The following is a 1,153,433-nucleotide window of genomic DNA, read 5'->3' as shown; positions in this document are numbered from 1 at the left end:
CCCTTCCCCATCTGATGTGCCAGACCTGACAGCTATCAATCCCAACCCCCATAGGTTACCTCAGGGGCAAGACCCCCACCTCCTTCTCCTCATTAGCGCCCCAAAATGAGATAATGCAAACACACATGCACAATTTATAGGCCTCTCCTAAAACTTAAACATTGTAGTCATGATCATTATTTACTGTATGTCTAGGATAAGTGTTTAGATTAGTAAGAGAAAACCAGCCACCTCTCCGGACCTGACCCAACCCTCACCTCGCACGTACCAGTCGAGCAGAACCACATGATGTCCAACCTCCGCCAAGTCATCAACCAATCTCTGGGAGCTGGCCCTTACAGCGCTATACTTGCACCCCTTCTCTAACCAATGAAAATGTAACTTGTAGACTGTATAGAAATCATCACTGATGACTCTGTAACCCTTTAAAATGTATTGTTTCTGCCAGAGCGCTCTCAAGGCAGCAGAGTTCTATGGATGCTGAATCTTATATAAACCTTTCCTGAATCTCCATGCCAATCTCTTGGTCTCATTCCCTACTGAGATGTGTCCTTTATTCTGAGTTTTTGTTGGTGATGTGGGGAGTGAGTGCCTTCACTTGGTGACCTCTAGGACGCGATTTGAGTGTGCACCGAAAGACACCCCCGTGTCGTGCATCGAGATCCGGGACACCACCCAGCAAAACCATTGCCTCCTGTGGCTGACCAGTGCACGCACAAAGAGAAGTTCCAAGGGTCCCGGCCATTGCAAATACCCGACTGATCACCAGGGTGGGTCACAGCTTGGTTGGGGTACGGCCCCGATTTTGGATAGACCATGAACAGAGGCTCTCGTATCACCCCGGTCATGTGAGTATTAGTTGCGAGAATCTCAAAGGAGGGACATTTAAAAAGAAGTTAACAGGTGTAAGAGTACCGTTGGGAAAATAGTGAGGAGTCAGATTTAGGGCCTAGGGCTTGTGTTAGTGTAACTGGTAGGCTTTTTCTTCTCTTTTCTTTATATGAACATAGAAGTAACGGAATACGGGAAGTGTACGGGAACCTAGCTCCGAAAGAGCATGGAAGGCGGCACCGAATAGCATTGTCTCGACCAGTGCAGGAAATAAGTGGCGATAAAATAGAAAAAACGCAGGAGTCTTGTGTAGTGACTAGACTCGGGAGATATTAGCAAATTCTTTTTCTTGTGAGCGTAACTCTTTTAGACATCAGCCCGAAGGGGCTCAGGGAAGGGGGGCAGAGAGAGAGTGAGTGGGGTAGAAGAATGCAATAGTCTGTACTAGGGGGGGATGGGGTTGCAGCTAGGAATTGAGCAGTTCTATGTTATATATGAAGTACATTTAGTCTGCAGTGATGGTCACCAGCTTGCATCACAGATGTCTCCCTCATATGGGAGGGGAAATTGAAGATCAGCGAGAGGGTCACTGCAATGGAACAAAAAATGAGTGACATGGGGGATTCCCTTTCATTATTGCAGTACAAGGTGAGGGGGGTGGAGAAGGCCTTGATGGTCTTGTAACAGGGGGCTGAGGATGTGAAGGGCCAGTCCACTTCATGTAACATAAATGTGCTTGGCTTGCCTCAAGGTAAAGAAGGTCAGTGTGTGGAACACTTCCTGGAAAAACGATTTATAGATATTCTTTGCATTAATGTCCATTCAAAAATATTCACCATTGAAAGGGCACATAGAGTGCTGGTGCTGGGAAAACTGCCACCTCCTGGAGCTCCTCCCAGAGTGACTCACAGAGTGTCTAAATTCCTTCATTTTCAAACTTCTACAGCTGAGGACAGATAAAGATGCTGTGATTCAACAGGCTCATCAATATGTAGACTTTCGAATAGGAGTAGCCAAGATCCTGATTTTACCCAAGTGGTTCAGAAGAAGAGGAAATCATTTGATGCAGTAACGAGGGGATTGTGACCACAGAATCTCCAATTCATTATGTTTTAACAGGCTAAACTGAGGATTTTCGCTGATGGCAAGTCGCTTTTGTTTGTTAGGTCACAGTATGCTGGGCACTGGCTGGAAACAGATCCTCCAAAGATAGAGGACATCAGGATCAATGCACCCATCTGGATGCAACGTCTAACATACCAGGCCGACAGCTGAAATGGGCTGGGCATCAGGGAGAAGCGAATTACCAATCTTGCCTGGGCTTAGGGAGGGAGATGAACATGGATGTACCTGTGGACCCGTGCCCAGATACGCTTTTAGCAGCTCAGAACCAGGAAATGACAGATTAATCTACCCAATGGACGTTTGAGATACTCCATCTGGCAGAGTTACCACACATTGGGTACTTCTTCCCTTTTACTGATTAAGAAATGGAGTAAGTTATTGCTGGAATCCATGTATGCTTCTGCAGCAGAAACCATTACCTTTTAGTTCCAACTGGCTCCTACTTCTGTTGTCCTTCCATGGTGCCTCTCGGCTCCTTCACAGCTCAGAAATCACTTATGTTTATCTTGATCATGAAGGGGTTCTAATGAGAATAAGTAAGAGAATACTGCTATGTGCTTTTGTAGATTATGGGCTTCATCAGGGACATGATGGTATCCTGGTGGTAATTGTGGCGGCATGCCACCAACGCTATTAACATTACCAAAACTCGGCCCTGCACACTTTGCACTGGACTCTGAGTTGCATTGGCACTGTAATTGTCTATAAGACTATATGGGGCTTTTCGGTGATAATACCACCAGCGCTAATAGTGCCGAAAATGGGCACAAAGCTGGAGATTTACCTCCAGATCAAAGCAGTACTTCCACCATAATCGTTCTTGCCTAGCCCCGGCACCACTGTTACACCTTGGAAGGAATGGAAGCAGTATTGGGGCAACTACCTGGGTGCAGTGGAATATGAAGTAATGTCATCCATGAAAAATAAGATACTGCACTCTCTGGGTAAGGAGGGTCAGAAGAAGTATAGAGAATTACCGCCTTTGACTGAGGTTCAAGGGGCGGGTGACATAGAGGTCTACCTGGAGCTCTCCTTCAATTGGACGCCTATTATGCACCTAAAGCAGAGGTATGTCAGTGCCTTGAGGAGTTTAGTCAGCTTCTGTGAATTCACAGCCAGAATGGTGACAGATGAGCTCTTTAAAGTTCAGATCATCATACACACGAACAATCCAATTGTACAAGAGAGGTCAGGGATGTGTGGTAATCCGACTCCAGAAGAGGCCGTAGCAATTGTGAAGAAGTTGGACACACCAATTATGTGATTGGCAATGCTAGAGAAGAATAATAATAATATGACAGAGTATTGCTCGCAAAATCCAAACATGGAGCAGGTTTAAGTGAATATGGTCACCAAGAAAAGTAAGAAAGGAGGAGCGAATAAGGATTTTGATGCTCGTGGTGATAGAAAAATGTCATAGTGACCCATGAGGGGGAGAGAGGGAAGTGCTAGAGGTGTGGTCATGTGGGCCATATTGCCAGATCTAAGCTCTATTCAGCTATCAATAAAAATCGCTCAAGGTTATTTCACAGCCACGTGGTAAAGAAAAAAAAGTTTTTGTGTGTCCAAGAAGGAGAAGAGGAGGTGAGCTTGGATGAGGAGGAGTGTGCAGTAATGGTGCGGGGGAGCTGGGAGAATTATTCTAAAATGAAGTGCCCCAGTTGCAAGGTCATGGTTGAAGGTTTCCCTGTGAAGGTAATGGTGGACAGTTGTTCACCTTATTCGATCTCAACTGAAAGAAGGTGGAAGAAACTACAAGAAGCAGGGTTGAAAGTTTCTCTCAGGCAGTCCAACGTCAAGGATCCTGGGGGACATGAAGGTTCTAGGATTGCTATTATTGGAATATTTCAAAGTGTAGTTGAATAAAAAGGAAGGTTGGCAGTGATCAGTATTTATATGGCGAAGAAGGGGTGGATATTCTGGGCTGGGGAGAGTGTTAGGAAGAATTCTCATAAATGTGCTAATTCCTCTCTATCTTAGAGACCCCCAGCTCTTTTGCTGACCTTTTCGGACTTTGTACTTTTAATTCTGTTTTAATTCTGTGAGTGTTTCTTTTGATTATGGAGTTTTAGACAACTCCATAAGGCATCATCTTATTATGTGTGTCACCCAGCACTCTCAGTGCAGTGACACAGGGAATCTTTTTAGGCTGTCCCAAGGTTTAAATGCCTTCTCTGGGATACACTACTGTTTCCCAGAGAATGTAAAGTTAAATTCACTTTACTAGTCTTTTTAAATTCCTAGACCCAGCACACACTATCTTAAAATAGAGTGCTGGCGGGGTTACCTAGTATCCCCTATGTCTAGAAACTCATGTAGCAGTCAAATGCTACCCTTTCCTATCGAAATGGCTGGTGGCAGTGGGTTTACAACAAACTACCATGATTTTTGCCGAAAGCGAACACCGGTAGCTAAAAATCACGGGAGCCATATTTTTCAAGATGGCGTCCAAGCCCCCTTTTGTGTAAACAGGTCCTGGTCCTCTTTTTTCGCCATTTCTTTTTGGAAAGGTCCTTCTAGAGTTTGTCTCTGTGTGCCAAACTAGGTTTGGTCCCTTTGTTTCTATGCCTTTGGCGGGCTTCAGGACTGAAGACTGCCTTTGGTGACTGAGTGTCTGTGGTGGGCAGGAAGTGAGAGAGATGCCCGAAACTCCCTGTGCTTAGTCTCATAGGAGACTGAAATGCACTCTGGCTTGATTGGCTGGCTGACTGTCCGGCAAGGACAGCCACCCTGCTGGGTGAGTGGCAGCTAAGCTGGAATGAATGGGAGAAAACTCTTTATAAGGTGAGTCTCTTGGACTGAAAGGCAGAGTCGACCACTGGAACGAAAGAACCAAAGACGAGCTGGAAAAGGACGGCTGCTGCAACTACTGGACCATTGGTTTTCCCGGTGGAGCCCTGCTGCAGGTCCGAATCTCCAAGTTCATCTCAACAGAGAAGCCCCTTCAAGGACCGCTTCTTCCTTTCAGTTGGTGGGACCAATGAACTCGTAAGCCAGCTGGATACCATTCTCAGAGCTGGTTAGGATTAACCAGGGGGAACTACGCCAGCTTGTGTGCTTGAAGAACAGCAACCGGAATCAAAGATTTGTCAATTTGCCATGTTTTGTGACCCGTCCTCGTGCAGTGCAGGAGTCCCCTGACGTCCTCCCTCTTGTCCCCACAACTGATGCTCAGGAACAGTGAGATCTGCAGGAACTGCCAGGAACAGAAGTCTTCAGCTGTATCTTTTTCCTCAATAGAAGGAATCAACTCCTCTGGTAAACTCAAACTATTTGCAATGTTTTAGAATTACTGTAATATTCGTTTTTATTAATGTTTGCCTTTTTTCTCCTACTTCAATGCTATTTGTCTCCTACTTCAAGGGAGCTCAACTACTTAGTAATCAGTATTGTAGTATAATTTGTGGTGATATTGCTTGCCTCATTTAGTGAATGCTTTATAAATGATTGTGTAATAAATTAATAAGTGTTCTACTAACACACCTTGAGTATAAGTGTCTATCTGAATACTTGTCATTGTAGACCTTTGTGTAACACCCCTACATTCTCACATTCCTTCTTGAGATAAGCCTGGCAGCTCAGTTCGCTACCAAAAACTGTGTGGTACAGACTTATAACAAAGGTTGGTTTGGCTTACACCTGTAGTCATAGTTGCGTGTTGCAGTCCCAAAGGGTACTGCTTACAAACTCTACCTAACAGAGATCAAGCAGCCGTAGGGATTAGACTGGATCCCTGGAGTACAGAGCCTGTGTTGATGGTACTGGGAATCACTATTTACGAGGATCGATTTCCTGAGATGTTTACAGAGGAGGTGGGGTGCCTATGTGGATTTGCTCACAAGATTTGTGTTGAAGTTTGGCTCTAAACCTGTGAGTCATAAACAAAGGCACATCCCAATGGTAATTATGAGTAAAGTTGAATCTGAACTGGAGAGGCTTCTGGAGAAGGGCATAATCAAGAGAGTTGACCTGCTGAATGGTCAGTCCGATAGTGGTGGCACATAAGAATAACAGGAAAATTAGGATGTGTGTTGATCTCAGGGAGGTCAATAAGAACATTGTGGCGAACAAGTATCTGCTGCCCCTGATAATGGACATGTTGAACAGTGTTAGGGATGCTGCAAAGTTTAAAAGTTTGGATCTGTCAGCTGCATATCATCAGATACCCCTCACAGAAGATTATCAGTTGTTGACCACATTCATAACACTGTATGACCTTTTCTGCTTTCGCCATATGCTGTTTGGCTTAGCTTCGGCTGCAGCTGTTTTTCAATGTGTGGTGAACTGGATACTTATGCGGATGGAGGATACACTTGAATACCAAGATAACATTTTTATTCATGGCAAAACTATGATGGAGCATGTTAAAAGATTACATTACGTTTTTTGCAAGTTGAAAGACAATGGTTTGGCAATTTAGCAGAGCAAGTGTCGTTTTAGAGTGAGTGACGTGGAATACTTTGGGTATGTGGTGAGCGGTAAGGGTTTTTTTTCCTAAAATGGATGCTATGAGAGCAGTTAGAGAAGCACCAATTCTGAGGAATAAGGATGAAGTGTGGGCATTTCTAGGGCTTGCAGAATTGTTTAATACATTTGTGAAGGACTTTGCTGTGTTATCTGCACCGGTTCTGAGGTTGGTAAAAAAGGGAGTATCAAGAAGCCCTGGAGTTGATCAAGGCAGGGATTTGTAATGCTAATAACTTTGTGGGTTTCAAATTGGAGGAGGAGTGTATTATCACAGTGGAAGCGAGTGTGAAGGGGTTGGGTGCTGTGCTCTCGCAAGGTGTTGGTAAGGATGAGAAGACAACTTGTCATGCATCTAGAGATATTACGGAGCATGAAAGCAGGTGATAGGGAGTTATTGGTTTGTGTGTGGGGAATTGAACATTTTAGGGGGCTTGTTTGGTGTCAGAGTTTCGTAGTCATAATGGATCATAAGCCTTTGATTGAAGTGCTCAAGGTGAGGGGGATGATGAGAGCTACTCCCAGGATTGCTTGCATGTGTTTGATGGTGCAGGAGTATGATTTCAGGATGGAGTACATGTCAGGAGTGCTTAATGGTGTAGCTGATTTCTTATCAAATGTGCCTTTGAGGTAGAGAGCACTGGCAACAAAGGTTTTGTTGAGGGAGAGGAAGAAATTGTCACTTTTCTGGAAGAGGTGTTTGTGAATGAATATGCAGTCGTCAAGAATGAGAAATGGAAGAAAGGTGAGGTGGAGGATTGTGTTCTCAACAATGTGGTAGAGTGGACTAAGTCAGTACAGTGGGTAAAGGGATATTTCTAATGAGTTCAAGGGTTTCTGGGAAATAAAGGACCAGTGTATACAGGAAGATGTTCTCTTGTTGACTGCAGGGGTGTTAGCAGTACTTCCAGTGTGTTTCTGGGAGAAGTTAGTTAATAAGGCTGATATGGGGAATTTTGGGGTTATGTGCACCAAAAGGAAATTGAAAGAAAGATACTGATGGCCTGCTATGGACGGAATTGTTGAGAGAATAGTTAGGGAATGTGTGGAATGCAGGAATTGTGATAAGGCTTTGAAGACACACAGGCAGGAGTTGTCACTGGTACACTTGCCGTTGAGTGCTTGGTCTCATTTTGCAGTGGACCATATGACATTTTGGGGAAGGAGAGCAGGTTCTTGATTGCATTATTGATTATTTCCTGAAGTGGCTGGAGGTAAAGTGGGTCAGGAATGTAACTGGGGCTGAGGTTGTCAAGTTTCTGTAGCAGGCTTTTGGGAGAGAAGGTTATCCTATCAAGGTGACAGATGATAATGGCACACAATTCAAGAGTGTAGAGATGACTAGTTACGCAGAGAGAAAGGGGATCAAGTGGACATTCACATCCTTATACAGGCCGCAGTCGAATGGACTTGTTGAGCGTTTCAACAGGGTGCTGGTTGGTGTGATTGAGCAGGCGGTGAGAAATGGTATTGATGCTGTGGATGCAATGTGCATCCACAGCATTGAGACACTTGTGTATAGGTGCGTTATAAATGCCATATCATATCATATCAATGTGTGGAGGTGTCTCCTTATGGAGTGACTGGCGTATCCCCTTTCAGAGTGATGAGCGGTAGGGATGCCAACAGAGTACTCAATAATGTGTGGGTAAATTGTGTGGCTGGTGCTGGTAAAGGTAATGAGGAGGTGGAAGAGGGCTTAAGAGGGAGGATTAGAAAGGTGCAGGAAAGGTATACAAGAGATTATAATATCAGGCTAGGTAGGAGGACTAAGCCACATTTCGAGGTGGTGGTAGGTTCATGGGTGAGAGTCAGGAGTGGTGTGCATTTGGTCAAAGGGAAATCAACATTTTCTGAGCTCAAGAGGGTGATCAAATTGTTGGCCAATGCTGTTAGAGTAGAGGATGGCTCAGAGCTTGGACAGGGGGTGGCAGTTGTGGGAGTATGTTTGGAGAGCTTGGCTTGTTTTGAGTTGAGGGATCTTTATGGTGAGTTTGATGGTTATTGGAGACTGACTGGCGGATGCTTGCATTCTAAGTGAGAGTACTGGTGTTGTAGTGGATGGTGCTGCAAGTGGAATGGTCTGGAGGGGGCTATTGGTGTTTCAGTTGGTGGTGCCAAGGGGAGAAAAAGAACTGAGCCGGTGTGGATGAAGAATTATGTCAGGTAGTATGCCTGTTGGGCAGAACATCTGTTTTGGCTCTGGGTGATCACCAGTGTCTCATTGGTATTTCATTGCTGGTTATTTATATTGTATTGCTTAGGTGTGTATCATTGTTTTCCTTTTCTGTTTTTCAATTTTCTTTTCCTGCTTTATTATTTTAGCTTTAGGGTTTGTTCTTTTATATGTTTTGGTTGTGAGGGAGGGGTGTGTGTAATGGGTAGCTCATTCCAGCCTGAGCTGGCCATTCTAACATGTTCCATGGTGGAATGAGAACCTCGGGGTGAGAGTGGCAGTTGGAGCTTGTAGGGGAAAGCTGGATGTTATGTGAGCTACGCGCTTATGGGCTCCTTTAATAAAGATGTACCTAGTACTTCAGCCTCCACCTCGACTACCTCACACACTTTTCTGTCACCCAGGAAATGACTTTCTTATTCACTGAGTACCAGACCAGCTACGTTTATAAACCTTTTCAGAGATAGGTTTTGTGTGATCTACCCATGCTTTAATGGTAAGTGACACAACAAGGTGGCCTGAGCATGTCATTTGAAAGATAGGATAAACCATCAGAAATGAAGTTGCTGAAAACATTAAGTCAAGCCTGTTGCCCTGTCAGTGAGTTGGCTCATGGACAAGCTGAGTGAATCCACAGTCCTCCATATTGTCGAAGAAGTGAATTGCAAGAAGATCTGACTTACAATTAAAACTAAAATTGGAATTGCCTACAATCAATAAACTAGTAAAATTAAGATTAAAATCTGCCACTATATCCATAAATAGAGCTTCGAACAATGACTCATAACTAGGGGGACGATAGACCACTAATAATTGCAGTACCATAGAAGTAGGTAAGGTGCAAAATACACTTATGTGCCCCTAATGATGAAAAAGCATAGTTTTAATATATTGAAATATCTTGTCATTAAGTAGGTTAGGAAAGCCATAAGTCTTCAAGATTCTTCCTTAAAGATTCAAGAAATACAATCTATTCCAAAAGCAAAATGTCTGTGTCTTCCGGATAGGGCACTATTAAACAAAGTACACTGAAAAAACATGTGGGAACATTGTCAGAAGTCTCAAGGGCTCCAAGTCACCCCAAGAGTCCTGCTGCATGTCACAGTTGATGTCACACTGTGCTAAATCAAAGAGGACTGGATGTAGCAAAAACAGTGATTGTCTCTCTCCAAGCCATTTCCTAGGATGCTTGTCACGTGATCAACAGTTTAGTGCTTCTGCTGGAGGCAAGATAGTTGAGTATCAGGGGTGCTTTTATTCATTTATGCCTGGGGACGGTATACCCTTATGGGAAATGGATGCTCATGGTCGGGGACATCAAGTCCAACCATCCTGGAGTTTTTGCTGACCTGTGTTACAGCTTTTCCCCACCAGGAAGTCCCGGCAGTGTGTCAATACTTCCCCTAAAGGAAAAGCGGGAATGCAGCACAGCCAGAACTCCAGGATGGTTGGAGGTGATGTCCCCGGCCTTGTACATCCATTTACCATGTGGATGTACCATCGCCAAGTACAGCGGCAGCTCCATGGAGCCCAAGCAGTGTCCCTGACCTTTCCCAGAGGGAGAAGATGGAATGCAGGCCAGCCAGAACTCCAAGAAAGTCTGTGGTAATGTCACTGGCGTTGGGCGGCTGTCTTCCATGTGGTTTGACCATCCCCAAGTGCAGTGGCAGTCACAGGGAGCCTCGGCAGGGTCCCTGTCCTTTCCCAGAGGGAGAAGCTGTAGTGCAGCCCAGCCAGAACTCTAGGATGGTTGGAGGTGATGTCCCCGGTCTTGGGGATCCATCTCCCATGTGGGTCTACCATCTCCAATTACAGCAGTAGTGACTGGAAGCCCTAGCAGAATCCCCAACTTTTCCCAGAGAGAGAAGCTGTACCACAGGCCTCTCAGATCTCCAGGATAGTTGGGGGGTGATATCCCCGGACTTGGGCGGCTGTCTCCCAAGTGGGTTGACCATCCCGAAGTTGCAAGGAGCACCGGCAGGGTTCCCATCACTTCCTGGAGGGTAATTCTGTAACGCAGCCCAGTCAGAGCTCCAGGATGGTCAGGGGTGATGCCCCTGGCTTTGGGCATTGGTCTCCCAAGTGGGTCAACCTCCCCAAACACAGTGACAATCCTAGGGTGCCTTGGCAGGGTCATCATCCTTTCCCAGAGAGAGAAGCTGTAAAGCAGGCCAGCCAGAGCTCCAGGATGGTAGGGTGATGTACCTGGCCTTCGGAGGCTGTCTCCCATGTGGAATGACTGTTCCCAAGACCAGCTACAGTTCCAGGGAGCCCCGGCAGGGTCCCTGTCCTTTCCCAGAGGGAAAAGCTGTAACATGGGCAAGCCAGAACTACAGGATGGGTCAGAGGTGATGCCTCTGGCATGGGCGCCTTGTCTCCCATGTGAGTTGCCCATCCCCAAGTCCAGTGGCAGTTCCGGGGAGCCCTGGCAGGATCCCCATCCCTCCATGGAGGTGACATTTGTAAAGCAGCACAGCCAGAGGTGCAGCCTGGGCTTGCGGACGGTCAACCCACATGGGAGACAGCCGCTCCCAGGGAAACAACAATGTTCTGCTGGCATGGAGGGCAATTTGTGGCCTGACCCTGCAATTGTGTCCCAGCCCACCGAAATACCTCCCCAGACGGCCCACTCCCACCAACACCACCAACAATCCAGCCCCAGTCCCACCCACCCCACTGACAATGGGCCCTAATCGTTGTATAATAAAAAACAGTAATCCCATAACGTTGCAGCTGCTCGCGTAGAAAATAGCTGTAAACGTAGCAAAAAACCGTCTTTACCTATGGTCATCCCAGCAAAAACAAATCATAACTACTACTCCCCATTCACGGGCCCCCTTTCAAGCCATCCGTGGTGGTCTACTGCCCCTCACTCCCCAGTAAAAACCCATTTGCCCCTACCGAGGGGCAGATTGCAAGATTGCACTAGCATCCATTTGGGGTGGGGGGGGAGGCCACCCCCCTTTTCATTACATAAGTTGCTGGTGGTTTAGGGTGCCCCCTACACCGCACCAACAATGTTTTTGTTTTTGATTTTTTTGTTTTTTATTTTGCACCTACCCTTTCGGGCAGTTGGCCACATTACTGTGCCCATCTGCCCCCAGGGTGGGCAAAACATACTGCCCCATGCTTGGGGGGGCTGTGCCAAGATTTCTGGTGGCCCTCTCCCCCTACCCCAAATGGGTGGGGGGCATCTCATGTAGCCCTCCCTGGGGGAGATAGGGGCAGAATTCTTCCCCAAGGGAGGGCTACATGAGATGCCCCCCATCCATTTAGGGTGGCGGGGAGAGGGCCACAGCTTTTTTAATTGCCTAAATCGCTGGCGGTTTAGGGTGCCTCCCCATCTCCCACCAACAATGTTTTTGATTTAGATTTTTTTTTTGTTAAGCCCCTACCATAGGGGCAGATGGCCACATTACTGTGCCCATCTACCCTGAGGGGTGGGAGGGCTCAAAACGTACTTCCCGAGCTTGGCAGGGCCTGTGCCATGATTTCTGGTGACACTCTCCCCCTAGGAAGGGGTACATTACATTTCATTTGTTAAGCGCACTATTGACCCTTAGGCATAAAGGCGCTGACAATGGAAAATCTACCCCCAGGAAGGTCTACATGAGGTGCCCCCATCTGCTTGGGGTGGGGGGAGAGGGCCAACTCCCTTTTCATTCCATATATTCACTGGTGGTTTAGTGTCCCCAGACCCCCACCCAAAACACCCTTATTTTTAGTTTTGTGCTATTTTGTTTGCCCCTTTCCTCGGGGCAGATGGGCACATTAGTGTGTCCATCTGCCCGCTAGTTTGGGCAAAATGTGCTGCCCCGTGGTTTGGGGGTTGAGGGGGAGAAGGCTGCTTACATATTAAGTGTCCCCCTCACCCTACCACTTCAAAAACAGATCCCTGGTGGTCTAGTGGCATTGCTGGGCACGGATCAAGCCCAGTAGTCTGCTCTCAGATAGTAGGGGTTAATGATCTCTAATAACAATCTTGGCATTTATGGAAGCCTAGTCTATTGAGGGAAAATCCCTTGGTAGATGAGCTAGAGGTACTGCTTTTTGTGAGTCCATTGCACATCTTCTAATAAATAGCCTTGAACCGTCTTCAAGAGTGGTTGTGTTGTTGAGGACATCTGGCACCCAATGCACTTGCTTATCAGCACTGCCTATAACTTCATACAACATACAATTTCAAAGTTAGACATGAGGTCGATAAATGCAAAGTAAAGAGTCCCCATTTTAAAATACTATATACATTTTGGTGTTGCTATATAGCCAAAAAGCCTGACCAATTTAGGACAATCCCAGGCAGATCCCTCCTTGGGTCTGGCTTTGGAGTCTTTTGTTCTGCTATAAAGGACTCCAGATAATCCATCATGATATCATCCCAAATTATCCCCAGGGAATCCAGGAGGGACATTGAGTGATATATCTATGATTCACTAAGCACCCCATTTTTGAAGCCTGGTATTACCTTTACTGTTCACCTGTAAGTAAGGACAATATTCACAAAGGAAATAGCATTTGCATCTTTCCTATGAAGGGATCACAAAATACCACATTCGACTTATATAAGACTACTGCAATGCTTTCTGGGAATGGGGACTTAGATGAATACTGTAACATAATTGCCATGGTAAACTCAACAAATATACATTCTTGTATATGCAATTATTTTTATTTCCTGTGCCTCAATTAATCAAATCATCTAATGACTCAAACAATACTCTACTGTATGTAATTCAGAAAATTGATTAAACTAAGTCTTATCAGCTATATATTGGATGGCAAATATACAGATGATGTGCCCAAAGCTATATATTACCAGAATCATCTCTGATCCTTAACCTAAACTCAACCCAATTCCTTTTCATATATGTTTCTTTTTTCAGTCTCATCACATTTGTATATTCTCTCCAAGTGTCACTTATCAAATGACCTTGACATTCTTGTCTGCTATTCTACATTCTAGAAAGTAATGTCCTTGTTGTTTCAAATTCTCTGTCAAACGAGTTACCCATAGACAGAATGATGTCCTTACGATTGTTGTATAAAAATCTGGCCTACAGATTTCATCTAACCCTTTCCTACAATATTTGATATTGCACTGCTGCCCTGTTGTGCATTCCAGGGTAAGCTTCTATGATGATATGGCATGGACAAGTGTGGTTTCTCTCTCTGGTTATTTGCTACTACTCTGTTCAGACTCAAATCTGATTATGGGTGATTATGGTAACGTCCCGCTCTTAGACTTTAAGATATTTCAACAAGTGCAAGTCAACAAAAACAGGATCTTATTTGCAAGCCTTTATTCCATACTTTAAAGATGAACTCTTTCTTTGGGTCATATTTAGTTATTTTTTATATGACTTGGGGAATGATTGGATGGTCAAACTAGAATGTGCCCTAATTCCACCCATGTTGTTATAATTATTTGTCTGGCATTTGGGTGACTCAATCCGCCAGGAACTTATGTTCATTCAATCTTCTACCCAATCTTCTATAGTTTATGCACCACTAATTTTGCAGTGAGACTTTTGGACAGTTAATTATTCGTCATCTTTATTAATAGCTGAAATATTTGTGATTTACCAAAGAACCCAATGCTCATATTATACATAATAAATAATGAAAGGTACAACAGGCAGGACATCTTGCCAGCATATATTATATATTGTGATAGTGTGTACAGTTTTCTTTAAATAAATAATTTTTCCAATTCAGTACTCCATTTATTATCTCTAATCTTCCAAAGATTATAGGTGACTATAGGATTGTTTTTTTCTACCTCCAACTAGCTCAATCTCCCTATAACGTGGATAAATGCCAGCATTAGTGGATTGATATAATTTACAGCATTCCCGAAATGAAATTGTCGAGTGTTTTCTCCCCCAGAATTTATTTCAACTTAGATTGTGTTAAATAGGGGTAGGATACACCTATTGTTTATGAAGTACTGCCCTTGTTCTTCCAGTACAGATTTACTTGTTCTTGTATTCCTTTTTACCAGTCTGCAGTTCAGTCCTTGTTATCCTAGTGCTCTTGTTCCTGGTCTATAGTTCAGTCCACTGTTCCTTGATTCCAGTCCTCAGTTTCCAGATTGCAGTTCTAGTCTCCTGTAGCCTTGTGATTACATTCTTGTCTTATTGCTTATCCGTGTTCCTTCAGTCTCTGTATTAAACCATGCTCGCTTTGACTTCCTATTTCGTTACTGGACATTTCTGTTACAATAAGTGTCCTCACTTGTGCTGTGTAATTCCTTTGTTCAGAGTTTGGTTGCTGGGATTCCCACAGGCAATCTCTGCCCCTTTCCTTTGTCGCATTTCAATATTGTACTGTGTGCAATTTTGTTAACAGTACGAAAACATAAATCAGAAACCTTGAAACTGTTTAATTCCTGGAAAGCCAATTCTAGCCCTACTTTATTACGTGTCAAGTTATATAAATCTGCGATAGCGGAAGCAAAAAAAACCCCACCATAACCTTAGAATCCAAAACGCTAAGTCGCATACTAAGGAACTTTTCAGGATTCTAAAGGAGTTAGAGTCCCCTCCTCTCACGCAGGGGTTTACTCCTTTACTTGATGCTAATTGGTGCCAACAAGTACAAAATGGAATGCATAACAAACTCATAGGCATTAGAGATGATATTGTACTTAAAAAAGAGGTGCTTCTTTCTATTCCAGTCATTAGTAACCATAAACCCTTTGTCAGAAGCCCATTGATTACTCAATTTAATTTCCACCCGATATCAGAGGCTGATTTCAAGATTGTGGTTGAGAAACTCAAGGCAACTAAATCTAAGGGTGACCCCAGCTCCTTCTTGATTATTACATCTTGCCCCCAAGCACTCTTAAAGGCAACCTGTAAGTTTGTGAATGGATCCCTACTCGAGGGACATATTCTGGACGATCTTAAACAAGCCTGGGTCATCCATATCTTGAAGAAACCGGGGCTATCAGTAGATAACTAACACGCCTTTCATGTTAAAGATCCTCAATCGACTCGCCTATATGCAGATCTCCGAGCACCGGAACCTGTCACCAATCCTTGACGACCATCAGTCAGGTTTCAGCCAGGGCTTCGGCACTGAGACTTTGACTTGGTCGACCATTCTATTTTGATGGCCAGAATGGTCAAGGTTGCTAACTTTTCCCCCTCCACAGCTTCTTGGATTTGATCCTTCCTGGATAATAGACAGAGCAGGGTTTGCCTCGAGGAAGCTGCGGCCATTCCTGTCTCTGTGCTTTTCAGGGTGTCAAGGGGAGCTAGCACCTCTCCCTGCCTTTATATGATCTACATGCCCCTTTTTTCACTGTGCTGGAGCAGGAAGGGATTATTTATTCAAATTACGATGACGACACCCAGTGTGTCGTCCCGTTATCAGGCGTGCATTCTCGAGACGAACAGGAGCTCAACAGAATTTTTGCTCTGCTTGAAAATTGGATGATGTGCAATAACCTTGCACTAAATAAAGGCAAAACAGAGTTTATGATAGTTGGTAACTCTAGGAACTTAGCTAAACTAGACTCTGCCTTCAAATCATTCATGTTAGGGTCGGTCGAAATTCTCCCCCAAACAAAAATCTTTGGGTTGGAATTAGACAAGATGCTTAATATGAGGGCCCACATGAGTAATACTGTTTCAGCGGTTGTTTATTATGTGAAAATTCTTGCCCACTTGAGACCCTTTATCTCTGAGGTGAATGTGGAATCCATAGCCAGAGCTATTATTGGTGCAAAGGTCGACTACTGCAGTAGTGTTCTGGTCAGTCTCTGTAAGGTTGACTATAATAGACTCCAAGTGGTTCAGAATGGAGCAGTAAGAGTGATCGCTGGTCTAGCCTTCCGTGATTAAGTCTCTGATGCCAGGCGTGCCCTACACTGGCTCCCAGTAGAGGCCCGAGCCAAGTTTAGATTATTAATCATTGGGCCTCATGAAGAGTTTGACAGAACGGTGATAACAGGGCCGGTAAGCTTACCGGCACCTTTGTCACTGTACCACCAAACTATGAGTTTTGCTCGCGGGTGCCTGACGGCCTGCTAAGTCTCACCTGGCAGGCTGTGGGCACCCGCAAGCATAACTCGTGGATGCACGGGCACCATTATTAATGGTGCCGGTGCATCCATGCTCCCCATCCCCATTCAGCCCTATGGAGCAGAATGGGGATGGGGAGTGAGGCATTACCGGCACCCGCGAATGGGTAATTACCGGAATGCAACACTCGTAATGGCTCGGTAATTGGCCATTTACGGGTGTTGGTCCCGGTCCCAGAGGCACGGCTACCGCGAAACTCATAATGAGGCCCATTGTGTTTAAATGTAGACTTGGAATAATGCCTACCTATTTGCAAGATCCTATTATTAAAAAGGTCAAAAGCAAGTCTTTAAGGTCTAGTAATCAAAACATTCTGGTGCTTCCACAATGTAAATTGAAATAGGTGGTGAATGGTGCCTTCTTCCTCGTCACCCCTAAGTTGTGGAACCCGTTACCGATAAACCTAAGACAACAGTCCTCCTTGATGGTTTTCAAGAAGGATTCCCAGACCTGGTTGTTCTACTGATTTCTCGTTTAGATACTGCTTATGCGGCCTAGTCTGATCTGCTGGGACTTTGTTCTGTCTGTTTTTCGTTAGTTTGTCTTGTCCGCACCCTTATGCCTCATGGCTCATGGCTGCGCAATACGAATTAATTAAAGTAAAGTAAAAAGTATACTGGCTCCTGTTTCAGGGAGCAGTCACAGTTCAGCTCCTGCTGGACCTGTACAGGCTTACATCTGGTGAATATTGTTCCTCTTGTTTGTGCCTTAGAGTTCAGACAAAGAAACCCAACTCCAGCTCCATGAGCATTCAGAGTGGGGCCCTCTAATATTGACCAGTTCAGAAGGCTAGAGGTTCGCCTTACCCTGTGGGGAACTCTTTCCCCAATCTGCATAACCTCAAGTGGGAACCTGACATGTTTGTCTTACTTGTCCTTCCTTCCCCTATCTGTTCACTGCCTTTGTTGTCTATCTGTAGTTATTGCCTATCCTTTCTTGTCTGCAGGATCCCTGTCTCTTGTGCACTTGTCTCCCCTCAGCTTTGTCGGCACGTCTCTGTCCTTAAGATCTGACAGAATGCAAAAGCCTCATTATTCTACTTTCCCAGTAAGGATAGGCACACATAAGCCTATGCTATCTCTTTACCAGAAAATGAAACTCATGCAGAAGACTGCAGGTTCAATCCCCATTGCTGGGACAACTGCTAGTCTTAGAGAGACATATATTAAAGATAATTAGTTTTTGATTGCTGCTTACTATACACAGTGGCCCAGTGATCCAACAACGTTAAAATTACAATGTGAAATGCCATTATGACTCTTGACTCCTATCTACAGATGAACTGCAATATGAGAATCACGTTATATGAACATTACTAACACAGCCCAAAGAAATCCACCACAACATCTTCAGTGCTGCCATCAACACACATCAATTCAGGCGCTCATGCCAATGCTGTACTTTACTCTCAGAGCCTGCATGCCACTGTGCCATTCCGAGAGCACACTGCTCCCCATTTGAATGTACTTGCTGCCCCTTTTTACAGTCACTTCTCATACCTCAGAAGGCATGACACAGGAATACATAAATGAGATCCCTGTTGTAAGTATATTTGCTCTAGATCATCTTGGCCACCTCCCCACACTGCTAACAACACTTAATCAATAGGCAAAGACATTCAGTGTCCTGGGGTTAGTGTAGCTTTTCCTGTGTGTAAAAGACCAATACAGACCATAGGATTCATTAACGCTTCTCCAATGTGTAGTATACATGGTATCACCAAAGTCTGCCTTCACAGTTCAGCATCTAGTACATCTGCTAAACCAAAATTCTTGCACCTTAAAACACAAACTCAAGATATTCCTGCTGAGTATGTCTACTTGTTTTGTAAGAATCGTGCAAAGGGCCACCATTCACCAGACCATCTGACAATATGCCCAACACCTGACATTATTTCTTTAAATATCAACATGATAAAAGCAGGAATGGTAACAAAGAAACAGATACAGAACTATACAGAGCAGATGGAATACCTGAACTTGTGATATGAATGCCAGATAAAGCTTAACATAGATACTTCTCTTACCAGCCACATTAACTCTGACTGTTGTAAGCTAGTTAAGAATTCACTCCTGTTGGCAATACTCCTTAAATTGCCATCACATCACATACCGTCTGAGAGATGATACTGGTTATTCAAGGGATTTTTCAGTTCTTGCCCTAAATGATGGTCATTAACCTACACATAAACAGTCTTTACTGAAGTGACCAAGTCTTATAATTGTTCTGCTTCCGTGCACACTGCTGCACCAGACCATGAGCCAGACATTGAGAGCAATCCTGAACTGAGCCCAGAATGCAGTCCAGTTTTGACATTAATCAATTGCCCAGATCCCAAAATCAACCTGAACACATATGACTGCGAAGGCCAGCCACCTTAAAGCCTAGCCATGTATGATAGCTTACTAGCCAGCAGGGAAGAAATTAACTTGAACAAAGTTGTCCAAGTTCTACTGTTAAGCAAAGTAATTTGTGTCATGCTGCTCAAATTCTTTCCTCCCGATTACAAAGACTGTACAATTCTTCAAGGGAATTATGACCTGCATCCCTCAATAGACTCTGTAGTGGATATGGTTTCTATTGTATCTACTGAGAGAAGTGAGCACTGAGTGGATACTTCTCCATTAATGAATCTTTCCAAGTACCTCATTGTGAGTGAAGATTAATTTCTGAACAAATATGCATCCCTGTTTACACTATTAAATGAAATTCCTGTCTGGCCTGAACTGCCTGCCAATGAAAAAATCAAACTGCCTATTGTGAGAAACCTGAAGTTGCCTCACCCACTAGTCCCCTGGGATCTGTCATCCACATTGCCAGGACATGGCCACTGCTTTTGGTTGCAGTGGACCAGTGTGGCAGGATTACTTGGATGAGGGGTCTTCGGGGAGTGGAAGTGGGACACCGGACATCAAGATGCAGTATCCCCATCCCTGCAACACCATTTCCCCATCTTACTAGGGAGTATACTTATGAACTCAACTCCCCACCCCCTTTTCCCACAATAAACACTTTCTCATGGACAGCTCACTGTGAGAGACAGCGGACTAACACATGAGCCGTATACCTGCAGTGTCCCAACACAATTGTCAGGCAGAATCAGCCAATTACCGATAATTACACACACCTGACTTCCATTACACTTCCCCACATGGTTAAATGATGGACGAAAAAAACACCGTCTGAGCAAGGCAAAGCACATGAGGAAGCAGCAGTTCCAAGATGGCAGTTAATACGAGGAGAAAGACGGCAAGACCGGAGAGGGTTACAAGGAGGGAAGTGCCCTTGACCTTTACAGAGAAATACTGTTACTTTCATGAGCCTTCAAGAATAAGAAACATAAGACCTGGAATTCAAGCTGAAGAAACCTGCATTGTGTGTCGGAGGTACAAGGTGCTCTCATGCGTCGCTAGCCAAGACAGGGAGAAGTGTTTGCCGGTGTGGTACTGTCCTTGGCTCCTATAAGAAAGCAACGCCAGTAACGTCAGCACAGCCGGTGAGTAGGAGAGACAGATACCAGACCTGGCTGTGTTAGAGCCAACATTGCCAGCAGCAACATTGCATAGTGAAATCTGAAGAGAACAGTGTGTGTTGCGTATGTGATGAGTGATGTGAATAATTAAACAGCAGATGAGTCGACTGCATTTTTTAAACCAAGACAGATACCATAAACAGTGTGGTCTGGCACCATGTAGGTGCTTATTCAAAGGTCTCTGTTAGGTATCCAACTGAGAGGTGCCAAATGTCAAAAGTAATTGTGAAATTGAAGAGTTCCTGCAACAGGTCTAGCTAAGCCTGTGCATATTCAAAAGTCTTTGATAGTTGATACTAACTGAAATTGGTTCGAACCCGACTTAGGGAGACTAATTGTGTAAGAGGAGGATCTGAGCACGGCTGAGGGGGATTCGGTGTGGACCGTGAGAATCACTTGAATTGAGTACGAGTAAGAGGAAAATAACTTTTCATTTGTTTTGGTACATCAGGCCCTATCAATCAAGACTCTAGTGATTGAACTGTATCCCTTGCTCAAAACATGTGGAAAGGAGGCAAAAAGTCTGAAAATTCTGACATATCATTTTGTGAACATTTCTTTCTTTTTCATAAATACTACCCCTGCAATATGTGTATTTAGAGGTAAGGATTGGCAATAGGTTTTTAGTATAGGCTCTTTTATTTTGAAAATACACCATTAGGACCACATTATTATTATTTGATGGTTATAGCTTTCTCGTATCTGTAGATTTGGGATTCAAAAGGAGTTAATCATATCCTTGTTGAAGTTCAATAAACACCCTTGAACTGTGGTCACTTGTGACTGTCTTACTGTTGATACCATATCTTCCTTACTCTATCAACACTTTTGAAGATTTGGAAGACCTCCCTAAAGCAACCAATGCAACAAATACCTTGTTCAACCTTTCCATAATGTGCCATTGCCACTCATAAGGAAAACATCTGCCTTCAGAAAAGAACAAACCATGGAGTATGCAGCAGAGCTTAACAGTTCCCCAGTCCATAAACACACTTCTTTGTTTTGTGCCTCTGGAACCTTGTCTATGCAGGATTCAAACACCAAGTTTATAAAAGATGCCAAAGTTGCCTCTGGTAAAGACTCACATTAAAGCCTTAGACTGGTTTTGGACATTCGCAATGTGCTACTATTACAGTATTAGACACTTCTGTAGTGGGACAAGCCTTGGACTTAGTCTTCTTTTTGGACATTCTACATGAGGTCTGGGAATGGGCATACTATCATGATTATGCCCTGGAACACCAATTGGCACTAAATGTGGACTATTTGGGACTCATTCATCACCATAATTATCCACAGACTCTATATATTCATAGTGTTTGACTTTACTTCCTGTTTGCAAAACATTGGTACTTCCTTATTTCATTTCACAAACTGCATATCCCATAATGCACCTTGTTATGCAGCAATATTAGCACTACATTCCCCAGAAGCCTTAGAGATCAGTGCTGCATTCACTTTCCCAGGAATCGAGAGGGTGGAGGCAGATTACCTTCAGGTGTGGTGATCCATGTGCTGCTAACATGCTTGCTTCAGCACAGGGCGGGTTACCATTTAAGCAGCTGCCTGCAGAAGCACACAGGCACTTGCATTGAGCCTTAATGCTTGGATTTCTGCTGTTCCCTGTTGCTGCTGTTTTCAGAACCTGTTCCAGGGACATGTGCTTCCTGCCCTGCAGCCCTGCTTCTCAGCATGCACTCCCCTGCCTTCTGCCCCATGTTCCTCCTGCCCTGATTCCCTACTTGCAGTCCTCTCCCCCCTGTCTGCATCCATTTGCTCTCTACCACAATTCTATTGCTCCCTGCTTGCAATTCATTGTGCTTTCTGCAATGTCTGTGTTACCTGGCTTTACCATCCTTGAATCAAGTCGTGAGATTCTTGGTATATGTCTACTGTCCTGCCTTTGTTAGTCCAGTGAAGAGTTTCTGTCTGCAGTGCTACCCTTGTTTTCCAAGTCCAGAGTTATAGTTCTTTATATTCCTTGTTTCCGATCTGCAGTTCAGTCCTTGTTATCCTAGTTTTCTTGATCCTGGTCTATAGTTCAGACTGCTGTTCCTTCTTTCTGGTCCTTCATTTCATTTCCAGTCTTCAGTTCAAGTTTCTTTTACCTTTGTGCTTAGACTCTTGTCTTCTTGCTTAACCTCTTTCCTTCCATTCTCTGTCTTGAACGTTAATCACTTTGAATTCTTATTCGTTCCCTGGATATTTCTTTTATAGTTCTTGTCCTCACTTGTGCTTGTGTAATTCCGTTGTACAGAATTTGTCTGCTTGGATTGCAAGCATGCAATCTCTGCCCCTTTCCTTTGTCGCGCTTTAATATTGTACTTCATGCCATTTTGCTAAAAGTGTGCTGTTCCTGTTTCAGGTGACAGTCACTTTTCAGTTCCCTCTGGACCCCTGCAGGTTGCTGTCTAGTGAGTATTGTTTGCCTGTTCGTGAGTGAGGGTCCAGACAAATCTCCTGCTGCTCCTTTCCATGAGCATTCTGAGTGGGGCCCTGGAATAGCAACCCACTCAGAAGACTAGCGTTCCCTTACCCTGTGGTAAAGTCTCCCCCATTCTGTGCACACCTCAAGTAGAAACCTAACAAGTTTGTCTTACTTGTACTTTCTGCCTCTTTCTATTAACTGCCTTTGTTGCCTGTCTGTAGTTATTGCATATCCTTTCTTGTCTGCAGAATCCATGCCACTTGTGCACTTTTCTCTCCTTTATATTATGGGCGGGTTCCCTGCCCTCAAGTCCCTGACAAATGTGTGCAACCCCAGGTGGTGTCCACAATGCCGATTGACTAATCCATGGGCTATACAAACTTGTATAGCTTGCAAATTAATCAAGCATCATAGGGACGCACATAGAGCTAAGCAGCTTATGTGCTTTCAGCGTGGCTCTTCCCTTATGAGAGGGAGCAACATGCTAAGAGTACTGCCTGCAGTTCCATGTGCTCTTAACACTGCCTGTGGGCAGTTCTCTCAGGGCGGTGCCACCACTCTTCAATGGAGTGCCATACTGTAAGCTTCCCACACCTCTTACATTCACTCTACACCTACCTGACATATCTCAGCAACCAAAAACCCATTGAACAACCCCCTACTCACTTTATTTTGCAGGTGGTGGCCCTGCAACAACCTTCACTGGGTGGCACTTGGAAGATTATATTCAGTGGCTATAAGTGAATGTCTCATCTCAGCGCTAGATATAGCAGACCTTATAATATCTTCAGATCTCGACTTCATTGCCATAGCTGAAACCTGGCTTCATGCTGCATCCGTTCCTTTGCCCTACCACCCGGCTTCGGCATCATGAGATGTGACTGCACCTCTGCCTCCCACACCATAGGTGCTGGCCTAGCCATCATCCACAAAACTACTCTGGATTTAAGAGTATCGACCAACACCAAACTCGAGTCTGCTGAACTACTATCAGTCAAACTCGCACTAACACCTAATCAAACAGCCACCCTTCACCTAATCTACAGGCACCCAGGCCCTGCACCCTCCTTCGTCGGCGAAATCTCTACCCTCCTCCTTGGCAATGCAAAAACTAACTCACAAATTATTATCCTTGGAGACTTCAACCTAGGACTTGGCGACCCCAAAGATCCCATTGCACTAGACTTGGAAAAAGCCCTCTCTAACTCTGGCTTCACCCTGAACATCCAAGAGCCCACACACTCCAAAGGCAGGACCCTTGACTGGTTAGCCAGCTCTAACTGCAATATTAATGTCCTGGCCAATACCCCATGCTTATGGTCAGACCACCACATTATCACTTTTAATATTGAAGCTTCCCCCGTATCCCAACCTTGATAGCGCCTGCTCTCCCGACCAGAAACAAAAAGGACATAACCAAGGAGAAACTTCTCACTCTGCTACTCCCTTCGCTTAAAGCTGCCGCTGACTCTGGCAATGACCCCACCACTCGAGCTGATATCTATAACTGTAGCATGCTCACGTTATTACCCCCATCAAACTGAGGAAGGCCAAACCAAGGGCACACCTTAACTCTTGGTTCACACCACAGCTAAGAGTACTCTGCAAAACCAAACGCTGTGCTGAAAATCGTTGGAAAAGACACCCTTCTGATGCGCACATAGACGGTTTCTTCTTGACATCGCTCACCTACAAAGCAGCCATTATAGAGGCAAAAAAAGAGTCCCTCAATAATCGCATCCTGCAAACAGACTCCAATTCCAAGGAACTCTTTAAGATCCTAAAAGAGCTTGAAACGCCTGCTACCCCCCGCCCGACACCTGCATTAAAGATAGCAAATGGTGTGCTAACATTCAGGCAGCGTTACTGAACAAAATCATCACCCTTCAATCTAAAATCATAGCTAAACAAGACAGTCTGAAACTGGACAATCGCCCTCCTACCCCAGCTGGGGCCCTCTCCCCTGACTTGCCCAATCTCAGCGGTTTGCCTTTGCTCCGCTCACCACTGCAGAGGTGGAAAACATTATCCTGAGGATCAAACCATCCAACTGCCAGGGTGATCCCTTTCCTGCCCCAATCATTAAGGAATCGGCACATGATCTGGCCCCATTTATCACATCCTTCATTAACGCTTCCTTTAAAACAGGAACTGTCCCTGACAACCTCAAGGACGCATGGGTGATCCCCCTTTTCAAAAAACCCTCCCTGGACCTGAGCATACCTACCAACTACCGACCTATTACTACTGTCCCGTTCCTGCTAAAAATCCTAGACCGCGCAGCATACCTGCAAATCCAAGAGTACTTGGAAGCCAATAATCTGCTAGGTCTTAGACAATCTGGCTTCCGCCCCAGACACGGAACTGAGACAGCTCTATTAGACTTACAAACTCCAATTGAAGGTTTAAAGGTCATCGGCAAACTGGTCCTGTTACTTCTACTCGACCTCTCTGCGGAATTCGATTTGGTAAATCACCAAATCTTAGGCAAGCATCTGCACTCTGCTGCTCATTTCTCTCCGTCAGCTACGGCCTGGATCAAATCATTCTTGAGTAATAGATCTATGCGGGTCTTTTCTCAATCTGCAGCTGCAGATCCTTCCCCTATTAACTGTGGCATCCCCCAGGGCACTTGCGTGTCTCCAACTCTCTATAATGTCTTTACAAAACCGCTCTTTAATGTACTTGACTATCTGGGTGTCTCTTATACGAATTACGCTGACGACACCCAGATACTCATTCCCATCACTGGAGACTACTTGGCTGACACTAAGGCCCTGAATGATGTCTACTTGGTCATCCAAGCTTGGATGGCACAACACCAACTATGCCTCAACGATGACAAGACTGAGCTCCTCATCTTGGGCACTACACAACACCTTAGTAAACTTGAACCGTCTTACCAATCGTTTATCATCGATGGCAACACCATCCAAGTCTCGAAAGACACGAAAACCTTAGTGTTCACCTTGACGCCACCTTATCCCTTTCCCGACAAACAAATGCAGTCAGATCTTCTTCAGCATCCACCTGTCTGCAGGCCATTTCTGACCACGCCAGACACGGTCACACTGGCCAGAACCCTCATCATGGCCAAAATCGACTAGGAACTAGCCAAGAGAATCTGAACAAATTGCAAATCTCCCAGAAAAACGCCATTAGAGCAGCTCTAAACAACCCGCAAAACCACCATATCTCGTAATCTAGATCCAATCTACACTGGCTACCTGTCAAACAGAGAATTTCACTGAAAGCCTTAGGCCTTACCCACAAATGCCTGGCCAACCAAGCCCCCCCGTATCTCTGCAGCTGGCTAACCCGCCACGCGCCTACCCGCCCTCAATGAACCGCCCAGACCTACTGTTTAACTATCCCTAGGTTCAAACTACAAAAAGCGGGTGGATCAAGCTTCCCCGTCCTAGCTTCCAAGCTTTGGAATGCTCTCCCCCTCACCATTAGATCAGAAGAATGCTTTAGTGCCTTCAAGGCCAAAACAAAAGCCTGGCTCTTCAATCAGTCTTGAAACTCTGACTTCGTATGTACCTGGGGGCCCTGCCCCAGTAAAGTGCCTGCTCTAATCTCTACTTTGTAAATGATGTATATAGCTGTATGCTCTGAATACTTTGCACTGTACCTATAGTTTGAATATATGTATGCTCATTATGTAATCATGTCTGAGTTGTGCCCTGATTTCTCTAGACCTGATGGAGAGCGTTACAAATAAAACAAATACAAAAAAAAATGAAGTTGCTATAACACATGTTAGTTATTATTTGCAGAAGACAATTCTTATGATTCCTCTTAGACCTGAAGCAAATATATTCAGTGTGCTTGTTTCATTTGTTCATTGTTAGTTAAAATCTGCAAAGTAAGAAGCTGCAGAGAAAAAGTATTCTAATTGATGATAGGCAACAAGAGATTATAGTCAATCTCTGTAACTGAGTTTCTTGACTTTTTTAGATCTATGCCAACTATTAGTTTGAACACAAATGTATTACATTTAGTTTAGGCTGTGATTATAGCCATTAGTTGTAAGTGAAATACTAGTTAGTAGTAGAACAAGTCCTATAATTAACTTTGTATGCTTTCATTTTTTCCAAAACATGAGGGTGTCCCCGCACACCAATTTCAAAAGTCTATAAGTGAATAAGAAAACAGTCTCAAAAATTGAATATCAAAAGTGCCAATACGTGCCAATAAGGACAGGTCTGACAGAGCAAAAAGACCTAACATAATACAGGATACATCTGCAAAGTGGCACATCAAAGGACTGAAGTAATCACTTGTTGCACTCTGCTCACAAGGTTCCAATTAATGAAAAGTATTAATGAAAACTCCTTGAATTTACAATTTACAAATCACGGAATGCATTTAAATTCAATATTTTCAAACAGAAATGTATCGCAAACATTTGTTCATTGAATATAACACATCCCATTTAATATCATTTTGTGTAACGTTCATAAAACAGAGGAAGAATTGTTTCTTGAATAAAATGATTAGTCAGATGACTCGACTTGATCAAACACATTTCATGTTCATAAACTCTTCTTTAGGGAATCCATCTACATTTGTTTTTTTAAAACAAATATGTGCACAGCCTCATAATTATAGTTAAGAACCTATAATGTTATTTTTTGTAAATCCAAAAGCCTGGACTCAAAATATGTGGGTATAGAAAAGAAATATATATGAAATCAATGTAACTGCTGCAGTGAGCTAATCATAATGTAGTGTGGATAGCTACCACAGTATCCACATGTACAGTGTTGGAATATCCATACTATAACAATACCACTGTGTTAGCAAGTATCTCCCTATAAATAAATGATTAACCATATGCTAGCAACCAACAAACAAAACCTGTACTTTGATATTCATGCTGAAGTGCACAGAGAAGAGTTAATAAAAGTGCAAGGAAAATTGTGAACACAGCCTGGCTCACCAGAAATGAAAAAATACAAATTGAAGATCCTGAAACTAACAAACACCATATGCTTAACAAAATGAGGAATCAAAATGTAATATGTTGTAAAGAAATGCTTCATAAACCAAAAAAATCAACTACAACCTTACCTCTGAGCTAGACATGCAGTCCTACTAGATAACGAGTAACAGTAAAACTGGCTGATAATGAAATGCTAGTTTTAATGAAGTGGAAATCCAACATCAAGAACAACTCAAAACAACGTAGAATAAATACTTAAATCTGTAGTTCTTAAGGCATGTCACGTAAACAACTCTAACTGGCAACAAGAAACAAAAGTCCTAACGGAAATCTTGAAAGTAGTAGTTGTATTGTCGAAAGAAAATAATATAAATACCAACATATGCCCTTACCGAAAACCAGACAACTTAAACAAAAACAATTAATTTACATTTTAACCATAAACTCCCTAATGTATCTCTAATACCAAAATAATAGACCAACAATATAAACAATATTACAAATAAACTACATGGCAAACACACAGAGATTATATCAGAGCATCACCCTAACTGAAGTGAACTAGACATATTTTTGGGAGGTGAATATATTGCTCACAACTCAACCACACATAAATAGTGAGGGTAGGTAATTGGCTATCCCACTTCATATATACAAAGGGTTTAGAACCTTGGAAAATCTATAGTAAACATAATATGTTAAATAACTCAATGAACAGATGTCCTGAATATAAAGTAATTCTTAACCTCAAGAACAATGTATATAATTCACCCACAAGTAATTGACAGCAAATTTAGTAGACAGTCACAATGAGTAAAACCCGTAGACTTCATTAAACAATCTGACCAAAAGAAAATATTGTTTCATAACAATCCTGAATATTGACAGCATGTGCACTTAAGAATCATAAGAAATAATATGAGGTCAATATTTCATTCATTACTCTCTCAACCACTGTGTCTAATTTATAGATTCTTAAGGGCTCCAGTTGAAATAATGGTTGTTCAATGTTACAGTTTTGATGTATCCCAGCACATTTGAGTTGTAGAGCTATGAGAGAATTTAGATTTTTAGACCTTATGTTGCTCTTATGTTCATTCCAACATATTTGAATGATGTGAGGAGATATGCCCATTTTTCCACAGGGGCAAAATATGCCATAAATCACATTATGTGTATCACAGGTAGCATACAAGTGTAAATACATGTTTTCTGCAAGTGTATGGATGATAAAAACAATCACCCTTTATAATCATATTGTTATAGTTGCCACATGAAGACAGGGGAAGTGTCCATTTTCTTTAGTCTCCACAAGTCCAGGTGTTACAATATATTGTCTCATTAATATATCCTTCAAGTTACAGTGTTTGCTAAATGCAAACACTGGTGGATTAGTGAACTATTTTTGTAGCATAACATAATTAATTTCAGACAATACTTAAATTTTTTTTAAAGAAAGGTGGAAATATATTAATAATAATATGTGTGTGTGTGTGTGTGTGTTGTCATTTAGTTTCCAAAAAACACTTCTTAGAAGTTGCAGTGTAAACGTCTAATTTCTCTTTGTAGGCAAGAAGAAATCATGTTTAGTGTTTATGATAGGATGTGTGAAATTTTACAGGCCATACCGAAAATATGTTGGCAGGCAGACAAACTATACTTGCTGTAAATGTGTGGCTTCTCTTTTAGTTTCCATACAAAACGGTAGTTTATAGTTGCAGAGAAAAATGTCTTCTATGTCTAAGTAGACAGGACAAGATCATATTCCGTCTCTATAACTGAGTGGGCTGTCTTGTAGTGGCCTAACAAACCCCAGTGGCAGAGAGGCATTTCATATTTCTTTATAGGTAAGACACAATTTAATTCAGTGATGGTTTCATATTTTGTTGGACAGACTACTTTTAGGTGCAGAGAAAATGTCAATATTTCTACACAGAAGGAGATTAAAATCGGTTTCTTTAATTGTGTGAGTCCTCTTTTAGTAAATAAACCAAATACTAGCAGCATATAACATCTGTATATTTCTCAGTGGGCAGGACTATTAATGCTGACTGTGAGTGTCTTCATTGCCCTGTAGTGGTCAGAACACATTCTAGTTAGTAACTATTGAGAACACGTCTTACCTTAATTGTTAAGACAGAGAAACTATATTCAGTGTTTGCAAGAGGTGCTGCCTTCTTCTAGTGGCCAGACCAAATAGGAGTTAACAGTTGCAGAGAAAAAGTCATACACTTCTTGAAAGGCAGAAGTGTGTATTTACTGTCTGTAACTGAGAGTCAGAAATGTGCCATCAGTGCGTAAATATGGGGAAATTACTATATTGATTAACAACACCTAACAGTGTCGGGGAAGAGGAAGGTTTGAGGAGAAGATTAAAATATTGGGTCTCATTATGACACCGACATGTAATACAGGCACGGCTACCGCCGGTGTCATTTTTTTCAATTTCCCGCAAATGGGCAATTATTGGGTCATTACGACCCTGCCAGACCCAGTAATTGCCCATTTGCGGGCGCCAGAAAAAAGACGCTCCCCATTCCCATTCGGCCCCATAGGGCCCGAATGGGAATGAGGAGGTTGGATGCACCGGCACAGTTTATAACGGTGCTGGTGCATCCGCCATACTGCGCTCGGTCGGACCTGGCGGGCAGAGCGGCACCCGCAAGCACAACTCATAGTTTGCTGGTCCGGCGACTACGGTACCAGCAAGCTTACCGGTACCGTAGTTCCCGGGCCGGAAAACTTATAATGAGGCCCATTGTCTCTGTGCAGAAACGGGAGCATATTCACTGATTGTAATCATTGATGAAACAAGTAAAACAAGTGCAAAGGTATACATTGTGGGATTATTCTGGCCTTCTCAGCCACCACCCACATACACGAGAGAAGAGTCTGAATACAAATATGATGATGGGGACACACATAAAGGTGGTACATCAAGTCCTTCATAACACATGAATCTGGAAACCAGTCGTAGGGAAGAGATGGAACAGGATGCTACTGAGATTGCAGGGATAGGAGGGAATGACAAAGTGACTATTCCACATTTGCACAGGTGAACAGTCACCTGAGCCTCCAGAATTGCAAGTACTTATGCCGTTTCAGGTGTTGTAGAATGCAGTCTGTCACAAATTTGAACATAAAACAATTTGCGTAGGAAGGTGCTGTGATGGCCCCTACTGTGGTTCCTGTGGTTTGTAAGAAGAATTGTTTATTATAACAGAAATAGGTATTCTGAGAAATAAACTGTATAAGTATCAAAATTAATTTGTAAGAGGCATCTATAGCTCCCTCTTGCAATAACCTCTATTCTATTGCCATGTAACCTGGATCATGTGGTAAATATGAGTAGAGATTTTTGACATCAATGGTAAAAAGAATGTCTTTGGATTCAAATGTTAAGCAATGGAGTATTTAAAAACTGGGTAGTGTTTTTCATATACGTAGAGGTTTCTGTAATAGGGATTGGAGAAAATGGTTCATGTACATTACTAGAGGTTGAAGAATACCCATGGTGGCTGCAATAATTGGTCTACATGGAGGGTTGCTAAGATCCTTATGTATTTTCAGAAGTCCATGAAATGTAAAGATCTTGGAATGTTTCGTAAACAAAAACGGTTGGTCTTATTTTTGATCCAACCTAGTTCTTGTGCCCTGCCTGATATGATGTTCTGATGTGTTTGCAATCTCTAGTGGGATCATAATCAAGTCGTAAATAAGTAATATTGTCATTGATTCGTCTTAAGCATTCAGTCTTGTAATCCATTGTCTCATCTGAATTTTACAGTGGCCATGCAGATATCTGCCCCAGCAAGTTTTTATTATTCTTTTTCTGTTTCTTTCTTCCTAGAGAAAATGCTGCCTGTTGCTGATGTAGAACCACCAGGGGAAATACCTGCATCTGTAGGTAGAGTATCCTCTATTCTCCCAATGTTTTTTGTGACATCTGCTTTTGTGTTTCTGACTCGTGGTGTATTCTACTAGTTGGATCTGTATCCAGAGACAATTGTTACCCCTCCAATTGTTCTCTTCCTCTACTATGTGTTTTGGTGATCAGACTCCCACAAGTAAACCTTGGGCTGCTCTCTCATCCTCAATACTAGTTTCTCACTCTTCACCTGGCAGCATGGACTGGGCCTCATTAACATCTTGGGGCTTTGTATTTTAGCATGCCTTTCTTCTTCTTCAAGAAGGTTTGACTTTGTTTCATTATTCACACACAATACATGCCAGTTCATGGATTTGCCATGAGTGTATTTGGAACCAAATAAGAAAAAGATTTAGAGAGGTTACTCAAATGCGCCAACCTGATTCAAAAAATGTGTTCAATGGTGAGTCAGTGTTTTCTTTTATTTTTCACAATGTGTTACAAGATGATCAAACAGAGTATTTTCCAATTAGGTGTTTTCGTCACATCTTATATTTGTCCATGAATTGTTATGCACGGATCCTTGATACAAATTAATGTGAGGTTTCCACATAAACTACCTCTATGGTGTTTTGGTGAGAGGTATTTTGAGATCTTTGTTGTTTTGGTGGTCCATATTACATTGGATTGCTTCTCCGTGAATTTTTCCTGTTTCTATGTATCTCCTCCAAAATAGGACATACCTTTGTTTTAGGGCAGGGTTGCTTTCTGGTGTGAGATCAATTGTTTGAATAGATGTTGTTGAGATAGATTTCACTGTAGATGCTTCCTTGTCACTAGATGTTTCAACATCTGAGGTGGATGGAGTGGAAAGATTACTTGAGAACGGCGTTTTACTCCTTTTAGGTTGTTGTTTTATACTAGTGTCATATTTTTCTGTGAAAGTTAAATATTCTGTTATTTGTGTAGTCATTCTCATCTCTGATAACGGTTATTTGTTTCTTTATTTTAAGTTCTTTCTCATAGTTTCCTAAAAAGTCATCCAGGATCTGATAATTCTTGAATGTAATTTCTGGACATTGTTCTTTTGTGTCTTCTATTTCGTTCAGCTGCTTGATTTATTAGACATATCATCATTTCCTTTGAAGTATTGTATAATAATTCTACCCAATCATTTAAGGCTGTAATGTCTTCTTCTTCAAAGGACAGGAAGACACATATTCAGAGGCCTCTAGGGATTCTGTTGACCTCCAAATACATCCTTAAGGTTTTGATCTCCCACCATTTGTTTAATTCTTGTTTACTCAGACGTTCTAATTGTTCAAATAGATGTTTTAATGAGTTTTAGTTTTTCTGTGTTGAGGAGGACGGACTGGTTTGGCGATGTCTTAAAAAAAAGTTTGTTTGCTTGTGCTTCTCTCAAGTTGAATGCTTCCTCCATTTGTGTTTGTAAATTATTGAATTTAGCATCTGCCTGAGGACTTCTTAAATGTTTAGAAAATAGAGGAAACTATTGCAGCCAAATAAAAGAAGTATTCCCTTGGCGACCGCTAATTTGTTGTAAAAAACAAAAAAAGGGGGACCAAATGCACAATTTAATATAATTGTGCTATGTTGTCAGCATGAGTGTTCCTCCAAAACTGTGTGGCTACTACACAGGTGCAATATAAGTAAGAAAATGATTTAGAGAGGTTACTCAAATGTGCCAACCTTATTCCAAAAATGTGTTAAAAGGTGAATCTGTGTTTTCTTTTATTTTTCACAATGTGTTACAAGATGATCAAACAGAGAATTTGCCAATTAGGTGTTTTCTTCACACCTTATATATTCCCATAAATTGTTATGCACGGATCCTTGATACAAATAAATGTGAGGTTTCCACATAAATTGCTATATATAAATCCTTATTATAAGTTGGTATGAGGTGTTTCTTCACACCTAATCCTTGATACAAATTGATATGAGGTGTTTCCTCCACACATTTTTTTTGGTAGCTCTTCAAAATGGGTTTATTTTAATCCTTAGTGTTTTGAAAATTTCTATGCCTTACTATGTCTCTCTCGCGCTCTTGTTTCTTCACCTTGATTTCTTTCTCTGTGTTTTGCTTCTTCCTCGACTACCTCTATGGTGTTTTGGTGAGAGGTATTTTGAGATCTTTGTTGTTTTGGTGGTCCATAATACATTGGATTGCTTATCCGTGAATTTTTGTTGTGTCTTTGTATCTCCTCCAAAAAAGGACATACCTTTGTTTTAGGGACTGGGTTGCTCTCTGGTGTGAGAACAATTATTGGAATAGATGTTTTTGAGATAGATTTCACTGTAGATGCTTCCTTGTCACTAGATGTTTCAACATCTGAGGTGGGTGGAGAGAAAAGATTCGTTGAGAGCAGTGTTTTACTCCTTTTAGGTTGTTGTTTTGTACTAGTGTCATATTTTCTGTGAAAGGTAAATATTCTGTTATTTGTGTAGTCATTCTCATCTCTGATAAAGGTTCTTTGTTTCTTTATTCTAAGTTCTTTCTCATAGTTGCCTAAAAAGTCATCCAGGACCTGATAATTCTTGAATGTAAATTCTGGACATTGTAATTCCTTAATTACTTCTTTTGTGTCTTTTATGTCTTTCATAATCCTATCGTGTGTTAAGGCTGCTTGATTTATTAGCTGTATCATCATTTCCTTTGAAGTATTGTGTAATAATTCTACCCAATCATTTAAAGCTGTAATGTCTTCATCTTCAAAGGACGGGAAGAAACATATTCGGAGGACTCTAGGGATTCTGTTGACCTCCAAATACATCCTTAAGGCTTTGATCTCCCACCATTTGTTTAATTCTTGTTTACTCAGACTTTCTAATTGTTCAAATAGATGTTTTAGTGAGTTTTTTTTTCTGTGTTGAGGAGGACGGACTGGTTTGGTGATGTCTTAAAAAAAGTTTGTTTGCTTGTGCTTCTCTCATTCTGAATGCTTCCTCCATTTGTGTTTGTAAATTATTGAATTTAGTGTCTGCCTAAGGACTTCTCAAATGTTTAGAAAATAGAGGAAACTATTGCAGCCAAATAAAAGAAGTATTCCCTTGGCGACCGCTAATTTGTTGTAAAAAAACAAAAAAAGTGGGACCAAATGCACAATTTAATATAATTGTGCTATGTTGTCAGCATGAGTGTTTCTCCAAAACTGTGTGGCTACTACACAGGTGCAATATAAATAAGAAAAAAAATTAGAGAGGTACACAAATGTGCCAACCTTATTCAAGAAATGTGTTCAAAGGTGAGTCCGTTTTTGTCTTTTATTTTTCACAATGTGTTACAAGATGATCAAACAGAGAATTTTCCAATTAGATGTTTTCTTCACACCTTATATTTTCCCATAAATTGTTATGCACGATCCTTGATACAAATTAATGTGAGGTTTCCACATAAATTGCTATATATAAATCCTTATTATAAGTTGGTATGAGGTGTTTCTTCAAACCTAATCCTTGATCCAAATTGATATGAGGTGTTTCCTCCACACCTTTTTTTGGTAGCTCTTCAAAATCGGTTCATTTTAATCCTTAGTGTTTTGAAAATGTCTATGCCTTACTATGTCTCTCTTGCGCTCTTGTTTCTACACCTTGATTTCTTTCTCTGTGTTTTGCTATATATATATATATATACGAATTACTCATGTTTTTTGAAGAATTATTCTTTATATATGATATTTGAGTCAGTGGATACCTTGTCCACTCCTTAAGAGTTCAGTTGGTTTCAGTGACGTGTTGGCCAGATAGGTTGTGCATCTTTAGTGATGTATTGTCAGAATAGTTTTCAAAAATTAGGTATGCAAGTGGGGTGATGTTATCTTTGTTATATACACTCTTCCAATAATTGATATTTATAGTGCTGAATAACACTATTTTATGTTTGAACAGCACCTTTTATGCTTTTGCAAAGAAAACATGTTTATGTTCCAGTTTTTTTGACTGGATTTGATAAGCCAATCATATTTTGTGTTCAATTAATTATTCCAATGTTCTTTTCTGAAAATGTTTGTGCACAACTAGGGAAGATAAGCACAAATGTTGAAGACGTTTATAGTTTTCAAATAATGTATAAACACGGTTAATCTTATGTGAATGTGTAAGCATTACTGGGTAAACTTAGTGGACTATTTGATAATGCATTTACAAAATGGAGGCATTATTTTTACTTCACAGTTTGTCAACCATATTTAAACATGTCCATGCATAATAGTTTAATAAGAACACTTATAATATTCCTGTTGGTAGGGTTTTTCCAGTTATGTAGAATTAGTTGCAAAGTGCAATGGGGAGGGAGAATTATTTGTAGGGAATTGTAGTTATTAACAATGGTACACCCGGGGATTTGTGACAAGTCACTAAGTGCTAACTGCTTCAGGAGAACATTATTAGGTAACTTGTATTTTTCTATTGCTTTTGTCTGTTTTATCATGTTTAGGCTGACTAGATAAGATGTTAAATAAAGAAGCAGCAGGGATGTATGAAATAACATTTGGCACAGAAAGTAATTGTCCATTTCTTAAAATCATGAAGAATATCAATGTTGAAGAATTTGATTGCGATGAATTCATTGTGGTCTTAAATAACCTGCCATTGAACAATCAACAAATCAGTTAATGTTAAGATATTGTCGGGGACTCATTTAATTAAACGACGTTACAACATTTTAGGAAAAATAAAAAAAATGAAGCAAATAAAGTTCTCCGAAACAATTTGAGGGTGTGAAAAATCTTTCAAGAAAATATTGTGGAAGGAATATATGCAACATTTACAATTGATGTGCCAAAGGTTGTTTTATTGTCGGTTGTATTTCAAACCTTTGGAACACTGTACAACAGAATCATTCATTGTGTATGTATTTTTTCAGAACTAAGTCGAATTTAGTACATTTTCTGCATCACATGAAACACTTGAGAAAAGTAATCTGTGACATATTACAGAATTGTTATTCAAACACAAAGGTAATTCCTCAAATATTTTGCTACATTTTAGCAGGGCAGTGGTTGCACACTTGTTAGACAGGCTGTTTGTTTAATGAAGAAATGTATCACCAACAATGCACAGTAACCAAGTTAGGAAGAGTTGGTGCAGTAGGAGGCAGCATGTTTAGTAAAGCAGAAACAGTTAAAGAGTGGTTGACCAGAAATTATGAGATGCTGGCATTCGAAATGTTGACTGAAAGACTGAGGAAGGATTTTAACAGGCGTTAAGGACGGGACCCGCAAAGGGACTCCGGGGTCAATAATGGTACCGTAATTTACGGTACTGTTATTGCCACCCTCCCCCTTCCCATTGAGCCCTATGGGGGCTCAAATGGAAATGGGGAATGGCCCTGGTGAATGGGGAATTACCGGTCCCGCCGACCTCGAAATGGGACGGTAATTACTCCATTCACCAGGCTGGAATTTGGACGAGTTTGGAGGCAGCCATGCCGCAAATAACAGCGTGGTTACCTCCGAACTCGGAATGAGGCCCAATGTCTTATATAATAATGCCCATATATTCTAGAGATCAGGTCAGTTAGCAGCAGCTGCCCAGCTCAAACAGCACAATGGTGTAGTAAAACAGTGTGGCACAGTTTGCTGCAAGAACTACATGTTGATTGCGTGAATAGACCATCACGCAGAGCCTTATGAAGCAGCGTTTTGAACAAAATAGAGCTTTGTGATTTTTAATTGGCTGTTCAGAACCTGAACATTTCTGAAATTACTGCTTTACAAACAGTTCATCCATTTCAGGTTATTGTCAAGTTAGAAACCACACCCTCAAATCTTCATCACAAAGAACGTGTGCAGGGAGTGAAAGGAGCATTCTGAAATTTGCCTTTGCAATTAAAAGAACGTTTTCACAATCTTGGATTTAAATGGAATATTCGGAATTCACAGTTGGTATAAGTCCATGTAGCTAACAAAGTCAAACAAATGGCAAACGTTTGTCAATCTTAAAAAGGTTCAAGCGGACCTGAGATATTTGATAAGGAATAATGAGTGGTATGCTGGTCATCAGATTGAAGAACCAATACTTTCAGTTTTTATGACCATGCTTAAGTTACTGGCTTATGTGAGCACTATAAGAGTGATCCTTTGAATTGTCGTGATGTGATGGGTGATGAAATTCAGCAGGTAAGTGATATTAAATCAGTCTATCAGAAACGAGTTTAGAGGCTGGATGTTTCACAGTGCGTTTTCCCTGTGGAAGAAGAGGCTGATTGGATGAGCAACGCACATCCATTTCTGCATGAGAATACTCCTATGTTTATGTCTATTCCGAAAGGACCCACTATTCAGTAATAACTAAGAATGGATTGTGCACCTTTTCTGCAAGAGTGAGTTCTCCACTCTTTGATATTCAGTGGAACATATGCTGAAGACTGGCAGTCCCTTTCAGAATATAGCTGCAAATTGTGCAGACGGTGAAAGAAAAGGATGGCGTCCTTGCTAACGTATGTGGATCTCAAAATGACTTATATAGGCATCTATCAGAGGTCAGGTGTATGTTATACAACCTAATCCACTCACCTGGATTGAACCTTTGAGCTATGCAGTGTACAGATGTTATGGTCTGACAGATTTCATCTGTGAAATGAACACAACCAAAGTGGGGTAGCGAATAAGACACCAGCTGAACTCTCTGATATGGATGTATTGTGGCTCACTTCCTTCACCATCATGTTCTTGCTATGCTGCTTTTCAAATACAGCAAAGAGAATTCTCCAATTGGAATGTGGTATTGCATTTGTATTTTTGGAAGATGGAATGTCAAGCTCTTGATGCGCCCCACGTGTGCTTTTGTGTTTGAAAAATTCTTCCAATTGTGCACTAGATCCTGACACTGCTGTTTTTAGATTTATTCAGAAATATGTCACAGGTTCAATTCCAAAAGAAACTGACAATGCATAGCTGAGTCAAGGACTTATATGTTGTACCAGTGCTTGCAATGTGTTGAAGAAGGAACACGTGCACATAGAAATTTTACACATAGTAGATTTTCTTTCCCTAGACATTTATGCACTGTTATCGGCAAACCGTGTTATGTCTTCTTCTTGCCTCAGTGTTACTGGAATACCATACAAAATTACGTAGAACTACATGAATTCATATCAGTCCCAGTTCATTGATAGTACGTAGCTGACAACAGTACTGCAGTTGCACTGCATGTTTCAGTTTACTTAACCGAAGATGAAAAGAGTGAAGCAAATGCGGTTTTGGCTACTGTGACAGCTGATAACAGCTTGAGTCAGAAGCAGTTCACTTTTGGCATCAAGATGCTCTCTCAAAAGTGTGGTGCCTGTGAAGCTTTGGATGGATTACCTAACACAACAGCGTCAATATTTAGTGGTTGAGCCTTAAGCTTGCTATTTCCAGGAAGCACATAATGCAACTGCTATCTAAAATTGAAGGTTTGGATAAAAGGAGTCCTAGCAGTAAGGCAATTTGAAAAAAAAAAAAGTAAATAACATATATTAGTGATGGAGGACACTTGCTTGTATGAAGTAGTAAAACGGTACTAATACCACAGTCTGGAAGACAGCAGTAAAAAAAGGACATTTCTAGTTGCCTGATTGTTCGGGTTGTGTAGTGAGATACAATAAACCATGTCCCATCTCCCACATGAAGCTGTCTTGCCAGTCTGCAGAGAAAAATAATTGTTCTAATTTTGCATTTTGCATTTATTTTTAACTTGGCTTTATGAGGAAAGGTTGCTTGTTAGTTTTAAATCTTGCTAGGCAGCTTTAAGAAAAATAAGGATTAGAAGGTTCTTGCATATGTTGGAGGAGATCATTTGCCTGAACGAAATGGCAGCAGCTGAAAGTGCAGAGCACTCTCCTAAGCGAAGTAAAGAGTCTGTTTATAGCAGTCATATTGGAAATCCACTGGTGTGCAAAGAAGCTGAAATTGCCAGGGAAGAAGTGGAAAATATAGTGCAACAAACACAGGTTGTGTATGTCTTATCTTATAGGTGTAATGTGAAAACTAAATGCTGAGAAGCAAGTACTTTATGGGAAAGTAAAAAATTGTGTTTGCCATGGTCATGAACTCAAAAGAAAAGTCTCCTACCGCTCATAATATTGCCCAATGTGTGTTATGCTATTGGACCAACTGGAACCACAAACGTTCCTTTTTTATGTAATTCAAATTATTCATGCTTTTTGTCCATGAGAAGACCAGCTGCTTTCTACCTGTTGTAGTGGTGATCCCCCTGTGATTTGGCAGAATTTAACAAAAGAGTTGCAAATTGTGCAGTTTGTTTATGTTACCTGTTGAACATGACAACAAGTTAGAATTCAGCAACACTTTCCAGAGCAGCTGCTCGTGAAGTTGGCATGTTTCTCTGGAAGATGAATGTTTTAATTGTAGATTGAGCTAGGATGGTGTCCAATCATGGGTTTTATTTTGTACATTTGCGTGTACAAGATTTGCAGAAAACAGTATATGAGGTACTGATTGGAGGAAAACATGGTGCTCCCCTGCTGTTAACTTCTAATGTTCAAACATAGCGTTATTCAGCTGTAAAAACCATACAAGCAACAACACAACACACATATCATATACACAATAAAACAACACATTCATCAGCATTGTGTACATTAAAAACCTGGTGCAGCTTGGATATTTACAAAGGAACTTAACAATAATGATTTAAAAAGTTAGCACAACAATCTAAGAATACTGGATCTTCTTAGCCAAGCGCTAAATACACATTTCAATATAGAATAAACTGCATTCAAATCATTTGTAGTTTTACAGAGGAGTATTGCTGCAACAGTCCGCCTGATATCCCCAACCTAAAAAGTGGCAGCAAATACTGTTCCCTTTAAATCCCTTCAACCTGGGTAAAATGGGTTATCAATTCCTGTGGTGAGCCACAGACCTTACATTAACAATCATCAGACTGTGACTGCTTAGCTGTAAACATAGCCAACTTCAATGTGTTGGTGTGCATCTGAATATATAGGGATCATGCATATACCGTAGCGGCACAGTCTAGGTAAGGTTCAAAGTCCTCTGTTGGTTTAAATTTGACATGCAAAGGGCCAGTCCTAAGTTTACTTCAGCCCTTCTCATTTTAATACTATTTGTGAAGGTGGTACACACCTTGCAATGGTCCAGCACAGTGATTAATCAAATTATAAAAAGGGGCCAAGGGTCAAAACAGGGTCGTATAGACCAATTTCTCTTTTAGACATTGGGCCTCATTACACGGATGGCAGAGAACCATGGCGCTATTAGCGCCATGGTTCATGCCGGTAAAATACCGGCACCGCCTTGGCGGAAAGGGGAATTACCGCCCCATTCCAAGGTTGGTGGGGCGGTAATTCCCCCTTCCACCATTGTCCTTCCCCATTCCCATTTTTGCCCCATAGGGCATAATGGGAATGGGGAAGGCGCTAATTACGGTACCGCAAATTGCGGTACTGTAATTAGCTCCCTGGGTCCCTTTGCGGGTTGGTTTTTAACGCCTGCAAAAAGCAGGCGTTAAATCCCCCAACCCGCAAAGGGACCTCGTAGTAAGGCGGTAAGGATTTACCGGTACCAGTATTTTACCGGTACCGGTAAATCCTTACCGCCATCCGTGTAATGAGGCCCTCTGTCTTTAAGATTTTGGGGAGCGTTCTCTTGGGGAGGTTGGAGGCCTTGTTGGAGAACACTAACATTCCCTCTATTCAGCTAGGTTTCAGACCAGGGCTTGGAATGACAGAGCAGCTCCGGAATCTTTATTTGGTGGCGGCACATTCTTTATTTATTAAAGAGGAGACTATTTTTTTGGCCTTCATGGATATGAGCACTGTCTCGGACAAGGTTGAACGTGGCAAGTTGCGAAGTGTGCTCAAATACATGAACTTTCCTGGTACCGTGGTGGAACTCATGGAGAGATTTCATCTCTCAACAGTGGCTTGTGTGAGGAGTGGGGCACCTGGACACTGCACTGAATTTTTCAATGTAGAAGGTGGGGTGCATCAAGGCTGTTTACTGGCCCCTTTGCTTTTTTGTTTGTATACAAATGGTCTATATAAACATCTACTTAAATCCACTCCAGAAAATTCTAGGTTGGGCAATAGGAGTTTGCCCTTTCTGGCCTATGGAGATGATACGGCTCTTCTAGTGCAACCCCCAAGAGTCCTACAGTGTTCTGTAGATGATTATTCTCAATTTATGGACACACTATACATAAATGTCAAGAAAGTGGTCGATATGGTCTGCTCTAGGGGGAAGTGTCCATCAAGATTTCCTGCTATATTTAGGACAGGTTTGACTACCTGGGGGCTAGATCTGCTTCGTATATGTGGCTGAAGCACATGTTGAGAAGCATTCCTTAGGCCTCATTACGACCCAGGCGGTAAGGGGTTTACGGCAGCGTAAACAGCGCCGACCCTTACCGCCTGAGTACGAGGTCCCTTAGCGCCATGGCGGATTTTACACCTGCTTTTAGCAGGTGTTAAAATCCATGGCGCTAAGGGACCATGGAGTTAATTACGCCACCGTAATTTACGGTGGGGTAATTAACGCCTTCCCCACTCCCATTATGCCCTATGGGGCATAAATGGGAATGGGGAAGGGTAAATGGGGATTGGGGACAAGGTCGGAATGGGGCGGTAAGTCCGCCAACCACCATGGCGTAAACATAGTTTACGCCATGGTGGTAAAGTCACGGCCCAGGCGGTAACTTACCGCCTGGGTCGTAATGAGGCCCCTTGAGATTTAAGCAGGCAGTTGGTGGGGTTGCAAGAGCATTGTGTTTGTTTAAATCAAAGTTGGTGGAGCTTGTGCTTACGGCCTATAAGGCTAAAGCCACATTTGAGGTTAGGTATAGGATGGAATTGTGGGGTTTCAGCAAGACTGAGTCTATACAGGTGGTTGAGAATACTTTTTAAGAGTATATTGGTGTTACCTAGGTTAACCCTTAACTTTCCAGTCCACCAAGAACTGGGATGTTTGTTTCTTATGACCTTGTTGCTTCTCATCCTGTAAGTCACTGGCTTACAGTTTCGGGGAATAGAAAGGCATTTTTGACCCAGCACCTAATCTGTTATCTTATCACAAGCGACCTCCACCTGAGGCTTCCATGGCTTAGGTACATAATGGCTTTATTGGTGGATACGGGTGTGGCCAATTTGTTTTTTATCCACAGAACGTATACGTTTTAAAGTTGTAAAAATCGTGAAAACCAGTCTACTCCAGTTTATTGAGTCGCTGGAGACAATGAGGGCAGCATATAGGAAACATTTGATGTTTACGGCCCCTGGTCTACAGAAGTACCTGAGTTGGGCTCAGAATCCCTCAAAGAAAAATGTCGTTACCAGGGCCTGTTTCAATTGTACTCATGTGAGAGCAGTGGTGGTGTTTTGGTCGATGGGAGTGGTGGAACAATCATGTCTATTTATAGAAGACCTAGTGCATTTCTTTCTGTTTTGCCCTGCAGTCTCATCAATGAGAAAGCGTACATTGAAAACAGTTTTGCAGGGCCATGGTTTTCGGTGTTATAAGGCAGCCTTCTGTTATTTGTTATTGGCAGACTCAGTCCAGGTGTGGTTGGCTGTCATAATGTTTTTAAAGTGTACCCTCTCTTTGAGAAATGTTTACTAAGGTCGGTTTAAATCTGCACATGGTGATGCTTTTATGGGGTTTTAACCCTGTGGAACTCATTTTTTTTTTTTTTTTAATTGTTTGTACTATTGTTGTTCATGGATTATTGCTGTGTTTGTATGGTTTGCTTTGCTTGCCGAAATAAACGTTCATTCATATTATTAATGGTTGCTTCATAACACTGTTTTTTCACCATCTCTTTTCCAACAGGAATCATACCTACAGGGTTTGACCAAAACCTCTCCATGTCCAGACCTGCTAGGCCATTGCAAATAAACCTAAGCCAGGGCAGGGAGCCTGAATCCCATACCTGCAACAAGCTAATGATTGCATCTCTATATTTACCCAATTCAGATGCACTCAATATTCTCGCCCAATATAGCATAGATTTGTTCAGTACCGCATATATGGGCTTAAGGTCACATTCTCACCTCAGGCTGGCCAAAGGTGCTCCTTTTGGTTCCATGAATAGAGCTCTTAAAACATTACTGTCAGCCATATTTAACTGGTCTCTTGAACAGTGCCCCCACAGTTGAGCCCCATACAGAGTTGCTGCCCAGCCTTGTGTTTTATACAATTGTATTGCAGGTGAGACTACACCCATGTGTGATTAAAAGAGAAGCAGCAGACTCCTTCACTGTATTTCTCTACGCAACGGCCTTTGTGAGGTGAGCCGCCAAGGTAAGATCCTCCGAGAACTTGATCCCCATGAGCTCACTTGTTCCAAAACACAGCCTTCATTTATGATCTTCAATTACATTGTCTTGCTGGACCTTTGGCCAAATACCATCATTTATTCTTTTCAGAGTTGAGCACCATAGAAATTGCAGTTAATGTCTCAGGCCCATAGGTGTGGTTTATAGCAATACCGTGTCATTGGCTTGGAATAACGTGGGGAGCCTGACCCTCCCCAATCTTGGTGGGTCGAGACTACAGACTAACAGTTCATCGATGATTACATTGATGTATATGCAAAATATGAGTAGGGGCAGTACACAGCCCTGGTGAATCTCCCTCTCTACCACAAAGGGTTCCATTCTCTCCCCTCCCATGCCCCACCTTACTGATGCGTAGGGTCAGCCTTTTGTCAAGTAAATTTGCTCAGACAAATATTGACCATATAGGAAATGTGACTAAGGAGATATTTCAAGTATGAAGAACTAACTGCCACCATGAGGCAATCTACAAATCTTGAGTAAGGTTATAAAAACAAAAATGTTCAAAAAGGATATGTTCTTGAGTTTCAAAAAGAGATGAATGTAACCTAACCAGTCTGTAGGACTCACAATGGACCATGGGGGAAGTTATCAAGGAAAATATATGTTCACTGTCTTGGCAGTTCGATAATGGTGAACAAGGCGTCTTTCGCTTTGATTCAATTAAAAACGTGCCAGTCACTGTGGTCCAGTGGCAAGCACATGTGGAGGGAGGGTGGAACAAAAAGATACTAGAGTTCAAAGCATTAATCAAGTGAAGCGGATTGTGGAGGGCACCGGGTTCTCTTTGAAGAACAAGGTGTGATGGTGGTCGATCTTGTGATGGGAAGTACAGGAGAGTCAGCTGATGCTGAGGCTCGAAGGATCCCGGTCAGAGACAAAACCAGGGTTGGTTCGATCCTCGACTGGAATCATGATCAAGAAACAGGTGGTTCAAACAATGGTTTGAGCTATGCATGTGTATCAGTGCTTCTTTGTTCAAAATCAGTTAATGGCATGCCACAGCTCAGTTCAGTGGTGAATTGGGTTGAATTGGAAAACTGCTGTTCGAATGGCATAACGTGCTGAAGTGGGAGAATGGAAGAACAGACTCCCGCCCTTCCCCTCTCGCGCTTGGCCTAGAGGATCACGGCCTAGACACCCGCCACGAGAGGAGTTTGCCTATCTACCAGACGACCAAATACCCTGGTACAGGAACATACGGATGTGCCCACCTACCTGCCCAGCAGCCCGCCCTGCCCATGCCGACACCTGCGGCATGGATCAACTCGACTAAATCTACACGTCGTTAGAGATGCCATGACGACCTAGCCAACGGTCAGCACACCTGTGCAAACATGCACACTGGACACTCCCACACCAATCCACACGAAGAACATACTCAGTGTTATGACGTAGGCGACAGACATACCCACGGACGTGCATCTTTATTATTTTTCACATAGGCTCTCAAAATGCAGAAACGCAAAACGCATAATGAACTTATCTAAAAAGGCTTGCTTACGCTTCTTCTAAGAACCATGTACTATAATGAAGAATATAACAGAGACACGATACTGGGGATAGAGCAATATGATACCGTAACCTAAAGCGCTCTGCATCAAACGGTTCCACCTATGCACCAGGCCCAAGTAGGCCGTAAGCAAAAGCTTCCATAAACATTGAATAAGCAAGAGCTCGGTTGCTGACCCTGCATAATGAGCTCGGCGAAAGCACACCGCCAAGGGCACGATGTTGCAATCTCGCACGCCGCAAGCCGACGCCAAGGTCGCACCTGCAAGATAAACCAGGCACACAGTGGGAAAAACAAAATTAATTGTGCTGAATTCTGCCTCAAACACGGTCCCACCTCACGTGACAAAGCCAAACCTGACAGGATGCTAGGCCCAGGAGAAAGGAGACGCCTGAATCCCACGTTTCAAGACACAGGCAGATACAATTAAAAGACTCATTGGACATCTGCAGCAGTGGGAGTAGTCGACCTCCCAACATATGAATAAATCCTCACATTGTTTACACCTACCCATAGTAAAACATTGTTGCAAATTACAGGTGCACCGCGAGCTGGGAACAGCGATAGTCCCAGACTGGGAGGCTCGCGAGTGGACCAATCAGAACATGGGGCTCTTATCACTGACGCCATTAACATTGACCAATCCTCAGAGGTCTTCATGTAACAATGTTCATGTATCAAATTGAAGGGACAGCCCAAGTATATCACCTGACTAACCCTCAACCACTAACACCGTTCTCTATATGTATGCTATACTAACCCTACCACTCGAGTAACCAATCCAGAGTGGAAATAGGTTTTTTGCTAAACTTTGTAAGATGACGCAAGTAGCGCGTCATACTAAGGTAAAAAGGGCCTGCGAGCCCCACGATTGTGTGTGTGGCAGGACGGACGCGTACGTTCCTTGACCCATCCCTGCCGTTTTGTCTAATAAACAGCAGAGTCACCTTGCTTCTTGCGTGTGTCTCATACTCTATCCATTTTGCGATATACGGGAAGAGTTGGGGCCTCCCTGCCCGGAGGTCTACGGACGGCCCGGCCGACCCCGGCAGAATTTCCCCCCCGACAGTGCTAAAAGCAGCTTTGGAAGGTCATGTTAGTTCAAACCGGGTCGAACACGCTCAAATTACGGCTTGCAGACTTTTAACGCCAAAATTGCAGGAATCCTATCTGTACTGACTCTCAAAATCTGTGAGTCCCACTCCAAGGTCTCAGCGACAAGATGAGCCTTTTCCACGGGCTCCCAAAACATTGTGGCTGGCACAGTCTTTCGGGGGTCCTTCAGAATGGTGAGATCATGGGCAGCAGTGTGGCTAGCAGAGATTCAGGACTTGTTCCCGCAACAATTCACCACCAAATGGTTCCTGGGGATGGTTAGGGAGTTGGCCTTGTCTCTACCTTGGAACACCTGCTTTTACATCACAACTGTAGGACATTGGAAAGGACTGCTCTCTCGACGGGGTCCAACATAATCTCCTTAAAGGTTTGAGTGGCAGAAATAATTCAAATAAGTGGCAGGAGACCCCTTCCTTTAAAGGTACAAGTCTACATGGGATTACACAGAAGCAAGCCTTTTGTAACGGTCCAATCCATGTCCCTGAAAAAAGTGGACTTTGCCTTCTGAAGTCAAACCCAAAGTGCTTTGTGATAGAGGAAGTGGAGTGGACAGGAACGAAAAATAGAGACAGAGAGAAACAAGATGGTTGAACCGTTCTTCAGCTGTCAAGCGCTCTCTCTGTCTACACTAATCTTACACCCTTCTCTTCTCAATCGAATCAGTGGCCCTTTTGGTATGCTTCAGCCTGGTGTGAGACTACTCCTTTTGTGAATGGGTATGTCAATTTATCCCTGTCTCTCTGGGAAGTTTCTTAACTGCTTCACAAAGGGAGGCAATCCCCAGGGATACTGTCTTGCTGGCAGTAGCAAGGACTGCCTGGCTGTGGGGGAATTCAGATAGCACTTCCAGAGATGAACTGGGCTCACAGGGTTGGCACATGTGTGATATCAAACTGATGTGGTTTGGATAATTATGAGAAAGCCTAGCCACCATACCTTAAACAGAGGCATGGCTTTTCTTTATAGTTTTACATGCCACTAAAATGACATGCTCGCAGTTATGGAGCAGAGGTGCATATCTTACATGCAGATGCTCTGCTTTCACTGCTTTCAATGCGACTGACAAGAGGGCACCTGTGACCTCTGAACCCTCTTCATGGCACAGGAGAGCATGCGCTGCAGATCACTGTACAGTTTCAGCAGGGAACAAGTGGCCTAATACTTTTGGCATGGAGATTATGAAAGGGAAATTTGATCAGCAGATTTCCCTTCCTTCAAATATTTCAAACAAAAAAGACATGGCTTCTAAACCCTTAGAAGATTGTGATTTCTCAAAGAGGGGTCTAGGAGCGATGAGAAGATGGATGCCATGAATGGCTAGCAGTGTGGTGTAGTGTGAGGTATGTAGTCAGAGGTGAGGAGAGGGCTATAGCAAGAGGTGGAGAGTGGTGTAATGACTAGTAGATAGGGGAGAAAAGGAGAGGAGAGACAGAGAGTGTGTTAATACTGCAGGGATTAGGAAGGGGAGGTGATGGGTTGAGAAAGGAGATGGTAAGATCAGGGAGATGAGCGAAGGGGAGTGATTGAGGGTGAGACTGATTAAGAGCATATGAGATTTGAACCATTCCATCAATACACATTGACAATCATGGGTAGTGTTAGCATAGGGCTACTCTATAAAATCCTCTGAGGGAGCAAGATAAGCTAGACTGTTGGTTTTAAGCCCTCACATAAGATAGGTAGTTCAATAGTAGGTGTTCCTGATCACTTGTCGAGGGCACTGGGATTCAGGGGCACATGAGAGGGTGGGAGAATCCGATTGGAGATGTGAGACAGTTGTCCAATAGTGTATCTCTCTCTCCCGTTTCCAGTCTGGTGCATCCCATCAAACAAATATACCTGTCTTGATATTAATCCATCCCCCTGCTTTACCACTTAACAATAGACCCATTTGATGAGGAAAAGTTGAAACACCTTATGCTGTTTTTTATGTGACAAATTAACAACATTAAATCTTCATGCAGACTGCAAATTGTTAAGGCCAAAGGCCATCTGTGACATGTGCTGTCATAATATATTGTTCAAGTTGCAATAGAGAGGCAGCCCAGAGAAGGGAGACCACCTACCTGGAGGGAGAATAGAGAAGATGGTGGAACAAGAGAAGAAGCCATTCTGAATGCTTACCCCATAAAGATACTGTTAGAGGAGGACAGAATATTGTGACCAATCCTCCATGCAGTGACTGGTCCAGCATGTCCATCCATTTGAAGATAATCATGGGGGAGTGATTTTGATGTTCACAGTGCCTGCAATGACTGTGTCAATGTGAATTACAAGATTATAGTTGAGACAGCTCTAGGGGTTTGTCAGATTACAAGCTTTGGGTTGATACACTCTGGTTCATCGATCAGGACCCAGAGAGGGAAAGCACCTATGAAGAGGGTTGGAGTCCATTTTGGGAATCCAGCTTCATCACTGTGGTGTACAATAGCTTCCTGGCAAGAGGACTTAGAGTATCTCATGGAGGGCTTGGTGCTGGGAATGCTAGGAGGAATCAAGGGAGTAGCAATGACTGCAGGCTTCTGTGGTGACATGGGTAAGCAAGAAGATTAATGTAAGCACCAGTGAGTCCTACATCCATAGGTAGAAATTAGGATCCATCAGTAGTACCTGGTTCGGAACAGATGATCTGCCCTCCACAGGAAAGGGAGCATGCAGGCCAGGATCCAGAAGAAAGGAAAAACCCAGGCATATACCAGTTGAATCCTGAGACTGAGATACTGAGGTTCGACTTGGTGGGTGTTGAGATGAGTTGGGAGGATACAACTCAGGGAGGGCCTAATGGAAAGACCCATGAGGAGGCCAAAAGCTGTCAATTTGATGATAAATCTGAGACCAGAAAAGACACAATACCCTAAGGGAAAGATCACTCATGAGGATAGGAGGAGATATAAACTGGACCATTGTCCTTGCCACAGGAGCATCTCTCTAAGGAAGAGGGAGAGGAAAAGGCCCATATGGGGGGGAGACAGAACAACTTGGAGCAGTCGTCTCACAGCAATGTCCCAATAAACAGGAACTGAGCCCCTTTGTGAAAGTGAAGACAAGGCAGAGGAAATGCTGTGTCTGGTCTGTTGAAAGAGGGGGGGCCTTGACGATTTAACGGGGTACCAGGATTACGATCTTGCTCAATGAGGGGCAAGAGAAGAACTGCCAAGGGATGCTCTCACAAACAACAACAATATGCTTGGGATGATCTTCTGGAGGAGACCTACTGAGTTCCTGTCTAGATCACTTGGGAGTCAGCCTGGGCCCTGCTTTATTTGGGCAACAAACTATAGAGGAGCAGGTAGACACGTCATCGCTAGCTTCTGCCTTCTCACCTCCGTCATACTGGAATAGTAGAAGAGCTCTATGTGGGACCCCAGGTATCATCCCAATACTGCATTGAGTGTATGAGAGACAATATGCACTCAGAAAACAGTATCGAATGTGCCCTTGCAAGGGTGGAAGTATGTCGGCACACACTATTGTATATCGAAGGTCTATAAGTGAAATCTGATGAGAGCAGAGTGACATCATGAAAGAAAGACATGTAGAAGCACTGAAATGATATGCAAATCACTAAAGGATGAAAATGTAACTGAAGTAATAAGAGAAATATGAGATGAAGAAATCCTATGCACCAGAGCAATAAGTGAGAAGAGAAGAAATGAATTTACATACGCAAAGGCACAAGGTAGCTAAGACTTATAGAAGCTTGCTGCAGTAGAAAGTATAGCATGGCCAAAGCATTCATGAAAGAAAGATGGATGTCGAACTTGTATTAAAATCATTCAAGCTACCTCGATGACAGACCAGTGCTGCAGAATCAAGAGGCGCTAGAAAAGCAGCTTTATGTGAGGAACACAGAGGAGTGTATTGTCCCATGACCAAAGCTGACACATCAAGGGGTAATTGCAAAGCACAAAGTGAAGAGGATAGCCCATGTATATAAGACATACTTGTCTTAGATTAAGCAAAGAAGAAAACATCTGCAAGAGCCAAGTATTGGACAATTAAGGATGTGAAAAGCCTATGCAAGGTGGAGTGGGCAAGTCTCCAGAGGCCAAGGCGAGTAATTACACTGTGCTTAATTAAATCAAATTGTAGTAAATAGAAGAACGAAATGGACAAAATCGTGGCCTCCCCACATGTGATTCAGAAGTCAAAAACAAGGGTTATTCATTAAGCTTCAGTTAAAGATAATGGTGTACCTACATTCCCTTGAATGTCCCAGTACAGAGAGCAAGCTGCAAGGTCAACTAAAATGAAGATGCATTGGCTTGGGGTCTGACCGATAAGATATGATGGACTAATTGGGATAATGGGTAGTAGTCTGACGTTGTTCTCTGCACCTGAGTTTCATTTTACTTACATGCTGCTAACGAGCCGGAAGTACAAGTTTGGGAGAGCATGCTAACCAATAAGAAGGTCTATGTAGCAACATGCTGCAAGGGCCAATCTGCGGCTATTATTCGGCTATAATCAGTATTATACATAAATAGAGCTGGTGTGACTACCAGATAAGGGGAATCCAGTGAAAGTACAAGTACTTAAATGATATATAGGTACATATGTTCCCTTAGCCAATCCCTCCCCTCAATACGTTTTTACAGTTTGCCACATAGGATGACATCATAGGTGATATATATTGTGATATAAAACCTTTGTAAAAAAGTGTAAGTGCATGAACTACAACCTGTTGTTCGCCAGATTGCCCTACTTTATTCATGCTGACAATAAAGTAGTACTTTGCCATTTTCTTTGATTCTGTCCGGTTATTTGGGTCTGAGATCATTATTGAAAATTTGATCTAGCACATGAGATGGATCAAGGTGCTAGAGCACAAGACACAACATCATATGCCCAGAGCCTTTATCTCTGCATAGCCACTGGGCTAGAAAACCCAGGGTCAACCTTTGTATTCCTCGCAATACAGAGATAAACAACAAGATGAAGGTTCTCATCCAAGTGGGTGGGTGATACGATTCAGGACATCACCGTCTTCTTAAACCCAAACCTTCCAGTGGAGCTTGTATTGGGCAATAGATTTGCCAAGATCAAGGCCATAAGACACCCATCATAAAGCCATGGGCGAACCAAGCAATCAATTGCCATGCATCTGGGAATACAGGGTATATCTCCCAATCATTGTCCAAAAAAAGACCTTCAGGTCAAGGTCCACAGGATAGCTAGGAGCAGACACATTGGAGAGGTGGCAATGTCCCAAACATGTTCTAGGGGAAGAAAGTTAGTTGTCAGATAGAGTATTGGGGCTTTATGGAAATGGTTGAGGTGTGTGACAGGATCAAGGTCAAGCCCCTGTCAGGAGAAATGGGGGTTGGAAAAATGCCATGTGCCCACATTTTTCCCACAACCCACAAATAGATCATGGAGGGCTTGGTGTATGGAATGCTGCTAGGAGGAATCAAGGGAGTAGCAATGACTGCAAGCTCATGTGGTGACATGTGTAAGCAGGAAGATTAATGTAAGCACCAGTGAGTCCTACATCAATGGGGAACATTTAGGATTCATCAGTAGTGATTGGTTTGGAACAGATAATCTATACTCCATAGGGTAGAGAACATGCAGGCCAGGATCCACAAGAAAGGAAAACCCCATGCTTACACCAGATGTTTGACTTGGTGGGTTTGGAGATGAGGTGGGAGGATGCGACCCAGGCCTGACATAGTTGAAGGACCCATGAGGAGGCCAAATGCTAGCAAATCGATGATTAATCTGATTAATCTGAGACCAGAAAAGACACAATACCCTGAGGGAAAGATCGCTCAGGGGGAAAGGTGGAGATAGAGACTTGACTATTGTCCTTACCACAGGAGGATCTCACTAAGGAAGAGGAAGAGCAAAGGGCCCATCTGGGGGGAAACAGAACAACTTGGGGCAGTCGTATCACAGCAATGGCCCAATGAACAGGACCTGATCCCTTTGGGAAAAGTGAAGACAAGGCAGAGAAAATACTGTGCCTGGTCTGTGGGAAGAGGGGGGCATTGAATATTTTGCCTGGTACCAGGATTATGATCTTGACCAATGAGGGGCAAGAGAAGAACTGCTAAGGGATGCTCCCACAATCGACAACTATATGCTTGGGATGATCTGCTTTAGGAGACCTACTGAGTTCCAGTTCCAGTCCAGATCCCTTGGGAGTCAGCCTGGGCCCTGCTATATTTGGGCAACAAACTGTAGAGGAGCAGGTAGACACGTCATCAATAGCTTCTGCCCCCTCACCTCAGTCATACACGCATAGTAGGAGAAGAACTCTATATGGGATCCCAGGTATCATCCCAATATTGCATCTAGTGTATGAGAGACAATATGTACTCAGACAACCGCATTGAATGTGCCCTTGCACTGAAAGGGTGGAAGGATGTCAGCACACACCATTGGATATCGATGATTCATAAGTGAAATCTGATGAGAGCAGAATGATGTCTTGAAAGAAAGACATGTGATCACACTGAAACAATATGCACATCCTTAAATGATGAAGATGTAACTGAAGTAATAAGAGAAATATGTAATCAAAGAAGAAGAAATCATATGCACTAGAGCAATAATTGAGAAGAGATTAAATGAATGTACATACGCAAAAACACAAGGTAACAGAAATAACAGACTCCGAGCCAGACTTTCCTGTATCTTTGAACCTTGATCTAGCTCCATTTGCCAATTTATTAACAACAAACATGCTGTGCATCACAACCCGCCCAGCAGACCTTTCCTCGAGACCATGCCCAAAACTGTGCCCCACATCTCTCACAGTCCCCTTAAAATAACACTAACTGCTCTACACTTACACCAGGAGCCAAAAAATACCACCACTATATCTGGAGCTCTAATCAATACGAGATCCCTGGTGGCACAGGCCACTGAAAAAGCAGACCTACTATCCACAGATAACCTCGACTTCCTTGCAGTCACCGAATCCTGGTTGCATGATGCATCAGGCCCTGCCCTTGTATTGGCAATCCCTGAGAATGACCAAATTCTTAGAATGGACAGACCCAATACTAGAGGAGGCGTATTAGCTATCATAGCAAAAGTCAATCTTGCTATTAGACTCCTGCCCACACCACCAGTCAAATACTGTGAACTACTTATGGAAAAAATGCCTACTTCCATCTGCCGTACCCTCACCATATGTCTGATATACAGACCGCCAAGAACCATTGACGCCTTCGAAGAAGACCTGTCCAGTCTTCCATCAACAATTCTAAAGAATCTTCACAACTACTTGTTCTAGGAGATTTCAACCTAGAATTTAACGATCCAGAGGAAAACATGCCCTGGCGCTAGCCTCAACCCTTTCAGAGCATGGACTCTCCCAAAAGGTCCTTGTGCCAACTCACACTAAAGGTGGGACCCTTTACTGGGTGGCAGACTTGCACTGTGAGACCAAAATCACTAAAGTAACCCAACCATGATGGACCCACCATCACCTGAGTGATTTCTCATTAACTCTAGACAAACTAGTAGCTAAAGATACTATCATGGTCCCACCTCTCCCAACCAGAAGTAAAAAAAACATTACATCGGATAAGCTACTACTCCTAACCTTCCATCCCTGAACTCTCTCCCTAGCAACACAGAACCCACTCGTCTTGTTGAAGTGTTTAATAACACTATGACCAAAGCCCTAGACACTATTGCACCACTTAAAATGCGTAAAAGTAAACAACAAGCCCACCGCAACTCATGGTTCACACCTCACCTCAAATAACTCAGACTACAGAAAAGAAAACTAGAAACCCAATGGAACCACACTCCATCAGAGGAATATAGGACACTACTGACCAATTTTGCCAACAATTATAAAAAGGAAATAATCTGAACCAAGAAAACATTTACAATGTAAGACTCTCCAATGCCAGTTCTAACACTAAGGAACTGTTTCAGATCCTCTGGGAACAGGAATCCCCTTGTACCCCCTCAGATACCGCACCTAAGGACAAACAATGGTGCACCAGCATTCAGGATGCACTAACTAACAAAATATCTACACTTCAAACTAAGATCGCTAACAAGATAGCCTCTCTACAGCTCACTGCACCACAACTCTCTAACCCTTCAGAGTCCACTAGCAGCCCTGAAACTTTCAGTTTCACTAAAGTCCCTATCCTGGATACAGAAAAAAGTATTCTATCCTTGAAACCATCCAACTGTCAAGGGGACAATGGCCCTGTGCAATCAAGGATGCTGCAAGAGACTTAGCACCTTTTATTACTAAGTTGATTGATTCCTCCTTTACGACCCACACTCTCCCGGGGAAACTTAAACACTTTTGGGTACAACCCTTATTTTAAAAAAAAACCTTAGACCCATCAACCCCTACCAATTACAGGCCCATCACTACAGTGCCCTTCCTCCTTAAAATCATCGACAGAGTTGATTAATTGTAAATTCAGAAATATCTGGAAACCAACCACCTTCTTGGCTCACATCAATCTGGTTTCAGGCACCAACACGATAATGAAACAGCCCTTATTGACCTAAAAATGCATATTGACAAACTCAGGGACCAAGGAAAAACAGCCTGGCTGCTCCTATTGGACCAATCAGTGGCCTTTGACCTGGTATGTCATGAAGTACTGTGTAAACACCTGGCAACGGCAGCTCATTTTTCCACAGGTGCAATTTCATGGGTTCAGTCCTTTCTGGACAATAGAACAATGCAAGACTCATCCCCCTCTGCCTCTGCTGACCCCATCCAAACTACATTTGGCATTCCACAGGGTTCCTGTGTATCGCCGACCATGTACAATATATTTTCCAAGCTGTTATTCGACAAATTGTACAGACTGGGTGTCATCTACACAAACTATGCAGATGACTCTCGGATTCTCATTCCCCTTTTGGGCAATTTCGATGAAGATACAGGGCCTCATTACGAGTCCGGCGTTGACCGAGGCGGTAAAACCGCCTGGTTAACGCCGGACTCGTATTACCATTCCGCCTCCGTGATTCCCGGAATTACCGGGGCATTACAACCCCGGTTTTCCGGGAATCACGGAGGCGGAATGGTGTAAATCCCCATTCCCATTGAGTCCTATGGGACTCGATGGAAATGGGGATCATGGAAACACCGGCAGCATCTCGTAATGCTGCCGGTGTTTCCTCGTCCGCCTGCATGCGGGAGGTGTTAAACCCGCCAGGACAGACCTGGCGGGAACATCACCTCCCGCCTGCAGGGGTCGGGATCAGGCGGTCCGGAAACAACGGTGGCGGCGGGTTTACCGCCACCGTTATTTCCGGACCGCCAGGGTCCTAATGAGGCCCACAGTCTTGTGTAATAAAATATACTTCCTCATTCAGGCATGGATGGCATCTCATGGCCTCTGCCTGAATGATGACAAAACAGAAATCCTGATCCTTGGCTCCACTTCTAGTTTAAAAAAAAAGATCCCAACTACTCCCCTTTAACATAGATGGAAACATCATTAAGGTAGCTAAGGACGTTAAAACCCTAGGTTTCTACCTTGATTCCACCCTCACCTTAAAGAAACAGGTAAGATCCATGGAGTCCTCAACCGCCTATACATATTAACTTATTAGAGCCTGCATACCATTTCTAACCAAAACAAGCTGCATCACCCTCGCAAACGCCCTAATTATGTCAAAATTGGACTACTGCAACACTCTATCTAGGGGTTAATAAGTACATACTGGACAAAATTCAAATCCTACAAAATAATGCCCATATAATGGCCCTAAACATACCAAACTGAGAACATGTCCACACTCAGAAGGGAACACCACTGGCTAAAGATTGTTGATAGAATCATACTCAAAACTATTTACTTGACCTATAAATGCCTGAACAATACAGCACAACCATACCTGACCGATAGAAAATGCTCATGAGATCTTCCACCCGCCCCACTAGATCGGCCAATTCCTTCTGTCTGGAGATACCCAGATTCAAGCTGCAGAAAACCGGAGGTATTAGCTTCCCGGTGAAAGCTGGCCAAGCATGGAATGCCCTACCCCTAACACTTAGAGCTGACCAATCCTACCTGAGCTTCAGCCGCAACTCATTGAACTGGCTTCACACCATGACATTTGATCTACCTGGACCCATTATTACCATTGAACTTATCTGCTTTAACGTTCTAATGCATCTTCCTATTTCACCTCTTATTTCTTTCCCTTGGAACTGTTTACCATGCTATGTTTACATTTGCCTGTTCTTGCAACTATATCCTATGTATTAAGCTTCAAGTCTTCATGTTACCTGTACTTTGTTGTGCCCAGTTACCTACGGGTTCGGTGCGCCCTACAAATAAATAAATAAACAAACAAACAAACAAGCTGAGACATATAGAAGCTTGCTGCAGAAGAAAGTATAGCGTGGCGAAAGCAGCCATGACAGAAAGATGGATGTTGGACTTGCATTAAAACCATTCAAGCTACCTCGATGACAGACCAGGGCTGCAGAATCAAGAGGCGCTGGAACAACAGCTTTGTGTGAGGAACCCACAGGAGTCTATTGGCCTACCTTTCAGGTTTCATAAAACGGTGTATCACTTCTGCCACACTACCAAACCTCTTGAGTGTGGAAAGGTGATCATAATTGCACAGCTAGTCCCATTTCATCAACCTCAGAGTAAAGGCACTTCTTAATATAGAAAAAACTGAACAACAAATGAAATCAGGGAACCAGTCAACTGCAATGCCCAGATCATGAAAAGGTTTAACCTGTGGGAAGAAAACTTTATCGTCCTGGCCAAGCTCATAACTCACACCCAGTTTTTCCAAAAGAGGGCTGCCGGTGCCTTCAGCGTCAGGAACCCTCCACGAGACAGGAGTTGTGCTCTCAATGACAAGATACCTAACTCCAGTCGCACATACTCGATCAAGGCTGATCGTGTTGGGCCCCATACTGTTTTCCAGAAACAGGATTCCACCCCCTCTAGCCATTGCAGATCTCTCATGGCCAGGGCTTCAAGACCATACAGGACTGTAGGACTGAGCCATTGTTTGTATAATACCACAACCCTTTTAGGGGAAAAGCCAGCATGTTCAGCAAAGAACTTCTTGGAGATACATGTGATTTCTCTCACTTCTCTGACATTGGTATCAATTATGTCAGCGTAGTCTGGTGTTGTTGGCATCTCCAGCCCCAAGTATTTATAGGTGTCAGTATATTCAACAATGCCCACAGATGTCATTATCTTTGTTCTATACATTTTTTGGGGGCAACCAACATTAATTTGGCTTTGGATAAGTTTATTGCAAGATGATTTTCATTAGCACATACCCCAAGTTCATCCCGCATGGCCTTTATCCCAATTAAAAGATGGTCAAATATTAATTGGCATAAAGTATTCCACCAACAGGGATGGCAGTGATCTTTGGCATACAGCCTGCTTTAGAAAACAGCATGACTAGTAGGTCTGCTATATAGATGTTGAAAGAAGGGAGGTAGCTTAAATCCTTGTCTCACTGCCCTGCTAATACACATCTCCTTGAATAGCTTGCCCATGTCACCAAGCCGAGTCCTAGCCAAGTTGTCTGTGTATAGGGCCACTATGACCTCTAGGAGCAAGCCCGGGCACCTTTAAGTCTGCATCATATTCCAAAGAAAGCTGGGACCTACCTGGTCAAAGGCAGACTTAAAATACACAAATGCAATATAGACTGAGGTACTAGAGTCTGTCTTTGCCTGAGTTATAATTGTGTCCAGCACCCTGATGTTATAAATGGTGCTGGACACAGGTCGAAAGCCTGACAAGGGTGTAGGATGTTATTTCATTTAACACAGGCCTGTAGGTGCTCCGGAACGAACAGGGAGAACACTTTACCAGTAATGTCAAGCAGGGATAACAGCCAGTAATTTTCTGGAGCCAGACGATCCCCAGATTTATATATGACATGATATGATATGACATGATATGACATGATATGATATTTTATTTGTATCGCGCTGGTCCTCAAGTGTTTCAGAGCACAACAAGGCAAGGGAGGGGAACAGGGGAGAACACAACAACAATCTTACTAGGACCAGTGACATTTAGAATGTGCAAGTGCATGGGAAAGTGAAAGGGGGAAAGTGCATGGAAGGGGGAGAGTGGAAAATGTGGAGTGGAGGAGAGCAAATAAATAATAATAAATAAAAATAAATAGATAATGGAGGCAATAAACATTGTTAGTGCAGCCAGCAAGTGGCAAGTGCAGTGTTTATGGCTTTAAGACCAGAATTCACTTCTTCTAGGAGTCCGGGATAGTTCTGGACAAACAGGGGCCGATTCATGGAACAAACGTGCGCCGGAAATCTTGGCGCAAGCAGGCGCAAGCAGGCGCAAGCGCAAAAAAACATGGAAGTCCCTGCGCGTGTTTACCTCGGGATGTGCGCCAAACCCGTGCATGGCGCACAAGTCACTGCAACATCCCGAAAGGCGTGCGCGACGCGCACAGTGAAAGCGCACAACCTCGGCGCATACACCAGAAAGTGGGCGGAACACGGGGCGTAACGCGCGGAATGGGGAACAACGAGCAAAAATAAGGGCGTAACTGGGGATGTACTGCAGGGAAGCAGACGGAACGCCCACACGCACTCGAACCACACGTATTCATGGAATCGAATAGGGCAAAGCCACGCACAGCCAAAGACACGCACAAGCCGAAACACGTCCGCCACACGAAAGCAGGCGGTAGCGTCCCTGCGCATTAAAAAAGTGGCAACATACAGCAATTGGGCCTGGGCGAGCGGGGCACGTGTATATCGGTGGTGCGCGGGAAGTTACACACGCGATTGAGCGGGGCACGTGTATATCGGGGGTGCGCGGGAAGTTACACACGCGATTGAGCGGGGTACGTGTATTTCGGGGGTGCGCGGGAAGTTAAACACGCGATTGAGCGGGGTACGTGTATTTCGGGGGAGCGCATGAACTTTTTCACACGATCGGGCCTGGGGGAGCGGGCTACATGTATTTCAGGGGTTCGCGTGAACTTTTTCACGCAATCGGGCCTGGGGGAGCGGGCTATGTGTATTTCAGGGGTTCGCGTGAACTTTTTCACGCGATCGGGCCTGGGGGATCGGGCTATGTGTATATCAGGGGTTCGCGTGAAGTTTTTCACACGATCGGGCCTGGGGGAGTGGGCTATGTGTATTTCAGGGGTTCGCGTGAACTTTTTCACGCGATCGGCCTGGGGGAGCGGGCTACGTGTATATCAGGGGTTTGCGTGAAGTTTTTCACGCGATCGGGCCTGGGGGAGCGGGCTATGTGTATATCGGGGGTTCGCGTGAAGTTTTTCACGCGATCGGGCCTGGGGGAGTGGGCTACGTGTATTTCAGGGGTTCGCGTGAACTTTTTCACGCGACCGCCTGGGGGAGCGGGCTACGTGTATATCAGGGGTTTGCGTGAAGTTTTTCACGCGATCGGGCCTGGGGGGGAGCGGGGTACCACTCACCATCTGCCTTGCGTGTAGAAGAACGCGTAGCCAACACCCACTGTGAAGTAATAGCGTGTGAACCCCAACGGATGGAAAACACACGCACCGCACGAAAAGCACGTACAGAGCAGTGTAAAGGCACGCGGGATCTCCAAGCCCTGCCAGGGCAACGCCCGTCCACGAAACGTCACAGATGCGCTTACGATGTAAGGGCCTTTGGTCCAATGAAATCGCATACGCGTGCTGACGCACTTACGTGCTAAGGGCCTTTCCTCGAATTTCACATTGACGTGCAGGATTTTCACGTGCCAAATCACTCCGTATCAAGCTGGCCACGCGGAAACACATGGAACACCACGCTCCTGCCCAGAGGCCGAATTACTGCCCCCCAGTGCCCCGAGCAGCCTCCCACGTGCCATCTGCTGCTGCCTGCCTGCCTGCCTGCCTGCTGCCACCGTGCCCTGCCATTTGGTGCCTGCACATCAGTCATCTGCAGGGGTCCAGTTGCTGTGTGCACCCCTGCTGGAACAGAAGACTCCCGACTCGGATAACATCGCTCCACAGCCCAGCCCCAGGACCCAGTTGCCCACCCACTCCTGCCCCTGGGGTTGCCATGTCGGGCACATCAACATCTGGCACCAGTGGCAACCCCCGGCCAGAGGGGCAGAGGGGCACCAGCTTCACTGCCACCGAAGTTGGTGTCCTGGTGGAGCAAGTTCTGGGGGAGTATGATGCCCTCTTCGGATCGTCCCGCGCCAAAAAGGAAGGACGGGAGAGGATCTGGGCCGACTGTGTGGTTGCCATCAACGCGGAGGGGGTGGCAACCCGCACCATCCAGAAGGTCAAGAAGCGCTGAGAGGACCTGAGGTCCAGGACCCTCATAAAGTCCCGGCGCCTCGTGGAGGGGGGCCGGGGCTGCATGAGTTCCATCCAGATGAGGGTCCTGGAACGCATACACCCAGTGCTCCACGCCCAGGTCCTTGAGAGGGAGACCCGTCTGGAGTTAAGCGGTAAGTGGCCAAGCATTGCTGTGTGAGACAGGGCATGTTGCAGTGTGCTGGTTGTCTGATACTTGCCTGTATGTGTGACATAGGCCATGTACGCATGTATGTGTGCAGGGACATCATGGTAATGCATGTGCAACCAGTAATGTGTGAACCGCACGGTTGTTGTATGTGTTTAAATGCGACATGGGGAGCCCTATGCAGATTGTACACATGAGAGCATGGCAGTCTCTGTTCCAGGACATGGGTGGGGGTGAGGGATGGGTGCTGATGCCAGGTACATATATGGTATCCATGTCTGTGTACTTGACCTGCGTGTCTGTGACTTGTGAATGCCATGGATGCATGACACATGTCTGTGACAATGTACAGATTCACTGATGCAGCCTAGTCACCCTTGTATCCACTGTGATTGGGGTGCATGGTGAAGTGTGTGCATGTGATAGGCATGACCCATGATGCATGTGAGTTCCATTACATTGTATGTTTCGAGAGTCCATTGGACATGTATGGAAATGTCCATGGCATGCACCATGACCGTCACTGTGTGTGTTTTGCCTGGACTGACACATGTGTTGTGGAGGGACATGATGGAAGTGTACTTTGACAGTGGCACTCATCTGCTATTGCTTCCTGTCTAGGGGACCATTGTACAGTACCCTGATGCTTGTGTTCTATGTCTCCCTCTACGCAGCGGCTAGTGAAGAAGAGGGCGGAGACGGCGCTGTGGAGCAAGGCGGCGGGGATGCCCCCACGGCTGCAGCGGAAGGGGTGGGTGAGCCCCCACAGGGGCCTGCTACGGCGGAAGACGGTGAGGAGCCATCCAGGTTGGTGGTTTCCACAGAGGAGGAGGAGGCCGCCACTGAGGCGCACATGGGGCCTGGTGGGGGCATCCCTGCTGGTGCAAGTGGTGCAGTCCAGGGGCAGGAGGCAGCACAGGTCACCGTGGAGGGGCCTGTGCATGTCGCTGTCCCTGACCCTGTGGATGCACCACCATGCACCAGCAGGGATGCCCCGTCCCAGGCCCGTCCGCAGGTAGAGGGGATGTCCATGTCATCTGACTCCCCTCTACCTGCGGACGAGGGGACCCCTGGCCGTATGGAGAAGGTCCTGATTGGGGTCGCGATGCGCACGGCTGTGATTCGTGATGCCGTGCGTGCTTCCCAGGAGGAGCACGCACGTCATCACGAAGAGCACCGTGCCGACGTGGCGCAATTGAGATCGTCCATGTTTGGGGGTTTCCTGCATGTGTCGGCCAATCTGGCGGCCCTCTCCTCCTCTGTGGAGACTATACGCCAGTCGTTCTCCTTGCCGTCTTCCGGCCCAGATGCCACCAGGGCCCCCTGTGGACCTGCCCTGACCAATGCAGCCAGCTCGGTGGGGATCCCATCCCTGCCACAGTCGGGAGTCAGAGGTCCAGCAGGGGTGGACACCACAGCAACTGTACCCCAGCAGATGGAGGATGTGCCGGCATCATCAGGCAGTGCATGTGCACGACGGCGTCGGTGGATTCCATCAGCCTGGATGCCGTCGTGCTGGCAGAGGCAGCAGCGGAGTCAACGTGAAAGGCATCATGGCTCGGGGCCATCAACATCGGAGGGGCAGGCATCGGCCGGAGGGCAGGAGGACCCAGGACGGGAAGTGTCTTCCGTGTGGCAGCGGTTGGGCCAGCAGATAGGTGCGGAGCGGCGGCGGGCGGAAGAGGCGCGGCTCACAATGTTTAGGGCAGAGAACTCCATGCAGAGGGCCCTGAGGCGGCCCGAGTGCCTCGAGGCAATCCGCAGGGGGTTGGAGGAGGAGATGGCGTCGTCCCTGCGGACCCTCAGAGCCATGGAACAGGACCGCCTCCGGGACATCGAACAGGAGTTCGATGATGCCCTGGCCCGGAACACCACGGAGTGAGCCGCTGGACTTGCCCACCGCCTTTGTATATAGTTATATAGTTAGTGTTAGGTTTCCTTTATTCTTTTTTTTTATTTGGTTGCGATTGGACAATGCGCCACATTTTTGTATGTAGTTCAGTTATTAGTTAGTTGTCATAGTTAGGTTTCATTTAGTTGGGCTCATGGACCCGGGATTATCTTGTAAATAGTTCTTCAATGGATTTTTTTATTTTCTGGATTTTTTTCATCGCCATGGAGCAATGGTTTTTGTTTATCATTTACACTTGGATTACTTTTTTGACTGTGACTTTGGACACCATTCATTTTGATTGTGCTGTGTGTTTTTGATTATTTTTCATGGATATTCATCTTCTTTTGGTTGTTTTGCTTTGTGGTTTTTTTCATTTCATTTACATTCAAGTTGATTTTAAATACATTTTTATTTTCATCCTTCAATGTGTCGTATCATCTCATTGCTTTCATGCATGTCATGTTGGGTGTTTCAACATTCACTTGCAGCCATTGTGTGTGACAGGCATGTGTTCATTTGCATTATTTACATTGGGTGTGTAACATGTAATTGCCTTTGATATGTGGGTGGATGTGATAGTTGGTTGGGCCTTTTGGCAGGGGAGGATGGCCATTGCGGACATGAATGGGGATTGGTGGGACCCAGGTGCAGGGGGGCATGGATGGGACATGGGCGAGGGCCTGGTGGAGGGTGCCCCATGACTGCTGGGGGGTGGGGGTGGTGGGGAACATGAGTTGGACATGGGTGGGGGCCTGCTGGCAGGTGCCCCACAGTGCTGGGGGTGGGGGTGGTGGGGAACATGAGTTGGACATGGGTGGGGGCCTGCTGGCAGGTGCCCCACAGTGCTGGGGGGTGGGGGGGTGGGAGACATGGGTGGGGGCCTGGTGGAGGGTGCCCCTGGTGGCTGGCGGGTGGGGGTCGTGGGAGACATGAGTTGCACATGGGTGGGGGCCTGCTGGCAGGTGCCCCACAGTGCTGAGGGGCCAGGGGGGTGGGAGACATGGGTGGGGGCCTGGTGGAGGGTGCCCCTGGTGGCTGGGGGGTGGGGGTGGTGGGAGACATGAGTTGCACATGGGTGGGGGCCTGCTGGGAGGTGCCCCACAGTGCTGGGGGGTGGGGGTGGGAGACATGGGTGGGGGCCTGGTGGAGGGTGCCCCTGGCAGCTGGGGGGTGGGGGTGGTGGGAGACATGTGTTGCACATGGTTGGGGGCCTGCTGGCAGGTGCCCCATAGTGCTGGGGGCTGGGGGTGGTGGGGAACATGAGTTGGACATGGCTGGGGGCCTTCTGGCAGGTGTCCCACAGTGCTGGGGGTGGGGGGTGGGGAACATGAGTTGGACATGGGTGGGGGCCTGGTGGAGGGTTCCCCTGGTGGCTGGGGGGTGGGGGTGGTGGGAACATGAGTTGGACATGGGTGGGGGCCTGCTGGCAGGTGCCCCACAGTGCTGGGGTGGGGGGGTGGGGAACATGAGTTGGACATGGGTGGGGGCCTGCTGGCAGGTGCCCCACAGTGCTGGGGGGTGGGGGTGGTGGGGAACATGAGTTGGACATGGGTGGGGGCCTGCTGGCAGGTGCCCCACAGTGCTGGTGGGTGGGGGGTGGGAGACAAGGGTGGGGGCCTGGTGGAGGGTGCCCCTGCACTGCTGGGGGGTAATGGGAGACATGGGTGGGGGTCTGTTGGAGGGTGCCCCTGGTGGCTGGGGGTGCAGGGGGACATGCGTTGGTGGGCAGTAGTGCAAGTTGACATGTGGGTTGGCTGGGGGGCATGGCCATGGTGGATGGGGTGCCTGCAGGACATGTGCAGGGTAGGCCCATGTGGTGTGAGCCACCTGCAGGGGCCGTGGAGGGTGTAGAGAGAACACCTGGGAGGACCCACACGTGCAATTCACGTGTGGTGCTCCCCGCGTACCCCTGGAATACACGTACCCTGATGGAATCGTGTGTGGAACTTCCCGCGCACCCCTGGAATACACATACCCTGCTGAAATCGCGTGTGGCACTTCCCACGCACCCCTGAGATACGCCTACCCTGCTCGCACGGGCCCAATCGCGTGTGGGAATTCCCGCGCATCCCTGAAATACACGTACCCTGCTGAAATCGCGTGTGAAACTTGCCCCGCACCCCGAAATACACGTACCCTGCGGAAATCGCGCGTGGCTCTTCCCGCGCACCCTTGAAATACGCGTACCCTGCTCGCACAGGCCCAATCGCGTGTGGAAATTCCCACGCACCCCTGAAATACATGTACCCTGATGGAATCGCGTGTGGAACTTCCCGCGCACCCCTGGAATACACGAACCCTGCTGAAATCGTGTGTGGCACTTCCCGCGCACCCTTGAGATACGCGTACCCTGCTCGCACGGGCCCAATCCCGTGTGGAAATCCCCGCGCACCCCTGAAATACACGTACCCTGCTGAAATTGCGTGTGAAACTTGCCCCGTACCCCGAAATACACATACCCTGCTGAAATCGTGTGTGGCACTTCCCACGCACCCCTGAGATATGCGTACCCTGCTCGCACGGGCCCAATCATGTGCCCCTGAAATGCACGTACCATGCTGAAATCGCGTGTGGAACTTCCCCCGCACCCTGAAATACATGTACCCTGATGGAATCGCGTGTGGAACTTCCCGCGCACCCCTGGAATACACGAACCCTGCTGAAATCGTGTGTGGCACTTCCCGCGCACCCTTGAGATACGCGTACCCTGCTCGCACGGGCCCAATCCCGTGTGGAAATCCCCGCGCACCCCTGAAATACACGTACCCTGCTGAAATTGCGTGTGAAACTTGCCCCGTACCCCGAAATACACATACCCTGCTGAAATCGTGTGTGGCACTTCCCACGCACCCCTGAGATATGCGTACCCTGCTCGCACGGGCCCAATCATGTGCCCCTGAAATGCACGTACCATGCTGAAATCGCGTGTGGCACTTCCCGCACACCCCTGAGATACGCATACCCTGCTTGCACGGGCCCAATCGCGTGTGGAACTTCCCGCGCACCCCTGAAATACACGTACCCTACGGAAATCGCGTGTGGAGCTTCCCGCGCACCCCTGAAATACGCGTACCCTGCTCACACGGGGCCAATCGCGTGAGGTACTTCCCGCGCACCCCAGTGATACACGTAGCCCGCTTGCCGTGCTGGTACAGGGTTAGCGCAGCCCTTTGCGCTGGATTGGGTATATTGATGGCTTTTCCCTGCGCAAGAGGCGTTCTTGGGGGCGTAACTGGCGCTGCTGCAGGGTCGCTGTGCCACTGTGCACCACGGGTGGTTTTGGTGACTGGAATCCATGAATACGCTGTGCGCGGAAATGGATTTTAGCGCACGCGGCTGGTGCAGGGATTCGCACGCGCACACTGTGCGCCAGCCGCATGCGCCACTTGTGCGCCGAATTCTATGAATTACCCCCACAGACTTTTGTGAAAAAGGGGCACAGTTCTTCAGCCCATAAATTAGCATCCCCCTTCATGACAGCTGCTGGCAAACCATTTGAGGCCGGAGCTCTAGAGTTTTTAAGTTTCCTAAAATGAACACAGATGTTACTGATGTTAAACTTCATAGGCCATTTTTGTTTCAGTGTATATGATTTAATACAAACTTTTCACATTGTCTTTAAAGAAAATTCCATCATCACTAAAATAGAAAAATATTTATAAACTCTCGCATTTTCATTCCCCACTCTTTTGAAGTTCTAGCCCTTTCGCTCAAGCTGGTTTAGTTTTCACTTGCTCCTTTTTCCTTTCATTTTCCACATGTGGCTTCTAAGAATCTTGCAGTCACAAAATGTACTCTCTTGTTTTCACATCCATAGATAATTTCCCACCATTTCATGGCATCAAGGCCTACCGTGTTAGATAGAAATTCTTGCAAGAGGGTTGATCTTAGATTTTTCAGCTTTGGGCAGAATAGAATCAGATGTTTTAGCATTTCTCTTCTCAGGTTACATAAACAGCATTGAGTTGAGCCTTCGAAACGATTATATCTCTGTAAAGTGGTCTTTTTATGTAGGGAATTAAGTCTGAATCTCAAAGGCTGCTGTTTGTTGTGTGGGAATTTTGCTAGATATTCCGGTGTTATGTTCATTTTTCTATAGAAGATTTTTGAGAGCGTATGAGCGACTGATCTCGACATTGCTTCTTCTGTGATGCACCAATCATCTGCCCACATTATTCTCTTAACCAGCATTGGATTATTATATAATGTGTCAATGGATATTCCTAAATACTCTAATATAATACAGCAATATTTCTTCCATTCTTTCAAAGCTCATTCCATCGTGTCTGGAATGCGCATACATATAACGTCGAATTCATGGGGACAATTTATGAGGTTTGCTTTACTGAACATCATCAGCTTAATCCAGATGACTTTGGCTCAATGTGATATTAACCCCAATTCTTGATGGATTTTTGCGATTGGTGTCGCCATTGATAATCTTAACACACTCTTCCAAAACGAGCCGACTATCAGATCCCAAAAATCCAGTCGCAAGCTCAAGCAGGTCTCTCCCCAAAAGGTCAGCACTGCTGATACCTTTGGCTTGTAAAAGGTAATAATAGGTGGAATGGAGAATGTGCCAAATCTTCTGTTAATTACCTTTCCTTGAGCTGTCAGTCTCTTCACTTTTTGTCTTAGATCATCCATCAATGCTGTCTCTCTCAATGATGTACTTAATCTTTTGCCCAGATATTTTATTTTATTTCACTGTTTCTTGATGTTTTCCATCAAGAGTTCAGTTTTCTTTGAATTTCTTTCCACTTTTTTGATTCACCAAAAATCATAATCTCTGATTTATTTGCATTTTTGTTTTGGCCGTTTTTATCAACATAGCTCTGCAACATGTTTAATTTCCGATCTTTGTCTTGTCTGTGATGGCCAGATTGTCCGCATATAGTGATCTGCCTACTGGTGATCTGTTTATTTTCAGTGGGAATGATATTACTTCATCTAAAGCCTTGCTTATGTCTTCTAAGAAGAAGTTAAAGAAAGTTGCAGCTACTGGACAGCCCTGTTTTAAACCTTTTGTGGTGTTCATATTTTGAGACAATAACCCTGTTGGTTCAATTTTATCTTCATATTCGTTCCAGAATATAGATCCTTGATGGCCATTAGAAGAGCTTTTGGACAGTCCTTTGCTTCCAATTTTTTCCACAGCAAGTCACGGTCAAAACTATCAAAAGCTTGCTGGAGATCAATACAGGCGATATAGATTTTTTGTTTTTTATGGGCCGCTTGTTTCTTCAATAGATTGAGTAGTAACAGATTGAGGCTGCATCCTATTTCTTTCACGAAGCCAGACTGTCTATAATTGTTGGTCTTGTCAATCCATTGTTATAGCCGGTTCAAGAGAAGCATCGCAAAGATTGTGTCTACGACATCTAGAAGTGCAATTGGCCTATAGTTCGATATTGAACAGTCTCCTTTTTTAGAAATGGGCACAACAATTGCAGCCTTCCACGATTCAGGAACTTTACCCAGGCTTACTATTCTTTCAAAAATCTTAACACACAACGTAGCCCACTTTTTTGGTTCAGCCTTCAGTATTACATTAGCGATACCATCAGGGCAGGGGCCCTTGATCGGCTTGTTTTCAGATTTCCTCTTTCTCGAAGTTCAGGTTTCAACTTTGAGTGACTCTCTTTTTGTCTTTTTTGATCACTTCGTTATTTTTACTAGCACTAAAATTGTGATTGAAATGTTGCATCAATTTACTTTCAGGTATTACATTTATGAGATATGGATCTTGTGACTGTCCGTTATCATTTAGAAGCTGACATAGATTCCTGCTGTTGGTGTCATTTAATGCCTTTGTCATTACCTCTGCATCCCTTTGAAGTAGGCTGTCTTTGTGTGACTTATGGCAGTTCTTATATTGTTGTTTCCGTTTTCATAACAGTTCTCTTTTATTCTGACACTGTATTTTTCAATAATCACAGATCTTTTTGCAACAGCTTTTTTTGTTTATTCACTTTTATATTATATGTATGTATTGCCATGAATTTGGGTTTTTGATCATTTATCTCCAAATTCTTTAAATGCTGATAATATTTGATGGAATTCCACTGAAGTTGGGTCCAGTGGTTGCAGGTTTGTTAGATCTTCTATTAAAAGAGGAATATCCTTTGGGGGTAGATGTAGTCTATTCTGGCCTCCTTCTATTTCTACCTGATCCGTCCACCTGCAATTTTTGTGATTATTAGATTTAGAGATGGTCACTATGATGGGGTCGTGGACACTATGATAGATTTGTTTCACCTTTAATAAAATGACAAAAGAAAGAAGGTTTTCGGACACATAGCTGTAATCCGGTGTAGCTTGTGTTGTTCCATTTGACCAATTTGGAACTGCTGGTATGTCACCCATAGTAGATTCATTCAAACAATGGATTCCTCTTTGTTCCATTTCTTCAAACCACATTTCCTCTTTGATTTCTGTGCTTCTTACTTTCCGAATTTTCGCTTTTCATCTCCTATCGTACAGTTAGCCTTTAGATCTCCACATATAATAATTTGGATATTTCTATGTCTACAACAAGTCAATACAGTCTGTGACTGTGTCTACAAATGCTTCGCTTTGGGGACTGTTTGGTTTCCAATAAAGGTTTAGTAGCAATAAAAGTCCATCTTTTTCATGCTGTTTCTTCCTGTTTTTTACCAGAAGTTTTTGGATATAAGTATTGGGATTGTGGACCTGGAGGACTTCGATGTTCAATGAGTTCTTTTACAGGAACAGTAAGCCCAAGGATGGTCGTCCTTTCAGGCCCCCTTTCGCTGGATTTAGAAATATGTCATAGCCATTTATTGCAGCTGTTTCTTTCAGCCAGGATTCTTGAATGCAAACCATATCCAGTTTTGCATTCACTGTTGACAATTCATTAAAGAAGTGCCTGAAACCTTGGATGTTCCAACGTCCAATCTCCAATTTTTCCGAGCACTTCTTCTGGCCCTAATTTTTATTTCTTGTGGCTAATGCGCTTGCGAGCCCGCTCCATGACTTTGGATCTTGCATCAAAGGCTGTGTTATACGTATGGTGGGCTTTGTTTATCCAGATGGGCGAGCTGTTTCTCTACCTTTAACGGTAATACAAATCTTCTTTCCACCTTTAGTTTATTTTAGGTTCCACGCAACATCTGTGTCTTTCTTCTTGCATTGTTCCCTCTGTGGTATATTTGGGGCCATAGCATGCAATCGTTTTATAGGGGATCTCTTTTCTTTATGTGTTTCCAATGTGTCGCGCAAACTCAGTGTTTTGGATGATCTTTATATGGGCCTCATTCCGAGTATGGCGGTAAGGGATATCGGCCACCGGTAACGAGACCGGTGGCGGTGATCCCTTACCGCCATACTCCGAGTTCCCTTTGCGCCCTCGCCCTTAACGCCTGCTTTGAGCAGGTGTTAAAGTCGAGGGCGCAAAGGGGCCTCCAAGCCAATAACGGTGACCGTAATGAACGGTCACCGTTATTTGCATCTTCCCCATTCCCATTGAGCCCTATGGGGGCTCATTTGGGAATGGGGAACACCCTTGGTGAATGGGGAATTACCGCCCCGCCAACCTTGGAATGGGGCGGTAATTCCGCCATCCACCAAGGCACTGCCGGTCCGGGTACGGCGTCAACCAAGGCGTTAATAGCGCCATTGGTTATCGCCGTACTCGGAATGAGGCCCTATGTCTTCTCTATTTGCTTCTGATTTTCGTGGAGACATTGTCCTGGTAATGTCAAATCCTAGTGAGTGAAAGTCATTACTCGCATCTATTATTACACTCACTAATGCCACAGATTTAATTAATATGGCAACCCTGTCATTTATGTTTTCATCCGGGAAATGTACTATCCTAATGTCCTCTGGTTGGATCACTCTTATTTGTGGTATGTGATGTATTAGCATCATTAGGTTAGATATAGTTAAGATTAACCCATGTTCCGATCTTAGTACTCTTTCCAATGTAACATCTGTTCCCATCCCAAATGTCTTCATTTTTCCTACTGTTTGTTTAGAGGGTTTATTTTTGTTGCGTTGGTTCATGTTTTCTGATGCATTGTTTGTCACAACTGGCTGACAAGCGGTCTTGTTTTGATTTGTCAATTAGTTCTTTTATTACGTTTATTTGTGGATGTTTACTTTATTATGACATTTCTTTTTAGCAATTTCTTTCTCTTCTTTCTCTAAGGGTCAAGAATGGCAGGGAACTGAGAAAAGTATTTTTTTACACCAGTCAACTCATCCTCTGGAAATCCGTCTTTCGTTCTCTCAGGACTCTCTAGCATCAGTTTGCCTTTATACTCATATATTGATAGCTTGAGTAGGTCTAGAGTATTCTCATTGCTCACTTCTTCATCTAATTCTTCGTGAATTGAAGTTTCATCCTCTGGTGCATCATTGGGAACATTAGGATGAACTACTTTTGTTTCTTTTATGCCTTTTCTTGGTTTCTCAGTTTTATTGTCAACTTGTGGCATTGGCAGTTTTTTAAAAAAAACTTCTCGATCCGTTGTTTTTATGTTTGATACATTTTTTTGCATTCTTTACTTTGCAACTGAATGAAGCTCTACCCCTCGCCTTTTTGTTCGGTGCCCCTTTGTGACCTTGTGCAAAAATGGAGAATGGATTATTTCTCTCCATTTCTTAGTTGTTGTTTTGATTTCTTTTTGGGCTCGTATTAGAGTTGGTTTCTGGCGCTCTTTAATTATTTGTGCTGTGTGCTAGATCAATCTCAACCACTATAGCGGTAGGGGGTTGGCTCCTTACCACCAATTTGTTTCATTCTCTTTCTGTAACAAATGGGATAAGTTACTCGTGGGAATTTCTTCTCCAGTTTGTATGGCTGCATGGGGTAAGGTGCTATTGTCAGAATTCTCTCTCGCTTGACAGAGTCTATGACTTCTTTATCTTTGTTTTGGTTTTGTGACTGAACCACCAAGGCAGCAATTTTGCCAACTCCCTCTAAATATATTCTTTTATCAGATCTCACATCTTGTAGTAGGTCAATTAAAGATTTGAGGCTGATCCCTTCCATTTCCTTTTCTCTCCCCTTCTTTTTCTCGTAGTGATTCTATGACTGATTCCACAAATATTAATTTTGAATTCATCAGGTCGATCAGAGTCGATTGATCTTTAGAATTCTCACTTAGATTTTCATTCTATTTAAGGTATGGCACTAGTGATATTGTAACAGCTGAGGATATAGCGATTTGCATATCTTTGACCCATTTTGGCATCATTTCAGGTTCTTGTGTGGCGCTTTTGTGACTCAAATTCTTTTCCTTTTGGGGCGGCTTGTTCCTGCATGCCTCTATGGTCTGCTTGCATCACACTTTCTTGGTCACTGTCCTCTGACCTTGTCGGGTCAGAGGAGCTTGAAAAGTCACTCTGAATACGTATGCCATGTTTTGTTGGTTCTTTAGTATTCATCTTTATTACCTTTTAATGAATCCCTTTAAAGTTGCCAAGTAATTCATTTGGCTATGTTGAGGAACATTCCGGCTCCATTTCATTTTGTTGCAGGAATTACACTAGAGGCTTCAAGCTCTCCATTGTCAGAGGCTCTTTTTGCAGTTAATTTTCTTCACCCCCTTTTTCTTTATTGGACACATCTTCAAATTGGCATTCAGGAGATTTGTTTCTCATTTCAACTTCGATGAAATAATAAACAACACCCATTTCTGGGTTTACATGCAGTTCAGCAGTGCTGTTCAGTAAGTCCTCATCAGTAATTTCTCTGGCCATTTTCAGAGGGGCTTCACAAGGTCTTCCAGTTTCTGTTTCAGATTCAGATGCTCTGTAGACAGGAGATGTTGCTTTAAATTAACTTTAGGCTTTGCTCTAAAGTACCATTTCAGCGTTCCTGCTTCAGAGCATGATAAGTTCCTCTTGTTGCTTGACATCAGCAGTTGATTTTGCTCGCTCATAATTTTTTTACATGCATCGGGCTGGGGTGCGTTCGAGGATCGAGGAGGTGTCATGTGTTTGGCTGCTGTTGCACCCATCCTTCACATCATTTACTTCAGCAGTCACCTCAACCTCTCACACTCCCTACATACCCCCTGCATTCTCGTAGACTTCCGCGTCAGCGTTCAGGAGTTCTTCCCTCGCTGCCATCGTCAGCGCAGAGGTAAGGTTTCCTATTGCCACAGCAGTTGTTATACAGCTTTGCACACTCTGATCTTCTACACCCATATCCCCATTTGCCGTGTTAGCCTCAATGTCATCCCTTTCCATGATGAGGTTACAGCCTTTATTGCATGTTGTTGTCGGGGTTGTTGGGATTCTCACCGATGGTGATGGTTGTATAACTCGCAAGGGCTGATCAGAATGCTGTTTCTTTCACTGTGACTCTCTATATGCATTTCAACTTGAATTGATTGTTTCTGACCTGCAAAGCATTCATTTAGTGCACATGTTCACAGTATTTTTGATCGTGGCTCAGGCAGCGCATGTGTCAAACAACAGTCTGTCTCAGCAATGCTCGTTTTGGCATTTAAACGTACCTGACTTCATGCGCGCTGAATCCCCTTGCAGTCACGTTCAGATTCCATTGAACAAATTCAACAATCTCAGTTTACAGTGTGTCATGACCCCTCCTGCGAACACTCTGCGACACTCTGCATCTGGAGTGGAGTATTTGATGGTGTTTGGTGGTGATAGACAGCAAAGACAGACTCAGCTCCAGCGAGGTAGCAGCTTGGAATCCCGGAGACTCTCACAGAACTCCACACTCTGCAAACACTCCACCAATGGGAAGATATCTGCCAGTCCAGCACAAATAAGTCAAGTGCACTAAAATGTTCCCCTCTACAAACTCAACCCAGGTCACCTCCCTTATGGGCTTCAGCATTGACTGGTTGACGGACTTTCTTGCAGAGGACAGTATCCTCCACATGCTGCTCGTATTGCTACTCATCAATGCCTCTATCATCTTTTGCCAGTTTCCAATCCTCCCTTCCAAGTTCCTCCTCCTCACCCAGTTTTTGTTCTGTTCTTTAATATGCTGGACTCGTATTTCAGGAAAGAGGCAGAGAAACCAGCGTTATGTAACCCTTGCAGTTATCTCCTGAGAGATATTTTCGCCATGTTAATTTTGGGATCATAATGTTGGAGACACTTTTTTGCAGAATTTATGATTGCCTTGCCACTCTTTACCCCACTACTAGTGGCAATCGCCTCCAACCACTGCTCAGTCTCATTCTGGACCACTGTGACAAGACAACCTCTGCCTTGTTGAACTCATAACACACTTCACAGCAGGTGCTCAAAGTGCTCAAGACATTACTTTTATACCAAACTAATCTATGCCAGCCCTGGTAATGGGTCCTGGTAAAGCAGGGGCCAAGTGACACTCAACCCAGCATGGTCACTCACTATTTGGTTTTCAACTGATAACTTTTCCATTAAGGCAACATTACAAGACACATAATCAAAGGTTGTCTTGCGGGTCTCAGCCTGCCAGGTGGTTTTATCCGGGATATCCCCAGATGTTCTGCTGTTAAGAATTACCAGTTCCCACTCAGTCATAAACTTAGACACTTGTTTTCCCTTTCCCTTAACCATTATGTAAAATGCAAAGTCACCTCTGTGAAACATAACACAAATCTGTTTAAAATTAAATGACACTGTAAGTCACAACTACAATGGGCTTTGCATTTTCAAATATACAGTATCATACTGATACGATCTTGCCCTGCTGTACAGAACCTCTTAAGTGCAATAACATTAATTAATCAATAGCCCCCTTGCTGGTGGGGCATTACCACATCCAGTACAGGACCAAGTGAAGCGTGAGGGACTTAACAAAGGCCCCAGGACATTATCTGATGCAGTAAACCCCCTCTCCCCCCCAGCAAGGGGATTATTGCTATTAGTACCCCTGGTGTAGTATCCAGGATACTAAACTTACCAGAGAAGCACGACTTTGTAGTGTCGTCTGATGCCGAATGCAGATTGAACATGACCACTGCAAGAAAAGACTACACTGTTGTCAGCAGCAGTACAGCCATTCTTTGGCTGCCATGTTGGGTGTGAGTGGGAAGTATGGATTCCCTCTATTTTTCACAGTGACTTAAACAAGGGGTACAAAACAAAGGGAGTTAGGCAGAGGTAAATTGGACATTTCCACGGAAAGTGATAAAACAGTTAGAAAATTGGGGAGTACGATAAAAGAGAATTGAAAATGAAGAAGAAGAAGTAGAGGTGGAAGGAATAGAGCTGGCAATAGTTACCGGAATGTCATAATTAGGTTTAATTTGTGTAGGTTGTTGGAAAGATGTTTGCAATTGGCCATGATGTGGTATGGAAGACCAGTCACTGTGTTTAGTGATTTCAGGGTGCCAGTAACTTGTGATAGAGGATGGATTGCGTTGACAAGTCACAAACATTATTTGGCATGTTTCTAGTCCGGCATTTGAAAGAAGTTGAACTGCAGTGGCACAACCACAATGGTTAGTGTAGACGGTGCTTAGATGCACACGTGGGCTGATTTTGGACATGAATATGACACGATTATTTTTGCCTTAAAGCCGATTTGTGTACCTAATTTTATCATTTGAATATACATGCTTTTGCAATTTACAGAGTACAACAAAGAAACAGGGTGCATCTGAAGGAAGCTTGGAAATGCAGCACTGAAAGGATTGCACAGGACAGTCTGTATCATTGGGAACTGCATACATTATGCTACGTTAATCAATTCAGTGGCTTTCTAGAAAGGAGTGGTGACTTTTTGGTTTGTTACTTCATTATCAACTGGGAATATTATTTTCCAGTTTCATCAAAAATGACTTGGAAAGCATTGGCAGGAAGTAAGCGTAGAACTTCTTGATCACGGCTTGCGAAATGTATCTGTATGTCATACCAAACTTTAAACTGGGGTGCATCTGGAAAATCAATGTTGAACACTCCAGAATAACGCTGCTCACAGATGTCACATTGGCAAATTGGAGCTTTGTGGACAGCAAGGCCTTTGCCCTCATGCAAAAGCTGCTTGATAATGCTGACAAAGATATTGTTTGCACTCACAAATTGATCATTATGCATGATGTTTATGTTCTGGCAAAAAGGTGGATTGTTCAGGTGACGGTTTATACTAGAATGTGAAGAAATTAGGCTTTGAGGCTGTACATGAAACTGTGTCATAAAAAAGGCTGTGAAAGAGATACCAACAAAGGTAAGGAGGCAAGTTCAAAGTTGGGAGAGGCACTTTCCTGTACTAGCCCATTGGTGGCATATTATTTGGATTTATTCAGTTCAGTGTGGTCTAATTCAGTGCTGCCAGAGTAGCATGTCTACTAGTATTTCCACGGGGAGAGTTAGGATGTAACACAGGCTTATTGCCAGGATTGTATTTAAGTCTTTTTTCACTGTCCATTGAGTTGTCTTCAGGCCATTGCTCAATTGTAAGAGAGCAGCTGATGGAGAAGGTGATTTTTGGGGCAGTGGCCTGTGAATAGGAGTGGTTTGGAGGGCAAGGGTTGTGTGGCCATCAGGCAAATATGTGCAGGAGCAGTATACTAGTTGAAGATTGCAGCGGTTTGAGGAAACCGAGGTGGTGGAAGGGCAAGATTACCAATGCAGTCACACGCAGGTGGAGTCTGGTCAAGAAGAGAGCGGAAGGGGAAGGAAGGGAACGCAAGGAGGCAGCCGACGCGTGGACACAGAGAAGCTGGAGGGATACGGTTCTGATAACGCTTGCAACGGGACCAATCAGCAATTGCAGGTAAGTCACTAAAATGGGGGAAGGGTACTAATGCCTAATAAGAAGCTACTGATTATCAGTTGTCGGAGAAAAAAGGCTTAGGCAGAAGGGAATATGAAAAGCTGCCCCTCCCATCAACTAAGTGTTTAGTTGGTTGAGTTGGTTGTCAGCAATGGTTTTCACGCTTAGTGCTGCCCTCCAACATCAAGAACATTAATGTCCTAAATAACTTTTATAAAGTAATTACGATACCCAACGGATGACATGTTCTTATGGAAGATGAATAGTGTTGTCACAGCTTAACTCCATTAAAGGCGTCATGAGTTGTAACCTCTCCGGTTTACCTTTATGCACACCAAATGTGCATTTAAACCACGTTTGTATTGAGCCATCCATACGTATTGCTTCATTTGTAGGACTTTTTGTATTCCATGTGCTCCCTCATTTTACTCCTGTGCATGGTCCAATAAAGCGGCATAATTCCAAAGGTGGCATCATTCCAGCCAGGACCCACTTTAGGTTCGGCCATTGTTTAAGCAAGTGCATGTCATGGGATTGCAACTGCACTTCATTGGCACCTATGCCTCTGGGTAAGTCTGATTTAAGTCTAGGAGATATGGGGCCACATTACATGTCTGGCGGTAACCCTGCAGGTGCAACCAGCGGGTTGGCGCCAGACTCATAAAATATTACAGGCGCCTAACTTCCCGGTGCCACAAGGAGATTCCAAGTCTGGCGGCCCGGCAACACTGCTTACAGTGCTGGTGCTTCCGTGATAGGTCTGCCTATCGCGACTGCTGGCCCAGCAGGGTCAGACCTGTCGGGCAGAGTGGCCATGGCAGGCAGACTTAGAAACAAGAGTGCCGGTGAGCTTACCAGCACCCTTGTTTCAGGACCGGCAAACTCATAATGAGGCCCATGGTATTATAGGTCTGGTAGGTTTGATTCGTAAGAATTGTTGCTAAGTGACTTAAGGGGCATACAGTATATATTGACATCTGACTGGCAATACTACTCGAGCAAAAACTGTAGCATTGTCAGAAAAATAGAGGCAATACATAAAGTGAGGACTTCTGGCACCTTCGAGGTCTCACGCATGTGTAGGGCATGGGACAGTTAGGAGCCAATGCGGACCGGAAAATAGAGAAAAGTCTTGGCTGTGTGTACAATTCCCCATGCATACCAGAGGTCGAAGTGGACGGGAGCGGTGCTCCTATACTTTTTTATTTTTAAGTTTCACTGTTCCTATACTTTTATTTTAAAAAGAAAACGTTCTGGAATGGTTTAGTTTTAAAATAAAAGTGTAGGAAGAAGTTGAAGCGTGCACTTCAGTGCACTGCACTGCACATTCCCTTAAACAGCAGGTGTGTTTGTTGCGGGGTTTGGATTGTGTGTGGGAGGGGGCGCAGCATTGGGGATTGTGGGGAGCGGGAGCAGGCCATCAGGGAACATAGTTGCACTACTTCTTTTTGTACACTTCGACCACTGATCCAAACAGAGGACTGTGTGCAATCGCATTGCATCCATCATGTGCGAAGTTCAAATTCATGTATGAAGGCAAATGCTGCAGAAAGATAAGAAATCCATGCAAACAATTGGGGAACAACCTAGAAGAGTACTGAAGAAGTTTCTGGAGCATTTCCGTGTAATGGCCCTCTACTTTTTAAACTTACCCCGATCCAGGGGAAAGTGCTGGCTATGCTGCACTAGACAATAAGTGTGCTGCACCACTGTATGATTGGTTGTTTGAAGGAGTGTACTGGTTCTAGGAACACTGGACTCGTCTCAGTGCCATTGTAGAAAATGCTCTGGTGGGTGGTATTAATTCTTGTTTTAAGTTACCAAATGAGTCTCCCTTGTCTTATCTTGCCAGTAAAAAAAAAAAAAAAACATTCTTCCCTTCTTTACTGTAATGTTATAATACCAATAATGTCCCCTTCCATAGTCCATTACCAGGTGAACATATGCCTTTCCTGTTCTGAAATGGCCTTGCGTTGCTCGGTAAAGGACCCTGGGTGGCGCTATAACCCACATCTGTGTATGTCTGTGTGATGTCCATTGTGCTGTGCAGAACTAATGGTTCTGTGCATTTCATGTCTTCGTACAGGTCAGAATAAAGAACCACAGAAACAGGAGCCAGGGCCGTACCGTTAAGTCAACATAAAAAGCAACAGCCATGTAAGTTGCCTCCAAAGAAAGTGCCCAGGAGGTATCAATGACAGATAAAGAGGAGGACATAGCTGCTTTTACACCACCAGCAGAGCCTGTTATGAATTTACCAGACTATGGGGCGGTATCTGTGCACAGTGTCCATGAAAATATACATGAGGAGTTTGTTCGTCTTGCCGAAGCAAAGGCCAGGTTGCTTAAGTACCTGCAAACATACTTGCATTCAGGGTTGCGCCAAAATAGGCCCTGGGAATAATGTTAAAGGTGGCCCCATATTACACATTTTCAGCAAGGCCAAACGGTTTCCTTTGAAAAAATATGGAAATTAAATAGGTTACCACAAAAAAGAGGCCTACAGGGAAATCTCCAAAGTTCCCTTTAGACCATTCCTCCCCTGCTTGCATTGGGGTCTGTGTGCTTCTCTTGAATATTTAAGGCCGCACACCAAAAAGACAGATTTTTTTTCAGCCGATTTGGTGCAACACCTTCAATATTCAACCTCTGAACCCCTCTCAAAGCTATCCCCACCGGCGGCATCTTTAAAATGGCAGGGTGGTACAACCCAGGACCTCCATTTGCCTCCCCACCACCTCCCACCATTAACAATTGTACGCACAGCCACCCTTCTCTCACAGACAAAAACACACACAAGCAGAAACACATAACCTCCACCTCCCTTCCACGCAGCAAACACTCCTCCCTGACCCCAAACACACATACACATAAACGTACATTAACATTCTCTACCATCCTCCCCTCCCCTCCAATCCCCTCACTTCCAAACATTGCCCCAAAACATGCACACAGACACACAGCAAAACACCTCAGACGCCAACATCTTCTGCCTTTCCCTGCCACCCTCGCCACGCCTGTCAGCCCCTCCACCCACTCGTTTGCGTCAGGAGCGTGACACATTTAGAAAGACCCCTCTGAGCAGTCTCAGAGTGGTCTTTCTAAATCGCTCTTTTCTGTCTTCAGCCCAAAAAAGAAAGACAATTTCACTCGGGAAACATTGCACTGTTGGTGCTCCTATCAACTCACTCTGTTGGCCCTTTGAATTGATGCCAGGACGAGTATACTAGACATTAAGTTACAGTTTGGAAGGTAATAAAGGGTGTGAATGATCCCTGTGCTGCAACACAGACAAAACATAAGGAGGACCACACGCCACACACATCACTGATTGAGTGCTGCTTTACACTTGTACACACCATTGCTGAAAGCCATCACTGAAGATGCAGATTATCTTGCCACCACGAGCTCCTCAGTAGCCATAATGGTGCAGGATGGATCATCAGCTTCTCACGCCTTATCACAGCATGTAGAGAGCCAGGTGCTCCACTAAACTACTCGCAAAAGCTTTTGCAAAGTGAAATAAGTAGCACTCAACCTGTGGTTGGTTTTGACATTATTTGTATCTGTATTTTAATTGAACCTCATTCGCAAAAGTTATCAAGGCATACGCTATTTAAACAATAACAATGTACTTAGTAAACATGACAGAACACTTATGCCATTCAGTTTTCCTGTTAAATGAAACTTGTTATGAAACCTGGAAATTATAAGCAGCAGATTAAAGGTTGGAAGGTGGTGAGAAGCATATGTGCTTGCTCACCTGAGAATGGTATGAAGGGAATGCTTCTTACTCAGAGGAGTTGTACATGAGCGCCAGCTTGGCAAGTTTCCCGACGTCGTCCAGTTCTACTGTTCACCCACTAGCAATGTGAAGACAATCACGCTCATCCACAGGGGAAAGGTCATCAGGAAGATTGATTCTCAGGCAATTGGGAATGTTATGGAAGATACATTTAGTCTCGGGAGGATAGCTCGGGGGCAACGTGCTCACCTTGGAAACAAAAAGATACAGAGCAACACAGTTTGTGGCTTAGAAACCTCTCGGTATAAATAACCACGTTGTAAATAACAAATTACATCATAAAACAATTATGCACCTCACCTTCTCTGGTGTTTACAGAAGGTCTCCACCACTGAAATTGAAACACCTGATTATACTTTTGACAAGGGCCACATTTGCTTTCAATGGCATTCCAATACTTTATGAGTTACCTCTCTTCACTTTGCCTCTGCAGGTACCGGTGCAGAATAGTGGCCTGTCAGATATGCAAGTGAAATAGGCAGTGTTAACATCTCAAGTTGTTTGTCAAATTCTGGAATTTCATACCATTTTAGAATGGCACTACTGAGACATAGGCCGTGCACAATAAATGGTGGGAAAGTAGGTGAATTCTGCAAAGGCCGATTACATGTAGCATAGAGCACATGTTGAGCCTTTCCTTATATTTGCCTATGCAGGCAGGGGTGCTAGAATGTGGCCTACGTCTCTCTGAACTGCATTATTCAATGCTGAGTGCAAATGGCAGATGGTGGATGTGTGGTGACATAATGAGTAATGGTACGTACGGTGCTACACTTCAGCATATACGTGCTAAGTGCTGAGCTAGGGAAGTGTGCACAGCAATGACTCACGCTCCTGATCGGCAGTATAATTAATATGCATGTACAGAGAGTAGGTCACATTACACATTTTCAACATCTGCTCCCCTGCTTGTGGGCGCACAATCGGCACTTACAAACACTCAACTATATTTGGAAATGAGGCAAAGCAGTGGAATCGGCATTCTCCATCTTCACATGTGCACTAGTGCTATGAAAATTAATGCAATCCCGCAATAATGAACATTTGGGAAAATGTAGACTGTGAAATACCAGCAGCCTTGTCTATGGTACATTGGAATTATGCAGCGAAGCTGATAAAAAGTGCAAGGACAACAACTTGATCAGCCGGCAGAAATATCGTGGTTGTTGAAGTTGGGGCTGGACTCCGGATTATAGAGATAGGTACTCTGTGAGCCGTTTGGGCTGGAAACCCACCATAGGAGACAAAGCCAACTGTAGGTACAAGCATCTGTATTATCCATCTATAGGCTTCTGTGCCAGGCTCTCATATCCCCTCATCTTCCTCCCTTATCACCCGTGCCCAGTCTTTTCTCTTCCTCCAAAGTGCCAACAACGAGTATGCTCGTCCTTTTTTAATAGAATTGCATAATAGCTTGGCACTTAAGGGGTTAAGGTTGGCTTCTTCATCTTTGCGATGCACATTCAGGACCTGCTCAGTCACTTTGTTCTGGTACATACATGCCCTTTGCCTTTCCAACTGCTACATGGATGCATTGTTAACGTTTGCAATTGCCACTGGTGTTAACACTTACCATTGTTGTAATGCCCATTAACTGTTCTGATGTGCACATCCCGCAACTTTGAGAAGGGGGACTTGCTGAAAACAACATCTTGCTTCCCCATACTTCAATGGCTTCCCTGATAGGCAGATGCCAGCAGCCAAAACTGTTCTAAAATTCTACTTTGCACAATCACCAGTGCAGGGGCACCATTGGCCATTGTGCAACCTTTTCAGATGTGTTCTGCTGCCTGAGCAATACTTTGGAGGCACATTTGACACTACTAATATCATCAACACAATTTGTTTTCTTAGCACTGCAAAATATAGAGGACCTCATTATGAGTTTGGCTGCACAGGTAATTCTGCTACCTCCATTTTTCCTGCAGCGCCAAATTACACGTTTTGACAGATATACCACAAGTGGAATTACCCAGTGGTAATTCCACTGGGTTTTGGAGGAAAAGTGGAGGATATAGCTTTAGTATGATTCTGGAGGTGAATCCTCAACTTTTCCTCCAAAGAATTGGTGGAATTACCACTTGATAATTCCACCAGAGGAAATTCCTCCAAAAATCCCCAATAGAGTTCTATGGACTCTAGAAAATGGGGATTTACACCACCAACCACCACGTTTAATCCTGTGGTAAATCCGTGGGACCAAGTGGTGGTAACTGTAATTCCGTTTGGTGGTATCTCAGAGGATTTACCTCCAAAATCCACCAAACGTGTAAGGAGGCCCAGAATGATTTATGCAAATTCACACAACAAAAACGTAAGCGAGGCACAACCTACCTATTTGGAAGTTCATATGGAAACAAATGAAAATGTGAAAAAAACAGTGGGCCTGATTCACATCCATTGAGAAACTTTTTGAGAAGAAGACCCAATGAACCATCACGCACAGATCACATTTTGCACCAGGGTATGTTAACGATACTACTATTCACCTGTGTAAATTATTCGACGTGATTTACAAAAGCATGTTACACTTGTGTGATCTCATTGAAAAAAACATGTTGTAAATCAGGCCCTCAACTTGCACTGTGCACAAAAATAATTGCACGTTTGCGCAACACCAAAACCTAAATCAAGGCCTTTTACTGGATCATTTAATGATAAGGAAAATTATAGTAAATTCTTTTGTGAATCAGTTAATGTTCTCCTAGCTTGGCATTCTTTGTGGGTCTTCTCTAATGAACAGAATGCCATGGACCCTCCACATTGAATGTAAAAATAGGGTTACTGCTTATGTTTTATTACCTTTGTAATGCATCCTGGGTAGGTAATGCATGTCAACAATAGTTAACAATAGATTGTATCTAGAGTCCATTCATATTTTGATAATCAAAATTCAGTTTGACCAGAAAACATATCTTTGTGAATCGGTCCGCCCTTGATAAAAGTACGTCTACAGTAATCCATGTATCGGTGGCTATGCGGTCAGGCTGGCGTAAACATGTCTGAAACCAGATAGATATGCAAATATAATGTGAAAAAGTAAGCGAGGCGGACTTACAACCTCATGTGGGGGAGGGGGTACATAAAATCACATTAAAAAAGATTATGAGGCATTATGAGTAACCTAATCTGACCTGCAGTAGACTCCAGTTGAATTTTTCCTCACAGCACTCCGACACCCTGAGAAAAATCACTGGAACATGGGGAAGATCAGTATTGTCTTTCTGCATGTATCCGAGGAAGGAAGCAGTGAAGTAATGCACAGAATAAAATACTAGAGGAAACCGGGAAGTATTGGAATTCAGGATGATTTGAATACATGCATAACATGCATAGATGAAATTCCACAATGCTTATACATTCAGTGCATACGGTCCCATTGTGCACTTTTATATGTTCTTCCAAGATTGTAGTCGTATATACAAGGGAACACAGTAGATAAAGAAAACAAAACTCGTGTGAACACATGATTTATTAGAAACGCTCTTTGCCAACAGAACTTGACAGAATCACCAGAGAAGCAGCAACACTTGTATTATGCTAACATCAAACATGAGGTGCGCACTGCGTGGAATCCTCAAAGGCCCCTTTGTCAGTGATCGCCTTCTTCGCGGTGAAAGCAACTCCAGGGGACTCTAAAGCTTGTGGCCAAATGTTCATTTCATCCACACTAATACACGTGTAGTTTTATATCGAGAAATCCTCTTCTTCTATGGATAATGCTCAGCCAGGAAGTCTGCCTCATTAGAGATATCTGAGTATTATTTGAATCTATAAAGATGGTAAAAAGAAAACATGTTTGTTTCACTCTCGACCCCAAGAGGGCCCATTTGATTCCCAAAGAAATGCACATGCTTCAGCAGTTACCTAATTTATCAGAATATTTTAGACGCTGTGTCAAATTGTGCCTTACTTACCTGCTGTGCTGCTTATTAATAGATTTTTAATGAGGTCCCACATTCAAAGGATCCTTCAGAGAATGTGTAAAGCACCGGCGCCATGATGCAATAAGGCCACCCGTGGAACGTGTCCATGCAGTCAATAGGGTGACAAATGATGATCGTTTATCAAAAATACATATGCCCATGTACCTAAAATAATATTTTAATTCACGTAACGGGGGCAACACAAGTGAGATGCAACCCCCTATTTAGCTGAGTAGATGGTGTAATGTATTGACATAGAATTGCTCCTCCAGTAAATAATCTCTTAGCACTTAAACTTTGTTGTTTTCGTAATTTGCAAGCACTATTTTAAAAGTAGATGCACAATGAGGCTGATTCACAATGTTTTTTTTTTCCCTACGGGAGTGCAGTAGTGTTTCAAAGAGTACCTTGTCAACTGTCACCTGATGTACTAAATATAATCATCGGGCATTTGTGGCTGGCTAGGGTAAAATTGTATGAGTACAAATTGTGCCACAATTGTAAATTTTTATACATATATAATTATTATTTGTAAAAAAAAATACAACAGAGTAAAGTTTAAACCAATAACAACTTAAATTCTATGAACATCAGAAATAACATTAAGGAAACAACATAATACATGTTATTTGAAAAGAATTGTATTACAATCAAATATCATGGTAACCTTAACTCACTCTGTTTTTGTTTTGCAATATGGAACTTCTTATTTTTTATTATTGTTATATGGTTATTAAATAACCTTTAACACAACTCCAATACATTAATTACATGGATTAAACAATCAGTTAAAAGAAGGATGAATTACAAAGATACAAGAAAACAATGTTGAAAACAATGTGCATTTAGCTTACAAGTAAGATAAAAATGAAGATGAGTTTGAATATGTTGTTTCTGCTCTAAAAGACATTATAGTAAAAGTAATGCTTTGTGTAGTGTGAATATTAGTTTATCTTTAATAGAAACGTCAAACTGTTTTTATGCATTTATGTTTATAATGTGTATTACAATTGTGTTGCTTTTGTTAGTATTTACAGTTTTCATATTTACTCTATTTAATTTTTCACATATATTACATGTTTTCATTGTTTATGCCCAGTGGAATTACTATAAAAGCGCATATATTAATGTTATTTGTAGAATTGTTACTAAGATTTTACGGTGTATGATATTTCGATACATGTTTTATTGCTTAGTGTATGTTGTAATTAATATTTGTATTTTTCTCATCTCTAATGTTATTTGTTAATTGATATCATTGTGCATGTAAAGTATGACACTTGCATGATTATGTATGTTGTGCTATTTTATTTGAAATAGTCTGTGTATTTTTTTTTTATTGCAATTACCTGGAGAAATGATATTTCAGTAATAAAATGATCTTCTTATCTAGCAATTTACTTTCTTTTAACATTTATTATGGGTCTACATTTAATGTCCTTTTGGTTTACTTTACATTTGATAAAAATACTTATTTTATGTGTTATAACGGTATGGTAATATCGTATGCTTTAAAGTGTGTGGTTGAATTAAGGTTACCAGGATGTTTGAGTTGAATATGATAGTTTTGTTTATTTATTAATACCGTGTATTATGTTGTTACTCTTTTAATATTCATTGGTTTTAAGACTTTGTTGTTTTAACCTTAACACTTTTGTAAAAATGTTTTCAAAGAATTTAACTAGTTTTAGTGTTACATGATTATTGATTGAATGTTTGTGTTTGTTGCAATGTGGGCACGTTGCATAACCACGTGGCGTAAGTGTATGTGTTGTAAGTATGTGTGTTGTAAGTTTCTGTGTTGTAAGAGCATGTAAGAGCAGAACAGCATTTGCAGCATTTGAGAGGGACATTTACTGAGAGTACTAAGAGTGGCAGCCCAAGAACAAAAGGGTCTACCAACGCCAGATATTACAATTTACAGTTTCATCACCGTGATCTTAATCTTCTGGTCATCCTGATAAAGGCCTATATAAATTGAAGAGTAGTCAAGTATAATCCCACCATCCCAAAAAAGGCAGAAACACACATTTGCCACCATTTGTTCTGTTTTTTTTTTAAATTGCACAATGCCTTAAGGGAATTAATGCAGATCTGAGACCGAGCACATTATATTTTTACCAACTGTTTATATTTTATGTGGTTGCTGATGTCAATTGTCCAAAAAGAAACATCTTAGAAGATGAACATTGTACATGGCCCTCTGAAAGGCAGTTAAGCAGCGAGTCCAGACCTTTCTCAAAAGTGGATTTATTGTTAGCTATGCACACTATATATATATGTTGTCAGCAGATTGAGCCACTCTACTGACCCCATCACAATGTACTTGTGAAGAAAAGCCCATCCATTGTGGACCTGTGACTGTTATTGGATTAGTTATACCTTTTATAACTATTTTTACATAATAAAAGCATTTATTTTTGTACATTTCAATTTAGAATACAGACACTCTATAGTGTATCAGAGACAGTGGGCATGTTCCTGCAAGAGGAGAATGTGTTGAATGGATTGAGACTGGGTAAGACTGGTGATGAAAGGTGAATGGTTAGAGTCACAGTAATTTCACGTGTCTCCTATTGATGTTCTTTCTTTTATATTTCTTTCTCATTTGAGAGAGACATTAGTCCTGGCCCCACCTTTTTTAAGGATGTGTGTAGTCGGAGCATGTTTTCTAGGAGTATATGGGCCTCATCACGAGTTGGGCGGTATCCTGGCGGTATTACAGCCGGGATACTGCCTGCACTAATAGCCTTACCGCCACCCAGTCCAGCGCTTTTAGCACCGGACCAAGGGTTGGGCGTTAATAGGTATTCCCCCTTGCCCAATGGGTCCATTGAACCCAATGGGGCATTTTTGTCACAATTAGTGCACGCTAATAGCGCCGTGCTAACTGGGCCCGAAAATTGCATTTTTTCTGGCGCATTTACCCCCGGCTTGAAGCTGGGGGTAAATGCTGCCAGACTCATGTTTGGGTGGACCCTTAAATATGGCGGTAATATCATTACCGCCACATTTAAGAGCTACTGCCCAACTGGCGTTGAGGCCCTATGTCATAACAGTGTGTGTCATAACAGTGTGTATAGTCAGATTGTGATTATGGGAGCCTATGCCGTAGGAGCGTGTCATACTTCCACATATCATAGGTTGATTTGTTGCAGGTGTATGTGTTATAGGTGCACATGTCATAGGAGCATGTGTCAGTAACGAGTGTCATGACAGTGTGTGTTTTAAGAGTGTGCATCATAGCAGCGCATGCTGAACATGCGCATTTCATAGGAGTATGTTTAGAAAAGGGTATCATAGGACTATTTGTAATAGGAATGTGTGTTGCAGGAGCACATGTTGTAGGAGGGTATGTTTTAAAAAGGGTGACTAGTAAGATTTTGTGTTTTGTTCAAATATGAAATGTTAACCACCCACATGTATATGTAGGGTTTTAATATAAAATGTACCTCCACTGTGCTCATCCATTGTATTCCTCCTATGCATATGAAAGATCACAATAAAGCCAACTTTAACATTAATGTGCATTTTTAATAAGTATCAGAGGCATATTTGACTTCTCTGATTCTTACTTGTGTGTCATTTATACCTCCCAAAAACGTACATCAACGTAAGCCCTGACTTTCCTGTCAGTTTTCAAGATATGTAAATTATAGTTTATTGTATTGCAACCCCTGAAAACAAACATCAAAATCAGCCCTGACTGATGTGAGTTTTCAAATGTAAACCGCGTAATGTATGAATTGTAAAAAGCACATGCCTCTAGGTACAGTTTGTAGGAAAAGTGTACATGTATTCCATCACCTTAAAACTGACATCAAATTTAGCGCTGAGTTGCCTTTGATGTGAGGTGTCAGAGGATGTTAATTTTGTAATATATGGACTGTAAAACTCATACACTCTGCATATGTGATGGTAGTCCATGCTGTAGTCACCAATGTGTCAGAATGTGTTGTAAGAGTGAGTTTCTTAGGACCATGTGTTGTAAGAGCACATGTTGTAAGAACATGCCTCATGTGTGTAGTAGGAGCACGTGCAGAAGCTTTATGTGTCATAAGGGGGTGTGTTGTAGAGCATGTGTTGCATGTGTTGTAGGAGTATGTGTCTTAAGAGTGTGCATTGTAAGAGTGTGTTGTAATTGTGCATCATAAGACTGTTTGTCATAAGATTGTGTGTGGTTGGAGCATGTGTCGTAGAAGCACGTGCTGCATATCCACATGTTATGTATAGTAAAACAATGTGTAGTAGGTGTGCATGTCATAGGAACATGTATCATATGAGTGTATGTCGTAGGAGCACGTGCCATCGGAACACATGATGTAGGAGTTTGCCAGAGTGTGTTTTGTAAGAGTGCCTGGTAAGTGTATGTTGAATTATGAATGTGCATTGTCTGTCCCCTATTTCTATGAAAGCTAACATTAAAGTCAACTTTAACTTGAATATTTGTTTTAATATGTATGAGAAGCACATATAGCTTTTCCATGTTGTACTTGTATGCAATGTACAACTCCTGAAAACGTACATAAAAGTAAGCCTTGACTTTCATGTTGGTTTTTAAAAGATGTAAGTCGTGTAATCTATGAACTGTGAAACTCATAAAACAGTTAATTTAAAAAACGTACATTCATTACACTTCCTGAAAACTGCATTGACTTTAATCTTAGTTTCAGAACTAAACTGCATAATATACAAACTGTGAACCTTTATAAAATCACTTCAATGACTTCATAGTCAGCTATGACTTACCATTGATGTACGTTTGCATGAGATGTTAATTGTGTAATGTACAAACTGTGACTCCTCTTGGTACAGTTTGTGTGAAGAATATATATTTACACCATCACCTTAAAACTGACATCAAAGTCGGCTATGCTTTTCAGTTGATGGGATTTTGTTGGAGATTTTTTAATTGTGTTAATTGTTAATTGTGTAATGTACAAACTGTGAAGCTCATGTGCTCTGTGCAAAGTTCACATGAAAAGTGTACATTTATTCCATCACTTAAAACTGACATCAAAGTCAGCTGTGACTTGCAGTTGATGTGAGTTTTCATGATATGTTAATTTTGTAATGTACGAACTGTAAAACTTACACTTTCTGAGTACAGTTTGTGTGGAAATAGTACATTCATTTCATCAATTTAAAACTGGCATTAAAGTCAGTCTGACTTGCCTTTAATCTGAATTTTTTACGAGATGTTAATTGTGTAATGCATGAACTGTAAAAGCCATAAGCACTGTGCACAGTTTGTATAAAAGATAGGTTGCATGTCATTTCATCAAAAGTAATTACTTTGTTGTAATTTACAATGAATTAATTACTTTGAAATTGTTTTCCAAATGTTTTTATTTTTATTTTGGGGAATCCACTCCATCCCCCCTTCCCCTTCAATACTATACTGACTCAAAACCCTCCCTACCTTTTTACCCCTTAAACCATAAATACCAATATTTTTCTTAGTAAATTACCACAAAGTAATGACTGTCGAGAGAGTGAATGGATACCAAAAGATGTGAATTAATTCTGTAGATGTATCATATATAGATAGGGCCTCATTACAACCCAGGTGGTAACCATGGCACTAGTAGCGCCATGGTTGCCGCCGGTATTTTACCAACTTCGCCATGGTGAATGGTGGAATTACCGCCCCATTCCAAGGTTGGCGGGGCGGTAATTCCCCATTCACCATTGGCCCTTCCCCATTCCCATTTTTCCCCCATAGGGCTCAATGGGAATGTGGAAGGCGGTAATTACGGTACTGCAAATTGCAGTACCATAATTACCTCAAAAGTCCCTTTGCGGGTTCCTTCCTTAATGGCTGGTAAAAACCAGCCGTTAAGGTCGGGACCCGCAAAGGGACCTCATAATTAGGTGGTAAGGGTTTAAGGACACCAACACCTTTTACGGTGCCTTTAAACCCTTACCGCCTGGGTCGTAATGAGGCCCATATAGTTAAAACGTTCATATCTAAAAATTGGCCAAGTCGGTTTTCATTTTTTTTACTGCACCTAGTGCAGGTGAAATCTAGGAGCATGCAGACAAATAGGAAAATCAAAGTGGCTAATTTTGAGATATGTGGGCTGACATATTTTTTCCTATGGGATACCCCCGTGTTAAAAGCTGTTCACAATGTGACCAAAGCAAACATTTTTTAAACTTTGAAATCAATAATATACAATTCTCACATTCAGCAGGCACATGTGGCTGCCTCAAAATATTACTGTGGAATATATTGTTTTAAATGTTCATGCAAGGGTTCAAAAGTTATTGCGAAATGTTATTATCTGAAATTCCATAGAGGCTACATCTTAACCATAACTATGCCTTGCACTAGCGCAAATGCATGATAAATGGGTAAATATGAACCACAGAACAGTAAACCACCAAATAGTGAAGCTGGAGTTCATGATGATGGGACTCAGAACCCCGAGGAGAAATGTTTGCCTAAGTTGATAGTCACCCATGTTTATATATTTAGTATATTGATTTAATAGATCCGATTTTGCAAAGTCTAAGTACATTGTGTGTGCTGACATTTTGCTGGGTGAAATGGAAGGTATTCCCCTGAAATAAGTGTTTGATTCCAGATTCTGCACCTGCCCCATCTGCGTAATGTAGAAAGGTATTAAGGTAGTGTTTACTAAGTGGAGCCATTTGTTTGCAGTGCTGAATGGATCGGTGCGATGACGGATGCGTTACAGAGGGCCTGCTGTAAGGAGTGGAGTCAAGGCATGGAGCTAAATAGCGTGGGTTGGTATAACAAATCACAGAGGAGAATGACAACTTTAATTGTTCTCTGCAGTGACATCAGTGTGAGGAGTTATGAAATGTGCTAGCTCTGTTGTTGCTGATTGTGCTTTATGGAATCCATATACAATATGCAGCTTTGTGACATTAGGTATATTCAAATTGGGTGTGTATATCTGATTGGTAATGGTGAAGGATTGCAAATGACAGCAAAATCTAGAAATGCACATGGTCTATACTAATACATAAATACATAGCATGTTGCTTGCTCCTGTACAATTTGCCTCTGTTTCTACCCAACTTCACTAAAATCCAACAATGCAAGGAAACAATATTGTAATCATCCATCAGTGTTGGGACCCACCATACACTTAAAATGACAACACAATATGGAATATTTTGTGAACCCCACACAACCAGCAAATACTTCATCCCTAAGAAGACATGAATATGGAAAAGTTGAGCATTACATGTGTAAAGGCCCATCCCCGTCTTAGCATGTGCAATTTGAATAACTAGACACATCCCAACGAGGAATGAGACTAAGAGAACAGGTTGCGAGAGTTAATGTTTTTTTATCAAGAATTGGCATCCAGAGAACTCTGCTGCCCGAGAGCGCTCTGGCAAACATTACAATTACATAAGTTTATGAAGGCAGAAATCGCCACCAATTACATCATCATATAAGGGACTACATGGACACAGGATTGGATAACATATGTTTCTGTAGGTGTTGCTCTTTCCGGATTGGTTGTTCGGTTGGTGGGAGGGTGAGCGTCACGAGGTCCATCTGCCTGTTTCCGGGCGGGGTGAGGGTCAGGTCCCTGTGAGGTAGGATGGCCGCTAACTAAGCTAATATAATACACTACAATAAAACATGCACTAAATAATAGTCATTACAACTCCATTGAGCAAATCATTATAAATTGTATTTGTGTAATCACACCATTACTTATTGGGACTTATATGGGGTACCAGGTTAAGGGTCTTGACCAGTATGATAACATTGATTGCGTGGTGGGTCTGGACTCATCAAAGAGGCTGGGAGGGGGGTTGATGTGTGTTAGTGGTGGGAGACAATATACTGTGACAGAGGTCTGATGTTAGCTAAGGGAATGCTGGGGTGGGCTTCATGGCAGGGTCACATATCTGGTACATCAAGAGAATACCTTGCAGGGACACAGGGTAACCCTGGCAGTAATTTCCCAACAGCGAAGCTGAGGGGGCACGGGCAGGTTTGTGGGGATGGATGAGCTACAAGGCCTGGCTCAGGTCGGTTCACACACGGGACAATGATCTCAGAGGAGGAACGAGAAGTTACATTTGTTTTTGTTGCAATTACCTCCGGCTCGAGCGTGAGAATGGAGCTGTGAAACTTCGAGACACAGTGAGAATGGGTGGGGGCTTTGTGCGTGGTGTGTGAGGCACTGCTAAGGGGAGAGAAGTGTTTTTGTATTATCGCATTGAGGCCCAGTTCAAAAAGATGGAGTTGAAGGTGCACAAAATGGATGCCATGTGTCCCGTGCGTCAGCCCCATCTACGCCAATGCCAACATAAGGCTGATATTAACATAAGGGCAATGGAGGCGTCCCCCACCATTGGGGGGCACATGGTCCAAACTGTACTGAATGCATGGTGGGGGGGCACAAACGGCCCCTAACTCCCACACATTCACCCCTTTCATTACATCTAAAGTAACAAACTATTTATTATTCTTAGCACCCTGACAAGCTTTAGTTTTATATTTATTATTCTTATTCTCATTTCGATAATACTTCATCCCAAGCAGGTGTTCCTTTTATTGGCATCCTTGCCCCACATACGCTTCTTAAACGATGGCCCTTCCATGCATATTCATCTGGGGTGCATTTCATATATATTCCTCCATCCCCACCCAGGCCCACCCACACTTCCCTGTACCATTGCAGCTCCCTTGGTTCTTTTATTGTAGTGTGATATAGATTATCTACCCTGTCCCTATTCTGGTGATATACAGCTGTCATGCGATACTTTGGTGGGTTTGGTTCTCCCGTTTGCATTTGTGCATCTATCATAGTAGCCACCGTTGTCTGTCGGCCCATCGTTACCATCATCATTGTCAAATTAGGCATATATTTTGCACAGCATCAGATACCTATTTGGCACACACAGAAAAATAGCAACAAAAAAAAAACGATGACAGGAACAAACATTTTCATCATAGTGTTGAACCAGGATGGTATCCAGTTGAACATATTGTCAAACCAGTTGTTTGGCTCGATTCCTCCTTCTTTCGACATCCTCTCCCTCAGTCTGTGTACTGCTGAGATCACGTGGGAGAGGGTCCCATTATCTGCATCTTCAGAGGGTGCGAATGTACAGCATGCGCTCCCGATTTTTCGGCAAACACCACCATCCACCACAGTAAGAAGGTCTAGGACGTACCGGTTGCGCATTGTCATTAGGCACAAGGCGCGAAGTTCCACCTTGATCACATTGAATCCCTCTTCAGTGTCGTTGGCCAGTTGCATCAGCTCCCAGTGGACGATCTGTAGCCATTTGGCATTTGTTCGAGCCTGGAGTCCTGTCATTAGGAGGTAAGCAAAGATTGTCTCTGCAGAATTGAAAAGTTTGTACTTTGGCAGGATCTCAGCGAGAAGAGCAGATGATTCATTGGAGATGTAGTTTGATGACCACTTTTTGCGAGAGAGTCTGTCCTTTAGGTCAAACTCAGACATCGGATCGTACGAAGGAGTTCTGTTATGGCTACTTGGGGCGCTGCGGATGTGTCAGCCGATTGCCCTACTGCCAGTATGCTAGCCGATTGCCCTGCTGCAGGTATGCCAGCCAAACTTGTACCTCCTTGGATATGGCTTTCTGGGATTACCATCAGAGCTGAATGCAGGGTGGCCAGGGCGCAAGTACTTCTCCACAATGCTGGTAGATGCAGATAGGCTTGTTTGCCACAGACCCAATACATGTCCATCAACGCGGCTGTACCTTTTTTCATGTCCGGAATAATGATTGTTTTGTTGCACTGCTTGTTGACACCCATGGGCACCTTCCCTTCTCCATGAGAGCAAAGCTAATGTGGCATTTCCTCTTGGGTCTTGATGGGTTTTTCTAGTGCAGTGACCCAGGTGAGTTTTGCAATGTGCTGGGACCAGACAGGAGCACACATCTCTTTGACCCATTGGAAGTTTTCTTCAGTTAGTCCTCTGAGTGCTTCAGATTTGCACTCGATCATTTTGTCATGCCATTTATTTTCTGTGAACCTTTTATGATGAAGAATGGTTCTTTAATGCAGATTACTCCTTGGCGCCTGCTTGTGCATGTTTTCTCATTCTGCAACAGATCAATTGTAACAGTGTGTGCCTGGAAGGTGCTCCGAATTCTACATAATACGAGATTAATTAAACGCTGGGCATCTGACCATTTATTTGATTGGTCGGGGTGGCGGGGGTCCCCAATTTCATCTAATCCCAGGCCATGGTAGATAATCTTTTCCATCCCACCTTTTCCGTCTCCTCCTCCCCCTTCCTGGTTATTCATTCTTTTTACTTTTCGATAATGTATAGGAAAGACTCCCGCCCATGCTGCGTCATTGAGGTCATTCACTGTTTACCCAGCCTGTAGTTCTGGGGTCTCTTGGGTAGCAGCAACATAAACTGCATTATAGTCCCTTGCGAGGTAGGTTATTTGGTTATTTGGTTGTCTGTACATCAATATTTATCAGGTCAGGTTCATTTTCCCAAAAGTAATCATTATCATACTTGTTTGTTTCATTGTCATTATTCGGGCTTACAGCAGCAAGTGGAAGGAGGGGGGCTGTTGCTGTACGATTGATGTGCAACGTAGTGAGGTTTGTATTGGCAGAGTAATCATTAACAGAATAATTATGTCTCCACATTATTTTCACACCTGCCCATATAAGTAATGACCATTCTCGTATTAGCTGTGCCCTGCTCAGCCCCTTTTTCATGTCCTCTACAACGAAAAAACACAGTATAGTACCAAGCCATTAAAAATAGCATAACCGAAAACAATATTGCAGAATACTTCACACCACATTCTATGTTATAATATTTATTAGCTCTTTTAACTTCCCTATCACTAACTAACGTTGTGCTGTTATCTTTGAGTGCACTCCTTTCGGCCATTGTGTTACATGGAGGGGCGATATAAAATGGTTAAGTGACAGGCAAACATTTAATTATCCATTTCAGTACGTTTGTTTTTATCATTAATATCTACTTTGTTGTTAAACAATCCTTTCTATGGTGTTCACAACTTTGTGTGCACTGCTATTTTTCTATATTTGTCGTACATGCAATTGCTATTATATTTGTTTGTAATCAAAATGATTTTCTTTCAATAATGAGCATCACCTCTATATACGTGCTGTGGATTGTCATTTCATGGAATGTATAACTGCTTTTTTATTTAATTTGTTTCAATTATTTCTCTTCTTCATTTTGTACTGTTTTTGTAGTTATTTCCCTACCCACTAGCAACTTCATTGCAGTTCGCTTGCTCGCATTGAGGGATTGCACTATCACATCTCTTCTCATATCTGACAGATGCACCCAATATTTCAATCCCTTAACCTTTACAGCAGTAGGTGTGCAGTAAATGACCTCATATGGGCCATGAAATCTTGGAGAATTCCACCTCAGAACAAAACTTCACACATGCACATTTTCTCCTGCCATGAATTGACCTTTTGGACTGTCTTGGGCTCGCATTGCCGGCATTTTCAGTAAAAGGTGGTGCAACTTGTCGTGCAATGGTACGCACCGTGTGTGTTAACTGAGTAAGGTATTCCTTGAATTCTTCCCCCAGCAGTGTGGCAGCTCTGTTCTCATCTGAAGCTTTTCGTACTGGGGAGAGAGGCGTGTGAATGCGCCTGCCTGTCACAATTTTTTGTGGGCTCAAATTATGGTCTTTACTTGGCTGCGTTCTGAGTTGGACCAGTGCTAAGGGCAAGCAATACACCCAGTTCTTTTTGAGCATGTTGCACAACTTTGATAACTCACTTTGAGTAGGCTGTTGATTTTTTCCACCATTCCGTTAGCCATAGGGTGCTAAATCGAACACAGTTTGTGCTTGACCCCCAGTAATGTTGTTACTTCCTTGAAGAGGTCATTCACAAAGTGTGTGCCATTATCTGATCTTATAACATCACATATGCCCCACTGTGAGAACACCTCCCGCACCAAGAACTTTGCGGCACACTTCGCATCTGGGTGGGTGCATGGTCCAGCTTCTACCCACCTTGAAAAAGGGCAAACTATCACAATTAGGTATCTTGCTCCATTACACCTTTCTCTCATATCCGCATAATCAATATGGAGCTCTGTACATGGGCCTACGGGATGCAGTAATGTTCCTCGTAGTGTTCTCAATGTCATTCCTGAAATGTTTGTCTGACAGGTGGCACATTCTATTGTGAATTTTGACAAATGTTCCTGTAGGTTCGGTATGAACCAACGTCCTGTATGTCTGCAGCTATATGTTGCTTAGTTTCATGTGTTGAAAAGTGCAGCTGTTGGAGCGCTATTTCCAGCAACTCCACTGGCATCACCATTTTCCCTGTTGGTTCTTGTCTCCATACTAAGGGGCCGATTCATGGAACAAACGTGCGCCGAAAATCTACGGGCAAGCAGGCGCAAGCAGGCGATTCATGGAAGTCCCTGCGCGTGTTTACCTCGGGATGTGCGCCAAACCCGTGCATGGCGCACACGTCACTGCAACATCCCAAAAGACGTGCGCGACGCGCACAGTGAAAGCGCACAACCTCGGCACATACACCAGAAAGTGGGCGGAACACGGGGCGTAACGCGCGGAATGGGGAACAACTCGCGAAAACAAGGGCGTAACTGGGGATGTACTGCAGGGAAGCAGACGGAACGCCCACACGCACCCGAACCACACGTATTCATGGAATCGAATAGGGCAAAGCCACGCACAGCGAAAGACATGCACAAGCCGATACACGTCCGCCACACGAAGGCAGGCGGTAGCGTCCCTGCGCATTACAAAAGTGGCAACATACAGCAATTGTGCGAGCGGGGCACGTGTATTTCGGGGTTGCGCGGGAAGTTACACACGCAATTGAGCGGGGTACGTGTATTCCGGGGGTTCGCGGGAAGTCACACACGCGATCTGGCCTGGGGGAGCGGGCTATGTGTATTTCAGGGGTTCGCGTGAAGTTTTTCACGCGATCGGGCCTGGGGGAGCGGGCTACGTGTATTTCAGGGGTTCGCGTGTACTTTCTCACGCGATCGGGCCTGGGGGAGTGGGCTACGTGTATTTCAGGGGTTCGCGTGAACTTTTTCACGCGATCGGGCCTGGGGGAGCGGGCTACGTGTATTTCAGGGGTTCGCGTGAAGTTTTTCACGCGATCGGGCCTGAGGGAGCGGGCTACGTGTATTTCAGCGGTTCGCGTGAAGTTTCTCACGCGATGGGGCTTGGGGGAGCGGGCTACGTGTATTTCAGGGGTTCGCGTGTACTTTCTCACGCGATCCGGCCTGGGGGAGCGGGCTACGTGTATTTCAGGGGTTCGCGTGAACTTTTTCACGCGATCGGGCCTGGGGGAGCGGGCTACGTGTATTTCAGGGGTTCGCGTGAAGTTCTTCACGCGATCGGGCCTGGGGGTGCGGGGTACCACTCACCAACTGCCTTGCGTGTAGAAGAATGCGTAGCCAACACCCGCTGTGAAGTAATAGCGTGTGAACCCCAACGGATGGAAAACACACGCACCGCACAAAAAGCACGTACAGAACATAAAGACACGCAGGATCACCAAGCCCTGCCAGGGCAACGCCCGTGCGCAAAACGTCACAGACGCGCTTACGCTGTAAGGGCCTTTGGTCCAATGAAATCGCGTACGCGTGCTGACGTGCTTACGGGCTAAGGGCCTTTCCTCGATTTTCACGCTGACGTGCAGGATTTTCACGTGCCAAATCACTCCGTATCAAGCTGGCCACGCGAAAACACACGGAAGACCACGCTCCTGCCCAGAAGGCCGAATTACCTCCCCCCAGTGCCCCGAGCAGCCTCCCACGTACCATCTGCTGCTGCCTGCCTGCCTGCCTTCTGCCACCGTGCCCTGCCATTTGGTGCCTGCACATCAGCCATCTGCAGGTGTCCAGTTGCTGTGTCCACCCCTGCTGGAACAGAAGACTCCCGACTCGGATAACATCGCTCCACAGCCCAGCCCCAGGACCCAGTTGCCCGCCCACTCCTGCCCCTGGGGTTGCCATGTCGGGCACATCCACATCTGACCACAGTGGCAACCCCCGGCCAGAGGGGCAGAGGGGCACCAGCTTCACTGCCACCAAAGTTGGTGTCCTGGTGGAGCAAGTCCTGGGGCAGTATGATGCCCTCTTCGGATCGTCCCACGCCAACAGGGAAGGACGGGAGAGGATCTGGGCCGACTGTGTGGTTGCCATCAACTCGGAGGGGGTGGCAACCCGAACCATCCAGAAGGTCAAGAAGCGCTGGGAGGACTTGAGGTCCAGGACCCTCATGAAGTCCCGGCGCCTCGTGGAGGGGGGCCGGGGTCGCATGAGTTCCATCCAGTTGAGGGTCCTGGAACGCGCACACCCAGCGCACAACGCCCAGGTCCTTGAGAGGGAGACCCGTCTGGAGTTGAGCGGTAAGTGGCCAAGCATTGCTGTGTGAGACAGGGCATGTTGCAGTGTACTGGTTGTCTGATACTTGCCTGCATGTGTGACATAGGCCATGTACGCATGTATGTGTGTAGGGACATCATGGGAATGCATGTGCGACCTGTAATGTGTGAACCGCACGGTTGTTGCATGTGTTTGAATGTGACATGGGGAGCCCTGTGCAGATTGCACACATGAGAGCATGGCAGTCTCTGTTCCTGGACATGGGTGGGGGCGAGGGATTGGTGCTGATGCCAGATACATATGTGGTATCCATGTCTGTGTGCCTGACCTGCGTGTCTGTGACTTGTGAGTGCCATGGATGCATGACACATGTCTGTGACAATGTACAGATTCACTGATGCAGCCTAGTCATCCTTGTATGCACTGTGATTGGGGTGTACGTTGCCAGATGGATGTGACTGAGGTGAAGTGTGTGCATGTGATAGGCATGACCCATGATGCATGTGAGTCCCATTACATTGTATGATTCGAGAGTCCATTGGACATGCATTGAAGGTCCATGGCACGCACCATGACTGTCACTGTGTGTGTTTTGCCTGGACTGACACATGTGTTGTGGTGTGACATGATGGAAGTGTACTTTGACAGTGGCACTCATCTGCTATTGCTTCCTGTCTAGGGGACCATTGTACAGAACCCTGATGCTTGTGTTCTATGTCTCCCTCTACGCAGCGGCTAGTGAAGGAGAGGGCGGAGACGGCGCTGTGGAGCAAGGCGGCGGGGATGCCCCCACGGCTGCAGCGGAAGGGGTGGGTGAGCCCCCACAGGGGCCTGCTACGGCGGTAGACGGCGAGGAGCCATCCAGGTTGGTGGTTTCCACAGAGGAGGAGGAGGCCGCCACTGAGGCGCACATGGGGCCTGGTGGGGGCATCCCTGCTGGTGCAAGTGGTGCAGTCCAGGGGCAGGGGCAGGAGGCAGCACAGGTCACCGTGGATGGGCCTGTGCATGTCGCTGTCCCTGAACCTGTGGGTGCACCACCTTGCACCAGCAGGGATGCCCCGTCCCAGGCCCGTCCGCAGGTAGAGGGGATGTCCATGTCATCTGACTCCCCTCCACCTGCGGACGAGAGGACCCCTGGCCGTGTGGAGAAGGTCCTGATTGGGGTCGCGATGCGCACGGCTGTGATTCGTGATTCGAAGAGCACCGTGCCGACGTGGCCCAATTGGGATCGGCCATGTTCGGGGGTTTCCTGCATGTGTCGGCCAATCTGGCGGCCCTCTCCTCCTCTGTGGAGACTATACGATAGTCGTTCTCCTTGCCGTCTTCCGGCCCAGATGCCACCAGGGCCCCCTGTGGACCTGCCCTGACCAATGCAGCCAGCTCGGTGGGGATCCCATCCCTGCCACAGTCGGGAGTCAGAGGTCCAGCAGGGGTGGACAACACAGCAACTGGACCCCAGCAGATGGAGGATGTGACGGCATCATCGGGCAGGGCACGTGCACGACGGCGTCGGTGGTTTCCATCATCCTGGATGCCGTTGTGCTGGCAGAGGCAGTGGCGTCGGAGGCAGCAGCAGGCTCGACGTGGGAGGCATCATGGCTCGGGGCCATCAAGACCGGAGGGGCAGGCATCGGCCGGAGGGCAGGAGAACCCTGGGATGGTAGTGTCTTCCGTGTGGGAGCAGTTGGTCCAGCGGATAGGTGCGGAGCGGCAGCGGGCGGAAGAGAAGTGGCTCACCATGGTCAGGGCGGAGTTCTCCATGCGTCGGGCGTTGAGGCGGGCTGAGTGCCTCGAGGAAGCTCGCAGGGAGTTTGAGGTGAACATGGGGTTATCCCTGCGAGACCTCGGGGCCAGGACAGAGTCCCGCCTCCAGGACATCGACATGGAGTTCGATGATGCCCTGGCCGGCAACATCACAGAGTGAGCAGCAGGACTTGCCCGCTGCCATTGTATATAGTTCTTTAGTTAGTTAGTGTTAGGTTTCCTTTATTTTTAGAGATTTTTTTGGACCGCTCGGACAATGGCCACTTTTCTGTATATAGTTTTTTTATTAGGTAGTAGTAGGTTTCATTTATAGTGTTGGGCTCATGGACCCTGGAATATTCTTGTGTATAGTTGGATTTTTTAAAATATATTTTTTTGATTTATATTTATGTTCACCATGAGGCAATGGTTTTTCCTTATTTTTTTTCACCATGATTTTGCTTTGGACAACATTAGTTTTTGGATTCCTTTGTTTTTTGGATTTTTACATTACTTATCGGACATGGACAATTTATTTTGTTATCCCCATTGTTGTATGTTTGATTAGTTTACTTCATTTTCTTCGAGAATACATGTTTTTATAACTTTCTTTTGTGGTATTTTCTCATTGGTTTCATGCATGTCATGATATGGGTTTTGACATTCACTTGCACCCATTGTGTATGTGTGTGTGACGGACATGTGTTCATTTACATACTTGCCATTGGGGTTGTATCATGTAATTGCATTTGCTATGTGGGTGGATGCAATCCTTGGCTGGGTGTTTGTGCTGGGTATGCTGCCCATTACTGCCATGATTGTGTATCGTCAGGACCTGGGGGCAGGAGGACATGGTTGGGGGCCTGCTGGCAGGTGCCCCGCAGTGCTGGGGGGTGGGGGTGCAAGGGGATATGAGTGGGACATGAGTGGGGGCCTGCTGGCAGGTGCCCCACAGTGCTGGGGGGTGGGGGTGGTGTGGAACATGAGTTGGACATGGGTGGGGGCCTGCTGGCCGGTGCCCCACAGTGCTGGGGGGTGGGGGTGGTGGTCGACATGAGCTGGACATGGGTGGGGGCCTGCTGGCAGGTGCCCCACAGTGCTGGGGGGTGGGGGAGGTGGGAGACATGAGTTGGACATGGGTGGGGGCCTGCTGGCAGGTGCCCCACAGTGCTGGGGGGTGGGGGTGGTGGGGAACATGAGTTGGACATGGGTGGGGGCCTGCTGGCAGGTGCCCCACAGTGCTGGGGGGTGGGGGTGGTGGGGAACATGAGTTGGACATGGGTGGGGGCCTGCTGGTAGGTGCCCCACAGTGCTGGGGGGTGGGGGTGGTGGGAGACATGAGTTGGACATGGGTGGGGGCCTGCTGGCAGGTGCCCCACAGTGCTGGGGGGGTGGGGGTGCTGGGAGACATGGGTGGGGGCCTGGTGGAGGCTGCCCCTGGTGACTGGGGGGTGGGGGTGATGGGAGACATGGGTGGGGGCCTGGTGGAGGCTGCCCCTGGTGACTGGGGGGGTGGGGGTGCTGGGAGACATGGGTGGGGGCCTGGTGGAGGCTGCCCCTGGTGACTGGGGGGGTGGGGGTGATGGGAGACATGGGTGGGGGCCTGGTGGAGGCTGCCCCTGGTGACTGGGGGGGTGGGGGTGCTGGGAGACATGGTGGGGGCCTGCTGGCAGGTGCCCCGCAATGCTGGGGGTGGGGGTGCAAGGGGACATGAGTTGGTGATCATTGGTGCAAGGAGACATGTGCCTTTGCTGGGGGGCATGCCCATGTTGGGTGGGCTGCCTGCGGGACATGACCAGGGATGCAGGGTAGTCCCCTGTGGTGTGGGCTGCCTGCAGGGGCCGTGGAGGGTGTACAGGGAACACCTGGGAGGACCCACACTGGCAAATCACATGTAGGACTCCCCGGCACCCCTGAAATACACGTACCCTGCTGAAATCGCGTGTAAAACTTTGTGCGCACGCAGCCCAATCGCGTGTAAAACTTTGCGCGCACCCCTTTAAAACCCGCACGCAGCCCAATCGCGTGTGAAAATGTGCGTGCACCCCTGTAATACCCGCACGCAGCCCAATCGCGTGTAAAACTTTGCGCGCACCCCTTTAATGCCCGCACGCAGCCCAATCGCGTGTGAAAATGTGCGTGCACCCCTGTAATACCCGCACGCAGCCCAATCGCGTGTAAAACTTCACGCGCACCCCTAATACCCACACGCAGCCCAATCGCGTGTACAACTTTGCGGGCACCCCTAATGCCCGCACGCAGCCTAATCGCGTGTGAAACTTTGCATGCACCCCTAATACCCAAACGCAGCCCAATCGCGTGTGGAACTTCCCGTGCACCCCTGGAATACACGCGCCCAGGCCAATCGCATGTGGAACTTCCCGCGCACCCTTGAAATACACGCGCCCAGGCCAATCGTGTGTGGAACTTCTCACGCATCCCTGAAATACACGCACACGCTCCCCCAGGGCCGATCGCGTGTGAAACCACCCGTGAGCCCCTGAAATACACGCGCCCAGGCCAATCGCGTGTGGAACTTCCCGCGCACCCCTGAAATACACGTGCACAGGCCAATCGCGTGTGGAACTTCCCGCGCATCCCTGAAATACACGCGCCCAGGCCAATCGCATGTGGAACTTCTCACGCACCCCTGAAATGCACGCACACGCTCCCCCAGGGCCGATCGCGTGTGAAACCACCCGCGAGCCCCTGAAATACACGCGCCCAGGCCAATCGCGTGTGGAACTTCCCGCGCACCCCTGAAATACACGCGCACAGGCCAATCGCGTGTGGAACTTTCCGCGCACCCCTGAAATACACGTGCCCAGGCCAATCGCGTGTGGAACTTCTCACGCACCCCTGAAATACACGCACACGCTCCCCCAGGGCCGATCGCGTGTGAAACCACCCGCGAGCCATGAAATACACGCGCCCAGGCCAATCGCGTGTGGAACTTCCCGCGCACCCCTGAAATACACGCGCACAGGCCAATCGCGTGTGGAACTTCCCGCGCACCCCTGTAATACGCGTACCCTGCTTGCACGGGGCCAATCGCGTGAGGTACTTCCCGCGCACCCCAGTGATACATGTAGCCCGCTTGCCGTGCTGGTACAGGGTTAGCGCAGCCCTTTGCGCTGGATTGGGGATTTTGATGGCTTTTCCCTGCGCGGAAGGCGTTCTTGGGGGCGTAACTGGCGCTGCTGCAAGGTCGCTGCGCCACTGTGCGCAACGGCTGGTTTTGGTGGCTGGAATCCATGAATACGCTGTGCGCGGAAGTGGGTTTTGGCACACGCGGCTGGCGCAGGGATTCGCACGCGCACACTGTGCACCAGCCGCGTGCGCCACTTGTGCGCTGAATTCTATGAATTACCCCCTGTATCTGTTGATGACTGCTTGCAGCCCCTCTTGGCCCACAATTCTTGTTCGTCTATCGGTGTGCACCTTTGAAGTTATATTATTTGAGATAATGGGGTATGATTGAATCCTTCATCTGCTGTCTCTGTACTCAGTGTTTTGATAATGCATTCAATTGCTGGTGGGACATTGAAATATGTGGCGTCTTTCGCTGCTGTGTCTGCTGCTGCATTTCCCAATGAGATTGCATTTGGGTTATTGGTATGGGCATGGCATTTGACCACTGCTACTACTGATGGCTCTGATAATGCATATATTAGTTAATTTAGCAAAACAGCATGTTGTACTGGCGACCCATCTGCTCTCCGGAATCCTCTCCTTCGTGACAGCCCTGAGTGTACTGTTTTTGTTGCGTACGCCAAATGTGAATATATCGTTACAGCACATCCTTTAGCAGTGCGCAATGCCTCAATTAGTGCAGTCAATTACACTGCCTGTGCAGACTAATGAGAGGGGAGGCACTTTTGTACAATTATTTCATAGCCTTCTTCCTCCATTCTCACAACCGCCACTCCCACGTGATTTTCCACTGTCTCACTGTCTATTGATGCTGAGCCATCTATGAAGTATATTTCTCCCTCCTGCAATGCATTTTTACTTGCTTTGGGAATATCATCCTCTTCTCACTCCTATGTAGCACAATCGTGTTCCTGCATATCTCCTACAGTGCAAGGTTCAGTAATGAATGTAGCTGGGTTTACTGTCTTACACCTGACTGTAGTAATATATATAGCGCTTTATAATATTTATAGCACTTTAGTATATATAGCGCTTCACTAAATGTGATGGCAAAATTGTTGTTGCTAGCAATAATGTGGCACACACATATAGTCATTTTTATGTTGTCAGTATAACGTGAATATGTGGCTGGTGGCATGCAAGGTACAGGATTCATAATGCAGCAAAAGCTCATTGTGAAACTGCAGAGAGTAAAGTGCACCATTTTTTCTTTCTTCTCTTGAATACCTCATACGTAGAAGACTACATTATTTATCTATAATTGACTAACTTTAATTAACATTCACTAAACACTAACTCTAACCCTTTAACATTATAATGTAGTCCCATGTACAAAATGAGGTGAACACACATATTTTGAAATTCGTTTTTTAAAAGTGGACTGGCATTTTATTTATCTCTCTTCTGTGTTAAGTTTGCAGAAAGCAGAAAGTATGCATAGCAGGAAATAAGAATGGATATAGTTGTTCGATGAGCAAGGATTCCTTTGTTAGAAAAGTAAAGAGTGCTGTTGAAAAAATACTTTTTAATATGATTGGAGGAAAGTGTCAGCAGATGAAACTACGTAAAAAGGGGCTGGAAAAAAAGGCTCTTGATGAAAAGGGAGGAAAAAGAAAGTTAGTTCGGTATGACTGGGATCTGAGGACAGAAGTGCCAGGTCACTTACCGCTAGCTGGAGAACCCCTCGTTCTCGCCATGCATTCCAAGCACCCAAGATTACAGGAGCAGTTTGTTGGCTGGGCCTGTTTTTCTGAGGCAAGCAAGGCAAGGTCGTGTGGGAGAGCTTCAAACAAATATCTCTGGTAAGCAGACAAAATTTAAGTGAGGTCACTATGCGATCGGATGGATGACCGAACTAAAAATGTCATGTAGGCAGAGTAGCAAAGGAAATCCCCTACATTTTACTTTGTCATGTTTAGAATGTTAAAAGTCATTCATAGTTTTAAAAAGGCTTGTTTGCTCCGTTTCTGTTTTTTTTTTCTCCTTGGTTACAGATAATTGTGAAATGTACATGATGAGCATTGCATTGTGTATTGTACTTGTCTGCAATATAATCAGTATATAAAAATGAATTGTTTTGAGTCTTTATTGCATTTAGGATTTTATATGTGAACATGGGAGATTCATTCTCTTTGGTAATACATTTGTCAATTTGCCCATGCATTTAGAATAACAACCAGACTAAGCAGTGATAAAATAGGTGTGTCTGTGTGTGTGTCCTCCTTGCATGTTGTTTGGAGGGAATCTAATATAACATATAGATTACTGGAGCTCTATGACCCAGTAATGCCCAGGGGCGCATAGATCACTAGTGTAGATAAGCCAGTGAAACCGGCTACTGACTGTAGGTGGCACTATATATAAATTGGTTGAGTTTTTTTGTGCTTATAGGTCCAAGGCCCTCTATAGATCACTAGGAGGTATTCTAATAGAACGGAAGGTTTTGTTTATGATGGTGTTATAATGTAGGGAAGGAAACTATGCTCACCACTAAAAACCGCAAACCATACTGCAAGTAATACATATTACTAGGTTCTCCAATATAATATAACAAAGTATGATCACTAGAATGTTATGAGGCCAAGCCCAATCTAAATGCAAGGATAGGTTATCACCAACTACCGCTCATATTTTGGTGATAAGAAAAATACCACCAAACCCCAAATGTACACAAAATATCCTACATACATGGTGCGTTGGCTGGGAAAGTGGCTATAGAGCTCCTACTGGGCGTGGCAAGTGTGTCTCACACTACCATACGTGAGGGAACCCCATTAGAGGGAACCCATTGAATGATAGAAGTGTGACACTAAAAGTGAATTTTAGAATGTCTCAAACGGAGGCCACATTCTCAGAGCTAGTGCAATATCTGGAGGCAAAGCTATATGCACATGGGACATGGTCATCAATCAATGCCACAGAATGGCATGACCGCATCTATGTTGCAGCACTGAAAGAACCATTAGACAACATTTTTGCAGAAGGCAGCATAATTCAGGTCTGCCTTTTGAGACTACTAAATGCAGCTGATAAACATGCAGAGAAAGATTGTCTGATACGGCTATGTGCCAAGACATGGTTTATCCTAAATAGATCCCTGCAAATGCAAGAACATGATACCAAGCTGATGATCAGGTTACAAGCTGATCTGGATGGAGCAAGTGAAAAAGAGGAAATGTTAAGAGCAGAATTGGAGGTATGTCAAAAGGACATGCAGTCAAAATTTAGAGATCTTGACACTCAATTGTCTCAAAGCAAGAAGCAGTTTGAGGATAGTAAACAAGATTTGAAACACTTGAAGGCGTTGGTAGACCATATTAGACAAGATAAAGATGAAGTTGCTTTGGAAATGCAGGTTTTGCAAAAAGAACATTTTGAGAAAGAAAGTGATCTCCAAAATGCTGAACAGGAAATGGTTAAAATGTTTCAAGAAAGAGACAAGAGAAACAAAGAATTCAATGAATGCCAAATGCAAATGGGCAATATGCAAGAGGTATTTTAGAAGGGTGATGAGAACAATTATTTGCGTAAGGAGGCAGATAGACTCCTTAAAAAGTGCAAGGATTGGGAACAGCAAATATGCATTTCCATGTCCCAGGATAGACGGCAGGGCACCACATTGAATTGAGTTGAGGTGAATTCTATTTTTACACAGAGAGCTGGTGCCCCAGTGACTGGGCCGGTGACTGACCTTGGTTGCAGCGCTCTTGGGGGATTTAATACACCCATTGGGGACCGCCACCAATCTCATATGCCTGAAACCAGGGTTGAATCACAAAGTAGTGCAATTCCATGCATAGCAACGAGTAGCCCCATAACAATAATGAAATCAGTCAAAGCTCTGATGAAACCATTTATAAAAGGAGGGGCGTGTTGTATAGAGGACCACTTAGGAGCGGTGCATGATATATTCAAAGCCCTCCAGATACCCAAGGAACAATACAGGCAATACTTTCACTTAACTCTAGATGCTCCCACAGCCAGTATCATTAGAGGGTTATATGAACAGCAGAACATGACATGGGCAGAGTTTGAAAAAGAGATTAGACGTCATTTTTCTCCTTTCCAATCATTGCAAGAGGCAAAAAAGGTTGCATACACGATTACTGCTGAGCCAAACACGGCACTTTGCCAGTTTTTGCAAGACTTAAAAAGAGCTTTTTCTTGCTTTGATGTATCTTTTGACCCCAATTCCAATGAGTTTAAAACTGCATACTTCTATGGGCTACAGAAAGACATCATATCACAGTTAGTCTATGAATTTGACTGTGACAAGTCCCTTGAATGGATTGTACACCAAAGTACAAAACTATATGAAGTACTCTATTGTCCGGGTAAATAAAATGATAAAATGAAATACACTAGACCAAAATCTAAAGAACCCTCAGCAACAGTGATGGAGATGAGGTCAGCCAAAATGTCCCTTGAGTCTGCTCAGAGTCCAGGTAAAAATAATTTGACACCTGAACAAAGGGGTAATCAACAGAGATTGTCACTCCCTGCACCAATGTTTCAATCACATGATCCTGGTAATAGGGAGAGCTACATTAGACATAGGTACTTAGGAGACAGACCCCGAGCAGGATATCGGCCTGATATGTCAGGTATGAATAATAATCAGAGACAAAGTCAGAATCAAAGAAATAATAGTCCCTACCAGACATTGGGGACACAAAGCAGATTTGACCGTATCACCATGATATATGGTAATCAGGATAGACCCTGATATGTGGATCAATTTACTGAAAATGGGAATCAGCATAGGGGACAATACTCACAAAATGAGAGACAGGACATGAGGCAGAATATGAATTATGCTCCACGTCAATACAATGAATCACCACCACCAGGGAACTACAACCAAAGGATGGGTGCACCCCGCTCACCTCCACATATGAATAAAGAGTTCAGAAGCAATCCCAATAGAAATCATTCTAATGAACGATATCAGAATAGATTCAATCCGGGGGAAAACAACCAATATCACCTAGGCCATAGAGAGAAGATTTTAGGGAGATGGAAAGATTCCAGTGTCTCAAGGCCCAAGTGAAAATGTTGGCTGAGCAAATAGGAAAGCTCTGTACAGCACAAAAACGGTCATCAAAGGAGGGGACAGAAGGCCATAGCAAGGACGGGTTGGCTTCTGATAGTAAGTGACTAAAAATTAATGATACTTGCAATGCTAAAAAGATAGATTGCCCTGATTTGATTTTGCATAATGACTCTGAGATGCTTAATGATTTCAAAAGGAAAATACCGACAAATGAACATGTGACAGAAATTGCAAATACATCTAAAAAAGAAGTTCGATTTAACAAAGAGGTTGATTTATTGGAGATTTGCTCAAATGAAAAAGGAAAACATGAGACTCCAAAAGAACAAAGGGGCAGATTTAAGGAAGACAATTCATGCATGGGGAATACAAATGAACAGGGAGTAAGTGGGGATGCTAGAACCCCTTCCCTGGTCAATCAAAACACTAACCAAACACAGGCATAAAGAATAAATACTTCAAAGGAGGGTACAGATCAATCACCTGAAGAGTTCTTTGAGCCACATATTTTTGAAGAAGTTAAAAAGACTGGTACCATACCAAATAACCACAAATGCACAGAATTCGAAAATGGCAAATTACCAAGTGATGTTTTTACACATGTTCAGTTGGAGGATTGTAGTGTAACCTCTGATGATTCCTGGATGGATGGGTGAACGGTGGCCACACTCCAAAAGACCTCTGAATATGGGGAAATGAATAAAGTCTCTCACACAGAAATGAACAGAAAGGAGGGAAAAATGTCTTTCCATTTACCAATGTGCTTAGCCGAAAGTGAAAAAGACCTGAGAAAGGTGATTCCTGAAATCAGTAAGAATTCACACTTTTTATGCGTATTAGAGGAAGTAGAAGACAGGTACTATGCTCCCATCACTGTGGAAGAGAAATGCAATACATTTGCAATTATTGACACCGGCGCACAGGCCACAATTATGTCCAAAGAATTGGTAAAAAGTATCAATGAAGGGAGATCTCCACAGAATCAGATCACAATGAGGCAAAGTGAAGGTCCAGTGCATAATTTTAACGGTGAGGAGGTGTCTATTATAGGTGCTACCGAAGTTGACATAAAGGTAGGAAAACACAGAATGAAACATGAAGTATTGATCACATCTGTTTGTGACATTCCATTTTTTATGGGGACAGATTGCCTGAAAACATTGTCTCCTCTCATAGATGGGGTGAATGTAGTATTATGGTCCTTAACCAAAAAACCGTTGAGACCTAAGAAAATAAAATCATAAAACAGCAGTATAAATGAATGCCACACTGTGTTGCCAAAATTAATGATGCAGTGGAGGTATACCTTCAGAATAGCTGTGTACCTAGCATTACTGTCATTTTGATGTGTCAAGATAAAATGCAAAGTGAAAAAGAAAAACAATCTCTGCAGATTTATTTAGATCAAATAAATCTTTTTTTTCGTTTTAGGCAAACTGAAATAGATGAGCACACATTGCGCTTCTATTTAAAAGAGAAGAAATGCAAACAGAATACTATTCACTACTACAGACACAGAAAAACACATTACCAGTCTTGCTGAAATACACATGAAAGATGAGCAACCATGGGTTCACATTGGTATAAATGACCATTCTTAGCGCTTGAATAGGAAAAGAGCTTTATTAATGAGAAATTACTGCAGAAAATAATTGAGAGGGAGGTGAACCCAAAATTTAGAATTAAAAACCAATATGTCTATTGTCTGGACAAGCCAGACTTTGAAAACCGAATTGCAGGGAGATGCATGCTGAAGATTAATATTGGGCAGAAAACAATTTACCATAATGTGTGGATAGTGAGTGTAACACAAAATGATTTTTACACGGGCAATGATATCATGCACAGAATGTGTATGGTGGTTAGATTTCCTTAATCAAAAAATATGGTCCCGGCTCGGTGGGCCTGCACCTGAATTTGAAGATAAAAGAAAGGCTTATCACTGTGCACAACTGGTCCCATATGCAATTGAAGTACAGGTGAGGAAGGATACTACTATTCCTGCATTCACCAAGTAGGTTGCAATAACGTTAACGTGCAAGAATGGACAGCAAATGAAAGATTATGATGCATTTGTGTGCTTAAATGAGTCCATGAAGCAACAAGGCCTGGATTATGATTACACTTGATAGATATTGGAGAAGGCTCTGTCAAAATTATGGTGAATAATAAAAGACATCAGGATATTCATTTACAGGAAAATTCATCATTAGGAATGGCCATACAAAAATCCCATAATACTGCAGATTTCAATAACATGGTAATTGGAAGCATTCCTGAGAGATATGTAGATGCACAGGGTGTGTTGCCAGAATATTTGGATTCTCAGCCCAAAGGGATCTTTAGAATTCAATCTGTGTACCCTTATGATTCAAATGAGAAAGTGTGCTGTCACCAAGAGAATTGTATAGTATTTGGCTTAAATGAAAATGAAATAGAAAATCAGCACATTCAAATGGAAGCTGATATGCCAAAATATTTAAAAGTAGCAGCTTTTCAGAGAGACACAGCCACACAGTTGGAAGAAAGCACAGGGATTCCCCCACTGGAGGATTTCCCAGACTTCTCAAAAATGGTAGAGGAGCAGATTTTGTTAGCAGATGCAAGTGATAGCGACAAGGATAAGAATGAATTGAGTAAAATATTTATGGAATTTAAAGATGTTTTTGCTAAAGATGCATTTGATTGCGGTCTAACTAATTTACATGTTGCCACATTACCAGAAGGATGTAGTAGAAATCCAGTGTTTGTGCACCAATATAGATTACCACTGGCATGTTTAGAGTTGCTGGCAGAAATAATTAAAAACTTGGAGTCTCTGGGAATTATCAGGCCCATTCATAGTACATCCAACACTCCTATTTAGGTTGTGTTAAAGCCAAATGGTCAATGGCATCTGTGTGCAGACTTGAGAAAGTTAAATAAGAGAGTGCCAGTGTCCAGATGGCCACTGCCATTCATTGGTCAAGGCCTTGCTCAGGTGCATGGCTCAAAGGTGTTTACTACATTAGATCTCACATCTAGATATTGGAGTGTGCCACTGGCAGAGGATATTCAGAATTTGTTTTAATTTTCATTTGATAAGACGCAATACGCATGGGTTAGAAAACCATTCGGGTACGTCAATAGTGGGAGTGAATTTGGCATATTTTTGAGAAAGGCTATGCCTGATGCAGCGGAAAGAGGAACTATAGTTTATGTGGATGATGTCCTGATAAAAATTGAAAGCTTAAAAAGCCATTTTGATGAAATTAGACATGTTCTTGGCCAATTGTAAAAGGCGGGTGCCAAAGTATCCTTACAGAAAGCACAATGGTGCAAGAAAAGTGAATTTTCTAGGCTATGAAGTAACTGAACATGGACTAAACCCACACAAGAAAAAGGTAGAGGCCATTCAGAAATGAAAAGACCTTAGAAATGTGAAAGGTTTAAAAAGTGTATTAGGAATTACGGGATATAACAGGAAATTTATTGAAAATTATGCTGAAATTACTCAACCATTGACTAAAGTACTGAAGCTAAATACACCCTGGAAATGGGAAAAAGAGCAATCTGAGGCAGTGGCAAATTTAAAGGAATGTCTTACAAAGGCACCATGTTTAGCATACCCCATAAAGAACAGGGATTTCTTTATGTAAATAGGTTTATGTGAACATTGTATGTCGGCAGTGTTATCTCAAAAACATGATTTGAATCCCAAAACTATTGCTTATGCAAGTAAGGCATTTCCGCAAGTTGAAATTAAATTCAGTGAATGTGAAAAGGCCCTTTTGACCACTGTGTGCGCATTACAGCATTTCCGGCCCATTATTCAGGGAGAAAAGGTAATCATTGAAACAAATCATCAGCCATTGCCATTTTTAGAGAGTAAAAGGATTAGGTCAGGCAACCTAGCACAGTCCAGAATTACTTCATGGACACTGGCATTGCAAGGCTTTCCTGTAGAAGTGAGTTATGGCCAAAATATAAAGAGCCCCAATGCTCAAAGATTGGCAGATCTACATGACTATGCAGCTGAACTTGTATCAAATGAAGTAGAGGTAGAATCTAGCGTTCAGGAGTTTGAACAATCACCACACAAAGCTTTTGATGAAAAGACATGCAAGGATTTGCCAACTGTATATGTTGACGGTTGTGCCTTTCTCATTGAGAATGACAGTAATAAACAATTGGTGTCAGGAATAGGAAATGTCTGGTTGAAATGTGAAGACATTCCCAGTATAGGGATGATATTTGGGGCTAGGAGCAGTCAGGTAGCAGAATTGGCAGCCATTTATAAAGCAATTACTAATACAGTTGATAATAAATATAGTGAAATTGTTCTAGTGACTGATTCTGATTATGCACTAAAAAGCTTTGTGGAATATTTGTCTGGCTGGAAAGCAAGAGGCATGATTACGTACAATAAAAAGCCCCTCAAACATGAAAAACTGATACAGGCAATAGACACATTTTTGTCAGAGAATGATTTAACAATATACTGGAGGAAAATGTGTGGACATTTAAAAACTCCAGGAGAGGATAAGGAGGGAAATGATAAAGCAGATCATTGAGCCAAAAGTGGGGCTGTGATGGGAGTGTTGTTACCTATTGAACACTTACTTGGTGAAATACAGATTGATGCAGTTACATGCTCTAAGGCTCCAAAAAAGGTAGAACAACCAGTAGTGAAATAGAGTTATGATACACCAGATCAAGACCTGATTAAGGCACAAAATGATGATCCAATTTTGGGAATCTATTATAATCATTTGATAGACCCTGAACAAAATCCTTTAACTGAAAATGATAGTGTGGGAAAAGAAGAGTTGAGGGTGCTATTAAAGAATAAAAAACTAATCAGACTACGGGATGGACTCGTAATTAGGGAATCCATAACAGGACAAATGCAGTGGCTGGTACCCTTTTCATTCAGAGGTCTAATGCTACACCATGCACATGATGCAATAACTGCAAGACACAGAGGTTCACAAAAAAACATTAGAGATACTGAAAGATTATGCTTACTGGCCACTTATGTCCCAAGATGTAGAATTATATACTGGGGGTGTCTAGTATGTGCCCAATTTAAACCCACTTCACCAATGCATAGAGCTCCACTGATGAAAAGAGGGTTAACCCTTCCATGCAAATAGACTATGTAGGGCCTGTAAAAAGGTTGAGCTGGGGGAACCGTTATATTTTGAGTGTGGTTTGTTTGATGTCAAAATGGATAGAGTGTATTCCTGCACCAGATTGTAGTGCACAAACAGCAGCAACATTACTGGTAATTTTCAAGATTTGGGTTACCAGATAGAGGAAGTCATTTTACAAGCGCTATAATGAGTAAAGTGCGGCATATACTGGTGGTGAAAAGAAAACTGCATATTCCATACAGACCTGCTTCTTCTGAGGGTATTGAGCGCTGAAACAGGTCTGTTGTGGACATATTAAAGAAGTTTGCACCAGAGGCAGGTTCCAGCTGGGATTTATGTTTACCTCTGACTTTGATGGCAATCAGATCAACTCCTGCCAAAGCAACAGGTATCAGCCCTCATGAGGTGTTAACAGGAAGGAAAATGGTATTACCACAACATTTGTTATACAGGACACATGAACAAATACTTGTAAGCGCATCTACAGTTCATGAATATATGAAAGAACTGTGGAAGCATGTACAACATGCATTTGCTTTTGTGCAGCGGAATTTGGAAAGGGCTGCTGACAGTGCAAAGTCATATTATGATAAAAAGACATCTGTGAAAGAGTATAATGTAAGGGATCAGGTATATGAATTTCATTTTGGAAAAGGTAAACAGAAAAATTCAAAATTTCTGGCGGCCTGGCAAGGGCCTTTTCAAATTGTAGTTAAGGTGTCTCCAGTGGTGTACAAAATGTTGAAGACAGAGGGGGAAACGGTAATAGAGCAGTTTATTCATGTTAATCAAATTAAGCCCTGTCATCCCAAACATGAAGTCAGGAGCCTTGAGCAAGTAGAAACAGTTTAGGTATCCTGGAAACATGGAAGGAAAGACACAGTGACTGTGTTCATAGTAACTCACATCATTAAAAATAAATATACATAGTTATGCTATTATTAGAAATATGAGTAGATGAAAATACCATAAATGTTAAACATTAAGAAAAGGGGGCTGAAGCAGATGGTATTATTTTAATACAAGGTTGAAATATATTTAATGTATAATGATGTTTTGTGTATATCTTTGTTTTTTCTCTAACATGTGCTTAATTTCAGAAACCAGAAAAAAAAGGATGAAATGTTTTGGACTATATATTTTATTTTTGGTAAAAAGGGTGAAATTGGTATTGTGCTATGTACTTAATCTGTCTCTTTTCTGTTTACTTTAGAACGACTAACTATATTTTGAGGTCGGAGGTCACAGGACTGGAGGACACGAGAGATGATGGAGTCCTGGAGTCCACGGGATGAAGATAAAGTAATGCCTCCGGACCGAAATATGGAGGTGAAGACAAAAGTAACCAGGACACAAAAAGAGATGACTTTGCTGGAAAACCATCCAAGAGTGGCAGAATGAAAGAATTGCACCGAATGAACAAGATGATAAAAGCCATTGATCTAGACATCTTGACTCTGCAGCGTTTTGAATGGAGAAGATTATTTCCTATGTGACTGGAAGGATGGCCGATGGAATACCACACATTTGTTATTTTTTTTAATTGTTTTAATTAATTTTGTTAGTTCTTTGTTTTATTTATTTGTTTTATTTTATTATTGTATTATTGGCTTCAAATATTGATTTCACTATTGAACAAAGACAATTGAACATATAGACACTTCAGTTGGAAAAAAACATGTACAATATTTTATAAGAACCTATGGACCCACTTGTGATGAATTTTGCTTTCATGGTGACTGAGTAGTGATTTATTATAAAAAATGTAAATGTTAATTTGATGGAGTTGCTGTGATGAAAAAGAAAGAGGAGCACAACCTGGGTTTCCTCCAATTGTGGTTTTGAGTACTGCCAGATTGTCGGAAAAGGAGGGGTATGTAGTAATATATATAGCGCTTTATAATATTTATAGCACTTTCAAATATATAGCGCTTCGCTAAAAGTGATGGCAAAATTTCTGTTGCTAGCAATAATGTGGTATACACATATAGTAATGTTTATGTTGCCAGTATAACATGTGAATATGTGGCTGGTGGAATGCAAGGTACAGGATTCATAATGCAGCAAAAACTCAATGTGAAACTGCAGAGAGAAAAGTGCAGCATTTTTTTTCTTCTTTTGAATACCTCATACATAGAAGACTACATTATTTATCTATAACTGACTAACTTTAATTAACATTTACTAAACACTTACTCTAACCCCTTAACATTATCATCTAGTCCCATGTGCAAAATGAGGTGAAAACACATATTTTGACATTCGTTTTTTAAAAGTGCACTGGCATTTTTCTTCTCTCTCTTCTGTGTTCATTTTGCAGAAAGCAGAAAGTATGCATAGCGGGAAATAAGAATGGATACAGTTATTTGATGAGCAAGGATTCCTTTGTCAGAAAAGTAAAGAATGCTGTCGAAAAAATCCTTTTTAATATGATTGGAGGAAAGTGTCCGCAGATGAAACTACGTAAAAAGGGGCTGGAAAAAAGTCTCTTGATGACAAGGGAGGAAAAAGAAAGTTAGTTCGGGATGACTGGGCTATGAGGACAGAAGTGCCTGGTCACTTAGCGCTGGCTGGAGAACCCCTCGTTCTCGCCGTGCATTCCAAGCACCCAAGTTTACAGGAGCAGTTTGTTGGCTGGGCCTGTTTTTCTGAGGCGAGCAAGGCAAGGTCGTGTGGGAGTGCTTCAAACAAATATCTCTGGTAAGCAGACAAAGTTTATGTGAGGTCACTGTTTGCAATCGGATGGATGACCGAATTAAGAATGTCATGTAGGCAGAGTAGCAAAGTAAATCCCCTGCATTTTACTTCATCATGTTTAGAATGTTAATAAGTAATCCATAGTTTTAAAAAGGCTTGTTTGCTGTTTTTCTGTTTTTTTTTCTCCTTTGTTACAGATAATGGTGAAATGTACATGGTTAGCTTTGAATAGTGTATTGTACTTTTCTACAATATAATCAGTATATAAAAATGAATTGTTTAGAGTCATTATTGCATTTGGGATTTTATGTGTGGACACAGGGGAGATTCATTCTCATTGGTAATACATTTTGTCAATTTACCCATGCAGATAGAATAACAACCAGAATAAGCAGTTATAAAATAGATGTGTGTGTGTCCTCTTTGCATGTTGTTAGGAGGGAATATAATATAACATATAGATTACTGGAGGTCTATGAGCCAGTAATGCCCATGGGCGCATAGATCACTGGTGTAGATAAGCCAGTGATACCGGCCACCTACTGTAGGTGGCACTCTACATAAAAGTGTTGGGTTTTCTTGTGTGTATAGGTCCAATGCCCTCTATAGATCACTAGGAGGTATTCTAATAGAAAGGAAGGTTTTGTTTATGATGGTGTTATAATGTAGGGAAGGAAATTATGCTCACCACTAAATAACACAAACCATATACCACTGCAAAATACCGCAAGTAATACATATTACTAGGTTCTCCAATATAATATAACAAAGTATGGTCACTAGAATGATATGAGGCCAAACCCAATCTAAATGCAAGGATAAGTTATCACCAACTACCGCTCATATTTTGGCAGTAAGAAAAATACCACCAAACCCAAATTTACACAAAATATCCTACATGACCACATGGACATTTGGAATGGAGATTATTATTTTGTAGGCTGTTGCCCTTTGTGTTGTTAACGTTTATTTGGATCTTTCTAGAATTGCAAAGAGTGAGTGTTCTGCATATAGGGTCACTGAACAGCCATTCACAATGGTGGTGCTTTTTTATATTGTGAAGGCTGCTGCAGCGGGAGCTTGTCCGCATGCAAAGTGACCTTGCATTACTTAATCCAATGTACCACTGTAATAGGCCAGTGACTTGTGGCCTAGTGATGTTTTCTGTGTCAGCACTGCAGTCATTAGAGTACCATTGTAGTGTGAAAATAAGTAGAATTCCCTGTCATAGTCTGGGTTCACGACAACTGGTGCGTGTGCAATGAGATCTTGCAATTTGAAATACTGTGTCATCATCTCATTTGTCCATTTTATTGGGACGTTATTCTTTTGCTCTTCCTTCAGTGCTTGTAGCAGTGGGCTTGTGTATGCTGCGTAATCAATTATCAAGGCACGGCAGTAATTACAGATGCTGAGAAATTTCTGCATGTCTTTTACTGTTTTTGGAATGATCATATGGTGTATAGCCTTTGCCCTGTCGGGTAATATCCTTTTACCATCCTTTGAAATTAGTTGTCCTAAGTACAGTACTTCCGCTAGGCAATATTGTAGTTTGCCTTTGTCCACCTTGTACCCTTTCATGGTTAACAAATTCAACAATGTTATTGAATTGGCCCTGCAATGTTCTTCACTCTTGCTGCAGACAAGTAAATTGTCTATGTATTCTATTATTGTGATTTCTACATCAATGTTTGTGAGATCTTCATGCAAAATCCTATTAAAAATGCTGGGGCTTTCACAATATCCCTGTGGTAGTCTGCAATGTTCATATCTGCTCCCCCTAGCGTGAACGCTGTGAGGTATTGGGAGCTTGTGTCAATTGGAATAGAGAAGAAAGCATTCTTCAGATCCACTACTGTGAAACATGTGGCATCTTTAGGTATGCTACACAATATGTATGCTGGATTAGGAACTAATGGGAATTCTTTCTGAATGACGTCATTAAGTAGGCATAAGTCCTGGATCATCCTCCAAGCGCCGCCCTTTGCTTTTTTAATTGGACAAATCACTGTGTTACATGGCGAATTGGATGGCACTATTATCCCTTGTTGTAATAGGGCGTTTATTGTTTCTTGTATTCCTTCCTCTGCCTCCCTGGAAAGTGGGTACTATTTTACTCTTGGCAATATGGCTCCTGGTTTTAATTTTATTTTGATTGGTGTGACTTCGTGTAGTAGCACTACACCACGGGGGCCTGTGGTCCATATTTCTGGCAACACCTTCTCTATGTCATTCTCCAATATGGTGGGTGGCACGGTAACACTAGCCATAAGAGGGTTGTGTATTTCCCTGTGCTGGATCATGATATCACAAGGTGTACTTATCTCCATTATTATTTCCCCGTCACTTCCACTGTCAGTAAACAATTCTTCATCTGTTAAATCAGCATCACCTGTACAGGGCACACCGCTGGGGTTGAACAAACTATCCCCCATTCAGTAAAGGAGATGCGTTTCCCACTCCCTCTTCTCCTTCGCAGTTCCTGTCGGTTGATGTTGTTGCCTTCAGCGCTGCAACCTTCACTAATTTATTTTGTACTAACTTTGCTTTGTCTGCCAACCTTCGCTGTGCTATCTCTTTTTCTCTTTCTTTGATCCTCCTACAATGGTGCCAAATTGGGCTCTGAATCTTGGGCCAACCCATGGCTTCTGTCCCAGCTATTTTATCCAAGGCCTTCTGCACCTCCTTTGAAAGCACTTTTTTGATTATGAAGTAGAACAAGGCGGTAAATTGATCCCAAGCCATACCCGTTTTACTTCTCCACAGGTCTTGCAACCGGAGGATGAATTGCGTAGGCTCTTCCTCCTCTCCCATAGTGTACTGCATCACTAGGTGTAAGTCTAGAATGTCTGGAAATGTTCTGCGCAATGTGTCCCATACTTGTGCTCTAACGTTGTTAAATGGAGGTCCGTCATGGTGGTCACAGCTCATAGTCACTCCCGGGAACCCCGCCTTCACCCACACTGCGTCTCCAACAGCGGACACCAGCAAACTTTTCACATCCCCTATAGCCAATGGTACCCCCGCTCTGTTCTTTTCAAATGCATGTATCCATTTCCCTGCCCCACCCTAAAGTGGAGGGAGAAGTTTCAACAAGTTATTCTTATCCATTTGCGCACACGGTATGTAGTGTGGCCTCCCTGCTCCTTTGTGTATCAGAGGCATTTGGAGCTTTGTTTTCCTTCCTCTCTTGCTTACCGTTCCCTTCCTCATTTTACTTACCAGCATGTTTCCTACTCTCCGCCTTAACCTTCCTTGCCATCTTGCCAGGGCCCTTTCATCCTCTTCGTTGAATGGGAATGGCAATGGAGATCCTGTCGCTGCCACTCCCTCTTTATACTCATCTAAATCACTCCATACCGCCTCTACTTCCTCTCCTTGTTCCCTTCCTTCTTGGGCGTCCCCTCTCTGGCTATCTGGTTTTGCTGGCCATATTATTTTCACAGGTTTGCCATTTATATGGAACAGAAACTCACCTGATTGCCACTCTTGTTCTTGCCCTTTTGGTATTGGTGCTGAAGGTGGTGGCGGTGATGGTGTGGATCCTCCTGTGCCACTTGGTGGAGGTGTGAGGTTGCCCAATGTTAATGGTGAAACTTCCCCTCCCACTGGCAACATCTGGCCCCTGTCGCACAGGGCTCGTAACCGTGTTATCTCTAATTGTGCATGCGCAAGCTGTCTGTCTAAATCTCCTATTAATCGTGCCAAATTCACTGGTGGGGCACTGGTATGGCCGTACAGCCCTCCTCTTTCATACGGGGGTGGCTCAGTGGCAGTCGCCGTTGCCGGGATCGTTGGTGTGGTGCATGTTGGCACATATAGGGGCTGGATTCTAGATCCATACCTTCTTGTCATAGGACCCTCCCTCCGGCCATATAGGCGTTATGATTTCTCCTTTTATTTCCACCACCCACTGATCATGATACTTTTGTATTTTCTCACTGTACAAAGGAAGATGCTGACAAATGTGTGCTAATGGTGTTGTCCCTCCCATGATAGCGTATTTGTACTCTTATTTTTGGTCACTTCACTTTCTGGGGATGAATACACAATCAATCAGCCAGCAATCTCTATCTTGTGACAATTCTTATTCAACCTTCTTTAACCTTTGGTGCTAACAATATTTTAAGAACCTTTTTATTTACACCACCTCGATGGAACCACAAAATATTTCAAAAGGTATTATTTGCCACTATTTAACATGTTTATCATATTATTCACAGATTTCATCACCAAATTTCCTGATCAACCTTAATTCTTTTTCGATTCACAGATACATAGGTACTTTCTTAACAGACCAACATGTAACACTGTCGTACATGAACATAAAAACACATAAACACATAACATGAACTACCTCCGTTGTGTTCCCCTTTTTAATTGTTTCCATTTATACCCCGCAACCTTGCTTTCTCATGCACTCCCCACCTCTAAGCCCCCTTCAATCTACCTCACCAAGAGTCTGCTGACACGGAAAAAGAGTATATTCTAAATTACTACTCGGAGCCTCCTAAATATATGAGACTCCTGCTGTTTTCTATTTATCTTCACTTAGTTACCTGCACTGGACGAGACAATGCTACGCGGTGCCGCCTTCTACCCCCTTCGGGCTAGAATCCCTTGTACCTCTTTTACTTCTTTTTTCACCACAAAAACCTAATGGCCATATAAAGGATAGGTAAGATAAAGCCCCAGTAACATTCACACAGACCCTGACTTTGCCCTAACTTTTGTCTTGCCCACTCCGTTATCTGTTCCTCTTCTCCCAACCCCTCTTTTATCCCTCTGAAACTTTTGCAATCGGTACTCACGTGTTCAGTCTGGTGGTCTGAGAGCCACCGTTCATGGTCTATCCACAATCTGGTCCGCACCCCAACCAAGCCGTGGCCCGCCTCGGTGAGCAGTTTTTTTAATTGGGTATTCATTAAACGGGAACCCTTGGACCCTCTCATTGTGCTTGATTGTTTTGCTGGGGGGCCTCCCGGATCTCGGCCACGGCACGGGGCCTCGGAGCACCTGTCCCAAATCACATTGCGGGGAGTCACCAAATGTAATAGCCCATCCCCCTCTTAGCACGTGCAATACGAATAAATAGACACACCCCAACGGGGAATGAGACTAAGAGAACAGGTTGCGAGAGTTAGTGGTTTTTTATCAAGAATTGGCATCCAGAAAACTCTGCTGCCCGAGAGCGCTGTGACAAATATTACAATTACATCAGTTTATGAAGGCAGAAATCGTTACCAATGACATCATCATATAAGGGACTACATGGACACAGGATTGGATAACATATGTTTCTGTAGGTGTTGCTCCTTCCGGATTGGTTGTTCGGTTGACAGGATGGTGAGCGTCACAAGGTCCATCTGCCTGTGTCCGGGCTGGGTGAGGGTCAGGTCGCTATGAGGCAGGGTGGACGCTAACTAAGCTAACATAATACACTACAATAAAGCATGCCCTAAATAATAGTCATTAAAACTCCTTTGAGCAAATCATTATAAACCTATAAATTGTATTTGTGTAATTGCACCATTACTTATTGGGACTTATATGGGGTACCAGGTTAAGGGTCTTGACCAGAATGATAACATTGATTGCGTGGTGGGTATGGACTCATCAAAGAGCCTGGGAGGGGGGTTGACGTTTGTTAGTGGTGGGAGACAATATACTGTGACAGAGGTCTGAAGTTAGCTAAGGGAATGCTGGGGTGGGCTTCATGGCAGGGTCACATATCTGGTACATCAAGAGAATACCTTGCAGGGACACAGGGTTACACTGGCAGTTATTTTCCAACAGCAAGGGTGAGGGGGCATGGGCAGGTTTGTAGAGATGGATGAGCTACAAGGCCTGGCTTAGGCCGGTTCACACACAGGACAGTGATCTCAGAGGAAGGGTGCACAAAATGGATGCCACGTGTCCCGCGCAACAGCCCCATTTACGCCAATGCCAGCATAAGACTGATATTAACATAAGGGCGATGGAGGTGTCCCCCACCATTGGGAGGCACATGGTCCAAACTGTGCTGAATGCATGGCGGGGGGGGGGCAAACGGCCCCTCACTCCCACATACATGAACACTTTCTGAAATGAAGTCAATTATAAATAAGTGGCTGATGGGGAAAAGTCAACAATGAAAACACATACATTTTCAAAACAAGATACCTTTAAGTCAGTAAGTAGTTTGGGCACACATGTTGCAAAATCATATTTTCTCAATGGAAAGCATAAAAATGAAACTCCTAAAACAGAAAATATGTGAGATGGCAGAACACAACATTTAACATTGTTGCGAAAGGTTGAAAACCTGGGGACAAGTATAAGAATATGATTATTAAATACTGTCAAGGAAAATGATGAATGCATTAAAATGAGAAAACACACACCTCACTGTGTGCAGACAAAATAAAAATGTGTTGTGATTTTACCTGTAGCCAAGGGGATGTTAAAAGGATTACTTTTAAGTAGATTCAGTCACTCCCCCCAAGGGTGGAGCCCCTTGCTGTGAGTCTATGGAGGTGAGCCCGCCATGCAACATTCCTCATAGTGGTGGTGCTAAGTGGGACCTCACAGGGCAGAGACTTCCCTCTTGGGGGTAGGGACTCCCTTTCCGCTGAAAAACTCCCTTCTCATTTTCCTCCAGAACCTTATGTAACATCATTACTTTACAAAACTTGATACTCCTGTTACATATTTCACTGTGATATATTAACAGAAGACCTGTATTAGTTCAATACTGTGAAGTGTAAGAACCAAAGAGTCATAAAGAATACTTATTTGACAAATACTGAGGCATAGATACCAAGAGGAGTTATGAGAAACGTGGCACAAGCACAAAGGAAGGGCTTTTCTGAGAAGCTGGGTAAGCCCCAACACCACGTCATAAAAAGAGGAGGGCCCGTAGAAAAAGGAAGTGAGACCTTGAGAATTCAAACCAGATGGATATTTGAGGCTTTTAAACTTGGGAAGATGTTGTTTCCCACATTGTAGAGCAGCGACCAAAGAGAGGTGCCAACAGTGTGCAGAACACCCGACAGACTGGAGGATGCCTGTCAATGTCAGGAGGGGCATGCAAAGAGGACCAGTGTGGAACCCTGTAGTCGGCGTGCCAGGCATGCAAGATGCCAAGAACAGACAGAGGTCAGTTGGTCTGCAGAAGGAGAACGCGACGAAGGAAGCAAAGCAGGAAGATGGTGGCCTGAAAGGGAAAGAGGAATTCCTCCATTGATCATGCTATCCATTGCTGATACCATCATTATACACAGAAGCATGCCAGAAGAAATCTGGAGAGCAGTTTTGATGGAACAGAAAGAGAAAAACAAGAATGCTGACCCAGTGACGCAGACCTCTTACACATCTTCCAATGGGAGAGCAGGAGGCCCAGCGAAGAGGGTGTACATGTATAAAGGGATTAAGATTTCACGAGCCATAAACTAACAGAATATAATGATTAGAGACAGCTCCCTCAGCACAGTGAGAGTACAAAAGCCAAAACGAGGAGAATCACTCGAAGGGTTAATCATACTTGTCCCAGTGAGGGGTATGAATATATAAAGTGTGATCAACATGCAAAAATCATAATATGCATCCCAGTGAATGACAAGACAACCAGAAGATTGAGGAATTCTTAGGAACTAATGAAACGTGTCTCAGTGAATGGGAAAATAAGAGAAAATAAGAGAAAATAAGAGAAAAAAGAGTCAAATAGAGACTTTACCTGTATATTTCAGCGAGGATGAAATAAGCCACTACAAGAAAGGTTGGTCCAACAATCTGTGTGAATAGTCTAGGAAATAGAACTTAGTGGTGGGGACCGGGAGGATAGCTCAGTAGTAACGTGCACGCCTTTGAAGCAAGACGACACGAAGCAACACAAGTTCGATCCCCGGGTCCGCAATTACACAACTCAAAAACAATTCCTGTAATAGTGCCTCGATGCCTGCGGGCTGTGTGAGCACTTTAAAAATGTAAATAAAAAAGAACAGAGGTCTTCAAACTGTCGGGCGCGCCCCCCCTAGGGGGTGCAGCCCCGCATCCAGGGTGGGGGGGTGCCAGAGCCCAGCATGAAATTGATTGGTGGAAATGGGCAGGGGTGGCTCACATGGTCAGACTAGACCATAAAACTGTCTCAGGCACCAATGAAAAAGCGGCCTGCATTTGCAAATGGATATTCATTCCTTTAGTCACAGAATATTTAAATAGTACCCAAGGGGGGGCTTTATGTCAAAATATAAGCAAATTGTGATATTTAAAAATTAGTGAATATTTATTCAGCAACAATGGTCAACACTACTAGCTGCATAGTGAAGTAACTCATAAAAACTCGCCCACATTGACCAAAAAACTGGCCCATTTTGACTGGCCTGCACTAGCATTTTGCATTTCTGATATGGGCATTGCCCTATAGGCCAGTCTGGGTCTGGCGGCGCACCTATAATGGGAGAGGGGGCATCCACCCAGTGGTCCCCTCACCTATTATGGAGGAGCCGAGGAGCCAGTACAGTGAAACACTGAGCACTCCCTCAGCTGCTTTTTCCAGCTGAGGGAGTGCTCTGGGCTGGCTGAGCTGTCAAGTGGAAACGCTGTCGCACATGCTCACTGAACCATGCAAGACTGGGGGCTTTTTGCTTTGCAAGCCCTGCATAGCTCATTGGAAATGCTGGTTGGGGCACTGCATGCCTGTATGTGCGAGGGGGACCTCCTGAGCCCCCTCGCACATACGGCCAGAGCAACCTGGAGCGGGGCATTTCAACACCCATGTGCAGGCCCCTGCAGAAGGTACATTTATGTTAATTTATTTTTTTATCTAAATATGTGTATGCATGCATGTATGCTTGTGTTATGAGTGAGTGTATGGTGATGGGTGCTTGTATGAATGATAGAGTGATTGCTCTGTGAATGAGTGTTTTCGTACGTTGAGGTGATTTCGGCTAGTAGTGGGCAGAGGGGTGGGAAGGAGGGTTGTACAACAAAGACATTTTAAAAATGCCTTTGTTGCACAATCCCCCTACCCACCTGCCAAAATCAGCTCTCCTTCTGAGGCGCTGTGGAGCCAGGGGACAGAGATTGTATTTTCTTTTACTGGATATCTTTCATAGATGGCCAGTCAAAAATACTATGCTTTCCCCCTTGGCTCCCAAGCACCAATTGCAAATTGTTTGGCATTTTACCCATTTTATTTTTAAAGTATTCTCTAAAAAGCAACATTTTAATTCATTATTTAAAGAAAGAACAAGCCTTGATTGATTTTTGTTGGAAATATTTATGCTCCTCCACTTAAAACATTCACCAGCTCCCACTGGCCCTATGACTGTGTTGGAAACTGGGTGGGGGAGCCCAGGGACTGTGGTGGGAGCAAGAGGGGTGGGAGCACTGGGATAGTGGTGGGAGCAGGATGCTGTGAGCCCATGGTCTTTGATGGGGTAAGGGGAGCCCAGGGACTGGGTAGGAGTGTGATGAGGGAACCAGCGACTGTGGTGGGAGCAGGTGATGGACCCTAAGGATTATACTGGGAGTAGGGTACGTTGACTAAGCGCAATAGTTCATAGCCATTTGTACATACTTTCCATTTGGCAATGTTGGGGGGCCCGGCCTGCTCAAATTTCGCTCAGGGGGCCCAGGCCAAAAAAGTTTGAAGATCACTGAAATAGAAGGACTGTGAATTGGAACAGATACTCAGAGTTTCCCGCCATTACGAGAGAAAGCCAAGCAAGGAGTTTGAAGAATCTAAACTGACAAGACACAAGGGTCTGGGGAAGCTCCTTGAAAGAACTGAGAAGTCTATTGTGAGAAATAGCAAAAGACTGTTTAAGAATGTCATATTGAGTAGAACTTTGCTGAGAATCAATCCAAGAGAATGGAGTAATTTTCCTGGTACTTTCGTTTGTAGTAATAATGGCAGGGTCAGTTATACGAGAATCAAAGAGAGGACAGACTTATCATTTGGACTTTCATCCTGATGTCGAGCAGCCTAGTTTAGTTTTGTTAGGTAGGGGAACCATTAGAAAGGGAAAGTTAGGCATTTTCTTTATTATTTTGAAATACAATATTTAGAAATGGCACCTATTGGTCTGGCTCCTCCTTCTGAACTACCACAGTACATAGACAGGACATTTATTGAGGCAAAGGTACATTCATTGAGGTGCATTCATACAACATGACATTCTGGCTGAATTAGGTACCAATAGTTGCCAATAAGGAGGTCCTATTTTTTGAGTCTTGGGGCATTGCGTTATGTAAATTATGCTACTGGTGGTTGTGTTAGATGCAGACTGCGTAACATAGTACATTTGCTACCTGAACACAGGGGAGGATTGGCATGTTTTTGCCTGGGGGAAAGTACCATTCTCTGGCCTATGGTGCAATGACCCAATCCCACATTGCAGTGATCCTAACTTCCAGAACACAAAAGTCAATACCATCCACTCCCCCACCCACAAACTCTCAAGTGTATATATAATAGATATTGTTGACATTACTTTCCCTTTATGCACCATATATTTCGATTATGTTCATGGTTTCTTAGAGTCCCAGGTCCCAGCAAAACTCCAAATACCAAACATAATATAATGATTTCACCTGGATAATGTAAGTTGGTGAACTGGGCAAGTTAGGGTCTGAGCCTAGGTTTCCTCATGTCCCAGTTTGTAATTTGACAACAGCCTACATTTCCTCCCATCTCATTCCAACCCATATCATCTTTAGGTTTAGAACAATGTATTGTGCATTCATGGACTTGCCCAATCTATTAAACTGGCTCTATGTTTAAGTGAGAGGTGACAGGAGATTTGCTGTTTGAGTCCCTACATCACAACATTTCTAGTTTTTCCAACCTTCTCAACAGGCAGTAAAAACATACCTTCTCTGCTAGATCTTTAACTTAGATGCATTTGTCTGGTAACCATTTCTTCACAGTTACCTTCATTTTGACCTGTACAACTTATAACTATCATTGGATAGTTAAAGTATAATATCCATCCGGTAAGTGACTTCTGAGGATATACTGACTTTGTTAAATGCTCCCTCCACATCGCCCAGAATCCCATCAGCCTCAGTCTTCATCATTAGGTGTTGTGGCAGGTCAGATGAAGGACAGAGGCATGTGTAAGACATTATTAGGTGAATATGTATTTTAAAAAGAGGATAACACCTATCTTTCTGTATTTCTTTGGGGGAGCACCATAACTACCAAACTAGCTAAGGTGCTTGTCAGTTTTCAGTGAATGTCTAAACAAAATTGATCCACTGTTCAAACTAACCCTAACTGACCTTACCGCTATCTCAACAATTAAAGGCAAGATAACGGGGGTCATTACGAGTTTGCTTCTCACAAGTTTGCAGTTCAATATCTGATTTTCAAATAGTATCTTGTGACTTCTCTAATCAGTTCCGGCAGCTCTCTTAATATTGCATTACTCTTTTGTTCCTTCTCAACATGGGGTTTCTTTGGTTCTTTAAGGATGTCTTTTCCCTTGTCAATGGCTTCTGTTAATCTATTACTTTTTGCGTTAATTCTCTTTACAAAAGTTAGCAAAAGTTACTCTTGCATTTTCCCAGGGTAAGGTTATCCCACCTTTCTAACTTTCTTTCTTTAGATCTATTTCTCTCCTGTTTAGTTTACAACCGTTTCTCTCTGAATTGTATACAACCTTTGATATATTACACAGTCTGCAGTAGCGGCCGTGTAGTTATGGTTAAGTTGCTTAACTCATAGGAAGAACACTTTTTTGGGCTGCTTATAACTTCGCTCACCCTGGACGAATCTCTACCAAACTTTGTAAAACAAGTATGTGGTACGCTCTGGGTGCGTTGGGCTTGGGTGCATGGCCTACAGCCTACGGCCCAAGTCCGTGCACCCACGAGTCTAGGGACTGGCCACAACCACCAAAGCATAATACGGCTCTGCATCGAAGAATATGGCCACTGGATATAAGCATTGTAATCATATGTGTACAGAAATGGAATTTGGCCATTTGAAAGACGCATTACAATAATATTTGTATAGTCATTATACAAACTGTATAGGCAGTGTATATGTTTTGGAAAACAGTGAAACAGTACCATTGAAGTAGAAATGGTACTTTTCATTGATGTACCATTGCGGCCACAGATTGACTTTGTTGTACATGGCAATACAGAAGAAATCTTTGCTTCTTTCTCTGTGAAAAAAACATGGCATAATATGTTAGGTAAGGTTCTTCACAATTTCGCATTGCACACAATCTCACAAATTCATCAACTTTTAGACCTTCACAATTAGTACATTACAAGTACTACGCTTCAAAAAACATTACGTTGCATTTTGCACAGTTGCTGTGTTTGTTTGCATAATCATTGGGTCAGTGGGAAAATAAAACCATGTAGGATTAACAACAAAAAAAACTAGTACCTTCATTTGACGTTACGTGTTACACTATGTTTGTTTGAAGTGAGCAGTACTTACAGGAATGTTTAAGGTACACACATAAGTGCATTTGCTGTTACAAGAAATGTTGCAGTAGGAAAAATTGAGATGGTGTATGGGTTTTGCTTTTCGAAAATACTGGTGGTATGGCTGTATTTAGATACCAGTTGGCGAATTCTAACTGTTTATAGTTTTGCAATTTTCAAGAATATCCTTTGAAGCAGTTTGATTCCTGTGGGTGGTTATTAACTTTTGCACTTATTGTAAAGTCATATTGCAGTATTATGGGTGCAGTTAGATACCAGTTGTCGTATGCTAACTATTGACAGTTCTATAATTTTGCAGGGAATGTTTTGAAGCACTTTAATTCCAGTTAGCAGATTATAAATCTTTCATACAGCAGTATTATTGGTGCAGTTAGATACCAGTTGGGGTATTGTAACTTATGGTACCTTTATAGTTTTGGAGAGTATGTTTTAAAGCACTTTCAATTATGTTGAGGGATTGCAATTTTTACACCACTGGAAACTATTATTGCAGTATTATGGGTGCAGTTAGATACCATTTGGCGTATTCTAACTGTTGATAGTTTTGTAGTTGAGAAGGGTATGTTTTGAAACAGTTTCACTTTTTATGGGGGGGTCAAAATATTACACTATTGGAAAGTAACATTGCAATGTTATAGGTGCAGGTAGGCAGGAGTTGGCACATTCTAACAGTTGATAGTTTTACAGCTTAGTGACTAAAGTCTGTAGACAATCATAATCAGTACATTTTACATATTATGGGTGAAACAATATTAGTGTGTGTTTTGCACAGTTGTTGTTTCTGTGTGCATACTCATTGGGTAATTGGGGAAAAGAATAGCATTATCAAAAATGTACAACGTACAACTTTTGGCACATTAAAACTGTTTTCCATTTCACAAACAGCATTGTAGCACTGTGAATGTAGTTACATACCAGTTGGTGTAAGCTAAGTTTGTATAGTGTTACAGTTCACAAGGGCATTTCTTTTTTTAGCACTTACACACCTCCAGGTGTCTATGGTGAACTAATGTAGGTTAGTTGTACAGGTCAGTGACTCAATATAGGTTTAAGGAATTTTAAGTAGGCATTTGTTAAATTTGATGGTAATCTATGTTTAAGAGTAATGGAAGTGTCAATGCATTCAGACCAACCACATCCTTTTTTAATGTATGCAGTATAGTGACCTGCACTGGTTGCGGCACCAGTGTGGTAGATTAATCCTACTGTTGTGAAGGTTTTCTTGCCTAGAGATACTTGCCCATGTGTGAAGCTCATAAGCCTGTAGTTGTTTAAGGTACCATATGCGTAGTACCTTAAAAGCATTAGTATTAAAAATTGGCTATGTGAGTTTATGTGTAAGGTGGAACAATTGTCTGAATTGCAAACAGTACATAATATGCCATGAATTGCATTTTGCGCCAGCTGATGAAATGGAATGGATTCACAATTAGTTATATATACATACACAAATTGTTCATTAAGAACTTGCTTCTGTGCAACATGGTTGCAGAGTGCATGAATGTTTCCACGTGTATGAAATCTAGAAGATTTCATTTATAGGTATATTTTAGCTTTCTAGTACTTGCAGTAAGTACATTAGACATTCTTGGGGATCTTCCTGTGTGCTTCTGGAGCATGTTACCATTCCCACACAGCAGTTCAATTCTTGCCTTATTCCTGAGACACTGTAAATGTTGTCAGGATTATTTGTTGCATTTATGTGAAGGAGGAGCATTTGCAAACACAACTGGTCTGAGCCGTTTAAGTAAATGTTTTGAACAATTGGTGGCAATTGGAACAGAAGACAGATTGCTACATTTCGATAGTAATTTACACCAGTTGTGTTGGAAAATGTAAATGGACCAGACAGTTCTGTGTCTGTGTCATTTGCTGGACCTCCATTTTTCTTTTTTAGAAGACATATGTATCTCTGTTTGTGTTGTTGGATGTGCATTTGTGTTTGCACTACATAATTGTGTGGTTGTGCTACTTGATGGAGCAGTTGCTGCTGTCATTTTTTTGGCGGTGCTGTTGGGAGATCTCATATAGGTTCTGTTTGCATTACTTTTCTTTTAACAAGTTTACCTTTTTGAGGAAAAGGGTACATATCAAGATGGGGTGTGTAGAGTGCATGTAGTCTGTTGTACTCCGCAATGTTAGGAATGTCAGCCTTGACTTTGTTTGTATCAAAATTGACTAGAAAGAGTCTTTTGAGTGTACGTAGATGTGACATTGCTATGTAACTCATTCCTCCTTTAAAGACTGTGCTTCCAATGTCAATCAATGCCTGATCTAGGGTTAGACCTTGTGATTTGTGACTAGTGACAGCATATGTAAGAGACAGAGAGAATTATTCTCTGCCTACATACATGTCTTTGAAAAGAAGGAAATGTGCTGTTGAGCGTCTGATCTTTTTAACTTCTGAAAGTTGTTCAAAGTGGATGTTGACAAACTGAATGTTGTCATGGGGATACGTCTGGAAGCCAACAAATGTTCCAATGCTCCATTAAGTAGATCCACGTCAAGGTTACGTTTCAGAATTACTTTACAGTTTACACACAATGTTAACATTTTCTCCAAACCAGCTGTGTAGGAGATACCTTTTTCTAAGCTATTCAGCCATGCTGTTGCTTGTTGACACATAGGGAGTGTCATGCAGTGCCCTTCCAGTTTGTCTGCATTTCTTTTTCTTAACATTGTCTCATTGAATTGCGTACAACTTGTTAGGGTTGGCATTAAGGACATACATTTCACATTTTTGCATGCTAATTGTTTGATGACATCAGGAGCAGATGTGTGGTGCCCATATAGCTAATAGATGAGTCTACTATTTAAGATAGTTAGCATTGGTGAGGTCTACAGACTGACACATGTTTTGAGTTAGTTCTCTGTATTGGAAATGTTGCCGGAGATTTACATTTCCTATGCTGCCAAGTGTCTGACAGCACTGTTTGTGTCCTAAGGTTTTAAAAATAGGATCACCTTTCATTGGTGTTAATTGTAGGAGATCTCTATCTCTATGTTTTAAATGATAGCTTTACATGATTGATTAGGCTGGGTTTTTTTAAGTTTAATAAGGCTGCCTTCACAAGTTTTGACAATGTATTTGCAATTTTTATCATCTGGTTTAATATTTTTCTTTTTTGAGACATTTTGGGTTACGTGTATAGGTACCAAAGCACTACTTCTGCTTGGGTAGTGTGTGTCCAATACATTGTTTTTCAAAATGTCCAGGCTGTTGGGATCGTTTTTGGCTATTGTTTCTATGTGTTGGTACGTTTTCAGCACTCTTTTTCTGGATGAAGGAGGAACAAGGGCTCATCATGAATCTGGCTGTAACCCTTAAATGCGGCGGTAGCGCTATTACCACCGCATTTAAGGGTCCACCAGATCACGGGTTTGGCAGATTTCACCCCAGCTCTGAGTTCCCAAATGGGCTCAGTGGGGAATGGGGAATGGGTTTGGCGGAATGGGCAATACCCGTTCCGCCAAACCCATGATCCCGCTCTATTAGCGCTGGGGGGTTTGTCGGTAGGGCTATTAGCGCCTCGTGATGAGGCCCTATGTGTTCATATTTTTCATATAAGGCTATGCCTGTTAAATGATCTGCAGCTTTGTAGCATCCACAATCTGAATGGGAGAGCATTTTTATGCCAAAGCTGTACAATTTTTATGACAGTGTTTTGCCAGATGATATGTCATCGCAGAGGTATTTCAGCTCTGATTCCCAGCTTTAGTTAGGTAGGCTGTGACATATCGTGCAACAGCAGTGGAATTGCCTGCAATGTATTGTATATCTATGTTTGCATTCCACAAGAGGGCAATGATTGCATTGTAATCATTGATGTACTATGAAGATGGTTTCTTTTGATGCAGTATGTGTTTTTAGGTGATTTGACTTTTACACTTTGCTAAAAGAAGACATGAAGCTGTTTACTTGTACTTTTGCTGAAACTGGTCTAGGGTCTTATGTCTGTGTCAACAATAGTTGCCACATTTATGTCTTTGGAAGTGTAAAATATGTGTATGTAGCTCACTATGTGTGCATTCTGAAGCAATGTCACAGGTTACATATTTTTGAATGAACTGCAAAACAGTTGCATCACTGTCCTGACCAAATCTAGGAGCATCCTTTGTCCACAAAAGCATGTGGATGTCTGGTACTCCTCTGGGTTGATATTCTTTTCTCCAAAGGAAGTGTTGCACTTCTTCGAGGGGAGGAATTGTTTTATTACAGATAAAGTGCAGCATGACAATAAAGTGGTAGTGAAAGTATCTTGATACATTTACAGGCTCAAGAGAGATGAGTTCTCCTGGAGTTTTTATGGCTATCCCTTATTTGTTTTGGTTTGCTATGTGTAGGAAGTTGTGCATGTCCTCCCATGCATATTCTGCACAACTCAAAGTGACAAACCATGTGGGTGGGCTAGGGTTCCGTAGCATACACCATACATCAGCGTGACATTGGAACCAGTATTCTTTCGTACCACACATGTTTGCCAAGAGATTTGTTATACTTGACTGCAAAACTTCATGTTTGTCTTTTATATTTTGAAGTAGTTTTGTACAAGACATACTTAAACAACTGGAACCTGTTTTTAATGTGTGTGCAACCTTGTAACATAGTGTTGCTAGTTCACTTTCAAACAGGGGGTGGAATATGTATTCAACATTTTCTCTGAATCTGGGGTCTTCAGAATATATTCATAAAGAACGGTATTCTGATGCTGTTATTTGTGTGCATTTTTCATCCTATCTTCCCCCTTTTCCAGTAGGAAGGAGTAGAAGACAGACTTGTGCATCCACACTTTTTCCCCATATGCTGATTGGAGATACTTTGGCTTGACACATTTGATATGTTTCTAGTGCATCATCTATGGTGTCTTTAGAGTGTAGTGGGTAAATTGTATACTGGTCTAAAATATTGGATGTTGTAATAGGATCTACAAGTTTAAATAGGCCAGTTGCTGAGGAATCCTGAATTATTTCAGTGGTTTCCCTTAGGTTTTGTTCAATGCTTATTTCTTTATACTATTCATTGTTCTCTTTAAGATATTGGGCCACATTATAACCCTGGTGGTCCTGGAACCATGGTACCGGTAAGCATGAGGGTACTGTAGTTCCCAGAACACCACACTATGAGCTGTGCTTGCGGGCGCCTGTCAGCTCACCAGGTCTGACCTGACGGGCAGAGTGGCACCGGCGAACACAGCACGTCGAATGCACTGGCACCATTCTGAATGGTGCCGGTGCATCTGAGGTATTCCCATTCAGCCCTATTGGGCTGAATGGGGATGGGGAGTCTCGTATTGCCGGAACCCGCAAATGGACAATTACCAGGTCCGCCAAACTCAGCATGACCAGTTCTTGCCCATTCGCGGGTGCTAGTAAAAATGCATCTCTGGCAGCACCCGTGCAGGTTTTGCCAGGAGTTGTAATGAGGCCCATTGTAATGCTTCTCTAAGTTTGTTTAGGTTTACTAGTTGTTGCCACATTTTTTGTCTTTAAATAGTACACCATTCACTAGAATAATCAAAGATTCATCTATTGGCTGTTGCACTCCTAGAGTGTCTACATTTTCTTTAAGCTCGAATGGCAAATAAACTAATTTGCCACACGTGTCTTTCAGTAATTCAGAAGGAGCCAATTTGGCTGTTTTGGGTTGAAGTCGTATTATAGCTTGAAATAGGTGTACTGTTTGGATTATAATGCTCTCATACAAATTAAGCTGTTGGAGAGGTTTTGGAAGTGGGAATATTTCCAAGTTATTAGTGATAGCTCATGATGGCATTTGGTTATTATCGAGCTTTGTATTGCAAAGTATTGAGGGGTTAATAATTTCATATTTGTTTCCAGCTATAAGATAGAGAGCTAAGTGGAACCATTGGGATTCCTCATTGTCTTCTGTTTTGCATATTATATCTACAGTGCTGGTGCTCTTTGTATAAAAAGTTCTGCGACAACACACATGCATGGTTTGGTACTTCAGCAGATGTGCTTTTAAACTTTGCTATTTCTTTTTTATATGTGTTTATTAGAAGATTTTGTAAGGTTTTCACTATTCTTTTCTAAAGTTACTGGATTTTCTAAGTGATCTTCACTTTCAAAATATTTGCTTTGGATGCGGTCTATTTTTTCGAGGAGTTCTTTGTCTGTGCCATGTAGGAGAATTTGTTTTAAATGTTGCAGGTCATCTTTGATGTGATGTCATCTTTGATGTCCTGGGTGTTAGTCTTAGCAGTGCACGCTGGTGGTACGAGATATGGCTGGTTAGCTTACCATAACTAGTGAATTTCTGGGGCTTTCCAATTTTACTTGTAACCAGAATATCCCTTTAACAAAGTGTTTTCACTGAATTTGATGGTTTTTTACCAGTATACTTTTACTTTAGCTACATGTCCGTTACATCAAACTGCTCCTCTGCCCCCATCATGATAGCCACAGAGTCCGCAAGCAGTCACAGAGTCCGCGGACCTCGGGCATCATTCACACTGCCGAAAGAGGTTACCTTCCAATATTATATCCTGCAGCAAACAAGCACGTGCACTTTAAAGTACAACAGATATATGTAGCACATGCAAAAATTAAATGTATATATAAATTCTGTACTTAAGAAACCAGAAGTACAATTTCACAGGTTGTGCAAGATAATGGAATGCACCAAGCACAAAAGTGAACTGTCCATCTAACAATATAACCTCAGTGCAACCTTGTGAAGACACTCAGAAGCAACTCCCAGAAGCATCTCCAAAAACTACTCAGAAAAACCCTTACAAAAAGTAGTAAGTATACTATTTTTCTTCCTGTAACATTAGAGATGGTTGTAGCTACATAGCTTGTAAGAAATAGCAGTATTAGTTTCTTTGTACAGAAATGGCAAGCACCCTGGAGTGGTAAGAAGACAATTTCCCCAATGATAAAATGAGTGATGGAAATAGCTCTAATGGTACAGAATACAATTTTTAAAGTGGAAACATGTATGTAAATTGTTTCACATGTCAAAATGTTGCTTTCTGTTTAACAGTACATAGTGCAAATGAATAAAGTGGCCCCCAATTGCCAGTAGGTGAGCAGGGAGATGGTCACAGACAGCCCCAAAGTCCAAATGCTGCAAATGAACTGTTAAGTCTGCCTGCAAAAATGGATGAACTGAATGTTTGTTTTGCACAGTTAATGACATTTGTGCAAAGTCATATTATAGACAATATTCGCTCCAACTGCTCCAACTGGTGGTACCTGTGCCCCTTCCCGCTTTCCCAGCCAATCATCACCACCAAATTCCTTCAATCAATGAAACTATGATGAAACCTCAATCCCTTCCTCGCTCATGAAACAATCTGTAGGAAACCCCAATTCCCCCATATATGTTTCCCATTCTGCTATGCCTTCCATTTCCTAATTGAGTGTATATCTGTGTGCTAATAAATATCTATTTGTTTACTGTAGGTGTGTGTGTGTTCTTTTTTTTAAAGCCCTGATTGGAGTCTGCGAACACTGCGACTGTCCAGGCTGTCCGTAAGCAAAATGGAGGTGCCTCCGAACAGTGGGCCTGTCTGGAAATATCTCTAAAGTCATGACACACCTTTAATTAGTTTGGGGGCTCCACCCTGTCCTGCGGACACCTGGGTGCATGGCCATCTGATCTCCTGTGCCCTCCGAACACTGTGTCTGTCCGGAGATGTCTGTGAAGTTGTGGTGCACTTTCTAATTAATTTGGGGGCCCTACCCTTGTGCTGCAGACATCTGAGTGCATAAGCATATGATCCCCTGTGCACACTGAACACTGCTTCTGTCCGCAGATTTCTGTAAACGTGTGACACACATTTAAATTAGTTTGGGGGTCCCACTTGTGTCCTACAGATACCTGGGTGAATGAACATCCAATCCCCTGTGCCCTCCTAATGCTTTTTCTATCTGTAGATTTTCATAAAGGCGTGACACACTTTTTATTCATTTGGGGGTCCAACCACTGTTCTATGGGCACCTGGGCGCTTGCGCCTCTGACCTCTGGCCTCTGTGCCCACAAACACTGCACCTATCCAGAGCTGCCTGCCGCACATGTCACACTTTTAATTAGTTTGGGGGCCTCACCCGTGTCCTATGGACACCTAGGCACATGCGCACACTGCATTCCATGCAATAGGTATCCTACCGAATGCCACCCTATCCATGGATGTTCAGGGAAGTCACCATGACTGTCAGGAGTATCTGCGGACACTGTCCTGAACTCTGTACACTTAAAAAGGGAATTTTAAGATGAAACCTCACCGTTGCACAGGTCCTAGACCATGTCCTGGTCGATTTAGCAACCTTTTGCAACTTTTTGAACCCACCCTGGGGACAGTCTCACGGTCCACGGAGTGCACCCGTATAAAAGGCCAGACCCCACTACTGCTCCTCATTGTGTTTCTGGCTGACCAGGACTGACACTTGCTGGAGATCGCTGTGTGTGGTTTTCTGCTTTTGCTGTACAATGGCATCCATGGCTGCTGCTGCCTCATCACCACCACCTCCACTACCACCATCACCATCTGGAGGGCCTGAGAGGGGAACAGGCATGGTGATGCAGAGGGAGATCAAGAGAACGAAGAGGATGAGGTAGTGGAAAGCCATGTTACCAGCTGCTAGCGTGAGTCTTGAGTGTGGATGCATTGGGGGATACCCAAGGCACGTGCAGCCAAGGTTTGATGCACACATGCAATGTTATAGTCAAGTCGCGGAAAGCCTCGGCTGTATAGCTATGGGACTACCTCCATGTGGCAACACCTAAGGTTTAACCACAAGGCATCAGTTCAGAGGGTCGTCCCTTTCAAAGGCGGTAGCAGGTTGGCACCCACTGTCGCATCCTCAACATCTGCTCCTGCCACCACAAGAGACACTCCTCTGGGGCAGAGGATCCTTGAGGATGCCTCGCAGGCCATACAAGATGCAGTTGACCCTTACCTTTCGAGGGTCACTGTACTTTGTATGTACTGTGACACAGCATTCTTCAGGGGGAGCAGTTTCAAAGTGCTTTCGAGGCTGTGGTCCAGGAGCACGAGAAACAGTGCCGCCTACCTAAGTAAGGCCCACCCAACATCTTCCTCTCCCCACCTTCCCCTTCGTCCTTGTGGTTGCTGCCCCTTCCCTACCCTCCATTCCCTCCCTTGTGTGTCCTGTACAAAAAGCCAAAAAATGCATAAACCACAAAAAATGTAATACATTTCAGTGCCACCTTTCACAGTTCAAAAATAGAAGTACCAAAAAAAGGTGTAGGCCCGTGCACACCCTGTGAAGTCCCTGGACAGCATGGTAGTCTGTAGAAATCCAGAGGTTTTTGGAAGGTTATTTTTCAAGTTTTAAAGAAAAGTAGGCAACACCTACTGCAAAATGCTTGCTACATTTGCTAAAAGGGCTGCAATGCATTTAGGATATTTTGTGAAAAAAGCTGATTACCAGCATCAATAATATGTACTCCATCTCCGTGAAAAATATTGGTGCTGTGACATGTAATGTTTTCATTATCGAAAGATCTGATGCCACCACATCTCAAAAATGCACAAACAGCCTTGTTGACATTGCGCCTTGCTTTCTCCATTTACGGAATAAATGAAATGGAGAGCAGCTACATTTGTCTCTAGGCAATGCGAGTAACCATTAGTTGGGGGTTTGGGAACATGTCCATCATTTTCCCAAATGTCTCCTTCATTGCAAACTGCAGTGGCATTCCAGTTACATGGCCTAAACTGTTCCCTCCACAATGAATAATAATAATTGCCGGATGTTGGAGCATGACCAAAGTGGCACAAAATGGGAGCAGGTCCACCCACTTCATGCTGCGCACTCTATACCACTTCACATCAGCCTGATCAAATACAAGATGTGCAGCCACTCCACACTTTGCTGCATACACCTGCAACCAATGGATCCACGAGTCCCCCAAAATCCACACAATCTGCCTCTGGAAAGACACAGCCATAGCCATAGACATCTGCACTCCACTCAGCAAACAAACCTTCTGCCACACTCTATAATTGCATACCACACACAGGAAACCTTATTAGCCACTCCCCTGGTCTGCACAGTGCAATATCCATGCCTGCCATCCTCAAAAGCCCCGGATGCGGCATGTGCTGTCCACAGACTGCTGCAGAGTCCACACACAGGCCGTCCAAATCAAGGGGGGTGGGGAGAGAAATGTAACCCAGGGTAGGAGATTTTCTCTGTAGTGGTGGCTCTGAAAAGAGCTTTTCTTAGGGGCTTGTAAACAAATACCTTTGTTTTTTTTGTTTTCAGTGGCGTGCCTCTTGTTGTTTTTCCGCCTACAGGCCTAGTTGAAACTCTTCAAAGCATTTCTTACATTATATACATTATAAAGCAAAACAGCATTTCCAATGTTTGACAAGTAAATGCCATCTGCAGTAAAAAAAATCACACTTTGAAAATTAATGTTCTCATTCTCAAAAGAGAACATCCCATTACTACACAAAAAAATAAGATCTGCCTCTGTTCACAAGACAACTTCCTGCATTTTGCTGAGGACAGAAGACATTGCTGCAGTTCCATAGTGCTCTAGGTGATATGTGTGAAAATAGCACATTTGCACATGGAGAAAGAAGCATTAGAGCATTTAGCAAGTCCTTCAGTGCACTCTGAAAACTTACTTCACTGATGTACTTCAAATGCAGTCCTCAACAGTGCACCACAAGAGCATCTGGAGTATTGAAAGTGGCCATATCTCGACAAAGTGCAAGCACCCCTTGCAAATTGCAGCTAGGCACACCACAATGCCTCAACTCCCTCAAATCCAAGAGTGGCAGAAATGCCACTTATCTCTGCATACCTCTGCAGATCAGTCAGAAAGCAATCTCCCACCATCCACACATTGACTCTCTCCATCTCTGCAGCCACAGCCATCTTTACTAGACATAGCAATGAAAAAAAAGTATTACCCTCTCTTCCTATAAGGCACAACCTGAACACCTGATTGACTAATGCCCACAGTCCGCTTTCCATGCCAAGCATCCTGAGAAGACCCAGATGTGGCACGCCCTGTCCGAGGACTATCACGGTATCCGCGATCCCCACAACACAGAGAAGCCCTTCTTCCCTTTCCACTTCACTTGTTGCAGTACTTCCTCAATGGCTACTGTTAAGCAGTCACACACCCATCCACCAATCACATCCAAGAGCTCTACATCTAACTCTTTCAACTCAGTTCAACTCTTCAGATGTACTGTTCAACACTCAGAGTACAGGTCTCCTGTTATTACAAAGCACCTGCATCACAAACTACTGTAAAACTGCACAAGACTTCTACTTCCAGATTCATCCACATCTTTATCCATCACCACAAACTACAGGTATCCATATATTTTGTAAAGTACATTTCCAGCTCTCTTACAAATGCATATCAAGAGGATTCCTGCCACTTACCATGCATAAACTACTCAGTAATAATACTCTTATTTGTCCCACCCATTTGTCCCATGTCCTGACATACAGTGGCAGTTATTTACAATGCTGTGTGCTTAGAAAGGTTTCTTTTAATGAGCACTTTCATAACAGTTTCAAAACACATATTTCATTTCTTTGTAAAAGAAAAGAAAACCACATTCAAAACATTTCCACAGCATGCTTAAGTGCCAGATCCTATGTGACACTTCAATATATTACCACAGCATGCATGCTTGCCCATATCATCCATTCTAATATGCAAACTATTATTTTCTTCTTTCATTCTGTCATTTTTAAAACCACTTCTCCCCCTAAAAAAGCTACATTGAAACACCCACAATGTTAAAATAAAAACTGGATGTATTTTACTAAAGCCTGCCATGTGCGTGGGTTGACAAATGACAAAATCCAATATGTTTAAAACTATGAATTGCAGCACCATTTGAAGGAAACCAAATAAATGCTTGTGTACATGTACATCAGTGGTGTGTGTAATTTTTAATAATTTAATGAAAGAAAATGGAAACAATTTCTCAAACATATTGCAATAGGACTCACATACCAAGCATGCATGTGTGGGAAAGTTACTACAGTTGCAAACACTAACATTTCCTTTGTAATCTGTAAATGCTTCTTGGCTTCTCTATTTTTCTCGGCATACTAGTACATGCAGTACTCCATTTCTAATACAAAGAGTGCAACAACAACTCTCACACTTTCAAAACTCCAGCCCCATAGGGCGTACTTATCAAGGAAACACCAGCCCCAATACCAACACTGCTGGTGCTCCCATGTTACCATTCCCATACAATGTTATGCAACTGCACACAAATAGAGACTAACATTTTCCACCACCTGACTTTCCAGGCCAACATGACCTGTAATGTCCTAGTGACAGTGGGAAGGTAGCTGGCAAACAATTATTATGAATCTGGTAGCAACCTGTCTGCAGCAACAGCACTGTTACAACCATACTCATAATCACGTGCAATGTTACTAACTATTTTTCCCAACAACTCCTCCTAAAGTGAACAATAATATCTTCTTGGACTACAATTATTTTGCCCTTACAACACATATCCACTGATTTTCTTCTTTCCCAATTGCAGTGAAGAACAGCCTCCTGAAAGACAGAAGCGTCTCTCCTAGAAGATAAAAACTCTTCCTTTCCTACAAATTAAGTGCTGTAGTGTAGTAGTATTCGTTCTGTTATTCATAGTGTGCAGTGTAACCATATAGTAGCCTACACAATCCTATCCAAACCAATAGAATTTACTTCATTCTTACTCATTCCACATCAGCAAGTACAATCTTTCTATTCTCATCTGAACACCAGTATCGTAAAACACCCACTAGTATCATGAAAACATTGTAATGTATTTACTTTTAATGCACAGTACACTGTCGTATGGACTGTACCAAGCCCCTCACACATCTACACACACAGCTAGTATTACAACCTTCCCAAACAGAAATAACAGCCCATTTCATAACCACAAAGCCGTCTATATATGCCTGCCCTGATATTCACACACGTATTCACAATGCACGCAAATACATTGCACAATTTACAAACCCACACTTTCCTTTGTTCTCCAACAGACAGAACAGAATGCCTACCAAAAAGGAACTCCATAGAAAACACCGAAAAAATAGAGCATATAAAACTAAATGCATGCAAAATTCTCATCCACCTCTAGCAGAATGTATAGCAAATGTTCAAACAAAACAGCTAATAAACTCAATCAACAAAACTGAACCAACTAGCAGTAAATAAAAACTATGGCCCCTCTTCCAAAAAGTTAAAATAAAAAGAAATGTATTAGGAAGAATAAAACTACTACTAGCGTTAGCACTACATCTACCAATGTAACATAGCCAAAGTCAAGCATTACAGAAAATACATTTTAGAAAAATGTTCAACCAAAGAGTACTTCACAATCTTATAAAAACAATAGAGAATTCACGCTCAATCCTTAAAAATTACCACAGAAGAATAATCCTGGAAACTCTCATTGACAGTGCAATGCTCGTCAAAAGAAAATTGTTTATGTTAATTTTAACCAGAATGAAACCACTAACAAAATTAATCAGTGAACTACAAAAAGTACTTCAGAACATGCACCTTGTAAACATAGATACCTTTGAAATCTTCTGTGCAGGTGAGTGGATTCACACAACCAGCACAGAACCATATTTCAATGAAGAAGCATACAAACAAGAGCAGAAAAACCCAAAGGCCATACGTAGCAGTGGCCGAGGGTATGAAATGGTAGGCAACGCCATTATGGCAAAAGAAACCATCATTGAAATAATGTCCCCAACAAACTTACAATCATCTCTGCATTCCACCTAACCAATTTGTTCAGTCTACAAATGGCCATGGACCTCAATGCGTAACGTTCAGAAGCAATCCTTCAAATCTTTAAGCCAATTCCTTAATCACTATGTGAAAGTAAAAGAGAAAATTAGGATTACAATTTTGCAAGCTATGGACTCCTGGCCAGTACTCAACTACACTGGATTTTGATGACATTCTTTGGCCTTCATTTCAGGATCTGCTTCCACCTTCCACCACATCAAAATGTTAGCAACGCACCATTCCACTCTACGGATACTGGTCCAGAGACTGTACTATGCAAAAAGTCCTGCTTTAGAATTACAGCATTTTAATAACATTCTCCTGCATGCCAGAGCCCAAGAACTCCTTGAACTAATAGACCTCACGCAAAGCAAATATTTTGAAACTGAAGATCACTTACAAAATCCAGTAACTTTTGAGAAGAGTAGAGAAAACATTACAAATGGCAATCTTTTAATAGACACGTACAAAAAAGAAATACCAAAGTTTAAAAGCACATCTGCTGTAGTACCAAACCAAGTATGTGTTTTTAGTCACTGAACATTTTATAGAAAGAGCACCAAAACTGTATATATTACATACAAAATAGAAGACAATGAGGAATCCCAGTGGTTCCAATTAGCTCTCTATCTTATAGCAGAAAGCAAATACAAAATTACTAACCCCTTATTACTTTGCACATACTGCAGTACACAGCTTGATAATAATCAATTGCCTTCAGGGGCTATCACTAATAACTTGGAAATATTCCCACTTCCAAAGCCTCTCCAACAGCTCAATTTGTATGAGAGCATTACAATCCAAACAGCACACTGATGTCAAGCTATAATACACCTTCAACCCAACGCAGCCAAATTGCATCCTTCTGAAATACTAAAAGGCATTTGTGTCAAAGTAGTTTATTTGCCATTAGATGTTAAACAAAATGTCGAACCACTGGGAGTGCAACGGCTAATAGATCAATCTTTCATTAACCTAGGGAATGGTGTACCAACGAAAGACAAAAATAAATGGAAACAACTAGTAGACTTAAACAAAGTTAGAGAAGCATTACAATATCTTAAAGAGAACAATGAGTACTACAAAGAAATAAACGTTGAACAAAGTCTAAGGGAAACCACCAAATAATTTAGGATTCCTCATCAACTGGCCAATTTGAACTTGTAGATCCTATAATGGCATCCAATATTTTAGACCAGTATACAATTCACCCACTGCACTCCAAAGGCACCATAGGTGATGCACTAGAAACATATCAAATGCATCAAACCAAGGGATCTCAAATCAGTGTATAGGGAAAAAGTGTGAAAGCACGAGTCTGTCTTCCACTCTTTCCTACTGGAAAAGGGGGAAGATAGGATGAAAGATGCACACAAATAACAGCATCAGAATACCGTTCTTTATGAATGTATTCGGAAGACCCCAGATTCAGACAAAACGTTGAATACATATTCCACCTCCTGTTTGAAAGTGAACTAGCAACTCTATGATAGGGACTTGCACACACATTGAAAACAGGTTCACATTTTTTAAACATGTATGCTACCGAACTACTTCAAAAGATAAAAGACAAGGATGAGGTTTTGCAGTCAAGTATCACAAAACTCTTGGCAAACATGTGTGGTACAAAAGAATACTGTGTCCAATGTCACGCTGATGTTTGGTGTATGCTACAGAATGTTGGCCCATCCATATGGTTTGTCACTTTGAGTTGTGCAGAATATGCAAGGGAGGACTTGCACGACCTTCTACGCATAGCAAACTAAAAGAAAGAAGGGATAGACATAAAAACTCCAGGAGAACTCTGCTCTCTTGACCCTGTAAATGTATCAAGGTACTTTCACCACCGCTTTATTGCCATGCTGCATTTCAGCTGTAATAAAACAATTCCTCCACGCAGAGGAGTGCAACACTTCTTTTGGACAAAAGAATATCAATCCAGAGGAGCACCACACATCCACATGCTTTTGTGGATAAAAGATGCTCCTAAATGTGGTCATGACAGTGATGCCACTGTTTTGCAGTTCATTCACAAATATGTAACCTGTGACATCCATTCAGAAAGCACGCATAGTGAGCTGCATACACACATTTTACGCTTCCAAAGACATAAATGTGTCAAATATTGTTGGCGCAGACCTAAAAACGAAGGCAAAAACTATACCAAATGTTGTTTTGGTTTCCCTAGACCATTTTCAGCAAAAGGACAAGTAAACAGCTTCATGTCTTTTGTTAGACACTGTGTAAAAGGTAAGTCACCTAAAAATGCATACTGCATTAAAAGAAACAAAGCTTCAAAGTACATCAATGATTACAATGCAATCATTGCCCTCTTGTGGAATGCAAACATAGGCTGTAACATATCTTGCAACAGCATTGGAATTGCCTGCAATGTATTGTATATTTATCTAACCAAAGCTGAGAAAACAGAGCTGAAAGACCTATGGGATTATATATTAACTAACAAAACACTGACACAAAAATTGTACAGCTTTGTCATAAAAATGCTCCCCCATAGAAAACGTGGATGCTGCGAAGCTGCAGACTGTTTAACAGGCACAGCCATATATGCAAATCTGAACACATAGGGTCTCATCACGACTTTGGCGGTAACCCTTAAATCCGGCGGTCGCTTGGGGGAAATTCGCTGAAAATTCACGCTATTACCGCCGCCGGGAAATCCGCCGGCGGTAAGAGCGCAAATTTTCCCCATTGAGCCCAATGGGGAATGGGGCATTCCCGAATGGGCTCAATGGGGAATGGGGAATTAAATTACCGCCGAACTCGTGATCCAGCGCTATTAGCACCGGGGAGTTCGGCGATAGGGCTAATACCGCCAAATTCGTGATCAGGACCATAGTCTGCTGCATCCGGAAAAAGAGTACTGAACTCGTACCAAGACATAGAAACAAAAGCCAAAAATGATCCAAACAGCCAGGGCATTTTGAAAATCAATTTATTAGACACATACTACCTAAACAGAAATGGTGCTTTGGCAAGCATGTGCCTGTACCACATAGCCCAACATTTCTTGTACAAGAATGTCATACACCAGATGGAAAGAAATTGAAAATACTTAGTGAAAACATGTGAATGCAGCCTTCTTAAACTTACCAAATACAGCCTAATTAATCATAAATAGCTGTCATTTAAAACTCCCCAACATAGAGAACTTTACTACATGCCCCTACTCCAACTTTTTGAACCATGGAGAAAAGAAGAAGATGTATTAGGCACCCATGACTCCTTTGAAGATGTGTTCAATGCAAATGGAGGCAGTATAACAAATATCAATGTCAAGCAGTACAAAAACATGTTGCACAAGGAACACCAACAAGAGGAAGAATGTGAAGCATAACTAAATATAGACACTCCTGAGTGCTGTCAACCTTCTGTTACAGGAAGCCAATACCCGCTTGCAGAGCCACCCATAGTAAAAGAAGCAGCATTAGCCATGACTTAAGTAGAAAACACCATTTGTCAATATGAGGAATCAGAAGAAAACTTGGCATTGCTCAAATCACAACTCAATGATGAGCAATTTAGCATTTTCCTAGAAGTGACTAAAGAAATTAAACATGGTTTGCAGCATGAAAGTAAAACTTGTAGCTGTCAAAATTATAAACCTGTAATCCTTTATGTAAGTGGTGAAGCTGGTGCAGGCAAAAACATTCTTAATACAAATCACCAGCAAATTCCTCCAAAAGTTAACAAACAACAAGTTTTCAACTGTTGTAACAGCCCCAACAGGTTAAGCTGCCTACAACATAGGAGGTGTTACTTCACACCGACTACTGCTCCTTCCAGTAGAACACCAAAACAAATTATAGTACTACAAACTATCAAAAGAAGCTGATATTGAGCTATGCAGAATTCTGAAACAAATGAACATTATCCTAATCGATGAGGTGAGCATGGTCTCCAACCTAATGTTGGCTTTGATTCACCTCAGATTATAAGAAGTCCTTAAAACGGACTATGAAGAACTCTTTGGGGGAAAACATGTTATTGTTTTTGGAGATCTCCTACAATTAACACCATAGGCCACAAACATGATACAACACACTTGGCAGCATAGGATATGCTCTGGCAACATTTCCAATACAGAGAACTAACTCAAAACATGTGTCAGTCTGCAGACCACCCCTATGCTAACCTTTTAAAAAGCATTAGGATTGGGCTTCTTTCTAAAGATGCACAATCTATCTTAAATAGTAGACTCATCCATGAGCTATATGGACATGGCACCTCTGCTCCTGATGTCCTGGAACAATTAGCACACACATATATAAAATGTATGTCCTTAATGCCAACCCTAGCAAGATGTACGCTATTCAATGAGACATAGTTAAAAAAAGAAATGCAACCAATAGTGCATATTAACTGCACAGACAAATTGGAAGTGCACACCATGACACTCCCTATGTGTCAGCAAGCAACAGCACGACTGAACAGCTTAGAAAACTGTATCTCCAACACAGCTGGTTTGGAGAAAATGTTAACATTGTGTTTAAACTCTAGAGTAATTTTGAAACGTAACCTTGAGGTGGAGCAAGGTTTAGTTAATGGAGCACTTGGAACAGTTGTTGACTTCCCGACATAACCACGTGAGAGCAACATTCAGTTTGTCAACATCCACTTTGACCAACTTTCAGAAATTAAAATGATAGCATGCTCAACAGAATGATTCCTTCCTCTCAAAGACATGTATGTACGCAGACACCAATTCTCTCTGTCTCTTGCATATGCAGTCACTATTAGCAAATCACAATGTCTAACACTAGATCAGGCATTGATTGACATTGGCAGCACAGTCTTTAACGAATATATGAGTTACGTACCACTGTCACATCTACGTACACTCAAGGGACTATTTCTAGTCAATGTTGATACAAACAAAGTCAAGGCTGACATACTGTAAGGATATTTGGCGTGTTACAGCACAGAGTACAGCACTACTGCACAGGTAGCATTTTTTTATGCAGCACCATTACATGGGTGTGGTGCATTGCTATATGTGTTGCCAGAGTAACATGGACATATAAGTAAAGACAGGCTATTCAGTCAAAAACGATTTTTACATATAAGATGCAAATACATTTTTTCAGTTAAAAGCACACATCTGCACATTCAAAATGCACACTATTTTTCACCTGAAATGCCTATGTTGCAAGAGACACATTTGAAAATTAATAACTAACCTTATTAACAACTAACCTGACTAATAAAACTTCATTTAACATAACCCACTAATAAAAATGTGTCTCCACTGCAGAATTAGGCCTACTCTGAAAGTTAACTTTTAAACGCACATTCATTTTTTTTCTCTGCTGCTCTGTCCACATAACTACAGGAAGCAAAGAGCTCGAAGGAGCAGGAAATCAGTTTGTTACAATTGCCACTGTAGAAATGAGCCATTGTGTAGTGAGGGAGGAGATAACATGATTGATTCTGATTGGAGCAGCGTCATAGAAAGTAACATGCTAGAGGCTGTGATTAGAACTTTGCTGGAGAAGCTTGAGAGGAGGGGGAAGGGTCGACATCTTGCAGCGCTGGGAGAAGGATCTCTTTCCTGGCTGGGGCATTCCTGCTGCAAAAGCTGAGAGCGGCAGGCAATAACCCCGGTTTGAAAACGGCAGACGCTTGTTCTCACTGGGGTTGATCTTCAAGGGAGCCAAATTCAGAAAGAGAATAGCCGGAGAAAACTCATGCTGAACAGATAAGGTAATTACAGAAGCGAGTGGGAGCTGTGCGAAAGTGTGCGAAGCTGTTCAGTCAGTGTATTAGATGGAGTCAAGAACAATCTAGATAAAAAACACGGGATGTTGGATATTGGGGCCACAAATAAACCAACCACTATACCAACCAACCACGCATACCATCTAAATAGGTCTGAATTCTGAAATAATGCAATGTATTATTGTCATGTGTGACCCAATATGAATACAGAGAGTGATTATTGCTAAAGGTATTTTGGCGGCAAGAAAATACCGCAAAGCCCCAAATATCCACAAAATACCCAACATATTTATGGTGCGTTGCAGGCCGGGAAAGTGATCATAGAGTACCTACTGGGCGTGGCAAGGGTGTCTCACACTGCCATTTGCACATTAAAGGGAACCCATTTTATAATAGCAGTGTGCCACTAAAAACGAATTTCAGAATGTCACAAAGGGAAACCACATTTTCAGACCTAGTGCAATAATTAGAGGCAAAGTTGTTTGCACATGGGACGTGGTCGTCGAACAGCACCTTAGAATGGTGTGACCGCATTCAGGGTGAGGTGCAGAAAGAAAAACTAGACAACATTTTTGCAGAAGGCAGCATAATTCAGGTCTGCCTTACAAGATTATTGAATGCAGCCGATAAAAGTGCAGAGAAAGACTGTTTAATACGGCCATACGAGAAAAATATGGTTTATTTTGAATAAGTCCCTGCGAATGCAGGAAAATGATACCCAGCTAATTAACAGGTTAAAGACTGAATTAGATGGGGCAAGTAAAAATCAGGAAATGTTAAGAGCAGAATTGGATGTATGCCAAAAAGACATGCAATTAAAATGCAGAGACTTTGATGCTCAGTTATCCAAAAGCAAGAAACAATTTGAGGATAGTGAGCAAGAATTGGTACACTTAAAAGCCTTAGTGGACCACATTAGACAGGATAAAGATGAGGTTGTTTCAGAAATGCAGATTTTACAAAAAGAACATTGTGAAAAAGAATGTGATCGCCAGAGTGCAGAACAAGAAATGATTAAAATGACTCAAGAAAGAGACAAGAGAAATAAAGAGTTCAATGAATGCCAAATGCAAATGTGCGACATGCAGGAGGTGATTAATAAGATGAGTGATGAAAACAACTATTTGCAAAATGAAGCAAACAGACTCCTTAAAAAGTGTAAGGACTTAGAACAGCAGATGTGCATTCCCAGGTCCCAGGAGAGGCGGCAGGGTACCACATTCAATGGAGTGGAGGTGAATTCTAGTTCTGCCCAAAGAGCTAGTGCTCCAGTGACTGGGCCGGTGACTGAACTTGGTTGCAGCGCCCTTGGGGGATTTGATACTCCCATTGGGGGCAACCACCAATCTCATACACCTGAAAACAGGATTGAATCACAAAGTAGTGCAATTCCATGCATTGCAACAAGAAGCCCCATAAAAATAATGAAATACATTAAAGCCCTGATCAAATGCTGCATTGAGGATCACTTAGAAGCGGTGCATGACATTTTTAAAGCACTCCAGATACCTAAGGAACAGTACAGACAATATTTTCATTTAACTTTAGATGCCCCGACGGCCAGCATCATAAGGGGATTAAATGAACAGCAGAATATGACCTGGGTGGAGTTTGAAAACGAAATTAGGCGTCATTTTTCTCCTTTTCAGTCATTGCAGGAGGCAAAGAAAGTCGCTTACACAATCACTGCGGGACCTAATACATCCCCTCGCAAATTTTACAAGACTTAAAAAGATCATTTTCTCACTTTGATGTATCTTTTGACCCAAATTCCAATGAGTTTAAAACTGCATACTTCTATGGGCTACAGAAAGACATCATATCCCAATTGGTCCTTGAATTTGACCGTGACAAGTCCCTTGAATGGATTGTACATCAAAGCACACAACTATATGAGGTACTCTATTGTCAGGGTAGAGAAAGTGATAAAATGAAAGATACTAGACCTAAATCTAAAGAACCCTTAGCCACAGTAATGGAAATCAGGTCAGCCAAAATGTCCCTTGAGTCTGTTCAAAGCCAAGGTAAATATAATGTGACACATGAACAAAGGGGTAATCAACAAAGATCGCCATTTCCTGTACCAATGTTCCAATCACATGATCCTAGTAATAGGGAGAGCTACATCAGCCCTAGGTATTTAGGGGACAGACCCCGGGTAGGATATCGGCCTGATATGGCAGGTATGAACAATAACCAGAGACAAAATCAAGATCAAAGAAATGATGGTCTCTACCAGTCATTGGGGACACAGAGCAGATTCGATCCCAACACCATGATATATGGTAATCAGGATAGACCCCGATATGTGGATCGATTTACTGATAATGGAAATCAAGTACCCACAATCTGAGAGACAGGACATGAGGCAAAACATGAACTACAATCCACGTCAGTACAATGATTCCCCACCAGGGGACTAAAATCAAAGGATGGGTGCACCCCGCTCCCCTCCACAAATGAATCAAGAGTTCAGAAACCATCCCAACCGACATCAATCACCTGAGAGGTATCAGAATAGATCCAATGAGGGGGAAAACAACCAATATCGACCTAGGCCACAGAAAGATGATTCTAGACAGATGGAAAGGTTCCAGTGCCTTGAGGCCCAAGTGAAAATGTTAGCTGAGCAAATAGGAAAGCTCTATACAGCGCTAAAACAACCTTCCAAAGAGGGGGCTGATGGCCATAGCAATGACCGGGGGGCTTCCGAAAAGTGACTAAGTACTCATGATAACTGCAGTGCCAAAATGACAGATTGCTCTGATATAATTTTGCATAACGACTCTGAGATGCCTAATGAATTAAAAATAAAAGTGCCAGTAAATGAACATGTGACAGAAAGTGCAAATACTTCTAAAAAAGAGGTACGGTTTAACCTAGAGCTAAATAAAACAGTAAAGATTTGCACAAATGAAAAAGAAACATTAGGAATTCCAAAAGAACAAAGGGACAGATTTAAGAAAAATGACTCATGCATGGGGAATACCAGTGAACAGGGAGTAAGTGAGGATGCTATAGCTCCTTCCCCGGGCAAGCAAAACAATGACCAAACACAGGCAGAAAAAGGAAATACTCAAAAGGAGGGTACAAGTCAATCACCTGAATAATTCTTTGAGCCACATATTTTTGAAGAGGCTGAAAGGGCTGGTATCACACTAAATGATCACAAATGCACAGAATTAAAAAATGACAAATTGCTGAATGATGTTGTTACACATGTTCAGTTGGAAGGTTGTAATGTGGTCTCTGATGTTACCCAGATGAATGGGCGAACAGTGGCCACACTCCAAAAAACCTCTGATCACGGAGAAATGAATAAAGTCTCTCGCACAGAAATGGGTAAAAAGGAGGGAAAAATGTCTTTCCATTTACCAATGTGCTTAGCCAAAAGTGAAAAAGGCCTGAGAAAGGTGAGCCCTGAAATCAGTAAGAATTCACACTTCTTATGTGTATTAGAGGAAGTTGAGGACAGATATTACGCACCCATCACTGTAGAAGAAAAATGCCACACCTTTGCTATGATTGACACTGGCGCACAGGCCACAATTATGTCCAAGGAGCTGGTAAAGAGTATCAATGAAGGGAGACCCCCACAGAGTCAGATCACAGTGAAGGAAAATCAAGGTCCAGTGCATAACTTTAATGGGGAGGAGGTGCTCATCATAGGTGTAACTGAGGTTGACATAAAAATAGGAAAGCACAGAATGAAACAAGAAGTATTGATCACATCTATTTGTGAAATTCCATTTCTGATGGGGACAAATTGCCAGAAAAGATTGTCTCCTCTCATAGATGGGGTGAATGGAGTGCTGTGGTCCTTAACCAAAAAACCATTGAGGCCTAAGAAAGTAAAATCACAAAACAGCAACATAAATGAATGTCACACCGTTGCCAAAACAAATGATGCTGTGGAGGTATATCTCCAGAATAGTTGCATACCTAGTGTCACTGTTATGTTAATGTGTCAAGACAAAATGCAGGGCGACAATGAAAAATTACCTGTACAAATATACTTGGACCCAAGGAAAAATTGGCAGACCGCAATAGATGAGCACACATTACGTTTTTATTTAAAAGAGAAAACATGCAAACAGAATATTGCTCCTAAAACAGATTCAGAAAAACACATTACCACTCTGGCAGAAATACACATGGAAGATGAGCAACCATGGGTTCATGTTGGTATAAATAACTATTTTAAAACAATAAAAGCCACTTTAGCGCTTGGACATGAAAGGAGTTTCATTAATGAGAAATTGTTGCAAAATATAATGGAGAGGGAAGAAATTCCGAAATTCAGGATTAAAAACCAATATGTTTCTGGGTTGGACAGTCCAGACTTTGAAAACCGAATTGCAGGCAGATGCATGCTTAAAATTAGCATTGGGCAGAAAACAATTTACCATAATGTATGGATAGTGAGTGGAGCACAAAATGAATTTTACATGGGCAATGACATCATGCACAGAATGTGTATGGTGTTAGATTTCCTTAATCAAAAAATATGGTCACGCCTAGGTGGTCCGGCACCTGAATTTGAAGACAAAAGAAGGGCTTATCATTGTGCACAACTGGTTCCTTATGCAATCGAATTACAAATGAGGAAAGATACTATTATTCCTGCATTTACAAAACAGTTTACAATAACACTGAAATGCAAAAATGGACAGCAGATGAAAGACTCTGATGCATTTGTATGCCTGAATGAATCCATAAAACAGCAAGGCCTGGATTATGAATACATTCCATTGGTAGATATTGGTGAAGGATCTGTAAAAATTATGGTAAATAATAAAGGTTGTCAGGATATTCATTTAGAGGAAAACTCCCCATTAGGAATGGCCATACAAAAATCACATTATACGGCAGATTTAAATAACATGGTGATTGGAAATATCCCTGAAAAGTAAGTAGATGCCAAGGGTGGGTTGTCAGAACACCTGGAATCTCAGCCCAAAGGAATATTTAGAATTCATTCTGTGTATCCTTATGATTCAAATTAGACAGTGTGCTGCCATCAAGAGGATTGCATAATATTTAATTTAAATGAAAATGAAACAGAAAATCATTGAAGTGGAAGCTGATATGCCAAAATATTTAAAAGTGGCAGCTTTACAAAAAGACACAGCCACATAGTTAGAGGAAAGCGCCGAGATTCCCTTACCAGAAGACTTTCCAGAATTTTCCAAAATGGTAGAAGAGCAGATCTCTTTAGCAGATGCGTGTGACAGCAATGAGGATAGGAACAATCTGAGGGAGATATTTATGGAGTTTAAGGATGTATTTGCAAAAGATGCTTATGATTGTGGTTTAACTGATTTACATGTGGCCACACTACCAGAAGGGTGTAGCAGAAGTCCAGTGTTTGTACGCCAGTATAGACTACCGCTGGCATGTTTAGAATCATTGGCAGAGATTATTAAAAATTTGGAATCGCAGGGAATCATCAGGCCCATTCATAGCACATCCAATACACCTATTTTAGGTGTGTTAAAACCAAATAGTCAATGGCGGCTATGTGCAGACTTGAGAGAGTTAAATAAAAGAGTAGGTATCTAGATGGCCACTGCCATTCATTGATCAGGGCCTAGCTCAGGTACATGGTTCAAAAGTATTTACCACATTAGATCTCACCTCTGGATATTGGTGCGTGCCATTGGCAGAGGAGATACAGAATTTATTTTCCTTTACATTTGACATGACTCAATACGCCTGGCTTAGAACGCCGTTCGGGTACATCAATAGTGGGAGTGAATTTGGCATATTTTTGAGGAAGGCAATGCCAGATGCAGCGGAAAGAGGAACAATAGTTTACGTGGACGATGTCCTGATAAAAAGTGAAGGCCTGAAAAGCCATTTTGATGAAATAAGACATGTGCTAGGCCAATTGCAGAAAGCAGGCACCAAAGTATCTTTACAAAAAGCACAATGGTGCAAGAAAAAAGTGAACTTTCTAGGGCATGAAGTGACTGAACATGGGCTAAATCCACAAAAGAAGAAAATAGAGGCCATGCAAAGATTAAAAGATCCTAAAAATGTGAAAGGAGTAAAAAGTTTATTAGGGATGACAGGCTATAACAGAAAGTTCATTGAAAATTATGCAGAAATCACTCAACCATTGACTAAACTGCTTAAACTGAATACTCCCTGGAAATGGGAAAAAGAGCAGTCTGATGCAGTGGCTAAATTAAAGGAATGTCTTGCAAAGGCACCATGTTTAGCATATCCCATAAAGGACAGGGATTTCTTTATAGAAATAGGTTTTTCTGAACATTGTATGTCAGCAGTGTTATCACAAAAACACGATTTGAATCACAAAACCATTGCCTATGCAAGAAAGGCATTTTCCCAAGTTGAAATGAAATTTAATGAATGTGAAAAGGCCCTATTAACCACTGTGTGGGCGCTACAACATTTCCGCCCCATTGTTCAGGGAGAAAAGGTGATTATTGAAACAAATCATCAACCTTTGCAATTTTTAGAGAGTAAAAGAATTAGATCAGGTAATCTAGCGCAGTCCAGAATCACTTCACGGACGCTGGCATTACAAGGTTTTCCTGTAGAAGTGAGATATGGACAAAATAAAAAGAACCCAATTGCTCAAGGGTTAGCTGACTTACATGACTGCGCAGCTGAACAAATACCAAATGAAATGGAAGTGGAAACTAGTTTGCAGGAATTTGAACAATCACCACACAAAGCTTTTGATGAAAAAACATGCAAGGATTTGCCAACTGTATATGTGGATGGTTGTGCTTTTCACATTGAAAATGACAGTAATAAACAATTAGTGGCGGGAATAGGAAATGTCTGGTTGAAATGTGAAGGCGTTCCCAGTATAGGGATGAGGATTGGAGCTAGGAGCAGTCAGGTGGCGGAATTGGCAGCCATTTATAAAGCAATTGCTACTGCAGTTGATAAAATGTTCAGTTAAATTGTCCTGGTGACTGATTCTGACTATGCACGGAATAGCTTTGTGGAGTATTTGCCTGGTTGGAAAGCAAGAGGCATGGTTGCATACAACAAAAAGCCACTTAAACATGGAAAAATGATACAAGCCATAGGCAAATTGGTGTCAGAGAATAATTTAACAATATACTGGAGAAAAATGTGTGGGCATTTAAAAACACCAGGAGAGGATAAGGAGGGAAATGATAAGGCAGACCACCTGGCTAAGATTGGGTCTGTGATGGGAGGATTGCTAACTATTGATTATTTAATGGGTGAAATACAAATTGATGCAGTAACACCTTCTAAAGCACCAAAGGAGGTAGATCAACCAGTGGTACAGTGGAGTCATGACACGCCAGACCAAGATTTGATTGAGGCACAAAAGAATGATCGCATTTTGGGAATCTATTATAATCATTTGATAGATCCTGAACAAAATCCTTTAACAGAAAATGATTGTATGGGAAAAGAAGAGTTGATGGTGCTATTAAAGAACAAAACACAAATTAGATTACAGGATGGACTCATGATTAGAGAGTCCATAACAGGACAAATACAGTGGGTGGTACCCCTTTCATTCAGAGGGCTAATGCTACACCATGCACATGATGCCATAACTGCAGGCCATAGAGGTTCACAAAAAACATTGGAAATACTAAAAGATTATGCTTACTGGCCACATATGTCCCAAGATGTGGAATTATATACTAGAGGATGTCTAGTATGTGCCCAATTTAAACCTGCTTCACCAATGCATAGAGCCCCATTAATGAAAAGAGGCCTAACTCTTCCATGGTCAGATTTGCAAATAGACTATGTAGGGCCTTTAAAAAGGTTGAGCAGAGGAAACCGTTATATTTTAAGTGTGGTATGTTTGATGTCAAAATGGATTGAATGCATTCCTGCACCAGATTGTAGTGCGCAAACAGCAGCCACATGGCTGGTGAACCATGTGTTCTCAAGGTTTGGGTTGCCACAAAGAATTGAGTCAGACAGAGGAAGTCATTTCACAAGTACTCTAATGAGTAAGGTATGGCAAATAATGGGTGTGAAAAGAAAACTACATATTGCATATCGGGCGGCTTCTTCAGGTGGAGTTGAACAGTGCAATAGGTCTGTTGTGGACATTTTAAAGAAATTTGTGGCAGAAGCAGGTTCCAGCTGGGATTTACGATTACCGTTGGTTTTAATGGCAATCAGATCAACTCCTGTCAAAGCAACAGGTATTAGCCCCCATGAGGTCTTGACAGGTAGGAAAATGGTGTTACCACAACACCTGCTATACAGAACACATGAGCAAACACTTGTGAGTGCATCCACAGTTCATGAATATATAACTGAGGAGGCATTTGCAACATGCATTTGCTTTTGTGCAGAGAAATCTGGAAAGAGCTGCTGACAGTGCAAAGTCTTACTATGATAAAAAAGACATCAGTAAAGGAATACAGTGTAGGGGATCAGGTGTATAAATTTCATTTTGGAAAAAGTAAACAGAACAATTCTAAATTTCTAGCAGCATGGCAGGGGCCATTTGGAATGATAGATAAGGTCTTTCCTGTGGTTTATAAAATTTTGAAAAGTGAAGGTGAAACGGCGATAGAGCAGTTTGTCCATGTAAATCAGATCAAGCCATGCCATCCCAGACACGAGATCAGACGGCTTGAGCATGTAGAAACAGAAAGCCCTGGGGCTACTACCCACTGATGCACACAATACAACAGAAAGTCCATTGAACACAAAAAGATAAAATATTTGGGTACAGTCAGGAGGCAGTGACAGAGAAGTTAAAAAGTTGTTATTATAATGGCACATAAACACTGTAATATATGTAAATATATATAATATAAAATAAGTAAATACATAAATAAATAAAAATATATATAATGGAAGCTCATGGTTGGTGCGCAGAGAGAAAATGTATTAAATATTGAATGCTGTTTTATATATGCTTGTTTTCTTTTTAACTTGTGTTTAATTTCAGAAGAAAAAAAAAAAAAAAAACGAAATGTTTTTACCAAGCATGTTTTATTTTTGGAAAAAGGGTGAAGTTAGTATTGTGCAATATACTTAATCTGTTTCTTTTCTATTTTGGTTTAGAACATTAACTATTTATACCGGAGGTCACAGGAGACAATGGAGTCCTGGAGTCCCCTGGATGAAGACCAAAAGATGCCTGCCTCGAGGTGGAGGTGAAGACAAGATAACCAGAATGCCAAAAAAAGTTGACTCCTATGGATCCAAGATTGCCAAGATGAAAGAGTACTCGAAGGAACCAAATGATGTGACATCGCTGGTTGGGACATATCAGAGGCAGACAAGAGTCCTGACATATGGAGTTCCACGTATTTATTATTTTAATTATTTATTTTAATCTGTTATGTTAATTATTTGTTTTAGTTAGTTGTATTATTTTATTGTTTTTAATTGACTTATTGAAACTTTGGACTAATGCCACTTCCATTGGGAAGGCAAATGTAGAACATTTTGTAAACGAATGAACTCAGATGAATACTTTGTTGATTGCAATGTTTCATTGATGCACATGAATATTCATTTTGTTGGATTGCTACATTGTGAAAAGAAGAAAAAGAACAAGTTGTTTTTAGGAATTGGCTTGGATCGTAGCCAAGTTCTAAAAGCAAAAGGAGGGTATGTAAGAATATTTGGCGTGCTACAGCACAGAGTACAGCACTACTGCACAGGTAGCATTTTTTTATGCAGCACCACTACATGGGTGTGGTGCATTGCTATATGTGTTGCCAGAGTAACATGGACATATAAGTAAAGACAGGCTATTCAGTCAAAAACGATTTTTACATATAAGATGCAAATCCATTTTTACAGTTAAAAGCACACATCTGCACATTCAAAATGCACACTATTTTTCACCTGAAATGCCTATGTTGCAAGAGACACATTTGAAAATTAATAACTAACCTTATTAACAACTAACCTGACTAATAAAACTTCATTTAACATAACCCACTAATAAAAATGTGTCTCCACTGCAGAATTAGGCCTACTCTGAAAGTGAACTTTTAAACGCACATTCATTTTTTTTCTCTGCTGCTCTGTCCACATAACTACAGGAAGCAAAGAGCTCGAAGGAGCAGGAAATCAGTTTGTTATAATTGCCACTGTAGAAGTGAGCCATTGTGTAGTGAGGGAGGAGATGACATGATTCATTCTGATTGGAGCAGCGTCATAGCAAGTATCAAGCTAGAGGCCGTGATTAGAACTTTGCTGGAGAAGCTTGAGAGGAGGGGGAAGGGTCGACATCTTGCAGAGCTGGGAGAAGGATCTCTTTCCTGGCTGGGGCATTCCTGCTGCAAAAGCTGAGAGCGCCAGGCAATAACCCCAGTTTGAGAACGACAGACGCTTGTTCTCACTGGCGTTGATCTTCAAGGGAGCCAAATTCAGAAAGGGAATAGCCGGAGAAAACTCATGCTGAACAGATAAGGTAATTACAGAAGCGAGTGGGAGCTGTGCGAAAGTGTGCAAAGCTGTTCAGTCAGTGTATTAGAGGGAGTCTCAGTCTCTTATCAGCATATTTAATGTTACCAATTGAATATATTCTCGCAGCTCTCTGTTCATTTTATCACAAATAATGTTGTATCATTTTATTTATTTCTGTAAAAAAAGTTAAACTGTGTTTAAATGAAATCTCTATAATACAAAAATATTTGAAAACAGATAGCTAGTGTGTATTATTTTTCTCTTTCATTTTGCATGGGGAAAGGTTTAAACGTGGGTAGATTTTAAACAGTGCAATTGTCATTTTAAAGCAGATGTGTGCATGATTCTATTCAGTATGGACAATTGTGAGTGACTGTTTGTAGCATAGCCTGTTGGAGGTACATGAGCCAATGGGAAGAGAGACTCTCTGGACATAGTTCCCTAACATATATGAGGTAGTGGAAATTACCAGAAAAATACCACAATTGCCCATGGTGGCACACTACACTAACACTGAAAATGTGGTATCCCTAAAATGTAGGCCTGAGGTCTCTCTAGAGATCAAGAACAATCTACATAAAAAACAAGGGATGTTGGATATTGGGGCCACAAATAAACCAACCACTATACCAACCAACCACGCAAACTACCGCGCATACCATCTAAATAGGTCTGAATTCTGAAATAATGCAATGTATTATTGTCATGTGTGACCCAATATGAATACAGAGAGTGATTATTGCTAAAGGTATTTTGGCGGCAAGAAAATACCGCAAAGCCCCAAATATCCACAAAATACCCAACAATACCTTGCATCGTGGAGTACAACAGAATATGTGCACTCTATACAAGCAATTTCAATATGTACACTGTTCCTCAAAAAGGTAAACTTGTTAAAAGAAAAGTAATGCAAACAGAATTTATAAGAGATCTCACAACAGAACCACCAAAGAAACGGAATATAGCTGCTACTCCATCAAGTAGCACAACCACAAAACTATGTAGGGTAAATGCAAGTTCACATCCAACAGCACAAACAAAGAGATATATGTCTTCTACAAAAACAAGTGGATGTCCATAAAATGACACAGACTCTCTGGCCCATTTAAATTTCCAGCACAACGAGTGTAAATTACTATGCAAATGTAGCAATCAATCTTCTGTTCCGATTGCCAATGTTGCTCAAAACATTTACTTCAATGGCTCCGACCATTTGTGTTTGCAAATGATCTTCCTTCATAGAAATGCAACAAATAATCCTGACAACATTTACAGTGTCTCAAGAATAAGGCAAGAATTGAACTACTGTGCGGGAATGGTAATATGCACCATAAGCACACAGGAATATCCACAAGAATTTTAATGTACTTACTGCAAGTACTAGAAAGCAAAAATATACCTATGCGTGAAATCTTCCAGATTTCATACACGTGGAAACATACATGTACTCTCTGCATCCATGTTGCACAGGAGCAAGTCCTTCGTGAACGATGTGTGTATGTATCTATACCTAATTGTGAATCCATTCCATTTCATCAGCTGGTGCAAAATGCAAATACTCTCATATTATGTACTGTTTGCAATTCAGGACAATCGTTCCACTTTACACATAAACTCACATAGCCAATATGTAATAGTGATGCTTTTAAAGTACAACGTAGATGGTACCAAAAACCACTGCAAGCTTACTAGCTTCACACAAGGGCAACTACCTCTTGTCAAGAAAACCTTCACAACAGTAGGCATAATCTACCACACTGGTGCCACAACTAGTGCAGGTCACTATACTGTATACATTAAAGAATATGTGGTTGGTTTGAATGCAATGACACTTCCCGTAAACTAAAAGATAGATTACCAGCAAATCTAACAAATACCTACATAATTTTCCTTAAACATTTTCTTTAAACCTAAATTTAGTCACTGACCTGTAAAACTATCATAGGTTAGTTCATGATAGACCCCAACAGGTATCTAAGTGCTAATAAAAAACCCTTCTGAACTGTAAAACCATAAAAACTCAGCATACATCAACTGGTATGTCACTACATCCATAGCACTACAATCCTGTTTGTGAAATGGAAAACAGTTTCAATACGCCAGATGTACACATTGTACATTATTGATAATGCTATACAGTTTTTCCCCAATGACCCAATGATTATGCACACAGAAACAAGACCTGTGCAATACACACACTAATGTTCTTTGACCGATAGTTCTTAAATTATACTGATTATGAGGGTCTACAAACTTTAGTCACTAACCTGTAAAACAATCAACTGTTAGAGTACGGCAAATGCTGTCTCACTGCACCCATAACACTGCATTGTTACTTTCCAATAGCGAAATATTTGGAATCCACCATCAGGAATTAAAGTGCTTCAAATCATACCCTTCTAAACTATAAAACTATCAACAGTTACAATACGCTGAATGGTATCTAACTGCATCCATAATACTGCAGTATTAGTTTCCAATAGGTTAAAAATTGCAATCCACCAACAGGAATGAAAGTGCTTCAAAGCATACCTGGCAAAAGTATAAAAGTGGCATCAGTTAGAACACACCAACTGGTATCTAATTGCACCTATACTACTGCATTATCACTTTCCAATAGTGAAAGACTTAAAATCCAGCAACAGGAATGAAAGTGCTTCAAAACATTCCCCGCAAAACTATTAAACTATTAACAATCAAAATATGCCAACTGGTATCTGACTACACCCATAGTACTACAATATTAGTTTCCAATTGTAGAATACTTAGAATCCACCAACAGGAATCAAACTGCATCAAAGGATATTCTTCAAAACTGCAAAACTACAGTTAGAATATGCCAACTGGTAGCTAACTACAGCCATAACACCAGCACTTTTGAAAAGCAAAACACATACACCATTACAATTCTTCCTACTGAAACAGTGCTTGTAACAGCAAATACACTTATTTGTGCACCTTAAACCTTCCTGTAAGTACTGCACATTTCACACAAACATAGTGTGAAACATAACGTTAAATAAGTGTACTCATTTTTTTTTATTCTACATGGATTCCTTTCCCACAGACCCAATGATTATACAAGCAAACACAGAAACTGGATACAACACACAGAAATGTTGTTTGGAGCATATTACTTGGAATGCACTAACTATGAGGGTCTACAAAGTCCATGAATATGTGAGATTGTGTGCAATACAACATTGTGAAGTAACTTACCTAACATATTATGCTATATTTTTGTCACAGAGAAAGTAGCAAAGATTTCTCCTGCATTACCATGTACAACAAAGTCAACCTGTGCCCCCAATGGTACATGAATGAAAAGTCCCATTTACACTTCAATGGTTTTGTGTCACTGTGCTGCAAAACCTATATACTGCCTATACAGTATGTATAATTACGATACACATATTATTGTAATGGTTCTTTCCAATGGCCAGATTCCATTTCTGTGCACATATTATTACAATGCTTTTACCCAAAAGTCTAATGACTGGCCACAACCACCACAGCATAATACGGTCATGCACCGAGGCATCTGGCCACTTGCCACAACCAACACCGGACAATTTGCCCTTAACTTCCCAATTTAAACACCATCTGCAGATATCAAAATAGACTGCCAACCCTATTTTTCAACAATGGCAATATCACCTTATCATCTAGATTCCACTCCCCTACTCTAAAAAGCCCTCTTGCAGTCACCAAATAACCCCAGAGATGTTTCTCCAACAGCCCACCAAACACTACCTACTGCAATAGTTTTGTCCAAATTCTTGGTTGCATGGCCGTATGATACTGCAGTAGTTGTGCCAGTGCCTAGATTCTTGGGTGCATGTCCTATTGTTAACCTATGCAAACATCCTCATATAATCAACATTCCACTCTGCTATCCTAATAAAGCCTACTTGCAGTTACCACATAAGCTGTCCGCCCAAGTTCCTGTCCACGGACTACAGCGGTGTCTGTGGACTGCCACGCCCTGCACGCTCTTCTTCCACCTAAACAAATAGCATGATATCAACCATCTTTCACTCTCCCAACCTTCCCAACACCAAATGACCTAAAACATGTTTCCCAGCCCTGTTCCCCACCACGCTATCCGTGGACAGCCGCAGCTGTATGTGGATAGAACATGGGGGGCATTTCAGGAAGATATGACACACATCACACTTTTCATCAACCAATCAGCGGGTGTGTCTGATGTTCACGGACATCACAATGCCCTACGAACCAATCTGAGTATTGTCCGTGGAGTGAACAGGGAAGTGGGTCTCCAGAGTTGACCAAAATAACACTCATTTTATGGGACCTACATTTTGCCTGTTTTAAAGAAAACTACTGGATGGATTTACACCAAATGTGCAAAAGCACCCTTTTGGGACCAAGACGCGGCTCCTCTTACAAATTTGGTGAAAATCCATCCTGCAGTTTGGGCTGTAGGCAGGAGCCAAATTTCTTTTCCATTGTGGCTATGGAAAAGAACCTATTGGGGACCCCCCTAGAACTATGCTCCCCCTTGACAAAACCTCACCAAACTTGCCAAATGAATTCAGAGTGTGCCATATACTTTCTTTTTTTGCAAAATTTGGTAAGGATTCGTCCAGGGGACCGAAGTTATAAGCCACCCAAAAAGTGCTCTTCCTATTGGTTAATCAACTTAACCATAACTACAGTGCTGCTACCGCAGTCCCTGTAATATATTTTCTTGTATGCTTATCTTCAGGAATTTCTCCTACCATTTGTCTCACTTGTAAATTACACTTTCTTTACTTTGACCGCAACAAGTAATTACTCTTATAACAATTATCATCCAGTTCTCTGATTTTTAGTATTATTCACTCAATGGCCCTAATCACGAATTTGGCGGTAACTAACCAATTCTGCTGCCTGACATCCCAGTGTCATCGGGACATCACAAGTGGTGGCAGAATGGTAAATCCCCATTCCCATAGAGACCAATAGGACTCCATGGGAAGTGTGATACTGAAGCACTGGCGCTGTTAGCTAAAGGTGCCGTGCTTCAGTGAGAGACATGCTTGTATGGACATGATTCCCCAGCAGGTCAGGCCTGCTGGGGAATCCGTGGCTCCTACTGGCAATCTCAGAGAATGGGGTCCAGAAAGGGTGATGGTATGTTGCTACCAACACCCTTGTTTCCGGACTACAATACTCATAATGGGATCCAATTTCTTGACTGAGGGGTTTAGGGCTAGTATCAAAACAAGGGGGGGGGCGAGTACCATAACAACTCCCTTTTCTTTCCCTTCTTTTACTGTTATATATTCTCATTATCTTGTCTGTGACGAGTATGTTCACTCAGCTAATGATTCTCTTTCACCCCTCTTATTTTCCAGGTTATATTTTGGTCACATGACTGGGATGAATATTAATACCCTTTTAATGATTTTCATTCAATTCTCTTGTTCTCACTGTGATACTCTTGTTATTTTAACTGTAACAAGTATGATCACTTTTATTATGAGGTCCATTCACTTCTCTTGTTGTTGCTTTGATATTCTCGTTGTCTTTACTGTAAAGAGTTTGAGCACTTTTATAATAACTCTGATTCACTTCTTTTGTTCTCACTGTGATATTCTCTTTATGTTGACTATAATGACTAAGAACACTTTTACAATGATTCCCATTCACTTTGCTTGTTCTCACTTTGATATTCTTTTAATCTTGACTTTAACAAGTATGAGCAATTTTATAAAGATTCCCATTCATTTCTCTTGTCCTCACTCTGATATTCTTTTTATCTTGACTGTAACGCGTAAGAACACTTTTATGATGGCTCTCATTCACCCATCCGGGTTTCCCATTTTCCCCATTACCTGATACTCTCGGGATAATGTCAGCAGGATTTCGCTTCTCTCTGCTTGGGTTCCCTCCTACAGTTGTTTTGTCCCTTTTCCTCACTTGGTGTATCAGATTTTGAGTCTTCCCATTGAACTGATTGTCAGTATCCCAGGTACCAGCACGATATGTGGTCCCAGTCGTGTAATGGTCTTGGTGTGGTTACCAGTATCATCAGCCCATCACTGGCTCTACAAGGGTACTTCAGCACTGCTGCTTCTCTCTCACGCTGACAGCACTCTGAACGTTCCATGCTCTGGCTTCGATGTGGCAGCCATTTTGTATTGTGCGGTCTCTCAGACTCTCCAGTCTCCTCCACCTTCTAAGGTTATGTAGCCCTGGGTCTTCACCGGCGTATCTCCACCTCTCTCTCCTCTTGTCTGTTGGGGCCTTTTGTCTCTTTTATTCATCATTGTCATCTCAGTAAAATACATTTCTTCATTTAAAGGGCTATTCTCATTGTCTTGTTTACAGTAATACATACGTGCTCTTACTTTGTACAAATCCTTATAGGTTATGCTTGAGTAGGTAATGTTAGGAGGACCCTTAGAGATTTCCTCACAGGAATGGGAGTCCTTGTCCCCACAGGGGGAGTCTATCCTGGTGAGGTCCTGCTTGCCTCTACCACTAGGGAGGGTGTTTCGCAGAGTACTTCCCTAGCTTCACGGGGGGCTCCCCCTTGGGTAGAAGTGATGAATTCCCAGAATTCATCACATACCAATCCCCTTAATCTCTGGTTTCCCCTTCTTCCTTTGCCTGATTATTCTTTGTTCTAAATGTTTGGCTCCATGATACAGTTTGTTCTGTATATAGAGATTGGACATTTCTCCAGTTCAATTGACGGTTCACAAAATTGTAAAGGAGAGTAGGGAGCTCCAGTGTTTTGAAAATGTAGCTGGGTCCAACAATTCACTAAAACTATGAAAGCCTTTGCCTATAAAGACTTCTTCAGTTAGACCTGGTACTGCAGTGGATTTTAGAGACATTGATTGATTTCTTAGCACCAGTATTCGGGATGCCTTTGGATAAGTCTCCACATCCTTCTGTCGCATGCTATTTTAACTGGTTAGCTATCTTGTATGTCTTCCTAATATAGGAGAGCTGATCAAACTGTTGATAGCTTAATTCATGACTCTGACTGCATAAGCCCATGCTCCATTCATCAAAACCTTTTAATGAGTCTTAATTGGTATTGACCCACAATAATATATTTTTTATTTATCCAACTGCAAGTCTAGTTCTTCTTTATCTTCTTCCGATGGTTTGGCTAATATCCAGCCTATCTCCACTGGTTCCTCTGATTTGGTTTAAGAACAAAACTGGATGTTGTTTCCCTTTTCTACATATGAGAAGCATATTGGCATTGTGGAGAAAGGAGCTTTACATTTTCTCATTTTCTCTCTACGAGATTGGGGAGCTTTCATTAATGATAGTGGAGTGATTCTTTTATGGATATCCTCCTTATTGATATTTTCCTGTAGTGGAATTATTTCAGTTTTTGTTCATCTTTCTTGTGTTATATTTTTAGATTGGTTGTTTCAGATCTTTCATACCTCTCCTGCTTTCCTTAAATGTCTTAGATATTTAGCGGCTTCAGTGTGGGTTTGGAGTATTTTCACAACCGTCTCCCATGATGTGTTATTTTCCTGTAAGATAGTTCCTTGTAAAGCCTGGGGATGGGCATTAATACATTGTTCTAGGGCTTAAGCTTCAAGTACTTCTGCTTGAGTGTTCCTTCCCAGCCTCTGTATAAGAGTTTTTTTTCTACGCCGCATGCTAATTCTAGTAGAGATTCATTATACAGGAGATGAATTTCTTGAAATTTTAGAAGGTAGAAGCTTTTCGTCTTTCCAACTCACTCTAATAACGCTCTTTTTGTATTTACAGGAAGGTGGTGGTCCCTAATGGGTTAATACTTTGGTAGGAGTCCTGTAAATCTCCTTTTACCAGAGGGTCTAGGTAACATGTGTATACTCCCTCATCCCAGATAAATGGGTTAGCTAGTCTTCCAAAATGTATAAAGAACGCTCCCAGATCGTCACCCTTCTGATAGGATTGTAACACCCTATGTGGGACTATTCAAGGTTGTGTGCCTTTCCTTATCTGTTCTAATCCATCCTGGGAATGTTGATCTGCCCATATTTGCTGGTTTAGGTTTACCAGGAGCTCCAGGAGGGTCTCAAAAGTACTCATGATGAATTCAGAGGTAAGACTGGCCTGTGAGGTTTTAGAATTGTCCCTTTCGGTTTCTTCCCTTGCTTCTCAACTATTGCTAATTGCAAAATTATGTTCTGTTTCGTCCTCCTGGTCAGAATCATCTGGTAACTCTGCTGTCAGCGAATTAGGTATTACACTCTGGGCTGTACTAGTTTGTTTCTTTCTCCGAAGGCAGGCTTCATCCCTAACAATCCTTTTGGTGGTAGGACGTCAATAGGCCTAGCCATATACATCTGGGAGGATGTATTTTTGATCTATCGCGGGACCTTATCATCTCACTTCTGACACCATATGTGGAGGTGAGTTGGAGTACACAGACTCTTGTAAGACATTATTAGGTTAATATATATAAAATAAAAAAAGATAACACCTATCTTACCCTATTTCTTACCCAATTTCTATGGGTTATTCCCTACCTAACAAACGAGGTAAGGTGGTCATAAGTTGTCAATGAATGTCTTAACGGAATCTGTCCACTGTCCACTGTCCAAACTAAGCCTAATGGATGTTACCATAGTCTAAAAGAAGGGGAATGACTCCCTTCTCCTAGATTCTTACTTCTCACAAGTTTGCTGTTCAATATTTGATTTTCTGATGGTCTTTTGTGACTTCTTTAATCGGTTCATGCAGTTCTCTTAATACTCTTTTATTTATTCTCAACATGGGAAGGAAGTTTGTTATTGTTCTCGTTAACTCTCACTCCAACATTTCCTCTTCTGTTTTCCTAACATAAGGGTATCCCACATTTCTGAGTTTCTTTCTTGAGGTCTACTTCATTTCTGTTTAGTTTACTGCCTCCACTCTCTGCATTGCATACATCCCATGATATATATATTCTTTGATCTTTATCTTCAGGATTTTATCTTACAGTTTATCTCTCTATGTTAATGACACCTTCTTTACTTTGACTGTGACAAGTATGATTAGTCATTTAATAATTATCATCCTATTCTCTGACTTTCAGGATTATGCTCTCAATGTCTTGACTGAGAGATGTAAAAATATTTCTGTAACAACTCCCTGTTCACTACCTTCTTTTCACTGTTATATTCCCATTAGCTTGACTATGATGACATGTGTACTCCTTGTAAGTAGGAGACTGACACATGCATAGTTTTGGCTGAAGATCTTTTTTTGTAAAACAAAATAAGAAATCCTATCCTGTCCCTATTACTAAGACTGGTCTCCCTGACGCAACCAAATATTAAGCACTTTGTCAGGAAGTCTGTCCAAAAACAAATGGTCCACTGCCATGTGTTAAAGGTTTGTCCTTACCATACACTCTGAATCAAGCTAAGTAAAGTTATGATCTTCTTGATACAGAAGAATGGCTCCATTCTTCTGGATGGTAAACCAAATTTCACTTTCTGGTGATGAAAAAGGAAAGGTTCTTCAAAAAAGTCAAAACCAAAGTCTCAAAAGCTTTCTTGATTTGATACTCCAACAATGTACATGGAAAATAAAGTCTTGTATCTTCACTGGGTTGGGTGGGGGGTAACTCCCTCTCCCCCTAAATTTCCTCAGGTTTCTCATTACTTTTCACAGTTCCTGGATGCACAACTTCCTTCTCCTGGCCTTTACTATGCAGTTCCCAAAGTCTTGGGAATTACTCCCATCCCCTAGTCATTCTTGGGTTTCCCATAATGCCAAGAAAATGACTCATGTCCCTTGGCTTCTTACAAAATGTTTACAGACACCAGGGTGAGGCGATTCCTTACCTCCCTGGTCCCATGGGAAGGGGTTCCCGCTAGGGGAGAAGGGACTACATACAAGGATTCATTACATCTGATAGCGATTCTGTTCGGTCCTCTTGTTCTCCAGGTAATATTTTAGTCACATTGACTGTGACGAGTATTAATACTCTTCTAATGATTCTCATTCACTTCTCTTGTTCTCACTGTAATACTTGTGTTATCTTGACTGTAATGAGTTTGAGGACTTTTATAATGATTGCCATTCAAATGTTCTTGTTCTTGCTGTGATATTCTCATTATCCTGACTGTAATGATTATGAGCACATTTATTATGTGTCTCATTCACTTCTCTTGTTCTCGCTCTAATATTCTCATAATCTCGTCTATAACGAGTATGAATACTCTTAACATGATTCTCATGCACCAATCTGGGTTTCCATATTCCCCATTACCTGACATTCTCTGGGATAATGTCATCAGTAATTTGGTTCACTCGGCTTGGGTTCTCTACTTTGGTCGTTCTGTCACTTTTCCTCACTCAGTGTCTTTTACGACAAGTCTCCAGCTTCAAATGCTTTTTGGTGTCCCATGTACTGGTATGTTATGTGGTCCCAGTTGTTTAATGGTCTCTGTGTGGTTACCAGTATCACCAGTCCACAACTGGCTTTCCAGCACTAGCTGCTTCTCTCTTTCTCCCCCTAACAGGACACTCTGCAGCCTACACTCTGGCTTCGTTTTAGCATATGTTTTGTATTGATGTGGCAGGATTGTCCTGATACTATACCTCCTAGCAATCACCCTCCCACGCTTTAGTCCCCAGATCCTTCACCATGTCTTTCCCTTATTTTAGCATGAGGCCTCTTGCTACACTCAGCTCACCTGTCATGCCCACAACCCACCTTGGCTCGGCAGGCCACGACGTAAGGCTGCCCTCAGGGGCCCATGAGACACCAGCTGCCAGTACCTTTCCATAGATATGTACAAATACCACCTCTTAAGGATCATTCAGTTGTTTATGCCAAAGTTGCATACTGATCTAGCTACACAATGTACTCTGCATGCAACCATAAGGATTCTTCACAAACAAGCTGCTTCCTAGTATCACCAAATGTCTGCTTCCTAGTATTATCAAATGTCTACAAATGTCATGGAAACTTGCCATGCTATAAAAAAGTAAGCTCTGACCCAACCCTGGCAGAGCGCTCCTTCTGACAACTGCTGTGTCACTTATCATTGCATAAAACAATACTTGATGTACTGTTCTCTCCAATAAGAAACTTGGTTTGTCTATCAGCATGGTGTCCAGAATCTTCTTTTCATTGTTGTGCTGTGGGGTTCCTACTGGGACCGATCCTTCCTTGGGGTTTGGGGTGCTTGGTGGTGCTTAGGGGACTTTCCTATCAGTATTTTGCCAGTCTCTCAGAATTTCCAGTCTCGTCCTCCTTCTGAGGTTACGTTGACATGGGTCTTCCACGGCGTATTTCCGCCTCTCTCTTCTCTTGCCTGTCCTGGCCTTTCGTCTCTTGTATATTTAAAGAGAAATTTACATTTTCTTGTTTACTGTAATGCATACTTGGTTTTTTTCATACAAGTCCTTATAGGGTATGTTTTGGTTCATTTATTTATTTGCATTTATAAAGTGCTCACACAGCCCAGGGGCATCGGGTTGCTGTTACATTAATATGTCTTAGTTACATTATACACATGGGCGGTTCTGTTACATTAGCCCACAAAACATATCTTGTTTACAGCTCGTTAGGTAAGTGCCTTGGTTACAGTCACCCTTCAATAGTTAACAAAGCATGAAAAGTTGTCTCATTACAGTTATGCTAACTGGTTACTTTGTTTGAGCACGTATGGGAGGCATCGTGGTTACATTTAAGCTGCAGTCATACCGAAAGCAGAGACGGACTGATAAGACATGAGGCCTATCAGATGTGTGTAGAAGTATTAGACAGTCTGGTTTTGCTGGCCTTGCGGAAGGCGGGATTAGAGGGTTCACTTCTAATGAAGTGAGGCAGTGAGTTCTAGTGTTTAGCTGCAATGAATGGGAAGGTAGAGCCACCACCTCTTGCACGTTTTATCCTTGGACCGGTAGTACGTTGGCATAAGGTGTTCAAGTGGGTCTAGCGGCCGGAGGCAGGATGACTCTGTGAGATAGGTAGGGAGGTGCAATGTGGTGGATGCATTCATGCGTGATTGTAAGTGTTTTGAACAGGATGCACTGGCGGACAGGCAGCCAGCGCGCTTGTTATCTGGCTACAGAGATATGTTCCCTTTTGGAGATACCTAGTTCTGCACACAGGGTGTTATTCTGGATGGTTTGCAGGTGTCCAGGTTTTTGGCTGAGGTTCCTGTGTAGAGTGCATTACAGAAGTCTATCCTTGAGTCTATGATGGCTCACGCGATTGTCAGACCATTGGTAGTAGATAAGAACGGTCTGGTGGCATTTAGGAGTTTGGAATAGTAGGCATCTGAGGTAGCAATTGTTTTTACTTGTCTGGCCATTGTTAGGTTTGTATCTAAGTAGACTCTGAATGTTTTGACCGAGTGGGAGACTGTGATGGAGATGATGTTGATGGTGAAAGATTGGTATTTAGCATCAAGGATGATCTGTGAGTCAGTGGGGGCTAGCAGTAGTAATTCAGTCTTGTCCCCATTCAGGCAAAGCTAGTTTTCAGCCATCCATGTGTGGATGGTGGCATATATGGAGTTGAGGGTGTCAGGGTCAGTCATAGTTGCCGGAAGAGGAATGAGGACTTGAGTATCATTGTTATAGTTGATGTACATGAAGCCGAGCGAGTCAAGTAGGTTGAGGAGGGAGATAGTAAAAATGGCAGACAATGTGGGCAAAAGGCTGGAGCCTTGCCGTTCTCCAAAGAGGATGGTGTCTTGATTTGCAGCTGCTGGGTCTGAGAAGACACGCATGGCTCTTCCTTCCAGGAAGGAGGCAATCCATGTGATTGTGCTTGGAGAGAAGAAGGCTGAGAGATGTTTGCAGAGTACGTTGTGAACCACAAGATCAAATGCTGCCGACAGATCTAAGAGAAGGAGGAGGGCAGGTTTGCCAGAGTCTCTGATATCATCAATTTGATTTTTAAGGTCCAGTAGGGCCATTTTGGTGCTGTGACTGGGACAGAACCCGGATTCTAAGAATTCTTGGACTTGCAGGTAAGCTGCTTTGTCCAGAATCTTGAGATGGAAGGGTACGGTTGTTATGGGTCTGTAGTTATATGGGTTAGATGGATCAAGTGAGGTGTTTTTTAGAAGGGGACAACCCCAATCTTCTTTTAGGCTAGGAGGAACCGATCCTGAGACAAAAGAGGCATTGATGAACCCTGTGATGAACGGTGGGAGGAGGTCGGCGTAATCCTTGTTAAGCGATGCTGAGCAGATGTCCCCTTGCACATGGATGGTTTGATGTTCTTCATGATAGCAATGACTTCTGTTTCATTGAAATCTCTGAATGAGAAGAGAGTTTTGTTGGCTGTCTGCTGGTTGGGAGTGGGTGGTTGGGTCGTATTGGAGAGGAGTGGGTTAAGTTGATTTACTCTGATTTTGCTTTGCAGAGTGTTAAGCTTGTGGAACATGACATCTTGTGTGTCGGTGCACCATGCTTCATTCTTTAGGATGGCTTGAGGGGCTCTGGGGTTTCTAACTCTCTAAAAATTGAGAAGATTTCTTTACAGTTGGATTTGGCATTAACTGTTCTAGTGCTGAAGGAGTTGGCTTTGGGAGGACAAAGGCTTGTTTGTATTGATTGGAAAGTCTGTTAACCTCCAGTTTATCTAGGGCAAGTTGGCTGGTTTGCCATTTTAATAGGGCTGCATGCTTTTTGGTTCGTAGAGCTGGGAGTTCAGGAGCAAACCAGATTTAGCGTGTTTAGTACATTTGGCTTTGTGGATCGTTCAGGGGCAATGGCATCAATGGCTTCAGATAGAATGTAATTGAGGGAGAGAGACAAAGTCTCAGGCTATTTGGAAAATGGTGCCTCAGGGGCCAGGACCTTGAGATTGGGTGCTAACCTTTTTCTGGTGAGGAGGGGAGCACTTCTGGTGGAAGCCGAGGTGATGGGTGTGGTGGGGGCTTTTTGGACCTTAGGTGTGGAGAGTGTGAAGAGGATGAGGTGATGGTCTGTCCATGGAAGTGGGAGGTTGGCTGTGAAAACCATTTGTGGTGGGTTATCCAGTCGATTGTACGGCCCTTGTTGTGGGTGGGGTGGGTGATGGAATGTGCAAAGCCTAGTGTTTCTAATGCTTTTTCCAAGTTCTTGGCTGGGGTGTCTTTAGTGTTGTGAATCCCTAGGTTTAGATCGCCTTCTAGGGTGACCTTGGAGGATGTTTTGAGGTTGTCTGAAACAAGGTGCGTGATGGAGGATTGGAAGTCAGCTTAGGGGCCGGGTGGGTGATAGACAATGTGAAATGTGATGGCGCAGTTGGGTGAGTTGGCGATTTGCAGGGATAGGAGATCATAGTTGCAGGAGCTTGTATAGTCCATTTTTCGGATATCAATGGAGTCTTTGGCTATGAGTGCAACTCAGCCTCCTTCTTTGAGAGGGCGGTCCTGGAGGAAATTTGTGTATCCTATGGGGAGAGCTATTGCCAGAGTTGGGCCAGAAGCTTCCTCAAGCCATGTCTCAGTCACAGCGCATAGGTTGAGATTGTGAGTAGTGATAACATCGTATAGGTCTATTGCCATAGTAGGGATGGATCGGGCATTGATAAGGGCATAGTTTAAAAGCCTATCAGTGGCAGCATGACTGGTGGTAGTTGTGGTAGCACTTTCCTGCCTGCAGGTCATTAGGAGTGAGGGCTTTGTCAGTGTTGCAGGCTCTGGAGGAGTTGGTGGTGAGGGGGTCTGTGGCTTGAGAGAGCTCTGGTGATGCGGTTCAAGTGTGTGGAGGACTTTTGCTTTGGTTGAGGAGGTAATGTTAGTTGGATTCTTAGGGTGTTCCTCACAGACGTGGGAGTGTTTGTCCTCAAAAGGGGAGTCTCTCCTGTTGAGGTTCCACTTGCCTCTACCCATAGGGAGGCTATTGTGGAGCAGAATCACCTGCCAGGCATCACAGGGGGGCTCCCCATTGGGGAGAAGCCATGAATGTCTTTAAATCATCGCTGTGCCCATGAAAAAAAGACAGATATAGTACTGTGACTGCAACATAATTGGCCTCCTGAGCAGCTGAAGATATTGAAGATCCTTTGTGACAGAGAATCAACACAAATGCACTAGAGACATATAAATTCATTCCTATTGTTAACATTCAGGATATGTGGGTGTAATGCGTATAGGTTCTAGGGAAACACATCAAGAAGTGAGTGTAACTATTCTAAATGTGAAAAGAGGTCTCTACTAAGTGGTGCACATGAAAGTTATGGGAATACTTGTCTTCCCCAGGATTTAAAAACTAAAGATACTTCTGCTTTTAATTCCTAAGTATAGCACCCCGCTCAGTTCTTAGCACAACTATTCCAAGGGATATAATGCCCTACTCGTTTTTTGGAAATCTTCTTCCTAGGGATATCATAATTTGTTTGCTTCTTAACACACTCCTATCGATTATTTCCCACTTGCTTAGGTTAATTGTCAAGCCTTGATATTCTTGCCCTCTAGCCATAGATCACCCTCCTTCCCTAAGCCCCACCCACCTGGTGCCTTCCTGGTTGCCATTCTTTTTCCCTACTGAAGAAGCCCTCCAGTCTCTTTTCCCTTGCAGATCGGGAGCAGGTGCAAGTGGATCTAGGTTACCTGGCCTAAGCCCAGCTCACCTGGCACCTTCCAGGTGGGTGCTCTTTTTCGCCACTTAGCAAGCCCCACCCACCTGGTTCTTTCCTGGTTGCCGCTCTTTTTCCCTACTTAAGGATCCATACAGCCGTATTTTCCTTTGCAAATGGGGAGCAGGTGCAAGTGGATCTAGGTCACATGTCCTAAGCCCCGCCACCCTGGGGTCTTCTGGGTCGCTGCTCTTTTTCTCCACTTAGCAAGTCCCGCCCACCTGGTGCCTTCCTGGTTGCTGCTCTTTTTCCCTACTTAAGGAGCCCTCCACCCTCTTTTCCTTTGCAGATGGGGAGCAGGTGCAAGTGGATTTATGTCACCTGGCCTAAGCCCTGCCCACCTGGTGCCTTCCAGGTTGCCGCTCTTTTTCTCCAGTTAGCAAGAGACGCCCACCTGGTGCCTTCCTGGTTGCTGCTCTTCTTCCTTCGTCCTGCTCTTCCTTTCTTTCTTCATGTAAACAGCCTCTTCAGTGCCCTTTACTGCAGAGCTCTAAGCTTGTTATATGTTCCTTGTCTCATTAGCCATTTCCTAGAACGTGATTGGTTATTCCTCTTGTTCTCTTTGACATGTTACATCTCTTTCTCTGAGTATTATCAACTGTGACTGATCATTCGGTTCATGCTGTTAATTTGACCTAATTGCGGTGGCCAAGGGCTTAAAGAGTCCATCAGCCAATCGCACCATAGGCAGTAGTGTGGCAGTGACATTTCAGCTCCTCAGAGTGGGACGGTGTCTCCTGATTGGCTCAGTTACAGAACCCACCTGCTTCAGAGCAACCACACTCCATAAAGGAAGGAGTGTTATGCTTGCAGACAAGCACTTAAGCTAGATGTAACATCAGCCATCTAAGACCTGTACACTTAGGTGTAATATAATTCAGAGGGGTTAAATGTATGGACAGCAAAGAATATACATTTCACTGAGAGAATTTTAAATATTTACAGGTCTACAAATTAACATTGCCATATCTGTATAGAGTTCAGGAAGCCTCCTACACTTAATTCCTGACAATGTTACACCTTCGCAGAGTTTCTACAAGTTTCTGGCATTAGTCTAAAACATTATATAGTTAAGCATTATTGCCTCCAGGATCAGGCAATACAGCATGTATGCACCTTTAATCCTGATTATCATGTCTGAACAAAGCAGAGGTAAATAAGGAGGGCTGTGAGAGCATAAGAGTCTGTAATGCTTAACATCTTCAGGCAGTATGGCTATTAGCACTCAGTTACAAGATCAGGTGCTGGTGTCACTACACGTTTCGGAGCAGGAAGTCCAAAAAAGTACCCGGTGCCACTGAACAACAGGTGATCATGGACTAAAGGTGTTAATCCTTTGTTAGTTTAGCTGCACGGGGCAGTGACAGGGAATGAGGAAGAGGAAGACTTCACACACAGCAGCATTGTAATGGGTAGAAGCATGACTAGGAAGAAGCAACCCAGAGCCACAATGGGGAGAAGCATGGACGTGTAGGCTTGGGTACAATTGGGGGAGAAAAGAAGGAGAAGACTAAGTGGTGTGATGGCAGGGACTGTTGCAGCAAGCTAGCGGTGCATGGATTTCTAAGTACCATCAGGATCCATGCTACAAAGTAGCTTTTTGCCTGGAAGCCATGGATCCTTAGTGGCCCTTAGAATTCCAAAATTCCATCATAGGAGCTAAATACAGATATTGAATGGAATCAAAGTCTGAATGTGATCATCCATGTCATTTGTAAAGGCTCAGAATGCTGTTTTATATTTTAGCATCTAGAAAATATACAAACAAGGCTGCCTGTGGCAAACCTGGTTCAGCTTTCAGATGATTTCATGCAGACTGATTATTTGCAGGCTTGTCCTGAACTATGGTGGGGTTACTTGACTGTGAATGTCAAAATGATATCTCATTTAGACTGGGAGCAACTGTTCTTTAGTGACTGACTGACTGGAGACATGACTGAGCCAATGACTATAGGGATTGTGGACATGATAGAAAAGAGGGGGCTTTATGTGAGATGAAATTGGGAGTATGGATGTGCAGGCAGGGGTAGCGATGGGGGATCGAAGATGGGGAAGACAAAGCAGTGAGATGGCCAGGACTGTTGCAGCACGCTAGTGATGCATGGCCTTCTGAGAGCAATCAAATTCCATGCAACACCACAATGGCCTGGGAGCCACGGATCCTGAGTGGCCCCCAGGATTCCATTATTCCATCACAGTTGCTAAATATGGATATTGAATGGAAGCAAAGTCTGAATGTGAGCACCCATCTCATTGTATGGGCTCAGAGGCTGTTTTCTATTTTAGGAAATAGATTAAAAATGTTGCCTTAGGCCAGAGAGGTTTAAGCTTTCAGATCAATCCTGGTGCGATTGCATGGAGACTGCTTATTTGCTGTTTTTTCCTGACCTATGGTGAGGTTACTTGACAGTGAAGGTCCATATGATAACTCATCTCGAGAGGATAGCTCAGGGGCAACACGCTCACCTTGGAAGCAAGATAACACCGAGCAACACAGGTTTGATCCCCGGGTCATCACTTAGAAACCTCTGGGTATTGAGCGCATTATAAATAACCAATTAGAATTATAATTATAACTAATTGGAGACTGGGGGTGACTGCTCTTTAGTGACTGTACGACTGACTGGAGACGTGACTGGGTCAATGACTATAGGGACTACTATATGGACTATGGACATGATATAGAAGACCAGGCTTTCCGTGAGAAGGGGATCGTACTTGGTCAAGAATAAACCTATTTCAGGTGAGTTGTGATGTAAACAGGGTCCCTGACAGAGATGAGTCCTATTTAGGATTGCCTTAGATTCGCTCCCCACCCAATGGGGCGGTGAGAATCCAATCACATAATAACATGAAAACTGACATAATGTGGATCAACCAGCCCCATGGAAAGAACTTAACTCGTGTGGAAGTATGTGCGAGACACTCAGGAATGGAATAAATAGCATTATGCTTTGATGATGAGACACTCAGGAATGGCATAAACAGCATTATCCTTTGATGACAGGGACTGAGTGACTGACAGATGATTTAGAAGACAATCATCCCTATTAAGGGAGATTAGACTGGGAGAAGTAAACAGTGTAGATCCTGCACCCAAGTTGATCCTTAAGCCAATAAACATATCATCCTTACTGGATGAGGCAGGGAATGTGATGTTGTTATGCAACATGACACGCAAGAAAGTGTTTTATTTCAAATGCACAGAAAAGTTGGGGTTAACACCTATTCGCCCGCAGATAAACCTAGAAACATAAATATATATTAGAAAGGTTTGAGGGTTGACATAAAGTTAAGGTGGTGTTTCTGGTAAGAGATAGTTTATCTCTGGCTTCCCCTGGGTCCGGTTCCCTGTCTCGCCAAATCCTTGACTCCAGGAAAGACCACCCTAAACAACAAAAAGGATATTTCAAAGATGGTCAACACAAATCCAATAAACCTATCTTTAAGAAGTTCTTAGCCTTACTCTGATAAAATAGGTTCAAATGATAAACCAAATACATAGTTCAAAACCTATCTTTCAAAAGCCCATCCCCATACTAAAGTAGCAACAAAGTATCTGTTTCTTACATAAGTTCCTCAGTCTGCACACACTCTCTGACCTCCCTGGTTTTACATGGTATTTCTCTGTCCGATCCTGACTTTGGAATGTGTCCCTGCAGCCCTTGGCAGCCCTTGGCTTGCTCAGTGTCTGTAAATATTTCTGTTTTTGCAACCTTCCCTTCATAGTTTCCTATGGAACCCCATTTGTTGGCTTTTGCTTATCCTTTCCTGTCTTTTTGAAGAAATATAAAGCCTTCAACTTCACTTCCCTTGCCTTTTGCTCATTATCGTGAGGGAAACAGATCAGTGCTTTTGACTATCAGTACTGGGAAACTTTTTCACTTTTTAGTTTTTGTACTTTTACACATTGCACACTGCACCTTACAGTGCAGTGCAATGCAGTCACTTTTGTATCACCCTAGCTTTTTGAACATGGGGTTTCTGGTTACTTTTATTGGTGCAAAAGGACAAGCTGGTGCCAGGAGTTGCAATTGTATTGTTTTTGTATTATTTTCGGTGTCCACATTCATGTTTTACATGCGTGGCTGCTAAACTTGGGTAGTGGCATAGAATGGCCATGCCATGAGATTTTCATTTGCTTCTATGACCATATTGTTGGTTGACCCTCTTCCCGACTTGCCAGGTCAGAAAATGTACTTGCCCAGGAAAACATGCTGTTTTTGCGGGCTAGTGATGCCTTTGTGTGTTTGTGGCCCAGAATGGGGATGGGGTTGTGTAATTCCAGTCAACATCTGTGTTGCCAGTAAGTCTAGGTGTGGGGTAAATGTCAAAACAGTTGCTGTCCCTGATTGATCAACTACTGTCGGTTTGGATGGTGCAGTTCCTTACCATTTGTGACCTTGGATTTGCTTACAGCTAAGATTTTGGATAGGAAGATGATCTCTGCAGCCATTTCTTCAGATTATCATTGTAGCCAAGAAAGCTCATAGAAGAAGAGCCTGCTGAAGAGCCGAAGATGACTCCAGAAGTGTCCCAGTGTCCATTCCAGTAGCAAGCTTGGTGAATCCCTACTTTTCTGCCTGATCTCTGAAGACCCTGATCAGTACTTCAGCCCTTGAATTAGTGGGACCATCTAGTCTCAATGCCTTCTCAAGAATCTGCCAATCTGAGCCTTTTGAAGTGTCCCTGGACTGCCCGGAGGACTGACCAGCTCTCTCGCGGGCTACCTCAGCTGAAGCATCGCCATTCGAGTCCAGAACTGTGGTGGTTGCTAGCATGTACCACTATTAGCTTTCTACCGGAATGTGATCTTTCCATCTTCATGAGAATCTGTCTTGGAGCAGCTGCTGTGACCGCTACTGAAGAATGCCTGTTGTTGCCAGAGTGCAGAGACTGTCACTAGAACGTGCCTTCCTCCAACCTGTGAAGAGTCCTTAAGAGACCTACATTGATGGTTCTTGCATTTCTTCATCGACAGATGTTGCATCTTGTGGCTGCACCCAACCAGAGTTATGCTTGAACCTGCAACTCCTGGGCACCTCTCCGGAACCACTGTAGGAGGATTGAGCCTCCAGTGACCCACAGACACATCCAGTGACCCGCAGATGATCCACAAAGCCATATGGGAAAATCACAGTATATCTGCCCTTGCAGTCCTCCATAAGATAAGATTGTGAACAATACCCTTTGCCTCCTTACTCCATTCCACTTACCATTTTATCATCTAACCTGGGTTGAGTGTCCTGCCCCTAGGTTAGCCTTGAGTCTGGAAGAATGGAAAGCACATGTTACCTTTCGAAATTGTTGTAGATTTTTTTTTTTTAAATCACCAACACAAGTCTAATGAAATGTACCTACAGAAATGTCCTTCTGGTGAGAAAATGTGTGGCTCCTACGACTAGCTTTTATGTATATTTGAACCTATGATGACTGTATATATTTGTATCATAGAGGGCTGTGTGATAATCCTACCTGTAAGTTTCATTTTACAATATGCTCATAAGTCCTATAATAAATAATGATATTTCTGCACAAGACTGTCCACATTGAATTATTGTGTGCCATACTCCGTGGACTCATTAAGGGCTCCGGACCTGATACATTCTCTTCTGAGAATAAACGTTGACTGCTCATTCACAAACCTTGATTGGGTAATGGCATTCTCTCAGAGTTCCCTATTCATCATAACTAGGGTGGCCTCCTAAAATCTGTCCACCAGGCAAAATTCTAGAAATCCATTTTAACACTCAGCATTACAAGGTTCCTCATGCTGATATTGGTCTGGGTGTTTCAGGACTTTGCCCCAGTCCTTACACAACTAGATCATTAAAAAAGTTGCTTCTTGCTCTCACCCCTTAATCTTCATACCCTGGATGTATGATCCTTCCGAGGTCATATGTTTCCCAGTTCCCAGTTGTGGATCTTGTACTTGCTCTCAGAATTCTAAACTGGTCTTGTGATAGGCCATGGTTTCCAGGCCTCCCAACAGCTCTCTTGCTAGACCTTGGGTTACACGCTCTTTCTGAACAACCCCCATGCTAGACCTTCAGCTATAATCTTCGCATAACATATCTCGGAGACGGAGACGGCGTGATCCCCTCACAGGATCCGCAGAGGCACCCCCCTGCTCTGGCTATCTGCTCCCCCTGGGCACCCCAGCACAGAAGCCCCTACCGCCTTCTGCACCCCGAGATCACGCGCGCCGACATTATTTAAAAAACAAAAACAAAATGTCGGGCGCGATGCGGCCCGAAAGCGAGGCTTGGCATCACACGTTGCCTAGCAACGGTGTGTAGGCTGCCTTTAAGCCCACACATCCGCCGGCAGGCGGAAGCCGGCGGCCACCCAAGGCCAACATAAGGCCGTCTGCCCTGTTTGCCCCCTCAGACCCCCGTCGACGTGGAGAGGGCAGGAGCCCCCCCACCACCGTCCAGGACCGCAGGACGTCCAAGATCCCAACGGAGACCCCCGACTCGACGGAGACAGCGTGATCCCCTCACAGGATCCGCAGAGGCACCCCCCTGCTCTGGCTATCTGCTCCCCCTGGGCACCCCAGCACAGAAGCCCCTACCGCCTCCTGCACCCCGAGAAACACGCGCGCCGACATTATTTAAAAAACAAAAACAAAATGTCGGGCGCGATGCGGCCCGAAAGCGAGGCTTGGCATCACACGTTGCCTAGCAACGGTGTGTAGGCTGCCTTTAAGCCCACACATCCGCCGGCAGGCGGAAGCCGGCGGCCACCCAAGGCCAACATAAGGCCGTCTGCCCTGTTTGCCCCTGTTCGCTCCGGGGAGCTACTGCTTCTTAAGGTAAAAACTTTTTAGCACATTGTACGCGGATGAGAGATTATTTACTGGACTTTAATCCACGTGAGTACTGTTACTGTTAAACTGCTATGCTATAACTAGCTACAGTAGTGCTCCCCTGTTACCCCTGTCACGTGCTATGCCCCTTGCCCTGGCCCAGACACCCATTGTCCTATGTTGCATTTGATTGTTATATGATTCATGCTATGCCTAGTGCTGTGCCTCACGGTAAACCACAAATATACTGTGCTCCTTGGTCGCCTACAGACCAGTCTAGAATTGTATTGTGCCCTATGGTCGCCCACAGACCACATTTCAGCTGTGTTGTGCCCCTTGGTCGCCTACAGACCAGTCTAGAATTGTATTGTGCCCTTTGGTCGCCCACAGACCACATTTCAGCTGTGTTGTGCCCCTTGGTCGCCTACAGACCAGTCTAGAATTGTATTGTGCCCTATGGTCGCCCACAGACCACATTTCAGCTGTGTTGTGCCCCCTGGTCGCCTACAGACCAGTCTAGAATTGTATTGTGCCCTTTGGTCGCCCACAGACCACATTTCAGCTGTGTTGTGCCCCCTGGTCACCAAAGACCAGTCTAGAATTGTATTGTGCCCTATGGTCGCCCACAGACCACATTTCAGCTGTGTTGTGCCCTTTGGTCGCCCACAGACCACATTTCAGCTGTGTTGTGCCCCTTGGTCGCCTACAGACCACATTTCAGTTGTGTTGTGCCCCTTGGTCAAAATGCTCTTTTGTGATACAGACTGCCCCAAACTGTCCTGATTTACTCTGTGATCTGACCTTCTGCGTTTTTGCACACTTACATGTACATCCCTTGTCTACCAATGCAGCCCCCTAGCCCACACCCCAAAGCGCCTACATACCTCCCTTCCACTTTTTCCATCTTTCTCACATCCCTCTCCTTTCTGGCCACCTGCAACATGCTGCATGCGCACCTAGACCAACATGCCCACCTTCGCCCCACCCCTCCAGCAGACCTCATACACAACACACCGTCATTTGCACTCCATCCCACACTCAACTCCCTTACCGACCCGGTCGGACACCACCCACTCCACCTCAGGCTCTGCAGACTGAGAACTCGCACTAAACACCTCCTTACTCTCCGCATTACTCCACACTCCACATTCCTTAGGAACTACAGACTCAGCTCTCGCACCCATACATCAGCCGCCCAGACTTCCTTCCCTGACCACGCTCACTACCTTAGCTCTCATCACGCTGCATGTGCCACGACCAAGCCTCACACACCCAAATTCACACCGCCCACCCCCAGCACCACCAACACACACACTCTACATCCAAACTTAAGATGCGCCCTCATCAACGCGCGCTCTGTCCATGCCCATGCCATTGAAATCAATGACCTTATCTCTACCCATGATCTCGACATACTTGCCATCTCCGAAACTTGGCTCCATGAAGCCTCCAGTCCTTCCATTCACCTCGCTCTCCCTGAAAACTATACCATCCTTAGACAGGACCGTAAAAACTTAAAAAGTGGTGGCGGCGTAGCCCTCATCTTCAAGGACACCCTCTCCATAAGAATGTGTAATCAACAATGGGACAATAACGCCGATCTCCTCACTGCCAAACTAGCCCTTTCACCTAATTGCACCATTAACTTCTTTATCACCTACAGACCACCAGGATCTCCTCTTGACTACCAAAAGCAACTCCTCCAAAACATAGGCAACAACCTCAAAAGCACCACCAAAAGCATCCTACTAGGGGACATTAATCTTGGCTTAGCTGACCCAAAGGACAAAGCAGCCGCAAATTTAGCCAAAGAATTATCTAACATGGGATTCGAACACAAAGTTACTGCACCCACTCACAGCAAAGGCAGATCCATTGACTGGCTAGCTGATCACAACTGCTCATCGACAATTACCTCCATCTCAGCCCTTCCATGGACGGACCATCACCTCATCCAATTTACCATTCCTACCACGCCTACTCATAAAACCTTAACCCATGCCCCACCCGCTAAAGTAAGAAGCTCCAAAAAACTCACTGCTGCCAACCTCGCCCCTCTCCTTGATACCTCACAACTCAAGCACCCATTCCCCACTGACCCTACATCTCTAGCCAACATCTATTCCAGCACACTCACTCAAGCCATCGATCTCATTGCCCCGCTAGAAGAAAAAAAAGGGAAAAAATCTATGCACTGCAACTCCTGGTTCACTGAAGAACTATCCGTCCTACGCACCAAGAAACGCAAAGCCCTAACCAGGTGGCAAGCAGCGCCTAATCAATCCTCGCTTAAAGACTTTAAAGAGATCTCTCTGACCTACAAAAAAGCCATATTCCTTGCTAAATCCGAATCCTACAACCAGAGAATCACTAATGCCAGTTCCAAATCAAGAGAAATTTTCTCCATATTCAAAGAACTCACCACACCAGCCTCTAGCCCAGACAAAATCATCAAGGATGAAGCATGGTGTACAGGCATCCAGGCTGCTCTCCTCAACAAAGTTAAATCACTCCAAGACAAAATAGCCTCCCAACGCAAAGCTCTCAACACCCCCACCTGCCCGCCCATACCTCACACCAACAACTCCCCATCACAAACACCCCTTTTTGCCTTCAGAGAAGTCTCGGAGACGGAAGTCAATGACCTCCTTAAAAAAATCAAACCCTCCACTTGCAAAGGGGATATCTGCCCACCCTCCGTAATCAAAGAGAGCGCAGAATACCTCACCCCCATCATCACGGCTTTTATCAATGCCTCTTTCACATCTGGAAGTGTACCACAATGCCTAAAAGAAGCCTGGGTCCGCCCGCTCCTAAAAAAACCCTCCCTTGATCCTTCCTCCCCTAACAACTACCGCCCCATCACCACCGTCCCCTTTCTCCTTAAAATCTTGGACAAAGCTGCACACAATCAAATCCAACACTACCTGGAAACAAACACCATCCTAGGCAAAAGACAGTCAGGTTTCCGCAAAGGCCATGGGACTGAAACTGCTCTTCTAGATTTAAAAAATCAGATTACTAAAATAATGGACACAGGCAAACCTGCCCTCCTCCTCCTCCTCGACCTTTCTGCAGCATTCGATTTGGTCGACCACAGCATTCTCACAACGCACCTCTCCAATGCTGCACACTTCTCTCACAAGGCTACCACATGGATCACATCCTTCCTTGAAGGCAGGGCCATGAAAGTGTACTCTGACCAGGATAGCGCCCCCCCACCACTATCAATTGTGGAGTCCCACAAGGGTCCTGCACCGCACCGACCCTCTACAACCTATTCACCAAACCCCTCTTTGACCTACTGGACTCCCTCAACATAGCGTACACCAACTACGCTGATGACACGCAGGTCCTCCTCCCCCTCTCTGGAGACTACGACCTTGACTCAGAAGCCCTCCTCAAAATCTACTCAACTATCCAAACATGGATGGCTATCAATGGCCTCTGCCTAAACGGAGACAAAACCGAAATCATCATCCTAGCCCCTAACGAAACTCTAACCAAACTCAGCCCCAATTACTCGCACTTGATCATCGACAGTATTAGCATACCTGTCTCCTCTGCCGTCAAGACCCTAGGAGTCTACATTGACGCGACACTCTCAATGACAAGACAAACCAGCGCCATTGCCTCAGCTTCTGCTCTGACTACCAAACTCATCTACGCCATAAAACCCTACCTCACCACGCCCAACTGCCTCTCCATAGCCAGAGCTACTATAGGAGCCAGACTGGACTACTGTAACGCCCTCCTGGCAGGCACCTCATCAAAAAACCTAAACAAGCTCCAAATAGTGCAAAACAATGCCCTCCGTGCTGCACTACACATGACCAAAACTGACCATATCTCACAGGCCAGAAGACGCGTCCATTGGCTCCCAGTCAAGGAAAGGATCAACTTTAAAATCCTCACCCTCACACACAAATGCATTAACCACACAGCACCCCCCTACCTCTCTGAGACTATAACCAAGAACTCCTCCATCCGCCCCAGAAGAAGTCACCACGCCAACCAACTCCAAGTACCCACTGTAAAAAGAGCCAAAGCCGGCGGCATTGGCTTCCCTCACATAGCACCTAAGCTATGGAATGCCCTCCCCAACGCGCTTAGAGCAGAACCATCTCTGTATCTCTTTCGCAAATCCCTCAAAACCACGCTATTCAACTAACTCCACCTTCCCTTCACCCACCTCATCTCGCACACATCTGATACTAAAAGTGTTCGATACGAAATGCTTCCTGTAATGAAAATTGCTTTGTAACCATCTTCCTTCCATTGTAACCAGACTATGTATGTATTCATGTAACAGCGCCACGATGCCCCCGGGCTGATGTGCGCTTTAAATAAATCTGAATAAATAAATAAATAAAATAAATATAATGTTTCTCTTCTTTTTTGGAATCCACTATATCACATGTTTTGGTTTGCCCTCTTACCACATCAAGGGTATCCACCTAGGGTTTGCTGATAGTGCTCCTACATCTTGGAGAATGTATTTCCCACAAGGTGAAAGCAAGTGTTCTTCAACCTCCTTGGTGGTCTTGCTGCCACGTTTTTTCCTTCTGCTTGAGTGACACAGTTTTCCCCAGAGTCCATTTGGGGTCCACAAGATAGAGAGGGTTGTCTTATCTGGAAAGGAGATTGGCATTACAATTAGCTGTCTTTTCCTCATCGCTGCAGTAGTTTGCTCTGTTTTTATATTCAATTCAATATCCTTCTGCTTTTAAGGCTTCCAAATGGCAAGTATTTTTTTTTTAGTTGATTTGTAATGTTTTCCTTCTCTTCTTTAATGGTTTGGCAATGTTTTGACAAAAACAGAATTAACTTTGCTAGATGTCATTGGTATACACCAGTGCCTCAATTCCTTTGTGAAATCTAGGCAGACCACCACCTCCCTGTCAATGGAAGGCAGAGCCAAATAAAGACAGAGTTGTGTCTTGTCTGGAGAAGTTGCTGGCATTATAAGGAACAGCTTTTCTTCATTACTGAGCTATATTTTATTTATTTTAACATGAAACCAGATATTGTCCATCTTTTTTAAGGCTTCCAAACAGCAAGGATTGTGTTGTTAGTTGGATTGGAATGATTTTCTTCTCTTTTTTTTTTTACTTTTGTCAAAAACGGAGTTAACTTTGCTAGTAGCCACTGGTACACCCGTTTCCCACAGTTCATTTGGGAAATACAGACCTCCTCTAGTCACTGGAAGTCACCTGTCCTATCCCTAGTCCCACTTCGGTAGTTGGCCTAGGGCAGCCAGCAACGGGCAAAGTCTAAGGGCGTCTCCTGTTTGACTAGCTCCCTAGCCCTTTAACTATTCCTGATCCATTACTCTGGCTACAATGTACGGGATGATAATCTTTCATTTTACACCTGGTCTGCTTCCACCACCATACAGGCCTCTGAGGCCCCAATTCTTTAAAATGTGTTTCTACATGTCTTAGACTGACTCACATATAGGTCTACCTTAGAAAGGAAACATTTTAATAGTAATCTATATTATTACCTCCCATTTAGGGATTCCGATAAAGCACATTGCTACATTTAATTTTATAACTGAACTCTATCATAATCTCCAACTAATTACCCAGAGGGAAGTGCAGAACAATATATGTATACTTAGCACACACTAATGTATGCCACACCTAGGTAACCCATGAAAGCACGTTCGTTTTACATATTATACTTATGATGTATCTCTAATCCAGATACCCTAAAAGTGCTTTAAACTATTTCAAAATGTATTCTCTGTTATCAAAACTGTATACCTCTTTATAAATGCTCTGAATCATATAGTGCACTCATACTCACATCCAAGTACACTTAAAAAGTGCCACTCTCAGTTTTTCATCATATGAAATTCACAAAAAACACATGTTATCCATGTTTTACTGTCCACTGTATCCCCTAGCATAAAACACGAAGTTACCACAGCTTGTATCTATCTCTATCAGCAGCACCCTCATCTGTTCTTCACATATGCTACTTTCCCAAAGTCATGTTTCACTACTGCATACAGTACCATCGTGGTGTCCCCGTGGTGTCTCTAGAACATGGCTTTATGTTGCTGCCCTCACACCCAGCTAATAGCTTGGCTGATTTTACCATGACTGTCCTAACAGCTAGCACAAAGCGGGGCTGTTAATCCATAACTGTCTGCACACCTAGAATATAGCTTCTGTGTTTTACAATAACTGTTTGCACACATAGCACACATCTCGGATGCCAAGTACTATCTTGAAGACAATGGGCCTCATTACGACTTTGGCGGTAGCCATTCCGGTAAAACCGGCACGGCTGCCACCGGAGTAATTTTTTTTCCGGCTCCCGGGAATCGACAATAACCAGGGTTTTATAACCCCGGCCAACCTGGTAATTACCCATTTCCGGGCGCTGGAAAAAAATGCTCCCCATTCCCATTGAGCCCCATAGGGCTCAATGGGAATGGGGAGGTCAGATGCACTGCCACCATTTGTGAATTTGCCGGTGCATCCAACATGGTGTGCCCGCGGGTGCCGGTCCTCCCACCAGGTCAGACCTGGTGGCCAGAAAGGCACCCACAAGCAGAACTCGGAGTTTGCCGCGCTGGTAACAGCGGTACGGGCAAGATTACCGGTACCATTGTTACTGAACCGGAAAAATCGTAATGCGGCCCAATGATTGATTTTATTCTCCCTTTAGAGTTGCAAGTCCCAGACGAAAGCTTTCCTCTGGTAAGTGTTTATAAGACCTGATTCACTCTTCTGCCAGGTACTGGCACTAAAAAGATGAGTTATATTGATCCACTTTCGTGGGTGTGGGTTCCAGACCTGAGTTTCTCTATGGTTTTCTTCTGGTGGACTTGGCTCACTCCTTTGCCACAAGGAGGATGGCTACTAACGATCTGCCCTTTGGGTTGAGTGTCCCAGACCTTGGTTTCTATGTTTCCTTTTCGTTGATTATTAGTGTCTTTTGATATATTACAGGGAATGTCCCTCTCGCCCCTGTATTGGGGACATTCTCCATGGTTCCCCTCATATTGGCTCTGCAATCATTTTATATTCCCACCAACTGTTTTGATAACCCCTGTACCTTCAGGGTTGGATCCAGCATCTCTCGTCGGTCTTGGATCATTCCTCTCTGTGCTTGGGTCTTGCATGGCTTGATATGATATGATATTTATAATGCACCTATACACAAGTGTATCAAGGCTTCTGTGGTTCTCTTGTGTACTGCAATATCTATTCAGTTGCTGGTCCCCTGCTGGATGTGCATCTTTCTTTAACCATGCTGTCATACTCCTGCATTCATCCTAATCTCTGCTGTACCAGCTTCTCACTGGGTCTCTCAGTGCGGGGCTGTGTGGGGATGCCTCTCCTCCGCCCACATCCTGGTCAACTGCATTTTCTTCTCATTTGTGGCTGCTCCAGGGATGAATTGTCAACTGGATAAGTCTTTCTTTTGCCTTTATTTGGAATGGCCACTGACAACTAGAACACTCATTCACATTCTTCCAAGTGCTCTTCATTGCTCTACACCTCCTCCTCGTCCCAGTACATTTTAAAGGAAGACTTTGTTAAGTCATCCCTACTCTTCCTCATCTGAGTAAGAATTGGGATTCCAGTCTCACAGACATAAATAGAGGTGTGTGATATGGAAGTTTGGTTAATGAGGTAGGAGGATGTATATGAAGTTGGTGGAGGGTTAATGTGCTGTGTTCGCCATGAGATCGTCCCACTGAGTCGGGATTATTGGGTAGTGGTCTCACCACCCTGGCCTCATGGGAAGGGAATACCCCCTTGGGAAAAGTGACAACATCTCAGGATTCATCAAATTTCGCAATGCTTTACCCTTTCAAACTTAAGCACATCACACTGCCACGTAATAAACTTTGAGATCCCCGGCATGACCAGATAGAGCAAGTTGCACTAAAGCCGCATCAGATACACAATCAAGCCACCCCACCAATTGACACTCGGCATAGCCATACCAAGAGAGGGCATACCTCATGCCATTTTCTACAAACTATTAAATTGCTTATAGCCACAGGTATTGCAATTCATCGCCAAAATACATGTCCTTTTCCCAATTTAAAAGTAGGAGTGACACAACTGACAAACAGATCTGCAACTAATCCAAAGACCTTCAGATAAATACCTCAAAACAAGAAAAACTGGAGGACAAGGAAGTAAAACAGTTAAACTCCCATGTCCCCCCCCCCAGTCTCAGAACACCACAGAACCACATTCAACACACATTGGATACGGTAAATCAAAACCAAGACGTAAGACCTCTTGCATTGCATAATATCATTCCAGCTATAAACTTGCTGGATCAGTGACACAAGAGAGCCCAGCAGACAACACAAGACACAAAAAGTGGAAACTCTGATAGTATCTGCTCACCGAATAGAGTGTTCCCATTATCAGAACATCACGTCACCAAAAGCACTCCTGACAATGTGTTTTTTTGAATAGAGAAACAAAATAGAGCAACACATGTAGAACCACTTTCATAACAAAGGGCTTGAAAAACCACACCATAGCCCACACAGACAACTACACAGGACACTGATCCCATGTGCTACCTATTGGAACTTCTCAGCAAGGAAACAGATGAAATGTCTCCAAACATTAAAACAAGCAGCAGTGCTAAATCTGCATATCAACAGAGAACTGTGCCCTACACATGCCACTCCGAGATCCATACAACCAGGGTCAGATCGGCGGCCCCTCGGCCTTTCGGCCCGTTGCTAGGCCGAAATTGTCCCTGGGGAATGCGGGCCAGTTTCAGGACATGCCTGTGCAGGTATGGAGAAAAAACAAATGAGAATTTTTTTTCTTCACATTTTTCTTTTTTTTTTAAAAAAAAGCCTTTCATCCTCTTAGATCGATAAATGTGTACCAACAGATGTTGGGTGATATTGTATGCATGTTTGTTCTATATAAAAGATCTTAAGCGTAAGTGCTATCTAATAAAATATTATCATTTGGCCTTGGACGTCTGCTTGGATTCACAGTAATTTAGTGTACTTAAGAACAATGCTATTTGATGACACTTCAGGGCCGAGTCATGGAACAAACGTGCGCCAAAAATCCCAGCGCAAGCAGGCGCAAGGAGGCGCAAGCATGAGAAAGCAAGCGCACGCGTGCGATTCAAGGAAGGCGCTGTACTACTTTCCCACTGGTTGTGCGCCAAATCCGTGCATGGCGCACGCTGGCGCACACGTCTCCAAACAGCGTGCGCTAAGCGTACAGCAAAAGCGCACAAAGCGCAGCGCACACAACAAAAGTAGGCGGAACAGGGGGCGTAACACGCGGAATGGGGAATAACGCATGAAAAAGAAGGCGTAACTGGGTAAGTGCTGCTGGGAAGTACACAGAACGCCCACACGCACGCGAACTACACGTATTCATGTAATCGAATAGGGCAAACCCGCGCACGGGCAAAGACACGCACAGGCCTAAACACGTCCACCACACGAAGGCAGACGGTAGCCTCCCTGTGCATTACAAGAGTGTACACAAATAAAAAGCACGTATATACTGAGTGGGGTACATGTATTACTAGGGTTCCCTGGTAGTTTCACACGCGATTGGCCCTGTGCGAGTGGGGTACGTGTATTACTGGGGTTCGCAGGAAGTTTTACACGTGAAAGGGCCTGTGCGAGTGCAGTATGTGTATTACTGGGGTTCGCGGGAAGTTTTACACACAAAAGGGCCCTGTGCGAGTGGGTACATGTATTACTGGGGTTCGCGGGACGTTTTACATGCAAAAGGGCCCTGTGCGAGTGGGGTACGTGTATTACTGGGGTTCGCGGGAAGTTTCACACGTGATTGGCCCTGTGCTAGTGGGGTACCACTCACCTTCTGCCTTGTGTGTAGAAGAACGCATAGCCAACACCCACCCGCTGTGAAGTAATAGCGTGTGAACCCCAAAGGCTGGAAAACACACGCCCGCACCCCACGAAAAGCATGTACAGAGCAATGGAAAGCCACGTGGGATCTTGAACCTGCAGGGCAATGCCCATGCGTGATACATCACAGACGCGCTTACGCTTTCATTGGCCTTTGGTCCAATGAAATCGCGTACGTGTGCTGACGCGCTTACGCGCTAAGGGCCTTTCCTCAGATTTCACACTGACGTGCACTTTTTTCACGTGCCAATTCACTCCGTATCAAGCTGGCCATGCGTACACACACGGAAGACCACGCTCCTGCCCTGAAGGGCATTTTCCTGCCCCCCATAACCCCGAGCATGCTCCCACCTGCCATCTGCTGCTGCCTGACTGCCTGCTCCCCACGTGCCCTGCTATTTGGTGCCTGCACATCAGCCAGGGTTCCAGTTGCTGCGTCCACCCCTGCTGGAATAATAGAAGACTCCCAACTGGGATACAATCGCTCCACAGCCCAGCCCCAGGACCCAGTTGCCCACCCACGCCTAACTCAGGGGTCGCCATGTCGGGGCAAACACCATCTGAGACCACTGGCGACCCCCAGCCAGAGAGGCAAAGGGCCACCAGCGTCAGTGTGAAGGAAGTTGGTGTCCTGGTGGAGCATGTCCTGGGGCATTATGATGCCCTCTTCAGAACATCACGCGCCAACAAGGAAGGACGGGAGAGGATCTGGGATGACGTAGTGGTTGCCATCAACGCGGAGGGGGTGGCAACCCGCGACATCAAGCACTCAAGAAGCGCTGGGAGGACTTGAGGTCCAGGACGCTTCACAAGGCCCGGCGCCTTACGGAGGGGGGCCGGGTCAGCATGAGTGACATCCAGATGAGGGTCCTGGAACACGTATGCTCAGCGCTCCATGCCCAGATCCTTCAGAGGAAGACCCGTCTGGAGTTGAGCGGTAAGTGGCCAAGCATTGGTGTGCGAGACAGGGCATGTTGCAGTGTGCTGGTAGTCTGATATTTGCCTGTATGTGTGACATGGGCCATGTATGGATGTGTGTGTGCAGGGACATCATGGTCATGCATGTGATACCAGTAATGTGCGAGCCACATGGTTGGTGCATGTGTTCCAATGCTACATGGGGAGCTGTATGGCAAATGCACACATTAAAGCATGCCAGTGTCTGTTCTTTCACATGGTGGGGGTGTGAGCGATGGGTGCTGCTGTTATGTACATGTATGGTACACATGTGTGTGTGTCTGAGAAATGTGTCTGTGACATCAATACGCCATGGATTCATGACATATGTCCGTGATGATGTGTAGATTCACTCATGCAGTGCGGTCACCATTTTATGCACTGTGTCTATCCACTGTGTCTGTGGTGTACAAGGCATGATGCATGACCCTCCAGTGATGTTTGTGCATGGGATCAGTGTGAGCCAGGATGCATGTGAGTTTGAAGGCAACATTTTGATTACTAGAGGACCTTGTACATGGATGCTGATGTTGATTGTAGGCGCCATGCCTGTTCATGCATGTGTGTTGCATGCATTCACCCATGTGTTGTGGAGGAACAGGATGGAAGTGACGTTAGACACTGCCACTCATGTGTTATTGCTTCCTGTCTAGGGGAATATTGTACTGTACCCTGATGCTTGTGTTCTATGTCTCCCTCTACGCAGCATCAAGTGAAGAAGAGGGCGGAGACAGTGCTGTGGAGCCAAGCGGCGGGGATGCCTCCACTGGGCGGTGACGCAAGGCCCAGTCACCCTCCCAGGACTTGCCATCATCCGGGAGCAAGGGGGCTGGTGCCGCGTCTGCCACTACGGCTGTGGCAGAAGGGCCGGGTGAGCCCCCACAGGGGCTTGCAATGGCGGAAGACGGTATGGAGACATCCATATTGGTGGTCTCCACAGAGAAGGTGGAGCCCGCTACTGAGCCGCACATGGGGCCTGGTGGGGGTAGTACCACTGGTGCAAGTGATGCAGTCCAGGGCCAGGGTCAGGAGGCAGCACAGGTCACCGCAGAGGGGCCTGTGCATGTCCCTGTCCTTGACCCTGTGACTGCACCACCATGCACGAGCAGGGAGGCCCCGTCCCAGGCCCGTCCACAGGTAGGGGAGAGTGCCATGTCATCTGCCTCTCCACTACCTGCGGACGAGGGGTCCCATGAATGTATGGGCTCCGTCCTGATTGGTGTCGCGTTGCGCTCGCGTGACATTTGTGATGACGTGCGTTCTTCCTGGGCAGAGAACACACGCCATCATGAAGTGCAACGTCGCGATGTGGCACTGTTGGGAGGGGCCCTGGTTGGTGGGTTCCTACATGTGACGCGCACTCTGGCAGACCTATCCTCCTCTGTGGAGACTATGTGCCAGTCGTTCTCCCTGCCGTCTTCCAGACCAGATTCCACCAGGGCCCCCTGTGGACCTGGCCTGACCAACACAGCCAGCTTGGTGGAGATCCCATCCCTGCCACAGTCGGCGGTCCAGCAGGGGTGGACACCACAACTGGAGACCGGCTGGTGGAGGATGTGCAGGCATCATCGGACAGGGCACATGGACAGCAGCAGCAGCAGGAGCAGGCTCTAGGTGGGAGCAATGATGGCTCAGGGCCATCGACATTAGGGGGGCAGGCATCGGCCAGAGGGCAGGAGGACCCTGTAGTGGATGTGTCTTCTGTGTGGCTGCGGTTGGGCCAGTGCATAGATGCAGAGTGGCAGCGGGCCGAAGAGGCGCGGCTCACCATGTTCAGGGCGGAGTTCTCCATGCGTCGGGCATTGAGGCGGGCAGAGTGCCTCGAGGCGACTCGCAGGGAGTTGGAACAGGCCATGAGTGCCTCCCTGCGAGACCTCGGGGCCAGGGGAGAGGCCCGCCTCCGGGACATCGACATGGAGTTCGATGATGCCCTGGCCCGGGACACCACAGAGTGAGCCGCAGGACTTGCCCGCCGCCATTGTATATAGTTAGATAGTGTTAGGTTTCCTTTCCTTTTCTTTTTTAGTTTGGTTGCGTTTGGACAATGCACCACATTTTTGTATATAGTTTTTTATTAGGTGGTATTTTTGGTAGGTTTCATTTCATCAGTTGTGCTCATGGACCCTGGATTGTTCATTTGTACATAGTTCACCATTGGATTATTCTCATTTTTTTTATTTTCACCATGGAGCAATGGATTTGACTTTCTTTTTTCCCTTGGATTTGCTTTGTTGGACTGTGACTTTGAACACCATTTCTTTGGGATTTCTTTGGATTATGATTTCGTGTATTTTATTCAATTACGGACAAGCAGCATTTCATTAATTATTCCCATTGTTGTGTGTTTTCTTTCAATTACATTCATGTTGTGTTTAATACATTTTATTCTTCATACTTCGATGTGTGGTATTATCTCATTGGTTTCATGCATGTCATGATATTGGTTTTCACATTCACTTGCACCCATTGTGTTTGTGTGACGGACATGTGTTCAGTAACATACTTGCCTTTGGGGTTGTATCATGTAATTCCCTTTTCTATGTGGGTGGATGCAATACTTGGTTGGGTCTTTGGGCTGGGGAGGCTGGCCATAAGGGCCATGATTGAGGATCGTCATGATGTGGGGGCAGGGGGACATGAGTGGGGCATGAGTGGGGGCCTGCTGGCAGGTGCCCTGCACTGCTGGCGGGTGGGGGTGCAGGGGGACATGAGTGGGACATGAGTGGGGGCCTGCTGGCAGGTGCCCCGCACTGCTCGGGGGTGGAGGTGCAGGGGGACATGAGTGGGACATGAGTGGGGGCCTGCTGGCAGGTGCCCTGCACTGCTGGTGGGTGGGGGTGCAGGGGGACATGAGGGGACTTGAGTGGGGGCCTGCTGGCAGGGGCCCCGCACTGCTGGGGGTGGGGGTGCAGGGGACATGAGTGGGGGCCTGCTGGCAGGTGCCCCGCACTGCTGGGGGTGGGGGAGCAGGGGGACATGAGTGGGGGCCTGCTGGCAGGTGCCCTGCACTGCTGGGGGTGGGGGTGCAGGGGGATATGAGTGGGAAATGAGTGGGGGCCTGCTGGCAGGTGCCCTGCACTGCTGGGGGGTGGGGGTAGAGGGGGACATGAGTTGGTGATCAGTAGTGCAAGCTGACATGTGGCTTGGCTGGGGGGCATGCCCATAGTGGATGGGCTGCCTGCGGGATATGACCAGGGGTGCAGGGTAGCCCCCTGTGATGTGGGCTGCTTGCAGGGGCCGTAGAGGGTGTAGAGGGAACACCTGGGAGGACCCACACTGCCATGTCATGTGTAGGACTCCCCGCGCACCCCCGAAATACACATACCCTGCTCATATCGCGTGTGAGACTTCACGCGAACCCCAGTTATACACGTACCCTGCTCGCACAGGGCCAATCCCGTGTGAAACTTCCCGCGAACCCCAGTAATACACGTTCCCCACTCGCACAGGCCCTTTCTCCTGTGAAACTTCCCGCGAACCCCAGTAATACACGTACCCCACTTGCACAGGGCCAATCGCGTGTGAAACTTCCCACGAACCCCAGCAATACACGTACCCCACTCGCACAGGGCCAATCACGTGTGAAACTTCCTGTGAACCCAGTAATACACATACACCACTCGCACAGGCTATTTCGCGTGTGAAACTTCCCGTGAACCCCAGTAATAAACGTACCCCGCTCGCACAGGCCCTTTCGCGTGTGAAACTTCCCGCGAACCCCAGTAATACACGTACCCCACTCGCACAGGGCCAATCGCGTGTGAAACTTCCCGTAAACCTCAGTAATACACGTACCCGACTCGCACAGGGCCAATCTCGTGTGAAAATTCCCGCGAACCCCAGTAATACACGTACCCCACTCGCACAGGGCCAATCGCGTGTGAAACTTCCCACGGACCCCAGCAATACACATACCCCACTCGCACAGGGCCAATCACGTGTGAAACTTCCCGTGAACCCCAGTAATACACGTACCCCACTCGCACAGGCCCTTTCGCATGTGAAACTTCCCGTGAACCCCAGTAATAAACGTACCCCGCTCGCACAGGCCCTTTCGCGTGTGAAACTTCCCGTGAACCCCAGTAATAAACGTACCCTGCTCGCACAGGCCCTTTCGCGTGTGAAACTTCCCGCGAACCCCAGTAATACACGTACCCCACTCGCACAGGGCCAATCGCGTGTGAAACTTCCCGTAAACCTCAGTAATACACGTACCCCACTCGCACAGGGCCAATCGCGTGTGAAAATTCCCGCAAACCCCAGTAATACACGTACCCCACTCGCACAGGCCCTTTCGCGTGTGAAACTTCCCGCGAACCCCAGTAATACAGGTACCCCACTCGCACATGCCCTTTCACGTGTGAAACTTCCCGCGAACCCCAGTAATACACGTACCCCACTCGCACAGGGCCAATCGCGTGTGAAACTTCCCGCGAACCCCAGTAATACACATACCCCACTCGCACAGGGCCAATCGCGTGTGAAACTTCACGCGAACCCCAGTAATACACGTACCCCACTCGCACAGGCCCTTTCGCATGTGAAACTTCCCGCAAACCCCAGTAATACATGTACCCCACTCGCACAGGCCCTTTCGCGTGTGAAACTTCCTGCAAACCCCAGTAATACACGTACCCCACTCGCACAGGCCCTTTCGCGTGTGAAACTTCCCGCGAACCCCAGTAATACACGTACCCCACTCGCACAGGGCCAATCACGTGTGAAACTTCCCGCAAACCCCAGTAATACACGTACCCCACTCGCACAGGCCCTTTCGCGTGTGAAACTTCCTGTGAACCCCAGTACTACATGTACCCCACTCGCACAGGGCCTTTCACGTGTGAAACTTCCCCCAAACCTCAGTAATACACGTACCCCACTCGCACAGGCCCTTTTGCGTGTGAAACTTCCTGCGAACCCCAGTAATACAGGTACCCCACTCGCACAGGCCCTTTCGCGTGTGAAACTTCCCGTGTACCCCAGTAATACACGTTCCCCGCTTGCCGTGCTGGTACAGGGTTAGCGCAGCCCTTTGAGCTGGATTGGGGATTTTGATGACTTTTCCCTGTGCAAGGGCCGTTCTTGGGGGCGTAACTGGCGGTGCTGCAGGGTCGCTGCGCCACTGTGCGCCACGGCTGGTTTTGGTAGCTAAAATCCATGAATACGCTGTGCGCGGAAATGGATTTTAGCGCACGTTGCTGGCGCAGAGATTCTCACGCGCACACTGTGCGCCATCCGCGTGCGCCACTTGTGCCCTAAATTCTATGAATTACCACCTTCTTGTTTTGTCAAGGGGTGATAGGTCATGTTTCATCGCTTCCCGGGATATCACTTTGGGGTGGGGTCAAATGACATCACTTCCTGTCCTGTTATCAGAGATCAAGGGTCATGAGGAGAGAGGTGTGCCACTTTTTTGAGGCGAGTGGTGGGCCACTTGTTTTTTATGTGACCGGGCCTATTTCTTGTCCCAGTCCGACCCTGCATACAACAATGCACAATCTAAAAAGAACACTGTACTCTGCAGCATAATAAATTTACGTTCAATGGCAAAGCACAAAACAAAAAGCGAAGACTTTCTATGCGAAAGTGTCAAAGATGTGCTTGTCCTAACAGAAAAAAGGCTATCAGACGTTTACAAACTAGTAGCCCATGAAGCCCTCTGAAACAACTTTATACTTGTACAAGCAAACAGAGAAGGCAAAGAGGAGAAACCTCACAGTGGCCATAATAATTCACATTAGCAGATCAGCCATACCATCAGCAGACATTGCACATTTATTCTTGTCAATTTAAAACTCATTGATCAAGAAAACGTACTTTTCCTACTCCATACATCCCACCCAAATAAAACTTGATCTTTTCTGAGAAAATAACAGATACCATAGCGAGACTTGCAATGAAACATGACAATAATGGTGCCCTTGTAGATTTTAAAATCTGTTTTGAGAGACAAAACAAAACCTCATCAAATTCCCTCAGCACCCACCTGGCAAGCCTTCCTCTGAAACAAATGGTCAACAGAGCCACCCACTTGGCCAGACACACACAAACTAGATGCAATCTTCTACAGAGATGAACTTACCACTACTGTCCCAATAACGGATATTTGAAACGACCACCACATGATCCCTTTTAATATAATGTTATGTAATTGGTCTTTTATAGAACCTGTATGCCACTATTGGTGCCTTGCTGTGCTTTACTCTGTAAATAAAAAGGAGGGTTGGGTTCAATAGTGGAACAGTGAGAAAGGCAGATGCGAAACCTGCAGTGTTGATGGATAAAGGTAAGATCTACCTTGTTCTTGACTGCCAATCTACTTTCTATGGGTTTGGTGGAAAAGCTTGTGATAATCTTATCCATAGGTCTATTAGACTATAGCATGTTCATTCTGAATAGCTGCTGATGTAGGATAGTGCGATGGACCTAAATAGGAAAGCTTAGTCATGGCATGGTTAGTGTTCATTTTCTACTGGCTAGGCCTATGGGGGCCTTCTATGTGGGGCTTGTGTTTAGTGTAAGGCGGTTGGAGATCTTAGAGGGGTGGGTTTAGTTAGAAGAATGGGATGAAGGTCCTACAAGGTAAAAAACCTGAAACCATACACTCCCACCACTTGCTTCTTCATACAGGTCCCATTTCACAAGCTCACTCTGCCCCAGTCAATCTCTCGCTCTCACACACAAACACACATCAATACTATGTATCCCATTTGCAACAAAAGAAGCATTTGGAAACTAGTGTTCAGATGAGGGGAAGGAGCAGTCTGTAAACTCCAGGTCTTGAAAGAATTTGTCAGGCATTTGTCTAGCATTGGTCGGGCTTGGGTCTGATTCCCAGCTCAGTTGCCCCAGAGAGGTATCCTTCAAGCCCCAAACTCTTCTCAAACAGTCCAAAATAAAGTTCTCCCTCCACCACCAAAAACAGGCACACAATCACCATATTTTCACAGAGCAGCAGGCCTTTAGGATGAGAGTGGTGTTGCCGCCCTGGAGGGGATTATTCACAATGAAATACAGAGCGGAAAAGATGGAGGGTGGAGTGTTGATTCCTTAGAAATGTGCAGTACCTTGGCTTAAAAAAAGCGATGGAGAAATGCAACGGCTGCAGGATGGTGTAGGGAAATGTGTTGGGCATGATAGGCAAAGGTTTTTTGGACTGGGTGATATGATGGATTTTACAAAAAGACTGTCATCTCATGTCTAGTAAAGGGTTTAATGGGGTTTTCTTACTTGTTCCACAGCTAAATGATGGGACCAGGGCAGAAACAGCCCTGCTTTTTTCATCCAGATATTAAGTGATGCCCTTTCAAGAGTAGAGAGGGGCTGTCAAGTGAGAGGTGGAAGGTAAGATCTAGTAGGAGTGCAACATCGTAGAGCCAGAACATTGGTATGTGGAGTCAGGATGAGGGGTGAAGTAGTAAGAGTAGGAGGAAAGAGGTGACAGTGGGTGTGTTAGAACTGAGTCAAACAGGGTCATTGTAAGGCACTATTGCAAAGTCCCATTAGAATACTAACCTTTCATAGAGTAGTGCTAGTTAGGATGTCCTTGTGGGAGTTTAGATAGCTGGAATTTAGATTGTTACCTTAGTATAAACTACCATTTTAGACAGTAGCGGTCCACATTCACCATCTGTGACAGTGGTGAATGGGCAGATAAGGTAGTGTATGGAGTGATTGTGAAGAGAATGTTACTGAGTTAATAGAGCACATTTGGTTAGCGCAAGGCGGTATAGTAGTTTAGAGGGGAAAAGTAGTGGTTTGGAGGGAGCAGCAGTAGTTTGTGGAGGGAGAAGTGCTAAGAATGGTAAAAGTAGTATTATTAATGGAAGGAGAACTAACAACAAAGGGGGAGGCACGATCAAGGAGGAGTGAAAACATCAACAGGAAATAATAATTTTGGGAGGAGTTTGGCATAATGGATAAGGAAAGAGAAGTAAACAGAGAAGGGATAGTGAGCATGTTAAACAAAGCCTCAGTCTTTGTAAGGCATCAACCTTAAACCCATTCGATCACTAGAAACTTGACAGATAATAAACAGCTTGGAAGTTCCTGAGGAAGTTTAGATAGCCAGTTTGTTATCCCTAGAATAAGCGAGCTTTTAGACAGTAGAGTGTCAACAATTGTATCACTAACCAGGGGTTACGGATCCTTGGGTTAAAGAAGAGGGTCATAACAAGACAAGAGCGCAAGGAGGCCCCACAGAGAGAAACATAAAATCCTTTGAACCACCCTGGCTACTTGGAGTGCTTATTTTGCAGCCTGTTTAGCCCATATCAACACATTACATACCACATACAAAACAGTAAATAGCTATAGACTGGTGGGGAAAGGCTGGTGTTCCTGAGAGCTAATGTTATTGAGAAAGATAAGAGATGGGGATTGCTTTTAGGAGGTGCATAGAGGAAGGAGTAATTAAAGGAAATGTAAAAGATTGGAGAGCGATAGTAAGAGGATGAGGGAACAAATGGGAAAGACATGGAGATGGAAGAAAAGCAGTAGGTGGAGGAGTAAAGTAAAAGCTGGAGCAGGAGGTGGTGGATGATCAAGAATAAGAAAAAGAAAGGGGCATTTTGATTGTGAGGACCCATACCATCAGCTGAGAAACAGCCAGTGACAAGGAGTGATGCAGCTCAATGGGGTCACAGTTACCTATTCCAGATGGAAAATCCAGGTCAAGATGGAGTACCTCGGAACAAGAACTGAAAGGGTCTAGTCACAGAGTACTAGTAGCATTGATTACATGAGTCTCAGGATGATAGCTCAGGGGCACCATGCTTGTATTGAAAGCAAGACAACCTGGAGCAACACAGGTTTGATCCCTGGGTCTGTGCTTAGAAATCTCTGGGCATTAAGTGTGTTAGACATAACCAATTATTTAGAGGCCATGTAGCTATGATTAAGTTGCTAAACCCACAGGAAGAGCACTTATTGGGCGGCTTATAACTTTGCTCCCCCTGACATTTTTTGCAAAGTTTGGTGAGGTTTGGTCAAGAGGGGGCAAGGTTATAGCGGGGATCCCAAAATGTCTTTTTTCCCTATAGACTGAATGGGGAATAAAGTTTGCTCACGCCTACAGCCCAAACGGCGGGACGGATTTTCACCAAATCTATGGCAGGAGTGGCGGCTTGGTCCTGAAAGCATGCTTTTGTAAATTTGGTGGAAATCCATCCAGTAGTTTTTTTAAAACTACCAAAAAGTAGGTCCCAAAAAATGAATGATCTCTATGTCCGCTCCCCGGACACACTTCTCTGTTCGCTCCGTGGACAGGACAAGGCAGAGGGCAACGTGGTGTCCACAGACATCGGGCACGCCTGCTGTTTGGATGGTGAAAAGCGTGAAGTGCGTCAGATTTTTGGAAACGCCTGCCACATTCGCGGACTTTGGTCGCTGTCCACGGACATCGCAGTAAAAACATATAAAAAAACACAACATTGCACTTGTCAAATTTATCAAATAATTTCTGGGGAGGTGCGGGGTGATGAGGATGGGATGGGATATGGCTGTAAGAAGCAAAAAAACAGGTTTTTCGCCGTGAAAGTCCATAAACAGTTCTACGAAGTTCACGAACAACTCAGCATTACAGGATTAGTGAAAAGCAGTTCTTGGATGGCTTATAACTTTCGCACCACTTAATGAAACTCTATGACATTTTGCGATTATATTTCTGACCTGATACTGAATGAGTTTGCAAAGTTTGGTGGGATTTTGTCAAGAGGGGGCAAAATTAGAGAGGGTCCCAAAATAATGTAAAGGCTTATAAATGAGGTGCCATTTGACGAATCTACACTTAATTTGGCAAACTGATAAAAGATCTAGATATTAATGTTTTGGCACATTTTGGTGGGATTTTGACAAGCAGGGGCAAAATTAGAGGGGGGTCCAAAAATAATGTAAAAGTTTATAAGTGAGGTGCAATTTGACGAATCTACACTTATTTCTGGCAAACTGATAATAGATCTTCATATAAATGTTTTTGCGAAGTTTGGTGGGATTTTGTCAAGAGGGACAAAATTAGAAGGGGGTCCCAAAATATTGTAAAGGCTTATAAATGTGGTGCCTTTTGACAAATCTACACAAAGGTTTGCAAAAAGATTATAGATCTAGATGTAAATGTTTTCGTAAAGTATGAATGGATTTTGTTTTTTAACAAGTGTCATAATGTAGGTAAAAAAAAAAAATAGTAATATACCTTTGGTGACTGAGGTGTAACCTGTGGCCATGGGCAATGGCCAGACTGTCTGGGTCATGGAATAAGGTCATGATCCAGTCATGATCCAGACAATCAGGCGTCTGACCATGACCAGGAGGGACAACACATGGGGTGAAAGTGGCCATGTCCACCTGGGACTGGCTTTGTGGTAAAGTTATTCGAAATTGGGATAGGTTTGAAAGGGAAGAAAATTGTGCTTGTGGTAATATGGTGATAGGGTTCTCTTTTTGCCTTCTGCAGGCTGCCATGGAAAGTGAAGAGGGGCCCTATTTGGAACCCTGCCTTCCCTTTCCATGGTGGCCATCCTGGAAAAGGATTTTCCTTCCTACACCTGGACGCCGCAGGCGTCTCGGTGTAGGAAGAAAAATCCTTTTTTTAGCACCCTGGGTTCCCACTTTGTGAATCTAGGGTGCTAATGGCCTTCATCCCCCATTACATGGGCTGGAATGGGGGGATAATGGCCCGGAGAACTCGTTATCCACCCTTGCTTCACTTGGGCTGCAAACTATCACGTCGCACACTACAGTGACCCTTGAAAGGTAAGGGTCTACTGCGTTGCATTGTCATGATCTCTGCTTCCAAAAGGTCAGGGTTTTCCCAACTCCCTTGGAAGCAGATCCATAACCCAGGTTCCGGGTGCCAACCAGTCCCAATTGGGACCTTTTGGACCCAGTCCTGGCGCCAGTGGCACCAGGCTCATAAATATGCCCAGTCCCAGCGCTGGAAGCGCCGGGCTCATAATGCTTGGGTGGACTTACCTGCAGCAGACCATGCTGCTTACTTGCCTGCCAGTTGAGCCTCTGATCCTCTTCTGTTTGGAACTACTTTTCCTGTTGGGTGGGGCAGGAGCCACTCCCTAGATTCAGAACACTGGAACTCTTCTGGAAAGCAGGAACTCTTTTCTTACCTAGGCGTGACTGTGGAAGGAGACACCTAAGCACTACAGGAGGCTATTTAAACCACACCCGATGGATGAATCTTGCTTTGCGTTATTCTGCATCCTCTGCAGCAGAACTCTCATCGTGTCTTCTGCATCTGATCCTGGGCCTAAGGAAAAAGGCTTAACATCCTGAATCCAGTCTTCAGCAACACCTATAAAGACAAGAAAGAACAGGTTAGCATTACGGTCTTCAGTGACAGCTCTTCACTTACCTGGTCCATCGGCTGTCACCAACGCCTCGCGCTGCATTCCGGCATCTGAAAGACAAAGGCTTACCTACTCTTCGTGCGCTCCGGAGGTCTTCACACTGCATTCCGGCATCTGAAAGACAAAAGCTTACCAACTCTTCGCACGCTCCGGAGGCCTTCGGCGCTGCATCCCGCATCTGAAAGACAAAACAAGGTGCGTTTAAAGACATTGGGGAACTTTAATACTCACGTGCCATTACTCCTTTCCACATCTAACCCAGTGGGTATTCTGGCACCCTGCAGCCGCTCCGAACTTGTACCTGCAAAATAAAAAGACAGTTAGAGCGCATCGTGAAGCAGGCAACAAGCGCTTACTTACGTGCTTCCAGGCGCTTCTATTCATCACACGGGCTCCATCTTCAACTCACTTCAGCCCGTCATCCGCCATCGCCGGAACCCTGCAAAACAAGAAACATCATTACTAAAGACTTTAAAGACATTAGAATTACTCGAAACTTACCGTTTGTGCAGTAAACGACGGACAGCAGTCCTCTGAAGTCAAGAGGCCTGCTCCCCTTATCCAGTGAAGAAACTGGTTACAGCACTCTGCCCCGAGGCAGATGGAGAGCACGGCGTTCACTTACCTAAGACATCTTACCCTTCGAGTCAGACATACAGTGCACAGAGGTCCAGCCCAAAGAGCCAGCCATGTGTTACACATCACCTTTGAAGATACGGTATACGCCCAGTCAAGACCGGCGCCTCTACGGGAATCAGGTGAGCGTTACATGCATAAGGCCTACGAGTTTGGTTCAGGGATGTGCTGTCCCACAAGAGTGTCTCTTGTGGTGACAGGAGCAGATTTGGAGAATGTTGTAGAGGAACTCAACCTACTACGTTGCTCAAAGGGGACGACCCTCTGAACTGCCGCCTTGTGGTACGACCTCAGGCGTCGCCGCATGGAAGTGGTTCCATAGCTGTACAAACCCGGTTTGCCACTACTGAGCTCCATGTGGCACTCGGTGCAGCGCACCTTGTGTGCACATGCCTTGGATAACCCTCCAATGGTGGTAAAGTGCCTCCACACCCAAGACTCATGCTGGCTGGCAGTAGTAAGGACTTCAACTACCAGTTCCTCATCTTCCTCTTCATCCCTCTCTACATCTCTATGCCTGTTCACTCTCCAGGCACTTGGGAAGGTGGTGCTGGTGGAGGGGGTGCGAGTGGTGCTGAGACAGAAATAGCACCAGCAGTAGCAGCAGCCATGGATGCCATCAGGACAGCTGTCTGAAATGAGGAATAGCAAAAGCTGAATAGCCTTGATCAGCAGACAGGAGCCAGAATAATTCCTGGTATTTTCCAAAAGGAATTAAGGCAGGAGCAAAAGCAGGTCCAGCAAGGATTGCAAAAATCACCAATCTGCAGTAGTGCTCTGTCTTAGACAGAAAGACAGAATGAGGAGCAGCACTCATGCACTCATGCAGGCCTTTTATAGGAGTCCTGAGGAGCGCTTCGTGGACACCTGCACTGTCCATGGACACTTTAAACATCAAAAAGGGCTTAGAAAGTTCCAAAAAATATCCAGATCGCTAGGGGCATCGTCTGGGGCCTCTACAAGGTTGGAGTTTCATTGAAAAACATCTTAGATTTCGCAAAAAAGTGTTTTTTGGTGTCCGGGGGCCCCTAAACACTGTCCGTGGTCTTGAGCGTATGTTCAGCATGGGTGTGGTCACATGATGACATTGCGGAAATGTTTGCAAATGGGACGGCTGTCTGTAGGACACCTATTGCACGGGATCGGTTGTACGCATGCGTATGGTGTTCTACAGACAGGGTTTCGGTCCCCAACTAATTAAAAGTGTGACACACATGCGGTGGACAATTCTGGACAGGCGCGATGTTTGTAGGACCCTGAGGGTGGGATGCGCATGCAGACAAGTGTCTGGCGGGCAGGCCTAGGGTCCTCAAACTAATTAAAGGTGCATCACAACTTTGCGGACATGCGGACAGGGCAGGTGTTCTACAAACACCTCCATTTTGATTGCAGGCAGACAGGTTAAGTGTCCGTAGGACACCCCCCTTTTGATTGATTACGGACATTCCGGACAGACGCCTTGTTCGTAGGACCCCTAAAGTGGAATGTGCATGTGGTCAGGTGTACACCAGACAAGGCTAGGGTCCCAGAACTAATTAAAGGTGAGTCATTGCATTGCGGACATGCAGACAGGATATGAGTTCTACGGACACCTCCGTTTTTATTGCAGACAATACGAACAGGTTAGGTGTACGTAGGACACCCCCATTCTGGTTAATTGCGGACATTTCGGACAGTCACGCTGTCTACGGACTTGAAAATGGGCTTATGAAGAAAAAAAAACGCAGTCACATAGTATACATATTACTTTATTTATGAACAAAAATATAGAAATTATGAAAGAGAGGGGGAAGCAGAAATGGAGACATATACAGGGGAATTAGGGTATTCTAGTCATAGGGTGTTAGGGGAGAAAGGGATTGAGGTCTCATCATAACGTTTTTGGTTATGGGGAATTTTTGGGGATAATTGACTGGGACAGGGAGAAGGAGTACAGGTGCACGTGGGGAAGGGATATTTAATTTTCTCCATGATATATGTTTGTACAAAGTCTTTCAAATCAAGGAAATTTGTCAATAATTGATGCATTTCTTCTTCTAAGTGCACTAGAAGATTTTCCACAGTGTCTGTTTGTTGTTCCATATGTTGTTGCAGTGCTACATGATGTACTGTTTTTGTAGGATTGTTGTTATTTTCTGTATGTACTGTTAAAGAAAATAAAATGTGTTAGGTACATGTGCAATAATGTATATTACTTTTATTACTTTGGAAACTTCAGTGTGTACCAATAGTATCACTGTCTTCACTAATTTCATCCCGGGGAAAATGTTCATCAAGCCACTCCAGGGTGCTATATATTTCTGTGTAAAAAAAGATGAATAATTTTTTAGTGTATCCTACTAAAGAAAGTGTATGACTATAGGAATTAATGTAGTGTACTTGCCAGTTTGTTTTTCAGTTTTGGTGTTAGTGCTTTGTAGGTGTGCTGTTGATATTTGCTGTGCAGTTTCTATATAAAGCAGCAGTAAGATAATTTGCTGGAGGCATAGGTTATTTTTATTTTTGGTATGATCCATTATAATGTACATCCTATAGAACTGCATTGTTGGTTTCTTAAGTATACACTTTGCACTTCTAGTTTATTTTTGTTTGTAAGTCATGTATATGCTGCTCTTTGAACATGTTCATTGTGTTTGTTGTATGTTACAAGAATGTAAGGTACCAACTGAGCTTTTGGACAGTGTGGATGTTGCCCAGATCCATGAGTCACATAGTCTTCAGACCCTATGGCTATTAGTATGGGCTAGGGGGTTCAGTATGTGGTATGGTATATGTATGTAAGGGTATACTGGTAAAAACCTATGAAATTCTGTGAAAAAACAGTGTTAAAGGGACGTTATGTTTACGTTGCGCTATTAAAAACCTATCAAATTCAGTGAAATATTGTTGTTAAAGGGACTTTATGGTTACGTTGCGCTACTAAAAACATTATGGTTACACATAAAACTGAAAAATCCTTGAAATTCACAAGTTATGGTAAGCTAAGCAACCATAACTCACGCCACCACCCTGCACTGCTAAGACTAATTAATAGCCATGACATCAAAGATGACATCATAAATGTCAGTCATGACATTACTGATGACATCACATCTGTATTTAGTTTTGATGCACAGCCTCTACAAGGGCTTGTCATTATAATGTTGGCAGAAAAATGTCAAAACATCTTTGGAAGAACTATCATGTGCCAAATAGTTCATTAGGTGATGCATTGCTATGAACACCAGTGTGTTAATGACTTCATTCCAGTACATACATTAACTCCTATAATGTTGTAGGCATTCCCTGCATCATGCACCATAGAGCTGCAATATTCAAAACCTTACTATTTTGGATAGTAAAATGATGAATCATTTAATTTCAGAGTTTTGTGCACTGTGACACATATAATAATTACCTAACAATGCCTCCCTACTGCATAATTGTACTACTACACACAAAACATAAAAAGACCACAATGCATACAAATGCAAGCATGTACAGGGAAAGTAAATTAAGCAAAAAACCAGCAGCATTACCAGAAAGTGTTCATAACTTAACTACTTAAGTTCATGCACAGACATGATTGCTGTGTCTCAAGGCTGCTTCCTCCCTTATGTATGTGTATTGTATGATGTGAGTGGATTCTAAGGAAAGTAGTGTAAGAACATATGAGAAGAGTAAGGTCTACAAACATAGTACCTTTTGCATTTTTACTTCCTCGTTGTCACTGAAGAAAACCACCTGGCCTGGATATGTTAGTGAACAACAAAGAAAGGGTAGCCAGACATGTGATGTCATCAGTGATGTCATGAATGACATGTGTGATGTCATCTTTGATGTCATGGGTATTAGTCTTAGCAGTGCACGGCGGTGGTGCGAGTTATGGTTGCTTAGCTTACCATAACTAGCGAATTTCAGGGGGTTTTCAGTTTTGCTTGTAACCATAACGTCCCTTTAACAATTTTGTTTCACTGAATTTGATAGGTGTTTGGTAGCCCAACTTAACCATAACGTCCCTTTAACAATGTTTTTTCACTGAATATATATATTTATATAAATCAGTCAGTGTTGCCATTCCTTTTCATCAGTAATAACATAATGACAGGTTGAGGTTCAGTCTAACATGGCAGTGAGTAAGCCATCAGCATGACCAAGGCACTGTAGATTTAATAACCCAGTAGTGGGACAAAATCCTATACAGACCAACTCAGGTAGTGAGTGGAATGCTAACTTCAATTGAATTGTTCTAGGCATGGAGAGTCAACCAAGCAAAGGGGAGCACCTGGGGCAGGTGGCAAAACACAGCACCTGATCATTACAGAAACCTGAAGACAAAAGGTGCACAGCAGTTATCAGAGGTCAAATAACATGACAATAGGCAAAGTGACAAAGACACAGACAGTAAACTCTGACCAGGGTCCTACAAACCTCAATCACTAAAAGTAACTTTCCTGGACACAATTTCTGGGGATGTCATTCTGGAATTTTGCTGTCTACTCAGGACTCAGGTTCATGACTTTGGGCTTAGGGCACAAGGTCCTTCTCAAATAGAGAATGAAACGTTTTTATTTTACCAATCTTGACACCTGTTTGATTACAGAAAGCTCCCTTTCTTTGTTGAGCTAGACAAAAGCCTCCTAAACGATACTTTAGGTCTATATTTTTCGGATGTCCTAGCCAGTGGACTATAAGATGATCGGACCATTGAACGAACACAAAGAAGAAAGAAAAAAACACTCACTGCCAGGGCTTTAAGTGGGGTAAGAAATCGAGGGGGGGCCCTCATTTGGGGGCGTGGCTTGTGGGGGGCGTGGCCTAAAACGTACGCAAATCGTAAGGTATGCACACACATATATATGCAGGTTATAATATCTGTGTGCGTACCTTACTATGGTTTGTGTACTTTGCAAGCCAAATATTTCTATGTTTAGAAAAGATGGCTTGCAAAGTACACAAACCATAGTAAGGTACGCACACAGATATTATAACATGCATATATATGTGTGTGCATACCTTACGGTTTGCCTACTTTTCAGGCCATTTTTTTTTTAAACATTTCGGTTTTTATAAAAGATGGCTTTGAAAGTACACAATTCAAGCCATCTTTTATAAAACTTTGACTACGGACAAAATTGTCCGTCGGCAAAGATTTATAAAAGATGGCTTGAATTGTGTACTTTTCAAGCCATCTTTCATAAACCTCGAAAAATGTCGAGGAATCCCCAGGTTCGCCGAGGGTTAAAGACGCCTCGGCGACCTGGGGAAACAAAGGGACAGTAACTGCCTCTGGTGACCCCTCGCGCGAGAGGTCACCAGAGGCAGTAACTATGACTTACAGAAGTGGCAGCCAGGCACAGCATCGCTGTGGTTGGCTGCCACTTCTGTCAGATGCCTGACTTCATGGCAGGCGCATCTCCCGTCGCGGCTGCCGCCGCGACGGGATAATGCATCCCGCCAATGTTGCGTGCAGTGGAAGGGGGGGCCCTGGCAGGGCCCCGGCTCAGTCCCACTTTTTGGAGACTGCCGGGGCCCGGCCCCGGCAGGCCCCGGCCCACTTAAAGCCCTGCTCACTGCGGATCCCTTGCCCCTCTGTGAAGTTGTTTACACATTCTCTACAACAATTACAAAATGTCAGTGTTCTATATGGATACATGTGTGGGAAGTAAGTTCAAGGAATGTGTCCTTGAAATATGGTACACACAAAGGTCACTTGAGACTCTTTAAATTCAGGGCAAAAGAAAACATAGATGTGATCGTTTATTGAACGAACTCATTGCACCATTTCCATTGTTCACTTTAACCAACGTTAACAAGTGAGCTTGAGTTTCCAAAATGTGAAGTAAAATTATATGTTTCCCTTCGAAATTATACAAAGCTGAAACAACAATACGCAGAATTGCTGAACCTTTTTGCAACTTAAGGGTTTCAATTAAAAACTTGAAATTAATGGAATGTCGTAAAACATGTCGAAATTGTATTTATTTGTGGGAACTCATATATTAAGCTGAGTTTGGATGACAATGAAATATGATTTGGAGGGAATGAAAAACGCAACGAGCATTGCGCTGAAAAATAATATGAGGTTAAATGCACCTGTGTGCATTTAAAATCTATATTTTCTGTTCATCTGCATTAGCGCTATTACAGCAATGAATCCATACCCTCGGTTGGAAAGAGATTTTGAAACACTATAAATGATATAATTGTAAACAGGTGTCCTTCGACGATAAGTGTTGCTTTTTTCTATATTTCTGTAAGATGTCATTATAGTGCAATGCCTACTTTCCGAACCGAAACAAAGAGTGCATAAGCAGCTCTCTTCTATAACATTAAAGAGTACAATGTCACAAAACTGCTTTGTGCTTTTGCATGAAACGAAACAAATCTTGAACATGGCTTTTGTGGCTTTCGCTTTACAACGGCAGCGACTCCATCTATATGCAAAGCGCGTCCTTCTGCCAGTGCTGAGAGCATTTCATTTTCATGCCGAACACTAAAACACAGTTAACATTCATTCGCTAACTATAAATGCGCTTAGAGCACACCGGCTCTGAAGCATTTTCCTGTGTCTTGTTCAGATTTACTCTGCTGTCCTGGTCGCCAGAGCCGCACTTGGAAAAACGTTCTGCATTGTGGTTGTGTAAACATTTTATTTCACAGATTTGGAAGTGGTCAAGGCACATTCGGAAAAAAGCATCGTTTTATTGCGGGGGTCAAAGGGTTACGATCTCATTAGAACAGGGTCGACTAGTTTACCGTATTTCTATGGGGAGCAACGAAGCCAAGAGTACAAGCACAGGCAGCAGCAGGCGAGGCTGACATAAAAGGCACTTTTTCAATATAACGTTGTCGTGGTTAGTCAGCCTCATGCAATACAACTTGAATGCAATCGTGCCTGCCGTTATTCCTGTAAGTATTACATTTCGAAACGTTGGACATATCTTAGATTTTGGTATTAATTGTATTTACATTCTTGCCTATGCCTGCTCCCCACTAACTTTAATCTACTGTTTATGCTTTGAACATTGAGGTTAGGTTGAGAATGTCAAGCGATATTGGAGGTTTGCAAATTTTATTAATGGAGGGTATTATTGATATTGAACACGAAGCTGGATATTGTTTCTAGGAAGTAAATACTGTCATAAGGTATTGCTATGATGAGTTGTTCTCCAAGGGCCAAGAATGGAGGTGTGCAAATTGTTTTTTTTTTTGTTTATTTTGTTTGTTTGTGTTTAACCATTGGTGTGATTGTGTGGAGTTCCCAATTTCGCCCTTAGGTCGGAGTTGCAGGTGTTTCTTTCTCCACCAGCAACGTTTTTCCCCCTACACCAGTCATTAAGCATATGACATTTCTCAACAATTCTGTTTGTGGCAACAACAAAAAACATAGTCCCTATGTATGATGATGAAGTAATTTTCAACAATAAAGTTGTGCAGAACATTTGACGAGTAAAGCTTTCGCTTTCTCCTACTCTCCGCCTCCCGTTCTTCAGCTGACTCTCACCCTGATACAGCCCTCGCTAACCTCCATCTCTCTATCTCCAACACCCTTGACACGTTTGCCCCTGTCATGAGTGTTCTACTGAAGCCTTCCAACAAGTGCAACTCTTGGTTCGACTCTGACATGGCTGCCCTTAAACACAAGTGTAGGGCAGCTGAGCAGAAATGGAATGTGTCAGGAGAACCTTCTGACAAACTAGCATGCCGCCTCCTTCAAAGGCATTATCGACTTTGCATCCTCACCAAGAAAAGAGTCTAAATTCAAGCCTGCATCTCAGTGGCATCAAACAACATGGACAAACTCTTCAAAGTTTGCAAGGAGCTGGCCAATCCTGCAGTTGCCTCTTCCTCTGTCACACCCACCCAGGACCTTTGTCGGCCCTGACTGCACACTTCACCACAAAAAACCAAGACAACCTTTCTAGCCTCTCTTCCAGACCATGGCATACACCAACACTGGAGCCCCCCTTGGCCATCCCCTCCACTTACCCTCTCCTCTCTCTCACCCATCACACTGGATGAGGTAACCAGACAAATCCATTCTATAAAGGCTTCATCCAAACAGGTGGAACCCTGCCCCTCCGAAACCATTAAAGAAAATATCGACTCCCTCCCCCGAGCCTTGGCTGATCTCTGTAATCTGTCCTTTTCCAGTGGAGTTTGCCCAACTGCCCTGAAGCACTCCTTTGTGCACCCCCTGCTCAAAAAACCATCTGCCGATGCCTTTATTCCGGCAAACTACCACCCTATCTCCATTACTCCTTTCCTGAGCAAACTCCTGTAGAAACTGGCTATCTCTCAGCTGTTCATCCACACTGAATCTATTGGTTGCTTCCATGACCATCAATCTGGCTTCAGAGCATCCAGAGGCATGGAAACTGCTCTTCTGAACACCTGTGAAGACCTGCTCTCCAATCTTGACACTAACACCCCATCTATCCTCATTCTCCTTGACCTCTCCTCTGCCTTCGACACAGTTAACCACAACATCCTGATCGCACATCTCCATGATGTCCTGGGAATCACCGGTCAGCCTTTGGCGTGGTTAACCTCCTTCCTCTCTAGCTCCTCCCATCCCAGGTGGAACTCGGAGTCTTTCGCTCGACTATCACTCTCTCAACCTGTGGCATTCCCCAGGAATCTAACCTATCCCCCTGGTTCTTCAACATCAATAAGACCGCCCTGGCACTGGTGATTACCACCTTCAACTACCAGTGCTACGAGAATGACATGCAACTATCTTTCAGGCTATCCTCAGCCGTCCCCAACTCCTCGCTCATAATTGAATGCCTGTCTGCTATTCAGTCATGATGTGCTGCAAACGACCTCTGCCTCAATGGCACTAAGACTGAGTTTGTTTGCATTGGGACCCCTGCTCCTGCTTTCCCACTTTCACTATGGGCGGTCTCCCATGGCCCTGCACCCGCACCCACCTGACAAGCAAAATACCTTGGGGTCATCTTTGAATCCACTCTCTCCTTCTACTCTCACATTTCAGACATCTCTAAAAAGTCTATCACCTACACCTCCTCAAAGGTACTCTACCCTTTCTCACTTTCCCCCAAAGGCTCACTGTCTGCAGAGCTTTAGTTCTCTCCAGGCTGGACTATTGCAACAGCCTCTTCCTTTAACCTCCCTTCTTCTGCCCTGCCCCCTCTGCAACTCATCCAGAACAGAACCACAAAACTTATTCATGGCCTCCAGCCCAGGGACCCAAGGACCGCATCTCTCCGGCGCTGAAATCCCTCCAGTGGCTCCTTGTGGTGGCAAGGATCAAATTCAAGACCCTTTGCATTGTTCATAAGGCTTTCTGGGGCCTAGGACCCAACTACCTTCAACGCTGCTTAACTAAATACTGTCCCTCACAAGCTGCTCATTTACCCCCAACCTTCTGCGAGTGAGCCAGTTTTCCAAGAAGAGATTTGGTGGGAGATACTTATCCTCAGCAGGTGCCTCCCTCTTGAATAGCCTACCTGCCGCTCTACGTCTTGAGCCGGATCTCCTAAAATTCTGGAAACTCCTCAAGACCTTCCAATTCTCCTCTTCCTTCTCTCTCTTCAGGGAGGTTGTCCCTCTACCCTGCTAACCTAGTTCTCTGTTCTTTCCCTCTCTCCCTCCTATTCCTTACAGCATGTTGACTGGCCACCTGGTGTACCTCAGAGACTCACCAGTCCCTGGCACCCCTGCCAGTCCTCTCTCTTGCACTTACCTCAGGGCCCTACACCCCACCCACACTCAATGCACTGAGAAATTAACCCAAGAGAGTGGCTCTCTCTGCTCTTACCCCAGTTTCAACTGACCAGGGCACTTGATCCTCCACCTCCCTGTGACCCTCTGTGCACTTGCTAGATCCATACGCACACGCCTGAAGATCATCTGACTGTTCTCCCTTGTCACCCCTAATTGCACTGTTAAACTGCAGAATCGCTGTTAGGCCTATTTGCTGTATCCCATACTATTAAATGTACTTTTTAGGCACTTACTCTGCCTGTGCAGACTATTATCATCTCAGATTTTCAGGGGCCCTGAGCGACTGTAGTTTGTTCCCCATGTGCTCACCCTCCTTGAGCGCTTTGAAACACTTACCTGTGAATAGGCGCTATATAAATAAATAATACAATAAAATACAATAACTCAAGTTTATTACTTGCTAAATTACATTAATTGCAACATATTAGATCCGGATAACCACATCTGTGAACTTTATTACTGAATAAATGTGCATTTAGCATAAAACAAATGATGGTTAAGTACACTTGCAGATGTTTATTATGTATAGTAGGAATAGCGTAGTTGGAAATAGAAGTCCATTTATGTACACAACACAAATGACAAGTCAATCTGGCTTCTGTTTTCTCTTGGGGACTGTCGCTGTGTGTTTGGGAGATGGACACTAGGAGCACACAATTTAGAAAGGTGGAAATGGCCAGCATAGTGAGGAATCTGGTATATCACATGCCACGCATCATGGAGTGGGGTGAAAGGGCATATTCCCCTCTAAATTATGAAGACATTATGGGCAAAGGTAGATTCCAAGTTCGAATTGAACCTGGCCTCAAATGAAACCTCAGGTTTTGGCAGCGAGAGACAGTGAAGTTGAATAGGTAGATCAGAGTGTTTTCTGAGAGAGTTCTTTACAGATGCAGCTGGAGGCGAAGAGGGGTCGTTTTATTTCTGACAGTTGAAGGCGCATGACATACGACGCTCACTTAAAGAGTTCTGCTTGTGTGTATGTGTTGAAGACATGTATTATTTACTAAGCAAATCTGCTTCGATGACTGGTTGTCCACACTTGACTCTTGCCCGAAATAGTTGGCAGCACCTGTAAAACACTCCCCTTGCATACAAGAACTAAACCCTGCAGTGAATATATCTATATCTTCGGGTGATCCCCTGCCATCGGGCTTACAGAGCCCGAAAGTGCTAAACGCTGGCGTTTCTTTGCCAGTGCTAAAAGATTCCTCTATATTTCTGACATGACAATGGAGATCCTGGACAACAAAGCAAATTGTGTCATGAATGCTGTTATCAAAACACCTAAGAGTGGGAAATCTAATAAAAAGATCACGGTCTTTTACCCCAAAGCCGGTACAAACCCGGACATTAGGCATGTACAGGCCAGGGATAAGCCAATAAAGGACCAGGTAGAAAGTAATTTCATAGCTGGTGGCAGCTTGCTGGACTTGGTCTCAAACCCTGAGAATGAATTGATAGATCCAATGAATGGAGACTGAGTCAAATTACAAGGATCTGTCATTGATTCAGCTCAGTGCTTCAAAGGATGATGATGTGCCCTCATTTTTAATGGGATAGGGCAAGGAGGCTGAGTGGACGATACCTTTCTCAGTGAGCTCATCACCTTCACACATGTTACATCACTCAATTTGGGAAATAGACAACAACATTAAGCTGACTTCCCCCTCAATCCCACCCCTGAATATTGTATTAAGCCCATCTGTGCCCTGTGGTATAATTTCAGCCTCAGAATGCCAACCTACAAGGCCAAACTAGGCATCACATACGAGATTTAAGCTGGTCGATGAAAGAAACCCATTGGAACATGCCGGCCAGCTCAAACCCATAGCTGAGGCCCAGTGAATGCAAAAAGTGGGCCTCACTGAACATTGCCAAAATGGAAAGGCACCCAGGTGAAGAAAAGTGCACCCTAGAACTTTAATAATGCTTAATGCACCCAATGGATTCCAAAAGACAGGTGTTTCTGCAAAGGCCAACCTCATGTAAAATGGGATAAGGCACATTCTGATTGATACAAATGAACCTGCAGCATGTTACATTGAAATCTACGTGATATGAGCCTGTGCATCTGGTGAACTTGTGCCGGACATCAAAAGAAGCAACATATTTCATGTGAAATAAATAAAATACTTTCCACCATGAGAAGTGACATTATGTGAAATTGAAAGGCCTACTTTGCTTTAAAGTGGACACTGATTTTACTGGAGGCCATTGTTAGGCAGAATTATATGAAGTACCTTGGGAGTACCACACACAATTAGGACTACAAGTGACAGTACAAATTCAACTTTGGTACAAGCCTGTACTACACAGTAAAGTGGTAGCCATGGCTGAGCAAGCCGCAGCTTTCTTTAGAAGCAAGTCACCTGCTGCTTCTACGTGGTAGAGGTCAACACACTGCCTTACTCATCAACCCATAGCCTGATACCACCAGCCCTAGGATAGGAGTTTTCGTGTCCTGCGCAAAATACGAAGCGCTCCATGGGCATCCACATATTCATATGGTGAAAATTCCAGATTCAGTTCGTTTTCTAATTGCTAAACCCAAATAATGTGCTGAATGCACGACATCTTGCATGGTGAGCACATGATGTGCCCTCTGAGGAGGACCCCCTACATTTAGGCTGTCTGTATTAAGGCTGAATGTGAAGATCCCAGTACCTGAGGAAGGTGGTTGCTACCCATCAATATACCACCGAAACGCCAACTAGTCCTATGTAATGGTCGCAGGAACTACATTTTCCTGCGGTTTGGCATCATGGACATACACGCTTTATAGCGGTAGGCGTAGTACACCCCCTTTCAGCCTGTGACAACACAGCAGATAAATGACTGTTTGGGTGACATTGTATATGTCCAAAAAAAAAAAAACAAAAAAACATTTCAGCCAAAATCTGGCTTAACACACAGCACTGTGCGACATTGTTTACATGGTTAGCCAAAATTAGGCTTAGCAAACAATATTCTGTGTGATATATATTTTTTTTGTTGTAGCCATAATCAGGCTCTGGTTGGCGCATGTACTGTGCCATTTTCACGAAATTGTTTAATCTGAGCCTTTAGACAAGTAAGGGTCAGCTAGGGATAGTTTAAGTTTTATTAGCTATCTCGGAAAACTTTTATGATTTAAAATGTATTCACTGTTTTGCTAACACCAAATCATTTTTTGTCAGTTCCCATATATTGGGTTCCCATGTTTATTTCCTAGTGGGGTTGTACCCCTAATTCTGTGAACCTTTGCATAAATTCTGCTCGCATTGACTGTATGGACTAAATAGTCCTGTTCTTTTCTCTTTGTAAATTGCATTGTTTTTGTATGTTTTTCATGTTGTATGTACTTATTAAATTGACACATTGTCTTGTTACAAACTAACAATTAAAGCAAGTTTATAATTCTTTTATGCCAATGTACTTTTTCCCCCTTTTTTTGCTCATAAAGGTTACTTTGACTGGTGAGAGACCAGTGAATTTTAATTTGATTTAATCTATTGTTTAGGCTACCAGGAGAATAATACTGTTAGCTCCACAAATGATATTTTTTGACTTTGTATGTTCAGGCACACCCTTGTGTCTATAGAGCCATGGCTGAGCAGCCAGGCTTATCTCAAGTGTAAAGTGAGCCGTATCAATAGTTACACAATGGACAGCAATTACTATGATTCAAACAAACACTGACTCAAGGTTTCTGAGTAAAAGAATATACATTTATGTACACATCAGTTATTAAACATTTCACTATTATCAAGCAGTAGGAAAATCATGTTAATAATACACTACACCGCACCCAATAGATTCTGGACAAGTTAGGCTCAAAATGAAGTGTGAGCAAAATGGCACTCCAGCAATTTAAAAGAGAGGTAAATACAAAGTTAGACAGAAATTGAGCAGCACCAACAAGTGAGTAAGGAGGGCAATCTTGAAAAACGGAACTACAGTGAGGAAATCAAATTAAAGGGGCCTGGGCCAAAGTCAATGGACCAAAGTCTTTGTAGAGGATCACACAGTTCAGAGTAGTTTGCAGTTAAGTCTTTGCCAAGAGTTCAGCATGGAGTTGGTTGGACGAAAAGTTGCTTTAAAAAATGGAGAAGGGCAAGCCCTCGGATTGGTGAAAGATTTCACACACTTTCACCGTGGCTGGACGAAACGAACAACCGGGTTAGCACAGTACCTCTGCAGCAGAAGAATGCTGTAGCTGAGGAAGACGTTCCTAGAAGGTCCTGCAGGCTCACGGTTCCTGAAGCGACTGTCAGACTGACAAGAAGGAGGAAGACTGGAGGGTCCTGCACTGCCCAGGGAAGTAACCAGCAACAGAGCAAAGTGACAAATAAAAGGTGCGCTCCTTAAAATGCAAGTAGGATCCGTTCCTCCTGCCTATCCGGTTCACTGTAGCTCTGTACAGCAAATTCAACCAGAGAAGGGTGACCTGGCGAGCAGTTTGGTGAACTGGTTGTTCCCACCAGCTCAAGGGGAGAAGATTCCTTGCAGATCTTCCCTGTCATTGAAAAATCACGTTGCTAATACACTACACCGCACCCAATAGATTCTGGTCAAGTTAGGCTCAAAATGAAGTGTGAGCAAAATAGCACTCCAGCAATTTAAAAGGGAGGGAAAGACAAAGTTAGCCAGAAATTGAGCAGCACCAACAAGTGAGTAAGCAGGGCAATCTAGAAAAAGGAACTACAGTGAGGAAATCAAATTAAAGGGGCCTGGCCCAAAGTAAAAAGAGGATCACAGAGTTCAGAGTAGTTTGTGGTTAAGTCTTTGCCAAGAGTTCAAAACAGAGTTGGTCGGACGAAAAGTTACTTTAAAGAATGGAGAAGGACAAGCCCTCGGATTGGCAAAAGATTTTGCACACTTTCACCGTGACTGGACGAAACAAACAACCTGCACTGCCCAATGAAGAAACCAGCAGCAGAGCAAAGCTACAAATAAAAGGTGCGTTCCTTAAAACTCAAACAGGGTCTGTTCCTCCTGGCTATCCAGTTCAGTCTAGCTCTGTACAGCAAATTCGGCCAGAGAAGGGAGGCCTGGCGAGCAGTTTGGTGAACTGGTTGTTCCCACCAGCTCAAGGGGAGAAGATTCCTTGCAGATCTTCCCTGTCGTCGAAGTTTGAAGATTCGGACCCGCAGCAGGGCTTCACCGGGAGGTTCAGTCATGATAGAGGTCCTCTTCTTTCTACTGCTCGATATTAGTGAAATGTTAAATAACTGATGTGTAAATAAATGTATATTCTTTTACTCAGAAACCTTGAGTCAGTGTTTGTTTAAATCATAGTCATTGCTGTCCTTTGTGTAACTATTGATACGGCTCACTTTACAATTGAGATAAGTCTGGCTGCTCAGCCATCACTACCACTTTACTGTGTAGTACAGGCTTGTACCAAAGGTGAATTTGTACTGTCACTTGTAGTCCTAATTGTGTGTGGTGTTCCCACAGGGTACTGCATATAATTCTGCCAAACACTGGTGTCAGCGGTGAGGATCAAGTATAGTAATTGCACTTAGAGTGCTGCTATTCCCTTTGATCAACTAACCACAAAGCTAAACATCATTAAAAAGCAATATTAATCATGTCTGAGATGGAAAGCTACAATCAGGAGACCCTCCTTAATTACACTGTGGATTATCTGAAACATCTTTGTAGCGAAAGGAATCTCTCTGTTAAAGGCAAAAAGTCTGAATTGATTGAAAGGTTGTTAGAGAAACAAAGTCTGGAGGGTGGGTCTGAAATACCTGACCCCTCAGCAAATGTGGAAAATAATGAGGATGATAATGTGTCTATTATTGATGAGTTAGAAGAGGCAGAGGTGTCTCATAATGTAGTCCTCACTGTTCCCTTACCTGCTCAGCAACCTCAACCTTTGTCCACTGGGACCACTGCAGGTCCTACACTCAGTCCTGAATGTATTGCTTTAGAAAATATGAGGCTTGAATTGGAATCCAAATGTTTAAATGCTCAAACTGAACAAAAGCATCAAGAAATTAAGCTCAGAGAAATGGAGATGAACTATGCAATAGAAATGAAAAAGTTGTCAATTGAAAATGCTTCTCTCCCAGAGTCTTCTAGGTCCTCCAGTCCTAAGAGACCCTGTAGGCCTAAAGAAATTGTGGGTATGTATGAGGCTAAGCTTGATATTTTGGATTGGTTGGCAATGTTTGAATATAACCATGGTATTCAAGACATTACAGGGAATCCGTTGCTTCCTTGTCTCTTCTCTAGGCTACCCACTGTTGCATCTGATGTTGTGATGGAGTTGGGGGAGGTGATTCTAAGGAAATATATCCAAAGAAGTTAGCTAAGGCTGCTGACTTGTGGGTTGCCAACAGAGCTACTCACAAGGATTCTGGGGCAACTCAGAAGAAGGATGAGGGGAAGCAGCCAAAGAAAGAGAACAAGGAGAATTCAAATATCTACAATCCAAAAGAGGGCCACAAACAGCAACATAATGGTAAGCCACAAGGGAAACCGAATCAGGCTAGTGCACCATCTGGACCCAAACCAGATGGAGGTCAGAACAAACCCCCATTCATCAAGACATTTGGGAAATGGTATATTTGTGGGTCAACTGACCATGTGAAAGGGGATTCCAAATGTAAGGGTAAACCTTCAGGGGTCCACACTGTCTCCTTAGCCTTCTCCCCAGAGGAAGAAGTACCTATGGCAAGTGAAAACTTTCACTTACTGGCTGATGAACCCATGGAATTTCAGCCAGTGTTTCTTTAGTGTGCCTGGGTTTGTGGGAACAACAGAATTTAGATGTCTATGATTCCATCCCAGTAATACTGAAGCGTATTATTAAGATAGTATTCTTGTGAATGGCCAGGAGACTCCTGCCATCAGAGACACTGGAGCCAGTATAACTGTGGTGGATAGATCATGTTTCAAGGTGGAGGATGTAGCTAAGGCACCCAAACGCCTCACCAAGTTAGCTGGAGGCCCTGTACAAACGCTTCCCCAGTTACCAGCTCTCATCCAGTGTAATGATATGACTGTCAAAATACCTGCTAGTGTGCAGTGTGAAGAGCCTGGGAGAGTCCTGTTGGGCAATGACCTGAAAACTCTTTGTTTCTAGTACCCCCAGGCCTCCCAGTAAGAGCAGACAGGAGCTCACTAGGCCTGCAAGCGAGAGGACCTTGAGAGGCTCTCCAGAGAAGTTGATAGAGGAAACTATCACTCCCACTCCGCAGGAGTTGCTCACTGCTGTTTCTGGAAAGACGGAGGAAAAGGGGAAACCCAAGACCTCAAGGAAAAAAACAGACAGCACCCCTGTGCTACGAACAAGGACATACCCAAGATTGTCCAAGGTCACACCTGTGACTCCTAGACCTGCTGAAGCAGAGTGTGAGGTACAACCCAGTGTGGTTGATCCAGTTTCTGAAGAGTCAGATCTGGAAGAAGACACTGTTTTGGTTGGTGATCGTGACGCTGTTGACAATCCTGAGCTGCAGTCTTTACTGGCAGAAATTGGACCCAACAGGGCAGACTTCAGCAGAGCACAAAGAGAGTGTCCTACTCTCGAAGGTCTTTGACAACAGGCTGCTTCTCAACTTGATGGGCAAGAAGTTGGAAAGCATAGGTTGAGCTGGGAAGATGGCCTCTTCTACAGTAAACCGACTCAGTCTATCCCTGGGGAATGCAAAAGAATTGTAGTGCCTCTAGCAAACAGACTCCAGTTCCTACAGTTGGCCCATGAGATACCTTTGGCTGGTCATTTGAGCTTCAAAAAGATGAAGGAAAGGCACTCCTTATACTTCTACTGGCCTAAGATGGGTTCAGAAGTTGACAAATTATGTAGGAGCTGTCACACTTGCCAAACCTCTGGCAAGAGTGGAGCCAAGAATGTGGCAGACCCGGTGCCTCTCCCAGTGGTGGGAGTTCCTTTTGAGAGGGTGGGCATTGACATTGTTGGACCCCTTGACCCTCCCACATTTTCAGGGAACAGGTTTATCCTGGCTGTAGTAGACCATGCTACAAGATACCCAGACGCAATACCTATGAGGACTGTTACGGCTCAGGCTGTGGCTAAGGCTCTACTTGGTATTTTTACCAGAGTAGGGTTTCCTAAGGAAGTCATATCCAACACGGGATCAAATTTTATGACCCACTACATGCAAGCCATGTGGAAAAACTAGGAGTCACTTACACGTTCTCTACAGCCTACCATTCACAGACAAATGGACGGGTAGAAAGGTTTAATCAAACTATGAAGAGCATAATAGGTACTTTAGAGGAACCCCTTCAAAGAAAGTGGGACCTTCTACTGTCATGCCTTCTCTTTGTTTATAGAGAAGTCCCTCAGGAGGGAGTTGGTAACAGTCCCTTTGAACTTCTCTATGGCCACCCAGTCAGAGGTCCATTGGCCCTGATTAAGGGGGGTTGGAGAATGCTCCTTCCCCCAAGGCAATCAGAGTGAATGACTATGTGATAGGTCTCCGGAGGAGAATGTCACACATGATGGCAGAGCTAGTGATAACTTAAAAGCAGGTTAGGCTCTGGTCAAACATTTGCATGACCAGAAGGCCAGCATGGTTGTGTTTACTCAAGACTATCTTGTATTAGTTATGTTGCCAAAAAGGCAGAGGGAATTGCGGGGCAAATGGATAGGACCCTTTAAGCCTGTCCAGAAGCCTGTGAAAGGTCGGCGAACAAAGGAACCAAATCTTGTTTGGCGCACAGAGTAAAACACGAGAAAGACTTTTGCAAAAAGAAAAGGTGAATAAAAACAACGGGAACCATATAAAAACATATATGGTCCACCGGGTTTAAGTTCGAGGCTACCAAGATAGCCTAAAACAATACCAGGGCTATTTAAGACAACCGCGGTAGGAAAAACAGGGTAGTTACCACTGCCACCAGCCGAGTCTTAATGAAAAGGGAATGAAACAATGTTCCATGAGAAACAGACACAAGGGATAAGTATTAACCCTTTCCAGAACTCTATGTAAGATAGTTTGTACTGGGTCTCTATGTTTGTTTTAAAAGAGACTATTAAAGTCAATAGCAACTTTATATGCTCTGGGAGACAGTAGTCAGTCCCAGAAAATGGAGTCTGAGTTGGGAAGTCTAGAAGACAATCCTGTGTCACTGCACTGATGGTGCTGTGTAACACACAGTAAAAAGATGATGCCTATGGAGTATGTGAGGCGCCACAGTCTATGAACACAAGAAAATGTTAAACACACACAGGAAAACACATGTAAGAGTGGGAAAAAAGGCTCACACTCTTACCAGGTATAAAAAATAAATCCTAGAAATCCAGCAAAGCTGCTGAGGGACTCAGTAGGTAAGAAAAAGTAGCCATTGTGGAGAATTCTCCCTAACAGCCATGCACCCAGGATTCTGCACACTGGCTGCAAGAAGTGAAATAGTTTGTGCACAGAAGTGGACAGGGTGTGTGGCATCTGGCTTATTGGACTGCCCAGAGGGCTATAGCCACTGGAAAGATTATTGGGAGCATGGATGTATTATGCTGTGGTAACTGTGGCCAGCTAGTACAGTACTTACAGGAATGTTTAAGGTGCACATATATGTGGTACTGCTGTTATTTGCACTGTTGCAGTAGGAGGAATTTAAATGGTCTATGTGTTTTGCTTTTTGGAAGTGTTGGTGTTATGGTTGCAGTCAGATACCAGTTGGTGTATTCTAACTGTTTACAGTTTCACAGTTGTGCAGGGTATGTTTTGAAGCACCTTCATTCTTGTTGGCGTATTTCCATTTTCCTTATTGCCAAGTGCCATTGCAATATTATGAATGTAGTTACATGCAGTTTCATATTTATTGCGGTGGTATGGGCATTGTTAGACAGTTGTTGCCTTATTCTAATGGTTGGTTGTTTTACAGGTCTTTGAGGACAGTTTGTATACCCTTCTACTCAGTACTTTTTCTTTTTAAGTACTATGGGTGAAACAATATTAGTGTGTGTTTTCCACAGTTGTTGTTTCTGTGACTAGAATCATTGGGTCATTGGGAAAAGAACTGTGTAGCAGCGCAACTGATGTACTCATGGGCCACTTGGTGTATGCTAAAATGATCCAGTTTCACAGGGCAGAAGGTTATTTTTCATTTAAAGTTACATTTCTTTTGGGGGACATTGTGCTGTAGGCTATGCTACATTTGTAGATCAGTGAGTACATTTGGGTTTCAAGAATACTAAGTAGGCATTTACAAGATTTGCTGGTAATCTCTGATTCAGAGTAATGGAAGTATCATTGCATTCAAACCACCCACATTTCTTTTTAATGTATGCAGTATAGTGACCTGCAGTGGTTGAGGCACCCGTGTGGTAGATTAGGCCTACTGTTGTGAAGGTTTTCCTACCAAGTGATACTTGCCCATGTGTGAAGCTAGAACGCTTGCAGTTTTTTTTGGTTCGATCTGCATTGTATCGTAAAAGCATTAATATTATGTACTGGCTATGTGACTGTATCTGTAAGGTGGAACGATTGTCTGAATTGCAAGTAGTACATAATATACCATGATTTGAATTTTGTACCAGCTGCTGAATTGAAATGGATTCACAGTTAGGTATAGATACATACACAAAGTGCTTGTTGCGGACTTGTTCCTGTGCTACATGGCTGCTGAGAGTTCATGTATGTTTCCACATGTATGAAATCTTGAAGATTTCATGTATAGGTCTGTTTTTGCTATCCATTACTTGCAATAAGTACATTAGAAATTCTTCTGGATCTTCTTGTGTGTTTATTGTGAATCTGACAATTCCTGCACAGTAGACCAATTCCTGCCTTATTCCTGAGACACTATACGTGTTGTCAGGATTGTTAGTTGCATTTCTATGAAAGAGTACCATTTGCAAACACAACTGGTCTGTGCCGTTTAAGTAAATGTTTTCAACAATTGGTGGCCATTGGAATAGAACATTGATTGCTACATTTGCATAGCAATTTACACCAGTTGTGTTGGAAAATGTGAAAGGACAAGACAGTTCTGTGTCTGAGTCATTTGATAGAAGTCCACTTGCTTTTTTTGAAGCAGTACTTCTCTTTGTTTCTGCAGTTGGGTATGCATTTGCCTTTTCAGTACATCCTTCTGTGGTTGTGGTAATTGATGGAATAGCAGCTGCTTTCAATTTCTTTGGTGGTACTGTTGGGAGATCACGTATAAGTTGTGTTTGCACTAGTTTTCTTTTACCAAGTTCACCTTTTTGAGGAACAGGGTACATTTTGAGATGGGGTATGTAGAGTGCACCTGGTCTGTTGTACTCTACAATGCAAGGAATGTCAGCCTTGACTTTGCTTGCATTAAAATTAACGAGGAACAGTCCTTCAAGTGTACGTAGGCGTGACAGTGCTACGTAGCTCATGCCTTCTTTAAAGACTGTGCGGCCAATGTTAATAAATGCTTGATCTAGGGTTAGACCTTGAGATTTATGAATAATGACTGCATATGCAAGAGACAGAGAAAACTGTTCTCTGCATACATGCATGTATTTGAAAAGGTTTATAGTTTTGACAGGTACAAGTGTTAGTTTCGTGCTGCACACCATGTTCAAATCCTTTAGTTCCTTCCAGGAAAATGCTACACTGTTCATCATTCAGTTGTGATTTCTCATACTGACACATGGGGCCTCATTATAAGGCTGGCACTCCCGTAAGGTTGGCGCTCCTGTAATTAAGGGGGGCGGTACGGGACTAACCCCCTTCATTCTGGGAGTGCCGATTATGAGCTTCCCATCGCGGGTGTAACGCTCACCTTGTTGGTCCACGGGGGTGCCTCTCGAATAGCTGAAATGCTCTCGGGAACCCTTCGCCTGTCCTGGAACCTGGATAATCGAGGGACGACTCTCAAAGACAGGAGGGGGAGATAAGCTTCAGTCCTTTCCTTGCAACCCACCTCCCGGGATCCCCTCGCAGTTCCCCAGGGAATGTTTCTCACCTGGTTCTCTATAAAGGAACACTCTCCGTTCTGCCGCGCTGGGCAGGGGCATGTTGAAAGGTGACCCCGTACTGCCAAGTTTCTTCACTGGCGAGTGCCGGAGTTTAGACCGGCTGCAACTCCTTCTTTCAGGTAAGTCTTTCTGGCGAAAACAATGGCCCTCATTACGACCCTGGCGGATTTTTTCCGCCATCGACGGACTTTCCGGCCATGACGCAAAGTCCCTTTACGCCATGGCGGATGGCGGACTTACCGCCCCATTCCGAGGTCGGCGGGGCGGTAAGTCCCCATTGACCCATTTACCCTTCCCCATTCCCATTTCGGCCCCATAGGGCTCAATGGGAGTGGGGAAGGAGTTAATTACGCCACCGTAAAATACGGTGGCGTAATTAACACCAAGGTCCCAGAGCGCCATGGATTATTCCGCCCGCAAAAAGCGGGCGGAAAAATGACCATGGCGCTCCAGGAACTCGTAGTTGGCGGTAAGGGGTCCGCGCAGCTAACGCTGGCGCAGACCCCTTAGCGCCAGGGTCGTAATGAGGCCCAATGTCTTTTAGATGCAAGCAAGTCCTTAGTTGAATTTGCAATATTGTCTTTCTCGCTTCTTGTTGCAGGTGGCAAGCGCTGTGGTAGAAGTCTGAGCCCAGTTAAGAACACCAAGCGGCACTGGGAGCGTCCTAGCAAGTGGCTAACCTGTGATTTTGGTTTTGTTCTGTAGGTCGCGAGGACCTGGAGGAGGATGTTTCCCAAGAGTCCAACGAGATGAAGATGTCTTGAAGATGTTGACCTTCCGGGCGACCAGTGGAGCTGGTAAGGATGGCGATGAATCTTGCCTCGGATGATGTTGAACCCGATGAGTGCTGCTAAGCAGGAAAGGATAGCGATATTTCTGCCTTGGAAGAGTTCGAAACCGATGGATGCTGCAGAGCAGGTAAGGATGGCGATGGTTCTTGCCTTGGATAAGTTCAGAGCCGATGGAAGCTGCAAAGCAGGTAAGGATGGCGATGGTTCTTGCCTTGGAAGAGTTCGACACCGATGGATGCTGCAGAGCAGGTAAGGGCAGGATCAGATGAGCGTCATGCTGCTAGGCAGAATAACGCGAAGCACGTGCCCTTGATCGGGCGTGGTTTAAATAGCAAGGCCGTATCCCAGGTGTCTTTGGGGCGGGCCCCGGGCGGGCCCCAACCTAAAGGCTAGACAGCAGAATGCAGTTCTCCAGTATTCCGCATGGGTGCGGCCATGCTTGTCCTCTGTTCATAGAAACCCTGTCCCAGCAAGCGTCTCCTATGTCAACAGCACCAGGACTGGCTCCAAGGCATCCGAGGTGATCCGAATAAGGTCCTTAGGGCCCCCTGAGCCCTTGGTGGGGATAAGGTCGTGACAGCGGGACCCGGATTGCATGCCTGGTAAAACCGGGTCCCGCGAGGGGACGAGGAGGCAATAACAGGCCAGATGTAATCTGCCCATTGTTACCTCCCTCCCCATTCCCATTGAGCCCTGTGGGGCCTCAAATGGTAATGAGGATGGGTTCCTGCAAGGAGTAATTACCCGGTCCTCCTATGTCAGAGTAACCCGATAAGTCCCCATTGCAGAAGCCCAGTAATGGAGCCCGGAACTGAGGCAGCCATGGAGCTAAAAGCTCCATGGCTACCTCCATTCTCGTAATGAGGCCCATGGTGTTTTCTACATCAGTCATGGTGTCACACTCACCTGTGTCTCTGCAAAAGCGATGGACGAGCCTCCCTTGACCCCGAATCTTCACTTCCCTTGTTTCACCCGGAGGAATACCTTGATCTTTAGTAGGGTGTGCACTCCATTCTGCATTTGCAGGGGTGCGATTCACTCATGTGATTGGTGTCAATGTCTGTAGGCTGAGTTCAGGTGCCAAACACTGTTTTATGCCTTCACAGTGAGGCAGAGAGTTCAAGGTGCCAATTTCTTCACTGGCTAGAAAGTCCTTCCCACAAGTCAAGGTTGCACGGAAAATGTTGAGTGTCCAAAATTGTCCGTATTGTCTTTGTTTGCCGGTATTTTTGTGGGTGAGTAGCACTGCGTGTAGAAGCTAGCCGCTGGTAGGTTTGCACAGCGCTTTCAATTTGAGCGTACCTGGTAATGTCTCTCCCTTTTCCTTGCAGGATAAATTATGTGGTGTTAGCGCCTCGAGGCCGGGTTCAGCGCTACTGTAGACTTGGTGGTTAGGTAAGTTTGCATGGAGGCCTTTGGTAAGTATGCACCACGTAGAGAGAGAGAGCGCAGTGAAATAAGTGTCTGCGTTATCGTGCAACTAACCTGGATTCCAGCGTCACAGGAAGATTCAGTGAGTATGCGCAGCATTACTGATGTGCACGTGTTAACGCTGTTCCTCTTTGTTCTTACAGGTGCCGGTGTAGAAGTCCCCTCTTGACTGGAGATAGCTGCGGTGTGGAGTAAGAACCAGGCAAGCTGAAGCTGAATGATCCGGAGCAGGTAAGCAGAAGCACAATGATCCAGAGCAGGTAAGCAGAAACCGGATGATCTGGAGCAGGTAAGCAGATGCTGGCTGATCCAGAGCACGGCAAGTGTGTTGCTGATACAGCTCACAGTAAGCAACACAAATCACTGGAAGAATCTTGGGTGTGGCTTATATTGCCAGCCACACCCAAACACTAGAGAGCTAATAAGTTATCATGCACTTCTTGTTTGGCAACAGGAAGTGGTAACCAGGAAGTTATTACAAACACTAGGAAGGAATGAAAGGAGGGATTTGTTATGGGTTCTTTGTGTGCCTATGCCAGGCCTGCCAAGCCTTCACCCAGCTTGCCCCAACTACCTGCCTGACACCCATGACACATGGCTAATTCTGCCTCATTTACTATGAGTGGCTCTCCAAGTGGTCTGTGGCTTCCTGTAAGAGAACGTTGACTGCTCTCAGGAGTGTCTACATTTAGTTGTGCTTAAAGTTCTTCCTCTTGTTGGCGTTCATTGTTCAACATGTTTTTGTAGTGATTGAAGTTTTTATCTGTTGTAGTGCTTTCACTCGCATTGAAAGCATTTTCATAGGCGGCAGGGTTGTCCAATGAATCTTCTTCTTGTCTCCATAGTTTAAAAAGTTGTGGTAGGGACATGTAGTAAAGTTCTCTATGTTGAGGAGTTTTAAATTATAGCTTCCTATGATTAATCAGGCTTCGTTTTGTAAGAATAACCAGGCTGCCCTCACAACTTTTGACTATGTATTTACCTTTTTCTCATCTGGTTTAATATTATTTTGGTATAACAATGTTGGGCTTTGTGGTATAGACACATGGTTTCCAAAGCAGTACTCCTGTTTGGGTAGTATGTGTCCAATACATTGTTTTTCAAAATCTCCTGGCTGTTGGGATCGTTTTTGGCTATTGTTTCTATGTCTTGGTAGAACTTGAAAACTCTTTTTCTGGATGCAGCAGGACCACGGCTTAGCTAGAATATGTTTTCAGATTTCCCATACAAAGTTGTGCCGTTTAAATGGTCTACAGCTTTGTAGCAACCAAATTCTCTATGGGAGAGCATTTTTATGCCTAAGCTGTATTATTTTTGTGACGTGACAGTGTTTTGTCAGATGATATGTCATCCCAAAGGGCTTACAGCTCTGTTTTCTCAGCTTTGGTTAAGTAGTCTGTGACATATCATGCAAACGAAGTGGAATTGTCTACAATGTACTGCACATCAATGTTTGCAGTCCACAAGAGGGCAATGATGGCACTGCAATCATTGATGTACTTTGATGCTTTGTTTCATTTAATGCAGTATGTGTTCTTAGGCGAGTTGCCTTTCACACTGTGTCTAACAGAAGACATGAAGCTGTTTGCTTGTCCATTTGCTGAAACTGGTCTAGGGAAACCAAAGCAGCATTGGATGTAGAATTTGCCTTTGTTGTTATATCTGCGTCAACAATACTTGCTAAATTTATGTCTTTGAAAAACCATAAAATGTGTGCATGTAGGTCACTATGTACGCTTTTTGAAGGGATTTCGCAAGTGACATATTTGTGAATGAACTGCATGACAGTGGCATCACTGTCCTGACCAAATTTAGGACCAGCTTTAATCCACAAAAGCATGTGGATGTATGGTGATCCGTGCCCTTCTGGATTGATACTCTTTTCTCCAAAAGAAGTGTTGCACTTATCTGAGGAGAGGAATTGTTTTTATCACGGTTGATGTACAGCATGGCAATAACGCAGTGATGGAAGTACCTTGACTCATTTACAGGGTCAGGAGAGCAGAGTTCTGCGGGTGTTTTCATGCCTATCCCTGCTTTGTTTTTGTTTGCTACGTGTAGGAAACTGTGCAGGTCTTCCCATTCATACTCTGTACTACTTAAAGTGACAAACCATGTGGGAGGGCCAAGGTTGCAGAGCATACACCGTACATATGTGTGACATTGGAACCAGTATTCCTTTTTACCACGCATGTTTGCCAAGAGATGTGTAATACTTAACTGTAAAACTTCATCGTTCTCTTGCACCTTTTAAAGTAGCTGCATAGCAGACATGTTTAAAAAATTGGAACCTGTTTTCAATGTGTGTGCAACTCCATAACATAGACTTGCTGTTCGCTTTCAAAGAGGAGGTGGAATATGTATTCAACATTTTGTCTGAATCTGGGATATTCAGAATACCTTTGTAAATAGCAATATTCTGATACTGTTATTTGTGTGCATCTTTCGTCATACCTTCCACCTTTTCCAGTAGGAAAGAGTAGAGGAAAGGCTTGTGCTTCGACACTTTCTTTCCCATATGCTAATTGGAGATCCTTTGGCTAGCCACATTTGAAATGTTTCTAGTGCATCGTCTATGCAGTGTTTGGAGTGCAGTGGGTGAGTTGTGTACTGGTCTAAAAATTGGAGGCTGTATTAGGATCTAGAAGTTCAAATTGGCCAGTTGATAAGGAATCCTGAATTATTCTGGTGGTTTCTCTCAGGTTTTCTTCATGGTTTATTTCTTTGAAGTATTCATTGTTTTCATTAAGATATTGCAGGGCTTCTATAACTTTGTTTAAGTCTACTAGTTGCTGCCATTCTTTTTTTTGTCTTTTGCAGGTACACTATTTACTAGGATAATCAAGGATTGATCCATTGGCTGTTGCACTCCCAGAGTGTCTACATTTTCTTTAAGATCTAATGGCAAATAAACTACTTTGCCACAAATGCCTTTAAGTAATTCAGAAGGAGGCAACTTGGCTGTTTCAGTTGAAGGCATGTTACCGCTTGAAATGGGTGTACTGTTTGGATTGCAATGCTCTCATACAAGTTAAGCTGTTGGAGTGGTTTTGGAAGTGGGAATATTTCCAAGTTATTAGTGATAGCCTGTGAAGGTATATGGTTATTATCAAGTTTTCCAGTACAGTATCTGCAAAGTATTGAGGGGTTAGTAATTTTGAATATGTTCTGCTTATTGGTGGACATTTTGGGATTCTTCAAAAGTCCTTTGGGATTTTAGGCCAAATGCACCAGGTAAATGGTTTTTGAGAAAGTGTGAAACAAAGTGAAGGAGGTGAAAGCACAGTGGCTAAGGCCTCATGGTTTGCATTTCAGCTTTTCTACAGCAATCCATCAAATGTATTTGCCTCTTTTTGTATTGGTATGATCTTGCTTTGAAGTTTGAATTTATTGCATTGCAAACTTTTCAGTCTTTCCAAGTTTTTGTTAGATTGCAAACCAAGATGTCAAACCTGCCTAAAAAACATTAGTGTAAGGTGTGAGAGGCAAAGTTTGGATCTCAGTTTGGAAGAAAATGTCAACACTCTAGGACTGGAGCATGACATTGCAGATTCTTTGTTTGTTTTAGTTAATGGTGTTGGCACAAAAGATAAGAACATTTGGCAACAGCTTGTAGATATTGGAACATTGAAAAACGCTGCAGCGTTTCTATTGGAGCACAATGATTTATACAAAGGCAGTCTGAGTCAACACACAGAAGCAGTGAAGGTCAGTTCCAACATCTATCTTTTGCAGAAGGGAATAGTTTGTATGAACATTACACTATTCATCGTCTATACACGTGCAATGTCATGGGTGACAGTTAGAATTCTATCAAATGAAAGCAAAGAAAGTGGCAATAATCAGTGTCTGGGAAAAGTCGTTAGAAGCTTGCTGTTTCTGTATGCTTTTTCTTACTGCAACAGCAGACAGATTGGATGATTGGAAGGTTCCAATTTCTTCTACAGAATATCATTGTACAGGAATGTATTTTGAAGATTCCCAATTATCCACCAATGTTGAATATATGTTTCACTTATTGTATGAGAGTGGATTTTAAACATTAGGTTATACTATTGCTCATGCACTTTAGACCGGAACTGGATTTCCAGTTTTTTTTGCATGTGAGATGCTGCAACTGGTAAAATACAAAAATGATGTTTTAGAAGGTAAACTTAGAAATATTCTTGCCACAATGAGGGGAAACAAGGAATATTAGTATAAGAGAGGCTCAGAGGTTAGAGGCATGATCAGAAACTTGGACCCGCCAACTTGGTTTGTGACTTTAAGTTGCGCTGGTGTGGATGATCTTGTAGAGTGGATTCATGAAATTAATCTACAGAAATAATACGTAAAACACGTGACACCATGAGAATTGTGTTCTATGGAACCTGTAAGTGCATTGTGGTTCTTTCATCACAGATTTGTAGCCATGTTAAATCTTATATGTATGTTTTTGCCCGGATTAACATGCGCTTGAGATCATTAAAGAGTCTGGATAATATGGTTTGTAGTGTTCAGTTTGATCTATACTATCATTATAACTGTGGTCAGATATTAAAGATCAAACTGAAGACTATGAACCATAATATCAAGAATCTTTAATGATCTCAAGCACAAGGTAACTGGTCAAAAAACTACTTTAGATACGAAACAAGGTGTGGGCATTACCTCAACCACCAGCAACCTTGCAGCGCAACTTAAACTGAACAAACCCAAGGAAACCTAGAGTGAAGCGCAAGTTGAGTGAAAGCCTAGTACCCTTCCTACCCTTACCCTTACACTTTATATGTAATGAAGAATATGATGCATTAGGAACTGTGTAAAATTTCTTTTGGAGGAAAGAATACCATGCACATGGGTCTCCATATACATATGCGGTTATGGATTAAAGATGCTCCTCAGTTTGGTGAAGAATGTGATGGCTGTGCGATGGAGTTTTATGGAAAAATATGTAACTTTTTCTATTCCTGTTGTTGGGTGTCCTGACCCACATTTGAACTATTATGCTACAACATTTGGTGCTGTGGGCTTAGAAAATACAAGATGGCGGAAAAGCCCACATTTGCGCCAGAATCCAGCAGAACCGCGCAGTTTTGCACACACCAAAGTGGTCGCCTGACCTGCCACCCACCAGTGCGAGCATGATGGGCCAGAAGCGCCATGAGTGAAATGTGGTGCCAAAGGAAAAACAGCAGTGCCTGTTAGCTCAAAAAGCGCTTTGAAATCACCTTTGTTTCTCTGAAATGCAAGCTAAAAATGCCTATTATAAACATTGCAAGATATTCAAAAATCTCACTGAACACCAGCAGACATTTGGCAGAATGTAGTCTTGTGTGCATACAAAATCTGGAAAGATGAAGAGCCTAAAACAATGTTTATTACAAAATTGGCTGAGCTGTGGTTGTCAGCAGCTGAAGTGAAATTGGACTTAAAGCCACTAAAATCGAAATGTTTAAAATAAATGAGTGACCTACTGTTGAGTGTCACATAGTTTGCAACTGTTTAAATGTCATAGTTTTGAACTTAGAATCAGCATTCTAGCTGCATGTGTAAAAATTGTAAGTTTGATTTGAATGAAGAAAAACTGGGAACAAAAGTGACATTTGGCTGAAGCCTGGCTTGAAGAGATTGAATTCTGTCCGGCAACTACCCCCGACAGTAGTTGAAACTTGCCCAGCCACTGCATTCGCAGGCCTGGCTGCCTTCTGCTGTTCCCACCAAAAGGAGATCTCACCTCTCTGATTGAATCAGAGGAGGGGCACCTGGGACTGCAAAGGAAACAGAACAATGAACCTTCCTTGGCTCAGGCAAATGTTAAATTAGGGGGGTCGTAAATGGATTCCTCTTGGAAGAAACTGGGAGGAGCAGTGCCTCTGTGAGCAACCTGAATTGGAGGAAGTGGACAAACCAGAAATTCCACCATGTGCTTTGGGAAACCACACCCCTCTAGGCCAGAGCATAATTTTAAAAAGATGGATAATTCATAGTACGGACTTGTCAAAATTATATAATTAAAATCATTATTCTTGTGATTTTTCTGTGCAGATATTAAGAGGTGTTAGGACACTGTGGTATGTTCTGGGGGTAGTAGTGGAAAATAAGGTATTACTCCGAATGTATGAATGTATGTTAAAAATCTGACACTTTATCATCCGATGCCCATATTCCTTGCGCATGTTTGTGTAAATTCTGGAAAAGTTTAGAGGTTGTGTTCTTGATGAAATGGGCAGAATTCTGTCATAAGTGAACATGACATCTTACAAAGACAGGGATCGGATGGTTTGGTGCTACAGAAAATATGTTAACTGGACATATAATATTAGAAAAATGGTACATAGATAAATATGTATTTGGATCAAAAATAGATTTGTGTGCAAATTGACAAGGGGAGTGTTCTTTCTGTATGCCATAAAAATGACACACAACTCAGTTCCCCAATCAAGGGAGAGAGGAGGACTTGGCCAATGATAAGTTGTGAGGGGCAGGCTTAGTTATGCCCACGCACACACCCATTTTCAAAACACATAAAAAGAGACTGCTTTGGACAGGCAACACATTCACTTTCCACTTTCTTGAGAAGCATTTTGCCAGACAACTTCAAAATCCAGACAATCTCCAGTGATCCAGAACTCAACTCCAGATAGATCCAGAACCAAGCCAGAACTTTGTAGCAGAGAGGCCTAAACCAACCAGCTGAACTCTTCTCAGCAGTCCTTCAGAACCCAGCAACCTAACCAAACTATTCAACAGCTGGGCAAACTGTTTGATTCTGGCTAGAACCTTGGGCCAGAACCATATCCAGACCCAGAAAGCAGAGCTGTATCCAGAGAGACCAGACCAGAACCAGAGATCTTGAACCGCAGACCAGACCCGAGGCCACGCTGTGAACGGAACCGGTGCCAGAGACTGTCCGGAGAGAGAACCACAGCCCAATCCTGACCCGATCCGTGACAAAGTCGCATTCCTGTCCCAAATTAGGAGTGAGTATCCAGCCAGAACTGTGCATAGTCACCACTTAGTTTAAAATAATCTAATTCAAACCATTTCCACCTATCTAGAAATGCATCATAGAATTGTGTGTCCATCCTGTTGATCCAAAACCTTCCACAGCGCATCTGTCATTCTGAAACTTTAATTTCATTTCTGAAAATCTATCTCCACAAAATCGTCCATATCTTTTGAACCGCGTGAGCTAGGAACAAGATTTAACTTTCATTTTAAAGCTAATATTTTTCCCGTAATCGCGTTCGACGCATACGGAAAAATTGCAGCGAATTGTCATTTTGCCCAATTTCGTTTTCTGTCAAAATAGCTGCGTTTGCATTGCATTGCTGAAATCAGTTCTCAACTTGATAATCCCTCATGAATCACTGATAGGGTTGACCTGAACCAATCTTAAGTAGCTATCACCTACCCTGAATCTCCTATCATGAATTAAAATCATTTTTGCATATTTTTCCATTCTTTGCAAATTACATTTACAGTATTTTGCCTGTGTTTTAAAATCATCCCTGTGATCTAAGCTTGCTAGGGGAGAACTAAAACTTGAATTGCATGTGGATTGTATTCCTGAAAACTGTGTGCTCACCTTCCATCTCTTCATATTGCATAGGGGGGGGGGGTGAATTGCCAAAAGAGGAAAAGTGATTACATTGTCTTTTGTTGAAATCATATCAAGGTTATTCCTGTGTTGCATTCTTTTCCACCATTGCATTTCCTTGAATCCATAAAAGCATTCTCAGCAACCTTATCCTCTCTATACGAACTCCTAAGTAATTAAATAAGCGTACAATTGTAATATTATCCATTGTTGATCACTGTCATATTCTTAAGTGTGATATGAAATATTAATTTATTATAAAAGTGTGATATATATTGTTTAATTTTTCAATAAATCTGTTAATTTGCAAAACAAACCTACTTCTTGGCTCAGTGAGGTCAGGGGGATTCAAAGAGTGGGGTGTTATATAAGGGTTTATCATCCAGATAATAACGTGTCATAAAAATATATAAATAAGGGCTTCCCTTGCGCATCCCAGACCAGGCATTGATTTAGTTGGAGTGCTTGATTGAAGTCATTAACAGAGTGGGGGCTCGAGCCGGGGCGTCTGGATTAGAACTATCACTTGTGCAGCTTGATACAGTGTGCTAACTGATAGGATACATAAATCCTGTTGGATCACCACGCTGTATTACACTGTAAAACACTCCTCAAAGGAACGCTCTAAGGAAACGGTCTGTTTTGCAAAATAAAATACTAATTTCTGTAGGTCAGGAAGGAAATCAATTTCCAGAATGACGACACTGGTAGACATCAAGATAGCTAGAGAGCACCTCTTACATAAACTATTTGTGAGAGGTGAATGGTCTGAACATGACCAGGCGGCGTGGTTGCAGGCAATCGCACCCCAGATCACTGCAACAGGGTCAGACATATGGAGAGATCAGGGGGAGATTACATGTGGCCCTGAGTGAACTATATATGGCCCCTAAGGCCAAGGATGAGCACAACAAGATTGCCAGGGTAGCGGAATATTTATATTTATATATGGGAGCCATACAGGACAAATGTGCTGAAGGCCAAGATCTGGCAAATAGGCAACAGATGGCATTAGAGAAGGCCCAATCTGACCTGGTCTCTTCCGAGCAGAGGCTGCAGAGGAGCCAGGAGTCAGAAAATGATAGTAGGCAGTATATCATTAAAATAAAAGAGGATATGGGTATCCTGCAACAGGAAAAGTCTGACCATGTAAGTCCCCGCTACAAGGGAAACAGACCCAATCTGGGGTATGTGTGGACTCCTCCAGCCCAAGGGGGGGATCCAACCAGGCACCCAACCCATGGAACCTCCCTCCTAACTTCCCACAGGAGAGCAGAATTTCACCAAAACCTGGGCAGAACTTTTTTCCCAGGTATCCACCCAATTTCCAGCCCCAAAATCATCCATCCTTCTTTCCCCAATTCCCTGAGCCCAGACAACCTAATCCGGGATAGGGGAGGCCAAGGGTGGAGGGGTACCCAAATCTTCCCAACCCGGGGTACTACCAGAGAAGGGATAGCTACCCTTCCCGGGATCAGCCCAGGGGAGAAAACAGAACCCTGTATCAGCCTGAGCGGGTTTCCCAACTTGAGGGCCAGGTCCAAAATATGGCACAGGAGCTGGGTCGCGTGCTAATGGCTCAGCAGGACCCTCAGATGGGCATGTCGGCACAGAATGCACCAAACTCTGTGCCTGGTGCTCCAGAAGAATGACGGGGGCAGCACCCCGATAACCCACCGGTTCCCAGGGAGGAGGCACAAGGGGAAGGGGGGTGTAAAGCCGTGTAGGAAGCTTCCTTCCCCACTTGTAAACAGCCCCTGCAAACCCAGGAACCGGAAACAAAATTTCCTACCCCCGAAAGTCTGCCACCCAAGGAGCAGAGAGGAGGTAGGAGAAAAAAAGGACCCAAACAGACCCATTTTGTGGAGGAGGTACAGGTCTTCCAATTTGAGGGAAAGGGATCCTCAGAGGATCCTGGGAAAAGGATGGGGGAACTCCTCCCAAGGAAAAATGAGTCCCAAGGGATTCCAACCCAGACTGGGTAGATGTGGGGATTGAGCTGTCGCTGCCCATCATTCTATCCCAGAACCAACAATACCGAAAACCCCTGGTTCAACCCCATCCTGGTGACTGCCTCCAAAAAGGGGGGGGCAGCCCAGTACCGGAACCAGGGCAACGCAAAACTGCATCAATATCTAATTGCCAACTTTTTCTTTCAGATTCCCAAAACTCCCTGCTGAACTCTGCCCAAATCTCTTCTCTCTCAATGTCCAAAACCAGAAAATTAGCCCACCAGTTGTCCGAAAATGTGCATTATCTGTGCCCACTTCAGGAGAAGGAGGGAAGATACTATGCCCCGGTACAAGTACAGAGGCAGGGTACAATTTTGGCACTGGTGGACACTGGATCCAAAGCTACCCTTCTGTCCAAAAGGGCCTTTGATGAACTGAATGCAGGAAGGGGGGAGAATTACCAAATTCCTCTCACCTCTCTTCCTGGACAACTCCAGAACTTTGACTGGAAGGAAATTCCCATTGAGTGGACTGCAGATTTGGACATCAAAATTCATGCGAACACATTTCTCCATTGATTTAGGAAATTAACTGTTAGGACCAATCCCCAAGGACTGTTTTGACAGTGACAGTGATGACAATACAACAACAGACAGGATCTTTACCCGGCAAGGGGGGAACTTCCTGGTGTACACTTCCTGCCCTTATGGTAAGGAAGATGTGACTTGTGACTTCAGGAGGGATGAGGTGATTTTCCAGGTCCATGAGGGCTGCCTTTCCCACCTGAAGCCTCCAGTCTAAATCAGCACTCTGACCAGAAACTTCTACACCCAGCTGGAGGAGGCCGCTGAGATAGCAAAACCAAAAGTCTTTCCAGGCTTCAGGCAGATGGGGGAAGAGAGAGTCAACCTAGCTGATGCCTGTGTGACTCTGGAACAAAAACAAAAGTTGAAACAAGTTTTCTTGGATTTCCAAGATCTCTTTGCGGTAGACTCATATGACTGTGGTCGCACCGACATCCACACAACAACAATTCCCAGGGAACCCTGGCATGACTCCAGTGTTTGTGAAGCAATATCGCTTGCCTCTCGCATCAATGATGTCCCTTACTGAAATAATTAAGAACCTTGAGTCCCGGGGAATAATCCATCCAGAACACAGCACCGTCAATAATCTGGTGCTGGGACTATTGAAGCCAAACTGCCAGTGGAGACTCTGCGCTGACCTTAGGGAGCTCAACAAACGGGTCCATACTTCCCGATGGTCTCTTCCTTACATTGACCAAGGGCTGGCCCAGATCCAGGGGTCACGGGTATTCACTGCAATAGACCTGACCAATGGATACTGGACTGTGCCTGTCAGTAGGGACAACCAATACAAGCTTGCTTTTACCTTTGGGGGCCAGCAGTATACATGGACCCGGACTCCCTTCGGATACCTCAACTCAGGTAATGAGTTCAACATTTTCCTACACAAGGCCATGCCCGACCTGGGTGCGAGGGGTACCCTGGCTTACGTAGATGATGTCCTCATCAAAAGTTCATCTGTGGAGGAACACATAGCGGAGATCCGTTATGTTCTGACACAGTTGAGGGCCGCCAGAGCAAAACTTTCCTTTCAGAAAGCACAGTGGTGTAGAACCCGTGTTAATTTCTTGGGGCATGAGATTACTCCTCAGGGTCTCTGTACCCAGGAAAAGAAAGTGGAAGCACTTCTGAAACTGAAAGACCCCACAACTCTGCAAGAACTAAGGAGCCTCCTTGGACTGAATAATTACAGCAGAAAGTTCATTGAGGGCTACGCATAGATCACCAGACCCCTGATTCATCTCTTGAAGGGGGGGTCAAGTGGGAATGGGGTCCAGAACAATCCGAGGCAGTAAGACAGCTCAAAAGAAGCCTCTCACAAGCGCCTTGCCTAGCTTACCCTGTCAGAAACAAGGAGCTTTTCTTGGAGACAGGGTTCTCTAATACATGCTTGACTGCGGTATTATATCAAAAGCATGACAAGGTCAATAAAGTAACCTCCTATGCGAGCAAAACTTTATCCTCTGTGGAGGAGAAATTCAACGATTGTGAGAAGGCACTTCTGGCAACGGTGTGGGCATTGAAGAATTACCACCCGTTTATCCAGGGGGAACACATCATAGTGGAGACTCCACACCATCCTCTGCAATACCTCCGAAGTAACAGAATCCGAGCCGGAAATGTGAGTAATTCCCGAATTACTTCCTGGATTCTGTCAATGCAAAGCTTTCATGTGGAGATCAGAAATGGCCAAAACAAGAAGATCCCCTTGCACAAGGTCTGGCTGACTTGCATGATTGTGCCAGAGAAAACTGTCTCGAGGACGAAAGTCTAAAAATCAAGGACAACATGGAGGCATACCTTAATTCCCCACACAAAGTCTTTGAAGAAGACAAGTGTGAGGGAATTCCCACTGTCTATGTGGATGGATGCTCTTACCATGTTGACAAAAACAGGGAAAAAGAACTTGTGGCCAGCGTAGGGAATGTATGGGTGAATGAGTCCCCAGAACCCTCCGCTGGATACAAAATTGGTCCTCGAAGTAGTCAGGTGGCAGAGTTGATGGCTGTGCATCAGGCCATCCTCACCGCTGTCCAACATCAACTCAACGAACTGGTCATAATCACAGATTCATATTATGTACGGAACAGGTTTGTGGAGCACCTGGTTAATTGGAAAATCAGAGACATGTTCTGTGCTATTAACAAACCCTTGAAACATGGGAAGTTAATTCAAAACATTGATGATCTGGTCACCGTGAATGGGATGACCATCTACTGGAAAATGTTCAACGGTCATTCCAAAGTAGAGGGACCAGACAACAATGGAAATGACTTAGCTGATCAGTTGGCCAAAACTGGGGCCATCCAAGGGGATCTAATGGAGATTGAATCCCTGTTGGGGGAAATCCAGGTCACTGCTATCACTAGGTCCAAGACAAATGCTCACAATGATCGTTCAACTGCACAATGGTGTAAGGAGACCACAGATGCTGATTTGATCACAGCACAGAAGGGGGATCCAATAATTGGTAAGTTTTACCAACACATTGAGGACCCTGAGACGTTTCCCCTGACAGATACCGATTACTTTGGGAAAGACAATGACCTGAGAGTGTTGATGAAATGTCCAAAAAATGTTCAGAATCCGAGACGGTTTGTTGGTAAGGAAATCCCAAGCTGGCCATGATCAGTGGGTGGTCCCTACATCATTCCGAAGCCTGATGTTAAGTCACGGCCATGATGCGGCCACCGCCGGTCATAGGGGGTTTCATACAACACTTGAGATCTTAAGAGAGGTTGCATACTGGCCACACATGGGGCAGGACCTCGACCAATACTTGAAAGGGTGTCTTGTGTGTGCACAATTTCAGCCAACATCCCTCACACACCGTGCGCCTCTCCAAAAGAGGGGGATGACTATGCCATGGTCAGATTTGCAAGTCGACTACATAGGGCCGTGATTCGCTCCTCTAGGGGAAATAAGTACATGTTGACAGACAGTGACATGCTTATTTACTAAATGGGTGTAATGTCTCCCGGCCCCAAACTGCAAGGCAGAAACAGCAGCTGCCCTGATGATCAACCACATCTTTTCGCGTTTTTGGTCTACCCCAAAGGATTGAGTCAGACAGAGGTAGCCATTTCACCAGCGAAGTAATGACAAAGATGTGGGAGATACTGGGGATTAAAAGGAAGCTACATATTGCTTACCGGCCAGCCTCTTCTGGTGCAGTGGAGAGATACAACAGAACCATTGTGAGCATCTTAAAAAAGTTTGTGGCAGACTCTGGGCCAAGTTGGGATATCCGATTACCTCTGGTCCTAATGGCCATCAGATCTACCCCTACATCTGCAACTAAAATGTCACCATTTGAGCTGATGACTGGACGCAAGATGGTGCTTCCCCAGCATTTGCTCTACAGGACCCAAGAGCAGACACTGATAAATTCCTCCACAACTCATGAGTATGTGGAGAATTTAAGGAAACACCTTCAACATGCTTTTGCCTATGCTCAGCGGAATCTAGAAAGATCAGCTGATAGCATGAAGACCCATTACGATTTGAAAACTACCAGGAAAGAATACAATGTGGGAGACTGGGTCTATCTATACAATTTCCAAAGGAACCAGGCCAAACAGCGAAAATGTTTGCCTACATGGAAGGGACCTTTTGAAATTGTAGACCTGATCTCCCCAGTCGCTTCCAAGATCCGCATCCCCAAAGGGAGTTTGGCGGAAGGGGAAGACAAGTGGGTCCATATAAATCAGTTAAAGTGTTGCCATCCCCGGCACACTCTGCAGCAACTGGAGGAGCCCTCTTCAGTGTCAGAGGGGGCCGCTCCACAGTAATTCAGTTCCAACCCTAAAATATCCCACATATAGTCTCTAAAATATTATGATTCTTGAATGCAAATGTCTCCTGATTATATCTTGTTTTTTTAAATAAGAATGAAAAATGTCTCTTGATCTATAAAATGTATATGCCGCCCCACTATATCAATAGTGGGGGAGAAATGTCTACGAATACATATTGCCACTTTGCTTTGTCATCCTAGGAGAGAGAAAACCTGGAGACTGGCCAAGGAGGACGATCCGGGGACCGGGAGCGGAGATCCGAGGGGCCCGGAGTACCGCCCAATACTCCCATTAGGACCGGCGAGAAGAACCGATCGATCCACCTGATGGAGGAAAAGATGCTGAACTTTGTCATCTACGGAATCAGAAGAAGATGACGCGGACATACGAGCGTGTGCATCAAAACATCATTTGCACCCGACTCCCCCTCAACTCGAAATCAAAGTGCAGTCGGGCGGAGGGGCTTGTTGGGTGTCCTGACCCACGTATGAACTATTATGCTACAACATTTGGTGCTGTGGGCTTAGAAAATCCAAGATGGCGGAAAAGCCCACATTTGCGCCAGAATCCAGGAGAACCGCGCACATTTGCACACACCAAAATGGACGCCTGACCTGTCACCCACCAGTGCGAGCGTGATGGGCCAGAAGCGCCATGAGTGAAACATGGTGCCAAAGGAAAAACAGAAGTGCCTGTTAGCTCAAAAGGGCTTTGAAATCACCTTTGTTTCTCTGAAATGCAAGCTAAAAATGCCTATTTTAAACATTGCAAGATATTCAAAAATCTCACTGAACACCAGCAGACATTTGGCAGAATGTAGTCTTGTGTGCATGCAAAATCTGGAAAGATGAAGAGCCTAAAACAATGTTTATAACAAAACTTGCTGAGCTGTGGATGTCAGCAGCTGAAGTGAAATTGGACTTAAAGCCACTAAAATAGAAATGTTTAAAATAAATGAGTGACCTACTGTTGAGTGTCACATAGTTTGCAACTGTTTAAATGTCATAGTTTTGAACTTAGAATCAGTGTTCTAGCTGCATGCGTAAAAATTGTAAGTTTGATTTGAATGAAGAAAAACTGGGAACAAAAGTGACATTTGGCTGAAGCCTGGCTTGAAGAGATTGAATTATGCCCGGCAACTACCCCCGACAGGAGTTGAAACCTGCCCAGCTACTATATTCGCAGGCCTGGCTGCGTTCTGCTGGTCCCACCAAAAGGAGATCACACCTCTCTGATTGAATCAGAGGAGGGGCACCTGGCACTGCAAAGGAAACAGAACAATGAACCTTCCTTGGCTCAGGCAAATGTTAAATTAGGGGGGACGTAAATGGCTTCCTCTTGGAAGAAACTGGGAGGAGCAGTGCCTCTGTGAGCAACCTGAGTTGGAGGAAGTGGACAAACCAGATTTTCCACCATGTGCTTTGGGAAACCACACCCCTCTGGGCCAGAGCATAATTTTAAAAAGATGTATAATTCATAGTACAGACTTGTCAAAATTATATCATTAATATCATTATTATTGTGATTTTTCTGTGCACATTTTAAGAGGTGTTAGGACTCTGTGGTATGTTCTGGGGGGTAGTAGCGGAAAATAAGGTATTACTCCGAATGTATGAATGTATGTTAAAAATCTGACACTTTATCATCTGATGCCCATATTCCTTGCGCATGTTTGTGTAAATTCTGGAAAAGTTTAGAGGTTGTCTTCTTGATGAAATGGGCAGAATTCTGTCATAAGTGGACACAACATCTTACAAAGACAGGGATCAGATGGTTTGGTGCTACAGAAAATATGTTAACTGGACATATAATATTAGAAAAATAGTACGTAGATAAATATGTATTTGGATCAAAAATAGATTTGTGTGCAAATTGACAAGGGGAGTGTTCTTTCTGTATGCCATAAAAATGACACACAACTCAGTTCCCCAATCAAGGGAGAGAGGAGGACTTGGCCAATGATAAGTTGTGAGGGGCAGGCTTAGTTATGCCCACACACACACCCATTTTCAAAACACATAAAAAGAGACTGCTTTGGACAGGCAACACATTCACTTTCCACTTTCTTGTCAAGCATTTTGCCGGACGACTTCAAAATCCAGACAATCTCCAGAGATCCAGAACTCAACTCCAGATAGATCCAGAACCAAGCCAGAACTTTGTAGCAGAGAGGAACTCTTCTCAGCAGGCCTTCAGAACCCGGCAACCTAACCAAACTATTCAACAGCCGGGCAAGCTGTTTGGTTCTGGCTAGAACCTTGGGCCAGAACCATATCCAGACCCAGAAAGCAGAGCTGTATCCAGAGAGACCAGACCAGAACCAGAGATCCTGAACCGCAGACCAGACCCGAGGCCATGCTGTGAACGGAACCGGTGCCAGAGACTGTCCGGAGAGAGAACCGCAGCCCAATCCTGACCCGATCCGTGATGAAGTCGCATTCCTGTCCAAAATTAGGATTGAGTATCCAGCCAGAACTGTGCATAGTCATCTCTTAGTTTAAAATAATCTAATTCAAACCATTTCCACCTATCTAGAACTGCATCATAGAATTGTTTGTCCATCCTGTTGATCCAAAACCTTCCACAGCGCATCTGTCATTCTGAAACTTTAATTTCATTTCTGAAAATCTATCTCCACAAAATCATCCGTATCTTTTGAACCGCGTGTGCTAGGAACAAGATTTAACTTTTATTTTAAAGCTAAGAATCTAAGCTTTCCAACAAGTTTTTCCGTAATCACGCTCGATGCATTCGGAAAAATTGCTGCGAATTGTCATTTCGCCCAATTTCGTTTTCTGTCAAAATAGCTGCGTTTGCATTGCACTGCTGAAATCATTTTTCAACTTGATAATCCCTCATGAATCACTGATAGGGTTGACCGAACCAATCTTAAGTAGCTATCACCTACCCTGAATCTCCTATCGGGAATTAAAATCATTTTTGCATATTTTTCCATTCTTTGCAAATCACATTTAAAGTATTTTGCCTGTGTTTTAAAATCATCCCTGTGATCTAAGCTTGCTAGGGGAGAACTGAAACTTGAATTGCATGTGGATTGTATTCCTGAAAACTGTGTGCTCCCCTTCCATCTCTTTATATTGCACAGGGGGGGGGTGAATTCCCAAAAGGGGAAAAGTGATTACATTGTCTTTTGTTGAAATCATATCAAGGTTATTCCTGTGTTGCATTCTTTTCCACCATTGCATTTCCTTAAATCCATAAAAGCATTCTCAGCTACCTTATCCTGTCTATTCCTCCTAAGTAATTAAATAAGCGTACAATTGTAATATTATCCATTGTTGATCACTGTGATATTCTTAAGTGTTATATCAAATATTAATTTATTATAAAAGTGTGATATATGTATATCTTGTTTAAGTTTTCAATAAATCTGTTAATTTGCAAAACAAACCTACTTCTTGGTGTGGTGAGGTCAGGGGGATTCAAAGAAAGCAGTGTTATATAAGGGTTTATCATCCAGATTATAACTTGTCATAAAAATATATAAATAAGGGCTTCCCTTGCGCATCCCAGACCAGTCATTGACTTAGTTGGAGTGCTTGATTGAAGTCATTAACACTGTTCAGCATGTGATAGCATATCTACGGAACAAGGTGGACAGATGACAAAAGCACTTGTGTGTTAAGTACTGTCAGAGAAAACAAAATAAAGATAGGAGATACTACACTCAGTGCAGATTTGTCTTTCCAAGGCCTGTGACATCATTTTGTTGAGTGAACAGTTTGATGTCATCTGCTCAACACCATGTTACCGGTAAGCCACAGAGAAATATCTATCATTTAAAAAGAGATAAGGAATGCCAATTCACTAATGATTACAATCCAGCTTTGGAATTCAAATACTGATGTGCAGTATATTTCTAAGGATATAAGAGCTGCTGCTCGTTATGTTACAGCATACATGAGAAAAGCTGAAAAGAGCAATGCAGCTGAAGTATGGGCAGATACATCAACAGATAAATGTCTCAGTCAGAAACATCTAAGCGTTGGTCTGAAGATGCTCTCACATAGAAAGTGTGGTAGCTACAAAGCTGCAGATCGGTTAACTAGTTTGCCTCTGTAGGGACGTAGCATTAATGTACTTTGGTTAAGTCTTGGCCCATCCAGTCCTAGACATCGGGTACTGAAGCCTTTTAGGGAAATTCATCAGTTCATTGAAACAGTACCTGGCAGTACAGAGATTCTGAAAACCAACTTGACTAATACATATTATCCAAATCGATCTGTAGAGTTTGAGGATCTTTGTTTATTTGAAGTTACAGAATGCTAATCATATCGAAATATTGACAGAAGACAGTTTAAGGTACATGGGTGTACTAGTTATCTAGTGAGACATGAGAAGACAAGTATCATCAATCACATGAAACTGTCTTGCCAAACTGCAGAGAAAAAGGAATTATTTAATTTGTGTCTTCTGCCATTGTTCTTCCCATGGCGGGCAGAGAATGATTTGCTTGAAATGTTTGAACTTTTTGAAGAATCAATTTTTGCTAAACAAAAAAGACTAATTAAATATCAAAAAAGTGAGGACTACTTAGAGTTACTGGAAAATATGTCAAGAAGAACTTTTGGCAGCAGAATTGGCAAAATAAGACTCATGAGGGCAGTCACAATATAGCAGCAGGAAGTCAAAATGTCCTTAGTGAGTCAATCATTCAAACTGATGTTGAGCTTGCCATGGAAGAAGTAGAACGTGCAATACAACAAATTAAAATTGCATATGCAAATTATGAAGAAATAATTCATAAACTTCATATAGAGCAAACAGAAGTGCATTATACAATCATTGATCGGTTCTTACATGGTTTACAGCATGTCAGGCATGAATGTTTGTGTGTCTATTACAAACCTCTATTGATGTATGTTAGTGGACAAGCAGGAACAGGTACAACTTTTTTTTTAATTCATGCAATAAGAGCAATGATCAAATGTGTGACTGATTTCTTTTTTTTATGTGTTGTAACTGTCCCAACAGGTTTGGCAGCATTTAATGTAGGGGGTGTTACTTTACAGTGACTGTTGAAACTAGCAGTGGAGCATGAAAGCAATCTAGAGTATTGAAATCTAGTATCAAGTGCAGCACAAGAAGTAGGAAATGTTCCCAGAAAATGTAATACCTTATTGTACATAAAGTAAGCATGGTGTCTAACTTGATGCTAGTTTTTTTATTTACTTGTGAATACAAGAGGTTTTGAAGACTGACTATGATGTTTTGTTTAGAGGTAAACATGGACTTGTTTTGGAGACTTGTTACAATTAACTCCTGTGAAAGGTCAACCAGTTGTCAAGATGCTGCAATCTAAGGAAAGTCAAAAATCTATAAGGAGTATTGATAATTTTAACCTTTGGAATTGTTTTGAATTGCAGGAACTTACAATAAATATGAGGCAGTCTGCAGACTTAGAGTATGCAGAAATGTTTAATAAGATTTGTATAGGTGTTCTTGAGGAGAATGTGAAAGCAGTCTTAAAGGTAAGACTGATTTTTAACATGCTTCATGCAGATTGGATTGCATCTGATGTTATGTTGACTCTTCAGGAAAGAAAAATGTCTTGTGTTGCTTTGATGTGTACACTTCCAGGGTTTAACAAGTTCAACTCTACAATGCTGCTGTCAGAGAAGCAAGATATTGTGAAGATACAATTGTGTGATATTTTAGATAGTCATGTTATGCCATTAGAGTTGGATAAAAGAGCAAAAGCTTGATTAGTTCAACTAGAGATTTTAGTTTCTAAAACAGCAAATCTAGAAAGCAGTTGTAAAACTGTGCCTCAAAGCACGTTAATGTCAAAGAGGAACTTGAATGTAGAAATTGGACTAGTCAATGGAACGATGGGAAGAGTGATAGCACTTTTCCCCAGATTACAAATATTTAACATGTTGAAGTTAAGTTTGATCATGTAGAAGATTTCTCAAACCGCTGCTCATTTCATGCGTTTTAATGATACCTTTCTATTGTGCTCTTCACATGCAATTACTATTCATAAATCACAAGGGTTGACTTTAGAAGTAGCACTTATTGACATTAGTCATACAGCCTTCAAAGAAGGAATGTCATATGTAGTTCAGTCACATGTGAAAAATATTGAAGGTTATTTCTTGCATTGAAGAATATAATAGGTTACATGAACTGTATGGTCCTCACCTGAACCTTATACCTGTACCTGCTAAGTACTTATCCAGAAAACATAAGGAATTGGTGAAACTACATTCATATAAAATCATTACTCTTAAGACTAAAAACAAGACAATCTACCGGAGTTGGAAAGTGATTCAAGTATGAGATGCTCCATTGTAGATTTAGTAATGAAACAGGAGTTGAATGTTATTCTAATGCAGCTTTGTGTATGTTGTTTCACATGACACCATTGATGCAAGAAATAGATTCCACGGCAGACAAGCATGATTGTATGGAACTTTAATTTCTTAAAATATATGTAGATGAAAAACCACACAGTACACGTTCAGCAGTGTCAATCCAAAATGTAGTACCTGTAGCAAGTGGAAATCAACACATTTCTCAAAATATACAGGATGATAGTCAAGAATGTGTAATAAATGCCTTTGATGTATTACTGCAGGAAACTGTTAGTCTAGATAGATATTTAGTAATTAGTTATGAGTGGAATCATATGCTCATATGTCCACAATGTAAGTAAGATTGCACTACTCAGAATATTTCTGAAATATTTGTATAGGTTCCTATCCCTGATCATGCAAAGCAGTGACTGTGGGTGTAATTTACAATCTACACTGCAAAATGTAGTTTTTAATACGTATGTATCGATTATGTTTCAAAGAATCAGTGTAGAAAGGAAAATGAACACGTCACTAATGAATTTTGTAAATAGTTAAGTTTCTACTAGTAAGAAAATCTTTGAAGACGTGCAATTATTTTTCATGATGGGGCATCCTTTTATTGTGGACATTTCAAAACATCAGTGCATACATAAGTAGATTGGCTTGTCTGTGATGGCTCTATAGTCACACACCAAGTAAGATTTCCAGAGGGTTTAAAGGATGCTCACTTAATGTTGTTAGAACCAAAGTTTTAAAATATGTTTTTTATTCTTTTTGAATTTAAATATAAAAATAAAACTTTGAAATTGAAGAACAGTATAATACGTGTTTTATGTACAGTGGAATATAGATTGTTATTAGGAAGTATTTTAAAGTTAGTATTATATAAATGTAAAGATAACATTCTGAAGATTGTATAAATTAGAAGAGAAAACAGCATTCTGCAATCTTCATATTTTAATATGTACAAGTGTTCCCTAAAAGTACTAGGTTACATAGGAGGTTCCGTGTACATTATTTTGAGTGCTAGGCAGTGTAGAAGGTCATGACTGTTTACATAGGAAACAAGTAAACTGTAGTATGTAGATACAAAAAATAAAGTAAGTTTCTAAAGTAAATGACATTTAACTACTAATAAGAGTTTTAAGGAAAGATTTATATATATATTGTGTCTTACTTGTTTTGTGTGTAGGCGGACAAAATCAAGACACACACCATTTTTAGAAAGTATTCCAATTCAATAAAACAAATGAAAATGTCCTCCTTTACATGCTAGTCTGTTCAATGTTTATAGATCTTCTATTTGCAGTTTGGATAGACAGAAAAGTCATGTATTGTGTTGTGTCATTACACTGTGGACTTTTTTCCTTTTTTCTTTTACAGCAGTTTATACGGAATTATCATTAGCTTCATAAATGTGTAGATGGGCAAAAAATGACGTCCACTAATTTGAAAACAAGTTTTCTGATGGCAATATAGAGATAATTATTGAGATAATTATATGATTTCATAAAACATCATTCCACTCTGCACACAACTATCTGTGCAACTAGAAGCTTTATATAACAATTCCCATTTTTTTTAAATTTCAAATATGATGTTTAGATTTTGAATTGTCATTATAAACTTCTTATGGGTGTATGTGGCCAAACAAAGGACACACAAAGATGTCACAAGTAGTATGGAAACAACATTTGTTACATTGTTAGTGTAGCTTGTGGTAAGTGTTAATATATTTATATACGCAAAAGTTTTTTTATTGTCTACCTATTATTTGAAATATTGCTATGCTCTCCTCTGACTTGCTGCGCTCTGAGGCCTTTGGTCATGTAGCATCTTAGCAAAAAACTAAAATAAATAAATGACTAGACTGTAAAAATGATTTTTACTTTAAGTTATAAGTCTTGGCTCCCTGGTCAAGGTTGCATAAATTCATCTGAAAATGGTTCATTTCATATTTAATAATTTTTGTACAGAATTGAAACATATCGTCATTGTAGTGAAAAGCCTTTATAGGTGCACAAACTATTGACGTTGTGGGCAATTCTATTTAGAATTTGCTGATGCAAATCCAAGTTTGCAGTTACCTAAATGGTTAGTGTAGTTGAGGTAATCACACAGCATTCTTAGCATATATATTTACTCATAAATATTTTACATAAGTGAATAGAGTTTTTTTCTCTCATCATTGAGAATACTTTTCCTCTGTAGCATGATTAATTAATACAACCGTTGTTGGTTTTGTACTAGTAATGCTTTCAGTGTTCACTCAATACCATTATGAAAAAAAAATCAATATTCTTCTATTTATTTTAATATAAAATACATTTCATTATGTTTCAGAATTACTGTTATTCAACACAGAGGATGACAACATACAAAGGTATGAGGTACGCCATTTTATAAATCCAGTATATATATATATATATATATATATATATATATATATATATATAGAATGTATTTAATTTATATATTTTTTAATAACACGCCTAATCTAATACCGTGCCTGAGTTCGGTTTCTAAGCGCGGATCTAGGATTCAAACCTCTATTGCTCTGCGTGGTCTTGCTTCTAAAACCAGTGAGTTGCCCCTGTGCTATCCTCCTTTCACTTGCACATATGATCCTGGCATTTGTTTCTATATTCTGGTGTATGCTGCTGGTCAGGCACCGATCTTCACAATCCTCTCTGTCCCTAATTTCCTGCCCCATTAGCTCAATCTGGATGTGAGCACTTGAACCCATGGGTTACAGAACAGATGGCTATGATTTCAATGCTCAGTTTGTTTTGCATTTTGAAATGGTGCTAGAAGCTGAATGAGCCATTTCACACGGTATCATTGACTATGAGTCCAAAACATAATGACCCTGCTTTACCATTCTTTTGCATCACATATTAGTTGATAGGTTTGTAGCATATTTATGGAGGAATTCCATCAGCTAGAAAACTCCTGTATGAGGTACAATAGCTGAAATGGCAGCACATCCTGATCCATATGACCATTATTTTGCCAACATCTGTCTTTTATTTGGAAAGTTCTGTACTATTAAGTTTAAGGAGTGTGCAAAACAGATACATGATTCCATCGTTGCATGCACAGTGCTACCACATTCTCACTGATGACATAACCAACATTCAATCATTTTGGTTTAAGCAATCCCGCAACTAAGGTTTTGAATAATGCCAGCATGTTTGCTGAAGTGTTTGTCTTCATCATGGAACACTTTGAAAGAGTTGCTTGCTGGTGACATTTTTGCAGTAGGACAGTTGAGGAGGTAGTGAGAATTGGGTGGAAAATGTGCAGGTACCTAAAGGAAGCATATTGTGCAGTGATGCTCAGATAGTGTGTCACAACATCTTTGAACCCTTCCTATAATTTTCTGTGTCCACCAATGAATATGACAGGAGATGAACCACCAACATTTTGGTCTGTGCCTCAGTGAAATCAAATGCATCAAAGGGTACCTTGTATATTTGTGTACACAGTTTTTGATGCCTGATTAAGAGTAGTTGACTGTGAAGGTGTAATGCCAGAATTGCGAGTAGCGGTGCCTGGCTTACTGATCAATTACCATGGTTGAGCAGGGAAGAAATTGCTCTACCACCACAGCAAGGGTACAGAACATATGGGACTTATTTATTTATTTATTAAATTTACATAGCGCACCTAACACTTAGGCATCTGGGCGTGTGTTAATAAGAATACGGTTACTACCAGTTACATTTTAGTCTCTACTTAAGGAAATGGTTACATCCAGTTACATTTCATGCTTAGTCCATATGCAAATGCAAATACATATTGGTTACATCCAGTTACTTTTCATACTTAGTCCAGATACAAGATTCAGGTACAGTTGCAGTTACATTATACTATGGTTACGTTTCAGGCTTGGCCCATATACATACAGTTAAACATAATACATCCTATGTATCCTAGATCCCTGAGAAGTGCCTCCTCTGAGGGGGCTAGAAGGGTGTTTTAATATTCAGGGGCGGACTAGGGGTAATTTATGATGTCTTGGTTTGAGTTTTTTGCGGAATAACCAGAGTGAGGTGACTTGATGCCATGGACTAGTAGCTGACACCCATTTTTTCTTTTCCTGCTGAGCATACCATTCCCCTTGATGGTTGTTTTCCTAGTGAATCCACAGTCCCCCAGTACCATAATGTGCACCTGCTTCCCACAAAGCAACTGGTTGTTACAGAACGTGCACATTTCAATGTGGTCATTGTTCTTATGAAAAATGAAAAAATCCCAGGACCTTCACTTGGGCTTTCTCACAATGGAAAATTCGGAATTGGGGAAGATAGAAGATCCCCATGCTCTGAGGGTTGTTGGGCTGATTTCTGTTGGTGCCACTTCAATTCCTACTTTAAATACTTGGCCTTCTCTGGCTTAATTTATTTTTCTTGGGCATAAAATTGAACAGAGAGGAGTAACAGATGCAGTTTGCTTTGCGATTTCCCTCAATGCACATCAGCCACACTTCTACTCATAGCAGCCCCATTATCATTATCACTATATTGTGTCTGCTATTCTTGCATCTGCCTTTTAGTAGACATGCTAGAGTGGGACAGTAGTGTCATCATCATCATCATCAACATCATCATCATCAATTGAAACTGGTGATGGTGAGGAACGAGTGCCATTGATCTTTGTCTTATCCTCACCAACATTCTCACCTTTTCCCAAGAATCTTCTTTGCCTGCAAAGACAGCTTAATTGTCTTACATATTTTTCAGTGTTTGGCTCTCCTCCTGTGACTGTATCTCACAACTGAAGAATATCTCTAGCAATACATTGGCTGTCACCTTCTTTTACCCACACATTAATGCCTTGGAAATGCCTTGGACAGAGTCAGAAGCATCTCCTTGTCCACTAACAGTTCCAGCACTAGTGAATTGACCAGGCACACCAGATCGGAGCGCTGCAGTTTTATGAAGAATTGGGATGGCTGATCCCTGACTAAGCCACAGTACATACTTGCCTGGCAGTGGTGTGCCATTTCATACTTCGTCAAGCTTCCTTCTTTGAAGGTATTTTGCAGAATGTGTGGAATCTCAGAAAGTCTGAAGAATGTCTCTAGCAATACAGTGACAGTCACCTTCTTTTACCCACAAATTAATATCTTGGACAGTTTCAGCAGCCTCTCATTGTTTACTATCAGTTCTGGCACTAGTGAATGGACCAGGTACACTAGATGGTAGTGCTGCAGTTTTAGGAGGAGCTGGGATGGTCGATCCCAGACTAAGCCACAATTTATGTTTTCTTGGTGGCAGTGTGCCCTTTCTTACTTGCTCAAGCTTGCATTTTGCAGACCGTGTGGAATCTCAGAAAGTTATTGATTGGTCTACCTGTATGAGAATGAAACAAACTATGTACGTTTCCATGCAAATTATACATGAATGATGCAATGCATGCCCTTGTTTGAATTTGATTTGAAGTTTGTTTTAAAAAATGCAAATGCTATAGAACATATAATATTCATATTGAAATTAAATATGGTTATACATGTATGGTATAATAGGCATGTGGAGTGAGAATCTGGCTGAACTGATGGGCCTAGATGGAGAGATTCGTGCAAGGAAGACAAAATTGACCCATTACTTATTGTATCAATTTCATTCAAGTGTGTGCACACTCTCTACTACCTTAACTTGTATTGACACATTATTAGGATATTTTTCTTTGTCACTCTTGTAGCAGTCTTTGTATATGCTTTAATATTGCATCATTTTCATCTTCCATCTCTAGTGCCACCCCTTGTAATTTTCTACTGCACTAACTCCAGTCCACAATAATACCCATTTATAAAAAATAACAAATTCATAAAAAATATCAATGACAATATCAGTAGTGTTCAGAAACAATAATAATCAAGAAGAAATAAAGTTTAACAATTCATACAAATTTCAATGGCAACCAATGTAATGTTGACCAGAAATAATGATAATCACGGTGAATACAATATTGTACTAATTCACGAAAATACCAAAGTGAAACAATGTATCAGAAATAATAATAATAATTAGTTGAATCCAAAACATGAAGTGCTAATTCTCAAGCAATACCACAGTTATGTTATGTTGTGTTATGTTATGTTATCTGACATTTATATAGCACTCTATAGATCATTGGTCTGACCTCAAAGCGCTGGTAGGTTGAATGCCCTCGGGGACCGTAGTCCAGGTCAGTTGAGAGAGTAAGGTGTCATAGGGTGCTTGAGTGCATCGATTATGTGTGCAGCTGAATCGATTGCCTGATGGCTGCTGCATCCGAGCATTAGGTGTGGTGGTATTTGATATCAATTGAATGTGTGCAACCTGGAGGATGGCCACCAGGACTGGGTTCTGGCTGTGTTAGGCCTGTGTGGGATGCTTATGTGTGCAGCTAGCTGTAATTCGAGGGGTATAGCTGCATTTTATCAGAGTGTTGAGGTATTCATGAGGTATTGTTTGTATCTGAGCAGCTAGGCCAACATTGATCAAGGGGTATAGCTGCGCTCTAATTGTGTGTTGGTGTAGAGTAGAGAATGAGTGTGGCAATAGGAGAGGTGAGTGTCTGGGAGGAGGATTTGAACGAAATCGCTGTTCTGGATTTCAAGTCTGCGTTTGCGATAGCTTCATTGAGAGTAAATTATTCATAACTTAATAACCACATTCTGTGGCATTATTTCTCAGGATGTTTCTGAACATTTGTCACCAGGTTGCAAGGTCTCAGCAGTCTTAGATGGTCATAATCTGTATTATGGAAAGAGACAGGTTTTTAGAACTTTGCGGGAAGGCCATGTAGTCACAGGTTTGGTGAATATGTGAGGGGAATGAGTTCCACAGAGTTGGGGCCAATGTTGAAAAAGTGGATCCTTCGATCCTTGCAGAATTAGAGATTGGAATCACTAGAAAGAGTGAGTCACTTTGCTAAACGTCTCTGATGATGGGCAATGAGTAACACAACATTTAATATTGATCAGAAGTGATAATACTTTTGTTTGACTAGAGAAAGTATAATATTTCACAAAAAATACCACATATTCTGCAATGACAAATTATAAGAACACATTGCAAAGTGTAAAGTTACAAAGCCTGATTAAATAAAACATATTTTGTTCTGTTTGCACATCCTGATTTGCATATGCTCTTTCCCCTTCTCTAATTACATATTGAAACAATGACATGCGGACAACTATGGTCTGGAGCTTTATACAAAGCAATGCCAGATGTTATGAATAATTCAAAACCTCCAGCCATGAATCTTGAATTGTTTGATCAGTCAGCTAGTCACCTTTGGTCTGACCCCAAAAGGGGCAGTGCAGTCATTGCTGCTAGACCTTATCCTTTATGCATGTGACCCCCATGAATCCCCAGGCATGTTTTGGTCTTATCGGCTTGGGTCCCTAGGCACAGAACTGTTGGCATCCGCATCAGGGCATATCTGATCCACTTAGGGTAGCATTAACAAGATGAAGGTTGATTGCTGGGAGGTTTTAAATGAATCATAACCACTGACATTGCCTTGAGTAAACCTCCAGACTGTCATATTTCAGCCTTCCATCCCATTACAAAGCTGAAAGACTATTTGCAAATCTGACTTTGTCCAACCCCATATAAGGCATCCTGCCCAAACTGTTGTGTTACATTCTTTCTGCATTGGTCCACACGGCAAAACACCAGACATGGTTCAGGCTCATTGACCATGATCAGTGAGGTGAAACTTGGGAACTTGGGTCTCTAGGCATGTCAATATTGGCGCAATATCTGGGCATGTGCGCCCCACTTGGTAGTGTAAAGGCGAGGGAGCTCTCAACTCGGGTACAAAAGCATGGAAAAATAATTCGATAGAAACTCAAAAAGGAGTGCACCACATGCAGTAAAGATAAACATGGATCCATACATGATGGCCGGAAGAGGAACAAAACAAGCCAACTTTGACACGCCCATAGTGGGCTCAATATTATATAGCTATAAAGAGGACATTAACATAGCAACGTAAACATGTAACAAAATCATCATCCTAACGTTCTTATTGGCTGGTTATCACCAGCTAACTAAATAACTCTATACATTACCTAAAGCTATTGCCAATTATCATTTAATCCCAAGAAGAATACCACTGACCCAATATGACTGCACTGCCCCTCTTTGATCAGGCCAAAAATACACCATTCCTAGCTCATGAGAAGAACTTGATAAAGGGCTTCATTTTAACTGGACCATGCCACCTCAGACAATTGGTGCCATAACGTCTCACCGAGACGGACCAATGGGAAATGAACTCACATGGCACACACCTCCTCTATTCATTTCCCTTTCCCACCATCTTCACCTGCTCACTGTGTAACTCTTGTTACAAGTTGATAGTGTGGGTACATTGCGTTTTAGCAACTTCCCTGCAATTAATGGCCTGCTAGAAAAACTGTGATCGTTCCACTGCTGAGGACTGCTTCTGGGCCATAATTACTGCTAATTTCTCCATTTATTTCACCCGTTTTCATATTTTGGCTGGCTTAGAACCTTCACTGCAACCTTCACAAACATGATGTATTCTTTTCGGATATGATGAGTCAGCACTTGTTGCCTCGTACTGGACATTCATCCCTTGAGATATGCTTCCCTTGCAATAAAGAGCTGACACCTATCTCATGCCCCTCCCCACCTGCCCTTCAGTTCTCAGCCTGTCTGCAGGGCAGGACAAAATTCAACCAAGGGTTCCCAACTAATAATGATGGCCTTACCCCCTACAATGGCAGCTAAATGCCTTTGACTGGGCCTAGAAAAATGGTGAAGCTCTTTCTCCACATGCTAAGTGTCCCTACAACCACAGGACACAATAATATGGTGCCATGTGTCCCACACCAAGTGTTCTAAATGGGATCGATACCAAGGGGTGCACTTGTTTGCCACCCCCCACAACCCTCCACCTTACACCTTGGTGTAGTAATAGACAGACCCTTCTCAACTGTTACTTCAGTTGATGTGGAAGGTGGTGCACCTGCTGCTGGACACCCCCTTGAACAGTCCCACTTTTGTTACATCAATAACAAACTACTCCTCCCAAACTACTCCATCCTCAACCTTCTTTCTTGCCCACATCTTCCTCAAACCCTCCTATCTATATCCCTCCTGCATACAGTGGTCCAGCGACCTGGGAAGGATGATGCAATCCCCTTCATCAATGCAACAGTCCAGTGTGTTTCATATTGGTCAGGGTCTGGTGGCTCTGTAAATAACACATATGCACTATCCATCATTTTCCTCACTGTTATTAGCCTGTGATGCCTGTTACACCACTTTCGCTCTTCCTTCTGTACCTCCATATTAAACATCCTTTCCCTCCTTTTCCCAAGTTTACTTCCCAATCTTCTCCCCGCCTTTGTCCCCTCCTCCGCCCAAAATTCCAGTGCTACTTGGATCGTGCAAAGAACAGTGAGCATCTCTTCAAGGACTGGGATCAATACCTTCAGGATGTGAGCCAACCACGTGGGCAGTGTTGAAAGAATGGCATCATACAAATCTTCCCTGATGGCCCTGAAAGATTCTGTTTCCTTCATGTGCAACTGGTGTAGGGCCTTCATGGCTGCTGTTAAACTCCAATTTCACTCATTGTTAGCTGGTGTTAGGGTGCAGCTGCTTGTGCCGATCTTTGTGCAAACCTCCCCCTCCATAGCTGTCACCAGGACTAAGGCTTACCTGTTTTGCAGGATCATCAATATCACTGCCGTAAGCTCTTCATGTATCAAATTTAGACCCCTCTCTATTGAATTAATGACCTGCAAAAGCTCCCACCTAGTGATCTGGAGCCATTTATCGTTAGAAGCTGCCTGAAATCCTGGTCCTAAACAAGATGTGAAAAAGGTAGCAGTTGAAGAAAACAACCTAAACTGTGGTGGTATCTTATGCAACCCTCCTGATGATTTGTGGGATGTATAATTATTCTCCCTTCTTCTTCTGCTCCTGTTAAAAGATACTCCTTCTTCCTGTTGCGTGCTAGCACCAAGAAGGCTACCATTCTAAACATTACTGGAAAAGTTCCTTTGATGCAAATGTTTGTACCTTTTGACAGTCTTTCAATGGTGCGCCCAGGGAGCACATGTCCAACATCCTTTTGAGAAGGCAAACAATTAGTACTTAAATGTTCATCAAGCAAATGTTTAGAAAAAGAATGTGTATTCATAGAAAGTTCTGGAATAATACCGTCATTGAGTGGGGCCACATCTGAATTAGGCACCACCAAGGCTGGGGTTTGCAATGCCATGAGGGAGTACAAGCAAGCTCAACATGGTGGCAGCTGAAGATAAGCATTGTGCCAGCAAGCCCACTAGGTATCTGTTATGGTAGGTCCCTTCCCGCATCCCTGGTAGCCCCATTGTCTTAATGGACTCCTCATTTTCTCCCACATTGACAGGACATATGAGTGGTTCTATTGTGACAGGTGTTTTGTTGTTTTCATCCAAGTAAGGGCATGAACATTTCCATCCCATGTTTTCAAACAGGATGTGTTAATGACAATTGCCTCCTGAGGCCCAAATCCTGCCAAACCCTTTGCTCTGCACCTCATCAACTCCTCCACCCACTCCACTTTGAAAAAAATGACCCTTCAATGCACATTAATGGGCACTGACTCATTGATAACTCCAATATTACCCTCTTCTTCAGTTTGATGTGTACTGACCCTATCCGTATCCACATTAAAATGCCATAGGGCCTGCCGGTCCAAATCTCTGCTAGTACCTTCTGCACATCTTCCTGCAGAAAGGTTGTCATTTCTCTCATGAGGAGTGACAGATGTGATATCTTCCTATGCTGTATGCGCAGGTGACATGGTATGCTAATCTCGAACACCATCTCCCCTTTGCCCTCATCTTCAACAAAAAGTTGTTCATCAGTCAAATCAGTCACGCGTTAGGTAGGGTCAACACACAGAACAGTGTGACATTCAACACTGTCCTTATCTATCCCCTGTAAGATCATAATGACAGTTCCTGGCACCATTTACAAATGCACTGCCATTCTGAACAAAATGTCTGTGGGTAATACGAATGTGTGGCCTCTTATCCTGGGTACACATCCTAGCAGCACCTGCTCCCCATAGAGGAACAACTGGGGGTATATTGTGATACATTTCATTACGCCCTTATCAGTATATAATGTTGATTGGAGTTCTTTGGAGTACATTAGGGGCACAACTATTTCCTGATCCCCAATGGTGAATCCCTGCAAGTGCATAACTATGTCCAATAAGGGGAATTTTTCTTCTCTAATGCAAGATTTGGTAGCCCCTGTGCAAGCCAGACATTAAAATTCCATGCTGCCGATCCTCACTGCCACCTGTGGTTCATCTTCTGGATCTGCAGTAACTGATAGGATTGGCCACTCCTGAGCCCTCTGTTGGCTGTCCAATTGTGTGCTTATCTTAGTGCTGGGGTAGGAACTGATTGCCACCCAATACCTGTCCATCCATATAGTTTGGTACCATGCCCTGGGGTAAAAAGTTGGTGTCCCATTGCTGGTTGGTTGTCTGCACTTCTGTCTGTACCTGAATCTGTGCCAGTGTATGGAAGTATTTGGCAGTTAAAATTGCTGTGGGGTGCTGCCAGTGGGCAAGAGGAATGGTGGGAGCACCTGTGGGCTGGTTGTGCTGGTTGCATGGGCATAAGCTACTGGAGCATCAATTAGGCATTCAGAGCATTCGGGATAACCAAGCTGCTGGGGTATACCATGAGTGTTCTGGGATATGTGTATTGGATAGGCTGTATTTGCTGCAGTGTCTGGGTCTATTGCATGGCCTGAGTGTGCTTCTGTGTTTGTGGATAGTAAGGTTTGTTGTAGTAGAACAGGGTGCCCTCAGGGCAATACTGTGTTTGATTTCTACTCCTGTGCTCCCTTGCAAAGTAACCTATTCCTCTGCAAGCCCGACACTGCCCTCCATATTGCAGCCTCACTCCTCCATATCCCAAAACCCTTCTTTCTTTTGTATAGCCCCCCGCCCCCCGAGTTCTCAGAAAATACCTGCATTGTGGAGTGAACCCTGTGAGGCAAACCCTCCTTGCAGTATGAAAACCCCCTGTGGCACAAGAGCTCCCTGGGGTGCAAATCCTTCCTGGTGTGCAAATCAACCCTAGGGTGCAAATCCTACCAGGGGTGCGAACTCGCCCTGGTCCATGAAACATTGTGGTGTAAATCTTCTTTGTGGCACAGGTCAACCTTGCGGAAAGGCCATCAGCACTGTCCCCTCCATGCTTATTTTGGGCAATTTCTTCTGCACTAATTTTGCCTCTGCCTTCTTGGAATCATCCATCTTCTTTCTATCACTATCCTGTTTTGTCTTGCAGTGATTTGCCATATTGGCCTCTATATCTGGCCACTCCTTATTTTCTAACCCCACTATCTTCCCTAGCTCAGCCTGTACCTCCTCTTGGAGGCCTCTCAATAGGATGTGGGAAAACATAGGTATGTTCATGTTGCATGTTTGTTGTGTTTCTAAACACCACTTCTCTTCAATTCCATGAATCAAGTGTGTTGGGTCCTCATCAGGATCCATCGTGCTACTGAGGATGGACAGCATGTTGGTTGAATCTAAGTACATTTCCTTTAGTGCCTTCCAGACATGTACCCTACAATTATTGAATTGTGCGCTGTCATGGGCATTGCTCATTATGGTCACCCCACACACCCCACCTTCGATCATAAATCATTTGCCTGTTCCCCTAATAGGGTGTCAAACAAGCTCTTCCTATCGCCCATGGCCAAAGTAATCCCTGCTGTCTCCTTTTCTGGTGTGTTAATTCATTTTCCTGAACCCATGGTAAGGGATGTGAAACTGCTCATCAAATTCTCTCTTTCCATATTAGGACAGGGAACATACCGAGTAGCCCCCCTCCCTCCAATCTTTTTGTAATATGTGGAACTGTATCATCGGCTCTTTACCCCTTTCCTTCTCTTTGCCTCTGTTTGTTGTTGCTACAGCTAAGCGAGTTACTCAACTCCTCAGCCTCTCCACTCATGGCCTGTCATCCGTTCTTCCACCTCCTCATGCGACTATAGTTCCCCCATTTCCTCCTCCTCCTCCGTGGTTCCACAATCTGACTCAGTGTCCCATTTCCCCCTGTGATGGAAAGTTCCTATCACCAACAGGCGTGCTGTCTAATTTAAACATTATCTGTCCATATCTCCATTGGTTGGAGGATGGTGTGATTCCAGCCCACCACCCTTCCTCCTGATCAATTGCCATGTGCACAAACCCCTCCTCTGTCTATTTCAGCAACCTATCTATATGTATCTCTGTTCTTCCCTTTCTCTGTAACTTATGCCACACCCACCACCCACCCAATATGGTCACCCAATATGGTCACACTTCCCCTGATCACCAATCCCAGGTCATAGACAGCTTGATAATGGCCTTCATTTTGACTGGATCATGCCACTGCAGACAATTGGGACCATAATGCCCCACCGAAATGGACCAATAAGCAATGAACAAACTAGGCATACACCTCCTCTATTCATTTCTGGTGAGGCAGCACTTGTTTCCTGGGACCAGACATCCCTTGAGAAAGGCTGCCTTGCAATTAAGAGATGACATCTATCTCACCCTGCATGCCACCTGCCCTTGAGCTCTCTCTCAGCCTGTTTGCAGGGCAGGGTGAAATTCAACCAAGTGTTTCCAACTAATAATTATGGCCTTACCCGCTACAATGGAAGCTAAATACCTCTGACTGCGCCTAGAGAAATGGTGAAGCTCTTTCTCCAAATGCTGTGTACCCCTACAAACACAGCACACAAGAATATGGTGTGATGTGTCCCACACCAAGTGTTCTAAAAGGGATCAAAACCAAGGTGTTCATATCTTTATCATAAGGAAAAATGCAACATGATGAGCTGTATGTGTGCATGTGCAGGGCTAGATGGGGAAAGTGTGTCTATGTGTGCTTCACACTGTTAGGCAGAAACCTGTGCAGTTCCCTCTGGGACCACTGCAAAAGATTTAAGACTACAGGTGTTTGGCAGTAAACTCACTTGGTAGCAGTCTGTACCACACAGATTCACTTGGTAGCTGTGGCTGAGCAGTCAGACTTCCCTCAAGAGAAGTTAGGCCGTATTTGGAGTATACAAGATAGGGGAATTTACACAGTAGAACAAGCAGACACGGATCAGAGCTCGGATGTAAAGATATATAATTATTTATTTAAAAACACATCTATGGAAAACACACTGGCACTAATATGGCAAACAACTTCAATCACAGTTACTATAAGTATATATAAATCCCATAACAATATTTCGACAAGTCTAGGTTCAACGGCACCACTTATTTGCAGACAGAGGTGAATGCTTTAACCTAGATGGCACTCTAGTATTCGTTAGAAAGGGAGAGAAAAAGGCAGGGTATGAAACCAACTCAGTGCCAACACTTTTACGAAACAAATGCAAGGCGAGCAAGGCAGGGTCTACTGTAAATCACAAAGTTCAGAGGCCAGGCCCACTCGGAGAGAGGCAAGGCTGTATGTCCCAAAAGTATCACAGTGGAAATGCACTTCAAGTCTCTGTAGCAAAATGTCACAGAAAGGTTGGACCAGTTTAGAACAAATGTTTAAGAATGTCTGGAGGCGACCCAATGGAAAGGTAAGGATTTAAGACACCTCACGCTAACCGTTTCGAGGGAAGCCAGGCGGACACAGTACCTTGAGAGTGAATAGGCATCTCCGCGGGGGCAGTTGTTCCTGGTGGTGGATGCAAGTCGGGGCTTTGCCAGAAGATGAGATGATCTTGTCGTCGAGGAAAGTTGAAGATCATTACACCACCAGGGAAGAGACCAGCCGCAGAGTGCTCCGTCACAAGGCAGCACCTTTTGGTCGCGGTACAGTGGTCAGTGGCTATCCGGTTGCCGGGGTGCTTAGCATGGGCAATTCGATCACTGGACGTCCTGGAAGCGAAGAAAAAGCAAGGGACTGGTTGTTCCCACCAGTCAGGGGAAGAAGACTCTCCAGCAGGGAGATCTCCTCTGTCGTTGGGAAGTGGTGAGTTGGTTCAGCAGGGCTCCACCGGAGGTGTCGTCGTTGCAGGTTGGCTCAGCTTTACCCTCGTCGGATTCTTAGGTCCTGTGGCGACTTCTCCAGATCCAGTCCCAAAAGCCCTGCTTTTATGCAGAAAACCCCCATTCATTCAGCCTAGCTGTCAATCAAACATGCTAAGTGGTCAGCGGGGCGGCTCACCACTCGGGCCAATCACACAAGAGTGCGACTTGAGTTGGCAAGGCAACTCAGTCCAGGGTGCCTAAACCCCCTCCCACACGCCCTGTGGTACCCAGACAGAATGGCACCACTCTGGAGGGCTTCTGTGCAGAAGGCCGCCAAAAGTGGAACAAAGGGCTCAACCTTTGGTTCGGAGTTACAGAGGCGAACACATACGCCATTTTAAAAACCGAGTTCTGGCAGAAAATACCAACCGGTGGATTTATTTAAGGCAAATAAACCGGCGGTATGTTAGAGACTAAGGTGAAAAAGTATTAGCCTCCAACAATGGGAAGAATCCCGTAGGAATATATTTGCGGTCGAATATAAAAAGTAGTATCCACTGCCACCAGCCAAAACTCGACGAGGGGGACGGGACAGTGCCCCCTCGAACAACAGACCCAGGGGCAATCGAATTACCCCTACCAGTACATCCACAATAGGATGGTTTGTACTAGTTCTGTTAGTAAATTTAGGTCTAGTAAAGCCAATGGTGGCTTTACATGCCCTGGGAGACAGTAGTCAGTTCCAGGGTATGGAGTCTATGGTGGGGATCCTCTAGGACACCCCAGTGTTACGGCACGGAGGGCGTGGTGTAACACACATAGCAAAACACATGAGGCCCTATGGAGTAAAAGACCCCATAGCCCATAGAACACATTGACATTCAAAGAAATCAACCACATTCATGTCCAAGAGTGGGAGGAAAAGAGTCTCACTCTTGGCAGGATGAAAAAAACAAACTCCAGAAATCCAGCAAAGCTGCTGGGGGACTCACTAGGTTAGGAAATTCAGCCTAAACAGAGAATTCTCCCTAACACACACCTTCCATTCTGCTGTTGTGTGTCCTCAATATGTGGTGGCAGGTGCTTGGTTGTGGGTATATGTGAGCATGCGCTGTGTGCTTTCTACAAAGTGTGTCATGTGCCATGAACCTTCAGTAATCATATTGTGTAGGGCAAGTACGGCAAATTTGGTGCCATGCAGTGTGCTATCTTTATCGGAGCAGTGCAAAGACTGTGCACAATACTCATAGGGAGTGTCCAATAAGTGAAGTCTGACAATATAAAATGCATTGTCCAGTTTCTTATGATTGATGTTTGATATTGTGGAACATATCTTTTATATTACACCTTTATTTGATGGCAAATCTAAAAATGGGTTTGTGTATTGACTGTGCACCTACATTTAAACAGTGTCCAGAGTTTTAAAGTCTCTTTTGTAATTTTTGTAATCAATGGAATGTAATCTAACACTGCTGTAATCACATTAGATGCCAACCAGGCTTTCAAATGTGGTTGTAATGTAATTGTCCTCTTGTATTTGTTAAGCAACTTACACGGCTAGGCCCTTGCTACAATGTTTGCAGATAGATCAGCATCCTGATGGCCACATTCTCTGAGGCTGGAGAAGTTCTGTCATATGTGTAATATTGGGCAAATGGATGATTTTTGCATAATGACCTTGCATTGTAACTACTATATAGAAACAAAAAATGCACGATCTGTGCGTTACTTGAATACCCCCCATATCTTATCTGTAGATTCTGATCTATAACATTCATAGTTTCTTTACTGCTGTTGCACGGGAATTTCAAAAACCTGATTTCTTTGTTTAACCCCTTCAAAAAAAGAAAGTAATTGTAAAAATAAGGAAGATCTCAGCAAGTTTTCTAAATCAGGTGATATTCTGTACTTTTTTGCGATTGTGCACTGAGAAAATGTGTGCTTGTTCAAACCCATCTACACGTGAACTGGCAAGCGCAAATGTTACACACATGGTCATGATGGACATCTATGCATAGAAATCGTTGCCATATAAGAAAGTCTTTTTTGTCAGTGCAAAGCACTCTCAATCTCATGAAATGTATTATAGTCATTGAAAATCTCTTCTACTTCTAGTGATTTTTCTCTTTGTGGAATGTTGGTATTTAAAGATTCTTTGTCTGAAGTAAGCCTCAGCTCTGTGGTCTCTTTGCCCGAGGCATCTCATTTCGTAAGATGGCCGCTGCACCAAGCCACGTTACTTGTTGATTTTGATTGCCTAGCAACCTAGCATTCGAGCAGCCCATAGGCTGTGAGTGAAGCCGGAGGGGAAGCCCGCCCCAATGCCTAAGGCCACCCAGATCAAGGCCACGCCTGTCTGTGCCATCAGTCCGTGCTTGTCTCTGTAAGGGCTGGAGCCCATCTACAGCGTAGCTACAGGAGCAGCTACACTAGTGATCCACAAGCGATGCGAGTCTGCTGCTAGACTCCCTCCTCCAGATCCTGCATGCTCACCACTAAATAAAGCGGTTACAGTTCATATGTGTCCCTTACTGGGAAGAGGCTCACCAAGCCTGTAACCATGGTCAAGCTGTGTCCCGAGGCCCTCAAAGCACATGGAGCCACAGCTCTGTGGTCCCTTTGCCCGTTGCATCTTGTCCCGTAAAATGACCGCTGCACCAACCTGTGTTACTTGTTGATGTTGGTTGCCTAGCAACCTAGCATTAGAGCAGCACATAGGGCGTGCGTGAAGCCAGAGGTGGAAGCCGGCCCCCATGCCTAAGGCCCCCCAGCTCAAGGCCACCCCTGTCTGTGCCTGTCCATGGCGGACGTGGTCCATAGTCAGGCTCCACCACCATCAAACGAGTAAGTTATAACCCATTATTGGTTACATGATGCTTCCTCCTAACTATCATCATCTGGACTCCCTCGTTCCTCTGTCTTGCCACTTACAGAATACAATTGGATACATTGTAATGGCAAACACCCGCCCTAATAGAGCCGAAATGCTTCTATATGTCTGAAGCTATATCCCAACACGTACAACCTTTCACTAGGTTGGCTATTTCTCCGCTCTGCACTCTCTTGCCGACTAACCCTCTACTCTCGATAAAGTTGCATTGCACCTCAGAAAACTACCATTACCAACCCGAGTGTCCAGCATCTTTTGCCCTACCCAGACATTTGCATCCCAACTCTGTTACAACATCCTATCTCACCTCTACGCCACCCTCTCTGCCCATCCCTCCTGCACCATCATCTGGCATGAGCAAGCATTTATGGTGGCACACACTCGAACTCGCTCTATCCCGTCCCTTGCACCTCTGGATAGCTGTTACAATAACGCTCTACCCATGCTATGAAAGGGCTAACTTTTGCACTGAAGTGGGAGAATGGGAGAAAAGACTCCCCCCAATCTCCTCGCGCCCCTGGCCTTGAGGATCACGACCTAGACACCCACCACGAGATGAATTTGCCTATCTACCAGACGACCAAATACCCTGGTACAGGAACATACGGATGAGCCCATCAGCCTGCCCACCAGCCTGCCCCGCTCAAGCCGACACCTGCGGCATGGATGAACTCGACTAAACCCTTCTACAGTAAATAAACACACCGTTAGAGATGCCATGACGACCTAGCCAACTGTCAGAACACCCGTGCAACCATGCACACTAGACACCCCCACACCAATCCACACGAAGAACATACTCAGTGCTATGACGTAGGTGACGGACACACCCACTGACGCGCATCTTTATTATTTTTCACATAGGTTTTTTGAAATGCAGAAAAGCAAGACGTACAAAGCACTCATCTAAATGCTTGCAGATGCTTCTCCTAACCCTTTCATTGTGATGAAAATACAACGAAGACATGATCCCGCCTATGAAGCAATGTGATACCGCAACTTAAAGTGCCGTGCATTAAACATCCGCACCCATGCACCAGACCCAAGTAGGCCGCAAGCAAGAGCCCCCACGAACATTGGACAAGAAAGAGTACAATTGCTAACCCTGCAGAACGCGCCCAGCGAGAACTGACAGCCAAGGTAGCGATTTTGCAACTCGCATGCCACCAGCCGACGCCAAGGTCACACCTGCAAGCTAAGCCAGATACACAGTGGAAAATACAACTTTAAATGTGCAGAATTCTGCCTCAACCACGGTCCCTCCTCACGTGACCAAGCCAAACCTGACAGGGTGCCAGACCCAGGAGGGAGAAGTTGCCTGGGTCCCACGTTTGAGACACAGGCTGCAACAATGAAATGACCCAATGGACACCTACAGCGATGGGAATGGTCTGCTCTCAGGCATATGAGCAAATCCACGCATTGTCTGCACGAACACATAATTACATATTGTTGCAAATGACAGGTACAGCGCGAGCTGGGAACAACGATGGTCCCAGGCTGGGCTCTCGCGAGTCGACCAATCAGAACATGGGGCACTCATCACTGACGCCACTAACATTAACCAATCATTAGGGGTCTTCGTGTAACAATTTTCAAGTATCTAATAGAGGGGACAACCCAAGTATACCACCTACTGACCCTTGACCACTAACAGCGTTCTCTATACGTATGCTATACTAACCCTACCACTCGAGGAACCAATCCAGAGTGGAAAAACGGTATGTGGAAGTAAAGCCCTAGTCAGGAATAAGCACAACTGGAATTAAGTGAAAGGAAGTAAAGTAGTGGTTAAGCTGCTGTCGTGTAGGTAGTGAGGTGATCTACCACTATCACCTTGAAATAAATCAAATTATTGTGGATTACCATCTACACAGGCTGCGCTTGGTAACCATCTGAGATCCACTGATGTGGAGAGTTTGAACAGAATGGATGGGGAAGTAGTCACAAATATATTCAACTGATTTATTAATTCAAAGAACAGGGTTGTTCATTCACAGGTAAAGTATTTCACATTCAATGTGTTGAATAAATCAAAACTTGAATAAATTGCGCAAAGTATTTTATACTAAAGAAATGCCAAGAAAAGCCATTCAAAGAGCAGGGTTGTACATTCACAGGTAAGGTATCTTACATTCAATGTATTGGATAAATCAAAACTTGAATAAAGTAAACGTCTCACATGTAAGGAATCTCACATTCAATGTGTTGGATAAATCAAAACTTGAATAAATCACATTGTTTGAAACTGGCTATTTGCCAGATAGCAATAATCAACTTGTATACAATTGCGCTAAGTATTTTATACTAAAGAAATGCCAAGAAATGCCAACACGTGTTTCAACGAAAAAGGCCGTCCTCAGGGCATACAAATACATTTGCCGTTTGAACTAATATATAGTTATTGAACCTTGGCTTAATTGTGATTGTGATTTTCTAATTCTGGATTGTACTTTTGATAGTTGAGGATTTGGACAGGTCTGTAAGCAGTCTTGCAATCTAGTCGTGATTGTCGCTCGACTGGTGTGCCGCTAATGCAGTATAAGTGAAGTGTAACGCACGTTTTTAGCTTTCTTTCTCCTTTAATACCGGCCGTGATCGGCGTATGCTCCAAATGTTGGTGTGCACAATGGTGGGTTGTTTCTCAACAACCCGGCGGCGTGGCCCCCTCTGCCGCTGCCCCCTTTTTGAGGACTACAGGACCATTGCGGAACTGCGAGAAGACCGGACAGCGCAACCCGGATATTGGCCCTCGGGAGCCGGTTGAGAAGTATCCCGCCCGCGGTTGGCGAGTGTCCAGACGTGGTCCGGAGGAGGGGAGGTGGCGAGCCGCTTGGAGGGGTGCACGCAGTCGAGTGGCCCCGCATCAAGAGAACTTGGTGAGTATGCAACACCCAACAAGCAATGTGAAATTGTGAGGGAGGGGGGAGGAATAGAATACGGGAGGTGGGAGGTGCTACCAAGGTGCGCGGCGAAGATTTGATAAATTAGTGTTGACGGTAAAGTGAATGGTAGTTGGACAAGTGCGAGAGCAGTCCGCTACGCTACGAAGAAGGGTGGGCGGAGCACGAAAACATCACGTGCGGCCGCTCGTAGACACTGATTGGCCTAGGTCGCGACCACCTGTAAGGGTGTGTGTGTGTGTGCGGTTTCCTACGAATTGGCGATTATTGATCAATGAGTAGATGAGGATCCCTATTGACCGAGCAGAGAAACTCGATAGATAGATGACGTTTTCCTGTAGGCGGTAGCTAGCTGGTTGCCTAATACGGAAGATAATTGGCTGGTTAAGCCCTCCTGTTGAGGGGCGTATCACATGCGAGGCGACGCAGCGTGCGCAGTCTGATTATATTGTTGATTACCTTGTTCCAGGCGTGACAAGAGGACAGCTGTAGGGTTAACGGGGATAGATAGCAAACTTATTTCGAACTTTTGAAACATGAAAAGAACTTACCGGTAGTTTTGGAAGAGGTCGGTGACGTCACCGGTAGGGCTTTCATAGGATACCCGAGCACAAAGCATTGTTGAAGAGTGGTGGGGAAGAGACTAGTGGTAAGGGAGTGGACACGGAGGTAAACGGTAACGATTATATCGGGGCAAGGTGGAAAGAGGGACGTGACCGCGCACGGAGAACGCCGGCCACGACGAGTGAGGAGAAGAGGAGGAGGGGTGAAATAAAGTGGGACGGCTGTATAAGCACGTCACACAGGGCACGCAGCCGCAGGGGGCTACGTGCGCCTCGGCCGTAGAGGGGCCATAACGGTGTTAGGTGAAAAAAAGAAAAGACAGAAAAGAATATATGATTGCAAATGCTATATTTTATTATTTTCTTTTAGCGGACGATCGCAAGTCCCCAAAATTACGGGGCCAGGTAAAATATCTGAAATTGTATAGCGTTCATTATTAGAAAGATAACCGCTACCATATCGAGGGAAGATAACAACACAGTGCTACCATGTCATACGGGACAGGATCGGGAGGGTGGGGGAACATCCTCACTACCCCGCTACAGCATATATGTAAAACACTGTCACCCCATAGGGAGAAACTGATTAAATACAGCATAGAATGGACACAGGGGACGGACAACAAAATGACGACACCCTGGCCGCCTAATGGCAGTTTCGACCCATATGTCCAACACTCACTATTGACCCATCTACATAACACATACAAGGGGAAGAAGTTGTCACACCATGTGGAGGTGTTTAACTTATGGAGGATGTTCCAGGGGTCCCGACCAGGACCAAACCGAATGTTCACTGTGGGGGAAACAAAGGAGGAGAAGAAGGTTAAGGAGGAAGAACAGAATGGGGAAAAAGAGAGTGAAAACACACAGTGCACGGGGAAAGGACAAGAGGGAGGAGAAAAGAGTAGCAACGCAGATGAAACAGAAATAAAAAAGGAACAGGGCGGCGACATGCCCCTAGCGAAAGTAGTGAAAAAGGAGGAAGGAGGCTTATATCCTATAACGGAACTACAAGAAATAGTGAGAGAACAATTAAGGGCGGCTGAGGGGTATTCGAACCCAGCATACAGCCCACCACCATATACAGCTACAGGTGGCTACACCGGAGGAGAGGCGACAAGTACGGTAGGGTCAACTTATACGAAGATGCCCGTAGGGGAAGGGAAGACTAGCGAAGAACAAATTGCAGCCATAGGACACGACGAATGGGTAGCTGCGCAGGTGTTATTAAAATTGCAAGGTTCATTAACAGGAGAAGAGAAGGAGGTAGTAAGAAAAATGAACGAGTACAATGACAGTAAGAGCGAGATGAAAGGGGAAGGGGGAAAAGAAAGGAGGAAGAGCTGTTAAGAGAAGAAGAAGAGATTCTGGAGGAACGATTAGCGGAGTTAAGGAATGAGCAAAATGCCCTGATCAAGCAGCTTGAGAGGGAGGAAAGAGAGAGAAGACGAGAAAGGAAAGAAAGTAAGAATGAGTTGGAAAAAATGAGGGAACGAACTGAAGAACGAAAGAGGGAAGCTGAAAGGGTGAAGGCAGCAGCAGAAAGGGTATCTCGAGCAGCACAGCGCGACAAGAAAAGGGAGGAAGAAGAGAAAAAAAAGGAAATGGAAATATGGAAGAGGAAAATACTATCAGAAACGACAAAGAAATACGGAGAAGGGAGGATGATAGAAAGCATATTAGAACGGGAAAGAGAGAGATGGGAAAGGAGGAGAGAGGAGGAAAGGCTATTGGAAAAGATGAGTAGTGAAGTAATGGAGGAATTAAAAAAGAAAAGAGAGGAAATGGGTGGAGAGATAGTAGAGAAAAAAGAAGGGGAACGAGAAGATAGGAGAGGGGAGAGTGAGATAAGGAAATATGTACGCAGGAACACAGAAGTAGCAACAACATCAGCGCAAAGGGGAGCAATTAGTAAAGAGGAAACGGGAGGAACGGATTTAATAGATTTAAAAACAGTGACGATTAGGGGGAAAAAGACGGATTGGGGGTTGTCACTCCTGGATGAGTTTTGCAGCGAGGAAGAAGAAGGAATGGAGAGAGAAGGAAGAAATAGGGAAAGGGAAAGCTTAGATAAATTGTACATCACCCGGACTAACAGGGAATCACCATGGGCCTGCAGAAGGAAGGAAGAACTGGGGGGAAGTGAGGGAGAAGAGCAAGGAATGGCGGGAAGGCACACACGTGCAGCTACACCCTCATCATCCTGTCCAACATGTTCCACCACCCCGCACTCATCCCGTGCAACATGCCCACCTATACCCGCACCCGCCCCTCACGAACACACACCCTACGCTGGCAGGCTTAGAGATCTCCCTGGACGCAGGCAGGAAGAACGAATACACACGCCCACATCAAATAAAGGAAATGATAAACGAAGGGGAGGAGATGGTGGGGAAACAGCTACAAGCAGGGGAAACATGGACATAACAGACGATGTCGACGACACGGAAGAAGAGGAGGGGTATACGGACTCAACATTGGGGAACCCGGGGGGTAAGATAGGACACAACCTAATGCCACTTTTGGAGAGAGGAGGGGTTAGACCACAATACGTCCCTTGGAAGCATGCAGACAAGGAAAATATAAAGTGCAGGCTCCCATCACTAAGTGGAGGTGCGGGGAAATGGATATATGAGATGGAAAAACACACCGCAGGACAGAAACTGGCAGTAGGAGACGTGAAGGGCCTACTAATATCAATACTGGGGGATGCAGCAGATGACATCTGGAAGAGAGCGGGCTTCCCTGGGGTCACAATAACAAACACATTACACGACGGGCGCCATTCGTAAACTGCAGACATGCATTATGGCAAGCATTGAGGGTACAGTACCCACACACATCAGACATAGGAGCAATTACATCGCGCAAGAGGCGTGAGAACGAAGATCCTGTTGATTATATCCAGGAAATTCAAGAGAAGTGGCGTATGGAAACTAGAGAGCAATGGGACAAGACTCCAGCAATATTTTATCATACACTAATACAAGGGCTCCCGGAGGCAGTGCAGAAACAATTGAAGAAAGTAGTGGGGATGCAAGCAAAGGCTTGGCCGGAAATACAACTGACGATAGTACATCATTGTAGGACATGGCAAGAAAAGATGAAACAAAAGGAAGAGGATAGGAAAGCGGAAGAGGCTAAATTAGTGCAGAAAAAACTTACTAAGTACACGATGGAAGGTGCACTAATAACTACACCTACAACAATGACACCAAACCCCACGCAAGTAGTGGCCGCACAAGATCCCTCCCAAATACAATCACCACAGATTGTAGCACAACAGCTGCCACCACCCCCACTATATACGACTAACACGGGAGGATGATACTCAACACCAGGAGCTGGATATTATAGTTACAACAGGGGAAGGGGAGGAATGATGAGGGGGAGGGGATACGGCTATAACGCACAACAGCAGGGGGGAGGATTCAGAAGCTTCTACCCCACTGGGCAACCAGTATACCAGGACAATTCAGGAAGTTTCCCATGGCAGACCAGAGACCCACCTGTATGTTGGATCTGTGGATTGTTAGGACACATGTCACGCACATGTAGAATGAGACCCTCCACACCTGGGTGGGGAGAACAGGGACAACAAGGGCCTACAAGGGAACAGCAGGGTCACCAACAACAGCAGGCACTGCAACAGGGCAGTACGCAGCAACAGTTAGTAACGCAACAACAGCCACAGACATATTCAGAACCGCAACAACAGGTAGCGATATCACAACGACACCAAGTGCAGCAAGTACAGCAGCCCACTCAAATTCAGGACCATAAGGTAACCTCCACCAATACACAGCTACAGCAAACACAACTGGGAAGGGTGACTGTCCTGAGACACAACCCTTACACAGGAAGTGGTCAATCATTATACCCACAATAGGACAGCCCACAGACGTCCTTGGTGTGTCCCATCCTGTCGGTAACACCTAACAGTGCGGAGGAACCACGCATAGAGGTAACGATAGGTGACAAAAAGTTATCATTCCCTGTTGACACTGGGGCAACCCGGTCTTCCATAAGGGAAGGTACATTTAAGATGTCAGGTGAGGCCATGAACACCCAAGGATTCTCTGGGGCTAGGGGGTTGGTTTCCTTTACTGATAACATCCCCTTATCAATAGGGGATTATGACATGTCCGTCCCGCTTTTATATTCAAGGGACTCGCCAGTAAACATACTTGGGAGAGACATAATGAGCAGGTTGAATATGACAATCTCCTTCACGGAGGACGGCATAATTTGTTCCACCCCTGGAATAAACATGCTCACTGCACGGCAAATTATGCAAGCATACTGTGGGCAGACAGTGACTAGGGCTGAGCCAGTAGATGGCGAACTGTTTCAATACGGAACAGACATGGCATTCGCATGGATGCCAGGAATAGAAGGGAAGATCTGGAGGAGGCCAGCAGCCTATCTGTTCAGACCTGAAACACCAGCCAATGAACCAGAAGGAAAAGTGATTTCAGTGAGCATCGAGAGCATTTTAGCAACTGCTGATTATATCGCAGTACATGCCCAAGACCGGGAAGGAAGAGCATGGAGGGCAGTGATAGCGCTGGCTGAGGGATGCAGGCTCACCCAGGTGTCAGATGAGGAGCTCTTTTCAGAAGACAAGGAAGAGGGTGAAATGGTATTTATGATGCGTGTAGATATATGGCTAAGAGTGACATACAAGCAAGTAGCACAGAAAATTGCAATGGCACTTGAAGCACCCACATCTACCCCAGTTCCCTTTTACGAGGAGGATATGGCAAAAGTTCCAACATCACTGTGGACCACTAGTCCCTACGACGTGGGTTGCATAAAGAGTATCGGGGGAGTAAGAATAAAACTGAAAAAGGGTGCAATACTCTCTAGAGTGAAGCAATACCCACTATCAAAGAGGCAGATGAGGGCATATATGAAACAATAACGGCCCTTATAAATAACGGCATACTGGTACCATCAGAGTCACCATGTAACACGGCCGTGTATCCAGTGCGCAAAGCTAAAGGAGGGTCTTGGCGTTTCATCCAGGACCTCAGGCCCTTGAACAACATTGTAGAAGCAGAATACCCCATAGCAGCAAACCCAGCCACCATATTATGTGGAATTCCAGCAGAGGCCTCACGATTTACAGTGATTGACCTCAAAAATGCCTTTTTCTCAATACCCCTGCATCCAGATTCACAAGACCTGACAAGCTTCACGTACAGAAACACAAAATGGAAACACACCAGGTTACCACAAGGGTACTGTGAGTCACCCTCAATTTTCAACAGAGTAATACAGATGGATTTAGGAAACATTGAATTGGAAAGTACGGTGCTGCAGTATGTTGACGACATAATAATTTGCAGCACAAGTGAAGAAAGGTGCAGGGAGGACTCATTGAAAATGCTGACAATATTGGCTGAAAAGGGGTACAAGGTAGACAAAGAAAAGTTACAGTACTGTCAGGAACAGGTATCATATATTGGTCAACTGATATCCCAACACGGAAGAAAGATCGCACCACAAAGAGCACAGGCTATATCAAACACGCCATTACCACAAACAGTGAGGGAGCTGCAGCAGTTCCTGGGATTGTGCAACTACTGCAGAGCATGGGTTTTTGATTACAGCTCATACATAGGACCCCTACCTGAAGCATTGAGAGAGCAAACAAAGGGGAGAAAAAATTGGGGTGGACAATGGAAATGAAGGAAGCATTTGACGAATTGAAACACGCAATATCAACTGCCCCGGTACTGGCCACCCCAGATTATGAACGACAGTTCTTTATCTTTTCACATTGCGACTCAGCAGTGATGAAAGCAGTATTGGCTCAGAAAACAAGCCTGGGATACAAGCCAATAGCTTTTTACAGCGGTCACTTGGACCCTGTTATGTTAGGTCACTTCCCTTGTGAACAAGGCCTTGCCGCAGCTGCCTTGGCGGTAGAGAAATCATCATCTATTACAATGGGGTGCCCAACCACACTATTTGTGGAGCATGTACTATTTGCAATATTGAACAAGCCTAAGTCCACACTAACCACGGAGAGAGTGTCAGGTTATGAGATTATCTTATCTAGACCAGAACTATCTATCGTTAGATGCAGTACAGTTAATCCTGCAAGGTTTATAGTGGAAGTTATTGAGGAAGGTGACTATGCTCATGATTGTACCCAGACTACTGAAATGTACTCATGTACTAGAAAAGTCGAGGAGGATGCGCTAAATGGAGGAGAGCTCTTGTTCATTGATGGGTCATCAACAATTGACCAGAGTGATGGGATAAGGAGAACTGGGGCAGCAGTTGTAAAAATGACAGAGGAATTGGTGTGTGTCACGGTGAAATGTGTACAATTACCACATCATTATTCTGCTCAAGCAGCAGAATTGGTTGCACTGATCTTGGCGTTGAAGGAGAGCTTTGACAAAAGAGTTACTATATATTCTGATAGCGCATATGTCACGTCAACTGTCCACTCGGGATTGACAAAATGGCGGAGAAGGGGGTTTAGGAGAGCTGACGGCACCCCAGTGCAACATGCTCTCTTGTTAGCTGAATTAATTGAAGTAATAAATAATCCCCAGGAACTAGCTTTGGTTAAATGTCCCGCACACACTAATGGAGAAGATCATATCTCAAAAGGGAATGAAGCAGCAGACGCACATGCCAAGTATGCTGCGTATTTTGGTGAAATATGGAACCCCCCAGAGTCAGAGAGGGAGAGGGAGGGGGATAGCTAAAGAGATGTTGATGAAAGAAGGGTACACCCATCTCCCAGCCACACAGATAATGGAATTACAAGCAGCCGCACCAATGGCAGAAAAGGAAATATGGGTAAAAAGAGGATGTACAATGTCACCAACTGACGCACTATGGCGTCAGGGTAACACTGGAAAAATGGTCATGCCATTGGCATTATTGAACACCGCCCTGAGCCAGCTCCATCACCCAGCTCATACAGGGAAGGAAGTTATTGCAGCACGAATTAGGGAAGACTGGTTCTGCCCCGAGTTAAATTCTCATGTAACAAATTTTATCAGAATTTGCCTTACATGTCAACAGTTTACGGCCGGTCACACGCTGCAAGTGATAAAAGGTACTATACCCCGGCCAGAGGGACCCTTCCTGCACATTCATATTGATTACGTTGATATGATCAATGTTTGTCAAGGAAAAAGGTATATGATTGTAGTGGTATGCCCATTCTCCAGGTGGATTGAGGCAGGACCGTGCTCACATGCGAATGCTTTCAGAGCAGCTACATTTCTAGTGAGTGTGGTTTTCCCCAGGTGGGGAGTGTGCGAAGTAGTGCGGTCAGATAACGGCCCGCACTTCGCTAATGAAATGTTTCAGCACATCACGTCCTTACTGAACATCAAGCATAAATTTGCGTGTGCATATCACCCGCAGGCCAACGGTATATGTGAACGCCTGAATGGCCTGTTGAAGGAGGCAATCGCAAAGATACAGCAAACAATAAAGAAGAGTTGGCTGTATTGTCTTCCGCTAGCTCTATTTGAGCTAAGGAATAGGCCAGGGTCCGACCACCACCTCACTCCTCACGAGGTGGTGACTGGACGTCAGATGCGCCTTCCCCTAACGCCAACATCAAGAGGATTCACAGACTATGAAAATACTGCAACTGTTCTTGGTGATGAAATGTACCAGTGTGTGTCTTCTTTGATTACTAGTGTAGCGTTTGTGTCTCAACAGCTCGAGCGCACGCGGGGCGGGTCTAAGAGTTACCAGCAAGAAGACGCCGACAAAGAATTGGAAAAGGAAAGACTGTGCAAAATTGCTAAAGGTGACCACGTGCTACTCCGCAACTTCAATAGAAGGTGGAACAGCCCACGCTTCACTGGTCCCCACTTGGTAGAGGAGGTATCTATGAGAGCGGTGAAGTTGCAGGATAAGCGTGCTTGGAATCACCTACACGACATGAAGATCTGCAAACTCCAGACCCGTCCTAGCGTTACCGACAGGGCCATTGGAAGAACAGCAACAGCATCACCTACGGAGAAGGAGACGTCTACCACAGCTGACAACCTTAGTTTCACTATACCTTATCACCCCCCAGTGTCCCCAGAGATAAGTACTGAAATAGACACTGGTCATTTGCACACCGCCCATCCCATGGTCACAAGATCAAAGAGTAAAAAGACTTCCGCCAGTTGAGCCCCAAACCCCCTGCCCACCACAGCCACCACCCAATTGAAGGACATTGTTTTGCACACATACACATGTAAACACATGTATGTTTTCTTTTTCTTTCTCGCACATGCAGGTACCGTGTGTAATTGTATTGTTAAAAAAGTAGGTAACTAACAGTGTACATTGCCCAGGAGTAGATGTTACCCACAGACGATAACTACCCTGAAGCCCTATCACACCAATTTGTATATCACATAAAAAGGCCAAAGTACCTAAAAAGAAGGAGGGTACGTGTTTACTACACCACATTTATCTTGGCCATAGAACAATCAATGCCCCATCTTCACCAGCACTTACCTGCTCTAAGAGATAGATCGCTTAGATTGGCATGGGAGCAGCTCTTCGCCTGGGCACTGAACAACTACCTGATAGGGAGGGCTTGATAACGACAACTAACCATAATAACAAGCGTATTGAGAATTTTCAGGCGGGCAACTTTAACGTCGCAAGAATAAGCTGCCGGACTGCAGCAAGGTAAGAGCAAATGCCGGTGAGACTAGCTTTTGTAATAAAAATGATAGGGGTTTTGGTCATCACTGGTTTTTTGGCTGCCTCTGTATGGCAGAAAAGTTATGCTATTAATATTATGGCTGCACCCAAACCTAACGTACCCCCACCCACGGCTGCAACAGGTGTTACGTCAGGTGGTACTAGCAACCCCCCACATAAGGGAAGTAGAGTTAAACGCAGCACATACTCAGATAATAAAGGTATTGATAATTACATAACAGATTCAGCACACGTCTCAAACAACATGTAGAACCAGCACATGACCCAAATAGGTAAGCAGACAACAGAAGACAGCTGCTATGTCTGCTCATTGATCCCATACGCTATGAGCGCTTCTCGAACATTCGTCGCCACAGAAATAGAAGAGAAGACGGCACGATGTATAATATATCTGGCACTATTCCAAACGAGAGGGCGATTTCAAGGAACGGTGGTGAGACTGGTGTGGAAAACGCGAGACACATATCCATACGAAAACAACTTCCTCAAGTCATATTTGAGTTACCACAAGAGCAGTTTGCATGCTGAAGCGTTCAGATACATGACAAGTGGTCCTGAAAAGGGAGAAACGAAGAAAGTAACACTACAATACCTATCATGTGATTGGTGTGCCACTGAAGTTCCTGGTACACAAGGCTGTTGGGAAAGACCACTGGTAACAATAACCGGGAAGGTATACATGAACAATAAATGGGACATAGGAGTGGTTGGCTGCAACATGGTGACAAGAGAAAATATTACCACCATAGATGAACATAATAACAGATGTTGGACGATATGGGGCAAGTACGTACCCATGCTGACATGGATGGAGAAGGATGAAGACCCAATGAGCATACTGCCGCTGACTGCACCTAAGCTATGCTACCAACACAGAGGAGATGTGGACGTGGGATACAACACCAACTGTGCAAGCGTGTTAGAGTTACCAGAGGGGGGAGCAGGAACAGCAGTGTTAATGGACCACTACTGGGCCTGCGGAAATAAGGCATATCACACCCTGCCCCCGCTGTGGAACGGTATATGCACAATGGTACACATTAATGTACCATCACTAGTGGTGCCCAAAAAACATATGAACATGGCGAACTTCCCCAAAATGGATGAAGGAAACAAGAGGAAGAAGAGATCGGTACAATCTCAGAGGGGGTCAGACAACGACAACAACAACAATAATGTCCTGAACAGGAAAAAGAGACAAGGAGAACGTCTGACAGGAAATTACCTATGGGGAAGGTCGGAAACAGCACTCACTTCAATCCCACCAGAACACAGACTATTCAGCAGAGCAGCAATGTTTTTCTCGTCAATAATACACCCTGGACTGCAAGCTTATGCAAACGCTAAATGGCTCCAGATAACCCGATGGGAACTGATGATGGCAATTAATTCAACAGTAAACGGATTCAACGCAATAAAAGAGGAACTACGAGCGGTGAGGATGGTAGCCCTACAGAACAGATATGTATTGGATCTCCTTACAGCAATGGAGGGAGGAGTTTGCGCAAAGATAGGACAATCATGCTGCACATTTAATCCTGCTAACGATGCCGACAATGGTACGCTCACCGAAGCAGTCTCACAACTGGCCCAGATGCACTCCAAAATGATGGAAGAAAGTAAAGGATTGAAGAAGGATGACAGCTGGTTTTCATTGTTATGGTCATGGATGCCATCATGGCTGGCGGATGGGCTGAAAATTATAGTTGGATGTATAATACTGGCTGGGGCTGCATTGATTATAATAAGGTTCTGGAAAGCCCTGAAAGCACGCACTACAGACGAAATGATAGAAATGGTTGGTATGCACCCCTTGATGCCAACTGATGATGACCAGCACACAGACACAATAATAAAGGAAAGAGAAAAACTGCGCAAACAGATCATCACCAACCACCTGGACCCGCCATCAGTGAAGCTCGAAAACCCAAGAAACCCGAGGAGCTACAAAAACTCTCCCAACTGCCCCTCCATAACGAAATGGATTTGCCAGGTTGAGGCACACAGATACCCTTCATCCTCAACGAGAGAGAGCGCGGGTTGGGGTCAACAGGCGACCTACATCTTCACCCCCCCCCCGCTGCCCGGGACAAATCGTCGTTGTGGCCCAGGCGGGAGCACACTTACTGGACCCGCCACCACCCTCCCGCCGAGCATAGCAGGACCGACCAAATTTCGACGAAATAAGCAACACTGGGCAAGGTGACCAGAACACGGTAGTACACGGTGAAATTGTCTCATGACGCACCTGCCTATGTAAGAACACCGATACAGCTACGCCAAAGAAGTGCTGTAGAGTGCGGTGTTGAACGTTGTGTAATCCCAAAGCAAAACTAGCTGCACATCAAACCCTAACACAGTATCCGGCAGATTGCACCCAGACCGGGGGGGGGGGGAGAAGTTCTACAACGGAATAATTGCCTCGGATAAACAGGCGAAATCTGCCCACCGATTAACGTTATAGACCATGCCAGCTGCTATGGGAAAAGATAAAGCAAAAAAATTGACAAGTTAAAGCAAAATGGTCCAATTCACTACGGCCGCAGCGAGCACACAATTGGACCATGAACAATCAGACACCATGTTAGAAACAGAACAAAACATATCCCTGAAGGATATCATGGCTGCGATAACAAACTCCAGAACCTCCATGGAGCAAAAGATGGATAGCATCAGCACAGACGTTTCGCTCCTCCGCCATGATCTTCAGAAACTGTCCTCCCGCACAGGAGAAGCGGAACAGCAGATCTCTGGGACTGAAGATGGGCTGCGCACTATGGAACAAAGGATGGCCGGGGTAGTGGCACGTGTGAAAACACTGGAGGAGAAAGCAGAAGACAGTGAAGGCCGATCAAGACGAAATAACGTTTGCATCCTGGGCGTACCGGAAAAAACAGAAGGCCCTTCCATGGAACTGTTCCTTGAACAATGGATAACTGACATGTTTGAACCCCAGACATTCTCGAAGTTCTTTTCAATCGAACGAGCGCACCGTGTGCCCACTGGAAGACTGATACCTGGCGCACCTCCACGCACCATAGTTGCAAAACTGTTGAACTATAGAGACAGAGATGCGTTACTCCAGACGACACGAGCCAAAGGCACACTGACCTTTAACGGATCCAAGGTAACATTCTTCCCTGACTACACAAGGGAGGTCCAGAGAGCCAGGCAATCCTTTGATCAGCTCAAAAGACAACTCCAGACCCTACACGTAAAATACGGCTTGCTCTTTCCGGCCCAGCTCAAGATCTACCACGGCGGGACAACAGTACACTTCACAGACTCGAAAGAAGCGTGGAACTGGGCAGAGAAACACATTGAAGGCGACTGGAGACTTGCAAGCAACAGAACCAGAAACAGGAACCGACGTGAGCCACTAGACAGAAGGCGCCCAGCTCCACAACCTCCGATGCAGGAACTACCACAACAAGAGGAAATGGGCTGAAACAGTGACACTAATAAGAAATACTACTCCATCGCGGCCCATTTAACGAACTATCATGCCACACTGATGTAAATAAGGCACGCGGCCCGCGAGGCACGGGAGTACTCACTGCATCGGCCAAAGCCACGCCCTCAGCTCAAGACTTGAGACTCGGAACACCAGACTTGCCAAAGAACAGTAAGTCGAGAGAAAGGTGTGAACAGTTCACACTAAGTTAATCTGGCGATATAGTTGTTTGAAGCCAGTAGAGTTAGGGCGACAGATACTTCATGTTGGGGAGGAGTATAGGGAGGGGGGGCGGGAAATTTGTTTCATGTTATTTATGTTCCAAGACACCACACCATCTATAATGTCAAAAAGCACACCATCCCTAGCACACCAATTGTCACTCCACTCTTGCCAGCAGTCCACACAACACAAATAGAAACGCATGTCCTGACAGAAAACCAGCCTGCCCTTATCCTTGGCAGATACTACTATGGCATGAAACACCACAATGCTATCGAGGGCCCGACGCACACTGTTGTCATCCACACACGTGTCAAATGGCGGGAGTCACTAACGTGAACAAAAACAGGACAATCCGAGTGATGACATGGAATGTAAATGGGCTCGGCAATTGTATCAAAAGACTTCTAGTACTGCAAACACTGAATAGACACTCCCCGGATGTGGTATTCCTGACGGAGACACATCTGGCCGGTACCAACTGCTCATTCTTTAGACGCACCATCTACAGACTAGCATTCCACGCCGGTTTTACTATGGGGTCACGAGGGATACTGATCCTAGTACACAAAAGACTCCCCTTTGTGCATGCATCCATCACGCAAGACACGGGAGGGAGGTTTGTACTAACGACAGGTACAATTGGGGAACGCTCAGTGACCGTGATGGCGGTGTATGCACCTCCTAACCTACTGACCCCCCTGACTAATGACATTACGCCTCTAATTATGAATAATCTTGCAGACCTTACATTGATTGGGGGAGACTTTAATGAGGTAATGGACGTGGACCTTGACAGAACACATAGAAGATCCAGAAATCCGAACACACGTACAAAACTTGCCACATTCACTAGCGCATTGGGGCTGCAAGACGTATGGAGAACGCTGCACCCTGCCACAAGGGAATATTCATACCATTCTGGCGCACACACCTCGCTGTCTAGGCTAGACTATCTCCTACTGCCACTAAATAACATGCACGAAGCACGTGAGGCACAATTTCTCCCCAGAGGTATATCAGATCACTCCCCACTTGTAATAACACTTAACACCTACAGGTCGATCCCCCCACCCAGCTGGCGATTGGACAGCTACTACCTAGGCTTCCCAGAGCTAGTTGAACATGTCCAAAAGACCACTGAAGAATATTTTGAGAGGAATACTAACTCAGTGGATAACCCGGTAACACTATGGGAGGCATTGAACACAGTACTCAGAGGGGAAATAATAGCCTGGACCACAGCCCATAAAAAAAACAATCAGAAGCAATACGCCATGCCGAAGCGAAAGTGCAAAAAGCAGAGACCGATCACCTAACCCATGACAACTCAGAAACGCACCGCGCACTACAACTGGCGCAGCCGCAACTCCAACACATAGCCCTAGACAATGCAAAACAGGCGCACACTGCGATGCGCGCAAAGATATACGAAACAGGGGATAAAGCCGGGAAAATGCTGGCATGGCTGGAACGTAGAGACCTGGGCTTCAGCCAGGTCAGGCAACTGACAACAGGAGAATCAGAACTATTAGTGACAGATGTAGACATAGCGGAGGGTTTTGCAAAATACTACACTGAGCTATACAAAGCACCAACCTCACCACCCGTAATGGACATCCTAGAGGAGATTACTCTCCCCACCCTAAACACAGAGCAGTCTACTCTACTAGAACAGGTAATCACTGAGGAGGAACTAACCCAAGCCATGTCAGAACTCCAATCGGGCAAGACCCCGGGCCCGAACGGCTTCCCCATTGAAACATGGAAAAAAATAGGAGCAAATGTAATCTCCCCACACTTACTTAATTTACTACAACACTCACACTCACAGGGCTGTCTCCCCCCTGACTTAAGGAAAGCCACAATTATAGTCCTGCCCAAAGCAGATAAGCCACCCGATAAATGCAGCTCCTACAGGCCCATTTCTCTCATAAACTGCGAGGCCAAAATATTGGCAAAGGTACTAGCCAACCGCCTCCAACAAGTCATACACACACTAATACATCCCGACCAGTGTGGATTCATGCCACAGAGATCCACTAGACAAAACATATATAGGCTACACACAGCACTGGAGAAGCTATCTGAGATACAGGACCCCCTGGCTTTACTCGCCATAGACTTCGAGAAGGCATTCGACTCAGTCTACTGGGAGGCAATATGGACTATTATGCAACGTATGGGCATAGGACCGCACTTCATGAGTAGGGTCAAACTACTTTACAACCACCCCGAAGCAGTCACAAAGGTAAATGGACACATCTCCAATCCCTTTCAACTAGGCAAGGGCACGAGACAGGGTTGCCCCCTGTCCTCCCTAATCTTTGCAATAGCAATTGAGCAACTAGCAATTCTATTAAGATCTACACAAACATGAAGCGGCTTCAGATGGGCATACGACTGGGAGGACAGGGTATCCTTATATGCAGACGACTTGCTAGTATATCTGAAAGACCCACGCAAATCCTGCCCCATAGTGACTCGATTATTGATAAAATACGGTGCGTTCAGCGGCCTTCGCGTCAACTGGACTAAATCCATACTATTCCCACTGAAACAAATAGACAACCAGATGGGTGTCCATACCATGTGGAAAAGGAGAAATTCAGATACCTAGGCATCCAAATCAACCTAACAGACTATGTGCCCAATAACCTGTACCCAATAATGACGAGATTTAAAGAAGACGTCCGGCACTGGATGTCCCTACCACTAACACTACTAGGCAGAGCCGCACTCTTGAAGATGCTGGCGTTCCCCCGCTTCCTCTATATACTTCAAAACGTGCCACTATTTATAGCGCCCAACGAATTCCGTAAAATAGACCAGACGCTCAGAAAACTTCTATGGAATGGAGGTCACCCTCGCTTAGCATTAACCACACTACAAAGATCTGTATGGGAAGGCGGAATCGGACTGCCCCGATTGCAAACCTATTACTGGGCTAGTCAGATGGCAATAGTGAACGACAGACTCCACGCGGACATGACATTACCACATAATAGAGAACCAGATCCTAACCGAAATGAAAGATCCGTATTTAGATACCTCTACCGGAAAAAAGACCGATTTGCTACCCCATCCATGCTGTCACACATATCCCTAACATGGACAGACACCCACAAATACTTAGGCTGGGACAATAAGCTGACCCCAGCTCAACCGTTGTGGGATAACAGCCTACTCCCGGAAGTGAATAAACTTCCAAAATGGCACTCTTGGACCCAAGCGGGCATCACTAAAATTGGCGACGTAATAAAAGGGAACAAAATAATACCATTTGCGGACCTAATCACCACCTCCGATCTGACGATAAATTAGCAATATCGCTACACACAACTCAAACACGCACTACAGACCCATCTCCCTGTGATGATTGACATGCCTGATTACACCCCTTTAGAACGTAACCTATTCCCGGATATGATTAAAAACAAAGTCACGTCCACCATGTATAGTGCCATAACATCCTTTGCCACCGGAGAACTAGCAAGCCTGAAAGCCAAATGGGAGGGGGACGTAGGTGACATACTCCCAGAGGAATGGGTGACTTCCCTGATGTTCCCCAGAGAAACAGCGATCTCCTCCAGGCTAAGATTGATCCAACTTAAAGTACTGCATAGAATATATTACCCGAGGGTGGCACTATTCAAATGGGGTAAGATCTCCTCTTCAACCTGTCTGAGATGCAAACGAGAAGAGGGCTCATACTATCACATACTATGGGATTGTACCATAATCCGACATTACTGGCAGCAGTGCTGCGATGATCTCTCAAGAGTACTGGGTAGAACGATCCATAGAAATGCAAAACTGTTACTACTGGGGATAGATGATGAGGTCGAACTGTCACGCTACGAAAAAGTGCTCTTATTCACAACCACTGCGTTAATCAAGAGAAACATAGCGCAACTCTGGGGCTCTGAAACGACACCAAACTATGAACAATGGACCACGGACGTGAACATTTGTGTCGCAATGGAGAAGAGAGTCTACACGGCCAGGGGCTGTCCTGAGAAAGGCCCAAAAATTTGGCAAAAGTGGGAAGACGCACACTGAGGGGTGGCCCCCGTCAGGAATTGGACCAACATCCAAGGACATGCACAGAAATTGTAAAATCACACACTACTGGCATAACAAAGGCAATTGACAGTGCTAAAAAGTTCTATTGTAATGGGTACGTGGAATACATTTGTTGGTGGGTGGGGTAGGGACATAACCTTTATCTCGCTGCGCGAGACATATGTTCTCTTTATGTGTAAAAAACAATCAAAAATGTTGTATTAAAAAAAAAAAGAAACCCGAGGAGCTACATCGGGAAATCGGTATACTGCACACCGGGAGGAAGTTGTGTGTATATGTATTGCTCATTTGAGGACCATGTCAACCACTATGGACACCTGGGAGGAGTAACTAAAATATGGAGAGTAAGAGGAGATAAGGAAAAGGATATGTTTGTGGTCGACAAGTCGACCAGAGGGGGGACTGAAGTGGGAGAATGGGAGAAAAGACTCCCCCCAATCTCCTTGCGCCCCTGGCCTAGAGGATCACGACCCAGACACCCGCCACGAGTTGAATTTGCCTATCTACCAGATGACCAAATACCCTGGTACAGGAAAATATGGATGTGCCCATCAGCCTGTCCACCAGCCTGCCCTGCTCAAGCTGACACCTGCGGCATGGATGAACTCGACTAAACCCTTCAACAATAAATAAACACATCGTTAGAGATGCCATGACAACCTAGCCAACTGTCAGAACACCCGTGCAACCATGCACACTGGACACCCCCACACCAATCCACACGAAGAACATATTCAGTGCTATGACGTAGGTGACGGACACACCCACTGACGCGCATCTTTATTATTTTTCACATAGGTTTTTTGAAATGCAGAAGCGCAAGACGCACAAAGCACTCATCTAAATGCTTGCAGACGCTTCTCCTAACCCTTGCATTGTGATGAAAATACAACGAAGACATGATCCCGCCTATGAAGCAATGTGATAACGCAACTTAAAGTGCCGTGCATTAAACATCCCCACCTATGCACCAGGCCCAAGTAGGCCGCAAGCAAGAGCCCCCACGAACATTGGACGAGCAAGAGTACAATTGCTAACCCTGCAGAACGCGCCCAGCGAGAACTGACAGCCAAGGTAGCGATGTTGCAACTCACATGCCACCAGCCGATGCCAAGGACACACCTGCAAGCTAAGCCAGATACACAGTGGAAAATACAACTTTAAATGTACAGAATTCTGCCTCAATCACGGTCCCTCCTCACGTGACCAAGCCAAACCTGACAGGGTGCCAGACCCAGGAGGGAGAAGTCGCCTGGGTCCCACGTTTGAGACACAGGCTGCAACAATGAAATGCCCCAATGGACACCTACAGCGATGGGAATGGTCTGCTCTCAGGCATATGAGCAAATCCACACATTGTCTGCACGAACACATAATTACATATTGTTGCAAATGACAGGTACACCGTGAGCTGGGAACAACGATGGTCCCAGGCTGAAGGGCTCGCGAGTCGACCAATCAGAACATGGGGCACTCATCACTGAAGCTACTAACATTAACCAATCATTAGGGGTCTTCGTGTAACAATTTTCAAGTATCTAATAGAAGGGACAACCCAAGTATACCACCTGACTGACCCTTAACCACTAACAGCGTTCTCTATACGTATGCTATACTAACCCTACCACTCGAGGAACCAATCCAGAGTGGCGATAGGTTTTTTGCTAACTTTCCCAGGTGACGCAAGTAGCGCGTCATACTGAGGCAAAAAGGGGCCTGTGAGCCTAACAAATTTCGAGAGTCTGGACGGACGCATACGATCCTAGACCCATCCCTGCCGTTATTCAATAAACAGCAGAAACACCTTGCTTCTTGTGTGTGTCTCATACTCATTTTCGGGATACGCGGGAGGGGTTGGGGCTTCCCAGCCCGGAGGTCCGCAGAAGGCCAGCCGACCCCAGAAGAAACCCCCCCGACAGCACCCTGCCTCTATTAGGGAAATATTGATTTTTGTACCCTGCCAACACTAGAACATATTGTTTGCTGCACCCGGCTAATTTTAGATATATATTGGTTGATGCACCCTGCCAATGTTAATATATTGATTGTTGCATGCTGCCAATGTTAGAGAAATATTGTTTGTTGCACCCTGCTAATGTTACAGAAAAATGATTGTTGCACACTGCCAAGCTAAAAAATATGAATTGCTGCACCCTGCCAATGTTAAAATATTGTTTGCTGCACCCTGCCAATGTTAGAGAAATATCAATTGTTCCGCCCTGCCAATGTTAGAGAAATATTGATTGTTGCACCCTGCCAATGTTAGAAAAATATTAATGGCTGAACCCTACTAATTCTAGAGAAATATTGATTGTTGCACCCTGCCAACTTGATAATATACTTGATCCTAGCCATCTATTGATGCTCATCTAAAAGTTTTACTACGCCACTGTTATCATGCATTATGCACTATGTGCCCCCAAAGGCAACCCCCCCCCGCCATGCTCAGCGCAACATGCACCTTCAAACACATACCTTCACTCTCCCGCACATAACATGACCTACGAGCACTTCCTGACGAAACCTTAGGCTATGCTCCAGGGACATGGGTGACAAAGCAAAAGTCCCCCACACTCCAGAACTCATCCAGGCCATAGGCCCCAACACCGCCTGCCCCTCCTGAGCCCTCTACCCTGAACAAGCCCTCCCTCCCTACGGCCCTCATGCAGGAAACTGCTACCCCAAACGTGTGCCATGCTGCCACTAAAACACATCTAAATTGTGCCCTCATTAGTGCCCATTCCATTCCTGCTCATGCAGCAGACTTACATGACTTAATCACCACCCGTTTTGGTCAACCGCGTTCTAATAGCAATGCTTCAGCCCGGTTATAAAATAACCCTTGTACACTGACATAGTCATGTACTTTTACCCAAACTCAGCTGAATTTAACATTGAATAGAGAAATGTACAAAAAGTGTTTATATTGACAAATACATGATCACCATTATTGTACATTAGATGAATAGATTACGCTTAGGCCTCGAGATTTAGATAGCCATTCTGCTGCATTTAAATCTCCCAATCACCTCATAATAGAAAGCAGGAGTCAGATCCTCCCTGGAAGACACACATTCTCAGTTGCAACATTTACAAAGCCACAGGCCTGATGCCGTGCATGGACTGATTCAAGCAAGGATGGATCAAAAGCTTTCCCAGGGTATAGTTTGGGGTAGTAAGATCATGGTAGATCAACATAAAATTGATATTCTTATTTTAATTATATTGGACTCATACACAAGTGTTTCAGTGCGTGACCTGACAAGGAAGGGGAAACAAGGGAAAAACAAAACAAAACAACGATTTTACTAGGCCCAGTGAGATTGAGAACTTGCAAGTGCGTGGCAGAGGGAGGGGGAAAACATGCATGGGAGGGGGAGAAGTGTAAAGTGCAGAGCAAAGGAGAAAACAGATAAATAATAATGAATAAAAGACTAAAAACAATGGAAGTGCAGTGCAGCCAGCAAGCGGCAAGTGCTAGGTTTAAGACAGCAGACAGGGTATGTCTGATAAGTGCAGGAAGAAAAAAAGGGGGGGGTGTATGGATACAGATACAGACCCAGTACAAGGGGTGGCCTGGAGGCAGTGTGGGAGGGTAAAAGAATAACCAAATGTAACTTAATAAAGTTCACACATTTGCAGGAGTCAAACAGTAAGACGTGAAAAAACAATGTTTGTAGAGAAAGACTGATCAACGCACAACACTTCCATCTGTAGGGTAAAACACAGCTGCAAAGCTGTCTTCTTTTAAGAAACTTTTATCCAGAATACCACTTTCTGCTGTGAAGCCCCAAATAGGAGTTAGTGAACAACACAGATTACCCATACCTCACATTATGTGGATGCAGTGATAATAATAACAACTTTTGAAGCCACACCACACACAAACAATATTATTTATACTATAACATTAGCCAAGAATCTGAGGTCAGTACAGTAGTTCACATGTAGGTTACACTGCTTGGATATATTACCACAATAAAGACAAGTATATGGCACTATACACTGTGTGAATGCATTCACACTTCTGCCAATCTGAAAGAGCAAAGTTTGTCCGAGGCTAGGCCCCATTACATACGGTCAGAATTCGAAAAAGATGAACTCATAAGAACTAGGAAGGACATGTAAGTAGCCTTACCACCAATTGAGTTGAAAACATGAACTGATAATCCACAGTTCTTAATGATGGGAACAATAGTCTGGTGCCAATCGCTAAGGTCACTTAGGATGGAACTTAAATGTTATAATTTTGTGTCACACTGTCCCATCTAATGTTGCAATTGGTTGAACATTCTGTGCTTACTCACTCCCCATCTACTCCTCATGGAACAGCTAATAGTAGAATGAGCCAGATGTTTACATATTTTATCATTCATTATCCATTCACAGAGTATGAGGAAGGAAAAGACTTTACTGAATATGAGCTAACCAGCATATACTTCATTGTTGCACATGTTTAGAATAGACCAATTAACTTGTGTAATGTAAAGATGCACATAATCTGTAACACATGCCTACCAATCACTGTTGAAGAAATTTGAAACAGATAGTTACATTTTGCTTTCTGTAACTACTATATAACCATGCTCTGCCTCTAATAGAATTTGAATGTCTTTTGATATGTCCCTGCCCTGGCAGTTGCAATCAATTTTGTTTTTCTCATATCCTGTGCATCACATTTTTGGCTCTTTGGATTCCTTTTTATTAATGCAAAGGGATTTACATTTTGGTTGCACATCCTGGTTCTTCCAAAAACCCTGCGGGCTCCTCCGCCGCACTTAGGTAACAAGCAAAGTCCACCTAGAGGGACCAGTAGACCTTGCAGGACCTAAGAAGGTAGGTATTTGGCGCAGGCCTGCCTGGCCACACCTGGTGCGTGGGGTGAACTTTTGAATGCAGGGTGTTGAGGGGAGAAGCAGTCCAGAAGGCTTCGGATGACCGCAGCAAGCCGCTGCACCTGATACAAGAATTACAGAGAGAGTGAGTATAAATGCGGAAGTTGAGTGAATGTTGATGTGAATCATATGATTTGTTTTTGCAAGGTTTTCTTCATTCTTATTTAGTAGAAAGTGAAGAGGGCTCCTGTAGCAAGGATCTGTGGCACCACAATAAGAAATTGGTAGGTGAAGTGTATACATCTCCTAGTAAATAAGGGAGGGGCAGCGCTACTTTAGAAATAAGAGTGGGTGGTCCTGTAGTAGTAAACAAGGGCCATACCCTCCAGCTGTAGTTAAGAAGGGATGAGGCAGACAATAGTAGTACATTGTAACACTATAATTTTCTTATTTGTATTGTATATATTGCATATGTGGTGGTGAGTGATCAAAGGCAACTGTTGGCGAGATTTTGTGTGAAATACGATTGGAGTGGAGACTGAATTCTGGGAGTGGTGGCAATTCTGTGGTTTTGGGCCAGTGAACATTGTGGTTTTGAAACTGCATTTTTGAGGTTTTCACAACAGGTAAGAGTGTGTGTCAAGGTAGGGTGGCACATTGTGATATTGTTGAAAGCATTATTGTCTCAAATGAATTCCTTAGATTCCAGTCTTGTAAAGTGTTTTGATTTCTGCTCTGTCACACAAAGAAGAAAACTGTTTAGTGTTTTTTTTTAATTTTTTTTTTTATAGCTGTAAGAAACAAAAGATGAGCACTCCTTTAGATCACCTGTGGAGGGAACTACCTACATATCGAGATACAATTAGGAAGTACAATGAAGAATGGGCAGTAGGAACAGAAGGAAAAATGTTCACAGCCTGGCCAGCTGAGGGCAACCATGATAAAAACATAACGGCACACATGTACACCCATTTACTCTCCAAAAATAAAGGCAAAAAGCAGAAAAAGAGAAACAGCATTTTGGAGCTTTGTAAGCTCTATAAAGAAAATGCAAGTAACCTATAAGAAAAATGGAATGCCAAGGGCATATCTGCCCCACCCCTACCTGGCAGCATGAAATTGACACATGCTTCAATGCCTGCACAGTCAATGCCACAGACAAGCATAGAACAAGGCACCCGGTTGGCACTGGCATCAACACCTGCACAGCCGACATTCCCACACTTAGTAGGCAATTACCCTTTAAAACCAGCCGCGGGATACCCAAGCACCAAATACAAGCCCCATGCACCCTGTGACAGACTAGATTCAGTAATAGTGGTGACAGACTAGATTCAGTAATAGTGAAACTAGAGAAAAAAACACACAATGATTTTGAAGCAGCAGTGTGTAAAGCAGAGGAAGAGTTTCAAGTGGTGACCCGGAAAAGGGATGGGCTATGTCCAACAGGAGATTATGAGAAAATCTTCAGCAGGAGAGGTACTTAAGGAAATGTATAAGACAGTAATTAAGGATGTGTAAGTAGCTACTGAGGAGCCAGAATTTTAGGGTATAGATGATGGGCCAGATGAAAAAGGAAGTGAGAGTGAGCCAGAGGGAGGTGAGGAGAATTGAGAAACAGAAGAAGACCAGGAGGAAAGAACTCCATGGGGGAGGCAAATTGATACCACATCCTAGAACAGCGGCAGTGGTTAGAGGGAAGAAGAAAGGTAGATCAAAGCATATCCAAAAGTGGTAAAGACAGTTCACATTGATACAGAAAGGAGTGGACATATCACAATATGTACTATGGCCACATATGGACAAGAATAATTTGATCAAGATGTTACCACCTCTTACTTTAGGTGCGGGTGAATGGATTAGTGAAGTAAAAAAGCATATAGCAGATGCTTCCTTAGCTATCGGGAACATGAAGAGCTAGTTAGCCAGTATAATAGGAGATCAGACTAACATAATTTGGGAGAGAGCAGGTTACCCATGTGTCCGATTAGAGATTGATGCACATGCTGGTGCTGAATTTAAAAACTGATGAGCCTCTGTATGGGATGCATTAAGAAGGGCATACCCTGATAAACTTGATGTAGGTGCTATAATGAAACATGATGAAGACCCTGCATTATATATTAAGTCCATTCAGGGAATGTGGCAAGAGTAGGGAAGAGAAACATGGACACCGACCACACCATTCTTCTACCACGTGTTAAGAAAGGGCCTACCCACTGAAGTACAAACAGAACTAGACAGAATTGTGGGCATGGGCTCGGAAGAATGGGGAAACATACAGGCATATTTAGTGCATTTTTGCAACAGTAAAGCGAGAGGGTGAGAGAACAGCTGAAGAAAAGGTTCAGAGAGCAGAAGACAAATGAGCACAGAAGAAGCTAGCAAACGTCAGTATGGAGGGAGCAGTTGTGACAAACCCCACAGACGTGCAACAGCATTCGGGACCATCACAAGACTGGGGAAATTCACATGACAACAACAACAGACGAGACAGGGAAGGAGTACAGGGAGCACAGGGCAGCTCACAGAAGGGATTAGGGATAGGATCTGGAGGATTAAGACCAAGATTTGGGGTAGCATGTTGAAAATGCAGGAAGGCAGGACAAATGTCTAAGGATTGTCGCAGTAGACCCACATGCAATATCACCCAGGAACACCCCCAAAGCCATATTATGCACAAGGCACACCACAGGGATTCTCTGTCCCACAACAGACTGCAGCCCCAATGCCAATGTATGCCACTGGGTCTGCCCAACCCCAGAATGTAGGACACATACACATGATTGCTCCAACACAGGGACAACCCATACGCTACTCTACACCAAATACAATTCAGAACATTGCACATCAAGCTCCAGCACAGGCAACCTCAGTACCATGGGAACAGAATGCCATACCACGGGAACACTTACACACTACTCTGGAGCCAACGTTATAAGCAACAACACTTTCCCTCTTCCAAGAAATACCACCTATACACAAAAGGACAGCCCTGAGCAATCATTGATGCATCCAGTTCTCTCAATCACTCCACATGCAGAGAGGGAAACCAGAGTTGGGGTTAAGATAGGGAACAAAATATTTACTTTCATGGTAGACACAGGAGCCACCAAATCTTGTGTAAGGAAAGGAAGGTTTCTACTAACAGACAACATCATGGATAATCAAGGCTTCTCTGGGGAAATTGTTAAGGATCGTTTAACAGAAGATCTACCCCTCACTATAGGGAATAAAGAGATAGTTGCACCATTATTGTACAGTACTGACACAGTAGTGAATATTTTAGGAAGGGATCTCCTTAAAAAGCTCAACATGAGCATTTCATTCACTGACAACGGAATTGTGTATTCAACCCCAGCTATACATTACAACAGAGTAGACACAGTAATACAAGCACTCTGCAGAACCAACACAATGATTATGAGGAAAGAAGATCTTTGTAACAGGCACAGATCTTTGAGGAAGGGATGGAACGGAGAAGTGTTTTATGCATACACCCCACACTGTCGTTGAAAGAAATTACTGATGAACAGCTACTTGCAAACATTTACACAAGTGGGGAAGTAGTCTTCAAAATAGGCAAACCTTGTAATTTGGTAATACAGCACAGGGATGTCCCACAGAGAGTAATGACAGCAATGACACCACCAACACAAGCACATGAGGACTTAGCACATGTGCCCAGTTGACTCTGGACATGCAAGCCACATGAGGCAAGGTGACTGACCAGCATAGGGTCAGTTAAAATCAAACTTAAACCAGGTGCAATACTCCCTAGCATAAAGCAACATCCATGGTCTAAAGAAGCAGATGAGGGCATTTATGATACAATATAAGCACTGCTTCACCAAGGCATCATCGGGTCTTCAGACTCACCTTGCAACACAGTTTATATACCCTTTGAAGAAAGCAAAGGGTGAATCATGGAGATTTATACAGGGTCTCTGCCCTCTAAATGATATAGTGGAAGCAGAATATCTTCTAGGCCCAAACCATGCATTTGTATTGTGCGACATACCCGTGAATACAGTCTTCTTCTCTGTACTAGACCTTCAAAATGCATTCCTCACACTACCATTGCACCCAGACTCACAATACATAACAGCATTTTCATACCATGGAAAGATATTCCGACATACTGGGTTGCCCTAGTGGTACTGGGAGTCTCCCAGTGTCTTTAATAGAGTCCTCCAGATGGACTAAGGGAACATCAACCTGGACAGTGCCATTTTACAGAATGTAGACAACTTGTTAGTGTGCAGCACTGCTGAAGAACAGTGCAGAAAATACATTTTACAGCTCCTGATAATACTAGCAGACAACGGATACAAGGTGGACAGAGACACATTATAGTATTGCCAGAAAGAATGCTTGGGTCACATCATATCTACAATGGGAAGAAAGGTAAGCGCAGACAGACCCACAGCAATGAGAAACACAAATAGCCAAACGCAATTAGAGAATTGCAGCAATTCCTAGGATTGTGCAATTATTACCATACATGGCCATTTGATTACTCAACACACATTAGAACCCTATTGCAGGCACTTAGAGAAGCCCAGAAGATCAAGGGTACAATTGCATGGACAGAGGAAATGGCAGAAAGCTTTGAAGACCTCAAAGTAGCAATCAGCAGTGCACCTGTTCTAGCAACACCAGATTAAAAAAAAATATATATATTTTCACATTCGAATGGGCATGTAACGACAGCAGCACTAACACAAAGATCATCACAGAAACACAAACATTTGGCATGCTATAATGGCCTTGTAGACCCAGTAATGCAAGGACACTTTCCATGTGAACAAGAATTAGCAGCAGCCACATTCGCAGTACAGAAATCTGCCACAATTGTCATGGGGTTTCCACTCACTTTGTACATTGAGCATGCAGTCTTTTCCATAATCGAGAGAAACAAGTTCACACTCACCACACATAGAGCAAGAAGGTATGAGGAAATTCTGACAAATCCATCTATCACCATAGTGAGGTGCCACACAGTTAACCCAGAAACTTACATAGCCAAACTAGTCGGGCCAGAAGACAAAGTTCATGATTGTACAGTATATGAGGGAGAACCAGATGAGTTCAGCAGGATCGGTGAAGACCCCCTTGACACAGGAGAAGCACTTTATGTAGCTGGGTCATCGAGCATAGACCAGGAAAGTGGACAAAGAGTATGTGAATGACCAGGAGGAATAGTTTCAGATAATAATGCAGCAGAGAATGCCCTCACATTATTCAGCACACGTAGCAGAACTCACTGCAGTAATTGAAGCATTAGAAATATCACCATACAAAGATGTCACCATATACAATGATTCTGCAAACATGACATCAACAGTATATTCAGGTTTATAAGGAAGATAAGTGGATATAAATGAGCATATGGATCCTCAGTCCAGCATGCAATTCTCTTAGCATGATCAACTGAAACATTGATAGGCCCAGTACATGTAGCTATCACAAATTGCACAGCGTACTCCAAAGGAACAGACTTAGTGTCAGACAGAAATGCACCTGCATTTGCAACCACAAAACAGGTAGCTTAAGTGTCCTTTCTGGAAGACAGCAACATACCTGTTACTGCAGCCCAACAGAGAGGATTACAAGAAGCATACAGTGCATTATCAAAAGAACATATAATTGTACTTCAGGACAGAGCCCCAGCAGAGGAAACATTTTATGAGTAAAAAGGGGGGTGCACCCTATTGCCAACTGACATTCTTTAGAGACAAAGCAGCACAGGTAAAGTCGTCATGCCCATATGACTATTAAACATTGCAGTAGAACAGCTGTATTACACTGTGCATGCACCTAAGCAGCACATTGCTGCTGGCATAACCGAGGACTGGTTCATCCTAAATCTGGCCGAACAAGTGGACAGACTTGTGGACAACTGCACTACATGTCACAAGTTTCATACAGCACGCACACATAAGACAGTAAAGGGTACATTGACCAGCCCATAGGGCTGTTCAAAGTACGCCATATAGACTACATAGATATGGTGAATGGTTGCAACAAGTACAGGTATGTTTTAGTGGTAGTATGCCCATACTAGCGTTGAAGAGAGGTAGGGCCCTGCGACAATGCAGATGCTAAAAAATTGCTCCAATAGTCTTAGTTAGGGAAGTGTTCCCTAGATGGGGTATCTGTGAGACTTTGAGGTCAGATAATAGTCCCCACTTTGTGAATTAATTCCTGACAGAGGTCACTCGATTGTTAGGAATCTGGCAAAAAACAATGTACTTCCTACCACCCACAAGTACACAGGGTGGTAGAGAGATTACACTGCCTCCTGAAATCAAAGTTAGCAAAACTCTGCAACACCCTCAAAAGGAACTGGATTCACTGCCTGCCCCAGGTCCTCTTAAGCTTAATAAATCAGCCCAGCAAAGACCAGCACCTCACACCCAATAATGTGATGACAGGCCGGAGAATATTTTCCCAAGCAGTGCGCTCACAAACAGTATCAGATGCCAAATGCAGTGCATAATTTTTAGGAGAGGAATTCCATGTCTGTCTCATGAACATGTCAATATGTGCAAAGTTAAGGTTTTTCACAGATAAACAGCATAGCAGAAAGACAAACCTCAATGGATCAACAAAGCGCTACAACAGAGATACCCTTTCAGCTCCAATGAGGAGACAAGGTTTACTCAAGACAGCATCTATGCAAATGGTCTGAGCCTAAGTACACTGGGCCACACAAAGTGGAGGTTGCAACCCTAACAGCTGCCAAGCTCAAAAATCGCTGCACTGCACAAACACAGCACCTCAACGCTGATGAACAATGGTCTCCAACATCGGAACAAGCAACGAAAGTTGAGTTTATCCACTAACTTTAAGAAGAACAATAAGATGAAACTGAGGCCCGTCAGGCATAGCAGAGACATTTCTACAGTTATATCGAGAAGCTCAAGAAAGCTACTAAGACTAGGGCATAGAGGTACTAAGGCAAATAATACACAAACAGAAAATGAATTTGCATTTAGGAATAATCTTATGATTCCACACAGAAGACAAATAAGCATAGAAGCAAGTGAAGTGTATCGCTCAGATAAAACAAACACGTGGTACAATCTTATGAAAGAATTTAGTAGTGCCTAGGTAAATGAATCTCTATATATGTTTGTGAAAGTGTGTTTGTATGTCTGGGGTTGGCTCCAGCCCCATAACAGTTGGTGGGCTGAGGTTTTGGACCGAGGTCAGCATACCAGTCTAGGGTGTACTGGTGATAGTGAAATCTAACCAACTCCCCCCCCATTGCCCTTGCAGAGGGTGGTGTACTAACAGTATAGGCGATTTTGCGACTTTTCCAAAAATAGGAAGTTATGACAGACTGTTGGCATACAACTCTGGGGTGTACTGGCGATGGTGAAATTTGACCAACCCCATTTGCCCTGGACATGGGTGGAGTGGGGTCTGGCCCTATGCTAGGCGATTTTGGGAGATTTTGCTTTTTGCAGTTCTTCAATAATAGGAAGTTACAACACAATAAAAAATTCACAAGGCTTTAGCAGACCCCAATGTACGTGTCAGTTACAGACCCGGGCAACGCCGGGTGGTACCGCTAGCCATGCTATATTTGTGGGCTTATCCAGACTGTTCCCATCACAGGAAGTGCCTGCTTTTAAGGCACATTGCTTAGTACATTTAGTAACCTGTAATGTTCAGGCCCAATTTCAGGGACACACAGTGTATATAAAGATGGACAAAAGATCAAAAATAGAATGTGACTTGATGGAACCCCATGTCAAGGAAAGCCATTAGCAGTCATAGAAGGGTCAACATTCTGGAACAAGAAGTGATTTAAGCAGCAATCAGTATTCAATGCAGAGGGACTAATGGGATTTACAGAAGAAGAAAAAAGACAAAAATATGAACTATGTAAAGATGTGCGCTCATTGCATGTATATAAACTGACAAGTTTGCACCAACATGAACAACCGGTAAAAGTACAGAAACTCGCATGATATTCATTTTGTTTCAGAGATCTAGGAAGTGTGTCCATTGGCAGCAATCAGAATGGCAACAAAACCTATCAAATGCTAGCACTAGACAAAGGAACATCCACCATTATGGAAATGACCTGACCCTCTAGCCACTTCAAATTAACACTCCTTCTTGTTGTTGGGTTGATTACCTCATTGAGAGTTACTGCTCATAACCTATTCCAACATACACTATTACCCTGTTCCTTTAGCGGTAAAACGTATACCTAGCTGTTAGACTTTATATATAATGTGAGGCTATAGTGGACTAATAGGGCATTCCTTTTATGTATAGCTGCCTTCCTTAAACTAGTGAGGGCCACAGCCTGAGATCCCTGGCATCAGCTTGGGGAGGAACATTGAAAGGAGGTAAGATGCATTTGTGGCCATCAAGGCTAGCACTAGATGAAAGATAATCTACCATTATGGATACAACATGGCAGTTTGGGTCTAGGCCTTACTATTATTTGCCACCATCATGGAGCGGCCTCTGCTCCCTCATCACCCTACAAGCACTGGTAATGGCAAATCCCTGCGAAACATGTGCAAATAGCCACAAAGAAATCCCCGTCCAATGAACATCCCCCAACAAATTCTAGGACACTTGTACTCACCTAGGATGCATAGAAAGAAACAGAGTGGTTACTTCTCCCAGGAAGCTGATGAAGCATTAGAAAAGATGCCATGCAGTATGGTTTGTTCACTAAAACCAAAGTCTTTTTTACATTGCTGCTGTCACCAAGAATTCAAGTAGCCATGCCAAGCCAAGTTACAGCTGCTGCACAGGAACTTGATGGAGATGTTCAATGCAACTTTTTCAATCCTCACCTACACCGGAGCAGGAGCGAACTGAAGAACCCCAAACCCTCAGCTCCACAACAAGGCTGCAGGAGCAGCTGGGGAACACCAACACATCAGGTAAGCACATTTGGGCCTGGATCACAGGCAGCGCGCTTAATAACTAAAGCACTATATGCACCCTGAAATATTTTTTAATCCTTGGTGTGCTGCTGGCATCTTTAATGCTTCATATGCAGCCCAGCATGATTTAGCCCTCATGTCTGAGCTTGGCTTGCACCATTACAAAAGCACATCATGTTATCCACACACCAGAGGGCTTGGTGTCTCCAGCCAGCAGAATTGTTTTTGAATGTGATTGGATTGCAGCCTCTTTAAGTCTATCCGGGAGCCTGGGGAGGGGGGGCTTGGAGGGCCCTTTCTCCCTTTGCTCTGTGACAAAACATGGAACATCGCCATGGCAGGCAGCCTGCACCAACAAACGTAGGCCTCTGCAACTCTATGCATCCTGCACAATAGCTGTGAGTTACGGCTGGCCATTACATTGCCTCACCTTCAACCCTATCAACTGCTTAACCAAGGTGTGACTACACATTCTTCCATCCTTACCTTTCTTAATCTTACTTATTCCTCTTATTCCTCTTTCTATCATGTTTTGTGTGCCTTTTCTGGTGTGTGTCTGTAACATCTCTGCACTAATGTTCCCTCTAATTCTTTTTCTCTACGTGCGGAAAGGGCTGGCCTTTGTGTGCTAATTATTTTCAATGAGCACAACTGACTAACGAGGTAACCCACTTTGTGAGCATGCATAGTTCGTGAGCTATCAATCCCAAAGCGTTTGTAAGGCAGTTTCTCCTTTCCAGCTACTGTAACTCTTTACAAATCAGTGTAAACAGTGTAATTTGCATAACTTTTTTTTCCAATGATAGACTAAAAAATGTTTTATTGTATATGTGATTATAAAGAGTCAACCAGTCTAAGATTTAGGGATCTGCCACAGTAACTAGCAAAACTACTCCTTTCTGAGACAATGCATTAAACAGAGTGCGAAATGTGCACTCGCTGCTAGCCTTGGCTAGTTGTATTTGACTCGAGTAAGAAAAGGTGTGATGTGTGTAGATTTAAAGTGGCAATTGACCTTTTATGGCTGACTAGTAGCTTGCAACTTGACAATTTTGACACCCAAGTGTTTTATTCCTTTGGAAAAAAAACCTCTGTATTACAAAAAATACTTACAGGGCAAATCAATATTTGATTTTAATAATACATTAACTTGCATGGGTATCGTTTCAAAGCGCTTGTGTGTCATATGTACAAATAAGAAGCATGGTAAGAGGTCACATATCCAAGTAGACTGCTTACTTAATAGTTAGTATCTGATGTTTGAGCTCACGGTTAGGTTATATAGTGTGGATGATGCTTTTGCCAAGGCACCATGAGTAAAACCAATTCTGGTTTTGAATGTTATTCATATTACAACAAGCATAGGATGTAGGTAACATTCCATAGAGCCAACATAGGCAGAGGCAAGGTTGTCCGGTAATATCTAAATGTCGACTCAGGCAGAAGTTACGATAGGTACAAGGTACATGTGTGGTAAAGTCAAGTATAGGAGCCATGGGCGGGGATGGAAGGATACTTCATTGAATCTCTGAGTTGTATTTTAGCCACTTTTTCATGTTTGTTTTAACCTCCTGAGGTTGTATACTGTTTTAAGGCTGTTAGGTTTTTAAGGTCACGCTTTCATGATAATGTAATGTAATTAGATTAGGCAAGACCAGAATATCAAGACTAGTTAGTATAATTTAGTTTTATTAGGAGAGAAAGCACATGCCAGATTACTGCTGTTGCTTGTGCCTTATTACTTCTTGAAAGATGGGAATTGTCTATGTGCGCTGCTAAAATACTTCTGAGCGGGACTCATAAGGAAGCTGGGCACATTGCTCTGCACCCAATTTTGCACTTCATTGTGTGTCCCATTTCTGGAAATTCGAAGCCTGGTACGTGTTTGTAACATCTCTGCACCCCATTTTGCACTGCATTTTGTGTCCCTTTTCTGGAAATTCGAAGCCTGGTGTGTGTTTGTAACATCTCTGCACCCCATTTTGCACTGCATTTTATGTCCCTTTTCTGGACATTCAAAGCCTATGTTTGTTTGTAACATCTCTGTACCCCATTTTTGCATTGCATGCTGTGCCCTTTCTGCAACTACTAGGCCATCCAGTGAGTTTGTGCTCAAACTGTGCATTGCAGCCCCTCCTCTTCCTTCCAACTACACACCATCGCCCCTAATGCACTCAGCATCTCCCCTATCTTCTATAACTGCTACACTACCACCTATTCTCCCTCTCTCACAAATTCTGGAAGAAAAAAGCCTGTAAAAGACTTTCTGACCACTAACCCTGGGCTATGCATCGCAGGGACCACCTATGTCAGCGCAACTTCGAAAAAAATCTTCACTGATATCCTCTTCTCTGTCCCCTTTCCAGAATAATGAACCCCTGAAATAATCTCTACTCTCTCTCCCTTCACATCCTCACCCATTAATGGTGGTATCAAATGGGAAGTACTCTTGGTGGGCTTAGCAACATCTAAGTTCATTATTAATATCTATCACACTGGCACTATCTTGGTTCAGGGTCCTCAACCCAACCTTCTCCTTTTTTGACCAGCGCCTGCCTTCTCTCATTAACTTCCTTCCCACACCTGCTACCCCTTCTTCCACTCTCTATGCCCCCCTCTCTGGCTGGTGTACCATGTCCCCGGACCCCTCCTCGGAAGACCTTCAAAGGAGGAGAGCTCTTGCATCTAGTCACGCTTAATGCTCGTTCTGCCATCACAACACTCTGCCTATATCTGCCTCCTCCTTGAAGACAGTAACCTCGATATCCTGCCCTCACCGAAATGTGGTTGTCACTGTTTTTGAATCCCTTCTCCCTGATGGCTATAAGATCATCTCCAAGCCCCGCCCTAACCATGCTGATGGTGGGGTTGCTTTGATCTTTCCTGAGTGGATCCCTTCTTCCCTCATACCCATCAGCATTACTCTTCCTTTGAGTGTCTGGTATGCAAACTGGTCATCTTTTCCACCACCTCTCTGACCATTTCCATTATGTACAGGCCACCCAGCTCCTCCACACTATTCCTCTCTGAATGGGCTGATTTCTAATCCTTTCTCCTTGCAATCACATCTGATCTCCATCGTGTGGGTGACTTCAATATTCACCTTGATTCCTCAATCATGACATCCACTCTCTTCCATGACCTTTGCACCTCGCTATCCCTCTCCATTCTCCCTTCCGGTCCCACCCACTTAGCTGGACACACTCGTGATGCCTTCATCCACTCTGATCTTTCACTCTCTGCCCCACTGAGCACCCCCCTGTCCTGGTCTGATTACTCTCTACTCTCCTCTCACATGGGTCCTCTCGGCCCTCTGACTGCACCTCCCACAGCCCTGCCTACATCATTCACGAACATTCATCCATCTACCATTATCACCACCTCTCTCTCCACCCCTGACTGTACCTCATATTATGCTCTCAGAAACCTCCGACTTTCCACTACCAATACCCTTGACATACTTGTCACAGTCATGAGGACTCACCTGAAACATACTTCCAAGCATAGCATCTGGAATGACTCCGAACAGGCAGCCTTAAAACACAAGTGCAGAGCTGTGGAATGGAAGTGGCAGACCTCAGGCTCACACTCTGACAAACTGACCTGTCGCCTTCTCCAAAGGCATTACAAGCTATCAGCACCAAGGAAAGAAGCCCATCCAGACTCCCGTCAGTGGTGCATCCAACAACATGGCTGAACTCTGTCAAATCTTCAGGGAACTAGCATACACTTCAGCAGTCTCCTCCTCATCTCTTCTCTCCCAGGCCCTCTGCAATGCATTGGCCATGCACTTCACCACAAAATCTCAGCACATCCTGAGCACACTGGTGTCCCTCTCCCCTTCCCCTTACCCCACCGCTCGGCCTCCTACGACCTCCCATCCTCCCTCTGCCTTTCTTTCCAGATTTTGCCCTTCCACAACTGATGATGTCACCAGAGTTGTCTGCTCCATGAAGGTCTCCTCTAAACAGGTCTCCCCATGCTCCTCCAGTGTCATTAAGGACGATATTGGCTCACTTGCCCCTGCACTCGTAGGTTTCTGCAACCATCTTTTGCTACTGGATCTTTCCCCTCCTGCCTCAAGCCAACTACTGCCCCATATCTATCCTCCCCTTCCTCTGCAAACTCTTGGAGAAGCTGGTGTTTCCCCAACTGACCCAGCACACTGAAATTGTTGGTTGCCTACACGACCGTCAATCTGAATTCTGAGCATCCAGAGGCACGGAGACTGCTCTTATGAATATCTGTGGGAACTTCTCATCTCTCTTGATTCCAACTCTCCTGATGTTCTCATTGTACTTGATCTCTCCTCTGCATTTGATATAGTGAACCACTCCATCCTCCTAAAACGGCTCCATGATACCCTGGGTATCTCAGAGCGGGCACTAGACTGGCTGACCTCCTTCCTTGATGACCGCCCGACCCAGTTTATTCTGGGCTCTTTATCCTCCTCCCCTTTATCTCCACCTGTGGTGTGCCCCAGGGCTCTATCCTTTCTCCCAGGCTCTTTAACACCCATCTTGCTCCGCTTGCACACCAAATTTCCACCTTCTCCCCTAATTTCCAGTGTTATGCAGATGACACGCAAATCTGCCTATCTGCCATCCAGTCCTGGTGTACTTCCAATGATCTCTGCTTTAACGCTGGCAAGACTGAGATCCTTCCAATTGGGAATCTTGCTCCCTCTTTCTTCCCCTCACTCTGGTCATCCTCTATGGGATCTTCCCACTATCCTTTATCTGAAGCCAGTTATCTTTGACTCCTCTCTTTCCTTCCTCCATCACATTCAGGGCCTGCCAAGAAGTCCCACTTTCAACTCTACCTCCTCAAATGATTGCTTCCTTACCTCACTTTCCCCCAGAAGCTCAATGTCTCCAGAACTCTTGTTCTCTCTAGGCTAGACTTCCCTTGCCTTTTTCTTAATTACCCTCTTCTTCTCGTCAACCTCTCCAGCTAATCCAGAATAGGGCTTTGAGACTTTTCCTTGACCCCAAGCTCAGAGACTGCCTCTCTCTAACCCTAAAAACTCTCCACTGGCTTCTGGTTGCTGCAAGGATCAAATTCAAATACCTCTGCATCATCCCTAAGGCTGTCTGAGGCCGGGGACCATGCTACCAACAATTTGCCCTCAGCAAATACTCTCCACCCACATAACAATTAAGTGTAGCTTAAAATGTTTGGCCACACCCTCACTTCGCTTAGAGAACCACTGCCTGAAGGCAGAAACTACCGTGTGGGAACGCATTCAGGCGTGATATGATGACGCTCGTATTTTACGGACATTAGACTTGCAGTAGCCCACTACTTTTTTCGGGATTACGCTTTCCAGCACTGTTACCAGTGCCATTTCCTGACTCGAACAAATCGACCCTACAGAGGTGACTTATTGGGCAATGCCAAACATTTTAAGCTACACTTAATTGTTATGTGCATACGCCCTGAGGACGGCCCAGAGAGGGCTGAAACACGTGTTGGCGTGTAGTGTTTCTTTGCTTTTATCAATTAAAAATACTTACTGTATAACCCACGATAGTGTGGCATTGGGCTAACTTTTGGTACAAAACTAACTTCAGATTACTGTTCGTTTTGGGTAGCGCAGATTGGCAGGCATTACCTTACCAACTATGAAGGGAAAGCTTAGCTTTTCTGTAATATTTAATGGTTGGAAATCGCTGACCTGTCATTTAAAGAAGCACCCTTATTTTAAGACATTCTTTACAGTTCTCGGGCGGGGGGGGCTCAAAACGCTGTGCATTGCTGTAATATGTTACTGTTTCTGTTAAAAAAAATCAAAATAAAGGTTGGAAAAAAAAGAAGCACCCTTATTTTGATACAGTTTAATATAATGTAAACATCCAAAGATGTGTGAGTTCTTGGAGCTTACTACCAACTCTGCAGTAGCAATGAGTGTCACAATAGGTAGACAGATTCATACTTGAGTTCTGTCAAATTGAAAAAAATACACATTTATGAGACAGTCATTTTCTCAACAGAAAATATATGTAGGACAGTGAGTTATGAAGTTGATTTGGCCATTATAAGATATAAATTCAAAGACTGGTGTTCTGCACCTATATGTTCACTAAACCCATATTGAGCATTCAACAAAATATAATTGTTGTTCATCCAGACCCTTAATCTGTTTAAGACCCATTTCACAAATATCTTGAAAGATGAGTGCAGTGGGTATATTGGTCTAGACTCATTTGCTCAAACTGCATTAAAACATATAGAGAAACTGTTACATGTATCATCAAATAACCCTTCATTTTTTCAGATTGTTCAGATGATAAAACTATTTGGTTTTAATATATTATTTGCAACACACACGTTAATACTTTTGTATGTTTGTACTTTACTGGATTTTATTCCTGAAACAAAGTATTGATCTGAGTGTTACACAGTCAAATTTGAAAAATTAAAATTAATATTTCTTTAAAAAGTGATCAGCAGAATCTATATAGATGAACTTCCTCAAAAGCCAATAAGGTTAACATTTACCTCAAAGTTGAATTTTGTATTTATAGACGAGATAGGGTGGAGCAAATCATGAATAGTAAAGACAATAGTATATCTCTAGATATTTATAAATGATGGGCACTTAAAATGAGTGAATATAATACAGATGAAGGATCTTCCCCGAAACGTATAAATCCTAACCAATATCTGGATGAAGATCCCAAATAAGTGTTACTCCAAGTTTTAGAATCTGTTTAGAAATATTTTATTGGATGTAAATAAACTGATACTTTACATGATTTATGCACCCTCTGGTGAACCGGAAGAAGCGCTCAGACCTATGACTGATATGTTTCAAAGGTCTTTATCAAAAAGTAAAGAAAAACCCCTATCTTGCCATATCTCTATGAGGGAGGTTACCTACCTAGAAACTAAACTAAATGAGCTTGTCAAAAGAACACAGTCCTTGCACCAAAATCCAATCCAACTAATCTGGCCCTACCACTTTGAAAAAACCTAACAACAAAGAGGGGGTGGTCCAATGGCCTCTGTTTTAGGCCTCTGCCTAGCCCAATCCCTTGGGTGGTTTGTCATTGGGTTCAAGTTCATCAATGTAATACAAATGTTCACAACGTTCACAACGTTCACAACGTTCCTGAAGACTTTGCTGGTTAAAGAAAATTGTCCTCTGTAGGGTTCTGTTTTCCTTGGGAAAAAAAGAGTGTTTTTCAGAACCTTTCCCAATTCCCTTTTTAATACAGTTCTCTTTTTTAATGGTTTATTGGATCTTGGACTCACCAAAGTCCTGCAGCCCTCTTGTAAACGTGTGTTCTCTCAATCAACGTAATTCACATGGCTGCTTGCCCATTTAGGTTTCCCAGGCTCCCGTAACCTTGTTGGCTTTCTCAGCCTTGATGCAAAGTGTTCGTAACTCCTTCGCTCTAACTGAGATAGGGTGCTTGCCCGTTTGGGTTTCTCAGGGCCCCAGCTCTCCCAATCTGGATGCAAAGTGTTTGTAACTATTTCAGTCTGATTCACATAGGGTGCTAGCCTGTTCAGGTTTCTCAGGATCCCATAACCTTGGCAGCTCTCCCAGCCTGGCTGGAAAGTGTCCATATCTCTCTCGTTCTGATTCACAGGGGAGCTTGCATGATCGGGTTTATCAAGTTCCCACAACCGTGTTGGCTTTCCTAGCCTTGATTCAAAGTGTCTGTACCTCTCTCATTCTGATTCTCAGGGGGGCGCTTTCCCTCTAGTGTTTCTCAGGTTCCCCAACATTATTGGCTTTTCAAGCCTTGATTCAAAGTGTTTGTACCTCTCAGTGGTAGTCTCTCTGTGGGAGTTTTCACTTCCCCTTTGCAGCTTGTCACTGCAGCTAATGTCTCTCAAGCATAGATATTGGGTATCAGGGCTCTTCCCGGTGATCTAGTCTTGCCGTCAGTTACGGGGCTCCAGGCCAACCACAGCTTCTCTGTGGTCACGCCAACAGAGGCAACCGGTGGTTCTTGGTCCCTGCCTCTTCCCCCAAGCTTGGCTTCTCGTTTGGAATGGAAACAAAAAGGCTGGCATCCCATTTGACTAGCATTTGGCTCACTCTACACACTGCCACAGGCTTTGCTGCTGAGCGTGGCTCCACTCCTCCAGGACATCTCTTCTCCAGAAGCTTTCCTCCTACATAGGAATAAATCTCCCTGCATCGGATTCTCCCCTCCATTCATAGTTCCTCCTGTGTTTATGTGCATCACCACAAAAAAAGGTATTTCCTCCTGCTTTCACTATGGTGCTAAGTTAAAAATTCAACATTGCCTGAAGCCAACAAGATGGAAAGAATGCCACTGGTTGGTGTATTAAAAAAAAAAAAAACTAAAACCAGTTGTTTCAAGTCCCATGTAGGCAGACAATGCATTCTGGACTGGGTGGTCCTTATCACACTGGGAGTCCTTATCACTGAGAGGGGAGTCACACCTAACGAGGTCCCACTTGCCCAGACCCTTAGGCAGGGTCTTTTGCAGAGCAGGCTCTCCTACCTACCCTCACAAAGGGTGGCTGCCCTCTGGGGGAAAGGACACATTGATAGGATGTGTCAAAACCCGCACTGAAAGGTGTCTTATGGCCTCTCAGAAATCATGAAATATTATAGGAATTTCCTCTTACTGCAAATTGTCACACTTCTAGATCAACAAGCACAATAAAGAGTTCAATTAAATACATGGAAGAAAAATCAGTGGCAAAAGGCATGTTGAGTGTATACTTTTTGTGTGGAAAGTTGATAAACAGATAAGGCCAGTACAGACAGTGGAATAGTGCACAGTAACCTGAATGAGTTAGCAAGAATTGTAGGAATGTTCCCTATAATGCGAGCAAAGTATGGAGAGAAAACAGATTGAACAGGCACTGATAGAAAGTAAGATATAGACCTACTTGCCACTCTGGTGAGCACTAGACATTTTATCACAAGATATTTGTCAGGTTAAAGACGCATTTTTCACAAGTTGTGTATTTTTGTTGGATGTCTGTGGTGCTATGCTCAATGTAAGTCAGTTATATTTAGCAGGAATGCATGGATAAGAAATTGGATTGGCGAAACTGGTTAGGACAAGAGATATACATAGAAAATGATATTCCACTAGTGTAATGCATACTGAAGGGAAACACAGGCACACATCACCTGCAAATGCAATAAGAAATCGTCTACTGGCAGGTGTGGATCTTTTGCCATGCAGACATTCAATTATATAGGCAGAGACATCGGATAGATTTGTAAGTCATCAAGCGGACAGTTTTCATACCTTATTCCTGGACGGTAACCTTGTTCAGATGTATGTATTGTATTTTAAAACAGTTAAACTGTTAATGGGGTAAGAACTAAGTCGTATGCAGTGATGATCCGGGTAAACTGGTGACTTTCAATACGAACAGGACAACGGTGGATTTCAAAACCAGACATTACTTGGAATGTTTTCACTCTGTCACTGGAAAGAGAGAAAGACGTCAAAGATATATGTATGGGAAATCAAGATGCCTATGCTGGCCACTAGCAAGGGAGACTCTGAACATTAGGAATCAGAATGACACCTTCACGGAAATGTGCGGCAAATACATGGAGCCACACGAGCACTGTGTATGACCTGCAGGTGGCTGTACGTCACAGGAAATGATACGATACAACAACAGAGCTTCCAATAAATACGACTCTGATGCTGTTGAGAAACATCTTGTTCTATGTTCTTATATTGTGGGAAGTATCCGTTAAGGAACGCTTCCTTTTCTTTTTATAAAATACTGTTCATAAATGAAATAATACAAACAAGCTGTGTGCACACCAGCATCTCTTGTTTTAAGTGGTTAAATCCAACTGCAGGTACGTTAGACGATGGACAAGTTAACTCTGCTGCTGAACCTCTTAGTGGTTACAGTCACTCGTGAGGGACTAGTGTGTGTATTTGGACTGACATGTTCTGTGAAGGCGTGTTCCCCTTAGTCCGGTTTTTCAGCTTCCCTTGAAGAAAATGTGCTGTTTTGTTGCCTTAATGATATTAGCCATAGCTGGTAACGTTGCTGCTTTCGTACTTTTGTCCATAGATCATCAACATGTTTAGGATTATGGACATACAGAATAGAGCTTTTCACGATACATTAGTTTTTGCCAACAGTCGTCCAGCGGGGTCTTTCAGTGGCTGTGCCAGTATGGCTCTAGGCGAAGGTTCTTTTAAGGTACCTAAAAGACTGGATCGCTTCTGGAGTAATATACAGAGATACTTGTTTACATGCCTTGACTTTCTGTTTCATCATGTATAGGACTCCGGGACAGTTTGAGGAGGTCCATATGGTTTACAATGAAGAACTACATGCAGGGAATGTCTTAGATGTTGACATTTGTTATATGAAGCGCAACAAGCTATCCCAAAACAAGCATTACACAAATCCCTGTAGTGTATTATTAAATATAGGTGAAAAACACAATTTAATTGCTCAATAGCACAATAGATGCTCCCCACACTCAAGGAACGTTTTCTCGGAATTAAAAAAATGCAAAGTATACTTATTATACATGCAAATGAATGCACATGGCTAGTTAATGCCACATTCAACAATCAAAGATTTGGCCAAAGAAAAAAAAACGAAATAATAAGCAATGTAACTGTCTAAGTCTCACTATCTAAAAAGGAACCCACAGACTATATTGGATAAGTATGTATATTTGACTCCACAGCTTGTTTTGTGTGCTTTGAAGTCAAAATATATTCACACACACAGTACACTATTCTGGATTACACTTTCTGTGACATATCTATGGTATTCACTATGGCACTGGATGAATGTTTTGATTTAGGAGATATGTTCAAATACCTATACCGTGACAATTTCATCTGAGCAGGTCCCTAAAACCATGAGCATTCGATATATGTATCCAATGATAATGCCTTTGGATTTGGGGATGTTGGTAAAAAAGTATGGTGATTTAAGTAATGGCTTTTGATTTTAAGGGCTGTGAAACAAGCCTTTTGGAAATCATAAAATAATCTTTGATTTTATGCAGGAAAACTGGCGACGTACATATCACGATCAACTTGCTATTAGTTATTTTTCTTAACAAAAAGTGTATTTATGCATCTGTATGTTATGGTTTAAAGAAAACCTCTCAGACCATGTTTTAAACTCTTTAGGGCCTCATTACACGGTAGGCGGTGGACCAAGGTGCTAATAGCACCTTGGTTCGTGCCGGTAAAATACCGGCACCGCCTTGGTGGAAAGGGGAATTACCGCCCTATTCCAAGGTTGGCGGGGTGGTAATTCCCCCTTCCACCATTGCCCTTCCCCATTCCCATTTTTGTCCCATAGGGCATAATGGGAATGGATAAGGTGCTAATTACGGTACCGCAAATTTGCGGTGCCGTAATTAGCACCAAGGTCCCTTAGCGGGTTGGTTTTTAACACCTGCTAAAAGCAGGCGTTAAAGTACGTACCCGCTAAGGGACCTCGTAGTAAGGCGGTAAGGGTTAACGGTCACCGGTACCATTACTAGTGACCCTTACCGCCTACCGTGTAATGAGGCCCTTTGACAGACTCTAATAAAGAAATTGCACATCAATGTACAATGTGCAAATACTCATTTCTCACAAAAAGACGTGTTCTAATTATTTGGATGTTTTTCAGTGAGTCATATAACACAATAGACACAATAGATGGTGAAATCTGCTGCCTTTCACAACACCTGCGCCAACAGACATCCTACTATTCCAAGGAGCTAAAATCCTGCACATTCCGATGATGCATCATCCGTCCAAGGTCATGAATAAGCATTCAATCACATGTATAACCACGTCAAGTTTTTTTTTGTTCTTATTTTGACAATACTTGCACACCGGATTCCAATAGATTGAAACAAAAACCAATACAATAATGTCCACATGTCTTGATTTGCGAAGCACTTGATTATACAATTTTGGTTTCAACCACTATGGGAAGTATAAAAATATTCCCTTGCAAGTTTTTGCGCAAAAAAAAGAAGGCCAAATTAGTTGTTCATTCCTTTGCTTTTTTAATTGTATTTACATTACACAAATGGGAATCTGTATCCTGATGTCGAGTTTACATTAAGAATAACACATTGATTGACACGTTCAACCATGATGTTATACTCTCCAACTCACATTACTGCATTTATTTTACCTAGAAAACAAGAGTCTGGTGAGTTTCAAATGTTAACGGACATATCCCATGTTATAATTCAGACTGAAGTAGAGTGAGAAGTGAAGTCATGCTCAGCTCTTTGTATTGTGTCTGAATTTCAAGTGGAAGACCCAGCGTTTTACAACATATAAATACTTCTATCTTTTGCAGACATCCGTCCTTAGCAAGATCCTAAATCTCTGATCCATGTCATATAATCGGATGTATTTTTGTCCAACATAAGTGTAAGAAGAAAGAAGCCTCCACGTCTTGTGTCCAAACCTTTAAGGGCTGCTACTAGCTTAGTGGCTGTGCTGGTTACAATTTCATTTATCATCGAAGAGTTAGCCTTGGTGAGATAAGAGCCTGCTGTGCAAGCATCCATTAATGTTCAATCATATTTATTTGCATAAATGCACGTAATATCTAATTAAGAGATATTAATATATAGTTCCTATTTTTGAAAAAAGCCAGTGCTTGCATCTTGCATGTGCTGCAGTCCACTACGATTACATTTTGCAAGACTAGACATCATTATAGGCCAACAACAAAATGTGGAATTCGCCATTGTTAGGAGGATGCATTCTAATCTTCCTATATTAATTTATTATTTCTGACACACACAAATTAAACAAAAAATGATCAAGAGCACAGCTCATTTTAAGTCCTCTGCTAGCCTAACAAGGGCTGGCTACAGCCCCAGAGGACTCTAATAAAATTGACATCCTATCATTGTTGTGAATAAGTATAATCTCTTTGACCAAACCAGGTAAAATCCCCATTTACTTAACGTTGGCAGTAAGCATTATGGTTCCCAATAGTTGAAGGCTGGCAAGTCATCTGCCTATGCTGCATAAAGTGGAAGAAATTCCTTGCCAAAGTTTATGAACCCAAAATGTTAAGCATAGTAGAAGTATGTAAAATGCACATCATTGAGCGAAACAGTGTTTGATAAATAGGCCATGATATCCTTATCCTTTGCAAATTGTGTGAAGTCAGCTAACCATGACTCGGCAAAAACCTTACTACAGCTGCCGGATATCATCCTATAGTTCGAGGAATCTTCCATGGATCCCTTTTAATAAATTATGATTCTTATTCTCTCCCACCAAGATGATGGAATATAACTTTTAATACATTTGTATTAATAAACCCTCCACAAAGACGATGGACTATCTCTCAGAAGGGCTGCTGTTTAAAATAAGGCAAATTAAATTGTTTATGCCCTAAAACTGTATTGCTCAAACCATCCAGTGCTAAGTGATGAGACAATGTAATAGATGCAATGCTTATAAAATTACATGCAAATGGTTCTGCACATTTCTGCCAACAGGACTGTGTGTTGGTGGATTTAATTCTCATTTCAGGACACACTATGTACAATTCCTCTATATGTTTCTAATTAATAATGACTTAAATAGAGTTCAATTAATTATATAGGGTTTAAATTACCTACTATCAATAACCTCCCCCACATCCTTTTTGAATTAAGCATTTCTAAAATATGAATCATCTGCTCCCAATGGTGGTAGGAAGTCAGGGGCCTGGGAGGAGACACCCAGGCCCCTGGGAAACCACACCTGGCAGGGCCAAGCATGGGGTGCAGGTTAGTGATGAAGGGTTGTGGTTTGTATTGTTTATATTGTCCTTTGCTAGAAGTAGGATTAATGTGGTAACATATCTTGGAGAGAATGGTAGATGGATGCATTGATACACTTAAGATTTCCAATTTAAAGAAGATTAATCGAGTGGCTGTTCTTTTTACAATCACACATTGTGTCAGTACTTAACCATAAAGAAGATAATGATGGTACGTGTATGTTTTTGTTGTATTCGATGCAGAATTTGCTTAATATCGATATCTCGACCATTAATGCTATAAATGTTTATGGTTCTATGCAAGACTCCCCCTGGGGTTCGGTTGGCTACATACTTAAGATCAATGCATTCCTCTTCAAAAGCAATGCCTTTCTTTTTCCCTGGAACAATGCAGACTTTTAAACTTACATTAACATATTTCAAACTCATAATCAATTGGTCAGGTCTGTATAACTCCCCTCAAACATAATCAGACACCACGCCAGTATCCCTAGTATTGTCTAAAGCTATATGAATCGTATTTTGTTTTTTAAAAGGAATCAATAAATTACACAATTGCACCCTTCCCAGAGACAGCTGTGTTACAGAACATGTCCCTAAAAGGAAGGATTTCCAAATTAATTCAATATTTCTGAAACATGTACAAGAAAAAGAGTGATCGTTTTGGGAACCCTGGCATGGTTACATTGGATCCTGTGAAAGATCCTACATATCCCTCACTGAAACCCGGGCTAATGTCTCCTCCCATGTGACTAGGGGAAGGCAGTGACTTCCTGATCACAACCCTAGGGGTGGTGTACTGCGGGAGGATCACCTGGGAGGGGACTGGGCCCAGGGTTGTGAAAACATTCCGTGGGTTGAGACACAGTATTTTTCCTCTGACAAGAAGATTCTTCTTAATGTACTTAAATAGGTCATGGCATATTATCATTTTAATATCTCTAAACCTTAGATGGGATTTAAGGTTATGAAGCATAACACTGTAAGATCAGAGCAAACCTATGGACATTCCTCAATCCCAATTGTACAATGTGAATGATTATGGAAATATTGTCTTCTATAAACCATCTTCTGCTGTAATAGCTAATTTGCATAGCCCCTCTGTTAAAAACCTTAAGGGAATTAAATCTACACTTACAAAAATGTAGACGTTGAAAAAGTAACTTTGTTGGAAGAAACATCCTAGAGGAAATGAGATGAGGAAGAGGGCGGAAGAGGTATGCAGATGTAGTAGTCAGGCAATGAAGCTCAGAAGCCATTGCAGTAGTCAGGCAATTAGGGCTAAGAACCCACACCTGAGAGGCGTAAAAGGCCCCTTTAGGAAAGAATGAGTAGAAGGAGCTGGGAGGAGAGCTGGAAGGCTGGCTGTAGAGTAGAAGCAGCAGAGTAGCACAAGGCTGGCCAATCACAAGGAAGAGGGAGCACAGCAGGGACACCAGAACGTGTAGACAGCAGATTTCCCCAGCAAGTTATGAGAGAGTCCTGTTCTTCCAAAACATCAAGTGCATAGACTGTCCAGCAGAAGACGTGCAGAGACTTAATTTCCCCATGCAAGCCTTATTGCCATTATTGCAGAACTGTGAATGTGCAGAAGACTAAGGCCAGAAGCAGAAGGCAAGCCGAGGGTCTCGGGAGAAAATGTAACTCCCAATTGAAGTGGCCGGACCAAAGACACCTGTGCTGGAGAAGGGTGTGGCTCCCCAGTGAGCCAGAAGTAGTAGAAGTGGTTGAGAAAGTTATGAAAGTGAAACCCGCAAAAAAACTGTATTCATGAAGCTGGTTAGTACAGCATGGTGTTCAAATGTACTGTGCAAGCCTTGCCTGTAACTGTAGCCAGCTCCTAATTGACTCTTTGGGCCTCAACACGACTTTGGAGGCAGCCATGCCCTTAATAAGGGCATGGCTGCCTCCAAAGTCATGTCCGGGTCGGGGTTCCCTGAATGGGGAAATACCAGGCAGGTAGCACTCTCGTTTATGACGTAGAAGATCAACACTCGCGTGGGAAGCTTAGTGAGTTGAAAACCATTGTTGAGCTGTTTAAAGACTATTACTACTTAACTGAGTGGTTGCATGTCCTTCATTTAGAAGAGGGAACTCTCTTTAAATCATTACTGAATACCCAAAATAATAATACCTGAGTTACAAGTTATAAAGAGAGAAAACTACATGAAAATGAGGTTGCGTGTGCCTACTTATAAGTCCCAAAGGAAGTCAGAACCTCATCCTTTACAGTTACATGGGAATACATTTCTTCATTCAACTTTAAAGCTTGAAATCCACTTTAAAGAGAGGTTAGGCCTCATTACGAGTTTGGCGGTAGCCATGGAGCTATTAGCTCCATGGCTGCCGCCAAACCGGGCTCCTTTACCGGGTTCCCAGAAATGGGGAATTACTGGGCCATTCCGAGTTTGGAGGGCCCGGTAATTCCTCCCTCTGGGAACCCGGGTGCGGACCTTCCCCGTTCCCATCTGAGCCCCTATAGGGCTCAATGGGAATGGGAGAGGGAGCTAACAACGGGCCGATTACGACCGGCCTGTTGTTAGCTCCCTCTTCCCCTTGCGGGACCCGGTAAGGACGCCTGGTTTTACCAGGTGTCCTTACCGGGTCCCACAAGGGGACCTCGTAATTTTCGTGGAACGGGTTTAACGGGTCCGCTTCCATTAGCGGAGCCCGTTAACCCGTTCCACGAAGGTCGTAATGAGGCCCGCTGTGTGTTGCTGATTGTGCTCTCACTTGAAAAACTGAATCCTGTTTGGAAGGGGGCAGCCCCTCCACTCCTAGGCGCTTTAAAGTAAGGCCAGAGGCATTTGAGGTGCTGTGATGAGGGGGTTCAGTGAAAGGGACATGTTGCCGTCCAGCAGGACCCCATGCTAATATAACCACGTATAGTGTAACCATATTGTGTGGTCCAAGGAATGGGCGTCATCGCTATTTTGCATAGATATTAACAATCATAGGTAGAAGAAAACACATGTGCAGTAAAGGCAGCATTGCATGCACTAGGCCCAAATCCACAAGGCAACATAAATCTACAGTCGTGCCCGAGCTCCAATGAGGACAGTTTGCACCCCCAACCACCACACTGTTTGTTCATTGTTCTTGAAAGTGTTGCAAGGATGTGTCTTTCAACAAAGAGGAATCTGCCCTACAAGGCCACGATTAGAGGCCGGCGCTGGTGTGCATGTTATTTCACTTTGGCCAAATTATGACTGGGCCCATTCCTGAGTTACCACGAGTTATAGCACATATAGCTGACTAACCCCTAAGACCTCCAAATTCCATGACACTAGGTTCCCTTTGACCACCAACCCCAAAGTAATAAGTCCTGATATGTTCAAAGAGGATGGACAGGTTGTATAGTTGAACTGACAATCATGTGATTTGTATTGCGAGGTGCTGGGAGGGATACATTATAGTTCCAAATGAGGGCAGAGACCTTGGAGCTAGATGGCACAGAGGGAGTGAGTGAAATGTGTGGGTGAATGTAAGTGTGCTCTGGAACCTTCCGTGTGTCTGTTTGAAGCCTGTCAAGTGCACGGTATGAGTGATAAACAAGCTGTATAGTGTGGGGAACTCATGGTGGCAACAGTAAAGACAGACACAAGTAATCACAGTTCAAGAGTGTTTGTTGAATTTTATAATGGTTGAGAAAAATGCCTAATCTAAACCTAAATCTAAGATGGGAGCAAGATGTCACCATCAAATAATATTAAGGCAGTCCTAGTGGCACCTTGTCAAATAAAAAGGGCCTATACTAAAAAAAACAACAAAAAAAAAACGATTGCCACTCTTTACTGCTGAATCACAAAAAGAGTGTGGGATAATGTTCACCAGAAAAGAAAGAAGTTTTCACAAAATGAAAAGTCAGAATGGTATGGCTGGGTCTCCCTTCCCCATGTTTTAAGGATGGGACAAGGCAGGACTATTCAGCACAGCACACTCCTGGGCCTCGTCAGTACGAGGTTCACAGTTCCAGTTCAACAATATCAAAACCTTCAGATGCTAAGTCTCTTTCCTGACAAAGTCTCTTGCCTTAGAAGGCCTGCTGATTCACAATGACAAACAAACAAAAGTGCTCTTGGTGATCTTGCACCTTGGATGATTGTTCTTTGCCCCAGGATCTCACTCCACCAGGCTCGACTCCTCCTTGCCGTTTGGGCTTCCCTCCGTCGGGTTCACTATGGCCTTTTTTAACACAGTTCATGTGTTGCTCATTTTCATTAGAAAGCAGGGTTTTCCTTCTCCTAGATTTCTTTTGGCAGCCCTCTGTTGGGTTCACACTTACCTTATTCCACAGTTCATAATCTTATCGGAAAGTGGGCTTCACTACCCCTAGCTTTCCTTTGGCAACTTGTCAGAGACTTTCAATTGCACAAGGGATTTGACGTGACCCTTGTAGGACCACTCTGATGACTCTCGCCAACCCCTTCTAGGACCTTCTGGTTCTTGTAGTTTCAAAACCGTTGCCAGTCTGAGACTTTCGAATGAGCGCCCACGTGGCACCAGACCTCTCTGAACCTGGATCTCAACTGGGCTTTCTTTAAAGTTCAAACACACACACATGTTACTTATATTTCAAATTCCTTTGATTTCAAAATGTTCCTACTTGCAAACTTGGGCTCAACACAGTTCGGTTTGCTATGAGTTTCCTCCAACTCACCAGTTGTCCTGAACCCACTGGCATCTCTGATCTCTGGAGTCAAGGATAATACCACGGTAGCCAGCTTGCCTTTCCACCTGCATTATCAATGCCGGAAGCCTCCGTGTGCTATTGACATCTGCTGCTCTGCACACCATCTTATGACTCCCGGTCTTATGATTTCCCTTTCGGAGGCTTTGTGTGTCTGACTTTCAAAGGGCAAGGGAAATTACCCTCCGTCGTCCTTCCAGGTCTTGCCACCTTTCTCCTCCATTTGAACTGCCGGTTTGGTGCAGCTGTCTCCTCATGCATTCAGCCTTGCCCGAAGTGTGCTTTCATGCTCTGCCTTTTATCCCTGTAGGGAATGTAAAGGGCCATCAGGTGTGTGTGGTTATTGTCAATTGCCTGACTCTGCCTGACCCGTGTGTTGGGACATGTCAGGTAAACAGCTCTGGTGTTAGTCTGTTCCCTGTTACTGTGTAAGAAAGTGTTTGTGTGGGAAATGGAACAAATATTAGTAGCCGCTGCCTTCGCTATAGAGAAAAATTCCACAATCGTAATGGGGTGTTGTGTAACATTGTATGTGGAACGTTCTTTGTTTGCTATTTTAGAGAGGTTGAAATCCACCCTAACTATGCAAAAGTCATCAGAATATGAGATTATCATCTCTAAACCCCAATATTCATGTGGTTAGGTGTAAGACGGTGAATCCTGTCAACTGTCTAACAGATATGCCCATGAAAGAGGAATTGACGGCACACGTCTGTGCCACATACGGGGGTGGGTGGATGGCACTCGCAAAGCAAGGGATTGTGCATTGAAAGAGGAAGAGGTACTTTTTGTTGATGGGTTGTCCACAATGGATCAGGAGAATAGATGGGGATGGACAGGGACAGTGGTGGTATGACTTGAGGAAGGGCAATACAAGATGGTGGTCATGAAAATCTTGCCTACACACTATTCCGCACAAGCGGCAGAATTTGAAGCACTGAGAGCATTGCAAGGGCATCAGGTTATGATATATTCCGACTCAGCATACGTTACAACAAAGAAACACACTGGTCTCTCTCATTGGAAGAGGAGGGGCTTCAGGAAGGTGGATGGTTTCACAGTGCAGCATGCTGTGCTGTTAGAGATGTTAATAGAAGCATTATCGGTGCCATCTGTTGTGGCGGTCATCATGTGTGCCACCCATACTCACAGGACAGATCTCAAGGGGAATGCAGCCGCCAATGAGGCAGCCAAAATGGTGGTGCACAAGTCAAATGAAACATACACTGAGTACTCTATGATTGCCCCACCGACAAACGAGTGTCCATTGCCTTCTACTGTATTGCCCATCTCCCAGATTATTGAGCTAATAAGGGGGCCTGAGTGGGAAAAGAAGTGGTGGTTGAGGAGAGGATGTAAGCAGTCTATGACTGATCTGTTGTGGTGGCAGGAGAGCTCTGGGAAGACAGTGATGCCCTGGGAATTGCAAGCAGTAACACCCGTCTGATAGTTAGAAACAACACATAGTTGCTGATATACAGGAGTACTGGTTCACAGCAAATATCCTGGAGACCATCACTGATATGGTTGTCCCTTGCACCACCTGTCAAGATTTTAGCACAGGGATAACACTAGGAACGTTGTGGGCCTGTTGCCCTGCCCTACTCGACTGTTCCCTGAGTTACATACAGACTACGCCGATATGGAGGAGTGTTGCAATGGGTCTAGGTACCTCATTGTGGTGGTCTGTCCCTTCTCAAGATGGGTGTAAGCAGGGCCATGCGTGCACCCAGATGCCAAGTGTGCTGCAAGGTTTCTAAAGCAGGAAGTTTTCCCGCTCTGGGGTGTGTGCAAGGTTTTTAATTCAGATAATGGCACACATTTCACCAATGCATTATTCCTTAATTGTCATGGGTATCAGGCAGGTAGTTGGGGCAAGCTGGATGGAGGCTTGGCAGGCCTGGCATAGGCACACAAAGAACCCATAACATATCCCTTCTTTCATTCCTTCCTAGTGTTTGTAGTAACTTCCTGGTTACCACTTCCTGTTGCCAAACAGGAAGTGCATAATAACTCATGAGCTCTCTAGTGTTTGGGTGTGGCTGGCTAAATAAGCCACACCCAAGATTCTTCCAGTGCTTCGTGTTGCTTACTGTGAGCTGCATCAGCATCACACTTGCCGTGCTCTGGATCAGCCAGCGTCTGCTTACCTGCTCCGGATCATCCTGTTTCTGATTACCTGCTCCGAATAATCCTGCTTCTGCTCACCTGCTCCGGATCATCCTACTTCTGCTCACCCGCTCCGGATCATTAAGTGTCACCGAGGTGGAGTTTCTGGGATATGTACTGACACCGCAGGGGATCAAGATGGAAATTAGAAAAGTGGCGGCAATCCTCACTTGGTCCTCACCCACGTCTGTAAAGGGAGTACAGAGTTTCCTAGGGTTTGCAAACTTTTATCAACGCTTCATACCAGGATTCTCACATATTGTAGTACATCCAATAACATCCTTGCTGCGCAAACACCGAAAGTTCAAATGGACACCAGCAGCGGAAGAAGCTTTCCGAGTTCTCAAGGAATAATTCACCTCAGCCCCAATTCTGTAACACCCACAGCCCAATTTACCGTACATCGTGGAAACGGACGCTTCAAGCATTTCCATGGGGGCCGTATTGTCTCAACAAAATCCTGAAACCGGATGCCTTCATCCCATTGCCTTTTGGTCAAGTAAATTTTCCCCAGCAGAATTAAACTATGCAATTTCTGAGAAAGAACTCCTAGCAATCAAAAGTGCACTGTGTGAATGACGACATTACTTACTAAACACACCATCACAATAATAACAGATAATTGGAACTTGCAATACTTACGGTCAGCAAAAGCTCAGTCTTCTAGGCAGCTCTGTTGGGCCCTATCCTTAAGGGAATACGACTTTTTAATCGCCTACCGCCCCGGAGTTAAGAACGGGAAAGCGGATGCGTTATCCCACAATGGCACAGGAGAGGAAGTCTACAATGCCTCTAGCCCGGTGGAGATCATACCCAGCCATAACATTTTCGGCCTCTGCATTGGCCCATCTTTGTTACATATTCTGCAGGGAACAATAAAAGAAAATATGTCTGAAGAAGACCTACTGGCTTGGGACACGAAGGGAGATCAGTTCACCATTCAAGACAAACTACCATACTACCAAAAATGCCTCTACGTTCCAACTAAGGATCTGCAACAATCAATCATAACAGACTACCATGACTCGCTGGTAGAAGCCCATCTGGGTATAGCCAAAACCATAAAGAAAGTATGCTAATCTTATTGGTGGCCAACTTGGCGAGAAGATGTTGCCACCTACATAGGTACCTATGAGGTGTGTGCACAATACAAATCATCCAGGCAAAAACCAGCTGGCCTCCTTCAGCCAATCACCAGTCCGCCAGCACCATGGCACACAGTATCAATGGACTTTGTCACTGATCTACCTCCTAACTCAGGTTATAATGCCATCCTCGTAGTAGTGGACCTCTTCTCCAAAATGGCCCATTTCATAGCTCTAAAAGGTATTCCCTCAGCTCAGACCCTGGTGCAGGTTTTAGACCGAATCGTCAAGTTACATGGATTCCCTATCATAATTGTTTCAGGCAGAGGCAGCCAATTTGTATCTCGTTTTTGGAAAAAATGTTGTGCCCTGGCAAGAGTAGGAGTCTGTCTGTCTTCTAGTCACCACCCTCAAACGGACAGCCAAACCGAGCGCACAAACCAGACCATGGAACAGTATTTGTGCTGTCTATTACACAAAACAAGCCAAAGCTGGATAGAAATTCTATGGATGGCAGAGTATGCCTACAACAACTCAACACATTCATCAACACAAGCAACAACCTTCTTTTCTATATATGGTCGAAACCCCAGAACGTCGGTCAAAGATCCGCCAGAAAAGATTGAAATGCCTGCAGTGAAGAATCTACATGCCAGCATCATGAAAGCAGCCAGAGAAGCCAGCAGGAACCTACAGCAAGCCAAAGAAACACAGAAAAGAAATGCTGATCGCCATCGCCGAAAAGCCCCAGATTATCAAGTGGGAGACTCGGTCTGGCTGGCAACTAGACACATTACTTTAAAGGGTCCCAAGAAATGTCAGCCTAGATACATCGACCCGAATACAATAGAAAAAGTAATTAATCCAGCAGCCAGGAGACTGGTGTTATCTCAACATATGCGTATAAATCCGTATTTCACGTGTCACTATTAAAACCAGCACAACCAGGAACCCAAACTTGTACACCTCCCGCACCCATACAAGTGGGCGAAGAAGCACCAGAATATGAAGTAAGGAACATATTAGATTCCAAACAAGTACGAAAGACCCTTTATTATTTGATTGACTGGAAGGGGTATGGACCCCAGGAAAGATTATGGGAACCCAGCACGCACGTGCATGCCCCCGATTGGGGCGGAAATTCCATCGGGACCATCCTAAGAAACCAAAGCCCTCATACACACCATTGGGAGGGGTCTTGAGGGGGAAGACTTTCATGGGTATCAGGCAGGTAGTTGGGGCAAGCTGGGTGGAGGCTTGGCAGGCCTGTCATAGGCACACAAAGAACCCATAACAAATCCCTCCTTTCCTTCCTTCCTAGTGTTTGTAGTAACTTCCTGGTTACAACTTCCTGTTGCCAAACAGGAAGTGCATGATAACTCATGAGCTCTCTAGTGTTTGGGTGTGGCTGGCTATACAAGCCACACCCAAGATTCTTCCAGTGCTTCGTGGTGCTTACTGTGAGCTGTATCAGCAACACACTTGCCGTGCTCTGGATCAGCCAGCATCTGCTTACCTGCTCCGGATCATCCTGTTTCTGCTTACCTGCTCCGGATCATCCTGCTTCTGCTCACCTGCTCCGGGTCATCCTACTTCTGCTCACCTGCTCCGGATCATTGAGCTTCAGCATACCTGGTTCTTAATCCACGTCGTGGCTATCTCCAGTCAAGAGGGGACTTCTACACCAGCACCTGTAAGAACAAAGAACAACGTTAACATGTGCACATCAGTAATGCTGCGCAAACTCACCGAATCTTCCCGCGACACTGGAATCCAGGTTAGTTGCACAAGCCCACAAACCCCTGTAAGAAAGAAGAGACATTATTCATTGCGCTCGCTCCAATAACATGGACACTTATTTCACTGTGGTCTCTCTCGCTGTGCTCTGCAAAACCAGCAAATCTCCAGTAGCGCTGGACCCGGACTCGAGGCGCTAATACCACATCATTTCTCCTGCAAGGGAAAGGAAGAAACATTACCAGGCACACTCGAATTGAAGGCGCTGTGCAAACCTACCAGCAGCTGGCTTCTACACGCAGCACTACTCACCCACAAAAATACCGGCAAACCAAGACAATACGGACAATTTTGGACACTCAACATTCTCCGCGCAACATTCACTTGTGGGAAGGACTTTCTAGCCAGTGAAGAAACTGGCGCCTTGAACTCTCGGCCTCGCTGTGAAGGCATAAAACAGCGTTTGGCATCTGACCTCAGGCTACAGACATTGGCACCAATCACATGAGTGAATTGCACCCCTGCAAATGCAGGATGGGGTGCACACCCTACTAAAGATCAAGGCAAGCCCATAGGGGGACATCACAGCACACGGTAAAGAGAAGGGAAGGGCCCAGGGGAATCGGGTGAATTCAGGTCAGAGTGTACATCTTGTAATTGACAGGTATTCCTCCGGGTGAAACAGGGGAAGTGAAGACTCGGGGTCAAGGGAGGCTCGTCCATCGCTCCTGCAGAGACACAGGTGAGTGTGACATTAATGTTACAGCACTACTTGTTATCAAGCATTGGATGCTTTATCACCCACAGGCCAATTGTGTTGTGGAGAGAATAAATGGTCTACTTAAGAGCAAGTTACTAAATTGTGTACTGCATTAAAGAAAAACTGAGTTGACTGTCTGCCCTGGCCCTTTTTAGTCTAAGTATGCATCCAAGCAAAGACCATCATCTGTCACCTCACGAGGTGGTTACTGGTCAGCACATGAATACACCTGTATCTCCTGGGTTAGGGGTTTCTGATGTGCATAGGACACCAGCAGTGTTAGGAGAGGAATTCAAGGAATATTTGACAACACTAAATTGGGATATTAAATGTGTCTCCCGACAGATTGTACCTCCAAGGATCGTGACTATAAAATGCCTGATGCTGCACAGAAAATGGGGACAGATCCTGAGCACGTAACGACTAGACCACTGCTACCAGGGGATTATGTCCATGTTCGCAATTTTGTGCGCCATTGGAACAATCCCTGGTTTCAAGAACTGTACAATGTGGTGTTTTGTACCCCCCTTGCGGTTAAAGTTAAGGAGTTGCGCTACTGGGTCCACCACTCTGACGTTCATAGAGAATCTCCAAAATGTACATTGGTGCATCAGTTGTCTTGAAAACAGTGGTAGTAGTACCTGTACCCCGAGCACCTTACCGGCCTGTCCAGAGGTGACACAGTCATAGTGGCACATCCTAGTGGCAGGTCAAGGCTCAGTTGTTAGCTCCGTACTTTTCTTTTTCTGGGAGCACTTTTCCTCTCTTTTCCTCTCTCTCTCTCTCTCTCTCTCTCTCTCTCTCCCTGCTTCTAATTCAGGAAAGAAGAAGATGGACGCAACTAATGTACATAGTTCATTAAGTAGAGATGCGAGACGTACAGACACAAATGAGAGACTGTGGAAAGAATAGCACAAGTGGTCAACTGCTGTGCGGAAATCTGGACAGATCATATCACAAAGCTGATATGGATTGCAATGAGGGAAAAGCAGGTGCAACTGCACAAGGAAGAAAAATATAAGCTCTGTTTCCACACCCAAGGTACAGTCTTTGTCAGCACAAATGAACATTGTAATACAACTCCCATAATCATAGAAATGAAGAAAGGAATGGAGGCAATGATGGATTACTACTGAGTCTGTGGCCGACAAGCTAACTTCCAGCTTCATGGAGGGGCGGTTGTTCACTGGCCACTGTTGGTAATCCCAGAAGAACATCTGAAGGGGGAGTACTGCCTGCAGAGGGGCCAACACGTTTCCCTGCAGTACAACCTACAGATAAGAGCTTGGTGCCCACGCAAAACCACCACATCCTTTTTGGAAAAGGACAATTTCAACAACCACAGAGTATGAAAAAATTGAATTACATTTCTAAAGACACTTCCACATTGCTTGCTGAAATACCAGAATACAGACTGTTTAGTTCAGCAGATAATTTTTCACCTCTTTGCTGTTGCCGTGAGTGCAGACTGCAGCCAACACTAAATGGCTGCAGATCGTGAGGTGGGATCTGGGCCAGCTCGCAAGCAACACAGACAATGGATTCAATGTGATCAAGGTTGAGTTACAAGTACTGAGAACTATGGTAATGTAAAATAGATATGTGTTTGATATTTTAACAGCAATGGAGGGTGGGGTTTACAAAACCTTTGGTGATTCCTGTTGCATGTTCACACCTCCAGAAGATGTGGAAATTGCATCATTATCCCACATCATTGCAGCTGGCTTGATTGTTCATATGAGGAAGGAGGGAGGAATTCAGGAAAGTGGTTGTCTGAGTATGACATTTGACTGGGTCACTTCATGGTTAGGAGAAATCATGAAGATGTTAATGCCCATCATTGTGTTCATCCTGGCCATTTTCTGCATGTGTTAGATGGTTCATCAATGCTGTGCCACTGTGGCACCTGATAGGACAAGAATGATGGTATCAATTTGGGGTTCAAAAGAACCCTATAAAAAAAACATTGAAGTACAAACAGATGTCCCACTAAGTGGCCCAAAGTATGAAATGTTCCCCCATCCCGTAGTGGAATGAAGTTGATCCTCTATACCACACTATCATTTCCCCACCTCCTGACCCAGAGGTTTGGGTGTGCCTGGCAGGGTTTGGGGTGAATTTACAAGACCTGTTCACCTGAAGAGTATGCACATAGGGAGGAGAGTTTGCAATCAGTATCCATGGTGTGGGTGCCAGTAAAAAGGAATAAGTCATATATGGATGTTGAAACTGGGGAGTGGGAGTACAGAACTATTCCAGAATGTGTTACTGTAGAAGAAACAAAAGGGGGTATGTTGGGAAGGGGTCAGCCCCATCCCCCACCTAGGCACTGCATTCAATGCGCTGTGATGAGCCAGTGGTCAGGGGGGTCAGTTAAAGGGACACCTTCCCATCCTGCAGGACCCCAAGCTAATATAACTAAGTATAGTGTACCTACATGGTGTGGGCCAAGGCATGGGCAGCATTGCTATTTTGCATAGATATTAACAATCATAGGTAGAAGAAAAGGCTTGCACAGTAAAGGCGGCATTGCATGCACTAAGCCCAAATCTAAGAGGCAACAGAAATCTCCAGTTGTGTCCAAGCTCTCATGAGGACAGTTTGCACCCCCAGCCACCACACTGTTCATTCATGGTTCTTGAAAGTGTTGCAAAGATGTGTCTTTACCCCAAGAGGAATGTGCCATACAAGGCCATGATCAGAGTATGGTGCCTAGTGTGCATGTTATCTCACTTTAGGCAAAGCATGACCCGGCCCAATCCTGAGTGACCATGAGTTATAGCCTGACTAAACCCTAAGAACCCCGACTTCCAAGACACCAGGTGCCCTTTGACCAACAACCCCAAAGTAACAAGTCTTGAAATTATCAAAGAGGATGGACAGGGTGTATCGTTGAAGTGACAATCATGTCATTTGTATTACAAGGTGCTTTGAGGGATAAATTATAGTTCAAAACGAGGGCGGAGAACTTGGAGCTGGATGGGGCGGAGGGAGTGAGTGAAATGTGTGGGTGAAGGTTAGAGTGACCTGGAACCGCCTGTGTGTCTGTTATGAAGCCTGCTAAGTGCACAGTATGAGTGATAAACAAGCTGTATAGTTGGTGTATAATGAATGTGTTGCCTGACCTTCAACGTAAGAAAAAGATGAGTCCTGCAGCACCCACGTTATAGAATATGGAAGGACTGGGCTGGGACCAATAAACTGCTATCCCATATGGATAAAGGCAGCACCTGTATAGGGTCCATCCAATCAGATGCACCGGTTGTCACTATATGTATTGTGTCGCTTATGTTGATGTTTTGCTTTAAAGGTTTCTGCTTGTACCTCTCTGTGGCAGAATGTTCTTAGTAGCAGAGTCCTTTGCTGTTGCGTTGCTCTCATCTGTGCATGAGATTAAACTTGCTAACCTTAAAAAATCGGCATGGTCCTTTCTTCCACAGCAGGTTTTATTCTCTCTGGTGTCAGCATCCAGGGGCTTGCTTTCAATCCTGTACTATGTCAAGAATTGACATTTTTTGCATATATACAAAGTAAAGAAAGATAACTATTAAAGAGAAGAACCAGCATTACCCAAGTCAAGCGGCAACTGTTTTTTCATAGATTAACCATTCTTGTCCAGAGTTAAAGAGCCATCCCATTACTCTGTGAAGTAGTTAACAGCCAAGTGGCCTAAGTCACAAGTGTGTTGTTGTTCCCTGAAGCTGAGAGAGTGGCACCAAGTCTTCTGAGTAAATACTGAAAACTGGCAGAAGGGTGTGAATGAAGCTGGAGAAGGGGATCTGAATGCTTTTGAAGACTATTCAGAAGTAGAATACAACCTGTGGTGTAAAAGACTGCTGAAGCTAGAAAGAAGTGAGTCTTATGGTCAGAAGCAGGTTGTTTTTGTGTCAGACAGACAGAAGAGTTAAATAGGCTGCCCCTTTTGAGAAAGATATTAAAAGAAAGAGTGGCTTGCCTACCTGATGAAGTTGAAGTGTTTTGTTGAAATCTGCGTTACAATACAAATGTATTGAGCAGTGGTAGTAGTACTTGAACTGTGGTGATATACTAAGATGTCAGCAGATGCTACATTGAAGTTGTCTGAAGTAGTTATGTACTGTGGCACAAAGGTAAATGTTCTCATAGTACCAACAGTAGAAGTGTGGTTGTTGAGAGTAGAAGCAGCAGCACAAAGAAGCATCTTGAAAAATATACCAGTGTAAAGTTGTAACTAAAGAAGTCCTAAATAATTGTGTATTATTTGCAGTGAAGAATATTATATCTTCTTTTGAACTATGACAAACTTTCTTGGAGAAAAGACAATTTACCATAGCCAGGATTACCATTGGTATGATTTCTTTGCTGGAATGTAGAAGGGGATCTTTTCATCCAGGAACAAAGAGTTGTTACCAGTGAATTATTGTTTGTTGAACTTTTTCTTTGACTTGGAATTATCAAGAGCGGGTTCAAAAACGTTCTTTTTCTTTGATGAACACTTTGAGTTGATTTTGAAACATGGGGATGGGATGTTACCCAGGACACAAGACGGTTATTCAACTAGTGTGTTATTATTGTGTTGTCACATATTTTCTTGTGTCTTTGTTGTTAGTGTGAGGGCTTGTTTCCCATGGTAGAGACTGTCCCCCTAGTTGTTAGACTAGGTAGGGAATTCCTTGCTAGGGTAGGGCAAGTAAGGCTTTGTTTTCATATATTTTATTTCATAATAATGCCATATTTTGAGAAAAGCACAAGCAGTTGCCTGCCTCATATTACTGGCCCCTCACAAATACATAGATGTCTTTTAATATATGCAAACAGGAAATTTGTATCCCTTGAATTAATCATAAAAATGAGATAGGACCTCATAAAAGAAGCGTCCGATTTTGTGGCTTTTTTGCTGAAACTGGTTGGCGATATGTTACATATGAATGCTCCAAAATGATTTTTTTAAACAAATAGGTGTATATAAATATTGATGTTCTGTGTAAATGCTAGTCTCTATTAATGAATCGTGAATATGCAAGCATGGCCACCAACCACAGGTTCTCACCCATTGTGACGGCAACATGAAGTAAGACACAGACTACAGATTCAGCTTTCTAATAAAAAGCTTTATTTTATGTGTGCCCTGAGGCCTTCGGGCATGCAGCGTATTATAAATAAATAAATAAATAAAATAAGTAAATGTCATGATGCAGTAAGGCTTTACTTGCCCTATGCTAAGGTGGGATGTTCCTGGCTAAAGAAAACTAAGGATAGTCAGTGTCAGTAAGTTCAAAGGAAAGGTCTGTCTGTGTCCAAAGCCTATACTTGCCCTCACAACTAAATCTAGACAATGTGTAAGGATGTCAACAGCAAACAAAATAGTGTTCAAAATTAAAGTTGTGAGCTTCTTACAGCACTTATGGCTTACACTCAGCTTCACCTTCACCAAGTTCAGAACAGTTCCACAAAGGGCTCAGGGTTACCTTCCCCAAGAGTACCACACAGTTCATAAAGTCTCAGTGTTTCCTTCCCCAAGACGTCAGCTCTTTCAGCTTTCAAAACCAAACTCAGTTCAAATCTTCTAGCTTTCAGAACAGTACCAGTTCAACTCCTTGGTCATCCAGGCTTTTCAAAAGTTCACATAAATTGCTCTGTCTCTGCATTTACCATTCAATTCAGAAACTGTTGTAACATACAAACTTCTTTGCATTTGTTTTCCTTGGCTCTTTCCAGGTGGGGTGCACTCAGTCTAGGCCCAGTTGTCGGACCACATGATCCACCCATTACAGGTCATGCAACCGATAATCCTGTTTTCCTTGGCTCTTTTCAAGTGGCGGTTGCTCGGTCTAGGCATTAGTTGTCGGCTGTCCACCCATTCTAGGTCACACAATGGATAACTGCTTCCGTATTCTTCATGTTCTTGCCAACACAGGTCTCCCCTCCCAACCTGTATTTTTAAACAATACTTACTTCACATTCTTCTTGCCAGTCTTTTTGGCTTTGCCATAACTTGTATCTCATACAGTGCACTCCTTGACGTTTAACCCTTTTCTCCTTGGCAGTCTTTTTGCCTTTGCCACAACTTGTATCTCATGCAAATCACTCTGTGATGTTTACTCTGTGATATGATATGATAAGACATTTATAATGCACCTGTTCACACGTGTATCTAGGCGCGACAAGACAAGGGACGGAAGACAGAGGGAAGAAAATACAAATGATCTTACTAGGCCTTGTGTCATTCAAGTGCGAGAAGGAGATGTGCATGGGGAAAGGGATGAGGGAGTGCAAGGGAGAGGAGAAGGGAAAACAGGGCAGCAATGCTCTGAGTAAGTGCAGCCAGAGCAGCGCGGCTTTGGGTAGTGCAAGGAGAACAAGGAACTGTAGGGTTACAGTTACAGCCCTTAAGTCAGTGCAAGGGTGCCAGAGGCAGTGCAAGGGTGACTGATCAAGAAAGAGCCTGGTACCCAGTGAGACTCTGAGGGTAGCCAAGCAACCCGTTGGTACAGCAGACAGGTAGGTCAGGTAGGTCAGCATGGCAGGGAGAGAGAGAAAGCAGAGGAGAAGAGGAACATTTTGAGCTGCTTTTGGAACTTCAGGTGGTCTGCCTCAAGTTTGAGAGAGGCAGGGAGGCCATTCCAGAGGGAGGCACGTTCAGAGGGGAGAGATCTACCCCCACAGTCTGCCTGGAGAAGGGTCTAACCCTTAGAGAGTTGGAGATAGCTGAGTGAAGGGCTCGAAAAGTAAGGTATTTTAGAAGAGAGTGTTGGATGTAGTGCAGGCCCTTGCCCCAGAAAGACTTGTGGACAATGAAAAGGGTCTTGGACTTGATCCTTGCAGCCACCGTGAGCTAGTGGAGAGTGTTCAGGGATAGAAAGATACAGTCCATGGGCTTGAAACCAATTATATGTCTCACAGTCCTGTTCTTGATTAGTTGCCGGGCGCAGAGATTTGAGGCAGGCAGACTGCCAAAGAAGCTGTTGCAGTAGTCCAGCCTAGGGAGAACCAGGGCTCTGGAGAGAGTGAGTTTCTGGGGGAAAGTGAGAAATGGAAGAGTCTATTTGAGGGAGCAGCGTTCAAATTTCTATCCCTATCATGGCCCTAAGGCACCAAACCACTAAGTAGCTCCTCCCACATTTCCCCGTGCTCTTTTCTAAGTTTGCCCAATTAATATTTTGAAAGCACAAACAGATGGTGTTCTGTTGTGGAGTTATTGCAACAATTGCTCACCTAACATGTAAGCATTTAAATAGAAAAAATGCGGATCATTTTTATATAGTTCTACAATCAGATTGAAGAAAAGTATTAAATATAGGTAGACGATTTTGGTTATTTGTATTGCAGGTGACAGTCTTGAATAATTATATCAAATTGATTATCTGATTTTATGTCATCCATATTTATCTATTAATTTATTGTCTGTAAATATGCTTAAAGTTTATATGTAACTAAACTAATGCAATAAATAAACAAATATAAAAAATGCAGCTGCCAACCATGACGTTGTATTTATGTGAGATTCCAATATATCTTAACTTCAAAACTGCAATTTTTAGCGAGTGGGTCTGCATCACTGTTCTCATCTGAAGCTGTTCCTGAAATGGGAATTGAGGAAGCAGTGTTCGCCTTTTATCCCTTGAATGGTCCTCAGGGCACCAAACCATTAAGTATCTCTTCCCACATGTTTTCCGCTCTTTTCTGAGTTTGCCAAATGAAGATTTAGAAAGCATACTGAGATGGTTTTCTATCATGGAATTATTGCAACAATTGCCCACCTAAAATGAAAGCACTTACACATATAAAAAAATGCAGGTGCCAACCTTGAAGCTGTATTTCTGTGGGGTTCCTATATATCATAACTTCAAACTCCAATGTTTAGCAGTGGCTCTGCATAACCTTTCTCATCTGAGGCTGTTCCTGGTATGGGAATTGAGGAAGCAGTGTTCACCTTTTATCCCTGCAATGTCCCTCAATGCACCAAACCATACAGTAGCTCCTCAAACATGTTTCTCGCTCTTTTCTGAGCTGGACCGATTTAGATTTTGAAAGCATACTGAGATGGTTTTCTGCTATAGAATTATTGCAACAATTGCTCAAGAACTTACCAATATATAAAATGCAGGTGCCAACCATGAAGCTGCATTTCTGTGAGTTTCCAATACATCTTAACTTCAAAACTGCAATGTTCAGCAAGTGGGTCTGCATCACTGCTCTCATCTGACGCTGTTCCTTCTGACCACCTTACGTTCACTTCACTCATAAATGCTCATAAATGTTCAGCACTTGCTTAGGTTTGTCACTGTATTCAAACATGCTAAAGATATATTTTAGTTAGTTTGGTATTCAATAATGCTTGTTTCACCTTTCAAAAGTACTCACAATGTTCTGTAGCTTTTTTTGGTATTCAAAGTCATCTGATTTGATCTTCCATAGCGTTCTCAATAATTTTCAGTTCATTCGGCATTCAGAAATATCGGTTTCCAGCACCCGGAGCACCTCGGTATGAGTGTTCCCTTCTCTGCACTCACTGGTATGCAGCCGCTCCTTCGGGCATCTTGGTTAAGCTTTGTGGCTTCACTTTGCTCTACCTTTCCCTCGCGAGAGACACAGCAAGTCGTACTCACCATCCTTGGCCTCACGCAGCCCTACTCTTCCATGGTGGGAACTGATGAAAGTGCCTCTCGCTCACTCAGTGACCTGCAGCACTCGGGCGGATTCAGTGCCCCACAGCTCATGTGGTGGACATCAGGTAGGAGGGATGCAAAAGTCTCAAAACTCTCACTGCCAGCCCCGGCATCTCCCTTGCACTCTTTCTCAGAATGGCTTTCCTCCAGCTGGTTCTTCTAGAGCCTGCTACTCTTCCATAAGCCACATCCTTCTCCCCAGGCCAACTCTCCCTCTCCTTCTTATACACCTGGCTAAAAAAGCTGCAGGTGTAAGTCCACCACTTGCATTGCTTGATCATGATGAAGCCTATTAGTGGGACATGCCTGGCTATTGCAGCTGAAATCCTCCAAAGACCTCATCCTCGTCTCAGTACCAAAGTGGTGTGATTGAATGAAAGTGTCTATAACTCCAAGTTATTTCCTCCTCGTCCCAGTTTTAAGGTGAACGGACTGTGGAACATGTTGGTCCAAAGAAAGGGGAAAAGACTGACAGTAGCCTACAAACGCAGCCAGAATATTTGATTCACTTTGACAATGCAAAGGGGATATGATATGATATGATCGTTTATTTATATAGTGCCTATACACAATGTGTTTCAAAGCATTTCACGACAAGGGAGGGAACAAGGGAAAATACAAAACATTCTTACCGGCCATGAACAACAAGAATGTGAAATTAACTATCATACTCGGCCTAGCGACATTTCAGATAGTGCAATTGCTAAGACACAGTATGGAAGGAAATGGGAACAGACAGGTGACTACCATACTAGGCCTTACGACATTTCAGATAGTGCAGGAGGGGCAGGGGTGGATAACATGTCTCACACAAAGACGTCTTCTCGCCACTCCTCAAGTTCCCTCCACCGGCAATCCGAAACCGATGCCCTTTCCCGGGCCACCTGAGCAGATGATGATGTGAGAAAAGAAGTGAGGACACACTCAGGTTGCTCAGATATCATTACCCTATGCAGGTTGGACATAGATTTTTCACAGGGAAACAGGGAGAGAAAGTCAACGTTCCCCTGATCTCAACCATTTTGGTGCTCCACTCTGAATTATATGGTTGAAGGTCCAAGAACCACTTCATAACTCTTGGATTTGACTCCTTTCTTTGACTAATCCATACTAAAGGAGAATGGTCATTGATTAGTCTAAACCTGCAACCCAGTCTTTCCCCTCCATGCTCCGAGAGATCAAGATGTGCCTTTGAACAACCAGGCACCTACAGATGCCATATCACCTGAATTGTCTAATAGTGGAACTGAATCCACTTCTAAGATGGCCACCGCTGTTCCTCTCTTATCTGCCTTCACTAGACCTGCAGAAGAAGCACTCAGGTGCACCCTGCAATCCGATTGGGTGCCACCTGTATCAAAGGGAAAGACTCAACAGAGCCGGGAGGTAAAGCAAGACCAGGCTTAAAGGCTTGGGTCTAAGGCCGTTACTCCAGGCTTTCCTTTCCAGGCTGTGAGAGATCAAAATGTGCCTTTGAGCACTCATGCACCTACAGATGCCATATCACCTGCATTGACTAAAAGTAGAACTGAATTCACTTCTAAGATAACCGCTGCTGTTCCTCTCCTGCCTGCCTTCACTTGACCTGCAGAAGAAGCACTGGGTTGCACCCTGCAATCTGATTAGGTGTATCACATGGAAAGGCTCAACAGTGTCAGGAGGCAAAGCTGGGCTTGGCTCAAAGGCATGGGTCTAAGGCAATTGCCCCTGTCTTTCCCTGTCTGTCTGTCCTTGGCTGCCGCATGCATCCAACCAGTGAAAGATGTCTGCCTCATCTGCTCTCCATCGACTCGGCATGCTTTCCAGATCTACTGGTCTCCTACTGCAGGTAAGAGGTGCTCTTGATCCTCGTTACCACCCACCATACCGCATTGCCACATGCCTGCTGCCCACTTGAGCTAACACAGTCTTCAGCTAGCACCGCTCATTGCACAATTGCCAGCATTCTCTTCTTTTGCTGCTAAATCACTGCCAACCGGGCACTGACGCCCACAGCACTTCGGATTTTCCTAAGATGTCACTGACCACCGGTACCAGCTCTCCTTCAAATCCTCCTTCAAAAAACATTACCGATCTTACAGCTGCAGCCCATTTTAACACTGACTATAACTATGACCCTCATCTGACACCCGCGTCTCGCCTTGGCCTGCATACACCTCTATGCAACCCGCCTGCAATATGCGCAACGACACAGGACTGCCTCAAACGAAGTAAGACGCGTAAGACACATGAAGTTCCCAGTCTGTCTTTGTCTGACACTTTTGTTGTTGCACCTTGCTTTGCTATTCCATATTTTTCTAATCACTGTTTACCATGTGGTGCACCGGTCACTTTTAAACCTATTTCTACCAATGCCCAAAATGTTCTGGCTTCAGATATGCCTTGCTAATCAAGGCCTAACACCCCCCCCCACTTGATCTCCATATGCTACTATACCAAATACCACAACTCTCACAAATACAGTGGGCCTCATTACGAGTCACCCGGTATGGAAATAACGGTGGCGTTAAATCCACCGCCACCGTTGTTTCCATACCGGGTGATCTCGAGTTCTGCAGGCGGAGGCGGGTTTAACACCGCCCGCCCGCAGTTGGACGTGGAAACAGAGGCACCATCATAAGATGGTGCTGGTGTTTCCATGGTCCCCATTCCCGGACTCAATGGGAATGGGGATTTACCAAATTCTGCCTCCGGAATTCCCAGGTCACCGGGGTTGTGATGCCCCGGTAATTCCGGGAATCATGGAGGCGGAATGGTAATACGAGTCTGGCGATAACTGAGCCGGAAAAACCGGCAGGTTACCAACGGACTCGTAATGAGGCCCAGTAACTCTTCCCCAGCAAACAGAGCCTCTCAGGTACACTTTAATTAACGTGAGATCACTGGGTCCACATACAGTGAAAATCTATGACCTTATCCTTGAGATGCAGCTTGACGTCCTCAACACCACTGAATCCTGGCTCCATGTTACCTCTGGCCCCTTGCTCTACATGGCCATCCCACCTGAGTATGGCCCTCATCACAAGTTGGGTTTTAAACCGGCACAATTTCCACCAAGCGGAAATAGCGTTACCATCGGCTTGTGCAGCGGTATAAGCTCTCCATCACAACCTGGCGTGAATGTGCCGCCGACTCCAGCGGTAACACTATTAGCGCCCGGCAGAAACTGCACCAAAATAGGGGTTACTTTGAAATATCAGCACTAATAGCGTTTCCACAAGAAATCCCATAGCTAATAGCGCTGGCACTAATTGCGGTGGCAAAAATTATGTCATCATTGAAATGTGAAGCATTGCAGTGGCCATTTTGAAAAATACAATCCATTCGATATCTCTACTTCCAGCAGCCATCCAGTCCTGTAAAGTAGCAAGAATGTCCCATGAGAGGATAAGAGGCAAGGTGGCAGAACATCACCTGTGCAAACCCACATTTCGGGAATTTGGTGGTGCTCACAGATGCGGTCATTGCCCACAGTGAGGAACTTTATGGCAGTTGGCAGTGGAAGACCACTCGGCAGCGCAGGACAGCCATCTGGAATGCCATCTGCCAGAAGTTGACAGCAGTGACAAGTGTACCTTGTAATGGAGAGCACTGCCACATGTGGTGGAATGACCTGAGGGTCAGTTTGCGGGGACTGCTGTTCCAACACCACCAGGAGTCCATGGCGACTGGTGGAGGCATTGTGGAGCATCTGGTCCTCACCGCCTGGGAGGAGAAATGCAATATGGAGCTGGACATCAAAGGAATAAAGGGTGTCTGTAGTGCAGAGGTTGTTGCCAGCAGCCAGGAGGAAGGAGATTAGTCAACACCATCCCCAACAAAAGTGTATGCACACATGACAGCCCAGCATAAAATGACCCAGTGGACACGGGCACATTTCAGCAGACCCAGAAGCTGCGCATGCCAACAGGGCGGAGTGAGGGGGTGGCACATCAGCCACCCTCCACAGCAGCAGGAAGGGGTGGCAAGTGGCCCACACAAGTGCCATGCACACCACACCCCTACTGGCACACCCTCTGCCAACGGGATTGATGTGTGTGAGTAACCACAACACCATGCCGCAGTCACACCAGCATGTTGCGGGCCCAGTTGGCCTGCACCATGTTGGCATGGCAGACAAGCCACAGGGAAGTGCACGTCCCCCCACACTGACATGTGCTCAGCTTCCCAATCACTGTGCACCACAGTGCAGCCTTGCTGGCTGCACAGCAGTGCCCCATAGAGACATGACAGTGCCATGGGCAAAGCCACCACCCCCATGTCACCATGTCAGTGCCACCTAGAGAGGGGATGTGTGGGCATGACGGATTACAAGCATGCATGCCAGATGTCAGCTGCCCGAGCATGTATACCCTGCCCTCCCCACACACAAGCCAAAGACCACTGGCCATGTGTCACACACTCATCACTACAAGGAACCCCATGATGTTGGGTCTACATGCAATACCCCCTGACCAACCATGCCCATTTGCCCACATATGTGATGTCCCACTCTATACCCTATCAAATGTGTCTTGCATGCCAAAACACGCGGGGGATCCATACCCAAAGACATTTACTATGTCCCCGACAGGCACTCATGCATTGCCAGAGGCATCAGAGCAGGAGGAGGTTGCAGGCCCATCTGTGAGCAGCGCATCCAAGCCCACAAGGTCTGCCACCAACAGCTCCACCACCACTACCCCATAAAGGGCCACTCAGGCTACACCAAAGCAGATGTCTCGCTGTGCAACATCGCAACACAGCAGGGCAAAGCCAACCCCCACACCACAGGCCACCAAGAGCAGTGCAAGGCCCACTGCACCCACATCCACAGCTGGAGGCACAGACACTGAGACCACACCTGCTGGCAGGGCGATTGAGCAGTCTCAGGGGGCACCATCCCAGTGTCAATGCCTGTCGAAGGGCCACAGACCCTGGATAGCCCGCCATGCCACTAACATCCAGACTCCCTGGAGAGCCCTCCACACTGCCAGCATCCACATTCCCCGGAATGCCCTCTACACTGCCAGTGTCCACACTTCCCGAACAGCCCTCCACATCACCAGTGTTCAAATTCCACAGCAAGTCCTCCATGCTGCCTGCATCCACAGTCCCAAGGCAGCCCTTGTGCTGCAGGCATGCACAGTCCCCTGAGCTGGACGTTGCCTCTCTCTCATATGGCTCCCCTGAATACAGCCCAGGACTAGTGCTGAGCCCCTCTCCCACACAGTACACATCAACACGCAGCATGCTGTTGTGGAGGCTTCAGGGCATGGACTGCAGACAGCAGGAGTTGGAGGCAATTGGCCACAAGCACTCTGAACTCCTGCAGGCCATTAGGGACAGCATGCAAGGGGCCACCCACAGGATTGGGCAGGCAATCGTGCCAAACAGGGCCAAGACAACTGCCAGCACTGTATGCCCAGAGGGTCAGGGAGATGACTGAAGGAGTCTCTGCACTGGCAGAGGCCTTCTGGCAGAGTACAGAGGTGCAACTGCAACAACACCTGCAGACAGGCAGTGTCCCTTCCAATTCAACCACTCCCACAGATTGGTCACAGCAGGGCATGCAGAGGCATCAGTCACAGCGCCTTCTGCACACACACTCACTGGGGGCTGGTGGGGGGGAGAGACCATGGTTATAGGGGACTCTGAGACACTTATTAGCATGAGGGGCCATGCTGGGGTGTTGGTGGTGGTTGGGGGAGGAGGGATACTGTGCTGGGGAGTTGGTGGAGGGAGTGGGGATAGTTGGGGTAGTGCATTCCATAAACACTGTTGAACTTCATCTATGTGAGGACATTCCTGATTGTGTCATTGTCGTGTTTAATTATTCAGTTATTGTCACACAGTTCAGCAGGGTGTCAAAAGAAATTGTCTATCAGTCCATCCCTCACGTCATCTCTGGAAATGCGTGCATTTGCCTCTGCCACATGCACTGTATCCTCATCCTCTGGGGGTAGCGGAACATTCCTCTTCAAGCAGATATTGTGTAGCATGGCACTGACAAGCTCAATTTTGACCACTTTCTCTGGAGCGTACATCAGGGGTCCACCGATACGGTTGAGGCAGCGGAAACGTGCCTTCAGGAGTACAGAGGTATGCTTGATGCACACACGGGTCCTACTGTGAGCGTGGTTGTAGGCATTCTCCTGCGGTGTATATGGATCACACACAGGAGTCAATTGCCAGGGCAGCTGTGGGTATCCAGAGTCACCTGCATGGGTGAGGCACATGCATTACTCATGGTATAAGGTGTGGGGATAGACTTACATGATATCAGGTCAATGGACAGCATTTTTCTATTCTATGTCTCGTTCCATGTATTATTTGTGCTTTACATGCACCATGTTCCCTTGCACCATATGTTTCCTAAGGTGTATGTCAGTGACATATGCAGCAGACATGGTGGCTGTCATGTGTCAGTGTATTTACAACATGCATGTGGCATGATGGGTTCCCCATAGGCTATCCCTGGGCATCTGATGCCAATTGGTGGATATCATGGGCTGAGCACACATGTGTGCATGGCTGTGGTACTGGCAGGGTTGTTCTTGTATGAGGTACTGTGGCCATTTTTCAACGTTGCTTTGGTAAGTGCATGTTGTATTGTGCTACCTTTAGTCATGTTGGTGTTTATAGTTGCTACTGGATGTGTACATCATCTTCTCCATGCAGGTATGTCCAATATGTGCATGCTCCCTGGCCTGTACTGTGAAGTTGCTGTGGGAAGTTGTCAAGTACGGAATTCACATTTGCTTGTCATGTCATCCTTGTGCAGTTTTTTTGCTCCACTGCCCCTCATTTGGGCATGTGCTTCACAACGTTTGTGTGCTGGCTTTTCTACTCACCGACTATCCTAGTCATTTGTCCTCTGTGCCTCTCCATGTATCCTGGCAGTGTGCTGTTCAGTAGGACCATGGCATCGTGTCTTGGGCCAGGGTAGTTGGCACAGCAGTGGGTGATTGTCAGGTTGGGGTCGCAGGTAACCTGCATGTTCAGGGAGTTGTAGTGCTTGTGGTTATGTATGGTACACTGCTTCATGGGACTGGGGTGCTACCAGTGCAACATGTGTACAGTCCAGGGCAGCAATCACATTTGCCATTTGGGAAATGGCATAAAACTGTTCCTTCATGACATTGACCTGGGCTGCAGTGGTGGGCAGTGAGATGTGACATTGCACTTGTGGCAGGATGGCTTTGAGCACCTGACCCAACAGTGTGCAGAATGTGGGCTGTGCTATGCCATGCATCATGGGCACTGAGTGCTGGAAGGTGCCAGTTCTGAGGAATTGTATTACAAACACTAGCTTCAGCAGTTTGGGCACAGCTGTCCAGATGTTGATCCTCCTTCCTATGTCATCATGTATTGTGGGGAGCAGCTCGGTTATGGTCTCCCTGTTGAGGCAGTACAGGGTGACCAACTGGCTGTCGGTGAGGGTCCAGGGTGAGGGTTTAACCCTGGGTATTGGTGCAAACCATGCCTGGGCTCTCCTCTTCCTCTCCCCCACAGCCTCCCACCCCTGTGCTTCCTGTGCCCTGGCCTGGTTGTCCTGCCACTCTACTTTCAGCCGCAGCACGAGCAGCTGCCTCTCCCAGCTTACAGTTGCTAGTGGCAGCATGGTATTGGAAACAATGTTTGGGGTAGGGATGTGCCTTATGTAGCACTCTAGAGTGGATTGGCATCACCTGTGGCTTCATTTCAGGCACCTGTGTTCATTTACCTGCAGCTGGAAGATGGAGGTAACTGTGCTATGTTTTTGGCACTAATACAGCCGAACATGGACTTGTGATTCGGCTGTGCTTGCGCCGCATGTGGCTGACTGTAATAGTGTCAACTGTAATAGGGCCAGCTGTAATAGCGCTGGATGTTTTTATAGTCTGCGGTATTTGTGCTGGCTCAAGACTCAGCACAGCGTTATTGGTGTTGCTAATTCTGTTACAGCCACTTTTAAGCAATACTGCTTGATTTGTGATGAGGCCCTATAACATTTTTAGATCCGACCGACTAGATGGAATCTGAGGGGGAGTAGCCCTCATTACTAAAACGTCCTTAAACTTCAGGATCTCTCCACTACCTTCCACCCTAAGGTACAAAATGCTATTATTAAAGCTGACAACTGATAACTGACCCTCAAACCACAAGTGTACTGGCTCCTGATTTACATGCAACCCAATGGACCTAGCCTCTCCTTCTCCTGATCACACCTCTCTTGAAACCTGCACAAAATTCATTATATTGGGAGAACTCAATCTTGGATTCAATGATGCCATTGCACTCGCTGCCACACTGAGAGACGTGAGCTTCACCCAAGTTATCAGGGCCGCTACCCATTCAAAAGGCCAGATCCTTGACTGGATGCTCACTGCCAATGCTAAAATTAATATTATATCTGTTGATCCTATCCTGTTGACTGATCACTTCCTTATCAACTTCAATTTCTCACTGCTGATGATTCACAAAACACTTTCTATGCCACTAAATCCACAACACATGTAACCTGAAGTATGAAGATCTTAAACCATCCCTCCTTGCCTCACTCAACACTAATATCCGACCACACTCACAATCGGCACATGACCTGGCCAGCCACTATTATGCCTGCCTGATGCAAGCTCTAGAGCAGCTTGACCAGATTAAATGTAAAATTCCTAAACCTCACAAAGCCAAAAATACCTGGTTTTCTGCAGAATTTGCCCTTCTATGCAGAGAAGAAAGAGCCAGAGAACATCTATTCAAGAAACACCCCTTACAACGAAGAACTAGACTCTTGCCAAGACCGCCTCTTATTGCAAGAAAGCAGTCATTGATTTGTAAGTGATTTCAATCTGGCACACACCCAAGTCAATGCCTAGCGTGTAATGCACAACTGAAATCCTTATTTATTTTTGTCTAAAAGTTGTTTATTCTGAACAATGTACCAATTATATCACGCCCCTCTCCTGGAACCCCCCGGTCACACTGAACCAGGAATCAGGCTGATTTGCAACTTTAAAATATTTATTTATGTATTAACAATGTAATCACACTATGTTTTAATGGGTACACAATAATCACAAATGGGGTAATGTAACACTGAATATTCTCTTTAATACACAATGAGTAATAGTGAGCAAAACAATTCAGCACAAAAAGAATACTTTTGTGTGTGTGTGCAGATAAGTTTGCCCTGTGGTTACAGGTTCCCCCTGTACACCCCTCAACCCCTCAATAGACAATGTAGAGAGATAGGAGGAGAGAGAAGGTGTTCAGGAATTTCAAAATTCAAACAGAATATCAATCCCACTTTCCCCCAGCAAACACAAAAGAAAAACGGAATTGACTGTCAAGATGTCAGAATGGCTTTTAAATTTATCTTAGAATGGACTGTGTAAAACACTAACAGGCCGATTCATGGAATAATTAGCGCGGCGCAAGTGGGCAAAAATGTGCGAATCGCAGTGAAATAGTGAAAATCGCAGTGCAAGTGCGAAAATCGCATGAAAAGCAGCGCACACCGATTCATGGAAGGCCTGCGCGAGAAAACCATCGGATGTGCGATAAAAAAGTGCGCGGCGCACGTTGGCGCACAGGCCATCTAACTGCGTGCGCCAGGTCGCAGCGAAAATCGCACAGGCCACAGCGAAAATCGCACATAGCGCAGCGCACGCAACAAAAGTAGGCGTAACACGGGGCGTAACACTCGGAATGGGGAACAACTTGCCAAAATGTGGGCGTCACGGGGGAAATACAGGGTACAAGTGCGCGGAAAGCCCACACGCTCGCCTACAACACGTATTCATGGAATAGAATAGGGCAAAAAAGCGCACGCTCAAACCAGCGCACAGGCACAAACACGACCGCCACAAGAAAGCAGGTGGTAGCGTCTCTGCGCCTGGAAGAAATGTGCGCCAAAAGGTGCGCCAACAAATAGCACCTATATACAGCCATAATGAATGTCCTATACTGTGGCCCTCCAGGACAAATGACGTGCAAAGGGGTACCCACAAACACGGACACCCGCTGACAAAAAATAAGTGTGCGTGTATACCGGGGTGCGCGGGAAGTCTCACATGCGATTTGGCAGGGTACGTGGATTTCAGGGGTGCGCGGGAAGTTCCACACGCGATTGGCCCCGTGCAAGCAGGGTACGTGTATTCCAGGGGTGCGTGGGAAGTTCCACACGCGATTGGCCCAGTGCGAGCAGGGTATGTGTATTCCATGGGTGCGCGGGAAGTTCCACACGCGATTTCAGCAGGGTACGTGTATTCCAGGGGTGCGCGGGAAGTTCCACACGCGATTTCAGCAGGGTACGTGTATTTCAGGGGTGCGCGGGAAGTTCCACACGCGATTGGCCCAGTGCGAGCAGGGTACGTGTATTCCAGGGGTGCGCGGGAAGTTCCACACGGGATTTCAGCAGGGTACGTGTATTCCAGGGGTGCGCAGGAAGTTCCACATGCGATTTCAGCAGGGTACGTGTATTTCAGGGGTGCGCGGGAAGTTCCACACGCGATTGGCCCAGTGCGAGCAGGGTACGTGTATTCCATGGGTGCGCGGGAAGTTCCACATGCGATTTCAGCAGGGTACGTGTATTTCAGGGGTGCGCGGGAAGTTCCACACGCGATTGGCCCAGTGCGAGCAGGGTACGTGTATTCCATGGGTGCGCGGGAAGTTCCACATGCGATTTCAGCAGGGTACGTGTATTTCAGGGGTGCGCGGGAAGTTCCACACGCGATTGGGCCAGTGCGAGCAGGGTACGTGTATTTCAGGGGTGCGCAGGAAGTTCCACACGCGATTGGCCCCGTGCAAGCAGGGTACGTGTATTTCAGGGGTGCGCGGGAAGTTCCACACGCGATTGGCCCAGTGCGAGCAGGGTACGTGTATTCCATGGGTGCGCGGGAAGTTCCACACGCGATTTCAGCAGGGTACGTGTATTCCAGGGGTGCGCGGGAAGTTCCACACGCGATTTCAGCAGGGTACGTGTATTTCAGGGGTGCGCGGGAAGTTCCACACGCGATTTCAGCAGGGTATGTGTATTTCAGGGGTTCTGGGGAGTACTACACGTGAATTGGCCGTGTGGGTCCTCCCAGGTGTACGCTCCACAACCTCCACGGCCCCTGCAGGCAGCCCACACCACGGGGGACTACCCTGCACCCCTGCTCATGTCCCGCAGGCAGGCCACCCACCATGGGCATGCTTCCCAGCCAACCCACATGTCACCTTGCACTACTGATCAACAATGCATGTCTCCCACCACCCTCCAGCCACCAGGGGCACTCTCTACCAGGCCCCCACCCATGTCTCCCACCACCCCCACCCCCCAGCCACCAGGGGCACCCTCCACCAGGCCCCCACTCATGTCTCCCACCACCCCCACCCCCCATCCACCAGGGGCAACCTCCACCAGGCCCCCACTCATGTCTCCTACCACCCCCACCCCCCAGCAGTGCAGGGGCACCCTCCACCAGGCCCCCACTCATGTCTCCCACCACCCCCACCCCCCAGCAGTGCAGGGGCAGCCTCCACCAGGCCCCCACTCATGTCCCCTATCACCCCCACCCCCCGCCACCATGGGTAGCCCCCACCAGGCCCCCACTCATGTCTCCCACCCACCCCCACCCCCCATGGGCAGCCCCCACTCATGTCCCCCTGCACCCCCACCCCCCAGCATCCAGGGGCAGCTTCCACCAGGCCCCCACTCATGTCTCCCACCACCCCCACCCCCCAGCAGTGCAGGGGCACCCTCCACCAGGCCCCCACTCATGTCTCCCTCCACCCCCACCCCCCAGCCACCAGGGGCACGCTCCACCAGGCCCCCACCCATGTCCCCTATCACCACCACCCCCCAGCCACCATGGGCAGCCCCCACCAGGCCCCCACTCATGTCCCCCTGCACCCCCACCCCCCAGCATCCAGGGGCAGCCTCCACCAGGCCCCCACTCATGTCTCCCACCCACCCCCACCCCCCAGCCACTAGTGGCACCCTCCACCAGGCCCCCACCCATGTCTCCCACCACCCCCACCCCCCAGCCACCAGGGGCACCCTCCACCAGGCCCCCACTCATGTCTCCCACCACCCCCACCCCCCAGCAGTGCAGGGGCACCCTCCAGCAGGCCCCCACCCATTTCCCCTATCACCACCACCCCCCAGCAGTGCAGGGGCACCCTCCACCAGGCCCCCACCCATGTCTCCCACCACCCCCACCCCCCAGCAGTGCAGGGGCAGCCTCCACCAGGCCCCCACTCATGTCCCCTATCACCCCCACCCCCCGCCACCATGGGCAGCCCCCACCAGGCCCCCACTCATGTCCCCCTGGACACCCACCCCCCAGCATCCAGGGGCAGCCTCCACCAGGCCCCCACTCATGTCTCCCACCACCCCCACCCCCCAGCCACCAGGAGCACCCTCCACCAGGCCCCCACTCATGTCTCCCACCGTCCCCACCCCCCAGCCACCAGGGGCACCCTCCACCAGGCCCCCACTCATGTCTCCCACCACCCCCACCCCCCAGCCACCAGGGGCACCCTCCACCAGGCCCCCACTCATGTCTCCCACCACCCCCACCCCCCAGCCACCAGGGGCACCCTCCACCAGGCCCCCACCCATGTCTCCCACCACCCCCACCCCCCAGCCACCAGGGGCACCCTCCACCAGGCCCCCACTCATGTCTCCCACCACCCCCACCCCCCAGCAGTGCAGGGGCAGCCTCCACCAGGCCCCCACTCATGTCTCCCACCACCCCCTCCCCCCAGCAGTGCAGGGGCAGCCTCCACCAGGCCCCCACTCATGTCCCCTATCACCCCCACCCCCCGCCACCATGGGTAGCCCCCACCAGGGCCCCACTCATGTCCGCCTGCACCCCCACCCCCCAGTATCCAGGGGCAGCCTCCACCAGGCCCCCACTCATGTCTCCCACCACCCCCACCCCCCAGACACCAGGGGCACCCTCCACCAGGCCCCGACTCATGTCTCCCACCACCCCCACCCCCCAGCCACCAGGGGCATCCTCCACCAGGCCCCGACTCATGTCTCCCACCACCCCCACCCCCTAGCCACCAGGGGCACCCTCCACCAGGCCCCGACTCATGTCTCCCACCACCCCCACCCCCCAGCCACCAGGGGCACCCTCCACCAGGCCCCCACTCATGTCTCCCACCACCCCCACCCCCCAGACACCAGGGGCACCCTCCACCAGGCCCCCACTCATGTCTCCCACCACCCCCACCCCCCAGCATCCAGGGGCAGCCTCCACCAGGCCCCCACTCATGTCTCCCACCACCCCCACCCCCTAGCCACCAGGGGCACCCTCCACCAGGCCCCGACTCATGTCTCCCACCACCCCCACCCCCAGACACCAGGGACACCCTCCACCAGGCCCCCACTCATGTCTCCCACCACCCCCACCCCCCAGCATCCAGGGGCAGCCTCCACCAGGCCCCCACTCATGTCTCCCACCACCCCCACCCCCCAGCAGTGCAGGGGCACCCTCCACCAGGCGCCCACTCATGTCTCCCACCACCCCCACCCCCCAGCCACCAGGGGCACCCTCCACCAGGCCCCGACTCATGTCTCCCACCACCCCCACCCCCCAGCCACCAGGGGCACCCTCCACAAGGCCCCCACCCATGTCTCCCACCACCCCCACCCCCCAGCCACCAGGGGCACCCTCCACCAGGCCCCCACTCATGTCTCCCACCTCCCCCCAGCAGTGCAGCTGCAGCCTCCACCAGGCCCCCACTCATGTCTCCCACCACCCCCACCCCCCAGCAGTGCAGGGGCAGCCTCCACCAGGCCCCCACTCATGTCCCCTATCACCCCCACCCCCCGCCACCATGGGCAGCCCCCACCAGGCCCCCACTCATGTCTCCCACCCACCCCCACCCCCCAGCAGTGCAGGGGTACCCTCCACCAAGACCCCACTCATGTCTCCCACAACCCCCACCCCCCAGCAGTGCAGGGGCAGCCTCCACCAGGCCCCCACTCATGTCCCCTATCACCCCCACCCCCCCGCCACCATGGGCAGCCCCCACCAGGCCCCCACTCATGTCCCCCTGCACCCCCACCCCCCAGCATCCAGGGGCAGCCTCCACCAGGCCCCCACTCATGTCTCCCACCACCCCCACCCCCCAGCATCCAGGGGCAGCCTCCACCAGGCCCCCACTCATGTCTCCCACCACCCCCACCCCCCAGCATCCAGGGGCAGCCTCCAACAGGCACCCACTCATGTCTCCCACCCACCCCCACCCCCCAGCAGTGCAGGGGCAGCCTCCACCAAGCCCCCACTCATGTCTCCCAGCACCCCCACCCCCCAGCCACCAGGGGCACCCTCCACCAGGCCCCCACTCATGTCTCCCACCACCCCCACCCCCCAGCATCCAGGGGCAGCCTCCACCAGGCCCCCACTCATGTCTCCCACCCACCCCCACCCCCCAGCAGTGCAGGGGCAGCCTCCACCAAGCCCCCACTCATGTCTCCCACCACCCCCACCCCCTAGCAGTGCAGGGGCACCCTCCACCAGGCCCCCGGCCATGTCTCCCACTCACCCCCACCCCCCAGCCACCATGGGCATCCCCCACCAGGTCCCCACTCATGTCTCCCACCACCCCCACCCCCCCAGCAGTGTGGGGCACCCTCCACCAGGCCTCCCACCACCCCCACCCCCCAGCCACCAGGGGCACCCTCCACCAGGCCCCGACTCATGTCTCCCACCACCCCCACCCCCCAGCCACCAGGGGCACCCTCCACCAGGCCCCCACCCATGTCTCCCACCCACCCCCACCCCCCATGGGCAGCCCCCACCAGGCCCCCACTCATGTCCCCCTGCACCCCCAGCATCCAGGGGCAGCCTCCACCAGGCCCCCACTCATGTCTCCCACCACCCCCATCCCTCAGCAGTGCAGGGGCACCCTCCAGCAGGCCCCCACCCATGTCCCCTATCACCACCACCCCCCAGCAGTGCAGGGGCACCCTCCACCAGGCCCCCACACATGTCTCCCACCACCCCCACCCCCCAGCAGTGCAGGGGCAGCCTCCACCAGGCCCCCACTCATGTCCCCTATCACCCCCACCCTCCTGCCACCATGGGCAGCCCCCACCAGGCCCCCACTCATGTCCCCATGCACCCCCACCCCCCAGCATCCAGGGGCAGCCTCCACCAGGCCCCCATTCATGTCTCCCACCACCCCCACCCCCCAGCCACCAGGGGCACCCTCCACCAGGCCCCCACTCATGTCTCCCACCACCCCCACCCCCCAGCATCCAGGGGCAGCCTCCACCAGGCCCCCACTCATGTCTCCCACCACCCCCACCCCCCAGCAGTGCAGGGGCACCCTCCACCAGGCCCCCACTCATGTCTCCCACCACCCCCACCGCAAAGCCACCAGGGGCACCCTCCACCAGGCCCCCACTCATGTCTCCCACCACCCCCACCCCCCAGCCACCAGGGGCACCCTCCACCAGGCCCCCACCCATGTCTCCCACCACCCCCACCCCCCAGCAGTGCAGGGGCAGCCTCCACCAGGCCCCCACTCATGTCTCCCACCACCCCCACCCCCCAGCAGTGCAGGGGCAGCCTCCACCAGGCCCCCACTCATGTCCCCTATCACCACCACCCCCCCGCCACCATGGGCAGCCCCCACCAGGCCCCCACTCATGTCCCCCTGCACCCCCACCCCCCAGCATCCAGGGGCAGCCTCCACCAGGCCCCCACTCATGTCCCCCACCACCCCCACCCCCCAGCCACCAGGGGCACCCTCCACCAGGCCCCCACTCATGTCTCCCACCACCCCCACCCCCCAGCATCCAGGGGCAGCCTCCACCAGGCCCCCACTCATGTCTCCCACCACCCCCACCCCCCAGCCACCAGGGGCACCCTCCACCAGGCCCCCACTCATGTCTCCCACCACCCCCACCCCCCAGCAGTGCAGGGGCAGCCTCCACCAGGCCCCCACTCATGTCTCCCACCACACCCACCCCCCGCCACCATGGGCAGCCCCCACCAGGCCCCCACTCATGTCCCCCTGCACCCCCACCCCCCAGCATCCAGGGGCAGCCTCCACCAGGCCCCCACTCATGTCCCCCACCACCCCCACCCCCCAGCCACCAGGGGCACCCTCCACCAGGCCCCCACTCATGTCTCCCACCACCCCCACCCCCCAGCATCCAGGGGCAGCCTCCACCAGGCCCCCACTCATGTCTCCCACCACCCCCACCCCCCAGCAGTGCAGGGGCACCCTCCACCAGGCCCCCACTCATGTCTCCCACCACCCCCACCGCAAAGCCACCATGGGCAGCCCCCACCAGGCCCCCACTCATGTCCCCCTGCACCCCCAGCATCCAGGGGCAGCCTCCACCAGGCCCCCACTCATGTCTCCCACCACCCTCACCCCCCAGCAGTGCAGGGGCACCCTCCAGCAGGCCCCCACCCATGTCCCCTATCACCACCACCCCCCAGCAGTGCAGGGGCACCCTCCACCAGGCCCCCACACATGTCTCCCACCACCCCCACCCCCCAGCAGTGCAGGGGCAGCCTCCACCAGGCCCCCACTCATGTCCCCTATCACCCCCACCCTCCTGCCACCATGGGCAGCCCCCACCCGGCCCCCACTCATATCCCCCTGCACCCCCACCCCCCAGCATCCAGGGGCAGCCTCCATGTGGCCCCCATTCATGTCTCCCACCACCCCCACCCCCCAGCCACCAGGGGCACCCTCCACCAGGCCCCCACTCATGTCTCCCACCACCCCCACCCCCCAGCATCCAGGGGCAGCCTCCACCAGGCCCCCACTCATGTCTCCCACCACCCCCAACCCCCAGCAGTGCAGGGGCACCCTCCACCAGGCCCCCACTCATGTCTCCCACCACCCCCACCCCAAAGCCACCAGGGGCACCCTCCACCAGGCCCCCACCCATGTCTCCCACCACCCCCACCCCAAAGCCACCAGGGGCACCTTCCACCAGGCCCCCACCCATGTCTCCCACCACCCCCACCCCCCAGCAGTGCAGGGGCAGCCTCCACCAGGCCCCCACTCATGTCTCCCACTACCCCCACCCCCCAGCAGTGCAGGGGCAGCCTCCACCAGGCCCCCACTCATGTCCCCTATCACCACCACCCCCCCGCCACCATGGGCAGCCCCCACCAGGCCCCCACTCATGTCCCCCTGCACCCCCACCCCCCAGCATCCAGGGGCAGCCTCCACCAGGCCCCCACTCATGTCCCCCACCACCCCCACCCCCCAGCCACCAGGGGCACCCTCCACCAGGCCCCCACTCATGTCTCCCACCACCCCCACCCCCCAGCATCCAGGGGCAGCCTCCACCAGGCCCCCACTCATGTCTCCCACCACCCCCACCCCCCAGCAGTGCAGGGGCACCCTCCACCAGGCCCCCACTCATGTCTCCCACCACCCCCACCGCAAAGCCACCAGGGGCACCCTCCACCAGGCCCCCACTCATGTCTCCCACCACCCCCACCCCCCAGCCACCAGGGGCACCCTCCACCAGGCCCCCACCCATGTCTCCCACCACCCCCACCCCCCAGCAGTGCAGGGGCAGCCTCCACCAGGCCCCCACTCATGTCTCCCACCACCCCCACCCCCCAGCAGTGCAGGGGCAGCCTCCACCAGGCCCCCACTCATGTCCCCTATCACCACCACCCCCCGCCACCATGGGCAGCCCCCACCAGGCCCCCACTCATGTCCCCCTGCACCCCCACCCCCCAGCATCCAGGGGCAGCCTCCACCAGGCCCCCACTCATGTCCCCCACCACCCCCACCCCCCAGCCACCAGGGGCACCCTCCACCAGGCCCCCACTCATGTCTCCCACCACCCCCACCCCCCAGCATCCAGGGGCAGCCTCCACCAGGCCCCCACTCATGTCTCCCACCACCCCCACCCCCCAGCCACCAGGGGCACCCTCCACCAGGCCCCCACTCATGTCTCCCACCACCCCCCAGCAGTGCAGCTGCAGCCTCCACCAGGCCCCCACTCATGTCTCCCACCACACCCACCCCCCAGCAGTGCAGGGGCAGCCTCCACCAGGCCCCCACTCATGTCCCCTATCACCACCACCCCCCCGCCACCATGGGCAGCCCCCACCAGGCCCCCACTCATGTCTCCCACCCACCCCCAGCCCCCAGCAGTGCAGGGGTACCCTCCACCAGGACCCCACTCATGTCTCCCACCACCCACACCCCCCAGCATCCAGGGGCAGCCTCCACCAGGCCCCCACTCATGTCCCCCACCACCCCCACCCCCCAGCCACCAGGGGCACCCTCCACCAGGCCCCCACTCATGTCTCCCACCACTCCCACCCCCCAGCATCCAGGGGCAGCCTCCACCAGGCCCCCACTCATGTCTCCCACCACCCCCACCCCCCAGCCACCAGGGGCACCCTCCACCAGGCCCCCACTCATGTCTCCCACCACCCCCACCCCCCAGCAGTGCAGGGGCAGCCTCCACCAGGCCCCCACTCATGTCTCCCACCACCCCCACCCCCCAGCAGTGCAGGGGCAGCCTCCACCAGGCCCCCACTCATGTCCCCTATCACCCCCACCCACCGCCACCATGGACAGCCCCCACCAGGCCCCCACTCATGTCTCCCACCCACCCCCACCCCCCATGGGCAGCCCCCACCAGGCCCCCACTCATGTCCCCCTGCACCCCCAGCATCCAGGGGCAGCCTCCACCAGGCCCCCACTCATGTCTCCCACCACCCTCACCCCCCAGCAGTGCAGGGGCACCCTCCAGCAGGCCCCCACCCATGTCCCCTATCACCACCACCCCCCAGCAGTGCAGGGGCACCCTCCACCAGGCCCCCACACATGTCTCCCACCACCCCCACCCCCCAGCAGTGCAGGGGCAGCCTCCACCAGGCCCCCACTCATGTCCCCTATCACCCCCACCCTCCTGCCACCATGGGCAGCCCCCACCCGGCCCCCACTCATGTCCCCCTGCACCCCCACCCCCCAGCATCCAGGGGCAGCCTCCATGTGGCCCCCATTCATGTCTCCCACCACCCCCACCCCCCAGCCACCAGGGGCACCCTCCACCAGGCCCCCACTCATGTCTCCCACCACCCCCACCCCCCAGCATCCAGGGGCAGCCTCCACCAGGCCCCCACTCATGTCTCCCACCACCCCCACCCCAAAGCCACCAGGGGCACCCTCCAGCAGGCCCCCACTCATGTCTCCCACCACCCCCACCCCCCAGCCACCAGGGGCACCCTCCACCAGGCCCCCACCCATGTCTCCCACCACCCCCACCCCCCAGCAGTGCAGGGGCAGCCTCCACCAGGCCCCCACTCATGTCTCCCACCACCCCCACCCCCCAGCAGTGCAGGGGCAGCCTCCACCAGGCCCCCACTCATGTCCCCTATCACCACCACCCCCCCGCCACCATGGGCAGCCCCCACCAGGCCCCCACTCATGTCCCCCTGCACCCCCACCCCCCAGCATCCAGGGGCAGCCTCCACCAGGCCCCCACTCATGTCCCCCACCACCCCCACCCCCTAGCCACCAGGGGCACCCTCCACCAGGCCCCCACTCATGTCTCCCACCACCCCCACCCCCCAGCATCCAGGGGCAGCCTCCACCAGGCCCCCACTCATGTCTCCCACCACCCCCACCCCCCAGCAGTGCAGGGGCACCCTCCACCAGGCCCCCACTCATGTCTCATACCACCCCCACCCCCACCCCCCAGCCACCAGGGGCACCCTCCACCAGGCCCCCACTCATGTCTCCCACCACCCCCACCCCCCAGCCACCAGGGGCACCCTCCACCAGGCCCCCACCCATGTCTCCCACCACCCCTACCCCCCAGCCACCAGGGGCACCCTCCACCAGGCCCCCACTCATGTCTCCCACCACCCCCACCCCCCAGCAGTGCAGGGGCAGCCTCCACCAGGCCCCCACTCATGTCCCCTATCACCACCACCCCCCCGCCACCATGGGCAGCCCCCACCAGGCCCCCACTCATGTCCCCCTGCACCCCCACCCCCCAGCATCCAGGGGCAGCCTCCACCAGGCCCCCACTCATGTCTCCCACCACCCCCACCCCCCAGCCACCAGGGGCACCCTCCACCAGGCCCCCACTCATGTCTCCCACCACCCCCACCCCCCAGCATCCAGGGGCAGCCCCCACCAGGCCCGCACTCATGTCCCCCTGCACCCCCACCCCCCAGCATCCAGGGGCAGCCTCCACCAGGCCCCCACTCATGTCTCCCACCACCCCCACCCCCCAGCAGTGCAGGGGCAGCCTCCACCAGGCCCCCACTCATGTCCCCTATCACCACCACCCCCCCGCCACCATGGGCAGCCCCCACCAGGCCCCCACTCATGTCCCCCTGCACCCCCACCCCCCAGCATCCAGGGGCAGCCTCCACCAGGCCCCCACTCATGTCTCCCACCACCCCCACCCCCCAGCCACCAGGGGCACCCTACACCAGGCCCCCACTCATGTCTCCCACCACCCCCACCCCCCAGCATCCAGGGGCAGCCCCCACCAGGCCCGCACTCATGTCCCCCTGCACCCCCACCCCCCTGCATCCAGGGGCAGCCTCCACCAGGCACCCACTCATGTCTCCCAGCACCCCCACCCCCCAGCCACCATGGGCAGCGTGAAAAACTGCACGTCGGCGTGTAATACGTGGAAAGGGCCCATGCGCGTAAGCGCGTGTGGAAACTGCACGTCCGCGTGTAATACGTGGAAAGGGCCCATGCGCGTCTGTACGCGTCACGTCACAGGGGCGCTTGCGCTTGAGGGGCCTTCTGTCCAATGAAAATGCGTATGAAGAGGGCGGAGAAGGTGCTGTGGAGCACAGCGGCGGGGATCCCAACGCCAGCCGGAGACGCAAGGCCCGGCTCCCCTCCCGTGTTGTCATCTCGTCGGGGAGTGAGGAGTCCGGTGCCGCGTCCCAGGCCGCAGCTGCCGGGGGGAGGTCCAAGAGGCGGAGGTTGGAGTTGGACTCCTCGGCAGCAGAAGGGGCAGCTGGGACCCCACAGGGCCCAACAGGGGAAGATGGCACGGAGTCATCCAGGTTGGTGGGGGGTTTGGTGGAGGAGGAGGCCGTGCAAGCACCAGAGACGGGGTCTGGAGGTGGGGATCCCACTGGTGCTAGTGGTGCAGTGCAGGACCAGGGACAGGAGGCAGCACAGGCCGCCGCGGAGGTGCCTGTGTGCAATCCTGTCCCCGATCCTGTCCCTGCATCATCTTGCACCAGCAGGGATGCCTACGTCCAGACCCGTTTCCAGGCAGGGGATGAGCTGACGTCAACTGGCCTTCCTCTGCCTGCGGACGTGGCTATCCAGGTCCGGGTTGAGCCTGTCCTGGCTGGTGTGGCGTTGCGTCAACGGGCCATGCGAGGTGACCTGCAGTCTTTTCATGGAGAGACTGCACGTCATCTCGAATGGCTCATTGACCACGTCAGCCTGCTGGGACAGGTCACCCAGGCCGGATTCCTCCGTCTGATGGGGCTTGCTCCAACCCCCTCCTCAACTGGACCCCCTACGCGCCAGTCATCCTCTGTGCCATCTTCCCACCCATCAGTCACCTGGGTGCCCTGTGGTGCTGCCTATGACGGTGCGGCCAGGCTGGTGGAGGAGGCATCCCTGCCACAGTCGGGAGTCGGACGTCCAGCAGGGGTGGCCACATCTACGACTGCACCCCAGCCATCGGAGGATGTGCAGGCAGCACGAGGCAGTGCACGGGCAGAGGCAGAGCAGCAGCAGCAACATGGTGGGAGCCATGAAGGCTCGGGGCCTTCGACATCGGAGGAGCAGGCATCGGCCAGAGGGCAGAAGGACCCAGGACAGAGAGTGTCTTCCGTGTGGCAGCGGTTGGGCCACTCCATAGGTGCGGAGCGGCGGCAGGCGGAAGAGGCGCGGCTCACAATGGTCAGGGCGGAGAACTCCATGCAGAGGGCCCTGAGGCGGGCCAAATGCCTCGAGGCAATCCGCAGGGGGTTGGAGGAGGACACGGCGTCGTCCCTGCGGACCCTCGGGGCCATGGAACAGGACCGCCTCCGGGACATCGAACAGGAGTTCGATGATGCCCTGACCCGGAACACCACGGAGTGAGCCGCTGGACTTGCCCGCCGCCTTTGTATATAGTTCTTTAGTTTTAGGTTTCCTTTGTTTGTTCTTATGATTTGGAGTCGACGGACACTGCTCCACTTTTTGTATATAGTTGCATTTTAGTTAGGGTTTTTTGTAGGTTTCCTTTGTTCAGTTGGGCTCATGGACCCTTGGATGTTTTGTACATAGTTCTTCATTGGATTGATTTTATTTTTCATTTGACTTTGGACAACATTTTTTTGGATTAGGATTTGGTGTTTTTATTTTTTTAAACAGACATGCAGCTTATCTTTATTTCATTCCCATTGTAGTTTGTTTCATTTCTTTTGCATTATTTTTTTTTAATACAATTTTGTTTTCATACTTCAATGTGTGTTATCATCTCATTGGTTTCATGCATGTCATGTTGGGTGTTTTCCCATTCAGTTGCAACCATTGTGTGTGACGGACATGGGTTCATTAGCTTTATGAACATTGGGGGTGTAACATGTAATTTCCATTTCCATGTGGGTGAATGGGTTACTTGGTAGGGCTTTTTGGCTGTGGAGGCTGACCATAACGCACATGATTGGGGATTGTGAGGACCTGGTGGAGGCTGCCCATGGTGGCTGGGGGGTGGGGGTGCTGGGAGACATGAGTGGAGGCCTGGTGGAGGGTGCCCATGGTGGCTGGGGGGTGGGGGTGGTGGGAGACATGAGTGGGGGCCTGGTGGGGGATGCCCACGGTGGCTGGGGGGTGGGGGTGGGGGGAGACATGGGTGGGGGCCTGGTGGAGGGTGCCCCACACTGCTGGGGGGGTGGGGGTGGTGGGAGACATGAGTGGGGGCCTGGTGGGGGATGCCCATGGTGGCTGGGGGGTGGGGGTGGTGGGAGACATGAGTGGGGGCCTGTTGGGGGATGCCCATGGTGGCTGGGGGGTGGGGGTGGTGGGAGACATGGGTGGGGGCCTGGTGGAGGGTGTCCCACACTGCTGGGGGGGTGGGGGTGGTGGGAGACATGAGTGGGGGCCTGGTGGGGGATGCCCATGGTGGCTGGGGGGTGGGGGTGTTGGGAGACATGGGTGGGGGCCTGGTGGAGGGTGCCCCACACTGCTGGGGGGTGGGGGTGGAGGGAGATATGAGTGGGGGCCTGGTGGAGGGTGCCCCTGGTGGCTGGGGGTGGGGGTGGTGGGAGAGATGGGTGGGGGCCTGGTGGAGGGTGCCCCTGGTGGCTGGGGGGTGGGGGTGGTGGGAGACATGAGTGGGGGCCTGGTGGAGGGTGCCCCTGCACTGCTGGGGGGTGGGGGTGGTGGGAGACATGAGTGGGGGCCTGGTGGAGGCTGCCCCTGGATGCTGGGGGGTGGGGGTGCAGGGGGACATGAGTGGGGGCCTGGTGGGGGCTGCCCATCCGGGAGACATGAGTGGGGGCATGGTGGGGGCTGCCCATGGTGGCGGGGGGGTGGGGGTGATAGGGGACATGAGTGGGGGCCTGGTGGAGGCTGCCCCTGCACTGCTGGGGGGTGGGGGTGGTGGGAGACATGAGTGGGGGCCTGGTGGAGGGTGCCCCTGGTGGCTGGGGGGTGGGGGTGGTGGGAGACATGAGTCGGAGTGTGCCCCTGCACTGCTGGGGGGTGGGGGTGGTGGGAGACATGAGTGGGGGCCTGGTGGAGGGTGCCCCTGGTGGCTGGGGGGTGGGGGTGGTGGGAGACATGAGTCGGGGCCTGGTGGAGGGTGCCCCTGCACTGCTGGGGGGTGGTGGTGATAGGGGACATGGGTGGGGGCCTGGTGGAGGGTGCCCCTGGTGGCTGGGGGGTGGGGGTGGTGGGAGACATGAGTGGGGGCCTGGTGGAGGGTGCCCCTGGTGGCTGGGGGGTGGGGGTGGTGGGAGACATGGGTGGGGGCCTGGTGGAGGGTGCCCCTGCACTGCTGGGGGGTGGTGGTGATAGGGGACATGGGTGGGGGCCTGGTGGAGGGTGCCCCTGCACTGCTGGGGGGTGGGGGTGGTTTGAGACATGAGTGGGGGCCTGGTGGAGGCTGCCCCTGCACTGCTGGGGGGTGGGGGTGGTGGGAGACATGCATTGTTGATCAGTAGTGCAAGGTGACATGTGGGTTGGCTGGGGGGCATGCCCATGGTGGATGGGCTGCCTGCGGGACATGAGCAGGGGTGCAGGGTAGTCCCCCGTGGTGTGGGCTGCCTGCAGGGGCCGTGGAGGTTGTGGAGCGTACACCTGGGAGGACCCACACGGCCAATTCACGTGTAGTACTCCCCAGAACCCCTGAAATACACATACCCTGCTGAAATCGCGTGTGGAACTTCCCGCGCACCCCTGAAATACACGTACGCTGCTGAAATCGCGTGTGGAACTTCCCGCGCACCCCTGGAATACACGTACCCTGCTGAAATCGCGTGTGGAACTTCCCGCGCACCCATGGAATACATGTACCTTGCTCGCACTGGGCCAATCGCGTGTGGAACTTCCCGCGCACCCCTGAAATACACGTACCCTGCTTGCACGGGGCCAATCGCGTGTGGAACTTCCTGCGCACCCCTGAAATACACGTACCCTGCTCGCACTGGCCCAATCGCGTGTGGAACTTCCCGCGCACCCCTGAAATACACGTACCCTGCTGAAATCGCATGTGGAACTTCCCGCGCACCCATGGAATACACGTACCCTGCTCGCACTGGGCCAATCGCGTGTGGAACTTCCCGCGCACCCCTGAAATACACGTACCCTGCTTGCACGGGGCCAATCGCGTGTGGAACTTCCCGCGCACCCCTGAAATACACGTACCCTGCTCGCACTGGGCCAATCGCGTGTGGAACTTCCCGCGCACCCCTGAAATACACGTACCCTGCTTGCACGGGGCCAATCGCATGTGGAACTTCCTGCGCACCCCTGAAATACACGTACCCTGCTGAAATCGCATGTGGAACTTCCCGCGCACCCATGGAATACACGTACCCTGCTCGCACTGGGCCAATCGCGTGTGGAACTTCCCGCGCACCCCTGAAATACACGTACCCTGCTGAAATCGCGTGTGGAACTTCCTGCGCACCCCTGGAATACACGTACCCTCCTGAAATCGCATGTGGAACTTCCTGCGCACCCCTGGAATACACGTACCCTGCTCGCACTGGGCCAATCGCGTGTGGAACTTCCCGCGCACCCCTGAAATACACGTACCCTGCTGAAATCGCGTGTGGAACTTCCTGCGCACCCCTGGAATACACGTACCCTGCTGAAATCGCGTGTGGAACTTCCCGCGCACCCCTGGAATACACGTACCCTGCTCGCACTGGGCCAATCGCGTGTGGAACTTCCTGCGCACCCCTGAAATACACGTACCCTGCTGAAATCGTGTGTGGAACTTCCCGCGCACCCCTGGAATACACGTACCCTGCTGAAATCGCGTGTGAAACTTCCCGCACACCCATGTAATACACGTACCCTGCTCGCACTGGGCCAATCGCGTGTGGAACTTCCCGTGCACCCCTGGAATACACGTACCCTGCTTGCTCGGGGCCAATCGCGTGTGGAACTTCCCGCGCACCCCTGAAATACACGTACCCTGCTCACACTGGGCCAATCGCGTGTGGAACTTCCCGCGCACCCCTGAAATACACGTACCCTGATGAAATCGCGTGTGGAACTTCCCGCGCACCCCTGAAATACACGTACCCTGCTTGCACGGGGCCAATCGCGTGTGGAATTTCCCGCGCACCCCTGAAATACACGTTCCCCGCTTGGCGTTTGCTGTTTGCCAGCCCGGTGAACTGGTCCAGGGTTAGCGCAGCCCTTTGCGATGATTTAGCGATTTTGATGGCTTTTCCTTGCGCGAGGGCGTTCTTGGGGGTGTTACTGGTGCTGCTGCAGGGTCGCTGCGATTCTCTGCGCCACGGCTGGTTTGGGAGCCTAAAATCCATGAATACGCTCTGCGCGGAAATCGGTTTTAGCGCACGTGCCTGGCGCAGACAATCGCACGCGGACACTCTGCGCCAGCCGCTTGCGACACTTTTCTGCGAAATTCTATGAATTACCCTGTAAATATGGTCAAGATTGCTGAAATTACTATAATTCTTATGGGAGCCACTTTGGATAGTTGCACACAAATACAAGCAATGATTCATACCAAGAAACAATTTAAAATCTTAAAATTCAAGTGGGAGTAATCAAAAGCTGTTTTACACATGTCAGAATTTCCCTAAACTAAAATTTGCAGCAAACTTTTCACTGTGTGATAATCACAATAACAGGAAAGCTGTGGATGTTAGCTACAAGCAGAAGTTCAAAGTGTGTTTCTATCACAAAAACTGAGGAAGTTATTGACATTTTTAGTGGAGGTTGTTTTTTCGAGATAGGCGCAAGAATGGGAAAAAGGAATGCACTTTTAAAATGACAAAAGGATTTCTTACACTAGAGGATGACTATGAACAAAACAAATTCCCCACAGGAACACAGCCACTTCATCAGAAAGACTACCTGCAGGACTCGCCTTCTTCAGATGAGAAAAGATCAGTGCAGAGATAGTTTTAGCAATACTAGCACAGGAGGAAGATAGGATGGATTGGATAGAGAGTTCAGACAATTAAAAACTACTCCTAACAACACAGGTTGTGAAAACAAGAAATGATGGGTTTAAGATAGGGATTAACTAAGCAAGGTACATATGCTAGTGACACAGTTCTTTCTATAGATACTCACTAGATATGTTTTTAAACGTAACCGTCAGGATTCTGGTCCGTCAAGATTCTGGTCAGGGAATGGGATCTGGTTCTAGGACTGACACCTTGGAACATCGGATTGGGTCTGCAATCAGCAAGGCACTCTGGTCACAGCACGGCACAGGACTGGACTGAATCTGCAATGTTTCTGGTCGCAGCATGGCAAAGAACTGGATTGGATCTGCCCTTCTTGGTTCTGATGATAATTATTTTAGCAGGCAGGCAGTACAGCACAGCCCGACTGTATTGTGTTGCTTCCCCTTAGGTTTGTGGGATTGTGGTTCTGGAATTTGAGGCCTAACTGAAAATGGTTCAGGTATGCAATGGATTTCTGGTTTGCTGAGTTTCTGGAGTCTGGAGCAAGGAAGATGTTAAGTTCATTAACAGGGTGCTCCGCCAGCATCGGGATAGTGAGTGAATCTGTCTGTCTTTTTGAGTGATGAGCTGTCTCTATTTCTGCTATGATAAAGGGGTGTTTGGGCTGGTTTATCCTAAGCTCGCCCCCTTTGACAGTTGATTGGGTCAGAGTCTCCTCTCTGCCTTGATAGGAGGAGAAAAACAGGGTGTCACCATTATGGTGTGATTTTATGAGGCTGAGGATCCACCCCTGGCCCCTTGAACACAACATCTACTTTTGGCACCATACATATTTACACATGTGCAACCTCTATAAGAATCACATATACAGATTAAATATTTTATATAGCAGCTATCCCTCCAAACCCTGTAGCGGTGGGATCTTGTCTCGGCTTTTCACAGAATTTAGCCCTTTTCATCAGGAACACAATGTCCAATTTATAAGCACATTTCTACAAGTGTGCGCGCTTAACATGGGAATAAGTGTATAAAGTTTCATATTCTAGCAGCAATACATTTTGTGCAAAACCACATGTTCTGTCGTTTCTTTCCAGAACATGTCACACGATTTTGCTGCCTCTAGAAACGTGCAGCCAAATGTTAGATTCACAAATCTGTTACTGCTATATTTTGCACAATTTTCACTGGCAAATTAAAAGTCTTTTAAAAAGTGTTCTTTGTGAAGGTTCAGCCACAGATGGTTGTTTGTCTCTGCCTCTGTCTCCCTGCAGTTCGGAATCAGTCTCCTCCCTGTTTGCTCTTGGCAGAGGCCATTTACGACTGTGCTCACACCCCGCATTTCCTTAATGGCAGCTGTTCATTGTTCCCTTTTGCCTCTGTATAGAACAGGTTCTTTCCAAACCCTATAATTATCACTTTGGTGTGATTTCCTGGTGGGGGAAAGTCCATCCTTCTGTGGAGAAACCTGATATTCCAGTTTGGTAGCTTTTTAGGCAGGCTTGATTTAATTGTTAATTCTGTTGCATTTTTCCTTAGCTTAAAACAAACTTGTGATTTCAAAATAGCAGCTAGAATACTTTTTCAACATTTTAAAACATGGGATCAAAACAATTACATAGGTTTGTCAAGGGTTTTGACCCATGTTGAATTATTAGACAGGGTAGATGTGGGGATGAGCTGTCGCCGCCCATCATTCTATCCCAGAACAAAACTAAATCAATAGACTGGGTGGTTGTGGGGATGAGCTGTCGCCGCCCATTATTCCATCCCAGAACCAGGAAAACCGCACGGTTTTGCGCACACCAAAATGGTTGTCTAACCTGCCACCCACCAGTGCCAGCATGATGGGCCGGAAGCGGCAGGGGTGAAAGGTGGTGTCAAAGGAAAAATAACAGTGTTGTTAGACCAAAAGAGCCTTAAAATCACCTTTGCTTTCCTGATTGCAAGCTCAAAGTGCCTATTTCGAACATTGCAGGATATTCAAAAATCTTACTGAACACCAGCAGACATCTGGCAGAATGAAGTGTTGTGTGCATACAAAATCTGGGAAGATGAAGATCCCAAAACAATGTTTATAACAAAACTGGCTGAGCTGTGGATGTCAGCAGCTTCATTGAAATTGGATTTAAAACCACTAAAATCGAAATGTTTAAATTAAATGAGTGACCCACTTTTGAGTGTCACATAGTTGCAACTGTTAAATGTCATGGTTTTGAACTTAGAATCAGCATTCTAGCTGCATGTGTAAAAATTGTAAGTTTCATTTAAACTGGGAACTAAAGTGACATGTAGCTGAATTCTGCCTGACAACTACCCCCGACAGGAGAAACCTGCTCAGCCACTCTTCCCAGGCCTAGCTGCATCCTGCTGCCCCTGCCAAAAGGAGATGACACCTCTCTGATTGGATTAGGGGGGGAGCACCTGGGGACTGCAGGAAGTTGAACAAAGCCCTGTCCTGGACTCAGGCAAATGTTATATTGGGGGGGCCGTAAAGTGGCTTCCTATTGGGAGAAACTGGGAGGGGCAGTGCCTGTGAGAGCAAACTGATCTTGGGGGAAGTGGATAAACCAGTTATTCCACCATGTGATGTGGGAAGCCACACCCCTTTTTGACCAGGGCATAATTTTAAAAAGATAGATAAGTCATAGTGCGGACTGGTCAAAATTATATAAGTAATATCATTATTCTTATGATTTTTCTGTGCACGTTTTAAGAGGTGGTAGGACCCTGTGGTGTATTCTGGGGGGTTGCTAGCAGAAAATAGGGTCTTACTCCAAATGTCTGCATGTTAAAAATTTGACACTTCATCAATTAATGTCCATACTCCTTGCGCACATTTGTGTAATTTTTGGTAAATGTCCGATATTGGTAAACTGACCAAAAAGCGCAAAATGTTGTCAATTCTGAATCCCAGCTCGCAGGAACATGGGGCTTGAACAGAGACCCGTCTTAATTCATCTGTAATATGTACATGTAATGTCAACCACGTGTGTATCTGGGAAATATGTATTTGAATCAAATATAGATTTGTGGGCAAATTGACCAAGGGAGGATCCTCTGACCCATAAACAGACCTCATCATGATGACAATCCATTTCCTTCCCCCAATCATGGGAGAGGGGAGAATTGGGCCAATGACAAGTAGAGAGGGGCAAGCTCAGTTATGCCACGCACACACCCACTTTCTCAACACATAAAAGCAGACAGTGCAGGACAGGTGGGGACATTCACTTTCCACTTTCTTGCGGGACGCTTTGCCGGGAGACTTCAGACTTCACTTCCAGAGATCCAGACTTCAAATCCATCAATCTCAAGAACCTGTAGCAGAAATTAACTCCAGAATTTGTAGCAGAGAGGTCTGAATCCACAAGCTGAATCCTCTTCAGCAGGCCTCAAAACCAACCAAACTATTCAACAGCCAGGCGAGCTGTTTGAATTTTTTTGCCAAGAATTTTTGCAAAAACCTGTAGCAGTATCCAGAAAGCAGTGCTGTATCCGGAACCAGAGAGAACCACAAACCAGACCGTTGTGAGCAGAACCGGTGCTTGACAGACCCAGAGAGCAGAGCTGACCCAGATAGCCGGGACTTCAGAACCACCCACCGGAAGTCCCGTCCAACCTGACCAGACCTTGACGGCTTATTTCAAAAGTATAGTGTGAGTACTCACTGTGCCAAACCAATCTCTTAGTTTAAAATAATCTAATACAAACTATTTTAGCCTATTAGAACTGCCTCCTAGAATCGTGTCATTCTGTCATCTTTAAAACTGAAAACTGTCACCTGTCATTTTGAACTTTTAAATTTCAAATCCGAAAAACTACCTTCACAAAATCGGCCATATCTCCGGAACCGTTTGTGCTAGGAGCGAGTTTTAACTGTCATCTTAAAGCTAAGATAGTAAGCTTTCCAACAAGCCTAGACTTCCTACTCCTTATATTGCCTCCGTAATTACGCTCGACGCGTGCGATTAAATTTGCCACAATTTGACATTTTGCACAATTTCAGCCACGTGTAAAAATCAGCACCTCCTTGCTTTCCTTTGCTAAAATTCGTTTTAACCTGCTAGTTACTCATAGAGCATTGCTAAATTGAGCCTGAACTAATATAAACTAGATATCACCCACCCTGAACCTCTAGAGGGAATTAAAAGCATTTTAGCACATTTCTCACGTCATTGTCATCACATTCAAAGCATTTTGGGCCTGTGTTTCAAACTTCTACCTGTTTTCCTCTAAGCTTGCTAGGGGGAACTGAATTATATTTGATTGCATTCCTGAGAACTGTGTGTCTTCTTTCCATCTTTATGTTGCATAAAGGGGGGGAGTGAATTGTCAAGGAAAAGTGATTACATTGTCTTTTGTTGAAGCCATATCAAGTTTATTTTCTGTACTGCATTTTCATTCATCATTGCATTGTCCTTGAAGCCATAAAAGCATTCTCAGCTACTTTATCCTCTCTATATCACTTCTAAGCCATCATAAAGAGTCTACCACTGTAACATTATCCATTGTTGATCACTATCATCTTCCCAAGTGTGCTATCAAACATTAATTTATTATAAAAGTGATATATATATATATATATATATATATATATATATATATATATATATATAGTTTACTTTTCAAATAAACCTTTTAAATTTGCAAAACAAACCTACTTCTTGGCTCAGCGGGGTCGGGGGGATTCTGAGAGAGGGGTGTTATACAAGGGTTCATCATCCAGATTATAACTTGCCATAAAAATATATAAATAAGGGCTTCCCTTGGGCATCCCAGACAAGGCACTGACTTAGTGCGATTGCTTGATTGGAGTCACTTACAGGTTACTCTCAGTAAAAGGCCTCTTAGATTGCAAACATTTGATTTCAGTGTATCCATGTTTAAAGTTTAATCAATCAGGTTCTTGACAGCTGTCATTTAGGTGGTCCAGGGTACTGCACCCAGATGTTTGACAGATCCATAGACAGGCCACTTTTGCTGTGGAACTTTCTTTATGCTTTCAGCTTTTCAGGACTTTGCAAGTTCACAATGATTTCTTAAATTAAGTGATTTGTAGAACCCAGCAAGAATTTTGGGTATTTGAGGGTTTTTTGCACTCGCATTGTGCAGTTTCAGGTACAAAGAAAAAAGATTTAAGCAAGGTTGTGGGATTTCATTTAGCAACACAGCTTTTTCCTTCTGTACTCCATTTTTACTTGTTGTGGAGCCCAGTGACATATTCCAGGAGTGAGATCTCGTTACCACCACTGAAAACATGCGTGGCAGATTGGGCGTCCATCTTTTTGTGCTTTGCAGAGTGTGATTTCCAGAGATTTTGGCGCGCACAAGGGTTTGGCGGCCATTTTGGTGTTTCTGGCACCAACACAACACAGTGATGCCTCATAGCAGAGCAGAAGTGGGTTAAAACATCCCACAGATTGTCAATCTAATAGATACAATGACAGAATTGTAAATGCCAGTTCCAATACTAAAGAACTATTTGCTATTCCTAGAGAGCTGCAAACGCTAATCCCTCTCATCGTCGACATACACACTGATAAAGACTAGTGCACCAAGATCCAAAACAGACTCACTCAAAAAATGTACTCACTCCTTAATAAAATGAGCCCAAAAAAGCCTTAATCGCCAACAAAGCACAATTGCCCCTCTTCACTTTCTCCCAAGTCACTGAGTAGCAAGTAGCAGTAACAATCAGGATGCTCAAACTGTCCAACTGCAAATCTGACGCTTGTCCAGCCCACTTAGTTAAGCTATCTGCACCCACACTCACTATTTTCATCACAGAATTTGTTAATGTTTCTTTCTCTATTAGCATAGTACCTTCTTCCATCAAAGCAGCAGATGTTTCACTGCTATTAAAAAACCTTACCTAGATACCACCACTCTCCCTAATTACCACCCCATCACCACTGCTCCGTTCCAACTCAAAATACTAGACCACCAGGCTTATACCCAAGTCGAGCGATTCTTGGAGAGCAACCATCTTCTTAGTAAAAAGCAATCCGGGTTTCTCCATAAGCATAGTACAGAAACGGCCCTACTGAACTTAAAATTTCAAAAGGGACTCTATCTGTGATTCCGGCAAACTATTCATCCTTCTCCTGCTTGACCTTTCTGCAGCCTTTGACATTTTGATCACAAAATCCTCTGTTAACACCTTAGCCATTATTTCCACTTCTCTCAAACAGCTACCCTGTTGATCAACTCCTTTCTCAGTGGTCGCACCACCCAAGCTGTAGAGGAGGAGACAAGTGCCTCTACTGCAAGTCCTGCCCCCATATTGCCTATATGTTAGAAACCAGAAAATACGACATGCACAGAACCAAGAATGGTCCCTATACTGAGAAGTGCCCTCGAAACAAGGTATCCATTGAGAAAGCCCTACATGATGTACCCGCGGAGAAATGATAGTCTTTTAAAGGAGATTTTGGAAGAAGTGTGAAGATGAATGAAAGAGACGACTGGTGATGTCACATGAAGGACAAATGACACACTCAGAAGAAATGCCAATGAAGAGAATATATAGACCTTATAGATTCTGAAGGTGAAGTCAAGAATTGAGCAATATTTCACGAGCAAAATGAAGATTGCACGTGCGGAAAGCACTGAAGAAAATGCAAAGTTGTTTTTATAATTGTAGATATGCTGAAACACAAGTAGACTAAATAATCATTAGGCTGGCTATGCATAGTGAATAGACTGCAGGTGGTGCTGCCATTATATATATATATATATATATATATATATATATATACCATCTGGATGTTCCACGATGCATTTTAGCAAACTAGGGCCCAATGAACAGAAGGGCTGAAAGAGTGGTGCAGTGGAAGAAAACAGCTGACGATGAGGGAAGATTTGTGAAAGGTTTTCTGGCCCAGTGTCAAGGGTTGGGGCAGCAAGAAACTGGTCATCTATTCGAGAAGATACAATGAACATGAGAAGCAATGCAAGCGCCTATTGAGGTGTAATGGAAAAACACTAGAAGTGGCAGGTTTTATTCATTTAATAGTGTTAAATGTGAAGAGGGAGCTCAAAACACAGTCTCCTGTCACCTGATCAAAATGAAAATAGACTTTCGGCAAGCTACTCTGAGATTTGAAGATAAGACCATGCTCACACTCCCTTCTATTCTCAGGCAAAGTGATACTTTGCAAGGCCGAGTTCAAAGACTAATTTGAATGGCATACAGCAGGAGTCAAGATGGATGATGGGCTAATTGGGTGGGGAGTATTTGTCATTGACAGTGCACACTAATGGTTCGGGGTACGTAACTTCTTGACACTCAATAGGTAATATGTTTTTGAAACTTAGGGTGCAGGGTAGAAAAAGTGGTCTTGGCACAAAACCAGAATTGCTGAAAGAAGAGGAAGTAAGAGGATCCAGATTGGGAGCCCTCCCGTCCCCTGCACACTGTATAATATTGTCAACAAAAACATACAATTTTTGATATGCAGTATGATCAGTAATAATCAAAAGAAATCTCAATATGAAGAAGGTAGAGAAATTTAATTTTGACAAGAACAATGTACAATAGTCATTATTGACTGTCGGTCAATAGGCATCAAAAATGCAAAACATAGCAAAAAAAAGTATCCATAAATTAGACTGCGCTTGGCTGACACGTTTCGAGGTGAAATCCTCTTCTTCTTGAGCCTATTAGCACTATGACACAAATGAACTGTTCAACAGAAAGTGGGGAAAAGAAAAGGGTTTTTTTTTTAAAAAAGAGAAATGGATATTTTCCATAATTCTGTATAACAAGCATCACATAACACATGTTAGAAGAGAAATAAAACCAGTGCCGCTAATTAAAAAGCAATGCTTTAAAGAATTGGTCAAGTGATAATTCTCTACCAAACTGTACATTCAATGCATAGTTCCTAAATCACATATTTCTACTAGCCACTGTTATGGAGAAGGAGGACCCAGTGAGCACCAACTCAATAGAACACTAATTAGGTGGACAATCCTGTTGAACTAAGGGTAATGAGGAATAGACTTTCTAGAACTCGTTTGACCAAAGTAGTGAAAATAGAGACTTACTCATGCAAATGTCCCAACGGGCATTCAAATACAGGGAAGTATGAGTGACCGCAGATCTATGGGACGTCAATATGTGGAGCTTCTATATTTTCATTTTAGTGAAAAGCGGCATGCGCTCCCTAGTGAAAATGTGATATAAATGTGCATTACATTTTCGTAGAAACTAAATGTTTAGATAAAGCACAAAACATGAGTGTTTACATTCATTACCTGGTGTGGACTGGAGGAGACTAGTCAAGGGTAATAGCATAGAACATGCTTGTCGCTTCAACATTGGTCGCAGGAAGCGTTAGTAGCTAAATATAGAATGGAGCGTTCTTCCATACTGTGGCCCATGTGGGTTATCTGTGGACAAGTGGACACATAACGTCATTGGCAAATTCGCTCAAAAAGTGATTTTGGATGCTCCGTGAGAACGGAAAAATTACCTGTCTCCAAGCGGCGTTCGTCGTTTCCAAAACAGGTTACGCTCAGGGAAGCATAGTGGTTGCCATAGAAATTCAAGTCAGCGAATCACGTGATGATGATTGTGATACGCTAATGAGCACATAGGTCTAAGGGAGTGATGAAGATAAAAAGCGGACTGAACATTAATGGATGTTCAAGTCTGAGGTCCATCTTGTGACGGGCAATCTTCAGTAAACAGTAGTGTGAAACTTAAATAAGTGTTCTAAGTAGGTGTGAAGCAGGTGCTCCTTCTCGAAGACCAATTATCACATAATCGTTAATTACAAAGAATATTTAATTGTGAAGCGCACCAAGTGTCACCTAACGACAAACTCGCCGTTATTATAACGATTAATCATGTGTGCCGGTACCATTCATGTAAAGAGATGAACAAGTCACTGCATTGATTATTATGTTCTTCATCAAAGCTACATCAATTATATACAGATGGAGGTGACCGCAGTCAGCTGGCCACTCATGCATTATGATTTAAGGAAAAAGTATCAATAGTTCCAATTAACATTGAATGTACCGTACAAAACAATGGTGTGAGCAATTGCTCAAGGTAACACACTGGCTAATCACCTAAACATGTTTAGATGCTTTGTTCTTTAGGATCAATATTTGTGATACAGGGAAAGGGAATGAAAAAGAAATGTTTTGTAAATGTGAACAATTGGAAATGTATAGAGATAATGAGATAATGTTCATAAGGTATTCCATCTCAGAACACTACATGCAGGCCACATGTGGGATACCATATGGTGATCACCTGACTCAGATGTAACATCTTAGTGAAAATTCTTCATTAAGCCCTTTAGGGTCCAATATTTCCAGGAAATGTATCCAATATTTCTCGCGTCTTGATAGAATCGACTGATAATTCCCCTGTGGGGACGTTTCACCACTTCAAGAATGTGAAATTTGAGTTGTGCTATAGAGTGGTTGTTATCAAGAAAATGTCTTACCAATGGAGATTTGGTATTTTTACATCGGATTGTAGATTTGTGCTCCGTCCACCTTTCTTTGACGGGTCTGGTTGTTTGGCCGATGTACAACAGGTGGGGAGGCATGGTCAAGTCCAACCCTCCAGCACCTGGGGTACCAGCTTGTGTGCTGCTAGCGAGTGGAATATTTCAAAGGGTGCAAGCTTGCCAAACAAAGATAGTGGGCCTTGTAGTAAAGAGCTCTAAAGTTTGAAAGCCAATGAAACGTTGTGTATTTCATGACAGCGAAGATGACTTGCACTAGGGGTGACCATAGCTGTCAACCTGACCTTAGAGATCCAATCACATTGATACCTCCTTAGAAAGTATACCTAGATGTTCCCCGTAGACCAATCATAATCTCACTTAGGTTTTCTTACTTTGCCACGTAGTACGATGTCATGTATAACACATTTTTGCTATAAAAGTAATGTTCTTAATGAAATGCACTGAGACTTACGCTGTGGGCCGTCCATTGACGCCCCTTGTACTCCCTGTTTTAGACAATTGCAATGAAAAACAGTTATGTTTTTCAAACTTCCTGAGTCAGTCTTATTATTGCTGTAAGAGTAAGATCTGCATCCCCATCCATCCCCTAGAGCACTCCCTCGCTTAAATGGCCTACGGGTTCACATGGTAGAGGTCCATCGATCAGTAGATCTCAAGATTTTCGGCCATTTAGCCAAAAGATCGCAAAGTTTCCTGTGGAGAGTGGCCCATATAGAACTCTTACAAGAAAATAGCTACAGGTGGGACGGGTCCCTCTTTGACGAAATCCCTCCTGGTTTTCACAGGCGCTGAGTGGAATGAGGGCGATGGTGGTCGATTGGAGGAGAGGAGATGATACCAAAGACCTAGAGCTGAAGAATGAATGGTGAGTAGATTAAGAGGACTGGCAAAATAAGGGGATGGGATTGTGCTAACAGAGAAAAGTAGCAGGGGTTGTTAAATATATAATGAGGCGTGTTAGAGATATATAACAAGGAGCATTAGAGAGCCCAGTTTGCTACCTCCAGGCAGGTCTAGAAGGATTCATTTCAAAACCCCAAGGGGGTAATTAGTCAGCACATAAACAGGTTTATGATAGGGAATGACTCAAACTCCAATCGGAATATTTTAGGGGATAGGAGAAAAGGAGTGCCATGGTGAATATGTGTAATGCGACTAGTTTGTTTGTTTGTATATTTTGTAATTGAAAAGAGGTGTTGAAGAGCGACAAGAAGTTAACTGTGAGGTTAAAGAAAAGACAAAAAGTTATCTACTCTAGTCCATTGTCGGCGCCGACTGAATAAATAGATTGAGATCAGTGAGAAGTAGAGGCTTTGAGTTGAAAGGTTGGAGCGCGCTCATATTGGTTTTTTTTCTGAAACGTATCTGTGTATGTACTGACAGTCAATTGAGACTTGTCAAAATGGGGGATGTTACTCCACTGATGCATCTGTGCAAGATGCTCCCAAAACATGTGCCCAAGCTCAGACAGTATTGTTCAGAGTGGGTAAAGGGCAAAGCAGATACAATTTTCATGACATGGCCACAAAGGGGGATCACTGTTAAAGGTGGTTTTGCAACACATGACCACATACTTGCAGGCTGCATACACATGAAAGAAATTGGAGAAGAGGTAAGCTATTTTAGAGCTCTGGAAAATGTACCAGGAGGAGCAGGAAGATCCGCCTCCTGAGGATTGGAAGCTTAATCAGTGTATGGATGAAGGTGTTGAGCCTTCTCCTCCCAATACCTCACCCGAAGTACAGAAGATGTAGGATTGTATCCATTAAAGGAATTGAAAGCAGCGACAGGATATAATAATACGATATATGAACCGGCTGATTATAGCAGTGATGATAGTCCAGAAGAGACTAAAAGAAAGGAGGTGATTGTTAAGGCTTAAAGGACAAGAAGGAGAAAAGTGAATGACTGAATATTTCAGCAGACATAGAACGAGAGATTAAGAGATGGAAAGGAGAAAAGGGTAAAGCTGATGAGGTAACACTCAAGCAAAATGAATGGCTCGGTGGACAGATATTGCTCAAGCTCGATGGGAAAATTACTGAGGAAGTTAGGCAAAGGTAAGATCAAGACGAGCAGGATGGAAAAGACAGGGAACGAGAGAAAAGATTGAAAGAAGATGAGCACAAGACAAAGAACAGACAAAAATGAGAACAGATATATTAGGAAGAACAGCAAAGAAAGTAAGAAAAGACAGAGGAGCAAAGGAAGTATGGCAACAGGCAGAGATCAATTGAAGAACTAGAATGGCAAGAAAAGAAGAAAGAAGAGGAGGAATCATAGACATTAAGGGGTACAAGAATGGAAAGATGAAAGGAAGAATAAGAGCATAGAGTGAATGAAAGAAGGGAAGAGAAAAGACAAGAAGAGGAAAGGGTTAGATGGGAAGCGAGAAGCAAAGAGAATTAGACGAAGAAACAGAGCGAAAAATAGACAAAGGGAACGCAATATTGATCACATTCAGAAAGAGTTAATGGAACTGAGTCCAGTAATATCATGGGGCAATATAGAGGAGTTCCTTCTGTTGAAGGGAACAACGGCAGGACCATCTTGGATAACCCTACAGGAGAATTTTGAGATAGGGACTATTGGGAAGAGGAAAGATAAAGCCTATCAAGACTTAAGAGAGAGCAGCAGATTGTGAAGCCGAGGGAAGGGAGAACAATCTCTGCCCGTCCAGTCATGAAGTGAAGAAAGAGATCTGTTTAGTCTCAAGCATAGAGCCTTGTCCTTAGACAGGCTGACTTTAAACAAGGGTGATGGGGATGAATGCCATACTAGCTGGTAACTAGACATGTCAGACGAAGAGAGAAAAACCTTCCGTGAGGAGGAGGGAGAAAGTGCATGCAGTCCCGAGGAAGTGAGAGGGTCTGATCTAGAACAACCTAAGGATAGGACGCCAGATCCTATGGCATATCCAGAATGACATAAATGACATTTGCCTAGAGAGAAGGGAGAGTCGCCTCCACATGTGAGCAGACTGAGGTCATTACTAGGCAGAAGGCAAACCATTGTCTCCACTATGAATAGGCAAAATATAGGAGCTGATTGCGGATTTCGGATCACGCAAGTCCCTTTATTGGAGAAAGGAGGGTCCAGAACGCAGTACATTCCATGGCCACAAATGGATAGGGATTATTTAAGGTGTAAACTGTGCAGTTTAACGGTGGGTGCAAGGAAATTGATTTATGAGCTAGAGAAGAAGACACGAGGAAATACTCTGGCAATAGGGGACATTAAGGGTATCCTAGCAGCCATTCTTTAGGAAAGGGCTGATGACATTTGGACGAGAGAAGGCTACTCAAGTGTCATGGCACAGAACACAGTGCACAATGGAGTGCCATTTAATAATTGTAGATGTCTGGAGGGCACTAAGGGTACAGTATTCTGATACGTCAGATATGGGTGCAACTATGGCACGTAAGATGAAAGATACCAAAGATCCACTTGCTTACTTTCAAAGTATTCAGGAACGCTGGACTCTTGAAATTCGGGAGCCGTAGGGAGAATCTGTGGCAGTATATTACCTCAGGGATTGCCAGAACAGGTACAGAGGCAGCTCAAGAAATTAGTGGGAACGGAAGCAAAGCCATGTGCAGGGATACAGTTCACTATAGCGCATCACTACTTGTTGTTACAAGAGAAAAATGAGAAAAGCTAGATGCTAGAAAACTTGATGAAGCCAAGTTAGTTCAGAAGAAATTGTCAAAATATGCATTAGAAGGGGTGGTATTGACAAGCAGAGAGGGCCTGGGAAAGCAGCAAGCAGTGGGTACATCGCAGGCAAATAATCAACACCAGATGGACCAAGGAGGGATTGGGTTTATGCCGAGAGGCAGAGGAATGGGCTACAGAGGAAGTGGTGGTTTTCAGAATAATCAAAGTGGTTTTACAAATATGCAGAATGATAATCAGAATGTGCAATGGTGATTCAACCAAGGAGGGCTAGTCAGAAGAGCTCCTCCTATATGTTGCACATCACGTGCACATGTGGAAGCCAAGGGTATGTGCAGAATGGGCAATCAATTCTCAAGAGGGGGGACAGCTCATACTCCAGCATATAGCTCACAAACTAGGGATGGGTTTGCCCAAGATCAGACAGTGTAACAAACACAAACGCCACAAATGCAACATGCATTGCAATCACAGCAAGCACTATTGAATCCGCTGCAAGGGGAGTCACAGCGCACACCCGTGCAGATACAGCAGAATGCAAACACTGGATAGTTATTGACACCAAGAGAAGTGGGTTTCACTGTGGTGGGAGTAAATTCTTTTATAGGTACAGGGATAAGAATGTACGCACACTAGGACAGCTCACAGGGTGACTTGATGTGTTCAGTACTATTGGTGACACCAGACCCCCAAGAGGAACCAGGGGTTGATGTGACGATACAAGGCAAATCTTTTTCTTTTTTTAGTAGACACTGGGCTACCCGTCCCTATATATGAGAGGGCAAATATCAAATGTCGAGAAATGCCATGAATCTGCACAGTTTCTCTGGAGCTACAAGCAGAGTTGCTTTTACTGATTAATACCCAGTCTCCATTATTGTATTCAAGGCAGACACCAGTTAATATTCTGGGCCTAGATTTGATGACGAAGCTTAATATGACGATTTATTTTACTGATGAAGGCATAGTGTGGTGGGAAAATTGATGTTGGCATTTACAGGGCAAATGGCTCTGCGAGGAATGCCGTTATAGCCAGAAGTCTTTCTTTATGGGGTATGCATTTTGTTGATGTGGCTACCCAGCCTAGTGGGAAAGATGATGAGAATACCTCCACTAATGGAGGCAGATCCGTTAAACCTGTCCCGCGAAATTACGAGGTCCCCTCGCGGGACCCGGTAAGGACGTCTGGTAAAACCAGGCATCATTACTGGGTACAGCGAGAGGAAGACAGAGTTAACAATGGTCTGGTCGTAATCGGCCCGTTGTTAGCTCCCTCTCCCATTCCCATTGAGCCCTATGGGGGCTCAGATGGGAATGGGAAAAGTCTGGGCCCGGGTTCCCAGAGGGGAGGAATTACCGGGCCCTCCAAACTCGGAATGGCCCGGTAATTCCTCATTCTGGGAACCCGGTAAAGGAACCCGGTTTCGCGGCAGCCATGGAGCTAATAGCTCCATGGCTACTGCCAAACTTGTAATGAGGCCCATTGTCTTCGATGTATTTTCAGGGATGAGGCTTATTGATGCAGACAATCCTAAGACCACAAGTCATGTATGGGACAAGGTCTCATTACCTAGTCTAAACATTCGGCCCGCAGACAGTCTAACCATTAACTTCGGCACAAAGGTCAGGAAGGCTTGGTTACAAATTGGAAACACAGTCCACCATTTTAGAACACAGAATTACAAATGAACAGAAATCAAAATGGCAGATGATCCTAAAATGGCAGCAAAGTCGATCTAAAATAGGAACTTTGCAACGCGGTTTTCTTCGCAGAGTGACTGGACTTAGGCCAATATATATAAGAAAGGAGGCACAATATGATTTCCCATTTAATAAACCCTCCTTTTGGCCTAAGCCAAGCGCTAAACTACTTCTAGTCACTTTACGAGTAACTCCACGTCTCAATGTCCATACACACTGAATCACAATCATCAGAGATATCGATCGCCATAAGGTTTGAAACACAAATTTCCTTCAACACAAATTTGTTTGTCATTCTTTCCGGGGCGTGTACTTTTTGGCCCTAATTTTCCCATCATCTGTGCACAACATCCTCCTAACACCGAACATATGCCAGGAAGACATTGTATAGAGCAACAGAAAAACAACAGAATACCCAAAATATTCAACAAGACTGAAAGTAGCTTCCATCCCCAAGGTCGTAAGAAGTCCCAGAACCAAGCGCTAAGATCCCACTTTCCCTAGGGAACGTGCACTTCTGAACTAAGGACGTGCAGGTTTTGTATAGCCTTAAAGATTGTTGGGGGGGAATCCAGTACGAAAACGCAACCAACTGACCCCACTAATTTACATACTCCACCACACTCAGCCAGGATGACGTCTAATGCCATCCGGTTCTGAAGTGTCACTAACCTTATCGCTTTCTGTTCTAAAGTCATGTTATAGAGTATGTCAGTGGTCTGGTTGATGGTCCTCTCCAGTACTCTCGCTAGTCTTCTGATATCCTCAGAGTTTAATATTTGCCCCCAAAAAGATACAAAGGATTTTGCTACGTCGCCCAAAACTTGTGATGAAGTATCGCCATTCTCGTCCCGCCTTCTACGAGCCTTAGAGATTTCTGTGGTGCTTGCTACGAATACCCCGGGCAACAGAATTCCTAAATAACAGGTTCCCTGCCAATCCCTAGGTAGCCATGGGAAAGCTTCATTACCACAAATAAAATAGACAGGTTCGCCTACATACAAAGGTCTGTCCTCACTGGTCAAGTTCACAACATTGGTGCAGCCCTTGAAATCACCCATTGACTGAGTACCATTCCTCTGTATGCAGAAAGAAACTGAATCGGGGCTGTGGTTAACAGTGTAGGAAGGTGGCGTGGCATCCCTATTGCCTACAGGAGCCATCTTGAAAGAGATCAAAGATTGAAAAGGACGAGACAGTCTATCAGAAGGCCTAATAGAAGCAACATTAAGCTTGCTCTTATTTGTAAAAAGTGAGCATCCCAGGGGTGTTAGAACTCGTTTCTCAAAATCATTCAAATACGTTCCATCAAAGTTCCCCGAGATGCTATTCTTCGATCGGCTAAAGAATAGTGCCCTTACATAAGCATAACATGCAGGCAGTAGTCAGAGGTAAAGGATGAATATACCAGCCCAGCCCCTTGTCTCCGTGTTGCGGTAAATACGAGCACCCAACAATTAGACCTATTAAAAATGGCATGTGCGGCATTCATTGTGAGTAGTAAAGTATTATTGTGGTAACTCTGTCTGTGCTGAGAGTCTCTAGGAGATAGAGTGTGCAGATGCACGAAAGGTGTAGAAGCAGTAGGTACATTTTCTGTGGGCAAAATAATTTCAAGCGGATGTACTGCTTCCAAATACCAAAATCCCAAAGCAATTACTATTGTGAAGCCGGTTAACATAATCACAAGACAACAATACGTTTTAAGAGACCATACATTCGATTGTCCATTGTTTCGATCGGTCACACAGTCACCTATTTGTTCCGTACGAGAGAGAGTGATTGCAAGCATTGTTTCTTCAAACGAAATACTCCAGAGTTTATTTGCTGGCGATCTCCTGATCGCACGTTTTCTTAGTCCTTCCCTATCCCTAGTCAACAGATTTCCTTATGTGCACAAGACAGGGCCAAAAGAAAAGCCCTCTGATGATTTTCCTGATGGCACAGCCGAACCGTGCAGTAAGTCTAGCTCCGTGGACGCAGATCGTACCTTGTGACTCCTGGTACTGCATGATCTGCGAACAACGTGTCGTTGCTTCCTGATGGAAGTGGAGGATTTGCAATAGAACCTGACAATGGTGAAAAAGGATCTGTAGGAGAGTGCGGAGATAAAGCGGCTGTTTCCCCAGGCCCCTTGGGCTCAGGGAGAGTCTCTGGAGCACCATTGATGCTGCTCAATGCTGCGTGATCGTTGGAAGCAGCACAGATAGGATTATCTGTATCTTCTGTACCGTGTGGCAAAGGGAAGGGAATCCTCTTGACATGCGACGCGTGGATCCAGTGCTTTCGTCCGGTCTCTCGTACGGCTGTCTGTGTGGCCAGTAGGACCTGATGAGGGCCCCTCCAACACGGTGCGAGACAGGATGCTCTTTCGAATGCTTTTATCAACACCCAGATACCAGGCCGAATGCTGTGACCTGGGCCCTCGTAATTGACTGGTAGGGCTTCTCGCACCTGTTGATAAATCAAATACATATTTTTAGTTAACCGGTCACAGTAGTCAGAAAGAAGTACATGTTCAATGTCCCGCAAGGATTTTGGCTTAGGTAAATTCTAAATGTTAACTGGCCTACCCATAACCACCTCAAAAGGGGAGAGCCCAGTCCTAGTCTGTGGAGTTGTTCTCATTGATAATAACACAATCGGTAAGGCGTCGGGCCATTTCAGTTTGGTACCAGCACACTTTTTAGCGAGCTTATTCTTTATGATTCCGTTGTGTCTCTCTACCAAAGCAGCACTTTGAGCATGTCTAGCCAAATGGAACCGTTTATCGATCTGTAATCCCGCGCATATCTGCAGAACTACAGCAGGGATGAAATGTGGGCCATTGTCCGACCAGAGGACCCTTGGCAAACCAAACCTAGGAAAATATTCCTTAAGTATTGTTTTCGCCGTTGTCATTATTGTAGCATATTTAACAGGAAAGGCTTCAACCCATTTACTGAAGGTGCAGATAACAACTAATACATACTTATAGTTATTACAACGCTCCATTTCAATGAAATCAAAATGTATGACCTTGAAGGGGACAGAAGGTGGACCAAAACTACCCCTAGGTGTCGATGTGCCTTTTCCCATATTGTGCTGTAGACAGATCATACAACTCTGAACAAAACGTTCAGCTGTTTTTGGGATTTTATCATTCACCCAGACATTTTGTAACATTTTGGAAACCTTCCTCACACAAATGTGGGTGAGACCATGAGCCATTGCGACCATCATTGTAATGTACGCATCTGTCAGCAACCATTTTCCTTCTAACTTGTCCACCCAACACCCGTTATCATCCAATCTTGCCAATCCCTTGGCCAATTGTTTAGATTATTCTAATGTGGCATCAGCTTGAATACTCTTTACAGATCAGAAACCCTCATCCATAGTACAAACATTTGTAGCTTCCCTTACAGTATACATTTCTGAATAGAGATCAGTGGCAGTTTGTTTGACTATCTGATCAGCGAAAGCGTTCCCTTTTCCCACATCATCTATGATTTTCTGATGTGCTGTGCATTTCATGATCGCTTACTGAGTGGGGAGTGCAAGCGCTGAGAGTAACCGTACTATCAAGGAGCCATATTGGATCTTTGTTCCATGTGAGGTCAAGAAACCTGGTTCAGCCCAAAGTCTACCGAAGTTGTGAACCACCCCAAAAGCATACTGGCTATCAGTATATATATTTACTCTAAGCCCTTCGGAAAGGTCACAAGCTCGAGTCAATGCTATAATCTCTGCGGCTTGCGCGGAGTTATGCGTTATTCTCTTGGTTTCCACAATCGTGCTTAATGTGGTGATGTCATAAGCAACCGTGGATGTACCATCCGGAAGTTTGAAACAGGAGCCATCACAACACAGCTCCCCTTGTGGATTATTCAAAGGAGTATCTTTCAAATCGATTCTACCTTTAGTCTCTTGCTCTGTGGTGTAGAGGCAGTCATGTGATGCTTTGTCACTGCAAGCAGTACCTTGCGGGAAAGGTAAAAGTTCAGCCAGATTCAGTACACAACACCTCAGAATTTTTATGTGCGGTTCGAACAAGATCAATTCGTATCTCGTTAATCGTGCGGAGGTGAATTGTTATGTTTGTGTTCTGTTTAATAGAACATCTACTGAGTAAGGTACCACCAGGGTTAAAGCATGGCCTAGGACCATACCCTCGCTCTGTTTTACAGACACAGCAGCAGCAACAACAGCTATCAAACATCTTGGCAAAGCGCATGCAACAGGATCAAGGGTGGAAGAAAAATAGCCAAATGGCCTATTCTTCCCTCCATGTTCCTGTGTTAATACAGCCAAAGCACATCCATCACGTTCATGCACATACAACACAAAGGCCTTTTCATAATTTGGTGTGCCCTAACTGGTGCTGAACACAGTGCCGTCTTGAGCAGATCAAACGCTTGCTGGTGTTCCAAGTTCCCCGGCAATGGCAAAGAAATGCCCTTCTTTGTCAAAGCCAACATTGGTTTAATCGTTAACGAGAAGTTCGGGATCCAGTGCCTACAGTAAGAAGCCACTCCTATCAAGGCTCTGACTTCCTTCTGTGTATTTGGGACGGACATGCTAGAAATGATTTTAATCCGTTCAGGCATCAACCTTCTTCCCTCCTTTGACAGGAGATTGCCTAAATAGGTGACCTCCTATTGACAATATTGAAACTTTTTGAGTGAAGCTTTATGTCCATGTTTTGCTAGGTGGATAAGCAACAACACGGTGCCCTCCTTACAGACACTCTCTGAATCAGCAGCCAAAAGGAGATCATCTACGTATAGAAGCAGTGTACAAGTGGTAGGCAACTCGAGTGTATCAAGCTGCTCTTTCAAAGCCCAACTATAGATGCTAGGACTTTCCGTGTAACCTTGCGGCGCACAGGTGAATGTAAACGAGCGTCCCCCTAAGATGAACGCGAACAGGTATCTGCTATCCTTGTGTATAGGAATGCTAAAGAAAGCATTCCTAAGATCCACAACACTAAAGTGAGTAGCAGAAGCCAAGATAATGGTTAGTATTATCGTCACATCGGGCACAATAGGAAATTGTGGAGCTACAATCTTATTGATGGCGCGTAAATCAATGATAAAACGAAAAGGAATTGCATTATACCCTTTCTTATACACAGGCAAAATCGGACTATTGCACAAACTACCTGCAATTTCCTCAATTACCCCACGATATACAAAATCAGAGACTATGCACTTCAAAGCTTGCTCACCATAAACCAAAATCTTATACTGAGGAATTCGTGGCAACTTTACTCCATGTTTTAAAATGATTTTAACAGGCTCAATTTGTAGAACACCAACATCATTGTCATCAATCTAGTCAAGAACTGAGAGACAGAGAGTTGCTGTGGTGAAATTGTCAAATGCACTCCATCCGAAGAACAATGAATTACCACATTTAATTCCTTCAACAGGAAGGGTTTAGATTGACTGATATCACTGACAAGTATATGTTTAGAGATGATCCAGCAGATGGTGAAGTAATATTCGAGATGAGTATTAATATTGGATCAGAATAGAGAAAAGGGAAATCCCACAGCGAATGGTGATAGTGCGGCAGCGCCCACTATTTTTTGATGAAGATTTGGAAAAAGTGCCAAACTCTTTATGGACTACAAGCCCCTATGACTAAGGCCTATTGAAGGGGGTAGGTAAGGGTAGGATTAAGCTGAAGCCAGGAGCAATTTTACCTTGAGCAAGACAATACCCCATGTCTCGAGAGATGGATGAGGGTATTAATGATGTCATAGCCACTGTGTAATACCGCAGTGTACCCTGTGAAAAAAATCGAAAGGAGGGTGGAGGAGTCTAATTCAGGACATGAGACCAATTAACCAGATTGTAGAGGCAGAGTTTCCTTTAGTTCCAAATCCTGTGGCAATACAATGTAGTACCCCCACAGAGACACGACATTTCACGGTGATTGACTTGAAAAATATGTTTTTCTCAATCCCATTGCATAAGGACTCCCAAGACCTTACGTCATTTATTTTTCATCAAAATAAGTTGAAGAGCACTCATTTGCCCCAAGGGTACTGTGAGACACCATCGATCTTTAATAGGGTCCTGCAGATGACTTAGGCAATATTGATTTAAAAAGTGTTGCGCTGCAGCACTCAGACGACAGTTTTGGTTTGTAGCACAACAGAAGATAAGTGCAGGACAATTCGATTCAGCTAATGATTATTCTAGCAGACAAGGGATATAAAGTGGACAAGAAGTTGCAATATTTTCAAGAGGGGGTGTTGTACATAGGTCAGTTAATCTCACATGAAGGGAAGAGAGTCACACCTGAAAGAGCTGAGGCCATTATGAAAACAGTAAAACCGCACACAATAAAGCAAATTCAGCAGTTTTTGAGATTATGCAACTTTGTTAGAGTGTGAGTATTTGACTATAGTTCATACACAAGACCCCTTTTGCAGGCTGTAAAGAAAGCACAGTGAATAAGGAAAGAAAAGAATGGACTGAGGGAATGGATGAAGGATTTGAAGAATTTAAGAAAGCAATTTGTACAGCTCCAGTTTTAGGAATTCCCAACTATGATGAGGAATTCTTTTTGTTTTCACATGTGGATGACAGCAGTGCTTACACAGATAACTATATTGGGGTACAAACCCCTGGTGTTTTACACTTTAATAGATCCAGTAATGAAAAGGCACTTTCCTTGCAAACAGTCTCTGGCAGCAGCCACGTTCGCAATAGTGAAGTCTACTAGTATTGTGATGGGGTATTCTATGAAATTGTTCTTTGAGCATGCTTTGTTTGCCATTTTGGAGAAACCTCAGGGTACGTTGACACCTCAGAGGGCTTCCACTTATGAGGTAGTTATATTGAATCAAGCAATCAAAGTAGTGATGTGTAAAATAGTGAACCCTGCCATGTTTGTAGCTGAGCCTTTGACAGAGGGTGAGTATATGCATGATTGCGCTAATTACGATGAATTCTATGATGATATTCCACGCGTAAAGGAGAATGAACTAGCAGGGGGGAGATTCTCTTTATTGATGGGTCTTCAAAAAGTGATAAACCTGATGGGGAAAGGCATTCAGGTTCAGCTGTGGTAAGGCACAGAGCCATTGGTGAATTCGAGGCTGTAGAAAGTGCAAGACTACAGTCTCACATTTTGGCAAAAGTTACAGAATTAGTAGCGCTTATTGTCACGCTCCAGAAACATGCAGGGCAGGAAGTGACAGTGTACAGTGACTCCGCCTATGTAATGTTAACTTTGTACGCATGGCTAGCATGTTGGAAATGGAAGGGCTACCTCCAAATGGACAGCACTCCAGTGCAACATGCAGCATTATTGGACAGGCTTATCAAGGCACTACAACTCCCAGTAGCCATCGCAATAGTTAAATGCGCAGCACATACTAAGCAAACTGACTTTATCTCTGGCAGGAACAAAACTGCAGACGAGGAAGCCAAAAGGGTTGCATATTCACCAGATATTTGAGGTTTTAATACTCCAGATGTAAAGGAGAAAGTAGTCACAATTATGATTGTAAACGAGGGGTTTAATCATTTGTCAAGAACACAATTGATGGAGGTTCGAGGTAGTGCGCCACAGGAAGAGCAAGAATTGTGGAAAGCCGGTGCTGCATGTAGCCTTGTTAAGGGTAGCGTTTGAACAGCTGCCCTACCCTGTTCATGTAACTAGGGAAAGCCTCTCAGCAGCTAGGTATGTCATTGTATGTCAAAAGTTTACCACTGGGCACATACTGTGAATGATCAGAGGAGTGATTCCTTGACCAAACTGTCCTTTTCATCATTTACATATTGACTATGTTGATATGCTGCAAGTATGTAGTGGATACAAGTATGTGATAGTTGTGGTGTGTCCCTTTGCTAGGTGGTCCTTGTACACACCCTGAAGCCACTTGAGCAGGAAAGTTTTTAGTCCAGGAAGTCTTTCCCAGATGGGGAGTATGTGAGGTGCTGAAATCCGACAATAGGCCCCATTTTGTTAATGAAGTATTTGAACAGATTAGCCTATTGCTGAGTATCAAACACATGTTTTCTTCTGCTTATCACCTGCAAGCAAATGGAATATTTGAGAGAATCAACGGTCTTCTCAAAGAGAGAATTGCCAAATTAAAATTAACATTGAAGAAGGGATGGCTGTATTGCCTGCCCCTTGCATTATATGCATTGAGGTATCAGCTTGGGTCAGACCACCAAATCACACCCCATGAGTTAGTGACAGGGAGGCAAATGAGAATGTCTCTGTATTCTCCATCAAGGAGCAGAAGTGATGCCCAGAAGACTGCAGAATTGTTAGGAAATGAGTTATGTACTTATTTGACATGTATGACCACTAGTATCTCTGTCATTTCAGATCAACTGAAGCACAAGGGGTGTTGGTCTCAGGACACAGATGAAGACCATTCAGAAAAACAGACCTCAAGAACTATTTCCTGTACCTAGATTGTTTGTGGGAGATTCAGTCCTAGTGCATAACTTTACAAGGAAGTGGCACAAGCCCTGTTTTAGTGGTTCCTATATTATAGCGAACGTTACTCTCTCAGCAGTAATAGTCCAAGAAAGAAGGGCGCATGGATACACTTGGGTGATGTAAAACTGTATGCTGGTAAGACCGATGCACTCCTAACCATTGATTCAGAAGCAAGACAAGAAGAAGAGGTTCAGCAGATGCGGACTCGATCAATGATGAGGAAGAAGAATGCTAGGATTGCTGATTAAATAAATGCAAGTGTGCATTTGGACTGTGACAAACCCCGGACACTCTTTATAGATATTATAGCAGTACTAAGCAAAGTTTTCGAGTCACAGGAATCTTTGAATTGGACTTTAGAAAGTGTTGAAGTGCTAAAATATGCCAAATCTAGAATTTGATTTTGAGGACTGGAAAAGGCAGGAGTTTCCCAATTCATTCCTCACTGAGTTTCTCTTTGGTTAAACCCATGGTCCTATCTGATGTCAATGTCCATAGGCTCCTTCTCGCTGTTTTCATTTTTATTTTGTGAGCTTATCCTGCTCTTGTTGGGCGCAGTACTAATATACATGTTTACTGCACGATCCTAAAAATGACCCTGCAATCAGGAGGCTGCTTATGGCAAGAGTTGAACAGATCTTGCAGCTACCTGACCTTCTAACAAAGTTGCCTGATTAAAAAGTTTTTTTCCTTCCTTAAAACAATACACAGGTACAACAAGGAATGTTGGAAGTGGTACAGTTTCAGAAAGTGAGCACATTCAATGACGATTGGAGCATCACAAATGGTGGGTATTAATGTATTGGTGCATAATATATGCGTGATCAGCATTTATTATTGTTTGTATGATTTTGCTAATCCATACTGTCTACTTCATTGGTCCAAGAAAGGTAGGAGTTTCTTTGATTCTTCCCACTCCAGTGACTTATTCAGAATTACCTGTTGCAAAGAGACCAAGGCCATTTGTGATTATCCCTACACCAGTGACACATGTACGGTCATCCATTTCTCTGACAAGTGCTCCTATGATTCCCCCTGTAGGAATGACCCTTATTGATGTACTTCATGAGCATTATGCATGCAAACTCCCTGCAAGAGGGAGACACAGGAGAAGCACAAGGGAAGATGATAATGAGTTAAATAATTATCTAGACAGTACAGCACATTTGGGGAATAACATGTCGTATCAACACATGAAAGAGGTGGGAAAAGGACATCCAAGGCGAGTTGCAATGTTTGTGCTCTGCTACCTTATGCTATGGGGAATTCTAAAATATTCATAACTATAGAAGTAGAAGCCCAGAAAGCATATTGCATGACACACCTTGCACTCTTCCATATGAGAGGTCAGTTCCAGGTCGATAGCATCCTTGGTATGGGTAAACAAGTGGACAGCTCCAGAAGAAGATGATTATGGCCAATATTTGAAGACAGGAGCGAGAGCACACACAACAGATCACGTGATGAGATGTGAACAGCCTGGAATGAAGGGAGCAGGAATCATAAGGGAAATACATGGAAATCTCAATTGTCAAGGAGAAAATGATGAAGAAATATGAAGATGCAAGGAGAGAGGGCAGCTGTAAATAAAGGGAACAGTGCTTTCTCCAGATGAATAGGAGGAAGGCCTGATTGTATGTAGGTCATTAGCAATTACAGGATACTAGAAGCCAGTTATAACAACTGCAGAGAGAGAATGCAAACATCAGTGGCACAAGATTGCAAAATTGCTGACATGGTTTGATGATAAAGGGGGCCCGCTGCAGATAGTGCCTCTAGTCAGTGCAGAACTATGTTTCAGAAACAATGGCACAAGAAAGGTTGGAATGAATCAGCAGTGCAGTCGAATTCTCGATTTACCAAGAATGAAGGATGGAAAAATAGTGATAATGGAAAACTACCAGGCCTGTTGATCCAGAGTTTACATGAAGTTGCTCAAGAACTGGGGAGGGCTGTGTTCTATAGTGATAGTCCATGTTCCATCATTGGTGATTCCAAAGGGCGACCTGAACATTGGGGAGTTTCCAAAAGCGGATGCTCACCTGAGAAAGAGAAGATCAGTTGAATTTCTCAATTGAAGACATAGGGAAAACTAATTTACAGCTAAATCAATAGAAGCCATTGACTCTATTACATATGAACACTGGTTGTTCATTCAAGGTTCGGCAGTATTCATGACTAACTTCATGCCAGGATTGTAAGGATATATATGGGGATTTTACTGCCAGTATGTAGTATGCAGTATGGAAATGCAGCCAGGCCCAGTTTTTCAAACTGCAGGCATGATTTTTAAAAGCAATTAGTCTGTGCGCAGTATGCAATATCTAAATGCAGCCAATTCAAAATAGATGCACAATAGGTGCACAGCAGTTTTCAGTAACAGCCAGCAGGCATTTTTTTCAGAGCATTTAGTAAAAGAAATTGTTTTAGCGCAGTGTGCTGTAATTTTAAAATAAGGAGGTGACTTTTTTTATAAATTGGATGTTTTCATGTGTGCGAACTGCATTACAAATACATAACTAATTAACCTTATACTAACTGCATTACAAATATATTAACCTCAATTCCTCTAACATATAATGCAGTTCTAAACACAGTGAGATTCTTTCCATGTTAGTTCTTCTATGCAGAAATATGCACCAGCAGGAAAGGAAAATGAAACCGTTATTTTGCGGGGCTGAAGTCTTCATTGTTCTGAACAGGCGAAGAAATAATGCAGCACATTCTTTTATTCTGATTGGTAGGGATTGGAGGTGGATGAGCCATGTCAATAGAAGACTGACCTAGAGGTGATAGGCAGGGGGAGCTTTCTTAAGGAATAACCAGGGGGAAGAGTTCAGATTATGCTAGGACAGAGAGACAGACGGTGCTACATAATAAATGCTGCTGGACACCATGCGGGTGTGAGGGCTAGCTATGAACTTAAACAGCTGGCAGCTCCCCACACATGGAAAGGAGTTCTTGGCACTGGGTCTGCAAAGCAGCGAGGTCATATAGACAAAATCCTGACAACAAGAGTTTCAGACTTCACTGGCCTTGGCGAGTTAGTGCCAAGTGAGGAAAAAAGAATGAATGGGAGATGACAGAATTTGTTGGCAGCGCAGGGAGTTAAAAAAAAAAAAATACTGCATGTTCATATTCCTCTATGTTTAAAAGTGCCGGACACCAAATATGTTTTTTGTTGTTGCAATGTGGCTGTTTGTTTTCTGTTCTCTTTTATATTTTGTAGGCGATGCTGTGATATCATGTCGTAAGATGTATTTCTGTTTATAATTGTTATGTAATAGAGAGTGTACAAAAAAACAAAGGCTGGGATTTTGGTGTCATTAATGCATCTGTGAATCATTTCAATACAGGTGAATCACAAGGGTTTGATGTTTATACCAGAGTGGTAAAGCATTTGCTAATTTACCACTTTAGCTAAAATAGCAAGCAAGGAAACGTGAATACATCCCTGCAAGGTAAAAAGGTGTGTGTAGGTGTTGTGAGTGATTCCTCATTTGCATGCTGAAAAGAAGGCAGTGTCAGATGAGACACATAGATTACTGGATGTACATAAGCCAGTAATACCAGCTACAAAAGCAATAGGTGGTATTCTGAATAAACTCATTGCGTTATTTGAAGTGTGATAGGTTTGGGGGTTCTCTACAGGTGACCAAAATATATTCTAATAGAGAGGAAAGGTTTGTTTATGATGGGGTTGTAGTATAAAAAACTATGCTCACCACTATACCACAAAAATAAGGTAATTCTGAAAATACCACAAAGTAAGATACCACTAAAATTACCACCAACTCAAGCTAACATTATATTATCACCAAAATAGCTAATACTAAACTATCTCTAAATGTAAGGCCAGTTTACTGCCAGTTTACCACCAAAATATCCTGGTAAGAAAATACCACCAAATCCTGAATGTACCCCAATAAGACAAAACCTCCTACAAAATGGTGTGTTGGGCCTGTGGGAACAGACTGTAGAGCATCTAATGTGGTTAAATATTTGGAGGCCAATTTATATGCACATAGAACATGGTCATCAAATAATGCCACAGAGTGGCATGACCGTATCTATGGGGAAGTTCAGAAAGAACCACTGGACATAATTTTTGAAGAGGGTAGCATAATTCAGGTCTGTCATCTGAGAATATTAAATGCTGCTGACAAACCTGCAGGGAAAGACTGTTTGATATGGCTATGTCATGTTATGTTATGTTACGTTACTTTGCATTTATATAGCGCCTTATGTACCATTGGTATGGTCTGAAGGCGCTGGTAGGTTGTACACCCTTGGGAACCGAAGTTCAAGTCAGTAGAGAGAGTAGAGAGGGTCAAAGGTGCATGTGAGCACCAGATATGTGTGCAGCTGGTGTGGCATTCGTGTAATAGCTGCTTCTTAGCGGTAGGTGTGGTGGTTGAGAGATCAGGAGTATGTGTTCGTTCTGGCAGGATTTATCCAGACTGATTGTGGCTGCATTAGGCCTGAGGAGAACGCCTGGCTGGGGGGGTGTAGCCAGCAGTGTTTAGTTAGAGTGATGGGGAGTATGAGGCAGATGTTGGTATGAGAACAGCTATACCAAATGGTGTCATAGTATCTCTGTGTTCTAGTTGAATGGTGGTGTAAAGAAGAGAGTAAGTGTGGTGATGTGATATGATGGGTTACATGCTCTCCGCTCCACACACTCCAGTCCGCTCCACGCACTCCGATCTACTCCATGTACTCAAGTCCGCTCCACGCGCTCCAGTCTGCTCCACGCGCTCCAGTCCGTTCCACGTGCTCCAAACAGTTCCACACACTCCAATCCGTTCCATACACTCCATTCCATTCTATGCACACCAATCCGGTCCACGCACTCCAATCCGTTCCACACACTGCAATCCGTTCCACGCGCTCCAAACCGTTCCACGCACTCCAATCCGTTCCATGCACTCCAATCCGGTCCACGCATTCCAATCCGGTCCACGCACTCCAATCCGTTCCATGCACTCCAATCCGTTCCACGTACTTTAATCTGTTCCATGCATTCAAATCTGTTCCATGCACTCCGATCCGTTACGTGTATTTCTAAGTTGTTTTATGCATTCCATCCACATACTTCCCCGTAGCTTTCACATATTACACCAGTACCTTCCACATAACTCATCCGTTGCATCCACATATGTCACCCATTCCATCCATATACGTCACCCGTTCCATCCACATACTTCACCCGTTCCATCCACATACTTCACCCGTTTTATCCGCTCTATGCCCTCATCTGCTCTACGCACTCATTCGCTCTATGCACTCATTCACTCTAGGCACTCATCCGTTCTAGGCACTTATCCGCTCTACATGCTCTATGCACTCATCCGCTCTACGCATCATCTGCTCTACGCACTCATCCGCTCTATGCACTCATCCGCTCTACTCACTCATCCGCTCTACGCACTCATCCACCCTATGCATTCATCTGCCATACGCAGTCATCCGCCCTCTGCAGTCGACTGCTCTATGCACTCATCCGCTCTCGGCACTTGTCCGCTTTATGCCCTTCCACGCTCTACTCACTCACCCGCTCTACACACTCGTCTGCTCCATACACTCGTCTGTTCTAAACACTCCTCCACTCTGCGCACTCTTCCGTTCTGTGCACTCATCCGCTCTGCACACTCTTCCACTCTGCGCACTCATCCGCTCTGCCCACTCTTCCGCTCTGCGCACTCATCACGCTCCCCGCACTCATCTGCTCCCCGCACTCATCCGCTCCCCGCACTCCTCCGATCTATGCACTTGTTCTTTCCATGCACTCATCTGCTATATGCACTCATCTGCTCTACAAAGTCGTTCGCTCATACGCACTCATCCGCTCTATACACTCATCCGCTCTATACACTCCTCCGCTTTATACACTTATCCGCTCTGCACATTCACCTGTTCTATGCACTCCTGCGTTCTACACACTCCTCCTCACTTACAAACTCATACACTCTACACACTCGTCCACTCTACACACTCATCCGCTCTACACTCAACCCCTCTGCACATTCATCTGCTCTGTGCACTCCTGCGTTCTACACACTCCTCCGCACTTAAGCACTCATCCGCTCTACACACTCGTCCGCTCTACACACTCGTCCGCTCTACACCCCATCCGCTCAACACACTCATCCGCTCAACATACTCATACGTTCTATACACTTATCTGATCTACACACTCATCTGCTCAATGCATTCATCCACTCAGCGCACTCATCCGTTCCATGCACTTCATCGATTCTAACGATTTCATCCGCTCTATTCACTTCGTTCAGTCATTATGCATTATCGATTTCAGGCCATGTCGCTTGTCATACGCACTGGATCTGTTCTGTGCTCTCTATCTGTTTCATGCACTACACTCGTCTCATGTATTTGAATCGTCTATTTTGTACTTTCCATGTATGCCATGCACTCATACAGTCAGTGTCATCTGTCTGTGTACTCATCAGTCTCTTGTATTCATCTTTCCATCCTCTTCTCTTTATTCATTTCGCCCATTTTGTTCATGTTGTCCATTGCACTCATTACATCCATTTAATTAATTTAAGCCTCATTACTGTTTTTCGTACGATTTATTCTTTTTATCCACTTCACTGCTTTGATCTACTTTACTCGTTCTATTCTTTTTGTCCTTTTAGTTTACATTAGCGGCTGTTATTTGTCGATTTCTCGTATGGATCTTGATGTTGTATTGTTATTTGTCTTATTGTTATTCAAGATCTAGTAGTTTGTTGGGTTGGTGTCATTGAAATGCTGTTATTCAGTTTGGGTTAGTTTGCGTACGGGTTGGTTTTAAGGGAAGAGCCAGGTTTTTAGTAGTTTGCGGAAAGACATTAGATCTTCAGTTACAAAGATGTGGGGTGGGAGTGCGTTCCACAGCGTGGGGGCCAATGCTGAGAATGATGATCCGCCTAACCTCACAGAGTTTGTTTTAGGTATGACTAGGAGGCCGGCTGAGCTTGATCTTAGAGTATGTGGAGGGTGATAGGGTTTTAGCTTGTCTTGAAGATATTGAGGTCCGGTTTTATGCAATGCTCGATGAGAAATGCATAAGGTTTTGAAAGTCACCCTTCGGGCCACTGGAAGCCAGTGCAGAGTTTTAAGGGCTGGGGAGATTTGGTCTCCCAGGCCGAGCTCTAGTAGCAGTTTGGCTGCTGCGTTTTGTGCTCTCTGAAGTTTATTCAGTTGGTAAGTGTGGACTGCGAGGTAGAGGGGGTTAGCACAGTCCAGTCTTGATATAACAATTGATTGGACCGCGGAGAGTCTGTTGGGAAAGGAGAGGTAAGGAAAGATGCACCTAAGAGTTTTAAGGTGGTAGTGGCAGGACTTTGAGACGTTGTTGACTTGGCATGAGAGTGGTAGGTCAGAGTCAAGGGTGCATCCAAGGTTTTTTACTGAATTAGAGGGAGTTGGTGAGCTGCCCATGGCAGATCCAGAGTTCTATGTCTGGTCATCCAGAGCTCTATGTCGAGGAGGCAGGAGGCGAGGTCAGGTCGGCAGTTGGGTTTTGAGTTCAAGAGTTTTAGAATTAATTGAGTGCAATCAGCGTAGTTGTAACACAGGATGTTGTGTGAACGAATTATTGGTGGGAGGGTGATCAAGTAGACATTGAACAGGAGGGCATATAGGCATACTCCTTGTGGAATTCCCGTGTCGACTGGTCAGGCTTGGGAGGAATAGGTGCCAAAACATGGTTCATTTTAAATAAGTCTCTGCGAATGCAAGAAAATGATGCCAAGCTAATTAGCCGACTAAAAGTCGAAATAGATGGAGCTAGTGAACAGGAGAAAAAGTTAAGAGCAGAACTGGAGGTATGTCAAAAGGACATGCAATCAAAGTGTAAAGAATTCGACACTCAATTGTCTCAAAGGAAAAAACTGTTTGAGGACATTGAGCAAGAATTAAAACATTTGAAAGAATTGGTAGGTCACATTAGACAAGATAAAGAGGAGTCTATTTTAGAGATGCAAGTTTTACAAAGAGAGAATCTAGAGAAGGAAGGTGAGCTTCAGACTTTTGAACAAGAGCTAGCTAAAATGTTTCAAGAAAGAGACAAGCGGGACAAAGAATTTAATGAATGTCAAATGCAGATGAGCGATATGCAAAATGTGATTAATAAAATGGGTGATGAAAACACATACTTGCGTAAGGAGACAGACTGACTTCTTAAAAAGTGCAAGGATTTGGAACAGCAGATATGCAATTTCAGGTCCCAAGACAAGTGACAGGGCACCACCTTCAATGGGATTGAGGTGAATTCCATTTCTAGATGGGGAGATAGCGCCCGAGTGGCTGTGCCAGTGTCTGGGTTTGGTTGCAGAGTCTTTGAGGGGTTTGACTCACCTATTGGGGGTTATCACCAATCCCATACACCTGGAACAAGGGTTGAACCACAAAGTAATACAACTTCAAATATAGCACCAAGTAGCCCTATCAAGATAATGAAGTCAATCAAGGCCCTGATCAAACCATTCAAAAAAGGAGGGGAATGCTGTATAGGTGACCACTTAGAAGCAGTGCACAATATATTTAAAGACCTACACATACCCAAAGAACAATACAGACAATGCTTTCACTTAACTCAGGATGCTCCCACAGCGAGCATCATCAGGGGATTGAATGAACCGGAGAACATGTCATGGGCAGAATTTGAAAAAGAGATTAGGCGTAATTTTCTCCATTCCAGTCATTACAGGAGGCTAAGAAAGTTGCATACACAATCACAGCTGAGCCAAATACATCACCTCGCCAATTTCTTCAAGACTTAAAAGGAGCCTTTTCTCATTTTGATGTATCTTTGAATCCCAATTCCAATGAGTTTAAAACTTCCTATTTTTATGGCTTGCAGAAAGACATTATATCACAGTTAGTCCGCGAGTTTGATCGTGAGAAGTCCCTTGAATGGATTGTGCACCAAAGTAGAAAACTGTATGAAGTGCTTTGATGTCAGAGCAGAGAGGCCGATAAAATGAAAGAAACAAGATCAAAATCTAAAGAATCCTTGGCAACAGTAATGGAGATCAGGTCGGCTAAAATGTCATTTGAGTCCGCTCAAAGTCCAGGCAAAAATAATATAGCACTCAAACAGATGGGTACTCCACAGAGGTTGCCGCCCTCGGCACTAATGTTTCAGTCACATGATCCTAATAATAGGGAGAGTTACATGAGCCGTAGGTACTTAGGAGACATACCCCGGGCAGGATATTGACCCGATATGTCAGGCATGAACAACAATCAGAGACAAAATCAAGATCAAAGAAGTAATAATCCCTACGTTGGGGACACAGAGCATATTTGACCCCAACACCATGATAAATGGTAACCAGGACAGACCACAGTATGTGGATCGATTTACTGAAAATAGGAATCAGTATAGGGGACAGTACTCACAAAATGAGAGACAGGACACGAGGCAGAATATGAACTATGCTCCACGTCAATACAATCAATCACCGCCACCAGTGGATTACAACCAAAGAACAGGTACAACCCACTACCCGGCCCACATGAATCAAGAGTTCAGAAACAATTAAAATATGAATCAATCTCCTTGGAGATACCAGAATAGATTCCAAAGGTCGCAAAGAGAAGATTCTAGAGAAATTGAAAGATTCCAGTGGCTCGGGGCCCAAGTAAAAATGTTGGCTGAATAAACAGGAAAACTCTGAACAGCTCAAAAACAGTCATCAAATGAAGGGGCAGAAGGTCATAGAAGTGACCTGGGGGCTTCTGATAATAAGTGACTAAATATTCATGACACCTGCAATGATAAAAAGACAGATTCCACTGATCCGGTTTTGCATAATGACCCTGAGCTGTTTAATGATTTAAAAATGAAAATACCTACAAATTAACATGAGGCAGAAATTGCAAACACATCTAAAAAAGAGGTTTGGTTTAACCTAGCAATGAATCAAATGTTTGAAATGTGTACAAATGAAAAAGGAAAACAACATGAACATGAAATTCCAAACGAACAAAGAGACAGATTTAAGAAAGACAATTCATGCCCGGATAAAATAATTGATGAGGGAGTAGATGTGAATGTTAGAACACCCTCCCTAGACAATCAAGATGCTAATAAAATACAGGCAGGAAGAATAAGTACTAAAAAGGAGAGTACAGCTCAGTCATCTGAAGAGTTCTTTAAGCCACAGATTTTTGAAGAAATTAAAAAGGCTGATATTATGCCAAATACCCACAAATGCCCAGAATTAGAAAATGAAAAATGATCAGGTGATGTTTATACGCATATTCAGTTGGAGAATTGCAGTGTTAACTCTGATGATCCCCGGATGGAAGGGCTAACAGTGGTCACACTCCAAATGACCTCTGAACATGGGGAGATGAGTAAGGTTTCTCAAATGGAAATGGACAGAAAGGAGGGAAAATGTCCTTTCATTTACTGATGTGCTTATCCAAGAGTGAGAAGGGTCTGAGAAAAGTGAATCCTGAAATCAGTAAAAATTCACACTTTTTGTGTGTATTAGAGGAAGTTGAAGACAGACATGCTCCCATTACTGTGGAAGAGAAGTGCAATACCTTTGCAATGATTAACAGAGTTGCACAGGCCACAATTATGTCCAAAGAATTGGTAAAAAGTATCAATGAAGGGAGATCGCCACAGAATCAGATCAAAGTCAGACAGAGTGAATGCCCAGTACATAACTTTAACGGTGAGGAGGTGCCTATCGAAGGTGTCACTGAAGTTGACATAAAGATAGGAAAACACAGGAAGTATTGATCACATCTATTTGTGAAATTCCATTCTTTATGGGAATAGATTGCCTGAAAAGATTGTCTCCTCCCATTGATAGGGTAAATGGGGTTCTGTGGTTTTTAACCAAAAAACCATTAAGGTCTGAGAAAATAAAGTCACAAAACAGCAGCGTAAAGGAATGCCATACTGTTGCCAAATCGAATGATGCATTGGAGGTGTACCTCCAGAATAGCTGTGTGTCTAGTGTCACCGTTATTTTGATGTGTCAGGACAAAATACAAAGTGAAAAAGAAAAACAATCTGTGCAGAATTATTTGGATCCTAGGAAGAAATGGCAAGTTGAAAAAGATGAACACACCTTGTGCTTCTATTTAAAAGAGAAGAAGTGCAAACTGAACACCATCCCTAAAGCAGACACAGAAAAACACATCACCACTCTTGCCGAAAAACATATGGAAGATGAGCAGCCATGGATTCATATTGGTATAAATGGCCATTCTAAAATGATAAAAGCCACTTTCACACTTGAACAGGAAAGGAGTTTTATTACTGAGAAACAACTGCAGAGAATAATGGAAAGGGAGGAGATCCCGAAATTTAGAATTAAAAACCAATACAATTCTGGTTTGGACAATCCAGATTTTGAAAATCGAATTACAGGAAGATGCATGCTAAAGATTAATGTTGGACAAAAAAACATCTACCACAATGTGTGAATAGTGAGTGGAACACAAAATGATTTTTATCTGGGCAATGATATCATGCACAGGATGTGCGTGGTGTTATATTTCCTTAACCAAAAAATATGGTCCCGGCTAGGCAGGCCTGCACCCAAATTTGAAGACAAAAGAAAGGCTTATCATTGTGCACAACTGGTGCCATATTCAATTGAACTACAGGTGAAGAAGGATATTAGTATTCCTGCATTCACCAAGCAGGTTGCTATAACACTAAAGTGCAAGAATGAGCAGAAAATGAAGGATTCTGATGCGTTTATGTGCTTGAATGAATCTCCATGAAACAGCAAGGGCTGGATTATGAATATACCCCATTGGTAGATATTGAGGAGGGGTCCATCAAAATCATGGTGGATAATAGAGGATGTCAAGATGTTCATTTAGAAGAGATTTCCATGCTAGGAATGGCCATACAAAAATCAAATTATACTGCAGATTTCAACAATATGGTGATTGGAAATATCCCTGAGCGATGTGTGGATGCACAGGGTGTGTTGCCAGAGTACCTGGATTCTCAACCCAAAGGGATGTTCAAATTTCAATCTGTGTACTCTTATGATTCCAATGAGACAGTATGCTGTCACCAGGAGATTTGTATATTATTTGATTTAAATGAAAATGAAATATGAAATCAGCACATTGAAATGGAGGCTGATATGTCAAAATATTTTAAAGTGGCAGCTTTGCAGAGAGATACAGCCACACAGTTGGAAGAAAGCACAGAGGTTCATCCATTGGAGGATTTCCCGGAATTTTCAAAAATGGTAGAGGAGTAGATTCTGTTAGCAGATGCTTGTGATAGCGAAGACGATAAGAATGAATTGAGAAAAATATTTATGGAATTTAAGGAGGTTTTTGACAAAGACGCATATGATTGCAGCCTAACTGATTTACATGTTGCTACATTACCAGAGGGGTGTGTTAGAAATCCAGTATTTGTGCGCCAATATCGATTGCAACTGGCATGCTTCGAGTCATTGGCAGATATAAATAAAAACTTGGAGTCTAGGGGAATTATCAGATCCATTATAGTACCTCCAACACTCCATTTTGGTTGTATTAAAGCCAAATGGTTAATGGTGTCTGTGCACAGACCTGAGGAAATTAAATAAAAGAGTGCCAGTGTCTATATGGCCACTGCCATTCATTGAGCAATGCCTTGCTTAGGTGCATGGGTCAAAGGTATTTACCACATTAGATCTTACATCTGGGTACTGGTGTGTGCCATTGGCAGACGACATTCAGAATTTATTTGCATTTTCATCTGATAAAACACAATACTCTTGGTCCAGAACACCATTTGGGTATGTCAATAGTGGGAGCGGATTTGGCATATTTTTGAGAAAAGCCGTGCCTGATAAAAAATAAAACTTAAAAAGTAATTTTGATAAATTAGACATGTACTTGACCAATTGCAAAAGGCGGGTGCCAAAGTATCTTTACAGAAAGCCCAATGGTGCACAGAAAAAGGTGAATTTCCTAGGCCATGAAGTAACTGAACACAGGTTAAATCCACAAAAGAAAAAGGTGCAGGCCATACAGAAATTGAAAGATCCTAGAAGCATGAAAGGTTTACAAAGTTTATTAGGAATGACGGGATATAACAGGAAATGTATTGAAAATGATGCTGAAATCACTCAACCATTGACTAAATTATTGAAGCTGAATACGCCCTGGAAATGGGAAAAGGAGCAATCTGAGGGAGTTCCTAAATTGAAAGAATGCCTCATAAAGGCTCCACAAAGTTTTCTTTATAGAAATAGGATTCACTTAACAGTGTATGTCAGCAGTGTTATCTCAAAAACATGTTCTGAACCATAAAACTATGCGAGTAAAGCATTTTCTCAAGTTGAGACTAAATTCAGTGAATGTGAAAAGGCCCTTTGACCACTGTATTGGCATTGCAACATTTTCGTCCCATTGCAGTCATCAATGGGACAATCATCAACCATTGCAGTTTTTACAGAGTAAAATGATTAGATCAGGCAATCTTACACAGTCTAGAATTACTTCATGGACATTGGCATTGCAGGGCTTCCCTGTAGAAGTGAGATATGGCCAGAATAAAAAGAGCCCAATTGCTCAAGGGTTGGCAGACTGTGCAGCTTAATGTGTATCAGGTGAGGTAGAGGTGGAGTCCAGTTTGTAAGAGTTTGAACAATCAGCACACAAAGCTCTTGATGAAAATACATGCAAATAATTGCCAATTGTGTATGCCGATGGATGTGCTTTTCACAATGAAAATGACAGCAATAAACAGTTGGTGTCAGGGATAGGAAATGGCTGGTTGAGATGTGAGGACATTCCTAGTATAGGAATGTGAATTGGGGCTTGGAGTAGTGAGGTAGCAGTTAGCGGCCATTTATAAAGCAATTACTACTGCAGTTGATAACAAATTCAGTGAAATTGTCCTGGTGACTGATTCTGATTATGCAAGAAATAGCTTTGTAGAATATTTGCCTGGCTGGAAAGCAAGAGGCATGCTCACATATGACAAAAAGCCTCTCAAACATGGGGAAATTATTCAAGCTATAGACAAATTAGTGTCAGAGAATGATTTAACAGTATACTGGAGGAGGATTTGTGAACATTTGAAAACACCAGGAGAGGATAAGGAGGGAAATGGTAGAGCGGATTGATTGGCCAAGATTGGGGCTGTTATGCGAGAATTGTTGCCCATTGAACACTTAATTGGTGAAATACAAATAGATGCAGTTACATGCTCTAAAGCTCCAAAAGAAGTTGAACAACCCGTAGTGCAATGGAGTTATGATACACCAGATCAGGATCTGATCAAGGCACAAGAATATGACCCTGTATTGAGGGTTTATTATAATAATTTGATAGACCCCGGACAAAATCCCTTCACTGAAATTGATTGTACAGGAAAAGAAGAGTTGGGGGTGTTATCAAAGAACAAAAACCAAATAAAACTACAGGATGGTCTGATGATCAGGGAATCTATAAAAGGACAGATACAGTGGTTGGTACCTCTTTCATTCAGAGGGATTATGTTACACCATGTGCATAATGTGATAACTGCAGGACACAGAGGTTCACAAAAGCCTTTAGAGATACTGAAAGATTATGCTTACTGGCCGCACATTTCCCAAGATGTGGAATTATATACCAGGGGGTGTCTGGTATGTGCACAATTTAAACCTGCTTCACCAATGCATAGAGCTCCATTTATGAAAAGAGGTTTAACTCTTCCCTGGTCAGATTCACAAATCAACTATGTAGGGCCTGTAAAGAGATTGAGTAGGGGAACCCGTTATCTTTTGACAGTGGTATGTTTAATGTCGAAATGGGTAGATTGTAGTGAACAAACAGCAGCTACATTGCTGGTAAATCACATAATTTCAAGATTTGGGTTACCACAAAAAATAGTCATTTCACAAGCACCTTAATGAGCAAGGTGTGGCAGATATCGGGGGTAAAAAGGAAGTTGCACATCACATATCAGCCCGCCTCTTCTGGGAATGTTGAACGTTGCAATAGATCTTTACTGGAAATACTAAAGAAGTTTGTAGCAGAGGCAGGTTCTAGTTGGGATTTGCGATTACCTTTAGTATTGATGACCATCAGGTCGACTCCTGCTAAAGCGACAGGTATCAGTCCTCGTGAGGTGTTGACAGGAAGGAAAATGGTACTGCCACAACATTTATTATACAGTACACATGAGCAAACACTTGTGAGTGCATCTACAGTTCACAAGTATGTGGAAAAACTGAGAAAGCATTTACAACATGCATTTGCATTTGTGCAGCGAAATTTGGAAAAGCTGCTGATAGTGCAAAGTCATACTATGATAAAAAGACATCTGTGAAAGAGTATAAGATAGGTGATCAGGTATATAAGTTTCATTTTGGGATAGGTAAACATAAAAACTCAAAATTTCTTGTGGCATGGCAAGGTCCCTTTGAAATAATAAATAAAGTGTCCCTGGTAGTCTATAAAATATTAAAGACAGAGGGTGAAATGGTGACAGAACAGTTTGTACATGTCAACCAAATTAAGCCCTGTCATCTGAAGCATGAAGTCAGGAGACTTGAGCAGGTAGAGACAGGTTAAGTGTACTGATTACATGGAAAAGAAATATGCAGTTGGCTATTTCATAATGCATCTAACCTAATGACAAGGTGGTATATGTCTCACGCCATGAGAAACCAGAAATATTGTTTAGGGTGGAGATAAATGCAAATGAAAGTGCCACATTTGGAAAATGTGTGGTAATGTGCATTGATGAAAGGTGCTGAATCAGGTTAACTTACTATGGTACAGTGTGGTAAAGAATTCTGCGTGAAAATTGTTGTGATGTATAATAATGTGAGGTGTAAATATTGTTGTTTTTCTCTAATTGCAGGTATTCAAAAGTAAAGGATCATAATGTTTTGGGCCACATTTTTGTTTTTGGCCAGGTAGTAGAAAGGGTATAATTGGTATCGCGCTATGTACTTAATCTGTTTATTTTCTATTTGATTTAGACACGATTAACTGACATCTTGGGAGGGGTCAGAGGTCGCAGGACCACAGGACGCGAAAGATGACAGATTCCTGGAGTCCACGGGAGGAATTCACAGGAAAGCCCTGGATGAGGGCAAAGTCAAAGTCTGCAAGAAGGAGGACGATGACAATAGTGTCAGCAACATGGATGTTTGGCATGCTGATCATGGTGAGTCTTAAAGCCACAGGAGCACAAGTCATCATTGAGCCCGGACTGAAATATGGAAGTGGAGACAAATAGATTGGGATGCTAAAAGAGATGATTTCTGTGGAGAAACACCCAAGAGCGCCAGGCTGAAAGAATTCCACTGAAGAGATGACGTAATGGAAATTTGGTGATGAGGACATCTCAGAGGTGCGGTCATGAAGATGATGAATGCCATCAATGGAACAGTAGTTAGTTGAACTCAATTTTGCAGCGTTGCTGATGGAGCAGCATTGTTCTATGTGACTGAAAATGTGAATAATGGAGACCCACATGTTTGTTATTTTATTTTATTGTTTTAGTTAGTTATGTTAGTCATTTGTTTTATTTATTTATTTTATTGTTTTGCTGTCAAACATATACACTAATAAGAATTGTTGATTTCACACATATATAAAGACTATGAATGAAAAAACTTTCAAACATACGTGGACACTTCGGTTGGAAATATACGTGTACAATGTTCCGTTATACATGCACATGCACATGCGAGTGAGGACTGATGGGTCCCATTTGGGATCTGTTTCACTTTTGTTATTATTAAGCAATGGTTTGTTAAGAAATATTTAAATATTCATTTTATTAAGATGCTATTATTTCAACCGTGATTCATCTAATAACAATGGAAAAAATAGACGAATTCTGGTTTCCTCCAATTTTGGGTTTATTAGTCAGAATTGTCAGAAAAAGGAGGGTATCTAATGGTATATATGTGGATTTTACTGCCATTAGGCCGTATGCAGAATGGAAATGCAGCCAGGCCCAGTTTTTCAAACTGCAGGCATTATTTTTAAAAGCATTAGTCTGTGGGCAGAATGCAATATCTAAATGCAGCCATTTCAAAATAGAGGCACAATAGGTGCACAGCAGTTTTCAGTAACAGCCAGCAGGCCATTTTTTTCAGAGCATTTAGTAAAAAAAGAAATTAAAAAAAACGTTTTAGCACAGTAGGCTGTCATTTTAAAATGAAGAGGTGCCCTTTTTTTTATAAATTGGATGTTTACAAGTGTGCGAACTTCATTACAAATACATAACCAATTAACCTTATACTAACTGCATTACTAATATATTAACCTCAATTCCCCTAACATATAAAGCAGTTCTAAACACAGTGAGATTCATTCCATGTTAGTTCTTATATTAAACCATTATTATGCGGGGCTGAAGTCTTCATTGTTCTAAACAAGCGAAGAAATAATGCAGCACATTCTTTTATTCTGATTGGTAGGGATTGAAGGTGGATGAGCCGTGTCAATAGAGGGCTGACCTAGGGATGATAAGCAGGAGGAGTTTTCTTAAGGAATAACCAGGGGTAAGAGTTCAGATCATGCTAGGACAGAGAGACAGAGAGTGCTACATAATAAATGCTGCTGGACACCACGTGGGTGTGAGCGCTAGCTACGAACTTAAACAGCTGGCAGCTCCCCACACATGTGAAGGAGCGCTTGGCACTGTGTTAGGAAAGATTTCATAATAGTATGTAATGTTCTCTCCATGTGGCAACCCCCAAACTTTTTGCTGTTGTTTTACACCCTGATCTAGACTTTGCCAGAGAAGCGCAGCCTTCCGCCGCACTCCTCTGGGCTTTCGCTCAATTCTTATGGGGAAACTGACATGCCCTTAAGACAGTCAGTACTGGGAGACTTTGTTTCCCTTAGTCCTTTCCTCATGTTGCAGCTTTTGTGCAACATGAAACAAGAGTACATCATAACTTACATTACCGCGCTCTTGGGTCTCTAGTTATTCCAAAGGCCCTAAAAACTCTTGCTGGACTTATCATGAACTGTGCAAGTGTGTCACGGACGGGACTGGTGGCAGCTATCCTTTCTCTTGTGTTTTGAACCCTTTTTTTCCATGTATCCGCACTTACCGCGTTTGGCACGAATAGGTGGCCTGGCTCCCAAAATGGCCATGCCATGAGGTTCTTTGTCCTGTCCACTGACCGTCTTGCCCCTTCACCTTACCCCAGGTCGAGCCGACCCGGGGGAGTCCTTATTTGGTCATGCACTTTCCCGCGAAACACAACACTTTTGCGGGCATCTGCATGCTTGTGTGTGCCTCCAGGATATGGGCAGGGATGTCTGTTCCCAATATACATCCTGGGTGCCAGAGAGTCTAGAGTGTCCTGAATGCCTGGAACCACGTGGTCCGTGATATGTCCACGTATGGTGTGAGTGTTTGTGAGCAGATCTCCCATTGGGCCTTCTCCGTTTTGGCGCAAAGGGAACTTTGGATAAGAGGAGGCTGAAAACACACTACCATGTTGATCTCCTGAGTTCACACCGAACAAGGGATAAGGAGCCAAGTATCCTGCAACAAGAAGCTGAGTCAAGGAACCGCTGGTGACCCGCTGAAGGTTTGACACCCTGAGCCGCTGTCGTCCTGCGAGACACCTCTGCATCTGATCATCCTAGAAGGTCTGCAAAGGTGCTTCAACCCATTGGAATAGTGGGATCAACTATTCCCGGCAACTTCATCAAACCCTGCAAGTAAGCCTCTTCGAAAGTGTCCCTGGGCCAACCAGTGGGCTGACCAGCTTACGCAGGACGCTTTTCTCTGTCACCGCCACCGTTTCGGGGAAGCCCTCGAAACTTGGTCTACTGCTTGCTCTGCGTCCACGGCACCCTCACACCGAATTCGTACACTTGGCATTCCCAAGTCTGTAGTAAGACGAGTGCGCCCGGACCAGAGTAAACACAGTTGCCATGTTGCCCTGCTGTGGTAACCACCTGTGCACGTCCGCTACATTTGGGACACCCTCCACCCTGCATCCTGCCACGCAGAATCTACACGGTGTCAAGACGTCCTGATCATCGCAGCTGAACCTGCCAGCAACGTGAACTCAACTGGAGAAGTCTGGGTCTGCCTGTGTCTGGGACCAGTGAGTAGTCCATACCCCAACCGGTGGCCCCTGGCGCAGGAGCCCGTTTCTTTTCTACCGCTGTTACGAAATAGCGACTCTATCCCGCACTCTCACCCTGCCTCTGCCTACAAGTGGAGGCCTTGCTTGAGTAGTGGAGACTTGTTCTGCATCGCTTCATTCACCTTCCTGAACTGCCTGATATCCTCAAAGAGGCCCTCTTGTGTCAATTGGCACCAGTGCGTGCAGGTACTTTTGAGCATAAGGCTCCTCTCTTCATAGGGCTCAGACTTCCTCCTAGTTAGATGTATTTCAGATGTCGAACTGGGTCTAATGATTACTTGCACTGCCTGTTTTCCTCCCCATCTAGGTGGTCTACATATTACGTGCTCCTAACTCCTTAGACCCCTCAGTCTTGATTATATATTGTATTGATTGTGATGTATTGGTTTACTTTAATATTATTTTAATTCTTTGCTATAGTCGATGTTACAAAGGCCTTGTAATAAATATGTCTATATTTTTAATATAACACCTGTCTGGAGTAATTTGTAAGTGTCCTTGCTTTGTGTGCTCATTGAGGTCTTTCCGTCACCCTCCCCCCTCTTGAGACTTAGGGCCTCATTACGACCCTGGCGCTAAATGCCGGGGTCCGCCATGGTGAATGGCGGAATTACCGCCCCATTCCAAGGTTGGCAGGCGGTAATTCCCCATTCACCATGGCCCCTTCCCCGTTCCCATTTTTGGCCCCTAGGGCTCAATGGGAATGGGGAAGGCGCAAATTACGGCACCGTAAATTATGGTGCCATAATTAGCTCCTAGGTCCCTTTGCGGGTTGGTTTTTTAACGCCTAAAAGCAGGCGTTAAAGTGCAACCCGCAAAGGGACCTCGTAATCAGGTGTTAAGGGTTTAACGGCGCCAACACCTTTTACGGCGCCGTTAACCCCTTAACGCCTGGGTTGTAATGAGGCCCTTAGTCTTGACCGCCGCCATCGCTACCCTGATTGGTCTGGCTTGTCCAGAGGTTACCCTGTTCCAAGAAACTAGGCTGGCCTTCTGAACCTCTGCCCCTCCACGTCAGAGTTCAGAAATCCATCTTAACACACTGGGTCTGCAAAGCGGCGAGGTCGTACAGACAAAATCCTGACAACGAGAGTTTCAGACTTCACTGGCCTTGGTGAGTTAGTGCCAAGTGAGGAAAAAAGAATGAATGGGAGATGACAGAATGTGTTGGCAGTGCAGGGAGTTAAAAAAAAGAAAAAAAACATACTGCATGTTCATATTCCTCTACGTTTAAAAGTGCCGGACACCAAATATGTTTGTTTTTGGAATGTGCCTTTTTGTTTTCTGTTCTCTTTTATATTTTGTAGGCAATGCTGTGATATCATGTGGTAAGATGTATTTCTGTCTATAATTGTTATATAATACAGAGTGTACACAAAAACAAAGGCTTGGATTTTGCTGTCATTAATGCGTCTGTGAATCATATCTATACAGGGGAATCACAATGGTTTGATGTTCATACCAGAGCGGTAAAGCATTTGCCAATTTACCACTTTAGCTAAAATAGCAAGCAAGGAAACTTGAATAAATACCTGCAAGCTAGGAAGGTGTGTGTAGGTGTGAGTGATTCCTTCTTTGCCTGCTGAAAACACGGTAGTTTCAGATGAGACACATAGATTACTGGATGTACATAAGCCAGTAACACCAGCCACAAACCATAGGTGGAGTTCTGAATACATTCATTGGATTCTCTGAAGAGTGATAGGTGTTTGGGTTCTCTACAGGTGTCCAAAAGATATTCTAATAGAGAGGAACGGTGTGTTTATGATGGGGTTGTAGTATAAAAAACCATGCTCACCACTATACCACAAAAATAAGGTAATTATGAAAATACCACAAAGTAAGATGCCACTAAAATTACCACCAACACAAGCTAATATTATATTCTCACCAAAATAGAGTCATAATAAACCATCTCTAAATGTAAGGCCAGTTTACTGCCAGTTTACCACCAAAATATCACACTAAGTAAATTCCGCCAAAACGCGAATTTAGCCCAATAAGACACAATCTCCTACAGGATCCAGATGATTGTGAATGCAAAGTTGTTACAGATAACCAGATGGGAGCTCCTGTAAATGATCAACAATACCATTAAGGGATTCAACGTAATCAAAGAAGAGTTGAGACCCATACGACTGATGACTCTTCAGAATAGATATGTCCTGGGCATGATTACTGCTATAGATGGAGGTGTTTGTATTAAAATCGAAAACTCATGTTGCACATTCATACCTACTCATGATGAGGAGAATGGGACCTTGACAGAGGCCATAACGATGCTGATGAATTTGCACATCAGGATGAAAGATGAAGTAGAAAATATTTCAAATGACAGCTGGTTTGCGTCGATCTTATCATGGGTTCCACAAAGGCTGGCGAATATCTTCAAGTTCCTCTAAGCTTTGTTGTTGATGATCATGTTTGGATTCTGTGTGATCAGAATTATAATCACACAGTGCAAGAAGACAGCAAAGAAAGCAGTAGGAATGAAGATCATGATTGATGTCAAGTGAGGGCTTGAACCCAAAGAGCTGACAGATGAAGATATCAAAAAGTATATAGAAGCAAGTATTCTAGCACCTGAGGGAACAAAGTTCCTGTATCCAAGAAACCACAAGAAGTATGTTTGAAGATGGATCTACTGCAACTCAAATCGGCAATGTAGTCTCATGACCTGGAGTGTTGATGACCATGTAAAATCAGCAGGATCTCCGAAAGGAATAATGAAGATTTGGACTCCTAAGAACCACTTTTTCAGACGAGGATGTCTAGATGTGAACACTGATGGGAGAGTGGTTGATGAATGAACCAGATGGGGTTGTGTAGAGAAGGAGCCAAGTGCCTCTACCAGAAGTCCTGCACCCTTATAGCCCATATGTTAGAAACCGGAAAATGTGAAATGCACAACGCCAATAATTTTCCCTATACCACAAAGAGTCTTCGAAACAAGGTATCCATTGAGAAAGCCCTATATGATATACCCGCAGAGAAATGACCATCTTGTTTCTGTAAGAATTGTGAAGATAAATGAAAGATTAGACTGGTGACATCACATGAAGCAGAAATGATGCACCCCTGGGAAGGAGGAATCAGCGTGCCTCGCCTCCGGGTATACTACTGGCCTCCCAGCTAGCGGTGGTCAACGACTTACTACATGGGGACCGGGAGTTACCACACATAAGAGCCGAAATAGCAACCATGCATGATACAGATCCACTACACCTGCTCTATCAAACCCGCCGCAGACCCCCTCCACAAACGATGGCAGCACATGTTACTACGGTTTGGAAACAGGCACACGCTTTTGTGGGCTGGAAAGATAAGATCACCGTTGCACAACCCTTATGGCACAATAGTAACCTGACGGAGCTTGGGAAACTTAAACCTTGGTCCAAATGGGAGGATGCCGGTATCACTAAAATTGGGGACGTCCTGGCGGGAGGGGAGCTTGTCTCATTCGAAACACTGCGACTACAATTCCAGCTCCCAATAACCGAACAATACCACTATAACCAACTGGCTCACGCCTTACGAATACATATCCAGACAGACTCTCCCATTCCAGAGTATACACCCATAGAACGCAACATATTCCCGGCATACATTCCTGCCAAATGCACCTCTATATTATACAACGCCATGTCTTCCTTTGCCACTCCAGAACTTCCTCACTGTAAATCTAAATGGGAAGAGGATATGGGTGTTATAGATCCGGAAGACTGGATCCAGATTCTAATGCACGCCAGGGAAATCGCCATCTCCTCCAGGCTCCGTCTGGTGCAATTGAAAATCCTTCATAGAATATACTATCCTAGAACTATGATACACAAATGGAAGCGTGCCCCAAACCCGTATTGTCTCAGAAGTGGGAGAGAAACTGGAACATTTATACATATCCTGCGGGAATGCCATCGTATTCAGGCCTTCTGGGGGGAATGCTGCAGGGAACTGTCTGGTATACTAGGTCGCAACATAACACTAGACCCGAAAATACTGTTACTGGGTAAACCCGACGAAGGTCTTGCGAACAAATGGGAAGGATTGCTCCTTGCAACGGCTGCAGGACTAATGAAGCGGAACATTGCACGGAAATGGGGCGCTTCGGAACCCCCAACATTGGAACAGTGGGCATATGATATGGACACATGCGCAATGCTGGAACACAGAATCTACAAAGCAAGGGGCTGCCCTACTAAAGCCTTCAAGATTTGGGGGAAATGGGAGGAACGCGACTCCCGGTAATCTTTGACACTTCAAGGGAACACACTTTTGAACGCAGGGAGGCAGCTGTAGATGGAATTTGTCGGACCTCGACTATGCTTTATTATTGATTCGCTCTTTTGAATGCATATGTTTTGATTTTATTTCGTTGTGTTCTTGTTGATTGTGTTTGTTGTCAAAATCAATAAAATATACTATTATAAAAGAAATGATGCACCCAGAAGAGATGCCAATGAAGAGAATATATAGACATTAAAGAATCTTATGGCAAAGTAAAGAATTTAGCAACATTTCACGAGAAAAATGAAGAGTACACGTGTGGAAAGCACTGATGAAAATGCAAAGTCGTTTTATAATTGTATAGATGCTGAAACGCAAGTAGACTAAGTAATCATAAGGCTGACTATACAGAGTGAATAAACTGCAGGCGGTGCCACCATTATATATATGTGTATCGAATCTGGATGTTCCACGAAGCATTTTAGCAAACTAGGACTCCCATGAACAGAAGAGCTAAAAGTGTGGCGCAGTGGAAGAAAACAGCTGGCGACGAGGGAAAATTCGAGAACGGTTGTTTGGCCCGGTGTCAAGGGTTGGGGTAGTCCAAAAACTGGTTGTCTATTGGAGAAGATACAATGAACGTGAGAAGCGAGGTGAGCTCCTGTTGAGGTGTCATTGAAAAACACTAGAAGTGCCAGGTTTCTTCATTTAATAGTTAAATGTGAAGAAGGAGCTCAAAACACGGTCACCTGTCACATGGTCAAAATGAAAATAGACTTTGGCAAGCTACACCGAGACTTGAAGATAAGACCATGCTCACACTGCTTTCTATTCTCAGGTGCAGTGATACTTGCAAGGCCAAGTTCAAAGATTAATTGAATGGCAGACAGCAGGTGTGATGATGGATGTTGAGCCAGTTGGATGGGGAGGCATGGTCAAGTCCAACCCTCCAGCACCTGGGTACCAGCTTGTGTGCTGCTAGAGAGTAGAATATTCTGGAAGGGTACAAGTATGCCAACCAATCTTAGATAGCCACATAGTAAAGTTTGAAAGCCAATGAAACATTGTGTATTTAATGACAGCGGAGATGACTTGCACTAGGTGTGGGCATAGATGTCCACCTGATCTTAGAGATCCAATCACAATGATACCTGATAGAAAGTATACCTAGATGTTCTCCAAAGACCAACCATAATCTCACGTAGGTTTTCTTATTTTGCCACATAGTATGACATCACCTGTGACAAATTTTTGCTATAAAAGTAATGTTTTTATGAAATGCGTTGAGATTTATGCTGTTGGCCAACCGTTGATGCCTGTTGTACTCCCGGTTTTAGACAATTGCAATTAAAAACAGTTATGTTTTGCCAACTTCCTGGTCAGTCTTATTGTTGGTTTAAGAGCAAGATCTGCATCCCCATCCATCTCATAGAGCGCTACCTCACTTAAAGTGCCTATGGGTTCAACGTGTTCTGTAGAGCAACTCTCTGACAACCAGACCAAGAAAATACAATCCACTAGGGAAAAATACTAGTTGCACCCTTTTTCGAGAAGAATAAGAGCTTTATTTTGTATACAAATGGAATGGGAGACAGAGTATTACAAATCCACTGCCACAGAGCTCTGACCTCCTCCAAAATGGTAGCTATCTTAGAAATGTACAAGTTGTCACTCATGACTTACCCGATATACAGTATTCATCTCACACTATCATAGGCTGTTGCCTATATGCATGGTAATAGTTTCATGTGGCCCATCTTATAATTGGTCATGTTATCCTCTTCTCCATCTACGTCGCACGTGGGTAACAACCTCTTCCGTCTTGGTGTGCTACAAGTCAATTGGTTATACTTGAATGGCCTAACCATGTGATATGCACCTGCTCATCAACATGAACTCGGCAGATAACTTTGAGGACAGCCTGGTGCGTGTGAACAAAGCAGCCCTTTTCTCATCCCAGATACGCCAGTGCCCCCATCATTCCTCCCCACTGTATGGGCATCACTCTTGGCTCTCCCTGGTACAAATCACTGATCATGTTGTTCTCTGTTCCCCCCTGTACCAGTTCTCCTCTCAGGTGATAGACCTATTGTCCCACAAATAAATCCTGTTTGTTAAGGATTTAATACCCATTTTCCTGTACATCTGGTAGTTCAAATAGAATGGCCCTCATTCCAACCCAGGTGGTAAGTTCCCTACTTTACCACCATGGTGTAAACTCCGTTTACACCATGGTGGATGGCAGATTTACCGCCCCATTCCAAGGTGAGTGGGGCGGTAAATCCCCAATCCCCATTCCCATTTTTGCCCCATAGGGCATAATGGGAGTGGGGAAGGCGCTAATTACGGCACCGTAAATTACGGTGCCGTAATTAGCGCCAAGGGCGTTTAGCGCCTTGGTACTTAACACCTGCTAAAAGCAGGCGTTAAGGTGGAAATCAGGCATTAAGGGTTAACGGCGCCGACGGCGCCGTTAAACCCTTAACACCTGGGTTGGAATGAGGGCCAATGACTGTCATTCTGGGGGGTGGTAGGGTCTTAAATCTTTTTTCATGTTTTGGCAACCCAAGACATCTGTCTCAACATCCAAAAATATAACCTTCATGCTGCGCCTCGGCCCTTCGCCTATTCAGCTACACACATTTGTTAAGGATTTTAAAGATGCAGAACACTCCAGACCAAGGACTCTTTCTACTGGCCAGGGATGTGATGCACAATGAAAATGTGTTTAAGTTTATTACATTCAGATTCAATGTTTGAGAAGGCATCAACCCCGTCTCACACCCCCTTAACGTACACCCCATGTTGCATGGACCATGAACCGGTGTGTAATAATGAAATAATTTTTTATTTTTTATTTGAATAAAAATCAAACTCATTCAATATAGGTCAGCAATTACCTAGGTGGTGACAGTTATCAGGAAAATGATAAGATACACTTAGTTTAACCTTCTAACATCAGATACACCATGCACACGTGAATGAAAGCAATATTACCTTTTGGGTAGTGATTATAAATGGCACCACAGTTAGACATTCCCCCTGCAACACTCCCTCAATCCCCTGTTAACCAGATCTTGTGTGGGTGGAGAGGAATATCAAGGAGTCAGTTATACTAGGCAATACTAAGAATGAAAATCCAACCTACCACCCCTGAATGGGAGGCCAAAATCGGATTTAGCACCCTTGGAAAATTAGCAAAATCGCACTCGGAATTACTGAATAGTTATTTTACATGTGCGATTGAATGGATAATACAAGAATGTGTGTGGCTGTACTAAAGAAGCAGGAAAACGTACAAGCTACAAGGGAAGATACTAAATAACGGGCATACAGTTTATGAAATTGACTTTGGGATGAAAAACAATGCAGCTGGAATCACACGTGGCAAAATACAATAGCTTTGTTTTTACAGGTTTAAATAGGCAAACAACTTCAGAAATGACCTAAACAGACATAATCGGAAATCAATTTTAATGCTAAGGTACAAAGGCATGTAACAGGTATGATACTAAAGTGAAAGGGTGACTCTTGATGGGGACAGTATGGGATTCTTTGTAGGAAAGGTACATCAGATTTCATAATGAAAGTAGTTGCACGGGCAAACTCTGTTTTAAGAGAAAAATGACAGGTTCTACTGAGACTATTTTTTCTAATAGCTAGATTATGAAAGAAGGACATATGGGAATTCATTAATTTATTCCAAATAGTACTAAGGACTTATACAACAGACTGAAATGGTTTGGAAAGGATTGTGCTAATACATGGAGATTAACATGGATTTTCCTAAGGACAGGATACACAGATGATTCTCACAATGTAAGAATTTACTAGGGTATTTATAGGATTTTATGGGGTTTGGCAAATTGCAAGGTAACAAAATGGTTTATGCAGTGTTTTAGTTAATGGGGAAGGGTGATACTTACAAAAAGCACTTGAATGGGGTAGTTTGGACAGCCAGCCACGGCCTCTGGACAATGGGACAAGGATCTGGTCACTTGGGCAACAGCTGGGCTCTGGGGACACAGCAGGGCAACCGGGGTCTGGTCACGGTGGACAGCAGGGTACATCAGCTGAGCAGGTCCGGTCACGGGGTTCTCCCAAAGAGTCAGCAACATTTCCTCCTCTCTCCCTAAATTATTGCGATTTTTATAGGGTTTAAATCTGGATGGTGGTTCTGCCTGGATCGGAGGTTCTGCCTAGATAGGAGGTACTGCCTGGATCTGGATCGGCTACCCCTAGCCTGGCAGTGGAGTCTGGAATCTTGCAGGGTGAATGTGGAATGTCTGGATCTCTGGATGTTGATTCATGAATGGCCTGATTCTTGAATATCCTGGCTCTCCCTAAGCTTCTTCCTTTTATAAACCGGGTGACATGAGAGGATTTTTACTATGTGGGCAGAACTAAGCTAGACCTACCTCTAAGAAGAGATAGGTCAGTATGTGCATGTCGCTGCCTCCCTGTAAGCAGATTAGACCCAGGGAAGTGTCATCAGCTTTAGGGTGTGTGTTTTATGATGTCCATTGTTATACCACAGGTACTTTTTGCCAAAATCGGTTATTCCACAAAATGCTCATTTTTTACAATTGTTAGCCTCCTGAAACTCAGATAGGCAGACCCCATATTTTACAAGGAATATGCTGTTCCATCTCCCAAGTTTGTACCATGTTGTTTTATCCCACTGGGAATCTTTTGCCATTTCTATGACAAATATTTCCCCTAAAAATCCACAATGGATACACAGAAGCTTATCAATGTTAAGCATATTTTCATTAAACTTTCACTTTACACTGTCATGTACACTTTTTCCAGAAATGTCTTTTTACTGCCGTTTGCGTCCCCCACATGCTAGGAAGATCCACATCATCTTATTTTAAGGGCGCAAAAATCACCTTAAAAACCATCATAATTTTACATTACTGCGTTTTCATATCACTGAAATAAATGTTTTAATGCAAAAGTCTTTTAATTCTTATGTGCTGGCTTTGTTCTCAGAAGTGGGCAGTCTTCCCAACCCCCAAGCAAATGTCTTTCTTGGTCAGCTTTGCCCAGAGGTTGCCATGGATTCTCCTTTGAAGTCCTTAGTTTGAATTCAGAGGATTTTCACACTTCTGGGGGAAGCACATTTAGGTTGGAGGCCCCCTTTGCTCTTGCGAGCATCCCTGCTATGCAGTCTGAGGCACCCTGTAATTATCACACTTGGCAGTACACAGAATTGGGTCTCTGCCCTAGCAATGGGAAATCACAGGGAGGTGCGAGATTTGGCCTTTGAGCCAAAACTGGTCTAACAGGAATGCCTGAGTCAGCTAGGCTATTGAACTTCTTTTTGTAAAGAAAGGAAAATACACAGAGTTAAATATACCTATATTTTTGCCCCTTTTCTTCCCCCAATGTACAGTTGTGTTTCTGGGCATTTTACAGTATTCTTTCCCATTTATCTTCAATCATGTCCTTTCATTTCTCTGCAAGGCAAAGTAGCACAGTTCATTTTATTTTGATCCATTTAACTAAATGCAGTTTTCCTCGCATTTTGCTGTCTGAATTCTTCCAGAACTCTAGTCAATTTATGTACACAGGGATACGTTCAAGAAAAGCGTTCTTTGAAACTTACATAAGCAAAGGGAGAGAGAGAGAGCTTCTTGTGAAGAGTTTTGCCTGTGTTACTTCGTTTCAAAAGGAAGCACTTGCCGTAAGGCCTGAAATTAATTTCTCAGCTCTTTCACAGATTTTTCTTGACCCCAAAATGCCTTTCAAGGGGGTCTGGCCCAGATGTGATGGTGTTCATCCTGAATTTTGATGGGCATAGCTGTGTGTGTTTTTTTGTTTGTTTATTTTATTTGTAACACGCACCAGACCCGGAGGTATAATGGCGCGAGGACAAGAAAAGTTTAAGCTTACAAGTTACATATTACAGTACATGAGAATTATTAGCTTCCATAATATAAAGTACAGTGTAGCAGATGACAGATTTTACGGTACATGGCATTTAACAATTAACATATTGCAGTGGTAGAGTGCGGCAAAAGCAGGCATTATAGATAACAGAGCTCATCTAGTATAGAGTGGTCATCCTAGGTAATAGTGGCTGAAGGTAACTCTGATGGTGGAGACGGAGCCTCAAGTGTCTGATCTAGCTTAGTTATCATTGGTTTTCAACCAATTGATAACGTTGAATCTAAAATGTGGGTATGTTTGGTTCTCCCTTAGGACAGGTGGGATGGAGTTCCATCGTTGGGCAGCTTTGACAGGGAAGCTATTCCCACCAATGGTGACTCATTTGAAATGGGGGACTGTCAGACAGTTACCTTAAACTGCTCTGGTAGGTTGGAGTGTTGGTCTTTTGTTAAATCTCTCTGACAGGTAGTGTGGTGCTAAATTGTTGAGGTACTTGAATGTTAGTGATGCATTTTTAAGTCTAATTTTGTCAACGGTAGAGAGCCAGTTACTTTGTCTCCTACCTGTTGATATATGGTCTCTTTTGGTTATTCCTAACACTGCTCTCATGTCATTATTTAGGAGTATTTGGATTTTCTTGGTTATGTATTTGTTAGCTCCGATGTAAAGGGCATTACAGTAGTCCAACTTAGATAGCACAAGTGCCCTTGCCAGTGTGGTACAGCTACTTGTGGAGAGGAAGTGTTTGGCATGAACCACTGGAACAAAACTGTGTAATTTTGAAAGATGAAAATAGCACCAGTGCAAAGTCATTTTAAACACAGAACATTTTCTCTTTCAATTGGAAGTTTTGAGCTGGCAGGATAGCAGCTCTGAGCCAGCCTGCCTTTGAATTCTTTTCTTTGGTGCACATGAAGAAAATAAATGTAGCCATTCCCTGGGTGTTCTATGTTCCACCTCGCCCCATATGTGCTCTGCAGGCCAGCGCAGCCATTATTTTTGGTAACTGCTAAAAACACAGTTTTGATGCAAGGGAATATGTGTTCAGCAGACCCAGAGCAGCCATTATTCTTGTAACTGCTGAAAATGCACTTTGGTGATGCAGGGAAGTTCTGCTGGGCTGGTAAATGTACCCCACACATTCCTACCTAATTTTTCAAAGACCTAACTGAATATATTTGTATTGGTCTGTGTGTGTGTTCTTTGCCATACCTGGCAATCAAATTTTAATATTCAGGCAAAAGATGGGACCTCATTGTTCTGTGTCTCCAAAACGGCCTGTTATGTATTTACAATTTAATAACACTACATTTTAATTGATACACAATAATTGATATTGATATTGATATTTTATTTCTATCGCGCTCGTACACAAGTGTTTCAGAGTGCGACAAGGCAAGGGAAGGGAACAGGGGAGAACAAAACAGCAATCTTACTAGGCTCAGTGACATTGAGAACGCGCAAGTGCATGGGAGAGGGGGGAGGGGAAAAGTGCATGGAAGGGGGGAGAGGTAGAAAGTGCGAAGCAGAGGAGAAACAGATAAATAACAATAAATAAATAATAAAGGCAACAAACAGTGGTAATGCAGCCAGCAATTTGCAAGTGCTAGGTTTAAGGCCGCATACAGGGTAGGTCCGATAAGTGCAGGAAGAAAAAGGGGGGCTGTATGGGTACAGATACAGACCCAGTGCAAGGGGTGGCCCGGAGGCAGTGCGGGAGGGTGACAGGATAAGCAGGTACCTGGGCCCAAAAGACAGAGGGTGGCCAGGTGCACGGTGCCAAGAGAGAACAGATCAGCAGGGGAGAGGGGGAGCGAAGGCAGAAGAAAAGAGGACGGTCTTGAGGTGCTTCCGGAACCGGAGATGGTTCTCCTCAAGTTTTAGAGTGGCAGGGAGGCTGTTCAAGAGGGAGGCCCCAGCCGAAGACAGAGATCTACCCCCAGCTCGTTTCTTAGAAAAACGACTGACCCTGAGTGAGTTGGAGGTAGAGGAGCAAAGAGCTCGAGAGGGGAGGTATTTGCGGAGGGAAATCACCAATGGCGTGATGTAACACTGGGTAATCTCTTTAATACACAAGGAGTAATAGTGAGCAAAACAATTCAGCACAGAAACAATACTTTGGTGTGTGTGTGCAGATCAAATAGCACTATGGTTAAAGGTTCCCCCTGCATAACCCTCAACCCCCAATAGTCAATGTAAAGAGATAGGAGAAGAGAGCAGGTATTCCGGAAAGGCAAAATCAACAAAATCTCAACCCCACTTTCCCCCAGCAATCACAACAGAAAAATGGAATTGACTATCACACTGTTAGAATGGCTTTTAGAGTTATCATTGAGAATGGACTGGGCAAAACACTAAATATGGTCTAAATTGCTAAAATGTCATGAGGTCTTATGGGAGCCACTTTGGATGGTTGCACACAAACACATGCAATGATTCAATACCAAGAAACAATTTGAAATCCTAAAATTCAAGTCGGGAGCAATCAAAAGCTGTTTTACACGTGTCAGAATTTCCCAAAAATTAAATTTGTGGCAAGCTTTTCACTGCACAATAATCGAGATAACGGAATAACTGTATGGAGTTGGGATGCGGTCTTAGAAGCAATTTAAAGCTGTGGATGTTAGCTACAAGCAGAAGTTAGAATTCTGTTTCTAGCACAAAGACCAAGGAAGTTATGGACGTTTTAGTAGAGGTCATTTTTTCGAGATAGGCGCAAGAATGAAAAACGGGAATGCACTTTTAAAACGACAAATGGGATTTCTTACACTAGAGGATGACTGTGAACAAAACGAATCCCCAAAAGAACACAGCCACTTGATCAGAATGACTGCCTGCCCAGGACTAGTCTTCTTCAGATGAGAAAAGATCGGCGCAAAAATAGATTTAACAATACTACTACAGGAGGAAGATAGGAGGGATAGGATAGAGAGTTTAGACAATTCAAAAATATTTCTAACAACACAGGTTCTGAATACAAGATAGAATGGGTTTAAGGTAGGGATTGACTATGGATAGTACATATGCTAGTGACACAGTTCAATCTATAGATACTCACTAGATATCTTTTTAAATGGAACCGTCAGGATTCTGGTCCGTCAAGATTCTGGTCAGGGAACCAGATCTGGTTCTGGGACAGACAGCTGGGCACACCGGATTGTATCTGCAATCAGCAAGGCGCTCTGGTCACAGCACGGCACAGGACTGGATCAAGTCTACAAGGGCCCTCTGAGCACAGCATGGCACAGGACTGGATTGGATCTGCCCTTTTTGGTTCTGATGAATATTATTTCAGCAGGCAAGCAGTACAGCCCGGCTGTATTTGATTCCCCTTAGGTTTGTGGGATCATGGTTCTGGAATTTAAGCCTAGCTGAAACTGGTTCAGGTATGCAATGAGTTCTGCTTTGCCAAGTTTCTGGAGTCTGGGGCAAGGAAGATGGAAAGTTCTGCTGCAGGGTGCTCTGCCAGCATTCGGATCGTGGGTGAATCTGTATGTCTTTTTCTGCCCTCTGCTATCTCTATTTATGCTATGATAAAGGGGGTGCATGTGCTGGTTTAGCCTAAGCTCGCCCCTCGGGATTGGTCAGAATCTCCTCTCTGCCTTGATTGGAGGGGAAAAACAGTGTGTCACCTTGATGGTGTGGATTTATGAGGCTTAGAGTCCACCCCTAGCCTCTTGAACACAAAATGTACTTTTGACACAATACATACTTACACATGTGCAACCTCTATAACAACCACATATATATATCACATATTTTATATAGTAGCTATCCCTACAAACCCCGTAGCCGTGGGATCTTGGCTCTGCTTTTCACAGAATTTTACGCTTTTCATCCGGAACACAATGTCCAATTTATCAGCACATTTCTACAAGTGTGCGTGTATAACATGGGCATACGTGTATCAAGTTTCATACTTCTAGCAGAAATACATTTGGTGTAAAATCACATTTTCTGCCGTTTCCTTCCAAATTATGTCACATGATTTTGCCTCCTCTTGAAATGTGCATCCAAAATTTAGATTTACAATTCTGTTACTTTTGTGTTTTTGCCAATTGTAAATGGCAAGTTATTTATCTTTAAACAAAATGTTCTTTGTGAATGTTCAGTCACAGATAGCTGTTTGGGTCTGCCTCTTTTTCTCTCCCTTCAGTCCAGAAGCATCTCCTCCCTGTTTGCTCTTGGCAGAGTCCATTTACGACAGTCCTCACACCTAGCCTTTCCTCCTTTGCAGCTGTTAATTGTTTCCTTCCCCACTGCAGACCAGGTTCTTCCCCCACCCCATAATTATCGCTTTGGTGTGATTCCCTGGTGGGGGAGCTGGAGGGAGAGGCCTTGCCTCTGTGAGGAAAGCTGTTATTCCAGTTTGGCAGCTTTTAGCCATCTTATTTTAACTGTTAATTCTGTTGAATTTTCCCTTAACATACAACAAACTTGTGGGATCACATCACAGCTAAATACTTATTCAAGATTTTAAACCATGGAATCAAAACAATTACAAGATGGGTTATTCTCAATAACAGGCCTCTTAGATTGCAAACATTTGATTTCAGTTTATACATGTTTAAAGTTTTATCCTGCAGGCTCCAGACAGCTGTCATTCAGGCAGCCCAGGGTACTATGCCCAGATTTTGACAGATCCACAGACAAGCCGCTTTTGCTGTGGAAATCTCTTGATGGTTTCAGCTTTTCAGGACATTGTAAGTTCACAATGGTTTCTTGCACTAAGTGAATTGTAGCACTCAGTAAAAATGGGTGTTGTGTACCGATATTCTGCAGTTTCAGCAACAAAGAAAAAATGATTTAAAGCAAGATTTTGAGGTTTCCTTTAGCAAAGCACTGCTTTTCCTTCAGTACTCCATTTTCACAACTTGTGGAGCCCAGTGACATATTTCAGGAGTGAGATCTCTGTTCCACCACTGACAACATGCATGGCAGATTGGGCAGCTGTTTTTTGTGCTATGCAAAGCGCGATTTTCAGAGGTTTTGGCGCACACAAGGGTTTTGCTGCCATTTTGATGTTTCTGGCACCATCAGAACACAGTGATGCCGCATGGCAGAGCAGAAGTGGGTTAAGACATCCCACAGAGCCCCCCTCACGACTTGAGTTTGACCGCCTGTCAAGGGGCAGTCAGGAGATTGGGATGTTCTTTCTTTCTTTGGTCCAGGTGGAGAAAGTCGACTGCTTCCCCCATCAATGCTGGATTGACATGCTCTCCTCGCCGGTCCTGGATGGGAGTATGGAGCGATACTCCAGGCCCCTTGGGTCTTTCCTCTCGGTCCCCGAGTGGTGCTCCTTGGTACTTAGAATCCTTGGTTTCAATACTATGAGACAGACAGAGCATGGTCATGGAAATTTCCCCACTACTATTCATGTAGTGGGGCAGATGCATATATTGAATACAATTTACAATATTCCCCGCCTAAAATTCATAATGATTTTGATAGGTGGAATGGTTTTAACAGTTTGATTCTTCTAGGTGTCCGGAATGTCCCCCTGTGGGTTTCCGGTTGGCTCCTCTATTTGCCTCAAAGTATACCTGGGATGGCAACGCTTCAGCTGGTTTATGTGGAACCACTTATCTTCCCCTTCTGCCAAAATGCCGTTGGGTTTGCAGATTTTGTAGGTGACTGGTGAGATTCTGTCGACAATTTCAAAAGGACCCCGCCAACCTGGGAGAAATTTGCACTGTTTGGCTTGGTTCCTTTGGAAATTGTACAAGTAGACACGGTCTCCTACTTGGTATTCTTTTTTAGTTGTCTTAAGGTCATAGTGGGTCTTCCTACTGTATGCAGATCATGTGTGAGTGATGTTGGCTGAAATTGTGCACACACAAGACACCCCTTCAAGTATTGGTCGAGGTCCTGCCCCATGTGTGGCCAGTATGCAAACTCTCACAAGATTTCTAGTGGATTTTCAGCGCAATGTACAATGGACTGATACACACATGACAGTTGCACATGAGTGGCAGTGTCAAACTTCAGACATGGCATCACACTCCTCGACACACATGTCATTTCAACTCACACACATGAGCATTTCCACAGCAATATTGCACCAGGCAGCACCATCCATACACATACAACAACATGAACAGCCGAAGGTGAGCCTGACATCACATGAAACACAGGGAGTGCACTAGACATGCACACACACCACCACACTTACATGCATGTCTACATCTCCTACAACTGTCGCAGTGATGCGATCGCCATACATGTCACATCTGGCATTCAGCCTTCTACATATCAGTGCCACATGCATCCATGTTGCATCACAGTTGCACACTTGTCAAATACACACACATGCACATGTACACAGTGCAGATACATGCAGCAGGAACCACCATCCATGTGTGACACCACAACCATGCCAACGTACATACACATAAATTCAAACATGTGTGCTCCCACACCTGCATTTGCACAGCATGCTTACCAACACATACACCATCGATGTGTCTCACACCTAAGAGGACTCACATGTGGCAGCCTCACACCCCTGTTCATACACATCCCTACATGGCCCTATGAAAACACATGTGCAACCTGCACACTACTGGCACACCACCACACGCACAGTGTCAAATCAGTATGCATGTACATTTACCGCTCGACTCCAGACGGGTCTGCCTCTCAAGGACCTGGACGTGGAGCGCTGGGCATATGTGTTCCAGGACCCTCATTTGGTGGTCGGACAGGTGGCCCCGGCGCCCCTTGGCATCTGCTGCCTTCAAGAGGCGCCGGGCCTTGTTGAGGGTCCTGGACCTGAAGTCCTCCCAGCGCTTCTTGACATGTTGTAAGTCGCGGACTGCCACCCCCTCCGCGTTGATGGCATTCACAATGTCCATCCAGATCCTGGTCCATCCTTCATTGTCAGCGCGCAAACTTCCAAAGAGGGCAGGACTTGCTCCGCCAGGACACCAACTTCCCTGGCACTGAAGCTGGTGGTACTCTGCCTCTCTGGCTGGGGGTTGCCAGTGGTGCCAGATGGTGTTGTGCCCAACATGGCAACCCCAGAGACAGGAGTGCGTTGGCAATTGGGTCCTGGGGCTGTGCTGTGGAGCGATGGTATCCCAGTCGGGAGTCTTAGGTTCCAGCAGGGGTGGTCACAGCAACTGCACCCCTGGCTGATGTGCAGGCAGCAAATAGCATGGCACGCGGGCAGCAGGCAGTCAGGCAGCAGTAGATGGCAGGTGGTAGCGTGCTCGGGGCTCTGGGGGGCAGTAATTCGGCCTTCTGAGCAGGAGCGTGGTCTTTCGTGTGTTGTTGCGTGGCCAGCTTGATACGGAGTGATTTGGCACGTGAAAATCTTGCACATCAGCGTGTAATTCGAGGAAAGGCCCTTCGCACGTAAGCGCGTCAGCACACGTTTGTGGTTTAATTGGACTAAAGGCCCTTAGCGCGTAAGCGCTTCTGTGACGTGACTCGCGCGTGAATGCGTGTAATCCGAGGAAAGGGCCTACGCGTGTAAGTGACGTGACGCGCGCAGGTGTTTCTATTAACACGGGTGCATGTTCATCGTACACGTCCAAAAACTGCACGTCTGAGTGTCAGCTCGTGTAATTGGAGGAAAGGGCTTTAGCATGTACACTTGTAAGTGACGCTGTACGTGTGGGCCACTTTAAAAGGTACGTGTAGGTCCCCATTCCCTTGTACGTGCTTTTCGTGGAGAGTGAGTGGGTGAATTCTGTATTTCTTGTCGGTTCACACACGATTACTTCACAGCGTTTCAAGTTCGTACTCCCTGTTACCTCTGACAGCGTTCTTTATTTTTTTTGGGCCTCTTTCCTCAAACAGCGTTCACTTCTTCTTTTGTCCTGTCTCCTCAGACAGCGTACAGTTCTTCTTTTGGTGGGGGTGTTGCCTACACGCACACGCACGTTTTTTTCACGTTATTTTTCCAGGCAGACGGTGAGTCGCGCACTCATTTACCAACTGTGCTTGCCCCGTGTGTCGCGTACCCCTTCAGAGGTCATTGTAGGCTGCGTGTAACACGCATACGCTTGTTTTTGTGTTTCTGGGTGCCACAGCGTAGTGTGGGTTTATTTTTCCACGCACGTGGTCTACGAGGGGTTGCGTGCACGTTACTTTTTGACTTTTGGGGTGCCTGTGCGTTGCGTGACCCGTCATCTTCCCCCAGGGGTCACAGACAGCCTTGCTAGAGCACTAGGGTACGAATTCCATCTAGTACCCTACCCCTTTCACCCCCGATTGCCCAGGACAATTGTTTACTGCAACTCCCATATGCACAACAACATCAGTGCCATGGTAGGGAGGCAACCAAGCGGTAAGGGAGGGAAAGGTGGCCGACCTCCAAACGGTGGGCGTGGTGGGCGCGGTAGGGGACGTGGCCATGATTTGCAGGGTGCCCCTAGACCGCCATGTGTGGAGGACCAATCAGGGACACCCATGCCCCCCCATGGTTGAGGGAAACTTGGCTGACACCATCCCAGCTCAGCCCTTGTTGGACCAGCCCATTGTGGCACCTGACCCGGCACAGGATGACTCCCAGGCTGACTTCCAGGTCAGCAAGTCTAAGCCACGTGTGCCGGTGCAAGTTGGTGTCACCAGGCCACGTGGATCTGGGTCAGCGATGTCATCTGCTGCCCCAAGTAGGCAGGCTGTGGAGGCTGCAGGGGCAGCTGCAGCTCTATCCACCCCAGCTCTGAGTCTCCCAGCCGGGACAGTGTCGGTCCTGGTCCATCAAACTGACGTTGCCCCTGCCAATATCACACTTCAGCCAATGCCTGCACCAAAACCTACGGTCATTGTGCATTCGTGCACTCCCAGTACCCAGTCCACCTGCGCTTCTGCCCCTACTGACCAGAGCGGCGCAAGCCACTCAGGCTCTGCTCCATCTTTGAAGAAGAGTAAGAAGGGTGCTCTGGCACTACAGGTTGATACCCCAGACACGGCTACACAGTCCGGCGCGTCAAGGAAGCCTAGCTTTAATGACCCCAAACTTGATGCACTTGTGACCTATGTGTCGGCACATAGCCGCAAAATGGTGGTGACTGCAGGGTGCAAGACCACACCTGGTCAACGTAGGGCACACTGGCAGACCATCGCGGACCGCATAAGTGCCCTTCGATTTGTGAGGCACACAGCTGATGATTGCTACAAGCGGTGGAATGACCTGAAACGCAGAGCAAAGAATAAGCTGGCCTCAAATCATGCCGCTACTCTGGTGACTGGCGGTGGGTCTCCACCAGAGGACAACAAACTCACTGAACATGAGTATGTTGCTGTGACCTTCATCACAGAGGAACAGATCCAAGGCGTGGGAGAGCTACCTGATTACGAGGCACTGTCCGGTGAGTGCCCATGCATGTGTGTGTAATCCATGTGTATGTTGTTTAGGTGACGGGTTCTGATTGAGTGCCAGGTGAGGTTGTGTACTCCTGAGTGTAATGGGTCACCCATGTGCTTCCTCCAATCCATTCATGTGCCTTTGATTTGGGTATGAAAGTATCCCTTCTGCCCACAGTAGCCAATTAGCCCCACATTACTGCTGTTGCACTTGAACTATCATCTTGCAACAACATTGTTCTGAATTTTTTCTGTGTTCATTCTGGCTGATTGTTTAGATTATCCCATTTTTCATATGCATTTTCTATCCCTAATGTCACATATGTGACATGCTTCTGTCATTGTTTACACCCCACATTGTGCCACTTTAGTTACCTGGTTATGTGAATGTTTAAACCATTCAGGACAAGGGAGTATTGGCCTGCTGAAATTTATTTTTAGGGCCTTTTTGCATGTGGAACATGATAGTTGTTTCCTGTCATGTTGAGGTGAGCAACCATTGATGTGTACATCTGCCTACAATCACTGTCTAATTGTACACTGGATGTGTTGCAGTGTGCGGCAAATGCATATTTTGCAACACTATTCTGCATTAATCTTCTCATCATGTCCATCTCACATGGATGTGTGACAGTACTCATTCACTGACATATCGGTGTAGTTGTCTAATTTACCATGGCTATGCAACATGGCATCTGTGTGCTGGCATGTGTCATGCCACTCACAGGCTGATGTGTGATGCCAGTGCTACACGACAAGCTGCGAATGTGTTGCTTTTCCATCTTGGTGTCCTCATTGTCTGCCTTTTTGACTCCCCTTCAGAATCATTGACAGTGCATGCATGCCAGGGTTATAGTCATGTGGGACATGTGTTAACCATGTACAGGATCTCTGTCTTGTCAGGCTTATGTGTGTGCTATGGTGCTCATGCCTGTTTGCATTTCTTGTGTTTCAAGTTTTTGCAGGTGATGACGCAATTGATGCTGGTGAAGTTCAGGAGATGGTGCAGACCCACGAGGATTCTCAGCCACGACCAGGCACCAGTGGGGGATGTGGAGTGGTGTGGGTGAAAACACTTTGGTACTGAAGACCATACTGTCGAGGGGTGCCTCTGGGTGCAGCTCCCCAGACCTCTATTCAGGTGCTGAGTCGGATGATGAGACTTATGTGCTGTCACAGGTCAGTGCTTCTGGCAGGGATTCTGTTCTGTCCAACCCACCTGGACCAGGGGTAGAACCCTCTATGGGGATGTCAGTGTTGGTAGGTCCGCCTTTGGTGGTTACGGATGCAGGGTCACACTCCACAGCATCTGATCCTGTTCCTGGGCCAGCAGATCAGAGGGGGAATGCAGTCCTGCAGCCTCAGGCAGTACCAGCACAGCAAGGTCCAGATCGCCTTGCCCCAAACAGTGTACTGTCCGCCGAAGCGGTGGCCGTGCGCCACCAGGCAATACTGTATGGGAAAACTCCATGTACATTATGGCAACGCAACAGGCAGCATCAGTTGAAATGATGGCTCAGGCAATGGAGAGGGTGGCCACTTCCATTATCCCCCCTGAAAGGCAGATGGAGCAACAACAGCAGGCAACAGACTCCATTTGCCAATCACACAGGGAAGACATGTTGGTGTCCAACAGGGACCGACGGGCGGCACTGGAGACTCTGTGCAAATCCATATCAATAGAGTCACAGGGCCACAGGGAAGCCCAGAGGGTGGAACTCCATAACCTCAGGCAGAGTCTGCTTCAACTTGAGGCTTCCTGAAACGTTAGGGCAGAACAGCAGCTGGAGCAGAGCACACGTTCGCTCTCAGCTGAGCTGCAGGCAACACGTGAGGAGATCCGGGTATCCCGCGAGGCCATGCGTGCAGAAGTGCAGGCAACCCGTGACGTGCTGCATGGGGATCTCTGCACTTTAATCCTCCAGAATCAGACCTTCCAGACCTGCATGCTTGCTGCCATGGAGGACCATACCAGGGCTTTGCGTGGGCTGCCTCCCATAGTGCCACCACCTTCTGATGCAGCAGCAGAGGGTGAAGAGACCGACAGCAGTTCTCCCACAATGGCATAGCCGTGCAGGCCATGAGCCCATGGAGGTATTTTTTGTTTCGCAACATCCACGCATGTGGGTGTTGGTGTGCACCCTGTCCTCGAACCTCCTGGGTACCCCCCCGGCCCCCATATGACCATTTTTGATATATATTTTTTTTTACAGTGTGTTGCCTTGTGTGGCTCCCATGGGCATCCACTGTATTCCGGCTGGGCACATGCAGTCTTGTCCTGAGTTTGGGTTAGATGCTTGGGTTTGTGACACACACACCCCTCCTGCTTCCCGTTTCCATGGGCTTGCAAAGGGTGTGACCAAGTGACAGTGACTTACACAGTGACATTGTGCTCCCATGAGCTGTATGGGCAGTCTGTAGTCAATACTGTGTGTACATCCCTAGTGGGTATTGTTGTTGTATTGTACACTGCATGGTGTATTGATATGTGCTTGTGCATCCATGTCTTCCTCCTAATTTGCAGGTTCCCTCCTCATGTCTTCACAAGGCCGTCTCCTTTGCAGATGGAGTTCATGTTGTATGCAGTACACTGACACATTTGCGTGGCAGCAACACTCTACAGTTGGAAGGGGTCGATGTGCTGGCTTATTCAGGTTGTAAGACTAACACTACTTTGGCTTAGTACTGTCATGTTTTTGAAATGTTTCATGGTGTGTTGCTGTATTGTGTTGTTGGTAAGTATTTGTTCATGTGTGCTGTTTGTTATTGATTACTGGGAGCATATTGCCTGTGGGCAGTTTCCTTTTGGGACAGTGCACTTTGTGACACTTGTGTCAGGTCTTGTGCATTGCTTTGTTTGCTTTCACATTGCATGACATGCCATGGTGTGTTGGGTGGCGGAGCTGGGGAGGGGTTGGGTGACCTGGCACTATTTTCATGTTGTATTTTGCAAGGGGGTAGTCATTCATGCAGCATACATGTGTGTTTTTTTGTTGCACAACATTGGTTGTCTTTTACAGGTAGGGATGCACACAATGTAACAATTCCAGGTGACCAATCTCAGGCTGGTATGGTTGTGACAATTGACTGTCCCTTATGTCATCATCATTTATTGTCAGCTGGTATGTGCCACGGCTGTGTGCACTCCACAGGGGTGTGATTTTAGGTGAAGTAATTAGCCACCAGCTGTGTACGGGCTGCCTCACCACGTGCCCTTTGCCCTCCCATGCGCAGCGGCCGTGCTTGTGGTTGGGGATGTGGGGGCACCACCATGTCCACGGGCAGGCCCCAGCGTGTTGCAACATTGTGCAGGACACATGCTGCCACTATAATCCTGCACACTACTGGGGGCGCATATAGCAGCTGCCCACCAGAGCGTTAAAGGGAGCGAAAGCGTGACCTGAGCACTCTGAATGTGCGCTCCACTATGCCCCGGGTTGCAATATGGGCTGTGTTGTATCTTACCTCGGGTGGTGTGGTGGGGTTCCGAATTGGCGTCATCATGTGGGTGCTCAGTGAGTAGGCACTGTCCCCTGGGGAGGTGATGATGGGTATCATTAGTGGGGTTATGACATTACTCAGTATCTGACATGCATGCATGTGCAGGGGCATTTATACTCACCAAGCAGCCATTTATCACCATGCCCAGCTTCTAGGTCCCGGTTTAGGGTTGACATTCTGTAAATGAAACTATCATGGGTGGACCCTGGATAGTTGGCATATACTGAGGTGATGATTCCCTTGGCATCACATACTACCTGCACATTGATTGAATGCCAGTGCTTGCGGTTTCTGTAGATGTGCTCAGTTGCCCTGGGAGGACGTAGACTAACACTAACCACATGGGTGCAGTCAATGGCACCTAGCACTTTGGGGAAGTGTGCCACCTCGTAAAAATCCTGGACGACAGCCTGCCTTTCTGCAGGTGTTCTGGGCAGGTATATGTGCCTGCGGACTGATGGGCGTGCAGTCATGATGGCCAACACCTGGTGCAGGCAGCGTGACTGCGTGGCCTGTGAGACCTCCCCACTATGGCAGTTTTCCACTGGAATTAACCAGTGGCCAATAAGTGCAGTACATTGAGCACCTTTTCCAAGGGGCTCAGTGCTTGGGAGCACAGGGTGGGTGATGTGAGGTCATCCTCCCACTCACTCACCAGGTCGAGTATTATGTGAGGTGGAAACCTGTACCTCCCATACACCTGGTCATCAGGCATCCCAAAAAGGCTGGTTCTGTGTGTAAAAATTCTGGGCCTGACTATCCTCCTCCTCCTCCTGCGGTATCCCACGACCACTGCTGCGAGGAATGGTATATTCATCTGGTTTGTTGTTTGCGTGCACTTTTTTGCTGGGCAGGTCCACGTACACCTGCTTCCTGCTGGCGTACGTGTTTCCGGATTAGCGGGACTTTTTTGGCGCACGCATTGGTCCCGTTCTATTCCATGAATACGTGTTGTAAACACACGTGTGGGCGTTCCGCGCATTTGGCTCCTGTACTTCCCCCTTGACGCCCACGTTTTCACACGTTGTTCCCCATTCTGCATGTTACGCCCCCTGTTCTGCCTACTTTAGTTGTGTGTGCTGCGCTATGTGCACTTTCGCTGTGCGCGTAGCGCACGCTGTTTGGAGACGTGTGCGCCAGCGTGCGCCACGCAGGATTTTAGTGCACATCCAGGGATTGACACGCACACGCACTTCCATGAATCGCTGTGCGCAGGTTTCGCTGCGATTTTCACACTTTTACTGCGATTCGCACGCTTTCGCACGCTTGCGCAGGAATTTTCAACGCACATTAATTACATGAATCGGCCTTATTATATGGTCTAAATTGCTAAAATGTAATATATTCTTATGGGAGACGCTTTGAATCTTTGCACACAAACACAAGCAATGATTCAATACCAAGAAACAATTTGAAATCCTAAATTTCAAGTCGGGAGCAATCAAAGCTGTTTTACATGTGTCAGAATTTCCCAGAAATGAAATTTGCGGCAACCTTTTCACTGTGCAATAATCGTGGTTATGGAATAACTCTATGGATTTGGGATGTGCTTTAAAGCCGTGGATGTTAGCTACAAGCAGAAGTTGGAATTTTGTTTCAGCACACAAAAACTGAGGAAGTTATGGGTGTTTTAGTGGAGGTTGTTTTTTCGATATAGGCGCAAGAATGGAAAACGGGAATGCACTTTTAAAATGACAAATGGGATTTCTTACACTAGAGCATGGGTGCACAACATACCGCCCGTGGGCCAGTTTCGGCCCGCCATGCCGTTTTGTCCGGCCCGCCAGCAACAAAGACTTTCCTAATGGAGGACGGCCCGCAAGCAGCATCGGCTGCCCTCCATTAGGAAAAGTCTTTGTTGTCTTCCGGGCCGGACAACACACTGGCCCTCATTGGCTCAGGGCACACGCACCACGCAGCTCCTATGAGCCACGTAGTGCGTGTGTGCTGCACCAATGGAGGGCCAGCACTACGGCTGGCGTGGCCAGTAAGGCTTGATGCCAGAAGGCATTTCAACCTTGCCTCGCCCATGCCAGCCATAGTACCAGACCTCGCCAGCGATCCAGCTAGCCTGCCTTCCAGCACGTCATCCGTTAAGTACAGATTTTTTTTGGAGGGGGGGATGTTTGTTTGTTTGTGTGTGTGTGTGTCTGATCTTTGTGCTGCTTGTATGTTGAGATGCGGGGGTGGGGTGTGTGTCGGGTCTGCCTGAATGTTTGTTTTTGTGTGCAAGTGCAGTGTGTGCTGAGATGTGGGGGTGGGGTGTGTGTTGTGTCTGCCTGAATGTTTGTATTTGTGTGCAAGTGCAGTGTGTGTTGAGATGCAGGGGTGGGGTGTGTGTTGGGTCTGCCTGAATGTTTGTTTTTGTGTGCAAGTGCAGTGTGTGTTGAGATGTGGATGTGAGGTGTGTCTCGGGTCTGCCTGAATGTGTTTGTGTGCAAGTGCATTGTGTGTTGAGATGCGGAGCGGGGTGTGTGTCGGGTCTGCCTGAATGTGTTTGTGTGCAAGTGCAGTGTATGTTGAGATGCGGGGGTGGGATGTGTGTCAGGGCTGCCTGAATGTGTTTGTGTGCAGTGTGTGTTGAGATGTGGAGGTGGGGAGTGTGTCAGGTCTGCCTGAATGTGTTTGTGTGCAAGTGCAGTGTGTGTTGAGATGCGGGGGTGGGGTGTGTGTCGGGTCTGCCTGAATGCTTGTTTTTGTGTGCAAGTGCAGTGTGTGTTGAGATGCAGGGGTGGGGTGTGTGTCGGGTCTGCTTGAATGTTTGTTTTTGTGTGCAAGTGCAGTGTGTGTTGAGATGTGGGTGTGAGGTGTGTCTCGGGTCTGCCTGAATGTGTTTGTGTGCAAGTGCAGTGTGTGTTGAGATGCGGAGCGGGGTGTGTGTCGGGTCTGCCTGAATGTGTTTGTGTGCAAGTGCAGTGTATGTTGAGATGCGGGGGTGGGGTGTGTGTCAGGGCTGCCTGAATGTTTTTGTGTGCAAGTGCAGTGTGTGTTGAGATGTGGAGGTGGGGAGTGTGTCAGGTCTGCCTGAATGTGTTTGTGTGCAAGTGCAGTGTGTGTTGAGATGCGGGGGTGGGGTGTGTGTCGGGTCTGCCTGAATGCTTGTTTCTGTGTGCAAGTGCAGTGTGTGTTGAGATGCAGGGGTGGGGTGTGTGTCTGGTCTGCTTGAATGTTTGTTTTTGTGTGCAAGTGCAGTGTGTGTTGAGATGCGGGTGTGGGGTGTGTCTTGGGTCTGCTTGAATGTTATTGTGTGCAAGTGCAGTGTGTGTTGAGATGCGGGGGTGGGGTGTGTGTTGGGTCTGCCTGAATGTGTTTGTGTGCAAGTGCAGTGTATGTTGAGATGCTGGGGGGGACGGTCGGTTCTGCCTGAATGTTTGTTGTTGTTGTGTGCACGTTCAGTGTATGTTGAGATGCGGGGGTGGGGGTCCGGGTCTGTATGGGTGCATGCTTGTGAGTTTGTTTGGTGAGTTGGTGGGGTGGGGGGTTCAGGTCTGTATGGATGCATGGTGTATGCTTGTGAGTTTGTATGGTGAGTTGGGGGTGGGAGTCTGTATGGGTGCATGGTGTATGCTTGTGAGTTTGTGTGCTGAGTTGGGGGTTTGGGTCTGTAAGGGTGCATAGTGCATTGGTGTAAGCTTGTGAGTTTGAGTGCTGAGTTGAGGGGTGGGGGTTCGGGTCTGTATGAGTGCATAGTGTATTGGTGTATGCTTGTGAGTTTGTGTGCTGAGTTGAGGGGTGAGGGTTTGGGTCTGTATGGGTGCATAGTGTATTGGTGTATGCTTGTGAGTTTGTGTGCTGAGTTGGGGGTGGGGTTCAGGTCTGCATTGGTGCATAGTGTATTGGTGGATGCTTGTGGGTTTGTGTGCTGAGTTGGGGGGCTCAGGTTTGTATGGGTGCATGGTGTATGCTTGTGAGTCTGTGTGCTGAGTTGGGGGCTGGGGGTTCAGGTCTGTATGGGTGCATAGAGTATTGGTGTATGCTTGTGAGTTTGTGTGCTGAGTTGGAGGGGTGGGGGTTCGGGTTTGTATGGGTGCATAGTGTATTGGTGTATGCTTGTGGGTTTGTGTGCTTAGTTGGGGGTGGGGGGTTCATGTCTGTATGGGTGCATAGTGTACTGGTGTATGCTTGTGAGTTTGTGTGCTGAGTTGGGGTGGGGGGTTTGGGTCTGTATGGGGGCATGGTGTATGCTTGTGAGTTTGTGTGCTGAGTTGGGGGCTCAGGTTTGTATGGGTGCATGGTGTATGCTTGTGATTTTGTGTGCTGATTTTGGGGTGGGGGTTCAGGTCTGTATGGGTGCATAGAGTATTGGTGTATGATTGTGGGTTTGTGTGCTTAGTTGGGGGTGGGGGGTTCATGTCTGTATGGGTGCATAGTATATTGGTGTATGCTTGTGAGTTTGTGCGCTGAGTTGGGGTGGGGGTTCGGATCTGTATGGGGGCATGGTGTATGCTTGTGAGTTTGTGTGCTGAGTTGGGGGGTGGGGGTTCGGGTCTGTAAGGGTGCATAGTGTATTGGTGTATGCTTGTGAGTTTGAGTGCTGAGTTGGGGGTGGGGGTTCGGGTCTGTATGGGTGCATAGTGTATTGGTGTATGCTTGTGAGTTTGTGTGCTGAGTTGGGGGGTGGGGGTTCGGGTCTGTATGGGTCCATAGTGTATTGGTGTATGCTTGTGGGTGTGTGTGCTTAGTTTGGGGTGGGGGGTTCATGTCTGTATGGGTGCATAGTGTATTGGTGTATGCTTGTGAGTGTGTGTGCTGAGTTGGGGTGGGGGTTTGGGTCTGTATGGGGGCATGGTGTATGCTTGCTTGTGAGTTTGTGTGCTGAGTTGGGGGGCTCAGGTTTGTATGGGTGCATGGTGTATGCTTGTGAGTTTGTGTGCTGAGTTGGGGGTGGGGGTTCAGGTCTTTATGGGTGCATAGAGTATTGGTGTATGCTTGTGAGTTTGTGTGCTGAGTTGGGGGGTGGGGATTCAGGTCTGTATGGGTGCATAGTGTATTGGTGTATGCTTGTGGGTTTGTGTGCTTAGTTGGGGATGGGGGTTCATGTTTTTATGGGTGCATAGTGTATTGGTGTATGCTTGTGAGTTTGTGTGCTGAGTTGGGGTGGGGGGTTTGGGTCTGTATGGGGGCATGGTGTATGCTTGTGATTTTGTGTGCTGAGTTGGGGGTTGGGGGTTCGGGTCTGTATGGGTGCATGGTGTCTGCTTGTGAGTTTGTGTGCTGAGTTGGGGGGTGGGGGTTTGGGTCTGTATGGGTGCATAGTGTATTGGTGTATGCTTGTGAGTTTGTGTGCTGAGTTAGGGATGGGGGTTTGGGTCTGTATGGGTGCATAGTATATTGTGTGTATGCTTGTCTGTGTGTGTGCTTAGTTGGGGGTGGGGGGTTTGTGTCGGTATGGGTGCATGGTGTATGCTTGTGAGTTTGTGTGCTGAGTTGGGGGGTGGGGGTTCGGGTCTGTATGGGTGTATAGTGTATTGGTGTATGCTTGTGAGTTTGTGTGCTGAGTTGGGGGGTGGGGGTTCGGGTCTGTATGGGTGGATAGTGTATTGGTATATGCTTGTGAGTTTGTGTGCTGAGTTGGGGGGTGGGGGTTCGGGTTTGTATGGGTGCATAGTGTATTGGTGTATGCTTGTGGGTTTGTGTGCTGAGTTGGGGGTGGGGGTTTGGCTATGTATGAGTATGTATGCATGGTGCATGCTTGGTGGCATGAGGCATAGTGTTTGCATGAGGGGTGGGTGTCTTGGGGCATAGTGTTTGGTTGGGGGCCATGGGGCATAATGTTTGGTTGAGGGGTGGGAGCCATGGGGCATAGTGTTTGGCTGGGGGTGGGAGTTATGGGGCATAGTGTTTGGTTGGGGAGTGGGGGACATGGGGGATCGTGTTTGGTTGAGGGGTGGGCGCCAATGGGCATAATGTCTGGTTGAGGGGTGGGGGCCATGGGTCATAGTGTTTGGTTGGGGGTTGGGGGCCATGAGGCATAGTGTTTGCTTGAGGGGTGGGAGCCATGAGGCATAGTGTTTGGTTGAGGGGTCCACCTCTAGCTTCTTGAACACAAAATCTACTTTTGACACAATACATATTTACTCATGTGCAACCTCTATAACAACCACATATATAGATCACATATTTTATATAGCAGCTATTCCTCCAAACCCTGTAGCCGTGGGTTCTTGGCTCTGCTTTTCACAGAATGTTATCCTTCTCATCCAGAACACAATGTCCAATTTATCGGCAAATTACTACAAGTGTGCGCATATAACATGGGCATACATGTATACAGTTTCATACTTGTATCAGAAATACGTTTGGTGTAAAATCACATTTTTTGCCGTTTCCTTCCAAATTATGTCACACTATTTTGCCGCCTCTTGAAATGTGCAGCCAAAATTTAGATTTACAATTCTGTTACTTTTGTGTTTTTGACAGTTTTAAGTGGCAAGTTATATATCTTTAAACAAAATGTTCTCATCCCTGTTTGCAGTCCAGAAGCATCTCATCCCTGTTTGCTCTTGGCAGAGTCCATTTACAACGGCCCTCCTACCTAGCCTTTCCTGCTTTGCAGATGTTCATTGTTTCCTTCACCACTGCAGACCAGGTTCTTCATCCACCCTATAATTATTGCTTTGGTGTGATTTCCTGGCGGAGGGAGCTGGAGGGAGAGGCCTTGCCTCTGTGAGGAAAGCTGTTATTCCAGTTTGGTAACTTTTAGCCAGCTTATTTTAACTGTTAATTATGTTACATTTTCCCTTAACATACAACAAACTTGTGGGATCACATCACAGCTAAATACTTTTAAACCATGGAATCAAACCAATTACAAGATGGGTTACTCTCAATAACAGGCCTCTTAGATTGCAAACATTTGATTTCAGTTTATACATGTTTAAAGTTTAATCCTGCAGGCTCCTGACAGCTGTCATTCAGGCAGCCGAGGGTACTGTGCCCAGATTTTGACAGATCCACAGACAAGCCACTTTTGCTGTGGAAATCCCTTGATGCTTTCAGCTTTTCAGGACATTGTAAATTTCACAATGGTGTCTTGCACTAAGTGAATTGTAGCAGCCAGTAATAATTTTGGATGTTTGAGGGTGTTTTGTACCGACATTCTGCAGTTTCAGCAACAAAGAAAAAATGATTTAAAGCAAGATTTTGGGGTTTCCTTTAGGAAAGCACTGCTTTTCATTCTGTACTCCATCTTCACATGTTGTGGAGCCCAGTGACATATTTCAGGAGTGAGATCTCTGTTCCACCACTGACACAATGCATGGCAGATTGAGCAGCCGTCTTTTTGTGTTTTGCAAAGTGCGATTTTCAGAGTGTTTGGCACGCACAAGGGTTTTGCGGCCATTTTAATGTTTCTGGCACCATCAGAACACAGTGATGCCGCATTTCAGAGCAGAAGTGGGTTAAGACATCCCACACCTTTGTCAGCCAACAATTGCAACAACGCAATAGAATCCTCCCTGAATTGACATTCGGTGGTAATGCACAGCAACAATTCATCCTCATATTGAATTATTGTCCCAGGGACAACAATGTTCCTAAATCCTCATGTAACACTCTATTAAATATACAACGGGACTCGCAGTACCCCTGAGGAACCCTAGTATGTTGCAATCATCTCCCAGCAAATTTAAACACTGTGATATATTGTGAATCTGGCTGTAAAGGCACTGAGAAAAAAAAGCATTTTTAAAATCCACCACAGTGAAGTGGGTCGCCTCAACAGGTATGTTACATAATATGGTAGCAGTGTTTGGAACCAATAGTAATTCTGCCTCTACAACATCATTGAACAGGTGTAAATCCTGAATCATCCTCCAACCAGCCCCTTCAAATTCTTCATGTTGCAAGGCGAGTTAGATGACACTATGATACATTAATGTAAAAAGGTCATAATAGTGTCATAAATGCCTTCCTTCACTGGCAAACGATACTCATAACAAGGTTTTAAGGTGATACACATTGGCACAACACTCCATAAGAGCCCTACATCATGCAGATTACTTGTTCACAGCTTATCAGGTACCTCTGACAAGTCTTCTGAAGCAAAAGAGGGAGCGGCCCCTGCCAATAACATGGAACAAGGCACATGTCTGTATTGTGTCATAATCTCACAAGGGACACATAATTGCAGTATTATTTACCCCTCATTTTCTTTATTTTCAAAAGATCCTCATCTGAAATGTTTTTCATTGGTATTGTAGGGTCTATACACACAACTGTACGTCACTCCCCTTTCTGAGAATCAGCTGCTATTAAAATAATCCTGCCCTCTAATACTAGCACTCCTTCGAAATCAAGTTTGATGAACCATTCTTGCAACAACTTCCTGAGATTAGGCGGGCCTGAACAGAAATTCAGAGGGTACTCACCAATATGCATAAGACACTTGTGGCACTGCACTGAGTAGTATTGTTATTCTGTAGAAAAACAGATCAGAGCCACTGGTACTCCTCTTGCTGGAGAGTCAATACACAATGGCCCTCATTACGACCCAGGCATTAAGGGTTTAACGGCGCCGTAAAAGGTTGTAGCACCGTTAACCTTACTACGAGGTCCCTTTGCGGCTCCCGACCTTGTCTGTACCAGCCATTAAGGTAGGGACCCGCAAAGGGACCTTGAAGGTAATTACAGTACCGCAATTTGCGGTACCGTAATTACCGCCTTCCCCTTTCCCATTGAGCCCGATGGGGCAAAAATGGGAATGGGGAAGGGCAATGGTAAATGGGGAATTACCACCCTGCCAACCTTGGAATGCGGTGGCAATTCCCCATTTCACCATGGCGGAATCTGTAAGTTACCAGCGTTAACCATGGTGCTAATAGCGCCTTTGGTTAACGTCGGGATTGTAATGAGGGCCAATGCATGTAAAGTTAACATCACCCTCACGGTACACATAGCAGGTATCAAACATATCAGACCTCTTCCAGTGAATAAGATGGGTATGTGAGCATACTTAAAATGTCCCTTCCCAACAACTTAATGGGTCAAAGTGGAGTACAACAAGGATGCCCACACCTTTCCACCCCCCCCCCCCCCGATGGGTATCTTCTCGGATCGCCTGAAATTCAGATTTTGCAGTGCATGGGCTATTATGTCCCTGTAAGAAAGTATACATCAGAATGTTGGAATATATAGGAGCAATTAAATCAAAGGATGAGAACTACCCATTGGCCATCCACTTGCAGAGTTACACACTCAAAATAGATGAAATGGAGTGACTGGCCCTTGTTAAATCACATCCCCGTAAAGGAAATAGGGAGTTAACCCTCTGTGGACTAGATGCTAGGTTGAAATTGCAATTCAACTATAAGATTACTATGGGTCTTCACACTAGTGGAGGTAGTCACCTATTTTTATAGTCATCTGTACTTCAGTTTTTTGATATATGGGGTATGTATACCTCTTCTCTTCTGTAAATGTACTGTAAATATATATGGTCATTTTTTGTTTGAGAGTGTTTGAACTTTATGGAGCGATACTTGCAACATTTTGCAATGTCTTTATGTGTTTTACTCAGGGTACTTTTTCATTGCCATGTAGCCCAGGCGATGTATCATGTTTTTTTACTAAAATTATTTGAATTTAGAGTATCAAGTAATTAATGTCCTATGATCCTTGTCACTGTGACATTATTCTATTCTATGGATAAATCATTTTACTTGAATAACATTTCATTATAATTAACTTCGAATGTGTATGAATTAACTCGTTTGGTCTATTTAAACAGTGGTTGCACTTTATTTGAATTTAGCACGGTCACTTTGGGAATTGTTGGTCTGTTTTCCGTGTTGTGAGGAAACTACTAATTTGCACTAACAATATATATATATATATATATACATATATATATATATATATATATATATATATATATATATATATTAGCTGGCTCAAAGTGAGATATATAGACCAGTCCTCTTTTATTTGTTATTACCATGACTATGCTGTGGAATTCAGCGAAAAGTCGGTTTTTCCAGTTTTTTATGCTGGTGAGGAAATAAAGTGCTTATTTTTGTAACCTTCCCTGCTAGGTGATAGCTTTTTGCGTTTTGCTATATTGTGCTCCACAGTGCTCATCTGATGAGCAGTTTAATATGCTCATTTCTTTGTGGTCATTTACTCTTATGGCGTTCCGTCAACTGGTGTGCAGAATGGAGTGTTAGTGATGGTAAAAAGAGGAGATGTTGCTCTTTCTGGACAAATACATATTTGAGGGATGACAGCGCATTGCTCAGCAGCATCAAATACCCAACAAGTCAAAGGATTAGTTTGAATGTCTAATAGATTGGGAAACATCATCAAATAATTGATTTGGCCAGAGGATGTGAACAACTTACCACCCTTTAATTGGCCATTCAAGTCGATGTTCTTTTATAATGCAAAAATTACAGCAATATCTAAGAGCAACATAACTACATAAACACATAAAGACACACATGAATACTTACATATAAGGAACATTGAGGGAGGGATCTCACATGTCCAAAATACAAGTGACCAGATTGCTTTCTAATGATATAGTGTATTTTTAGTTTGGGTTGTTATGTGCACTTTAGCAAAAATATACCACCACCTAAATTCGGAACATATTGTATTTTGCATTACAGTGCGACTATGGAAAACTGGTATCTAACAAGGGACACAAAGCTTGCAGGTGTTTTGTGTTTATTTACTGACCCATTGACTGTCCATGGCCATTCACATCCGGTTCTGCCCCTCTCCGCACAAAACACCTGCCCGTGGAAACTCTCTGAGCTTTTTTCAAGCCTTGCCATCAAACGTTGCACTAAAATGCCTGCCAGTGTTTTCTCAAAGCAGTCTTCTGGGAGTTAATAGCTTAATTGGAGCTGTAAATGTGCTGCTGGAATAATACAAATGTCTTAAGCAGGGGTGCCTTTGGCCACTCAGTTTACAAACCCTATGCGTGTCCTTCACTGACATCCTGTTAAAACAAGCATAAGCAAAGCCAGCAGTTGTGGCTTGTGTAAACATATTTGGCATTTGCCAGGCACTGCTATTCGATTCCTATGTATCAAGACCATTCCGCACCTGCTACCATCCATAGCCAAATATACCACTTTGACAGTGCCTGGAAAGTGCCTTTCACATGCCTACACAAAAGCCAGACTATTGACATTTCCATTGCTTGTTAAACTGGGTTACAGGCAGTAGGGGTGGACGATGAGGTTCTAGTGCTTGAACCATGAAGAGGAAGAGCTTTTTCCTTCTGAGATATGTTTGTGAAAGGCAAACGAGCGTCCCATCACTTTGGTCATAAATGTGTTGTACCTGCATTACAAAGGGTCTGCAGAAGTTGTGACACATGGCAATGCTAGTTTGAGTGACACATTGCGTTTGTGGCTTTGCTCAAAATGCACTCAAATCTGAATGTTGCCACCTGCTTTGCGTCAGAGACGTTCTGTTCGTTTGCAAAGGAATGCCAAGGGTACCAGGGAAGAGAACGGATGAGGCGGGAGCAGAGTTAAACAAATACTAAGGATGTCTACGGGCAAGTGGGATTGGAAGGTTGGGATAGTTATTTTGAAATTCCCCGAATCAAGCGTTCCAAGTGCCATTAATTCCCCATCAGTATAATATGCTCAGAGTGGGGGGCTGAGTATATCTGAGCCTCTAAAGGCTCATATTATACGATATGATATGATATTTTATTTATATCGCGCTCGTACACAAGTGCTTGAGAGCGCGAAAAGTTCGGTGCACTATGTAATGTTATGTTATGCTTTGTAGTGTGTGGTGTTACGTCACTGGGCTTCCAGGCACATGTTGAACCACAGTGAGGCGTTAAAGTAGTCCCTCCTCATTGGTACGCGTCGCTGATAGTAAAGTACATCTTGACCTCCTGATTGTTATCGTGGGAATTCCGTGCAGTATTGATGCCATTGTATGTAACTTGTATGCACTTTTTGAACTTCTGGAATCGCACATTGAAGGAGTCACGTGCGGTGCTGATCCTGCTGAAACGCTTTTTCCAAATTCGAGCAGGAGGCGACTGGCCTCATAATTTGCACAGATTATATACAGCATTTTAATTAGCCACCTCGATAGCCTCAGCTGCCCGACTTGCCCAGTCCAGTAGAGCACCAGCAGCACGGTGGCGAGAAAGATGGGGCAGCCGTTATTAAGAGATGATGACATGGGCAAAGGGCGCGTGCAGCTCTCGGGTCTCGCATTGGCTATCGCTTTCCTCATTGATAATTTCCCAACTAACTCGCGTTTGCATTGGACGCATTGTGTGTTGAACGTTAGAGGAAATACTCGCCATATGGCAGGCCCTTGGGCTGCCAAGTTTAAGGACAGAGAGAGCAATGCTGGCAGTCAACATTGCCGGGGTGTTTGATTTTAGACACCTGCGCCCATCACCACTGGTTTCTGATGAAAGGTTGCTGACCTTGTAGTCAAGAGAGAAGGAGAAGGTCACGCTACACCAGCGGGAAGGGGCATCGCCCCCCTGTTGGCACTGCGCGCTGCGTTGATCCTGTCGGTGCCTTTCTCGGCGCCTCGCACAGAGAGGATGGCAAAGCTGCGCCGCCTTTGGCGCCGACCCTTTTCACAGTCACTCACCGGTCGGTGGCGTCTCTGTGGTGAATGCAGAAGACACGTGGGGGGTAGCCGAGCCCCCGTGGGCTTGGTCTGGACGGCACCGCGCCTCACCCTGACCCGCAGGCAGCAGGGGCAGTCCTGTAGAGGCGCCCCAATGGGGTCTTGAATCTGTGCACGTCAACGGAATGAAAAATGGCGAGTCGCTCAAAATGAAAAATGGAGCGGTGGTTCACGGAGGCTTTGCTGTCTGATCGGACCTAATGTTATCACCTGCAGAAAAGGCAGGACAGACATGGGCAGTGTGAGAAAGACGTCACGCGGGGGCATCAGGCCGCCCCCGCCATGAAGCAGTCCACCCCCGGGCCACATTAGGGCCATTGCATGTAAAGCAACCGCATCTTGGGGGCCGGGACTTGATCAAGACCGCAGCCCGGCGCTAATTAAGCAGTCCCCGCGCGCCCCGCCGCGCGCCTGCAGTAATAATAGACGCGCGCGCCTCCCGCGGGGATAGAGACCCTCGCACTGCCAATCGGACGGAGCGCTGACGCACGGCATTGCAGTGCAGCAATTAATGACACTTGATGGCAGCCACGCCACCCTACGCTGCTGTGTGTTGTTGCATAGTTACCAAAAATATACCACCATCAACACATCAACAACGCCGATAGCATAGCATAGCGTGCATCATAATTGTGTCTGTGTGGGATCGCACGTATTTTTGTGTCCTTCCACCATTGACACATTGAAAAAAAAAAAAAAAAAAAAATATATATATATATATATATATATATATATATATATATATATATATATATATATATATATATATATATATATATATATATATATATATATATGCTCTTACGATCTTACGATTCCGCAAACCCGCAAACCCGACTGCCTGTCCATCCGTCGGTCTGCTCTGCCCCGCCTGTCTGCTGATCCCTCCGCCCTTCTAGCTGCCATCGCAAAGCGCCCCCGTTTCGTGCAGTGTGTGTTGTGCTGTTACATGCACTGGACTTGCGTCGCTCTTCTCTTTGCTTGCCCGGCGCCTGGCATAGCAAGCACCCCTCTTGGCCGCTGTGCCAGTTAGCAGGGCAGGATGCCTCTTCCTGTTCTGGCACGTGTTTCTGCGAGGCAGAAGGAGGCGAGGGGTCGCGGTCGGGGGGCGCTTCCCCGGCGTGGTAACTCTAGAGTAGCTGCAGGTGCGTGGGGCGGTGTTAGCAAGGGGTGCAGCTGAGGTAACCCACAATGGGGGTCGCTTGGGGAGGGTCTTGCGTGCTCTGTGGACCCCCATCTGCGTAAACTGTGGAGGACTAAGTTGGTGCGGCGAGCAAGCGGCACTTTTCAAATCCACATCCCGTCCTCTAACCGGTGCACTGGGAAACGTAGTCACCCCCCACTACCCCTCGCCCCATTTGTCAGACATACTTTACTCGACTATGCAGGTCTTGGGTCCTGGGACTTAGGTACCCCCCGAATGTATTTGCACCTCCACCTCTCCCCTGGAGGATCACTCCGCAATCGCCTGCTCCTCCTCGCCCATCTGTGTGGTGTGTATCTATTTATATATACATGTCTGTAGATGCGCAGGCATACACACGCAGGTGCATGTGTAGATAGAGGGACTGGTGGGCTCTATACTGGCGGGGTCGAGACTCTCTGATCCAGTCCCGCAGCCCTTCCCTCTTTCACGCCCATTCCCCGCCTCCCTCTTTCTGGGTCTGGCTTTATTGATGGCAACGCTCTACCATACCATATCTGTCCGTTGGCTCGTGGGGTCCACCAGAACTCTCCCTGTTTTGCACAAATTCCACAGTTAGATAAGAACTGCAGGTTTGTGTAAATGGTGTGTGTGTGTGTGTTAACTTGCAGGCGCTGCCTTTGGTCGGTGTTCCTTCCCCTCAACTTCCACCCCCTACTGCCTGCTGTATCCCTGTTCTACAGATGACGTGTGCACCCCGGTTGCTTCTGTGCCCTCTCTGCTGACGGAACTCTGCCACTGCTCCGGCGTCTCGCAACCCCGGCCTCTCTATTTGGTTTCTCTCTCTGCGGGGAGTGCCATGCCCCCCCCCCCTACCCCCCCTCTGCTGGTGGAGCTCTGGAGCTCCTCCGTCTCCCGGAACCCACGGCCCGCCACCTGCTATTTCTCACTGGCCTCTGCAAATGTTGGGGGTGCCTTGGGCTCCTCCCGCTCCCGGCACCCATGTCTCCCTCCCTGCTTCCCAACCTCTGTGCAGGTGGTGATCGGTGCTCTTGAGTTTCTGTAGCTCCAGGCAAGCACCCAGTGCTTCTCTCGCACAGTGCAGATGGAAACGTGGCCCTCCCCCGGCTCCTCTATCACGCCCCTCCCCTAGAATCTGGTAGTGCCAGATGACTCCACCAGCTTCTGGCAACCTCAGCAGGTGGTGAGTGGTGCGTTTGGATTTCTGTGGCTCCATGGGCACGTACCCAATGGTTCTCTGGCACAGTGCAATGGAAACATTGTCCTCCTCCCCCCTTCTCTCCTCTAATCCGGTAGTGCCAGCCGACTCGCACAGCTCCTGGAAACTTTACCACCCTCTGCTATCCATGATGCCCTGGGACCTTCTTTAATTCCCACCAATCGGAGCAATTAGAGGATTGAACCCGGGTCGGAATCTATGGGAGTGCACGAGGTCAGCTTGGTTATCGCCCACATAGTGGGCGCCGATCAGGTCGGACCATGGCTACGGTAAATATCAGACAGTCCTAGCTAAAAAAACACAAAAAAAATCAGGGCAGTGCTTAAAAATAGAGCACAGCCGTCTTGCTCTTGCCAGAACACACACACACGCATACAGGAGAACTGGCAGCGCTGCCCGACAAGCAGCCCTGAATCCTCGCTACCAATAGCGAGCACACACTGTGCAAATTCCCTGAGCTCTACTGAATTCACTAGAAAAAAAAATAACACAATAACAAACACTTAGGTGGGACAAAGATTTTTTGTTAAAGAGAGCGTTACAGCGAGGACAGCGACGCGGCAGTTGGGAAGAGCGTCCGCCAGGTTCTCGGAGCCGGTGGGAGTGAAAGAGGCGCACACAGAGGCACTGCAGAAGATCCACTTGGATGTGGGAGGGGCTAGTGGCCGGCGATTTGCATGCACGGCCCGCCCCCCGATGACGTCGCTGGAGGGGGCCGTCTCACCCGGCACTGGAGCGGAGTTGAGGCAGCCGAGGCTGTTCATTGAGAGCTGGTAACAGGCTGGCTCCGCGGCGCCCGCGCTCAGGCAGAGTGTAAGGACCAGGCAGAGCTGTCGCTCAGCGCGCACCTCCCCGCAGCAGCCACAGAGCTCAGCTTCAGCGCCGCGGACAGGTGGCATGTGCCACTAGCACGAGAGCGCGCTGCCCTGCAAGCTCCTGAACCGACGCATAGCTCCCAGAAGCTCTGAACTCTGCCGGGAGGACCCAGCTGCTTGCCCGTGACTGCACCACTGGGAGTACTGACTCCGCACCTTCGTGAGTACTCATCCCACATTCTTGGGAGTACAGTGCCCGGCAACCGGCGCCCTCTGTCGCAGTCTCGGAAGGACTCCCTCCACACCTCCAGGAGTACTCCAGTCACACTCCTGGGAGTAATATACAGTCACATCGGGAGGACTGATCCTGTACCCTTGGGAGAGCGCTACACGCCCCGCAGGAGGTCTGTTTCCGCACTTTCCAAAGGACTTTGCCCGCAAAAGAGGAGGATATTGCCGGCATCATCCGAAGAACTCGCTTCACACACCTGGGAGAAGTGTCCTTCCAACCCGTGGGGATTCTGTGCACTCCCTTGGACTGTACTCGGCCTTCACTCTAGGGGTCCCGCCCTGCTGCTGGTGCTGTACTCTTGTGTGAAGTTAGACCCGCTGCGCTCCCCCTCTCAGGCCTCCTGGCACCGGACTCCGTGGAATGAGGAGGGCTGCTCGGGCCCGGCGTGGGATTTGCACCACAGCGTTGAACTATCTTCCCGTCTGCATCGCTTTCCACGTGCCCCCCTCCCCGATGTGCTGAGAGGGCAGCTAGCTTGGCTTCTGCCCTCACGCAGGATTAAAGCTGGAGGTAAGCGCCTGGGTGGCAGCAATGGCGCGAGCTGGGCAGGCACCCCCCTCCCCCCCCAAACACCCCCTCCCTCCCCTAACCCAGGCAGTGCCGCGCGCTTCTCTGGTCCCCAGGGGAGCTCGCCAAGTCACATGAAAGTGCGCTTTGTCCGGGGGCGCCTTCACATGCAGATTCCGAGACTGGCAGTCAGTGGATACAAACGCCGGCATGTTTGTGATGGGCAGGAGGGCAGACTTTCATCCCCACCGAGCCAGCCCAGGGCTGGACCGGCATCTCGGACAGGGGAGGTGTGGTGGGCATTAAAGGCTTCGGTCTATTGGAAGGGACAACGGCTGGCCTCTGGCAAGGCCACTAACATCAACCTTGGCCGTCATTCACCTCTTAACCAGGGCACACTGGCACGGGGGGCAGAGATGCCTTCTTATCGTTTTGTGAACGGGATTAACTGATTGTTGCATCTTCGCAGAACCTGTCAAAGCAGACACATGGAACAGGGCTTGTATGTGCCCTAATTGGGTACACTGCGATTTCCACACAAGCGGCAGTGTGGGCCAGTCTGCTGCAGGCAGGGCAATCCCATCTCTTTTCATCTGCACGTTCTTGGCGGGTTCCGCTTTGAGGGGTCGCGATGATAACTTTGTTAAATAGGGATGGGTACAGAGCGGCTTTTCATAAAGCCAAACTGCCCTGCTTAGGGAGGGGGCACTTGGAAGAGGCAATGACTTCATTAAAGTGCACACACCAGCGATGCAGGCACACCATGACAGCATCATGAAGCATTGTTTTTGTTTTTCTGGGACCATACAAAAGGAGAAGCCCCTTTGCCCACAGTGTGTGTGTGTGGGGGGGGGGAGGGGGTGAGGGGGCGGCGGGGGTAATTCTTTCTTGATGCATGAGCGAAATGATCTGCATCCATTCTACGATTTCTCTCCGCAGCCCACGAGTGCGGGGTCAGTGTTCGTGAGGAGTACACCATTCCCCTAGCCAACACGCACATTACTAATTCTAGCTGAGTCCAGAGCCCTCACGGCTGGTGACGGCTTCGGCTTCCCTCAGCCATGGGGAACAGCCAGGGCGAGCGAGAGTGATGGCGAGGGGGCACACGCCTCAGCTGGCACCGACAGAGAATACCAGGCAGCAGAGGGCCGATGCCACCCCAGGGTTATGCCATTCTGCCATGAGCGGCGTCGGCTGTGCACTTCGCAGAAAGGCGCGATGCGCCACTGCCTCCTGCACGCGCATCCCACACGGCGGGATTACAACTCGTCGGTCGTGTGCACTGCATGTGCACGCATGTAATTAATCCAGTACAGGGTCCTTTTTAGCATCACGGGTCTCGCGTTGGAACTGGGCACGGGTGATTGGCATGTCCTCCCAGGGGAGACCTTTCTTATTTACTGATTAGCCGCCGACTCATCCTGCGTGCCTCGCGCCCTATCAGGGCGCCACGAGAACGCGGCCCCAATCGCGGGCTGCCACAAGCCATCTCCTGCAGCGCTCGAGACGCTTGTACAGGGGCCGCCTGAGGCTGCCCGCTCCAGTGGCCGTGAAGTGCCAGCTTTGCATAGGACACACGAGGGCGAGCGCAGGTCCATTGGGCACTAGCAGAGCCCGGGCTGAAGGAACGTGAGCCCCGGCTACGGGGGCCGCTCGGTTTGGCTGAAGCGTGAATGTGCTAAATGGACCCGGGCGAGAGGCCCAACCACGGCTTCTGTTTTCCCAGCCATTGAGCTGACACGCAGGTCACGTCCTTGCCGATAAAGTTATGCTCAACTTTTTATAGGGATACTACCTAAGGCTTGCAGTATGTGGTACACGCTTCCACGGGAGGGCGTCCGGCAAGCTTTGGGCAATCAAGCGTTTCCGTAGCTTGCAATGCAGTTGTCGGTTTCGGTTGATAATCATGTTCGAACTCACATAAAATGAACGTTCCTCTAGAGTTGAAAAATATTCCCCAATGCAGTTGTGCATATTGTATTATCCAGAAAAGGCATAAAGCCAGAGCCCCGTCCTGCCGGAAACCTCTGATCAAGCTGGATACCGAAACATAACTAATGCTGGCACGCAGCCCACTGAGTTATCTTCCTAGGCTAAGCTTCCATTCACGCAAGCTATACTGCCAAGGATCTGGAGGGCAGGGATGGGCTGGTTGGTTCCAGCAACACTTACCTGCACATGGTGTAATTCCACGACACAGACTTATGTAGGCACGCAGCCCACTGAGTTATCTTCTTATTCACACAAGCTATACTGCCAAGGAGCGGGAGCGCAGGGATGGGTTGGTTGGTTCCAGCAACACTTACCTGCACATGGTGTAATTCCACAAAACTATGCCACTTCCAGGCTTATGTAGGCACGCAGCCCACTGAGTTATCTTCCTAGGCTAAGCTTCCTTTCACGCAAGCTAAACTAATGGTTTGTCTTTATTAAACTGCATTAATGCTTTAAAAAAAGTAAATTCGTAAAATCTATTACAACTAGAAATCAAGAGAAAAAAAACAAAGCAAAAAACTAAGGAAATCTATAATTGAAGCCATCTTCACAACACTGCAACAACACATAAGCCGGAGCAACGGCACACGCGGACTGACACCGATCCAATACCCGCACCAAAGCTCAGCACCCGGTGTACACCGAGTTGAAGCTGCCAACAGATCACCACTCCTCACTATCCTACTCCCTCTTCACCCTACTAACCAATCCCCCCCCCCTTAGCACTTACAGATCCACCAGAGCGCCTGGGGACCAATTCCGTTGGTGACGGTGCGCGGTACAAATACCTTTAACATTTAACATCTTTAACTGGGACCTTGCGTGTCGTGGGTGGGGCAGTTCTATGCACTGCGTGCAGAAGTCAAGCAATTGTGCACCCACAGGGTGAGCTCGTGGATGCCTGTGACTTAGCCCTCATTCCCTTTCCATTCCACGCGGCCTTCACTGCAGCCTTTATTCGCACGGCGGAGGGGTGCTCCGCTCCACAGCTAAGGTGCCATTTATATGCAGCATATTGCTGTTTGCCGAGTGAAATTGCTTTTCTACATCACTGTCTTGGCTGACTTCGGGATCAAAGCTGGGAAGCAGCGGCAGGCCTGTAGTGAATTTGTATAGTACGTCGAGCTGGGTAATGAAGACAGGAGTTCATGGACTCGAGGTAACAGTCTGTGCCTTCCACTCGCCCACTCGCCCACTCGCTTTCTCGCTCGCTCTTTCTCTCTCTGTGTAAATATGCATAAGCGCACATAGATATGTCGAAAGGTAGACATTTGAAGTACCTGACTTTGCCTAAAGCCGCCAGTCTGTTAGATCTCTGCTTTTCCTTATGAAGGGTCATGGGGGCAGTGTACTCAGAAGATGCCTTGCCTCCCCACACCCCGATGGCACTCCAGTAGCCTGGATGAGTGGGATGACTGCAGCCTCTCTCTCCACTGCTCTGTCGGTGCATTTGAGCGGCTCTTGTAATTGTCTCTAATGTGTTCTGGTGGCATTAAGAGCAGGATTAGCAGAATATGTATTATCAAAGCAGGGCTGGCAACGACCGCCGCCGTGTCGCCAGCAGAAGCGTGGACACAAGCTTTTCTGACTTAAGTCTGGGGGTTGGGGGAGGGGGGCACAGACCTTCACAGGCCCAAAACGTTTTGAATCCACACGAGACGCAGTCTTAGCATAATGTGAATGCAGGCGCAATATTGCACGACTACACAACACGCCAAGCCCAAAACGGACACCTTCCTGTCCTTTTTTGCGAGCCAGGTTAGGGGGATATGCAATACAATACCATTATGTACTGGAAGCAACGGAGGCCCAATGACCTTAATACTAGCCATGATGTGAAAAACCTGTGTGCGTGGTGTCACCTATGAAGAGCACAGCTTACATAAAGAAAACAATCGTAAACAAAAAACTAAAATCATGTGAGCTCTAGTTGTTGAATGCATGTGGCGATACAGATTCATTAAACATTCCAGGACCTGAACAGTGAAATGACATGCAATGCAAGTCCTCCTTTAGAAGTCGTGTCACTTCACATGCATGGAGTACTCTGTTTCTTCTTCCTTTGAACCCCGGTCGCATAATTCCATAGCACTGCCTGCCTGTGCAGCTGAAGGAGATTGCGGGTCAGATAGATGAAGCTCTGCTGAAATTGAACATTGAGTTGTCCTTTTACTTGGTGACATTAATCCACTAAATACTATAAGTCTGTTCTGCAGCCGCGACCAGATCCGTGGTACTACTGCTTCAAACCCGTGCATTCCAAGATGCCCACTCAATGCATAATCACATATGAGCTCACGATATCGAGAGGTAGCCTGAACATTGCCAGACTACCACACACCCCCAGCACTCATGCCATCAATGCAGAAACGTCCATAAACCGAGGCCAAGGGGACTTGCTAGGATGGAATGACAAGCATCCTTTGTGGCAGCTGGGTGCACACTTCTGCGAGCAGCTTCAGAAGAAGACTTTTAAGTGAGGCAGTATACCTTCTCTAGTTTTTATGCACATGATTTAGAATACAAGATATTTCTTCTTCATATTTTCCCACAGAGAATCTTTCAGAGGACTGTAAATAACATTGACACATTCTAGCCGGTCCCAGTGAGAGTGCAGCAATGAGGTCAGACACGCTGATCAGAGCTGGTGCAAGTGTGTCAACAACAAGGATGTGTCAACAACAAGGAACATGTTTCCACATTCTAGCTGGTCCCAGTGAGAGTGCATCAATGAGGTCAGACACGCCGGTCAGAGCTAGTGCAAGTGTGTCAACAACAAGAAACATGTTTCCACATTCTTGCAGGTCCCAGGGAAAGTGCTGCAATGAGGTCAGGAACGCTTGTCAGAGCTAGTGCAATGTGTCAACAACAAGGAACATGTTTCCACATTCTTGCAGGTCCCAGGGAAAGTGCTACAATGAAGTCAGACACGCTGGTCAGAGCTAGTGTACGTGTGTCAACAACCAACGCTTTGGTGTAAAGCGTTTTATAAACCAATAAATACAAATACAATAAATACAAGGAACATGTTTCCACATTCTTGCAGGTCGCAGGGAAAGTGCCACAATGAGGTCAGACACGCTGGTCAGAGCTACTGCAAGTGTGTCAACAACAAGGAACATGTTTCCACATTCTAGCAGGTCGCAGGGAAAGTGCTACAATGAGGTCAGACACGCTGGTCAGAGCTAGTGCAAGTGTGTCAGCAACAAGGAACATGTTTCCACATTCTAGCAGGTCGCAGGGAAAGTGCTACAATGAGGTCAGACACGCTGGTCAGAGCTAGTGCAAGTGTGTCAACAACAAGGAACATGTTTCCACATTCTAGCAGGTCGCAGGGAAAGTGCTACAATGAGGTCAGACACGCTGGTCAGAGCTAGTGCAAGTGTGTCAGCAACAAGGAACATGTTTCCACATTCTTGCAGGTCCCAGTGAAAGTGCTGCAATGAGGCCAGACACGCTGGTCGGAGCTAGTGTAAGTGTGTCAACAACAAGGAACATGTTTCCACATTCTAGCAGGTCGCAAGGAAAGTGCTACAATGAGGTCAGACACGCTGGCCAGAGCTAGTGCAAGTGTGTCAACAACAAGGAACATGTTTTCACATTCTAGAAGGTCCCAGGGAAAGTGCTGCAACTAGGTCAGACACGCTGGTCAGAGCTAGTACAAGTCTGTCAACAACAAGGAACTTGTTTCCACATTCTAGCAGGTCCCAGTGAAAGTGCTACAATGAGGTCAGACACGCTTGTCAGAGCTAGTGTAAGTGTATGCCAACAACAAGGAACATGTTTCCACATTCTAGAAGGTCCTAGGGAAAGTGCTGCAATTAGGTCAGACACGCTGGTCAGAGCTAGTGCAAGTGTGTCAACAACAAGGAACATGTTTTCACATTCTAGAAGGTCCCAGGGAAAGTGCTGCAATGAGGTCAGACACGCTGGTCAGAGCTAGTGCAAGTGTGTCAACAACAAGGAACATGTTTTCACATTCTAGAAGGTCCCAGGGAAAGTGCTGCAATTAGGTCAGACACGCTGGTCAGAGCTAGTACAAGTATGTCAACAACAAGGAACTTGTTTCCACATTCTAGCAGGTCCCAGTGAAAGTGCTGTAATGAGCTCAGACACACTGATCAGATCTAGTGTGTGTGTGCCAACAACAAGGAACATGTTTCCACATCTTGTATAGTTTCATCGTCTGGCGTGTGGTAGATAACCTGTGTGTGCACCACTTGAGGGGCAGTGGGGTATGCCCTCTGGGATGAGCCAGAAAGGAAGATGGTAGCGGGATATTGCATAGTTAGATATACTGACAGAACGACTGATACAGACGGGCACACATAACTGCAATAACAGGGCAAGGACTAATTAAAAACATCTTCCCACATAGCAAAACACACAAGAGCGTGCAATCTGTATACTTGACTGGACGTTTTCTATACTTCAAAACAATGTCTGCCTCAAACTCTTCAAAGTTGACATTTGACTCCTAGTGTACGTCCTTGAGCTGTCAACGCTTGTTTTTTTACCACTTGCCATGCTCATATTCTGATTAAAGCTGCTTGCCGCTAAATCAGAATATGAGCTAGGCCACTCTGTGTGTGTCCTACTTTATTGTGCATAGATCGTTTGTGCACTAAACTACCCTCTCTCCCTTTGAGGGGCATCATGTCTCTTCAAGGTGAGCGTTTGTGCTTGGAGTGCCACATTCCCATCACATGCAAACGACTTAAAACAGCCCCAGTGCCCACACAAACTATGAGAAGCCTGTTCTCCACCGGACCCTGTGGCTATCACTGCAAGAGGTAATCAGTGGCAGAGCCATGGTTAGAAGGGGGGCACCCGCTCCCTTATTTCCCCCCTGCTGCCCACTGCACCCTCAGCCTCCCATTGGTGCCCTATTATGCCCCCACCCCTCTGGCATCAACACAGCCTCAGTCACTGGAGGCACTGGACCACAGTAACAGGCTGCTAGAACAGAGATGCACTGACATGGACAAGGGTCATTCAATGTCCAGTTGATGTGTTCCTTGATATCCCGCCTAACCAAATGTCTGTACATCTGTATGCTGTGCCCAGCCAAAAGCAGGAAGTAGTATGACATTTTAAAAGTACTTACGATCACATAACACGTCCTTAAAAGGGGCACAGCCCATAACAAGCCAGTGAACAACAAAAGTGTCATCTGCGAATGATGTGCAGGCACTGGTCTCCTGTTTCTAGGGGATATCAAATCCTCTCGAGCCCTGTTCACGCAGGCCTGGCTTTAATGCGGTCATACTTTGTCATTCAGCAAAGATCGCATCTGATAGTTGGGCGCAACGCATGCCGCGCTGGACTCGCTTCTCTATGTGGACACGCGTTCTTGCTGGCAGCCGTTCATGTGGGCAGAGGTCATAGGTGTCAACTGTTTATGAATACGCACGTTCTTCTCTTCAGCTGCAAATGGGAACTTATTTTAGGTTTCTTTTTTTGTCCTCCGGTTATTGGTTTCAAATCGCGTTATGATTGGGTTACAACTCTTTAAAATGTCACTTGTTCTGGGTTTGGTCTTTTGTTGTAGCCTGATGTTTTTGGTTTCTGCTCTTGCTGTTTTTGCGGATGTAGATTCTTGATCTCATCAGCTGCGGTTGGACCCACTGCAGATCATATCAACAATAATATATATATATATATATATATATATATATATATATATATATATATATATATATATATATATATATATATATATATATATATATTTGCCAGTGGTTATCATTATCTGCACGTGTTCAGGGTTACGTTTAGGTTTTAATGTATAGTGTTGACATTTTGATATGACATTTTTGCTGTGCGATTTGATGTGAATTAGTTTGAATTCTGGACATGTAAGTGCTGTAATGAATTATTTCTGCATTATGCATGATATAAGCATTGTGGAAAGTTTTGTTTAAAACTGAATGCACAAATAATAAAATAAGTAAATTGTTAACTACAAAACATTGAAATCGGTTATACAAATCTGTGTTCTAATGAACGCATTGTAAATAGTAATACACTGTGGCCCTGATTTACAAAGTGTTTTTCAATCGGTGCATCCCATCGGAAAACATTTTGTGAATCAGTCCCTGTGCTGCAGTGCCTGGAAGCCACCTGCAGTGTTGGAATCTTGCATAGACAGATGCATTTGTATCACACGGAATGTAACTCACTCACGCACCAAGCTCTCATCAATTATGCAGCGTTGCAAAAGTATGAAGATCCAGAATTCATGATAGCACTATGCCCTGAATGGTCCAGGGAAAGGTCACCATTCCGCTCTGCACATGCAGAGTTTCACAGGGCATATGGTTCTCCTGCCATCTGGGTCCATGCTGAGTACATTACTAAAATACTTTAAGATTGTATGGGGTGTCATTTCCGAAGCTTTCACTTGCATCGTTGTGCATTCCAAAAAGAGCAGTCCTCTGCCGGGCCCAGAGCGCTGCATGCAAAGTAACCTTCAGCATAGACACCTCTTCGTCAATTCCTTTCTGTAAAGGCTCTTGCATGGCTCTGACGCTTTGTTGTCTGTACAGTGTGTATGACTTATTTGAGCCTGCTTACTTTAGGTTATGTATTTGTTACAGCGTGTTGGCTTAGCCGGCTTATCTCCATTCCCCACTCTGCCAGCTCTGCCTCTTGCAAAGCCCGCACAATGCAGGCCCACAGATCCAGGGATTTAGCTGTGTGTCAATAGGCCGGGGATAATGGCCACATTTGCCGTTTCGGGCCATCCTTATACGCATGCAGATCTTTCTTCATATTCCATCGCCCTTTATGTTGCCAGTGCCTTGTTACTATGGCCGGTGCTCCACATAATCTGGGCTGGAACCCTTGGGGATGGCCTTTGAGAGCATCATGACCAGCCCCTGAAAATGCTGCAGCACTTGACCAAACAGCGATTCCCCAGGCTTGACCCGCCTTTGAGCGCCCCCTTATTTCCACTTGCTAGGGAATTTTGCGACAGTGTATTCAGTAAGTCTGTTTTTTTTTATTTTTATTTTTCACAGCTCATGCTGCCTTTTGCTTTACAGTGGGATTGTCCAACTCCACTCCTCGAAGGCCGGAATCCTAACAGGTTTTTAGGATATCCCTCATTAATATTCATGAACAAAAATGTGCATACATTTATAATCATTGCATGCAGATGTATCTCATTAATATTAATGATGGATATCTTGAACATCTGACATGGTTCGAGGCCTCGCGACCTGGGGTTGGACAACCCTGTTTTACAGGGTTCCACATGCTTATAGCCACCTTGGGAATGTAATCAAATGCACAGCATTTTGGAGGGTGGGGGAATTGCCTTTGAAACAAAATAAAAACCGAACTGGCGTTAGATACCATGATCCATAGACCATCGCTCCAAGCTTTTTTCTAACACTTGTAAAATGTGTAGAATTAATATCTGCTTCCACCAGGGAAACGAAATACCATCACCCTCCGAATTACAATGTCCAATACTGTCACTTGTGTAAAAATATCCTTTTGGAAATACACACAATACCTGATTCACAACGCGTTTTTTTCCCAATGGGTGCATCCCACTGACAAAACGCTGTGTGGGTCAAGCCCTGTTTCATACTTGTCGACTGCAAACGTTTTACATGTGTTCTATGTTGGCAGGCACTGTTTTAGTTATAATAATCAATGTTGGGGTCTTCAATGCCCTTGCTAAGGGATGTGATTTCTGAATTATGTTTGGCAATTTCGGCTGTTTAGTATTCATGCTGGATTCAATACATGTTATGGACATGTATGAGGATTGAGCTTGTAGTCCTACTTTCTATTTTCAATATTTGTTTCAGTAAGTTAATATGTTGTATGCTGTTTGTAAAACACATAACAACATAGCTGTGAGCTGTTGCTGTTATTGTGGACGCAGACCTGCAGCAATGTGCAGGCCATTTCAAGCGAATAGCGCCCATTCTTTCTATCCTTCCATCGGTAGCTCAGCTGGTCCTATTTTTAGTATGCTCATGTAGGCATTCGACCACCAGAAGGCTTGCACATGTTTGCAGAACATCTGGCAGTTTACATGGGTGGCAACAGATCACCGTCAAGGCCCATCAGATCTTAGGTACTGAGGCTGACTTGTTAATGCTGCACTTCAAAGAAGTCCGCATTGGCACCCCTTGTGTGGAAAAGAGTGCAGCCAAAACAGCCTTCTCAAGTGCTCACAGAACCCTAACTCAACGAGAGCACGCAATCGCTGTGCCCATGACAATTATCTGCAATGTATAACGACACCCTTTGCACTCGGCAGTGTCCTGGAATACAACGCGAGGGCCAATCCACTCGGTTTTTCACAGCAGTAAACATCCATTCTTCCCCTCCCCCCCCGTCCAAAACAATCACATCCATCCATTGGCCATGCCGAGCATTACGCCGAGTGCTCTGCTCATGCCATGTTTACTCCGCTTGACATTGATGGAAAAAGGCAACAGTGCATCGGCCGGGTGTACAATCAGGAGTACCGAGGGTGGAAGGACACGAGGAATGTGTACACAGCACAAAGTAGGTCATATGCTATTCCATCGGCTGCTCTATTGATGACGTTGAAGCAAAATTAAGCAACTGCGACACCACATTCAAGGCGTGTGCAAAGCAAGGTTCCACAAACTGTCTGCCAAGATTTTCAGTTCTCCTGACTAAATCACACCCTCAAACTAGCCCTCATTACGCAACTATGCAGTTATAGGTGGAACGTGCACGGGAGCGAGAGGCCCTATTGAGCTAGGCTGCATCTCAGCTCAGAAGCAAAACCTTTGAATATATCTTTGGCAAGGTCATGTATATGATATTTATGGTAAGGGGGTGCTTGTGCTCGAAAGGTCGTCTTGATAAACGGTTTGCATTTAGTCATGTCATGATAACTCTATGGGATGGCCTGGGAGTTGTTTTAGTATAATTGCATAAGCTTGACAACGTAGGAGAAGGGTTGGGTCTGACTTGTGAAGGGAGGTGCCCTTTTCAGTGCCATTATTAAGTGGGTATTTTTAGGAAAATACCCAACAAACACCACACACTCCATTGTTGAACAGCCAGTACTATATGTGGACATTAAGGAGCACTTTTTATGTTGCCTTTGAATAATGCAACCTTGATGATGTGTGCTTATAAAAGGATTTGGCATGCAGTTAGTGGTGTCGAATGGTACCGTATGGTTGCTTTATGTATAGGAGATCAGTGTAGGAGATGGATTTGATCCGTTTTTTGAAACTTTTAAATGATATGAGAAAACATGTTGTAAAAACATTGCTGACAGTAAAATCGATACACAAAGACCTTTGCTAAACCGGCTTAAAAGAGCTCTGGTGCAAACATGAAGATTGCCCAACAAACCTTCCCAATCCTTGCCTGGCATCATTTTTTTTAAAGTTAGCTGTCGTGTATTAAGGCAAGGTTCAGTTAAATCTAGCGTCCATCTGAGGCAGCACACTTTGCGTTCCTGTTGAAGGGCAGCAGTTAATAGTACACCGCGAAGGCACACACGCCGCCAGAAGCCATTTCCCTGGATATCACAAGCTGTAAGTCCTGTTTTGACTGATCATAACGCATGGAATCCAGCAAGCATGCACTTTAAGAATGCACTTTAAGAACTAAGTAGCTTCAGGGACATGCATAGTCACAAAGCACATCATCGCTCTCGGTTAGTCTGGGTTCTGCAGTAAGTAGTAGTGTTTCCAAAGAACCTAACACACAACGTGAGAGGCAAAGCAGACGCTGCAGTGTTGCCATGGGTTACATGCGTTGCACCAGCTACCATAGAACCGCAGCCAAACCCCTTTTGAATACTAAGGGGCTCTGATCATCTCCAGCCTCCTTTTCGATGAAGTATATCCCTACAGTTTGTACATCCAAGCACGCGGATAATTGATAACACTGTCCATGCCAAAAACAGAAGCTGCATCCCTCACACACAATGTTTTTCATGGAGGGAGGGATACGCCGCTCACGCTCGAGAAAAATAAATACCTCAATTGCAATGTAGTGAACAAGTAAACCGAGGTGTGCTTGGGCATAGCCCCGGTGTTTACAAAGGGTCACTGGCATTACACTAAAACCAGTCTACTGATCACGCGCACCTTCGGTAATAGTGTGACCTCTTCTTTGTGTATTTCAATTTCGATTTCTATTGATTCATCGGATTTTCGTTAGCATCCGGATCTGATAATCCCCCCTTTGAATGTTGCTGGGACCTTTACATGCGGCAACAGCAGCAGACAGAGCCTGGCCATTCCAATATAACTAAGAATGATAGCAACAGCCAACCATCCTCTACCTTAGTCTGGCCAAGCACACGCACACTATTTATTAGAAAAACTCAGCACTGCTGCAAGTGCAATCAGCACTCGAGTGGACTTTCCTCTGCTGCAAAACACACGGGGCCTGCTTTACAAAGCGTTTTCCAATGGGGTTGCGGCATTGCAAAACACTTTTGTAAACCAGGCCCATTTACTTTCAGTGCATATTTACACCAGGGTGCTGTTTTCCCTAGTCCACGTTCTCTGCCCTGGAGCAAAACAGGAATTGAAAGGATATGTTTTGCTCTAGGGCGCGTTTTGGTCTACTGCTAATTGCATTGGCACTGATGCAAAGTTTCTGTAATATGGCCTCCTGTGAGCCAAATAACTGCCCTGCAACCATGCTCCGAAATGCATACATTGATTAGAAATTCTGATTTATGTGAATAATTGTCTCAACACTTGTTAAAGACTAATGAACAATGAATATTAACAGGTACTTATGAAAGGGAACTTTCTTAAAATACACGACACATTGTGTATGGAAACACATTTCATTATTGTATTCTGTTAAGAATAAACTTTCAAATACCTTCTATAGCTTATTACTTGGATTAGCCATTATTTTCTTACCAATTTAAATTAGAAAACGCTGTCTGACCTCTGCGCTGGAATGATTGTGTTCTTACATGCGGGTTGCACTATTACGAGTAACCTCATAACCTAGAAGACAGACCTGTATGAGATTGAGTGGAGGAATGTGTATAGCCAGGCCCACAGGCCCCCACTAGTGGGTTCCAATACTGAAATGTGGGGGAAAGAAGGTTGAAACTTTCATTTCCAGTTTTGTTTACATGACAGTTGATTTGCCTAGCATATATTTTCACCCGGATGAAGTTCCATTATCTGGGTGTCTGAACTGACAACCTCAGGAGAAGTTAGCTGAAGCATGTCCTTGCCCAAGGATGCAGGTGTGGTCATTACAAGGCAAAGGTGTGTGGTTTATGATGGTGGCGATCAAATCTCTGGGTCACTACTCAAGCCTCTTATCACAATGTAGTGTTCCCATATTCCGGCAACTGGTGCAAGAATTCGCATAAACATGCTGATGTTACTGTGATTTCGATTCTCTCGCTGTTTCTTGCAGATAAATGAAGAGAATCCCTGATTGGAGGCTACATAGGAAGTAATGTTTTGGAAAAACACTACTAAAACATGGGTGTTACTAGTCATAGCTGAGCCAACAGATGGCCATACGACTTTGGTTTTCACGTTGACATTCATTCTTTCCCCTTTAACGCTAAGTTGACTGTACTAGACCCAGGACCGGGCTATAAAATAGTCCCGGCATCAATTAAAAAGTGTCCCACAGTTGCAAATGGAAATCTGTTCCTTTTGTGACAGACTGTTTGAATAGTACCCAAGGGGGGATTTTTTGAGACAACACGATGCACATTGTGCATTTTAATGAATATGTATTCAGCAACGCTGGTCAAACCTACTAGCCTACTAGCCACATTATTCATCAGACTGGCCCACATTGCCCAAAAAAGTGGCCCACTTTCACCAAAATACTGGCCCACACGAGCATTTAGTGTTTTTGGTTCGGGCATTGCCCTATTGCCCTAAAGGCCAGTCTGTGCCTGCCTAGATCCTTTAATTTCAACAGGACGCTGCTTTTATTATTTCATTTTATTTTTGCTGTGGTTTGTTTATTTCCTGAAGGTTTTTGTAATGGAATTGGTCTTGGAAGAGTAAAGGAGGTAGCGGTTGCCGATTATATGTGGTAGGCGGCCAAAGAAATTATTGACTTGTGCATTTGACATCATTAATCCTCTATTAACTTACTGCACCTGATTTATAAAACGCCTTTTCAATGGTACAATCCCATTGAGAAAAAGAAAAAAACGTTGTAAATCAGACTGCTGTGTTCCCCTTCAAGCACAAGAAGCTTTCTTTCTAGTTTAAGTTGTTATTACAAATGTGTAAAATATAAATACATCATAAATGATTTGAACAATTGTACCATAAGTGTATACATTTTATTTCAAGCTAATTTGTCTAACAAAGACATTGGGGGCCATTACGACCTGGCCGGTAAGGGATACCGGGCACCGGTAAGGAGACCGGTGCCGGTAAACCCTTACTGCCCTATTCCAAGGTCCCTTGGTGGGGACCGTAAGGAACGTGTGGTCTGACCACACGTCCCTTACGGGTCCCGCTAAGGGACCAGGGCACTAATAACAGGCTTGCAAGTCGCGAGCCCGTTATTAGCGCCCTCCCCATTCCCATTGAGCCCTATGGGGGCTCAAATGGGAATGGGGAATGGTCCGTTCAATGGGGACTTACCGGTTCCGCCAGGGTCGGACTACACCGGTAAGTCCCCATTGAACGAGACTGGACACGGGCACGGTATGGGAGGCAGCCATGGAGCTAATAGCTCCATGGCTACCACCCATTTCGTAATGAGGCACATTGTCTTGACAATTGTAATGCAATTACCAACTCTTGACAGAAATTAGGTAAACAAATGGAGGCAGCATCCCGAGACTCTGGCAACCTGCAGAATCAGACAGTGTGAATATGTTCAACATTATTATAAGGAGTGTGTGAATAATTGCCATCTGACCTGCCATGGCTTTTCTGGTGTATATAAAAACATGATGGATGTAATTCCATCTCAGAAGGGTGGTCTGCTAATCAGATCACTCGTTCAAAAGTTTCATGCCAAAAGCATAACATACAACTGTACCCTGATGCACAAGTCTCATGATCTCTAGCTCCTGCTCTACAGTGTCACAGAGAAGATAGAGCGGTCACATGTATCTTTTTGACAGCTGCTTTGGCAGTCTTTTCAAGACAGTGCAGAGGATGCATCTAAGTTTACAACTTTGTTCCACATTCCATATAATTATGATAAACTCTTCACTTTTTGTTACAGTAATCGGAATATATAAGCCCGACTCCATGTAATATGATGTTGGAGGGTTATCATAATTATTAAGATCAAGACATCGGCCCTCATTCCAAGGTGGGCGGTAAGGGATACCGGGCACCGGTAAGGAAACCGGTGCTGGTAACCCCTTACCGCCCTACTACAAAGTCCCTTAGCGGGTCCCACCATTAACGGCTGGTCTGACCAGCCGTTGTGGACGGGACCCGTTAAGGGACCAGCGCGCAAATAACGGGCGCGCAAGTCGCGAGACCGTTATTAACGCCCTCCCCATTCCCATTGAGCCCTATGGGGGCTAAAATGGGAATGGGGAATGTCATTTTCAATGGGGACTCACCGGTCCCGCAAAGGTCGGACTACACCGGTAAGTCCCCATTGAACCATACCGGTGCCGGACCCGTTATTGGTGGCAGTCATGGCACAAATTGTGCCTTGACTACCACCAACCTCGGAATGAGGGCCATCATCTCAGCAGGAGTTGGCCTGGGAAATAGGAATCAAAGGGCACAACATACACAAAAAGACTGGTCTCACATGAGGTTGGGTGTTGCATATCGAAGGGCATTGTTGCTATGGGACTGCTGAGGGGACAGGGCTGTTGTAGCCAAAGGAAGTTCAGCACACGGGAGGAAGTTTCCACCATCTTGTTACTCACTGTACGTTTCCTTCCTTCCTGTCTCCTCTACTTTCTTTAGCACAAATCACTTTGACTATGATGCAAGAAGGCACAGATTCCTTGTCGCAAGAACAGAGATTGGACCCTGTAAAGCAGGCTTGTTTTTGTGCAATCTCCTGTGGACTTTTGCCTTTGAAAGAGGTGGTCTCCCACTCCTTCTCTGATTTAACATTTGCACCATCCAGGATGAAGTAATATTTCATTTGGATATCATTTGGGAGGGTTAACCTTTCCAAAAATCCTCCACCATGCAGTTGAAGATTTTGTGTCCATGACAGGGGCAAGATCTTGTCCCTAACTATCAAAATTATCTGGTCTTCTCCCTAACTATCCCTAACTATAACTAACTATCCCCAAGCCACATTGAGTGTGATCTACTGCTGTAGCAAGACCTCCCTCTCTGACAGCTACAGCAGTACCCAGGACCTCTCTGGGGGTGAAGCACCCCTGCATGCATTTGCCAGCATCCCCCTGGTTGGGTGAAGAAGAACAAGAAAAAGGACATATCTTTTCCCTGAGCCCTTGGATTGGGCCTCCTGGGATCCTGAGGACCTGACAGCTAGGATACCAGTATTTTGCAATCAAGCTGCTTTAAGCCATCTCCGAATGCCTTTCAACCCCATTTGAACTTACAGGACCTGTCGGCCTAGCTTTTGGCACTCTCTTCATCATCCAACCTCAATGCTTCACATCAAACCTGTTGCGGCTGCATGACACCAATTTTTCCCGTCATCTGCCCTGGCTCGAGCACAGAAGTTCATCGCTGCAAATGCCAGCTTCAAACTTTGTCACTTTTAATCCCATTTCTACCATAAGACATATTGTTTTGCAGACATTGTGGTTATCGGTTGCCCTTCATCCCTGTTTCATTATCCAGAGGCCTGCATCCTTCCATCTCTTGCATATACTGGGTTGATTCCACAGCTGTTGGTTTTTGCATATGGTATGTTTAATTCAAATATATATTTTAATAGACCCTCGATTGAACATTCTTTTATTTTGGACTGTTGTACTTTGCTGTGTGGGCTGCTACTGGTTCACCTTGACTCCCCTCTTAAGAGTACAACCTTCCCTCGGCACATGTTACCACAAAAGAAAAGGCAAAGGATTATGACTCTTACCTTTGCATGTGTTGCCTTTCTGATTGGGATCACTCTTGGGGCCTGATTTACAAAAATGTTTTTAAATCGGAACGTCCCATTGAAAATATGTTTGTAAATCAGCTCACGTTTTGTAGAAATGTAAGGTGCTGAGTAGGGCATTTGGATACTACTCGCCATTGTACCCCTGTGAGGTTAGAAGGCTGTATGTCTCTATCTGGTTCTCATCATCTGTTGCAAGTGGGGCATCACTAAGGACCTTGGAATTCTTACAATAGTTTTGTGATATCTAAAGCTAATTGGTTGGGCTCTGATATCCTTAAATGTCTGGAATGCCAAAATACTCTAGTAATTAACAAGTCATTGCCAAGAGCTAACATTAACAACATGTGTCTACATAGGACTGCTAGGGGGTTGTGCCATTGTTCATAGTCCTTTGATTATGATCACTAAATCTGAAAATCCTACAACACAACACTCTGTTTGCTCAAGTCACACTTGTGGGACATATTTGACCGTTCAATTTCTTACCTACTGAAATAAATCAGAAGGGAACACAACAGAACCTCCAGAGACGGTGACGAGACAAGTATGTGGCATGCCTCGCTATGCTAGGTGTTAGGTCACAGTAATAGCTTGCTGTCGGTTTAATACGTATATGTCCAGTGCTGATGGACTGATAGGACCAATGTTTATGAGCTACCTTGATTCTGTGAGTGCTGTTTGCATTGTCCAGCATTCAGCTGTTTCCAGGATTCATTTTCTTTAATAATGTTTTGGTCATACCCATACCCAGTGCACATGTTTATGAAACTACACAACTGCACATGTGTAATAAAAAGTAAAGCAGTACCTGCATTCCAATGGTCACAACCCCCACTTTAAAGGAAATGGTGTTATAAACTTCAATACTATGTTCTAAAAAGCGCATGCGATGCCTATAGGGGTCAGGAGACCATGCTTCATCTTTATATTTGTGCATTTTGCACCTTACGGAAATATGCATGAGAATCTGGTCAATGAACCACAAACTATTGACAAGTTAACATTGACCGTACATACATTTTCATCCGCATTCGAAATAGATATTTTATTGTCATAGATTTTTCATGGCAGGAATACTATTTTATGTCGTGATGTTTGTGCTGGTTTCATGTATTTTTGCCATATTTCTTCAACATGATGCACTATACATGAGGACAGATGCAGACAGTGGTCCCTTATTTTAGTACTGTGCGAAGGCCAGTTTCTAGTTACAGTTAGGTGATGCTTTGGGAGAGGGTACTGTGGGTGGTGACACAAAGGTAGGTTGCCACGTTTGCTTCTAGGGAGAGAAGGTGGATCCAAGGGGATGCTTATAACACTGTTTCTGAGTAGATATTCTTAATTTTATAGGTGAGGTGTTTCATTGATTGGAAGACCGGAGAGTAGAGAAGTGATATCGGAAGGCAGCACCAGGTATGCCTGGAAAGTTTAGAGTGGGGGAGAGAAGAATCGCTGAACATTAAATCCTCCTAGTGGAGGAATGGCCCTATTATTAGATTTGAAGACAAGGAGAAGAAGCTTGACTAGTGAGTGATTGTGCAAAGATAGACATTCAGAGTGGAGGTAATGCTTAGAGCAGTGTGATACCATCATGGCAGTGACAGTGTTGAATAAAAAACAATTACAGACAGTCATTAAAAGGAGGTCCTTCCAACATTCTCTTTTTGCTACTTACTATCAAGGTCAAAGTTCAGCAATAGCACACACGCACACTCTGTATGCCATGTTATCTGGCATAACAATGTCTCCTCTGAAACTCTCGTGGACAATGGTAGGGCTAGAGGCAGAGGAGACTTTGCATTGCGGAAATTTAACAATTCACTCAAGCAGTGCTTTGTTGTGCTTAGCGTAAGCATCGTTTAACTTGGTAGCACATTTTGTGTCCATGTGTTCGGACCAAAGTAAATATAACTTCTTTTTAAACCTTTTCTCTGAGTCTTTAGGTTTAATCTAACTATTTAGAATGTGTTTTTGTGTGTGTGTGTGTGTGCATGTCTACACACACACATGCGTGCATATATCCCATAGAACCTTCCGACATGGATCTGGCGGTTTCCTTTTGGCTAGAAGGCAGCTGCAAGGTGCCCATGAATTTTCTTATCAATTGCCACTAGCCTTACCTTAACAAGTGCATATATGGGCCCTAAATGTGTCTCAAAGTCCTGATCATGTGAGGCAGGTTTGCTTTCAAACACTGCACAAGACTTCTAGCTATATTGTCTTCCATTAAATCTCTTGGAAGGAAACCTCATGGGTTGTCAGTCACAATATCTTTGGGGAATGGACTGAAAGACAGAGTGGGTCAAATACTCAATATGCCATGTCAAGCATGGTCACAAACTCAATATGCCACGCCCATCTCCTGTGCAAGCATTGGCTTGGAGCAGGGTTGTCCAACTCCAGGCCTCGGGGGTCGGATCCATGGCGGGTTTTAAGGATATCCCTCATTAATATTCATGAGGAAAAATGTGCATACATTTAGACTCATTGGGCCTCATTCCGAGTATGGCGGTAAGGGATACCGGTCACCGTTAACGAGACCGGTGCCGGTAATCCCTTACTGCCACATTCCGAGTTCCCTTTGCGCCCTCGTCCTTAACGCCTAGGAACGAGGGCGCAAAGGGGCTTTTAAGCCAATAACGGTGACCGTAAAGTACGATCACCGTTATTTGCAATTTCCCCATTCCCATTGAGCCCTATGGGGGCTCATTTGGGAATGGGGAAGAGCCCTGGGGAATGGGAAATTACCGCACTGGTCAACTCGGAATAGGGCGGTAATTTCCCATTCCACCAGGGCGGTGCCGGTACGGGTCCGGCGCCGACCAAGGCGCTAATAGCACCATTGGTTAGCGCCAGACTCGGAATGAGGCCCATTGTATGCAAAAGTATCTCATGAATATTAATTAGGGACACCCTGAAAAGCCAACATGGATCCGGCCCTCGAGGCCTGAAGTTGACAACCCTGTCTGAGAGGATCTACATTGGGCACCTTTTGCACCACTCACACGACCACACAGTAGGGCACTATTAATGTGTCCTTTGAAAAGAAAAAGTTTCATGTTCTAGTAAGATCTCTAATACCTGATGACTCTTGGACACGTTTCCTAATTCGTAGCTATAGATCACAATTGGAGTATGTGGATTGGGAATGTGGCAGAAATTTGGGATGCATGAAAAGTCCATGTGCATAGAAGTGAAACACATGAATCACAGAAAGGTGCAATTTACAACAAAGCACTATAATCCAACTAGCCTGAAAGAGCCTGCGCCGGGATTCAAAGCCAAGCTCTCGGCTTTTCCCGCAGCACATCTCCGTTCCTGGGCCACTAGGCTACACTGCAAGCCAGTCCATGCCTTCCAGGAGCAGCTTCCCGTGCTGCCTTCAGAGAAGCGAGTAATGGCGGTTGTGCAGTGTCTCAAACCTGCCGGCGGAGCTGGCAAATTGGGTGATTAGTTGATACCAAAGGGAAATCATCCTTAGCTTTCCCCCTGAGACGGCTTTATTATAACAGGGCTTCTCTACAAGAATATCCTTTGTTGTCGCCTCTGCAAGCCCTGTTTAGATTCTCTAATGAATCCCTGGAGATAATTAACAGGCTGTTAAAACCCGAGCTAAATATACTGCGCGGTGCAGCCTTTTGAATAGGAGGTAAACAAGCGGCGCTGGAAGCGCGGAGAATTGCGCCTTCGTGTTTCTCGGCGCCGCTCCCCTTTCCATTTCTAACAGGCCCACGTGATCGTAGCATTTCAGCATCGCCCCCAAAACTGCGTACCAAGAAAATACGGCCCAGGAAATGCGTGAATTTAATGATGGGCGTCAGGTCTGTTGTGTACAATGTGTAGTCACAGAAAAGCTGCACAAAGGAACAGGGAATGGAAGCACAGCGGCCAATGTGTATCTGTGTTAACAGAAGGGTAACATAACAAGTGACGTGCGGGTTCCTTGGACGTGCATGTTGATCTGCAGCATATCGAACATGGGAATGTCTTTGTGTTCAAGTGAAAAACGTTCAACTGTGTTACAACTGTCTTGTGTAGTGATATCCCTTCCATAATGTGAGGCTCCTTCTCGTTGGCTTTCCGGGTACACATAGCAAAGGCGCGGGTTCTGCAATGGGTATTTAGTGGCCGATGATTTTTCCATGAATATCAAGTCCAGTAGTCATTGTTTCACTTTCTGGTTTTCTTCATCAGATACTTTTCTTAAAGAATGCTGAACGTAGCATGCAGCAAGCGAAAGGCACCTCGCCTCCCCTACCCAACGTTCTCTGCTCATTATCAGAGGGGACCTGCATGCAGAAGAAAGTGTGGGCAGCGCAAGGCATTGCCTTGCCTTCTGGCCCACCTTGATATCAAGTTGCCAGGCATGTACTCCACATTGGCCACCCAGCACCCAAGGCGCGTGAATGGCTGTGGGGCCGTCCCTCAATCCTCCTTAGTGCTCCTGGATGCAACATGCCAGTAACATGCCTCACTTAAACTACATGCTTGAAACCTAAACCCCTACACGTATGGACATGTAAACATAACACACAATAAGAAACAACGCAGAGATGCTCACCTTTTGCTTGATTGCTTCTATTTTGGGCACCGCGATGCAGACTGGCATCGTTGTGAGACCCCGTCTGCACTGGACAGGTGCAAGGGACGGAACCTCAGTGAGAATGCATATGCTGTGTATCCAACCTTCAGATATGAAGCCAAATTCATGACATTTGTCCTGTGTCCCAACTGTGCATGCCAGTAGGAAAAGTCATTAATGAAGCCAACCATTATGGCCTAGACAAATGCAGACATGCCCCCGCCCGATTCAGATATATTTTAACACTTGTATAAATGATACGTTTCTTAAATGTATCCTAATTACATGAATAGATGTGGTTACTGCTCTTTACATTTCATTAAAAAAAAGTATGATACAAGTTGACATTACATATCCCATTCCAAATGAAAACAATGGTACAAGGTAAGTATTTTAATTCGGGGCTCTGTTCTGCGACCCTGCATTTCTTAGAAGCAAGTGCTGAAGGCACACTTGTTTACAGATTTTTATTACAAAAGGCACAGCTTGGTCGATGCTATTCGTCGTTTAACTGCATCCTTTTTGCAGGCAGAAGTAGCTGTTTTAAATCACTTTACTATGGCATGAATCTAGAAAATGATCAGCGTAACAGTTCTTATGAACCCCTTGCCGCTCAAACAGCTCTTGTTTCAGGCATACATGACTGCAATGACATGGCCAGCCAAAACCAAAATGGACGAAGATAACAGACTACTTAGAATGGACACATGTCCACGGTCTAAAATAATGTGACATTTGATTTAAATAAACCATGCTGGATAAATATGACCAAGGCAGTGCGTTTATTCTCAAATGCCTTTCAAGAATGACACAGTATACAATATTCTTTGTGGCCCCCCTTTGAGACAAAATGAAACAGGACGGTCATGTGCCAACAGCGAATATAAACAACTGCATGTACAAGTACAGTTGTGTACATAGTACTGGATTGCTGCAGGGTTCATGAACCTGATCTGCCTCCCGTGTCCTGTAAAGTGCAGATAATAGTCACCGCTGTGCAGGCTATGCAGAGACACGAGGGCACGATCAGTTTCATTTGTTTTAGTCAATAAGTGGAAATTAACATTGCACAACAAAATAACATGGTTTGTGCTAATGAAATGAGTTGTCATGAATCCAAATTGACAAGCTAAGCTAATATCACAACACGTTTTTAGCTCTTATTCAAATGTGAGAAATGTATTGTCAAGAACAGGAAATCCTGAACTCAATAGAGTAGTTTACTACATGTAATAAGCACGGTCATTTTTTATTAGAGTACAGCCCACCAGTTTCTCTACACGCTTCCTAAACATCGGGTGCGAGCGATGAATAGAGCGATGTATTTTGTATTTTGTACTCCGGGTGAGCATATCAGAAGATGTAGGAAGTGTTTGAGTTGGAGAGGATGGACGTGTTTAGGCCTGAGGTGTAAGCATAGGTAGAATATGAATGTACTGGAGGTTACCTCTATGTTTGTATGATGCGGAAGCCTGGCATAACGTGCCCCATATAACTGCTGAACCCATATGCATGCAAATTGTATGGACCGAACCCTTACCCTCACCAGTAATAGCAGCAAACCTACTGTTTGTATTGGTCCCCGTTCAGGGTCCACAAACAAGTAGTGTTTTCTTAGAGCATGCTGCTCTCCGACTGTCTAAGCCCCCAGGAAGGGGAGGGGCAGGTCCTTAACCCTGCACCCTGCCTGATAGCTACCTTCCTGGTGCTTAGCACCTTGTTTCTTGGTGGAAGGGTGAGGTGATTGTTCACACCTCACCCTTCCCTTGCTTTGGTATGCTGGAGACTGCGTGTCTCTGTGTCCGTGAGGTGGAGAGGAGCAGGCTTGGCGGTGGGGGCTGCCCCTCTCCCAGGCCTGCCACATGGTAACATCAGTTACCCTGCCTCGCCTTGGGCGGCCCTGCGGCATTGCCCAGAAGCAGTTGTGTGGACTATTTTCGGCAGTTATGAACATGTTTGGTAGCAAATCCAGCCATTTAATGATATACATTTTCTTATGCATTGGAGGGTTATGTTATATTTCTTTGCATATGTTCTTTCACGTTACCATAAATGCCGTGCGTGCACACACACACACACATTTCTTTGGCTTCATAATAGTGAAAAGTGTTTATCCAAGTGCTCACTGGTAATCTATGGTTATCATGAGGGTAAGAGCATTGGATACATGGGTACATTTGTAAAGTAAAACAGTTTTTACAGCACCTTCCTACCAATATGTGTGTTTTCTCCCTGTGCATTGCTCTGTAATAGAAAGGAGGCTGGGGAGCTCATGTTATTGTGTAGGTTCCGTATGATTTAACAGACAGAAAACACTGGGTAGTCTTTTATTTTCGGGTAGTACTATTGTGACATTTCTCTTTCAATCGGCGTCCCCAATGCCCCTCAGACAACCCTTATTAACACCCTCCTCATGACACCCCACAGCATATAGCAAACTATTTTATCATCACAAAGTAACTACTACAAATTAATTTGCCACTCGGTAATTTCTGTCCATGAAGCAATGGCACATGAGTGGGGATGTGGTTGAATAGGTGCCGTTTGTAAGCACCCATTACTTGCGTGCTGTGTATGGTATTCTGCGGAATTAGCACAGGTAAACATGCTTTGGGGGTGTGGTTGCTGTAAGGATGTCCCAGAGTTAAGCTGATAGTCATGAACGCATTGCAGAGGTGTGAGATGTTCATAATGAGAAGGTAGGGTGTGAGTCTTTGTCTAGTGTGCTTTGAATGACTTAATTGTACTTGGCCATGACTTTAATCACACACATTCACTAGTTAGTATCTTAGCTGGTTCCCGTGGTGTAGGTTGATTTTCATTGTTCTTTGTTGTGGAACAAAAAGATGCGGGCTATTTGTGTAATCATCAGAGTATATGCACACATGAACATGATCATATTGTACTCATCAATGTACGTGGCACCCGCTTTCCACATTTGTTTTCGATTCATCCTTATCTTCAACCCCCATTGCTTTTGCATCCTCATGTCTTAACATTTCTCCATTCCCCACAGCTTCAGGTCTGCCCCCCCCACCCCCAATTGTATCCAAAGTCCTCCTCTCTGTTTTGACCCCACCCCCAGTGGCATCAGAAATTCCTATTGCCATTGAGGGGACAGTTGATTTCATGTAGCAGAGCAGGAAGACTGAAGTGAGATGATATGATGGCGTGTGCATGAAAGTAATCCATGCAATGGAAAGGTACAGGTCTGGGCAAGATGGCTGTGTTGACAAGCCACGCCAGCACCCCTTTCATTACTGTACCACGTACATGTATAGTGACCAAAACAAACATTGACATGATAATATTCAGTCTCATTTTAAGAAGAATATGAAGGCAGAAATGTATCAAGATCCATGATTTTACTGTATTACTCAGCGTTTTACTTTTATTTTACTAATATGTGTTCATTATTAAGCTGCCCAATCATAAATACTGGACATGATGTTCCACATCACTAGGAACATTTAAAAATGGCAAAGGTGATCACCATTTGTATGGAGAGGCCCTTTCACCAACCATGAAATATATTGGCCCCGCCATAAAGTATTGTCATTAGGACCAAAAACGGTATTGAGGTGGCCAGTGACGCCAGCAGCAATTCATGCACATAATATTATGATTGTTCAATGGATTGCGAAGTGCAGACAATAAGAACAGCACCTGCTGGGATGAAATGCATCTTTGGAAAACACCTTCAAAATAATCCATTTCAAATTATTTACAATTCTGCTAACAAATTTGTTGTGAACTAAATTTAAATCATTTTAAATGGTTCATTCACAAACTTTGCACATCTGCCAAGCACTTTGTCTTTGGCAATATTGGTTGTCGTGCACCATAATGAATCATGGAAATTATAAAATGACAAATTCAATATTGTAATTGGCGTCCTATTTCTTAAGTGCCTCAATCATGCAGATGAAGCGCACTGTCTGTTAACTTAACTTTCCAGATCAGTGCCAAGATTCAAAGCAGTTGGCAGTTCATTGTTATGCTAATGTTTTTAAAGACAGCACAACCTAACGTCATGTCATAGCTTAATGAAATGTATGATATGATAACCCAAAACACCCTCGGTGTGCCTTCAGACTAGCGCTGACATTCCAGTCTTGGGAAATGAGACATATCTCCCAATTAAAGCCCGAGCTACGAGCATGCAAAGCATGAGTCTGCCATTTCCTCTTCTCCCAGTGACATCATTCTGAACAGACAGTACAAACGGAATGACAACATGTATTCTGTTGGGGCTTCTAGATAACCAGAGATGAGAAATAGATCCTGCCAAAGCTGTCATACCCTGCGGCACTGCTTTTACAGCCGAAAACATCACAGCACAGAAAGCTTGGGTTTCAGAGCCTAATCATTAAAGGAAAAAGAAGCGCCCACTAGCAAATAACCTTGCATAGAAAATATTCTGTAACATGTGGCATAGGTTATAACTGCGTGCGTAGTCCATGCTACAATATATTTAACATAATACAACGTTTATCTCGGAAATGTAAGCATATTTCCATGAAAACAGCATCAGATATAAATACACAGTTACCAAAAAAAACATAAACACAAGTTTCCAATCAGATACAAACCATTTGAAATACAATAAAAATAAATCAATGCCCTATAGATTTAATCAAATATTGTGTAGTATGCAATGCATTGCTCAGAAATGACAATAGTGCCCAGCCCACACGAGGACAATCAGCCCATAACAAATAACCCTAAGCAGGTTTGAACTCGGAGAACCCCAGTTCCTGCAAAAGTGGTTTTATCGTATGCCCTCGTAGCCTAGAGAAAACAGGGCAAAAAATGGGCCAAATCCTCCTTGTGAGCATTGCACAAAAGACACAACTCATTATCATTATTATTATTCCAAACTGCCTCCTAAGCTCTCAAACAAAGACAGTTAAAACGTGCCCTTGTTAATGGAATGCATTCAGAGGGATTCTCAGCCCATAAAAACGACCTTTGGCGTCCAGGAGCTGCAATGGTCTCCTGCCTCCTGTTCATGGGTTCCACTATCTCCAGAGAATCCATCTTCTCCGAAATATGCGAATAGAGCCTCATTTTCACAGCTCTGTGAGCACTAACAGGCAGGATATCTAATGAGTGTAAAAACTGGGCCGCATTTAGTTCTGGCAACCTCGCCTTTACATACCTCAGCCAGGTAAACCTCTGATTAGAATCTTTGAAGACCAAATATCTCATTAACTCATTGGTCAATTTGGCTTTAACATTACCCCAGAGTCTAAGCCATTGAAATACAGGCTGTGCTAAAATAGTATCATGGATAAGGCTGTGCTAAAATAGTATCATGGATAAACGTACATCCTAATTCCAGATGGATCCCAAAATTGAGAGCCGAGCGAGGAAGACCAAACACTCTCTTGAAGAAATCATTCTCCACCACCTGGATTGAATTGACTTAACTATAATCCCCTAATGCATGCCATACTTGGCAACTAATGCCCTTTTCCACTGTATATTTTTAACACCAAATCATCCGGTTTAGTTTTGAGTATATCCATTGCTCTAACCACCCCATCAAGGGCCTGCTTAAATCTCATGCTCTGTTTGGCTAAATGGCGATTGGGGCTAAATTTGGATGAAAACCTAACTCCAGTGTAGTCAAATTAATTGACTCAAGGATCAAGGCACAATTAATTAATTAATTAATTAATTTGTTATGGTGCCTTTCACCATAATTTTGGTCCCAATGTGCTTTTGGTTGAACACCCTCGGAGGGACCGGAGTAGAAACATTTGGGAGAATTAGTGAGGTGCTATTATGCATGTGTGTGTTTCAGCCATTACGGTTATGCGAGGGTGGCCAAGACCCTGCTAGCCACCCATGTCTAAATGTGTATGTGCATTTTTATGGCAGAGGTGATGTGCAATAGTGTTTGTGTTATATGCAAGTGCAGGGTGTGTGTAAGTGAGCCCGGGCCTTCTGCTAAATTGCAAAGATGCAGTGTGCAAGAGGAGAAACGGTTTAGCTCTACAAACAGCAATGTCTACTTCCTGGGTTCCATCTATGTAGATGGAGCAATGCTATGTTTCACAGGTGATTTAAGTGCTAGATGAATATACAATACCTTACACAATCAGGGAAAATGTGAGCTATGGCTGACTAACACAAATGGGCCAAATGCAAGGTAAGGATAACTTACACAATTAGACTAAATGCGAGATATGACTACCTTAAACAAAAGGGATAAAAGCAAGGTAAGGCCATCTTACACAATCAGGCTAAATGCGCGATATAGCTGACTAACACAAATGGTCTGAAAGCAAGGTAAGGCCACCTTAAACAATTACGGTAAATGTGGGATATGGCTGATTAACATAAATGGGCTAAAAGCAAGGTGAGGCAACTATACACAATTAGGCTAAATGTGAGATAAGGCTGACTGACTCAAATGGACTGAAACAAGTTAAGGCTACCTTACACAGGGGGTGAACAAAGCTGGACATTTCAGTGGGCGCTTCCCCTGACAACAGACCATAACAGCCGATTTTTGAGCATTGACCCCAATGGAGTCCATGAATAATGTATAATCTTGAATGAGTTACTGCAATGCTCGTGGGGTACCCGCCAATAAGACCATATCATCCACGCACGCCCAGAGCAGCAGAGCCCTATTGCCCAATTTAGGAACAACCGGGGTGGAATTTAGCGAATGTCCATGTAAGCCATTAATATATAAACACAAGAGTTTGGCACCAGAACACAGCCCTGGCGCACACCACACACCACTTGAAAAAAAGAGGTACATTGCCACCTTAACCTGCTCCTCACACAGGCCTGAATTGAATGATGCAATCTAATTAAGAGATTGATTAAGGTCTGAGGGCAAGTCATAGACCCGAGGACATGCCATAGCTTTTCACAGTTCACTTTATTAAACGCCTTGCTCAGATCCATTTAGGCAAGGAAGATCGGCTCATCTTTACAAACAACAAATGGGCCACAACGAGACATAGATTCAGAGACTGTTCAGGGGAGCTAAGACCGGGTCTGAACCCTAGCTGAATGGTAGAAGGAATATTGGTGCCCGCCTCCCAAACTTCCAACCTTGCTAAAATAGCCCATCTGAAATGTCTTAAAAAAGATAATCCAAAAGAGAAATGGGCCTGCAAGAGGTGGGTAAGGGTGTCGATCCATTCTTATAAATTGGTTGGATAATAGCAAAAAACCAAGAGACAGTGATTGCACCCCCTCAGCAAACTGCATTAAACCCCAAAAATCATAATTGGGGCCCATAAATCAATCTCCGATATAACAAGGTAATCTGGCTCATTATCTGGTCCCGGCGCCCTATTTCTACTGGGACACTTTATAGCTGATGTGATTTCACCAACAGTGTAGAGAATCCCCTCATGCTCACAACGAAAAATACAACCCACTAGGGAAAAAAGCCCTCCACACCTCTTGGAAGCAGAACAAGTCTTTATTCTCATAAAAGTCAGGTACGCGATAGCAAAGAACTCGGCTGTCATGGAGCGTGCTAACAAAACCAACATGGACAGGAGCTTATAAAGTCAAAAGGCATCACAATGAGATACATCACATGGGGTACACATCAATGGAGATGGTTGGCGTGACCCTATACATAGGTGGCATGCTCCATATGGATGTTATTCACTGCCTGCTCTATCAGTGCCCTAATGTGCACCTGGTAGTACAGACATGGGCGCAGTGGCTTCATTCAAGGTTATACTATCTCAGAAAACCCCAGTTCGATGCCAGACACATTGGCACCATTCCAAGTCTTCCCACCCTTGCTGTTAAATGTGTTACCTTCCCTCCCTGGCACCTCACAGCACAAATCACAGATGCCTTGGATATTCTACAGTGATCTATGTAACAAATGGGTGGTCAAACAGTTCTATGGTCGGGGGTCTTGGACTGTCTGATGTCCTGGAATGTATGGCTCTTGGGGTGGGTGCATCAGGGCAATATGACTTAGAATTTGGGTTGGGCTGGGTCAGAGGCTCGTGCCCTACCTTCTCATAGGGGGATAACTGTTCACAGGGAGCTCTCGGCCCCCTCATGGCTTTGCAGGCAGCATTCTTTCTAGGTTACATGTGCTAATTACACAAAACAATAAGAGGTTCATGGATCTGTGTGAGCCTGGCCTTTCCCACTCCCACCGCAGTCATACCCTGCTTCAGCATTAACTCACTGTGCCAGGGTCTACTGTCCTGGCTGCAGGAACGCACCAGGGGCCTCATTCCGAGTATGGCGGTAAGGGATAGCGACCACCGGTAACGAGACCGGTGGCAGTAATCCCTTACCGCCATACTCCGAGTTCCCTTTGCGCCCTCGCCCTTAACGCCTGCTTTGAGCAGGTGTTAAAGTCGAGGGCGCAAAGGGGCCTCCAAGCCAATAACGGTGACCGTAATGAACGGTCACCATTATTTGCATCTTCCCCATTCCCATTGAGCCCTATGGGGGCTCATTTGGGAATGGGGAAGAGCCTTGGTGAATGGGGAATTACCGCCCCGCCAACCTTGGAATGGGGCGGTAATTCCGCCATCCACCAAGGCGCTGCCGGTCCGGGTACGGCGTCAACCAAGGCGTTAATAGCGCCATTGGTTAGCGCCGTACTCGGAATGAGGCCCCAGGTCTTGATTTAATGATGTCTGTTATTTACCAACATGATGTCTTCTGTCTAATGCATTCTGCATCCACTCTTGCTATATTCTATCTCTAAATGCACCCCCTATCACCCCCCCTTGCCCATGTACACTCCCCAAACATCTGCCGCACAGTGTTAGGTCTTTGCTGCATTCGAAACCTCTTGGGGGTCTGGGACGAGCGTCCCACTTCCCTACAACAGTAAATGCAATCTTATCTTCAGCAACTACCTGCATTATCCCTAGCAAGTCCTCCATCGACATCCATTCAGGAGCGGCCCCACCAGGCCCGGCACTGTGTAAAGTAGAAAAATGGTCCTACCAAGCCTGCCCAGAGACCATGGTATCCATCCCCTTTGGCTTATATTTATAAAATGGCCCATTAGTCACAATTTCACATTCCCCAGTAGACGCTTCAACCCAACTGGCTGAGGTTTCAGATTCAATCTCTCTCTTTCGGTTGGCTATAGTCTTCTTAAAGGAAAATTTAGCACTAACAATTTCACTTTTAGAAGCAAGGGAGTTAGTTCTTCAGTTTGGCAAGTGACCTAGATTTAGCCCTCATACAGTCTAAATTGAACCAACCCACCTTGCCCCACAGTTTCCTTTTGCCAACCTCAATGGTGAAGGTGTCTAATATGTTGGACATTAGAGACGAAAATTCAGATCAAATTACACTCTGATCACAGGGCTGTGCTAACAGAGCATCAAACTCCCACCAATTATCTAAGACTAATTCACTCAACAGGCCCTCTTACTCGAACGACTGCCATTTCAGCCTTTGCCTTGAGCCATTTGAGGTCAGCTTTGGGAGATTTGATTGCGACATCAAATTACACCTCACTGAGATTTTGAGCTCTAACCTGATCTGAAAATGGTCACTGAAAATATTGCCCACCACAAGGAACAGAACATTGAGTCCCAGATTTTTACCGGGACACATAGATAATCAATGATGGAGTGGCCCATAGCTGAGGAGAAAGTGAACTTGCCTCGAATGTCATCAAGAACATGACCATTAGCCTAATGCAGCCCCCATTCATATAAATGCTGCCAATGCTTTAGCCCTTCTCTACAGGTTCTAGGGAGAATCCATGCCAGGTTATTCTCTGAAACAACAGAAAATGCACTTTCTAACCCCTGCCCCCAGCTTTATATTGAAGTCCTCCCAAAATAAGAATCATATCCTGTGAGGCGCCCAATTTAGTCAATCCCTACCTTATTAATAGACACTTCCGAAAGAGAGCCCCTCACATAATGAACATGGGTGGATAGCTCAGTGGTAACATGTTCGCCTTGGAAGCAAGATCACAGGGAGCAACACAGGTTCGATCCCCGAGTCCGTGCTTAGAAACCTCTGGGTATTTAAGCGCGTTATAAATACCCAACTAAGACAAAAAAAATACAATCACGCAACCAAAAAACTGTAGCAGCGCCTCGAAGCCCGCGGGCTGTGTGAGCGCTTTAAAAATGAAAATAAATAAAATAAAATGAGGACTGTCATACAAATTGACCAACATTATCATTCATATTGACCCTGCACATGTTAACCACCTGGAGAAAAGGATATAAGGGTTCCATGGTGAAGGGGTCACTGACAAAATACATTTTGACCAATATAGACATGCCCCAAAACTCCACCTCGTGACATTCTTCTGGGCCACAGCACAATATGCAACAAACCCACCCGCAGACACTTACTCCAGGCACCATGTCTCTTGAAGGAAGATTATATCAGCCTTCTTGAAAAGAATCAGGACCTCCAGACTGGCCTGCCTGAATTTAATACCAACAAACCTCAATGACTAAAGCACACATGTCTGAGCTAACAGGCTGTCATTTGGAGGTACATAGGAGGCATCAGATGGAACATGGCTCAAGCTAGACTCAGTCTGTGGTGGTCAGTCAATGCAGTCCATCTCAGTTCGGCACTCAAAACGGTTAGTAAAGAATAAAGAGGGTTTCAGCCGAGCTGCTCCCTCTAAACCCACACACTGCCGACTCTCCCACTCAGTGTCCTGCTTCCTGATTGCCAGACAAATAGTCTCCCAAGCTTCTCTCTTGGGGTCAGCCTTTGACCGCTAGTTTTTGTCCAAGTATGGCCAAACCTTGATCCTTGACGACCGCCCCCGCTGGATATAAAAATAAAAAAAAGCTCAGGCATGCCCTATGTTCACCACTAGGTGCCCGCACTTTTGGATGAACAACATGCCCTGAAATAAAGGATTTGACAAATGTCATTACAATGCAGTCACCCTCAACATGCTTGTTAGTTAGACCAACCCAGAGCACCTTCCTAGTCATCAATATATGTTGGTGGTTCAAAGGGCTGGCATGGATATTTAAATTAATCCAATGAACCGATTTATTATTTAGAGTCCTGAAATTCTCGGAAACCCCTGCCGCCAACACAGAAACATTAACAATCACTGCCACAAGGGGGAGGTCCTCAGGAGGAAGTTGCAAATAATTCCAGACAGGCCTCAAATCTGTACACTCACCCGCTGTCTCTACATTTCAACCCAACACCTCCTTGGATGGGGATGAGTAATGGACATCCGCTCTTATCTCCCAAGTACATTTAGCTACTGTCTCATCTGCCGCATTCTGCTCCTCCACAATCGTTGTTTGATCATTAGCCACTCCCTTATGCCATGTCCCCTGGATAGGAGCAGCATTCTGCAAAATATCCTTTATAAGAGACCTCAGCAAGTCATCTAGGATCGCTAATGTGTTAAAACGCCTAATTTAAAATGTATTGCAAAATCCTGCAGAGACTTCACTTTCAATGTCAAATCTTTGTTAGCCAGTCTTAGATCATGAAGAGCAGACTTTACCTGTATCAGATCATCCAAATGAACACTTTCACCTCCATCTCCCATGTCTTCGCCCTCGTTGGACTCACAGGCAGCTCTCAGCTTGGGATCATATGCCTGGTCTGAAATAGCAGTGCCACCCAGTGGCGGGATAACACAGGGATTAGAGCAGGGGGAGGCACAAGATTGGCTCACAAGAAGGGGGCCCACGAGAAATCAGCCCAGCAACACAAGATTCAGAGGGGGTTGGATTGCCCTACATCAGCACAGAAATGAGTGCTTAGATAGCCAACCTCTTCAGAAGTTGAAACCAGTGGCGAGGCATAGATGGTTGAATATCTCCTGATTTTCTCCTCCAATTGCCATGCAACCGTTTCCAAATACGAATGTGGGGTGATATGTCCAGGGGAATCCCCTTCCTTCTTCCCCTTTAGTTTCTTTGACACATTGCCCAAATGGCATCCATTTGATACAGGAGGACTGGGTATGGCTTTTTTCATCCCCATAGCCCACCCTTGTGCCAGATGTATCAGAAGCCGAGCATGCAGGCAGTCCAGTCCACACAGCCCAACCGTAGCCAGAAATAACCACATGTTAGCGGTTGCCAGTGACAGGTAATAACAGGCAATAAATAACAGATGGCAATGGGCTGGACCTAAAAGAATCAATTCTTCGGTGCCACAATGAGCTTACACTAAGAGTGTAAAAGAGGCAAAGAAAGCACCATAAATATCATATAGTAACTTAACCTGCAGTGAAGTTTGCTGTCCTATTTAAAGTTTGCCATCCTGCTCCGTAAGCAGATTTGGCAGCAGACCCACAGGAACCTTCAGGGCATCTTCAGCCAGCACACCACACTGCACTGCACCACATTGCACTACACCATATCCAGAGAAGGGAGACGCAGGACGTCCAAATGTATCTCCACAGATAGCAGCACATAAGATAACTCCAAAGATCCCAGGGACATAAGACATCTCCAAGGGACGGGCTGCAGCCTCAAGCACCAAACACCCTGGAGCAAAGACTTCCCGCCGACCTTCCAATTTCCAGAAGTCACAACACACCAACTCCACATCTCGGGCCGGCAATGTATTTCCAGCAAAAGCGGAGTGGGGACAGGGAAAGCAATACAAGCACCACCACCACAATGCAGCGCGGCTGGAGCAGCTCAAACAGCTCAGAAAGCCTGCTGCTTGTCACGCTCCACTTCAGGTGAGGAATATATTTAAATGGAGTGTCAAAGTGTTATGAATTGGCAGATGTGCCATATAGTTTGTAGCAACGTGATTATCACATTAGCTTCTAGCCTCCCAGCGCTTATTATGAATTTTAAATTCACCCTTGTTCTATGTTACAATGAGATACCGTAATGATGCCGTTTTACATGGGGTAGGTACATTATTTCAATATTAAGAGCTACTGACAAGCCAATGACAACTTCAGTGTAATAGGTTACTGCCAAGGATTTCCAAAATGTAGGGATTGCAGGCAGGCTCGTGGTGTTGGAGGGAAGTGGACGAAACAGTCCACACAGTGGCTTAAGTGTTATGAATAGGAAATCATGCATAACTTTTTAAATGGTGGCTATACAGATACATTTTCATCGGGATTGCTGGTAAGATAGCTCAGCTTCATCCATTAATTTGTCCTTCACCTACAGCACAGATTGTATCCCTGGAAGGTTACACTCAGTCCTTCATCTTTCCAAGGTTGATATATTGAGCACTACTAAATTAAGTCAAAATTACACCCACTGGGCCTGATTCCCATTGTTTTTTTTCAATTCCATTGAAAAACGCGTTCTGAAAATCAGGTCCACTTCCTCCTGGAATGACACACTGAGTTTCCGACACTCAATCTGGATGCTTGGCCTTCAAGTATTATTCCCCAGCACATTCTGGAGAGTAATGTTGCTGATGTCTGTCAGGAGCTGCTCCACCATCATACGGAGTGCATCCCACACCACCGCTCTTTGCCCCATGTAGGTGCCCATGGCTTCATGGGTCGCACTCTTGGATTCCAGCTTCCCTTCTGCATCTGCAGCCTCATTCTTCAGAATTTAAATGGGACTGCTCTCCTCTTGCAGCTACCATTAATACATTTCTGGATACCATGTTGAATATATTTTTTCTTCTCATTTGTATATACATCAGCTGCAGTGGGGGCGCGGGGGGACATCCCCTTTGCATTTCAAACTGCACTGAAGCTGGAGCCGGTTGCTATTAGCAGTGAAATCGTTTGGCCTTCAGGTCGGGACAATAATCTAGACTTACTGCTGTTTTAGTCCTGGTATTGTCTCCATCAACATGTTTTATCTCTCAATTGTGACAGTGCTTCCAACCGGGAAGAATCTGGCATTAAACTTCATATGAAAACTTATTATTATTATTATTATTATTATTATTATTATTATTATTATTATTATTATTATTATTATTATTATGGCAATGATAATATAATCATGTGTGAATATTGCTTTGATTTTAGGAACTTGAATTTGCAAAAATCTGTGAGTTCTGCTCTTTAGTGTCTTCTAATTACATCCCAAACAAGAAGAAACCACCATTGACAAAATCAAACGTTTTGGCTTTTGTATAGGCACTGTATAAGCATTTGTCAGGTTTTCTCATCCTATGCTCAGCTACTTGTACCTATTGGCAGTTATTGGACACATATGTCCAATCACTTGCATAATCATCAGAAATTAATTTCAAATGTCCAGGTACAAAACAACATTGGCATGAATTTCACTGACATGCCCAGGCACCACAACATTATTATGTGTGTGTGTGTGTGTGTGTGTGCATGCATGTGCAGTGTGTATGGGAGCAGAGTGTGCATATGTGGGCAGTATCAGTGTGTATGCATGTGTCTGTGCTGTATGTGAGCAGTGTGTGCACAGGGGACAGTGTTTGTGTGGAGGGGTGGTTTGGTGGAAGTGGGCGGGGACAGTGTAGGTGTGTGTAGACAAGATACAAATATAAATTATTTAATTGAAAAAAACATGTACACTAATAACTAACCAGAAACATACTACACAAACCCCACCCACAGAGGAAAGACAAAAAATAAGCAAAGATAGCAAGATCCAGTACTCAGACTAAGAACTCAGTCATGTAAGGCAAGTAATACATTTTTAAAGGATATGTTCTTGGGTGCAAATGGGATAAAAGCGACCTATCCAGTCTCTAGGGCCCACAAATTAGACAGGGGTGAGGCAGAGATTAGTCAATAGTACCTTTTTCCAGACTTCTTGATGCTGTGCAAGCAATTTAAAGCTCAAACGAGTGCAAAAGGCAAAAACACTAGAATCACACCTGTGTTGGATATCTGATAGCTTTGAGTCCTGATCCAGAGGCTCAGGGATGAGATGAGTCATTTTTTTTGGGCCCCCAAAGACAAGGGAAGCAGATGCACAACTGCAGGGGTCCTTCATCACAGTGCAGTCCTGGGTATTGCTGTGACTGGCAGAGAGTCTTATCTTGTGTTCCAGCAGCAGGTTCACACGCAATAGTCCCTGGAAATTGTTAGCTGGCAGTACTCATATCTGCATTGGAACACCTGCCTTCACCTAACAACTGGAGGATTCTGGAAAGGACGGTTCTCCCAGCAGGGTCCAAACAAAATCTTCTTCAAGTGTTGGAGTCGAAAAGATGATTCAAATAAGTGGTGTAAGACCCCCTTTTTTAAAAGTAAATGCTGACAGGTGATTGGACTAAAGCTAGCCATCTATAGGAGTGCCATCCCTGTTTGTGAAAGAAGTGGTCATTGTCCTTTAGCATCACACACAAAATGCGTTTTCCTAATAGAAGCGTAGGGGACAGGAATTAGAGGCAGGGAGAAACAAAATGGTCAAACCCTCCCTCTGTTCAGAGCTCTCCCTGTCTACACTAACCTCACCCCTTCCAAATTTCAATTAGATCAAACCCATTCGATATGCAGCAGCCTGGTGTGAGGCCAAGCCTTTTGTCAATGGGTGTGCTCTTTTAGTCCTGTTCCCGGCAATCTTTCTGTGGAGTGGCTGTCTCTGGGAAAGCTTATTACCACCCTTACAAAGCATCACAGAGGGCAATCCTCCCCGTCTACATTCCTCCTAGTAATGCATGGTCTAGCCTATCTGGGGAGAATACACATAGTCCCTACGTAGCTGAACTGGTCCTGCAGATCTGATACATGTGTGATCTCAATTTGATGTGACTTCAATGATTATGAGCAGTGCCATTCACCATGCTGTATGAGAGTCCAGGCTTATATTTAGAGTTTACCCTGCCACCAGCGTAGGCCACGTATAATCAGGATATTTTGGAACAGGAGTGCATATCTTAAAAGTCATCCCTGTGCTGCAGTGACTTTGGCTGTCACCTCTGCTGTCAAGTGGGCCCCTGTGACATGAACCTGCTCTCTGTCACTGTAGGACAGTTGCTGCAATAAGGCTATTGATGCTTTTGACATTGTGATTATGAAATGGGGAATCCTACTAGCAGATTTGCCTTTCAGAGTTGGAATTACCTTTGGGGAATGTATTTTGTGGTGGCAGTTTTACTGTGTATTGGCTATGATTCTGTGTTGGAAGTGGGTGGGAGCAGTGTGTGTTTGGAAATTGTTTGGGGAATTCAATTTGTGTGATGGACACTAGGAATAAGGGGGCACTGTGTGTATGGACAGTGTTTGTGAATGTGAATGTGTGAGTGTATGTGTGGGGGACTATAACTGAACAGGGCCCTATAGACGCATTGGGCAATGTGAGCATGGTTCTGTGTGTGCAGATTTGTTGTGGAAGTGTGTTTATGGTGCCTGTGTGAGTTTGCAAGGGCTGTGTGTGTTGTGTGTTTGAAGGGGGTCAGTGTTAATGTGTGAGGGGGCAATGTGTGTGAGGGGCAGTGTTAGTGTGTGTGGGCAATAAATGCATGTATGATGCTAGCCAATGTTTGTGAGGGGACATCTGAATTGGGGAAATGTGTGTAATTGCAGTGTGTGTGTTGGGACACATTGGGGCACTAGCAAACACAAACAAATATAGAGCATGCATCATTTTAAGCATGGGTATTTCAAGGAAAGACAATAAATGTGTCCACTAGCACTATTCCTAGTTAGAAGCACGCCCTTTCCCTGTTGGCTAATGCTGTCCCTAGGTCAAATCTGGTGCACCAACTATCTAATAGAAAAGGCAAGAGATAATCTATCGCTGTCTCTACGATGTATCAGTCATATAGCTTTTAAAAGATTAAGCCTAATCCATTTACAGTCTGGACATTTCAGAGTGGAATATTTCCTTCTGGCTGTGTGCCATTTCTTTATTCACTCCCAATGAAGTGTGTGCACAGAGAGCAGGACAACAACTATGGTATGACTCAATACATTAAAGATTTTGTTTTGTCAGAATTCAAATCAATGGAACAAATGAGCTACTGCACTGGTTGCTCCTATCTTTAGCGCCAGTCGTCCTCCAATCTGGCAGATTTAGTCAGACGGGTATCACCAATTATATGCCAATAAAACAATCGACAGTGGTAATTAATTTACATATAACGTATCCCCAGATGCCTATAGGGGTCGACCGGTTTTCGATGACACATTCAGTGCAGTCATCTTCTTCAGGACCAATATTTTTAGATGGGCTATCAGTCACGGTATCTATCAGACAGGATGGGGTGTCCATGCCTGACTTTAAGCTCCAGCTCTGCGGTATGTGCGTGTAGGTGTGGGCAAGAAGAGCGACTTTTTGTTTGTATGCGTGAGTCAACCGCGGCAGCCAGAGCAGGAATCACACTCCTAGCAAGGAACTCTGTCCCCCGACGCGAGACGGGCCATCAAGGGAAGGACTGCTCTTCTTGCCCACACTTACACAAACATACCGCAGAGCTGGGGCTCAAGGTCGAGCATAGACACCCCTTTCTGTCTGATGGACACAGTGACTGATAGTATGTCTAACAATATTGGTCCTGAAGATGATGACCGCACAGAATGTGCCATCAAAACCAGTCAACATCGTATTTGTACAATACCCCTATAGGGAACTCGGCATATGGTATATGTAAATTAATTACCACTGTCAAGACTGTGAATGGATTAAGCTAAATCTTTTTAACGCTCCATGATAGATACATTGTAGAGACAGGGATAGATTCTCTCTTGCCTTTTCTATTAGAAAGACGGTGCCCAGCCTACAGGGATAGGGTGTGCTTCTAACTAGGGATAGTGCTAGTGGACACATGTATTGTCTTTCCTTGACATACTCATGCTTAAAATGTGGCATGCTCTATATCTGTTTGTGTGTGATATGACATGTTGAGTACTTAACAGTAGGGCTTATACCCTTTGAAGGTGTATTAAATCACAATGTGTTTTTCCTGATTGTTTTTTTGGGAACACATTAGGGGCCATGTGTGTGTGGGATCTGAAATGGGGCAGATGTAGCAGGTGTGGGAGGAGGGTGTGCATGAGCAGGTGTTTTGGGGCAGTGTGAGCATGGGAAGTGGGTGGCACTGTGTATTGCTAAGCAGAGAGATTGTGCATGTGTTGGGATAGTGTGTGTGGGTACAGTGTGCGTGAGTGGGGTAGTGTGAGTATGGAGGAGTGGCATTGTGTGTGAGGTCAGCTAGTGTGCGTTTGGGGGCAGGCAGAGTGTGTGGTTGTGAGGGGAGTGTGTGTGATGGCATTGTTTCTGTAGGAAGTGTGCGGGGGCAGCGTGTGTGGGAAGCAGAGTATGGGGCAGTGTGTGGGGGTATTATGTGGAGGCAATCTATTTGTGTCGCCTAGTTTACAGTTTGTTTTGAATATATGTGGAGAGAGTGTGGGGCAGTCTGTGTGTGTGGTGGCAGTGTGAGTTGGGTCGATATTTGTGGAGGAAATCTGTAAATGTGTGTGGGAGACGGGGTGGGCAGTCCATTTACGATGGGCAGTGCATGTGTGGCATAGGTTTGGAAGGACAGTGAGTCAGTGAGCGGGAGCATTGCATGGGGGCAATGTGGTTGTGGCAAGGGTCAGTGTTTGAAGGGTTATATTTCAGTAGATAGTGTGTGTGCATGTGTTTCTGTGAGCGAGCAGTGACCTTGGGGGCATTGTTAGTGCTTGTGGGGAGATCGTTTGATTATGTCCAGTGCATGTGTCAGAAATGTGTGTGGGCAGTGTGTGGGTGTCAATGTGTATGAGGGATCAGTCTGTGCATGTGTGTGTTGTTGAGCATTGCATATATGAAAGGCTGCGTGTGTGGCAGGAGTGGCACTGTGTGGGAGGCAGGCAGAGTGTGTGTATGAGGGGGAGAAGTGTGTGGGAATAGTTTGTGGCTGTATTGTGTGGCAGTGTGTATTGGAGCCAGAGTAAACATTATGTGTGTGTGTGTGCAGTATGTGTGACTATCTGTGTGTCTCTCTCTGTGTGAGAAGTGTGTGTGTGGGGGCAGTCTGTGTAAGTGGGCAGTGTGGTTGGAGTCACTGTGAGTGGTGGGTCAGTGTTGGGGCTATCTGTGTGGGGTCAGATGTCTGTGTGGGGAGTGTTTGGGGCATGTGCATGTGTGGGGAAATGTGCAGGGCAGTGTGTAGGAGTGTGTGTGTGTGTTTAATGTGAGAGATTATGCATTTGTGGGGACAGTGTATGTGGGTGTTTGGGTGGGGTAGAGTATGTGGAAGAAGTGCCAGTGTGTGTGGGGAAAGTTGCACTGTGTGTGGGAAGTGGAAGTGTGTGTAAGAGGAGATATTGTGTGTGGGGGCAGACCTAGTGTGTGATTGTGGGGGGATTGTGTGTGTGGTGACTCTGTATCAGTAAGCAGTGTGCAGGGTTAGAGTGTGTTGGGGCAGTGTGTGGTTAGTGTGTTTGGTGTGGTCAGTATGTGCATGGGGCAGTTTACTGTGTGTGTGTCAAATGTATGTGTGGGCATAGTGGTGCCTCCAGTGTGTGGTTAGCAGTGTGAGTGCAGCCAGTGTGTATGAGGAAATTGTGTATGGGAGACAGTGTGGGTGGACTAGGTGGGGCAGTGCATGTGTTGGATGAGCGTGGAGGGGCAGAGGGCGGGTGTTTGGGAGCAGGATATGCTGGCAATGCGAGTGAGCAATGCCTTTGAGTGTACTGTTATTGTATGTGGGCAATGGAAGGATGTTCAAATCATCTGCAGGCAGTCTGTAGGAATTGTGTGTGTGCACATGTGTGTGGTGTGGTGCAGTGTTTGTGCTCATTTTTTTGTGGTGGCATTGTGTGTCAGTGTGTGTGTGCACGCGATGTATGTCTATGCGGCAGTCAGTCTGGGTAGGGTCAGTGTGTGTGGGGGCAGTGCATGTAAGGCGTTGTGTGTGGGTGTTGGAGGAGTTTGTGCTTGTGTGTGTGCGCATTTGAGTGAAATCAAACCAGTTCAAAGATCCTTATACCTCCATACTCTACACAGTACGCATATGGGCTAAAAAAAAGAAACAAAATACCTATTTGTTTTGAAAAAAAGTCCCATCCACAAAACAAAGCAGATAACAAGACTGCCCCTTTCATTGCAGCTACAAGGTATGGGTGGTGATGTGCATGGACCTCGGTCTCAGAAAAGAGTCAATGACCCCATGGAGGTCATATTTCAGTTGTGTAGTTCCTCTAGTGTCAATCAGCTGCACATAGCAGGCTTGCAGATAAGCCTGTGGCACATGCAGCTAATTGAATACATGGTAAAATAGTCCACAATGGACGTGATATGGTTGGAAAAGGGCAGGGATGCGAAGGGAGTGTGATAGGCCTTAGCATGACCATGAGCGTTGAGGTGGAGGACGAATAACTAAACAACATCTGTAGACTGTTTCCCCTCCTCATATGTCATCTTCCCTTTAGCTGTTATTACCATGTCTTTAATTAAGGTTTTTATAGGTGGCTAGTACCACTTATTGCCAACACCTAAAACGGTGGAATCAACGAGAACAAACCTATTATTCCTCTAAGTAATAGGTCTCTGAAACAGGAATAACGAGTGCATCTGAAATGTTGTTATCTTATCAAAAACGATACATTTTGAGAGTATCTGAAATTGATGTAAGGATAGTCTCAGAAATGTTCTTTGAAAACTCATGTAAGCTAGCTGACAAATGACTCTGTCAAGTCAACTTGTATTATTCTACCGTTTCTATCGGATTTATCAGTTATAGTGTCAGGAGCCTGAGCAATGTATTTTATTTGCAAGTAAACTAATCATTTTAAAAATGTGTACAGCTCACAGATACTGAAAAAAACACAGCAAAAATATTGAAGATGTTCAAAATACACCCCCCCCCCCCCGCGCCACTCCCGTCCCCCAAACTGGAGCTGTTGATTCCGTCCTGCCCATTGATAGCCTACTCCCTTCTGAGCTTTTTTCTCACCTTTCCTCCGCCTTTCTTACACAGATCACAGTCTGACTCACCTGACAATAAACCGCAGGATTGGCACTGTAAAAAACACTATTGTGGTGATGGGTGCAGTATTAAAGCTTTTGACATAACATGGAACTGACTGAATCACATTAACCTTGTGCATTACTTGAAATTCCATTCTATTACTTGAAAATGTCCCCCTTGCAAAGCAGTTAGTCGACACAAAAAGATAGCTTAAGGGCATCAACCTTGTCAGGGTCCGCTTCTGCTGCTACTCCTTTCCTCCATAGTCAACGGTCTGGTGTACCTCATGGGGGTAGGGAAGTGCACAACACACCACCTTTTTGTACAGACTTCAGCTCTATAAACCGGTGTGGTGGTGATGGGCAGAGTATACATGATTTTTAACATAACACCACAACAGTGTGCTCAGGCAGAGCATGTCGGATGGCACCACGAATTCTGAGGCATTTTTACAAAGTAAAATTGGATGTAAAGTGATAAAGTTATAATGGAGTTGTATAGTGCTTCTGAATCCTCTGCATCGGATTATTAGTCAAAACAATACACACTGGGCCTCATTACAAGTATGGTGGTACGGTGACAACAGTGCCGGCAGTGCCACCGGCACCATTGCTACCGTACCATCATACCACAAGCTGTGCTTGCGGGTGTTTGTCAGTCCGTCAGGTCTGACCTGGCGGGCAGAGCAGCACCCGCGAGCACAGCAAGTTGAATGCTCCGGAACCGTTGTAAACGGTGCCGGTGCATCCGACGTTCCCATTCTCATTGAGCCCTATTGGGCTCAAATGGGAATGGGGACTGACAAGCACCGGCACACGGCAATGGAGAAATTACCGGGTCCGGCAAAGTCGGAATACCCTGGTAATTTCTCATCGCCAGGTGCCGGATTTCTTTGCGAGTTTGGAGGGAGCCTTGCCGGTTTTACCAGAAAGGCAACCTCCAACCTCGTAATGAGGCCCACTATATTGTAGGCGGTTCAAGTGAGAAAAAGACCAATGTATATTGGCACATATTTGGGATTCCGCACACATGCTCAATAGTCGAGAAAATAGGCAGCATTTCAATGAAGTGCTGCTCCTCATACATGCTCTATAACAAACCATGCACAACGGTACCCCCTTTCCATGCAGCAGTTCTATTAGGCCACACTTCAATGCACAATCACATGTTTTCTGATGTGTACAACGGCATGATGTGAGAACTGCACTTACAATGGGCCTCATTATAAGTATGGCGGTAAGGTAGCAATGGCACTGGTATCGCTACCGGCACCATTGCTACCGTGCCGCCATACTAGGAGTTCTGCTTGCGGGTGCCCTTGCAGCGACCAGGCCTGACCTGGTGGCCGTACCAGCACCCGTGAGCAGAACATGATGGTAGCATGGGTATTGTTATTAACAGTACTGGTGCTACCACCCTCCCCATTCCCATTGAGCCCCATGGGGCTCAAATGGGAATGGGGTTGTACCAGTCCCCGGCACCCGCAAAAGGGCAATTACCGGGTCCGGCTGGGCTGGAATAGCCTGGTAATTGCCCAGTTGCGGGTCCCAGACCCGGATGTGAGTTTGGAGGTCCAACCTCGTAATGCGGTCCAATGTCTTTCCCACATGCAAACCAATTTCATATTGAAATTGAATGATTGATATCCATTTTACCATAGGTAAAAATCCTTATGAATGGGAACTGAGATCACAGAGCCTGGGGACAGACCTCATAGAATTTGGGCCAGGCCTCACTTAGCTGGCGGACACAGGCTTGGAACATTCTTGATACATCCTCAGAACAATGGCAAGTCAGCTAATGCTCAGACAGGGCTCTCTGAGCGAGCCAAGAAAGCCCTATCCCACGAATAACGAAATAGGGCACAGCCAGCTCACAGAAAAAACTCGGATCTGGAAGAACTCAAACTGCCTCCGATTTGTGCCAGAACTTCTCAAACAGTGAGATGCATTGATTCATGGAGGCCAATTCAAGGGCAAAGTTTGTTTCCTGGCTGACCTCGAATTGCACTTGCATCATCTTACTTTTCTGGCAAAAAATCTGCTGTTGAAGAAATCTCAGAAAACGACCAATCGTGCTGCCTAGGTTTAATTCTGTGGAGTAATACTCTCTTTACACCCGGAAATAACTGTTCCCCCACTGTCATCACTCGCTGTCATCAGCCCTGAACCTATAGAGCAATACATTGTTTGGATTCTGGCAATGCAATATCTATATAATCCACATCATTTCACTAATATAGCAAATATGTTTGGTTAGTGATTCTCTAAACATGTTTTTACAATCACTCAGAAATGGGCACTATGTAATAGGTCACTACTATATAGACAAATAATAGTATTATGCACATAACAGGATGACTTCCTCCTAGAGGTTATCTATGCAGTCTTCATTTAATCTGCTCTGTGGAAACCTAATCAGTGTGTTTTATTAATCAGTATACTCTATCACTCAAAAGGGCTATGCACCTATGCATACTGTCTTCTGTCTCCTGCCTCACCATTCCTGAAGCGCTAGGATGAGTCAGCACACTGAAGGCCTGCTTTACGAGAGATTCTCAATGGGAGTGTGCCATCGTAAAACGCTTTTGAAAATCAGGCCCTGAGTGGAGCCCCATTGCAGGAATCAGCTTAACTCATCACTTCCATGCATGATCTGCGCGCCTTGCTCCCTCTTGCTATTTCAACAGTGCCCTGTATCTCTCTGCTGCAATGAGTTGCTATGTCTGCTTCTCAATTCTTTCCTGTTCGCTTTCTTGCTATCACATTTACACAAACATGCCCGCTCCTGCGGGATTGCACCTCTAATGGATATTGCTTGCAAAGTCCTTTGAGAATAACATCTGTAAAGGTTAGTCTGGTTTCTAGTGCTAGTTGCCAGGAGCCTCTAATCCCGGGGCAATAAAGCACCATTAGACAATTAGTTAAGGAAGAATGGCAACATGGTCAGCCGTGTTGAATATTGTAAACACCTATTTGAAGACCAATGTACAATTAAACGTGATACACAGAACTGATATTGAAAGAGTAATACTGGGTTTGTGTGAAACTCACTTTTCAGGTGATTGTTTAGGGTGACAAATAAGTGGGCAACAGGAAACATTATTGGAACAAAAGCAAATCACTGTTAAAATGATTAGACCACCCCCAAAAACACCACGCTTACCAACTTTTGCAGCTGAGAGGATGCTCTGCTGGGCCAGGGACGTCATTTCACCAAAATGCCAGGGGTAGCGGAAGTGACATCACATGACCCTTGACCACTGATGACATGCTGACCCCACCCCGAAGTGATATCGCGATAAGCGATGGAACACAAGCTTTCACCCGTTGACAAAACAGAAAGTGGCATCACATAGCATTGTACACTACGAAAAAGATGGTTACGATATCACTATAATGTGATGTACATTTCATACAAGAATAGATCGCCATATGTATCGTTAAGATCAGTGTGTATAGGCCAATATTACCAAATGACTATGAATGCAAGCAGACGTCCACGACCAAATGATAATGATGAGTTATAATATAGCACTTATGCTTAAGCGCTTTATATTGAAAGAAATATACACCCAATATCACCCAACCTGTGTTGGTATTCATTTATCAACCTCAGAAGGATGAAAGGCTGACTTGAGGCGTTTAAGAACAGACTAAATCAGTGACTCACCCCCTGAAGTGTGCCAGAAATAAACCTTTGAGTCTAGCAATTATTGTATTGAATTCCAGAAAAACACATTATTTGGTATTCCTATTCTTTCTTATTTAGGGTCAGTGCTGAAAGTGTTAGACTTGTGGCACTCCTGTTCTTATTTTTCTTCTTTTTTAGAGGCCTGAACAAGAAAGCCAGCCACTCCAGAAGTAAAGAGCCATATGGTGCTGGCCACAGCCCAGAACGGTGCATTACAAACAAAAAGAAAACGTATTTTTTAAAAAAATGTTTAGAGGTTGCATGGGAGACCTCAGAGGTCGCAGCTGCGACCTCTGGCAACCCCTAAATGACATCCTTGGACTGAGCCCATTTCAAACACAAAAAACCCACACACTAGCACAACAGACACCATAGCGAATTTGCAATATAACAAGATACATGCGGAAAGAAAAGCAAGGAATGGGTAGGAAGAGTCTACAGATTATAGGGGCTCAGAAGGAAGACTGGCCCTCATTAGAAGTTTCCCAGTGTAGGAAAAATGCTGGTAAAAGTGCTGGTAATTCCAGTACTAGTGTTTTTACTGCACCGGGAAACTACAAGTTTGCCAGTGTGGTTTCACTGATATACCTCCAGCAAAGAGCTGGAGGTAAATCAGGTTCCTACAGGCAAATAAATACTGTAATTTCCTGTACTGGAATTACCGGTGCAGGAAATACTGGCATTCCACTCCATGGAGTCCAACAGGACTCAATGGAATGGGGATTTACCAGTGTTTCCACTGCTTTTAATAGCCCACTACTTCCGGGATATCAGACGGTGGAAACGGTACGTGTGTTTGCCAGTATTTCACTAGAATTACCGGTGAGATACCGGAAAATGCACATTCAGGGCCAGTGAATCAACGTCCCAAAAACTATACAGAGCCGACCTGTTATTGGTGCCACACTGGCATTTATTATACAGAAGGTTCGGTGTCTTTGTGTATTATTAAGCACGCCCACTACCTTCAGTTCTCTAAACAGATTTAAAAGCCACTTGTGAGGGGCAGGGTACCTCGGCTGCACACAAGCCTACTTATAGAAGGAAGGACTGGCTTACAGGGGTTTGAGGTGTACTTTGGCCTCTTTAGGGCCTGTTGCTGCCAATGTTTTCTACATATTACGAGCCTTGCTTCAAGGATGAAATCTGCATTTCTCAAAGTTATTTGGTGTTGAATTGGATTCTGCCTCTCAGGAGTACAAGGATTAGTAGGGAGAAAATGGCCCGCTCAGCTCTCACACTTCTACACACAAAAACACAATGCAATCATAAAGGTAAAACAGGGACAATCAAGATATACCTCCTTTGCCTTTTGTGGTATCGCAGGCCAAGGGAAGCTTATACTCTCAAGCGAGGTTTGAAGGTGAACCTGTAGTGACCCAAAGAATAGAGTATCTATACAAATATAAACATTTTATTAAAACACACCATCTGCAAGTAGAACAAAAGGCGATTACTATACAAAAACTCAGCCCAAATGAAATAACCGAGAAGATGGGTTGAAAGCAGGACCTAGCAGACCTAACCAGTCTCTAGGGTCCCAGTGGACAGTGAAGGCAGTTCAGTGTCACAGTACCTGGATTTAGCTCTTGGTGTGCTGACACATCAATCCTGGGTTCGAACGTTGATGCGAGCTGATCAGGCTCAGTCAGGTACGTAGGACTGTGGAGGCCCTAGCAGCAAGCAGGCGTCAAGCAGGGGCAAATGTGGATGTTCTGTGTGGTCAAATGGCAACAGTTCAATGAGGAAGGTCAGGTTGGTCCGAAGAATGTTTCACAGTTGGCCAGGTCGAGTCAGGCTTTGGATGCTGGGCGAGGTCAGTGAATGATGCTCCAGTTGTTTGAGTCAGCAGGCGATGGCGGTTGAAGTGGTGATTGAGGGTGCGTTGATGTGCAGCCAATGAGCCAGTGGTTTTCAGGCTAGCTGGACTAAGCCATGGTTGTAACCCACAGCTGGAGTTGACGAGTGACCCTGCAGGGATTTGATCCAGGGTCTGGCATTGAGCAGACTCTTCCCACCTACCAGGAGACGTGCTTCACTAGAATACGATGCAGTGTTGAGCTGGTGTTAATGCAGTGAAATAGTGTGGCTGGTTGGAGGAACACAGACACCAGCACCTTCCCTATTGTACAGGATGCAGGGAACACAGAAAACCCGGTTCTGTGTGATAGAACAAGGAGCTTCGGGTGGTCTGCTACTCCATTTGCTGTCAGGCCTTTGCAAAGGGCTCAAGAACAGGATACTCCAGATCAGGGTATGTTCTTCTGGCACAGAAGATCCGTTGCAGAATTGTTGGTCCTGGTCCACAGCACTGGTCACAACCAATGTTCCCTTGGAGTGGTTAGGGGACAGAATTTCCTTCTGTCTTAGACGAGTCCTTATTCACCTCCAGCAGAGGGCTTTGGACAGTGCAACTGACCCAAAGAGAATCTAAGTGAAAATGTTCCGAACATCTCTTAAAGGATCCTTGAGGACTGAGGGAATTCACCACCCAGGGGTGCGAAAATATTTCTTTTAAAGGCACACATCCTCAGGTGATTGGTCTAATGCTAGCCTGCTTTAGGGGATCAATCCCTGCTCCTGGCTGGAGTGGACTTTGTGCTGTTGATCCTGCACCCACGTGTTTTGCTCCAGTGGAAGTGGAGGAGACAGGACAGGGAAGGAAAGACAGTGAGAAACAAGATGGTGGAAGGCTTCTTCCAGTGTCCAGAGCACTCCTGCCTACCCTTCACCCACCCCTTTCCCTCCTTCTGACAACAAAGACCTTTGAATATGTAGCACCCTGGTGTCCTCTGGAATGGCTGTGCCCATTTCATCCTTCTTCTTTCTTGTTCTAAACACATACAGCATACATGTATATTTGGATTAAGCCAAACATGTGTTTACTTTTTGAATTAGTTGAAAGTAAAATATCCTTTCTGTCATGTGCATGATTTGCATATGTTGGAAATAGAGTTCTTGAAATACCAAGTCCATTCATAATATACTATAATGCTCAGGCCTAATGTGTGTCTGCCATAAATTGCATGCTTCATTGCTTAGCTTTATAATAAATGTACAAATAGTAATATTAGTAATTTGAATACTAATAATAATACTACTACTACTAATAATAATAATAATAATAATAATAACATTGTAAAATTAACTGAAATTAGCACCCTGGTGGGGCGTACCAGACACTCCGGTGGCTAGGAACATGGGTTTGAAACAGTTCGTGCCAGCCCACGTTCCTTACCGCCTGACAGCCGGCTCCCCGCCATCATTTTCCCCCATCCTCTGTTCCCTTATTTTTTTTATTTGTTCCCCTTTTCCCACCCCCACTTGCCTGTTTGTTTTGGCAGAGCAGGCCACCGCCACAGCTCTGAAGAGCCCTGTTGTCCCTTTCCATGGCGGCCATCTTAGAAAAGGATTTCATTCCTTGAACGGCACGCCTCGTGAGTCCCGTTCAATGAATGAAATCCTTTTTATTAGCACCCTGGGTTACCACTCTGGTAACCCGGGGTGCTAATGGTGTTAAGCACCTGTTCCAGAGGCTGTAACAGGCGTGTTAACGTCTCGAGCACCTTTTTAAAAGCCCTCGCTTTGTTCTGGCTTTTAACTTGGGCTGAGCCCTTAGCACCCGTTCCAGCTCCTGGAATGAGTGGTTAACCTCACAATAAGATATTATATTAAAAAATGATACTTGTATAATCTATTGTATACTGCAGGAGATATTGTGACACGACTTCTTAACAAACATCAAACTATGACAGGCAGAGTTTAGATTTATGAGCGCAAGTCGTTAGTTGCCATCTCGGGATTATGACACTTTACTGCAGCATGTGTTTTTCAGTGGTGCATATGTTTCTTTTAAAACTTGCCAGCAATCAATCAGCTTTCCTCACTTAGGAGCCGTTGGATATCAGTTAATGCCTGCTATCTGCATTGCCTTCTGAAACAACACTACATAATGCAGTGGGAAAAGCACTTTCAAACACTGGGTTAAATTGTATACTTAATTATAATGAAAGACAAAGGCCCGCGTGGCAGAGTAATCGTTAGTTTCCCAAGGGATCTAAGAAGAATGGCTGACTGGAAAACAACCAAAGCAAGCGTAAGCAATATGTACATTAATATACATGGAAACTAAATGGATGCGTTTTATTATATTATCCGACCTTCTATTTCGGACTTTTGAATTCATTCATGGTTTCTTTTCAAGCACATCGAAATAACGCAACTTTACATTTTTGCTGCAAGTAAGGCACACGTCGACTCCTTCTTAAATCATTGCATACTTTGCGAGTCAATAGGTTTGCCTTGAACCGACTAAAAACCAGCCAGTTATACGTGTATACTTTTACAATATACTATATCCCTCTGATTATGAAAATACGACAATCCACCCCGCATCCCATATGGTCATATTGCATAACACAGTGAACTGGCAAGGGCATGTTTCAACAAATGGCCCACAGAATGAGTATTCTGCATTGGAAGCATAGCTTTTCTTAACACATTTTCTGGCAGTCTTGTTTGGGAGGAAGATAAACTAAGCTACTGTACCGGGGTCCCAGTGGGGACCTATAAATAGAGAACACATTCGAACCGCTGTAATGCTGACAGATATCCCGAAGCTAGAGTCTAGCGCTAATCCTGGCTGTTCCCTACGCAACCAGAGAAACAAAAAAAAACAAGTGAAGCAACATTATTTCTTTACTTTTCAAACTCCTTGTCTAAAAAAGAAGCCACTTCCTTTTCATTGTATTGTACAGTTAATCAATGTTTGGTACAGTACAAATCATTGTACTTTATTGTGCAGTATTTTGTGGGACTGTTGAGTGACATGCAGATCCTCATAAGGACATTGCCATTTTTAATACTAGTTCATTATTATTTTAGTGTTGTGGTGTGCAGAAGAAATATGCAAGCTTGAATTACAAAGGTAGAGAACATATCCTCTAATTTGTATCAGTTTGCGCCAGATAATTGGTTCATTCTAGAGTCAACGCCATGTGACAGTGCCTTCAATTCAGGATCTGCAAAGTAAGACTTAACCCATTGAATCAGCTGTAGTTACTGCTTAACTATTCACAATGCCATTGACATGTTTGATCATCTTTTGATTCTTGTGCTCATCTTACACAATTTACTGATGAGGGCAATTAAAGGGAAATATTGGTATATCATCAAACATGATACTGATTAACTGACTCAATGTGACCTCCATGCACGCAGCAAAATCACAAACTTTGATCAGTACAGTTTGTGAACATTCTAAAGGCCCAGTTCTTAATTAGCATCAAGGAATAGTTGAGGTGCCGGATGTGTTGTGACAAGGGAACTGCATAAACTCGTATCGATCATTATCAGAATCATGGTGTGTCCCATTTTGTAGATCATCACTCTCAGCCATACCATATAGAGTCAGGCTTTAATCGACTTAGTTATCACCATAAACTGCACATAAAGCTCTACACATGGTCTGGATGTGTACGAGACGGAGTGGGGGTGTTTGTGGAATGGTGGGACAGACAGATGCAAAATATCTGGTGTTGATGGGTGCAGATTGGAAGTATTTGGTAAAAGAATCTGCCAGCTAAATTGAAGATAATAATTGATGGCATTGAGCGTAATAGAGTGACATGTGGTTATACCCTGGAACTATTCATTTTGTGTCCTCATCTTTTGTGCATTCAGTGACTAAAAAAAGGCCCATATCTCCTAGATGTCATGGTGAAAAATGGTGCAGTTGGGCATGAATTTGTCTTGCTGATGGAATTCAATCCAATCACCACTATTATAATATGCGATCAGTGTGCTAATTGGCAAACCTTACTATGCCAGCCCAACATCTAAATGTCTCACTTTAACTTGGGTTTTTAAATACACACACTTGCACACACACGCACGCGCACACACACACACATCTTTTTCAAATAGTCTCGTACAAACGATCACATCCGTCTGTTTCATGCATTCACTACTGATTTGCACCATGCCCGCTACAAACAGCTAACACAAGGGCTACATAAGTGGTGGGGAAATTACTTTGGAAGACAGATAAATAACCTGATAGAAACAGGGGGATTGGGGAGTGCTATGTTAAACCCATTCTGAACGCTAGGTAAGTGGCTCCATTGGGCTGGTGGAGTACCTGCAACTAGTTCTACTGGTGTATGATTTTTAGAACTAGATGAATGGATGAATGGTTTTCCAGACACTGTTTTCAACGTGGCTTGCTTACCTCCTGAGATCTGCTCTCTGTTCCGCCCTTTGAGCTATGTGCACCATGTTCATTTTATCACCTCAAGCGTTGGTTCTGCTGTGAATTGTGCACTCTGCTCTCATACCCTCCCTCCCTCGTGCTCTCTCTCCCTCCTCTCTCTCTCTCCAACTTCTCTCTCTTTCTTCTCACTGCCTCTGAACCTTCCCCGTTCTCTGCCTTTCCTGCTGTCTCTTTCACTTATGCAGCAAGGTGCAGGCTGCAGGCTGTCCCTGGCATCCTGTCTGCTGTCCCTGACTGAGTGGGGTATTCGGTGCTCTAGACATGCTGTGAATTAAAGTTATACTGCTATCATAGCATAGGCTATCATAGGCTGAATCAGCATAGGCTATCATAGGCTGAATCATGGACCTAGGGTTTAGGGCTTCAGCCGCAGTAGGTTGGGGAATGAGCTGTCCTTTGTTGTGTGTGAGTTATTTGCTGATGTGTGCATTCTGTTCACGAGGATGAGCCTCATATAATGAGCTCGAGCTTTGTAATGGAGACGTTTGATTGATTGATTGATTGATACAGGACACTTGTATTACACAGCCATATTGTAATTGTAATTGTTTATTTATAACTCGCTTAATACCCAGAGGTTTCTAAGCCCGGACCCAGGGATCGAACCTGTGTTGCTCTGTCTTGCTTCCAAGGCAAGGGCGTTGCCCCTGAGCTATACTCCTGGGCCAAAGAGTCTCTGGCCCTGATTCATGGATTATTTGTGCTGAAAAAAACGGGATTTGTGCGCCAATCTGCCCGCAAATCCCCATTTGTTAAACAGGGATTTGCGGGCAGAATGGCGCACAAATCCTGTTTTTTCCAGCGCAAATAATCCATGAATCAGTTCCATTATGTGCTATTCAAAGTACTACTCAATAGAACAGAAGGATTGGAAGTGGTTGACTTATGAGGCAAGAGAGCTGAGATTTTGGAGCTCATTGAGGGGTACATTCCAGGAATTGTCAACCTTCACTGCAACTCTTCTGCCTTCCTTAGACAACAGTTTGAAACAAAAATACTGCATGCAATAAGTGATCAGAACTTTGCAGGTGCTGAGAGGGCATATCCCATTGCAATGCGTTCTTTAGCTATGCAAGGGCCTATTTGTGCACACATTGAAAGCCTGGCACTTTAATTGAAATGCATTTCTGTTCTTCAAACTTAGCCACATGAGGGAATGTTTATATGTGCATGCAGTCACAACCCGATTTTTCTATTGCACAGATATCCTAAACGTTACACATATATAGTGTTATTAAATGTAATTACATTATGATATATGATGTATAACTTTATTGTTGGCTATGGTGCCATCAAAGCATATTACATTGCATATAAAAATATGCATAAAACCAGATAAAAACCCATAACTGATACTTTGGTCACAAGCCTAGAATGCCATATATTATTCCAAGATTACATATAGCACATTTATACATGGTCTTGTGGAGGTATTTGCCAACAACGTATAAGAGGTTAAGATCTTCACTGTTCCTGCAGAGGTCAATTGCCCTTCGAATGCATAACAATCTATACATTGACCTTAAATACTTTGCCCTGAGATAATTGTATCTGGGACAGAAGAGTACAAAGTGGAAAACGGTCCCACATGAGGCCCCACAGGCCAAACATTAAGTGCAGTTTCAATTGCTCCAATTTCTCTTGACGAAGGCCACTCACAGGGTTCCTGCTCTCAAGTCATAAAATAACGACTGAGCATGACTGGGGGTAAAAGCATCTAAATAGTCTTCGTAGCCAAAGATATCCTTGACCTGCAGATATGGTTCGCCACAGGCGAGCCTTGCACATACTACCTCCATTGAACCTCTGCAGTTTAACCTACAGTCTGTTTTATCCACTCTTTTAGAGTCAGGATTCATGCTGGATGGCTGATCCCAATGCTGCTCAAGATCCAACTTCTTACACCAGAATTTCATGTGCATCAGCCATGGGGTTGATCGACTCCCTTCTGAAGCTAGAGATTTAATCATGGTTTCCTTGAAAATGTGTAGCTGTGGTGCAGTCCATATACAGGCCCAAAATAGAAGTGGTTTGACTGCTATCCAGTAGTTGACGGGACATAGGTCACATTCAAGATGCAACACAGCATTTTACGCACTATTGGGTTGCATCAGTAAGGATTTGAGGAATTTGTTTTCAGCTATTCCTATGGCTGCTGTTTTAGCAAATCATCCCCAGATCTCTGCACCATACACTGCTGATGGGATTAGCCTGTAGTCTATATAGTTCAAGGTTCAGGATCAACGCACCCCTCTTATGTGATAATAATAATAATAATAATTTTGCATTTATATAGTGCTACAAACCCTCTGGCATCTGAGTGTTGCTTATTAATACCCACAGTGTGTGCTGCTCATTCATCGACCTCAGAAAGATGAAAAGGCTGAGTTTGGCCCTGCCGGGATTTGAACATGCGCCGGCAGGCTCTGCACAGATTTCAAAGCGAGTGCTCTACTTGCTGTGCTATCTGACCGGCTGATGGGTGACATTTCCTTATACCCCCACTGTATTTGCTCAAGGCCATGGTGGCCTTTGGTACTTGTTCACACCAAGAGCCATTCTCAGCAAAGAACAATCCCAAATAGTTGTAGGTGGTAACCTGCTCAAATATTGCACCTTGTGTCTCTATATTGATGTTTACATTCCTGGCTGTTCTGCATTCGAAAACCAGGGTTTTAGTTATAGTTTTGTTGATTTCCAGATGATGGTCACAACATTTCTTGGAGAAAAAAACAGCAATAGTGTGCCTTGGGCCCATTGGAGTATTTGATAACATCACTGCATCTTTTGTGAAACACAGGGGAAGTATAAACTGACTATCCATTGGGAGACCATGCTATTGGCCTCCAACTCCTCTATTAGGCTGTTAATGTAAATACAAGTGGTGCCAGCATGCATCCCTGCCCAACCCCATGCTGCACCTTAAATTTCTCTGTGTTTTCTCCACTAATCCCCCAGCGCACTTTTGTTGGAATACATTATAACATATTACGAATGGTTGTTTTTTGATGAGGCTCAAATACTTCAGTTTCTTAGTTGGTAATGTCTTCTTTATTTCTCTTTTTAGTTTGTTGTCACATGTTCTTTTTGTTCAAGGTAAATGGGGGCTTATTCCGCAACTTTATGTGAAAATATATTCTCCAACTGGTTGACTTTTTTCAGGGATCGGTGATCGGTGAGCTTTTGTGTTTATGAAGTTACATTTGAATTGGCTTTGTGGTACTTATCGTCAATTTATGTATATCCATGTCTTAGTCGTCCTGGAGGGCCCTACACAGGGACATGAAGGTTATGCTTTGCTTGACGGTGAAGCTCTCTCTATAATACTTAAATGCATGGAACACGTGTCCAAGAACTATTTTCAAGATGTGAGTTTGAAACTATAAGGGCAGTCATGACATTGATTTGAACATGATTTATTCAATAGCTGTGATGGTATACCATGGAAAAGTTCAACTTAACACATTTCCGAAGGAAATCTAAGAATATTTGAAATGTGTTTGGTACAGGTCACACGTCTATTCTTCTTCTTCTTCTTCTTCTTCTTCTTCTTCTTCTTCTTCTTCTTCTTCTTCTTCTTCTTCTTCTTCTTCTTATTATTATTAATAATTAATTAAATATATATAGTTTAATGAGTGAATATAATTCAAAGGGTTTAATGGAAATATTTACATTGGAAAGGTATCCTTCCTTTCCTACTCAATAAAGTAGCAGATAGGGTGTATTAGTATGAAATAAGTTAGTCATGTGACCGATTGTACTTCATCTTCCACAAGATTAGAGTCTGAATTGAACCATAGGACTCACTCCGGTTCCTTTGGTTTACCCTTTGTGTGACCTGCCTTGTTCAATGCTTAATACCAATAGAGTTGGTGGGATATGAAGGAAGTAACAAGTAAATGATAACATCACAAGAGAGGAAGAACTAAACATCCATATAAAGATGGGGGACTGCACACTAAAGGTTGTACGCTAACCCATTAGTACAATACAATTTGCGAGAGGCAGAAATAGAGACAGGAGAGGTAATAGTTTCTAAGAGAGTAGCAAATAAACATGGACCTCTATGGTGAATACCTATTCTTAAGTGTTTATTATGGTCCATGATCATTTAATCATTATTTAAATTCTCCTGGTTGGTCTTTTTTCCAATAATCTAGATTAAGCGTACAGGTTGGGTCACCCATATGTCAAATTGGATTGCAGTGTATTAATTTTTTAATCAAAATGTTGTACGGCACAGGTAGTTTCAAAAGTGGGTTCTGCAATCTTGTGATGCAAACGGCCTAATTGGTTAAAACAGTTTCCGTGTGGTAAAATGTACTGCTGAGACTTGTGGAAGGAGGTAACTTAATCTGCCAAATCAAAAGACTTTACCAAATTTCACTGGTCAGTTGTTTGATGATATTTACAGTTTGAGCTCATATGTTGCATTCAGCTGTCTAAGACCCTCTCTTATCATATTTGTTTAATGGTGGCCCTCAGTGAAGAAACAGAAATGCCAAAACACCTTTCTATCAGAAATTATGTTTAGATTTAGTGGGGCTTTTAATGTGGTTGAAAGTTATAGAACAGTATTGCTTTTGCTTGATATCGTTTTAGTTTCTCGAGATTGAAATAACACATGGTAAATTGTTAATGATGATAATGATGTGTTATTTATATAGCGCCTTTATCCAAAGCGCTTTACAGAGCACATATTTACATACAATATCACCTAACTCAAATTGGGACTCATTTATCGACCTCAGAAGGATGAAAGGCTGAGTTGGCCTTGCCGGGATTCAAACCTGTGACCTGCAGATCGAACTCAGATCGCAGCAGCAAGTGCTCAACCTGCTCAGCTATCTTACCAGCAATTGTTCCACAGTTAATGCCAATTTGCTGTTCCTTCTGTCCTTCAATAGCAACAACAGAAGTCAATGATAACACTCTTATGAAGCCATTCAAGTGTTTTCCTGTGAGACCTCTTAAAGCCAAGCTGTGGAATTAATTCTTCCCTCGTGAATGGAGAGGCGTGGGAACCAAAGCTGACTTGCACTGTTTTGCAACTCTTCCACGCACCTTTCTTCCAGCAATCTGAATAGGCAAATGAATTCAAAAACAAAGGGGAAGGACCACACAGTCTGGTGATTGATTGGGAAACATATGCGCCTGCACTGTAAATGATCCACAGCCCTTAGTGGCTTCTTCAATAATCAGGATGTCTGACCCCGTTGGGATGTGTAGAATTAGAGGCCCACAGCATTCCACTGGGCATGATTGGTAAAATGTAGAGGGTTAAAGTCCCCGTGTGCATAACCCTGAAATGGAGCTACCTCTCCACTACTAAAATTATTACACTAAGGTACTTGCACAGAGGATTGCTTGCTAAATTTCACAATCTTGTTTGTTTTTTTGTTTATTTTTAATGCGCACCAAACCCAGAGGTAACAGGGTGCAGCAGTAGGAAGATACAAGGCTTGCAAAGTTACAGATTTGTGCAAATTACATAGGTACAGATTTGAGCAGATAACAAGATAATATACAAATTCACAGAATAATTACACATATCATTGCAGGGCATTTAACATTACTCCCTTGATATTCTACAGGGCATTTAACATTACTCCCTTGATATATAAAAAAAAAACACACAATATATACACTACAGTTAGAAGGGACTATTGTGTGAATCAACTTAATTGGAGGGCAACATGGTGGCTAATGGCCGTTGGAGCTGATTTAATGTAGTTCCTTCTTAGGTGTCGGTATGGTTGGTCTGCTCTCAGGTTGTGTGTCAAGGAGTTCCAGAGTTTGGCAGCCTTCACAGGAAAGCATTTGCCACCGATCATGGATAGTCTGAATCTTGGTACTACCAAGCAGTTCGTGTTGGCAGTTCTTGTCTGTCTGGTGGATACTTTTCTGTTAAGTTTATCCATAAGGTAGCTGGGGGCAGCATTATTTAAGGCTTTATGGGTCAAAGAGATCATTTTTAACTGTATTATGTTATCAGTGGAGAGCCATTTGTGTTGGTGTATAATGGAAGAGATATGTGCTCTTTTATTTATGCCAAGCACAGCTCTTAGGGCATTATTTTTTAGAATTTGTAGTCATTGGGTAATAGCTTTGTTTGCGCCGCTGTAGAGGGCGTTGCAATAATCGCGTCTGGAAAGTATTAAGGCTCTAGTCAGAATCATGCAACTGTCATTAGAAAGAAAGGGCTTGCCAGCTCTTATCAGCTTACAAGTGCAGGCAGTGGTAGAGGCCAGAGAATTAACCTGTTTATTAAAAGACATGGTGGAATCAAGGTAAAAACCAAGAGTTTTTACTTCCTTAGATACCTTGATGATATTACCGTCTATGCTGAAATAAGAGTATTCCTGGCCTAGTTTGTTGATGTTAGAGTGCGTGCCCAGAATTATCAACTCCATCATATCATCATTCAGGCATAGACCAGGTGTTGCCATCCATGCCTGGATGATAAGATATACCCTATTCACCAACTCCAGGTCCTTGCTATGATCCCCAGAAAGCGGGAGGAAAATCTGTGTATCATCTGCATAATTAGTGTAGGTGATACCCAGATGGTCCAAATCATCGAATAAAGGTTTGGTGAAAATATTTTAAAGAGTTGGGGAGACACATGAGCCCTGAGGGACACCGCACATGATGGGTGTGGGGTCTGCCGCTGCCGATGGGGAGAACACTCTTATAGTTCTCTCGCTCAGGAATGACTCTATCCATCTGATAGCCTCAGTGGAGAAGTGGGCTGCTAAGTGCAGGTGTTTGCAGAGGACCTTCGGGTCCACAAGATCGAATGCAGCTGAAAGATCAAGTAGGAGGAGGAGTGCTGTCTTTCCTTTGTCTCTCAGTTCATCAATGTGGGTCTTTAAATCAATAAGAGCTGTTTCGGTACCATGTAATGGACGGAAACCAGATTGTCTGGCTCCTAGGAGTTTGTGCAGTTCAAGGTGTTTTTGAATCTGAATATATGCAGCTTTATCCAATATTTTGAGTAGAAATAGTACTGTGGTGATGGGACGGTAATTAGTGGGGATGAGGGGGTCTAATGTCTGCTTCTTAAGAAGTGGGAGCACCCAGGATTGTTTTAAGTTGGAGGGAATATTGCCTGTAGAGAAGGAAGCGTTAATCAATTTAGAAATAAAGGGTGATTATTTTCTGGCAGCATCTTTTATTATCTGTGCTGGGCAGATATCACCTTTGCAGTTGGATGGTTTAAGAGATAGGATAATTTTCTCTACCTGTAGGTTGAACTTTTTGGTTAAGTAAAATTAGTTTTTCTCTGGGTATTAGATGTATCCTTATGCGGCGGGTTGGACAATTGCTGAAGGTTCAGGGAGTCTTTTTTTAGCTGTATTCTATGTTGGTGTGTATTTATTTTATTTGCTAGCGCGTGTTGGATATCTGCGCACCAGGTCTGCTCCTTAGTACATGTATCCGGTGTGGCAATTGGCGACTCTAGTTCTTTCAGTGTGGAGAAGAGTTCCTTCATGCTCGAGTTAGAATTGGCAATACGTACATCATAGGAGTTTCGTTTTGCCAGGCAGACTTTGTTTTTGTATTGCAGAGAGATAGATGATAAATTTGCTTTATTCTCATTGGATGGGCATCGTCTCCAGGCAGTTTTACATTTTCTCTTTGTAAGGCGTAAGGCCTTTAGTTCAGGGGTGAACCATTTGTTTAGATGGGCTTTAGGTTTTCTTGTTCTAAGTTTAAGTGGAGCAATTTTGCCCACTGTAGTGAGCATGATTTTGTTGTATTCATGGACTAGGGTACTCAGGTCTAGGTAATCTGGCAGTGCATTTAGAGTTGGGAGGATGGCAGGGATAACTTTGTCCACTGTCATGTTCTTTTTATTTCTGGTTAGACAAGGTGGCACTGTTAACGGGGTTGTGGGAGATGGTCTAGTGGTGAGTAGATTAAAGGACATCAATAAATGGTCTGTCCAGAGTTGTGGAGAGATGGGGGAGATATCAGCTGTGCAGTTATAGTCAGCAACCCAATCTAGTATTCTCCCTTTCATATGGGTAGGATTGTTGACTTTTTGAGCCAAACCTAGCAAGTTGATGGTATTAGCTATGTCCAAGGCATGTTTATCTGCCGGATCGTTAAAAGCCTAGGTTGAAGTCACCTAGTAGCAGTAGTTGTGAGGTTGTTTTGACATTGTTAGTTAATAGGCTTTACAGGTCCTCCTCAAAGGTCCCAAGAGGACCAGGTGGTCTGTAAATTAGATGAATAGTAAGTGATTGGGAGTTATTTAACGGGAGTTTAGTGGTAAGGATTTCATATGACTGCAGAATTTGAGTACGGGCTAGTCTTAACGATAGACTTGTTTTAGATATAATGGCAATTCCACCCCCATGGGTGCCTTCTCGGTCTTGCTTGGATATGGTGTAGCCGTCTGGTATAGCTAGCATAAGCAACGGTCCTGCAGCATTTTGTAGCCAAGTCTCTGTTATAGCGAGCACGTCCAAATTACCTTCAGTGATTAGGTCAGCTATGTCTAGGGCATGGGCAACTAGCAATATTGCGTTAAGGAGTGCTCCTTTAAAGGAATGTGCCTCCATTGTAGCTTTGATCTGGGCAGAGGTAGATATTAGTAGCTATGGGCTTGGGCTTCTGTCTAGGAGTTTGGTGGGCCTTAGTGTTAGGGGCTAATAAAGGGTAGGGCCGGTTGGTAAGGTTAGGTTGTGTACTATATTGGTAGTTTTTTTTCAGGTTTATAGATGGAAAAAGATCTTCTGGGTGGCTCATGCAGTTTAGTAAGTCTAGCACGTAGTTTAGAGTTTCTATCAGTTGTAGTGCATGGCCAGGAGGCATAAGCTCCTAGCCCTAAGGCATAGAGATATTTCGGATGGATGATGGCAGAGTTATACCTAACTTACCAGATACAGTTATAAATAACTCTGCCATCATCCATCCGAAATATCTCTATGCCTTAGGGCTAGGAGCTTATGCCTCCCGGCCATGCACCACAAGTGATAGAAATTCTAAACTACGTGCTAGACTTATTTATAACTGTATCTGGTAAGTTAGGTAGGATTAGTTCTGTCTCAGACGGGGGGAGCCCGATATAACATTCCTGACTATTAATATCAAGATGTATTGTGTCAGCCATTGTGCAATATACAATAATTAGGCTTAATATCTTGTGCAGCTAAAGCTGTGGGTAGATTTGAGGGAGGCAGTGCAAGGCCGGTAATTGCCAAAGGCGTGGGAAACGGTAAATGTAGCCAATATAGGTAAAGGTAGCGGCACGCTGACGTTATGTTAAGTCGTAGCTAAAGGCAGTAAATTAGGTGCTAAGTAAGGCGCTCATGCATATATGTAAGTGGTGCTAAATCAACACATCCACATGCTGACAGTGAGCGTAAGATGGTTGCACTACTCATAGGTATACACATACAATATGCACACGTTCAGTGAATCATAAAGCAATAATCAATAACAAAAATTACAATAACAGGTGACATGACACAACAATTGTTTGGTATATAGCAGTGAAACAGAATGAACAAAATGCAAAGCACACACATTATGTAGTTAAGGCAAGCACATTTTGGATCGGGAATCTATGCATTCTAATGTAAAAGTAGCTTGAATGGACTCATAGGTAATACAGGTCAAGATACATAAACAAAAAGGGCATGGCACAGTGATAGGCTACGTACAGCGACAAGTGCACAATCAGGTTACCAGCGTTCAGGCAGTTCAAGTTACCGGTGGAGGCTGGAGTCAGTAGTCACGTGCATGACTGCAAAAATACTTGCTAATGGCATAGACAACTTATGACAGGCTCAGATAGTGGCTGGGTCTAGGCAAATATTATCACATTTACATGAGCACAGTAGCATAAATATGCAGACAGTATATTATTGCATTTTCACATGTAGGGTGGGAGGCACGGCAATGATCAGGTTTTGTGCTAGATCAGATCAGAGGCTGTGAGATAAAGCAATTTTCGAGTTTAATGCCTGGTGGAGGATTAGAGTGAAAACGGAGTGCAATATCAATATAAAGGGTTTGGATTAGCCAACAGAATTGCAAGCGACCCTCGCGGTCATACGAGGTCAATGTGCAGATGGTAGTAAAGTAGTTCCGTCTGCGCATCTATGCGCCAGAGGATGGGCAGTTATGTATAGTGCGCCGGTTTGTGCTGCGGGCACAAGCTAAGAGGCACATCAAATGCATATATTAAAGGCGGACATGAGCTAAGATAATAGACACTGCTCTAATTTTAACATAGGGGAAACATCAAGCAGTGGTCGGCAGGGGAAAATAGAGTTAGTGGCTTTGAAGGCATACATTGGCAACATATGGATCAGAATATCAGGCAGAATAGCAGATAAATCATAAAGTGTAAGCTATACGGCAAACAAGTGATAGTGCGTACAATGCTAGATATAGTCAATGCGAGCAAACAGTGCTGCAAGAAAGTTTTCTGGGTGCTTACCAGACAGATGCAGTGCGAGCGCCGGACAGATGAGAGCACAAAAATGTCTTGGGCACAGATAGGCAGACTTCCTTGCCCTGGCCTCGGGACAGAGAAGCTCCTGCTCCCTCAGATGGTCTCAATGAAGAAAGACTCGGGACAGGGAACTGCCTTAGTGTGTGTGCCTTCGTGGGTGGGCCGGCTCAGTGGCCATCTTAGAGCAGCTACACCTCGTGAGCTGCAATGGAGGCTCAGAGAATAATAAGTAAATAATGTCAAAACTCTGGTTAAGACAGTTATTCACACTCGTAGACGGCGAGCTAGATAATTTTGTTGAATTTCACAAAATGGTGCATCATGGGCCCTGGGTCCTACCTTGAATCTAGGTGGAGCCCAGCCCCTCCTAAGGCAGGGAAACTGCTGCTGCAGTTGGAGAAGCTCCTGCTCCCTCAGAGGGTCTTAGTCTTGTTTACCTGTATGGTGAAGATAACTACTTGTGAAGCAACCTTGGACAATGTTTTACTAATGCTTCATCCTATTAGTGGAATAAAGGAACAGCTACTCATGCAAAGCAAACACACAGATAGTCCCCGGTTCACGCCAGGAGTCAAATTACAATAAATCTGCCACTGAAAGATATGATTCAATAAATAGTTCAGTGTACTTGCAGTGTACTTGCACATTAAACTAATCCCTCTGCTGGACATGATGAAGGTAGATTTCCACTTCTTTTTGGAAATGGCAAAGATAGGAGTAGGCTTTCTTGTGTGGGAAGCAGCTGACAAAAAAGGCTGGCATTGGTCACCGTTTTAAACGTATGATCTTATGTTTAGATTATACATTTGAAAACACGAAAATACATGAATGACCTATCTAAGACATCTAAGTATTCCTCACTGTTCCCATGGCTTCGATGAGGTGCCACCAAACTATTGTCGATGGACATGTCCATGTGAAGCGTGCATTGAAAACTACCAGTCAGCGTTTGTTTTTTAAATACGGGTTGCTTCAAAAGAGACCAGCAGAATTGTAGATCCTTTGTCAGAATGAGAAAGGCTATCTTTGTACATTGTAGGTGGCCCTGGTGCACCACGATGTCTACTCATGCACTCAATTCTGGTCAATGTGCGACCAATATTCTTAGTTTTACACTGAAACACATTGAGAGTCTAACCAGAAAGACAGGCACATCTTCCTCAGATTCAAATATTGATACATATAAGAAGCTACACTTCCCATGTGGGAATTAAGCAATGTTGGACGCCTTATTTTTATGAATAAAACAAGGGAGAACTGTTACAATTCAATGGACAATAGTGAATTCAACATGTGTTTGTTTATTGCAAAGCGTGAATTTCCGGTCTGGCATGACCTGGACAAAAATATACATCATCAAGAAGTATATAATGTTTCTTTTTGTTTTCCAATACTGTTATAGAACGGGCATGGGATTTTACCAATTCACTCTATAGACGTTATATGGGGTGAAGTGATAGTAGCAGCTGGGCCCGATTATCTAACATTTGTACACGTGCTAAAAAGGAGAAAATGTGTTTATTACCGATGTTGCTGTTTGGATGTACTTAACATAACAAATAGATTGTGTCACATTCCATATTATACCAAAAACAGATTGCCAGGCCAAACATGAAGTTGACTGTTCTTGTACTAAGCTTACTGTGTAACAGGGAAAAAAATATATTTCACCGCGTTTTACTTGCTGCAAAATATTATCTGAGCAACACAATTGGTGCTGAATTTAGTTATCCTTTTTTTGTTTTTCGCACAAGGGCAAAGTGTAGTTAATCTGGTTCTCCGATGTGTGTTTGTCAACAAGCTGGCTCAGAATGGCGGCATTAACAGCTGATATTGTCTTGCATTCCAATCAACCAGATGGCCTCTTCTCACAGCTACCTTTGCTTTTTTAAAAACAAAGCTCATTTGTTCTCACCTCTTGGTACTCCCAGCAGAGTTCATCCCTCCCTTGTTGATCGCTCCACTCCACTGGCTGCTTCCTTCAGTATAACCTCCATGGATGGGGATGTGGAAACGGGGTTCCTTCCTCTAAGAGAGACCGTTTCTCATTGCCATGGGGCCATGCCACCACTGGTTGGCCTTTGGTGAATATATTGCACTTAATGCCAGACTCTTCCAAATTGCAAGCACCAGACCAGGGATCGAACACATGTTTCATTGCATCATTCTGTTCCTGAGGCCAGCATGTTGCCCTGGAGTTATCCTCCTCGACCTAATGGGCAGTATAATCCAACATGGCAGTCTATAAGTGTAAGTAATATTTCCTCAAAATATAGAAGGAGATGGAATGTTGCCTAAGAAAATACATTTTGACCTCCCTTTGCCAAATCAATACAAATTGGATGTTCAAATCGAAATGTGAGAAGGCTTGTGTGGAAAACATATGTGCAATACGAAAGCACAATGCACAACGTAAATGTAGTGTATCTGGATCTATTCCATTTTATGAAATGTTTTTACAGAACCCGATTTGATCAAATTGTATTTTTGTATAAGTTCATTTCACCACATATATATATGCATGGGAGACCCTGCCAAAGACCCCCTTCCATACTCCCCCCATTTATTATTACCCTAACCCCCGCTCCACATATATATGCTGTGAAATTCAATGGATGCAATGCAAACAAATCGAATTCGACACAAAAGGGTGCACAGTAATCTACCTATGCCATGTATCACTCAAGGTCCAAAAACATCCCATAAGAATTATTCACTGTCACCTCGTGGATACAACTACGATTTAATGTGTACCCAAATCCCAATACTGTGCCTCATAACCATGATAAACTAGATGTTCTACTTAAATGTCTTTAGTTGCCACATTTTCAGTTTGGCTGTTCAGAGGAATGATTGTACAAAAACACAAGCGAAAAAAAGAAAGAAAACAAAATGAAAATAATGTGGATGAAAGAATTCAACTGACAAAAGGATGCAAGGCATGGGCTAAATAATAGATTGGATGGGGCAAAGATGGTGGCTAGGTGGGTAGCTGGTGTTATGATTGTAAAGATAGCAGAGAGCTCGGGTGGAAGGATGGTTGCTCTACGCTGTTGGTCAATGGAAATTAGATGGATTGTTAGAGTTAAAGCAAATCAATGTTGACATTAACCTTCCAACATTGACCCTTCTCCCTTGTTTTTGTCTCTGGTCAGTCACCTTTCTTCCAGCAATGGCAATGGCTGGGGTGGAATTAGCAAATGTGGACCGGAAAATGACACTTGGCCATGGAGAGACAGAGTGAGATTCAAAAAGGACTGGGAGCAATACAAGAGGGTGGGGGGTAGGGGGTGTCCAGACTAAGAGAGTGCAGAGAGACAATAAGAGCAATATAGTGGCATATGATGAGCCAGATACAGCTAGTACATGTATATGCATTCAGTCCAATATCATGCACTCACAATTCACCTTTTCTCTCTGTGTTAACTTTAAAATCTGTTTGTGTGTATACACACACCCTAAGGGGGCTTGCCCTCCAAGCTGGCTTCCTTTGCCACAAAGATAACACATGTCCCTCATTTTCTTGATGTTTCAACCGCTTATGATCGATCAAAAATGTGAAAGCCACTGTTACATCATTCAAAACTTCAATTTCGTGCTATAATGCATACCCATGTATCAACGCGACATGGACTTATTTGTCTGCACAAGAGATATGCAAACCATGTCGCTTCAGTGTTTTGGAGTAATGGCAAATGTTGGGGAATAATGTAAGTTAAAGTATAACACATCTAGACGGCTGCAGGTTTTAAAGCCCTCGTCTTCATAATGACCTATTTATTTCACTATATTGTGTTCTCTGCAGGTTTCTAATCAGTTAAATCGCATATATTTTGTATTACTTCTATGGATCTACTCTGGAAATGTGAAAGATGAAGTAAAATGGAGATTGAAGGACGTATCTGTCCCATAGACATGTCACCATGTCAGATCAGATCAGCAGTGTTGAATTGTCACACCTGTCAAAACAACTTACCGCATTTAAAGCAGCACTAAAAGCAGACAATGAAAAGAGTCGAGGATTGTTACAGGCACATATTCTAATCCTTACTTGTGACACATCATCATCATTATGTCAGTGGTAGGGAAGAAACCTTAACCTGAACTCTATCATTCAAATAGGGTAGAACTGTCATGACTGCTGGAGTCGGCTCATTCCAGAATCATTGCGAAAAAACCTATTTATTTATCTATCTATCGCTCTGTTCGTCTATGTGTTCAGCATTACACATCATAAATTATACGTATAGTGACCTACGAGGAAATAATGTGCATACAAACACATATTGACGTTGATTTACAGCACACTCGTTAGGTCCTCGTGTTTTCTCCACATAAATGTAGAAATACCTCATATCTGTACATCAAACTACTGATCAACATAAAAACTCATCAACACTGACTTAGTAACAGACAAACACATACATGAAAGAAATGGGCCCACATCATTTTCTGCCATATTGTGTTTACAATAGTATGCCATTTCCACTCCTAGAAATGTGTTGGCTGCCTTTTATAAGAAGCACTGTGCACTGCAATCTATTTTCATTCATCCCTTAGACGTTATCATCTGTAGAAAAAGGCTGTGAAATGTGAAAGGGGAAACACAGGGAGACACATTTGTGCACGTGAAGTTGATGGTGTTGGTGGAAAAGCTGGTCAATCAGGCAAAGAACATTTCCACCTGCATCTAGTCAAAATTCCCACCCACAATGAAGATGGCAGCACAGTGGTGGTGAATATGCAACATAATAAATTGTGTGAGCTTTACCTGAGCTTCGCAGAGAAATGAGTTAAAGATTCCAATAACGTCAAGAGGTGGGTGCAAAGCCTACTAATGCAACATTGCCACCATGCAATGGCCACAGCGACTACTATGTAGCTGTTGGAGGAAATAACACTCACAATCCAGGACAGCGGTGGGCAGAATGGGTTTGGCAGCCAGAAAATGTGTATAGAGCCAACCATTGATGAAAGGGATTACGTGGTGAGCATCCACAGATTGATATACCAGTAGAGGTGAATACACATTGGGGAGCTCATACTTACATGCAACATGCCTGTCATTGACAAAACCTCAACATAATGTAGCACCATAACCGCAACCTGCAGGCACATGTTAGCTATACAAATCCCACAGCAATTGCAAATGCTGATAGATCAGCAAGGAATATCGAAGCTTAGTACCATCAAAATTGAATCCGCCAGTCACAAAGTAAAAGTTATGAATATAACTGTATTCTGTACAGATACAAATATCAAAGCAGATAGCTATCTGGATCCCAAGTGTCTCACAGTGTGTACCAGCAGACACAGTGAGGGGTGAGAGTACTGGTCATCCCAAAGCATGCAGTATTTGTACACAGTCCTGGTAATTGCCCAGCCCTTCTCCAAACTAATAAGTTACACATTTGGGTTTGTGTCCAGTTCACATGACAAATATAACAATATTAGTTTACACTTTTGACATGTCCTATCCTTGGGGATTCAATGGTGATCTTGGTTCTCCAGCTCAAGTTAAGCCCAGTTTCAAGAACATAATTCAATAGTTTATTGCAAAGGCACATGGTTTTAGTTTGTCTGCCATTCAGTTCTGATGTTTGTATATGGCTGAAGCTGTTGATGCAGACAACACTTCAATTGAGGTTCACTGTGGCTCAAAGTTTCCTTAAAGATACAACACTGGCAAACTTGGTTGTATTCAGCTGTGTAGATCTTTCCTTGTTTCTCTACCTTTAGGATAATTCCTGTTCCAAGAGATGCACAAAGGATTTCTTCCAAAACACATGCCTGTAGTTGCTTTGCTTTGTGTGTCATTGTTTGAACGAGAATGAGTCTGTAGGCACAGATAACACTTTGAATGGGAGTTCATTTTGACTGCAAGGTCTCTTTGCACAGGACAAACATTTCTGCTTTTGGCAGTCCTAGTGTTGATATAGGCTCAAAGATCATTCTGCTCAGTGGCAGCTGAAAACATGGTTAATAATTTCTGATCAGGCAGCAGGAGTTGGGATCAAAATGGTGGATATTTTCAAGATGGCTGCAAAGTCAATTCTATCTAAATTAAGTTAATCATAGGTTTTAATACACATGCGAATGTCTTAGGCCAATATTCATAATCAGGCGGTATTTTTGCGAATATGGGTTAACATGGAAAACCACTGACTGATCACATTCTTTTAACCACATCATATTTTAAAAAGAAGCATTTCATTGTGCTTTGTATCAGGAGTTCTAGATCCTGCATATGTTATTTTATGTCATTTGATATTTGTATAGTGCCTACTGCCATTGGTTTGGTCTTGAAGCGCTGTGTTGAATGCCTTCCAGAAGATTGTGATCAGATGACAGTTGCTGTAAAATATGTGCAAACATGTATTGCCAAGTTGGTGATAATCAGAGATTACTTTCTTAAAGTAATTCTTCGCGCATCACATATTGCAAAGGCAAAGGGAAGGGTGTTCCGTCAGTGGCTATGTGACAGCTGGACCCAGTTGTTCATGGCATTCAGCTGTATTCTATGGTTTGCTGTGCTAGAGAGGGTGGCAGTGAAGTTAGATGACTGTCAAACCACTTGGGCAACTGTCTGCGGTTGAGGGCTCTGCTGTTAATTATGTGCAGAATACCTGTCTCAATTGCGAACATGCAATTGACATGCAGACAGGTGAGATATGACACACATACCTGCCTTATTAGCTCCTCTTGTCTGCGACATCTTTGTTGAGTAGAGATTATGAGTGGTCCAGTGAGATGACCATGGAGCCAAACCATCCAGTGCTCATGTTCCAGAGAATGCCACCGTCACAGATGAGGAACCAGACAGAGCAAATGTCATCAAACAAATGTCAAGACATACAGGAAGATAACAGCAAATGTAAAGGCAAGAGACGAAGTTGCGCAAGGGCTCAGTGAGCTCTATAAATAAATACATAAATAAACTAAACTAAACTAAACTAAACTACAATAAACCAAACTAAACTAAACTAAACTAAACTAAACTAAACTAAACTAAACTATAACTAAACTAAACTAAACTAAACTAAACTAAACTAAACTAAGAATGCCATGGAAGACATTAAATGGAAGCAGTTGTGGGATGTGAGCCGTTTTGAAGATGCCATGGGCGGAGATGCTGTTTTCATGGATAAGGTGGCATCTTCCATCAAAAAGGTGACACCGACTGTGAAAAAGAAGAGCAGCTAGCATAGGGGCAACAGGTTGCCAAGGAGAATGGCTCAGAGCAATTATAACATTCTGCAGAACAGGTAGATGAGTGGTGCTACTACAGGCACCAGTGGGGCTATTTTTGGAAAGACCCATATACTGGAGAGGAAGAGAGGATGTTCTCTGAGATTACACTGTGACTGGACAAGAAGAAAAACACTCGGCCCACCATAAGATAATCTTCCTCCCTTGTCAATCTATTGGTGTTGGTCTATCTCAGTGTGTAGTGGAGACCAACAGCAGAAATTGAGCTCTCTTCCAGGGCATCCATGGGACCAAATACACTAACATCTAGAAAGTGACATTGTACTACCAACTGCTACAATGTGTCAGGTTCTGCGCAGGATATGTGTTTATTGATACTGAGATCTTGTATAGTGCTATGGTGTGGGAGAAGTGTTTTTGTCTGGCATGCTAATGAAGGGTGCTTATGTCTTGGTGTGGCAGAAGGATGGATGGTGTGCTGAGTTACTGTGCGTGTGGTGGACCCTGTTGTCTGTGGTGTTTCTGGAGATTGTGTTGGCCTAGGTTGAAGGAGATGGGTATACAATGTGGGTGGGGCATTGACGGCATTTTAGAATATGATTGTATTACACTAGATCTGTTTCTGAGCTGTTACTGAAAGGTGTGTTGGATGAGTATAAGCCTCTCTGTTGCCTTTTCACTAAGATGAAGGTAAGGAAGTGCTAGTGACACAAGAGCTCTTTATAGCTCCCTCTCCACATTCAACACATTGAATTGAAACAGGCCATTGTACATGTTAAGTCACCAGCTGATACAGGATATGGTGACCATGCCAGTGTCATATTAAGTCCTCGTGACTGGTAGGAACATGCTCAAAATAATGGAAAACAACCCTGGCTAGCTCCAATGATCAGTACAGCCTCAGAATATATTTTCTCATTCTCCTACTAACAAAAACGTGAAACATCCAGTTCCAATAATGTTTTGTGAGATGATTGCACACTTAAACATTTAACAGGAAGGGAGGACCCTGGACTGTTTTTTCATATAGAAGCAATCGTACACAAATAGCTTTGCTGGGCTTTACCTTTTCAGCATTTTTCTTAGACATATTCCATTTGGCAAAGGCAGTTAATCCATGTGGGATCGTGCCATTTGCTGAGCCAATATGATTTTAACGCTGCTATAGCAATGAAGTCATATCAGATATATCTTACCTGGGATGATTGCTATAACGCCTAAGGGCTACGTGCATCTAAGCCCTAGACAGGTAATAGCCGATAACTACAGGCATGCATTATTTAGGCAGTATTTAGGAAATACATTTGGCATTATTGGAAAACACCCCCAGCCAAGAACACTGCAAGTTGTGAAAACTGGTAAGAATGCAGGAAAATGAACTTAAAAGGGTAGACATTCGAGAGGAATAGCAGTGGTTCAGACGGAGCCTGTCCCACAAAGTCATTAGTGATGGCACTTCTGCCCATCGTCCTTCTGAGAGCACAAAGAGTGTTTGAATATAAGCATCACTAATATTTACCTTCTCACCCCCGTTGAGATGCCCTTCATCCCTAGACTTGGTCTCCAGATGTCTCTTTTTACAAACGGGATGAAACGTTTTTTTCAAGCTATACAATAGTGTTACTTTCACCATTTGACTGGAGGTAACCTGAAGTCATGTCTATGATTTTTAGGAATGCTTACGTATCACAGACCACTTTGTTCCTCACACAGTTACTACACATTATAATAATGGAATATAATAATGGAAGTTATCTGGGATGACTCCAAATCAGAAGATACATCTCCAGACTTCCACTGTGATGGCAGCCATACCATTTGCAACAATGTAAGACTTCACAGAGACCAACCCTAAAATGGCCTTTTACAGAAGCAGCTGATGACTTGTATACTAAAACTCGTCTCTGCACTCATAGACTCCCACCCGCCTCCTTATGAACACTGGATACTTAGGGCCCGATTCATGGAATATTTGCCCAGTTTAAAGTGAATTTGTTTAAAAAGTGACTTTGCACTGCCGACACAAACTCTGATTCATGGAACTGTGCAAAGTGTATTTTTGCAGTGCAAAGTCCGGGCAAATTCAGCACATAGTCATTTATGCAGTTCAAAATGATTTTGCCCAGCAAAAATACACTTTATGAATCAGGGTTTGTGTCAGCGGGGCAAAATCACCTTTCAGCAGTGCAAATTCACTTTGAACCGGGCAAATATTCCATGAATCAGGCCCATAATGTATATGATCAGAGAGTTGTTTCCAAAATCTTGATTGCTCTGACTTTTCTCACAGCGGGACCTCGGAGAAGAGCAGATGATAGAACACTCAAGTACCTTAATATACAGCATACTGTTGTGCTCTGAGGACAACCTCATTTCCCCCAGTGGTCACCCCGTAAAGCTGCTTTTTATGTCATGGTGTGTTTTTTGTAAGAATGGAGCCACCTCTTTTAAAGCTGGTGAGACTGCAATCACTTTCCAGTATACGGTACTGCTGCACAGAGTCTTAGGCATCAGTGCAATTCATCTAGCAGAAAGTCATCTGAGATACTGGATGTCTTGCCTTCTGAACATTGGCAATGTTATAACGCATGCCTTTTCTTCCGCTATGCCAGACACTGGTGGCCATTTTAAGGTGACTGATCCCGGAGACCAACTAAAACAACTAAAATAAAGTAGACTTCCTTTCTCGATAGTGTATCATGTATTGTGTGGCTATTTGTATCTAGGCACGTAAGCAATGTGCTGCATTTCCTTGGAATTGTCAAAGTAACTGAATAAAGAAAAGGTGAACAATGAAGTGCAACTCGCTGAAGATGATACTTTTGTTGCACGTTTATAAAGTGATTTAATTTGCTTCTCACCTGATATGTCGCTTAGATATATGCTGCTAGGCTCTCAGAGGAGATGATCATTATTTAACACCATGCACATAGATCTTAGACCTATGTTAGCAGGTTTTGGAATGTCCTGGTGTACGCGGAGCCTATGTGGCTTTTGCCTCATCTAGAGAGAGCATTTATACTAGTTGTCACTCTGTTCTCTATTGTTCCTCTCTGCCCTGCCGCCCCAACCGCCACAACCCCACAGACGGTGGCAAGAAGAACTGAACGCGCTGAAAGCCTGGCACAATGTGCCCAATGAAAATAAGGGGGATTTCAAATGAACCTGGATCCTGATTAACAACGATGTCTCAAAATAAAAAAAGAAGCATGTCCCCAGCGTCTCTATTGATAGATGCATGTGATTGAGATTGTTTTTTGGAATATAAAAAGACTAACGACACAAGCTCCAAAACATGTCAATATTCGTGAAACAACTAAAGTTTAAGAAATGTAACTCACTTTTGTTTTTAAAGAAACCAATCTAGGTGGGGTAGGCACTGCCAAGTTGAGCAGTAATTAGCAGTCTTGAGGTTGGCTGGAAATGCAGGACAGTTATTTTGTCTTGCAAAGACCTGAATGCTGTCATCTTGGATTCTCAACATGCTGGTGAGAGCAGGTGGCATATTAACTGCTTAGAAACTCTCATGAGAACATCAAATTCATGAATACCTGTACCCCCGAGTTCTGAAATAATCTCACTAGACTGTCTTTGATAGCCCAAGACCCACAGGGTATTATTATTGATGGTGGTATTAGTCCTCATATTCACAAGGCCCTGTCATTATAGTATGACAATGTATGGCTAACTTCACCCAACTAGTACTTATTATACCTTTTCCTCAAGTTCACATGACTTTAGGTCAAGGCTTGGTTGCATTTGTACCCATAGACAACTGGCCAAAGACCTGCTTCAGGTGACCATATTGTCTATCACAATACTCCATGTAATCTGCTTCTGACATTCAAGGCTATAGCCGGCCATATGACATGGAATTTTGATGCAGGGCTTTAAACAACATTATATTTTAAATATAACTGTATGCAGCCCTTTGTTATTTGCTGGCAACATCCTAGATGAGGTGACAGAGGGATGCATACCAGGGATGTTTGAGATTGTATATCTTATTGTATGCAGTTAACAAATTAAATGCGAATGGGGAAACATACTGTTGCTAGCCTTGAATAAAGAGTGGTTCGAGTAAATATGTACATATTCTATTCAATTAGATACATTGCAGCAGCTTTGCAATACACTATTTCACCTCAGGGCGCAAGAAGATAAATAAAAGAAATCTGCCATAATTGATGCAGATGTAATTCTACACACACCAGACACACACATTACAAATGTATGTTTCTAAAATTCATAAATAGCTGTACACATCAAATCGGACCCAAATCTCGCGGCATTAGAGACCTTATTTTGCATTCTCTACTTTCCAGCTGTCCTTGATGAGGTACTAGCTCTCCTTGACTCACAAATGTGATTAAATCAAAGAGACAATCCAATAACTTGCAAGCGGTAAATCCCCAACACCTGATGGACTTATGGACTAGTTTTGCAAATAATGATGTGACCTGCTTGCAGCCAAACTATTGCTCTGTTACAATCCTCTTTATTTACATAATCCCTCAATGTCTCTTTCCACAAAGCTACTATGAAAGTCTTTCCGAAGCATGGTGGAGACTCCAAATAAGCCAAAAACTACTGATTCATATTGCTTAAACATTTTTATAACACAATTTATATGAAAGTAATCACCACCCGCATGAACAGACTCTTACATTATTTTTTACTCCAGATCCAAATCTGATTTGTGAATGGCAGTCTTGCATCAGATAACCGCAAACTCCTTGACTGTGTTGAGTGGGGTTTTAGGAATAGGTCATTGGAGAACTATGTGGTTGGCCTAATGGTATTAGGCATGAGGAACCAAAGATCGAATGACAGTCTCTACAAATGGAGTTAGACATCTCTGGACACAACCTTTGACAGATGACCAACCATTGACCCCTCTATGCAGGTATAGGTATTGCTCAATTAGATGCAACAAAGATGGGACTCTGGCCTAAGGTTCTTCAGCACCCTACGTATGTTCCCTGATTCGATGCCTTGAGACCTTTGTCCAAAAATATAGAATACAAGGACATTGGGCCTCATTACGACCCTGGCGCTCCCATAATGAAGGTACGGGACCGGCACCCTTCCTTACGGGAGCGCCTACTACGAGGTTCCCTTCGCGGGACTCCGAACAGACGTCTGGTAAAACCAGACTTCCTTTCTGGGTCCCGCAGGGGAAGAGGGAGCTAATAATGGGCCGTCATTTACGTGCCCGTTATTATTTCCCTCCCCATTCCCATTGAACCCTATGGGGGCTCAAATGGGAATGGGGAATGGTTCCTTCAAGGAGAAATTACAGGGTCCTCCAATGTTGGAATGACCTGGTTATTCGTCAATGAAGCAATCCGGTATTGGAGCCCAGTATGGAGGCAGCCATGGCACTAATAGCACCATGGCTACCTCCATACTCGTAATGAGGTCCATTGTGTTTGTACTTTGGTCAGAAAATCAAACGTATCATTTTTATTCTTCAAAAAAGTTTTTGCAGGTGGAATTAGATTCCCAACCACTCACACTAAGATGGCTTTATAATATACCAAACGGTTTCTTGATGTTGTTCCAACTATAGACCCTTACCATGAAAATGTAAAGTGGGTAACTTCGTTTGGGCTCTAATATGTATTCACATACCAATACCCTAATTCACCTTATTATTCCCATAATAAGATTTGTTCAGTCTTTTAATATATTCTGCTGCTCCTGTCTGAACCAGAGTATGACCTAAGATGTGGGATTCAATGGTATATTCTTGTACATTTATACTGTTTGAGTATGCAAGGATGGCTCCATGCTTACATTTGTGCATCTTGCTGTTACATTTTAAAATGGAAGTTGCAACTAAGAAACATCTAATTAACTTCAATTTGGAGGAGTATTTGGAGACTGTGTTGGACACATATTAGATGGCTTGGCATGACCTGCTCAACAGCAGCAACTCAACTGGATATTGTATTGTCAGTAAGATAGCTCAGCGGGTTGAGCATTTGCTGGTGCAAACTGAGTTTAATCTGCAGGCCAATCCCGGCATGGACAACTCAACCTTTCATCCTTCCAAGGTCAACACTACCCAACCCGGAACTCTATCACATGTAGTATTTGATTGCTCATATGTTTGGGCTTACTGGGACAACACATGCAATGCGATCTGTTCAGTACTAGAAATCATAGAAATCATTGTCTTGCTGCCATTTTGTAATCTTAAACCTGATATTGTTGCATGTCAACCAATTGACAATGCCTCCAAATATAGCTTCATGGATTCTTCAATGAACCTTGAACTTAAAGTCATCATATCTAAATTACAAAATAAAAATGGCATTAATGAACTCATATGTTGGAGCTAAGTTTGCTAAATGAAATTCTTGGGAACCATACCTTCTACTGAACACAGCATGTTAATGCCGGAACAGTCCATGAGACAGGTCTGACATTTACTTGACATTTCTCTGGTGAAGGGTGTGCCTTGTAACTAAGAGAAATCATGTGCTGGTTGAGTCTCAAAACTGTATATTATTGCCCTATACTGTAATCTACACAGTTGACACTAAAGCAGTATGAGCTATATGATAGCTCCTAGATCCAGGGTCAGCAACCTTTGCCTCTGCAGATGTTTTGACTACAACACCCACAATCCATCACCATTGGCTTTGCTATTCAGGGCTAATGGGAGTTGTAGTCCAAAACCTCTGGATAGTCAAAGGTTACAGACCCCGGCCCTAGTTGCCCTAGTTGCATGGATGTGCGATTGCATATTTTCTGTTAATGTGCCTGAAACCCTTTAATACTGCTCTTTGATTTCAATTTTGTTTAGAATCTATGTTATGCTATGCAAACACCTTACTTCCTATCCCTCTCACTCCTCACCAGAATCAGAGCTCGAGTTTTATGCAATGAGTTCAATGTTGTATTTTCCAGTAATGGGTGCTGCTACTTTCCACTCTTGCTGAATAGCCAGTCTGGTTCTACAAAGTTTATAATAAGTACATATTTACTGTTATGATTGTATCTGCCTGTTGAAACATGATAGTCCTCCATTACCCTTATATCTTGTCATGAAAATAATTGTTTTCCTACGTGGATGATTCCAGGATGGATAGCTCGCTTTGTAGCGGTATTGTATAACTGAGAAATTATGTTATGCAAATCTTAAATTACAGATGTTTTCTGCTAAAATAATGAAACATTTGTACTAAAGTAGCAAATCAATCTTTCTTCTGAGATTAAACTTTGAGCAAAAAAATAATTATCCACGTTTAATTATGGTATAAACCACAGATACCTTAATAATTCTGTTCATCCACTGCAAGGGTCACATTTTTCTCATCATGAAAAACATATGGGGTCAGATTACAGAATATTTCATTCAGTGAAAGTGCAAAATACATGGTATTATCACTAGGGCTAATTGCTGGTGGTTGGTTCCCCATCATGTTTTTTCTTTCCTTCCTTTTAGAGGTCTTCATTTTGGCCACAGGATCTTGTCCCGCTTCCCACTCCTGTGTCAGGGGTGAATAATCTTGGGTTCAAGACCTGTACATCTTTATCCACTGAGGCACTGGTCAGTGCTGCCTGTCACACTGGCAATTTAAAGTTACTCATCTTGCCAAAAGCTCTGCCCTTCCTTCCTAATCACCTTCGTGCTCTTGTTCTGAGTCTCATCGACTACGGTAATGCTCTTTTTCTGGCACAAGCACTATATCTCACTAACCCTCTTCAGCTTCTTCAAAATATGGCATCTTGAGTGGCCACGGACCCCCTATGGTTGTCATATTTCCCCCTTGCTTCACTTCCTGCACTGGTTGTCTGTTTCTAAGTGTATTTCTTTCACATGACTCTGTATAGTTCACTGTGCATTCAACGATAAGGGCAGAGAGTACTTGCAGGCTAAGTTTTCACCGTACTGCCCCACACACCCACTGCATTCTCAAGATGCTCGGTTGATCTCGGTTACCTGGTTTTGTATAGTCAGGTTCGGTGGTCGTTCCTTCTCTGTTGCTGCAGCTAGGCTATGGAACTCTTTACCATTCATGCTTAGAGCCATTGAAAATGATCTTCAGTTTAGATGTCTTCTTAAAACCTACCTGTTTTCATTGCTACTGCTTTTTCTATTTCTGTCATTCTTTTCGTACCTTTAGCACCAAGTTGCCTTTGGTGTTTGTGCGTTCTACAAGTCTACTTAACATACCATAACATAGCAGGGCAGGGTTTGCCCTACTTCTAAAAACACTGTGACATGTAAGAAAACTATTTCACAATGACAAGTGCAGTTTGGCATGGGCAAAAATTGCCATAGTGCAAACGATACATTTTCAATGTGTTTTGTCACCAGAGCAAAATTTGCCCTAGTGCTAATACCATTCCGTATTAGCACTAGGGCAAACTTTGCCCTGTTGCAATAATGCAGTGCAAATGTATCTTTTTTTGCCTCATGGCAGTTTTTGCCCTGGTGTTTTATGCCAGAACACTCGTCATGCTGCAATGGTTTTCTAATGTGTCCCAGTGTTTTTAGAAATTGGGCCAACTTTGCCCTAGTGCTAATATCGTGCAACTTTTGCACTTGTACTGGTGCAACCTTTCTGTAATCTGGCCCCAGATGTTCCCTCTAAAAGTGTTTATACAAGTGTTTTGGTCTTTTTAAAGGCATGGCTAAAACCAACATATATCCATGTGAAGCATGAACTTCATAATGTTAGGACCATAGTGAATTGTTTAATATGTACCAATACCTAATTCTATATTTTGTTATGTTTCATCTGATGAATTAGTGTTCTTTCATCAATTTGCCAATTAGCCTGATTCTGTTGCCCCATACAACTGTTTTCCAATACATGTTTTTCAACACTTAAATATCACTTGTTGATTACTACTGTTCTCCAAATAATTTCTACTCAGATATATGCTTTCCTAATCTATTATTTAGTGCCACTTGATCATGTATGCATGGAGAATACATGGATTTAATTTTTGATTCAATCACATCTGCGCACATTTTCAAACATTTCCATGTATGATTAAATATTTAAAAAAGTGTTTACATTGAAGTAATACTCTACAGAAACTGCTCTCAAAATAAAAAAGTATGTCCAATCAAGGGTCTATTAAATATGACTACTTTAATTAAACAAACTCATATACAAATAAACTGTAAAACAACTATAAAGCAACTGAGGCCTGTAAGACAGAACACAGAATATACAATATACAGAAACATGTAGCACTTTGGATAATGAAAACAGGGGTGAAAAAGCAATTATCAGCCACTTTGAATTTAAAAGGATATGTCTTCCAGTGGAAATGTTGGAAACATTGTCCTAAGCAGTATCTAGGGCCCAAAGAAGAACCAAGGGGCAGTTGTGGGTCTATAGTACCTTTCTGCTGTTCATACGGTGTTCAACAGCAACAAATCAGGTTTCAAGCTGTGTTGCAGTGTGTATCAAAAAAGGCTCAGGTGCAGCGAGTCGTGCTGGGTAAAGTGGCAAACTGGCATCTAGTCTGTTTGAAAAGGGAGCTTGATGCAGTTCGAGTGAGGCATTTGGGTCACGCAGTCTGGATAGAAGTTGAAGGGGTTCAAGATTTTGGTAACTGCTGGTTCGGGTCAGCAAGTGATGTGATGTTCTAGCAGTTTGAGTACAGGTCCATCGGTTCAATGCAGTGACTCTGGAAAGCAGGTGGAGGTTTCGAAGAGGCAGTGGTTTGAGTGTGGTCTACAGTGGTGAGCCGTTTCTTTGTGCTGACAGGTGATTTTCTCCGTTCAGCACGATGCAGCAGCTGATGCAACAAGAGTTTGAGTTTGATTGAGTACCAAAAGCAGCACTGGTGTGTCACTCTGGTTTGAGTGTGTTGGTATGGTTTAAAAATGGTTGAATGTGGTTTGACTGGTTTGATGTGGCAGAACGGCGAGCATTAGCTGATCAGATTACAGAAACTTTACACAGGTGCAAGTGCAAAGTTGCGCGGTATAAGCACTAGGGCAAAATTTGCCCTATTTTTTAAAACACTGGGATATATTAGAGAACGATTGCACCCTGACAAGTACAATTTGGCATGGTGTAGGCCTAGGGCAAAAATTGCGCTTGGGCAAAAAAGATAGATTTTTACGGAATTATTGCAACAGGGCAAAGTTTGCCCTAGTGGAAATAAGGAATGGTATTAGCACTAGGGCAAACTTTGCCCTGGTGAAAAAACACATTCCAAAATGTATCTTTCTTGCACTAGGGCAACTTTTTCCCAGGTGCTAATATAATGCCAAGGTGCATTTGTCATACTTCAATAGTTTTCTAATATGTCCTAGTGTTTTAAAAAATAGGGCAAACTTTGCCCTATTGCTAATACCGTGCAACTTTGCCCTTGCACCGGTGCAAAGTATCTGTAAACTGGCCCCTGGTCCTCTGTATTATGCAACACCCACTTCAGGGGCTCTAGGACAGAATTAGTCTGTTCAGGTTTTTCTCTCCCAGGTTAGGGAGCATTGGTGCACAATGGCAGGCGTGGGACTTCAGCAAGCACTGTCCCTAATGTTCCCTGAGAGTGGATCAGGAACAGAGCTAGCCTCTGCCTTGGACAATTACTCTTTCACCTAAATGGATGAAGTCTTTGCAAAGTCAACACTCCCAAAAGAGGTCCACATGAATGATTTCTTAATTGTTTGTCCGAAAGTGAACCCCCTCTTTTATGGGAAACAGCCCATATGTGATTGCACTGAAGCAAGCTTATTTTAGGGGTCCAAGCCCTGTCCTTGAGACAAGTTGTCTTTTCCTCCTGACACCATGTGTTTTGTGCTAAAGAAAGTGAAGGAGACAGGAAGGAGAGAGAAATATAGAGACACACAAGGCGGTGGAATCTACCTCCAACTATGCCGAGTTACATCCATCTACACAAACACTGCCCCCTTCACTTCTCAATAACATCAAAGGCACCTTTAATATGCAGCATCCTGGTGTGAGGCTAGCCGGTTTTGAATAGCTATTCCCTTTCATGCCTGATTCCTAGGACAGCTACTGATGGGAGGCTGTCCTACTGGAGAGCTCTGTTGTCCAAACACCCAAATGATACGAGGACAGGCCAAGGCATTCAGTATCATGCTCTGCAAGATGGCAGGGCTAGGCTGTCTGACCAGAATGCACATAGCTCTTAAACAGCTGTGCTGATCTCACAGTGCTGACACATGTGTGATATCAATTTGATGTGGCTTTAACAAGCATTAATAGCACTAGGCACCATACCCTAAAGTCAATTCTGCCTTGTATTTAAATTTCAGATCTGCAACCAGTATACTAACTCTCATAGATATGTGGTTTGGGAACAGAGGTTCATATCCTATATTCTGCCCTGCACTCAGGTGACTTGTTTGTCACTGCATATGTCAAGAACACATTTTTATTTAATTGAACAAGTTCCATACAGCTGTACAAATGACATCTTTTTGCCAATCTCAATAAAAAAAATATATAAAGATCATAAAACATACCTTTCAAAAGCAAGGAAGAGATCAGGAATTTAACCCACCCAATTAAAACACACCCGGACTCCAGAACATCAATAAAAGTGGAGATCCTCCAAGATGCAAATACATTTTTTCCAGAAGATAGTAAAACATATAATACAGTGTTCATTGTTCCCTCCCATTATCAAATCCCAAAGGGTCCCACCAATAAAAGTGTGCCCCAAACCAGACACAAGGGGTGCCTTAGAACTAAGAGATTCCAATGCTTCATAATAGATCAGTAGATGCTGAACAGTTTCAATTTGATTGGAGCTACATAAGCGGCACAGATGTGATAACTTTGGGATATTACTCCAAGCACCTGTCATTTTCCAGGTCTTGACAGAGTTGGTTTTAAATTTGAGCTAATACCAAACCAGTGGGTTACCAACACATTTTCCAATGTTATTTGGGAAATGTTCCTGCAAAAGGATATACTCAGTTAATAGGCTGCTACTGGATTTCATAGCAAGATCCACGATATAAAACCCATGATAACAAGCATAAACAGTAGCTTGCACGTCGGCTTTAAACTGGGGGGTGGTGACCAGCAAAAGGCATCAAATGGCATCAATGTCAACCATTTAGTGGTGATACTATTAATACAACATAAGGCACTGACCTGCATGAAAACAGGATTGGCCCAACCAACATTAAAGATGATTGAGTTCAAAGTGCCAGCTGTGCTTTCGCTAGCCTCCAATAAATGTTTAAGCAAGACAGCTGCAATCAGGCCATCCAGAAGAAATTACCAAGCTCAAGGAAAATGATCTGCACAGAGGTGCGTGTGGGGAGGTAAAATAGCCTCTTAAGGAGAAAAGACTCCAATTTCGCCAAGTGTTCTTCGCTCCAGTGTTGCCAGCCTACCACCCAAACATAAGGATAGGGCTAATCTTGGCCATATATAATTGCACCAGGATCTCAAGAGAGTGGCCACCTCCAGAGCAGGTTCATTTGCCCAAGCAACCACAGAACTGTGAACCTCTTTACTTAAAGTAGTCCAAATGGGAAGTTCCCCGAAGGCCGGCATCAAAAAATGATTCCCAAGCATTTATATTCACTAACCACCTTGAGTTTATTCCCCTCAAATGTTTCATCCCTGAACCTGGGGGGGGATTGGTTAGCAGACCACCCTTTTTGAGACAGAATTACCCACCTCATTTTATTATTAAGAACAAATGAAACAGAAACCAGGGATTCTGCACCCGTGCCAATTGGCAATCCTTCCCATGGATAGTTGACCCACTTTGTGTGTAGCCATGACTTATTTTGTAGCATATCATATTAGTACCAACACTCGTAATGAAAGACCAAAGATATATCGAGGCTTAGTACCACAAAATGGAATACGCCAATCACGGGTCAAAAGATACAAGTATCTTTATTTTCTGTACAGAATTTCAAAGCAAACAGATAAGCTATCTGTCTCCCAACACCTCGCAGTTTGTGCCAGCAGACACGGTGAGGGATGAGAGTGCTGAGAGTGCTGGACATCTTAATGCAGACACTTTTATACAATTTTCCAAACATTGTCCAGCCCCTCTCCAAACTAATAATTTACATGCTAGGGTTTGTGCCCAGTTCACATAACAAATATTACAATATTGTACAATGGATTTAACAAGTTTGCATGTCCATGAAGTTACAATGGTGACATTGGTTCTCTGATACACAGTAAGCCTTGTTTCAAGAATCACATCAATGCAGTTCAGCAAAACACACGATCTGAGTTTGTTCTACATTGTCTCACTGTTTCTATGAGGATGAGGCTTGGGAGCGCAGAAAACACTTGGATTTCAGTTCATTCGAGTCACAAGGTTTCTTTGCATAGAACAAACAGTCTGCTCTAAATGTTGACACAAAAGGTTGTTCGGTTTGGCTACAGTTGAAAACACAGTCCACCATTATAGGACATATGCAAGAGTCAAAAACAAAATGGCGGATGATTCTTAAAATGGTGGCGAAGTTGATGGGGAAGTTGATCAAAAATTGAAACATTTCAGACACGGTTTTCCGTGCAATGTGAATGGGCTTAGGCCAATATTCATAACAAGGCGGTATTATACGAATACAGTTTAACAGTAATACTACAGCAAATTCAAAACTCAAGACAAAGCACTGACTGTAAATTGAGCATCAAAATCAGCCACCAAACAAGGCACTAGACAGATCTGCGCATCTATGTTTGTATACTAACACTTATCTCAGAGTATAGTAATGCCCTGAAGTAACATTAGGTTTTATTCCCATTGTAGAAACACAGGTCACCTTTTACTCTCATTTTCACACCTAACCAGAGCATGGGTAAACCATCCATGCCATGCTCTAAGAAGTGGAGTTAGGTAGTTTTAGGTACAGGATAATAGGTTATCACAACAGGTACGTAGATGTCTATTCATATAAATACTATGCAGACATGAATTATCATTTATTGGTGCATCGCACAATTATAAGAAAGCATGTTCTTGGGTGAAAACTGCACATCTCTGAATTGATGTAAATTCACCGACAATACCAACCTTAGTGTTGCAACCTTTAAAAGTGCCAGTCTAGGTCAGAGTAGATTGATGTGTTTTCTCACTACTGGGTGATTCCAGAAGGATCTGTTCCACAAAGACCCTTCTCATATGGAACTCCTGCTCAAAGTCATGAAGAACAATGTTGATGGTATTTCACAGACGTTGTTATTCAGCTTTGCACAGCTTCTGATGGTGTCAATTTCATCTGTATAGAGAAAAATGTGAGTGCAACACTAGTCATTTTGAGCTGTCCTTGGTGACTTAATCTTTGTCTCAATCTGGGTGCTTCAATGCAAGGTCTGGTGTGGAGCAAATGGGGGTTTTCTGTCAACTGCCTGACCAACTCTGGTGCCTGGGAGAGCTATTTGTCGTTTCTGGGCCCGTTTCTGGGCTTTAATACAGGCCATCCTGTCCTCTGGTCATTTGGGACTCTGTGTCTTTGGTTTCGGAGGTTGTTGTGCTTAGATGAGAATGGCAGGAAGACTTCTCTGCCAAATAACTTTATGCAAGCGAGGTATTCAAAGACGAGTGATAAAATCAGTCTTGACTTGTGGTAGTGGTGAGGGTAATGTGTTCTGGAGTCCTTACAGGTTTCACCTTTTGATACGGATGCTGCCCAATGGCTCGGTCAGCTGTGGAGCATCTCAGTTATGAAATGGTCATCTCTCTCGTCAGCAGGGTGATGTCCTTGCATATGGCAGGCAAGCAAAGGGAATTACAACATTCGAGATGTTGTCTTGGCTTGTTGCACTGAACCTTTGCATATGTCTCACTATGGAGGGGTGGAGGGATCCATAAGGTATCATCAATGGGATTGGAATGGCCTTCATTGAAGGCACTTTCTTCAGGATTCAGAAATTTGCCTTGAAGCCATGCCTCTTCAACATACCAAAAACGAACTACAGCAGACTATGGGCATAGGGATTTAGCATAAGGGTCCTGAAAGGCAATTACAGAGTTGAATCCCATTACCATTGCGCTGCCCTCCCCACACCCAGAAATATGTGCAAAATACATTCAAGATACGCTGGCTTTATACCGATGTAAATGCATAGGGATTGTTTGAATAACGTTCAGACATGCAGGCCAGAACTCGTCATGCTCACACTTTCCCAGAAAATCGAAGGCATGGGACACATGGTCATAAATGACCGCACATATATGACACACATGCTTTCATATTAGTGATGTTGAGCTGCAAGACTTCAGCTCTGCGTTTTTCGAAGGGTGGCACCTACCCTCAAGACCTTATGTTCTTAACGGCGTCACATTGGGATGTTTTTCGCTTTTGAGTTCCCTGGGCCATGACTCGTGATGTGAAGGTCAAAAGCCCAGTTTAACCGGGGGAAATGCATTCAGGTGATGGAAGATTACTTCAACAAAGTTTCAATTTAGAACTTGCAGTTTTAAAATAAACCCAGCATAACCTAACATACATATTCATTTCAAAATTGTATTGATGCCATGCGTGCTTGAAGAACTTCGACTTACGGTGCAGTGCACATGCAAAGGCTATGAAAGAAAATAGACATGTGAATGCATTTTGCAGCTGGAAATTTCACAAAATACTTTTGGCTCGCCTGGGATACATTCTGCCCAATGCCTCATTTACCTGACTAACAAAGTTATAATTTCTATTCCAGACACCAATAATCCCCAGTTACATAGCTCTGATTGTACAACATGTTGCTTGTTTTGTCTCCATGACTACTACTATGTATCTAACCCGGAACACACAAGTCTCTGTTATTTAAAGATACTGTTCACATCTGGTGGGCCTTGGTCCAAAGTACACCCGTATAACACACTCCATCTAATTGAGAGACTGGCACTGAATGGCTATCGTCATTTATCTGCAAAACTCAAGCACATTCACGTCATAGTGATTAAGCACTCTAACATATCACCGTATCTCATACGTTTATATTCTGAAATGATTCAGATAAAAACGGGTTGCGGTGAATGCCATCAAGAAATCTTCCATTTGGTGCAAAGTGGAGGGTGCAGGAGCAACTTGTGACCCTGACATTCTCATAATTGTGGATATTGCCGTTTAGATGAACAATTAAGGTATAACAAATATATATAATCATTCCGTGTGTTATATAGTAGTTCAAGAATTACATAGAAAAAGACGTCACAGGTCCTCTCAAATGTTCAATACAACGTTCCATCGTTCAGCAAATCGACAATTAAAATCCTGCAGGCCTCGCCTTTGTGATGACGTCAATCCCTAATTTTCAGTGTGACATAATGTAAAGAAAAAGAAAAATGAAATTTTCAGGGAAACTGGTTCATTGATTTTCCAGCGATCAATCAGATGAACTTTCGACTCTGGACCTGTTATTTTAATCTTCAGGCAATTATGCACTGACATTTTCTAGAAAGGCTGGTCCTATATGATCAATAATTGTGTACTCATCCTGTGTCCCCTGGAAACACAGCAGGGGCTCTTCATAAATCTGGCTGCCTTGCATGCTGTAAAATTGCCTTTTGTCTATGTTTTACCACACATTCACTTCATCTGAACCTTCTGAACAGCCTGTCTTCTTGACAGCAAAGAGCACCCTGCCTGATAAACTGGAGAACTGCCGGTTTCCGGGCTTCAGCAGGTTCCCGCAGCAATTGGTCACTGTGCCCCGTACCGCATCATTTAAGTCCTCAGACGGCAGATACACATGTAGAATTAAGGATTTGACTCTGATTTGGATAGCCGGCGTGTGCTCGCTGTTGGGACTTTATAATAGTCACAATATGGATTCCACACAGTGTGAGGCAAGGAGATAGCTATTGTGTGTAATCCTGCCGGCAAATTGCTCCAGGCTGCATCTTCAGGAATGCTCACTGCAATTCAAACCCTGCCAAGACAAGCATTTATTAAATACACATTGGATCATTTGTGTGGCTCTGAAAGCATCTCTGCCAATGTCGGATCTTTCAGCAATTAGTGCACACAATAATGATAATCGGTCTATAGAATTATTTGTGGAAATTAGGAATACAACGTATTATTAATGCAGTCATTGATGCAATTGTGCTCTTTTTATGTTTTATACAGTTTTGAAATGTATCCATTGGAATAGCATGCAGAACGATAATTTGTTTATAATTTCCAAGCAGAGTTTACTGAATACCTTTGAAATGAACTAAACACACACAGGACACTTACTCCATGTTAAGGTGGTAATTTCCCAAACGATGCATTCACTTGAATCAAAATTGGATTCCATTTCGAAACTCCAAACACGAGAAACCCTAACAAAATAATTCATGTGGAAACTTTAACATGATAATGAATAGAAATATAAACAAATACTGACATCCTGCAGTGCGTCGTGAGTGTGAACAGCAGGGAGAGATGTGGAAAAAGAAGGTGAATGAAATGAGGTGGAGGAATAATCAGGGGTGCATGGGCTTAGTTCAGAACTAGAAGAGCCCCTGTGCGGCAACAGAGAAAAACTGTGTTAAATTGAAAGGCGCCTGCCCTTCTTGCCTGAAAGACATATTACATCCTGGGGGAGTAACGTGGCACTCACCCATTGGCCAATTTCTGGCTTATACAAACGTGCATGGCTCGAAAACCAGTATAGCCCACCTCACAGATGTTGGTGGGGCATGGAAAAATCCCCCAACCCCACCCCACTCCCTATCATGTTAGGGTGGGGTAGGCGGCAGCCATACATTACTGCCTCATCTTGCTGCCTACAGTCTTTGCCAAGTTAAAACTGGCAGACATGGCCCGGCTGGTTAATAAGCCTTGCCCCTCCCACCTCATCACTTTTGGACGTGGTTGTTGGGAAATGGCCAGTTCCCATCACCCACTCCAGGCAAATAGCCTTTGTTGTGACATAGTAGATTCATTGTACACCCTTGGGCCGTGCCTGAAGTTATGCGTCTAAAGACCAACTTAAAGGCCTAAGCAGTAAATGGGCAATGCTTGTCCAAGGCACAACTCTCTGCCTCATGATTTTGCTTCACATACAACAAAGTTTTCTAACCAGACATAAGTATTCCAGTGTTAACTGATTCCTCAAAGCACCAGTGAAATAACTGGTTTTCTCTCAACGCATTGTTCTTTCAAGTATGTATCGGAAACCTTGACAAGACACAAACACCCAGCAAAAGTGATCCTTCTCCCAGCCTAAATGCGAATGCTCAGTGAGATGGCGGATATCAGTGGACTTGGCTTATGCGTTGTTCAAAGTAGTGTCAGCCCTATATTGGACTCTGTGTGTAGAGGGATTGAATGATCACAAAAGCCCATCAGTCCACCATCAATGTGATGATGTCTCATAGGAGCCAGGAAGTGCAAATGGATGGCTGATATCACAGGGGAAATGGAGACGTAGAGATACCTCTGAAATGTACTTGTTTAATGGGGACATCCCTTTGTTAAAATGGGAGTGATCAGGGGCAGGTTGGTGCACCTGCAATTTAGTGTTCCTCATTAAACTAGCATTGGTAGAAGACTGCCACCCACACCAGTTATCCCATGTAGCCAAAAAGGCTGCCTTGCTATCATAGTGCTAAATCTACTGACATGGGGTGCTTCCAGACATTTAGGATCTCGAAATGAAGACAAATCTTTGATAGGTTTAAGGGAAAAGTGGCTTATTTTCAAGTCATGGTTTACTTACAATTTAATTGTAATTGTTGCATTTTGAGGGCTGCCATTCATTTAGATGTTCCTAATTCAAAAGGAAAATATGGAGGTGCTTTTACATTGGTCAGAATTATATCAGATATAGTATCAGATATTACTGCATGATTAACAAGCTGGTAAAATAGCTGAAAGGGTTGCGTGCCTGCAGCTGTGATCTGTGTGTGATCTGTAGGTCTCTGGTTTGAATCCCGGCAAATCCAGCTCAGCCTTTCCTCCTTCTGAGGTTGATAAATGAGTACCAATTTTGGTTGGGGGATATTGTATGTAAAAATAGTTTATGTGAAATGCGTGGCAAAAACGCTAAATACATAACACATTCTAGGAGAGTAAACTACAATATGTGTTCAAAGTTCCTTTTTTTTCTAGACTTCCTCAATAATAGAAACCAAAAAGCGTAATATTAATCTACTTTTTTAGGTACGGGTGGTTGAACCACAAGAGACATCTAGCACAACAGCCTGCATAATGATGTCTCACTCAGTCTTGGAATTTTCCCATACCAACTAATGTGACTTATTTTATTGCACCTTGTGAGAATAAATCAATGCTCAATATAAACAAAAATGATGTAATTTCCATTGACGTAAATCTATCATGCATGACGTTCAATTAATATAACGTCACACAACCATTGCCACACAATTGTTAACGCAACCTTGCAATGCACCCTCTGTCATCAGAATGTCCCTACTCTCATCGACTTTCTTTGTATTTGTCCAATCATCACTTTGTATATATTGACATACCTTATATTTTAGTGTGTGGTTCGTAGTAGAATTAGCTTCATAGGCGTCTCTACATACTGCCATTTTGATCATCACAGAGACATCTGAACGAACAGACTATGCACGCGATTCCTTGTTAATGACAACACCCCACTACAGTCAAACAGGTCATAGCGTCATAATTGATGTGCTATGCGTAAAACACCAACATTTAAATGATGCCCATGCTACATATTTTAATGAAAAGCCAAGTGACGCTGGGACTCTTCTGTATTCATCATGCCCGTTGTGGGGTAATATTAAATGCCCCTGTTAGTACATTTGCATGGTGGGTGTCCGGTTAGGGAATGCAACAGATTATCTGTTTCCAGCTCCCCAATCCTCTCTGTTATACAAATGCAAGAGCAATTACAACAACATGACATTTACATGGTGGTGTAAATGCTATGAATTCTGGTGGAATCCACGTACTTTTTACACTAGTAAAAACATGCAGGTTCATCAGGAATCCACTGTAAACGCTGCCTGTCAAACGTAAATGGCAAGTAAAGCTATTCAATTTGCACTGTGAAGTGGCAAAGAGATCTGGCCTCCCTTATACACTTCACGGTTGAAATGTTGGCAATTGTCCAGAGAGGACCAGTTTGCACCTAAGTACCAATGTAAAAATTCTGCTTCATTCAATTTATGCCATGGGGTAAAATGACTTTCCAAGAATGTCGGGCATAATCTAGAGATGTGTATTGAAACAGTGACCGACTATGTTGATTCATTAAATGTTTTGGGTGGACTGTGTGAAATCTAGAAATGTAAATAGTACACAAACATTCAATTCCAGTAAAGACATTTGTAAAGAAAGACATGACCCAAAACCCACACAATAAAAATAATCCAAGAGGCCAAATAACCACTGCACCACTGTGCAAGGGAAAACAAGGTTTATTACATGCACAAATGTCTCAGATGGTTCCGTAGAACTGAACCGACATGGAGCTGATCACGCCCCAAGGAAGTACACGTTATATAGAGTAAAGCCACATATTAGCATAAATAGGTTTCAATGTCATCCCATCACCATCATTTGCTACCACCCATAGAACATGTTAATACCCTCCTATATTCCCTGGACCCATTGCCAATACCTTTTCTAAACTGATCCCCACATCCATGTGGCCCACTACGCTGTCACTATTGAATCCAGGTACATGATTTGCAAACAGGTACCTTAATACACTAATACATTTTGACTGTCATGTGATGTGCACCACTCTGACTCAGACATGTTCAAAGTAAGACTGGTGAGGCCATCTCTGCTTTGATAAGACAATGGATTGTCTCATTATACCAAATGCAGGCGCACATACAAACTGCACCCCCTATTTTATAGTAAATGTACAGGCATCACCTCGGCTCCTCTTGTCCCAAATCATGGAACGTTCCAGACATGGCTCACCCCTCCTTCAAGCCCCAGGTGCCCAGTAATGACATGAACAGGGCACTGCTCCTGAGTCTGAAATTCATGGATTTAATTGCTTTGGTTTGCATCTACTTGTAGTTCGAATTGGGTGACCACTCCATGGGTGACGGCTGCAGTGCTCTAAAATGTCTGCTTGGCTATTGTCATCACACAACCTCATTCCCTATTCTCATGAATGTGTCCTTCAAATGGTTCATCCCTACCTGTCCTCCCCACAGCTAACAGTCCGCCTAGAAACATTTGTGCACATATGTTATACATGACTTATTATATCATATCATATCATTCCATTCCCACCGGTTTCAGGCTTCGAAACCAGTGGGAACTGCTCCAATTCGTGTTTATTTGAGCACTGCGGTTGCCTCTGATCTCAGTTTCTCTCTTGGGGGACGGAAAAGAGATTTGTCATGGGACTGAGCTAAACAGAGATGGAGCTCCACATTAGGGCTTTCATTCTGGTCATTGTGTACCAGGCCTTAAAATCCCAAATAGTGGTACTCCTGCCATGTTGACACACTGACCTTGCACTTACCACAGTACACAGTACCTTTCTGAATCCATCTCGCAGCTACTCCAGCTCTCTCCTCGCACCTCACTGATTAAGATAACTTTATGTACTACTTCTAAACACAGGGGCTATAACAGTGCCATATCTATAACCTCTGCAAACGCAACATTAAAATAGCTAATGCTCATTTTGTGTTGCTCTATAATGTATCTATTATGTGTCAAAACTAATGCATGAGCTTTCTACCATCCAAAACTCAACCTGCTCACACTGGGGTATGGACTAATCGTTTTTTCTCAGCCTGAACCTTTTTGCCTGGCTGGGACGCTTTAAGTGCATCCCAACAATCCACACTGTCCCGGAAGGATAGCTCAGTGACAACATGCTCGCCTTGCAAACAAGACGACATGAAGGGTCACAGGTTCGATAGCCGGGTCCACGCTTAGAAACCTCTGGGTATTTAGCACGTTATAAATATGCAACTAAGACATATTCCTGTACCAGCGCCTCGATGCCCCCGGGCTGTGTGAGCGCTTTAAAAAAAAATGCACACTTCTATATCACACATTATTATACATTATTTCAGACTATAATCACATTTTGTGTGGTATGATGTCTGTTATCAAGATTTTCTATGAATGTTGGAGTTTCTAAGAAATTGAGAACTTTGCCTTATATTGGGAAGAGTTAAGGGGTACTTTTGTAAGAGATAGAGGGGTATGTGTCTTTGGGAATCTTTCCTCACCAGTTTAATTAAACCTTGAATCCTTTCCCAAATGTTGCCAGTTAATTCTCTGACACACAGAAGTCACCTGTTTAAGGGTCTTCTAATAGTACAGACTTAACCTGGTATTACATTGCTTGCTGTTAATGGTATACAGTGACAAGAACTGATTGACACTTCGGGAATTATGATTTACAATCTGAAAAACAGAGTAAAATGTTCTGGTTTGAGGAAGGTCCCACCAATCACGTGTCAGGTTTTTTTTTATTTTCGAAATGCCATTCTCCCATCACTATCTACTTCTATGTCCATTTATAGAGCACAGCAAATGACACAAGTCATTCTTGTTGCTAGATGATTCAGGGGCAAGCAAGAGGGTCGGCAACAGAGTTAGGCGACAGAGGCCAAGGAGAAAAGGCAGTTTTAAAAAGGAAAAAGGCATACCGCCACCACAGGATCAACGGCACAAAGGGACAGCCAGACAAACCTGGCTGGAAAAGTGTACGTGTTGAGAGGGTTTATTGGCATTAACCTTGAATGCAAGAACATACAGGCCTGAATGGACGAGAGAGTGAAAGACAGCAGCTATCAATACCAACATCACTCATTGTTTGTGAGGGAGCCAGTGAAGTGCCATTAGAAGGTGGCACCATGTGCTGATCTATGAAGGCCAATAACAAGATAGGAAGCATAATCCTTGAAGATCTGAAGAAAATGAAGGATTTCATCCGGAGTTTCAAGATAAAGAGCATTTACATAGTCAAGGTGTGACTGGATCAAAGCAGATGATGCAGAAATAAGAGCCAAAATGTAAGATATGTGGCAATACGATGAAGAATGCCAAGATAATAATGCTAGGAAAACAACATTTGCTTAAATTGGGAACTTATTTTAAGTTATGATCCAAACATAAAACTCTGATTTTTTAAAAATGAAAGAGGGAAAGGGCAAGTTCCAAGATAATGGTAAGGGTGGGCACAATAGTGGGCCCAAATGAAAGGAGGCACCACTAAAGTTATCAGAGTTGAGTTTTAAACAGTTAGCAAATAGCCTTGTGAAAATAGAGGATATAGAAGGTTGGAATATGGTACCAGTAGCTTCAACCTTCAACAAGTTGAATGAGAACCTGGTTGGCATATGCCTATGTGTAGAATTGGATACAACAAATACAATAGGGGAATCCAAAAGGGAAACAAAAAGTTTGGGGAAAAAAAGGGGGAAGGATGGAGCCCTGGGGACTCCACAGGTAATTGGACTGGGCAAAAAAGGGGCCAATTAGATGTGAAGGCAAGTATAGGTTTTGGAGACAGACAGACATTTGCTTTGGAATTCCTGACACAGAATATCATTAATTTCATTTAGGTTGGGAAATCCAACCTTAGCATCGGGCAAGTTAGGCTTTTACTAACCTCATTTTTATTCAATAAAAGTTGACATCCAAAACCTTTACTTCAGTTGCCTGGGTCTAATTCATGATGCCTTCACGGGATACAGCTAGTGCTTCTGGCCAGAGCAATGAGGTTGAAGGCCTCTGAAATCTAAGAATTAATGGCTTTGAGGCCATTTTCTGAGTTTGCAGAACAAATGGGTTAAGCAGCATCAGGGACATTATCACGATCTTCCATAGTAAGAGTTTTTCAAGTACACATTTTCATTGGACTATAGGGGAAAAGAAGCAGAAGAGGTGCCGGTGGAGATTTCTTTGCTACAAGCACAGTTGGAAGAGGTGAAGGCGGCCCAGAACGAGTAGGAGGACAGGAGGTGCAATGTCCGCTTCTTCGGCTTTCCAGAAAAAGTGGAAGAAGGGGACCCAGTGGCATTCCTGCTTGAGGTGGGTGTGTTCAAATGAATAATGCAGTAATTAGATGGGATTTAAGCTGCAATAGCAGGATTGGAGTCACACAGCCAAATGACAGTGATTTATAGCAGATCAGGAGAATGATCAGCAGGAAGATCAAACATTTCTGCAGAATGATATGAGAGGGAATGGGGAAGGAATGGACACAGAGGGAAAAGACAGAGATGGTGGGAGACATAGGTGGGAGATGTAGCAAACCAGAGTAAGGACTCAGACTACTACGTGACATTTTTGGATTTGTATTCAAATATAAAGAAAATGCCTACCTAGCCTAATGCTATGAGGCAAGTTCCCAGGCTAACCAACTAAAAAAGGGGACTTGTCAAAGTCTGAAATAAATAGTCCTGTGCCCAAATCCTATTCAACTAACTGGCCCTACCCCTTAGAAAAACTTAACAAAAAGAAGGCAGCCAGAGTAATAGCCTCTCTCTCTCTGGCTTCCACCTGGCCTAATTGCTTGAATCGGTTTTCCATGGGTTTAAAAGTTTGCCAATGTCCCACAACACAGTTCACAGCTACTTTGCAGGTTCTAGCTGTCAAATTTCAATATCTTCCATATGGTATCCTTTTTACTCTGGAAAAACAGGGATCTGGTACTGGACAATGTTCTTGGTTCTGGACAATATTCTTGTTCTCCCTCCCTCCAGTTTTCTCTAGTAAATATCATGAATCTTGGACTTCCCAGAGTTCTCTGGCCCTCCAACAGGATTACTTTGTCTTGGTGGGATGTTTGCCCGTTCGGGTTTTCTTGATTTCTGTAACCCTTGTGGCTTTCCCAGCTTTCATTGGTAAAGCCGTTTGGTTTCTCAGGGCTCTCTGAATCCCTCTGGCACTCTATTAGGCTTATTCCAACTTTATTTAGATAGGTTGTCTGCCCACTTGGGTTTCTGAGGCTCCCATAACCGTGGCAACTTTCCCAGCCTCAAGTATCACTGTTTGTAACTCTCAATGGTGTTAATTCCTTGGAAGGGCTTGCTTCCCTTCCACTTCTCATCTCAGCAGCTAATGCACTTCTAATGTGCAGCTCAGGGATATGGGCTCTCCTCTGCTATTTGGCCTCGCTTATAGGGCCCCAGGCACACCACGGCTTCTGTGTGGTGGTGCCACAAGCCGAGACAGTTGCTTCTCTTTCCTGACCTTGACTTCTCAGTCGGTTAGGTTTGCCAGCCTACTGGTGTCTGACTAGTGATTTGCTCACTCTCCACACCTCCTCCGTCTCTGTGCTCTAGCAAAGCCCTGCCCCTCCAGGACATCTTCTCATCAGAGGCTTGCCTCTGCGTAGGATTCTCTCCACCGATTCAAAGTTCCTCTTAGTTTTTTGAGCATCATGACAAACAAAAGGGGGGTGTCACTCTTCTTTCACTGTTGCATTCAGGTGTGATCCAGCATTAACTGATGCTAAAGAGATTGAAGAAATGTCAGTATTCAGTGAGTCAACACAAGAGTAAACAACAATCTTGCCAATTCCCATGTAGGTGAATAAGGTGTTCTGGATAGGAAGTTGCTTACCGGAATGGGAGTCTTTGTCACCAAGAGTGGAGTCACTCCCAGTGAGTTCCCACTTGTCAGACCCTTAGGAGGAGGCTTTGCTGAGCAGGTTCTCCTCCCTAGCCTCATAAAGTATGTCTCTCCTCTGGGGCCAAGGGACCCATTGCCCAGATTTGTGACAAGTGGCATTAGATGGTTGTACAATGTGAGTAAGGGTCAAGTTGAAAGTGGAAATTTGCTAATCGTGGAGAAAGGAAGAGGGGACAGAAGTTAGATGAAAGTCTGTAATGTCAATAGCTGAGTCCTGGAGGGGAGTGGGAATATACCAAACACTAGCAATCAAATTTGCAAGAGGCAAAGCAGAAGAAGAACACATCAGACAACTGGACTTTGCTCTAACATTGAAAGATGTGCTTACCTTTTCATGCCTTTGATATGCAAGTGGTGCAGACATGTACTCACCCATGCATAAGGGAGCCTGCAGCACTACGTGATTCAGGCAACCAATCAAAAAAGGCCACATTTTAGTAGGCAATTTCAAATATCTTAGGGGGATCAAAGTGACCAAGAACTAAAACTGGAGAGAACGTCAGGGAAGAAACACAGGAAAGTTTCTGACTGAGAGTGGCTACAAGAATATTAAAAATACATGTGGGAAAGAGGTAACCAAGGGCAAGTGTACTATACGAAATTAAACAAACAATGGACAATGTCAAACATAGACAAAAAAGATTCAAATCATAAGCTGCCAAAGGCTGCTGCAAGATGTAGCACCACAACATGGGCTGCATTGATGCTGAGCTGCCAGCACAAGATGTGATTCAAGGAACCAATGATAAATGTCCACTTTCCCCAAATCCAATTCGGGCTAAGCCATTGTCACATTTGAAGAATGTTCTTCTCTCCATGCAGAACTGTACATGGTTTGTAGCAAATGCCTGTCTGTTCCCTGCACCATTGAATGGATTAGTGGAATTACTGTAATTCATCACTTGATATGTGAGTCTGTCTTGCCTTTTATGAGCTATATGCCACGATGTATTGAATATGAGTGGTAAGCAGGAGTTAAAATTAGAATTTGTTGACCAGGAGCACAAAGCAGCTCCTTTGTATCGGGCATCTTCCGTTAGGTAGGAGCTACCTCTGTGGAACCAGGAACTAGTACATAGTGCACAGCAAATCAAACTTGTGTGTAAAGTGAAAATTCTGACTTGTTGTCCATTTATATATTATCCAACATGCTTTAAATGTCTTTTAAGTGTCCCCTGTGTTCTCTTTTATACACATTCCCAAACCTACACAGTTCATATTGCATATTGTTGGTTGTATGGCACCACTTGCCTGGGGTGTCGCAAGCAGCTCTGAGTAGCTCTTTGTTTCAAGCTATCCACGGTCCACTTTGCTATAACCAGGAGCTAAATAGCTCCCAGCTCCTTGCAATTTCGAAACCTGGGTATGTGTAAGCAGTTCCTCATCTTCTACATATATGAAAAAGGTTACTTTATAAACTAAGTCGCCAATGGTCCGATAGCACAACTGCAGTCCATCCCCGTGAGATGTTGTCAATTGATTTGAATTCCAGTGCCTGCAGCAACGAAACGTCTGCAAGCGGGCACACATTGTGTTGGCACTAAGTTGATGCATTTCTAGGAATTGGTATTTAATGCCAAGCTGCAAGAAAATCTTAAGAGCCTGTAAATTTATTTAAAATGTTTAAACTAACTTTGCCGTTTGGCCTCAAAACTCCTGCTCATTGTTTTGCCACAAGCTTTTTTTTATTTTTTTTACTTCTAAGTTTATCTTTTTTTTATTAGTTTAAAGTGCAATTTGGTTAATAAAACCTTAAACCTTATACACTATGAGCAAAAAACAAATACAAATCCTTATTTATACAATATTAAATAAACCAAAAATACAGTAGGATAAAACATTACTTTGATTAACATTTCATCTCCTTTTTACATGTCAATTCCAATTGGATTCTGATTATTAAAACCAAATCATCAGTATAAATTGTATCATAAAATTCTTTAAAAAAGAAATTCATAATATTTCCCTAAGAAATAGCTCTTTTCCAAATATAAAAAGCTGCCCCAATGTAAACCTTAATCTCCCCCTCATAGATAATTGCCCGAAATTGGTCTGATGCAATCAATCTGAGAACCCTGGCCAGATTTTCATATCCTTTATGGTACCATTCCTTTAATTCAGTGCACAACATAAGAATGTGTCTTGTGGTTTCCACCTCTATTTTGCTATACCTACATAGTCTTTCTGCTTGGGGGATGTTTGTCCAAACACCAATATATTAATTGCAAGGAAGGGTATTCATGCGTGATTGTATAATACAACTTCTCTTCTGGTGTGGCCGATTTCAGTCCCTGAAGAGCATAGTCAGCATAGCGTATCTTAGTATAAAGATAGGACTGGTTTTTGGATACATCCCAAATGATTGCGTTTTTCTTAAGGTTTTTAGAAATTATAATAACCTTTTCTTTCTCCTTTGATACTTTCAAGCCTAAATCTTCAAGGAAGGACAATACAGTGTTTTGTAGGCTGAGTATATAAGTATTCTTATTCCTATTCTCACTTCTGTGTTTTCCAATAAAACTCAATAGGCTTCCTTCCTCCCCCTACCCCATCATCATTCTAAAGTACAATTTACAACATCCTATTTTCCACAAGGTAATCAGGGAAGTAAGCCCAAGCTCACATTTTATTTCCTCTATAGGTACAGCACTAGGTAAGCCTAATACAGGTCTCCAAAGTTTCTCTTCTAATTTGCCTAGTTTACTCAAATATTTTCTGTCCACTGTTTCCAAGGCATACAATAAACCAGGTATTATACAACTATTGTATACCTCTAGGAAGCCTTCTATAGAGTGTCCTCCTTTGCTAGACATATATTTATGTATAACCTTCCACTTTTTTAATATTTTGGTTTCTACCATTTCCTGGAAGAAATGTATACTGGGATTACTTAGAATTGGTATCCCCAGATATGGGTAAGCCTCAACAACCTCCAAAGTTACGGAGTTTATATGCCATCTGGAGGCCAATTTTCTTTTCTCTTTCTTGGTTGCTCCAAAAACATGATCTTAGTCTTGTTAATATTAATATTTAAGTTGTTTCCTTATGAATAGAGGTACAGTTTGTCCAGCAACCTTTGTAATCCCACTGGGGTTTTATCTATCAAGATGGTATCATCCGCATACATTAGGCCACATATAGCTTTACCTCCCACTTTGCATGGAAAACTATTTATAGTGATGAATCTATCCCATAGGTTTGATACATACAGATTATATAAAATCAGTGATGTAACACATCCCTGTTTGAGGCCAGTGTTTGTTCTAATCGCTGGGGATATCGCCCCCTCTTTACCCAATCAAATAGATACAGGTGTATCCTTATACATTTATTTTAGGAAGTGTAGAATTCTTGGACATATTTTCTTCCCACTTAATTTTTCCCACAATAAATACCTATCGACACAATCAAATGCTTTTGACTAGTCGATAAAACACACATATAGTCTTTCCCCTTTTATCTTTTGTGTCGGCAATAATATGGTTCAGCATCATCAAGTTGTCCAAGGTGCTATGGTCTTTTCTAAAACCCATTTGTTGGGCAGATAACAATACCTTCTCCTTAATCCATTTATTCCTTGTGACCACTAACAGAGAACAGAAGATCTTGAAACTACTATCACCCATAGCAAGCAGTCAATAATTATCAGGTATTTACCTATCCCCTTTTTTAAATAGAGGAATGACTATAGCTTTCCTCCAACTATCAGGAATAATTCCCTTTTCCCATATTCCAATGAATAGTTGGAGAAAAAGCACTGGCCATTTTTTGGGGTTTTGTTTGATTACAATATTGGCCAGCCCATCCGGGCCAGGTGCTCTCGATGATTTCTTTTTGGTAATAACTTGAAGGATATCTAAAATATCACAAGGGAAAGTTTGTGTTCCATAAGGCCCACTACTAATGGGAGGTTGTATGACATGATCTAGCTTGAAGAAGAGGTTTGCTATATAGTTCATCCATACATCCCGTCCCACGTCATTGTTTTCTCTATTTTCATCCTCTATCAGGAATTGTCGATACAAGTACCAACATCTTTTTTGAATCGTGGTTTTGTAGCTTTTATATGCACCTCCAGTTAGCGTTATTAATATTATATTTGTAATCTTTAATCCAGTTTTTATAGTGCGTCATAATATTACTAGATCTAATTCTCCTCTCTTCTTCATCTAGATCATATGACTCCTTAAGCTTCTTCATTTCCCGCTTCATTTCCATTTTCCTTTCCTGTATCTGTGTATCTGGTGGTCAAATTTATCTTACTGTTTATTTTTTGTATCAAACCCAACAAGTTTATAATCGTATTGAACCCATTAAGGGCGATTTCTTTGCCATCAATAATAATCCGATCAAACAATCTGTTAAATGTATCTAGGTTTTTGTATCAGATCACAAAACCCTATTCCCTCCTGCCATAATTTGAGTATTCATCACCTTTCCTACCTCCCAGCGCTGTGTTTGGCATTTGTCAAATTTTCCCTTCAATACTTTGTGGTCATTTAGAAGAGTAGGTACATGTTCAAACGAGATCATGGATTTACTTAGTCTTTCATTAACAAACATGCAGTCATGTCGGTACCCAACCTTCCCATTTGCCCAGGATTCCCCAGTGCATATCCCTTTTTTAGGTTCCAGATACTTCAACCCTCAGTTTGACAACAATTTCAGCCATCATGCTCCATATATACTTTGCTGATTTTTTCCCCCCATCCAAATCATAATTCCGTATTACTGCTGGCACAGTGATGAGTGATTCATCCGACAATTTATGACACCTATCCATCTCTTTTTTAGCAGTGTCACAGTAGGCATTAAAATCCCCCAATATACAGATTTCTGAGTCAGGAGATTCTAATAACCATCCTTCAGTGGTATTATTTATATTTTCTCCTATCTCAGACATATTTTTCCCCCCTGGTTGGGAATATATGTTAATAAGAAGCAATTTGCCACAATTGGCTTCCATTACCAATGACAGCACACATAACAAATGGGGAGTTCCCATAGTGATCATATGTCCTGTAAGAGATATGATTTTTTACCCCTATGCATAGACCTCCTACGAGTCGGCCTTTTCCCCCTCTAATAGCGGCTTTGCTCCATATGTTATACCCTTCCAGTAACATTTCCCCATGCACCCAGGTTTCTTGGAGGTCAAATATGTCACTGTCCAACAAAAGTTGTATTGCATCCATATGAAGTAGAGAATGAAAGCCTCTGCTATTCCAAGATAGTAAGGTAATTTCCTTTTTACATACCTCATCTCAATTTTCTATTGGCGAGTTACCCTCCAAAAACCATACTTCCTTTTGGTTACACCCTATATCCGTTCTTGTTTTTGGATACCCCCCAGATGCCATATTTTTATCACTCTGATCTTGATTTGTTGTGGTGTGACAAATAACAAATTCAAATGCGTTACCCCACACCCCATTAGAGTTTTCACAAATCAGATCCACCAGAACTACAGATCTAAATTGGCCAATTTTCGGCAGAATAACTGTATCAATGTACCCTGAATTGATATTGTGTAACTGTGTAATTTGTGACAGTTTACTCAATATCCAGGCCCTATTTAGAAAAAGGCTTTCATCTGAGGTAACTTTTTGTATGATTGTTATACTTTTCCCCAGAATGAATTTAGATACCTCTTTATTATCAATATAGTTGTTCATTCTCATTTTTGAATTTCCGTTCATTCCAATTATTCCATCACCTTAATATATATCTCCCTTTCCTTATTGGTAAGAATCAGGGTCATTTTTTAATATGGATAGTTACATATGTTATTTAATTTCCCAATAACTCTTCTCCATCAGGTTCCATTATATCTGGAGCCTGTTCTTTGCCCCTCAACCATTTTTCTATACCACTCCCTTTACTCACAGCCATTTTACCCTCATCCAGTTTCCTCTGGCATTCAATAATTTCAAAGCGGTTTCCAACTTCAACACATTCAGAGTCTAGTGGAGTGGTAGTGGCTAGAGCCATGGTTTTCCTTTTGGCACACTTATGTGTTTTAACCTTAGCCATGGCCACCCTATTTTGGGTAGTTCTTTTGTTTTTCCTTTTACATCTGGTTTGTCTATTTAATCCCTGGGACACAGTTATTTTAATGTCACCTTCACAGGAATTAATGTCCTCTTCTGACATCTCCTTTAAGGAGGCTATCTCACTAGGGTGTTCATTTACCTGTATCTCACCTTTCTAATTTTCTTTCTCAGCAGCCAAGCACAGTTCACTCAAATCACCTAAAACTACATTGTCATCATTGTAGCCATTAATATTGCTGTTCTCGTCTTTACCCCTATTTTCCTCTATCATAATACCAAGTGCTTTGGCAATATCAATGGTCTGTTGTACCAATGATTTGATGTAATTTTATTCCTTTATCAGCTTGGTGCAGATGGTCAAAAGGACCTCCATCATGGTAGTCAGGGCATCACATTTCTCCCCAACTTTAAGGGAATTTTCACTTCTACTGCCAAATCCCTGATTAGGTGTATTTTCAATAGAATTCCCTGTTTCATTCTAGGACTCATCCCCCTAATTACATTCAGTATCAATCTATGCAAATGTTCCCATATCAGGCATGGTTGTCACATTAATTCCGCTAACATTATTCATATTAGTTTTATCCACAGTAGAAATATCCAGATCCATACATGTTCCCATAGATTGACGTCTGAGGTTGTGCACTAATTTCAACAATGAGTTATTGTCAATCATCGAGCTATTAATAGGGGGATGTTGGGTGTCTACTATCTGAGGTTCATTCACCTTTTCTTTTATAGTTAGAAAGCTCAGTATCTTAAGTTGATATAATAATCGTTTATCTGAACTTATATGACTAGCATCTTTATTGCCTCTTTTCTTCTTACTTTTTTCTTTGCCTAACTCTAAAGCCACTTGTTTGGAATTTAGAATAGGCATGTTTTTCTTGCCCTTCTTAGATCCAAGTTTATGTGAGCACGAACAAGCACCCATATTGCTAATCTTCGGACAAGCCAGCTATTCAAAATTATGTACAGGAAGGGGAATCCTCCTTAGAAATCACCAGAGGAGAGGGTCAACCTCGCAGCCTCCAATGCTTAGGAATCTATGTTTTCACTAACAGTGAACCTAAAGAGCTCCCTACAAACCAGGGGAAAACTCTGAATTTAAAGTGCTAAGTTCCCTAAACCACAGTAGATAGCAGAAGGGGTTAATAATAGGACCAAAACCACGGTAAAAAATCCATACCCAGATTTATAGGGGGGAGGATATCTTTGCAGCCCCTATATATACAACAGTATGGCTGTATAAAAAAGGATAGAAAAGCACTATGTGCAAAGTCAATTATCTTAAAAATCCATCATAATCAGAATAAGAATAAAATGTTCATATAATTAAAATTGCAAGCATCGAACGTTGCCAAGTTAAAGGAGAAAGGCAACATCAAACGTAACCAAAGTTTAAATAGAAAGGGACCACCTGGGTTGGGTATGCCTGACAGCTCAAGGAGCTGCCTTAGTCCGACTCTCCCCACCAACCGGGCAATCCTTTATGTTATGATAAGAGGAGCTCTTACTTCCAATCCTCTGCTTGCTGCAAAAGGTACTCCAGGAGATGCTGGTCGCGACAAAGCTCTGGGAATTGTTAACATCCCACCAAACCGCCCAACAGCCTAACAGCAATCGCCCACCCGTTACTCCAGCCAGGCTTAACGCCATAAAGGTGACAGTGCAGGTATTTAAAGGTCCACTTCCGGGGTGGGAGTGGCCAGCGTTCATCGAGCGTCGGCACCTTTGTGAGTTCTATCATAAAATGAGAAACGCTTGTGCAGCAGAGCGTTAGCAAGAGCGTTCGAGTTATGCAGTAGAAAAGCACCTGAACGGGAGCACATGCAGGTTTTAAAGGTCCACTTCCGGGGTGGGCGTGGCAGCGTTTGTCGAGCGTCAGCTCCTTTGTGAGTTCTATTATTAAATGAGAAACGCTCGGGCAGCAGAGCGTTAGCAAGAGCGTTCGAGTTATGCAGTAGAAAAAGCCATCACTTACTACTACTTTCTAAACATGTATGCCTATGTTCTTCCTGTCTATGAACAGTTACTTTTGGAAACTTGTGATAGCTCTCAAAAACACGAAAGCAGGAACATCAGCAATCAAACCTAATTACATCTCCTCCTGTGTTTGCCTTTAATTTCATTCAAGATAACTTTCTTCAATTTAAGTCTTCTCCACCAGAGCCACCTGTGGAGCCAGTCTGAATGCTGAAAAGAAACTTGGGACACCACCTGCAAACTATTCCCATTTACATGAACTAAGGTCTAAACATTGTTTTAATACCGGATCATAATTGATATTTCTATTGAACGTTTTCTGTCATGTTGCTTTTAGCCCCTGCCATGTGCCTTTGTATTGTCCCCGGAGAAAGACATAGGTGGTCATTACAAGGTGGGCGGTAAGGGATACCGGGCACCGGTAAGGAGACTGCTGCCGGTAATCCCTTACCGCCCTATTCCAAGGTCCCTTGGCAGGGACCATAAGGAACATGTGGTCCGACCACACGTCCCTTACGGGTCCTGCTAAGGGACCAGGGCGCTAATAACAGGCTTGCAAGTTGCAAGCCCGTTATTAGCTCCCTCCCCATTCCCATTGAGCCCTATGGGGGCTCAAATGGGAATGGGGAATGGTTTGTGCAATGGGGACTTACCGGTCCCGCCAGTGTCGGACTACATCAGTAACTCCCCATTGCACAACACCGGTGCCGGACCCGTTATTGGTGGCAGTCATGGCGTAAATAGCGCCATGACTATCACCAATCTCGGAATGACGCCCTTAGTATGGACCCTTGCAATCATTCTATTCTTTTGGTCACTAAATTGCCAGCCCCAGTTATTAGCCGTAGGGGGTCGAGTTTCTTTTACATACTTAACTATTTTCACCATCCGGTTCTCTGTCTTTACTTTAAATATATACTATCAGCCACATTATGTAAGAAATACCACTTGTGGTAAAATACTGGTCTGCTGAGATCACTGATTGTCTGGGGGTTTAGTTTTAGCACTATTAGCTGTATTATTGCCAGAGGTATTACATTATAGTTGTAGGTGATTATCACCACAGGTAAATACCATATGGGTATCTACTACTGGTGCTAGCTGTAATCAATGGTAAAAATACCACCAGTGGGACACCTTGTTTGTCAGCATTTTCACCGTGACTACCACTGATCGTATAAATGAACATCCGGCAATATAAAATACTGATTTTCTTAAACTATGCTTATTCCAGATGCTGCGCTCTCCAATACACATACACACACAGAAACAAACACAAATGCATAAATACGTGTATAAATAGAAAATGATCTGACTGTTTTGTGATAACACATTTTAATGAATTCACCTTGCAGCTGCTGTTTATTGTTAAGTCAGTTTTCAAATGCAGCTCAGAGCTGATCATGTGTTCAGAGGTATGCATCTTTATTTTAATAAGTCTTATTTTCCTGTGATATGACTTGCGAGCAGTCATGCATTAATCACTGACTTTAATGTGTCCTCCACAAACAGTAAACTGTGCTTTTGTTGCCCCTTTTATTAACTTATTTTACCCCTGGCAGGAATTTCTCAGTAGCTATGGTGGTAGCACTAAGACTGTTTGCGGAATGGGGACACATAGGCCACGATTTGCATGAGAGTTATAGAAATTATTGCAAATGTCCGGCTAATTGTTTCAGCAGTAATCACATTAAGATGAGTAGTGCAGAAACACGTTTTAATGTTCAGCAACATATCATGCACCGTACTATTATAAAGGGGTCAGAGAGCATTTGTTGAAACCCCAAATAGGCTGTTGTGAATTGCCAGAACCAGCTGAGCATTGGAATGGATTCCTTGCCCCTTCTACACTCCGGTGACCTCTGCACACCAGCTGCTGTGCCTTGGAACATTGAGCGTGGCAAAACAATGCACCAGATAACGATATGGGCTGTTAAGAATGTACATTTCGATTTAAATTGGCAAAAGAACATAACCACTAATACACTTTACCAGGTTCACTAGTCCTTTATTGTCTTTATTGTATACCATAATGCCAATTTAGTTAAGTGCTTAAAATATTCGGCAATGTCATTTAGCTTAAAAATGAATTAACAATCTTCAGATGCTTCAGTTTGTGAACATGCGTGAAAATATGTAAGGCAGGTCAATGCTGCTGTCTTTTTCATGAACAGTGTTTCATTATTATTGTTTTTTTTCTTTTAACAGCCTTTGATGCACTATCTGTTGTTTTGATCACTCTGCAGCTTCTTATATCGCCACAGGAAGATAGTTAAGGAGGAGCACAAGAAAACATGTATGATTCCCTTGACTATTTTTTAACGGGCAAACCACACACCATTCCAAAAAACGAACACCTGCCAACCCTAAAAGAGATACATCGTTAGTTCTCCTGCTGTGAAGAGCCTTGGAATTAATCAGCATGTCAATGGCGTTGCAATATATTATCCCGAGATCACGCAGGATACAGCAGGCGTACTATTCTTCCGGGATTAAGACATGTCTGTACAATTGTGCGTATAAGAGAGCGAGAGAAAGATACATAGTCTGCTTGGCTGTTTCTGGATTATATGTGATAACGTCACTTGGCATATTTTTTTTTATCACAGTACTTGGAGTTATTTTGAATCATTTACAATACCTGCATGTAAGCAGACTACATTATAAAACACATGAATGGGATGTGGCCTGCAGCCTGCAAAATTGCCAATTAGCTGAAGGGCTCCTATCGCCTGGTGCCTTCCCTCAGACAGTTCTCCCCCTCATGTACCCTGTTCTGATCTGACATTTTGAGGACCTGACTCTTTGAAGCCGGGGACACAAGGAGATACCGACTGCAAGTCATGAGGAGTGTGGTGCACCAACGGCCTCTGAGGAAGTGGGTGACGAGTCAGAAAATGGTGGATGGCGCAAGCCCAGTGGTGTGCGGAGCAGGGAGGCAGTAGGAGGTGGAAGGTTGCATCGAGGCAAGTGTGAGAGGCCGAGGGGAGCATCGACTAGTAGGAGTCTGGATGCTGGATGGTGGTGAGCACCTGCGGACTCCAGTAGCAGTGGTTGAAGCCGGAGGGATGAGGGGACCTGCCAAGAATCAGCACCGGCTCCCTGGAGTCGATAGAACAGAGAGCTGTAAGCGACAGGCGAGCCTCGTATCCTCTCCCACCCCTGCCGGCAGCGCCATACAGAGCAGAGCCTGCCTGGGAACCACATAGAGTGAAGGGAATGGGGAGGTCGGATCGCTGCCTTCCGCCCTCAGTGGAATTATGCTCGGAGGAGGAGACCAGCAAAGTGGCTGGAGTCGGGCCGGTGAGCCACTTGCAGCTGCATAGCGTGAGGCGAGCGGAAAGAGGAGAGAGAGGCTGCTGCAGGAGGCTGAGCAGAGAAATAAAACTTGTAGAGCACATTGCCAGCTCCTATAACAAAGTCTGATGCCTGAAGCGAGAGAACTGAGTGTCACGCGGAAATGTCAGCCACCTGGGGTTACTAAGAAGACCAGAACGCCCCATCTACCTGGCAAACAGCATTCTGGTGCTCTAACCAGTGTGAGGCACCCAAGGCATCATATGGAATACTACAAGTTTGCAGGGGTCACCCTTGCTGGATGGAGGATGACCCTGGGGTGGCATACTCAGTATAACAAGTGAAGGGAGCTGCATATGCAATAAGATCAGTGGCTTATGTTGAGTAGAAGGTGCATCATTGGTGGAACAGACAGCTGATATGAGTCTCGGGCTCGCTGTGGGGAGTTGAAGGTGCCTCAGGCGGAGCTCTGACAATGCCCTAATAGTGAAGTGTATGGAGCGGGCATGGGCGAGACGGAGGGTGGTGCTGAGGTGCCCCTGCGAGAGCTGAGTATGAAAAGGAACCAAAAGAGGAGTCACTGAGTTTCATGCACTGTGAGTACAAGGATAAGGTGCGGGTGAGTCTGCGGGAGCAAGAGCCTGACAAGGGGCAACCTGATATAAGCTGCACCATGGAAGTGCGCCACCAGGAGACGGCAGGGTCGTAGCATGCAGCAGGAAGCAGAGGACAAGCAGGAAACACGAGTCCAACCTGCATGGCTGCCACACATGCGTAGAGGGAGTTGACTAAACTGGACCTGATTCTGCAGCAGCTTGTGAAACTGAATGAAGCCATAGCAGGCATGGATGCTAGGGTGAGAGAGACGCGCACAGAGGTTTAGCCAATATATCTTTTACCCATCTGTTGTGCCATACTACTTTTCTTTCTCCATCCTTTCCTGCTTCCGAAATTCTGGCTGCTAATCTCTTTCTATTTGCATCTACATGCTTCTCAGTAGTCCTTTCACATTGCCCGCCTGATCCTGACCCTTATTTTGTTAATGGATTAATGGGCACCATTTTTTCTCTTGCCCTCTCGACTATTTTTTGGCAAACCATGAAGCTCAAGTTTAAAATGTGTTATATGGAAGCCTATTGCTTTTATTTCATGCTTATATGAGGGATGAATGGATCAGTGTGATTTGACAGGGACAATGGTAGAAAGAGTAGGTCCGTCGGAATGTATAGTGGAGAAATCTTAACGAGTGTACATGTTCTTTAGTTAGGAAAGGAGGGTTTATTACGAAGCGCTTCAAATAGTTAAAGAACTACAACATGAGAGTATCAGAAATTGGGTAGGATATGCTGTGCACATATTCAGCTAAATTGAGTGGTTCTGCAATTAGGTACTGAAAGAATCCTTGATCTATTTATAATGAGCATTCGGGGACGTTCTAATGACTTGAAACTTGTGAAAAGACCATCATGGCCCATATAAACAAGGGTTTACTCTCTCTAGGTCTAACGAATATTTGTTGTAGAAAATGGGCCTCATTCCGAGGCTGGCGCTATCCATGGAGTAAAGAGCACCATGGTAAGCAACCATGGAGCTATTTACTCCATGGAAATCCGGCATGGTGAATGGAGTAATTACCGGTCCATTCCAAGGTTGGAGGGACCGGTAATTCCCCATTCACCATACCGGTTCCCCATCCCCATTCCTGCCCCCATAGGGCTCAATGGGAATGGGGAAGGAGTAAATTACGGCACGGTAAATTACGGTGCCGTAATTTACTCCAAGGTCCCTTTGCGGGTTGGATTTTTAACGCCTGCTAAAAGCAGGCGTTAAATGCCAACCCGCAAAAGGGAACTCGGAATATGGTGGTAAGTGTTAACGGTCACAGTTGCCATTAACGGTGACCGTTAACCCTTACCTCCAGCCTCGGAATGAGGCCTAATGTCTAGTTAATTTAAAAATTGGTATGCACGCGAAATTTAATGCTATAGTAGATTCTTTCTTATGTAGTTATGACATGATCTCAGCATTCTTCTTCCTCTTCTTCATTCTCACTTCATAGTTGACAAATACGATTGTGATACAAATGTTGTATGCTCGAATCACTAAGCATCATTAAGTATATAATGCAAAATGGGCTTTGTATTTATTTAATTGTTTACACCACTCACCGTAGCATTAAAATGTCTGCAACTTTGAAAGATACATACTATTTGGCCATTCCTAGTTATTGGATGTGATGACAACATGTTGGAGACAGGAAACACTCAATTGGGGGTTCATGGTCCATCCAGCCCAAGTACAAGTGGTAAATATAGATTCAGACCTGCACTGTTCCAAATGCACACACATTTTATGGTCATTATATATACTAGCTGTACTGCCATTCCCGCTATGTCACTGTTTTAAGAGTGGCGTTGTCACGTTCACATTTCATAGAACCATGCAAGCCACTGCTGAGAGCTGAACGTCCAGAGAAAATATGTAGATGTATAGATATATTGGCTGAGGGGAGTGTTTTTTTGTAATGAAAATCCACTACTGAAAAAGGATATGATTTACTTATACTAGCATTTTGAACAAGCTCTTTTTAAAATTGTACAAGTTCATTTCTAGAGATCACTTCCAGACATATTGTAGTCTTATTAAGAATATAACACTTCTCTTCATGAGTAAAACACATTATTAAAAACTATAATAACAATATCAATTATTTCCTGATAGAAGTTTATCATTCCAAGAAGGACTGTGTGATACATTCTGATTGTACTCTTTTGGAGTACCACTATGGACAAATAGCACCAATGAGGAATCCACTCTTGTTTGCATTCAATCAAAGAGAATTTCAGGAGCATAGGAATGACGACAGATCTTAATATTTGACAAATATTTACATGATTACAGTGTTATATATTTGAACTACTAAGTACACAATGCACACTAGGCTTGATGTGCATTTCATATTCTCACAGTAGACACCCTAACAAACTGATGATATTACATCACTTATGCCATCAACAATGACATTACTGGAAATTAGCATACAATGATGACAGCAATGGCCTGTTGCCACTTTCCGAAGTACATGGCTGAAGGCCTTGCCAAGCTCCCCAAAATAGCTGCCAGGTGGAGGTAGGGCACTAGACTGATTAGATCACTGTGCTGATCATTTGGACTGGGAGTGAGACCCTGCTAATAAACAGCACTTGTTGCTTCATTGTTATCTATGTCTGATACAATGACATATTTATTCTCTGATGTGATGGTGTATGTCTTTACATCTGTTGGTGATTGAGTTGCCTTTCTTTTTCATCATGTAGTGTTTTGGGCGTGTCAGTAGAGACCACAGTGTCTATCTGTCAACATGCAATTTGTGGGTTTGTGAGCCCTGAAGAATGTTCCTTAAATCAAGTGTAGGGACTGAAATATGTCAGGAGTTTTGTACTAAAAACACAATTTGGTCATTTATTGGATTCCGCTACGGCCTGTGTGTTTTTCTAGAGACAGCTATGATATAGGTTGTTTGTTGTAAAAATTGTAATATTTGTTTTTCTAGTAGATGCTGTTTGGTGATTTCCATTTTTACTTCTTCATTCTGCATTTTAGTTTTTTTCATAAAATGTTTATAATAAAATAACAGTTTTGTTGGTTTGTAAGTGTATTTCGATTGTTTGTGTTGAAGGTGGAGCAGCCAGCACCAATCAGATATGTTCTTTTTCTATTTTTTGTATATTTAATATGAGGTCACCCGGACAGTAGAGGAGAAGAGTTCTGTGGCTTGTGTCAAAGACTCTCTGGGTATTCCTGCCAATATAAAAATCAGTGGAACCCTGTTGCCAGTGATGGGGTTCAAGGGAGACAGCACCCTTCCATCTCTAATTGGGTTGTACAGAAGCAAAGGAAAATCTTGAACACATAGATGCTGGGTCAGCAATATTTTCCACAATAATTAAATGTGCAAATAAGAACGTGGTCTAGTCAGATGAAGTTGATCAAATATGTTGCTTTAATGGCGTTATCAGCCAACAAGTGTTTCAATCCTCTTGGATCTTTTTCATGGTGTGCGGTTCTAGTTAAAGAGTCATCACTGGAAATGATGATGTGAGATTCGGATAAGTCTCTGCTGATGTGCTGCTCTATGTGGCTGATTCCGGCCTGCTGGACTCGATGTGCAGTAACAGTGATCTTTCGATGACTCTTTCACTCGAACCATACGCCTTGAAAAAGACCCATGTGATAAAGGTTCTACCTTGCTTCTGTGCTACCCAAAATAGACTCTGGATCTGGCCTGAGTCTAGGCCCATTAGCCATTCTAGCACTATCTTGTATCTATGAGCCACTGGCCAGGCCCTGTGGCCATAAACACTGGCCACACAGCCCAACACATTACATCTGCCATGCCCAGGCCCTTCCAAGCCTCACAAAGTAACCACTTAGTCTGGCCTGTGGCCAGGTCCTGCTGCCACTTTACTCCTATAATGGGTCCATATGTATATTGCAATTCTCTTAGCATGCACCTGCATAAAACTACATAGCAGTTTTGTCATGTGGCTTGAAATGGACAGAGACAATTAATTACTCTGATGGGTAGTCTTCTGTGATATAAATCAGTTTTCCCTAGTTTCCAGTAATGTTATCAATGATGTAATAAGTGGTCATATGTGTTGTCATCTGTTATATCATCTCTGATATCAGGGTGATCATGGTCTGCACAAAAGGAGGTCTCAGAATGAAAGTGCCATAGCTTTTCACCACTTGCTAAAATTCAAGAGTTTGTTGTGTTCAACGATCACCTTAAGGTCACTTAAAGAAAATATTTGCACTTTATGGTTTTGTTATGTTGAACTGATTCAACTTGACTCGCTTTTAACTAACTTTTTTTCAGTGAATTTGAATGGTATTGTCCGTGAATTTGAAGGGTATGTAATGCTATAACTCACACCACTAGGTGCCAGATTACAGAAACATTGCACCAGTTCAAGTGCAATTGTGCATAGTATTAGCACTAGGGCAATGTTTGCCATAAAACAGACCCCTATTCATTAAATGTATTTGTAAACAAAGGCAACGTTTACTCTAGTGCTATTAAGGATTGGTATTAGCCCTAGGGCAAACTTTGCCCTGGTTAAAAATTGCATTGAATATATTTGTTTTTTGTCCAAAGGCAAACTTTGTAATTGCACTTGCAAAATTCCACCTGCGCTGGTGCAATGTTTCTATAATCTAACCCATGTAGTAGTTAAGTTCTTTTCTTTTCTGATGCCATGTGCAATTTTAGCAGTATGTTTCTAAGCTACTCACTAGGACATTTTCCCCTAATATGGGGCGATGGCACACTGGCCACGGCCCCCGGTCCAGGCCCACAAACACTAAGCGACAGAACGTTTAGGATATTTTGGGCCTGATTTACAAAAGCCTTTTACCATGGTGTTTATCAAGCCCTTTGAGTTTTAGCACCTTTTTGAATGAGCATTTTGGGACGCCCACATGGTTGCACAATATTTCACGGTGAACATATGCCACAAGAATGCCACAAATTTAGAGTGAAACTACCATGCTAATTTGTAACAGTTTTGTTGTGGACATGTCAAAAAACGCAGGGAAGAAAGCCTTATTCTTGTGATGCACCTCAAAAAGTGTTCTCGCAAAAACATTACATAACCATTATCGCAAACAGACAAAAAAATGATTAAATAAATATATCCTGTAGAACACTACAAACTCCTAAACTGCCCAAATGCTACAGTGTCATCCTGTCTCCATCGCCCAGAAAGCAAACCTCTCTGTTCCCTTTCTTATACCATTTTCAGAATGTTATAATGTCTCATTCTCGAGAAAATGGTAATGAGACCTTGACACATCAATTACACAAATTGCAGATTTTGCATCCTCTCTTGCTGCAGTGAACCATGGGAAATAGAAAGCGGCAAACCTTTAAAAAAGAAATCCTGGTTAGATTTGCTCCAAACCATGTAAAGGAACATCAACTTTGCCTCTTGCTTAACATGTTTCAGATTTGAAGCAAATTCTATTAAGTTGCTTAAGCTATGTGCCTGTTCAATGAATGCAAAAAAAGAATAGGACTGCACGATTTATAATTGGCCTCAAGCCCAGGGACCGAATCTCTCCAGCCCCAAAATCCCTACACTTGCTCCTGATTGCTGCAAGGATCAAATTCAAAACCCTCTGCACCACCCACAAGGCTTCCTGGGGCCTGGGACCCCGCTACATCAACTCTATCTCCCTAAATACTTCCCTGATAGAGCCCTTCACTCTTCTAGCTCTCTCTCCTCCACAGGTGCCTCCCTATGGAATGGCATCCCTGCCCCTCTCATACTTGAGCCAGATCTCATTAAGTTCTGGAAGCTTCTCAAGGCCCTCTTTTTCACTTCCTCCTTACCTCTCCCACTCCCCATCCCCTGCTAATGTTCCCCTGCTGCCTCTTTACTGGCGGCCTGCATCCTTCAGATTCTTACAGGGGCTCAATCTACCCCTGCACTTGGTCTTCTCTCACCCCCCAATCCTGCACTTGCTTTTCTGGGCTCACTCCTCCTGCACTATCCTGGCTGGCCTTTCACCCCCTGAGCCTTTCCAGCACTGTTGTTTGCACTTAGCATGTGGACCTTCTGCCTATGTACTCCCTGAGCTCTTTCCACTTGGTGTCAACTTGCATTCTCTTTACCCTATGGCACTTCCCCCCCTGTGTACAGTTGCATTATAAAAACTGAATACATTAAAACAAATCGAAAAAGTTTCCCTTTTGAAAAAATGCAATAAAAATGGTCAGAAACACTGTATATATTTGAAACCATTGCATACAATCCACAGGCTGGCCCTACCCACTTAACGCTTGGTGCGGGATACGTGGTAAGGGTCAGCGCAAAACATAGAAAGGAGGCAGAACAGGAGAAATCCTCATTAAATTAGGGAAATTAGGAAGAACATGGACGTGGGAGGGAGGCACTGTGCAAACAACAAACATGCCCCATCAAGCGCTAAGTAAACCCTATTCACAGAAGCTATCATACAATAGTTTTGACTCCAAAGGAGAATGATCATCCAGTGATCTTACTGCCACCAGTTACCCTTTGCAAAGCACGTGTAATGAAAGCTCACGCATAAAAGCACAATGCAACTCCAATGACCATACAAATAAAACAAAGCCATCTCCTGCATTGCTAGCACAGCACTGATGTTACTACATCGAAGGAGGAGGATGAGGAGGATGGCCAAAATATTCCATCCACAGACAACATTATTTGGGATGCCAAATGAGGAGGTCCATGGAAGATACCGCTTCCTGTCCCATGTCCTCCAAGACCTTGTCAGGCAGTGGGAGAATGACCTGGTATCACCAAACATGTTCACTTCACACAGGCTATGCCACCGCTGGTGAAAGTGCTTTCAGTCTTACACTTCCTGGCCACAGCATCATTCCAGCATACCAAAGCCATTGTTCGGGGGAATATCACGGACCACACAATCAAGGTGCCTCGGCCAGGTCTTGCACAGCACAATAGCTCATGTGCATAGGCAAATTCCCATGCATTGCACACTGCTGGCAAGGTTGATAGTGTGCCAATAATTCTATGCATGTGCACACATTCCCCGTGTCCTGGGAGCCATTGGGCCTCATTACAACCTTGGTGCTAAGTGCACCAACTTTACCACCATGGTGTAAACTCTGTTTACACCATGGTGGATGGCGGATTTACCGCCCCATTCCAAGGTGAGTGGGGCGGTAAATCCCCATTTCCCATTTTCCCTTCCCCATTCCCATTTTTGCCCCATAGGGCATAATGGGAGTGGGGAAGGCGCTAATTACGCCGCCGAAAATTACGGCGGCGTAATTAGCACCATGGCAGGTTAGCGCCATGGATTTTAACGCCTGCTAAAAGCAGGCGTTAAAATCAGAATCAGGCGTTAAGGGTTAACGGTGGCGTTAACCCTTAACGCCTGAGTTGTAATGAGGCCCATTGACTGCACCAATGTATTACCCCCCCTTCCCTCGAGACGCAGAGCACATTTATCACAAGAGGAAACATTGGCATTCCATCAATGTGTAGGTGATCTATGATGCCAAGGGACACATCATACATGTAAATGCCAATGACAAAGGATGCGTGCATAATAGCTATATCTTCTGGCATTCCCCCATATACCAGGTCCTTGCATCAGAAACCTTTTGAAACAGCTGGCTTGTCAGTGAGTATCAGTTATCACACACACACAAGCTGTCACGTGATACACAGAAACACAAGAAATGACAATACATGCAATTAATAACCATGTACTCCTTTACAAGGGACAGTACCTACCCGCTGTCACAATTGCAGTTCACACCCATCAGGAATTCAGCGACCCCAGGTGAGGCACACCACAAAGCAGCACATATAGTCCCTAGGGGCATAGTGGAGTGCCCATTTGGATGGCTTAATCATGCTGCCGCTCCCTTGACCACACAGGTTGCATATTGCTATATGCACCTTGTGCAGTATGTACATTCATTGTGTCCAGTTGTCTCTTGTGTAATATTTCCACACTTCGTGGCATAGCAGTAGAGGCTCAGGAGGGCTTCCTCCCTCATCCAATGGCAACACCCATTCCCTTAGCAGGCCAAAGGGGACAGGACACATGCAACCAGGTAGTACAAACCTACTTTACATTAATACCAACACCTGTGGAACACACACAGCAAAGCCACATACCTGATGGCTTCAATGATGCAATCGGGCTAATACAGCTTCCCCATAACAACACCCTGAGAATGAGCTCTTGGACTGCCATGCTGTGTGTGCCCGTTAGAATTAAAAGTGCACTGCAACATTATAGACATTGTTGACATGACGTGAAACAAACCACATCCACACTCATGTCACGTTGGAAGAAAAATGGCCATATTAAATGGCCAAAATACATGATATTGCAAAGGCAGCCCCTGGCATGATGGCTCCATCACATGTGTTCCCCAAGTCCCATGCATCAAGGTGCAAATATATTACTTACCTGACTGCCATCTTGCAGCAGGGACCATCTGCATCATTGCAGCTGGACTTGCTCACCGCCTCTCACCACCACTCACCACTGTCAAGTATGTGCTCTTGCAATGAGGAAAATCACCAGCTGCCCATCCACCCACACCTCATGCATGTCTCTGATACCTTCAACATGTCCCTTGTCCCATCATGAAAATGCACAACAAATCTCCCAGAAAGTTATCTTACCACTCTCAAGATACACAGACATAACAAAAAGATTCAAGTTTATACACCCCTCACTATTAACAGTTCTAGATCATATCAATGGGAACACAGAAGTAACATTAGGCATGGCACATGAGAAAGACATTAAGGCACCTGACACCCGCACCTCACCAGCAATGCAGCACATGCTTCACATGTCACCTGCATGCATACTTGTCATCTGGATTATCCACCTACATGGATTGTGAGAGTCTGGTGTTGCACATGCCCATTCATCATGGACAGGGGTTGACTGGGAATCAAAGCGGCCCAGGAAGAAAATTCCCTAAGTGGCCCATCACACACTTCTATAACAAGCCCAACCCTTTTCTAATAAGAAAATGTGGAAATACCACACAAAAGATGGCCAGGGTGCAGTGGCCTACTGGGAAATTACCAGAATTCCTTATAGGCCAGTCCATGTCTGATCATGAAGTGGCTACTTAACATGACACATGTCAGGAGATGGCATGCAAGACTGATATGACAGATGTGTGAATGTAATGCAACACAGAAAATGAAGCTATTGCATAAGTCCTCCTCAAAACATGTGCAGACGAACATCCCGAGGAGAATGACTCCAAGCAACAAGTCATCGAGATTTAACCAGTAACACAAAGTGCCTGCATAGGTGAATAGGGAGACATGCACACATACAATTGTGTAGGACAACTAATTTCTTCCGTGACAGTGACCATCACACAATAATCACCATATTATATTATTCATGCAAACCCTACATTTGCCCATCATGCCACTATTAGGATGCATATGTCACCAGCCATGAAAATGAATGATAGTATGTATCCTTACCTGGTAGTACAGGTAAAGTGCTGTGAATCCCTCACCACTTCCACCTAACACTGGGTCTCTGCATTGGTGCTAGGAGGGACCGGATCCAGCAGAGGGAATGCAGACTTGGTTGGAAATCAGGTACTAGTGTGTCCTCTTATGGAGTGTGGGCACTGGATAAGGCAAGATACCTGAAATCACATCAGGCAATACTTTGGACCAGCTAAAGGAATCAGGCTGACAGAATGAACACATACACATAAATGTTGAATGGAATGTCCACCTGTATGTGGGAGGTTGCAGTAGTCCACATGACCATGTCAGTTGACGTCACTGAGCATGACCGCACATCCAGTCCCTTAGCTTGAACATGTGCCCAGTACAATGAACAGTTGATTCACTGTGCTCACAAGCACAATAGCCCTGACATGAGGACAACAAAGCAATTATACAGTCCACCTTCGATGGGGATAACAATGAAATACAGCTCACCTTGGATGGGGTAAAAATGTAATACAGTCCATGGTGGATAGGGTAAAAACATGTTTACATTTTTTTTAAAAAAACGTATGCCCCTGAATGGTTGGGGGGCTTGAATGGGAGTGGGAGTTACCCTTGTGGGTACCAGGGTACATGAAGAAGGAGTGGTGGTGGCAAGAGGATATGGGCATGTGGGGACATGTCCAATGGCATCAACTGTGAGTTTCAGTTGTTAGTCCCTTCCTGTGGTGGATAATGGGATGGTGCACTCTCACCACACAATGTCAATGCCTGATCTTCATTTACTACAGCCTCTCGTGAGATGGATGAACAAGGGCCACAATTGCTACAAGGTCCTGATGATGGATGTCGCAAGTGGCCAAAAAGTCATTATGCACGCTGATGCTTGACGTCTCCAAAAGCATGTTGAGAGATTTTGTCAAGCAATCCATCTCTTGGCAGTGGATGTCCCTTCTAGCAAACATTTCATAATGCTGAGATTACCACAATTAATCTGTGTCTTGACGGTGGGATTCCTTCAAGGATTCCTTCAAGGTCAATATCTCTACATGCAGGCATTTACTCAGGATATCCATGTCCTGAAGGTGGGATTCCTTCAATTATTATTCTTATTGTTATGGTATTTATTGAGCGCAGACCTAGCTTTGAGAAGCAATCAAATACTTTAAGGCCAACATCTCCACATGCAGGCATTTATTCAGGACTTCTATGTCTTGATGTTGGGTTTCCCTTGAGGCCAATAACTCATCATGCTGGGTTTTCCTCAAGGTGTCCATCTCCTGCTACTGTTAGTCCCTTGAGGCCAGGAACTCTTCATGCAGCGGTAGTCTCAACACCGAACCATCATCACAAATTGCCTGCCCCAATTGTAGCATGTCCACTCCCCTCTCCTGCCACAATAGGCAGACTTCAGCAGTGTGCGCAGCATTTGAAAAGACATTATCTCCCAGGCAATGGAAGTCCCTGGCCATCTCCTGCAGAACCTCAGCCCATTGGGCACTTGGACGCAGCAACTCCTCCTGCCACTCCTAGTGTCAAGAAGGCTTAAGTCCACCACATGAGTGGGGCCTATCAAGCCAGGATGATGAAGCCAGGGTTTGTTGCAGTGAGTGAATTGGCTACAGTTCTACAACCCTCTTATTGACACCAGCCTCGACTGCTGCCTCTATGGTGCATGACGACCATCTAGCAGACACTGAAGACACCATTGATGCAGGGCTTCCAACTGACAGGCACAGGGACTCCTGGCCCTTCTCCTCTGACTCAGCAGGGTCAAGGAACTCATGGAGCTCCATGGCCTCTGGACTACTCGATAGTGCATCATCCACCATGTCCCTCAGAATACCCTTTGAATCAGATTCGGCAGCATCATCGGAAGAGTGACAGGCCTGCTGATGATGGGCTGCAGCACAAAGGGATTCTCACCAGATACTGCACTGCTGGCTGTATTAGTGGATGATTGTGCCTCATCTGCTTCCTCATCCTCTTCCTCCACCTCATCCACTGTGTACTCATCTGCACAAAGTCAGACAACAACATTCAGAGCCCTACCTACCTAGATGAAAGTGCATATGTGAATACTATTGCATACAGAGCCGGCCATACATATATCACACATTGAAACTAGGTATACTGCAATGTGAAAGGCACAGTTGACTAACATTAAATGCACACTGCAAGCATGTTGGTGCATATTAGGCCCTGCATCAAGCCACGGGATGGAGGAGTAGGAAACTATACATGCATACATGTATGAGAGTGGAGGGTCTAAGAGTAGAAAGATTGAGGTCTATGCTTCATTGCAGAACCCCTTCCATACTTCAACCATGCCTACTTGCAAAATGTAGAAGTAGCATGTTTTCCCCTGCTGACCAAACCTGTCACCCTCTTCGGTATATTGGAAAAGGCCAGATTTGTTGTTTGCCACACTCGCATGAATCTCAACTATGTTTGTGGAGAGTGCAACATGGAAATGACCAGTGTATGCTTTCATGACCACTGAATAACTGACACTCCACATGTGGAATTAACATCACTCAAACATGTTTTGGCCAACCACTGCAATTTCTGTCTGGAACACATCCCCGTGCAACCTGTCACTGACATTGTCACTCATCCATGTCCACTGGTAGCATGGCCCAGTGAGTGGATGACTCTGGCATCATCCACTGCTTGGTGTAATGCCATGTCAGTCAAAATGTGTGTTCACAATGAATTATCCACAAGCATGGCACTGTGAGTGTGATCAATGACATATGTCTAGAAGGTCATTGCCACATACAGGTGTATTGACCTTGCTAAAGAATTCTGTATACAGTAATGTGTACTGTTAGATAATGAAGAAACTCTTACAGAGTTCCAATTGCCTCACACCTGCTCTTCCGAACACTCTGTGACCCCGCCATACCTCATCCTTTCACACAACACCTGCAGGCTTACCAAAGAAGTCCTCACTCTGACTTTGCTCAAGCATCTTTCCTGCCATGTACCCACTCTGAATGACCCTTCGGTGCATGATTCCTTGATCCTCCTTGCCATCACACGCACCATCAACCAACATGGCCCTTTCAAGTCTAAAACCCCCAAACCACACAGACATGCAAACATCTGGTTCAACAAAGAACTAATCTCACTCATCTGACTCAACTGAGCTCAGGAACACACTTGAAGAAAAGCTCCAATACCCTCAAATTTAGACACCTTCAACTCTGCATCCAAAACCTTTAAAAATACACTAATATCTACCAAAGTTAATTCCTTCAACACCACAATCTCTTAGGCTAGCTCTATTTCAAAGGAACTCTTTGCCAACCTCAAAGATTTGGAAAACCCCCCTTTTTACTACCTTCCTTGTCCACATTGACAAATCTTGGTGTTCGACCATCCAGTCAGCCGCCACTAGTAAAACTGACAAACTCAGAGACAAAATCTCAGCTAAAAACTTCAGCTCTCGGCTAAACTTACCACCTCCACCACCTCACACCCAAACTCCATCTGCTCCCCTAGTCACTTCTCTCCAGTCACTACGGAATACATCTTCAAACCTTTCTAACATCTTAAATGCTCAAATTGTGAAGAAGATGCTTGCCCAGCCCATACAGTCAAATGGTGCGCAGCCATTCTTACACCTACCATAACTGACTTTGTCAATGTCTTCTTTGCTGCCAACAATGTCCACACCTGTCTCAAAACAGCCTGGGTTTCCCCTCTCATTAAGAAATTCTCCATAGATTCCTCCCAGCCCACTAAATACTGGCCAATTACTACAGTACCCTTCCCCCTTGCAAACCTGCACCGCATACCCTATTACCAGATCCAAACCTAGCTCCAACAACACCAGTTACTTTGCTCCAGACAATCTGGTTTCCACCCCAAACACAGCACATAAACAGCCATCCTTGATCTGAAAATCCAACATGAAAGATTCCATGAATCAGGCAACATTGCAGTCCTGGTCCTCCTTCAACTGTCAGCAGCTTTTGACCTCATTGACATTATATCCTCTGCCAACACCTCTCATCAAATTTCCACTTCTCTTATGAGACAACACTATGGATGAAATCCCTCTCCCTATCTCAGGGAACTATTCCTAGGATGTCATAACTATCCATCAGACCTACAGCATCGTTCAGAACTGGATGGCTTCCACAACCTATTCCTCAGTGACGAGAAAACCAAACAGCTCATTGTGGACTTCCCACAATGCCTACACTCTCTCTGGATCCCTCCTACTCCCTTTTCTACATTGATGGCACCATCATTCAGGTATCCAATCATGGTAAAATGCCCACGGCTACATGAACTCTGAACTTAACATGTCCTGCCACATAATGTGCTGGCCTCCACTACAGCCTACACGGCTAAACTCGTCACCCTCGCAGAACATTCCTTTCTCCATCCAACTGCCTGACTCTCACATGAGCTGTCATATGCAGCAAATTGGACTACTGCAATGTGATTTTTGCAGGTACTTCCTCTGATAACCTCGCCAAGCTGCAACTTCTACAAAACAAGGTACTAAGGGCAGCACTGGGCCTACAAATACTCTGATGACATCTCTGCCATGAGACGAGAATCACACTGATTAAATACAAAACATTAGCGATCACTTACTGCTGTGTGCATAAGAACACTCCATCCTACCTTATCTCCTGCATCTGAGCTAAAACAGTTGTGCACCCTCTCCACTCCTCCTCTAGCCTCACTCTTCAAATGCCCAGATGTAATCTTAAATGAGCTGGAGGTTCCAGCTTCTGGGTCATAGCGCCTACCCCGTGGAGTTCACTCCCCATTGACATCAGGAATTAACTTTGACACCCTGTCTTCTGAAAACTCCGGAATGGGTGGTTGTGACAAATATGACTAAGTGGTACCTCTGTTTCGATATGTTCTTACTGCATCTGCATAGCTTAATACCATGTACAAGCACTGTGATACCTTTGGGTTTGGGCACTACACAAATACATAAATAAAATGCTTACATAAATAATGTCCAACGCAAACAGAGTTCAAGCATTCACTTAAGTGGCATGTAATGACAGTGACCCTGGGTGAATTACTGTGGTACTCGTGGAGGGGTGAGAAGAAGCCCAACCAACTGCACCACAACAACTGATAGCATGTCATGTGTAGATGAAAGCATATTCAACATGCACAAATGGCACTCACCTGAAGAGGCTGCATTGATGTCCATGCCTCCCACCATTACCACTGGCCAGCCTCTGTAGCATTATAGCAGACCTGTGTGAAATAGAGGCCCTGGAGGAATCACACAGGAACAGCTAGAGGAGATGAGACTCATGAGGGAATGTCTGCAGACCTCCAGCCACAGGAGTGCCAAGTCCCGAGGCTGTGCCACCGCTGTCCTCCTCACCCTTGCACAAAGAGTGACAGAGGGGAGCAGGATCACCTCCTCCGTGGTAAAGGTCATGAAACTGTAAAGACTGGAGAGGGGTTATCTGTACTCCTGCCCTCTATATGGCAGAGTAGAAGCACAGAGCACCCCAGCCAAGATTCACTATTGTTGGTAGCAATGGATGAGCAATCAAGGCTCAAGCTCTCAGGTGGTGATGCATGCTAGTTCCTAAGTACAGTGTAGTTCCCAAACCCCCACAAAGGAATGTCCACACGCTATGCTAGTGATAACACAGTTCTTTATATAAATATGGTTCAAGTTATATACACCTACAATAACACACTTTGTGCACAGTCAATACTATAATGATAAATGTACAATTTCTATTTGGTACTACAATTACTCTTTTTGATTCCATTAAAATGCACAAACTGCTGACATTTTCAAATGGTATACAAATCAATAGCAAAGGGTATCCACTATAGACTTGGGAGGAAAACAAGTGGGTTAAACATGTGGTAGAATACTGGGTCCCTACTGCAAGACACAGTTCTGTGTGAGGATCCCCACACTTGGGCAACCTGTAAACAAAGATATATTGACAAGCCCAGTCCATATATTGTTTAGCAGAGTCCTTCATCAAATGTTCTACTACTCCAATATACCTGGTTTAGCAGAGTTAGACGATGGGTCGTCGACGAATCCTTCTCTAGTGAACTCCCTTTAAGGCAGGAGCCACGGATCACCAAGATCCCTTGAAGAAAAGGGTGAACAAAGGTGTCGAGGCAGCAGCTTTGGTCCTGGCGGTGCTCGTTGACGATCAGTCGTGGACGTCCTGCGAAGATGAGGCATGCAGTGCACCTCGATGATGATAGTTTGTTGCTGCAAAGAGTCAATGAAGAACTTTGGCCCAGTTAGGGCGTTGGGTCGTCTGTGTTTGGCATCAGCGATCGGGACTCGACCACGGCTGGCTTTCGGATCTTCGTCGGTGTCTTTGAGGTCTTCTGGTGGTGGGAAACTCACTGGCGGATTCTCCCCAGTTCGTCTGCGACCTTGACTTTCTCTGGCGGGACAAAGCGGTCGACGGTGATGAACAAGGGAGTCCTTGATTCAAATGTCTTAGGCAATGGAGCGCTGCGTCTCCGGTCGCGATGTTGGTCATCGATGGCGATGGACTTCAATGTCTGGGTGCTTCGCTTCAGATTCCTCAGCAGTCCCCATGTCCGGTCAGCAGCCTTTCATGGACTGACCTCCAGGGAGCCTTGGTGAAGGTTAGCTGGTGCAAAATGTTCCCTCATAGCTCGAGAAGAGGTCTCCTAGCCGGGTCCTCTCTTGGATCAGTTCTTGGAGACACGGCAGCTTTCGGATTGCATTGAAGGAAAGCAGCAGCAAGGCCTTCTTCTTCCAGCTGGGCTTCAAGGTAAACATCAAGTTTCAACTTCAGCTTCTGAATGATTTCCATCAGTGAGAGATCCCCAGATATACTTTTGGATCTCTCATTCACTCTGCTGGGTCACACTCAGGCAACCAATCATTCAGAAGGGCATTCAGGCAGGCAGGCGGCCAATCAGGCTCACAGTGCATTCAGGTGATTCTTCTCCATCCAGACACTCAGAACATGGAATGTGGATTGGGACAAGCACCCAGCCATTCAGCACTCCACATTGCATTCATACCCGTTTTGGGCAGGGCTGCCTCAGTCTTTGTGTCACATACCAGAAACCAGACACCCATAACATGAAATGCATATTGGTCACACACTCCATTCACCCAGATCCCACCCCACGGGCATACCCACAACATGCAGTCATTGGGAAGGCTACAGTCATTCTGGCCTGGACTTCCCCGCAATACCATATATGGAACTTCCACCCAACAGCCAGTCAGTGGAAGGGCCAGAATCAGGACTTCCCGGGACTTTGGGAAAACAAGGTAACAGGAGATAGAAAGCAAGAGGCCACAGGGCCATCTTGTGTCCTATCAGGAATCAACTGATTCCAATGGCAGGGCCAGGTTATCCCAACATGGAGGATACTCAGAGCACCTGTCAAATTCAGCATGGAGATGCCACCAGCCCATACCTTGTTCTGTGGGCCACACACAGGTGCCCAAAAACATACACTAGGGGGACAGGGTTGTACCCCCCATCCATGGGTTCCATAAGGGTATCCCAAGGGGCTGATCACCATGCCCAAAAAGAGGAAGAGCTGCACTGCCAGGAGTCCCACATGGACTCCTGTGCAGAAAATAACACAGAACACACAGGATAAAAGGACTATAGGTCAAGGACATGAAGGCACTTTCCCTCCAATGCATTTGCAGCATCACAGAAACATGTCACCCAACTCTGCCTGGACAACATGCAGGTCAAGGGGGCAGACCCACCCACATCCATGACCACCACTGATGGCTCCCAGCAAGACAGCCCAAGTTGCTGGTCACAGGCACTAAATCCCACACAGGAGTCTGCCAAGGGCCCTATGGCTCAGAGGGCCCGCAAGTCACAATAACATTGACTGAGTGCCCCAGTGGGTGTGTTTGGGGAGGGGGTGTTTGGAGATGGGGTGTGAGGTGTTTGGAGTGGGGGAACAGGGTATGAGTGCATTCTCTCAAATACTTTCTTTTCACTGGAAGCAATAACAGGCATTCAATTCAAACATGTGTTTACTGTGAATGTGCATGATATACAGTAAGGTGCAAGGGAAGTGATGAGTGGAGGCGGAACTCAGAAAAAGTTCTCAATTCCTTATTTCAGCCATGTGTCCATCCCTGGCCTCAATGTGCTCAGTGCACGGGTGCATGTGACCGACTTGCACAGCATCCTCATCCTCTGGGAGATCATTCTCCAGATCTGGGGGCAGAGGTATGTTGCCCCTGAAGTAGATATTGTGAAACAATGCACAGGCCAATACAATCTGGGCCACTTTCTCTGGCTTCTACATGAGTACACCCCAGACCTATGTAGGCACCTGAATCAGGCCTTCAGGAGGACAATGGTCTGTTTAATCACAACCCTGGTCCTCACATGGGCCCAGTTCTATGCAACTTCCTGCAGAATCTGGAGATTCCTCATAGGGGTCATCAGCCATGGAAGCAGTGGGTATCCAGAGCCACATACAAGGTGGAGAGAGACAGGTGTGAGAACTGTAGATTGGTAAAGGCATTGCCCATGATGGGGGGTTGCAATGGTCAGTCTGTGCATGCATGTCCCATTTCACAATGTGCTACACTGTTTCACATTTCAGTCCTTGCCTGTGTATTGCACTGCTCAGGGTGTTGTCCAGAGTGCCATGGTAAAACATAGAAGCAGCACAGGGCCACCACTCACATTGTTCTAGGTATCTGACTGAGATTGACATGCCAGAGGGAGGGGGGTGTCTGGATCCATGAATTTCGCCCGTGTATTGTTCCTGATGGAAGTCTGGGTTGCAATTGCAGGTGGTCAGTTGGTCATGATGGTTTGTGCCATTTCTAGTGTTCCACTTTCATGCTGGGGCTGATGCAAGGGTGATGTCCATCAGTAGATATTTGCCTGTGTGTCATTCTTTGTATTTGGTAATCATATGGGGCCTCGTCTCACAGCAACACCATATGCAGCATTTTATTTGTTGGCCCTGCACCTGGCCTTAGCTTGTCCCCCACAGCTTGGAGCTAGTGTGTGTCCCTGAACTGCCTTTTTCCGGTTATGTGTGTGTCATTGGATAGGCACTGCTACTTGTGAATCTCTGTACTGCATTGTTTCCTGTGTGTGCCCCTCTGCCTTGGTTTATGTTGCCACATGTAATCTTCAGGCCTGACCTATGGTCCTGGGGTTACCCTAGGACATGCATTTGGTGAGCCTAGGTGACCATGTCTGATAATACACTGCCAATGCATTTGGGGCGGGGGGTGCTGCATCCTTGTACCTTTAGGGCATTGTGTATGGATGTCCTGTTGGGGTTGCAATGGCCTGCTCAGTGACTGCTACATGCCAAGTCATATGCTACCCCTGTGTTTTGTGGCCTGTCAATTTAGAGGTGTGCTGGTGGGTGCTGCATGTGCAGGGCACATTCCGGACATGCATTGGTTGCATTCTTACACCCCCCCGCCCCCATTGCCGGTCACCCAAGCGGCAAGGTACATGGGATTGTACATGTACTTACCCAACATCCAAGTCCTATTTCCTCTGTGACACACAATGTATGCTGCAAGGGGCTGTTCTGCAGGATCATAGCATCTTGGGATGGTAGAGGTAATTGGTCACAGCAGTGCGTGATGGTCAGATCGGTGTCACAGGTCACCTAGACATTGAGGGAATAGAACTGTTTCTAGTTTCTGTAGACCTCCACTGAGGAGTAGGGGGCACCATATCCACATGCATGCAATCCAATGCTGACACCAAATTGGGCATGCCGGCAATGGCATAGAACCGGGCCTTGGTGGCGTTGAGCTGTGCTGGGGTGGTGAGAAGAACAATGTGTTGGCCCACATGCGTCACCCTTTCTCAACTCTCATGCTGGACTTCCTTTGCATCTTGTACTCATGGTGGCCCTGAATCATACTGTTCCCATCTTCATCTTGTATCCTGGCTTGCAACATTATGTGTTACTACTGACTTCTGCAAGTGTATTCACTATCCCCTCTTGCTTCTCCTCTCTTTTGACTGCTAACTCGCTGTTCTCTCCTCATTTCCCTTCTCCCTTTTCCTATCTCCTCCCCTTACGTTCTTCTATGCACTTACTCTATCAGAATTGCCCCTGGCCCTATTATGATAGCAACCTTGTCTGTCTCCTCCCCCCGCCTCTTACTGTTTTTTTCCTCCCCACCTCCCCTCCAGCACTATCTGAAATTTCGTCAGGCCCAGCATGATAGTCGCTTGTTTTGTTCCTCCCCCACACTTCTGCACCCCTCTCCCACAACTCTTGTTTTTATCCGGCTCTACCAGAAATGTCGTCAGGCCTAGTACGGTAGTCGCCTGTCTGTTTCCATTTCCTTCCCACTCTCCCCCTCCCTTCCTTATCTATGTCATAGCTCTTGCACTATCTGAAATGTCATCAGGCCGATTACAATAGTTAATTTCACATCCTTACTGTTCATGGCCTGTAAGAATGTCATTGTATTTTCCCTTGTTCCCTCCCTTGCCTTGAAGCGCTTTGAAACACATTGTGTATAGGCGCTATATAAATAAACTATCATATCATATCATATCACATGGTGGTGGAGGGCCTCCAGCACCTGCACCGGCACTCTGGAGAATGCAGGCTGTGATATGCTATGCAGCTGGTGCACAGAGTGCTGGAACGTGTCAAAGGCCAGGAATATCAGGACTGACACCAGCTTTACCAGCAGTGGTATGCCTGTCCTGATGCTAATCCTTCTCCCTGTGTCCTCCTGAGTATGGGTGAGGAATTCTCTGATGGTCTTCCTGTCAAGTTGGTACAAGATGAGCATGCGTGTGTCCATGAAGGTCCATGGTGTGGCCCTTTTTGAGGGATCACCACCCAGCTCCTCCTCCTCGCCATCTACATCCCCATCTGCAGCATCCTCCTTCTCTCCTGGCCTTCTGTCACCACTGCTGGAACTCCAGCCTCAGCAGCTGTAAAGCAACATGTAGCTCCTCCAGGCCCATGTTAGCAGCAATGAGTGGCAGCATTGTTGTATTGGTAAGTGTTTTTGGGGATGATGTGGCCCTTTAGTACTCTTCCTTTTTGCATTGAGTGAGCCTGGTTGGATTTTGTGCAGCGGTTGCCTGTTTGACATCACCTTTATCCATTTACTTGCTGCTCTGCGGTTTTGGTATCTTCACCTGAGATTTGTAGGTAATACTGTTTAATAATTGCCAGTATTACTGGGAAAAGTGTACTCTTCATTTACCAGTGTTACTGTTGTGCTGGTGATACCGGCACCAGGGTTTTGGACACCCGGTTTTCCTTTGCCGGTATTACCGGCGCTGGTGATTCCAGAATGTTTGGTAAATGGTATTACTGGCAATAGTGTTTCCACCTATTTGTAATTTAACAGAAAGTTAAAAGGGCTGGTAAACGGAATTACTTGCACATTTAACATTTACCAGCAAACTTGTATTGACACTCTGTGACACAGCACCTTCAAGAATGAACAATGTATGTTCGTTCTGCAATAAAGCTAAACCAGGTCTATAGCTAAAATATAGCATATGTCAACATTCACTTTACTTATTGAAAGCTCCTTTGGATAAAAATACAGCTGTTGTTGCACGGACAATTTACTCTATGGCCCTCATTACGAGTTTGGCGGTAACCATGCCGCTATTGTCGACATGGCTGCTGCCGAAATCACGTCGGGGTCCGAGTCCTCGGAATGAGGACTTACCAGGCCATTCCAAGTTTGGAAGGCCCGGTAATTCCTCCTTCCAAGGACTCGGACAAGGTCCTTCCGCATTCCCATTTCAGCCCCATAGGGCTGAATGGGAATGGGAGAGGGAGCAAAAAAACAGGCCATTACGATATGGCCCGTTTGCTCCCTCTTCCCCTCCCGGGACCCGGTAAGCACGCCTGGTTTTCCCAGGCGTGCTTACCGGGTCCCGCGAGGGGACTCGTAATGTGGCGGTACAGAGAGAACGGCGCAGGCACCTTTTACGGAGCCGTTCACTCCGTACCGCCAGGGTCGTAATGAGGCCCTATGAGATGACAGCTTATATTTGCGATTCATTTTAAAATCGTCAAAGCTATGTGTATGCCTTTCGACATTATAAATTCCCCTTAGAGCCAAGGTTTTAATCCTAAACGATAGACAGTGTGAGTTTGCCCTAATGTGATCTGGCAGAATTATACCAATTCAAATGAACTACGGTGCCCTTCAGGAAAGGTTTGTGATGACTCTCGCCATTACAGGCCTGTTCACTTGAATTCCAGGCCCAGAGGCGGCATTTGCCTGTCATGTGTTGAATATACTGGATCCATAATTGCAGAAGGGATGCGCTGTGTTCTCTTTCAGTTGGCGCCTCGTGACCTACAGGGCTTCTGACAGAAAGTATATGTGCAAATACTTTGAATTATTCCTGAGAAGGGAACCTGTGAACAGTGACCATTATGCATTTCCAATTATATACGAATTATATTTTATATTTGACAGAGCATGTGGATTAACCTTTTCTAGTTTTAAGTATACTCTGCTGTGTTAAATATGTACTGTTAAATAAGTGTTCATTAGTGTTCATTAGTTTTTACAATGGTTTATACTCCTCTACAAATATAGCACAATTACTTAAGGCAAAAGAAGTACTTGATTACTCTCCCCCAGAATCCTTCATCGGAACAGAGAACTACTTTGCATTTCCTAATCCCCTGAAAACCGAAAAACAATCCTTGTCCCACTTATTCAACAAACAGTTTGGATACATGTCCTGGAAGTAAATGAACCACTCCAGTTCCTTTGCATTGATTGAGCAGCGTAGGGTACATTGGACTCTAATTAGAAAAAGAAAAAAAAAACATTGTGGCCAGTTCACAAAAGGAATACTTATTTCCAAAAGCACTTGCACCCATTTTAGATATGTAATTTACAAAAGAGTACATCTATTTCACAAAAAAAGTTAGCAAAAACCAGCCTTATAAGGCATTGTAAAGTCAATTCGCATTGTTCTATTCTTTGTTAGATTAGTTTAGAATTCTCGAATGCGAATCAAATGCATTGTAATACAAATCTAAAGTGGGTGTTGTGAATCGGCTCCTTTGCCTTTTATTTTCCATGAGCTCAGAGAAAAAGAGTGAAGGTCCCATTAACGATACATGGCCAGTGGCTGCAGTGCAGCACTGCTACACCCCCTTCAGAGAGAGAGGCCATGTTCTCATTTGACTGCTCTGACTCCGTTACCAGTTAAATGGTCGAAAAAAAGGATTGAATGCCTTTTGATCGACAGTAAAATGATCGAAAAAAGGGTTGATTTTTTAAAGTTTTTTTTCCAAAAATTTTTATGGGGGGGGTTCCCCCACAACCCCCCGTTTTCTTTATTAAAACATTTTTTTACCAACCCAAACTAAAATATATATATAAATACATTTTTTTTAAAAATCAAACTTTTTTTTCATCATTTGACTGTCGATCAAATGGTCATTCGATCCTTTGTTTTCAACCATTTGACTGGACACCTTCTGACTCACAGATCAGTGTGCAGCTGACACAAAATGGATGCTGGAAGAGGTAGTCGAGTTTTCCTCATACATTCACTCGCACACGTAATAGCTTCGAAAACCTTATTAGCTTAAGTAAAAGGATTATCTCATGTACTGGGCATTGTAGTGCGACGGAGAAGAACAAGTAAACAAGTTGCTATTTTATGCCACATGCATTCAGGGAACAAGCTGAGTCATGCACATCCGGGCCATGAATAAAGCAATATGCCCTGAGTGACGGGGGCTTTACCGACTCAGGTAATGCTGCCGCCGCGAGGAGCATATAGCTATTAGTACCCCGGCCCGCAAGAACTGCATGACCGAGGCACTAAAAGTTTTTTCTTTGTCCTGAAATACTGCAGCGACCGTTTTCCCTTTCCATGGCAGCCATCGGGAGTGGACGCGCTGGAAACAGAAGCGTTCCCAATGTGTCCGATAACCGAAAAAAAAGAAGGTAATTGGGGATGGGAGGGTGGGAGGGAGGGGAAGGGAAGGGGAGAAAAAAGTGTCCCGTGGTCTCCGGCGGGGGACGATGGAAGCCTCCAGCCGTGTGGAGGCTCGGAGCGGGGATGGCCCTGCTCCGAGTCTCCACACGCCTGGAGGCTGCCATCGTCCCCCACTGGGGACCAAGGGATAGAAGGTAAGTGGGATGGGGAGGGCAGGTGGGTGGGAGGAGGGAGGAAAAGGGGGAAACAAAAGAAATAAGCCTTACCTGAGTCCCTGGCGGGGGCGAAGGCAGCATCTCAGCCGTGGGGAGGCTCGGTGCAGGGATGGACCCACTTCAAGCCTCCTCATTGGCTGAGGGGCTGCCACACCCCCCGGTGAAGACAAGGCGGCTGGAATCCTGGCAGAGAATCAAAAGATTCTCGGCTGGGTAATTACTCAGCGAGGGCCAATCAGAATGGCTCTTTCATTCTGATTGTGCCCTCACCGAGTACTAATATCACATAACATCCATGCATTGGTGGGGTGGAGGGAAGAGAGACCTGAAGAAGGTTGTCGGGAAGATATATTTTTCAAGTTTACCTGTCTTAATGTTTACATGTGGATTGCCCAGAATCACAACTACATGCCTGAAAGGCAAAGATTTAACAAGACATACTTTTGCATACTGAACCGTCCATTGATTTTGAGCCTGGGTTTAAAGAATCTCACCCCTGTGGGTACAGTGCTGACCATACATCTGTGGCCTTACATCCCTCACCCACAGAAAATGTTGAGGCCAGAAATTCAAAAATGTCATAACATGCTCCGCAATTGGTCATACGCATTCATCTGGATTGAGTGTTGTCCAAGCTGCATTATCAAAATCACACTCATATTTTGCAAGCATGACTATGTGAACTGTTGCTGATGTATGTACCGTAGTGCATTCTTTTCATGATGCTGGAAAATACTTGGTTTATAACAACGATTGCAGTGCATCCATAAACAGATCGGCTCCTTACAATCCTTAAGACACTCTGGGGCTGATTAACACACATGTTTTAACATGGGGAAAGTCTCATTGAAAACATTTGTAAATCAGGCCCCCTGTGCCTGATTATATAACGCCTGGTTCCAAAGTTCTAAATATATGGGCAATAGCTCTCATATAGAGATTAAACAGGAGAAGGCTAAGTGCAGACTACTGATATACCCAACAGGAATGGACATCCGTGCTGATTCAAAGGGAGGTATCACCACCGTTTGCCAGCTGCCCATAGGAAACGCTTTATCTCTGAACCTAAGACACGGAAACACAACAAGAGAATACCATGGTCAATGGTTTAAATGCTGCAGCGAGGTCTAACAAAAGGAATGTCCCCTCACCGCCACTATCCATTTTGGTCACAACTCCAGCTCAGTACGGCAGCCGGGTGGAAACCTGCCTGTGCATCATCCATTAACTCCTGTGGGTCAAAATAGGACTGCAACTGTGAACCTGGGTTCAAAGGATAGGCTTTAAGTAATCAATTGATGGTATGTTACAGTTCCACTTGGGATAACATTTCTGGCTTGAAGATACGACCCGCTTCACTCCACTCCCTCAAAATTGTGGCTAGAGAAACTTCAAGTATTCACCATCAGGTAAAGATGGAATAGGCAAAGCTTGATTGACAATTAACTTGCATGTAAAACCGACTAACTCGTTCAATTTCGCCACTTCTACTCCTACCAATGTAATAAGGTGTATATTAGATTATATAAATATATATAAATACACAATAATGCTGTGACATTACATTGATGTTTTGGCATCATTTGATCTAATATTTGTTTTTTGATGTATGACATGAATATGTCAATTGATTTGCTATTTAAGAGGTTTTTGACCCGTTTTCCATGTTTATGTTTGGCTGGTCAGAGCTGTACAGCTGGCAACAGGAGCTGTAGTATTTTGGGGACATCAGGTAAAGTGCCCGAATAAGTTACCTGGTCTCAGCAGATGATCCACCAATTTGCATTGGTTTTCACTGAGTCGCCCTGTCTGAAGTAGCTTATGTGGGAATGAGTATACACCAAAGAAGGCAGCCAATCACTAAGAGCATCATCCTGCCTTTTTTTGTGAGTGGGCTTCTCCATGGCATCCTTCGTGTGCGGACTCTTAGTCGCTGCTTAGTCCACAGTGAATGATAGTCTTCTTAGTGTGCATAGGGGCAGTGCTGGATCTCATATATCGTTCATAATCTTGACACTTCTACGCCAATCCAATAAGGGGAACTTCTCAAAGTTTTATAAACACTATGGGCCTCATTACACGGTAGGCGGTAACCATGGCGCTATTAGCGCCATGGTTGCCGCCGGTACCGTACCGAGTCCGCCTTGGTGGATGGCGGAATTACCGCCCTACTCCAAGGTGAGAGGGGGCGGTAATTCCCCAATCCCCATTTACCCTTCCCCATTCCCATTTTTGCCCCATAGGGCATAATGGGGATGGGGAAGGTGCTAATTACGGTACCGCAAATTGTGGTACCGTAATTAGCTCTGAGGTCCCTTTGCGGGTCCCGTCCTTAACGCCTGGAAAAACCAGGCGTTAAGGGAGGACCCGCAAAGGGACCTCGTAGTAAGGTGGTAAGGGTTTACCGGTACCGGTGCCCTTACCGGTACCCTTAAACCCTTACCGCCTACCGTGTAATGAGGCCCTATATTTATTGTCAACGTTTCTAATTCTGGTACGCCACATATAATTTAGTGTGAATATTGCCTCTTCCAAGATACAGAGTGCTCAACAACTAGAGAACCTGGATCTGGGAAATGCATGTGCCGTCACGCTGCATACCATGCGGCCAGAATCAACATCTTCCAAGACACTGGGAGTCATTACGAGTTTGGAGGTAGCCATGGTGCCAATAGCACCATGGCTGCCTCCAGACCCATGTCCAGGTCCGTGGTGTTGGAATGGGGATTTACCAGGACATTCCGACCCTTGCGGACCCGGTAAATCCCCATTTTGAAAACCATTCCCCATTCCCATTCGAGCCCCCATATGGCTCAATGGGAATGGGGAAGGAGATAATAACGGGCCTGCAAATTGCGGGCCCATTATTAGCTCCCTGGTCCCTTAACGGGTCCCGCTAAGGGTGGCTGGTAAACCCAGCTGGCCCTAGTGGGAACCGCTAAGGGACCTCGGAATACGGCGGTAGGGGTTTAACGCCACTGCCATCCTTACCAGTGCCGTTAACCCCCTACCGCCGTACTCGTAATGACCCCCAATGTGCTGTGTTACAAGAAGACATGTTCTTGATAACAGCATTTTACAACCTCCGAGAAACTCTTTTCTGTTTCCATAAAGCCATGAACTGCTTTTACCAAAATGGAATGTGGTAAGGTACTTCAAGGTCGTGGACAAACCCCTCTCCTTTTAAACCTCCAAGAAGTTATAATGCTGGATGCCATGTACCCAATTTCAGCATCTTCTAAAGTCCATTGCTCTGAAATGCCAGACGAGATCAAGTGGACTTTGCACTTTTCAAACTCCCTGATGCTCGATACAATGAAGGCAGGCACTTTTGTCTCTCAAAAAAGGAGGGGGAGATGATACTTCCCTTCTGACCACCGCCTCCCTGCTTTTGCTCAGAATAGGGCTGGGGCCAGCATTCGGAGCCTAGTACCAGCCTGTCTGCCATTATGATAGGGGTAGGGCCAAGATCCCATACTGACTTGGGGGAGAGTCAATGTATCATCTGTCCCTGCTCATGGAGCCAATGAACCGCATTCAGGGTGCACACCTGAACAGTGCATAGCAGTGGGTTTCAATGGTTAGCTTCCCCGTCTCACACTGACTGGGGCCAGAAGCTATAGCTAGGAGGGAGGGAGGCTGTGTTAAGCCTTGCATGATTCACGGACATTGCCCCACTTACAGCAGCAACAGCCACCACGGATTTAGAGAACCTAATTTGCAAGATGATGCCCCTACATTTTCGATTGCATATCTTTTCCTAGTGTTCAAAATGTCATACAATTAAATTGGGAAATAATTAGTTGATTACACATTTTGTTTCCAGTCATTGTGAATGTTAAGTCACAATAATGGTAAAAAATAACACAAATACGTCTGTGAATGCTGCCTCAAATTTTAATATATTTGCGATGACTTCACAAATTACTTACAGATTACAAAATACATTGTTCTCTTTGGTGGTCCTTGTGAAACCGGTCCAATTTGGGACGTCTTACTCTGTTCCAAATTTGATCAAAATTCCAACCTGACTGTTCAGTTCCATGTCTTCCAGGACATTCGACAACCACGCACTTATAAGGCAAAAGGCAGTTTGTGTGCATCCAAATGAAACTGTTTCATATGACTTAGTTGCCGAAGAAAGCAAGTGATACTGCGACTGCTACCACCTTGGTGGTTTCCCAGCACAGAGGCATGTCCGTGTGCATGTGTCTCTGGGCCCATGTCTGATAATTTCATTTGTACCTCTTTTACGGAGCGGGAAATTGAGCAACTGGATAGTACAGCCAATCAGATGCAAATGGATGTTCTATGAATCCAGGTGTATGCACTTCCTAATTCTCGGCCGATGAGCAGTCTGCAACCTTTCGTTCTCTATATGTTTTGGACTGTAAATACCATTAGTCCTAACCTGCATAGTCAATGGTGGGGGATCAAGGGAGTTGTAGTCCAGCACATCTGGAGATGCACAGGGAGCCCCCCCAACTCTGCAGGAGCCTTTGTTTTGTTTTACTGCACATTTTTTGTACACATATTTTATGTCCAACATTGATTGTGAAATGTCCATTTGGTCACTCAGGCCTTACACCCCTTCTTAATGTATCACTACTTGAATTGCAAACACTTTAAAATTGTAAATTGTTTTGTTCCCCTCTACTGTCCTTGTTGTTTTGATTGCCTCTGAAACCGCGGGGGCCGGGTGCTTCAGCATTAAGCGCGTTACATGCATCAAATCATTTAGCCATTGATTTAATGCTCAATGTTGCTGTCTCAAGCTCTTTTTTCTGTTTCTGAAAGCCACACTAATTTACAAATGGTTGAACATTTGTGATGTGGTACTTTTACATTGTTCCTCTCATCTCTACAACTGCTGTTCTTGGTGGGAGGAGAAGGTGACTTCCTTTAAATACGTTTTTGGTTGCCATGTGGGTGCGGGTTGGGGGAGCGGTTCTGGCAGAGGAACCAGAAGTCAGTGTGAGAACATGCCACTCGTTGGACTGTTTCTTTCATTCAGTAGAAATGTATGTGCTATGTGCTTACTGCTTCCCAAGAAGCGTCAGCAATTTAAAAATCACGTTAAATCAAGCATAATACAAAGCCAAGCAACTTTATAAGAGGACTTCAGTCAAAAGTGAATGGGACGCCTCTCTTTTAGTAGCGTGAGACAGTAATCTACTTTTCTCACCAAAGCTTCATTGGATGATCCAACATGAACCATTAGAAAGCAAATCAGTTTGATCTCAAATGCAGGCCTCGCATAAAACACGTCTTCCAGTGAAACCGCTGTCCTCTTGCACCGTTGTCACCCTTCACTCTTTCCTCCTTGACCCACATCACATACATCTCCATTCCTATTAGACCTCGAATAAGGACGGGGAAATGTCACATTATTTCAAGGACACCGGTGTCATTTGCATATACTCTAAACTTAGTGTCACTTTGTGGGATCCTTTGCAAGTAAGGGCAAAGCAATTACCAGAGGAAAGATTGCCTCCATTATTTATGAAATTGTAAGTGCAGACAGTAATGCTGATAATGTAGATATCTGGGCCTCATCTGCAATGCCGGAGCCGGAGCCATTACACCTTATTTCCCTTTGTTAACTCTAGTATCCATTTATGGATGATCAGGCTCCCGTGGCGGAATTCTGCTCAGACTTTTCTTCCTCTCATATTCTCAGGAGACTCAATTCCAAGAGGCACAATATTAAAACTAATAAACTGCGCTCTTTTCCGTCAGCCCCTTCGCAGATTTCCGATATTTGACTTCTGCTCTTAATTATCTGGGAGACAGTCCAAGACCCTCCCATGTGATTCCTGAGAGCACACGAGGGGAAGATGCTGCACTGCATTAGCTACAGCACACATTACACAAGCTTCCAGTCCCAGCTATTCCTGAAATAGACTTTGGGTCTCATTACGACCCAGGCGCTAATGGGTTAACGGCGCCGTAAAAGGCTGTGGCGCCGTTAACCCATTAGCGCCTGATTACGAGGTCGCAGCCGTTAAAGTAGGGACCCGCAAAGGGACCTTGGTGCTAAGTACGGTAACGCAATTTGCGGTACCGTACTTAGCGCCTTCCCCATTCCCATTGAGCCCTGTGGGGCAAAAATGGGAATGGGGAAGGGCCATGGAGGAAGGGGGAATTACCACTCCGCCAACCTTGTAATGGGGTGGTAATTCCCCCTTTCTCCATGGCGGAGTCGGTAAGTTACCGGCATAGACCATGGTGCTATTAGCACCATGGTTTTCCACCTGGGTCGTAATGAGGACCTTTATGTTTGAGGGTTGAATTGCGTACTTTGGAAAACAATTTAGGTTTCCATTTCTGTTGAAACGTGTTCACTTAAGATTGTTTTCTTTTTGCCACACAGATCCTAAATGCCCTTTCTAAAACCATGTGCATAATCGCATTGCACCTTGCACTGAGGCAGGTGCTAAAACTGTGTTTTGTGTCGGATGAATCAAACAATGGGCCTCATTACAGGGATGACGGTAGGTATTTAACGTTACCGGTAATAGAATACCGGTAACGTTAAATGCCCATGCGGATTACGACCCGGCTCACCGCCATTAGCGGCACAGCTAATTACGGTGCCACTAATAGCGGTCAGTACGCGTGCGCGCGACCCGCCAACCCGTAAATAACGACATGCCGTTAATAGCACACCATCACAAGGCTAGTGCACATGGCAATAGCGCCATGGTAAATACCCAAAACCCCCTTACCGGCATGGCGGCAATACTGCCATCGCGAACCACCCGTTAAAAGAACTAAGCAGTGTCAACACCTGCCACAGGTGGCCAAAATCAGCACAGGTGGAGGCAATGGAGACTGTGGCTGGTCAAAAGAAGCACACCACACCCCTTCCCACACCCCTTCCCACACCCCTTCCCAGACCAAGATGGTTCCAATACTGGCAGCATTACATGGCCTGGAGGACCTGATTGCAGCGCTGCTGCTACAACAACAGGCTGCACAGAGGCGAGGCAGGAGGAGGAGGGCCAGACAGGCACAGCAAGCACCACCACGCCACCTAATCATACCACAGAGGCACCCACCAATTCCCCGGATCAGAGCCAGTCCATTTAACCTAACACCTGAGCAGATACACACCCTGTAACGTCTGGACCGGGACACCATCACCAGCATCGTGGACATGATACACAGCGACATTGTGAGCCTCATAGATATCCGAACTGCCATCCCCCCTCTACTCAAGGTGGTGACAGTGCTCCACTTCCTTGCCACAGGAACCTACCAGCATACAGTGGGGCGGATGCATGGCATCTCCCAACCAGTATTCTCACACATACTGAACCAGGTACTCGATGCCCTCCTGAAGCATGCACACGAACACATATCCATGCCACGGACTGCCCAGGAGATTGCAAACACCAAAGTTGGCTTCTATTCACTGGCAGGCATCCCAAATTGCACTGGGGCCATCGACTGTACATATGTGGAATTGGTCACCCCACATCACAATGAAGTAGTCTACCGAAACAGGAAGCAATTCCACTCCATCAATGTCCAAATGGTATGTGACGCAAACAAGATAATCACACATTGCTGTGCCCGATTTCCAGGATCTACCCATGATTCCATGGTCCTGAGGAACCCAACTATCCCCCGCTACATGGAGCGACAAATGGGACAACGTTCGTGGCTACTTGGTGAGTTCCAGGCCAAGCACATGGCAGTGTGATTGGGGGGGGGGTAGATAGATACTCCAACTGGGTTTGCATTGGGGGGATAGATAGATACTCCAACTTGGTGTGCATTGGGGGTGTAGATAGATACTTTAACTGGGTGTGCATTGGGGAGGTAGATAGATACTCCAACGTGGTGTGCATTGGGGGGGTAGATAGATACTTCAACTGGGTGCGCATTGGGGGGGTATATAGATACTCCAACTGGGTGTGCATTGGGGGGGCGTAGATAGATACTCCAACTGGGTGTAGCCTGTAGTCCGTCGCCCAAATGCACATACAGATGTACGTTAATGGGCATCTGTGAGGGCAGCAACGTACTTGGGATGAACGGACATGCAAGTATATGCCACACGACACAGCTGACAATCCAAATCTAGTGACATCAAACATCAATCCTCATCCACATTGCACGACACTCCACGCCATGAAATACACAAATGTCATCCATGCCGTCAACATAGTCATGCAGCATTCCTACAGCACAACATCAACAATGCATTGTGCCTTGGATGCATGCAAAGGGATACCCCCTAGCTATGGCAATGCACCACAAACCCATGGCACCACTGAAGTGTTGCCTCTCAGCATGGCAACAGCAATGTCGGAAGGACAGTACACCACCAGTGTGGTACCAAATGTGCCTGCCCACAGGGACACCAATGACCTGGCCTCACCCAGGACATGGCAGTCAATGTTGGAGGCATCAATGGGGCATGTCTACTTGCATGCTTGCGCACACCTTTGCACAAAGCAGTCACACAGACCATATTCATTGATGCAGTTGAATGTGTACATGAATCACAATGATAGGCCAAAGTATGTGACATGAACAGGCCACACATGTGTCAAAAAGTAACAGGAACCCATTCCTCCCCCCCATGTAGGTGATGCCGGCTATCCCCTGAAGAGGTGGCTCCTCACACCTGTACGGAACCCACAGAACAGGCACGAAGAAGAATACAATCGTGCACATACCCGTACCCGCCTCGTCATCGAGCAGACTTTTGGACTTCTGAAGTCACGGTTTAGGTACATTAGCAGGTCTGGTGGCGCCCTCCTGTATGGCCATGAGAAGGTGGCAAAGATCACCACGGCATGTTTCATGCTGCACAATATCTGTATGAGACGGAATGTGCCACTGCCCCCTGACGTTGAAATGGAGGCACCTGATGAGGATGATGACGGGGATGAGGATGGAGGTGAAGGGGATGCAGGTCATGCAAGAGGGGATGGCCAGGAGGGACGTGCTGTGAGACAGCATTTGATCAACCAAATATTCTGAGTAACATGTAGTCATACTGTCACCTGTATATGGCTGGTTAATGTTAATGTTAAAGGTCATTTGTACCGCGCACTATCACCACCGGAGTGGTCCCCTGGCGCTCTGGCGGCTCTGAAAGAGGGGGGGGATGGTGGGTTAGTGGGTGGAGGCTGGAAAAGTGCAAGATTGCAGTGATGTGCTGTTGGCAGCCTCAGCCCGGTGGTTCCGTTGGCTGGGCCTGGGGTGTATGCGGCCGGTAGTCGTTGTGTGCTGATGTGCGAGTCTATGTGTTTTTTTGTTTTGTTGTTGCAGTGTAGTGAAGTTCGTGCGGTTTGCTGCGCCAGAGGTTTGTGGTTGTGTTTGGTTTGGAGTTTGAGAGGTGTATGCAGAGAAGGAAATAGTTAATGGTATTCGTTAGTCATCTCTATCCTGGACTGAAACCGGTTGGGCTTGTGTAATCTTACCCGACGGGATGCTTGTACACCCTGAGCCTCAGGAGGTACATGCCCGATTTTCCATTCGAGGCCGTTTGAGGATCTATCTGTCCCCTCCGCCCGCTCCCTTAATAACCTTGCATGCTCCTCCCCCCCCTCCACATGACTAGCGCCGCTGCTATTGTCCATACACCCGGTTGTGTGGTGATTGGTGGTATCTTGTCTGTTCCACAGCCTCGTGGGACCTAGTTGTGGCTGTGAGGGCGGTGGGGGATGGTAAGGGTTGGCTGGAGTAGTTGTATCCGTTTCTCCGGGTCTCGCGGGTGGACCCCTGTGTCCAGCGTCAGCCCTGCAGGTGCCCAGGGTACTTCTGTCGGTTCTAGCGGTTTGTCACTGTCCTTTTGTGATGATTCGTTTGTCTTATTGTTGTTTCGGTTTTAGTCTCCGGTGTTGAAGAGGTAGGTTTTTAGTAATTTTCTGAATTTAAGGTGGTCTTTGGTGTTCCTTATCAATTTTGGGATGTTGTTCCAGGTTTTCGCGGCTAAGTGGTAGAAAGCGGTGCCTCCGAGTTTCTGGTGATGCACTGGTGTCTGTTTGTTAGCTCACAATGCACCTTGGCGTCAATAAATTGATCATACACAATGTAGGAGTCAAGGCCTGTGTTTTGCTCAAACAACAGTGTATTAATGAACAGAAACAGAAAAATGTGCAAGTCCCCAACCATCCCGCCACCTTTCCCCCCACCCGCACAACTGTCCCATCACACCCTTCCCCCCACCCCCACAACTGTCCCATCACACCCTTCCCCCCACCCCCCACAACTGTCCCATCACACCCTTCCCCCATCCCCCACAACTGTCCCATCACACCCTTCCCCCACCCCCCCACAACTGTCCCTCATGAGTCTCCAACGATGTATGTGTCCAGGCATATGGAGGTCAATGGACATTCACGCCCTATTGTTCATTGCCAGGGCCAGCATTTGGGGGCTGGCTGGAGGTGCGCCTGGTGGTGTGTGAAGAGCGTCTGAGTGGGCTTGTCTGCCGCGAACTGGTGGTCGAAGAAGTGGCAGACTGTCCTGGTGGAAATTGGCGCTCCATTGCATCTGCGATGCGTGTTAGCACCTCCCGGACGCATATCAGCTCCCCACACAGCCCGTCTGTGCACGACTCCATTCCTTGCTGGAGTGCCTGGATATCTCCCTGAGGTCAGCCCTGAGACGGGCAACCTCCTCCACATGTTGACCTACGAGGTCTGTGAGAGCCTGCTGGCGCTGGATGACGCTGGCCAGGTCAGGGGCAGTGGCAGCCTGTGGTGGTGTGTCTGCTGCGCATCCTGATGCTGGCTGGTGTGCAGATGCCGCCTCTGGGGGGCTACTGAAGGCCTCCATGGACTCGTCAACAGTGACATGTGAGCCAGGTGTGTGTAGGGGTGATTGCTCAGGGGTTACAGCAGGGCTTGGGGTGTGCAAAGGCAGATCGAGATCTGTGGGCTCATCCACGTTGGACAATGGGGCAATGGCTGCCGCCTCCCCTGCCGAACTGGCAGCAGCTGAGGGTGGACCCTCGGTGGCGGTGATTTGGGGGGGGGGGTGTGGACCTCCACAGGCGGGGCAGTAGGGTTTTGTGTGGCACTGGCAGTGGCGCGCAGGAGTTGTTTTGGACGCTGCAATAGGGGCCTTGGCCTTTTTCCCCTTGATGTTGTTGGTGCGTCCTCGCTGGGCTGTGGCCTTTTCTTCTTTTGCACAGGGGGTGCCTGGGATGCTCCCTCGCTGTCTGTATGCGACCCTGTCGGGTACAAGAAGGGCGATGTCATTGGTTATGGTCGCATGTACTCAATGCAGGCTACATCATGAATTCATTTGGGGCCGTTTGAACTTCATTGTGGAGGAAGCAGGTGAGGTGTCATTTCAGTGCCTCATCCATGTAGTGTTGTGTGTGGCACTTGGCTCTGTTGATGTATGCATGTGTGTGTGTTGGGGTCTGGCGCTGACATGCGCAGGGTGGGATGCATGTGTGGATGCCGGGCCATCCATGCAGTGATCCAGGGCTGCCATTTGTGGGGACCTGTACATTCACATTGCATGCTTGCATCAGTGCACGTCCAACAGAAGTGTCTGGCACGCTGTGCTCCATCCTCCCGACTCCCTCAATACATTCTACCCCGATGAGGTTTGCGCATGTCTCATCCCACTCCTTCAACTTGATCGGGGACCCTGATCCTCCAGCGGTGGCAGTCTTGTGGTTCTCGGCCAGGATCATCCTGACCCGGAGTCTCAGGTCGTCCCATCGTTTTCTGCACTCGCGTACAGTGCGCGTGTTGGTGCCTACAGCACTCACTTTTGTTGCCACTTCGGCCCAGATTGCTTTCTTCTTTAGGAGGGTCTCCCGCCGCATGTCATTTGCGAAGACCATTTCTGCATTGTCCGCTAAGGTCTGAGTCAGCATCACTTACTCCTCAGTGGAGAACTTCTCCTTTTGCTGGCGGTCTGTGTTTTTTTTTTAGTGCCTTGGGCATGGTAACAGGGTAGCAATGGATCTCAGGCTGCAAGGTAACACAAACAGGTCCAGGGGGCAGAGGATGGCAATGGATTGTGTTGTTAAAGATGGCCGCCGTGCTCTTTCCGGTTCCTGTGCGATGATGCTATTTCCGGTTCCGGTATTTAACGCTATTAGCGGTGGCCGCTATTTGCACGATGCGTCAACGCGGAGTTGCTATCTGCACTGTCGTGGAAGGCGGTAAGTGACTTTTGGGGGAGATTAGCGGCAAGGCTGGAGGGGCATTACCGGCATGGCGCAAAGCTCGTGTCCGCCTACTCGTAACTGTACGCTATTAGCGTCCTCCTACGAGGGCGGACACGTTAAGGGTGCCATGCCGGTAATTTGCGGATTTTACCGCACAACGTGTAATGAGGCCCAATGTGTTTATTCATCTACTGTCAGCACCTGTGGTAACAGAAGTCTTGAATTTGGTTAATGTAACATCCGTGGCTTTAGAGCGACTGCACAGATGCATCAAACGTGGGCTCCGTGGTGGAAATCTCTGATCACAGATCGTTTACCCTTCCTGCTTCCTCACACTCCTTCTCACTCCTCCCATGTCCAACTGCCTGGAAGGTGGTTGTGAAGTAAAAGGTTGATAGCACACTGGTACTGGGCTGAAGGACAGATTGTGGTAGTTGTGGGAAGGCTATAATTCAATACACCAGGCTGTGATGGTAAAGACAATTATTGGTTGCCCCAAATACAATAAATAGTCCTTACAGGTTTTCCTCCATGCGCTGCCTCTAAGACAAAGGTGATGGGTACTAACCAAATGTTTAACAGACTGGGCCATGGATGAAAGAGCTGGAGGTCATTTTTTACCTGGAAGAGATTACACATGGGAGGCTAGATCCCTCTGAGGAAAGACCTATTTTATCTACTACACACTAAACATCAACTCACTTGACTCATATGCATGCTAGAGAATCTTGGAAATCAAAGACAGAACATTTCACACATCAGAAAACAAGCATGCCTACTGTCCAATATCAGACACTACACTCGTGGCTGACTGAATTCCTTACACTCAAGACCAACAAGTGAAGTACTCATAGTTCCAGTCATGCTCCAATTGGAGCCGGGCCTGATGTGGTCCTGACAATTGCCATCATGGGAAAAGGAGTAAGGCTCAACACCATTGTAATACATAGGTGTGGCAATATCCTCCTTGGTATAAGGGAGGAAACCCGGTAGACTGCTGTCCAACTATAAATTGGCAGTGTCTACTCTGTCTAGATCCGGGTGAATCAGTATCAAAATATAAAAGAGAGACAGAGCTATATGTACAGGTGCTGATCACAAGGGGAGTTGACCTACAGAAGGGACCTGACACATATAAAAAATGATCACACAATTTTTAATAATAAATTGGCAATTTAAAAAAATTATTAAATTCAGTGGTCCACAATACACAGATAACACATTTTTACAATTTTTTTACAAAAAAAAAATAGGGTTACATAGTAGGCAATCAATTGCTAACTAAAACAAATTCAAGTAAAAAACAGAATACACTTCGGGCAACCTATTGTGTATCAGAATCCATTTGGATTAGTATGCCATATTATAACACCTATGTTTTCAATCCAGAGGGCTGTCTCGACATGTTTCTCTTCAAAAACACAAATCACGAACATTCATCAGGAGAAAACAGTTTCAACGGAAAACCTAGTTCTTATAGATTCACAGACTTGATCTGAGTCAATTTCATAGCACCTGTAGGTTTAAAAATATAAAAACAAAGGGTTTGTTTGTTTGTTTGTTTGTTTATTTATTTGTATGGCGCACCTTACCCAGGGGCAACAGGGCGCAGGCAAAAGATAATTCGAAGCTTACAATGTTGCAAAAATATACACTTTGAGGTAGTAATAAAAATAATCAGAATTACAGGAATAAAAAATATACAAATCTTCATACATACAAAGTCAATATCTATGCAGGGGTAAATATACAGAGATGTACAGGGCTGTTAGAGGCGGGTAAACCTAAAAGAATATTCAGGATTACAGGAATAAGAGGTATACAAGTCTTCAAACATTAAAAGTCAATATCTATACAGGAGGTAAGTGTACAGAAGTGTGCAGGGCTGTTAGAGGCGAAGGCAGAAACACAAACAAGAGTATCAGTATCTATACATAGGTGTAGAAAGTGCAGCTAAATACAAGGGTTATTGGAGTTAAGGTGACTGATGAGGTGTCTTCTAAAGTGCGAGTATGGTTGGTCAGCTCTTAGGTTGTGAGGCAGAGAGTTCCAGAGCGTGGCAGCTTTCACCGGGAAACTGTTCCCACCAATGGTGGAGAGTTTGAATCTGGGAATTATCAGACGGTTGGAATTGATAGTTCTTGTTTGTCGGATGGAGGACTTTCTCTTTACCTTGTCCATCAGATAACTGGGGGCGGCATTGTTGAGGGCTTTATGGGTTAGGGAGGCCAACTTTAGTTTGATTTTGTTGTCTGTAGAGAGCCATTTCTGTTGGCGTCTAGTGGTTGAGATATGATCTCTCTTATTAATGCCGAGGGCAGCTCTCAAGGCATTGTTTTGTAGGATTTGGAGCCTGTGGATAATGGCTTTGTTGGCACCGCTATAGAGGGCATTACAATAATCAAGCCTAGATAGTATGAGTGCTCTTGCCAGGATCAGGCAGCTGTCATTGGATAGGAATGGTCGGCCTGCCCTTATTAATTTGCAAGTGTACGCAGTGGTAGATGCTAGTGAGTTAACCTGTTTAGTGAATGACATAGTGGCATCCAGATAAAAGCCAAGGGTTTTTACTTCCCTGGATACTCTGATGAGATTACCATCTATGTTGAATTCGGCATATTCAAGGCCTAGTTTGTTGATATTAGCAGGGGTACCTAAGATGATGAGCTCTGTCTTGTCATCATTCAAGCATAGACCATGAGATGCCATCCATGCCTGAATGATGAGATATACCCTATTCACCAACTCACTGTCCTTACTGTGATCCCCTGAAAGTGGGAGGAGAATCTGAGTGTCATCAGCATAATTAGTGTAGGTGACACCCAGATGGTCCAGATCGTCGAACAGGGGTTTGGTGAAGATGTTATATAGGGTGGGGGAGACGCATGAGCCCTGCGGGACTCCGCAAGTGATAGGAGAGGGGTCTGCTGCTGCTGAAGGGGAGAAGACTCTCATAGTTCTCTCACTCAGAAAGGATTCAATCCATTTGATAGCTTCTGGGGAGAAATGAGCAGCTGAGTCAAGGTGTCTGCAGAGGACCTTGTGGTTGACGAGGTCGAAAGCCGCGGAGAGGTCAAGTAAGAGGAGGAGTGCTGTCTTGCCCTTGTCCCTCAGATCATCAATTTGGGTTTTCAGATCGATGAGGGCTGTTTCCGTGCCGTGTAGTGGGCGGAAACCTGATTGTCTGGCGCCTAGTAGCTTGTGTAGTTCTAGGTATTTTTGAATCTGGACATAGGCAACTTTGTCCAAGATATTCAGTAGGAAGGGTACCGTTGTGATGGGTCGGTAGTTGGTGGGGATGAGGGGATCGAGTGTCTGTTTTTTGAGGAGGGGGAGTACCCAAGATTGTTTTAAGTTGGAGGGGATACTGCCTGAGGAGAAGGAGGCGTTTATAAGTTTAGAGATAAAGGGTGACAGGTCTCTGGCTGCGTCCTTTATTATGTGTGCAGGGCAGATATCGCCTTTACAGTTTGATGGTTTAAGAGAGAGGATGATTTTCTCAACCTCAAGGGTGGTAGTTTTAGAGAAGGTGAATGAGTTAGTGTGTGTACTTGGTGAGGCTTTGGGCGGAGATGTGGGAGGGTTAGTGAGGTTTAGGAAATCTTTTTTTAGATGAATTTTATTTTGTAGGGTGTTTATTTTATTTGCTAGTGCTTGTTGGATGTCTGTGCACCAGGTCTGGTTCTTGGTGCAGGTGTCGGGTGTGGCTATGGGTGACTCAAGTTCCTTCAGTATGGAGAAGAGCTCCTTCATACTTGAGTTGGAGTTGGCAATGCGGATGTTATGGAATTCCGTTTAGCTAAGCAGATTTCAGCTTTGTAATGACGAGAAATCGTGTCCAGGATGGCTTTCTTTTCACTGGAGGGGCATAATTTCCAATCAGCTTCACATTTGCGCTTTTTTAGACGGAGGACTTTGAGTTCGGGTGTGTACCATTTGTTTAAATGGGTTTTAGGCTTACTGGAGCGAAGTTTGAGTGGGGCAATTTTGTCCATGGTAGTTAACATGATTTTATTATATTCGTGAACTAGTGTGTTGGGATCAAGATTGTCTGGCAATGCGTTTAGGGTTGGAAGGATAGCTGGGATAATTTTTTCTATTGAGATATTTTTCTTGTTTCTTGTGAGGCAGGGTGGTGCCAGTGACACAGTTGTGGTAGGTGATCTAGAGGTCAATAGGTTAAATGAGACCAGCGAATGGTCGGTCCAAGGAAGTGGTGTGGTGGCGGAGATGACCGCTGAGCAATTGGCATCAGCAACCCAGTCTAGGGTTCTACCCTTCAGGTGGGTGGGTAGGTTGACTTTTTGTGAGAGTCCGAGTGATGAGATCGTATTGGCTATGGTAGAGGCATGTATTTCTGCTGGGTCGTTGAACCCTAAGTTAAGGTCCCCTAATAGCAGTAGTTGTGAAGTGGTGAATCATCTGGTGAATAGCTACTTTGGATTGCAGAGTTCAAACTTATGAACTAGATAACCAAAAAAGGTAAATTACCTTATGATATGCTCGTGGGGGCTCACAGCTTCAAAAAAATCAGTTGAGGAGTAGGAAGGGGAATCAGTCCTACAAAATATTAAATATAAGAAAGAGCAACTTAGTCAGCTTTCGTAGAAGGCAATATAAATGCTCACAACACTGTCACTGAACGCAGAGACAACAACATGGTAACAAAATGCCACTCATGTGTGTCTAGAAAAAGCACAACACTCACCTTCCAGAGGGACTAGAAAGCTGGACGTGAGTAACTAGGATCAGGGAGCAGTTCCCAATATCCTCAAGCGGTGCAGCGCTATACAATATCTGAGTCTGCCTAGCTGCAATCAAGACGGTGTCCTGCAAACAAAAGGAGTCTGGGGCTTAGCATCAATAGGATCAAGGACAACCACCACCAAAAAATATCACCAGAAAATAGACAGTTGGCAGAGATGTACAGCAAATCCAAGTGAAGGAGAAATACCAGATCTACCACATTCTAGGTACCGGCAAAGACAAGAGGCACAGAAATACTGCCTAGCTAAGTGATGCCTAAAGAGATAGGAACCGCCATAGTTAAACAAGCCATAAATGAGGAATCCAGGTACACATGCACCAATAGACTGGGCAGGTGTAAAGTGCAAGTATAGCAAAAAATGCAAAGTGCGATCACCAATTAGCCGCTGTGTGGAAGAGGACACTAATGTTGGTGGAGCCAAAGTCAAATTACCTCCAGTGAGACAAGAAAATAAGGTAATAAGGTACTGAAAGCAAGCACCGCGTACCTGTAGTAAAAAGGTGCCACAGCTCAAAGGTGCAAAAGAAGCCACTGAAGCTAAAGTAAAGTCTCTGTAATGCTGATAAAAATTAGCATACCCGTTTGTCAAAGGTGCAACAAATACAGTGGGCAACTCTAGGGAAACATAAAACAAAATTCGTAAGATCACTCGGAAACGTCCGTGCCAGTGGAACTAGAAGAAGTTGGTCATCTGCAGGTAGAAGCATACCTGAATGCTGCGGAGCTGATCGAGACTGTACAGAGTCATGCGCGGGAGGCTGAGTCTGCAGGAAGAGGGGTGCAAGACGGAGGGCAGAGATGTGTACGCGTCAGCATAGAAACAGCCTAGTCCATTTTCTATGTCGATCCCCCAGGTGGCGATCAGCAGTAGAACTGAGTAGGAGGCAAGGGGAGGCGGCCATCTTAGAAAGTCTGGAAGGGCTCATTCGTAGGTAATGACCTGGGCTAACCTAGTGATAGGCACATAGAGTGTAACCTTATTAAGTAGGAAGTCAGGCTGGAAAGAGTGTAACAGTAAACAACGGTCTAATACCCGGTACTGGTAAAGAATTACCCGGGCGGAAAGATAGTAAAGGGCTCTCAATAAAAGCCCAAAGCCATAAACGTACAGAAAGCACATACTATGTACAGGAGAAAACAATTTATAGATGTGGGAAGTAGTGTGGCACAAGGCAAAAACAGTGTGAGTGCCCTAAAGTAAGGGGAAAGTATGGACCATAGTGTCGGCGACAAACGTCGCACAATGACTTGCACCTCAGGGGGCCCTCCGCTAGGAACAAATAAACCAATAAAGGCATGCATGAAGAAGCATACAGTGAAAGTCGTGGAACCCAAGTGGGGTCAGGGGGCCCATACGGAGAGATTGCAGATAGGTCACCAATACACCTAATAAAGACTACAGGCAGCAAGGCCTGTATAACAAGGCCCCATCTGGGAGGGTCATAAGGTGAAAAGGTAGGAAGGTAAAGGATAGGGAAGAGCCCAAAGGGATTCATGGCTGTATTTTTTGCCATTCAACGGACTTGTTCAAGTCTGTGACATCACTATGCAGCATATAAATCAATTTTTGTTCACATTTAAACAGCTTCTTTTCAAGAGAGTGAGAAGTGCCCCCTTTCAAAGACATTAGAACAGTCCATGTAAAGTCCTCGTGACTATGTTTAACAGAACAAAAATGTTTCACCAGAGGTGCATTCTCGACTTTATTTTTTATACAGCTACGGTGCTCCATAATGCGGGTTTTCACTTTCCAGATGGTCTTTCCCACATAGAGTATTTATTTTCAAATTTCTTTATTGGCATTTATATAAGAGACAGTTGCATCGTAACATTGTGCGATCACATTGGTATAAGTCAGGATTAATCAAGATAGGCCAAATAGAAATTAACAATTAAACAGAAACAACAAAACGTAAACAACATTAACAAGTCTCCGTATGGTCAGTGGCGTAAGCAACGTAGGAAGATCAGGCAACAAATAAGTTCAAGTTATGGACTGCGCAAATGTTCTGTGTCAGATAGCATGTTTCGATAGTGGCAAGTTACTCAAGGGGGTTTATCGTCATTGGGGGGGTTAAGTAAGGCCCAGGTGAGAGTTTTCCAGGCAGAAAGTGCCAAGCTCGTGTCTTCGGGGGATGTGGTGACCCCATCCTCCCAAGCAGAGGTTTCTGCCCCTATCCAGCGCTCCAGTTCGTTACGCCATACCTGGTATCGTGGGCCTCCAGGTCGCTTCCAGGCCATAGCAATGGTCCTTTTGACCAGAATGCATACTAGGTCCATGAGCTTAACTGAGTGTTTGAACTTGGCCAGTCTGGGATACGTTCCGAGAAGGCACTCCTTTGGGGTCCACTCATATCTGGTCATGCCTGCCTCGCTACAGAGGAGTTCCACCTTCGCCCAGAGTTGCCGGACCTGGACACATCCCCAGAACATGTGTAAAAGATTTGCTTCATCTCTGCCGCACCAAGGGCAGTTATGTTGGGGTAGCCCATATATTTTGGCTATTCTAAGTGGTGTCAGGTACGAGCGATATAACATATTAAGCTGAATCAATTTAAATCTAGAGTTTCTAGATACCACGTTGGGAAACGCTAGTGCTCTGCCCCATTCTGCTTCAGACAATTCATGCCCCAAGTCTCCTTCCCATTTGAGTTTGAGATCCTGACTGCGGGGATTGGGCCTATCGATTAGGTGGCTGTATATACGGGACACAGGCCTCCATCCATCTCCCAAACTATATAGGAGTGTTATGAAGGGGTCAGTTTCAGGTTCTTCTGGCCACGCGTCCCATTTGGTCCGAGCAAATTTACGGATCTTTAAGTACCAAAGGAATTGGCCAGCCGGGACGCCATCTACTGACTGCAAGGAGGAGAAATCCCGGAAGGAGCCCTCGTTATATAGATCCCCCCAAGTGTACACTCCCAGCCTTTCCCAGTATCTAATGGAAGCAAGGTCTACAGAGTTCTGACACAGGTCGGCCAGGAGCGGTGTGTCCGGAGTATATCTATGTTTCAAGTGGAGAAGAATTTTAACCCTTTGCCATATCTGACGACCCAGGGTAGCTAAATATGGGATCCCATCCACAAGACATTGAGGGGCCCAGATGAGTTCGTTTAGCCGGATCGGAGCAATTGAGCGTTGTAAAAGCGCTGTTTCGGGGGTGTCATCATCAGCTAGCCATTTAGCCACGAAGCTTAGTTGGGCAGCCAGGTAGTATCGCTCCAGATCAGGGAGCCGAATGCCTCCCTGCTCATAGGTTAGGGTCAGCGTGGATAATGCAAATTTGTGCCTACTAATTCCCCACAGGAAGTCTTTAAGTATCTTCCCCAAAAGGCGAAAGAAGGGTGTCCTAATATAATAAAAAATGTTTTGGAAACCATAAAGAAATCTGGGGAGAACAATCATCTTGATGATGGAAGCCCTGCCCATCATGGATAGGGGGAGGCGAGCCCAAAACTTAATCGACCTGCGCAAGGGAGGCAGCGCCGCTGCCGTGTTGTTGACGTGCATAAGTTCAGGCGTGTGATAAATATTAATGCCCAGATAGCGGAACGTGATGGGGCGCCAACTTATACCCAGCAAGGGGAGGTCATCGACGTGTGTGTTTTGGAGGGCGCCTAACGGAAACAGACAAGACTTATGTCTGCTGAAGTGTATGCCTGATACCTTGGCAAAGTTGCCGAGGACCTCCAGCATGGTCGGGACATTCAACTGCGGGTCCCTCACATAAAGGAGGACATCATCTGCATACAGGGAAATTATGTGGTCCACCCCGTCTAGCCTTATACCAGCATCGAAGAACTGTTTCCTAAAAAAGATGGCGATGGGTTCGAGCCCAAGTATATATAACATAGGGGAGAGCGGGCAGCCCTGCCTCGTGCCCCTTTGTATGTCCCATGCCGTGGAGATGAGCCGGCCAGATTTTACTCGTGCTCGTGGTTTAGTGTAGAGAACTGTGATCCATCTAACGAATCGTTCTCCAAAGCCGAACTCCCGGAGCACCGCAATTAGCCATTCCCAGAAAATAGAATCGAACGCCTTGATGGCGTCCAAAGAGAGCAAGGCATAAGATTCCCCTACATGAGTGGAATGTGATAATACATGTTGTAGCCTACGAAGGTTGGCAGTGGTGTTGCGGCCCGGCACAAAGCCGCTCTGGTCGGGGTGCACCACTCCTCCGATCACCCTGGACAGCCGCTTAGCCAGAATGGTTGTAAGAATTTTGACATCATAATTGAGCATCGCGAGAGGGCGATAGGAGTCACAGTCATCTGCAGGTTTACCTGGCTTGAGGAGCGGAACCACCAAAGTCTCACGCATGCTCCCAGGCAGGATACCCGTCTCGTAGGCCTCTAGGAACACCTCGTGCAGCAGCGGAGTCAATTCCGGCTCGTAGGTTTTGTAAAATTCGGCAGGTAGCCCATCACTGCCCGGGGCCTTACAAGTGGCCAGAGACTTGATGGCATCGGTTATGTCATCTATGGTGATATCAGCATCCAAAGCCTCCTTATGTGACGGCGGGAGTAGGGGCAGGCCAATTTCATCCAAGGTGTTTGAAATTTCCTCAGGGGGCACCACGTCATTATGGGAGTATAGTTGGGCATAAAACTGCCCGAAAGTGTCGTTAATCCCATGTTGGGTCCGATGTAATGTGCCATCAGCATCTCTTAAGGCTGTAGTCGGATGTTTAGGGTGTTCTTTCCTACACAGCCAGGCGAGCAGTCTACCAGGTTTATCAGCGTGGGCGTGTGCTTTATTGGTTCTGGTGATATAATCAAATTTGGCCAGTCTGTCCCAAGCTTCCTTGCAGGTGGCCCTTGTACTGGCAAGCCTGTCTTCCTGCGGTTGGGGGTCCAGGGTGTTGGATTCTAGCTGTTCTATTTCAGTCTCTAGTAATTCAAGTTCAGATCTTAGGCGTTTTCTCATTCCTCCAGCCTTTGCTATGACCTCTCCCCTTACAACCACTTTGAGAGCATCCCAGACTGTGCTTAGGTGGTCAACGCTGTCTTTATTCTCACGAATGTAGTCCTCTAGGGATTCCCTGAGATCTTCCCTGAACTCCGAATCTTTAAGTGCCTCGGTGGGCATCCTCCATGTAGGTATAGGAGGTCTGGGGCCCGTAATGTTCCATTCAATTACCAGGGGGGAGTGATCAGAGATGGTACGGCCCAAATAATTGGAAGAAGCAATCTGGGGAAAGCTTTCTCTGCCAGTAAAGAGGTAGTCAATTCTGGTGTGAAGATTATGTGGCGAGGAGTAGAAGGAATAGCCTCGATCCCCTGGGTGTTGCTCCCGCCAGATGTCTACCAGGTCTAGGCGGTTCAGCATGACATTCATGGCGGTGGTAGCGGTCGACGGGCCCCCCAAGGGAGGAGCAGATCTGTCAAGCACTGAGTCACTGACGCAATTAAAATCGCCTCCCCAGATAAAGAATGTGTCTCTATACAGTGTAATCTTTGTGTACAACATAGCAAGGTGCGCGGGGATATTGTTGTTGGGGAGGTATGAATTGACAATGCATACCTCAGTTTGTTCGATGTGGCCCCAGAGTATCACGTACCTTCCTTCCGGGTCCTGTTCGGCTTTTTTGAGCTGGAAGGGGATGTGAGGGCTGATCCAAGTGAACACCCCTCTTGCGAATTTAGAATAGGCGGACCCGAACCCCTGTCCACCCCAGTATGATTGGAGCGTCGCGGTGGATTCCTTGGTTAAGTGGGTTTCTTGTAATAGGGCCAGCCCTATCTTCTTCCTGTGTAGAAAGGATTTAACTCTGTTGCGGCGTAAGTAGGTACCCAAACCTCTCACATTCCAAGTGGCGATCTTAAGGCGTGTAGACATGATGGTGGCAGAGGAGTTGGAGCGCTGAACTCATGGTGGTCTCAACCGTCTTCAAGCCAGCTTCGTGTGCTGAACAAATGCCCCCTGGGTCGGCCGTCAGCAATGCGCATTGTAATCTTCCTGTTGCCCATGATTGTTGTGTTGATATATTAAACGGAGACTTATGAACAAATTTAACTTCCACTCGAACAGGTGGATCGAATATGAAAGATAACTGTGTGTTGCCCCCAGCAGTCGTTCTGGGAGGACAACGCTCGGGGGCTTCCGCTACCCATAGGCCGATCCGGGCCGTGAGGTGCGGATGTGGTGTTGGCCATAGGCCAGCCATGCTTGGGGTGGGGTGGGTTGTGACAATGTCCATGGGTAGTCCTTATAGCTCCCGTCCTTGAAAGAACCAATTGATCATTACAGCAAAGAGATCTGTTCGTGATCAGCCGTTGGGCGTCAGGGCGTGATCCTCTCCCTCAGCCAAATTATTGTGCTCCATCCACATAGTGGCTGCTGCCGGAGTCTCCATGAAGACAGCTTTGCCTTTGTATAGTATCTTAAGGCGCGAGGGATACAGGAGCATGTATTTGAGATCCAGCTTCCGCAGTTGGGCTTTGACAGGTATAAATGAGTTCCTGGCACGCTGCACTTGTGGGGTATAATCTGGGTAGATAACGATCTTGGAGTCATTGCGTCTGATCTCGCCTCCGTCCCTCGAGAATTTGAGGATCGTCTCTCTATCGCGAAAGTTTAAAATCTTGGCTATCATCGGGCGTGGGTGTGATCCCGGTGGGGGTCGTTTTTGTAGGGAGCGGTGGGCTCTCTCGACGGAGAATCCCTGTGTAAGCTTGCCAGCTCCCACCTCTTGTATTAATAGGGATTCAATGAATTCCGTGGGGTCGGTACCTTCCATCCCTTCCGGAACGCCAAGGACTCGGATGTTACTGCGGCGGGCCCTTCCCTCTGCTTCCTCAGACCTCGCCTCGAGATGAGCCACTTGTTTCTCAAGTGCGATAACTTTGTGCTTTAAGTCCTTGGCAGTGTCTGTGGTGTCCTGCAGTTTTATTTCCACCGTGTTTATTCTTTCCGCTAGGTTGCGGGCATCTTGGCGGATGAGCTGCATGTCTACCTTAAGTTCATCTATCCTGGTCTCCATGCACGTTTGGAGTGTAGCAATGGCCTGCAGCACTTGGGCGTTGCTGGGGTCGTCAACTGTTGCAGGGGGTTCCGTCTGTGTGGGGATCTCATATTGGCTGGACTGTTTAGGTTTAGCCCCTGAGAACGAGTCCATGATTGTTGCACCCCTGTTTTTGTTTCGTGAGGTAGACATTAGTCCCTCTTAATGTTGTGGAGGCAGATACGAGCCCTTAGACAGTGAGTAACAAGGCGAGCGTTATGCAGTGATGCACAGTGTTAGACCGTGATGGCACCGGAGAACACAGGGGGGGTGCAATTAAGTATACGCTCCTGCGCAGGGTATTCTCCCGGTTGGGCAATGGAGTGCTCTGCCGCTGTCCTGTAACCCTGCTAGGCCCTGCTGTCTGCGGCACGGGCGAGTTCCTGCTCCCCGGTGTTGGGTTAGGGTCTGCAAGTCTTCCGGTTCATCTGAGCGTGGACCGTTCCCTCTTCAACCGCGCGGTTGCCTGTTCAGGGAGGGAGGAGGGCCCCGTGCAGTACGCTGTAACGACAGCGGCAAGGGTTCGTTTACTCTGCTGCCTCTCTGGCCCACGGAGCCCCACCGCACTCGCGGCTGGCAGTTCACCGACGGGTCTCCCTCGAAATGGCAGCGGTCCGCTTACCCCCTGTGTCTCCTCTGCAGCGGTCCCAGGGCCTCGGATGTAGTTCCGTTCGCTCCCCTGGGTAATGCGGAGGCTCTCCTGTGCGCTCAGGGGCTTCTGGGGGGGAGGGAGATCTAAGGGCGGCCGGTCCTGCGCCTGGTTTCCACTGGGGTCTTTCCGCTCTACTCACAGGGACTCCTTCGACGCGACCTTCTCCCTGCTGCCTCGCTGCCGGCTTAAACTGCTCTTCCGTCAGGCCTCGGCGCCGTCCGCCATCTTGTTTCTCCCGGGGGTATCAGTTCGGATGCTGCGTTTTCAGGGACGCCGGCTCCGTTTCTCTTCGTTCCTGCGCCGGGCAGGGCCAGAATCGCTTCCCCCACCGGAGTATGGGCTTGGAACTTGTTCAGGTCAAAATTTTCGATCGAATTAAGGATCTAGGCCAGGATCGAGACGGGAGCTCCTCACAGACACGTCTTTACACCATCGGCGCTGGCCACGCCCCATTCCCACATAGAGTAATCCACATTTACATGTAATGAGATATACCACAAATTCAGTGTTGCAATTAGTAAGACTTTTCTGGGTCCAGGGTTTTGGGCAACCTATATCGATTTCTTTACTCCTAGAAGTGAGTTTGCAAACTCCACAGGAGCCACAAGGAAAGTGTCCAGTTGCTTCAGGCAGGCCCCACAGGGTGGTAAGTTTGGGGTCAGGGGCAGTGATACATTTCAATTTGCTGTTACTCACTCTATTCCCTACATTAGTACTTTTTTATAAGCAAAAATAGGGAGTGGAAGGGGTAAAGAAGAAGTATTAAAGATTTTCCAATGTTTCTTAATAATGTTAGTAATCTTGAGACTCTGATCGGTAAAGGTGCTTACACAGACTATTCGCTCCTCTTTTTCTTTTGCCGGTTTGGGTTCCAAGAGTGCTTTTCTGTTATTATTAAAAGCTCTTATACATACTGCCAAAGAAACAACAACCAAATTCGAAATAGAACTATTGAAAATTGAAGAAAACATAAGAAAATTGGTACCGCTTGAAAATTACAAAAAAAGACTAGAAGAAATCGGAAAATAGATGAAGGAATTTAAAACGAATAATACTAATGAACGTATCCAACGCTTGAAAAAAGATCTAGCTCGCTTTGCCCATGAGAAAGCTTTTCCATATGTTAAAAACAATTATGTCAACAGAACCCTCCAATTCAATGGACCGATGAGGAACAATCATAGAGTGAGATTCCGTAATACATCGTACAGTAGTAGCAGCGACAGCAGTGATCCCGATGACCCAGGATAAGGAACATCAGCAGGAACTAAACTGGGCAACGAGAGTGGCAGAGGACAACCCATGAGACACCAAGGCAATGGAGGAAGGAGACGTAATCAAGGCCGTTTTTCTATACCAGGCCCAAAACCAAAGCAACTGGGACGAAGGGACAAAGCAGACCCGGAGCGGGAATCGCTTTTGATTAACCTATCCAACTACTCCTTGACAGACTTCGAACAAAGAGTTCTTAACAAAGGACTGGGATATGTGATCACCAAAGAACATGACCCTTTCGAATTTCGTATGGAATTTAATAAACTCATGACAAAGATCCACCTGAGGGAATTTTTTGCATGTGAGACCGAGTCATCTGATAATGGACCTACCAATTGCACTGGCTTCCGGAACCCTTACACTTTCTATCCTCCCACCCATAGCTTCTCCCCTGAATCTCTAATTTTTGAGAAGAGGGTTTGTGCAGATATTGCCGCTATCGAAGCTAATCATCGGAGACCGTTTCAGAACCTAACCAAAGAGGAACAACGAGCACTGAATTCACTCTCCACTAATCCTACCATCATTATTAAAAAAGCCGATAAAGGCGGAGGAATTGTGATCCTGAATTGCACCGATTACATCAATGAGTGTGAGAAACAACTCAGCAATACACACTACTATCACCAACTCCAGGAGGACCCTACTAAAGAACTACAAGGGCTAATTTCAGAAACAATCTTCAAAGCCAAAGATAGAGAGTGGATCTCGAAGCAAGAAGCTGATTTTTTGAATAATAGAAACCCTAGTATCCCTACGTTCTATACTCTGCCTAAAGTACACAAAACCCTAATCAACCCTCCGGGACGACTGATAGTGGCTGGAATAAACTCTCTACTTGAACCACTGTCTACGTTTGCCGATCACTATCTGCAAATCTATGTACAGAAAATGCAATCACTTGTTTGTGATTTTATTAGTGACAAGACTTTTCATTCATTGCTTGACAATTCAAGTTTACCATACAACCAATATTATCAGTGATCCAGCCCCTGGGTGATCTTGGTTCTTACACAAACCTAGTATAATACCTTTAGTAAACCCAATGAAATATATCACAATGGTTATCGTGCATATTGTCCATTACCTTAAATACAGTTATCCCAGTTATCCCAGAAATGTTGGCATCCACGAATGTCCTCATACCACACTTAAAACTGAAACATACAACCTTGGACATGCTTATCAATAATAAGTTAGATTTCCTGAAAAGAAAAAGGCAGACAGTTGAAGACATCAAATTCCAAGACAGATGCACTAACTTGTAAAATCTCTTCTGTCTGCTTGTCACTCTAAGCTTTCTTCTATTATCATTCTTGTTGACCCTTGTGTGGCATTGAATACTGTTGACCACTCTCTTCTCATATCCTCTCTTTCTACTTGGGCATTTCTGGGTCTTTTATTAAATGGTTCCACTCCTATCTTTCCCAATGGTCCTACTCTGTAACATACTCTTCTTCCGGACTTCGTCTTCTATATGGTGTTCCACAAAGCTCTGTACCTTGCCGGCTCCTTTTTCTCTCTTTATACAGCTTCCCTATCTGCACGTATTTCTTCATTTAATCTTTCCTATGCAGATGACACCCAGATCTTTCTCTCCCTTTCTTCCTTTTACTCTAATCTACACTCCACTGTATCAAACTATCTTTCAGCTGTTGAAAAGTGGACTTCATCACAATTTCTTCACCTCAACCCTTCTAAAACTGCGGTTCTGTTCTTCCCTGCTTCAACGTTTCCTCCTACTCGTTCTCCTCTGCCTCTCTCTTATTCTCCATCTTCTCTAACTATCCTCAAATGCGTGCAACTCGGGCATAATGTGTGATCCTTCTCTGTCCTTTTTTACTTCACATCTCCTCTGTTGCTAGTGCTTGGAGTGAATCATTTCTTCTTTATCATTTTCTTTCAATTCGCTGTAAATGTGCCCATGGAGCGCCCTCTAATCTTTGTTCCATCTTGCTCTCTTAGATGAATGAATCTATTTCTTCATACTGCCCACAAACCCCCTGTGCCTCTTTTCATTTCCGTATTTTGTTCTTCTAGCGCCTAAACATCGAAACTCTGTCCCTCTTTCTCTGGGTTTTGCTACATCTTTTCATATCTTTCAATTGAATCTGAAAGCTCATTGTTATTTTCCATTTCCTTCTAATTCTGCTGCCTTTTGCCTCTTCCGCTACTACTCATTTTTACATTATCATGTGATTGTACCACTTCTTTTTAAAAACCGATTTTGCAAAAAGCATTCTATAAATGTTATCAAATTAAATGAAATTAAATGAAAGGGAAATCCATTCTGAGTGTAGTTTAAGGCTACCAAATTCAGAAAAACATAACTATATGCAAATTATAACACTAAAGCACCAAATAAAAATAGACACTTCTGTTAAATGAAAAAGACCTGATAAACCCACATGAAATAACCAACTATTTCTCCTTCAATGAACTAGCTGACACACTGGGAGCTTTCTTTAAAGACAGAAACCCAAAGCTTAGTAAATAAAGGTATAAGTAATCCCTCTGAGAGTGCATCCACTCTTCTAGGGTATCCCACTGTTGAAAATATTGAAACCACCCTGGATATGATGACAGTGATATAAGAAATAAAAAGCTCCTTAGCTAAGATTTTTCTTCCTTGGTGACCTTAATGAAAGCCAAATGGGAAAATGTACTTTGTTTTAATGCTAAAATAACTAAACATGTGAAGAACTAAACATAGTCACCATCTCTTGACAACACAACGGCAAAGGAATACAAAAAACGAGTTCTTCTCCAAGACTTCTCTGTCTTCCATCTTTCAAAGTGTACAAAAACAAGGAATATGTACATCAGGGAGGAAATCCTCATAGCTACAAACCACAAAAAAACATGCACATGCTGATCCTATTAGTCATGATAGTGACAATTGATATTGTTGATTAAAATAGCTTCACTGAATACTTATATCACAACATGGGCCTGATTTACAAAACGTGTTTAACATGGGAAAGCCCCATTAAAAACATTTATTTTGTAAATCAGGCCCAACATGTCTAGAAGCAAGACAATCAAATGGGTAGATACATTCTCCAAGATTGTTCTAACTACTCTGGGCCTATGCACATATTGGTTCCCAAACAGACCTGTTCTCTCCTCTCAAATATGTATTGCTTAGATCCCGACACTGTCCACAGTTATAGCTGGGTATACTACATAGGAACCACCACAGTAGTTGTCTGACAATATGTCTCAACGAGGGACACTTCTTGGATCCACCAGATTGTTCTACTTCTCATTCAAATATTCCAATTGTCCAATCCACACACCTAGGGGTAATAGTTGACTCCCAAACTAATGTTTTGCCTCAATAATGTATGCCACCTGTGATTCCCATTTTCATATCCAAATATATAACAATGTTCACCAATTGCTTAACAATGGCCATGCAAGGAAGCACATTCATCCTTGATCAATACCAAAATAGAATACTGTATTATAATTTATATGAGCATGCCAACATGCTCTAAGCAAGTTCAGCAAATCATGACTACAGCAGAATGACCTTCTCTAATATCAATCATCAGAACCACAACACACAACCACTCGAAAGCATTCACTTTTTTTGCGCATGGAACACTTACATATTTTTTTAAAATCATTCTGCTGATCCTATTAAATGTTCTCGGAGTCAGAGACAAAATATCCAAGAGGATGTGTATATGTAAATGGAATTAGTCCCAAACACATATCTCCTGAAGACCCAGTTGTGTGATTTGATTGCAGACCTTAAGGATCTTTAAATGCATATACAATTCAACAGCATTAGCACATTAAAACATTTCAATAACAACTTATACATGCACGAGGTCTCATTCTCACAGTACTGCGTGTTATTTTCTTTTCCCCAATTTAACGGTAATTCTAACTTGCCAAAACACTAATTAACACAGGAATTCAATTGTGTGGTCTACCTGCGTATGTGTGTAACTGTTGGCCCTCATGTCTATTGCCTTACTTTCCTTGCAATCCCATATCACCTCATCGAGTTATTTTTCATGTTTGGAGATGTATATATCATGAAATCATGAACATTTAAAACTGTACGTATCCAATATAATTCGTTTAAAATGTGGATTCAGAAAAAAGTTATCAACAATACATTTCTTTCTAGCAAAACAACGTTAATTAAATTAATTAAGTTACAGTGTTGCGTGTTTCTACTATTTAATACAGTTTTTCGCATATCAGACAGAGAAATGCCAGAGGTAGCATCTCAATAGATCTCTTAAAAATTTCAATTTTACGTTGCCAATAATACAATGTTTTAAACCTGTCTCTTTGAAGAATGTTCACAAGCATTGCTAATCAGAAGGTATGCAAACGCCAGCGACAAATGTCAGACCTGGAGGAACACCATAATGCATCCTTACCAGATGCTAGATTGTTCTTTTTGTCTTCTCCCCAACACAGCCATCAACAGACTTTGTAATTGTAATTGCAAAGTATGCATACACAATATAATTGTACGTAGGAGAACTTGATGTGCTAGTTCAAAAAATCTAACTGCCAACTTTTCAAATAATTCCCAAAATGTAGATCTTGGGATCTCAGGGGATTTCCTTTATACAGTCAGTAAAGCCTTGAACACATGTGGGCCATTGAACTTTTAATACACAAGTAGGCCCAGATCTTGTAATTAATATATGACACAACGCTAAAATCAGTGTTCTAACTTCTAAATGAGCATCTTTCATCCATATGCACATACTGCGAATATCGTTGCCTACAGGCAAGCAAACAAACTGGGTGATTAAATGAGTCATGAATATAAAAATGCAGAGATGAAATAATCAAATGTTTGTGACAACAAATAACAAATACAAGCAGTGATAATGACACCACAGAGCTCATTATGTTCCTGTAAAGAATATGTCTGAGGGGGTGTACTATTATTCAATTTGTATGTTTCTATTTATGCACCGACTTGCTACCAAAGTGTGTGCTCCTACTTCTAAAACAATACATGTTTCCAAAAACACACAAACAAATGAATTCCTTCTCCCGATATAAAGACACATGATTCACGAGAATTATGATAATCCCATCTTGCAACTTCAGTTTCTGAAAACCCCCAGAAATGCAGGCCTTTCTCAGCAGTTATCTCCAAGATGTGCTCATGCGTTGGCTAACTTCAGCTGTGCGGATGGATGGTTGGAGAATGCTGCCTTCCATTTCCTTGCAGAAGGCTTGTTGGCTATGATGGGCTTCAAAATGTCCTTCATTCCAAATGTTGTTTTTTTTTTCCTGTGCATTTCCAGACCTGTCGTCGGCAAAAACAAAAAGTTAATATATATTGTTTTATCTGTCCTGCATTTTCACCAGGAGCTTAGACATGTTGCCTGGGGTCCGTATTGACCTATGTGAGCATTATTCGTTTCCATGTCCATGTCCTTTGAAAGGTGAGATGAGGGACACAGAGACTGTATATAAGGACTGTGAAATGCTGAGAACACTTGTATGAGAGAAAGGAATAAACTCACTCAAGGAATGCTGTGCCAATGACTCATTTAGCATGATACTTGCCCAGAAAGACTGTGCTAGGCCCTAATATTCCCACTAAAAGCCATTAAGAGGGGAATTGTCTTTTCTAAATATCAAGCTTTGCAGAATGTACATGGTTTTAGCGTTACGTACAGCACATTCAGCTTTGTGCATGAACCAGTCCTCCACCTCTCTCGCAGTCTGCATGGCTTTTCTGAAAGTGGACCCTTCAAGTCCCCCTTTACTTTGCTACAAATACAATTGCTTTTCCAAGATGTTGAACTTCTTCTCCAAAGAGTGTTAAATGCCTAATTTCTGCTATTTAGTGCACAACATTGATTCATTCATGTTAGCCTTTTATAGTTTGATATTTATTTATTTACAAACGTTGATAAAAAAATGTTTTAAAAAAGTAATCCCAGGGTCTGTCTTGAATTGAGAGTCTGACTCTCTTCCAGGAGAGGGGTATCTTTTGCTAGCAATACTGGACTGCTGATTTCAATTCACTTAATGTATTTAGGATAACTGATACAAACTGTGTTGATGTATTTATATATGCATTTATTTATTTAGTTCACTGCCTGTGAGGATTACTCTGGGCACATAGGGACAATGTGAGTATCTAGGGGATGTGTGATACCTATACATAGCTAAAGGTTACAAACACTGGGAATGCCATTTTTAAGATGTAACCTTTTATTAAAAAAAACAAAAAAAAACACATGATATGACATGACATAAGTCATTTAAAACGCGCCTGTACACAGGTGTTTCTAGACACACAACACATGTAACAGTATTAGTGCGTCAATTCATCTTTTTATTTCATATTGTTGTTAGAGGAATGGTGAAATCAAATTTATTAAAAAAAAAAAAAAACAGATTATCAATACCCGAAATCCACACTTCACAGTGATGTACTAAATCTTTAAATAATAATTTGCGGAGATTGACTTACAATTCAAAGCATTCATCACTGCGAACTGCAAGTGTTCCCCCACACCTATCCTGTGATAACATTATCTCAGATGCAACCTTGTAAACATTGATAGCCCTGGCAGTGTTGACACAGAGCACACACCCCTACTTGTGATGTATGTATCGCTCGAGCAAATATTATTCTCGATTAATTTCCACAATCACATGTCACCACACAAACGTGGGTGACACTCCTTCTAGAAATGTATATTACCATTGGCTTTCTCCGTTCATTCACACAAGCACATTTTGCAATTATATGATTTCTAAAATAATTAAAGCATTTGACCTGGTAATTTAAATTAATGGTTTATATTAATATTGTTTGCATTAATATTTCATTGCAGAAAGACTACACACATATATCAGCACAATATCAAAAAGCTGTCCAGGAAGCACAATTAACATGCAGTACACTGTAACTTATTTTCCAGAAAAACACAAAGCTTAAAATGAATAAAATGAGCAATCTCTTCCTGCCAAAAGCGAGAGTTTATCGTGGACTCCTGACGTGTGCTTGCTATAACACCACATAGGAACACCTGTCAGACTGTGGTGCATGCCCAGATGCTGGGAAATAAACTGTTGAAATAATGTATTTCAAAGCCAGATTTCATAATACCAATGCAAAGTGACATATGTTCTTTCTATCATTGGAATGGTGTGGTGCTCTAAATATGGGGTGAGCATTGGGGGCACCGGTACCCCAGCATCCTGCCAGATTATTGTGAACATTTGCCCATTAGGAAAGGAAAAGGCACAGTGGTTATTGCAGGTCCTGGCCAGTGGGATATGTGGACCATGGCACGGACCAAATTTGATATAATACCTGTTAGTGGAGAATTAACAAATTAGCACACAGCCCATGTCCATGGCGTACATGTCTTCGCCCTACCACCTAAGGAAATCAAACCTGTCCCATTTTTAAAAAATTACTAGTTCTGTAAATCTTGTTATTTCAATCTGCAAACATGTTTTTTTCTTTAAATTGGATAACAAAATAACAAGTTCCCACATGCAATTTTGAACAGCATGACGCGATCTTTGAGTTGCATTTTTCAGGTGACATCTTTGCCATTTGCAAACTTTAGGCAAGCAGAAAGTAATTTGGAATCTTATTTCATAAAAGCCCTGCATTAAAGTTAAATATTCTCAATGGATGATATATTTTATACTTGGACAGCATGTGCTGGTTCCAGCATACTTTTCTGGAGTTATACTCACTGCTCTCAGTGGTTATTTTCAGTATTGAAGGCATTGTAAAAGACTATAATCCTATTATATCGTTGTGTACAGCAAAGACGGCCATTTCACACAGCCCCATTTGATACATTTCGTTCGTATTATCAAACGTTTCTTTGCCGCCCAATGGTCGTTGTACCAGAAGGTCTGTATTTTGGCTGTCCGGGGTCATAAAAGATGTTGATTTTGGTGCTCCCCCTTTTCATTTCAATGTCCCTGTTTTCTAGTTCAGAAATAGATTTACACCATCGAAGACCAATTTGGATTTCAATTAAACATGTAAAAATAGCAATATTCCATGCTCTGTTTTGGTTATTGTGCACTGTGATTGATGCATCCAGTAACCTCCACACAACACCCAATGCCAAACAAATATTTGACAGTGGGAATGCTGCACATATTGGGTTATAAGACTGGTCTGGCAACTGGGCTCTTTAAAGGATGTTGTTTCAGCATGACGCACAGACACATAAAGGACACATAAAAGGTACTACCTACACAAATACAATCCAAGGTGAATATATAGTCCATATATAGTCCTCTTACAGCCCCCCCAGCTCGCTTTGTCTTCATATGAATACAAATTACACAGAATTGCAGAAGGGCAACGTAGGGTAGATTACCTTAGAGAAGGAGCTGCCAAGTTTTGGTAGACAATCTTTAATCATGAAGAAACTACTGGATGATCAGAGGACTAAGAATGGTTGCATTGCTGACGATGAAGTAAATTATATGGCTGAAGGTCCAATCACCAGCGAGCCTGTAGGCTCTCCCACAGATGATTACACCTCTACCGCATCTTACAGTACCCTCTCATGCAGAGTCCTTTCATTAACTTGACAAAGGGAAACCCGTGTTCCCTTACTTGGAAATGGAGTGCAATATAGCTTTATAATAATCTGACAGGGTAGAACAGAATAAGGAATGGATGGCAGCAGTGAGAAACAGATCCGTGAAACCATAGCATAAAAGCAATTAAATACATTTGGCTAAAGTCTGTGGTGTTAGGTTCACCAGTTGGGGCATGATTAATGTAGTCACGCATGAACATAATTTTACGCCGAGTGGAAGCAGTATCTAGTGAATTACAAAGTGCTATATCCGAAGAAGTTAGCCATAGGTTGACCTGTGGGTTCCCCCAATGTGTAAAATAAGGGTCACCGGGGCTTCTCACAATCCACAGTATGAATAATAAGCAAAAAAAGAGAGACGCTAAGACATCTGATAATAAGGGAGCCCATAAATCCCATAGAAAGCATAAGGGGAGAAAACCACATGGAGATATTGTAAATTATAGTGAAACACACCACCTCAAAGAAGAATCAGTCCACAATAAGTATCACTTCATTGATATATCTTCAAGCCTTTGTCCTACCTTTAGATCAGGGGGCCATGTGAAGGGGGACCCACCATCTAAGGGTACATTTTTAAGGGGTCCCCTCTATGAAACTGGTTTTCCCTTATGAGGATGGGCGTGTAGTCACAGGGGCAGCCTTCTCTTCTGACATTTGGCCCAGAGCCTTTGGTTGCAGAAGTTAGTTTACTATTCCTTTTGTCCTTGGAGCCACAGCTTACTCCAGCATATGACACATACATGTTACAGAAAGCATTATTTTAAGGATATTGTTCTAGGAAAATGAAACACCAACACAGCTATACGCTACTCTGGGGCCAGTCAAATTGTTGCATATTTTTCATTGGTAAGCCCAGAGGAGCTTGATAGGTCACTTATGAGGCACACCAATTTGGCTCATGGCCCCTCTTAGGCGTTTCCAGTAATTGCTATGACACTAGCATTAAAAGGGAAAGTTGTATGGATTCCTCTAAGTGTTCAGAAGCATGTTCTAGACACAGTTCTGATGGGGAATTATCTCAAGGAGTTAGGACTTGAGGGTAACACAATAGAAGGTCTTGTTACTGGGATCATACTAAGAAGCCTGCGTTAGTGAAGCCTCAGGTGGAGAGTAAGCACATGGGGAAAGTTAAGACAAAAAAAGAGTAAAGGGTACCTAAAAATATTAAGACATCTGTTCTCCCCAAAGTACCTACAACTACTGTTGTGGTTCCCTTACCCAGCAACAGAAGCTAACTGCAGTGCTTGATCCTAATGTGTATCCTGAACAAGATGGACAATGAAGGGCAGTACTCATTGAAGCCCTGTTGCGGAATCAGAAAAAATACAATATTACGGCTGTTACACCGAGCAGAGGAAAATACACCGACACGGGCTTATAAAGATTCCCAGAATCTTTATTACAAAACTGAACAGTATTCAACAAAGTACACAAATAGCTATTTGGCCGTCAATACATCACAGAGACCACCAGCAGGTCTAATAAGAGCAGTGAGGGAATTTCCTAGCTGGACATCGGTGCTTTTATATATAAAATGATGTCCAGCCCTCTTACAGGTTCATCATGCACTGGGCTAGGGTCACGTCAGGTTCACTTTCCTAATTTACATATCTCGTGCATGCGGTTTACTTTTCGATACATTTACTAACACACTCTATTATTCTTCAATTTAACATTTACACTCTTTATACATTGCTTTAATACAGATCAAACAATTTTACGCATATTATATTCGGATAGCATTACTGTTCTTGTATACTTGTAGTTTAACATTGCTAATTCAAGTAATCCCCTGCTCCAAGGTCAACAAAGGACAAGGTCTACATGACCCTAACATGTAGCCTGAAGGCAGGTTGGACATTAACTTCCCTACAGAGGTTGGAGAGGTTAAGGCAAGAACAAGGACACACGAGACAGTCATTTTAGATTACAGGGTGACTTTTGTACAAAACCCCAAAATGGCGGTTTCTAACCTAAAATGTAGGCTTGATTCAAGATGGCGGCTTACATCAATTTCTAAGGTCAAGACCTTGCCGCAGAGAGTTATTCGCGTACAATTTTCAAGCAACTTGGCGTAGGCCAATATACATACAAATCGTTTGTAATAAGAGGCATAATTTAATATCCGGTTTGACAAACCCTCCTTTTGGCCTATGCCAAGTGCTAATACTATTTCTAATTTGATTGCAAGTAACTCCATGCGTCATCGTCCAGACACCCCGAATCATTGTCGGACATATCTATTGCCATTAGGTCTGATACCAGAGTTTCCTTCAACACATAGGGCCTCATTACACGGAAGGCGGTGGTCCAGGGTGCTATTAGCACCCTGGACCATGCCGGTAAAATACCGGCACCGCCTTGGCGGAAAGGGGATTTACCGCCCCATTCCAAGGTTGGAGGGGCGGTAAATCCCCTTTCCGCCATTGCCCTTCCCCATTCCCATTTCTGCCCCATAGGGCTCTATGGGACTGGGGAAGGCGCTAATTACGGCACCGCAATTTTGCGGTGCCGTAATTAGCTCCGAGGTCCCTTAGCGGGTTGGTATTTAACGCCTGCAAAAAGCAGGCGTTAAAACTCCAACCCGCTAAGGGACCCCGTAGTACGGCGGTAAGGGTTAACGGTCACCGTTGCCATTAACGGTGACCGTTAACCCTTACCGCCGTCCGTGTAATGAGGCCCATACTCTTTGGAGAGCTCCTTTGGGGCGTATATTTTATTCCCTAATACACTTGTTGCTTGCGCGCAACATCCACCTAATACTGAGCATATACCAGGGAGACACTGTATACAACAACAAAGAAACAGAAAACCTCCCTAGATTATCAGTAGGGCCGAGAACAACTTCCATCCCCATGACCGTAGGAGGTCCCAAAACCATGTACCAAGTTCCCAATTTCCCTCAGGAACATGTACTTCTGAACTAAGGACATGTAGGTTTTGGTTCGCCCTAAAGATCGTTGGAGAGGAGTCTGGAATGTAAACGCAGCAAACGGACCCACTAATTTACATACTCCTCCTTGCTCTGCCAGGATGACATCTAATGCCATCCGGTTCTGAAGAGCCACTAATCTTATTGCTCTCTGTTCTAGCGTCATATTATAGAGTATGTCAGTGGTCCGATTGATGGTTCTCTCCAATACTCTCGCTAATCCCCTAATATCTTCTGAATTCGTAATTTGCCCAAAAAATGGTACAAAAGATTTCATAATATCTCCAAAAGTTTGCACCGGAGTATCCCCTTTTACACCTCGTCGTGGACGAGTCTTTGAAATTTCTGTAGTACTGGCAATAAATACCCTAGGTAATAGAATCCCTAAAAAACAGGTTCGTTGCCAATCCCTGGGCAACCACGGAAATGCCACATTACCGCAAACAAAATAGACAGGTTCGCCTACGTACAGAGGTCTGTTTTCACTAGTCAAATTCACAACGTTGGCAAATTACCCATTGACCGTGTTCCATTCCTCTGTATGCAGAAGGATACTGAATCGGGGCTGTGATTAACAGAATAAGATAGAGGCGTGGCATCCTTATTGCCTATAGGAGCCATTTTGAAAGAGATTAAAGACTGAAAAGGACGAGACAATCTATCAGAGGGCCTAACAGAAGCAACGTTTGGTTTGCTTCTATTTGCAAAAAGCGAGCATCCCAGGGGCATCAAAACATTCTTTTCAAAACTATTTAAATTTGTACCATCAAAGTTCCCTGAAATGCTGTCATTCCATCGACCAAAAAATAGTGCTCTAAGAGAAGCGTAACAGGCAGTTGTCAGAGGCAAAGGGTAAATATACCAACCTAGCCCTTTATCCCCATGTTGCGGTAAATGTGTACAGATCCAGCAATTGGTCTTATTAAAAATTGCATGAGTGGCATTCATGATTAATAAAAGGGTATTATTCTGATAATTCCGTCTATGCAAAGAATCTCTAGGCGACAAAGTATGCAATTGCACAAAAGGAGTGGGAATCACAGATACATCCTCAATAGGTAAAAAGTCCTCTAACACATATGCTTCTTCCAGATACCATAACCCAAACCCAAAAGTCATTACAAATCCAGTAATTAGTACAAGAAGGCAACAATACACTTTGGGGGTCCCCTTACATACTTGATTATTGTCTCTGCTATTCATATTTTTATCTAAAGGTTCAGTACGAGCGGTAGCGGGTGCAGGCATCGTAGTCTTCAATCGCAAAACACCAATTGTTCGTTTGCTGGCGACTCGTTGCGTGTCTTCTTAATGTCTTTCCCACAACCCTTAGCCGACAGAATATTTCCGTACAATCGGGCCAAAAAGACAAGCCCTCAAATGATTCTTTTTTTTTTTTCAGTCGCACAGTCAGACCATGCTGTACATTTATTTCCTTGGGCACAAATTATATTTTGCAGTTTCTGGTAAGAACAAAGTGTTGTCACTTCCTCCTGGGAGTGGTGAACGGACGGAAATGGGATCAAGAAAAGATTGATCCGGAAGTTCCACTGTTGGGGAGTGCGGAGACAAGATGGCCGTTTTGTCCGGCCCTGCGGATTCTGAAGCGGTCTCCGATTCTCCCTTGTTGGTTGTTGCTGTTTCAGGCACGCGAGTTACAGCAGTGGGAAGAGATTCTGTGTCTTCTGTATCGTATGGCACGGACTGTGGGATCCGTTTCATGTGCGTTGCATGGATCCAGTGTTTACGACCCGCTACCCGCACGGCAGTCTGGGTGACTAGCAGGACTTGGTAGGGACCCCTCCAACGAGGTGCAAGGCAAGATGACCTCTCAAAAACCTTTGTGAGGATCCAGTCCCTTGGTCGTAGACTGTGACCAGGGCCCTCGTAGTGTACAGGTAAGGCCTCTCGCACCTGGTGATAAATTGAAAACAGATTTTTAGTCAACTGGTTACAGTAGTCTGAAAGAAGCACATTTTCTATATCCCGTAGTGAGCGACTTTTTGGCATACCTCAAATATTAGCAGGTCTCCCCATTACCACCTCAAAGGGAGAGAGCCCAGTCTCAGTTTGAGGGGTCATTCTCATCGATAGTAACATGATCGGTAAGGCGTCTGGCCATTTTAGCTTGGTGCCAGCACACATCTTAGCGAGTTTGTTCTTTATAATGCCATTGTGCCTTTCCACTAATCCGGCACTCTGGGCATGTCTAGCTGAATGGAACCGCTTGTCAATCTGTAGTCCTTTGCAAATTTGCAGGACTACAGTGGCAATAAAGTGTGGCCCATTATCAGACCAGATGACTCTCGGCAGCCCGAACCTAGGAAAAACTCTTTCAACAGAGTTTTTTGCCGTGGTTATAGCCGTTGCATCTTTAACCGGGTAGGCTTCAACCCACTTACTAAATGCGCAAATAACAACCAATACATATTTAAGATTGTTACACCGTTCCATTTCAATAAAATCAAAGTGAATAACCTCAACCGGGACAGAAGGTGGAGCGAAACTTCCTCTAGGAGTCGAGGTACCTTTCCCTAAGTTGTGCTGCAAGCAAACCATGCAGTTCTGGACAAAACGCTCCACAATTTTGAAAATCTTATCATTGGCCCACACACTGTGTAGCATTTTTGTTAGTTTCTTCGCACACACATGTGTCGGACCATGAGCCATAATAACCATCATTGTAATGTAAGCGCGGGGAGTAACCATTTCCCTTCAACATTGTCTACCCAACACCCATCATCATCCAATCTTCCTGCACCCTCGATCCATCTCTTAGTTTCCTCTATAGTAGCATCTGCTTGAATATCTTTTACAACATCAATACTTTCTCCCAAAGTGCAAACATTTCCAACTTCTGTTACAGCGTACATTTCTGAACTGAAATCAGTGGCAGTCTGTTTAGCTATCTGATCGGCGAAGGCATTCCCTTTTCCTACAACATCTGTAACTTTTTGATGTGCTGAACATTTTATGATAGCTAACTGAATAAGGAGTGCAAGTGCTGAAAGCAATCGCACTATTAAAGTGCCATGCTGGATTTTCGTTCTGTGCGAGGTCAAGAAACCTTGTTCCTTCCAAAGTCTACCAAAATTGTGGGCCACCCCAAAGGCATACTGGCTGTCAGTATATATATTCACTGTACGCCCTATAGTTAACGCTATAATTTCTGCGGCCTGCGCAGACTTTTGCATAATTCTTTTGGTTTCCACAACCGTACTTAAAGTAGTGACAGCATAAGCAGCCGTGGATGTACCGTCTGGAAGTTTAAAACAAGAGCCATCACAAAATAGCTCTCCTTGAGGGCTATTCAAAGGCGTGTCTTTCAAATCAATTCTGCCTTTAGTCTCTTGTTCTGTCATATAAAGGCAATTGTGTGACGTATCGTCATCATCAACAATATTTTGTGAGACAGGTAAAAGTTCAGCCGGATTTAATACGCAACACCTCTGAATTTGAATGTGGGGAGCAAACAAGATCAGTTCATATCTTGTCAATCGTGCAGAAGTGAGGTGTTGCGTTTGAGTTCTATTCAATAGAATATCTACAGAGTGAGGTACCATGAAGGTTAACGCATGACCCAGGACCATTCCCTCACTCTGTTTTACAGACGCAGCAGCAGCAGCAACAGCGCGCAAACATCTTGGCAAAGCGCATGCTACAGGATCAAGGGCGGAGGAATAGTAGCCGCACGGCCTATTCTTCCCTCCATGTTCCTGCGTTAACACAGCCAAAGCACACCCATCACGTTCATGCACAAACAATACAAAAGCTTTATCATAATTCGGAGTTCCTAAAACCGGCGCCGAACACAGCGCGGATTTGAGCAAATCGAATGCTGTCTGGTGTTCCAAGGTCCATGGCAATGGCAAAGAAATGCCCTTCTTTGTCAAAGCCAACATTGGTTTAATCGTTAACGAAAAATTCAGGATCCACAATCTACAATAAGAAGCCATACCTAACAAGGCTCTAACTTCCTTTTGTGTATTTGGGACAGGCATACCAGAAATAGTCTTTATTCGTTCAGGTGTCAACCGTCTTCCCTCCTTTGACAGGAGATAGCCTAAATAGGCGACCTCCTGCAACAATATTGGAATTTCTTAAGTGAAGCTTTGTGGCCATGTTTTGCTAGATGACAAAGCAGCAACACGGTGCCTTCTTTAAAGGCACTCTCAGAATCAGCGGCCAAGAGGAGGTCATCTACGTACTGTAGTAACGTGCAAGTAGTAGGCAACTCGAGGGTATCAAGCTGCTCTTTCAATGCCCTACTATAAATACTTGGACTTTCAGTGTACCCTTGTGGTGCACGAGTGAATGTAAACGAGCGTCCACCTAGGGTGAACGCAAACAAATACCTACTATCCTTGTGTATAGGAATACTGAAAAACGCGTTTTTAAGATCAACAACGCTAAAGTGAGTGGCAGAAGCCGGAATCCTGGTTAATATCATTGTAACATCAGGTACAATAGGAAATTGAGGAGCCACAATTTTGTTAATAGCGCGTAAATCAATTATAAAACGAAAGGGAATCGCATTATCACCTTTTTTGTATACTTGCAAAATGGGGCTGTTACATATGCTACCCGTAATCTCCTCAATTACTCAACGATGTACAAAATCAGAAACTATACATTTCAAAGCCTGTTCGCCTTCAACTGAGATCTTATATTGTGGGATGCGAGGCAATTTTACTCCATGTTTCAAAATAATTTTAACAGGATCAATTTGGAGAATGCCCACATCATTATCATCGATTGCCCATAGGCATTCTGGAACATTACTAAATTCTGGCGGTAAAGGTCGAGTCAAAAACTGAGAGGCGAGTGATTGCTGGGGTGAAATTGTTAGCCAAATCCCATCCGGAGAGCAATGAATTACTGCGTGTAATGCTTTCAACAAATTTAGCCCCAGCAAGTTCTCCCCACAGTTAGTGGTAAGTAAAAATGGACACTGTTCCGTGAAGGGACCCAGTGTTATCGGTACCGGCAAAGAGACCGGACAAACTACAGGTGTGCCTGAAAACCCTACGGAAACGTTGGATTGCCCTGACAGGGGAATATTTGGAACCCGTGCATGGTCAATGGAACATTTCTGTGCTCCCGTATCTACTAAAAATAGATGCTTCCTATTTCCCACCGCCATCTCAACGTAGGGGCCTTTCTGATGAACGGGAATAGGTGTAGGTTCCAAATCCTGCTTCGGGCAATCCTAGCGGAACAAAATATTATCAAAAGGAAGTTCTTCAGAGAGGTACACGGCAGAAGGGTGATCAAAAATGTTTCTATTATCCACATTCGAAAACGTACTTATCTTGTGAAGGAGATTGCTGTCATTCTGGTGCAAACCGACCTCTGCCAGGGCCCCCTGCACCTGGGCGACCTCTGGATCGTCTACCCGTGTTCCCAAATGACCTTTGCTGTAAGGTCGGGCATTGTGCGCGCCAGTAGCCTTCCTGCCGGCAGTAGGCACACTGGTTAATGGTTACCGGAGCCAAGGGCGCACTTCCCTGTGGAATGTACTGACCTCTAAATTGAGTACCCCCTCTAGGGCTTCTAACGATCTGCTGCAATAAAACTTTAGTTTTCAAGTCACCCTTTTTTTTCTCAAGTTTCTCTTTTTCAGTGTTTACACGATTTTCATAATACTGAGCCATATGCAATACTTCTGATTGGGACTTCGCCTGCCAAGCGCTTTCAGAGGACATAATCTGTAACTGGATGTCAGGCAGCAATCCACGTAAAAATTTGTCGACAAACAACCTTTTCCCTGACTCTGTGCCCAAATCTTGTCCACTGAAATCCGAGAATACCTGCTCGAACCGATTGAAAAAATCGGTAGCACCCTCAGACTTTCCTTGGACACAGGCCGTAAGCTTGTCCCATATGATTCTTTTTTCTGGAACCATAGTTTTCAATTTTACAATAATTCTATCAGGCAAAGTTAATATCACTTGAGGTGGTCGTTCGCCAGCTGGTCTTTCTCTGTCCAGCCTAGTCATGTTATCCCATGTATCTCCCAACCCAGGTATGTCATCTATAGTCCTAATCTGCTTCCACAAATCAACTGGCAGGAGTATGGGAAATAATAGGTCAATATCACTTAGAGTGAATACCGACGACTGTAAGACCGACTCTATTTCTTTATAGAATCCGGTCGGATTTTTTCGTATATCAGGAATAGATTGCTTTATGGTGTTCACTTCCTGTCTTGAAAACGGCATGTGAACAAACTGTGAAACGTAATGTGCAGGAATTTCTCCGGCTACTATACCTCGTGCAGCGTCAGCCGCAATCTCAACTTTTAGGACAAATGTCGGAGGGACCTCTCTCATAGGCAACTGAGAAGTAGGCAGCTCTGAACGCTTACTAAGCAACAGAGCCAAGTCAAGCACTAAGGCAGTCGAAGAAGTATCAATTGAAAAAGTTCTCTTATAAACACTCAACAATTCTGCGGGACAACAAATCTTTCTTCTTACACACTCATTCTTCAGGTGCTCTACCATCACCTGTATCACTTTCTTTTACATTTCTAACGTATATTGACTGTATGTGTCATATACTTCATCTGGAGTTATCGACATATCCGAAATCCATCTTATCGCGTCCTTTGTACAAATTCGTGCTTCCTCACCTTTTAATTCTCGACGAGGAGAAAACCGTTTCTGTAAATACATAATACCTAAACTATCACCATCTACTTCCTCGTTCTGTAACTCTTCCAACTCCTTCCTATACTCAAAAATCCTCTCAACATGCTCATATACCTTCTCCGCAGTATCTCTGGACAATGGTAAGGCATTCAAATCCCGTACCCCTTGTGGGAAATCTACATCATCTAGTCTATTCCACATTATACTTAAATGAGTCCCTAATCCTTCGATAAAAACATTTTTCTCAGGAATATCTTTTACATTTTCTAGTGTGGAAAAAACATCAGCTTGTTCACCCTTCTCCATACAATGTTTAGCCCAAGCAGTCAATTCATTCCTCTTGTCTGGCGACACAGTATTAGGAGTCACAACCCTTGGTCTTGCTCCCTGGTCTACTGCAAGCGATGCAAGATCACTTGGAAGGGGAAGAGTAGGCACATTCTGAATAGCAACAGGTGAAGGCAAGGGTGCAGGCAAAGGGGCGATGGCTGGAAGAACAACAGGAGGAACAACAGGGAGGACCGGAGGAACTATGGGAGGGGGAACTACAACAGGAAGGGGCAAAGCGCCTGGAGGAGGAACGTATGGAGGTGGCGCGGAGGCACCGCACCTTCGTTCATGCAAACGTTTATTGATCAATTCGTCTGACGTATGAAATTCTTTTGAAGGGTAGATTTTCTGAATGCCTAATTGAAATGCACTATCCGTGTTCCTAACTGACTCCCATTGCTTATTTTGATCATACAACAGTGCCTTTTCGACACTCGTCATATGTCGAAGCATATGCTTCTCTCTACTCTTTTGTTGCTGCAAAGCTTCTATTTTCCAACTGTGCAACGCATCAAATGCTACAGGCCTAGCCTTCTTCTTTACTAATACAGACTCTAAATATTCTATACGGGGGATTTCAAAACTACCATTGGTCGGCCACCGAAGATCAGAATTATGTCTGGTTTGTCTGTGCCAAATGTCATTAAATGCTATAGTACCAATGACTTTCTTACAGTACATAGTACATGCCGGCGACCCCTCCTGTGGTGCGGGACGGCTATCTTCCAAAGATTGTCTGTTACTGCGGAAAAATGCCCTAAAGCAGGCAGACAATTTCCCTGGCATATCAAAGTTCTGGTGTTACCTGGTTAAATATTTGTGCTCGCGAGTACAATGCTCCAAATTCAAATTTGTCGGGGTTAAATTAAGAATCGGGACAAAGGACTGGGAGGCACTATCGGGTTACTAAGGACAATGCAAAGGACCCACGTATCTGATGATGTCCGGCAAATTTACCCACCTCAAATGTATGGACCGTCGTCAAGATGTCGTCTCGGGCTATAGCTCACCGTCCAGGGATCAGATCGTGCAGTTTCGTCAAGAAATTCACTTCTCGTCTTAGAGTGGCCGGTTCTGTTGACACCGTCCGATCCCGGTCCGATAGCTGAGCCAACCTTCAACGAGACGAAGTCAATCTTGAGGGTCCCTATTCAGGCGCCAACTGTGGAATCAGAAAAAATACAATATTACGGCTGTTACACCGAGCAGAGGAAAATACACCGACACAGGCTTATAAAGATTCCCAGAATCTTTATTACAAAACTGAACAGTATTCAGCAAAGTACACAAATATCTCTTTGGCCATCAATACATCACAGAGACCACCAGCAGGTCTAATATGAGCAGTGAGGGAATTTCCTAGCTGGACATCAGTGCTTTTATACAATATGTGAAATGATGTCCAGCCCCCTTACAGGTTAAACATGCACTGGGCTAGGGTCACGCCAGGTTCACTTTCCTAATTTACATATCTCATGCATGCGGTTTACTTTTCGATACATTTACTAACACACTCCATTATTCTTTAATTTAACATTTACACTCTTTATACATTGCTTTACTACAGATCAAACAATGTTACGCATATTATATTCGGATAGCATTACTGTTCTTGTATACTTGTAGTTTAACATTGCTAATTCCAGTAATCCCCTGCTCCGAGGTCAACAAAGGACAAGGTCTACATGACCCTAACATGTAGCCTGAAGGCAGGTTGGACATTAACTTCCCTACAGAGGTTGGAGAGGTTAAGGCAAGAACAAGGACATACGAGACGGACATTTTAGATTACAGGGTGACTTTTGTACAAAACCCCAAAATGGCGGTTTCTAACCTAAAATGGAGTCTTGATTCAAGATGGAGGCTTACATCAATTTCTAAGGTCAAGACCTTGCCGCAGAGAGTTATTCGCATACAATTTTTAAGCAACTTGGCGTAGGCCAATATACATGCAAATCGTTTGTAATAAGAGGCATAATTTAATATCCGGTTTGACACTGTGATAGGGCCCATCCTTAGAAGGAAAAGGGAGAATGTTGTGCTGGTGTGTGGTAAATGATGGTTAACTGTGAAGCAACACTATAGAAAATGAAAGTCAGTCTGCTGTTGGTGAAGAGTAAGCTGTGAACTAAATCACTCAGATGTGCTGACAATTCACCAGTCTAAGTAGCACCTCCACACGCATACCAACATTAGGAAACACAGGATCACAACCACTGTTATTGGTGAAGTAGGGTTCTGGGGACATTTGGCAATTTCACCACTTGAGCATGCAGATTGTGGTTTCTTGTACTAAAGCAAAACATCCCATATGTGTTATTGTTTACTTTACTGAACTAAAGGTACACCTTGTTTAGTAGTATTGACTAGTAATGTCTGCATATCAGTTAATAAACCAACATAAAAATAATCTATAGCATGATGTTATACTCAGTGAAATAGAGTTTGGATTAATTTATTCAGTTGTCAGGTAAAGCATAAAATCACACAATCAAAAATTGTAGTGAGCATAAGACATCCCTCCAGTGTGTCTTGCTTGCATTCCAATGCACAGCCTCGTAGATTGTTATTCATTATTTTACAATAGCAAAGTCGAGCATTGTGTGACAAATCCTTTGATGTCATCCCTTCTTACCTGGGGGGAGCCCCTTCCCATGTCAGGGAAGTCAGGCCGCTACCCGCTAGTCCGCCTGGGGGTGGTGCAGGTGGATCTCATGGGGAGGGATCCCCCCCTGGGACTAGGGATGACTAACTGGGGAGTATGTGGTATGACCGGCCCATACCACAACATCCCTTATTCAACTACAGTGTGCAGGCTAGCATAGTTCTGCACACTTCCATGTACTTGTGCAGGGTAGATGCTGGGATTGCCTATAGACTATACCAATGGTAACGGTGTGTGGTATAAGACAATTTAACATAACATAACATAATAGATGCATCAACCTCCTTAAGAAGCACTGAGATGGGAATAGTAGATACTACCTATGTGAGTCATATGAGAAGAATGGGACAAAGAAGCATTCAAGTAATCCAGTTGAGAGTGATAACATCAATACCAAGATGAAGAAGAGACATGGAGTTATGAATAATGCACTGCAGAACCAAAACCAGCGTTCTACTCAATATGGACAATATGTGATTAAGTGGAACATAAAAAGGGAATAAAGGTTGAAGATGGTGTTCAGTCCTCCCTCGAGGAGCTGCAAGCAGGTCGCCGGTACGGCAAAGAGAAGGTGACTGGAGAACTGAGATGCAAGGTGAGAAGGTAAAGTCTCCAAAGAGGGTTAAAAGAGAGAGGACCCTTCTTCCGACTAGGAGAATGCTGCTGGGGCCGACGGAAGTTAAAGGACCATACGGTCCATGTTGGAAAAGCAGACCAGTGGGGAGTAACAACTGCAGAGGTGCTGGAGCTAGAGTGGACCACACAGAGACTGTGGGATGAATGAGATTGAGAACTGGGACTGTCTGGAACCCAAACGGAAGCTACCGGGAGGTAGGGGTGTTGGTGGGGCTGGCTGATGGGGACAGAAGAAGGGCCTGGGACCCCATAAAGAAGGGTAGAAGCACCCTAGGGAACAAGACAGAGAGAAGATCCTGGGGAAAAGACTTTGAAAGAATAGGTGTACCTGAATTAAGTGCCTGTGACCCCCAATTACAGAAAAGAATGTACAACAGTCATATGGATAATAGCAGTACCTGGCAGGATAGTGAACCAGGTCTGCTATACAGGGCTGAGAGGAAAGCCTGGGAAAGAGACATTCAACAAATAATTAAACATGAAGTAAGCATCTGGTATGCCGAATTGTAGAAAAGAACGTACAGCAGTGATATGGACAATAGCAAAACTTGGCAGGATAGTGAACCAGGTCTGCTATATAATCAGCAGAGAACCTTGAGACAGGTCAGGTGAAGGGAATCCTTTCCCCTGCCATTGTGAACATTGTGAGAAGTCTGAGAAAGGCCAGGGTATGCCATTGTGAATATTGTGATGTCTGAAATAGACATGGGGAAGGGAGTCATTCCCCTTGGCGTTTCAGGGAACAAAGTTAAGAAAGAAGGTGTAATAAATCCAAGGGAAGAGAGGCATTTTCCCTGACAGTGTGCACTGTGATTGTGAACTGTGATTGAGTAGACCAGGAGAAGGGGAGCATTCCTCCTGGTAATAGAAACAAGGCACCTAGAAAAGGTAGGCTTTCTCCGGGACACCCACGGTGAATAACAACCATGAGTAACAAGGCATTTTGATGTTTTGGAATTAGGTTATTGTTTTATAAGTGAACTAAGACTTTCAATCTGGAACTTTGTTTTGTACTTTAAAAAGGCATTGGAACCTTTGGAGAAGAAGCCATGTAAGGGAAGGAAATAGGTTTCTGGCACAGGATGGTGGACTTTTAATTTATCTAGATATCCTGACAGACTTCTCAGTGGTTTCAGTTGAAATAGAGAAACCCTTCTCAGAAAACATGTAAAGTTCAGGTGTTTTTATTTATTTTCCAAAATATTAAAGTGTATAGTCAATAGAATGCCACCTGTGTGTCAGTCTCCTCCTTCCACTCCTTTACAGTGGACATTAAAACAAACATGTTGATTGTGACGATTAAGTAATGTCTTCAAAAACACGTCCCACAAGTCTGTGGTATTGGTTCTTTGACCATGTTATGGTATATAACACTCCCTTACAAATAAACAGTATACTATTGAAATGAATCTTATGATTTGAAATAATAGAATCATAACTTAGTCAATCATATACAGTATACAACTATCAAGTCTGCAGAGATCTATTCATGGAATGTCTACCATCATTGCACTACTACTGTGAACAAAGAAATATATTTGGGCAAGGTGCGCCCGTTCAAAATGCAATTATAAAACATCCTTTATCAATGCTAAAATAATCTTGATATGTCTTCCCAATTTTTTGGAAGTCATGCAGGACTCACTGCTTTCAAAGAGGCTGCCTTGTCAAGCTGCCTCTTAATTTATTGGTTACAGTTCATGTTCCACTTATTCACTCAGGAAGACTTAGAAGCTGGTTTAATACAAAAAAAGCCATATATGTCTTTTATGTGTTTGTGGGCATCTATTTTGATTGACTTGTGGGTCAAAACATTATTTCACAAGTTTAACAAATCCCTCACGCAGTCTGTCTTTCACCATCATTGCTACCTGTTCAAACACATTTGTGATCATTCATAATTTATTTTCATTGAAATGATATTATGATGTTTGCACATTATTAGCAAATTATACGTGGATGGTCCTCACATGTTAATTATAGGTATAGAGTGCGTTTAATATATATACATTTCCCAGAAAGGGCATTGCAGTGTTTAAAAAACACATAGGTCAAGGTTGAATACAACATGTGTTCAATTGCCAAGACCATTAAATTGAGATCAGGCACACTCTCAAATTCCATTTTTTTTCTCAAGCACATGTTATTTTATTTTATTTTGTAATTTGCCTCCTTCTATTCCCATTGCACCACCTTCTGTTCTTGTCTGTTGCCTACCCACATTTGCACTGTTGGCAAGCACAGCTAGCCATTTACTTGCCACCATGCTGTCAATGCTGAAATTATACCAGTTGGTATTATATTTGTGACACATGATAGGGAACACAACCCAAACCCCAGTGAAGCAAAAGTATGTGAGGCCCTTGTAACAGGGTCTGGGATTTGTGATAAATCTAGCAACATCGTCACTGATTCGCTGGAGGGAAGATTTTCTTACGTATCCCGGGAAAGACAGCACTACCTGACTCTGACCCTGGGGGGTGGCTATCTGTGGGAGGATCACGTAGGGGAGGTCAAACAACAGGGAGACAGAGAAATAATGACTCCAAATAATCTTACAGCTGTAATTCTTAATGTCACCTGTGTGCTTTTGCAACATTCCTGTATGGACTATTGTTATGCAGGTAGAGAATTCCTGCGTTTGCATGGCCAAGAACATTATATACCCCCACCCCCTGTATATTATTGACACAAGGAAGAGGGAAGGAGTAATGAGGATGACTAGAAGCAGTAAGCCAATGCTCCTTCTAGTCTTTAGAAAATGCCAACCAATTGCGGGACATTTAAAACTCACACAGTTGATCAGAACGTGAGTGAGAGACAGAGGCTCCTGCTAAATCCAACTTGTTCTGACACTGGTTGGGACACTGGAGGCAAACAGACTGCAGGACGGAGCACAGAGGCTGGTGAGAAGAGCGTGCAGAGAAACCGAGCTGAGAGAAGTTTCCTGCTTTATTGCCATGGGCAGCTAGGGCAACCAAAAACAGAGGAAGGCAACGCAGGAAGCAAGCGGCTAATGGGAGGCACCCAGGTGTGATAATCTTGAAGGAGAGTAAACCAGGTGTAAGAAGAGAAGTGAGAAGACTCAGTGGTAAAACCCATCCTTAAATTGTGGAACAGTGATAACCAATATAAGAAGGGAAGAATCAGAGCCCTTTTAAGGATAAGTAATGAAGTTGTGAATACAATCGCAGATTAGTACACCAGGGGTAGAAAAAGGATTAAGAAAGCACAGGGGTCAAGACCCCTCCTTGAATTTGTGAAACGGTGGCCATCAATACAAAAAGGGCAGAACCATTCCTCTTCAAAAAAATAATTGAGACCCAGAGAATGAGAGAAGTAATAATGCTGTGATTAACCTGGTAGAAGAATACACCAGCAGTAGGAAAAGGATTGAGAATTCTTAGGGGTCAAAACCCCTCCTTGAAATTGTGGAATAGTGACAATCAATGGAAAAGGGAAGAACCATACCCCTTTAGGGATAACTGAGATCCAGAGAGTGAGAGATTGGAACATTCGAAATAACTGTCTGCTTAAGTGATACTCAAGGGAGGAGTCGTCCTCCTTGAAATCGTGAAGTAAAACATTATATGAAAAGAGAAATTTAGGGAAAGTGTCATCCCCTGTGAAGCAGTGGAACATTATTGACTCTTTCTGGAAGTATTGGATAGATAGTGGAAGAAACATGGGGGAAGGGAGGACCCCTTTTCCTGGTGGAACTTTATTCCTTTTCTTTTCTGCACCTTAGGACTTTATGTTTTGGAACTTTGAAAGAAAGCTATACGTGTATAGCTTTCAGAAATCCCTGAGTTGCACATTAGATTGAGCTTAGCATGTAAGTATCAGTCTAGGGTTTTTGGACACAGGATGGAGGACACTTTTTGGGTGAACATTCTGACACAGATGGCCCTTAGTTTTGTTGAGGCATGTGACCCTTTCTTATTTCATCTTCATAAAACTCTATGACTAAAAACATAATGCCACTGTTTCTGACTGTTACTCTTGATCCCTTACATTCTTGAATCATTGGTTAGGGGATGTGAGCACATAGCATCCTGCATATGTTCTAGAGCATATCCTAAGACAGAGGTGAGAGAATTGGGAGGGCCCAAGTTCCTGAATCCCCTAATCATGCGGAGCATGCCTGTGATTTTTGTATCACTATCTGTTTCACCATGTCTTGAAGCCTCTTCTCTGGAGCAAAACCTTTCTTGTATCTTGCAGGCCTACTGGCTCCTGAAAGAAGTTCTTCCCAACAGAGAACTAAGCAAACAGGAACACCAATGTGAAAACCTGTCCCTCACTCATCCCCTCCAGAGTACCAACCAGATTGAGATCCTTCCAGGGCAGCTGGAATATGACACTTGGAGCCAGAATCCCAATATGTAGCAAGATAAACTCTATGAACACTGCAGCAGGAAAACGGGTGAGCATAATAAGCTAATAAGGGTTTACATGATTTTTAACCCTGTGATTCATTCCACGGGGAAACAGAGTAACAGCATATTCCCCAAAGGTCAGGTGTGAGGACCAATAGTAATTAGGGAAGCCAGCAAACAGAAAGACCAGTTTATAAGAGACATGTGACAGCAGAAATGAATGAAGGGGGTCGGGTGAAGTCAGGAGGAGTGGTGGGGGAACAAGAGACCAGGCACAGGGCACAACATAGAGCTCTACAGGTGAGGACTGAGAAACTGTTGCCATAGAATGCTGGTATGGTGTGTCTAAAAGAGAGCGGTATCAAGACTGACAGAGTATTGTTGCAGTTAGGAGAATGTGTGCTGGAATGGGTGATAGCATGGAGAGTGTGGAGGATAGGAAAGAGTAGAATGGACTTGAAAGTTAAGACTCATCAGGCGACAAAAAGTGAGTGTAAGAAAGAGTGAAATTCAAAGTGCAAGATAGGAGAGGTTACTGTAGAGGTCAGAGGTTGAAGAATAAGAGGAAGTTGTAGTAGGAGGGAGGGAGGGGAGTAAGGAGGAGAGTAAGGCAGATCGGTGGGGCAGACAGATGAGGTAAATCTAGAGTGAGAGAGGCTAGGTAAAATAGTGAGGAAGACAGAGATAGAGGCAGGTGTGAGAGAGAGAAAGAGAGAGAAAGAGAGAGAAGGAAGGAGAGAAAAGGCAGAGGCGATAATAGGATGAAGTAAAAGGAGGAGTGGGAGACAAGAGAGAGCGATAAGAGAGAGAGGGAGGAAGAGTAGCTCAGAGAGAGGGGAAGTATAAGGTCAGGCGGTAAAGAGAATGTAAAATACAGACAGACAGAGAGAGGGCAAGATAGTGAGCAAAGTTGCTTCATAACCTTCATGTCATTAGGATTATCAGAGTAGGGTGCCACTAGTAATTACCAGAGGTGGTGAGAAAGGGAAAGATGCAGCCTTTCGGCTCCAACTGTTAATTCAGTGTAGCATTAGAAAGCAGTGGTTACCTGACATTAAGATGGCTTAATGTCTGGGAGGTAGGGTATCCTGGGCTAGGGTGGAGGGAGTCCATATGTGATTGTGATTTAGATCAGGTATTCCCCTTAGTATGGCCTTCCTGCCACCCAGTCTGAATCAAGCTGTGATAATTACCAGCACATTCTCAGAAATACCAGAATGTGTTGTAAGTTCTTGATCTGTGGCACCCTTTAATCTGTAGTGAGTCCTCTGTTGCACACAATCTACACAAGAGTTGTATGAAGCAGCAACCAATGCTTCAACCACTTCTCCACCTCTGAAGTTCCTCGCTTAGTGTTGGATATGTGCCAGCAAGATAGTAATTGTTGGCTTCGCATAAATGCTAGTTGGCAGCATGTTGCAGAGGTGATTGCCACTTTTCAACCTGTATGCCTTCTGATTTTGCATGATTATAAAAACTCCACCAGAGACATTTATTCATGGACTGTGATCATGTCAGTAGTTCATCAGGTTGTTTATGTGTGCAGCATTTACTTACTTTGCCACAGACTTCGACAAATACCAAATGTCAAACTGGTGCCGGTTCTGTGAGACCCACTCTGACATTACGTTGGCAATGTTTGCATGTTTGCATGTTAGTTTGAAATCGAGTTCTCTGGATTGAAGAAGTTCAAACCATTTCACAAAACCCTGCCTTTTCATCACAATTTTGGAAATACATTCTGTTACCTGGACCACCAAAGAGCTTACAATGTTTTAGTGTTGAAGTCCTGATGGTGATATGTGCAATACTTAGCAATACATTCTTGAATGACACACTGGCCATCTCCTGCCAAACAAAGCCTGTTTACAGTGAGCGTGCAGTCCACCGCTGTATGCTTTTGTAGCCAGGAATCATGTTCTGCTGGAAGAGGTATTTTCACTCGTACATGTAGTAGGAGTTCCACAACATCAGTTTGATTCCCTAAAGTTTACACAAATCAGAGATTTTAGAGAATGTCAAACCACGAAAAAGCAGTGCATATGAACTCATATTGCCTGCTTTAACTTTTCTAAGCAAAAGTTAAGCGGATCACAAAAGGCTTCAGACTTTGTCCACATAGGTACCTTGAATGGTAACATTTGTTTATTTTTTTTTTTTTATAATCAAAGATTTGCCATCGTGTTACCCTGAGTTGATTTGTTGCATTTTAGAATCCGTAAAATATCAAGCAATCAGCAGTCAAACACACAATATTTTGGTTCCCAATATTCATTCATTTCGCATGTCACTTTCTTCAGCCTGAAATGTGGTGGTCATTTCCTACACATTCTACATTGTTTACTGTAGGTCTATGTCTTTGTTATATGCAATGGGCTTCATTACACGGAAAGCGGTAGCCATGGCACTATTAGCGCCATGGCTACCCCCTTACCGCTGTCAGAGGCTGGGTTCCTGGAAAAGGGACTTACCGGCCTACTCCGACCTTTGTGGGACCGGTAAGTCCCCATTCCGGGAACCATTCCCCATTCCCATTTGAGCCCCCATAGGGCTCAATGGGAATGGGGAAGGAGCAAATAACGGTACCACAATTTGCAGTACCGTTATTTGCACTGAAGTCCCTCAGCGGGTCCTGTCCTTAACATGTGGTCTGACCACATGTTAAGGACGGGACCCACTGAGGGACCTCGTGGTAGGGCGGTGGGGATTACCGGCACTGGTGCCCTTGCCGGTGCCGGTAATCCCCTACCACCTACCGTGTAATGAGGCCCAATGTCTTGATGTTCTGAATGAAAAAAGAGATACAACCACTGTTTGTGATGTGATCAGTGATATCAGGAAACACAGTAATCATGAAAATTACTTTTTTGAAGTTCTAAATGTGTCACTTGTTTGGGTATACATTTGGTTACCTCTTCTGTTGATAATGACATGTGAGGAGGACGTATTGCAGAGTAGCAATGATCTTTCATTACCTTCCGTGGCTCTGGGGTGGTGTTTAACCAGTGCACATGGGCGTCCCTTATGATGATATTTAGTTGAAGGTCAGACTGCTGCAACAACAGTTCTTCTCAGATCCCCATTTTTTGACACCCTGTGTCCCGGCTTTGTTTAATGGTCAGCATGTTCAAGTTGACCTTTTCCTTGGCCTCTATTTAAAATAATTGAAAACAAAATTGTAAATAAACATAGCTTTCAAATTAATAATTGTTTTGACTGGTAATTTGTAACAGAATGCAAAAAAAGTAGTTTGACAATGACTCGGGTCCAATACATGTCAAATATAACTTTTTCTGAAAGAAGTGAATTATACAATTATAAGTGCATTATCCTTTGCACGTGCCCTTGTTTTCTTGACACACTGGGCTAAAACAGCCACGCTTCCATTGTGGCTGAATCAGGCGACAATATGAGAACTAGAAGAATGTAAAATTGAACAAATGGCATTAAGATATGAACTCCACGGCATTGTGTGTGTATCGAAAGAGAACACACCCAGCAACTCCTTCGTATTTAGAAATGTATTCCCGATTGGTAGGGCTACATTTGCTAGAACAACTACTAAATCAATAAACATAAACCGTTAGATGTTTATGAAAAGGAACATTATCGCAAGTGCAAGCAAATGATGCGCATGGCAGACCTATTCTCCTTGTGTTGTTTCATTTGGGACTGAGAACAGAGTTAATTTCATAGTCTCCTCTGGTGGACAAGAGATAAACAGAGACATGAGTCAAAGGCACAATACTGACACAAGTAAATGTCATGGTGCTATAGATTGCACTAGGCCTAGAGATAGCAAATACTTACACTTGTGACATGCATGCTTCCACTTGTAGCCACGAAAACCTATCCCCGGTAAAGCACCAAGCAAAAACCCTTGACACATGCGTTCACCTTGTGTTGTGTCATATGATTTTAAGGAAAGAGTCACCATCCTTGTGTCCTCCTGTGGGTTAGGAAATGAACATGGACCTGAGTCAAACTCACAATACTGACACCAAGAAATTGATTGTTGCTATACATTGTTCTAGGCCTAGAGATAGCAAGGACAAACACTTGTGACATGCATGCTTCTACTTCTTCTACTTCTAGCTGTAGACACCTATATCCATTAATGTACTAAGAAAAAAACACTTGACTTTAATGTTCACCTGAGGTTGTGTCATATTGTCATATTGTCCTGAGAGTAGAGTTGCCTCCAATACCTCTTCCTGCTGGACAAGAGATAGACAGATACGTGAGTCAAAGGCATAATATTGAGAAAAGAAAATGGTATGACACTATTTTTTTTACAAAGGTTCTACAGATGGTACAGACTTACAACAATGACATGTTTTTAACCACAGTTAACAAAGCGAAACATAAAGGACAGTGCTAAACCAGTTGGCATACCTGCACTCTGTGTGATATGTTGGGATAACAGAGCAGTCATCATGATATCATCCTTTTAAAATGCAATCAAGAAGGACAAGACAGGATGTCAGAATTAAAAGATTAACACAATGTGAAGGGGCAATATTTTCTAATTGGTCTCTACACTACCAGGAAAGAAATTATTCACACCACTGCTCAATATATTTGCACAATAAAACACATTTGCAGTAATCAATACAGCAATGATGACTTTGATAAAAACATCACATGCTTGATGTTGGAGTGCAAAAAATGATACACTTGTGAAAGACGCTGTTATGATGCTTTCAAATGGGATGAGGCAAAGCAATGGACTCTATCCACAAACTGCAAAAACAACAGGGTTGTGTTTCAAGACTAAGGTGGTATTTACGAGTGCTGCGGTAAGGAGTTAACAGCGCTGGTAAGGATGCCGGTGATGTTAACCCCTTACCGCCGCATTACAAGGTCCCTTAGCGGGTCCCACTAAGGCCGGCTGGTAAAACCAGCGTCCTTACCAGGAGCCGCTAGGGGACCAGGGAGCTAATAACTCCCTCCCCATTGGAATGGGGATGGGTATTTTGAATGGGGATTTACCAGGTCTTCCAAGGTTGGAATGACCCGGTAAGTGCCCATTCAGGGAACCCGGACACATGCTTGGAGGCAGTCATGGAGCTAATAGCACCATGGCTACTTCCAAACTCGTAATGACTGTTATGATGCCTACCCCCGGAGCACCAGGCCATGCCCAGCACCCCCGGGAGCAGGCATCATGCCCCCGGGTAAAAGCCCAGCGGCCCCTTATAGGGGCTCTTTGGACTCTGTCCTGGCGCCTTTGGTGCCAGGCTCATGTTGGACATCAGTCCTGGCGCCATAGGCGCCAGGCTCATAAAGGAAGGTGTTTTGTGCACTTACCTGATGCAGACCATGCTGCAAGATTCAGGCCTCCCTGAGACCTGAAAGGGACTATTTTTTCATTGGGACTATTTTGCCACTCGGGCGTGGCCAGGGAAGGATACTTACCTGGAACTACTTTGGGGGCTATTTAAGCCACGCCCAGACAGTAGCTCACGCTTCGCGTTGTTCTGCATCCAAGCAGCTGAACGCTCACCGTGTCTGCTCCTGCATCTGGTCTCCAGCCACGCCCGCCTTGATCCTGGAAAACCTGTAAGGAAAGAAGAGAAGAGAAAGGTGAAAACCAAGAATTTTATCAAACTTCTTACCTGCATCCGGAACCTTCACGTCAGCGTTCCTGAGAAAAGACTTTCATTTAAAAGCACTGCGTTGCTCGCTGCAGCGCCGCGCTTCACTCACCTGTCCTCGGGAGTTCTTCTGGCTCCACCGCGACTGTCTGCAGCGGTCGCCACATCTCTGCGCCTAGGGGAGAGAAAAAGAGACAAAAGGTGAGTAGAAGGAACATATGAGGAAAGCCTAATTTTCCGCCATAACACTTACCGGTCTACTGTTGGTGGATCATTCCTCATTTCGGGTTGGCGCCGCTACGTTGGCAGGTACTGCACCCCGGCCCCTGTGAGGAAAGGACAAAAGACATTACTGGAGGAATATAAAGACATTAAGAGGAATCGCCCCCATCGCTAACTCACCTGAGTTTACCATCGGCAAGTCAATCCCTCAACGCATCGCCTTCATTCTGCACCTGAAATAAAGGACAGATCACAGGTTAGGAAGGCAACAGAAAAGAAGGCTCAACACTTGAACTTTTGTAATCCTCATACTTACGGCATTTCGCTCGGAAAAGTCAAGTGGATTTTGCCAGCGCCATTCTGAAAACCAGTGAAGTAACTGGACAAGCACGCGCCCCTGCACCAGAAGCAGGATGGAGAGTTCATCCTTTCAAACCATAAGGTGAGCTTCAACCGGGGATTTCGGAGGAAGTTAGAGAAGAACGAAGGGGGGAAGGGGGGAGCAAGCACACTATTCTGCAGACTGTTAATCCCCTTTCTCATCTGCAGAAGGATATTCCTATGGGCCAGACAAGCAAGATTTAAGGGTCCTGTTCAGTCGGTGTTCCGAGTTCTGTGCATCACGCTCGAAGAGTCCACAGCAACCCAGACTAGACCAGCGCCTCCGTGGGAGTCAGGTGAGCGTTACAATGACCCCCTAAATGTAAATTTCCATACATCCCTAAGAAAAAGCAAGCCAGGTTAACACACCTGTTCATCGCCAGTTGTTAGGATGCTGTACAATCTACAGATGTCCCAGTCTCATCCTGTATCAAAGTTCATGAACATGACAAGACAAGAAAAGAGGGTACATTTTTTAAAAGATCAATTTTAATTTGCAAATAATTTCTGCTAGTGCCACACATTGAGCAGTCTGGATTTAGCCAATTGACTCCTCTCAATGCAAGGCAATTATAAAAAGGAATGCCTTAGCTATACATGTGTACCAGTGAGTAATAAAACACCAGTGGCAATGGGCCTCTTTTCTAAAATATAACAAAGAATATCAGTGATTCATAGTGTGAACTGTGAGGATGGTTCTCTAAATTTGTGTGAGAGAACTCTGTACATAATCAAGGCAATGTAGAAGGACATATTTAAATGTGGTACATTAGAGATACGCTTAAGCTAGAAGGCGACCCAACATTGCCACAACATTGTCTGTAAAGTCACCTCCATCTAACAGGCAAAGCACCTTTAGTGGACAGCAGTCTCCTTTCAAGGGACCACAGGGACTACACAGGAACCATGTTGGAACCTGTCACGATATGACTAAAAAAAATATAAAACCCAAAGAAAAAAGATGTGTTACCATTGAAATAATGATAAGAAAGCAGCATTTTGATTTGAAATCAGCTGTCCCTGACTGATTTGCCCTAAACCACATTGGGTCTCATTGCAACTATAGAGTGCATGCTAAAACACGTGTTATGAAGCTGATCCTGCCTGCTTTAACACCCACCATGATACATGTATGGGGTTATTTAATGCTTGAAGTACTGCAATGGAAATATGCTGTTGGTAAATGCAGTCCGACTGCACGGTGAAATCCTGCATTTTAAATCCTCCAAGTTTCACCATCACTCCAGAGGTGGAGGCAGACATTATTAAACATCCCTTGTGTTTAAATCCTGCACAAGAGGCAAGACAGATTTTTTTCCTGGGGCGATTGATAGGAGATGAAAAAGTGGCCATTCCGTGTGCCCGCTTTCTCAAAGACCTTACTCTGTAGTGCAGACAAGGGTCAATAATGACTGTATCAATACTTACCACTCCACATTGCGGACACAATGTGTGGTTTGGAATCGGGGAACAATACAAATATATATATTCTTATGGATGTAATGACATATTGTCAGCCGTGCTATGTTCAATAACCTCTGGTGTACTGCCAAATAGTGGAACATTTTGTAATGGGATGTTTACATCAGATGCTCTCTGTTGGTAGCTATACTGACTAATGCTGGTCATATCCTAAAACAAACTGCCAGGACTGCAGTGAGTCACTTTTAATTAAGAGCTGGAAGTACAGAAAGATGACTGAGGGCCTCATTACGAGGTCGGTGGTAAGGGGTTAACGGAAACGGTAAGGGTGCCGTTGCCGTTAACCCCTTATCACCGCATTACAAGGTCCCTTAGCGGGTCCCTTAGCGGGAGCTAATAACGGACCCGCTATTAGCGGGCCCGTTATTAGGTCCGTCCCCATTCCCATTGAGCCCTATGGGGGCTCGAATGGGAATGTGGAATGGTTCTCAGAATGGGAATTTACCGGGTCCTCCAAGGTTGGAATGACCCGGCAAGTCCCTATTCCAAGTACCCGGACCCGGAATGCGGTAAGGGGGTAGCCATGGTGCTAATATGGCACCATGGCAACCCCCAACCTCGTGATGAGTCCCTGAGTGTCTACATCAGAGAACACACGTTTTCCATACAGAGGTATTGGCCTACCAAAGAAAAGAGAACAGGTAGTCACATTGCAACTCAGCAATCACTATAGTTAATGGAGTAAGGACCGACCATCATGTTCTTACTCCCAAAAATAATAATCATGGGCAAATGTTGAAAGCAATACATTTTAGCACAGAAAAAAAGAACACTGTGTGTCACATGTGCTGATCTCTCGGTTTCCCGTGTGGGCCATAATAACACTTCATGGATGAAAATATATCCGTTTTCAAGCCATTGCAACACTAATGGCCATACGATTTTTTAATCAATAACATCATTTTGAACGCCTGAATAGTCATTTAGAAAATATATCACTTCTACTTGCTCACTGCACTTCGGAACTGCTTTTTAATTTATATACACATCCTTTATTTCAAGACGAATTGTGGGTGTTTATGCCTGGAAAGAATGCCACTTGGATAGATCACAGATTTAGAAGAATATTTTCAAATTATCTTTCTGACAAAACCCCAATTATGTTCTGAGAAGAACATGCACGCATCCTGTGAACAGGCGGTCTGTAGGAGTGAACCAGGCAGTGATTAGGAATTGGTTGGTAGGAGAAATGAAAAGGCTGAGTCAGTAGCAATGCCCCATATGCTCACTCATGTGTTTGTTGGGAACTCCCATTATCACCACAAAATTGAAGAACCACTGCTATGCATGCAAAATAAATCCGAGGGGGGGCGCGCGCGCGCATGCGTGCGTGCGTGCGTGTGTGTGTGTGTGTAATAATCCTTACTTGTGACTGACAATTTTACTTTGAGATTGATTCAATAAATTGGTTTATACAGTCAAGCAATTCGCTCAAATGTTAGTTTGAGTTAATTTCCAATTGCTTATTTACAGGCCACATGGATGTATCCTGTTTCTTCTCCGACTTCCTATATGCATATACTATAGATCACTATATCTGCCATCTGACGAGCACATTGCAGTAGATGCTAATTCTGACAGTCCATTTTCCTCCACCATACTCATGGGTCTGCCAAATCTTCGCAGGGATTCCGCCATACTTTTTCCGGTCATGCAACTGTCATTTTGCAGGCTCCACAATAAAGCATATGGAAACAACACATGACATCCATTCACCCTGATCCAAAAAATCCATTAGGGAGTGTGGCTTTGCAGGAATCCTCAGGTTTTCCTATACTCAAGTGAATGCATTTAGAGAGGCATGAAGTCCACTGTTCACAGTTAAACACTGGGTGAATCCTCTGCCATTGACACTTGCACTGTAAATGGCTTTAGTTTTTTCCTCAACCCAAATACTCCATTTTACCAGGCTGTATCACCAATGCTCAACCTCAAAAATAAGTCATGTTTAATCCACACAAAATTCACACATTTCCAGTCAGCTAAATGACAAGGTGCAAGGGGTCATAAATAGTTTTGCAGGTTTTATGTGAGTAATCCAGAGAAAAATCTGCTTCTTAGGAAGTGCATATAGAATTATAGGCCTACTGTTGGTCATTATTAAAAGGTAATACAAATCCCATGTTTGGCTGATGTGGCCAGATCATATGACCATTCCTACTCTACGTTATTCACTATATGGTCCACAGTTTTCCACATGTCATACATGGATTGAAACAGTATCGAACATTTTGATCTAACATGCATGTGACTCACCCTATATTAGATCTACCAACAAAAGGGTGGAGAGTAGAATATGATATGTTTCTCTTGTTAGTGGAGGGAGAATCAATGTGTATTTGTTACATAGTTAATCCTTTCACAAGCACATCATGCTATCTCCTGTTTCTGTAGTTAAACATGCACACATTAGCCACTAGTATATAGTTGTTCCATGCAACACATTCAGTTCATGAACTTAACGTATCCTCCAATTATTAAATCACCTATCATGTTCACTCAGTTGCTAATAATTCCATCAACTTTCCAGCACTTCCCTACGCGTCTGTCATACTACTAATTAATTCATTTTACAATGTATTGAAACTGGCCCTCAGAGAAAATAAATTTTCAACCCACCAGTTGAACAACATAGCTAAACCAATCCTAAATTATGACAATATGCCACCTTCCTTAAGTGTACACGGAATACAAGTTTGCTCATATTATATACAGAGGTAAGTCATATACAATGTCGCCACAAGTGCTGTGACAAGGCTTTGAGCCAACTGCAACCGAGGGTTTGATTAAGAAATAAAAGATTCTGAAAACATAAATCTCCTGCTACAATAAGCATTTTAAAGTATGTATTTATTTATTTATAAATTGCTGTAGCCCGCAGGCATCAGGGAGCTATAACAAAACACAACTTACAACATAGAATAACATTCAATACACAATCACATAGAACACAACAAATAAAACTAATTCGAAATTCATCTAAGTACACACATTCTTAACGGGGAGTTATAGCCCAAAGGCTAGTCCACTATGAGTTTTAAGTTCAAAGACCCTTAGGGAAATACTTGCATATACTAAGGAAAGTTGGCAGTTTGCTGGCCTCACATCCTACCAAACACAATCCCTGTTTTCCTGAGTGAACCACCACTCATGAATCTCCAGCCTCCGTAAGATTTTCAAGTCTGAACATTTAACCACTCCCGGTCTAGTTCTTTGACCGAGCCAAAACAAAACATTATTCATATGTTCCTCTCCTGATTTTCTCCCACGTGACTTCTCTAAATTGGTAATAATACAAATCCTTCCATCCTTGACAGAATCTCGTAGAGTCTTGTTCCTGAGTACTGGCATTGATGATTTCCTTACTCGAAATGTTTTTGAAACCGATGAGAAAGTACGGCTGTTCTCAGGACAACCCACATAAATTGGGCTTGGATTGCACTTCCTTACGTCTGCCAATGGTAGAGGAATAACGCCTCCCAACATCTCAACTACTTTCACAGAGGGACAAAAGGCCCAACTATTGAAAGAGCCATTAACAGGGCCCAGGTCATCAGATGTTCACTGCATGGTTTATGATGCCCAGTCCCTTTTCCCGGATGGAGAAGCTAACTTTCAAAACCCTCTGCATTGTCCACAAGGCTTTCTGGGGCCTGCATCCAAAATACCTTGAGCTATCCCTCTGCAAATACCTCCCCTCTCGAGCTCTTCGCTCCTCTACCTCCAACTCCCTCAGGATCAGTCGTTTTTCAAAGAAACGAGCTGGAGGTAGATCTCTGTCTTCGGCTGGAGCCTCCTTCTGGAACAGCCTCCCTGCCACTCTAAAACTTGAGAAGAACCATCTCCGGTTCCGGAAGCACCTCAAGACCGTCCTCTATTCTTCTGCCTTCGCTCCCCCTCCCCCCTGCTCTGGGCCCAGGTACCTGCTCATCCTACCACCCTCCCACACTGCCTCCGGGCCACCCCTTGCACTGGGGTCTTTATCTGTACCCATACAGCCCCCCTTTTCCTTCCTGCACTTATCAGACCTACCCTGTGTGATGCCTTAACCCTAGCACTTGCAAATTGCTGGCTGCACTACCACTGTTTGTTGCCTTTATTATTTATTTATTGGTATTTATCTGTTTCTCCTCTAATTCGCACTTTACACTTCTCCCCCTTCCATGCACTTTTCCCCTCCCCCTCTCTCATGCACTTGCGTGTTCTCAATGTCACTGAGCCTAGTAAGATCACTGTTTTGTTCTCTCCTGTTCCCCTCCCTTGCCTTGTCGCGCTCTGAAACACTTGGGTACGAGCGCAATAGAAATAAAATATCAATATCAATATCAATATCAACTGGCTGTGGCTATTCAACTGACCTGGATGTTGCTGTATTGTTAGAGGGATTGAAGGGTGAGTTTGGCATAGCTTATCCATCTTGATCATATGATAATTCCCTACACAGTTATCCTCATTACAGACTCTAAAAAACTCTTCTCTATCCTCACAGAATTAGAGAACCCCACCCCTATCACTGCCCCTACTAATTCAAGTAAAGAATGGTGTATCACTATTCAAGACGCACTCACCTCTAAAATCGCTCTGCTACAAAACAAAATCACTATCAAAAGATTAACATTAGTAGACAAAAACACTTCAATCACCAACCTCCTCCCCACTCCTCCTGACAATTCAAACACCTTATTCCATTTTGCAAAGGTCACACAAGAACTGGTACTCAACACCATCTCCAAACTAAAAGCCTCCAATTGCAAAGGTAACAGTGTACCAGCCAAACTAGTGAAAGGATGTGCCGCTACCCTCACCCCCACTATTACCAACTTCATCAACTCCTCCTTCAACACTAATAAAGTCCCAGCCAGCATCAAAGAAGCCTGGGTCACCCCACTTCTAAAGAAACAACACTGGACCTTACAATACCCACTATATATTGGCCTATAACAACAGTCCCTTTCCTACTCAAACTCATAGACACAATTGCATACACTCAGATTCAATCACATCTCAAAGAGAACCAGCTCTTATGAACCAGACAATCAGGATTCAGGCCAAATCACAGTACGGAAATGGCCCTCTTGGATCTCAAAATCCAGATGGACATTATCAGAGATTCAGGGAAACTTTGTATTCTATTATTATTAGATCTCTCTGCAGCTTTCGACCTCGTGGATCATGATAAGCTGTGCACTTCTTCAGCCAATGATTTTAACTTCTCCAATGACGCCACCCTGTGGGTAAAATTCTTCCTTGCCGAACGGACTTCCAGAGTGACCATAGGCAAAGAAGCTGCAGATCCCATACCAGAACCCATATGCGTACCACAGGGTTCTTGCCTCTCCCCCATACTTTATAATGCCTACACAAAACTCCTCTTTTCTGCTTTCGACGATATGGGTGTCATATACATCATATACACTAACTTCGCAGATGACACCCAGATCCTCATACTACCCATCATAGGGAATTACAACCAGGATATCTTAACCATCAACAAAATATACACCATCATCCAAAACTGGACGGCAATAATCCGCCTCTGTCTCAATGATGAGAAGACAGCAGTCCCCATTCTGGGATCACCGACTTAAATAGCAACCCTTCATGCAGCCTACTCCTCTATCAACATCAACGGTACCCTGATCCCAGTGGTGAAACAAGTAAAAACACTAGGCGTGTACCTAGACGCCAATCTCACCATGACCAAACATATCAGCTCCCTGTCCTCATCTACTGCCTACACCTCCAAATTGATTGCACTGAGTTGCCAATTCCTGATGCCAGCCAATTGCCTCACCCTGGCCAGAGCCTTGATACTATACAAGCTTGACTATTGTAATGACTTGCTCCTAGGGACTTCTAACACCAACGTCAGCAAACTGCAACTCATGAAAAATAAAGCTTTAAGGGCAGCTTTAGGGATAAAAAAGTTTGAGCACATTTTCAAGATCAGGAAGGAGGCCCACTAGCTTCCAATCAAAGCCAGAATCATCTTTAAAACTCTTTGCATCACGCATAAATGGCTTACAAAAAAAGCCCCTATATATCTGAATAATGTCTTACAGAAAAAAGAAAACATCAGAACTCTGAGATTGAATGACAGTCAATGCTTAGTCTCACCCTGTTACAACAAAAACAGTGCAGCTTTTTCTGTCCTAGCCCCTAAGCACTGGGACTCCCTCCCCATTAACATCAAAAAAGACCTCCTTTATCGGTTTCAAAAAGCAAGTAAAGACCTGGTTGTTCAACCAATACTAGTGCATTGATAATCCAATACAAATGTAACCTCTCCCGCTTGACTGTAAATATTGTTCCATTTGTGTTTTGTATGATGTGCTGCTGTAACTAATTTCTGGATGTGTGTTGTAGGATGTGCTGCTTGTAACTCATTTTTTTGTATGGCCTTTCTTTTCTAAATGTATGATTAATCACCAAGATGTCTGTAACTACGCCATGATACCCCAGGGTCTGGGCGTGTAACAAATTAAATAAATAAATGATTAAAAATAAATCCAAGGCATCCATCCAGGTACAAACATCATCAAAACTATTGCATTCGTTCAGCTCTTTCATTATGTTGGTCTTTACCAATGCCGATGGTTCAGGCTTGGTCTGCTTCTCTAAGTGAACATCCAATTCAGGTGGTGCCAATGCTGCAGAGAGGACTGGGGGCTCAGGAATTATCTGTGACCCCCTGCATCAGAGAGGGTTGCAATGGACAGGGAAAGCAAATAGGTATCCCCTGAATTTGTTACTGAATTTTAAATTAACAACCTCAACTGTTATTCGATTAACCATATTACTAGCCAGCTCATTCCCTCCACTATTCGAGACAGTAGCATCACCGACATCCGGGGACAAATCTGCCTTGTCTGTCTGAAACCTTTGCCTCCTGTGTAAGCTTTATGCATGTATTTCGGCAAGACGGTCTCCCTTAAGAGCCAAAGAAGTGGTCCTGTGAGTAACCGCTGCACTTTCCACCAGCCGGTCCCCATTGACAACTGGTAAAGTGGCTGTATGAGTGATAATTGAGGATATATTTCCCAGACCCGTTTTGGGAGGGTGCCAGTATATTTATCATTTAAAAGGCATACCGCAGGTTGTTTCAGCATACCTTTTTTTTACATTGCTCCTTCCCCTGGGCATGCCAATTTGAGGAAAAAGAGCCCAAAAGAGGGACACTCCATTACTCACAACTACCTCTAAGTAGAGAAACAGCATTTATTAACAAACATGCTGTTGGTTAATTTGTGGCATATTTGACACCATACTAGCACATACTACAGATGACCTTGATCAGTATTGGTTCATATGTTCTCATAAGTTTTTATCAAGAAACCCCTTACATTCACTGCATGTTCTCCTGTAACCATATGACTGATTACAAACCAGGGTTACTACTTTGTTTCCCCGTATACCAATATCATTGTATTCTCCTTGCAGATACTAATCGGTTGCCAGAAGAAATATGATTCAATTATCCTATTTTAGGTAAAACAATAATCTGGGAGAATGTTTCTATATTTTCCTCATCTGTAATATTAGAATTATAAAATCTTAATTATGAAGTCCCTCCAGATCTTCTTTTATGCTTCATCCATAAAACAGCGGTCACTATTCATAGTAACCCTAAGCAGGGTCTCCTTCATCAAAGAATGTGATATGATATGATTTGCTATGATATGATATGATATGGCATTTGTAACGCACCTGTACACAAGTGTTTCAAGGTGCGACGAGGCAGGGAGGGGGAAACAAAGGGAAGACAGACAACGATCCTACTAGGCCAGGTGTCATTCAGATCGCGCAAGTGCATGGGTAGAGGGTAAGGGAAAAGTGCAAGGGGAAAGGGAGAGGGGAAAGTGCAGTACAAGGTTAGTAGAATAACAAGATAAATAATAAGGGCCAGCTGGTGGCAAGTGCAAGGTAAGTGCAGACAAATGCTGGGAAGGGGGGCTGTAGGGATATAGGGACAGTCCCGCAGTGCAGGGGTTGCCAGTGAGGCTGTGCAAGGGGAGAGTGGCTGGGCCAAGGACTGAGATCGGGTGAGAGTGGCCTAGTTGCAGATTCAGTGCATTTTCAGTCAGGAATTTAGCAGGGGAGAGGGGGAGAGAAAGCAGAAGCAAAGAGGAAGGTTTTGAGGTGTTTCCGGAACTGGAGATGGTTCTCCTCAAGTTTCAGGGAGGCAGGAAGGCTGTTCCAGCGGGAGACCCCTGCCGCAGAGAGAGATCTACCCCCAACTCGTTGCTTGGAGAAGCGGCTGACCCTGAGGGAGTTGGAGGCGGATGAGCGAAGAGCTCGAGAAGAAAGATATTTAGGAAGAGAGAGTTGAAGGTATTTAGGCCCCAGGCCCCAGAAGGCCTTGTGGACGATGCAGAGGGTTTTGAACTTAATCCTCGCAGCCACTGGGAGCCAGTGTAGAGATTTCAGTCCTGGAGAGATACGGTCCCTGGGCTTGAGGCCAAGGATAAGTCTTGCAGCCCTGTTCTGGATGAGTTGCAGAGGGCGGAGAGTAGAGGCAGGCAGATTTAGATAGAGGCTGTTACAGTAGTCCAGCTTTGAGAGAACCAGGACTCTGGAGACAGTGAGCTTTTGGGGGAAGGAGAGGAAAGGAAGAATACCTCTGAGGAGGTGCAGCTGGTAGTGTGACTTCTTAGAGACGTCAGATATGTGAGGAGAGAAGGAGAGTTTGGAGTCAAAGATGACCCCGAGTTTTTTTGCCTTGCAGGTAGGAGCAAGAAGAGGGCCAAGAGAGGCCGGCCAGAGAGCTGCAGGGAAGGAGGGAGTGGGTGTGCCGATGAGTAGAATCTCAGTCTTACTCTTATTAAGGCAGAGGTCATTGGCGGCACACCATTCCTGGATAGCAGACAGCCAGTCAGAGATGAGGGAAGGAGAGGAGGAGGCCGAGGGTAGCCTGAAAATTAGCTGGGTTTCATCCACATAGCACTGAAAGCTGGGGCAGAGGGCAGCGATGCGGTGGGCAAGGAGTACCAGATACTGGTTGAACAGCCAGGAAGAGAGGTTAGATCCCTGGGGGACACCACAGGTAGAGAAAAAGATGTTGGAGAGGAAGGTCCCCAGTTGGACCTGGGAGGGTCGATTGGAGAGGAAAGAGGTCGGCCACGCCAGAGCCTGACCAGTGATACCCAGGTTATCACGGAGACGTTTGAGCAGGATGGCATGGTTGACAGTATCAAAGGCAGAAGAGAGATCGAGCAAAATGAGAACACACAGAGTGTTAGAGTCAAGGTTCGAGAGCAGATCCTCACGGATGTTCAGGAGAGCAGTTTCCGTGCTTCTGGCAGCTCTGAAGCCAGACTGATGGTCATGAAGACTACCAATAGATTCAGCATGGAGATTAAGCTGGGAGATGGCCAGTTTCTCCAGGAGCTTGCCCAGGAAGGGCGTGATTGGAGATTGGGCAATAGTTAGCCGGGTAGGAGGGGTCGGAAGAGGGTTTCTTAAGAAGAGGGTGCACAAGGGAGTGCTTAAGGGGGGATGGGAAGACTCCAGAGGTGAAGGAGTGATTGCTGAAGTCAGCAAGGACAGGAGCCAGGGAGTCCATGTGGTCCTTGATAGTTTTGGAGGAACAGGGGTGAACATGTTTTGACGAGACTTTCATAGATCGGACTTGTCTGGAAACCTCATCAGCAGAGAAAAGGGGAAAGGCAGAGAAGGAGGGAGGAGGGGTGGCTGCAGAAGGGCCAGAGGAAGAACAGGGAATAGAGGGAGGGAGGTGATAGGAGGAGAGTGAGGACAGGATGCCCTGAGTTTTTTAAATGAAGTGAGAGGCCAGTGCCGTGCAGAGGGCCTGGGAGGGGACAGGAGAGGTAGAGACTGCAGCAGGGTTGGCCAGCTCCTTGCAGATTTTAAAGAGTTTGGTCGAATTGTTAGATGCCGCAGAGATGCGGGCTTGGATAAGGGCTCTCTTCTTGGTGTGTTTCCAGCTGGGATTCTGCATGCAGCTGATTAGGCTCATTGTAGGTACAATTTGTTTTGGTTGATAGTTATTAAACACATTGACAAGTACGGTCAGGTCAGTACATCTATAAATGCATGCTGCACACACAGACTTGTATTCCACTCATGATTTTTCATTTGTTCTGGTACATGGTGTCATTCAGCCTGTCAACGATAGTTGCCTAGTTCAGTTCTGTTTATGGCCCTCGTACACGAATGCAATGAATCCTGATGACTTTCTCTGGACAGCCACATTCAGTGTTTCAGTCCTAGAACTCATGACTGGCACCTGGTTCTGTGTGAAGGAAATGTCCTGTGATGAAACAAAAACATTACCAAATTTGGTAATGTACACATGCACTAATTACTGATACCCACAGAGTTCAATGGGACTCCAAAATGCACAATAAGGTATTGGTCTGCATGTCTCTAAATTATGGGAGCGGAAATGGAAGTAAAATCTTTACACAATTATGGGGCTGATTCATGGAATCTTTGGGCCGAAAAACAGGGATTTGTGTGCCATTATGCCCGCAAATCCCCATTTGTTAAACAGGGATTTGCGGGCAGAATGGCGCACAAATCTCAGTTTTTCGGTGCAAATAATCCCATGAATCAGCCCATTAGTGTCATGATGCCCTTTGAGTGTAAGTTGGTGTTAAGTAAATAAATATATAAAAAAACAGAGGAGGTCTGGGAAACTCTCTACCTGCACGAACACAGCCCATTGACTTGTTCTTGGGTGGATGGCCCCTGAGAGAGTCTCAACAAAGTCTTTAGCTCACTGTTCTTTTCACAGAGAAGACCTTTCCCCACATATCAGTCTTTGTCCTGCCCAGGGGCAGTCCAACACCAAAATGCTAGGCAGTTCTCCTCTGAACAAGAGTACCACAGCAACCCCATACACGTGTTTCAGCCTAGATGAGCATCACCAGCGAGGTGAAGCTGTGCCACCCTAAGAGTAGTGAGCAAGGGGTCCACGTCTGGATTCCCGTGGTAATATAGGGTGTGACTTAAAGTTATTTGGTATGCAAAACAGAGGGGGGTCTGGGAAACTCTCTACCAGCACAAACACAGCCCAATGACCTGTTCCTGGGTGGATGGCCCCTGGGAGAGTCTCAGCCAAGTCTTTAGCTCACTGTTCTTTTCACAGAGAAGAAATATCCCTGCATATCAGTCTTTGTCCTGCCCAGGGGCAGTCCAGCACTGAAATGCTAGTCAATTCTCCTCTGAACAAGAGTACCACAGCAACCCCATACATATATGAACATTGTTCTTTAGTGAAAGGTAGCCCCAAGATGAGGATTACCTGCAATCTACATACATTATAAGGCTGCAAAGACTACTAGAACATCAAACAGTTGGTTGATTTCTTTGCTGCAAGAGGCTAAACAGAGAGGGGGTTAGGCAATGGGACGCACATTTCTGCCCAATCTGTCTGAAATTGTAAATCCTATTGCATAGAAATGTATCACCTTCAGAATGAATGATCAATAACTGATATTAGAGGTCCGTTTTAAACTTTCTAAAACCTCCAGACTGATCATTCTTAAATGTGCAGATGCTGATGAACCTTGATATCTCACCATTCAATAACAGCCTTGGCCAGGTAAATATAACGTCTGGGTAGCTCTTTTCCCCTCAATCATGTTTAGCCTTTATGGAGATATCCTATGCCTCAAGCTGAGGCATAGTATATGCGTATTGATTTCTATTCATTGGAATTTACAGACTGTTTTCAATAAAGTGATGAACAAACTATAGAACAATGATGGCACACTTATTTGAGAATTTAGTAATTTAAATCTGCAAAAAAGGATACATTGATTTTATGATAATTAATGGGTTTTCAAGTGGATACGAAAGATATGCAGCAAAGAGGAGGAGTGCACAGATAGAGAAAGAGCATTCCAGATTTTTGGGGCAAGTAAATAGAATGAACAGAAATAAGAGGGAGCACAAGAAGGTTTGTAATGATTCAGGGTGAAGTGAGTGGAAAGGAGAAAATTAATAGATAAGGCCTGATGGCAGGGGTTGGGGTGTAATGCCATGAAGAACCTTGAACACAGAGAAAATGATGAAACATACAAAAGTAAAAAACAAAAAAAAGAAGGAATCTTTAGGTAAGAGAAGCAGAAATAGAAGCACGAGGGAGTAGAAAGAACGTCAGTTGTCTGGAAGCATTATAGGCTGAACAACGCAGAGCAAGCTGGGAAGCAGGGAGACGAATAAGAAGGGAAGGACGCTAGGCACTAGTCAAGTTGAGAGAAGATGATTGAATGTGATGAGCTTTTTCAGTCCGAAAGGAATGAAAGACACAAAAACAACCAATATTATGAAGGTGAAAGGGACAGCTGCAAGATGTGTTGGAAATATGTGCAGAAAACGAGAGGGATACATCAAAAGTGACACCTAGATAGTGGGACAAACTGGAGTAGGGAATGGTGGAGGGGGAACAAGGAGGCCAGTGGAAGGGGACAGAGAAGTAAGGAGGAACAACATATCCAGTAAATACCGCCAGGCCCATAATCCACCTGTTTTTACAGCTACTGTCAGACTCACAATGAGGACCACAGCGGTTACAAAATACCTTTAGATGTCTTAAATAGTCCTTATTTACACTTCAATTCAGTAACCAGCATATAATCTTACTATTCTCTTCTGGGCCTGTAACAGCATGAATGCAATCTATGATGAAAGGCCTTAATGTTTGAAATGCACTTAGAGTTTCCAATTCTGTTCCAGCCTTGACAGTGTGTTCATCATTATTCTCAACCTTGTTCTTAAGTGTGGCAGAGGTGGTAATGTGAGATTCAGCACCATACCTGTAAAGAAACATCAGTTTACAGAGGTTATCTCTATGTCACTGGAAGCCTGTTTAGTTTCATGCATAGTAAATATATTCAGAGCAAATCTATTGTCTGTTTAATGTGTTGGATATTTTGGTCTGATTTCCCAACCAACATAGTGGATGTGCATTTCTTATTACATACAATGTTTTATGGAGATCTTTGTCCATAGGCTCTTTAAACCATGCTTACATTGCCTCTTGCTGCTGAGAAAGATGGATTTCTCAACAATGCCTGTTTCACTACAGGGATATTTCTCCAGAATTCAAGAAAGCATTTTGTAAACATCTATTGATAAACCGAGATCTTGATCAATACAAATCTAATTATTTCTCAACATTTATGATCTTCTGATTCCTGGCCAAATTATCAGAGAAAATAGTTTACGCCAATCAAGTCATGCAAATCTTGGAAGACCACAACATCATGGACGTGACACAAGCTGGGTTTTCACCAGCCAACAACACAAAATCAGTTCTCCTCTCCATTTTGGATAAGCTCGAAATTAGCGTGGCGTAGAAAAGGTGTCTCTGCTTTGATCCTTCTTTATCTGTTGGTATCTTTCAACATAGTCATTCTCAACATAATAATTTATATGTTGACCTTCATTGACTTATTCTATCTCATAATACTTCAATGTCTCATGTTTGCCTCTTTAATCTTACAAGCAGAGACACTCCACTTGATTAGATCATATATTATGTAAAGGATCATTGTTAGAGTATCATTATGAAATCATTCACATACATATCTATATCTCTATATCTATATCGTTTTGCAGTACACTAAGGTTGTTCTCTCTCTATGTCTCCTCTACTCTTTAGTATGTACCATTTACCTCTCTTGTTTAATATCACTTAATACTTAAACTTATATTAAAGCACTCTAACAACTTCACATTCCTTTTCAACATCTCAGAATGACGCATTAAATTTGCATTTTGGTGGTTACAGAACCACACACTTCTCACTCCAGACAATATTGAAAACATCATATCATAAAAAGAAGCTTCTAAGAGCCTCTTAACACTAGAGCAGACAATTTATGTTCTTGCCCTTAACACATCACTGCTCCCAAGAAATCTCGAAATCACACTGAATTCAAACGTTATGGTTAGTAACCAAATTGTGTCTGTAGAAAACAAGTGTGTGCTAATTTGAGAGACCTTAGAAGGATTATTTCTTCCTGGCTTTTCTCAAAGATATGCATCAATTATTGCTCTTGTGATTTTCAAATTGGTCCTTTCTAATTGTTTGTAGCTAGCTGCCGCGGCATATCTCGATGCTACATGTGTTAGGGCTATAATGAAGCTACCACAACCTTGTTTTACCTTAGTAACACGGAGCACATTTATCCTGCTCCACGGAGAATGCACTGCTTCCTGTATTTAGGAGAATTACTTTTAAATAGCATTGCCATAGCTCCAAAACATTGCAGCTAAGTGGTCCCTACTTTCTGCAATGAAAATGTTTAAAACAATATTCCTAACCTTCTCAGATCATCTTTGCATGGGAGTTTGGTGGATCAGACCTACTCATAAAATAAACTGGGGAGCTCAGCTTTCTCTTCTCTTCCTCTAAAGCTATGGAATTCCTTTCTTTGTGTTCTTATCATACGTCTAACACTTTGAATTTGACGCATCTCATTTCTCAAATTCCTATTTAGAAGTTTCCACTGCATACACCTTCAAGCATGAGTAAACTAGCACATGATTGCAACATATTGTACTCATATGGATAAGACAACTTGTATGTCCTGGCTGCTAGGGAGGTTTATTACTAGAAACATCTGTGATTAACAATGTCAAAATGCACAATGGACTTGTGACACTTTTATCAATGGGCTGTGAGTCATATATCTGTGTACTGTTTTGTCAATTTCTGGTCCATGAATGTTTTTAACAGCAATTAAGGAGGGGATGTATAGAAAGTCTCACCATGCTCTGAAAATGACTTCTTACTGAGTGGCCTGCTCGTGAATGGTTTCTGTAATCAGTTCATACGTCTTTATGTCACAATTATACCTATGTTTCGTATATGTGTTCTCCCTTCTGGAACCTCCCATCTGCCAAGTTAGTGGCTTCACTGGCCTCTGAGTACTGTCACATTTTGAGGAATCGATTTGAGGAGAAACTCTATCCACAATTTCCCTTGTCTCATTTGGTAGATGGAACATTGGACCCTATCTAATACTGCACAAGCTTCAGCATACATTATGTTTCTACATACGGCAGAGAAGAATATCATATAATTATTTGATTCTCTCTGTCCCATATTCGGCTGTAGAGGCAGGTGTTTCACCAATTCTCACCTCTCCTCCATTGCAACCAGGTTTGGCTCAGGGTGCAGGAGATCTCCTCCACATGCCACTTTAACTCTCTTTATTGTCTCCCCTAACACAATGTATTCTGCAGACAATTAACCTTTGGTTCTGTCACTTTCTCTGGCAATACTAGATTCCTAGCCAGTTTCCCAGAGGATGGAAACAGTTATGATGGTCTGTAAGAGGTATGCACAATTCACAGACACTCTTGAAAACATTGCAAGGCATTGACACACCCATACCATTATTTGAACTGGTACAACTGTTGCATTGTACTAGTATTTGACTCCATGAATGTTTGCATGACAATAAAGTGCAACTTGTTTTCCCTCTCTGAATCAAATGTTCAATTGTGCAAAACACCTATAACATTAGTTAACATACATCCAATGATCACTATAATGCATCCCCTCTGTTGTACTTCCCTGTATACAAGTAAACAATACGTTTATTTCGCAATAATAGCATTCCATTAAACACAAGGAACAGCTCATCAAAAAGAGCAGTCACTATTATACAAAGCATACAATAAAAAATGACTAGCAAAACAATACAGTTTGTAGCAGGGCTAACAACTGAGATACTAGATTAAATTCCTAATGTTTAGTTTTTGCCTGAGGTATGATAATAAAGCCCAAGTAATTCAGGAGAAAACAGCTGTTAATACACTGAGAAAATCCAGCATCCCATAAGATGAACAGCAACATTTTTGAATTGTATATGCAAGTAAGCCGGGCAAAATATCTTGAAATGGAAAAAATCTTTACCGGGTACAGAACACATTATTCCCATGTGTAGTATGGGCCTGATTCATGGAATTATTTGTGCAGAAAATAGGGTACTTGTGCACCATTCTGCATGCAAATTCCTGTTCAACGATTCATTGAGTTGAATGCGCTGTACATTTCCTGGACTTATGTGGAGTTCACGCAGGCTTGTCACGTGTCTGCAAGCCGTCAAAGGCCTTGCACGAGACTCCACGTGGCTTGCGCAGAGGGCTGGGAAGGGGACGGAACACAAAAAACGGGGAAGAACTTTCTCAAAAATTGGCGCTCAGAGAGACGGCCTGCACACCCACAATTGCATGGAACTCGATGTATTTATGGATTCGATCACGCAACCTCTCCGTAGGGAGATGACTACGCAAGTCCTACATACTATCCGCCACCTGAAGGCAGGCGTAAATACACTTGCGTGTAGGATTCGCAGCACGGAGGTGGGGTTGCATGTCGGATATAGGAGTGCGTGTACTCAACCGGGGTTCCGATCTAACTTAGGGGTGCACGTAAGCAGTTTAGCGTGGTGCAGGAATGGTTTACAGCGGTTCGCATACAGATTTCCTCAGTAATTACTGAATTATGATTTTGTTATACAAATGTTGTCAGGGTGCTGGATACTGTTACAGCGGACTACACACAAGATCCTTGAGATGCAGGCCTACTTGTGGGGGACCCCGCACACTGTTTGAAGGGTGCATGTATTCACACCCGGGGGATTGTGCAAAGGTAGCTGTTCTGGCTGTTTATGTTTTGCATGTGGGTGTGCTGGGACGTTCTGGATGCGACTCATGATTACGGTTGCTTTGCACTGTAAATTCCATGAACATGCGTGTGTGCATTTATATTTCTGTGCAGAGGCTCAATCAGTGTCTTTCGTGGCGCGCTACCCTCGCAGGATTTCTGCACACATTTCCATATACTGGGCCCTATGACTGAAGTCTGTCTGTTTTGTTTAATAGCTTTACAGGTTACCCTTCCTACTCATCATCTTCCTGGTTCTGTTTCACCCCACAAACCAATGTTTTCATCCTTGGGGTCACAATACACTCCTATTCAGGCATAGTTTGGTGCATTAAAACCTCTAAGTGGTTTTGTGAACGGTAAATGAAAGTTACAAGTATACGAGTTTCTTAACATACTATAACAAAACTATAACATTGAAGTGCACTCTTCTTAATATTTCCATTCTCCCAGCTGGGGACAGCCATCTTTTCTTATGGCCATTACACAGCCATGAGGACCACAATATACGATAACATTGATAACTCAGCATAACAATTGTCCAAACCATACTGGTATAATATGAAGCCATTTCTGGCACGTTTGCAATAGTCACCCATCATTGAAACAGTGTGGCATGATATAACCCCCTTTGCGTTTACAGGGCCTGGATAGAACCCACACAGGCTCATTTGCCTCTACACTCACCCTACACGCTGAATGTGTCCGAGCACTTTCATTGCAGGTGGGCGGGTGTGATTCTGCAGGGATGCTTGTATGTGGAATCGTTCCATCCCCCAACCCCAGCCTCCCCCTTTCCCAGGGGAGGTGAACAATTGTTGGCTCTGGTATCTTTTAACTCACTGGTCTGCCCACATTACAAGCAGAGGTTTCCTGCCTATATATAATCTCAACCTTGTTGTCCCATGCATTTATGCCACATGCCATCCAAAAGAGAACCAGGGCAAAGGTGAATCAATGTGTGTTTCATTTTGCCGTATGATAGGTTTTCTGAATGCCTGTGCGACACATTCATAAAAAATGCATCGGGTAGTGTTTTGCGCTGTCTCAATGCATTTGCACCCCCTTTTTATCTCTTCGCTTTCTACATTTTACAAACGCGCTTTATACTTGTATAGTCCACCGGGTTCGTCCACTTCTTTAAGGCATATTATCAGCCTCTTTAATGACATCATTTGTGCATCTGATGGAGAAGTACAGAACATCTCTGAATACAGGAGTGAATTGCAGACTCCTTCAGGACAATGGATGGCTCAGCTTCTCTGAGATGTCAGTTCTTACCGACACATTATTCTTCCTACAGAGAAAGCGAGTAACATCTTTACATGTGGCAAGGAACTTCAAGAACATAATTAGGAGCCCCATTGTTGAGGTTATCGTTCTTAAAATAGTAGTGCCATCATAATCGCTGAAGTGACAGCTACATGACCATCTAACAGTAGGTTATTCATCTACCACTTGTTCAATAAAGACACATTCATTATATCAGGCTCATAATTCAAACAGACAGAATAGTTATGGTGCTACCGCGAAAGGTGAATGTATTTTAACATTTTTAAATGCAGAACGATCAAGGGCATGTATTACTTTCACTTGCACGGGAGCTGTTTAATTGCCCACCAGGGTTTGCGCTGGCTGCAACGTGTCCCCTAGCAAATACATATAATGGGCTTGATTAATGAATTTGTTTGGACGGTTCAAAGGGACTTTGCACTGCTGAAGAGTGACTTTGCACTGCCGACACAAACCCTGTATTCATACAAAATGTGCAAAGTGTATTTTTGCAGGGCCAAGTCTGGGCAAAGCCATTTTGAACTGAAAAATAACTATTTTCCCGGACTTTGCACTGCAATAATACACTTTGCACGGTTCCATGAATCAGGGATTGTGTCGGCAGTGCAAAGACACTTTTCAGCAGTGCAAATTCACTTTGAACCGGGCGAATATTCCATGAATCAGGCCCTATATATTCACTGTACCAATACACATTTACAGCAGGGCAATTGTTGCGCCATTCCACAAGTACATCGATACAGTGCAGCAATGCTTATCTAATATACATATTTATGTGTTTGCAATTTGAGCGAGAAATCTTACACTTCTTTAGGTTATTTTGAAGTTAATAGTTTAATACTAATAAGTCATTACGTTGTTTACCATCGTTGGACCACTGTGGATTCCAATTGTTTGTGTCTTTTATAAAAAAAAAAATGCATGATACATTTTTACAGGTTCTGATGAGATCGGCTTTGTCAATTGAGGCAGTTGTATGCAATGATGTGTACGGAAAACCCATTAGCACACTTGCAATGGAAACACCTAAATGACTCTGAAATGACAGCAAAAACATAAACTGAATGACTTTTGCTTTTGTGTATACATAGGAAATCACAAAGATGTCCACACTTGCAAGACAGATATGCTCGCCTTGCATATGTGCACGCACAAGTGCCGACGACAGGTTGCCCCAGTGACAGCCCTAAAATAGCAACTTCACATATATATGTATGTGCACACCGTTTCTCCATACCACCTGTGCTTCCCAAGAAAGGAATACCGCATAATGTATTCATGTATGGATCACTTAACACTTCTGGACAGAAGCGAGAATGCCTAGGCCCGTGTTGCTGTGCCCCCAACCACATGGCTTTTTTAAAGACAGGTTTTTAAAAACAAAAGAAAAGACACACAACAGGTTGATTTTTAATAAACGAACACAAGTGATACCAATGTGAAGACGTTGGGTGCCCCACGGGGAAGAGCTATATTTGAAATCTAACAAATGTGGAGAAAGTTGTTTCACTAATTCCAAGTGGGCAATGCAGTCTTTGAGAACAACAATGCAAAAACAACAGCACTGAAATATAGGCAACTCGGTTATACTATTGACTTGAACAAATTAAAATAAGCTATAGATTAAAACCAGCATTGTACTAGAGGGCTTACATCTGAGGAGTGCCAAACGGGTGTCACTAGATGTTAGGGATGAAGAATATTGAGGCAGTAATCCATATTGTATTTCCTGAACGTTTCTGATGTTTAGGTCCTGATTTACAAACCTGTTTTCAATGAGACTTTCTCGTATTCAAACATTTTGTAAATTAGGCCCTTAAAAATAAAGCAAATCAGGTAGTTATGCTTCTGTAAGGGAGGCTTGCTAATCAGGCCCTCTTTCATATTGTGCCTTGGCTTTGACCAATTAGTGAGATCTCCAGCAGCTGCCCTGCAGTGGCAGCAGTGCAGGGGAAAAGTCACATGTGCATTCCTGACAGTACCTGGAACACAACATTGCAACAGGCAGAGGTATTTTTTTTGTAATCTGCACTATCTAGTTAAAAAAATAATAGTTGTGAACCCCATCAACCCAGTCACATGGTGAACAGTAAATATAAGCCATCTCTAGCTCTGGCATGGTGACTGCTAAGGTTGCACAATGAAACAACCACAACATTTGGATGTCAAGGTACTGTTTGCTAGGTGATGCAATTCACACATGGCTTGGTGTGTATTAGCTGTGTACTGTGGGTTTAGCCAAAAAAGCCATGGACCCTGTCCAGAAAGCTGCCCTTTTATCCCCTGTGGAAGACTGACACATTCCATTAGGGCACAGTAGCTCTTCCTGCAAAGTCCCCTGTGAACTGGTGGTTGAAAGAAAGTCCTGACACGATAATGGATTTTTCACAACAGGATACAGATTACTGGAGTCGTATGGAAGTAGTCAGAGAGGGGAAGGAATTGGAGTAAGAATTGATAAGAGGAGAGGTTATCCCACGAGAGGGGTTCCACCATTTTGGATTATGTTAAGGCTCCCTAAATGTCCTGCCCACTGCATAATTCTGCATACAATACAGTTTTGGTATGTCATCAGAAGACAAGGTACACTGGTTAGAACAGCTTGAATTGGTCCCCTTAAAACAGGATTGCTTTTCCAATCAATAGTATCATTTTGCCTTCATAGGTAGTTAAAACCAGGCCCTTAGTTGATTTATCTTTAGATTTCAAGACAAAAAACAACCACTTGGAACTCTGATGGGGATACAATTGATTCCACATTCCTTTGACATAGAGGTGAAGACAGAAGGCTCTAATGAAAACTAGTTTCATTACCCATGTCAAAGGCATATGTGGGCGACACTGCTATGGATAAGGCTCTATAGGTAGCAGAACACTGCTAGTGGGTTTTATAAACCTTCCTGTCTTGGAATCAATGAATGGGCCGTGCCTTACCACCGAGATCTTTGACTGGGTCTTCATGCGAAAACAGAAACAATGAGTGGAACTTGGCTCTCCCTGCATCTGTAAACTTACTTTCCTGATGCCAGTTTGCATACCTTCAACACCATCCTGTATTTTTAACGGAATCCACTGGCATCACCTCTCACCTTGATGCTCGACCGTCTCTGCATCTTAAAGTTACACTCAACAACAATGCTGACACACAGCTGTGTTTGCTTCAGACAATCACCAAGTGTTCTAGCGTCTCCAACTCACTGTTGCCCTGCAACCAGCTCCTTCACCCTCCATGCCATTGCCACTACAGGACGCCAATGCTGTGTTGAGCCAGCCAGGCTCAGACACTGCTGAAGTCCAGACTCCACTTCTCCACACCCGAGGCATGTGAGTCCTCCAGAGTTATTGATTGAAGATGACCACCTTCTCTTTCCTGCATATTCAATCCATAAGCCAATGCTTGACAGCACTACATTGATGGACCTGGTGCCTCTGTTCCCTGACTTCACACCTTGTGAAGAAATTACCACTGGCCTGCTGGAGCACAGGGAAGGGAAATGGCTAAAACACCAACTCAGACCCACACTACTACTAAACCAGCAGTGACCCCAACCACAAAGGTGAAACAGGCACAGCAAAAAAGGTATACCTCCTTCACCTTTTGTTTGTGCAGGCATTGGGAAGGGTTTTCAAGAGACTTGTAATCTGATAACAGGTTGCATCTCACACAGCCATAGTACAAAGACTACAAACTAAAAAATTAAAATGTCCAATCAAGGTTCTATAAATTGTATACCTTTAATTAAACAATACATATGCAGATAACTAAACTAACAACAGAAGTAAAAAGGCACTGCTGTAATAAAATACAGAAAATATAAGCAGGTGTAGAATAACACTCTGGGTTGATGAACATATGCGTTCAGGCACTCAATTGGCACAATGCCAATGTTCAAGAAGGTTTCATTTATGAAAAAGGCAGAACAGGGGTGTTAAAAGTCACCATGTTCTCAAAAGTGGACAAGAGGGACATGACCTTTTAACAGTATTTTATGCCTTAGTCATGGGCGCTCAACAGTATCAAGCTATGCTTCAAAGTACATTCCTTTGGTTATGCCAGTTTTGAGATGGAAATAGTTGAAATGCACAGATCCAACAGCATGTCAGGTTCAAGTCAGCTTTGATATCTCTATGGATCAAGTTGTTGCTCAAGACGATGCAATGCCAGGGGTCCCAACAGGTTTGAGTTGCTTGTGGAGTCAGGTAAAAAACGATGCTTCCATTGGCTTGAGCACAGGTGGACACAATAGCTTAGAGAGGTATGAGTCAGCAGTCGGGGCGTGTCGATGTGAGGTTCTGTTAGGGAGACCTGCTGCTCAGGATGCAGTGAGTCAGAGACTTCCAAAGTGGTGAGATAACACTTGAGGCACGGGTGTTGTGACCTTCACTGGAATGGGATGGCATTGAGATGGCTCAAAGCAGTGGGCACATATCTCAAAGTTCATGGAGTCTCAAAAGCAGTACCATGGGTCCCTGTTAGCTTGATAGGCATCAAAAATGCTCCATGAGTTTGGAAACTGCACCGGGTTGTGAAGCAGGAGTCCAGATGCTCTTAGAGTTCTGGGCTAATGGGAGTACACATTTGGGGGCTCTTGGACAAGGAGAACCCTTCTACTGCACTCCCACTCCAAGGAGCTTGGATTCACCTAGAGGAGACCATCAGCTTCAACGACAGAGTCCTGGATCCAGTGCAGTCACAATGAGGCTTTGGCCCAACAGTAGTCACCTCACTCTTCTGTGGGGATAGGTAGTGAACTGGCTCTCCCTTGCCTTGGACACCTTCTGTCTTCACTTCCCTGGCAGAGATCTTTGGGTTAGATTGTACCCCCAGAAGAAGTATAGGTGAATTATTCTTATTCTTGTGTAAGGGCAGAGATGAATGAAAGACTGTGGGGGCCCCTCTCCTTTTAAATAGAAATTGACTCAGGGATTTGTCCAAAGCAAGTCTTGTGGAAGAGGTCCAACCCATGTTGTTGTAACGTGTGCCCTTTTGCCTTATAACGTCACCCCTGAGTACCTTGCTTGCAGAAAATGGAGGGGACATGAAAAGAAAGAGAGCCCTAACAGAAATCAAGATGGTAGAACGCATCTCCATGCCTACCTCCCCTTTCTAGCAAATCTAACCCCACATCTTTCCCATGCCTTCCAGCTTCAAATAATCTATAGTGATCAAGACCCTTGTGTGAGGCTGACGTTATTATGTTCACAGGAGTCCTTCTGGTAAAAGGTTCCTATACCTTGGGGAAAGTATTTAACCTTTGTGATGGTTCCTGCATCCTGACTGTCTCCACAGCTGCCATGTGGAACTATAGTCACCCTAGATGCTACTATACATAAGTACTGTCATATTTAAGCCCTGATCACCTAGGTGACACTGGTTTCATGATACATTGTTGTCAACGCATAATTGTGTGTCCTTAGTAGTCACCATGCCACAACTAGGCATAGATCTTATTTAAGATTTCCATTCTACCAGACTATCTAAGGTATACGATGATCAGAATTTTGACCATGGATGTGGACAGTTAAAATGCCACCTCTGCCTACACGAACTTTGTGTCCCAATAGCTGTCAGGGATGCACAGGTGACATTTTTACCTGATCTGTGCCTCTGCAGAGCTAATGCTTTAGATGCCAATGGACTGTTTACAGGAAGGTACACATGTGCACTATAATGTTGTCATGGAGCATGTTGAAAAGGGGGTTCAAGTTAGCAGACCACATTTCCAGAAACACAATTACCCAAAACATTTTATGTTAACAAAAGTGAAACAAGTTCAGGCTATCCTACCCTCGCAAGATGGTATTGTGTCAAACACTTGCACCCAGGCCTTCATTTCAATGCCAAAATACCAGTCTCAACCATATTTGCCCCCCTAAGACAAGAATACAGTTTTTGCAGTGGTCCCCTCCCCTCGGTCACCCTTAAAAGACCCTAGTGACTTTTATAACCAGAGCCTTTGCCCTTTCAATACACTTTCAAGATCTTTTGACGTTTGCTCCTCTAATCAAGTGCGAGCTACCCTGTCTTCACTTGGTGGACCCCTTTGCTCTCACAATCTGCATTTTCTATGTTTCCATTAGAGGCTTGGTTCTTTAATGTTTTAAGTTAGGCGTGCGTATGATTAGTTTTATTGTAGTTGTTATGTTTATAGACATGTTTTATTTTGGTATCACTATACTTACCTTTTGGAAACCTGACGCCACAAGATCGATTTAATGAGTGCCAAGGTTGCAATTCCCATTCACCAGAAATCAACACCAACATGAGAAATATGATGTACAACCATTTAGGTAACAATTATGACACATTGGTAGCCCAAGAATCAAAAACAAAACAGGATTGCGCACATGCACAATATTAAGCAGAATTTCGAAATGAAACATATACTTAAAACAACACAGTGATACAAACAATGCAAACACATTGCGTTCGATCTGCACATGTGCCATCTTATAACCTACAATCATCATTTAGACATCAGAGAATGTTGTGCATTGCAATAGGAACTTTAGGAGAATAAATGGCGGGAAAATCAGCAAACATATTGAGGTCAATATGAATTAGAGTGATGACTTGTTCTGGTGAGTAAGAAAGCCAAGATCATTCATTCATGTAAATAAGGAAAATGCAACGACCATCCACCTCAAGGTCACAGACGTACAGTTATCATAAAAGCTTTGAAAATCATGAGAAACATAACATTTTGCCTGTGACGCCATATCAATCTATTCAATAACATAGAGTGCAAGTAGGGATTTATGCTCAGGAAAGCAAACATTCGAGATGTCCTCTTTATCATTGTGCGTTATTTAAAGCTCAAAAGGCTGTATGCCACTTTTCCTGGACGCAGACCTCCAGTGTTTTTTCACATTGTGCTACTATGTCACTGTCTCTCGTAATGCATGCAACGTTCATCATTAGCATGGCCCACACTCGAAGATCAAGCTGTAGGTTGTAGAAGAGTCAACATGTGCAAGCACACATTCTTGCAACACCAAAAGAAAAGGAAAAAAAAAACAAAGGGGATTTCAATTTCCTGGTCTTGTTCCTAGTCGCCTGCACCACTCAAATACGATCCGCCAGAAATGCTACACAGTAAGAAGTAGTAAAAACAAAATAGTGTGGCCAGTGCCTACCGCATATTTCCCCAAACATACCATCGGTGTTTTTGTCTGCTTCTTTTCATAGTTCAGATCATGCCACACCAATACAAATAGATAGTCATGTGTTGCAGATGGGTTTCTTGTTCTATTTTTTAAAGCAAGCACAAACTTTTTGCTGACCCTGAAGTGACCTCACGTTCTTACAGGCTTTTTCATTATCTGTAACTGCTAAGGTATCCCGATCTTTCACATTTTTCAGGATACTGCAAGCTATTTTGTACAAGAGAGATCTCAGATTAATATGCCAGATGCCTGTGCAGGGCCTGAATTACAAAGAGCTTTTCAATGGTATCGTGCCATTGTAAAACGCTTTTGTAAATCAGGCCCATATCATTTAAATACATATTCGCACGAGGACAACCTTAGCTCTAATCCTAGACCATTTGCCCTGATGCAAAAAAATGCTCATTCGAGATGAACGGATCTTTGTTCTTTGAGCAAATCATACCAAAAATACACTCGGTGGTAATGATAATTTATGCATGGGGTGCAAATATAATGCATTGACTCAACATGTTCAACACTTTTTGGTGTCCTTGAGTTAGCTTTACATACAGATGGGCCTTATTTACGAAGTATATTTCAATGGGATTTCACCATTGTAAAAAGCTTCTGTAATTCAGGCCCATGTGCTTTAACTTTAGGAGGCAACATACCCCTCATTCAGTTACCCGTTATTTACAATGATTTCAAGTGTATGGTTGTATTATCAAGAGCCCTACTTTAATTGTTCTCTAGTTCAGGTTTTGGAGAGGGACAGAGCACAATTAAGGTAGGCTTATAAAATGAGTCAGAGTCATTGTAGTGCGATTACATTAGCAAGAAATTAATATTAAGTGTAGGTGTTCCAAAGATGGTGTTGCAATTATCACTCCAGAAACAGTTGTTCAAGAAAACCTCAGCAATGTTCAAAAAATAAATATTTCTCTCTGTATATAAGAGATGCTGCAGGCAATTAAAAAGGGTGTGAAGGAAATGTGACATGACATGCGACTTACTGAAATGTCACGTTTAAAAAAAAAACCTTTAAAAATGTATCCTGAAATAAAATTAAAATGACTACTCCTCCCTGACGGACACTGCTCAAACTAATACCGTCACTCATTTTTTTTTTTAACTCTGTTTATTCACACAACATTGACTGGTCAGCCATTAGTTCAAGGGTATAACCCCGATACTATTCTGGAGAAGGATTAGGGTTCTCTACATAACAATAATCTGCAGAACACTATGCATTTGCCTCACTGTTTTCTGGAAAGATGTTGTTCCTCTTCGAACTTGTAGTTTCTGTTCATTTGCTTTAGTCCCTGCCTGCCAAATGACTACTACCTTGGAGGAGTACGAGAATGGGTAGCGGCTAAACTGTCTACTCAGACCTCAAACTACTACAAACTAACAGTGATCCCAATCATAAAGGTGAAACAGTCAAGATATGTATCTCAATCTCATGTGGGCAGAGACCAGGGTATACCCTTAAGAAGGGTCGGACTGTGATGAGAGTAGCAACCTAAACAACAATATAAGAACAGTCCAAAAAAAGGAATTTCCAATCAAGGGCCTGCACAAATATTTACACTTTAATTAAACACAGCAAAAAAAGTCATTGTACTATAAAAAAAAAATACCCACCCCATTGAAAGAACACATAATATGAATAATCTAAATAATACATGCACTTCGTGTACTGTAACAAGATTGAAAGGCAAGAAATCACCCTCACAACATTATCTTTTCCAGTTCTTGGTGTTTTGACTTTTTCGAACCAGGCCTTGAGATGCTGTCGTTACAGGATGAAACACATTCAGATGCAGCAAGTCATGCTGGTTCAAGTGTCAATCTGGTGTCAAGTCGGTTTGAAACGATGACTGCATGCGTTCTGAAGGCGGCATTCAAATGATGCAGTTCATTTGACTCACCAGGGTCAGTTAGATGTTCGAGTCAGTTTAAGATGTTGGGAACAACTGGTTGTATCGCCAAGTAATGCAATGATTCCAGTGCTTGAATCAAGGTCCGAGGTTCAAAGCGGTAGCGTTGATGATCTGAGGAGATGTTTGAGAGTTGGGGGTTGAAAGTCATCCAATCCTGTGACCTAGTGATTCGAGCCGAACAGGCAATGTGCTCTGCTTGGTAGGATGCAGCAATGTGCCAGGTAGATGATGCAGCAACAGTGGTTTGTTTGAAGGAGTGTCAAAGCCAGCACCACAGGTCCTGATGCCTTGAAGGCATTCAAACACTGTGGACATATGGTTCAATGATGATCCAAAGTTGTATAACACAGTAAACATGCTGCTTTGCTTCTTCTGGTGCTGTCAACCCCAATTCAGGGACTCAGGGATACCATTTGTCCTTGTTCTTCACTACCACCCGGTGGAGCATAGCTAGCACCTGTAGACATTCTTCACCTCCAGTCAGGGTCCAGGGTACGAGTGCAGATGTCAGAGAGGCAAGTCTTGCTCCAACAGCAGTTCACAGCTAATGTGCCCCTGTGATGGTTAGGAAGCAGCACTTGCCTCTGCCTTTTACGCACTTGTCTTCAACTCTTCTCCCAACAGGGTCCAGATTAATTCTTCTTGATGTCTTTGAAGGTCCAAAAGTTAATCAAAGAAGGAGAGGGAGACCCATTACTATGAAATGGAAAATTCCACGCATGTTTGTAGAAAAGCAAGCCTGATTTTAGAGGTCAAATTCCTTTTAAGTTAACTAGTGGATTTTGCCTTTTGACACCACACCCAAAGAACCTTCCTCTACAGGAAGTGTAGAAGTGAAGAGAAGCTCAAGGAAAACCAAGATGGAGGAAGCTGTCCTGTTTTCTGCTCTACTATGTCCTGGCTGTCTTAACCTGTCGATTTCCCTAACACTGCACTTAAAAGGCTATTTGGTGTGCAACACCCACTTGTGGGACTGGGCCTATTGTTTAGGGTGTGTCCTTTGAATCTTGTTTCAAATGGGAATTCCTTCAGGGAGATGCCTTGCTGTTACTTGGTGTTACCCAACCTCATAAAGGATCACAGAGACACACACAGCCTAATACACAGAATGTTTAGTGTGGTGCAAGTGACTTTGCACTGGAAAAGTACTCTTTGCACTGTGCTAAATGAGCCTAATTCACAAAAAAGCACTAAGTAGCACAGACTTTTTTGCGTGAATTAGGCCCATTTGCAGTGCAAAGTTACTTTGTACCACGCTAAACATTATGTGAATTTGGGCCTTAGTGCGTTCTTTGGTGAATTAGGCACATTTTGTGTGGTGCAATGAGTACTTTTGCAGTGCAAAGTCACTTTGCTCTGAATTAGGCCCGGTGCAAAGTGTATTTTTGCAGTGCAAAGTCACTTTGCACAACACTAAACGTTCTGTAAATTAGGCCCTGAGTCTCTCTGTGATCCTTTATGAGGTTGGGTAAACATCTGTTATTAGCACCAAGATGCCCTTTCGGGGTGAACGTTTGCTTTACAAATACGCCTTTTATGTTATGATATGTTAAACGTTCTGAGAATTAGGCCCACAGACTTTCTGCCCGTCCATTATTCTGTTGACTGAGCATAGAGGGCAGTCTAACTTGAATATACTATGCCCTTCTAAAACTGGACTTGACTAACAGTGTTGACATGTGTATGATGCAGATCTTCTGTGGCTTCAAGAACTATGGGAACTGCGAACCACCATATCAAAATATGCCACTATGGCTTATAATTCACAATTATCTACCGACAGTTGGTATTTCACCATAATTATTATTGTTTTGGATCAAAGGTGCAGATTTAAATGCAACCGTTTGCTGCAGTGACTTTGTTGTCACCACAACTGTCCAACAGGGCGCCAGTGGCTTTACAGACCTTCTCTGTGCATTTGGAGATCAATAGCTGCAGATCAGGAGACTTGTGCAGCAGGGCACATTTGTCACAACCTTTGGCATGGAGCTGCCTAAAAGGGTAATATGAGTATTATTTTAATAAACATTTATTTTAAAAAAAGCCAGAGCTTCTACACCCTTACCAGTTGGCAATACAGGTAAGTATATGTTTGATAATGCGTGATGTCTTGTTATATATAATTTTAAAATGATGGGTAACTACGAAGAACTATGTTCCCAAAATCCATTCTGAATCACATGTGATCAACTGGACACGGGAAGTTTGAGTTGTATATTATTTCCATTGGAAACAAAGGTGAAATCAAACCTGTTTTTGATAGGTGTTCAACTGCGATTTTATGTTGTGTTTGCCGCCTCAGATAAAACTCTTCCAGACCCCCTTTGATGTTTGTGGGAGCTATGAGGAATTCCATGAGAATATAAGAAAAGAAAAAAAATACCTGGGGTCTTGCTATACTTATGCACCTTCCATTAAGGTCACCCTACCTTTTCTTCCCTTATCGTTGAAGACATGAAATAGCAGCCCAAAGGCTACATTCCCCATTTGTTAGCCCACACATTTGGAAGACTACTTCCGAATTCCACCGACATGATGTTAATGTAGAAGAATAATGCATTTTATGAACATATGCATGTGCCCAAATCTGCCTCTGGAATCCAAGCTCGGCATTATCTTATTTTAAAAAAAAAAACTAAAAAAACACTATGGGTCTCATTACGAGGTAGGAGGTAGACATGGTGCTACTAGCACCATGGATACCCCCTTACCGCATTCCGGGTCCGGGTTCTCAAAATAGGGACTTACCGGGTCATTCCAACCTTGGAGGACCCGTTAAGTCCCCATTCTGAGAACCATTCCCCATTCCCATTCGAGCCCCCATAGGGCTCAATGGGAATGGGGATGGAGCTAATAACGGACCCGCTAATAGCGGGCCCGTTATTTGGTACCTGGTCCCTTAGGGGCTCCCGCTAAGGGACCTCGGAATATGGAGGTAAGGGGTTACCGGTACTGGCATCCTTACTGGTGCCAGTAACCCTTTACCTCCAACCTCGTAATGAGGCTCTATCTCTTGGCTATAGAATGATCTCACATATTGCATTGGAAGCACATTTGAAAAAGAAGGTGGTAGTCAATTAGCTTCTTCTAAGATGTAAGAAACATATATTCTAAATCCAAATGTTCCACCGTGCACCTCACATGATAGGGGAATCTCTTGCTTCATGCCATAGACCACCTGCTTGAAGCTCATGCCAATGGCTATTTGTCATTCCTCATTTTTGTGGACTTGTTGGTGAACTTCTGCATGATTGAGAATAGTTTTGTGGTAAAACAAGTCATTCATATATTTTAGTCTAAGGTCACGTCTCGTAGGGTGTTTTAGTTGAGGGACATCTAATTCAGGGGAATGTTTCATCCACCCCAGATTCAGCACGCACAATTTTAATTTGTTTATTAAAGTTTGTTTTATTAATCTGGGACCCCCGCTTTAACAATATTGATTCTCTCTCCTTTCATGACAAGAAAAACAAAGGGTTTCACAGAAATTATATTTCTTAATAAAATAGAAATAATTGAATACATCTAAATATACACAAATTATGCATCTATGAATTTCCAGTTTGAATGATCAAAACACTCTTTAATATGAAAGTACACTTTTAAAACGCACGTGCCACCTTATGTACATTTGAATTAATTGCCATTCCGTATTATTACTTAGGAAAAGTTTTCCCTTGTTCAAAAATGCATTGAAAGACTATGGGCCTAGATTGCAAAGGCGTTTTACTATGGATCAACACCAATGAAAAATGCTTTAAAAATCAGGCACTCTGTTTTTACCCAAGGGCACACTTTGCCCTAGTGTTAATACTAGTATCATGGTGCAAAGGTTTTCTAAATGGCGCCAATTTATTTTTGCACAACGGCAATATTTGCCTTATGCTAATGCCATGCAAGTTTGCACTTAGACTGGTGCAACGTTTCTGTAATCTGGTCCTTGATGCCCTTCATGTTAGCAACACAATATGTGCCACTTTTACAACACTGCTATATAATCATATTTTATTCAAATATGGGGATTCAAAATAATTCAAGCACGTTTGGGAGGTTTTTCTACATGTTTCCTCCAGCACGTGGATGATTAACCAACAGCAAATGCCCCAAATGGCCAGGCTAGTGCTGTGGGACTCCATAAATGGGGATTAACAATGCCAACCTGCCAGTCATAATCCAACGGATTTACCACCAATATGAATGTCAGTTACAATAAATGAGTTTGCCAGTATTAAACCTGGTAAAGAGGCACAAAGTCACCACAGGATTGGACAAAAAGTGCTTCAAGTCATTGAACTGCTCATAAGGGAAATGTTAGACCTATTATTAAATGCCCACTATATTGCCTAGTTCCTATGATCACAAGGACTAGATGCAACATGTGGTAGGTTTACATTGCTCTATTTAAGCCATAAACATATATAACATTACATTGTAATGAATTATAAAATTAGACTCAGTTCAATACAGTCTACAAAATGTATATGATAAAATATGAGAGCAAAGAAGTAAATTGGAATATAATGAACAATCTCTCATATTTTCCATAAACTAGTTTGTACTGATTGCTGGGACACATTGGGATTCATGATATAGAATATTTCAAGGGTGAGTGCATTCGACTCTTTAATTCAATGTGACTAGACCATTTTACTCTTTGATTGCCAAATGGTTGCTTTGGTGACTAATTTAAATGGATGTTCATTGGTTGTATCGTTGAACAAACTGTAGTTATTTGCTCGGTACCAGGGTCCCTGCAGACTCCCAAGGCAGGTAGTAACATGGGTAGGGGCGATGTATGACCCCATTATATTCATAGTGATTGGAGGAGATTGTCCCACAGGCACTGAAACCATGACAATGAATCATCTACAGCTCCTACATACATAACTGTCATGAAATGTTCCAAAGAGAGTGATTTTTTTGCAGATTGTTAGTTGGTTCCAGTGCCTGAAACTCCAGAATTTATTTTCCTTGCCTGTCCCAAGTTAAACGTCCAGTGTACGGTGTTGATAGCCTTCGAACAGAATGTATAACTGCTTATTAAATTGCTAATAGAAGGTGATAAGGAAAGACCTAATTCCACTAATTGCAAAGTATCCTCAAATGTGTACATGTACAGAGACAGAGCCATTTGCATAGGTCTAGGTTAACACAACTTATTAGAGACATGACTTGCATAGGCGAAGGTAATATTTGATGCTCTATAAATCCTCTTTCTCATTCAGGAATCCACCAATTCACCACACATCACCTGAAGGCATGCCTCTCTCACTAGGAGATAATAGTTCCAGCTTTGAGCCTGTACAAATTGGCCTTGTCCGAAAACAGACAGAGAATTATTGAGATAAAGTGAATGAACACTCGCCATGTTCTCTAGTTTAGAATTGTTGGTTATCTTAAATGAGTCTCTCCTTTTAAATCAATATCTTTATTTATGCTCTTGCTATCTGGATTTGTGTGTAATCCCATTTTCTTGGTTTCACTTATTCTTGAATTCCGTTTGCAATAAATGTGAACAACCCTATGTTGAAAACAATGAAATAAATAGCATGAAAACCCAATCACTGAAATAAAGGTACACATGGATTTGATTTTTCATTCATCAGCCATTATATGGAAGCATTTGTCAGTCCCATATGATGGAATCCATAGCCCATCAGGTCTAGGCCATGTTAGGATATGGGTGGGTTTTCTGTTGTAGAAGGAAGACGGTACGAATTTTGAAATAACGTATCAGATTGTAGACTGTATTTTGTTCTCACAAAACAATGCTGTAAGACATAATTATGTACATATCACTAATTATATTGAAGTTGAATATTTGTCAGTGAGGTAGACCAGGGTGTTCATGCACCATTTTCAGATGTTTTAGTTCTAATGTTTTTATAGCTCAGCTGATGTTTCAGATTTGATTGCAATATGCACCTATGTCCAAGGATCGACCTTGTTTTGAATTATTCAGATGAATATAAATTAAATAACATAACAGAGAGTAGTAGGAAAAGCTGGTAGTTATGTTAGACTGCCATGAAATAGAAACCAATTTGATGAAATGTTATATGAATTTTTTTTTAAATCAAATAGTTTGATATTTGCATTCACTTTCCCCAGCTTGCTATTGCTCATATCTTTTCACTTATTCAATGAATTTGCCTAATTCAAATCTCTGACATCGGCTCACACAAACTTGACATTTTGGAGAATAACAAAGAAAAGGTTTAAAAGTTATTAAGATAATAATATCAAAAATATAACTGTTTTTGACCAACTCACATTGATTTTCCCATAGAGAAAAGAGTGCTTCCATTAAACTCACATAGCACAAGTGCTGGACATATTTGCACCAAATAAGAAACAAGTTGGGCACAAAGCATTGATGAGATACTTTGTATAGTTTGGTGTAAATCCATTCAGTAGTTTTTTTTTAGTTTTTTTTTTATCAATGCCAGCGAACCCTGTGGTAATCCCATGGGAACCCGAAAAAAAAGGGCTCAAAACAACATGTGGATGAGGCAATGTCTAGTTTTGTATCGGTGTATGGGTCTGGGGAGGGCAAAGGAGGACCACATACTTAGCTTGATGGTTTGGAGATGGATGGAAAGCCTGTTTTGTGTCAGATATACAACTCAGAGCACCCCCCATCATTGCTCAGCCCATGAGCCCACACAGGAAATAACAAAAGTGATCAACAATCAAATAAGCACCTTAATAGGAGGGCTCCAAGTTAAGATTGTCATCACTTCCCACATCCTCAGGATTTCATGGGTTTTGTTGTTAATTTAAACATTCTCAAGTAAAGTTGTTTCCCGTGAATATATATATAGGTTTCATTATGCAGATAGAGGTGACACTTTTCCTCAGTCTGAAGATGGGCCTTGTAGAATGCGGCAATATTATCCTCAGCGGTGGGCTGACCCTGTCAATAATGACCTGTCATCCAAGTTAAGGACCCGAGTGATGCAAGGGTCTCTCAACACGGGCAGCAATGCCATTACCGACATGGTTGGCATGCCCCTGAGTGCAATATCACCATTAGCACCCATTTAGTTCCCTATGTGGGTGCTAATGGTATCTGTTAAAAAAATAAAATAAACATACCTTTGCTGGGAAGACCGATGCCGCACAGTGCTGACGTCACCTGAGTCCATTTTCAATGTTGATGACTGATGTAATCAACACTAAAAACAGACTTTGGGGACTACAACACTAACATTAACATAAAGGATAACTGTATTGCTTGCATGAAAATGTTCCTTATGAAAATCAGTCCCCTATTTTATTATGTCTTTGCATTTGCTTGCATCTAAGTGCTCTGTCCCTGTGCTATGAGTCAAAATGGAAGAAGGCATCCATTCTAATCACCTTATCTCAATATCGGCAAACAGTGAGCTTTCAGAAAATCTTCAATTTGACAACGACAGTAATATTATCTTAAATGACTCACAATTGGTTGAATTCAAGTTTTAATATTAATTTTAAATAAACATAGACATTTGAGATGGAAATACAAAGGACAAAACTTTAGTATGTCATCTTGACGGTGTTCTTTGTTACACCATGTAGAAGCATGGCTCATTGTTACAGTTTCATTCGATTAAACATACATCAACATTCACATTTATGATTGGGGAGGGCAAAGGATATTGATCTTAGCTTTAAGTGAATAGGAAAATAGTACTGTATGGGCCTGATTCACGGTGGTGCAATCCAGTTGAAATTTTAAATCAGGCCCTATGTTATTTCAAAGGCAGTGTGGAGAGTGAGTAAGACTAAGGCATGGACATCAGGATGGTGGGATGGAGCAAAATTGCAGGATGGATCCAGGGCAGCTGAAGGGGAAGGGATTCCAGCCACACAAATATGAATGCGGGAAGACTGTATTGAGAACCATTACACAAAGCAGTGTGCTGGTGGACAATTCTTTTTTCTGGCGTGGGATAAATGTCATTCACTCTCACAAAGTCTACTCACAACTACATAAATGCTGTTGCAAGTGGAACCAAGCATGCCATGAGCCGTTTGTATGTTCAGAGGTTTGGTAAAAGGTTTGACTCATATGTCTGTGAGTTTGAGTGCTCTGCCATCAACCAGGAATCTCTGCTTTTAATTGCACTAAACACTATACAATCTACTACATTACGTGTAAATCGTTACTGTGTTCACTGCTTAGAGTGTGCATGTATGAGTGGGCAAAAAACATAACTCAGAGGTGTGTTCATAGTAACCTGGCAAAGGCACCTTACCCCCTTCCAAACTTGAGCGGACTGACCAAAAACACCTGGCAGAGAAACTTGTCCCTCAAAATAACCAAGCAGAGGCCCCCACTCCCAACTGTTTAGAGACAGGGCACATGGCTTCTGACAGTGCACATGTGATTGCAGGCAATCAGAGTGTTCAGGCACAAGCACCCATAGAGGCATCTACTGCACCCTGGAAGTACTCTTCAGAAACACTTAACTCCCATGGCCAAAATCCCCCTATCCAGCAGAAGAACTCCCCATCATCGGGCCTGATTCACAGAGTGTTTTCCAATGGAATTGTGCCATGATAAAACAGTTCTGTGAATCAAGCTCATATCCTGCACCTGCCCCATCGTAGTCTGTCCTTGCACCATTTCTTCTATGCCCATTCTCTAACAGCCTCTTCCCAGCATGAAACTAAAAGCAGCAGTGGATAGGAACCACGCAGGTGAGCCAAAACAGCAAGCACCACCCTAGCAACAACATATGCAAGCAGCACACTATCCAGTATCAAGTATTCTTTCACGTAAACAAAGATATTGCATGACATCACTTTCAACATCAATTTGTGAAGTTTGGTAAATCCTCATCCCGTAGTTATCTAAAACAACACATAGTGGTACCTCTCATTATTACAGTTACTACACAAGGTGCAATCCCATTGAAAAGGCTGTGCAAATGCAGCCTCGAGAGTATTGGAATGGAAAGAGAAAAGTAGGGATGAGTGGTCATGTAAAGCTCCACAATGCAACTTTGACCAAGTACCATTGCCAGTATGTTCAATGCAGAGGCGCTTTCCATCAGGCTATTTCTTCTTTCTTCCTTTGCCATTGTTTTGTCAATTTGTTTCATAATTACAAAACATGGAAAACATTGGAAATACATCTATTTTAGCAATGCAGAGAAGTTATGTTTGTCATTAACCGTGCTATCTTAATAATGTATCTTGGAAAGTCATTTCATAATGTGCATTATGAAGTCATGGATGACTGATTATTGGGGCTCTGTTGGGCTACAGCTGGGAAAGTCGTTGTGCATGCATTAAGAACTAATTAACCCTTTTGTGTCAATCTGGCAAGGTTTGAGTGCAATTTTCTACAGGCCGAGGTTGATGTAGTAACAGACAGTGAATATCTGATGTTTTCTAGGAAATTATAGCCAGGATTCATAGGAAATCTGAACATTCCATTGCTAATAACTTTTGACATGCCTGGCGGATTTGAAAGGCATTTTTCAAAACGAAATTCTGCCAAAGCCCCCCACCAGAGAGGACATTTGGGGAAAGATTTGTTAAAAAATTAAATAGTTATTGAGGAAAAAAAACAGTGTTTTTGGCCTACTCCCTTTCATTTTCCTGTAGAGAAAAAGTCCACATTGACTTCATTTCCGGGACAGGTTTGTGGTAAACCCGTCCAGTATTTTTTCAAATATTTGACAGGGAACAGGGTGCACCCTGCTCCCAAATAAATCTATATATTTCCCATGGTACTTTCACTCTAGATGTGTGGAGAAGGAAAGAAGACACCATGGAGTTGGGGAGGTCTGCAGAGACATGTACAGTTCGTATTATACGTGAAATACCGGGTGGAATCTTGGGAGATTCCCTCAGCTGTATCGTAAGATGCGCTAGAAAAGAAAATGTGTCACATGAACACAAGAGTTATCTGGGCTAATGGGAGAGGGCTAGGAGGAAAAATGCAGCTGAGGGGCATGGGGGCACCATGGAAAGAAGAGGAGGCGGACACTTGGTGAGTGTCTGAGAGGACCATCAAGAGGCTTTGATTTTGAAAATGTTTAGATTGTCAGGGGAATACCGGGTGAATCCTGTGGGAATCAGAAGAGAGTGTAAAACAAAGGCCATTTTACACCTACAGTCATCACATCTACTAGGCAGTGGGGAAAATCCTCTTTGTGCTACTGGCCATTGCCAAACTGATTGGTTCAACATGTACAGTGTATGACCAAAATGATGATATCACAGATAACATTGCTGATGAAATCACTTATTGCATCCTAAATGACATCACTGATGGCATCTCTAATGAAATCATAGATGAGATCCATCATTACATCATATATGACATTACTTATTATATAAATATGAATATTTCTGTTGCCCACTTTGACATGTATTTGGCATTATTACACATAACAATAATAACAACATGATATGTAACAATACAGTCATACAATGGTATCATATGATTACGTGTGGGCCATTCATTTTTAGTACCTATCAACTTCTGAAATGGGTAATGTTATACTAATGGTTTGAATTTCACACATTAGTAAGCAATTACAATACTTCATTGCAGGAAAATGACCTGATCCAACTTAGTCTAATTCAGATATTTCAAAGATAATATAATAAGGAGATGTCGCAGTAAAAAAAGAATTGACAGAAGGAGGAACATGTTTAACTGTACATGTTATAAAAATGGTCAATGTTGATACATACATTTACAATTCTCCTTAACGTAATAATATTACATGAACACAATTTTGTCTAGACAACAATGTTGTCATGTTTCAAAATGTAATGAATCAAACCAGTACTATCAGTGATGTCAAGTATAGTGTAATTAGTGATGTCACCAGTGATGACATCAGTGATTTCATCAGTGGTTCATATTCTGTACAACATTGGTTGCAAAGTTAAGGTGGACTTGCTTGGGGCGTTGTTGCATGGCTGATCCATGCAGACGTGAACTTCTACAGCTCCATTCTGGCCCTTACATATCCTTTCCTAAATAGCCTTTATTTTGTGAGCAAAAGTCACAAATTCCCCTTATAAGGGGCTATGGAGGAGTGGGAGATGTACAACAAGTGTCTTCCTTCTGAAGTCCCCTTGAATGCAGTGGAGAACACTGCCATCTTTATTGCTGAGAAAGATGTGGAAGAAGCCCACACCTGAACATACGCCTGCACCAGACAGAGGGTGCTCAAAGATAACGGTGGTGGAGGAGCTGCCCCACCCCCTTCCTCACTGTGATTGGAGGGAAATATCTGAACGATTGAAGGGGAGACCATAGCCGTAGCTGTAGTTCTATGTGAGCTATGCTACAACTCACAAATTTGTGATCTCTCTGATAGTCCCAAGATAATGATCCGGACCAATCCTTGATTTCTACAGGATGAACTGGCTGTTGCCCTTGAATATGGCTAAAAACAGGGTATGCAGCACAAAATGGACCAATATACAGTGATCCACTCTGCCACCGCACAAACCTCCTTATCCATGGTTGGCATGAATGCAACCTGTTGTGGCCTACCACTCTCTCACTTACAGATGTAATGAGGGCCATCACTGACTCCCGGACACCAATGCAAGGTAAAATGGACACATCAGTCCGGATGTGAACCTACTACATTATGACGTTCAGAAAATATCCTCCAGGATAAGGCAGGCTGACAAACGTATCCCTGACTCAGATGACAACATACAATACTTGCATGTCAAGTGACTGACATGTCAAAGAAAATAAAAATAATGGATGACAGGATTGGGGAAGCTGAAGGTAGAGCTCATAGAAGTAAAGTCAGAATACTATTATTCCTGAAAATATCTAAAGGGACACTCTATGGAGCTGTTCCTTGAGAAATGACTAGTTGAGCTAATGAAATCAAGAGGGGCATAGAATTTCTTCCTCATAGAACAGGCCCACCAAACAACTACTTGCCTGCTGATCCCGGGGGTACCATTGAGAACGGTTGTTGTGAAACTGTTGAATGTTTGTAATCCCAACTCAATTCTCCTTATGGCAGCAAAAAGGGCCCCATGACATAGGTAGGCTGTAGAAGTAGGAGGCTAACACACAGTTGGCGTATTTTTGGCTTTAGATTTTTTTATTATGGGAGAATAAAAGAATAAACCCTACCTGACCCTAAGAGGGGATTCCCTGCTTCAACCAAATACAAATAGTACCCTGTTGTGTGTCAAAACCTATTTCCTTCCCGTACACTCTAAATAAATCTATGTAAAATGATGATCGTCTTTGTCCAGAAGAATAGATCCCTTCTTCTGGAAGATAAAACAAAGTTCACTTCAGGTGATGAAAAAGGAAAAGTTCTTCAAAAAGCTGAAAACCAAACATCTCAAAAGATGTATTTGCTTAGCATTCCACCAATGCACATGGAAAACAAGTAACTTATCTTCTCAGTGTTAGGGGGATGACTCACTCTCGCCCTAACCTTTCTCAGCTTTCTCAATACTTTTTATAGTGTCAGGATGAATGACACCATCCTCCATGCAATTCCCAGAGATTGACTCCATTCTCTTGACTTCTTTCACAAAGTTTATCAGCACCATAATGACTCCCATCCCCTGGCCTCTCTCAGGCCCTTTGCAATGCCAATAGAATGACGCCCTTCTCTTTGCTTCTTTTACAAATGTCATCAACACCAGGGGAGAATGACCCCCTTCCCCTGGCATTTCTCAGGCTCTTAACAATGCTGGGAGAATGACTCCCTGCTCTTGGCATCTTCCACAATGTACTTCAACACCAGGAGAATGTTTCCCTTCCCCAGGCCTTTCTCAGACTTTTTGAGTGTGCCATGTCTGACCCACTGACTCATGCTGGTGAAACCTGGTGTCCCTGCCAGGTACTGTCACGAGGAACATGTGCTTTGGAGGAAGTTTCTTTGTCTTTTTCATGCTTCCCCTAATCCTGGTTCACTATCATGCCAGGTATAGGCTCTTTCCCCCCAATTCTTCCTCTTTCTTCTCTTTGGGCTCCCAGACCTCCTTTATATGTCTCCACAAATTCTTCAGTACTTTCTCATATGGGTGCGAATCCCAGACTTGCTTTTCTTGCTTGATTTCACTGATAGACTTGGTTAATACTTCTGCCAAGTACTAGCATGGCTTTCCACCACATTCTCAGGGCCCCACAACCTTCCTGGCAAACTCTGTACCGTTTTTCGAGGTCTGCGGTGGAGTCAGATCATCACTGAATTACATAAACACTCCCCAAAAATATAAATCCACCTCTCAATGTGTTTTTAAAAGTTTCATGAGGTTCTGTCTGGGGAAGGCACATATCCGTTCTATCTATATAGATAAAAATGTAAATGTTTGTTTGTTCAAAATCTTAAATCTCACAAAGTTCTTCACTGATTGCTTTGCATTCAAATAGGCACGTGTTTTTATATACCTACTATACATAGATGTCACGCCTGTGACGGGTAAAACATGCTTTTTCTGAAAAACAGCGCCATCTGTTGGACGTCAAAGCAACACACGCTATACTAAATAGTTTACAGAAAAACAGTGCCATCTGGTGGACGTAAAAGCAACACACGCTATACTAAATATTTTACGATTCCATTTCAATGTTTCCAATTTAGAATGGCTCAAATAAGTGCAGAGGAAGCAGCAGAGCGACGTGCAGCCAGACTTCAGGATGCACGGTTGCGAGCACGGCAATCATGTTCTGCAGCTTCAGATCTGCTTCGTTCTCAACAGAATGAATGCAACAGGCTGAGAGTGGCTGAAAGACATCAACGAGAAACAGCAGATCAGCATCAAACACGTCTCAGTGCTCAGCAATCACGCAATTACAATCGCCTTGCATTCCGGTACAACCCAGCTGATGATTATAGTTTGAGCCGGCATGTTCTCATTGGCACTATGACTGAAGTGTGTCCTTATTGCAAGGCTCTGAAATTTATTGGAGAAACAAAAGGAATGTGTTGCGCCACCGGGAAGATTAAACTGCTTCAACTTGGAGAACCACCAGAGCCATTAAAACTTTGCTTGCCAGATATGCCGTTGAATCAAAGCATTTCCTATCTAACATCAGGAAATGCAACTCATGCTTCCAAATGACATTGTTTGGTGCAGAAATCGTAACAGCTCAATTCATGCCAACTTGCATTTGCAATCACCATCAACAAAGCTCAAGGCCAATCTTTAGAATTGTGCGGTCTAGATTTAGACAGGGATTGCTTCTAACATGGACAGTTATATGTTGCGTGTTCTACAGTTGGCAAACCAGACAAACTCCATATCTGCACAGACAATGGAACAACACAAAATATTGTATACCCACAAGCATTGTGAAATTAAACATATTAGAAACGTGCACTTTCTCTTTTCTTTCTTTTCCATTTAACCAGACTGAGCCAGACCAACGCGTGTTAAATAAACTTGTTTTTGTTTTTTGGATCTAAATATCAGGGTTTTACAAAACGTCTGTTTCACATGCAAGCCTCTACAGGCAACTTGATCTCACCTCGAGCAAAAACTGCTGTGTTGATTCACACCAAACTTGTCCAAACTAGCAATCGATGTGACTAACAATCTTCACTGTGTCTGAAGGAAATCTAGTGCTATAAAAAATAATGCACCCAAAATGGAAAAAAATCCTTTTTGTTATATCAATCTCATGGACCTATTTGTGTTTATTGGGCCTAGATTGAACATTTCCTCTATGAAGATATGGATAAGGTCTCACAATGTATGTATAGGACAAACAAGTAGGCTATTCAATCGGCTGCTATTTGTATTGATCTGGAAGCTTGCAATGTTCCCTAAACAGCCTCCATTGGGTGCTTCCACACCTCCTTGTATCCTTTTAAATGGGGATCATTACAGACTCATGAGGCTGGCTGCCAGTAACCCTGGCTACGATCAGTGGGAACAGACCAGTTGAAATATGCAACCACAAAATTAAAACTTGTTTTTTCACACGGCTAACATCTACTTGCAGAGCAATGAATCTTCAGAGGATTATTGGAAAGGTTATTCCGTAAATCAATAGAATTTTTCAGAATGAATGCGGGCAACTCTGAGATAGCAGACAGAGCTGTAGATTGGGTGATATTCAGTTCCATGTCCGGCTGTATTTGTTCTGCTTTAGAATTCAAAATATTGTGCTGGAAGGAGCATCACTGCCTTCGAAAATATTACAATGTGGAGAGGTCAAGGAAATCGTTTTCCTCTAATGCACATATTTGCCTGTTTCTTTCCCATTTTAAGATTGCATGACACAGTCTTTCATCTGTATCAGTTTACATGAGCCGTGTCTGGCTGGGGCCTAATCAGTCAGAATACAGCAAATATTCATACTTCCAAGATCCCTTAAATTGCTTGGAGGACACATGTATGCGTGCCATGTACCTCAGAAAGGTTACGGCTGGGGCAGAGTCACTCGGGTGTTGTCAAGAATGCATCATCACCCTTTCTTCTTACAAGGAGTGCTTACATGAGATTAATTTGGGTTAATGAATGGGTAAACCTCGTTGAAGAAAGGTTTGTAAATAAGGCCCAATGTTACCCTGTTACATATTTAGGGAAATGAAACACCTACGAAGGAAACACATGTCTCCACTGTCAATGTGTTTTTTTGTGTGAAGAAATACTTTTTTTCATTTGGAAGCAAAGTGTACATGTCATTTTCTAACTGAGACAAACATGAACATAGAAGAAAGCAATTGGCACTGCAGGGGACGTTTTCTTTCATCTGAAGTACTTCTTAACCATGCAGAAACGGCAGGTAAATACACTTCTCTGGAGTGCAAATGCTATCAAGTTTAACTCAAAACCACACACCTTGAATATTCTGAACGTTCACTGAAGTTTGAAATCTTTTAAAACTCAGTGGTTATAAACTAAGGCAAATACATTCTTTCTTACAATAATCGGGACTAATAAGTATTAATACTATGCCAAATTGTGTGTCTTCTTGCTTGAATTGTTAGTGGTAATGTTCATTCTATTAATATTCTGAGAAAAAATCTTTAGTTAACATAAAATGGTTCAACACAACAAAACCCTAGAAACTTTAATTGTTAAGTTAAAGGTTTGATCAGGGGTCTGCAACCTGTGGCGCTCCATACGTTTCGGCCTACAAGTCCCATGGTCCCTTAACAATGGTTACCATGGCTGGGGTTCTTGGGAGTTGTAGCCAGGGGAGTTGCTAGGTCTGGAAAAGACCCGGGGCTAAGCTGATGTCAGAACTGTTGGGACTGGGGGCTAGCTAGTCTTTTGGCTGTAGCTCCTGAGATTCTATCCGGGGCTACAACCAAAAGATCAGGGGCTATAGCCCCCTTAACCCCCCCTAGCAACGCCCCTGGTTGAAGCAAAAAACATATCGAGAGCCAAAGGTTGCAGGCCCCTGGTTTAATGCAACAAAGCCCTTGCTATTCACAGGTTGTTGTGATTTACACAAACTTAACTAGGAGCCTTCAGTGTGTCAGAGGCTTCATACTTATGGTAAGAGTAAAAGTGGCATAGCCTCCAATACTTCCTGAATTTCAAGATTTAGTAGCATTAACACATCAACTGAACATCAGCGCAATTACATATTTTTTTTGTGTAGAATTTGACAGGTTTTGTTGTGTTGTTTTATTGTACTTTTTCAAAATAACTCTCTTTGAACTAAAATGTTTTCACTGAATTTCAATGGTACTGTTATGCTACACCCCCTGCCACCTGGAGCACTAAAGTTTTTGTTTTCCTTTCATATCACCACTGATGTCATATTCGTGATTATCAGTATATTTATAAACTACACACCATTGATTTGTACCCGTTAAAGGTCCATGGCCCACTAGCCATTGCCTGTGCCCACTTTCTGATACTGTGGGTCAGGATAAGAATCTGCACAGTACTTGGTATCTTTATTCGACATTTTTAAAAAGGTTTTTTGTGTTCCCGTATTATACACACAACATGTTCGTGTAATAACGTAAGCATGTTCTGGTTACCACAAGTACACCTTTCTCAAGAAATCAGCATTGTAAACTTGTCATGCCGGTTTTGCACAATATTCTCGTGACTAACTCATTTATTCTCACGAGAAGATGACAGAACATTAAAAACTAGTATCCCAAGTCTTAATGACAAAATGTAAGCATATTAATCCTAGAGTTCTATATATCAACCTATGTATAAAGGAAGTGGAATAGACACGACAAGGGTCATGGCGATCCAGGCTCCTCACATTCTAACAACTTTGGCATAGTCATCATAGGTCTTGGTATACCTACCACATGTTATCAACACCACCCACTCCTCCATGTTGAATGCCATTGCTCTCATTATTCACCTTGGTATGCCTGCCATCATCACACCACCACCTAATCCTTATCAACATATCAACACCACCACTTAATCCTTCATGTGGAATCCCATAGCTCTACTCCTTCACCTTGGAAAGCCTTCCATCATTGTATCACCGCCACTTAATACTCCACGTGGAATGCCATAGCTCTATTCCTTCACCTTAGAATGCCTAACATCAACATATTACAACCACTTAATCCTACATAATCGAATGCCATAGCTCTACTCCTTCACCTTGGAATGCCTACCATCATCATATCACCACCACTTAATCCTCCAGGTATAACACCATAGCACTACTGCAACACCTTGGAATGACTACCATCATTGTCTCACCACCACTTAATCATTCAAGTGGAATGCCACAGCTCTACTTCTTCGCCTTGGAATGCCTTCCATCATCGTATCACCACCACACAATCCTCCATGTGGAATGCCATAGCTCTACTCCTTCGCCTTGGAATGCCCACCAGCATTGTATCACCACCACTTAATCCTCCACGTGGAATGCCACAGCTCTCCTCCTTCACTTTGGGAAACCCCCGTCATCTTATCACCACCACTCAAACATCCACATGGAATGCCATAACTCTCCTCCTGCACCATTGCTACAATGGCAGCCAGCTCAGCCATGCTGTCCTTCATGGGCTTGAAGGAGGTGGTCTTGCCCACAAATCGTTCTTGGTTCATGGGTCCTGACGCGTCCAGACTTGTTTATTTCTATTTTTCAGTATGACCCTTCTTTATCAGCAAATGTTGATATTGCTGATATTTTGTATGCATTTTATTTTATATGTCACCAATCACAGATAACTATGTTAAGATATAAATATACATAGTAAAAATGTATTTCATGTCATAAATAGTGCCAAGTTGTCTCTCTGGAGATAAATAAATAATGTATTCATTGATATGTTTGTTTGTATGTTATTTTTTTCTTTATATTGGAAGCCTTGTTTCCAAGCAACCGATCGCAGTATACGGAGGGGGAAGGGAGGGGAAGTACAGAGCGTATGGAGCAATCCCAAAAGAGAATGTATGGTTGGGAGGGGGAACTCTTGATGAGGCGGGTAATAGGTGACAGGTATTCTCCAGAGTTTCCAGTTCTACACTTGAATGCATTTTTCTGAAGTCACATTCCATGTTTGGTGCCGCTGAAAACCTTTCACGAAAAACAAAGGACATACATATTTCTTCTGAATTATTTACGGGCATAAAAAAAATATAAGAATGTTTATTAGGTTATGGATCTCAAGGTCAGGAACTGGTTAACCTCGATCTAGAAACGCAAACACTAATACATCTATGACAACTCTAACAATGTAAGGGATGGGAATGACAGTTCTTTCTTAATCATTTTTTTTTTGTAACCAGTTAGAATTCTAGCAGCAGAGTTAGACCGTTTACTTTATTTTTCTGCACAGAAATGTGTGTCAGCTGATTCCCATCTCATCCAGGATGTGCAGTGCATCAGACTCCCCTAGCACCCTTACCATGCTGTGCAGATGTGCCCTCTCGTTTCAAAAGGTATTATTTCCTGAATGCATTCACCGTTGTTGTCCCTCTTTGTTGAAACACCACATGTGTACTTCTTTTAAATGACCTCTTGCAAAATAAAAGAACGCTCTTATCTTTTCAGTTCATGCTTTAGTTCTTCTTTTTAATAGGGGGAATCTCCTTTTTAGTTATGGCTATTAGGCACTGAAAACACTGCCTTTAAGCCAAAACTGCAGCCATGGGAAGTGACGAGTTGTGATTAGGGCCGCATAGCCTATGGATGTTGTTTGTTTAATTGCCAACCCATTGACTGCCCCTGTCCATGTTAGTCATGTGGCTATTCCTATCAGTTACCTAGCTCTCCCCGCCAAACCTCCCCCCAAAGATGTTTTTAAGATGGCTCTATCAAGCAAAATATTAAACCTTTTCAAAACATCTTAACCCAATGTGCCTCAATCCACTCAATGTATAAGCATTGTGCGTGTCCTTGCAGCTAAACTCCATTTAAATACAACGATTGGCAAAGTCAACAGTTCTGGCTTGTGTATAATTATTAGATAAACATTTGCCAAAGTCTGCTATCTCGTGCCCCAATGCTCAAATCATTTTCCAGCGTTTGTCGTTTTATGGGCTGGTCGTACCATTATGGCACTCCCTGGCACATTCCTAGTCCATGTTTACACAAAAGGCAACATATGGCTTGCTAATGTTTGTTTTGCATTATTGTGTCTGCCTAAATAGTGCATTCCTTAAATGTTCATTCAGACAAATACTCAAAAATCAGCTTAACGATCAAGTACCATAGTGTTTCTTGTGAAATCGCACTGTGCGGCCAGCTACATTAATCAGCACATTGATGGAGAGAGTGCAGGCCATACAGGAACATGGAAACTAGACAGCATTAAAGCTAAACACTAGCCTGGAAATAACCTTATTCCTTTCTACCACTTAATAACATCGGATTAAAGTTTCCCCACGAACCTAAGACTAAACAATATTGACATAAAGGTGCTTCTAGAAAGCTCACATCAATGTTCTGCTATCCATATGCAATAACCTTTGATATTAAGAACAGCAAATGTTCATTACCAATCATGCATAAAGTTAACAAGGTTTGTGTCCAACCCTTTTGCCATATAAGTGCCTGTGAAAATTGTACATTTTAAAATTGATAAACACATAGCGGGCCTCATTATATGTTTGCTGGTCCGGGAACTATGGTACCAGTAAGCTTGCCGGTACTGTAGTTCCCAGACCGGCAAACTACGAGTTGTGCTTGTGGGTGCCATTCTGCCCGTCTGGTCAGACCTGGCAGGCAGAGCGTCACACGCAAGCACAGCATGTCGGATGCATCGGCACCATTCATAACAGTGCCGGTGCATCCGGCTTCTCCATTCCCCTTGAGCCCTATGGGGCTGAAATGGGATTGGAGAAGAAATGTTCCCAGCGCTCAGGACCGGGCAAATACCGGGTCCGGCAAGGCCATAATGACCCGGTAATTGCCCATTTCTGGGTGCCTGAAAAAATAAAATACTGGCTGCAGCCATGCCTGTATTACAAGCCCGGCTACCGCCAGCCTCCTTATGAGACCCAGTGTTTTTTAAATCAGTGGCTATATAAGCATGGGAGGATTCTCTAATACTCTAGCATTTTAGAGTCTCAGTTAGAAGAATGAATGGAATGCTTGGACTAGTAAAGTCTATATGGCGGGAACTAAACAGCTGTACACATTTGCACAGTTTTGACCACATCCCTATCTTCTGCAAGCTTGCCGCGTGCACCGTGTAATTTACATTTTGAGTGAGCTTTCATATTTTCTTGTTAATCTTTTGTGACATGTTATTGGTTAACTGCTCCTCTTGGCACCGACACAAATGTGTCTATTGAATGCCTCAGCAGAACGGGCTGCCTTGGAAGTGCTCTGGAGCAGACCGGCTGCCTGCCTTTTCATTTGTATGCAGCCCACACATGCATGTTCTAAGCACTGTCAGCATGTCGTGAAATATGGCTCTAAAGAGCACTTAGCATTTGTGACTGTCTAAAGGGCCATCTGAAACTTTTGGAATGTGTCTTGTTAATTCAGCTAGGTACGCCGAGGACATTAATAAAATACTGAAACTTTGGCAAGTGATGTATAACTGGAAGAAACATTGCGAGCCAAGCACCGGATCCTCTGCGCGATCTTGCATTCTGAGAATAAATGTGCTTTTAGCTGTAAGACTTTCTTCTCTAAACAGCACATTTATTAAACAAACTGTAGGTTTTCCAGTCGGCTCGATTATTTAGGCTACACGAAGGATGCAATGCCACTGTAGAGTGTCTTTTTACTCGAACGTGGGTTTTCTGTTTATCTCGAATGCACAGACCACTGTTCCATTGCTAATATGCTTAAAAATGTGTACTTTTTGGTTTTTGCACACATAAGGAACATTTCTTCATCCAGGAAAATACATCACTCGTTGCACAAACAAAGAGGGGTTATGTTATGTTACTTTGCATTTATATAGTGCCTTATATACCATTGGTATGGTCTGAAGGCGCTGATAGGTTGAACGCCTTTGGGAACCAAAGTTCAGGTCAGTAGAGAGAGTAGAGAGAGTCTAAGGAGCGTGTGAGCACTGGATATGTGTGCAGCTGATGTGGTATTCGTGTAATAGCTGCTTCTTAGTGTTAGGTGTGGTGGTTGAGATATCAAGAGTATGTGTTTGTTCTGGCAGGATTTATCCAGACCGATTGTGGCTGCGTTAGACCTGAGGAGAACACCTGGCTGGGGGTGTGTAACCAGCAGTATTTACAGTGATGGGGAGTATGAAGCAGATGTTGGTATGAGAACAGTTATACCGAATGGTGTCATAGTATTTCTGTGTTCTAGTTGAATGGTGGTGTAAAGAAGATGGTAAGCGTGGTGATGGCTTACATGCTCTTTAAATGTTCCATGCATTCCAAATCATTTCATGTAAGTCATGCAATTGTATGCACTCTAGTCCGCTCCATGCACTCCATTCCGCTCCATGCACTCCAGTCCGTTCCATGCACTCCAGTCCGTTCCATGCACTCCATTCTGCTCCATGCACTCCAGTCTGCTCCTCGCATTCCAGTCCGCTCCACGCACTCCAGTCCGTTCCATGTACTCTGATCCGGTCAGTGCATTTCTAAGTTGTTTTGTGCACTCGATCCATGTATTTCATTCGTACCATCCACATACTTCCCGGTACCTTTCACATATTACATCATTACCTTCCACTTACTTAATCCGTTCCATCCACATATTTCCCTTTCCATCCACATATTTCACCTGTTTCATCAACATACGTCACCCGTTCCATCCACATACATCACCCAAGTTTTCAGTAGTTTGCGGAAAGACATTAAATCTTCAGTTAGGCGGATGTGGGGTGGGAGTGCGTTCCACAGTGTGGGGGCCAAGCTGAGAATGATGATCCGCCTATCCTGGCTGAGTTTGTTTTAGGTATAACTAGGAGGCCGGCTGAGCTTGATCTTAGAGTACGTGGAGGGGGATAGGGTTTTAGCTAGTCTTGAAGAAATTGTGGTCCGGTTTTATGCACTGCTCGATGAGAAATGCATAAGGTTTTGAAAGTCATCCTTCGGTCCAGTGGAAGCCAGTGCAGAGTTTTAAGGGCTGGGGAGATGTGGTCTCTCGGGCCGAGCGCTAATAGCAGTTTAGTTGCAGCGTTTTGTGCTCTTTGAAGTTTATTCAGTTGGTAAGCGTGGACTCCGAGGTAGAGGGGGTTAGCGTAGTCCAGTCTTGATATAACAATTGATTGTACCGCAGAGAGTCTGTTGGGAAACGAGAGATATGGAAAGATGTGCCTAAGAGTTTTAAAGTGGAAGGGGCAGGACTTTGAGGAGTTGTTGTCTTGACGCAAGAGTGTTAGGTCGGAGTCAAGGGTGCATACAAGGTTTTTTACTCAGTTAGCGGGAGTCTGTGAGTTGCCCATGGCAGATGGCCAGGGTAGTGGGTTTGGAAGAATTTCGGAGTTGCCACATACCATGATTTCGGTTTTGGAGGGGTTTAGCAAGAGGTGGCTTTGGGTCATCCAGAGATCTATGTGGAGGAGGCAGGAGGTGAGGTCAGGTCGGCGGTTGGGTTTTGAGTTCAAGAGTTTTAGAATTAGTTGAGTGTCATCAGCGTAGTTGTAACACAGGATGTTGTGTGAACGAATTATGGGTGGGAGTGTGATCAAGTAGAGATTGAACAGGACGGCAGATAGGCATGCTCCTTGTGGAACTCCCGTGTTGACTGGTCAGGCTTGGGAGGAATAGGTGAAGAGTATCGTTATTTGGTACCTATCTTTGAGGAATGATGCTATCCATTTGAGAGCGATTCCACGAATTCCTAGGGAGTGGAGGCAGTCAAGGAGGATTGAGTGTTTGATTGTGTCGAAGGCTGCGGAGTGGTCGAGAAGGATTAATGTGTCGCATCCCGCAGAGTCTGCTGTGATTTTAAGGTCATCCCAGATTGAGGTTAGGATGTTTTCAGTTCCGTGCCGGGCTCTGAAACCTGATTGTGTGGGGTCAAGGAGTTTGTTGCCTTCAACAAAGGCATTTAGTTGGGTGCAGGCGGTTCGGTCAATGAGTTTGTCAAGGAACCTGGTGTTTGAGATGGGGCGGTAGTTTTTGGGCTCGAGAGGGTCGAGGGAAGGTTTTTTTATTAGAGGTTTGACATGAACCGTTTTGAATGCATCGGGAATAATATCCGAGGAGAGGGAGTTATTTATGATGGATCTTGCATGTTCTCCTGCGCAGGTAGAAGCAAATATTTCTTTGAGGGTTGTGGCCGTGCAAGGGTCTAGCGGAGAGCCAGATGGTTTGCGGGCAGAGAGAAGTTTGAGAAATTGGTTGGGTGATATTGGACTAAAGGAGTCGAACGTTGGTTGCGCAGTGGTCACAGGCGGTCAGTTGGCCGGTATGGGGAGAGGGTTGCCTGGTGGATGTAAGAGAGCCAGTTTGGTGGTTAGCACATTTGTTCTTTCGAGAACCGTGGTGTAAAAGTCGAGAGAGAGTGAGTCGCAAAGTGATTGTGAAGGGGTCGGGACGGTGGTAGTGTATGCCGGTTTGGTGAATTCGTTCATGATTTTGTGAAGTTCTTTGCTGGGGTTTTTGCACTTTAGGATTCTGGAGTTGTAGTGGGCTTTTTCTGCTTTCTGGATTTCAGCCTTGTACTGATGAAGGTGTCGGGCCAAGATGGTTCTACTCTCTTGGGTTTTGTCTTTCTGCCATTTGTGTTCTAGGTATTTATGTAGTTGTTTGGTGGTCTTCAAATCAGGTGTGAACCATCTAGGGAAGAGGCCACGGCGGGCTGATGGTTTGCAGGAGGGTGTTTGCCGCATTAGTGAGGCGTTGAGCCATGAGTCGAAGGCATCGGGGGTTAGTTTATTGAGTTGGCCGATAGGTGGAGGAGACTGGATGAGTGCGTTGGCTTGGTCAGGAACGATTATTAGTTTTTTCTAGCATTCGCGTAGATTCAGAGGTTCAGGTTTGAGTACGGGAAGCGGGTCGGGTGAGCGAATGGCGAAAGAAACAATGAAGTGATCGGACCAGATGATAGGGGTGGGGGGTTTAGATGTATCAGGTTGTGGGAGCTAAAGATGGCATCAAGAGTGTGTCCTTTATATTGAGTCGGGCCATTTATGTGGGGTTGGAGGTTAATCGCGTCTAGACCGTCAACCAGAGAGTGAGTCATAGGGTTGGTGGGGATGTCCAGCCATATGTTGAAGTCTCCAAGAAGGGTGAGGTTGGGATGGTTTAGTTGAAGGGTGGCAATAGAGTCGCAGAGGTTGTTTGAGAATTGTCTATCGTAGCCAGGGGATCTGTAGATTATTAGGAAACTGTGTGAGAACGACGCGGAGAGGGATAGTTTAACGAGGAGTGATTCGCTGGAAGTAATGGAGGGTTGATTGTCGATTATTGAGGTGTGGAAGTGAGACTTGAAGACAAATGCTATTCCCCCTCCTCTAGAGAGTCAGTTCAGTGGGAAGAGGGAGTGGTCAGGGGGGAAGGCTTCATTGGTGATTGGGGAAAAGTCATCAGAGATCCAAGTTTCGGTGATGAAAACCAGGTCTGGTTTGTCAGAGGCGAGGAGGTTGAAGATGCTGTGTCTGTTTTTTGCTACCGATCGGGCATTGAATAGGATGCAAGTCACTTCGGTATGTGAGGTTGGTGTTGGAGCTGCAGCGGAGGGGAATCCGGGGGGAGAGGGTGGAAACTGGAGAAGGAGAGGGGTGGGGTGGTTGATGATTGGTGGGAAAAGTGGGTGGGCAGAAAGGCTGGCGGCTTTCGGGTGGGAGTGGGTAGATGTGTGTGTTAGGGTGATTGTGTTTGGCATTGGGGATTTGAAGGTGGGGTATGGGCGGTTAGGAGTTTCAGTTGCGGTTGGTGAGAAAACGAGGGAGAGGGGTTTCAGGAAGGGTGAAGCAAGTGGGGATGGTGGTGATTGGGGGAATGAGGTGGTGGGTCGAGACAGGAGAGGTGATGAGTGCTGAGAGATTGAGGGGGGCCAGGTACATTTCCTCTTTAGTGTCTTTGTTGCGATTGGTGTGTGCGAGAGGGTAGGGGGATTGGCAGGGGTGAGGGTTGAGGCTTCTGTTCTTGCTAGGGCTAGGCGTGCAGTTTTCAGGGAGGGAAAGGGGTGTGGTCAGGGGGATGATGGTCGGGGTTAGTGGGAAAAGCGGGGGGTGCATGATTGCAGGGCAGGGAGTGCCCGGTATGATAGTGAGGGGAGCGGGCATGATCAACGTAGTTTGGTCAGTGGTGGGGTTCAGGGGAGCAGTGGTCTTAGGGTGGTTGGCTCGCCATCGTGTCCCTCTGGCTTGGTGTTTGGAAAGGGGATGGGTAGGGGATGTGAAGGATGGTGGGATGATTTGGGAAGGGAGGGACTGGCGGCAAGGCTGACAAGTAGGCACGCTATTAGGCACACTTCTAAATTCAACTTTACACAGAGTCGCTATCGGGCACAATTCTAAAATCAACTTTACGCAGGGAGGATATCAGGCACACTTCTAAATTCAAGTCTTGCACACAGAGGCTATTAGGCAGGGTTCTAAATTCAACTTTACTTATCAGTGTTTGTACATACCAGGGGCAGCATAATGGCACATACCGCAATCACTAGCACAGTACGTATGCACACATTGGATTGGCATGTACATAATGGAGCTAGCACTAGCTCAAGTGCACTTGCATTACATGTGAGCGAGAAATAATTCACTAGAATATAAACAGTAATGCTGCCATGGGTGTTGTTACTTCCCAGACTTAGTGAAACAGCTCTGACTTGTAATGCAAGGGTTGGAGTATGAGGGGAGGCAGTGGGGGGAAACAGGCAATACCATAGGGCACATTGTATGTATGCCTTCAGTATAGAGCAACGACTGAGCCCACGACCATATATGTCAATCCCTAGTTTACTTTCCAATGAAAATGTCCTTTAACATGTTCAATGTTGAAGACACCTCTGTACTAAAATGTTGAGCCATGATTCGCCTATTGATACAATTGAAAGCATATGTCCAGGGCACTAGTCCAAAGGAATGTTTAGTGGTTGGGCTAATTAGCATGAGGAATGTGCAGTACCGCAGGTAGTGAGGTCCGAGGACCTGAAGTCAGACCGAGGAAATGTCAGATCATTTCATGGCATTAGCCTCCTGGGAAAAAGTCACCTCGTGGGCAGCAACATGTATTTGTCTTAAACCATAAACATTGATGTGCTTGGGAAGTAACTCGTAATGAGGAAATACTGAATTCCAGAAAACGTAGTAATGTTGACAAACTGCTACCATGTTTTCTCAAACAGCACCCACCATGGGCCATTCATTTGTATTACAAAAAAAAAACAACAACTAACCACAAATGATGTTCTGCACATCCTGGATTTGAGCTCTTGTGAGTTTGGATTCCGGTATTGTGTTTGTGGTGTCCATTTCCTTGACAAATGTTGGCCATCAAGCAAATAGATGCAAAGGAATATGAGCTTAATATATCTGACTATTAACACCTGAGTGGAAAAAGGAAGGCTACTCTGAGGCGCAGGCAATATGTTATATAAGTATTCCAGTCACTATATTGCTGCCTAATAAGGTCATCCTAATTTCTGATTTATATAAAGAAACAGGCTTTGTCTGAGCTAATAGAAAAGTGTGAACATGGGAGATGTGGTAAAGAAAAATCATGTTAATACAAAATGCATCAGAAATTATTAAAATAGCACCAATGTGACTATTGTTTACCACCACCAAATCACAGCAAACACTAAAAAAGTTGTATATAGGTACAACCAAACACACATTTGTTCTGATTCACAGAAGTGTTTTATAATGGTGCAATCCCATAGGAAAACGTTCTGTGAATCAGGCCCATTGTGTCCAATGTACAAAACATTAGGTATGCATGCCTGTCAATGTCCAGGCATTTTTAGAACACAAATCCTCATACAAAACAAGCACCATCTAGTTTCGGTGACATTTAAAGATGTGGTCTGCCTTCCACAGGGTGAGCATTTTTACAATACCGTAACAAAAATAATTCTAAAAATGATCTAGTTTTTAAAACAAACCAATATGGTAAACATAGATCAACAAAAACATAAAAACAAAATAGCAACCCGATAATATATACAAATACAAATATGGGTAAATAACATATATTAATGAAGAAACACAAAAATATGCATACAAAAAATATAGACATGCACAACATATAAGCATGTAAAAAAGAGACACTGAATGCTTTCACACCTCTCATGTGAGCCATACACACATGAATGGCCAAATGCGGGTCCAACATGTCAAAGATAATTGTCTATCAGCTGCATATAACAGCACTCTCGGGAGGAAAAAAGAAGGACAGGCACACACGGTCGGTAATGACCTAAATGTGCTTGCGGTCTGAGGCAGAAAATCATGACCATAGTGGTGAAATCATTTCTCACTGGAAGGATGCATTAAAGGTGAATATGGCGTGGTGGGAAATATAACCACCTCTTCGTCCTAGGAATGTCTGCGTTGCAAATCGGAATGAATGCGTGTGGTGCCTGGTCGAACTGGGGGATGCAAATAATCCAGATGGAATGGCTGTAAACACAACAGAGAACCCTAATGAGTATACCACACAGGGTACCTACCATCTGTGTGGAGTGAGCTCCCATTAGAAATTATAATGCACAGCCCGGGTGACTCTGAAATGACGTTCTCAATACGACACGCTGTTGGCATCTGATTCATGCCGGCAACGTGGTGCAGTGACTTGAACCCAGAAGCAGCACTCAGATTCGGCAGCCGAATCTCTATCTAATAAATAAGGGACTTCCAGGAGCGGCCACATTAAAATGGTAATATCAGGGTGGACCTGAGCATAATAAACACCACAGTGTGAGAGACAGGAAGCTACACTTTAAACATGAATTGGTAGGAAATGACCTACACTATATATCCTTGACAAAAAATATTTCATAAATTGTAAATATATTTTTATTTAGGCCTGAATAAAGTGAACAAAAACATATCAAAACATGAATCTAAAATAACATGAATAGTGGATGAAGACTAAAATCCAAAAATGTGTTGTAAACATTGTAAATGCAGATACATTACAATAAAAAAACATAGAAAACAACTACACAAGTGTAAGTGCAAGATAACATCAAACCACACAAAATGAAATTAAATAACACAAAAATGAAGCTTACAACAGTGTCCCATGGATATTCTCATTCAGACCACACACATGACTCTGAGTTCACATGATCCATTGTTGTTCAAGTTTAATCAGCCGGTTTTGTGTCTGCCAGCATCTATCTTTCAAACTATATGTTTGCAGAATAATCCATTATATTTCAATATCAGAGTTTCCCAATTCCAAGAAATGTGAGACCAGTGGTGCATTCAATGTTTTACATCAAATTCTGGAGTGGTGTCAGCCAATGCTCGGAGTAGTTTTGCGACTCGCCATCCCAATGTACATTTTGTTACAGGAGCATGTTATCATGTAGATGTAATTTCTGGTTTGGCAGTTAGTAAAGTTCTGAATCTTCCAGGTGAAGTTATCAACATTTGCCTGAGTTTGTTGCCTCAGTATATGCACACGAGGCACATGAATAATGTCCAATCACTGGGGACAAACACCATAATGCTGTGAAACTTGTAGGCACTCTCGGTTCAGAACAAAGAGCATGGACAAAAGATTCCTTAATATTTGAGCCACATTTGAAGGCATGCAATTGTCTGTCCCATTCAGGGAAGGGAACATGGTTTGAACAATTTGCAAAAGTTTGTTTATAGTCACTTGGATTTTTATTTGCTATGGCGATTAAATATAGAAACCGTGGATTGACTTCTTTAATTTTGTTAGAGGACTACAATAATGCTGATCTGGCATTGTACCTAGCTTGCTTTCTAGATCTTTTAATCAATTGTGATGGAAGTCTGCAGTCTTTGAGGTGTGTGGCTAGCTCCAACAGTGCCTCATCATAGTCACCAATGTTCAAGCAGTTCCTGCGTAGTCTCAAAAACTCCTCGAAAGGGAGGTTACGCCTCAATGATCTTGGATGTTGGCTATGATACATCAATATGGTGTTATGATCACTGGTTTTGCGGTACAAAGAGCTAATACGTGTATCTGCCTCATTTTTGATATATACATCCAGCAAAGCAATCTTTTGAGAGTCATAGAAAGATATAAAGATCAAGTTTGTGTTGCAATTGTTGATCCATCTAACACATTCTGCGAGTTCAATAGACCACCCACTCCAAATGAAAAAAAATAAAATACTTCATCTATATACCTCCATGGCAGATAGATGACAAAAAAGATTGCTGATAAAGATGTATATATAAGATGTATAAAGATTCAAATGTGAACATATTAAGGTTTGCAGAGGTTGTGGTAAAATGGAGCCATCATGGCAACTCCCTTCACTTGTTGGTAAATCAGTCAATAGACCACCCTCTCCAAATGAAGAAAAAACAACTTAATCTATATACCTCTACCAATGGCATATAGATGACAAAACAAGATTGCTGTTAAAGATGTATGTAGATTCGAATTTGAACATATTAAGGTTTGCCAAGGTTGGGGTAAAATGGAGCCCCCATGGCAACTCCCTTCAATTGTTGGTAAATCAGTACTTTAAGGATGAAGTTATTCTGGGTCAAACAAATAGCTAAAAGCTCTACAACAAGTCAGTGGGGATTTCAAGAACACAATTCTGCATGTAGCACTTCACCAGCAATCAGTAGTGCATCATTGAGGGGAATGTTAGTGCAAAGTCCGGTGATATTCATTGTGACTAATAACTCAAATTCAGGGTCAAATTCTATTCCTTCTACCATATTGATCATATCTTGAGTATCTTGCGATGTAAGCTGGATAATTAACACCTGAAAAGTTATATGTCTGAAAAAGTCCCTTCTACATTACATATGCAGTTCACAAGAGTGTGTGCTATGGACAATGTATTTCGTTGGTATGGTGTGACAAAATGTCTTCTGCCCTGTAGGAGTATAAAGATGAGTAGAGGCTAAGCGGCCTGCTTAGACCCCACACTTCTATGAACCAGAACTGACACTAATCAAACAGGTAAAACAGCCACAGATCAGAGATGCACCTCTTCACCTTTTGAGATAAAACCTTTGTTCAGGTATTTACCACTCATTATGTTCCAGCTTCAGGCTGTATCAACCTTGATATGGGACTTCATGTGAACTTTGAGATATGTATTAAGAGAGCGCCAGATCCCAGACACGTTACAAGATCACCAGATTTAGACTTACAGTTAGGCTATTGACTGAGATGCTTCCCAACCCTGCCACGCACCATGTGGCTTGAAATATAATCCAAGGAGATAGAGCAGGATGATGGGCAGTTACTGAACATTCAAACTGTATCTGCATTCAATTATTTGTTAGTATGTTCCTCTCCAATCAGTAGTGTACGTTTAATATGCAATGGAATAGGAACACAATGTCAAGAGGAAGCCTCATTGTGGTGAATTGGAACACCTACTTTGCCTGGGGGAAACACATTAAACATAGAAGACTTCTGCAGGAAATGGAGGGGACTATGCTCCTAATAATCCTCCTAACACCAACCAGAAAGCCTAATGTGACTGAGTAATTCCCCTAGAAACCTAGCCATAATGAAACTGACAAAACCAACTTTTACTTCTTTTGCCCTATATGATGTCAATAATATTGAGAGTGTCATGTTTTGTATATACATCTTCCTACTTTCGTTTTCACCCTTTCTTTGTGTTGCAAACAAAGTTAGTTGTATTTATTATCCATTTTAAAAGTGCTTACCTGTGAGCTGTAGCTTAAGTGCATATCAAAGCAGCAAGCTTGTTTGTAACACAGTGAGATAAGCTACATTTGAATACAATGCATAAAGGCAAATATAGACTTCAGTTTGCAAAACTGATATAATTAGACCAGACACTTTGCCTTAAAACCAGACAAATTGCTATCACAAAGCTGTAAAATATATCATATTGTAATCTGCTCTTTAGGGCATGTTTTGTTACAGATTCTTTTAATACTTGTGTTTTTCATTTTTAGAACATGATTTATTAAATAAAGCAACTATTCGGCTTCGGCCAAATAGTTGTCAAACTATTCGGTATTCGGACGAATACTAAATATGGTATTCGGCACAGCTCTAGTTTCATGCATAGGATTTGTGCCTTATATTATAGTAGTTTCATTTTTTTATAGACAATGAAGGTAAATATACTGACCAACTCTTTTAGGTACACATTCACGGAAGGCATGATTCAAGAGAATAATACATGAGTAACAATATACAATTGGGGTATTGTATGTGTGCTTGTGTGTCTCACACACGTGTTGGTTCATTATTTGGAGGCAAGATGTTTACTTTTTAAGGACAATCAAAATATGAAACTTCTGCTAGTTATCGCTAATAATAATAATAATAATAATAATAATAATAATAATAATAATAATAATAATAATAATAATAATAATAATAATAATAATATTTGCATTCCTGTATTCCTGCAGAAGCATATTACGTTTTTGGTTTTCAAATGACAAAGAAAATGAAAAGCTGTTGCACATGACAACTGCAACATAGCAGCTTTATAATCTAGCTCTAATTAAAGTTGCTGTGCTTCAGCAGGAACTGCTACAGTGAGCCACGTTTTGTAACATATTATTTTCTTCCACCTTCTTGAAATATATGATATGAAAAATGACATTTTAAACGAATATAATATTATTGTGGCTACATCCCCTTATTTGTGCATCAAAATGAATCTGTGTTTCCATATTCTGTCTCACTAGCTGAGTAATACTTGTACATGTTTTATCAGAACCTGGAACTAGTGCAGAAATGTAAAGCACAGCATGATGTTTTAGCAAAGCAAACACGTTACGTAAACTATCTGTAAAAACGTTTTTTCTTAACATTGAAAAAATAGCACATGCTTGTAAGAACTGCCCCTGTGATTTATTCTCTCTCTGATGCCTCCTACTAGAGAGGGCCCCCACCCCATGTAACATGGTGATGGCACATTCGTCTTTGTATACTGCTTCATTAGACATACTTACAGGTGAGCTGAGCAATAGGGTGATGAGTAAAATTGGTTAACTATTGTTTTCCTGTTATGCGCTTATGTCTCTATCTTATATCTGTCACAAAATGACGCCTGCTCTGGAGTACACAGATGAGAAGTGACTATAATAACTGATCGGGGCACACATTAATACCAAACCAGCAATGATCCCAATCATAAAGTTTAAGCAGTCACAACCCAACAGGAATACAACATTTGCCCCTTTGGTTCACGTGGGTGTAGGGCAGGATATACTACTGTTCAGGAGGGGTCTGAGCATGTATAGAAATTGTGAAAAATTAAGATTAGGATCAAACCACATTGAGAGTGACAGGATTAAAGCCTTGCTTCTTTCATGTGTTGTACTTTTCTTCAGCCACCACAAAAACGTTGCATGTGTAGCGTGCAGATAGTTACCTGCTCACCCCAGAGACAGCACACTGCATACGACACGGATTGTTCTCCAGACCAGGGAAAGTCTTTTGAACTCTGTAAGCAAACCTGCACTTTCGAAGTCCAAGGACTGCCTTGAGATCAACATTAACGTTACAATTCTGAAAACCCTTTCGATAAAATAAAACTTTCTGCAGACATCCAAAATGGTACCTAGCTGAGCTTGAGCAATGTAATGAAAACCAAAGTGATTGCACTAGTATATATTTAATTTGGAAAATATCATCAACCGTATTAGGAAAGGGCAGTAATATCATTACATTTTCAATTTGAAAACAGCATCAACAAATATATTCACTTGAAATTCATGAACAGAATATTATGTTTCTTTTCCCAACAGAGTTCAAAATCAAATAGACTCTCTTTTCAAGAATGTATGTCAGAAAAGCTGCTGTGATACACGTGTAAATGCAAATAAAAGTTTACTGTAAATATACTAAGTAGCTCCTTTTGTTTTGTGGCGTAACATGAATGAAACGCATACATCTCTTGCATAAGATATTTACGTCTTTCATTTATTCCACACCACATTTTCATTCATTTTTATGGAGGAGAGGAGAGGTAGAACACAACTTACATGTCTGTTGCTCCCTTCCTCTATGCCTTAAAAATACTGAAGCATGTGCACCCAGATGCATTTTCATGTGGGTGTAAATGCTGGGGATTCATATGGATCCTGCCGGATTTTTGGACTGGCAAAAAGCAGGCACGTTCCATAGGGATCCATTGTAAATGCCACCGGCCATGGCAGTCAGCATTTATTTAGTTTGCAAACGCTTGCACACTGCCTTTTTCCCTACACTTTTTGCACTCTGCAATACAAATAACAAACATTTGGCATTGGAGATATGTTGAGTTGTTAACATAACAGCTCCCCACTAACAAATTACTGGCTCATTCAAAATGAGCTTCTAAGTGTCATAGTTATATGTGCAAATGTAAAATAGAGAGTGCATTACTGTGTATATGAGCATGGATGGACATGGTATTCTGATGTGGTTGTGCCAATTTTAGATGTTTGTTTTCTCTTTAGTTAGCCTGGCCATAAGCTGAATCCATGTTCAACTGAGGATGTGCAGTGTTAGTTAGGGATATTCCAGGAGATGAGCTTGCCATTTGGAGATAAACAGACTCATTTGCATTGAACAGAAGAAACACATTACAATTGCTATGAAAAAGGTAATCTTTTCAGAGCATCATAAAAAAGGATTTAAGGAGATTCCTCCCACTCACAAGGTCCCATCTCAAGGGAAATATTCTTAAGGAAAAATACATGTAACCTTCCAGCAGAATTAAATACTTGACCCTCTTAAGAGATACAATTTAAATTATTCAAATTCGTGGAGCTCTATTTTCAAAACTCTTAGGCTCCCAAAGGCCAGATTTAAGGTTTTACGTTATGAACTAACCCTCTCAATAAACTTTTCCAGCTGGAGTTTATGAATGTCTTTCCAAAGAAAGCAGACCCTGACAGCTGATCCAGGTCTATCATGAACAGAGAGGCAAGCTGGACACACAATTTCATAACTCAAGAAGATGTTCACTCCACAAATACAGTTAACAATGTTTTTGGATATAACTGCACAACCATAAGCCTTACAATCCAAATCCAGTGTTCGGAAAACATGTGAGTATTTTCTACAAAATAAGACCTAATCACCTTCTTAATATTTTTTTGAAATTAATGCAAGTGTTACTATTAAGTACTATGTCATATTTAATTGCAAATCCCTGCATTTGTGGGGAATATGAGAATCCAACAGTCCCTATTTCATTAACATATCATATTTCTACAATGAAATATGAGTTTGAGTTTCCATAATTCTGAGAAAAACAAACGGTGGTTGACCCGGTTAGCAAATAAATACGAGAAAGAAATAATCAGTACCAAAAAAAATGTGTTCAACGAATGAATCTCCAACGCTAGCTCTAACACCAAAGAGCTCTTTGTGATCCTCCGAGAACTTGAAGCCCCCATTCCCCCTTTAGACAATGCACCTTAGGACAAACAATGGTGCACGAGCATCCAGAATGCCTTATCCAGCAAAATAGCTTCCCTCCAAACTAAAATTGCTAATAAAAAAGTCTCACTGCCACCTACTGAGCCACATGTCCCCACTCCTGCTGAAGTCCCCAGCTTGCTTACACCCTTTAGCTTCACTGAACTCTCCATTCTAGAAACAGAGAACATCATCCTATTTCTAAAGCCTTCTCACTGTCAAGGAACAATTGTCCCGCCCAAATAGTTAAAGATGCAGTGAGAGATCTAGCGCCATTCATTTCAAAATTAATTAACGCCTCATTCAAAACCAACACTGAAGAGCCTAAAAGAGTCTTGGGTTCTACCATTCCTCAAGAAACAAACACTTGACCCATCCATCCCTACCAACTACATACTACATACCCATCACTATGGTACCCTTCCTCCTTAAAATAATTGACAGAGTAGCATACCTGCAGAAACTAATCACCTCCTAGGTTCTCGCCAATGTGGTTTTAGACCACAACATGGTATTGAAACGGTGTTAATCGACCTAAAGACACAAATTGACGAGCTGAAGGACAAAGGTAAAACTGCCATGCTACTCCTCCTTGACCTGTCAGCGGCCTTTGACCTGGTGGACCACGCAGTCTTGTGCAAACACCTGGCGTCGGCGGCCCACTTCTCGAGTGACGCAATAGTCTGGGTCCAGTCCTTTTTAGCTAACAGAACAATGAGAGTATTCACCCCATTGGCATCGACTGACCCTATTCAAACCATTTGTGGTGTCCCACAAGGATCCTGTGTCCCGTCCACTATGCATAATATATTTACCACGCCCCTATTCGATAAATTGGACAGACTAGGTGTCATCTACACCAATTATACAAATGACAACCAGATCCTTATTCCCCTTTCGGACAATTTTGATAAGGATACCGTCTTGGTAAATGAAATATACATCCTCATTCAGGCATGGATGGCGTCCCATGGCCTCTGCCTGAATTACGATAAAACAGAGATCCTGATCCTTTGCTCCAAAGCCAACCTAAAAAAATGAAGCCTTAACTATGCCTCATTTAACATAGACAGAAACATAATCAAAGCAGTAAACGAGGTAACACACTATTATTTTATCTCGATTCCACCTGGTTAATTCCCTGGCTTCCTCTATTGACTACACAGGCAAACTAATCAGAGCCTGCCCACCCTATGTAACAGAAGCTAGCTGTATTACCCTCGCCAATGCTCTTATACTGTCAAAACTTGCAATGCCCTATATCTAAGAGCCAACAAACATATCCTCAACAAACTACAAACACTTCAAAATAATACCCTGAGAACGGCCCTAAATCTAACCAACAGAGAACATATACTCCACCATCAGAAGAGACCACCTACTTAAATCTGTTTCACTCACCTTCAAATGCCTCAATAACACAGCCCCCCATATCTCAAAGAAAGAATCACTAGAAATACCTCGATTTGCCCGTCTAGAGCAGCTAACTCCCACTGTATAAAGATTCCTAGGTTTAAACTAACCAAAGCCAGAGGAGGTAGCTTCCCAGTTAAAGCTGCTCAACACTGGAATGCACTACCTCTGAGCCTTAGAATTGATCAGTCCTATCACAGCTTCAGACGCAATTCCTTGAATTGGTTGCGATCCAATGACATATAACTGGCTACCTGTTGTACCTACTAGTATACCTTACCATGTATGCACTTTTCCCACTGCACCACCCTAACCTGAAACTATGTAACCTAATGTATCATTAATGTAACCTACCTGTACCTGTTCTGCTTTTGCACTGCACCAATGCCTGTTGTAACTAAAGTTTTCCTATCTGCTGCACCCGGTTACCTACGGGTTTGGTGCACATTACCAAATAAACAAACAAACAAATAAATATATAAGTAGATATAAACAGGAAATACAAAAGAGCTAGGATTGTGAAGGCTGCAGAGAATGGGAACCCCTGCTCCAACTGGATGTGAACTGATCTTGGCTAATGTCTGGAGATGAAAATGACCTTAAGCATGAGGAAGCCTGAATTAGATTTACCTGCATCAGATCTGCTTTCATAGAGGGGAGATGAACAGAAGGGATTCCATAGAAAAACCTGCGGCTCCTTGCTAGCTCTGTGTTTTAAATAGCTATTGAAAAATGAATATGACAATTCCAATTTATTTTATATTGTACAGAGATAGCATTTCATCAAAGATAAAGTTCAGCTCTTTGTAAGTGCAAGTCGAACCAAATGAAACCCTATGGGTTTTCATGGGTGTAGTCTGAAACCTGATTGATGAAAGTGTGCACATGTCCATAGATATTTGAAAACACAGATTGGGGATGAAAGGGAGGTTAGCTTTGTCACTTCCGTAGAAAATCATGCCAAGGCAAATTACATTACCCTTTTGCTCATAACATTGTATGGTAGAGGGAGGTTCCTGCACTAGTGTGATCCAATTTGTGAAGTAAAGCGGGAGGGTTATGTATCCCTTTATTCAAAAACATAACATTATATTCCAATGTTTGAGTAGATGGACCCATCATTGTGTGTTCTAAAATAATAGCACAGTGTCTCTAAACCTGAGCCTAAACATTCTGATACAATACAAAACTGCTTGCATTCACCATCTGTGGATATGCTAGAAACCCACATCATTTAATCTAAACATGGGGGGAATTAATTTCAAATGTGTTTTACGTTACTGTCATTTTTCTAAGCACATTTAAAATAATTACTCTCTATCAATAAAAAATATAGGGATCAGAGAATGGATGCATTGTGAAGTATTTGAATAGACTTGCTGATAAGTGCCAATGCAATGTGATGGGTATGAAGAAGGACAGAGACTCCTTTTTTTACTGTTGTTTTTGTTTTAAACAGAAAGGTGCAAACCTTCTAAAAATCCCTAAACTATGGCTTCTCCCTTCCTAACAAACTAACTAAGGTGGTTGTCAGTCATCACTGTAAGTCTTAAATCTGATTCAGTCACCTGTCCAAAGCTAGCTTATTCTGACCCAACCACCATTATAAAAACTAAATTACAGGAGAATGACTCTTTTCTCCTGTTATATGGGTTCTCCCCAAGGACAGTTCAATATGGAATTTGTAAATGTCTTTTTACCACCACTCTCCTCAAGTTATAAAGGTCAGATACTGGAATTGTCCAGGTCTTAATATGTTCCTTCAATTGCTTTCTCCTTTTTCTCCTTAGTTCTTCTTCTTCCTTTCTTATCTCTTTTCGGGCATACAATGTTTCAACAATTTTCCCTTTACTTTCACAAAAGTTCTTCCAGTCTCTCATTATTGACTTTTCATCCTGATCAACACAAGCTGTAAAGTGCCAATATTCTTTCTCACTTTCTTTTATACATTTCTCTAGATTGGCATGAGTTAGAGTGTTCCAGTAATGATTCTCACTTCCTCTTGACATCATTTGTGATGTCATCTTTGATGTCCTGGGTGTTAGTCTTAGCAGTGCACGGTGGTGGCGCGAGTTATGGTTGCTTAGCTTACCATAACTGGTGAATTTCAAGGGTTTTTCGGTTTTACTTGGAACCATATCATCCCTTTAACAAAGTTTTTTCACTGAATTTCATAGGTTTTTAGTAGCGCAACTTAACCATAACGTCCCTTTAACAAAGTTTTTTCACTGAATTTCATAGTTTTTTAGTAGCACAACTTAACAATAATGACTTTGACTTTATATACATGTCATATGGAACTGACTAGATCTCTTCTTATGAACTTGATGTCCGCAAACTTATTTAATGTTGGCGGACATGTTCGGAGAACAGTACCACTACCTAAAAACTGTGGGGGGTGGGGGGGGTGGTGTGGTATGTTTGATTGTTATATCATAATATAGGAACATTTAACAAATTCAAAAAGCAGCGCACAAACACATTATATATAGTAATACATAAGAAATGTAACCCATATATGTAACACACTAACCATTAATTTAAATACAATATGTTCTGAAATGGAATATACCACAAGAAGATAAATTGGCTTCCAACATAATTACCTCACAGACACAACAGAACTGAGAACAAGACCAGACCCACTGAATACATAGGACTTATCTTACCAGAAATAGTAAGTGTTCTTCATTTTACTCATATATTTAATTAGATTAAAAAATATATTATCTTTTTTTTTTCTCACAGAAATGTCTAGTACTCTGGAATGGCTAGAGGGCAATTTCCCACATGAAGAAATGTCACAAGATAGTGAAACTAATGTTAAACACTTTATAATATAAACCATTTATTTATTATTTGTTTTATAAACATTTAACATATATATAATTTTTTTGTACAGAGCATACCAGAATACAAAAAACTTCAGAAAACCCTGTTATGGATAACAGTCTTCACACGATAGAAGAAAAAATGGGCGTATTGTTGGCTAATTTTAATAATTTAAAAACTTTGTAGAAAATAATTTCAAACCAAAAACCTTGTACCATTGCCCCACATGTACTTGTCCCTCCTCACCATATCGCAGTCAATTATCCCCAAACCCTCTCCATAATCCAAAATGTTTTGATGAGATTTCCATCCCTTCTTCACCTAATACCAATCATGTTAAAACCCCAAATTCTCCTGTTTTTGTTTCTGTTTCTGCCTCACCTTCTCTGTCATAAATTATTAATATATGTTAAATAAAGTTTAATTTTTATATTGTATTGTGAATAGTTTCCGTTTTTTTTTTTAAAACAATAAAAGTGTCCGCGGACAGTGCGAGTGTTCTGAAATGTTCGTACATAAACAAAAATGGAGGTCTCTTGAAGAACACCACACCTGTTCGTACTGTTCGCTAGCAAGTTGAAACTGTTCTAAGAACACACGTGGTGTCCTGAAATGTTCGTAAAGAAACAAAAATTAAAGTGTTCTAAAGAACACTATATCTGTCCGTAATGTTCGCTATCAACTTAAAACTGTCCTAAGAACACAATTGGTGTCCTGAAATGTTCGTAAATAAACGAAAATGATGTTTCCTGAACAACAGTACAACTGTTCGTAGTGTTCGCTAGCAACATGAAACTGTACTAAGAACACACGCAGTGTCCTGAATTGTTCGTAAACAAACAAAAATTAAAGTGTCCTAAAGAACCCTATACCTGTCCGGTACTGTTCGCTAGCAAGTTCAAACTGTTCTAAGAACGGTATTGGTGTCCTGAAATGTTCGTACGTAAATGAAAATGGAGGTGTCCTGAAGAACACTATACCTGTTCGTAGTGTTCGCTATCCAATTGAAACTGTTCTAAGAACACAATTGGTGTCCTGAAATGTTCGTACATAAACTAAATTACACGTGTCCTGAAGAACACTATATCTGTCCTTACTGTTCGCTACCAAGTTTAAACTGTTCTAAGAACACACGCGGTGTCCTGAAATGTTCGTTTCACGTGTGACGCACTTTTAATTACTTCAGAACCCAAACAGTGTCCGTAAGACATCAATGCGCATGCGCTAACCAATCTAAGTGCACTTGGTGTCCTGCGGACAGGCGCTTCCTTCGCGGACTAGTTCGCAAACGGATCATATGACCGCGCCCACGCTCATCGTGTTTCCTGAAATGCGGACACTGTTCGTGTCCCCGAACAATTTAAAAGTACATTTTCAGTTAATCCATAATATTTTTCAATAAAATCTCACCATGGCACAAGTCCCACATAGCAAACTTGAGTTTCTATATACCTTTTGAAACTTTCCGATCCTTTTTTTGTGTTCGATCTGTCCGCGGACAGTGCGCATGTTTGCGGACCGCGCACAAGCACCCCTATAAAGACCACGCCCAAGAGCTTATTCCCATTGTGTTTCTGGCTATTCTTCAGAACACAGTGATTTTTGCTGCCACCTGCAGACTACACCATCATCGAGATGGCATCCTTGGCTGCTGAACTGCCACTTGGTACTGCACCTGCTTCAGCACCACCCCCACCCCCTACACCACCACCACCTCCCCAAGGGCCTGAAGAGGGGAACAGGAGTGAGGATGCGGAGGAGGAAGAAGAGGATGATGAGAATGAGGTAGAGGAAAACCCTACTACCCGCACTAGGCGTGAGTCTTGGGTGTGGCAGTTATTTACCATTCATGGTAATGTTCCTAAGGCTTGTGCGAACCGTGTTACCTGCAATGAGTGCAAAATGATACTCAGTCGCGAGAAGCACGGTAAGTACAGCTTTGGGACCACTACTATGAAGCGACACCTGAGGTAATTTCACTCTGGGGCTATTCGTAGGGTTGTACCTTGCGAAGAACGTAGCAGGTTGATTTCCTCTACTTCATCCTCTGTTTCTGATCCTGTCACCACAAGAACCACCTCTGTGGGACAGCGTCTTTCTCAAGCTGCCTCACAGGCCATACAGAATGCTGATGACCCTTACTTTTTTGAGGGTCACAGTTGTATGTATGTACTGTGACACAGTACTCTGCAGGGGGGAGCGACTTCGGAGTGCTTTTGAGACTATCGTCTCAGAGCACGAGAAGACCTGCTCACTACCCAAATAAAACGCACTCTACATTTTCCTCTCTCAGCTTGCCCTTTCTTATCCCTGTGGCTGGTGTCCCCCCCTTTACCCTCCTTTACCCTCCTCTCCTAGTGTGTTGTGTCTGAAAAACCAGAAAAAATACAAAATTACAAAAATTAAAAAAAAATAAGGCTCTTTTCAGAGCCGCCTTTCCCAGTTAAAAAATAGAAGTGAAAATAAATGAAGCAGGGCTCTTTGTATTTTTTAGAAGTCCGCGGACAGTTTGCGAACATTAAAAAAATTGGGTTGCTATTCCATCACAAACATTGTAATTTTCTCTGGAAAGAAGTGGTGGCTCTGAAAAGAGCCTTTGGGTGGTGTTTGTAAGTCAAAAATTATAAATGCTTAACATCTACTTCAAAATCGTTGTTGTAATTCCAAAAAAGGTCGCAATGCATTTTGTACATTTCTCAGAAAAATCTGATTGCCAGCATAAGTAAGATGGACTCCATCTCTGCGAAAAATGTATCTACCACAAAGCATAATATTTTCATTGTGAAAAGAAGACATGCCAAAATCTCTTAGAAATGCACAAACAGCCTTATTAACATCGCGCCTTGATTTTTCCATTTGTGGACCAAATGAAGAAGAACGAAGCCACATTTGTCTCTGCGCAATCCGTGAAAATATCACTTGAGAATTAGGAAACATGTCCATAACCTTCCTAAGTCCTTCTTTCATAGCAAATTGCAAAAAAATTCCAGTCACATGTCCTAAACTGTTCCCTCCACAATGAATTACAATTATGTCTGGATGTTGCTCTGTCTCCAAAGTAGCACAGAGAGGTAGCAAGTCCAACCACTTCATTCCACGTACTCCATTCCAGTGTACTTCCACATGTGGGAATCCAAGATATACAGCTACTCCACAGCTTTCTGCATGCACCTTCAACCAATGTATACGCGAATCTCCTAAAATCCAAACAATCTGTTTTCTGAAACACAAAGCCATAGCTATCTTTTGTTCTCTCAGCAAAAAGAGTATCTGAGAAAATCTCTCCTGGCACAACACACCCACCAAACTTTCCTGACCAATCCCTTTCAGTGCTTATTCTCATTTGTTTGACTTCTGAACCCAAAAATCCCCAGATGTATCTCCCGATGTCCGCGAACTACCGCCATGTCCGCGGACATATCGTAACATGAACAGCCCTTCTACCATTTCCACTACACTCTCTCTGCCATTCCCTCATTGGATGTACCTCAAAAATCACATGACCATGCACCAATCACATTCAAGACCTCTACATCTAACTGCATCATCATAGATCAGCACTTCAAATGTACTCTGAATCTCTCTGAGTACAAGTGTCATATCATTGGCAAGCAGCATCTACCAGAAATACTGTACAAGTCTTCAAGATTTCTACTTGCAGCTCCATGCATATCCATATGCATGAACACAAACTTCAGGTATGCATATTTTTTGTATAGTAGATGAATACATTTTCAAACAGACTTTTACCTTGTAAAATCTGTAAAATGAATTTACTGTACTTTTTTCGATTTCCTAAAATCAACTATCACTTATAAACCTTTATACTTTTTACTTTCTTTATACACACACACTCAAATCATGTTAAACTAACATTTTTTAAATGAAATATATAGACTACATAAATTCAAACAAAATTGCATGCAAACACAATCTATGTTTAAACCTTTGTAAAAATACTTATACAATTTCATATTTTTTGTTTTTATTTATTTATTTACTTAATTACTTTAAATTAGACATGACATTGAGGCACTATTACCTAGAACAGTTTACTTACAGAAATAGTGGTATTCACTAATATATTATAAATTTCACAAGAAATAGTAAAGATATTTTTTTTGCTACAGTTAGTCATTCAATACAATTTGTTCATTAAGAACATATCATATGTACTGCACTGATGCAATGTATCTTATGTAAATAAATGAGTTTAATGGTTTTACAGAAGGCACTGAGGATTTCAATTAAAAGAATCAATATCTAAATTAAAAACAGTGCTATATACAAACAAAGTTACTAATTTGAAGCTTTTACAATTGCAGTGAAGACCAGTTTCCTGAAAAGAAGCAGCCGAATTCCAAGAAGAAAGAAAAACTAAGAAGTTACCTGTAATTTAAAAAAAAAGTAAGTAAAATATCACCATAATATCTGTATTATTAATCAAATATACTATAACATTAATACAAGCTATTTTGGTTTCTAAAAATAGAGATTTTGTACCATTTTGTCCAAAAATTTCCATGTCTTAAACAGCGATTTACAGCCAGAATGGCCCACACATTTCTATTTTTGGACACACAAATTACCCAACTGAACCACTACAATTTTCATATTATAGAACAAACAACTGTTTTAATTGTATACATTAGATTTACTATTTGTACTTTTCCACACCACTAGCTTACTTTTTTTTGTCATCTGAACCCCAGTTTAGTAACACATAAATTCAAGAATACCTATCCCTACTAGTTTTAGTTCCCAATGCACAATCACACACCATTACATACATCTTTATCATCTTACTCAAACACTCATGCACACAGCATACATACATTCCAGAACACCCCAACCCATATCTTCTTTATTCTTTTCAACAGACCCTAAAGAATGCCTACCAAAAGTCAAGTCCGTAGAAAGCAATGCAAAAGTAGAGCAAATGAAAATAAAGGTGTCCAACATAAGCATCCATCTCTAGCAGAATTTGTAAAAAAAGTTGAAACAAAACAGCTAATACAATCATTTAGTGAAACACAAGAAGTTTCAAGTACAACAACTTCGCTTCCTCTAAAAAAATGTAAAACAAACCAAAAAACAATTAACAGAAAATCAGCTATCAGTACAGATAAAACTACGTCTTCAAATTTTAATATAGTGCAAAGTAAGCATACCAAGAAAAGTATTTTAGCCAAAATATACCGTCACAAAGTCCTTCACAATCTTATAAAAACAGGAGAGAAATCAGGTTCAAAGCTTAAAACCTATCGTAGGAAATTAATCTTAGAAGCATTGATGGACAGTGCAATTATTCTCAAAAGAAATGTATTTATTTTACTGTTAAACAAAATGAAACCACCAACAAAACTAATAACTAAATTACAAAAAAGACTTCTCAATAAGCGAAATGTCAACAGAAAGAACTTCTTAAGTATCTGCGGAGGTGAATGGAATCACACTACGAGCACAGAACCATATTTTAATGAAGAAGCGTACAAACAAAAGAAAACAAATACAATTGCCATAAATAGCAGTGGTCGAGGTTATGAAAAAGTGAATAATACCATAATGGAACAAGAAGTACTCCTTACAAAAATATGCCCTGAATTACCCCTCCATTCAACTGAATCAGAACGTCTAGTGTACAAATGGCCATGCACGTCAATGTGTAACATTCCCAAACAATGTTTCAAATCTTTACGCCAATTCCTCAATAAATATGTAAAAAGCAAAGACAAAATCAAAATTAAATTACTGCAAAATTTGCATACCTGTCCAGTGCGCAAGTACACAGGACTACAAGGACATTCATTGGCCTGCATTACAGGACCTACTTGCAAAACAACTTTCCATGATATCAAAAGGATATCAACACATCATTCAACTATAAGAAATCTAGCCTATAAACTGTACTATGCTAAAAGTCCTGCTTTAGCACTAGCAAAGTTAAATAACATCCTTCTACATGGTACAGCAAAAGACCTACTTGAAGAAATTCACTATATCCAGAAAAAATATTTTGGAAGTGAAACCCATTTACAGAAAGAAATAGCTTTAAACCAATTAAGCAACAATTCTACACATGGCAACCTTTTGCTAAACACATACAAAAAAGAAATACTAAAATTTAAAAGTACATCAGCCGAAGTACCAAACCATGTATGTGTATGCTGCCGTAGAATTTTTTATAAAAGTAACACAAAAACTGTGGACCTATCATACAAAATAGAAGACAAAGAAGATTCTAAATGGTTTGGATTAGCTCTCTACATTGTAGCAGAAAACAAATATGAAATAACTGAGCCCTTAATACTTTGCAGTTATTGCACTACAAAACTTGACAACAACCAAACTCCTTCACGTTTTATCACAAATAATTTGGAATTATACCCAGTACCAAAACCTCTACAACAACTTAATTTATATGAGAGCATCATAATTCAAACAGTACACCCATTTCAAGCAATAATACGCCTTCAACCAAAAACAGCAAAATTACCTCCCTCTGAATTGGTAAAAGGCATTCGTGGAAAAGTAGTTTATTTACCATTAAATCTAAAAGAAAATGTGCATACTCTAGGAGTGCAACGTCCAATGCAGCAATCTTTAATTATATTAGTAAATGGAGTACGTACAAAAGACAAAAAAATATGGCAACAGCTGGTAGATTTATATAAAGTTAGACAAGCCTTCCAATATCTAAAAGAGAATAATGAATATTACAAAGAAATTAATATTGAAGAAAACTTGAAAGATACAACTGAAATAATTCAACAAACACAAGAAGCTGGTCAATTCGAGCTACTAGATCCTGCTACAATATCAAATACTTTAGACCATTATACAATTCATCCTTTGCACTGTAATGACACCGTACAAGATGTACTGGAAACTTACCAAATGCGTCAAACAAAAGTATATGGAAAAAAAGTATAGAAGCACATGCTTTTCCTCTACTCTTTCCTACTGGCAAAGGAGGAAGGTATGATGATACACCTATTCAAATATCAGCTTCAGAATACCGCTCATTACGGATGTATTCTGAAGATCCCAGATTTAGACAAAATGTGGAATACATATTCCACCTACTCTTTGAAAGTGAACTAGCAACTTTATGTTACGGAGTTGCACACATATTAAAATCAGGATCACACTTTCAAAATATGACAGCTACACAATTATTAGAGAAAGTGCAACAAAAGGATGAGGTTTTACAATCAAATATTACAAATCTATTAGCAAATATGCGTGGTAGTAAAGAGTACTGGTTTCGACGTCATGGAGATGTACGTTGTATGATCAGAAACCTTGGCCCACCCACTTGGTTTGTTACATTAAGTTGTGCAGAATATGCATGGGAAGATTTACATGATTTCATACGCATATCAAATAAAAACAAAACAAACATAGATATTCTAACACATGGAGAACTTTGTTCTTTGGATCCTGTTAATGTTTCAAGATACTTTCACCATCGCTTCATTGCTATGCTACATTTTATTTGTAATAAAACCGTTCCTCCCCTTGGAGAAGTGCAACACTTCATTTGGAGAAAAGAATACCAAGCCAGAGGAGCACCACATATCCACATGCTTTTATGGATTAAAGATGCTCCTAAATTTGGTCAAGACAGTGATGCCACTGTTTTACAGTTTATTGAAAAATATGTCACTTGTGAAATTCCATCAGAAGCCACAAATAGTGATCTTCGTGCACAAATTTTACAATTTCAAAGACACAAATGTGGAAAATATTGTCGTCGCAAATACAAAAACAAAGGCAAATACTACACCAAATGCCGATTTGGTTTCCCTAGACCAGTTACAAATACAGGTCAAGTAAACAACCTCATGTCTTCAGTTAGACATAGTGTTAAAGGTAACTCACCTACAAATACGTATTACATAAAAAGAAAAGAAGAAGAAAAATATATCAATGATTATAATGCAATTATTGCCCACTTATGGAATGCAAACATAGATGTGCAGTACATTGCATACAATTCTACTGCAGTTGCACGATATGTCACAGCATACTTAACTAAAGCGGAAAAGACAGAGCTCCAAGACCTCTGGAATGACCTGTCATCAGATAAAACAGTATCTCAGAAATTATACAGCTTGGACATAAAAATGCTCACCCATAGAGAATGTGGGTCTTATGAAGCAGCTGATCGTTTAACTGGTACTTCATTGTATGGTAAATCTGAAAATATAGTATGGCTAAGTCTTGGTCAAGCTAAATCTAGAAAAATATTTCTGAAATCATATGAAGATATAGAAACAATAGCCAAACATGATCCCAACAGCCAAGACATTTTAAAAAACAATTTATTGGACACATACTACCCAAACAGAAGTAATACTTTGAAAAACATGTGTCTATACCAAATAGCCCAAAACTACACATACAAAAATAATATGAAACCTGATGAAAAAAAATGTAAATATAGAGTGACAGACTGTGAAGGCAGCTTAGTTAAACCAACTAAACCAAATTTAATTAATCATATCAAATTGTCATTGAAGACTCCTCAACATAAAGAAGTATATTACATGTCCCTGCTACAACTCTTCAAACCATGGAGAAAAGAAGAACAATTACTAGATAACTATAACTCATATGAGGATGCTTTCAAAGCAAATGAAAGCACTATAACTGATGTAAAGTTTACACAGTACAAAACAATGTTGCACAATGAACAGCAACATGAAGAAGAACTCCAAGCCCAACTAGATAAGGATACTCCTGACAGTAGTCAACCTTCTGTAACAGGAAGCCAAGAACCACTGGGAGAAAAACTAATAACAAATGAGGCAGAATTAGCTATGAGAGAAGTAGAAAACACCATGTGTCAGTATGAAGATAAGGAAGACTTAACTATACTACAATCAAAACTAAACAATGAGCAAAGTAGCATTTTTCAAGAGGTAACAAAACAAATTGCACATGGTGTAAAACATGAAAATAAAGAATGTTCCTGCCATAATTATAAACCTATACTACTGTACGTCAGTGGTGAAGCTGTTTCTGGCAAAACATTCCTAATCAAAATCATTAGTAAGTTCCTTCAACAACTGACAAACAACAAACTGTCAGCTGTTGTCACTGCCCCCACAAGTTTAGCTGCCTACAACATAGGTGGTGTTACATCACACCGATTACTACTATTACCAGTAGAACACCAGAACAAATCAGACTATTACAAACTTTCTGCAGAAGCTGCAATGGAATTACGCAGAGTATTGAAACAAATGAAAATGCTACTAATAGATGAAGTGAGCATGGTCTCCAACCTGATGTTAGCTTTGATTCACCTCAGATTACAAGAAGTACTCAAAACAGACTATGAAGAGCTCTTTGCAGGAAAACACATTATTGTTTTTGGAGACCTGCTTCAATTAACACCAGTAAAAGATGAACCTATTTTTAAAACATTAGTGCACAAACTCTGCCGTAAAACTGTTGGCAGCATTGGAAATGTCAACCTTTGGCAACATTTCCAATACAGAGAATTAACAGAAAACATGCGCCAATCTGCAGATCTAACTTATGCCAACATTTTAAAAAGTTTGAGAGTTGGTATACTTCCTAAAGAAGCAGAAGCAACATTGAAAACCCAGCACATTAATGCACTTTATGGCGATAATGCATGTGCTACAGATGTTGTGGAACAATTAGCCCCCAAAAATGCCAATTGTATGGCCTTAATGCCAACTCTTGCAAGCTGTCTCAAATTCAATGAAATAATGTTAAGTAAAGAAATGCAACCAATAATGGAAATTAGCGCCACAGACAAACTAGATGTACATGGTATGACACTACCCATGTGTGACCAAGCCACAACAAGACTAAATAATTTAGAAAAATCAATCTCAAACACAGCAGGCTTAGAAAAGATGTTAAAATTATCCTTAAATTGCAGAGTAATGCTTAAACGTAACCTTGACGTGGACCAAGGACTAGTTAATGGAGCACTGGGTACAGTTGTTGGCTTTCAAACATACCCACGTGACAACAAAATTCAGTTTGTCAATATACTCTTTGACAAATTTTGAGAAGTAAAACGGATAGGACGCTCAACAGCTAGATTCCTTCTCTTCAAAGATATGTATGTATGCAGAGAACAATTTTCTATAACTCTTGCATACGCAGTCACGATTCATAAATCACAAGGTCTTACCCTAGACAAAGCAATGATAGATATTAGTAACACAGTCTTTAAAGAAGGCATGTGCTACGTAGCACTATCACGCTTACGTACACTTGACGGTCTATTTCTAATCAACTTTGATGCAAGTAAAGTAAACGCTGATATTCCTTGCATTTTAGAATATAATAGACTTCGCTCACTATATACTCCCCATCTAAACACATATTCTGTTCCACAAAAACTAAAACGTTGTAAAAGAAAACTAAATCAAACAGAAATGCAATAGGACGTCACTGCAAATCTTCCAAAGTGGGTAAAAGAAACTAATACTTCATCAAGTACCACAAACAAAAAAGGATCAATTAGAGAAAGTAAACCAGGTACTTCTTTAAAGAAGGAAGACAAACTCCAAAAAAAGCAGTTAGATACAGAACTACATGGACCATTTAAATTCTCAAATATAGTTGGTGTAAGTTGCTATGCAAATGCAGCAATGAATATTATATTTCAATTACCACCAATTGTTGACAACATTTACTTACACAGTACAGACCCATTGTGTTTGCAAATGTTAGTACTTCACAGAAATGCAGCAAACAATCCTGACAACACATATATTGTTTTTGGAATAAGACGACAATTGGACTACTGTGCTGGAATGGTGAAATTCACTATAAACTCACAGGAAGATCCACACAAATTTCTAATGTACTTACTACAAGTACTGGAAAACAAAAACATACCTATAAATGAAATCTTTCAGATTTCATAAATGTGGAAACATACATGCACTCTCTGCAACAATGTGACACAAGAAGAAATCCCTAATGAACGCTTCATATATATATCAATACCAAATTGTGAATCCATTCCATTTCAGCAACTTGTACAGAATGCAAACCATGGTAGATTATGCTCTACCTGCAATTCAGATAATCGCTCCATGTTAGTAATACAAACACATAGTAAATATGTAATACTAATGCTTCTACGTTACAATGCAGATGGTACCAAAAACAACTGCAAGCTGACTGGATTCACACATGGTCAAATATCACTTGGTAAGAAAACCTTCACAACAATAAGTATAATCTACCACGCAGGAGCCACAACCAATTCAGGGCACTACACTTCATATATAAAAAAGAAATGTGGATGGTTTCAACGTAATGATAGTACCATTACTCTAACGCAGAGATTACCAGCAAATCTTACAAACGCTTATTTGATGTTCTTAAAACCAAAATTTGATAAATAAACTGTATTTAAACCGCTAAGTAAATTTGTGTTAAAAAAATATAAACTGTTAGAATACTCCAAAAGCTATCTAACTGCTCAAAGATGCTACAACAACTAATCAGATAAATGAATACCACTAAATTAGACCAAAAAATACACAGTTAGAATACGCCAATTGGTATCTAACTGTCCCAAAATTATAAATTTGTGTTAAAATAATATAACCTTTTAGAATACTCCAAAAGCTATCTAACAGCACAAAGATTCTACAACAACTAATCAGATAAATGAATACCACTGAATTAGGCCAAAAAATACACAGTTAGAATACGCCAATTGTTATCTAACTGTCCTGAAATTTAACAATATCCAAATAGATAAATCAAAACCACTAAAATATATTAAAAAAATAGACAGTTAGAATACGCCAGTTGGTATCTAACTGCTCCAAAATTTTATAATATCAAAACAAATGAAGAATCTGTTACTGCTCCAAAAAAAATACAACAAAGCAAAGTATAAAGCATTAGCCAGAAACAACATGTGAACACTGAAAACAAACAAACAAATAAACTGTAGCATAACAGAAAAAGTTTTTTTTTTTTTAATCCAACATGGATTTTTTTTCTCCCACAGACAAAATCATTTTAGCAACAAATACAGAAACTGAGCAAATTGCACAGTACTCTGATTTGTACTCTACTAAATATGAGGGTCGAAAAAAAATAAAAGTATATTGCTTATACAATGTAATAAGTCATTACAAAATACTAATACTAACATGCTATTTTCTTTTATCACAGAAATGAAGAAGAAAAACATGGACTCCCATTACTAGACCAAACAGTAAGTATACAATAATAAGGACAACCATAGCAGCATATCACATCCATAGTATCTAATACCTTTGTTCCTTATACATTTGTTTTTCACCCAAAGTTATAAGCAAATATGAATGTGATATGCTGCGGTGGTTGTTGCCAGGGCATAGAGTCTTGGGGGCATGGCCAAATGGCAGCTTAGAAAAGATGGCCATGCACCCAAGACTCTTTGCCCTGGCAAAAACCACCGCAGCATATCACATCCATAGAGTCAAACATTTCAACTATGATCTATGGGAAACAGTTAATGTCCGCGAACAATGTGAGTGTTCTTAGAACACTTTGAACTTTCCAGCGAACAATACGGACACCGTTTTCAGGACACCCCGTACGAACATTTCAGAACAACGCAATAGTTCTTAGAACACTTTCAACTTAACAACGAACAATACGGACAGCGTTCTAAGGACAGCCCCTACGAACATTCCAGGACACCGGGAGTGTTCTCAAAAACGTCTTCAGAACACCCCCATTTTGTTTATTTGCGAACATTTCAGGACACCGCAGGTGTTCTTAGAACACATTCAACTTGACAGAGAACAATACGGACAGCGTCCTCAAGACACCCCCTACGAACACTCCCCGGACACCGCAAGTGTTCTTAGAAGCATCTTCAGAACACCACCATCTTGTTTATTTGCAAACATTTCAGGACACCGCGAGTGTTCTTAGGACACATTCAACTTGACAGAGAACAATACGGACAGCATCCTCAGGACACCCCCTACGAACATTCCAGGACACCGGGAGTGTTCTTAGAAGCTTCTTCAGAACACCACCATCTTGTTTATTTGCGAACATTTCAGGACACCGCGAGTGTTCTTAGGACACATTCAACTTGACAGAGAACAATACGGACAGCGTCCTCAGGACACCCCCTAAGAACACTCCCCGGACACTGCGAGTGTTCTTAGAAGCGTCTTCAGAACACCACCATCTTGTTTATTTGCAAACATTTCAGGACACCGCGAGTGTTCTTAGAACACATTCAACTTGACAGAGAACAATACGGACAGCGTCCTCAAGACACCCCCTACGAACACTTCCCGGACACCGCGAGTGTTCTTAGAAGCGTCTTCAGAACACCACCATCTTGTTTATTTGCAAACATTTCAGGACACCGCGAGTGTTCTTAGGACACATTCAACTTGACAGAGAACAATAGGGACAGCGTCCTCAGGACACCCCCTACGAACATTCCAGGACACCGGGAGTGTTCTTAGAAGCTTCTTCAGAACACCACCATCTTGTTTATTTGCGAACATTTCAGGACACCGCGAGTGTTCTTAGGACACATTCAACTTGACAGAGAACACTACGGACAGCGTCCTCAGGACACCTCCTACGAACACTCCCCGGACACCGCGAGTGTTCTTAGAAGCGTCTTCAGAACACCACCATCTTGTTTATTTGCGAACATTTCAGGACACTGCGAGTGTTCTTAGGACACATTCAACTTGACAGAGAACAATACGGACAGTGTCCTCAGGACACGCCCTACGAACACTCCCCGGACACCACGAGTGTTCTTGGAAGCGTCTTCAGAACACCCCCATTTTGTTTATTTGTGAACATTTCAGGACACCGCGAGTGTTCTTAGGACACATTCAACTTGACAGAGAACAATACGGAGAGCGTCCTCAGGACACCCCCTACGAACACTCCCCGGACACCGCGAGTGTTCTTAGAAGCGTCTTCAGAACACCACCATCTTGTTTATTTGCGAACATTTCAGGACACTGCGAGTGTTCTTAGGACACATTCAACTTGACAGAGAACAATACGGACAGCGTCCTCAGGACACCCCCTACGAACACTCCCTGAACACCGCAAGTGTTCTTAGAAGCGTCTACAGAACACCCCCATTTTGTGTATTTGTGAACATTTCAGGACACCGCGAGTGTTCTTAGGACACATTCAACTTGACAGAGAACAATACGGACAGCGTCCTCAGGACACCCCCTAAGAACACTCCCCGGACACCGCAAGTGTTCTTAGAAGCGTCTTCAGAACACCACCATCTTGTTTATTTGCGAACATTTCAGGACACCGCAAGTGTTCTTAGGACACATTCAACTTGACAGAGAACAATACGGACAGCGTCCTCAGGACACCCCCTACGAACACTCCCCGGACACCGCGAGTGTTCTTAGAAGCGTCTTCAGAACACCCCCATTTTGTTTATTTGCGAACATTTCAGGACACCGCGAGTGTTCTTAGGACACATTCAACTTGACAGAGAACAATACGGACAGTGTCATCAGGACACCCCCTAAGAACACTCCTCGGACACCGCAAGTGTTCTTAGAAGCGTCTTCAGAACACCACCATCTTGTTTATTTGCGAACATTTCAGGACACCGCGAGTGTTCTTAGGACACAGTCAACTTGACAGAGAACAATACGGACAGCGTCCTCAGGACACCCCCTACGAACACTCCCCGGACACCGCGAGTGTTCTTAGAAGCGTCTTCAGAACACCACCATCTTGTTTATTTGCAAACATTTCAGGACACCGCGAGTGTTCTTAGGACACATTCAACTTGACAGAGAACAATACGGACAGCGTCCTCAGGACACCCCCTACGAACACTCCCCGGACACCGCGAGTGTTCTTAGAAGCGTCTTCAGAACACACCCATTTTGTTTATTTGCGAACATTTCAGGACACCGCGAGTGTTCTTAGAACACATTCAACTTGACAGAGAACAATACGGACATCGTCATCAGGACACACCCTACGAACATTTCAGGACACCGGGAGTGTTTTCAAAAATGTCTTCAGAACACCCCTATTTTGTTTATTTGCGAACATTTCAGGACACCGCGGGTGTTCTTAGAACACATTCAACTTGACAGAGAACAATACGGACAGCGTCCTCAGGACACCCCCTACGAACACTCCCCGGACACCGCGAGTGTTCTTAGAACAGTTTCACTTTGCTTGCCAACAAAACGGACACATATTGAGTCCTTAGAACACCCCCTAGTCAGTTAATTTAGAACATTTCAGAACACCTGTGATGTCCGCAAACAAATCGAACACAAAAAGAACGTCTAACACATAAAAAACACAACTTTCATCCTATCTCATACACTCCCACACTCCCCAAACACTCCTACACACCCTACAAAATACACATTTTGAACAAAGTTTCACCGCGCTGTCCGCGGACGTCCACGAATCCAAGATGGCGGACGCTTCCACGCCGTCCAATCAGCGAACACATTGCATGTCCGCAAACATCACGCAAGACGATTGGCCAATCAGGACACTGTCCGCGGAACTAACAGGGAAGTGTGTCCGCGAACCGAACACAGATATCACAAATTTTTTTTGACCTACTTTTTGGTCATTTTAAAAAAAACTACTGGACGGATTTTCACCAAATTTGCAAAAGCACGCTTTCGGGACCAAGCCGCTGCTCCTGGTCCAAATTTGGTGGAAATCCGTCCAGCTGTTTGGGCTGTAGGCGCGAGCAGATTTTTTTTCCCATTCAGTCTATGGGAAAAAAAAAGTTTTGGGACCCCCCCTATAACTTTGCCCCCCCTGGACGAATCCTCACCAAACTTTGTAAAATAATTCAGAGTGACCCAAATACTTTTTTTGCAAAGTTTAGTGAGGATCCGTCCAGGGAGAGCGAAGTTATAAGCCACCCAAAAAGTGCTCTTCATATGGAAACAGCAACTTAACCATAACTACATGACCACTACCGTGGCCATGTAATGTATATATATATATATATATATATATATATATATATATATATATATAGAGAGAGAGAGAGAGAGAGAGAGAGAGAGAGAGAAAGAGAGGGAGATATTACATGGTCGTGTAGTTATGGTTAAGTTTCTAAACCCATAGGAAGTTCACTTTTTGGGTGGCTTCTAACTTTGCTCTCCCCAGACAGATCCTCACCAAACGTTGCCAAAAAGGTGTATTGCACACTCTGAAATTTTCTGCCAAGTTTGCTGAAGTTTCGTCAAGGGGGCAAAGTTATACTGGGGGTCCCATAAAACTGCATGAAAAAAAACTTTGCTCACGCCTACAGCCCAAACCGCTAGACAGATTGTTATTAAATTTGCGGCAGGAACGGTGGCTTGGTCCTGAAAATAGGCAAAATGTAGGTCAACAAAATTAGTGATATCTAACTCTGATCCACGGACCCATTTCCGTGTTCGGTCTGCGGACAGGCATACGATTGGTCTAGAGGGTGACGTGATATCCGCGGACATCAGACGCACCCCCTGATTGGATGGTGAAAAGCACGAGTGTGTCCAGTTTCTGGAAACACCCACCTCTTTGGATTCGCAGACAGGGCCGTTGTCCGCGAACATTGCTGTAAAAACATATAAAAAAACACAATTTATCAAACTATCTCTGGGGAGATGAAGGGTGATGAGGATGCGATGGGACACGTCCATAAGAAGCCAAAAACCTGGTGTTTTTAACCCCAAAAGTCTGTGAAAAGTCCAGATGTTCAGGGCCATCCTGTGAAGTTTGCAGACACTTCAGATGTTCAGGGACATTTATGCCTATATCTGCATTACATGGTTGGTGAAAATCAGTTCTGGGAATTGATTGTGAATGGTTCTTGAAAGTGTGGAGCTGTTTGTTTTGTCAAGAGGGAACACATTTAGAGGGGGGTTCCACAATACTGTAAAGGATTATAAATGTGGTGCCATTTGATGTGTCTACACAAAAGTTTGCAAAAATATTTTAGATCTCGATATACATATTTTTTCAACGTTTGGTGGGATTTTTTCAGGAGTAAGGTAATTTTGAGGGGGTCTCAACATTTTTAGATGGCTTATAACTTATTTGCTGTTTGACGAATATGGACAAAGGTTTTCAGAAAGATTATAGACATAGCCTTCAAAGTTTGCGTAAAGTCTGACTATTGTATGTACATATATTTTGACACTTTTGAACAAATAAAATATGAGCAGATTTCAAGCAAACCCGTATAAGGAGCATTGGCAAGGACCTTAAAGCATGGTTTTGCAAATGTGCCTGTGTGTCATAATTTAGATGCAAAAAGTAGAGACTGAGGCATAGCCTGTAGGGAATAAAATGTGCTTTTGGTAATATGGTCATAGGGTTCTGTCTTTGGCTTCTTCAGGATGCCATGAAAAGGGAAATGTGGCTCTGTACGGACCCCCATTTTCAATGGTGGCCATGCTGTAGGAAGAAAAATCTGTTTTTTAGCACCCTGGATTCCCGCTTTGGGAACCAGGGGTGCTAATGGCCTTTATCCCCCATTGCAGGGGCTGAAATGGACGATACTGGTCTGGATCCCTCATTATTTATGTATTTATAACGTGCCAAAGCTCGCAGGTATCAGGGTCCACGCAGACACACTTCGCTTGGGCTGATAATTTGGGCTGCCGTTCTGTCATCTCCCATTCCATTGCCTGGAACAGGGGATGAACGCCACATTATTCCCATTAGCATAACACAAAATGCTAAAATGTTGGAAAAATGTATTGAGTCTATGTACTTTACTGAGAAATGTAAAGTAGATGGAGTCTATAAGATTTGTGTTTTTTGTTCTATTTTTAAACTGTGAAAAGTGGTTCCTAAAGGAACCTTCCTTTTGTTGTTTTTAAAAATACATGTTCGAACGTAAGTTGAAGAGGGAAATGAGAGCAGAGGCACCAAGCACTAATATGGAGGGGCAGGTGAACAGGGGAAGATGTTGCGTGTGTTTTACTTCTAAGGAAGTGGGCATTGTTTATCATGCTCCTTGATTGCAGCATCAAAAGCACTTCGAAATTGCTTCCCCCTGTGAGTGGTGTAGTACATACAGAGGACTGCTATCTTCCAAAGATATGGATCAACAGCTTATTTTATTGCTTGCAAGGTAGCGGGTGGGATTCTGTGTCCCACAGAAGTAGGCTTTGTGGTTACAGTATTGGTTGCTAAGAAAGACACAATTTTTCTGAGAGCATTGCGGTAGTTGGATTTGGTGTGGTGGCACATGGAGTTGGTCCCTTCACTTTTGTAGCTTTAGCCTTTGGTACATTCCCAACCAACAGTGGTAAATAACTGCCACACCCATGATTTTCTCTGGGTGCTAGAAGTAGGCACTTCCTCTACCTCATCTTCTTGGTCCTCTTCATTGTTTTAGGAAATACTGCACCTGTTTTGTAGTGTGCATCCTCCAGATGGTGGTGATGGCTATTGGGGAGGAGGGATGGCAATAGCTGATGCCATTTTTAAGATAAATAGCAGTGTTGCTACTATTCTTCCAAGTATGTGCTCTGTAATAGATTGTGAATGGATAATGAGTAAGAATAGGTGTGGTAGCTGTGCAAGGGCACATTTTGAGCCTGAAAGTTCCAAGATCAGTAGAATATGCAGTTCTGAACTGCCCTCGAAGCAAGGACCTAAACGTGAAGTGCAAACGCGTTCATGGACAAGTAATCATGCCACACGTGAGCCATGGTCACGTGGCACTGTCTGGTAGGTCCGCAATGACGTCAGATGTACGCAGACGTTGACGGAAAGAAAATCATTGGAAAAAGTATAGAAGTGTTAAAAATGATGCTAGAAGGTGGGAAATGCAGAGTTTGAAGGTGAAACTTTGGAAATTGGACACAAATGTTGCTATATCGGGGTAAGTATGATATTTGTAAATTGTAAGGAAATAGCATGCACTGGTAAAACCATATACAGTTCACTGGAGAACTTTGTTAAAGGGACGTTGTAGTTAAGTTGCACTAATAAAAACCTATGAAATTCAATGAAAAAACGTTGTTAAAGAGACGTTATGGTTACAAGTAAAACCGAAAAACCTCTGAAATTTGCCAGTTATGGTAAGCTAAAGTGGTTCGTACACGTGAAGGACTGTCTCCTAGAATTGGGTATGCCTGAGCTGTGAACTGAACCCCAGATACTATCGGTATGGAATTTGATTGATCTAAGAAACAAGTTTAAAAAGCAAATGTACAATAAAATTTGATTCAATGCCACAAAACTGAAGTTTTGTGGGGAATACCTTAATAACTCAGTAAAACTGGGGTTCAATACTTACCTCGACTCCACTCTTGTGCCCTTCAAGAAATCTCTTTATATCCTCTTTAGGCTTGGATCCCTTCCAGTGGCTTGTCTAACAAGGAGGTGGTAGGGGTCCCAATCAGAGCTGTGTCCAATGTTTGGCCCTGGATCGGAAAATATGCTGCATTTCCTATTACTATGTAAAAAAACAGAGTGTTTGAGACGCTTGTACCTGCAAAGTATTCTGTACAACACAGGAATTCGCCAAGCAGTGCCAGCTCTACTATTCCTAAGAGAATGGCTCCTTCCCTATTTGGTTTCTGGCACTGCGCGCTTCATCCATAAGGCATGGCTGTTGAGAGGCAGGATTATAAAGTATGGCCCTGCCAATTTAGATATGGGTGAGTGAGATTTGGTGGCTTCGAGCTTTGCTCTCCCTGATAGTCACTGCACCTATATCTTGGCAGGATCACAACCAAACATAGACAAACAACAGCAAGAATTCTTATTGTGGAGTCCAGTATCTATACTATCTTGTATTGTAATTTCTGGTCCTATTTTTGCCCATTATAACTGTGAATATTTGTACATTTGTATTCTTTTGGTACGAATTGTATTTTATAATTTAAAGGTTAAAACGCTGAATAAAAGTATGTTTGATGATGATGGTTAGCTAAGCAACCATAACTAGTGACATCATCGTGCATTGCTAAGACGAACACCCAGGACATCAAGGATGACATCACATATTTTCCACAGTGTGATACATCATGGCTAACTCCCAACCTAACAGAGATGCAACATGGAAGGCACAAGCCATTACCCTGTTTAATGACACATTAAAAACCATTAAAACTTTGCCCAGTGTCACAGCAGCTATTGAAAACAACAATGAAATTGAATTACTTAAAGAGTTTGAAAAGTTGCTAAGAAAAGAAGTAAGTAAATGGTGGGAAGAGCATTCTTTAAAAAATCATATCGAGGAACAAGATCCGGAAATGTTAAATGAATGGAGTGAAGCAACAAATGAATGTTCCAAAACCTTTATGCAATTGCTAGTAAAGTATGCTGTGGGCGATCGGGTAAAAATACTGGAGAAAATCAACAAAGTGGAAGACAAACTTAAATTGATACCTGAGAGTGAAGAGAGCAAGAGACTTAAGACTAATATGGAGAAACACCTTGTGGGTTATGAAGAAGAAATTACACAGCAAAAACAGAGGAAATTCCTACGGGATAAGGAGGACTATGAAAGAGGGAGAGTTTACACTTTTGCCCAAAGATTTGAACAACTAATCCAAAAACATCCATGAGTACACCGATAACATCAACAGAGGAAAATGAAAGGGATATTAAAATAACTTTGTCAGCCTCAGAGTCAGATATGAAAAACCAGCCACACGCCTACATTTTTTAGACAAAATTAGATTATTATGCAAGGATGGCAAAATACAAACAAAGACAAGAGGAGGAAATTAAAGTCAGGAAGAGGCAGGGGTGGGCGACAAAAACGAGGAGGGTGCAGAGGGGCATCAAATGCCATGAGCAGTACCCCAGCAAAATCGCTGCGCTCTGGCAAGTAGATTACATGAGTCAGGTCATGGATAGCAGTTTCAGAATAATTAATATGTCAGACCATGTCCTCACTGTCAACCAACAGAAGATACTCATTATGGGCTTGAATTTCTGCCCTATTGCCCAATTCATCTATGTACAGACCCGCATTGATTTCAACCATTTTGTATGCAAACTATGTCTAAAAAAGTTCTTTGCCACAACTGCACATTCTATATGGTTAACCTGTGCAGCTGAAGGCATAACAGAGATAACAATAGGCGGTTTAGACACATTATCTGACCCAATTGAACTGGAAAAAGGATTAGATGTTGGCACAGAACAAGAACCTAAGCCTATAGATTTTGCTGAATTGAATATAAGAACAGATTGGACAACAAAGAGCAAACTAAAACAAACATCCAAATTCAATCCAATGGCCAATATGGGAAGTAAGATCGAAATGTTCCAAGCTCTTGTGATTGAAGATTTGAAAAATATACAAAGGCAAAAAACACAAAGAATCAGAGACACTTTGTGGCCTAAGACAGGATGTCGCACATGACCTAGCAAACTAAATCATTAAGTCCTCCGACAAAGGATCAACACCAATCCCACCAAAGAATTGGAGAAGAAGGTGAAAAACTTTCTTGTGGAATGGGAACAAAAAGGAATCCTGAGGGAAGACAATTGGAAATTCCTTCTTACTACTAATTCAAACACACCAACGATTTACTTTCTACCTAAGATTCATAAGAACATTAAGAAGCCACCAGGCAGTCCCATTGTGTCACTAGTGGATTCAGTTCTCGAAAACATGTCTAAATATATAGACAAAGTCCTTTTTCTTCTATCATATCTGAAAGACACTACGGACTTCTTAAGCCACATAGACGACATACCTTGGAAAGCTAACTACATCATGGCCACCATGAATGTTGTGTCGTTATGTACGTTGATAAGTCATGAATATGGAAAAAAGGCCTGTCAACACTATTTGAATACCAGATATCTAAACTATCTAGAACATACTCAAATGTTCCTCGAAATGACAGACCTCTGCTTAACTAATAATGTCTTCCTCTTCAATAACAAGTACTTTTGGCAAGTGCAGGGCAGTGCCATGGGCACAACATTTGCACCAACCTACACAAATCTGACTCAGGGTGTCTGAGAAGCATAAGAGGTGTGGTCTGACCAAAATCAAGAAATAACAGAGAATGTTGTTCTCTGGCTCAGATATATCGAAGACTTGTTTTTAATCTGGAAGGGTTCAGAACAAGGCTGTGTACACGTTGTTAAGCTGCTAAATCAGAACACCAACAACCTGAAGTTTACAGAGACACATAGTTGAACCTTTATCACATTTCTGGATGTAAATCTGAGAATTGTATACCAGTCACTAAAATGTGAACTACACAGAAAACCAACGGGATGTAATACGCCATTGCATGCGGCAAGGACACCCAAAATGTATGATATGGAGTGTCCCTTATGGTGAATTTGTGAGGATAAGACGTAGCAGCACCACTCTAGAGGCCTATGATCTAGAAAGTAAAATCACGACTAAAGGCTTCCAACGACAATGCTATCCCAAGAAGGTGATTGAAAGAGCCTACTTAAAATCTATGCAACAGGACAGACAAGGCCTGCTGACATGATCCGTAAAACAGAGAAAGCCAGAAATAGAGAAAGAAACTACACTCCTCATCTTAACGTTTGATAGTCAAGCTTTGGTGGTTACACGGACACTCCAAAACACTGGAAAATATTATTGGAAGATAAGGTCCTTGCAGTGAATCTGAAGAGAAATCCAGACATCCATTTTAGAAGAAATTGTTCAATTAAAGACACACTAGTACACAGTTTTATGGCACAAGAAGAGGAAAAAAGTATGGGTATGTGGCTCACAAATCAAAGGAGTTTTTTTAAATGCACTAGGTGTATCATATGCAAATTTGCTAACAATTGTGCATCATTTGAACATCCACTATTGGGCCATAACATTACAATATCAGACAAGATTACATGTGAAACCGATTATGTAGTGTATGTTTTGACATGTGCCTGTCAAAAGTGGTATATTGGCAGCACCAAGTGTAAATTAAAGATACAGATCCAGCAGCATGTGAGAGCTATCCTACATAATGATCCAAAACTACCACATGGCTAAACATTATACTGACTGCCCTAAGAGTAATATGGAAAGCATCTGATTTTTTAGAATCCATAGGATCAAAAGTGGACCACAGGTATGCGATAGAGAAAGGAAGTTCTGCCAAAATGAAACTTTCCTGCCTTTTAATCTTTGAAAGTGAATACCCTGCTTGCCATAACATCGATGAAGAAATGTACATCTTTTTAGAACATTGAATTGAGTTTACTATTTTCCTGGCTTTGATGTGTACATATGTGTGTGTGACTCCATGAAGTAGAAAGCAGTAAAATGTTTATCGTACTAGATATGTTTCATTTAATTTTGGATTGTTATTTTCTATTTTCTGGTGGTAGCTTCTCTTATTGTCTCACCTTAATTGTTAGTCATTAGATTAATTTGTTTTTTATGGTTTGGATTGGGATGGGTGTGATCAAAGTATTTGACAGAAAGGTGGTTTGGGAATCACTGTTGTGTGTTTACTCTTACCAATCAGATGACAGACAGTCAATGTCCACTGAGGAGCTTACGTTCTTAAAATATTCAGAAATGTGTGTAACATTCCTAAGTAGAATCTAGGGGAAAGTTATTATATACTTCAAAAATAGTGGCCATCCGTGCTTGATTATACAATTTGAAGACATTGTTGAGATTAGCGAGACAAACAATAATGCTGCTATGCAAAATGCACTTTAGATCATGAGCTGAACATGAATGGTGCTATCACTCTGTACCTTACAATATATATAAATACAATAATGATGCTATTAGCGATACATTCGAGACTACGAGCCAAATATCAATGTTGTCAGGCACTATGCACTTTATTTATGCTATATATGCACTGACAAAGTATGCTGCTAGCACTATTCACTGTATTCTTTTGTTAGGTAATATATACGTAAAGAGAGGTAGGATATGGCTTTGAATAGGATGTGTGGAACATCAAAGTGGCCAGGCACTATGCACTTTATACAATGCTATCCATGGAGAGTAAAGCACTATGCATTTTATATATCTAGCATACACATTAAGATACAATGCGGAAGCGTACTTTGTTTTTCATGTTGATTATCATACATCATATGATGACTGAGGCTATTTAAGCAGACTGTATGAACTATTCCTTTAATGTAATTTGAACACAGATACGAGGTGCTAATAGGATGTACTCAAATGTATAATTCTCAAAAAACCGGAGAACAATTAATTTACCGGCTTCCTGCAAAGATAGATCAAACTTGAAATGAAATGCAGCGGATGTGGACATTCTAAATCTGATAAATGCATTATGCAAAAACATTAACCAACTGAGGTAAGGCATGCTAAACAGTAATTCCCAGCCTAAGATGGCCGACAGGATAACAGAAGAAACCAGTCCTCTTTCTTTTTTTGATTGTGTGGCACACAAGCTATTTTAATATGCATGGCCATTAGGGCCAGTTGTTGTGATCAAGCGACGAGGTTGCCACGAAACGCTTAAATTCTTCCATTTGTGGGTGAAACACTATGGGAGTGCCGTAGTTTTATGGCTTTGATGGATTGCTGTGATGTTTTCTACATTAAGAAAAATAAAGGAAGTATAATGTAAATGGACTGGTATCATGATTATCATTGGAAATCACAATGGAGAGTGCTACTCGAAGACTGGTGGCAAAATCAGTAACAAGAAGATATATATATCTGTGGTACACTTTTAACAAAACATAACAATTGCCAATGAACGAGAGATGTTTGGAGTAACGCTAGAATGAAGAAACATTGCAAATGCTCTCTCAATGCTCTTTTATCTAGAACAGGAAGACAGACACAGAGTTGTGCTCTTGAACAAAAATAAAATACGGACCCTGGGAAATAATGCAAGTTATGGTAATATACGATAGTCAGTACAGCAACTGACATTTACCCCTTCAAGGCACTTGAATTACGGAAATAGCATTGACCCTTTTCTAGTATCAATAACTTCATATTTAAAATTTAAAATCATACAGAACAGTTCTTTCAGCGAGGAAATCTTCAAGAGTTTTCAAATTACTGCATTCGATAAACTAAAATGCACCTTATACTTCAAAAGATTATATGATTGTAATTTAAAGATATGTATATGGATGCTATTGCATGCAAAACCAACACACATTTTCCATTTGATGTAAAATGACCTCTGAAATAATACCATTTTATTTCCCAACTAAATTGGAAAAAAACATTCCAAAGTCTAACAAGGGTCTGTATAAGTGTTTACTGTATCAATAAACAATTGTTTTAGCCATTAATGTTAATGTTCTGCAGGCCATTACACTTCATTCCCCGGAGTCTCCTTCACTAAAGACTGCTATAAGGAAATGGTAATAAGCAATTCTATTGCTGAATAGATGAGCCCTTGACGATTTAACATAAATAAATAAATACATAACAAAAACAGGCTTCAAAGTGTACATATAGATATTGTTGAGAATACATGGTCTTGCTTTTTTTTTGTGCTGCTTTTCCACTGGACAATGTATGCATTAAACTACATGTTCCTAAAAAAAAAAAAAATCGATGCCATTTGCAGACATTGTGTTGGACGCTGCGCGACTGAGTAAGCATCAGAGACTCTCAGACCCACGGGATACTGAAAAAGCATGACAATCAAATTGTCAGGAGAATGGCTTTATTTTGTACAATTTCTGTGATTTCTGCAGCTTGCACCATGAGAATGGATTACTCCTGTGCCATTTTCAGTTCCAATTACAATCTCAGTGGCAAAGATGTTATCCCTGAATTTTTCTTGCTCTTCACTGCGTGACAAAGATTGCAAAAAGAGCAGAACGTGGCACAAATTCAATCCGCTCTCAGTAGTCAAGCTATGGCCATGAGATAAAATGCGACCGGCTTTTCTTTCAAAAGGTAAATGCTTTTTTCGCGACCTTGAGACAAATACAAGGATAACTAATTCAGAAATCGCAAATCTATCTCTGTTATTATCAATTTTAAGGGACACAATTACAAGGCCAGTAGCACTAGGGAACATGTAATACTTCAGAGAGCATACAATTAGAAGCATATGAGGTTACACTAGGCACATTTATTGCAAACATAAGTTTAGTTGTGGTATTGTTTTTTTGCAGTTATAGATGTCAATGGGAACATACAATCAAACATGAGCGCACAGTGTTTCATACCCGTTTTCACAGAAGGTTGTTCAATGGGATTGGGTCATTATTGGTCCCTTAGTTTCACTTTTCAAATGTGCGATAAGAGTGAATCCTAAATGTTATGTGAAGGATGGGTGGATAGATAATGTTTTTATTGTAGTGATGATTTGCTTCATTAAAAAGGTAAATGTTTTTTTTGGAATAAGGCGTCAAGACTTGTTTGTTCAGGTACAGTTTTTATATACAGGTGTAAGGGGGATGGGCACATTTTAAGTTCTTGACAGTATTCATGACTGCCATGGTCTGTGCTCGAATACTGACACGTCTTTAAAAAAAGAAAAATGGAGCACCTCTTAGGGGTGTTTAACAAAATCTGAATTCACTCTAGCACACTACTACTACGTATACAAGTTACATTCGTATGCTTACCCAGCAATATTTATTGAAGCCATAGTTATATTCATAAAATCACAAGATGTGGCGACCGATTAAAATTAACACACAAAGGTAAGAAGTTGCATTTTATTTTTTTACATATGTAGAATGTAGTGCAAAAGCAAAGTGTAAAAACAGGCCAGGACATCTTTACAGCTTGAGTCTACACTCTCTTTTGTAAAAGCATGTACATTTCATATACATCCATTAGTTTTACACCAGCATGAAAAATGTTGCTAGCCTAAAACCAGGAGTTATTCAAAGATGGAGGGGGAAATGACCAGTGAAAATGAAAATTCCATGCCATCCCTTCCTTCTCCTCCCAATGCCATCAACATGCTCTTCCATGTAAATGTACGATGTACATAATGTATGTTGTGCTTTTACGCCTCAATTTTGTTATCTGGGGCTCACAAAATGACACCCAAAGAGTACTTGACAATTGATGTATTTTGTGCATTGATGATACGGGAAGTCAATAAACTGCTGAGAAAAAGGCATTAAGCCAATTCTAGATTCTATACATGTACAACAATGAAAGTACTGCAATAGCTACTGGAACTGTACATTAACTCTTTCATTACACAAAACTTGTCAAGATCAGACATTTTACTTTTGCAATAACTCGGTCCAGGAACAGATACAGGTACAGCGGTGGAGAGAAGTCTCTGATGGTGGTTTGGAGGTACTCACAGGAAACATGGCCCAAAACAACACTTTCAAATTGCATCTGTACCCATTATGTTCGTGTGGTTCCCCTGTGACAGCATTTTAGCAAACGGGTTTTTTGTACTGGATATCTGTAATAGAAGGTTTGTAGAGGGATGCCATGTTCAGTTCATACCATATTGACTGGGCACCCCCTACGGACTGGATCCCAGGGATGTTATTTATGGGTCACCAGGGTTACACCTGCGACCCCTGAGGTCCTCCTTGCTACCCCTGTGGTCTCCCTTGCTACCCTTAAAAATGTATATGTATACATATATATATATATTATTTTTTTAATTAATGCTCCTGGGTTGTGGTCAGCAGCATGTGGCGCTTTGTTTCTAGAGTGGCTGGTTTTCTGATAGCTATAGCCGGTAAGATGGCTCAGTGGGTTGAGCGCTTGCTTCTGCAATGTGTGTGTGATCCGCAGGTTGCAGGTTCGACTCTCGGCAAGATCAACTCAACCCTTCATCCTGCTGAGGTTGATAAATGAGTACCAACACAGGTTGGGTAATATTGTATGTATATTTGTTCAATATGTTCTATCAGAGGCATTTTGGTGAAATGAGGTCTCTGTTGTTTCCACTTCTGATCAGTGCTCATATCATACATAGCAAGCTAACTCAACTCCATTGAATCCAACAAGTCCATCGGAGATCCAATTTCTTCTTAAGGTTTTGAAGCTTTTCCCCATGCTTAATCACATTATCAACAATATTTGGAATGGGTCATCCGTCTAACTTTAATCATGCACTTATATGCCCTTTACTAAAAATCAGTCATTAAATCCCAACAACATTTCTATTTAAAAGCATATAACCATTCTTTGCTGAACAGCTGAAGTGCTGGAAAGTACTTGGTTACCACAGTTGTTTTGCTTCATATCCTCTTATGTTTCAAATGATGCTTAAAATACTTTTCTATAAATGATGCAGGTTTCGGAAATGTCTACGGACACTGGGTGTTACCTGGGGAAGTGCATGCAATGCAGCTCTTGGCATTTCCCACCCGGCATTAGGAAAGCCTCAGTGAGGTGCATATCCACCTCCAGTTCCAATGTAGTAGCTTTGGCAGCACTATATTAGCACGAGGTAGGTACCCTGTATGCTGATTTTTCAGATGGCATGTTTCATCAGAGCTTTGTGCGGCAGCACTGAATCCTTTCCTGATGGGACCTTGTTTGCGCTGCCATACCATGATCCTCCATGATCCCTTTTGTAGCCCAGTAAAGGTACTTTCGTCATTGTCTGACACCAGCACAATCACATGGTGCTTCTGGAGTTGTGGTGTGAAGCAGACTTACCTACGGAAGTTGGTGTGCATAAAACAAAAGTATGGTTATCCTCCTCTTTATGTTGGCCTGAGGTTTGAGCCTATCATTAGTGTGATTGCATTTGGCCCTTTGGGAAGATATTCCCAAATATTCCCATCCATTTGGGATGTTTACCTTCTAGCCATTAAACCATTATTGGTCTATTTGCCTTGCTTGTAGGGCTTGCGCGCTTGCATAGCCATGCGCTTAGATGGTAGATTAGCTGATATATTTATTGTTATGCCAACTCCAAACTCTGCTAGTAGCCCCTCTCTCTGAAAGGAGACTCTGAAAGGCTTAGTAATGCTGCCTGCTTATAAACGCCACTAAAGCAGTAAGAAAAAACACGGCTTTCTTCACGATAATACAAATAACCAACTATTGCCAGTACTAAGAGTTGAGGCTGCACAGAAAAGAGAGTAACGTGGAAAATATCGATTTGCTTGGGTGGCGGAAGAGCAGAAGGTAATGATGTCTGCTGTGGAAAGAAGATGTGAGGAAAAATAAGGGATAAGTGAAACCACAGACACCGTTCACTCCCATGTTATGACCATTGTTGGATGTGCCTGTGGTTGTATGATCTGGGAGATAAATTACTCAGTGCAGGACCTACCAAGTCCAGATGAATGTGTGGAAAGAATTGAGTTTCAGAGAGAGAGAGTTTGGACTGCTTTACGTTTTTTTTTTTTTTTTGCACAGGTCTTCATTCTAGTCAGCAGGATGGTGAATTTCACTTCTATTATCAAACTGGAGAGATGATTTGAAATCCTCTAGTCTTGTTTTACGAGTTATATCCTGGGTGTGCCACACAACCCTGGAAATTAGAGTAGATGAAGTAGAAAATGCTTGGAATACTTGGAGCGCCATCAATTTGTGAACCGGACACAACACTAGAGGGTAGAGCGCTAATCAATTCCTCCCAGTTTCCTTGCAGGGCGATTTATCTGGATTGCATAGCCAGATATATTCAAGACTGAGTGCCATATATTTAGTCATGCCCTAGAAAGACAGAAGCTAGGAGGGTAGCCAGAGGAAGGAATAGAGGACATAAGGCCTATGTTATTGCCCCACATTTGTTTGGTGGAGAAATGACAGTTGCTGCTGGGTGAAAGAGGAGTGGACAATCTTCCAAGGAGTTTGTATGTTGGTCTTTCTCGAAGGACAACTGAACACATAAAGTATGTTTCACAGCAGAGCCTTTGGATGGAGGATGCAGTGTGATGTTTCTTTTTTTGTATATGACCTCAGTAATAGACTTAACACACTCTACCAAAGAAGGAGAGGCCTTGTTAAGGGAGCTATCAGGCTCTACTGGGTGTACCTCCACACTTCACCACCCTATGGGTTCACCTGCTGCCTTGGCCTTGACTAAATTAGTCTATTTGCTTGGCTCTCAGATGACTCTTGTTTTCTAGGGGCATGGGGGGCGGTGTGTACTGGACAAATACAATGAGGGGTGATTACATGTTTATCCAACAACATAGATGGGTTGGAAAACACATAGAACAATGCAGACTGGGAGGTCTTTATTGAGAGCATGGCTATCCGTTTTGCTGATTGCTAATGATAGGTTTAAATTGTTTGTGCATCCTGAAACAAAAAGACCCCCATGGTGACCCAAGGGGATCTGTGTCCTATGGTGACCCAAGGGGCTCTGTGTGTTTTGGTCACAAAAACATTAGGGGAAATGGTTGTCAGTAGAGACGGAAGGAATATTTCCAGTACGTTATATGGGAATGAAATGTAAGGTCCAGCGCGTACTTCATTAATCTTTATAATTTGAATGTGGATGGGATGTCCTTTCTTAGGCTGGTGGTCTACTAAGGAGCAACGTGGATGTGTTCAATATTGTGAAAGGGGGGAAAGAGGTGGTGAATCTAAAGCCTCTTAGGCCAAGAATCCTTCTCAGTATGTTGGGAAATTTTAGCAGACAAGGAATGTGGAATTTTCGATTTTCAAGTGCTATCTGTGACAAAAGGGACAGAGACAGACTGTTATTATGTAAGGTTATAGAGAGGAATCCAGTGAATCGGGAGGTCCCACTGAATTCCCAGCAAAATCAACATCCTCTTTAGGGTAGCAGAAGGTCAATCTCTGAGTATAGTGTTATCTCTGTCAACACTCGGAGAATGCAAGTCTTTCACTGAAAGGAATACAGCATGAACATGTGCAGAATTGGCTGTTTTTTACTACATATAATTCCAGATATACAAGTAACTTGTTGAAATGAGCAAATGCATTTTCCAGAATAAAAGCAAATTGCAGATTTCTTTTCAGTAAAATAATCTTCTTGGCTTTGAGTGTTTTAGTCTTGACACGTGTCTGTCTAAGGGTATGGTAATTGGATTTTAAGCGAAGGTGCCTGGCAGTCTGCTGACTGTTTAGTGAAAGTGAGGAGAAGCATTAATACAAAGATGGCCACCTTAGTGTCGCAGTGTTTCGTTTTATTGTCGGAGTAGAACAATGCAAAACTGAAGCAAATTGTAGAAAGGAAGGTGCTAAGAAAACATTGAGCACATGTTTATTTATATTGTATAAATGAAATGTGAACCAGAATGATGCAATTGAAATTATGTATGGGATTGTTTTGGGATTGATTTAGTTGAAATTAATCAACCTTTCAATATCATTAAATCATTAAAACATAGCAAATACATATTCATATTCTTATTCATGTTCAAATTCAACATATACTTCATAATCATATTCATATTTATATTTGTATAATTAGGCTGTACATATATATACACCTTATTAACAAAAAACACAAAAGACAAAAAAGCAAGATAAGAATGGCTTTACAATCTCATACCATTGCATTCCCTAATCTAAATTCCATATTCACATACACAAGGGTCTAGGTACAGCCAATAGTAACTTCGAGCAACCTCGATCGTGCAACTGGATTTATTTTTTAAAAGACCATCATATTCTGTTGCAATTTACAGCACAGTCTGGTACCGGTTGCAAACTTTCCAAGAAATTCACTGCGGCTAATTGAATCGGTAGTTGTGAGCAATTCAAAATTATAGCCCAACACACCTTCTCCTCAAGGCTTCCCAGATATTTACAATGTTTCGCAAAATGGGTTTGTTTTCTGACCCTAAAATGGGAGCACTGAGTTATCAGATGTTCTAAGGTCTCTGGTACCCCTCTTATGATACACAAATGACAAATGTTATCTCTGGGTAGCATTAGGTGCCATTTTGTCAGGACTTCTTTGGTGTGCCATAGATTGAACTGCATGCGTATGATTGCGAGTCTATAAGTTGGCGTTGGTGCTCTCTGTAAGTAAGGTGGTATGGTGCGTCATTTTTTTGGTGGAAATCTATAAGCGTCACCCCCTTCATATAGCATACATGTATCGCAAGTATTGATCCAATCAGCACAATATAGCTTCTCTTTGGCTTTATCAGGATTTGACACCAACAGTTCAATGGTTATATCAGCAGTACCCACAGTTTGACAGACCTTGTTTACCCAGGTTGTCATGAACCGATCTTTTGTTCCAAACATATAAGCAGATAGTGATCGCAATGTGACATTGGCATTAGTCAATATAAGACACTTTCTAAAGAGGGAGCAGAGTTGCCAATTATAAAGCGAGTGGAGGGAAACCAGACCCAGTTCATACCTAATCCAGGCATGGGGCACACAGCCTGGTAGATGGAGAATTTGTCTCCAGAATGTGGCTGGGATTGCCTTCTGGTTCCAATATGACCACGCAGGTCTGATGGAAAAATTTTCAAATTTGAACATAGTTAGTTTTGTTTGAGCTATAGCTTTGTCAAGTTTCCTCTCCACCCACTCCAACTGGCTTTTTACATTATTTGCACCCTCAAAACACATTCCCAGGTATGTATATTGGGCTACTTTTTGTAATTCTACCTGGTTAATTGACCACTGAAAGCGTCTGTGCCCCGACCTTGACGGCCCATACACAACAATCTGTGTCTTCTGTGTGTTGGAAATTAGCACCAGATAATCTGCATACATTAGAGCCTTAACAGCATACATGTGCAATTTTGGTGAATCTGAGGTGATGTTATTGAATACATTTTTGAGATCATGTATGGAATAATTAAAGACAGATGAAGCTAGCAGGCACCCCGCTTTGAGTCCCAGAGCTGTTTTAATGGGAGCAGACAACACCCCATCTACTGAGAGCCGGACTCGAATAGATGTATTGGAGTGCAAGGCATGGATAATTTCAAATAGGGTAGTTGGACACTGGTCTCTTGCTAATTTTTTCAATAATAGGACTCGGGAGATTGAATCAAAGGGAGAGTGTATGTCTACGAGCGCAAAGTATGATGGTTGTTTTGTAGCCTGACACTGCACCTTGATTGCATTCAAACATAACAGATTAATATGGGTGCCCATCCCCGGTACAAAACATGTTTGGCACGGATCACGCAGATGATTTGCCATTGAAATCACGAAACATCAATTTTGCGAAGATCTTACCCGGGATGTCCAACAAGGTGATAGGCCTGTAATTTTGGGGCAAGGAGCGATCTCCCTTTTTGAATACGGGAATGATCATTGAGGTTTTCCAGGACTCTGGCACCTTACAAGTTTTCACTGTCATTTGGAAGATCTTATCTAGTATGATTGCCCATTCACGTACATTTGATTTTAGTGTAACATTCGTGATGCTGTCAGGTCCTGCAGCTCTAGAAGTGCTTGCCTGCACTTCGATGCTTGTTGGTGAAAACTCCAAGGACCAACCACCTACTTGTGGAAGGGCCACTTGCGTTTCCACAGGGTCAGCATACAGCTCAGAAAAATACTGAACCCATTTATTTCCTTGAACGGCCATAAGCTGCGCATCAGCTTGTGAGTTAGCGGCTTGGTTGTAAAGTAACATCCACATCGGCGCAGAACCTTTGTTCGCCATAGCGCTTGCCATGTTTTCACTGTCATGTTGAAACATTATATAATTTCTTGATTTAACCCAGTTTTTGTACAGGCATTTAGCATGATTCAGATCTTTTTGACATGATATACTTCCTGCTGCTAGAATAGCCTTTCTCTTTCTGCGGTAGGCAGCATGTGCAGTTTGTATATCATAGTCAAAAACATGCTTATGTTTCGCACAAGCTTTTGAAGGCCCGGTGAAAGTGTTGATAAATGGCAATAATAACTCTGTGTAATGTACTGGTGTGGCCACCCTTGCATTATTTTCCAGGGAGTATCTATACGCTGACACCTTTGCATCAGACCATTTTAAACGTTTTTTTGAAGTATTAGTGGCCAGTAGTTGGTTTGTACAGAGTCTCCTATCCTGAGCACAATCTCCTGCAATAGACAATGATAGTAATTTGTGATCACTATTTGATGATTTATGAAAGCTTAAGCTCCTAACCTGTTGGAAGAGTAGCTTATGTACATATATGTAATCTATCATGCTCGTGCTGACATTTGGAAACCATGTGGTGTGAGCAGGAATGCCACCGCTTACTGCTCCATTTAACATATGGAATTGTCTTTCTTCCATAAATGACATCCATTTTCGCACCTCATTATTATGACGGTTCGTATTCCAACAGTCCAGGTTAAGTCTCCTAGAATGATAGTGTGTGTTATATTGGGGACAGTATTAATTAAGTGCAAGATTCTGTTTAAAGCGACATAAAATGCCTTATCTGGCATTGCAACCAGGTTCCGATATAAATTTACTAGAGCTATGATCCATGGTCTAACAGTAATTTCGACCAATAAGATAAAGGCACTTTCTATCGCCCAAGCACTAATGGTCAAACCCATTTTCAAGTTCACTGCGACCACCAACCTGAAGTGGGACGCCCTCCTGTCAGTAATGCTGGGAGCAGTATGATGTCAAATCCATCCAACAGTGGATGGGAGGTCAGCCAAGTTTCTTGCAGTGCAATGATATGAAACGGCGCCCGAAAAACTTTTGCAGCGAAAATTGAAGATGGGAATGACCTCTTGAATTCCAGCTTGCAATATTCAAAGCTGTTACAGTAGCTGACTGTTGTGGTTATTTATGCACTCCCATGGGACACACCCCCTCTCTACATTTGGTGTTATGTGTGCTTTGATAAATGTTGGCCTTGTGGACTAGACTTGAGGCATACTAGACACACGGTCTGGATCTTCTGCAAGCAAAAAAACAATATCGAACAGTCTAATTTTTTCCTGCCAAATTAAATTGGCTACTACTCCAGACGGTATCTACAATCTGATTACCGAATTAGTAATTTGAGAAATAAATTCAATTTGTTCGATATCGTTTGAGGACACATTCTGGAGTGCTCTGACATCGCTGAGGATGTTCAAGACACTTTTTCGATTCAGCATATATGAGGGAAAATTCCCTTCTCTACATTTCATGATGAGGGAGTGTGAGTGCCCCCCTTTTTCCTGTGTCGATTTAGGAACAGTAGACAAGGGTACAGCAGAGATAACATTGTGTACACGAGGAGTCTGCATGTATGGTGTCCTCATGTTATGCGAGGTCTGAAGCATAGGTGCACCTGCAAAAGGTAATAATGATGGATACTTGGTTGCTCCATTCGCCCCTTGTTTTTTCTGACTATCATGAACTGCTTGAGAAAGTTGTGCAACAGGCACTACAGAGCGTTCTAATAGAAAAGTGTCTATCATTTATTTGATCGACACAACCATAGACTGGGACTGATCATTGCTGGCAATTGCACTCAGGGCATTATCTGCCTGCCTTATCGCCGCTTTATTGAGGGGGCAAGCAGGAAAAGATCCCGTTCTACAACTGTTGCCTGCTTCAGTGAGTCAACAATTTGATTCAATGGTGAGTGCACCAGAGGACAGATAGATGGAGCAAGTTCCCCCCCTGTTTCATTAATAGTCGTAGCATGTGATGATTGATTTTGTCTTACAGACGTTTGTGAATTTATCTCATGTGTAGGAACACTGAGATTTACTGTGCAAGGGGCTGGTGGGGGAATGGTGCCACAGATGGCCTGAAAAAGAGCATTCACGGTCTGTTTAGGCCTTCTGATGCTAGGCATATTTTTTGTTTTCTTTGAAATAGCCCTCAGCCCCTTTAACTTAGTTTGTGTACTATATTTTTTTTGAAGTATGAGGCCAGGCTTTTTTCTAACTATGGGCAATGGTGCCCATGTGTCGCCTCCATTAACCATCTTCTGACAAGGGGTCAATGTATGAAGAGTCTTTAACCATTTGTGGAGTGTCAGCCATTAAAGGACCCTCCAAGGGATGAATGATCTCTGCTATGACTGGCAACACCGGCACATGCATTGCTTCTGGTGGAGCCATATCCGGGACAGACCTAAGTTCTGCTAAGTGGTCATCATGCCCCTCAGGCCTCGCTGGGCGATCATCCTCAATCATTCTCACACATCTTAAGCAATGATCAGTCATGCATTTATGGTTCGCACTCAAACCTATCGTTAGTTCTTCTATCAGGGTAGCATGTTTTGTGAGCCTGGCATCTAGTGTTTCAAACAATCTAAAGAGACTTATTACTGAATTGTTGATTGCAACTAATGCCAATTCCATCATTGCAGGTTTGGGTGAGCTAGTGTTTTTACTTCACTGCTCGACGATATGTTCCTGCGCGCCCTATGCGTGGGATGCACAAATGAGGGTGAGGACATCTGTGATAGAGAAAGAGAGGAGGCAATGGATTCTAGAGCATCTTTGCATGCTTCAATCTCCTCCATAATGGAGATAGGAGACTTGCATTGGCTAGCATAGATCGATATACCAGAACTGCCACCCACATCAGATGGAAAAGGGATAGGCGACAGGACATAAGGCATACAATTAACATTTTTTTGTGTTCAGTTTAATTGAATCTAGAAGCGTTTGCTCAGACACTGGGTGGCTCCTGCAAGGCTTCGCTATGGAGACAGCTTCTTTTCTGAGAAATGTTTTGGTAAGACAACGGGGCAAATAACCCGTTAGCAGAGTGGGGCATGGCTAGAGGATCACATCTTCGAGCTTTAACAAATATGCCTGCCAGACCTGACCCCCGCACCCTCTTGCGAATTACATGGGGTAAGCGTAATTGCACTATGAGTAGAATGTGACGTTAACGCTGTCTCAGCGATGCCCGTAGTGTTTGCAATACCCACAGCATATTTGATTTCGGAGTATACATTTAAAATCTCATACTCATATGGGTGCAATACTAAAATTGCAATGGCAAGTAAATACCCACACACTTTCCCACCAATTTTCAACCTGCAGTACAAAGCAACAAAAACTTCAAACCTCAATCCAGCAACTGCGCTACAATTAAAGACCTTATGCTGCTTGCTGCACCCCCATGGTGAAGCAGCAATGCAGTACTTATACCGGTACTTGCCGGTGTGCGCACGTGCTGTGTGCGTTTGTGCATCTTATATAGGCGAGTTCAAAGATGTAGCAGGAGCCAATCCCTGATGGTCCAAGGCGGGAAAAGCACAATCTGGCAATCTCTAAGGGCAAAGCGAGAAAGCACAGCATCAATAAGTGTCAACAAAAGCTTGTTCCGAGCAAAGACATACACCATGCGCCTTCCTTAATGGCTCGCAGCAAAGTCACCAGCTAAAGTCACCTTCTTAAAGACAACAGTAAATGCAGGCAAACAACAGTCACCGTAGTAGGAGTAGCAGTGAGTTACAGTGGCAAAGCGGTACTTATACCGATACTTGCCTGTGTGCGTGCGCGCTGTGCGCGTGCGTGCACATTAAATAGGCAAGTTCAAAGATGTAGCGGGAGCCAATCCCTGATGGTCAAAGGCGGGACAAACACAATCTATCAATCTCTTCTTAAAGACAACAGTAAATCCAGGCAAGTCCAACAGTCACCGGAGCAGGAGTAGCAGCAATTTACAGCGGCAAAGCAGTACTTATACTGGTACTTGCCCGTGTGCGCGAGATTTTGTTTCACTCACCCAGGATATGATCTCACAAATGTTATTTGATGATTTTGTTCCAGCAAAAATGAATCATCAATATTTTCTTCAGTAGATTTTCATTTGTGGATTTATTTTCCATCAGATGTCAAATTGTGGTTTTGATTTTAAGTAGAAGTTCATTTGAATTTTGTGTTAGCAGCAAAACAAGCAGATAGCTTGTTGTCCCATTTACAAGTTGTTTGTTGAGAAATTAAGGAAGATTTCGAAATCTGCTAAATGTATTTTGCAAATGTAATATCCAGCAAATGATCTCATTGCATATTTTCATCAAGGGTCTCTATTTTTGTAAAATATGTAGAATTGTGTGCATAATTTTTAAAATTGAGGAAAGCAAAACTACACAACTTCACAGGACCCTAGATTTGAGTGAGCCTGGGAGAGTGTCTACATGGGTAAAGGTGGGTTTCCAGCAGAACATGCTGATGGGGGAGGCAAAGTAAACCCTGAATATACAGCTCCTTTATCATCTGGCAACTAAACATGTGAATGTATAGGCAGCTATTGTAAGAGTAGTTACTCTTTTTGAGATTTCATCTTCCAGTTGCCAGGTGATGGATCCCTACCAAGCATGGTTGAAAGTAGCAGGAATGCATCTTTCTGTCCTTGTTTCTTCTGTGCAATAAGGATCTGTGGTAGGGCAAAGTAAGTCTTGGTTTAATCCTTTGAAGAAACCCTAAAAGGAGGATCACCATCATGCATCCTACCATGAATCAACATACAAAAGCCAAGATGAAAGTTAAGCAGTAGGTTAAGAAATCTATGGCGTAGGAAGCTTGATGAGAGCAGGTAATACAAACTATGTCTGACTTTTTTGCAATTAGTAAATAGGTAATATGTAAAGACGTTTGCTACACAGAAGACTCATTCAAAGAGATGGAAATGTGTGAGGCATATTTCACTAAAGTATACAAGAGGGGTTGACTGATCTAACGATTGGGTGGGGTACATCCCTATAAATAACCCAGTGTCTTCCGAGCTTCTCAAGGATAAAGGCTTAGGTCATTTTACTGTTCAGGATGTGTTGATGGCTCTATAGTGTCAAAAGGGAGGCAATCTAGGAGAATCTGACCTTTTAGAAATTCCTCCCTGATTTCTGGGCCTAGCATATTTCTGAAGAGTCAATCGTTCCATTGTCATTTAATGAGATGATACCCATGCCCTTTTTAAAAAATATGGGCTATGGCAGAACCTGTTAGATATCTATTTCCCATTCCAAAAGCCACCCAAAGATCTAGAGAAAAGATGCATTGGCATGGTTTTGGTATTGGATGAAGAATGGGATGACAGTGCTATGGATTGACTAACCTTGGCTCATGTGGGATTTTAGAAAGGTCAACTAATATTGTGTAGTGTCTTCTGTTTGACTTAATATCAGCCAAGTACATGGACACAAAGGGTGGAGCACGTCGTCATGACTTTGTGAACCTTAAACAGCAGAAAAACAAGTCTGTGGCTCACAACCTTTGCCCCAACCAATGGCTGAAACAATCTTCCAAAATCTAAACCAAGCTATATCGGACATCACCTTATTACACGCAGTACAATCACCAACAAAAATGCAAAAAGGTGCAGCTACCATGTCTGGAAGAAATTACAGAAAGAGACAAAGTGTTCTCAAATGTTTAAATCCATGCTAGCACTAGAAACATCACAACTTCTTCTATCACTATTTCTCCAGATTATAAGGCACGATGCTCGATGGATTATAGCATTTCTATAGCCGCCTCCTATTTACAACCTACTCCAAGGCATGGACGAGCTCCTACAGAGAATACTCCAATACAATCCAGTGTTGGACTAATGGAAGTCACTCTCAATCGGGTGACCACAACAATTAAAAGCTTATATAAGCTCTTTGAATCATTTGTGGCAAAACTTAATGCGCAATCAACTCAAATTCAAAGACCATTGGATTGGATGGATACAAACTCTGGTTCACCCAATTCCACAAACTCAGCCCCTCACCAAAGTGCTCCGCTAAGCACGAATACTCAGCTTCCATAAAATGCCGCACAGGATGGAACGCAATCAGCTTTACCAACATATAATCCGTCCGGTAGAATGTGGTGATGCTGTAGTCACCATACTAGACTCCTCATGGATTAGTCTAGAAAAAGAACACATTGTCATATCCTCACCATCGACCAAAGAAAAATATGATGTGTCTTCAACACCCTCATACCAAGAGTCATCCAAGACACTTGATGTCAAAAACATATCATAATATTCCAAAGGCAAAGAGAAATATGAAGGGCAAAACACGACCGTTAGCAATAGATCTTACACAGCTAGTTACAGCACTCAATCATCTTAATGCAACGCAAAATGTGACCCCACCAGAAAATAACACCTTGTCAGGTTGCAAGAATAAACAAGTGCCCAAAGATCCATCTTCAGTAGACATCATGCCACCAGCACACCTACCATTGGATCAAGTTGTGGAAATGGTTGAGAATGTAGCAGATGAATCATCTAATGTCTCAAAGATCAATGTTCTACCGCCCCAGACAACGAGTATACAACTGGCAACACTTGCCACTCATTCCCTGGCAGTATCACAAATTCCAAAGATCAAGGTTCCACCGCCTATGCTAATGAGTTTGCAACTGGGAATACCTGCCAATTATATTTCGGCAGTATCACAAGCTCCACCAACGGTAGATGACCGAGAGTACCATATTAGAGCAGCAGTTGATGCCTATTTGAGGCAACGATTAATGGAGGTGCCACGGCCAGCCAACTCTCACTGTACGCTTGCTGGAGAATTGCAATCAAGTGGTAGAGTGGATCATAGAACCTTTCCAACAAAGGCTACACAAGAACAGAACCAATTCACCCATCCCACAAACCTCCAACAGTCACAGCAACAATCCAATTTGCTGGCGACTTGTACTCGTGATCATACAAACAAAGTTGGTGATCCAAATAGATTGAACATGATGGGGAAACACATGCAGGACAATTTAAGATCAGATGACACCTCAAAGACTTGAAAAGAATTAACAAAAAACAAGACATTTTGCAAACCATCACACGTTGATACTTAAATGTTGTGAACTTCCACATGCAAAGTATGATCTGTGTAGAAGCAGCATTTTGAATATTTTCAATGAAATAAATCAATTAGAAGATATTTCTTCTGCTGACATTGATCAGGTTGAATTTCTTTGTGCTAATAATCTATCAGTGGTAGGATCATGGATCAAGTCAGGTCTAGTCATGAATACTATTTGGAAGGCTAAGATGATTTTGTTCGAGATGGGTTTCTTACTAGCCCAAGATCCGGAACGATTAGTACAGCAGCCTAAAGATCTAACATCTAAGGGAAACCAGGTCCAACCAATACAGAAGTTCCAACAAAATTGCCATTGTGCTTTCTGTGATCATCCACAACAAACATAACCATTACCAGACGCACACAAGTCAACTGTCTCCTTACTTAGCTGGAATGCTAGTGGGAGCTGCCACCTGCAATCAACTGAAAACAAAGACCTTAATGAATTTGACATCATATCTCTCCAGGAAACATAGATGATAAACTCTTCAATTTGGGATGACCATGACATTTCCCTGGTACCAGCAATAGCTGCAGTTAAGGGCAAACCCATGGCGGGATTGTGGGTTGCAGTTAAAACAAGTGCGGGACTTGTGCTACAGTCTTGGATGTCACCAAATAAGTTTCTATATCTGGTTAACATCTCAAATGGTGAGCAAGATCTGGCACTGATCAACCTATACATAAATCCAGCAGCTGTTGCCGATAATGTCTTCTACAAAGAACTGTCTATCTTATTGGAAATCATAGCCAAAACAAATAACATCATGGCAACCATAATAGTGGATGATTTCAACCTCACTAGCATGAATCCTGCAAAAAAACTGACTTTCAGGGTACTGAAAGATTGTAAAATTTCATGGAAGATAGATGTTTCAGAATGGCCAATGGCTCACTGCCAGGAGATATTCCGGCTCAACCAACTTGGTAGAGAGGAAATTCGAAAAGCATCATCGATTATATATTCCTCTCTGAAAACCTTTTCATGAAAGCAACAGAATTTGAAATCCTAAAACAGGTGACTAGTGACCACCACATGCTAATTTTAACTTGGCCCTGGGGTGTTGAGTCTCTCACCCATCAACATAAACGGACGCCAAGGAACCTAATAATCAACAATGCAAAAACCCGGTTCAGGTGGACACCTGACAAATTGGAATTGCTGAATACAGCCATACAAAATCATCAGGCTGAGTCTGGTTGTGAGTCCTATGTACGCACTTTGAATCCATTTAGAACTAAGAAATCTATTCATTTGCAAGATCGTTGTGCAAAGTCTCACTGTCACACCTATGATTCTCATCTTCAACAAATGAAAACAAACCATAGAAAGGCATTGAGAGTTGTCACCACATTGCCGATTGAGGGAAGAAAAAAATCCAAACAATCCATCAAATGCAAATATAGGAACTGGATTCATGCTTACAAGGCAAATATGTTCCAAAAGGACAGCGAGACGTTTATATCTCCAATTGCGGGAAGAATTAGCTCACAAATTTGGATGCTTCTAAATGAAAGATCAAGCAAAAAGCAAGCGGGCTCGCAGCTCAATGGCGTTCCTGAAAACTACCGGGTTATCACATTTCTCCACAATACATTTGGATGAGAATTCAAAACCTACAATTACACCATGCAACTCTACTCACCATGGAGGTTGGTCTGTTTAGAAGATATTATTGAAGAACTTATTAACGAATCCTCAAGATCACGAGCAGCAGGTCCAGATGGCCTCACAAATTTCATGCTAAAAGAACATCCAAAGCAATGGGCCATCATATTGAATAATATCTTCCAACATATCCTGCACACTCGAAAGATCACAGATTCATGGCGGACATCCCTGATTATCCCCATTTTTAAAAAGGGCGATTGAGGTGTGCCTGCTAATTACCGCCCCATCGCACTCCTCGACACGCCGGGTAAAATCTTTGCACGCCTTGTTTTGCGTGACTTCAATCAATGGCAACGAGATCCTAACCAGACAGGTTTTGTCACAGGTATGGGGACAGCGATAAACCTTTTCACTCTGAATGCATTGAAAAAACAAGCACATAATTCAAAAGTTCCAATTTATTTTGCCTTCTTCAACCTGAAAGCTGATTTTGACTCGGTTTCGAGGATTAAACTAATAGACAAACTCATTGGAGCTCATTGTCCATCAACCTTGATCGATATTATTTATCAATTGCATTCTTACACATCAGTACAGATTAGACTTTCAATGGCTGGTCTACTATCATCAGCAATATGCACTGCAAGAGGGCTGAAGCAAGGCTGCACACTTGCTTCAGCCCTCTTCAACTTTTTCATCCATAATTTAAGATTCTCTTTTATGAATATTTTATGAATATTGCCACTGATTCACCTAAAATGGATAATGTGATAATACAAGCCCTCTGGTACGCCGACGACCTCATCTTAATATCCAAGACTCCATTTGGTCTCCAGCGGCTAATCACTGCTTTAACACAATATTTTGTCGAAAATGAGCTCATCATTAATATAGAGAAATCTCAGGTTGTTATGTATGCACCTAAAAATTCAGCAAGAAATAAAATGGAATGGAAAGTTAAAAATGTTCATTGTGTCGAATTACATCTATCTGGGTCTATCTGGGTCTGGCTTTTGATGGTCATCCTGTTGCTCAATCACAAATGACAATCATTAAAAATAAGCTCACTTCTGCCATATCTCAGACTAAATTACCTAAGTTTGGAAAATTTTCCATTTGGCCAGCAGTTATCTTCTGGAGTTAGAAAATTACTCCCACATTGCTATATGGGCTAGAAGCAACTGCCATTATGAAATGCAACATTCTGAACAAACTTGAAGCTAAATACTGGCGCACAATTTTAAATGACCCTCAGTCTACTCCGGGACTATGGCTGAGATACGAGTTAGGACTCATTTCTCTACAAACCAAACATCAGTGGAAACTTTGTGCCGATTTTGCAAATGTTTGACATATTGCAAGTTTGATTCTTTACTAACAATACTTGGCAAGTACATGTTTACATCTGAGTATCACTTTGTGCAAGAGTGGTATAGCAATGTTGTGGAAATAATGGCAACTGCTGATGTTACCTTGGAAATCTTGATCAATGACCCAGATAGAGCCAACAAAAAAATGTTTCTTCAAGATTGGATTAATACACAATCCACTTGTTTAAATTACAAACACTTTGATCAGCAACTTTTTGGTGAAATGAAAATGGGGACTGTAGAACCATATTTGTGTAAGGCTTCTAATCCCCAGACACAGTCTGCTATCCTAAGGTTATGTTTGAATTAATGGCCTACCCCTGATCTTATGGCCCAAAGGAAACTAATTGGCCAAGGAGACATTTTTTGCTGATTCTGTGTTAATGTATTACACAAGGAAACACTGGAACATCTGATCACAGATTGCATAGCGCTCTCTGCTGTAAGAAATAAATACTTTGCTAAACACATGGTCATAATTGCAAGCATTTCCCTGGAACATAGGTGGACTACGATAGTCGCAACAACTAATATGAGTATACGTATAGCAACAATTAATTTCCTTAGTGCTCTGAAGCTATCTGATGTGCACAAAACGCTGCTGACTTGTGAAAAATCTTGATCATCTAATCGCTGCACCTTATTTGTTTTTTCATTCATGCATCCAAGCTCTTAAAGTGTTTTGCTCTGGTTTGTTTTGTTTTGCTTTGCTGTTGCTGTGTTGTTGCTTCTTAATCTTAATTATGTTCCTAATCATGTTCTTAATTATGTTTGCAACTCTGTTCTAAATTATGTTTGTAATGATTTGAATTATGAAATATGTTTTATAAAAATTGTAAAGTTGATTATATATATATTTACTTCCTGGAAGGAGTAGAGGTGGCTGGTAGCCAGGTGGCCAGGTGGTGATGGAGTGCTTTGAATTTAAAAATGTTGATTATCAGGCGATATAATTTGGTCCCGTTGTGCCAGCTCAGCTGAGAGACATGTATACCCATTTCTGGTTTGGACAACTTCCCTTGGCAGATTTATTAGGAGTTTGGCGAGATCTACTGTGTCATGGAGACATTGGACACTCCTACGCACTTTTTCACCTTTGATCCGTATTGGGGATGCAACACCAGTTGTTGCTCAAGCCAACTGAAAAAGAGGGCAGGTTGGGAATGTTCATTTTTTTAAAAATTATGAGCCAGTCGTTGCCTTTGCCAGAGCCCAGTTCAAAGGTTCGAGCTTGAAAGCAGATTACATTTTGTAAAGTTGTGATTGGCTAATCTGGGATGGATCTGATTTACAAAACTGTTTTACAATGGCACAATCGCATTAGAAAACGTTTTGTAAATCAGTCCCTTAAACTGCTACTCTGTCATTACGGAGAGTGCTGCAATTTTTGTGGAACTAGCTGGGTGTGTTAGTGGGTTACCTTCTCATTGATTACGAGCATGAAGGTTTACCTGTTCTAATGTATTTTATTTTATTGTATTGTTTAAAACATTTGTATTGCATGTTGATATTGAATATTGCATTAATTGACTAAATTAATTTCTATTTTCTGGCTCTTCTATAGCGAAGGCCGGTATTAGGGGGCAATCCAATTCTCCAGTGCATGATGAATAATTGATCACACATTCACTGTTATACTGATCTACTTAAAACAGCATTTGGATAAAACATTAGGATCTCATAAAGTACAAACTATTGCTGTGCTTTGTTATGTCCTCAGAGTCTCTTGTCATCACTAAGAATACAATCTTCTAATGGTCCTGAGGTCATAATTCACAATATTCAAGGTCACATTACTCGCATGGTAAGCATAAATAAGAAGCAGGAACCATACATTAATCCATATTAAAAATGTAAAACCCGGGTGAATGTGTTCAGTGCAATTTCAGCTCACTCGAATGCTCTTTTACTCAGGATTCGTAACGAGATTCCAGCCATGGCTTTTGGGCACACATATTCATCAGGCCATTAGTCTGGAGCCTCTCACTAGACAACAGTAAGCTTGAAGAGATCGTGAGCATTGTGGGATGTACGAATGTAGAAGATTATTTTAAGACATACTTTAATTTATCTAGGATTTTAACCACTTCAGCCCTTAAATACTTCGTGTTGCAGTTTTGCAGCTGAATCCAAAAGGGCATATCCATTGATGCCGTAACCAGCAGTGAATAGTAACACAGGATATTCATGATAACATCCTGTGTAATTAAGTGGCTAATAGAAGATAATTACCTTTAACATGTGTACAGAATGAAATAGAGAGTGGCAGGTTCGTTTGAAGTGTGATGAAGTAGCGTACCATCTGTTTGAGAAAGAATTGTCAACAGGTGCCTTGATTGCACGAACACCCCCACACTAACACACTCAAAGAGCTAAACAACATTGCATTTCGTATTTCAGGCAATCACTTCAATACAATTGCCTCTGCTGAGAAGGGTGTTGTACTCAGTCAGTTGAGTGGTATGATGCGTTGTTGCAGCAGCAAACCACTGCTTGTGGAGAAACATCCACCAGTCTCAGTGATAGAATACACACTTATACAGCTAAGAAACATTCTTTAAGGCTCATTGTAAGTTAGCCGGTACGGTAATAATGTACCAGTATTAACGTATATCTCCATGTTACCAAATCGGCCAACTACAAGTTGGTCGGTGGGGCACCTGATTACCTCCAGTTAACAGATGGAGTTAAGTCTGGTGCCTTACCTGCAAAAATCGCCAATATTACCAGCACCAGTATTACTGGTGCATTTAATACAAGCAAAACCCCCATGGAGTCCAATAGAACTCCATACAATGGGCATTTACAATCATTGCCAGCACTTGTAATACAGTGGTCATACCGCAATAAGGGAAATACCTCTTTTATAAGATTCCCTGGGACCCTACCATCTTAATGGCCTAATGTAAGATTGAAACTGTAAAAATAAGTTATTTGAACATTTTGGACTTAAGGTCCCACAATGCCAAAAGTACTGGGACAAGAAAGAGGGATTTGGAGGCACTAGACTGTGAGGTGCAGTCCCTTGATTCTAAGGACCCATATATGAGAGGGTCTAGTGAGTATAAATGCCCCCCTCCTAGGTGCAGGCCAGGTGAAGAGGCAGAAGGTGGTGTCATGGTTTAGACTCCATATTGCAGTGGCAGCAGAAGTTGAAGGGAAGTCGAGACACGGGAGCTGTTGCTAGTTGTGAAACGGGGGCCGGCTTCGTGAGAGTCTCTAGCCTTAATGACCCAGTGTGCAGAGGTTGCACAGCGTGAAGCATTAATCTAAGAAGCTTTCTCCACTGTAACTTGTACTTCAGGGACAGGCAAGACCAAGAGTGCTTGTGGAGTGAGGAATGCTCCTCTCCTGACCTGAATGTGCTGTGGTGCAGAGAGAAACAGTTTACCTTTCAGTGGGAACTGGAGGAAGCAGAATCAGCTGTGGCAGCGGAGTGAGCAGACTTGTATGCAGTACCCGATGAGTTCACAAGTGTGGTTTGGCCCTGGAATGCTCTGTAATCACCCGCAGGCCAATACTGAGAATATTGAATACCAAACTAACGTAAAGAGAATAAAGTGGCAGACTAAGATATACCGATCTGTTATGAAGTGGCTAAAGTCGCAGACTAAGAACCTTGAGATCAAACTAGAAGGTTGTGTTTGTAATTACAAAGGTCAACGTAATTATCTAAACCTAAAGAGTGCAATACCCTTCTGCATACTCCTCTCAAACTCTAACCAAACACAACCACAACCCTAAAGCACAACAAACAGAGCAAACTTCACTACACTGCAACAACAAAACAAACCACACATAGCTTTGCACAATAGCACATGACGGCTACCAATCGGAAAGCACCCCCAAGCACAGGGAGCAGTGTTAACTGAACTGAAGCTGCCAACAGCACATCACTGCTCTCTTGCACTTATCCTGTTAATTCCCACTAACATCACCCCTGCCCCTTTTTCTTTTCACATCTTCCAGAGTGCCAGGGCCCACTTTGGTGTTGATAGTGCACGCTACAAATATCCTTTAACATTAACAACATTAACAATACTAAAGGAAGGTAATAAGAGCTACCATTGCCAAAGCCAAGACCTGAACAAGCATTATCTAAAGGCATGTATGGTAAAAAAAAACCTTATCAGCAGTTGGTTGATGTACGACTGGGAAAACAAGAGTGGCAGAAGTGTTGTCCTTCTGACAGAAACTATTCAGGAGGAGAGAATCATAACCTGCATTGCCTGTGGCATAAACAGCAACAATGTGTTTCACGTCTTTTCAAAAGAAGTATGGATTGCCAAGTTGTTAGAAGTCAACTTTACCACAGAAATATCAGTAGAAGAGTTTGAAACTTTGTGTCCTAGCAGGCGAGTATACCAGGGCAAGGGATTTTGTACTAGTAGACCTGGCAGGTCAGTGGACCAGGTGTTGTTGAAGTACTGTGTTGTGGTTAAAGTCAGAAAAGAAGAAGAAGTGACAAAGACCACTACCTTGTTCTTTGAAATCATCCTGACAAAACTTTCCTTTGGTAAAATTGTATTGCGGAAGAGTTCTTGTGTCCAAAGAGTTGCTGTTTCTTTTGAACTGTTGGAAAGTCCCACAGAGAGACCTTTGGAGTAATCATCAGAACTTTGTTGTGTAATGTAACCTTCTTAATCTGGAACTGTTAATATGAATTCCTGCTTTGATCTGGGAAAGGGAACATTACCCAGGTTACAAGGATAAAGAGTGATTCATTTTCAGTTGGATATAACTGTAACATTTGTTATATTTTAATTGCCATATATGTTCTTCATATGTTTGTTGCATGTATAAGTGTGATGGAATGATTACTTTTGTTAGAGTGTTTTGTTTAATTTATTTTTATAGGCAGGGAATCCTCTATACGGTAGTGATAATGAAGCATTCATCAAACACATTTAAGTTGATAAAATGGCATTTTATGGAAAACCTTCACAATGTTGTGTGCCTCGCATTTCTGACCTCTCACATAAGTCTAACCCACAACATTAGGGTTTCCCACTGCCCTAACCCATGTCTACCTATCATCAGCTGGGTGTTTGTAGTTGACACACTACAAACAGGGTTGCCCTACTATCTGATCTTTCTTTACCCTTATGAAATCTTTAAGTCTGAGGCCTTAACTCTCTCACTCCCTCTGGAAATTCCAAAGTGACCTAACAGGGATGGACCATCTTTTGGTGATTCACAGTTGTTCCTTTCCCCTGTGTACCCACTCTTCATATACTCTTACTCTTACTCCTTCTCCCACACCAACATTATCTTTCTCTCCTCCCACTCTTTCTAACCAGCCTTCTTCTCAACACATTTACTTTTTCTCTCATTCCTCCTTGCTATTCGTCCTTCCCCCTTTTACTCCTCCTTGCACTCCTCACTATTCGCCCCTTCTTCTCTTACCTCTCCTCGTTGTTCACCACCACACTATTCTCCCTTTTTCCTCTTATACATCCCTCCTTACAATTGTACCCTCCTTCTTTTGCTTCTCCTATTGGACCCTCCACACACTCTTGGTGGTCATTATGAATTGGGAGATATCCTAGCGGTAAATCCGCTGGAACATAGCACAACGCAATTACCATTACCGCCACTTAGTTGGGCGGAGCTAACGCTGAATTGCAGTGGTGGTGCAAGTCCCCATTTGTTTGGAGTCCATTGGACTCAATAGGGCATTTTTGGCACAATTACTGTGGCTGTAATTTCACTGTGGTAATTGCATGAACATGGCCAGAAAGTTTGTGGTTTTACCTCCAGGTCAGAAATTGAGGTTAATTCATTCAACTTTCCACAAAACGCATAGTTGGGTGGTGCAGTAATGCAGTGTGTACTGCACCACCCAACTCATGATGAGGCCCTTTCTCTTAACTTCCTCCTGTTCATTCTGAAAAATTACCCTCATTCACTCTATCAGTCACACCAAATTGATACCACTCTCTCAATCCCAACACCTTACATTCAATCTCTCCAAAGATGCCAGAACTGTCCTTCAACTACTCTTCAACTTGCTCCACACACCTCTGTTGTCTCTTGGTCCCCCTGAATCTACTCAGACCTCTTCCAAAGAACTCACAGTTAACACTTACTCGCCTGGGATTTATAGTCCACCCCTTACTTCTGAAAACCTCTGCAGGCTTTCATTGGGCATTCAGGTCAACTGTCTGCCTTGATCAATCATCCTCCGGCTAAACTAAACTTCTCCCTTCTCCTTCTATTGTGGGCTGCAAATGTACCTGTCAATTTCCATAGGGGCCTCAAGCCCTACAACACTTTCAGTCTTCATTTTATTCCACCCAAGCACATTGTTCCTGTCATTGCTCTCTGTTGTCCATTTACTTGTCCTATGTCAGGCCAGTCGCTGCTCTTAGATCTTTAGCAAAGAGTGTCCTGCTCCCCCTTCTGGTCTGTAGCTCCCTTCCTATTCTATTTCAGCTGCTGCCTTTCTATTCTTTCTCTGTAGCACGTTTGGCAACCTTGGGCACGTGTTGGCTCTCCCAAATGACTTTATTGGTGGGGAAAGACCACTAACATCAGGGCAACTCTTTCTTTCTGGATTTTGCCATTGGAGCCAGATGCATTCTAAATGTCTTCTATCCTGCTGCATAAAGAAGCATAATCAGTGTACCCTCTGTTATGACCCAAAGCCCTTGGTCCTTGCTGTTGGTCTTTAGAAGGTGCTGCTCCCCAAGGTTGACTGTCATTTATGGTGACACAAGTAGTAATTGTATGCAGATAGCTGTAATCTCTGGGTATGGCCTTGGGTCATCAATCCTCTCTGATCCCCATGGCTCTCTGGAATCATCTGACACATTGGAGAGAGAGGCATGACCACAAAAGAGGTTACTAGGAACAGAGTCATTGGTAGCAATCAGCAAGCATGGTATCAAACACACTGGGAAGCCAGGGACTGGGATCCATCTCAACTCATGCTCTGTACTCCTGTAATGGATATGGCTCTGGCTTTGCCCTGATAGGCACCTACCACAAATTGAGAAGGATCTCAGTGCTGCTCTGATAAGGTCATATCCATGACACACTACCAGTTGGCTTCCTATGGGCATTTCACCATTCACCTGCAACCTTGCAATCATGCATACGTTATGTCATCAACACAGGCTCCTTTTTATGTCGACTGGTGTCATACAACATTGAATAGTCAAAACGTGCATTATTTTATTGAAAGGGAAAATTACCAAATGGCATACTTATAGAAAATCACTCATTTGAAGTGCATTATATTTTATAATCAGATAGGAACATCTACACATTTCTCAACAGTGTACGTTAGTACAATCAGCTATAAATCACTTCCTTTCTTTCATAATAAAAACAGGCATTACTCCCAATTAATTTAGTAAGACATTTATTCAACTTCAGGTACCACAATAGATCAGAGGGACAAGAATTTGCAAGCATTCGTACAGACAATATATGAAAAAGGTTGACTATAACAGAAAGGCAGAGTATAATGAAAACATATTAGCCATTACTTCTGGGAGTACAATGGAAAAGTATAAGCAAATATTGTCTTGTAGGTTGACTGGCAAATGTGATTTAGTACACCACTGGCAAATGTGCTTTAGTACACCACTGCTGAAAGCCAGCTATACACTGATGATGATTCCATGACAGATGTAAAAATACAACACTTTTTAGTGTGCCTATATCACAGCTGGACGCAGATCGTGTAGAGGAACGTGATGTGCCATTTGCACTGATTGAGCTGGAAGAGGCTATTAAAGGCAAGAAGGCTTTACTGTGCTGTTCTAAAGCAGTTCCATGAGCCCGATTTGGATTGCTACTGAAAGTGTTTATGGTAAATGCAGAAAGAGTGTCATGTCACAAACACAAGACCACGCATTGATCGCTGTGATTTATAAATTGGGCAGACACAAAGAAGACTGTGTGATCTCTTGCCTTATCATGAATGATGAAGCAAAATTGTATGCTAAGGAAGAGGCTAACATATAAGGGGCTCATTACAGGTTCGTTAGGAGTTTGGTGGTATCTCGGCAATAGATACCACCAAGCTGTAATACTGTTACTGCAAATTGGATTACAAGTGGTGGTGGGGGTGTTAGTCCCCATTTATTTGGGATCCAATGGACTCCATGGGGGATTTTGGTGGAATTAACACTGCAGTAATATTGCCAATGGTAATGCTGCAGAAATTTGGTGGAAAGGTGGCAGATTTATCTACAGCTCATAGCTGGAGGTGAATCCTCCAAATTTCCATCAAACTCATAGTTGGGCAGTGCAGTAATGCAATAGTATACAGTAGAGCAATAGTCCAATTCCCGAAGTGGTGTCACATCGGGCACGCATGGGACACTTTTCTGGGACAATGTGGGCTCATTTGTAGAGTTAATGCGCTGGACAGCTTGTCCTTTTGACTCATGGTATTCACCAAACATGCACTAAAGGTCACTATTTTCTATGACTGGCACCAGAAACACCCCTATGGGCACTGCTCAAATAGTGTGTGGCAAAGAGAAATGAAAAGCAATTTTGATTCTGGGCCACTTTTTTAATTGGTGCCCAGGTCTATTTTCTGTCCAAGTTCGACCCTGATGAACAGTGTCTGCCTTTCTAAAGGCGTCTGCCCTGGTTTGAATGGACTCTACTTGGACTTCTCAGCTGGGTTCATATAATTATACTATAATATAATATATAGTCCCTGTTCTGCCATTGATGTTAAAGGCAGCTAAACATCCTCAGAACTGCCCCAAACTTCACCTTGTTCTATGCTAGAGCTGTGATCTCCACTCACTTCCATGGCTGCCTCCACCATTTCTTACTTGTCAGAGGGTCCCTCTAGTCATTTTCTCCTGAGCATAGTTCTACCAGCATGACATCTTTCCTTTGTCCTCCCCTTGCTCCATCTATTGCCCTATAAAAGGCTGGCTATCTATGCAGTACCAGTATCACTTCAATTTAATCGCTGGGTCCAAAATACCTTCAGCTATCCCTCCGCAAATACCTCCCCTCTCGAGCTCTTCACTCCTCTACCTCTAACTCCCTCAGGGTCAGTCGTTTTTCAAAGAAACAAGCTGTGGGTGGATCTCTGTCTTCGGCTGGGGCCTCCTCCTGGAACAGCCTCCCTGCCACTCTAAAACTTGAGGAGAACCATCTCCGGTTCCGGAAGCACCTCAAGACTTTCCTCTTTTCTTCTGCCTTTGCTCCCCCTCTCCCTTGCTGATCTGTTCTCTCTTGGCACCGTGCACCTGGTCACCCTCTGTCCCTGGTACCTGCTCACCCTGCCACCCTTCTGCACGGCCACCGGGACACCCCTTGCACTGGTGTCTGTATCTGTACCCATAGAGCCCTCCCTTTTTCTTCCTGCACTTATCCGACCTACCCTATCTGCTGCCTTAAACCTTGCACTTGCAAATTGCTGGCTGCACGTCCACTGTCTGTTGCCTTTATTATTTATTTATGTATGTATTATTATTTATCTGTTTCTCCTCTGCTTCACACTTTCCACTTCTCCCCCCTTACATGCACTTTTCCCCCGCCCCTCTCCCATGCACTTGCACGCTCTCAATGTCACTGGGCCTAGTAAGATCACTGTTTTGTTTTCCCCTGTTCCCCTCCCTTGCCTTGTCGCGCTCTGTGGAAACATCAAATTGGTCAGCTACTGGAAGTAGGAATTGTTAAAACTGCATTGCGTCTAAAAATTATAATAACAGATTGATTAAATTACTAGTTTTGACTTGTTTTAATTAAAAAAGACAGACGGGGAAAAATATAGTTAATAGATTTAAAAAAAACTAAACATATGCAAGCATATAAACAGAAATGCTAGAATAATAATGAAACAAAGAAATTGTCACCTTTAAAGGCACATTCAGAAGCTGCTTTATTTTCGTAGGCCATAAATGGCACTATCATCAGGATGAAAAAAACTATACAATGTATAAGCCTCTTCTATTTAAGAACTTGGCATGATGAAACATACAACTGCATTTGCAAATATTTGAACAATATAGTCTAATATAGATGCAGAGGCACAGCTTTTCATCATTTATCATTGTCACGTAGCACCAGTTTGATTGACAACCTGCTTTTGTCCATCCTTAAATTTATGTAAAGGTAAGTGACTATTAACTGATCGTGTTTAATCCCTCCTACCCTTCTAACCCTGAAGCTAGCAACCAGCCTCAACCCACATGCAGTTTTTACCTAGACCTGGGGGTCTGCAACCTTTGCCTCTCCAGATGTTTTCCACTACATCCCTGATCAGTTCTAACCAGCCTAGTCAATAGTAAAAGATCATGATTGCCGTATTAAAAAAAATCTCTGGAGAGCCGCTGATTACAGACCACTGAGTACACTGTAGGCATCATGTGATTCATTCACAGATGCTGTGCTCGAAGTGGGAAGAGCCTCTTACAACAAAAACAAAGACATGCATAGCTTACAAGTTGAACAGTTCCATGTGTGACCTCTTGACCCAGTCCAGGTTTCCCCATTGCATTCTGGTACGTGCAGTCCCATTTTTACAATAGGAAAAACAAAACTACAAATCCTAGAATGCAATGTGAAAAAAACAGGCTGCTCGAGATGTCTCACATGATACTGTGAAGCATAGAGCTATTCACATGTAAGGGAGACAATCAGCTGTTGATTGAACTGTATTGCTCAAGGGTGGTGTAACACATGTGTGGGAACTTGAATTGTACTTGTACTAATGGTTGCCCATGTCATCTTTTTTGGCTTGCACTCCCTTGACCATTCCTACCCATTCCCCCAAGACCTGGTCTTGCAGGTGGAAAGATAGTGACATATCCTGAGATGAAGGCAATCAAGGTGGTCATTGATACAAGTAAGTTTATGTTGAGTTTACTTAACACAAATCTTGTTTTCCTGATTTGTGTCAGCTCCAGAAAGACCAGAAATCAGTGTTTTATTAATTCAATACTGGCTTCAACCCCAGTATTCAGAATCCTCGTGTAGCTAGGGAAGGCAATTGCCACGACAAAACAATCCAGTGCCAGAAGCCCATGTTGGCTATCCCTGGCTTTAGGGCAGCATTCACATTAAACATTCACAAGAATCCTGTCATATGACTAGATCTTGTGATTAATAGAGTTAAAAAAATCACATATATATAGGGATTTTACACTGCATAGTATGTCCTCAAGAAATGTGCATGCTCACCTGCCAGCAGCTCTCTTGTTCATCCCCATTGGCCTTAACGGGTAATTTGACTTTATCACTTGGCGCTCCTTCCCACTTATCATGAACCCCTGTGCATAGCGGTGAGTACGAAAGTGATTTCAATCCGGCACACACCCAAGTCAATGGCTAGCGTGTAATGCACAACTGAAATCCTTATTTAGTTTTGTCTAAAACCTCTTTATTCTGAACGATATACCACTCATATCACACCTCTCTGCTGGAACCCTCTCCCCCCAACACCCCGCGGTCACACTGATCCAGGAATCAGACTGGATTGCAAAGTTAAAATATTTATTTATGTCGCACCATGTTTTAATGGGTATACAATAATCACCAATGAGGTGATGTAACACAGAATAATCCCTTTAATACACAAGGAGTAATCGTGAGCAAACAATTCAGCACAGAAAGAATACTTTTGTGTGTGTGTGCAGATCAGATAGCACTGTGGTTGAGGTTCCCCCTGCATCCCCTTCAACTCCCAATAGGCAATGTAAAGAGATAGGAGGAAAGAGCAGGTATTCAGGAATGGCAGAATTCACACAAAATATCAATCCCACTTTCTCCCAGCAAACACAAGAGAAAAACGGAATTGACTGTCAAGCTGTCAGAATGGCTTTTAGAGTTATCTTAGAATGAACTGGGTAAAACACTAAATATGGTAAAAAATGCTGACATTACTATAAATACTGATGGGAGCTGCTTTGGATAGTTGTGCACAAACACATGCAATGATTTAATACCAAGAAACAATTTGAAATCTTAAAATTCGAGTTGGAAGCAATCAAAAGCTGTTTTACACGTGTCAGAATTTCCCAAAAATGAAATTTGCGGCAAACTTTTTACTGCGTGATAATCGCGATAACGGGAGAACTGTATGGATTTGGGATGCAGTTTTAGATGCGATTTACAACTGACGATGTTAGCTACAAGCATACGTTGAACATTTGCTTCTAGCACAAAAATTGTGTACATTTTAATGGTGGTTATTTTTTCGAGATAGGCGCAAGAACGGAAAACAGGAATGCACTTTTAAAATGACAAAATTATTTCTTACACTAGAGGATGACTATGAACAAAACAAATACCTCACAGGAACACAGCCACTTGATCAGAATGACTGCCTGCAGAAGACCCGCCTTCTTCAGATGAGAAGAAATCAGTGCAGAGATAGTTTAGCAATACTAGCACAGGAGGAAGATAGGATGGATAGGATAGAGGGTTCAAACAATTCAAAATACTCCTAACAATACAGGTTCTGAATACAAGCCAGGATGGGTTTAAGATAGGGATTAACTAAGCAAGGTACACATGCTAGTGACACAGTTCTTTCTATAGATACTCACTAGATATGTTTTTAAACATAACTGTCAGGGTTCTGGTCTGTCAAGATTCTGGTCAGGGAATTGGATCTGGTTCTAAGACAGACGCCTTGGCACATCGGATTGGATCTGCAATCATCAAGGCACTCTGGTCACAGCACGACACAGGACTGGGTTGGATCAGCCCTTCTTGGTTATGATGATAATTATTTCAGCAGGCAAGCAGTACCGCCCAGCCCGGCTGTATTTTGATGCTTCCCCTTAGGTTTGTGGGGTTCTAGTTCTGGAATTTGAGGCATAGCTGAAAATGGTTCAGCTATACAATGGCGTTCTGCTTTGCCAAGTTTCTGGAGTCTGGAGCAAGGAAGATGTAAAGTTCATTAGAAGGGTGCTCCGCCAGCATTGGGATAGTGAGTGAATCTGTCTGTCTTTTTGAGTGGTGAGCTGTCTCTATTTATGCTATGATAAATGGGTGTGTGGGCTGGTTTATCCTAAGCTCGCCCCTTTGACAGGTGATTGGGTCAGAGTCTCCTCTCTGCCTTGATAGGAGGAGAGAAACAGGGTGTCACCTTTATGTTGTGATTTTATGAGGCTGAGGATCTACCCCTGGCCCCTTGAACACAAAATCTACTTTTGGCACCATACATATTAACACATGTGCAACCTCTATAAGAATCACACATACAGATATCAAGGAAGCACCAGGATGGTTCTGTTAGAACGGTCAAGTTAAACGGCCCCATGGATAAATGGGTCCGTATCCAAGACACTAATATGGTGACTCACCAAGAATCACATAAGTTAGTGAGACCCCTGGTAAAGACCCAGGAATATCAATCTACAAAAGTATTCACAGGTGGGTCTGTCCGTAATAGCCAGGGAATTCTACCACATGTGGTGGGACCTGATACTAGGTCTGGGGTGGTTTCCAAACGGTCTGCCCTCGATGGTGGAACAAGTGGGAATAATGAGTCAGACCAGTTTAATTGGATACATAATTCACAACCACAACTCAGTATTGGGGACACCGGGTCTCAGGTAAAGATGGTACCGGTCTCTCCATCGGTACAATCGAGTAAGACTATTGATGTGCATATGACCAATGATCTGGATAAAACCCAGGCACCTTCTATGGCCGACCTGATGGACCGTGGACTCACTCTCAGATTGGACGAATTAGTTCCTACAGACTGAAGACCATCTCTAAATCATTCAACATTGTTGGGGCTATGGGCAAAGATGCTGTGGTTATCCTTGATCACCTCAAATGATATAGCCCAAGTTATTCTGCCCAAACATGGCAGTAGCACAAATTGGGCACAGATACGCATGGCCAATAGGATTGCTATGGCCCTTCTTTGTGATAATGCCCATGTATTGTTAAGAGCAGGTTTGAAGCTCTTGGTGTGCAGAGAGCCGAAGGATGTGTGTGATAACAAAATAAATATCTAAAGGGAACAGTAAACAGTCTTCAGAGTTACTGGTTAGATTGGATGAAATCCATACATCGGACGAAAGCCCCTTTCTGAATAGATCTATACTTTTTCAAATTTGGGCTAGGATACCATGGCTTTCGTTAATTTCATCCAATGACTTGGCACAAGTACTGCTGCCAAGGGCAGATAGCCCAAAAAACTGGGCAATGTTGAGGTTTTCAAATAAAATCGCGGCCAACCTATTGTGGCGAAATGCTGAGGAATTGCTTGGCTGGGTCTAAGGGTAGGGGCGGTTGAAGACACCTTCCTGACTAAGGTAGGGATGAATCAGAGTGTTTATGGACCAAAGCATTGGGATAAGGCGGGCGATATGCCTGGAATTACACAGGCATATGCAGGGCCCAATCTGAGTAAATCTCACAATGCCTTAAACTATGCAGCATTATCATGGGAAACATTGGTGCCCTCAAGTACATATGTGAATAAGAGAAACATCATCTGACCATTGAGGTTAGTGAGCTGGAATACACGGGGGTATAGTCATCTGGTGAATAATTCTGGCTCTCTCCCCTGGCTACCAACCTCAGATGTGTTTATGCTACAGGAAACATGGTTAGATTGTCCTTTGGTGATCGATGGCTTTCATATCCATCAGGTATTGGCCAACAAGTGGGTACAAGGAAGACCCTTTGGTGGCCTAATTGTAGCAGTAAGGAACAGTTTTTGCTCTATGCAAACACCATTGGCTACAGCAGGCAGTAATGTAATGGCAGTGGTTGTATACCAGGAGGGAATTCCAGACTGGGAACTGTTGATAATTAATGTCTATGCCCCGCCAGACCCAGAAGGGGTGGATGAGATCCATAATAGCTTGGAGGACATTCTCACTAAGGTGGAGGAGGATGAGAAGTTCTTAATAGTTGTAGGAGGGGATTTGAATGCCCGGTGTATTGACAACACACCTAGACCAATGTATGGAAATTTCCAGGCTAAAAGCAATATCCATCAAATTTTAGCAAATAGTAAAGGTAGGAAATGGATTTCTTTTTTGGGCCTATACGATATATGGATGTTAAATGGTAGAGCAACAGGGGATATACCAGGGGCATATACCTGGAGAGGTAATAATGGAGTGGCAACTCTTGATTACCTCTTTGGGAACAATGCATGCCTACAACGGGTATGATCTTTTACAGTATATGGTATGGAACATAGTGATCATGATCCGGTAACACTGGATATGGATATTTCTATACAAGAGAGGGATAGGTGTGGAGTCAAAAATTTGGAAGTAAACCACGCAGGTAATATAATAAGGTGGACTCAAAATACTTTAAGTAAACTAGATGGTATTCTTGGTAATTCCACAAGTGCATTGATAAGCAATATAGATTGCATGAATGAGTGTGAGATTGAAAAAAGGATCCAACATCTCACTAGTACAGTGGGTAAGGTGGCATTACGGGGTGTGGCGGTTTGTAATAAATATACCAATTGCTACGATAAAAACATTTGGGATAAAAAAAGATCTATGCATCGACAAATCCGTCTGGCATTAAAGGGAGGTAAATGTGAAGAGACTGTGAACCATTGTAAAGATCTCCATCTATCCTACCAGGGTTGGCTTAGACGATGGAAATATTCCATCCAGAATGCTGAATGGCAACATATGATTAAATTATTAAGGGGAAAGTGTACCCGTTCAATATGGTCGGTACTGTCGAAAGCCAAGGGGGATGTTAGAAAACACACAGTTAACCCTATACAAAGGCAAACTTCAGTAACCTATTTCAAAAATCGAGGGGGGGACCCAATACAAAATATACTGCCTGCTAATGTGGAGGGGGGGTGGCCACTCTCCTTCACCACAGAGTCCTTGAAAGTAGTAATTCTTAAGTTGAATAACTCGAGAGCCCCCAATCCTAATGGGTTGGCTAACATTGTTCTTAAGAGGAACCCGGACCAGTGGGCACTCGTTTTATGAGCTCTATTTGAAAAAGTATGCCAAAATCAGCATATACCAGACACATGGCATAATGCGGTTCTCTTACTGGTTTACAAAAGGGCGACAGGATGCTCCCTGAGAATTATAGACTATTGTCATTATTAGATGTAACAGGGAAGATCTTTGCGTCATTTATATTGGTTGCTTTGAATCAGTGGGTTGAGGAATCTAAGATCCTGCATTTTACTCAAACTGGCTTTCGGGCTGGTTCAGGTACAAGTCATAACCTCAGGGTATTGGATTTACTCATACGTGGTACCCTCGAATCCGGTACCCACACTTTATACATAATTTTTGTTCATTTTAAAGCCGCGTTCGACACGGTTGATTGGCCCAGACTCTGGGAAAGGCTTATTAAAGCCGGTTGTCTTGCATGGCTTGTTAGTGTACTACAGGGATTGCACTTATCTACCAAGGCATCGGTTCGACTTACGGACGATGGGGTCATTACCGAGATGGTTGAAAATTGGAAAGGAGTTAAACAGGGCTGTAACCTGGCTCCGACCCTGTATAACTTGTATATGGCGGATGTCCCAGACTGGCTCCACACAGAGGTGGGTTGTTGTCCCAGGGTAGGGGGTAGTCCCCTGCCCTGCCTATTGTATGCAGACGATTTGGTTCTTTTAAATTACACCTTCTTGGGTATCAAGGCAATGTTCATGGCACTCTGTAAATATGCAGATTTAAACAATTTGACCATAAATATGGATAAAACCGAAATTTTGGCTGTCTCAGCTAAGAAGGCGAAGAGACCTATACTTAAGTGTGACCTGGGAATAATTGATTACGTTGAGGTGTATACATATCTGGGGTTAGATATCGATAGCACAGCATCTTATAAGAGTATCAAGGTAAGAAAAAAGGTTACAGCCCATAGGATGATCCACTCTATTTCACAATTTGTAAGGAATACAGCAGGGTATTCATTGGAGGGAATCATTGCCCTGTACAAACAAAGTTTTAGCCCAACAATACTCTATGGATTGGAAGCCCTGGCCATGGCTGATTTATCATGGTTAGACATCCTAGAAAGCAGTTTCTGGAAGCAAATGTTGAGACTCAGCCCATCTGCAACAATTCAGTCAATAAGATTTGAATTTGGTTTGACTTCTCTTAAAGGAGAATTGTTGAGAAGACGTGGGCTGTTATACATCAAAACCCATACAAATCCTCGATGTCAACTGCTCAGTCTCCTGGCAGCCCCGGCACATGGTAGAGACAGGTTTGGTCTGGTGGTCCATGACCTGCTCAAAGACATAGGATGGTTCCCTGATTTTACCAGGGGCACACCCTATGCTACACTGAAGAGGGTTTTTTTCAAAAAAGTTAAGACAGTGGTATTGGGTGGCAAATTACAGGCATGTAGAGTCTCTACAGAGTTACGCATGTATGTCAAATGTTGTGCATAGTTATCTGCAGCCTCAAGCCTACCTTAGACAATGCCCAAATAGGGGCATGCGGGCATTTAGGCTAAGCCTGAGGATAAATCAGCTACAGATACTAACAGTAATGGGTCCACAGATGGGCCTCCTTAAAAAAAGACAGATACTGTCGTTTGTGTCAAAATGCACTAAGCCCAGAGACTGCCAAACATATTTTCACTGAATGTAGGACATTGGGCTCGGAATATATGAAGTGGCTGGGACCATTCGTTCACAATTTGGAATACATAAAGGGTCATTTCTGGGCTTATTGTCTTAACATGGACAGCCAAAAAGTCCATATTGCTATTTATTATTTGTGGTTAACTATTAAAAAACGTTTAGATAGTGTAAAGTGCACTAATGTGTTGTCTGAATGAAATGGTTGGTAATTGCTGGTAAATTGCTGGTAAATGCTCGGTTTTAATATTGTATGATAGATCGTACTTGTTTTAGTGTTTTACTGTTTTATTGTCATAATGGATTTGATCTGACTTGATTTGATTTGGATTTGATTTACAGTGTTTGTTATACTGTGTTTTGATATACTGTGTTTTTTTTATTGTATTGTGATTTTAGTGTAATTTTGTAAAGTTTATTTGTAACTAAACAAATAAATAAAATAATAAATAAATATACAGATTACATGTTTTATATAGCAGCTATCCCTCCAAACCTCGTAGCTGTAGGATCTTGTCTCGGCTTTTCACAGAATTTTGCCCTTTTCATCAGGAACACAATGTCCGATTTATAAGCAAATTTCTACAAGTGTGCAAGTTTAACATGGGCATACGTGTACAAAGTTTCATACTTCTAGCAGCAATACATGTTGTGTAAAATCACCCTTTCTGCCATTTCTTTCCAGAACATGTCACACGATTTTGCCGCCTCTAGAAACGAGCAGCCAAATCTGTTACTGCTATATTTTACACAATTTTCACTGGCAAATTATAAGTCTTTTAAAAAGTGTTCTTTGTGAAGGTTCAGCCACAGATCGTTGTTTGTTTCCGCCTCCTGTATCCCTGCAGTTCAGAAGCAGTGTCCTCCCTGTTTGCTCTTGGCAGAGGCCATTTACGACTGTCCTCACACCCCACATTTCCTTAGTGGCAGCTGTTCATTGTTCCCTTTTGCATCTGTAGATCAGGTTCTTTCCAAACCCTATAAATATCACCTTGGTGTGATTTCCTGGTGTGGGGAAAGGCCATCCTTCTGTAGAGAAACCTGATATTCCAGTTTGGTAGCTTTTAGCCAGGCTTGATTTAATTGTTAATTCTATTGCATTTTTCCTTAGCTTAAAACAAACTTGCGATTTCAAAATAGCAGCTAGAATACTTATTCAAGATTTTAAACCATGGGATCAAAACAATTACAACATAGGTTACGCTCAGTAACAGGCCTCTTAGATTGCAAACATTTGATTTCAGTTTATATACATGTTTAAAGTTTAATCAGGCCGGCTCCTACAGCTGTCATTCAGGCGGCCCAGGGTACTGCACACAGATTTTTGGCAGATCCAGAGACAGGCCACTTTTGCTGTAGAATTTTCTTTATGCTCTCAGCTTTTCAGGACCTTGCAAGTTCACAATGATTTCTTAAACTAAATGAATTGTAGCACCCAGCAAGAATTTTTGGTGTTTGAGGGTGTTTTGCACCGGCATTCGGCAGTTTCAGTAACAAAGAAAAAAGGATATAAAACAAGATTTTGGGGTTTCATTTAGCAACACTAATCTTTCCTTCTGTACTCCATTTTTGCTTGTTGTGGAGCCCAGTGATATATTCCAGGAGTGAGATCTCTGTTCCACCACTGACAACATGCGTGGCAGATTGGGCAGCCATCTTTTTTTGCATTGTAAAGCGAGATTTCCTGAGGTTTTGGTGCACACAAAGGTTTTGCGCCCCTTTTGATATTTCTGGCACCATCATAACACAGTGCTGCAGCATAGCAGAGCCTAAGTGGGTTAAAACATCCCACACCTACGGCATCATTAAAGCCTTTGTCCTATTAAGTCATGTAAAGGGCCAAGGCCAAATACCTGTCATCGAGTACAAGGCAGCGCAGGCCTGATCACATAATCTATACAGGTAACCGGCTGATTTTGTACATACTTTTTCTTTGATTAGGTACAATCTTTGACCTCAGTGAATGTAAAATCAGTGCTAATGTTAGACTGCATGTTCATATGCTTTACATGTTTGCAGGACTGTTAAAGAAAGGTGGTGGGAATAGTCAATCATGTCAGAATTATGCTATTTTTATGGGTAAACAGATCCATCCCCACTGATGAAGCCATGGTCGCATAGCCTGTGGTCAACTTGTCTTCTTATCCCTCATCATCAGTCATTTCATTTCCTTTCAATCTATCTTTGTCCTTCCTCTTCCTTCCTTCCTTCCTTCCTTCCTTCCTTCCTTCCTTCCTTCCTTCCTTCCTTCCTTCCTTCCTTCCTTCCTTCCTTCCTTCCTTCCTTCCTTCCTTCCTTCCTTCCTTCCTTCCTTCCTTCCTTCCTTCCTTCCTTCCTTCCTTCCTTCCTTCCTTCCTTCCTTCCTTCCTTCCTTCCTTCCTTCCTTCCTTCCTTCATTCCTTCCTCCCTCCTTCCCTCCCTCCCTCCCTCGCCCCTTGCTCATGTGTGTCCTCCAATCTTACTTCCATCCTTCTGTTTCCCCCTTTAATTCTTCCTATATCATTACTTTAAGAACTCCTCTCTCTCTCTATCTGCCACAATTCCCACCCAATTGTTGCATCTCCTTTACATGCAAGGGATGCTGGTGTTGTAGTAATTGCGAGGCAGGTAGTGTGGAGAGGGGAGAATTTTAGTCGTTTAGGAGGTGAGATTAGTAGGGGGTAAGATCGGAGGGTGGACGTAGAGTATAGTGGGAGGAACACCAGAGAGGCAGAAAGAGAAGTATTAGGTAGGAGAGAAAGATGGAGAAAGATCATTGGAGGGAAAGAGAATAAAAAGAGCAGGCCAAATGGAGAATAGAGAGAGCAGTGGAAGGGAGGAGAGTGGCAAAAGAGGGAAAGAAAGAGTAGAACACCAGGTAAAGGAGATAACCACATGGAAGTTCAGGTGAGTTGACCAGAGGGATTGGATTGCACTATACAACTCATCCGGGGTCTGGGTTTCACCTACATCGTTCCCTCAGTAATTTTAGATAAAGATGAATTTTGCCTTTAGGTCATGAACACCGAGCTTTTGACAGTAGGGTTTACTGATCACTGGTACCAGTCTTGGGTCACAGGATGCCAGGGTTAGAGTGGGATTGCCCATAAGTAGGCAAGAGAGAAGGACTAGGTCCACTGGAAACTAAAATTAAAACCCTTAAACCTCATCTGGGAGTTGGATTGTTCTTGAGGCCATTTGTAACAACACCGACAAAGAATTCCAAAACCATAATATGGTTAATAATGCAGATCCCATGACTGCTAATGTGTTGATGTTCTCTTTTGCTAATTTGGTGTACTGCCGTTCTGAAAACAAATGAATGAAAGAGAACAATGAGGACTTTTTTACCCACAGAAAACGATCACAGAAAACAAATATAAAGCTTAGCAGCTTGTCTGTATGCCACTAAAGGAATTCATGGTTATGTAGAACTAGGATTGTACATCATGATTAAGCTATAAGCTGTGTATGTGAAATTAAAGCTCACAGCACCGGTTTCAGTTTTTAGGCTTCACTTATAGTTAAATAGACGGATTTACTGTAATAGTTCCCCATTCTTCCCATCTAATTATGCTCAGAATGTGTTGCTAAGCAACCAGCTTTGGTGCTTTAGCAATAAGTGCTCATTTTTTTCCATGAAACAAAAAATAAACAATCTAAACACATATCCAAACGTGTTTACACTTGTCAAGCTACTCTTGAAAATGTCATATTTGTATCTAAAAAATATGTTTATGGTCTTTAAAACAATGATCCATTTCGTCACTTCCCACCACCACTGCCACACAGCACCATTGTTGGCATCATTTACAAAATATATTCCAAACAGACATCCCCATGTTAAAAGTTGTGTGTAAATCAGACCCTTTTGGTTTGTCCACAATGTGGCACTTTACTAGTGAGTAACTGGGTGTATGCTCGTTTAGTTTTGCTTTGAATTTGGAAAATAATACAAGAACCTCGGCTTTCAGTGGAGGCCGATGTGAAATCTATGGTCTCTCCATGATATTCGCATCGTGTCCTACTATTTGCCTGACATTCCCGTGGACTCTGTAATAGGGTATATGCCGTCCTTTAGTAACACTCTGAACCCCTGCAGCGGGTGTCATGTGGCCCTACCCCCGGCCTCTAGCACATGCCAAGTTCACCCAATTAACACCTGCAACTCCAGGCAAAAGATGGCAATTATAGAGGGTTGCTATTTGCATTTTAGGTCAGACTAATCCATCTAGTTTTAAAAAGCCTACAGTGTTCTACTTATAGAATTTCAAGTTGCTAGGATGTTTGCTTTCCCGTTTGAGAAAATTAAAAAAAAAAAAGAAAAGTGTCTGGAGCAAATACGAAGGTTTCTTTCGTAGTATTAAGTGTGGTTGGACTGTTTGCTCTTTTTAGATGTTGAGATGCAAGCCACCTAAGAAGTGAAAATAAAAGAATACATAGTAAATAAAGGTGTAATTTGTTGATGTATTTTACGACACAGAAATACGTTACACGGTTTCAAAATCTTGCACATGTCATGAATTCATATGAATGACTATTTTCAATGTTTATATATAGTTTTTATGTTCTTCTTTTTAATAGAAATAAGTATTTATACCTCTATTATTCTCGACTGGTAGGGAGTAGGGATTTTGCAGTTTCCATACAAGTGTCTGCGGCAATCCCCCATGTCTATTCAACAGGGTGCCATGCTATTGGGCCCAGTAGTGAATGGGTGATACTGATAGGAGCAGAGCAGAGTCTGAGTTTGAAAACCAAAGTAGCATGAAAATTGCCCAACTGCGGGTTGGGCTTTGTTTAGGAGCAGGAATGATGAAAAGCTGTAAGCAATGTAATGCACAATACTTACTTTGGCTTTTCATTGAATTATATTCAACCATGATGATACGAACCATCATTTATGTTGAATGCCAGGTATCACACCCCAAAAGTCCCTATCTAGGGGGGAGACCCACCTATGTTTAACATTATCCAGTATGAGCATTTACACATCATTCGAAATGCGTGGTTATAAAATAAAGTTGTCTTCTCATATCTACTGCAGAATAAACATACGGACAATCCATAAATATTAAGGTGTTTGGAATTTCACCTCACAATCCTTAGCAATTCTCGTGTCTTGCTGAGGAAGGAGTGTTGCTGTTCATCCACCCTCCAGGACTGTAACGCAAGGTGCATCCAGCAGGGGCTCTGCCTTCACCACTTGAAGAAGGACCACATTCATTTCTGCGACAATGCCCTGCAGATCGCCAGGCTAACTGAATGCGGCTTTGGTCAGAAATCTGGAGACATTTTTCTCCGGCACTAGAATGGTGTGGGTTTGCTAATGACCGTAGCATCTTTACAGAGGTGATCATATAGTAAATCCAATAACAGGAGATTGATGTCTACCCCATAGATTAAAGTTTGAACGTATGTATTTGATAATAATGTGCTTCCAATTTCTGCTATGAATCAAATGTTGAGACAGTACACAATTTCTAAACGATCAAGTTCATAACCAGTTGCAGTTTGATAAATGTTGAAACAATCTTTGAAATTTGCATAGAACCTAGATGGAATACTGAACACTAAAAGTGTCACCATAAAAACTGCAATGGAAGCAACTTGATAGTTTTCCTTCAGTTTGGTAACCAAGTAAAAAAGGTAACATTGAGTAGTGTGATGGTGTTTATATATGAATATATTTCTGTGACAAATTGACTGCAGGAATATAAGGGTAGGTAGAGGCTAAAGCATCTATTCAGCTCTCACACCTCTACAAACCAAGAGCAAAAGATAAAACAGGCTCATTTATGAGGTATACACCTCCTTCGCTTTTTGTGATGACAAGGGCTGAGGGAAAGACTATACTTTCCAGAGGGGTGCAAATGTGAAACAGTAGCAATCCAAACAGTGTAGTAGAACTGTCCAAAATACGTCCAATCAATGTTCTCTAAAAATATTTGTAATTTCATTAAACACAGCATATTCAATAATAACTAAACAGAAAACACTATAAAAACCCAACCCTGTTGAAAGAATACAGTATTTTTAAGATAGTAAGATGCAGCACTCTAGGTAATGAGGCAGGGGAGAAAAAGCCAGAAAAACCTCAATTTTCAAAATGATATGTTCTTGAGTTGCAAAGGGGGATTAATGTGACCTAGCCAAAATGGACTGTGTGGGTACGCGGGCGTTATCCATCTATAATACATTTGTAGTGTCTTGGAGGTTGGATAATGGTGAACCAGGCTTATCAGTGTTGTTCATGTTTCAATACATTTCAAAATGAGGCAGACAAAGTGGTCCATCGACAGCAAGATGGCTAAACGAGGTTGAACTGAAGGAGGCTGCTGTCTGAAACATTACTGAGGCAATGTGGATCATAAAAGTCACCAGGTTTGGTTCAGCGGTTGATGTTCCATCACAGACAGGTTGATGACGGGATACACAGGCAATTTGGTTTGATGCAAGGGCTTGATGGGCACTCTTTGGGGAAAACACCAAGGTCAGTTCAATCAGCAACTAGTTATGTGATGAAGAACCTAAAGGTCTGAACAGCGGTTTTAGCAGTGCAAATGCACTGGTATTTCTTTGTTTGACCCGAGGAAACAACGTTTGAATATGTGAGACAATGGTTTGAAGAAAAACAGTTGCTAAAGGCAGCTCAGGAGGGTCCTGGTGGCTCAGTCTGTGTTGAATGTGCTTGAATCATGGCACGCATTAGTACAATGGCAAAATTGCATGAATCCTATATGTCCTGGCTCATACACCTACATGGGTCCTTCAGCACAGTGAGGTCCTGGGCAACACTATTGCTGGTAGAGATGCCGGTTTTGTTTCAGCAGCAGTTGCCAAAACGGTAGGTTTGAATGGGGAAACATAGTTAGCTTGTGCTTACAGCCTGAATTGGTGGACTAGATTACAACAAGCACCTGCATGCATGTTTTTAGAACTATGTGTTGTGTTTTATTTTTCCAAAGTGTAAGAATGCTAGTAGAAAAACTTGTGATATACCTTTGGTGTCTGGGTAGTGGGCCTGACCCTCGGCAACCACAAATGTGTACTCTGATTTGCTTATTGGGGAATGTGGCATGGCTGATGTCTATGCTCCATGGATTTGGAGAGTTGCATGGTTGCAAGCCATGAGCAATGGCCACTGATTACATTATTATGGTATAGTGGACACTGAACTAGAATGCAGGGTTGGTGCAGTGAGTAATAGGGTTATTTAATTTGGGTGGGGTCATAGTGGATCTTTATGGCATAGACAATTGAATGTTGACTGCCATCCCTGGAGTGCACTGCTGATAACAACAGACATAAGTATGTGTTGCAAAAAGTTTGTTTCTCAAAGGAGCTTTATAGTTCTTTTGTAGATGTGGCCCATCTAATGTTCTGTTTTAAAGTGTGGGAATATTAATTATGATCAATTGATGCAAGTTTCCTGAAATTATTTGGATGATGCATATTGGAAATTGATTGAGCACTACAAAATATAAAATGCGTGGGGCTCAATGGGATTTTGTGAAGCGTGGGCGCATTTCCAGCTAAGGCGTCTAAGGAGCATTGGCAAGGACCTGAAATGATGTGGCTGATGCATATTGGAAATTGCATGAGCACTACAAAAAATAAAATGCTTGTGTTAGGTGTATGGAAAGTGGCTGCACTTGGACTAGGTGATTCCCCCAGTGCGATGCCACCAATACTTAATGAACCGTTGGTTTTGACAATAGTGTCTACTTTACATGTTGTCGTTTTTCCATCTGGTAATGTATAAGTTTTCTGAACAATAAAAATCATCTCTTTCAAAAATGGGCTGCATGTTTGAAATATCTAAACGAAGAATAAATGTACCCTAAAAATAGCACAATCTCCTAAAACTACATGTCACGCTTATGCATATGTAAAAGGAAACCAACAAAAATATTTTAAGAAAGAAATATTAGTCACCAAACTCATATTAGTCACCAAACTCATATAGGTTGTCTGTCTAATATAAATTGTTTATACAATCAACACGCTTATTTTTAAAGTGTATAATATCTTCAATGTTTTTAAAATATGAAAGAAGAAGCACTACAATAATTACTCACAAAACGAATCCTGGATTAATTAAAATAATTAAATTGACTATTAATGTTGGAAAATAAGTACAATCAAGTAAAACGTATATTGAACATTTAAAAATCACATTGATTTAGAAACCATGAATCTGTGGCTTTTTTAATGTTCCCTCACAAAAATTGCAAACATGAATTATGATTAAATATCTGGTGCAAATGTCCTGAGATGATGTTGATGATGTGTATTGGAAATTAGACGAGATGGTCTGGCCCATACTGGGCTGCAGTCTTTTTTGACTTATGTGTGTTCTTATATTTTTACTGTAGCTGTGAGTTGTGGTTGTGCATAATCAACCTCCACCTTTATTATATGTTTCATTCTTACGTGTTTTCATCCCCTATTCAATCGCCCTTTTTCCATCCACCGAAATGGCAATTTTAAGGGTTACCTTTTACGTTACAAAAATAGATCAAATTGAACACAGACTGTAAACATATATTATAATATCTATTGTAATTTATTTTATGCAGTTTCAGTTATTCAAATCTCCCAATTGATTGTTTATTTCTGCGGTTACACTTTTAACAGGGGCAGTATTTTAGCTGCGAATAAAAGCACTCCAGTCGTTGCTCATGTTAGGTTTGCACGTAACATTCTGCAATTTATTGGTTGATGCTGTAGCTGTGGCTACAAATAATAATATTTAAAAATATGCAAATTTGTTTATTGAATAACAAAACACTTGACATTCAAGGACAAAACTTTCGTTGCAGGGGAGTTAAGGTGAGCAGTATCTTGTAACAAACCCTTGAAATTCAAGGAAAAACTTTAGTTGCAGGGATGTTAAGGTGAGAACTTAATGCAACAAAACCCCTAAAATTCAACTAACACCACCTTAACTTTGCCCCCCTGTTGCATAGTCTATGACCACAGTGATGACATCACAGATAACATGTTGTATGAGAACACTCATGACATTACAAATCACATCCCGGATGCCATCACTGGTCACAGCACTAATTACATTGAACATAACTGATTACATCACCAATGGAATTAGACATAACATCATTTAGAAGTTAGCTCATGAAACGTTTCATTACCTTAGTAACAATTTAGGGACGTGTCCTTGCCCATAACAAATGCTGGGGTCACTGGCCAGTACCAAAGACCATTGCTAGTGACTGGTTACTGTTCAAAAATACCAATGTGCATAGTTAAAAGCCATACCGAGTAGCCCATCACTGTTTTCAAATATACAGTGGGCAACATTCAAATACAGTTAGTGGCCATGGCTAAAGGCCATCGCTAGTGCTCATTAATATGGTACAGCCATTCTAGCTACTTCTTAGACATGGTATTTCTTTTACTAAGCATCTATCTTATAACTAGCATGAATATGTGTTATTATGTGGCTAGAATAGCATTTTGGTGCAGCCTGTTTAGGTATGTTTTCATATTGGGCATGGCATCTTTAGTGGCAACACCAACTAGAGTATATTTTCTTAGGTGGAGGTGCTGCCATATATTGGCAGAATCAGTGTGGGCATGTTTTTGTATAGTACCATTACTGGCATTAGGCACAAAGCAAATATAAGTGTGCTCTTATATGGGAATGTTGGCATATTTTGGTGCAACCACCATGGAAATGTATGGGCAAAGCCACTGAGAATATATTTTATAATAGCAGATATTGTGGGCAAAGGCAGCATGAAAAGTCATTGGGATACGCTGCTTTGTACTGTTGGAGATTTGCATCTATTGGATTTTTCCATGAGTTAGCCAACAAAACAAATTGGAAATTGGCTGGCTATTTACCCAATGTTTCACTTAAAGTGTGCTGAAAATGTACAATTTTAACCCATTATTCAAACAAATATCTTGGGAGGTTGGGGGGAGAACCCTACTGAACCACTTTGGTCACTTTGGGCTCCCTCGTAATGCTTGGTCTCTCAGATGAATTTGGGGGGAAAAGGTTCACCCTCTCGAATTAAAATAATTCACCAGCCACCACCGCAGAACACAGGCATATATTGAAGTACTCTCTTCCGACCAGGCTTGCCAGCTAAGACTGATTTCGAAAATAAGTGTCCAAATGCTCGGCTGATAGAAACTCTGTCACTATCTCTGCCACCTGGTAGATGCTACCTTCACCTTTAAGCCAATCACAAAATCCTACTCTGATTTAAGAGGCAGGGTGAGAACGCTGGTTAGTCACACATACCTGAGTGTATGGACCCCACATGGATGGCTCTAGCTTGGCTCTTTCGGTATTCTTTGTTACGCGCTGGAAACAGAAGGCGCTTATTGGCAGAGGATCTCCTTTTGCCAGAAGTAGCTGAGGGCTTGTGTGGCACACTCTGTCAGGAAAATGCATAGTGAAAAGCAATGGTGTAGTATAAAGGTGCAGTTCATTGAAAAACATGTCTGAGTAGTTATTTGAACTTCAGAAGAGCACACAAAAAATAGAAAAGTTTTGTTCAAAATGAAAATCAATAGGAAATTCTATTAGAAGTTTTACTTTATTTCTGACGAGTGCCAAAGGTTGGGGTGGGGGCGATGGTTCAGCTAGAAATAGAGAAGTGATTGGGTTACATACTTAGTAATCCCTGGCTCTGAAAGCAGTCCGCAGGACAGAAACGCTCCAAGAGGAATGTTGAGAAGGAAAGAATGCTTACACAAAACAAATCACTCATCTTCGTCTTTCGGTCTTCTGTGCTGTTGCAGCTGTACACATCCATTTGTCTTTTTCACTTGTAACATTTTTATTTCAGAGATCATGATAAAGCTCTGCTCCAGTATATGGACTGATGGATGGTGCGCCAGCAGATACAAAATATAGCCAATGTGAAATTGGCAGGACTTTTGCCACTCGTTTTAATTCAAAGATGAATGGCAGATTGTGATTCACTGGCATGATACTAATAAGATGTTTGGCTTGAAGACTTGAGGGTATGCATTTATGTGCCAAAATAACTTACTCCGGACCAACGGGCTTCACTCACTCACCATCCTCCCACTCGCTCTACAGAGTTTACATTCATTTCACTCTAGGGATGAATCTGGATACAGTGTGTGAGGAATGTTGTATTTTAGTGGTCGTGGTATGTAAACAACCTGAATGCATTAGCTCACGTTAAAGTAGCATGCAGAGATGTATTACGTGCACAACTAGAACACATGTTAAACGTGAGCCAGTATTAAGGAGGATTTATCCCAGCACAGTACCATTGTTGGGTACTGCATAGCATGTTTGTACTCAGGGCTCAAGTCGAGGGTACACACGGGTGGACGGAGTCCCCCACTTTTTTCACAGGGCACCTTGATGTGCTAAATTCTGGTGACCCCACATTCAATTGGTATGTTACTGAGACCACCCGCTTTTGTTTTAGGACGTGACCCCTGATGCAAAACAGGCACTGTTCCAGTGCAATATTTCTGTAATATAGACCCAGCTTGTAAAGCTACTCGTGTGTTTGGAAAGGAAACTGCATTCAGAAAATAAAGTAAGAACCAAGCCCTTATTTTCTGTAAGAACGTGTGTTCCTTCTTACTAGACAAACAATGTTGACTGGTATTCAGATGGTGTGCCGCTGCATGTGCATACACTTCAGGCCCACATATGCATGTATGTGTATACACACATACATACGTGTCTGTGATTCACATCCAGCCAAAATACGTGTACTTTGAAATAGTTGTCAGCCATCACACACATGTGTCTGCCCACACTTACGTTTTGCATGAGCATTTTCAATTTTGTAAACCGAGCACATCCACAGAATGTGTGTAGACGGCATGCCGTAGACCCAAGCTCAAGCCAATTCATGTTTGGATGTGCTTTGTTCTGCAGCATCACTCTGGCTCTTTCCCCCCTGTGTTTGTATGTCTTTTGAACTGAGACACAATGGTAATCACAATGCTGCTAGGAGTCTGAATTTCTTCCCCTATAAGTCCCGAGGGTTTGTGTTTTTTGTATATATGTCACCCTCAGAAACAAGGAAAGAAATGTAACCATGCATCCACAATAGTCTTTAAACCTTTATATTTCAAATCTGCTTTCTACAGCCCATGAAACCAGCCTCGAGCCTGGTGAGTTTATTCCCCCAATGTATATGTTGCGAAGATGCAGAACTTAGGGAGGCTAGTAGAGGGTCCCATACAACCACTGCTAGACATACCTACATCCTAACTCCTCAGGCGTCCCCTGCTTGAATCTAAGACTTGTGAGGATAGAACTGCGAGGCAGAGATCCAAAAGGTGTCCCTTTGCATTTTCATCTCCAGATCTATGTGAATTAGGGTCAGTGACTTTCTATTTTCAGCTATTTCTGAATACCTTTCTCCAATATATTTGATTCAGGCTTTCCCGCCACATCAGTTCTGTACATTAGAAAAGTGCACAAGGGACATTTATTGTGTAGTCCCGTTATGATGGGTTGAGATAATTATAAATGTATTGATTAAGAAATATTACCAGAGCAGGGGGAGCATTTCCGGCCCAGGTAATTCCCCTGATCAAGATAGATGGTACTATTGCCACTAGTTTCTGCCACAATGTACCGATTCTAATCGTTTTTTGTTTTTGTTTTTTTAGTTGAGAAAGTACACAGTCATTTCTCAACATGAAGAAAAAAGAAATAAAAAAGATGTCCCTGTCACTACGCAGTCCCTTCTCCCTTTCAGTTGTGGTCATTGAAAAGTGAAAAAAGTAAACAGATAAGATGACAGCCATGGGACGGGGATAAGGAACTACACGTAATCCTTTCTCACTTTCCATGGTGGCCATTTAAAAGTGAACAAAATAAACAAACAAGATGGCCACCATGGAATGGGGAGAAGGAACTATGCAAATTCCCGTTTCCCCTTTCCATGGCAGTCATTCACACAGCTGCAGGGAAGTGCCGGGAACACTGCTGTTCCCGGCACTGCAATGTATCAGGCAGCACAAGGTAAGTGGGGTGTGGGTGAAAATATGTGGGAAATGTGACTGGGGTCAAGAGGATGCAGGACTCAGGGGAGCACTTACCTGAGTACCGAGCGGAGTTAGATGGTGGCCTCCAGCTCTGGGGAGGCTCTGAGAAGCGGAATGACCATATGATAATGCCCCCACCCCAAGCATCCACATTGGCTCGGCAGACTAGGCCAGGCACCCGCTGTGTACTCATTCAAAATATTCACTTTTTGGATTGAAAGGGTTGATCAGGTGGAGTCTTTACAACATGATGCAGTCTTCTGTTCAGGATTGACAGACTAAAGAGCTACCCACATGGCTACATGGATTATGGACAGACAATGCCAAGATGTGGAGGTAGTCTGAACATTTTCGTTGAGAGGGGAGGACATTATGGCAATTATTTTAACCAGGTGTCGTTTTTGAAAGAGGTTTTTATGTTTTAATTTGATATGTTGTAGAAGTGACAAGGATATGGGTAAGTGGTTAAGAAGGGTTTGATGTGAAAGGAATTGGGGGTGAGAGGAATTGAACAAGACTTAAGCTGAGATGTGTTGATGCATTTTTGTTTAATTTAAACTTTTGATAAAGGTTTGTAGTCAACTATAAATCAATAATAAAAAAAAATAATAATACATACAACACTTCTGGGCTTAAATGAATGGCAAAATGGTTACATCCCTTGGAGTCAGAGACACATGTATCATGGGATATGTATAAATAGAAGTCAAGTGCATTTGCATTGGACCTGATTTACACCACTTTTCTCAATGGAATTGTGCCATTGTAAAACACTTTTGTAAATCAGTCCCTCAGAACCTGATTCACATGGCATTTGTCAATGGGATTGCACCATTATAAAATGCTTCTGTGAATCAGGCCCATAGTGTCTTAACCATTGTATGCTTCCTCAATGTATACCATTAAAATGTGCTTCCTAGTTTAAAAAACACATTTACATATTGTTGAGTTGATGGGTGAGCAACAGTGGGCATTACATTTCATACATACATTATTATCAAACATGTTTCAGGCACTATACATGGCATATGATTTGCATGCCACACATGTTGTGAACATTTATACAAGTACACTATCTTGTCTTGTTGTGCCTTCTATAGTCGCATGGGAATGCCCTGTAATTTAAAACTATTTTATTGTTGTGTCCCCCATTCTTTTATCTTCTGAAGGAGTCTGGCCTTTCCCTTTTCCATGATCATAAGTGGGTCTCTGGAAATTGTCAGTCTGCAGTGTTTCTCGGAGCACATTTCCAGTGGGCACCTGTCGGTTACTGGATTTATATATTCACACGTCATTTAGACTTTGACATTGTCTTCAACTCATATTGCACCCAGTATGTTTAAATCATGTTCACCTATAGGTATGTATGCATACTCTATAAATTCACATCTAACTTAATCCATTCTGGTGGATGAAAATGGCACCTGTGTGATTCCTGAAGTCCATGACAATCATTATAAACACTTTTTATTATATGAAGACATGAATTCACTTGGGCTTTTGTCATGTCTAATTTATGAGACAGTGTATAACTTTGAAAAATGTTGCTAATTTCACAAGAGTCTGGAAAGCCTTTTGTACTGTAATTGCAACTCGGGGTATGCCACCTTCAGTATTCTGAATACAGGGCATTCCCTCTTGTATTCAGATCACAAATAATGAATTCCCTTCTAGAGAAAGTGAGAAAGTATTTATATATAGAAGTTCCACTCAAAAATACATACAGCAATTAGTTGAACCAGTGGAGACCTTAGTCCAGCCTTTGACAAATACATGACAGCTTAAACAAAAGAATTTGCAATATTTTCCTTAAAATATTTCATACAAGACTTGCATTCACCAAGGAAACAACGAAGTGAGATTGTGAAATTTAATACTTGTACACATATATTTTACTTTCAGAATATGTCTTTCTGTATCTTTCATATCCCTTTGGGTAAGTAATATTCGTGTGTCTTGATGAAAGGAAATGTCTTTAAATGCAGCCAAGGACTGACTGCTTGGTTGGAATGATATCACAACTCTCTCTATAGAAGAACGTATGAGAAGGTGTCCGAGTTCAAAAGCAAGATGTCTATGTAATGACCAGCAGAAGATATGTAAGATGCTTAGTTCTTTGTCTCCTGGTACTGAACCTATCATGCAAGAATAGCCATAAATTAACACCACTCATGGTGGCGAATGGATAAAATGGCCTGAGCCATTTTGGCGGATTTTCAACAAAAAAAGTTGTATTACCAATGAAGATGATAGAAGAAAACTGGATCTGATTAACACATCCTTTATCAAAGGGATGTTCCTATCAAAAAACGGGTTTTGAATGCATGCATAATTAGTTGATTTCCAACCCTTCAAAGTAAATCTCGGTTTGAATTTGAAGAACAAAGACTTTTAAAATCTACATTCTTGGCAGAGGGTCCTTGTTTATCGATTCATGTTCATCAAGCTTGTGTGATGAATGTCTATGACAATCTGCACAAAAGTGAACACAAGGACAGTCATCCACAAGAATGAAGGCGAGAAGCCCATTTATTCGATCTGACAATCTCACCTTATACTCATCATTAACCCATTCCTTCACCTACCCAAAGCATTTTACCACAGATTCCTGTTCTGACCTAGCACAATGACACCCAACATCTACACACGGAGCTCCCTATAGGGAATTGAGCTCTGAAGGATGTTTTTTATTTTATTTAAATGATTTAGTTTAAAAATAAACTTTTTATTATTCTATTTCCATCTTAAGATAAATTATTTGTAAATACGTTCATTTTTTTTTTTATAATGCAAAAAACAATAGAACCCAGACAAAGTTCAAGTTTAATTTCTTTGACACTTTCAATGTTTGTCTCTCTATCTTCTTTCTTCTTTTCTTTTCTGTTTTGTTGGTGATCGACAAGTATCTTTGTTCGAATTGCTATTCTAAGATATGTTCTTTTAGGTAGAGGTCATATTATATGAATGATGGATCTGTCGTGATGGTTTCCCAAAATTTAACAATTGCAATGATACGTTTTTGGTCATTCCCTGCCAAAAGTGTCGTCCATCTCTGGTGGGGTGCTAACGTATCCATCTGTCTCCATCTGGTTATCCATCTGTCTCTAATCAAGTTTTTTTTATCAGTTAGCATTGGACACTCCATGATTAGGTGGTATAAGGTTTCAGTTATCGATTGATCTTTACAAAAGCATAATATGCATTCTCCTTCGGCAGGTGATTTATCATGGCTAGTGTCTGTCTTGTAGATAGCAAGTTGAGACAGTCTTAATAATATATTTCTGATTTTCATATCTGGACATTTTTTCAGATATTCCGGGAGATGATGAAGTGACCTGGTCTCAATGTTGCTTATTAGAGACAATTTGTAAGTTGCATTTGTTGTGAGTGTTTTGAATCAATCGTTTCTCAGCAATCTTAATTTAGCCTTCTGAGGGTGATTCAATAGCATCTCAAGCAGTATATCTTTGTGGTCTAACAAGTTTTTACATGCTTGTTTCCATGGATTTAGTACCAAGGAGTTTGTTGCGAGTTCTTTATCTCTTATGATTTTTAATGCTGGTATGGTCTCCGTTACTTGTCTTTTCCTAAACAACATAGGGAGTTCCAGTTCCGGACAGCCTCAAGGGATTGCAGACCTAATTCATGCCGAATACGGCGTGTCGGAAATGAAGATATCTTGTGGAGCATTAATTAGGGTTTCTGCACTATAGTTTAAAATTGCTGTGACTGGTTGCAAAGAATATGGACCATATTTTCCATGTAACATCTTGCCGTGTTGTGCCAGGCATAGTGCATTTTCTTTGATTTTTACGTCCCACTCTTTTTCAATTTCTGATTGGTTTATTAGAAATCCAAGATATTTTATGCTTGTAGTTGTTTCAAGTTGCTTACCATCAAGGTACATACACATTGTTTTTTTATTGCATTTTTTTTATTAATGCCATGATTTTTTTTTTCAATAATCTTAAGGTCGTTATTCTTGGCGTATTCCATCAGATGGTTAATAGTTCTTTGTAGACATACTTTGGTTTTATCGAAGCATACTATGTCGTCGGAATAGATGATATCGGTTATCTTTGTTTGGTTTAGTCTTGCATGATTCGTTACGATCGTAGTTAAGTGTTCCAGTAGATCTGAAATAAAAAGACTAATAGGTGTTGCTGCAAGTGGGTAGCCTTGCTTCAGTCCATTATATGTCCTTATTCTATGTGTCAAATGTCCTCTTTGTGTCATTCATTCTTTAATAGAGGTGTTGGAGTAGAAGGCTATGATTGGCTGTAGTATATCATTTGGGAAGTTCCAGGCCATTAATTTGTTCCATAGTTTAGTTCTATTAATTGAAACTGAAAGATGTTGCATGTCTGAAGGTCACTTTCCTCAGTGGTCCCTACCTAGACCACAGTCAGTCAGGATTCCATACGTCTACCCTTAACCATCATTTAACCAGTGCAATGTGTAAGAATGCTCAGAATATGTTTTCGAATATTTTTCAAACAGAAAACATACATTCACTGTAAAAAAAACATGGTTTTAATGATGGTTCAATACTGATTCTCAAATGCCTTTGAATTCTTTCTATAAACAAATCTCTGATTTCCTTTGTGTTTTATGCGATTAACCTCCAATTACCCCAGTTGTGCATATTCAAACCAGCAGTGACTGTTCCAGTGACCAATGATTTGAACTGCATATGTGGGCCATGACTACAAACATACAAAGTGCATGGTATTTAAAAAAAGACAAAAACAAATCAGCTCTTGTTGACATTTTGCCCATGTTCCATCCTGACCCAATTATTGGTAAGGACAATCTGCAGGCATTATGCCCACTATTGCTGCAAAGTCATCTTTATTGATATGTTCCTCTTTTTTTTTTCCATTCCTAGCCATTGATTTCACCAGAATTGGTGTTGTTTAACATTTCCAACCTTCTAATGGGCAGGATGTTTGTCCTTTAACATGTTCAACCTTCTAATGGGCAGGATCGCTGTCAGGGTCTTGCTTGTTGGCATTTGCTCGTTTCTAATTTACACTATTTTTTCATCCAAAGTAAGTGGAACACTTTAGTGCTCGCATTTATATGGTGTTCTTTGTAAATCGGTCTAGATATACCGTTTCTGCACAGGCACAGGTGCAACATTCTGAAACTCCTGTAAGATCATTTGGGCCCACAATTCTTACTTAAGATTAAAGTTATTCTTAACATCGCAGATCTCCCTTGTTCATATATTGACCCCATTGTTTAATTGGTGACACATTGAGAAAATGATATAATTATTATATGTCCATTTAACGTATCTGTAACGTTATATGTGTATGATTATTTACTGTATTATTATTAATTGTGCATAGCATTTAATGCAATACAAACCATGATAATTCGATATAACAAAACATTTCAAAAGTTGAAAGGCACCTTATCAAAGTCACTGTTGAGTGCATGTGGTCATGTAATCACATATTATTGATGTGTCAATATAGAAGCATAGAAAGAAAGATCCCAGGAAGTGTTATGGGAAATTAACAAGTAGATACAAACACGAAGGAAGTCATACCGTTTGATACATCGGTTCGCATATCCACGGGTGCACGCTATAAGCCATTCTACAAGTCTAAGTGCAGTTTGATTACTATCTAGAAGTTTAAAGCACATGTACGTATAGCCTCACGGACATCCGCGGTGATTCGAATGTCCTTCCTATGGAGCATTGAAAACATTATTTTTTACAATAAATGAGTGTAAGACACCCCCAAATCACAAGTGCACATTTTCCACACCGCGTTGTTCTTACCCTGCTTTTCCTCTGTCTCGGCAGAGTTCTTGCTCTCTTGTGCCTGCATATTTCTCTCTCCCAGCTCCCCCCATTTTATCTTAGTTTTTTTCTGAATTTTCCTATTCACTTGCACCTCTCTTTTTTCTTCTACTTGTTTCTAATTGGTACATTATTCTGACATTATCTTTTAATTTCCGCCCGTGCTTCACTTAGCAAGCTTATCTCCCATTCTCTTACTCAAGCAGGGTCAGAACTTTCAACGTGCACTCAAACAGCCACAGTCAAAAACAGTGGCATTGATTCGCAAAGCGTTTTTCAAAGTCCCATTGACAATCGCTTTGTGAATCACGCCCCGGCATCTCCACACTAATCCGTGAGAAATGACAGTTGCTGGCTTTCTGCAGATGCGCGCTATTCAATCGATTTCCCTATTGCAATCAAGATGTGCTCTCACAACGCACTCGTCATAAGAAGGTGTTTCTAGGGAGATTGCACTCTCCCCGTTCTTTATAACAACAGATGAGCGTGGTTTCTAGCAGCTCATTACAGTATCCAGTCCGATCAATATCCGATTGGGAATTCAGGGGCTCATACAGTTTAGTAGACGAATGCTGGCATGGTATCCACTCTACTGCACGCGAAACTCAATGACATGTTAAAGTAGTTCATGACATTGTGCTGTGTTTTAGTATTCATTCACATAGCATAGCATAGTAGATCAGTTCAGTTAGTTGCGCTGTTGCATATTTGATAACTAGGAGCTTAAATTTTTATTTTTTGACATGTTTTAATTGTGCTTAATGTTGTCTTGATAACCTAACGCCTCTGGCCTTGTTAAGAGTGCAACACCATCAAAGCTACACAAAAGGAGAGACATGGTTACTCATACTTTCTGAATTCGCATCTTTTGTTGGAAATCGCAGGCTTGGGATTGCTAGGGAAACTCAGCCACTATGCAACGGTTGTCTCGCAGGCTTGGGATTGCTAGGGAAACTCAGCCACTATGCAACGGTTGTCTCGCAGGCTTGGGATTGCTAGGGAAACTCAGCCACTATGCAACGGTTGTCTCGCAGGCTTGGGATTGCTAGGGAAACTCAGCCACTATGCAACGGGTGTCTCTTATATATCTGCTCCGCCTCTGTCTTCGTCTCAGTAAGGTCAAAGTGCACATACCATGACATATGAATTCCTAACACATCTAAGAAAGTGAAATAGCAGTCCATTCTTTCAAAAAATCATCTCTCATACCTAGCAGTAACATAGCTGACCCTGACCAGAGGTTTTGACAGATATACTTGTTGAAGTTACTTTTTAACATTATTTTCAGTGAATTCAATGGAACCTCTGTTCAGTGAGCTATTGAAATGTCTGAACTGTTCATTCATTTCTGTGACTATGCAAAAGCGGACACAGATTAAGCCGTTCTAGGTGCATGATTCTAGGATAGATAGGCCTGATTATTATTATTATTATTATTATTATTATTATTATTATTATTATTATTATTATTATTATTTTAAGTGGTCCTATGTCTGGAAAATGTCGGCAATAGCACAGAAAGATATGGAGGGGATCATTCAATTTCTAGAGGATTTTCAATAGTTGACACGTAAAGGTGTTTGAATCAAATGTCTAATTATAGTCAATGTTTTGCAAAAGTGAATATATGTTCTATAGGATGCCTTGTAATTTCTATAAATAAGAACGTTCTTTTTTTGTTTTCCTTTAACAGCTTCCACCTTGCTGTTTTTCACAAGGGCTCATTGGCCATTCTGGAGATGGACTTGCTGTCTGGAACATTCATTTTCACAGTCTTACTGGCCTGCATAATACTTCAATCCGGTGCCCAGGAGAAGAATTATATAATACAGGAAGAGTTGCCAATAAACTTCTTAATTGGCAACTTGCTTAAGGACCTAAACCTCACAATAAATCCAGATGTGCCCCTCTCAGCACCTCTTCAATTTAAGTTGGTCTATAAAGTGGGAGATGTTCCCCTAATCCGAGTGGAGGAGAACACTGGCGAGATATTTACCACAGCAAATAAGATAGACCGAGAGAAACTGTGCTCTGGCATCTTTACAAAGAATCAATGTTTTTATGAGGTGGAGGTGGCTGTATTACCAGATGAGGTTTTCAGACTAGTCAAGATCCGCTTCCTAATAGAAGATATAAATGATAATTCACCGCTCTTCCCCTCGACTGTCATCAACATCTCTATCCCTGAGAACACAGCCATAAATTCCCGCTATTCTGTCCCTTCTGCCAATGATCCTGATGTTAGTAAAAATGGCATCCAGCATTATGAACTTGAGAAGGTGAGTTGTTTGATGATTGTTCGTCATTGTGATGCTTCCTTCACCCTTTCGTTGTGACAAAATGATTCATATATGAACTGCAAACATAGAATTAAACCAACATACCTTAAACACCATCAGAAAGTACATTAAAGTGAGGTGCGATAAAGCTACACTAATTTATAATCCATGCGACTTCCAATTGTAAATATCCACACATGGATTTACAAGTTATTGTTCATGCATTGTAGCTGGTAAATGGAATGATCTGCCACTGTAACCTTTTTTGCCAATGTAAGACTTTCCATTGATTATGTTATGTGTTTGACTAGCATGCATAGAGCGGTTCTCACTGTCTGGTATTATATTTAAAGACGATGCACAGATCTGTGTTTGCTTACTACATATTAACATCATCTATGGTTGAAAGAGGACTTTACCCTATTAAATGTTATTTACATTACGCAATAGGGGCCCAATTCTTGGAATTATTTGAGCGGTAAATAGGGACCTTGCTCGCCAATCTATGTGCAAAATCATGTTTGTCTATTAATGTAATAGACTGTGCAGCACTTCTTCATACTTTGCAGGGACTTCCCTGAGGCTTGGCACATCTCTGCAAGTGTCCGGGTGCCTTGCGCGAAACACCACGCAGAGGACAGGGAAGGGGTGTCATCCACCGTGCCGGATGGGGGTTACTTCGTCACGGGAGAGTGCGTTGTTAGTTTCAATGCATTCTGTCCTCACTCACTGTGCAGGTCTAGTTGTTGCACTCTGGGCGGCTGCCCGGAAGTATATATTTTGTTTACTTCCGGAGACCATTGCGTTGCAACCCCCTTAGATTAGCCTTTCGCTCTCCTTTGGGTAAGATGCTGTTTTCCTCCTTCGGCTGTCTCTCAGCTGCCTGCTACTTTCCTCGAATACGCTCTGCTGGCGTATTTCGAGCACCTTTTCCTTTTTCCTTTGCTGCTCTCTGTTGGCTTCACTCTCGCTCTGCCAGCGCTTCCACCGGCTGTTCTTACCTTTTCTACTTCTCCTCTTTGTGAGTCCTGCTTCTGCCTTGGAAGTCCCCCTTGCCTGGAGCCTTCTCCCGCCTTGCGGTTATTACCACCATCTCCGGATCTCATTACATTGCTGAACCACATTATCTCCTCCGAGCGGAACATCATTAGGGCCAAAAAAGGGTTTTTTCTGCCTTCTGGCTTTTTCCCTTTTTCCTGTCTGCCCGCGCGAACGGGCCACAGGACTGCTGTTATACCTAGCGGTCACTGTGGCTTCCTCTCACGGCAGGCTCCCTCCACATAAGAAGGAGAAGGATTACCTCACTCGAAGGAACTTCAACCCGGAAGACTTGGAAATCATTTTTTCAGGTGAGGAGAGTGGGGAGGAAGGAGGGCAAGAACGTCCTAGTCGGGGCAAGGGGGCAGACTCGAAAAATGTGGAAGAACAAGTGGAAATGTGGGCTTTACGAGGAATGGGCCACGGGCAATTCATTGCATGCCCACTATTGAGCAAGAACACATATTATTCAGGGATCTGACTGCGCAACCTCCCGGCAGACAAGTGGCCATGCAAAGCTATCATACTATTTGCCACCCGAAGGCATGCATACAGACACTTGCACATAGGATTCACCGTGCAGAGGTAAGATCAGGTTCCTATCTAACTCAGGGATACGCGTATGCAGTGTAGGGGGGTGCAGGAACGGTTTACAGGGGTTCCAATGCAGATTTCCCAAGTTTTACCAGAATTACGATAAATCGTAATCATACTGTCGGGGTGCCGTAACGGTTACTCTGGACCCCCATGCAGGGACCTTGAGATGCAGACCTGCTTGCGGGGCAACCCACCCACTGTTTTCAGGGTGCATGTATTTGTGCCCAGGGAGCACGCAAAGGTAGCTGTTTCTGGTTTCTTTTGTTTGCGTGGGGGCGTGTCAGGCGCATTCTGGCTGCTACCTATGTTTGCGGTTACTTTGTGCAAACAATTCCATGAATCCACAGAGCATTCATAACAATTGAAGTGCAGGCTTGTGCAGAGTCATTCCCGACGTGTGGGATCTCTGCACAGTATTCCATGAATAAGGCCCTTAGTCTCTATTTCTAATTATGGGTTTATTTCACACAGTATTTCACTTGTCCGCACTTTATGTTTGGTGAAGCTCCACCCAAATTATTTGGCTCCACTGTCTCTGCTTTGAGTTTGAAGTTTTATTTATTTTCTTCATTTTAAATTGATGATTTTTATCATCTATTGAACATGAATGAGTCATCCATCATGTTGAATAGCAGCACACCAAAGCAATTTGACCAATGTGTGTATATCATATATTGCAACCTCTATCCCAAAAATGACTTGTTTCTTTATCCATCCATTGCGTGACTTCATTGAATGAACTATTGAACAATAACATATTTATGCTTAAGATAGATAGATAGATTGACTTAACACTTGAATCAATCATAATGGCAAAAAAGCAGGATATGAATAAGATAAACATGTAATTTGATAACATACATTCAAATGTTATGTCTCTTCAGTTATTCTTCATAGTTAACATGACTTCCATCGCCAGAAGACAAGTGTTGCAATTGTCCATAACATACGTACAAATACATAATTGCAATAGCATTGCATTTCACTGAATATTATGGGTATGATTTACAAAACTGTTTTAACATGGGAAAGTCCCATTGAAAACATGTTTTGTAAATCAGGCCCTATGTTTCTGCCCATAGAAGTTAAGGATGTATTTGTTTCATTACTGTATAATATTTGTTAATGAACAGAGTGTCATTTTGATAAAAAAAATACTTCCAAAGTAGGTAATAACACAAATTAGAAGCAGTCCTAGGTTAAGGTACCTTTACATGAGCATTGCGTGATTGATTGAGGTATAATGGGTGATAGAGGGGACAGGCCGGGAAAACACCAAATGAATAGAGTTTTGAGGACATAGTAGATTTTAATATTGGCTGCCCCAGGTCATTATGTACACATTTACATATTACTAAGAGTGTTACTGAGGGCAGAATATAGTATTGTAAGTTTGGATGTGCAGGTAGAGTTTGGGGTGGAAAGGTTTGACATTTGGTGCAGCAGTATACATATCGACATCCACAAGTGGGTTCACATAAAGAAATGTACCTAGGCTTTCAAAGATATTTTGACATTTTCATTAATATGAAATGATGCAGGTTATTATGTTTCTGAAAGAGAGTCTTCTAATCCAGCCCCAGAAGAAAGAGATCTACCACCAACTTGCTGCTTGGAGAAGTGGCTAACCCTGAGGGAGTTGCAGGCAGATGAGCAAAGAGCTCGAGTAGGAAGATAATTAGGATGAGAGAGTTGAAGGTATTGAGGCCCCAGGCCCCAGAAGGCATTGTGGACAATGCAGAGGGTTTAATCCTTGCCGCCACTGGGAGCCAGTGCAGAGATTTCAGTCCTGGAGAGATACTATCCCTGGGCTTGAGGCCAAGGACAATTCTCACAGTGCTGTTTTGGATGAGTTGCAGAGGGTGTAGAGTAGAGTCAGAAAAATTTAGAAAGAGGCTGTTGCAGTAGTCCAGCCTAGAGAGAACCAGAGCTCTGGAGACAGTTAGCTTCTGGGGGAAGGAGAGGAAAGGAAGAATACCTCTGAGGCGGTGCAGCTGGTATTGTGACTTCTTAGAGATGTCAGCGATATGAGGATAGAAGGAAAGGGTGGAGTCGAAAATGACCCCGAGGCTTTTAGCCTCACAGGTGGGAGCAGGGAGAGGGCCAAAAAGAGGCTGGCCAGAGAGAGACAGGAAAGGAGGGAGCAGGTGTGCTGATGTGGAGAATCTCGGTCTTACTGGCATTAAGGCAGACATCATTGGCGGCACATCACTCCTGCATGCTGGCCAGACAATCAGAGATGAGAGAAGGAGAAGAGGTGGCAGAAGGGAGCCTGAAAATTAGTTGTGTCATCAGCATAGCAGTGAAAGTTGGGGCAGAGAGCGGCAATGCGGTGGGCAAGAAGTGCCAGGTATTGGTTGAACAACCAGGGAGAGAGAGGTTAGACCCTCGGAGCACACTAAAGGTAGAGATAAAGCTAGAGGAGAGGAAGAACCCAAGTTGGACCTGGGAGGGTCGATCAGAGAGGAAGGAGGTCAGCCACGCCAGGGCCTGATCGGTGATGCCCAGATTATCATGGAGACAGTTGAGCAAGATGGCATGGTTGACTGTGTATAAGGCAAATGAGAGGTCAAGTAAGATGAGGACACAGGGGGTGTGTGAATCAAGGTTGGAGAGCAGGTCTTCACAGATGTTCAGGAGAGAGGTTTCTGTGCTTCTGGCAGCTCTGAAGCCAGACTGATGGTCATGGAGCCAACCTACAGATTCAGAGTGAAGAATAAGCTGGGATATGGCGAGCTTTTCTACGAGATTTCCTAGGAAAGTAGTGATGGAGATTGGATGATAATTAGGTGGGCAGGAGGGGTCGGCAGAGGGTTTCTTAAGAAGAGGGTGCACAAATATGATGAATAATTGTCTTCAAGTTTAACTTAGCAGGCATTTGAATGATTCTGATCCAATTTTTCTTTTCAACAGATATATTAGAACTCAGACATGTGTTATGACCTTATTTAATGTTTGTTCATCCATATACTATATAGAACAATGGTATCTGGAACCCATGCTATCTCCCATGATATTTGTAGGTTTGTAGATTGTAATCTCTACACCTATAGATTCAATATATGTGCTACTGATTATTGTTGAGCTGTTGTGGTCCTTCAATTAACATAATACATCCTTAATTAACCACCCAATTACTGGTATAAGCCAGCTATGATTGTACCTTCATAATATGTATTATTCTGTGTACATTCTATATATTCCACTTGTGATGTATCTACTTCCTTTTAATATGTCAGTTATTTCAGTATTACTTCAGATCAAAATATGGAGCATGATCCTAGTATCCTCCCATCTACTTATATGTGCACTAATCGAATCGCATGACCTTTCAGAATATGCATAAGCATCAGTAAGTGATTTGCTAGCCTTCATTTTCTTCAAAATACCTTTCCATCTGTATAAAAAGTAGCCAGTACATGCTTTATTTTGTAGGAATTTTATATTGTGTTTCTGTTTCCTAGATACTCTATGACAACATAGTCACAGAGTGCACTAGCCTCTGCTGTAAAAGACTAAGCTTCAGCTGCTAAAGTATCAAACAGAAATAGTTGCATGGGGCATATTACCATACAGAAAAAAAAAAAAACAGTTGAATGGGCCATTGTGCCAGTTTCTTTGTAACCCAAAGGTGTACATTGGAGTCCCAGTATGATATATATCCTCCAAATATGTGTTCCTTAGGTCAATACTTCAATATATTATAGCATACATATATTTGGCACCCTCTCTAAATTCTATTTAGTAGATGCTTCTATCCAACTAATGGAAAATTTCAGCTAACTGCTAATACATGTTGCCCCCCAAATCCCAACATCAGTACCAAATGTTATCAGAAGCATTGAGGAGCATTTCATCTGAAATAATATAGAGCAAATAAATAAATAAATAAATAAATACATAAATGAATAAATACACAAAGAAATAACTTTGTGCTTCTCCTGGTGTAGGTCGAGGGCAATTCCATACAACACATCAAACCCAGAGCAACATACTGTTTTGAACAGACAAGTGTTGCTCTTTGTACATATGTTTTATTTGCCAACAATATATAATGTTATTTATTTGGTTGCTGTGCTTTTTGAAGCATGTCCAGTTGGTAAAATGTGTGTGGGATGTGGCCTGCAGCTGAACATATAAACAATTGAGAATTATTGGATAGTGTTACCAAAGTTAAATATTATGTGAAGATAAATGACAACCATGTGACACTATATAAACCTTCTTCAATGTGAAATAATACAATTTATAAATATGTAGTTCAACATGAACATCAATCTGTGCAAAAATCATCATTATGCTACTAATCTCTCCATCACAGTTGTTTTCGTCTATTCAATATGAAAATGTGCAATTCAGCCTGATCATCCTCAAGAAGCTTATAGATAACCTAGGTGGAGGTCTGAACATACATACATTACGTAATCAAACAGGGTCAGTGCTGAGAGTGCCCACATTTGTGGGAGAATTCAGTACTATTCTACAAGGATAATTGCAGGAGTCGGTCTGAAAACATCTGTGAGATATACTTGGTACATAAGTTAGATCGGATTCTAGATGTAAATTTGAGATCCTCCATCCGGTCACAGCACTGGCAAAGGTTAAGCAAAGTCCCACCAATAGCAAGATGTGTATGGTGAGTGTTGTTCTATGTGGCATTACCCCATGCAGGTCCTGCCTTAACCTGGCTTTACTGCTGTAACAATTCTTCATAACACCGTAGTCACACATTGTTGATGTTTTTATGTTCTGTACTCAATAGACTGTATTTATGATATTTTATTTGATGCTGCTGCATTACATGGTCTACTTTAACAATCATAGGCATTATTTGCATCTTTTTGAATAATATCATATTTTCTAACATCCACAATACATATGGTTCCTGCTCAGCCGTTGACAATGTCACTATATATGCATAGAAAGGAGGACCGTGCAGCACATATTATTTGCAATGTGATTGAGGACACTTGTCTGAAAGAACGAGGAGCTCATTTCTGAAAATGTGAGCTATCTCGACAGCCACACTCTGCATGTGAGCATTTTAATGACTTCTTTGAGTTCTAATGCCACATTCTATGTTTTTTAAAATTCATAATCATTCAGACAAGAGCCCTTTTTATGATTGGATCAGGAACACTGCTATAAAGTAAACTAAGCATACAATTCCTTCAACAGGGAACACTCTTCCTTTCTTTATCTAAATTAAAGATAAGAATTTATAGCATTTTCTCAAGACAGTTATTTTGAAGCAGGTGACGGTTAAGAAATATAGCACACTCTGACACAAGCATACAAACACAATGTATACATCTATGTTCCTTTTCCATGCTCGCTATCTTTAGGAATTGGTTAAAGAAACTGCTGATGGCTCAAGCTGACAAACAGTTGCCCAGCTAACTCTTTGTATGCTGACATCAGTAGACATTTTGCATTTAAGAAAGATGCAAGTATTTATTTTTATTTATTCATTCATGTTGGGTGTTGTACTTCATCTTTTCTTGAACGCCACCTGCAGCCCGAGGACTAAAACTCCTAATATCAGTACCCTGTCCTACTGTATAAATAAACACTCCAAACGGAAGAAACACAATTCTCCAGAACTGCATAATGGGCCTGCTTCCAGACAGGCTTAACCTAGTGTTAGCATGCAGCCGTATTTGAGAAAAATGCACACAAAAGGTTGCCACATGAACTGGCAGCCTGCAGCCCTAATTTAAAGCATAGTGACTTAAAATGGCAAGAGGAGAGACATCTCTCTCCCGTGGCTTTCTTTGGTTCTGACATGTCCTGCTGGCGAAAAACACACACAACATGCTGGGTTTTACAATTTAAAGGCCTAAGCCTCTCTCAATGAGGATTAGAGTGTGATTTTTTTTTATATATAATGATGGTAGTGAGGAGAGGTTATATGTTTGGAAGGAGTATTGAATCATTTGTGAAAGGAAGGACTTTAGTGTCGGATTAGAATGCATTTTATTGTGGAATATACTTTGATGTCCAGGATCTAGTTACCCAGAATTCACACCTGATAATTCATTCACAGGAATCAGGTTGTGGGAATTCTCATGGCTGTGAAATATTTGCCTGGGCGACTACCCTTTTACAGGAAGAAGGAGAGGCCACTAAAAATTGTTAGTACAGCGCTGAAGGAATCTTATGCTCTCCGTGATGCAGGGGGGCAAGACCACATGCCTGGCAGATGATCATCTTTTCAAAATGTAGTTCGTGGAGATCTCTTCGGGGAGAAAAATGTGTCTGGTCACTGAAATCCTCAAGCTATCTTGAACTATCAGTGTTGAAAATACCGTGACCTACTAGCAAAAGAGATGAGGCCATTGTTTGGGCAAATGGGAATTAACACATTTAAGGATCAGTTAGTATTGACAAGTTCTGATACACCTAAATGACCAAGGGGAAATTGTTCATCCTTCGTTTTTGCAACATTACCATTCTCCAATCTCTTCACTGTTTTGATTGCTGAATTTGTAAACAATGTGTTGCGCTTTATGATTAAATCTTGAGCCTGACTGACAGAAGCGCACAATGAGGTCAAGGAATGCCATTGGAGGCTGGTGGTCTTCTTCTCTGAATCAACAGTTCAGGATGTTGTGGAAATTTAGCTAAAACACATATCAAACTCTCATTCCAGTTTACTTCCTCTGCCCAAACATTGGTTTCTTCATCGATATTGACTAGATGCAACATAAAATGCCCTGCTTACAGCCCTATTTTATGAATGATATATTTCAGAGTAACACACCCAAATATCAAAAAAAGAAATCTCAGTGAAATGTTCAGTGTTGGAATTCATATTCTGGAAGATCATGTTGTAATTTCTGTCATATGACAACTTATTGAAGGTAAAAAGTGATCTTTCTTTTATTGTATACACAAATTATAATAGTGACCAGTTTTTCAGTTTCCCGATTTCTGAGCGGTGATTCTTAAAGTTAATTACACACACCATGCTCATAAACCTATTAGGCCTGAGTGACTCAGTTCTGTTCCGGCACTGTGCTCCTTTCAATATTCTGTTAAGTCATTATTTGTAGTCCCCATTCTTCTTTTAAAGATATCAGATTCTTTAAAGAATCTTTAAAGTACTCATAATGTTACTTGCAGTTTTTCAAATGTCTGAAAATGCAGTGCAAGAAGATATGATCCTGACATCCACCTCCGACCATATTGCAGAATTCAACCCCTCTCAAACGCACTTTAAAAGACACCATAAACAGATATCTGCAAGTCTTCAAAATAATTGACTCACAACACACCATTTTCAAAATAGAGACTTTAAGCAAACAATGTCAATGCCTACAGGACACCCACAGGAGGAAATACTCCTAAAATTGGGTTAATGCATTTTGAGTTTTGTCTTGGATAACTTCTGAATCTATCTATAATTGTCCTACTGATTGAAGACAATCACTAGCAAGTAACCAGTTACACCCATCTGTGAAGGGATGTAGATCTTCATAACTTAAATGGCATATTGTCAATTGTCAGTTCCATCAATACCCGCTGCCCTTTCTGATAACATCTACTAAGAGAGCAGTGAATTTAAATTCTTTTTATTACATTTTGTTTTTATTTATTTAAAGTGTATGTACTTATTAGTCAAAACAATAACAACAATCTCCTCTACCCTTTAGTTTGTCTCTTTAGTGTTTCCATGCCATCATGGTTTGTCTATTATAAAACACCTATGGAGAATCCAAAATTTGCAAACTTTGCATTGCAAAATACTGCTAAGTTCAAAGAGCAAATTTAGAAAACAAAATACAAACCTTACACATTGCTATCAAAAAACCAAATAATATAGATTGTGCTAACATGGATGATTCTGCTCCCATTAAACCTAAAAAGCCAAACCAACAAGGCAAAACATGGGCTAACCTGCAATATTCCCATGGATTTAATAGGTTAAGTGGATTCTGCACGGATGATGCCCACAACACATCTACATGGGTAAGCGGGAGTAGTACATCCACAATTGACAATGTGTTTGCAAATCAAGCAGAATTAGCTTTAGTCGAAGATATGGCAGTCGCAATTAGAGATGAAAGCGACCATGTGCCACTATACACTCTATTAATACCTACACTACTAAATGATGCATCTAATTCATATGCGCTGAATGGAGCTATCTATGTTAACAATGGTCTAAATCATATCCAGTGGAATGCAAAATATCTAAATAAGGCAAAGGAGGTCATAGCTGAAATGCTACCAATATTTATAGAGCAACATAAGTACAGTGGAAACAGTGGCCCAAATATAGGTAACAAGGAGAATATCAAACAGAAAATAAATTATACAAGCACACAAGAAAGATAGAACAAAGAACAAAAAAGGGACATTATGACTCACGTATTGCTGCTGCAAGAAAACAGTGACACATAACTGTTGCAGAAGTTCTTAATCAGATGAAGGGTTTGTACACTCCAGCAGAAATCACTAGAGAGATAAGACGGGTCAAAGCTGAGTATCATAGATGGATGAGACATCATTGGCAACAATTAGCACACTATGCTAATACTGTTAACCATAATGGTATATGGACAGTATTAGATGAGACAGTTAAGAGAGATCTGCCAATCTCAGAGAACGACTGTTGCACCCATATTGAGAAGACCTTGGGTGCATATACACCAATAGATGAGGAGCAAGCCTTGCCAATAGAGAAATGGGTGTATAAAGCCTAAGTAAGTGAAATAGCAAAGATAATAAAGAAGCTTCCCACCTCACGTGCAGCTGGACCAGAAGGTATCTGCAATAGTCTACTAAAGCTCTCACTAGATATGTGGGCCTGAATGCTGAGTCTCCTTTTTGTGCACAACGGTGAATGTGGTACCCTGCCGTAGTTCTAGAGGGAGAACCACATTGTTGTGGTTCACAAAAAGTGTTCATGGTTAGATCCCTCCAACTATCTAATGTTGGCAATGTTGATAGAACTGTACCAGTGGATTAAAGACAACAAAATCCTTCCCCGGAACCAGACTGGTTTTAGAACTAATTCTAACACGACCCATAATCTTCTGATTCTCGCCTCTGCGGTCGAGTTGGCATCAACAAGATGTAACACTGCTGTCTATGGCGCATACATCGATTTCAGTGCTGTTTCGATACAGTTATGCGGAATAGACTTTGGAGAAAACTAGTAGGTTGGAAGATGCCCCAAGGCCTACTGAAGATGATCATGCTTTTATACAAGGATACACGTATAACCGTGCAATTGGATGGCCAAGGTGCCTTGTCTGGAAAAATCAGTACAAGTAGAGGGGTGAAACAGGGATGTATTGTTGCATTTTATAATACAGACCACTACCCTGTTAAAGTAGGGACATCAAGAATTGGTTGGCATGGCTACACCCCTAAGGGCCTGCAGAATGTTAGAAGTATTGGATTATTGTACTAAAAACAATGGCCTATGTATCAATATCTCTAAAAGCAAGATTAAGGTCTTCTCTGGTAAGGAGACAATAAGTAAAACATGTGTATGGAAGATTGATGATGAGGCCATGGAACAGTTACGCACTATACATATCTAGGCTTAGTTGTTGATGTGGCGACCAGTTTAAATGGCCGGCACACTGGGAGAAAACAAAACTACATGTACAAAGATAGCTAATACCATTAGTGCATTTATTGGCAGAAATGGAGGCTGCTCTCTCAAGACGATTGAACTCCTATACAAAACTAAGATTGAGTTAGTAATGATGTATGGGATTGAGGTGTGGGGTCACAAGCTGTGTGACGTAATACTTGATGCAAAACAATTGCAGAAATTTCTCAGAATGACACAGACTTCCAATTGACTATATACACTTAGAATTAGATATGAAGTGTAGCTTCTCTAATTTTACATATATAATGGTCATGTGTTACGAAAGACTGCTACATCTAGAGAATTACACTATCATGGTTAGCTATCTTAAGGCCTTTACCAATCTAGACCTTTGTGAAGATACAGGGACTCGGGGAAAGGTATTAATTATTCACAAAAAGTGGTTTGAATGGTATAGACTAACAAATGATGGTTTACATTCTAGATCCTGCAAAAAGTGGCTTCCAGAGAAGCTTTTCACTTATAGTACTGAGGACAATCTGATCCAATTATCAACACATGTAAATAGTGGCCCATATGCCCAATACAGAATGGTCCAGGCTTCTAAACCAAAATATATGTCACCCTAGCCCCACAGTGGCTTCATTAGACACTACTTGTTACTTACATTTTATATCAGTCAAGTATTGGATTGTAGAGGTGCACAAATTGGCATTGAAAGATCTGTCCGCATGTGCCGACAATGTTGTTTTAATAGTCTGGAAACATTGGAACACATATTGGTGGATTGTGCAAGCCTAGATGAGATCAGATCTAACTACTTGAAAGCATATGATAATGGGTTTGACTGTGATGATAGATCACTTGTATGGTCCAGATGTATGCAAGAAAATGATTATAATTGTATATATTTTATTGTAAAATTGTATTGGAAATGAAGTGAAATTTCAAATGCCCTATCTAAAGGGAATTTTATATTGAACAAATAACAAAAACATGCTGCTGTTAATACTGTATTTGAATGTTATTTATATCCTGTTTTAAACTTGTGTAGCGATAGTGAATGCATTGAATTTTAACTATGAAATAGATAGTGCTGATCATGGAATAACCCTGTATGATTGTGTGTGTTTTCTTATATGTTGTCTGTAATGTATATACAAAGCCGACTCGGCTATATGTATATTAAATAAATAAATAACTGCTATGATATGGTTTGTATCCAGGTACATATCTCAAGCGATTGTAATACCAATGCAATTTTCCCCTTTAACGTAGTATTCATTAGTTACCTATAACATAGGGATGTAATAGATAGATCAATTATATAATTCACCAGCTGCAGACATCAGTAGTAAAGCCATGGAACACAATACTCTTTCGATCAATTTATGGTTTGACTCCCAACCAAGATCTTAAACAGAGATGGCCAACATACAAGTAATTTATGATCCTGTCTGCATCTTAGACTAAAAGGATCCATGGCAAATGGGTCTGATTGATAGACTTTCCAACATTGGCTAAATCAAACAAATGCCCCCTCATCGCATATTTGCAATCTCCATGGAGTTTGATCACATGCTTCTTATGCAGTACACATCCTGCTGCACAAATCCATCCTCTCCCAAGTCATTGTCCACTTTTCTGGTGGGTCACACTGGGAACCCATCATGTGACCTTGAAATTAAGATCCATCAATGCACAGATGGCAGCCAGCTTCAACTTTACATCAGCTGTGCCAGTGAGGCCCACCAATTGTGATACTGCCTCTCCGTCAGACAGTCCTAGATATCGAAAGCCTATATGAAAGTGAAACCACAAGTCAAGTAGGCACTCAAAACCTCTTATCAGAAGTGAAACTCGATAGGTTCCCACCCCAGCTGATACCCAGGTTAATTCAGATCCACTATAAACGTTGACCTATCTTCATTGCTCAAAGCATAGACACATAACAGACTTGTAATATGTGTTCACCTATCAATCCACTGCAAAATCAAACCATTCCTCCCACCCCAGATTTCAGAAAATTCAATTTCATAACCATATTCAAAGCTTCAGTGCTCTCCTACCTATATCCTGGCAGAATCCTCCTCACATCTAAAAGCAATCTGATATATCAGAGCCTGCTTCATCAATGGTCAGAGAAAAATGGGCCACATCATCCTACACCCTCACGGAATTAAACTTATAACCCCTCTAGAGTTGCACAATCTTTAAATCAGCATGCACCAGCTGCAGTTCCATGATGTCCAAGGCCTTAAATGTCATACGTTTGGGAGTACAATGCACCACCAAATGCTATCTCATCACAAGGATGGAATTCTGAAAACACAAAAAAGAATGCTCATGCTGTATGTTAGGACTCTTAAATAAATTGGCTTAACTGCACAGAGTGGTCCCTGTTATCCTGAACTTTACGCAGGAACTGAAAATGTATCACTTATAAGAACCTAGTCGGTCATTTACCCCGGAATAATTGCTGTGACCTGTCCTGGCGTCTTTTACATGTTACTGCCCCTTCCTGTAACGCTGTGTTATACACTGTTCTATTGCTAGGCAGCTAATTCCTCATTGAAGGAACCATGTGCGTCCATATATAGATGCATCTTGTTTAACAAATTTCAATTGAAGATCAAATTGACTAGTCAAACCAATTGACCAAGGTCAATAAAATTGTTTTTTATTCAGTCAGGTTTCTGGAGACATGCAAGCACAATCACTGTCTTTGTAATGACTTCCCAGGATACTATCATGATTAAGAGGTGGTGGTAGCTCTACATAAATTGTCAGCATTTTATTCAATATCCCATATAACACCCCAATTAAAAAAATGTCTTTTCTTATGTTTAGGCATTTCAATCATGTTTGTCTTAAGGTAGGGCACGTAACCACATATCCAGTAATCAGAAACTCTCCCATCTTTTCCTCCTCTAATCTTGCATTAGTCTCCTGAGTTTGTTCTTCAGCTGAGTCTGTGAAGGAAACACAGAGGTATTAAGACTTTTTGTGCTCCTTTGGGGCCCTTCTAATTGTAGCCCCCAGGTTTGCCTTTTTTCTGATGGTACAGGTGTTAGAATGGTTATCTCTGTGTTCATACACAGCCAAGCACAAGGGGGTTCCACAAGTTTCTGGATAATAAGTAGTAACGACTACGAGAAGTGAAAGGCAACATTTAGGATGGCAAAATGGTGGGTCACTACACTGAAGCAACTGGGTGGCTATAGAAAGTTGGAATGGATGTGCACACCCAATTGCAGAAAAGTTTGTGCTCAGCTTTAAAGATTATATATTTATATTTAGAAGATCATGAGCAAGTAAAGCTGCAGTAACATGTGCTAAAAAGCATAGAACAAAGGCCTAATGTAAAAAGAGCACGAGTAAGCCAAGCTGCAGTAACATGTGGGTACAAGCTTAAGAAGGAAGCCTAATCAAAGAGTATCATTAGAAAGCAAAGCTGCAGTAACATGTGGGTGCAAGCATAAAATGAAGGTCTAATCAAAGAAGAACATCGGCAAGCCAAGCTGCAGTAACATGTGGGTTGAAGATAAGAAGGAGGCCTAATCAAAGAAGATCATGAGCAAGCCAAGCTGCAATAACATGTGGGTACAAGTATAAGAAGGAGGCCTAATCAAAGAAAATCATGAGCAAGCCAAGCTGCAGTTACCCGTGGGTACAAGCATAAGTAGGAGGCCTAAACAAAGAAGTTCATGAGCAAGCCAAGCTGCAGTAACATGTGGGTACAAGCATAAGAAGGAGGCATAATCAAAGATGATCATGAGCAAGCCAAGCTGCAATAACATGTGGGTTGAAGCATAAGAAGGAGGCCTAATCAAAGAAGATCATGAGCAAGCCAAGCTGCAATAACATGTGGGTACAAGTATAAGAAGGAGGCCTAATCAAAGAAAATCATGAGCAAGCCAAGCTGCAGTTACCCGTGGGTACAAGCATAAGTAGGAGGCCTAAACAAAGAAGTTCATGAGCAAGCCAAGCTGCAGTAACATGTGGGTACAAGCATAAGAAGGAGGCTTAATCAAAGATGATCGAGAGCAAGCCAAGCAGCAGTAACATGTGAGTACAAGCACAAGAAGGAGGCCTAATCAAAGAAGATCATGAGCAAGCCAAGCTGCAGTAACCTGTTGGTACACATTAATAATCATTTGACTATGAATATGTGTTGATGTCAGTAGATATTAGTCTTCTCAAAAGAACTGGTTCTTGTCTGCCCACCCATTCGTTTCCCATAGAGAAAAGGTGCTTCAATTGAACACACGTATCAAGAAAGCTGCTAATTAGATTTGCACCAAATAAAAAACAATCCAGCGAGTCACAAGTGATTAGCACTAGAATGTTGGTGAAAGTCTGTGTAAACGAGTTCCAACTTAACTATAGAGCAGCAACCACTGCCCTAAAATATAACATTTCACCAAATAATAAACATTGCATAAAATCATGCAATCCGAGCATCAAAGTACAACGCAACCTAGCTCAGACAATTGAGGTGTTCAATATAAAACATCCACACAGGCATCTTGACATTCTGAGCTTGTACTGATCATTCTTTGAACAGTTTGTGGCTGTAACCAGCTGCCCACATGACCTAATGTATGAGTTACATCCCCAGGTATAGGTTATAAAATGCTGCGTCGAGAAATGAGAGGCGTTTTGTACCGACACAACCTCAAATCATAATTGCATGAAAGGCCCGAATATTACCTTCGTATGGATAGAATGCAGCATTCTCGGAAAATGATGTTCCTTACTCTGAATGGTTCGTGTAGACCTTTAAACAGAGGACCCCATGACTCCTGACTTGCTGAATCGAAATGCATCACTCACGGGTTTTTTTTTTTTAAATTAGATGTTGTGGTTGATTAATAAGTTAATAATTGCGTTCATGGCAAACATACAATGCAATTTAATGCATACGCAGTATGCATCTGTATTCATTTTGCACGGTATATCTTTGTTTTGAATAGTAAAGGTTATTCGTGACATGGCTCACAGAGAATTCCTGACAAGCTGGTGCAGGCGGATTGGATTATATTTCATGCAAGCAGAGCGTTTATTTAACTATAGTTAGGAGAGGCAGACAGGAGAAATCCTGAGGTTTTCCAGATTCAAATGAGTGTATATACAAAGAGTGCTTTCCTTAGCATTCAGCAAACCAGCAGTCCGCCCTGCTTCATTTGACGAACAGAACCACATCAGTGCATTATGGGAATACAGCACCAAGACAAATGAATCAGACACGTTGCACTGTTTCTATTTGAATATTCATGGCACTATCTAACTGTGCTATGACAGGAACACTATTCCCACAGGAAGGATGATGGCTTAATGAACTAAAGATGTGCTATGATCGCATAGCAGCACTTTCTGTGAAGCTAACCGAGTGTATACTGTACTTGTTTAATAACAGAAGGTAATCGGGCTCAAATTATAAGACAATGGGACAAGGAAGCCTTTTATCACATGGTAAGAACATTGACAGCCATTTCTGACAAGTAATGAAATTCATATAGAGCTGGAGGTCTCTAGGAGCTGGTAGGAACTCCTAAAGACCAACCTTCTATCATGAGTGAGCCTCCTAGCTCCACCAGTGTTCCCATTCATGCCGACATATTTTGGGTGAGAACATGGCTATTCTTAATTTTAGTGATGCGCCAATTCTGCTGATTGGATTATTGTTCATTGTTTAGTAACTGAAAAGCATCTCTCAAATAGCATAATGCGTATATCATTTAACTGCGGGTGATATCTTGGGCTGGTGGGATCAGCCAACACCTAAAAGAATACACTTGTGTAGTATTCATTTCAAGCTATGAACAACCAGAAAAAGACTCACAAAAAAAAAAAAAACTCTGGACCTAAAAACAAAGCATGTAGTGAGCCTCCCTAACCACCTACACCAATTACTTCTCTAATGTCATTAGGAAAACCTGCCACATGCAGTGTAGGTAACTATAACTGGCTGGGGCTGGGAAAGTGATATTCTGTGCCATTAAAAGGTATTTTATGTTTGGAAAAAGTGTTAGCTTTTCTAACAATATGCCTACAACATGTAAAGGAAAACACGGCCTCATTTCCAGTATGTTATGTATATTATGTTCATGAAATCGTATATATATATTTTTTTTGCTTGTTCATTACACAGCAAAATGTCTCTTTGACACAAAATATTAGGACTCATCCCTAAAGGTAGCCGGCCTTATCAAACATAACCAGAATACGTTATTCTATCTTTGCAATAGGCATATCCTGCTTGAACGTTAAATGAGTGGGTTTGAACTCTTATTGACCGTCAAAGGCATACCATTTATAAAGCATGACATACTGGGTAAACTCACCTTAGAATATTACTTCAGAACTTGGTTGAATTGTTAATATTTTAATTCAACATACTTTGTTAAGGCATGTATTACCAGCACCAATAAATATGCATAGGTAGGTAAAGAAAACTCAACCAACTCTGATCAAGTTTCTAATATCTGCAATAGTTCCTGCCAGGTAGAAGACACGTTGATCGAATATTTAATGTTAAATATTGATAACGTGTAATAGAGCTAATCAAGATAAAAACCCATCCGGCAGATTTTCACATCTTTACACATGCTTATATATACACAGATATGTTAGGTGGTGGCAATTATCCAATAAATGTAGGTTCAAAAGAAGTTATTGTTGGGGGCAATCAAAGGCCCCAAGCCAACAGAACTAAAACACACACTGGAAAAATGACCTGCCAGCCTTCATAAAAGAAAAAATAGACTTCACATTGAAACATTGGCCTATTAAGGCAGACTGTGGAGATTCTGCAAGTATCACAAGGAAGGGCCATGCGAAGAAGACCTAGCTGTCATTGTAAGAGGAAAAGCAGCATTTTAATTCACGGTGGCAGAAGAAATTCAAAGGTCCCTTTCCCATGAAAAACAGGATTTTCAACCACTGACACCAAAACGGTTTTGCATGTGGTGTCATCGCTGCTATATAAAGGGGAATGCATTTTGAGGAAGGGACAGAGCTGCTGACAGTTACCATCTGATAGCTGCAGGAAACACCAAAAGGAGACTTTGCCGAGATTTCCTCTGGGTGCAGCGGTCTATTTCTCGGAAGACCTAAAAGCTAACTGGGTCCTATGGTGGAGCGCTAGGGACCATCCTTGAGAGTGGACCACTTACCTATCCTTCCAGAGGGTCCTGACACGCAGCTGGCTTCCCTGACCTTTAAACAGAGGTTTTCTGTGCAAGTAGAATTGAACCCTTTGCAACCAAAAGGTGGGGGGAGCTGCTGACCTTAAATCCTTTCCTTTTTTAGCAGGCTGGGGTGTGGGGGCAAAACTGTGTAGATCCTTACCCTATTTAACTAAAACATATTAATTTAATACATTCCCCTCGGCAGAACACTGAAGGGTGATTTTTGTTAAAATTTGACATGAACAAAGCTCATTCCCATTGTGCACTGAAAACTATAGACTGTAGTTTAATTGGGTAATTCTTTGTGTTCAGCTTCCCCAACACAGGACTTTAAGTGGAGGGGGTCTGAATCCCAAATTCCCAAAATCCAGACTGCAGAAAATATACTAATACATGGGAAACAAATGCAAGTGGCTATGGTGGCTGGGGGCCATGCGGTGATCATAGGTGAGCAGTGTGGGATGCTCTGATAGAAGGAATTTAGATACGGCTAAGGCAAACTAAAAACAGTTCCATAGAGTGTTATTTAGATATACTGTATACATACACCACACAGGGAACAAGTCCCTACCCAATGACAAGAAGTGTCACCATATACAAAGTTAAGCAAACCTGGGCCCTGACGGGCCATGTCAAGAACTCAGCATAACAAGTCTTTGTGTTTGAGTATTCTACCCCTCCACCCCACCTCAGGCGAGGTAGGGAACATGTACACATGCACACCAAATCTAGCTTGTTAGAGCTTTGCGAAATTCAGAAAGAATGTGAACGGCCTAATAGGAGTAGGGCTGCGACTGGTCATGTAGGGCAAATTCATCGGATCAGGGCAGAAGTCTTGTGCTGTCAAAACACAAGCTGAGATTTAGGACACCAGCAACCACCAGGATAATGTCCATCCCATTTTAACTACCAGCAGTCTGTGAACTTACCACCTAAATCCTTCAAAATGTAGGTTGATTAGTGGGACAAGCAGGAGATCCAGAACTGCCCCCCTGGCAGGGGTAACTGGTAAGGGGGGAGCAGAAGACAATTTGGCCTGTGATTTGTACCAGGGAGAACAAAGGGTAATGCCACTGTATACAAGATTGTGACAGGGAGTCATGGTTGGGGCGCCTGTGCATCTCAAATGAGCAAAGAGTTGCTTTATACGTAAGGACCAGACGGACCTCAAATGTATCCACTGAGCTCATGTTGATGACCAGATGCATACCACATGATTAGGCCTCAGGGCAAGACAATGCGTTCAGTGACCTAACCAATCACCTAACAGTAACCAAAGGTGAAAAGACCAACACCCATGTGAGAAGAATTTGGAGGTAGAGAGGATGTAGCCAATGAACTGGGGGTTCATATGTTATCAGTAGTGTGCATATAAGTGGTAACCAATGGGGGTGGGGGATGAACACTGTGTATTATGTCAATCACAGACGACAGTTTTCACAGTTGTAATATGCTGTTTTCTTTGAAGAAGAGAGAGAGCTCTGCAGCACTGAATTTATAATACTTTTCCACCATTTACTTTTTTGGATACAAATAATGCTCACGTTCTTCTCACAAAAGGGTACACCAAGCCTTCTTCCTTAGCGGATTGTTATCTGTCGAGTTCCTGGAGGTTTACCCCATAAAATGCAATATTGTAGTGTTACAAATACATCAAATGTGTGAGATGTTGTTGTAATAATATATATTCTAAGATGTGTTTCAATGATCAAGAAAGCTTGGGGTCTCTGAGAATTTATGGACTCTGCAATAGTGATGTCATACAGAAAAGGGTACTGTGCATTCATGAGCAAAAGACTGAATGATTGATTGAAAGTTGAGTATGAGATGTGGATGAAATTGCAGGGAGAAGAGGTTCAGGTGTGTAGGTAGCGGGATTGTTGACTGAGGATGTATTCAATTTTAGCTATGGATTGTGTGTGGTGTGGCAATTCTTAGGGCTTGATTCACAGAAGATTTGTATAATGGTGTGATCCTATTTAAAAAACGTTCTGTGAATCGAGCTCTTAGTCTCGTAAGTAGAATTTTCAAATCAGGGATTCTGGCTCCAACTCCATCTTGGTTCCGAAAAAAGCATAATACAGAGTCCCCTTGGGAGTTATCATATGAGGTGTTGGTTCGACCTATTCAACCTATTGGGTAATACCAACAGTCTGCTATCAAGATAGCAGAGGATATGTGTTTAATCCCTGCATTCAATATTCTTGATGGAGACATGCTGCTATAATGATTATATGCAGCCGAGTGGGGATGTGTAGAAAAAGGTGCATGCTATGTTTTAACACAAGGTGTATTTAAGATTTCAAACAGAACACCAAAACAGCTTAGAAGAGGAACGTTTCTACAGAGATTATTTTAATCAGACATTTAGTGAAACAGCTTCTGAAGCCATATGAGAAGATGCACACATATGATATTCAAACATGAAGAAAGAGAAAAAAAAACATAAAAAAGATCTGCCCAAGTGCAATTTAAACCAGAGAAAATATTGCGTAGATGATAGGACTAGGGAAAACAAAAACATGGCCATGGTGCAAAATACACTGAAAATGTACCTTTTTACACTTGGGCAATTTTCTGTAATGCAACCCAATGCCTTGTTTTCTAGCAGTTCGATTGATGGGTGTGGAACTTGGGGTCCTGCCATTTCTCTACCTGATATCCCAGTTGAAGAATGAGTGTGCTCTTATGCAACAGACTTTATCTCTCTGTTTTACATTGACTGATGATTGTTGTTCAAGTAATATGTATTGTGTTGTCTGGAATCAGTAGCATAGCGCAGTTGTGCATTATTCGGTATAATCCAGTAGATGGCACCTGAGATTTAAGTGCGTAACGTACGTGTTACCATTGTGTTTGCTATAATCAGCTTCTAAATCCCCGTGGAAAACCATATTCTGAAATATTGCTGAAAATCGTAATGGAGATCTTAGCATAAGACAAATGCACTGCCTTTATTAATATGTGTTTGTCTCATTTGAATTGACTATGTGAAAGTACACGCATACTGACTTAGATGTAGTGGCTTTGTATACCACGTGACCAATATGCATGTACACAGACACACAACCCATTGTTATTCACACCACTCTCGAAGACAAAGGCAGAGGGGCGTTTTCATGGCTCTTGGCACTTGTGTGTTCCTGCTTGCTTGGTTGCTCTGCTTCCTTTCTTAGTTGCAGGCAGTCACATAGATCTAATTAGAGATCTCTATAAGCAGAGTTCACCCTGCCCCTTTTCATCAAAATAAGAGCTGCTTTTAAAATCAGTGTTGGCAGTTCACCCTGTGCTATTCACAATCGCTTAGCAGAAACCAACTGGATCAATTTCTGCTGGCTATTTTTGCTTCTTCTTTTTTTCCCCTCTTTCTTTCGCTGCAGCAGTAACTGGAATCGATAATAGAAGCTCATGCTGCAGCCTCCCTTTCTCCAGAAAGACTGATAGTGTGGGGCAAAAAGCTTAGGATTGTTAGTGGCTCTGTGGTGCAAAAACTATGAGGCAGGTAGGATTACTATTTGTGTCTCCATCTGCTGCCTCTCATGTTCTTCTGTCTGCCACACATGTCACTGGGCAGCCAGTGTACATACGCAACCCTGCTCGATAAGCACATAGCCGCTGATTCCCAAATAAAGTGATAATCTGCTCTTTGCCAAAGACAGTGCCCTGCAATCTTACTGAGAATGCAATGTAAAAGGGCAAACGTTGTGACCGACACGCCCAGAAAATGTTTCTTGCTTGGTCGAACTTAGCACCAATGAGCCACCAAATAATATAGAGATGGTGTGGTGCAAATCCACGTTCGTGCCACTGTTTGACACACTCACATGTCATCCCAGAAGAGTAAATGCATGGCGGGTCCGTTACATAATTCAAACATATTTATTGTAATGGAAATGAAATAGCAAACCACAATCTCAACCATGACATTGTACTTGAAATCACCAATGACCTATGAGGAAATAGCATTTGCTGGCGTCCACTTATCTGCCATCCTACTCATTGTCCTCTGGACTGTGTAACTACTGTTACTTCCATGGAAGGGGACATTTGTCAATCCCTGACAAGCCTTATTTCAAATCTAATTGCCCCCATCAGTTCTGGATTTCCCCTGCTAGTCTTCTATCTTGTCTTTTCTGTTTTCTCTTACTCATTTGTCATAGTGCTCAATGATCATGGAGCAATTCATCAACCATGTAAAGCGCATTAATGCAAAGCTCCAAACAAGGCATATGACAAGAACTGGAATGTAAATGTAAGTTGGTAAATGCCCTTTGCCGTGCGCCAATCCCTTCATAACTAACATAAATACAACAAACAACCTTCCAATTGTATCCAATTCATCTTCTGAACCTGACCATGCAGACATCCAACACATGCATTCCACAGAAACCAATAATCAAATGCAAACAATCAGAAATATATAATAATAATAATGTGTTTTTGTATATATCCCTTTAATCTAAAGCACCTTACATAGGACATATTTACATACATTCATATTCTTACCCAATTAAAAATGGTACTCATGTATTGACCTCGGAAGGATGAAAGGATGAGGTGGCCTTCCTGGGATTTGAACATATTTAACTAGAGGGATTACCCCCAATACTGGGACCTGGGCTTAGAATATTGTATAACGTGAAGTTGTCATAGTTAGTTTGTTTAGGTGCACAGTAATGTGCATTCAGTTGTCTACTGCTTTTTTACATTTAATGTCCCCAAATTAACAGCATTGTTAGCAACAGTAAAGTGCAATCACCATTTAATTGTGATTCACATTGTTTTATATGTACATACAGAGCAATGGTATATCAATCCCCATACTCTAATTTTTTCATTGTTCTAAATTAATTCAACAAAACTTGATATTCCTTTCATTGCAAAACATTAACCAAGTATATGGCATTTAACATATGTTTTTGCACATATTCATATATTCAAAATGTCATACATTGTAAGTGACTCCAATCAAGCAATCCCACTAAGTCAGTGCCTTGTCTGGGATGCCCAAGGGAAGCCCTTATTTATGTATTTTTATGGCAAGTTATAATCTGGATGATGAACCCTTGTATAAAACCCCTCTCTTAGAATCCCCCTTGACCCCACTGAGCAAAGAAGTAGGCTTGTTTTGCAAATTTAAAAGGTTTATTTGAAAAATTAAACAATATGTATATATATCTCACTTCTATAAATAAATTGATAATGGATAGTACACTTGTGAATATGAGCAGTAATCAGCAAGAGGTAATCCTACAGTAGCACAGTTCTTGGTTACTTATGAATAGGAACAGAAGAATGACGTGGGAAAGAATGCTTTATATGATTCAAGGAAACACAATGATGAATGAAATGCAGTACATAAAATAACTTGATATGGCTTCAACAAAAGACAATGTGATCACTTTTCCTTGACAATTCACTCCCCCCCTTTATGCAATATAAGGAGATGGAAAGAAGACAGACAGTTCTCAGGAATGCAATCAAATATACTTCAGTTCCCCCCTAGCAAGCTTAGAGGAAAACAGGTATGAGTTTTAACACAGGAAAGATACTTTGATGTGGTTGCAATTAAGTGAAAAATATGCTAAAAAGCCTTTTTAAAGCCCTATAGGGGGTTCAGGGTGGGTGATATCTAGTTTATATTAGTTCAGGCTCACTTTAGCAATGCTCTATGAGTAACTAGCAGGTTAAAACAAATTTTAGCAAAGGAAAGCAAGGAGCTGCTGATTTTTACACGTGGCTGAAATTGTGCAAAATGTCAAATCGCTGCAAATTTAATTGCGTGCGTCGAGCGTAATTACAGAGGCCCTATAAGGAGTAGCAAGTTGGTTCTAGGTTCGATGGAAAGCCTAGAATCTTAGCTTTACGATGACAATCCTCGCTCCTAGCACAAATGGTTCCGGATATACGGCCGATTTAATCAAGGTCGTTTTTCGGATTTGACATTTAAAAGTTCAGAATGACGGATGACAGTTTTCAGTTTTAAAGATGACAGAATGACACGATTCTAGGAGGCAGTTCTAATAGGCTAAAATAATTTGGATTAGATTATTTTAAACTAAGAGATTGGTTTTGGCACAGTGAGTACTCACACTATATTTTTTAAATAAGCCGTCAAGGTCTGGTCAGGTTGGACGGGACTTCCGGCGGGTGGTTCTGAAGTCCTGGCTATCTGGGTCAGCTCTGCTCTCTGGGTCTGTCAAGCACCAGTTCTGCTCACAACGGTCTGGTTTGTGGTTCTCTCTGGTTCCGGATACAGCACTGCTTTTACAGGTTCTTGCAAAAGTTCTTGGCAAAAATTCAAACAGCTCGCCCGGCTGTTGAATAGTTTGGTTGGTTTTGAGGCCTGCTGAAGAGGATTCAGCTTGTGGATTCAGGCCTCTCTGCTACACATTCTGGAGTTAATTTCTGGTTTCTGGAGATTGATGGATTTGAAGTCTGGATCTTTGGATGTGAAGTCTGAAGTCTCCCGGCAAAGCGTCCCGCAAGAAAGTGGAAAGTGAATGTCTCTACCTGTCCTGCACTGTCTGCTTTTATGTGTTTAGAAAGTGGGTGTGTGCGTGGCATAACTGAGCCTGCCCCTCTCTACTTGTCATTGGCCCAATTCTCCCCATGATTGGGGGAAGGAAATGGATTGTCATCATGATGAGGTCTGTTTATGGGTCAGAGGATACTCCCCTGGTCAATTTGCCCACAAATCTATATTTGATTTCCCAGATACACAAGTGGTTGACATTACATGTACATATTACAGATGAATTAAGACAGGTCTCTGTTCAAGCCCCATGTTCCTGCGAGCTAGGATTCAGAAATGACCACATTTTGTGCTTTTTGGTCGGTTTACCAATATCGGACATTTACCAAAAATTACACAAATGTGCGCAAGGAGTATGGACATTAATTGATGAAGTGTCAGATTTTTAACATGCAGACATTTGGAGTAAGACCCTATTTTCCACTAGCAACCCCCCAGAATACACCAAAGGGTCCTAACACCTTTAAAACGTGCACAGAAAAATCACAAGAATAATGATATTACTTATATAATTCTGACAAGTCCGTACTATGAATTATCCATCTTTTTTAAAATTATGCTCTGGCCCAAAGCGGTGTGGTATCCCCCAAGCACATGGTGGAGTTTCTGGTTTGTCCACTTCCCCCAAGCTCAGCTTGCTAGGAGAGGCACTGCCCCTCCCATTTCCTTCCAAGAGGAAGCCATTTTACGACCCCCTCTAATTTAATAATTGCCTGAGCTCAGGACAGGGCTTTGTTCAGTTTCCTGTAGTCCCCAGGTGCCACTCCCCTTTCAATCAACGGGGCCATGTGATCTCCTTTTGGCAGGGGCAGCAGGAGGCAGCCAGGCCTGGGAATGCAGTTGTGAAAGTCTCAACTCCTGTCGGGGGTAGCTGGTGGTCAGAGTTTAATCTCTTTAAGTCAGGCTTCAGCTAAATGTCATGTTTGTTACCCAGTTTTCTACATTCAAATCCAACTTACAATTTTTACACATGAAGCTAGAATGCTGATTCTAAGTTCAAAACTATGACATTTAACAGTTGCAACCTATGTTACACTCAAAGTTAGGTCACTCATTTATTTTAAACATTTCGATTTTAGTGGCTTTCTGTCCATTTAACTTAAGCTGCTCACATCCCCAGCTATTTTATATATATACATTAAATAATGACTTCCTTCAAGTCATTTCAGAATATAGTTTTACATTGTATCCACCTCTTAGTCTTTCCTTGGCCTGGTTTGGGTTCATTTGTTCAGTTTTACACAAAAGTCTGGTGGTTTTAAAACGCCAGCTTTCTGATAGTGGTGAGCACCAGTACTGCATCCATTTTTGACATTAAATACATGAATTCCCCACAGTTCTGGGTTGCATTTGGCAATCAGCATTGCCATTCCCAATGGTTTCAGGCTACTGTGTGTGTAGCCCAATGGTGATTTTAGGCATTGCCCTCCTGTGCTCACAACATAGGCAAAAATGGGTGGCAGCCTATTCTTCATGTTTTCCCTGTGCACTCTCTGGGGAGTTCTGGCCATCATGATGTTTTCAATGCCAGTAAAGCACAGTTTTATGGTAGGGCTTGGATGCATGGGTAAAAACATCCCACAACATGGTGACGTACAGGGGCGTTGCTAGGGGGGGGCTAAGGGGGCTATAGCCCCTGATCTTTTGGTTGTAGCCCCGGATAGAATCTCAGGAGCTACAGCCAAAAGACTAGCTAGCCCCCAGTCCCAACAGTTCCGACATCAGCTTAGCCCCGGGTCTTTTCCAGACCTAGCAACTCCCCTGGTGACGTACATTCATTTCTAAAAATGTTTTCAATCCATAACACTGGAATAGATATACAAACAAACAATTCATATATAGTTACAAACAGAGTTTCTTTAACCAGACATTACATACGGTAAAGAAAAAGTGTAATGAGCTATGCAAAGCATAAGCATTTAACATTTAACATTGTGAACATCTGAAACGTTTTTCTCGACTTGTAATTACACTTCTTTTATTCCAATGTTCACTTTGGGTATTTGTTCCAACACTAAGTAGACCAACCCTAAGTACCCCATGTCTCATTTACTCGGGACCCTTGAGGATTACATTTCCAACAAATTAAGTGGAACAAATACCCAACACGTGTGCTGAATGACACAAGTACAATTTGAAGTACAAAAGTAAAACTAACTGAAGACGTACCGCTCTTTATTCAAGTCCTGAATGCCAGGATGCAACTATATATTACCAGGGACATTTCTGCACACTCTCAAGAATCATGAACAAACATCCCCTGAGATGAGATTTAGAGAACTGTCAGATTCGGGGCTGCCTACAGCATTTGACGCAGACAGCTGGAAACTGCTCCCAGATGTGCCCGCCCAAACGATGTGATAATGAATCTTTTGGTAAGCCACTATAAAAAACTTCAGCAGACAGAATGAACTGACCCCATATCATAGTGGACATACCAAACTTCATGGCTGCCATAATAACACAATGTCTACATTCCAGAGGTCAACACTAGTGAATCAAAGGATTGACAACCACCTGATTTTCCAACTGATAACAACAGAACTCACCGTGGATGTGTTCATCACAAATGAAGCTTCCCCCCATGGAAGGTGCGTATCTATACAATACCTGTACAAAGCAATGCCTTCCATTAAATGCCACACACAATACCTATGTGTGCGTAAGTGTGAATTACATCTATGCAATGTCTCTCCATTTGTGAATGAGTGGCAATGAAACCCAGAGTCAAAGCCATGGCAATTCATGTACAAGTATTTCCAAACATAGCAACAGAAACACACGTCCCTGATTTAACAAGAGCCCATAGAAGGAATTGTGCACCACATTAAGACAGAGAACCTCAAGGGACCATGCCCATGTGAGGTATTTGTAGAGAAAAGCAAGGCATTTTCCAAACATTGACCACCATGTCACAAACACTGGGGAACAGGCAGGAATAAGGGAGGCTAAGCATTCACTGCAGGCAAACACAATTCCAAGCCCCTCACCCCAGGAGGAACACCACACAGCCAACAGTGCCTTTAATGCACAGGCTCCAAGGTACATCCCAAGCCACTTCTTATGACTCTAACATGGACTCAAACAACCCTTCGTGTTAACTAAGCTGTACGTTCTAGTCTTTGGGCATGGTTGGCTATATAAGCCAAGACCAGAGACCGATCCGTGCTTCGTGTTGCTTCTGTAGCTCTAACAGCAACACGCTCATCGCATTTCAGCTCGAGTCTCTCTTGAAGTTTGAAGGAACTCTGAAGAACTCCCAGCTCACGTACATTCGTCCTCAGCCTACAGCGATCAGGATCACCATACGGACGCTCTGGGATTACAGCACCTGCACGGAGAGAAAAAACAAGAAAGACATATTAGCACTCTGGCTCTCCCAGTTCTACTGACTCCATCCCCGCAGGTGGTGCCTGCAAGCCGCAGCGCTTACTCACCGGAACTCACAGCAGCGGGAGCCTTTGGCATTCGCCTCCTACGGACTTCCTGAAACCTGCGGAGAACAGACAAAGAAAGATTAAACCCATGCCCCAGTGCCCGGCACCCTCTCACCGCTGTGCATTGCTCTAAAAACACTTACCAGCATTGCTGTTCATGCCGCAAACTAAAGCTATTCAGCGGTCACTCACGCTGGAACTATAGACACTTACCTGCATAGTCAGCCAACGCTGGGGTCCCAGTGGAGTAACTGGATCCCTAACGTCCTGCAACAACACAATGGGTCTACAGCTGTGATCTGGAACAGCAACCCAAACTGAATCAAAGTGGCTCCAAGGCAGCTCACAAGAAGCCAAGTGAAGTAACTGGTCAACAGCTGTGATCTGGAACAGCAACCCGAGCTGAATCAAAGCAGCTCCAAGGCAGCTCACAAGAAGCCAAGTGAAGTAACTGATCCACTGGGCACCCGAGTCTTGCGCCCTGCAATTCGCAGGATGGAGAGCTCACCCAACTAAATCATAAGGTGAGCCTAGCCCAGTAGCTTAGCTGAACCTCCACTACACACGGGACACAAGGGACGGGGGTCCAGGGTAGATTCTTCCCGGTTTTTAAGCATCTGTCCTCTTGTTTGGCAGGTTGAATTACCACCGACCAGGGAGGACAGTGAGGAAGCAGCGGAAGGGTTGAAAGGTCCATCTCTCCCCCATTGACACAGGTGAGTGTGACACACCACTGGCTTTGTGCTGAAGTTATCATCAACAATTGATAAATCGATGATCTCAGTTCACATTTCCATACACTTCTCAATAACTTTCTGAGTCAGGTTTATATAATTTAAGACACACCTTTTGTGCAAGCATCTGTCAACCACTTAACTGCAAAGGATGTGGACATCTAAATGGAGGAAGGAAACAGCCATGTCTTAACAGCACCCACATGTGTGTACTGCAGTTCAGCATGTAAAAGATAAATCTGTAAGCAACAGAAATATATGGTAGGGAATCAAAAATGTACTAATGGAATATCCAACTATTTATTCATCAGTCAGGCTTCGGGTTAATAGTGTATTTGAGGTTGCACCAGGCATCGATTTGACATATGATTATGTTAGGATCCCAGCAAATTAAGGGCTGATTCATGGAATTATTTGTGCCAAAAAACGGCGATTTGTGCGCCATTCTGCCCGCAAATTCCTGTTTAACAGATGGGGATTTTCGGGCAAAATGGTGCACAAATCCCCTTTTTTTGGCACAAATAATTCCATGAATTAGCCCCTTTATGTTTTCGTTGGTAGGAGTCCTGCAGTTACAGTGCCCTCTCCAAGAGTTGAACTAATAGTGTTTCCGAATACAACATATAGAATCACACATTAAAAAGGCATTTGCGAAACTACCCTTACAATGCTAACTCTGATAATAACATAGTCAATTGGTCTGTAAAATCAGCCAAGCTGGTATAATTTGCACTGTTTAGTGATTCAGAAGGTTTTTCCATCGCTCATTCTTTTTTTCTCAAGCTCTGTTCAGCTCTCTATTGCTCAGTTGCTGGGTTCACAAGGAAGAAGTGCTCAAAACAGGTTTCTAGAAGAGGAAGCCAATGGAGGGAATCTCAGATGCACATGCAGTGATTAATTTGGGCAGTTCTGTAGAATGCAGCTTCAATAGGAACACAGAGATCCAATCAACACGTCATTAATTATGCTGGTGTCTTTCCCTCCATAACCACATCCCTTGATATACCTACTCCTCATGACCTTCCAAGTGTACCCTTAGTAGTATATAATTCTACTTGTAGCCATAATCATTTAACCTATCACTGCATCCCCTTGTTGTACAACACTCTGTTGCCTCACAGCTAGTTTTGCATACTATAAAATGCAGGTTCATATCCAAATCAATAAATAATTACATCAATATCATATATAAAGCATTTTCTTTAGATGTGTGTGGATTCTTAACTGAGCATGTGCCCAACTTTCCTCAACCTGAGGCCTGTCTGAACCTTTGTGTGAGTAAATGGCATTTGTACTCCAGATAAGAGACTGATGCTTCAGCCATTGTATTCACAGCCTGATGGGGTTCAAATCAATAGATAGATATGGTCCAGTGTAACAAACATTTGATTAGTAGGACGAGTGTTGTGAAAAACAAAATGAACACCAAGCCCAATGTGCATTTTGTACTTAATGATTCATTCATATACCTCTTTTCTTTTTATCACAGACATATTTGTGAAATATAAAGACCTCTGGTAATCTTTGTGTTCCCAAAATGCGTTGTATGTAATGCATTCTGGAACACTCACTGATTGTATTTATTCTCATTCTTGGCATATATTTTAAAACAATACAATAGAAGTGTACCAGATTCTGCTGCTTGCAGTGATATGCTTATATCAGAAATTAGTACCCGACGAGGGCTCAATCAGAATGAAACAAGCATTCTGATTGGCCCTCACCGGGGCACTACCTGGCCGGGAATCCCTCGGCCGGGATTCCACGGCCATTGTTCCTGGCGGGGGGTGGCAGCTCCTCAGTCAATGAGAAGGCTCAAAGAGGGGCTATCCCCGCTCCGAGCCTCCACACGGCTGAGAAGCTGCCTTCGCCCACCGCCAGGGACTCAGGTATGTGTTTTATTTGTTGTTGTTTTTTTCCCTTTCCTCCCACCTCCCCTTCCTCCGCACCCCACCCCACCTACCTTCTGCCACCTTTGTCCATGGCAGGCGGCGTGGCAGCCTCCAGCTGTGTAGAGGCTCGGAGCGGGCCATCCCCGCCCCGAGCCTCCACACAGCCAGAGGTTGCCTTCGTCCTCTGCCGGGGATTCAGGTATGTCTATTTTTAAATAGTTTTTTTTATTTTCCCTCCCCTCCCTCGCCCCCGCCCTCCCAACCCCACTAAGCCTCTTCTCTGTCATCTTTCGGGAGCAAACACATTGGGAACACTTTTGTTCTCAGCGCGTCCGCTGCCGATGGCCACCATGGAAAGGGAAAACGGACTCCATTTTCCCTTTTCCCGGCGGCCATTTTCTTGGTATTTTTTTTTTCTGTCCTGAAACGCTGTAGCGTTTCGGGACAAAAAAAAAATGCTTTTAGTACCCCGATCACGCAGATCTTGCAGGCCGGGGTACTAATAGCAATATGCACCTCGCAACGGGGGCATTACCAAGTCATGGCTCGGTAATGCCCTGCCCCTCGGGGCATATTGCTTAAATCGTATATATGTTTAATACAGGTTTTGAAACCTGTATTAAAATACAGGTTATGTTTAATACAAGTCTCTTACAATCAGACTTGTGTAAAATGATATTTAATATTTCACAGATAGTAGTCATACTTGGAAAAATGTGACACAGAAATGCCAATATATTGTTCATTTTTTGGACATGTTTTTCGTATAGGGAAAAAACGATGGTGGTTAAGATAATTATTTTATCGATTAAGAGTTGTTCTTTAAGGATTAGTTGAGTTACTCAAGTAGAAATGCTATTTATGTTTTAAACACGTTCATGTACTCTACCAGATTTAACTAATGCACTTTCGGAAAAGTGGATGAATAATTACCATGTTTAATGGATTTTATTATGCAATCGATTGGGAATGTATTTAAAAGACAAGCCAGGCAAAAAGTAAGTAATCTTCAAGCACTTCAAAAGCCTATTAAGCACAAATATTTATGAGCGTACTTTCAGCACCCCGAACATTTCACACATGTGTGCACACAGCAGACCATGGCAATGGCATCGGTGCATGGTACAAATGCAAATACCCTACCCCAATTTACCGTGAGTTTAAACACAAGCAAAATGAAAAGACCATTTTTAAAGTTAAAATAAATAAACAATTAGTTTAAGCATGTGTTTTATCGTACTGTGAATAAAGCTGTCATTTGCATCTGTTACTAAGATTTGATTTAAACTAACAGGGCATAGACATGGGAGCTATCGCATCACCAGCTGGTCCCTACATTGAAATGCAATTTACTTAAATGTCAAAAATGCTGCTACATGAAACGATGCACTTCACCGACTATGTGCCCGTGAACGTTATTACACGAGGAAGAAATGTAAAAGAGTTTGTCACAATATACCGACCCACAATCAACACAGCATCCCACAAAACATAGACATTACTCTCACACAGAGAGAAATAGTTGAGGAATGTTTGAGCATTGAAAGTTGTTTAACACTATACATTTCAAAAAGATGCACACTACGTGGCAGCCAAGTGCACAAACTAATTAGGAAAATGAGATTAAAAGAAAGTACAAGGGAAAAAAGCCCTTTAAGCAAGAATATTTACCTTTCTAAAAAGTGAATTGAATAAGTAATGTTGCCATAAAATTGGCTTGCCTTACCTATTGAGACTAAGGGCCTCATTACACGGAATGCGGTAAGGGTTTACCGGTACCAGTAAGGGCACCGGTACCGGTAAACCTTAACCGCCTTACTACGAGGTCCCTTTGCGGGACCCGAACTCAACGGCTGGTTTTACCAGCCGTTAAGGAACGGGCCCGCAGAGGGACCTTGGTGCTAATTACGGTACCGCAATTAGCTCCTTCCCCATTCCCATTGAGCCCTATGGGGTCAAAAATGGGAATGGGGAAGTGCTTTGGTGAATGGGGAATTACCGCCCCCGCTCACCTTGGGTTATGGCTGTAATTCCACCATCCACCAAGGCGGACACGGTAAAATACCGGCGGCAACCATGGTGCTAATAACTGATTACAGTGAATGAGACTGAACCTACCATGGTGAGTTCAAGGGCTTGGGGGCGTTCCCCCCAGAGTATCATTTGAATACTGGCTTCCAATGGGACATTTTACAGCACCCTTTCAGTGAAAAAAGTGGTAAATTGTGTAGGGTAATTCAACAAAAATGCACAAGAGCATTCCACAACCTATTGTGACAAATCATTTGCCCACAATATTTGCCAGTATAAAACATCTTTTACCTGGGCTGTGCCCATACTCTTCCATGCTGGCTGTGCCAATATATGACAGTATTCCAATATAAGAACATACTCATGTTTGCTATGAACATAAGCCATTAATGATACTATAATAGAACATGTACATGCTACTTCTGCCAATATATAGCATTACCCCATGTAAGAACATACTCCTGTTGGCTTTACCATTAAAAATGCCAATGCACAATGTGAAAACATGTCCAGGCTGACTGCACCAATGTAGGCCAGACTAGACATATACTAACACTTATCATGTTTGATTTACCCTTGATGCCAAGCAAATAAAACACAGTGCCACAGTAAGAAATTATAAGCAGAATAAAAATAGCTATATTGGCTGCACAGAAATGGCAGTCCACCCACATTATAACACTTATCATTCTTCATTTATCATAGATATACAGTACAAATAAATACCATGCTACAGTAAGAAATAGCTAGCCTGAGTTCACCAAAAACGTCCTTCTATCTACATAATAACATATTGCATGATTGTTTTTATCACAGATTCCCAGTAAAACAGTATGCCATGCAAATATGTAGGCTGGAAGCACCCAAATGACAGTCTTGCCATGTAATAACACTTATCATGCTTACTTACTTATAGAAGCCTATTAAATATGGCATGCTGAAGTCATCCCCCACCCCCACTGACTGCCTGCCAAAAATCCCAGGCCCAGCGCAAACACAAGCACGCAAACAGAACACAATTCACAGACAGTATTCACACACTCATTTGCATGTGCATCCATTCATCATACACTTAAACATTTACACCAAAATAGACACATACATTAAAGTCAGCACTTAATCATACCTTCTGTCCCGGTCTAGATGCTTCTCTACACCAGCTCCGCCTTAAAGCCTTCTGGCTCCTGCAGCATGAACTCGTTCCTGCACCTGTGCGTATGAGCCAGAGCACTCCTGATGCACCACACAAGGCTGTCTGAATGTGCAGGTAGGTGTAGGAGCCTTATGCACACATTTAGAGGTGCAGTTCCGAGCTTGCATTCCAAATGGGCCATGCATGGCTGGGGAAGCAAAACACTAATGGCCTCACATGGTCCATTGGCGATATGGACTGGAGAATCAAACTATCAAAGGGAAAGCACGTTCCCCTTTCACTCTGTACACCATCCTAGGAGCACTCCCTCAGCTGCAGAAAACATCTGTGGGAGTGTTCAGTGTTTTCATTGGCCTGGTGTGACTCCTCTATAATGGGTGAAGGTACTGGTGGAACAATGTTCCCTCAATGATTATGGATGAGCTACCACTGGTTAATGTTCAAGTTATCATCCAATATACTTAATCAATACATTTGCGCAGAATATGGCCCTGCATTTGAGCAATGTGTGATCACAATTGGTTTTGAAAAACAAGGGTCTCGTATACCAAAAATATGTTGCAGAAATTGTTGCAGCAATTGTTGACATTATATTGACACTAGTGGAAAATAATCTTTGCAGCATTTGCACCAATGCAATTGAGCATGCACAAAGGGAATGTGCATTGTACAAAATGGATGTACGCTGCTACAGAATTTTGGATTGGCCTCATAATGGTACAATTTGGCTGAATGAACAAGAAATTAAAAGGATATTTATGGCATATCTAGGAGACACAGTTCTGATAGGGCTCAATGGGAAGGGGGAGGGAGCTAACAACGGGCCCGTCAATTACGGGCCTGTTATTAGCTCCCTGGTCCCCTCGCGGGACCCGCTATGGACGTCTGGAAAAACCAGACGTCCAAAGCGGATCTGGCGAGGGGACTTCGTAATAGTGCGGAGTGGGTTTAACGGCGCCGACACCATTACCAGCGCCGTTAAACCCATTCCGCACTGGTCATAATGAGGCCCATAATCTTGATAGGGCATAATATAAATAATGCACTACCTGCACATATTACAAATATTGCACGGACACAATACTCCTCTAACTGTAAAGAACACAGAAAAATATATCTATGCATTATGCAAAAACAAGTCATTGTAATGTATTGTATTGTGCAGTGCCTACACCATCAAGGATGTTATAAAATGATGGCTAATGAGAGGTTTAACAGTTGTAGGGCTAGAAGGCAATTTATGGCTGGATATAGAACAGAATATAGAAATTGACAGTCCTCTTAGTATAAGCGCGTAGTACAGTTTGAGTTTGACAAGATAGATGAGGGAAGCCCAGATGGTGGTATTATGTGAGTGGTGAGTTCTTCCCTCAAAATGCACGTGCTTTTGGAGAGAAAACGGTTGGTTCTTTTCGTTTCTGATCTTAGGGATCTGGCTGGCAGAGAGGAGTACAACAGTCTGAGAGATAATCCCGGTCCCATCCTTGTACCACACCAGGCATGCACCATTTGCTATTTTATTGAAAGAATTATAGGTAATAAGGGAAGGGTGGTAGCGTTCACAATTCGGATGTCCAAAGATCTGTCTGCACTTTTAGTAGTGTCTCGCAACTGCAAGAGTGGATACCTCCAGAGCACATTCTAAACTCGCAGACTCCATTTCTACCTGGAGTGATTCTGGTTGGTAGAAACAAAATAAGTCCCACAATGTGTTTTGGTTGTGGCAAGTAATGTGTATTTGTGCCTGCCACTACTTTTGTAAAACACTCCCTTCACAATTAGCTTAGTCATGTGTCACACTCAATGATTTGCACTCGGGTTCCTTCCTCATTTCTCCAAACATGCAATCCAGCAGCTGTGCAGATGAGCAAAATTAATAGCCCGCCATCAAGTACTTTTTGTCGTTTGCTGACAGGGCACATAAATAGTCTTGGCTCCAGTTATTTAATCGCTCTCTTGTGATGGATTCTTGTTCTGGCACTCTTACTGGGAAGAGTAAGAACTCTTAACCAGGGCACGTTTTGCATTCTTTTTATAGGTACTGGATCTGTGGCAAATGCTTGAAATGCTGAAAAGCCAAGCACCATGAGGCTTATTTTCTGAGGAGAAAGTAATGAGGAGTCAGTCTGTTACCATCGAAACACGGTTGGTCACAGTTAGGAAAATGTCACCTAGCCCCATGTTCATGGTTTGCAATCACGTACTGCCCTAGAAAAGCTGTTGTCGAAGAAGCATGTTTCACTTTTAGCAGAGAGGTAAATAACAATTTAAGTAAAATAAATTTCACTCATATGTAGACTATGCTCCATATAACATCGCAGGAACAGTATGGTTTCAACACGGGAATACATATGGGATGCATGGAAAGCTTCTATGTGTGTCTGTAGCACAAAACCACAAGATTACAGTTCTCTTTGGGCCAACCTGTGTGCTTGCCTTTTGACACAACTATTTCCTCACGAAGATGCAGAGGAGCTGAGTGCGTGAGTCCTCGTGGCATCACAGGCGCAACCCTGAATGTGCTATGTAGCAGCTGTCTGCAGAATCAGCTAGTTACTTGCTGTCATTGTTTAGGTGCACTTACCTCTTCATCCTCAGGGTGTGCAAATGGCTGAGTCATAAACAACTGTGGGAGGGTACAATTGTGGGGATGCCCCACTTGGTTTCACATTTCCCTTAGTATCTCCAGGTCATATAGTATCCTGGTTTCTGCTGCTATTGCATTGAGTGTCGCCACCTCTCTATGATATGTCCACGTAGGGGACCAGCGACGCGGTTCTCTGGGAGCAAGGCTCCAATGGTGATTCATCTGGGCCCCTTCTGCCAAGGAAGGAGAGCTCCTTCGCCCCACATCTTTTTGGTCAAATAAAGACATCCTGTTCTCACTAAAACTGCCAGAGGTTTTATCACCTGAGCACGTTTTGGGAAAATGCAGCCTGGCAGCTTGCCAGCACAATTTGAGTTTCGGAGACGTCACCTTTGTTCATCTGGGCACTGTTCCACGATTGGAACAGTATGCTTGCTGATTTACAGGTTAGATGTGAAATCCGGAACTGAGATGGTGTCTCAATCCATTCCCCTGGTCTCATCCTTTCAAACCATGTGTAGGTGTTCCTACATTTAAACCTGGCAGTGCATTTTCCTCTGCTGTTTCTCAAGTGTGTATCTGCAACCAGACATCATTTTAGCTTCGGCCATATCTGACTATTGCAAGTATAAATCTCATACTCCCAAGATTTAAGGGGAGTTCAATGAAACACAAATCTACTGAGTTGACCCCTTGTTGTACCCACATACATATGAAAGTCATGAGTTTGAGCTACTGAAATATTAATTATGTGCTAAAAAAATCAAATAGCATTAGTCTTCATATTCAGCTTTATTTTAACAATTTCGAAGCAACTCCAATGTATTTTTATAATAAAATACAGCTGTTATATCAAACATTTGAAAGAGGTATGAACTGTACCCAAAGAGCCTATTTTTTTCAATTTCATTATAAGTATACACTTTTTGAAACTGTATCAATAAAAATTAGACCAACAAAGTATCTTATTTCTTTGGAACTAATAATTACAAACTAGTCAGGAAGCTGCAGTGGTGAGCCACATGTGTGTTGATCGGCCACGGAAAATGTACAACCGATAATTTTATGCTGAGGAGAAATTACATCATCATCCAACAATGTAGAAAATGAAGGGAACATACAGGATGGTTCAACAACAATTTGACGTTGATAGCACAAAAAAATTATCTAAGAAGCAACAAAGCAATGTGAAAAATATATAAACTATGAAGAAAAGATATCTTATGATATTCAAACATATCTGTTAAAAGACTACTGGATCAAATGTTAATTTTACATCAAGAACATTAACTACAATGTTTAATACATTGCATTTAATATTGAAACGTGTGAGTTATGTTAGTAAATTGTTCACGAATTGTCCTACACCTTTCTGTAAAGCCAAGTAATGTTCTTACACAAAAAAGGTGTTAAAAGGCCTTTCTGCAGATGCTCAGATAAAGCCCCCTTCTTGGCTAATATTCCGTTATCACCCGGGATGTATTTGTTTAAAAATAAGATATTTTCTGCAGAGACTCACATTATTGTCATGTATAAATGGGGACAGAGTCATGATATGGATTTTCAGCTCGTGTGCATTGTATATTCAAGTGCCCAGCATTTGTGTAACTCAAAAAATAACAGATTCTCATCCCACACTCACCCCCTCCCCTACATGTAATTCAACAGGAAAGATCCTAGAGAGAACAGGGTGAGACTTGCGCCTCCAGAGACAACCTGTGTACACCACTGTTGTCTTCATTGATGATGCTAGCATGATTTGGCTTTCCAATGGCATGATAATTCTACACTCCCATGACATTCTAAGGCTAGTCCCTTTGGCTACATCTACCTCGTGTATCTCCACATGGATGACTATGTATTGTTGCTTCTTCATGCTGATCACCCAGTCGATGTGCACACATGTTCATTGTTATGACCACGTCTGCTCTATTGCTAGGCCCTGCTAGACATGTATATGTATAGCATTCTAAGAAGCTCTGTAACATAGGCATATGTGTGATATGACACGTGTGTATAGTGCATGTTTTCTCTCGTTTCCCTGAATTCAAATATTGCATTTCTTCTGAACGAACTCCCTAAGTCGTATGCTATTTGCATTCTGCTTGTACAGTCAGGTATTGCCATACGTTCTCCAAGCAATCCATTTGGTAAAACAGAAATATGTAATAATAGATAGTAGATGTGCCTTTCCTACCCTTGATACATGATGATTATGATGATGATGATGATGATGCTATGATGATGATGAATGGGTAACCCTTATTAAACTTAATGTGAGTATTCCACAATGGAGTGATTCACAACCCTTGTTGTTAGTGAATTTTGGGTTTGTTGGAATGCTATGCAAGTGTTTACTAACATTCCTTAAGCACCAGTGACTAACCAAAGGTGCTACATGTGGGATTTCTGAATAATATTTCATGTTTAGACTGATTTAACAAAGGAAGGGTTCAAATCATCATCAATGTGTCACTCTTGTCCTCGCTAGCAATACTGTCCACAGGAGCCCTGATACATGCATTCACATGATAAGTTATCATGGTGAGCATCCTAATTTTACCCATCCTTTCTGCAATAGTTTTTCAAAACGGGTCCTGTTTTTCAAGCAGATAGGGGTTGTAATGGAACACGGTCACATCTTTCTTTACTCAGTCTTCTGCTCAAATATATCCGTGTAGTTGTCTGTCAATTCGATGCAGAAACGACTTCCTAAAAAATATTGCCACTTTCTGTTATCTCTATGATCTGCTCATTTATTTGAAATCTTTAAAAACAGTAGAATTAATTTTTCCAAACTATATTAGTTTGCAACTATGTATATGTTTAATCCAAGTGCTGCATGGATATCTGACTGAAAAACACACATTCCCTTTATCTGTACTTTTAATTAAACTATAATATGTGTAGTTCAATAACTTTTAATAGCTTGGTGTGAGACAGGCATCTTATCAAAAGAGACAAAGGGCCTCATTACGCGGTAGGCGGTAAGGGATTACCGGCACTGGTAAGGGCACCGGTGCCGGTAATCCCTTACCACCCTATTCCAAGGTCCCTTAGCAGGTCCCTTCCTTAACGCCTGGTTTCACCAGGCGTTATGGAAGGGACCCGTTAAGGGACTTCAGAGCTAATAACGGTACTGCAAATTGCGGTACCGTTATTAGCTCCATCCCCATTCCCATTGATCCCTATGGGGGCTTGAATGGGAATGGGGAATGGTCCTGGAATAGGGACTTACCGGGTCCTCCAAGGTTGGAATGACCCGGTAAGTCCCTATTTCGGGAAAACCGGACCGGGAATGGGGTAAGGGGGCAGCAATGGTGCTAATAGCGCCATGGCTACCGCCTACCACGTAATGAGGCCCAAAGACTCAAAGATAAACGTTTCAAAATCTTTATTTTCTCAAGTTCTTGGGTTGGTGTAATGCCTAACTGGCTCCAACACTAAAGGGATGGTTCCCTTAACTGATGTTTCTAAGGGCTAAAACAGGAAAAAAAATAGGTTTTGTTTCCGGTGGTCTTATCACCAGCTGTAGGTTGGTCAGCTTTAAAAGAATGAGCTCAATCAAAATGGACAGTTCACATGACCTCCTCCATGGTTCAAACAATGTCAATGTCAGTAATGCCTTGGAGTTCCCTTCCCCAAGCTTTCGTCCCTCCAAATTTAAAACATAACTAAAAAAAAACACAGTTCCTTTTTTAGGTTTCTCAGGATTCCCTTCCCCAAGCCTCAATTCCTTCAGGAAGACAAAACAAACACAAATCCACTTTGATGGGCCTCTTAGGGTTTCCTTCCCCAAGCTTAGGCCCCTCTTTAAGTCAGACACAAATCCAAATAGTGGCTCTGTTGGGAATCCCTTCCTCAAGCTCAGGCCTATAAAAAGTTCAAACACAAGTTCAGCTTTCAGACCTCTCAGGGTTCCCTTCCACAGGCTCAAGCCCCTCTTGGGTTTCAAAACACTAGTTCAGTTTGTCAGGATGTACCTTTATTTCCTATACAGATCTTTCAAGGGGTAGCATCAGAGACTTTTGAAAATGCCAGGTTCTTTGCTCCTCCTAAGTGCGACCACTCCAAGCTTTACCCCCTCTAGATTATTTCTGGTTCTTAACCCTTTATCTTCAGGGGCTTTCTGCACCCCTTCTTGTTTCCCTCTGGTTTATTGACATCTTTCACATGCTACATTGCACCTTTCTGTCCTTCTCCTGAGCACTTGCACTTTCCTCTGCTTCTTGTTCCCACTGGCATGTTTTTTAACTTCCTCTGTGCACACTCTGTCCTTTTCATTCCCACTGGCACCTTTTTCACCTTTCCTGTGCACACTTGCACACTTTCCACTCTGCCTGGTTGCCTGTACCCTTCTCTCTGGTTTCGGGTCGCTCGTGCTCTCTTCATTAAAGTTCTTTTACTTTTTGCCCCTTGCACGCTCTGTTTCTCTTGCTTTCTCTTACTTTCTCTTGATCTTGTCACTCTTCTTTCAATCTATATTGCTTTACTAGTTTCCTTTCATTTATTTCCTTTTTCTGCTCTGCGCTGCTTTATGCATTACTTTCGTCCAGTCTGCTTCATTCAGACACATGCATCCTGAGTCTTTCTCACTCTCTCTCTTACTTTGTCGAGACTCACCCAGGCAGCAGCATCGCAAGAAGTGGCCCCTTCTGGTTGTGCAGGCTTGAGGGCAGGGTCTCACCATCTGCCCCTTAGATACTCTTGGGGCCAGCGCAGGTCTCAAGGGAACAAACAATGTTGTGACCACCAACAGCAGCTGGCAGGAAGCTTTGCTCCGGTTGTCTGGAGACATTGTTCCCGAACCATGCTGCAGCCCCTCACAAATACCATGCCAGTGTCTTGGCATGTCATTCTCATCTGGGCCATTGATCCTGCTGCTCTCTGCTCCTTGGCTCTTCTGGTCCAAACAAGGCTCCAGCTCACTCTCTCACCTGTGCAGAACCACACCTTTTATAGTTGGAAAAACAGTCAAGTGCAGTCAGGTGTAAGTGATAATTAGTAAATGCCTGACTCTGCATGACTCTATCAAGGGGACAACTTAAGTTTTTTTTTTTTTCTACAGCTGGTTTCCCTTGTTATTCCTATGGGAAATCTTCACTACTCCTGGTTTCCTCTTCCACATCCCTGTATTTGTTGGAAATGGGGAGGGGGTGATTGAAGGGTTTTGGAGGATAGATCAATCTCCCCCTATTCTATCAGGTAATCAACAATGGACATAGGGACATTGTTTAGCCTGGTTTTACCTCAAGGGGATGGTTTCCCCATTCCATATTCCTGATGGTTCATTATAGAAGCCGGTGTGTTGATGCTATTCCCTGTGGTTTAAATTAGTAGTGGAAGAATGACTATTGACATCAGACTCCTGGATTGGTTTTAGTTGGTTTCTCTTCCTTCCGCACCTTGGGCAACTGACTCAAAATATTCTAAGGTGGGAACGTCCAATTGAAAACATTTTTGTATATCTTGCTCTCATTGTATAAATTGACCATCCAATTCTTAGCATTGAAAAAGGTTTAACAAAGAAGTCAACAGGTTCCAAGATCAAAACAATAAGCCTGCAGGGGTATTACTTGGATCTTTGTGTATTTAGAGAAATAAATAAAATGCAAAAATCTGTGGATTGTTTTAGTATCAACAATGTCAATCTTGGGAACTCAAAATACCTTCATTATAGTCCTGGTCAGAAATGTGTGCTATAGTGTTAGTCATTGCTTGTGTATGATCTGTAATAAGGGTAATATTGTGCTCACGGTTAGATAGTTGTCTTAATGCTTCCTTATCATAATCATTCATGTTTTGAAGTACAATTCCACCCCCTTTGTTGTAGGATTTAATAATAACTGTGGAGTTTCATTTCATTTTATGTAGAGGTAGAAATTCTGGTTTGGTGTGATTATAATTAATGCATCTTTGAGACGACACAATGCAGTCCAAACCTATCATAAATACTGATACAAACGTCAATAATTCCTTTGAAACACTTGTGTACCGACACGTTACAAATGACTTATATTGTATCATATCTTTGGCATATCTTTCGATGATGCTAAAGAGGATGAATTAGTTTGTGTCATTCTAATGTTTTTATGTGATTGTGCGCTATGCTTTTGTAATTATGTATATTGCTGAATACATTATTTGTTCTCAGTGTGTACGCTACTCGTTGTGGATATTCTGCCTAGTCCTTGCTCTTCATGTGATTTCAGGAATCTCTTGTGTATTTTCTTTCATGCCTATTTTAGTTGACATAGGGATGATTTTGTCTTTTCACTGCTCACACTCTAATATTGAATACCTTAGAACATTTGAAGAAGACATTCTCATTGTACCAATATAGACTAAAAGACACATCCGAGTTACTGGGCAATCAGGAATGTCAATTGGGCACAGGTAAGCATGAGGAAAAGTGATATGATAATTTGCAAGTCTCTCTAGTAGAGTTTGTGTTTACTTCCAAGCTCCCACTGGTCACCTAGGACTTACAAGTCACAACCCAAAACGGCAGTGGGGATTTGACCCCAACTCAGAAATAAAAAAATAAAATAATGGTTAAGGGGACAACTGCCCTCAAAGGCCTTTGCAGGACTATTGGGTCACCGTGGCTTCTGATTTAAAACAAAAAAAGTCGTTTTTAATGTTATGCTTTGGCCCAGTGTGCTGATGGCACACTCTCCTCTCCATTCAAGGAAATCCTAGATACATTTTTCTCAGATTAAATGCTTGGTATTGTACTGATTCAGTCAAACACGAATCACTGAACCATTTAGGTGATGACATATTTACCCAACTATGATTTCCCAAGCATTCAAGCTTTCCTCCAACGCCTTGGGCCTCTCTGTTACCCATCGCCCTATGTAACATATACCTTTGTTCCCCTTTATGTCGCCGCACGCCGGCCTGCATATCCTCCTGACATACTGTTGCACAAGCGGGGTGCAGATGGCCCACTCCCCCTCGCAGCCCAATTGAGGGCACCCCTCCTCGCCGACATTTGCCAGCCTTCGAGACCAGCCGAGATGTGCACGCTTTCTCTGTACCAGCTTGTCCATGTGCACATTACCTCGCAATTGTGTATACGCGCGTTATAAATGCCGTATCATATCATAACAGTTTCTTTCAAGTCTATGTTCCCACCATTCAAGAGCAAACAGTAAATAGTGCAGTGTTTCGGGGATTCTTGCTCGATGTTTAAGGTCTAACATTAGGCCATATCGCTTCATATGCATGTTACAAAATGTTCACTGTGCAAAACACTGCCCTTCAGTCACTTGTGAATTTGTGCGACAGTCAATCCCAGACAATGTCAGATCATTCCTGCTTCCCGCCCTTTGCTTCACAGCTGCTTTGAAGAAAAATGGTGTGACGTAATGCAACACATTTGACTTACTTACATTCAGTACAAAGTGATTTAATTGGGAATTCAAGGAATTTCAGAAATCGTGACAGGACTGTAAAGATACATGTTCTTATGGTGTGCGTTGCTCGTAACATTTTCAGCGACGTAAGTATTCACTTTTGGCAGCTCATTTTAAATCAAAACCATATGTATATCATATATACTTATTATTTGTTTTCTTGCGTGCAGACTATTGTTTAAACATGGTGGGCAGATGCAATACATACCAAATTGAGTTGACCCGTAGTAATCTTCAAAGATATATGTATCACTGCACTTAAAATCATGCGTGCTATAAGTATACATTTTGCTGAGAAAAAAGAAAAAGAAAATCATATTAACAATGTTTCAGATGCGATCTTGACAGATGGCAGCGCCCCTGGGGGACCAGCTAAATATCTGCCTTCTGAAACAGTTACCAGGCTTTCTTGAGGGGAAAAACGTATTTAAAGTGTTATACCCCTATTGCCAGGAGGTAGTCTCTCAGAGTAAATAAAATCCCATTAACTGGTCGGAGTTCCAACTAATTCAGTCAAGAGGAAACGTAATTGTAAATCATGCATTCAGTTAGTTTATGCAAGGTGCCTGGAGGATGGTTTATGGCATCAGAACTGCAGAGCTGTCAGGTCCCATTATCCAGTTAGTGCTTGAGGAGCATGGCTGGAGGCTGAAGTGAAGCTGGTCTTTCAGCCACAGAGGTTCGCAGCGAGGCAGGGTCAAGGACAAACGTGTGCCTGCTCCCATGCTCAAGGCAGGCATTTTAACACTGCTTGTCATAGAGTGAAAATGCACAGCGTGACCTGACATGTCTGAATGTGGTAAGGCTGAACGGCTAACGCTGTCAGTGGCGACTATCATGTCCAGCTTGTCACTTCATCAGTATACGACAAATGATGCCTTTTAGCTCTGTCCGGGTAGATCAGCATAATCAAGCCATCAGAACACTGAAACCTCCATGATTCTGTTTTTTGCTGCCATTTTTAAAGGCACAATTACAGTGTTTACAATAAGAGTGAAAGTCAGAGAGTTTCCTGGCTTTGTATTTCTTCAGAGTTTGATAGGATTGCAGAACCAACGTTGAACCTTTCCACCACATTCTTGGAATGCATATTTCTTGTGGTAAGCCATAGACTTATGAACCCTAGCATATCCAGCATACCATGTGTCAATGCAACTGTCTATTTATGCCATAAGATGCGTAGCCCATACACAAGCTAGCATAGCTTTGGCATCATGGATATATTTCTGTGGGACCATTGTTAACCTAACTCTGAGGATGGAAGACAGCTATAGGTCAAGGCAACATTGAAGTCCTGACTGGCTCATCACATTGTATAGTTGGCCCGAGAATGCCAAAGGGAGTGACCCCTTCCATTTAAGAACTATATCCATGATGTTTCTGCTACGTAGGAAAGACACATAACATTTGATAAACAATTCACTCTGTTCTACTCACTACATTCTGGAAAATGGAAGGCGTCCTACCAGCCAGTCAGAAATAGTTTGTTTTTGAAGTTGCTTCCTTTAAAACAAATACTATAAGACACTCATCAACAATAATAAAGGGATACACTTGATAGCCTTTTTTTGCTAATTGATAAAGCTATCCTCAAGTTAGAAAGCAGAGTCCATGCAACAACTGGGGAGTCAGTCATTAACAGAAATACGTTGCAGGTCTACAATACACACAATTATAATTACGCAATAACGGAATGAGTGTGTTTTTATGAATACTATCATAGACTGTACAAAACAATGTGTTTGTTCTCTCTCTCTAACCCAGCCACTTTGCAGTTACCTCCTTAAACGTAGGTGCATTGAATTGCGCTATTGTCAGTAACAAGTGCTCTCTTTGGTAAATCTTCTAGCCTAAATAGTTTTGCAAAGAGTTGCTCATTATGATTGCCTGAAGATGGTTAGCAGGTTTAGATAATTTGGTAGTTTCTCTCACCGAGGCAATCATCTCAAACTGATTCAAAAAGATGTTATCTGTATTTATCATAACAGCCAGGCTTTTGAAATGTCTTATCACTGGTATATAGTACTAATGGTTTGATTCCTGTTTTCCGTGCTTTCCCCGGTAATAAATACGATTCTAGTGATCATATGATTTGTCCACCAAAAGGTCTTGATTTATTGTGAGTGGTTTGGTTCAGCCAACACTGGCCAAGGCAATGATGGTTTTAACAGTACCCATATAGGTCTTGTAATTGATGTAGTTTTGATATGTATAGGCTACAGCAATGTTGCGAAATGTCTCTTCACAATAGAGGTTCTCAATTATATGTTCCTATTGGAAGGCAATGTCCCGTATGGAATGGTCCTGTTGTAGCGATAATAATGGAGCCATTATCACTGGTATAGACAGAACATCATTTTCAGAGGACATGGGATGAACCTTAATTCGCAGCCTTTTCATTAAACCAGCTTCTAAACCAAATAAGCATTAGTTCCAGAGTGGGTTCATCCTCCAAAACGTCAAACTAAGATCCTGGTGGAAAGCAACATTTGCAGTCAACCTTGGTACATCCATGAGCTGCTTGGTACATGTTTTTCTCCTGGACTTTTAATTGGGCTACATTAGTGTATCACTGTAGCCCCATACTGTATTACACAGTTGCCTAAGATTATGACATTTAGACCGGCAACATCATGCCCAGCGGATAGCATTTCAAATCTGTGGCAAAATGAAAAATCCTACTTACGCTGAACCATATTTTCAGCTACTTATCGTAATGGCTAGTGCCCAAAAAAGAAGCTATACAAGTCATCCCTAATTAGTTATACTCATTTCAACCTTTCACACTGGACGAAGAGGATTGAAGAAACAACTCTTTATGATGATCATTCTGAAATACTGCCAATTTCAAAACATTAAAAATATTCATTTTTAGATCAATGTTCCTCATAAAATTTTAATACATGTCAAGAAGTGATTGTGACGCCTGGGACTTTTTAGGAAGTAAATTGTATCACCTGGATAGGCCAAAATCATACTTACTTTTAACCAATGTCTCCATAAGTGTGTTAACATATAGAGAAAACAAAGTACACAGCCTTGTCTGATCCCAGTTTCTATAAAAACCAGGGAGTACAATGTCCATCACCCCCTGTCCAGATTGCTGCCTTTGTTTTGTTTTGGATCAATGTAAGCATAACTACTAACTAGATCCTCTGGGAAATTGTAGCCCCTCAGACACTGCCATCATTTTCCTTCATTGACTTTATCGAAGGCAGCCTTTACATCCATAAAGGGAAGGAATATATTCTCTGTCTTCTGCCAAAGAAAATGTGCTGCAATTAGATATATACAAAATGCCTGCTCATTTGGCCTCAATCACTCTCTGAATCTGAGTTGGAAATCAGATAGGATAGTCATGTGGTCCATCCATTTTGAAGTCTAGCTAGCATGATTTTATCAAAGGTCTTAAGTTGGGAATCCAAGAGAAAGCTAGGTCTATATATGCAGGTAGAATTTCTAGGGCCATGTTTATTGATAGGCTAAGATTCAGGAAAACAATTTCATTGCAAGAAGACATTGGAACAAAAAGTCAGAAAAGGGACCCAAATGTCCTTTATGTTTGTAAATATTTCGACTGGGATACTGTCTCTGCCTCTTCTGCACAGAGTCTGGTTGTAGAATGCCGGATTCACTTGTTCACCCATTTGTGTTGGAGAAATAAGATACCTTATTAAGCATTCTTTATTTTTTCATCAATGGATAAATGACTAACATGAGTTAAATTGTGTCACCCAATAAGTTTTCTCACGTTCTCCGAAACATTTTTGTGCTTAACATAATGTTGCGGGCCAGAGTTTAGCAGTTTCCAGAAGGACCTTGCGTTAGATTGGGTTTCAGCCTTAGTAGATGTGCCCATCCCTCACAATCTAAGACTGACTTTCTTTTCAGCACTACCCTTTCGTAATCTTTCTGGCCAGTGCAATATCCTTGTTTTTTTTTTTTTTTTTACTGAAAGAAGATTTCAGCAGATATCAATTTAGTGTTAGCTGCTAATGGTCGAAACAGAAATCCCAAATGCATCAAATACTGATACATTGTATTGGCCTAAGACAATGCATAAGCTTTCATAGATCGGCATACTCTTGATGAATAACTGCTCACAGATTTGCACTTCATTTTAAATACAGGCAGATGCCCATTTAAATGCATATTCATTCATTGGGGTTGGCATGGTACGCTGTACATTCTTTAGAGGGGAAATGGCACCTCTGATTAAGAAATCTTGAAAGATAACACAAATAATCAAAGTAAGCTTGTAAAGAGTAGGAAGTGGGTAGGGTAGAAAAGGTAGATCGTGTATGTGGTCTGTCTGGCTTGAGAACGCATTTACACTCAGATATTCACAACCAGAAGTGTGCGAGCATATGTCTAAAGTGCCTTTGACATTGTGTTTCAGCAGAGATGAACTAGAGCTAATACTGGCAAAGGAATTAGGGAAACAAAATGCATGTTTATCAGGGCCAAATCTAGTTGGTTGCAGTTAAAACCTGTTTAGACACAGGTACACGTTTGTTTTGTTGTTTTGGCAGAGTAGGGGTCAAAGACCAGGAAATATGTGCACCTAAAAGGAGAATGGTGGAGTTTTGGCACAGCACACAAAGGCTTATCTAATCAGAAACGTTTCTGAAGCACAGATTGCCCTTTAGATAGCGTCCCCGAAATACGGACACACATAAGGCCACGCCACATTCCACAACCTGCCTTACGTCTGTTTTAGAGGGAAGTCAGAAGAAGGCTTGGTCGGGAGAACAGGCGATTGATGGGGTTGGAGAGAGTGTGGAATTGCTGGAGCTGGGTACAGGGATACCCCCGAAATAAATAGGAGGAAAGAAAGAGTAGGCAAAAGATTGATTTGCGGTTGCAGGAGTGGGGTGGTGAAAAATAGAATAAAAGCAGTAGTTTTGCTATTAGAACAACAATTTATAACAAGATCAGTGAAGAGTGAGGGAACGGAGTTCTTGGGGAGTGAGTAAGAGAGGAGTGTGGTTGAGAGGAAAAATTAAGCTCTGCTGGAGTTAATGCACCTGAGCTGCATAGACGTATGCACGACCTCAGAGTTACATGTTGCATTCACAAAACTAAGAGCACAGAGTTGAGCACTGGCTGTAGGTTAACATACAGTGTAAACCCGTGATTTCAACACGGTGGTCAGAGTTAAGTGGGTAATGCACGTTCCACAGAGCTCTATAAGAACTGCAGTCTTTGTTCCAAACCTGTCATTCCTTTGATGTTGTGCTAAAAGTACATGAAAAAAATGGCATGTATATAAAAGTCACACACACGCCCTACACATGCACACTCCCACAATCTCCTTGGACGTGTGACAGGGCTGTGTGTTTTAGTACTGTGTTGGAGCCTATGGTATCAACTGTGATCATGTTTCAAGCCCTAAAACTTGTGAACATGAGTGTCCTCACAGGAACAATGTGTGATGTGTCCCATTTCAAAACCACTATCATAGCTTAGTGGGTTAATGCACCTTCTGTTGTTAAGGTCCAACTTACTTTTAATTTCGTATTCAATTGCTATTGAATTTAAAATCACCCCTAAAACCTTCACATTCCTGAAACATTTGGCCTTGTCCACCTGCCACTTGGATTGGACATATCCTATGCCAGAGGTCTGCAAATTGTGGCTCGCCACATTTTGTGCACTACAACTCCAGTCATCCATCCCATTGATTATGCCGGCTGGTGGGAATTGTAGTCAAACATATCTGCAGAGACATAGTTTGCAGATCCATGCCCAACACTCCAAAAGTTTCATATACTGCCTGCTGGACATTACCTACTAGACTTTCTACTCCTCAAGAATTTACTGGGACCCATAAGCCATGAGAAGTGGCTACTGGCCATGGCTTGCACCCATGCCTTTAAAGTACTTTTCCCATGAATGGTATTTGGCCATGCTCTCATCACTTTCAAGGTATAAATTCCACCCACTGGAAATGTCCTTTGTCAATGTCCAGTAGTCACATTTCACAGGGAATTTTCAGATCGTGTGCTGACAAAAACTTTGTTTATGTTCTCAGTGATACACAGATATCTACAAAATGTCCCTTTCAAAAAAGTCAGTGTGGCTTGTAGATTAGTAAAATATGGCCACCGAATGTGTAGTGCTGGGTCCAACGGAGTACACAAGATTATTAAGTTTGGAAACCTTTCCTAGGTCCCAAATCAACATGAATGGTTTTCTTTTGACTTGCAATATGGTTGACTTTTTATCATAACTGGCCGACATGGCTGGGATCAAAAATCAAATTTTAAATGTATGTCGATTTTTTTAAATGACGCCAAATGGTTAAGCATCTGAAAATGTGTTCTCCGTTGGGTGGTCCAACTACAGAGTCTATACATTGCTAAATCTGTATCTGAAATCTATAGCTATCTTCCTACCGCTTATCTATCTATCTATCTATCTATCTATCTATCTATCTATCTATCTATCTATCTATCTATCGATCTATCTATCTATCTATCTATATTCATATCATTCCATTTCTCTCTCTCTCAATATAAATATATCATTTCAAAAACATTAATTGAAGTAACATTAAGGTGATGGTTTAAGGCAGCAAATCCCTTTAAATTCAACAAGTGTTGCAAACATTCACTCTGAGTCCACTGATGTACAACTCTTTAGCGTAATGATGGCATCACAGATGATGCCATAATTCTGTACATTGCTTACTACCTCATCATTTACATCACTGCAAGCAAGAGCACACTAATGACAGCCATGGCCTTTTGCAATTCTGCCTGGGGCCTCGCCTAAAGCCATGCCCAAGGCCCTGACAAGCCACTGGGCCTGTAAAAAGCAGTCATAACAAATATCTAAAAATTGGCCTTTTGGATATTCAAAATGTTTTATCTGCTCCAAGATATTATCATGGACCGGTGCCCTTAAAAGTATTTTTGACAATCGAGGTGTCAATTTGGAGATATTAACATTTCTAGATGTATATATATATGGTGCATGCGCAGACGGTATGTGCAATTTTTACGTGGACTGTTACTTCACTTGTATGTGTAAAAGGTGAAGATGATGTAATGTATACTACTATCCATATGAAAACTCTCATTAAATTTAGGACAGACTTTGATGTTAGTTTTCATATATATATATATATATATATATATAACATATATAGGAGATTGAAATTGTGACGAAATAAGCAATATAAAACTTCTTTAAGCCTCTTAGATGTATTGACAATTCACATCAAAGTTACAGCTCACTTTAATGTGAGCTTTTATATGTAGAGAAGTAGTATATTACAAGAAAAGACTGAATGTACATTCATATTCAAACATTTCACATATGTGTGGAAGATGTACATTTTGTACATGTACCCTAACATATGTCTGAAAACTCACATGAAAAGCAGGATTGACTTTGAAGGCAGTTTTCAGGAGATGTAAATTCAGTACATTTACAAAATGGTAAAACTCATGTATGCTTCTTGTATATAGTGAAATCGCACATCAAAGTCAAACTTGGCTTCAATGGTGGCCTTGGCTTTTATCAGACAGTGTTTTGTAGCTTTCCCTTCAATTCAAAGATTGCATTTCACTTGGTATTTTATGACAATGTATTCAAGCACTTTATTTACTCCAATATCAAAATAAAGAATTGGTATTAGAGAAAGGTTACATAGAAAACTGTCATTTATGTAACTATGTCTAAGTGAATGCCCCAAGCGTGACTGTGGGGTTGCGGGTGTCTAGCATATGTGCATGCAATTGGAATGCAGGCTTTAATGGGTGTCAAATAATTCTACAGGTTTTGGTGAGGAAAGAAGTGTTATCAATGTATATATCACCCACCCAATATAGGAAAATGGTTTAATGGGTTCCCAATATATGGATGTGTACTCCCACCCACTTCACTTTGCAAATCGGGTCTCGTGGGTGCAGGGCCCTTCCTCTACTGTGCAACATCAAGAGAAGAAATTGAATTTATATTTATTTAATTTCCCATGGGAATAGTATTAGGGTAGCTAAACTCCCTTTCACCTCATTATTCGCTATTTAAATTTCTATTGCTTTCACAGGTAGCAATTTATAAAGCAATACTACATAAGGCTATGGGCTGTGTGCATTCCATCTACTGCCTAACTAGTTTTCTATACCTGTGAATGATGCAGGATTCAGGTTATTATGACTATAATTTACAGAATTCTACACTCTTTGCATTGGGAAGTGCTTCAATTTGTACACAGTTCACACAGCACAGATGCAAACATGTTTGTTGTTATTTAAATGTAACCTCAGCTCTAGTACAGTGAATTCAGCATATCACTCACACTAGCAAACTACAATATCTTATTCTCATTCTGTGAATAGTAATTAATTACCCCCTCTGCTATGTGCACATAACATGATATGTTTTATATAAAAAGTCTCACTTTACTTTAAATATAGCAAAACAAGTATTGTTGAATTTTACACACAAAATGTACAAATATTCTATTTGATTGACCTCTCTTTAATAGAATCTGCTCCCAAGACCCCCCACCTTAAGAACTTAACAGGGGCATGTTTCTAGGGTATTGTGATGGATCTGAACTATCTGTCCCTTCTCCTCAGAGGGGAGCCACACCCGTTGAGGCTAAGGAGGTGTTCCTACTCTGCAAGACCCTTCCTTGAAGTGTGGGCAAGTGGCCTAAGTTTGGAACTCACTGTCCATAGTATATTGTCTACCTACATGGGAATTGAAAGACTGGTGTTACTTCTGTTTTGAATCCACCAGACAGTGATATTTCTAAATCTGTTTGGCTTCATATAATTTTGGATCTCGCCGAAGTCCACAATCAAAGAGGAAAGACACACTTCTTTTGTTTCTGATGATATATATAAAACCAGAAGGAACTTTCAATAAGGTTTATGGATTCCTATGAAGAAGTGAGCCTATGACGGGAAAATGTCCTGGAGGGTTGAAGCTGTACTAGACTGAAGATCCAGTGGAGGCGTGGAGAGTGAGTAAATTGCTAGCCAGACACTGGGAGGCTGGCATCCTGATGGACCAAGAAGCCAACGTACGGAGACAAACAGAGACGATTGATGTGGCCATCTCGCTTGGTGATGTGACCACACGGAAGCCATGGCGAGCCTGGTTCCCGTTAACTAACGCTGCAGATTGCAGTGATGAATTTGAATGCCCGATCTGCACACAAGAAGTATGTTAGCTGCTGAACCAAGCAGTGGAAGGGAATCAAATGTTCCTGGAGCGTTAAAGCTGTTGATGGAGAAGCCACATGGGTTATGGGAGCCAGAAAAGGCGGACACCCAACCTAAGCATAGCTAAAGCCAGTTTATCTGAGGGCCACAGGACTTTGAAGAGCCCTGAAAAAACGAAATACATTAACGTTCAAAGCTGGGAAAGGCACCATTGTTATGGAAGCCAGATAAACCTGAACGTGCAGGCATGCTACTGAAGCAGAGGTAAAGCAAGCCTATCGAAGAGCCAAAGGGCTTTGGAGAGCCCCGACCAACCAAATAGATATATAATCGAGACTGGGAGAGCCACAAGCATTACGGGAGCTCGGAAAACCTGAATGGGCAAACACCCACCAAGGCCACGTGAGGTGTCCTCAAACTATTAAACATAGTGACAAAGTCTGGGAGGAGAATTAACCTGTGGGGTTCCAGTGTTTGCCAAGACAAAAACACAATCAATCGCCAAGTAAAATATGGTGGAATTGTGTTAAAGAATATTTGTTTTCCTTAAGAAAAGGGAGCCATAAGGAATCTGTTTATGGACTTAAACTTTGCATAGAGACCTGCAGAGAGGTTCAGGACTGTACTGCAAGAAACAGATGAACTTTGTGTAAAGAAATTCAGAAAGTAACAGACTCTTAAGCCTTCTTCTTGGAAAAGGGAACCAATTGTTGGGCAAGGCAGAAGCCAAAGACAAAGGCCTTTTTCTCAATGCTCCTTCTTTTTGTTAGGTTTTCCTAAGTGGTAGGGTCGGTTAGTTATTAGGATTTTTACAAAGGACCTTGGATAAACATGCTTACTGTTAGTCTGTTAGCCAGGAAAATGCACTCATATCCATAGGGCTAGATTGGAATTTTATTTTAATTTTGAATAAACATCCTTGAACCACTTTCACCCTTCCCTCTCCCCTGTACGTGTGAGTTCTCAGTGTCACTGGGCTTAGTAAGATCAATGTTTTTGTTCTCCCTTGTTCCCCTCCTTTGCATCTTTATACTCTGAAATACATGTGTATGAGCGCAATACAAATAAACTATCAATATCACTATCAGTAACCATGGCAATATTTAATCTGACACCTTCTTCTGGTTTTGCAAAGGATGTTCTTATTAACATTTGTTGGTGGTGTTTTCATACGCACTTTTGAATCATTCTTTAAAGCACAGCGCCAACAGAGACTCTCGTGTGCCCCTATTCAATTCCCAGCCAGAAGGCCTGTACTGGTTCCTTCCTCCTTTTTTAGGAAATCTGGTTCAGACTCACACTTGTATAAGGTTGTGCTATCTCCAGCTGTTATCCCTGATCAGCACTCATCCATTTGGAACAAATGTTCATCTGCAGCTTTTAATTTCAGACATTCCTTACATTCCCTGTATGTTTCAACTTTTATTTTGGGTGATAGTCCCAATGTTTTTCATTGATGAAAACACCACCGATAGCAAGACCTTCTTATAGTTCAATCATATTTTGTCATACATTTGAACATGAGAAAAGGTGGGGACAATATATTCTTAATTCTTTTGAAAGCAAAATCATTTGTATGTCATAGCTTATTTCATTCAGCTGACACAACAATGAAATATGGATTGCTGGCATGTATCTGGCATGGAGAGGAATCTCAACATGTGAAATGAATTTGTAAATTATTTTTTCACAGAGGTATTCATATTAATAAGTGTATCAATGATTTTGAAATAAAATACTTAGAGAATTTGAATTTGGAATCATGTGATAGAGGAACACTTTTCCTTGTGTTTTTAAGTTATGTTGTTATGGATTCATAGCAAAAACCTTCCTTTAATGCATGGATACAATGGGTACGAAACACCCATTATATTATTGCAACTGAGTACAACTTTAGGTTTAATTTCTGAGTTTTATGAATACTCTGTGCTAGCATAATGATTCATGCAAGCAGCTATGAGAGGCCCAGCTGTCTTTTTATCATTTCTAGACATCTGGCTGTTTTTATTGCCTTACATAATGGCAACAGTGACTCAGTAAGTACAATAATGCGTTCTTTGAAGCCAGGCCTTGAAGGGACAAGCTAGTTGGTTATGTGAAAAGTCCATGTCAGATCAGCACACCTTTACTGGTAATTTAAAACATATTTATTAGAAATACTTCCTTGGAAGGAGCTCACAAGGGTGAAGGTCTCTCATTAGCTCAGAGGCCTGGTGTGCAAGACCCTTTGTATGACTGGATATCTAATGTGTGATCATAGTAATAGACAATACATCTTTTCACTCCAGTGGACCAAGGCAAGTGGGACTCACCCACACAGCAAGGCTGAATTGAACAAGAGTTTAGCTTATTTTGAGGTTAGCAAGAGAAACAACAAAGCAAGCACTGCTTAAGCCATCTCAACACACCATATGATGTCTTATATAGTTACAGAGTGATGTTTTCCTCATTATAAAGTATTTCACATACAACATTTCATTGTCTAATCACCAAAGCATTGTACATCCATGCATAAACATGTCACTCTTATATTTGAGATATATATTGTTTGAAGGTAAACAGGTTTCACACATGGTTTAAAAAAATACACTTTTAACATTGAAATATTTCTGGTACACTGGGCCTTTTCACAATTTTAGAGATACAGTTCCATGATTTTTAATGGATGGGTAGAATATTGAGTAAATTAAATTCTGATCTGCCCATCACTGACATTTCTTGTTTGTAGATTCAGGTATAATATGTTTTGCTGCAACAAGTACATTGTTTTTCAAGACTGTAAATAGTTCAATATGTAGCTGAAGTTTTCAGCATTTCTCTTCATGTGTCACGGAGAGGTGCATCATTTAAAACATATTGCCATCCCCTTGCTAAATGTTGAATGTTTCATTTACATCAAAAATGTCGAGCATAATTTGTTGTGATATTTAAAATTCTGCACAATCAATTTCTTGTTTTAGAGTGGATTCATACCTTACAATTCGTTACTGTTCCTGATACGTGGCAAACTCTGTGTCATTTGTCAGATGATGTCTCTCATGGAAGCCAGTAACTACCTGCATCCCGCTGGTGCATCTATGGTAGTTGGTGAAAACGCCTATGAATAAAGCAATCTATTATTTGGTGCTTTTTCTCTTTAATTTATTTATTTATGTACTTATTTTTTCATTGTGCAATTAGTTTCATCTATTTAAAACTTTAACCACACTTTTTAACATATAAATAATTCACAATGTCATCACAGTTCATTTCATCATCTAAAAAGTTTAACTTATTGCAATTCAAAACAACTTGTGCAATCTGTAACATCGGGAAGGAGAATGAACCAGTGTTTACCAAGACAAAGACACAATCAATCGCCAAGTAAGATATGGTGGAATTGTGTTAATGAATATTTGTTTTCCTTAAGAAAAGGGAGCCATAAGGAATTTGTTTATGGACTTAAACTTTGCATAGAGAACCTGCAGAGAGGTTCAGAGCTGTACTGCAAGAAACAGATGAACTTTGTGTAAAGAAATTCAGAAAGTAACACTCTTAAACCTTCTTCTTGGAAAAGAGAACCAATTGTTGGGCAAGGCAAAAGCCAAAGACAAATGCCTTTTCTCAACACCCCTTCTTTTTGTTAGGTTTTCCTAAGTGGTAGTTATTAGGATTTTGACTAAGGACCATTTTCTGTTGAACTTGGATAGACATGCTTACTTTTAGACTGTTAGGCAGGAAAATTCACTCATAGCGATAGGACTAGATTGGAATTTAATTTTAATTTTGAATAAACACCCCTGAACCACTTTCCCCCTTCCCTCTCCCCCACACTTGCACATTCTCAATGTCACTGGGCCTAGTAAGATCGTTGTTTTTGTTCTCCCTTGTTCACCTGCTTTGCCTCATCGCGCTCTGAAACACATGTGTATTAGCGCAATACAAATAAACTATCAATATTAATATCAGTAACCATGGCAATATTTAATCTGACACCTTCTTCTGGGTTTGCAAAGGATGTACTTATTAACATTTGTGGGTGGTGGTTTCATACTCACTTTTGAATAATTCTTTAAAGCACAGAGCCAACAGAGACTCTTATGTGCCCCTATTGAATTCCCAACCAGAAGGCCTGTATTGGTTCCTTCCTCCTTTTTCAGGAAATGAGGTTCAGTCTCACACTTTTAGAAGGTTGTGCTATCTCCAGCTATTTTCCCTGGTTAGCACTCATCCATTTGGAACAAATGTTCATCTGCAGCTTTTAATTTCTGACATTCCTTACATTCCCTGTATGTTTCAACTTTTATTTCGAGTGATATTCCCAATGTTTTTCATTGATGACAACACCACCGATGGCAAGACCTTCTTATAGTTCAATCATATTTTTTCATACATTTGTACATGAGAAAGGTGGGGGCAACATACTCTTATTTCTTTTGAATGCAAAATCATTTGTATGTCATAGTTTGTTTCAGTCGACTGACACAAGAATGAAATATGGATTTCTGGCATGTATCTGGCATGGAGAGGCATCTGAAAATGTGAAATTAATGTATAGTTGATTTTTTCACAGAGGTATTCATATTAATAATTGTATCAATGATTTTGAAATAAAATACAAAGAAAATTTGAACTTGGAGTCATGTGATTGAGGAACACTTTTCCTTTTGTTTCTAAGTTATGTTGTTATGCATTCATAGCAACAAGCTTCCTTTAATGCATGAATAGAATTGGTATGAAACACCCATTATATTGTTGCAACTGAGTACAACTTTAGGTTTAATTTCTGAGATTTATGAATACTCTGTGCTGGCACAATGAGCCATGCAAGCTGCTCCGAGAGATCCATCAGTCTATTTATCATTTCTAGACATCTGGCTGTTTTTATTGCCTTAGATAATGGCAACGGTGACTCAGAAAGTGCAATTATGCGTTCTTTGAAGCCAGGCTTTGAAGGGACAGGCTAGAAGGTTATGTGAACAGTCCTTATCAGATCAGCACACCTCTACTGGCTACTGGTAATTTAAAATCTATTTATTAGAAATACTTCTTTGGAAGGAGCTCACAGGGGTGGAGGTCTCTCATTAATTCAGAGGTCCGGTGTGCATGACCCTTTGTATGACTGGATATCTAATGTGTGATCATAGTAACAGACAATACATATTTCCACTCCAGTGGACAAAGGCAAGTGGGACTCTTAAATTCACACACACAGCAAAGCTGAATTGAACAAGAGTTTAGCTTATATTGAGGTTAGCAAGAGAAACAACAAAGCAAGCACTTCTTAAGCCATCTCAAGACACCATATGATGTCTTATATAGTTACAAAGTGATGTAATCCTCATTATAAAGTATCTCACATACAACATGTCATTGTCTAATCACCAAAGCATTTTGCATCCATGTATAAACATGTCACTCTTATCTTTCAGATATATATTGTTTTAAGGTAAAAAGGTTTCACATGTGGTTTAAAGAAATACAATACACTTTTTACATTGAAATATTTCTGGTACACTGGGCCTTTTCACACTTTTAAAGATACAGTTCCATGATTTTTAATGGATGAGTAGAATATTGAGTGAATGCAATTCTGATCTGCCCATAACTGACATTTATTGTTTGTAGATTCAGGTATAATATGTTTTTGCTGCAACAAGTACATTGTTTGTTAAGACTGTAAATAGTTCAATACGTAGCTGAAGTTTTCAGCATTTCTCTTCATGTGTCTCAGGGAGGTGCACCATTTAAAACATATTGCCATCCCCTTGCTAAATGTTGAATGTATCATTTACATCGAAAATGTCCAGCATAATTTGTTGTGATATTTAAAATTCTGCACAATCAATTTCTTGTTTTAAAGTGGATTATTACCTTGCAATCCGCGACTGTTCCTAATATGTGGCAAACTCTGTGTCATTTGTCAGATGCTGTCTCTCATGGAAGCAGTAACTACCTGCATCCCGCTGGTGCTTCTTTTTCATGGTAGTTGGTGAAAAACGCCTATGAATGAAGCAGTCTATTATTTTGGTGCCTTTTCTCTTTAATCTATTTATTTATGTATTTATTTTTTTATTGTGCAATTAGTTTCATCCATTTAAAACTTTAAGCACACTTTCTAACACACAAAATAATGCACAATGTCATCACAGTTCATTTCATCACCTAAAAACTTTAACTTATTCCAATTCAAAACAACTTGTACAATCTGTAACATCGATACATCTCAATATTTCCTTTTCCTTACCTAAAGATCACAAAGGGCCATATACACATATCTCTTCATACAATTGAATCATATGCACCACATTTGAAAGAAGCACTGTAATTTGTCATTGTCTCATAATGTAGATGAATCGTTTTGGATTTCATTTATCTTCATATCTTTTACAATACAATCCTTTAACACACACTGTTATGACACACACACTTATAACACGCACACTTAGAACACACATTCTCATGACATACCCTGCTATGAAACACACTTTTATGACACACACTTAAGACACTCTTACGACACACACTTATCACACACAATCTTATGACAAATACACTTATGACATGTGCTTAAGCAACATGCTCTTTAGCCGCATTCAATTATGCTATGTGTTCTTAGATCACACACCATTATGACACAGATTGAAAATCAATGTACAGCGTCTATACAAAATGAACAGGCTAATGTAGAAGTTGTCCATTTCGCCATATGCCCTAGTGTACAAATGACATTTGTTACATAAATTCAGTAAATTGTAAAGCAAAAGGCTCATGTGCTATGCTTTCTAATTCACTAATACAGTCATACCATAAACACTCACATTTATTCACCTGCACTACATACACTCACATCCTATACTCCATACTACAGACAAGAACAACGCTGAAATGGTGAAATTATGTATTAAAACAATTAACAAATGTTAAGGTCAATCTAAAAACATTTAAACATAATACAAATTGGGAATAACAATGCTAAGATACACAATCTAACTTTATACCACTACAAATCCATCCATGAAACTCAAAGTATACATACTAACTCCATACCACTACAAATCACACCTATTTCATCAGTTATTAAAGGCACCGGACAAACAGTATAGGGATCAGCTTGCTAAGTCATTTTGCTGTTTTCAGAGTCAAGCAGCTTGGTACATACACACTGAAAAGGGACACCCACCATGCTCTTGAAACAAATGAGTGTATCCAATATTTCTATGTGAATGTGTGTCCATGCTAGTAGATTGTTTAAAACTAGTGTCATTGTTTCATACATAATGAGGTAAACTTTACTGAAAGTTTGCCTGCAGACAGTAGATTATGTCTGCAGCCTTTACTTTGAACACATTGTACTATTTTCCTCAGAGTTGTAAATTACCAGTGTATAGTGTATTGCACAAGTACTAGTTGCATTTGACTGAATGTATACTTTTGCTAATGTACCGTCATGATATCTGGGTTTGCTGGTTTGCTATGTTAGGTGTCCATTTTTACAGGTATTCAAGCCAGGAAAGAGCTGCAATCATGTAGACATCGTGATCATCATTAGAAAACCCTAGGATTACATCTTACATTATTGTATATCAAATAGTGATATACTCACACTACAGGTACTTCCTCATAACCTCTACCACATTGTCACTATTACGTGAAATATCATATCTTGTTTTCGCGAAACCGCTTACAGTATTTGAACCCAAAACTAGAACTCCTGTGATGCTTTCTAACTGTGACCTTCCCCACTGTCCTATTGACAAAATGAAGAAGGCACTTTGTTTGGGTTAGCGAGAACGTGCATGAAATACTGATATTGATTTGTGTTCCTCTGCACTAGCAAACGAGTCTCTATACTGAAAGTCCATTAACTGACCACTGAGAGCGTTCTTCGACCTACCAAGCAGATGTCAATATTATTGACGCTGTAATTGTCGCCTGTTGCTTAGCCACTGGCACCTATCAATCGTCTTTTCATTACTATTTGTTAAACCTTCCAACAAAAATGCCTGCGTCCACTGCAGTTGGCGCATGTCGTAACTCAGATGTGCTAAAAAAAAAAAAAAGACAACCTCCTTCATCTTCTAACAAGTGTGGTGATGGACTGAATTAGTCCACGCATTGTTGCTGGTAAATACATAGGGGAACAGTACTGCTCCATTGCACTCTGCCACTGAGAACATTTTTACCAATACATTATTTCCATTGTGCTTCTCAAGGCAGGTATCTTTTTCTGTTACACCCACAATCGAATGTGTTTGGCTTACACCAGCTAGCGTAGTTTCATGTGTTGTGCATCACACCTAGCCAGTGATGACACGTTTGCTAATTGTCTTCATTCGTGTTAACTTTCCACCTGGGTTGTTTATTGGTTTTCCCAGTCTGAATGGAATTCTGCGGCAACTATCTCACTGTCCTTATCTACCTCAACCCTTTGCATTAATAGGCCATGATATATTTTATTGTCCTACTTCACCAATGCAGTGTGTGGGCGTGTGAGATATTGCTTCACGTTTGCCACCAAACAATGCTTCAGATTTCCCATCTAAGGATTCCCATCCACCATTAAAGTGCATATTTAACTTGAAGCAGTTCTAGGTCTGAAATATTGCATCACACAATTGTGCTAGAAGTGTTTCTTATATGGATACAATTTGTACATCCTGTACTGAAAATGGCACTGCCTGTGGGAAGCTTTCAATGTTAAGGATTTTGTTGTGACATCCCCTCCAAAGCTTGAGTGACTAGAGGACGTCCATGCCGCACAATTAAAAAAGATGGAACAACAGAACTATACACTTCAGAGAGAATCGTTCCTACTGTGTAGCTGTAAATAAAGACATCGTGGGCCTCTCTTGACAGGACATTGTTAGTGTCATAATGCAAGAAAGTCATAGGTCCAACACGGCTACGGTATCAGCTATTACAGACAGGGTACAGTATAGAGATCAGCTTGCTTTTGGCTGTTTTTACTTTTAGAGTCTGACTGCTTGGCAGACACACAATGCAAAGGACAACCATCTTGTGCTTGAAGCAAATGAGTACACCATTAGTTTTGTGTGAATCTGTGTCCACGTGGGTACAGATAATAAAATCAGTTGCATTGTTATAATAATTAATGGGGTAACATTTACTGAAATTCCGTTTGTGTGGTTTAGATCATGTTTGGAACCATTGCGTGAGGCTTACTATATTATTTTCTTCACGATTATAAATGGACAGCCTACAGGTGTATTGCACCACATGCAAACACTTTGTCATAGTTGCATGTTGTAACAATTTACAGTTAATATATTAACCGTGATTTACACTAGAGTTGGTGGCTTGATTTGCTAGCGATCCATTTTTACACATGAAGGCCAGGAAACAGCTGCATGCATGGAATATGTGTAATTATCATGAGGCGAACGGGCATATATAATAAAATATTTTATATGCTGATAAGGTATCAAATATTGAAATGCAACACAAATGGCTTCATTTCCTATCCTGATGCAAATTGGATTGTTTGCACCATGTTTAGGAATGACAGAGGGTGCAAAATGCTAATCATACATATTTACAGAAGACATGGAGTGTTACAGACATTAGTGTTCTATTTTAGAAGCTGTGCAGTAGCACCTGGAGCTTTCCAAGTGCCAGGTGGATTTACCAATAAACGAGATCAGACCCAAATAACCGGACATACTCAAAGAATATGGCAAAATACTACTTCATTATCAGCTCAAATAAATTAGGGAAACTTGATGAACAAACAGATTGCAGCTCACTCACTCTCATCTACATTTCGATTACACAAAGGCTTTTTACCTCGATGTACATCCGCCATGATGATATGCTACGTGACAAACAGTAAAAACTTAGCAAAATTAGGGATTGGTTAAGGCAACATATATACGTATGCTTCGTTTAGGTGTTAGTAACATAATTGGATGCCCCCTCTCTGGTAGGCACGCCTTGAACTACCTCTTACTACGTATAATACAGATTGATAGCAGAATAGCAGCAGTGGATTGGCTTCTGCAACAATGTATAGTACACTGCTACATAAGCACTCATGATTGTCTGGCATTCTCTCCCACCCTTGGACATTCGGCTCGTTGGCAGCATGTAAGCAAAACAAAAAACGAGGTGCAGGGAACAATGTCAGATCCCTGCTCACTTGGTCAATTACCCTACCATTTCTCATCAGTTAGGCTATAATCCAAGGTTTCTTCACTGTAGTTGACCTTTCTGACTGTTCTCTATCCTGGGACTTTTAAGGAAGCGTAGATACATTATTATCTTCAGTTGGAGCTTAATGAATAGGCCTTGTTTTGGAGTTGTGAATCATGTGTCGGGCAATCATGATTTTGTCAATTTCAACCAATTATTTAGTGCTATTTATTCAATTAAGCTGGGTGCTATTACTCCTCTTTGCCTCTGGAGACTGGGTTGCTCTGTCTGGCATACACTTTCTGCATCTGTAATTGTTCAATACTTGGCGCCTGCAAATGTTTTCTCCTTTACTTAATCTAAGAGAAATATGTACTGCATGTGTAGCTTATCCTGTTTGACACCCCTTGTACCTTTGCAGTTACCTCTTGATGTGACATCTTTGATCCCAAGCCAGATATTCTTTGTTCTTTGCACAAATCGGTTTTCCAGCGCCTGTCAGTTATGCAGCCATGATCTTTCTCCTCAAGGTTTCTTGCTTTTTATTTATACAGATCAACGTCCATCTTTTCATTATGGCCGCCAAACCTGTGTTATATTTTCTACTGCAGAAAGCTTCTATATGTCTCAACTATCTTGCGTTTCAACATAAATATATTTACTAATTCTCTTCTCACTTATCAATTTTCTTCATATTCACATAAATGTTTAAGTTACTACTTCAGTTACATCTTCATTTGTTAAGTATTTGCATATCTTTTCAGTGCATCCTTGTGCCTTCTCTTTATGACATCACTTACTCTGGTCTGATTCCACTTACAGCTTTTCTATGTTCAATGGCATATGCAGACATCCTTCCACCATATCAGTGTGAGGGTACATGTGCTATGGTTGTCTGAGTGCATAACATCTCTCGTATCTTCGATGCGGTATTGGGGCGATACTGGTTTTCACACTCAGTGCTCTCTTGCTGTTCTTCCAGTATGACAGAGGTGAGTGGGCAGGTACTAGAGATGACATGTTCAATCTGCCTCGCTACAAAGCTGTTGTTCTAAATAGAATGGCATACAGAAAGAGTGTTAAAGAATATTCTTATATATAATACCAAGCATCCCCGCATTCAGTGGCATGCAGGGCTAGCCCAAGATAAGGTTGGACAGAGCAAAGACACTGAGGCAAGGAACTGATGGCTATCACACACATGAGCTCCTTCTGGGGTGCCAATAGTGAAAAAGTAGTCTTTATTTTGCTTTATATTTATTTTTTGTTTATTTTTGAAGCGTTTATGCATACGCACTTAACAAAAGTAAAATTATACAATAATGTGATACAATGACTGAACAAGAGAATTTCTAGATAGTAAAATAGACTAATACATATTTTTGTCTAGGATAGAATAAAGGTAAAATATAAATATACACAAATAAGCTGGGGAATAGAATTCCAATGTTTGGAGGCCAACAGCACAAAACAGCAAAAGAGTGATTGAACACAGCATGGCCTAGCATGTCTAAGAGAAAAACAGTATAAGAACGAAAATGGTAAGAAGAAGAATAGAAAGAAATGAGTGAAGAGTCCATGAAGACACTTGAAGATAACGCAAAGAAGACAACATTTAACGTAGAACAAGGATAGAAAGAGAGACGAGATGAAGAAATAGAGGAGCAAGCTAGGATAGAGAACAGAATATGGATAGACAGATCGAAGAAAGAAGGCTGATAAGCAGGAAGGACAATAAGCAAGGAAAAAGATAAAAAGTTACGGGAAAACACAAATACATGTTTTTGTTGCAGAAAAGAATATTGAAACAATGAAAGAGACATTTGCATGCAATAGTAGCAATATAAACAGAGAATGAGAGGGACACATCAAATTGTAAACCAAGTTTGTGAGCAATATCAGAGAAATCTAGAAGAACAGGAGGATATGGAACAGAGACACAGGGAGAGACAGAGTACACAAAAGAGGATGAGTACAAGAGGACTTCATTTTCAAGGGAATCAGGTGAACGAAAGGATAGATCATGCACTGTTGGATGGCAATCAAGCAAGCAGAAACAGATGAGGAAATGTGTGTCAGGAGTGAAAGGAGAAGTGAATTTATTGACAATATCAGAGACAGAGAAGGTATAAAGAGAGAAAAAGAGAGGTCCAAAGACAGAGCCCTGGGGACATTCAAAGTACAGAGGTAGATGAGGGGATTGAGATGCAGCCTAATAAATGGAGAAAGTATGAGCTGAATGTGTGAGGAATTGCTATCGGAGATAAGACCTGTCTTTTATTTATTTGTATTGATCAGCAAACAGCATGTCAAAAGCATAGTATAGACAGATGCCCTGTAGAATAATCTATTTGATTTGCAGCACCTGCTATCTAGCGGCTCAGAGCAGCTTCAGTGATCAGACTTCCTCTCTTTACATCTCCAATGAAAGCCAAGTCACTCAAGCAAAGTGGCTGCATTAACTTTATGCAACTCTCTTCCCAATTCACATAACCATGGGAGTTACTTTGCTGGTGGTAGTTGTAAACCTTTAATATATGACATACCCAAGTTTGAGGAGTGGTGGCTATTATTTCTGATACATATTAAAGGCGGTTTATAGTCAAAAAATCGAATTAAAAAATCTTGAAAAAAAAATATCGAATTTAAAATCTCGAAAAAAAAATATCGAATTTTTTTTTTTATATGTTTTTATTTCGAAATGGGGGGGTTCCCCCCAATCCCCCTTTTTTCATTTTTTTTTAAATTTTACCCTTTTTTTATACTTACCTGAACCCACAAATACATATAAATAAATAAATAAATAATTCAAGATTTTTTTTTTCGAGATTTTAAATTTGAGATTTTGGTAATTCGATATTTTGTTTTCGGTTTTTTGACCGACCACCATTAAAGGCATATCAACCTGTTGTCAAACGTGTGTCATCAGTGTAGTCCCAGCTCAGTCAGCCTGGCACTGCCAGCGTGCAGGGCAGTAGAGTGATTGGCCTCTCCATTGATTTTGTTATGAGGTCTAGTAACACCTCACTCCAGAAGTACAGCCTCCCACCAAATGCTGTCCTGGGAAACAGGCACCAAAGGGCAGACACATCCCAAAAGGAATAGCCTCAAAAAAGGATGCTGCATACCAAAGGAACTTTGATGATCTTGGCAAGGGAAGGGCACAGAGTTAGTGCAAGGAGGTCAGCATAGCTGGAGGGAGATTGCACCATCTCGTTTCTATGTATCCCTATTATTACTTCCTGTCTCCTAAACTTCCTTTAGCACAAAACACTAAAGTGTGATGTCTCAAAGCAAAGACAACATGTCTCAAAAGCAATGAATGGAACCCTAATAGCAGGCTTGCTTTAGTACAATCACCCGAGGGCTTTACTATTGAACAGATTCAACATGTGTTTTGCTTGTTTTTATATTTTTTAATTTTATTTTGTTAACCCAGACAACTTCTTAATGTGGTTAGAGAATATGGAGAAGATGATCATTCCAGGATTGCTTTAAACAAAAATTACAAAAGGTCAACTTCACGATATGCAAGGTGATGCCTATACATTTCATAATAATATCCCCAGAAGAACACTGATTGATATTATTGAACAAGAGATTGCGAGTGGATAATACATAACATACATTTGATGCATAGAGCTGGCATATGAACATCTTAACTGTGTAAAAATACATAGACTTTACAAAAAACTAATAATTCTGAACAAACATCAACCAATTGTTTAAAAAAAAAGTAATAACTAGTACTTTATGTATAGAGAATACTGAGGCCACCTCTCAATTGTATGTTGAAAAATCACAGGTCCATATGTATCTTGTGGACAGTTTGATTTAGTAATTCAATTAACTTGAAGCATATTCATTTGCTTGCATTATTCAGGTATTTTAGGTGTACTTGGAATTTGATTACAGCACCTCGTGTTGATTTTGCAACCTACATAGTGTGGTTTAATTGCCTGGTGAGGTAATACCATGTATAGTATGGCAGAGTCCACATATAGGTAGAACATATAGTATGACAGCACTTAGGAATGTGAGTGCAGGTTATATATATATATATATATATATATATTGAGCATGCCTGGTGTAGGAATATTTAACTGACATACAATGGCTGTGTATGGCCGTATCTGGCATTAGTGTCATAAGAAACGGGTAGCCCTAGCCAATGATGGTTCACCTGGGTGTACCCTCATCATAGCATTATCCCAACTGTTGTATATCAAGTCTACCAAGCCTACCCGTTGTATACTAGTTACACATTTATTTTGTTGTTGTTTTAATTTCAGTGTCCCTCCTTACCCTGCAAAACCCTTAACCCACTACTGTACACCATATAAACCTCTACATATACTATATATACGATGTATTATACCCCAGCAAAGTAAATTATCACATAGTATTTTATCACATAGCAATGTTCTTTTAGGTGAAACCACGGTGCATGCTTAAAACAGCCATCAGAGGTGAAGGTAATGTACCATCATTTCCTGTGATATCAACTGGGTGAAAGTTCACACCATGTCACTTTGTGTGAGGGCATCCCTATCAAAAGTAATGTTCTGACACTTGCAATGATGTCACAATGACCAAATCTCATTTTACATCACTGCTTGTGATGTTATTGAGTGTGTGATGATATACAAGGCGTTTTAGTGAATCACATTGCACACTTCTGAAGACCTGCTATAGAATGCATCATTAATTCTTGGGTCCCAGGTGTCTGAGATTGGCTGGGTTGCAACACGTTGGTCCCAAAATAGGTTTCTTGTAGGAGTGGTAAGACGCATGATGTATTGGTTCTCACAATACATTTCTGGCAACGCGTCTGGAACGGGTTGCTCTCGTCTTCTATTTGTTTGAAGAACTATGCGACTTAAACTCGTTTCTTTTCTGGAGAGGGTGTAGGTAGTCTGGTGTTGTATTTCACATTTAGTAATAGTGCTGATAGTACATGTTAATCAATGACATTATTGTGAAGTTAAATAAAAATATATGTGCGGCAATGATGCCGCTAGCCCAGTGCATCATACATGTGAACCTTCCAGACAAGGGTCAAGAAGCTAACAGTCTAAGAGAAGGACAGTGGCAACATTGCTGTGTACATTCTAAGCAAACATACCTGCAGCACCGGGAGAACATAACCTCTTAAGATCAACACTTGTCTGCTAAATGTATTGAACGTCTAGGGACATGTTCACATTGTCAACAGGATTCCTGCTACTCTTATACTCTAGCTATCTACCAAATGTGCAGCTGTTCATGCAGACAGTGGAAAGACATGCTGAGAAATGTGATTTATTGTGCACATGGCACATATTGTTGTTCTTTGACGTACATATTTACAATAACATGTTAACATTGATGCATATTACTTTAACGGGCATGAAACGTTAGCCCCTGAATGCAATGCTGCTTAGAATGGAAACTATTGATAGGGAATTCTCTCGAAATTGCTTTGAACATTTTTTTCTCAGGTTGGTATGCTGAAATTCATGTTTAGTCCTCATTGTTACTACACATACGACCCGTACATTATTAGTGTCTAATAAACAATGACAACACATTTCGCAAACGCATAATTCATCACTTTCCTATGAAACTGCACTCATAAAAAAGGCATTAGGACAGCGGCGTTTGATGATGGTTCAAAGAAAGTAGCGGGGACATTAGCAAGGAAATCAAACGTTAAGGATCCGTCTGAAGCAAGAATGCCACCTGCAGGTTCTCCAGGTGTAAAAACGATTTAACAGCGCACGTTCTGCTTCGAGGTGTTAATGAAGTAGCATGACCACTGCTGAGCTCTAAGTTTCCTAACATGGGATGATCCATCATAGCCACTTGAGAGATGCATTCATTATGCCAGCCCGGCACGTCAGCTCCATGTGAGCTGTCTTCACCGATTTTCCCTGATACAGGGATAACTGCAACGTTGTCTTTTTTTATATCAATGGAGACAGGGATATTAAGGGCCTGATTTACTATTGCTTTTTCAAATGGGACAATCCCATTAAAAAACGCATTACAAATCAGGCCTTTGCTCTACGTTTAGAAAATAATTGAGTGGCAAGAAAAGTAGAAGGCAAGTTAAAGTTCTTAGTAGCATTAATAATCTAGTCCATAATCAGATTATTGTATTATGAATCCATACATCGGGCCCCATTCCGAGGTTGGTGCTAGTCATGGTGCTATTAGCGCCATGACTAGCACCATCACCGGTACCGTGTCTGCCCTCGTTCAATGGGGACTTACCGGTCTAGTCCGACCTTTGCGGGACCGGTAAATCCTCATTGAAAATGTCAATCCTCATTCCCATTTGAGCCCCCATAGGGCTCAATGGGAATGGGGAGGGTGATAATAACAGTACCGTAAATTACGGTACTGTTATTAGCTCTGAAGTCCCTTTGCGGATCCCGTCCATAACGCCTGGTAAAAGCAGGCGTTAAGGACGGGGCCGCAAACGGACTTCGTAGTAGGTCGCAAAGGGTTTACCGGCACCGATTTCCTTAACGGTGCCCGGTATCCCTTTGCGCCCCACTCGGAATGACCCCCATTGTCTCCAACATGAAGTGTGTTTTAGCAAATACATGAAAATTTATATTTGTAAAACAGAACAATTGGAAACATATCCAACACGGTCAACGAGGAATCAAATGCGTTTTCAGTAAAGAAAATACATGAGTTGAACTGGTAAAAGAGGAATTAATAGAGTTTGAACAGGTGGTGAATAGCACAATATGAACGACATGTATATGTTGCTGCATCTGCGAGATGTATTTTGTCAATGGGCAAAGGTTTCTTTATAGATTCCTACACAGAGGTTGTAACTGGCATTCTCCGCTGATAACATATCAGTGATCTAAGTGATAAGTCTGATTAAGACAGACTCGGTACAAAGCCATGGAAAAACTGATTCTGCTGCTTTTGCCATGGCCTTTTCATTAATTAATCTTTTATAACACACTTAATACCACAGACCACTCTCTAAGCACAGAACTGAGATTCAAACCTCTGTTGCTCTGCATTGTCTTTCTTCCAAGAGAAACGCATTTCCCCTGAACTATCCTCCTGGCTCCTCTACAAAGAATGAGCCATTGCTTGGAGCAGGAATTCCATGAGGCAGTTCTGGCCTGGTTTTCCCCCTCTTTGCAGGGAACCCAAAGCCTAACCATAGAAATCAAGCCTACCTCTGCTATATGTATGGAATCTGGAGGTTCTGGTGGTGTAGTTCTGAACCACATAAGCAGTAGCAATCAGGCTATTTCTGTCAAATTATCAAAGCGCAAGCGAATTAGGCAATGGGCCTCATTACGAGGCTGGCGGTAGCCATGCCTGTAGTACAGGAACGGCTTCCGTGGGTATATATTTTTTTCCGGCACCCGCGAATGGGCAATTACTGTGGTATTCTATCCCCGCCAGACCCAGTAATTGCCCTTTCGCGGGTGCCAGAAAGGGTGATCCCCATTCCCATTCGAGCCCCATGGGGCTCAAATGGGAATGGGAATGCTTGTAGCACCGGCACGGTTCATTACCATGCCGGTTCTACAATCATGTTGTGCTCGGGGGTACCTTTCATTCCGCCAGGTCAGACCTGCACATTTCTGAAGTATGCATTTGCACTGTGTCTGATTACATTTTACACATGCACAATGTGCAGATGCTGTCAATCATATAATCAACGGTATGTATACACTAAACCTCATCTGTTTAATTCTGCAACTTCATTCAGTATCGCAATCTGATGTTGAACTTCAACAATGCAATGATTAATGCCTTAATTGAAACAACAGACCTATTGCTTGCATGTTTCACACATTAGACACACTCTTGTTAAGCTATTTGTAGATCGACAAAAATCCTGTTTTAATGACACATAGGTCTGATGAGCTAATATATGATTACAATTCCTAAAGTTAATTCAGTAGTCGTTATAACATTGCCATTATACGAATATCATTGAAAAAAAAAAACCACAACAAAACTGGACGCCATAAACGTTGATAGACAAATAAACCACTGCACAATTTCCCGAGTCCTAAAAGCCTAAAAGAAGCCCGATAATAATAATAATGATAATGATAATAATAATAATAATAATAATGATAATAACTATTATTATTATTATTATTATTATTATTATTATTATTATTATTATTACTATTATTATTATTATTATTGTATTCTTTTTAGCGCAGACCTATCTTTGGAAAGAAATTTACAATCATAGGGGGAAGAACACAGTGATGGAAACAGGGAAAAGGGAGTGGGGAGCTAACAGGCGTGGGCGAGTGTGGCAGCAAGGGATGTACACACAAGCAGGGGAGGAGTCAGTGGGGAGCAGATCACCGAATCTAAGGTAGGGTGGGGAGTGCAGGGAATCCCAAGATAAACAGTGTTGATGAAAATAAAAACCATGCTGTTATGTTTTTTCAGATAAATACCATTATCTGTCTGTATAGTTAATGTTAACAGAAGATCATCACATGGCTGATAGCGTTTTATTATTACAAATAAACTAAAAAAGCATGTTCACGATGTGTTTTCAAAGAGTGCTGCATGCATTACCTATCAAACATGTATCGCACTGACAACTCATGCATGACTATTTTTTTTAAAGGTTTGATAACTTGCTTAATGTCTACAATCAGCATATCGAGATCATTATTGACATCCTCTCAGCAAATAAGAATGATCAAAATGCAGTCATTAATTACTGGTATTGACTGTGCTTCAATCATTCTAAATTCAGATCAAGACATGAAAACAACACAAAGCATTTAGCTTGATATCCTCTTCTGGTGAAATTAACAACATTGAACACAGAAAATGAATCAGCTTGCATCATGTTAGCCAGGGATAATATAAAATGTGTTGATCCAAAAAAGGCAACAGGTTGATGCATTGGGTGTGCTAATAAAGTCATTTATTTGGAAGCTCTCATAATTGTCAGATCACTTAATTAGAAATGCAGAGTGAAGCTCCTGGGAAAAAAAGATAGCTTAAAAGATTCATCTCTTATATTCCTTATCTGTTCATATGTGTCTTTCTGATCTCTGTTTCCTTCATTAGGGGCTATGTACCTCAGAATTTCCCCGCAAGCATTGCAGTCAGGAAGATTTAAATGGGACACTGCAAATATATGCACACAGGGAGGAGAAACTAAAACTGTTAGACTGCTCTCAGAAAGTCTTTAAGGGATAGGGTAATGTCAGTTGTCACCATTTGTGAGATATTTCCATCAGTCAAGGGGTGTAGACGCCCAGCCTTTTTATTATTAATTAATAACACATGTGGGTAAATCCATCTCAGAGAGGGTGATCTGCCAACCAGATGACCATTGCATATGATCCATGCCAAAAGCATAGAAAAATGTGCCCTGCTCCATCAGTCTTCTGATCGGCAACTCCTAATCTCCAGTGGCACAGTGCAGGTTCAGATGGCACAGGTGCCCTTTTGATAGCTGCTGTTTCAGCAAGTTCACATCAGCAAAGAGGCTGTGTTTAAAGTCTGCCTCTCTATTCTGGTGGCAGTGTAATCTTTAAACATAAAGCCATGCCTGTGTTTGGGGTAATTCACATACCTATAAGAAGACACAACCGATTTACATCATACATGTGTCAACACTGTGAGCCAAGCTCTGCTCTGGAAGGGTTATGTGCATCCTGGTTATTCAGCCTGGCCACTATCAGGCCAAGAGCCTGAATGGCTGTTCCTCTCCTTGGGTCCTTTATGAGGGCAGGTAACACCTTTCTACAGGTCTACAGGGAGAAAACCTCTCAGATGGGGTTGTCCTTGAAATCAAGCATCAACTGGTACATCCTACACTAGCGGTCTTGCCTCACACCAGGGTGCCCCATACCAAAGGGCCTTTGATGATGTGGACAAAGTAAGGCAAGACCGGGTTAGTGTAAATAGATGAAGCTCAGTATAGTTGGAGGAGGGTTCCACCATCTTGTTTTTCTTTGCACCTCTCTTTCTGTCCTGTCTCTTCCACTTCCTTTAGCCCAATGCACTTTATCGTAATGAGGCCCTTTGTGTATAATGGCAAATAACACTTGTCTCAAACCTTAAATTAGGCTGGTTGTCGTCCAATCTCCTGTGGACTTTTCCACAAATGAAGGAAGGAGGATCCTCCCACTACTTCTTTGATTTAATTCTGGATTTCAAAGACGTAATTCATTTGGGTATCTGTCGGGAGTGTTGTCCTTTACAAAGCCCTCTGTCAGGGATGTGTAGACTGAGTGCCCAAGGCAGATATATGCTCTGCTCATTGACCATCCCTGTACCTCACTGGAGATTTAGGACTCATGCAGGTGTTTGCCAGCCTCTCCCATGTTTGGAAGACTGGGAGAAAAGACATATCTTGACCCTAAACCCCTGGAGTGGGCTCACAGCACCCAGAGAGCCAACACAGCCAGGATCCCTGTTACTCATTGCCTCAAACCTATCTGCATTCAACCTGGGTTTGATGCATTCTAACCACAGGACCGGCTGGTTCTGACTTTGACACTGAACTAAATGCTTCAAACTAGCATGCTGAATGGCACATTTTACCTGGTAGAGCCCATTTCCTGCTCTGCTCAAATCAACTGTTCATCACCAGATCCAGATTCGAATCACTACGGTGTCACTTGCCAAGCATAACCTGCAGTTACTGATCGAATTGAACCGGCTTGACCTTGCATTGCTGCCTTCGGACCTGCACACTGGAACAACAGAATTGCAGCTTCGAACCACCACTGACCCTCAACTCGATTCGCTGTAGTGTCCCTGGCAGACCATAATCTGCGGTTGAACTGCTCTGAACCACTGCATTTGTACCGCTGCTAGACTAGCTCGCCACTTGGACCAGCACAACTTGCCGCAAAGGAATTTGGTGTGAATCATTCATACAAAGGTTCAAAGCCTGGTTTGATACTGGTGAAATGTCAAGAACAGTGAAAAGGTATTATTGACTGATAACTGCCCACCTGTTCCAAATTAGGGCCATAGAGACTGGTTAGGTCACTTTTTTTTCCCTTTCTCACATAGCCTTTTAAATGCATTTTGGTTGGTGATTGCCTTTTCACTGTTGTTCCATCAATTGCATATACTGTGTTCTCTTTAAAGGGGTGGTTATTATGTAGTGTTTTAGCAGTTATTGTTTTAGCAGTTATTTGAGCATTGGTTTGTTCCATTAAAATATATGTATTATTATGGAACCTTGATTGGATATTCCTTATTATCGTGGACTGTTGTGCGTTGCTGTTCGGGTTGCAACTGGGTAACATTAACACCCCTGTTGAGAGTATAGTTGTTCCTCAGCTCACATTACCACAAAAGGCAAAACAGGTATATCTCTCAACCGTGCCAGTTTCCCCTTTATGATAGGAGTCACTTGTTTTGTAGAAGAGTGAGGGCTGAGTCGGTGGTTTAGCTGCAACTCACCCTTGTTCTTCTGCCAGGTAGAAGTAATTTTGTCAAACTGTTGGAAACCTATTGAAGTCAGATAACCTTCAATGATGCAGATACATGATTCGCCCTTTTTTATGTTATGCTTTAGACAGAGCCAGTCGTCTGCCCTTTTCGACTAAGCCTATTGCTAACCATACCCATCTATGTTTAAACTAGTGTTTGGAAACATTGTTAGTCACACGTTGGACAATGTTGGACCAGAGCAAGGTGGCAGGCATCTTGAATTCTACAGTAGTTCTGCATCTATTGGCACAATTCCATCAAGTTAAACTCGTTTGTTATGATTAAGTTACGCCACCAACTGATTTAGTCTGAAACGTGGCAAAAGATCACAATGCGTTTGTATGCCTTCTTATCGGTATTGCCTTTCCGCCAAATAATTACAAATTCCCAAGAAGAATTTACCTGGAGCATTCGAGAATAATTATGCAGAGTATGTCTGATAATATTCTCGTTCAGTTAGAAACCTTGTTTAGGAGCCTATGTACATGAGGATAGGAAATATATCAACTGGTGACAAATTGTATGTAACATGCAGTCGATCAAAATAATCAACAATCCAAACCTGTTGTATTTATTTTAGGAAGATACAAAATATCCGTAAATATTATTTTAACTCTCGACCCGTTGTTGCCTACTCAGTTAACGCAAATGGCTCAAAAAGTATTATGTACAATGCCACTGAGTATTGCTATATTTTATTGTGTAACCATATTATGCTTAAAGATAGAATATGTATATATTTATATATGTATTGCACAGTGTATGTCTGCCAAAAAAGTCACTTTGTGGTGCTTTACTAGTGAGACAGTTAAGGATGTATTTAATGAATTCCATTACAATGTGACTACTATCATACTGGTGTTAAACTATTAACTGGTACATTAGAAATATATACCAAAAGAGACAGTCCTTCTAATTTATGTAGCCACAGTTTCTCTGCTAAGAGGCTGAACGGGCTGGAAGGATTGTTCTGTTCTGTTCGTGTCTTGTACATCATTAGTCTAGGCTTCCCACACCATTTCTCCTTTTAATGCTCTTTTTAAAACGTGTGGGCTGTTAGAATATCAATCGAGTACGTTCTGAAAGGTTCTTGGTTCAGACAGTGTTTTACGCATTCTCCACTATTATGTTAAGGTGAGATAAAATCAGTGATCAACCCCCATCACCACACCCCCTCCCACGCACGCATACAAACCGCCAAACAAATGCACCTGCTGTTTAAGGGAAGGTTCAGTGCAGTGCACTGGAGTGCACGTTACAACTGCTTCCTACACATTTGTTCTACAAAGAAGCCACTACTCCCAACCGCTCCCGCCTACTTCGACCACTGGATTTATTCAGCTATGAGCTTGTTGGAGGTCTCTCTTTAACGTCCTGGACACCCACTTTACCTCAATCAGAATTCTTTTTCCTTTACTATTTCCAGGAATCTTGCTCCAAATGACATTAAGTAATATATTCGGTACAATGGGATGCAACAGGCAACATCTCCCATGCTGGTGTCAGCCCAGTTCCGGAGGAATCCTGATGGGCTAGCCTTTGGTATGCCAGCAAGACTCCAGTAAAACACACCCAATGTGTATTCATGCCACCTAGTCCAATCTATAGGCAGGAATGGGGCACATCCTGCTATATTCTGAAACCCTAGAATATCCCTCAAGATGGCCACCTGGTTTAAGATTAATCAGAAACAGTCTGCTTTGCCTTGAATTCAATCCATCATTGATGCAAGTTGAATGATTTCAGATATTAGTGCATTTTATTTCTATCACATTATTCATCTCAGCTGCTGCCTGTCTTCTCCATTTCTTCTCGGTTGTGTGCGGACTGTTTTGCTGTCATTCTTAGCAATTGTTCAGTTGACCCAAATCATTGTGAGGAGCAGAGTTAAACTAAAGCAATTGGAGCAAAGTGTCTCCAAAACAGCAGAGCCTGTGTTTTCCCTTGTTCAGCTCTGTCGCAGGCTGTTTTAGCTGACATCCGCACTGATTGTGCAGTTGACCTGCATCATTGTGAGGAGCATGGTGAAATCTGATAAACGTGAGCAATGTGTGGAACATGTCTACATAACAGCAGAGACAGCACCTCAGTACACAGTCTGTGTTTAGCTCTTTGGGCTGATTTGTGGCTGTAGCGCTGTGGGAGCACCGGGCCAGTACAAAAACCTTCAGGCTGACCAAATCCACGGTCTGGCATTTCAACTTCCTTGGAACCCATTCCTATCAGCGCATCCCTAATTCTAAAATTGAAGGAAAAACAGGTTTGTTAGCACCTGCATTTATTTTTTAGTCTTTTTGGATGTGTTAGTCTTTATTAGTCTTTTCAGATGCGTTACAGATTTGTTACAGTTCAAGTGTGGCAAACATTTCTCATATTCTGACGGACTCTATGTGAGTACCAGAATGCTTGATTAGGGCTTTAATGGTTTATAACTTGAGAAGAAAGAGTGGCAGCACTGACCAAAAAGGTTTGAGGACCAGCTAGCTGAGGAGGAGGTGACTTCATCGGAGGCAGTCGCAGATGGAGTATGAAGTAAACAAAGATGCTTTCCTGTTGCTTTTGGATATTATGCTTTCACATTTTCACATAGCCCTGTAGATGTACAACATATATGTATCACTGCATCGAATCTTCCTGATGTAATCGATTGAGTAGTGGCTGGCAATTCCCCTGCATTCACCCACATATCTGCCCAAAAGCATTTATTGCTTATGCAACAAAAATCCTCTCAGAGCAAAATCATCACCATTTCTAAAAAAGTCGACATGACCGATTGTGACGCTCCACTATTACACCCGGTTTGGCTCAAGTCTCAGTCAATGACTAGAGTGCATCATGGGGGACTCTGTTTGACCATCAAAGGGATCACACAAGTAGTTGACAGTCATCTGAGCAGTCTAAGATGCAGGACAACTCAGACAGCTATGCAATACAATAAAGATTTTCCATAATGTCTTACTAGAAAGTCTTAATTCTATTAAAGACACGGAGGCGAGCATTATGCTTCTCTTTCTTTTATTTAATTAATTAAGAAAGGCTCAGCAGCAAAAATATTTTCTTTAGTGCTTGGAAAATATGTAACTGAAAACATAAACAGGTAATCATGTCAAATGTCTTTGACAGTCCTGAAACACATAAAACTCCATTTCCCAGGAAGCCTGAGGAAAGTCCAACGTGATGTCACCAACATGTGACTAAATCCTCCAATGAGATAAGCATATCCCTCCATAAACAGCCCAGGATATGATTACACTTCCTCTTTCGAAGCTGCGAACTGTCCAGTAGAAGGTGTGAAACTGAAGCCATCTCATAGAAGTGAAAGTATGCCGAGTATTAGGCAGACTTGTCTGTTGACGCTGTCAAGAGAGAAAAAATCGCAATCAGTTCATGTATATTACAACCCTAGTTCCCATATAGGGGTGGGAGAGAAATACGTTGTTACTTTAATGAACAATACTGTATTCAAAATCAAGCAATCATTTTGCAATATATGTATAACCATTCAGAATGATGTGTTAAAATTTCTCGCCGGGTGGGATAATGCTCGCCTCTGTGTCTTTAATAGAATTAAGACTTTCTACTAAGACATTATGGAAAATCTTTATTCTATGTCAAGACCGGAGGCTCCCATTATGCTAGTTTAAAGCTTACTTACCACAACGGATGCCGGCTGTTCTACCGGTTTCAGGTAGAATTGCTTAAACACAGATTCACTTGCCCAGTCTGCCATTTTCATGATGTCGTCTAGTCGGATCCCGACTTGGAAGGCCTTGGAAGCCATGGCTCCTCTCACGGAGTGGGCTCCGAAGTGCAAGGTATCTATTCCTGCTTGGGTCAAGGTCCACCGCACCCAGCATGCTAGAGTTGGGGCGGAAACTGCTTTGTGAGGTTTGCGTAAGGCTATCAAAAGTTGCCCTTCTGGCGCGGTCCTGAGAGGCGCCGTAACCTCTTTGTAAGTCTTCAGGCATCTTACTAAGCAGAGCTTGGGCTGATCATTGAAGGCAGGATAAGAGATCACTCTTGAGTTACACTTAGTCCTTCTATGTATGTGGAATATAATGCCATCGGGGGAAAAGGTTCTGCCTGCTAGGTCTAAGGCTTTGACATTAGAAACTCTCCTGCAGGAGACGAGGCAGAGCAGTGTAGTGAGTTTGCCGGATAGGGCAGTGCGGGATAGTTCCTTATTATCTGGCCAGGACAGAAAAAGGTTGAGCACTTTATTAACGTCCCAAAGCTTGCTGTAACGGGATGGAGGCGGGACTGTAAGTCTGATGCCCTTGAGTAGCCTGCAAATTAGATGGTGCTCTCCTGCTGGAATCCCTTCTATAGGATTGTGGCCTGCTGAAATGGCAGAACGGTACGCGTTGACTGTTCTGTAGGCTAGACCTCTTTCTGCTTAGGATGCTAAGAAATTCAGAATTTCCTCTATAGGTGCTGAAACTGGATGTAGTCCTTTTTCTTGACACCAGTTTCTCCAGGCATTCCAAGAGTTAAAGTATCTTTTGAGAGTGGCAGGAGCCCAACTTTCTTCGATGAGGCTGACTGCCATGTGGGACATGCCTGGAACTCTCCACCTTGACCTGAAATCCTCCAGGCTGCCAGGGTCAGAGATCCGTGGAGGAGTAGAGGGTGACGATGTCCCGCTGGATCTAACAGAAGATCTGGAAATTGGGGTAGAAGGATTGGAAAATCCGAAGAAAGTTCCAGAAGAACTGGATACCAGGTCTGAGAGGTCCAGACTGGTGCTATAAGAACCAATTCTGTTTGTTCCTGACGGACCTTCGCCAGGGTCCTCGCAATCATGTTGAAGGGGGGAAAGGCATAGTGCACCCCTTCTGTCCAATGTTGGAGGAAGGCATCCGTCGCCGTCGCTGCTGGATCCGGATTCCAGCTGAAGAACACTGGAAGCTGAGTGTTCAGGCGAGAGGCAAACAGGTCCTTGGACATGGGACCCCATATTTGTTGAATTCGGAGGAAGACTTCTCTGTCCAGTCTCCAATCGCTGTAATCTGTCGTGTTCCGGGAGTACCAGTCTGCCACTATGTTCGTAAGGCCTGGCAGATACTCTGCTGTGACCGAAATCCGGTGTTGTAGACAGAAATGCCAAAAATCTTTGGCTAATTCCGCTAGAGGTCGAGATCTGGTGCCACCCAGATGATTGATGTATCTTACTGCAGAGACATTGTCCATTTTCAGTAAGATACAACAACTCACTTTGTCTTTGGCGAAGGAGCGTACTGCGAAGGAACCCGCCAAGAGCTCTAGGCAGTTTATATGCATCTCGAGTTCTAGAGGAGACCAAGTTCCTCCTGTGGCTACTGAACCGCATCTCGCTCCCCAGCCGTAATGGCTGGCATCTGACTCTATTACTATGTCTGGTACAGACCCGAAGATAGCTCGGCCGTTCCAGGCCTCCATGTGCGTAAGCCACCAGTTGAGTTCTGTTCTTGCTTCCGGTGACAGAGTCATCCGTTGTGAATAAGAGAGACTGCGTCTTAGGTGTTGTCCTTTCAGTCTCTGTAACTCTCGATAATGTAGAGGTCGGGAAAAGATAGCTTGGATAGAGGAGGAGAGAAGTCCTATTACCCTTGCTAAATCCTGAAGAGAAATCTCTTCTCTCTGTAGAAGTCTGCGGATCTCCTATTTGGTAGAATGAATCTTGGCAGTGGGAAGACGAAGTTGAGCTAACTCGGTGTCTACCACAAACCCTAGAAACTCTAGGCTTCTGGATGGAAAAAGGATTGATTTTTCTCAATTTATGAGGAATCCGAGACTGTGCAGTAGGTCTATGGCTAACCTGGTCTGTTGCTCTACCAGTGCTTGAGACTGAGCCATAAAGATCATATCGTCCAGGTATATGATCAGTCGAACACCTTGTTCTCTTAAATGTGCTACTACCGGTCTCAGGAGTTTGGAGAAAGCCCAAGGAGCTGAAGAAAGACCGAAGGGCAGACTCGTAAATTCCCAGTTCTGAAGATTCCAAGAGAATCTCAGATAGCTTGCGTGGTCCTGATATATGGGTACCGCGAGGTACGCATCTTTCAGATTCAGACGCATAAGCCAGTCGTTGGGTCTCAGAAGGTCTCTGAGCATGTAAATACCCTCCATTTTGAAATGGCGGTAGACGATGAAATCGTTGAGAGCCTTCAGGTTTATCACTGGACGCACTTTCTCTTTTCTGCGTACCAGAAATATTGGACTGAAGAAACCGCCTTGGCTTGTACAGGGGCGAATTGCTTGTTTCGTCGCTAAACTGCGAATCTCTTTGTCTAATGCAACCTCGTCCTCTTTGGACATTGGAATGGGAATGGGACGAGCTGTTTGAAAGGGCTGTGCGAAGAATTCTAGGCGCAAGCCGCAAACTGTATCTCTGACCCATGCGTCCCCTGATAAGGAATCCCAAGCATGCGCAAAACGAGCTAGCCTCCCTCCTATAGGCATTTGCGGTGCTGGCGCTGCAATGGGTAGACTGACCTGTGGCTTGTTGTTGAGCTGGATATCGGCCGGCTCTCCTCCAACCGCGACCTCTTCCTCGCTCTCTCGATGGGAAGAAGGTATCTGTGCGATCTTGCCAGGCTTGTTGATCCCTGGATTGTTGAGGTCTTCTATCGAAAGAGTATCGGCCGGAAGAGCGACCTCTGCCTCGTCCGGCCCTGGTGAAAATTTTTGAAGAAAAAACTCTTCTGATGGATGATTGCGCTTTGTCCAGCGCAGTGAAGGTGCCCACAAATTTTGACATCTCCTTCATGAAGGAGTCTCCGAAAAGGAGACCTTGGGCTGACGCACCAGATTCCGAATCTGCTAACTCACTTAGCTTGGCGTCGATTTTATAGAGAATACCTTTGCGGCTGTCGGTTGATATGGCACAGCTGGCGCTTGCGAGCAAACATATGGCTCTTTGAGCCCAACCTAATAGTATCAGAGGATCAATGGGTTCCTCTGTATTTATGGCTGCTTCAGCCAGGTCCATTATCTTTGCCAGTGAACCAGTGACGTCCAGCACTCGGTCTTGGCATGACTTCCAGGCACGATCTATGCCTTTACGTGGATCTTTAGTATTCTTTCCAAGGAAAGTGATCATTTTGGAGTCTAACTCCGGTGTGAGGGCCACCTTATCTGGGATCTCTGGGCGTGGACATTCTGCCCTGAGTCTTGCTCGGACTTCTTTGTCCAATGGCTTACGTAGCCTGTCTTTAATGTAGTCTGTCGTCCTAGAAGATGGTTCCCAGTGTGAAGACCTGGGGTGCACTAAGTCCTCTGGAGCAAACATCCCTTTTGAGGAAAGGGAATTTTTGGCTGGCTTACTAGGGATGGGGACTGCCGCAATCCCTGAGGTTGAGGGTTGTGACCCTATTGTCTGCGCATCTTCGTCCGAAGAAACTGGAGATTGACTGTGACGGTCATATTCCTCTGGGTCAGAGCCCAGATGACATCTCTCTGGGTTAAAGGGTCCGAAGTCCCTGTTTTCTTCCTCGTGGTAAGAGGGTTCATCACTGGAAGGGAGTTCCTTCCTATTCAAAAAGGCCTTTTTCAGCCTGGAGAAGGCGTCTGATAGGGCAGCGGTGGCTGGTACTGGCTGGCTCGGGGGGGTCGTAGAGTCTTTACTCAGGCGAGCCGGTATACATCCCCCATTAAAAGGTGCTTTCTTTTTTGTGTCTTTTTTCTTGGTAGGGATTTTTCTTGTAAATGCTCCTCCATGTTATCTAGGTGTTGCTGTATAGGCAGGAGCATTTCTGACACAGCTTTCTTGATGCTGGTCTCCACCGTGGAACCCAGCACTTTTTCCAGGCTGGAAGCCATAGCCACTTCATCAATATCCAAAGTATCTTCCTCGTATCCAGACCAATCCTGGCCCTCCTGAGGGAAGTACTGAGCTGCCATGTTGTAGCACCTTTAAATTACCCTACTTTTTTTTTTTTAAAATATAATTATTATTATTTTCTTTTTTTTTATATATGTGGGCAGACCACCTTCTCTCTATGCCCACAGTATGTAATTGTAAGTCTTGTATCAACCCAGATCCAGAAGGGCATGAATTAGCTGTCCACTGTCTCCCTTTATTTTCTTTCACTTTGAAATGATGCTACAGCTTCTGGCACTCGCGATCGCTAAATTCGTTGTGAAATGCAACAGAAAAGGGATCGCGGGCGCCAGAAAGCTGAGGAATGGACCTGCAGCAGCAGGTGCTCCCTCTGGTGACCACGAGTGGAATCGTGGTCACACTGAGATTAAACCGCTGCTTCTGGAGGCCCGGCGACGCAAGCCGCCTCGGGAAGTAAAGCGGAATACGATCGCGAGGGTCTGTGAAGACAGGCCCTCGCAAATAAAGAAAACGCGGCTTGTAAAAGCCTAATGAGGCATAAACACCTCGCGCAGTACTCTCCGACGCCAGCAGGAAGCAGCTGGCGTCGGAGATAATTCCAGTCACGCTCGACTGACGCGAGCGCGTCAGAATGTAAGGAATTAACCCTTTAAATAACGTGCGATGAACGCAGCGCGTGTAAACATAACATGTATATTAAAAATTCAGTACAATCAAGGTAAATTCAATACATATAAGGTAAACAACATAATCTAGAATATGAGGCACTTATCTCTTGCTGTGAGCAGCAAAGAAAGAGGAAGTGTCATCATATCCTGGACTGTTTATGGAGGGATATGCTTATCTCATTGGAGGATTTAGTCACATGTTGGTGACATCACGTTGGACTTTCCTCAGGCTTCCTGGGAAATGGAGTTTTATGTGTTTCAGAACTGTTAAAGACATTTCACATGATTACCTGTTTATGTTTTCAGTTACATATTTTCCAAGCACTAAAGAAAATATTTTTGCTGCTGAGCCTTTCTTAATTAATTAAATAAAAGAAAGAGAAGCATAATGGGAGCCTCCGGTCTTGACATAGAATCCTGCCCACAGTTGATTCTTGTAATAAGATGCATGTTAATAATCGATCATGCTCTGTTGTGGAGGAGGCTGCTACTAGTGTGAAGATTATCAGCAACTCTGCTCTCAGTGAGTATTCCGTTGATGTCTTTGCCAATGATAGGTTGTCTGGTTCTATTGATGACCTTGCTACTACACCAGACCGATCATCTTTCAAAGCCCACCATCTTGTCCTGAAGTTATACTGCAATATTGAGTCAGAAGTAATTAAGCAATCTGTAGCACTCAATGAAATTAAGAGCAGTTTGGCCCAAATGTTGCTAATATGTCAGGGGGCTGAGTTGTTGGGGTCACCACACATAATGCCCAACCCAAGGCTTCTTTAGATAATGCCCTATACTTGTCCATGGGAGTGGCAGGCTCATTATCAATTACTCATGAAGTCAGATTTGGCACAACACCAAGGGGTCTTGAAGATGGTACTGTTATGAATCAAGTGTATATGTCCATTCTCCCTAATGGGGAGACTCCCCCTTTAAGCCAAGGAGGTGTACCTGCTCTGTAAGACCCTCTCTAGGGGTCTGACAAGTGGGTCCTCACTGGGAGACTCCCCACCTAATCGTACAATGACTCCTGTTCCAGTGAGGGACGCCCTAGGCCACACATCATAGCAACATATAAGGTACTACCTGCTGCAAAGAATAATGTGATCCCTGTATATTTAACTGAAGACAATGCTGAAAGAAACCAATTTGGAAATGAAGATGTATCTTTAAGGAGAAGTGTATATTAAACAGAGACAATTGGACTAACGAGAGAGAAAGAAAGAGTGAGAGAGAGAGAGAGAGAGAGAGAGAGAGATTGTCATACTCACGTGAAGTTCTCTGATGTTGTCACACCTGGGAGAGGAGGAGCAAAGACAAGCCATGGAACCTGTGCCTTTCGAGGAGAAGAAAAATGCCAGCTTGAGATGCTTGTATTCCAGCCGCATACAACTATGGGGCAACTCTTGTGAAGCAGGAAACAGGTATCCTGTGGCGCAGCACGACCAAATCAGGGTGGGCAGAACACCCGGTGATGAATACCGAGACCATCAAAGCAGGGAGCACAAGCAGCTCCCTATCGCCAGCACCTGTATAAGCCAGAAACGCTGCCCGACTTTAGGCTGTCTGCTCAAATCTACTAGGGTAAGTGTTTACATGGCGCCCTGCTAAGCATTATACCGTGCTACTTGTATAGAATTCCGTAATGCTCACATGTGCTTGGGATGATCGCTTGACCCGCTGCCGCCCACACTGAACGTTCCCCTGACAACAACCTTCCGGCAACATTGACTAGCTCCTCTTTACACTCTGTTCGTATGCCCCACCATCTGGTATACTATGGCAATTTATCAAGACTATACTTGCATTGTACGAATCTTGCGCCTGATGTGGTATAACCATCCTGAAATAACACTTAATCGTGACCCACCCACGGGTGACCCAGCTTTGTCAGCATTGTGTGTTACATTGTCCTGGAGGACCCACGCTACCACAAACACAACTGTATCTGCATGATAACCTTGCCCGTTGTGAATTTCAGATTATGCACGTGAACTGCTGCTTTTTAGCCCTAGTGCCAAAATTGAACTGTGATGTGTTACTGCCCTGGGTTTCGAGCTCCTGCCTCTCTATCCCACTGCCAAATCGAATCTAGATGTGTTACTACCTCTGTACTGAACTGTCGCCCGCTAGAATTTAGTGCAAAATGTGCTTCTATGTGTGCTACTACACACGTATTGAAATACTGCTTGTTAGACCTTAATGTTAAAACTGAATTTAGGAGTGCTACTGCCATGGTATCTGAACTGCTGCTTGTTAGATACTACTGATAAATCGAATCTAGATGTGCCAATCCCCATGTTTGAACTGCTGTTTATCAGACTTTAGTGATAAATCGAATTTAGATGTGCCAATGCCCATGCTCTGAACTGCTGTTTATTAGATTGTATCGACATAACTGAATCTAGGTGTGCTACTGCCCTGCATTCGAATTGCTGCCTCCTCAGACCCAGGTGCTATATGACTGCATGCCCACTGCCAACAATTACCCCACACTAACCTTATCCCGCCCACACACACAATGTATCTCCACACACTCTACACTTTGCTACTAAGATTCCTACTCTATACTACGAATATCCAATACCCTATCATGTCACTAAACTCACTTGTACACAAGTCCCCACCTAATCCTCACAAACTCACTGACATGATTACCACACCCTGCACTGTCCTCCAGAGGAATCTCAAATTACGTGCAAGGCTCCCATGGCTCTATGACCCTTTAACCAAAGTAGCTCACAGCAAGGCTACCACGAGCCCCCACAACCCCACCCAGCACCTTCTTCAACTAAACAGTAGACTCTACCGCAAATCTATTAATGCACAGAAAAGCACACATAAATCCTCGATATCACTTTCAAAACCAGTACAACCTGGGACCAAGGGAGCACTGATAAATGCCCACTCTATGGTAGCCCACCCAACTGACATTGCAGACCTACTCTACAATGAAGACCTACACTTCTTAGCTGTTACTGAATCCTGGCTACACCCAACAGCAGGCCCTGCAATTATGCTAGCCATTCCAGATGATTATACTCTATTAAGACTTGATCGTACCACCTCTCGAGGCGGAGGTCTTACCATTACATATAAAACTAAATTCCCCCTGATTATTGAGACACCACCTAATGCAGGATCCTGTGAATCCTTAACTGCAAAACTAACCATATCTAATACACAATCTATTTCCATCAACCTCATTTACCGACCACCTGGCCCCTTAGGGTCATTTGAAGAAGTCCTTACTAACATCCTATCCAACAATCTCAAGAACTCTTCACAAAGCATTTTATTAGGAGACCTTAACCTGGGTTTTAGCGACCCCACAGATGCTAATGCCATAATAATTAATAATACCTTAGAGGAACTGGGATTTACCCAGAAGATCACAGAGCCCACTCATACCAAAGGTAGAACTCTGGACTGGCTAGCTGCGTATAATTGCCCACTCCTGATCTCTTCTATACTTCCACAGCCTTGGACCGATCATTACCTGATCTCGTTTACCCTAGAGGCGACACCAGCGCAAACAGACAGTATAGCTCCAGTTGTCCAGACCAGAAGTAAAAAGAACATTACCCCTGAAAATCTGATCCCATTGATCGCACCGACCTTGAACGCCATCCCGGACCACACAGATCCCTTTATGATGGTAGACATATACAATAAAGTTATGCTCTCATCTCTTGATACCATAGCCCCATTGCAGCTGAAAAAGAGCAAACCTAGAAAACACATCAACTCTTGGTTTTCTCCCCATCTTCAAACCCTCAGACAGGAAAAGCGACGTTGTGAAAAAATCTGGAGATCACATCCCTCTGAAAAAAATAAGAATAACCTGAGTAGACTAGCCTCCCAATACAAAAAAGAAATTATCCTGGCCAAACAAATGTCCTACAGCACCCAAATCCTACAAGCCAAATCCAACACCAGAGAGCTCTTTACTATACTAAAAGAGGTTGAATATCCTATCCAAGCTCCTGACTCATGCCTCAAGGATAAAAACTGGTGCACGGGTATACAAAATGCCTTAGCCAATAAAATCTCCACCCTCAAGACAAAGATAAACATAAAAAAAGACTCCTTTCTCTCTACTACTAGACCGAGTAGTCTCATCCCTAAAAAGACTCACTCTACGCAGGCGCACCCCCATGCGCACACTCCCGACTTTAACTTCCACAAGGAATCTACCAAAGAGGTAGAAAAGGTCATTCTTACCCTCAAACCTTCGAACTGCCATGGGGACCTATGCCCGGCACAACTGATTAAGGACGTGGCTCGTGATCTTGCACCATTTATTACCAAATTAATAAGTGCGTCATTCACATCAGGCACCGTACCTAACAATCTGGAACAATCATGGGTCCTCCCCCTGCTCAAAAAACCGAATCTAGACCCTGCTACTCCCACTAACTACCGCCCCATCACCTCAGTACCGTTCCTTCTTAAAATCCTTGATAAAATAGCACACCAACAAATCCAACTTCACCTCGAGCACTTCCAGCTCTTAGGAGTCAGACAGTCGGGCTTCAGGCCTCAACATGGCACCAGAACTGCACTCATAGACCTTAAGACACAGATAGATGAGCTGAGAGATCAGGGTATGACTGCACTACTGCTACTTCTTGAGCGCTCAGCTGCCTTCGACCTGGTCAACCACAAGATCTTATGTGACCACCTTCAAAAAGCAGCCCACTTCTCTCAAGAGGCTACTGACTGGATCCGATCCTTTCTAAATAACTGCACAATGAGAGTCTTCTCGCTACTAGCAGCAGCTGACCCAACGCCTATCACCTGTGGCATGCCCCAGGGATCATGCGTTTCCCCGACACTGTACAACATATTCACAAAGCCCCTTTTTGATGATCTGGATGGTCTGGGTATCACCTACACTAATTATGCCAATGATACCCAGATCCTCATCCCGCTGACGGGGGATTATGACAAGGATTTGGCCTTCGTCAATAGAGTGTACCTCATCATTCAGGCATGGATGGCCTCACACGGTCTATGCCTGAATGATGACAAAACAGAACTCCTCATTTTAGGATCCTCACATAACCTTAGCAAATTGGATCAAAACTACTCCTCTTTCATAACAATAAGATTATGGTAGCCAAGGAGGTCAAAACACTCGGCTTCTACCTAGACTCAACTCTCACCTTCAAAAAACAAGTTAATGCTATGGCTTCTACCACATCTTACACATCAAACTTATCAGAGCAGCTAAACCTTTTCTCTCTCCATCCAATTGCATCACACTAGCCAGGGCATTGATCCTGTCCAAGTTGGACTATTGCAACGCACTATATGTAGGCTGTAACAAATATATCACTAACAAAATACAGATCCTCCAAAATAATGCCCTAAGAGCGGCCCTCAGTATCCCGAAGAAAGCCCACATTTCTGATTCCAGAAGATCTGTCAACTGGCTATCCACTAAAGACAAAATATTCCTTAAATCGGTCTCCCTTACTCATAAATGCCTCCACCAAGCAGCCCCTCAATACCTTATCACTAGATTCTCCAGACCAACTTCCTCTCGCCCCTCTAGAATAGCCAACTCTAACCTCCTCCTGGTGCCTAGGTTTAAACGCGCAATGTCTGGAGGGAACAGCTTCCCGGTAAAAGCAGCACAATTCTGGAACTTCCTTCCTCCTACTTGCAGGGAGGACCTTCCCTACCGCCAATTCAGATCCAAGACCATCCTTTGGCTCAAGGCTCACGATACATAACGACCGCCTGCTCTCTTGCAACCCGGATGCCCCACACCACTATGTTTGTAAATTATGTACATTTAGGTTGTCAACTGCGCGGCACAGATACCTTTCACGAGGCAATCGGCATCTTGTATTTAATATTGTTTATATTTATCGCTGTAACCTATGCCTCTTCGGCATGCATTGTTTCTTTATGACGCGTCCAGAATTGTAACCACAGCTGGAACTCATACCTCTGGATGTAACCAAGCTTTGCAATCCTCATGATGCTTCTGCGCCTTGCTACCTCTGGGTTAGGTGTGCAATATAAATAAATAAATGCTAAAAAATGGCAGCACCCAGAAGGGAAGCTAAGAATGGGAAGCCAATGAACCCGGGGCACAAGAAACTGGATATCAAAGAGGAATGCCTGAGTGAGTTCAAGGACCTGCAACATTCCCCTGCATATACTGAGTGACCAGACAGAACAGGAACAGCAGGAGGCTTCCGGGACAAGATTATATGAAGAGAGAAACTAGTGCCAGTCATAACGATGAGATATTAACTAACAAATTGTTTAACTGGAAGTGTGGAAAACGGATACGGAAAATAACGAGAAACCCATTATGGGAAATAGTTAAAGACTGGAAAGAAATACCATGAATGGAAGGGACATTACCCTATGAGTTTAAAGGAAAAGAGTGAAGAAAGCCTGGCATACAATCCTATAATGAGGGATGTGAGATACAAACACCTAGTGAATGAGATAAAGAAAGAGACAGTTACAGAGAGAGAACCCTAAAAAGGGGAATCATCCAATTGGATTAAGTTCAACACAAGCTAGGAACGTCTGGGTTGCAAGATTGTGAAAGATCTAAAAGTTCAGACAAAACTGTGGGAAAGTATCTCAAGGAGAATTATCCCAAGCATATTAAGAGACGATAAGACCTAAGAGCATTGTGCAAGAGCTACACAAGCTTATCAAGGAGATATCTAGAGACTAATCCAGAAGATTGTATTAGGAAACAAATACAGTGAAAGAGAAACTTTTAAAACACCAGAAGATAAATGAAGCCCAAGGGAAGACATACATTTTCTTGGCCTCATTTTAGTTGTTTATATTAGTAGTAGGGTCAGGTAGAGTTAGGATCGGACTGAGGACATTTTACTTCAGGACTTCCTGATGACAGACAAGCACCTTTAGTTCCTTTAGATAGGCCGGGAAATCACTCGAGCAGTAGGGAAAGATAGGCCTTATTCATTTTATGTTATTAAAAATAAGTCAGAATGTCCTTAATGTGTTTGACTCTTTCTTACAGCCTGTCACAGTACATATGCCTCGAGTAAGACCTAACAGTAAGTCATCTGGAAAAAATGCCAACAGGGTCTGCCACAAGTCTGGTAATAGTATGAAAAGAAAAGCAAGGGGGATAAGGGGGGGAAATAAATAAATAAATGGCTGCAACATTGTTTTTAACCAAATACACCTCTGTGGAATAACACAGAAGTGAGAGTCCATGGTGCATCTTTGGTGTAGTAAACAAGGCAAGTTACTGTTTTGTTGTAGTAGATAAATATCCTCATTCTTCTTAGATGTTATCTGGCTTTAACATGCTCTTCCTTGTCCTTTATGTACCGACCCATCAGTATCAGTTGGACAAGATGAACTGGCACATATGCACATTTTCCCGTCATTCATGCTACAGAGGATAATCCTTTCTAGCAATGGGGTTGGGCAGTGGGCAAGTGAAGTTGACAAATCTGTTGGAACTCCCTGCTCCCGACCTTTGCTTGACTATGGATCTTATAATCTTCAGATGCAAAGTTATGACCATGGCCACACTCACAGAGAATGTGTACCAGTGCAAGTGTGATAAGCAGTATAGCAGCAATTGCTGTAGTGCTCATTGTTCTTTCACTTCATTGTTGTGGGAGGGAAATGCTTTCCCCAGTGTTAGTCATCAGCCCGCCTTCATAAATGCATTTAAACAATGCGTTTGCACTTTGAAAATATGTGCTCTAGCTCTAATTGCACATGCACTGGTGCAAGCTTTCTCTAATACCACCTTCGGTGTTTCTTTTTAACCGCTTCCCTTTGTTAGATGCACTCTGGTTAGACATTGCTTTCTCTGAGCCTCCTTTATTCCTCTGCTGATTTTCAATCATGTGGTGCCTGTTGGGTGGTCAGTGTGGTGTGAATGAGGCAAAATAATTTGAAATATAATCCTTGAAATGGCAATTTTTGAAGACCTGTTCATTTTTCTATATTCCAGGTGCGTTGCGTTCTGTAAGCATTTGAACTAAACTGAGATTTTATGCATTGTGGACCATGGCCAGGGTTATGTTTCTACTAAGTGACTGTGCATTATGCTCCTCTGAAAGTCTGTTCACTTGGATTCTGATGTATGTCATGTATGACAGAACAATTGTTTCAGTGTTCCCCTTTTTTATAGCAACTTCACTCTGAAATCTATTTCGGATTACAATTCAACTAATGTAGTTGACTAACACCATCACGTGTCCACTTTGTTTTAATGTTTTATACAGTTAAGCACAATGAATACCATTGTCTGAAACTAATGCATAGGGAGACAGGAAACACAATGGTCTGACTAAATTGGACAGGGAAAACTTTTGATATGATATACGTGAAAAGGCGAAATTATATTTGAAAATGCTTAAATTAAGTTAATGTCAATTTACACTTCTCTCTTTCACTGATTCCCCAGCCCTAACTGGATTATTCTGACTGTCTGCAATAAAAAAAATGTGCTTAATCATACATTGGGGATGGAATGGTAGAGTCCGGAAATACAGCCTATTCCCGGTCGTCTTTAGTAGAACGCACACATGGCCAGCGAGTCCTTTGGAAAGTGGGACGTAACTTTCAGACATGCAATGTTGTCTTCTCCATACACAGTCATTTTTTAGAAATGTGTGCTGACAAATGTGAAAGAAGCACACCTGTGGCGAACATAATAATTGCCACAACAATGATTTATTTTACAGATGGGAAAGGAAAACACGCAAAAAAGTAGGAAGATAGGGCGGTGGCAGGGATGCAGGGTATGAAAGGGTTTGGGTTTTGATAAAGGCTAGAAAAAAGAGTGATGAAATGGGTGCAGAATGGTACAACCCCGTTTAAATAAGCATGGCAACTGGGGATACCTAGCACTGTGGGAGACTCTTATTGAAAGGAACACGTGTAAACAAAAAAGGCTTAAACATGTTGATGATTGAAAACATGCACATAATTGCCAAGTGGCAATATAGGCAAATGTTATCACAGCTATATCATCATTGAAAATATGTGATGTATGTAATTCTTAAAGGTGAACAGAATGTTTCCCCTAAACCAAGATTTTTTTGGGCATTCCGTGGATATCTTGGCAGCTTGTCTGTTTTTTAGCTTGGCCTTATTTTTTTTTATTTTGTGCCATTATTTTCCAGCAAACGTGCCAGCTTTATATATACCTTGCATGGGCATTTTACTCCTCTGCATGCTGTAAAATAGTTTGCACAAGAGACATGGTGATTGATTCTATGACAAGGCCGACTTTTGTTATCCAGATTACCATAACTGACAAATGTTGTCCTGGGAATGGTGTTGTAGCAGTCATTGGACCCTCTGTCCAATAAATTTCCCAAGGTCCACACTAAATGACTAGCTCTCTTTTGAAGAGGGTGCACACAATTCACTCTTTCGAGATACAGGTCACCTTTTGAAAACCTCTCCTTCTGATTCATGTGCCCCAAATGTCATCAATATGAAACACTGGCAAGAAAGTGGAGAGAGCCACTGCCTTGCGAGAAGATTACTTGTTCTTGTTAATGACTTTGCCATGTTATACCCTAGAAACTGACATCTGTCAGTCAGATAAACTCTGATACTGTAATCTGTGCACTTTGTGCCAGGGGTTATCTTGTCTGCTGTGTTTCAAAATGTGAGGATCAGACATTTCAAGAAAACAACAAAGTGTGATCTGCACAAATCAACCTTACAAATCTTCGCTTAAAACTGTATTTTTTTTCAAACAAAATGTGTGTAAATTGACTTAGTGTGAGAAACAAACTGTCTGACTGCAGATTCCAAGAAGGGCATGAAATGTCTTGGTTTGTAGCTGTCTTCATGAGTATTCTCTTTAAGGACCTTCTTGTCTTCTATGAGAAAGGGAAGATGGTACAAACACCGGTTTGATCGAGGACATTGTTTCTTCTTTGAATATAACAGTGCCACCTCCTGCTTGTAGGCTTGTAGACATTATGATAATGACCCCATGCCTATCTGATTAATCCTTCCTTGAAGTGATTCAATGTCCATCTCCTGCTTGAAATAATGATCTACCAACCCAATGTGCTTAATGTCTGCCACTTGATACCTAGTCAGTGCCATTTTCAGTACATCACCATAGTATTGGTGTGCCAAATAAATCAATTACTCACTCACAGGCATCGCAGTATTATCGATCTTATTTTTACAGCCAATGCCAATATACAAAGTGATCCCCCTGCCCTGTGCTCTGGTATGATCACTATCTTCTGTCATGTATCATGACAGTCTTATGCCCCCCCCCCCAAGCTATGCCCTGCGGCCGTACCTCACCATAACTGGCATCGGGTGGACCAAAGGGCATTGGGTGCTCTGATAGCCGAAAAATGAAATTCAATTCCTACACCTGATTTTCCTATACTTACTCATACTCTACTCGAAGTGGCAGATATTGTGGCACCACGTAACCTCATTCACCCACGGAGAAGCCCCTCTTCTCCTTGGTTTTCAGTAGCGCTAAGGCTGGAAGAACAGAAATGGTGGAGAATCTGTGATATTCATGAAAAGGTAATTTCCATAAAATGAACTATAATTATCATAATGCAATCAAACTCACCAGTCTTTTTTCAGAGGCAGAGTTATGGTGGCTCTCAATCAGTCGAAGGAGCTCTTTTCGATTGTCAAATCATTTACTTCTACTGCTGCCTTCACACCCCAAATTGCTCCCTGCAGTTTTTGTGTGACTTTTATCACTAAGGTGGCGGATATTCGTGACTTCATTCAGAGCAGTTGCTTGGTGAGAGCATCCATAGGTATAGGTCCTATCAGACCTCTAAATTCTTTTTTGTTTTTTCTAATATTCACTATGGAGAAAGTGCTAAAAGCAATCGCAAATTTGAAATCGGCAGCCCCCTCGTGCCCTATGCCGGTTGCAGTATTGCAGGAAATTATCCCCAGAGCCATTACTTTGGATACTACCAATGGCTCCTTTCAGCAAGGGAGTATACCTGCTGAGTTGAAATAGGCCATTGACCTTCCACTATTAAAAAAAACTTCACTTGATCCTTTGGTTTTGACCAACTACTGCCCTACTTTATGAAAGTATTAAAGTCTTTGGTAACCTCTCTTCTTTCTTCTTATCTTGAATACGCAAACAGTCTTGATCCATTTCAGTCTGGGTTCCAACCAGGACGGGTATCCGAGAGTGTACTGGTGTCGGAAATGGATGATCTGGCTATGTTGGCAGATCAAGACGTAGTGGTTGTGCTGATATTACTTGACCTGTCAGCAGCTTTTCACACGGTTCACCATTCCATCCTACTGTCCCGTCTGGCCACAGCAGGACTCTTGTGAACCGTCCTGGCCTGGTTCTCCTCCTTCCTATCAGGACAAGGTCAGTCATTCTCCCTTCCTCCTTTTCTGTATCAGTCTCACCCTTTATCCATTGGTGTTCCTTAAGGTTCTGCCTTGTCCCCCATGTTTTTCAACCTATGTGTTCAGTCACTAGTTGCTCTCATCTGCTCCTGTGGATTCAGATGCTATGCCTATGCGGACGACACCTTGATTTTGGTGCGGTTAGATCTTGACCAATCTAAGGTGTCATTGAGGCTGTGCGAGTGTCTTTTAGCCATGAAGAGCTGGATGGATAGCAATTGTCTCAATCTGAATGGGGACAAGACGGAGGTGATGGTGGTGGGTCCCCCCTCTAAGACTTCTCTGTGGATCTCTGCGTTCTGGCTGCAGGTTTTGGGTGACCTTCCCTCTCCTGTTATGTCAGTTGAAAACTTGGAGTTGTGCTGTCATCGACACTATCAATGGCTGGACAAGTGAGCACAGTCTGTAAGACAGGCTTCTATGTGCTGAAACTTCTGTGCAGGATTATGGCTTTTCTTCCTGAGGCTTTGCACCCTCATGTGGGGGCCTTGTTATTTCTAGCTACATTGATTAGTGCAATGCCCTTTACCTGGATCAACACAAGGGCCTGATTCAGTGGCTTCAGAGTTTGCAGAATATGGCAGCAAGAGGGGTGACAGGATTGCCATGTGTTGGCCATATAAGTCCTGTGATATATGCATTAAACAGGCTCCCAGTGGTGAAGAGGATCAAGTTTAAAGCCCTATGCCTAGTACATCAGGTGTATTACAGGCTAGGTACTGAATTTCTCCAGGACACATTTAGGCATGTATTCCTAGTGGGTTCTTACGATCAGAAGCTCCCAATCTGGTCATCATTCAAAAATTTCAGCGAGCTTAACTAGGTGGCCGTGCATTTTCGGTTGCTGCAGGTACCCCGTGGAACAGGCTACTCATGGGCATGCGGAATCTAACAAATCACCTGCAGTTACGATATGCGCTGAAAACTATTCTCTTCTAGAGTGGTGGTCGACTGCCTCCACTTTTTGCTCTAGCGCCAAGGTGCCTCTGTGGTGAATGTGCGCTTTATAAATAATTGTAACATTACATAACAACAATTGACAGTAATGTTTCCATGAACAAATATAGCCCTTGTTTTGCATCATGGCTTTATGCTGGCATGTAGAAGTATGTTTTAGCTCTAATGTTGTGTTTGCATTTCTACCAACACCCAGTGCCTTAGGGAGTCTTAATATCCTCTCAATGAATATCTTCTTCCAGGTGATTAACAAGTTTGAGTGCCGTATAAGCTAGGAATGTCTCTGTCTCTTGTGTTCAAGGCTCATAACTTTCTTACATGGAAATAGGACTATGTTCAGATAAAAGCAACGCTGTCTTGGAAATAGGACTGTATGTCAAGTGTTACTGTAAACAACTGACTCCATATCACAGGAAGTAGCATATTTCAGGACATTCCTTTAAGAAGCCATTCCAATTTGGTAATTAATTCCACTTTGCAAATAAAGTGCAACACAATACAACTCACAAAATGTTCAGTGTTCTCAAAAGGCCATACATTAAGAGCATTGTGTCAGCTCAGCTGTAGGTTGTGAGCATTGTGTTGCAAGTCTGATATAGATGCATAGACTTGGGCCTATACATGAGTCTACAAAATACAAATTTACAGAAAAAATAACTATGATACACTGCCATTGATAGCTTATTTTAGTGAATGGAGCAGTGTCTTGAAAAACATATGAGAGTTTGATAGGGCTGGCAAACCTTATCATATGGGAAGGTGGCAGTTCTTTGCATTGTAACACCAACCCTGTTGGCAAATCTCCAACTGATTCTCTCCCACTCAAGGGTACAATGGGCCTGATTGACAAAAGTCTTTTCCTATGGGGAACTCCCACTCGAAAACGATTTGTAAATCAGGCCCTATGTTTGCTACCAGTGATAGTTGAGCTTCCTTATCTTATTACGGGTTACAATTAGGGAGTACTATATGTCTTTGATATAGATGTACTTCAATTTCAATGAGCTTTATTATCCTCTGTAAGATTTCTCCTTACAGTTCGGGAAGAGTACAGTAAAATACCATCTATGGCCTAAGATTAATGATATCACATTTGTTTAGAATTACTAAAATTTAAAAACAAGGTGACTGGCTATCACATTACAAACAAGCGTTGACAAGGAGAATGTCTTGCTAATTCAAATCTGCTAGGTGTGGCTCACCCCAGGGAAGGAGCCTTTTATCATGGAGTCCATGAGGGCAGCCAATATATGGATTCAAGGTGATTGTAGAATGGGTTCCACTACATGGAATGTATGTGCTGGCGTATTGCACCCACCATCATTTTCAACCCAGATGTTGCCTAATGTACCATTTCTAGGCCCTCACTTGATTATAACCAAATAATTCTTTCCCATTGCACTCCGAACTTCGGAATTAGCAAAGGCCAAAGGCGCGACCGCAATCTTGCACACATCTGCTTTCACATGCCACTCGAATGACACTTTGCACAACACTTCTGCCATAATAATGTAGCTACATTTCATGACAAACAATTTGAACTGTAGCTACACACATAACTGACTGTCCTCTTACACTCCCCTTCCAGCTTATTTCCCCTATTGCACCTCTCTCCATCCATACACATATCCGTTAGACATGGGTGGCTAGCAGGGACTTGGCCAATACCTCATAACCTTTAATGACCATTATGAACACACGCATATTAGCCCCTCCTAACTTTCCCATACTTCGTACTTTGGTCCCTCCAAGGGCATCCAACCTACAGCGCATTGGGACCATACCCATTGTGAAAGGTGCTATACAAATGACAAAATGAAATTAAATGAAAGATATCCACTCCATTGTGCAGAAAGGTTTTGTGGCAGAGAAACAGCAGTAGCAAATACCTACCTTTTTTTTCTCTGCCGCGTTTGGGAAAACCAGGTCTGGCATGGTGCAATAACACAATCATGATAAACTCTACTGTAAAAGAACATTCATGATTGTCAGGTGTGCAGATCTATGGGTGATATGTTCCCATGCCAGCAGTGAATCCTCAACCATGGGGTCCCGTCCATGCAGTCTACTGGAAGGAGAAATGTTTTGCAACCTCCTGCAGCAGACATAGGGGGTCATTCCGAGTACGGCGGTAAGGGTTAACGGTCACCGGTAGCGAGACCGGTGCCGTTAAACCCTTACCGCCCTATTCCAAGTTCCCTTTGCGGGTTGGTACTTAACGCCTGCTTTTTGCAGGCCTTAAAAAACCAACCCGCAGAGGGACCTAGGAGCTAATTACGGCACCGTAATTTACAGTGCCGTAATTAGCGCCTTCCCCATTCCCATTGAGCCCTATGGGGCAAAAATGGGAATGGGGAAGGGCCCATGGTGAATGGGGAATTACCGCCCCCGCCAACCTTGGAATGGGGCGGTAATTCTGCCATTTACCATGGCGGAGTCAGAAATAATAGCGCCTTGGTTAACGCCAGGGTCGGAATGAGCCCATAGAACGTATTGTCCCAGAACAAAGCAATTACCAATGTCATAAATATGTTGCCACTACTACTACTCTCCCTCTCTGGATGGCAGCGTCAGCCTTCATTTCTCTTTCACTGAATAAGCATTGGCCCTTCTCCGGAGAGAATCTCTGTAACTGATAGGCATACGTGCTGAACAGAATACTGTTTTCAAATACGTTTGGCGTTTCTACTGCAATAGCCGTGGTTCATTAGCTCAGCGTGTATGCAAGTCACATTTCTGGGCACAGAAGAATTCCCGCTTTCATTGCACGCTTGCTCCCTTCCTAATCATTTTCTCTGCATCCTTTTCCCCTTCAAGTCGGATCTGCTTACGATACTGACAGCATAGAAAATGCCTTGCCACATATTATTTGCAAACACTTGCTGAAGTGAATTGGTTCTTTTGCATAGCTACATAGTCTCGGGGAATATCTGGCTTTTGCCCATATATAATTTACTGTTTAGATCGAGTTCAAGATTGAAAGAAAACAATATCCCTTTGGGGTTTTGCACCTGCTGAAAGCCAAGACATTGTGTAGATCCCAGAGATGTTTAATTAGTATCTCACTGGTCACCAATACAAATGAATTCATTGCTTCAGTGATCTAGCATACAAATACGGGGAACCGTATCCCAGCAATCAGCACTGATCCGTCCCCCGGCTTGCTGAAATTAGTGCTATGCATTGGCGGATGTGAGGAATTTTACATAATTATCATGTGTTTGGCAAAATGCACAATAGCGTGTTTGCTTATTAACATTTTATTTCCCCGGGCTAACAGAGGTTCACAATGCAAATTAACGACAGATACTTTGCTGCCCAACTGATTTAGATGCATAGATACCATTTATTTATAACAATTTTGTTTCTGCCTTGTCATTTCAAGTGTTACAGTTTTCAGTGTAGTAATTTGCTTTAGAAAATACATGAGAGATATGATTTTGTGCAGTTATAAACCTTAAAGTTGTTCCATGTGAAAGCAATCCTAACACAAACTCAGAGACATCAGTTCACCAAAATTCCAGGGTAGAGGTAGTGACATCACATGACCCTTGAACTCTGATGACACTATAGGAAGTGATGTCATTTGACCCAGCCCCAATTGATATCATGGGAAGCGATGGCACATGACCTTTCATGCCTTGACAAAACAGAAAGTGGCATCACGTAGTATTGTTCCTAAGTACACTATGAAACATATTGTTACAATATCACTATAGTGTGACATCCTTTTCATAAAAGAATGTATCACCATATGTATCAGTGTGTATAGGCCCATATTCCCAAATTACTGTGAATGTAAGAATACTTCAAGGCCAAATGATAATGATGTGTTATTATATAGCACTTACACCTAAGCACTATAAAATATACATACAATATCCCTCAACCTGAGTTGGTACTCATTTATCGATCTCAGGAGGATGAAAGGCTGAGTTTGATTGCCCGGGATTCCAAACTCTAACCTGGAGATCGCACACATATCGCTAGTGCTCAACCCACTGAGCTACCTTACCGGCTATAGCTATTTTACCGTTAATAAAATGAACAGACAGAAAGCAAATTACACACTGGAGTGGATACCATTAAAATGGTAACTGAGATTTAACAGCAGTCCGGTTAATCTGCAGGTCTCGTGCAAAGTTGGCCACATGTCAAGCCATTGTGCATCTACTTTTCAGGCTTCAGAGGGTGTATACATACATACCATTCGGAGGGTTCGTAAGTGTGTATTAAAGAATTTAGAGTAGTGCAGGGAAAGCAACACCCTCATACGGCATCCCATACTCTGGCCACTTGTTTCCTCATACATGCAAACATCCTGAACAGCATGCCAGGGAGATCAGACAGATAGACATATTATAACAAAGCATTAATTGTGACAAAATGAAATAAAGGGCCACTTTAGGTGCTTTGGTCAAACATTTCAACAATGTACACAAGCTTTTAGCCACACGCATTTTGTCAAGTGACCGAGGACACCGAGATGGAATGTCTTGTGATGATCGTACAGAGACAATACCAAAAAAAGACATGCTGAACCTTCACTTCAAATGACTTTAAAGCTCTGAATAAAGAGTTGCAAACCAAGTTAAACTGCTTCCCCCGTGTCCAATCCAATACTGCAGTTAAAGAAGTAGAAGAATTGTGGACAGTCCTTGAGCTTCTTCTGTTTGGTGGTACCCTTTAAATGCACAACCTACATAGCATGCATGCTGCTAAACCACATGCACTGTCATAAAAGAAGTGGCTGGTAATGCAGGCCAAAGCTTGGTGATGCTGTGAAATAGAATACTTAATTCCCACCCCAGGAGCTTCCATTTTTGTTTAAAACGAGTCTTTTAAAGTGTTTTATTGAGATAGCAAAGGAGCATACAGGGGTAGCAAGTGAGACCCCTATTAGTCTCCAAATGACATCCCTGCACCAACTCCATTCCACATGAAAGTTACCTCTAAATGCAGAGGCAGAACACATGGTGTTGCCAGGTGTAAACCATCCGGCCGTTATTTCCCCTTTTTAAAGCATCCTAAATTGTCTCCACGCTTATGCGCCGAGCCACGATATGCAAGTTAAATAGCATGTCAGTCTGTTCATAGAAAACCTTATTTAAAATTGAGATACTGACATGCATGACTGATATTCACAGCCCTCTGTTTTGAAAAAGAGAGATAGGCGTTCAGGCAAGTTATGCAGCTGTGTTGAACAGGGCCTTTGTTTTTCTTCATTTAGCTGATATTCAAACAAACTTACAGTGCCTGTCTTTGTGCTATGTGGGCCTTTTTTCTAAAAAAAACAATGTGTTGGCATAATGGGTGTGTTATAAGTATCACTACATGTGCGTCTAACACATAACAGATTGGCTTTTGTAAAAACTCACTGGCAACAAAATCCATACATTATCTTCCAGCCCTGCCCCGGTGCACTCTCATTCACAGATGCACCCATGCAAAATACACTTTTGTACCCTAACAACATAGAGTCATTTATTCACTCACAGCCACTCAACCATACACAAAAGCACATATGCAAAATGTATGTTTCTTACCTACAGTCCCGGTCCAGAATCTGCTCTGCGTCAGGTTTCCACGAGGACTCTCTGGATCCCACATATTATGAACGTGAGCCAGTAGGCAGGTAGAGCTTCCTTGTTCCCCCACAAGGGTGTTGTACCTTGAGCAGCTTCAGCTCTATGCCCCAGACCCTCTGGATGTGCAGGGAGGTGCAGGAGCTCACATTTGCACATTCAGGCCCACAGTACCTCAATCTGCAACTGCAATGAGCCATGTAAGGCCAGGAAAACAAAAACACCCCTGGTCTTGCATGGTCTGTTCAGCATGCACGTTGGGGTACTGAAAGCCATCAACAAAAACATACATTTCTCTTTCACAGTTAAACCTAGCACTGGAGTGCTCCCTCGGCTGCTTGCTTCAGCTGAGTTTGTGCTGAGTGTTTTCAGTGGACTGGCTTGTATTGACCATAATAGGTGGTGGTTTTGTGCCCAATTACCCTATATGTGTGAATTGCCTTGGTGAGACTACAGGCATTTACCATGTAGAAAAAATATCGATTTCTGGGCAAAAACATGTCTGCTTTATAACTGTTCGCTGTGGAGCAAAATCTGATGCTTTGGCCAATTTTCTGCCCCAAAAATTAAATTTTCTGGTTTTGATTTTAGCACATGACATTTTGGCCAATTAGGGTAGTGAGTATTAATTTGGCCCCTTAAGTGTCTCAAACATTGCATTCCCTAAGCAAAATCAACCGATAAGGGAAATGCTCACAAAATGGCAGAAACAGGGATGATAACAGCTCTATCAGCAAAATGAAAATAGAGGAGAATGTCTCCTGTTTCGCTTCACCAATGGCAATTTCACCCAGCCCTAATTGGGAATGTTGATCAGTAAGGGCCATATTTCAAACGATGTTGTGAGACATGATTTCAAGAGAAAGCAGTCAGTTCACCTGCTCCCCACTTGTTGCATCTGCAGTATTACAGGTTGAACAATTCTCAGTGGACCTCAATAAGTCTCTTGTATATCCCTTGAGCTCTATTCGATTCAATGCCAATCATCAAAGGCACCACCCCTACAAACACTGAACTAAAACATTTGAAAAAAGGTATAACCTTTGGTGCTATTCATTGCTCGATATGCCAATCCGAGAACATTCATGGTGATGGCAATCAGGCTGCTGTACGGAGATACTCTGGCAAACCAGTCCGCCTTTCATAATATGGTTTAAGGTGGGTTGCAGAAGTGGACGAAACTTCATCACACTGAAACTGTCTCTGTGGAATGGTTTGCTGCTTTTCTTTACAACTGTCACTTTTTACATCGGCTCCCATTCGGGAAAAATTCAAACTGGACTAGTAATTGCTACAATGAAAATGCTGGAGGTTGTATTGATACGAAAGGGTGATAGTGAAGGGTGCTGAAGAAAAAAATAGCTTCCTAGGCTTTGAATGTCATTTTAGACGAGGATGATGATTACGATGTAAATGTTAAGGGGTAATTCATAGAATTCAGCGCACAAGTGGCGCGTGCGAATTTCTGCGCCAGCCACATGCGCTAAAATCCAATTCCGCGCACAGCGTATTCATGGATTTTAGCTTCCAAAACCAGCCGTGGCGCAGAGTGGCGCAGCGACGCTGCAGCAGCACCAGTTAAGCCCCCAACCCCTCCTCGTGCGCCATGCACAGCGCACAAATCCAGTACATGGCGCAGAGGCCCTCAACCATGAAAACGCCTGTAAAACTCCCCGCACACCCTGTTAGGGAGAATTCTCTGTTTAGGCTGAATTTCCTAACCTAGTGAGTCCCCCAGCAGCTTTGCTGGATTTCTGGAGTTTGTTGTTTTCATCCTGCCAAGAGTGAGACTCTTTTTCTCCCACTCTTGGACATGAATGTGGTTAATTCCTTTGAATGTCAATTTGTTCTATGGGCTATGGGGTCTTTTACTCCATAGGGTCTCATATGTTTTACTATGTGTGTTACACCGCACCCTCCGTGCCATAACACTGGGGCGTCCTAGAGGATCCCCATCATAGACTCCATACCCTGGGACTGACTACTGTCTCCCAGGGCATGTAAAGTCACCATTGGCTTTACTAGACCTAAATTTACTAACAGAACTAGTACAAACCATCCTATTGTGGACGTACTAGTAGGTGTAATTTGATTACCCCTGGGTCTGTTATTCGAGGGGGGCACTGTCCCGTCCCCCCTCGTCAAGTTTTGGTTGGTGGCAGTGGAAACTACTCGTTATATTCAACCCCGAATATAACCCAAAGGGATTCTTCCCATTGTTGGAGGTTAATACTTTTTCTCGTTAATCTCTAACATACCACCGGTTTATTTATCTTAAATAAATCTACCGGTTGGTATTTTCTGCCAGAACTCGGTTTTTAAAATGGCGTCTGTGTTCGTCTCTGTGACTCCTAAACCAAAGGTTGAGCCCTTTGTTCCACTTTTGGCGGGCTTCTGCACAGAGGCCCTCCAAAGTGGTGCCATTCTGTCTGGGTACCACAGGGGGTTTGGGAGGGGGTTTAGGCACCCTGGACTGAGTTGCCTTGCCAACTCAAGTCGCACTCATGTGATTGGCCCAAGTGGTGAGCCACCCCGCTCACCACTTAGCATGTTTTGATTGACAGCTAGGCTGAATGAATGGGGGTTTTCTGCATTAAAGCAGAGCTTTTGGGACTGGATCTTCAGAAGTCGCCACAGGACCTAAGAATCCGACGAGGGTAAAGCTGAGCCGACCTGCAGCGACGACACCTCTGGTGGAGCCCTGCTGAACCGACTCACCACTTCCCAACGACAGAGGAGATCTCCCGGCTGGAGAGTCTTCTTCCCCTGACTGGTGGGAACAACCGGTCCCCTTTGCTTTTTCTTCACTTCCAGGGTGTAGTGGTCGAATTGCCCTTGCTGAGCACCCCGGCAACCGGATAGCCACTAACCCGTACCACAACCAAAAGGTGGTGCCTTGTGACAAGCACTCCGCGGCAACCATCTTCAACTTTCCTGCGACGACAAGAGCATCTCTTCTCTTGGCAAAGCCCCGACTTGCATCCACCACCAGGAACAACTGCCCCCGCCGGAGCTGTCTCTCCACATACAAGGTACCGTGTCCACCTGGCCTCTCCATTGGGTCGCCTCCAAGCCTTCTTAACTTTCTGTTCTGAACTGGTCCAATCTTTCTGTGACAATTTGCGCCAAAGACTCGAAGTGCATTTCCACTGTGATACTTTTTGGGACATATCGCCTTGCCTCTCTCTGAGTGGGCCTGGCCTCTGAACTTTGAGATCTACACTAGACCCTGCCTTACTTGCCTTGCATTTGTTCGTAGAAATGTTGGTACCAAGTTGATTTCATACCCTGCCTTTTCTCTCCCGTCCTAACGAATACTAGAGTGCCATCTAGGTTAAAGCATTCACCTCTGTCTGCAAATAAGTGGTGCCGTTGAACCTAGACTTGTCGAACTATTGTTAGGGGGATTGATTTACTTATAGTAATTGTGATTGAAGTTGTTTGCCGTATTAGTGCCAGTGTGTTTTCCATAGATGTGTTTTTATAAATAAATAACTATATATCTTTACACCCAAGCTCTGTTCCGTGTTTGCTTGTTCTACTGTGTAAATTGCCCTATTTTGTATACTCCACATACTGCCTAACTCTTCTTGAGGGAAGTCTGACTGCTCAGCCACAGCTACCAAGTGAATCTGTGTGGTACAGACTGCTACTAAGTGGGTTTACTGACAAAAACCTGTAGTCCTAAATCTTTTGCAGTGGTCCCAGAGGGAACTGCACAGGGTTCCGCCTAACACGCTGCCATTTTAAATAGTTAGATAGTGTTAGGTTTCCTTTCTGTTTTTGTTTATTTTGGGCTGCTTGGACAATGCACCACATTTTTCTATATAGTTCTTTATTAGGTAGTGTTTTTTGTAGGTTTCATTTAATTTGTTGGGCTCATGGACCCTGGATTAGTGATTTGTATATAGTTGAACAGTGGATGTTTCTTGTTTTTATTTTGATTTCAACATGGCGCAATGGTACCCCTGACTGCTGGGGGGTGGAGGTGCTGGGGGACATGAGTGGGACATAAGTGGGGGCCTGCTGGCAGGTACCCCTGACTGCTGGGGGTGGGGGTGCTGGGGGACATGTGTAAGACATGAGTGGGGCCGTGCTGGCAGGTACCTCTGACTGCTGGGGGGTGGGGGTGCTGGGAGACATGAGTGGGACATGAGTGGGGGCCTGCTGGCAGGTACCCCTGACTGCTGGAGGGTGGGGGTGCTGGGGGACATGTGTGGGACATGAGTGGGGCCTGCTGGTAGGTGCCCCTTACTGCTGGGGGGTGAGGGTGCTGGGGGACATGAGTTGGGGCCTGCTGGCAGGTACCCCTGACTGCTGAGGGGTGGGGGTGCTGGGGGACATGAGTGGGACATGAGTGGGAGCCTGCTGGCAGGTACCCCTGACTTCTGGGGGTGGGGGTGCTGGGGGACATGTGTGGGACATGAGTGGGGGCCTGCAGGCAGGTACCCCTGACTGCTGGGGGGTGGGGGTGCTGGGGGACGTGAATGGGACATGAGTGGGGGCCTGCTGGCAGGTAACCCTGTCTGCTGGGGGTGCTGGGGGAAATGTGTGGGACATGAGTGGGGGCCTGCTGGCAGGTGGCCCTGACTGCTGGGGGTGGGGGTGCTGGGGGACATGAGTGGGGGCCTGCTGGCAGGTGCCCCTGACTGCTGGGGGGTGGGGGTGGTGGGGGGAATGAGTGGGGGCCTGCTGGTAGGTTCCCCTGACTGCAGGGGGGTGGGGGTACTGGGGGACATGAGTGGGGGCCTGCTGGCAGGTACCCTTGACTTCTGGGGGGTGGGGGTGCTGGGGGACATGTGTAGGAACATGAGTGGGGGCCTGTTGGCAGGTACCCCTGACTGCTGGGGGGTGGGGGTACTGGGGGACATGAGTGGGGGCCTGCTGGCAGGTACCCCGGACTGCTGGTGGGTGGGGGTGCTGGGGGATATGTGTGGAACATGAGTGGGGGCCTGCTGGCAGGTGCCTCTCACTGCTGGGGGGTGGGGGTGCTGGGGGACATGAGTTGGTGATCACTAGTGCAAGGTGACATGTGGCTTGGGGGGGCATGGCCATGGTGGATGGGCTGCTGCGGGACATGACCAGGGGTGAGGGGTAGTCCCCTGTGGTGTGGGCTGCCTGCAGGGGCCGTGGAGGGTGTAGAGGGAACACTTGGGAGGACCCACACTGCCAATTCACGTGTAGGACTCCCCGGGCATCCCCGAAATTCACGCACACCGCTCTGACAGCAAAATCGCGCGTGAAACTTCCCACAAACCCCAGTTATACACGTACCCCACTCGCACAGGGCATTTCACGTGTGAAACTTCCTGCGCACACCCGAAATACACGTTCCCCTCTCCAATCGCATGTGAAACTTCCCGCGCACCCCAGGAATACACGTACCCCACTCGCACATGGCCTATCGCTAGTCAAACTTCCCGCGCACCCCAGGAATACACGTACCCCACTCGCACAGGGCATTTCACGCGTGAAACTTCCCGCGCACCCCAGGAATACATGTGCCCCACTCGCACAGGGCCTACCGCGTGTGAAACTTGGCAGAAAATACCAACCGATAGATTTATTTAAGATAAATAAACCGGTGGTATGTTAGAGATTAACGAGAAAAAAGTATTAACATCCAACAATGGAAAGAATCCCATAGGGTTATATCCGGGGTCGAATATAACGAGTAGTTTCCACTGCCACCAGCCAAAACTCGACGAGGGGGGATGGGACAGTGCCCCCTCGAATAACAGACCCAGGGGTAATCGAATTACCCCTACTAGCACGTCCATAATAGGATGGTTAGTACTAGTTCTGTTAGTAAATTTAGGTCTAGTAAAGCCAATGGTGACTTTACATGCCCTGGGAGACAGTAGTCGGTCCCAGGGTATGGAGTCTATGGTGGGGATCCTCTAGGACGCCCTATGTGTGTGTTACGGCACGGAGGGTGCGGTGTAACACACATAGAAAAACATATGAGACCCTATGGAGTGAAAGACCCCATAGCCCATAGAACACGTTGACATTCAAAGGAATTAACCACATTCATGTCCAAGAGTGGGAGAAAAAGAATCTCACTCTTGGCAGGATGGAAAAAACAAACTCCAGAAATCCAGTAAAGCTGCTGGGGGACTCACTAGGTTAGGAAATTCAGCCTAAACAGAGAATTCTCCCTAACACAGCGGGCTAGTCCGACGGCTCACTTTTTGATGTCCCGGGCCAGGGCATCATCTAACTCCCACTCAATGTTCTGGAGGCGGCCCTCTTCCATGGTCCAGAGGGTTCGCAGGGACTACGACATGTTCACCTCCAACTCCCTGCGAATTGCCTCGAGGCACTCGCCCCGCCTCAGGGCCCTCCGCATTGAGTTCTCCGCCCTGACCAGTGTGAGCCGTGCCTCTTCTGCCCACTGCCGCTCCGAATCTATGGCATGGCCAACCGCTGCCACACGGAAGACACTTGAAATCCGTGGTCCTCCTGCCCTAAGGCCGATGCCTGCCCCTCCGATGTTGAATGCCCTGAGCCATCATTGCTCCCACCATGTTGCTGCTGCTGTGCCTGTGCCTGTGCCTGCGCCCTGGCTCTTGCTGCCTGCACGTCCTCCTCTGGCTGGGGTGCAGTTGTCGTGGTGGCCACCCCTGCTGGACGTCCGACTCCCGACTGTGGCAGGGATGTGTCCTCCACCAGCCTGGCCACTGGGTCACGGGCAGCTCCACAGGGTACCCAGGTGATACATGGGTGGGAAGATGGCATGGAAGACGACTGGCGCGTAGGGGGTTCAGGTGAGGAGGGTGTCGCAAGAAGGTCCAGCACACGGAGGAATCCAGCACCAGTGACCTGTCCCAGTAGGTCAACATGGTCAAAGAGGCATGCGAGACGACGTGCAGTCTCTCCACGAAAAGACTGCAGGTCAGCTCGCATGCCCCATTCACGCAACGCTATCCCACTCAGGACAGGCTCAACACGGTCCCAGATAGCCAGGTCCGCAGGGAGAGGAAGGCCAGTTGTTGTGCGCTCATCCCCTCTCTAGAAAAACGGGTCTGGACATAGGCATCCCTGCTGGTGCCAGATGATGCAGTGACAGGATCAGGGACAGGATTACACACAGGCACCTCCGCGGCTGCCTGTGCTGCCTCCTGTCCCTGCCCCTGCACTGCACCACTAGCACCAGTGGAATCCCCACCTCCAGACCGCGTGTGTGTCCCTTCCACGGCCTCCTCCTCCACCAAACCCTCCACCAACCTGGATGACTATTTGCAATCTTCCTCCGTTGGACCCTGTGGGGTCTCAGCTGCCCCTTCTGCTGCCGAGGAGTCCACCTTCGACCTCTGCCTCTGGGACCTACCCTCGGCAGCTGCGGCTGGGACGCAGCACCAGACTCCTCACTCCCCGAAGAGATGACAATCTGGAAGGGGAGCCGGGCCTTGCTTCTCTGGCTGGTGGTGCGATCCCTGCCGCTGTGCTCCACAGCACCTTCTCTGCCCTCTTCATCAGTTGACGCAGCAGACAGGGAGAGATAAAACACAGACATCAGGGCACTGTACAATGGACTGATACACACATGACAGTTGCACATGAGTAGCAGTGTCAAACTTCAGACATGGCATCACACTCCACGACACACATGTAATTTCAACTCACACACATGAGCATTTCCACAGCAATATTGCACCAGGCAGCAACATCCATACACATACAATAGCATGAACAGCCGAAGGTGAGCTTGACATCACATGAAACACAGGGAGTGCACTAGACATGCACACATGCCACCACACTTAGATGCATGTCTACATCTCTTCCAACTGTCGCAGTGATGCGATCGCTATACATGTCACATCTGGCATTCAGCCTTCTACATATCAGTGTCAAGTGCATCCATGTTGCATCACAGTTGCACACTTGTCAAATACACACACATGCACATGTACACAGTACAGATACATGCAGCAAGAACCACCATCCATGTGTGACACCACAACCATGCCAACGTACATACACAGAAATTCAAACATGTGTGCTCCCACACCTGCATTTGCATAGCATGCTTACCAACACATACACCATCGATGTGTCTCACACCTAAGAAGACTCACATGTGGCAGCCTCACGCCCCTGTTCATACACATCCCTACATGACCCTACGAAAACACATGTGCAACCTGCACACTACTGGCACACCACCACACGTACAGCGTCCAATCAGTATGCATGTACACTTACCGCTCGACTCCAGACGGGCCTGCCTCTCAAGGACCTGGACGTGGAGCGCTGGGCATATGTGTTCCAGGACCCTCATCTGGTTGTCGGGCAGGTGGCCCCGGCGCCCCTTGGCATCCGCTGCCTTCAAGAGGTGCCGGGCCTTGTTGAGGGTCCTGGACCTGAAGTCCTCTCAGCGCTTCTTGACATGTTGTAAGTCGCGGACTGCCACCCCCTCCGCGTTGATGGCAGTCACGATGTTCATCCAGATCCTGGTCCGTCCTTCATTGTCGGCGCAAAAACTTCCAAAGAGGGCATCATACTACCTCAGGACTTGCTCCACCAGGACACCAACTTCCCTGGCACTGAAGCTGGTGGCCCTCTGCCTCTCTTGCTGGGGGTTGCCAGTGGTGCCAGATGGTGTTGTGCCCGACATGGAAACCCCAGAGGCAGGAGTGGGTGGGCAACTGGGTCCTGGGGCTGGGCTGTGGAGCGATGATATCCCAGTCGGGAGTCTTCGGTTCCAGCAGGGGTGGTCATAGCAACTGCACCCCTGGCTGATGTGCAGGCAGCAAATAGCAGGGCACGTGGGCAGCAGGCAGTCAGGCAGCAGCAGATGGCAGGTGGGAGTGTGCTCGGGGCTCTGGGGGGCAGTAATTCGGCCTTCTTGGCAGGAGCATGGTCTTCCGTGTGTTGTTGCGTGGCCAGCTTGATACAGAGTGATTTGGCACGTGAAAATCTTGCACGTTAGCGGGTAATTCGAGGAAAGGCCCTTCGCGCGTAAGCACTTCTGTGACGTGACTCGTGGGGGTGTTTCCCTCGTGACATGGGTATAGTGGTTCAGCGCGCGTGAAAAAACTGCACCTCCACGTGTGGATGCATGCAATCCGAGGAAAGGGCCTATGCGTGTAAGTGATGTGACGCGCGTGGGCATTTCCATCAACACGGGTGCATGTTCATTGTACACGTCCAAAAACTGCACGTCCACGTGTCAGCTCGTGTAATTGGAGGAAAGGGCCTTAGCGCGTACACGCGTAAGTGACGCTGTACGTGTGGGCCGCTTTAAAAGGTACAGGTAGGACCCCATTCTCTTGTACGTGCTTTTCGTGGAGAGCGAGTGGGTGAATTCTGTACTTCTTGTAGGTTCACACGCGATTACTTCACAGCGTTTCAAGTTCGTACTCCCTGTTACCTTTGACAGTGTTCTTTATTTTTTTTGAGCCTGTTTCCTCAAACAGCGTTCACTTCTTCTTTTGTCCTGTTTCCTTAGACAGCGTACAGTTCTTCTTTTGGCAGGGGTGTTGCCTACATGCACACAGTGTTTTTTTCACGTTCTTTTTCCAGGCAGACAGTGAGTCGCGCACGCATTTACCAACTGTGCTTGCCCCGTGTGTCGCATACCCCTTCAGAGGTCATTGTAGGCTGCGCGTAACACGCGTATGCTTGTTTTTTTGTTTCTGGGTGCCACAGCGTAGTGCGGGTTCATTTTCCACGCACATGGTCTACAAGGGGTTGCGTGCATGTTACTTTTTGTTTTTGGGGTGACTGTGCGTTGTGTGACCTGTCATCTTCCCCCAGGGGTCACATACAGCCTTGCTAGAGCACTAGGGTACGAATTCCATCTAGTACCCTACCCCTTTCTCCCCCAATTGCCCAGGACAATTGTTTACTGCAACTCCCATATGCACAACAACATCAGTGCCATGGTGGTCGTGGTGGGCACGGTAGGGGACGTGGCCAGGATTTGCAGGGTGCTCCTAGACCCCCATGTGTGGGGGACCAATCAGGGACACCCATGCCCCCCCCCCATGGTTGAGGGAAACGTGGCTGACACCATCCCAGCTCAGCCCTTGTTGGACCAGCCCATTGTGGCACCTGAGCCGGCACAGGATGACTCCCAGGCTGACTTCCAGGTCAGCAAGTCTAAGCCACGTGTGCCGGTGCAAGTTGGTGTCACCAGACCACGTGGATCTGGGGCAGCGATGTCATCTGCTGCCCCAAGTAGGCAGGGTGGGGAGGCTGCAGGGGCAGCTGCAGCTCTATCCACCCCAGCTCTGAGTCTCCCAGCCGGGACAGTGTTGGTCCTGGTCCATAAAACTGACGTTGTCCCTGCCAACATCACACTTTAGCCAATGCCTGCACCAAGACCTATGGTCATTGTGCATTCGCACAATCCCAGTACCCAGTCCACCTGCGCTTCTGCCCCTACTGACCAGAGCGGCACAAGCCACTCAGGCTCTGCTCCACCTTTGAAGAAGAGGAAGAAGGGTGCTCTGGCACAACAGGCTGAGACCCCATACATGGTAACAGTCTGGCACGTCGAGGAAGCCTAGCTTTAATGACCCCAAACTTGATGCACTTGTGAGCTATGTGTCGGCACATAGCAGCAAAATGTTGGTGAGTGCAGGGTGCAAGACCACACCTGGTCAACGTAGGGCACACTGGCAAACCATCGCGGACTGCATAAGTGCCCTTGTGATTGTGAGGTGCACAACTGATGATTGCTACAAGCGGTGGAATGGCCTGAAATGCAGAGAAAAGAACAAGCTGGCCTCAAATCATGCCGCTACTCTGGTGACTGGCGGTGGGTCTCCACAAGAGGACAACAAACTCACTGAACATGAGTCTGTTGCTGGGACCTTCGTCACAGAGGAACGGATCCAAGGTGTGGGAGATCTACCTGATTACGACGCATTGTCTGGTGAGTGCCTGTGTGTGTGTGTGTAATCCATCTGTATGTTGTTTGGGTGACGGGTTCTGATTGAGTGGCAGGTGAGGGTCTGTACTCCTGAGTGTTATGGGTCATCCATTTGCTTCCTCCCATACATTCACGTGCCTTGGATTTGGGTATGACTGTATCCCTTCTGCCCACAGTTGCCAAATAGGCCCACATTAGTGCACTTTACCTTGAACTGTCATCTTGCAACTACATTGTTCAGATTTTGTAAGTGTTCATTCAGGCTGATTGTTTCCACTCTCCCATTTTTACTACGCATTATTCTGCCCTATTGCAACATATGTGATATGCTTCGGTCATTGTTTACAGCCCACACTGGGCCACTATTTTTACCTGGTTATGTTAATGATTACACCATTCAGGCCGATGGAGTATTGGGCTGCAGACATTTTTTATTAGGGCCTGTTTGCATGTGGAAGATGACAGTTGTTTCCTGTAATGTTAAAGTGACCAACCATTGATTAGCCCACAATGACTGTGTTATTGGACACTGGATGTGTTTCAGTGTGTGGCACATGCATATTTTGCAACACTATTCAGCATCAATCTTCGCATCATGTCGATGTGACATGGATGTGTGACAGTACTCATTCACTGACATATTGCTGTAGTTTTGTAATTTACTGTGGCTATGCTACATGAAATCTGGGTGGTGGCATGTGTCATGTATGTGTATTGGACATGCCACTCACAGCCTGATGTGTGATGCCATTGCTAACCAACATGCAGCAAATGTGTTGCTTTTCCATCTTGCTCTCCCCAGTGTCTGCCTTTTTGACTTCACTTCCAACTCTTTGACAGTGCATGTATGGCAGGGTTATAGTCATGTGGGACATGTGTAAATCATGTACTGGATCTCTGGCTTGTCACAGCCTATATGTGTGCCATGGTGCTCATGCCTGTTTCCATTTGTTGTCTTTCATGTTTTTGCAGGTGATGACAAACTTGATGCTGTTGAGGTTGAGGAGATGGTGCAGACCCAGGAGAAATCTCAGGCACGACCATACTGTCCAGGGGTGTCTCTGGGTGCACCTCCCCAGACCTCTATTCAGGTGCTGAGTCGGATGATGAGACTTATGTGCCGTTGCAGGTAAGTGTTTCTGGCAGGGATTCTGTTCTGTCCAACCAACCTGGACCAGGGGTAGAACCCTCTATGGGGATGTCAGTGTTGGTAGGTCCGCATTTGGTGGTAACAGATGCAGGGTCACACTCCACAGCACCTGATCCTGTTCCTGGGCCAGCAGATCAGAGGATGAATGCAGTCCTGCAGCCTCAGGCAGTGCCAGCACAGCAAGGCGCAGATCGCCTTGCCCCAAACAGGTGTGGTGCCTGTCGACGCGGTGGCCGTGCGACACCAGGCAATACTGTATGGGAAAACTCCATGTACGGTATGGCACCCCAACAGGCAGCATCAGTAGAAATGATGGCTCAGGCAATGGAGGATGGCCACTTCCATTATCCCCCCTGAAAGGCAGATGGAGCAACACCAGCAGGCAACAGACTCCATTTGCCAATCACACAGGGAGGACATGTTGGCGTCCAACAGCGACAGATGGGTGGCAATGGAGACGCTGCGCGAATCCATATCAATTGAGACCCAGGGCCACAGGGAAGCCCTGAGGGTAGAACTACATAACCTCAGGCAAACTCTTGTTGAACTTGAGACTTCCAGTAATTTAACGGCAGAACAGCAGCTGGAGCAGCTCACGCATTCACTCTCAGCTGAGCTGCATGCAACATGTGAGGAGATCCGGGCATCACGTGAGGCCATGTGTGGGCCATGAGCCCAAGGAGGTTTTTTATTTCTCGCAACATCCACGCAGGTTGGTGTGCACCCTGTCCTTGAACCTCCTGAGTGGCCTCCCCCAACCCCCTGCCCCCACATGGCCATTTTTTTTTTTTTTTTTTACAGTGTGTTGCCTTGTGTGGCTCTCATGGGCATTCACTGTATTCCGGATGGGCACATGCATGCTTGTCCTGAGTTTGGGTTAGATGCTTGGGTTTGTGAGACACACACCCCTTCTGCTTCCCGTTTCCATGGGCTTGCAAAGGGTGTGACCAAGTGACAGTGAATTACACAGTGACGTTGGGCTCCCATTAGCTGTGTGGGCAGTCTGTAGTCAATACTGTTTAGACATCCCTAGTGGATATTGTTGTTGTATTGTACACTGCATGGTGTATTGATATGTCCTTGTGCATCCATGTCTTCCTGCTAATCTGCAGGTTCCTTCCTCATGTCTTCACAAGGCCGTCTACTTTGCAGATGCAGTTCATGTTGTATGCAGTACACTGAGACATTTGCGTGGCAGCAACACTCTACAGTTGGAAGGGGTCGATGTGCTGGGGTATTCAGGTTGTAAGACTACCACTACTTGAACTTAGTACTGTCATGTATTTGCATTTTTCATGGTGTGTTGCAGCATTGTGTTGGTGGTAAGCATTTGGTAATGTGCGCTGTTAGTTATACATTACTGGGAGCATATTGTGTGTTGGCAGTTTCCATTAGGAACAGTGTACCTTGTGACACTTGTGTCAGGTCTTGTGCATTGCTTTGTTTGCTTTCACATTGCATGACGTGCCATGGTGTTTTTGGTGGTGGAGCTGGGGAGGGGTTGGGTGACATGGAACTGTTCTCATGTTGTATTTAGCAAGGGGGTAATGAATTTAGCAGCATAGATGTATGTCTTTTGATGACACAACATTGGTGGTGTTTGGGTAGGTAGGGATGCACACAATGTAACACTTCCAGGTAACCATTCTCAGGCTGGTATGGTTGTGACAGTTGAGTGTCCCTTATGTCATCATCATTGATTGTCAGCTGGTATGTGCCAGGGTTGTGTGCACTCCACAGGGGTGTGATTTTATGTGAAGTAATTAGCCACCAGCTGCGTACGTGATGCCTCACCATGTGCCCTTTCCCCTCCCATGCACAGTGGGCGTGCATGTGGTTGGGGATGTGGGGGCACCACCATGTCCACCGGCAGGCCCCGGCGTGTTGCAACGTTGTGCAGGACACATGCTGCCACTATGATCCTGCACACTACTGGGGGAGCATATAACAGCTGCCCACCAGAACGGTCAAGGGAGCGAAAGCATGACTTGGGCACTCCGAATGTGCGCTCCACTATTCCCCGGGATGCAATATGGGCTGTGTTGTATCTTTCCTCGGGTGGCGTGGCAGGGTTCCGAATTGGCGTTATCATGTGGATGCTCAGAGGGTAGGCACTGTCCCCTGGGGAGGTGGTGATGGGTATCATTAGTGGGGTTGTGATATTACTCAGTATCTGACATGCATGCATGTGCAATGGCATTTATACTCACCAAGCAGCCATTTATCGCCATGCCGCCCAGCTTCTAGGTCCTGGTTTAGGGTTGACATTCTGTAAATGAAACTGTTGTGGGTGGGCTCTGGATAGTTGGCATATACTGAGGTGATGATTCCCTTGGCATCACATACTACCTGCACATTGATGGAATGCCAGTGCTTGCGGTTTCTATAGATGTGCTCAGATGCCCTGGGGGGACGTAGAGCCACATGGGTGCAATCAATGGCACCTAGCACTTTGGGGAATTGTGCCACCCCGTAGAAATCCTGGACGGCAGCCTGCCTTTCTGCAGGTGTTCTGGGCAGGTATATGTGCCTGCGGACTGATGTGCGTGCAGTTATGATGGCTAACACCTGGTGTAGGCAACGTGACTGCGTGGCCTGTGACACCCCCCCAACTATAGCACTTGTCTGCTGAAATGATCCAGTGGCCAAGAAATGCAGTACATTGAGGACCTTCTCCAGGGGGCTGAGTGCTTGGGAGCACAGGGTGGGTGATGTGAGGTCATCCTCCCACTCACTCACCAGGTCGAGTATTATGTGAGGTGGTAACCTGTACCTCCCATACACCTGGTCATCAGGCATCCCAAAAATGCTGGTTCTGCGTGTAAAAATTCTGGGCCTGACTATCCTCCTCCTCCTCCTGCGGTATCCCACGACCACTGCTGCTAGGAACGGTATATTCATCTTGGCTCTGAGCTTATTTGGTGTTTGCGTGCACTTTTATGCTGCGCGGGTCCACATACGCCTGCTTCCTGCTGGCGTATTCGTTTCTGGATTAGTGCGTCTTTTTTGGTGCATGCATTAGCCCCCTTCGATTCCATGAATACGTGTTGTAGACACGCGTGTGGGCGTTCCGCGCATTTGTCTTCTGTACTTCCCCCGTGACGCCCACATTTTCACGCGTTGTTCCCCATTCCGTGTGTTACACCCCCTGTTCCGCCTACTTTTTTGTGTGCGCAGCCCTATGTGCGCTTTCGCTGTGCGCTTAGCGCACGCTGTTTGGAGACGTGTGCACCAGCGTGCGTCACGCAGAATGTTAGCGCACATCCAGGGATTTACACGCACACGGACTTCCATGAATCGCTGTGTGAGGGTCTCGCTTCCATGAATCGCCCTGAAAAGCTTTTATTTTTTTTAACAAGATCATGTAACATTCATTTGTACCTGACTTTTGTTTTTTAAACCAATAAAACATTATAATAAAAAAAATGAAAACATTCCAGTTTGTTGACCATCACATCTACTTTTCTTTCAACTATGTATGAGATCATAGTAGAAAGAAATGGCAAAAAAAATCCACTTGTGGATACCCGTGCATTAGAAGCTGTATAGAGAGTTTGGTGTTATGTGTTTCTGAAAATGATGCCATTAATTTGGGCATTATTCTCAGATGCTATTTTAGTGCATATAAGCTGAAATGAAACAAAAGAAAACACACATTACTATTAATACTTTAAATACATGTGTATTATACTACCCCTTACAAAGCAGTAATGTGAAATACTTGAGTAGGAGTCGGCATTTAAAACCAGACAAAATGAGTGTTTGGTTTCAGCAATTGTTTTGTTGAATAAACACTTTGGGCCCAATTCATGGAATATTTGCCCGGTTAAAACTGAATTTGCACTGCTGAAAAAGTGACTTTGCACTGCTGACACAAACCCTGATTCATGGAACCCTGCAAAGTGTATTTTTTGCAGTACAAAGTCCGGGCTAAGTCAGTGCATAGTCATTTTTGCAGTGCACAATGACTGCACGGCATAAATACACTTTGCAGGGTTCCATGAGTCAGGGTTTGTGTCAGCATTGCAAATTCATTTTGAACTGGGCAAATATTCCATGAATCGGGCCGCAGTGTTTCCAACGTCAGCAGGTGGCTCGCCTTTTAAAGAGACACATTTGATTGCCCTCTCCAGAACTGAGAGATTCATGCCTTCAAATTGCCCAGCACATGTGAAACTTCAGCAATTTAGAACACTCCATTTGAAAATGCTCTGCTTCTGTGCAAGCTGCAGAGGCGAACAAATTGAGTTTATGAATCAGAATAGATTTTTGTGTCAGGCCTAACAAAAACTAGAAGAGAACAAAAAACAAAAGGCTAGCCCCTCTTGAAATGTACCGCTGTCAGGTGCTCCACACAATGAGCGCATCACTCATTGACAGCGGTACTTGAAAAATCCAATATGGTTATTGTTATTTCTAAAGAAAGGCTTGATTACAGCATCGTCGTCTCTACTCTGCTATTATGAATCATTGGACTCAGCAGTTCGGGCGCTGCACCGAGCTTTAAGTCAATGCATTTGAGAAATAGCAATGTCGCATCTCCTCGAAAGAGCATACAGGACACTTCAGAAAGAGAAAATGACATTTTCAGGATCATTGGCGGCACAGAGATGCTATTTAAATGGGAAGATGTTGTAAATGCTTACTCTACTAATGCAACATCTGTTATTGCTTTGGTTTCTGTTGACGATCACAAGCTAAACACTATTCTATATTATCTCAGCCGATTTCAAGCAGATTCCACTCATTCATTGAAATGGCAACATTCATATTTATAAGTACCTGGTGAGGGCCAACCAGAATGTAACAAATATTCGCTCGGGCCTATAACTATGGGCCCCGGGTCATTACCTGACTCGATAATGCCCCCGCAGCTCAGGGCTTATTGCTTAATTCAGACACTTGTTTTTAACACTTTCCTATAGGATCGACTGTGCCTTCATTGTGGGGATCAATATTAGGCACATATTCATGAAAACAGCATATGCAGTCAAATTGGTTGCACTTCTGTTTTCAAATCCCTTTCTAATTACCACAATGTGTTTGTGTGTACCCACACCGTGGATGGGAGCATGCATTCATGTGTGTGTTTGTTTATGTGCTTTGTTAATACACGTCACTATTAAACAATCCCTTTACTTCACTTGCAAAAGGAATCATGGAGATCTACTGTAGATCTAACTGGGCTTCTCAGAAAGAAGATAGACATGTCTTGTTTTATTTTCATGAAAATCTCCTGTCAAACGTCCCCATGATTGATTTTGTAGATATAACGCATGTATCATTTCCCAAATCGAATAGTGCTCTTTATGTGCATGGCACATACTTGAGGCGGTGATACGATCTCGTTTGAATAGGGTTGCCAATAGTTCTAGGCGGGCACTAGTTGGCAGACATATCACATCACTGATGGTTTAGGAGAAGACACAATGACCAGTTTTGTATGTTGCCAAAGGCTTTCATCATATGAATCAAGAGTGGATATGTTGCATGTTATGATCATTTTTTTAATGTGTTTGTATTCATTGTGTATTTGGAAGGTGCTTATACATCATGGAATTGTGTTTCAAAGCACCCACAGGGCAAAGGGGAGGGAACAAGGGAACACAACAGGACATTGGGCTGAATTAAAAATGCTGAGCAAAATGCAGAGGCGCTCCTACTAGGCCTTGTGAAAATGTAGAACGTGTAAGTGCAGAGAGAGACAAGGGATAGGGGAGGGGGTAAGGGATTGAGGTTCCCCCCAGGAGAAAGTGCTAGAGAGTCAGTAACAGGGCAGCAGGTAAGTTCAATGCAGTGAACACATGTTAGGAGAGTGGTCACCTGCTAGTGCAATAAGTTAGGCCTATGAGATGACACAGGCCAGTGGGCGCCCAAAGGCAAGTGCATGGGAGGAGGGCAAAGTCTGAAGTCCAGGACCCAGAAGGACACATAAGAGCTAGGCCTTCAATCTCAGAGACTGTGAGGTTTTACACAGGAGGGGGAGGGGGAAGGAGGAGGAGAAGAGGAAAGTCTTGAAGAGCTTCTGGAATTTGAGAACATCCGGCTCAAGGTGGAGAGGAAGGGGAAGGCTGTTCCAGAGGAGGGAGCCACTCGAGGAAAGAGACTGGCCACCCACTCGCTGCATAGAGATGGGCTTGACAGTCCCAGAGGTTCATAAAAAAAAGTGCCCCAGACCCGAGCGCATGCCCTTTGGTTTTTGATCTGCCTGATGCTTCATGATACAGGTAGACATGTGTTGGGTCTAAGGAGGATATATTGGTACCCATGATTAGCGCTATGGTGGGTGTCCCCATCTGGTCACTGTGAGGGGTCATATGTGTATCTGTATCAAACACTGGAGGGACATGGGCCCGGTGGACTGTGGCCTGGCGGAGTACGGGTTAGGGGTGCACAGGCATACAATCTGGTGCCTGATCCAGTCTCACACAGTGCAGTGAGCTCATCAGTCCTAAGATGACACCAACGGGGTAATTCATAGATTTCAGCGCAGAGGCAGCGCACGCAAGCAGTGCAGAGAGGGAGCATGCGCCAGCCGTATGCGCTAAACAGCATTCTGGTGCACCGCGTATTCATGGAATTCCCAAGCCATAATGAGCGCTGGCACAGAGAACATCCCGCAGCGCCAGTTACGCCCCTAAGAACCTTGCGCAAGGAAAGGCCTTTGAAATCCCCAATGCAGCGCAAAGGGCCGCGCCAACCCTGGACCAGCTTACAGGGCCGCTACACTGCAATCGCCAAGCAGGAAACATGTATTCCTGAGGTTCGCGGGGAGTTAAACACGCGATAGGCCCTGTGTGAGCGGGGTACGTGTATGACTGGGGTTCCCGTGGAGTTTCACACGCGATAGACCCTGTGTGAGCGGGGTACGTGTATGACTGGGGTTCATGGGGAGTTTCACATGTGATAGGCCCTTTGCGAGCAGGGTACGTGTATTACTGGGGTTCACAGGGAGTTTCACACGCGATAGGCCCTGTGCGAGCAGGGTACGTGTATTACTGGGGTTCGCAGGGAGTTTCACACACGATAGGCCCTGTGCAAGCAGGGTACATGTATTACTGGGGTTCGCGGGGCGTTTCACACGCGATAGGCCCTGTGCGAGCGGGGTACGTGTATGACTGGGGTTTGCGGGGAGTTTCACACGCGATGAGCCCTGTGCGAGCGGGGTACGTGTATGACTGGGGTTTGCGATGTGTCTCACACTTGAGAGGAATCACATTTGGCAGGTTCACATCCCTGTACATACGCATCCGCACATGTCCCTACAAAGACATAGGTGCAACCTGCACACTCCTGGCACACCACAACACGCACAGCCTCCAATCAGTATGCATGTACACTTACAGCTCGACTCCAGATGGGTCTGCCTCTCAAGGACCTGGACGTGGATCGCTGGGCGTATGCGTTCCAGGACCCCCATTTGGTTGTTGGTCAGGTGGACCCGGCACCCTTTGGCATCCGCTGCCTTCAAGAGGCACCGGGCCTTGTTGAGGGTCCAGGACCTGAAGTCCTCCCAGTACTTCCGGACGTGTTTGATCTTGCGGAATGCCACCCCATCCTCATTGATGGCAGTCACAATGTCCATCCAGATCCTCTCCCGTCCTTCATTGTCAGCGCGCAAACTTCGAAAGAGGGCATTATACTGCCCAGGACTTGCTCCACCAGGACACCAACTTCACTGGCACTGAAGCTGATGGCCCTCTGGCTCGCTGGCTGGGGGTTGCCAGTGGTGCCAGATGGTGTTGTGTCCGACATGGCAACCCCAGAGGCAGGTGTGGGTGGGCAAATGGGTCCTGGGGCTGGGCTGTGGAGCGATGGTATCCCAGTCGGGAGTCTTCAATTCCAGCAGGGGTGGTCACAGCAACTGCACCCCTGCAGATGGCTGATGTGCAGGCAGCAAATAGCAGGGCACGTGGGCAGCAGGCAGGCAGGCAGCAGCAGATGGCAGGTGGGAGCGTGCTCAGGGCACCGGGGGGCAGGAAAATGGCCTTCTGGGCAGGAGCATGGTCTTCCGTGTGTTGTTGCGTGGCCAGCTTGATACGGAGTGATTTTGCACGTGAAAATATTGCACGTCAGCGTGAAAATCGAGAAAAGGCCCTTAGCGCGTAAGCGCATCTGTGACGTTACGTGCGCGGGCATTTCCTACAACACGGTGCATGTTAATTGTACTTGTGGAAAAACTGAACGTCCGAGTGTCACTGCATGTCATTGGAGGAAAGCCCCTTAGCGCGTAGGAGCCTAAGTGACGTCGCACGTGTGGGCTGGTTTAAAAGGTACGTGTAGGACGCGATTTCCTTGTACGTGCTTTTTGTGGAGAGCGAGCGGGTGATTCTTGTACTTCTTGTCGGTTCACACGTGATTACTTCACAACGGTTCCAGTTCGTACTCCCTGTTTACTCAGACACCATTCAATTCTTCTTTTGGCGGGGGTGTTGCCAACGCGCACACATGCGTCTTTTTCACGTTCTTTTTCCAGGCAGACATCGCGCACGTATTTTCCAACTGTGGTTGCCCCCTTGTGTCGCGTACCCCTTCAGAGGTCATTGTAGGGTGCGTGTATCACGTGTACGCTTATTTTTGTGTTTCTGGGTGCCACAGCATAGTGCAGGTCCATTTTTCCAGGCACATGGTCCACCAGGGGTTGCATGAATGTTTATTTTTGTCTTTGGGGTGCCTGTGCGTTGCGTGACCCATCATCTTCCCCCAGGGGTCACAGACAGCCTTGCTAGAGCACTAGGGTAGGAATTCCATCTAGTACCGTACCCCTTTCACCCCAATTGCCCAGGACAATTGTTTACCGCAACTCCCATACGCACAACAACATCAGTGCCATGGTTGGGAGGAGACCAAGCAGTAAGGGAGGCAAAGGTGGCTGAGCTCAAAGAGGTGAGCGAGGTGGGCGAGGTGGGCGCGGTAGGGGACATTGCCAGGATTTGCACGGTGCCCCTAGAGCCCAGTGTTTGGAGGACCAATCGGGGGCTACCTATGCCCCCCTAATGGTTGTGCGAAATGTAGCTGACACCATCCCAGCTCAGCCCTTGTTAAACCGGCCCATTTTGTCAACTGAACCGGCACAGGATGACTCCCAGTCTGACTTTCAGGTCACCAAGTCTAAGCCACGTGTGGCGGTGAAAGTTGCTGTCACCAGGCCATGTGGATCTGGGGAAGCAATGTCATCTGCCGCCCCAAGTAGCCAGGTTGAGGAGGCTGCAGGGGCAGCTGCAGCTCAATCCACCCCAGCTCCAAGTCTCCCAGTGGGACAGTGTCGGTCCAACTCTATCACACCGACATTGGTCAGGCCAACATCACCCTGCAGCCAATGCCTGCACTGAGACCTATTGTCATTGTGCCTTTGCATACTTCCAGTACCCAGTCCACCTGCGCTTCTTCCCCTACCAACCAGAGCGGCATAAACCACTCAGGATCCGCACCACCTTCCAAGAAGAAGAAGGGTGCTCTTGCACTACAGGCTGGGACCCCAGTCACGGCTACACAGTCCGGCATGTGAAGGAAGCCTAGCTTCAATGACACCAAACTAGATGCACTTGTGGGCTATGTCTCGGCCCATAGCCACGATAGGGTGGTGACTGCAGGGTGCAAGACTACGCCTGCTCAACGTAGGGCCCACTGGCAGACCATCGTGGACCACATTAGTGCCCTTGGATTTGTGAGGCGCACAGCTGATGATTGCTACAAGTGGTGGAATGACCTGAAATGCAGAGCAAAGAACAAGCTGGCTGCCAATCATGCCTCTACTCTGGTGACTGGCGGTGGGTCTCCACCAGAGGACGAGCAACTCACTGAACATGAGTATGTCGCTGGAACCTTCGTCACAGAGGAAATGAGGAAATGATCCGAGGCATGGGAGACCTACCAGATCTTGAAGCATTGTCCGGTGAGTGCCCATGCATGTGTGTACAATCCATGTGTATGTTGCTTGGGTGATGTGTTCTGATTGAGTGCCAGGTGAGGCTGTGTAGTCATGACTGATATGAGTCAGCCATGTGGTTCCTCCAAACCATTCCCGGCCTTGGGTTTGGGTATGACAGTATCCCATCTGACCACAGTAGCCAATTTGCACCAGACTACTGCAGTTGACCTTCAACCGTCATCTTGCAATAACATTGTTAACAATGTTTTCCTGTTCATTCAGCCTGATTGTTTCAATCCTTTCCATTTTTGCAATGCTTTTTTCTGCCCTACTGCCACAAATGTGACATACTTCTGTCATAGATTACACCCCACAATGGCCCACATTTGTTACCTTGTTATGGGAATGATTTAACCATTGAGTGATGGCCTGCACACAAAAATATATGGGCCCTGTTTGAATGTTGAACATGACTGTTGCCTTCTGTCATGTTGAAGTGACCAACCATTGATGTATCCATCTGCCTGCCATCACTGTATAATTGAACACTGGATCTGTTGCAGCGTGTAGCACATGCATGTTTTGTAACACTATTTTGCATGTTGTATCTCATGATGTCCATCTCACATGGATGGGTGACAGTACTTATTTCCTACAATATGGCTGTACTTCTGAAAAGTACCATGGCTATGCTGTATGCCATCCGTGTGCTGGCATGTGTAATGTATGTGTATTGGACATGCCACTTGCAGGCCAATTTGTGATGCCAGTGCTATCCAGCATGCAGCAAATGTGTTGCTTTTCCATCTTGGGGTCCTCAGTGTCTGCTTTTTGCCTCCCCTTCCAACCCCTTGACAGTGCATGCATACCAGGGTATAGTCATGTGGGACATGTGTCATTTATGTACTGGATCTCTGAATTGTCGGGCCTATGTGTGTGCTATGGTGCTCATGCCTGTTTCCATTTCTTATCTTTCATGTTTTTGCAAGTGATGAGGTACTTGATGGTGTTGAGGTGGAGGAGATGGTGCAGACCCAGGAGGGATCTCAGCCACAACCGGGCACCAGTGGATGACGTGAGGTGGTGGTGGGTGAAAACCCAATCCTCCTGCAGACCATACTGTCCACACGTGTCTCTGGGTACACCTCTCCAGACCTCTATGATTCAGGTGCTGAATCGGACAGTGAGACATATGTGCCGTCGCAAGTGAGTGTTTCTGGCAGGGATGCTTTTCTGTCCAACCCACCTGCACCAGGGGTAGACCCCTCTATGGGGATGTCAGTGATGGTAACTCCGCCTTTGGCAGTTACGGATGCAGGGTCACACTCCACAACATTTGCTCCTGTTTGTGGGCCAGCAGATCAAAGGGGGAATGGAGTCCTGCATCCTCAGGCAGTGCCAGCATAGCAAGGTGCAGATCGCCTTGCCCCAAACAGGTGTTGTGCCCACCGATGTGGTGGCCATGCGCCATCAGGCAATACTGTTTGGGAGAACTCCATGTACAGTATAGCAGCACAACAGGGAGCATCGTGTGAAATGATGGCTCAGGCAATGGATAGGGTGTCCACTTGCATTCTCCCCCCTGAAAGGCAGATGGAGCTCCAGCAGTAGGCAACAGACTCCATTTGCCACTTACACAGGGAGGACATGTTGGCGTCCAACAGGGACCGACGGGCGACACTGGAGACTCTGCGCGAAGCCATATCTGTAGGGTCATAGGCCCACAGGGAAGCCCTGAGGTTAGAACACCAGTTACTCAGGAATACTCTGGGTGAACTTGAGACTTCCTGAATTTTAGGTCAGAACACCAGCTGGAGCAGCTCACACGTTCACTCTCAGCAGAGCTCCAGGCAACTGGTGCGGAGATCTGGGCATCAAGCGAGGCCATGCAGGTAGAAATGCGGGCTACCCGTGAGGTGCTGCATGGAGATCTTCGTAACCCCATCCTCCAGAACGAAACCTTCCACACCTGCATGCTTGCTGCCATGGAGGACCATACCAGGGCTTTGCGTTTTTTTCTCAACATCCACGCATGTGGGTGTTGCGGTGCACCCTGTCCTTGAACCTCCTGGGTGGCCTCCCCTCCCCCCAGTCCACACATGGCCATTTTTATGGGCATCCACTGTGTATTCCAGCTGGGCACATGCAGGCGTGTCCTGTCTTTGGGTTAGATGCTTGGGTTCCTGACACACACACCCCTTCTGCTTCCTCTTTCCATGGGCTTCCAAAGGGTGTGACCAAGTGACAGTAACTTACACAGTGACATTGGGCTCCCATGAGCTGTGTGGGCAGTCTGTATTCAAAACTGTGTGTACATCCCTAGTGGGGATTGTTGTTGGATTCAACCCTGCATGGTGGATTGATATGTGCTTGTGCATCCATGTCTTTCTACTTATTCACATGTACCTTCTTCATGTCTTCACAAGGCCGTCTCCTTTGCAGATGCAGTTCATGTTGTATGCAGTACACTGAAACATTTGCCTGACAGCAACAGTCTGCAGTTGGAAGGGGTTGATGTGCTGGCTTAGTCAGGTTGTGAGACTTGCAGTACTTTAATTATGGACTGTCATATATTGCCACTGTTTCATCTGTGTTGCTGTTTTGTGTTGCTGGTATGTATCTGTTCATGTGTGATGTTTCTTATTGATTACTGGGAGCATATTGTCTGTGGCCTGTTTCCATTAGGGACAGTGCACTTTGTGACACTTGTGACATGTGTTGTGCATTAATTTGGTTGCTTTCACATTGCATGCCATGCCATGGTGTGTTGAGTAGCTGAGATAGGGAGGGGTTGGGTGACATGGCACTATTTACATGTGGTATTTTGCAAGGAGGTAGTCATTCATGCTGCATGAATGTGTGTCTTTTTGTCACACAGCATTGGTTGTCTTTAAGTAGGTAGGGATGCACACAATGTAACACTTCCAGGTAACTAATCTCAGGCTGGTATGGTTGTGACAGTTGACTGTCCCTTACGTCATCATCATTGATTGTCAGCTGGTATGTGCCAGGGCTGTGTGCACTCCACAGGGGTAGGATTTTAGGTGAAGTAATTAGCCACCAGCTGGGTCCGGGCTGCCTCACCATGTGCCCTTTCTCCTCCCATGCCCAACGGCTGTGCATGTGGTTGGGGATGTGGGGGCACCACCATGTCCACCGGCAGGCCCCGGCGGGTTGCAACATTGTGCAGGACACATGCTGCCACTATGGTCCTGCACACTACTGGGGGCGCATATAGCAGCTGCCCACCAGAGCAGTCAAGGGAGGGAAAGCGTGACTTGAGCACTCCGAATGTGCACTCCACTATGCCCCGGGTTGCAATATGGTCTGTGTTATATCTTACCTCAGGTGGTGTGGTAGGGTTCCATATTGGCGTCATCATGTTGGTGCTCAGAGGGTAGACACTGTCCCCTGGGGAGGTGATGCTGGGTATCATTAGTGGGGTTGTCACATTACTCAGTCTCTGACATGCATGCATGTGCAGAGGCATTTATACTCACCAATCAGCCATGTGTCGCCATGCCGCCCAGCTTCTAGGTCCCGGTTTAGGGGTGACATTCTGGAAATGAAACTATCATGGGTGGACCCTGGATAGTTGGCATATACTGAGGTGATGATTCCCTTGGCATCACATACTACCTGCACGTTGATGGAATGCCAGTGCTTGCAGTTTCTATAGATGTGCTCAGTTGCCCTGGGAGGACGTAGAGCCACATGGGTGCAATCAATGGCACCTAGCACTTTGGGGAAGTGTGCCACCCCATAAAAGTCCTGGACGGCAGCCTGCCTTTCTGCAGGTGTTCTGGGCATGTATATGTGCCTGCGGACTGAGGGGCGTGCAGTCATGATGGCCAACACCTGGTGTAGGCAGCGTGACTGTGTGGCTTGTGACACCCCCCCACTATTGCACTTGTCTGCTGGAATGAACCAGTAGCCAAGAAGTGCAGTACATTGAGCACCTTTTCAAGGGGCTCAGTGCTTGGGTGCAGAGGGTGGGTAATGTGAGGTCATCCTCCCACTCACTCACCAGGTCGAGTATTATGTGTGGTGGAAACCTGTACCTCCCATACACCTGGTCATCAGGCATCCCAAAAAGGCTGGTCCTGGGCGAAAAAATGTGGGGCCTGGATATCCTCCTCCTCCTACGGTGTCCCATGACCACTGCTGCGAGGAACGGTATATTCATCGTAGCGTCTGAGCTTGTTTTGTTGTTTGCACGCACTTTTATGCTGCGCAGGGCCACTTACGCCTGCTTCCTGCTGGCGTACGTGTTTCCGATTAGCGGGTCTTTTTTGGTGCACGCCTTTCCCCTGTTCGTTTCCATGAATGCGTGTTGTTGGCGTGCGTGCGGGCGTTGCGAGCATTGACCTCCTGTAATTCCCCCGTAACGCCCACATTTTCACGCGTTGTTCCCTATTCCACGTGTTACGCCCCGTGTTCCACCTACTTTTGTTGTCTGCGCTGCGCTATGTACGCTTTCGCTGTGCACGTAGCGCACACCATTTAATGAAGTGTGTGCCCGCATGCACCACCCATGATTTTAGCGCACATCCCAGTATTTACACGCGCACTGACTTCCATGAATCAATGTGCGCGGCTTTGGCACACTTGTGCTGCGATTTTCACGCTTGCGCTGTGATTTTTACGCTTGCGCTGACATTTGCGGCGCACATTAATTCCATGAAATGGCCTATAAATATTGCAACAATAAATGGCTGGACTTCTGTGAGAACAGAGTAAAAGCAATAGTTCTACTACTTTGATGCACTGCTTGTATAGAGATTAGAGAAACCACCCAATTGTATTGCAATGTTGCTACAAATAATGTAATAGCTGAAGCAAATAAAGGGTTATCATGAAATCTTGTATTGTGTTCCTCTACAAATGTCCGAAGAAAGTCTGCTGACACGTGTTTCGACCTATAACAAGGTTTCCTTATTCCACTCGGTACCGCCTGTATCACACACTCCAAGCTAACTACAACAGGAACAACCATCAGGAAGATTGGCTGCCAATGTGCATCCACCGCATATATATTCGATTTTTCAGGTTCCAGACGCTAACGTTATATGTCCGTCTTGCCTTGAGTAAGACCTTGTAATAGGTTGAAACTCATGTCGGCAGACTTGCTTCAGACATTTGTAGAGGACCACAATACAAGATTTCATGATAACCCTTTATTTGCTTCAGCTATTACAATAGTTGTAGCAACATTGCAATACAATTGGGTGTTTTCTCTAATCTCTATACAAACAGCGCATCAAAGTAGTTTAACTACAGCAAGCTTCCATTAACAAAATTGCATCGGCTCATTCCAAGATCTCTGATTCATTGAAGCAACATACTACACACGTGCCATTGACTATGCAAAGTGAAGCCAAGCAGGCCTATGAGCTTTCCTTGTCACATGTATCAGAAGAAGTGATGCTTAAGTCTATCAAATCAATGCACCTTACATCATGCACAGAACAGATTCTACCATCGAAACATATCCTACAAAATTAAATCATGTTTGCCCCTTTCTTAGTATGCTTAGTGAACTCCTCTCTTAGCTGTGGAAATGTTCCTGATAGCCTCAAACAGATAGTGGTCACCCCTCTTCCTAAGAACCCTGGTCCAAACCAATACAAACCAACCAACCTGCATCCCATCACTAATACACTATTCGTACTGAACATTAGGGAAACAATTGCAATGACACAGCTTCAACAACATTTGTAAAATGCAAACATTTTCCATCAAAAGAAATCTGGATACCAGGCACTCCAGGGCACAGAAAGAGCACTACTAGACCTATAGCCACACATGCTTGGCATCATGGACCAAGGCAAATCAGGGCTTCTAATACTCTTAGACCTGTCTGTGGTGTTTGAGCTGCTAGAGCATACACACCAAATAGATTGTCTACGTAGTGTTGGCCAGTGTTCCAAAAAAGCCACTAATTGGATTGGCTCTTTCCTAAACAGCAGGTTATCAACAGTGTGCTGGGTACATGCACCCTCAGTAGCTGAACCTATACACGATGGTGTCCCACAGAGAGCCTGCTTATCCCCTACATTGTTTAATCTGTACATTAAGCCCCTCTGTGATCTCCTTACTTCTTTAGACATTCACTTTACTATTTATGTGTATGACACTCAGCTCATTATGGAGCTGGGTGGAAACCAGAAACTCGACTCAGTCCACCTCAACAATATCCACAGCCTTGTTAAGGGCTAGATGACTCAAAACTGGATGTATTTAAACCAAGAAAAAACAGAACTGATTATCTTTGGCTCCATACAAGCTAGAACCAAACTTATGTCAGAATACTCTCATATGAGCATTGAAAACAACTGCATAATAATTGAGGACAAAGTAAAAACGCTTGGTGTACATATGAATGTCTCTGTGAATTCTGAGACTCATGTTGATGGCATTGTCAATAGCACACGATACCACCTAAGAGTGCTGAGACGTGCCAAACCACTCTTATCTAAAATAAAACAGACAACGCTGATTAGGGCAATTATTATGCCCTGCCTAAATTATTGCAATGCCCTCTTGGTTGGTGCAAGTAACTGAAACATAAAAAGACTGCAGATACTATAAAATGAAGCTAGGCGAATCATCTATGATATTCCAAGAAAGAGTATATTGTGTGTGCTAGGAAAAACAAGAATCGCTTTAAAGCTGTCACTTTGACCCACAGATGCATCCATGGTAATGGCCCTCCATACCTAGACATCCAGTGTTTAGGAACCTGCTAAAGACACATGTATTTGACTGACTTTGTACCTGACCACTAACTCATTGGCTGTTGACTTGTCCTAGAACTTTGTGTCTGTCCCTTGTTAGTCTGTTGTGTACATGTAGTTTCCTGATGCCTGCGGGCTTTGGCGCTTAATACATATATACAATATAAAAAAAATGAAGGATATGCACCTTGGGGAACCCAAATGAACATTTCTTTTAAATATTCTGTTGGGAAATGTTCCAGCCTCACATTTTGGGACTTGTTTTTAGGAAGATTGGGGGACCTTCCTGAAATGAGTGGGAAGCAGGATAGCTCAGGAACAATATGTTTGTCTTGGAAGCAGGACAACACAGCGCAACACAGGTTCAAATCCTGATCCTGCGCTTAGAAACCACTCATTTGTATTAAGCGTTATGAACAATTATAAATAAAATCCAAGTCAGTGCCTTGGCTCTGATCCAAATCTGGAATAGTTATCAAATTATTATCTCATGGTAAACAGGGATGGATTTGAATTTTCCCTTATTTTTAGAAGTACTTAGTACTGTGGCTAGGTCTGAAACCCAATTGCATTCGTACCAAAAATAGAATTGAGTTTGGAGATTTCTTTAAGTGTTGACTCCTTTATCTGTACATTTTCCAAAGGAATCTGCAGTTTAAGATGGCCCTGTGGTTATTAGGGTTACACTGACCTAGGCCACTTAAGTCACAGGATGCATCTTTAAATATTGTGGGTTGTATAATTGATATAAATTATGAATTGATAACAATTATCGGGGCCTCAGTATTGGGAGGTGTTTTGATAAGCGTGTCAAATATAATCTTTTGCACAATGATCTACGGGGGATACTGGTAGCATAATATTAGCAATTGAAGCTCTATTCCGTATGGGGTGAGAAAAGCAAGGAGGTTCTCATTTGGTGGGGGAGTGGGCAGTGATCTATTTAGAAGTTGGAGAAGCTGAGCATATTTTAATTTGTATCTCTACATCTAGGGTAAGAGATCTAAAGTGACCGTGGGAAGCAAGCACATGACAAACTGTGAATGTGGAGGAGAATGCAGCAATGTGTGCTGCTCTTCCTCGCAGACCAAGAAGGGCAAGACAAACCAGACCTTCTTGGAATGCACTAGAAAGAAGTGCAGTATTGCTGCTCTCTTCTCTGGCTTCAGTAGACAGCTTTCCAGGTTCTGTGATCTCTGACGAATTGCAGGTATTCTCCCCTTCTCCCCAAGGAGGATCCACCCCACCCCTGTGAGGCTAGGGAGGTGAGCCTGTTTCGCAAATCCCTCCGTAGGGGTTGATCCAAGTGGTACCTCACCAGGAGAGATTCTACCTTTGAGGAGAAGAACTCCCATACATGTGAGGAACTCCCTACACCAACAAATGTTATCGCATATACGGGGCTACCTGCTAAGCCTCAGAATGTGACACACGTATCTTTGGCTGAAACCTAATGGCAACAGAAAAGAATGATGTGTCTTGAATGCAAGATGTATATATAACTGTGCCAAGGAGGAAGAGTATAGAGTAAAAGCCTGATGCACAGAGCAAGCCACCTGACTTCATTTTGCTGGCTGAATTTGGAGCAGAAGTTAGTCGTGCAGCCCGTTACTGAGAGATAGAGAGAGAACGAGAGGACACAACTCCAGAGAGCTGGTGCATGCAGAAACAAAAAGAGTCTTGTGTCTAACGAGAGACAAGCAAGCAACCCAGTGGTGGTGTGACCACAAGCTGGACGTGGTGGGAAGGATGCCCCACAAGCAACGCTGATACCGCCTGTAAAGGAAGTGAGGGTCACTTCACACCAGCAGTAATAGTACGCAGCAGACGTCTGACACAGATCCTAGAATGAGAAGCTGAGAGCTGAGAGACAGTAGTCCCAATCAAGAACTGAGCTCCTACCAAGTAAGAGGTACCTGGGGGACCAGGAGAACTGAGAGGTCCGAAGGATATTAGTATCTATCAGAACAAACTTGTCCCAGTACTCAAAATGAGTTATCAAGTACATAACAATCTCATTTAAGAAGAAGAATACTTAGAAGATTGGGGCTGAGCAAACACAGTTGTTATATGAGCAATACATTGAGAGATTCCCAAACCAGAGATAACACGCCTAGAAGAGAGGCACTGCTTCAGTACAGCTGAGGGATAACCTGTAAAGAAAGATACTCTTAAAGTCTGAGAACAGATGCGCATAGAAGCCTAGAAAGGGGAAGAGGAGAAGCCCTGTCAATTTCCCTAGAGGAGAAAGCCTGGAAAGCCTGGAAAGACGTCACAAATAACTATATGAGTAGCTAAAAGTTTATTGTAAAAGGCATTTGGAAAAGGGGACCAGATAAAGCAAGAGAAAGAAAAGCACTTTGGAGGAGCTATGAGGGTTGATCACAGAGACTATCCGCTCCACCAAGAGGTGGCATAATTCAAAGGTTTTGAGTGACCAGTAATGCAGATCAGGAGAAGACAAATCATTCCCTTAGTTTAAGTTAGTTAACATTAGTGCCAGAGCCATATAGGGTAGTTTGGAGGGAGGACATATTATCTTTTGATTGTATGACTACGGGGGATTGGCTTTAGTTTCTTTAGCTATGTAGGGTATTTCCTTTGGTGACAGGGAACGTTAGGCCTTCTACTTATAATTTCATTAAAAACACTGAAACATGTCTTCCAAGTGTCCGACTCCTTCTTCTGGCTCGCCACAGAGCTTAGTTGTTAAAATCATGTATTCTAATTTACAATACATTGTGATGGAGCTTGTATAACATGACAAGCTGCCTCACAAGCCCAACATCGAGTGCAGTGATGGGTTGCTCGATTTAGGACAGCTTAAGCAAAGCCAGGTCATTGTTAGTCTGGACCATATCACTGCTCCATGTGACTTCACTATTCTAGAAAATCATGGTGATCTTCCCACACTAAAAATGGGGAATACCCCTCACTGAAGGCTATGATGAACTTCAGTAACTGCAGACTCACTGGGCATAGTTTGACATGTTTTTTTAGTTAGAAGATTGCAGCTAGAATTGGAGCAGCCATGCCTAGACTGAGGGTTGGGACAATGGCCGAAGTATTGTGGCGGAGTAGCCATCCTCAAAATCCATCCTCTATGCTTCACACTCCATAGCATTAGATTTGATCTACACTAGGTGGCTGTAAAGAACAACTATTGTCTTGTGCAATTGTAGTGAAACTATAGAGAAAGAGTAAGATGGTCTGATTGAGAGGATGGTCATTTAGGCTCACAGGTTTGGTTTGCAGCAGTTTCAGTAGCTCTAGATGTGTTTAGGAAGTATTCCTTGTAGTCTTACTTAAGTCACTTTGAACCATTTAGAACCAGGATGCATTACAACAAGTGCAGGCTGTCAAGAGATGTATTGGTTCAGAATTCAGGAAATGTTTGTTTTCTGTGAGGTTTTCTCCTCTTGTATCTGTGTCTCTGCTCGTTTCTCTCACAAGCTTTGTTTCTCTCATGCCATTTCCATCACCTGTAATGATACGTATGCATGCCCATCTGGCAAACCACCCTAGTAACTAAGTAATGCCACACAATGTCAACGTAATTATGTCATATCTTGCAAATTCTTGTCATATTTACCTTGGTTATAACTATGCAGATGTAATATAAAACTGCATTGTCCGTTATGGTGTAGACACCCATAGTGGAGTTGTGATATAATTTACGGTCACATTGACACAAAGGCACTGTGTGGCAAGTGGTCAATGCAAATATTGTGTATTTTATATCTTTTCAGACATCAGAGTTGTGTGTACCACGTATGTGGCTAGTGGCTTTCAGTGCTAACTGCTCTCTCGGGGAACACCTTAGGTCAGCAACCCCTTCTTATCAGAATACATACAATTCAGACTTGGCAAGAGCCTTCATTGACCCCTCCCCCCTGCCTTTACCGACAATATTTCAGTCAATCATTTACAATAATAACACATAATAAAAAGTACTGAGTCCTATTTAGAGAATAAGACTATGTTCATTTTAGCGGACCACTCTTAAAATACTATTGCTGCCATTTGATGTACCCCCTGTCGCGCTCTGAAGCATCCTGTAGTTCTGGCACACATCAATAATGTTTGAAGTGTTTGGTTACTAAATAGATATATGTACTGTCTGGATTTTTACTTCTGATGTGCTCTTACTTCTATACACAGCAGCACAATTTCAGGTGTTAGATTTTACACTTCAGCTTACTATGAATGCAACACAAAGGATGGAGCAACAGCTTCGTACTGAGTTTACACGGTACAGCAGAGGCGCATTCGTATTTGTTTCGCCGTTGATAGTCAAGGCCACATTTCACATGAGCAAACCCTTCAGCTATTAGCCTGTTTCCCGGGGCGGATCAGCGGAAAGCACGTGAATGATTGCAAATCCGCACAGTCAAGGTATTGACCAACATTCAGACACATCTTCATTCACTTCAGAGTCAGAGAAGCTTATCAGTGCCTTCATGGAGTGAAGGTGGCAGAAAACCGGGGTCTGCAGGTCTTCTATGCCCTTCACCACACACATCTTGTGATCCTCTGCTGGCCGTACGTTCAGGATCAGACCAGTCTTAAGGACAATAGGGTAATGTCCGAACCAAAACCACACAATGCTAGTGTTGTCCAGCTTTTTTGATCACAGTGGGCCACTTTTTTGGCACTTGAGGGCCAGTTTGATAAGTTACTTCACCCTGCAGCTAGTAGTTTTGAGCAGTGTTACTGAATAAATATTCTTTAAAATGCACAATTTGTATCACATTTTATTTAAACCTTCCCCCATGGAGTATTACTCAAACCGTCTGTCACAAGAGGAATGAATTGCCATTTGCAACCGTGGGCCACCTTTTCATTGGTGCCCGAGACAATGTTATGCCCCAATCTGACCCTGCTTACGTTGCATGCATTCACACAAAAGACATCAGCAATGATGGCTGTAATGTTAATATGTCCTCCCCATCCAGGAGTGTAGTAGGGTGAGGTGGAGTTTAGTAGTGGGCAGGAGGTGAGTAGGAGTGCACCGAGAAGAATAGCAGAAGAGAGGGAAGTAGTAAACTGAAGTTGGAGGAATAGTAGCATCAAACGGCGGAGGCAAGAGAAAGGAGGAGTGAAACATCAGAGGGACAACAGAGGGGTAAGAGGAGCATGAGTCATCCAGAAGGCAAATCTAGCTCCTCATTGTGATATGCTTAGCTATCAAGATTCCAAGCTATGAAATCACAGTGGGACAGATGCCCTCCTGCATTATAACACATGTGTCATGTGCACGTTTCTGATAAGGCTCGGCACCTATTAGCAAATTAAACATCAAAGTGCACATGTGCACTTTTAGAAATACCTGTGTGGATGTACACATATGCACTAGGCAACTGTGTCACGTGCCCTACTACATGTTGCTTGTTACCAGCGATTACTTCTTCAGTCACTTATCCTTTGGCTATCTTAATGAACGTCACGCTTTAGGACTTTCTGACGCAGGGTTGCTACTTGCAAGGTGCTTCTGACCTTTCTGGCGCTTTAGGCATTAAGCACTCTGTTTCTTCAAATGTGTTTAGTTTTACAGGAAAACGTCTGAGCAGGAAAAGGAGTGGAAACACGAATGAGCGTGCTATTTTAGGAATAATTATCCTTTGGCAAACACAGCACATACACTCCAGGTAGTATTAAGCACTTTACCAAACCATGATGTTATGGCAATACAAGATGTATATTTGACAAATGGCATGCACAATGTATGCGAAGGGTAAGCAGTAATCAAGGAAGATGGACAGCATGCGTCTGTGGCAATAATATGTATTTCCAAAAGTCTTTCACGTGTGTTTTGCTTTCATTGCTAAAATAATTAAATACGCTGTTCGCCATTCGTTAAAGTCTGCATTATATTTAATTACCCTGTGTCTTAACATATTAGTCAGAATAAAATTTGCTCCTGGCAAAATATTATAGCAACCAACTTGGCCATTCAGGGATCACGTGATTCATTGTACGGCCACCCCCTTCCCCCAGCTCCATCTTGGCATCGCTCGTGACCATGGAGACGAGAAAGCAGTCATTTGCCCGTTGAGGTACACCGATATTTCAGCTCGCTCTCGCTGCTTACCCTTCACCTGCACGCCTGCGAGGGCGCCATTCCTTCCACAATATGTCTCTGGTGTGTCAGGGGAATGGCCCATTTATCGTGCGACCTTCCGTCCTTGCATAGTGAAGCACTGAATGCGTGGCAATGCGCTGCCTTTTGTATCCGTTCGGACATAAAGAGACTTGTTTTACAATTATGTACATGAAAAGACACGTTAGCTCTTTAAAGCTAGAGCCACTGGTTAAAAAGCTGAAATGTGAATTGAATTGTGTTCATCATCAACAACTGGCCTAGATTTTGGTCTATCGTGGCTGGTCCCAAGGGGATTTTAAATTAGGGCAAAGCTTTAAAAAGCCTTAGCCTTTTTCGTGCACCTTTCTCTGGCTGTGCGTGGAAAGCAGGACGTCTTTGCAGTGGCGTGCTTGCCGTGAAGGGAATCTTGACGTATGACTGCTGCTCCGTGTGCACAGCGACACTCAGCCTCATGTTCACCAGTCATTGCGGGGACTTGGGTGTTATGCACGGTCGCCCAGTCTATCAATGACACATCGTGCAACATGCATGTTTTTAGAAGCCATCTGTCCCTGTAACACTCATGGCAGTTTCTTTTTCTGGAGGTGTTGACCTAATTGAGGCAATCTTTCTTCTTATGGAAGAGGTGTTCACAGCCTCACGTGTTATGTTTCTCAAGGCGACATCGCATGTACGGTATGGTGGGGACAGCTCCACATAAAATGTGTAGTATTTTTTTTAAAGGTTTCAATAACGTTTTATCCACCTCCTCGATTTTTAGGGCTCGAGGTGTGTACATTTATGTGTGAGCACAATATGGGCAATGCTGCATTGGCATCCCACAAGCGAGGCAGTGTAACTGCTGTTACCATCGGCAGCTGGGAGAGGGGCAGCCCCAACCTCTCCGCGCCTGCTCCTCTCCTCCCCCCCAGCTACGGAGACACACAGTCTCGGCAGCACAAAAGTCATGGAAGAGTAAGGTGCGAACAGTCATCGCACCCTTCCTCCAAACAGCAAGGTGCTAAGCGCCATAAGGAAAACAACCATCAGGCAGGGCCCAGTTTCAAAGATCTGTCCCCACCAGGGGGTCAGACAATCGGCTATCGGGCCAGGGGCTGTGACAACAGCAGCCCCCACTACATACACAACAAAGACCCAGGGCCTCGCTGGGTCCTATAAATGAGAGCAGTATGCTCAGAGTAAACACAATCTGTTTGTGGACCCTGAACGTGGACCCAAGCAAACAGGAGGTTCACTGTTTACTCAGTGTCTTCCAAATCTTCTTGCTTCTTTAGCAAATCTTTGAAGTTCGCTGTACATCGCAGTGTCTTTTTCCTTCCTGAACATTGTACTGTTCAAAGCAATTGCAATGCAGCCTTAACAAAGGCAGAATTGGCAACCGAACGGCAGCGCGGACGCTGTCAACTTCAACATTTTCGGCATAGAAGGAAAAGCGAGCGGCGAGCGTGTCCAAAACAAAACAAACAAAGACACGTGCTGCGGAATCATCCCCAAAACCAGTGCGAACGAAGAAGAGAGTGGCACTCGAGCAGCACGGCACAGACGGCTTCCGATTCAACAACTTACAGGTGAGTCACTGTGCTGGGGCTACGAGGGAGGAAAAATAGACATTTATGTCCGGAAGAGATACATTTTATTACAGTGGACCGGAAACCCCGCGTTATAAGGCAGGCGGGGCAAGATAACACAAGCCAGTTTTAAACTCGGGCAGAGTCACAAGCCAGCTTGGTAGCACGGCCAGCCGGGAGCTCGTTTTTTCTTGACAGCCACACAGAGCTGGCGAACACAGTTTCAAGCTCAGCGGGCCCAAACACTGCAGATTTAAAATAATTTCTGTAATGTTGCAGGGTGACCTCACAAGCGAAACCAATTTATTAAATCCAGTAAATCAAGCATGGGGGCTGCCCAATTTTCTGAACCCTGTCAAGAAGGCACCAGTCAACAGTTACCCAGCACGGGCAACAAATCGAATAGGCACAGAGAACTCGCCGATAACAACAGTTTAACCCCTTGATAAAAACCCTTTTCCTTTTCCTATAGAAGGCATAGAAGAACATGGGGCCCAAACGCAAAAGCAGGGGCACCCCCAACACCGGTGCAGAAGCCCAAATCACCACAATTGCTAGCAGCCATTGAAGCGGCAGAGCACTACGGATGGCATGGGTTAGAGAAAACATGTACGGCCTACCCAGGGAAGGAATTACCAGCCCACCCAGCTAGGAGGAGGTTTCTGCACCATTAAAAAGGAGAAAAATATCCTAAGGCGCCAGAAAAGGTACCAAAAAATTGTCAAAACTAGGTGAGAATATAGCAGAATTACAGCAACTAATGGTAGAAATAAGGGGGAAACAGACACCGCCCACAAGGGAACCTGGGGCCACAAACACTACCATCACGATAGAACCTACAATAACGATGGCCAACCCACCCGTAACACTACCTACAGCAATCCCGACACAACAAATACAGCATTTGCAAATAGCACCCACAGCTATAAATACAACAGCCTCCACAACTCCAGCAACAGATTCAGCAGGTGCCCTAAAAGCATGGGCAACCCCGGGCACAGACAGCGCTGGCGCGATAGGGACACCCTGCAGCAATACAACTGACATTGTAACAATCTGTAATGCACAATTAGACCAAAGAATGAAATCTTTCCAAACAGAGATATTAAATAGATACAAAAGATGCCTGGCATAGAACATCGATACCACAATCAAAGAAGCCATATGGGCAAAAGAATTTATCGAAATCTTTTCCCTAATAGAAGCCCAGTGCAAGGGGAAAGACGCTTTCAGAGACCCCAAAAAAATAGAATGAAAAGCTATTGCCAGAAACGCCCAGGTCGAACAAAATTGGGACAACTGGTTACAGGCCTTTGCCATTTTAGCAACAATATATGAAGAAAAATTCCCCATGGATGGTAGGAAGATTTGGGCATACGTTGATAAACTAAGGGAAGTAAAAGTAACACAGAGGTGGAAGACATGGCTGGCATACGATATCAGATTTAGGAGGAGCATGTCAGAAAGGCCGGCCATTGAGTGGGATGAAGTCCAGAACGTTTTATACACCCTCAACACCGAACCTCCCCAGGAAGAAGATACCATGCATTCTTCTTCCAAAAATAGCAAAAATGTGCAAGTAAGTAAATCCCATGACAATGATAAAGAACCATCAATATTTGTTGCATCGATGAGGCAACAAACTGCCCAGTTTGCATCACCAACCTCTATTACGCACAATGAACCAAAGTAGGGGGGAGTTTTTTAATCCACAAGTGTGCATCGGCCCTAAGCCGCTACCAATTTAAAGGAGTGCTGATAAAAGCAATCAGCAGAGCATGGTGGGATCCCAAACATTTCGGCACTCATTCCTTCAGGATAGGTGCCGCCACTGCAGCATGGCAAGGAGGTTTAGCACCGAAACTACTAAAAAACAAAGGGGGATGGAAGTCAGACTGTTATAAAAGATATATCAGACCAAAATTGATATAGCCATCCACCCTAAAATTTTCTTTCTTTTCCCTACCTCCCACCACCACAGAAACAACAGGCAAATTGAGGACCGCACTCCGATCAGCATGGATAGTTGGCCACTCATTCGTTTTCAGGACAGGCAGATGGGCAGAAGAGACCAAAGAAGCGCCACCTTTCAGAAACACCATTACTTCATGGTGGGGATGCAGAGGCCTACGCTGGGCTGACGTCCACGAAACACTAGCAGAACTGGTGGCATACAGGGACCCCCCAGAATTCCTGATCATCCATCTAGGGGGCAACGACCTAGTCAACACAGCTAGACTCAGCCATTTTAGCAAGAAAGAAATGGCTAGGGGCCAACTGCTACAAATCTATAGACATATCCAGAAGAAAATTGAACAGGATGATAGAGAGATTCTGTATGACAAGAGGACTGGGTTTCATAAAACACCCAGCCATTACACTAGGCAACCCTGACCTTTTTCTCCACGACGACACACATCTGTCTAGCGAGGGCATGGAGCATTTCTTTCAGGAAATCAATACAACACTTGCTCACAGGGGCTGTCTCTAGGGCATACACTTGGGGGAACACTGTCAGCCAGCAACCTGCCCTTGTATGGCGGCACGGGTCCGAGGGGGTAACCTCAGGACCCGGTGCCGAAAAGTATGATACCATCATGGTATGTGATATTGTTATTGCCATAACCCATATCTGTACAATAAAATCCTTCCGGCCTTTTATTGCCAACACTTGATACAAGTTGTGAGCCTATCATTATGGGTGAGGGTTTGGGGTTCGGCCATTACTAATGCATGCATATGGGTTCAGCAGTTATCGATAGGCCATTACTGTAAATGGAGGTCATTCCCCCTTCACCTCTCCGCACCCACCTTGACCTCATGCTCTTGTAACCTCAGATCCACTGTGTTGTTGATATGTCTGCACTTTTATACATGTTGTTTCAGTATTTCCCTACTGCTGTGTTTAAGTGCAGTAATCTCATAAAAATGTCAGTAGGAGTGGCAGTAGCACGATACACTGCACCAGAAGATAACCCAGGAAGTGACACCTTTGACCTGGTTGCATCACGGGATGTGATATCATCTAGACTTTCGTGATCCTGATGATAGCATAAGATATGATATTGTTAATGTTAAAAAACACAGTATTGTAACATTAATAATATGACAAATGGTTACTAACAAAGTTAAAAGGCGTTTTCGCTACATGCTCGGCTATGTATAGTCCTGCATGACTGGTATATACGTTATATTTATTGTCAAATGTCACATGTGCAGTTGCTGCCATCATATCCCAAGTGCACCCACAAATCCTCCGGTGTTGCAATCTAACCCCACTGAATGTACCATACTTGCTTGGAGATGCTTAAACTTCCCAAATCGTGCCCGTGTTAAAGTCAAGCATATCAGCATATGTTCAACCCACTCAGAAGGGAGGAATCTTGCTGTAGTTCTCATGGCAGGGTTTGAGTTTGTGGGGTTTGTGCTGTTGCTTCATCTGCTGTGTCCCTTTTAAGCTGTGTGTGTCCTTCAGGCTCTCTCTATAATCTTCTATTTTTGTCATTTATTTTTTTTATTAGAAAACAAAATGTTCCTGTCATACATTCACTTTTTGTAACCCACATTTAAAAAAAATAAATATACCCTGTGCACATTGTGATCTTAAGCAACGCATCTTTTATTTCGATAGAGTGTCAGAGTGAGTACATGAAGAACTGGATTACTTTTCTGACGTTTCAGAGTTTGAGTGACTCAGCCAGCCGGGAAAAGAGACTTAGATGTGGCAGATGAAAGTTGAGACTAGGGGCCTCATCACAAGTTTGGCGGTAAACCTTAAATCCGGCAGTAGTGCTGTTACCGCTGGAATTAAGAGTCCACCAAATCATGGCTTTGGCAGATTTCTCCCCAGCTCTGAGCTGGCGGGAAATTCGTCAAAAATTCACACTCATACCGCCGGCGGGAAATCCGCCGGTGGTATGAGCGCGAAATTTCCCCATTGAGCCCAATGGGGAATGGGGCATTCCCGAATGGGCTCAATGGGGAATGTGGATTTCCAAAGCCGCCAAACCCGTAATCCGGCGCTAATAGCGTCGGTGGGTTTCGCGGTAGGGCAGATAGCGCCAGCGCTATTAGCGCCGGCGTTACCGCCCAACTCCTGATGAGGCCCTAAGTGTGTGATAGGAAGAACTATAGTTGAGGAGTGGAAACATGTTTCTTGAGGAGGGGGGATAATGATAGTGGAGTCAGAGGTTGGGTAGGAGGTTGTGGCTATCAATCTGGAGGTGGTTGTGGCAGAGGTAGACTGCCAGTGCATGGAAAGGTGGGTGAGCACCATGCCCTTGGTGGTCACAAGAAAAACAAAGTACTCCAGTCTCCTGTACGACTACCACCCCCTCTACCCTCTGCCCCACGTCTGTGGCTACCTTTCCCTGCTGCTTTGGAAGCTCACCAGGCAGAGAAGCACATGTTGGTACCCTACCAGATGTCTCTTGTGGAGGAAGCAGGGGTCAGTGCTTCATTTACAGCCTTTGCAGATGGAGCAAGGCAGGCTCAGGTTTACCTCAAGAAGGTGAAGCCATGTCAGAATACATCTCCACCCATGACATCACCATCAATGGGTCATGGGTGTGGGCCAGGCAGCGTAACATGCAACCTCTTCCAGAAGGGAGTTAACTGAGGTGATCTAAGTAAGAATTCCTTGTGCATCTACTCAATGTGCAAGCACTTTGGACTGTAACCCAATTGTATGTTAAAGGAGCACACCTCATGTGTCACTGATGCAGGCAGTGAAGCAACCTCCCGCAGTTATGATGCAGGCTTGAAATTAGAGACAGATGACACTCTAGTCCATTGCTCATGACCTCCCCTTGAGACAAGGTAGCCCAACCATCTCCCCGACCACCCATATCTGGCCCAGCACCAGTAGCACCATTGACTAGCATAGCCACTCTACAATAATACAATAAAAGCAACTCAACCTCCTACTGGTGTGGGTAGAATTCAGGTTGGGGTGCATTTGAGAATAACAGATGGGACACAGAAATGAGGAGTACAATCACATCGTGTGTGCATTGTGGAGCTTCAGTCAGTGTGAGCTAAATGATTAGAAAGATAATGTGGTTGCCTTAAGGCCCTCACTGAGAGCGAGGCAGAACTTAATAGGCATAAATAAGTTGTATGTAGCACCCTGGGTAGTAGGGACACCTGGGCTGGGGAGAATACTGATTCTTCTAGACAAAGGACTAAACAACAGCCCTTAGCTTCCTGCAAAGGTATTTTAATAAAACCCCTTGAATCTTTTCTGTGAGTTGACATGTCCTTTAGGTCACATGTGAGACAAATCTGGACTTGCACATGGTTATGCCTACCCTCCGGGCATCTACAGCATTAGATCAAATGTCATCTTCTATGAACCCAAATTGTAAACTAGAATGAGAGTCTATGTGACACAACCACCTTTACATTCTGCAAGAGATCAACTCACCTGTGGGAGCTGCTGTCGAATTGTTCCATATACAGAGCGCCTTCTGGCACATAGCATTTGGTGAGTGCTGCCCTGGGCATTGATAAAGAGAGTATGGGGGAAGATGGCCCAATATTTGGTGCTGATCATACCTTCTGGACCTTTTGCACTGGTCCACATATTGATTGTGCTGGCGTCATTCCCAATGCTTCCACAACATGGTCATAGAGGTGTGGACTGACGATCGCATGAAGTACTAATTTCTCAGACTATCTCAGTGGGAATTAATGAGGCCAAAGAGCCCTCTGAACCCCCAAAGTTTTACAAAGATATTCAGCAGAAAAGCTAATGCCAACAACACACACCCAGGTCACACGAAATTGATAGAGGTGTTCATGTGTGTTTGATATTTTCCGACACACTCAAAAGCCTCAGTAACAGTGGGCTGGATCTCTGCGAGGGAAATAAAAAGCTGCCTGCATGATGTGGGCTTTAAAGTCCAATTTGGTTTTCCGACAGGGCTTGTGAAAATCCGTGAATCGGCAAAGATTATCCCTATTAGTCAAATGAGATGATGGTTCAAATGAGCCTCCTAACTGTAGTTGAGGGATGCTGAGAGACTGCCCTATCCCTTTTTCTTTTTGCCAAGCATGTGGAGGATGATGATGTCACATGACGGTTTTGGGGGTAAATGTTTCTAAATGGGTACAAGCTTCCTTCACAAGAGACTTGTCTTGCATATGTGGCACATGGCAAGATAATCTTGTTGATTGATCGATATTGACATGTTATTTATAATGCGTGTATACACAACTGTTTCAAGGTGCAATACATTGTTGATTTACTGGTGTAGAATAATGCCACACTCATGATTATTTGGCAGGGCTGGGATGGGCCCTTACATCGCCTCCTTCCTGTGGTGTAATTGCTTTACTTTGCAGTGGATGATGTGTGCATGCTCCTATCTGAGGAACCTCTTTTTTTTTTTTTTTATTTTTTTAAAGCTGTGAAATGTAACACAGGGAATGTTGGAAGCCTGCTTACTATGAACAGTGCTTGTACTTGACAATGTTATGTGTTGTATTAATGACTACACTCTATTATTCTGTCTCTTGATCCCTCCCCCCATCCGTGGTATCGTCAAAGTGTTGGAGGCTAAGTCTCAGTCTTAAACCAGGGGCTGGAGCATCATCTTTGGCATTGTCTTAATTGTGATCTGTTCCAGAGGAAATCAGAGATGGGGGATTTTCAGGAATGAACCCTTCTTCCTCATCCATTGATTGCTCTCTTTGTTTGCTGAGTTACTATCATATTGTCTCCCCCGCTATTTATTTAGTCATAGTTCACATTTCTCATCCTCCTGAACTACACGTCCAAAGTTACTGCATGAACTATGGCATTTCTTCTCCTTAAATCTAATTCGTCTGAGCCAAATACCCCTGTTCTTTACAGATGGAGAGATCTCCAGCTTCCGACTCACTGGTGTTGCAAGCACAGAGGGACACACACTATCTTCCTTCGTCAAGAGATGTATCCCTCTCCCAAATCTCAACCCGTTTTTTTCTCCATTTTTGGGTTTTGCAACATATGGAAACATGTCAGTTTAATTCACACATCCCTTTAATAAATTCACATGCAGTTGTCAGTGATTTAACATTGTACTGCACCTAGTAAATGCATGTGGAGTGCTCAGTGCTTGGGCCTTCTCCTCTGCCTACAAAGCACACTCTGAGTTCTTAATGCTTTGGACTCCTAGGCCAAGTATACGTATGTGAGGTAGGTTCTCAATACTTTGGCCTTCCCCTAAACCTACAAATGTCAAGTGGGGTCAAAGTGTCTTGCCCTTCTCTTCTACCTGCAAAATGCATGTGGGGTTGTAAGTGTTTTGGCCTTCCTCTGCGAACAGTAAATGCACATGGGTTTCTCAATGCGTTGGCCTTCTCCTCTGCTAAACAATGCACAGAAATACTCAATACTTTACCCTTCTCCCCACCTACAAAATGGAAATGGGGCTCAGAGGGCTGTTGGCCTTTAGGCATTTCTCCAAAATGCATGTGGGATTCTCAAAGCTGGCTTCAAAATTCAAATGGGTTTCTCAGTGATGTGGGCTGTTTCTATGCCTGCACAGTGCACACAGGTTCTCAGTGCTTTGGCCTTCTCGCCTGCCTGCACAGTGCACACAGGTTCTCAGTGCTTTGGCCTTCTCGCCTGCCTGCACAGTGCACACAGGTTCTCAGTGCTTTGTACTTCTGCTACACCCAGCAATTCCATGTTGTATTCTCGATTCTTTAGCTTTCCCCTTGCCTAAGAAGTGCATAAAATGCTTTCAGTGCTTTGGCCTTGCCATATGCCTTTCACATGTACATGGGGTTCTTTGTGCTTTGCCCTTCTCATTTGCCTATTAAGTCCTATGGTGTTGTCAGCGATTTGAACCTTCAACGATTTCGCCTTCTCCTAAGCCTAGTAAATGTACATGGGGTTCTCAGTGTTTTAGCATTCTGCTACACCTAGTGCAGTGATGATGTCAGTATTGGCCATCACTATGCCTAGTAAATGCATGTCGGATTATCAGTTCTTTGCCCTTCCTCTCCACCTAGTATATGTCCAAGGATTCTCATTGCTTTGGCCTTTCCGATGCCTACAATATGCATGTTGGTTTTACTGCCACTAAACCCACTATTCACACCGCGCCCACCGACAAATCATGTGCCCACCAGCCACATTCCCAAAATAATTCCTACCTGATTTCCCCTCTGCTCTTTATATATTTAATTCTACTCTAATGTATCCTATAAATCCATTCTCTAACAAGCCTGAGCAAGTCCTGCCTCTTCAAATGCAAGTTGTCAAATGTTGCTATTTTCTACTCACTTGACTTTATGCGGCTGTAAATTGAGCTCAGAAGAACTCACATCAAGAACGTCAAGAAAAACATGCAAAGTTCAACCTGGACCAAACCTTTGAAATTCTACAGGTTCACTGTTTGCACAAACAATCCAACTCATGCTTATACTTGGGGCAATAACCTGTGTACAGTCCAGCCTAGCATGCCCAGCTGCTTCAATTATATGCCAAGTGCATCCACGAGTGCCCCGCATAACCTCTGTTTGCATGCCAGGAAGTGCCACAGAAGTCTGGCAAATCCCACATGTCAAAGTGTTGCAATCGATTGTCAAATGTGGCGCTAAATGACTGTAAAAGTAATCGTTTGACAATATTTCAAATACCTGGCATACACATAATATATACAGTTCAGTAACACATTTTCATGTGCTGTTATCATAATGCCACATAATGCCACATGAACCTTAAGTCTCATAGGTCTACTATAGTTATATAGCTTTAAATGTCCATCATGTACCAGTCAACACCTGAAATGCCTATTATAGTCACCAAATGTCACAGACTTTGTCACATGTCTAAACAATGCAAAATATCCCAAGCTCAGCACAAAAATTCATATTAATTTCATCTGATGCCAAACGATTCCTTATGTACCTGGTATGCTCATTTTGTATATGTTGCACCCTCACATGTTCCAAATGCCACATACCAAGTTCAGCATCACTTCTACCAATAGTGGCATTTTATTTTACTTACCTCAAAGGCCTGCCACATTCATCATGTGCAGGTTAATGGGTCCAAAGCCCAGGTGCTTTTCACCGCTAGATGCTAATGGATCAATTAGCCCCTCACTTTACAGATAAAAGTGAAAACATCAGGAATAATTTGCCCTTAATTAATCCGTCTGCTGATATCTTGCAATCTTCGGAACCCGCAAAGAAAACGTTACCAACAAATAATTGTAACACTTTTTCAGAGCTGACGGTAACAGGATCCGGCTTCTATTAACATCACCCAAAAGCTCAAACTCCCCTTTGAACATTCTCCCACTGAGAATTGCCCGTGACATTAGCCCCTTGTTCTCAGTGAACATCCTAACTACCTTTAATTCATCCCTTGCCTCAGGATATTTCCCTGCTTTATAGAAATGCTCCATTATTAAACCATTACTAAAAGAATGTCCTCAATCTCATCGGATCTTAACAAATTCCCACCTATCTCGCAACTACTCTTCCTCTCAAAACAGCTTCAAAGGGTCATTTTATATGAGATAACAACATTATGTCGAATGTTCTATGCTTCTAGAATGGCTTTGGACCCTCTTGGAGCACAGAACTAGTCAACATTTCCCTCTTGGGTATTTCCGAGAATGGTCTGAAATAGCTCAGGTGTACTGATCTTTTTGGTTGTTTAAGGGTCATTTGATATGGTTGATCATTCGATTCTGCTTGATAGACTCCATGAAATGGGGCTACATGGCATGGCCCTTAAGTGGATCCATTCATTGTTGATGGACAGAACTCAACAAATTCATCATGGGCCTTTCTTTTTGCCTATCATGCCATTGCTCTGTGGGGTTCCAGAGGGCTCTGCCTATTGCCAATTATTTTCAATCTTTGCCTTTGACCTTTAATTGATAATTCTGCATAAATATGGTGTAAAGTTCTTTAATTATGCAGATGGAACTCAGATCATGGTGGACATTAGCAAAGAAAATGATGCACTGACTACTAGAATTAAAGATTGTTTATTATCAACCAAGCAATGGATGGGCCAAACCCATATGAAGATCAATCCAACATAAATTAAAAAACTTAAATTCTCATAGTCAATGGACACCCAGACTAGAGGTCTCCATCGTTCTGGCCAGACTCCTTTGAACACTGCCCAGACCCAAGCCTGAAGTAAAGAAGTACAACATTTAGGAATTGTATTCAATAACAAATGAACCCTAAAGTGTCAGGTGGCTTCTGTTACCAAATCATGTTGGTCCTTGTAATGAACGACCTGATCTCATCCTGAGTAGACATTAAAAATAGTATTTATGTGGGACCCCCGAAATACTTGATTACATAGCTACAGAGAGTTCTAAACACCATGGACAGAATTTGAACAAGAACAAAAAACACCACTGTATTTCTCCAGCCCTTGTGATGGTTCGTGGAATACACTAACCTTGGGATAACGGGCGAGATGTACGGCGTCCATTTTACTCATTCAACATGGAGAATCACATTGCAGCAAGTAACGGGGCAGCCGTTGTTTCACATGAGGAAGCGACTGTAGCCATGCCCCCAGACTGGCGAGCAGTACTTCCGTATCCATCACCCGCACATCAGCGCGTTGCTACTCTCATTCCAGAGTACAGCCGCGCTTCGCAGACGTAAGTATGCCTTCGTGCCTGCTGCCTTTCCACTTCTTTCCATGTTAGTGTAAGTACTAAGTTGGCTATACTGTGTCTGTTTCCCCGTTCTTATTTGTTGTTGGAACTTCCTTTACCGTCCACTTTAGGCAATCATCAGATCGTGGCTCTGATCCCCCGCCTTCTTCTCCGCCTTCTGTGGAATCAGAGGAGTTCTTGTGCTTACGAGGCTATCCCTCATCCAGGGATATTAGGATGCAGGTCTTGGTACGATCCTTAATACAGAGTCAAATTCTCTTCGTTGACATTTCTCTTGCTTTACCCGGTATTTTTCCATTCATCACAATCTTCCTGTTTTAAGGATTCATTCATCTCTCTACACGGACCATTACGCTACCTCCTTTCTCCCAGTACAAGCGGGGTATTAGTCTCTCCAGAGTCTCCTTCGGGTGGTAAGCTTAAGTGACATTCCATCTTATTTAACAGGATCAGGATTGGGAGGGGAAGTCTATTTTTCATTCTTTACACTTTGTTAGGCTTTGCAACTATTCCCCCTGTTTTCTCCAAATCTGCGATCCAGGAACATAACCCTCCGGTCTTCCGGGCCTGATTTAGGTGCTTCTAGGGTAAGCCTTTTAAAGATCAACCAATTCACTCTCTTTGGGTCTGTAACATCTATCCGTCATACCATTTATTCCTCTCTGTGTTTACTTGCACCTAGCGCCTATAGATCTTGGAGGAAATTAGAACGTTCAACCAAAGGGGCTGATCATTATCCACCGGAAACAGCTCCAGGGAGCAGTCCTCAGGAAACTACGCTCTCTAACAGCCCTTCACAGGATTTTTCCCCGTAAGGGGTTTTCCCTGGAGGCTCCACCACTGTCGGACTCTCCGAAGTCGGATTGTGGAGGGGTTTCTAGGTATTTTCCCATTCATTTGGAAGATTAAAGAACCAGCATTCTCAAAGAAGAGAGAGGTAGGAGTTGTATTTGTCTGTATTGGAGTCAGAGTGCATGTAATGGTTTTGAAATATCACAGTTAGCAACGCCCAATAGGAACGAGAACAGTACTCTGACTCAGATGTGGATTCAGAAAACTCATTGATTCTAAAATGGATCAACAAATACAGCAATTGATAGCGGCAGTCCAGTCTCTTACATCCGAGGTTCAAACTCTTAAGCAGGAAAATGCCACGTTACTACAGAACCAGCAGCAGGCAGCCCAGCAAAACCAGCAGCAGACAGCCCAGCTAGCTGCAGCCCAACAAGCCCTAACAACCCGATCCCCCCACTGTTCGGACGTGCCTCCTGGGCCTTTGTCGGGAGGTCAGTTTGATGGAAATCCTCATAAAGTCAAAGTGTTCTTAGATGCCTGTACCATTCAATTTGCATTCAAGGGTTCCTATTTTCACACAGATAGAGACCGCGTTGGTTACATGATTTCCCAGATGACGGGTCCCGCATTAGATTGGGTAACCTCATTGGTCACCTCCAATAACCCGATCTTGGATTCGCACACTGCCTTTTGCAATAGCATAAGAACGATGTTCGGGCGACAAGAGATACAGGTTGCGTCCCAAGAATATCTATTAGATCTGAGACAAGGAAACCTAGATATTTTAGCATATATCACCAAATTCAAGCAGATGGCTAGTGAAACTACCTGGTCGGACGATGCAGAGGTCACACTGTTTCGAAGAGGACTGTCCGAGGAATTAAAAGATGAAGTCTCGCGCGTACCCAGACCCGCATCATTGACTGAATTTATTGCATTGGTGATGCAGATAGATTACCGTCTGAAATAACGGAGCAGTGAGCGAAGAAAGGGAAGAACTCTACGCCCCATTACTCCGGCGTCTTCATCTAATAAAGCAGCTCATCAGAAGAGCCCCTGCAATTGGGTACCACTGCGAGGGGTCCATTATCATCAGAAGAATGGTCGAGGAGGAGATCACAGGGCCTGTGTATGTATTGTGGGGCGAATACCCATTCAGTTCAGGAGTGTCCCATTGCTCCTCCCAGAAGGTCGGGAAACGCCAACGCCCGACCGTAGGAGGAACCACGGTTCGGGAACCAACTACCACAAATGGTTCCTCAAACAAGTTACAGAATTCTATGTGTACCGAGTCTTCTCACTCATACATGATGGTCCTTCAAGTTACTTTAAGATTCTGGAATCATAGTGGCCTTGAGGTTTCCGCTCTGAAAGATTGCAGAGCTGCAGGCAATTTCATTGATGATCTATGGGCCACCCAGAAAAATCTTCCACGATCCAATTAACTAGAAGCCATACCGGTTGAAAGTGTGGATGGGAGTTCTCTTATTTCGGGTCCTATAATCAGTCAAACTGGGTCACTGATCATGTCCATAGCAAACCATCATGAGATTATTTCGATGGACATAATCACAGCCGCTCACTATCCCATCATTTTAGGGTTACCATTGTTACGTAGACATAACCCTTTCATCAATTGGTCAGCCGGGTTTTTCTTCCTATGCTCTGAGTTTTGTCTTGCCCATTGTATTAAAGAGAAGGGACTCACCCTGACCAAATCTTGTACCACTCTGAATGATCCAAAAACAACTACCATCATTAATTGTATATCCGGCCTTCCAACCATATATAATCAATTTGCACAGGTCTTTTCCACTTCGGAATATTCGCAGTTGCCGCCTCACAGAAGAGATGACTGTGCTATTGAGTTAGTACCCCAACAACCACTGCCATTTGGGAGAATGTACATTCTTTCCGCTCTCGAGAAGGAGGTTCTGCGGGAATACCAACACACAAATCTGAAGAATGGATTGATTACCGAGTCCACATACCCAGCAGCGGCATCGCTATTTTTTATCCTGAAGAAAAATACCAACGAGCTTATGCCCTGTATTGACTACAGGGGATTGAATAAAATAAACATTCCTGATAAATATCCCATGCCATTAATTCTGGATATTCTGGAGGCCGTCAAAGGAGCCCCAGTGTACACTAAGCTGGATCTCAAAGGAGCTTATCATTTGATTAGAATAAGACAAGGAGACGAATGGAAGACGGCTTTTAGGACCCCATTTTCAATATCAGGTAATGCCTTTTGGACTTTCCAATGCTCCCGCCGTCTTGCAGAGATTCATGGACCATATGTTTGCAGACCTACTTTTATATTCCGTCATCGTCTACCTTGACGATATTGTGGTATTTTCTAAGACTTTCATCGAGCATGAATCCCAGGTGAGAGAAGTACTCAAGAGGCTTAGCCATAACCATCTTTTCTGAAATCTGGAGAAATGTTCGTTTCACCAACCCTCGGTGACCTATTTAGGTTACATTTTATCAGCCCAAGGAATTGCTATGGACCCTGACAAGGTTTTGGCCGTAAAAGATTGGCCATCTCCGGTGTCATGCAAGGACATACAAAGATTTGTTGGGTTTTCGAACTTCTACAGAAGGTTTATTCCTAATGTTTCCACTCGGTCACATGCCTTAACTAACTTGCTCAAGAAGGGAGTGACATTCTTGTGGAACAAACAGACTCAAAAAGCTTTTGATGAATTAAAAACCAGGTTTACCACTGCACCAATATTGATGAACCCAGACCAATCACGTCCTTTCCTCTTGGAGACAGATGCATCACAATATGCCTTGGGAGCGGTATTACTACAAAAGGATGATCAGAGTCAGGAACGTCCTATCGCATATCAATCAAAGACCTTAGCACCTGCTGAACTGAATTATATGGTGCTTGAAAAGGAATTGTTGTTGATAAAACGGGCATTTGAGGAATGGAGACACCTACTGCGGGGGCCCAGTACCCTGTGGAAGTTAGAACCGATCACCATAACCTTAGAATTCTGCAATATGCTCAAACTTGCAATAGCAGACAAGCAAGGTGGGCTCATTTTTTCCCCCTTCCAAATTATCTTTTCCTTTATTCCTGGGAAATACAACTTACAGGCAGATGCATTATCCAGGAAGGATCACTCTCCTCCTGAACCATTTAGATCTGAGCCTATTTTCCCATGTCTGGCAGCAGAGTTGACGAAACCACCAGAGTTCCTGGAGCGCTTGAGACTTCAATCAGGGAGAGTCAGACTAGACAAACTTTCAAAAACCCAACAGAAGTTCTTGACAAATAAAGATGGAATTTATTTCCATGATCAACAGGTATATGTACCTACCAAGATTTTACAAAAGGAAGTATTGAGGATGGGTCACTATGTAAAGACAGCAGGACATCGAAGAGTCTGGACTACACGAGAATTAATTTCTCGTCATTTTTGGTGGCCATTCTGGAGAGAAGACATACAACAATACGTAAAATTCTGCCCCATTTGTCTTCAGACGAAAAGGCCTAAACACTTTCCTTACGGGAGTTTAGTATGGATGCCGATACCTACAAGACCCTGGCAGATCATTTCTACCGACTTTGTGGTAGATCTCCCTCCGTCTGGAGGTCACACCACGATAATGGTAACAATTGACACCTTCACAAAATTAGCACATTTTGAGCCTTTCCCGAGTCTTCCCACGGCCGTTCAAATGGCTCAGACCTTTATTACCCAAATTTCTACTCTCCATGGGCTTCCAGAGACTATAATTTCAGACAGAGGCTCTCAGTACACTTCTCGGTACTGGAAACACATCTGTAAGATCTTGGGGATAACACGAGCATTGAATTCCGGGTTTCACCCTCAAACCAATGGCCAAACAGAGAGACTCAATCAAACCCTGGAAGGATATCTAGGGAGTTATATTTCCGCGGCCCAAGACAACTGGTTGGAGTTATTACCTACGGCGGAATTCGCATATAATAACTCCTATCACTCCACACTCAATGCCTCACTGTTTTTCTGTACTTATGGTTTCCATCCAGCGTCCTTTCCCAAAACTGGATTTACAGATACCATATTCCCAGATGTGAACCATCTAATGCAACAGATTCGTCAGGGACATCAATCCGCCGAAAAGGCCCTCAAAGACTCCCAGATGAGGGTGAAGAAGTTTGAAGACCGGCACCGTACCCCTGCTCCAATCCTGAATCCGAAGATTAGGTATAGTTGTCTTCTCTCTTTCTGCCTCGGCATTTACGACCATCGAAACTCTCTCCAAGATACATGGGTCCCTTTAGAGTTCTGGGTAAGGTTGGAGCAACTGCCTTCAAACTCCGATTACCCAAGACCTGGTCTCGCATCCATCCAGTTTTTCATATTTCCCAATTAAAGCCTGACCAGCGGAGTTCTTTCCATTCTCATTTTTCCGCACGTCCAGATCCCATCGCATCATCTACTGGTCCGGAATATGAAGTTTCCGGTATTTGTGACTCTCGTTACCATCACGGTAAATTGCAATACTTAGTAGATTGGAAGGTTTACACTCCCGCCGACCGGACTTGGGAATCTGAGGCCGCAGTACATGCTCCCAAACGTGTAAGACAATTCTATCCGAAACATCCGGACAAACCGGGGGGGAACACCTCTAAAAGGGGGCATACTGTGATGGTTCATGGAGTACACGAACCTTGGGATAACGGGCGAGATGTTCGGCGTCCATTTTACTCATTCAACATGGAGTATCACATTGCGGAAAGTAACGGGGCAGCCGTTGTTTCACATGAGGAAGAGGCTGTAGCCACGCCTCTAGACTGGCGAGCAGTACTTCCGTATCCATCAACCGCACATCGGCGCATTGCTACTCTGATTCCAGAGCCCAGCCGTGCTTCGCAGACGTAAGTACGCCTTCGTACCCGCTGCCTTTCCACTTCTTTCCATGTTAGTGTAAGTACTAGGTTGGCTATCCTGTGTCTGTTTCCCCTCTCTTACTTGTTGTTGGAACTTCCTTTACTGTCCACTTTAGGCAATCTTCAGATCGTGGCTCTGATCCCCCGCCTTCTTCTCCGCCTTCTGTGGAATCAGAGGAGTTCTTGTGCTTACGAGGCTATCCCTCATCCAGGGATATTAGGACGCAGGTCTTGGTACGATCCTTAATACAGAGTCAAATTCTCTTCATTGACATTTCTCTTGCTTTACCCGTTATTTTTCCATTCATCACAATCTTCCTGTCTTAAGGATTCATTCATCTCTCTACACGGACCATTACGCTACCTCCTCCCTCCCATTACAAGCGGGGTATTAGTCTCTCCAGAGTCTCCTTCGGGTGGTAAGCTTAAGTGACATTCCATCTCATTTAACAGGATCAGGATTGGGAGGGGAAAGACTAAGTCTAATTTTCATTCTTTACACTTTGTTAGGCTTTGAAACTATTCCCCCTGTTTTCTCCAAATCTGCCATCCAGGAACTTAACCCTCCGGTCTTCCGGGCCTGATTTAGGTGCTTCTAGGGTAAGCCTTTTAGAGATGAACCAAGTGCCATTTATTCCTCTCTGTGTTTACTTGCACCTAGCGCCTATAGATCTTGGAGGAAATTAGAACATTCAACCGAAGGGGCTGATCATTATCCACCGAAACATCTCCAGGGAGCAGTCCTCAGGAAACTACGCTCTCTAGCAGCCCTTCACAGGGTTTTTCCCCGTAAGAGGTTTTCCCTGGAGTCTCCACCACTGTCGGACTCTCCGAAGTCAGATTGTGGAGGGGTTTCTAGGTATTTTCCCATTACTTCGGAAGATTAAAGAACCAGCATTCTCAAAGAAGAGAGAGGTAGGAGTTTTATTTGTCTGTATTGGAGTCAGAGTGCATGTAATGGTTTTGAAATATCACAGTTAGCAATGTCCTGGCTCTCTTGATGCAGTTGCACAGTCCGGCGCTGATATGGTATGGCATTTCTAACGCGGCTGTACACAAGTCTTTCTAGGCACTGTTATGTTATGTTATATGATCTTATAAAGCGCACGTACGCACAAAGGCATCTTGGCGCTAAGGGGAGCAGGTGAGGCAGACCCAATTTAAAAGAGAAGAGTCTTCAACATTTAGAAAGACCTGGCTTTGACATTGTCTGTTTCCTAACATCATTTTATGCATTCCCGTTCTACATGAAAGAAATAAAAAAAAAAAACGTACAGACTAAATGACTTATAATGTAGCCAGCACACATTATGCTTTATGCATTTCGTCAGTGGTCCAGTAAAGTAATATAGACTATCTACTCTCGAGCAGAGAGGGGAAAAACGTGGATACATTTGAATGTTCGTTTATACATATGTGCCTTGGTGTTGTCGATTTTAACCAAGAGCCTGCCAGCTTTCCTCGAATTACCCGCACGTTCACGTATTGTTTCCGATCATCTCTCGGGCACCATATGACAAATCAATCATATCTTATGGATTTGGTTATTGTTTATTTATTCATATCGTATGTACTTATATGTTTGCAAAGTACTTCTTGCTAATGTTAAGTCATCTGAGTGTGTTATGGGCGTTTCACGAGGCAACAAATAAAAGGGTTATCAAAGAGTCAAATGGAAGGATAGGAGACAGTGGTTCGAAGATGGGAACAGGTATTTATATCCTTCTAGAAACCATCAATTGTTTTAAAGAAAGATGTATGTGACTTAATCTTATAACCAACACTGTGAGTCCAATTCTAAGCAGGGCTTCAGTGAAAATGAAACCCTCAGGCTCGAGACAGCCTGAAGCAGTGCCTCTCCCTCTCCCACATTTCAGGAAGTCTGCTTTGTGTCTCCCTGTAAGTGGAGAGTGATGCAGTGCCAGCGCTTATAACCATAGATAGGAAACATGTTTTTCCAACTCTTGAGAAATTCATCTTACTGATGCCCATTGCAGGCATCTCATAGGTCGGGGTGGCTTCATGGTCTTGCTGAGACCTTCTGCAGTGTGGCAGTGTAGTGGCATATGAAGCAGCCTGGTGCTCATTCTTTGATGTGTAGTCACTAAAGGGGTAAAAGCACTAGCGTGACATGCTCAAAACTTTGAGGATGAACAATTGGGTTTTCCACTTCCTCACAGGCCCTCCGGATATATTTGTCTGCTGTCCCGGAACATACATAGTTTAAGCGTGATATTGGCACCGCTAACAGCAAAGCTGCTTTACGATTGAGTTGAGGAACACAGAGGGCCTGATGCATAAAAGCGTTGTTAATGGGAACATGTCATTGAACAATGCTTAATAGATAAGGCCCAGAGAGCGCTATGTATTTTTGAGAAGACAGCAATTATTGTCAAAGATTACTCCGAATATTTAAGCCTCTGCTTCTTTTGCGATGTCGTGTAATTAAATAGTTTTTTTTGTTTATATTTGGAAATATTTAAATTCTCCTGCCTGCTGTGAGTGAGCCATATATGTACATGTATTGAAAAAGAAGATCAATGAATAGTCGCCTCTCTGACACAGCCACATTTGTCTAATCCTTTCATTGGGATTGTCTGTCCCCAGGTTAGGTCTTAAATACACGAGAGTCTGACCCCACTCTGAATTTCTTTTAGGGCTGTACCCACCATTAGAAGAACTGATGGCAAAAACCTATTTTTGCAGAACACCTATAATGCGTAATGTGAAAAAACCTTTGTCAACAAATGTAAAACATTCTCTAAAGCACAGACTACACTGCACAAGAAGACATGTTTGACAAATGTGTGAATCTCTTGCAGTGCAAATGCCCTTCACTTCTACTGTTGCACGCAAAGCCTTATTGTGAAAAATTCAAAAGCTGCAGTTCATTGTCTATGAATCTTGACTTCAGATGGAGGCTGATCAGACATTTTACGATTTTGCCAAGAATCACAAATGCTCCAACTATCATTGAAATATGCAGAGGTGTTTTGCTAGTGTATCAGTGAGTTATCACAACACCAGGTCTGCACCACTAACCAGAAAGTGGGAAGATAGCATCCACCATAATCAGCAAGTAGTTTTAAAATCAAAACATGTTCATTGCTACTGCGGCCAAGTAGGCATGTGGAAATGTTCGAAAGAAGTTTATTCCAGCAAGGAACAGACCAACTGCTAGTCTTGGAGACAGAGGCCTGCGGCCAAGCGTGGTGCTACTCAGGCTGTGGCGGGTAGCTGGTGATGCTTTGTAAGATGTTAATTGCTACTCCTTTCAAAGCGACATGTGAAACTGTTTGAAAGAAGGTGATTCCAGAGAGGAACAGACCTACTGCTATTCTCAGAGACGCAGGCATGCAGCCAAGTGTGGTGATGCTCAAGCTGTGGTGGGTAGATGGTAGTATTTTGTTAGATGTTCATTGCTACTCCTTTCAAAGCGACATGTGCAAATGTTCGAAAGAAGTAGATTCCAGCGAGGAACAGACATACTGCTAGTCTTGGAGACGCAAGCCTGCAGCCAAGCGTGGTGATACTCAAGCTGTGGAGGGTAGCTGGTCATGTTTTGTAGTTACCCTCACACAATGCAAGGGCTTCTGACAGGCATGGCACAATGGGAGCACTATTACATTTTTGGCAGAAGGCCTGTGGCTTCCATAGACCGGCTTCTGAGCATGGTGGAGGCCTGGGCAGGGAGATTGGCATCCTCCATTTCCCTGTGCCCAGGTGATGCACAGGAAGACGCTGAAAATGCCTGTTCACTGCTTTGATCTCAATGAGCGCTTTTGCATTGCACTGGCATGATGCCATGTGAGTCAAGCCCAGCACTCCACCACCCCATGCTGCCCTATAAGCACATTGTGGAAATCAGAATTGCTATATTTTTTTTGTTCCTCAATGCATAACTTGAAGCAATCTCTGCAATTTATTTTATGTATGACTTTTTAACAAATCTCAGTTCCATTTTATCAACACAGAGCTAGATTGTGTCGTGGTTCTCTTGGTTCTTTAGGATTTGTGCCTCACTGGAGGACAGCATGCAGAGGGAGCATAGGCACACTCACACACATAAGCAGGCCCAGGCCTGCAATGATAACAGGAGCTTTCAATAACAAGAACATTTTATATTCCTTGCCTGCAGCGAACTGCCACTTCCCGGGCTCCCTACTGTGCATGTGCAAACTTTGCGCATGCTGATTGGTCCACGTGATGGAGCTCCGAGGCTCCGTTAACCGTGTCATTACCAGGACGGTACAGATTTTACAAAACTCACAATGTATATAACAAGCTGCACATCAGGGATGGGCCTTAAGTTCCATTATGCTGGGGAATGTTTTACTGGGCTCATTTTAATTTTTGTTAAATTGCGCTCTTTTGTTTTAGGGAAGGCGTGAATAGCACGCAGTAAGTGAACATGATCTCACTTGCTGAGCAAGCACTACCCAGCATGCAGCAATGCCTCATCCTAACACAACCTACCAGACCAGCTAGAGCACGCGAAAAACATATGGTATACATCCACAACACTCCTTTCCCTCGAACCTAAAGCAGCCTCATCCCATTTTAAAATGTGTAAAACAGACCTCTCGCTATGCCCGGCGTTAAATACGAGTTATACATGTTTAAATAAAAAACTGAAAAAACATTGCCTTACAACGTGCCTTGCATATCTGCCTCCATAGTTTTAAATTTAAAGCACGTGAAATATATATATACATTAATCTTGCCAGCATCTGGGTTTAGTCTGGGCACTCTGGAATCCTCTTAAGCAACTCCACATCTGCTAGAGGTATATAATCCATTAAACCCCAGGCAAGTGCAATGCAAACATTGGCCGTGGAATAAGAATAACCCGTGATAGTTTTGTTCAACTAAGCTGCATGCCTGACTGCTAAGCAGGAGGATGTTCCATACATGATCACAAGAGCAATGCTGTTTATTTTTTTAATTATTTTTTTCTTTCAACCATATGTGGAAAAAAAAAATAGAAAGATCATGTCACCTTTCCACAGGCTTCGAAGTTATTAGAATCTTGGCAACGAAACGGGTCTAAGTGTTATGGTCCTGGCTGTGCAGCCCTAAAACACAAACATACACAGCAATTTTAGGTTTATGGCACGACCTCTGCAGATCTCTTTATTCCTATGTCCACATGTTAAGCCGGGAGAATAGTGCTTGCGTTGGGAACAGGATGTTGCAATGTATCATCGGGTTGCTATCTCAGTTCGGTTGATTCAACCATTCACACACTCCTACTAATATGTAGCTGATAATGTAGGTCAGCATTTTGAGCACTTGCTGTTGCAATCAGTCTGCAGGTCGCAGGTTCGAATCTTGGCAAGGCCAACTCAGCCTTGTATCTTTCCAAGGTCGATAATGAATACCAACTGTGGTTGGGTGATGTTGTGTGTAGATATGTTCTATGTAAAGTGCTTTGGTGAAAGCGTCATATACATAACACATCATTATCATTACTAAAACCGTTAGATGAACACATTGTAGGTGATGGCAGTAACAATTGCCATGATTTACCAAGCACTTTGAAACTGGACTCCCAGTGCGGCACTATATAGCTCACCATGATTTCTATTCAGTAAACATGAATTGACAGATCCACCTTGCAGTGAAATGCGCACTTTTATTGGTGTTAAATGTATCTTGGCAATCAAAACAGCTAATTTTTGGATTTCTCGGTTCATTTTGCAGACAACGTTTTAAAGAATAATATGCCCCCTTATTCCTCAGGGCCGTGAGCGTAGCCATTGCTACCCTTAGCGGCTCCCTCTTCGATATATATATGCGGTTATGGCCCTGGTGCCAGCATAAGATTAGAAATTTTGACATATTGTGACTCACCAAGACCAAGCAAAGTAAGGAAGAGGGGGTTTCACTTCTGGGGGTGAAGGGAGTTTGGGGGTAGGGGGGAAATTTCATTGGAATTAGTATGTTATATGCTGTACTTGGAAAATAATAAAAATATGTTTAAAAAAATAAAATAATATGCATTGGATTGAACACATGATGTCATTGGCAACTTTAGGTAGTTGTTCTTTTGAGCATAATCATTTCAAGCAGAACACACACGAGAATCCTTTTTAAGAAACTGGGGACCCCATTTACTGAAGCGTTTTATAACGCTGCAACCCCAGTGGAAAATGCTCTGTGAATCAGGCCACAGATTTGTATATGCATATGTTTAAAAACAAGAACGTCACTTGGATCTCACATGAGTAGGTGATGCTTAATACACAGGGCCCCTTATTTCAGTGCACACACCCATGCACAGAAGGAAGGTCCCAAGGTGTTCTCAGAATGCCAAAGGCAGCAGTTTTTGCTCTACATCCGCTTCTTGAAAGTGGGCATTTGGTGAAGCTACCTGTGCAGGGACAAGTACCTTATAGTGAACAGAGGAAAACTAACTGTGGGCTGCATTACAGAACCCTTGCACCAGTACAAGTGCAAACATGACCTAGGTGTAAAAACATGTTCCTCCATTAGCAATTTTGAGCCTGCGAGAAGGCTTGGGGCTTGATTTACAAAGTTGTTTTACAATGGTGCAATCCCATTGAAAATCACGTTGTAAATCAGGCCCTTGGACGATTGAAACATTGTCATGTGGCAAACACTGATTGTATGAATACATTTTCTGCAGTAGGGAAATGTCTGCTCTAGTGTTACTTTCACTTATGCAAGATGTATCTGCAATACACCCTATAACCTGGCTAATGTCCACACGATTTGACATCTAAAATTCAAAGCAAAGCAAGTACATCAAATAGCACGTCAAAACCACTATGAAACAACAGTAAAAGTTAAGACCTTAAAAGCCTTTAGGTCTGCCCACTTTATACAGCCTTCACATCCTTGATAGTTATTTCATCATTATTGTTTCTATTTTATTTCATGATTAATGCATTGCTTGTGTTCCAAGATCGTAACGATGTTATGGTTGCTGCCCCACCACTCCCCATGGGAACCACATAATGCAATGGCCTTCCTGTTTGTGAATAATACCTTATTTGCATTAATCCAGAGCTTCCAGCCAGCAAACCTTACTCCATGTCACTTTATTCTCATACCAGCCATCCACTGGAATGTGCTTACATTCAGTATTGCACACTGTTGGTACACAGGGATCCTACACAGGGCGGTGGCTGTCCCTGAAAGCATCTCTGCAGTATGATTTTGAACTTGTAAAAGCAGGGCAAGCATCATTTTCCATCGAAGGTCCCGGTCAAAGTATCGACAGCACTGAAATCCCCACGGTTCTGTCCCAGGCATTGCTGGTTGCACAACCCAGCATTCTGCGCTTTCCAGTCACATTTAGCCAAACAAGCTGACACTGAAATACTGCAGAGCGGCTGATGTAAGCTGACATCCCCACTGCTTGTGCTCAAAGCAATGCTTTAGCACGTTGAGGGCTCAGAGAATCCATTTGAGCTATGGAGCGCATGCCAGTCATCGCTGATCCCATACCCTGGAGACAGACACACCACATTGAACCATAAAGACCACATTGCCTGTTTTTTCACCATCAAACCATGGATCATGTAATTGGAAAGGCGCTAAGAACAACTCAAATTGGTTCAGCCACTAAAAATTACTCAGGCAGTGAATCCACCTGAGAACATTAAAAACGGATTTTGTGTGTTCCGCCTCATTGGCTTTCATTCCTACAGCCTACCCTCTAAACATCGTTTGGTAAGTAATTTCAATCCGGCACTTCACCTAAGTCAATGCCTAGCGTGTAGTGCACAACTGAAATCCTTATTTATTTATTTGTCTAAAAGTTATTTTATTCTGAACCATGTACCACTCATATGAAGCCCCTCTCTTGGAACACCCCCCCCCCAGTCACACTGAACCAGGAATCAGGCTGGTTTGAAAAGTTAAAATATTTAATCATGTAGTTCACAATATAATCACACTATGTTTAATGGGTATACAATAATCATCAATGGGGTGGCGTAACACTAAGCAATATCTTTAATCACAAGGAATAACAGTGAGCAAAACAATTAAGCACAGAAATAATACTTTTGTGTGTGTGTGTTCAAGTCAAATAGCAATGTGGATATTATTTCCCCCTGCGCACCCCTCAATCCCCCAATAGGCAATGTAAAGAGATAGGAGGAGAGAGATCAGGTATTCAGGAATGCAGAGTTCAACAGGCAATTCCAATTTCCCCCCAGCAAACACAAAAGAGAAACAGAATTGATTGGCGAGCTGTCAAAATGTTATGAAAGTTATATAGAGAATGGATTAGGTAAAACACTAAATATGATTTAAATTGTTGAAATTGTTTAAATTAAATGGGAGCTGCTTTATATGGTTGTAGACAAGCACTAGCAATGATATGATAGTCAGAAGCAATGTGAAAACTTAAAACTAAGGTCGGTTGAAATTGAAAAGTGTTTTACACGTGACAGAATTTACCTGAAACAAAAATGTTTGACAAACATTTCTGTGCGCGGTAATCGCAATTGCAGGAAAACTACATGGTTTTGGGATGCAGTTTTGGCTCTTTGGGAAGCTGTGGAGGTTAGCTACAAGCAGAAGTTTAAATTTTGTTTCTAGCATAAAATGTGATGAAGTTATGGATGCTTTAGTGGAGGTCGTTTTTTTTCAAATGTGTACAAAAATGGAAAACGGAAATGCACTTTGAAAAGACAAATGGAATTTATTTACACTAGATTATGACTAGAGAAAAAGAGAATGCCACACGTGAATTTCCATCAATCCTGTCCAGGGACCCTTCATGTGGTGGATAATCAATTTCTTTCTGGGATTCAAATTATTTATTCACAACCCTAACGATTTAAGAATTTAAATACAAATGAGGGACTTAAAACAAGAAAGTTCTGACAATTCAAAGTAATCCTAACAAGATCAGGTTCATCAGACAATATAGGATATATTTAGACAGGGATTACTATGGACAGTACATATGCTAGTGACACAGTCCTATTCTATGAATACTCAAATATATGTTTGAACAGAACCGTCAGAAATTCTGGTCCGTCAAGATCAGGGATTCTGCTCAGAAATTCTGCTGGGCACACAGGACTGGACAGGGTGCTGGGGAGAGCATGACTGGACTGGGTCTGCAATGGCTCTCTGGTCACAGCTATCTGGTCACAGCACGGCACAACTGGATTGGGTCTTTTGATTCTGGTAATAATTCTTTTAGCAGGAAAGCAGTTACAGCACCGCCCGGCTGTTTCTTTTGTTCCCCTTAGGTTTCTGGGGTGAATTCTGGTTTCTGGGATTTGAAGGCCTAGCTGAGAATGGTTCAGCTATAGAATGGGCCTTTCTACTTGCCAAGTATCTGAAGTCTGGCGCAAGGAATATGTCAAGTTCTCAAACAGGGTGCTCTGCCAGCAATCGGTTAGTGGGTGAATCTGTGTGTGTCTCTAAATCCTCAGCTGTCTCTATTTATGCTTATGATAAGGGAGTCTATATGCTGGATTATCCCAAGCGTGCCCCCTAGGCAGGTTATTGGCTAGAGTCTCCTCCCTCCCTTGATTGGAGAAGAAAACAGGGTGTCACCTTCCTGATGTGGGTTTATGAGTCAGATAATCCTCCCCTTGCCTTTTGAACATAAAATCTACTTTTAGTACAATACATACTTACAAATGTGCAACCTTTCTAACAATAACATATATAGATTACATATTTTTTGGAGCAGATACTCTTCCAAGCCCCGTTGCTGTAGAATCTTCGGTCTGCTTTTGACAGAATTTTGCCCTTTTTTGTCCTTAACACCTGGTCCAATTTCAGAGCAAATTTCCACAAATGTGTGTATTGTATAGGGGCATACGTGTGTGAAATTTCATGCTTTTGACATAAATACATGTGTTTTAAAACCATGACTTCCCATACCATAGCACAGAGTTCTGGCCCCTCTTAAAATGTGCAGCCAAAAATTAGATTCATAAATCTGGGGTTTACATATACATTATATATCAGTCTTTTGAAAAATGTGCCTTTTGTACTTGTGAATCAACAAATGGTTGTCTGTCCCTGCCGTCTTCCTCTTCCTGCAGCTCAGGAGCAATCTCCTCCCATATCCTTCTAGCAGAGGCCATTTCCGATCCTTCCTAATTAGCATTTCCTTGAGCGGGAGGAAGTCCATTGTCCCCTTCCCACAGCAGCCCAAATTCTCCTCCCACCCCTTAATCATCACATGGGTGTGAGTTCCTGGTGGAGAGAGAGGCATGGCCTTTGTGGGGGAAAATTGTTATACTGGTTTGGCTTTGAGTCAGGCTTAAATTCAACTGTCATTTTGTTGCATTTGTTCCTTGTTTTTTTTAATTAAATTTTAAATAAACTTGTACTTTCCAAACAAGCAGCTGTAACACTTATTTCAGCTTCTAAACCATGAGATTTAAACAGTGACAACCTAGATTACTCTCAATGACAGGTCACTTAAATTTCAGACATTAGATTTCAGTTGTACAAGTTTACAGTTTTAATGCAGGCTTTTGAAAAATGTCATTCAGGCGGCTAAGGGTACTGCGCCCAGATTTTGACAGATCCCACAGGAATGCATCTTGGTCTGTGGATGTTTATATGACAAATTCAGCTTTTCAGGATATTGCAATTTCACAATGATTTCTTGAATTCAGTAAATTGTGACACCCAGCAAGAATTTTGGATGTTTGTGGGTGTTTGGTACCGAAATTCTGCAGTTCCAGCAACCAAGAAAAAGGATTTAAATGCAAGATTTTGGATTTCTTTCAGCAAAGCAAAGCTTTGCATGCAGGCTTCATTTTTACTTGTTGGGCAGCCCAGTGACATGTTTCAGGAGTGTGCTCTCTGTTCCACCACTGACAACATGTATGGTAGATTTGTCAGCCATCTTTTTGTGCTTTGTAGAGCGCAGATTTCATAGGTTTTGGGACACACAAGAGTTTTGCGGCCATTTTGATCATTCTGGAACCACCAGGACACAAGGATGTCACAGGGCAGAGCATAAGTGGGTTAATTCATCCCACAAAGCGCCCCCTCATGATTTGAATTTGACCATCCATCAAGGGGAAGTCGGGAGATTGGGAGGTTCAGTTTTTCTTTTTGGTCCAAGTGGAAACATTTGTCTGCTTCTCCCATCAGTGCTGGATCAATAGGTTTTCCTCACCAGTTCCCGGATGGGAGTATGGAGCAATACTCCTGGCCCCTTGGGTCTTTCTTCCTGGTCCCCGAGTGGTCCTCCTTGGTGCTTTGAATCCATGGTATCAGTACTATGATGACAGAACAAAGCAAGGTTACAGACATTTCCCAACCACTATTCAAGTAGTGGGGCAGATGCATACATTTGACATACAATTGACAATCTTTCCCGCCTGTAATTTTTACTGATTTTAACAGGTGGAATGGTTTTTCAGTTGTAATTTTCTAGGGATCCGGAATGTCTCCCTCTGGGTCTCCAGATGACTCCTCTAGTTGCCGCAGAGTATGCCTAGGATGGCAACACTTCAGCTGATTGATGTGGACCCACTTATCTTCCCCCTCTGCCAAACTGCCTTTGGGGATACAGATTTTGTTGGCGACTGGTGAGATTCTGTCTACAATTTCAAAAGGACCCCACCAGCTAGGAAGAAATGTACGCTGTTTGGCCTGGTTTCTTTGGAAATCGTACAAATAGATCCGGTCTCCTACCTGGTATTCTTTTCTAGTTGTCTTAAGGTCATAGTTGGTCTTCATACTGTCTGCAGATCTTTCTAGATTCCGCTGAGCATAGGCAAAAGCATGTTGAAGGATTTTCTCAGATTCTCACCATACTCATGAGTTGTGGAGGCATTTATCAAGGTCTGCTCTTGGGTTCTGTAGAGCAGATGCTGGGGAAGCACCATCCTACATCCAGTCATCAGCTCAAACAGAGACATTTTCATTGCAGAAGAAGGGGTAGATCTGATGGCCATCAGGATAAGAGGTAGTCAAATGTCTCAACTTGGCCCAGAATCTGCCACAAACTTTTTTAATATGCTCACAATTGTCATGTTGTATCTCTTAACTCCACCACTAGAGGCTAGACGGTAGGCAATGTGTAGTTTCCTTTTGACCCCAAGTATCTCCCACATATTTGTCATCACTTCACTAGTGAAGTGACTCCCTCGGTCTGACTTGATCCTTTGGGGTAGTCCAAAATGCGAGAAGATGTGATTCATCATCAGGGCAGCTGCTGTTTCTGCCTTGCAATTTGGGGCCGGGAGACATTCCACCCATTTAGTGAACAAGGATGTCACGGTCAACATGTACTTGTTCCCCTTAGAGGAGCGAATCACGGGCCCGATAAAATTGACTTGTAAATCTGACTGAGGCAGTGTCATCACCCTCTTTTGGAGGGGAGCATGGTGTGTGAGTGATGTTGGCTGAAATTGTGCACACACAAGACACCCCTTCAAGTATTAGTCGAGGTCCTGCCCCAAGTGTGGCCAGTATGCAACCTCTCACAAGATTTCTAGTGTCATATGAAACCCCCGATGACTGGCTGTGGCCGCAGCATGGGCGCGACTTATCATCAGACTTTAGAATGAGGTAGGGACCACCCACTTGTCATGGCCAGCTATGGATCTCCTGACCAACAAATCATCTTGGATTCGTAACCTTTTTGGACATTTCATCAATACTCTGAGGTCTCTTTCCCAATGTAATCGGTATCCGTCAGGGGAAAGTTCTCAGGGTCCTTGTGGAGGGTTTTGACCCATGTGGAATCATTAGACGGGGTAAATGTGGGGATTAAGCTGTCGCTGCCCATCATTTTACCCCAGAACAAAAATAAATCATTGGAGTGGGTAAAGATGGGGATGCGCTGTCGCCGCCCATCATTTCATCCCAGAATCCATGAGAGCTGCGCAGTTGTGCGCACACCAAAATGGTTACCTAACTTGCCACCCACCAGTGTAAAGAAAGGTCTTTGTTAACAAAATCCACTGTTACTGATGTCAAAAAGTTGCTGAAATCGTGACTCATTGGACCACTTTAAAGATTCAACCTTTTTGTGGGGTTCCACATAACCATCTTACTGTAAGGAGCCCCATCAAAACAATGTTAAGCAAGGATTTACTACCATGTAAGAACCATTCCTGTTTAGAATGCATTAATCCAAGAAAGATCCCAAAATTGCATACAGTACCAACAAAATCCTCAAGGCGGCACTAGCGGTCTAAACTCTGACAGGAGAGCAGTCTTGCAAAACTGTCTAGTGCAAAGAAAGGGTTCTCATTTCATCAAAAGTTCAAAGGGATTGCCTGTCCTGAGAACTCTTGACACTTCAGAACTCAACACAAGAAGCCAGGAAATCACAGGGTTCTGTTAATTAAATGCAAAGTGGCTCCCTGGCCTCCTGATGTCAGCTTCCCAGAGACCACACAATGGCCCCTCTCCTCTGAAAGGAATATGTTGATTTTTACTGTTTTACTGTCAACAAAGGCCTGCCTGCCAGAAGACATGTGACTGACCCACCCAAGTCTTGGAGGCGGACTCCAACACTCTGAGGACTGAATTGAAAGTAAAATATATATTTTACAAAAACACTGATAACTCTTTGTAATCAAATGACAGAAATGTATAACTTTGAGAGACTTAATTTAAAAAATGTACCTTTAATTCAAGCCCAAACTCCAAATTGTAGCATATTCTCGGACAAAACCCTGCTGTTTATTAATATTACAGACTCCCTGTTTCAGCTAGACAAACGAAAATGCATTGGTATGTGGGTAGATATGTGAGGAACAGTTGTATAAAATTTAATTAAGATCCAATGTTGTTTAGCACATTAAAAAGTGCTAAAAGTTGCCATTTTTGAATGCAAGCTCTTAGAAACAGCAGATTTGGGACAGAGTATACCTCATGTGATATGTGACATGGGTATGTAATTTCAAACAACTGTGTAACTGTGAAATATGTATTTTGATCGTATATAGATTTGGGTGCACAGATGACAGGGGAGTTTTTTCAAGAGATCATAAATGGCTGACATCACTCTGACACAACTTAGCTCCCCCAATCAGGGGAGAAATGAAAGCTGGACCAATGACAAGTGAGAGGGGCAAGTTTAGTTATGACCAACACACACACCCACTTGCAGAACATATAAATGGACCACTGAAACTTAGGTAGAGACATTCATTTCCATCTGCAGCGGGACGCTCTGCCGGAAAAATCCATACTTACCTCCATCAACCTTCAAGGAGCCAACACTTAGACTCCAAGATAAACAGAGACTACAGAACCTTAACCAAAAAGGCCACTGCCAGCAAGAGTATTTGTCAACAGGCCTGAAAATCTTTTTGCAACTGAACTCTTCAGACAGCCGGCTGACGCCGTCTGAATTTTGCCAAGAACTTTTGCAAGAACCCGGTGACAGAAATATCCAAAGAGAAGGCAGGACCCGACCCAGAGAACCGGTGCCTAGCAGAGACCAGGCCATTGTATCCAGAGTGCTGACCCCGATGCTGTGAGCAGTTCCAGAGGCCAGGCGCTGTGAGCGGAACTCGGGAAGACCTGACCAGACTGAAGTCCGTGACCAAGTCGCTTTCCGGTTCAAAATCTCTTGTGAGTACTCAGCAAAACTCAGAACACATCTCGTAGTTAAAATCATATAATTCAATCCATTTTTAATCTAAGTAGAACTGCAGCTTAGCAATTGTGTTATTCTGCCATCATTTTTAAAGCTGAAAAAGTGTGCGTTTAAAATTTGCAAAACCAAAAACGACCTTCACTAAATCGCTCATATCTCCGCACCAAGAATCACATTCCTACCCCTTATAGTTTTACCGCAATCGCGGAACATGCATTCGCGAATTTTGCCGCGATTTGCAAATTTCTTCACGTGTAAAAATCTGCTGCTGCTTGCCTTCCATTTGCCAGAAATTCGTTTAACCTGCTAGTTACTCCTAGATACTTGCTAAAGTGAGCCTGGACTAATAATAACTTGATTTCACTCACCCTAAACCTCTAGAGGGAATTAAAAGCATTTTAGCATATTTTCCCTTTATTGCCAGCACATATAAAAGCATTTTGCCTGTGTTTTCAACGTCTGTAGTCTAAGTTGCTGGGTGAACTGAATCACATTTAATTGCATTTCTGAGAACTGTGTGCCTTCCTTCCATTTCCTTGCCTTGCATAAAAGGGGGGGGTGAATTGTACAAGAAAGTGATTACATGGTTTTTGCTGAAATCCTATCAAGTTATTTTCTTTACTGCATTTCATTCCACATTGCATCCATTTGAAACCATAAAAGTATTTTTGCTATCTTATCCATTTCATGTCAACTCCTTAGTGATTATCAAGAAGTGTGCTAGTGCCAGATTCTCCGTTGTTAATCTTTATCATACCAGATTAAGTGTGATATCCAATTATTAATTTATTATAAAGCGTGATATAATATATATTGTTTAAGTTATCAAATAAACCTTTAAACTTGCAAAACAGAACTACTTCTTGGCTCAGTGGGGTCAGGGGGATTCCAAGGGAGGGGTGTTATATAGGGGTAGTCATCCAGAACGCATGAACTGGACATAAAGATATATCAATAAGGGTTTTCATTCAGTATTCTAGACTAGGCGTTGACTTGGCTGTAGTGCTGAATTGAATCCTCTTACAAATTGGGGGCTCGTGCCGGACGTTTGGGTTAGATCTACCATTTGTGCAGATTAATACAGCGTGCCAGCTGACCAGATACACATATCCGGTCGGATCACCACGCTGTGTTACGCTGTAAAGCACTCCTCATAGGAACGCTCTAAGAAAAAGGTCTGTTTTGCAAAAATAAAATACAAATTTCCGTAAGTCAGGACAGAGACCAATCTCTAGAATGACGACCTTAGTAGATATGAAAATAGCCAGAGAGCACCTCTTACATAAACTATTTGTGAGAGGTGAATGGACTGAAGAGGGCCAGGATGCGTGGTTGCAGGCAATCACACAACAGGTCACTGAAACGGGGTCAGATATATATAGAGATCAGGGTCCACTACATGTGGCCCTGAGTGAACTATACATGGCCCCGAAAGCCAAAGATGAACACAATAAGATTGCCAGGATAGCAGCATACCTGTACCTATATATGGGAGACATGCAGGATAAATGCACTGAAAGCCAAGATCTGGCAAATAGACAACAGATAGCAGTAGAGAAGGCCCAATCTGATCTGGCCTCTTCTGAGCAGAGGCTGCAGAGGAGCCAGGAGTGAGAAAATGATAGTAGGCAATATATCATTAAAATAAAAGAGGATATGGGCATCCTACAACAGGAAAAGACAGACCAGGATACCAGATTTCTGGCCCTGCAGAAGGAGCACCAAGACAGTTTGGATTCCTTACTGCAGAGCCAGAAAAAGCTGGAGCAACAGATCAATTTCAACAGGGCATGCACAGAGCAGGTAGCCACCCTGCAAATCCAACTAGACAGAGAGAAAGAGGAGAGCAATAAACTGATCCTGAAAGACCTGGATACCCAGGCAGAGTTTGATCAGGAGCGCCAGAAAGCCGGTGCCTTCCAAAGGGAAAGGGACGACCTGGCGGCACAGATGCAGGCTCTTAGTCAGGAAAGAGACACTTTAGGCCAGGAAGTCTGCCACTTAAAAAAGGAAATGGAAGAAAATCACCTGGCCCTCCAGGGGCTGGGTGACCTCCAAAAAGAAAACCAGAACTTGGTAGAGCACACCAGAAGGGTGGAAGATGCTCTGGCAAGAAAGGAGCAGGCCAGTAGGGATGGGACTCAGGAGGTAAACCTCCTGCAGCAAAGACTGGCCCAGTTCTCCAGGACCAACCAGGAAGCACAGAGGGAAAATGAGGCCCTCTGTGAACACAATGATAGGCTCCATCAACAGGTAGCGATGCAGGAGAGACTGATAGAGTCTAGTAAGGCCTTGACTGAGGAACTGAAAGCACAAATGCAGGCTCTTGCATTGCAACAGGGAGCAGGGGCGGATAGAGATGAGGTCCACTGGGAAAGAGAGACTCCTGACCATAACCTCAGGAGCCCTAACACCAGGGGCCTTCATCTCTCCCAGTCCCTGGACTCTACCACCCCCATGTCCCCTGGCGCACATGAGCACAGGGCCACAGGGATGGCAGATTACTATCCAGTATGGGGCTCATAGGCCAGTACCACTCAGGAATGGAGGGGTGGGCATCCGGGTATGGGCACCCAAGTACAGTACAGTTCAGTGGGGAACCCCAGGAGAGTAGGCCCCTTAAGGGCATCCTGAAAACCTCTGCCCAGTTAGGTCAGTGGGGGGGTACCCATCAAATCCTGGCAGCAAGGAGGGATCTGAGGACTCCTCTGAGCACCACAGGAAACAGGAGACCAGGTCCCCACATTCTGCCAGCCATTCCCAGGCTCGCAGAATCCGGGAAAACCTGGAAGAACAGACAGGAACCTCTGGGAGCAGTGCCTCTGAGTCAGAGGATGAATGGACAAGGGTTACCCGAACCAAAAAGGCCAATAAGGCAAAAAGGGCCTTGCTAAAGGACCCCTTAAAGCAGATTAAGGCGATCAGGAGCGTCATCACGCCTTACCATAAGAACGCTAAGTAGTCTGTTTAGGAGCACTTAGAGTTGTTTGAGCAAATGATGGAGACTTTCCATTTGAAGGACAGCCAAAGCTGTATTCAATATGTAAAGTGGACCTTCTCCCCGGAATACTCCAGTTTCTTTGCGGGGCTGGAGGACCAAAATCATTTAAGATGGTCCACCTATAAGGCGGCCATCTTGAAACACTTTTCTGTTCACAAAAATCCTCAAGAGGCTCGCAAGGCAGCCTACAATTTGCAATGTGGGGAGGATCAGGCCCCACAAGAATTTGTGCAAGAACTGAAACGTGCTTTTGCGCAGACCACCAGAAGGGTGCGCACAGACAGTAGAGAATTCATCAATACATTTTTTCATGCCTTGCCCAAATACATAATGACCCAGCTCCTGAGGGATTTTCACGAGAAAAGATCTTTAGACTGGGTCATTGAACAGGCTACCCGGATCTATGAGGTGCAGAAACCGGTAGATAGCAAAAGTAATGCCCAGAAAAACCCCAAAGCCAACAGCACCCCTGCTGCTGCCAAGGTGGCAGAGGTAAAGGTCACCCCCGTTTTGGATTTGGAGATGGGGGGGCCTAAAAACCTACCTGCACCTAATAATGCTAGGCCCAGAAGGTCCTCGGGCCAGTCACCGACAGGGAGCCAGGGAGGCAGCCCCACAAATGGGGTCCCTCGCTCTCCTGATTATGTAAGCCCCCGTTACAAGGGAAAAAGACCCATCCTGGGTTATGTGTGGACTCCTCCAGCCCAAGGGGGGAGATCCAGCCAAGAACCTAACCCAGGGAACTTTCCTCCTAACTTCCCACCGGAGGGCAGAAATTCTCTGAATCCTGGGCAGAACTTTTTCCCCAGGTATCCACCCAATTTCCAGCCCCAAAATCCTCCACCCTTCTTTCCCCAATTCCCTGAGCCCAGACAACCTAATCCGGGAGAGGGGAGGCCAAGGGTGGAGGGGTACCCAAATCTTCCCAACCCGGGGTATTACCAGAGGAGGGACAGCTACCCTTCCCGGGATCAGCCCAGGGGAGAAAACAGGGCTCCGTATCAGCCTGAGCGGGTTTCCCAGTTAGAGCGCCAGGTTCAAAACATGGCGCGGGATCTGGGTCACATACTGAGGGCTCAGCAGAACCCTCAGATCGGCATGCCGGCGTAGAACGCACCCAACTCTGGACCTGGTGCTCCAGAACAATGACGGGGGCAGCACCCCGATAACTCACCGGTTCCCATGGAGGAGGCACAAGGGGAAGGGGGGTGTAAAGCCTTGGTGGAAGCTTCCTTCCTCACTTGTAAACAGCCCCTGGAAATCCAGGAACCGGAAACAAAATCTCTTGCCCCTGAAAGTCTGCCTCCTAAGGAGCAGAGGGGGGGTAGGAGAAACAAAAGACCCAAACAGACTCAGTTTGAGGAGGAGGTACAGATCTTCCAATTTGAGGGAGAGGGATCCTCAGAGGATCCTGGGAAAAGGATCTTCTCCTTCAGAGAGGGGGGAACTCCTCCCAAAGAAAAATGGGTCCCTAGGGATGCAAATCCAGACTGGGGAGATGTGGAGACTGAGCTACTGCCGCCCACCATCTCATCCCAGAACCAACAGCAAGAAACTCCCCTGGTTCAAACCCATCCTGGTGACTGCCTCCAAAAAGGGGGGGGGTGGCCTAGAACCAGAGCCAGGGGAACCCACAATGGCTCTGATCTCCAGTTGTCAAATTTTTCTTTCAGATTCCCAAGGCTCTCCACAGAATTCTGCCCAAATCTCTTCTCTCGCCATGTCCAAAACCAGAAAGTTAGCCAACCAGTTTTCCAAAAATGTGCATTATCTGTGCCCCCTTGAGGAGAAGGAGGGAAGATATTATGCCCCGGTACAAGTACAGGGGCAGGGTACAATTTTGGCACTGGTGGACACTGGATCTCAAGCTACCCTTCTGTCCAGAAGGGCCTTTGACGAACTGAATGCAGGAAGGGGAGAGAATTATCGTATTCCTCTCACCTCTCTTCCTGGACAACTCCAGAACTTCGACGGGAAGGAAATTCCCGTTGAGGGGACGGCAGACTTGGACATTAAAATTGGGCGACACAAGTTGAAACACCCGGTCATAGTTGTGACCCCAGAGGGCACCCCTTGTTTACTAGGGAATGACCTCCTGAGAAGGTTGTCACCCCTAATAGATTGTGTAAACAAGGTCCTCTGGACCCAGACTAGCCGACCAATAAAATTAAAACAGAGTGTCAACCATGTTAGTTTAAACGGCACCTGCCACATGGTTGAACAAAAACTTGACCAAGTAGAATTTCACTTCCAGAATAGCCAAATTCCAGACGTGACAGTAATAGCAGTAGGACAACAGACTGGTGATGGGGGGTCCTCTCTATTTCTGAAAATCAACCTTCCTTCCAGTTTAAGGTGGTATTCCACACTGGAAGGAAACACCCTGAAATTCTTTACTAATCCACAATCAGAAACTCCCACTCCTACAGTCCAGAAAGATGTGAAATCAGCTCAGAGCCTGGCTGATATTCAGCAAATTGGAGAGCAGTTGTTCATCCCTGTTCAGTTAAATGATGGGAAGGACTCTGTTCTCGCTCGAGTGTGTGTGAACAACGGTAAGAGCTTCATCAGCGAAGCCATGTTTCGCCAACTCCCAAAAGATCCAGCCATTCCCACCTTCAAACTGATAGACAAATGGGAAATGGACCTGGAAGCACCTAATTCCAAACATCTCCTGCCAAGCAGGTGTATGCTCAAAATCTCCATTGGCAACAAGAGCATAGTCCACAATTGTTGGGTCGTGCGAGACGTCCCTGCCGCCTTTTACTTAGGCAGTGACATTCTCAATCGCTTTGCCATTAGTTTGGACCTAATAAACTTCAAAGCTTGGTCCCGATTAGCGGATAATCCCATGGGCTTTGATGATCCAGAAAAAGCATTTAGGTCAGCTCAATTGCTACCTTATGCAGTTGAAATTCAGATCAAAGAGGAAGTCACCATCCCAGAAAGGACCCTACAATTCTCCCTGGAAGTGAAAGTTAAAAGAGGACAATATTTGCAAAACCCTGATGCTTACATACATCTAAATGCTTCTCTCCAACAGCAAGGGTTGGGGGTAAACCCAACTCCATTAGTCAACATAGAACATGACACCATTCTAATAGAGGTGGATAACAGCGACTTAAAGAGTATTACTCTAGCCGCAGGCACCATTATTGGAATGGCGGTTGATGACCGACATTTCTCCATCGACTTAGTAAATGAACTGTTAGGACCAATCCCCAAGGACTGTTTTGACAGTGACAGTGAGGACAAAACAACACCAGACAGGATTTTTACCCGGCATGGGGGGAACTTCCTGGTGTACACTTCCTGCCCCTATGGTAAGGAAGATGTGACTTGTGACTTCAGGAGGGATGAGGTGATTTTCCAGGTCCATGAGGGCTGCCTTTGCCACCTGAAGCCTCCAGTCCAAATCAGCACTCTGACCAGGGACTTCTCCACCCAGCTGGAGGAGGCCGCTGAAATAGCCAAACCAGAAGTCTTTCCAGGCTTCAGGCAGATGGTGGAAGAGAGAGTCAACCTAGCTGATGCCTGCGTGACTCTGGAACAAAAGCAAAAGTTGAAACAAGTTTTCTTGGATGTCCAAGATTTCTTTGCGGTAGACTCATATGACTGTGGTCGCACCGACATCCACACAACCACAATCCCCACGGACCCTGGCATGACTCCTGTGTTTGTGAAGCAATATCGCTTGCCTCTCGCATCAATGGAGTCCCTTACTGAAAAATTTAAGAACCTTGAGTCCAGGGGAATAATCCGTCCAGTCCACAGCACCTTCAATAACCCGGTGCTGGGAATATTGAAGCCAAACGGCCAGTGGAGACTCTGCGCTGACCTTAGGGAGCTCAACAAACGGGTCCATACTTCCCGATGGCCTCTGCCCTACATTGACCAAGGGCTGGCCCAGATCCAGGGGTCACAGGTATTCACTGCAATAGACCTGACCAATGGATACTGGACTGTGCCTGTCAGCAGGGAGGACCAATACAAACTGGCTTTTACCTTTGGGGGCCAGCAGTACACATGGACCCGGACTCCTTTCGGATACCTCAACTCCGGTAATGAGTTCAATATTTTCCTACATAAGGCCATGCCCGACCTGGGTGCGAGGGGAATCCTTGCTTATGTAGATGATGTCCTCATCAAAAGTTCATCTGTGGAGGAACACATAGCGGAGATCTGTTATGTTCTGACCCAGTTGAGGGCCGCCGGAGCAAAACTTTCCTTTCAGAAAGCACAGTGGTGTAGAACCCGTGTTAATTTCTTGGGGGATGAGATTACTCCTCAGGGTCTCTGTCCCCAGGAAAAGAAAGTGGAAGCACTTCAGAAACTGAAAGACCCCACAACTCTGCGAGAACTAAGGAGCCTCCTTGGACTGACTAATTATAGCAGAAAGTTCATTGAGGGCTACGCAGAAATCACCAGACCCCTGATTCATCTCCTGAAGGGGGGGGTCAAGTGGGAATGGGGTCCAGAACAAGCCGAGGCGGTACAACAACTCAAAAGAAGCCTCTCACAAGCGCCTTGCCTAGCTTACCCTGTCAGAAACAAGGAGTTCTTCCTGGAGACAGGGTTCTCTAATATGTGCTTGACGGCAGTATTATACCAAAAGCATGACAAGGTCAATAAAGTAATCTCCTATGCGAGCAAAACTTTATCCTCTGTGGAGGAAAAATTCAACGATTGTGAGAAGGCACTCCTGGCAACGGTGTGGGCATTGAAGAATTACCGCCCGTTCATCCAGGGGGAACACATCATAGTGGAGACTCCACACCAGCCTCTGCAATATCTCCAAAGTGATAGAATCCGGACCGGAAATGTGAGTAATTCCCGAATTACTTCCTGGATTCTGTCAATGCAAGGCTTTCCTGTGGAGGTCCGATATGGCCAAAACAAGAAGAGTCCCCTCGCGCAAGGTCTGGCTGACTTGCATGATTGTGCCAGAGAAAACTGTCTCGAGGACGAAAGTCTAAAAATAAAGGACAACATGGAGGCATACCTTAATTCCCCACACAAAGTCTTTGAAGAAGACAAGTGTGAGTGAATGCCCACTGTCTATGTGGATGGATGCTCTTACCATGTTGACAACGACGGGGAGAAAGAACTGGTGGCCGGCGTAGGGAATGCATGGGTGAATGAGTCCCCAGAACCCTCTGCTGGATACAAAATTGGTCCCCGAAGTAGTCAGGTGGCAGAATTGATGGCTGTGCATCAAGCCATCCTCACTGCTGTCCAGCATCAACTCCACGAACTGGTCATAATCACAGATTCGGATTATGTACGGAATGGGTTCGTGGAGCACCTGGTTAATTGGAAAACCAGAGGCATGTTATGTGCTAACAACAAACCCTTGAAACATGGGAAGTTGATCCAAAACATTGATGATCTGGTCACCTCGAATGAGATGACCATCTATTGGAAAAAGATCAAGGGTCATTCCAAAGTAGAGGGACCAGACAAAACTGGAAACGACTTAGCTGATCAGCTGGCCAAAACCGGGGCCATCCAAGGGGATCTAATTGAGATTGAGTCCCTGTTGGGGGAAATCCAGGTCACTGCTATCACTAGGTCCCAGACAAATGCTCACAACGACCTTTCAATTGCACAATGGAGTAAGGAGACGCCTGATGCTGATTTGATTACAGCTCAGAAGGGGGATCCAGTTATTGGTAAGTTTTACCAACACCTTGAGGACCCTGAGAACTTTCCCCTGACGGATACCGATTACATTGGGAAAGAGGACCTAAGAGTGTTGATGAAATGTCCAAAAATGTTCCGGATCCAAGACGGTTTGCTGGTAAGGAAATCCAAAGCTGGCCACAATCAGTGGGTGGTTCCTACCTCATTCCGAAGCCTGATGTTAAGTCACGCCCATGATGCGGCCACCGCCGGTCATAGGGGGTTTCACACAACATTGGAAATCTTAAGAGAGTTTGCATACTGGCCACACATGGGGCAGGACCTCGACCAATACTTGAAGGGGTGTCTTGTGTGTGCACAATTTCAGCCATCATCCCTCACGCACCGCGCGCCTCTCCAAAAGCGGGGGATGACACTGCCATGGTCAGATTTACAAATCGACTTTGTAGGCCCTGTGATTCGCTCTGCTAGGGGGAATAAGTACATGTTGACTGTGACATGCTTGTTTACCAAGTGGGTGGAATGTCTCCCAGCCCCAAATTGCAAGGCAGAAACGGCAGCTGCCTTGATGATTAACCACATCTTTTCCCGTTTTGGTCTACCTCAAAGGATTGAGTCAGACAGAGGTAGCCACTTCACCAGTGAAGTAATGACAAAGATGTGGGAGATACTGGGGGTCAAGAGAAAGCTACACATTGCTTACCGGCCAGCTTCTTCTGGGGCAGTAGAGAGATATAACCGAACCATTGTGAGCATATTAAAGAAGTTTGTGGCAGATTCTGGGCCAAGTTGGGATATCCGATTACCTCTGGTCCTAATGGCCATCAGATCTACCCCTTCATCTGCAACCAAAATATCACCATTTGAGTTGATGACTGGGCGCAAGATGGTGCTTCCTCAGCATTTGCTCTACAGGACCCAAGAGCAGACACTGATAAATGCCTCCACTACTCATGAGTATGTGGAGAATTTAAGGAAACACCTCCAACATGCTTTTGCTTACGCTCAGCGGAATCTAGAAAGATCAGCTGATAGCATGAAGACCCACTATGACCTGAAGACTTCCAGGAAGGAATATCAGGTGGGAGACCGGGTCTATCTATACAACTTCCAAAGGAACCAGGCCACGCAGCGCAAATTTTTGCCTACATGGAAGGGACCCTTTGAGATCATCGACAAGATCTCCCCTGTGGCCTACAAAATCCACATCCCCAAAGGTCCTTTGGCAGCGGGGGAAGACAAGTGGGTCCACATAAACCAGTTGAAATGTTGCCATCCCAGGCACACTCTGCAACAACTGGAGGAATCCTCTGGAATCCTAGTGGGTACTGTCTCAGACTAATTCAGTTCCAACCATAAAACATACCACATCTAGTCTCTAAAATATTGTGATTTGCATGAAACTGTCTCTTAGTTATACTGTTTTTTTTTTCAAAATAAGAATGTAATGTTTCGTTTTGATGAAATGCATATGCTGCCCCACTATCTCAACAGTGGTGGAAAAAGGTCTATGAGTAGGTATTGCCGCTCTTCCTTTGTCGTCCTAGGAGAAAGAAAACCTGGAGACGGGACAAGGAGGACGGTCCGGAGACCGGGAGCCGAGACGCAAGGGGCCCGGGGTACTGCCCAATCTTCCCATCAGGACCGGCGAGGAGAACTGATCGATCTGACCGGATGGAGAGGAAGATGCTGAACTGTGCCATCTACAGAATTGGAAGAAGATAATGTGGACATACCAGCGCCAGGGTTCAAAACCTCCCTTGCAACCGACTCCCCCTCGACTCAAGTCAAAGCGCAGTCGGGCGGGGGGGTTTGTGGAGGGTTTTGACCCATGTGGAATCATTAGACGGGGTAAATGTGGGGATTAAGCTGTCGCTGCCCATCATTTTACCCCAGAACAAAAATAAATCCTTGGAGTGGGTAAAGATGGGGATGCGCTGTCGCCGCCCATCATTTCATCCCAGAATCCAGGAGAGCTGCGCAGTTGTGCGCACACCAAAATGGTTACCTAACTTTCCACCCACCAGTGTAAAGAAAGGTCTTTGTTAACAAAATCCACTGTTACTGATGTCAAAAAGTTGCTGAAATCGTGACTCATTGGACCACTTTAAAGATTCAACCTTTTTGTGGGGTTCCACATAACCATCTTACTGTAAGGAGCCCCATCAAAACAATGTTAAGCAAGGATTTACTACCATGTAAGAACCATTCCTGTTTAGAATGCATTAATCCAAGAAAGATCCCAAAATTGCATGCAGTACCAACAAAATCCTCAAGGCGGCACTAGCGGTCTAAACTCTGACAGGAGAGCTGTCTTGCAAAACTGTCTAGTGCAAAGAAAGGGGTCTCATTTCATCAAAAGTTCAAAGGGGTTGCCTGTCCTGAGAACTCTTGACACTTCAGAACTCAACACAAGAAGCCAGGAAATCACAGGGTTCTGTTAATTAAATGCAAAGTGGCTCCTTGGCCTCCTGATGTCAGCTTCCCAGAGACCACACAATGGCCCCTCTCCTCTGAAAGGAATATGTTGATTTTTACTGTTTTACTGTCAACAAAGGCCTGCCTGCCAGAAGACATGTGACTGACCCACCCAAGTCTTGGAGGCGGACTCCAACACTCTGAGGACTGAATTGAAAGTAAAATATATATTTTACAAAAACACTGATAACTCTTTGTAATCAAATGACAGAAATGTATAACTTGGAGAGACTTAATTTAAAAAATGTACCTTTAATTCAAGCTCAAACTCCAAATTGTGGGATATTCTGGGACAAAACCCTGCTGTTTATTAATATTACAGACTCCCTGTTTCAGCTAGACAAACGAAAATACATTGGTATGTGGGTAGATATGTGAGGAACAGTTGTATAAAATTTAATGAAGATCCAATGTTGTTTAGCACATTAAGAAGTGCTAAAAGTTGCCATTTTTGAATGCAAGCTCTTAGAAACAGCAGATTTGGGACAGAGTATACCTCATGTGATATGTGACATGGGTATGTAATTTCAAACAACTGTGTAACTGTGAAATATGTATTTTGATCGTATATAGATTTGGGTGCACAGATGACAGGGGAGTTTTTTCAAGAGATCATAAATGGCTGACATCACTCTGACACAACTTAGCTCCCCCAATCAGGGGAGAAATGAAAGCTGGACCAATGACAAGTGAGAGGGGCAAGTTTAGTTATGACGAACACACACACCCACTTGCAGAACATATAAATGGACCACTGAAACTTAGGTAGAGACATTCATTTCCATCTGCAGCGGGACGCTCTGCCGGAAAAATCCATACTTACCTCCATCAACCTTCAAGGAGCCAACACTTAGACTCCAAGATAAACAGAGACTACAGAACCTTAACCAAAAAGGCCACTGCCAGCAAGAGTATTTGTCAGCAGGCCTGAAAATCTTTTTGCAACTGAACTCTTCAGACAGCCGACTGACGCCGTCTGAATTTTGCCAAGAACTTTTGCATGAACCCGGTGACAGAAATATCCAAAGAGAAGGCAGGACCCGACCCAGAGAACCGGTGCCTAGCAGAGACCAGGCCATTGTATCCAGAGTGCTGACTCCGATGCTGTGAGCAGTTCCAGAGGCCAGGCGCTGTGAGCGGAACTCGGGAAGACCTGACCAGACTGAAGTCCGTGACCAAGTCGCTTTCCGGTTCAAAATCTCTTGTGAGTACTCAGCAAAACTCAGAACACATCTCTTAGTTAAAATCATATAATTCAATCCATTTTTAATCTAAGTAGAACTGCAGCTTATCAATTGTGTTATTCTGCCATCATTTTTAAAGCTAAAAAAGTGTTGCGTTTAAAATTTGCAAAACCAAAAACGACCTTCACTAAATCGCTCATATCTCCGCGACCGTTTGTCTTAGAGACTTGCAGTAACTTTCATCTGAAAGCTTAGAATCTTAGAACCACATGCCTACCCCTTATAGTTTTACCGCAATCGCGGAACACACATTCGCGAATTTTGCCGCGATTTGCAAATTTCTTCACGTGTAAAAATCTGCTGCTGCTTGCCTTCCATTTGCCAGAAATTCGTTTAACCTGCTAGTTACTCCTAGATACTTGCTAAAGTGAGCCTGGACTAATAATAACTTGATTTCACTCACCCTAAACCTCTAGAGGGAATTAAAAGCATTTTAGCATATTTTTCCCTTTATTGCCAGCACATATAAAAGCATTTTGCCTGTGTTTTCAACGTCTGTAGTCTAAGTTGCTGGGTGAACTGAATCACATTTAATGGCATTTCTGAGAACTGTGTGCCTTCCTTCCATTTCCTTGCCTTGCATAAAAGGGGGGTGAATTGTACAAGAAAGTGATTACATTGTTTTTGCTGAAATCCTATCAAGTTATTTTCTTTACTGCATTTCATTCCACATTGCATCCATTTGAAACCATAAAAGTATTGTTGCTATCTTATCCATTTCATGTCAACTCCTTAGTGATTATCAAGAAGTGTGCTAGTGCCAGATTCTCCGTTGTTAATCTTTATCATACCAGATTAAGTGTGATATCCAATTATTAATTTATTATAAAGCCTGATATAATATATATTGTTTAAGTTATCAAATAAACCTTTAAACTTGCAAAACAGAACTACTTCTTGGCTCAGTGGGGCCAGGGGGATTCCAAGGGAGGGGTGTTATATAGGGGTAGTCATCCAGAACGCATGAACTGGACATAAAGATATATCAATAATGGTTTTCATTCAGTATTCTAGACTAGGCGTTGACTTGGCTGTAGTGCTGAGTTGAATCCTCTTACATCCTCAAGGTGTTGATAAAACTTACCAATTATTGGATCCCCTTTTTGAGCCATAATCAAATCAGCATCTGGTGTCTCCTTACTCCATTGTGCAGTTGAGAGATCATTGTGAGCATTTGTCTCGGTCCTAGTGATAGCAGAGACCTGGATTTCCCCCAACAGGAACTCGATCTGAAGTAGATCCCCTTGGATGGCACCGGTATTGGCCAGCTGATCAGCTAGGTCATTTCCAGTTTTGTCTGGTCCCTCTGCTTTAAAATGACCCTTAATCTTCTTCCAGGAGATAGTCATCCAATTCGAGGTGACCACATCATCAATATTTTGGATTCATTTTCCATGTTTCGATGGTTTATTATTAGCACACAGTATGCCTCTGTTTTTTTCCAGTTAACCAGGTGCTCCACAAACCCGTTCCGTACATAATACAAATCTGTGATTTTGACCGGTTCGTGGAGTTGGTGTTGGACAGCAATGAGGATGGCTTGATGCACAGCCATCAACTCTGCCACTTGACTACTTCGGGGACCAATTTTGTACCCAGCGGAGGGTTCTGGGGCATCATCCACCCATGCATTCCCTATGCCGGCCACAAGTTCCTTTTCCTCGTTGTTGTCAACATGGTAGGAGCATCCATCCTTATAGACAGTGGGCATTCCTAACACTTGTCGTCTTCAATGACTTTGTGTGGGGAATTAAGGTATGCCTCCATTATGTCCTTGATTTTAAGACTTTCGTCCTCGAGACAGTTTTCTCTGGCACAATCATGCAAGTCAGCCAGACCTTGCGCAAGGGAACTCTTCTTGTTTTGGCCATATCTGACCTAGAGAGGAAAGCCTTGCAATCCAGGAAGTATTCGGTAATTACTCACATTTCTGGCCCGGATTCTGTCACTTTGGAGATATTGCAAAGGTTGGTGTGGAGTCTCCACTATGATGTGTCCCCCCTGGATGAGCGGCGGTAATTCTTCAATGCCCACACCATTGCCAGGAGTGCCTTCTCACAATCGTTGAATTTTTCCTCCACAGAGGATAAAGTTTTACTCGCATAGGAGATTACTTTATTGACTTTGTCATGCTTTTGATACAATACAGCAGTCAAGCATGTATTTGAGAACCCTGTCTCCAAGAAGAACTCCTTGTTTTTGACGGGGTAAGCTAGGCAAAGCACTTGTGAGAGGCTTCTTTTGAGTTGTCTTACTGCCTCGGCGAGTTCTGGACCCCACTCCCACTTGACCCCCCCTTCAAAAGATGGATCAGGGGTCTTGTGATCTCTCCATAGTCCTCAATGAACTTTCTACTGTAATTAGTTAGTCCAAGGAGGCTCCTTAATTCCCGCAGAGTTGTGGGGTCTTTTATTTTTTGGAGTGCTTCCACTTTCTTTTCCTGGGGACAGAGACCCTGAGGAGTAATCTCCTGCCCCAGGAAATTGACACGGGTTCTGCACCACTGTGCCTTTTGAAAGGAGAGTTTTGCTCCGGCAGCCCTCAACTGTGTCAGAACATAACGGATCTCCGCTATGTGTTTCTCCACAGTTGAGCTTTTGACTAGAACATCATCTACATAGGCCAGGTTACCTCTTACACCGAGGTCGGGCATGGCATCATGTAGAAAAATGTTAAATTCATTGCCAGAGTTGATGTATCCAAAGGGAGTCCAGGTCCATGCGTACTGCTGCCCCCCGAAGGTGAAAGCCAGCTTGTATTGGTCCTCCCTACTGACAGGTACAGTGTAGTACCCATTGGTCAGGTCAATGGCAGTGAATACCTTTGACACCTGGATCTGGGCCAGCCCTTGGTCAATGTAGGGAAGCGGCCATCAGGAAGAATGGACCCGTTTGTTGAGCTCCCTTAGGTCAGCACAGAGTCTCCACTTGCCGTTTGGTTTAAAAATCCCCAGCACCGGATTATTGAAGGTGCTGTGGACTGGACAAATTATCCCACGGGACTCAAGGTTCTTAATTATTTCAGCAAGGGACTGCATTGATGCGAGATGCAAGCGATATTGGAGTCATGCCAGGGTCCATGGGAATTGTTGTTGTGTGGATGTCAGTGCGACCACAGTCATATGAGTCCACCGCAAAGAGATCTTGAAAATCTAAGAAAACTTGTTTCAATTTTTGCTTTTGCTCCAGAGTCTCACAGGCGTCAGCTAGCTTGACTCTCTCTTCAACCATCTGCCTGAAGCCTGGAAAGACATCTGGTGTGGCTATCTCAGCAGCCTCCTCCAGCTGGGTGGAGAAGTCCCTGGTCAGAGTGCTGATTTGGACTGATGGCTTCAACTGGGGAAGGCAGTCCTCGTGTACTTTGGAAAATCACCTCACCCCTCCTGAAGTCACAAGTCACATCTTCCTTACCATAAGGGCAGGAAGAGTACACCAGGAAATTCCCCGCCATGCCGGGTGAAGATCCTGTCTGGTGTTGCGTCATCTTTGCTATCACTGTCAAAACAGTCCTGGGGATTGGTCCTAACAGTTAATTACCTAAATCTATGGAAAAATGTAGGTCATCAACCGCCATTCCAATAATGGTGCCTGCAGCCAGAGTGATACTCTTTAGGTCGCTGTTATCACCTCTATTGGAATGGTGTTGTGTTCTATGTTAACTAGTGGTGTTGGATTTACCCCCAACCCTTGCTGTTGGAAGTGACCGTTCAGATGGACATAGGAGTCAGGATTTTTCAGTTTCTGTCCACTTTTAACTTTTACTTCCAGTGAGAATTGTCGGGTCCGTTCTGGGATGGTGACTTCCTCTCCAATCTGAATTTCAACTGTATATGGCAGCAGTTGTGCTGTCCGAAATGCTTTCTTTGAGTCATCAAAGTCCATGGGATTACATACTAATTGGGACCAAGCTTTGAAGTTTATTAGGTCCAAACTAATTGCAAAGTGATTGAGAATGTCACTGCTTAAATAAAATGCAGCAGGGACATCTTGCACGACCCAACAATTAAGGACTATGCTCTTGTTGCCTATGGACATTTTGAGCATACACATGCTAGGCAGGAGATGTTTGGAATTGGGTATTTCCAGGTCCATTTCCCATTTGTCTATCAGTTTAAATGTGGTAATGGCTGGAACTTTTGGGAGTTTGCGGAACATGGCTTCGCTGATGAAGGTCTTACCGTTGTTCACACATACTCGGGCAAGAACAGAATCCTTCCCTTCATTTAACTGAATAGGGATGAACAACTGCTCTACAATTTTCTGAATATCAGCAAAGCTTTGAGATGATTTCTCATCCTTTTGGACTATAGGAGTGGGATTTTCTGATTGTGAATTTGTACACAGTTTCAGAGTGTGTCCTTCCAGTGTGGAACGCCACCTTAGACTGGAATAAAGGTTGATTTTCAGAAATAGAGAGGACGCCCCATTACCTGTTTGTTGTCCTACTGCAATTACTGTCACGTCTGGGATGTGATTATTCTGGAAGTTAAATTATATTTGGCCATGTTTTTGTTCAACCATGTTGCATGTGTCTTTTAAACTAAAATGGTTGACACTGTGTTTTAATTATATTGGTCGGTTAGTCTGGGTCCAGAGGACCGTGTTTACACAATCTATGAGGGGAGACAACCTACGTAGGATGTCATTCCCCAGAAAACAAGGTGTGCCCTCTGGAGTCACAACTATGACCGGGTGCTTCACCTTGTGTCGCCCAATATTTATGTCCAAATCCTCAGTCCTCTCAACAGGAATTTCCTTCCCATCGAAGTTCTGAAGTTGTCCAGGAAGAGGGTTGATAAGAATTTGGTATTTCTCCCCCCTTCCCGAATTCAGTTGATCAAAGGCCCTTTTGACAGAAGTGTAGCTTGGGATCCAGTGTCCACCAGTGCCAAAATTGTACACTGCCCCTGTATTTGGACTGGGGCATAGAATCTTCCCTCCATTCCCCAAGGGGGCAAAGATAATGCACATTTCTGGACAACTGGTGGGTTCATTTCTTGGTTTTAGAGACTGATTATGTTTGGAGTCTTGAGAATCTGTAAAAAAAAGGTGACAGCTTGATATGGGGGAAGTTTTGGGTCCCCGGTTTCTGATTCTGGGCCGCCCCCACCTTTTTGGAGGCAGTCACCAGGATGGGTTTGAACCAGGGGATTTTCGTGCTGGTGATTCTGAGTGCTGATGATGGGCAGTTCTAACTCGGTCCCCACATCTACCCAGTCTGGATTTTGATCCTTTGGGAGGCATTTTTCTTTGGGAGGAGTTTCCCATCCCTGAAGGAGAAGATCCTTTTGCCAGGATCCTCTGAGGATCCCTCTCCTTCAAACTGTAAGATTTGTACCTCCTCCTTAAAATGGGTCTTTTTAGGTTCTTTATATCTCCTACCCGCCCTCTGCTCCTTTGGTTGCAGACTTTCAGGGGCAGGAGATTTTGGTTCCAGTTCCTGGGTTTCCAGGGACTTTTCAAAAGTGGGGAAAGAAGCTTCCTCCAAGGCCTTACACCCCCCTTCCCCTTGTGCCTCCTCCGTGGGAACCGGTGGGTTGTCGAGGTTCTTCCCCCATCATTGCTCTGGAGCATCATATCCTGGATTTGAGGCATGTTGAGCAGCCATGCTCATCTGAGGGTTCTGTTGAGCCCACAGCATGCGACCCCGATCCTGTGCCATGTTCTGGACCTGGTGCTCTAGTTGTGACGCCCGCTCTGGCTGGTGCGGGGTACTCATGTCTCCCCTGGGTTGATCCCGGGAGGAGTAGCTATCCCTTCTCACAAAATACCCCGGGTTAGACAAGTTTGGGTACCCCTCCACCCTTGGCCTCCCCTCTCCCGGATTGGGCTGTCTGGGCTCAGGAAAGTAGGGAAAGAAGGATGGGTTATTTTGGGGGTTGAAATTTGGTGGGTACCTGGGAAAGAAATGTTGTCCGGTATTTGGGGGATTACTGCCCTCCTGAGGAAAGTGAAGAGGGAAGTTCCCTGGGTTTCCTGCTGTCAGGTTGGATCCCCCGCTGTGGGCTGGAGGAGTCCACACATAACACAGGATGGGCCTATTACCCTTGTAGTGTGCGCTGATGTAGTCAGGGGAGTTAGGGGTCCCATTTGTGGGGTTACCTCCCTGGCTCCCTGTTTGTGATTGGCCCAAGAGCCTTCTGGGTTTGGGGTTGTTTGGATTCTGTACAGGAAGGTTTTTAGGCCCCCCATCTCTAGATCTAAAATGGGGGCAACCTTCAGCTCTGCCACTTTAGCAGCAGCAGGGGTGTTGGTTGTTTTGGGGCTTTTGCTACTGTTTTTGTTTTCCAAAAGCTTCTGCATCTCATACATGTGCGTTGCTTGTTCAATGACCCAATCTAGTGATCTTTTGTCATGAAAGTCTGTCACTAACTGGGTCATAATATACTTAGGGAGAGCATGAAAGAAGGTGTTTTCAAATTCTTTACTTTTAGTGCGCACCCTTCTAGTGTTCTGCGCAAAGGCGTGTTTTAACTCCTGTACAAATTCTTGTGGGGCCTGGTCTTCCCCACGTTGTAAATTGTAGGCTGCCTTGTGAGCCTCCTGAGGGTTCCTGTGAATAGAAAAATGTTTCAGGATGGCCGCCCTATAGGTGGACCATCTGGAATGATACTGATCCTCCAGCCCCGCAAAGAAGCTGGAGTACTCGGGAAAAAATATCCACTTTACATATTGAATACAGCTTTGGCTGTCCTTCAAATGGAAAGTTTCCATCATTTGTTCAAATAACTCAAGGTGCTCCCAAACCAAATATTTTGCATTCTTGTGATAGGGCGTGATGACGCTCCTAATCCATTTTTTTTTGTTTTAGGGGATCCTTGAGCAAGGCCCTCTTGACTTTGTTGGCTTTTTTAGTTCGAGTCACCCTGGTCCACTCATCCTCTGACTCAGAGACGCTGCTATCAGAGGTGGCTGTCTGCTCTTCTAGGCTCTCCTGGATTCTGCAAGCTTGGGAATGGCTGGCAGAATCTGGGGGCCTAGTTTCTTGAGTCCTGTGGCGCTTAGAAGGGTCTTCTGATTTTTCCTTGCTCTCAGGATTGGCTGAGTACCCCCCCACACACACTGTCCTAGCTGGGAAACGGTTTTCAGGATGCCCTTAGTGGGCCTACTCTCATGGAGTTCCCCACCAAATTTTACCATCTGATCCCTGGGTAAGTTATATTTCGGAGGATCCATTTCTCTGATCCTCCCCTCATTGGAGTCTCCCTGGTCAGAGAAAATGGCCCTAGCACTTGGAAACCCATACATAGATGCCCGCCCATCCATTCGTGGGAGGCGCTGATCTATGAGCCCCATATTTCTCATTGGGTTGAAGTCTACCATCCCCGCGGCCCTTGGCTCATGTGAGCCAGTGGACATGGAGTTGGCAGAGTCCATGGAACTGAAGAGATGAAAGCCCCTGGTGCCAGGGTTCCTGAGGTTATGCTCAGGTGTTTCCTTCTCCCATGGGATCTCATCTCTCTCAGCCCCTTCTCCCTATTGCCATGCAAGAATCTGACCCTTTTGCTCTTCTATTAAGGCCTTACTGGTCTCTATTAATTGTTCCTGCATGGCCACCTGTCTATGGAGCATGTCATTTTTCTCCTCACAGAGAGCCTCATTGTCTCTCTGTGCTTCCTGTCTAATTTTGGAGTATTGGGCCAATTTTTGCTGCAGGAGGGTCACCTACTGAGTCTGATCCTTCCCAGCCTGATCATTCTTTGCTAGAGCATCTTCCACCCTCCAGGTGTGCTCTAACATTTTTTCGTAGTCTATTTTGAGCTCACCTAGTCCCTGAAGGGCCAGGTGATTCTCTTCCACCTTGGTTTTTAAATAGTTGGTTTCCTGGCCTAAGGCGTCCCTTTCCTGAATCAGAGTACCCCTCTGTTCAGCCAGGTCATCCATTTGTTTTTTGAATGTGCCAGCTTTCTGGCGCTCTTCATCAAATTCTGTCTGAGATTCAAGGTCTTTAAAAATAAATGTATGGTTTTCCTCTTTTAATTTGTCTGTGCGGTTCTCTAAAGTGACCATCTGTTCTGTGCATGCTCTGTTAAAGGTTTACTGCTGTTCTAGCTTTTGTTGGCTCTGTAGTAGAGAGTCCAACCTTTCCTGACACTCTTTTTGCAGCGCCAGTACTTTGGTATCCTGCTCTACCCTTTCTTGCTGCAGGATATCCAGATCTCCTTTTACTTTCATCCGGTACTGTCTGGTTTCATTCTTCAATTCTACCAACTGACAATTTGGTCAGACTATTACATCAATTACAGCGGCCTTTCTAAGCTTACTATAGAGGACGCCTTTGAATGAGCAGCATTTCTATGAACAAATACTTCATGTAAGTCTGCACTAAAGATTTCCATATATTTTGCATGACAATCTTGTAAAAGCGTTCCATCCGACCTAGAGATCCGAGTGTCTGATATAAAAATACACATGTATATCTTTTCTTTTTATGCACAGTACAACTTGAAAACTAAAGTAAAAGCGATAAAAAAGATCACTTTCAACTATTCTGATCAATTAGAACTAGCAACCATACCCCTGAAGAACCGTTGCACTGCAAAGACGGGGAAACACGTGTCGGGATTTGGCTAGGGAAAAACTAATAACAATCCACAGGGATTTGTTCAGGACAATCTGGGAATTATTTACAAATGAATATGAAGTACATCTGTATGCTTTATGATTGCTAAGAAGATGTGTAAAAATTGAATAATGTGAATTCAATGAAGGTAATATCTTGCAAATCTACAATACAGAAGATGAAAAACATAAAAAGAAACACATCTGTTTATTTATTTTTTCCATAAAGAACTGAATATGTGAGCACGAAATACCTTTGGATCTAAATCTTTTTTCTTTATATAGAATGCCAGCAACCCTCGTAGTGGCTTTCCCTGAGGTGGGGTCTAGTCTAGTATTTATTTGTAAAAGTATATTTTCATTGCCTGTGACCTACTTGAATGACGCAATGACGCAGTGGGAGCATTGGCCATATAAGTTAGTTGAGGGCAACATGGTTAAGGCATGTGGAGTTTACTGGGGTTTTATCAAGACCTGTAAGAGATTGGGGGACCTGGCTACATGGCTTACAACTTCATTTATTTTTCTTCTATTTTTTTGTTAATTATTAGTTGTCGTGCATCTGTGAAAAAAGCAAACAGATCACTGGTGTTATACTGATTCGAACCTTGTCTAAGAAGGAAAGGAATTTTCAAAATAAAAACATCATGCACTCTTGGTAAAAAATAAAAAATAAATACGGTTCAAAATATGGCATTATGTAATTGAAATAACATTGTAAACCATATCTTAAAATTGTAAACTGTATTTTATAATTATCACTTCCGGCATACATTGTAGTCATAAAAATGGATCTTACAAATGTCTTACTAAAGAAATAACATTATCAAAACCTAGATAAATCATATGAGTACATTTCTGATGGAGGCATGCTATTTCGAGATCAACAGTATGGTGTACTCCTATTGGACTCTTTCTAAATAGCCATTTCAGAAATGGGACAAATAGTACCATTGAGGTTTTTGTGGATGCTTTGCATAAGATCAACGATTCTCTTAGGTGCATACGAACATCTCCAGTTCTTTCTAATCTACAAATATGTCTATGATAAAGTGGTGTATGTTTGAATCAGTACATTATGAACAATGGGCTTGGTGCTCATGTCATTTTCCCTAACACTTACCCTAATTGAAAGTGGCTTGTAACCATGAACTATATATACTCATTTCAACAGTCTCAGAATTTCTTTTGGATGTGACGATACACATGTTGTGACATTGGTTGGGGTCTGAAAGCAGGGCGATTGGCAGAATTTATGAATATGAGAGGCTGAAAAGCGAACAGTATTTGTGTGCCCAATCCTAAATTCAGATACACTAAAGCAATATATATGTTTAGGTGTGTAGTGTATGATATGGTATGATATGATATGGCATTCATAACGCACCTATACACAAGTGTTTCAAGGCGTGTACATCAATTCTAGTTGTAGGTGGTCTTTAATAAAGCAATATGACCCGAGCGGCGGGGGCATTATCGACTCAGGTAATGCCCCGGGGCCCATAGTGATCGGCCTGAGCGAAGCGAGGGCCTTAACGAAGGCCCCGGGGCATTACCTGAGTCGGTAATGCCCCGCCACGAGGGTCATATTGCTATTAGTACCCCGGCCCACATTATGTGCATGACCGGGGCACTAAAAGCATTTTTTTCTGTCCTGTAACGCTGCAGCGTTTCTGGACAAAAAAAAAAACAACCAAGAAAATGGCCGCCATGCAAAGGGAAAACGGAGTGGGTTTTCCCTTTCCATGGAGGCCATCGGGAGAGGACGCACTGGGAACACAAGTGTTCCGAGCGCATCCACTCCCAAAAAGGAAAAATAAGCAGAAAGTAAGTGGGATTGGGAGGGAGGGGAAGAAAAATAAAAATACGTACCTACATCCCCGGCGGGGGACGATGGAAGCTTCAAGCTGTGTGGGGGTGTGGAGCGGGGATGGCCCTGCTTCGAGTCTCCACACTGCTGGAGGCTGCTATCATCCCCCACCGGGGACGCAGGAGCAAGCAGGTAAGTGGGGTGGGGAGGGCAGGGAGGAGGGAGAGAAGGGAAGAAAAAAAAAATGAAGCTTACCTGAGTCCCCCGCGGGGGACGAAGGCAGCCTCTCAGTCGTGTGTTGGCTCGGAGCGGGGATGGCCCTGCTTCGAGCCTCCTCATTGGCTGAGGGGCTGCCACGCCCCCCGCCGAGGCCAAGGCAGCTGGAATCCCGGCCGAGAATCAAAGGATTCTCGGCCGGATAAGGACCCGGCGAGAGCCAATCAGAATGCGTGTTGCCTTCTGCTTGACTCTCGCCGGGTACTAATGTGCAAAAACCTTCTACATAAAAGAGCTGTGCATCTATGTTGTTGTATTTATTCAGAACATTTCAGCCAATATGTTTTTAAAGATATGTATTTAGGCTTAGTAAAGAAAAAACAAAAATCACTCGAAATAATTGCTCCCATATTGCCAATGTAGGTTTCCTAGGTTAGAGATATGCATGCACTGACAGGGATCAAGCATGTATTTCAGATCAATAGTTTCAGAGACAAGTCTGAGATTGAAATGATGGAAAAAGGTAAATGATGAGTGAGTGTTGATTTGAGCCTTGTCTCAAGGCCGTGTTCTGTCCAGCGCTGCAGGTGGCAGGATTTTTGAAGATAGTGCTTGTTGTTTAGACGTGTACTAACCCCAGCTACGCACTTTAATATTATTTTCAGTTCAAGGAAGAAAGGTTGCTTTTTTTGAGTTGATGGCAAGCAGACGTGTGAACGGGGCATTTTAACATCCTGCTGTTATGTTCTTCTGTTTTCTGTGGGCTCTAAGTAGGCGAGAGGAACACCGTGTGCGCCTGTGAAGTTGAAAAAGAAAATCTCCGTTGTCCCTTTCTTGTAATTCTTACTGCACACACAACCGATGATACAATATTTTTTGACCGAGTAAATTGCATTCACGTTAGAGTTCTCACCACGTTCTCATGTCTCGCTTGGGTAATGAGAACAGCTTTTATTTAATTTTTTGTTGTTGCAATATTCCGATATGAACATTATGGATAATGATACTGTTTTGAAAAAATGTCCAAACAGTGGTCGATGTGTCCATGCAGGCACCCGTCAATTAAAAAAAGTCCCACAATTCCATTGTGCATGAAGACGTGCTAACAGTGCACAAACCATAGCTTATTTACTTACAATAAGAACTGGAAGTTAGGAGGGAGCAAGACGTGGTGTTCTTAACCTCTGGCCTACAAAGAAATATGCAGGACGTGTGCCCAGCTCCAGAATGTTCTGACATATTTGTGAGACGGCAGCCATCTTTTCTTCCTAGGAGTACGGCACCGTGCAGGTGGAACTTTGCATCTGCTTGCACGCTTTGGGACATTTGTAGATGTCGCCTATACAATGTGTGAGTTGTTGCCTGTCCTTCAGCGGTTTAGGACATGACATTCACATTGACTATTAGTTCATAGTGTGTGGCTAAACTTTAACATGACAATTATTCCTCCTAGTGTGTACATATGAATATGGTGCTCCAATACATGTGACCTGGGTGTATTGCTGTTTGTTTCTGCTCACTGTGTTGCCTGTAAGCATTTCATCTTTCAGTATATGTTTGTCAGACTACGGATGTATCGATCAGTGATATTTTGGCTAGATAGAATGGTAGTTCTGTGTGGGTTTTCATTTCTGAATCATGATAGGCAGCACAAATGAAAGGGATGTTTGGATGAATGCCCAGTTTAGCATGTTGTGCAGGCATGTTTGGTATACCTTCATGAATGCATGCATGTATACACCCTACCGGAGGCACAATATGTAGGATGCCTTCTCCTTTGGTCTTATCAACACCCATGTTATCTTTCTTGTAAACCCTTTGGGTTTCTACTTGCTGAAACCCACGAAATACACCTGAGTCTCTGATTGTCATGGAGGTTTTGACTCCACGTTCATTTTTCTGTACTCCTCAAAGAGGTTGCTGTATTTCATTTGCGACACTTAAGGCAGGATGTACAATGAACCAAAAACAGTTGAGAACACTTTCTCAATTTACTCCCCAACTGGCATGTCTGCAGTTATTTGCAAAGGCCAGTATAGGCGATTTGCACAATTTCGGTCTTACTCTTGTGACTTGCTGCTACAGAGCAAGAAGTTCAACCCAGAATCATGTATAGGGGCAGCCACTCAGTCAGGTGTCCGGGGTACATAATGAGAACAAGCACTGCTAAGGGAGTTCTAAATCAGTCCCAAACTAATGTGTTTACCAACTTATCCTCCTAAAGTCCAGTATATGAGATTTGGACAATGCCTGTCTTCCTGCTGTGACTTGCTGCTAGAGAACAAGAAGTTCAACCGAGAATCATTTCTAGGGCAGTCACTCAGGTCGGTGTCCAGGGTACATAATGGGAACATGCACTGCTAAGGCAGGTGTGAATCAGTCCCCGAAATAATGTGTTTACCAAAATATCTTTGTAAAGTCCAGTATAGGAGATTTGAAAAATGTCTGTCTTGCTGCTGTGACCTGCTGCCAGAGAACAAGAAGTTCAACCCAGAATATTTTCAGGGGCTGCCCCTCATGTAGGTGCCCGTGATACATAGTGGGAACAAGCACTGCTAAGGCAGGTGAGAATCATTCCCCTAACTGCTGTGTTTACCAAATTATCATTCTAATATGTGAGTGACAGGACACGGGAGACTTCTCTGCTGTGTCTGTTTGATTAGCACCCTGGGAGGAGGCACTGGCAATTAGGATGCTCGGAACATGGACTGTGTTGTATGGTACAAAGTTGCATTCTGAGTAGCCCGGGTAGTCAGCACCATTTTCTCTTTCCTTCTCCATTCCTCCTACCCCCTCACCTCTTAACACCTGTGTAGTTTCCTACGTGGGTGCTGGGCCCTTATTGACATGATCGGTCCGTCTCCGACAGTATATTGCCTCAATATCCTCAATAACAGCCTTCTGCATGCAAGCAGCATACCCTTTGTTCATTACTATCACACACATTGCCATCTCTTTGTAAGTCTATATGTACCTGTGGTCTTGTTGTCCTTGGGCAGGTTTTGACTGTTAGCCCATTAGACCTGTGAGAGAGAAAACTGCCAAGGCTGAAGAAGGAGTCTGGGAAGGTCCTAAAAAACCAAGCCGGGCTGACAACGTCAACCAAAGCCAAAAGACTAACAGACATGCAACCTGAGAAAGTGAGTTGCGATTGGTGAGGAGCTTGAGGGTCAAGAGGAGATTAGTGAGATAAGGAGAGGTTAAAATACTTACTATATGTGCTTACAGACGAGAGTAATGGGGAAAAACAAGACCATTTAGAAAGTTAGCCTAAATGTGGGCATCAATGAAAAGAAAAAGATGAAGACACACAAGAAAGGAATGGACATAAATAGACAAAGAATGAGGGGCAATACAGCAAGTGTTACATAGAAATGGAATCAGAGAGGGGGTTGAACAATCAACACAACTGAGGTAGAGTGGAATAAAGAAAACAACATGGAGAGAAAAGGGGAGATAACTGCAAAATGTAGCAAAGTGTAATAAAAGGAGACTAGCAGTGAGTGGGTAATCAACAGAAAAGAGAGAAATGAGGGAAGGTAATATGCATAGCAATGTTGCTAGTGGGTGGTCTAGATGAAAACAAGAGGAGATGAAAATGGGACGAAAAATCATGAAAGGGAGACGAGGAGAGTGGTGAAATACATAGAATAGGCTGGGGAGTGCTTCTGCGGTGGGGCACATCTTGCAATATGCACGTGAGCAGCACATGTGTTGCAGGAAACATTTAACTATAACAACTAGAAAAGCACAGAGGCATAAGTGCTAGTCAACCGACATGATTTCCTTCTGATATATCCCACCCCAGTGTCTGTGAAATGTGTCACCAACAAGTCCTACGATCTTCTGGGCATATGATAATTTCACGGTGGAAATGGAGATTTTCTAAAACCAACTAGATTTACAATGTGTCAACACAGGGTCAAAATTGCATTCACATTTTCTGATTGCTCATGATTAGATGAACAGAACTGAAGCTGTTATTTGTACATGATTACATATGGGCCATATTACAGAAACTTTGCAATTGTGCAAGTTAACAACGGCATAGTATTAGCACTCAGGCAACAAATGTCCTTGTACATAAAGCATAATCATTCAGTGCATCTGTGCATCTGGGTAATGTTTGCCCTAGTGCTAAAAAGCATTAAAATAATATGCATTTTTTTCCAAAAGCAAAATGTTTGCCTTAGTGCTAATACCATGCAAAATAGCAAATTATCCGTTTGAAAACATTCTGTAATAAAGAACTAAATATAAACACCAAAGTCCATATCCCAGAAATAACTATATAATATCGGAAAATGCAATTAGCACTAGGTCAACACTTGCTTCAATTTATTTATTTTTCTACAGACATTTCTCAAAGATTAATTGAACAAAGCTGTGTCATATCACTAAAATGTTGCATCAGTGCAAGTGCAATTAGCACTAGGGCAAACAATTCCCTGGGAATTAAATATATCCTCTGAATGCATTAGTCTAGAACTAGGGCAAACACCACCCACAGCCAACATGCATTGAACTAATCTGTATTTTGCAAGAGGGCAATTTTTGCCATATTATTGATTGCACTTGCACCATTGAAAAGTTATTAACACCCCCAAGTAACTATTCAATGTAATGGCATGTTCGATGTTATTGAAACAGCCACTTATTTTAATTACTACGTTTATTGAACGATGGGAAATTTCCTTAACATCGGATGCAATGTCATAATTACTTCCAGCAATCAAAACAAAGTTATTTGAGATTTGCCCTCATTTGGAAAACTTTAATGTAATTAGAAAACATGGTTACTGTTTCATCAAAATGAATGTGTTCAGTGTGTTGCAGTACTTTGTCGTAGCGTCATCCAGTAGTTAGAATTATTTTGCAATGCTTTAGCAGGTATCATTATAATTACATCATTACTTTTTGCAGAATCACTGTGGATGGGAACCTAAATTATTATGTTTGCATGTTGTCTCCGGAGGACTCAATAGTACACCAACCTCCAGATGAGGTTCAAGGTTTTTTTTAATTTTGAATTCAGCAAAGGGGCAAATGGACGTCCCTCTTTCTCTCTAACCTAGGAATGGGCAGTCCCACCCTGGACCAGATTTCCATATTGCTGAGGGCCTAAAGGCAAATGCCTTATCTATCTATACTTCCTTTGGGAACACCTATGAGGGGCACCAGTTGGAATGTGCCATTTTGCTGCTGGGTATGTGGCCCCTCTCTGGAGGTCTTTGTGAGTTGTTTCTTCTGCAGTCCATCACTGGGACGGCTGATATCCGTAGTTCTCTAGATCAAACTGAGAGAACCTGGTCAGAACTTCATAATAGAGGTATGGGGCAATTAAAAGTGATGTCATTTTCAATCTCGCAGGTAAATAAATAACGGACACAGAATGGTGCCTGCCGAACTGCCACCTTCCCTTCTGGGGTAGGACTGGCTCTGGCTTTCACCCTGGCAGGTCTCTACCCCAGGCTGTGAGAGGTCACCATCTCCTCTTAACAGGGTCATACTACTAATGCTGTCACAGTGCTGAAAAGTGAATTCCAATAATAAGGAAATTACATGTCTATTCTGTTCAACAGTGGTGATGTTTGGGGGCGTATTAGAGATGCGTAACACTGGTGCAAGTCCTTCTCTTTCATTGTATCATTGCAGGCCAGGGAAAATGATTATGAATAGGGAAAACAGAAGACAAATGCATTGACATAATGTGTTTTAGCACCACTGTTATTTCTGCAGTAGCATCAATTGCACACGTAACACTGCACATTTTCTCTAATACCACCCCTGATGTTGTTCCACATGTATGTCCCAATTCACAGCACTGCTGCTAGTAACAACCATAGCACTTTTTAGAAATTTACACAGGAACAAATACATAGTGACTTCTATGAACAAGTAGCTTGTTCTACCTCGGGGACTTCACCCTGAGGATATTTTGTCCTCCATGGTTTGCATTGTTATTAGCACTTCTAGCTTGAGAGCCAATGTGCTAATATCTGTATTTTGTATGTTTACTTTTTCAAAGGAAATTTGACATTACATGATTTGCATGCACCACATTACTTTAAAAGACTACAAATTAGGTGACCACCATAAGCATAGTTAAGGTGATACTGTTCTATATCTATGGCCTTGGCTCTCAGCAGCAGAGATTATTGAGTGTGGCAAGGTACCAGACAAAGTCGCAAGTTGGAGAGACCGGGTGAGGTATATGGTATGTGGAATGATGGAGCGGGGGAGGGTGAAATATTTTATGGGCAGGGTGGTTTGGGTTCAGTGCTCAGGGCTAGTAAAGAGTTCCAACATCGACAGCCTGGGGAAGAGGTTCTGGTGGCCTGTGTGGCACACAGGCATTAACATGGAGAGCAGCCTGTGTTCCCAGCGCCTAATTGGCTGGCACCTCTGCCTCAGGTGTATATATGCGCAGAAAAGGGAGCTACTGCTGAAAAATGTGTTTCTAGCACTTATGTAACTGTGAAAACGGGGAGAAATTCCCATAATTTAACACATTGATCACTTGCATGTTTATTTTTTATTTATTTGAATAACAGAGATGTCAATTTAGAGAAATAACACTATTATAGATGGCAGAGGTATTACTCTTAAAGGTGTCTGTCAATATAAAGAGGAGAACAAGTGCTGAGCAAGTTTATGCAGATGTGAACAAATTGAGAAATAGACATTTTGGCAAAACAAAATAAATATAAGAAACTGATGATTGAGCAAGAGACAATTAACATACATGGCAAGTGATTCAAACTAAAGAGGAGTACTGTACAAATACAACATTCAAATGTTACGTTATTGCTTTGCAATGAGTAAGCTCATGGGGAAGGAATAATGGGAGCTCTGTCTTTATCATGCAAGTGAAGATTAAGTGGAGCTTTGAAAGCTCTATAGTTAGGCTGGCTTTGATAGAGATGGGAAGGGTGTCCCAAATGATCAGGGCATGTGTGGAGAAAGTGTGGAAGCAAGAGAGACATGGGATAGTGAGATATAGTACACAGGACGGGTGGAAAGAGAACAAATGGTGAGTAGACAGAGATACAGTCGCACAGGTGCTTAGGAGCAAGAACATTGAATGCTTTGTAGAAAAGGGCAAAAAACTTGAAATGAGAGTGCTTGCATATGGAGAGCCAAACTGCATGGTATTGGTAGGTGGAAGTAGGGGAGCATCTAGGTAGGTTGTACAGTGTATGGGTAAGTAATTTGTAGATTTTGACTAGAAGGCGGAAGTTGTAGAAATGATGGCCCTGGAGTAGGTATGAGCAGTAGTCAAGATTACATAGTACAAGCATGCAGATAAGAGTTTTACTAGGTTGGTGGGTAACACATTGACTAATGTTCTGAATATCGAAAAGGTTATTATGAAAACTAGGGGCAGTTGTAGTGATGCATTTTGCAGTCATAGGTTACAATCAATGATGACCTCAAGGTTGCAACCCTTGGGCAAGAGAGCAAGATGGTGAGCTAACAACAAGACAGGAGACATGAGAGGGGAGAGTAGGGATGGCGTTGAAATCTGGGGAAAGACGACTTCTGTTTTTGAAGAGTTCAACATGAGCAGAGAGCCATACAGTGATATAGTTTGGAATTAGATCAAGGAAGGAAATACAAATTGAGTTGTGTAAGCAACGAGGTGATAGTGAAAGTGAAAGTCAAAGGATGAGATATTTCTATCTAGGACAGAGGTGTGAAGTGTGAAGAGCAGATTACTGAGGACTGGTCCATGGGGGATGCTAGCAAGGGAATCAGGGGTGTCAGAATTTTCTAAGCTCCAGGACATTGCAAAGGAGCGATGTTCCAGGTAAGAGTCAATTCAGGTTACAGCAAATTTGCAAACTCCTGGAGATGTGGAGTGGAATGGTTGAAAGTGTTGAAAGTGGCAGAGAGGTCCAAGAGAGTTTGGAGTGATGAGCATCAAAGGAAATATTAGAGAAATATAAAAGTGTAGTCTTGGTGAAGTCTTCACTATGAAAGCCAGATTGAAGTGCACCTCCAAGGTCAATATCCTCAAGGTGCATAGTGATCTGGTTAACTACCACCGACTCAAGAACATGTGAATAATGGGGAAGGAGGGAACACTGTCTTATTGGAGGTCATTACGACCTTGGAGGTAGCCATGCCGCTATTTGCAGCATGGCTACCCTCATTCCAGGTACTGGGTCTGGGTTCCTGGAATGGGGAAATACCGGGCCATTCCGACCTTGTAGGGCCTGGTATTTCCCCATTCCAGGAACCCATCCCCATTCCCATTCGAGCCCCTATAGGGATCAATGGGAATGGGGAGCATGCTAACAATGTGCCGTTAATTACGGGCCCATTGTTAGCATGCTGGTCTGCTCGCGGGACCCGCTAATGATGCCTGGTAATGCGGTGGTAGGGGATTAACGGGGCCGGCAGCTCTACCACCAGGGCCGTAATGACCCCCATTGACTTCATTGCAGACACAGTTAACAAAACTTGCATTGTTTTCTTCATTAAATAGTTTTCAGGTCCTACTCTACGGTCATGAGAAGAGACATTTTTCTATAATGCACATTGTGTCTATATTGCAATACATCGTCCTCTACATTCGTCTATGATCATGTTCTAACAATATGATCACATGACTGGCACATCACCTATAAGAACAAGAGGATTTGTTTTTCTTTTATTCAGGGAGTATATACTTTTCTATTTCCAGACACTCTAGAGAATAAAAAAAGAAGATAGAGCCAGAAGTGGTTTTAAGGGTGAAGCAAAAATTGGAGGGAGCAGTAGGTTTCAAGACATTGGAAGTATTGATAGTATTATATATATTTTAAGCAGCAATGGGTTGGACTGAGAAAGTCAGAGGGCTAGATGTTCCCAATTGGTACGGTAGATACTGATATGGTTCGGTTAGACGTGTGCTTGACTCAAGCCTTAATGAGATTAACCTTCTGCAAGTATTGACTTGTGGACCCTTTGGATGTAGAGTTTAGAAAGCCTGCATTGGATATCTGTTTAAAAAAAAACAGTTACCATCATATTGAGTCATCTTCATACATTGCTGCATGCAGTTTTTAACAATTATTATAATTACAAATCTAGAAAGAGTAAGTGAACCTCTGTGCTGTTAAGTTGTACTGATAAACATGAGTCTTCAGTATTTTATCAATGTTATAGTCCACCCTGCCAGGGTTCACTACATATTTTATTTTGATCATTCGGGTTCAACCTCTTCATTGCAAATCTTCTGAAATGTTTTATATCCAAATTCAGGAATATGTTCAATGATGCAGTCAGTGATGTGTTAAGTGATATCTTTAATTAATCCATCAATGATGGCCTGCATGATGTCACACTCAATGCCATGTGCAATCTCATCACAACATTTTTTTTGTGAGAGGTACTGTTGCATTGCATATTACAATTTCACAACATCGGTGTCTGAATATCTGATCTCGAAGTAGAAATTGGGGTGCAAGTGTAGTGCGCATTCAGAGATCTGAGAATGGGACCACAAGGAAGAATGTTCACAAGATTTCCACAAATGTTTCATTAATTCAGTTTATCACTGAACTGATATAGGCAATGCTTAATTATGTATGACATTAAGATAATATTATCAAGAAAACAATCTAACTGTACTTGTGGACCAATATTAAATTTTTGGACTTAACTACATTGCGAGAATATATTTAAAAAATATTTAACTCGTGCAAGCATGTTCACTCTGTGTTTTTAAAAGAGGAATGTTAACCTTTTTCCTATTTATTTATTCCTAGGGCCAACATGTGTTTGGACTTGACGTAATTGAAACCCCTGAGGGAGACAAGTGGCCCCAGCTTATCGTCCAGCAAGCTCTGGATAGAGAGCAGAAGGACACCTATGTGATGAAAATTAAAGTAGTCGATGGTGGCAACCCTGCACGGTCAAGTACTGCTATTTTGCAAATATCTGTCACAGATGTGAATGATAACCGGCCTGTCTTCAAGGAAAATGAGGTTGAAGTTAGTATTCCTGAAAATGCTCCCGTGGGCACTTCTGTCATCCAGCTTCATGCCACAGACGCGGACTTGGGCTCAAATGCGCAGATCCACTTCTACTTTAGCAATCAGATGTCCAACCTTACCAAAAAGCTCTTTGCTATTGATAACAATACAGGTCTTATCACCATCAAGGCCCCATTGGACAGAGAAGAGTCTCATTTTCATAAGTTGACAGTGTTGGCCAGTGACGGCAGCACACCACCTTCCAGAGCTACAGTTACAATTAATGTAACAGACATTAATGACAATGTGCCATCCATTGACATTCGATATATCACCACTCTTGTGAACGGGACTGTGCTTCTGTCAGAAAAGGCCTCGCTCGATACAAAAATTGCCCTGATAACAGTCATTGACAAGGATGCTGACATGAATGGGAAAGTTACTTGTTACACCGACCATGATATCCCATTTCGGCTAAAACCAGCATTTCATAATCAATTTCTTTTGGAGACATCTGCACCACTCGACTATGAAACCACTCGGGAATATGCAATCAAAATTGTGGCATCAGATTCCGGGAAACCACCACTAAATCAGTCTGCGATGCTTCTTATTAAAATCAAGGACGAAAATGACAATGCGCCTGTTTTCACGCTTCCTGTGATTGGACTTTCCTTCTTTGAGAACAATGCTCCTGGCACTGAGTTAACAAAAATCAGTGCAACAGATGCAGACAGTGGGCGCAACGCTGAAATAAGCTACACCCTGGGTTCGAATGCTCTGTCAACCTTTAACCTAGATCGAAGGACTGGCATTTTGACAGCTGTCAGGAGGCTAGACAGGGAGGATGTGGACAGGTTCTCATTCACAGTAGTTGCAAAGGATAATGGGATACCTCCTTTGCAGGCAAATACTACAGTGACATTGTCTGTTCTTGACCAGAATGACAACAGTCCTGCTTTCACTCACAAAGAGTACAATTTCTATGTTCCAGAAAACCTACCCATGTATGGCACAGTGGGCCTTATCACAGTGACAGATGCAGACGTTGGAGAAAATGCTAAAGTCACACTCTCAATTGTGAACAACAGAGATACATTTCTAATAGATCCAGAAACTGGGGTTATAAGGCCGAACATATCCTTTGACAGAGAACAACAAGGATCTTACACTTTCCAGGTAAGAGCTGTGGATAAAGGGTCCCCACCCCGGTCTTCCACTGCTAAAGTGACAATAAACGTGGTGGATGTGAATGACAACAGGCCTGTTTTTGTGAAACCATCATCAAACTTCTCTTTCGACTTGGTGAAAACAACCACTAGCCCAAGATCGGTGGTGACAAGCGTCTTTGCTGTTGACAATGACACGGGCATCAATGCCGAACTCCGCTACAGTATCGTAGGTGGAAATTCTCGAGGCTTGTTCAGCATTGACCAATTGACAGGAAACATCAGTTTGAAAGAGAAAGTGCTTGCAGCTGATCATGGCTTGCACAGACTTGTGGTCAAGGTCAATGATTTGGGACAGCCTGAGTCACTGTACACCATAGCTTTGGTCCATTTGTTTGTGAATGATACCATTACCAATGGCTCCTATGTTCAAGAACTTGTTCGCAGAAATATGGAAACACCAGTTGGACAGAATGTTGGAGATGGTGAATTAACTCCACAGACCAATGACTATGTGAAATTCATTATTGCAATCATTGCCGGAACAATGACAGTCATCTTGGTTATTTTTGTCACTGCGCTTGTTCGCTGCCGCCAAACCCCCAGGCATAAGGTTGTTCAGAAAAGTAAGCAAAGTGGGGAATGGGTTTCACAAAACCAAGAAAACCGGCAGATCAAGAAAAAGAAGAAGAAGAAGAAGCGCTCGCCAAAAAGTCTTCTTCTCAATTTTGTGACCATTGAAGAATCTAAACCAGATGACCCTTCTCATGAGAAGATTAATGGCACATTGGACATACCAGTGGAGCTCGAAGAACAGACCATGGGAAAATACAACTGGGGGACGACACCAACCACCTTCAAACCAGATAGCCCAGACTTGGCAAAACATTACAAGTCTGCCTCACCACAACCTACCTTCCAGATAAAAGCTGAGACTCCGGTTCCACCAAAAAAGCACCATGTCATCCAGGAACTTCCTTTGGACAATACATTCGTGGTGGGATGTGACTCACTCTCCAAGTGCTCCTCCAGCAGCTCTGACCCTTATAGCGTGTCAGAATGCAACTGTCAAGGAGGATTCAAGACAACAGGCCCAATCCACACCAGACAGGTATTTCCAAACGTTTAGCTTTATTTATAAGTATGGCCTGTCTTTCTGCACCACTCTTCTTTCTTTCTCAAGCTCTTTTCTATCCACCTCTTTGTTACATAATCCTATTTCACGTGTGCTTCTCTCTTTACTCCCCTTTCATGCATACATGTTGCAATTGTAATCTCGTCTTGATGTTTTACATTAAACGTACACACTTAGCTGAAACAATGAATTATAAAGAGCTGGTTGGTAATAACTTTACTTTAGATAACAAGAGAATAAGAGAAGGTGAGAAAGAGAGCTAGAGCTTGTGAGGCAGAGACTATCCTGGCATTTGGCTGCAAGCAGGGGTGGACTGGCCTTTAGGTAACTCTGGAGATGTCTTGGTAGGCCTCTGCACCCTGGGCTTTTTTTTTTATGGTAGCTATTTCATTCCGAAAATCTCTCAGAGAAAAAAGGTTTGGGCTGGCTGAAAATGTGTAATATGTGGTCACTTTGAAATGTGTATCCAGGCCTTCTATTGGTTCCCTGTCCACTCCTGGCTGCAAGGAAGATGAATATAAAGTGATTTACTCCCAGATTTACTAAAGGGGGCGCTCTGTAGCTGGCAGTGTGGCTATTCTTGCTTGAAGCACAATAGATAGCAGTTTAAAGAAAGCTCAGAGTAAGTACTGGTGTTAGTGTTGCATGCACAGGAATACTAGTAGTAGCCCAGGCTGCACGCGAAGCAAACTCGTCTTCTAGAATAGAATGGGCGGCCCAAAAAAGCACTGGATTGTGCAATGTGCAAGGCACTGTCTTTAGATCTTTCAAAGGAAACGTGATTACAATTCATCGACGTAAGCAAGGCGCGAGTGTCTTTTAACACATTTATGCATGCCTCATGTGTATTACACTTTGTCACACGTGTTGTACCGCGACAGCGTTCAGGTTGGAACAGACATAATTCTGTCAAGATGTCATTGCACAGTCCACACAAATATGCCCCTCATTTAAAAGGTGCTATATATATTACATGGGAGAAGGGTTTGCAAGTTGATCCAATTACTCAATGGAACGACTTGGTGTGACTCTCAATTATTTTATATGTAATGGTGAACCCAGGACTATTGTCTTTTTAGACACCTCAGAGAGAAATGCTGCCACAAAGCAAATAGCGGGCGATGCACATTTGCACAAAACATGCAGATACATATCTGGATTAAAAGTGGTCGGGGAAGAACACGCAGCTTGCCCCCACGACCAGTGTTTGAATTGGAGGCGAGTCTGAGTCGGCGACCATGACACACATTTGCAGTGAGAAATTCACAGCACAATCTACACATGCGTTGCTTGCCTGTGTTCATGCCAAACTAGCTATTCGCCTTCTTGAATGCATTTTAGAATATCTCACGTGACTTTTATAAGACTAAATCAAGTTTCAGAGATATTAAATCACAAGTCATTGCATACCATTCACCTATATGACTAGGTTTGGTGTTCTATGTTGCTGTTATCTGATTTAGAATGTAAATCGTATTCATTCCATGTTAGTCACTGAATATTGTCATATAAAAGAACCATTGGAAACATCACTAAGTGGTGAATGGACTTCAAACTGCGAGGCTCAATAACACCTTTGTTATTGCAAGTCCGACCATCGTAACCTGTAACCCCTGTAACTATCTAATGAAAGCACGTGACCTCAGTCAATGGGGGTCATTCCCAGGTTGGAGGTAAGGAATTACCGGCACCGGTAAGGGTGCCGATGCCGGTAATCCCTTACCTCCGTATTCCGAGGTCCCTTTGTGGGTCCTTCCTTACCTCCTGCTTTTAGCAGGAGTTAAGTACGGGACCCGCAAAGGTACTTCGGAGGTCATTGCGGTACCGTAATTTACTTTACGGTGCCGTAATTACCTCATTCCCCATTCCCATTGAGCCCTATGGGGCAGAAATGGGAATGGGGAAGGGCAAAAGGTGAATGGGGAATTACCGGTCCCTCCAACCCTCGAATGGACCGGTAATTACTCCATTCACCATGCCGGATTTGGAACGGTTTCGGAGGCAACCATGGAGCTAATTACTCCATGGTTAGCTCCGAACCTGGAATGAGCCCCAATGTACGTTGCCCCGTCGAATACCAAATCTAAGGTTCACACTCAAAAAACACTCTTCGAGAAAAGATCCCGGAGGTTCACATGATCTTTCACTGCCCATGCTTCCCTACACACTTTGGCCGTTAGGCTTCCCTGCTTTGCAAGGGGGGACGCTCACATTCACACGGGCGAATGCCCACATCTGAATTAATTCAAGTTACAAAACCAGGCCCCATCTTAAATATCGAAGTTCAGCCTCTGCCGTGCCAATGGCATCATATGCCATGTGCTGAAGGTCAGCACATGTGTAAGTGTAGCCCCTCTGTATTAAGGCCGTGCACACAATTTGCAATGTCCATCTCAAATTATCCAACAGAATGAAGGCAATCAGACATAGTTGGAAAGGATGTTTTGGCAAAGATTTGTAATGTACAGGTTTTTTTTCTTTTTCTTGGGGGTGGAGACTTGTACTGCTTTGGTACGTGCTAGGTGCTTGCACATGTTTGGTGCAGATGTACATGTGTACAGGCCATTTGCGCTGCGTACCATTATGCACGCATTCTGAGGGTCTCGTTAGTGATGGAAAATGCACGCATCTAGCAGGAGCCACACAATACATACGTGGGTCGCTGATTAAATAGAGACAGATACACCTTAAAAAGGTGCATATTGGCCCAGCTCCTGCCATTGTGGCTCATGTAAAATTAGCTGTTGTACAGTAATACACAAGAAACCTTCATTATGAAATGATGCTGGCATGTCTATAAGCATTTTACTTTTACAAATTATATTGTGTGCCCTTTCTGCCTAAGGGCCACTTGAGATGTGGCTGCAACTATGATTTCTTATGAGAGAAAGACCTTGACAATGTTTGGCAAATAGTTATGGTTTTCTGAATGGATGTTCTTCTATCAGTTTAACTGACTTGACTTTGTTTTGCTCTGTGAGCTTCTTCGGTAAGAAAAAGCAATTCGAAGAAAAGAAGCTTTGATCATCATTGCCCTTCATACAGAGAAGTAAAAACATAAGACAAACAACTCAAACTTGGATTCCTTAATAATCTGATGCCGCCTGTGAGTTAAAACCCTTCCCCAATAGCAATGAAGGATCATAGGAGAAAACACATGCAAACATTAAACATTTGAACGCTCTCAATGTTTTAAAGAGTAAATTAATCACTGCATTAACTGTCAATTAGTATTCCCATGTCCTATCCAATGTTCTTCCTTAGTTCGCAAAAGAAACACTATCTTGGATGTGGTAGGCAGTTGCACTGGTACACTGTAGGCCTGGTGATTTTCTCGCAACTGTCTTATAAAAAATATGTTTACATGTTCCAGCAGGTGGACAGTGCTGCCACATTTTAAAAGTGACTAGCAATTGGGAAGCCAAAAGGATCACAGGTTTTGCCATGTATGTGGATGAAAATATATTTGCATGGGCAACATTTGTATTCTTGAACATGATGAGTGCATGTTTCTTTCCAGTTGACACAATAACATAGTCTGTGCTGAACCTATCCATTGACATCCATTGATAGGTCTCTTGGTGTCTGCCTTTACTAGGGTCCGCCATGAATTGGACAGGATTGCCTATGAGTTTTAGGAAGAAGTGCGTGGAGTTCTGTAAAAAGTTTCAAATGATGCACCTTCTATAGAAGGGCGGGCTTAATGTACATTGGTCCCTGCAATGAAAAAGGAACTAGGGATTGAAGGATTTGCACTTTTATAAGGGAGAAAAGAAATCTGTTAAAATGTAATTATTTGTACAATCTTTCATTGCACACTTGATTGATTGATTGATTGATTTATTTATAGAGCGCTTTACACCAAGGCGCTGTACAATAGAACGCAGAATACAAAAACTTGCATTGAGGGTTTCTTCCAGTCCTAGCCACAACCACGTAGCCGCCCACATACCCAAAAGTGTTCTTCAAAGCCAAGCTGTGGTTTGCAATCAGAAGGAAAATCAGCCGACAGCAATGAGGTGTTGAAAAGAGAAGTTAGACAATGAAGAAGACAAGAATACATCTTAGGAACAAGAACATAGGGCTTAAGGTCGGAAGGAGGTAGATTTGGGTGTGCACAGGATAGACAAATGTTGGTGTCCAGTCATAATGTCAAACCAATAATGTCGAATTACAAAAATGTCGAATCCAAAATGTCGAAAACAAAAATGTCGAATTTTTTATTTTTTTATTTATATATTTTTTTGTGCTCCGGGGGTAAAAAAAGGGGTAAAAAAAGGGGGTTTTTGGGGGGGAACCCCCCCATTTCGAAAAAAAGCAACCAAAAAAAATAAAAAAATTGACATTTTGGTTTTCCACTTTTTGTTTTCGACCTTTTGCCTTTCGACATTATTGGATTCGACTTTTGACTATAAACCACAAATGTTGTATTGGAGTCCTAAGGAAGAGAAAAGGCTATTGAAAAAGAAAAAAAAAGATGTTAGATGCAAATCCAAAGATACCCTTGGAGGCAGAAATGCATGCCTGTTGCCTAAAACTGCTTTCTTCAGAAATACAATGATATCAGTATCAACCGCCTAATTCATAATACACAGATTTCTGCTTTCGGCTGCTTTCAGCTGCTTTCTGAATATTTTGAAATATCCCCAGTTGCTCTGTTTGACAATGCACACATCAGAGGCCATTTGAAGCAAGACAATAAGTGAACGCCTCACATCTGTATCTGGGCCTTCCCATCAATGATACATACTTCTAAATATGCAACTGTGTCAGAGAGATGAATACTCTGCCTGTGTTTGGTTTGGCTACTTTCTGTTCTAGCAGATATGTGAGGGTTAACGCATTGCAACAAAGGTCGGTCTCCACCTAGTGGAACACCATACCTCATTCGATATTTGTTGTTCACTCTCACTCAGATGAATATAGGAATACTCCTTTGGATAATACAGGATATATGAAGGGCAATCACCATCAAGCTGGGAATCCATATAATTTTTGTGAGACTTTTTGTGACGTTGAACCACATTTTGTGGTATGGGCATCATGCGTGGAAGTACACAACATACAAGCGTCTACTAAACAATAGGACAAAATAAATCTGACTGCTTTTCTTTTTTCATTGATATTGAACACTCCTGTTGCAATGCTGTGTCTGCCAGTCAATCCGATTGCTTGGGCAGAGGGAATAACCACCAATACAGCTCCACATTTTCGAAGCAAGATCCTGACTTGGTTTTTCACCCAGAATCCTTTTTCTGGATACTGGTCACCCTTATCCACCTCTTTGGGTTAGTTTGCCCCCACATGGTCTCGAAAGTCACCCAGTGTTTGTTTTTTGTTTATTTTTGGAGGCAGCATGGGGTGGATTGGGAATGCAACAGCAGGCCAGGTCATATGCGGCTGAAGCACTATTTTTGCAACTGTTAAAATATTCCCCTCTACCCACACTTTGATGACTGTGTCAGGGGTGCGGCTACTGGAAATTAATACTTCTTCACCCCTTTGTATAAAAACGTTGTCAAAGGCAATGGGATAATATACTCTCTCAAACATATATCTGTGAATCAGACGGTGTACAAAGACACTGTGTGAAGGCTATGGAAAGAAAACAATAAGTGATAACAGTTTGTTTCAGATAGTGCTTACTACTGTGCATCGCAAAACCCATGTTCAACTATTAATGTATCGATCCCAAAGCAGTGAACACCTAAGTTAATATTGTTTATTCTTGAACTTGTGACCTGCAGAATGAACACAGATATTAGTTTTAAACAAGTAGCACACTGATCTATCTATCCTTGAACTATATATGAGCTCTGTAGATTTATTTTTTTTAAACAAAATTTCATACCGTTGACTTCTCAATGTAATAACAATCAACCAAATACCAGACACACATACCATGTCAATGTAATTATGTACAGCAAGACAATTATAACATCCCAATAATTCAAAATTACTAAATTATTGTTTCCTTCTAATAACATTTTCAAAAGTTCTGTCAAAGTAGGCATTCCTACACAATTTAAGGAATTGCGTGATATACTAAGGCCCTGCTATTTTTTCAAACAATGGCACTAAGCATATGAGGGCCAGATCATCAACATTTTGCTTCATTGCAAAATAATTGAGCAAATTAATTTATCACCAATATTGCAGCTGAAATAATATGGAATGGAATAAAAAGGTTTAGCCCAAATCTGCATTATATAAACATGTTGTCACTAAATAAAATATGACTGTTGTATTTGCTATGTTTCTCATAGTGTGAACATACATGTAGTGCAAGCATGTATTTTTATGTCATGCAGCAAACCCACTGCAAAACAGTCAGATTAATGTTTTGTCCTAGTAAAATCATTTTTAGATAATACACATTGGGACAAAACCTGTTTGCAGCATTCCAAATTAGCTTAGCATTTGCTAAATGTTTACAACTAGTGCAAATAATAGATAATTTGGCACCAGAGGTCTTAGGGCCTGATTCATGGCATTTCTGGCACAGTGCAAAGTGACTTTTCACTGGTGCAAAATGACGTTGCACTTCCTACAAACACCCTGATTCATGGAACAGTGCAAAGTGTCTTTTTGCCATGCAAAGTCACTTTGCACTGCAACAAAACACTTTGCACTGCTCCACCCTGATTCATGGAGCCGTGAAAACAGACACTTTGCACTGCATGTCTCAGGGTGTTTGTAGGCAGTGCAAAGTAATTTTGTACTGTGCAAAAAAGTCCATGAATCAGGCCCTTAAGTTTCAATTTGTGTATCATTCTGTATCTTACAATAGGGACAGTCTTTGATTTGTGTTACAGGCACCAGCTACCTATAATGCACGAAATTGGTAATGAAACGCTTTTTGGCTGGATGGGGAAACATGGCCACATATGCAGCAGGTCTCAACTCATTAGCAATATATTGGGCTTGATTTGCAAAGCGTTTTTCAATGGGATTTTCCATTGTGGTACGCTTTTTTACATCAGGTCCATTGTATATATTTTACAACACTTGATTTATTCCATTTTCTGAGCCTGATTTACAAAGCGTTTTTCAATAGGAAATGTCCATTGAAAAGCGCTTTTTTCAATCAAGCCTACAGTAATGTAAATTGCACTAGTTCCAGTCAACCAGCTCAGATTTCAGTACACTTTTTTGCTAAACTTGTTAAAAAAGGGTTGCAATATTTTGACGTGGCCAACATGCCTGCATGATGGGAGGACATCCCTCACTTTTCAAAGTAAACACAATGAACTGTAGCAAGAAGTGGTACGCGTGCTCTGCACAAATGTAAGCACCAATATGTTTGCTTGAGTGCTGTTACACTACTCAACATTAATCGACTCCACTGGGGGAGACCTAAACATGTTTTATGGGGGTTGCCTGATGGTTTAAGGAGCCACTTCTGCTCCTCATAAATCCATATTTAGCCCCAGACAAAATGGTGGCAATACAATGCATCTTCCACAGGCTCAGAAGGGGATTGCAGATCTAAATGATTAGTGTCCAGCCATCTATTTACAAGGATGTCTGCAGGAGGGGGGAGGGTGCCACAAGTGCCTTACCTATGCTAATAATTTTAGTGGCATTGATTGGTCTTTGTTGAGACAGCTCGTGGAATGTTTCGGGTTGGGGAGGCTAGTGATCGAATGCAGTGAGGAAGGCATGAACCAGCAGGGCTCTCAGTGGAGGATGTTATTTGATGCTGCAGGTCAGCAGGAAAAAAACCCCACTCAGGTTAATATCCAATCTCCCCATATGGTATTGAGCTTGCACATGGATTTCCAAATACCTCTGCATGCTTCTGAAAGGTGTTTCGTCTATATTATTTAACTTCTCTCTGTGTTCGGTGTGTTAACAAGTTTACAATTATCTGAACAATACACCAGGTTGTTGGCATGAATAGTTAGCTGTGGTCTCGTGCTACAGTGGCTATTCAATGCTTTCACTGCTTCTAAATTGCCCTTTCTGTGATCAATGCCATTAACTGATATATACTGCAGCTAAGCACTGCCCTCCTGCATTTGTATTTGTTTGAATGTGTATATATTTGTACAGCACTTGAAACAACTGGTACACAATGAGTGAAAACCAAATAAACAATTTAAGATTAAGAGCAAATAAAGTGTTACCTGAGTTGTGAATGGAAAGTCGAGTGTGAAGGGGCATATCTAAGGGTTAGAAGTAACTGGTTCCAATGTTTGAGAGAAAGGGGTGAAATGAAACGAGAGAGACTGGGCACAAGGAAGTTAAGGAACCCTTAAAATAAATGGTATTCTGTGTCTATGGAGTTAATGGCATGTAGAGAGAAACATGTGAAGACAGGTAGAGATGAGTGTAGCCCTAAATGCACTTAAGGACAATAAAGAGATAGTGAAACTGAAGACAATAATCAAAACCAACAGAGACACAGGATCCATTAATAGAGTCATGAGGGGGATAGATAAAAGAACACACATAGAGGAGTCATCGATTCATTGGGAAAGATGATTAGCAGGAAAACCATCCAGCAGAGCAGAACAGTAATCAAGATAGAAACATATCAAAGAAAAAATAGGAAGTCTATTTGCATTTAATGAAATAAATTGATTGCTCTCTCCCAGTATAGAGATGAAAACAACCGGAATGAACAGTATTAGCAACGAGCTGAGAAAAGGAAAGGGTAGAATAAAAAAGCACCATGATTGTCATCCAAGAATTGACAGCAAGCGGGCAAGGAGAAGGTGTATATTGTATAAAGTCACAAAATCAAGGGAACTAGAGAACAAACTGGGAATCATCAGGATAAAAATGCCATGACAGACTAAAAGGAAACAAAATCTCAAAGAAAGAGTATTGGGAGAGAAAAGGAGAAGAACCAGAATTGAACGTTGTGGAATGTAACTTTGAATGGAAGACCACCTGGTGGTAAAAAGACAAATTGGATGATGATTAGACAGAAGGCAAGAGGCAATGGGAGGCATATTAGGAATGAGAATAGCGATGTCATGTTTGAAATCAGAAGGAAATGCAGCAGACAGTAAAGAGCTATTGAAAAGAGAATTTGGAAAAAGGAGAAACGGATAAACCTAAGGAACAATAAGAGAGGGTATAGGGTCAGAAGGTGATGTAGTTGGATGAGAAAAGGATAGACGAATGCTGTATTGGAGTCCGAAAGTAGAGAAAAAGTTATCAAAGAAGGAGGAACAGGTTCAATGGATGAAGAAAAAAGGTCAGGAGCTGAAAAAGGAGAGGTTGAACAGTAATGAACAGGAGTGACTGTAGTTAACGGCAAAGCAAATTGTGAAGTCAGTAGAGGCGAAAAAGAAGTGTCAGTGTATGGGGTTACATCATACATATAAGTAGCTGGAAAATATGGTGGGGTGAGAATAAAGGGTAGATATGAGGTTGGAGCAGTATTGTTTTTTTAGATGTAAATTAAGAAGATTAAAGAAAGTCAAGAATGTTGAGAGAGACATTTTTCCAATACTGCTCAGAACAAGATAAAAGGCACCACAGAAAGGGAGTAGCCACGGCTAAAGGGGTTTACCCAAGTGAGAAGGGTCAAGAGGGATAAAATGCATCAAAGTTAGATGAAGTAACGAGTCAAGGTGTGGGATCTGCAGAAAGGTGCCAAATGACATCTAATGAATTAAGAGTAGAAGACAGAGAAGAAAGGAAAGTACAAGAATCAGAGGCTCATAGGTAATGACAATAAAATATAGAAATGGGAGAAGGAATTGAAGAGAGAGATGGCAAGGAACATGGGAAAGAGACAAAGAAATGTTCAGAGCAAAAGACGTGAAGAGCGTAAAAAGAGGAGCCAGGTGGAATAGAACAGAAGACCACATCTAAAGATGAAACAGATACATGAGAGGAAGGAGAATGAATGCAGTGAAATGTGTAGGAAATAAGTGGTGGAAGACAGGGAGAAGAAAAATGACTCATAGAAAGAGGTAGATTAAAGTTGCCAAGAAGAAAGATAGGAACATCCAAAGAGAGATGAATGGAAACAAAGAATCTAAGGCATCACAGAATAAAGCTAAAGCAAATATGATTTAGAAAAAAAACACATTATTTTAAAAAGAGCTACATAACAGAAGAATATAGGGGAGAGGATGGACCAATGCGAATGATTGAAACCACACTTTATCCAAAATAACTTTAGGTGGTGTGGGGAGGCAATGTGGTATATTATGAATTGCAATAATGCATATTTTATTTAAAACCTGTATGAACATGTTGGGGCTGCGTTATCCCGTCAAGCAGGATATATTAAATGCTAGGTTTCTGTATTGATTTTATGTAGATTTGATAAAGTTATCAAATGTACCCCCTGGAATAGTGTTTATCAAATGGAGAATGGTGGTAGCCGAAACTGTCTTTGTATTTTTCATTTTAAATGTGTGTTTTTATCTTTTGTTAATGGAGGAATCTGAATTTAATACACGATGATGATGATGATGATGATGCCGATGATGATGATGGCATAGGATGCCAGTTGTGCCCCCAGTCTATGGGTGATGAGTGGTATGTGAAAACAGAGTAATAACAATAGGAAACGCATAACGGTCATAGTATTCTGAGAGGAAATCCATGATTAAGTAAGGCTGAGAAATTGAAGGTTTAAGCGGAAAAAGCAAGATCAAGGGTTGAGTTGACTTTGTTGCAAACAGAACAAGCATTTATGAGTCTGGGTGAGATGGTGGGACTAGGGTGCTCCAGAACAGGAGGGTATGAAACCTTTGAAGGATCATAGCAACAAGTAGAGTTTATCGGATGGTGGGAAGAGAACAGGCAGAAGCAGAAATAGCCATTGTCATTAATCAAGAAAATAAAACTACCGAAAAAGAAACAGTAGAATCAAAGAAAATACAAATAGATAAAAGGAGAAGAAGCACAGGCACCAAGTAATATATCTAATCCAAAAGCAAATAATGCAAGGGGCAACTGGTAACCCAAAATGAAAATGAATACATAAATATTAGAGGAAGACCAAGGGAAGTAGAGAGACGAGTCCCAACTCAACAATGTATGAAAACAGAGTGACCAGAAACACTGAGAGAAAGATGTAGAGGAGGGTGATATGCTTAGAGCATATGCCCTTTGAGATGGGCCCCCAAGCTAGGGAGCCCTGCAGTGTCAGACTAAGAATAAAATACCTGTAATGTGATAATGCAAATGTATTCTGTTCAAAGTTCAACGTGTATTTATTTATTTATTTATTGAGCATGTTATGGTGCCTATACAGCAGAAAGTGTTTCCAGGTGCCACAAGACAAAAGGGGGGAGGGAGGTAGAGGAGAGAACAACAATAACGGTCCTACTAGGCCTTGTGGCATTTGGATTGTGCAAGTGTAGTAAAGAGAAGTGCGAGGGGGCAGGTCAGGCTAAGGATAGATAGAGGGTAAAGGAGGGAGAAGTGCTGTACGGAGGGGGCACCAGGGGCTGGGCAAGTCCTAACGGGTGCCCTGGGGGGCAGGTGCCAGGGGTATGGGTAAATTATGCAAAGGAGTAAGTGCATCAGCTTCGGAGGGCTAGTCAGGGAAGGGTGCCGGAGGACAAGTGCTGGTAACAAGGGGTGAGAGAGAAAGACTGGATGAAGGAGGGCCTGACACAGGTGAGTTTAGTTTAGTTTAGTTTATTATTTGTATAGCGCCGCCTGGCCCTAGGGCATCCAGGCGCTTGCGATGAATACAACAAGAATAATGAATACAACAAGAATAAGTCTCATAGGGGACACAGGAATACAGTCATAGTGGCAGGATGAGACTAGCAGGGGAGGGGCAGTGGGGAGGAGGAGAAAAGGATGGTCTTGAGAAGGTTCCGTAACTTAAGGAGTTCCGGCTCAAGTCAAATAGGTGCAGTGAGGTCATTCCAGAGGGAGGCTCCTGCTGAAGAGAGAGATCTACCGCACACTCCCTGCTTGGAGAAACGTCTGATCTGCAGAGAGTTGGAGCTAGAGGATCAAAGGACTGTAGCAGGGAGGTATTTAGGGGGAGAGAGTTGAATGTAGCGAGATCCCAGGCCCCAGTATGCATTGTGGATGATGCAGAGGGTCTTGAATTTGATCCTGCAACCACCAGGAGCCAGTGGAGAGATTTTAGACCTGGAAAGATGCAGTCCCTGGACTTGCAGACAAGGATAAGTCTCACGGTCCCTTACTGGATTAGTGGACGGAGTGAGGAAAGAAGCATATTAAGGCAGAGCATTTTGCCGTAACAGGGCCTTGAAGGAACCAGGGCTCTGGAGACATTAAGTTTCTGGGGGAAAGTGGGGAAAGGGAGAATGCCTCTGAGGAGGTGAAGCTGATAGTGGGCCTTCTTGGCAAAGTTCATAATATGAGCTGATAAGGAGAGAGAAGAGTTGAAGGCGACACTCACTTTTTTGCCTCACACAAGGGTGAGGGGAGGAGGACCAAGGAGGGCAGCCAGAGTGTAGGAGGGAAGGAGTGACTAGGAGTCCCAGCAAGAAGGATCTCAGTCTTACTGGAATTAAGTCAGAAATCATTAGCAGGAACATGTCTGGATAGCCGTCAGACAGTCATGAATGAAAGAGAAATGAGAGGAAGAAGAGGAGGGAAGCTTAAAGGAGAGATGTGTGTCTTCAGCATAACACTTCCAGTGAGGAGGGAAGGTGGAGCTCAAGTGGGCAAGAGAGGCAAGGTAAATGTTGAAAAGCCACAGTCAGAGGAGCCCGGAGGGATGCCGCAAGTCACAAGAGAGCTAGAGGAGAGAAAGGGGCCCAATTGAACTTGGGAGAGCCGATTTGAGAGGAAATAGGTCACCCAATCCAGTGCTCGGTCTGCGTTGACCAGGGTATCAAAGAGGTAATTTATGAGGATGGAGTGATTGACACAAGTCAAAGGCGGAGACAGATCAAGAAGGATAAGGGCAGAAGTTCATACTATTTGTGAAATAGGTATACACAAGCACAACACAATAATCTTGCAGCATAGTTTCAAGTTCTGTGTTGTGAACATGTGGTAACATTGGAAAATGCATGCTCAATAAAAGGTATCTATTTATTTAAAACACTTTTTAATAGCTCTAGTTCTCTCTAAGTTGGACGACTGTAACATCCTCTTCCTAAATTTACCTGCCTCCACTCTCCTCCCTTTACAACTAATCCAGAGCAGGAATGCAAGACTTGTCCTTGGCCTCAATCCCTGGAATCGTATCTCTCCAGCTCTGAAAACCCAACATTGGCTCCCAGTGGATGCAAGGATCACATTAAAAACCCTCTGCATTGTCCACAAGACTTTCTGGGGCCTGGGTCTAAAATACCTTCAACTATCCCTCCATAAATTCCTCTGCTCTCGAGCCCTTCGCGCCTCTACTTCTAACTCCCTCAGGGTCCGTTGATTTTTAAAGAAACAAGCTGGGGGTAGATTGCTGTTTTCAGCTGGGGTCTCCCTTTGGAACAGCCTCCCTGCCACCTTGAAACTTGAGGAGAACCATCTACGATTCCGGAAGCACCTCAAGACCTTCCTCTTTGCTTCTGCCTTTGGCCCTCTTCTCCCCTGCTGATCTGTTTTCTCTCTCAGCACTGTGCATCTGGCCACCCCCTGTCCTTTGGGCCCAGGTACCTGCTTCAACCTGCCACCCTCCTGAACTGTCTCTGGGCCATCCCTTGCACTGGGGTCTGTATCTGTACCCTTACAGTCCCACACCCACTTCTCTTCTGCACCTATCAGATATACCCTATCTGCTTAACCTAGCACTTGCCACTTGCTGGCTGCACTACCACTTTTATTTATTTATTGATCTTACTTATTTATTTATTATGTTCTCTCTGTTCCAAACTTTCCACCTCTCCCCCTTCCATGCACGTTCCCCCTTTTTTCCCTTTCCCATGCACTTGCACTTTTTCAATGTCACTGGGCCTAGTAAGATCGTGGTTTTTGTGCTCCCTTGTTCCCCTCCCTTTGCCTGGTCGTGCTCTGAAACACTTGTGTACGAGCGCGATATAAATAAAATATCATTTCATTTATCATTTCATTTTAATAGTTTGTGACAAATTCATGGTTCTCATATAAAACACATATAACGTGGGTTTCATAACTTACAGCATACCTCTTCGTTATTACAAGAAAATGTCATGCACAAGACATTCTCAGATCATCTATTGTATTGCAAAACACACAAGTTGGTGATATCTTTACCATGATTCTTATGTCCAGATGTATAATGACGTCATTAGGCTGGCGATAGATTACATAATCTGTGAAAGTTGGTGGAATTGCAGATTTTTGCATTCCACCGTTCTTTGCTACATTTCTCTTGTGGCTCTAAATAGCAGAGGGGAATATTAGACAATGATGTGATTAATTAAGCAAGGTGACATGTTTCCTTGTTCCATGCTTTCCATTGTGTTCTCACATTTTTAAGACATTAAAAACAAGAAAATTAAACAATTACTTGACACCATTCATGTCACCTGCTGCAATTTATCTCAAACCTTCCTCATTCACATTTTTTGTGACACAGATGAATAATAAAAACGACATAAAGCTAAACAAATGAAAGCAACATGGCGGAGGAGGCTTGCGTGAAAGGCTGAAAATGAGTACATGCAATGGTCGACTGGGAACCAAAATAGCCCCTGGAATTGTTTTTTCAAAATGGTGCCATATTAGACAGTATGAGCAAGCTGATGTGCTTTTGATAAGAACATTTGGAAACAAATATGGTCATACACAAAAGAGGACCATGATGCAGAGGCCCATCAGGAAATCTCCAGTTTGATGCTGGACAGTCTTCCCGAGGACTCGAATGATGATTAGCCTTTCACCTCACCGTCTCATGTTCCCTTGCACAATCATGTTCATTCAGTCTCTCTGCTACTGCTCTGTTGAGTTGCTTCTGATTGGTATCTTTGAGATGTGTTGCTCTGCATCCCAGTGCCACTATAACTGTCACAAAAGCATGTTATGAGACGAATGGGTTTGAACCCGCTGATGCCAGGATTTGGCCAAAACACATGGGGCTGAGATTTGGAACCCCACACATTGGAAAGTAAATATACAGTTGCTGAGTAGCTTTTGAACTGGGTTATGGTAGTAGTGAGTGGTAGGATGAGGGTATAAATCCCCAGTACTTTGAATACAATTTGATGCCCCCCAAACACTGTCATGTTTTGAATGGTATGACTGGTCTATTAATTTGGCTTGCAGCACTGTATAAACCATTGGCATAGCGAAAAGGGAGTAATTAGACAAGGGGTGAATATAATGCCAAGCAGCCCTCGAAATCCCGACTGGAAGTTTGGTGGCCCTCTTAACGGTCCCTCCAGCATTTGATTCACCATATCCCAATGGTACTGTGATATGATATAAGTCATTTATAAAGTGCCCGTACAGAAGTGTTTGTAGGCGTAACAAAACAAGGAAGGATAGATAGACAGAGAGAGGACAAAACAAACAATCTTACTAGGATTTGTGTCATTCAGATTGCGCAAGTGCGAGGGGGAGGGAAGGGACAAAGTGCCACGTGGGGGGAGTGCTAGACACAGTAAGTGCTGCCAGGGTGGTGGCATAAATAAGTGCAGAGAGACAAGAGACTCTAGGGTTGCATATACAGTCCCTAAGTGGGTAGAAGGCCCGGTAGCCTGGTGCCTGGAGCCTGGTGCCCATGAGGTTCAGTGGGTGGTCATGTAGCCAGTTAGACAGCAGACAGGAGCATCAGCAGGGGAGAGAGAGAGAGAATGCATGAGCGAAAAGGAAGTTCTTGAGTTGCTTCTGGGACCTTAGGTGGTCCTGCTCAAGTTTGGAAGAGGCAGGGAGGCTGTTCCAGAGGGAGGCCCAAGCTGAAGACAGAGATCTAGCTCCCACTCTCTGCCTGGAGAAGCGTTTGACTATCAGAGAGTTGGAGGTGGATGAGTGGAAGGCTCAAGAAAGAAGATGCTTAGGAAGATTGATGTGGATGTGGTGTGGTCCCTGGCCCCAGAAAGCCTTGTGGACGAAGCAAAGGGTCGTGAACTTGATCCTTGCAGCCACTGGGAGCCAGTGGAGAGATTTCAGGGTTGGAGAGATACAATTCCTGGTCTTGCAGCCCTGTCCTGGATAGTTGTAAAGAGCAAAGAGTAGAGGCAGGCAGATTTATAAAGAGGCTGTTGCAATAGTCCAGCCTAGAGAGAAACAGGGCTCTGGAGACAGTGAGATTCTGGGGGAAAGTGGGAAAAGGAAGCATACAATTTGAGGAGGTGCATCTGGTCATGTGACTTCTTAGAGATGTCAGAGATGTGAGGAGAGACAGATATGGTGCTACATATACCTGCTTTCCTCTGCTCAATTCTATAGTGTAAGAAAAAAGGATATCATTCGACACAGAGTGACCAAGAGGCAAAGAAGAGTTGGAACCCCATGTGACAGCATTACTATTTAGGTAGTGGCCATTGTACCAAAAAGCCTCCAGTTTAGAGGACAACCTCTTTATTGCCCCAAGTGTATTAAGGAGAAAAGTTGGCTACATTTTTTTTCAACTACCTTAGCCTGCTTTCAAACCGGCACGGAAATGGAACAGTATGCTGACACATAGAAAACAACTAAAAACTAGGGTTCTTAAAAGACACAAAGTCCATAGAAAAGCAACATTCCCTATGCCCATGCTCGCATATCTGTAGATGAATCATCTGCAGTCACACTTGGCCCTAGCCTTCAGCAGGCTCTCCTCTCTAAAATTAACCATTTCTTCTAAAGTAGGAAATTAGCTTATAGACCTAACTCACTGTTTTAGATGTGGACATGTAACACACACCTATGGCAACACTTTGCAATTAAACCTAGTTTGTCTGCACCTTGGATTTTACAGGCCCCATGGCAGTGGGAGCACACAATTCTTATGAGGACATGGGTGTGAATACCACCTTTGCTACAGCAAATAACTCCTTGTATACTGCACGTGATTGTTCATTCTCTTCTTTCCCCATCTTGTGATAGTTGTTCATTAATTGAAAATGCTGTTCCATTTTTTGCCATACTAGAAAGAGTGAAGTGCTGTTGGTTCGAAAAAGGTGCATATGTGCATTACCAGGTGCATTGTCCTCTGGCACGATCCTTAGTTAGAAACGTTAGTGTGCATAGGATGCTCCATTTGATCAAGTATATCAGTTATCCCATGGCCAAATTTCTTGACAATAATGCCATCAAAGGACTGGAACAGTGTTCCATCCTTCACCTCTACATTAATTCACCATAGCAGAGGTAGGGGGCGTGCCATCACAGATTGTTCTGGAAAAGGATGAGGCATACCTGTTTCACCAAAAGCTAAGACACCATCACTTCTTAAAGCAACCCTTATTCTGGGCCCCTTTCAGAAGGATGGTTCAATTGAGGGACACAGAGAACAGTGTCGCCTGTTCAATCCATAGTATATCAGACTGCCTCACACCAGGGGCTTCCTGGTTATCAAGTAGGCACTTTGTGAATACACCCCATAACTTTGTTCTAGGAGATTTGCCCCCTTTTGAATATGGTTTTCATGAGACATTGGAGGATGGTATCAATACATTGATTTGTTGCTATAAGGTGGTGGGCATTGTAAGGGTGGTGGTGACTTCCTACATTCAGGCAAAACTGAACACAAAATTGGTTGCAGCTAGCATTTGCCACTTGGATTGGTTGTTTGCTCGATTGGTCATTCACGCAGAGTCCTCATTTGCATTTTAAGTTTGAAAAAATCAAAGTCTCGCGAAACATTTAAAGTTAGCCTACATTGGTGGGTGTTTATCTAGAATCGGTCATGTTCCAATATGATTAATGCCTTCAAATAATTGACTATGCCCTGATTTCCTGGCTTGAGTTCCAAACTCCAATCACATGGGGGTCCCACGGATCCTACCCCCAATTAAGAATGGGGGCAATCTGCCAGGACACCTCATGGTGTAAGCTCTATTATGACAGTAATATGACAGTGATGGATAACTATTCATGTCTTGTAGACTGGCTGGAGTTTTTGTATCAGGCAAATGTGTGTATGTAAAAGATTGTGCCGTCTCACAGACAGATGGAGAGCTTCAGTGACAGGACATCACTGAAGATCCTGCATGCCACGGTGGAAAGCTGCTTACTTTCTGAGGCTAATGAAACCATTCTGAAAAAAACAACCTAGAATGCCCTTATTTATGACAAGAAAAAGGCATGAAGCACTGTGCAACTGGCATGAAAGTATAGGAAATGTGGTACATCTGTTCATACATTTGTAGCAAAGGTTTGTCAACTTGACACAATATTTATTTTCCTACTCAAAATAATTGAATTTACATGATAGTAAACATTCACACTGTTGTATTTAAACATTTATCACTGAAGGGTGACTTCCAAAAGTCTTAGAGATTTCCCCCAACAGTTGAGGAGTTGAATGCTGGACTTTGTCACTGTTCAGATTTGAAATATACGAACCAAAAAATAGAGGGCAGGTCTGGAATATGCACCAAATTAATGATTCTCAAGAAAGATTTTTGGGAATAGAGGTTAGTTTAAATACATATGATATCAATGGTTTTAGAATTTAGAAGAAAACATGTTATAAATGAAACAAAGACATAAAATACTCGTACATTTCTGATGAAATTGGGGACCCCATCTTGCTCATGAAGCATGGCTTCTTTAAACACATTGCGACGGCTTGTGTACAGACAATCTCAAAAGAATATTTCATTCTATGTAAGTGAGTCTTTTGATAGATATACTTACGAGTGCTACAAATTCCAGGAACGTTTTTTGAATGAACGCATTTATCTTTTTTAATATTTTGTGATAGGAGAGTACAGCACCCGTGCAAGTGTACCTCAAACATTATTTCTGCCCTGAGGAAGGACTCGGCTGAAACTCGAGTTGGCATTTTTGTTCTGTTGAAATATTAATTAAAGCAGTGGGCAACATCTGTATTGGTTTTTTCAGACACCTTTCAGGTGTCCAAATGTGTATTTTCTGCTAGAGGTTGCAGATTGGTTTCTTATTTTGTATTGTTCTTGTTTGTTTTTTCTAATGGGTGTACAGTCTTCTGGTGACACTTTGGTGGTGGATATCTTTCTTTTTGGATCTATTAACGTTGGTCCTGCTGTGTTGGGTACAATTTTGAGTGTGGTGCTAATTCCTTTTTAAATGTACGGCTATTTTATGTCTTTGCTTACTTTTTAAAACCATTGGTGTCATATGTGATTGAACTCCTAAAAATCTGTCTCTAGAATAATTAAATTGGTTCATAGTACAGGCCTGCCCTCTATTTTTTGGGTTGATGCCACTTGTGGCAGGTCGATGCTAGAATAAATTGTGGTTTAGCCTCTTTTTCAAATTCCAAATACATCTTGCAAATGAGGACAAGTATACACCAGCTCTTAATACGGGATTCTACAAGTGCTTTGAGCAGTAGCTCTTTAACAAGAAACCCAGAATTAAGATAAACAGCACACAAATGCACGTACCTAGAGCATGCATATGGGCAACATTCATCAATGCTGAGAATTCCATAAAGAGAAACATTGCATAGCTAACTACCATCAGAAGTCTTCAGAAGTCTTAATTCATGTGTCTTAGGTAGGTATGCATGGTTGTAATTGATCTTGATGGTCCTGTGTGTTAGTGCACATAACCATGCCATAGACTTTATAATAAGTTAACATCAGTTTTATTTCACACACCATAAAAAGTAATGCATTTTCAACAATCAATTTGATTCAGCAAGTAAAATCAATCTATATTGCATTATTACCTAATTTCGGTGTCTGTCTATCCCATCAACAATTCTATCAAGTAATCACATGAAGTACTTGTATTGTGCAGAACTCTATTATTGCATGTTGCAATATATCTGCCTAATTCCATCAAACCTTTCAATTCAGCAAGAAAAGCCGATCTGCATAGGATAATTATCTGTTGTTATGCTCTGTTTGCCTTTCCTGTATGCCAACACGTGTTTTGAACACTCATCATTTTCAAGGCATACAGTACAGTTGTCAAACTTCACAGCATTCTCCAAGAAAATGCCATCATTCTATGTGTTTCTTTTTTTAAACAGACATAATGTAATACATAAATATTAATTTACCAAGTGTCAGGGGAAGAATGCCAGTACCTGCGTATACGTGTGCAGCAGTACCAACAGCAAATAAACCTTAGGATGAATAGACAGTGACTTTGGAGTTGTGTCGCAAGGTGAGCCTGGAATTGCAATAAGTGGATCATTTAATTTATATTCTCATGAGTCAGTGTAATACAGTATTTGGAAAAAAAACAAAACTGTTTCTAATGGTGTAGAATTGAAGCCATCCACAACAAAGAGATGTTATTTCTCCACTTGATGAAGGTTTTAGTAGATCATTTCAGACGGTTAATGCTTACATCGTTTCCAGTTCATTATTTCCAAGAATACAAAGATAAAGAATTATGCTAAGTATGCGGCATGCATATATTCTCACAAAGACAGTCCCACAATTGGTGGGCCACTGCTTCGGCAGGTGTCATGAGAAGGTGGCACTGATGCACCATTATTGGAAGATATCCTGGATGTTTACATACATTATGTAATTTTGCTGCTGTGAATCATAGATGATGCTGCAAGCAATTACCATTTGTTTTTATTACGGGTTTGATGGTATGGGGAAAAAGTGAGGCAATTCTGTTTACCTCTATTTTTCCTGCACCGCCAAACTACAGTTTGACGCTGGAGGTAACTCCTCCACTTTACCTCTAGAAATCTGTGTTATTACCATCCAGTAATTCCACCATGGAAATACCACCAAAAATCGCCAATGGAGTACCTGTGGAAACCATACAATGGGTATTTACACTGCCAAAGTGCCACTTGTAATGTGGTAGAATTACTGCAAGAGATAATACCTCCAGTGGTAATACCACCAGACCAAGTGGCAGTAACGTTAATACCATTTGTTGGTATCTCAGGGGTATTATCGCTACCAGAGTGAGAAGACTATAGTGAAGCCCCATGATGGGAAGAACATAGAGAAGCAACAAGGTGGGGAGAGCACAGAGTATAAACACTGTATTGAATTAAGGTGCTTTTAAGAATAGCCACTGTATTGATTTTAGGTATATTTTAAGAATAGCCACTGTCTTGAATCTAAGTGCATTTTGAGTATAGCCAGTGTGTAATATTTAGTTGCTTTCCGAGAATAGACACTGTATTGATTTTTGGTGCATTTTTTTTTTAACATAGCCAAGCTGCTTTTTGAGTAAAGCCAGTGTATTGACTTTAGATGCATGCATTGGAACATAGCAATTGTATTGCATCTAGGATCATATGTAAATATAGCCACTGTACTGAATGTAGTTTTTTTAATTTTTTTTATAGCCACTGTGTCCAAAATCATCTGTATTCTTTCAGTATAGCCACTGGGTTGAACTGCTGCCCTTTGAATCTTGCCACTAATTGCCACTGATTTAAACTGTTCTAACCACCCTGCTCCTTGCTACTCTCACACATACCTCACAAGTACCACACATGCCCAAAAGGGACAGCCACATTACACAAAAAACACACATCTGCCACAACAAACAACCTCAAACAACAAATTACCCCTCGGGGTACAACAAGCCCAGTGCACAAATCAAAGCACACTGAGAAAGCCAACACACCTAGATGCCCATTTCTCTTGGTTCTGCAAGCATCAACAGAAGAAGACAACCACACCGACTTTCTCACAGAGCTACAGTGAGTGCATGGATACCAAGCAAATGTATAAATCAACAAAGCATAACATAAAACAACATGCATTCCCTCCCCAAATTCCACTTTTGATTATAAATGTGGGTCCATGTTAGTCACTAAGTGAACAATCATTTGAGGAGGTTGACCTTTTTAAAGGGTCTACCACTCCAGAAAGTTGACCACTTAATGATGTGCACTTCCCCTAACAATCTTTTGGGATCAAGCAAACAACCTGGTACCAACACATAGAGAAGGACAATGCCAAGTTTGAAAGTGCATGTTTTTGTACAGGCCATTATGATCCTGGTTGCACAGCTGCTCATACTCCACACTGATCAGTGTATTTAATATACAGTGGACGCAGCCAAAAGCTGTATCCTCTGGTAAAGGCCAAAATCTATGGTGGGTAGCCTGTTAGTGTTTTTAAATATACAGTGCACATGGGTGAAAACTGTGTCCGGTGTCCATGACTGAAGGTAATGATTAGTACCAATTAATTTGTTAAAAAATATTTGCCCATGCACACTTACCATGGCTGAAGTCCATCCTTAATGCCAGATACTGTTGTAATGTAATTAGTGATGTGATCTGTGATGTCATCATTGTGGTCATGGGCTGAGCAGCAGGGGGCATGAAGGTAAAGTGACTTTAGATGAATTTCAGGTATTTTTTTGCATTAAGTTCTCACCTCAATGTCCCTGCAACAAAAATATTTTCCTTGAAAATATTTGTATTGTAGGGCCTGAGGTAGCGGCCCTGTTGTTATGGTTAAGTTGCTCAACCCATAGGAAGAGCAATTTTTGGTTTGCTTATAACTTCAGCCTCCCAGATGAATCCTTGCAAAATAAACATATGCCCTCTCTGATTGTTCAGGGGTGGGGAGGACAAAGTCATAGGGGGGTCCCAAAATGTGTGGTTTTCCTCATAGATGCAAAGGAAGACGTGCTAACAGCCCAAATCGCTTAACATATTTTCACCAAATGTTTTTTTTTTTTAAATGTCCAAAAAATAGGTAAAAATAAAATTGTTGTATCTGGGCCTGGTCTGGAGACTCACCTCCCTATTCGGTTTGCGGACACCCCCCTGGACCAATCAGGGTCTGGTGTGATGTCTGTGGACATTGAATGTGCTAGCTGATTGGATGTTGAAAAGCGTGAGGTGCATTATATTTTTTTTAAAGGCAGCCATGTTGGTTCCGCGGACATCGGGCAGTGTTCGGGGATAGCGTGGCTGGGAAAGAGTCTGGATAACACATTTTGGGTTTTTTGCTTGCCTAAAGAGGACCTGAAAAGGGTAGGGGCATGGAATAAAGATGATATGGGGCTGTTTTTATAGGTGGAAATCAGCGCCCAAGAGCCAGGTAGTCCGCAGAAAGTGCGGTAGTACGCGGACAATGCAGTGAGCGGACAGTTTGGAAAAATCATTTGGGGGTTTTTGATTGTTCAACAACAGTCTGGAAAGGGTAGGGTAGTGGAATAAAGATGATATGGATCGTTTTTTTATAGGTGAAAAAAGGGCTAGCAGATGCCGCCTTGTCCATGGTCAATTTCAGTGTCTGCTGACACCAATTCAATGGCAGGGGGTTCAGAGCGAGTTTTGTTATTTGAAGGTGTATTATATGTACTTGTTATATGGTTTAATAATATTGGGGGTCATTACAAGTGAGGTGGTAAGGGGTTAACAGCACCGGTAAAGGTGCCGGAGCCGCCAACCCCTTACCGCCTCATTATGAGTCTGCTCGCGGGAACCCGCTAAGGATGCCTGGTTTTACCAGGCACCCTTAGAGGGTCCCACGAGCAAACCAGGGTGCTAACAACAGGCCCGTTATTAACGGGCCCCTTGTTAGCACTCACCCCATTCCCATTGAGCCCTATGGGGGTTCGAATGGGGATGGGGAAGGGTTGCTCGAATGAGGAATTAGCGGGCCCTCCAAGGTTGGAAGTGCCTGGTAATTCCTCATTTGAGGAAACCATACCTGGTTCCTGGCACCCGGTAAGGAGGTAGCCATGCCGCTAATAGCGGCATGGCTACCTCCTAAGGTGTAATGAGCCATTGTCGTGGTTGCGGTCTGGCCCCTCTTCACAACCATTATAGAAATATGTGTAAAGTAATTATAGGTATTGGTATTGTAGGGGCAGTAGAAAGTATGTGGTATTTATGCTTGTAGTACAATTGAGGCTTGTGCTCATGGAAAATGTATTTATTTACACTAGGCATGGTTACTACAGTAATAAATATGGAATCTCTGGTTCAATTTCTGTGAACAAAAACAGTATAATTTGTTAAGCATGATAGTTGGAAAGCTTTAATTGCATACAACTTTATATATACTTTTACTTTTTTTACCCTCATAAACAGTGCATTAAATGTACTATCTTTGGTACAACATTAGTGCAGGCTACACTGTTATTGTATTTATGTGAATAATCATTGGATCATTTGGAAAGAAATCTATAGAGGATAAAAAATACAATTATGTCAATGTAAGTGTGATAGTATATGTGTTTGAAGTGTGTTGTTATTAAGGGAATGTTTAAAGTAGTTAGATATCTGTTGGTTTGTTCTAATTACATTAGACTTTGGAAGAAGTTTTGTAGTAACAAGAATTGTGATGACATATTTCAATCGTATTGCAATGATGGGTAGTTTTTAAGTAGTTAGATACCTGTTGGTGTATTCTAACTATCTTGATTTTAAAAGTGCTATTGTAGTATTATGGATGTAGTTAGATAACTGTTTGTGTTTTCTAACTGTTTATTGTGCTACAGTTGAAGTAATATCAAGTAGGCATTTGTTAGATTTTTTGGTAACCTATGTCTTTGAGTAACAGAGGAGTTGTTGCATTCAAACCAACTGCTTCTTTTTTGACATATGCAGTTGTCAGGACGAGGTGGGGGGGTCTGTACTTCCGCTCTCTATATGGCAGAGGAAAGGCACAGAGGACCCCAGCCGAGATTCTCTGATATGGTAACGCTGGTCGAGCAATCAAGGCCTAGCTTCTCAGGAGGTGATGCGGGCTGGTTCTTAAGTACAGTGTATCCCCAAGCCCCCACAAAGGAATGTCCACACACTGTATTACTGAAAACACAGTCTTTATATAATTAATATTCAAAGGTTATGTACACTTATCACAATAACGCACTTTGTGCTCCAGAAAATAAACAATGGTAAATATCTACAATTCTAAAGTGGTACCACTAATATTCGATTAGAGTGCATTCAACAAGGCTGTGAAAATGCCACACGGATCAATAGCAATGAAACCAGCAATAGAGAGAAGAGAGAAAGCAGACGGATGAAACAATAGGCAGACGACTGGTCCTCGCTACTGGACACAGCTCTGAGTGGAGATCCCCCCACCTGGGCAACCTGTAAAATAACGATATATAAAACAAGCCCAGTCCATATATTGTTCAAGAGTCTCGTTCTCTCCCACAATGTTTTACCCCCCCAATGTACCTGGTGGAGTAGAGTTCGTCGGCGAGGCGTCGACCGATCCTTCTGGAGTGACTCCCTTTAAGGCAGGAGCCACGGATCGTCGAGAGGCGTCGTGGACTCGGGGTTCGGTGTCGGGGAATCGGCGGCCCTTCTTGAATGTCGCCCCTTTCAAGCGGGAGACACGGGGCGCCGAACGTCCGACCGTGAACCGGGTAGAACGACGTCGATGAGGCAGCAGGCTTTGATCCGAGCGGTGCTCGTCGACGACAGAGTGTTGGCGTCCTGCAAGGAAGAGGCGTGCGGGGCACCTCAGTGACGATAGTTCTGGACCGCAAAGAGATGAAGAAGAACTGTGGCCCAGCAAGGGCGTCGAGTCGTCAGCGTCTCTGCGGTCTTTGGGTGGCGGGAAACCCACCGGTGGATACTCCTCGGCGCGTCGACGGTCAGGCCTTCTCCCACAGGAGACGGCACGGCGATGCAGACGAGAGCGTCCGTTGATCAAGTTGAAGTTCTTAGGCAAACGGGAGCACGGCGGCTCCGGTCGGCGACGGCGGTCGTCGACAGTGGCGGACAACAGTCCGGGTGCTTCGCTTTGGGATTCCTCAGCAGTCCCCGTATCGGGTCGGCAGCCTGTCGTAGGTCTGTCTACCAGGGAGCGTTGGCAAAGGTCAGCTGTGCACGATGGTCCCTCGTAGCTCGGGAAGAGGGCGCCTTACCAGGTCCTCTCTGGGTCAGTCCTTGGAGACACAGCAGCCTTTAGATCGTGAAGGAGAGCCACGGCAATCCTTCTCCTCCAGCAGGGCCTCAAGGTCAAGCGTCAGTTACTCCAGTTACTCGTCGTAGTGGACTTCAGCTTCTGAACAATTTCCAGTGGTGAGAGGTCCCCAGATATACTATTTGGTCTCTCATCCACACTGCTGGCACACACTCAGCAGCCAATCGTACAGAAGGGCATTCATGCAGTCGGTCAGCCAATCAGGCACGCAGGGCATTCAGGCCACTCTTCTCCCGCTCAGACACTCACAACAAGGAATGTGGATTGAGACAAGTACTCAGCCATCCAACTCTACATACTGCATTCAGTCCAGTTTCGGGCAGGGCTGTCTCAGTCTTTGTCTCTCATGGCAGAAACCAGACAGCCACAACACGGAGTGCATATTGGTCACACTCCCCATTCACCCAGGTCCCACCCACAGGCGGTACCCACAACATACAGTCAGCGGGAAGGCTCCAGTAAGTCTAGCTGGGCCTTCACAACAACACCATATACGGAACTTCCACCCAACAGCCAGTCAGGGGGAAGGGACAGAGTCAGGGCTTCCCAGGACTTTGGGAAAACAAGGTATCAGGCGATAGAAAGCAAGAGGCCACCGGGGCCATCTTGTTTCCTATCAGGAATCAACTGATTCCAATGGCAGGGCCGGGGTACCCTAAAATGGCGGATACCCAGCGCACCTGTCAAATTCAGCATGTAGCTGCCACCAGCCCATACCCGGCTCTGTGGGCCACCCACGGGTGCCCAAAAACATACACTAGGGGCACAGGGTTGCACCCCTACCCATGGGTGCCATAAGGGTATCCCATGGGTCTGTTCACCAAACCAAAAGAGAGAGCTGCACCGCCAGGAGTCCCGCATGGACTTCTGCGCGGAAAACACGACAGAACACACGATAAGAACAGAAAAAGGACAAGGATACGGAGGCCCTGTCCCTCCGATGCATTTCCAGCATCACAGTCGCCCCCCCCCAGACTGAGGTTAGGGTGCCTGATCTCCCACGGGATAGACACCCTCATCCAGACGGTCAACATACCTTCTGGAAAGGCCATCTGCATTATCGTGACTCTTCCCTGGTCTGTGCTCTATGGTGAAGTCTAGCCCTTGCAGGCTAATGGACCACCTGAGCAGTTTCGGGTTTTCACCCTTCATCTGCATAAGCCATTTCAGGGGCTTATGATCTGTTTGGACCTTGAAGGTGGACCCCGTAAGGTAGGGCCTAAAACGCCTAAGGCTCCAAACTATACTAAAACATTCCTTTTCAACAGTAGCCCACCTAAGTTCTCTACCCTTGAGTTGTCTACTGATGAATATGATAGGATGTTCTCTCCCTTTGTCATCTAACTGGGACAAGACAGCTCCAATTCCGGTGTCGCAGGCATCCGTCTGGACGATAAAGGGTCGGCTGTAGTCAGGTGCACACAACACGGGTGCCCTGCACAGACTTTCTTTCAAGCCATCAAAGGCCCTCTGACAGTCTTCAGTCCAATTAACCTTCCTAGGCTGTTTGGGTGAAGTCAGAGCTGTCAGTGGTGCGGCTATGGTCCCATAGTCCGCCATGAAATTGCGATAATACCCAGTGAGGCCCAAAAAGGCTCTCACCTGGGTTTGAGTAGTGGGAGTCTCCCAGTCCCGTACGTCCTGTACCTTACTGGAAAGAGGCTGGATTTGACCCCCTCCTACCTCATGACCAAGATAGGTAACTTTCCCCTGAGCTATCTGGCACTTGGTAGCCTTGATAGTGAGGTTAGCCCTTTTCAAGGCCTGCAACACTTTATCCAGGTGTGTCAAATGAGCTTCCCAGGTGGAACTGTAGACGGCAATGTCGTCTAGGTAGGCCACACAAAAGGCCTCCAGCCCACTGAGCGCATGATTGACCAACCTCTGGAAAGTGGCAGGGGCATTCTTCAACCCAAAAGGCATGACCCTAAACTGGTAGAGTCCCTCTGGTGTGGAGAATGCCGTCTTTTCCTTGGCATGGTCCGTCAGAGCTATTTGCCAATAGCCTGAGGTGAGGTCAAAGGTGCTCACAAATTTGGCAGCACCTATGGTGTCCACGAGCTCATCAGCCCTGGGCAATGGGTGCGCGTCAGTTTTGGTGACGGCATTGACTCCTCGGTAGTCCACACAGAACCTCCAATCTTTGGTACCCGCCTGGGAACTTGCCTTGGGGACAAGGACCACTGGACTGGACCAGGGACTGGTTGAGGGTTCAATTACACCCAGATCCAACATCTTGGCGACCTCAGCCTGGATGTGGTTCTTAACGGTATCTGACATACGGTAGCACCTGCTCTTGACAGGCACGCTGTCATCAGTGTCAATTTCATGCCTACACCAAGGTGTAAGGCCCGGTGTCAGCGAAAACAGAGAGGCATACTGCTGGAGCAAAGCCCGGCAGGCCCTCTGCTGCTCTGTTGTCAAATCGGGAGAGAGCTGTACTCCCTCCACTGAGCCGTCCTGAGGGTTGCTATGCAGCAAATCAGGAAGGGGCTCACTCTCATCCTCTTCTTGCCCTGAAGCTAGCAAGAGACATGAGACTTCTGCTCGCCGGTGGAAAGGCTTGAGCCTGTTGACATGGAATACCTGAGGGGCTACCCCGGAGGCACCCAGGTCAACCAGATAATTGACTTCGCCCATCTTGGAGATTATCCTGAAGGGTCCAGTCCACTTGTCTGCCAAAGCCCTAGGCTTGGTAGGCTCCATCACGAGGACTTCCTGTCCCGGAGTCCAATCGACCTGCGAAGCTTTAAGGTCATGCCAATACTTATTCAGTTCTTGGCTGGCCTTGAGATTTGCTGTTGCCTGACCCATCATCTGTGTCATCCTCCGTCTGAGGCCTAACACATAGTCCCCCACTTGCTTGGCGGGACCTGGAGGGGTGGCTTCCAAGCCTTCTCGGATCAAGGCGAGGGGCCCCCTCACGGGATGTCCAAAGAGTAACTCAAAGGGGCTGAAACCAACACCCTCTTGAGGTACCTCTCTGTAAGCAAACAGCAGGCATGGCAGGAGGAGATCCCATTTCCTCCGTAGGGGCTCTTCCAAAGCACCTAGCATGCCCTTGAGAGTTTTGTTAAATCTCTCAACCAGACCATTGGTCTGGGGGTGGTAAGAGGTGGAGAACTTGTAGGTTACCCCGCACTCTTTCCACATGGTCTTCATGTAACTCGACATGAAGTTGGATCCTCGGTCAGAGACAACTTCCTTGGGGAATCCAACACGGGTAAAAATGCCCAGGAGAGCCAGGGCAACCACCTTGGCAGTAATAGTCCGAAGGGGTATAGCCTCAGGGTACCTGGTGGCATGATCAACCAAGACCAGGATGAACCGATGTCCACCTGAAGTGGGAGGGTCCAGGGGACCGACAATGTCGATGCCCACCCTCTCAAACGGTGTGCCGACCACTGGCAATGGCTGCAGTGGGGCAATGACCCTGCCTCCAGTCTTGCCAGATAACTGACAAGTGGGGCAGGTCCGGCAGTGGGACTCCACTTCCACTCCCATCCGAGGCCAGTAGAAGTGGGCAGAGAGCCTCTGCTTAGTCTTCTTGGTACCAAGATGACCAGCCAAGGGCACCTCATGCGCCAACTGCAGTAGGAAGGGCCTGTAAACCTGGGGTACCACCAACCTCTTGAGGGCACCAGGTTCAGGCTTAGTGGGCTCACTAACAAGGAGCTCACCCTCCCAATAAATCTTGAATGTCCTAGGCACTTCACCTTGTGCCTGGGACAGGGCCTGCGTCCGCAGACCCTCGAGAGAGGGACACTGTGATGCTGGAAATGCATCGGAGGGACAGGGCCTCCGTATCCTTGTCCTTTTTCTGTTCTTATCGTGTGTTCTGTCGTGTTTTCCGCGCAGAAGTCCATGCGGGACTCCTGGCGGTGCAGCTCTCTCTTTTGGTTTGGTGAACAGACCCATGGGATACCCTTATGGCACCCATGGGTAGGGGTGCAACCCTGTGCCCCTAGTGTATGTTTTTGGGCACCCGTGGGTGGCCCACAGAGCCGGGTATGGGCTGGTGGCAGCTACATGCTGAATTTGACAGGTGCGCTGGGTATCCGCCATTTTAGGGTACCCCGGCCCTGCCATTGGAATCAGTTGATTCCTGATAGGAAACAAGATGGCCCCGGTGGCCTCTTGCTTTCTATCGCCTGATACCTTGTTTTCCCAAAGTCCTGGGAAGCCCTGACTCTGTCCCTTCCCCCTGACTGACTGTTGGGTGGAAGTTCCGTATATGGTGTTGTTGTGAAGGCCCAGCTAGACTTACTGGAGCCTTCCCGCTGACTGTATGTTGTGGGTACCGCCTGTGGGTGGGACCTGGGTGAATGGGGAGTGTGACCAATATGCACTCCGTGTTGTGGCTGTCTGGTTTCTGCCATGAGAGACAAAGACTGAGACAGCCCTGCCCGAAACTGGACTGAATGCAGTATGTAGAGTTGAATGGCTGAGTACTTGTCTCAATCCACATTCCTTGTTGTGAGTGTCTGAGCGGGAGAAGAGTGGCCTGAATGCCCTGCGTGCCTGATTGGCTGACCGACTGCATGAATGCCCTTCTGTACGATTGGCTGCTGAGTGTGTGCCAGCAGTGTGGATGAGAGACCAAATAGTATATCTGGGGACCTCTCACCACTGGAAATTGTTCAGAAGCTGAAGTCCACTACGACGAGTAACTGGAGTAACTGACGCTTGACCTTGAGGCCCTGCTGGAGGAGAAGGATTGCCGTGGCTCTCCTTCACGATCTAAAGGCTGCTGTGTCTCCAAGGACTGACCCAGAGAGGACCTGGTAAGGCGCCCTCTTCCCGAGCTACGAGGGACCATCGTGCACAGCTGACCTTTGCCAACGCTCCCTGGTAGACAGACCTACGACAGGCTGCCGACCCGATACGGGGACTGCTGAGGAATCCCAAAGCGAAGCACCCGGACTGTTGTCCGCCACTGTCGACGACCGCCGTCGCCGACCGGAGCCGCCGTGCTCCCGTTTGCCTAAGAACTTCAACTTGATCAACGGACGCTCTCGTCTGCATCGCCGTGCCGTCTCCTGTGGGAGAAGGCCTGACCGTCGACGCGCCGAGGAGTATCCACCGGTGGGTTTCCCGCCACCCAAAGACCGCAGAGACGCCGACGACTCGACGCCCTTGCTGGGCCACAGTTCTTCTTCATCTCTTTGCGGTCCAGAACTATCGTCACCGAGGTGCCCCGCACGCCTCTTCCTTGCAGGACGCCAACGCTCTGTCGTCGACGAGCACCGCTCGGATCAAAGCCTGCTGCCTCATCGACGTCGTTCTACCCGGTTCACGGTCGGACGTTCGGCGCCCCGTGTCTCCCGCTTGAAAGGGGCGACATTCAAGAAGGGCCGCCGATTCCCCGACACCGAACCCCGAGTCCGCGACGCCTCTCGACGATCCGTGGCTCCTGCCTTAAAGGGAGTCACTCCAGAAGGATCGGTCGACGCCTCGCCGACGAACTCTACTCCACCAGGTACATTGGGGGGGTAAAACATTGTGGGAGAGAACGAGACTCTTGAACAATATATGGACTGGGCTTGTTTTATATATCGTTATTTTACAGGTTGCCCAGGTGGGGGGATCTCCACTCAGAGCTGTGTCCCGTAGCAAGGACCAGTCGTCTGCCTATTGTTTCATCCGTCTGCTTTCTCTCTTCTCTCTATTGCTGGTTTCATTGCTATTGATCCGTGTGGCATTTTCACAGCCTTGTTGAATGCACTCTAATCGAATATTAGTGGTACCACTTTAGAATTGTAGATATTTACCATTGTTGGTTTTCCGGAGCACAAAGTGCGTTATTGTGATAAGTGTACATAACCTTTGAATATTAATTATATAAAGACTGTGTATTCAGTAATACAGTGTGTGGACATTCCTTTGTGGGGACTTGGGGATACACTGTACTTAAGAACCAGCCCGCATCACCTCCTGAGAAGCTAGGCCTTGATTGCTCGACCAGCGTTACCATATCAGAGAATCTCGGCTGGGGTCCTCTGTGCCTTTCCTCTGCCATATAGAGAGCGGAAGTACAGATCCCCCCACCTCGTCCTGACAAGCTTGGTGGCAGCGGTGGGATGCTTATGGTTTTAAGAATCAGTGTATAACCGTGCCACTTACAAAATATCTGCACTTTATTGAATTAAGGTTTAGGTGTGTTCCAAATAACTGCATTACAAGCAATGGAGACCATTGCGAATGGTAAATTGACTCGGATGAGCTTAGAGGCTCTCCAGAGTGCTTGTGAAGCCAGGGAGTTAGACTTTGTGGATAAGTCTAGGGCTGAGCTGATAGCTGCCCTGGTGGACTACCAGACTGATGGTGAAACTCTTGATGAAGGGGGGGATGCAACCAGTGAGGACTCTGCCCCTAGGGTTGTCGCTGAATCTGTTTCTGGGAATGCCGCCATTCCTGCTGCCTCTGTTCCGAACCCCAGCAATTCCATGGAACTTGAGTTATTAAGGATGAAGTTAGCCTTTGAATATCGCAAGTTGGAAATTGATGCTGAACTTAAGAAAGAGGAGTTGGCACAACAAGTGGAGCTCAAGAATAGAGATCTTGAACTCAAAAATAAGGATCTTGCGCTCAAAGATAAGGACACTGAATGTCAGAGAATCCAGTTAGAGAAAGCTCGAGTGGAGGCTTCAGCTAAACCAATTGAGAGTGGCAGGTCCCCAGCCACCAAGTTTATGAAAGATTTGGTTGGTGTGTTTTTGGAGGGTTCAGATATCCTCCAATGGATTGAAGCGTTTGAAATGGCTTGTGCGATTCATGATGTTGATAAAAGAGATTGGGCTAAGTGTTTGTTAAGTAGAGTACCTCAAACTGGATATGACTGTATTCTGAAACTGAGTGTGGAAGAAAGGGGTCAGTATGAGTGTATGAAGTCTGCTTTAATTGCCAAGTTTGGCAAGACACCTACCCAATATCTTAAAAGGTTCAGGGATTTTAAGAAACGAGAGAATGTGTCTTGTGTTGACTGGGTGAGTGCTGCGCACATGAACATGATGGGGTGGATTGATGGGTACAAGGTGAAAACTTTTGCTGAATTATCCCACCTGTTGTTTTTTGAGCATTTTTCTGAAGCCTGTTCGCCAGAGCTGCGTCAGTATGTTGCTGACCAGAACATTTTGGACCCCTTTAAGCTGGCTAGGTTGGCTGACAAGTGGGTCTCCCACCGGGTGTCCCCTAAGGACTCCAGTGGGAAGGACAAGGATAAAGAGAAGGGGGCCTCTCAGAAAGCTGAGGAGTCCCCCAAGCAGTCACAGTCGAATAAAACAAAACCTTCCTCTCCTAAGAACCAAAAATCTAGTGGGGATAAGTCCTCTGTGGGTGGGAATAAGAGTAGTGGTCCACCTGCTGCAAAGCAGGCTCCCAGTGGTTCCAGTACCGTACCTCGCACTCCTAGCACTTGTTGGGATTGTGGGGCTCTGGATCACCGAAGGGGTGACTCCAAGTGTAAAGGTAAGGCACTTGGAGTACAGGCTGTCAGCCTGACCTACCCTTACCCCGTGTCTGAGGTGGAGGCCACCGTCCTCCCCTCCTCTACCGGAATCACATTTGGTGCTCCAGTAGAGATTTCCTTAGTGTCCCTTGGGGCCTGGGACCAGTACGCAGAAGTACTGGCGACTATCCCGCAGAACACCCGTAGGTTTTTGAGAAGTGTCCTCTTGAATGGCCAGCCTTCTACTGGTTTGAGAGACACTGGGGCAAGCATGACAGTGGTGGACAGGACCCTGCTCAAGCCAGAGGACTATGTAAGTGCTCCTCTGAGAACCACCAGGTTAGCTGGTGGGCCTCCCAAATTATCGCCTATAGCCTTAGTCACACTCATGATTGGAGACAAGACAGCAAAGCTTCCTGTCCTGGTTCAGGACAATGTCCCTGCTAACATTCTGTTAGGTAATGATCTAGTAGAGTTGGGGTTGATCTCGGATGGTCTTCCCATGACTGCTGCTGCGGTCACTAGGTCACAGGTGACACCGGGTCTGGCTGTGAATCAGGTACCCGAGCCAAAGGCGAGGCCTAAGGCACGAAGAAGGAAGACCAAGAAGGCCACCTCTGTGGGAGGAACACCTTCTCTTCCTGCTGTTCCGACAGCACCCATTGGGATCCATGCTCCGGACGGGCTGGGTCCAGTGGAAAACCCGGACTCAACTCCTGTGGGAGAAGAGACAGAAGACTCTCCTGTGGGAGAGGTTCTCAACCCGGAGGATCATCCCGACCTTCAATGCTTGTTAGCTGAAGGGGGACCCTCCCGGGCGGACTTCTGTAAAGGGCAGAGAGAGTGTCCCTCTCTCGAGGGTCTGCGGACGCAGGCCCTGTCCCAGGCACAAGGTGAAGTGCCTAGGACATTCAAGATTTATTGGGAGGGTGAGCTCCTTGTTAGTGAGCCCACTAAGCCTGAACCTGGTGCCCTCAAGAGGTTGGTGGTACCCCAGGTTTACAGGCCCTTCCTACTGCAGTTGGCGCATGAGGTGCCCTTGGCTGGTCATCTTGGTACCAAGAAGACTAAGCAGAGGCTCTCTGCCCACTTCTACTGGCCTCGGATGGGAGTGGAAGTGGAGTCCCACTGCCGGACCTGCCCCACTTGTCAGTTATCTGGCAAGACTGGAGGCAGGGTCATTGCCCCACTGCAGCCATTGCCAGTGGTCGGCACACCGTTTGAGAGGGTGGGCATCGACATTGTCGGTCCCCTGGACCCTCCCACTTCAGGTGAACATCGGTTCATCCTGGTCTTGGTTGATCATGCCACCAGGTACCCTGAGGCTATACCCCTTCGGACTATTACTGCCAAGGTGGTTGCCCGGGCTCTCCTGGGCATTTTTACCCGTGTTGGATTCCCCAAGGAAGTTGTCTCCGACCGAGGATCCAACTTCATGTCGAGTTACATGAAGACCATGTGGAAAGAGTGCGGGGTAACCTACAAGTTCTCCACCTCTTACCACCCCCAGACCAATGGTCTGGTTGAGAGATTTAACAAAACTCTCAAGGGCATGCTAGGTGCTTTGGAAGAGCCCCTACGGAGGAAATGGGATCTCCTCCTGCCATGCCTGCTGTTTGCTTACAGAGAGGTACCTCAAGAGGGTGTTGGTTTCAGCCCCTTTGAGTTACTCTTTGGACATCCCGTGAGGGGGCCCCTCGCCTTGATCCGAGAAGGCTTGGAAGCCACCCCTCCGGGTCCCGCCAAGCAAGTGGGGGACTATGTGTTAGGCCTCAGACGGAGGATGACACAGATGATGGGTCAGGCAACAGCAAATCTCAAGGCCAGCCAAGAACTGAATAAGTATTGGCATGACCTTAAAGCTTCGCAGGTCGATTGGACTCCGGGACAGGAAGTCCTCGTGATGGAGCCTACCAAGCCTAGGGCTTTGGCAGACAAATGGACTGGACCCTTCAGGATAATCTCCAAGATGGGCGAAGTCAATTATCTGGTTGACCTGGGTGCCTCCGGGGTAGCCCCTCAGGTATTCCATGTCAACAGGCTCAAGCCTTTCCACCGGCGAGCAGAAGTCTCATGTCTCTTGCTAGCTTCAGGGCAAGAAGAGGATGAGAGTGAGCCCCTTCCTGATTTGCTGCATAGCAACCCTCAGGACGGCTCAGTGGAGGGAGTACAGCTCTCTCCCGATTTGACAACAGAGCAGCAGAGGGCCTGCCGGGCTTTGCTCCAGCAGTATGCCTCTCTGTTTTCGCTGACACCGGGCCTTACACCTTGGTGTAGGCATGAAATTGACACTGGTGACAGCGTGCCTGTCAAGAGCAGGTGCTACCGTATGTCAGATACCGTTAAGAACCACATCCAGGCTGAGGTCGCCAAGATGTTGGATCTGGGTGTAATTGAACCCTCAACCAGTCCCTGGTCCAGTCCAGTGGTCCTTGTCCCCAAGGCAAGTTCCCAGGCGGGTACCAAAGATTGGAGGTTCTGTGTGGACTACCGAGGAGTCAATGCCGTCACCAAAACTGACGCGCACCCATTGCCCAGGGCTGATGAGCTCGTGGACACCATAGGTGCTGCCAAATTTGTGAGCACCTTTGACCTCACCTCAGGCTATTGGCAAATAGCTCTGACGGACCATGCCAAGGAAAAGACGGCATTCTCCACACCAGAGGGACTCTACCAGTTTAGGGTCATGCCTTTTGGGTTGAAGAATGCCCCTGCCACTTTCCAGAGGTTGGTCAATCATGCGCTCAGTGGGCTGGAGGCCTTTTGTGTGGCCTACCTAGACGACATTGCCGTCTAAAGTTCCACCTGGGAAGCGCATTTGACACACCTGGATAAAGTGTTGCAGGCCTTGAAAAGGGCTAACCTCACTATCAAGGCTACCAAGTGCCAGATAGCTCAGGGGAAAGTTACCTATCTTGGTCATGAGGTAGGAGGGGGTCAAATCCAGCCTCTTTCCAGTAAGGTACAGGACGTACAGGACTGGGAGACTCCCACTACTCAAACCCAGGTGAGAGCCTTTTTGGGCCTCACTGGGTATTATCGCAATTTCATGGCGGACTATGGGACCATGGCCGCACCACTGACAGCTCTGACTTCACCCAAACAGCCTAGGAAGGTTAATTGGACTGAAGACTGTCAGAGGGCCTTTGATGGCTTGAAAGAAAGTCTGTGCAGGGCACCCGTGTTGTGTGCACCTGACTACAGCCGACCCTTTATCGTCCAGACGGATGCCTGCGACACCGGAATTGGAGCTGTCTTGTCCCAGTTAAATGACAAAGGGAGAGAACATCCTATCATATTCATCAGTAGACAACTCAAGGGTAGAGAACTTAGGTGGGCTACTGTTGAAAAGGAATGTTTTAGTATAGTTTGGAGCCTTAGGCGTTTTAGGCCCTACCTTACGGGGTCCACCTTCAAGGTCCAAACAGATCATAAGCCCCTGAAATGGCTTATGCAGATGAAGGGTGAAAATCCAAAACTGCTCAGGTGGTCCATTAGCCTGCAAGGGCTAGACTTCACCATAGAGCACAGACCAGGGAAGAGTCACGATAATGCAGATGGCCTTTCCAGAAGGTATGTTGACCGTCTGGATGAGGGTGTCTATCCCGTGGGAGATCAGGCACCCTAACCTCAGTCTGGGGGGGGCGACTGTGATGCTGGAAATGCATCGGAGGGACAGGGCCTCCGTATCCTTGTCCTTTTACTGTTCTTATCGTGTGTTCTGTCGTGTTTTCCGCGCAGAAGTCCATGCGGGACTCCTGGCGGTGCAGCTCTCTCTTTTGGTTTGGTGAACAGACCCATGGGATACCCTTATGGCACCCATGGGTAGGGGTGCAACCCTGTGCCCCTAGTGTATGTTTTTGGGCACCCGTGGGTGGCCCACAGAGCCGGGTATGGGCTGGTGGCAGCTACATGCTGAATTTGACAGGTGCGCTGGGTATCCGCCATTTTAGGGTACCCCGGCCCTGCCATTGGAATCAGTTGATTCCTGATAGGAAACAAGATGGCCCCGGTGGCCTCTTGCTTTCTATCGCCTGATACCTTGTTTTCCCAAAGTCCTGGGAAGCCCTGACTCTGTCCCTTCCCCCTGACTGACTGTTGGGTGGAAGTTCCGTATATGGTGTTGTTGTGAAGGCCCAGCTAGACTTACTGGAGCCTTCCCGCTGACTGTATGTTGTGGGTACCGCCTGTGGGTGGGACCTGGGTGAATGGGGAGTGTGACCAATATGCACTCCGTGTTGTGGCTGTCTGGTTTCTGCCATGAGAGACAAAGACTGAGACAGCCCTGCCCGAAACTGGACTGAATGCAGTATGTAGAGTTGAATGGCTGAGTACTTGTCTCAATCCACATTCCTTGTTGTGAGTGTCTGAGCGGGAGAAGAGTGGCCTGAATGCCCTGCGTGCCTGATTGGCTGACCGACTGCATGAATGCCCTTCTGTACGATTGGCTGCTGAGTGTGTGCCAGCAGTGTGGATGAGAGACCAAATAGTATATCTGGGGACCTCTCACCACTGGAAATTGTTCAGAAGCTGAAGTCCACTACGACGAGTAACTGGAGTAACTGACGCTTGACCTTGAGGCCCTGCTGGAGGAGAAGGATTGCCGTGGCTCTCCTTCACGATCTAAAGGCTGCTGTGTCTCCAAGGACTGACCCAGAGAGGACCTGGTAAGGCGCCCTCTTCCCGAGCTACGAGGGACCATCGTGCACAGCTGACCTTTGCCAACGCTCCCTGGTAGACAGACCTACGACAGGCTGCCGACCCGATACGGGGACTGCTGAGGAATCCCAAAGCGAAGCACCCGGACTGTTGTCCGCCACTGTCGACGACCGCCGTCGCCGACCGGAGCCGCCGTGCTCCCGTTTGCCTAAGAACTTCAACTTGATCAACGGACGCTCTCGTCTGCATCGCCGTGCCGTCTCCTGTGGGAGAAGGCCTGACCGTCGACGCGCCGAGGAGTATCCACCGGTGGGTTTCCCGCCACCCAAAGACCGCAGAGACGCCGACGACTCGACGCCCTTGCTGGGCCACAGTTCTTCTTCATCTCTTTGCGGTCCAGAACTATCGTCACCGAGGTGCCCCGCACGCCTCTTCCTCGCAGGACGCCAACGCTCTGTCGTCGACGAGCACCGCTCGGATCAAAGCCTGCTGCCTCATCGACGTCGTTCTACCCGGTTCACGGTCGGACGTTCGGCGCCCCGTGTCTCCCGCTTGAAAGGGGCGACATTCAAGAAGGGCCGCCGATTCCCCGACACCGAACCCCAAGTCCGCGACGCCTCTCGACGATCCGTGGCTCCTGCCTTAAAGGGAGTCACTCCAGAAGGATCGGTCGACGCCTCGCCGACGAACTCTACTCCACCAGGTACATTGGGGGGGTAAAACATTGTGGGAGAGAACGAGACTCTTGAACAATATATGGACTGGGCTTGTTTTATATATCGTTATTTTACAGGTTGCCCAGGTGGGGGGATCTCCACTCAGAGCTGTGTCCCGTAGCAAGGACCAGTCGTCTGCCTATTGTTTCATCCGTCTGCTTTCTCTCTTCTCTCTATTGCTGGTTTCATTGCTATTGATCCGTGTGGCATTTTCACAGCCTTGTTGAATGCACTCTAATCGAATATTAGTGGTACCACTTTAGAATTGTAGATATTTACCATTGTTGGTTTTCCGGAGCACAAAGTGCGTTATTGTGATAAGTGTACATAACCTTTGAATATTAATTATATAAAGACTGTGTTTTCAGTAATACAGTGTGTGGACATTCCTTTGTGGGGGCTTGGGGATACACTGTACTTAAGAACCAGCCCGCATCACCTCCTGAGAAGCTAGGCCTTGATTGCTCGACCAGCGTTACCATATCAGAGAATCTCGGCTGGGGTCCTCTGTGCCTTTCCTCTGCCATATAGAGAGCGGAAGTACAGATCCCCCCACCTCGTCCTGACAGACACTCTCTCTGCCCTTTACAGAAGTCCGCCCGGGAGGGTCCCCCTTCAGCTAACAAGCATTGAAGGTCGGGATGATCCTCCGGGTTGAGAACCTCTCCCACAGGAGAGTCTTCTGTCTCTTCTCCCACAGGAGTTGAGTCCGGGTTTTCCACTGGACCCAGCCCGTCCGGAGCATGGATCCCAATGGGTGCTGTCGGAACAGCAGGAAGAGAAGGTGTTCCTCCCACAGAGGTTGCCTTCTTGGTCTTCCTTCTTCGTGCCTTAGGCCTCGCCTTTGGCTCGGGTACCTGACTCACAGCCAGACCCGGTGTCACCTGTGACCTAGTGACCGCAGCAGCAGTCATGGGAAGACCATCCGAGATCAACCCCAACTCTACTAGATCATTACCTAACAGAATGTTAGCAGGGACATTGTCCTGAACCAGGACAGGAAGCTTTGCTGTCTTGTCTCCAATCATGAGTGTGACTAAGGCTACAGGCGATAATTTGGGAGGCCCACCAGCTAACCTGGTGGTTCTCAGAGGAGCACTTACATAGTCCTCTGGCTTGAGCAGGGTCCTGTCCACCACTGTCATGCTTGCCCCAGTGTCTCTCAAACCAGTAGAAGGCTGGCCATTCAAGAGGACACTTCTCAAAAACCTACGGGTGTTCTGCGGGATAGTCGCCAGTACTTCTGCGTACTGGTCCCAGGCCCCGAGGGACACTAAGGAAATCTCTACTGGAGCACCAAATGTGATTCCGGTAGAGGAGGGGAGGACGGTGGCCTCCACCTCAGACACGGGGTAAGGGTAGGTCAGGCTGACAGCCTGTACTCCAAGTGCCTTACCTTTACACTTGGAGTCACCCCTTCGGTGATCCAGAGCCCCACAATCCCAACAAGTGCTAGGAGTGCGAGGTACGGTACTGGAACCACTGGGAGCCTGCTTTGCAGCAGGTGGACCACTACTCTTATTCCCACCCACAGAGGACTTATCCCCACTAGATTTTTGGTTCTTAGGAGAGGAAGGTTTGGTTTTATTCGACTGTGACTGCTTGGGGGACTCCTCAGCTTTCTGAGAGGCCCCCTTCTCTTTATCCTTGTCCTTCCCACTGGAGTCCTTAGGGGACACCCGGTGGGAGACCCACTTGTCAGCCAACCTAGCCAGCTTAAAGGGGTCCAACATGTTCTGGTCAGCAACATACTGACGCAGCTCTGGCGAACAGGCTTCAGAAAAATGCTCAAAAAACAACAGGTGGGATAATTCAGCAAAAGTTTTCACCTTGTACCCATCAATCCACCCCATCATGTTCATGTGCGCAGCACTCACCCAGTCAACCCAAGACACATTCTCTCGTTTCTTAAAATCCCTGAACCTTTTAAGATATTGGGTAGGTGTCTTGCCAAACTTGGCAATTAAAGCAGACTTCATACACTCATACTGACCCCTTTCTTCCACACTCAGCTTCAGAATACAGTCATATCCAGTTTGAGGCACTCTGCTTAACAAACACTTAGCCCAATCTCTTTTATCCACATCATGAATTGCACAAGCCATTTCAAACGCTTCAATCCATTGGAGGATATCTGAACCCTCCAAAAACACACCAACCAAATCTTTCATAAACTTGGTGGCTGGGGACCTGCCACTCTCAATTGGTTTAGCTGAAGTCTCCACTCGAGCTTTCTCTAACTGGATTCTCTGACATTCAGTGTCCTTATCTTTGAGCGCAAGATCCTTATTTTTGAGTTCAAGATCTCTATTCTTGAGCTCCACTTGTTGTGCCAACTCCTCTTTCTTAAGTTCAGCATCTATTTCCAACTTGCGATATTCAAAGGCCAACTTCATCCTTAATAACTCAAGTTCCATGGAATTGCTGGGGTTCGGAACAGAGGCAGCAGGAATGGCGGCATTCCCAGAAACAGATTCAGCGACAACCCCAGGGGCAGAGTCCTCACTGGTTGCATCCCCCCCTTCATCAAGAGTTTCACCATCAGTCTGGTAGTCCACCAGGGCAGCTATCAGCTCAGCCCTAGACTTATCCACAAAGTCTAACTCCCTGGCTTCACAAGCACTCTGGAGAGCCTCTAAGCTCATCCGAGTCAATTTACCATTCGCAATGGTCTCCATTGCTTGTAATGCAGTTATTTGGAACACACCTAAACCTTAATTCAATAAAGTGCAGATATTTTGTAAGTGGCACGGTTATACACTGATTCTTAAAACCATAAGCATCCCACCGCTGCCACCAAGCTTGTCAGGACGAGGTGGGGGGGGTCTGTACTTCCGCTCTCTATATGGCAGAGGAAAGGCACAGAGGACCCCAGCCGAGATTCTCTGATATGGTAACGCTGGTCGAGCAATCAAGGCCTAGCTTCTCAGGAGGTGATGCGGGCTGGTTCTTAAGTAAAGTGTATCCCCAAGCCCCCACAAAGGAATGTCCACACACTGTATTACTGAAAACACAGTCTTTATATAATTAATATTCAAAGGTTATGTACACTTATCACAATAACGCACTTTGTGCTCCGGAAAATCAACAATGGTAAATATCTACAATTCTAAAGTGGTACCACTAATATTCGATTAGAGTGCATTCAACAAGGCTGTGAAAATGCCACACGGATCAATAGCAATGAAACCAGCAATAGAGAGAAGAGAGAAAGCAGACGGATGAAACAATAGGCAGACGACTGGTCCTCGCTACTGGACACAGCTCTGAGTGGAGATCCCCCCACCTGGGCAACCTGTAAAATAACGATATATAAAACAAGCCCAGTCCATATATTGTTCAAGAGTCTCGTTCTCTCCCACAATGTTTTACCCCCCCAATGTACCTGGTGGAGTAGAGTTCGTCGGCGAGGCGTCGACCGATCCTTCTGGAGTGACTCCCTTTAAGGCAGGAGCCACGGATCGTCGAGAGGCGTCGCGGACTCGGGGTTCGGTGTCGGGGAATCGGCGGCCCTTCTTGAATGTCGCCCCTTTCAAGCGGGAGACACGGGGCGCCGAACGTCCGACCGTGAACCGGGTAGAACGACGTCGATGAGGCAGCAGGCTTTGATCCGAGCGGTGCTCGTCGACGACAGAGTGTTGGCGTCCTGCAAGGAAGAGGCGTGCGGGGCACCTCGGTGACGATAGTTCTGGACCGCAAAGAGATGAAGAAGAACTGTGGCCCAGCAAGGGCGTCGAGTCGTCGGCGTCTCTGCGGTCTTTGGGTGGCGGGAAACCCACCGGTGGATACTCCTCGGCGCGTCGACGGTCAGGCCTTCTCCCACAGGAGACGGCACGGCGATGCAGACGAGAGCGTCCGTTGATCAAGTTGAAGTTCTTAGGCAAACGGGAGCACGGCGGCTCCGGTCGGCGACGGCGGTCGTCGACAGTGGCGGACAACAGTCCGGGTGCTTCGCTTTGGGATTCCTCAGCAGTCCCCGTATCGGGTCGGCAGCCTGTCGTAGGTCTGTCTACCAGGGAGCGTTGGCAAAGGTCAGCTGTGCACGATGGTCCCTCGTAGCTCGGGAAGAGGGCGCCTTACCAGGTCCTCTCTGGGTCAGTCCTTGGAGACACAGCAGCCTTTAGATCGTGAAGGAGAGCCACGGCAATCCTTCTCCTCCAGCAGGGCCTCAAGGTCAAGCGTCAGTTACTCCAGTTACTCGTCGTAGTGGACTTCAGCTTCTGAACAATTTCCAGTGGTGAGAGGTCCCCAGATATACTATTTGGTCTCTCATCCACACTGCTGGCACACACTCAGCAGCCAATCGTACAGAAGGGCATTCATGCAGTCGGTCAGCCAATCAGGCACGCAGGGCATTCAGGCCACTCTTCTCCCGCTCAGACACTCACAACAAGGAATGTGGATTGAGACAAGTACTCAGCCATCCAACTCTACATACTGCATTCAGTCCAGTTTCGGGCAGGGCTGTCTCAGTCTTTGTCTCTCATGGCAGAAACCAGACAGCCACAACACGGAGTGCATATTGGTCACACTCCCCATTCACCCAGGTCCCACCCACAGGCGGTACCCACAACATACAGTCAGCGGGAAGGCTCCAGTAAGTCTAGCTGGGCCTTCACAACAACACCATATACGGAACTTCCACCCAACAGTCAGTCAGGGGGAAGGGACAGAGTCAGGGCTTCCCAGGACTTTGGGAAAACAAGGTATCAGGCGATAGAAAGCAAGAGGCCACCGGGGCCATCATGTTTCCTATCAGGAATCAACTGATTCCAATGGCAGGGCCGGGGTACCCTAAAATGGCGGATACCCAGCGCACCTGTCAAATTCAGCATGTAGCTGCCACCAGCCCATACCCGGCTCTGTGGGCCACCCACGGGTGCCCAAAAACATACACTAGGGGCACAGGGTTGCACCCCTACCCATGGGTGCCATAAGGGTATCCCATGGGTCTGTTCACCAAACCAAAAGAGAGAGCTGCACCGCCAGGAGTCCCGCATGGACTTCTGCGCGGAAAACACGACAGAACACACGATAAGAACAGAAAAAGGACAAGGATACGGAGGCCCTGTCCCTCCGATGCATTTCCAGCATCACAGCAGTACAGTGCCGTGAGGTGGTTGTAGCCCCCAAGAATGCAACAGGCTACATGCACTGTACACCCCCATCTAGATATGTACCCTGTATGTAAAAAAGACAAACTTTAAAAAGAAAACGAATCCAAACATAACCTATAACAGATCTCCCAACAATACCGCTAAAGAAACAAAGATCACTGCTTCTCCCTCAAATAATACAACCACAAAACTGTATAGTACAAACTCAACTGCACGTCCATCAGAAGACAAAAAGACAACTATCTCTTCTCAAAAAACAACTGCAGGCCCATCAAAGGATGCAAAGGTGCAATTCTCTGGTCCATTTAATTTCAGTAACACAACTGGAGTAAATTGCTATGCAAATGTAGCAATCAATCTTCTCCTCCAATTGCCATCAGTTGTTCACAACATTTACTTAAACGGCTCGTACCAGTTGTGTTTGCAAATGCTCATCCTTCATAGAAATGCCACAAATACTCCTGGCAGCATTACAGTGTCTCAGGTATAAGTCAAGAATTGGACTTCTGTGCAGGAATGATAAAATGCACCATAAACACACAACAAGATCCTCAAGAATTCCTAATCTACCACAAGTCATGGAAACCAAAAACATCCCTATGAATTCCAGATTTCATACACATAGAAAAATGCATGCATGTTCACAAGAGCATATCCCCAATGAATGAGTTGTTTATCTAAACATACCAAATTGCAAATTGAGAATCCATTCTATTTCACCGGGTTCTACAAAATGCAAATCATGGCATATTATACCCTTTTTGCAATTCAGACAATCGTTCCAGTATACACATAAACTCACATAGCCAATATGTCATACTAATGCACAGATGATACTAAAAACAACTGTAAACTCACTCACTAGATTTGCACACGGCCAAGTATCTCTTGGCAAGAAAACCTTCAAAACAGTAGGTATAATATACCACACTGGTGGCTAGAGCGAAATGTCTGAATTTGCGGGGGTGTCTGGGTAATAAATTCTGTGGCGATGTGCGCAAATCATACCTCTGCGGATTCCCACGGGTGTCCTCTTTTCGGAAATGCATGGGGCTCCCTGTTTTCCTTGGTGGCTTGGACACCCGAGGCCCATATCTGTATGTTGTGCCGGTCGGCGGAATGGCTGGGATTCCCCTCTGCAAACAGACTGGGGGTTGCTTGCATTTTCAGCATGCCCCTTGCCAGTCAGGTAGGTGCACCCACGCATGTGAGGTACCGTTTCCATCGGGACACCTGTGGGAACGCGGGACGGTAGGCCATGTGTTGTTGGGGGCGTGTTTCGATGGGTGCGCCGAGCTAAATGTGCGGAAAATGCGTTTTTTCCCCCACGTTTTGGACTTTGCAGGGGTGTCTGGGTAATAAATTCTAGGGCGATGTGCGCAAATCATACCTCTGCGGATTCCCACGGGTGTCTTCTTTTCGGAAATGCATGGGGTTCCCTGTTTTCCTTGGTGGCTTGGACACCCGAGGCCCATATCTGTATGTTGTGCCGGTCGGCAGAATGGCTGAGATTTCCCTCTGAAAACAGACTTGGGGTTACTTGTGTTTTAGGCTTTCCCCTTGGCGGCCAGGTAGGTGCACCCACAAATGTGAGGTACCGTTTTCATCGGGACACCTGGGGAACGCGTGGCAGTAGGCCATGTGTTGTTGGGGGTGTGTTTTGATGGGTGCGTCGAGCGAAATGTGCGGCAAAAGCGTTTTTTTCCCGACATTTCGGACTTTGCAGGGCTGCCTGGGTAATAAATTCTGGGGCGATGTGCGCAAATCATACCTCTGCGGATTCCCACGGGTGTCCTCTTTTCGGAAATGCATGGGGTTCCCTGTTTCCTCGGTGGCTTGGACACCTGAGGCCCATATCTGTACATTGTGCCGGTCGGCAGAATGTCTGAGATTTCGCTCTGAAAACAGACTTGGGGTTACTTGTGTTTTAGGCTTTCCCCTTGGCGGCCAGGTAGGTGCACCCACACATGTGGGGTACCGTTTTCATCGGGACACCTGTGGGAACGCGGGACGGTTGGCCATGTGTTGTTGGGGGCGTGTTTCGATGGGCGAGCGAAATGTGTGGAAAAAGCATTCTTTTCGCCACATTTCCGACTTTGCAGGGATGTCTGGGTAATAAATTCTGGGGTGATGTGCGCAAATCATACCTCTGTGGATTCCCACGTGTGTCCTCTTTTCGGAAATGCATGGGGTTCCCTGTTTTCCTCGGTGGCTTGGACACCCGAGGCTCTGATCTGTACGTTGTGCGGGTCGGCAGAATGTCTGAGATTTCGCTCTGAAGACAGACTGGGGGTTGCTTGCGTTTTCGGCTTGCCCCTTGCCAGCCAGGTAGGTGCACCGACGCATGTGAGGTACCGTTTTCATCGGGACACCTGTGGGAACGCGGGACGGTAGGCCATGTGTTGTTGGGGGCGTGTTTCGATGGGTGCGCCAAGCTAAATGTGCGGAAAATGCGTTTATTTCCCCACATTTTGGACTTTGCGGGGGTGTCTGGGTAATAAATTCTAGGGCGATGTGCGCAAATCATACCTCTGCGGATTACGACGGGTGTCCTCTTTTCGGAAATGCATGGGGTTCCCTGTTTTCCTTGGTGGCTTGGACACCCGAGGCCCATATCTGTATGTTGTGCCGGTCGGCAGAATGGCTGAGATTTCGCTCTGAAGACAGACTGGGGGTTGCTTGCGTTTTCGGCTTACCCCTTGCCAGCCAGGTAAGTGCACCCACGCATGTGAGGTACCGTTTTCATCGGGACACCTGTGGGAACGCGGGATGGTAGGCCATGTGTTGTTGGGTGCGTGTTTCTATGGCTGCGCCGAGCTAAATGTGCGGAAAATGTGTTTTTTTTCCCCACATTTCGGACTTTGCGGGGGTGTCTGGGTAATAAAATCTGGGGCGATGTGCGAAATCATACCTCTGTGGATTCCCACGGGTGTCCTCTTTTCGGAAATGCATGGGGTTCCCTGTTTTCCTCGGTAGCTTGGACACCCGAGGCCCATATCTGTACGTTGTGCCGGTCGGCAGAATGTCTGAGATTTCCCTCTGAAAACAGACTTGGGGTTACTTGTGTTTTAGGCTTTCCCCTTGGCGGCCAGGTAGGTGCACCCACACATGTGAGGTACCGTTTTCATCGGGACACCTGTGGGAACGCGTGACAGTAGGCCATGTGTTGTTGGGGGCGTGTTTCGATGGGTGCGTTGAGCAAAATGTGCGGAAAAAGCGTTTTTTTCCCGACATTTCGGACTTTGCAGGGCTGCCTGGGTAATAAATTCTGGGGCGATGTGCGCAAATCATACCTCTGTGGATTCCCACGGGTGTCCTCTTTTCGGAAATGCATGGGGTTCCCTGTTTTCCTCGGTGGCTTGGACACCCGAGGCCCATATCTGTACTTTGTGCCGGTCGGCAGAATGTCTGAGATTTCCCTCTGAAAACTGACTTGGGGTTACTTGTGTTTTAGGCTTTCCACTTGGCGGCCAGGTAGGTGCACCCACACATGTGAGGTACGGTTTTCATCAGGACACCTGTGGGAACGCGTGACGGTAGGCCATGTGTTGTTGAGGGCGTGTTTCGATGGGTGCGTCGAGCGAAATGTGCGGAAAAAGTGTTTTTTTCCCCACATTTCGGACTTTGCGGGGCTGTCTGGGTAATAAAATCTGGGGCGATGTGCGCAAATCATACCTCTGCGGATTCCCACGGGTGTCCTCTTTTCAGAAATGCATGGGTTTCCCCGTTTTCCTCGGTGGCTTGGACACCCGAGGCCCATATCTGAACGTTGTGCCGGTCGGCAGAATGTCTGAGATTTCGCTCTGAAAACAGACTTGGGGTTACTTGTGTTTTAGGCTTTCCCCTTGGCGGCCACGTAGGTGCACCCACATATGTGAGGTACCGTTTTCATCGGGACACCTGTGGGAACGCGTGACAGTAGGCCATGTGTTGTTGGGGGCGTGTTTCGATGGGTGCCTCGAGCGAAATGTGCGTAAAAAGCGTTTTTTTCCCCACATTTCGGACTTTGCAGGGCTGCCTGGGTAATAAATTCTGGGGCGATGTGCGCAAATCATACCTCTGTGGATTCCCACGAGTGTCCTCTTTTCGGAAATGCATGGGGTTCCCTGTTTTCCTCGGTGACTTGGACACCCGAGGCTCAGATCTGTACGTTGTGCCGGTCGGCAGAATGTCTGAGATTTCGCTCTGAAAACAGACTTGGGGTTGCTTGCGTTTTCGGCTTGCCCCTTGCCAGCCAGGTAGGTGCACCCACGCATGTGAGGTACCGTTTTCATCGGGACACCTGTGGGAACGCGGGACAGTAGGCCATGTGTTGTTGGGCGCGTGTTTCGATGGGTGCGCCGAGCTAAATGTGCGGAAAATGCGTTTATTTCCCCACATTTTGGACTTTGCGGGGGTGTCTGGGTAATACATTCTAGGGCGATGTGCGCAAATCATACCTCTGTGGATTCCCACGCGTTTCCTCTTTTTGGAAATGCATGGGGTTCCCTGTTTTCCTTGGTGGCTTGGACACCCGAGGCCCATATCTGTATGTTGTGCCGGTCGGCAGAATGGCTGAGTTTCCCCTCTGCAAACAGACTGGGGGTTGCTTGCGTTTTCGGCTTGCCCCTTGCCAGCCAGGTAGGTGCACCCACGCATGTGAAGTACCGTTTTCATCGGGACACCTGTGGAAACGCGGGATGGTAGGCCATGTGTTGTTGGGGGCATGTTTCGATGGGTGCGCCGAGCTAAATGTGCAGAAAATGTGTTTTTTTTCCCCACATTTCGGACTTTGCGGGGGTGTCTGGGTAATAAATCCTGGGGCGATGTGCGTAAATCATACCTCTGAGGATTCCCACGGGTGTCCTCTTTTCGGAAATGCATGGGGTTCCCTGTTTTCCTCGGTAGCTTGGACACCGGAGGCCCATATCTGTACGTTGTGCCGGTCGGCAGAATGTCTGAGATTTCCCTCTGAAAACAGACTTGGGGTTACTTGTGTTTTAGGCTTTCCCCTTGGCGGCCAGGTAGGTGCACCCACACATGTGAGGTACCGTTTTCATCGGAACACCTGTGGGAACGTGTGACGGTAGGCCATGTGTTGTTGGGGGCGTGTTTCGATGGGTGCGTCGAGCAAAATGTGCGGAAAAAGCGTTTTTTTCCCGACATTTCGGACTTTGCAGGGCTGCCTGGGTAATAAATTCTGGGGCGATGTGTGCAAATCATACCTCTGTGGATTCCCACGGGTGTCCTCTTTTCGGAAATGCATGGGGTTCCCTGTTTTCCTCGGTGGCTTGGACACCCGAGGCCCATATTTGTACATTGTGCCCGTCGGCAGAATGTCTGAGATTTCGCTCTGAAAACAGACTTGGGGTTACTTGTGTTTTAGGCTTTCCCCTTGGCGGCCAGGTAGGTGCACCCACACATGTAGAGTACCGTTTTCATCAGGACACCTTTGGGAACGCGGGACGGTAGGCCATGTGTTGTTGGGGGCGTGTTTCGATGGGTGCGTCGAGCAAAATGTGCGGAAAAAGCGTTTTTTTCCCCACATTTCGGACTTTGCAGGGCTGTCTGGGTAATACATTTTGGGGCGATGTGAGCAAATCATACCTCTGCGGATTCCCACGGGTGTCCTCTTTTCGGAAATGCATGGGGTTCCCTGTTTTCCTTGGTGGCTTGGACACCCGAGGCCCATATCTGTATGTTGTGCCGGGCCGGCAGAATGGCTGAGTTTCTCCTCTGCAAACAGACTGGGGGTTGCTTGCGTTTTCGGCTTGCCCCTTGCCAGCCAGGTAGGTGCTCCCACGCATGTGAGGTACCGTTTTCATCGGGACACCTGTGGGAACGCGGGGCGGTAGGCCATGTGTTGTTGGGGGCGTGTTTTGATGGGTGCTCCGAGCTAAATGTGCGGAAAATGCGATTTTTTCCCCACATTTCGGACTTTGCGGGGGTGTCTGGGTAATAAAATCTGGGGCGATGTGCGCAAATCATACCTCTGCGGATTCCCACAGGTGTCCTCTTTTCGGAAATGCATGGGGTTCCCTGTTTTCCTCGGTGGCTTGGACACCCGAGGCCCATATCTGTACGTTGTGACGGTCGGCAGAATGTCTGAGATTTCGCTCTGAAAACAGACTTGGGGTTACTTGTGTTTTAGGCCTTCCCCTTGGCGGCCAGGTAGGTGCACCCACACATGTGAGGTATCGTTTTCATCGGGACACCTGTGGGAACGCGTGGCGGTAGGCCATGTGTTGTTGGGGGTGTGTTTTGATGGGAGCGTCGAGCGAAATGTGCGGAAAAAGCGTTTTTTTCCCGACATTTCGGACTTTGCAGGGCTGCCTGGGTAATAAATTCTGGGGCGATGTGCGCAAATCATACCTCTGCGGATTCCCATCGGTGTCCTCTTTTCGGAAATGCATGGGTTTCCCTGTTTCCTCGGTGGCTTGGACATCCGAGGCCCATATCTGTACATTGTGCCGGTCGGCAGAATGTCTGAGATTTCGCTCTGAAAACAGACTTGGGGTTACTTGTGTTTTAGGCTTTCCCCTTGGCGGCCAGGTAGGTGCACCCACACATGTGGGGTACCGTTTTCATTGGGACACCTGTGGGAACGCGGGACGGTAGGCCATGTGTTGTTGGGGGCGTGTTTCGATGGGTGCGTCAAGCGAAATGTGCGGAAAAAGCATTTTTTTCGCCACATTTCGGACTTTGCAGGGCTGTCTGGGTAATAAATTCTGGGGTGATGTGCGCAAATCATACCTCTGTGGATTCCCACTTGTGTCCTCTTTTCGGAAATGCATGGGGTTCCCTGTTTTCCTCGGTGGCTTGGACACCCGAGGCTCAGATCTGTACGTTGTGCCGGTCGGCAGAATGTCTGAGATTTCGCTCTGAAAACAGACTGGGGGTTGCTTGCGTTTTCGGCTTGCCCCTTGCCAGCCAGGTAGATGCACCCACGCATGTGAGGTACCGTTTTCATCGGGACACCTGTGGGAACGCGGGACGGTAGGCCATGTGTTGTTGGGGGCGTGTTTCGATGGGTGCGTCAAGCGAAATGTGCTGAAAAAGCATTTTTTTCGCCACATTTCGGACTTTGCAGGGCTGTCTGGGTAATAAATTCTGGGGTGATGTGCGCAAATCATACCTCTGTGGATTCCCACTTGTGTCCTCTTTTCGGAAATGCATGGGGTTCCCTGTTTTCCTCGGTGGCTTGGACACCCGAGGCTCAGATCTGTACGTTGTGCCGGTCGGCAGAATGTCTGAGATTTCGCTCTGAAAACAGACTGGGGGTTGCTTGCGTTTTCGGCTTGCCCCTTGCCAGCCAGGTAGATGCACCCACGCATGTGAGGTACCGTTTTCATCGGGACACCTGTGGGAACGCGGGACGGTAGGCCATGTGTTGTTGGGGGCGTGTTTCGATGGGTGCGCCGAGCTAAATGTGCGGAAAATGCGTTTATTTCCCCACATTTTGGACTTTGCGGGGGTGTCTGGGTAATAAATCCTGGGGCGATGTGCGTAAATCATACCTCTGAGGATTCCCACGGGTGTCCTCTTTTCGGAAATGCATGGGGTTCCCTGTTTTCCTCGGTAGCTTGGACACCGGAGGCCCATATCTGTACGTTGTGCCGGTCGGCAGAATGTCTGAGATTTCCCTCTGAAAACAGACTTGGGGTTACTTGTGTTTTAGGCTTTCCCCTTGGCGGCCAGGTAGGTGCACCCACACATGTAGGGTACCGTTTTCATCGGGACACCTGTGGGAACTCGGGACGGTAGGCCATGTGTTGTTGGGGGCCTGTTTCGATGGGTGCGTCGAGCAAAATGTGCGGAAAAAGCGTTTTTTTCCACACATTTCGGACTTTGCAGGGCTGTCTGGGTAATACATTTTGGGGCGATGTGAGCAAATCATACCTCTGCGGATTCCCACGGGTGTCCTCTTTTCGGAAATGCATGGGGTTCCCTGTTTTCCTTGGTGGCTTGGACACCCGAGGCCCATATCTGTATGTTGTGCCGGTCGGCAGAATGGCTGAGTTTCCCCTCTGCAAACAGACTGGGGGTTGCTTGCGTTTTCGGCTTGCCCCTTGCCAGCCAGGTAGGTGCTCCCACGCATGTGAGGTACCGTTTTCATCGGGACACCTGTGGGAACGCGGGACGGTAGGCCATGTGTTGTGGGGGGCGTGTTTTGATGGGTGCTCCGAGCTAAATGTGCGGAAAATGCGATTTTTTCCGCACATTTCGGACTTTGCGGGGGTGTCTGGGTAATAAAATCTGGGGCGATGTGCGCAAATCATACCTCTGCGGATTCCCACAGGTGTCCTCTTTTCGGAAATGCATGGGGTTCCCTGTTTTCCTTGGTGGCTTGGACACCCGAGGCCCATATCTGTACGTTGTGACGGTCGGCAGAATGTCTGAGATTTCGCTCTGAAAACAGACTTGCGGTTACTTGTGTTTTAGGCCTTCCCCTTGGCGGCCAGGTAGGTGCACCCACACATGTGAGGTATCGTTTTCATCGGGACACCTGTGGGAACGCGTGGCGGTAGGCCATGTGTTGTTGGGGGTGTGTTTTGATGGGTGTGTCGAGCGAAATGTGCGGAAAAAGCGTTTTTTTCCCGACATTTCGGACTTTGCAGGGCTGCCTGGGTAATAAATTCTGGGGCGATGTGCGCAAATCATACCTCTGCGGATTCCCATCGGTGTCCTCTTTTCGGAAATGCATGGGTTTCCCTGTTTCCTTGGTGGCTTGGACATCCGAGGCCCATATCTGTACATTGTGCCGGTCGGCAGAATGTCTGAGATTTCGCTCTGAAAACAGACTTGGGGTTACTTGTGTTTTAGGCTTTCCCCTTGGCGGCCAGGTAGGTGCACCCACACATGTGAGGTACGGTTTTCATCAGGACACCTTTGGGAACGCGGGACGGTAGGCCATGTGTTGTTGGGGGCGTGTTTCGATGGGTGCGTCAAGCGAAATGTGCGGAAAAAGCATTTTTTTCGCCACATTTCGGACTTTGCAGGGCTGTCTGGGTAATAAATTCTGGGGTGATGTGCGCAAATCATACCTCTGTGGATTCCCACTTGTGTCCTCTTTTTGGAAATGCATGGGGTTCCCTGTTTTCCTCGGTGGCTTGGACACCCGAGGCTCAGATCTGTACGTTGTGCCGGTCGGCAGAATGTCTGAGATTTCGCTCTGAAAACAGACTGGGGGTTGCTTGCGTTTTCGGCTTGCCCCTTGCCAGCCAGGTAGATGCACCCATGCATGTGAGGTACCGTTTTCATCGGGACACCTGTGGGAACGCGGGACGGTAGGCCATGTATTGTTGGGGGCGTGTTTCGATGGGTGCGCCGAGCTAAATGTGCGGAAAATGCGTTTATTTCCCCACATTTTGGACTTTGCGGGGGTGTCTGGGTAATAAATTCTAGGGCGATGTGCGCAAATCATACCTCTGCGGATTCCCACGGGTGTCCTCTTTTCGGAAATGCATGGGGTTCCCTGTTTTCCTTGGTGGCTTGGACACCCGAGGCCCATATCTGTATGTTGTGCCGGTCGGCAGATTGGCTGAGTTGCCCCTCTGCAAACAGACTGGGGGTTGCTTGCGTTTTCGGCTTGCCCCTTGCCAGCCAGGTAGGTGCACCCATGCATGTGAGGTACCGTTTTCATCGGGACACCTGTGGGAACGCGGGACGGTAGGCCATGTATTGTTGGGGGCGTGTTTCGATGGGTGCGCCGAGCTAAATGTGCGGAAAATGCGTTTATTTCCCCACATTTTGGACTTTGCGGGGGTGTCTGGGTAATAAATTCTAGGGCGATGTGCGCAAATCATACCTCTGCGGATTCCCACGGGTGTCCTCTTTTCGGAAATGCATGGGGTTCCCTGTTTTCCTTGGTGGCTTGGACACCCGAGGCCCATATCTGTATGTTGTGCCGGTCGGCAGATTGGCTGAGTTGCCCCTCTGCAAACAGACTGGGGGTTGCTTGCGTTTTCGGCTTGCCCCTTGCCAGCCAGGTAGGTGCACCCACGCATGTGAGGTACCGTTTTCATCGGGACACCTGTGGGAACGCGGGATGGTAGGCCATGTGTTGTTGGGGGCGTGTTTCGATGGGTGCGCCGAGCTAAATGTGCGGAAAATGTGTTTTTTTTCCCCACATTTCGGACTTTGCGGGGGTGTCTGGGTAATAAAATCTGGGGCGATGTGTGTAAATCATACCTCTGCGGATTCCCACGGGTGTCCTCTTTTCGGAAATGCATGGGGTTCCCTGTTTTCCTCGGTAGCTTGGACACCCGAGGCCCATATCTGTAAGTTGTGCCGGTCGGTAGAATGTCTGAGATTTCCCTCTGAAAACAGACTTGGGGTTACTTGTGTTTTAGGCTTTCCCCTTGGCGGCCAGGTAGGTGCACCCACACATGTGAGGTACCGTTTTCATCGGGACACCTGTGGGAACGCGTGACGGTAGGCCATGTGTTGTTGGGGGCGTGTTTCGATGGGTGCGTCGAGCAAAATGTGCGGAAAAAGCGTTTTTTTCCCGACATTTCGGACTTTGCAGGGCTGCCTGGGTAATAAATTCTGGGGCGATGTGCGCAAATCATACCTCTGTGGATTCCCACGGGTGTCCTCTTTTCGGAAATGCATGGGGTTCCCTGTTTTCCTCGGTGGCTTGGACACCCGAGGCCCATATCTGTACATTGTGCCGGTCGGCAGAATGTCTGAGATTTCGCTCTGAAAACAGACCTGGGGTTACTTGTGTTTTAGGCTTTCCCCTTGGCGGCCAGGTAGGTGCACCCACACATGTGAGGTACCGTTTTCATCCAGACACCTGTGGGAACGTGTGACGGTAGGCCATGTGTTGTTGGGGGTGTGTTTCGATGGGTGCGTCGAGCAAAATGTGCGTAAAAAGCGTTTTTTTCCTGACATTTCGGACTTTGCGGGGCTGCCTGGGTAATAAATTCTGGGGCGATGTGCGCAAATCATACCTCTGCGTATTCCCACGGGTGTCCTCTTTTCGGAAATGCATGGGGTTCCCTGTTTTCCTTGGTGGCTTGGACACCCGAGGCCCATATCTGTATGTTGTGCCGGTCGGCAGAATGGCTTAGTTTCCCCTCTGCAAACAGACTGGGGGTTGCTTGCGTTTTCGGCTTGCCCCTTGCCAGCCAGGTAGGTGAACCCATGCATGTGAGGTACCGTTTTCATCGGGACACCTGTGGGAACGCGTGACGGTAGGCCATGTGTTGTTGTGGGCGTGTTTCGATGGGTGCGTCGAGCGAAATGTGCGGAAAATGCGTTTATTTCCCCACATTTTGGACTTTGCGGGGGTGTCTGGGTAATAAATTCTAGGGCGATGTGCGCAAATCATACCTCTGCGGATTCCCACGGGTGTCCTCTTTTCGGAAATGCATGGGGTTCCCTGTTTTCCTTAGTGGCTTGGACACCCGAGGCCCATATCTGTATGTTGTGCCGGTCGGCAGATTGGCTGAGTTGCCCCTCTGCAAACAGACTGGGGGTTGCTTGCGTTTTCGGCTTGCCCCTTGCCAGCCAGGTAGGTGCACCCACGCATGTGAGGTACCGTTTTCATCGGGACACCTGTGGGATCGCGGGATGGTAGGCCATGTGTTGTTGGGGGCGTGTTTCGATGGGTGCGCCGAGCTAAATGTGCGGAAAATGTGTTTTTTTTCCCCACATTTCGGACTTTGCGGGGGTGTCTGGGTAATAAAATCTGGGGCGATGTGCGTAAATCATACCTCTGCGGATTCCCACGGGTGTCCTCTTTTCGGAAATGCATGGGGTTCCCTGTTTTCCTCGGTAGCTTGGACACCCGAGGCCCATATCTGTACGTTGTGCCGGTCGGCAGAATGTCTGAGATTTCGCTCTGAAAACAGACTTGGGGTTACTTGTGTTTTAGGCTTTCCCCTTGGCGGCCAGGTAGGTGCACCCACACATGTGAGGTACCGTTTTCATCCAGACACCTGTGGGAACGTGTGACGGTAGGCCATGTGTTGTTGGGGGTGTGTTTCGATGGGTGCGTCGAGCAAAATGTGCGTAAAAAGCGTTTTTTTCCTGACATTTCGGACTTTGCGGGGTTGCCTGGGTAATAAATTCTGGGGCGATGTGCGCAAATCATACCTCTGCGTATTCCCACGGGTGTCCTCTTTTCGGAAATGCATGGGGTTCCCTGTTTTCCTTGGTGGCTTGGACACCCGAGGCCCATATCTGTATGTTGTGCCGGTCGGCAGAATGGCTTAGTTTCCCCTCTGCAAACAGACTGGGGGTTGCTTGCGTTTTCGGCTTGCCCCTTGCCAGCCAGGTAGGTGAACCCATGCATGTGAGGTACCGTTTTCATCGGGACACCTGTGGGAACGCGTGACGGTAGGCCATGTGTTGTTGGGGGCGTGTTTCGATGGGTGCGTCGAGCGAAATGTGCGGAAAAAGTATTTTTTTCCCCACATTTCGGACTTTGCGGGGCTGTCTGGGTAATAAAATCTGGGGCGATGTGCGCAAATCATACCTCTGCGGATTCCCACGGATGTCCTCTTTTCAGAAATGCATGGGGTTCCCCGTTTTCCTCAGTGGCTTGGACACCCGAGGCCCATATCTGAACGTTGTGCCGGTCGGCAGAATGTCTGAGATTTCGCTCTGAAAACAGACTTGGGGTTACTTGTGTTTTAGGCTTTCCCCTTGGCGGACAGGTAGGTGCACCCACACATGAGGTACCGTTTTCATCGGGACACCTGTGGGAACGCGTGACGGTAGGCTATGTGTTGTTGGGGGCGTGTTTTGGTGGGTGCCTCGAGCTAAATGTGCAGAAAAAGTGTTTTTTTCCCGACATTTCGGACTTTGCGGGGCTGTCTGGGTAAAACATTCTGGGGCGATGTGCGCAAATCATACCTCTGCGTATTCCCACGGGTGTCCTCTTTTAAGAAATGCATGGGGTTCCCTGTTTTCCTCGGTGGCTTGGACACCCGAGGCCCATATCTGTACGTTGTGCCAGTCGGCAGAATGTCTGAGATTTCGCTCTGAAAACAGACTTGGGGATACTTGTGTTTTAGGCTTTCCCCTTGGCGGCAGGGTAGGTGCACCCACACATGTGAGGTACCGTTTTCATCGGGACACCTGTGGGAAAGTGTGACGGTAGGCCATGTGTTGTTGAGGGCATGTTTCGATGGGTGCGTCGAGCAAAATGTGCGGAAAAAGCATTTTTTTCCCCACATTTCAGACTTTGCAGGGCTGTCTGGGTAATAAAATCTGGGGCGATGTGCGCAAATCATACCTCTGCAGATTCCCACGGGTGTCCTCTTTTCGGAAATGCATGGGGTTCCCTGTTTTCCTCGGTGGCTTGGACACCCGAGGCCCATATCTGTACGTTGTGCCGGTCGGCAGAATGTCTGAGATTTCGCTCTGAAAACAGACTTGGGGTTACTTGTGTTTTAGGCTTTCCCCTTGGCGGCCAGGTAGGTGCACCCACACATGTGAGGTACCGTTTTCATCGGGACACCTGTGGGAACGCGTGACGGTAGGCCATGTGTTGTTGGGGGCGTGTTTTTATGGGTGCGTCGAGCAAAATATGCAGAAAAAGTGTTTTTTTCCCGACATTTCGGACTTTGTGGGGCTGTCTGGGTAAAAAATTCTGGGGCGATGTGCGCAAATCATACCTCTGCGTATTCCCACGAGTGTCCTCTTTTCGGAAATGCATGGGGTTCCCTGTTTTCCTCGGTGGCTTGGACACCCGAGGCCCATATCTGGACGTTGTGCCGGTCGGCAGAATGTCTGAGATTTTGCTCTGAAAACAGACTTGGGGTTACTTGTGTTTTAGGCTTTCCCCTTGGCGGCAGGGTAGGTGCACCCACACATGTGAGGTGCCGTTTTCATCGGGACACCTATGGGAACGTGTGACGGTAGGCCATGTGTTGTTGGGGGCGTGTTTCGATGGGTACGTCGAGCGAAATGTGCAGAAAAAGCGTTTCTTTCCCCACATTTCGGACTTTGCGGGGCTGTCTGGGTAATAAAATCTGGGGCGATGTGCGCAAATCATACCTCTGCGGATTCCCACGGGTGTCCTCTTTTCGGAAATGCATGGGTTCCCTGTTTTCCTCAGTGGCTTGGACACCCGAGGCCCATATCTGTACGTTGTGCCGGTCGCCAGAATGTCTGAGATTTCGCTCTGAAAACAGACTTGGGGTTACTTGTGTTTTAGGCTTTCCCCTTGGCGGCCAGGTAGGTGCACCCACACATGTGAGGTACCGTTTTCATCGGGACACCTGTGGAAACGCGTGACGGTAGGCCATGTGTTGTTGGGGGCGTGGTTTGATGGGTGCGTCAAGCGAAATGTGCAGAAAAAGTGTTTTTTTCCCCACATTTCGTACTTTGCAGGGCTGTCTGGGTAATACATTCTGGGGCGATGTGCGCAAATCATACCTCTGCGAATTCCCACGGGTGTCCTCTTTTCAGAAATGCATGGGGTTCCCTGTTTTCCTCGGTGGCTTGGACACCCGATGCCTTTATCTGTACAATGTGCCGATCGGCAGAATGTCTGAGATTTCGCTCTGAAAACAGACTTGGGGTTACTTGTGTTTTAGGCTTTCCCCTTGGCGGCCAGGTAGGTGCACCCACACATGTGAGGTACTATTTTCATCGGGACACCTGTGGAAACACGTGACAGTAGGCCATGTGTTGTTGGGGGCGCGTTTCGATGGGTGCGTCGAGCGAAATGTGCAGAAAAAGCGTTTTTTTCCCGACATTTCGGACTTTGCAGGGCTGCCTGGGTAATAAATTCTGGGGCGATGTGCACAAATCATACCTCTGTGGATTCCCACGGGTGTCCTCTTTTCGGAAATGCATGGGGTTCCCTGTTTTCCTCAGTGGCTTGGACACCCGAGGCCCATATCTGTACGTTGTGCCGGTCGGCAGAATGTCTGAGATTTCGCTCTGAAAACAGACTTGGGGTTACTTGTGTTTTAGGCTTTCCCCTTGGCGGCCAGGTAGGTGCACCCACACATGTGAGGTACTGTTTTCATCGGGACACCTGTGGAAACACGTGACGGTAGGCCATGTGTTGTTGGGGGCGCGTTTCGATTTGTGCGTCGAGCGAAATGTGCAGAAAAAGCGTTTTTTTCCCGACATTTCGGACTTTGCAGGGCTGCCTGGGTAATAAATTCTGGGGCGATGTGTACAAATCATACCTCTGTGGATTCCCACGGGTGTCCTCTTTTCGGAAATGCATGGGGTTCCCTGTTTTCCTCAGTGGCTTGGACACCCGAGGCCCATATCTGTACGTTGTGCCGGTCGGCAGAATGTCTGAGATTTCGCTCTGAAAACAGACTTGGGGTTACTTGTGTTTTAGGCTTTCCCCTTGGTGGCCAGGTAGGTGCACCCACACATGTGGGGTATCGTTTTCATCGGGACACCTGTGGGAACGCGGGACGGTAGGCCATGTGTTGTTGGGGGCATGTTTTGATGGGTGCGTCGAGCGAAATGTGCGGAAAAAGCATTTTTTTCCCCACATTTCGGATTTTGCAGGGCTGTCTGGGTAATAAATTCTGGGGCGATGTGCGCAAATCGTACCTCTGCGGATTCCCACGGGTGTCCTCTTTTCGGAAATGCATGGGGTTCCCTGTTTTCCTCGGTGGCTTGGACACCCGAGGCCCATATCTGTACGTTGTGCCGGTCGGCAGAATGTCTGAGATTTCCCTCTGAAAACAGACTTGGGGTTACTTGTGTTTTATGCTTTCCCCTTGGCGGCCAGGTAGGTGCACCCACACATGTGAGGTACGGTTTTCATCGGGACACCTGTGGGAACGCGTGACGGTAGGCCATGTGTTGTTGGGGGTGTGTTTCGATGGGTGCGTCGAGCGAAATGTGTGGAAAAAGTGTTTTTTTCCCCACATTTCGGACTTTGCGGGGCTGTCTGGGTAATAAAATCTGGGGCGATGTGCGCAAATCATACCTCTGTGGATTCCCACGGTTGTCCTCTTTTCAGAAATGCATGGGGTTCCCCGTTTTCCTCAGTGGCTTGGACACCCGAGGCCCATATCTGAACGTTGTGCCGGTCGGCAGAATGTCTGAGATTTCGCTCTGAAAACAGACTTGGGTTTACTTGTGTTTTAGGCTTTCCCCTTGGCGGCCAGGTAGGTGCACCCACACATGCGAGGTACCGTTTTCATCGGGACACCTGTGGGAATGCGTGACGGTAGGCCATGTGTTGTTGGGGGCGTGTTTCGATGGGTGCCTCGAGCAAAATGTGCGTAAAAAGCGTTTTTTTCCCCACATTTCAGAATTTGCAGGGCTGTCTGGGTAATAAAATCTGGGGCGATGTGCGCAAATCATACCTCTGCAGATTCCCACGAGTGTCCTCTTTTCGGAAATGCATGGGGTTCCCTGTTTTCCTCGGTGGCTTGGACACCCGAGGCCCATATCTGTACGTTGTGCCGGTCGGCAGAATGTCTGAGATTTCGCTCTGAAAACAGACTTGGGGTTACTTGTGTTTTAGGCTTTCCCCTTGGCGGCCAGGTAGGTGCACCCACACATGTGAGGTACCGTTTTCATCAGGACACCTGTGGGAACGCGTGACGGTAGGCCATGTGTTGTTGGGGGCGTGTTTTTATGGGTGCGTCGAGTGAAATGGGCAGAAAAAGTGTTTTTTTCCCGACATTTCGGACTTTGCGGGGCTGTCTGGGTAAAAAATTCTGGGGCGATGTGCACAAATCATACCTCTGCGTATTCCCACGAGTGTCCTCTTTTCGGAAATGCATGGGGTTCCCTGTTTTCCTCGGTGGCTTGGACACCCGAGGCCCATATCTGTACGTTGTGCCGGTCGGCAGAATGTCTGAGATTTTGCTCTGAAAACAGACTTGGGGTTACTTGTGTTTTAGGCTTTCCCCTTGGCGGCAGGGTAGGTGCACCCACACATGTGAGGTGCCGTTTTCATCGGGACACCTATGGGAACGTGTGACGGTAGGCCATGTGTTGTTGGGGGCGTGTTTCGATGGGTACGTCGAGCGAAATGTGCAGAAAAAGCGTTTCTTTCCCCACATTTCGGACTTTGCGTGGCTGTCTGGGTAATAAAATCTGGGGCAATGTGCGCAAATCATACCTCTGCAGATTCCCACGGGTGTCCTCTTTTCAGAAATGCATGGGTTCCCTGTTTTCCTCAGTGGCTTGGACACCCGAGGCCCATATCTGTACGTTGTGCCGGTCGCCAGAATGTCTGAGATTTTGCTCTGAAAACAGACTTGGGGTTACTTGTGTTTTAGGCTTTCCGCTTGGTCATTGTTCCATTTCATCGTGAACAGATGAGTTTCGGCCATATAGCTCATGGATTAGTCTACTATTGCAACTGAAGTGGAATTGTCTGCAATGTATTATATGTCTACTTTTGCATTCCACAAAAAGGGCGATCATTGATGTACTTGGATGCTTCATCTCTTTTAATGTTTTATGTGTTTTTAGGAGATTTGCCTTTTGCACTATGTCTATCAGAAGATCTCAAGCTATTTAATATTCCTTTTTTACAAACTGGTCTAGGGAAGCCAAGTTATGGTAAGATAAGCAACCATAACTCGCGCCACAAGTGTGCACTGCAAGGACTAACACTCATGACATCAAAAATGCAATATACAGTGGCAACCGCAGCCCAGAAAAGCAGACACAATACTTCTTCCCCTGGCACTGGCATTTTTGCAGCACTCCCTCATTGGGTGCTGTCAAATTTTCAAACACACATGCAGCAATTACATACAAAACCTCTGCATTGCACACTATCATTTCTGTACACCACTCCATATTTACAGTTAAACACTCTCAGTGCATGTTCCATTTGATTCTAAAGCCCCTCCACCATACACATCTGCTAAAGAATGCACGATTGCAGCATCCACAAAGATCCTGAGGCGCACCCAGCACACCATTGAACATGCACACAACAGTGCAGCACTTGCCCACACCCACTATACCCTCTTCTATACTGACATTACATAAACACTGCACCCTGTGCCCACACTGCACAATTTCTCACTGCACCATCTCCTGCCATAAACCAAATACTGTAGCATGTTGCAACTATCACCACAACCACGCACAAGACATGCTTTTCAACTCACTTGTGCTGCTATAGCACGTCTACAATGTGCTCCACACCCATTCTCCAAAGATCACCCCCCTGTACCTGATGCACTGTCAAACCTGCATTGCTGCCATGGGTGTGCTCCTTGCACACATTCTTCACACTGTAATGTATCTATGCATGTCAGCATGTCACCAACTACCACTATGCACATACGCACCACTGGGACCAGCGATCCTAACCAACATCTGAACCTCAAAGGAGCTATACAGTATAAAATGCAACAGTTACCTTAATCTACAAACATTACACTGTCTCAGGCACCCCTACGCCATTTCATTCACATAATATGGTTTTACCCACTTCCACTCAGAAAGTATTGTGTCACTGCCGACCTAACCACACAATGTTCACATCATTGCCCCTGCTCCAAGCACTCTGCACACAGCACACTGTCCAAACACATATAAGCTGCACTTCAACAATACCATCTTTCATATTGACAGTACGCAAACACTGCACCCAGTGGCCACACTGCGTGACTTTTCACTACACCATCTCCAACCACACATGAACAACTTGACGATGTTCTAACAGTGACCTGCAAAACCAAACATACACACATGGCAGCTCTCTTCTGCTGCTCTATTGTGTCTAAAATGTGTTCCACAACCATTCTGTACAAGTCACCACCCTCTAACCGATGCAGAGTAAAACATGCATCACTGCTGTGGGTGTGCTCAAGCCCTTTGGCCACACACCCAATTTCACCATCTACGACAATCCACATACACACCACTGCCACCAGCACTCCTACCCAATCTGCAAAACACCACGGAGCAATGTACCAATAAATTGCAACAGTTACCATAATGGAGAAAGAAAAACACTGTCCCCTGCAACCATGTGCTCTTTCATTCACATAATATGGGCATCCCCATTCACAAAGTACTGTGTCACTGGTAACCTACCCACATACTGTTCGCAACATTGACCCTACTCCAACCAATGTGCACACAGCACACTATGCAAGCAGCACCCTCCACCGGACGCTGAGTCAGACATACATTGCTGAGGTGGGTGTGCTGAAGCCCTAGGCTCTTGAGTGCATGCTCTATGGCCTACAGCCTTCGGCCATACACCCAGTAGTCTAATCCTTCAACAGACCCATCGCTACTTTGTGCACCCATGCATGCCAACATGTGCTCAACTAGTACAATCCCTCCACAGAGCACATTCACCAGCGCTCCCACCCAACCTATGTCATGTGCAATTCACTTCCCTTATTAAAGTCACCTGCCACCACTCGCCACTGATAGAGGTTGCCACAAACAGGTCATGGCACAAGCTATCGGGGCGCTACGACAGCTGCCTCCAATCACCACACAAAGAAGTCTCCTGTCTAGGTACCCGCGAAGTGGCGCAATACGCACGAATACTGCAGGCATTCCTCCGACTTCTTCCACCTATTTACATACGTCACAAGAACCACTTCTCACTCACCCCAAACTTCCCCTTCCTTCTTGCTGCCAACATATCGCGTACGGTATATTTTCCAGCCCCTTCCGGCGGTGCACTGTCCTCCGATACACCATGGCGACATTAGCCAAAACATTTTTATGCACAGCACGCTTCCCTCCAGCCAACCACCGGACGCATCCTAAGTTCTCCAACAGCAAGCGTTCTGCGAGCCAATGAGACTTCGGCCCGTGGAGAGAACAGGAAAATGGGTTCGCGGAGCGGACCCAGATATCAATACATTTTTGGGACGTACATTTCTGTTCTTTACAACACAAGTACTGATCGGATTCCCACCAAACACAGAAAAGCAAGCCTTCTGACCAAATACCCGCTCCTGCCGCATATTTGGTGCAAATTCACCCAGTTGTTCGGGCTGTAGCCGCTCGCAGAGTTTTTCCCCTTTCAGTCTATGGAAAACATTTTAGGAACCCCCTATAACTTTGCTGCCCTAAACGAAACCTCACCCAACTTAGGTAATATATTCAGAGCCAGCCATAATCTCCTTTAGCAAAGTTTGGGGAGGATTCTTCCAGGGGGAGCAAAGTTATAAGCCGCCAAAAAAGTGGTCTTCCTATGAGTTTAGCAATTTAACCATAACTGCACGGCTTCTACCGCAGGACATGTAATGTATTTATTTTTTAATTGAAAAAACTATAGTTAAGGGACAGATAAGGTGGTCAGACTTAACACAACAAAACCCGTGCAATTCAGCAGATGTGGTAAGTGATGATCATCTTAACTTGGGGCTAGCCTTTTGATGATCCCTAAGATTTAATGATGTGTTTTTATTGAGTGCTTATGCCTAAGCACTTTACACAGAACAAAGATACATACAATATCACCCAAATTGAGTTGGTACTCATTTTCAATGTCGGAAGTATAAAAAAACTGAGTTGGCCTCGCTGGAATTAGAAACCTGATACCTGTAAATCACACACAGATAACAACTGCAAGTGCTCAATCCACAGAGCTTTCTTGCCGGACTCTAATTTTGTTTGTCATTGTGAATCCCATCTGTTATGTATGTGTATATGTTCATGGGCTTTGCAACAGGGGGCAAACTCAATTAAGATGATCATAACTTCACACATCCACTGACAATGGCAACTGTACCTGTTCCAGATATAGGTTTCCTTGGGGCCCACTAGTCTTTGGCCGAGGCCAATGAACAGAAATTTACACCATGCCCACTGTACATTGTAATATGCTAACCCTCTAGGTTTCTTTCAAGCCCAATCAACATGGCCTTCAGCAGGGTTCTCTGTACATGTTGCACCTATATGTTTCCTTGTGGGCCACTAGACATGGCATTTGGCCCTGGCCAGGGAGCACAGCCTTTGGCCATGCCCACTCTACATTTTAATACACTAGGTTTCATTCAAGCCCACTCTTCCTGGCCTTGGCCACTTCACATATTGCACCAATAGGTTTATTTGGGACCACTGACCAGGGCGACTGCCACAAAGACCCATTTGCCTCTGCCTAGCAGATGTCATCACAACATTTATTGTTTTCTTAGTTTTCATTCCCCTCAAAATTACTGCAGTAATCTTGTGCTATTTATCTTGATAACGCTTGAATTTTTTTTTAATTCCTCACTGGACCTCCTCAATTGCCACCTTCCTTTTACTTAAGTCCCCCAACCAACCTCAGTTGATTTGTACCTGACTGGCTCCATGCCCATTACTCCCTTTCTTCGTTTGACTCATTTTAATTTTGAGAGAGTCTTACGTTATTACCATTGTAATCTCGAAAGATGCCCCAGTACTCCCCTGATAATGCAAAGATTTCTGAAATGTAGCTGGCTTTGCAGACCACACCCAACTTTACATGATGTCCTCTTTCTTCCTCCCCACCTCTAGCCTGATGTGATTTCAAACATTTACATTTTCCAAATACCTTTTTGTGCACTTTCTGTTTTCACATTCCTGAATATTACTGCTCAAATTGAACACAAAAAATGGGTGTCTTTTCATTTTTTGAAAAGTCTCTCTGCTGTAAAGCACCATTGGACACATATCTATATTTGTGGGAGAATGGGTCACCCCACTCCCAGTCAAATGTTTTAAACACAACTGAACGGAATAACCAAAACCTCTTCCGGAAATTAAGTCAACGCTTTGTGCCCAAGTTATGTCTTACTTGGTCCAATTCCTTCCAGCTGCTTGATAAAAATTGGACTTTTCTTCTATGAGAAAATGAGTAGGCCAAAAACAACGTCTTCTTTTGCTTTCGTGTTAACCTTTTCATGTTTTTACGAACCATGATTTCCAGTCTGGGTGGGGTGGGGGGTTGCATGACACACATTTTCTTTGTAAAATATCAGCCAAATCCATCATAAATGTCAAAGGTTATTAGCAATAGCATTTGTGCATCTCCTGTGGCTCATGTCACTCATCTTAACTATCATAGGGCAACCATCTGATGGAAAAGAAACACACGATTAATCCCATGATTAATACCCACAAAATAACAGCTCTGGGCAAACTTCCTTGTGAAAACCTGATATGGCAGTTGAGGTTTTGGGGATGTCAAAGACAGAAATATGGCCGGAAACCTTGCAAGAAGCAGGCACTAAAGGTCATTCAAACAAGCTTCCGAGTCCTGGTAGCAAGGAGCTGATCTTTGTGTTTTTAACAAAGCAGTGAAACTGACACGATGGAAGCTGCAGCGATGTTCCTTTTGAAGCCAGAATGCATGTTACTGCTGCAGGGTGATTTGATACGTTAATGCCAAGTGATTGGACACTAGCCTGAGGGCATCAGCAAGATAACACCTATTTAAAATGCTAAGGGTCGTTTTACCACTCCCCTTGAAGAGTTTGGACTCCCTTCTGCTTTTTCCCCAAAACATTGTAAGGTTAAAATGTTATATGCAGGATGCTTACCAAGGCAGAGGCAGTGGCTTCATGTGCAGTAGTATTTTGGGAGCTGGTAACCTATCTTTGTCCACACAGGTTGTTGAGGAAAGGATGTGTGGTCCTTTTGGAACGCTTCTCTTTAATCTCATTTCAAAGATCTTTGAAAAATATCAGCAACAAACATCATTCTAATTAGAATTCTAAGTTAGCAAAGAGCAAGATTCCCTGACGAATCTACCACTAGTGTGATGCAGGCCAAGGTAGATGACTCCAGATTGGCTCCATATTCTTTCGTTTCCAAACATATTTAACCATAACACAAACAGGATGGCTAATCAGAACACGGGCATTAAGATCATCGAGCTGTACAATCCCATTAATCGCTAGGCAGAAACGCAATAGGAATAGGAACACAGAGATGGCAATGCACCCAAACGTACAACATAGCAGAGATTTGTATATATTAGTGAATTATTTTCTGAAAAAACACATTTCTGATTTTACTTTTGTATACAGGATTTATACTGTGTATTGTTTATTCTGGTAGTCATGGTGTGTTTTTTTTTTAGCTTTCTTGAATTGAATTACACTACTTCACTTAATTACACATTTAGATAAATCAAAAGTATCACAAAAGCGCATGAGGGATTGGAGCAGGTTTAACACACTTTCTGTGTCAGACACATATTGGATTAGAAAACGGTTCATGCATCGATAAATGGCGAGCATAACAAACCCCATATTGTATCACCTGCTCAAACGACACCCGTTGTTATTATTTGTGCACTGGCTGCTTCTTGTTGTGGCGGTTTGGCACCCATGTCCAACCTACAATATGTTCAATATTGAGAGCATGCACCAGATTGAGAGGTGAATGACCCCTATGTATAAGTTACATTGTGGAATGTTTTGCTTTTGGAAGAACATCATCACATTGCATATTATAGACAGGATCCACCTTCCCCTACACCACAAACAGAACTGTGTTATGTTTGTGCAGAAGATAAAGTTAACTGTAATATGTCCACAGGACCCAGCGCATTGTGTAATGCATTACAGATATGTAATGCAGGTGCGATGAGTCATTTAGCTACTTCCAAATAGTATGGCTGTAATGCACCAGAGTTCACGAGAGTACAGTGAGTGCCGACCCTGATAGATGGATTTGCAGATAAGTCAAATGAATATATCGATATGCAGTGTAGTGATCTATTCAGTATGATGGTTCAAGTCATGAATCACAATATCATTCATCATGATACAGATCTGTTTGTATTGACAGTTAATTATATTTATTGTATAGTATGTGATGTACTGATTTTAATTGATGTTTTTTCACATACCTTTGCACACAATTCCCTGCACGCTTCAAGTAAAGTGACTTAATAATTCCAGGTTCATATTATTTACATGTGTGCTGACCACTACACATGAAAAGCCACATTATAATGTTTAAAAACTGGTGTCATCAATGAAATGTGAAGCAACTCAAGATCTGTTTAAGCAAGTAGTCTGGGTGACAACACACACAACTGGCAATTAAAAAATGATGTTTCAAATCAGATAAAAACATTCTTTCAATGCAATCCCTCACATTCTGTCTCACACATATTTTCCTTTGTCTTCCCCTTTGGTAGCAAGGACCAAGAAGAAGTCTTGTTCATACAATGTTTTAGATGATCAGTCTATTAAAATACCCCAGAAGAAAATACAATAAATTATACCAATATTTAAACCAAGTTATACAAATAGCCAATTATATTATCTGATTATCATTAATGACTTTGGATTACATTGATAAAGGGTGCTCAAGAAAATGTGTTTTAAGTGTTAGATACAAATTCAGTGATTTCCTAGAGGAGTGAGGTTAGTAAATGGATGAGTAAATGAGTAAGTACTTTGAAGAATTAGATAAAGTCTCACTTAATTTCCCCATACCACATTTTCAGCAAACTTCAGGCCAAAAGCATTTTCTGGGATTGGTCCATGTGGCACTGCTGATATTTGACATCCTAGATGGGAGCCATACGCCAACACTGTCACACGCATTTGATGAAACCGTTTTGGCAGTCTAGTAGTTGGAGGATGATAGGCTCAGAGCCCTATTATTTTTGGCTCCTGGGTGACTCAAGCGCATCGCAACACTGTGAATTCTGCCACCAAGGATGCTGTGTTTCTTGCCTGTGTTTCCTGTCCTGGTTGCCTTGGTTGTTTCCTCAACCCACCCTGCTCCTCGCCTCTGCTTCCTAGACCTTCATTCCTGCTACATTTCTCTTCTGCTGCCTTCCTCTGCCATAGTCTGTATAATTAAATCTACTTACTGACAGCCTGTGCTCAGGTCCTGTGGCTGGCAATTTCCACACACCAGCTGGGATTCCCTGATTTACTTTTGCCAGATATCTGGATCTGTGGTCACCTGTACACTGATACTTGCCTGGACATCTAAACCTTCGAACGACCATCAGAAGAGGTTGTTTTCCCTTACTTAGGGTTTCCCGTCATATTGGAATGAATCCCCATGTGTCATCCTGGTGTTTGGTTGAAACACCTATCAGAGGGTGCAGTGGCTGCTGACCAGTGTGCTCCGTATCTCTTCACATCCCATCTGTCGCAAAGAAGCAAGTAAAGGCCAATATCTGATAAGATTTGCCGCTCCTGCTCAAGTTCAAAGGTCGCCGGTATCCTGTTTGAAAATTGCTGTGACAGAAAATTCACTGCAGACAGAGAATCCATTTAAAACAGCACCGTGTATCTGAAACCATAACAATTATGATGAACTACCCATCTGGTGGAAGGGTCATTTGAAATATTAAGACAAATGTGTGTTTTGGTATGGTGACTGGTAATTCACAACATTATTAAATCCACATCTGATTTGTATCACCCACATCTACATTGTGAGCACAGTCCAGCAATAGACAGGTTATGCTGATTCAAGTTAGGCTGACTGTCTATGCTCAGCCAGCAAGTCAATGGCAGGAAGACTGTGGGCCTGATTCTGTTCTCGTGATGAAAAGTGTGTGGAAACACAACATTTCCCCCTCCATTTTCCAGCGCTATCATTCTGAGGTAGGTTGAAATATTGGAGGGGGGATGTTAAGCTTTACAGCAGCAAAAGCTGCTAAAATCACATGTTGTGGGGGAAAACATGTGCTCCAGTGATATTGCAAGCACTTCTTACTAGACTGACACATTTCTAGTTTAAAATGTTTTGTTAAACTTTCATTAAACTAAAAAAGTGGTGCTGCAGTCTAAGAAATTGATTGTTTATAAAGGGAAAACGTGTGCAGTGGAATTTAGCAGCACCTCAAAGGTACACTAGTTGTACTCCTTTTTCTGTTATGCTTAACCATTGCAGCTGGCAGGATAATCGTCTCCATGTGTCTGCCCTGCATTTCTGATAGTTGCTAGGCCTGTTGTCAAGGCATATATCAGGCACATGCAGAAGCCAAAGCATTTATGTCCCTGCTCCACATTCTTTCTTCATCAGAATATGGTGTTTGCAAGTAAAGTGTTCCTCCTTCATGGAGGAACACTTTCCTACATTTGCATGCACCTCAGAATCGGCCCCTGGGTCTCATTTGATCCCTTGGGTGGTTGGATAATACCTCTCAAGCCCAGAAATCTCCAAGCAGCAGCCTCTTGGGAACCAAGCTTAAAGGGCGTATACCAACAAAAAAAAATTAATTTGAAGCCGCAGGCTTAGAAAGGAAAAGGGGTTAGGACATTCAGAAAAAGCCATTTTCTATGGGAGTTTCTCTCCTTCCTGCCTGTCACATTTCTTGCAAAATAAAGCACATTGGGCATGATGCTGAAGGCAAGACTCATGTGTTACCTTACCACATGTGTTGACCTCTTTCCTTTCAAATCGACCCTCCCAGGTCCAACTGGGGTCCTTCCTCTCTGACATCTTTTTCTCCACCTGTGGTGTCCCCCAGGGATCTAATCTCTCTCCCTGGCTGTTCAACCAGTATCTGGCACTCCTTGCCCACCGCATCGCCGCTCTTTGCCCTAATTTCCAGTGCTATGCGGACGATACCCAGCTCATTTTCAGGCTACCCTCAGCCTCCCCCTCTCCTTCCCTCATCTCTGACTGTCTGTCTGCTATCCAAGAATGGTGTGCCGCCAATGACCTCTGCCTTAATGCCAGTAAGACTGAGATTCTACTCATCGGTACTCCCACTCCCTCCTTCCCTGTAGCTCTCTGGCCTGCCTCCCTTGGCCCCCTCCCTGCTCCTACCTGCAAGGCAAAAAACCTTGGGGTCATCTTCGACTCCACACTCTCCTTCTCTCCTCATATTTCTGACGTCGCCAAGAGGTCATACTACCACTGCACCTCCTCAGAGGTATTCTTCCCTTCCTCTCCTTCCCCCAGAAGCTCACTGTCTCCGGAGCCCTGGTTCTCTCGAAGCTGGACTACTGCAACAGCCTCTATCTTAATCTGCCTGCCTCCACTCTCCGCCCTCTGCAACTCATCCAGAACAGAACTGCGAGACTTGTCCTTGGCCTCAAGCCCAGGGACCGTATCTCTCCAGGACTGAAATCTCTACACTGGCTCCCAGTGGCTGGCTGCGAGGATAAAGTTCAAAACCCTCTGCATTGTCCACAAGGCCTTCTGGGGCCTGGGTCCTAAATACCTTCAACTCTCTCTTCCCAAATATCTTCCTTCCCGAGCCCTTCGCTCATCCGCCTCCAACTCCCTCAGGGTTAGCCGCTTCTCGAAGCAACGAGCTGGGGGTAGATCTCTCTCCGCGGCAGGGGCCTCCCTCTGGAACAGCCTTCCTGCCTCCCTGAAACTTGAGGAGAACCATCTCCGGTTCCGGAAGCACCTCAAAACCTTCCTCTTTGCTTCTGCTTTCCCCCTCCCTCTCCCCTGCTGAGCGGATAATTAATTTTCACTGAAGCTGCACTGATCCTGCAATTGGACCACTCTAAACGGCCTCGGTCCTGGGCCCTGCCACTCTCCACTTGCACTGATGCCCTGGAACCCCTTTGCACTGCGGGTCTGTCTCTGTATCCCTACAGCCCCCCCTCTCCCAGGACTTGTTCTGCACTTACCTCACACTTGCCACCAGCTGGCCCTATTTATTTATTTATTACGTACGCCTCTTACCTTGTACTGCACTTCCCCCCCTCCCCTTCCCCTTGCACTTTTCCCCTCCCCTACCCCTGCACTTGCGCGATCTGAATGACACCTGGCCTAGTAGGATCGTTTTCTGTCTCCCCTTGTACCCCCCTCCCTGCCTCGTCGCGCCTTGAAACACTTGTGTATAGGCGCGTTACAAATACCATATCATATCATATCATATCATATATCATATCATATCATATCATACCAGGGACTCAACTTCTTAAAGCAGCATCCATTCATGAGTGGCCTTTTGCCTTTAGAAGGAATGGATCCCCTTACCCTTCCTTGATTCAATGGTGTAAGCTTAAAACAGAAGAATTTCTTTGGAACCTGTTGGGGAGAGGTGGCCTTTACAAAGCCATCTGACTAAGGTGAAGATAAGTAATTTGTTGTAGAAAGGTTGAGGAAAGATCTACTTCCTACCCATAGCCTTGGCAAATTGGGGGTGACCTACTATTGGAACAAGAATTGCACTCTCTGCCAGATGAACCAGTACCTATGCTCTTCACAGCAGGTGAAGGACGTCTGTAGGTGCCAGCTAGCCTCCCCAGTGTTTGATTGTGACTTCAGGAGAAGCCAAGCATCTGGATTCCTGCATTCTATAGCTTTGAACTCTTCTGGCAAATTAGCCAAACACGTTTGAACATCTTTGTACATCAGTACCTGCCTTGATGCTTTTGGGGCTTCTTTGAATTTCTTTGGAATGCTGATGCTGCATTCGACAAACTGGATTGACCCCAAATCATACCTGAGGAGGAGGTCACTGGTTTGGCTCAAACACCCGCTTGCCACTGCGGATGATTTTTAACCACTACCTCTTCAAACAATGCATCAAACTGAAGTTCACAGAATCAAGCCTCACCAGGCCTTTACTTGAACCACAGATAGCATTGTGTCACTCTCCAAATCGGCACAGTTTTATACTTCATCTTGGACATGGTAAACCTTCGTACTTTCCCTGCTTATCTCAATGAAATGCATCTCTCGAACATCACCTTTGAACGGCAGAGAGCTCAGCTTTAAATGAACCCTACACTTCTCTTGTAAGCACAACCCACTGCATCCAAATCCGGTTTGACCATAAACAACAGCATCCCAATGACTGGCTGGACACAGTAGAACCACTACAGAACATATGTAGGTACCTTTGAAACGTCCAACCCGCATTGTCCAATTTGTGGGAACCTAGACACTGATAAACCACCCATTTCCACATTTTGCTTTAAAATAAATAGTTATAGTTTCAATTGACATGTTTGCAATTTCATGACCTTCACTCCTGCTAAATTATGCAAAGGGCTTGCTCCATTTACATAATGCATATTATTTTTATTGCATAGTGATGGGTATTTCTAGTTTAGTTATATTGCATACTTGTGTGTTTAATTTACATATTTATATTGTGTAGACCCTTGATTGGACATTCCTTTACTTTCCAGTATTGTACAATTTCGTTTTAGGGTATCACTGTTTTCACGTTACCCCTAAAGGCAGAGGAGGTATATCTATTCATTGTGCCTGTTTCACCTTTACAATTGGGATCACAGTTGGTTTGTTGTACTATGAGGGCCGAGTAGGCAGTTTAGCCACTATTCATCCTTGAATTCCTGCAGAGCAGTAGTTATTTTGCTGCAACATGGACCAAGCTCCAATAGTTAGTTAAGGGCTTTACAGGGAGCCATTTATTGTAGCCTGGAAGTCATATACATAAAACCTTATTCCAGAAAGCAGGATGTGATGGGAGCATATGGGGTACCGATGAACATGAAAAGTACTACATCACAGCCCACTGCATGTATTCAGTATACTCCATGCACAATAATTTCATAAATACACAGTTTTTATAACATTTTTGGCATTTTCGAAACGTCAGGTACAGGGCGGGAAATTGCTCTACACAGAATTACATGATTTTTACCTACCTAGGTGCTGAACCCGAAATTAATAGGCAAGTTGCTGAGTTCCAAAGTTAGAAAACTAGCCACTATAGCAGGGTTGTCCAACTCCAGGCCTTGAGGGCCTAAGAGCAGGGTTGTCCAACTCCAGGCCCCGAGGGCCTGATCCATATTGGATTTTCAGTATACCTCTCATTAATATTCATGAGCTAAATTTGCATACAATGATTCTAAATGTATGCCAATTTTTCCTCATGAATATTAATGAGAGATATCCTGAAACCCTGTCAGAATCCCGGCCCTCAAGGCCTGGAGTTAGTCAACCCTGCACTAGAGCATGCTAGATTTCCATTCTGCACCAAAAGTATGAATGGCACGAACACACAGCCAGCAATGAACGCTGATCAGCGTTCATTGTTTGAAAATGCAGCCTTGAATCTCTAGAGAAAGGGTCTTGAATTGGTATTCATTATCATGGAACAATAATGTCATTCACTGTGGGTTCTAAAATCAATTAGTCATATATGTTGCCCGAGTCAGAACTCAGAAACTGCTCCAATAACGATGGGAGCTGGTTTCCAGCTGTCAAGCGATCTGGAGTGTTTCTTGCTGCCTTGGAGCAGGTGCATAGGAACAACCTCTGATATTACCTTGTAATAGTGTGGTGAACTATTACATACATGTGCTGATGATGCATTGTAAAAAGTCATGCATGTTTATCATCCCTCCTTCTTTCCATGCTTCTTTCCTACCTTGTATATTCTTTTTTCTCCTACAATGTCTTTACTGTATCAGGTGTGGGATACTGTCTTCTCCCACATATCAATTTGCGATTAATTTCTTTTTGAGAACACTGAGGCTAGCCATTTGTTCATCTGCCCGTGAGGAATGTTTCTAATGTTATTTAGTGTGTCTTTTTTTAGGGTAATTGGGGGGGTATGTCATTTATTTTCAAGCTTGCATGTGTTGTTTTGACGTTTATAATTTGTAGGGTGACTTTGATCCTAAATGACTTCTTAGAGATCTGAGTTGCACTTCACCTTGCTTTCTCCCCTTTGTTCCAGCCCCTACGCTTTCACTGGATTCTTGACACTGCAGCATCAGTTAATGTTGGGCAGCCCACAGCAGTGTCCTGATCACTGTTTGCTGTCTTGGTGAGTTTCCTCCCAATAATGTGGATTTTGTAAGCACGTACAGCTCTGATACAGACACAAATTCTGATTCTGGCATGCCCGCTCGCTAGAATTATTATGCCGCCTCCCACATTGAGGTACCCCGTCGAACAAGATCTTCCAGCCCCTCGACTCCTTGGATTTGTAGACTTTTAAGCTCTGTCCCTATTATTGGTGATCACCCAGGAACTGTGACTGGACTGTTGAGAAGCTTTCAATTTCGAACATTGTGCATATCACTAAAAGAACTACATGGTAGCTTGCATGCTTCCAACCAACATGTCACATGTTTAAAATGCAAATGAAATAATGGTGGAGATTAATGATTGGAGATGGTCTTGGTTAGATTACTTTCGTAATCCCTGTGAGTTTAATTTATGGGATACTTTTTTAAATTGTATTTGTATTAAAGATGTTTAAATAAAATATTTTTTCTTTAAAAAAAACAATGTTCGCATAGTTTCCAATATCAAGCAGACCTAAAGCTAGTTGGCTAGCTCTATAATCATGCATTGAAAAATGCAAGCAATTCTGAATAATGGCTTATTTAACTTTTCAGGCAAATTCATGAATTAATAAGAGGTAATGTGGCACAATGCCCTAAAAGGGGTTTTCGATAAGGGGATATTGTTGACGAACTGAGAACAATACAAGTAATTGAAAACAATCAACTTAGTCAATATACAATTTGTAATCAATGTATAGAACCAAACGAATCTCCGCACAACCTACATGGACCCCAGCGTATGGATGCAGACATTAAAATGAATTAAAATGCACAAACAGTAGCAAAACATGCACGTTTTCATTTACTTAATTTACAGATCAGAAAATACAATATACACGATAGCACTGAATCACAGAGGGTGAGTGCTATTGTTTTGGAGTGCAATGACCCTATGTGGGTCCACCTCTTCTACTCCGTTTTGAATACAATAATTCCATCGACATTCATGTTGTGGTGGTGTAGAGCGACGTCACTGTCCAATAACAGCTGAGTTCATTGCTCCCTCGATGCCTTTCACTACATTAATTCCCAAAGCGTTTTTCTAAAAAAATCCCTGTAAATCAGGCCTTACCTACCCACTGTGACACTGTGGCATGTGCGGCGTATGAATGCAACATAAAGTTGGCAATGCAAATTCTGCCTGTTTCACTTTCCGCTCATAAATCCCTTTGCAGCTGCACACATATTTATTTCATGTTTGCATTACAATTTATAACGGTAACCTGACCATATAGGGGCGATTATATAGAAACTTTTGTCCAGAATGGCTGCACAGACATATATCCTGCAAGCCTCCCAAAGCGAGAATATGCAGAATGCTGCTGTGCCTCTTAACTAGACATATTCATAATATAATAATAATAATAATACTAATTTGAACAATTAGGCCATTATTGTCTAGAAGTGGTTACAACTTTTGAATGTACATGTTTGATGAAATATAACTATTTGCGCCTGTGAACCCTTTGTAAGGCAAAGAGAACTATACTACAAATAAACACATGTGGACAAGATATTATGGCATGGAATTATAATTCTAGCTACCACAATGTACTGATAAGCAAAATATTCCGTTGTGTACTCTTATGCAGAACCTTTGCCAAGTCATACCTATGGTGTGCAGAGTGCAAAACAAGACAGGAATGCTTAACTTGAGATAAATAAGCATTTTGTATACCCCCCGGGATGTGTCCCTGAAATTAAACTCAGCATTATCTATGGAAAACACTGTAAACGTCACTTCCAGTACTATTTATTTTCTGGTTGGCACGTACACGTCAACAAACTGCACTTCCACGTATTTTGGAGTGACAGAGAAGGACTTCAGCGCGCCCATGTGTGTGTGCTGACTTATTTACATAATGGTAATCCGTATTGCAACGAGGAAAGCACGTCCCTGCTCCTCCTACACATCCTGCTCCTCTGCTACCACTGCATGCTGGTTGTAACCCCTGGGAAGTCCCCTGTGTGCAGGGCTCCATTGATTCCAGGCTAGCTTCGCATTGTATAAATCCCGTTCATGTACACACTGATCATAATGCTTATGGCTGCACCCAATCAACAAGTAAACACATGGCAACGCTCCAGCCTGGAGGACAGGTGTGTATCAAGGAACAAAGTCATGTCTCCCAAGAGGCAACAGTCAAATCCTAACATCAATGAGGTGTCCTTGGACCCCTTCAACATTAGCCACATTACTTTGGCTATCAAACATAGAAAAACAGCTGTTGTGTTTCTGTATATTGTGTACAAATACCCCAGCCTCGCCCTGTCAAGGGGTCTAAGCCCTGCACAACCCCATCCACATAATAGTGGTGCTTCAAGACTGATGCAGCAAGACGCACTATTTGCCAGTGTGTCTCTTACATCATTTCCGACGTGCTGATTACACAACATAGATTTCTGAATCAAAGGTCAATGGCTTATTAAGTATTCACTGTTCGACACACAGTGATGTACAAAGCACTGTATGTCATCTTCTACCTGCTGAATCATTATTAAGAGTGATGCTACTAAGACTCAAATTACATGTGGATTAAAGGTGTGATTCATGGAATGTTTAGTGCAGTGCAAAGTAACTTTGCCCTGCCAACCAACACCCCGATTCACAGGGCGTTTGCAAAGTCCGTTTTTACAGTGCAAAGTCACTTTCCACCAGTGCAAAGTCACTTTGTACCGCCCCAAAAATTCCATGAATCAGACCCTAAGAGTGAAGATGTGCAAGCAAGACCTTGACACGTTTTGTGACTCAGTAGACCACATCAGAAGGATCTGGTTTATTCAGACACTTACGTAGCCAGCAACACTTACACAAATGATAGTGCCAAAATAAATTGAGGATCGGTGGCCTGCTTCAGACAACAGTCGGGTTCATGGAAACACATTTAGAAGAGCAAGGTGCATTATGATTTGTGGCAAATGTGTTTTGGATATCAATCTGATCTTACTAAGAAACTATTAGGAAACTACAGGCCAGACAAAGATAGGGGCGGATTAAATCAAGTTCTCTAGGCAGATAAACACAGTGATAACCTTGATTTGTGGTTTTCAGTAATAAAGTTGCTTTGGAAATGGCTGCCAGGTGCCAGGTGGCAACATTTTCCAGAAAAATGCACCCTCATTCAAATCAAAAACTTTCCCCAAATGTTCTAGTTTATAATATAAAATGATACCGCTCCTAGAATATCCAGGGAAAGTATTTTAGGGAACAGGGAAAAGAAATTGGCTACCTAGCGACTTTTTCAAGGCAACATTATCACATGGAACCGATTTGTGCTGGTTTGAGCATGCCAGTTGGACATTGTAGTTAGAGAATAGCGGGTTCAGTAGTAGGGCATGTGTTAGTAACATATCTTGACCCACTCTTTCACCAAAGGGACTTGCTTCAATTCCATGGGACTAGTACCAAGCAAATTAAGACTTCCATATTTGAGATTAAGGCCCTGATTCACAGAGTGTTTTCCTATGGGATTGCACCATTAGAAAATGATTCTGTGGCCCACGTGCTCTTCCTTGGTGAGTGTGGCATTTAGATCACCACAAGGTGTGTTTTCAATTAACGCTCTGCTGAGCGAGTGATTTGGCTAGGCCAGGATCATTTGTGTAAATCATCATGGCTTACCCTAGAAGAATGCTTGTTCAGATGATGACCATCAAGCCCACTGCCAAGTCATCCTGGGGCGAACTGGTTAGGATAGAAAGAACTGGAATGTGCATGCCAGTCTGGACCATCTCACAGCTATTAATGTATGGTCTGAAGACCCCTACGATTGTAGTTTCCACAAGTTATTATACCTATGATCGCAAGGGCCCTCAGTTGACATGTAAAAGAACTGGTGGTTTTCACTCCAATTTCCATATATTTGAGTATTTAAATGTTTACGAGATTTGATTATATCATATATGTATATTCATAGAGATATGTGCTCGTTGTGTCTAAGAGGCACGTGCACTCATGTAATGTTGCCTATCTCCAAATGTAGTGCTTTTTGAGGCATGTGTTTTATTAAGTTTGCTTTGTATTTTGGATATTAGTACGATGGGTTAAATTAATATGCAGTTTGCATTCTCGATTTCCAACAATTAAGTAAGCTCAAGTGCTGGGGCACTGGTTTTTGTGCCAATGTCTGAAAAGGGGGTGGAACTGAGGTTGAGTGTATATGAACACAATCCCCTGAAGGAAAAAGGGATAAAAGGGACCATAAAGATGGCTCACTAAGGGAAGTGCTGACTATGGATAGGAATCTCCTGGGCAATGTCCCAACCCGCCTTGCCCGAGCTCAGCTGTCTGCGTGTATTCGGGTGAGCACACTCTCAATCAATGAGGGATAGTTTGAATGCCATTGTGAGTGCGGGTGCCGGCACGTAGTATGCTTAATGTTCTGGGAGTAAATGACCTTCTCTTGGGGTGTTAACTCCCAGAGTTATGCTCCCACTGGGTTGTCTCTGCTGGAAGGCTCATAAACCATACAACTGTACATTTATGGCAAGATCAGACTGATATCCACATGGCACCTGACAACGATAAGTGAAGTCTGAAGTCACTTGCAGATTCAGAGAATTGTTTCCATTAACCTAAACAATATGTATGAACTATTTAGCAACGTGTCAGGCCCAATGTATGTTTTCAGATGACCTGTTTCCACAATTAGACCTTTCTTATAGAAACACTTGTGCCCTGTTGACATCTTCTTATACCATGCACTGTTGTTGATGTGACCTAGTTGTCTAGTCGAAGTTTGGCAAATACAAATTGAAATGTAATGTATTTTTTAGAAATAATGCAGGAAAGGGTTTTTTCTCATGCTGTTTCTCTGTTTGCCAGCTCTGAGAACGTCATCCCGCATCTGATGTCACGTACAGAGGTCGTTTGTGTGCACAATGATGTTAAGCCAGCAAACTTGGAAACAAGGAAACAGCACGAGAAACCCCAAGTGCTGCTGACACTGACTGACGAAGACTTTCACCATCTGATCGCCGGGAAGTTTTGGAAGTGATGCTGGACAATTCAAGATGCCCTACTGTAAGGTATCCAGGGCAAGATTGCTTTTTTTTCCCTTCTCTTAATAAAGGACAAAGACACTTTGGTACTTGTGCTTCTGTGTTGAAGAACATGCAACGTAACAAGTAACAGTTCCCATCATCCCTCCAGGGAACTTTTACGAAATAATCTATTGTTTTTATACTGCTTGTAATCATCTCCTTTCTGTTTCATGGTTTGTATTATTATTTATTTCCATTATGTAAATCGTTTTTCTTAATTTCCCCTTTCACCCTGATATGGTGGCAATAAAATGTATTCAAAGATTTTCAGAAGATTGGATTATTCTGCATTTTGTAAAAAAAATAATATATATATATATATATATTTACATATATATATATATTTATATATATTATATATTTGTTTTCGTCATTGTTCGAAGAACCATCTACAGAAGAAGTTTCCCCAAGGTCTCCACTGTCCATCCAGGAAATGTATTCTCCTCTACCAAGATAAAATGGCATTATTTAGCGACTTTTGCTGTATCCTGAAACCCTGCTTCCGGCCATAAAAGAAACAAAAGGATCTCTTCATACATGTAGGCTTGCCTTGATTGTCATTGGAGAAATGTATGCATAATGCTTCTGTACACAATACAGGATGCATATAGTAAGTATACTTGGGGGGCATGTAGTTCTCTTGGAGGCACACATAATACAATCAAATCTACCAAAAACAGTGATTACATTTGGAAAACGTTTAATTACATATAAGGATCTTTCATCCCATTAGACTTTAATTTCATGCAACATATATGAAGTTTCATGTATTGTTACTGCCAGGTCCCATCCTTTGCAGAATTTAAATGTTTTATTGCACTGCACTTTTGCATTATGTTTGCACACACTGTTACACTTTCGAACCATTCTAGAAGTAACAAATAATCAAATTGTTGAACATGTGGGAGCCTTGTACTAGCTTTATGAAAACGTGAGCGCCTTATTGTAGTGGTCTGTAGTTGTGACATCGGTAAAGCCCTGGAACAAGATAAGTGCTACTCTTGCCTAATAGTTGATCACACTGTCATCACAATACCCAATTGCAATGTATTTACAAAACAACATCACTAATCACTTGTATTAAGAGAAATGTGCCACGCTGCTGTAATACTGTATGACACTTTGCCTCTGACGTCACATGACATGCTCCCATCTAACCAATCGCAGAAAAACTGTTCACAGCAAATAGTTGAAACATCAGCAGACATGTATCCAGTTAGTTAGAGAAATCTATTATTTCATGGGATTTTGTATTCGTTCACAGTGTACACTCATTAGTTGACATTGTAAATAGATGTTTCACTCTTTCTTTAGTTACTGGCTGGATAATGCATCGTGAAAGCAGCAGGATTATGCATCATACTGTGCACTCTAGAAGACTTCTTCTTTGAGAGGGGACTATAACAATTGGGTCATATCGCTGAGAGAGGGGACTATTTCAAATGGGTCGTAGCGCTGAGAGGGCCCACAACACAGGATGCATATTGGATGGTTTTATTTCCTCAGAAGAAATGTCAAACCTGTAATACTTATCTGCACCTGGAACATTTCTTACATCCGGTAGCATGGATCATGTACAGAAGGGAATAGGACAAGATGAGTCACCATATGTTATAAGCATCAATGTTTCCGGACCAATATGCATAGTGAATGGTGCAAGTCACCTCAGAGGTCAGCCTCATTCTGCTATATGATCTCAGAACTCCAGGCAGTCTGCAATATGTTTATCAATTAGCTGCAAATACTCTATTCAGATTCTCAAGTACGCTAGCTATTTATTTATTTATTTATTTGTTTATTTATTTATTTATTTATTGTGTGTATTAATAGTGCCCAAGACACAGAGATATCACAGCACTAGATTGTACATTACATTCAGTGCATTAGAGACACACAGTACCAAAATGGTAGCATAAGGTAGTTATCATGCAGACATAGTTTCCATGCAGACATATATTAATACCTGTGATTCTACCAAATGCAAAGATTATTTTACTAATGCATTTGTGTGTATTTATATCATTCAAAGTAGAAATAGCTATGCAATCCTTTGGAATCAGGTCTGCTAAACTTTTTCATAATATTTTAGTGCTACTCTTTGGGTTGAAACTTCTAATCCTGTTAACATCGAACAGCAAAACGAAATCTGCAATTTGGAAAGTCAGCAAATTGAATCTCATTGATGTTTCCAGCGGCCCTTTTGTTTCCATTTTCAGACCGTTGAGTGCTTTTACCAAACACGCGGCCGTCAAGACACAGTGGGTATGTACAATTGCAGAGAAAAAAGTTCCGGGCCTGATTCTGAAAGCGTTATTCAATGGAATGGTCTCATTGAAAAACGTTTTTCTAATGTAAGCCTTACATCTGGACTGACCTGTAGTTAGGAGGGACAGAAGCCTGATTGAAATGATATTCCATATTTAGTTTATTTTGGGAAGGCTCTAAGGTTTGCAGTAAGGTCTGGGGATCAACCCCCCCCCCAAAAAAGATATTATTATTAAAAAGAGGATACAGAATCAGATGAACTCAATCAGGTTTAAAAGTCTACCCCAGGAATGGGAAGAGACTGTGCAGATAATGAATGGTAGCTACTGGAAGGGCTGCAGTCAAATAGATAATGTATGATGGAGCGGGGCACTAGAGTATGAATGGGCAGATGGCCAGGAAACCAGGCAGATGTGAATGCTAGCAGGAGATGTCGGAGGGTCTTGCAAGTCTTTCTCATGCCACACCTTTCCGAATTGGTTAAAGTAGCTAGCAGAAGAAATAGTCAAGGTAAAGAGAACTTTAGCCTTTAGAAAGCACAAAATAGTGTTCACTAATCTGGTGTACAATGATTTGAAATGTTCTATTATCAACTTGAAACAAATTGAATACCTGCCTTAAGATGGTAGAAACACATCTTTTACATAATAACACAATCTATAGTTTACTCAAAGTTTTCAGACTTCAAAGTAAACATCTAACAAATTGAGACATTTAAAAAAAAGAAAAAAAAACTAACTTGTGGATTTATGCAGTTCATGGAAAATGCATTCCATTATCAAATAAGTAGTAGTAGTTTTATTTTGCAGTACAGTCTAAAGCTGGGGGGTCCTTAGATCACATAGATACTGATAATTGTATTGCACAGTCTGCTGTATCAAGGTACATACGCAGGGCACTTCTGTTTGACTGGCAAATGGAGTCGACATTTCCAATAGTAAGGTCAAGAGTCTACTTTCAAACCACCGCTCAGAAACGCTTCTCATGTTGATCACTTCAGAAAACCTACAACCACCTATTCCCAATCCTACATTGATTTTCTGTAACTAATTGGCAGAACACCGTGTATCTTATTTGTAGACCTAAATGATATATGACAAAGATGATCTGCCAAATCCGGAAAGAGATTGCTCAAATTTGAATGATTACTACTTTAGAAATCCTTGTGTGAAATTCTGCTGTCAATAGTGGGGCTGTAGTATTCATTCTTAACACAGAACAGCAGTTGACAGGATAATAAGTGAAATAACATGACAAAATAGAAAAGCATAGCTCAAATAATAGCAAACACCTCTCATGATACACCATTCTAATGTTGTGCAGAAAATTGAATTGGCTTGATAATTTTTTCTCTAATGGCAAATCAGCTTTTTATATATGGTAGTTCAGCCTTCTGTTGCTAGAAATACACACAATAACCAGAAATCAGTGTTAGAGAATATGTCGGGCTAAACAATAATAGTGATTTGAGTCTGTCTAAATATTAATGCAAAAGCCAAATGACCTTCATCTGTGTCAAAGGTTTCAATAATCACATTGCACGTCTTAAAGTTGGTTTATAGTCCCACATTTTGGTACTCCTGGTCACTAACCGAACATAATATAATAGGGTCATTTGTAATTCCATCAATTCTATATGTTTCTTTCCGTTAATAGAACTGCCTATTCATGGTAGAATACTAGAACAAGGAAAGATGGGCAGTAGATGAAAAAAAGTGATAAGTGGGGGGGAGGAATCATCATTCTTGTGGCATAGGGACTTATAAGCTTTCCAAATTGTACCTGTACACTGAGATTTTTCAGTTACCATATAGGTCTATCTTGGTGTGCTAAATAGAATGTTACATATTTAGATTTCTGCAATTGCTAAAAGTGAGCTACTGTAAATTTGGTATCCAGTTAAAAAGTCGAAAACATTTGGTCGAATGCAAAAATGTAAAAAAAAAAGTCAATTTTTTTTCAAATGTGTTTTTTTTATTGGTATGTTTTTTGGGGGTTTAGCTAGTAGAAATACATTGTAAATAAAAGAAAACAACGTGGGTTTGGGGGGAACACCCCCCCATTAATAAAAACAAAAAACACATTCAATTTTTTTTTCAACATTTCTTTTCTGGACATTTTTGCATTCAACATATTCACTATAAACCTGTATATTTACCAAATGAAACATGTCCTCTAGTTATGTCTTGACTAATGCTTTGCAGTCCATTACCCAGTTCTAGAGTACAGCCATTTTGACAGATAATGCCAATGAATAATGAATATGTAGCTCTTTATGCTATTACAAAAAAGGTTTACTTTTTGGGTAAGCAAGCATCATCTCAATTCCCTAAACCACCTCAGACCTAATTCAGATGTTCTGGATTAACACCCCTATCATCTCTAACCAGTATGGCCAGTGGTGAACGATAATGCAATGCATAGTCCAGAACATCTGGAGAGCAAAATATCGCAGACTCCTGCTTGCAATTCTTTGCTAAGAGCAGAATCAAAGTAATCTGGATGTTTTTTTTTCCTCCAAAATGTAAACATACATAGGTGTCTAATAATATGAATGTGTCCATTTCTAGAGGTGAGAAATACAGACAGAAAGTACACTGCATACACCAATGTATACGACTTTTATATTCTCATGGTTTTTAAGCCTTGTGATGGGCACAACGTAGATTGTCAAACTAACTTTAAATAAGCTCTGTAGGCATAGCCATCAGCACAGCATTGCTGACATTGATATAGTCGTACTGCAATATGCAAAGTAGATTGATTGTCATTAATACATTTCATTCATATTTCAAGTTGTTGCAATTTTTTGTGGCTGTTAATCTAACAAGTAATTCATTTTGTTTCCATCAAAATCTATCTTATTAAGTGAGGACGGTTTATCACAATTTATTGCCGGATCCCACCATGAGTCTAGTTCGCAGAAACATTCATTTTGTTTTGTTTTCCCTCAGCAGAATATATTTATAATTTACAAATATCAATAATGGAACACTACATCTGTTTTGCTTTGTTTCATGCCCAAACATGGCAGAATGTTGCTATGACAAAATGGTTTCTGCTCTACAGGCGTATAACGATGACGTGTGGTTAATCTCTTATTCAGCCCCCACACTTCTACAGACCCGTGGTCCCAATAATGAAGGTACAACATGCACAGCTAAGAGATATACTGAATTCGCTTTTTGTAGTAATGTGGGTCAAATGAAAGCTATACGCTAAGATGTGGTGTGAATGTGAGCCAGTAAAAACCCAACAAGAAATAGTATAACAGTTTGAAAATTAAAGAATGCCAAATCAATGCTCTGTAAAAATGTACACTTACACAAATCACTTGTACACTCAACTATCAAAAACACTATCAAAAACCCACCACTGTAATGAAAGACAGAGAAATGCTGAATGTAAATATGCAGAACCCTGGCAAATCGGGCTACTTAGCAATGAGGAGAATCAGAAAAGAAATGTAACAAGGAGAACACAAAGGAAAATGGTGCAGAAAAGATCCAGACAGACTTTAGGGCCCTAAAAGGTGGACCAGTTTAAAGTACATTATTCCAAATGTAAGTGGTCTGACGGTATCGAGCGAGGCTTTGAGATGGGGTCTCTCTGGTCAAATCAGGATTGAATGTGTTGCATTACGTAGATCCTAGGTGTTCAATCGGCAAGTCAGCAGTGAGACAGTTACGAGTGGGTACTCTGCATGGTTTGCAACAGCGTCAAGTAATGTAGTTCTAAAGGTTCACCAGGGGTCAGATTACAAAAGGTTTGCTATGAATTAGCACTAGGGCAAAGGATGCCCTATTTTTAAAAACAATGGGACATATTAGAAAACTGTTTCACTGTGGCAAGTGCATTGGGCATGTTATAAGAACCAGGCAACGATTGCCCTAGCGAAAAAAACATACATTTCCAATGCATTTTTGCCTGAGGGCAAACTTTGCCATAGTGAAAAAATGTGTTTAAAATGTATGTTTTTCCACCGAGCAATTTTGGCCCTGGTGCTAACAACATGCCAAACTGCACTTGTTACTGTGAAAAGGTTTTCAAACTTTTACAAAAAATGGACAGCATGGAAAGGAAAGAAGGGACTATGTCTAGTCCCTTCTTCCTTTCCATGACAGCCTGTAGCAGATCAGGAGCGGAAGCGCTGGGGACATAAGTGTTCCCAGCATGTCTGCTCCTGAAATTGACAGAAAAGAAGGTAAGTGGGTATGGGGCGGCGGGGAGGGAATTCTGTGACAAGGGGAGATGTTGGCTACCAGCCCTGAGGAGGTTCAGGGCGGCGGGGTTACCATCTGGTAATGCCCACGTTCTGAACCTCCCCATTGGCTGGGAGTTTGCCTCCCCCCTCGCTGTGTATTAATTAATGAAAATGTAAAACAAAAAAAAAAGGGATTCTACACCCTTGCCATATGACATTTTTTCACAGTTGCACCTATTTCCAAAAACTGATCACTGATTGTACCTCTTTCTCCCATCAGCCTCAACATTCAGGCTCCCCCCGTGGTTGAAGGGGGCGGGAGTGGTTGGGGAGGTGCTCCTCTACTTGTTTTACTGTTCAATAGTTCACTTTGGATTTGGCGATGGGGTTTGTGGAGTGCAAGGCAGCAGGGAACAGAGTTCCACATCTTATTTTCATACACCTCGACCACTAGGATCCCCACACATGTTCAATGCCATTCGGTCTGAGACCTATCTCCTTTAAATGTTTCAACATATGCTTAACCAGTTGAGTTTTGTGATGCTTATGATGGCTTGGCTGTATGCATCTTTCATCATCGGATCTTACCACAAACTTAACACATGCTTGTGCCGGGTACCAGGATATATACATCCCATCGTTGTGGTACCCTTTACCTCCCTCAGGAAAAGGTTAGATGCTCTGGCAACGTATCCATGTAATGCTTTGCCTTGAAATACCCGAATATTCTCGTCTATTCCAAATTGCCTCCTGCACACGTAAATCCATATTAATGCACGAAAATTAAGTGATCCGATTATAAGACTTTATTATTTTGTCTGTATGTGGTATTTTCTTCAACCTTAATTAATGCAATTGTTATACAAAATGAATAAATAGGTACTGCAATAAACATTAGTTTGTGTTGTCACAATTGGCATTGAGGAACATGGCAAATGAAAATGTTCACTTGCTGAAATCTCCACATATAATCAACATAACTACCGGGCACGCACATTGAATAAAACATGAACAACAATTAAGCATTGAGATACACCAAATTGCATACGGATACAGGGTGGAGGATGAAGGCACCTCATTTGAATATCGTCTCTATTAATAAAAATCACAGGTGATGCAGCATTCTTTGCACACCTCTGTGATCGCTGGACTCTATGCCCACCAATACCGCCACAGTTAGGTTCTGCCATGAGGTAAAAGACAGACCTTCCCACTGACCTTGCTTCACAACTCCCCCAAAAATAATAGCACCTATTAAAAACCTTAATGATAAGAACAAAGAAAATAAATCAATGCAAAACAGCACATTTTGTTAAAAATAGGCTAGTTAAAATAAACATATGGATAAAACTTGCTGTGGCCCTCGTTCCATCATTGAGGAATATTTTTACTATACTGAAATAAGCTTCACGTTCTTTCGTTAATATTGAGTGCTCCACTTGTGCTGTTGTCATTCATTATCTAAAAAAGCCACTGGTTTGGTCGTCATACTCTAACATTTTGCAGGGCAGGATGACTGCACATCATAAATGGTCTTGTCTTTGCTGCCAAAAACACATTTCTATTGTTAGGAACCATAAGCTTGTACAGAAAATTTGAAAAAAGACAAAGCAATGTTGCCGTTTGGATCCCCCAACTTTCCAATTCACGCCACATGTACTACAAGTTTAGATGCTTAGATACCATGCAATGGACTTTATGGAGCACACTCACAAGAGTTACAATAATTCCATCCCTTGCTCTTTTTTCGAAGGCGAGAACAAACATTTGTTTTTTTAGGTTTTGGTTGATTTTTCATAGCCAGAATCCCTCAGAATCACAAAAAGAGGGATCCCTTAAGCATTCTACAAATACGGAATCAATGCACTGCACAGATGCTCCAGAAGTCAAAGCTTCATGTTGGACCAAGCATCGTCCCAGCCTATCAGGCAGTGGACGTCCCACAATTATGCTTATTGGAAACATACCAGTTGGTGAGAGTGGGTGCAACATAGACATGCTCCTATACATTTTGCAGACTTGGCCTTATTTTTCATTATAAGCAAAAACATGAATAAACACATTAAGAAATGAATAGGGAAACGCATACAAACACATAAATAGGTGTATTTTAAATAATTCACCAACACAATTGACGCATTAAACATGAGTGAATGATGATTTTTGTACAGTAGTGTAGGAACGTTGTAAAGCTGAATGCCTACAGGAGGAAGAACGAGAAAGACAATACAGAGACATGAACTAAATGCATGTAGAAGTTTGTTGACTACAAAAAAAGGTGTGGGAAGAAGGGAAAAAAACATCAAAGAGTCGTTTCCAAAGTACTGATGAAAGGTGGAAGTAAACAGAGGCACACACACATATCTTTCTCTGTAGCAGGTGCAGAGTTAATGTTCATTGTTTATTATTGTTAATTATACTTGTAGAGCGCACTACCTCCCAGAGGGATTATGGTGCTAATGGGCAGGAGAACACAAAGGAAAATCACAAAAATCAGGCCAGGCAGATGTGAACTGCCTAGAACAAGAAGGTTTTAAGCTTGTTCCATAGAAAAGCTGTAGACCCATTGAAGGCACATCCACCAATCGTGGTCCGGCAAAGCCTAGGGACTGTGATCACAAAATCATCAGCTGAGCATAGAGCACCGGCTTGTGTATAGTGACAAAACCTTTCCTGCAAGAACTCAGCACCAAGATCGTAAAACGCCCGGTGCACAATGCAGAGGGAATGGAATATGTTGTCCAACCGGAAGCCAGTTAAGGGAGTGCAGAGTGGGGGAGATATGGTCCCTCATAGAGACACCAGTAGCCACAGTAGTCTAAAGTATCTGAAAACAGTTAAATGTATATAGGGGATGAGATGTAAAAAGTGAGTTGCAGTAGTCAAGTGAGCCAAAGAAAGAGGCCTCCATCACCTGAGCAGGCACATGAGTTAAACTGTCACAGGCATTGAAACGCCAAACAAATACTGAATTAAATGTAATATGACCCTGTTGTGCCATGAGTCATTAAGTGTCTGCTGCTTGAGGAAAAACCCCACCTTGTGTTTGGGGTAAAAAACGGTTAGTATTATACACACAGTGCAGACATACTGCTCTGCAACACAAGGTAGTTGTGCTTTATCAATTGACATTGTTACAGTATGAATGATTGGTCGCATTGAATACAAATTACGTGAAAACATACATCTAATGTAATGATCACAGGATCGTATTCTTACATTTTTTTGTTTGGAATCATAATTCTGTTTTATTGAATATGTGTAATAAAAATATTTCGTTCGGATGAAGGTGTTTCTGAATAGAAATTCTCCCAAGGTTCTGTGTACAACTATCAAAACGAACTGGAGCTATAATGAGTTGGGAACCAAGGGCCAGCATTAGCCACCAATGTCTGCTGTCACTACGTGAAACATACTGAGATTTCTGTTAATTAGATGGAGCAAACCTGACCCGAATACTGCAGTTTAATCGCATGTAGGCACCCTTTAGGTCTTATCTTTACAAAGTGACTTGTAATGGTATATAACTGGTATTCGAAGCAGTGCAACAAAATGAGCCGCAACTGAGCAGTATGTCAAGCTTGTATGCAACCAATGCAGGGATGAGATAACTTAGAATAAAACGAGCAACAATTGCAACATATTAACAATGTAATGCTTCCCTCTCTCTCTTTCTCTCTCCCTCACATTTTTGATGAGAACAGTTACAGTTGTTATCTTATCTTATATGAAGGGTAATTCTATAATCACAGTGCCAGCTCTCTCTCTCTCTCTCTCTCTCTCTCCCGCTCTCTCTCCCTCTCCCTCCCTCTCTCGTTCTCTCTCTCTCTATATATATATAGATATAGTTATCTGATCAGTGACATCTCAAACCAAATCAAATAAATGGTCTGCATTTTGTGCATTCATTAAATAAAGATAAGTTTAATTAATAAACTGTTCGTTTACAATTAAGCTATTGTTGCATTCCAATACGAGCATACACTGTCCTGATTTCACAGAGATAGCATGGTGTAAATGAATGTTCTTCCAAATATGGGTATTATGTGTTGCTAAACTAGTTTGTGATGACAATTGCTATGAACTAAAGTTCTACTACAGGCAGATTAGGTTTCTCTTTTGTACACATGTTTAAATGGTTGTTTGACTTGTACAACTGAACGCATTCTATGAATAACAAAATGTGTCTAGTAAAATATTGTATTTCAGAATTATGCATACAGGTGTCTTAGGCGCACATAAAGGTTTTGTTACTTCTCATGTTTTTACAATAAAATAAATCATTTATTTATGACAAATGTACAATATTGTGTTACCAAGCAATAGAAATATTTAATTGATGTGTCTTTCACTTCTAAACATTTTGCTGTTTGACATTGCCTTTCATGACCGTCATACATGTGTTACAGTGCGGAAAACGAATAGTGTGAATGCATTTATGAAGGGTTTTGCAACAGAAACATTTCAAAACATACATTTTGTTGTACATCCCTTTTTGTCCGCTGTTTTCATTGCCGATATATGCCACTTTGTGTTGTCATAGGTTTTGCAAGCAGCGCTTCTCAAAAAACTTGAGAAGAGTAAAATACTTCTATTTTCAAATACATTATCCCCCGTTGAGCAGATTTTATTTTGCACAAACGTAGATATATTTTCAGTTAGTCTCTTTTTATTTATGTGGATCTGTTTTTGCCTTTAGAAATTATTGTAGCTTTCAGAGAGATGTCATCTTCGAGCACTATTTCAGATTATTTCCATGATAAAATGCATTGTTTAATTGAAATATTGGAGAGCCATTGTAAATAAATGGTCAAGAAGAATGCTTAATTCTGTGACAAGGACTGCTGTTACCTTAGCCAACTGTCCACACTGGGCAGGCTCACACTAAGGTCCCTACAACCTATTCCAATCGTTTGCTCTTTGTTTAATTGTTTGTTATTCTGCCATATTATCATCGTTTTACAGCCCAGTGTTGCGGTGACCAACTTTACATTACCCCAGATTCCCCTTAAACCCATAACATTGTCCAAACAGATAACACCTGTTATAATCCTGCCACTATGGTATTACAGCCATCTGACAGTGCTCTATGTCTCAGTAAATAAACATTAAGAGGTGTGTTTTGTATTAACCTCAATGCAAGATCATTTCCCCTTATCATGGGGTGCATTGCAGGTGCCAAGATATTCTTGTCCTCCACTGTATTTTTCAAAGTGTTATTTTAAGGAAGTCATTGCACTTGCATTTCCAACCTGGAGCCTCTCTTTCTCTAAATGGGTTCCTTTTCAATTTGGTGCATTCAGACATGATGCATATTGTGCCTGGGACACTGAAACTATGTCGGTCAAAATGGTTGGCCCACATTTGATGTATGAATATTGCACACATTAAATATATCTTTGCAAACTGTGTCAGAGATATTTGATGCAATTAATAGTACCTCCAAACTGAATACCTTTTACCATCAGTGTATCAGTGTCATCCCTACCTAATTATGAGATTACTGTTATTCCCCATTCTGGGGTCCCATTAGAACTCATTGATAATGCAGGTTTTAATTCCACTGATATTGCATCTGACACCACTATCATAATGATGCTCTTTTAATACCATCATTCACATGCAGGTGGTTTTCCTACTCATGAGTTTACAATCACAGGGTTCGAAATTGCTGGGAGCTCGGAGCTATTTAGCTTCTGGGTAGGGCTTGAAAGAGCCTGGTTAGCTTGACGCCAACAGCTGTCAGGAGCAACCTTTGGTTCCTCAAGCCAACTGGTGCAACACCAATATAGCTATCTTACATTAACTGTCTGTATCTGGGAATTTGCAATACAAAGTTGCACTAGTAAACCTCTAGAAGACATATCAAGAATGCACAGTGATATGAACAGGACACAAAGTTACAGTTTCTTCTCATATAGAAGTTAGATGTGTTGTACACTATGTAACATTGACTCATTCTGATGCAGCAGCAGTGAGAAAGAGATGAAAGAAAATGAGGTGGCAGCAGAAATACAAATATTGTGGCAGCAAAGAGAAAGTAACAGATTGCTGCATTAATACCTGCAGTAGCAAAGTTCTGATGTATTGGCAAAGATAGGCAAAGCCTAAATGAGATGAAGCTGCAAGATGAACAAAACAGACAGAACACAAATGTAAAAGAAATTAAAGGAATGGCAAGTTAAAGAGAATGTAAACATTGTAGATATGTAAAGTAAATTGCGAAGAGAAAAAGGATTCCACAGAAACAGCAGTAATGTACAAGACAGAGTACCAGAGCAATACAAAAGATGGGCTCAACAAATCTTTATTTTTAGGTGCATGCCACATGTTGGGGAAAAAAACAAGTTCCCCTGTCTTTCAGGAACTCCATTCATGAGAGTGGACTTGAATACCTCTGAAATAATTCCTGCTCAGATGAACATCCTGGTACACACGAGCTACTTTCAGCTCGTGTTCCATGAATTCCTATTTCGACTCCTGCAATCCCTAATCAGCTGGCCAGAAAGAAAAAAACAAAACAAAACAGAGAGCCTGATTTTCCACTGATAAAGAAACACTCAATGTCCAGTGATCATTAGCATATCTGCTATCTTGTCAAAAAAGTATTTCATTCATTTAATAAACCAAACGTGTATAAGATCTCACAATATAAACTCCAATGGAACAGCTGCAGGATTATGCAAAAAGACACTGCTATCAACCATAATCAGATCACAAATTGCCGCCCTGTTCATGCTTTTCCATAATAATGATTTCAGATTTCCTTCATTTTATTAATTATAATTGAACCAGATTGTTTCCACATCTCTTGTTATAAATGTTGCAGGTGCGCCTTATTAAATTGCAGCAGTCAGAAATGTAGGGTCACGCCATAATAATATTGAGAACACAAATCATTGTTTTGCCGAAAACAGCCTATTCATATGTAATGAAACATTGTGAGTCACCGATCTTTAATGAAATAAAATATATATTTAGCCAATATTTATTTTGGCATTTACTCAATTGGATATTTGGTTAACAACTAATTCAACTTTAGAGCTGTTTAACACATTGGGCCTCATTCCGAGTATGGTGGTAGGGGGTTAACGGCACCGCCTAACTAGCCGTTCTTAGCGGGACCCGTTAAGGGACCATGGAGCACATAACAGGCCCACAATTTGCGGGACCGTTATTAGCTCCTTCCCCATTCCCATTGAGCCCTATGGGGGCTCAAATGGGAATGGGGAATGATTTTCTGAATGGGGACTTACCGGGTCCTGCAAGGTTGGAATGACCCGGTAAATCCCCATTCAGAGACTCCGGACCAGCACCCGGGTTTGGAGGCAGCTATGGTGCTAATAGCACCATGGCTACTTCCAAACTCAGAATGACCCCCATTGTTTAAAAAAGATATACATGTGCATTTGTTTAAATAAAATGCATAAACATGTTATTATGAACCTCAAATACATGCTGTTTATTATCTTCATAAATAGTCTAAATGCCTTATTTTAGGTGTGAGACGTAACTGTACAGATACAACATGCACTCTAAAAGTGTCTCTCCATTCAATCTTTATATATGTATAACTTCTTCATTCATTACACTGCCAACAAGAACGTTTTCTGTATTTCCCTCACCAGTGGGACATTATTGAAAACTAATGTACACTTTGAAGATCAATATATTCACTCATGTGTCGACTCACTCACGCTTTTACTCACTCAGAAATGTTCTAAAACTTTTGAATACCAGTTTACTTACCTAGACATTCATTTATCAACACACTCAAAAAGCCACATATTTGCTTTCTCGCATACACACTGACTCAAAGTCTAATATTAACTTATTTTCTTGCTGCACAAAGGTGCACACAAATAGTCAAACTTGTATAAGAACATTAACCAATTGTGAAAATTCCCAGAATGCAGCATCCAAGGTACATGAGTTTCTTTTCTACTTTATGTGAAGCAAATCTGAATCTGTGAAACGTATCATTACATTTTAATTGTAGGTTCATGTTTGTCCCATATGTCATATAACATATGTCAGGTTTGATGCGAAATGATAATAAAGATAAATGAATACAGTGGAAATCAAGTATGAATGTGAATCTATTTGTGGATTATATACCAAAATGATATATGTCTCCATCCTAAGGCAGCAGCAAAATAGCAGCAAACCTCAACACGGAATACATGCTGCATATCTTCTGACTTCATGAATTCTGGAATTCACCTTGGCCGACAGAATCCTCGCTGAGTGGGCAAAATTAAAATCCAAATATAAAAACATCAGAGCATTTTGAAGAGTCATCTCGGACCACATTCCATACTATTAAGCATGTATGAAACTGAGCCTTCCATTGTCATTTTAGCAACAGGAGGAATTTGTTTCCACTCAAGGGACTCTGTTTAAAAAAGGCTGAGGTGATCCTATGATCTATTGCCCTAGCATGGAAAGAAAATGGCCAATGTTTTTCTCCCAAGATAATGATATCCATACCAAATAAAAAGTGTGCCGAACTTCCATCATGTCAAAGGACCAGTGTGATTATTAAACCGAAATTAAAGGTATGCAGAAAAAAAAAGAAAGGAAATGGGGAGGGTTATGAAAAGGATTACAGTTGGAGTAGTGACACAGTAGAATCCTAGAAAGAGGACCGAAAGGCTAACAGATAATGAACACAGGCATGGTTAAAGTACTGGAAAACAGACAAACCAAAGTGATGATTGAAAGGTAATTACAGAAAGGGAGAGTAAAGTGTGGTATGCATGCAACAACAAAGGATTATGGGCACAGAGGGACTGCCGTCTCCTCAAATGCAAAATAAAAAAGAGGGCAAGCTTGGATAGCAAAGAAAAGTAAATCAAGTTGCTACAGAAAATGTGGATAGAGGACAGAAACAATTTGGCACACATCTGTTCAGGAAGAGCATTAAAAACACGCTGATCTTCCTGTTATGTTAAGTAATTTTCTGCAGGCTAAGCACAATTCTCAGAAATGAGTATTGAGTTTTCCTGGGTATCTCCTGTTCCTTCATATACGGGAATGATATATGTCTATGTGGGTTTCTTTCAAATGTATCTTACAATGCATACATGTTTTCAACTCAAGACCGCAAAGTAAAATACCACCATAGTGAAGACTGCCAAACTTTAGCTCATTATGCTGACATAAACCTTGATTCATGGAACTGTGCAAAGTGTATTTTTGCCATGGAAAGTCCGGGCAAAGTCATAGTGAACTGCAATAATTGCTATGCGCTGACTTTGTCTGGACTTTGCCCTACAAAAATACACTTTGCACAGTTCCATGAATCAGGGTTTATGTCAGCATAATGAGTTTGTGTCGGCAGTGCCAAGCCACTTTTCAGCATGATACATTCACATTGAACTGGGCACATATTCCATGAATCAGGCCCTTAGAGTGGGAGTAAGTGCATTTCCCTTAGTGTGTGGTTGCTGTGGTCACCGTTTTTAAAACATTTTATAATGCAGGCTGCAGTGTGTCTGATTACAGTGTCTTGCACCGCTTTCATCAGTGCCAAGGTGAAGGGCAGGGATCCCTGAATGGAAGTTGTTGGCGCCAGGAAAGATGAGGATGGCCAGAATTTGGCTGATGGCTCTCAAATTCAGGAGATATGTTGAATGGCTTTATTTTGTGAATGGGTGATAGCTGGTACAAGAGCATCAGTGTTCTCTTGATTTTGTTAGCAATGGAGGAGAGGATGAAGTCAAAAGTGACACTGTCAGATTTAACCCAGAGTATTAGTTGGTGTGCACATCAAGATTGATTTCTGCCAGGCACTTTTAGACTAGTGTTGATTTGGTGCTATTCTAGGAGGAATTCCTGTTTTCTGGAGATCAGCTCAAGGTTGATAATTGATATCCAGGACTGGATGTGCAAGAGTGGGTGACTCAATTTATTGTGCTGTTCACACTGCCATTCCTCAGGTAGAGTTGTATGTTAAGCGGTCATTAGTAGATATTTTTGTTGCAGTGGGCACTTTGAAACAGTGTTTTCTTATTGTATAAGCGTCTAGCATGCAAACAATAAATAAATAAAATAAATAATCAGTGATTAGTTCCATCAGTGGCTCCATGCTGGGCCAGATTAACCATAGAGGAAAAGGTTAATCTGTGCTAGGCACCCCTCAACACAACGGGCCCCCTGAAACGTCACAACTTAGCTTTTGGGGCTCAAATGGGAATGGGGAAGAATTTTTTCGGTGCCCTGGAATGGCCAATTTCCGTGTCCGCTGCGGTTGTAATATTCTGGTAATTGCCCATTCGAGGGCACCGTAAAAAAAACAACTCTGGCGGCAGACGTGCCTATATTACAGGCACGGCTGTCCGCCAGGTTCGTAATGAGGCCCAATGTGATCAGACTCCTTGGTATCCTTGGTGGAGACCCTCCCAAGGCAACACATGTTCCCTATGATGCTCCACAAAATTTGAGCATAACATCCTTAACAGCACTACATTTTGTAATGAATTCACTAGTTAAGGTATTTGAATTGCTGCATGAAGAGGAAAAAAGACCATAGCCTGCAGTTTATCGGCATACAGTTGAAACTGGATAAATGCATAACTTGGTTGGGCCAAGGCCCCCTATAGCCCTCGAGAAATGCAATCCGATGTACAATTGGCCCTCGATCCAGATATCTCTTTAAGGGATTCAACTATGAAGAAGTTGCTTGACTATGTGCTATTAGCCTGGAAGTCCATGACGACCATTACATATCTCCCTCTGTCGTCTGCATTGATTGGTTGATTGATTGATTGATAGGCTATTTATAATGCACCTATACACAATTGTTTCAACATGCAACCAGGCAGGGAGGGGAAAACAAGGGAGAACAAGACAAACGATTTTACTAGGCCTAGTTCCATTTAGATTGTGCAAGTGCGCAGACAAGAGGTGCAGGGGAGAGAAAGGGGGAATGCATCCAGTGAAAGTGTCCTGGGTTAAATGCAAGTAAGGCAGGTCCTCCAAGGAAAACAAGCCCCAGAAGTGCAAGGAAGGCTGGCAGTGCAGGGGAGCCCGAAGACAAGTGCTAGGTACTGTAGAAGATGGGACCAAGTGTCCTATATGATTTAGAGGAGCACAAGACAGCCAATCAATGTAACTGAGCAGGAGGAAGGGAAGGATAGCAGAGGGAACGCAGAGAGAAAAGGAGTAGGGGAAGGTTAGCAGGGGAAAGGCAGAGAGAAGGACGAGGAGAAAAGGAAATTCTTAAGTAGCTTCCGGAACATAAGGAGGTCCGGCTCAAGGCAGAGACTGACAGGCAGGACATTGCAGAGGCATGCACCTGCACCTGCAGAGGAAAGAGATCTGCCACCCAGTCTCTGCTTGGAGAAGCGACTCACCTGCAGAGAATTGAAAGTAGTCAAGCAGAGGACTCTAGAAGGATGGTACAAAGGAAGAGATTGTTGCAGGTAATATGTGCTCTGACCCCAGACAGCCTTGTGGGTCTTGAACTTGATCCTTGCAGCCTATCTTGCTTTAACTCTTTCTTTCTCTACCCAGGCATTATATGAAAAATGCAGCGTCCCATTTCTCCTGTTTTAGTATGCTGGGGCCAAGTTCAAAGCAATGGTAGTGTGACAAATCAACTTCCGGGACACCAGTGGTCCAGGGATGAATATCGGTTTCTCAACCATCAATCAGCCCCACACCTCTAGTACACCAGAAGAGATCTGAACAGATTTGAACAAAAGTCAATTATAAATCTCCTTGTGCAATTTTGGTAACTTGGATGGAACGGCAGGCTTATCTCCGCAAGGTCATGGATCGTTCATTAGTTGCAACACAGCGAAAATACAATTATTGCCCAATAATAAAAGGGTTCTGTTCAGTCAATGTTGTATACACATATCTACTTTTTTATTGTTACAGCAGACAGCTCTAGCACACTACAAAATACAACCGACCCTGTAAAGGAACACAGAGGACAGCCAGTTTCATGAAGGAAAGGGACAGTCTTAACTGTTCAAGGTTATTTGGTTTCAGCACCAAGGGAGCAAGGGGTTGTAAATGTCACTAAGGGCCTTTCGAAGAAGGACCAGTGGGGCAGAACCACAATCTACCTAGTGCTTTAGATGATCTTGATGCTCGAGAGCATTGAGCCAGTTCCAGGATGCTTTGCAGCTCCTGCAACAGAGTTCAAGGTGGGAGACAGCTGTGGTTTTCAGGCGGAAGGCAGTTCGGAAAGTGAGGCTGGATGGATGGCTCCAGGCTGGCCAACACGGCGGCTGAGGGTCAAGAATCACTGTCTCTGTGCTGGCTGGCAGATATGGAATGCTGGTCAAGGTGTCTCGGATGGCTTTAGTGATTGCAGTGTGACAACAGTCAGTGGCGCAGCCGATCGTGGTTCGAGAGCTCAACTGCCTCGAAAAGGTCCTTAAAAGATTGACGCTGTTTGATGCTTGTTGTGGAACTACTCCTAGCTTCTTCGCAGGGCTCATGTCATCCTTTAAGGTGGATGGCCCAAAGCTGAGGAGAGTGTTTGCAGGCAAATGGCCTTGTCCTTTTTTCAGAGACTCTCTGGCACTTCCCACCTAGGATGCTTGTTGGCAGAACCTAGCAGGGCATGCTGTCTGCTGGCTGAGTACCAGTTCTGGAGCAGCTGGATGGGTCATCCGAGTCCAGTATATCCATCTGTTCCCTGTGATATGTTTAGGGGAGGAATCTTGCTACCCTCTTGGATATCCTGGCCTTCTTTCACTGGCAGAGGCTGTAACGCAGACTGTACCTCCAGCCAGGGTCCAAATGAGTCCTTCATCTTACTCTTTTGAAAGTCGTCGAATGATCTGCTAAGTGAGGAGCTCTGCCCTCTTTTTAGCCAAATCCTGGGTCACAATCAACAATCTTCTGTTATGCATGAAGTCAGGACCAGAGTGCTTTGCAACAGGAAAAGTAAGAGGTGACAACATGTACTGCCACCGATCTTCCTGTCGATTGTAGATCAAAGTGTCTTTCTGGTTAACTGAACCTTCTGTGGCTCATGCTCAAAGCACAGGTCTCCCTTGAAGTATGTGGTGAGAACAGACTTCTGTCTCTCTCAAATCACATACGTCGTCCCTCTGAAAGGGGTCCACTCTGCAGGGGTTCACTATGGTAAATTGTGGACCCAGACATGCCATTTACTGTTCTTCATACAAAGGGATGGGAAGTAGCTTCAAGTTGACACATTGAATATCCAAGAGGCCTTGATCTTGACTTCCTCTTGTCCATTCTGTGAGCAAAGCCTGTTGCTGGCCTGCTCCAAATAACTTCTATTAGTATGCACTGCCACCAGTTCGATATTTTAATTAGGCTTCCCACGGCCAGAGGAAGTTCTCGCCTTCTCCCTTCTTGCAATACTTTGATGTACCCGTGGCTGTCACATTCCAGTTAAACAGGACAGGGGAGTACCGCACCTGTAGGCTATGTCCTCCCGGAGTGCACTCGTCTATGCGTTTGTTGTGCGGTGAGCAGGAAAAATGTGTGCGGAATGGCCACACACATTTTTGGAGCCTGATCTCCCATCATTCATTTTCAGTTCAAAAATCAAAAAAAACCCAGGCTAGCACACATAACCTGTGTGGATGGTCGCATTCCTCACAGTTAGATTGCCCCCTACAATAGTGAGATGTCCAGTGGCTGTGTCTACTGCGGGCACTGGGTCATCATAAAATCTCGGCACATGCCAGAATCCATGGTAGTTTGTTGCAGCATTGTGTCACCATCAGGCTTTACACCCCTCTCACGGAGCAGTTATAACCCATTACCTGGTGATGCGGCAGGTATATAACTTACATTTCAAAAACTACGGAAACCCTGCATTTCATCGATAAGGAAAGTGGAGTGAGGATTCCTCAAAGTGTGCGTGTGCCACAAAGCATAGTGCACCATCCCTTAGCATGGAAAAATGTGCCACAATGCAAGATGCTCCATCCCTTAACATGGAAACGTGTGCCACAATGCAGGATGCTCCATCCTAAGCATGGAAAAGTGTGCCAGAAAGCCGGGTGCTCCATCCCTTATCGTAAAAAAGTGTGCCACAAATAATTGATACTATCACATCAGGTATGATAGTTTTTACAAAGTAAAATCAATTTGTGGTGTTTGACAACCAAGCAGTGATGATCTATGTTGCTGGTATGGAAACTAGTGTCAAAGGGGTCGTTTCTACCAACATTGCAGGCTAAAGATCATGCGGACCACCAACTTGTGATGTACCCAATCTTTAATGAGAATAGACTTCCAAAAGAGGTGGATGCTTCCCACAGGAGGAAGAGATAGTCCCTCAAAAAACTGTTCCTAAGTCGAAAAAGCGACGAAGATGATGAAACAGTTGGTTGTCAAAGATACCATAGTACCTATTCATGGATACAACACTGCTGAAGCCTTTTCTCAAACTAATGTTGGAGATTCTTAATCCCTTCTAAATGACAATGCTAGCAATTCTGGATTAAAGGCAAATGATGTTTCCCTGTCTAACAGGTTCTTACCTATGGATGGGGCATATGCTACTTCACTGGAGCCCACATTATACGAACCTGCTTAATTGCAGACAACGTTGGTCTTCTTGCATAATAATTACCCTGTAGTGGACTCTACTAGTCTTATTATTGAAGGCATGTTCAACTCCGAGGATTGTATTACATTAAATAGACACGCTGTCGTTTCACTCATAAATGGTATTCCTGCCCTGCAGAAAATGTATTCTAAGTACAATGATCTTGTCTATTTTGTAGTACGATTAGATATTGTCAAGTTAGTTATTTCATCTGAAAGAGTATGTCATACAATCTTGGATGCAGTGGATGAATTGTGAGCTTGTGGTTTTGATTTAGGGGCCCCTCTGAGTAGTGATATTATAAATCATAGCCCTGTCAGCCATGCTAAGACTGGTTGCAAAGAGTCTGTCTTCCAATTGAAGATCACAAGAGATGCATCGTCTTCCCAGAGTAGACAGGTGACTGTTTGTGATTCTGATAATATGCAGTTGGGCTGGGCATGGCCGCCAGGGTGGATTAACAAATAGGTCTCTAGTGGGGGAACTTCCAGGCCAGGCCTCTAACAGTGCCCATATTGGTAAAATCATCTCCTGAAACACTCATTGGAGTAAACATTTATTACATAATGACCAGTTAGGTAAAAGCCTTGCTGTGGTTGACATCATTTTTCTCCCAAGAGACCATTACTACTTCTGCCCAACTGTTCGATGGATATTATTTTCGATCACAAAAAGATGTTAGAACTGCTATTGGGAGAGCATCAGGGGGACTGCTAACAACTGTTAAAACATCAGGGACATTTAATCTTTATGGATCCTATCGATAGCCTGTTGGCCGTACATATTAGCAATATGGATAAGGGTTCTGTTATCCTTATAGTAAATGTATATTGGAACACATCCAATACCCAGTTGGATAGTTTCTTAGAACATCTGGAGTTGGTTTTATGTACATGGTGAGACAATTTTGGGCTAGCAGATGTGTTAATAACGAGTGATTTGGATGCTAATTTCATGTGGAATTGTAAGCCTCTCCCAATACAATTATTGCATTAACAAATTACCAACTGCAGCAGGTTAGTAGGGGTATGCATTCGGTGAACATTTTGAAAGATTGGGCCGTTTTCTCATCTGAATGGAAATATAGTTGGGGATATTGGTGGGAATCATTCTTGAAATCGTGAGGTCAGCTGCTCAAGAATAGATTTAAATTTGCTACTGAAATGTTTTTAAGCATTGTATGCATTTTTAAATGAGCACTACAGCCTTGAGGTACTGTATAATCTTATTTTCAACCATTGAGGGGTGGGGGCGCACAGGAGGTATCCTGGTTTATAGCAACCTGTTGGTAACAAAGCACAAAGCAGGTTGTCTTGGTACCCCAAGTCTGTTGAATGTTTTAATGAGTGCATATTCTCTTGTTTGCATGACTGCCCTGATGATCTTATAGATGAATTGCTATGTCCACATTGTTAGGGATAATTCTCAGATATGTACTAATTCCCTCCACTTTAGAGACCCCCAGCAAGTTCTCTGTGTTCTGAGGACTTGATTGTTTACCTGGAGAGAGTGAGACCCTTTATTCCCACTCTCTCATGTAATGTAATGTGATTTTAAACACTGTGTTTCTTTTGGTTGTGGAGTCTGACAAACTCCATGGGCATCACCTTTTACATTATGTCACACAGTTCCGTCAGTGCAGTGGCACAGATAAGTCTAAATACGTTCTCTGGGATAAACTACTGTTTACCAGAGCAGTAAAGTGAAATTGATTTCACTTACATTTGTAACGTTCTAAACCCAGCACACACTATCTCACAATAGGGTGCTTGAGGGGTTACTTAGAACCCCCCTTGTCCAGCGCTCTCATGTAATTTATGTTACCCTTTCCCAGATGAATGGCTTGTGGCAGTATTTAATTTTTAACTACCGTGGTGTGTATTTGGCCGCAGTCTTCTTTTTTCACCATTTCTTTGTGGAAAGGTCCTTCTTGAGATTTATTCTTCATGCCCAACTAGGGTTGGTCCCTTTCTTTGCTTTACCTTTGGTGGGGTTCACAAGTGAATCCTGCCTCCGGCTCCAGGGTGTCTGGTGGGGGCAGGAAGTGAGGGAGGTGCCCGAAACTCCCTGTGGTTAGTCTCCTAGGAGACCCAAAATGCACTCTGTAGCGATTGGCTGGCTGACTGTCCGACAAGAACAGCCACCCTGCTGGGTGAATGACAGCTAGGCTTGAATGAATGGGAGAAAACTGAATGAAAGGCAAACCTTTTGCTTGGACGGCAGAGTCAACCGCTGGATGAAGGAACCAAAGAAGAACTTGAAGAAGATGCCTGCTGCAACTTGTGGACCATTGGTTTGTCCGGTGAAGTCCTGCTGCTGTGCTGAACCTCCAATTTTGTATCGACAGAGAAGCCCCAGCAAGGCCGACTTCTCCCTTTACGTTGGTGGGATCAATCAACTCCAAAGTAAGCCACCTGAACATTCTCTCGGAGCTGGTTGCATTTCCACAGAGTTGTGGCTGGAAACTGAATAGCCAGGGAGAGGAACATCAGATTGTGTGCACTGCTTTTAAGTTGGCCGATAGCTCCAGGAAGATCCTCCGGACTCCCAGGAAGCAGAACTGACCGAGCCTGAGCCCCATCAACAGACTGCAGGATCCCAGAAGCAAGGAAGGTCCATCTCGATAGCCAGGAACCATGGTGTTGCTATTTGTGGAATTCACGAGGAGCTGAAACACTGAAGTGTCACTTGTTTGAAGATTGCTGGTTGCGAGCATCCCATTGCATTGCAGGAGTCCCGAGAAGTCCTCCCTCTTGTCCCCACGACTGGGGCCCAGGAAGAGTGAGATCTGCAGAGCTGCACAGGAACAGGAGTAATCTGCTCCACTTTTTCTTCAATCCAAAGGTACTGTAAAGTCTGAGAGAACTTACCTCTTATTGTAGAGGCGCTTACATCTTCTACTACTCACAAGCCTAAACAGCTTGTGGCCCTACATTGATTCTTCTTTTCTTCAAAGACTTCTAAAACATTGTGCAAAGACTTTTCTTACTTACCTACCAGAAGTGTTTCAGCTCAAATACATTTTTGCCCATTGACTTTGGCTTATCTTATTACACTGAATGACTCTGCTTAGGTAATCCAAAAAGTATTTGCATGCTTCAGAATATTTGTGGTCTCATGTTTGTTCTAATAACCTTTTCCTTTGACCAATTTCTAAGAGTATTCTAAAGACAACAGTAAGATATTAAATTCCCATTTTAGCATTTCATGCAAGTTAGATTTTTTGTTTTCTTTTTGCACTTCCCATGTTTTGGTTGAGAATCCTGCAGCAACCGGGGTGAGGGACGATTTTTTTTTTTCAAATATGGGATAGTAGTCAGAACTCTTTTCAACTAAGACATTTATGGCCAAGATTTCCGGTATGATTCTGTCTTTGGCGGAGGTTGACGGCTGTTCCTCTCTAGGCTGAGTCCTATTTTCATTATTAACAGCCGTGTTTGCTTCACCTGATAAACCTTTATGGTCGACATCAATTGTAGATGCAGCACTCGTCAATGGAGGTCCAGGTACAAATACACAATCACTGTCAATTGTTATATTTTCATTTCGTGCCATTGAAAAGAGAGTTTCATGTGGTTGCAGCTCCTCTAAGGTAGACATGCTACCCTCTGTTTGTCTTAATGTTGGCGGTGCCTGCACCATGTTTCCATGGTTCATGGTTATGATCTCACACTCCTTGGCTCTGCGATGGGATCGTAGAGGTTCTATCTCCATCAAACAGGGACATGCGCATTCTCTTCCAGCAGGGCACAGACTTGCTTTTTGTCTGTTTGTTCCAAACTTTTGCCTCAGTCAATGTTGTCCTGATGTGTTTTTTTTTTTTTTTTTTAATTAGCAGTGCTTCTCTTGAGACCTCAGCTAATTGTTTCTTGTCATCTGCAGTGCACCACAGTTGTTCCTTTAATAGGTCACTTGCTGTTTTCAGTGATTGCAAATCTTTATGGGACTGAAACTTCATTTCTTTCATTTCTAGTTCAATGTTTGACTTTTTTTGTTTAATAAATCTATTAACATGTTTTGGTCTCTGAGGTGGTCATTAAATTGTTCATACATTTTGGCAAACAATGCAGTTGCTATGGTTATGGCTGATGATATTTTAAGCATCATCTCAGAACAGACCATCTCACCCGGGGAGCTTGTTGGATTAGTGGAACGATTTGATGTCAGCGATTTCCCGTATGTTGATCTTCTTACTTTCGGGAAAGCTCTTTCAGCGATTGAAGTGTCTGACGAGTTGTCATCAGACGACAAATCCCATTCCATTTCCCTGTTGTGTTTCATGTTATTCGGACATGAGCTTGTGTATGCTTCCCTTTCCTGAACATTGCAATGTGCTTGGTGCAATCTTTTTTAGGAGCTCCGTATATCCCTTTGCAAGCTCGAGTCCAGGCGTATCTGTTTAGTCAATCCTCTTTAGAACCTAATCTCTCAAAGACTGTACCGGGTTCCCAGGATCTTGGTTGTTCTTTAGATGGCTTGGGGTATTATTCTTGATGTTACTACCACTAGTCCCAACCATTTGACTATCCGTGCCTCCTCCATTCGGAAGTTTTTCATTGAGTAACACCAAATCTTGCAGAAGTTGATCTGCGATGACCAGTGAGGTTCATCGATTGTTAGGGCTACTCAATTCTTTAGTAATTAAAACTGGATCTGATTCATCTGTTGGAAGTTTATGCCCATTTGCTATTACTATTGCACTGTTTACTTTCATTCCAATTGGGGTTAACGGTTGACTCTCTTGCATGAAGACATCATCTGTACTCCAAGTTGGTACAGCTACATTAGCTGTTTCCTCCATGGCTTCTCTGAGCGTCACTCCCTCAACCTCCTCATCGCAGGCACTAGACTGTCTACAACTGTGGGGCATATGGATGCGATCAGAGGTCGTTATTCTGCTTAAATCACCTTTTGTATCACTCAGAGCACCCTCCTGAGGTTTGCCAAGTTTCATGTCAGATCTCTGGTGCCACCAATTTGAGGCTATTTCGTTCACTCTTTCATGATGTTGTTAAAGATTGTCTGTTCAAAGCCCTGGAGTCCCGGCCTAGCTGGGGGCGCTCACCATTTGCACTCTCATGGGCAGAGCCCACCCAAAGAGCAAGGTCCCGCCCCGAGGCCAAACCACCCACTTCATTCAGACACTTCCCAGCAGTCTCCGGCAACTCCCCTGCACACTCCCAGAAGCAACTCCTCCCCGCCCCTCTGGCGAGGCGGCGTGCACAACACTGCAGGTTTCTTGACCTGAGACCACGGCCTCAGCCACAGCCGCAACGGAGGTGAGTGACTCGACTGAATCAGATCTAGCCAATGTGTGAATGTTATGGAGATTTGATAGCGTTCCATGATCAGATGTTACTTGAAGTGGTCTCCCACTGTGTTTGAGTGAACGAACGTGCATCGTGTCACACATCTCGCAAACAACATTCCGCTGTTCAGTTATGGAATTGTATCCTCTGTATTGAAGGCGTGTCTGAGGATAGGAGAGAGCCGCTGGGAGCAAAGGTGCTTTCCTCTGCAGGCTCGCACAAGTGAACGTCTCTTCTACCATCAGTGGTCCCGTAGTGGGTGGCATTAAATGACATGACATGCCAACGGGATTCAAGTGTTCCATAGATCTTACCTTAAGGGCCCCTCACCCCACGAACACCACAAACACTCTGCTCACTCCACGACGCTCTGCATCCAGGTGCACTATTTAGCCCAAAAAGCTCCGCCTCCAGCAATGCAAGTGAAAAAGATACTCATGACTGCAGCTCCTCTAGCAAGTCACCAAGCTCCACAAACACTCTGCGCATTCCGTGACACTCTGCATCCAGGTGCACTATTTTTCCCAAAAAGCTCTGCCTCCAGCAATGAAAGTGAAAAAGTTACTTGTGGCTACAGCTCCTCTAGCAAGTCACCAGGCTCCACAAACACTCTGCGCACCTCGTGTCGGTGCATTATTTAGCCCAAAAAGTTCCGCCTCCAGCAATGAAAGTGAAAAAGATACTTGTGGCTGCAGCTCCTCTAGCAAGTCACCAGGCTCCACAAACACTCTGGGCACTCCGCGTCGATGCTCTATTTAGCCCAAAAAGCTCCGCCTCCAGCATACACTCTGTGCACTCCGAGGACAACAAACGGTCCTACTAGGTCTTGTGACAGTCTGATTTTGCAAGTGTAGTAATGAGAAGTGTAGGGGGTGAGTTCTGGTCAGGGTGGGAGAGACTGTGAGAAAAGAACAATTGCCAAGGGAGGCCAGGTGGACAGAGCCAGGGGAAGCAGAGAGTGCAGGGGAAGGAAGGTCCATGAGCTAAGTGTGAGATAAGGGGCTGGAGGGCTACAGGGGTGCACGCCCAGCCAGTCCAGTGCACGGGGACAGGCCCAGGGGGCAAGTGCAGGAAGAGGGGGGTCATGGGAGACCAGGTACAGGGGTAAACTGGGCTATTGGAGCCTGGTGCCCTGTACAAATCTGAAGGCACCAGCGGGCCAGTTAAGAGGCAGATGGGGAATGAGTATGGGAGGGGAAGAGGATAGGGAGTAGAGAAAAGGATGGTCTTGAGAAGCTTCTGGAACTTAAGGAGATCCAACTTAAGTCTGAGAGGGGCAGTGAGGCCTTTTGAGAGGGAGGCACCTGCAGAGGAGAGAGATCTACCCCTACTCCCTGCTTGGAGAAGGGTTAGAGCTAGAAGACTGATGGGTTCTAGCAGGAAGGTATCTAGGGAGAGAGAATTGGATGTAGTAGGGTACCAGGCCCCAGAAAGCTTTGCAGATGATGCAGAGGGACCTGAACAGGACCCTCACAGCAACTGGTATCCAGTGGAGAGATTTTAGGGCTGTAGAGATGCAGTCCCTGGGATTGAGGCCAAGGATAAGTCTAACCATTCTGTTCCGGATTAGTTGAAGGGGCCAAAGAGATGAATTAGGCAGATTGAGGCAGAGGCTGTAGCAGTAGTCCAGCCTGTAGAGGACCAGAGCTCTGGATACATTGAGCTTAGATGGCATCAAGGATTTTTTTTGCCTCACACAATGGTGAGGGGAGGGAGCCCATGGAGTGCAGCTAGAGTGTGGGAGGGAAAGCGAGAGCAGGGGTCCCAATGAGAAGGATCTGTCTCTTAGCAGTGCACCATGCCTTAATAGCAGACAGGCAGTCAGGAATGAGGTAGCAAGAGGAGGAGACAGAGAAGGGAAGCTTGAAGGAGAGCTGCATGTCATCGCAAAATACTGGAAGTTAGGAGAGAAGCTAGACATCAAATGGGCTAGAGGAGTCGGATAGATGTTGACAAGCCAAGGGGAGAGGATAGAGCTCTGTGGTGCACCACATGTGGCGAGTAAGATGTTAGAAAGAAAAGGGCCTATTTGAGCCTGGAGGGTCAGTCTAAGAGGAAGGAGGTCAAACAGTCCAGAGCCAGGTCTGTGATGCCAGGGGTATCACAGAGCGGATTTATCAGGGTGGCATGATTGACCATTTCAAAGGCAGAGGAAAGGTCAAGATGGATGAGAGCGCAATGAGAGCTGGAATCGAGATGAAAGACCAAGTCTTCATGGGTGTTCAGGAGAGTAGGTTCCGTGCCTCTGGCATCTCTGAAGCCAGACTGGTGGTTGTGGAGACAGCCAACAGATTCAGTGTGGTGGATAAGCTGAGAGATGGGCAGCTTCTACAAGAGTTTGCCAAGGAAGTGGGCAATGGAGATAGGGTGGTAGTTTGCCGGACAGTATACTGAAATCACATATGATATGATATGATATGGTATTTGTAACGCGCCTATACACAAGTGTTTCAAGGCGCGAGATGTACCAAGGTAGGGGCCTAGAAATATTTGAACATGCATACTGAGTGAATTATATCTGATGCTACCAGTGATGTAATCAGTGATGTCATATATGATGTTATATGATGCCTTTCGCAGTTTCCACTGTATTTTTTCAAACACTACTGGGCCAGTGGCTGTTGCTTCCTCCAATACGTATCTTTTGTATCCACCAGGTGGCCACTGCCTTTGGCCGTAACCACTATACATTTATTTCAGGCCCATTAGATAGGGCCTTCACCCTTCAGCCATGCCCACTATATATTTTAAAACCCTACCAGGCCACTAGCTATGGCCTTCGCCATGTCCACTGTGCATATTCCCCTGATAGGTTTCTTTTGGACCGACAAGGTGTCTGGCCTTCATCTGTTACCACTGTGCATGTCTTTTGGTCCCACTAGCCAGGGCATTTGGCAATGTATTTATTTTTTATTTTATTTTATTAATTTATAAAATGCACAACAGCCCGAGGGCATCATGGCACTATTAAAAACCAGTTACATGTGATTACAATTAAGTCAGAAAAAAAAGTCAAAAGTGCAGAGTACAGGTGGATAACTTTGACATTTATCTTAGGTGACATATCAACTTAGATTACATTGATATGAAGGCCATTAAGTTTAATGAAGGCCATGCCCACTTTATACTTAAAACACTACTGGGACAGTAGCTATGGCCTTCGCCCATGGTCAGTGACCACAGCCTTCAGCCGTGTCCATTGTACATGTTTCTCCACTATGTGTCTTTTACATTTCAAAAGCTGCATGTACCAATGGGCTGCAGAAGTTATTCTAGCCGCCTTGAATTCAACTAATTCTGCAGATTTCTGGAGAATTATTGATTATGTATCTGACCCTCAAATATCTCCCCAGATTAACCTGATTGATTATATCTGCAGAAAATGTCTAACCCAAACTTTCTCGTCAATGGGTGATGTATCCGAATACAATTTGAATAATCTAGTTTCTCCTCCTTGGTCCTTACCTTTTGACATTGAAGTGATCTATTATTTTATTTGTGGAAGTATGAAATCTCATGCAGTGGGACCAAATGGCATGCCAAACGATACTTTAAACAATTTTCTGTACTTTTGGGCTAAAATATTGTGTGTTTTATTTGACCACACTATTGGAGATAAACAGATTCCACTGGCTTGGTCACAATCTATTATAGTTCCTATATTAAAAAAAGGAGAAAAACCGAACCCAAGGAGCTGTTTGCTTCCCTAGTTCATGATCAGTTATGTCAGTGGTTTGAACAAACTAGGTGACTGGATATTTTCAGACTGCATTTGAGAGGGGAATAGGTACCTCTCTTAACTGCTTCTTAATTAATTATTGTAAGACTAAAGTCTTATCTAAGGGTATTATGTTGTATTTGGCTTTTGTGGCTTTCACACTTGCTTTTGATAGTGTAAATAGATCCATGCTATGGGCAAAGCTGACAACATGGGGATGACCAATTTATTTAGTGACAATTCTTAAGGTGGCACTTCTATTCAGGTCAGACTAAATAAAGATGGGAGGTTATGAAGACATATTTTAACAGAACAAGGATTGAAGTAGGGGTGCTTTTAGTTCAACACTTTTTAACTTATGTATTTCTAATATATGTTACTCAGTATCCCAGGCCAGATAATACAAAACGGATATGTTGTTGCAGATCTACAGCCTTGCCCTTAAAGGAGAATAATGACTATCACATTGAGCACCCAAACATTTTAAACGTCTGTACATTCTCTCCACAGACAGCACCCGAAGAAACAATTCTTGAGTGACCTAACAATGGTATATTCTTCTGAGAGTTATATTCAAATCCTCATGCTAATCTTTGTGACATTAATCTTGTCTACATGAAATAATTATTTGAATGGCATTAATAAAAAAGCAAGACAGAGATTTGATATCCGCTATTCCAGTAATAGTTTAGTATTACACATGAAGTATTCAATTAGAACAAAATACAGTAATACATTTTAACATTCCCAGTATTTGTTGACAATTTGCCTTTCAAAGGTTGTACATATTTTGTTACTTCCAAATAATATATACACCTTGTTTATGGGGCCACAGTCCAACCCAACATGATTTTGAAACCACCCTTTATTGACCTGTATCTACTACAAATCTCCTATTCTTTACTGTATGGTAACTAGCCCTGTACTGTAGTGTATACCTTTAGCTGTGGTCTATGAACAGCAATGTTTGCTTTCCAATGTTCAATAAATACTTCTGCAACACAAATACATAATATGGAATCATAAAATGACAGAACAACAGTGCATGCAATGTTATCCATTGACATATTCTAGCTTCTTCAGGCTCAATTCAAAACCCTCTTGACAACGCATTCCACTGAGAAGTTTCAATAGAGGGCTGCCAAGATAATCTGCCTCAGACAATATTGAAAAGTCATTTGTAGAGTTTTGAAGACTTGGGTGATATCTAGCTAGTGTCCATCGGTTGAAGTGAGTGAACAAGACATGTATCATCAGATGACAACTCGGAGGATGAACGGGAGAAGCTGTGAATTCCTAAAGGAAGCTTGTGTGAGTCCTGTGCTCATGTGATTTTGGTGCGAGCACACATCACAGATCTGGGCTACCAGGTGGCAATCCAGTCAGTGAAATAATACTGCATTAAGACAAAAGGCCAGCAGCACCCAATTGAGCTACGTGCAAGGGGTAACATGTTGCTTATGGGGTTTTCACCTTGGCCACAACACTTTATGTATATGCAGAACACAAATATAAACTCCTCTTTCTTTCAGTTACTAAATCCAATCTAGTCTCCATGAATGTTTGTATTTTTTGTTTGTCTTGTCTTGCACTACCATGCCTATGGGCTTTTTTGTATTTAACTTATTGGGCCTCATTACGAATCAGGCGTTAAGGGGTTAACGGCGCCGTAAACGGCGCCGACCCTTAACGCCTGATTACAAGGTCCCTTAGCGTCATGGTGATATTAACGCCTGCTTTTTGCAGGCGTTAAAATCCATGGCGCTAAGGGACCATGGTGCTAATTACGCCACCGTAATTTACGGTGGCGTAATTGGCGCCTTCCCCACTCCCATTATGCCCTATGGGGCAAAAATGGGAATGGGGAAGGGTAAAATGGGAAATGGGGATTTACCGCCCCACTCACCTTGGAATGGGGCGGTAAATCCACCATCCACCATGGTGTAAACGTAGTTTACACCATGGTGGTAAGGGTACGACCCAGGCGGTAACTTACCGCCTGGGTTGTAATGAGGCCCATTATAAGTAAAATACATTTACAATTAAATTGCACAATTACATATGGTCATTTGAAGGTGTAAATAAATACATCTTCCACAACCCTTTCACAAGTTGCACTGGAATACATCCACCATTACCAGTATTTGCATAAGTGTTTGCACTATCATGATGTCAATTCACCTAGACCAACATGGGAGGTTGCAGTTTCTTTTCATTGTAACATATCTGGGGCACACGATTAAGTGGTAAAGATATTTTAAACAAAGGATCAGAGAAGATTACCACAACACATTATCATTGTACAGCAGAAGGAGACTGAAATAAAACAGTCTCATCTGCACATTCAAACAGTGAATAAATATCTGCTCACCTAAGGGACATTATTCAACAAAGTAAAATAAACGTGAACATACGGCAACCATTTCTAAGGCCCTTATAAATAAAGTGTATTCTCAATGTAAAGGACATGCAATGAAATGCATTGGAATTGTTGCCACATGTAGACAAATTCTAAAGCACATACACCTGGAGTTTGATTATCAGCAAAAGAAGAACTGGGTCCGAGAGCACTTATATTACCAGCACTGAAAAGGAAAAATAAATCAATTTCTCAACGTGTTCCTATAATTCGGGAGTCCGATGTGAGAAAATATATCTGTACATTTAAAATGTGTTCCTTTCCTTTTAATGGTGAACTCATGGGAAACATTTAATATACATGAACACTTGCAGGATTGCCTCACAGTGCCATGTTCATATATTGTTGCAAGAAGGTGCACTTGCGAATTATATCGGAAGTTAACCTGTTATTCAAGTTCAATCATTGCATCTTGCTATTCATTTAATTTAGTTTTGAATAGCAGTGCAATGTTACCTAACTTGAAATGCAACATGCTTGCACAAGTTAATGGATGTCCATCGTAGCAGCAGCCAGACGTTAACATAAATCTTGGGTCCTATGATGTCTAAGCCTTAATTTACTTCAAGTCAGAATTGCATTCTGAGCAATGCATGTTCAAACTGTATTTCCAGACCTTTGTCAGTTTGAGCTTCCTCTGTCAGCAAAATGGAAAAGTATGCATTTCCCTGGCACCTTCACTGACAGCTGCAGGCAGATATCAGCATTTATTTGACTTATAATATCTGTCTGACTGAAGAAAAACTATGTGTGTGCATTTAAAATCAAAAATGTAATAATTTGAAAATGCATATCACTATCGTCGAAGGTCCTGACAACTTAAAGCAAATTGCAATGTGTGCATACATATTGTATATTGCAACCTATACAATATGAACATGAGAATAATTGAAAAGTAGGACAAATATAATGTCTGCAAATATACAATATAAAGGAACATTCTACATGCTAAATTGTGTATGTTGATCTACAGAATAAGATCTTTCTTTTATTAAACAATCACATTTTAATCAAAAATAAAAAGTAATTGAAATTAAATGACATTTCTCTCAATAACATTAGGAGTGAAATTCCCTCTATCCTTTTTGGAAGGAGGGGGCTGGGAAGCTGGAGAATAAAATCCCTTTCAGACTGAAATGATCAGCCAATTTTGGGTTCTAGACAGCCAACTGTAAATGGCCTTGCTGAGGCGGTAATTTTAGACTTAGAGGGTCCCATCTGATTCTCCAAAAATAAGAATTAAACACTAGGCAGAAAACCCAGTGGCCCTCATTACGACCCAGGCGGTAAGGGGTTTACGCCGGCGTAAACATCGCCGACCCTTACCGCCTGAGTACGAGTTCCCTTAGCGCCATGGCGGATTTAACACCTGCTTTTAGCAGGTGTTAAAATCCATGGCGCTAAGGGACCATGGAGTTAATTACGCCACCGTAATTTACGGTGGCGTAATTAACGCCTTCCCCACTCCCATTATGCCCTATGGGGCAAAAATGGAATGGGGAAGGGTAAATGGGGATTGGGGACTTACCGCCCCGCCAAGGTCGGAATGGGGCGGTAAGTCCGCCAACCACCATGGCGGAATTGCACCCTTAGCGGCATGGACCATGGTGCTAATAGCACCATGGTTCTCTGCCAAGGTCGTAATGAGGGCCAGTGTACATGAGTTGTAAAAAGCCAGACCTGGACTTGTTGGGTAATAGTGAAACTATAAACATAAGGAAAACACTATGAGGCACTATGTGTAAGAGTTGGTGTCACAGAACATCTCCTAGATTTGTAATATTAATATAGCAATTTTTTATGATATTTTATAGATATGCATGCATGACTACAATTGGCTTAATCAATCACTACCAATACAATAATGGAAAATGGAAAGTACATTATAAAATCCAATTATAACCACTAAAATACGCGGCACCTCTTGCCCACTGCATAGCTGCAATCAGATCCAACTTCCAATGCTATGCGGATGAGACCCAGCTTGTTTTTAGGCTCCCCTCTTCCGCACACCTCTCTTTCTCTCATCCCTGACTGTCTGCAATCCAAGAATGGTGTGCCACCAATGAACTCTGCCTGAATGCCAGTAACACAGAGATCCTCCTCATCTGTTCACCTACACCTCTCTCCTCTCTTTCCCTGCACTCTTTGGCTGGCCTCCCTTGGTCTTCTTCCTGCTCCCACCTGTGAGGCGGGTTTATCTTTGATCCCACTCTCTCCTTCTCTCCTCACATCTTTGACGTCTCTAAGAAGTTAAACTACCAAGTTCACCTCCTTAGAAGTATTCTTCCCTTCCTCTGCTTCCCCCAGAAGCTCACTGTATCTAGAGCTCTGATTCTCTCTAGGATTGACTAATCTAACAGCCTCTCTTTTAATCTGCCTGCCTCCGCTCTCCGTCCTCTCCAACTCATCCAGAACAGGGCTTCAAGGCTTGTCCTTGGCCTCAAGCCCAGGGATTGTATCCCTCCAGAATGGAAATCTCTCAATTGGCTCCTGGTGGCTTCAAGGATCACATTCAAGACCCTTTACACGTTCCACAAGGCTGTCTGGGGCCTGGGACCCAAATATCTCCAGCTTTCTTTTCTGTAGTTCTCCCTACAAAAGTGCTTCGCTCTTCCACCTCCAACTCTTAAGGGTCAATCAATCGCTTTTCCAAGCAACGAGCTGGAAGAAGATCTCTCTCTCCAGCTGGTGCCTCCCTCTGAAACAGCCTCCCTGCCACTCTGAAACTTGAGCAGAAAAATCTCTAGTTCCGGAAGCTGCTCAAGACCTTCCTCCTTGCTTCTGCCTTCTCTCTTCCTCTTCCCTGCTGATCTTCTGTCTGTCACTGCACTGGTTACATGGCTGCCCTCAAAACCTCGGCCCCAGGTCCCTGCCCCTCAGTTGCACACCTGCACTGTCGCCTGGCAACACTGCACTTATGGGCTATATCTGTTACCCTATACCCCACTTACATGCACTTTACAATTACACGCTGCATGCACGTAACCCTTGCACTGTCACTTTCTGGCCGCACTTCCTTTTTCCTTTTATTTTGTATTGCTTTGTTTGTGTTTTGTTGATCATATGTCCTACACTTCTGCCACTCCCCTTCCCCTGGCACTTCTCCCCTTTCCCCCTCCCTGCACTTGCATGATCTCAATGTCACTGGGCCTAGTAAGATCGTTGTCTTGTTCCCACTTGTTCGCTCCCCATGCCTGTTGCACCTTGCGCTATCAATACAACATCATATCACATATCATATCATACATATGCTGCACTAAAAGTTATGACACATTGCATATTACAAGGCCTGCGGTAGCCGCCATGTAGTTATGGTTAAGTTACTAAAACCATAGGAAGAGCACTTTTTGGGCGGCTTATAGCTTCGCTCCCCAGGGACGAATCCTCACCAAACTTTTGCAAAAAAAGTATATGGCCCACTCTGAATTTTTGCAAAGTTTGGTGAGGTTTGGTCAGGGGGGGAAAGGTTATAGGGGGAATCCCAAAATGTAATTTTTTTCCATAGAGATAATGGGAAAAAAACATTGCTCATGCCTACTGCCCAAACTGCTGGACGAATGTTCACCAGATTTGCGCCATGAGTGGCAGCTTGGTCCTGAAAGTGTGCTTTTGTTATTTGGTGTAAATCCGCCCAGAAGTTTTTTTTTTCAAACAACCAAAACGTAAGGCAAAATAAAATAGTGATATCTATGTCTGCTCTGTGGACACACATCCCTGTTCGCTCCGGACAGGACTCTGATTGGCTTAAAGGGCAACATGGTGTCTGCGGATATCGGACGCGCCCACTGATTGGATGGTGAAAAGCGTGAGGTGCATCACATTTTCTCGAAGCGCCCACCATCTTGGATTCGCAGACATATACCGCCGTCCCCAGACATTACGGCAAAAACATATTAAAAAACACAACTTTGCACTTGTCAAACTTATCAAATAATCTCTGGGGAGAAGAGGGGTGATGAGGATGGGATGAGATATGGCTGCAAGAAGTAGAAAAACTGACGTTTTTCACTATGAAAGTCTGCAAACAGTTCGGAAATTTGTGAACAGTCCTGTGAGGTTCGCGGATACCTCTGCATTACAGGGTTGGTGAAAAGCAGTTTCTGCATGGCTTATAACTTTGGCGCCACTTAATTAAACTGCAATTTTGCACTCATATTCTTGACCTGATTCCAAATGTGTCTGCAAAGTTTGGTGGGATTCTGTTAAGAGGGGGCAAAATTAGAGGGAGGGTCCCACAATAATATAAAGGCTCATAAATGAGGTGGCATTTGACAAATCTACACAAAGGTTTGTAAATAGATTATAGATCTAGATTTAAATGTTTTTGTAAAGTTTGGTGGGATTTTGTCAAGAGGGGCAAAATTAGAGGGGGATCCCAAATAATTTTAAAGGCTTATAAATGGGGTTCCATTTAACAAATCTACACAAAGGTGTGCAAAAACATTATAGATCTAGATATATATATTTTTGCAATGTTTGGTGGGATTTGGTCAGGAGAGGGAAAAATTAGAGGGGTGTCCCAAAATATTGTTAAGGTTTATAAATGTGGTTCAATTTCACAAATCTACACAAACGTTTGCAAAAAGATTTTGGAACTAGATATAAATGTTTTCATAAAGTCTATATGGATTTTGTCAAGTGGGGGCTAGGTTATATGACTATTGTATGTGCATACATTTGACACTTTTGAAAAAATAAAACGTGTGGATTTCCAGCAAACTTGTGGAAGGAGCATTGGCAAGGATCTGAAAGCATGGTTTTGCAAATGCGCCTGTGTTTTAAATTTGAACAAGTGTCATAATGTAGGGACAAAAAATAGTGATATACCTTTTTGGTGACTGAAGAATAGCTGGTAGCCCCGGGCAGTGGCCAGATTTTCCCGGTCATGGAATAAGGGCATGATCCAGACAATCCGGCCACTGGCCATGACCATGAGGGACAACACATGGGGTTAAAGTGGCCATGTCCACCTGGGACCGGCTTTGTGGTAAAGTTGTTCAAAATTGGGATAGGTTTGAAAGGGAAGAAAAATGTGCTCCTAGTAATATGGTCATAGGGGTTTCTCTTCACCTTCTGCAGGCTGCCATGGAAAGTGAAGAGGGGCTCTGTATGGAGCCTCACCTCCTTTTCCATGGTGGCCATCTTGGAAAAGGATTTTCCTTCCTATACCGGGATGCCTCTGCCGACCGGGTGTAGGAAGGAAAGTCCTTTTTTTGCACCCCGGGTTCCCGCTTTGGGAACCTAGGGTGCTAATGGCCTTCATCCCTCATTACAGGGGCTGGAATGGGAGGTTAATGGTCCTGAGACCTCGTTATCCACCCTCGCTTCGGTATCCACCTTTCCAATACCTGGAATGGGGGATGAACACCACAATATTCCCATTAGCATAACACAAAATGGAAATGGAAATGTTGGGAAATCTTATTGAGTCTATGTACTTTACGGAGAAATGTAAAGTAGATGGAGTCTATATATTTTTTTTTTGTTCTATTTTTTTAACTGTGAACGGTGGTTCCTAAAGGAACATTTCTTTTGTTGTTTTTGAATGTATTTTTTTGACAGGAGAGCTGAGAATGAATGGTGGGGAGGGAAATGAGAGAAGAGGCACCAAACACTAATATGGAGGGGCAGGTGGACAGGGGAAAATGTTGTGTGTGTGTTATTTGTAAGGTAGGGGGCAGTGTTACTCATGCTCCTTGATTACAGCAGTGGTGGTGGCTCTTTGGGAGGAGGGATGGCAACAGCTGATGCCTTTTTAGGATAAATAGCAGTTTTGCTAAAAGTATGTACTGTGTACAAGATTATTAATGGATAATGAGTAGCAATAGGTGTCGGAGCTGTGCAAAGGACATTTTGAAGTTGAAAGTTCCGAGATCAGTAGAAAATGCAGTTCCAACTGTCCACAAAGCATGGATCTTATCGTGAAGTGCAGACGGGTTCTTAGACACGTCATCATGCCATGTGCCAGCGTATGGTCATCTGGTGCTGTCCGGACGGTCCGCAATGAAGTCAGATGTTCATAGACGTTATGGTTAAGTTGTTCTAATAAAAACCTATGAAATTCAATGAAAAAACATTGTTAAAGGTAAGTTATGGTTAAGTTGCGCTACTAAAAACCTAGCAAATTCAGTGAAAAAACTAAATTAGAGGGGGTCTCAATATTTTTAGATGGCTTATAAGTTTGTTGCCGTTTGACAAATGTGGACAAAGGTTTTCAGAAAGATTATAGACCCAATCCTGAATGGATTTTGTCAAGTTGGGGGCTAAGTTATGTGACTATTGTATGTACATACATTTTCACACTTTTAAATAAAAAAAAAAAACACGGGTGGATATCAAGCAAACTCGTGTAAGGAACATTGCAGGTTTGAAAGGGAAAAAGATGTGCTTATGGTAAACTGGTCATATGGTTCTGTCTTTGCCTTCTGCAGACTGCCATGAAAAGGGCAGAGGGGCTCTGTACTGAGCCCTGCTTCTTTTTCCATGGTGGCCATCTTGAAAAAGGATTTTCCTTCCTACAGCGGGGCGCAGCAGGTGTCCCGCTGTATGAAGAAAAATATCTTTTTTAGCACACCGGGTTCACCCTTTAGAAAACAACAATTTCAAAAACTAAGAGCTTTGCGAATAGGAAAATAAATGCAGTATTATCACTTCAGTTATACTAACCATTTAGGTAACTTGGAACTCGGCTTTGCAGCAGCAAATTCTAAAAAGATTTTCCAACAACACCAACAGTTTGTACACCAATATAGCCATTTCACTGCAATGAAGATATGTTAAAATATTTCACAAACATTATTTAATATTTAATGATGACAAATTACAGATTAATGTATGCAACCTTAACCAGGAAACCAAGACATACAACCTAACTGTGTCTAGAGTGTTATAAATAAATACATGAAGACATGCCAACAGTGTAACATTATTTTAAGTATTAATCTTCTTAAAGTATAGTCATACCTATATTTAAAATAAAAGGTAGACAATAAAAACGTGTGTGCTAACATATTAACAGTTAGCAAAATCTACACTAATACCCTAACAAATGTCATTTCCATACTTCTTATAAAAGCTGTGTGCATACTGTGTTTGCCACCTACACACATGAGAAGTAGATAATAACATTTTATAATGCACATATCATATTTAAAACATTTTTAATGACACATTGTTATTTAAACTTCTATTGGCAATGATAGTCGTATGCAGTGTGCAATTCTTTTACTATATAAATATGCATTCTAAAATATAAAAATGATATCTACATTGCCATTTGATAACTTATTTCATAATTTGGTGTGCATCCATTTTTGGACACCTACACACCTAAGAAGCTAAAGACAATATTCTTAAACCTACCATACAAAATAAAAACACATGCACAGTGTAATGACTGGATAAATTGGCCAACTTTTCTGAAAACTTCACATTGTATACAGAAGTTTTTTATACATTTAACAAACTAACCCTTTCAGTATGGTATTTCCATTTAGAATACTTTTTTAAAAACATTGTGTGCATACTTATTTTCTCCACCTATACACATAATAAGTAAACTCTATATACCTAAATTGTTCCCTAAAAAATCTTATCAGTAGTTACAAAACATTGCACTATATGGTTTCTGTAAGTACAACCTACTGTTTACTTGCTTCATATGTAAACAGTCATGCCTTACACTCGCTCACACTCAAAATAAAGTACATGTAACCATTTATGAAATCTAGCACTTATGGGGAACACTTGTACATATTTAAATATACAGTGTTTTACAGAATAAAACAGAAGTATACAATTGCATAATTCTGTTTACTCTTCTAGTTTATATCGTCTTCAGAATATTACCTCTACATTTATTTTGTACTATTTGTAAAGTACATCCTACTAACAATCCATCTCAAACATTATGTAAAGCACTCATTACCCTAGTCTTCCATTTCAACTTTTATTTTGCATGTTTATAAACACAAAGCATATTAAACATATATTTCAAAACTTTAGTTCTAACAACAATAAAGAAAGCATTCTTTAAACCCTTTGGCAATCTAGCATGATGCGTGACAATAGAGTCATTACAAGCACGCCAATCTACTTCTGTGCACACCCATGTTGTGAAATGTCCACATTCAATGGATGCCTCTTCATGAAAAATGATTGCACACGTCTAAAATGTTTTCTTACTAACAGAAAATTGACAACATTTAAAATTCATTATTTAAGTGTTATGTTTTCTACCATCTACACTGTATCTTTGAAACTTAATCAATAAATACTTTTTAAAAACTAGATTTTGCATTTTTGATTTAAATTACAGCCACAGTCACTGCGGTGGATGTTTTGGAATGCTTTTGTTACAGTATCTGAAAAATGTACAGTTTTCTGATCAGGGATGTGCACATACACCCATCATTCATAGAGATCTATTCACTCGATTATTCACTCGATCTATTCTAGAAACTATTCACTCGACCAACTAGTATCATGGGCCTTGGAAAGCCAAATCTGCACTGAGTGTAGTGCTTGTCATTACTTTTGTATTTTCTCTGACAGTACTTTGCACATGAGTGCTTTGGAAATCTTTCCACCTGGTTCCATAGATCAGCATTCACGTGATGAGCTAGAGTGGACCAAGTAACATATTTTTCAATTAACTCCATCACACAGCCATCACGTTTCCTACCAAAATTTAATCCACAACAACATATGCATATGTGGAGCCAATCATGCCTAGTACTGTCCCCAAAAAGAAATGATCAACAGTACCTAATGGACCATTTTCTTTATTATATATAAAGTGTAACATGGCTAAACATGTGTGAGGAAAAAAACATAATACACTTGCAGGATCCATAGAAAACAATTCTCCTGGTGTCATGTGATCTATATTTTATTTCTGAAGATTGGTTTCATGAATCCACTCTGCAAAATAATCCCAACCATACTCAGCGCAACTCAAAGTCAAAATCCAAGTTGGAGATCCCAAGTTTCTGATCATGCATCTAATCTCAGAATGTCACTTATACCAATAATCTTTAGTTCCTCTCATTGTAGCAAAAATATTTATAGGTTTACCCTCTAAAACTTTATTTTTTTCTTTCACATGTTGCAGCATCTCACATGCAGGAAAAGTATGAAATCTAGTTTCGGTTTTAAGTGTATGAGCATAACAATGTTGAAAATACACTATCATACAATAAGTGAAAAATATATTCAACATTGGTGCGGAATATTACTAGGCCTTGTGTCATTCAGATTGTGCAATGCGCGAAAGAGAAGTGCATGCAGAGAAAGGGGAGGGGAAAACAGGGCAGAAATGTTCTGAGTAAGTGCAGCCAGGGCAGCACAGCTTTGGGTAGTGCAAGGAGAACATGTGTCTGTAGGGTTACAGTTACAGCCCCTAAGTATGTGGTAGGCCCGTAGGCAGTACTAGGGTGACTGATCAAGTAAGAGCCTGGTATTCAGTGAGACTCTGAGGGTAGCCAAGCAAACAGTCGGTACAGCAGACTGGTAGGTCAGCATGTGAGGGTGAGAGAGATAGCAGAGGAGAAGAGGTAAGTTTTGAGTTGCTTCCGGAACTTCGGATGCCCATAGACTATTGCATGGTCACCCAAATTCCATGTCATGTAACAGCAATCTCCTTCTGGGTTGCACCAAACCCATTTTCCTCAATATTCTCTGGAGTCATCAGTGTCATCGAACACTACACCAGTCGGGAACAGCGGACACTGTGTTATCTGTGCTCTTAGGGAATCTCGAGGTACTAGTATTTTGTCATCTTCAAAAGCCGTTTCTACCAATACCTTCATGTGTACAGTTTTCTCTGTTGCTTTTTGGCACTGTGTGATGCATATTCTTAAGATGCATAGTGTTAGGAGCACTAGTACTAATGCTTCTAGTAACACTTTGAGTCCATTGACCACCTATGTTGGTATCCATGAGAAGATTTATGATAGCCATCCTTCTTCATTCCCTGCATCTTTTGCTTCGGTTTCCAGTTTGGCATCCATTTGCGATAACTTGGTGACTGCTTCAGTTAGTGTCCTGTTTGCTTCATCATTTGCTAGAACAAACATGAAGCAAGAAGACCCTATTGGCACATACTCTTCCTTCCATTGCTGTGAGAAAGTCCAGAACATATAATTTTGGAGTGCCATTAGCCCTACTGCTCGGAGTTCTTCTTTTATGGCATTAACACCATCGACAGTCGAGTGTATTGTTCGCATCCATTCCAATCTCGTGATCTGGAGCCATTTTGCATTCATGTATGTTTGGACTGCTGGAACAATGGATGCAAAGAACCTTTCTGTCGTGCTGAACAATTGATATTTGGGTGGTATGTTGTTTACAGATTCTTCCATTGTTGATGATATGTAGTTTCCTCTTTTAACCATAGTTAGGTCTACAGATCTCTTCTTCTTTCTGTGTTCATTTTGGGAAATTCGTCCATGGTGATGTCCTTTTGTGGCACTACCAATGCTGGGGTTTGATGTGTACTAGTGAACACACTGTCCCCCACCCCCAGCTGGGTGGTATTTTCTCAATTCTTTTGGAACCGCAAGCCCAATAGTGAACCATTAGTACTGTCATTCCAACTTTCATGCCTGGAGCTTTTGTCTGCTTGCATTCCTTGGTCTCTCCAACTTTTACTGCCCCGTCATTTTGGAATCATAATGCTGCTTTTTTCAGTGGTACTATGGGCATGGGTACAGCATCATTGACAGCCCAAGTTAGTAGCTTTGCACTTGCTTGGCATTGCTTTAGGCATTTTTCTTTTTCTTCTTGTACTATACAAACTGTACCTGTTAGGGGCATTTGTGCTCTGCTCCCAACCACTACTTCTTTCCATCATTCAGCTGTGTATAATTGGCCATTTATAAGTATCTTTGGTCTTTCCCAGCATCCCAGCTCTCCTTCTATTTCTGCTGGTCCCTTCTTGAAACAGGGTAACTCCTTTAATGTTATTGTCTCTGTCCCTCCCCATTGTGTGCCTTCAGTTATGTATTGTATAGCCTGATCTATTTTCCACAAATTGTCCATCATGTCTAGTCTTTTTATATAATTATCTTCATTGGGGAAGGTTGCTAAGACATCCATCTCAAGGTTGCCATCTACCCTTGGAACCTCCCTTGGGTGTGGTGCACATTGATGGGTACATAAGGCAACATGCTCTTGCTTCTGGTATTTCAGTTGCCACAAATGTTCTAGAGGCAATCATGGCTTAGGGGTAGAGAGAGCAGACATAGCAGCTCTCTCCAGTGGTTTGTTTACCCACTTTAGTCATGTGCTTGTACCTCATGTTTCTGAATCCTTCAGCAGTATCTTCAAGATAGGAATCAAGCCCTACTATATCTACATCAGCAATGTATCTACCTTACCTTAGTGACTGGCAGTGCTTACCTCCTGACCTGATATGGTAGCCCAGCCTGCCAGAATTAGGGTTATGTTAGTAGTGGCCAAAGCTTTGTTTTTTACAGCAAGTGAAAACCGCCAAGCAATGAGCGTAAGGTTAACTAGTGAGAAAAGAACACAAGTGAACCTTATCACACTTTTAATAATGACATTCATAACTTACTCCACTTCCGAACCTTTTGTGGCTTTTGAAGAGGCTGATGACCCACCTGCAATGCGCTAGGCATGTGTTTTTATACTGTTAGTACATATTTAGTTCAAGCTCCGCACTTGCAATGTTGTTCTACTGCAATAAGGAATAATTGTTCCCACACAATGGGTATTCTAACTTCAATTAGAGTCATGGCTACATTTGGGTAAATTTGGGAGAAATAGGGCAGGAAAACACAAAAGAATAAACTGGGAGAGGACTGACCTCCAAACAAAATGGACAAATTGGTCTTGAAGGTTGTGGGTTGAGGGCCTTGGGGAAGCATAGAATAATAGAGAAATCACAGTCGCTACATTCACATTGAATGCTGTTAGTGTGCAAAAAGAAAAATAATAAACAAACAGTGCATCCTACCACTAGATGTGTAGGAAGTCCTTTGCCTATCTCTCTCGCTCAGGAGCAAGTAATCATGGGCTTGCCTCTGTTTGGCGGTAATGCTCTTTGCTGTTCTTTCTGTTCTTCTTCTTGTGGGATGTTGGCCCTTTCGCTGTCTTTGCTAGGGGAGGCCATTGCTCGACTGGGCTTGAAATTACAGAGGAAGTTCCAGGCCTTCTAGACCTTTATCTTCACAGCTCAATCACTTACCTCCTCTATTACATGTGGTACTATGTATCTGGGCTTGAACCAGGTCTGGGTGAAGTTCCGGAGCAGTACAGCATCTCCAGGATAGAGTTGTGGTGGTTTGAGCCATTCTTCGTTTGTTTCTGTATCGTTGCCTTTTTCCTTTCCTTTGGGCCTCTCCTGTCATGCCTGCAGTTGGTGTGAAATAAAAGAGGCACCAGCCATCAAGGCAGGAGTGTAGGTGGTCAGTCATAATGTAGAAAACAATAATGTCGAAAACCAATAATGTCGAATTTTTTCAACATTTTTTCAAATTTTTTGAAAATAAATAAATAAATATATATATAATTAAAATGTGTTGAGTATGAGGGGTGAGAGGGTGGTGGGGGGGTGGGGGTGGTGGCCGGGGAGTGTTGGGTGAGGGGGGTTGTGGGGAGGAACCCCCCCTAGTAAATGATACTCTTCTTGTTTATGTATTTATTGATAGTGCTAATTGAAATTTTTTTTCGACATTTTTTTTTCTAAAAATGGACTCTTTTCATTATATGTATAGGTTTTCGACATTATTGTTTTCTACATTTTTTTTCGACATTTTTGTAAGTCGACATTTTTTTCTACATTATGACTGTAAACCAGGAGTGTAATCATACATTTCTTCTCCTAATACATTAGACATTGTTTCTGCATCTGTCAAAGCCCTAGTGGGAGGAGCCAGGGGAAGTTTCATGCACCACTCAGTTACCACCTCATTTTGGGGTTAAATGGTGGTCGGACCCAAGTTTGTTGAGCAATGAGCATAAAGCTAAAGGCAGACAGTGGAGTCAACCTGTATTTAAGGTTACTTTTATCTTGACAATGGACTCCTTGAGCAGCCGGTTGAGGCGCTTGCTTATCCCATTCACCTATGGGTGGTATGCACAGGAGAATTTGTGTTAAATTCCTAGCAAAGCTGTGATACGATGGGACATCTCATTGGCAAAGTGAGGACCATTGTCAGACTGCAGGACCTCACATACGCCCCAACTTGGGAAAATGTCTCTGACCAGGAATTTTGCTGACCGAAGGGCATCAGGATGGGAACAGGGACCGGCTTTGATCCATCAGGAGAACGGGCATACAACCACAATAATGTAGCGGTAGACCTGACATACTTAGAGCATGTCAACATAGTTGACATGGAGGTGTTGAACTTGACCCAGTGGGCAAGATATGGATGATATCAGTACCTTTAAAGTACGGTCTGCTGTAAATCTTCAGCAAACAAGGCAGCTAGTCATAAACTCTGCCACATGCTCAGCCAGGTTGAGACAGAACCAATCTTCTCCACTGTGGGCAGCAAGTACATTCTTCCCCATGGTGTAGTTGTGTCAGTGATGTAGGTAATAATGATAATGGCATTACTACCTTACCCATTTTTTTCCTGCCACCATAGGGCATCTGAAGGTGATACATAACTCCCCCTCTTTACCCATACTTCTTTCTCCTCTCTTGGTGCACTTCAATTTAATTTCATGATTAGTGTCACTGGTATTGTATTGTAGACTTTCTTCAGCACCATTGAGTGCATAATTATGTCTTTTGCTCCGCATCTGTTGCCTTGTTGCCGCTGGAGACGCTCCTTCCCCTACATGTGGGCCTGACATTTCACGACCGCTATGGTTGTTGGGAATTGGAGTACTTCTATCAGCCTGCCTAATAAGAGAGTGTGTTGCGCTGATGAGCCATCAATGTGCCGGAAGCCCCTTATTAGCCAGCGTGACAGTCCGAAGTGCACTGTAGACGTCACTTCCTGGTTATTTTTCTGTTCTAATGCCAGTATTAGGGCCACTAGTTCTTCAGCGTGTGCTGAACAATTTGATGGTAAGTGTGCATTTACTACCACCTTGCCCGCCCCATCCTCTATTGTTCTCACCACTGCCATCCCAGTATATCTGTTCCCCATTGTCTGATTTATAGTTCACTAATCGTCAATGTAAAGTACTTCTCCCCCCTCAAGTCTGTTCTCTCTCACTCGGGATGTCATCATAGCTTTCTATATTTTTAGGGCCATCATGTTCATAATCGTTCTCTTTTCTGGTGCTCTGCGACAAATGTCGCCAAGTTCACCAGTAAGCATCTTACTACTTTGATGGATGGATTTGATAGTATCACTTCATAACACGTAGCCCTTTGTGTAATCAGTGTACTTGTGGGTCATTCTAGTATAAAGATAGCATGCTCCACAATCCACGGTAATATTTGCTGATTTTTCCACTGCAAATGTGGCAGTAGCTAGGGCATGCTCGCAAGAGTAGTGTCCTCTCATTACTGGGTCTGGATTTGCACTCTAGTAAGCTTATGGTGTGTGACTCATGGTTGTCTTATGTGTCAGTACTGTGGTCATTAATACTCTGTTCGCATGTGAGAATAAGTACAATTAATTATGATAGTCTGGATCTCTAATACTGGATCTGTGCATATTGCTTTATTCAGCTCTTCGAATGCCCCAGTCATTTCTTCTGTCCATTGCAATGTGCCCACTCCTCTGTGTGCTTCTTTTAGTGCACTTAACAGCGGTCTTGAATATGTACTGTAGTTGAATACCCATGCTCAGCAATAATTGCAGAGGCCTAGGAACTGCTTGTTTGTCTTATGGTCATGGGTTTTGGAGTCTTGCAAATTGCTTCTGCCCTTTCTGGTGTCACTTATCATCCTTCTTGTGATATCAGCTGTCCAATATATAACACCTCTATTGACAATAGTCTAGTTTGGTGTTGTCTACCTTATGCCCCTTTTTCTGTGATCACAGTTAACATGTGTACTGAGTTATTTCTGCATTGCATTTCTGTTTTTACTGAAAATCAAGATGTCATCTACGTACTGTATAACAGTACTTTCCAAATGCACATTGCTTAAGTCCATTTGGATTACTCTGTTGAATATAGAAGGGCACTTGCAGTACCTTTGTGGGAGCCTAGTGTGTTTCCATTTTGTATTTATATAGTTCTAAAGTCAAATCTTGTGAGTCTGGGTGGAGTGGTATAGGAAAGAAGGCATTCTTCAGATCTATAACTGAGAAGTGGGTAGCTACACAGAATTGTCACTAGATTTGGGACTAAATGAAACTCTGCCTCGACAATGTGGTTCAAAGGTTGTAAATCCTGCATGAAACACAACTATCCCCATTGCCTTCTTCACAGGGTACACTGACATGTTGCTTGGTGATTGTGATGCTATTACGATGCTGTGTTTAACTAGGGCCTCAATGGTCTCGTAAATGACCTTGTCTACCTCCCTTGAGGAGGATATTGCTTTGCTCTCCTTATAATTTCTCCTGATTTGAGCTTTATCTTTACTGCTGCTATTCCCTTTAGAAGGCCACGTCGTAGGGACTCATGGTCTATATGACACTGGTGACTTTTTCTAAATCTCCTACATAAATGATGGTGGTGCTTGCAGCAGCATCACCATTCCCTGTGGTATCTCCCTGTAGTGAATCTTCACCCAGTATGTAATACTAATGTCAAACACCATCTCCTGATCTGGGTGGTTGTCTCTGAACAATTCTTCATCAGTCGTGGTAGTCAACCTCCAACCTACCCACACTGCAATCACTGTCTGCCATGCTTGTCCGGTGTTATCTGTCCCATGCAATGTTATCCTGTCTTCCCCCACTATTACTGGCTCTAGCTCTATCGGGATCACTGTCTCCTCTGGCTCATCCAATGATAGCTCAGGTCTAAATATGGATTAATATGAAAGATGCCATAACTTCCCCTGAATCCCTGGGATCCAGGCTATTATTACTTAAACTCCATACTGGAAAATCTCCTCATCTGTGGGGACCCCTCTCTGAATTGTGCATGCACAATAGGTCTGAATAATGTCCCTTATGTTTAGGAGGTGAATCCCAGGCGTAGCAACTCTATCCATTGGTCAGTGAATGAGATGACCATGTTGAATTTCCTCATAATGTCTCTCCCCATTATATTTACTTGTGTCTGTCAGGAATACAATAATGGTAGAAAGTGTAAGATCATCTGGAAAAGGAACCAAATCTGTCACCCCAGAAACGCCCTTTTCATTCATGGCATTGCCTGGCATTGGACATCTTCCCTCCCTGATACAGGACCTAGTTTCCCCTGTGTCTATGAAAAAGGAAAACATCTTTTCACCTGCTGTCACCCCTATGTGTGGTTCCTCTGCTGGGTTGTGTGTAATAGATAGGATGGACCACATCAGATCCATCTGTGGGCTGTCCTATTGGGGGTATAATGACATTCCATTCTCTGTGAACGGGATGCTCCTCACCACAGTCACCCCTCCAAACTTCTGAATGGGAGATATGTCCATTGAATCTATGTGTATCAGGGTCCCGTCATTGTGCTGTGCTACGTGCAGTGACTGCATGTTACTCTGCATCTGCGGTGCAGGTGGTGGTGCCTGTGAGTATGATTGTGCGGGCCCCTGCATCTGGAGTGTCTGTGTCATGGGTTGGTATGCCTGTGTGTGTGCGTCCGGGGGATGTCCCTATTGCTGTGTTTGGTCTTCAAAATAATAATCGGTCTGTTCTCCCTGATATGTGGGCTGGTACTGCATTCCTCCATTCTGTAGCATCCCTCCCCTACTTCTACACACTCGTGAGATGTGACCCATCTTTCCACACACCCAGCTCTAGGGTGGTCCTCCCTTTGATCTCTGATAACTCCCCGGGAACCCTTCTCGGCCTTGCTGTATCTGATACCCATACCCATACCCATACCCTCTTCCCCTAGGTGAACCCCCTCTTCTTCTAAACCTGCGGTACATGTAATCCCACCCCAGGAAGCTTCCTCCACGGGTGGCAGTCTGTACTGCACATGCGGGGTACCTGGTCCTTCCGTGCTGGTTAACATCGCCCTTCAATCATATACTTTGACAACTTCTTCTGCACTAACTTTGCCTCTTCCTGCTTTCTTTCCTCGTTCTTTCTCACATTTTCTTGCATTAGACTCCCATAGTGCAGTATAGTGAGTTGGATTTCAGACCACGGTTAAGCCTCCATGCTCACCAACTTCTTAAGCTGATTGTGCACCTGTTCCAACAACCCATGGCATAGCATATGATTAAACAATCCCACTGTTTTTTCAAACAGTTATCATGTTTCAAGTCTCCCATTTTTCTTAAATAGCCTGGATATACTGAAAGGGGTCTTCGCCTTCCCCCATTTTGTGTGCCATAATCATGCTAATGTCTGAGTTGTCTGGGTACTGCATCCATAGAGCGTGCCACATGGCAGCTCAACAGTTGTTAAACAACGAACCATTGTGCGCCTTATTCTGTGCGGTTATTCCTGGGTAGCCGGCTCTTTTCCATACATCGTTGACAGCCTCCACATGAATTACCAAAAGTAAGCTTTTAATGCCACCCACTGCTAATGTCATGCCTGCCGTTAATATTTCTACCTCATATATACATTTTCCAGCTCCCGCAGTCAACAAGGATAACTTCCACCTAAAGTTGTCTTTGTCAATCTGTTAACATGGTATGCATTGAGGTTGCCTCTCTCCCTTCTGTAATATTGGGCATTGAGTCAGTCAAGTCGTCTCACCCTATCTCCCTGTGTCTTTGTCCCTCCCCAATTCTCCCTTCCTGCTTGGAGGCCCCTGAGCCTTGTCGTGTATGGGGTAACACTGTCTGTGCTGCACGATATATCCCTAAAGTGATGTGATCCTTTAGCCCTGTCTGTCCATGCTCTTATCCTCTTCCCACACTGGTTCTCAGTCCAGGCTCTTCCCTTGAGAATAGTGAAAAGAGTGCCCTGCTCCCTCATCTTCACTCCCTACTGAGTCATCATCACACCCTGTACCTCCAGCTTTGCTGTCAATGTTTTCTTCGAAGCTGAGTCTCCTTAACACTGTGCCTTCCTGCCACCAGTCTTCTATGTTATTCACACTTCCGCATTCTAATCTCAGTCTAGTAGCGGCCCACCCTGCTGTGTCTCCCACATCGGTTTCGCTCTCACATCCCCTGCTCCTCTCCTTCTTCACTGTCACTTACACGTGCTAAATAGAACTTTACTCAGACTTCCCTTACAGCGCACGTATCTTCTTCCCTGTGCTGCTGTTCTCTAAGGAGCCACTCCACTTCCAACTTCCTCTCGAACTTCTTTATTTCCACTTGCCTTTACTTTTATTCTTGAGCCCCCTTTCTCACCATGTCCTCGAGCTCTCTCTGTCGCTGTGCTTCTCGCTCCTCGCACACTCACTCTTCTGCCTTTTGTTTCTCTCGTATGCTCTTTCACACTCCTCCTTTTCTTCTTTCTCTCACCTCTCTACTTCTTCCATTATCGCTGCCCATTCTCTTGCTTCCCTCATGTCCTTGCAACCCATTACCTTTTGGGAGTTAATTTGTCCCGATACCTTTCTATCTACGTTTAGCAATATTTGTCCGCATATCCACTTGTTTGGAATTATATTCTCTGGTCCCTCCTTTCTTCCCTCTAATCCGATGTCACTCTCTTTAATGTGTGCCTGGATCTTGCTGTTCTCACTCTTTTTGCCTCGTGTACTTTCAGCTTGCTTGACCACTTGTTCAGTCTCATACTTCCCATTCCTCTTGCAGTATGCTGGAGGTGTGAATATTGTATTTGTATACCCCGCCACTGCTCTTAATTCCCTCGCTGGATATAATCCTATACCTCCGCTGTTGTGCCTTTGCTCTCGTGTTCGGGGGAGGAGGGGTAGGGGCCGAGAGGTTTTCGCTCCCAGCCTCGTGTTCAGCAGCCAGTGATGCCAGGCTGCATCCCCTCCATCATCCTGGTGCATTTTAAACAACTCGAATATAGCCACTCTCTTGCTCAACTTCTTCCTCCTGCAAGCCTCGTATATATGCCTGTGTAATGGTTGCTGCACACATTTGGAAAAGCTACCTCCTTTAGACCATGGCTTAGGCAGTTTACCCTCTGTGCTTCATGTCCATTCCCCATGATATTTACAAATTGTGTCCTTATACCGCGGAAGGGACCTGCATATGTGCAGTAGGGATGTGTCCCCTATGCTTTCGCCACAATACATTACTTTTACTACTTATTTGACCTCAAGTTGGGTTTTCTCAACACTTCCGCTAGAAGGAAACAGGTTCAATTTATTTTTTCTCAATACCAAGTGTTTCAAATAACAGTTGAAGCCACATACATTTCAAGCATCTTCGGCTCTCGATCAATGCCCTGGGAGTGTTCTGCGCACCGGCCTTCTGCAACTCTTTGCCTTCCTAGCCACACGCACAAATCTTACATATGCACCTGCCATGCACCGCCACGAAACACAATTCTTTTAATCATAGAACGGTGCAAAGAATGTGTGCACATTCCATGCTCTCCAGGTCCCATAAACAAACCTTAAAGGTGACGTCACGTTTATACTTCAGAAAAAGTAACCAAGGATTGTCGACACCCACCCTCACACACAATCGATCAGTACATTTCCCAACTATACCAACTCCCAAATAAGGACAAACAACAGATATCCACTGCTGTCTTACTGCCTCCTAACAGGGGATACCAATACTTCACATGCTCAATCTGTACCTACAGCGTCGCCTTGTAGATAAAACGTCTCCGCAAGACTTAACCAGAAGAACACCTTCTGCAATTCAAGCTAGCTTCACTTGCTAAGCCCTATACAGAGGGATACCATCTTCCATGACCGGAGCTACAATGCCCAATACAAAGGAAATCCGATATTTACATAGCTTTTATAATCTGTACCCTCAAGCCAATCATCTAGGCCAACTGGCAAAACTGGTCACCTCAAGATCGGATGCTCCCGAAACAGAAACCATTAACATCCATCTCTGTGTCTTGCAACCCTAAAGTATTTAGCATCACCCATACTCAACATCTGTTCTCCTCTTCCCCTATTTGCCGTATGGCTGAGTCTAAACATACAGGCCATCATCTGCTGACATCGCTCTGCAACCTGCTCTCACCAAATCTGCCACTCCGCCTTATGGTCTGCTGGACCTCCCACAGACAGCAAGCAGTATTTTCTCCAAAGCCGCTCCTGATGGCCTCTTCATGGGCTGAACCTTCTGTGGGATTCTCAGTTGTGTGCCAATTGAACGTAGCCAACCATCCTCTGCTACCACTTTGAGATAGCATACCAGAGGACAGGGGGGAGTTGTATCAATAAGGTCAGCAGAGTATGGGGCCCATCCAAACCCTTCCCCCTGGCAATAACGGAGAACTCAGGGATGGAGCTAGGGTTTTCATGGCTAAGTGCCCTGAGCAGACCCTCACATCTACCCAAGCAAACCTCATCAATAATACTGTTTCCCCATATCACTATAGATTTCATCAGTAACACCTCACATACTCTAACCATAACTTCAGACTACAATTCCCAAACAACTTCTAATGAGAAGAAATGTTCACTTAAAACAATATGACAGACATTTGCACTATGTCTTCATTCACATTCATAAAGGTGTTGCAAGATCAATTCTGACACATCCATGCTTTGTGAACCAACAAACCATGTATGCATCTATGGTGTGTCCTCAATTCATGAGAAAGGTAATAACAGAAAACGACCGCAAGATTATGAACTGCCACATACTTGATCCACCCAGCTCAAGTTATCATACCTTACAAGACTCTCCTTAACAACTGAACACCAACTCCAGACAGACACCCTTCGGTCTACTGTTATTCACATAACTGTGCCCTGTCACAGCCATCCTCCTCCTACCATCCATTGAATCAGTACTTCTTAGGCATCCTAATTAAATAACATGCAAAGTCAAGCACTGCACCAGTTACCACCTATTCAGCCATCATAGGTCCAACGGCCTGACCCACTATATTACATTTCACCTCCAAACTAATCACTACTACTCAATATAAGATATCAGCAATGTTTCCTCCCTTCATTGCCCATCTCCAGTCCACTAGGGTTACAATATCCAAGGGCCCTGGCCAGCCCCAGAAAGCTATTTTAGCAAACCACTTCAATAATACTGTTTCCCCCATACCACTATGCACCCCATTCATTTTACATCTCTCTATGTCAGTGCATTGCGCAACAACATATTGCATTACATAGCATGAAACCAAAATAGAATCTTGTCCTTCCAAAGCACACCATTTCCAAGAAAATTGGGAAACTGCCAAATATAGTTGCTGATTTTTATTTCTAAAAGACTAGAAAGTTTGCATTCACCAGGTGCACTGCCTCATAAAACTTCTTTATTTTAAAGCCACATTCAAACACTTCCGCAATTTGGGGACAGTACAAAATCAACAATATAGGGTGACAGAAAAACAGCTTAATGTTCAACTACAAAGAACACACACAGATGAATTATTGGTCAAGGGTAGAGTTATACTCCTTGGTTCACAATAGGGTTTCTTATATACCCAGATGCATATCACATCTTCAAATGTCAATGAGAAACAACCGTTATTATGAACTATATTTTTTGTTACACATAAGCATTGCATAACATGTGATACGGCTTCATCACTGTCCTAAAAAAAACTGAATTAAAATATGGAGAACCCTACTTGCCAAACAATACTTATAAACTAAATCAGACACCTGAACATACTTCATTTATCTTGGGAATTCAACAATTCAAAATGTACATACAATATATAAAAACACACTATCACTCATCTTCAGCTGCTTCAATTAATACATACATATCACAATAGCCAAACACAGAGCATGTGCGCACTCTGAATTCTGGAACCAGAATGTAAAAGGTTCACCCAAAGTTCACTTTCATAGCTTTCATAAATCAATAGCACAAAAAGAGGACTGTAGAAAGTAATTAAGCAAAATGCCAAACACATCTGTATTACAACCCATATCAATCAATAGACCCAACACAATCCTTCCAAACAATACGATATACAACATTTATACACTGTAGAAAAAAGATATTTCTGTCCCAGCTAATTTGCCAACACGGCTATATCCCTGGTTACACAAAGAAAGCCCACCTATAGACTCGGTAACAGGTACATTTTTCAAATGTGCTGAAAAACACATATTACAAAGGTTTCAAAATCAATTCACAGTAGCCTTCACATAAGAACATCCAAACTGAAACACATGTACAAATCTGTGCTGAAGTATCCATCATATAATATCATCACTGCAGCAAAATACAGACAAGTATAACTGCAGGTACAACCAACGGGTTCATACCACGGCTACCAAAACCCGCCACAAAGTAAAACGTACGATTGGAGCATTCATAGCCGTGCATCAAGTCAACCACCAGTAGTCATGGCTACCCATAACATTTTTACAGATTCATAAAGACATATTGACAAGGATTACCAATTGCAACTACATAAAGGTACACAAGAGCATAGAATCAGAAACACATGTGAAATTGTGTATTGTAAAATCAATGCAACAACATGATCAATGCACACAATTATTTTTATTTGTTTTTATTTTTTTATTAGTATTGTGGTTTATTACAAACCTTTTACTTAGTGATAGCACACGTAATCCTTCATTCATATCATGGTTATCAAAGATAAACATAATTTCCCATGAAACCAATTTAAATCACTTGATTAGATTAAAACGGCAGCCTCCATTTTCATAATATGGATTTTCCTAATCAATCATTTGTCTTTGATTTCTCGATGGTACTTCATGATTAGTTCATAATGTACAGCTATAGGTTTTTGGTCTAGCTCAATTGGCAGTGAGATACAAAGAAGCCTTTGACGTGGATACCACCTTCCAGAATTGCAAGATCCTAAAGATTAATGATTTATTTTCCCCTAATGAAAACAAGGTCCATCGCTCTTCCGCATTTAGTCGTATAGTTTCAGAATAGGTCTGGGTCTTTTGCTCTTCTCTGTGAAAATTCATGACATTCCATCAGGATGTGTTGAAGTGATTCTTCTTGATCAATATTGGCAGAGAATCTACAGTTATCTGGTTTTCCGTCCAATTGGTTCCTTTTCGCTAGGACTTGTCTAGTTGGTAGGAGATTTAGTCTTACACGCATGAAAAGATCTCTGGCCTTCATGCAGGGGAGTCATTGCATTGTAATTTGGAACAATGCACGTATGTCAGCAGGACAATTAATGGACAGTTTGTATTTCACTTTTTCATCTTCGGTCTGTATCCAGTCATTCAATTTTTTTTTTTTGTTGTCTTTAATAGTACCGGGTTCATAATTAGGAGTTCTTCTGAGGAATCCAGTTCTTTTAACCATCTCGAACATCTGTTTTTCTACAGGTTCAAGATATCATTTTGTTGGTCTGTTTTTCATTGTTCTCAATATCTCTATGGGTAGACTATCTTCTTCAAAAGTGTTTTCCGGTATAGATCAATGGATTTCCAAAGGATAATGTAGAGGATTGATTGAATTGCGAGTTCAAATATAATTCAAGGAATATGAAACGTCTTTGGTATTGAGAGGATTTTTCTCCAGAAGAGTCCCTCTAGAAGGTCCCATTTTTTCCATGATAGATTGAGTGCTGCTTCTGCTCCATATGCCCAAATAGGGATTGCCTTCTGTCAACAGAATACAAGTATGGGTCATAAAGACAATTTCCCAAATTTTCGATGTAGACTCAGAGCCTGACAGGCCAAGGAATATGCCTTCCTATAAATTACATCTCGCCATTCATGATTGTCCCAGGATGAGTTGATCCATACTTCCATATATTTTATCATTTCTACTTGATTACATTTTCGAAAGTTGCTTAAAGATAAAGCTTTGTTAGTGTTTATAGTAAGACAATTTGTGGTAAAATAGGCCATGACAGCATTTAGCTTCCATTGTAGACAAATTGGTGTCTTGTGCAAAAGGACAAGATCGTCGGCATAGACCATCCAAAGAATTCCTTTATGATTCTGAATCACCAGTGATGTTTGTCCCGCAATTGGGGCATTGTTCAAGTCTAAAATATAAAGATTGAATAGTATAGCCGCCGGCAGACATCCCTGTTTTAGGTCATTCCAAGTTATAATTTTCTTAGAAAGTGCACCACTGGTAGACAACCGAACTTGCATTGATTTTGATGTATATAGCTCCTGTATTGCCTCTATAAGTTCAGGGGAGCAGTTTACCATTCATAATTTGGCCTAACAGCCTTTCTCTTGCACAGCAATTGGAATAGCCATTCCTGCGGCTAAGGCGATAGTCATAGATGCAGCATAACCTGCCATCTGACAGGGCACAAAATTGTATTGGCTTCTGTTATAAATGCTGCTATTTTTTTTTTTTTAAAGGCATCAAAGGATTGTCCTTTTCCAATATACTAAAAGAGTTCTCTGGGTGGCTGTTAAAAGATCCTTTGTATTATTTTACCAATATATAACCAACAAATATATGTTCAATCAGAGAATTGCTCTTCACCTCTATTACAAAAAAAGTGGAACATTTCTCTGTGCTTTTTTATTTAGATGATTAATTAATTTTCTTTTCCCAAAGAGAAAACAACCAGTACTCCCTGTCAAAATTATTTCTCCATAATTGCAGGATAAACCTTTCCATCTAAAATAATATTATATAACCAAAACACTTTGTAATCCACAGCTTTGAGAACACATTAGCTAGGCACTCAACATCACTATGAAACTCATTCTCAACATTCTCAAACTCTCCAAAGTCTTCTGAACAATGAAAATCGTCTTGACCTAAAATTGACTGAATGTTTCAAATATCCAATCATGCAATACATGTACCTCAAAAATAGTACAATCTCCAACAACTACACCTCACTCTCAAGCAATAAAAATGTACAATGTAGAAAAACTTCATTTTTGTAAACATTTTTTTATTGTAAATTTCTTTGTTTATTTCAAACTTCACTTTGCATGTACATGTCACTGTATACATCTGAATCCAGGATCAAGTCCTTTGGATCAACCTTTAACAGACCACTTTACATCTTCAAATGAATAAACAAACAAACAAACAAGATAGTCCAGATAGTCTATCACCGCACAGACTTACATACAATTTTGACCAGACAAAATTACCAACCACCACATCTCTAAGTCTTCAGTTTTGGGAGCATATTTCACCAAAAACAAGCTCAGTTGGAATCTCAGTTTTGAACATTCGATAACTAGATGTTTAACTGATTCAACAGCTTTTACACAAAATTGTCGTTGATTGTTTTGAGCCTCGGGATGAGGTCTAATAAACAGCAGCTACTTTGTGTGGGAGAGGATTAAACGCAATCTCAGAAATTGATCCCAATGATACCTGCTAGGAAACCTCTCAAGGTACTTTGCAGTCATATTTGTCCCTCTTACTTCACAGCTAAGATTTAACGTTTGAGTATGAGCCACTCTTTTATTTAAAGTTGCAATCCAATCAAAGTATGCCAGTTTTTTTTTTTTTTGGCTGCACAGGAATTGTTTAGTAATGTTTCCATGTCCATATTGGCATTGACCAATTGAACAAGAATGTTCGAGGTCAACTCTTTCAACAAGCCATTAGGTGGTCTTTCAGCTGAGGAGATGAAAATTCTGTATGCAGGGGCTGGTGTCACCAACAACATTTTTCTATTCATCAAGATCGATTTCCACAGCACAGTTGCAAACATGGACTGCAGCCCAAGTTCATAACAAATAGATTCAATTGGCACACATCTTTGTAGGTGTAAAATGTTGCACCAAAATTGGATTTCCAGGGAATCCCACACTAATCAGCTCATATTTAAGCCGGCTTTACTCCCAAACATGATTGTGGCCAGCTCCTTCTGGCAATAAAACATCAAGACTAGTTTGATCATACATTTCCTGTAGTCAGCATTTAGTTTCATGCCCTGATCAAGAATCCAATTTTGTTCTCTGATAGATTTGTTGAACATTATTCCTAGATATCGAATAGACACTATTTTTTCCAGATGTTCATCGGCAGCAAGACATTTCAAGGGGTTCCCTCTTTTTCCGAGGTTAATACCGAATGTCATGATTTTTGACTTTCGTGCATTTAACTGGAGGACGTTGTTTTTCAGATACTCAATCAGATATTTGGATAAACGTTGGAGACCTATTTGCGTGGTGTCCAGCAACACTAGGTCGTCCGCATAGATTGCCCAAGTTAGCTGTTGGCTATTTACTTTTGGCAGGAAGGCATTACAATTTACAAAGGCGTTTGGTAAATCTGCCAGATAGAGCTTAAAAAGTAATGCTGCAAGCAGGTATCCTTGCTTGACTCCTCTCTCTGTTGGGAATCTTTTGGTGAGGTCACCCTCTGCATTTCATCTGATTCTTATTGATGTTTTGAAATGCAGCACTCTTATTGGTTGCATGATCTCTGCTGAACAATTCCAATTCCAATTCTCAAGCTTCTTCCCAAGCTTCTTCCCAAGGGTCTCTCTATTCACTCTGTGAAATGCCTGAGGTAGGTCTATAAATGTGAGAAATTGCTTTTTCTTCCCCTTGGTGGCTTCAAGAGTAGATTTAGCATCATTAGGTTCACTTCTACACCAACACCTTTGGTGAATCCAATTTGTCTGCAGTCTATAATACCAGCGTCTTCGGCCCACTTTGACAGTTTTTGCTGTAAAAAAGGAGGCAACAAACAACAACCACTTGCACAAATAAAAGCGAATCACATCGCAGTAAAAACGTGTAACAATTATTCTTCTAAACGCACTAAGCAAGATAGCCAGGAACGAACCCCCTTTTTCATCTACTAAACAAATGAGGTGCTCGGCTAAAACCTCAATCAAGTTACCTGTGATCTTGCAAACCTGCTTTTCCAACCAAGAGCACAGAGCCTAGAAATGTCATTTCCATACCTAAAGCCAATTATATCAAGGAGCGCAATCGGGCAAAAGTTGTTTGGGTCAGTACCTCCTTTTTTAAAGATTGGTACAACTACCGATGATTGCCATGTGGATGGAATTCTCTTTGCCGTCGAAATCTCCGCAAAGAGTGTTCCTATAAAGGTCACCCACTGCTCTTTGTGCTTTTTTAGCACAATATTAGATAGGCCATCTGGTCCCTCAGCACCAGAGTTCTTCAAGTTTTCAATTGCATTCATTATGTCTTCTTTACTAAATTGGAGATTCCACAGGACTTTCCTTGTTTCGTTGTCAACGATGTCTGCTGCCGAGCTGTATTTGAAGACTGCAGAGTAATGCTTAACTCATGCTGCAGCATTTACATTAGTGCATGTTATCGATTTCTGTGATAGAGAACCTTCATTGATGATAGGCCAGGTATCTTTACTGTGATGAGCAGAAATTGATTTTAACATTTCCTCGGCTCTCTCTTGATCTTGAATTTGTTTGAACGAGATTAGACAATTCTGGTACTTTTTTCAGTGCCGCCTTATGATCAGCCCACAATCGAGCAAGTTATTCTCTTTCAATGCTCTAATATCTTTTTCCATTTTCTTTTTTTACTCTGCCACCTTTAGATTAAATGGATATTTTTACAGTGGTGGTCTAGTTTGAATACACTTTGTCTAGATTGCTATTGCTCAAACAAAGGCACATAGTCTGGGCAACTATGTTGCGCTCACATTGTGAAGAAAATTTTTGTCAAATCTCAAAGATCGCTTTTTTGTTCATACTTAATCAATTTCGACCTTGGTTAACCAGCAACCTACAATTGTATCTGTTTCCTGGGAAAGTTGGTTCTTTTTGCCAGGTCACATACACACCGTCATGATGACTCTGTGTCATCTTCAAACCCAGATGTAGTTGAGGGTTTTGAGAAAACCACACCCCGTCCACGTTGGTCTGGCTGGCATGTCACCAACGACCTGGCCATTTAGCATCTCGCAATCCCTTATGAGAATTTTGCCTTCCCAGCGTTTAGCATGCTTATGAACTCGATTACCTTGACTGTATAGATAAATCATGATAGATTGAAGTCACCACATACTAGACTATGGATGTTTTGGAACTCCAAAATACATCCGTCCATCATGTGCGTTGCAGAGTTTAAAACTTCTTAGATGAAATCATGGCCGGATTCCAATAAATATTTAGAATTAGTAGGTATTACATCCCAATATTTTTTGGGAGGTTTGAGCTAAGAACAGTTCCTTGGACAAACAGGTTCGGATTTGATTATTTTTAAGCATCGCGACTAGACCTGAGAATGGACGGCCGGTCTTATTTTTACCTGCGGCATTCAAAAGAATCGTGTAGCCATCACTTAGTGGAGAGTTGCATAGCCAGGTCTCTTGTAGAAAAATAAATGAGTAGCACTATTTTTTTAGCCCACTCACACAGACAATGTGCTTAAAACCATGAGTATTCCTAGATCTTAAGGAGCCAGTGCAATGGGGATCAGTGCTTTTTTGCTAATGATCATTCATTCGATGGCTCCTCCTTGGTTCAAATTTTCTTCCAGGGGAGACCTCAACATAATTTGACTTGTCGTTTCAGCGATCATTCTCATAAATATTTTTCATCAGTGCGATTCGTCTAGATTCATTTCTTTTTCGCTATCCATCTTCTGGCAGCTTATGTTGTTGAGTTATTTGAGACTGGTAGAAAGTGGTATCAGGGTGCAAAGTTAACTCGTAGCCGAAAGACAGCAGTTTCTTGTGAGCAGACATCAGAGTATTCTCAATCAATGTTGAATTAACATAGAAAAATACGAAATTCGACCTGCATTCAGAGACATATTCCACCATTGCAATGTCCTCCATTGCTATGATTTTTAGCGTAGGTACACAGTGCAACAGTTTCATTATGTTGTACCTGTTTAGATTTATTTCATTTTTTTCCCAGGCAACATTTTCCAATCAGCGATTTCTCAATGATATTTGTTGCTTAACTCGTATATGTGACCGGCCCCATGTCGTTCCACTTGGCCCGCAGTGTAATTTGGATTCCATTTCAGAGGATGGTCCCTTTTGTCAAGTTCTACTAGTTTCCATTTAACTTTTCTTTGCAGTGTTGGGGCAGTTGAAGCATTGTTTTTTGGTCTTACAATGGGCTTCATAACAGCCGGTTTAGTGAGGATGGGTGTGTGTACACCGACTTCAGCTACTTTCCTTTGTTTTGCTGGAAATATTTGCCTACTAATATTTTCATCAGTATTGGTTCTGCATTTTGGGACGTTTTAAAAATCGCCCCATATGGCCGTTCATTTTGCATAGATGCTACAGCTTCCGGTGCATTTCAAGGATCAATGTCTTGAGAGCGATTTGCTACTGGGCTAGTCCATTTGTCATCATCGATCGAGTATTTAGAAAGATTTAGTAATTCATCATCTGTCGTGAACGAGTGGTTACTAGCTGAATCGCTTTTCTCGGCTCTTGATATTTTTTTGGGGTTGCAAATTTCTGGCACTGGGAACATCTTCAGTGGTTCATGGTTACCAGTGGTCTTAGTTTTGGTCTAAGAGATCCTTCACTCAAACAATGGTAACGGTGGCGGGGTTGTAAGATTCCTTATGAATCGCCTCAAACTGTTGGATTTACTTTTTGTGGTGATCTTTTTTTTTTCCTTTTCAATAAAGGTCCACTGGCACTATTCGATGTGTCAGACTTCTTCATCATACTTATGGAAGCAGACTTAGTTGGTTTGGATATTATGTCAAACGTTAAGTTTCCGACTGTGGAGTTGGTACAAGTAGGCTTTTGTGGTATGACTTCAGTTTGATGTCTATGGCACGTCATTGTAGCGCTGGAAGCCTCTTTTGGGTTGCCAGTCCTCAAACCAGGATTTATAGGTCCACTAATTAGGATTGCTGCGTTCCCATTTGGGAAGCCCGTGCGGGTCAAAGCACTGATTTGTGGCATGATCAATGGCTGCGTTAGACTATTGAAATTGGCTGCTGTCTTGCGGTACCATACTTACCGCAAAGGTCCCTTTGCCGGTCCCTACTTTAACGGCTGGTCTAGACCAGCCGTTAAGGTCGGGTCCCGCAAAGGGACCTTGTAATTAGGCGCTAATGGGTTAGCGGCGCCTCTGCCTTTTACGGCGCTGTTAACCCATTAGCGCCAGGGTCGTAATGAGGCCCAATATAATCTTAAGTTGTATTGTCATACTTAACAGCACTCAGAAAATACATTCTCTGATAGGTTCAACAATTCAACAGCATCTGAGGTACTTGAGATCATATTGGCAGCCACCCACCACTCACACCGACAATGAACAACCAATCAGAAAGTACATACGAAAATGCCACCTACTCTCCTCATGCTAATTCTAATATCTGAAGTGACAAGAAGTATTTCTCTCTACCACACTAAAATGGAAAACTACATTCAATTGCTGGAGGACAATTATCCTACAGAGGAAGAAATAAAAAAAAGAATACGCTGTAGAAAATGAACCAAAAGGAAATACACCTCATTCGGGATTTTCTAAGTCCATTATTTATGTTGAATTAAAATGAGACTAAAAACAACATTTAAGGAACAAATATTAGTCACCAAACAGATATACTCCATCTACCTACTATCAAATGTGAATACAACCAACACAAATCATCTGTACACTTTGGCCTCATTAAAGTGAACCACCAACTTAGTCATTCTGAATGCCCAAGAGATAGCAATGCAGAATCATACCTAACCAACGCACCCTATAATGACAAAGAAATCATGAAAACAAAAAGTTGAAGTGGGCTGCTTGGAGGAAAGATGAAGAGAGTAACTCTATTGATGCAATACTATTCTCCCTACCTCTGAAGGTCGGCCAGGCCATAGAGGAAGGACTCTGCCTGTAAAGCAGTTCTTCACATCGGCGTGGGCGTTAACATACTCGCACTGGCTCTGAATGCATTCAAGTGAATTGAACTGTCAATGTAAACATGAAACAGCTCTAATAAAAACGCACTATCTATTGAAACATGTCAGCACTAGGACCTCCACCAAACATTGAACGTGTTGCAGTTTGCACTGTGTTTTAATCCTCTCAAGTGCCAACACCCGATCAGGCCATACTACAATTGCACTGTCCTGCACTGTGCTAAATCTCAGCGTGGGCAGGATTCACACACAATGTAACCAATCAAGCGGACCAATGCTTCCCTGCTGTGCCTGTCACATGACTGAATGCACGGCTCATATACACAATTGAATGGATGTGGGCGCCAGGCATGCAGGTTTGCATAAGCAGCGTGCACTTGTAAGTGTAAAAGAGTGATCATTTCGTTTTGTGTTTTAAGGAGCGTGGCCTGTGTCAGTGATGTTGCACCTATGACAATGGCATTATTGTCATCAGGCATCCTATTATAATGGTCGCTGAAGCAGGGCCGGCACTTTCTGAAGGACTGAACTGGCCTACATCACTCATGCCCGTCAAAGACAGCAGTCATTTTATTGTTATCACCTGGGTATTGTTCCATATTTCTTTTGCAATGTTTTGATGCAAGATTCTACCACTGACCTGCTCACCTCAATCCAGTCGCCAACATGCACCAGGGAGCTGCGCTCAACATGGCTCCCTGCTGTGATGATTGCCCAGTCAGCATAAAAGCTTTTCTGATCCGGAGCAGCCGATTGCGTGTAGGCTTCGGGCAGGTAGACAAATTGATGCAATTATGGGATTGAATGATTCCAACTGTGGTTTTCCCTTCCTAGGGGAAATATCCCTCCTTTCTCCTTCATGTGGAGCATTGACCGGCACATTTACTTTCACGGGCCCCTCTGCTTCCTCGTCGTGAACATTATGCTAAGTTATTGTTTTATTTAAGGCAAGAGCTCAACTCGGATGTGTTGCTGAGCCATGCGCTCCTCGAACCCGAGGAACTGGCAGTGACAAACAGGGCGGAGATTATGATGTATACACATAGGCATAGTTGCACATGCGTCTGTGTGTGTTGGCAGTTTCAAAAATGTACACGAGCTCCAGATAATGCGCAATCCAAGATAGAAAACGTGACATAAAACGGGATCACTTCATTCTTGAGGTCTGATATGTAAAACACGATGTAAAACGTGAGCGAAGTGAATTGAAAGGCAAGCATAACATTTCCTTTACGAAATGTAAATATCAGAGGAATGTTATCACTCTTACCGTCCGAAATGCGTCCCTGGAGCACAATTTAATTTGCATGCACACTAAAGAGTATGTTATTTCTTCTTTTTTTTTTTTTTTATTTACTTGTGCATAATCAAAATACATGATTTTTACAAAGGCTGAGATCTTCCTAGAAAATCTTATTTCTTCTCCTCGGCATAATTAGTGCTTTCATTCGATCATGATTTTTCTCCATATAGTCTCTCTCGCGCTCTCTCACACACTATCTATCCGTCTCTCTCTCTCTCTCTCTCTCTCTCTCTCTCTCTCTCTCTCTCTCTCTCTCTCTCTCTCTCTCTCTCTCTCTCTCTCTCTCTCTCTCTCTCTCTCTCTCTCTCTCTCTCTCTCTCTCTCTCTCTCTCTCTCTCTCTCTCTCTCTCTCTCTCTCTCTCTCTCTCTCTCTCTCTCTCTCTCTCTCTCTCTCTCTCTCTCTCTCTCTCTGTCCCTCCCTCCCCTTTTTATTTCTACCCGTCTGTAAAATTTTAAGAGAACACTAGTACGTTATATCTCTTGAACCTCAAATTAAAAGCATACAAGTATTACATTTGAAAACACAGCTCCTAACCCATTTACCCCACTGAACGACAATTCACAGTAAATGTGAATTATAAAAATGCTTTGTTCAACGTAGAATACTGGTGTTGACATTTCTCATAATGTCCTAGACGTTGGAATTGCAACTTTATTGTTTGAAAAGGGCAGAATAATTGATCTCTGGTGTTGTTAATGTGTAATGCTTATTTTGTGGACGACACAGCAGAGCATGAGTTTTTGGAGGGGGGGGTTGAAACTTTAGTCTGGCCGGTGTGAGGTATGATTTTATGCCAGTGGCACTGTTCAGAGGTTATTTTTGAGTTTGTAGTTTCATTGTATGTCATATCATGCATAATTGTAGCTAGTGAGACCAGCCAGTCTGATGACGTCTCACAGGTGAGACATGTAAATGTTGAACAGGAGTGGAGTAGCGGTAGGTACCTGATGTACTCCATAGGTAATATGTGTGGAAGGGATGTGTAGATAGAAATTATGATGGTTTTTGATTTTTCCAGTAAGAAAGGCAGTGATCCAATATAGCACATCTCCTTTTAAGCCATTGGGGGTCATTCCGAGTTTGGAGGCAGCCATGGTGCCATTAGCTCCAAACTTGACAGGTCCATGGTGTCGGAATGGGGACATACAGGGACATTTCGACCTATGCGGACCCGGTAAGTCCCCATTTCGAAAACCATCCCCATTCCCATTTGAGCCCCCATAGGGCTCAATGGGAATGGGGAAGGAGCTAATAATGGGCCCGCAAATTGTGGGCCCGTTATTAGCTCCATGGTCCCTTAACGGGTCCCGCTAAGGCCGGCTGGTAATTTACCAGCCGGCCCTAGTGGGACCCGCTAAGGGACCTCGTAATTGGGCGGTAGGGGGTTAACGGCACCGGCATCCTTATCGGTGCCGTTAACCCCCTACCGCCAGGGTCGGAATTACCCCCATTGTCTTCAATTCTATTTTGAGGACTTCTGTGTCAAGCACTGCTGAAATATCCAGAAGGATATGTGCTTGTTCTGAGTTGTCTGCATTGTTCATTAGCATATCCCGTTCTCTACCACCAATCAGCCTCAAGCTGGGCCTTGTGAAGTAGGTAATGTGTTGCTGCTTGGTCTTGGGGTTGGCATTATGTCAATTGTTTAAGACTTTTTCCAATGAGAGGAGTGTTTCAGATGGGGCGATAGCTTGCTGGGTTGTTTGGGTCAGCTGTGGTTTATTTGAGAAAGCACTGACAACAACTGATTTCAAAGTTGTTGGGAAACACACAATAGTTATCAAGCCACCAAGGAAGACTAAGAAGACACGTGTCAGATCTTGCTGTTTTATGACTGTGCAGGATTGCCATCCAGGAAGGGTTCAAAAGGCCTAGCTTTATTAATTATATATTTTTATAACCAATGCCAATAATTTTCTCTCTTATATGCCAGTTTGCTTACCATACACCCCTTTAAGCCCATTCCATGCTGAAAGAATAGCGTGAACCTGTGCTTTATTGACTCACTATCTGTATTTGTAGCACCTGATCTCCAGTGGCACAAATCAGATTCATGGGGCGCATGTGCCCTCTAAAAGTTGTAGTCACAGCCAAGTCTTTGAAGTACAGGGACAGCATTTAAGATATACAACTTGTTTCCCAAAACCACATGACTGGGTGAGTTACTATCCTGGTGGCAAGGTCACAGGTAACAAAGTGGATACTTTTGAGAGCATGTTCAATTTGATTTCATGGGAGGGTACCTTGTAACCTTTGAGGTGGATTTGCGCCATCATATAATGGACACAAGATTCACAGAACCTAGAAAGCTGTCCAAGGCTGCCAATAGGCGTGTGAGTACTCAAGTTCACAAAAAGGCTCAGATGACCACATCTCAGCCAGATGCTAAGGAGAATGATAAAAGTAAAGCGAATGCGGGTAAGAAGATAGGTTCTCACCCTCCTGCTAATAATGTTCCTCAAACAATTGAGGGTGAATTCCAGTCATCTGCATCTTCTGCTCCCACAGAAAGGAAGAGTGAGGGCACCCCAGCTCTGAGGACCAAAATTCACAGTCTAATAGGGTTTTGTGTGGAGACAGGAGACATAGGAAACAAGTTCCTGACTGCAAGGGTAAACCAAATTTGACTTTAGCTAGTGTTACCCACAGGGAGGAGAAGGAACAGGTGATAGTCCACTTGCGCATTACACTGACTAGAGTCTGGTTGAATATACTCTTTTAGTTAATCCAAAATTAGTAGTCCAGATTGACCCCATCTCTGCCCCTGTCTTGACAGACAAGATGAACACCTTGGAAACCCTGTTAGAATACCTTGTAACTCATCAAATCAAGGCAGCGGCCTGGTTCCAAGAAGGAATGAAAAGAGTAGTGGCAGTGCAGCAGAGACCCATCCAACCACATGGGAGTTTGCAACCCTATAAAATAGGAGATGATTTAGGACATTGTTTTCTAAACTTCGAGAGATAGGACCAACAATTTTGTTGGGTGATGAGCTTAAAACATGTTACCTCACTCCCTTGCTGAAAGGAGAGTTGCAGGTATCCTGTCAGACCCTCAACCCACTTGGGACCACCACATTTGATAGGATCAAACAGGGCCTGTTACGTAGAGTGGGAGAGAAAGAACATTTTTATCAAAATATGTTCAGAGGAATTAACTTCAATCCTAGAGAAACCCCAGTAGATTTAGGAGGCATGATTAAGAATACCCTCTCTTTATGGCTAGGGAAGAAAACACTTACTGAGGTTTTAGGAACCTAGCCATGGTACAACTTACTAGTAGTCTACCCCTGTCCCTGAAAAGTGCCATCTGACAAATGAGTAAGCCAGCAATGACCACTGCAGTAGGAACTACACAAAACTTTGCAGTGGCAAATAAACAAATAAGACTCCTAAAAAGATGAGTCGAAGGGTGGAAAGACCTAAGAACTACTCCTTGAAACTCCTTTTTCTAGAAATAAGATATAATGCTACAGAGAAAATCCCTGAAAGTTCCCCCAAAATCGTTAAGGCAGGGATAAGAGAAACTAAAAAAGCAGAGTGAAAATACCCAGTAGTGAAAAGTCGAGGAGGCATACAATTAGAAAAAGGACAGACCCCAAGAATCCTGGTAACCTCTTGCTTTTCGTGTGGTGTGAAAGAGCACTTGGCTGAGCAATGCCCAACCAATAGAAAAGAAGAACCTATGGAAATAGTATGGATGGCAGGAGAAGAGGGGGAACATTTAGAACCCCAAGATGATCCTAAAATAGAAATGATAAGCAACTGTTTCTGTTTCCGCACACTCTTTAAAACACATGAATCAGCCATTGTGAATGGAGTACACGTGTCTGCATTAGTGGACTCAGGGAGTTAAGACACAAGCGTATGGAATGATTTAGTCTATGCAGAAGAATCATCAAAAGAGAAGCCATTAGAAAGACTTGTGTACATGGAGATCATGAAATATATCACCCAACTCCAGTAACAAATACATTTCAAGGTCAAGAAACCCTTATAGATTCAGCTGTTATCCCCAGACTCTCTGAGGAGACTATTATTGGTACAGACTTCCCAAATTTTAAAAATATCATGGAAGAAATATATGGCCCTTTCCCTGTAGAATCCATAAATAAATCACAGTTGACACCTGGGAAGAGGAAGAATGTACGCCCATTACCCCTATTTGGATCTTGGGGGTCACAAAAACATTTGTCTGAACCCTGATGGGAAATATATTTCCACTACTCCTTTTTGCACACTTTGACCACTGGTTGGAGGGCCACAAGTTATAATCTCACTTGTTTATGAATTTCATTTCAAATTGTTCATATTCTGAGAAACATTGACAGCAGATATACCTAAGGTAAATATGGTGGTAAAAGTTCAGGATCCTTATGTAAGAATACTAGTGCATCATCAACTTGAGTGAACAGTAACCACCACAATGGAATGTAGAAACACAGACAGTGGTTGGAGATACAGATTGAAAAGTAACAGTGACTTTACTGAATTTAGCGCCATCACCCCATGCACAACCAGATTCAAAGTTTTCAAGTGGTGCTTTTTGGGATATGTTAGTTATAAAAGGCTAAAATTGATCGAGTTCCTGCCCCAATGTGAGAACATAGAGGACAACCCAGAAGGTTAGCATGTTGGACATCAGCTTGCTTTTGATCACAAAGGTGTGCAATGTCCACATGTTGCTACATCTAATTGGATGCATTGCTTTCAGGAATCTTCCCAATTAAAGGAATTAATGAATGAAATGTAACACAAGTTTTCCAGAACCTTGTGGGTAAATCCCTTCTTTTTGAGCAAGGTTAGAACGAGTGTAAGGGTGCTCATCCCATAATTAAAGAGTAATGTATGACATTTCATAAATTATATGACACAAACGTGTTAAGGGTGTTCTCTATCCTTGACATACAGGACAATCTAACAGAACCAGTAGGTTTACATTTACAGATAAATGACTAAAACCCAGTTTGAGAGTGTGTTATAAATTAATTATGAAAGTGAGAAGACAACAACGGATCTCAATACTTAATCTGTTCACTGATGTCAAGTTCTTGACATTTTGTGTTAATCTTTGCCCAGATATTACATGGTGCCACAATGTGTTATCTAGTTTGGGGTCAATCTGAACTGAAAAATGAACATAAACGACTCTTTTGAAATAATCTCTGATGAGTAGCTGTGGTTGTTCATATAATCTGTTTTTCTATTTAGAATGGGAAATTAGTATTGGTGACTACCTTCTTTAAATAGAAGGAAATGAAGAGCTGTTCTTGAACCATGTCATTTATGTTCTTTTCTACATCAAAATAATGTGCATTATGCATGATTCATTGTGAGGCTGGGACGCTTGTATTTTTATGTATGTGTTTCTATTATTGACTATTTTGAGAAGGGCTTATATGTCAAACTCAAACATAAAAAAATTATCTCTGAAAAAACAGCATCACATCTGTGTTAGAATCCTCAATTGGTGGCTGCACCCTTATGCCAACTAAAGGAGCAAGAGTGAGCAGTGTCACAGCTATCATACATTAATGTTTACATCTTTGATAGCTGTTAATGGTGTGTAATTATTGCCAGAATCCAAGAAGTGAACTCAGATAGCCCAGTGATTGGCCCAAGTGAAAATTAAAGAACATAAGGGTAATGGCAGAAAACGGATTAAGCCTGTGTCAGAAATGGAAAGTGGAAGAGAGGAATGTTTGTCTTTCACCAATCACAATCATAGAAGCTAACATCAGTTAGGTTTGTGGTTGATCAGTGTCTATTAACCAGTAGTTGAAGTCTCCAGTGATTAAATGGAAAAGTGCGCACAAAGGTTATCAACACACATGGCTTCCTCCATACCGGGTTCCAATACCGGGTCCCTTCAATGGGGAATAACCGGCTCATTCCAACATTGAAGGACCCTGTAATTCCTCCTTGAAGGAACTATTCCCCATTCCCATTTGAGCCCCCATAGGGCTTAATGGGAATGGGGAGGGAGCTAAAAACGGGCACGTTACTAACGGGCCGTTATTAGCTCCCTCTTCCCCTCGCGGGACCCGGAAAGGACATCTGATTTTACCAGACGTCTGTTCCGGGTCCCACAAAGGGAACTTCGTAATAGGCGCTCCCATAATGAAGGGTGGCACCCTTCATTACGGGAGCGCCAGAGTCGTAATGAGGACCATAGGTTCATTCAGTGGTGGGTATATAAGACAATTTTGACATTGTAAACATTCAGTGAGATTTATCATTTAACCTTAAAGATATCAACATCAACATGGGAAGTGTTAGGAATATAGATGGCATTATAGGGTTGATCAGGATTATCAGAACACGACCATAATGGATGGTACAAGCCTGCTTTCCGAGCAGCATGGGTAGCCAGAGCCCCTTCTGTTCCCTTCCCTTCCCCACTTTCCCTTCCACCTCACCTCTTAGCCCCTGTGTAGTTTCCAAAACGGGTGCTAACAGTGTGTTTAAAAAACAAAAGAGTATCTTACCTTTGCTGTGCAGTGCATTCCCGAAGTCCATTTTCAATGAACCACCATTTGTTGTATAGGCACTTTACAAATATCCAATGTTTTTCAAGAGATCGTGAAGTATATCACCAAACTCCAGTTACAAATAAGATATCAGGTCAATACACCCTTATAGATTCAGCTGTTATCCCCAGACTTCGTGAGGAGACTATTATCGGTACAGACTTTCCGAATTAAAAAAAAATCATAGAAGACATACATGGTCCTTTCCCCGGTAGAATCCATAAATAAATAAATAAACAAACCCACCTTGACACCTGGGAAGAGGAGAAATTTACACCTGTTACCCCTATTTGGATCTGGGGGTGTTACAAAAACCCTTGGCTGAACCCAGACGGGAAACATAATTCCACTAATCCTTTTTGCACACTTCGACCACTGGTTGGGAGGGGCACACATTATGATCTCACTTGTTTATGAATTTCATTTAAAATTGTTCATTTCCTGAAAACCAGTGACAGCAGACATACATAAGGTAAATATGGTGGGAAAAGGTCAGGATATTTATGTAACTATACTAGTGCATCATCAACTTAAATGAACAATAACCACCACAATGGAATGGAGAAACACAGACAGCGGTTGAGATACAGATTGAAAAGTAACAGTGTCTTTACTGAATTTAGCGCCATCACCCCATGCACAACCAGATTAATCTGACAGACAGATGCCACACTCGGTCGAGGAAACGCCAGTGGAGCTTTTTCACACGGGAGGGGATTCACATGACACATCAAGAGCCCAAGTCTTGGAACATCGTGCCATTCAGAAACAACACGCACCAGGGATAAACACATCCTGTCACACGTATGAGGAAAAACAAAAGACTGTATTGATGACACCATTAGATAGATGATAGAAGACCCCAATGGAAATCATCCATCCTACATGCCACGTTTGGAATACGTGCACATCGCAGATCGGAAATGAGCCATTCATTGCTGACAATATGAATGGGAACTTTAAAGAGAGTGCATAAATCACGCTGTTACATAGGTGATATGAGACCCCACAGAGACTGAAGAAGAACAAATACCCGAAGGTGGTACACAACCACTACACCATTTCGGGAAGTGGAGGTGTTGTAAAGTGCTTATCTGTGAATGCATGAGATGAGAGCATGTTGGAGTCTTGCTGTAGAATGTTGTCCTGTGAGTGTGTGAAGGTTCCAGCCTATGTCAGTTGGGGCTGGGCCTGCCTGGGTGATGGTACCTAGTGGTGTCCTCAAGTGTCCTCTAATGTAGGATCTTGATGTAACTAAGAATAAATCTTAAGTGTTTCACCTGCAAAGTGTACTGATTCCTTTACATCAATGGCGATGAGGAAAACTGAAACAAAGAGCAAGCATGCTGAAATTAAGGAAGAAACAGTCTGCTGAGGGGGGAGTAGCAAGATGAGAAGAGGAACCACTGTCCCCCAAAGAAATGAAGTAAGTCCCATCAACCAGGGAACAAAGATGAGAAAGAAAAGCCCAACATAAGGGTAGTAATCACCCAGTGCGATATGCAGGGGAAGAAAAAACCCAGTTTAACACATGCAGAACCCCATTAGTTAGTGCCCTGCGCAGAACCCAATAGAAAAGCAAGCATAGAAAGGTGCAGTAATAAATGGTGGAGTGATAATAGATGTCCCCTTAACTAAGAAAACAAAAAATGTGTGTTTGAAACGGGCAAGAGACATTAAAAGGAAACAAGTTGAGTGTTAAGAGCCCAAGAAGAAAGAAGTTAAAGCTAGGCTCAAAAGAATGTTGCAGGAGAACTGTAAGAATAACACTGGGGCGAAGTAAAGTTAATCCCCAAAGGTGAATTGATGCCCCAAGAGCGAAGCAAGCCCCAAAGTGGAGATGTATGAGCAGGGGCAAAATGCAGGGGGAAGTGTAGTGAAAGAAGGCCCCAGCGCTTCCCCAGGGCTCCAGTGAAGAAGAGGCACTCCAGAGAAGTATCAAAGGGGTTGCAGAACAGAGAGGTTTCCCCAGTGCAGGCTCTAAAGAGCAATAGTGAATATGAAGGGGAGTAAAGCCCAGTGCAAAAGTGGATGCAGCATGAAGTGCTAAAGCAGGAAGAAAAGACAGTCCCAGGGCTGATTCAAGTGTTAAAATTAGGACAGCATCAGGAGCATAGAGACATTATTGGGGAACAGAAGCAATTTCTTTGCGAGAGGTGTTACAAAGCAGTGAAGTGCTGTGCACATTAATGGAGCATAATTCTGAAGAAGAAAATTAAGTTATCGGGTGATATTACGTCTGCTGTATATATTTTTTTTGTTTAAAAATCATTTTTACAATGTATAACATGGTTTATGAGATGTCACTGTTCTGGTTAGAATTGTCATGCATGTAAGATATATATGTGCTAGAGTGGCATGATCAAGTAGTTGGCTGAATTGATGATTAACGTATTCGCAATAAAGGATATTACTTTTTAAGGATTTGCAGGCATCTATGAACTTGTATGGACTTTTTAGACATACAGTCATTGGGGATCATTACAACACTGGAGGTAGTCATACCGCTATTTGCGGCATGCCTACGTCCATTCCGGGTGCCGGGTCCAGGTTCCTGGAAGGTGGAAATACCAGGCCATTCCGACCTTGGAGGGCCCGGTATTTCCCCATTCCAGGAACCCATTCCCATTCGATCCCCCATGGGGCTCAATGGGAATGGGGAGCATGCTAACAACTGCCCGTTAATGACAGGCCCTTTGTTATCATGCTGGATTGCTCGCAGGACCCGCTAAGGACGCCTGGTAAAACCAGGCGTCCTTAGCGGGTTCCCACGAGCAGACTCGTAATGGGGCGGTAAGGGGTTGACGGCTCCGGCACCTTTACCGGCGCCATTAACCCCTTACTGCCAAGGTCGTAATGACCTCCATTGTGTTGAGTGTTTTTAAGTGAAGAGCATGAGGTATGCCAGGAGTGGTAAAAATGGAAGAACCTTTCTATGTGAATTAGAGATAATGATTTTGAGGCTTTGCAGGTATCTGTAGATTACTAATGGACATTTATGGACTTTATGGAAATGAGTGATTGGGCCTAATTATGAGTTTGTAGGTAGCCATGCCGTTTTTAGCGGCATGGCTACCTCCAAACTCGGGTCCGGGTCCCGCAAAAGGGGATTTACCGGGCCATTCCGACCTTGGAGGGCCCGGTAATTCCCTTTCGCGGGACCCGAACCTGGTACATCCCTATTCCCATTTGAGCCCCTATAGGGCTCAATGGGAATGAGGAGGATAGTAACAATGAACCCGTTAATGAAGGGCCCATTGTTAGCATCCTGTTCTGCTAGCGGGTCCCGCTCAGCACGTCTGGTCTGGCCAGGCGTGAAGAGCAGGACCCACTGCAGACCTCGTAATGTGGCGTCCTGGAATGAATGGTGCCTGTCCCTTACTGGCACCGTTCATCCCGTGGCCGCCACACTCCTAATGAGGCCCATTGTCTTGCTTGACAATTGTATCTGCGTGATGTATGCCTGGTACGGCAAGGTGTTTGAGCCAGTGTAAGTGGGCTAGAGGTAATCCTTTTTGAGGCATTGTAGGGTTGATGTTGTGCAATACAACAAATACTTTTAGCACTACATCATGACTTTTCACCATGCATGTTATTGTTTGGTCCTAGCAAAACCAAACCAAATTGTAATAATTTGAACGTGTAGATCATTCTTGGTAAGGATGGAAGTATAGCGCTACATGATCTGAAATGCACCAAGGATGACAGAGAGATCAGAGTGATTATGTCAGCAAATGTGCAAGAGTCATGTACCCTAGAATGTTTAACTTAAGGTTGTGCCTAATATACTTAAATAAAGGGAGGTTGTGCCTCCCACTTTGAGAATCTTGGTGTCAGATTAAAGTAGGGATGTGAAGTAGGGGTCATGCCTAAAAAGATTTTTACACAAGGTCATGCCTCAGCAATGGTTAAGGAGGTGAGGTCATGCCTGCACTCATATATATGTATGGGAGTGGTGGTGATGGTTAGGTCGCTCCAAGAACCATTTATTAGAAAAGGGAGGGTTCCCTGAAAGTTGTCATGGGGAGGTAGTGCCTACAGCCACGTATCCTAGGTGGGATAGTGATTTACACAGAGGTGAATTGAGAGGTCATGCCTCATTGGATGATGGTTGGGTCGCGCCTGAGGCATCATTGTTTCTAAGTTGGCTTTGGGGTCAACCCCATGATGTTTTTAGAGTAGCACACCCACTTTAAAAGGAAGTTGATGTGTGCATTTGTGCTGTATTTTTGTGAGAAAAGGAGATGTGTTGTGAAGTAGATTTCTTTATGTGTGTGTGTGTTTGAAGTAAGGGAGGGAGATATGTTGTAAAGTGCTTATCTGTGAATGCATGAGATGTGAGAATGTTGGAGTCTTGCTATAGACTGTTGTCCTGTGAGTGTGTGTGAAGGTTCCAGTCTATGCCAGTTGGAGCTGGGCCTACCTGGGTGATGGGACCCAGTGGTGTCCTCAAGTGTCCTCTAATGTAAGATCTTGATGTAACTAAGAATAAACCTTAAGTGTTTCACCTGAAAAGCGTACTGAGGCTGCTTTACATCAGGAGGTGTCACCTGGATCGCCACGTTGATCCAGAGAAGGAGTAACTCCCTATGACAAATATGAATGGTCCTGAAGAAGATGATTGCAATAGCTAGGTTCACCCAAACTGGTCAACCAAACCCTGCATGCGTGGTCTCATGCAGCTGATGATGACTAATCAACATATGTGTACATGTCCCTAGTATTGTTTTATTACTAGATAGCTGTATCAGCCTCTAGATCTTGTTGCTCTTCACAAAGAGCATTTTTAGAGTTCTTTTATCAGAAATAGGTCTGAGTTGCTAGGACGCCCTCTAAATAACTGGTGATTAAAACATATAGAGAAATTCCAGGTTAGAGAAGCCCTTGATACTCTGAGAAAGATAACATTATATGTTTTGAAATCTTTTTGGATGATAATTTTGGTGACCTATTTTCAGATATTTTATTATTTGACTGTAGGATAGGGACATTTCTTTCTGCTATCCCTTTAGGGAGAGATCCATAGGGATAGAGAAAGGGTGTTCTTCATTGTAGGGACAGCCTGTTTGTGTATTTTTTGAGTGATAAGATAATTGATTTATCTCTGTTTGAGTTGCGGAGTCATAAGGGAGCCACAGATACATTATCCAAAATTAAAAACCTAGCTCCTGACACCATCAATCATCTCCCACAAGTGTCACTTATCCCCAACACAAACAGAAAATGTGACCTACTCCCAACCTGTCTCTCTTCCATTGTATACCAATCCCACCCCATAAAGGAAAGAAAATGCCTGATGCCCTGCTACACTTCTCTACCTCCCTTGTTTACCCTTGCCCAAAAAGAAGAACATTTGTGGAGTACTTGCAGAATCCCAGCTTCCTTCAGATGACCACCTCCCATTCCATTGTCTAATTTGATGCTGAGGATACTCAAGCCTAGGGCTGTTTTCAGTGACAGCTCCACGGCTCCAATGCAGTGCAAATGCCTTTTAGGCCTTGATGTCCAATAAAAGCATTTTGGAACTGGTCCTCCATGGGAGGCAAAGACCTGTATGTATTTTAAGGAAGGCATGGTATCAACAGTAAGGCAAACACAAGTCACAACAATGCAAAGGTGTTTATTGAACTTCAATTGGGTTTGAAAAAATGCATATCTAATCCTAAATCTAAAGATGGGAGCAAGCTACAAATATCAAATAATAATAACGCAATCCTAGTGGTGTATTCTCAGAAACAAAGGGCCTATACTAATAAACGTATTGCCAATCCTTAACTCTAAATAAAAAATAGTGTGGGAAACAATGTTATGAAAAAGCAAAGTGTTCAAGAAATGAAATGTCAGGATATTCAAGCCGTTGGCTTCCTTTCCCCATGTTTCCAGCAGAGGGCAAGACGGCACACTTGAGCTTAGTACCGTCTTTGTCTTCTCTAGCAGGAGGGTGCAGTTCAAACCTTCAAAATCATGGCCGTCTAAAAAAAAGTCTCTATGCTATTCAAAGTCCCTTGTTTCAGGGGGCCTGATGCAACGAACAAACAATACAGTTTCTTTTATTTATGCATTTCATATATACCCAGTTTTCTTAGGTGATTTACTATTCACCTCAGAGCCCCCTCTGCCGGGCTCATATTCTCTTTAACACAATGTTCTTAGGATTTTCACATATCCAATTTCTCAGGTGATTCACGGTTCACCCCAGATCCCCCTCTGCTGGGCTCAGATCCACTTTGACACAAAATCTTCAATCAGTCTCCCTTCCCCAGACTCGGACCAATGTATCTACTTTAACACAATATTGCTTTAACACAAACATTTCAATTAATCTCCCTCTGCCGGGCTCAGACCAACTGTATCTACTTTGACATTAACTTTCTTTTACAGTGTCAACATCGAAGACTTTCGATTGGGCACAGGATTGTGCTTGGCCCGTTGCAGTACCACTTCCATTCACAATCCTTTGCCACTCTTTCACTTTTGTCAACTCTCAGCGGGATACCTTACATAGACCTTCAATTGAGCACAAAGGCAGTGCTGGACCACTGTGTCAAAGATATCTTATCTTTGTTTCAAAGTTCAATCACTCATCTGCAATTCAACTTTACTTGCATTGGTTATCACACGCATTTCATACAATGTTCGTTCTAGCGCTCCAGATACAATGTTGCTGCTTGCAACCTTTGCTTCAACACAGACCAGCTGTGTATCGATCTCTCCAACTCATTGGCTGTGTTGATTTTACTGATGCTGTTTTGTTGTTGGAGCCAAGGACAGTACCACAGCAGCTGCAATTCTCCTTGCACTGATTATCAGTGTGGGAGGGCCCGGGGTACCTCCGTAACACAATGCAGGATTCCTCAGCCTGGTTTCCTGGTCTTACGTTTTCTATTCTCAAGGATTCAAGAAAAAAGTGATGGTGTCTTGTCGAAAAGGTCAAGGGCACTTCCCTCATTGTGTTTTGCCGTCTTTCTCCTTGTGTTAAACTGCCATCCTGGAACTGGTGTTTCCTCATGCTCTCATGCTCTGCCATTTATCTATGTGGGGAAGTGTAATGGTAATTAGTTATTGTATTGGGACACATCAGGTATACGGCTCGGGTGTTCGTCCATTTTCTCTCATCGCTGGCTGTCTGTGAGAAAGTGTTCATGTTGTAAAAGGGGTGGGGGCTAGTTCCTAAATATCCTACCTGGTAGGATGGGTTAAAGGTGTTACAAGGAAAGGAATACTGCATCTCACCCCCACTCACCCTGCTCCACTTCAACTCCCCGAAGACCCCTCACCCAGGTGACCCTCCCGCATTGGTCCACCCAGTAACTGTATCAAAAAGCGTGATAGCCGTGTCCTGGCTACCTAGATGACAGATCCCCAGGGACTAGTGGGTGACACACCTTCTGGTTTCTCACAGTATGCAGAATTGTCATATAGCATTACCTCACTATGCAGTATGCCTGACAGGGATACAGGCCTTCTGCCAAGCTGAGGCAAAATGACTACAGTTCTGAGGATTGCATGGATGATTAATGGCTAAACCACCTACTCACCCCCAAACTACTACAAAACCATCAGTAATCTCAATGAAAAAGGCAGAACAGGCACAGCCCGATGGGTATACCACCTTCTCTTTTGTGGAAAATGTCCTGAGGACAAGCTATACCCTCAGGAGTGGGGTGAAGTAATATCCACTGACGGTTCTATAAAAATAGATACTTTAAACAAAAAATGAACATTCAAGTAAATATCTAGAAAAACAAGCAAAATACATTCCTTTAAGAACACAGAAATTTCCGTACTGTTATAGAATAGTACTCTGGTTTCTTAAGTGGGACAATGGTCCAGGGAACAGTACCTTATTCTGTGGTAAGGTGATTTGACAGCATCAAACTGTTCTTCTCTGTGCTTTCCTTGAGGTCAAACATGGTTTGGGAGGCATCTAGTTGCGTTGATCCAGGTAGTGAGTCAGTGACAAGAAGGTGAAGTGAAGGGGTTGTGTGCAGTTTGAGTCGGCAGTAGATGAGCCCTACAGGTTACATATGCAATAGAGTCAGTTTGAGATAATGTTATAGTTGGCTTAAGCCAATGTGTGACACAGTCACATCCAGTGGTGTTAGATTGATGCAGATATGATATGATATGGCATTTATAAGGAACCTATACAAAAGTGTTTCAAGTGTTTCAAGTTCTCAAAGATGATGTGATTCGAAGGCTTCCAGAGCAGTGAGTCAGGGTTCAAGAAGAGGTGGCAAAGAGCATGCTGGTGCGAAGAGTAGTTGAGTATATTTGTCAATGTAGGCAAGCGGTTTGAAGATGCAGAGAGTTCCATGAGCAAGATTGCATCTCCTTTTGAGCTTGAAGGGCATTAAATGCAGTTAGAAGGCAGTTTGAATCTAGGCAAAAAGGATTCCAAATGCTTTTGGACTTCTAGTTGCAGAAAGTCACAATTCATGGGTTTCAGCACAAGGTAAGTCCTGTTGTTCAGTGCTCCCATTCCAGGGAGCTTCACCTATAGTGAGAATCCTGGTTCCAGTATGGCTGGAAAGGGGGTAGGCCTTGGTCCAAAACATCTGTCACCTACATTATTCTCTGGATATGTTTCTCCTTTGTAATTGATACCTTACATTTTCACCTCATGGTTGGAGGACTTGGAGTAAACAGCACTCCCAATAGATGTCTTAGCAAATTCTTCATGCCTTCTTGGAAGTTCAACATGAACTTTAGAAAGGTGTGAGTGACCCCTTTGTTATAAAGGCAAATTGTCACTGGGGAATGGACTAAAAGAAGCCTGCTGTAGGGAGTCCCATCCCTATTATGATATGATATGATATGATAAGATAAGTCATTTATAACACACCTGTACACAAGTGTTTCTAGACATGACAAGATAAGGGGGGGAGGAGAAGGTGGACAAACAACGATCTTACTAGGCCATGAGTCATTCAGATAGTGCAAGTGCGGGGAAGAGGGGAGAAGTGCCAAGGGAGGGTGGGGGTGAGTAGTACAGGTGACTCAATAAGTGCTGTCAGAGGGTGGACAGCTTTGTGGACAATTCAAAGGGTCTTGAATTTGATCCTTGCAGCCACAGGGAGCCAGCGTATTGATTTCAGAGCTCGAGAGGTACGATCGATGGGCTTGAGGGCAAGGACAAGTATTGCAGTCCTGTTCTGGATGATTTGTATAGGTCGAAGACTAGAGACAGGCAGATTTAGAAAGAGGCTGCTGCAATAGTCCAGCCTGAAGAGGACAGGGCTCTAGAGACAATGAGCTTCTGCTAGAAGGTGAGAAAAGGCAGAATACCTCTGAGGAGGTGCAGCTGAATGTGTGACTTCTTAGAGATGTTAGAGATGTGAGGAGGGAAGGAGAAGGTGGAGTCGATTATGACACCAAGGTTCTTAGCATCACAGGAAGGAGCTGGAAGAAAGACCACGGGGGTGGCCAGAGAGAGAGAGACAGAGAGAAAGAGAGAGAGAGAGAGAGAGAGAGAGAGAGAGAGATAGAGAGAGAGAGAGAGAGAGAGGAAAGGAGGGAGCAGCTGTCCTAATGAGAAGGATCTTGGTCTTACCGGCATTAAGGCAGGGATCATTGGCAGCACACCATTCCTGAATTGTGGCCAGACAGTCTTGTATGAGAGAAGGAGCAGAGGTGGATGAGGGGAGCCTGAAGGAGAGCTTGGTGTCATCCGCATAACACTGAAAGTTAGAACAGAATGTAGTGATGTGGTCGGCCAAAGGTGCCAGGTAGTGGTTGAATAGTCAGGGATTGTTAGGGAGAATTCTCCAGAATGGCTAATGTCTCTTACCTACTGAGTCCTTCAGCAAATTTTCTAGGATTAATTTTTTCACCTGGTAAGAGTGTGAGCCTTTTTTCCCAATCGTACATGTGTTTTGCTGTGTGTTGTACATTTTTGTGTTCATAGAATATGGAGTTTCACCTACTCCATAGGCATCATCTTTTTACTGTGTGTCACACAGCACCTTTAGTGCAGTGACACAGGGTTGTCTTTTTAGACTTTCCTCTTTAAAGTCCATGTTCTGGGACTGACTACTGTTTCCCAGAATATGGAAAGTTGGCATTGACTTTACTAGTCTTTTTAAATTTACAGATCTAGTACAACCTATCTTCCAATAGAGTTCTGGAAGGGTTAATAGTTATCCCTTTTTGTCTGATTGTCTGATTCTCATGGAACATTATTTTGTTCCCCTTTCTCTAAGATTTGGCTGGTGGCAGTGGTATCTACCATTTTTATTTTACCACAGACTATCAAAATAGCCTTGGTACTGTTAGAGGCTGTGGTGGTAGCCTCAAACTTTAATCTGCTTGACCCCTTTTAATTGTATTTAGTTCCAGTCAGGTTTATTAGCCATTTCTTTTTGTAAAGGTCTTTTTTGTGTTTTACTCTGCTGTCCTTCGGTAGGCTTCTACACAGAAACCCTCCTTAGGAGCCTGAGCGTCTGGGTGGACAGGATGTGAGGGCTGGGTTTGAGGCCCTCTGCACAGGGTCGCCTTGGGGACCCAAGTTGCACTCTTGTTTGATTGGCTAGGTGGCTGTCCTACCCGGACAGCCACCCAACTGTGTGATTGACAGCCAGGCTGTGTGAATGTGGGAAAACTCCTTAAAAGCAGGTCTCTGGACTTGGAAGACAGAGTCACCACTGCAACGAGAGAACCGATGAGGAGCTAAAGGAAGAGGACTGCTGCAACTACTGGACATCCCGGTGAAGCCCTGCTGCAGGTCCGAATTGCCCTAAACTCCGATGACAGAGAAGATATGCAAGGAATCTGCTTCCCTTGAGATTGGTGGGACCAACCAGCTTGCCAAACACCAAACACTGGCCTTCTTCTCCTGGTCGAATTTGCTGTGCCTTGCTGTAGTGAACCGGATAGCCAGGAGGAACAGAACCTGTTTGGGTTTTAAGGAGCGCACCTTTTATTCAACGCTTTGCTCTGCTGCTGGCTTCTTCCCTGGGCAGTGCAGGACCCTCCAGTCTTCCTCCTGCTTGTCACCATGACAGTCACTTCAGGAACCGTGAGCCTGAGGGAACTGCCAGGAACTACTACCTCAGCTATAGCATTCTTCTTCATTTAAGGTACTGCAAATCCGGTCGTTCTTTCAGTTCGACCATGGTTTCACCTATCCAAGGGCTTGTCCTTCTTGTTATGCTCACCTGGTATCCACGGGGGCGACACACGAAACTGGATGGAGTTCTAAACGGTATCCCGGACCCCTCTCTGCTTGGTTATGTGCCAGACGTTGGGTAGCGCCTATAACAGGAAAATAGAGATTTAAGATACTGGTTCTGTTACTTGTAGTCTTAATTGTGTGTGGTGTTCCTAAAGGATACTGCATATGATTCTGCCTACCAGGGAGAAAGGATAAACCCCTGGGAAACACCACAAGTAGAGAAAGAGATAGAAGAGAGGAAAGACCCCAGTTGGACCTGGGAGGGTCGGTCAGTAAGAAAGGAGGTCAACCAGGACTGGGCCTGACCAGTGATAGCAAGGATGACATGGAGGTGATTGAGCAGGATGGCATGGTTGACCATGTTAAACGCAGAGGATGGATCAGGGAGAATGAGGATAGAATGAAGATTAGAGTCAAGAATAGAAAGCAGGTCTTCACAGGGGCTCAGTAGAGCAGTTTACATGCTTCTGGCAGCTCTGAAGCCAGACTGTTGGTTGTAGAAACAACTGACAAATTCTGCATGCAATTAAGGAGGGAGAGCCAGCTTTTCCAGGAGTTTGCTCAGGAAAGGAGTGATGGAGATCGGACGATAGTTAGCCGGAGAGGAAGGATCAGCAGAGCGCTTCTTAAGAAGGGGATGCACAAGGGAGTGCTTAAGAGGAGACAGGAAGGTTCCAGTGGTAAAGGAGTGATTGCAGAAAGTGTCCAAGACTGTAGCCAGGGTGTCGATGTGGTCCTTGATGGTTCTGGATGAGCAGGGGAGATCCTACTTTGACTAAACTTTCATAGATCAGACTTGTCTAGAAACATTGTCAGGGGTGAACACGGGAAAGGAAGAGACAAGAGGTGGGGGGAAGTAGCCAAAGACAGGTAAGGGGTGGCAGAGGAGGAGGAATAGGAGGTTCTGGAAGAGAGAGTTGACAGGATGTCCTGGGTTTTAGTGGTGAAATGAGAAGCCATGGCCGTGCAGAGGGCCTTGGAGGGAACAGTAGAGGTTTAGACTGCAGCAGGATTTGCCAGCTCCTTGCAGATTCTGAAAAGTTCAGCTGAGTTTTTAGATGCTGCAAAGATGTAGGCTTGGATGTGGACTCTCTTCTTTGACAGGGCACAGAGTCTGTACTTCCTGTGGAGTAGTCGGCAGGCCATTCTGTCAGAGGGTGTGCCTGATGCCCTCCACCTCCTCTCAGCCGCCCTACACTTGCGTTTAAGGGTGGTGAGGTCAGAATATTACCAAGAGTTGCACTTGGAAGTGGGCTTCAAGCGAATCCTCATGACAGGGGCAAGGAAGTCAAGAGTGTTAGAGATAGAGATATGAAGGTTAGAAAGGGCTATGTAAGAGTGTGAGTCAGCGAAAAAAGTAGGACGAGAGAAAATAGCAGCAAAAGCCTCCACTGACAGGGGCTGCATGGGTCGGATGACTGAGAAGGTAGGTGGCAGTGCTGGGGACATCTTAACCTGAGAGGTAGAGAGGGAGAGGTGGGAGGCAAGGAAGAAGTGGTCACTCCAAGAAAGAGTAGTGGTGAGAGTGTTAGAAAGGTGGCGGTCTGAGGATGTCAGAACATCCAGGATGTGCCCTGCAGAGTCAGTCCGGCCAGAGGGAAGAACAGAGAGAGAGAGAGTCACAGATGTTGCAAAAGAGCCCCAAAGAGGGGTTGGTGGCATCCAGGTGGATTGTTCAGGTCTCAGAGCAGGAGAAGTTGAGAGGTAAAGGCAAGGAGGGAGCAGGAGAGGTCAGCCAACTCAGAGAGGAAGAGAGTGACCTGGCCAGGCGGCCTGGCGATAGTGGCCACAGTGAGAGAGAATTCAGGCAAGATAGAGAGCCTGCAGACCAGGCATTCAAAGAGGAGTAGGAATGACAGACGCAGGGATCCACTCCAGGAAAATCAAGGCTACACCCCTTTCGGGATGGTTAGTTCTGGGTTCAGCGAGGATCTAGTAGCCATCAGGAAGGAGAGTGTCAAAAGTTGTGACAGAGCAGGCTGTGGACCAAGTGTCTGTGAGATCAAGTACATCCAAATTAAACTCTTCCAGGAGACGGCAGATGTCAGAGCAGTATTTAACAGCAGAGTGAGAGTTGAGAGTAGCGATGTGGAACAGGGTGCTATCTTTGAAGGACGTCTTTGGAGGGGTACAGACCAGAGGTGCATCCTGCGGAAGTGTTGGAGGTGCCCAAGGATGGGCAGAGGAGGAAGAAGAGAAGACAGGGTAGTCGGAGAGGAAGAAGAGAGTGCCAGAGAGGTAGCTGAGGAAGGAGGCAACAGGATTGCCAGAGAAGCAGCAGAGGGTGTTGGAGAGGTTACAGAGGAAGGAGGCAGAAGAGGAACCAGAGAGGGGTAAGTAGGGATAGCAGGAAAAGAAACCAAGTTGATAAGGCACGGGAAGCGTCTATCAAAAAGGAGGAGATTGGCCTGAGGGCCCTGGACCAAGACAGTTCCATTTAGGTAGACATTAATGATAGTCTTAGAGGAATGGAAGGGGGCCTGGCTGGCCTCCCACTGGGTGCTACCATTAATGGGAGAAGAGGAAAAAGGAGAGGGAACAGAGACCATTTGCGGGTGTTAAAGGCCTGAAGAGGGAAAGACAAAGAGGATGTTGGCGAGGGTCTGTCTGGAGGAAGCACTGGTGTAGGTTTCAGCAAAAAGGAGGCCTGGGGTGAAGACCAGGATGTCCTTTTGAGCTTCGTCCTGCCAGACTTAGTGAGAGGGATAGGACAGTCAATAGAATGATGATAGGCAAGACAGAGAGGACCATAGAGGGTATGGGGAAATAGGGAGTGGAAGAGTGTAGGAGGCCCCAAGCAGGTGGGGGGGAAGCACAGGGGGAAGACAGTGGGAGGAATAATGGGAGGAACAACAGGGAGGAGAAACGACACAGAGCAAGAAACAACAGACCTATGAAATCAGATGTACACAAGGATTATTACTTACCCTTGTCTTTTTGCATACTTGTAAGGTGCCGAATTCTGCTGGAAGTGAAAGTAACAGGAAGAAAAACCAGTCCCACAGAAAAACAACATAATGAAATTCTTCTCTGAACCACTTTTTTCACTATCTGAAAATTCTAATTTAATTCTGACTCTCCCAAGCCTTCAGACTTCAAAGGCACTATGGAATGTAGCCCCGTGGTGTGCAGCTGTCCTTTGCTATGTGACTGTCCCTTTGAAGAAGTATTTTCTCAAAATATCATTGCAAGAGCTCCTGTAGACTGAGCGGGAGGAGTTACACTTCATCCCTGGGAATAAAAAGAAGGCATCGTCCTGGCTGCTGTCCCACTTGGAGCGCCGGAGTCAGCCAGGCTAGACATGAATATGCATTGCCTTATTATCAATCACCTGGACTCAGAGGGCTGACACTGGTATGATATTCAATTGGTGTGCCTTTTATAACTGTGTGCTCTTATCAGTCACCATCGTATAACCAATATAGCATATTCTTAGAGTGTATCCTGCCATCATACCTAAGGCAACACATATTCAATGTTGAATCAGTGGTGCAGAAATTAAATGGCACCTCTGGCTGTAGTTACTTTGAGTCACCACATCTGTCAGTAATGCACGTAGGACTGTTGAATCTGCCCTGTGCCATGCTTTTGACATGGAACCTTAGCAGATTACCAGAATCATGTCATATTAATAAACATCAACAAAGCTATGACTTTCACACCCTTACCAGGTGGTATTGTCACACAGGCAGATTTTGAGACAGCTCACATGGCATCCTTTCCTTCACTTGATTATGAGGAGAGATGGGGAAGGAACAGTAGATTCTCTATTATCCAAATAAGTGGAGTATGATGTCTACATTTCGCTGGTATCATATCATAGAAGTTGCATAATAATAAGGACCCACATACTTGAAGCAATGCACCACATTATAATGTATTATAGATCTGTGTAAAAATAAATAAAAAAGATATTTGAGAGTTGAGTAGCAGACCTATATGTGCTATGTATGTCTGGCTGTTTCCACAATAGCAAGGCCACCTTTGTAGGGTAAATACGAGTTATCTGTAGGAATGTGAATGTCTGTCTTGGGCGGTCTCAGTTTCTGGCCGCTCTGGGTTGTCCTGTTTGTTGGGTGTCCTGACCCACGTTTAAGCTATCATGCTACAACATTTGGTGCTGTGGGCTTAGAAAATTCAAGATGGCGGAAAACCCACATGTGCGCCGAAATCCAGGAAAGCTGCGCAGTTTGTGCGCACACCAAAATGGTTGCCTCACTTGCCACCCACCAGTGCGAGAATGATAGGCCGGGTTGCCATGAGGGAAATGGGTTGCCAAAGGAAAAACAGTAGCGCCGGTTAGCTTCAAAGCGCTTTAAAACCACCCTGTGTTTCTCTGAAGGCAGGCTCAAAATGTCTATTTTAAACATTGCAAAACATCTAAAAACTCACTGACACCAGCAGACATTTGGTAGAATGGAGTGTTGTGTGCCTACAAAATCTGGGAAATGAAGAGCCCAAAACAATGCTTATAACAAAACTGCTATGGAGTCAGCAGTTTAAGTTGCACTGGATTTAAAGACACTAAAATCGAAAATGTTTAGATTAAATGAGTGACCTATGTTTGGTGTCACATGCCTTTGTAACTGTTGAAATGTCATAGTTTTGCACTTAGAATCAGCATTCTAGCTGCATGTGTAAAATTGCAAGTTAATTTAAAAAGCAACAAAAAAACATGACAGTTAGCTGAAAGTCTGTCTTAAGGAACTTGATTTTGCTTGACAGCTACCCCCATCAGGAGTGAAACTTGAGTCACAACTATGTTCCCAGGCCTATCTGCCTTTTGCTGGCCACACCAAGGATATACCATCTCTCTGATAATTGAATTAAGGGGAGCCCCCTACACAATACAGGAGCTCTGAACAATGTAACCCCCTTCACCCAGGCAGATGGTTTATGGCAGGAGTCGTAAATGGTCGTAAAAAGTGGCTTCCTCCTGAAGGAAAGGGGAGGAGCACTGCCTGTGAGAGCAAGCTGGCTTGGCAGAACTGGAAAAACCAGAAATTCAACCTTGTGCTGAGGGTAAACCACACCCCTTTGGAGCCAGAACATAACTTTAAAAAGATGGATCATTCATAGAGCGGACATGTGAAAATTTTTATAAATGATACCATAATTCTTGTGATTTTTCTGCCCACAGTTTAAGAGGTTTTTAGAACCGGTGGTATGTTCAGGGGGGTTTTAGCGGAAAAGTGGATATTACTCTAAATGTATGCATGTTAAAAATCTGAAACTTCATCAATTAATGTCCCTACTCCCTGCGCACATGTATGTAAAGTGGGGTCAATGTCAGAAATGGCAAAATCAGTTAAAAAGTGAAATATGTGCCATTTCTGAATGCAAGCTCCTAGAAACAGCAGATTTGGGACAGAGTATACCTCATGTGATATGTGACATGGGTATGTAATTTCAAACAACTGTGTAACTGTGAAATATGTGTTTTGATCATATATAGATTTGGGTGCACAGATGACAGGGGAGTTTTTTCAAGAGATCATAAATGACTGACATCACTCTGACACAACTTAGCTCCCCCAATCAGGGGAGAAATGAAAGCTGGACCAATGACAAGTGAGAGGGGCAGGTTTAGTTATGACCAACACACACACCCACTTGCAGAACATATAAATGGACTACTGAAACTTAGGTAGAGACCTTCATTTCCATCTGCAGCTGGAAGCTCTGCCGGAAAAATCCATACTTACCTCCATCAACTTTCAAAGAGCCAACACTTAGACTCCAAGATAAACAGAGACTTCAAATCCCTCAATCTCCAGAATCCAGAAGCAGTGCTGTACCCAGAGAGAGAGCAGAGCTGACCCAGACCCATGTTAGCAGTTCCAGAGACCAGACGCTGTGCCCAGAGACCGTCCGAAGTCCAGACCTGTTGACCAGATCGTGACAAAGCCGCCTTCCTGTTTAAAATCTCTTGTGAGTACTCAGCAAAACTCAGCACACATCTCTTAGTTAAAATCATATAATTCAATCCATTTTTAATCTAAGTAGAACTGCAGCTTAGCAATTGTGTTATCCTGCCATCATTTTTAAAACTGAAAAAGTTGAGATCCTAGGCTTTCTTAGGACCCCAAAACGATAGTGATAGTCCTTGTAGTTCCTCTGTAATAGCGCTCGGCGCATTCGCGAATTTTACCGCGATTTGCAAATTTCTTCACGTGTAAAAATCAGCTGCTGCTTGCCTTCCATTTGCCAGAAAGTCGTTTGCCTCATAAAAACTATCCCTGAATCATTGCAAGAGTGAGCCTGAGCTAATATTAACTAGATATCACTCACCCTGAACCTCTGAAAGGGAATTAAAAGCATTTCCAGCATATTTCTCATCCATTGCTAGCACATATAAAAGTATTTGGGCCTGTGTTTTCAAAACTCCTATCTGTTTTCTTTAAGCGTGCTTGGGGGGGATTGAACTGAATTACATTGATTGCATTTCTGAGAACTGTGTGCTTTTCCTTCCATTTCCTTGCATTGCATAAAAGGGGGGGTGAATTGTCCAAGAAAGTGATTACATTGTCTTTGCTGAGATCCTATCAAGTTATTTTCTTTACTGCATTTCATTCCACATTGCATCCATTTGAAACCATAAATGTATTGTTGCTATCTTATCCATTTCATGTCAACTCCTTAGTGATTATCAAGAAGTGTGCGAGTGCCAGATTATCCGTTGTTAATCTTTATCATCTCAGATTAAGTGTGATATTCAATTATTAATTTATTCTAAAGTGTGATATATATCTATTGTTTAAATTATCAAATAAACCTTTTAACTTGCAAAACAGAACTACTTCTTGGCTCAGTGGGGTCAGGGGAATTCCAAGAGAGGGGTGTTATAGAGGGGTAGTCATCCAGAACGCATGAACTGGACATAAAGGTATATCAATAAGGGTTTTCATTCAGTATTCTAGACTAGGCGTTGACTTAGCTGTAGTGTTGAATTGAATCCTCTTACATGTTCTTGAGCAATACAAGAACACTGCCCGATGGCCCATCCATGGGACATTGCCCAGCCCCCCCCCTCCGCCCCACTCCTGCCCCCAAAACATAAATCGGCCACCAATATCTAAAAAGGAGCAGCTTTTATTGTATATCCCACCCTTACACCAGATTGATTTGGTCACACCCGTTTTTGATCCCTAGTTCACTGCACTTGTTGAGACACCATAAACATCCAGCAGACTTCTAAGAAAGAGTCGTATGGGAGCTGAGCTTTAATTAGCAAGAATGTCAGCAGCAAATTATTTTTCTTTTCAAAAGATCTACAACCAAACCAAGATTGAACCAATCAATAACAAATTGGCGTAAACAGAATTGTTCCATTCAAATCCCGAATAATGACTGCAAGGTCCCCCTTGGTAATAGCACAAGCATCGCACCATCAGGATGCGCGTTACCTTCAATTGTTCTTTTGAGTAGTTTAAAGTGACGCTGGGGATTTCGAAAATGACATGAGAAGAATCAAATACAATAGAGAATTACAAGCATAAAAGAATACTTAGTCTTTGTGCACCCTCACCGTTTTGACCTTGCCTATTAAGTTGTTGTCGGATAACTGTAATGTTTCCCTAGTCATAGCAAATTCCCGTTACTGCATATATGGCATATATTCAAGTACTACTCAAGCCCGCAAGGTCCTGTTATGCGCTCATTAGGAGCGCCGTTTTCCGTTGACCACATCGTCAATTCCCATAATTAATTAAATATATTGTGATTTT

The 1,153,433-nt window shown here is 43.7% G+C and overlaps 1 protein-coding gene across 3 annotated transcripts; it reads left to right on the top strand.

The window, feature by feature from the left end:
• The first annotated feature begins 440,007 nt into the window (after positions 1-440,007).
• On the top strand, positions 440,008-1,063,645 carry LOC138481092 (protocadherin-11 X-linked-like). 3 transcript variants are annotated; one of them, XM_069612997.1, is made up of 6 exons: positions 440,017-440,951; positions 623,938-624,139; positions 779,498-780,083; positions 981,425-983,911; positions 1,058,215-1,058,304; positions 1,063,155-1,063,645. In XM_069612997.1, exons 3-5 carry the CDS (start codon positions 779,544-779,546, stop codon positions 1,058,284-1,058,286), a joined length of 3,099 nt encoding a protein of 1,032 aa, XP_069469098.1. In that variant the 5' UTR covers positions 440,017-440,951; positions 623,938-624,139; positions 779,498-779,543; the 3' UTR covers positions 1,058,287-1,058,304; positions 1,063,155-1,063,645. The 3 variants fall into 3 exon arrangements, with proteins under 3 accessions (XP_069469099.1, XP_069469098.1, XP_069469097.1); XM_069612996.1 differs by lacking the exon at positions 623,938-624,139 and having other exon boundaries at positions 440,019-440,951; XM_069612998.1 differs by lacking the exons at positions 623,938-624,139; positions 1,058,215-1,058,304 and having other exon boundaries at positions 440,008-440,951.
• The last annotated feature ends 89,788 nt before the right edge of the window (positions 1,063,646-1,153,433 follow it).

This window comes from Ambystoma mexicanum, chromosome 5p (assembly GCF_040938575.1).
Source record: "Ambystoma mexicanum isolate Mex_15411 chromosome 5p, UKY_AmexF1_1, whole genome shotgun sequence".
NCBI classification, from domain to species: domain Eukaryota; kingdom Metazoa; phylum Chordata; class Amphibia; order Caudata; family Ambystomatidae; genus Ambystoma; species Ambystoma mexicanum.
The sequence above is the reverse complement of the archived record's forward strand: the minus strand, read 5'-3'. Positions and strand labels throughout refer to the sequence as shown.

Coding starts and splice junctions, on each gene's coding strand:
- LOC138481092 (XM_069612997.1), top strand. CDS start 779,544: ATGGACTTGCTGTCTGGAACATTCATTTTCACAGTCTTACTGGCCTGC. Junction 780,084..981,424: donor AGCATTATGAACTTGAGAAG/GTGAGTTGTTTG, acceptor ATTTATTCCTAG/GGCCAACATGTGTTTGGACT. Junction 983,912..1,058,214: donor GCCCAATCCACACCAGACAG/GTATTTCCAAAC, acceptor CCTTTGTTCCAG/CCCCTACGCTTTCACTGGAT.